This window comes from Lygodium microphyllum, chromosome 1 (assembly GCF_053477565.2).
Source record: "Lygodium microphyllum isolate KBCC chromosome 1, Lygodium_microphyllum_v1.1.10, whole genome shotgun sequence".
Lineage (NCBI taxonomy): Eukaryota > Viridiplantae > Streptophyta > Polypodiopsida > Schizaeales > Lygodiaceae > Lygodium > Lygodium microphyllum.
The window spans coordinates 140,227,586-141,381,018 of NC_141135.1; the positions used below are offsets into that span (position 1 = coordinate 140,227,586).

Here is a 1,153,433-nt window from a genome sequence, read left to right on the forward strand (position 1 = left end):
CAACATCTAGGGCATTGGAAGATCCTATTCTAGATAAAGGATGGAAATTATGGTGCCATGTGATTTGGACCAGATACTTTCTGTTGGACAGAAGGGATACATAATTATCCTGTATGGGCAGGAGACAAAAATTAACTTGAAGATAAGTTAAGGAACCTGTTTGTCAAAATGATTTCTTGTTTTGTTTTCGTGTCTGTTTTCTGTAAATTATGCGAACGAACCCCGTGCCCTAAAAGGCTTAATTAATGAAGTTGATTTTAAATGTTGCACATAAATGTGGTAGGACCTCATTAGAAAACTAAAGCTATCAAGGGAAGCACGTGGATGGAATCCCTGATGGGTCCCTCCTACGGTAGGGTGATCCAAGAGAACTAGGAGGCTCCTCACAAGGATGTATCACCATTCGACTTTAGGTATTGTTAAGTTAGAACTTGATTCATGCTGTTTTAGGGGATTGGAATGGGACTATGCCCTACAGGTAGAGAGGTTGAGGGCGCATCTCTCTCATTTCCCATTCTCTTTGAACCAAGTGTGGTATGGATTTGCTTTGGATTGGGTATCTCTACATAGAGTAGGATGTCCAAAACTCGACGCTATAATGCTGTTAGGAGACCTTGGCACTAGGAACCCAGATTTTGATCATAATGGGTTTGGCGGTGAATGTTCCGTTGCGAGGCAGACTCGGAAAACCCTAGGCGACAAACCCTCGAACATTCCTTGGGAGTGCCGGGCGGCAATGCTCAGATTCGTTTCTCAATGGACCGCTAAAACGTGCGGGCACATTATAGTTGGTATTAGAGCGAAACTTCGTAATGGTGCATGATTGATTAAAGTATGGTTCATAGACATATTCTAAATAGAAATAACGTGAGTGGTATGGCTTGATTTCCAGGCACCTTGTGCACCCAAAAATGCTGACATGCAAGAGAAGGAATTCCTTCTCAAGCAAATTAAGGCACCCCAGTTTGATGGAAAAGGAATAGATATCATAGCGGAGGCAGAGATATGGATTGAGTTGATGGACGATTATTAGTCTGCTTCAAGAACTACTGCTACCAATCAAGCAATGATAGCCAAACTTAAGTTAGTTGGCCATTAGGCTTGGTTATGGTGGAAGCAATGGTGCAAAGATCAAGGTATTTTTGAAGCCACTGTCACTGGGACTTAGCTGAAAGATATTTTACGTGGATGATACCTTCCACCAACCTACCAGACTTTGAAGATGAATGAATTCTTCAATTTAGAGTAGCTGGAATTAACCTTGAAAGCTTACTACTCAAAGTTTGTAACCCCACTAAAATATGCATCACCTATGAATATTGCACGACAAGTATCCAAGTTTTGCCATGGTCTAAACACTCCTTTGAACCACCTTCTTGAAGCAATGCGTCCAACGGACTTGCAAGATGCATTACTCTAAGTGAATCCAATCGTCCAAGAACTTAAATCGGGAAATTGTAGCAAAGATGACTCCAGAGATCAGGGTAAGAGATGCCATACGTGTCGAGAGATGGGGTACATTCGTAGGAGATGTCCCTACCGTCAATGCTTCCATTGTAATGAGCTACACAGATCCAAGCAGACTGCCCTGATCTAAGTCCAGAAGACATTGAGCCTCCAAGAAAACGAAGCTACACAGGTGCAGTCTAAGAATATATAGAGGAATCAGATGAAGAAGAAAACCTAGAACCCACTACAATTTATTAGGATGACTAAAAACTCCTAGGAGCTTAATTGACATGTAATACAATTGAGAATAAATCCTACTCTTGTACCTATGGTTAATTGGAATAATATAAGTTACAGTACGTGAAACAATAAGAGTAGTGCAGTGGATGCATGGTGGGTCCTAACCCACAAGTTGTAAGCCCCATTAATGCTTGTCTTCCCCAATTTCTCTGGAGATGAGGACATCTTGATTTCTCTAAGGGGGAGAGGATGTAATATTTCCACGCAATAAAAGTTAGTTGGTTAGTTTGAAAGTTAGTTAGTCAGTTAATAAGTTCGTAAGATTACTAACTAAAGACTAACTAAGGTAAAAACTAACTAACGTTAATAGCTAATAATTTTTATTTAATTAAAAATATATATGTTTAAAAAATTTGAGAGTCGTAAATCTGATATTTTTCTCAGATTAACAAGGACCATAGCCACCCTCCATGGAAGTTACAACATGAATGAGACTTGTGAGCCATATTAATCACTAGTATTGATATGTATAGTATGGATGGTCTAAAAATATTAGATTTTGGGCAAAACTAGCATATTCTAAATATTTTAGATATTATCCTAAAAATATAGAAGTGGATGTCATTTAAAAGAAAAGACAAGTGATGTTTTAGTTAGTTTTAGAGATTTTATAAAAAAGAAAAAAATAAAGATAAGTGATTGGCGAATTCATATACACCGCGATCGCAGTCTATAGATAGAAAACATCACTTTGAACAGAGAAAAGAAAGAGTAAACTGAGAGCTTTCTAATCAAGTGTCTTGGAGTTTTACCCCCCTTTTGGAGCCAATGGAACCATCAGATTCATGATCTGAGCATTAGATCACTGATTCTTCCAAGATCCCCTCCACTCTTGTTCTCAGTCTCATGCCCTCCTCTCTAATTCATTATAAATATGAGATATGGGGAGGCACAAGGGAGCATAAGGAGACCCCGAGAGGCTGTGAGAGAGAGGTAGAGAGAAGGATACCCCTTAGAGAGAGAGAGAGAGAGAGAGAGAGAGAGAGAGAGAGAGAGATAGATAGAGAGAGAGAGAGAGAGAGAAGAGTTACCTCGAGAGGCTACACAATTCCCTCTATCTCAATCCTCGACTTAACCATCTTCTCTTACACTCTCCTATCTCAAATCTATTCTGCCTTCTTAATCTCTTGAGTCTACTTGCGGACGATGGCCTCCAAGCGAAGAATGTCACGTGTAGATGGCAATTCTACAACTAGCAACGAAGCTTTGGGCAAAGATATCACTATCAATCCAACTGCGATTCCGATCGTAAGTAATGTATTTCTAAATGGATAGATGCTTGTTTTGATTCTCGTATGATATACCTTAGGCCCCATACTATGATACACGAGTATAGGTCATCGGAAGGGATAAATTTTATCTCACATATTCAAAAGATCAAGCTTGCAAAGTGCATGTATCAAGGGAAGTTAATTGCACCTAGTTGCATATGGCTTGTTTGTTGAGAGAGCAATCACAAGGAGGAATTGGTCAAGGGTTATGAATGGCATAATCATGAAATTAAAAATTATGCATGTAAGTATTAAGTAAAATTTTCATAGAATCGCTCTTTGATTCCAAGGGGGAGAGAGAATATGCGATGGAATTATTATCGCGTCTATTCTTATATTGTTTGGAAAAAGTACAATTAGTTTTGTTGGTTGATTGAACAACACCCTAAATGTTTTTCTTTCAATCAACCGATTGTTGCATTATGACTTGGATAAATATTCCAAGGCTTGTGTTGATGGAAAATGTATGGCAAGGGCCTGTAATGACAAGTTGCCATGGGAATAAAGGAATGTTTTCCTAGAAGATGATATTAGGTTGATTGCCTTGATTATGCTTGATTCTTAATTAGATTAACTAAGGAAAGATATTTTGCACGAGTGGATAATCTCCAAGATCATACCATGGATTACCCCGAGAGATCACTGCTCGATTCATGGGCCGAAGATCGAGTGGTGAAAAGGCCAACCAAGGAAAGTGTTTCTCGCTCCTAAGTCGCTTGGGGTTAGTGGAGCTCTGGACACCCCTTGTCGAGTTCGGAACGGAGCTATAGACTACTGTGAGCCCAACATCTAGGGCATTGGAAGATCCTATTCTAGATAAAGGATGGAAATTATGGTGCCATGTGATTTGGACTAGGTACTTCTATTGGACACAAGGGATACATAATTATCCTGTATGGACAGGAGAAAAAGATTAACTTGAAGATAAGTTAAGGACCTGTTTGTCAAAAGGACTGTTTGTTTTGTTTTTGTTTCTGTGCTCTAAATTACGTGAACTAACCCTATGCCCTAAAAGGCTTAATTAATGAAGCTAATTTTAAATGTCACACATAAATGTGGTAGGACCTAATTAGAAAACTAAAGCTATCAAGGGAAGCATGTGGACTGAATCCCTGACAGGTCCGTCCTACAACAGGGTGGCCCCAGAGAACTGGGAGGCTTCTCAAAAGGATTTATCACCATTCGACTTTAGGTATTGTTAAGTTAGAAACCGATTCATGCCATTTTAGAGGACCGAAAATGAGACTATTCCCTACGGCTAGAGAGGTTGAGCGTGCATCCCTGTCATTTTCCATTCTCTTTGAACCAAGTGCGGTATGTATTTGCTTTGGATTGGGTATCTTTGCTTAAAGTAGGATGTCCAAAACCCGATGCTAGAATGCCGTTAGGAGACCTTGGCCTTAGGAACCTAGATTTCAAGTCGATCCTAGTGGGTTTGACCGTGAACGTTCCGTTGCGAGGCGGACTCAGGAAACCCTAGGTGACAAACCTTGGAACATTCCCTAGGAGTATCGGGCGACAATGCTGAGATTCGTTTCTCGATGGACCGCTAAAACATGCTTGGATAGCCGATAGGTAGGCATGTTAGACATATTGCAAAAATTACATGAGCATTGATGTGGCTGAAAAGAAAATACAAAAACACTTTTGGGCTAAAGCTATTCATACTATTGTCTATATTATGAACAAAAGTCCCATAGAGCTGCAATTCATGAGATAACCCCCAAAGAATGCTTTATAGGCAAGATGCCCGATGTGTCATACTTGAAATTATTTGGTTGTATTGCATATCTTCATGCGCTAGATGAGTTGCGAAAGAAGCTTGATCCAAAGGTTGAAATTTTTATTTTTATTGGATACTCTTTAGATAAAAAGGGTATTGTTGTTATAATCCTATTAGAGATGAGTTTAGAGTGAGCAAGGAAGCCTTAATGGATAAGAAACATCATTTGGTACTATATCTTCAGTTAGCCCTTGGTCAAGGAGGCTGAGGAGTAGCCCGACATCTTCAGGTGCATAGTATTGCATGTAAAGACAAAGGGAAGAAGAAAGTGTCGAATGGTAATGATGCATCTATTGGGATTTGATGGAGATTCCAATGATTCACAGAGTTTGGATGTTGCACTTGGTATTACTTTAGCAAGACACAAGGTATACAAAGAGCACATGGTAATATAAAGGCTCCACTAAGTGATCCAGTAGTATGTATGCCTAGTAGGATTAGATACCCTATTAAAAGATTTGGTTTTGAAAGTTATGCAACTCACCATTATGCTTATATGGAAAAGGTGGTTGAGGATGTTGATTCCACTTGCTTTGAGGATGCTATCGGTCATGGTCATTAGGATGCAACAATGGATGAGGAGATGGTTGCATTAGAAGCCAATAAGACATGGGATCTAGTACCATTTCCCAAGGGAAAGAAAGATATTGGCTGTAATACAAAATCAAGCATAATATAGATGGATTTATTAGCATGTATAAGGCTAGGCTAGTTATAAAAGGCTATGTTCAAACATATGGCCTAGATTATGAAGAGACATTCTGTCTAGTTGCTAGAATAGTAATTGTTAGATGTGTAATTGCTTTGGCCAATAGCCAAAGGTTGGAGTTTGCAACAAATGGATTTAAAAAAGAGGTGTATATGGAGCAGCTAGCAGGTTATGAGGATTTAGAACATCTCATATATATGTGTAGATAAAATAAAGTTCTCTTTGGGACTGAAACAAGCACCCATAGCATGGTCTGATAAGATCAAAGAGAGTATCTTGTCAACATTGGCTTTTATATTTTTGATAATACTGACCACTCACTTTATGTGAGAAAGGGAGATGCAGGCTTGGTCATCATAGTCATCTATGTTGATGACTTGATTATTACATGTAGTAGTGACAGTGGGATTACTAACTTAAGGAATTTTTGAAGAAGAAGTTTGAGATGAAGGATTTGGGTGAGCTAAGATACTTTCTTGAGGTGATTAGATGTGACAATGGTATATAGCTATTCCAAAGGTAGTATGGCTTGGATATGTTATCCAAGTATGGTATGATAGCATGTAAGTCTCTTTCAATGCCATTAGAGAAAAATGTAAAGCTGAGTGCCGATGTTGAGGATGAGATAGAAGACCCTAGTATATTCAAGAAGATAGTAGAAAGTTTGATTTACATGACTATCACAAGGCTAGACTTGAGCTATACTATTGACCTTGTCAGTCAATTTACGCATATACCTAGAAAGCCTCACTTGGATGTAGTTAGACAAATATTGAGGTATATGAAGTCCACTTTGCACTATGGACAAAACACATTGAGATGCATTACCACTTTGTGAGAGATAAGGTATGTGTAGGAGAGACTGATTTGATGTATATCAACACACATGATCAGATAATTAACATTTTTACAAAAGCATTAGGTGCAGAGAAGCTTCAAAAATTTCTAAGCTTACTTGGAGTTGTAGAGATATAGTTGAGCTTGGGAAGAGTATTGAGATAACAAGCTCAATACATGCGGACATTGATGATGAACTACCTAGCTAGCACAGGGGATTCACTAGTAGTAATAAAGAGACGTCACCTACGTGCAAGAAATATATGAAAATACCCCTTATCTACCCCCTATTTATGGGACCTTACCTTATAAAAGGTACATTCTTTCCCTTAAATAACCCCCCTTCCTTACACTCATGTGGTACCATATGATAAACCCTAGTGGATCCCCCAAGCTAGCTAGATGGTTCCACATGTCTACCCTTAGCACACCAGTGGGATCATTATGATCCTCACATAGCCACTGACTTATCACTTATTATATTTAGTTTATTTCACCTACCTAAAATTGGTATAGTTATAGTGTCAATCAATTAGAATAGTTAGTTATGCACTATTTGACTTAGTAGGCTACTTTCCTTTATATTGTATCTTATCTATACTTTGTGTACATTGTATTATGTAAGGAAGAAGAAGAAAAAAACCAATGCAAAAATGTTTTGGTCTCTCCATCTCTTTTCTTGTGTTCTTGAGTGAGCCTCCTCTTATATGTCTCATTTGTGTTCCACGTAGCAACTCAAGCAAGTCCATCGGCCATCAAGCCATCCTTGACAAATCACAATGGATCAAATGCAGCATATGATTAGTATGTCATCTCTTGTTGTGACATACAGATCATGTTCTACAACCATTATATACACCAAAATTTTATGCATTTACAAGCTCCAAAGGCTATGAGTCTGATTTGACGTTTTGTAGTAGAATCGACACATTTTTTGTTGATTACCGATTCATATTTTCACATTGTCTACCTTTAAGGCATGGGCAAGGCATAAAGGAGATCTTCACACTCAATATGACTGTTTAGCACACAAAAAAGCTACTTGAATAAGCTTGCTGAAACAAGGCAATATATTGAACTGAATATGATTGTGATTCAATTATGTAAATCCTCAAAACCAATTTAGAGGATGGTTCAAATCATCATCAATTGGTACAACCATGCATCTTGGAAGCTCTCATAAATCTTTATGATAATGTTGTTTTGCAAGAGGATTTAGTGCATGTACAAGACAAGCATATGCTGGTTGCATCGATTGCTATGTGGCTAATGTAGCAACTCAATGAAACTTACTACAATCATTGCTAAATTTGTATAGTAGTGAGTGTAGACAATCACTCTCTTATGGGCAACAATATGACTATGATAGCATTCATTCATTTCTCAGCCACATGCTTATCATGAGTATCATGGACATCACTACATCTCTCGAGAGAACACCAAGAAAATGAGGATCTTACTGTAAAAAAATCTATCTTGTCACACTAACAAGTATTCTCTTCATATTTTAATCAACCATAAGAAGAAAAACAACAGCAATCTTCACAAATCTTTACACAACATCATATAGAAAATCTTCCATCGGATATATCTTTAACAAAATTGATCAGATTCTTCATATTCTTCCCAGAATCCATCAAAGAACCACAAAAATACAAAAGAATAATCCGCTTTGAATAGAATTCCATCACATAGTATTCATCTTCAATGTCTTCATAGTCTCTTCTCAATCTCTCATATAGATACAATGTTTTTTGGCATAGAAAAGACTATCTCTCATACTCAATCTCTATCACACATATCCTCACTCAATAGTACATTATAATTACAATCAATAATCCTCTCTTGGTTGTGGGTACTCTCCTAAGAGGTATGCCTGATATGAAGAGTCACTAGAGCCACTACAGTGTCCCTTGAGAACTCACTATTGTCACTGTTATTGTAGTCTTCACTTCAAGTCTTCTTCAATTTCTTCAAGCTATTTCAAGCTTGTATTCTTCCTCCTCTAAGATTGCAAAATATTTCCCAAGCTAAACATCCATCCATCATAATAGATACAAAAGCAAATAGAGGCTTATAAAATAGAGATAAAGGCTCTACATAGAATACTACAAAGGGTCAATAGAAGGTATAAAAACCATACAACTCAAACCAAAACCACTTCAAACCATCCAAAACCATTCATCATGCTCTCAATCATTCATCAAAAGACTTATTTACAATCCCAACCTCACAATCATAAAGAAGATAGATCACAAAAGAGGTAAAACAAACATTATCAAAGCCAAACAAACACATTACATAACCTATCAAGACATATCTCAACCAAAGACCATCATGAGTTTCTCAAACATGCTCAACCCATCCCAACACATTCCAAAAAACTTCCAAATTATCAAAAAACAATCAATAAATTCTCAAAATCACTATTTAGCTCACAGAAACAAAAAAAATTGGCTCAAAAAAACAAGTCAATTCAGCCCTCACATATCCCCACACTTAATAAGGGAGCGTCCTCATCACGATCTTGAAACAAGAAAGAATACTAAGCCAAAAAATAACTCAATACTACTTTCTTAAACATCAATAAATCGGCATCCACAAACATACCTCAACCCCATCAAGCTTCAAAAACCTGGATCTATAAAAATTCTGACAAAAGGAAAACACCTTGAAGTATAACAAATTCTTAAATTTCAAAATAGAACCAAGAAAATTAATAAAGGATATAAGAGTTTATTCAAATCCTTCACAATTATTTGAAACTCTAGCCAAATCTATAAATCAACATCTTCAAATATTTTCCTATTTTCTCAAATTGGATCTCCAAATAAACACAAATGAAGCATACCTATACCTAACACGCATAACACACACAGACAAATTTGAATGACACCCCAACAAGGGAAAATGGAAGAAGATAGATTTTATTAAAAGATCAATCTATCAAGTACATCCATTAAAAAAATCATCAATGAAGATGTTTCCTTTTAAAGGCCTGATGATTTTGAAACCTATCCATAGAAAGAGATTTATCTACAAATATTTTGGGAGGATTTTGAAAAATTTGTAAACAACACATCCTCTCCACAAGGACAAAATATCTGATTAGAAAAAAAAGGGCATGAAAGTACAAGATATCTAATTAACGGGGATCAATATCCACATTTTCATTTAGGCACAACTTTGGGATCTACTTTATATCATTATGAGAGTATCGATGCATGTACTCTAGGTACCAAGCAAAGTGAGTAGTCAGTCTAACTGAAGGATCAGTAGATTGAATATGAATTTGGGAAAACTATGAATAATTCTAATAATTTTGGATAGGAATCCCCGAGAATTACATGCCAATTAATTTGAGGTCCTGTCAGTCTAGCTCCACCCACTTCAACTTTGGATCTATAGATCAAAGCCAAAGTAGCTACTAACAAACTGAGGGGGGCTAGTAATAAAAGAGGTAGAAGAAGAAAGTGAAACAAGTACTAAGGGATGAAGTGATGGATAAGAAAATTCATAAAAATAATAAAGGATTAATGACAAAGATTCATGTGATTTAACTAAATCAGATAGGAAAGGGTTTAGGAAATAGGTTGGAAAAGTGGAAAGGAGTGTGATATATGGGGTAGGATAAGAAGGAGTAGGAGAGAAAACATGATCGACAATAAATGGATAATGAGTAAAAATAGGAATTTAAGGAGCATCTTGTGGTTGAAAAAGAAGAGAGAAAATGACATGAGGAGTTGTTTTAAGTATGGATAGATAAGAATCCAATCTATGGGCCATCTATTGTTTGATAATAAGTAAGGGAAGGCACTGATAGACCTAAAATAGAGGGGCAATTATAAGCTTCAAAAAAAGAGGTATCAAAAGGGAATTGATTATAAATATGAGCTAAAATATCCTCCCTTAGTTGGTTAGTAGATTGTAATCTTGTAGGAGCTTTTAATTATCTCTGATTCAGTACCATAAACTCAATCATGGAATACCAAGACGCCTTAAGATATGCATCCATTTTAGAGAGATAGGCTTGAAACATCTCATCCATCTAACTCCTAGTGTCTAACAGAGAGAATAGCTTGCAAGATCAGATTCCCCACATACAAAGACATATCCTCATCATCAAGAATCAAAAGATCACCTCTAAGGTATATATAAGATATTAGCACTGTATCTGGTATGAGTGAATCAACAAAAACCATTCTTGCAACTTTTGCTAAAATACTTGAAGACCAACCACCACCCCATCCATCCTCTGGAGGATGTAAATTCATAATGGACAACTCCATGTAAAAATCCAACTTCTGTTTTGCTAATAATGTACAAAGAAGGAATGATCTGGTGGGATATATTCTAGAAACTGCTCAAAAAAAGACCATAGAAGATCCATTCTAGACTGAAGTCTTTCCACTTTGGCTTGGAACAACAAACATAAAGTAGATTAACATTGAAGAGCATCCAAGTCCATGGAGATGACAAAGAGGGTATTGATGGTACACTGGGACTTGGAGGAATGGAGTGTAGTTGAGTCAACTATTCTTTTAACTCCTCTATCTTGGTATAATGATTCTCAACTATAAAATTGGCTGATTGTAATTCCACTATTTGGGCAGCAATTAAAGCTTTGAGCTCTTGGGTCTCTTGAAAAAGATGGTCCTTAGACTCATTTGCAATAACTAATTGAGTGTTTGCTTCAGTCAATTGAGCTTGCAAAGAGGAAATTTCTATTTTTGGGCTTCTATCAACTTAGTTTGGGACTCCATCTGCTTGAAAATATAAAAAAGAGTTTCTTTAGATAAATCAAGCTCAGTGGTGGTAACCTTATGTGACTCCTCCTTGGAGTGTTGCATCTCCTCATGAAAAGAAGGATACAACTGTTGACCACAAGTAGTAACTGAGATCTCTATAGAACTCTAAATATCCTTACAGAGAAAAGGTATATAGTCTCCTCAAACTAAACAATGCAAAGAAGGAATTGGGATGTCCAAGCTACCATCTTTGTGTGCCGTGAATAAATTTGGACCTGTGAGGCATGGAGGAAAGGTACTACTCAAGGTAGCAGGGATTGGTACTAGAGGAACAAAGAAGGAACTATTTTTGCTACTCACTTTAAGTGCCTCCTTTGAATGACCACAAGAGGAGGAGATTCATGATCTTCAAGAATAGGCTCAGAATCCTCCACATAAGAAGGGGGAACCACTGGAGGGTTATCGAGAGATAAAAGACATGCCACAAATAGACACAAATGAGGCTTGCAAAATGAGGAAGCAAGGAATCGATGCCATTTTGGACACTCTTCCATGAATGAGAATCATGTGGGAAGGATACAAGGATCTGAGAATGGTTTCAACTCTTTTGATATGCATTCAAATGGACAGTCATACATGAATGGGCAACAACATGTATATGATCATGATCTTGGATATGAGCAGCATTATGCTAGTGAACATGGGCAGCATGTTGATCAGTATTTCTATGATGATCAACCATTCCATAGTCAATATTATGATGATGATCAACCGTTTCCTGGACATCAGCATTATGCTAGTAGAAATGAACATGGTTATGACTATGGAATACCATTTTATCATGAGAAGTATGATAGCCATAGTGGCTAGCATGATGTTATTCGAGGAAAACACTTAACCAGTGATGATATTAGAGGATTACATGAACAAGGCTTATGTTACAGATGTGTAGAACTAATATCTTCTAATCATAAAGATATATGCGGGAAAAGGAATGTTAAAGCAATGTTGGTTACATAGTTTTCATATAATGAAGAGGAAGCTAAAGAGGCCGAAGAGAAAGCGGAGTGTTAAGTCCAAGATGAAAAATCTTACAAATCCTTTGAAGTTGATCATGATGCCTATCAACTTTCTAACTTACATCATGCTAAAGACCAAGTGAATGCAATACTTGAAGAGGGACATGTAAAGGAGCTTCATGAATCCATACACCAATCTATGTTTTCAAATGACATGTTCTCAATTGGTAATCTTATCTTCCCATTTGATCCGGGGGATCATGAGGATGCTCCCCTATTTCCATTTGACCCAGTAGGCAATGATGGGATATATTTTTCTACAAAAGGACCTTATGGTTGTGATGATTATTTTGATGGTTATCCATTTGACCCTAGAGGCATATTGGACTTCAATGACTTTCATTGTTGGTAGGTTGTAAATAATGCTTGCAATACTAATTCCTCAGCATATTCAATCATCCTCTCTAGGGTTTCATGATTCCTTCAAAATAGTGGGATTATTGCAGTTACAAGATAGTGGATAGCTTGCTATGTGAATTTAAAGTCAGGAATTAAGTAGCTTAATGACATCAAAAAGTGGTTTTGATGGCATGAGCTAATGTCTTGGGTTATGTACTTCACTTTTATACCTCAAATACTCAATTTGGACCCTCCAGTAAAAAATTATGGCAGTTTTATATTAGTTGGTGCATGGTGACTTATGCAATAAAATTCCTACACAAGCCTTGGGAGGATCGTCTTATTCTATATTGATTGTCGACGACTATAGTAGGAAGATGTGGGTGTACTTCTTTCATAATAAGGCTCAAACTTTTGGTAAGTTTAAAGAATGGCTAAAACTTATTGAGAATGAAACCAAGCAAAGTGTAAAGAAGTTTATAATAGATGGTGGTGGTGAGTTCAACTCAAAGGAGTTTGAAAACTTTTGCAAGAGCAAAGGCATTAAGTATCAATTGATGACGCCTTATGTATCTTAGAAAAATGGCATTATTAAGTGCCAAAATTGCACCATTGTGGAAATGGCAAGGTTCACGCTTAAGGGCAAGGGATTATGTAGCCAGTTTTGGGCAGGAGCTATTAATACTATAGTCTACATTCTCAATAGGAGTTACACAAAGGCTCTTAAGGGCAAACCTCCTCATGAGACCTATTCTGGTAAGAAACCATCTGTCTCATATTTTAAAACTTTTGGATGTGAATATTATGCACATTTTAGAAATTGTGGATAAGAGAAACAAGTTTAATCAAAAAGTACAAAGTGTATCTTCTCAAGTTATAGTGATGAGCAAAAGGCTCACAAATTGTATGACCAAGAGGCAAATAAGATCATAGCGAGTTGTGATGTGGTGTTCAGGGAGCAGCCACATACAATGGAAGAAGAATATAAGTTCTTCCACTTTATCATCCAACAAAGTAGTCTACTATGAGCCTATCCCAAGAGCTATCCCTACCCTTAAGGAGGAGGAAGTATCATCTTTGAATGATGAGGAAAATTTTCACCAACCTGTAATCATGCCACTAGAAAAGCCATTGATGTGATGGATGAAGAAGCTCGATGATCATAGTAATCCTATGCCTACCATAGTTGAGGAAAAGGCAGATGGGCCAAGGAGGTCTTTAAGAATAAAGGAGCAAACAAAGGCTTCTACTCACATAGTCAATATGGTCTTGATGGATGAGATTATGAGAGAGTAAAGGAGCGAATAGACTTGGAAGAAGTACTTTTGCCAATCCAGCATTGGAGTGCAACTAAAGATTATTGGCACGAAATGGGTCTAGAAGGGGTACAAGACTTATGGCAACCTAGAAAAGTACAAAGCTACATTAGTTACATAGGGATTTTCACAGGTTGAAGGATTTGATTTTCAAGAATCATTTACTCCAACTACTACAATGACCAATATTCGCTCAATACTTGCAATTGTTGCTCATAAGAAGTGGCCATTTTACCAAATGGATGTTAAATTAGCATTCTTGAATGGAGACCTCAAGGAGGAGGCATATGTGTCTCAATCACCAGGGTTTGAGGCTCCTGATTCTGAGAACAAAGTTTGTAAGCTTAAGAAGGCATTATACGGGCTGAAACAAGCCCTAGAGCATGGTACCAACAAATAGATAAATTCTTTTTAGGCTTGAATTTCAAAAGATGTACATCATATGCTAACTTGTATGTTTATAGGGATGGTAAAAAGTCTATAGTGATTGTCCTATATGTGGACGACCTTTTTATTATAAGCGACTACGAAGATATGATTCATCAGACTCGAAAGACTTTGACCTCTAAGTTTGAAATGACAAACTTGGGCTTGTTGCACTATTGTTTGGGAAATTCTTGCAAAATCTTTATCTCTCAAAAAAAGTATGCATGCAATATCTTAAAAGTATTTTGCATAATTGAGTGTAAGGAGATAGCTATACCTATGGAGGTCAATGTGAAGTTATCCATTGAGGATATATCAATGCTAATAGCAGACATTGGGAGCTACATGAGATTCGTTGGTAGCCTCATCCATTTGTGTAACCCAAGATAGATATCAATTTTACCATTGGAACTTTGAGTAAGTTCTCAAACAAACCACAAGAAAGTCATTGGAAAGTTGGGATGCGAGTGCTTATATACTTAAAGGGAACTCTTGAATATGGTATGACATACAATTTTTGAACAGCTCTTATGGGGAACTATGATTTAGATTGGGTAGGTGATAGTGATTCCAAGACATTAGTTTCTAGATATTGTTTCTATTTAGGTTAAGGAATCTTCTCTTGGATTAGTAAGAAGCAACCAACTGTGTCATTGCCATCTACCAAAGTAGAGTACAAAGCAACTTGCTTTGTTGCATGTGAAGCAGTATGGTTAAGGAGGATCCTATGACATATGGGAGTACAGGATGAAGATCCAATAGTACTAAGATGTGACAATGAGAGTTGCATCGGCATTGCCAATAATCCAGTTTTTTGTGTATGGACCAAACACATTGAGATCTAGTATCACTATATGTGTGACTTGATTTTGGGGATGGGATAATAGAGCTTGTCTATTTCCCAATGGAGAAGAACAAATCAAATATTTTCATCAAATATCTTTCAAAGGATCTCCTTCAAATTCATCTTCAGAGCCATAGTGTTGGGTTGAGGATGTAGTTCACCTATGGCATTGGGGGGGGGGGGAGGGGCTAGTGGTATTAGATATGCTCAATACCCCACCCTCTTAAGGCGCTACCAATGATCCATGGTGCCCTATGTTGTAATGCCTCCATTATAAGGAGAAGCCATGCATGAGGATAGTGGGTCCTAACTTGTGTATCAGATGAGGTCTATGTGACCTAATGGTAAAAAGGTGGCGTATGTGGATCTAGCCTTTTGGTTAGATTGAGTAGTTATGCTGGTGGTAGCAACTCAAGGCACAATGCATCGAGTTGCAGGCTATGGGAATTATCACAGACCCTATTTTGGGGTTCGAGGGCTATGGAAGCAACCTTCGACTAGGGGTCTTAGGGGGCCAGTAGTCCCTTTGACAAGGGTCTAGGGACAATGCCCCTGGCTACACGCTAAAGGGAATATCCCCAATAATATTCCTTGGTCAACTAGGAAAGGTTCATAATATGGTCGGACAACCCGATCAGACTACCTTCCCAAGCTATAAAAGGAAGATCCCTCCAAAGCCATAGTCAATTTGTTGTCTTTTACCCAGTTAGAATTCTTCGAGCTGCCCTTAAGCTCTTTGCTTATCATCTGTCTGGATCGTGTCCAAGCTCCACAGTGGAAGCACATGGGTGGACATCAACCATCTTTGTATAACTTCATTTGAAATTAAAGCAGTTTTTTTTTCTTCTTATATTTGCTATGTTTTCTCTACTGCTTGCTCAGATTTTGTTTGTTTTTCTATGTAATTTCTACCTAGTCTCCTCATAAGTAAGAGGCTCACCATAAGATAGTCCATGGATGGCTCAAATTAATCAAGATGACGCATATATCTAGTAGTTTGTCTCAAAAAAGAGCATGTCCATAGAAGAGATGATAGTCACATGGAGTGTGCTATCTTGGGAAGAGGAGTTGAATCAAGAGGAGTTGTTGGCCTTATACATTAGATAGTTGGAAAGAAAGTTAGAAGACATAGAGGCAGCACTTGCAAATTTAAGGGCAACAAGGATACATAATAAGAGACGGTTAGACAAAAGACATAGATTGAGACCAAGAACCATACAAGATGGGGATGGGATATTGCATTATGATAGCAGTCTAGACAATCAGCATAGTGCCATGCATAAAGTTTCCAAAAGATGGTTTGGATCTTATGTGGTAAGATAGGTGTTTGATAATGCTACTTATGCATTAAATGAGTTGGATGGGACAACCATAAAACTTCTAGTAGCAAGGAAAAGAATCAAATTATTCAAGAGACGGGAATCTATTGCCTATAAGTTACCAAAATTGGAAGAAAATAGTGGCCATGATACAAGGGATAGCTAGGAAGGTATGGAAGATGAAGAAGGATATGGTTGTAGAGGATGAGGAGGACTCAGAATTTGGTGACGACTAGGATTTTGGCACATACCGGAGGATGTGCAGATTCAGAGGGGGTGGATGTCACTATGTGGATACAATGTGAAAAACTCTGGAGTGCATCGCCATCTAACTTTCTTATTGATATAGAGAGTCAATGTCATCTGAGTCATTAGTGCTAGTGTTCGTGGCATGGATGGTTCAAAAGGGCTTGTATATCAAAACAAATTGTGGGATCCAAATAGATTAAGCTGATATCTATCTCTAGTAGGCTATCTCAAAATAGGTTGTGGGGCTTGTATATCTTGTCCAATTTCATGATCATGGGCCACAAAAACATTGATTGTATGATACTGTCTAGCTGGCTATACAGTAATAGAAGGCTCCTCTTGAAATATCACCATACACACCTCAACTACCTGCTCAAGTTGCTTATACATCTTCTGCTTCATGGAAAAAAATATCATGGCTATGGATGGCCTTTCTAGCCTACGGATCCCATATGCGATAGTCCATCTCACCTACATCCCCACTTGAGGGATGCACCTATAAGAAATCATCTATATCATGTGTGTTCAAATGGTATTGAGAAATACCCTTTCTTTTCATGCTACAAGGCCATATAATGACCACTTTTACTTCATAAACCTACATATTTTTTTCAAAGTATAATTAAAAACTCTTTTTGCAAATATATTCCTATACACTTTACTAAATAATTTCTTTTGAACTCATGCTTTGAAGAATCACCATAACCAAGAGAGGGGAAGAGCAAGAAGAGAGTTTTCTAAGCAAGATTTTTTTTGGCAAACCCTCTATTCTTGTCCCACATAGTTTACTTATTCTAGCCTTCGATGTATCTACCTCTACTTCCACTTCCAACACCACCATTGTCATTTTCTTCATCGTCATTTTTGCCACCACCAGCTTTACCACCACCTCTACCATCACTACCTTTGCCACCACTTTCACTCTCTCTCTCTCTCTCTCTCTCTCTCTATATATATATATATATATATATATATATATATATATATATATATATATATATATATATATATATATATATATATATATATATATATATATATATATATATATAATGTAATATCACACGTTAATAAAAATGAATTAGTTAATGGAAATGTTTGTGCTTGGTCATCCCCCGGTATCCATGTGGATATCTCACCTCAAAGCCAAGAAGGTATATATATATATATGTGTGTGTGTGTGTGTGTGTGTGTGTAATTTATTCTCTTTGTTTCTATGTCTCTTTCTCTCCTCTCACACAACACACATTTTCACACATACACACTCTCTCTCTCTTGCAACCTAAAAAAATTTGTGCTAGCACTTCGGATTGATAGAATTTGTATTATATTGTATTATGAAAGGTATTTCAACAAATAATTCTCTCTCTCTCTCTCTCTCTCTCTCTCTCTCTCTCTCTCTCTCTCTCTCTCTCTCTCTCTTGTTTGCAATACAAAAGTATTTGTGCGAGTACTCTAGGTTTGACAGAGCTTGTTTTACATTGGATTATGATATGTGTCACAACAAATAGTTTGCTCTTTACTTGTAAATAACACACACACACACACATTTACAATACAAAATAATTTCTGCAAAGCAATCTGGATCTAGATTTGTATTACATTGACCTCTGGTAAGTGTACTAGTATTTCACAAATTGATAGACAATGATAGTAAAATATTAATCATAGCTAACCAAAGTGAGGTATGTTTGTATTTTATCAATAAAATAAAACGAATTTGCTCTAAGAATTAGCAAAGTCTTTACTTTGCTGGTCACACTATGGGCGACGTTGGAAAGTTCTTCTCTTTCCAAATATGAGATGTAAGTTCTCTTCTCGGTAAACATGGGTTGGTGTATAAACATGTCTACATTTGCATCCATTCCAAATACTCACTAAACATTTTTCTTTATATATGGCTCTAACAACCTCATTAAACGTTAGTTAAAAAATAAAAATTTATTATTAAAGCTTGCACATTTGTGGATTATTTGTTGTGGTGGCAAGAAGGGATATTGACTGGTAAAAACAAGTATAAATTTTATGCTCAATCAGTATGCTTAATGTGTGTGAGAGAGAGAGAGAGAGAGAGACCATCATCTTGGTCTCTCATTGTGCATGTCTTTGCTAACTTGACATCATGTTGTTGAAATATAAATATTCATAGGCTATAAAATATAGTTATACTTCTTTGAACTAATTATTTGTGTGTACATGTGTATGTGTGCATGTTAAGATTTTTTCCACACACACACACACACACACACACACAAATATATATATATATTAATGAGAGAGAGGGAGTGAAAGAGAGATTTTTAGTCACAATAGTTTTTGAATAAGAGAGAGATTGAAACAAGTTTAGTAATGAGACACACACACATGCATGCATGCATACACATATACACATAGAGAGAAGAATCAAGGTAGGTTTGTCTAGTGTATATTACCAAACTAAAGACCTAACTTTAAATATTATTGCTCATACAAACTCTAATCCACCTTAACTAAGTAATTCATCAATGGTTTGGCTAGTCTTTAAAATAAAAAATATATTCTAGATACTTTGAATGTAAGGAATTTCAATTAGAAGGGTTTAAGGAGTCAATGGAGAAAAGAGAGAGAAGATAGAGATAAACATAACTTTTGGAGATGAGAGAGAGAGAGAGAGAGAGAGAGAGAGAGAGAGAGAGAGAGAGAGAGGAGGTAAAAACAATTATTGATGAGAGACAAGAAAGAGGTGTCTTTTTAAAAATCATTGATAAGAGAGAAGAGAAAGTAATGTGAAAAGAAGTTTGGATAGAGATGTACCTTTTTCAAATTAATGTAGGAGAGGCCCAAAAGTAGTATTATAGTATTATAGAAGAGAGGGGTAGAAAATTTTGAAGCCAGAGAAAGAGAGGCCAAGAAGCCAAAGAAGAGGCATTGTGCCCCCTTCAAAATTTTCTAGCACTCTCTCCTATAATACTAGCTTAGACCCTCTCCTACATTAATAGCCTTGGATCTTTACCCACACACACACACACACACACACACACACACACTCTCTCTCTCTCTCTCTCTCTCTCTCTCTCTCTCTCTCTCTCTCTCTCTCTCTCTCAATACTACAATATTATCATTGGGCTTTTCTTACATATTAATAGATATGAATTTTTATAGAAATGCATATACTCATACACACACACACACACACACTCTTTCTCTCTCTCTCTCTCTCTCTCTCTCTATATATATATATATATATCTCCATATGGCCTTAAAAACTTCTAGCAACTCTCTCCTATAACACCACAATACTACCTTTGGACTTCTCCTATGTTAATAGCTTTGGACCTTTATCAACACACACACACACACACACACACAAAGTAATGGATGGAAAATACTTAGATCAAGTTGACCTAAGTATAAAAGGTGTAAGGGACACTGCATAGGCACCATTTGATGAATACACATTTGTCATTTCACCTTCTTCCTTGTCCTTCCATGGCTACCAGCCATTTCTCTCTCCTCTTCTTGCCTTTCTCTCTCTACTCCTAGTATTTCTCTCTCCTCATCACCCTCTTCCTCTCTTTTTCTCTCTCCTCTCTGCAGTCTCTCCCTTCTCCTTCTCTCTCCTAAGTCCCCTTCATTACTAATGGAGGGGAAATACTTAGATCAAGTTGACCTAAGTATAAAAGGTGTAAGGGACACTGCATAGGCACCATTTGATGAATACACATTTGTCCTTTCACCTTCTTCCCTGTCCTTCCATGGCTGCCAGCCATTTCTCTCTCCTCTTCTTGCCTTTCTCTCTCTACTCCTAGTCTTTCTCTCTCCTTGTCACCCTCTTCCTCTCTTTTTCCATCTCCTCTCTGCAGTCTCTCCCTTCTCCTTCTCTCTCCAGGTCCCCTTCATTACACACACGCACGCACACGCATACTCTCTCTCTTTCTCTATATATGTGTGTGGCTTTTAACAATTTTTTTATCTTTCTCTACAATATTACATTTGGGCCTTTCTTATACATTAATAGCTTTGGATATTTATCTCACACACACACACACACACACTCTATATATATATATATATATATATATATATATATATATATATATATATATATATATATATATATAGAGAGAGAGAGAGAGAGAGAGAGAGAGAGAGCATTGATAGATCTAAGTGTTTGAGAGATGAAGAGAGAGTTGAGGAGCATTTCTTGAGGTTTTTAGAAAACAATGAGGGGGGGGGGATAAGAAGTTGGAAGATTTGATGGATGAAGTTGAGGATTTAGAGTTGTTTACTGATAGAGTTTATGTTTAGAGTGATAATGAGATTTTGGATATAGAGGTTGATAGACAGAGTATTGAGGTTATGGATTATGACTCTTGTTGTGGTGATCTTGTTTGTGAATCAATCAAGTCTTATTTTCTTTCTTATGGGTTGGTTGATGATGGTTTGAGTAGCCTTGGAGAGGCTGTTGTTTGTGATGTTGTTGATGTTGATTTGAGTAGACCTAACCTCATATATATTGATGATTTCTTGGTTGATTTGGGCAAAAATATTTTTCATTTTCACTACTCTTTGTTTCGGTGGATGAATCTCCCGATATTACTTTTGACACGCTCATGTGTTCTTGGTTTCACCTATTTTCCATATAAGCACAGCTTTATGGCATGAAAGTGAACTTTAATTATCCATTCCATTCTTCTGGTTGTCCTAACCACTTTTCCTTTTTTTATGTATCTTAATTCGACATTCAATTTGTCTAAATTTATTTTTCTACACTTTTGCGTGTGTGGACTTCTCGCATTCCTGTGTGCATGTCCATTTTTCACCTCATCTCACGCACTATCATGCGCACAACGCATTGTGTCTGCCTCTCTATGTTGCCATATACTATTTTTCCCTTCTGTGTGAAATTTTTTTACCTCACCCCACACTTATGTCTGCTATGCTAGGGGAGAGATGGCCACCCACTAATTTTAAAAAAATAAATCACAAATACTATTTTATTTAAAAAAGTTATATATATATATATATATATATATATATGGCTTAAGACAATTATAGCAACTCTCCTATAATACTATAATACTACCTTTGGGCTTAAATTATATTAATAACTTTGGACCTTTATCAAAATACACACACACACATTCTCTCTCTCTCTCTCTCTCCAACTTAAATCAAATTCCTCTATTTAAAAGTTTTTGGCCCAAGTACAATTAGACTAAAAAGTCACGTCTTGATTAAAATTTCATAATATAAAACTTTTTAAAATCTTTGATAAGGTCTTTATTTTTCCAAATACAATATGCAAAATATAATAGCCATTGAATGTTATATTAATTATTAGTTTTTTATGTTACAATTTAAAAAATCCCAAAAGAGAGGATTGTTTTTTGTTTATAAGGTCCAAACTTTTCAATATAGTTCATTCAAAAAGTCTCAATCTATTATGTCTCACATTAAAACATATCATAAATATACACACAATTTAATCTTCCTATATATACATCTATATTCTCTTCTCTCTTTACTCTATTGAGTCCTAATGACTCTAGAGAGAGTGTGTGTGTGAGATATGTGTGTGTGTGTGTGTGTGTGTGTGTGTGTGTGTGTGTGTGTGTGTGTGTGTATACATAATGAGAAATGAAGATAAGGGCCATACACAAACACATACACATACACATACACATAGAGAGAGAGACGCATACACACATGCACTACTTAATTTATTGCTTAGTTAATAACTAGATCACTAATTATTTTTTAGTTAATTATACTTATTAGAAATATAAAGAGAGGGGGGAAGAGAGACAAAGATGAGAGAGAGAGAGAGAGAGAGAGAGAGAGAGAGAGAGAGAGATTATGTGACTTTCTTTGACTTTTTTTGTCGAGAAGGGGATTGCTAGCAACTCATCGAGAAGAGGGTTGCTTGCAACCCCTTTTTGAGATGATTTGTTTTTCACAATTCTCCTCCATTATTTCTTTGAGGGGACTTGTGAAAAATTTTCCACCAAACAAGGGGTTGCCGGCAACCCCTTCTGGATGGAAAAAAATTTCATAAGTCCTCTCTAATTTTTTTTCACAAAACATGGAGCTATCAGCAACCCTTCCAACCAAATTTTTTTTCGTAAGTCCCCTAAGAGAGATGGAGGCAACTTGTGAATTTTTTTCATCGAGAAGGGGTTGTTGACTACTCTTGTTTGGTGACAAAAAATTTCACTCCCCTTAGAGAGATAATGGAGGGGGGTTGTGATTCAACTCTCTCTCTCTCTCTCTCTCTCTCTCTCTCTCTCTCTCTCTCTTCGAGAAGGGTTTGCTTGCAATCCCTGTTAGAAAAAAAATTCACGTCTCCTTAAAGAGATGATGATAAAGTCATATAATCTCTCTCTCTCTCTCTCTCTCTCTCTCTCTCTCTCTCAATGAGGAAACTACTATAACATTCAAGTGGACAAAGATTTGTTCTTCGAGTTCACATAGGAGATAAGGAGAATTTCAAACCAAATGATGATATTGAGTCTCAAAAGTCATGCTAGTTAGCATTATGGAGACTTCTCTACAGGCATAACTTAGTATCCTTCTATAGAAGTATATTTGCAATGGTATCTTGTCAATGTGTTCTCTATATGTAATAGAGTTATGAATGGTAGGTTCATGTACGGACAATTGGAGAAGGGGATGTTGCAAACTTTGCTAGGGAAATATAGGGATTAGGTGCACTTGAAGGAGGAGTAACTCATATATAAGGATCATTAGATTGAGCAACAGTGGAATGAGCAAGTGTACTGGAGATGTCATATCTTCCTTGACTACCTAAAGGTGAATTCCCCTCCAATGGCAAGGCATTATACCAAAAATAATCAAAGAAAAAAAAGTGCAAGAGACATAAGGATCTAGATTCCTAGTAAGTAATTCCACATGTATTCTTTAGAATACGTCACACTTTTATGTCTTCTTCGAAAGAGTTCTTTGGTAGGAGTTAGGGTGAAGCCACAATTTCTAAAATGTTTTGATGATAATGATTGGCAAGGGAGAAAGGGGGGATGTGAATCTATATGTAGTGTGATATCTCATATACATGCGCAATTGAACTATTAACATTGTGATAATATTATCAACGACAAGCACATAATCTTAATCTAGTGATGTACATAGGTTAAGGAGAGAGAACTACTAATTCATTGTGTGTGTGAGAGAGAGAGAGGTTGTTAAGATGTGGTGGTGTAGTGGCGGTGCTAGTGGTGGTAATGTTATTGAGGAGAGTAAGATGTTGGTGGTTGGTCCCCAACATATGAGGAGAGAGAGAGAGAGAGAGAGAGAGAGAGAGAGATGAGAATTGGTTGTGGCTCTAATGAGGAGGGGGAGAGTAAGATGTGGTGGTGGTGGTGGCAATGGAGGAGCAACATTAGTGCTTGATATATGCCCAAAAGAAAAAGAGGACCAAGTGGACTTTGTGAAATAAAACTCAAGGTTGCCCAAAAAATCTTACTCTAAAATCTCACTCAAAAAGCTCGCTTCTCACATGTACTCTAACAAAGAGAGATGAATTTTACTAATTTAGGATCTAACTTATTATGTTTGTCCTTGTAAATATGGAAAAAGCCTCAGATCTAGAGACATGCAAATGAACATATGACAGAGATTTTTCATACCACACATCCTCTGCAACCTAACAACCAATAGTAGTGCATGGGGATCTATTTAACAAGTGTATGGTAGTACTAATTGCCTTAGTCCAAAAATGTTGCAGCAAGCTTGCATGGCTAAGCATACTCTCTCTTGAATTGTCCTATTCATGCACTTTGTAACACCATTCTAGGGTGGGGTGTAAGGGGTAGTCAATCAACGCTTAATACCTTGCTTATTAAAAAACTACTCAAATACTTTAGAGACATATTCATCCCCATTATTTGACCTTAGGCATTTTAGCCTATACTCTTAACAAGAGCAAGCCAATGTTGAAAGGTATCCAATACATCCAATTTTTGCTTTATGTGATATGCCTAGACCTTATGTGAATAATCATCAATGAAAGTCACAAAACACTTCACGCCACCTAGTGATTGGTAGGGTACTGGACCACATACATTAGAATGAACAAGAGCTAGAGGCTCACCCATGTGCATAATGCCAAACTTCTTATGAGAACTAAATGTCTGTCTACCAATAAAGACAATGATCACATGAATCACAACATTTGTAGTCAAGGGGTGGAAGATATTCCAAAGAAGAAAGCATTTTTATTCCTTTTAAGGATATGTGCCTAAGGCAATGATGCCATAAAGATACATGTGGTATGTTAGCCATAACCAAAATGTGGTCAATAAACTCAAATACAAGCAAGGGATAGGGGTTGTCATCCTTGGCACCTCGAGTAAAAACAATATTTCCATGGGTAATCTTCCATTTGGAATCATCAAAAGATACATAATAGTAGATGGAAAGCTTTTGATCAAAGTCAATACATAATGTACATTATGTAAAGTAAAAGAGCTGTTGAAGGAAATTGTAGTAGTATATCCCCAATGCCAATAATATCCAATACCAAGTAATTTCCTAGTCTAACAGAACATGTCATGTTGTGATAGGACTAAAATCAATTCCTATATAGGGTAACATAAAAAAAAAGCCTCAAATCAAGCAACCAACACTGAGAATATGTAGACAATGTATCTATCAATTGAGAAGCATTAAGAGAGGAAGCTGCTAAGATGTACTCAACATCTAACTGAGGCTATACTACATTTATCTCTTCAATCTTTACATTGGACTTAATAGGAATAATGTTGTGATCATTTGACTTTTCTTGTACTTTGCTCTTGACTTTTTGCTTGTGTTTAACATTGCATATCTTATGGTACTATGGCCTAATATGACCTTGCTTCCCATAGTAATGACATATAAGAGAGGCCTTACAACCATGGGACTTGTTGCAAAATTGCTCACAAGATTGAGACCTCTGTGAGTCTCTACCACAATGACCGTTAGCAGTCTTACCATTGTGTCTACCTCTACTAGTCAATGCATGAGTAGTATGGGTTGCATCCACATTCTTACTATTTACCTCCTCTATGACTAAGTCACCCTCAACATCCTAGAGTTTTAAACTACACTTAGGGTATATTAGCATACATGGTAGTATGAAAAGTGTCCCATGATTTGGGAAGTGTCATAAGCAAGAACAAGAGATGAAGATTATCCTTAGAGTCAATGCCCTATGAAGTCAAATAACTAAAAATTGAGTGAAACTCATTTAAATGTGTGGATACACTAGTCCTTTCTTCATGCAAGCTCTATGAGATATTTCAACCAATACATTTGTGAAGGACTTTGCTTGTCATAAAGATTACATATACATTTCCATAATTACCAAGCACTATCTTTAGGTGCCACAACATTAAAATAAACATGTTTAGATCATGATAATATAAGAGTGGATTTGCATAGCTCATCCAACTCATCCTAAGTATCCTAATCAATGTCATCCAGCACTCTTGGTTTTCAAAGGCCTAACCTAATTCTTTTGAATTAGTTAGCACCTGCCATATTTGCATCTTCCAATAGGTGAAATTTGGGCCATCAAGATTTCAATATTAAAAATAGCACTATCATTCAAAGAACTAGCCATAATGATAGTATACCAATGTAAAATCCAAGAGAATGGGATGCTGTAAATGATGGGAAATTAGCCCCCTAATGTCTAATTTCCAAAAGAATGATGAAAACCATAATTACAATAATGTTGAAATATAGACATTAGCCTTATGTCAATCCAATTGTGGGAAAATAGCCAAGAAAGCAAGCTTCACTACTAGGGATATCCAAATAGCAACCAAGATATAAACAATGTAACTAGTAGTGCCTAAACATAGACTACAAGTACCAAAGACTATCAGGGACTCAAAGTATTAGTAAATCATACATCCCATAAGCATATACATCACTCACAAATTGTTGGACAAATGTAAATATAAGTGTCCAAAGTATACAGTCAAATCAACCCACAAGCATAGATAATTGCATCCCCAACAGCATACAAGAGAGAATATATATGAACCAAGAGTCCCACAATCTCAAAGAACCAAGCTCTTCCAAGTAAGTATAAACATCTCCCACTGGAAGCAAATTTGGAATGCAAACTGAGCAAGCAAAGTATCCGAGAAGCCCAAGCACATCATAAATACATCGAGGAGTATAAGTGTCCAATGAAACTTCAATACATGTAATTGAGCAAGCATAAAAGCTCAAAGAAATTTATCAAATCCCAAGTACATCAAATGTAGCTTAAATACAAGTGCCAAAGTATGTCACAATCCTTATCCAATCTCATACATCAATGCTAGGCATCACCATCGCTATGCAACATACCCAAAATACCATGTAGGCACAATAGGCATTCAAAGCATGAAATTCAATGTTGTATGCTTGCTATTCAAACTATTATAATAGCCATAAACCTCTATAAAACTGAGCTTATCAAGATCTAAACAATCCAAATAGCATCCTAAAGCATAATCATACCATATGGACACCAAAATAGCATCCCCAAAGCATCAAATATACATTATGAAATCTATCATTTGTTGTTAGAATCAAAATAGTTCTATTCTGTATGACGTAGATAACTAAAAATTGCACAAAGTCAACTCTGTGAGTGCTCAGATATGTAGCTCTTATTACATTCCTCACTTTTAGTTATAGAACACCTAAATCTAATGTCATATGTAAAAGTTATGGCCAAAATACGAAAGTGTTGTCAAGGTGTCATAGAGTTGTCTATGACTTCTATGACATGCTCTGTGTCCACTCAAAATGGATAGAATGGTTGCTTCTTAGCTCAATAAGCACTCAATAAGACTTAGTAAGCCATGGGAAGCCCCTTGACAAGTAGTGAGTAAGTTGGATCAAGCCAAGAGAATGGAAGACTCAATGCATACCTCAAGAGGAAAAAATAATGGGTGCCATGAAACCTTGGGCTAAAGCTTTGAATGCAAGTTGAAGTAAAGGATAAAGAAGCTCCTCAAATGCCTCCTCTACTAGTTGAAAGGTAGGGTAGCATGAGTGAAAGCACACAAGTAGAAGTAAGAGATTTGGTGGATGGAGAGAGAGAGAGAGAGAGAGAGAGAGAGAAAGAGAGAGAGAGAGAGAGGCCATATGTGGGAACTCCAATAGTCAAAATGTGTGACCAGTCTTCTCTTATTCAATAGTCATTGAAAGAAGTAAGAATAAAGCGACAATGATGGGTGCCATTTGCAGTGTATAGATATGCAGTCACGGTGTGTGAAGTAAATAAAAAGTGGTGTAGGCACAGGCACATTTACCTCCAACACAAATATCTTATTCAACTCATTCCATGCTTCCTTTGCACTTTAATTCCTAATATGTGGTGGAGAACATCATCAAATACACCCCATGCAATTATCTTGAAAGTTTTGTTATTTTTCATTCTCCACTTTGGCTCATCAAGATCCTCGAGTTATTTGAAAATCTTTCAAAGGTCTTTTCTCATCAAATGGTACACGGTTTTAATTTTCCATGTATAAAAATAGTTTCCATTAAAATTTTCTACTACTAGCTCAAACATTTTGGAAATGGAGTGATCTTACCGATGACTAACATCGCAATGTCTAACTTTGTACAAAGAAGGGAAATATTATATATTACAAGTGTATGTATCAATGCATTCAAAAATTTCCCTTTAACAACATCCAATTTCAAAGAAGTAAGCATTGTGAACAACCCATTACAAGAATTTGTTCAAATAGAGCAAGTGTGAACAATGATTAAATTGAACCAATTGATTATGGGTATTGTGAAAGGGGTTATTTGAGGGGGGGCTCTTTTTAAAACCACAGTGGGTAACACTAAGAAGAATTAAAGAGAAAAAATCATGGACAAGAATCATAGATAACATGCATTTAAAACCTATGTGAGATTTTTTGTGACTTCAGCATCTTGTACTCAATATAATCAAATCTTACCTTTGTGATAGAAGTGGACCCCCTACTTCTCTTTAAGTTGCCCCCAAGTTACCTTCAAACATCAAGCCATGTGCTTGTTGCAAGAACCCCCTTAAGCTACCCAGTTAAGTAACCCCTTTGTAGATGGTAGACAAGAGAAAATGTCAACAAACATGTAGACCTTATACAACCTTTGAAATGGCTTCCACTCCCCTTCTTCTTAGCCTTCAAAGCAAAGTAAAATAAGCATAATAAGGATTTATTCATTGATGATTGTAACTTCTAGCCTTCAATCTCCACTCCAAGTGCTTCTTGGGAAACATCACCACCAATACTTGGACAAGGAGAAAATAAGAAGAAGAAGAATGAGACCATAATGTCATGGAAGAAAACTTGATTGATTGATGGTTGATCAAATACATATTCTTATAGCTTTTTAGCTTAGATACACACCTTCCTCTATGCTAATGGGACTCCTTACATGTGCCTCTACACCATACATTTAACAATAAAGATCATTCTATGATAGATCTAGAGCTAAGGATGTGATTTGCAAGAGGAGATTAAGAGCTTTAATATATTGCCTATTAGTTTTCATGGCAACTTAGTCATACTAAATAGTATTATTACTCCTTATCTCTTGCTTAGGAAATCTTTTTGGCCACTATCAATATCTTCTCCAAAGTTAAACTGGGAATGATGAGAAGGCTTAAAAACTATTTTGGGAGCTATATATCCTCTACCAAGTGGCATCCGATATCTTGGGAGGTCCTAACCACAAGTACGTCTAAGGGGGAAGTAGGAGCTGAATCCAAGCTTCATTATGATGTTTGTGACCCTAGTAAATTGTGGTTTGTGACCCAACATGAATGGTAACTCAACTTGGCTTGAATAGGGAAAGAGAAGCCTCATCACAAACTATCTTGTAGAAGCATGAGGAGAGTTGGCCTTTCTTATTTGGTGATTTTCTTGGTCATTCTAAGGGCATCCCAAGGGCAAACATGCTCTCAAACTAAAAAGAGAAAGGATTTCAAAAGTAGAAGAAATTATTCTTTATGAAAGAGGAAGTAAGGATCTCTTCCCCAAAACTAAGTGAAATACGTGGAGGTATAGGATCAAAAGGGTCTGAGGGAGCACTCCTTTTACCAATAACAGAAGACTTGCTATGGAAAGCACCCTTTAATAGATAAGTTATCATGATAGGTTGAATTCACTTATGAATGTTTCCCCATGGAGACCTCTATGCATAAGGTAGAGGGTATCAATCCCCCATATTATGTGGCACTATAGCTCAACCCAAATTCTATGGGAGATGGTCAAGAAGTGGATTCATAAAGTGTGAGCATCAACTTGAAAATCAGATTATTTGGGAGCCAAAGAGTGTTAGATGTTGAGACTCTTAAGGCATGGAATGTGACTAGGGAAATTGAGCTCAAATACTAATGGTAGAATAGGAATACATTGGTTCAAATGGCAAGGAGATGGTCTTGTGATGCAATATTTTGTGATTGGTTAAGGGAGGGTTTTACTTTTCACTATCTTTTGCTAGAGAAAAGGCTATCAATACCAAATGCAAATTTCAAAAAATATTACTTTGTCTCGCAATTGTGTACAAGTGGATGTTGTGGTATGTTAGTCACATTAGAAGTTGCTCCCACCTTTGTAAGCCATGGGGAGCATTAAAGTTAGTTGTGATTGTTGTGTCTCCCCAATATCAATGCTTTTCAACAACGAAACACTTTGCTCATGACTTCTTTGCATGATCCTTTGAATCAAAATTGCCACTAATGTTCTAGACTACTTTCAAGACTTTTCATGGAAGGCCATCCAATCTTGATTTTTAACTTATTTCCATCTTATCTAGCTTCTTTCAAACTTTTCTCTTTTATTGTTTATCTACTTGTGCTTTTCACACTTTCCTATTTCCACTCTTGTTAGTTTCTTATGAACTTTCCTCTTTCCACTTCTATAATTTTTATTGTTTTTCTATAATCTTAGCTCAAGCTAAGGGAAATCATTGACTTTGCTATTTGAGCTCTCTTCTTGGGATTTGCTAAGCTTCTTTATATAAATCTGTGGGCTTGACAAAAATGTATTTGAAGTGATTTACTATGACTTGGCAATTTTCCTCCAATAAGGAGCTCACTTCACCAAGGGGTTGCCTTTTTCTTTTAGTTTTTAGCGCACCCATATAGACACGAAAGGATTTTATATTAACTGAATGTCAAGGCTTACTTAGAGAATTACAATCCAGGGGCACCCAAACACTTGATGATCGACTTAACATGTATTTCCATTACAATGTCAAGGCTTACTTAGAGACTTACAATCCAGGGGCACCCAAATACTTGATGACCAACTTAACATGTATTACCATTACAATGCTCATCTTAATGACCAATTGAGTGCGAACATAACCACTTTTTAATGTTTTACAAGGTACCTTCGAGATGGAACCCTCACTAGAAGATGCAGGCCTCATACCGACGTTCAAAGCGATGCAAATGTTCATAAAAAATTTTGCCCTCGCTCATCACTAAAAGCATTGGTATAAACATCTCTACAAAATCGTTATAGAAACCATTACTATTTGCGTTGTATATGCATTGCTATTTGCGATGCAAATAGCAACGCATATAGCGATGCATATAGCAACTGTTTACAACATGAATAGCAATGGCAATAGTGATGTGTGAAAAGAAATCAACGACGCTAATAGCAACAGTTATAGAGAAAAAAAATTGTGGCAGCACAAGCTGCCCTGCCATATATAGTACCATGTTTAGTATAATATTCTATAAAGGAACTACGTGTTGGGTATGCAATGCTCATCAAGACAAACACAAAAACTACTTGAACCCAGAAGACTGATAATTCATAGAATTACAAGGCTAGTAATGGCAACTCATGACATTACATGGAGCCATGAAGAGAGAGGAGAGCCAAAACAAACATGAAATTCTATTTGTAATTATCGCAAGATGTGATTTTATACAAACGATGATAAGTACATCTAAGGAATAGTACATGGAAGATGCATGCGCAGATCACAGGACAAAAAAAGAAGAGGGTTTCCCTCCACCAATCCAAGCGTGAGCTATAGATCCTCACTATTAGAAAGCTTATTCTATAGCAAAGCAACATCGAATGGACTATAGAAAATGAACAACTACACATCAGTCAACCATACATAATGCATTTTAAAAAAATAGTGACTATCTACGGACAAGAAAGATGATTAACTTACTAGGTCGTTGCACACATACAATCTATCAATGAGTGTAGTGAGACCGTGTCTCGAGTCTCCTGTGGGATCATGGTTTTGTGATGGAGTGCTACAAAGAAAATAGAATACAATTGTTAGTACAAGTGATATTGCAAATAAGAAAGCAAGAAGAACCAAAAACAAACTTACAAAGTCCTCCAGATAAGTCCTGTGGTTGGCTGCCACTCACTGGATGATGCACGGCCCCTACCTCCAATCGTGCCCTCGCTGCCTCCCGTTGTTGTCGCCGACGTCTTAGAGAATCTATAGCCTCCTCCTTGAGTCTCGATCAATCATTTGCATCTAGCCAGTCGGGCTTTGAGATGCCACTCTTGAGTGAGATCGTCTATGTGACATGTATGTACGTATACACTCCATCATCCACTCAGTGAAACCTCTCTGCAATGGTAGGTACCAAAAACTCCTCGTGTAAGGATGTCACTATATAGTCCTTGCTCACCTCGAGTATATTCTTCCAATGGTCCAAGACGTTGTGCCTAAAAACTTGTTGGCACAACTCTCTCATGTGAGACATCACCCTCCTTCCCTCATCATTCATGATCACATCACCTCTCCTGTCATCTACGAGGTATTCATACAACTCCGAGTTACATCTAAGGTGTGTCTTCTCCCACCTACGACCACACTCCTGGGCAGAACCAGGAGACCTCTATATATATATGGCATACCCACATGAGGGTAGTATCTCTCAAAGTAGCATCCATAGGGGTGCCACCTGCGGACGGCTAAGCAAAACCCGAAGTCACTGGAGTAGATATCTCTACAGGTGTGACAAATCCTGGAGGTGACAAGTATCCACTAGAATGACGAGATGGAGACATTGCATTGGTGCCTCCACAACACCCACATGAGCTACCCTCGCTAGAACCTGTACGAGAGCAAGGAGTAGCACCCCTATCTGGAATCTGTACAAGAGCAAGGAGTAGCATCCCTATCTGGAATCTACTGTAGGCTCACAACATCCAGATCTCTACACCACCTCCTAGATCCACTCCCTCTGTTCTGAGCCTAGTCTAGAGTGTTGACCTTGTCTACTCAAAACTGAAGCATTAGAGTGTACTGAAGTATATCTCACAGAATGGCTCGATGGTGTCAGAGACAACTCCTAGTCTGCCATATCTCTAAATCAGGTCATCTGATTTGGAGACATACGTATGAATATCTCCTATAACTCCTCATCACTCATCCCTCGACTCATCCTGCTCTCCAATTATTATCAAAGGTAACCTGCACATGATGCTAGCATAATCCTCGCATAATCAATATAAAGATTTAGGTAAAGCACAGTAATATAACTTTGAAAAAAATTATGCTAATTAAAATGCATCTTCTAAAGTACCCTTAAAAGTAAATCATCAACCAATTGAATAGGTGGATGCAAGTCAATCTCCTAGCATAACTCTATTTACATTGGAAGGTCTATAGATAGGTCACCACAGAAGGAGGAGTCCACTTCATTCTCAAATAATTGCTGGTCTCCTGTCTTTTCATCATCATTACCTGTGTCTGCCTCCTTTATAAGCTCCAAGCCCTCTTCAACCTCCACCCTCCACAATATCAACCCCTCCCTCTGCATGCTCTCCTCGTCTACATTGGAAACATTGCTTTCATCATACACTCTTGCACTTGGAGAAGCTGACGGCACAATATACTACCATCGAGGTTGTCAGGGATTTGGATTGAAAATTACATGTTCAATATCACATATAAGAGTGAATCAACATTTGTGACTATTTCATGTCATTAAAAATTGTAAAAAATAGGTCATGAACCTATTCACAATGGGCCAACAGGACAAACATGTCATGCAGATCCATCCATCTTTTCTTGGAATCTATTTTTAGAAATCTAGATAGACCTTGCCGAACGTTGCCCCAGCTCCTTCCAATACCACTTTGAACCACTATACAATATTGAATATGATCATGGAGAAGCTACGGTAATCCATTGAGATAACACTTTGCAAGTTCCCAAAATACTCCATCTCATCTATAACAGTGTTTGGATTTGTGGCTCACCATCAGCTCCCTTGCTCGAACTTTGCCATGACACCATAATCCATTGTGGAGCACGTCTTGTCAATGCACTCAACACAAAAATGTTACCCGTGCGACCACATCGCACTGTAGATTTTGTACTATACATTGAAATGGTTAGATTAGTTATCGCATATAAAATCTAGATATAATAGCTTACAAAACATTCGGTTACCTTCAGACTACATCTCCTCGAGAATTCCCACTCCTCAGTAGAGAGACCTCTATCCCTTCGCAAGAAGTTGCAATCAAAGCTCCATGCAACCATCGCATAGATATAAACCGCGACATCTCCTCCATGCCATCAAGATATCAAATTGGTCGATGGCGTGTATTGCGTCGAAATTTCGATCGTGCTTCTTCTCAATCTTTCTTGGCAACCTGCTCATACCTAGCGAGTCACTTCTCTCTCCATGGATATACGATGCAACATACAAAATGATTCACTTTCTCCTCCATTGTAGCATCCATCCTTTTTTCTATCCTATTTCCAACCACCACATCTCCGATTAGTCTATTCTTGTCCTTCAATGACCATAGCATACTATTGTCTGAATTCATCGATGGTAGCCACTATGAAATATGTAGTAACACCTCCGATACCAGCCAACCTTCAACCATGCTACCTTTTGGCCAAGCTAGTTGTCGCACAAAGCCCTTCAGGGTTTTCATAAAGCACTCCAAGGAGAATATCCTTTGTGTATTGTCGGGTCCTACAATCTCCACTTCGTCTACAAGATGCACCAAGAGGTGAGTTTGTATTGTGAGCATACTGATGGGTAGGTACTTCTCAAAGAGACAGATTGTCTCCACCACTCCCCGCCTTGCACATTCAATAGAGGATGTCTTGATCTCCTTCTATGAGATCCATTGCACTAAATTTGACAACCTGTAAATCACCTCACATATTTCTAGAGTGAGGTATCCCGCGATTGCGATCGGTAGTATAAAATTCCACAAATGAAGAAGCATTACGAACATCGAGTAGACACTAAATAGAAAAATATTAAGGCTACTTGCAATCAAGGTCAAGACAAACCTGACATATCTTATGCCAATCATGGGATTCTATCTCTGATAGTTGGTCTTCTTTAGAGAAAGAAGACCTGAGGGAATGCATCATACCCGTCGGAGTACAAATAGACCTGATAATTTTCTTCAGAATGCACTCTTCTTTAGTGGACAAGACGACCCAAGGTGCGCGAGATAATTGCAAGCAGCCATCAGTGCAACTCGACTATGGCCAAAGCACCTCCATCTTGCCTACCTCCTTTAAATCCAATCATGCCCCTGTAGTGTCTCTCTTTCCTGTGATGTGGTTCCATAATAAGCTACCCACATTCTTAAACATATGCATAGGAGGATCTATAAGTGGGTCCAATATAGCAACTTGTAGAAAACCAAGAACCGTCACATTCCATTTGGATGTGACTCCGTGTGGACCATTTTCAACTCATACCAACTCTTTGGGCATTCATTCATGCTGGAGGTCGTCCAAGAAAACCTTCCCTCAGTTCATGACCCTTCAGCAAGAAAGCGGCGTGTCCCCTGGATATACCATCTTCTTCATGGTTGGTGACCTTTGGGAGTCTAACTGTGGCCCACACAATGGACATGCATGATAACTTGAGGTAACCAAACCTATCCCAACACCCCTATTTAGTTAACACAAACTTGAACGAGATATGTTAGATATCACCAATGAGAACGGAAGCTTACTTACTTGAGCACTCTCTGAATTGTGAAAAGTCATGCATGGTCCACATGAGAATGGCTCGTATATTGGTGGCGGACTGTCGATCATCACGCTTGCTCATGTCTTCCATAGCAACCCCCTCCTCCAACAAAATCTTGAGCTCATCAACTAATGGACTGAGGTAGATGTCCAAATTCTTGACTTTGTAGCACCCAAGAATAAGCAAGCTAAGGATCAGGTGTCTTTTCTTTGTAGAAAGCCATGATGGGATGTTGTAGTTAACAAGGGCTATAGGCCACACACTGTAAGAAGTTATGAGCAGGGACCAAATGAATTTACACCATCCCAAGCAAGATCAAGAGGAAGATTCCTTGGCTCTTGTGCAAAGCATGGAAAGGTGGAGTCAATGTGGCTCCATGCACATGAATTTGCTGATATTCGTTGGACTCCATCTGTGGATCTATTCTGTGTATGCCATGTTGTCAAGCTCGCCATGCCCAATGTACGAAACATGTGACGCATATGTTGTATAAGTGGAAAGTTTCTAAGAACTTTCTGAGGGATGGTTTTCCCTTGTAAGTCTTATCGATACCTGTGAGCACAACACTTTGGACATGTCTCCATAGTCATGTAGTCTCCTCGAAACAACACGCAATCATTCACACATGTATGGATGTTGTTGTAGTCCAAGCCAAGCCTATATAATATCAATCACGCATTATCACGAGACTCATGTATCATGTTTTTAGGTGGTAATATATGATACTTTAGTAACCTTTAAAAAAATCAGAAGACACCTTGAAAAAGCACAACAAATGTTTTTTATAATGAAGTCAAAAAAATCAACGGAGCATAGAATGTACCTAAACAAGTCGGTCACACTCGCATCGCTCCACCTATACTTTGCTTGCACACTTAGGAGTGCAAGCAGCATCTTCAGGTGAGATACTCGACACCCATCATATAATGGTATGGACACTTCCTCTCTCAGTGGATCAAATGACTCGACATCCATAGACATCAATGCATCTATCATTGCCTCCACCTCAGGCTCCAAGTTTAGAGAAAGGTTTGAAAGGCTGACTGACTCTTTTGGTATCGAGGGTGTAGACTAAATCATGCCTTCCAATTGGTGTATTGGCTTAGGCACTCCATCCATCGCACACCCACAAACTCTTCTAACTAGTCCACAATAGGTGCATTTCTTGGAATGAGGTATAACCTCCCTGTATAAATTTTACGAGCATATCTAATGTTTTTTTATATGATATGCAATTACGTTGTGAATGTAAAGCATGATGGATACACACTTTTCTTACCGTTCACTCAAAGTTTGAGATCGTCTAATCAATGATCTCCAATTGAAACTCACCAAACTGCCATACGTGTTCTATAGACAAGCGACGCTTTCGTCCAATTGCCAGCTTGCATTGAGACCAAGGACACAGGACATGATGATTAAGACATGCCTCGCGATCTTGGACATTACAACCATCATCATTTTCCATTTGGTCTATGTTATGGCAAACAACAAGTTTTTGTTCCCCTCATTTGATGATCTTCCTTCGTTTTAATCTCTACTCCTCTTTCTCTCCCTTTCCCTTTATTTGTTTGCCTCCCTCCATCTCTTTTTATCCGTTCATTTTCTCTCTATGTCTCTCTTTCTTTATCTATACCCTTTTTTATTTCTCTCCCCATTTCTCTTTCTCTCTCTCTCTCTCTCTTCCCTTTTTTTATTTGCCTCCCTTCCTCATTTATTTATCTTTACACCTTTCGAATTCTCTCTCTCTTTCTCTTTTTTTATTTGCCTCCCTTTATCCTTCTTTTTTTCTCTCTCTCCCTCTCTCTCTCAATGTTTCTTTCTCTCCCCCATCTTCCCTTCCCACTCTGACTTCTTCTCTCTTTTCCTTTCCCTTTCTTATTTTCTCTATGCCTTTCTCTCTTTTCCTCTCCACTCGCACTCGATACATCTTTATACAATTAAAATCAAAGATAGAAAATAAAAAACTCACAAAACAAGACATTGAAAGACCCTCTCTCCCCACCCCTCTTCGTGTATCTCTTCCCCCTTTCCCTTTATTTTGCTATCATTCCGTTCTCTCTAATTCTCTTATTGTTTCCATTTTTCTCTCTCCTTCTCTCTTGCTCTCTATTTGTTGTTTTAGCTCTCTCTCTTTTTCTCCCTCTTTCCATCCCTTTTTCTCCCCTTCTCTTTCTAGCCTCTCTTTTTTTTCACTCTCCTTTCTCTCTTTACCTCACCCTTTTATCCACCTCTCCCTTCACTCTCTATTTCTTTTTCTCTCCCCCCTCTCTTTCATTCTCTTTCTCTTTCTTTGTTCCCTCTCTCTTTGTTTCTCTCCCCCCCCTCATTGTTTCTCTCACTTCTTCTCCTCTCTCCCTCCCTTTCTCTTTCTCTTTCTATCTTTCTTTGTTATATTTCCTCTTTTTTCTCTCTCGCGTTCTCTCTTCCTCTTCCTTCCTTCTTCTCCCTCTCTCATTTCCTCTCTTTCTTTCTCTCTCTCTCAATGCATCTCATTATAAAGAAAAAAAAACAAAAGAAAAGAAGAAAAAGAAACAAAGCAAGAAGAGACAATACCTACCACAAAGGCCTGAGGATGGATTCTTCGTCTCCTCTTTGCGACGTCCCTTCTTTCTCCCTCGTGCACTTCTCCCTCTTCTTCGTGTATGGTGGCAGCGACGGCGATGGCAACAATGAGAAGCTCTCCTTCTCTCTCTTTCCCTCTTCCTCTCCCTCTACCTCTCAAGGCCACTATCTCTCTCGCTCTCTCTTGACTAGCGATGCTAATAGCAACACCGCTATTTACCATTGCAAGCGATCGTCACTATTTGCCCATTCCCTTGTAGTGCCTTGACTTTGGGTTTAACATACCATCTCACTATCACTTGAACTAGCAGGTCTTGGCTTTTAGCACCCAACTTAAAGTATGTTGGTAAGTGTTTTGACTACTTTCCCTCCCTACTTTGTGAGTTGTTGTATAATTAATCTTCTTGGTCTGATACACTATTTTCCTTGCATGCCTAGCTTTCTTATGTTTGTTTGCTTCCATTATTTAGCACATTTACGAGATCTATCAAGTAACCTTCCATTGTTGAGCACCTTTATGATATCTACCAATTTGCCTTGCAAGTCTATTTTTGCTTGATCTTATCAAGAGCAAGGTTTGCTTGAAACCAACTAAGGTAATGAGCCAAAAGAGTGTCATTAAAAAGGACACTCCTTGAAAAGAATTTGCAAGACGGAATGAATCAAACATAAACATTGTAGTGTTACGAAAATGGATTGCACATAAGGACCAATAAGGTTGCAGTTCATAGAGAGATGAGGATTGATCCCATCCATTAAACGAAGAGAATATTAAATCTAGGCCATTGATTTTCCTTCAAATTTGTAATTGCCTTGAGGGTGGACTGCAATTGTTCTCAAGGGAGTGACCTTATTGGCTCCGCTGCACTAGGGCAGGGATTCTTTGGGTTTTACATTAATTATGTACGATCAATCCAAGTGAATTATTACCTTGGATAATATTTGTGAATTTATAGTATTGTAGTAACTAGGCATTTTGGTGATTGCACTTGTAATTACTTTATGTACTACTCTCTTGGAGAACATTGTGAAGTTATAGTTTCTACTAATCAAGTATTTTGGCGAATGTGTTTGTAATTGATAATAGGTATTGCTTATGGAGAACATTTTTTAAATGATGGTTTGTATCAACGAAGTATTTGATGCCTACATCATGGGCTTGTTGTCAAGGGACACTTAATACCCTTGACAAATAAACAACTAGTTCCTTTTACAATGTCCACTAAAGTTCGCAACTAACTGGAACAACATATACCCTTTTTCAATCTTTCTTTTTTTTTTGCTAGCCTAGATATTTTCATATTTATTCAAAAATCATCAAGATGAACTTCACTAGAAGAAGGGAAACTTGACCCAATCTAAGACAATAATAGGCTTAGGTTCTAGAGGGCTTAAATCAAGTCTCCATTCATGAAGGGGTACGGTCTTAAAATTAATCAATGAATCATTCATTGATAGTTAGTTTTAATTGCGCCTAGCAGTTCCTCTTTATTTGTGAATAAAAAGATGAACTTATCATAAGATTAAAATGGATTATGATATTGGAATTTATACAGCCTCTAAGGACCCTGGTTGAGGTAGGTGCTTCCTTTTTAATACTTACATTTTGTTAGGAAGTCTCCTATGTCTAAATCCATGTAGATGGAGCATGTTAGAGCAATTGGTCGTGGGAGCAAAGTAAATTGAAGACCCCAAGTTCATTTTATTTCTTGGTTGCCTTCCCTTAAATGATGCCCCCATGGTTTCTTTCTATGCAATTGTAACATCTTTTGTTAACATGAACAATCAATCAAAGATCTGACAAAGCGTGTTCAATCTAACAAATACCATGCTTAGTAGTTAACACAAACAAAAGGCCCTGCTTGGCAGTAAAGAAAAGTGTTGATACAAAATGAAAGTGTAAATACCATCAATTTTCCTCATTCAAATATGAGTTTGAGCAATTATTATGGGAATGTCTGACCAACTCATGTGGACTAATCTTTGAGAGCAAAACTAGAACACATGCTCCCCGAGATGAGAAGGCCTAGATAATGTTAGAGGTATTAAGTTGCCATCATAGAAGGATACATGCTAGAAATTATGTTCACTAGATTCGTGAAGAGGAGTTTTGGTGGGGATACTTACCAGGAGACTGAAGACCCAATTAAATGTTCAAGGCCATGTTGTGGTGGTGGCCCACAATGTCATAAGGCCCGAGTTAGAGCTCAAGGCTAGTGACAAGTGAATATACAAAGCAGATTGAGTAGACATAAGTTCATAATGTTTAAGAGCTTAAGGTATATCACATCTACTAGACTAAAGTGGGGAAATTGAGGCTAAGAGGACTGGATAGGCCGTAATCAAAATTGAAAAAATCAAGCTGGTTGTCCCTGTTGTTAATTGTGACATCGATCTGGGGCTGGGGCCTGGAAGAGATGGATGGTGTCGATGGAGCAACGTGATGAGATTGACCACCAAGGACTGGCGTTGGATTTATCATGGCCATGGAACCTGAACTGGATCCATTCCCTTTTCTGTAATGTTGTTGATGATGGTATTGATGATCCTGGCCATACTGTTGTTCCTGCCTTTGCATCATTCCAGAGATTTGTGCTAACTGCGCCTGCCTAATCTGCACCATCCGGTCAGATTCACTGGACTGTGCTTGTGCCTGCCTTTGCATCAGGACGTGATCCAGTTCATTCATTTGTTGGGATTGGGCCTGCCCTTGTATCAGTTGGTGAGATTGATTGGCATCAAACATGTTGTAACCCCTACCACCATTGAAGCTGCTGGCATCCACAGGATATTGCTGGTTGCTATACACTGAGCTGCCATTCAATGTTGGTAATCGGATGAGCTTCTTGTCATCTACCTCAGGAAGGGATGCCAGCACATCATCAAACCCTGTTCGTGCAGCCCCAGTTGTCATGGTTGCTGTTCTTGTTGTTGCTGCTTCTTCTCCTCCTCCTTCCTCCTCTTGCTCATGATCACTTGGACTGCCCAACCTTGTGGTATTGCTGTTCGAGGTCGTGGTTGGAGTAGTACTCATAGATGCCACTCCTTGTTGCCTTAAGGCACTTGGGATCTTCTCATATATTCGGCATAGTACCCAGTCATCCAACTGTAGTTCATTTGCAAAATTCTCATGTCAGAACTTTGCACAGCAAATGTACAGCACACACATGCGTCCTCCCTTAATGTTCCTTCATGATCCCAGTAATGCTATCTCATACTCTATTAAATCATGCATTTTTCATTATGCATGTAACATGTACACGCCATCTATGGGCATACTAGAGGCGGTGATTCAATACCACAAAGTGGCAGTAGGAAACACATGAAAAGCCGTCATATAGAAACTTAAGATAGTCACAAATTAGATGGGCTCCCACTATGACAATTAGCTACCACCAACAAGCCAAACTCAGTCCATTACCTGAATAAGTGAGGGTTATACTCACAATTTATCTGCATCTATGAACAAATTACAATATGCACAAGCACATAAATGCAGCTGGCCACAGTCTCCAATCATGCTTGATGTGAGCCAAATGGACCTTCTCCTACATGGTGAGGCATCAAGTCTATACATGCCATTAGATGAAATGACCCTACATGCTTCCTTCATCTCTCCCAACTCAGTAAACATAGGCATGACTGATCAGAGAAGCGGTTTCAGAAAACAGAAAGAAATAAGTAGTGAAGATGCACTGTACCCTCAGGCTCCCCTTTCTTCTTGCTGCTCTGCTGGCACTGTCCGCAAGACGATATTCGTGCATGATCCAGTTGGTCTTCTCACCTTTGGGTGCCTTGCCGATATAAAAGACCAGTGCCTTCTTGACACCCACCTTCTGTTGGCCCCCATGAATGCTGATGGGCTTGTCAGTTCCAGTAGCCTTCCAATACCCAGATCCTGCAGCTCGATTGGGCCGCGAACCATTTGGATACTTCCTATCCCTTGGGCTGAAGAAGTACCATTCTTTTTCTCCAAACAAAGCTTTTTCTGCAAGAATTGAAAGAAGATTAATCTCAGTTACAGCAGCCTTCCTGTGAACTCCCCTTCTGTGTTGAACAATTAAAACTGTCACAAATAGGAAGCTCCAATTCCCTTTGTTACTTTTCATCTCATCATAGATAGGGTAAATAACAATCTGTGCCAATATGATGAAATGGTACCATTCATACATGCTTGAATTGAGGTTTAATATTGAGGTAATAGAAAATTAACTTGGTTGTCCCTATAGAGGGCTGGCACCTGCCCTCCCAAAAACCTCAACAGTGGGGTTTTGTCTAAAACTTCGTGAGATTGGTGCCATTTGTTTATCTGAGACAACACATTGATTCTGTGATGAATCTACACATACATCACATTGATTCTGTGATGAATCTACGCATACATCACATTGATTCTGTGATGAATCGACACATATATGATCAACTGAGAGACTTCTGCAAGCATGTGAAGGTTGAACAAGCAGCTGTACATGATCAGTAGTAATACCTGGCAGATTCCATGGATCGAACTTATAGAGGTCCACTTCTGCGATGATGGGCACTGCGAAGGGCTGCGAAGCGGCCTTCCTGCACAGGTAATGGACGACTAGCTCTTCGTCCGAAGGGTAGAATCGGAATCCAGGGGGCAATTGCAGCTGACCACCTTCGGGCCCTCTCCTTGGGACATGCATAACCATGACCACTCCTTTGAATATCACTCAAATTCAGAATTAAGCAGGCGAATTCCTCTTATGTGGAGCAAACTCCTGAGAATAAGTGGGGGAGGAGGGCAATCCTTATTGGTGCTGTTCAAATTGTGATGGGATTCAACAATTAGATGGCCTGAGTGTGTCCTGTGTCTAATAGAATGATTGGAGAGGCAATTCTAATTGTTGGGGAAAGTCAGATTGTGATGGGATTCAGCAATCAGGTAGATACTTGGGGAGCCAATTCTAATTGTTGGTGAAGTAAGATTGTGATGGGATTCGGCAATTAGATAAATAATTGGGGAGGCAATGTTTGTTAGTAAAGTGAAATTGTGATGGGATCTCAGCAATTAGATGGGACTAGTAGTTCTGTACTGTTTTGTGGCCAATTTAATAATTGGGGAGGCGATTCTTATAAGGTGAATTGAGATAGTGATAAAGGTTAAGCAATTAGACGGACTGTGTATGGGAACCAGGGAAAGAAAGAGAGATTGCTACTGTTTGGAGCAGAATGTATGATAATTATAATAATTGGGGAAGGCAATTCTTATAAGGCGATTTGAAATTGTGATAAGATTAAACAAATAGATGGATTGTGTCTTGTAAGCATGTGCGTGAAAGAGGGAGTAAGAGAGATGGATTACTTGTGTGTGAGAGCTGGATAGGAAGGGCGCTGGTGTTGGTTGAGAGGGAGAGATAGAGAGAGAGAGAGAGAGAGGTTGAGGTTTTTTCGGTTATGGGCAATACGTCTAGAGCTATAATATTGTTGCGGGTTGAAATACTGGGCGGTTACTTATCCGCGTGGAGGCAGTCCAAGCCTCAAGGGCCCTCCTAGGGTAGGGCTAATGAAAGAAGCTGGAAGGAAGCAGAGAGAGAGAGAGAGAGGCTAGGAAGGGGGCGTCAAACCAGTAGAGCGGAGATGAAGGGGGTAGCTTATGATTGCAGAGGAGCTGTGGCTTATATTATTACATTGACAGATGAATTGGGCGCTCATTGATGACATGACAAGAATTGAATCATGAATCATGAGGATGATGACGAGGACGATGACCCAGAACATCCCAGCTTTCCTCTCTTCCCCTTTTTTCCCTCACGCCTCCCCTCCCGACAATGACACCCTCACGTCCCTTTAGCTCCGCGTGTCCCCTTCACACGTCACCCATATCTCCACGTGTCCACCTGCCCATTGATAGATACATTTTAGGGCTAAGGCCATGTTGGACTTGGCACTAACCTTAGAGCTAGGTCTCGCGCCAGCTCTAGTGGGGTTAGCAAGTCCTAACCATTCCCCACTAAACTTGTGGCCCTCCAATCCCCTCATCAGTAGATCTATGTGTAAGATAGTAGCCCTTAAAAGCCTGTTGTCACTCGTTATTTGCCCTATTGGTTGGTGCATTTGAAAAAGGACAAGTGGATTTTTCAATAGGGAAGTGTTGGTTGCTTTCGCACTGCTAGCATGCCCGTTTTCACAAGGACTAGCAAGGGCTTCCAAGGTTTATCATAACCATGCCTCAACCTCGAGGGGTGCACCTATAAGAAATCATCTATATAACATGTGTTCAAAAGATATTAAGAAATACCATTTCTTTACATGTTATAAGGATAAAAAGTGTTTGCTTTACTAAACTTATGGATTTTTCTCAAATTGTAATTTAAAAACCCTTTTTGTGAATATAATCTTGTAAATTTTACTAAATAAAATACCCTTTCTTTTGAACTCACATTGTATCTTACATGTTCTATAAGGTGCACCCCTCGAGGCCTCAACCATGCTACACCTGTGCACAACATCCAATAACGTGTTAGTAGGGAGGAAGGGCCTGTTATCGAGAGGAAGGGGGTTCCCTTCACACTAGTGATATTCGATACTACACAACCCTTAGATTTGCAAACAAGCCATTGTTCAAGCCCCACAAACACCCAATCTTCAATTGCCTCAACACTAATATGCATACACAAAATCTACCGCATCACAAAAAAAGGCCATTGTCAACAGTACACGAAGATCCTATTTGCAACATAATAGAGAGACACATTACTCTTCACTAAATGTAAGAAACCATAGCAAAACATTATTGCAACACCACTTTCAATACTTCATTCTATTAACAAGTACAGAATTTGAACAATTTCTCATGTCTGGAATGCCACAAGTTAGACTTATGTCGACTTGGCACACCTTTGAAAGAACTTGCAAGCCTCCAAAAAGGTCACGAGTTAGTCTTTAGCATAACATTACCCTTAGGTGGACTTAGCACACCTTAGAAACAACTAACAAGTCCCCCAAGGAAGTGCGGAGTCAGTCCTTTAGCGTAGCATCACCCTTATGTGGACTTGGCAAACCTCAACTAGAAGGTGCAAGCCTCCACAAAAGTCACAAGTTAGTCCCTTAGCATGGCATTGGCCTTAAGTTGGCTTGGCACACCTTAGAAACAACTTGCAAGCGTCTAGGAAAATCACGAGTTGTCCTTTGGTGTGGTGTTACACGTAAGTGGACTTGTCAACTTTAGAAACAAAGCATTGCAAGCTGGCATGTCAAGACTGAACCAAGCTTATGTTTAAATGTGAATAACACATAGGGTTTCACTACTTGTTGTAACAACTCTCTTAAAGCTCCAAACTTCCACATTTACCTAGGAGATCCTCAAGATAACGAAATAGGTAAGCCTATGGAAAACCCTCCATAGTGGACCTTTTGAAGTTTAACACCTATCTATCAATCCAATACTTTTGTTACACGTACTACCATCCTTGTCGCATATCCATCAAATAAGGACAAGGTGGTCAATTCTCCAAAAAATGTGTACCTATGGTCATAACACATAGTAAAATGTCAAAACTATTCATAAACTATGTAACATATAAAGTTAAATGCCTCTTTATCGATATTTTTCCGTCATAGCATGTACTAAGGACAAGAAGGTCAATTCTAGAACAATCCACCATCATCCATGACCCAATGTTGCCTGAATCATGGATGACTCAAGCTTTGTCCTAAGACAAAAGGGACCATCTATTACACACATTTGTTGCACATTCTACGAACTTATCATTCAAAAGAAAAAAGGGACCATCTTTTAAACACATTTGTCACACAAAGGTGTAAGACCATGGAACTTTCAACTATAGAAACCCCTTTCAATTGACCACCTTTCTATTTACGCACATGTTATATATGCTTACAAAAGTATCAATACTTTCATCTACCCATGATTCGAGAATTACGTCTAGCCTTTTTGGCTTTCCATAAATGCTTGGACGTGGCGGGATATTTTCACTAAGACAATGATATTAACAATTATTTACATTGTATGACGAAGCTTTGTGTTAGTCACTCATCAATCTTTTCTCTCTTACTAAACACACACTCAATGCTATATTTCCCCCCTCATTGTCTACCCATAAGGGTGAAAAGATTGTACATTGCAAAAAATTCATCTCATTGTTTTTAATGTTCCTTTCTTTCTAGATTTTTTCCTTCCTAATTCTACCAAAAACAATAGTAGACCCACCCACCCTCATTTTAGATTACTTTATTATGTTGTAGCATTTATGTGGCAATGGTGTAGCACTAATGTGGCAATAGTTTGTTAAAGGATTGTGATAAGGTATATTTTTAGTTGCTCCTAAATCCTCCTTTCAAAGATTTTCTTAATATCCTTTGTTGCTTTTGATATTGTAGGCATGTCATTTAATGGTTGGTTGTGATCCTTTGCTCTTAGATGGTCTTAATTTTCCATTTTTCTCAACCTCCTCCAATCAGCTCTCTCTCTCTCTCTCTCTCTCTCTCTCTCTCTCTCTCTCTCTCTCTCTCTCTCTCTCTCTCTCTCTCTCTCTCTCTCTCTCTCTCTCTCTCTCTCTCTCTCCATTATTGTTTTGATTTACTACTCTTAAAACAATACACATAGTGATAGTCATGCCAACTTATTACAATCAACTAAGAATAGACTCTAGCTAAGCGATACAAATAGCCCATTATGCAAGTAATGTGGGCCATCTCCCACACAATCCCAATGCCTATAGCTACATTTAGCTCCCTCTCCTAAAGACCTCCAACACATAAGTTCGAAACATAAACAAGCAGTGTGCCTTAGACACCCCTTTCATTAGCAAAAGATCTATAGTGGCTTAAGACCCAAATCATAGTCCCTTGGAAGGCCATTCTCATATATGTAATTCACTCCAAATGACTCCTATAAAGGAGTAGATGCTCCATGCCTATATTCTCTCGGCAAAGTGTCACTTCACATCGATGTTCTTTCAATGCTATACACTAGGGTTCAAAGGACCAATATTAATCACTATTAGGGGACTTTGCATTCTAATGCACATTTTGTGCGGCAAGAAGGTTCGTGGTGGGTGATTGAGATAAAGAGTATATGCATGCATGTATGTGTAAGTATGTGTTTGTGAGTGGTTGTATGTGTCTGCATGGGTGTGTATGCATATATGTATATGCATGTTTTATAAGCTTGTGTCCATTCTTTCTCCTCTCCTTTATTTCCTCTCTTCTTCTAACTTTCTCATAGACTTTTCTAGCCTCCCTCCTCCCCCCCTCTCTCTCTCTCTCCATTTTCCTCTCATTCATATGTGTATATGTGCATACATGAGCATATGTGTTTGCACATATACGTGCATGCATATATGTGTACATGTATATATATGTTGTGTGTGTTTTAATAGTATATAGACATTTGTGGGTGTTTTTAGAATGTGTACACATTACATGCATGCGTTTAACCAATAAAATAGCATTTCATCAAGAAAATTTCTCTCTTCTTATAGTATATGTACATTTGTGGATGTTTTTAGAGTACATACGCATTGCATGCATATGTTCAATTATTAAAATATCACTTCATCTTATACCTTCAATTAGAAAAGAAATCATCTCTAGAGAGAGAGAGAGAGAGAGAGTGCCACTAATGAATTTTCGAAGGCTCACATTTTCTCTTTTCATCATCATATGACCCTTGAAAAGAAAACGTCTCTTTAATTGACAAGTCAATATACGCAAATCTTTGCCTTGGGGATCCCAAACCAATCAAAATGCTCCCAAGCTTATGTGGCATGAGGAGGAGAAGTTTGGTATTCAAGAAATAAAGATGACTTTTGTATAAGGGTGAGTGGGGGTTATAAACACCTACACATAGACAAGAAGAAGAGAGATAGGAGAGGGGAAAGGAGAGAGAGAGAGAGAGAGAGAGAGAGAGAGAGAGAGAGAGAGAGAGAGAGAGAGAGATAATGAGAGGAGAGTATACATACTTATGAGACCACACACATAGACACACATGTTAAAAATATATCTATACCCACACAGATGTAAACATATATATAAGTGATAGAAAAAAATGGGGAGAGAAAAAGAGCATAATAGAGAGATTGGGTACACACTTATAAAATATGCACTTACAAACATGCACACATCCACATATACAAACACACATATCTATGTAAATATATATAGGTATGTACATACAATGCATACACATGTACACGAGCATAAACTTACACACATACAATGCATTCATGTGTGTGTGTGTGTGTGTGTGTGTGTTATATTATAATATTTATAAAATATATTACAAGTATATTTATATATTATATTCTATTTAATATGTATAATAATAATGAAAGTAATAATTTATGATATATTTTTATATTAATTTTATAATTATGTATTAGTTATAATTATTAATATATTAATATAAATGATTACATATTAATGATTACTCATTAATTAAACTAACAAATTATTAATAAAAGATATGTAATATTTATATATATATAAATTAATAAATTGATTCATATATATTTTATTATTATTTATATTAATGATAAATTAATATTATATTTATATTTATCAATACTTTGATGTATTTGATTACATGTAATTGATTAATATGTGTAATGGTTTAATAATATAATTGATTATATATTAATAATTAATTATTAACACATCAATTAACTATTGATAATATATATTTATATTTATATTTTAATTAATGTATTGTATATATATAATTATAATATATGTTATTAATTATTTAGAGAGAGAGAGAGAGAGAGAGAGAAGAAGAAGAAGAAGAAGAAGAAATTCTCAATTTAGTTTATGGGTTGTAAAATTTATGTAACGTTGTAGACTTATTGTGTGAGGATAGTAGTCGTAGGCTTATTTTGTGAGGATAATATGCATGCCATGATAGGCTCAATGTGAATAGAAAGCACCACTAAATGATATGCTCCATATGTGAGGATAATATGTATGTCATTTGATAGGCTTAGTGTCAATACAAATCACCATTAAATGTATTTGCCTTTGAAAAACTTTGAGAAATGGTTATAAAGGTTATTTGAAGATGTAGTTTAGGCTTGACCTTGTTAATGTTGTCTTCTTCTCTTTATATATCACTCCATATATTACATTTTCTTGCATTCAATATTGTATTAGTCTAAGTTGCCAAAGCTTTAAGAGTTTGAATTATGTTCCTTATCAACCTCCCATGAACCCTCTTGCCACATGAAACATGTTTTTGAACTCAATGCAAAGCACTGAGAGAACACCGGCATGAAGCACCAAGAGAATCTAGGTACAGAGTTCTTAGTGCACACACATACACTATATACATACATACATACGTGTGTGTGTGTGTGTGTGTGTGTGTGTGTGTGTGTGTGTGTGTGTGTGTGTGTGTGTGTGTGTGTGTGTGTGTGTGTGTGTGTGTGTGTGTGTGTGTGTGTGTGTGTGTGTGTGTGTGTGTGTGTGTGCACATTTCAAAGACTCATATTTTTCTTTCTCCTTATTAAATAATCATTTTAAAGACTCTCTTTATTTCTTGAATACCAAACATCTCCATCCTGTGCCACATAAGCTCGAAGATTTTTTCCTTGGTTAGGGATTCACCCAAGCAAATCTTTTCACACTAGCCATAACCTATGCACAATGAAAGAGACGTTCCTTTTGAGTGCATAGAAGCTACATTTAAATTTAACAAGTGATTAGTAAGACCCTTTAATATGGTATCCTTAATAGGCACGTGATATCTCCTAGGCCTAGGGGGGTTAAGTTTAAAACACTAAGTGTAGCACATGAGTTCATGAGGAGGGTTGTTTAAATCATATTTTGGAGAAAAATGTATACTATCTAAGTGATTTATATTTATCCTTGGAACCAATATATGCAAGCATAACTTTCTTCCAATCTCCTCATACACTTTATTAGGGTGTTGATACACTATCCACAACTTGATATTTTGTTTATACCTAATGCATTTGATCATAGATAGAACTATGTATCATAAAATAAGGCATCCTAAAGCATAGGCTCTCCATCCTCCTTTAATATCTCTATAACCTCTACCATTTGGTGGACCTTATTATGCTACAAGGAAATAGAGGTATATCAATGGATGTTAGTGATGATTTTCAGCAGGTTTACTATTTACGTCACTAGTACCATTGACATTAGCGTTGTTAATACAAATAGTATTAGCAATGCAAATAACGATGGCATGCAATGAAAAAAAGCTTCGAACATAGAGTGCAGTAGTTTTGCCTTTCAAAACAAGCGTGAAGAAGGAAAGACAAAGGAAGAGAGCACAAATGAAAGCAAGGGGGAGAGAGAGAGAGAGAGAGAGGGCACCATCCACAAAGAAGGAAGGGACGGCCAATAAGGAAAAGAAGAAGATGATTGTGAAAGAGTCTTCTTCAAGCTTTAAAGTGAGTGCATTCTCTCTTCTCTCTTTGTTTTTCTCTTTTCTTCTCTTCTCTCTTTGTTTTTCTTTATGGAGAGATGCACACACACACACACACACACACACACACACACACAGGGGAGAGAGAGAGAGAGAGAGAGAGAGAGAGAGAGAGAGAGAGAGAGAGAGAGAGAGAGAGAGAGAGAGAGAGAGAGAGAGAGAGAGAGAGAGAGAGAGAGAGAGAGAGAGAGAGAGAGAGAGAGAGAGAGAGATGGACATAGGGGAAAGAAGTGAAAAATTGAGATAGGGAGAGAAAATAAAGAGGGAGAGAAAAAGGGATCAAGAGGGAGGTAGAAAGAGGAATAAAGAGAGGGAGAGGGGGAGGGAGAGAGGGGAAAAGGGAGAGAAATAGAGATAGGTAGGAAGAGAGAGAAAAATGAAGATATGGAGAGAGGGAGAGGAAAAGAGAAAGGGATATAAATTAAGGAAGGGAGCAAGGGAGCAATAAAGAGAAAGAGAGAAATAAAGGGAGAGAGAGGGAAAGGGAAAGGGATAGAGAGGAAGGGAGAGAGGGAAGGAGGGAGAGGGATAGAGAGGTAGAGAGAGATATATATGGAGGGATAGTGAGGGAGAGAGTGTTAAAAGTATTTTGAGAAGGAGGGATAGAGAGGGAGAGAGTGTTCATGGTACTTTGAGAAGGCAAACTAGAAGCGCAAGTGCATATACTATTTTTTAATGGATTATTATTTTTGGAACTTCATTGTATTATTTTTGGGCACTTGTATTATTATTGTACTCGTGGACATTATCATATTATCATGGATATATTACTTTGTGAGAGTTGGGCTCACTAGAGTGCAAATTGTATTTATCACCCACAGCATCAACCCATTCACCCAATAACACCTAAACCTAATCTCAACAAACACACACTCATACACATTCACATGCACTCATTCACACACACATGTTCACATACTCAACACACCTGAAAGACACCTCTCACATCCCCACATTCACACACAACCCTTGATCACCCACCACGACCCCTATACACCCCACATCCTATATCCACTATCCCAAACACACACATAACCACCACACTTTTTACTCACCAACTCCTACACCACTCACCTTAACACACACTAAACCCTAACCAATTCACTCACATTCGCACCCATAGTCACTCGCAGTTTCATCACATTAGTTCACACACACCCATCACCCTAACCTGCACACCCCTATTTTCCCTTCACATCCAACCTATAACTCCCACACATCCCACCTCACTCACACTAGATTGTGGTACACTTTCACTTAGGGCTTGCACCACTTAGGTTTGCACTAAGGCTCCACTACCACACAGTTTGTCCCCTAGGCTCGAACCACTCCATCTTGCAACACCCTAGGTTTTGCACTCATTCGTTTTGCATACACTCGTCCCAAAACCCACTCATCTCACAACCCACTTGTCCTAGATCCAGCTCGTCCCAAACACACTCATCCCACAATCAACTCATCCCAAAACCCACTCATCCCAACCAACTCATCCCAAACACACTCGTCCCACATTTACGCTTGCTCACTCACACCACACCCACTTACACACCATTATCCACCTTCATCCCTCTCCACCTTCCCTTGGGTCACCTACATAATACCTTTGTACCACCCTTGCACCTTACTTACATCCCACTTGCATTTAGGAGCACTTTTTCTTTGCTTTACATTAGCCTTCATTTCACATAGGCCCCTCTTTATGCTTGTGGGTTCATTTTGGCACTTGTTCATGGCCTTGAAAAGGAAGAAAGCTTAAGTTTTACACACATCATTCTTGTTTTTCTAACACTTGAAGTAGTGGGTGAACTTTTTTGAGTTTGTGAGTAATTGAATGAACCTATGAGTGCTTGGGTTTCTAAGGGACAACTATACCAATGCAAGGGCCGAGCTATACTTTAACCTTTTGATCAATCCCTAGTCAACTCATAGATCCACATAGTGCTCCAAGACCTGGGAATAACCTGAGTACTATTCTTGTCATATGCGCTTACAGAATAGTCATGTAATCCCCTCTCCTTCTAGGGAGTAGAACCCTATCCTTGAACCCATCACCACATTTCCTAAATTCTCTCTAATCCCACATTCCACCTTTGAGACTACACCCCTCAAGGATCTCATTGATCATGTCATTGACCTAGACAATCAAGAAACTTTAGGTCACCAACCTAACACAATGGATGATGCCACATTTCTAGACTCTCTTCCATGATATGTTTGAGAATCCTTAGATAGCTAAACAAGATACATGCTTTGATCATGCTCAACTCTCCCCTACCCACTTAGAGTTAATACACTTACCCAACAAGACCAAGGCAAAGTACCCCTAGTGGCTAAGCAAATCGACAAGTATCATGGTTGGAGATGACCCATAGTGAAATTTGAGCAAGTTTGTGAGGCCAATAACCATGGGGGATTCACTAGTAGTAATAAGGAGACGTCACCTGTAAGAAATATATGAAAATACCCCTTATCTACCCCCTATTTATGGGACCTTACCTTATAAAATGTACCTTCATTCCCTTAAATAACCCCCCTCCCTTACACTCACATGGTACCATACAGTAAACCCTAGTGGATCCCCCAGGCCAATAACCTTATAGGTGATGCCAAGCAAGCTCAAGCTTTTGAGCTTTGCATGGGTGAGAAGGGTCATACTTGGTTTATTGGCCTTGATGTAGTTGAGAGGCTTCCTTCGTAGCTCTTAAGACTCTTTTCATTAAGATATTTGTAGAGGTAGGCTATGGGGATAGTTTAATTTTTCAACTCATGAACATAGAGAAACAGGATAAAGAAATCATGCGAGACTATGTGTCTTGATTAAGAGGTCTCTACAAGAGAATCCCACAAGCCGAAAAACTAGTCGACAAGGCAGTCACAAAGGCTTTCATCAAGGGTACCCACAATGAAATTCTCTATGAGGAATTGGCTAGCACCTCTGTGCTAGATCAAACAAATCTCAATGGAGTCTTAGATGAAGCGATTCGAGTAGCGGACCTACACAAGGAGAGAACTCGTGACAAAGAAAGGAAAAGTCTTAGACTCTAACTCCCAATCCAGTAGAGGAAAACTTGAGGTAGGAAACACCCAAACTCAAAATCTCATGGCAGACATAATAAAACAACAACAATAGCTCTAGAAAATCATTGACTCATTCAGGTAGACTCGACCATATCGACCAAACATACAGTGCATACTTTGCAGCAGTGAGATCACTTATCATCTGAATGCTTTTGACAAGGTAGGACTTGCACAAATTGTGGGCGGTTTGGTCATGAGGCATCTATATGTCAAGCCCCTAGGTGGCTTCCCTATGCTATGCCATATGCCAATCATGGGCTCCCATATCCAAGACCTCTACATATGGCTCCTCATGCTCCTCTTGAATAGTGACTTGCAGCTCCTCACATTGACATTAATCCATCAGGCATCCCATGACCTCTTTCCCCAATCATAACTCACCCACCCAGTGATGCCCTAGTCCATTTTGTTGAAGAGCCTGCCAAGGATGACAAGTATTCCAACCCATATGTCTCTTATGACAAAGAAGGAAACATGGTTCTTATGGACTATAGGCCCATCTTGATCCCGATGTTAGGACGAGGTCAAGGGTGCAACTTGATCCAACCCATGAGACTCTTGCCTCTGCTAGATGTGTGGCCAACCCGGTCACATCTCCACATGGTTCCCACAAAAACAAGAACAACTAAAGGGAATGAAGTTGACAAAAGGTGTCCTAAATGCAAAATAACTCATATGTATTTTGATTGCCCAAAGAGGAAAGCTAGCTCCATCAAAGCTATAGTATCAGTTGTGCCCTTGACTCTCTTTGTAGTAGAAATGCTAAAAGATGAGGATGTGATTCCCATCCCAATCAATGCCATTGCCCACATGCAAGCTAAGAACGGTGGAGTCAGTATCCCTGGTCCATCTCTGGCTATTGGTTCTATCATTAGAAAGAAGAATGAGAATAAGAAAACTAAGCATGTTGCTCTCAAACTCAAGAGAGATGGGATGCCTTCAATTCTTCCCATAGTTGCTTCGAGTGCTGAACAAGCTACATATGCTCCACACACAAAAATGGTGGCATCAACCAAATTAGGTGAATACTCTCACCCCAAGCATCAACTTAGTTGAGTAGAAAAGTAAAGAATTGGATGGAGGAGGCTCAAGCTCAAATTAGAACTAAAGAAGCCAAAAACAATTTGCAACCACATAGCATCTATAGCACACTTCCCTTGGCCTCAACAATTGGCCCTAAAACCTTTGGACAACCTGCTACTGAAGTTGACTCACAATGGCCAGTCAAGGAAGTTACGATATCAAGAAGTAGACCCCAGGCTTTTAGATGCCTTAGGCTCTACAAATGTCTCCATCCTAATGGGCATGCTCTTTAATAACAATCCTGCCATTTGGACAATGTCCAAGACTTGGATTGATGGAAGTAACAAGACCCAACCTATTGTGGACAATCCACAACATCCATTGCCTAGCTCCCCACCTACTCATGTCCTTGGTGCTCTTGGAATTGCCATGTTCTAGGAAGGTGATGAACAATGTGCAGTTCTACCTATGGAAGCCTACAGTGATTCCATGAGAAGAGGTATTATAGATACTAGAGATTGTATCAGTATTATGAATTACGTAGTGCTTCAAATGTGGGGAAACCCTCCAATCGAGCCTATCCACTTTAATCTCACCATTGATGATGGTTATAAGGTGCACCCCATGGTTGTGTTTAAGGATTGGCTCATGAAGAGTGCTAGTGTCAAGTTCTTTGTCACATTTGCGATCATGAAAGGAGTTGACTATGACCTATAGCTCGAATGACCCTAGATGTGCAATGCATGAATCATTGAAGATTGAGGCAATGGTCTAGTCTTTTAGGGAAAATGCACAAAGGTTGTGCACATTGAAATGGATAGCTAGACAACTACATCTCTCGACCTAGATACTATTTCTCACTTGTTGCATGATGACACCATCTATCCCCCAACATAGAACACAAAAGCCCTTGAACAAATACGTTTCATGTCGAGAAGATGAGCAAGAATGGCTTCATATTCTCATCACCTTGAAGCTTCCATTCACTGAAGAAGGGGAGTACAATGAAACAAATGAACATCTGAGTCAGCATAGACTTCAAAAAGACCCCATAAACAAGATTGATATTATTGATGAACTTGCTTATGTGCCATTGTTGATAATGCACGCAGGCCCATCACGACCATCTAAGCCAAATAGTTTTTATGCACCCAACTGATAGACCTAAACTCTATAAAATCCTCTCATTATGGAGATTAGTCTTCAAGAACGTGGGCAAGACTAACCTACTTATCGTTGAAGAGCTATTAACATGTCCCATATGGCATTGGATTGAAGAACTACATGAATTTTTATTTGATTATCGTAATAACCTTTTGGTCTCCATGATAGACCCAAACTCTATAAAATCCCCTCATTATGGAGATTAGTCTTCAAGAACATGGGCAAGGCTAACCTACTTATCGTTGAAGAGCTATTAACATGTCCCATATGGCATTGGATTGAAGAACTACATGAATTTTTATTTGATTATCATAATAACCTTTTGGTCTCCATGATGCCCCCTAGTGATTTCTATCCAAAGGAGGAGAGTGACTTTGAAAATGAGCCAATTGAGTATGAAAGTGATACAAATTCTGACACAAACTATGACTCTAATGGAATAGCAATTGAGCAAATCATAGCTGACCAAAAACCCTCCAAACACCCCATAGTCCTCATTGATGCTGGCCTTGTCCATGTTAAATCTGACTTAAAATGGTTGGAGTACCTAAAAGCCATGAACTATGCTCAGTTGGAATCCCACGCTTCTGACCCCGCTTTCAACCCTGATCTATTCACCACTGAATCCTCAAAATACCCACCCTTTGATGCTCCACCAACATCAAAGAGGCATATGATTTAGAGTCTGATGTTAGCACTAACTCAGATCCCGAAATCCCTCTACCCCAGCTCCATGCTCTAAGGTAAACTTGTTGGTTCACTTGAGAAGAAAGCCTCTTAAGAAAGCTCAACAGAACCTTGATTCTGATGCAAGATCTCAATGTAATCCCCAATATCTCTGTGAATGCTTTACTCAATTCAAGAAAGGGGATCGAGTTGTTGTTATGCTTGGTGCCAAATGCCAAGGCGCAACTAGTGAATCTATTGAAGGCTTTGCAAAAGTAAAGGAAGTTGACCTTGATGGGGAAGGGGAAACTCCTAAACACGCCTTTATTGTTGAGGATTTAAGCTAGGAAGATGAGAAGGCACTCATCCGATTACTCAAGGAGTTTTGTGATGTGTTTGCTTGGAATCACACAAATCTCAAAGGAGTGCCATCTTAGGTACTTACTCAAACTATCCCCATGTGGCTAGATGCTAAATGTGTCAAAGCAGAGGCCCTACCCCATGAATCCTCGCTACACTCAACATGTGAAGGTGAAATTGGAGAAATTGCAGAAAGCATGATTCACTTATGAGATTGAGCATATTGATCGGGTATCGCCCATTTTCATGGTACTCAAAAAGAATGGAAATTTTTTAGTATGCATCAACTATAAGAAGGTCAATGCAGCTATCAAACGTGATCACTATCTACTTCTACTACCCTACATAGATTACATGATTGAGAGAGTGGTCGAGAAGGAGGCTTCTAGCTTTCTTGATGGATTCTTTGAATACAATTAGGTTTAGGTTCACAAAGATGACCAACACAAGATTTCTTTTGCCACTGAGTGGGGTATCATGATACACATATTGCATAAGTGGCTTGAAGTCTTTGTTGACAACCTTTGTGTCCATACCAATTGGGGAAGAGCACTTAGCCAAGCTTCGCCTTGTTTTTGAAAGATATTGACAGTAGTAGCTTTCCCTAAATCTGCTAGAAGGTCAATTTTGGGTAAAGCATGGAATAATTCTAGGACACATTGTGTCCAAGAATGGATTGCCACCCACTGATATAGCTAAGATCAAGGTTATTATGGACCTTCCACCTCCCCCCAATCCGAAGGGTATTCAATGCTTTCTTGGGCATACTAGCTATTATTGCCGCTTTGTTCTAAACTATGCTAATATTGCCATGCCACTTTATAATATTTTTCTTATGTGGGAATGGACTACTAAATGCCAGGACGCCTATAAGGCCCTGAAGAACACTCTTATCTTTGCACCCATTTTACAAGCCCTAGATTGAACAATCATGTTCCATGTTCATATTGATGCATCCAAAATTTCCATTAGAGTTGTCTATGCTACCAACTTGGTGAATATAACATAGACTTTCCGGTTATCTTTGTAAGTAGGCAACTCACTAAGACTGAGATGAATTATTCCACCATTAAACAGGAAGGTTTAGCAATGGTTTATGCAGTTAAGAAGTTTCGATATTATTTGCTTGCCACTCCCTTCACGTTTTTTGTTGACCATCAAGCTCTACTTTATCTTCTAAACAAGCCATGTGCTACAGGTAGGATTGCCCAGTGAATATTGCTTTTGCTTCAATTTGATTTCTCTGTGGTTGTGGAAAAATGAAAGCAACATTACATAGCTAATCACATGTCTCGATTGACCAGTGGAGAAAATGCAATTGGAGTTGATGATAATTTACTCAATGCCCATTTGTTTTGACTTCAACAAGAGGCCCAATTGTTCAAGGCTGATCTCACCCCCCATTGGAAAGAGGATATTATTGCTATTCTAGAGAATTGAATTCTTGAACACCCCATTAAGAAGGCTCATCTTACTCAATGATTAAGAACCAATCCTACCAAATGATTGCTGGTCAACTTTATCGACTAGGGCAAGATGGTCTCCTTCGATGATGCGTGTGTGAACATCACATGGAGTGTGTGTGCTATAGGAAGCCCATGGAGGAATTGCTAGTGGAAATTTTGATGGTCAAGCTAAATCATGTAAGGTTTTACAAAGCCTATTGCGGTGGCCCACCTTGTTCAAGGGTGCGACACATTTTGTTAAGCATTGTGATGAGTACCAGCACACCAAACCTCCTATTCACAAGGACAAGATGGAACTACCACCTGTCATTGCTAGAAAATCTTTTGAAAAATGGAGGATTGACTTTGTTGGACCTATCACTCCTGCTACCTAGTATTCAAAAGCATGCTACATCATAGTGGCAACTGACTATATGACTAAATGGGCTAAGGCATGAGCCACTTGTAAGAATAATGCCATACAACAGCTAAGTTCTTATGAGAACAAGTGATTTCTTTCTTTGGCTGCCAAATTGAGTTTGTTAGCAATTAGGGGACTTGCTTTTTTAATGAGGTCATTGAGCATTTGCTCTCTACCTTTCTAATTATCCACCACAAGTCATCCCCATACTATCATCAAGAAAATGGCCAAACTGAGTCCACCAATAAGATTTTGCTTAATGTTTTGGCCAATACTATTTCTACTTCAAGCTTTGACTAGGATAACAAGCTTATGGCTCCTCTTTGGGCTTACTGCACAGCTTTCAAAATTGCAATTGGCTAGAATCCATTCCACCTCACTTATGGCACTGGTACTATTATGCCAATTGAGTTTCTAATCCCCACTCTTTGCATTGCAATACAAGAGCATTGGGAAGGCATCCGAGCTTATTGCCTGGTGGAGTTGAAACATCTCACTGAAACTCGTCTTTTGGCCACACATGCCCTCCTTGTTGCTAAGAAGGCTCGACATAAGGCTTGATTCAATTGACATGTGCCACAAGGTTCCTTTGATCAAGGTGACCTGGTGCTCTTGTATTCTCCTAAAGGCCATAAGCAAAAATTGAAACTTACGGCCCTGAACCATACTGCGTTCGACAAATTAGCAAGACCAGAAATGCTGAGCTTGAGACCCTAGTTAGGAAAAGCATTGGACACTTCAATGGTAGCCGTATTAAGAAGTATTACCCCCTAGGCCATTACTTGCATGAACACCCCATGCATCCCCATAAGGTTCCTATCAACGTGGCCATGGTGACTAAACAAACATGGTATGAGAAACTTGAGCAAAAGGCTAACGCTCATAAGTTGACTTCACCTAGCCCCATGTAGAACTCCTATTCATTTTTCAACGTACGAGCTATTTCCATCTCTTTAATTGACCTCAAGGATGACCTTGTTATTCCCCCGACTTTCCTTCAAGTCCAATTGGGTACTACCAAGAAGGTCACTACTGACACTCTCATTGATGAAGGTCTTGACTTCAATACCCTTCCATATAACCTTTAGATGGATTTGGGCCAACCTACCTTAACACCCACTCACACTAAGCTTAACCCCTATGGTGGCCAACCTTACTCGTTATTGGGTAAATGCCAAGCTTTTGCTTACTATTGCAACTGAGAGAGTGTCTTTATTTTTTACGTTCTTTTATAGCGAGAGGATGTGGGTAAGGAACTTCTCTTGGGTCAAACTTTTAAGTATTAGGTTTCATGCACCATCAACTATGTTGATCAGTGCATTACATTGCAATTTCCTAGTTCCCGTGTTGTTTCTGCTTTTAGTAGATGGATTTTTCTATAGGGAAAACACCCACTCCTCATCCCACCCCTTCTCAATCTAGTAGCTCCTTATTTTTTCAAATGATCCAAGCCCACCATCCCCATGCTACTCTTGTTAGTCGTGAGCCTCAAAATCCACACTTGAGAAGTCTTCCCCCTCTAGTTGTGACCTCACCTCCCATTACCAATTCCATATCCACCTTCACCACCCTCAATACCATTACATAGGAAACCAATTTGACGTCTCAAGACTCCTCCATAGCCAAAAATTTGATTGTGTTGGGTGGCACACTCTCTCTTAGAGGCCCAAGGCTATTACAATGATAATGGCTACATTTGGATTCCCAAATGATCTCAATGTTTATATGCCATTTCTCCTTGGGCCCATAGTCACCTCCAGGAAGATCCACATGCCCAACTTCCTATCTGCAAGCTTCTCATTCATTCCCACCCCCAGTTGTGCCATTTTGTATGGCATTCAATTCTCCACCCCCTTCCATCCCACTTGCACACCCACTACCTGCTACAAAGTTGCTTATACTTCCTTCCCTTGACTTCCCTTCTCCATCTTTTACTCCGAATTCACCTACTGATCTCCTTCCTACACCCACCTTGCACCATGCAACTCATCTGCAGCATATCTGCCTCTGAAACCCCTCATCGCAAGGAACCGGGTCCAACTCATCTTCAGATTTATTTCACCACTCCTAGTCCACCTTTTAGTCTAAAGCCTTTGATCATCTATTGCTCTCTTAGTGGCATGGCACTAGACTTGGCCATGAAGGATAACTCCATGAGAGAGATAGTTGATTACTCTAATTTGATTCTATGTTTACCACTTTTGCTAAATTGTTTATTATGATTGATCTTGACCTTGCCAACAATGAGGCACTTGAACCTACCACTCTATGAAATCCCACCTTGGAGGAGAATGAACATATTTTCTACAAAAGTCTCTTAGTGCAAGCTGAATGTGCCAAGACTCTTCCTCATAAGCATCTCTAGTCTTCCCGCTTCATCTCTTCTTATGCTCTAGTGGCCAAATGTGATGATGACACTGAGATTGCAAACCTTATGACCAAACAAATCACTTCTAGTCCTTTTTTACTCCACTGGTATGGACACTTGCTTGATATTTCTCCTGCTGTAGTCACCTTATGACCACTGGTTGAGCAACAACGTGCAATTAGCACCCTGGGGTTGATCCTACATATCATTCTAATGTTTCACTCCATGCTATCCTTTTGGCTCATGACTTGGATCTTCCCTCCAATCTGCAACACCATCCATTATTTATATAATAAAATTCTTATAGAGGGGGAACTATATATGGCTAGTTGCTTTTCTAGTCCTTGTCTACTCGCTGATATTACCACTTATTTGTGTGGTTTGGCTATGTGACCATTTGACCTAGATGCCTTTGCAGACTTGGATTATAACCCCAACTTTTATACTTGGTGGCTATCACCCTTTCCTCCTCTTCACCCTCCCTCCAGTTGTCTTTGGATTTGCTTGTCCATAATCATAGTCTTGTTTGTCTTTTTCTTTTTGTTGGTGTCACACTGACATCTTTCCTAGTCCTTTGCTTGTTGTGTCTGCCAGCTAGGGAGCTTGCAAGTCCTTTTTGATTTTGTAGGGGGGGAATTGGGCCACTCAATTTTGGCATTTTTTATGAACAGGCAAAAGTATGGTTTGGTTTTTATTGTATTTTTGTGTATTGATTAGTGGAAATTTCTCTCAATGTGTGGTCTTAATTTAATTAAGCACATGGCAAGTTCACAATTCGAAATGCCTACATTTGTAGTTTACTAGCAAGGATCATCATGATGACAAGGGTGTGTTTACTTTAGTGCAATGTAAGGAGTTTGGTCTAGAGGCTAGCTCGTGGAGTTTTGAAGCCTTGAAGTTTCACCAACTTACCAACTTTGAAAACATTATCCATAGGCAACCTAGAATTAGGGAGTTGGTGGCTGAATGTGGGTTGAATGACTATGTCAGGGAAACCTCTAGGCCTATTCACTTTGCCAATTGTTACAACTTTGTGCAAAACTATGATCCTAAGTCAAAAAAAAAAAAAAACATAATGAGATATTGGGTAGGAAAGAGTACAAGCTTGGGGAGGTAGCACTCACTTCCAAAGTGGTAGAACAAGCCTTAGATCTCCACCACCAGGGATTAGGAAAACAAATTAGCATGGTTAAGGCCCCTTTGTTAGATCAATAGTGGAATGATAAAATGTAAGTAACTTCCGAGGGTTTGTTTTTCTCAGCAACAACTGAGGATGAGGATCTTAGGACCACTACCCAAGTTTTCCATCACTTTTTCATGCACAGTAAGGTGGATCAAATGAAGGACCAAAGACCAAGATAGGAACATGAGCCAAGTATTGAGTGTTCACTTAAAACAATGAACCAAAAAGGAAGTAAGAAAGGAAGATACCCAAAACAACACCATGTATCCATCAAGGAGTCACCTAATGAAGTGCCACATAGGAAGGAAGCTCTCCAAAAGAAGGAAGCCATATCCATGAAGTTGACCTCCAATGGAGGCCATATCCATGAAGTCGACCTCCAATGGAGACATGAGAAAAAAAGAAGCCTTGAACTCACAAAGAATTGATGAAGAAATTGATAGGAGCATAAGAGACTCTAACAAGGGCATGGGCCTAGCTCTAGTAGTAGAACAATCCATGATTGGTTCAATAGATTTTCAGATACTCGTGACCACTCTTTAGACAATGCAAGCAAAAATTAGTAAGTGGGAAATGAGTATGCATGAGGAAGATGTGACAGTCACTTCCAGTGTAGAATAACAAAATAACAATGTACTATTGAGACTTCAAATAGCTCAAAAGAATGCACAAGAAGGACATTAGCAAACTTGGGTGGTCTTGGCACATTAGAGATTTAATGTGAGGAGCTAAAACAAGATAAAGAGTGTGCAATCCACAAAAGATTGGATATGAAAAAGGGGTATGAGAGGAAGAGAGAACAACACATCATGAATTTTCGTGCCACTCAGCCTAGCAATCACATGACTTACAGACCCACATTGTAGAGAACAACAAGGAGATGGAGGGACTGAGGGGATAGTTCCAAGAAGTTGAGATCATGAGGAAAAGGGAGGATTACCCATGCTCAGGTTGCAAATCTTATGGTCCAACTAGAGGAGGAAAAGGAAAGGACAATAGCTCTCACCAAAGAGTTAGCAGAAGCACATAAGGCTCAGGTACAGATGAAGATAACCTTCATAGGGCTACAAGATACAATCAGAATGAGTCTTGGCAAATTTCCTTCATAAGGAATGCCAATGTAAGCTTCATACAGTTGTCTATAAACATGCACTGACATTACAATAAGGGATCTATCAGCAAGCTATTTGCACTATATTATCCTGAAGTATAGATGATGTTGAGGAACTCAAAGCTCAATTGGGAAAGGTTGCATGTGCCTTGGCCACTATTGACCAAGGGAAGGAACTCACTTTATTGATCTCGAACCCACCTAGAAGCCATATGGTTACTCACTTGCATGACATGGGCTATAATGAGCAAGAATTGAGAGATGTAGAAATATTGCAACCAACATCCATTGAGCCGCATGGCATACATCATGAGTCACTTGCTAAAGAACCCATTGCATTAGAGCCTCTTGAGGACATGGTTCCTCCTTTTGATTACATAGACCCTCATAGGATTTTTCTGATCAGGAGGAGGGAGCTATGGAAGAACCTCAAGAACCACACCAGTACGAAACATGGCACCTAAGGTCCAAGAGTGCTTTGATAGGATGGTTCATGTCCTTTGAGCTAAGGTCCTAAGGTTCAAGAGTGCTTTGATAGGATGGTTCATGTCCTTTGAGCTACCCCTTAGGATGTGCTAGATTATCCCATTGACATGCAAGGTGTTGAGGCACAAAGAGAGGATCTAAATGAGCCCATTAAGACCTAGTAGGAGAAGTAGAAAAAGGAGGAGGCGATCCTTTTTTATTTCAATTTCCATGAAGATGTTGATTTCAAAACACCCTTACCACTCAATACAGCTCAAAAGCTTATTAAAGTGGGAGAGAAGATAGGTCATCTTTGAAAGCAACTTGTAAGATTCCCAAGGACAAGAACAAGAGGGAGTATCTCACAAAGAAGCCACGAGAGCTATGGAAGTTTCAACCAGAATGGAGATGCCCTATCCTTGAAGCAGATGCAATGGCCCATTCTAGATTTTTCTACTCAAATCAAAAGACAAATGTGATCCATTTCCCTTATCCCAGAAGGTATGGGAAGAGACTATGATGTTGATAAGCATGGTAGACATAATTTGCCCAAAATTCCTGATATCAATGCTCCACATGAGAATGAAATCTATCACTTCCAATTGTGTGACCTACTACCCTCTTTTGATAGTTTTCTTAAATTGTACTCAAATTTCTCGGACCCTACCTTCATAGCCACTTGCAATTATCTCCATCTCCTAGTCAAGCTCTTACAATAGCCACCAATTCCCTATGAGGATGGTCTGCCACCCTTATTCTTTGACATCAACATAGGGATTGACCGCATTGCCATGCCAAGACCTTTTCTTTGAGTTATACTATTCCCATCTTACTATGTAGCCTTACTCAAGGATATGATAGTAGATTTGCCCAATCTACACACCCTTTCTATCCAAAATCACCATTTATCTCCGAACCTTTCTTAAGCCATATCTTTTGAGCAAAGGGTGACTTTCACTTATCTTGCTAACTGAGGATTGAATCACTTGTACATTCACATGATGAAAGAGGGCCAAAAAAAAGAGAGAGAAAAGAAAAGAGAACAAAAGCTCCATGATTAGTTACGTGCACTCACATTTCACTGCACCTAAGGGCCCTCAAGTTGGATCCATCTGGTGGCTTTAGTCGGCTGGCTCTATCTCTAACCCCCTAGCCCTTCCCCCACTACACAATCTCAGGGCTCCTCAAAGGAGGCAGGACATCCTTAGCTTGCTTAGACAACCTGTCGCCTTGAGTTTTGCACCACACAATAATAGTTCACCAAGTGGGTCCTCAAGTGTGGGACAAAACTTCTTCAGGCTTGCTTAGAGTTCGACCCATCTCCCAGTTGTACTTGCACACACCCAAATCACTACACAAGTATGTTAGACACACCCTTAGGGAGAGCACAAGCTTGCTTGTAGGTTCTTGTGAAGGGCCATTTGAAGACTTGAAGAACCATCCACATTTGTGGCCTCTACATCCTCCCCATTTCATGATTTCTTCTTCGGTGGAGTTATCCTTGATCTTTCAGGCTACCATCATTTTTCATTAGTGAATCTCCATTTCTGGACATAATCTATACCATGAGTGTAGGAGGATCTTAGTCTTCAATACCAATTCTTCATCACATCATTCTTCATTGGGCACATTTATCTTCAACAACAAAAGTTATTCATCTCAACAACATTCATATTTATTTGTTAGGACTACTACTCCTTCATTGATTGTTCCCAACATTTTGCATCTTTGGTGCAAGCTACTATATGCTACCTAAAATGTGAGTGCTATGGTACTGGCACTAGTCCTTGGGGGAAAATAATATTTGAGAAGGAAAACTGAAAGTGCAAGTGTATATACTATTTTTTTATGGATTATTATTTTTGGAACTTCACTATATTATTTTTGGGCACTTGTATTATTATTGTACTCATTGACATCATCATATTATCATGGATGTATTACTTTGTGAGAGCCCATACATATTGTATTTATCACTTGCAGTTGTATTTGTTGCACCTGCAAAGCGTGGGTTGCACAAATGTATTTGTGATTAGATTAGCATAGGCTTGTCCTATTTATTAGGCTAAGGTTCAAGCATGCAATGAGGATTGACCGACCTAAATCCGACTAAGTGGATAGGATGCCCAAAAAGAGGGTGCAAACCCTAATTCATAGTTGTGGAAACCCTAAATGCAAAAGGGGCACAAATCTTAATCCTAACCCTAATCTTGTCTTTATATAAGGGTGGGAGATCTCAATTGTATGGACCCTTTTTGGCACATCCATGCTACGGAAGCTCTAACTATGTGACTATTCAAGCTTTTCATTCTATCATCTTGCTTCCATTGTGTTGAGAGTGACTAAGAGTGAGTGAGTGAGTGAGTAAGTGATGTGTTAAGTGAGGGACTGAGGGAAGGTGAAGCTCTTCATCATCATCTTGCTTTTTCACTCATTGGTATACTTAGCAGTGGATGCAGAGGAGCAACGATGTGGACCATGTTGATCATGGTCATGGAACCCCCATCTTCATGCCTACAAGTCTTCAAATGCAAGAAGGTAAGGTATGTGAGTTTTCTACAACTCAAAGCTATTCTTGTGTTCTTTCTTTCTTGGGTTGGGGAGGAGGATTCTTGGTTAGTTAGAGAGAAGTGTTGAGAGACAAGGTGAGAGATTATCACCGACATGGGCTATAGTTTCTGAACAATAGAAGTCTACTGTCCAAAGTTTTGATTGTTGGTGTGCTGGGCCCAATAGAGAGAAATTGAGAAAATGAGGGATAGAGGTAGAGACAGAAAATAGATAGAGAGGGAGGGATTGAGGGGAGATCTCGAGGGATGCAGCTCTACTATAAGACATAATTTGTATAATGTGCATTCAAAAAGTACTAAGAAGTATCCTTTCTTTAATTGCTATAAGGCCATAAAATGATCCCTTTTGATTTACTAAATTATGATTTTTATATTATTATTATATATTTATTTTATGAATATAAATTTTTAAAACTTTTAAATAAAATATCATTTCTTCTAAAATTGCATGGTATTTTACATGTTCCAGAATGTGTACCCCAAGGGAGAGATAGAGAGGGAGAAGGAGAAGTAAAGAGAGAGAGAGAGAGAGAGAGAGAGAGAGAGAGAGAGAGAGAGAGAGAGAGAGGGGGGGGGGGAACAAGGAGGGAGAGATAAATAGAGAAGGAGAGGGAGAGAGAAATAGAGAGCGAGGGAGAGGTAGAGATAAAGAAGAACAAAGAGAGAGAGAGAGAGAGAGAGAGAGAGAGAGAGAGAGAGAGAGAGAGAGAGAGAGAGAGAGAGAGAGAGGGGGAGAGGGAGAGAGATGGGGGAGAGAGAGGGAATGCATAGAGAGGGATATAGAAATAGAGAGAGGAAGGGAGAGAGAAATAAATAGAGATTAACAATTAAAAATAAAGAGAAAAGAGAGAGAGCGAGAAATGAAGAGAGAGTGGAGAGGGAGATCATATCAACAAAAAATACAAGATACAAGCCTTATACCAACATTCAAAGCAATGAAAGTGTTCATAAAGAAATTTTTCCACGTCATCGCAAAAAATGTCCGTATTAGAGAGGCCATAGAACAGTCGCTATCAGCGTTGCTATTTGCGTCGCTATCAGCATCGCATTTGCAACGCTGATAGCAATACAAATAGCGACATAGTAAATTTTCGATGCTAATAGCGATGGTAACAGGGAAAAAAATGTATATTGCTTTATTTGGACTATACAAAAGAGTTTCAGTAACGTGTACAATGCTTATCTAAATGAAGGCAAAGTGTACTTGAATCATAAGACTAATACATAAAATAAATACAATATCATGTAATGAAAGCAATGGTACAATCATGGCAAGATACATAGTGCATAGAAAATGCCTACACAAATCACGTGACCAAAAAAGAAGAACATGTGCACTCCATGAATCCAAGGGTAAGCTATAGATCCTCGCCATCCGAAACCTCATTCTGCTGCAAAGGAGCATCGAACGGACTTTGTAGAAAAAGAAACAACTACACATCAGTCCACCATACAATAATACATTTTAATTAAAATTAGTAATTATGGATACGAAAGACGAGTGACTTATAGAGTCGCTATGTCCATACAATCCGTCGATCAATACGGTGAGACCGTGTCTCTCTGTATATCGAGTCTCTAGGCTAGTGGGATTGCAGTTTGTAATGGAGTGCTACAAAGAAAACAAAATACAACTGTTAGAAACACAATTTTCAGTACAAGGGATATTGCAAAAAAAAAGTAACCAGAACAAAAGAAAAACTTACAAAATCCTCTAGATATGTCATGTGGCAGCCACTCCCAAGATGATGGACCACTCCTACCTCCAGTTGTGCCCTCGCCGCCTTGCATTGCTGTCTCCAACGTCCTGGAGAATCTATAGCCTCCTCCTTGAATCGGCACCAGTCTTCTGCTTTTAGCCACTCAGGCTTTGAGGCCCCACTCTTAAGTGCCTTGCATGTGTCCGATCGTCTATGTGACATGTATGCACGCATGCACTCCATCATCCAGCCTGTGGAAAACATATCTACTGTGGCAGGTACCAGAAACTCCTCATGCAAGGATGGTACTATATAGTCCTTGCTCCCCTCCGTATCTTCTTCCAACGATCCAAGATGTTGTGCGGAAAAACTTGTTGGCACAACTCTCTCATATGAGCCATCACCATCCTCCCCTCATCATTCATGATGATGGCTCGTGTGTCCTATATGAGACCCTTGTACATCTAGTGTACCTACAGGGGTAGTATCTCTCGGAGTAGCACCCACAAGGGTGCCACCTATGGATAGATGAGCAAAAGGTGGAGTGATTGGAGTAGACATTCCCACAAGTGTGACAAATCCCATAGGTGACACAACTCTAGTAGAACGATGAGACAGAGACACTGCATTGGTATCTCCACAACAACTACCTGAGCCACGCTCTCTAGAACCGCCACACGAGAGCGAGAAGTAGCACATGTATCCCAAGTCCACCGCAGGCTCACTGCATCCATATCTCCGCAGCATCCCCCACAACCACTCCCTCCATCTGGCCCAAGTCTGGAGCGTCGACCTCGTCTACTAGAAACTGAAGCATCAGAGCACACTGAAGTAGATCTAACAGAACGGCCTAATGGTAACTGAGACATCTTCTGGTTCACCATATCTCTGAATTGGGCCATCTGATCTGGAGACATATGTGTAAAGATCTCCTATAACTCCTCGCCACTCATCTCTCAACTCATCATGCTGATCTACTCCACAAAGGTCACCTGCACAGACAAAAATTGATGTTAGCATAATCAATATAAATCAAGCAAAGCATGGTAATATTAATCTTTAAAAAATCACTTCAAATGAATATCTTATGTACCCTTATAAGCGATCCGTCAACGAATTGAGTAGGTGGATGCTCCAAGTATGAAGTACCCTATGGTCCCATGTCAATCTCCTAACACAACTTCGTATACACTGGAAGGTCGATAGACATGTCACCACAAAAGGATGAGTCCACCTCATTCTCAAAGAATTATTGGACTCCTATATTTTTATCATTGTTACTTGATTCTGGCTCCTCTACATGCTCCAAGCTTTCAGTGGCCTCCACCCCTTGCAATATTGACCCCTGTATTTGCATACTATCCTCATTTGTGCTCGAAACATCGCTTTGATCATATACTCTCGCACTTCGAGGAGCTGAAGGTATAACATACCACCATCGAGGTTGTCGGGGGTTTGGATAGAAAATTACATGTTCAAAATCACGTACAAGAGAGATTTAACTTGTAGCGTGTCCGCTCGTCCACTTGAGGGACACGTCTTAGCAGCCCATCAGGAAGAGAGTCTAGAAAGCGCTGCCTGGCACTCGCAAGGAATGTCATAGGGTTTGTGATCTAGGCCTTCTCGAGTCTACCCCGCACGAAAGTATTTGACCGTTCCCACTAGGATCGACCTGAAGTTTGAATTTCCTCGTAGTCGGGTTTTCCTAACAGTCTTCTAGTATCAGTCTGCAACTACTCCACTTTGCACAGATACAACTGGATCCAAGCAAACTCATACCGCACTTGGTTCAAAGAGAATGGGAAACGAGAGGGATGCATGGCTCGACCTCTCCGCCCGTAGGGCATAGTCCCATTTCAGTCCCCTAAACGGTATGAATCAGGGTTCTAACCAACATTGTCTAAGGTCATCGTCTGACTTTTCCTAACATTTTCTTTTAGGAAAGCTCTCGACTAACCGAGACCACCCTTCTGTAGGATAGATCCATTGGTCACATCCACTACGCTTCCCTCGGGGGTTGTTTTAGTTATCTAATTACCTACCACATTATGTTTGACACATAAAAGCAGCTTCCTTAATTAACCCGTTAATCACAGGTTCCTTTACGTAATTTATGGCACAGACACGAAGACAAGATGCCAAAATCAACTAGCTTCACACTTTGACTAGCTAAATGAGCTTTCATATCATAAAATGAAGATCTATATACCAAGCTAGAAGTTTATGATTTTTCTAAGACTAAAGATTTAACCTTTGACCAATGGTTTGTGTTTCCAAAGAAATAGACATAAATTTTATTATTAATTAAGACTTATTTGTTAGCTAAGACATAAAGTACAAAATTGGACTTAAACCACTTTATAAGAAATTTCAATACAATTAACTAATGTTATTGAAAGAATAAAAAACATTAAGTAGATTCTCTCATTGATATTGGTGGCGTTTAAAAACACCAAGGTAACTACATAAAACACTTTAAATTTTTAACAATCATATATTTCATAGCCATGCAAAAGCGCTAGATTCTCCTTATCTCCTGAGGGTGATAGTGCCTGGTTTCCATCTCCTCTTCTTCTCTGGTGGTCATTGTGCTCTATGGGGAGTAGTTGTTACTGCACTAGAGGAGGCTCCACCTTGTGCTCCAGGTGGTAGGCTTTGGCATGAGGCCTTCCCATGGCTGAAAAATGGGGACATGCTTGCTTGGTACCTGCCATGCAAGCTCGAGGAGGGAAAGATGGAGAAGAGACAGAGGTTGGGGGTGTGAGAATGAAAGAAGCAAAGAAAGATGTGAAAATGAGAAGAAGAATAAACTTTTAACCCATTTAAACCCCAAAACCAGGTTAATGCAGCTTCATATGCACTATCCATCGTGTGATCGTAAATCCATAACATTTTATCGGAATGCGACGAAACTTCACACGCGCACTCGTTAGGTGGCCAAGAGCCCAAAATGTCTCCCGTCCATATAGGAGAATTAAGTGTCCCTTTCTATCTCCACAGAAATAATCATTCTGTATCCCGGAAATAAAAACCCAAAGGTTTATCCTACCAAGATTCTGCCTTGTAACTAGTATCAATGCCTTGCGATCCCATCTCGAGTTACGTAGAACACTTGTGTAGGGTCCGAAGGCATTGGGATTTATGGCCAGAGCCCCCTGGCACCCAAGCGTCCTCCTACGCCAAGTAATTTCCACGGAGAGACCTCTCATGGCAGGTTCGGTCCACATTCCCGGCACGGATTCATAACCCACTTGATTAGGGTTTGGCAGTTCGCGGGGGGTAGCTAGCACCATCCTCCCTTAATCAGCCCTTTAGGAAATCATCCACAGCTGAAGCAACCAGTCTAATAACATTTTCTAGGGAAAACATCCCTTTTGTTCCCATGGAAATTTATCCTTATAGTTCCCGCCATGAAAATATAATCACTTGGATATCCATCCAAAACCACAACCAATCCTTAAGTATCCTTTTGGAAACAATCAAGCTGAAATAACCAGCCTAACATCCTTTAACTAGGAAAACATCCTTTCCTGATCCAACAAGTAACCACTCTACTTACTAACCTCTTTTCCATCTCAAACAAGGTCAACCCTCATTAGAAACAGTAATGGTAAACCATCTCAACAAGTCCCTTAAGCCACCATTGCATTGGAACTTAGCTCATCCCTACTTAAATCATTTTCAGCCTTGATATACTACCTCTCTAGGGTTTACTCTCCCCCTTGGGATCTAGGGTTGCTCAAGGAACAACTTTAATGGTTATCTTCTAGATCTTTTTAATGATCTTTGTGATTTCACCTTGACCTTTGTTAATCAAGGCTACCTATTTAGGGTAGAATATCAACCCATCTTAAGCCCTTTAATGGCGAATATATGCATTTATGTTTTTCGTGATACGTCGGATTAGGGTCTAACTTGCCCATCTTCTCTCTAAGACAACTTTTAACTTTATCCTACAATTTCAAGGCTATCATACAAAACTTGAATTCAAGCACTTCAATGTACGTTAAAATTGATGCAATCTTCCTATGCAACCTTGACACGCTTCTTATTATACTTTATGCAATTTTCCTTCAATGCATCATCTATCGTTACTTGCTTTTCAGTCTCCTTTCCTATTCTCATCTAATGTAACACTAATGACTTTTACGTATTTTATGCACGCAATTCTACCTCTATTTAAGAATTCAAGATGCATGAGAAGAATCTAAATCTTGGTATAACCTGGATATGAGCTATAGTTGCCAAAGGGTTGGTGGTATTCATATCTCCGCTTGCATTGGATATGTTCCTAGCTCTGTTTGCAGCTTCAGCACTTGTGCTGCTTGTAACTCATCTCTTGGGTGCCATCCTTGTGTGTTCTTGGTTTTGCAACCCTTGAGATAAATCGACCGCTCTTGCCTTGGCAGAAGGAAGTGGTACGAGGGTTCACAAGGAATCTAAGGCCAATCAATGTGACTTCAAACATGCATAACTCTTCTCCTTCTCTCTCCCTCTTCTCCTCCTTCTTTCTCCTCTCTCTCCCTCTTTTTCTCCTTCTTTTCTTCTCCTTCTTTCTCCTCTCTCTCCCTCTTCTTCTCCTTCTTTCTCTTCCTTCCTCTTCTTCTTCTTCTTCTTCTTTTCTTCTCCTTCTCTCTCTTCTTCTTCTTCTTCTTCTTCTTCTTCTTATTCTTCTTCTCCTTCTCCTTCTCTCTCTCTCCCTCTTCTTCTTCTTTTCTTCTCTTCTCCTCTTATCCTTTCTCTCTCTCCCTCTTCTTCTTCTCCTTCTTCTCTTCTTCCCCTTCTCACTCTCCCTCTTCTTCTTCTTCTTCTTCTTCTTCTTCTTCTTCTTCTTCTTCTTCTTCTTCTCCTCCTCTCTCTCTCCCTTCTTCTTCTTCTCTTCTTCTCCTCTCTCTCTCCCTTCTTCTTCTTCTTCTTCTTCTTCTTCTCTTCTCCTTCTCTCTCTCTCTCCTCTTCTTCTTCTTCTTCTACTTCTCTTCTTCTCCTCTCTCTCTCCCTTCTTCTTCTTCTTCTTCTTCTTCTTCTTCTTCTTCTATCTCTCTCTCCTCATCTTCTTCTTCTCGGCCAAGGGGAAGCTGAAATTACGAGGGGGACGCACTGTACTCCAGGGCCACGAGGGAGGGGCGCACTGCTAACCAAGACGAGGGGGGGCTGCTACTGCCTGTGAACGACCAGGGGGCATTGTCCAAACAGAGAGAGAGGGGAGGCTGTTATAAGGTGGGGGGAGAAGATGGCTGTCTACCGCCACCCACCTGGGGGCTACATGCCCCCCCCACTCATTACTCTCTCTCTCTCTCTCTCTCTCTCTCTCTCTCTCTCTCTCTCTCTCTCTCTCTCTCTCTCTCTCTCTCTCTCTCTCTCTCTCTCTCTCTCTCTCTCTCTCTCTCTCTCTCTCTCTCTCTCTCTCTCTCTCTCTCTCTCTCTCTCTCTCTCTCCCCCTGCCATGCACACGGCAGGGGGAGAGAGAGGGAGAGTTAAAAAATTTCAAAAATTTTCAAAAATTTTAGAAAGAAGGGGTTCTCATGGGGGAGGCACAAGGGAAGCACGAGGGGGGGGGGGATATTACATAACTTTTGTGACATGTACCATGTCATGATAAAATTTAAAAAAACATGAGTTCATGCACCTATTCACAATAGGCCGGCAACACAAATGTGGCATGCAAATCTGTCCATCTTTTTTTGGAATCTATTTCGAGAAATCCAGATGCACCTCGTCAAACTGTTGCTCCAGCTCCTTCAAGTGCCACTTTGAACCACTGCACATCGAATAGGATCATGGAGAAGCTATGGTAATCCACCGTGATAATACTTTGCAAGTTCTTAAAATACTCCATCTCATCTATAACCGTGTTTGGATCTATTGCTCGTCGTCGACTCTCTTGCTCGAACTTTTCCATGATACCACAATCTGTTGTGGAAGCATTATGAACAATGATTACACTCCAAATAGCAAAATATGCATGCCACATACAATCCATTGTATGTGTAGGGCTCTCCTCTTGGCGCTTGATTTCAACAAAGCTTCTGCAGCACTTGCACCTTCTCTTCTCCTCTTGGAACCTGATTTTAGGAGAGCTTTCGCGGCACTTACACCTTCTCTTCTCCTCTTGGAACTTGATTTCAGCAGAGCTTCCGCAACACTTGATTTCAGCAGGGCTTCCGCAGCACTTGATTTCAACAGGGCTTCCGCAACACTTGCACCTTCTCTTCTCCTCTTGGATACATGCAAAGTGATGCTTCCTTCACCTCTCTTTTACACCAAGGAGAGCCTCCTCTTTTATAGGCTTTCAAGAGCTTCTCTTCTTGGAGAGAGAGTTGAGTTGATCTTCATGCAATATCTGGTTGTTCCACTCTCTGCAGCACTAATTTCGAGATATCTCTTTGTGCATTGTTTGGATGAAAAACATCCAATATGAAAGTTATAGATCTCATTGTTTTCGATAACCCTAGCTACCTATTTTTAGAGATTTTTTTTCTATTGGGATATATTTTTAAAATGGATTTTCCAAAAAATAACTTTTTAAATTGTACTCTTAACTTGTGTCCATGCAACCACCTTGAGTCGTAGATAAGGAGAGTTCATTAGAGTGCCTTGGGCCTCAACCTTAAGATTGAATTCCCCACAAAATCTTGTGTCGTTTTAGACCTTAGAAAGAGAAAATCACTTCTCTCCTCACTTCTAGAGGATCACGTCTCTCATCTTTCTTAGTGAGAGAATTTCCTATCTCATCTTTCTTAATGAAAGAAAAGACCTTAAACCTTGACTTGCAGGGGAGAGGATGACCCCAAATGAATGCAATGCTCATTACACACTAACCTTGACTTGTAGGGGAGAGGATGACCCCAAATGAATGCAATGCTCATTACACACAAGTAAACATTCCCAAGCATCCGTGGATGCACACATAAATACATGTACACAATGCTAATGTACTTCCTCTTGTTAGAACTCAATCCATCTTCATTTATGTGTAACTCCTTGGTTCTTGTGTACACTCTTACACTTGGCAAACACTTCTTTCCCCTTTCATAACTTGTACTGCATGTACTAGATATCCCCGTCACAGTACTCTGATCACCCCATTAAGTGATGCACTAGAAATACTGGTCTCTAAATGGTCTCATGGCCATGCTAGATCATCATCAACACTTAAAGAAAAGTGAGTCATTAATTTATTGACATGAATTTATTAAATAGAGAATGTGTAACAAGCAATCAATTTAGTGACTGTAAAAAAGTGTTAGGCTCCCTCCTTTGCAATTTGTAAATTTAGATGCGCATGGGTGAAGGAAGAATGTAAATAGGAAGGGAATAGGCAAAGAGGACCCAAACTCAAATTGCTGGTCATGTAAAAAAGGGATGGGTGCCCAAGGAGAAGGTAGGGCATGTATAAAAGGAAAAACGTGAATGAAGAAGCTTATTTTTGTGTGTGGCCAAAACTAGCTCTCTTCTTCCTCTTCTTCTTACTTGTGTTTGTGCTTGAGAGAGGGAGTGGGAGGAAGTGAGAGAGTGAGTATGTGAGAGTGAGGGACTGTGGTGGAGAAGCTCTACATCTTCTCTTCTCTTCTCTTCTCTTCTCTTCTCTTCTCTTCTCTTCTCTTCTCTTCTCTTCTCTTCTCTTCTCTCATGCACGGCAATGGAGCTTGGAGCTTGAGAATTGAGCTTTGGATTGTGGAGCTACCAGAGAGCTCGTAAGAGGAGGCAACTTGATCAGGCATGAAGATAAGCTCACTACACTCATAGGTTTGTAAGATTTCGATCTCCTTTGCAAGTAAGTTTTTTGGTTTGTAAGATTTAGGTGAGTAGATTAGAGTACCATAGGTGTTTGCTTTGTGGTTTAGATGCATTAAAGTAGGAAGAAACGAGAAGAGAAACAAACATTAGGATTACTACTGCTAAAACAAGGTAAAATAGGGAGAAAAAAAGCTTAAATGCATTAAGGGAGCAAAGAGAGAGAAGGGGGAAGTAAAAGAGCAAGAGAGAAGGGGTTTAAGAGGCCAATAAGAGAGGGAGAGAGCTCATTTGTGTGTATTTAGTCAAGAGAGAGAGCTTACTAGAGAGAGAGAGAGAGAGAGAGAGAGAGAGAGAGAGCTACAGAGGAGGAGCATCGATTCATGTTCTCACATCCTCGAGCCCTATAGGTATGCTTTGAGTGTCATTTGATGCTTCTTGATCATAGTCAAGACCCTAGTTGCAATATTAGAATAGGCACTTGATGTATTTAATCAATTTTTTGCCATTTTGAACCCTCGTCAACCACTACCGCACTTAGACGCCATCTGCGTACTCAAATGGCCTCAACTGACTCAAACAAACCAAGTCACAGTCCATTTGTATGACAAGAAAACCATCTGACTTTGACCTTGAACCTCATTTGGCCTCAAATGTCCATGTATTCAACATTGAACAACCAATGCATCATGCTCGAAGGGGCATGCGACTCGGACTTGGATGTCCGAGTCTATAACTCGCACATTGTAATGCAGACACTACAACTCAAACAAGTATACAGAATAACATTTCTGGCACATCAAATTCATCCCAAGGCTAGTAAAGCTTGAATCCAAGCTAGGGGCCACCCCCATAGGTCTCCAAGTGCATAAAATGGCTCATAGAGCTGACAAACTCAAGAATTGCATCCTTGACAGCCCAAAAAAGATTGCAATCCCTCAAACCACACATCTAGAATGTAGAAAAGACAAGAACGTACCGTCAAAAGTAGCCATCACCCATATGAAGAAGATGTAATTAGCTGAAACTGATTGGAAAGAGTATGATTTGCATTGGTTCCATTGAACTCGCACAACACCGTATCACTTGAATACTTGGAGTGCACTGAAAAAATAGAAAGCATGATTTAGCACGGTGCACATCAATAAGCACCACTCGAGCATCTAGGTGCATGTAACATTGAGGATTGTTTTGAATAACAAGGAACTCACATAAGATAACATAAGGCAATGAACCCACTAATAGGAGGATACCCCCTAATGCCAGACGAGTGACCAAGAAAACCAATCAATCACTGAAGACTAAGAGGCTTGAGTCATCAAGCCAATTAGGGAGCAACAAAGATGGACACAATTAGGGATGCAACTTTACCTTATTTGATCAACTTGATCAATACCCTAGATGCTCAAAAAATCGTCGACATGTCAAGAAGTAGCACCAACCTTGGAGACAATGAGCTCAACTTAGGGGAATTTCCAACCGATATCCAATATCTGATAAACTAGTATGACATGTGAACCAAAATGGTGCATCATGGTAGACCAACCAAGGAGATTATAGTCAATCTTGAGGAAGAGAGAAAGTTGGAAAGAAAAGCACTACAAAGCATAGCCACCTACAAGCAAGAACAGTGAGCTCAGAAGTTGAGATAAGACATAGAAATGTGTGAGGTCTAATGCGACTTGGCTCTCGCCAACAAAACTAGGGCATGAACAAATGTTGAGAAGGAGAGAGCACTAGAGGTGGACCTTACCCTAAGTGAGCTTCTTACAAAGTGACTCATAGGTAATACATCTGCAAAGTACTAGAGAGGAGTAGCCCTAGCAACTACGTTGCTATTGGGGGGCTAAGAATCATCCCAAACTCTAACAACTTGATGGAACCTAAAACGGGCCGGCACTGGCTCATGCACTAGCCGGACCTCTATCATGCACTCAACAACCCCACGGCCTCGCGGCCAGGAGCGTGGATGACACATACATCATCTTCCTAAATATCTTGCGTTTGTATCACGTCTCATAGTCCAACTCTAACCCAATCAACACTCCTCAGAGGGAGTCCCGAGCACATTGCCAAATAGCACGAAGCACAAACATAGGAGGTCCTCCAAAGGCTGAATGCCACTACCTCACTGTGACTCTCCTACACCTTGGGGATTGGCCCCTCGATGCATCGCTAAACATATATAACACATACGAACACAAACTTATCTCTTTTATGATTCGCGTATTTCCAGGAGATCTACCATGCTTCCTCACTTTCTTTCCCCTAGACCCAACGCCTAGCCTACAACTTAGACAACCTTACTCACTCAACATTGGTCATATCTCTAGAAAGCAATTGCCGTGCATCCAGGAGATATTGTCTGATACATTTTAAATTTATTTATGATTTATGCAAATTGTGAATGTCCACGTGCTCAAACAATTAAGAAAATCAGCATTGGTGCACATGTGGAAAACATTTCTTTCAATGGATTTGACTATCGCTCATATGCGGCGTTGCATGAACCTAGCACCGAGAAACCCTCGTGCTACTAAGTCCTTAATTTTTAAATTATCGATCAACCTAAATGGTATGCATAAAAAACTAGCAAGCCTTTCATCATTTCATTCAGTATTTAAACACCTTTTCATACACTCTACCCCCTCACCCGTTAAGGTTGTGCATGGTGCATAGGTTTAGGGTTCATTTTCCATATTTTTATTGTATAAAAAGCCATAAAAACTCACGAAAACATAAAGGTAGGGCTTAACTGAGGCTAAACATCATACTTCAAACCCCCATACATCCACAAACATGGTTCTTATTTTTCCTTAATTTTCGGCACTCAAAATCCATTTTTTCCCTATTTTTTCCCATTTTGCCCTATTTTTCGTGTATTTTTTGCAATATTAAATGACTAAAAATTCAAAATGAGTTGTGGGCTATGGACCTTAGGTTCATTTTCAGCAAAAACACAAGTTTATTTGGTGTGTCTTATTACATTTTCCATTGATATCTCAAAAACACCCAATTTTTCCATATTTTGTGTATTTTACGGGTTTTACACAATTAATTTCTTCCACAACACTTATGATTTTCTGATTTTCTGAACATAAATCATTGGAAGACATTCTAAACAACATTATAATGCATAATCATCCCATGGGAACAAGTATTCATGAAGCAAATTGCATAAAAACACCATTTTCCTTTGAAAAAATGAGATTACCATTCTTTGCGGGTTGCGGGTTGCGGGTTTTTATTTGCCATATCTCGGGACTGATTTCTAGCCACCATTAATGCTCATGACAGTCCACAATCAACAATCTTCAATCTTCTTACACCACGGAGCAATCCGGTCTTCATTGGACAAGCATCCATCATCCATTCTTCTTCTTCCTCTTCACCACATGAATTTGCCTTTAGGGGAGAGAGAGGGAGGAGAGAGAAATACTGAAATCAGAATTCTTCACAAAGACCACCATTTCTCAGGCGAGAGGCGGCGATATGATCAGCAGGGAGAAGGTAGACAAGGCCAATGATGATTTGCATAGGTTGTGTGTAGCATGCAAGTTGCCTCTCTCCATCCCATGGCGTGATTTTCGGCGCCATCTGTTCCTCACTTTTTCTTCTTCTTCTCATGCCCATGATTCTTCATATTGCATGCCTTTTGGTTGGGGGTTAAAATTCCCCCAAAGGGCACCCCCCCTTTGGTCCATGTTGTGGCCACCCTTTCAAATCTTGACCATTTCTTGGCTATTTCCCTGTCCGGACTCGGAATTGAGCTCTGAAAAATCCTGGGCGTCCAGCTTGGCATCCCGCATTGGCCAGTAGTTCTTGTCAACCCGCATGACTATCTGAAAATTTATGAAAAATCAACAAGTGTCTCTCGGGCGCCTTTAAAGCACTTTGGCGCTTAAATTCGTCCTAGATCGAGCCGCCGCCTTCGACGTTGAATATTTTTCCCTTGATATTCATAATTTTTAGCTATTTTTAAGCAGTTCTCGGCACCAAAATTCCGCTCTTATTGATGACCACGGGATAGGGCGACTCAGCACGTCGAATCCCACAATAGACCTACACAAAAACAACCAAAGGAAGCATCAAGCTGATACAAAATAGATACATAATAAACACAGCACAATGCTCACCCTACCCCCTGACAGAACCAAGGCATGATATCCACAAGGAGTAGGCCTAGCATAGTCGGATAGAATATTCGAAGCTAGTCACTAACCAACTGCTCCAACACGGCCAAACTAAAAAGAACTATCAAAGAGGTTTCCCTAAATGGTGGTCTGAACTACCTTCCTAGCTAAGGACAACACAACTAGGAGCTCCTATTAGGCGAGGACTCCTATAGCCTGATCAAGAAGTATTTTCTTGTAGCCCATTTCTTCTTTTAGGGTTTTTATTTTATTCCATACTCGGGCATGTAAAAAGGAGGGAGCTGAGCGTAGTGACCCAAGGAGAACAGGGCATCGGCCTCAGGTCCTGTCTCGGTACCCAAGAACCTACCAAGCTCTCGCAAGGCGAGACTTAATCCTTTTTTTTTCGCTCACTTTTATTTTCGCTCCAACCTTCCTTATTTTCTTTTTTTCCAGCAAGATGCCACCCCTAGGAAGAGCCCTAGGTCTGACTCGTCCCCAGGAACCTACTAGGCCTTCGCAAGGCAATGGTCAACTGCTTATAAGATTTTTCCTTTCTTTTCTTCTCTAGGTTTTATAGGGGTTAGAACCCCTTTTTACACACCTCTGTATTTATATTTTCCTTTAAGATATTCAAGATTTTTCCTTCTTCTTATCATTATCATTTTTTTCTGGCAGGCTTCTCTAACTGCCTCACAACTAACAAGCACTCCTAGAACGGCTGCCTAGCAGGCTAGTAGAACAGGGTCACTAGGACTCCCGTCTAGAACAGGTCTTTTGATGCTTAACAGTGTCTTTACGAGAGGCAAGGACTACTCAGATCTCCCTCAAACATACTAAACCTAAACCTCGGGACTTCATGCCTTGGACGTCGGTCCCCAACAAGAAACGAAAAACCCCTTAACAAGTACGCAAACACATATAGCATAAAAACTACAGTACTCATAAAGGAAAGATATCACCTGGATAGGGCCACGAGAAGCTTCCACGCAACAAAAGGCTCCTTCCAAGCTCTTCTTCAAACCTGTCTAGCATAGAACTCAAACAAGAAACCATTAACCGTACCTGCACTAAACAGACAACTGGCCCTCTTGGCCTAATGAAATAAAACACTTCACTACAAAACTTGATCGGCCCTCTTGGCCTAACGAAATAAAACAGTGAATCCTTGCAAAACAGGCCCTCTTGGCCTAACGAGATAAAAGAAAGTAGCATCTACACATTCTTCCCTGGAAAAATCCAGATATACAATAATAAGCTCCTTTCCAAGGAGAAAAGCTAGGCTCGTAGCCCTAAACTAAATGCATGAGGTTATGACCCATCCCTCCTGCATAGATAGCAAGAGGCATACGCATAATATGTTGTCTAATTAACCTATGGGTCCCGGATAATAACGGTAGATTGGTCTTGGCTACTCTTTGCATCACCCATATCAACCATCGTCTGCCATATATTGCATGTTCTGATAGCATACCCGACAAGCGACCGGGTCATGTTTCATCATTGATCACAATATCCAAACTAGGGCCACAATTAAAGAAGAGGTCTTCTTCATAAGCAAGATTTGCTAATGAATCCGCAAACTGATTCCAGTAACGTGGAATCAGCTGAAAAGACACTCTCTCAAACTCCTCAAGTAGGGTCATCGCAGTCCAATGATACATACAAAGAATGGGATTCCGCATTGTGTATGTCCCATCTAGCTGATTGAGGATCAACTGGGAATCCCCTTTTACTAACAATCGACGAATGCCACCTTCTTTGGCAATATACAGTCCCATAATCAAGGCTTTATACTCTGCCATATTGTTAGTGAATCCTACCCCGAGATAAGCAGCTAACTTCATCGCAACTCTGTGTCGGGGGTCTCGGATTACTACTCCAACACTTCCTTTTTTAGTAGGGCCCCTGGACGCTCCATCAAAATATAATGTATACGTCCACAATGGGTTTACACAGCCGGCCATCGCGAACTCCTCTATTTGTAATTATGGTCATCAAAGTTTAGCATGTTGAGAGGATGAACTGACGGCTCCATCCCACCTTCTTCATTGAACTCAACAGGGATGCTCGTCAACAGCCGTAAGCAGTGATGGCAGAAGAATTTGATCTCCCACACAAAGGTTCCATCTTCCTGCTCAATCACTTTATATCCTTTGCTCCACCAAATGAGTTTCCCCTGATGGTACCTTTGCTCCAGATATGGGTGCTCCAAATAAGGGATTAACCGACCCATCAACCATCTTTTAAGCTCTTCCGCAGGTCTCAGATCATCCCCAGCATGGACCTGCAATGCATTTTCTTTGTATTAGTAGACTTAGAAATAATAAGGTTTAATCTTATTAAGATTAACCTTATTCTTAAACTCTACTCCCTGTAGATCAGCTAATAGGGATGTAGACGTGTTCTTCCCTAACCTGACGATTTTGTAGGGTCCATCCCATTTAGGCTCCAATTTCCCTAGGAACAACTCCCTACGCGCATCATAATATAAAACCAGTTGTCCTTTCTTAAAGGTGTACTTCTTCGCTTTTAGATCATGCAACTGTTTCATGCGACGTTTAGCCACCTCTTGATGTAACAGGCTTTGCAACTTAATTTCATATATATGCGCTAAGGTCGTAAATCGCTCAAATAGGGCGTCCTCATTACCCAAAGAATGGTTTATTGCGAATCTAATGGTCGGTAACTCAATTTCTAAGGGTAAAACGCACTCCTCGCCATAAACTAGTTTGAACGGCGTGTGGCCAGTGGCTCGCTTGAATGTGGTATTATATGCCCATATTGCCACATATAGCTTCTTATCCCAGTCGCGTTTCTTTTCAGATACGACTTTCGATAGGATACCCACAAGCTGCTTGTTGGTACTTTCAACCTACCCATTTGCCTATGGATTATAAGGAGTCATTTTATTGTGCTTGATCTGCCAAGCCTCTGTCAAGCTTTTGATCACCTTGTTCAGGAAATGGGTTCCATGGTCCGACACCAATTCTTTCGGTGGACCAAAATGGCATATTATCTGCTCTAAAAGGAAACTAGCAGTTTCTTTAGCATCATCTTTCCTTGTTGCACGTGCTTCTTACCACTTTGTGAAGTAGTCAGTTGCTACAATAATATACCTCTTTTGCGCAGTCGACGACGGAGTAATAGGACCCACAAAGTCTATTCCCCACTTCTCAAATGGAAGGATCGCCATAATAGGGGTGAGTGGTCTTTTCCTATTCTCTCGACTATCATGTCGTTGACAAATATCGCATCTCTTAACATATGCGAACGCATCCTGGAAGATGGCAGGCCACCAATAACCTGCTCTTAAAGCCTTTTGTGCTATAAGTCGTCCAGCAAAATGACCTCCGCAAGCGGAATCATGGCACTCTTCCAAAATGAATGGCACCTCATCAGGCATCACACATCGGCGATAGATATCATCAACCCCTTGCCGATATAATGTACCTGCAATCAAGGCAAACTTTAATGCCTGCTGCTTAATTTTCCTTCTCTCATATTTAGAAAGTTTGGATCCAGCCTCTCCTGTCGATAAATAATGCGTTATTGCAGCATACCAGGAGGGAATAGATGCTGTATCTATTTTAAATAGCAACTCCATGTCGCTACCTTCAGCCACAGATTCTTTCGGCTCCCCAAAGTCCAGAAGACATTCCACCATGCCTTGCAACCTTGGTGGCTTACTCCTGATTTCATAATCAAACTCCTGCAAAGTGATTAACCACTTCGCTAGATGATCAGGCAGCTACAGCTTATTCATCAATAATCGAAGCCCCTCCTCCTTCGTATAAAGCACAACTTTCTCATAGAGAATATAATGCCTGAATTTCTTGGTCCCAAAGACCATCACCAGACATAACTTCTCCATGTAGGTATAATTGATCTCGGATACCCCTAGCTTCGGGCTAGCAAAAGCAATCGGGTGATACCACTTTTCTTCCCAAATTTGGGCTAAACAGCTGATACTATGCATGGTGGCTGCTGCTGAAAATATATAAAATACCTCACCTCTTTTAGGTGCTTTTAAAATGGGAGCTTTTACTAGCTCTTGCTTCACATCCTCGAATGCTACCTTACAAGGGTCACCCCATACAAACAAACAACTAAAGGACAATAGATTTGTAAGCAGCAACGTTCTTTCTGCCAAGGTGTTTATAAATCTACAGTAATAACCAACCGAAGACAGACAGCTATGAACTTCTTTTGGAGTGCATGGTGGACCCATGGCAACTATGACTTTGACCTTCTCGGGATCTATCGCAATTCCTACCGAACTGACCACATGGCCCAGCAATAGCCCATAAGGTACACCAAAAACACACTTCCGTGGGTTTAGACAGATGCAAAATTGCCTGCAACGCTCAAAGCATTTTCTTAATATGATCAACTGCCTTTCTCTCATGGTAGCGGCCCCTAAGTCATCAATAAACACCTTCAACTCTTCAAGGGATATGTCACCGAATGTCTTATCTGTTGTTCGTTGCCACGAACCAGGTGCATTCCATAAACCAAAGGCCATCACATGGTATGCAAAAGTACCAAAGACAGTAGCAAAAGTTGCTTTCAACTTGTCCTCTTCTGCAATTTCCATCTGGTTATATCTTGCAAAGCAATCCATAAACGAATATATCTCCCTACCCGCTAATTGATCCAAAATCTGGTCAATGAATGGCAACGGGTAGTAGTCCTTAACTGTCTGCTTATTCAGCTCCCTAAAATCTACACATAATCGGATTTGATTATTTTTCTTCTTTCTGATCACAACTGGTGAACACCATTCTATGTGTTGTACAGGAAAAATCAAACCCGCTTTCCGAAGCTTCTATAACTCTTCAAACAGCCCGTCCCTCAGTTCAAAAGGCATACGCCTTACTTTTTGACGTACAGGGCAGCTTCCTTCCTTCAACGGAATTGTATGGACGGCAAGACTAGGAGGAATGCCCCTCAGCTCATCATGACTCCAGGCAAAGATATCGCGGAATTCTTGAATTAGGGACACATAGTCCTCCCTGCTGAACTAAGCATAGAACCTAATTTAGTTGGCCACGAATCATTTGGCGTGCCAAGGTCTGGCTCAATAACATATGCATCTCTTATACGATCTTGGGCCTCTATCGGCTCGTTCAAAGTGATCTGATAGATGTCTTCCGTGGTGGATCCCTCTTTGGACTCATCACTCGATGATGTCTCACTGGCGGATAAATCCTCTAATGTCTCCAATTCTATAGAAGATAGAGGAGCTCTCTCACTTTGCGAGGACTCAGGATAGGCATCAATCACCACACGCTGGGCACCTCTGCCGACGAATATTAGTCGACCGACGGGTATATCCACTTGGCAGTCCGCTTGCAAGATCCAAGGTCGTCCAAGTAATACTTGGTAACTTGGATGCCATGCAAAACGAATTACCCTAAAGTCCAATAGGCATTCTACATTTGCAACAGTGACATGGACCTTAGTAATGTAGCCTTCCGGCTGTCTCAAACTATCATCCGCCATTCTGAGAATTGTGGAGGTATCTTTCTGGATCACAAGACCCAACCTTTCCATCAGTTCAGAACTCATAATGTTAACAGATGATCCCGTGTCGACAATGGCATAATCTACTAATATCCCATCGACATAGGCTACAACCCTTGGGCAATGCTTCTCAGCATGCTCGAACCAGTCATCACCAACTTGCACAATACCCAAAGGTTCTACGATATACCCGGTACGCAGGATCTTTCTAAATTCCTTGTGTACTCCTGGGGAAAGCTTAATAAGCTGTAAAAGATTCACATCTGGCTTGACTTTGCAAAGAGAGCTCGCCAAATCGAATTCATGATAATTCGATAGAGTTCGCTTTTCACGCCAAACCATCCGCTCTTTAGGTCGCTGCACTGGCTTTATTTCCTCCTTTTTAACTTTCACCTTCTTCCTCGGTGGTTCCTTATCCTTCTTAGCATCGGCTTTACTCTCCACGGGCTTCAGAGGTCCCCCTTCCATGGCAGGATCCAGAACTTGCATTCCTTTGTCGCCTTGTTTAGGGTTTCCATCGATAGGCTTATCCTTGTCAGGCTCTCTACCCTTTTGACCTCTTGTAAGGACCGCTCGCAGATTAGAGGTTTCAGCGTCATTCACGCGCACAGCCTCAATCAAACTAACCCCACTACCACTAGGCAGTTCCTCCACTATAGTCTTTGGTCGTTGGAGTATTTGTTTAGGTCCGTCCTCTCGCTGGGAATCATTTCCTTGCGCACAATGATTAACAAGCCCTGGTTGCCGACTACCTCGCTGGAGGGAACTAATCTTACTCCAGCAAGTGGCTGCTAAATGGCCGGATTTCCCACAGATGTCGCACTTGACATTTGGGCAATTTCGTGGATAATGTTTCCCACCACACCATTTGCAGCTAAACCTCGAAGGTACTCCCTCATCTGGGTATCTACTTCTTATCAAATTTTGTTGTTTTTTAAGAAAGTTGACATCAACGGCTATTTGTCGATACTACTCCATAATCATATCGGTATAATGCTTCATCATGTCCTTAACCTCACCAAGAACATTGGAAGCGCTCGACTCGTAGCCTTGATCATTACCCTGTCGTTCCATCGGCCTAACAATTTGATTAGGCACTGGTTGTTGAACCACAGTCATGGTATTAGGATTAACTGCCTGGCCTCCACCATTTGGAGTCATTTGACTGCCTGTAGGCATCGACATGCTAGGGGGAGCTGGTAATAAATGCATATTCTGCATCATGTTCCCTCTCCCATTAGGATTAGCCATTGCTATCCCTTGGCTATCACTGCCATTGGCCGTCGCCATATTATTTCCCAATGCTAGACCCATATTCAAATTGCCTCGAGAAGCATAGGCTGCTTATAGTCGGGATTTCACTTCTTGTGCTCGTGTGACGGCAATATCTATATCCCCCAAAGGGACACTACTCAACTGCAACTAGATATTAAAGTCCAAACCATGCAGAAAATATGGCAATTGGGCAGCTGTGGGGATAGAAATAGAGGTGTCCAATTTACGGAAAACCTCTTTTAGTTTCTTTGCATAAGCACAAATATCCTCGTGTGGTTCTTGGCGGGTCACATTGAGTACACGCAACCAATATTGCCCACCCCGTTCAGGGGCAAACTCCCTTCGAAAAGCTCCATAAAATGCATCAATATTCAATATGGTTCCGGCTTCTAAACCATGATACCATATGGCAACTCTTCCTTTGAGAGTCATGTTGAAGAACATCATTAAATATCCTTCTTCTTGGATCCGACAGTTAAACATCAGCTTTTGAAACTCCCTGATGTGGAGTTCCGCATCTTCCTCATCTCAGTATCCTTTGGCATAAACTGCTAACTGGTCCTTAGACAACCAGGATTCGAGGACTGCCACTTCTAAGCAGCTCCCGGTAGACGCACCACTGATGGGACCTAAAACGGGCCGGCACTGGCTCATGCACTAGCCGGACCTCTATCATGCGCTCAACAACCCCACGGCCTCGCGGCTAGGAGCGTGGATGACACATACATCATCTTCCTAAACATCTTGCTTTTGTATCACATCTCGCTGTCCAACTCTAACCCAATCAACACTCCTCAGAGGGAGTCCCGAGCACATTGCCAAATAGCACGAAGCACAAACATAGGAGGTCCTCCAACGGCTGAATGCCGCTACCTCACTGCGACTCTCCTACACCTTGGGGATTGGCCCCTCCATGCATCGCTAAATATATATAATGCATACGAACACAAACTTCTCTCTTTTATGATTTGCGTATTTCCAGGAGATCTACCATGCTTCCTCACTTTCTTTCCCCTAGACCCAACACCTAGCCTACAGCTTGGACAACCTTACTCACTCAACGTTGGTCATATCTCTAGAAAGCAATTGCCACGCATCCACGAGATATTGTCTGATACATTTTAGATTTATTTATGATTTATGCAAATTGTGAATGTCCACGTGCTCAAACAATTAAGAAAACCAGCATTGGTGCATATGTGGAAAACATTTCTTTCAATGGATTTGATTATCGCTCGTATGCGGTGTTGCATGAACCTAGCACCGAGAAACCCTCGTGCTACTAGGTCCTTAATTTTTAATTATCGATCAACCTAAATGGTATGCATAAAAAACCAGCAAGCCTTTCATCATTTCATTCAGTATTTAAACACCTTTTCATACACTCTACCCCCTCACCCGTTTAGGTTGTGCATGGTGTATAGGTTTAGGGTTCATTTTCCACATTTTTATTGTACAAAAAGCCATAAAAACTCACTAAAACATAAAGGTAGGACTGAACTGAGGCTAAACATCATAGTTCAGACTCCTCATACATCCACAAACTTTTCAAACTCCTCATACATCCACAAACATGGTTCTTATTTTTCCTTAATTTTCAGCACTCAAAATCCATTTTTTCCCTATTTTTTCCCATTTTATCCTATTTTTCTTGTATTTTTTGCAATATTAAATGACTAAAAATTCAAAATGAGTTGTGGGCTATGGCCCTTAGGTTCATTTGCAGCAAAAACACAAGTTTAGTTGGTGTGTCTTATTACATTTTCCATTGATATCTCAAAAACACCCAATTTTTCCATGTTTTGTGTATTTTACGGGTTTTACACTATTAATTTCTTCCACAACACTTATGATTTTCTGATTTTCTGAACATAAATAGTTGGAAGACATTCTAAACAACATTATAATGCATAATAATCCCATGGGAACAAGTATTCATGAAACAAATTGCATATAAACACCATTTTCCTTTGAAAAAATGAGATTACCATTCTTTGCGGGTTGCAGGTTTTTATTTGCCATATCTCAGGACTGATTTCCAGCCACCATTAATGCTCATGACAGTCCACAATTAGCAATATTCAATCTTCTTACACCACGGAGCAATCCGGTCTTCATTGGACAAGCATCCATCATCCATTCTTCTTCTTCCTCTTTACCACATGAATCTCCCTTTAGGGGAGAGAGAGGGAGGAGAGAGAAAGAATGAAATCAGAATTCTTCACAGAGACCACCATTTCTCAAGCGAGAGGCGGCGATATGATCAGCAAGGAGAAGTTAGACAAGGCCAATGATGATTTCCATAGGTTGTGTGTAGCAGGCAAGTTGCCTCTCTCCATCCCATGGCGTGATTTTCGGCGCCATCTGTTCCTCACTTTTTCTTCTTCTTCTCATGCCCACGATTCTTCATATTGCATGTCTTTTGGTTGGGGAGTTAAAATTCCCCCAAAGGGCACCCCCCCTTTGGTCCATGTTGTGGCCACCCTTTCAAATCTTGACCATTTCTTGGCTATTTCCCCGTCCGGACTCGGAATTGAGCTCTGAAAAATCCTGGGCATCGGCCAGTAGCTCTTGTCAACCCGCACGACTGTCTGAAAAATTATGAAAAATCAACGAGTGTCGCTCGAGCGCCTTTAAAGCACTTTGGCGCTTAAAATCATCCTAGATCGAGCTGCCTCCTTCGACGTTGAATATTTTTCCCTTGATATTCATAATTTTTAGCTATTTTTAAGCACTTCTTGGCACCAAAATTCCACTCTCACAACCAAACCAAGATACATATTTGTTGAGCAACTCGATAAGTATCAGCCCAATAATGACCCACACAACTTTCTAGAGAAAATTGAGCAAGTATACACGGCAAAACAACCTCACACACATTGCTCAACATGCAGAAGCTTTCGGACTTTGCCTAGAAGACAAAGGACAGACATGGTATGATAGCCTAGATAATGTTGAACGTAATAATTTTAATAACCTCAAGAATCTATTCATTAGGAGATTCTCCAAGGTGGGATACTCTGACAACCTCATTGTCAGGTTGATGAATGTCAGCCAAAGGGACAATAAGGATATCCAAGACTGTGTCACATACATGTGGAGTCCCTTTAAGAGAATCTCAGTGCAATAGAACGACCTAATGAATGAGAAATCTCCACTATATTCATAAATGAAATTCAAAGTGAAGAACTTTACAAGGCCTTCGTGAGCAACTCAATCCTACAGAGGGATGTGCTAGCTAAGGTCTTCAAAGAAGCCATACGTGTGGATGACCTACGCAAGGAGAGATGCTCAAGAGCTACAACTCGAGATAGCACTACCTCTAGATCCTCAAAGAGAGCTATGACCATTAGTAAAAGATTGTGAAGAGCTTTACAAGGCCTTGGTGAGCAACTCAAGCCTACACAGGGATGTACTAGCTAGGGTCTTTGAAGAAGCCATACATGTGGATGACCTATGCGAGGAGAGAAGCTCAAGAGCTACAACTTGAGATAGCACTACCTCTAGATCCTCAAAGAGATCTATGACCATTAGCAAAAGTTCTTTTGAGGATCTAGCTGGATCTTTTGAGGATCTAGCTGGATCTCAAAAGATCTGCAGTCATATTACCTAGGTAATAGGCCTCCAAACTTTGGAAGGGGAGCTCCATTAGCTCTCCCAATACCCAATGACTCAAAGCCAGTCGTCCCTAAGATAAACATCAACCCCATAGGGATATCTAAACCACCTAGACCCATTATGACCCATCCACTAAGTGACACTCCGATACATTATGTAGAGGAGCCAAACGAGGACAAAGCATACATAAACCCTTATGTCTCATACAAAGAAGAGGGTAACCCCATCTCAATGGATTTCAAAATAGTGTCAATGATGGCATTAGGCAAGCGAAGAAGTAGATGTCTAGGAGGACAGAACCAAGAAACAAAGAGGGTAACCCCATCTTGATGGATTTTAAACTAGCACCGACGATGGCATTGGGCAAGGGAAGAGATAGAGGTCTAGGAGGACAAAACCAAGAATCCATCACATGCTGGACTTGTGGTCACCCAAGGGATATATCATCTCGTTGTCCTGAAAGGGAGCAAGACAACTGAGACAAGGTGGATCTGAGATGTCTAGAGTGTAGGATCACACACTTGTATGCTGAGTGCCCTAGACGGAAAATTTCAACTAGTTCGGCAATGTCCGTATCAATATTTGAAGTTGACACATTTGATGGTGAGGCCATGCTAATTCCATTGAATGTCATGACCCTAGCACAAACTAAGAAAGCCAATATTTCATTACCTGGACCTAGCAACCTTGATGCAGCTTCAATAGGAAAGAAGAGTCGTATGAGAAGGAGAAAGAGGGTTGAGGCAAAGGTTATGCTCAAGACAAATAGTACCACCACATTACCCGAGGGGAAGCAAGTCACAGACTTAGAAGTAAAAACATCTACTCCTAAGACAGAAGAAAAGAGGAGTGTCAAAATTGAGGAGTATCCCAATCCAAGGCAATAATTGGAAGTAGTAGATAAGGTGAAGGAGTGGGGGAGAGAAGCCCAAGAGTACCTAAAGGATGTTGAACCTGTCATTGAAGAGGAGATCGATGAGCTCTTAAGCATGAACACATGAGTCTCACCTACACAGGTAAGATCAAGAGACGCATCCACACCCCATGTAGCACCGCATAGACAAAGACTAGATGCCACGGGTAGGTGGATTGTTCAACACAAGTAGGTGGATTATTCGAAATCATTAGGGAAAGAGCATAGAGCCTAATGAAAATCAAGCATTTGGCAATCTGCTCATCACGACATTGATATCAGTCCATCTGACTCTACCTCTGGGAGAGCTTCTTAGGCAGAACCCAATGTTATGGAAAGTATTGAAGCAGTGGGTCGAAGGACCTAATGAGCTTGGATCAACCAACTTGCCTGACCTAAAGTAGTAGCGCAATTATTGAGATTAACCCTAAACTCAATACCTAAGCCCTTGCATGTAAACGCTTTTTGGGAGGGCACAAAAATACACGCAGTATTACCTATCACAGCATTAGGAGATGCCACGAGAAAGGGAAACGCAGATACGAGAGCAAGAGTCAGTGTGCTCAGCCATACAATCCTGCAAGCCTGGGGTAACCCACCTATGGAGACTACAAGGTTTAATGTCACATTAGCTAACGGGATGAAGATTAGATCATTTGGAGTATTGAGAGATTAGCCCTTGAAGATATTAGGAGTTTAGTTCTCAGTGAACTTCATAGTCATGAAGGGAGTGGACTTTGGCATCCTACTAGGCCGACCCTTGATGTAAAATGTACAAGTGATAGAAAATTGGGGTAATGGTCCTATATTCTTAGGCAATAGATTGAAAGCTATGAGGGTCAAGATGGACACATGGAAGAACATGCCAGTTGACCTAGTGAGAGCTAGATTTTAGGACCCAATTTAGACCCGTTCTTGAAGCGTTAGAGCCCATTTTGGAACTGAAAAGTGCTTGAGAGGTGTCAAAGAGCCAATTTTCATGAAAAATCAAACGATGGCAGATGGTTGAGAGCTAGAGCTTTCCTAGATGCATTTCGATGTCAAGAATCCAACGCAAGTCTCGCTTTGTCAATCAGAGGTCGTTTGACACCCCATTTAATCCAACCAAGGTTTTGCGTTATAAAGCAGCTACCGATCAGGAAGCCGTAAAGTGCATAAGAGAGGCCATGTTGATGAAGTTCGACGCCACGAAGTCGCCTCTCCAGTCGATCATGAATCGGAGTCCGTTTGCACCCCCAAATAAGTCAAAAATCATTTTACGCTAGTGTGAAAGTGATTTTTTAAAAGTGGACATTTTAGAAATAAAATGAAATGAAACTCTAAATGAAGACAACATGCAAAAACATGTCAAGATGTAGGGAGGGAGCATTTTTTGATTGACGCCCCATTTTTGGGGGGTTTTGTGCCTCTTGGATGCTCAATCATATATAGAGAGAGAGAGGGAGATCCTTGATCTATGCAGAGAGGGAAAGATTTTGATGGTAACCATGTGTAATATGATTAAGGGACTAAAATTCTGATTTTTAGTATTTCTCTCTCCTTCTTCCTCTCTCCTCTTGTGGGATGTTCATATGCATTAATGAAAGAGAAAGGGGGTGGGGGTTGATGACGATTTTGAAACAAATGATGTTGATGGAGTAGTCGAAGGCATAGATCGAGGTTGGAGAGCATGTCAGTGGCAAGAGGGAAGCATCAGCGACCTCTCAATCTCGGGATACACGTCTTAAACACACGGGTTTCTATGACTAAGTAGTCTTTTTCTTTGTTTGATGAAAGATAATTGAAGAAAATGATTGATGATGATTGATATTGGTTGCATATACTGAGTTATCTCTGAAATAAAATAAAAAACCAAAAATTTTGATGACATAATAGTTTTTCCTCAAAACACGTAAAACCCGCAAAGTACGGTTTTTGAAGAAATCATGGAAATTGGGAGTTTTAGTGAGTATGTTGACGTTCCATGGAATAAAAATGAATATAAAATTGGGGATGAGTGCTTGTGATTAGTGAGAGCTCGCGCTCACAATTCTTATTTTTCATCATTTTTGAAGAAATAAATAGAGAAAAATGAGAAAAATTAGGCTTTTTATGACAAATAAATAAGAAAAATTATGATTAATGTTGGTGCATGTTTGGCAAGGTTGAGGCATGAGGTATAGCATTAGCTCACCCTTGTGCATATGGTTTAGTGCATTTTTATTGCTTTATACATTGAAAATGACAAGAAAATAAAACCCTACACCTATGCAATCATGCAGCACATAAGTGGTAGGGAAAATAAAGGGTTGTGGAAGCATTTAAGTACAGAGAATGAAGTAAAGTCTAATATTTTGGTTGTTCATGTCTTCTGTGTGTATGGTATAGTGCGTTTTTATTGCTTTATACATTGAAAATGACGAAAAAAAAACCCTACACCTATGCAATGATACAACACATAAGCACTAGGGGGAATAAAGGGTTATGGAAGCGTTTAAGTGTGGAGAATGAAGTAAAGTCTGATATTTTGGTTGTGCACATCATCTAGGATGATGATGATTTAAGTCTAAAGAGGCTAGTAGCACGAGGTAACTCATTGCTAGTCTCTAGCAATGTAGCAATAACGTATAGATTGAAAATCTTTGAAGGGCTGATTTTTACACTCCACTTTGCTGATTTGTTTTAAAATTAAATGTTTATGCACAATAGGCATACTTCTGCATTTTGCATACCACATGGTACAAAATCCTAGATGCATAGCACCTGTATGCCAAACATTGACCAATGTTGAGAGTGTGAGGAAGTCCCTTGCTGTAGGTTAGACGAATGGTTCCTTGGGATAAGTTGAGTGAGGAAATATCAACTCTTGGATCATTCGATAAATCAAGGAGTGGATCTTGTAGGCTTATTCATTATATTGAGGCAGTGCATCTTAGGGCCAATTCTCAAGATGTAGCAGAGGTGCAATGAGGTTGCATTGTTTCAACAGAGAGGTTGCCTCCTATGTATGTGATACATGGCAAATTATACCGATGTGTATGTGATCTCTCTCTGAGGAGTAAGGGAAGGTAAACGTTAGACTGTGTCCTAGCACAAATGCAAAATTGATATTAGAAGTTAGTGTAGTGCTGTGAGCCTTAGATGCTCATACCCGTGAGGCCGTGTGGGATGTCTTATGTGTGTTAGAGGTCCGTAGACAGCTAGTGTTGGGCCCGTTTTAGGTCCCGACAGGTGGTGCATTTGCCAAGAGCTTCCTATAAGTGGCGATTACCAAATCTTGGTCTTATAAGTGACATATTAGCTTTATTCTATAGTTGATAGTTGCCTTGAAGCACTGGATGCTAAAATAGGCTAATTAATTTCAATCATGAGCATGATGATGAAACCAAGGAGCCCCCATAACCCTAAAGATACATTGTCCATTTTAAATGGTTTAATGGGATCTTTGGCTAGAAATGTGGCTGATTACTTTACCCTTTGCCCTCAAAGTGACACCATGGAGTTTGGGTCACTATGGGGAGATACCCATGGAGTAATCATGAGAAATAGTCCATGGGAGTTAGAGGAAGGATTACAAAGTAAAAATGAGGCTAGGAAGGCACAGGCGTCTATGATCCTCAGTGGTGATAAGATTTTAGAGGGAAAGACCGTGATGCCACTAGTCAAAATAATATAAGCATATGAGCAGGAGATACCTTTGATGCTAGGGCCTGATGCAATTGGGTACCAAAGTACAATTTTGCAAATCCATAAAGCATTGGATGATATCTATATATGTGGAAAACCCTTATCAGAGAGGAAGGCTCTATTAGGACCTACCTCCGATTCTAGTGAAACAGTAGCAAATAAGGATAGAATCATTAAAACACCATTAGCAAGTGATGGACTAGACTCCTTATTGCGTAGCATAGGACTCCCTAGACGAGTTTGTGAGTTGGCAAAAAGGGATAGCAATGATAATATCAACCTCCCTACACTAGTAAAGTTGGAAATGGAAGAGGTTGGAGACCCTAAGACATTGGAGTCAGGTCATGATTATTAAGATTTTAATGACCCCGTGCTAATCCCAAAGGAAAGGACTAAATTCCCTCCTCCTTATAGGGACTCCTAATGTTTCATAGGCTAGTAAATGAGGACCTGATGTTGCACTTAAAGGAATATGGCCTAATTTGCCTTGTAAGCCATTATGATGATATACATTGGATGCTCGTATTCTCAAATACCCTAAAGGGAAAAGCTAGAAAATGGTATTGGAGCCTCCCAAGAGGATCAATTAAATCATTTGAGGAGCTATGTGATAAATTTTTAGATGAATATGAAAAGAAGGTGCCTATGATGACCCAGGTCTTAGGGCAGCTTATGCAGATAAGACAAGAGTCTTACCATTTTGCTAAAGAATTCACTAGAGCCTTTGATGATATCCTGAGACTTTGGCCAAGACAAGAAGAGCTACTATGTTTCCAAAGGATGTGCTATGTGAGCTCTTTATGAGCGGCTTAGAGATTAATACACAAATCCAAGTGAGGATGCAAGATTCTAAATCATTAAATGAGGCCAAGAGGCATGCAATTGACTATGAGCAGTATATTCAAAGATGTTGGGAAGACTTTTGGAGTTTCTCCCACTCCTTGCAAGTGCATCCAAATATCCACCCAATTTTGCAAAGAGAAAATCCTTTCGCTAATACCAAAACAACCTTAGCAAGAGATCTTGGTGGTCAAAATCTCTAAGTAGGAAGTGGCAATCCTATGAGTAGTGATAAGATGCCTTTTGGGGATAAAAAGATTCCACGCCTAGCAAGTCCCATCAAGGCTTGCACCAGTTCCACGAGAGGTAGTTACAATGGTGGCATTGATAGGACCATCAGGCCTATGAGTATGGATAAGCATGCTATGAGTGGTCCTAGTTGTACTACTAGTAAGGCTCTTGAAAGACCTTTCCAATTTATGGATGAATCATGCTTTCGAGTAGATGCTTGCCCTTTTAGTAAGAGTATGGTTCCTATGAATAAGCAGTTGGAGAGTGGACAAAGCCAAGTAAAGATATCTCATATGAAGAAGATGCATGATGCCCAAGGTCCACCTATACTGAGTAGAAGCCCTAAGGATGTGAGGCCATCTGGCTATAGCGATAAGTCTGCTTTGATTCCATTAGACCAATGCGGAAAAATGAGACAATATAAGAATATAAAAAGGAATATGAGATGGGTTTGGAGACCCAAAATTTCTAAATGTATGGTTGGTGTGTCAAATGAGGAGCTAGGAATTCCATGTGGATATGCCTTGACGATATCCCAAGTGGATGAAATCAACGGCCATAATGACACATCTGACAATATGCACAACCTTAAGTTCCATCTAGGTGATGGGCCTAGGGTTGAAGATCTACCTAGTTTGGGTTGCAACATTGACCTATGCCAAAATCCAAACAAGAAAGGTTCAAATGAGCACAAAGCTGTGATTCATGAGCCCAATGAGGTCATTCATTTAGCTCATTGTACCCAAGAAGAGATGACCCTTATTATTGAGATATCAGTAGAAAGGCTTGGGCTAGTGGATCTACAAAAGGCCAAGATCAAGCTTTAAACTGACTCGCATAAATAGTATGTGGTTAGCCCTCACATCCCATGATGTCTTTGGTCTCAGCTAGCGAGATAAGATACAATATATATGCTAAAAAGACCATCCATTAGAGCCAAATGAGCTAGTTTAGTGAGGCCAAGAGGGCCAGTTAGTTTGTAGTGAAATGTTCTATTTCATTAGGCCAAGAGGGCCATTTGTTTGTTTAGTGCAAGTGGGGTTAATGTTTTTTGTTTTAGTGTTGTGCTAGGCGAATTACATGGAACCTGGGGGGAGCCTTTGTTGTGCCAGCACTTCTCGTGGCCAAATCCAGGTGATATATTTCCTTTATGAGTACCTTGTTTTTATATTATATATGTCTGGTTACTTGTGAGGGATTTCTTTTCTTGTTGGGGACCGCCGGCAAATCAAGGCTCATAGTCCCATGGTTTAGGTTAGGTATGCAACCCTATTCTGCTGACCTACTAGGCAGCCATTCTAGGAGTTTCTGTTAGTTGTGAGGCAGTTAGAGAAGTCTGCACTTAAACATCAAGAGAAGAGCAAGTTTTGAATCTATCTAAAAATGAATATATACAAAGGAGTGTAAAAAGGGGTTCTAACCCCTATAAAGATAGAAAAGGAAGAAAAGGAAAGAAAGAAAAATCCTTGAACCATTGTTCATCGCCTTGCGAAGGCCTGATAGGTTCCTGGTGATGAGTCGGCCGATGTCTTGTCTTCTTAGGGGTGGCATCTAGCTGAAAAAATAAAACTACAAGAAAGTTGGAGCAAAAATAAAAGTGAGCGTCAGAAAAGGATTAAGTGTCGCCTCACGAGGGATTTGTAGGTTCTTGGGTACCGAGACATGACCCGAGATTGATGCCATGTTCTCCTTAGGTCACTACACTTAGCTCCCTCCTTTTTACACACCTGAGTATGGAAAAATAAAGGCCTAAAAGAAAAGAATGTGCTAAAAGATAATCCCTCTTGATCACGCTATAGGAATCCTCACCTAGTAGAGCTCCTCGTTGTGTTGTCCTCAATTAGGAAGATAATTTAGACCGCCACTTAGGATCACCTCTTTGATAGTTCTTTTTGGCTTGGCCATGTTGGAGCAGTCAGTTAGTGAGTAGCTTTGGACTTTCTATCAAATTATGCTAGGCCTACTCCTCATAGATTTCATGTCCTGGTTTTGACAGGGGGTAGGATGAGAGCTGTGATGTGTTTTATTATGTATTTTTCTTGTATCAACTTGATGCTCTTTGTGGTTGTGTTTATGTGTAGGTTTGTTCATGGGATTCGATGGACTGAGTTGCCATATCTAGAGATGCAAGGAGTGGACGTTTTTTGATTGGCGTCCCATTTTTGGGGGGTTTTTGTGCCTCTTGGATGCTCAATCATGTAGAGAGAGAGGAAAAGATCCCTGATCTATGCAAAGAAGGCAAGATTTTGATGGTAATCATGTGTAATATGATGAAAGAAATAAAATTTTTATTTTTAGTATTTCTCTCTCCTATTGTGGACTCTTCATATGCATTAATGAAAGAGAGAAGGGGGTGGGGGGTTAATGATGATTTTGAAACAAAAAATGCTAATGGAGTGGTAGAAGACGTAGATCGAGGCTAGAAAGCGTGTCAATGGCAAGAGGGAAGCATCAACGGCCTCTCAATCTCAGGATACGCACCTTGAACACACAGGTTTTTATGAGTAAGTGGTCTTTTTCTTTGTTTCATGAAAGATAGTTGAAGAAAATGATTGATGATTATTGATATTGGTTGCATATGCTGAATTATCTTTGAAATGAAAGAAAAAACCAAAAAATTTGATGACATAATAGTTTTTTCTCAAAACATGTAAAACCCGCAAAGTGTAGTTTTTAAAGAAATCATGGAAATTGGGAGTTTTAGTGAGTATTTTGAGTTTCCATGGAATAAAAATGAATATAAAAATAGGGTTAAGTGCTTTTTATCAATGAGAGTTCACAATTCTTATTTTTTCATATTTTTTGAAGAAATAAATAGAGAAAAAAAAATTAGGTTTTTTATGACAAATAAATAAGAAAAAATATGATTAATATCCATCCATGTTTGGCAAGGTTGAGGCATGAGGTATAGCCTTATCTCACCCTTGTGTGTATGGTTTAGTGTATTTTTATTGCTTCATATATTGAAAATGACAAAATAATAAAACCCTACACGTATGTAACAATGCAACACATAAGCGATAGGGGGAATAAAGGGTTGTGGAAGCGTTTAAGTGCAGAGAATGAAGTAAAGTCTAATCTTTTGGTTGTGCACATCATCTAGGGCGATATTGATTTAATTCTAAAGAGGCTAGTAGCACGAGGTAACTCGGTACTAGTCTCTAGCAACACAACAACAACATATAGATTGAAAATCATTGAAGGGCTGATTTTTACACTCCACTTTTCTTATTTGTTTTAAAATAAAAATTTTATGTACAAAAGGCATATGCTTCTACATTTCTCATGCCACATGGTACAAAATCCTGGATGCATGGCACCTGTATGTCAAACATTGACCAATGCTGAGAGTGTGAGAAAGTTCTTTGCTGTAGGTTAGATTAGCAGTTCCTTGGGATAAGTTGAGTGAGGAAACATCAACTCCTGGATTGTTTGGCAAATCAAAGAGTGGAGCTTGTACACTTATTCGTTATGTCAAGGCAGTGCATCTTGGGGCCAATCCCCGAGATGTAGGAGAGTTGCAGTGAGGCCGCACTATTTCAACCGAGAGGTTGCCTCCTATGTATGTGATACACTGTAAATTATACCAATGTGTATGGGATCTCCCTCTGAGGAGTAAGGGAAGGTAAACATTGGACTATGTCCTAGCACAAACACAAAATTGATATTAGAAGTTAGTGTAGTGAGTCTTAGAGGTCTGGGTAGTGCTAGAGAGCCAATGTCGGGCCCATTTTAGGTCTCGACACCTAGATGCCATATCTACCATCTTGAAAAGAGACTCACATATCAGGAATTCTTACGAGCCACTAACAAAGTATATCCCTTGTCCCAAGGATGAGTGGGGTTGGATGCATGTGCTAGCCACCATCAATCTTCCTTTCTCAGATGACAAGGAGGATTATAAGTAGACTATGAGGACAACCAATGATTCCCACAAATCCATACCATCTCAGCTACCAAGGGGTAGGACCACACCACCATCGATACCACTCTGCATGATGGCTAGGAGCTCTAGTAGTCGACCCAATACCTTTCCCTTTCCACATTCCATCTAACAAATTCAAAGTCTAGGGGATTCTTAAACACTTGATGAGAAAGCTAGCCGGTAACCCAACTACCAATCTCAAACCCCTCAAGGACCTCATGGTGGAGCCGAAGTGGCAGTGAGCCAAAGTGCATGACTTGAACCTATTGTACAATTGGGTACTAATCGGAACGAGAAGAAGGATGAGAGTGAAAGCCTAGGAAATGACAAGCAGTCAGAATATGATGATTTGTATTACGAGTACAAAGACTACTACTCTACAAATAAGGAAAATGAGGAAGAGGTCGAGACAATAGAGTATGATATAGATAGCCGAGTGATCAAAAAAATGCGAGTAGACTCCAAGCCACATAAAGCCAACATATTTAAGATTGAAAGAGGAGTCATCAAGATGAAATGTGACTACGTACTTGGTTGGACCACCTAGGTGTAATAAACTATAAGCAAGCCAGATTAGTTCAAACTAGTACCACGCCACTCTTTAGAACTAAATTGTCCTAAGAGCTACAACCACTAGGGGAAAATCCTTCTTCTAGTGAAGGTTGTGAGTTGAAATCTGATTCAGAAGTGAGATCTAAAAGAAATCCACGACCACCTACTAAGACCAAATGCACCGACAAAGGAAACTTGCCAGTCCACCAAAGGCGCGGACGGTTGAAGGAAGAAAAGATGAGGTAGTCAAAGGACTCAAAAGTTGAAGAGTAAGGGAAGCCCCAGAATCTATCGAAGCGCTTCACAAAGTTCAAAAAGGGTGACAGGGTAGTGATCTTGTTGGGATCTAAGAGGCAAGGACAAGCAAGCGAACCAATAAAAGGGCCTACGATAGTCAAGGAAGTTAACTTAGTAGAGGAAAGGAAAAAACCTCGACCTATGCTCATAGTAGATAACCTAACTAAGAAAGAGGAAGCTGATCTCATCACTCTCCTATGAGAGTACATGGATATATTTTCTTGAAACTAAAAGGATTCGATCCAAGGGTCATGACTCATAACATCCCTATTACTCTCAATGCAAAACCAGTTAATCATCGACCAAACCCAATGAATCTAAATCACACACATACCATTAAGGAGGAGATAGATAAGTTGTTGAAGGTCGAATTCATCTATGAAAATGAGCATATAGATTGGATGTCACCTATAATAATTGTCCTAAAGAAGAACAGAAAGATTTGAGTGTGTGTGAATTATAAAAAGGTCAATGATGTGACTAAGAGATATAAATATCCACTACCCTACATAGAGCACATACTCAAAAGGATAGTGGGAAAAGAAGCCTACAATTTCTTGGATGGCTTCTCAAGCTAAAAATAAGTGTAGGCACACCCTGATGACGATAGACATAAGATAGCATTTATGACTAAATGGAGTGGATTTTAGTCATGCCATTTGGGCTAACGAATGCACCAACTACCTTTTAGTGCCTCATGTGTGCCATATTCAAAGACATGCTTAGGCGAGAATTGGAGGTGTTCATTGACCATCTATGTGTCTAGTCTAGTTGGAGGGAATACATAGATAAACTTCGCACGGTCTTTGAGTGGTGTAGACTGTATAATCTCTCCATGAACCCCCCTAAAGTTCCACTTCTCGATAAAACATGAATGTATCCTAGGGCATGTAGTGTTTAAGAACGACATTGCCAAAAACTTCTCCAAAGTCAGAGTCATTGTCGATTTACTACCACCCATAAATTATAAGGGAGTTTAGTGCTTCCTTGGAACACACAAGGTACTATTGACTATTCATTCTAAACTATGCATTAATCGCTAGACCCCTTTACAAATTGCTGATTGTATTTGAGTGGACCGAGGAATGCCAACATGCCTATAAGGAACAAAAAAAGGCTCTTATGTGACCGCACCAATCCTACGAGCCCTAGATTGGAACATTGAACATTCCACATTTATATTGACGCATCAAAGTTTTCTGTGGGAACTCTTTTGTGCCAACCTTGTGAACACAATCTCAATTATCCTATGAGATTTGATAGCAAACAACTCACAGATATAGAGATGAATTACTCCATATGGAAAGAGAAGTCCTAGCTATGGTATTCATTGTAAAGAATTTCTATCATTATCTTTTAGCTATGCCCTTTACCTTTTTTGTTGACCACCATCAAGCTTTGTTATTTGGTCAACAAACCTTGTGCTACAGGATGCACAGCTAGACGCAAGAGTAAGCCGTATTACATGGTAGACCATATGTCCTGCATATCCACAGGAGAAGTTTCTGAATAGGGCATCGTACAAGACTTAATTAATGCACACCTTTTTAGCATGTCCAGTGAACAAGACCTATTTAGGACTAATCTAACACCATATGAAGCGGATGACATAGTCCAAATCCTAGAGCATGGATTGCTTGAAAGACCTATAGAGAAGGCTAGGATAAAGCGCCTTATCCTCAAGATTTAGCCCTATCAGAAATAGTCAGTTAGCTCTACGATAAGACAAGATGGTTTATTGCAAAGATGCATGTGCGAGTATGAGATGCATGATGTACTTGCTGAAGTGCATGGTGGATTTGCTAAAGGACACTTCAATAGAGACACTACAATATACCAGGTGTTGCAATCTCAACTGTGGTGGACCACCCTGTTCTCGATGTAATTAAGTTCATGAAGCATTGTGATGAGTGCCAAAGGACCGAAAGCCCCATCCATAAGGACAAGATGGAGTTGACCCTAGTAATGGCATGACAATCCTTTGAAAAATGGAGAATCGACTCCATTAGCTCAATCAATTCCGCAGAGCACAATACTCATAAGTGAAGTACATAATTGTAGCAAACGGATTATCTCACGAAATGTGCAAAAGCTCAAGCCACCAAAAAGAATGATGCTAGTGTTAAATACGCGGGATCTAGAGCATGGCAGATGTGGAAGCTATGGAGGTTGAAAGAGGAAAAAGAAACTCATGAAGACATTGACCATGGCTAGAACAAATTGTTACACAAGTGAATTAGGTTCCAAGATTGAGACTTGGACTCATAAACACAGTCTTGTGTATTGATAGTGACATGACACTTTACTAGAAAGAAAAGAGTACTATCATTGCATTAGAAAAAGAGTGCAAGTACAATGCTTTATAGGATTTGAGTGGTGGTACTTTCTCCTACTGTGCATATGGGATGCTGGTCCTGAGCCCTCACTGCTCCTTACAAAGAGACTGAAGTAGGTGTGATTGCAAATATCTCAACACCCCTCCTCAATCACAACCAAAAGTACAAAGTGTGTAGAGGCTTTAGTAAAAGCAACACCTGCAAAGTGTGGGCACACCATAAACATGGCAAAACACCAGAGGCTGTTGCAGAAAAGGCTAAGTGTGGGTACCACAAACATGATGGACATCCAGAGGCTGTAGCAGGGGCATCACAAAGTGTACAGAGACTGTAATACAAGGATAACTAAGGAGTTTACAAGTTTATGTCTGAGGCATTAGGGCTAGGAAATACACAGCTAAAAAAGTATGTCTGAATAGAAGGACTGATGAGGTTTGTCCTTTTCCTGGTGGTCTTCTTCTTCTTCTTCCTTTTCTATGTTTTCTTCTTCTTCTTTGACTACAACTAGATAGGCCTTTTGGGACCTCTTTCTAGTATGGAAAAACTTCTTGGTGTGTTTGGTCCTTTTGTAGAAGTCACAGAAAAGGTGGTCCTTCTTGCCTTTGTACCTGTTGCTAACATACTATGCATGTTCATCTCTAGAGGTGCTTGGTTCTTCCTTAGTTTTTAGCTTCTTTTCCTCCTCTAACACTGATGCCTGGATATCAACAAGTTCAGGATTTGGCATATTAATTAGAGTTGTTGATACATTATTATATTCAGGAGGCAAACTCTTAAGTAGAACACCGATGCAAACATCTTCTTCCATTTTAATGTTGATTCCTACAAATGGGTTAGAAGTCCTTCCATGTAATTTAGATGTGTGACAAGTGATGTGCTGGACTTCATTTCAAGCCTGAAAAACTCAATCAGGAGACCATACTTTGATAATTTAGACTGTGCACCGAACAAAGTGTCAAGTCTCTTCCATGTATCCTATGAAGTCTCATAGTCATCCACATGGTGGATATAGCTGTCGTCTAGCTCCAGTTTGATAATGGCCTGAGCCTTATCATCATTCTTTTGCCAAGTGATAGCAAGATCCGCATCACGAGGCTTCTTTTCGTTTCGAGTGGTAATGGCCCAGAGGCCCTTCTTCATCAGGATCAATTTGATGCGGGTCTTCCAGGTATGAAACTTGACTCCTTTGAAACGGGCAGTTGGAGAATCTTTGCCCATGTTTGACTTGAGAGACTAGCAGCAAATCAGCTTTAGACTTATCAAATTCAAGTAGCAGAAGAGTTGGTTGAGATGTGTCAAGAGACACAAATGTTTAGATCACTAAAAATGAGTGTCAATAGACGCTATGTTTCTTCCTTGAGTCTTTCAAACCTGCAAAAATCCTTCAAGTTCTTTTAGATCCAGATCTTACCCTTCTTGATTTGATGCTAGGACCTTCAAATCTAAGTGGCAGTGGGTTGTTCGAGTGGCAAAAGAGAGAAAATGATGAGATTTTTAAGCTTGGTGAAGTTTGGCTATGGCTGTCCTGTCAAAACAGGGACCAATGACTGGTAAATGAGATCCCATGAGCTCCACACGTCGAATCTGCTCAAACCCTTTGATATGGAGAACCCTCACTAATGGATCTAACTTTCCCTAAGAGGGTTTGTACTCATTTTGCCCAAGTTGAGAGATCTAATCCTTCAAAGTAGTCACTGTCAAAACTGCGCCAAAATTTGGGAAAATGCAAATGTCGGGCATAGTGTGCATCAACCTCCTTGATTTTTATGCCAAGAAGTTGCGCTTTGACTTGAAGAACAACTCTTGAGAAGAAAACTTGAAGAGATATGGCCTAGTTGATGAGATATGGCTGCTCCAACAAAGGTAGGTAGGTGATGTCCACAGACACAGTTATGGTAGCAACTCTGAAAAGAGGCAATGTTGAAGCTATAGTTGCCCAATCTCAATGATTGAGGTGCCAAGGAGGAGCTCTAGAAGTAGAGAAACACTTCTCTAGAAGTAAGTTCAAAGAGATTTGTCCTATGGAGAGAGATATGAAAGCTTCCAGCTGACAGGGTGCTGCTGGCTATGGCTGCCATGGAAGCTTCATTAAAGGTAGAAATGCAAATGAAGATGGAGATAGGGTTCGGTACTCAAACTGAGATGAGCAAAGATGGAAAGGAGCTGAGAGGAGTGAAAGGAAAGTTGGGCCATGCTCAATTGAGCTCTGATACCATGTGAAATACACGGGATCTAGAGCATGGCAGATGCGGAAGCTATGGTGGAGGTTGAAAGAGGAACAAGAAACTCATGAAGACATTGACCTTGACTAGGACAAATTGTTACACAAGTGAATTAGGTTCCAAGATTGAGACTTGGACTCATAAACACAATCTTGTGTATTGATAGTGACATGACACTTTACTAGAAAGAAAAGAGTACTATCATTGCATTAGAAAAAGAGTGCAAGTACAATGCTTTATAGGATTTGAGTGGTGGTACTTTCTCCTACTGTGCATATGGGATTCTGGTCTTGAGCCCTCACTACTCCTCACAAAGGGACTGAAGTAGGTGTGATTGCAAATATCTCAATAGCTAGGACTACGGCTAAGTTTCTTTGGGAGCAGGTGATCTCATGAATCGACTGCCCCATCGAACTAGTTAGTGATCAAGGCACTCATTTCATTAATGAGAAGTGATTGCCCATTTACTATCCATCTTCTTGATCATCCATCGAAAATCCTCATCATACTACCCTCAAACTAAGGATCAGGCACAATCCACAAATAAGATCCTAGTAAATGAATTGACTAAGGTAGTCTCCACCTCAGCACTAACTGGGACAATAAGCTCATGGTAGCACTATGGGCCTATAAGACAGCTTATAAGATGGTCGTAGGGCAAACACCATTCAAACTAACCTATGGGATTAAAGAAATCCTACCAATGGATTTTTTTGCTCCAAACTCGAGAGTGGCAGTCCAAGAGAGATGGGATGGAAAGGAAGCATGGACGGAATGCCTGGTAGAGTTAGAATGGCTATCGAAGACCCGACTCCTAGGGACCCATGCATTGATCTATGAGAAGGAAAGATGCAAGATTTGGTTTAACAAACATGTCAAACAATGCAACTTTGAGCAAGGCAACCTAGTGCTACCGTACTCTATAAAGGTCTATAAGTAGAAGATGGAGTTCAAAGGATTGGGACCTTTAAAGGTCCACAACATTAGTGAAATTGGCAATGTAGAGCTCAAGTCTCTAGACGGAGAGTGCATAGGCTTCTTTAATGGTAGTTGCCTCAAGAAGTACTACCCTCCAATACACTAGTTGCACAAGCCTCCAATGTTGGAACCACCAATGAACATAAGAGTCGCCACCATCACTGAGATAGAGGATGAGGATGAGGATGAGGAAGTAGTAGCACTTGCCTACCTGTGCATATTGGTCGATGCCCCAATTGCAACCTACTAATGCTAAGCTCAGCCCATTTGGGGGGAAATCTTACTCACTATTGGAAAAGTGCAAAGTAGTAGTATCTATCAAGACTAAAAGCCTACCAATGATCTTGTACATGTTACCTAATAGTAAGGCTATTGGCGGTAAGGAAATGATGCTAGGATTGCACATTCAAGAAATAAGTACACTACAATGTCAATTATGACTCACAGTGTATTCACCTTGTCATTGGCAATGTTCGAATAGTGAAAGCTTTCAAAAGGGCAGCATGGCTCCATCTAAGCTCGCAGTGCCACCGGTAGAAGAACATAGTGCCAAGCCTAAGGAGGGGGGTCATGACTTGTCCCACCCCACCAAAGCAAACCGACTGCCACCCCTAGTAGAGATGCACCTAAGACCACTAAGCAACAATACAAATGGGTAGCCAAATGATAATCACCACTATCTAGGAACCAACCCGCACAAACTTATAATCCCACACCCTCATGCCCTAGGCCTAGGGGAGACAAATCTAGCACTACAGAAGTAGACGAACAGCCAAACTACAATGGGTCCCCAAAGCCCTATTGCACACTCAAAAAGGCTACTACAAAGGCAATGAATGGATCTGGTTACCCAAGGCCACGAGTGGCATGCGTGTCCCTCTCAGACGCTGCCTTCCGACTCATCTTTACAAGATAGTAAGCCAGCTAAGAATGAGAAACCAAGTGACCCAAAAGGTACCAAACCCATAGGACCACAACATGTCTATCGACCAAAATTGCAACCCTCTATACCAAGATTGACTCAACCTAGCACTTCTAGTTTCCCAACTATTCCACAAGTAAAAAGCAATGCACCAATTGAGCCACAAGACCAACCCATCACACAAGTAGCTGATAGACATCCTATTGACCATTCCATGAAGTAGGCATCAGTTGCTAAGTTATCTAGTCCAGTCAAACCAACCTCCCATAGGTCTTAGACCCTCCTATGAGAGGAGCAAAGATCTACCCTTACTTTGTCCTCGGACCTAGCATGAATATGGGGGATGACCTGGTCCCCTGCATCAGATTCTTGGACACCACCTTCACCATGTTTGTTAAAAGCTATGAAGGGTTGGATTTAGGCCTCCTAGACGAGTCATTAGCAATGGAGGTACAATCCTTGCCATGCACCTAGGAAGAATATGAATTCATGTTTGTCAAGATTGCCATGGTAATTAAGGAATTGATTTCCAATGAGATTTCTCAAATGAGAGACAAAGCTCTCAAATAGTGGCTGATTACCTCCTATAGCAAGAGCAAAGTCTCTACAACAAACTAGGAGCTAGAAGAGTTAAACACACCAAGTAAAGGCGTGCAATCAAAACCTCTTAGTACTACCCAACCTACATGGCTCCTATCTCATTCAGGGTCTCGGCCATTACTTGCAATCGACCATTATAAGATTATGTGATGGCCCATTCCTATTTGGACCGAATCCTAACCAAGGAAGAGCTACACATCACTAGTAGGATGAACTATGGTGACTTCCTAACTAATGTGCTGACCTACATTACACACGTAGGCATTAGAACATATGAAATGGACCATCATGTCCACTTAGAGTATAACCCATAATTCTATGATTGGCTCATGAGGAAATAAATCCTAGTCAGTCGTGGTGCTTAACACCCTTAACCCTTCATCCTCCAATCCTAAGAAGGATCTTCATCATTTTCACAAGGGGAAGGGGGTAAGTCAGATAAGATAACATGACTTGAACCTCAAACTACATTTCAAAATAAAAAAGGAATTATCAAAGTGAACTTATACTTGAGAAAAATTTCCAAAAAATTCTTGTTGGAATATATGGATTGCTTGAAGCAAAAATTTTCATTCTGTACTTGAATATTTTACTGTTCCATAAATACATTTGTAATCCTCTTATCTTTTTGCAAAAAGTCATTTCAAGTGAGCTAATAGTGATTTGTTGCATCATGACAGGAACTCAAGATGGTAGGGCACCATGACAAAGGCAACAAGCTTCCATTCTCGGAAGAGGAGCATGCCAAATATGGCGTGGCTACTAAAACGAGAGCCTTTAAATAGACTAAATACGAAAGCATTCAAAACCTAAAAGAAATGGTAATAGAGGAGTAGGCTGTGAAACAAATCATCAACCGATGCAACCTCAGCAAGTATCTGGAGAAGGTCGCCCAAGCCATCAATTACAACAAGTATACACAGTTAGTGTGATCCTTTGACGCCAACAAGAAGAAGTGCAATCCTTTGACGCCAACAAGAAGAACCGTGGCCCAGTGACGGTGAGGTAGGGAGAGGAGACCCGAAGAGTTGAAGTCAGTGGAGCCCCAAGAGAGACACCAAGGAAATAGGGTTTCTACTGCAAGAAAATCTATCTTGTCATCATCAACAAGCTTTTTTATTAGGTTTTATGTTATCACAATGAAGAAAAGAACACCATGCACAACCAATCTTCATTCAGCATCATGTAGATCTCCCACGGATTTTATAAAATCAACCATATTCTTCATAATCTTCATCAAAATAACAAAGAACACTAAGGAATACACCATCTTTGAATGGAAATACATCACATAGTATTCATCTTCAATGTCTTCATAGTTCTTCTCTCTCAATCTCTCACATACAATTACATTGTTTTCATAAATTTGACTATCTCTGGCTCTCTCTCTCTCTCTCCATCAATAATACATCATATCCTCACTACAATACTCAATAATAACTCTCAATAATCCTTCTTAGGTCATGGATACACCTTCCAAAAGGTATGTCTGGTATGAAAGGTCACCAGAGACTTCATAGTGTCCTGTGAGATCTGTCTTCTGTAACCTTCTGTAAATCTTCTGCAATTACTTCTTCACTTCAATTAGCTTAGATAGAGCTTCCATTCATCCTTTCCTAAGACAAAAACACTTTCCAAAATATCCACACATCCATCATAATACTCAACAGAAACAACAGACCAGAACCACAGAGCAACAGAAGTACAGAACAACAGAAGATCAACAAAACCCATAAAAATCATAAAAACCAAAACAAAACCAATTCAATCTTTCATAAAACTCTTCACACAACTTCAATCATCTCTCAAAACATTCATTCAACCATCTCTACTACCAAAACAGAAACAAAATAGAAAAAAACATAATAAAATCAGACCTTACAGAACCAAACATCCTCATCAAAAACCATCAAAAACCCTTCAAACTTATCCAAACCTTTCCAAATACTTCAAAATAAACAACCATTTATCATCAAAAACAACAAAAAATCAGCCCAAAAGCCAACATATTTCACACTCAACAATATTACTAAGAGTATATTTGTTATTGATCCACTTCTCTCAGTGGATTTGTTTTCAAAATCTGATTCAAATATTGCAAGGTTTTTTAAGGACTTTGATAGGGTCACAAACCATCATATTTTTTTTCATATATTGAAAGGTACTTTCTTCAACATTCTCTCTCTTGATGATTTGTCTTTAGGGTTATTACTGCTCACTTGTGTTTTGGTTTGTAGAGGACACTGAAGCCTAATATATATCGACATTCATACAAGAGAGGTCATTTTTATGAATTATCTTTCAAGAATCCATAGCCAATCAAAGATGTATTGTCAATAAACACTCTTTATTTTATCTTTATTATTGCATAAAGTTTATAATATTTGCTAATAAGTTAATATGTGCAATGCTGCTAGACTTGTAACTACCCACTTGGACACTGGCTTTGAAAGCATTGATGATCCTTAGAGACCTTTCAAGTTTCTGCTTCAAGAGATCCCATTGCAAAATGACATACATAGTTGTGGCTAGAGAGTAGTTTCAAATGCTTCGAGGATAATAGATTCAAAGTTACTGAATGTAGAGGGGTTGAATGTAAGTCTCATGTGCTTTATCTTTTTTATAGTGAAAGTCTCTTGCTACTTCAAATAACTTATGTGCTTTGTTACAATGCAGAGACCACCCTGAGGCATACATGTGGTGGATACGGGAGAGGTGTATTGAATTAGTTTTAGATAAGGCAATTACATCGAGTGGACCCAAGTTTCCCTCTCCCAGCTAAAAATTCCAAAGGAGGGCAACAAGGAAGGGCAAAGGCAAGAAAACCCCATTGAAATTTAGTCCATCTCCTCTAAAGCCTAAGGAAAAAAGAGTGCCTGAGGTAATTAAGTTCTTCGAGCAACGAAAGAAAACACCTACTAAGAGGAAACTAGTGATGACAAATGAAAGTATGGAAGATGAAGTAACTTTTCCAAAGAAGGAGAGAAGCCTTAAGGATGGAGAAGCTATAGATCAAGGAGAAGCTAAAGATCAAAGAGAAGCTAAAGAATAGCCTTATAATTATCAATTTGTCTATTTGTACTAAAGTAACATTTGTTGGGGGTAAAGGTGCCTCTGCCTAGCCACCCGTGTATTACTACACTGGCAGTATCCGCCACTGCATACTGCAGGTGGCGGGAACCCATCACTATCACTTTATTCGTTATTCTTTTATTGACACTTTGAATAAAGGAAGGCCCGGTCATACATTGTGACTATTGGAGTTCCCATTTGTGTCTCTCTCTCTTCTTGCTCTTGCTCTCCACCATAGCTCACTTCCAAGCAAGCTTCGATCATTCTCACCTTTCAACTGGTATCAGAGCTTTGGATTAGAGCTTGATCATGGAGCTTGGCCCAGCATTACTTCAGCCCGGATTGAAGACCTAGAGCTTGGAGCTTCAATCCCAGCCATGGTTTCTTCCCCCCGAGGTAAGATTTCATATCCCGCCTCTCCTCGGCCCTCATAGGCTCTTTGCAGATGTTCCTTGGCTTCCTTGGGCACCTTGTATGCCCCCATTTTTCCCCTTATCCTCAACATAACCAACAAGCCCCAAAGTCAACTCACGTTTTTTTTTTTTGCGCCAATTTCAAAATTTGGCTCAAAATTTTCATTTTTCCTCATATCTCGGGCATCCGAAACCCGATTTAGGCAAGATAAGAGTCTAACTTGGGGTTTTGGCATGCTCTGGACACGATTGTAATGTTAGATCTTCCAAATTCTGATCACAGCATTTTCTGCAACAGATATGAGTTGATTTACAGCAAGAAAATGTCATGCTCTTAGCTTATATGATGCTCCCAAGGCTTGGTATTTGATGCCCAAATACTTTGGGGATGTTTGCCCAATGTTTTGAGATGCTTTGGGACTTGGTTTGAGCTTCCATAGCTCAATTCATGCAAGGATTCACTTATGTACATTGTTTGGGTAGCAAGGTTTTATCAGGGAGATGGCTTATGCATAATGCTCTTTGTTGACATTCGGGTGTCCTGTTGGATGTATTGATGCTTGGTCATCATGGTTTATGTCCGAATATGCTATTTGAGAGCTATTGAGCCTTAATCTAGATGCAAACACTTTGTTGTTGGTTGGGATTTATGCTACCTTGGTTGACATGTTATTCTACCTCCAATTTGGTTATACCTATTGGTTTTGGGCTATGTCTTTGGGATATGCAATGAAGTATTGACCTTCGGGGTACAACGTCGAGCTTGTCTTTAGTTTTGGATCTTCATTTGAGCTTGAGCTCAGCTTTGAAATGCATTTGATGCTTCATCTTGGATGTACATATGGCATGTATGTTACCTCTGACCGGTCTTGACATGCTTGGCCTATGCCACTACTACATGCTACTTACATTGTTTGGAGCCAATTGCTACTAGTGCCTTGTCTTGCCTTGCATCTGGCTTCTGGAAACTTACTTGGGATATTTCTTGGCTTTCCAGAGTTTTATTTGGGATACAATTGATGTCTATGGATGCTCTAATTGGAGGCTACAGAGCCTATATGCTCATGATGTATTATTGATATCTGGTCTTGTATCTTTCGTCACTAGTGCTCTCATATGCCCTTCTTGAGCTTCTTGGCTTGATCCATACGGCTTTTGTGCTAGTGGGAGCATCATTGGATGTTTGACAGACATTGAGCAGGTGGTTTATACTATTGAGCTTTAAGTCTTCTGAGACTGGGATCTTCACTTGGATGTTGCATGGTTGATATGCTGTGGTCTGTATACATGTACTTGGGCTGATTTGGCTTCGCACTCCCTGAGCATACACCTCTTTGTGTCAGGTCTTGCTAGTGTTGTGTACACTTTGATCTATTACATAGGGGGTGTGCCGGCTTACTAATGGTTTCGTTTGACATGCTTGGGTATTTGCTTCATGTTCATATGACTGTCATATGCTGATTTATGCCCGCTTGATGTTGATTATGCTTTGACAGACTTGTTGCATTGATTTTACCTACAATTTGCTCTCATTGTACCTAGTTGTAATTTATTACAACAAGCAGTTATGTATGGACTGATGTGGAATTTTCATGCTGAATCATCCTGATTTTATGCACTTTTGATGGTACTTGGTGGGCAGCATCATGAGCTATCAGTTCGTGGTCATTTTTCCTTGGTTTTGGTGGTATTTTTGGTTGTTTACAACAGAAAACAACAAGCAGTTTTGAACTGTCTGCACTATTTTGGACTACATTATGGGTTCTTCTTCCACTCACAGTGCTATCTTCAACATCACTAAGCTTGATGGTATGAATTATGCCTATTGGATGGTTTGCTCATGCTAGAGAGATCCTCGATCTCGTCCTCTAGGATAGGCTAAGCATCCTTGATGGAAATCCTTCCTATAATGTTGTCTAGTTCCTCTTTTGCAAAATTTCTACTTAGCCAAAATACCTTTGTCCTTTGTAAATTTACTGACATTTTGTGGGGTGGCATGCATAGGAAGCGGACGAGCATCCTAGTGAGCATTACACCTCACCATTGTTACCCAAGGGGCTTCCTTAGAAGCTTGATCATGATAGGAGGGTTGATACTCTTCCACTAGTCTCATATCACACAAATCCTTAAGTCTTGATTGCCCCAATTTTGGCAGGTATTGGTGCAAAAATCGCAGATAAAGCCACTAAGGATGCATTGCGAGCAGCCTGAAACTATGACTGATGACGAATGGGATGAGCTTGATGAGTTATGCAAGTCCACCCTCATCTTGTCTCTCACTGAACAGGTGCATTACAATGTGGTTGAGAAAGCACAGAGTGCTTGGCAGCTTTGGGATAAAATTAAGAACCTCTATGACAAGAAAAGTCCAGCAAGTTAGATATATTGGCTAAAGTAGCTTATGGACCTACGCATTAAGGAGAATATGACAATGTCTGCTCATTTGAGCCAGATCCATGCTATTCTCAAGAACTTGAATTCGCAGGGTATTACCCTTAATGATGAGGTAACTCCATTGTTTTTGCTTGGGACTCTAAGTGAGTCATGGGATGTATTCCACACTGCCTTATGTGCTCTTGCTACTATTTTGAACTTGCCTGAGGTAGAGAGTGATCTTCTACAAGAAGAGATCAATCGTAAGAACTTGGATGCCTCTCGTGTGTCGCATGCTTTGACTATTAGAGGCAAAGATGGTAATGGCAAGAATGATTGTGGGAATGGTCGTGGCAGAGACTCGTTGAAGTCTAGATCTAAGTCGCATGGTAAGTCACGCAGCAAGTCTCGTGGGAGAAATGATAATGTGGCATGTCATCATTGCAACAAAAAGGGTTATATACACCCACAGTTTCATGAGTTGCGCAATGAGAAGCGCAAGGAGAAGGGGAAATACAAAGTACACGAAAAGTCATTTGATCGCAACATTATGCCTGGGAAATCCAATGTGAAAATCGAGGAGATAAATGTCATGCAAACTGATGACTCCGACGAGGAGTACATACTTGCACCTAGTTCTTATGATGCTACGTCGTTGACCAATGTTCACTCTATGTATGCGTAGTGCTAGCTTTTGGATTCTAGTGCTTCATTTCATGTTATACCATGCCGTGAGTGGTTCCACTCCTACCGCACTATCTCTGGTTCAGTTCGCTTGGGTGATGACAAATCACTTGCTATTGTTGGCATTGGGCATGTACGGCTGCAGTTTTCTACTGGCAGTACTTTTCTTTTACAGGATGTACATCATGTACCTACGCTTACACACAGTCTTATGTTTGCAGGGAAGCTTGATGATGCTAGGTTTCATATTTCATTTGGAGATTCTGCCTAGAAGATCACCTGTGGCAAACTTGTGCTTGCTAGAGGTGCCAAAGTTAGCAACCTCTAGCCTCTTGTAGTTGATGGGTCATCTATTGACCATGTTTTGTCAATGGGTTCCATCCCACATGTATCTCTTTGGCATGCCCATTTGGGCCATATGTCCTTGAAGGGAATGAAAATGCTTTCTAGTTTTTGCAGTACTTACCGCTCCTTGAATATGTATGTTTTGATTCATGTGAGCATTGTCTTTATGGCAGACAGACTAGGAATACACATAAGAAGTCCAGTAGGACACGCATGAGTGAGCCCTTGGCATTGGTACATTCAGATGTCTGTGGGTCCATGCATTGTCAGTCTATGGGTGGTGCAAAGTATTTTGTGACGTTCATTGGCAGTATTTCGCGTAAAGTATGGGCTTACCCCATTAAGCTTAAGTCTGATGTCTTGGTTGTATTTCAGAGATGGCTTGCACTTGTTGAAAACCAGACGGGGCATAGGCTGAAATGCCTTAGGACTGACATTGGGAGAGAATATGTGTCACATGCTTTTGAGCAACTATGTGACGAGAGGGGTATTAAGCGTCAATTGACCGCCCCCTATATCCCACCCCAGAATGGTTTGGCTGAGCGAATGAATAGAACCATCCAGGAGCGTGTACGTAGTATGCTTAGCCATGCAAGCTTACCATATAGCTTTTGGGCTAAGGCAATCAGTACAGTTGTGCATATCCTAAATAGATCACCTTCTAGTGGTTTGGATTTTCAGGTTGCAGAGGAGATATGGACTGGGAAACCTCCATCTTATGTACATCTACGTGTCTTTAGATGTGAGGCATTCTACCATGTGCCCAAAGACAAGCATACTAAGTTGGATCCTAAGAGTATCAAATGCATTTTCCATGAAGACAAGATGCATAGGCAGCCTGAGAAGGTGATAGAGATACACATGGTTATATTCCAGGAGGAGCCACATGCTCCTGCACAGCCAGTTGGACAGCCTGCAATGGCAGTTGGTACACATGGCTAGGGTGCTAGACCGGCCGCAAAGCCTGTCGTGAGATGGTCTACTAGAGATAGACATCCACCTAATAAGATTTGAGTCCTCAATGCATTATGTCTTGGTTTACAGATACAAGAGAGCCTCTCACCTATGATGAGGCTATGCGTAGGGGTGACACTCACTCCTGGGAGAGGGCTATGCAATCTGAGATAGACTCCCTACACAAGAATATGACTTGGGATTTGGTTGCACTACCTTAGGGTAAGAAGGCTTTGCCATGCAAATGGGTGTACAAGCTGAAAAGTGCCCCTGGAAATCCCAAGTCGGCTTATAAGGCAAGACTTGTCGCTAAGGGTTTTAAACAGAAGCATAGAGTTGACTTCGATGAAGTCTTTTCTCTATGGTCAAGATGATCACCCTACGCTTGGTTTTGGCCTTAGTTGCGCAACTTGACTAGCACTTGCACTAGATGGATGTCAAGACTGCATTCTTGCATGGGGATTTGCATGATGAGATATACATGGAGCAGCCTCAGGGCTTTGCAGAACCTGGCAGGGAGCACCTAGTGTGCAAGTTAAAGAAAAGTCTTTATGACTTGAAGCAGGCACCTAGGGAGTGGTATCATAAGTTTAATGCCTTTATGTAGTCATAGGGCTATAACAAAAGTGCTATGGATCCATGTTTTTACACGAAGAAAGCCTGTGATGGCTAATTGCTTATTTTGGTACTTTATGTGGATGATATGTTGATAGTAAGGAAAGCTCATGATGAGCTGGATGCTCTTAAATCCCAGCTGAAGAAGAGCTTTGAGATGAAGGATTTGGGACATGCCTCTCACAATCTTAGTATGCGCATTAAGGGCGACATGCATCAAGGACTACTCTACCTCTCACAGAGGGAATACATTCATAAAGTCCTTAAGTGTTTCCGCATGTAGAACGTAAAGCCTATTGGATGTCCATTACCTTCTTATGTGAAGGTTTCATAGGCCGATTGTCCACAGACAGATGAGCAGAGAGACGAGATGGTCAAGATCCCTTATGCATCAGCCATGGGCAGTTTGATGTATGCCATGATAGCCACTCGTCCAAATATTGCATTTGCAGTTGGTATTGTAGCACACTATATGGTTACACCTGGCAAAAAGCATTGGGATGCCGTAAAGGGTATTATGAGAAACCTGAAGGACACAACAAATATGTGTATTTGCTATGGCAACCAAGATACAGGAGTTGTGGGCTACACAGACTCCAATTATGCAGGACATGCAGATAGTAGGAACTCACTTCCGGCTATATCTTTACCTATGTTGGAGGTACTGTTTCTTGGATGTCCAAGGTTCAGAAGTGTACGGCTCTCTCTATCACTGAGGCTGAGTATGTTGTGACCACTGAGGCTTGCAAGGAGGCCATATGGTTGGGCCATTTGGTTCATGACCTTGGGATTGATACTATACCTACGATGCATTCGATTTCTATGAGTGCTATTCAACCAGCCAAGAATCTGGTCTTCCATGCGAAAACGAAACACATTGAGGTAAGATATCACTTCATACATGGGGTCATGGAGGACAAGTCTGTTGACCTTGTCAAGATCTCCACTAACAAAAATCCTGCATATTTGCTCACAAAAAGCCTCATTACTGAGCTCTTTGCCTTCCTCAAGAGATTGATGGGCATTGGATGAGATGGCGTTTTTCCTCATCCTGTTATACATGTGTACTTTATATTGTCTTTTCTTTTTCTTTTCACTCCTCAATGGGACAGATTTATCTTTAAGTGGGAGGTTGTTGGGGATAAAGGCGCCTCTGCCTAGCCGCCCATGTATTACTACACTGATAGTACCCACCACTGCACACTACAGGTGGCGGGCGCCTGTCATCGTGACTTTATTCGTTATTCTTTTAGTAACAGTTTGAATAAAGGAAGACCCGGTCACACATTGTGACTATTGGAGTTCCCATTTGTGTCTCTCTCTCTTCTTGCTCTTGCTCTCCGCCATAGCTCACTTCCAAGCAAGCTTCGATCCTTCTCACCTTTCAACATTCCCCTTGTGTATACATCTGTAGTGCAATATTCTAACCCAAAATGTAATGATATGTCATATTGATCTTACCCATGAAAGATGATTTTTTGTTCATAAAATCATAGAGAATTATAAAGCTTGTACCAAGTATTTCCTATTGAATTGTACTACAATTTTGTAACTTGTGATATAATGAAATCATTTTGGTCCACAAACGACGATTTGTTATGATGTCATAGTATTTTTAATCTGTCTCCTTGAGCTCATAAACGACGATTTGTTATAAATAATGTCTACAAATTCTTTATGAATGGCATAGAATGTTCCGCTCAGGCTCTCCACAGGTTGCCACTCAAAACTTGTTGATGGAAAGATATCTACAACCAATAATCCATTATTTAGCATATCCTTCAAATAAAACCATATACTCACATATATTTTACAACTCAAACTTACAGTGTACTTGTTGGGAAAAAAATTCCCATGGAGCCAAGTGCATATCTCTAGCCATGTAAACATGTTGCACCAAAGCAAACCAGCCTTGAGGTGTGGTTTTAGGCAAAGATACATCCCTCCCAATGATATTTGATATCCCCTTGTTTTGTTTTTTTCACTCTATGAGAACCCCTACAAGATGGTACCATTGTAATCCGATCATTTATAGTAAATGTTTTGGGCTCCCATTCTCCATTTGAGCTCTTGCTATACATGGTGCAAGAGTTTATAGAATGAGAAGGACGTCTTGTGAACGCCAGGTAAAAGACGAGTATGCAGACAATGTGCAGAGAAAGAAACCTAAAGAGAGAGCTCAAGGAGACAGATTAAAAATACTATGAGCGCCAAGAACTTTGAAAATTCTCCTGAGAAGGACATCTTGTGGACGCCATGTAAAAGACAACGAGTATGCAGACAATGTGCAAAGAAAGAAACCTAAAGAGAGAGGTCAATGAGACAGATTAAAAATATTACGAGCACCAAGAACTTTAAAAATTCTCCCGATTCTCAAAATGTTCTTAATTAACTTAACTTTGTCATGTCTTTGTCAAAGGTTTTGTTAGCTTTTATTAGTTAATAGGGGCCGTTGCGACTACAAAACTTGTTAGGGTTGAAGATTTGAGCTAAATAGGAGGGGAGAACCACAAAATGAACTCTACTATCTCAAAAGCAGAGGAGATAAGAATATCATATTTTTGTCCACGTGGCAAAATCCATGGATTAACAAAAGTGTCGTTTTTAACGTTTTTTGGCCCTAATGATCACAATGTATCATCGGCCTTCCATTGTTCAAATGTCACTAAAAGAATAAACAATGAAGTGACTATAATGGGTGCCCACCACCTGCAGTGTACAAGTATGTGAGTATTTTTAGTCTAATGAATACACGGGGGATTAGGCACTGATGCCTGTATCCCCAACAGATAAGTTTCTTTTTAGCTTAAACTTCAATTATTGTGCCTTAGATACTAACTTATATTTTTATAGGGATCATGAAAAGTCTATAGTGATTGTCCTATATGTGGGCAACCTTCTTATTACTAATGACTATGAAGATACGATCCATAAGAGAGCTTTAAATCATTCCACACCATAGCTGAGTACAAGGAGATAGCTACACCTATGGAGGTCAATGTGAAGTTATCCAATGAGAACACATCACTACTCGTAAATATTTGGAGGCTACTGAAGGTTAGGTGGCAGTCTCATTTATACAATACTAGGTCAAAGATCAATTTTGTTGTTGGTTTTTTTAGTAAGTCTTAAACAAAACACATCAAATTCATCGGAAAGTTGGATTGTGAGTGATTAGATACTTGAAAGGAACTCTTGACTATGGTATCAGACATCTCTTTGATTGAAGCAACCAATAGTAGCATTGTCTTCTATTGAAGCAAAGTACAAGAGGCAACTTGTTTTACTAGCATGTATAGGAGCATGGTTAAGTAGAATCCTATGGCATATAGGAATACTTAGGATGAAGTTTCCATACTGCTAATATGTGACAATCAGAGTTGTATCACCATTGCCAAAAATGCAATGTTTCATGCATACACCAAACACATTGAAATCCAATACCACTATGTATGTTTATTTGATGGAGGGTGGGACAGTAAAATCGGTCTTACAAAGGAAAATGGAGTAAATATATTCACCAAAGCTCTTACAAAGAATCTTCTTTGAGTTCATCTTCAGATCCTCGACATTGGGCTAAGAATGTAGTTCATTTACGAGTGGACATTAAGGGGGGGTGTTAGATATACTCAATGCCCCACCCTTATAAGGTCCAACCAATGTTCCATATTGCTCAAATTTATAAGATCCCCATTATGACAAGAAGCCACACATGAGCTTGGACATTGATCCTAACTTTTATATCAAGTAAGGTTTGTGTGGATGGAAAAAAGTTAACCTTTATGGGTCTAGCCTTTGGGTTAGATAGAGTAGTTAAGTTTGTAAAAACTTGAGGCACACTATATCAAGTTGCAGTGTGTAAGAGTTAGCAACAAACCCTATTTTGGGATCTAAGGGCTATGCAAGGGGCTCCTAGTTGGGAGCCAACACCCCCCCCCCCAAATGGGGATCCAAGGGCAGCACCCTCGGCCAATGGTAAAGGGAAATTCCTAACCGACTCAAGGAGACTCATAATACAGTAGGTCAAAAAGGCCAACTTAACTATCTTCCTAGCCTATAAAAGGAAGACTCCTCCAAAGTTGTTATCAATATATATTTCATCCATATAGAGTTCTCTTAGCTAGCCTTAAAGTTTTCACTTATCATCTATCTAGATCACCATTTAAGCTTCATAGTGGAACCATACAAGTAGATAGAGCCATCTTTGTATCAACTTGTTTGAAATTAAAATTTGTACATTGCATCATGCAATTTTTACAAGACACATAAGAGAAATAGAGGCTACAAGTAGAGGAAGCTCATAACTTGTCCCATTTGAATCTTGTTAAGGTTTGGAAAGGTTGGGAAAGGGTAGTGATTTTAGTGGAATATTAGGGTAACCCATAGGTTAAATATGAATAACACCAAGAAAAATGTTTGAGGGGATCATTAGTATTAGGTTTCCCTACATAAGTTTTGTGATGGTTTCATAAATTTAAGTAATAATATAATAGAAATTTTTCTCCTTTTTTTAAAAAAGGAAAAAAGAGGGAGATACAAATTGTATGTTACAACAAGATTATCTTTTCTATGGGGGATACTACTTAACTATTACAACTTGGACTATAATAAATTAATTTGCAATACTGCATTAAAAAGTGGACTACAAAACCATCTCAAGAGTTAAGAGGCCATCTCCCTCATTAAATATAGGCCACTAGTATATACATAAGAAGTATAAAATATATATAAATTGAATAATGAAAACTCATTTTAACATTAATACTGAGGGTCCATTAATCTATACTACATATTTTTTAATCTACCAAACTTGAGAAAAGAAAAGCCCAAGCATACATGGCATGCAATGGTAATCCTTTTTTAATTCTCTCTTTTTAATCATTTTTTCATTTGCTTTGTTCTACATTATTGATAAATAATCTCTCTCTCTCTCTCTCTCTCTCTCTCTCTCTCTCTCTCTCTCTCTCTCTCTCTCTCTCTCTCTCTCTCTATGTACACCCATAATTGAGACTCACTCTAAATCTTATTCCCAATGCACAATCAAAACTTGATTCCAAACATCCGTACAAAAATACAAACGTGCAAATGTGATGCTTTATATTCCCATGTATTATTCATCCATTTGGTTTATACAAGAGAGAGAGCCCAAAATGTTTGAATAATAAATTAGTCATTTGTGTTTTTTGTTTGTGTATGTGGACAATCTAATATGATGTTTTGATACTTCTCATATTATTTCACAAATATACATTGTGTTGTTTACAAGAAAATAGTGAGCCTTCCCATGTGGCATTTGGAGAGGGAGGGATGCATCTATGTTATGTAAGCACCTTTAGACCCATGCCTATACAAACCTGATATAAGTGTAGATGAATCGAGCAACAATTTTGAAATTTCTAAGGTAGCTCAATTAGTAGGGAATGTGTTTGTGTGTGTCATAGCTTGGAGTACCTTTAAATTTTTTAAATATTTACATTTGGAGGGCACCATTTATTATGTGCAAAACGTACTATGTCTTTTCTTTTTAAGAAAATGGAAGCAGCTACGAGATAGCTAAGTTACTTTCCTTTGCTCACAAAAACATAGAGCAAGGTATAGCATTATAGGCCTCTTTCTCCCCCTTTTAAATACAAAATTTTCTCTCTCTTCTCCTCCTCTTTTAGTTAGATTCAACTTTTTTTCTTATTTTTTCCCTCTTTTAATTACATATTTTTAAATGTTTTTTTATTTTAATTTTTAAATATATTTTTAAATCTATTTTTAATTTAATATTTACATGCAGTTTTTCATGAGTGCAACACCCAATTTTGACATAGTTTTTCACATACTTTGAAAGAGAGAGAGAGAGAGAGAGAGAGAGGAAGAAGAAGAAGAAGAAGAGAGGGGGGAAACACATTTAGAGAGAGAGAATTATAAAGAGACAAAAGAAGAAGAAGAAGAAGAAGAAGACAGAATTATAGAGAGAGAAAAGGAAAAATTTTAAAGAGAGAATGAAGAGAGAGAGAGATATATATATATATATATATATATATATATATATATATATATATATATATATATATATATATAAAGAGAAAGAGACAAATAAAATAAAAAAGAAAAAAGATGAGAGAAAGATAGAAGGAAAAGAGTGAAGAGAGGGAAGGAGAAGAAAAGGGGAGAGACAAAGACAAAGAAAGAAGAAGAAGACAAAGAAGAAAAAGAAGAGAGAATATGAAAAAAATAGAGAGAATTATAGAGATGAAAGATAAAATTTAAAAGAGAAAGAGAGAGAGAAAAGAGAAGAATGTAAAGAGAAAATGAAGAGAGAGAGAGAGAGAATAATAAGAAGAAGAAGAAGAAGAAAAAAGAGGGAGAGAGAAGGAAAAGAGAGGAGAAAGAGAGAGAGATAAGCAAAGTGGGGAGAGAGAGAGAGAGATTATGTTTGATGAGAGAGAGTGTGTGTGAGAGAAAACAAGGAGATGATAGAAAACAAACCGTAAAATAAAAGGTGAGGAGAGAGAGAGAGAGAGAGAGAGAGAGAGAGAGAAAGAAGAGAGAATCATAGAGAGGAAATATAAAATTCAAGAGAGAGAAAAGAAAAAAAGTTAAAGAGAAAATAAAAAGAGAGATAGAGAAGAAAAAAAGAAGCAAAAAGAGGAGGGGGAGAGAAAGAAAAGAGAGAGAGAAAGAGAAAGAGAGAGGAAATTCAAGAAGAGAGGAGGGAGAGAAGAAAAGAGGAGAGAGAGAGACCTTTGATTTAAAAAGTGCGAGTGAGAGAGAGAGAGAGAGAGAGGTCTCTTTTTCCCTCTTTTAAATCAAAGGTACATCTCTCTCTCCTCTTTTCTTCTCTCCCTCCTCTCTTCTTGAATTTCCTCTCTCTCTCTCTCTCTCTCTCTCTCTCTCTCTCTCTCTTAGATTAAACTTTTTTATTAAATCTTTTTTTAAAAATAATTTAAAATTTTTTAACATAGTTTTTCACACACTTTGAGAATGAGATAGAATAAAAGAGAGAGAGAGAGAGAGAGAGAGAGAGAATAAGAATAAGAATAAGGATAAAAAGAATAAGACGGAGAGAGAAGGGAGAGAAAGAGGAAAGAGATAGTCTTTTTTAATTAAACATTTTTCTTCTTTCCCTTCTTCCCCTCTCTCTTAGACGTAGGGCCTAGGTTCTCTCTCTCTCTCTCTAAATTCCTCCCCCCTCCCCTCTCCCCTCTCTCATGTATAGGGCCTAGGTTCTCTCTCTCTCTCTCTCTCTCTCTCTCATTAAACTTTTTAATTTAAATTTTTTAATTAACTATTTGTAAAGATTTTTTAATTTAAAATTTTTCGAACATAGTTTTTCATACACTTTGAGAAGGAGATAGAATAAAAGAGAGAGAGAAGAAGAAGAAGAAGAATGATAAAAAGAAAAATACGGAGAGAGAAGGGAAAGAAAGAGGAAAGAGAATAGTCTTTTTTTAATTAAACATTTTTCTTCTCCCCCTCCCCCCCTCTGTCTCATGGGTAGGGCCTAGGTTCTCTCTCTCTCTCTCTCTCTCTCTCTCTTAGATTAAACTTTTTAATGTAAACTTTTTGTTTAATTAAAATAAGGATATACACACACACACACACAAAGAGCAAAAAAGAAAGAAGAAGAGAGGGAGGGAGGGAGAGAGGGGGGAACAGAGAGAATGAAAACTATAGAGAGAAGAAATATAAAATTTAAGAGAGAAAAAGGAAAAGAGAGGAGAGAGGGGGAGAGAGAGACACAGAGAAGAAAATGAGAGAGAAAATAAGAAGAGAAAGAATTTAAACACAGTGAGAGAATTATAGAGAGAGGAAATATAAAATTTAAAAGAAAGAGAGAATTATAGAGAGAGAAAATATGAAATTTAAGAGAGAGGAAAAGAAAAAAGGAAAAGAGAGGAGAGAGAGAAAAGAGAGACAGAGAAAAGAAAATGAGAGAGAAAATAAGAAGAAGAAGAGAGAATTTGAACATAGAGAGAGAATTATAAAGAAAGGAAAGATAAAATTTAAAAAAACTTTATTTTTAATTAAAATAAGGAGAGAGAGAGAGAGAGAAAGAGAGAGAAATATACAAAGAGCAAAAAAGAAAGAAAAGGAGAGGGAGGAAACAGAGAGAAAGAGAATTATAGAGAGAGAAAATATCAAATTTAAGAGAGAGAGAGAGAGAGAGAGAGAGGAAAAGAAAAAAAAAAGAGAGAAGAGAGGGGGACAAAGACAGAGAGAAGAAAATAAGAGAAAATAAGAAGATGAGAGAGAATTTGAGCACATAGAGAATTATAGAGAGAGGAAAGATAAAATTTAAAAGAAATAGAAAAGAAAAAATTTTAAAAATAGAAGAAAAAAAAGAAAAACAAGGAGAAAGAAAGAAAGAAGAGAAGAGGGGGGAGAGAGAGAATAAGAAGAAGAGAGAGGAAAAGAGAAAGAGAGATGGGAAAAAAAAGAAAAAAAGAAAAATCTTTTTAAATTTAAATATTTTTTGAGAGAGGAAGGGAGAGATGAGAGAGAGGAAAGAGAGAGAGAGAGCGCGAGAGAGAATATAAAATTTAAAAGAGAGAGAGAAGAAAAAAATGAAAAATTAGGAGAAAAGGGAGAATAAGAAAAGGGGACAGAGAGAGTGTGTGTGAGAAAGAGAAGAGAGAGAGGAGAGAGAATTATATACAAGGAAAAGATAAAATTTGCATACTTTAAGAGAGACTGAAAGGAAATGGAGAAAGTGAAAGAAGAAGAAGAGAGAGAAAACATGTAAAAAGAATTATAAAGAGAGAAAAGATAAAATTTAAAAGAAGAGAGAATAAAAAATAGAAGAGAAAGAGATAAGGAAAAGATAGGAGAGAGAGAGAGAGAAGAAAAGTACAAAGAGAAGAAAAGGAGAGAGAGAGAGAGAGAGAGAGAGAGAGAAAAGAAAAAGTTTAAAAAAAGAATAAAGAGAGAAAGAGAAGAAAAAAAAGAAAAAATATGAGAGGGAGAGAAGAAAAAGAGAAGAGAAAGGGGGGAGAATAAAAGGAGAGAGAGAGAGAATAAAAGCTAGGAGAGAAAAAAAAGAAAGAAAGAGAGAACGAAGGGAGAAAAAAAATAAACTAAATAAAGCAAAGAAAGAGAGAAGGAGAAAATTAGATATAGGGAATTTTGAGAGACGGGAAAGAGAGAGAAAGGAAAATGAAGAGAGAAAAAACGCGATATGGATAAAGCATAATAGATCTATAGGATATTAGAAACCAAAGATATCCGGAACAGTTTTCTGATGTCCGCATTCTAGACCTGCGGAGGCAGTACAGTACATCAAGAGCACACTCTCTCTCTCTGTGCGTATGTTTGTCCTCTTTCATTCTCAACGGCACCACGTGAAGTATTGCGTTTCACATTCATGGAAACAGCTGCCACTTCCTCACTGCCCGAGACAGTTCGCCGCCCTCCGAGTCCCAAGCGTGAAATTGGCGTACGCGCCCACTCTTTGCTTCCACGTCATGTTGATGTGGATGGGACCGAGCCCAACCATCTCGCTGGCGTTTCGCTACCAGCACGAAACCCTGTCGAAAGGAAGTTACGGGTAACGGGACCCGGCGGGGCCCCACACTGTCACATCGATGATCGCACAAAGAATCGGTACGCTTCACACCACAGGCGCACGAAACGAAGGAGAATTCCCAAGTATGAGATAAACCTTCGTCTGCATCTCCGTTCAGTCACGGCAACTCCAAATTTTGAGACCGGCCAAAACTAAAACTAAAGAGGAGTGAACGAACTCTTTTAAAAAAGAACAGAAACTCTTGCTTTTGCTCCGCCTTTTTTCTTGGCTTTACAACCAGCTAAAGGGGATACATCTATTTTAGCCATTTCAATATGTTTATGTATCGTTTAACTTTCTATATACTATTCACAACTTTATCTTCCCTTGGGATTTTTAAATCTACCACAACACTCTCAAGCCTATGTGGTACAAGGAGAAGAAGTTTGTACACACACACACACACACACACACATATATATATATAGACATGCATACACATGTAACACATGAGGTAAACAAAAATAAAAGACAAAAGGAATGTAAACAAAGAAGAGAATAAAAATGATAAGAGAGAAAGAGAGATGACACACATTTATGAGATTGCATAAATAAGTATATATATATTAAAAACACACGCATATATATGCGCACATGCATAGAGCGTAGAAAAAACAAGACATGTAAAAAAATATATACATGTTATACACACACACATACATGCACGTGCATGTATGTATATATGCGTACATGCACATATACACAAAAACATAAGTAAGAAAAAATAAAAAGAGATTATGGATAAGAGAAAAAAATGGAGGGAGAGTGAGAGAGAGAGAGAGAGAGGAGCAAAGGAGAGCAAATGGATAAACACTTATATGCATGCACACACACATATATAGATACACATCCACACTAATATATACATGTAATATATACACATGTACAAACACATATATGCACATGCATACATATGCACACACAAGGTGAAAAATGAGAGGCGTGAAGGGACAAAAAAGAAAGGAGAGGATAAGAATGGTAGGAGAGAGGATACACATTTACGAGGCTACACACATAGGCATGCACATATTAAAAACATACACATTTATGAGCACACAAATCAGCACACTTAATAAATACATATGTATATATACACATTTTCTAGCAAGATATAACATCTTTTATTCTCTTGATCAAATTAGGTATGGGTCAAATGCAAAGCTTTCACGATGGAGCTCTATAATTCTTTCGATAGATTGCATGTTAAGGATACAAAGCCCTATCCTTGGATGTGGATGTTCTATAGCCATGTACTTATGGATCAATGGATTATGTAGCATGTTAAAAACAAACACATCCGCAATATTGAATGTGGTCAAGTCAATTCCAATAGATGACCCCGAAAGCAATCCATCATTCCAAAAGACTAGAGGGTTATTCATGCATATACACATATGTACACACATACACATGGATATATATATGTATGTGTTGCCAAAAATTTCAAAGCATGAATTATGTTCCTTATATTAACCTCCCATAAACCCTCCTACCACACGAAACATACTATTTGAACCCCAATACAACATCTAATGTTCCATCATGGCTGACGCCATTGAGGACAATTTCTTCAAAATCGACCCGAAGACCTAATTTTTTGAACTTACTATAATTCTTTTGAAGGGTAATATATCTTGAACCTAAAAGGGTGGTTAGCAACCTTCAAAATTTCGGCCTAATTTAGACGATCGTGAACTGTCGAATGCCTACGTGGTAAGAGCGTCGCATATTTCTCTCTCTCTCTCTCTCTCTCTCTCAATGCTACATCTTCTGCTCCCTGCGAAAGGGCGCTGCAATAGCTTTCTATTTAAGATGGCTTCTTCATAAAGACAATGGTCTGCTACGTTCAAGATTCCGAAGGGGAACTAATGACCATCAAATTCTTTCAAGTTTCTGCTGAGTCCTTACGTAAAGCGTCCAGTTCATCACGATCAGAGAAGTACAGTATTATAGGTTGTATAACTGTTGAATCTGCCTCTCTGTGCACCATGAAGAGTTTGTTTTTACACGACCCTGATAATTGCAATTTGCAACCATCGCCCTTTGCTTTACATCCTTACATTTGTCTTTTCACGCAGAGTAGTTGGTTTAAAACCGCCTTCAGACTTCTTTTGGTTGGTAGTCACTGACTCGTCAATTATCAATATCCGCTGGTGAGTAATCGGACGATGTCGGGCTTTTATTTGTGTCTTGGTTCGTGTGAGGGAGAGTGCGCTAGTTCAAAGTGTGCTACGGCTGTCGAATGCTTATGCGGTAAGGAACGTCGTCTTTTCTCTCTCGACTGAGACTGAGACTGAGACATGAAACGACACAGAACCTCCCTGCCGGCAAACAGTTTATTGAAGCCTGCATGCTTCGGTGGATAGAGTTACCGTGAGAAAAGAGGATAGAGATACCGTGCAAATAGACGGTGTATCCGTGGCCAAGCTCCAAATTTGGCTTTTACTCGCAGCAGCATATATAGCAGAGCACATAAGGCAACTATGATTCAACAGCTAACATCCAATTCACACGAACTTTGAATCGAATCTTACATTGGCAGTCTGGAAGCCTGGTTTACATACACAACCCCAGGAAAACCAGCGCACGCCACAATGACAACAGTTCAAAAAATGTGCATAATGGCTTTGAATTCACTGAGTGAACAAAAAAGAATCGCTAGCTTACACACGGAAGACCTTTTTCTACCTGATCACCGTCGGTCTTTACTGCAAACCCAAAGTTGGGCTACCTCACATCAGTGCGCAAATCACTACACACTTAATCTGGCGATCACAGGCATCTCCCTAATACAAATCAACAACCCATGAAATAGAACGAAAGTCATCCTCCTCTGCGTCATTCCCCTGACGTGCTGCTCGCAGCCCCCCGACCCTTAGTTTGCCGCGTATTATAGGACTTGCAATTGCGGCACTTTTGAGCAATTATGTGAAACAACACCTCGCTATTTGCACCACAGTCGTTGCAAAGTATCCACACCTGAACAATAGAAACAGTATCAGCAGAGTCTAGAATGTTGTCGTCAGCATGAAGCCACATAATAGACATCCACAATTACCAGTTTATTCTGGTACTCTTCCGGCATTGGAGTAGCAGCAATCTGCAGAGGGGAAAGTTTAGCTTCTAAAACTTGATCATGAAAACACCCCAAAAGATTTGTCAAAGCCTGAAATATCTCCAAACCTCACGATCAAGCTCCTCCCAGATCTCGGACATATCACATACCGATTTTGAGCACATTGGACATGTATACCTGCATACGATTGGAACCTGTTAAGTAAATATCTTTCAACAGAAACTACCAGAAATTTTAGAAAGACACAAATTAACTTACTGAGTGTGAGAACGCATCTCGTTTAGGCATTCCAGATGCATAGTATGGCCACAATTAAGAACTGTTATATCTCTCAGTGAGTCGAATAAGTACTGTTGTTCAAAACGCAAGACCTTTTTATAGATTATACAATCAGTGGTTACTGTTCTAGAGCAAAGCAGGAAAACTGAGTTATACCTGTGCTGCATTGAGTTCTCAACACACAAATGTTCGTTTTTCAGCTTCACTGTGTAACAGCAGCCTAAAACAATTTCAAGTTCAGAACAACTTAGATAGGATCGTATCGAAGCACTTGCTTTCAAGATATGTTACATAAGACTAGCCAAAGTCAAAAGTGTGCAGAAATGAGTTCTGGATTTATGTACAATTACAGCAAACCACGCCAAGGCCTGGACGTGCCTATGAGTCCAAAGGACAGATTTTAAAATTGTGCACAAGTCTGGAGTCTGATATCTCCACGATGAGAAGAGGAAATGAAAGTAGACTTTTACAGCACTCAGGTGAGCCGATGCCAACTGCCCTGTATCAGCTGAGTCGCTGACTAATGGACAGCAAGCAGCACACCGTTAGCTGATGGCGGCAGCTGTCAGTGAATCACATGACAAGTTGCTGCTACACCAGGACACAACAAATAAGACGTGCACTAGTTGGCAAATCTAGATGAAAGTTAAGAGCCTTGCTGCTGATTGTGGTAATGCAGTCATAAGCCATAGGCCCTGCCCAGATTCTGTTGTTCATTGCAAAAATGACACATCATGATAAGCCACTGACATTTTGTGGAAATGCATTGACGATAGGCCTTTCAAACATGCCTTAGAAACCTGGCATCCCAATACAGAATCAACGGTAATATCTGTTAGCAAGTTTAGGAATGATGGTGGCATCATGCTGTAGTTTACAAGGAATGGGCGCACAAATCTGAGAAACTTGTCCATCATTGTAAAGAGAATCGGTTTAAGAGTGCTGATCCTTCGGTAGTGATGATAGACTAACAAGATGTATCGTCGAATCATTTCAAACTTTGGTGATCCGTGCATCACATACTTGTTAGTGTTTTACTTGATGGTTGGCCAATGTTCAAATATAAGCTTCTCCAAAGTGAAACTTCACCTTGATGGCATGCCTTCAATGGATATACTTCAAGATCCCAAAAAAGCAATTGAGGTCTTTGGAAAGTTAATTGCCTCAAGGCAAGCTTGGACACACCCAATACCACGGGTTTATAGAGCTGAGTAAGTGTTGGTTGATAACTTGTATCTAAGCAAGTTGTGAAGCCAAAACAAATGTCCTTTCACTATTACAAGCAAGATACCAACACATGGAGTTCCAAATTCCTATCCATCAAACCCTATGGAGAGATAAACCTAACATTTTTAGAAGAACTTGAAGGATGTATCAACACTTCTCTTCGGTTACAAAGAGGCCATACAATTGGAACCTTGAAAGGTTTTCACATGTTGGAGAAACACAGGCCCACAGTGTGCAACCCTTTCTACTATTGAACTCATTCCAGCTTAATGCTCCAAAAAACCTTCACTGATCTTCATAGTGCTCTATTTATTCAAACAAACTTCATTCACACCACCCTTAGCGTCTACTTTGTCCTTCAAATTATTGGACAAAAAGGTTTCATGCATACCGCACCAACAAAAAACTCGCACGATAAACTTACAAAAAGGTAGAGAAAGTACCACATCGTTCGCAATGGAAAAAGTTGTTGCTCCCACCAACCCTATTAAAGGCAATTGACAAATGTAACTTTTGATCTGACTAAACTTCCAACCCTTAAAGAGGCAATTACAATGGGAGCTACACTAACAAAATCTTGCCTGCATATGCCACAAGCATCACAATGAAATTGTTGCTTTGTTATCTGCATACAAATTGAGCAGCAGAGATTTGAAGTTGTGTCTTTCAACTGAATTTGCAAAAAACTATTATATAGGTTAACAAAAAGTAGGTATCGTGTTGCTGAAACCGAGAACAAGTTACTAGTTTGTACATCGTCATCAAAGAAATTACATCGTCCGCAGAAGTATCGGCCCATGCACACTCCACAATTCTCACAATTTTGCTGAACCTAAAAACCACAATATCCCAATCAATCATGTAAACAAGAGGCAATTGAACATCAAAATGTGTGAAGCATGATGTATCGTTAGAGATTCCTAAATTAGCATTTCAAAAGATGTACTACGAAAAGAATCACCTTCTGCTCTGTCTCGCATAAGCAACAAATGACCTGGCTAAGAAACCCCCCCCCCCCCAAAAGAAAGAAAAATGTCAGACAATGAAGTGTTCGATAGCTGATGCCAAGAGTAAACGACCATGCCTAAGTGATGCTGAATTTTTTGTTGTGTGGACCTTTTCTATTTTGAATCGGGGAAGTTCATGACGTTTGGAAGGGTCCACTTCCGCTGCCTAACAATGAGACAAATATATAACCAATTGTAATATGAGAAAAACGAGTAGCAATAAAAGAATTAGTTGGTATCTGTTGACGTTGTATAGAGTATCACGTTCAAGGCCTGCCTCTAGTGTGAGGCATTAAGCATGTACTTTAACTCTGTTGAGGATCGCTTCCATCAACGCAGAAATCAGGTTTAGCCCTGTTTGCCCCTTTTTTATGTTTTTCAAGGTCTGAATCAAGACAAGGCCGTTATATGAAGTCAGTGTGATGGTGTGAATTTCCTCACCTTCGACTCGTTGTGGCAATGGCGACAGTCAAAAATCTCATTACAACAGGGTGCCCGAACTTTGCACCTCCTTTTGTAGTGCGCACAGCTGCAAGATAAACAAAGAAAGTAAGAAGCGTCTCTTAGAGCAAGTGTGCAGAGGACATGATAGGCATTTGCAATTATTTTCTCGAGCACATGCTTGTAAAATACCCGTGCTCAAAGAAGCCTTTGTCAAGCGACGAAGCTTCGTCGGTTTTCTCATTGAGATCCTTGAGATCATTGAAAACTTCAGGCCTTTCTTCGGCTTCAATTTCCGAATCCATCCACAGGTAAGGCCATCCGACGCGGCACGCTGTTTCCATTCAGGCAAATGTAGGGCGCAGGAAGGCAAATCCGTCCAGATAAAGGTAATGGCGAAACAAGACAAGCTCTCCCAGTCTAGGTACCTGCAAAATGACGCATTTCGGATAACCTTAAATGCTGTTATTGTAGCTCCTGCGTTGCTGGGAAAAGAAGCGGGTAATAGGAAACTGAAGTATTACGTGCGTTGCTAGGAACAGAAACGAGCGTTCACAAATGTATGCGCAGAAACAACAGGCTGGTGGACGCACCGGAAAACAAAAGGATTTTTGAAGCACCGAAAAGCCCAAGCATGCGTGCAGGCTGCCAGGCGACGTCTCTGAACACAAGAATGGCGGAAAAGAAACGCTGTAGAATGTTCACCGGACAGAGAGAGAGAGAGAGACAGACAGAGAGAGAGTACAGACGAAATCTGCGTTGCTGTCAACAATGTCGAGGAAACCCTAATGGATGAGGACAAACTCTCTGAGAGACGGATCGCTCGCAAAACGCCAGACAATGGACACTGGAGATCATACAAAGCTGACGGTAGAAGGCTTTACTGCCTTCACATACGTCGTCATCCAGAGAACACACAGAGAGAGAAGATGGATAATGATGTTTGACCAGATTATGGAGAGCACTAAAGACGCGCCACGGAACACGCAACAGGAGTATTTATCTGCCGGATTCCCACCAAAAAATTTCTCTCTAAATTATTTTGATATTAATTAGAGGAGATTTTTATTCTGAAAACAAGACGCTCGCTTATTGGGCGCAACAAGAATGTGTGTGTATAATATATATCCCCCCAACTCTCTCCGTTTTGCCCCTCTTTTGGGCCGGGGCGGGGGGGGGGGGCCTTCCCCCTCTCTCGCAGGGTGTATCCTCCTGAGTCCTTCCCTACCCTCACGCTACCCCTTGCATTGGACGACATATATCTCCACATGCAAAAGGTCCCAAACCTTTCATATTATTGTTTAGGTCGCTCGAATAATTTAAAGAAAACTCTAGTCTCAGGTCGGTTACACACAAGCATCCATGCTCAGTTTTGAAAAAAATTGAAGTGTCCATTGGTTGATGTGGAGCGATTTGATTTGCTTCACTTTTTTTGGTTGGCGGACATCCCCTGCCCAAAACTTTTTCCGCGCCTACTAACTAGACGACAAGACCTTTATCTAAAAAGGTTCACATGCACCTAACAAGATTTGAGTCCCCCACCAATGGGGATGAGGTTGACCTTTAGTAACCGCTAGGACATGGCACTTTTGGTGTTATAAAGGAGTTGTTTTAGTGTCTAAACAACTCCACAAACTGTTTTACGGGCGGGCACCGGATTTAGCCCTATGTGTAATCACCCTCAATTACCCCCTGCCCCCCATCCTCATGCGAAATTGCTTCCTTCTTTACAACCAAAGGTTTGGTATGGTCCTCTCGTGCTTATAAAGAGCTCGAGGAGCATGTGTACCGATCCATTTTGGTCCCTTTTCAAAAGCTACATGTTGAACACAATCAAAATTATAGGACATGTATATGCGTGAACTATGTTGGACCTGCTAGCTACTACTTGAAGTTATGAGCACATCCTAGAGATTTCTTTGTTAGTCTAGCAACAAGAGAATAACAAGGATGTGGCACAAGATTTACGGCTACCAAAGCTTGCCCATCATCTACCTGATTGTGCATGCCAATATGGTTCGTCAAGCCCTATTTCAATATTTTGTCTCTTCCATTCTAAAAGCAAAGGGACCTATTACCACATTAGCAATAGGTAGCCAAAACGGTGTCAAACCCTACTCATGCCCTAGGGTGAGAGATATAGAAATAAAGAGTGATAAAGCATTATGTAAACATGCGTTATGTTCCTTGAATACTACTAGTGTTCCATGTACGCACGGAATGTTAGGCTGCTTCCACGAAGCGGCAAGCGAAGCTACCATGTGATAGCTCAACAATCTTTTTTTTCTCTCTCCCCCCTTTTCCCTCTCTATTTTTATTTTTTATTCTCTCTCTCTCTCTCTCTCTCTCTCTCTCTCTCTCTCTCTCTCTCTCTCTCTCCAATTCCCTATGTCTAAACTTTTTTCTTTCTCTCTACCTTTTCTTTTAGTTTATTTTCTCTCATCTCCTTACTCTTTCTCTCTCTGCTTTTCTTCTCTCTCTCTCATTTTCTTCTCTCCCCCTTCTCTCCCTGCTTTTCTTCTCTCTCTCTCTCCTTTTCTTCTCCCCCTCCCTCCTCTCTTTTTCTTCTCTCTCCCTCTCCTCTTTTATCCTTTTTTCTTCTTCTTCTTCTTCTTCTTCCTCTCTCTTCCTCTCTCTCTCTCTCTCTCTCTATATATATATATATTTTTTTTTTCTTTTTTTCTCTATCTTTTAAATTTTATATTTTCTCTCTCTTCTTCTTCTTTCTCTCTCTCTTTCTTTTCTTCTCTGCTCTCTCTCCTATTTTAAATTTTATCTTTTCTCTCTCTATAATTCTCTCTCTCTCTCTATTCCCCCCTTTTTCTCTTCTCTCTCCCTTCCCTCCCTTTCTCTCAAAGTATGTAAATTTTATTTTCTCACTCTGATCATATTCTCTCTCTCCTTTTCTTCTCCCTCCACTTTTTTCCTCTCCCCCCTTTTCTTCTCCCTCTCTTTCCTCTCTTTTCCTTCTCTCTCTCCTCTTTTCTCTTTTTTATTTTCTCTCTCTTTTAAATGTTATCTTTCCTCTCTCTATAATTCTCTCTATTTTTCCCTCTCTTCTTCTTCTTCTTCTTCTCTCTCTACCTTCTCCCCTCTCTCAAAAAAGTTTTAAATTTAAAACAAACTTTTCTCTTTCCTCTTTTTCTCCCTCTCTCTCTCTCTCCACTTTTCTTCTCTCTTTCTCTCTCTCTCTCCTTTTTTCTCCCTCCCCTCTCTCCTCTCTTTTCCTTCTCTCTCCCTCTCCTCTTTTCTTTACACTCTCTCACTTTATAATTTTATCTTTTCTCTCTCATTAAAAAGAATTTCAAAATATTTAATTAAATGAAAAAAATTAACAAAATTTTAAAATATTTAATTAAAAGAGGAGAAAATATTTTAAAATAGAGGGGAGTTTAAATTAAGCAGTTTAATCTAACTAAAAGAGAAAGAGAGAGAAACTTTTGATTTTGAAAGGGGGATCAAAAATAGACATTTGTGAAAAGTTTAGTTTAATTCAAAAGAGAGAGAGAGAGAGAGAGAGAGAGAGCATGGCTTTAATTAAAAAGGGGAGGGGGAAGAGAGAGGGAGAGATTACACATGAGAGAGAGGGGGTTTAATTAAAAAGGAAAGGTTTGGGAAGGGGGTAGATTTGAGAAGCCATCAAAGATTCGGGGCTTCCCAAACCTATAACCATAATAATATAGTATTATAGATATAGATTAATCTAACACAAAGAGAGAGAGAGAGAGAGAGAGAGAGAGAGAGAGAGAGAGAGAGAGAGAGAGAGAGCATACACCTACAAGAGAGGGGGGACCTTAATTAAAGAGGGAAAGGAGGGAGAGGGAGAGGGAGGGAGAGATTACACATGAGAGAGGGGGGTTTTAATTAAAAAGGGGCGGTTTGGGAAAGGGGGTAGGTTTAGGAAGCCCTTTGGAGGTTCGGGACCACCAAAACCTACAACCAAAATAATGTAGTAGTGTAGATATAGATGTAAACTTAAAGTGAAAGAAGATAATGATGTAAGAAGTCATGCATGAACAATGAGGCATGAGAAGGCAAAATAGAATAGCATTTTAATATAAAAGTTAATGAAATACTTGGAACACCTAGACTTGCCACTTGATAAAGTAATAAATATGAACATCCTTCAAAATGAATAGTAGAAAATATCAAGTGGAGAGAGAGAGAGAGAGAGAGAGAGAGAGAGAGAGAGAGAGAGAGAGTGTGTGTGTGTGTGTGTGTGTGTGTGTGTGTGAATTAGGTCTTCTTCATTGTTGAATATTGGTTTGCATTCCTCACTCAAACCTTTTTCTCTACAATAGTGTGAGTGAAATATGCAAAAAAGTAGATGGTAGTGAATGTCAAATATTACAAAAAGACAAACCTCAAAGTCTTTTTGGGGACTCCTAAAACTCCTTTAGTAATGGCAACCATTGCTTGTTACATGAAAGAAGGATTATTGGAGTACATGAATGAAATGCATTGATAAGATGTTGCCATGAACCTCAACTACTAATGGAAAAAATCAAGGCATACGTTAGGTGGAAGTACTAAACTAAATGGTAGGAATCGTAGCACATGCAGTACCTCCCCAAAAATATTTGTGATTTAGCAAAAGTAGCCTTGACAATGAGACTAGTGATTGGATATTCTCTAACCAATCTCTCTACCTATAGAAATGGTCCACTAAATTATGTCCGAATGATCTAAAACAAACCATATCGAAATGTACATAGAGTTCTTGGAATCTAGCATCCAATTTCACCCCTTTGTTGCCACATCATCATATCAACCCATGCCTCCAGCATATTGAAGTGGTCCTTTGGTTGATAGGAGAAATTGAACATTTCCACCCAAATTTGGAATCATGATGTAAAAGGGTTTACATAAGACCTCCTTGACTCTTACTTTTACTCTAGAGGTTGATTGGCCACTTTATACCCATCGAGAGCCAAATGATGCATGAATGTACTCACACATGAGAGCATTATCCTTATGGATTTTGTTTTGGCTTGACAGCAGCAATAATTTGGCAATAGACATCATCTTATCTTGAAAGAAAAACAAGAGGATGTGTTGCATGCTTTCCATTTCTACATATCTCTCTTCGAGCTTCTTCTCTCCCTTAGCAAGCTTGGTATCAAGCTACTTGATAAGCTCAACTTGGATGGCCATATGCACCATGTAAGACCACTAATATTCACCTAAGTCTCTAACATAGGCATGCCTAGTTATAGTTCTACCATGCCTTGAACAATGGGCTAACGAAGGCATAGTGGATGGCCATAGGGAGGGTTGCAAAATTGGGATCCAACCAAAGAATCTCATCAAAGTATAGCTTTAGTATTCTTATGTTGCCATATCTTCTACAAGGAGACTACAAGTCATAAAATGAAAATGCCCACACTCAATAATGTACCCTCCACAACCAAGAAGGTCAATATTGTAGCTAAAATGCTCAATTCTAGTTTAATGCCATGGTCCTTTTTCATGGATTCGAAACTTGACTGAGTGGAGGCTTCCTTCTTGTATCTTTTCAAGGCAAATATATATATCATGACATATATTTCATGAATATATCATGGAATGTGTGTTTCTTTCATCTCAACCTTGGTATTGGTATTATGCCATTGTATACGAGCTTTTCACATACTTTTAGCAGTGATTGTTTATAACAATGATCAATCCCCAAAGCATACATGACCTAACAATGTATCAAATCCATAGTTTAGTGCACACATGAGTTCATAGGAGTCATCCCACACACAATTAGCAAAATTATATTTTCCCATAAATCAAACCTATTAAAACCTTATGTATATCTTCAAAACCCAACCCTAGAACTTTGAATTACAACTTTGAACATTTTAGAAACTTGGTACAAGGTGCATGGAACATTAAGATCTCTTGTCTCCTCTAATATACCATACTAATACCAAAAGATATACTTCTCACTACTTTCCAAACCATCATCAATTGCAGACATCATAAGCATACCCTCTTTGCAATAGTAACTCCACTTAGGCTCTTCATGTGTCCAATAGAAGCATCATATAAGGCTTGATACTTGACAAAATTATTTGGCAAATGCTTCCAACTACATTTTGACCAATCCCATGATATCGTTGTCGTCCATAATTCATATGACTCTTGCAAGGCATGATATTGCATACATCTGCAATGCTCATGGTTTGCCACATGTGACATTGTGAGAGTTTCATTAAGTGTTATCATTTAGAGGAAGGAGAAGTTGTAACAATATTGACTAGCCCTCCATTAGGGCAGATATGCCTAGACATGCAATCATCATACTCACAAAGCTAGCTTCATGAACTATAGAAGTCTCTTGTTGGATTGAGTTATCCCAACATTCGTATCACTTTTTGATTGGTGCCAAAACATGCATAAAGTATCCATGCATGAACATATTGGCCCTATTAACCGTCAGACGAACAAGGTGGAAAATCTGGAAAAGCTAAAGCAGAAGACAAAGGCCAAGGCAAAGTGAAATGGAGGACGAAGGCACGCCAAGAAAAATCTAGAAACACAAGAAGTGCAGACAAATCCTAAATAAAGGAAAAAGGCGCACAAGAAAAAGTGCAAGTCAATACTTTTGTAAAAGAGTGCAAGTGCATCATGATTTAATTTAAAGAGCATCGGGCTCTCACCTGTGCAATTTGTAAATGTAGACGAGCAGTGGAAAGGAAGCTAGGAAGATAAAAGGACAATGGGAAAAATGTTGAGAATCAGCAATCACACTCAAACAGCCTCTTTGTATGGAGTCTCAGGGTCAAGGATATGCAGGCTAACTTATCCCATATGCACAATGGTGCCTACTGCAGTTTCCTACTTTCCTATAAAGCATTGTACTTGCTTCATTTCTTAATGCAATGATAGTACTCTTTTCATTTCAGTAAAGTGTCAATGTCATTGTCCACATACACAAGATTGTGTTTATGAGTCCAAGTCTCAATCTTGGAACCTAATTCACTTGTGTAACAAACAGTGTCCTTTCCATCATGAGTCTACACTTCTTTTTCCATCCTCCATAGCTTCCGTTTTTGCCATGCTCTAGATCCCGCATTTCTCACATGGTATCAGAGCCCAGTTGGGCATGGCATTGCTTGTCTAGCCTCTCTTGATTCCTTTCAACCTCAGTCTAGCTCAATGTCAGCTCATGACTTCATCTCCCAACTCTACTCTCACTGAAGCTTCCATGGCAGCCATAGCCAGCAGCACCCTGTTAGATTGAGCTGCTTATATCTCACTCCACAGGTCAAATCTCTTGGAGCTTCCTTCTGGAAAAGTATTCCCCAACTCACAAATCTTCCCTGTATCACATCAATCTAGGACATTGGACCATCTGGAGCTCAGCATTGTGAAAATCCTCAATCTCTGCTCTGTGTCTGCCATAGCCAGACAGGACCTACCTTACCTGGAGCTTCCATAACTCTTCAACCAGGCCATTTTAGCCCACGATTTCTTCTAGGGAGTTGTTCCTCTGCTCAAGGCGCTTCATCCTGGCACAACAAATAACCACATTGGCAAGCTACAGCTCTGGCATTGCACAAATTCGACGTCGCTGCCCCAGACTGCGCTGATTCTGTTCGCGCCCCCTGCGTGCTGCATACTGTCCACGATTTTGACGATTATGATAGGGCTTTGGTAGCCCATGAAATCAGCTTCCTAGGCATATAAAAATTTTTGAAAATGATCCACTGTAGCTCCTGCAATCAGCAAAAAACCAGGCCCCTGTCTCAGAAACCCTAATTCCACCATAGCCAAAGCTTCAAAATCTTGACATTTTTCATTGTTTCTCTCACTGAAGTTATCAACATTGATTTTAATCACTGAGCAATACTCTCTGAAGTTCATTAAAGTACTGTCACTCAGATCTGAAGGCATCAGCATCAAATCAAGAAGGGGAAGATCACTTGGATTTTAAAATAGTAAAAGGCTTTTGCAGATCTGGTATTCATTGACACTCAGTTAGTGTTTTTTAGCACTTGTGTCTCTCAACCAATTCTTCTGTTGCTCAAATCTAATAAGTTTGAAGTTGATTTGCTACTGTTCCCGTAAATCTAACATGGGCAAAGACTCTCCAAATGCTCGATTCAAAGGAGTCGGGTTTCACACCTGGCAAACCCGCATCAAGCTCATCTTGATGAAAAAGGGTCCCTGGGCCATCACAAATGGCAAAGAGAAGAAACCTCGGGACGCGGACCTTGCAACTACTTGGCAAAAGAATGATGACAGAGCTCAGGCCATTATCAAACTGGAGCTAGACGACAGTTATATCCACCATGTGGATAACTATGAGACCTCACAAGATACATGGAAAAGACTTGACACCCTGTTCAGTGCACAATCTAAATCATCAAAGTATGGTCTCCTAATTGAATTCTTCAGGCTTGAAATGAAGTCCAGCACATCACTTGCCACACATCTTAATTACATGGAAGGACTCCTAACCCAACTTGCAGGAATCAACATTAAAATGGATGAAGATGTTTGCATCGGTGTTCTACTTAAGAGCTTGCCTCCTGAATATAATAATGTATCAACAACTTTAATCAACATGCCAAATCCTGAACTTGTTGATATCCAGGCATCACTGTTAGAAGAAGAAAAGAAGCTAAAAACTAAAGAAGAACCAAGTACCTCTAGAGATGAGCGTGCATTATATGTTGGCAACAGGTACAAAGGCAAGAAGGATCAGCTCTTTTGTGACTTCTGCAAAAGGACTGGACACACCGAGAAGTTCTGCCACGCAAGAAAGAGATCCCAAAAGGCCTATCTAGTCGCAGTCAAAGAAGAAGAAGAAAATGGAGCAAAGGAAGAAGAAGATGAAGATGAAGACCATCAGGATCGGAAGGACAAGACTCATCAGTCCTTCTACTCTCATAATTCTGATAGACTGTTTTAATAGCCTTGTATTTTTCTTGCCCTAATGCTTCCTGCCATAAGCTTTGTAAACTCCTTATGTAACTTGGCATTACAGTCCCTATACACTTTGTGAGGCCCCTGTTACAGCCTTTGGATGTCCACCATGTTTATGGTACCCACACTTAGCTTTTTCTGCGACAGCCTCTGGTGTTTTGTCATGTCTGTGGTATGCCCACACTTTGCAGGTGGTTCTCATTATAGCCTCTACACACTATGTGCCTTTTCTAGTTGTGATTGAGGAGGGGTGTTGAGAATCAGCAATCACACTCAAACAGCCTCTTTGTATGGAGTCTCAGGGTCAAGGATATGCATGCTAACTTATCCCATATGCACAATGGTGCCTACTGCAGTTTCCTACTTTCCTATAAAGCATTGTACTTGCTTCATTTCTTAATGCAATGATAGTACTCTTTTCATTTCAGTAAAGTGTCAATGTCATTGTCCACATACACAAGATTGTGTTTATGAGTCCAAGTCTCAATCTTGGAACCTAATTCACTTGTATAACAAACAGTGTCCTTTCCATCATGAGTCTACACTTCTTTTTCCATCCTCCATAGCTTCCGTTTTTGCCATGCTCTAGATCCCGCATTTCTCATAAAAAATAGCCTAGGTTACGGTCGGCCATGTAAAAAAGGGGATAAGGGAATGACCGCCCAAAAGGGATTTAGGGTTTTGTATATAAAGTTGAAAAGTGAATGAGAAGCTCATTCTTGTGTGTGGCCAAAGCTTCTTCTTCTTCTACTCTTGTTCCTTGCCTTCTTGCTTGTGCTTGAGTGAGGGATTGAGGGAGTGTGAGGGAGTGAGTGTGTGAGAGTGAGGGATCGTGGAGAAGAAGCTCTCTATCTTCTCTCTTCATCTTCTCTTCTTCTCTTCTCTTCTCTTTTCTTGCGCGGCTATGGAGGATGGAGCTTCATGAAGAGGGCTTGAGGTTGCTTGAGCTTGCCGCAAGGATCGTGGAGCTACCGGAGTGCAAGAGAGAGGAGGAAACTTGATTGAGCATCAAGGTAAGCTCACTACACTCGTAAGGTAGGCATTGCGTGTTGCCTATGTGAGAGGTAGCCATGGCCGCTCGGCTTGAAATGCTTGATCAATAAGCGGTTCGTAGGTCTCAAGGTAGAGCTCCGTAGCTCCCCTTCATTTTGGTTCTGTTGCCGGGACCGATGGAATTGAGCCTCGAGCGCCGCATGCATCGAATCGAGCATAGAAGTAGGGTTTGCAGCTTGAACCGGTGCTCGAGATAGTTAGGAGATTTAGGAGGTTTTAATCCTTGGAGCAAGTAAGTATTTTGATTTGTTGTTGAATATTAGAGTAGGACCATCCATCTCCATCTCTGTTTTTGATTTTTGTTGCATTAGGTTAAGATTAGGATAGGAAAAAGAAGGAAAACATAAAGAGTTATGCTGCTGCTGGAAACAAGAAAATAGGGGCACAAATTCAAATTTCTGGTTGGAAGAGCGTGAGGGATTAGCTTCTGAGGTTGCAGCAGGCTGGGATGAGGCAATAAGAGGCCCAGGGAACTAGGAAAAACCATATTTGACATTTTTCTTTGTGAGAGAGAGTGAGCTTGAGAGCCAAGAAGAGAGAGAGAGAGCTGCAGGGAGATCCTTGGAGTGCCGTTCGATTCAAGCACCACAGTGATTCCAGGTATGTCTGACATTTCCTTGTAGTGTTTTGCACCTAGCACTGGATGATTCCATGGAGTAGGCACTAAGCTTAAATCATCGTGCGTAACCCGTGGGCCATCGTCTGCACAGTCGGCGGACCAACCCATTCGAGTCCAAGAATCGGACCACCCGATTTCTGGAGTCAGATCGTCCGACTGCTAGAATCGGACCCATTGTCAAAATCGCACTATGTGTCCTAGTCCCAAAATTGGACCAACTGCAAGGATTGGACCACTTTTCCTAGCGCCACAATCGGACCACTCGTCTTATCGCAGGAGTCGGACCCACCCTATTCGATTAGGAAAAACGGACCAAAGTAGAAATTGGATTGTCTGATTTTCACAATCGGACCAACCCGTCCAATTCCCAGAATTGGACCACACTGCCTGAGTCTCAAAATCAAACCACTTCACCAGAACTTGAAATAGAGGGTTTTGGAACCTGCCTAACAGTCTTTGCCACCTTGTTCACATCTCTGACCCCCTTGGAATCCCAATTTAGCCCTTAGAAGCCAGAGACCAAAGAGGATAACCGAGGATTCACCCCAAATAGCTAGACACTGAGCGGACCAAATTTAGGACTTGACTTGACTTTCGGTAACCAACCAACCAACCCTGGAGTAGAATAGAGAATGCATCATGAATTTTCAGTAAGACCTTAGATCAGCAAGAACCTGCGCTTAGAGCCATATCAGGCTACGAACGTGAGGGAAAGAGTGGAGTTTGCATTGAGCATTTCCTTTATCTGCACCTCACTTTTGATTTTATCACCAAAGGTGCACTACAAGAAAAAAAAAGCTTGTTTTCACACTGAGCACTAGAAAGCACGAAGCATAACTTGTGAATAAGATTGACAACTACTTCCAATAACAAGAAACTCATCAGGAGATATAATAATATCAAGGAGAAGATCCCAAAACATAATTGGGTGCATAAGAGCCCCATTAGTAGGACCTTAAGAGGACACGAAGATCCAGAAGGCAACAACATAGAGGATCGGATGCTGCCAGAGCTACCCAAATCGATCAACGACTTTGTGGAGTTGGAAGTGGGAGCAATGTCAGGATCACGAGGCGGATAAGGAGAGGACCGACTGGACTTGGGAGAATTCCCAGCCTTAGTACAGGAGTTAGTCAATGAGTACGACTTGTTGACTAGGATGGTAGTTCAAGGTAGACCAGTAGAGGAAGTGGTAGCAAGACTAGAAGAGGAAAGAAAGGAGATTAGAAATGTGCTAGAGAGCATAATTGTCTATAACCACGAGCAGAAGGCTAGGAAACTGCAACGAGATGTAGACATGTACAAGGCCCGGTGTGTGCTAGCCTTGGCTGGTGCAGCCAAAGCAGGGCCAAATGCAGAGAGAGAACGAGCAGCAGAGGTTGCCTTATCGTTGAGTGAATTCGTAGCCAAGCGGCTCATCGACAATACGTTCGCTGAGCAAAGCGCAATAGCCTTAGCCACAATATTACTCTCGGGATTAGGTGTCACGCAAGGGGCAATCTAGAATCCCTATTGTAGCAAAGCAGCTAGACAAGTATGAACCTAGCAATGACCCATGTAGCTTTGTGGAGCAATTTGAATAAGTTTGTGAAGCAAACGGTCTCACGGACCTTGCACAATGCTCTCAGGCTTTCGGTCTGTGCTTAGGTGATAAGCGGAGAATTTGGTACACTAGTCTAGATGCAGCTGAGCGCACAAACTTTGTCCATCTTAAGGACCTCTTTATTAAGAGATTCTCTGAGGCAAGGTACTCTGATAATCTCATCGTCCGGTTGGCAGTGAGGATACGCCCATCCCACTACATGTCATGACGCGAGCACAAACAAAGCAGGTAGGCATCTCATTGCCTGGGCCAAGTAACCTGGATGCAACCTCATTGGGAAAGAAAAGCCAGAGGAGAAGGAGAAAGAGAAAAGATGCAAAGATTACCCTTAAGATTGAAGAAGCTACAACGCTAGTAACAGGAAATAGGGTCACTGATGTAGAGGTAGAGACCTCAGCTCCTAAGACAGCAAAACTAGGGAGTGCCAAGGTAGGGGAATACCCCCACCCCAAACGGTAACTCGAGGCTATAGCCAAAGTCAACGAGTGGGTCAAGGACACCCAGGAACACCTTAAGGACGTAGAGTCTATACTAGAAGACCAAATTGAAGATTTCTCTAGTGTGAGTACACCCGTTTCACCGTCGTGACCTCAATCGAGGAACGCACCCACACCACATGAGATGCCACAGAGGCAAGACCAGGAAAAAGCATGTCAGCAAGCTAACCAAGACATATGGCCAAAGAGTGCTGACCAAGGAGGAAGGCAACCATCCAGCAACCTCCTCACCACTTTACTAACCACCCTAGTAACCTTGAGCCTAGGAGATCTGCTTCGGCAGCACCCTTCCTTATGGCAAGAATTAAAGCACTGGGTGGAGGGAAAAGAGGAACACATTGCCACTGACTTGCAAGAGCAGGACGCAGTCATGCAGATTCCAAGCCTAACGCTACACTCAATTACAAGGTCACTGCATGTCAATGCTTTCTGGGAAGGCACTGAGATGCATGCAGTCTTACCTATCTTAGCCTTGGGGGATGTAACACGAAAAGGAATCGTAGACATAGGCGTCGGTGTTAGTGTCTTGAGCCACGCAATTCTATATGCCTGGGGAAACCCACCCGTGGAAACGGCTAGGTTCAATGTCACATTGGACAATGGAATGAAGGTCCAACCATTCGGGGTCCTACAGAACTGGCCAGTGAAGGTCGCAGTGGTGCAGTTTTCCATGAACTTCATTGTCATGAGGGGAGTGGACTACGACATACTGCTAGGTCGACCCTAGATGAGGAACGCTCAAGTTATTGAAGATTGGGGTAACAATCTCATCTGCTTGGGGAATAGAACAGAAGCGGTAAGGGTTGAGATGGATACCCAGAAGACTACCCTAGCCGACCTTGATGCTATCTCAACCATGCTAAAAGGTGATGCACAGACAAGCAAACCCTATGGATCATTGACCAAGTACATCCCTTGCCCTGAGGACGAGCGGGATTGGATGCACGTCTTGGCAACCATTGACCTCCCGTTCTCAGATGAGAAAGAGCTATATAGGCAAGTTGCTAAATCCCCAGGCATGCCAACAAAGAAGCCCATCATGCCACTCTGCATGATGGCAGGAAGCTCACGTAACCCAGGGAAACCGATCTCATTCCATATCCCCACCAACAAGCTCGAGCTTTAGAAAATCATAGAGTACCTGACCAATAAACTGAAGGGCAACATGGCTGCCAATCTAAAACCCCTAAGTGATCTTTTGGCTAAGACTGAGTGGAAATGGACCAAAATTCACGATCTAAACCTGTTATACAACTGGGCTTTAGTCACCAACGAAAAGAAGATTGGAGAGGAAAGCCTGGGGGATGACGAGCAGTCAGAGGGGCAAGACTCTGATGATGAGGAGTACGAGGACTGCCGCTCTATTGGAGACGAGAGTGAAGAAGAGTTAGACACGATAGAATATGACACTGAAGGGAGAATGATCGAACAGATCAAGGTAGACTCTATGCTTAGAAGGGAAAGAGCAGGCTGGAATGAAAGAGGAGTCATGAGGATGGAGTGCGATAGATCCTATTTGGAGCACATAGGAGCCATGGATTACGAGTAGGCAGGGGTGGCGCAACCATTAGTAATTCAAGTGCTTAATACGGGTACACCTACTGAATTGCGACCCCCCTGGCGAAACTCCTTCCTCAAGCAAGGGATGTGAGTTTAACTCGGAGTTAGAAATCAGTACGGAGAGTGATCCCAAAATACCCCAACTCTCTAAGGTCAAATGCACCAAAGGGGACTTGCCAGTCCACCTAAGGCACAGTTGGCTAAAGGAGGAGACCAGGAAGCGAACTAAGGACTCAGAAGTAGAGAGGCGAACAAAGTCGCAAGATCTCCCCAAACGCTTCACAAAGTTTAAGAAGGGTGATAGAGTGGTGATTTTGCTAGGAGCAAAGAGACAAGGGCAAACCAATGAGCCAATTGAGGGACCTGCCAAGGTCAAGGAAGTCAACTTGGCAGGGGAAGGCGAGAAGCCTCGACCTGTGTTCATTGCTGATGACTTGACCAGGGATGAGGAGGCTAACCTTGTTGCTCTCCTACAAGAGTATGTTGATGCGTTTGCCTGGTCCTTGGAGGAACTTAAAGGAGTCGATCCTAGGGTTGTGACCCATAATATCCCAATAGTTCCAGATGCGGTGCCAACAAAGCAATGACCTTACCCTATGAATCCCAAACACGCCTATGCAGTGAAGGAGGAGATCGATAAGCTCATGAAGGCGGGATTTATATATGAGATTGAGCACACGGATTGGGTATTACCTATAGTGATCGTTTTAAAAAAGAATGGTAAAATTCGAGTGTGCGTGAATTACAAGAAATTTAATGCTGCTACAAAGAGGGATAACTACCCCTTACCGTATACCGAGCACGTGCTGGAGAGGGTAGCAGGCAAAGAAGCCTACGACTTCCTGGATGGCTTCTCTGGCTATAACCAAGTGCAGGTGCACCCTGACGACATGCACAAGACTACCTTTGCCACGGAGTGGGGTGTATTCGCCTACATTGTTATGCCCTTTGGGCTAAAGAATGCGCATGCGACCTTTCAACGATTAATGTGTACCATCTTCAAGGATATGCTTAGATGCGAGCTAGAGGTGTTCATAGACGACTTATGCGTATACTCTAGTTGGGCCGAACACTTAGAAAAGTTGAGAGTTGTCTTTGAACGGTGTTAGTTATACAACCTCTCGTTGAACCCCTTAAAGTGCCAGTTCTGGGTGAAGTACGGATGTATCCTAGAGCACGTAGTGTTAAGGAATAGCATTGCCACTGACTTCTCAAAATTTAGGGTCATTGTCGACCTACCACCACCCATTAACTACAAGGGAATTCAATGTTTCTTAGGCCATACGGGATATTATCGACGCTTTGTACTGAATTACGCACTGATTGCTAGACTATTGTACAAGCTGCTGATCGTATTCGAGTGGACTAAGGAATGCCATCGTGCATATGAAGAGTTGAAAAAGGCTCTCACCACTGCACCAATCTTACGAGCCCTAGACTAGAGCATACATTTCATGTACATATAAATGCCTCTAAGTTTGCTATTGGAGCTGTTCTATGCCAGCTTAGTGAGCATAACCTAGATTACCCCGTAAGTTTTGCCAATAGGCAGCTCACTAAAACAGAGATGAACTATTCCACTACAGAAAGGGAAGGGTTAGCCATGGTGTTTGTTGTAAAGAAATTTAGGCATTATCTGTTGGCTACCCCCTTCGTCTTTTTCGTCGACCATCAAGCCTTGCTTTATGTGGTAAACAAGCCATGCACTACAGGTCGCATAGCTAGATGGTTACTTCTCTTGTTGGAATTTGATTTCTTTGTGGTTGTACGTAAGGAAAAGCAGCACTACATGGTTGATCACATGTCCCGCATACCCATAGGAGAAGTCGCTGGACAAGGCATACATGATGACCTACCAGATGCTCATCTCTTTGGCCTGTCTAGTAAAAGAGACTTGTTTAGAGCCGATCCGATGCCATATTGGGCTGATGATGTAGTTCAAGTGCTAGCGAACGGTCTCTCTGAGAGACCTATTGAGAAAGCCAGGCTAAGGAGACTTATCTTAAAGATCCAGCCATACCAATTGATTTCCAATCAACTCTATAGGCTAGGACAAGACAGTTTGTTGCGTAGATATGTGTGTGAGCACGAGATGCATGATGTGTATGAGCACGAGATGCACGATGTATTGAGGGAATCACATGGTGGGTGTTCATCGCAGCACAGAGGAGCGAAAAATGGAGCAGAGGAGTGGAAAAATGGAAGGAGATAATAGAAAGAGCATAGGACAAAGGAAGAAAAAGGTGCCTCGGATGGAGGTCAGGCCTTGAAAAATTTGAATGACAACCTCTCCAGAAGGCCTCAATGTCACCTCGAGAAAAGAAAAGAGTAAAAGCGCACCATTAAATGTGAAGGCGCTCTCGAATCCTTGTAAAAGAGTGCCGGGCTCATTCCTGTGCTAATTGTATACATTAGTTGGGAATGGGATAAGTTAGAATAGTGGAAAATAGGAAAAGAGGGCCTAGGCTGATGGCCGATCATGTAAAAAGTGGGGATGATCGCCCAAAAAGTAGGGCATGTATATAAAGTTCAAGAGTGAATGAGAAGCTCATTCTTGTATGTGGCCAAAGCTTCTTCTTCTTCTTCTCTTGTTTTTTGCCTTCTTGCTTGTGCTTGAGTGAGGGATTGAGGGAGCGTGAGGGAGTGAGTGTGTGAGAGTGAGGGATCGTGGAGAAGAAGCTCCCCATCTTCTCTCTTCATCTTCTCTTCTTCTCTTCTCTTCTCTTTTCTCGTGCGACTATGGAGGATGGAGTTCCACGGAGAGGGCTTGAGGTTTCTTGAGCTTTCCGTAAGGATGGTGGAGCTACCGGAGTGCAAGAGAGAGGAGGGAACTCGATCGAGCATCAAGGTAAGCTCACTACACCCATAAGGTAGGCATTACACGTCGGTTATGTGAGAGGTAGCCATGGCCGCTCGGCTTGAAACGCTTGATCAATAAGCGGTCCATAGGTCTCGGGGTAGAGCTCCGCATCTCCCCTCCATTTTGGTTCTATTGTAGGGACAGACGGAATCGAGCCTTGAGCGCCACGCACATCGAATCGAGCATAGAAGTAGGGTTTGCAGCCTGAACTGGTGCTCGAGATAGTTAGGAGATTTATGAGGTTTTGATCCTTGGAGTAAGTAAGTATTTTGATTTGTTGTTGAATATTAGAGTAGGACCATCCATCTCCATCTTTGGTTTTGATTTTGGTGGCATTAGGTTAAGGCTAGGGTATGAAAAAGAAGGAAAACAGAAGGGTTTTGTTTTCCCCTGTTGGAAACAGGAAAATAGGGGCACAGATTCAGATTTCTGACTGGAAGAGTATGAGGGATTAATTTCTGAGGTTACAGCAGGCTGGGATGGGGCAATAAGAGGCCCAAGAAACTAGGAAACACCACACTTGACATTCTGCCTTCTGAGAAGAGAGTGAGCTTGAGAGCCAGGGAGAGAGCGAGAGAGAGCTGTGGGGAGATCATTGAAGTGCTGATCGATTCGAGTGCCACATCGTTTCCTGGTGTGCTTGGCAGTTCCTTACATTGTTTTGTACCTATTTGGAAAGAACAAGATGATTTCAGGGAGTAGGCGTTGACCTTGAAGCATTGCGCACAACCCGCGGACCGTGGTTTGCGCCGTTGGACCAGTTCGTCTGACCCCTAGAATAGGACCACCCGATTTTTGGAGTCTGACCATTCGACTTTTAAAAGTCGGACCACTTTTCTGATCCAACTCCCAGAATCGGACCACCTCGTCTGACTGACTATAATCAGACCCAGTGTCAAAATCGGACCACACGTCCTAGTCCCTGATTTGGACCTCTCAACCCATTGCTGTAGTTGGACCTCCCTTGTCTGACTAGGGAAATCGGACCAAAGTAAAATTTGACTACCCTATCCAAGTCTCAAATCGGACCACTGCTAGAGTCGGACCACTGTTCCTAGCGTAAAACTTGGACCAGCCTGTCCGATTCCTAGGATCGGACCAGCCCATCCGACTCCCACAATCAGACCACTTCACCAAAACTTTAAATATAGGGTTTTCAAACCTGACCTACAGTCCTGGCCACCCTGTTCACATCTCTGATCCCCCAGGAAACCCAATTTAGCCCTTAGAAGCCAGAGGCCAGACATGATAACCAAGGATTCACCCCGAACAGTTAGACACTGGGTAGACCAAATTTAGAATTTGACTTGACTTGTGATGACCAACAAACCAACCAACCCTAAAGCAGAATAGAGAATGCAGCAGGGACTTTTAGTAAAACATTAGATCAGTTAGAACCTACGCTTAGAGCCATATCAGTCTACAAACATGAGGGGAAGAGTGGAGTTTTCATTGAGCATTTCTTGCATCCACACCTCACTTTTTGATTTCATCACCAAAGGTGCACTACAAGAAAGGGAGAAGCCTGTTTTCACACTGAGCACTAGAAAGCACGAAGCACAACTTGTGAATAAGATTGACAACTGCTTTCAATAACAAGAAACTCATCAGGAGACATAATAACATCAAGGAACCCACTATTAGGAGAAGATCCCAAAACATAGTTGGCTACCTGAGAGCCCCATCAGTAGGACATGAAGATCTATAAGACGACAACATAGAGGATTGGACACTATCGGAGCTACTCAAATTGATCGATGACCTTGTGCAGCTGGAAGTGGGAGCAATGTCAGGATCACAAGGTAGACAAGGAGAGGACCGACTAGACTTGGGGGAATACCCAGTCTTAGTGCAGGAGTTAGTCAATGAGTATGACTTGTTGACTAGGACGGTAGTTCAGGGCAGGCCAGTAGAGGAAGTGGTAGCAAACCTAGAAGAGGAAAGAAAGGCGATTAGAAAGGCACTAGAGAGCATAATTGCCTATAACCACGAACAAAAGGCTAGGAAACTCTAACAAGATGTAGACATATATGAGGCCCTTGCTAGCCTTGGCTGGTGCAGCCAAAGCAGGACCAAATGCAGAGAGAGAGCGAGCAACAAAGGCTGACTTATCATTGAGCGAACTCATAGCCAGACAGCTCATGGACAATACGTCCGCTGAGCAGAGCGCAACAGCCTTAGCCATAGTATTACTCTCAGGATTAGGGGTCACGCAAGGGGCAAAGTGGAAATCTAGGATCCCTATTGTAGCAAAGTAGCTAGACAAGTATGAACCTAGCAATGAACCATATAGCTTTGCGGAGCAATTTGAACAAGTTTGTGAAGCAAACGGTCTCACGGACCTTGCACAACGTTCTCAAGCTTTTGGTCTGTGCTTAGGTGATAAGGGGAGGATTTGGTACACTAGTCTAGATGTAGCTGAGCGCACAAACTTTGCGCGTCTCAAGGACCTCTTTATCAATAGATTCTTTGAGGCAGGGTACTCTGACAATCTCATCGTCCGGTTGATGAATGTCAGTTAGAGGAAAAAGGAAGACATAAGAGACTATGTCACTCATGTGTGTAGCCTATTCAAGAGGATCCTTGCCAATGAGTGACCTAACGAGAAGGCTGTGTCTACCATGTTTATAAATGGAATTTGAAGTGAGGAGCTCTACAAGGCTTTGGCTAGTAACTCCACTCTACACCGAGATGTGTTAGCTAGAGTTTTTGAAGAGGCAATAAGGGTGGACGATCAGCTTAGGGAGTGAAGCATGAGGAACTCCAGTCGGGACAATACAAGCTAGAGAGCTCCAGAGCGGACAACAGCTTCAGGAGAGAGAGAGAACTCTAGCATACGGGATAAGGGAAAGGGTATTGACCAAGGCCAAGAGCTGGCTACTGAGGTAAGAATGGAGCTTGCACGATTGGAAGAACAAATGAGGAAGCCTATGCAATCGCATGTGCAGTGTATACACTGTGGTCGAAACCACCTCCCAGTCGAGTGCCAAGATCCTAGATCTAGGCTGTGCTCGAATTGCGGTAGGTTCGGTCATGACGCATTACATTGCAGATTGCCAAGGAGATTCCCATATGCGCAGCAATACAACCCTCCATACTTAGGCAACATGCCACCTAACTTCTTTGGCAGGGGAGCCCAGTTGGCGCTTCCAGTACCAAATGACACAAGACCGGCCATTCCTAGGCTAGAGATGAACCCAACATGCATACCCAGACCACCAAGGCCCTATGTAACCCATTCACCGAGTGATGCTCCTGTTCACTATGTGGAAGAACCTAGTGAAGAGGAGACCTATGTGAACCCATACATATCCTATGATGAGGAAGGCAATCCAATCCTGATGGACTACCGATCAGTACTAGTGATGGCGTTAGGTAGAGGAAGAGGCAGAGGCTTTAGAGGACCAAGCCAAGATCCAATCTCATGTTGGACTTGCGAACATCCAAGCCGTATTTCATCACGTTGCCTGGAAAGGGAACATGAAAACAAGGATAAAGCTGACCTTCGATGCACCGAGTGTGGAATCACACACCTATTTCCTGACTGTCCTAGAAGGAAGCCATCAACTAGTTTTGCCAATGTGCCCTTAGTACCCTTGGGGCTGTTCGGTGTGGAGACCTTTGGGAGTGAGGACATGCCCATCCCACTACATGTCATGACGAGAGCACAGACAAAACAAGTAGGCATCTCATTGCCTGGGCCAAGTAACTTGGATGTAGCCTCATTGGGAAAGAAAAGCCAGAGGAGAAGGAGAAAGAGAACGGATGCAAAGATTACCCTTAAGACTGCAGAAGCTACAATGCTAGTGACGGGAAAGAGGGTCACTGATGCTGAGGCAGAGACCTCAGCCCCTAAGATAGTAGAACTGGGGAGTGCCAACATAGGGGAATACCCCCACCCCAAACGGTAACTTGGGGCTATAGCCAAAGTCAAGGAGTGGGCCAAGGACACCCAGGAACACCTTAAAGACATAGAGCCCATATTGGAAGACCGAATGGAATACCTCTATAGTGTGAGTACACCCGTTTCGACCTCAATCGGGGAACGTACCCACACCACATGAGATACCGCAGAGGCAAGACCAAGAAGAAGCATGTCAGCAAGCTAACCAAGACATATGGCCAAAGAATGCTGACCAAGGAGGAAGGCAACCACCTAGCAACCTCCTCACCACTTTATAACCACCCTAGTAACCATGCGCTTAGGAGATCTGCTTCGGCAGCACCCTCCCTTATGGCAAGAATTAAAATACTGGGTGGAGGGAAAAGGGGAGCATTCTGCCACTGACTTGCAAGAGCAGGATGCAGTCATGCAGATTCCAAGCCTAACGCTACACTCAGTTACAAGGTCACTGCACGTCAATGCTTTCTGGAAAGGCACTGAGATGCATGCAGTCTTACCTATCTTAGCCTTGAGGGATGCAACACAAAAAGGAATCGTAGACACAAGCGCCGGTGTCAGTGTCTTGAGCCACGTAGTTCTACAGGCCTGGGGAAACCCTTTGTTGAAACGGCTACATTCAATGTCACATTGGCCAACGGAATGAAGGTCAGATCATTCGGGGTCTTAAAGAACTAGCCAGTGAAGGTCGCATGGGTGTAATTTTCCGTGAGCTTCATTGCCATGAAGGGAGTGGACTACAACATATTGCTAGGCTGACCCTGGATGAGGAATGCGTGAGGTATTGAAGATTGGCGCAACAATCTCATATTCTTAGGGAATAGAATAGAAGCGGTGAGGGTTGAGATGGATACCTGGAAGACTACCCCAGCCGACCTAGATGCTATCTCAACCATCCTAAAAGGTGATGCACATGCAAGCAAACCCCATGGATCATTGACCAAGTACATCACTTGCCCTGAGGACGAGCGGGATTGGATGCATATCTTGGCAACCGTTGACCTACCATTTGTGGGAGCTTTCGCTCAACCGCCAAGACCCACGGACTGCTTATTACTTCAAGCGTTTCAAGCGAGCTTTAATGGCTATCTCTCACCTAGCCGATGTGCCATGCCTACATTACGAGTGTAGTGAGCTTACCTTGATGCTCGATCGAGTACCCTCCTCTCTCTTGCACACCGGTAGCTCCACGATTCTTGATGCTAGCTTAAGCATCCTCAAGCCTCCTCCATCTCCAAGCTCCATCCTCCATAGCCGCGCGCGTGAGAGAAGAGAAGAGAAGAGAAGAGAAGAGAAGAAGAGAAGAGGAGATGGTGAAGAGCTTCACCCTCTTGATTCCTCACTCCCACACACTCAATCCCTCACACTCTCACACTGCCTCTCTCAAGAGCACACACAAGCAAGAAGAAGAGAAGAAGAGAAGAAGAAGAGAGCTCTTGTTAGCCACACACCAAAGAATGAGCTTCTCATTCACTTTTCAACTTTATATACAAAACCCTAAATCCCTTGTGGGTGGTCATCCCCTTTTCCCCTTTCTTATATGGCTGGCCATAGCCTAGGCCCTTTTTCTTATTGTCCTTCTATCTTCCTAGCTTTCTTTTCATCACCCATCTACATTTACAATTCGCACGGGTGAGAGCCCGCGGTGCTCCTTGAATTAAACCATGATGCGCTTGCACTATTTTATAATAGTTTTGACTTGCGCTTTTTCTTGTGCACGTTTGTCTTCCGTTTCTCTTTGCCTTGGCCTTTGTCTTTGTCTTTGTCTTCTATTTTAGCTTTCCGGATTTTCCACCGCCTGGCACTCTTTTACAAGATTTTTACGGTGTGCCTTTGTATTTTAAAATGCACCTTTCCCCTTTTGTAGTTGCCTTGGACTTTTTAAGGTTGCCCTTGTGCTTTTGGCCTTTTCTCATCTTCTTTCTTCAGTCGAGCTACCTTTTTTCCGCCTTTGCCCTACGTCTTTTTTTAATTTCCTTTTGCTTTCTTCGTGCTGGGGTTGACACCATTCTCAGATGAAGAAGAGCTATATAGGCAAGCCGCTAAATCCCAAAGCATGCCAGCAAAGGGAGCCCATTGTGCCACTCTGCATGATGGTAGGAAGTTCACGTAACCTAGGGAAACTGGTCTCGTTCCATATCCCCACCAACAAGCTCAAGCTTCAGGGAATCATAGAGTGCCCGACCGATAAACTGGAGGGCAACATGGTTGCCAATTTAAAACCCCTAAGTGATCTGTTGACTAAGCCTGAGTGGAAATGGACCAAAATTCACGATCTCAACTTGTTATACAATTGGGCTTTAGTTGCTGATGAAGAGGAGATTGGAGAGGAAAGCCTGGGGGATGACGAGCAGTCAGAGGGGCAAAACTCTGATGATGAGGAGTATGAGGACTACCGCTCTATTAGGGATGACAGTGAAGAAGAGTTAGACGCGATAGAATATGACACTGAGGAGAGAGCTATCGAACAGATCAAGTGGAGCCCCAAGAGGAACACCAAGGAAAAGGGAATTCTCTAGCAAGAAAAACTATCTTGTAACATCAACAAGCTTGTTTATTATGTTTCATATGATCACAATGAAGAAAAGAACACCAGGCACAACAAATCTTCATGCAACATCATGTAGATCTCCCACGGATTTGATAGAATCAAGCATATTCTTCAATATCTTCACAAAATCCATCAATAGAACAAAGAAAGCAAAGGAATACACCATCTTTGAATGGAAATACATCACATAGTATTCATCTTCAATATCTTCATAGTCTTCTCTCTCAATCTCTCATATACAATCACTCTGATTGAGTAGAATTGGCTATCTCTGACTCTCTCTCTCTCTCTCCATCAATAATATATCATATCCTCACTACAATCTCTCAAAATAACTCTCAATAATCCTTCTTAGGTCGTGGATACCCCTCTCAAGAGGTATGTCTGATATGAAGAGTCACCAGAGCCACTACAGTGTCCTTTCATAGCTCATTACTGTCACTTCACTCTAGTCTTTACTTGAGTCTTCAGCAGCTACTTATTTCACTTCCTTAAGCTCTTTTGCACTTGTATTTACCTCTTTCCAAGGCTAGAAAACTTTCCTAAGCTACACTCTCATCCATCAGAACACATACAGAAGCATACAGAACAGTCTACAGAACAGTACCAAAACAGCTACAGTACAGAACGGAACAGAACAGAAACAGAGGCTCTACAGAAGACCTACAGAAGGTCATCAAAACCACATAACTCATACTCAAACCATTCCATACTCTCACAAACCATTTAATAAGCTTTCACAATATCTCAATCTTCATCAATCAATACTCCATCCCTCCTTACAGAAGAAAATCAGAACAAAACAGACCAAAACAGAACAAAACAGAAGGTATACAGAACCAATCAAAACCTATCGGAACATCACAGAACCACATATCTCCACTGATAAACATCATGAACTTCCAAAACACAATCAATATCATCCAAAACACTCTCAAATCACTTCTAAACCAATCAAGCATTTCATAAAATCAACCATTCAGCTCTCAAAAACAACAAAAATCAGCCAAAAAACAAGTCATTTCAACACTCAACATATCCCCACACTTAATAAGGAAGCGTCCTCGTGACCTAGGAAAAAGGGAATACAAGTTCATTCAAAAGCTCAACTTTGATATGCAATATCTCTTCAAAAACAATCCAGCCAACCACAACCCCAACTTATAACCTGTATCTGATATAAAAATACAAAGAAAGGAAAACCCGTTTTACACATTAACACCGCTTATCAAACTAAAAAAAATCACAACAAATTTGTAAAGGATATAAGAGTTTTCTTCTTCTTCATCAGCATCAGCTTCAACTCTCCAACCACGATCCCATCACCACAATTCCCCAAAATGTAGCTCGCACACAAAATCCAATCCAATAGGAAACCATCACATTCGTTTTACATAAATGAACTCACAACACAAACACTAATACAACACAACTATCTGAATGACTTCTCCAAAAAGAGAGATTTTCATTAAAAAGCATCCACCATACATTGGAAAGGTATCAATGAAGATGATCCCTCTTGAAAGAGGGATGTTGTCGGAAACGATCCATAGACAAGGATTCATCGACAAAGGTTTTGGGAGGATTTTGAAAAAACTAAAGACAGCACATCCTTTTCAACAAGACCAGGTATCTGCTAGGCAAACAAAGGGCATGAAAATACAATATATCCAATTGCTGGGAATCAATGCTCACATTGACATTCATGCACAACTTTGGAATAGGCTTGGAATCATTATGAGAGTGCCTATGCATATACGCCAAGTACCAAGCAAAGTGAGCAGTTAATCTCACTGAAGGATCTCAGCAGACTGTGAATACTGCTGAGCAAAATGAACATAGTTCTGATAAGCTTGACTGGCAGCTGTCCATTCTCCTGGAATTACTGGCCAATTGATCTGAGGTCCTATAAGGGAATCATCCGAACTCCATTCCCTTCTTCTGGAAATCTGATTATCAAACCCGTCACGGTCACTAACCAACTGAGGTGGTTGAGATATAGAAGTGTTAGGAGAGGGTAGTGGAATAATGAAAACTGGATGAAGTGAGGGATAGGCAAAATCATAAAAGGAAGAATGATTTAAAGAAGGAGTGGCAGAAATTTGTAGGGAATCACTAAGGAATGGTGTTAACTGATAAATAGGAAATGTGGAGGGTACATGAATGGATGGAGAAGGACAGGGTGGAGAAGGGGAAAATACTCTATCCTCAATGAAGGAACAGTATGTAAAAATGGGAATTTGAGGGAAAGATGAAGGTTGAAAAAGAAGGGGTAAAATAGTGGTGGAATTAGATTGACAAAGGGAAAGATACATAGCGTATCGGTGAGCCATTTGTTGGTAATATAGGAGGGTAGGAACAGAAGTTCCTAAGAGAGTTCGTCTATGATAGGCATCAAAGAAGGTAGCATCAAACGGATTATGTTTTGAAAGATAGGCTAAGAGATCCATCCGCAGTTGATTAGTACTCTGGGTAGAGGTAGGAGCTGTGTTTTGTCTTTGATTCAGGACCACAGAATCAATCATGGGATGCTAGGAATTATCATGACAATCAGCCACTTTGGAGGAGTAACTCTGGAACATGTCAGCTATGCACAACTCCAAATGGTTGACATACAAAACAGCTTGTAGAACCACATCCCCCCATATACCATGCCATATCCACCTCATCTGGAATTAACAAGTCTCCTCGTAGATACATGTATGACATCAACATGGTATTTGGCGTGACAGAATCCTCAAACACCATCCTCACCACCTCTGTCAACAACTCAGCAGACCAAGCCCCACTCCATCCATCCTCTGGAAGAGGTAAATCCATCGTGGAAAGCTTCATGTAGAAGACCAACTTCTGTAAGTGGTAGTGGACAAAGAAAGAATGGTCTGGTGGAACATATTCCTGAAACTGCTCAAAGGTAGACCATAACAAGTCCATTCTGGATTGCAATCTTTCCACTTTATCTTGGAATAAAGGACACAAAGTAGCCTGTCTCTGAAGAGCAGCCAACTCCTGCTGTGAAAGAGAAGGAATCAAGGGAACGTTAGGGCTTGGAGGAACAGACCCCCGGGATTTTGCCAGTTGATCTTGCAACTGCTTGATTTGGGAGGGTTGGGATGCCACTGTGTCATTACCAATCTGTAAAGCTGAAAGTTTGTCATCTAAGAGAGCCTGGAACTCCTGCGCTTCTCTGGACATCCTCTGCTTCTCCTTTGAAAGGCTAGTAACCTGGGATTGAGCCTCTAGTAACTGGAGCTTCAAAGAAGACATCTCATCTCTTTGGGTGGCAACTAGTTGGGTTTGTTGTTCCATCTGCTTAAACAAATATGCTAGGGTATCCTTAGCAGAAGCTAACTCGGATGTTGCCTGATGCAACCGGTCCTTAGACTGTATGAGCTCTTCATAAAAGGACGTGTACAGCTGTTGAACATAGGCTATCTCACTGACAATTCAATGGAGCTCTGAATATCTTTACAGAGGAAAGGAATTGCATCTCCTGAGACTAGACTGTTCACTGAGGGAACTGAGATGTCCAATGATCCTTCTCGATGTGTTCTGAACAGGTTATTACAAGTGAGATACCTAGGGAGTTCACTGCCAGAGGTAGCAGGAATGGGCACTGAAGGAAGTACTAAAGGAGCTTTATCCGCTACCCGCTTCAAGCGTTTGCACTGTATGACCAGGGGAGGCGGAGAATCATCATCCTCTATGTCAATAGGTTCTGACTCATTGGAAGGTGGAGGAGGAGGAACTGGATCTGATGGAGGAGGTGGAGGCACAGTCTTCTGTAAACCTGAATAGGTTAAGAAGGCAGACAAATATGATCCATATGTGACATTGGTAACATTACCCCTGGTGACTTTGACAAAATGTTGATCCATTTTAGTGAGGAGGTAAGTGCTCCAATCAATAGCAACTCCTTTCAACACCATCCTGGAAGCTATGAAAAGCTCTTTGGACAAGTACTAGGATGGCATTTTGGCAGGCATAAACCTGTCCTGGAGAAACTGACAGACCATCTTCCATACGGGATCAGTGATCATGGAAAAGGAAACTCCTGAAGAGTTGATCACCTTCTTAACATCCAGCATTTCCCTTGTCTGTTTTTGCAACAGCTTCAGAATCTCTTCATTAGAGAAAAGCTGACGAGTGGTAACAAAAGGTTCACCTTTGGAGGGAAGAGATAGAGCCTTCCCTAAGCCTCGAGGTGTCAAAGTCATAGAAATTCCCTGGACGAGTCCTGTCTTCTTGCTATAGGAGGCCAGAAACTCATCACATAATGACGGATCCTCTGGAAGCAATGGAAAAGAAGTAGCTACAAAAGTAGCAAGTCCCGCCTTCGTGAGAGGCTCAAAAGTGAGTAGGGAAGAGTAATCCCTACTAACTAGTGGGACGTACTGGATAGGGGGAGGAGCGTGAGAATGCGCCATTCAGATGGTTACACACACACCACAAACACAGACAATCAAGGAAAATGCCTGCAAAGCAACATACAAAAATCCAAGGATAAGAGAACAACCAAAACAAAAAAATGTGACTCGACCAACTAACCCCAAGCAAACCACAACCTAGAAAAAATTCGACATGACCTTGAGACATATGCGACCGAAAGCTTCATGCTATGCATCAGACAAACACCCAAAACCCCGTATCAGGCAATAAAAGAAAAAACTGCACACCGTATCCGTAACCGTATCAAAGACAGTAAACCAAAACAATACCACATCCGACACATATCAAGACCACAACTTTGATAAACCAGTGTTGGACCATGGAAATAACTCCAACGACTGCGCATACCCATTCCACGAAACGGTTCGTGAAAAAGGGAAATTAAGTGCAGTGAGGGGGAATTAAGTTAATGAAGGGTTTATTTTAATAAATTATTAAGTATGGGTGAATTTTTATTAAGTGATAAACCTTATCAAGAAAACGGCATTTCCTTCTTATAAATTGAATTACCAATTATTAGGTGAAAACGATGCGTTAATTCGAATCCTGAACTGCGACACCCAGACTGGGTCTCTAAATGCAAGTTCATTGATTACAAAATAAAGTGATGTGGAGCGCTTTTTTGCCAGCATGTGCTCTTGTGACGGCTGGTTCATTTTAATTAAAAATTAAAGTGCCTTTGTAGCACACGTAGCGCGTGCTAAGTGAACGGTGGATTTATTTTAATTAAAAAATATGTGTGTATAGCGAAAATGCGCGTGGAAACTGTGGGTGAATAAATAGTTTATTTTAACAATTAATTTGTGATTAAGGGGGAAATAAAAATAAATAAAGCACATAAAATAAATACATGGAAGGGGTGTGTATGTAATGCCTAAATGCGCACGGAAGAGTCCCCCAAAAGAAGTGAATCCAGTAAAAGAAAAGTAAAGACCACTGACGAAACAACAAAGACAACACCTTAGTGGATGTGTTGAGTTTGAGTATGATCGTTAATTTATGTGATGATGTATTAGGATAGTTTTGAGTTTGTTTTTGTTTTTGTTTTGTTAAGTTTATTGTGTGTGGTTGGTATTTTAGGGAGTATGAGGTGTGGGGATTGAAATTATGTGTGTAGGTCTGGAAAAAATTTTTGTTTAAAATTTTGTTTGTGAATAAATTGTAGGGGGTTGTGTTTTATGTTGGTGTTTTTTTTTTCCCAAAAGGAAGAATAATTACAAATGGATAGGGGATGAAGGAAAAAAGAAAAATTCAGCTAGGTAGGAAATATCCACAATTTAGTGTATGAAAATAAGATGGGGATGTTTATGGTTAATTTTTGTTTGTTGGTTTTTTTTTGTTTTTTAAAAAAATAGGGGTTCCATGTATGAAAATATTTTAAAGTGAAAAATGAAGGGAAATTTTTAGAATTTGTTTGGGTATTTTTTAACTAATTTTAAATGAATTTTTTACATTTTTTGGGTAATTTTGGGATAAATTAGAAAATATGGAATTTTCAAAAATTTTGGGGTTGGAAATTTCTAGCTGACAAATTTCCAAAAATGGGAAAAAAGCGAAGGGAATTTTTAGAAATTTTTTTGAAATTTTATGAGGTGGAAATTAATTTATAAATTAATTAAATCAGTTAAATCAAGAAAATCAGCTTAGTTTGGTAAGTAAGGTCAAATTAAGTCAGCTAAGTCTGGGTAGTTTGTGTAAATCATGTAAGTCAAACTAAGTTAAATCAGGTTAATCAAATGGAACTAAGTTAGTCTGGGTGAAGTCAGATAAGTCAGGTAAGCAAGTCAGTGGAGACTAACCTAAATGAGGTTAGTGTAACTAAGCTAGGGTTAGATGACTAAGTTAGGGTTAACTAACCAGGGGGTGGGATTAGTTAACTAGGTTAGGGTTAGACTAACCAAACTAGGGTTAGGTTGGGTTAGTTGGGTGGGTTAACTAACCTAGGTTCGGTTAGTGGATTAACATTAATTAAATGAAAAAAAAAGAAGAAAAAAAAGAAAAAAAGAAAAAAAACTAACTGACCTGCAGGAAAAGGGAAGGGGGAGAAGGAGGAGGAGGAGAGGGGCAGCGACTTCGGCGTCTGGCGGCGACACAGGGCGGAGTTGGCGGCGCTCGGCGGCGGCGGTGGGCTCTGCAGGGCGGCGGCGGGACGACCAGGCGGTGACGCAGGGCGACCAGGCGGGAAGGGAGGAAAAGCCGGCTTCTGTACCTAGGCGGCCACGTGGTGGGGAGCGGCGCCACGCGAAGGGTGGAGGGGGGAGAGGAGGGAGGGAGAAGGAAGAGGAGGGGGAGGATAAAGGGAGGAGGTGGGGGAAGGAGGAGGGAAGGGAGGAGAAGAAGAGGGTGATGGAGGGAGGCGCAAGGGAGAAGGCGTGCAGGAGGTGGAGGTAGGAGACGTGGGAAAGAAGAAGGGAGGGGATGGAGGAAGAAGGGAGGGTGGAAGGAGGAGGCAGAAGGAGGGAGGGCAGGAGGGAGAAAAAGAGAGAGAAAAGAGAGAGAAAGAGGGGGTAGTTGGAATTGGGGGGGGGGGGGGGGGGGGGGAGAGGATGTCCGTTGGGGGGGAGGGGTGGGTAAAAAAAATTGAAAAATAAATTAATTAATAAATTAATTAATGAATTAATTAAAAAAAGAAAAAAAAGAGAGGGGAGACGCCCCTGTCCCGCGCGCATGCGCGGGGCAGGGGTAAAAAAAATTTGCGGGGCTGGGAGTGAAAAGGCGTTCGGATACGGGGACGGAGCATGCGGACACGACCGGGGCGCATTAAGACGCGTAGAATCGAAAAAGGCGCGTTCACGCGCGGGAGGGAGCGCATAAAAACTTATAAAAATAAAGAAAAATTAATAACTCCCAATCCGGACGTCAAAACGAAATGACGTAAAAACAAAAAGTGGGCAAGATAACAGGAGGAAGACAGGAAAAATATGCGACGGAGGTTCCGGGAGGGGTAAAGGGCGGTCACGTGCAAAAAACACAAAAAATGGATCAAAAAACTCAATTAAAAATTAGTATCGAAAGATTCGTGCATCAGAATGAGGTGCAAAAAAAAGAAAAACTGTGCAGAAAGACGTGCCCGACAATCCTATCACATCAAAACATAATTCTGACTGAGATATGACGCGTTCACATGGGAAAAACCCAAAAAAAAACCCGAAAATAGGATCAGAAATTAATATCGGACGAACTGTTCGCCGGAATGATAGGCAATAAGAAGAAAAAATCTCTGTAGAAAGGAGTGGCACAAGGTTATCATGTTAAACCGCAGTTCTTGTGGAAGTAGGAGGGGTTCACATGCAAAAAACTCCAAAAATACGCCTAAAAACTCATTTAAAAATTAATAATTAAAAATCCAGAAGTCAAAAGAGGGGGGAGGAAAAAGGAAAAAGGTGGGGGAAAGCACGGAGGACACGACTGTCAAATCCAAATGAAATTCCGATGCAAACAGGGCAGGTTCACATGGAAAAATGTCAAAAAGACGCATAAAAAAATCTTAAAAAACCGGAAAATTGATATTGGATAAACCGTGCATCGGAAGGACTCGGAATAAAAAGGAAAAATGTCAGGGGAAAAGTGGTTGGCAGGGCTATGACGTCAGATCACGGTTTTGAAGCAAGAAAAGCGCGTTCACATGGAAAAATTGGCTAATTTACGTAAAATGCTTCAAAAATTAATAACGCGAAAATCGTGTACCGAAACAAGGGTAGGTAAAAAGGAAAAATGGTCAGTTCACAGGGAGGAATAGGGCTATAAGGTTGGATTTGGACATTGGTGAACGTAGGGTGCATTCACATGGCAGGACCTCAAAAGTAGGGAATGAAGGAAAACTGCAAGGGAACAGCCCCAAGGGTGGGTGGAACATGAACAAATGGGTGGGAAGGGACCCCATTAGGGTAACAGCAAGTCATGGCATACATGCATGAGCAGGTTGAGGCATACGCAGAAGGGTATGCAATGTAGACGCGCAGGGACGCGTCCCCACACTTAAGACCTTAACAGATAGGGTTAACGGAGTAACAGGGACCTAGGACCATGCCACAGACCATGCACTAACGTCCCCACACTTAAAACATGAACATCACTGAGAAACAAAAGTGGTAGGATTAGAAAAACTTGGCATATTTTGTTGAGGATCAAGGTCAATTGTTGATGGCACGTCCTGTGTCGTTGTTGACTGCTGGAGGTACCAAGGCATCTTCTCGACACACGTCCTTCATGGCCGGGACCACGCGGTAGCACCCAGGGAGGTAGCTGATGGAAGGAATCGCAAGAAATTTATCGATGATGAGGGATATTGCACTCAACTCACAATCACTCATATGAAATGAAAGAACTGTCACTCGCCCCATAACTAATATCACTCGAGGAATAAGGATTGAAACCCATATCTCATACCCGATTGAGAAATCGACAAGGGGGAATGGTACAGAGGGAGTATGCCAGGGTGCATAGTTGATGGTACATTAGTGCGTCCAACCCGTCTGGCATAGGTGCAAGGAGGAAGGCAAGGGAGCCTTAGAGTGCAGTGTACAGAACAGGGTGACGTGTCCTGTGATGACGGCAAAGACCCATCCCGTGGGTACATAGAGAAACAGGAACATACCTGACTCCAAATGTCGTAACGTCTCTCAATCTCACCTCTCGACAATTGATTGAAGAAACTCCAATCACACTCAACCCACCCTCTGTCTCACGCTCGGTTGATAGATATAGGAGGCAACCATATCCTAAAACCCATTGATGTAATCCTCACAGTCACTTGTGCAAAGGTTGTATGCCTTGTGCGCATTTGATGGTGCAACTGTGCATCCCGCCCTGTGCCGGCATACAGTGCGAAAAGGAAGGCCAAGGAGCCTTATGGTGCAGTGCACAGAACAAATTGTGCTTTGTGCATTGAGAGGCCCATCCCGTGCGTGCAACACTTCATTCACACTACTCACCTCTCATTTGATTTGAAGGGAAAAGACTGGTCACTCGCCCCACCCTCTGTCTCACACTCTGTGGATCGATACAGAGGGCAACCCATACTCACATCCCCATCTGGTTAGGATGAAAGCTCACATCACTCAATTGTTTGTCGATGAAGATCGCATCGTCACTAGGGGACTGCCAAAACGGGTGATGATATTCTCGTACATGAACAGGGCCACGCTGTTATCATCGTCCCGCTTTAGGGCTTTAGCTTCACACCACTTTGTGACATAATCCGTACATACGAGGATGTATCTGTTCTGCTTCCTTCTGGTAGGAGGATCGATCGGACCTATGAAGTCAATGCCCCACTTCTCAAACGGCTTCAAAGGAAGAATAGGCTGCAGTGGCATGGCACTTGTCTTGGTGGGTTTTCCCATTCTCTGACAAGCATCACATCTTTTACAGTAGTCATAGGCATCCTTATGAATGGTAGGCCACTAGTAACCTGCTAGCAGAGCCTTCTTGGCTGTAGCTTCTCCTGCAAAGTGACCTCCACATGGCTCGTCATGGTAAGCCTTCAGAACAATCCCAATCTCTTCTCCTGCAACACATCTTCTGAGCACTTCATCTTTGCCTTTCTTGTACAATGCACCGCCTAGCAGGGTGTAGGGGGCTGATTCTAGCATAAGCTTCTTCCTTTCCCGACTAGAGATACCAGGAGGGTACTGTTGGGTTGCCAACAGATTGGCAATGTCTACATACCAAGGAGTTACAGTTTCTACCAAGAATAGGGAAGCATCAGGGAGGTTTGGATCATCCTGCTCCTCGTCTGCAGTTTATGGGATACGTGACAGATGATCACCCAGAACATGGGAACGACCAGGCTTAGTAATCACCTCAAAGTCGAACTCCTGAAATAGAAGGAGCCATCTCATCATTCGTCCTTTCACATCTGCTTTGTTCATCAGGAAGGATAAGGCCTCATGATCCACATAAAATTTAAAGTGGGTGGATAGGAGATAATGACGAAACTTCTCTAGGGTAAACACCATTGCCAAGCACTCCAGCTCTGTCACTGTATAGTTCCGTTCCCTATCAGTGACTTTTTGGCTTGCATAATAGATTGGTTGATCCATCTTCGAGGTGCCCTTCTGGCAGAGAACTGCGCCTAAGCCTTCAATGGATGCATCAATGTGTACATGAAACTCTTTCGTCCAATCAGGAGGTTGCAGAATGGGTGCCTCGATCAGACACTGCTTCAAAGTGTGGAAGGCTTTGTCACATTCTTTCGTCCAAGTAAACTCTGCATCTTTTCTCAGAAGCTTGTGCAAGGAGGTTGCCTTTGTTGCAAAATGGGCTATGAACCTTCTGTAGTAACCCACATGGCCTAGGAATCCCCTCAACTGTTTGAGGTTGGTGGGTGCTGTCAGAGCTGCAATCTTTTCGATCTTTGCAGGGTCTGTTGATATCCCTTGTGCAGAGACAATGTGGCCCAACAGAACTCCAGAAGAGACCCCAAAAATGCATTTGTCGGGGTTGAGGGAAATCTCATACTCCCAGCATCGGTCAAAGCATTGTTCCAGGTGTTCCCAGTGTTCTCGGATCAAACTGTAGACACAGAAGTCATCCAAATATACCTCAATAAAGTCATGCAGATGATTTTGAAATGCGGCCATCATGACTCGCTGGAAAGTAGCAGGGGCATTGCAGAGTCTAAATGACATCACTTGGTAAGCTTAGGTCCCCCATTCTGTGGTGAAGGTTGTTTTGGATTGGTCCTCTTCTGCGATTTGGACTTGGTTGTATCCACTGAATCCATCCAGAAGGGAATAAAGCTCATGTCCAGCCACTGTGTCCAACAGTTGGTCTGTGAAAGGGATAGGAAAGTGATTCTTCTTCGTCTTGGAATTCAACTTGCGGAAATCCACACATATTCGCAATTTGCCATTCTTTTTGGGTACAACCACGATGGGTGAAACCCATTCACTATTTGCCAATGGATAGATGAACTCTGCTTCCAGAAGCTTCAGCAGCTTTGCTTTCACCAATGTGGAATAATTCGGGTTCATTTGCCTCTGTCGTTGCCGTACTGGCTTGGCATCAGGCTCCAAGTCAATATGATGCTGACATATTGTGGGATCAATCCCCTTTAGGTCTTTGTAGGACCAAGCAAACACGTCCAAATTTTCTTTCAACAAGTTGTACAAGGTTGACAACTTCTCTTCTGGGAGGCTGCTACCCACCTTCAAGTGGCATTCAGTGCCATCTGCATCCACAAAGGTTAACTGCCTTTCACCTTCTACTTCACAGATGAAGGTCCCACAGACTACTTCTGGGTACAGATCCGACTCCTTCAAAGGAGTGGTATCCTCTTCTGATGTCCTACTAGAACGAACTTATTCTTTTGGTGGAGACTTAGGTTGCTCCTTAAGATGTTGAAATGGGATTAGAGCCGTTTCGAGTTTGGTTTCAAGATTAATTATCTCTTGGCTTGAAGACTCATCTTCTGATGACGCATCCAGGAACGTCACATAACAGGGACCCTCTGATTTCTGTTGGGTTTATAGGACTGGTGCTTGTTGGCACGGTGTATCATCATCATCTTCCTTTGGCAAGGATGGTTGAGGACGGCAAGAGCCACTGCTGAAAGATGGCTTAGTCTTCTTAATCCATTTCTTATAAAGATTTTGCATATAAGAAGATCCATTTACCAGACCAAATGATACCATCGCCATTTTGTCCCACAGCATGAGCTCGTCTGCTTCTGATGCTTCTGGAACTTCTTCTCCAAATGTATCCTCTGTAGGTGGGATAGACTCTTTTGGCTCACTTTCATAACCTTCTTCGTCCATATCATATTCATCCTCTTCTGTCTCTGTTTCTGCTTCTACTTCTGTCTCTGCTTCTGTCTCTAAAGAACAGATTCTCTGTTTCCTCTTCTGCCTCTGTCTCTGTCTCTGCTATGGCCATGTAACAGGGAGAGTAGTACATCCATGCTTCTATCTCACTGTCAGAAGTGATTTCAGAAGTCATTCCTGGTTCAGGCAGGAAGTATTCACCCATTGATAATGGCTTTGCATCTTTTGGAAGTCGGCTTACAGTATCCACTGTTAAGGAACGTGCCATTGTTTTCTTGGGAAGGATCTGTTTGACAGCATCTTCGTCTGCTGATGTTCCATCTGTAGCCTCATTAGAGGAGTCAGAAGATAATTCCAAGGAGGTGGATCCATGTCCTTTTTGAGAACCATACAGTTTCAGCACCACTTTATTGGGTCCTCTACCCAAGGTCAAGGTTCCTTTGAACCAATCCGTCCTTGCTCTGGCTTCAAAAAGCCATGGTCTGCCCAGTAATAGAGGATAGGATGTGCCATAAGAGTTTGGCTTCACCACCAGATAGGTTAGCCAATAATCTTTTCCAGCCAATGTAGTCTTCACATATGGGAGAATGCCCAAAGGCTTGATTATGCTCTGATCCACCAGTTTGATAAGCCATTGGGTGGGTTGCACACCTTATAGGCCTAGATCCTTCATTGTCACATCTGTCATAATATTCACTGATGAACCACCATCAATAAGTGCATTTGCAATGAAGTAGCCTTCTATCCACGCACCAATCTCTGGAGTACCCGGATCTAGGAAGGCGTTAGCCACATCCACTTCTTTGACAGGCTCTAGAGCTTTATTGGACTTTGTTGTTGTTGAGGGAGCAATCCTTAATCCACGTCTTCTTGTCAGTATACTTTTGAACCTTTTTCGGCAACTGGGAGACAACATCAATAATTGTCGAAATGTGAGGTTTGGTTTAAAGGTATCTAGATCTCTAACCAGATCGTATTCCTTAATAGGATCCACTGGCTTCTCTAACCGGTTAGGGAATGGGGCAACACCCATTTTCATTTTCTCTCTTTCTTCCAACAGAGGCATCATGGAAACTTCTTCTGTCACTTATGGAACTTCCTCCTCTTCTGTCTCTTGGACCTCTGGTCCTGTCTCTGTAACTGTCTTTGTAACTCTCTATGGCACTGTAGTGCTCTATACGGCACTGTCAGGCTCTGTTCTGTTCTGTTCTTCTGGTGGAAGATTGAACTTCACTGTTCTGGCAGGAGGATTATTTTCTTTCTGGATAGGTGGTTCCTTCTGCTTTGCACGAGTGATGGTAGCAACTTCCAATTTCACTAAATTGGAGGTAAGCTCTTGGGCCTTGGCGGGACTATCAGTAGCACTGTTTTTCACTGGGACTGGGCTTGGACAGTCTTTTGCAGTGTGGCCTTCTCCTTTGCATCGACTGCATAAGGGCTTGTAATCCATTGACCTTCTGGGATTTGGACAATTTGGTGAGATGTGTCCCTTTTCTCCACATCTATAACACTCCACTTCTGATCTCTGACCACCGCCAGACTGTCTTCCTCTGTAACTTTGGGATGGAAACCTTTTGGGTCCGAAATTAGGACCAAACTCTCTAGGCTTGGGTCCAATATCCAGTGTTGTCATTTTGGATTCCAGCAAGTTGAATCTTGCGTCTTCTTTCTTCATTCTCCTATCATGCATCTCCTTCAGAGAGCAAATGTCCTCTGTATGGTTCTTCCACAAACAGTAGGAACAGAAGGCTCCAGGAATGGTTGGTTTTCGTGTACATTTAGTGGCTAAATGGCCTGCTTGATGACACTTACCACACCAAGTATTTGACCACATCACATCTCTTCCTGCTCCTGCAACGTTGGATATGCTAGCGGTATTCACTTTCAGCGTCTGTAGCTGCTCTGTAATCACATCCATCAACTCCTTTTTGATGTTTGCAACTGAGTTGGATAAGTAGTCCTTCAAGCTTTCTCCTCTTGAGGCACTGGCAGGAGGGTTTTGAGGAGTCTCTGTAATCACTGCATAAACAGGTTGGGCTGGTGCAGAGGGATCTCTGTTCTGATTCTGATTCAGAGCTCTTGTTTGAATTGTTGGCTATTGGCTCTAGTTGGTAGGATTCCACTGTTGCTGCTGATTTAGCATTGAGGAAATTGGTTGGGACCATTGTTGTTGTGGTTGAATCATCATTTGAGGCATGGATTGTGGCCATTGTGGATTTGGTGCACTGTACTGTGATACTGGGGGCATCTGTTGGTAAGGGTAGGGGACAGTCCCTGGGACTACATTTGGTGGGTACATCATTCCTGGCATCAGAGGAGGTAGGACTCCTCTTCCTGGATTCATCGCCAATCTAGCTTCCACTTCATCATACAGTCTTGCACCTTCTGTTGTAGCTTGCAGTGTGGCTGGTCTTTGCAGCTCCACAAACTTATGGACTTCTGGTTGTAATCCCCTGAGAAACACACCCTTCTGAATGCCATAATCTAGATTATGGTTAGTCCATCTCTTCAGGATGGATTCCATTTGTGAGACATACGTTTCTACTCTTTCTCCAGAAGACTGACTTAGGTTCATAAATTCCTCTCACATCCACTCTTCAAAACCTTCACGCTTGAATTTAGTGAGGAAGGCCAACTTCAGGTCGTCCCATGTGCCAAAATTTCTTGCTACTTGTCTCTCATACCACTGAAACGCCGTGCCCTTGAAAGTGGCAAGAAATATTGCCAACCAATGCTCAGGAGTTCTGGCATTGTTAGCCACACATGCTACCATAAACTCTGCTACATGACGATCGGGGTCTTCATTGTACTCTCCCTTAAAAATTGGCAATGGAACTACATTCGCTGGCCTGTCATCAATATTTCCAGGACGGATCTGGCTTGGAAGTGGACCTCCAGCAGGAGGAGGAAGGGCTTGATGTGCCATTGGGACTTCTGTAAAGAGTTCCGCAAGGGCATCAAAGGCGGCTTCTGCTGCGAGCTCGTTTTCAGCCTTGATTTTTGCTTTCTCTCTTCTCACGTACCTCTGGACTGGTTCTAACGCTTGCCTCTTTATTGCGTCATTCATCAGGGGGTTGGCTCCACTATGTTGTTAGTGCTCCACAGAGGGTTAACAAAAGGCTTCAGTCTCTGGAGGACTCTTTTGCCAACATTTCTTCTACTTCTTTTTTTTCAACGTCCCTGAATTCTGCTTTCATTCCACTGCACAGAGGAAGGTATTCGGTTCTGAAGGTGTCAAAATGCATACGTCTAAGCATTGTGGTGGTGCCATCATCATAGTAATGCCAGCTTCTGATGGTTTCAACAGTGTATGTTGTGAAAAACGCTCTATCTACCAACTTCCAGTGGGTTGCTAATTGAACAAACAGAAGGTTATCAGTGCACCAAGCATCCCATATATCTTGCTATTGAGCATCCACGAACAAATTCCAACTCTTTTCCTTCTTGTCTCTGTGAACTTCCACAGCCCAAGACTCCTGAAGCTTCTTCACAATCTCCCAATTGATGATGTCTAGAAACTTCTCAATGAATGCCAAATCTTCTATTAATGGTCATTCTCTCTGTTTATGCTCTTCAGTCTGTCCCCAAACAGTTTGCCACCAAGATACAAGTTTCTGCTGCTTCAACAGGAAGAGGAAACTGTCCACCACATAGAGCATGCATCATGATGGTGATGTGTTTCCGCCATTATGGGATGAACTTCTTGTGGAAAGTAGCTTTGATTATGAGAAACTCCAACTCCTCAGTGGAAGAAGGAACTTTACAAACATCCATTGAATTCTTCTCTTCTTGGCAATGCCATTTTCTTCATTTTCAGCATCTTCTGGTGCTTGTTGATGGCAAGTTTCCCCGGCTGCGCACCAAAAACATGGAGCCCCAAGAGGAACACCAAGGAAAAGGGAATTCTCTTGCAAGAAAAACTATCTTGTAACATCAATAAGCTTGTTTATTATGTTTCATATGATCACAATGAAGAAAAGAACACCACGCACAACAAATCTTCATGTAGCATCATGTAGATCTTCCACAGATTTGATAGAATCAACCATATTCTTCAATATCTTCACAAAATCCATCAATAGAACAAAGAAAGCAAAGGAATACATCATCTTTGAATGGAAATACATCACATAGTATTCATCTTCAATATCTTCATAGTCTTCTCTCTCAATCTCTCATATACAATCACTCTGATTGAGTAGAATTGGCTATCTCTGACTCTCTCTCTCTCTCTCTCTCCATCAATAATACATCATATCCTCACTACAATCTCTCAAAATAACTCTCAATAATCCTTCTTAGGTCGTGGATACCCCTCCCAAGAGGTATGTCTGATATGAAGAGTCATCAGAGCCACTACAGTGTCCTTTCATAGCTCACTATTGTCACTTCACTCTAGTCTTTACTTGAGTCTTCAACAGCTACTTCTTTCACTTCTTTAAGCTCTTTTGCACTTGTATTCACCTCTTTCCAAGGCTAGAAAACTTTCCTAAGCTACACTCTCATCCATCAGAACACATACAGAAGCATACAGAACAGTCTACAGAACAGTACCAAAACAGCTACAGTACAGAACGGAACAGAACAGAAACAGAGGCTCTACAGAAGACCTACAGAAGGTCATCAAAACCACATAACTCATACTCAAACCATTCCATACTCTCACAAACCATTCAATAAGCTTTCAAAATATCTCAATCTTCATCAATCAATACTCCATCCCTCCTTACAGAAGACAATCAGAATAAAACAGAATAAAATAGAAGGTATACAGAACCAATCAAAACCTATCAGAACATCACAGAACCACATATCTCCACTGATAAACATCATGAACTTCCAAAACACAATCAATATCATCCAAAACACTCTCAAACCAGTTCTAAACGAATCAATCATCTCATAAAATCAACCATTCAGCTCTCAAAAACAACAAAAATCAGCCAAAAAACAAGTCATTTCAACACTCAACATCAAGGCAGACTCTAGGCCTAGAAGGGAAAGGGCATGCTGGAATGAAAGAGGAGTCATGCGGATGGAGTGCAATAGATCCTGGTTGGAGCACATGGGAGCCATGGATTACAAGCAGGCAGGGGTGGCGCAACCATTGGTAGTTCCAATGCTTAAGACGGATACACCTACTAAATTACGACCCCCTGGCAAAACTCTTTTCTCAAGCGAAGGATGTGAGTTTAAGTCGAAGACTGAAGTCAGTACGGAGAGTGATCCTGAAATACCCCAACCCTCTAAGGTTAGGTGCACCAAAGGGGACCTGCCAGTTCACCTAAGGCGCAGACGGCTAAAGGAGAAGGCCAGGAAGCGAACTAAGGACTCAGAATTAGAGAGGCAAAAGAAGCCGTAGGATCTTCCCAAATGCTTCACAAAGTTTAAGAAGGGTGATAGAGTGGTGATTCTGCTAGGAGCAAAGAGATAAGGGCAAGCCAGTGAGCCAATTGAGGGACCTGCCAAGGTCAAGGAAGTCAACTTGGCAGGGGAAGGCAAGAAACCTCGACCTCTGTTTATCATTGACGCCTTGACCAAGGATGAGGAGGCTAAACTTGTTGCGCTCCTACGAGAGTATGTCGACGTGTTTGCCTGGTCCTTGGAGCAACTTAAAGGAGTCGATCCTAGGGTTGTGACCCATAATATCCCAGTGGTTCCAGATGCGGTGCCAACAAAGCAACGACCTTACCCTTTGAATCCCAAACACGCCCATGCAGTGAAGGAAGAAATCGATAAGCTCATGGAGGCGGGATTTATATATGAGATTGAGCACACGGATTGGGTATCGCCCATAGTGATCGTTATAAAAAAGAATGGTAAAATACAAGTGTGCATGAATTACAAGAAAGTTAATGCCACTATGAAGAGGGACAACTACCCCTTATCGTATATCGAGCACATGCTAGAGAGGGTGGCAGGAAAAGAAGCCTACAGCTTCTTGGATGGCTTATCTAGCTATAATTAAGTGCAAGTGCACCCTGATGATAGGCACAATACTGCCTTCGCCACAGAGTGGGGTGTATTTGCCTACATCATTATGCCCTTTGGGCTAATGAATGCACATGCAATCTTCCAACGATTAATGTGCACCATCTTTAAAGATATGCTTAGACGCGAGTTAGAGGTGTTCATAGATGATTTATGCATACACTCTAGTTGGGCCGAACACTTAGAAAAGTTGAGAGCCATCTTTGAATGGTATCGGTTAAACAACCTCTCGTTGAACCCCTTAAAGTGCTAGTTTTGGGTGAAGCACAGATGTATCCTAGGGCACGTAGTGTCAAGGAATGGCATTGCCACCGACTTCTCAAAAGTTAGGGTCATTGTTGACCTACCACCACCCATTAACTACAAGGGCGTTCATTGTTTCTTAGGCCATAAGGGATACTACCAATGCTTTGTACTGAATTACGAGTTGATTGGTAGACCATTGTACAAGCTGTTGATCATATTTGAGTGGACTGAGGAATGCCAACATGGATATGAACAGTTGAAGAAGGCTTTCGCCACTGCACCAATCTTACAAGCCCCAAACTGGAGCATAACATTCCATGTACACATAGATGCCTCTAACTTTGCTATTGGAGCTGTTATATGCCAGCCTAGTGAACATAACCTTGATTACCCTGTGAGTTTTGTGAGTAGGCAGCTCACCGAAACGGAGATGAACTATTCCACTATAGAAAGGGAAGGGTTAGCCATGGTGTTTGTTGTAAAGAAATTTAGGCATTATTTGTTGGCCACACCCTTCATCTTTTTCGTTGACCATCAAACCTTGCTTTATCTTGTGAACAAGCCGTGCGCTACAGGTCGCATAGCGAGATGGTTACTTCTCTTGTTGGAATTTGATTTTTTTTGTGGTTATACATAAGGGAAAGCAGCACTACATGGCTGATCACATGTCCCGCGTACCCACGGGAGAAGCTGCTAGACAAGGCATACTTGACGGCCTATCAGATGCTCATCTCTTTGGTCGGTCTAGCAAAAGAGACTTGTTTAGGGCTGATTTGATGCCGTATTGGGCCGATGATGTAGTTCAAGTGCTAGAGAATGGTCTGCCTGAGAGACCTATTGAGAAAGCCAGGCTAAGGAGACTTATCTTAAAAATCCAGCCATACCAACTGATCGCCGTCCAACTCTATAAGTTAGAACAAGACAGTTTGTTGCGTAGATATGTGTGTGAGCACGAGATGCACGATGTATTGAGAGAAGCGCATGGTGGAATAGCTGGAGGACACTTTAGTGAGGACACAACACCCCGTAAGGTGCTACAATCCCAACTATGGTGTCCCACCCTATTTCGTGATGCTCCTAAATTTGTAAAACACTATGATGAGTGCCAAAGGACTAAGGTGCCTGTGGCAAGGATAAGTTGGAGTTGACCCCTGTAATAGCATGACAATCCATCAAAAAATGGAGCATTGACTTCATTGGACCTATCAGTCAGGCGGCACAGTACTCCCAGGCATGCTACATCATTGTGGCAATTGATTACCTGACAAAGTGGGCAGAGACAAGAGCCACTAGGAAGAACGATGCTAGGACCACTACGAAGTTTTTGTGGGAGTAGGTCTTTTCACGGTTTGGTTGTCCAATTGAACTAGTGAGTGATCACGTCACACACTTCATTAATGAAGTGATATCCCACCTGCTCTCGACCTTCCTAATCATTCATAAAAGGTCCTCGCCCTACTGCCCTCAAGCAAATTGCCAAGAAGAATCCACAAATAAAATCCTAGTCAACGTGCTTACGAAGGTGATATCCACATCACAAAGTGACTGGGATAACAAATTAATGGCGGCCTTGTGGGCCTATCGTACAGCCTATAAGACTGCTGTAGGACAGACGCCCTTTAGGCTGACTTATGGAATGGAGGCCATTCTACCCTTAGAGTTCTTTGTCCTTAGCTTAAGGATAACAGCCCAGGAGCATTGGGAGGGAAGAGAGACTTGGACCAACCGCTTAGTGGAGTTAGACCGTCTCACGGAGACTCGATTCTTAGCCACCCATGCTCTGATTTGTGAGAAGGCACGAAGAAAGATGTGGTTTGACAAGCATGTCAAACAGTGCAACTTTGATCAGGGGGACCTCGTTCTACTATACTCTGTGAAGGGTCACGAACAAAAAATGAAATTTCGAGGACTAGGACCTTTTCGAGTACGTACAATTAGTAGAACATGCAATGTTGAATTGGAGACGCTCGAAGGTGAAGGAATAGGCTTTTTCAATGGCAGTCGCATGAAAAAGTACTATCCTCCTTCCCATTTGTTGCATGAGCCACCTATGCTTGAAGCCCTTGTCAACGTCTACGTGGCCACTATTATCGAACTGACAGATCAAGATGAAGAAGCAGTGGCACTCGCCTACCTACTATGAATCACAGTCACTGCAGAACGGACGTATTCTTTTGATGCCTTGATTGATGAAGGTACCGACTATAATATTTTGACGCATGACCATTGGACACACATTGGTCAACCTAAATTACATCCCACAAACGCTAAACTCAGCCCATTTGGGAGCAACACTTACTCACTCTTGGGAAAATGCAAAGTACCTGTCTCCATCGAGTCTGAAAGTATCCCAGTCTTCTTTTATGTGTTTCCAAACACTAAAGGGGCCGGTAATAAGTCACTACTAGGTCGCACTTTTAAAAAGCAGACGAACTGCAATGTGGACTACAACCTAGATCGCATCCATCTTGCTGTAGGCAATGTGCGCATAGTGACTACTTTCAGCAAGGGTTATCTTGCACCTCCTACAATTGCAGAGCCATCGATAGAGACCCCTACGGCCATGCCCATGACCAAGCCTAAGGAGAAGGGCAGTGATATCTCACCCCATGCTCAAATTGCTAGAACTAGAGCCACCGATAGAGACCCCTATGGCCATGCCCATGACCAAGCCTAAGGAGAAGGGCAGTGATATCTCACCCCATGCTCAAACTGCTAGAACCAAGCCCACCCAGGACATTCACAAGGCCAAAGAGTCCACGCTTATATGGGTGCCAAAACGACAAGGGCCACCTCCTTGTAAACCGCAGAAACGTGCTTCTAAACACAAAAACTATCAGTCACAGCCTAAATGGCAACTTAGATCTATTGACATAGGCATACTACCACGCCATGATGGATCCCCAAAGATCTCTTGCAAGCACAAGGATACTATGAGGGCAACCCCTGGATATGGGTGCCTAAGAGTGGACACTCAAGAGGCTCAACTCTAAACATTATCCCCCTCCTAGCTAGAGAGGCTTGCACATATGGAGCCCAGGCTGCAAGGCAGGATGGACCAACACCGGTTGTGATTAATGAATCCCAACCCAATCATCGTCCAAAGCTAGATGCCCCAGATTTATCCAAGTTAGAGGAGTTGAGCATCCCCATGCCGACTCAGATAGAATGCAACACACCTCCTATGCCACTGGAGCCCCCTGCGGCATCTCAAAGTGCTCTTGAATGCAAAGTCCCATTTGTGACGCCAGCAATGGAGTCACCATTGTCCAGCCCAATTGCACCATCACCACTAGTAGGTCTTAGGCCTTCATACAAAAGATGATATTTCCTTTCAGCCAAGGATCTCGTTGAGACCTCGGGAGACGATGTAGTGACATGCATCAAGGAGTTGGATAACACCTTCACCACATTTGCTAGGAGCTATGAGAGGCTTAACCTAGGACTTCTTGATGAACCCCTTGCTTCTAATGTTCGTGTGTTGCCATGCAATTGGGAAGACTACGAGATTATGACCATCAAATTTTCCAAAATTGCCTCCAAATTAATCACTAATAGAGAAATCTCAAAGGAGCAAGCTGTTCTTAGAAGACTAATCACCTCTTACCGCAAGCTTGCTCGCTCTACACCTGAACAAGAACTAGAGGAGCTCACGTAGCTTGCCAGCTCTGCTTCTTCATTCTTACAATTGTGGTATGCCTTACGACTCCAATGGGAGAAAAAAGGCTGCCGTATCATGACCAATGCTGAGCAAAGGAGGGCAATCAAAACAATTGAACACGACCCTACTTATGTGGCACCTCTTTCATTTAGGGTTTTGGCCATTACACGCAACATACACTTAGATGACCAGGTGTTGGCCAACCCTTACATTGACCAATTCCTCACAGAAGAGGAGTTGTACGTTGCTAGTTGCCTCAACTCTAGGGACATCTTTCATGATGTCTTGACCTATATCACCCAAGCTTCCATATGACCATGCGAACTTGATCGTCATGCCCAGCTTAAATATAACCCTGACCTTTATACTTGACTGTTGGCCAAGTAACTCGCCCACACAGTCCATGCGAGCCCTCTCTCTCCCCTTGCTAATCCTAGGAAGGATTCCCTTAAAACTTAAGGAAAGGGGAAAGGGGGGGGAGAAAAGTGAGAGCCAAGGGATGTAGCAAGATGTATAATGGATGAAAATGATCAACTGAATTCAAATAGGAAAGAATGCAAGGAGGAAATAGATGTTGTTGGTGAATTATTTCCAAGTTTCATGCCTCTGAATCAACACGACAAATTGTCACATGCATTCTTTCTGAGGTTTTTTTGTTAGTGATGAGTCAATTTATAACGCTAATGTTGGCTTGGTGTGATGATAGTCACCTACCATGGCAGGACAGAGTAAACTCCCATTCACTGAAGCGGACCTGACAAAGTATGGAATCAATGTCGAGACACGTGGATTTAGCCATTTCACATTCAAGCATACCATGAATTTAGATGAATCCATCCTGGAAGAGTCGGTCTTGAGGGAGTTGGCAAACAAATGCAACCTCCAAAAGTATGTGGAAAAGGTTAGACAGGCTATAGACTACAACATGTGCACTGACTTCTTAAGGAGCTTTGATGAAGGAAGGAGCTGTGGCACGGTCACAGTAAGGACAGGTGACCAGGAAAGAAGGGTGCAAGTGTCCCTTAATGTAGATATTATCGAGAAAACCCTGGGGCTTGTGTCCAAGAAGGAGAGGCACCCAAAAAGAGACGTGTATGTGATGATGGGAGTCAAAAAAGAGGACATGCACACGGTGGATGGAATCAGTTTGGCTGACATTCCAGACCCTGCGACAAGGATGCAAGCTAAAATGGTCCATGCCCTTTTCTCGGGCCACAGATACAGCGCACTAATGAATAGAATTGGGGTGCCATTGCTGGAAAGCATTGCGACAGGAGTTCCAGAGGAGGTGGATTGGAACGGCTTTTTCCAGAAAACTATTAGGAGTTCAGCTGCGTTCCTGGCTCCAATTGCAGCATCAGCTGGTGGAGAATCTCCGGCCTCTACTGCACGATCCACAAGAAAAAAGCCTGTCACAAAAGCCTCTACAATCAGATATGGAGGTGTCTTGATGGTAATCATTGACGAGGCCATCAAGGATGCCGGTGTAGATGAAGAGCAAGCTGTGTACTGAGGCTCACCTCATCGCAAGGAAGAAGGCCGGAACGCAATTGCTGTGTACTGAGGCTCACCTCATCGCGAGGAAATACCACCCACTCAAACGGCAAACCACAAAAGCAAATGAAGAATGACAAGAGCCAGAAGAAGAAGAAGAGAGGCAAAGAAGGGCGGAGGAGGAAGCCGACGAGCTAAGGATGAAAGAACTGGCTGAGTTGGTAGAGGCCACTCGCAAATCTGTTGAAGAAACCCATGGGGGAGGAGAGATCGACCCTTTGAGTCCCCACCATGAGGCTGAAGCAAGTGGTAGTGTGGAAGCGGCTCGAGTGGTTGTAGGCAAGGGTAAGTCCCTGCTGCACCCCCTGCCTTCCTCCTTCATGCTGGTGCCAACCGACACCAGAACTGTCCCGTAACCCACACCCTCTCTGGACACGGCTCAACTGATGAGCATGATGTAGATGCTTGTCAATAAAGTGGCTGAGAATGTACTAGAAACCGGAGCGAAAAGACCCACTGCTGCAGATGCTAAGTCCAGGAAAGATTCAAAACGGCAAAAGCTAGAGGCGTCAACCACTATAGCCCCTACTCCCATGCCACATGGTGCGGACTATAATGCTTATGTGGCTGAGCTCCTGGCACAGTTGGACAAGGCAAAAGAAGAAAAGAAAGTGGCCTCCCCTAGTGGAGCTAGAGAAGGAAAAGGAAACTTTGGCAGCCTTGAGGCTAGAAGTTTCAAAGCAAGGAGCCAATCGAAAAAGGGAGGTGAAAGTGCTACAAGATCAACTGGAAGTTAAAACGAAGGAAGCCCATGACAATGAGAGCCACCTAAGACAAAGGATGCAAGATGAAGAGCAAAACTTGGTGGCAGAGCAACGGAGCTTCAAGTTACTAGTGCAGCAGTATGCTGACCTGGAACAGAGAACTGCCAAACTAGAAAGGTACTGACATATAGCAGCTCAAGAAGGCGAGCCAAGCGAGTGGCAAGAGGATACCATAGCTTTTCAGTTATGGAATGGACTTGAGGAACAAGATAGATTGGAGAGAGAGATAGAGTTCCTAGCATAGGAAAGGTTGGAAATCCCCGCAGCAGAAGCACAAAGGCTGCAACATGAGGCACAATGACTGCAAGGTGCATTGGAGATTGCCAAGGGAGACACAGAGGCCCTCATGGCCATGGCCTTCACAGAAAGAAGATTGCACCTTGCAGAGACCCAAAGCCAAAAGAAGCTAGCGCAAGAAAAGTCAGAACTAATTGTTGAGGCAGAACAAAGATTCAGCATTGCAAATCAAGCAAAAGAATTTGTTGAAAAATAGTTGGCTCGGAAATCTAGGGACTGGAACCAACTCTAGGTCTTAACAAATGAACAGCAACAGCAGGTGGTAACCACCTTGGCAAATGAGCTGGAAGAGGGAAGAAAGAAGATGGACGAGAGAGCCAACAAGTGGGAAAATAACAATTTTGAAAGGGTTAGGCAATTAACGGAATGCTTGGTGGTGGCTGAGTGCGAGAGAGTGCTTGTCGAATCTAGGGCAGAAGCAACTGATGTATGCACCAATGCACAAAGACAAGCCTTTCTCAGCACAGTACTACATGTCACCTAAGTGGAGGGCAATGATTCAGTGGAGAAGGTAAGAAGGAAGCTAGAACTGACTACACGAGTGCTAAGGTATGGGAGCTTCCAACAGGCACATGAATCACGAAAGAGTAGCAATTTCACTACCTGCCCCATGCCGGCCTCTCCATTGTTGAGCTTAAGGAACTTGGGTTCGAAGAACAGGAGCAGCTAATACCAGCACCACAAGTGGCCCCAGCAGTGGCCGAGCAAAATGTCGAAGAGGCGGCCTCTACCAGACCTCCCGCCTGAAGAGACCAAAGATGCCCACATGTCCAAGTGCACTGTGGTAGCCAAAAGAAGAAGGTAGGAACTGGTAGAGGAAGCCCAACACAGAACACGGTCACTACCCAGACAATTCCTTGAAGAGCCGATGCCACTACGAGGGGATCCCAACCCTATCGATTGGCCTCAAGAATTGGTCATATGGCATGACCAGGAGTTCCAGACGAGACCATTTGAGCTTTCATTTGCTTATCCATGCTCTCTGGACCGTGCGTTTCCTCTAGGCATTCTAGCCAAGATCAAGGACCTGGCCAATGATCTTGCAAACAGGTGGATAGAGGAAAGGAGCCTCATAATAATCAGGTGGAGGCAAGAGCCTGTGGATTATGGGCAGGACAAGGTAAACAGGGTTCCCAAAACCGTCCAAGGCTACGAGGCACAGCCGAAGTGGTGGAGGAGGATTTGGGATGCCAATTTTGACGCCTGGACCGCCTTCTGCAGCTCACTCCCTGAAGAACGCAACGACCCCATCTACATGCCCTACCCCCGTAGGCATGGAGTTGACTATGACCGAAACATTCATGGGGATTTTGACTTTCCTAGGATATATAATGTAGATTCCCGGAGCCACGAGGAATGCCTAGTCTTTAGAATAGAGGATCTCCTCCCATCTATAAACCACTTCCTCGCGGATTTTTCTTCTTGCCCGAATCCAGCCTTCTTAACCACTTGTAATTATCCTAGGCTTATCAAATTCCTATTAATGTAGAGACCTACAGTTGAGGAAGCCCACCTCCCTCCACTCTTTTTTGACATCAACCTAGGGATAGATAGTAGGGCCATGACTAGATTAATGATGAGGGCAACCCTGCTTCCCTCCTTTTGCCTAGAAATCTTAGAGGATATGAATGATACCCGCTTCATGAGGTGCAATCATCCTTTCTTGTCATCCACACCTCTGAAGGCCCGGGCCGCTATTAAAGAATATCTACAAAGTTGCACATTTCTATCCCAATGCTTGCGACCACCTCATAATTTGGCTGAAGGTGATAGGCATTAGCCAAAACACCTTCCTTGTATACAATTCTTAAAAAAAAAAGAGAAGAAGAAAAAAAAGCACAAGGGCTCACTTTGCTCACTACACCTAGGGTTTACCCCTAGCCCCTCCCCCACTTCACGCTTAGGGCACATCAAGGGCAGGACTCCTAGACCTGTCACCCTAAGTTTTGCACTGCACTTTCAATGACACAAGAACTGGGTCCTCAAGTGTGGGACACTACCAAGGGCCTACCCAAGGTTAGACCCATCTTCCAGTTCCACTACACATGCACTTACACCATACCCGAGATAGAGACACCCCTTAGGAAGTGCACAACCTTCTCTTGCAGGCTATGATCGTGACTCAGTGAATGGCTACCCTGCTAAAGAAGATCACTCGCGACATTTGCCAATGCCCAAGAATTTTTCTTTGCGTCGGACAGAACAACACTACAACAGCTTCAAGAAAAACTTCTACATCTTCCGATGGTTGGATGGAACAACATACTTAAGGTAGCCGACCATCTACCTGTTGATGGCTACCATGACTGAACCGAACCAAGTAGAGGAAAAATTCAGTGATGGATCCACCATTGGCATAGATCTTGGAACCTCATATTCTCCAAATGATTAGAGATCTCCAAGTTCAACAGCCATCCCAGAATGGAAGCTACTACTCTGTGACAAATGTCGAGCATCTTCACGAAGTCTAAAGCACACCCCAGAATCTCTCCCAGTCATCAATAATCAAACTCCATCACCTCTCATTCACAATAGCACCTTTTGATTGTGGTCATCTACCCACGAGTTCCACTTAGCAACAACCCTAACTACCCCACTGCTCCCCAACCTAGTGCCATGGGACTGGCACTCAACTAGGAGGGGGGTAATGTTCACCGCAGCACAGAGGAGTGGAGCAGAGGAGTGGAAAAATGAAAGAAGGAGATAACCAAAAGGGCATAGGACAAAGGAAGGAAAAGGCACCCCGGATGGAGGTCACAGACCCTGAAAAATTTGAATGACGACCTCTCTAGAAGGCCTCAATATCGCCTCGAGAAAAGAAAAGAGTAAATGTGAAGGCGCTCCCGAATCCTTGTAAAAGAGTGCCGAGCTCACCCCTGTGCAAATTGTATGCATTAGTTGGGAATGGGATAGGTTAGAATGGTGGGAAATAGGAAAAGAAGGCCTAGGTTGGTGGTCGGCCATGTAAAAAGTGGGGATGACCGCCCAAAAAGTAGGGCATATATATAAAGTTCAAAAGTGAATGAGAAGCTCATTCTTGTGTGTGGCCAAATCTTCTTCTTCTTCTTCTCTTGTTTCTTGCCTTCTTGCTTGTGCTTGAGTGAGAGATTGAGGGAGCGTGAGGGAGTGAGGGAGTGAGTGTGTGAGAGTGAGGGATCGTGGAGAAGAAGCTCCCCATCTTCTCTCTTAATCTTCTCTTCTTCTCTTCTCTTCTCTTTTCTTGCGCGGCTATGGAGGATGGAGCTTAACAGAGAGGGCTTGAGGTTGATTGAGCTTGCCGCAAGGATCATGGAGCTACCGGAGTGCAAGAGAGAGGAGGGAACTCGATCGAGCAAATCAAGGTAAGCTCACTACACCCGTAAGGTAGGCGTTGCATGTCGGCTATGTGAGAGGTAGCCATGGCCGCTCGGCTTGAAACGCTTGATCAATAAGTGGTCAGTAGGTCTCGGGGTAGAGCTCTGTAGCTCCCCTCTAGTGGGATCAGCTCATAAGGTGCTACAATGCCAACTATGGTGGCCCACCCTATTCCGTGATGCTGCTAAATTTGTAAAACACTACGATGAGTGCCAAAGGACTAAGGTGCCTGTGGCAAGGATAAGTTGGAGTTGACCCCTGTAATAGTACGACAATCCATCGAAAAATGGAGTATTGACTTCATTGGACCTATCGGTCAGGTAGCACAATATTCCCAGGCATGCTACATCATTGTGGCAACTAATTACCTGATAAAGTGGGTAGAGGCAAGAGCCACTAGGAAGAACGACGCTAGAACCACTACGAAGTTCTTGTGGGAGCAGGCCATTTCACGTTTTGATTGTCCAATTGAACTAGTGAGTAATCACGGCACACACTTCATTAATGAAGTGATATCCCACCTGCTCTCGACCTTCCTAATCATTCATAAAAGGTCCTCGCCCTACTGCCCTCAAGCAAATGGCCAAGAAGAATCCACAAATAAAATCCTAGTCAACATGCTTACGAAGGTGATATCCACATCACGAAGTGACTGGGATAACAAATTAATGGCGGCCTTGTGGGCCTATCGTACAGCCTATAAGACTGCTGTAGGACAGACGCCCTTTAGGCTGACTTATGGAATGTAGGCCATTCTACCCTTAGAGTTCTTTGTCCTTAGCTTAAGGATAGCAGCCCAGGAGCATTGGGAGGGAAGAGAGACTTGGACCAACCGCTTAGTGGAGTTAGACCGTCTCATGGAGACTCGATTCTTAGCCACCCATGCTCTGATTTGTGAGAAGGCACGAAGAAAGATGTGGTTTGACAAGCATGTCAAACAGTGCAACTTTGATCAGGGGGACCTCATTCTACTATACTCTGTGAAGGGTCACAAACAAAAAATGAAATTTCGAGGACTAGGACCTTTTCGAGTACGTACAATTAGTAGAACAGGCAATGTTGAATTGGAGACGCTCGAAGGTGAAGGAATAGGCTTTTTCAATGGCAGTCGCATGAAAAAGTACTATCCTCCTTCCCATCCGTTGCAGGAGCCACCTATGCTTGAAGCCCCTATCAACGTTTGCGTGGCCACTATTACCGAATTGACAGATCAAGATGAAGAAGCAGTGGCACCCGCCTACCTACAAATCACGATCACTATAGAATGGAAGTATTCTTTTGATGCCTTGATCGACGAAGGTGCCGACTATAATATCTTGATACATAACCATTGGACACGCATTAGTCAACCTAAATTACAGTCCACAAACGCTAAACTCAGCCCATTTGGGGGCAACACTTACTCACTCTTAGGAAAATGCAAAGTGGTTGTCTCTATCGAGTCTAAAAGTATACCAATATTCTTTTATGTGTTGGCAAACACTAAAAGGGACGGTAATAAGTCACTACTAGGTTGCACTTTTAAAAAGTAGACGAACTGCAATGTGGACTATAACCTAGATCGCATCCATCTTGCTATAGGCAATGTGCGCATAGTGAGTACTTTCAGCAAGGGTTATCTTGATCCTTCTACAATTGCAAAGCCACCGATAGAGACCCTTACGACTATGCCTATGACCAAGCCTAGGGAAAAGGGTTGTGATATCTCACCCTACGCTCAAACTGCTAGAACCAAGCCCACCAATGCCATTCACAAGGCCAAGGAGTCCATGCTCATATGGGTGCCAAAACGACAAGGGCCACCTCATACCCCACAACAAAATGGAATTGCAGAAAGGAAAAACAGAAGGCATATTGGAGAGGTATCTCATGCCATGCTCAACAAAAAAGACTTGCCAGATTTTTACTGGGCTGAAGCAGTTGCTATAGACGTCTACATAATGAACAGGACTCCCACTGCAGCAATACATGGGATGACTCTAGAGGAGAGGTATACTGGTAGGAAACTAGATATTTCTCATTTGAAAATTTTTGGTTGCATTGCCTATGTTCATGTGCCAGATGAGTTGAGATCTAAGTTGGATCAAAAAGCTGAGAAGTGCATCTTTATTGGTTACTCTCTGCAGCAAAAAGGGTATAGATGCTATAACCCTTCTACTCGTAAGTTTACAGTGAGCAGAGATGTTGTTTTTGATGAGATGAGTAGCTGGTATAAACCAATAAATGTGATTGATAATGTAGATGCACAAAATGGTAATGCTGTACAGAATTCACAGCAGCAGTCACAAGATATTAGTGGACCTGGAGTGTTCTCTAGCAATGGTTCACATTCTTCGCCATGGACAGGCAGATTGAGATCAGGAGAATCATCTCAAAGCAATGTAGATAGTGGTATGCAGGTATCATGAAAAGAAAAAGAGAAGGTAGATCAGCCCATGTTTGATGTGAATGCAGGTCACTCTTATATGGATGGTGAATCCAATGGCTCAGAACAGAGCATTGATGATGAGTTGGGTATTCCTTCTATTGTTACACCTGGAGTAAGGAAGACCAAGGATGTTTTGAGAGCACCTGGGAGTGAACCTACTTTGCGCAGGTCTACAGAGCTATGTATCCTGTGGATAGGCTGAAATATGATGGATTTACAGCCATTCACTATGCCTATATGGTCAAAGTGATACATGAACCAGAACCCACTTCTTTGGAGCAAGCCATGGGAAAAGAAAAATGGGAGAAAGCCATGGATGAAGAAATGGATGCCTTGGAAGCAAATGCTACATGGGAATTTGTACCTTTGCCTAAAGATAAGAATGCAATTGGTTGTAAGTGGGTTTATAAAGTGAAGTACAATGCAGATGGTTCTGTGAACAAATACAAGGCAAGATTAGTAGTTAAGGGGTATGCACAAACATATGGCATTAATTATGAAGAAATATTCAGTCCGGTTGCAAGGATGGCAACCGTAAGAGCAGTCATTGCTATGGCTGTATCAAAGGAATGGTCTTTACATCAGATGGATGTAAAGAATGCCTTCTTGCATGGTGGTTTGCAAGAAGAGGTATATATGGAGCAGCCACCAGGTTATGTGCATGCTGTTCATCCTGAGTTTGTTTGCAGGTTGAAGAAATCCTTGTATGGCTTGAAGCAAGCACCTAGAGCATGGTCTGACAAGATAGGACATCATCTTGTCACTATTGACTTTCAGATTTCCAAGGCAGATTTTTCACTTTATGTGAAAAAAAAACAGAGAAAGGTATTATGCTACTTGTCATTTATGTTGATGATTTGATTATGACAGGTGACAGTGATGAAGATATCCTTCATGTGAAAATGCTATTGAAGTAGAAGTTTGAGATGAAGGATTTGGGAGAGCTGCGTTATTTCTTGGGCATTGAGGTGATTAGATCACCAAGTGGGATATGGCTCTTGCAGAGGCAGTATAGATTGGACATGCTATCCAAATATGGGATGACAGGCTGTAAGCCTATTTCAGTTCCTTTGGAGCAGAATGTGAAGTTGAGCGCAAATGCAGGTGAGCTTCTAGAAGACCCTATTATGTACAGGCGCATATTAGGAAGTTTGATTTATATGACTATTAACAAGCCAGATTTGAGCTATGATATTGGATTGGTAAGTCAGTTTATGCAGGCTCCAAGGAAATCACATTTGGATGCGGCTAGATGCATACTCAGGTATGTGAAGTCCACATTGCAGTATGGACTATTTTATGAGACTGGGGTTCAGATACAGTTGCATGGATACACTAATGCTGATTGGGTTGGTAGTATTTCTGATAGACGATCTACCAGTGGATATGTGTTCTCTTTTGGGAGTGCTGCAGTCACTTGGTGCAGTAAGAAACGACCTACAGTTGCCTTGTTGAGCACAGAGGCTGAGTACAGGGGTGCAGCAATGGCTGCATGTGAGGTAGCTTGGTTGCATAAGCTACTTTATGATATGCATCAGTCTACAAATGGGCCAGTTGTCATTTATTGTGACAATATGAGTAGTATACACTTGGCAAATAACCTAGTCTATCATGCCAGAACAAAGCACATTGAGGTGCATTATCACTATGTGTGAGAAAGAGTTTTACTAGGTCTTATTGATCTAGTTTATGTTGGCACAAAGGATCAGGTAGCTGACATATTTACGAAGGCATTGGGCACAGAGAAGCTACACAAGTTCAGAGACATGCTTGGTGTGCAGGAATTGGGATTGAGCTTGAGGGGGAGTGTTGAGATATCGAGCTCCACTTGTGATATGCTAGGGTGACCGTTGTGCATTTATGTCACCGACTTGTTAGTTGCAGATGCAGTTGGTACACCGCCCATGAATAATAGCTAGATGTCAACTATCCTTATCTACTCTAGTTCATGGCTCAGTTGGTATGCCACCTTAGTTAATTGATTTTGGTTTGAGACCCATATATAGGGTTCTTCTATTTCTTTGTACTAGAGTTCTTTTTGGCTTACACAATTAAGAAGAGGAAAACTATTTTCAGCCTCCACCTGTATGTGTATTCCCCCATTGTGCAAGCAAGAAAGCTACAAGTGAGAATCCTTCCTTCTCTCCCACAATCGTGACAACTATGAGGGCAACCCTTGGATATGGGTGCCTAAGAGTGGACATTCAAGAGGCTCAACTCTAAGCAACCTTAGTCCCATCAAGAGAGGCTTGCACATACGGAGCCCAGGTTGCAAAGCAAGCTGGACTAGCACCGGTTGTGATTAATGAATCCTAACACATTTATCGTCCCAAGCTAGATGCCCTAGAATTATCCAAGTCAGAGGAGTTGAGCACCCCCATGCCAGCTCAAATAGAATGCAGCACACCTCCTATGCCACTGGAGCCCCCTGCACCATCTCAAAGTGCTTTAGAGTGCAAAGTCCCATCTTTGACACCATCAATGGAGTCACCACTGTCCAGTCCAATTGCACCATCACCACCAATAGGTCTTAGGCCTTTGTATGAAAGACAATCTTTCCTTTTAGTGGCCAAGGATCTTGCTGAGACCTCGGGAGATGACGTAGTGACATGCATCAAGGAGTTAGATAACACCTTCACCACATTCACTAGGAGCTATGAGAGGCTTGACCTAGGACTTCTCGATGAACCCCTTGCTTTTGACGTTCGTGTGTTACCATGCAATTGGGAAGACTACGAGATTATGACCATCAAATTTCCCAAAATTGCCTCCAAATTAATTGCTAATAGAGAAATCTCAAAGGAGTAAGCTGTTCTCAGAAGACTAATCACCTCTTACCGCAAGCCTGCTCGCTCTACACCTGAACAAGAACTGGAGGAGCTCACGCAGCTTGCCAGCTCTGCTTCTTCGTTCTTACAACTGTGGTATGCCTTACGACTCCAATGGGAGAAAAAAATTGCCGCATCATAAATGCTGAGCAAAGGAGGGCAATCAAAACAATTGAACACGACCCTACTTATGTGGCACTTCTTTCATTTAGGGTTTTGGCCATTACACGCAACATACACTTAAATGACCATGTGTTAGCCCACCCTTACATTGACCAATTCCTTACGGAAGAGGAATCGCACGTTGCTAGCTGCCTCAACTCCTGGGACATCTTTCATGATGTCTTGACCTATATCACCCAAGCTTCCATACGATCATGTGAACTTGATCGTCATGCCCAGCTTGAATATAACCCTAACCTCTATACTTGGCTGCTAGCCAAGTAACTCGCCCCACAAAGTCCATGTGAGTCCTCCTCCTTCCCTTGCTAATCCTAGGAAGGATTCCTTTAAAACTTAAGGAAGGGTAGGGGGAGCAAAGTGAGAGCCAAGTGATGTAGCAAGGTGTAGTGATGGATGAAAATGATCAAGTGAATTTAAATAGGAAAGAATGTAAGGAGGAAATAGATGTTACTTTTGAATTATTCCCAAGTTTCATACCTTTGAAGCAGCACGAAAAATTGTCACACGCATTCTTTTTTGGGTTTTTGTTTGTGATGAGTCAATTCATAACGCTAATATTGGCATGGTGTAATGACAAGCACCTAGCATGGCAGGACAAGAAAAGGGGGGTAAACTTCCATTCACTGAAGAGGAGCTAACAAAGTATGGGATCAGTGTTGAGACACGTGGATTTAGCCAGTTCACATTCAAACATACCCTGAATTTGGATGAGGCCATCCTGGAAGAGCTGGCAATAAAGGAGTTGGTGGACAAATGCAACCTCCAAAAGTATGTGGAAAAGGTAGGACAGGCTGTAGATTACAGCATGTGTGCTGACTTTTTAAGGAGCTTTGATGAAGGTAGGAGTTGTGGCACGGTCACAGTAAGGACTGGTGACCAGGAAAGAAGGGTGCAAGTGCCCCTTAATGCAGCTATCATCGAGAAAGCCCTGGGGCTTGTGTCCAAGAAGGAGAGGCACCCAAGAAGAGATGTATATACCATGATGGGAGTAAAAAAGGATGACATGCACACAGTGGATGGAATCAGTTTGGCTGATATTCTAGACCCCGTAACAAAGATCCAAGCTAAAATGGTCCACGCCCTTTTCTCAAGACAGAGATACAACGATTTAATGAATAGAATAGGGGTGCCATTACTAGAGAGCATCACTGCAGGAGTTCCAAAGGAGGTGGATTAGAACGGTTTTGTGCAGAAAACTATCAAGAGTTCAGCTGCGCTCCTGGCTCCAGCACCAGCAGCTGGTGGGGAGTCTCCTGCTTCTATTGCACGATTCGCAAGGAAAAAGCCTGTCTCGAAACCCTCCACAATCAGATATGGCGGTGTCCTGACAGCAATCATTGATGAGGCTATCAAAGATGCTGGTGTAGATGAAGAGCAATCTGTGCACCAAAGCTCACCTCACTGCGAGGAAGAAGGCTCGAGTGAAAAGACAATAAGCGACAAAGGAGAGCCGAAGGTACCACCCACTCAACCTGCTAAACCATAGGAGCAAAAGAAGAGTGACAAGAGCCAGAGGAAGAAGAAAGAAAGACTGAGCAAAGAAGAATGAGCTGAGATAAAGAGGGCTCAAAGAGAGGCAAGAAGGGTGGAGGAGGAACGAAGGAAAAAAGAAGAGGAAGAACTTGAAAAAATTAGAGAAGAATCAAAGATGGCAGAAGAAGAGAGGCAAAAAAGGGCAGAGGAGGAAGCCAAAGAACTAAGAATGAAAGAACTTGCTGAGTTGGCAGAGGAACGAAGGAAAAAAGAAGAGGAAGAACTTGAAAAAATTAGAGAAGAATCAAAGATGGCAGAAGAAGAGAGGCAAAAAAGGGCAGAGGAGGAAGCCAAAGAACTAAGAATGAAAGAACTTGCTGAGTTGGCAGAAGCCACTCATAGATCTGATGAAGAAACCCACGAGGGAGGAGAGATCGATCCTTTGAGTCCCCATCATGAAGCTGAAGCAAGTGGCAGTGTGGAGATGGCCCCAGTAGTTGTAGGCAAGGGCAAGTCCCTGCTGCACCCCTTGCCTTCCTCCTTTGTGCCAATACCAACCGACACCACAACCACAACCACCCTGTAACCCACACCCTCTCTAAACACAGCCCAATTGATGAACATGATGTAGCTACTTGTCAGTAAAGTGGCTAAAATTGTACCAAAAGCCGGAGCAAAAAGGCCCATTGCCGCAGATGCCGAGTCTAGACAGGATCCAAAACGACAGAAGCTAGAGGCATCAACCACTACAGCCCCTATTCCCATGCCATCTGGTGCCGACTATGACGCTTATGTGGCTGAGCTTCTAGCACAATTGGACAAGGCAAAAGAAGAAAAGAAGATATCCTTGGTGGAGTTAGAGAAAGAAAAGGAAACTTCGGCAGCCTTAAGGCTAGAAGTTTCAAAGCAAGGAGCCGATCGAAGGAGGGAAGTGAAAGCGCTACAAGATCAGTTGGAAGCAAAGACCAAGAAAGCCCAGGAAAATGAGAGCCACCTAAGACAAAGGCTAGAAGATGAAGAGCAAAACCTGGTGGCAAAACATCGAAGCTTGAAGTTACTAGTGCAGCAGTATGCTGACTTGGAACAGAGAACTGCCAAACTGGAAAGGTACGGACAGATAGAAGCTCAGGAGGGCGAGTCAAGTGAGAGAAAAGAAGATGCCATAGCTTTCCGGCTATGGTATGAACTTGAAGAACAAGACATATTGGAGAGAGAAATAGAGTTCCCAGAGCAGGAAAGGCTAGGAGTTCCCGCAGTAGAAGCACAAATGCTGTAGAATGAGGCATAACGACTGCAAGATGCATTGGAGATTATAAGGGAGACATAGAGGCCCTCATGGCCATGGCCTTCACCCAAAGAAGATTGCACCTTACAGAGATCCAAAATCACGAGCAGCTTGTGTAAGAAAAGACAAAGCTATTTTCTGAGGCAGAAAAAAGATTCAGCATTGCAAATCAGGCAAAAGAAATTGCTAAAGAACAGCTGGCTCGAAAATCTAGGGAAATGAACCAACTTTGGTTCTTAACGAATGAGCAACAGAAGGTTGTGACAAGCTTGGCAAGTGAGCTGGAGGAGGGAAGAAAGAAGATGGATGAGAGAGCCAATGAGTGGGAAAGAAAGGATTTTAAAAGAGTTAGGCATTTAACAGAACGCTTGGCGGTGGTGGCTGAGTGCGAGAGAGTGCTTGTGGAGTCCAGGGCAGAAGCTGCTAATGTATGCACCAACACACAAAGGCAAGCCTTCCTCAACACAGTACTACATGTCACCCAGGCGGAGGGCAATGATTTAGTGGAGAAGGTAAGAAGGAAGCTAGAACTGACCACCTGAGCACTAAAGTATGGCCTTCAAGAACGGGAGCTTCCAATAGGCACATGAATCACAAAAGAGTAGCAATTTCACTACCTACGCCGTGCCGGCCTCTCCACTATTGAGCTTAAGGAACTTGGGTTTGAAGAGCAGGAGCAGGCACCACCACCACCACAAGCGGTTCCATCAGTTGTCGAGCAGAATGTTGAAGAGGGTCAGACTTTGAGCAGGATGCTGAAGAAGAGCAACAAAGAATGGCCAGTCCACCTCTACTAGACCTCCCGCCTGAAGAGCCCGAAGATGCCCATATGCCTGAGCGCATTGTGATAGCTAGAAGAAGAAGACAAGAACTAGCAGAGGAAGCCCAATGCAGAGCCGATCATGCCAAGACAATTACCTGAAGAGCCTGTGCCACTACGGGGGGATCCCCATCCTATCAATTAGCCTCAGGAATTGGACATATGGCGTCAACGGGAGTTCCAAACAAGGCCGTTTGAACTTTCATTTGCTTATCCACGCTTTCTGGACCGTGCCTTACCTCTATGTATTCTAGCCAAGATCATGGATCTAGCTAATGATCTTGCAAACAGGTGGATAGAGGAAAGAAGCCTCATAATAACCAGATGGAGGTAAGAACCTGAAGACTATTGGCAAGACAAGGTAAACAGGATTCCCAAAACCGTCCAAGGCTACGAGGCACAGCCGAAGTGGCAAAGGAGGGTTTGGGGTACCAATTTTGACCCCTGAACTGCCTTCTGCAGCTCGGTCCTTGAAGAACCAACGACCCCATCTACATGCCCTACCCCCATAGGCATGGAGTTGACTATGATCGAAATATTCATGGGGATTTTGACTTTCCTAAGATATATAATGTTAATGTCTGGAGCCCCGAGGAATACCTAGTCTTTAGGTTAGAGGATCTCCTCCCATCTATCAATCGCTTCCTCGTGGATTTTTCTTCTTGCTCAGATCCGGCCTTCTTAACTACCTGTAATTATCTTAGGCTTATCAAGTTCCTACTAATGCAAAGACCCACAGCCGAGGAAGCCCACCTCCCTCCACTCTTTTTTGACATCAACCTAGGGATAGATAGTAGAGCCATGACTAGATTAATGATGAGGGCAACCTTGCTTCCCTCCTTTTGCCTAGAAATCTTAGAGGATATGAGTGATACCCGCTTCATGAGGTGCAATCATCCTTTCTTGTCATCCACACCTTTGAAGGCCCGGGCCGATATTAAAGCATATCTACAAAGTCGCACATTCCTATCCCAATGCTTGCGACCGCTCGCAATCCAGTTGAAGGTGAGAGGCATTAGCCAGGACATCTTCCTTGTATGCAATTCTTTAAAAAAAAAAGAGAGAAAAGAAAAAAAAAGAAAAAGAAAAAAAAGGGAGAAAAGAGAAGAAAAAGAAAAACGCATGAGGGCTCACTTCACTCACTATACCTAGGGTTTACACCTAGCCTCCATCCCCTCCACCCCCCCCCCCCCCCCCCCCCCCCCACTTCACGCATAGGGCACATCAAGGGCAGGACTTTCAGACCTGTCACTCTAAGTTTTGCACTGCACCTCCAACAACACACGAACTGGGACCTCAACTATGGGACATTACCAAGGGCTTATCCAAGGTTAGACCCATCTCCTAGTTCCACTACACATGCACTTACACCATACCATGAGACATACATGCCCCTTAGGGAGTGCACAACTTTCTCTTGTAGGCTACGATTGTGATTCAGTGAATGGCTCCCCAGCTAAAGAAGACCATCCAGGACATCCGCTAATGACCATGAATTGTTCCATGAGTTGGACAGGACACCACTATAGCAACTTCAGGAGCTTTTGCATACTCTGATGGTTGGATGGACCAACATGCTTGATGTAGCCGACCATCTGCCTGTTGATGGCTACCATGACTGAACCAAATCAAGCAGAAGGAAAACTCAGTGATGGACCCACCATTGCCATAGATTTTGGAACCTCACATTCGCCAAATGATTAGAGATCCCCATGTTTATTAGCCATCGCAGAATGGGAGCTACAACTTTGCGAGAAATGCGGAGCATCTTCATGAAGTCTAAAGCACGCCAGAATCTCTCCCGGTCATCGTTAATCAAACTCCATCACCTCTCATTCACAACAGCACCTTTTGATTGTGGTCATCTACCCACCAGTTCCACCAGTTCCACTTAGCAACAACCCCAACTACCCCACTACTGCCCACCATAGCGCCATGGGACTAGCACTCGTCTAGGAGGGGGATACTGTTAACCGTCAGATGAACAAGGTGGAAAATGTGGAAAAGCTAAAGCAGAAGACAAAGGCTAAGGCAAAGTGAAACAGAGGATGAAGGTGCACCAATAAAAATCTAGAAACACAAGAAGTGTAGACAAGTCCTAAATAAAGGAAAAAGGCATGCAAGAAAAAGCGCAAGTTGATACTTTTGTAAAAGAGCGCAAGCGCATCATGATTTAATTTAAAGAGTGCCAGGCTCTCACTCATGCAATTTGTAAATGTAGACGAGCGGTGGAAAGGAAACTAGGAAGATAAAAGGACAATGGGAAAAAGAGCCTAGGCCACGGCCGGCCATGTAAAAAAGGGGATAAGGGGATGACCGCCCAAAAGGGATTTAGGGTTTTGTATATAAAGTTGAAAAGTGAATGAGAAGCTCATTCTTGTGTGTGGCCAAAACTTCTTCTTCTTCTACTCTTGTTGCTTGCCTTCTTGGTTGTGCTTGAGTGAGGGATTGAGGGAGTGTGCGGAAGTGAGGGAGTGAGTGTGTGAGAGTGAGGGATCGTGGAGAAGAAGCTCCCCATCTTCTCTCTTCATCTTCTCTTCTTCTCTTCTCTTCTCTTTTCTTGCATGGCTATGGAGGATGGAGGTTGAAGGAGACGGCTTGAGGTCGCTTGAGCTTGCCGCAAGGATCGTGGAGCTACCGGAGTGCAAGAGAGAGGAGGGAACTTGATCGAGCATCAAGGTAAGCTCACTACACCCATAATGTAGGCATTGCGCGTCGACTATGTGAGAGGTAGCCATGGCCGCTCGGCTTGAAACGCTTGATCAATAAGCAGTCTGTAGGTCTCAGGGTAGAGCTCCATAGCTCCCCTTCAGGCCCTCTATAAGGGCACATGTGCTTATACATGTAGTTACATGCTCACAAAATGCACAAGTCAAGTATAAAATGCCCTCACTACATTGAGTGGTCCCATCAGTCTAATTTCTACTTGAAAAACCCATGTTAATCAATACTAGGCTCTTTGCACCTAGATTCTCCTAGTGCTTCGCATCAGTGTTATTGCTTCACATTAGTTGCATTTACTTTGATCCATATAATAAATTTATGTACAAAGCTCTTGCAAGTGTGCATTTTGAATTATTGTAAAGTTTTCCTACATTGAGGTGCTTAGGCATGCTTCAATTTTGGCCAATTATGCAAATATCAAGTGAACAATGATTTATTAAGAGCATGAATCTTCCAAAAATTACCATAGTGGACATTGGAAAAATTCAATTGTGCATTGCCTTGTGATGAGTGAAACATGATTATCTACATGTGTGTAATATATATATGTATGTTTCCATGTATGAAATATTTGCTTGAACCAACCACTTTGTCTTCACAAAACATGAATAGAAATGCATGAATTTTTGCATCGAAACTTTGCAAAAATCATGCACCTTGAAAATAATTTGTACATTCATATAACAATGAGAACACTCTTGAACCAACCACTTTGTCTTCACAAAAAGTGAATAGAAATGCATGTCTTCTTGCATTGAAACTTAGCAAAAATCACCTTGAAAATAATTTCTACATTCATATAACAATGAGAACACTCTAAAAGATAGTACTTAGTTAATGTAAAAATCAAAACATATTATATGATTCAAAATTTTTGGTTTGGTCAAATAAAATGGGAGAAGGCCTTGGCATCCCATGACTTAGCCATTTGATAATACTGAAACAACTGAACATGCAATAATAAAGTATAAGCAAATCAGCCATTTTCATCACACCAACTACTTACCCATTTGTGTTAGAGTAGCATCACTTAGAACATACCTATTATGCAAGCATGCTAGGCTATTGAATTGTTTATGATGCTACAAAATGTATGGCAGTTGATACACTCATAACAACTTACATGGTAGTAATGCTTAAACACATAAAGTGATGCTATATATTGGTGATTGGAATGGTGGTAAGCTCAAAGAGTTGAAATATATCTAGATATGGTGTCAAATTATGCTCAAATTGCATAATCCTTGACATTGTTAACACTAGCATTGTAGCGAGAATTCTACTTTTGTGGTGATTTGGACTCTCTATAGAAAATTCAATTTCTCATCTATGAGAAAGATTAAGAATAAATGGTTTTAGGGAAATGTGATCAACATAAGCTAGTAGTTGAGAAAAAATAAGAAGGATCAAAATGAGCTAAGAAGTATATATTTCTATGTCAATTTTCACAAAAAATTGAAAACTATTAGTATTTCTAATCAAAAGTATCACAAAAAAATTTATTAGGCTAAAACTTTCACAGAAAATATTTCAATATTATAGTATACATTCCCAATAAGAGATTTGCAATCAACCTGTTGACTTTGTTAGAGCTCCAAATAGCATTGCTGAGTACTATTTTAACCAATTTTTATGCACGTTTAAAAATCTATTTTTTTTGTAAAAAATGAATTTTCACTTGAAACTTGTTCTAAATCTTTTATTCTACTATATTAAACTATTAATAAAGTTCCATACCATTTTTGTATTGTGTGCACATGTTATTTCGATTATAGTGAAAAAGGACATGAGCCACTAAAGTGGCTGCATGTAGCCACTTTTATGGTGTATTATAAGACTAGTGTTAACTAACAATACTTCTCACAAAGTTGAGAGACATCTAAATATATATTTCTAATTGCTCTTTTTGATGTTTTTTTCTCTAACAAATATGCTATTGTATTGTTGTCATTCTTAACAGACAACATGTCATTAATAGTTGAAAGTCATACAACACTTCATATACAAAAATTTGAAAATACTCTAATACATTTTATGCTCTGATTGCTAAAGTCAAATCATTACTACTCGTGCTTGACCTTAACCTCATATTCAAGGGACATCATAAATCTTTGATTATAGGGACCTCTACACTACAAGATATATGCCTCATACCAACCTTAACCTTATATTCAAGGAACATCATAAATCTTTGATTATAGGGACCTCTACACTATAAGATATAGGCCTCATACCAATGTTCAAAGCGATGCAAATGTTCATTAAAATTTTGCCCCTATCATCACTAAAAGTGTTAGTATAAGCATCTCTACAAAATCGTCGTAGAAACCATTGCTATTTGCATCACTATCTACGTTGCTATCAAATAGCAACGAGCATAGTGATACAAATAGTGACAGTTTTTTTGACGTAAATAATGATTATAATAGCGACACGTGTAGAAAAATCAGCAACACAAATAATGATGGTTGTAGAGGAAAAAAAATGTGGCATGGTAGCAAGTTGGCCTACCACATATAGCACCATGTGCTATATAATATTCTACAAAAAATTACATATTGGATATGCAATGGTCGTCAAGAGGAGTGCAAAAACTACTTAAACCCATAATACTGATAACTTATAGAACACATACAAGACTAGTGATAACAACTCATGATATTACATGGAACTATGGAGAGGAGAGCCGAAACAAACATGAAAATCTATTTGTAAATATCTCAAGATGTGATTTTATATAAAGGATAATAAGTACATCTAAGGAATATTACATGGAAGAGGCATGTACAGATCACAGGACCAAAAAAGAAGAGGATGTGTGCTCCACGATTCCAAGCATGTGCTATAGATCCTCGCCATCTAAAAGCTCATCCCGATGCAAAGGAGCATACAGACTCTGCAAAATTAATAACTAGACATTAGTCCACCATAGGTAATGCATTAAAAAAAACTAATGACTACAGACAAGAAAGATGATTGACTTATTGGGTCGTCGTGCACGTACAATCTATCGATAAGTGCAGTGAGACCGTTTCTCTTTGCATACTGAGTCTTCAAACTAGTGGGATCATGGTTTGTGAGGTGGAGTATTGCAAAGAAAAAAGAATACAATTGTTAGTACAAGTGATATTCTAAATAAGAAAGAGAGAAGAACCAAAAGAAAACTTACAAAGTCCTCCAACCTTTCGTTGTTGCTGCCATCATCCTAGAGAATTCGTGGCCTCCTCCTTGAATCTCCATCAATCCTCTGTGTCTAGCCAATCATGCTTTGAGGTGCCACTCTTGATTTCCTTGCGTGTGTCCTTGATCATATATATGACATGTATGCACGCATACACTCCATCATCCACCCATTGGAAAGCCTCTCTGCCACATCGTAGGTACTAGAAAATCCTCATGTAAAGATGTCACTATATAGTCCTTGCTCCTCTCCGGTATATTCTTCCAATGGTCTAGAATCTTGTGCCTAAATACTTGTTGTCACAACTCTCTCATGTGAAACATCACCCTCCTCTCCTCAACATTCATGGTCACATCACATATCTTGTCATCTATGAGGTATCCATACCTTGTTAGGGTATGTCTAAGGTGTGTCCTCTCCCACCTATGACCACGCTCTTGGGCATAACCAGGAGACCCCTGTATATCTGGCGTACCCATAGGGGTAGTATCTCTCAGAGTAGCACCCATAGGGGTGCCACCTGTAGATGACAGAGCGAAATTCGGAGTCATTGGAGTAGATGTCCCTATAGGTGTGACAAATCCTAGAGGTAACAAGTATCCACTAGATCGACAAGATGGGGAGACACTGCATCAATGCCTCCACAATGCCCACTTGAGCCACCCTCTCTCTAAAACATGTATAAGATCGAGGAGTAGCACCCCTCTTTGGAACCGACCGCGGGCTCACAACATCCACATCTCTGCAACACCCCCTAGAACCACTCCCTCCATTTGGGGCCAATCTAGAGCATTGACCTCATCTACTGGAAATCGAAGCATCAGAGCGTGCTGAAGCAGATCTCATAGAATGGTCGAATGATGTCCGCAACAACTCCTAGTCTACCATATCTCTAAATCGGGCCATCTGATCTGGAGACATATGTGTGAATATCTCATGCAACTCCTATTATCACTCATCCTTTGACTTATCCTGTTGTCCAAGTATCATCAAAGGTAACATGCATAGATAAAAAATGATGTTAACATAATCAATATAAGGATTTAGGTAAAGTAGGACAATATAACTTTGAAAAAAATGATGCTAATTAAAATGCATATTCTAAAGTACCCTTAAAAGTGAGTCATTAGTGAATTGAGCAGGTAGATGTAAATATGACCCGAACTATGGCCCCATGTCAATCTCTTGGAAAAACTCCATGTACATTGGAAGGTCTATAGATAGGTCACAGAAGGAGGAGTCCACTTCATTCTAAAAAAATTCATGGCCTCGTGTCTCTTCATCTACATTACCCGTGCTTGTCTCCTCTACATGCTCCAAGCCCTCTTTGCCCTCCACCCTCTACAATATCAACCCCTCCACCTACATACTCTTCTCGTCTATGCTAGGAACGTTACTTTCATCATACACTTGCACTTTGAGAAGGTGATGACACAACATACCACCATTGAGGTTATTAGGGATTTGGATAGAAGATTACCTGTTCAATATCACATATAAGAGTGAATCAACATTTGTGATTGTTTCATGTCGTGGAATTAAAAAAAAAAAGATAATGCACCTATTCACAATGGGCTGACATGACAAACATGTCGCACAGATATGTCCATCTTTTCTTAGAATCTATTTCCAGAAATCTAGGTGGACCTCGTCGAACGGTTGCCCCAGTACCACTTTTAACCCCACTATACATTGAATATGATCATGGAGAAGCTATTGTAATCCACTAAGATAACACTTTGTAAGCTCCCAAAATACTCCATTTCATCTACAAAATAGTATTGAGATCCGTGGCTCGCCGTTGGCTCTCTTGCTCGAACTTTGCCATGACACCACAATCCGCTGTGTGTGGATTGCACTTTGTCGATGTGCTCAACACGGAAATGTTGCCCACACGACCACACCACACTATAGATTTTGTAATGTATAGTGAAATGGTTAAATTAGTTGTTACATACAAAATCTAGATATGATAGCTTATAAAACATACAGTCACCTTCAGACTGGATCCCCTTGAGAATTCTTACTCCTCGATAGAGACCTCTATCCCTTCACGAGAAGCTATGATCAAAGCTCCATATAACCACTACATAGACATAAACTGCAGCATCTCCTCTATGCCCTTAGGATATCGAATTGGTTGATGGTGTGTACTGCATCAAAATTTTGATCGCACTTCTTCCTAATCTTTTCTGTGTGGCAGCCTGCTCATACTTAGCAAGCCACTTCTCCATGGATACATAATGCAGCATACAAAAATGATTCACTTTCTCCTCCCATGGTAGCATCCATATTTTTTTCTACTCTATTTTCAACCACCACAACTTGGGTCCATCCTTTAACAACCATAGCATATTGTAATCTGAATCCACCATTGCTAGCCACTCTGAAATATGCACTAATGCCTCTGACACCAGCCAACTTTCATCCATACTACCTTATGACCGAGCTTGTTGTCGCACAAAGCCCTTCAGGGTTTTCATGAAGCGCTCTAAGAAAAACATCCATTGCATATGGATGGTGGGTCATGCAATCTCCACTTCATCTACAAGATGCACCAGGAGGTGAGTGTGTATTGTGAGCATACTTGTGGTTAGGTAGGTACTTCTCAAAGAGACAGTCCATCTCCACTGCTCCTTGCCTTGCGGATTCAATAAAGGATGTCTTGATCTCCTTTTGTGAGATCTGTTGCACTAAATTCAACAACTTATAAATCACATTGTGTATTTTTGGAGTGAGGCATACCACAATCATGATTGATAGTACAAACTATCACAAATGAAGAAGCATTACGAACATCAAGTAGACACTAAATTCAAAAATATTGAGGCTACTTGCAACCAAGGTCAAGACAAACCTAACATATCTTAATTATGTCAATCATGGGGTTTTAGCCTTGATAGTTGGTTGTCTTTAGCGAAAGCGGACTTGAGGACACACATTATATCCATCGAGATGTGGATAGACTTGATAATTTTCTTCACAATGCACTTTTATTTAGTGGATAGGACCCAAGGAGTGCGAGGTAGTTACAAGCGACCATCAATGCATGCTTAAAGTGCCTCCATCTTGCCTACCTCCTTCAAATCCATTTGTGCCGTTGTAGTGTCTCTCTTTCTTGTGATGTAGTCCCATAAAAAGCTACCCACATTTTTGAAAATATGGGATCCAAGAAATGGTTGATCTGTAAAAAGTGGATCCAATACGGCAACTCATAGAAAATTGAGAACTGTCATATTTCATTTAGATATGACTCCTTGTGGACCATTTTCAACTCGTATAAGTTTTGAGCATTCATTCGTGCTAGAGATCGTCTAAGAAAACCTTTCCTCAATTCATGATCCTCCAGCAAGAAGCAGTGTATCCTTGATATACCATCTTCTTCATGGTCTGTGATTTTTGAGAGTCAAACTATGGCCCACATAATGGACATGCATGATAACATGAGGTAACTAGACCTATCACAACACCCTTATTTAGTCAAAACAAACTTGAATGGGCTATGTTAGATATCATCAACGAGAATGAAAGCCCACTTACCCGAGCACTCCCCGAATCCCAAAAAGTCATACATGGTCCACATGAGAATGACTCATATATTAGCAGACCGTAGACCATCATGCTTGCTCATGTCTTTCACAGGAGCGAACCCCTCCTCCCACAAAATCTTGAGCTCATTAACTAATGGACGGAGGTAGACATCCATGTTCTTGACTTTCTAGCGCTTAGGAATGAGAAAGCTAAGGATCATGGGTCCTTTCTTCGTAGAAAGTCATGGCGCAATGTTGTAGTTAATAAGGACTATAGGCCACACACTGTAAGAAGTTGAGTGAAGATCAAATGGATTCACACAATCCATAGCAAGACTAAGATGAAGATTCCTTGGCTCTCATGCAAAGCCTAGAAAGGTGGAGTCAATGTGGCTCCATGTGTGTGAATCTGCTAATATTCATTGGACTCCATCTATGGATCTATTCTAAGCATGCCATGTTGTCAACAAGTAGCTCGCCATGGCTGATGTACGAAACATGTGATGTATACGTGGTATAAGTGAAAAGCATCTAAGAACCTTCTAAGGGACGGTTTGCCCTTGCAAGTCCTATCGATACTTGGGAGCATCACATTTTGGATATGTCTCCATAGTCTTGTAGTCTCCTCGAAACAACACACAATCGTTGACACATGCATGGATATTGTTGTAGTCCATGCCAAGCTTTCATAATACTAGTCACACATTATCATAGAATTCAGGCACTGTGTTTCTAAGTGGTAATATATGACACTTTAACAATCTAAAAAAAATTCAAAAAATGCCTTGAAAAGCACAATAAGTGTTTTTCTATAATAGAGTAAAAAAAACCAATGGAGCATAGAATGCACTTGAACAACTCGGTCACACTTGCATTGCTCCACCTATACTTTGCCTACATACTTAAGAGTGGAAGCAACATCTTCAAGTGAGATACTTGGCACCCATCATATAATGGTATGGACGCTTCCTCTCTCAGTGGATCAGATAACTCGGCATCCATGGGCATTAATGCATCGATCATTGTTTCCATCTCAGGCTTCAAGTTTGGAGGAAGGTCTTAAAGGTTGGCTGCCTCCTCTAGTATATTGAGTGTGTAGACTACATCGTGTCCTCCAATAGGTGTATCGGCTCATGCACTCCATCCACCATTACACACCTTTGTTTCTCTCTCCCTCCCCTCTCCCTCACCTCTCTCTCTCAATGTTTCTTTCACTCCCCCATCTTCCCTCTCCACTCTGGCTTTTTCTCTTTCCTTTCCCTCCCTTCTTCTGTGTTTCTCTCTTTTCCTCTCCACTCGCACTTGACGCATCTCGTTACAATCAAAATCAAAGATAGAAAATAAAAAAAATTTAAAACAAGGACATTGAAATACCCTCTCTTCGCACCCATCTTTGTGTCTCTCTTCCCCCTCTTCTTTTATTTTTCTATCATTCTACTCTCTCTAATTCTCTCATTGTTTTTGTTTTTCTCTCTCCTTCTTTCTCACTCTCTATTTGTTGTTCTCTCTATCTCTCTTTTTCTCACTCTTTTCGTCCCTTTTTCTCCCTTCTCCCTCTCACTCTAGCTCTCTCTCTTTTTGTCACTCTCCTTCCTCTTCTTACCTCACCCTTTTATCCACCTCTTCCTTCACTCCCTGTTTCTTTTTCTCTCCCCCCTCTCTTTCTTTCTCTATTTCTCTTTCTTTGTTGCCTCTGTCTTTGTTTCTCTCCCCACCTTGTTGTTTCTCTCACTCATGTCTCATTTCTCTCTTCCTCTCTCTTTGTTACCCTCCCCCCTTGCTTTGTTACCTTTTCTCTTTTTCTCTCTCTTATTCTCTCTTCCTCTTCCTTCCTTCTTCTCCCTCTCTCCTTTCTTCTCTTTCTCTCTCTCTCTCTCTCTCTCTCTCTCTTTCAATGCATCTCATTACAAAGAGAAAAAAAACACAAGAACAAAGCAAGAAGAGGCAATGTACCTATCACAAAGGCCCAAGGACGGATTCTTCACCTCCTCTTTGCGACGTCCATTCTTTCTCCCTTATGCACTTCTGTGGGAGCTTTCACTCAACCGCCAAGACCCATGGACCGCTTATTGCTTCAAGCGTTTCAAGTGAGCTCTAATGGCTATCTCTCACCTAGCCGACGCGCCGTCGATCCTATGAGTGTAGTGAGCTTACCTTGATGCTGATACGAGTTGCCTCCTCTCTCGCACACCTCGGTAGCTCCACGATCCTAGATGCGAGCTCAAGCATCCTCAAGCCTCCTCCATCTCCACGCTCCATCTTCCATAGCTGCACGTGTGAGAAGAGAAGAGAAGAGAAGAGAAGGAGAGAGGAGAAGATGGAGAGCTTCACCCTCTTGATCCCTCACTCTCACACACTCACTCCCTCACACTCTCATACTCCCTCTCTCAAGAGCACACACAAGCAAGAAGATGAGGAGAAGAGAAGAAGAAGAGAGCTCTTGTTGGCCACATACCAAAGAATGAGCTCTCATTCACTTTTTGAACTTTATATATAAAAACCCTAAAATCCCATGGGCACCCATCCCTTTTTTACATGATCGGCCCTTGTGGCAAGGTCTTTTTTCCATTTCCCTCTTCTAGCCTTATGCCTCTAGCCTACACCCGTCTAGTATTTTACAATTGGCACAGGAGGAAGCCTGGCGCTCTTTTACAAGAGTTTTCCAAGTTTTTTGAGACGCCCTTCATTTAAAATTGCACTTTTTGCCCCGGCTTAGCTTTGGAGGTCGCCTGCGTGTCTTTGCTCTTTTTCCATGTTTTTTCTACTTTTTCCTTCCTTTTTTCGCCATCTCGACTTGGGGTTAACATTACCCCCCTCCTAGACGGGTGTCAGTCCCATGGCACTTCTGTGTTGTTGTAGGTTGGCAGGCAATTGGCCAAGTGGTGCAATGGTGAGGGCCACTTGGAGACTTAGGTGCTTGTGGAAGCTGTGAAATTTTTTGTCAGAGGAGCCAAATGGGTATTTTATGGTTGACAGGGCCTCCGAAGTCGGTGGTTTGTTGCTTTTTGTGATGTTTGAAAGAAGAAGGCGCGGTGCTGTTCCTAAGGGGAGTGCTTACCTTGTTGTGTTAGTACATTATGCTCGTGCTAGTGGAATGGGGAGGTGGGTGAGCCTGGGTGATGTCCCACACTTGAGGACCCCATTTGTGCCAAGGGAGGTGCGGTGCAAGTGGCTTAGGGTGACATGTCTAACCATAGGCGAGTGTTACCTCCCTAGGTATGTCCTGCCCTTGATGTGCCCTAAGCGTGAAGTGGGGGAGCAAAAGGGCTAGGGGGTTGGAAGTGGAGCTAGCTGACCGAAGCCACTGGGCACGCCTCACTTGAGAACCCCTAGGTGCAGTGATCGTGCTTTAAGTGGTAGTAAGTGCTTTTGCAAGTGGGCTGTGTTGTCCAGTCAGTGGAGAGTGTTTTTTGTGCTCTTTTTTTCTCTGCTTTTACTTCTCTTTTAAAAAAAATTTATAAAAGTTACAGTAGTGGAATGACAGCCAGGGCCTAATTCTCTTCATCTGAATGAGGAGGGGAAGGAGGTTGGATGGATTTGCTCAAAAATTGGTAGCTTTGCATGTATCCTTTTAGATTCATGCAGACGTGGAGAGAGGTGGTGGAGAGGAAAGGGTGATTGCACCTAGTAAACTGGCTGTCATTCATATCTTCTAGGAGGGCTAGGCAAAAGGAGGGGAGTAGGCTAGCTCTCATCATTAGGCATGCCATAGTGCAGCTATCAATAGCATTGGGATCAAAAAAGAGGGGGGGTAAGCCATTCTCTTGTGGTGTTGGATCTTGCTTGAGTAATAGCTTAAGAAGCCTAAGGTAATTACATGTAGTTATAAAGGTGGGATCTGGACAGGAGGAGAAGTCTGCGAGAAAGCGTGTCATGGAGTCAATTAGGCTTCCTGAATAAAAAAGGAGGGCATGCTCGAAGGAGGTGGCATTGGAGTTGTAGATGATGGGGAAGTCATGCCGGCCGTGGAGGGTAGCAACAAAATCCACGCCTACCCTATGAGGATACGTCATGAATGTGGGGTCGTTCCTCTCATAGGGCAGGGTGTTGCAAAACGCCATCCAGGCAAGCATGTTAATATCACATACTCACCTTCTCTAGAGAGGTTGGCAGTTTTGTAGCCCCTTACAGTGTGTGGTACCTCGAACACCTTGTCTTGCCAAAACTAAGATTCCTCCGTGCCCCACAGAGTGGAGGACTTTGCCCTGTCTTCCAGCCATTTTTGGCCTAGCCAGCTGCCAGTCGCACGATTACCTCCTCCATTACCTTAATTGACAGGACCATTCTCAGGCTGTTAGGCATGAGGAAACTGAAAGTAAAAGGGTCCTTTTCATTTTCCTACTGTTCCCAAATTACCAGCTCCGCATGGAATTGCGTTGGGAGGTCATTGGGGCATGGTGGGAGGGATGCGGATGGCCGCATGACTGGTTTGGCTTGCAACTGCCTTCTGGTTTCTTCCATTAATTTTCTCCGTTGCTCCTTGAGCATGGTTTGTCTGTCTGAGGGTAGGTCGAGTTGTTGCTGTTCCTGATCGTGTGGCGAGAGGGATTGTGGAATTATTTCTTCGCTAGTTCTTCTTATGAAAAATTCAATGTCAGTGTCCTCCCCCTGCCGGTCGTCTAGTTGCGCTCCTTTCTCAAAGCCAAGTGCATTCGCCTCCTGGGGGGTTAGGCCAGCCAATAGTAGGTACTTTCGTTGTTCTTCTAAGCCCAGCCTAACCTCCGCAAGTTGGGGTGGCATCTATAGCCCCGCATGCAGGGCTCTGCATGTGATGCTTAGTTTCTTCTACACCACCTCCAATGACTCCTTTCCCTCCGGCCGGGTCATGTCCAGTAATGTGTTGAGGAAGGCCTGTTTTGCTGGGTAGTGAAGGCTATCTGGGCGATGTTCGCTTTGCTTTCTGCCAAGATTTTTTCTTTTTCCACCAAAGCAAGGCACCGCGCCAGTGTCTTCACCCATTTCTCGTTCTGCGTGGCCCATTCCTCGGCCCTTTTGTCCATTCCTTCCATGCTCTCCCCCTGCTTTTGTGCTAGGGTTACGAGCTTCTGCTCTTGGGCTATGAGTTCTTTGCTCATATTCTCGTGCTCTTTCCTTCCGAGGTGTAGTTGATTGGTCATGGACTCGATCTCTTTTCGCTGTTGCTCCCTCTCTTGTCTTCTCTCCTCTTCTTTGGCATTTAGTTCCTCCATCATTTGCTCAATGGTGGTGGTTTTTCCCTCCAGTTCCCCATGTTGCATCAGCAGGAGCTTGTATTTCCGCTGCATTTGCACAAGTTCTTGATTTTCGTCCTCAAGTTGTTGTTTGTAGATTTCTTCCATGTCTTCTTTTGCTTTCAATTCTTGCTTGAGGTCAAATATTTGATGTTGTTGCATGGCTATGATGCGGGTTTTCTCTAGTTGGAAGGCGGCCGCTGAATCTTTCTCAGCCACCAACTCAGCCACTGCCATTCTCTTTTCCTCCTTCGCCCTCTCCAATTGGGAGAGTAGCTCGGCGACATATTCGTCGTAACTCGCTGGTGGCGTCATTGTTGCGTGGGTGGGGGTGGTTGAGGCCTCCACACGCCGACGCTTCTGGTCTTGCCTCGATTCTGCATCTGCGGGGCGGCTGGCCTTTTTGGCCCGTGGTTATGGTTTTTGTGCTCTTCCCTTGGGCCATTTCTTTACTGATGAAGTATTGCATCTAGGCCACAAAGTTGGAAACTTCCATGCTGGTGGGGATGCTAGGGGTGAGCATAATGGGTTCAGTGGAGGGTGCCATGAGGGTGGGGATAGGATGGAGGGGTGCTTTGCCTTTGCCTTCGAGGACCTGCGGGTGGCGTGGCTTTGGGTGCCTGCATGTTAGAGCTAGGCCCTTCTTCCCTCACCTGGTTCCAGGCTCCTGGATCATCCGCCCTGCATTGTTGCTCAATGGACCGGCGTGTGGCCTCGGCCAAGTCCTCCTCTTCCTTTCTTCTTAATTCCTCTTCTTCCTCTGTAGCTCTTCTTTGCCTTTCTTTTTCAGCGTTTTTGTATTCTTCCTCTAGTTTCTCTTTTTCTTCCTGCTCCTCTCTTCTTCTCCTTTCAGCCTCCTGCTTTGATGCCTTTTTAGCCCACTTGACTTGCTCTGTTATTTCTTATTCTTCCTGCTTTCTCTTTCTCTCTCTCTCCTCGACCTCCTGAGGGATTGTCTTTTTGCTTTTTCCAAATCTTCATTCTCCTTCTTGCGGACTTCATCCTGTTTCTTTTTCTTCTGTGTTGCCTTCTTCTTAGTTTCCTTGACCTGCTTTTTGCTTGATTGCTCTTCTTGCCCCTGTCCTTCCTTATCGGTCTCAGTCCTGTCTCGCTGGACCTCTCCTGGTACTGATGAGGGGGTGACTTGTCAGGCGTTTCCCCTTCCTCCTCTTCTGCATCCTGCATCTCTTTCACTGTCTCTTGGATGAGTGCTGTTAAGATGCTTCCATAGGCGATGAACGAGGCCTTGGAGGAGGCCTTCTTTCTTTCTGTGGCCTTAGACGCTAGAGACTCTCCTCTTGCAGGCATGCTTCCTAAAGCCAGCGCTTTAGCTGCCTGGTCGATGGTTTTGCGCACATAGCCGTTCCAATCTACTTCATGCAGGGTATGAGTCGCCACATTCTCCAGTACTGGCACACTGATTCGGTGCATCAATGCATTGTAGCGCTGGCTGGAAAAGAGCGTGTGTATCAGTTTTGCTTGCAATCTAGTTTCTGCATTGGGGATATCTTGGATGCTAATGCCGTCGTTTGTCAGCATGTCCTCCTTTCTCATCCCCAGCATGGCGTACACATCTCTCTTCTGCTTCTTTTCCATTTTTGGTTCTAGTCCCAGCGCCTTTTCCACCAAGGCGGAGGTTAAGCAAACCAACACTTGCTTGGCATTCTGTCCCCTTCCTATTGTGACAGTGCCGCATTCGTTGTCGGGGTCTTAAGACCTGAGAAATTCCACACAGCTTGTGTGATCGGGTTCTTGTACAAATCTTTCTAGATACTTGGTGAAGTTGCAGTTTTCAATGACTCTCTTGGCCACCTCTTCCTTGGCCACTAATCCTTCTATATTATGAATAGTTCAGATTTTTAGTTGGTTGTAGGTGCGGCTCTCCAGGGTGATGCTGTACTGCGCTCTCTCCTCTTCTGTGAATGGAAGGCGGTGGACTCGGTCTTGTTGCAACATTTTTTGTTCTTGTCATAAACCGAAATTTTCATTAGTGCTTTCCACATGGTAATTTGTTGATTGCTTGAAAAAGAGAAACTCTATGCTTTTTGAATGAATTCATTAAGAACCACTGTAGATTTTCCTTTTCAGCCTTCGACTTTTTACCCTTTACTTCAAAGTTTCCATGCCATTTTTCCTACCCCATCCTTTTTTCATAATATATGTTTATGTGCTTCACTAATTTTGATTTGACTGGCCTGATTTGATTCACCTCACCCCCTCCCCTTCCAGCTTGAGAAGAATCCTTCCTAGGATTTAAGGTCAGAAGGGCAAGGGCATTTGGCATGGTGGCATAGGAGTTACTTGTGAAGGAGCCAATCATAGAACTAGGGTTGTATTCTAAGTGAGCTTCGCAGTCCAGATCAGAGGGTTGAATCCCCACTTGCGTGATGTATGTGAGAACATCTGCTAGGAAGTCACCAAAGTTGAGATGGCTAGCAATGTGTAACTCTTCCTCAGTCAACAAGCAGCCGAGGTAGGGGTGTCCTTTGATGTGTTCTTCCATGGGTCGGCCCTGAAGAGTGGTTAACACTCTATACGAGGTTGGCGGACATATGTGGAGTCGTATTCTGCTGTTTTGATAGCGCGGCACTACTCAGTGTTGGTCATTATGCGGCACCCTTCGACTTCCCATTGCAGCCTAATAGTGTACCAATGCCTCAAGAACGGGGAGTCAGTATCAATGAGCTTTGTTAACATTGTGATTTCTTGATCAGTGATAACAGAAGTGGTTCGCTGATCGTATGACGTGATGAGGAGCTGTTTGATGGCTTGGTCCTTGGAGATCTCGCTGTTGAGCAATTCAGCAGCAGAGCGAGAAGCGTTTGCGAATGCGAATTCAAAGGTCTCCCAAGAGCATGGCATGGCTTGAACTTTAGTTGCAAAGGGTTCCTCCAATAGTCCTAAGTCAAAGCAGTCATAGCTTAGTGCTAGCGACATGAAGGTGGTGTCTAGTCGTTTGATGCATTCCACCACGTCATCCCCGGTGTCCTCCAACGAGGTTGGCAGCCAGCGCTAAAAAGGATTTGCATTCATAGGAGGGTGTAAGGCCGACGGGTGGTCGAGGTTTACTAGAACTAGAGTCGGTGACAACGAAGAGTTGTGATTGGGAGTGTGCTTGAGTCTGTGATTGGGCTGCTTGGATTATGGGTGGATTAGGAGTAGCCATGACGGACGGACTGCTGCATTCAGGGTGGATTTGGAGAGTCGGGTTGACTTGGTCGGGTGATGACTCATGTGATGGAGTTTGTTGTTTGGGCATATAGGCTTGTGTGACTTTCTTGGGTTTAGGCATGGATGAGTCGGATGGCTGTGGTTTTGGAGAGCACTGAGGCGAATGGTTTGGAGGATTTATGGAACTTGGGTTGATCAAGCTTGAGGGTGGCGTATGAGTAGTGCCTTTGGCCATGTAGGCCTTAGGGATCCACAGGCAGGTGTTGCCCACGTAGTAGCCTTGCGCATGCAAGAGGGTTTTAGGGACCCATCTTTTCTTGAGCATGCGACACTTGCTGTGACTATGTCTTGGCCTCCTAGATTTAGGGTTTTTGGTTTTATGAGGATAGGAGCGTCGATTCCTAGGCGGTGGTTGCGGTTGCTTATGCCGTCATTGAAATCTAGGCTGTTAGGCCTTAGGTTTTGCTGTTGTGGGCTGCCCCTCCTTAGAGTTGGTTACGGATATTTCTACCGGTGGCGTTGCGGACAGTGATAAGGTCGCGCAGCCATTGCTGAAGGCTGTGACAATGCAAACATTGCCTATTGCGAGGTGGATGCGCTGTGACTCATAATCAACATTGCAGTGAGTTTGCTTTTTGAAAGTTCACCCCAGCAGCGACTCCGTGCCTGCGTTTTTAGCACTTGGCAACACGTAAAAAATCATTGGGACAGTCTTAGACTCGATAGAAACGGTGGCTTTGCACTTGCCGAGAAGTGTGTAGGAATGGGCCCCATATGGCCTTAATTTCACATTAGTGGGTTGAAGTGGTGGTATGCTAAGTTGAGTCCAATGATCGTGAGTTAAGACATTGAAGTCTGCTCCCTCGTCGATCAAAGCGTTGAAAGCGCATGTTTGTTTTGCAGTGACCGTGATATGGAGGTATGCTGGCTCTACGGCTTTCTCATCCTCATCATCAATCTTTGTGATTGTGGCCACTCGTATCTTGATAGGTGGTTCTAACATCGGGGGCTTGTGCAAAGGATGGGTGGAAGGGTAGTACTTCTTGACACGACTGCCATTGAAGAAGCCTATGCCGTCATGATCTAAGGTCTCGAGCTCGACATTGCCTGTGCGGCTGATCACAGGAACTTTGAAAGATCCAAGACCTCTAAATTTCATTTTCTGCTTATGCCCCTTAACTGAGTAGAGGAGCACTAAGTCACCCTGTTCAAAGTCACGCTGCTTGACATGCTTGTCAAACCAACTCTTGCATCGGGCCTTCTCACATATAAGTGCATGGGTGGCTCGAAGGCGAGTCTCTGAGAGGTGCTTGAGTTCGACCAGGAGTTGTATCCATGCCTCCTTCCCTTCCCATAGTTCTTGAAGTGCTATTCTCAGGCTAGGAACGAAGAATTCTAATGGTAGAACCGCTTCAGTTCCATGGGTCAGCCTGAAGGGGGTTTGATCGACAGTCATTTTATAAGCTGTGCGGTAAGCCCACAGAGCTGCCATCAGCTTGTTATCCCAGTCGCTGCGTGAGGCTGAGACCACCTTGGTCAGGACATTGATAAGAATCTTATTTGTGGATTCTGCCTGACCGTTTGCCTAAGGGTAGTATGACGAGGATTTGCGATGGATGATGAGAAAGGTGGACAAGAGATGCGCTATCACTTCGTTGATGAAGTGCATGCCTTGGTCACTGACTAGTTCGATGGGGCAGCCGAATCGCGACATCACCTACTTCCATAAGAACTTGGCAGCCGTCCTAGCATCATTTTTTCGTGTCACTCTTGCCTCTGCCCATTTCGTGAGGTAGTCCATGGCCACAATGATGTACTTGGCATGTGAATATTGGGCCGCAGGACTGATGGGTCCTATGAAGTCAATTCTCCATTTTTTGAAGGGTTGTTGTGTGATAACTGGGGTCAACTCCATCTGATCCTTGCGAATCGAGACTTTTGTCCGTTGGGCACTCATCACAATGCTTGACAAATCGCGCTGCATCACGAAAAAGCGTGGGCCACCACAGTTGAGATTGCAACACTTTTCGTGCTATTGTGTCTCTGCTAAAGTGCCCTCCAACAATGCTGTTGTGCGCCTCTGAGAGCACACCGCGCATCTCATGTTCGCATACACATATGCACAGCAATCTGTCTTGCCCTAGCCTATAGAGTTGGCCTGCGATCAGCTGATAGGGCTGGATCTTAACGATTAATTGTCTAAGTCAAGATTTTTCTATCGGTCGATCAGGCAGTCTGTATTCAAGCACTTGGACTATGTCATCTGCCCAATATGGCATTAGAGCAGCCTTAAATAAATCTCTCTCGTTGGATAGGTTAACGAGATGGGCATCGGGTAATTTGTCAACAATGCCTTGTCCAGCGGCTTCTCCCGTGGGAATGCGTGACATATGGTCAGCCATGTAGTGCTGTATTCCTTTTCGTACAACCACGAAGAAGTTGAATTCCAAGAGCAGAAGGAGTCACCAAGCTATGCATTCTGTAGCGCAAGGTTTGTTTACTAGATAGAGCAGGGCTTGATGGTCCATAAAAAAGGTAAAAGGTGTGGCCAATAGATAGTACCAGAATTTCTTCACAACAAACACCATGGCTAATCCTTCTCTTTTTGTCGTCGAGTAGTTTATTTCCGTCTCAGTGAGTTATTTGCTAGCAAAGCTCACTGGATAGTGTAAGTTGTGTTCGCCAGGTTGGTACAACACTACCCCCATGGCAAACTTAGAAGCATCGATATGCACGTGGAAAGTAATGGTCCAATCTGGGGCTCGTAGAATTGGTGCTGTGGTTAGAGCTTTTTTCAACTCTTCATATGCTCCTTGGCATGCCTCGGTCCATTCGAAGATGATCAACAGCTTGTACAAAGGTCTGGTGATCAATGCATAGTTCAATACAAACCGCCGATAGTACCCCGTATGGCCTAGGAAGCATTGAACTCCCTTGTAGTTGATTGGGGATGGAAGGTCAACAATAACCCTGACTTTCGAAAAGCTAGTGGCAATGCCGTTCTACAACACCACATGCCCTAAGATGCATCCATGCTTTACCCAAAACTGGCACTTTAAGGTGTTCAAGGAGAGACGATATAAGGGACACCGCTCAAAGATTGCGCGGAGTTTGTCTAAGTGTTGATCAAGGTCGAGTGGACACAGAGGTCGTCGACAAAGACTTCCAACTCCTTGTGAAGCATGTCTTTAAAGATAGTGCACATGAGGCGTTTGAAGGTGGCAGGGGCATTAGTCAACTCGAAAGGCATGACTATGTAAGCAAAGACGCCCCACTCAGTGGAGAAGGCAGTCTTATGCCTGTCAGCAGGATGCTCTTGCACCCTGGTTGTACCTTGAGAAGCCGTCCAGAAAACCATAGGCTTCCTTGCTTGCCACTCTCTCAAGCATATGCTCGGTGTATGGCAATGGATAGTTGTCCCTCTTAGTAGCAACGTTCACCTACTTGTAATTGACGCACACTCGGATTTTTCCATTCTTCTTCATCATGATGACTATGGGTGATACCCAGTCTATGTGTTAAATTTCGTAAATGAATCTCGCTCTCATCAGCTTATCAATCTCCTCTTTGACATCATGAGCGTGTTTTGGATTCATAGGGTACTGTCTCTGCTTGACTGGCATTGCGTCTAGTGTCATGGGTATATTGTGAGTCACAACACTTGGATCTACCCCCTTAAGCTCTTCTAAGGACCAGGCGAGCACGTCTATATACTCTCGCAAGAGAGCGACAAGACTCATTTCTTCTTCCTCAGTCAAGTCATCGGCAATGAAGATTGGTCGGGATGTTTCCCCTTCCTGGGCTAGGTTCATCTCCTTGACCTTGGCTAGTGCCCTTGACGCTTGGTACCTAACAGAACTACTATTCTATCCCCTTTTTTGAATTTCGTAAATCGTTTAGGGAGGTCCTGTGGTTTTCGCTGTTCTTCCGTTTGTGTATCCCTAGGTTGTTTTGCCTTTTCTGCCTTAATCATCTGCGTCTCAGGTGGACGGGTAGGTCCCCCTTGGTGCGTCTGGCCGTGGGCAGCCTAGGGATTTCTGGATCACTATCCAAGCTAATCTCCGACTTAGAGTTGAACTCCCTGCTATTGCTAGAAGAGGTGGTCTCCCCTGGTGGGTGCAGTTCGGATGGCGACTCTGTCCTAAGCACTGATGTCGTTCCTGGCTGGGCTAGGCCTGCTTGCTCAAGATCTATGGCCCCTACATGTTCTAACCAGGCATGATCACATTCCATGCGCATGACTCCTCGCTCTATCTTGAAGATACTCTTTTTCTGTAGCTTGGAGTCTGCTTGTATTTGCTCTATTTCTTGCCCTTCAGTGTCGTACTCCATGGTGTCTACCTCACCCTCACTTTCGTCACTGAAGGATTGGAAATCTTCATATTCGTCGTTAGAGTCCTCTTTGTCACACTACTCGTCGTCTCCTAGGGCTTGGTATATCTTTTGTCGTTGGTCAGGAACTAGGGCCCAGTTATACATGAGGTTTAAGTCATGCACTCTGGTCCATTGCCACTTGGATTCATCTAGTAGATCTTGGAGTGGTTTGAATTTTGCAACTGGATTGCCAGGTAGCTTGTTCGTTAAGTATTCCAGTATCTCCTAGAGTTCCCTTTTGTTGGTTGGGACTTGGAAGTTGACAGGTTTAAGTTTTCCACGAAGGGTTCCTGCCATCATGCAGACTAGTGCGGAGGGTGTGTTGTTAGACTTGTCGATTGTTTTGATGACTTGCTCATATGCCTCATGATCAGAGAACGGCAGGTCGATTGTAGCGAGAACATGTATCCAATCTCGCTCGTCCTCCGGGAATGGGATATACTTGGTTAAGGGCCCATAGGACTTCTTGACCTGGGTGTTATCCTTGAGCATAGCAGAGATGGCATCTAAGTCGACTGGTGAGGTCTTTCAAGTGTCCATCTCTATTCTCACGGCGTCCATTCTATTGCTAAGGAAGATCAAGCCGTTACCCCAATCTTTCATTACTCTAGCATTGCGCATCCAGGGTCGGCCTAGTAGGATATCGTAGTCCACTCCCTTCATGACTATAAAGTCCACAGAGAATTGGACAATTGCGATCTTCACTGGCCAATTCTTAAGAACCCCAAATGGCTTGACTCTCATATCGTTTGCTAATGTGACATTAAACCTAGCAGTTTTGACAGGCGGGTTTCCCCAAGTTTGAAGCACCGCATGGCTAAGCACACTAACCCCAGCTCTCGTGTCCACGATTCCCTTTCTCGTCGTATCACCTAGGGCTAGAACCGGTAAGACCACATGCATCTTGGAACCTTCCCAGAAGGCATTGATGTGTAAGGATGTAGGCATAGAGTGCAACGTCAAACTCAGTATTTGCATCTCTGCATCATGGTCATGAGGGTTTGCCGTGACCTGCTCTCGTGACCCTTCAACCCACTGCTTAAGATCTTACCATAGGGTGGGATGCTGCCTAAGCAGATCTCCCAGACTAAGTGTTATAGGGGTAGTCACCAACGTGAACAGGAGATCATTGGGTGCTCATCCTTCTCCTAACCTGGATCATCTTGACCAATGGCCGTGACTGATCTGCGGCCCTGTAGCATCAAGGTTTGGCCTTAGCGGCACTGCTTGTGGTGTAGTTGCTTCCCCCGACTGTGGTTGAGGAGGTGAGGTTGGCATGCTTATGCTGGAGAGGTCATCGATTTCGTCCTCTATGATGGGCTCAGCGTCTTTTAGATGCTCTTGAGCCTCCTTCACCCATTCCTTCACTTTTTCTATAGCCTCTAACTGTCGCTTTGGATGCAGGTATTCCCCTACCTTAGCACTTCCCTTTTTGACCGTTTTAGGGGCTGAAGTCTCTACCTCAGTGTTAGATACCTTCTTTCCAGCACAGGCAGAGTTGTAGCACTCTTCGTTTTTAGTGCGATTTTAGCTTCCGACCTCTTCTTCTTCCGCCTGCGACTTTTCTTCCCTATCGAAGCTACGTCAAGGTTGCTAGGTCCTGGTAGTGATATGCTGGCCTGCTTTGTCTAGGCACGGGTCATGACCCGTAATGGAATAGGTGTCACCTCCCCATCGAGGTTCTCGGCTCCAAACAGTCCTAATGGCACAGATGGTACGTTGGTTGAGCTAGAAGATGGTTTTCGCTTTGGGCAATCGACGAAGAGATGAGTAATTCCACACTTAACACACCTTTGGTCAGCCTTGTCTCGTTTTTGCTGCTCCCTTTCAAGGCAGCGCAATGAGACATGACCTGGGTGACCACAAGTCCAACAAGTGATTAGATCATGTCTGCCCTCCTAGGCCTCTACCTCATCCTCTTCCTAACGCCATTATCGGCACGGGGCGATAATCCATGAGGACAGCGTTGCCCTCATCGTCATGCGAGACGTAAGGGCATATGTAAGTTTCTTCCTCATTTGGTTCTTCCATGTAGTGGACTGGAGCATCGCTCGGTGGATAGGTCATGTAAGGACCAGGTGGTTTGGGTATGGCAGTAGGGTTTATGTCCATCCTAGGAACAGCTGGCTTAATGTCATTAGGTGCAGGGAGGGCCAATGGGGTTCCCCTTCTGAAGAATGGCTACGGCCTGTTCTCTAGGTAAAGCTAGCCGTAGGGTTGCGAGTATGGAAGTCTTCTTGGTAATCTACAATGTGCAACGTCATGACCGAACCTACTGCAGTTAGCACAAGGTCTTGACCTAGGGTCTTGACACTCGATTGGCAAGTGGTTTCCACCACAGTACACGCATTGGACGTGTGGGCGCGTTGGTCATCTCAACATGTCTTGCAACCTGGCTAACTCCATCTTTACATCAACCAAGTCTTGGTTCATCTTGGTGGCCGTCCCCTTATCTTGGGATGATGGGACTGATCACTCACTAGAGGCTGACGCTCTCTCTGAGCTTCGCGAGTTGGTCTCTTCTAGGTTCGAGCTTAGGAGCTATGAAAGACTTGACCTCAGCTTTGCTTAATGAATCCCTTGTCCTCTCTGAGGTTCATTCCTTGTCCTACACTTGGGAAGAATATGAGTTTATAACCATAACATCCCCCAAAGTGTCAAAGGAGTTGATCGATAATGGTGAAATCTCAAAAGAGCACACATTTATCAAGATGATTAATAATATCTTCCCGCAATCCTTCAGCTGATCATCGACTTTGATGGCTTCCTGAAACACTCTAGCTAGTGCATCTCACTACAAGCTCGAATTGCTTGCCAAAGCCTTATATAACTCCTTGTCTCGAATTTCGCTAATGAATACAGTCGAAACTACTCTTTTAGTCGATCGCTCGCCCATAGGGATTCTCTTGAAGAGACTCCTCACGTGGGTTACGTAGTCGCCAATGTCCTCCTTCTCTTTCTGCTTGACGTTCATCAAGTGTACTAGCAGATTGTCGGAGTATCCAGGCTCAGAAAATCTCTTAATGAAGAGATCCTTGAGGCCACTGAAGTTGGCTCGTTGTGCAGCATCTAGGCTTGTATACCAAGTCCTTCCCTTGTCACCTAAGCAGAGCCCGAATACTTGAGAGCGTTGAGTCAGGTTGTTGAGGCAATTGGCTTTGCAGACTTGCTCAAACTGCTCTACAAAGCTGTATGGATCGTCGTGGGGTTGGTATTTGTTGAGTTTCTTGGCAACGATAGGGATTTTAGACTAGCTCTTTGAGCCTTGGTTCGCTCCTAATCCTGCGGAGTAGCGATGTCGCTAGTGCCGTAGCACTTTGCTCTGCTGTTGTGTTATCTAGCAGTCGCTTCATGAGAAGCTCTCTCAACGTCAAGTCTCCTTCTAGGGCTCTCTCGTGATCTGTTCGGTTTCTTCCTGCTAAGTTCAGCACTTGCTGTACCTCACACAACTCTATGCTTTACCTTTGGGTCCTAGCATGCTGATCCCTATTGTATTTGACTATGCTTTGCAAAGCCTTGTGGGCTAGTTTTCTCTCTTCTTCTAGGTTTGCGATGATAGCGTCTGTCATCCTGCCGCGGTGCTTGTACCGGGCATGTGCATTATAGTTGTTGACCAACTGCTGAATAGCCTCCGGGAAGACGTTTAAGTCGAGTTCCTCATTAGACCTATGGTCTGAGCCTTCTTCTGCCATAGTCGTGTTGTTGTGCTCCACCAAGCTGTGGATCAGGTTGAGTAGATTTGTCAAATCCACATCGTTGACGCCACTTGCTTGGTCCTACTTCGCGCGTTGATGGTTTGTCTATGTCTTGGGTCCTCTCCTACTAGTGGGTTCCTTGAATGGTTTATTTGAGTGAGTTCCTTCAGTTATTAAATACAATCCTCAATTTATGGTCACTCAGTGAGCGTGTCGCTCCTTGTGCACTTGTGCTCAATCAGGCTTTCAATTTCTTTAAGTGCATTCAAGTGCGAAAATTCAAGGTGAGTGCAGCAAACAATCTCGAAGCGTCTTATGCACTCCCGCTTTGTTTCGGGCATGATAGACTCGTTGGTCAATTTTCTGGCTGCCTTGACAGGGTTCAGGGTCTTTCTAGTGTGTTGCCTCGTTTGTTCTTGGCCAATCCGGTTTTAACTGCTTAGTGCTTTGCGTCTAGGTCTCTGGGTCTCGCTGCTGCCTACTTCAAGCTGCCAAGCGGCTGCTCTCTACGATTTTGTCTATTCCATGTGCCAGAATCAAGTTTTGAGCGTCAGAATGACTTTCGATAGTTTGCACTGCTGAGCTCTAGCCGGGTCAGGTCAAATTTATGAGAATTTGATAAACATTTTCACTCGACCCAACTGGTCCAACTTGCAGGGTCCGAGTGGGTCACTCAGACGGGCCAAGGTACATGGGCCGAGGGCCGAATTCGGGACTCGGACAGGGTAGACTCAAACGGGCCGAGGCAGAGACTCGGACGAAGTCGCTCGGACAGGTTACCTCGGACGGGCCGAGTGGTCAATTCGGACGAGGTCACTCGGACGGGCCAAGGCACTTGGGCCGAGGGCCGAATATGACACTTGGCCGAGGCGGAATCGTATGGCTCGGATGGGCCTAGGGCCGAATGGTCCGAATGGTCGACTCGGTCGAGTCGAGTAGGTTTGGGCCAAGTGGGCCGAATGAAAAAGGGCCAAGGGCTAATTTTGGGACTTGGCCCCGAAGCGATCGCTCGGACAGGCCGAGCGCGGCGTGACATCGACATCGAGAGTTCAATTTCACTTGATTCTTGCAATTTAATCAATCGTAGCAAGCATAAACCCCCAGATTCTATCTAGGGGGATAGGGGAAGGGATTCGTATACTTGAATAGAGCGGTAGACTCGTCGATGGTGCGATCGAATCGAATCGTGTGATGGCGCTCTCTCTCTCTCTCTCATTGAAATGGTCACAAATGAGCTCTACCTTGGCCTCTTGGCTCTTATGCCCCTTTTCGGGTATGGTGTTGATGCCCCCAATCACTCACTTGCCGATCTTAGGCATCACAAGCGAGCTTTTTAGCATCTTTTGCACGATTTTTGCCCTATTTTGCCCTGCTTTGCAACAATAAACCCTACCCTTCTCTGGTGCAATTTCCTAATCCTAACCTACTCTAAATGCAACAAGAATCGAAAGCAAAAAACTGAAATAATTTCTCCATGTTTCCCAATCATTAAACAAACAAAATATCCCAAAATACTTACTTGTTTTGAAGATAAAAAACACCCAAACTTCCTACCTATCTCAAGCTCTGTTTCGGGGATGAATCCCTTACTTCAATGCTCGATATGAGGCATGCAAGTGCTCAAGCTTGAATTCGTTAGTCTCGACAACGGAACCAAAATGTGGGAGCTTTCGCTCAACTGCCAAGACCCACGGACCGCTTATTGCTTCAAGCATTTCAAGCGAGCTCTAATGGCTATCTCTCACCTAGCATGCGCGCTGTCGATCCTATGAGTGTAGTGAGCTTACCTTGATGCCGATAGGAGTTGCCTCCTCTCTCGCACATCCCAGTAGCTCCACAATCCTAGATGCGAGCTCAAGCATCCTCAAGCCTCCTCCATCTCCAAGCTCCATCCTCCATTGCCGCGCACGTGAGAAGAGAAGAGAAGAGAAGAGAAGAGAAGGAGAGAGGAGAAGATGGAGAGCTTCACCCTCTTGATCCCTCACTCTCACACACTCACTCCCTCACACTCTCACACTCCCTCTCTTAAGAGCACACACAAGCAAGAAGATGAGGAGAAGAGAAGAAGAAGAGAACTCTTGTTGGCCACACACCAAAGAATGAGCTCTCATTCACTTTTTGAACTTTACATATACAAACCCTAAAATCCCATGGGCACCCATCCCTTTTTTACATGATCGGCCCTTGTGGCAAGGTCTTTTTTCCATTTCCTTTTTCTAGCCTTATGCCTCTAGCCTACACCCGTCTAGTATTTTACAATTGGCACAGGAGGGAGCCTGGCACTCTTTTACAAGAGTTTTCCAAGTTTTTTGAGGTGCCCTTCATTTAAAATTGCACTTTTGCCCCGGCTTAGCTTTGGAGGTCGCCTATGTGTCTTTGCTCTTTTTCCATGTTTTTTTTGCTTTTTCCTTCATTTTTCCGCCATCTTGACTTGGGGTTAACAACTTCTCTCTATTTTTCGTGTATAGCAGCGGCGGTGATGGGGGTGAGAAGCTCTTGTTCTCTCTCTTTCCCTCTTCCTCTCCCTCTCTCTCTCAAGGCGATGATCTCTCACTTTCTCTTTTGCTCTCTCTCGAAAATGTTCGCGGAAAATGCCATTTGTGTCGCAAATAGTGTTGCTACTCCATTCCCTTGTAGTGCTAGCCAGATTTGAAGGAAGTTGCTTGAGTTTCTCCCTCTCTCTCTCTCTACACACACACACACACAAAGACAGAGAAAGAGAGAGGATTCTCTCATAGCTTCCTCCAAAAGAGGTAGAGCTTACTAGATGTGGCGCTAGGCATCGAGAATAGTCTCCTCACAAGTGATCTTGTTGTGGTTGTGGGTGTCAGGTAGGAGTCTATGCTAATGTTGTTGATGGTGGCCACATCAACCCTAGATTGCATTGTGCTCCTACATTCATTGGATTTCCCATTACACTATTGTTGCTCTTCTATCCATTCATGCTCACTTCATGCTCCCTCATGCACTTTTGACTTGCTCAATTGTTGCTATCATGCTAGCCCTCTCTTTCATGCCCACATGCTGTTAACTTGCTACAGTTGCTTCTTAGCTTGTTTGCTTTGCATCTCACTTATCCAATCCATCAGTCATCTTGTTGGGGATAAATACCCGCATACTTGTACACTACAAGTCACAAGTGTCTATCATTATCACTTCATCCTTATTCTTTCAATGACTAATAGAATAAGGGAGACTCATACACATTGTGATTGTTGGAGTTTCCACATCTTGAGTCTCTCTCTCTTGCTCCATCCACCATCACTCACCTCCAATGCTTTTGCTTACTTGTACTCTCACTTGGACTTTTTCCTTCAATTGGTATCAGAGTCGAGATCGAGGAGCTTCACTAGCTCTGATTTGAAAGCTTCAATACCTCACCAGTGGATTCTTTCCTCAAGTATGCATTTAATACTCTACTTGCTCTCGAGTGATCAAGCCTTCTTCCATGCATTGTTAGGGCTCTATTGAGATCGCCTTGAGCTTCAAGTGCCACCACTCAGCCCATTTGCAATAGTAAGACCAGCAACAACAATAGCATGATTTGTGCGTGTTGTAGCCCATTCTTGATCTTTGTAACCACTCCTCTAGTCCCACTGACCTCTTGGCAACCTTGGTAAGAATTGACGTCAGTCCTAGAAGTGGTCTTGTGATTAAGCACTGATTTTGAGTCTCTATACTTTAGCCATTTAACTGTATAAACAGGGAGCATGTTGTCATAAACCAGGGACAGCCATATCTCTATCTATTGGTGCTCACTGATGCTACTGCAGCCTATGTACTAATGTTGGATCATTAGAGTATGCTTAGATGATTTATTGAGGTGCTCTGGGCTTGACTTTGAGCTTGTATTAGCTCCATTTAGTAGTCATTTTCACTTATGTACATAGTTTTGGAGCTTTATGCCTATAATGCATTGATGTCATTCGGCTATGCTATATGCTTATGTGATGCTAATCTCGTGTTGCATCATTGTTGGTGCTTAGCATATGTAATAAGGTGCACTTTTGGCTGATTTGGGATGCATTGACTTCATTTTGCTAGACCTCTTACTATTGTACACAATATTGGACGGCCAACCTTTATATAAGTGTTTTATGCTAATTGATACTTTGATGCCAATTAGGCATACCATTGGATGCGTTGATGTATGACATTAATGCTTCGCATTGAGATATGTTGGATATGCTTATGGTTTGCCTTTGGACTTAACTTTGAGATTGGTTACATGTGTTTGAACATTGGCCTTGTGCTTTGGGCGCTTCAATGATTCGACTTACAAGCTTGAAGAAGATATTGTGTCTTATGCTCTCAGATGTATATCACATGTATCTTGGATGTTTGGATGCTATAGACATGATGTATTGAGCTTCTATTGCTCATGTGGCATTCACCCTTTTTTCTAGAGGGAGCTTTTATGACACTTAGATGTTACATAGAGCTTTGGATATTTGCAATTGAACCTGAGCTTGTAAAGTTTAACCACTTCAATGTAGAGGTTTGGGCTAAACTACGGCTTTGGATATTCATAGTTGAGCTTGAGCTTGTAAATCCCGAATACTTCAATGTAGAGGTTTGGGCTGAACTAGATGAGTTATGCAAATCTACAATCATTTTGTCACTCTCTAAGTAGGTTTTCTATAATGTTGTCTCTAAAGGGCAGATTGCCTAGGAGTTATGGGACAAGATTCATAATGTCTATGACAAGCATAGCCCTATCTCTCCAATGTATTGAAGCAGCTCATGGACCTTTGTATGAAGGAGGGGGATGTCCATGTTTGCCCACTTGAATGAGTTTCATTCTATTTTCAGCCACTTGTATTTTATTCATAGGGTATTGACTTTAAGGATAAAATTTTTCCCTTGTTGTTGGTTACATTGTCTGAGTCATGGGACACATTATATATTGCTATGTGTGCAAATATGCCTACTTATGGGCTAAAATTGCAGGATATAGAGGGTATATTATTGAATGAAGAGGTTAATAGAAAGAATGTTGATGCTTTATGTAGCTCTCATGCTTTGACAGATAGAGACAATAATGGTAAGAGCGGTAATGACCATCGTGCGAGAGACTCAGAAGTCTCGTTCTTAGTCATATGGATAGTCTCACAGTAAGTCACATGGACGTAAGTCCACATTGACTTGTCATAATTATGGAAAGTAGGGTCATATTCAACCACAATGCTATAACATGAGTGATGACAAGTGCAAGGAAAAGGGAAATGGTAAAGTACAAGAAAAAAATGATGATTGCAACATTGTCCCTAGTAAGTCGAGTGTCAAGTTTGAAGAGATTAATGTCATGCAAACTAATTCTGATGATGATTGCATCCTTGTAGATTATTCTCTTAATGTTTCACAATCGACTAATGTTCTGTCCATTTATACTTAGTGTTGATTGATTGATTCACATGCCTTATTTCATGTTTCCCCACATTGAGAGTGGTTCCACTCTTATTGTAGCATGACAAGATATGTCAAATCGGTTGGCATTGGATATTATTGGTATTGGAGATGTCTAGCTATAGTATGCTTCAGGTAGTATGTTTACTTTGCATGATGTACACCATGTTCTAGCTTTGACTAAAAGTCTACTCTTTGCTAGAGAGTTGGATGATGCAGCTTATGTTGTATCCTTTGGAGATTCCTTATTGAAGATTACTTGTGGAAATCTTGTCCTAGCATGAGGTGCCAAGTTTGGCACATTTTATCCCTTGTATCTGGGTCTATTAACCATGTTTTGGCAGTGGTTGCAATACCACATGTATTGTTATAGCGTCTTTGCATTGGGCACATGTCATTAAAGAGAATAAAAATGCTTACCTATTTGAAGTATCTTTCACCCCTTGACTATAAACATTTTGATTCTTGTGATGATTAGCTTTATGGCAGGTAGACCTGTAGTTTGCATGAGAAGTCTGGCATTACACAGATGAGTGAGCCTATGACCCTTGTTCATGTTGATGTTTGTGGACCTTTGTCCTGTAACTCATTAGGTGATACAAAGTATTTCATTACTTTGATTGATGATTACTCAGATAAGGTCTAGGCATACCCCATAAAGTAGAAATGAGAAATATTGGCTATGTTTCAACATTGTCTTACTCTCATTGAGAACTAGTTTGGGTATAGCTTGAAATGCCTATGATCTGACAATGGGGGTGAGTATGTATGTAAAGCCTTTGAGTAGTTTTGTGATAAGAGGGTTATAAATTGTCGGTTGACTGTCCCATATACTCGACCCCAAAAGAATGGTATGGCTAAGTGTATAAATAAGATGATTGAATGTTAAAATATCATAGTAGTAGCATGGGAAAGTGTGCATGAGAGAGAGAAGAGAGCTCAAAGCACAAGAACAAAAACTTGCTTAAAAAGTTGCTCACAATTATAATTAGGGTACTCTCACACACGTTGAGATTGACCCTTAGAGTTATTTAAATAGCCTCTAGATGGCTAGGCTTAGGGTTTTTCCTGCTCTCTAGTTCATTCACACTCATCTACTCTTATCCACCATAGTGGGTTCACATGCCTATCTCTCAACACCCCCCCCAATGCCAGAGTGAAATTGGATTACAAGACATGTTAATATTTCCTCCCTTAATCAAATGGAATGCCTTTATAAATCAAGCTATTGCTTATAGGTTGAGGATTTATAGATTTAGAAGAGTCGATCATCATGTTGTGTGGAGACATAGTTGGCATCCAATTCTTTTGGTACTTCAAGGGTGGTAGGGCATTTAGTGGTGATATGTCCTGTCTTCCTACAATTGTTACACTTTATTTTGTCACAATATTTTTCCAACAGTTGCTTACTAATACATGCACCGTAAGTTTATTGATTGACATTGAATTGCATTTTTTTCATTGTAGACATGAAATAGTTATTATGCTTAACATTTTGCTTGCCTTTGTGTTCTTTCCATTTCAAGAGCCTCTATACAAGGAGATTGTGTGTCCAAATGGTAGAGTGGCACAGTAGTGTCGTGCATGTCTTATCTATCCGAGGAGACATGTGAATGAATTCAAAAGATTAAGGATGATACAACACTTGAAGAAAGAGTATGACTTGGATGTAGACATTCCTTTGTGCAAGGTTGGTCATCCTAGTACTATAGATGACACTATCCATGCCAATGTCGCAAAGTCATCTACCGATACCTCTATGCGATAGAGTCAAAAGTACTTTTGCAAAAGGAGAAAATTTTTGAAATTGCGGTATGAACCAAGAGCTGATCATGGGTTGTTAAAGTAGATGCCTGACTAGTGCTATCTTCTTTCTAATTTCTTTTCTCCTCATCCAAACAAGATTGGATCATGCTTTCCAATGTCAAACTAGGGATATTTGTAAGAGTAGTTACAAGGGGGGCACACCTTCTTTAGTGCTTTCAAGAGAATGGTAATGGGATTTTTGTCATGAATTGGAGCTTGAACTGAGGATAGATGTGCCATGAGCCCCTTCATATGAGAGATAAACTTACCCAAGTCTTCTCCTTGCTTATAATCCAAGCCAAAAAAATTGATCTTGAGAAAAATTTGTTGTTTCCTCTAGCCCCATAAAGCTTTTCAAGCTCACCCCATTTCTCATTGGCAGTGGAGAGGTAGTCAATGTGATGAATCAAAGATTCATCCAAATAAAGCATGATTATGGCTTGGGCTCTTTTATCATCTTCTACATTTGTAGGGTTGGATGGGTCAATAACTTTGGTCCCTTTGATGAAGGGCCAGTAACCTCACTCCATCATTTTGTACTTCACTAATACATGCCACCAAGGATGAAAGTCTTTTCTATCAAACTTACGAATTCGAGGTGGATAACGACATAGGCCATGGCCATGATAGGAAGGCCTTACCAATTGCACTAGGCAATGGTAGTGTCTAATCCTTTAGGCAATAACCAATAAGTGCATAACCAAACAAAATGGTGCTTACATTAATAAGTAACATGCTAAAATGTGATATTCAACTAGATGACATAAGAGATGATGAAAATGGTATATGTGTTTATAGCTAGCACATAGGCTTACAATGGTCAAAATGGGATGATGATACTTAAGCACTTAGTGAACATGCTTAAGGTAAAAAAATTTTAGATTTCTAAAAGTAACCAACAACAAGCAATTATCAGCAAATTCAATATTAGCGCTAAGAAGCACTCATTGCTAAGCATAGGTGCAATGAACTCCATAGAGAGTTAATCAATGATTAAAATCACTATTAGTAACTTCAGTGAAAAGACAACTAAAAAAGGACCAAGGGGGGACCAAGCTTTGAAGTTTTGGCTAGGGCTGCTTGCAAACACAAAGTTAGGGTTTCACTTTGTGTGAACTCTAGAGAATGAATTTTCAGGAGCCCTCATGGGTAATAATAGCCTAGTGGGGGACTAATAAACCCCCATGATGGTTGCAAACATTGCACCCCCTGTAGCCCGCATTTCAGCTCAAAATGTATCGCTATCTAAAACTACACTTTTTTTTGAGAAAATCAGTAATGCCACCCTTCTGTGTGCATGATGTCAGGGTTTAAAGTAACATCTTGAAGCACCATGAGTTGGGAAACAAATCTCTAGAAGAAAGCAAGGCAAAATATGCCCTCCTTTGGCCACATAAGCTCCTCCAAGGTCTGCAAGTCCAATTTGGTAATGGAGGTTGAGAAGATAATGTAGAAAATGAAGGTATCATGTGCACTTAAGTTGAGATGTGGATGGGGGAAGCTCAAGGGATTGAAGATGGATCTAATATCATATTAGAATATTAGAGTAGGAGCATACAAAAGTGTGCACAAGAGGGAGAAGAGAGCTCAAAGTACAAGAACAAAATCTTGCTTAGTAAATTTCTCACAAGGACAACTAAGATACTCTCTCACACATTGAGAGTGTGCCTTAGGGATCTTTAAATAGCCTTTGGATGGATCGGGCTAGGGTTTCCCTTACTTTCTAGTCCATTCATGCTCATCTACCCTTATCCACCCTTGGATATAGTGGGTTCACATGCCTATCTCTCCACATTCAGGAGGGAGTCTATAGTATGCTTAGTTAGGCAGCTTACCGTAGCACTTTTAGGCTGAGATAGTTACTAATATCATATATTTGATTAATTGATCCCCATATACTACTCTTGATTTTCAAGTTACAAAGGAGGTTTGTTCTAGAAAATCTCCATCATATACTTATTTGCCTAAGGACAAGAGCAATAAACTAGATCTTAAGACCGTGAAATGCATCTTCTTCGTTATGGGGATGTAAGTGAGATGGGATATTGCCTATGGGATACATAGTATTGGAAGGTCATCCATAGCCATGATGTTATTTTCCATGACGAGAAAATACATAAGCAGCCAGAGAAAGTCATTGAGGTATGCATGGTGATATTTCCACAGGAGCCTCTTGTTACTATACAACCAGCTAGATAACTTATAGTAGTAGCTAATGCTCCAGTGGCCCAAGATCATGATGTTAGACAAGATGTGCATGCCCCACAACCTCTTTTGCGATGATGATCTACTAGATTGATTTGCACCCTCCATGGATTATGTTATGGTGATAGATATTGGTGAGCCTCTTACCTATGATGAGGCCATGTGTAGAGGTAATAGTTACCCTTGGAAGAGGGCCATGCAATTAGAGTATGACTTGCTATAAAAAAATCATATGTGGAATTTGGTTCCTTTGTCTAATGGAAAGCATGCTTTGCCATGCAAGTGGGTGTATAGTCAAACAGTGCCTCTAGACACCCCAAGCTAGCCTATAATTGCCAAATTAATTGTTAAGGGTTTTAAGCAGGAGTATGGTGTTGAATTCGATGAAGTCTTCTCTCTTGTAATCAACATGCTCACTCCACACTTGGTTTTGTCCTTGGTTGCACATGCAAATCTGGGACCTCTATTAGATAGATGTCAAAACAACTTTCTTACATGGGGATGGGATTTATATATAGCAGTCTAAGGGCTTTGAGAAAAAAGGTAGGGAACACTTAGTGTGCAAGTTGAAAAAGAGCTTTTATGGCCTTAAGTAGGCACCTAGGGAATGGTACTATAAGTTTGATACTTTTATGCATAATTCACAGGGATATACTCACAATGATATGGATCTGTGTTTTGCATGCAAGAGGCCCATGATGATAGCCTTATGATTTTGCTACTCTATCTGGATGATATCTTGATTTTTGGAAGCACTTATGATGAGATCAATGCCTTGAAAGGTTAGCTGAAGAAGAGCTTTGAGATGAAGGACATGGGATAGGCCTTACATATTCTTGGGATGTGCATAATGCGCGATCACTCTAAGGGGCTTCTTTACTTATCGCAGAAGGAGTACATTCAAAAGGTCCTTGAGCGGTTTCATATATAGGGTGTTAAGCCTATTGGCCATCATTTGCCTTCTCACATGAAGGTAAGTCAAGTTGATCATCCATAGTTTGATGAGTAGAAGGTCAAGATGGCCAAGATTCCTTATGCATTTGTAGTGGACAGTTTGATGCATGCCATGATAGCCACTCATCCTGACATAGCATTTGCAATGGGAGTTGTGGCACACTGTATGGAGATAGTAGGCGGCATTGGGATGCCATGAAGGGTATCATGAATTACCTTAAGAACACTACATATATGTGTATATGTTATGGTATCCAAGATATAGGAGTCAACTTTGATTATGCAGGACATGTAGACAGTAGGAATCTACCTCTAGTTATGTCTTCACATTTATTGAAGGTGTTGTTTCTTAGATGTATAGGGTGCAACAATACACAACCCTATCTACTACCAGAGGTAGAGTGTGTTGTAACCACCACGAGTGAGACTTGGAAGGAGGCTCTCTAGTTAGGCATCTAGTTACAAACTTTGGTATTACTAACATGGTCCCTACACTACATTCAGATTCCATGAACTCTATTTAAGTGGCCAAGAATATGATATTTCATATGAAGAAAAAGCACATTGAGATGCATTACCACTTTATCAGAGAGGTCATTGAATGAAAACAAGTCCATTGAGCTTGTCAATATCTCAATTGACCAAAATCTTGCAAATCTACTCATTAAAAGTCTCTTAGTGGAGCGTTTTGCCTTCCTCAATAAGTTGATGGGTGTTGGATGAGATGATGCCTTTCCTCATCATTTTGTACTTTATGTACATTTATAGATTGTCACTTTTTTCTTGTTCTCTCCTCATTAGGGACACATTTACCTTTAAATGTGAGATTTTTGGGGGTAAAGACATTGTGTCTATGCTGCATGTATATTAAATACATTGATAGTACCCACATACTTGTGCACTATAGGTGGTGGAGGCCAATTACTATCAATTAATTAATTATTCTTTCAATGACTTATAGAATAAGAGAGGTCAGTCACACATTGTGACTATTGGAGTTCCCACATCTACTCTCTCTCTCTCTCTCTCAATTTGCCATCACTCGCCTCCAATGCTTCTACTTGCTTGTGCTTTCACTCAAGCTTCTGCCTTCACCTCTATTACTAGCCTATCCACTCTTTCTAGTTAAGAGAGACAGAGAGTTTTGAGTACACAAAACTCTAAGAGGGAGCAAGCAACAACACAACGAGAGCCACTATTGCCATGTTATTTCTTCTTTTCACTCCCTTTTCATCTCATTTGGGATTCCTTTCTTCTTCACCATCATTTGAGAGAGAGAGAGAGAGAGAGAGAGAGAGAGAGAGAGAGAGAGAGAGAGAGAGAGAGAGAGAGAGAGAGAGAGAGAGAGAGAGAGAGAGAGAGAGAGAGAGAGAGAGAGAGAGAGAGAGAGAGAGAGAGAGAGAGAGAGAGAGAGAGAGAGAGAGAGAGAGAGAGAGAGAGAGAGCACCAATGAAGAATAGCCTTTGGATATCAAACCTCCCTTCTTGTGTCGCCTAGGCTCATGGATTTTCTCCTTGGTTTGTACTATCGAACCAAAGCTGTAAATAATATATAGTAAAGATAAGGCCAAAACCTTTTGAGAAAGTTGTAAAAATCCTTAAAAATACATATCAATCTTTCATTCAAGGATGGTTGACCACTTTCCTACCCCTAACATCTATAAGTTTACCTATTTCACATGGATATTTAATGTCCTCAATGATGAGTCCTAGGATATTCCCAGAAGTAGTGATGTGAAGGAGAAGGGTAACAATCAATAGGTAGAAGAAACCTTGAAGATCTTCAATAAATGAAAAAGACAAGTTTAATCACCTCTAATGTGCATAATGACCCCTAAATGAGTCAAGGTGCAAATTAATCAAAGCCTAGCTTACTAAACCTCTTGTCCCATTAGAGTTCACATGCCTTTAGAATGTTAAAAAATATAAAGAGACCTAAAATAGAGAGGCTAAACATTATCTCTAGGAATTATATTATCTAACCAATGAAGGTAATCCCTTTACCTTTAGAAAGTTAAATGATACAAAAAGACCTGAAATAGATAGGCTAAGCAATATCTCTAGGAATTATATTATCTAACCAATTGAAGCAAGCCCCTTACCTGATGATGTGTTATGAGAACTATTTATCAATGGGCAAGACCAGACCAAGGCTTAAGAAATCCAAAAACATAAAGTGCAACAATGTTGGGAGAACTTTTTGAGTTTCCCTTGCCCAATTCTAATATGCATGGAATTTTGATGTATCTTGCAAGCAGGGGATGCAAATAGTAAGATTGGAAACTCTAAGGGGCATCCAAGCCATAAAACCTCCAAGCAAGGGAATGTGAGCCCTATATGGTCACATAAAGGCTTGCAAGGATAAAACCATTGTGATCAATTTTCAAATAAACATATATAAGGTGATAGGGGTCTATAAGGCTCATGTCATGTTAGTAGACCAATGGGTAGTAAGAACTGAAACCTAAGAAGTCCACCATCTTGCCATGTAGGGAGATCTATTAAGGCTCATAAGTAGCCTCTTAAGACATAATAATAAAATCTAAGAAGTCCACCATCTTGTAAATGTGACTAGGGTCATCATCCCTATTAAGCCATTGAATTTTGGTTCTAAAGAACAAATTATGAAGAACATAATTAGAATGATTCCTTGCTAGATGAGAATGTTTCACACAATTTGGCTCAACTATTTTTTGAGAGTATGACCAAAAGTGGTGGGATGATTTCTAGAGAAGTAACGCATTTGGAAAGTAAAAATATTGGATCCCTATATGCTAGTAGTACCAAAAGAGCCATTGGTATAGCTCTCTTTACTAATAGTATGGAGAGTCATTCATTAGAGTTCTTGCCCTTTAGTTTTTAGGTTTTAGTCATAATGCGAGGGACCTACTACCCTTGGCCTTTAGTGTTATCCTGTTTATCCTAATGTGTGGTTTGACCACCATTTTGGTTGCCATGCCTTTGCATTTTTCTTATTTCTTCTCATTAGGGGGCCTATGTGGCCTATCTCTTTAGTTTGATGTTGTGCATAGCTATACTGCTTCATGAACAAGGGATCTACTTTCACACTTTATTTCTACATTGCTTTATCTTGTGGTACCTTTGTAGATCAAGGGGGATGTTCTTTTATTTCCTTGGATGTGGGTGTTACTAATGAGCATTTGGCTAAGTTATGTGTAGAAACATCTCTATTTTGTTGGACCAAAGGGGCTTTAAGTCGATGATGGACCATAAAAGAGACATTCCTTATTATTAGGCACATCTATTCCCTTCTTATGTTTCTTGTTTCTTCTATATGAGAAGGGTTAAGCTAAGTATGTGTGTGGCATTAATGTTGAGATATCGAGCTCCACTCGTGATACGCCAGGGTGACCGTTGTGTATTTATGTCACCGACTTGTTAGTTGCAGACGCGGTTGGTACACTGCCCATGAATAATAGCTACATGACAACTATCCTTATCTACTCTAGTTCGTGGCTCAGTTAGTATGCCACCTTAGTTAGTTGAGTTTGGTTTGAGACCCATACATAGGGTTCTTCTATTTCTTTGTACTAGCGTTCTTTTTTTTTGGCTTCCACAACTAAGAAGAGGAAAACTGTTTTCAGCCTCCACCCTTGTGTGTATTCCCCCATTGTGCAAGCAAGAAAGCTACAAGTGAGACTCCTTCCTTCTCTCCCACAATCTTGACATGGTATCAGAGCCTTGTTCGTGGTAAGGAGCTCAAGAAAGCAAGCCAAGTTCGCGGTGTTCTGGTAAGAGGAGCAGCTTTGTTTTCATTTTTTGTTTTGGGAGCAGATCTCTGCAGGTAGCACAGCCGGAAAGTTCCAGAGTGCATTGTCTCAGGTTGAGACGCCCTTCACGGTGAAGCAAGAGGGCAGTATATGTTGCGGGCAAGGGCTTTAGCCCTTTGGTGACCTTGTTTTTTTGATTTGAGGCCATTTCGGGGCCTGTTTTGGAGGCAGAAGTTTTCTGCACGCACTCAGGAAAAGGCCCAGTTTTATGCTGTGCAGCCACTGTTCTACAGGTCGGTGAAAAGTTACTATAGAAATTGCATCGTATGCTTGTGCGCAGAGACATTGGGAGTTACAGAATCATCCCTGTTGCCTGTTGATGCAAAATCGTCACTAGGAAGTGATTGTGTGGTCAAATACCACTTTTGTCAGTTTTGCAGATTTGCCTTTGTGAGGCTGAAGCTGTGTTCTTTGCAGTGACAGAATTTTTTGCAGTGTTCTGTAATGGCGTCTGATTCTCTCTCACAGAATGTCACTGAAAATCTTGACAAGAACAACTTCCAAGCATGGAAGTTTAGAATGACGAAATTCCTTATGGGAAAAGGATATTGGGAATTTGTTGCAGGAAATGAAGAAGAACCAGTTCTTCCTGATGTTCCCAATCAACAGCAAATGCAGGCATTTAAAGCATGGCATGAGAGAGCCAGGAAAGTTATGTACTAGCTATCTATCAGCATTTCACACTCTATGATTGTGCGATGCAAGTACGCCAAAGGAGGCATGGGATACTTTGTCAAAAATGTATAGTACAAATACGCAAGCCAGGAAAATGCAGCTCAAGCAAGAGTTGCACAATGTGCAAAGAGAAAGTATGAGCATCAATGACTACCACATGAAGGTGAAGAAGATTGCAGATGCACTTGCTTCCATTGGGTCGCCAGTGGAAGATGATGATTTAGTTTCTGTGACCTTGAAAGGTCTAGGAAAGGATTATGCACAGTTCCAAACATCCATTTCCGTCCGTGAAAGATTTCCTGATTTTGAGGAGTTGATTGCTCTTCTAATTTCTGAGGCACAGAGAAATGGTGGTGCATCTTCTTCAGGAGGAACTTCAAAAGAAGCTGTCTTCTACTCAAATGCTGGAAGAGGTAGAGGCAGAGGTAGAGGAGGCCGATATGGAGGCCGTGGTAGAAATCAGAATATGCAGCAAACTCAAGAAAACCAGTCCTATGGAGGAGGACGTGGTAACTCTAGAGGCAGGGGGAGCCAAAGAGGTCATGGTGGATGGCAAAGAGGCCAAAATGCAAACAGTAATGTTGAATGCTACTACTGTGGTAAAATGGGTCATATGGCTAAAGACTGCTATAAAAAGCAGAATGACATCATGAATGGAAAATTGCAACAAGGGAATTATGCATCTTCTAGTAGACAGGGTGATGACAGAAATGAGCATTTGTTTATGGTGCAGCACAATAACAATTCTGTGACAAGTGCAGAAGAAAGCAATGATGTATGGTATGTTGACTCAGGTGTATCAAACCACATGATAGGTCATGCAGAATGGATGGAGGATGCAAGGAAAATGGAAAAACCAGGATTTGTGGAGACTGGTGATGATACTGCACATCCTATTGTGTAGATTGGAAAAATTCCTTTGTCTATGCAGGATGGGAAAAAGAAATACATGTTCGATGTATTTCATGTCCCGTATATCACTAAGAATCTGGTTTCTGTTGGTCAAATGGTTGAGCAGGGCTTGCAGGTCAGATTTAATCCTCATGGATGCTTTGTTGAGGATATGAAAAATAAAGGTCGCTTGATAGCAAAAGGAAAGAAGAAGGGCAGAATGTTTACATTGGATGCAGACATGTCTGAATTGAGTGCAGCAATGTTTGCACATGGGACCGGTGTAGTTGCAGATATTGATATCTGGCATAAACGCATTGGTAATGTTAATGTACAACGACTTAAATCAATGCAGGCCCAAAATATTGTTGCAGGATTGCCCAAATTCAAGGTTGCAGAAATGCATAAGGTATGTGAAGCCTGCTAGTTTGGAAAACATGCAAGGAAACCATTTCCTAGACATGTTCAAGAGAGTGAGAAGCCATTGGAATTAATCCACTCTGATGTGTGGACTACTAAAGCTGCATCTCTTAGAGGCTGTCATTATTTTGTCACTTTTATTGATGACAATAGCAGAAAAGTTTAGGTGTATTTTATGAAAAAGAAAAGTGAAGTTTTTGGGCATTTCAAAACTCTTAAAGCTATGGTTGAAAAAGAAACAGGTTTGCAAATAAAATGCCTAAGGTCAGATGGAGGGGGAGAGTACCTCTCAAATGAGTTTGCAAGATTCCTGCAGGAGCATGGCATAAAGCAGCAATATTCATACAGTCATACCCCACAACAAAATGGAATTGCAGAAAGGAAAAACATGCATATTGGAGAGGTATCTCGTGCCATGCTCAATGAAAAAGACTTGCCAGATTTTTATTGGGCTGAAGCAGTTGCTACAGTAGTCTACATAATGAACAGGACTCCCACAGCAGCAATACATGGAATGACTCCAGAGGAGAGGTATACTGGTAGGAAACCAGATATTTCTCATTTGAAAATTTTTGGTTGCATTGCCTATGTACATGTGCCAGATGAGTTGAGATCCAAGTTGGATCCAAAAGCTGAGAAGTGCATCTTTATTGGTTACTCTTTGCAGCAAAAAGGGTATAGATGCTATAACCCTTCTACTCGTAAGTTTACAGTGAGCAGAGATGTTGTTTTTGATGAGATGAGTAGCTGGTATAAACCAATAAATGTGATTGATGATGTAGATGTACAAAATGGTAATGCTGCACAGAATTCACAGCAGCAGTCACAAAATATTAGTGGACCTGGAGCATCCTCTAGGAGTGGTTCACATTCTTTGCCATGGACAGGCAGATTGAGATCAGGAGAATCTTCTCAAAGCAATGCAGATAGTGGTATGCAGGTATCACGAAAAGGAAAAGAGAAGATTGATAAGCCCATGTTTGATGTGAATACAGGTCACTCTTATGTGGATGGTGAATCCAATGGCTCAGAACAGAGCATTGATGATGAGTTGGGTATTCCTTCTATTGTTACACCTGGAGTAAGGTAGACCAGGGATGTTTTGAGAGCACCTAGGAGTGAACCTACTTTGCGGAGGTCTACAAGAGCTAGGTATCCTATGGATAGGCTAAAATATGATGGATTTACAGCCATTCACTATGCATATATGGTCAAAGTGATACAGGAACCAGAACCCACTTCTTTTGAGCAAGCCATGGGAAAAGAAAAATGGGAGAAAGCCATGGATGAAGAAATGGATGCCTTGGAAGCAAATGCTACATGGGAATTGGTACCTTTGCCTAAAGGTAAAAATGCAATTGGCTGTAAGTGGGTTTATAAGGTGAAGCACAATGCAGATGATTCTGTGAACAGATACAAGGCAAGATTAGTAGTCAAGGGGTATGCACAAACATATGGCATTGACTATGAAGAAACATTCAGTCCGGTTGCAAGGATGGCAACCGTAAGAGCAGTCATTGCTATGGCTGCATCAAAGGGATGGTCTTTACATCAGATGGATGTAAAGAATGCCTTCTTGCATGGTGATTTGCAAGAAGAGGTCTATATGGAGCAGCCACCAGGTTATGTGCATGATGTTCATCCTATGTTTGTTTGTAGGTTGAAGAAAGCCTTGTATGGCTTGACAACATGAGTAGTATACACTTGGCAAATAACCCAGTCTATCATGCTAGAACAAAGCACATTGAGGTGCATTATCACTATGTGCGAGAGAGGGTTTTACTAGGTCTTATTGATCTAGTTTATATTAGCACAGAGGATCGGGTAGCTGACATATTCACGAAGGCATTGGGCGCAGAGAAGCTGCGCAAGTTTAGAGACCTGCTTGGTGTGCATGAATTGGGATTGAGCTCGAGGGGGAGTGTTGAGATATCGAGCTCCACTCGTGATACGCCAGGGTGACCATTGTGTATTCATGTCACCGACTTGTTAGTTGCAGACACGGTTGGTACACCGCCCATGAATAATAGCTAGATGTCAACTATCCTTATCTACTCTAGTTCGTGGCTCAGTTAGTATGCCACCTTAGTTAGTTGAGTTTGGTTTGAGACCCATACATAGGGTTCTTCTATTTCTTTGTACTAGAGTTCTTTTTTTTTTGCTTCCACAACTAAGAAGAGGAAAACTGGTTTCAGTCTCCACCCTTGTGTGTATTCCCCCATTGTGCAAGCAAGAAAGCTACAAGTGAGACTCCTTCCTTCTCTCCCACAATCTTGACAATTAAGTCATAAGGTTTTAGAGCATTGATTTGAGTAAGAATCTAGCCACAAATCTCCTTGGATAATGCATGCTTATGGTTGAGGGAGAGTGCCCTACTAGGCTAACCTAAGTTAGTCTTGAAATTGCTACTCTAGTAATATAATAGCTAGAATAGTTTGAGTTTCTAATGAGTATATATAGGATTACTAGGAGCCTCCTAGTTGGAGTGGAAAGTAAAATACAAGAAAATATTAAATGAAAAAAAAGAAAAATAAGTGTAGGATTTGGTTTCTTTGCCCAATGGGAAACATGCATTGCTATACGAGTGGGTGTACAAGCTGAAGAGTAACCCTCAATGCCCCGAGCTAGCATATATGGCTAGATTGGCTACTAAGGGTTTTAAGCAAGACCATGGTGTTGACTTTGATGAAGTCTTTTCTCCTTAATCACGACAACCACCATACACTTGGTTTTGGCCCTGGTTGTGCAGCTAGATCTAGACCTTTATCATATGGATGTGAAAATGACTTTTTTGCATGGGGACTTGCATGGGATATCTATATGTAGGAGCCTAAGGGATTTATGGAAAAGGGCATGGAACACCTAGTGTGCAAATTGGGAAAGATCCTTAATGGCCCTAAGTAGGCACTTATGAAAATGTACCATAGGTTTGATGCTTTTATGCATTCACATGGATATACTCATGGTGATATGGATCTGTGTTTATACACGAAGAAGGCACGTGATGGTAGCCTTATTATCGCGTTACTTTATACTGAGGATATATTGATTGTTGGGAATGCTCATGTGATGATCTATATGATTTGAATACTCAGCTTAGAAGATATTTGAGATGAAGGACATGGGGCATGCCTCACATATTCTTAGTATATGCATTACGTGTGATCACTCTAAGGGGCTTCTTTATTTGTCGTAGTAGGCATACATACATAAGGTGCTTGAGCAATTCTATATTATTTGTCCTTTACCTTCCCATGTGAAGGTCAATTAGGTCTATTTTCCCTCATTAGTGCGATGAGAAAAAGACCAAGATGGCCAAGATCCCTTATGCATTTGCAGTGGGTAGTTTGATGTATGTCATTATAGCCACTCACCTTGACATACTATTTGTAGTGGGAGTTGTGGCACACCTTGTGTCTACACTTAGCTAATGACATTGAGATGTTGTGAGGGGTATCATGAGGTATCTGAAAGGCACTATTGATTTGTGCATTTGCTATGGCAGCTAGTATACTATAGTCATGGTGGGACTCTGACTATGTAGGATATATTGATTGTAGGAAGTTCACCTCTGAGTATATCTTCACCTTTGTTAGAGGTGATGTTTCTTGGATGTCCAAGGTGCAAAAAATGCATGGCTTTGTCTACTACCAAGGTTGAGTATATTGTAGCCACCAAGGCTCACAAGGAGGTCCTATGGCTAGGATGTTTGGTGGAAAACCTTGGTATTATTGTTACTCTTACATTGCACTCAGATTTAATGAGTACTATTTAGTTGGCCAAGAATCCAATATTCCATGTGAAAACAAAGCACACTGAGGTGCACTGTCACTTCATTAGAGAGGGGGTAGAGGGCAAGTCTATCGAGCTTATCAAGATCTTGATTGATTGACAAGAATCGATCTACTCACTAAAAGTCTCATAGCAGAATGTTTTGCCTTCTTTAGAAAGATGATGGGCATAGGATGAGATGACTTCTATTCCTTATTCAATTCTACATTATGTACACTTATACTTTGTTTTTTGTCACTCTTTTCTTATTCTCTTCTCACTCGAGACACATTTGTATTTAAGTGGGAGGTTGTTGGGGGTAAAGGCACATGTGTCTATGCCGCTCTTATTTACTACACACACTATGACCACACATTTATACACTGTAGGTGGTAGGCGTCCATAACTGTCACTTTATTCTTTATTCTTTTAGTAGCTATTGAATAAGGGAAGGTTGGTCACAATGTGATTGTTACAATTTCCACATATTGTGTCTCTTTCTCTTGCTCTCTTGCTCCATTTGCCATAGCTCGCATTTCTTTTGCTTCATCTTACTCATGTTTCCAATTGGGCTTCACCCTTCACCATGTCGGATTGCCAATGAGATTATGAACTTGAAAGGGAAATCCTTGAAGGTCAATTGATGAGAAGGCCATTGTAGAATAAGGTTTGCTTCTATGGAAACTTGAGAATTAGGGAGGCACTTTACATTCTCATACTGGTCCTATAATGGAGAGCTTCCTCGATCCAATGTCTATGGACATTGGAAGACCCAATTCTAGATGAGTTTGGAAGGACTTGTTTACAATCCAAGAAGGGTGAAACCTTAGAAAAGTTGGGTGATATGAGTCTAGAATGGACTAGATTATGAGTCCAAAATAGAATGGAGTATAAGCATGTGAAAGGACTAGGGTATCTAGATTGATGGATATCTATTTCGAAGGGGGTAAAGTTGTACAAGCCAATAAGTTGCCTAAAATTGTCTTACTAAATGATTATTTTAGAAACATATTTGAGATTAATTAGACAACTAAAGATGTTTTTGCATGTGCCAATAGTGTGTTAGGTCTTAATTAGATAATGAAGATGATTTAGATATGTGAGTGGAAAGTGGATGGGCATCTATCTTGTTGTAAACACTTTATAAATGGGAAAACTTGATTAGTCAAGTAGCTTCCTCAACAAAGCATTAGGAATAGGGGGAGCATTTGAATAGCTATGGTCAAGTCTTAAATCTCGACTAGTGTAATTTTATAGGGTTAGAGTGAGATTATGCTGTGATAGAGGGTTTGATGCTCAACTCCCTCTTGTATCTCACTCTCTTTAAACCAACTGTAATGGTGATTCTCTCTCATTCTTGATTGGTTGCAAAGTTAATACTGGCTCTAGATTACCATTAGGAGACCTCAAAATCATAGAAACTTCAGGTTGATCCTCATGAGTTAAAAGCATGGTGCTTCATTCAGAGATAGACTTAGAAGCTACCGAACATGCTAAGTTTGTGAATTTTTAGGATCAAAATGGTATTGCTTAGGAAGGGTGTTCAAGTGACTACCAAACATCCCTCTCCAGTCATGCAAGGGCAAGTATGTCATAGGGAGTGTGATAGTCTTTTAGTCTTGAAGGACCTATACTTTACTAATACACATCATTCTCTTAAAACAGTGTCCATTTAGACTTTAACCTACCACTTAAGCAATCATGTTTTATCATCTCTAGTTCTAAATAATTATAGAAAAAGTTACTTGACTAATTTGGTTCACCCATACTTAGGATAGGGTCGCTAGCGTCCACTTGCTTTTCACCTTACATATAAATAGGAGCCCTAGTACAACAACAGTACATATGAAAAAAACTTTCTTAATTAGTTCTTTACACAAGGTTTATTGAGAATCCTTTAAATATGTAGATAAAGACAATTGAAAACGATCCTTTTAAGACAACTTTGTGCAACATGTATTGTTTTTCCCCCTCCATGATATATAATTAACAATAAGATAGTTGAATCCTTTTAAGATTTCACATTTCCCTTATCTAGAAACATGTCTTTTGATGCCCATACATTGAGATCATAGAGGTTTTTTTTCACTATCTTAAGATTGGTCATGGGATAAGCTGCTCAATTAGAGCCCACTAGTTCCCATCCCACCATAGAAGGGAGCCTTTCTCATAGGGATAGTCTCTTGCTTAGGCCATAGTCTCAACAGTCTAGGTAGCAATACTTTTAGCTTCAGATGATGGAGCCCCAATGAAGGCCTTAGGGAGGTGTTATAGCAAATTATTCCTATTTGGTTGAAGTGCATGGACATTGTAGCAACTTTTCAACCCACAACCAATGACCAAAAATGGCCATATCAAGGTACAAAATAGCCCTTTCAAGGAATCCAACCTATTTCAAATGACTATAATTGCATAGATCCACTAAATGTATAACGATTCATGTACAAAAGCATTAGTTACAATTTAATCCACATCACACATACCCATTAATCTTGAATACCCCCTTTTCTAGGAACTAGAAATAACAATTAACCTATCATTTAATACAATCTTTCATTGGCCCTCTTTTTTAAATAATAATAATTATTTTTCCATCAAGATTTATTCAAAACTTCCTTAATTTTACAAGCGTTAGCCCTTAATTCTTTTTCTCTTGTGTTAGGTCCTTTTCTAGGCAATCCTAAGGCTTTCCCTTAGAGGGATTTATTTAAGGAGGACTAACTACCTTCTAAAGTCCTCTTAAATATACATGATCAAGAGTTTACATTACTCATTGCTTAAATTGAGTAACTTCTAATCCTTTTATTGTAGCTTTTGATCCTCTTATGCATATCATTTTTGTCCTATCAGGGAGAGAATATATCATTGCAAGAAACTTAAGGCCAAGAAGCTCCCTACTTAAGAATGGATTATCTCCTTAGGCTATAGAATTCTCCCTCTTTTCTATTGGGAACACCTAATATTATTTTAAACCTTTTAAATTAAGCTCAATGTTTTCATTACTAGTAGCCTTTTTTGTCATGATGTCCTTAGGCTATTGACTTCTCCTTCTCTTCTCTTCTCTTAGGAACACTTAATATTATTCTAGACCTTTTAAATTGAGATCAACCTTTTCATTATCACTAGCTCATTTTTCATATTTTGTATATCATATACTACTATTCTCATAGGAATTTATGACACTATGACAATGTTAAATCCTACTAGACAACTCTTTGAATAATAATGTTTAGAGTAGATAAGGTGTTTGATAGAGCTACCTCAAATGAAAGTCTTGAAACCCATACACACTTCTTTGGTGCCGTTATCTCGGCTCGTGTGTTACTCAAGGAGTAGTCACTTCCTTTATTGCTTTTAAAGTTTTCTTAATGGCTAAATAACTAGGGTAGACTGCTTATGTGTGGTGATAAGGGATGATGAAAATAATGTATAAATAGGATTTGTGTGTGTGTGTGTGTGTGTGCGTGCGTGTGCACATGTGTGTGTGTGCGTGTTTTCTCCTCTATATGCCTCTCTTCTTTCACTCCCACTATTTGCTCTCACTGACTCACTCACTCACACACACACACTCTCTCCTCTTATTTCCATAATAACTTTTACTCTCTTCTGCTCTACTCGTATTGCACTCACATTCCCCATTCTATTTGTCTCATACTCTCCCTATACTAGCACACCATTCAATGGTGGCCACTAAGGTTAGAGGGGAGGGGATTTATATACTTTAATATGGGAGACAGAGGAGACTTGAACTAGCCATGCCATGTGGTGATGAGAGGAGGGGGACCCGATGGTGGGGTAGGTGGTTACCATGCAAGTCAATTCACCAAGTAGCCATGGTACTAGCTATGGTTGCAAATGGGAGGGGTAGATTGACATGGGGGGAGTTGGTGGGGGCTAGCCTAATCATCCTAATGCGATTGGCCACCAACTTGATGATTGGGTGGAGCCTAACCTACTAAATTATTAAGTGACCTATTTTAACCTACTAACCTTAATAAGCAACCATACTATTTTTGAACCAGCTAACTGATTTGACTAACTAAGTAACATTACTAACTCATATTAACATGAACATAAATAATTTGTTACATAGCCTAAGTCCACATGTGAATCTTAATACTAACCCATAACTATTTTATTAACCTATTAACATTCAACTTGCCTTATTATTGTTAGAAAGATTTAACCCACTAACTTGCTAGGTCAATACTAACATTTTCATTAAGAATATTTAGAGGTGTATCTATACTTGTTAACTATCAAATTGATGCTAACTCTAGTTGGCTTCTAACATAATATCAATTTCTTTATTATAATGTTAATATAATTATTAATCTTACAATTCATCAGACTAATTTACCATCAGACTTGTTAACTTTGGCACTAACTAATTAGCCTTTAGTTTTATCTATTTGACTATCATTATAGTTAGTAATATTCGAGAAAGAATTTATGGTTGATATGTCTCACAAGATTTTAGGCTTTAAAAACTCTTACAATTTAAAAGTTCATTATTGTAAATGAACAAAACTTGGATATATTACAAAAACCTTGAAACAATTGGTTACAACTACACTGATCTTGCAAATTGTAGATCCAAATAAGCCCTTTGTGCTCAAAATGAATGCTAGGGTTTATCCTATACACAATCAAACAATCAACCTATTGAACTTGAGAATGACAAGCTCATAGATCTATGGGTGTGGTAGATCACACAACAAAAGAAAGTTCTAGTCATTATTTGCATGTTCTTATTAGATATAAGCTCTCTAATCTTGATTTGCTTATTGATATCCAAAATAACTTCATCAATACCATGTTTCACTACATCAACCAACTCCATTTCGGCATGCTCAATTGACTTAACACCTTGTGTTTAATGCAAAGCGAAGGAAGTGGAAAATGAGGCATCAAGAGGAAGAGCGCAGGTGCAAAAAAGGAAAAGGCACCCTACAAGAGAGTGGGCCCGGAAGAAATCTAAAAGCATGGGAACAACCACCAAGAGTACAAGACACAACCATGGAAGCCGCAAGAAGCCAAAAGCAAGAGGGCACACCTTTAAATATAAAGGTGCAACCAACAAAACCTCTATAAAAGAGCACCACCCGTGTAAATTGTAAAGGTATAAGGGCAGTAGGAAGGAAGCTAGGAAGATAGGAGAACAATGGAAAAAAGGGCCTTTGCCATGTAAAAAGGGGATGATCATCCAAGGAAAAGAGGGTTTTGTATATAAAGTTCAAAAAGTGAATGAGAGCTCATTCTTTGGTGTGTGGCAAAGTAGACTCTTCTTCTTCTCTTCTTCTCTTCTTCTCTTCTCTTGCTTGCTTTCTTGTGAGTGCTTGAGGGAGGGAGTGAGAGTGAGTGAGGGAGAGAGTGTGTGAGGGTGAGAGATCTTGGAGGTGAAGCCCTCCACCTCCAAGATCTCCAAGCCCTCCACCATCTCTTCTTTTCTCTTCTTCTCTTCTCTTCTCTCATCTCGCGTGTGGCTACGGAGGATGGAGCTTGAAGGAAGAGGCTTCAGGATACTTGAACATTCATCATGAATCATGGAGCTATCAGAGTGCTTGAGAGAGGAAGCAACTCAATCGGGCATTAAGGTAAGCTCACTACACTCGTAGAGAGGGATAGCACGTCGGCTATGTGAGAGGTAGCTATTAGTGCTCGCTTGAAATGCTTGACCAATAAGCGGTCCTCCATGGGTCTTGGCGATTGAGCTTGAGCTTTGCCTCTACATTTTGGTTCCATTTTGCGGACAAATGAATTCAAGCTTGAATCGGAGCTTGAGATAGATAGGAGATTTTGGGTTTTTAATCCATGCTATAAGTAAGTATTTTTGGTTTTTGATGATTGGTTGAGTAGAAGAAATCATCCCAGTACTTGGCTTTCGATTATGTTGCATTTAGAGTAGGTTAAGGTTAAGAGATCGGATGGAAAAGCATAGCATTTGCTGCTATAAAACAGGCCAAATAGGGCATAGACCTGAGAAAAACGGGAAGAAGGTGCTGAAGGGGGTTAGGGTCGACAAGCGAGGGGGCAAGAACCTTGTGAAATAGGGGTTTAATAGCCAGGAGACCAAGGGGGAGCTCATTTGAAACCTTGGTTGTTTGAGAGAGAGAGAGAGAGAGAGAGAGAGAGAGAGAGAGAGAGAGAGAGAGAGAGAGAGAGAGAGAGAGAGAGAGAGAGAGAGAGAGAGAGAGAGAGAGAGAGAGAGCTCCATTGCATGGACCCGCTTCAATCGTGTCGCCGACAAGTTTGTTGCTCACTACAGGTACACCCACTCCTTCTCCTTCATGCATAGGTAGGATCTAGAGGTGCTCAGCTAGTGTGAAGCCCATAATCACTTGGCGTGACACATTTTTCGTCGACTCGAAAAAAACGCCCCGCGTTCGAACATCGTCAGAATTACAATGATTTTGGGATGAGTCTCAGAATCAGCCCTCGACACACTTCTATTTGGCCATTTAGCCCACTTGACTCAGACATGTGGAAATTCAGCCTCGGCCCTTTCCTATATTTGGCCCTCGGCCCACTCGACTCGATGCCCATCGCTCGGCCCGTCTGAATCAAACACTCAAACCAACTTGCACCCGGTGTCGTGATGTTATGAGGACACAGTGTGAAAAAGTATGGAATGCATCATCATCTACCTTCTTATTAATCAAGAGAGTCAATGTGATCTAAGTCATTAGTATTAGTGTGAGTTGCATGGATTATCCAAAAATACTAGATTTTTGGATAATTTTAGCCTATATTTGATATTATTTATTGTAAAAATCTAAAATTTTTAGAAAAGCTTCTAGATTAGGATGTCATGCCAAAAGCAAGTGGCTTTTTCAGCCAGTTAGGAGATTTTTCATAAAAAAGATAGATTGACAAAATCGCGCGTGTCACGATCGTTGTAAATAGGCTGAAACCTACAGATTGAACTGAAAGAGGAAGAGGGGGTGATCAGGGAGATTCATGACCAGGTATCCTAAGGTTTTACCCCCTTTCAGAGCCAATGGAGCCATCAGATTTGGGTTCCGAGCAGCAGAGAAGGAGCTGGAATTTTGATGCATGTTTTGTTCTACGAAGAAGCTCCAGGAGATGTAATGCCTAGAGATTGCTTCTGAGTACTGCAAAGATTCCAGGTTCTTTCAATACATATTGATTCAATTCATTGTGATTTGTTTTTGTTGTGTTTACCACTTGGGTATTCTCTATCTTCTCTTCCATCTCCTATCTCTACTTCCTTCTACTTCTGATCCCCGGTGGATTCGACCTTTTGACAAAAATCCCTCCGACACCGGCCCAGGCACATTCGGACACTAGACTCAGCTGTTCGAATTAGTAACTCGGCCTGTGCAATTCGGGTGGGTTGAGTGAAAATTTCCCTAGAATTTTTAAAATTTGGACCAAACCACCTAGACACCCCATACAAACATCCAAAGACCATACAGATGCTTGAGACACCTTCATTGCACAAGGAACAAAGGAATCAACAAGACACAGGCATAGAGACGACACTAGTCAACCATCTAGCAATCCAGCCTGTCAACCACATCAAGCGGAGTCGTAGAGCACTAATGAATTGTGACTGAGTGGAGGGCATAACAAAGAAACCTATGGACCAGCAAGGACGAAACCAGAAACTGAGCATACAAGACTAGTAGGCTAAACCCACGACGAGAGTGCTAGAGCCATCCAAACACTATTTTTTCACTCACTCTGATTTCTAGCCCTCAAAGCACACTTGAAAAGAGCTAAAATCCTAATTTCGCACAATGAACGAAAAAGAACACACATATGCACACATGCACAGAGTGAGGGTAAGTTGAGGATTGGTTGTAATTAACAAGGAACTCACCCAGACTTAAGAACTTGAAGGAATCCACCAGTAAGAGAAGACCCAAAGATATAGAAGGGTGATCAAATCCCCAAAGGTAGGCCCAAGCAAAGAACATAGCCAAAAATCCGGACACAACAAGGGCATGCACTATCATGGAAGTGGATCTACTCGGCCTTATCAACTTGATTGACAACTTGGCAGAACAGGAAGCTTTGAACATGGAAGAGGATAGCTCAAGCCATAGAAGCAATGAAGAGCTAGACTTAGGCGATTTTCCTGAGGCCATCCAATAGTTAGTGTCCAAATATGATGTTCAAACCAAGCTAGAACACCAAGGTAGACCTGTAGAGGACATCATAGAAAACTAGGAGCTTGCGCCAGAGCATGGAAATGCGAGAGATCTAGAGAGTGCTAGCCCTAGTAGGCACAAATCGATCAGAGAGTGAGAGAGTGCTAGAGGGAGACCTCACATTGAGCGATTGCTAGATAATATGCCAGTAGAGCAAAGCGTTACAGCATTAGCCAATTGAAAATTCCTATGGTGGTGAAGCAAGTGGACAAATACCAAGCAAACGACTCTGTATAGCTTTGTGGAACAATTCGAGCAGGTCTGCGAGGCCAACAATCTTACCGATCCTACTCAATACTCCCAAGATTTTGGACTATGCTTAGGTGACAAGGGTTGGACTTGGTATCTGAGTTTGGATGCTATAGAGCATGCCGATTTCAATGGCCTCAAAACTCTATTCATTAAGAGATTTTTTGAGCATGGGCACTTCGATAACCTGCTAGTGCGACTCATGAATGTCAAGCAGGGAGAGAAAGAGGATATTTGAGATTACATGACCCATGTGAGGAGCCCCTTCAAGAGAATCCCAATGGGCAAGAGACCAACTGAAAGAGTGGTATCCATGGTATTCATTAGCAGAATACAAAGTGAAGAGCTCTACAAAACCTTGGCTAGCAACTCGAGCTTGCAGCGAGATGCATTGGCAAGGGTCTTTGAGAAAGCTATTAGAGTGGATGATTAGCTCAAGGAAAGGAGCTCCAGAGGCTCGAATCGAGAAGAGTCTAGTACTAGGAGTTCTGAGAGGGCCTCAACACCGAGTGAGAGAGCAAGCCTAAGCACGCAGGACAAAGGGAAGGGCACTGATTTGGAACAAGAGCTAGCAAAGATTAGGATGGACATAACCAAACTGCAGGAGATGATGAGACGATCAATGCACCCACATGTCCAATGCATGCATTGTGGCAGGAACCACTTGCCAACCAAGTGCCAGGATCCTAGATCTTGACCTTGCACTAATTATGGTAGCGGCCATGATGCCATGTGCTGTATACTACCTCGAAGACTCCCATACTCGCATCCTTACGGTCAACCTTACCTTGAGAACATGCCACCGAACTTCTTTAGAAGGGGAGCCCCATTGGCTCTCCCTGCAACTAATGATGCTAAGCCACCCATCCCTAGGATGGAAATAAATACTAATGATGCTAAGCCACCCATCCCTAGGATGGAAATAAATCCTACAGGTATCCCTAGACCACCTAGACCCTACGTAACCTACCCACCAAGTGACACCCCAGTCCACTATGTGGACAAGCCTAGCGCCGATGAGCCTTATGTAAACCCATACGTGTCATATGACGACGAAGGCAATGCAATCCTTATGGACTACCAACCAGTGCCTATGATGGCATTAGGTAGGGGGAGATACAAAGGCCTAGAAGCACAAACCCAAGAGCCAGGACTTGCGATCACCCAGGACACATTTCTTCGCGTTGCCTCAAGAGGGAGCAAGCAAATAGAGATGAAGCTGACCTGAGATGCATTGAGTGTCTAATCACTCACCTCTTTATCAATTGCCCTAGGCGAAGGCCATCCTCTAGTTTGGGAAAGGAGCCATCAGTTCCATTAGGGTTGTTTGGTGTCGAGACACTCGATTGGGAGGCCACACCTATCTTGTTGCATGTCATGACCCGGGTGCAGATGAAGCAGGCCAGCATGTCATTGCTAGGGCCTATCAACCTTGATGTAACCTCAATTCGAAAGAAGAGCCGGAGACGAAGGAAGAAAAGACTAGATGCCAAGGTCACCCTCAAAATTGAAAGTGCTACAACACTACTCGGTCAGGGGTTATGAATGGCATAATCGTAAAAAAGAACGACATTAAAAATTATGCATACAAGTGTTAAGTAAATTTTACATAGAATCACTCTTTGATCCCAAGGGGGAGAGAAGATACGTGATGGAAATGTTATCATGTCTATTCTTGCATTATTTGGGAAGAATACAATTGGTTTTGTTGGTTGGTCAAACAACATTCTAAATGCTTTTACATTTAATTGTTTGTTGGTTTCTTGTTTGTATGATTATTCTAAGTGCTTGTGATTTATGGTAAATGCATGGCAGGGGTCTATGATGACAAGTTGCCATGGGAATAAATGAAATTTTTCTTGGAAAAATGATATTAGGGTTGAATGCCTTGTTTGTGCTTGATTCTTAACTGGATTAATTAAGGAAGGATATTTTGCACAGGTGGATCACCTCAATGATCACATTGCGGTGTAATTCAAAGAGAGCGCTGATCGATTCATGGGCCGAAGGTCGAGTGGTGAAAAGGGCAAACCACAGGAATGATGTTTTATTATTAGACAGCTTGTGGGTCAGGTGGAGCTCTAGACACCCCTTGCTAGGTCTAGAATGGAGTTGAAGACCTCTGTGGCCCCCAACGTCTGGGCATGTTAGGAGATCCTATTCTAGATAAAGGATAGAATTTGTGGTGCCATGTGATTTGGACCACTTACTTTTGCGGGGCAGAAGGGATATATAATTTTTCATGTATGGGTGAGAGATAAAGATTAATGTGAAGATAAGTTAAGGAATTTGTTTGAACTTGTTTTTCTTGCTTTTTTTCGTGCATGTATTATAAGCTACACGAACGAACCTTGTTCCCTAAAAGTCTTAATTAATGAAGTTGACTTTAAGTGTCGCACATAAATGTGGTAGGACCTAATTAGAAAACTAAAGCTATTGAGGGAAGCGGGTGGGCGGAACCCCCAACAGGTCTTTGTTCTATGGTAGGGTGGTCTGAGAGAACTAAGAGGCTTCTCACAAGATTTTACCATCGTTCGACCTTTAGGTATTGTTAGGTTAAAATCCGATTCACGGTGTTTTAGGGGGTTGGAATGGGACTATGCCCTATGGGTAGAGAGGTTGAGGGGCACATACCTCTCGTTTCCCATTCTCTTTGAACCAAGTGTGGCATGGGTCTACTTCGGATTGGGCATCTCTACGTAAAGTAGGATGTCTAGAGTTTGACGCTAGAATATTGTCAGAAGACCTTGACCCCTAGGAGCCCGGATTTTAGGTCAATCCTAGTGGGTTCCGCCACGAATGTTCTGTTGTGAGGCAGACTCAAGAAACCCTAGGTGTCAAACCCTGTAAGATTCCATGGGAATGCTGGGCAGCGTCGCTTAGATTCGTCTCTTGATAGACTGCTAAAAGAAAGCTTGGATAGTCGATAGGCGGGGCACGTTACATGTATGCATATAACCAATATCACAAGTCAAGGGTTGTGTGTGCATTTGCTAGCAAGACTAGATGCAAGAGGGAAAATACACCTTAGAAACCCTTGTAGGAATTGGTTGTGTGGGATATACATATACACACACACATGCGTATGTGTATATGTGCACACACACACACACACACACACACACACACACACACACACACACAATGGCAGAACTAAAACTAGTTGCCTCATAATAATGGAAATGATCATTTTAGTGTCAAAGTGAATAGATCCATGTTGCCTAAGTGTTCTATCATTGAGATGTTGAGATATCAAGCTCAACACAAGTTGACACTCATGTATCAAGATGATTGTTTCCACATTCATGTCACTAGTATGGTTGATACATACATTGGCATATGATTCCAATGATACTTTATAGTTAGACATAAGCTAGTTAACCTACTCAAGTTGTGGGATATCTATCTAGTCATCTTTCTAGTTGGTGTGTTCACACTATGGACTGGTTATATATGTAATGAAAGCAATCAACCATGGAATGAAATCTAACTGAAATTGAAAATTAACTAAGCTACAACAAAGAATTAACAAATCTATTGCACCAAGACATCCTCATCATGTATTAATGGTTGGGGATTCAAGAATACATGATGGCCATGGCTGAGTGCTTCATAGGCTAAGAAGAAGCTAACTCCAAGAAATGGTAAAGCCAAGATTATTGAATGATCAAAAGATGTCTTGCCTTTGGCCTCTAGTCCCTTTTTATTCTAACCCTCTTTCCAAACTTAAGGGTTTTTCACACATGTACACATAGGCTAGGGTTAAATTTACAAAGGCTGGAATTAATCCAAGGTGCAAATATTAATGTTGTATTTTCCTTCATGACAAACCATCCCGTCCTGAAGATGGTTTTGTCCTCAAAACCAAGAAGTAATGGACTAAATCCAAGTCAAGGATGATAGGAATCATGCCCATTCATCTTCCAAGTGATAAGAAAGCACTGTCCATGAGAAGAAGACCTTTTTGCTTGCCAAACTGTGAGAAAACTGGCTGCTGTCCAAACAGGGCTGATTCACTAAAACTGCCATAACTTTTGATATATTGTCCAAATGAGGCGTATGAGGTATAGAAACGAAGTATACACTCCCAAGCATCACCCCATAACATTAAAATCAAATTTTAATGAAGTCAGGACAGTTTTATTGTCTGCAGAAATTTCATACAGCAAGATGTCTCTGCACAGTCACTGCATACTGCATCATATATCATCCTGTAATAACCAAGGAAAGTTACTGACATAAGTGGATGGTTGCCAAGAAGACTCTTCAATGGGCAAATTCTTCCACTTAATGAGATACTCAATGAGAGTACGATTTCTCAGAACTTTCTCTCTCTTTCAATAATGCTTTTAGGTTCATATATGATCAGTCCTGCCTCATCCAATGGTGGTAACTCTTCCAATACTTGTACATCAGGCCCAACATACTTCTTCAGCTGTGAAACATGGAATACATCATGTATTCTAGTAGAAGATGGTAGCTGAAGTTTATAAGCAAGCTCTCCAATTTTGTCCAAGATCAAGTATGGCCCATAAAACCTATGAGCAAGCTTATTGTTCCCACCCTTTAATGAAGCATAATGCGTCTTGGGCACTTTGAGAAATACCCAATATCCAACCTTGAAGTCTAAATGTCTTCTTTTCTCATCTGTATAGACCTTCATTACCTCTTGTGCTTTCCTTATGCTGTCCTTGCATTGCCTCATGAGCAACTCCATTCTTTCCAACTCTTCCTTTGCTTGTGGGTTGATGTCTTCATGGAATAAAACTGATGGAAGTTGGACTTTATACCCATAAAGAGCTTCAAACGGAGACATCCCAATGCTCATGTGATGCGTGTTATTATAGCAAAATTCAGCAAGGTGGATCCAACGATCCCATGAAGCTTGTGTGTCATGACAATAATGCCTAAGGTACACTTCCACCCAATGATTGACTCTCTCCGTTTGCCCATCAGTCAGAGGGTGATAGGCCGTGCTAGGAGTGAGAAAAGTACCCATAGATGAGAATAGACTTTTCCAAAAGTTGCCCATAAACTTCGAATCATGGTCTGATACTATTCTCATAGGCATACCATGTAGTTTGAACACACCTTCCATAAATTGCTCGGTGACTTGCCTTGCTGAATATTGGACTTTAGTTGGGATAAAGTGGGTTGATTTTGTCAATCTATCAACTATCACATAGATACTATTCCATCCATGACTGGTAGTAGGCAATCCCGTTATGAAATCCATGGAAATATCTGTCCATTTGCCAGTAGGTATGGGTAAAGGCTGAAGTAAGCCGGCTGGTAATAGAGTGGAATCCTTATTTTGCTGACACTCCAAGCACTGAGATACATACTCTTTAACATCTTTCGATAGACCTTTCCAATAGAAGCTTTGATGAACTCTATCAAACGTCTTGAAAAGGCCCAAGTGACCAGCCATTGGCGATGAATGCATCTCTTGAAGCACCTTCAGCTTGAATTTACTGCTGGGAATCAAATACACTTTACCCTTAAACCATAAGAGGCCATTTTGCACTTTAAAATTAGGAAATTCAGCATCACACCCTTGCTGTAATTTCTGTAAAATATGGGTAGCATGCTCATCAAGCACATATTCCTCTTGAATGTCTTCAATCCAATCCTTATAGATGGTAGACACAGTAGATAGACTGCATGCCCACATTCTTGATAACGCATCAGCCACCACATTATCCTTGCCAGCCATGTATGATATTTCAAAATCATATGATTGCAAAGTGGCCAACCATCTCTTTTGCTTGGGAGAAAGATTGGGCTGCGAGAGAAAATATCTCAAGACCCTATTATCGCTTTTGACTTTGAAGTGTGTCCCATAGAGGTAGTGGTGCCATTTCTTGATTGCATGTAAGATAGCAAGCATCTCCTGCTCATAAACATGCATCTCTCTCTCTTTGTCATCAAATTTTCTGCTCTCAAATGCAATGACACCATGCTCCTGTACCAAAATTTCTCCCAAACCTCTACCACTGGCATCTGCATAAATGGTAAAAGTCTTGGAGAAGTCAGGGCAAACTAGTATGGGTGCTGAAACAAGCAATTGCTTCAGCTCATTAAAGCTCTTGTTAGCGATCTCATCCCAGAAGAAGGCCTCCTTTTTCAGCCGATCGGTAAGAGGAGCTGCAACATGAGCATAGTTCTTCATAAACTGTCGGTAAAAGGATGACAAACCAAGGAAACCTCTTAATGAAGTGGCATTGGTTGGCGTAGGCCATTCTTTGACGCACTGAACCTTCTTAGGATCCACTTTGATTCCATCTTCTCCCACTATATGACCCAAGTACTCAACTTCCTTTGTCATAAAAGAGCATTTAGTGGCCTTGGCAAACAGTTTGTGTATCCTCAATATGTCAAAGACCTCTTTTACATGCTGCAAATGGTCTTCTTTATTCTTGCTATAGATCAAAATGTCATCAAAGAATACCAAAACTGTTTTAAAGAGCAATGGATGAAGTATCTTATTCATGAGAGACTGGAATGTGGCTGGAGCATTTGATAACCCAAAAGGCATAACCATAAACTGGTAAAGACCCCTCTCCATCCTGAAGGCTGTTTTAAATTCATCCCCTTCCTTCATGCGTATTTGATGATATCCCGATCTTATGTCAATTTTTGAGAACACCTTGGCATCCTTCAATTCATCTAAGAGATCATCTATTCTAGGTATTGGATACCTATTCTTGATAGTGACCTTGTTGAGATCGCGGTAATCAATGCACATTCGAAAGGAGCCATCTTTCTTCTTCACAAGAAGGGCTGGAGAAGCAAAAGGTGATTGGCTTGCCTTAATGAGACCCATTTCCAAAAGCTCTTTGACTTGGCGTTCTACCTCTTCTCTTTCCACTTTGGAGAGGCGATATGGTGGTTCGTTGATGGGCTTTGTATTGGGCAGCAAGTCAATGGGATGATCCACTTCTGTTTTGGGAGGAAGAGAGGTAGGTGGCTGAAAAATATCATCATATTCTTTCAGCAATTTACAAAGACATGGATCCATATTGTTGGTAGGAGAAGACGGCTGATCCTCTTCAATCTTGGAAAGAAGAATGGTGAACATACATGCATTTGCATTTATCTCTTTCTTAACCTTCTTAGGGCTAATCATCTCCATTCTTTTCTTTTCAACTCCATGTAGTGTTACTTGTTGTCCACACCATTTAAACTCCATTTCCATGTTGTTGAGATCCATGGTAAATCTGCCCAAAGATTTCAGCCAGTTGCAGCCAAGTATTATATCAATGGGACCCATTTCTAATGCAATTAGGCTCACCGATGTAGTGCACAATGGGGAAAGGGTGATAGATACATTTGGACAACATTGATTGCTCTTCTCAAAATTTCCATTTGCCACTTGGATTTTGAGTGATGTAGGCATTTCATGCGTATTCAATTTCAGCCCATTGAGTGACTTAGCATTAATGAAGCTATGCGTACTTCCTGTATCAATGAGTATATGAGCGGTCCTTCCCTTGATTTGACCTTTAAGGTGTAGGGTATTATCCCCTCTTGAACCGCTCCATGCATCACTTGATATGGCACATAGCGATGGATGTAAATCAGTCCATGAATCATCCAAATAATGACCACTCGGGTTGAAAGGAAACCCATCCATCGGATCATAGAACTCATCATGGACATTCTCTTCATTTTCATGCGCCTCTTCTTGTGTTGTTGTGACATCAAGCTGAGCCAAGCTTCCTTCAATAGATTCAACATCGGAATCATCCTCAATGATCATACTAATCTTCATATTTTTGGCCTTGCATTTGGACTTATGATCGGGTGACCATTTCTCTCCACATTTGTAGCATAGTCCTTTAGCATACATATCTTTGAGCTTGTCATTCGATACATGTTTGCCTTGAGTAGGGGCTGAAGTTTTGGCACTTATATCAGTCCTCTTTCCATCAAATCTATTTTCAGCATTAGATCTAAAATTACTGCTTTGCTTTGACCCAAAAACAGTAGGAAAAGTGGGTATCTTGCTGTAGGTATTGCTGAAAGTATTTGATGGCTTCCCAATATGCTGAAAATCAGTTTTAGCATGCCCATAATAGCTTGATGTCCTTGGGAACTGCGTAGGCTGAAAAGAATGCCCTGTTTTTGGCTGAAAACCCTTGTATTTCTGCCCATAAAGTTCAGCCAATTGAATGGCAGCTTGTAGGGATGTAGGATTCATGGCTCCAACTTCGGAAGAAAGAATAGGTTCCAAACCAAATATGTATTTATTCAACTTGGCACTATCGGAGACCCCATGAACATACATTAAAAGGTTCAAAAACTGATTTGAGTACTCTCTAACCGAGAGACCACGTTGCTCAAGTGCATACCACTTCTTCTCTAACCGCTCTTTTTCAATAGGGGAAACAAAGACTTCACTCATAGCATTTTTCAATGCATCCCAAGACAAGAAGTCATGTCCCATCCTCGCCATATATCTCCACCAAGTGTGAGCATAGCCTTCTAGATGAAGGGCTGCAAATTTTACTTTGACATTCTCGGGCCTTGGGTAAAGGGAAAAATACATCTCTAACTTGTCAAACCACTCCTCCAACTCCGTGGGTGAAGGGTTCTCTCCCTTGAAGTTTGATATAATTATTTTCTCCTTGTACTCTCTCTCATATTGAGGAGGTTGTCCATTATGGTGCTGCTGCCCACTATGGTGTTGTGGCCCAAAAGAATTGCCAAAAGGTCCTTGCCTAGGATATTCATTATTTCCATGCCCTTGTGCATAAGGAGTTTGCTGTCCATAATGCATACCATGACTTTGTGGCTGGAAATAATGTCCTTGAGGCTGAAAGTATGTGTTGCTCACATTGGGAGGTTGTCCATGGTTCCCTTGAGGTTGTCCATGCATAGGGGAGTTGAAAGGTGGTTGCTACCCATTATTTTGCTGATTCCAACCGTGATTTGACATGGGACTTGGCCTATTAGGCTGCACTTGAGTAGAGAAATTATGTTGTGGCTATCCAAAAGTATTTGGGGCTGAATTCACATGTCCATGTGGCTGCCCATGAGAGTTTGGGGCTGAATTAACTTGCCCTTGCTCATAGCCACCAACATTTACTTGAGGGTAAAATTGCTTGTAGAAAGAGTTGCACCCATGGATGTCTTCATCATGCTTTGAGTTTGTTTGCACTCTCTCTTGAGGATCCTGCCCATGTGGCTGAAAGTGACCCTTTTGTTGATGGAATTGTGGCTGAAGTGAAGTGGGCTGAACAAAATCCTTAGCTTTAGATGACTCTCCAACTTCAAATTGACCTACCACCTTAGGAGTAGGTGGTTTAGGTGGTTCTTCAGCCCTATGAGGATATGGGACATTAAGACCAGCTGTAGGCAACATTTTCTCACCAAGAAGTGCTACAAGCTTGTCAATACCCAACCTCATACCCTTGAAACCTGATTTCATATCCTTTATGTCATTTGACAATTGTTGAAAAGTGTTTGAATTCATTGAGATATGAGACATCTCTATGGGTTGATTGGTAGGGGAGTGGATGGAACTTGCATCGACCTCTTCATTCTCATAATGCATTCGGTGAATGGCATCTTGAGAAGTGTCAAGTTCACCCCTTTCCTGTTGATGTTCACCCCTTTCCTGTTGATATTCCTTCAATTCTTCATTGATAGTATCCAAAATAGGGTCTCTCTTCTTATTCCTAGCCATGGGTTGATTTCTGTCTTGAATTTCTTGCAGTAGAAAAACTTGATTATCTTCACTTCTAGAGCTCCAAATTACGAGGTCTTTGGCTCTGTTTGAAGCTTGAAGAGCCCTCTATCTAATGATCTATCAAGTGCAGAAAATGGATGAGTACAGAAATTTCTGTAAGGGATTTTCTGTTGCTGTCTGAAAGTTCCTGTAGGCAGTGAATACCCTGTTCTAGTCAATTAATGGCTTGTACCATCAATACCAAGCATGTACCAACTTCATAACCCTGTAGGAGAGTCTCATACATTTGCCCATACTGAAAAATGACCTCTGTAACCAGTAAAATGGCTGTCTAACTCAATGTAGACTGCAATCTTTAATGAGGGTATGCATACATACTCTGTCCCAAACTTTAATGCTGAACCATAGTGTCTTTACCATAGGATGCATACATTTACTGTAGCCATATGTCTTCATATATTTGCCATACATTCATGAGTACCATACATTTTCCAATATCTCAAGAACTCACTGCCCATAAACTCATGCTGTAGGCTGATTTCAAGTGCCTTTGAGATTTGTACCTACACCTAAACTTAAAAATACGTGGAATCCGAGACCCGAGGGGTTTGCAAAGTTCCCTCTTGGGCCAGGTTGCGCTCCCCTTCAGGGTCCTCATCGGTAGGGGAGGGTCACCTCTCTTTTGTCCTAGTGACTCGCCCGGCATCCACTTTTCCTCGTGGGCAAGTACATGGCAAGTGAATTCTAGCTCTAAAAATCAGTATGATATGCATGGAATAGGAAGGAAATACAATTGCTTTTCATTTGCCCTTTTCATGATATGCAAGATTGGAATTGAAAAGGCTGAAATGTAAATGAGAAATGGAGAGGTATTTACCTCAGCAGTGACTCACTGCTTACAAAGCTTTTCTCATTTACCAATTGGGTAATGATTTTCTTATGATCAAGAGGCAAAATAGGCAATCAATTTCATGTCAGGGTTAGGCAATAAAGATTGAGTAATGAAGCTCAAGAAATTATTGATTTCAGTGAATGAAAGTAGATGGGTAATGCTCATTCATTATGGAAGAGTTTGAGACATTTAGAGATGGCCATTTCAGTAAATTGAAGAGGTTTAGTAAAGACAATGACTGACATAACCTATAGGCTTCATGTAATGAATTAAGCTATGAATGAAAGCTTCATTAATCCTCTTATTTCTCTTCAACAATTGGAAATGAGATCAGTAATTGGATGTAAAGAGAAATTAAGAGTGATTAGAGTACCTCATTTGATTGATTGGAGAAGAGTATTGTTGATGGAATGACCTTCAATCCATAATGCCTGACATAGATTTTGTTGAGCTTGATAATCCTTCTAAAATCAGTCCAAGAGATCTTCAATCTTCAAGAATAATCCATTCCTTGGTAAGCTTCAGCTTCATTAATCCCATGAAAGCTCCATGACTCCATGAATGCTCCAAATGAGGGTTGATGAAGACCAATTACCTTCTCTACTTGAAGTAGGTTGCAATAGGTAATAGAGAAGGCTTCAATGTGTCCAAGAGATCCCAAAATTTGAGAGGGAAGGCCAAAATTTAATGGCATAAAAGCTTCATGCTGTCCATTGAATACCTAGACCTCCATTGGCTTCAATCTCCTTCAATGTTGGGTCCAATGTTGATGGATTCTTGAGGGGAAATGGTTGAGGAAGCTTCAGAGATGCGTTGCCCACAAAAGCCCCATGATTTGCTTCAAAAATTTCAGGAATCTTTGATGCTGTCCCAAACTGTTATGCATAGGATTTGCAATCTCCATATCCATGCTCCATCAAAGCTTCAAGCTTCAAGATCAATCAATGTTGGTACTAAGATGTATGTAGAAGCCTCAGGGAGTATAATAGAGTAAAACCCCTTTGATCTTGATGAAGAAATTTGAGAAATTTTAGTGCTTTCCAAAACTGTCATAAAGCTCCATACCTAGGGTTTGAGAAAGCTCCCATCTTCAAAAAGGGTGAAAGATCAAGTAGAAGATGATGTATACTCCATAGTTGCACTCCATTTGATGATCCTATGAAGAGTATAACCTCCCATTGCCTCACGTTTTGTTGATCAAGAGGGGGGGGCTGTAAAAACAACGCAAACTGCTGCAACACGTCCTCTTACAGCACGTGATGAAAACGAGGTGAATATGAAGCATATAGGTATTCAATAGGTAGCTCAAGACCCATACAACATTCTTACATAAGCCATTTGAGCACTAGAGGTCATGGGAAAAAGATCTGAGAAGAAATGTCCATGGCAGTTTGTAGGGAAGCTTGAAGGAATGAGGAAAGAGAAGAAGAAACCCTTCCTTCTCAAAAGTAACCACAGTTAAAGTGTCCTGTAACCATTAGTTTGTCCACTTACCCCAATTTTTGGCTCAAATCTTGATCACGTCCTGCTATTTTGGATGGATCCCTCCATTTCTTCCATTAGTAATGCCAAGAATCACCATCTTCGTCCCTGTTTGTAGCAGACCTTCACATGTAACTCTGGTTTGAAGCCTTCATGTCCTGTCAAGTCGTGTCACTCAAATTCCTAACTATGGTTTGCTCTCCCTAGCCTAGGAAACTGAATCTAGTACTTGAAAATGACTTCTGCAAGGATCTAAGCTACTGCTCTGATACCAATGTAATGAAAGCAATCAACCATGGAATGAAATCTAACTGAAATTGAAAATTAACTAAGCTACAACAAAGAATTAACAAATCTATTGCACCAAGACATCCTCATCATGTATTAATGGTTGGGGATTCAAGAATACATGATGGCCATGGCTGAGTGCTTCATAGGCTAAGAAGAAGCTAACTCCAAGAAATGGTAAAGCCAAGATTATTGAATGATCAAAAGATGTCTTGCCTTTGGCCTCTAGTCCCTTTTTATTCTAACCCTCTTTCCAAACTTAAGGGTTTTTCACACATGTACACATAGGCTAGGGTTAAATTTACAAAGGCTGGAATTAATCCAAGGTGCAAATATTAATGTTGTATTTTCCTTCATGACAGTATATTATGCATGTTGTACTCTCTCTTTATTCTTGGTAGATTGCTATAGTGGAGAAGAAGAAGAAAAATAAAGATTAGGGTTTTTAACTTTCTATCTTGTGTACATTATCCATTTGTTGGTGTGTCTTGCAAGAGCTTAAGCTCTCTCCCTCTCCCTCTCCCTCTCCCTCTCCCTCTCCCTCTCCCTCTCTCTCCCTCTCTCTCTCTCTCCCTCCCTCCCTCCCTCCCTCCCTCCCTCTCTCTCTCTCTCTCTCTCTCTCTCTCTTTTCATGGTATCAAAGCAATGGCTAGATGAGGAGTTGTGAGCCGCAAGCACAAGAGTCTACAAGGAAGCCCTGTTTAGAAAGCACACATGTGGAGATATCTTTCATATAATCTTCAATTGATGAGCTATCTTTATGAGCTTGGAGTAGTTGAGGGAGTGTAATAGATCCTTGGTCTATAATTGTATGGTTGGATTCACATTTTGTATATATTTCTATCTTTGTTTGAGAGTTATAGGTTGTTCATATACCAATTCCTTTGAGAACTTTGCAAACCTTGTCATTTCACAAATAGGTTGTAGGTGTTGGGTGTGGCAGATAATATTTGTATATTATTAGACATTACAAATGTTGCTCATAGTATACTTATGTTTTGATATTAGTATACGTGACAATTTACTTAAATTAGCACATCATTGTTGATAATATTATATTTTTGGATTTTATTGCGCAATGTCTAGAAGATTTAATCAGATTTTCAATGACAAGCTTGACAAGCACAACTTCCATGCTTAGAAGTTTAGATTGTCCAATTTTCTTAGGTGTAAAGATTATTTGAACTACATTGAAGGAGATAATGTTGAGACTCTAGAGTTACCAGAGGAAATTTCCATGCCTAAGTGTAACATTTTCCTCCCCCCTCCTCCTTCTCGCCATATGACCCACCCTAAATGGCTTTTTTTAATTATTGAAAAAAAGAATTAACCCCCCTGGTTACACTGCCAATTGGCGGACGGTGTGAGGGGAGGGGGGCTATCGTGTCGTCGGGACCAGGGAGGGGGGGGCTGTCATGACATCCACGCAAGAGGCTACCATGGCCATGAAGGTGGCAGGGGGGCTGTTGCCACATGATGGGAGGTGGAAGGGGGACTGCTGCCACACTCCTGGAGGTGGCAGAGGGGGGGCTGCCGTTACTAATCCCCCCCACCCCCCCAGGCCCTATAAAAAGACTTAAGCATGGGGATATGGGGCATGGACATTAGGAAAGAGCTGAAAAGGAGAAAATGGAAGGAAGAGTAAGAGCATAGAGAGAGAGAGAGAGAGAGAGAGAGAGAGAGAGAGAGAGGAGGAAATTTTTTTTTTTGCCCTCCTTGAAGAACTCAGAGCTCACCATCTCTTTTTCTTCCCCCCCTCTTGGAGAAGATCCTCGCAGACTAGTCCTTTCAGGAAGGAGCCATCGCTCTCGCAATCTGGGCGTGTAGCCACGAAGCAAAAGCCAAATCATACGATGCCTCCCAAATGAAGTAAGGTCCAATTGAACATGAATCCCGCCTCAACTGATGGGGCCGTGGGGCAAGGCACCGCGTCACTTGGTAATCAGGTGCATTCCATACACCCTACCCTGATGGGAGGTCTTAAGGACATAGGCCGACTTCCTTGGGAAGGGAAAGCTATTCGGCAAAAGTTTATCATAACTAACCACCATTTAGTTTACATTATTTTATCATATTGGAAATTGTGCTTACTTGCAATCTGGTATGTTTTTGAATTGCACGAGAGATTTTGCATTCATGCATGCAAAAAGAAGAAGCCAGGACCTTATTGATTATGCTCGTAATACTTCAGATTATGCATTAACATTAGCATGCTTAAAAATGGGTTGTTAAAACACTTATGCATATTCATTGATTAAGCAAAAAGCGTAATTTTTTCTTTACATCATAAAACTTGTGAAATTGGAAAGGTAGAAGTGACGGTTGGAATCAAGTACATGAAGTTTCTAAATTGCTACGATGACATTTAAGTATATCTAGGCCATTGCAAGACTAAAACATGTATTAGGCCCCTATAAACCTTCAAAGGTGAGTGTTTGCTTTTGCCTTAGGATTGATAACTTCACATCCTCCACCCAAAAGGGAAAAAAAAACAAGTCTCTATTTGTGTTTTGCATAAGCGCGTCGAAATGAATTCCCAAAAGCAAAGGCCTGCATTGTAGCATTGTATTGTCTAGGAAAGATATGCCTCCAAATTGCGTGGCATCATGATCATTTTTAGTTGCACTGCTAGGGATTCATCTTGAAAATAACTATAAACTGCACTTACAAAATACAAAAATTTGTTCAAGAGCCGTTCTATAAAAATGAACCCTATACACGCAAGGATAGGGATCAACTCAACTTATTTAGGGTTTTGAAGAAACTAAGCCAATCTATAGTTACTTCATAGGGGGGACGGAATGAAGAAATTCCCTACCATTCAGAGGATATTGGAAATTACCGCTAAAGCAAGAAGGACAAACGCTAGGGTCAAGAGAGGGACCCCACCTTAGTAGGTGTCTCGAGCACTCACCTGCACCTTTGTTTGTGCTTGTAAACTTAGGAACACTGCTTCTAAATTAAAAAACAAAAACAAAAACAAAAAAAGAGATTGTGTAACCCCAAACTCATAAATGAGTATAGTGAATCAAGTTGAACTTTTGGAGGGCGCGCCAAACCACCCCCAGCTGGCTGCTAACCCTAGCCAAGGGGGTTCTAAATAGCCGTGATGGGAACATGGACCGAACCCGCCATAAGAGGTCTCTCCGTGGATTTTTTTGAACGCAGGAGGACGCTTGGATGTCAGGGGGAGCTTTGGCTGTAAATTCCCTGCCTCTTGGCCCTACTCAAATGATCAGTGCGACTCGGAATAGATTTTCGAGAGCCCTTGTTACTAGTGCAAGGCCGAAACTTGGTGGAAATAAAGTGCATCCTTACGGATTGCGAATATTGTCCCATTTGAACAAGATTTGTAACTCTGATAATTTGCTAATATTAAGTACTTCTAGGGAACCTGTTCGAATTTGTTTTCGTGTCAATGCCATAAGATTACATGAACGAACATTGTCCTCTAAAAATGTTAATTAAGGAAGCTGTTTTTACATGTCACACTTAAAAGTGATAGGGCCAATTAGACAAATAAAGTACGCCAAGTGAGGGAAGTAGGAGGGCGGAACCCCCGACGGGTCCGTCCTGTGGCAGGGGTGGTCCCAGAGAACTGGGAGGCTTCTCACAAGGTTTTACTAACGATCGACACTTAGAAATAGTTAGGCTAGAATCCCGACTCATGCCGTTTTAGGGGACCGTAATGGGACTATACCCTATGGGCAGAGAGGTGGAGTGCCATATCCCTCTCGTTTCCCACTCTCTTTGAACCAAGTGTGGCATGGGTCTGCTTCAGCTTGGCTATATTTGCACAAACTAGGATGTCCAAAACTGATGCTAGAATGCTGTCAAGAGACCTTGACCACTAGGGACTCAAGTTTAGGTCAATCCTAGTGGGTTTGGCTGCAAACATTCCATTGCAAGGTGGACTCGAGAAAACCCTAGGCAACAAACCCCGTGACATTCCATGAGAGTGCCTGGGTGGTGTCGCTTAGATTTGTCTCTCGACAGACCGCTAAAATGTTGAGATTCAGCAATCACACTCACTAAATAGCCTCTTTGTATGGAGCTTCAGGGCCAAGGACATGCAAGCTTACCTATCCCATATGCACAATGGTGCCTAATGCAGTTTCCTACTTTCCTATAAAGCATTGTACTTGCTTCCTTTTCTTAATGCAATGATGGTACTCTTTTCTTTTCAGTGAAGTGTCAATGTCATTGTCCACATACATAAGATTGTGTTTATGAGTCCAAGTCTCAATCTTGGAACCTAATTCACTTGTGTAACAAACAGTGTCTTTGTCTTCTCCATCATGAGTCCACACTTCTCCTTCCATCCACCATAACTCTGTGCCATGCTCTAGATCCCGCATGTTTCTCAACATGGTATCAGAGCCCAGTCGGACATGGCTCAGCTTGGCTTAGCTAGCCTCTGCTCTCTCTTAGCTCATGTTAATCTATGGTCAGCTTAGTTCCATCCCATGACTTCATCTCCCAACTCTACCCTCACTAAAGCTTCCATGGTAGCCATAGCCAACAGCACCTTGTCAGATTGAGCTGCTTATATCTCACTCCACAGGTCAAATCTCTTGGAGCTTCCCTCTCGAAAAGTATTCCCCAACTCATAAAGCTTCCCTATATCACATCAATCCATGACATTTGGCTATCTGAAGCTCAGCATTGTGAAAATTCCCAGTCACTGCCATAGTCTTCAACTGTGACCTGCAGGACATACCCTCCATGGAGCCTTCATATCTCTCTCTATAGAGCATATCTCCATGAACTTTCTTCTAGACATAACTTTCTCTACTTAGGGTGCTCCCTCCTGGCACAAGAATCGACCACATTGGTGATCTACAGCCCTGGCATTACAGACATTCAACATCGCTGGCCAAAACTGCACCGTGCCTGTTCATCCACTCTGCGCGCACCATTTAGGCCGCGATCTTGACGAGGAGGATAGGGCTTTTTAAGAGCTTGAAGTAAGCTTCATTTCCATAAAAAAAGTTTTGGAAATGATCAACCATAGCTCCTGCAATCTGGCAAAAACCAGGCCCCTATCTGAAACCCTAAACTGTCAGCCATAGCCAGTTTCATCAAAGCTCAAAAATCTCATCATTTTTTTCTTTCCTGCCACTTGGAGAAACCCACTACCACTCTGAGCTACTGTTCCAGCACCAAATCAAGGAGGGGAAGGACCTGAGAAGATTGAAGAATGACTGAACGATCCCGAACAAGAAGAATCAAGCTCAACATCAACACTGACATAGTGTGTTTTCACACTGTCATTAACTGTGTCTCTTGACACATTGCAATTTGCTCTTCTACTGATAAAATCTCAGAATTCTGGTGTTGATTTGCTGCTGATCTTGCAACCTCAACATGGGAAAAGACTCTCCAAATGCTCGATTCAAAGGAGTCGGGTTTCACACCTGGCGCATCAAGCTCATCTTGATGAAAAAGTGTCTCTGGGCCATCACAAATGGCAAAGAGAATAAACCTCGGGATGCGGACCTTGCAACTACTTGGCAAAAGAATGATGACAGAGCCCAGGCCATTATCAATCTGGAGCTAGATGACAGTTATATCCACCATGTGGATAACTGTGAGACCTCACAGGATACATGGAAGAGACTTGACACCTTGTTCGATGCACAATCTAAATCATCAAAGTATGGTCTCCTGATTGAGTTCTTCAGGCTTGAAATGAAGTCCAGCACATCACTTGCCACACATCTAAATTACATGGAAGGACTCCTAACCCAACTTGCAGGAATTAACATTAAAATGGATGAAGATGTTTGCATCGGTGTTCTACTTAAGAGTTTGCCTCCTGAATATTATAATGTATCAACAACTTTAATCAATATGCCAAATCCTGAACTTGTTGATAACCAGGCATCACTGTTAGAAGAGGAAAAGAAGCTAAAAACTAAGGAAGAACCAAGTACCTCTAGAGATGAGCATGCATTATATGTTGGCAACAGGTACAAAGGCAAGAAGGATCAGCTCTTCTGTGACTTCTGCAAAAGGACCGGACACACCGAGAAGTTCTGCCATGCAAGAAAGAGATCCCAAAAGGCCTATCTAGTCGCAGTCAAAGAAGAAGAAGAAAATGGAGCAAAGGAAGAAGAAGAAGAAAAAGACCACCAAGAGAAGGACAAACCTCATCAGTCCTTCTATTCAGATAGACTTTTTTAGTTTTGTATTTCCTTGCCCTAATGCTTCTGGCCATAAGCTTTGTAAACTCCTCATGTAACTTGGCATTACAGTCCCTGTACACTTTGTGAGGCCCCTGTTATAGCCTCTGGATGTCCATCATGTTTTGGTGCCCACACTTAGCCTTTTCTGCGACAGCCTCTGGTGTCTACCATGTTTGTGGTGTGCCCACACTTTGCAGGTGGTTCTCATTACAGCCTCTACACACTTTGTGCCTTTCTAGTTGTGATTGAGGAGGGGTGTTGAGATTCAAAAATCACACTCACTAAACAACCTCTTTGTATGGAGCTTCAGGGCCAAGGACATGCAAGCTTACCTATCCCATATGCACAGTGGTGCCTACTGCAGTTTCCTACTTTCCTATAAAGCATTGTACTTGCTTCCTTTTCTTAATGCAATGATGGTACTCTTTTCTTTTCAGTGAAGTGTCAATGTCATTGTCCACATACACAAGATTGTGTTTATGAGTCCAAGTCTCAATCTTGAAACCTAATTCACTTGTGTAACAAACAGTGTCTTTGTCTTCTCCATCATGAGTCCACACTTCTCCTTCCATCCACCATAACTCACTGCCATGCTCTAGATCCCGTATGTTTCTCAACATAAAAACGTGCTTGGACAGCCGATAGGTAGGCAGTTACACTAAGCAAGCCAAGGTATTTAAGGAATGGAACTAGGGTGTTTGGGAGGCTAACCTCAAGGCAAGGTGAGCCATGAAGGATGTGATAGATAGAACATATGTTATGATAATAGAGAATGCTATAATTATGCTTAGAAAGGTCATATTGCACATGATTTCCTAGAAAAGAGAAGAGATGAAAATAACATAAATGGGCAAAGACAACATAGCAATTATGCTTCTACTAATAATCAAGTTGATAATAAGAAGTTGTTTATTCTATAGCACATGGTGAATGTAGTGAATGTACATGCATTAGTAGTGAGTGATGATATTATTGAGATGACAAGCTCAACACATGCGGACATTGATGATGGACCACCTAGTTAGATGGGTCCACATGTCTACACTTAGCACATCGGTAGTCATTATGACTCTCACATGGCCACTGGCTCATTACTTACTATATTCAGGTTCTTACACCTATTTACAGATGGCATAGTTATAGCGCCAGTCGACTAGTGTAGTCGGTTATGCATTGATTGATGTATTAGGCCACTTTCCTTTTATGTTGTATCTTATCTATACTTTGTGTACATTGTAAAGTGTGTGGAAGTAGAAGAAGAAACCAGCAAGAAAACGTTTTGGTCTCCATCTCTCTTCTTGTCTCTTGAGTCAGCTTCTCCTTGTGCATTCTGTGTGTGTTTGGCGCATCATCTTGAGCAAGTCCCCCCACCACGTGATTCTTGACATGGTATCAGAGCCATGCCACTAAGAGAGGCTGATTTTGAAGGCTGAAGTGAAGGAGAAGAAGTAAGGTTCGAGCAAGCAAGCCATGGGTAAGAAGCTCTCCCATTCTTCCACTCTCTCTCTTAGATAGTGCCTGTGGAGGCACCGGAGCAGGGTCGAGCAAAAATCTCAGATTGCAGTGAGATTTGGTGTATTCTACAGATTGGCCCTTGAGGGCTTCCCCGTAGTTATTTTGGGCATCAGAGACTGTTTCAGGCCCCGTTTTAGAGCCGCAAGGTTGCGGACAACAGTTTCAGGGTACACTGTGACTTCCACTGTATTGATCGAAAGTGGGTGCACATGTTACAAATTTCAGATCTGTAAGTTCAAAGGTGTTTACCAGTGAGTAAACACAAGGCTTATTTGCAAATTGGTTGCATATTGCATGTATTATTGAGCAGACAATGAAAAAGGCTGTCTGGTGTATTGTTGTGCAGTACAGGTCGAGGGTTGCAAAAGATTTGCTTGCTGTTTGGTATTAGTTTTGTGATAATGGCAGAGAACAGTGGAAGCCCCATCATTGAGAAGCTCAACAAGAAAAACTTTCCAATATGGAAGTTCCGTGTCACGAACTTGCTTATTGGAAAAGGCCTCTACGAGTTTGTTTCAGGTGAAGAAAAGGAGACGGAGGTGAGTGATCCTCCAACTGCAGAAGAGACAAAGGCACGGAAGGAATGGAATGCAAAAGACAAGAAGGTCATGTATTGGCTGTCTGCAGTAATTAACAATAATATGCTGGGACATATTAGAAATGCAGAGAATTCATATGCAGGTTGGACCATACTTGAAAGTATGTTTTTTGTAAATACAAAGGCATGGAAGATTCAACTCAAGCAAGAGTTGAATACATTGAAAAAAGGGAAGATGTCTATCAATGAGTATGCACTAAAGGTAAGGAGCATTGCAGATGCATTGGCAGCGATTGATGCAATGCCTGATGATGATGATTTGGTGTCGTCTACCTTGGGTGAACTTAACAATGAAAAGGCTTGGAAGTCTTTTGTAACTTCCATATATGTCAGAAAGCCATTTCTAGATTTCGATGAGTTGGTCTCCCTTATGATCACTGAAGAGATCAACATGCAGAGTGAGACATCTGAAAGAAGTGGTGAACAGGTCCAAGCTTTCTACTCCAGTTCAAGAAGGGGACGTGGCAGGTTCTCTTCAAGAGGTCGTGGTATAGGACGTACTAGTGACAACCAGCAAAATAGATTGAATCAGCAATTTGGCAATATGTAGGTTTTAGGAGGTCGTGGTAACTTTAGAGGCAGGGGGAGCTTTAGAGGAAGAGGTGGATGGCAGAATAGAGGCTCTAACAACTCTGGTATTGTATGTCACTACTGTGGCAAAACAAGTCATATCGCAGCCCAATGTTATGCTAAGAAAGATGATATCCACAGTGGTAAGTTACAGCAAGGAAACTATGCATCGTCTTCACGACAGAATGAAGATAAAAATGAACGTCTATTTGTTATGTAGCATATGCTGAATGCTGTTACAGGAAAGGGAACACATGATGATGTTTGGTATGTTGATTAAGGTGCATCCAATCATATGACTAGCCATGTAGAATGGTTTGGAGAGATACAGGATTTGCAAAATGCAGGTTATGTGCAAACGGGTGTTGATTCATGCCACCCAATTTCACACATTGGAAAAGTTCCCTTGTCCTTGCATGATGGTAAGACAAAGAGTCTTTCAGATGTATTACATGTGCCATCTATTACAAAGAACTTGGTGTCAGTCGGGTCAAATGGTAGAGCAAGGGCTGCAAGTTAGATTTAATGCAAAGGGCTGCTTTGTAGAAGACTTCAATGACAAGTGCAGGTTGGTAGCAAAGGAAAGTAGAGTTGGACATATGTTTACTCTGGATGCTGGAATTCCTACTATGAATGCTGCTATGTATGCTAAAGGAAAAGGTGTTGTAGCAGATATTGAAATTTGGCACAAATGCATTGGACATGCAAATGTACAAAGGTTAAAAATAATGCAGTCCAAAGGGTTGGTTATAGGTTTGCCTACATTTAGAGTTACAAAATTTCATAAGGTATGTGAAGCACGTCAGTTTGGTAAGCATGCAAGACAACCCTTTTCACATGATAGAGATGTAAGCAGAAATATCCTTGATGTTGTGCATACAGACATTTGAGGGCCTACACAAAATGTATCTCTTAGAGGCAATTCATACTTTGTCACATTCATTGATAATTGTTCTAGAAAGTTGTGGGTATATTTTATGAAGGAAAAGAGTGAAGAATTTAAGCACTTTAGAACTTTCAAGGCTGCAGTTGAAAGAGAAACAGGCTTGAAAGTAAAGTGCTTGAGGTCAGATGGAGGGGGAGAGTACCTCTCGAATGAGTTCAGTGATTTTCTGAGGTCTCATGGGATAAAGAGACAGTTCACATGTAGGTATAACCCACAGAAAAATGGTGTTACAGAAAGGAAAAACAGGCATATTGCAGAAGTTGCACGCACCTTGATGGCTAAAAAGAATATGCCTAAGCATTTTTGGTATGAGGCTATTCATACTACTGTTTATATTATGAACAGAACTCCCACAGCTGCAGTTCATGGGATGACTCTTGAAGAATTCTTTACTGGCAAGAAGCCTGATGTATCGCACTTTAAGGTATTTGGCTGTGTTGCATACGTTCATGTGCCAGATGAGATACGGAAGAAGCTTAATCCAAAGGTAGAAAAATGTGTCTTTATTGGATACTCTTTAGAGCAGAAATGGTATCACTGTTATAACCCTGTCACATGTAAGTTCAGAGTGAGCAGGGATGTCATCTTTGATGAAATGAGCAGTTTGTATGCATCAAGTGGTGATGCATTGGATGATGATGATGATCATGACACTCATGTGCAGGCTGAAAAGCAAGAATTACGAACTCTTAGTGGACCAGAGACATCATCTGGTAATCCTTGGTCTGGGAGACTAAGGAGTAGCTCTACATCTTTAGGTGCATCTAGTAGCACTACAGGTAAAGACAAAGGAAAGAATAAAGTGTCAAAAGGCATTGATGCAGTTCTTGATGGAGACTCCAGTGGCTCAGAGAGCTTGAATGATGAGCTTGGTATTTCTTCTGTTGGGACACCAGGTGTATAGAGAGCTCATAGTAATGTAAAGACTCCATTGAGTGATTTGGTGGTACACAGATCTAGCAGGGTTAGATACCCTGTTAAAAGATTTGGTTTTGAAGGTTATGCAACTCAGCATTATGCTTATATGGTGAAACTAGTTGAGGATGTTGAGCCCACATGTTTTGAGGAGGCTATTGGTCATGCTCATTGGGATGCAACAATGGATGAGGAGATGGCTGCATTAGAGGCCAATAAGACTTGGGATCTAGTATCATTGCCAAAGGGCAAGAAAGCTATTGGATGTAAGTGGGTTTATAAGATTAAGCACAATGTAGATGGTTCTATTAGTAGATACAAAGCTAGGCTGGTTGCAAAAGGCTATGCCCAGACACATGGCATAGATTATGATGAAACCTTCAATCCAATTGCTAGGATGGCAACTGTCAGATGTGTGATTGCTTTGGCAGTAGCCAAAGGTTAGAGGTTGCAGCAAATGGATGTGAAGAATGCCTTCTTTCATGGTGATTTGCAGGAAGAAGTGTATATGGATCAACCAGTAGGTTATGAAGATTTGGAGCATCCCACGTATGTGTGCAGGTTGAAGAAGGCACTCTATGGGCTCAAGCAAGCACCTAGAGCATGGTCTGACAAGATCAGAGAGTATCTTGTCAATATTGGCTTTTATGTTTCTGATGCTGATCACTCACTTTATGTGAGAAAGGGAGATGCAAGTTTGGTCATCATAGTCATCTATGTGGATGACTTGATTATTACAGGTGATAGTGATAGTGAGATTACTGAAGTCAAGGATTTTTTGAAGAAGAAGTTTGAGATGAAGGACTTAGGTGAGCTAAGGTACTTCCTTGACATTGAGGTGATCAGATGTAATGATGGTATATGGATGTCCCAAAGACAGTATGGCTTGGCTATGTTGTCCAAGTATAGTATGATAGCATGCAAACCACTTTCAGTGCTGATATTGGGAATGATATAGAAGACCCTACTATGTTCAAGAGGATAGTGGGGAGTTTGATCTACATGACCATTACAAGGCCAGACTTGAGCTACGCTGTTGGTCTTGTGAGTCAGTTTATGCAAGTACCTAGAAAGCCACATTTGGATGCAGTCAGATGCATATTGAGATATGTGAAGTCCACATTACATTATGGACTTTTCTATGAGGTAGGTACAGCTGTACAGGTGTTTGGATACACATATGCAGATTGGGCTGGTAGTATGTCTGATAGAAGATCTACCAGCGGATATATGTTCTCTCTTGGTAGTGCACCAGTTGCTTGGAGCAACAAAAAGTAATCTACAAGTTTTTTGTCGAGTACAGAGGCTGAGTATAGAGGTGCTGCTATTGCAGCATGTGAGGTAGTAGGATGGCTGATTTGAATGTGTAGGTGGAAGGTCTAGTTGTTATTTATTGTGACAACATGAGCAGTATACAGTTGGCTAGGAACCCTGTGTTACATGCCAGGACAAAACATATTGAGGTACACTACCACTTTGTGAGAGAGAAGGTACTAGTAGGTGAGATTGACTTGGTGTATGTCAGCACATAGGATCAGATAGCTGACATCTTCACGAAGGCATTGGATACAGAGAAGCTTCAAAAGTTTCGAGGCTTACTTGGAGTTGCAGAGATGCAGTTGAGCTTGAGGGGGAGTGTTGAGATGACAAGCTCAACACATGCGGACATTGATGATGGACCGCCTAGTTAGATGGATCCACATGTCTACACTTAGCATGTCGGTAGTCATTATGACTCTCACATGGCCACTGACTCATTATTTACTATATTTAGTTTTTACACCTATTTACAACTGGCATAGTTATAGCGCCAGTCGACTAGTGTAGTCGATTATGCATTGTTTGATGTAGTAGGCCACTTTCCTTTTATGTTGTATCTTATCTATACTTTGTGTACATTGTAAAGTGTGTGGAGGTAGAAGAAGAAACCAGCAAGAAAACGTTTTGGCCTCCATCTCTCTTCTTGTCTCTTGAGTGAGCTTCTCCTTGTGCATTCTGTGTGTGTTCGGCGCATCATCTTGAGCAAGTCCCCCCACCATGCGATTCTTGACAGATATGTGGTATGTGGATTCAGGTGCTCCAACCATATGACATCTTGTGTAGAATGGTTTGGAGAAATGAAAGATCATGAAATGCCTAATTTTATTGAAATGGGTGAGAATATATCACATCCTATTGCTCATATTAGGAGTGCTCCATTGTCAATGTAATATGGAAAAGCTAAGTATTTAATTGATATACTACATGTGCTTGACATTAAAAAGAATTTGGATTTTGTTGGGCAAATGGTTTGAGTAGGGATTACAAGTAAAATTCAATCAGGATGAATGGTTTGTAGAATATTTCAAGAATGGATGTAAACTAATTGCAAAAGGTAGGCATGTGGAAATAATGTTTACCTTGGATATAAATGTACTCAAGCCCAAAGGCTACTACGCTTGCATAAGAAACAAGAGTTATAATTGATATTGACATTTGATATAAATTTATTCGCTATCTAAATTGAAAAATATGCAGTTATGTGAAATCATGACAAAATTACTCAAGTTTAAGATAGTAGCTAATATGTAAAAATTCTTGAAGCATGCCAATTTGGAAAACAAACAAGGTATGCATTTCCTTATGGTAAATATGTAAGCATGCATGCACTTGATATTATACATTTGGATGTGTGTAGTCCTATAAATACTATATCAATGGTTGGATATATGTATTATATAATCTTTATTGTAATACAAGGTTGTAAGTATTATGTAATATATATTGATTTATCACATAAGAATGTAAGTATTATATGTATGGTCCTAAAATTTTTGAGTTGATGGCTGAATGTAAGTATTATGTAGTCTTTATTAATGATCAAACAAGGAAGGCATGGGTACATTTCATAAAGGAGAAAAGTGAGATGTTATCTCATTTTCAAGATTTTAAAAATGTAATTGTGATGGGACCTAAAATGGGCCGGCACTAGCTATGGCACTAGCCGGGCCTCATGCTCATGACACACAAACATCCTCACGGCCTCGCGGACCAGGAGCGTCAATCTAATGCTAAAGGACAAACCGCCCTAAAGCTTAATTCATGCGTTTATAGTTTATAGTCCAACATTTTCCTTAAACTCCTTAGAGGGAGATCCCAAAGTACATAGGCATAACGCCTTGTCACACACATATAGGAGGCACTCCACCGACTAATAGTCGGAGCCCCACTGCAGCTCTCCTACATCTCACGGATTGGCCCTTTGATGCACTGCTAAACATATAACACAAATGAGCACAAACTCCTCTCAAGGTACCAATATTTTACGTTCCAGGATGTACCATTTCTCACAACAATTCCCCCTTAGGACCCAACGACTAACCTACAGCTTGGGACATCCTCTCATACTCATCGTTGGTCACAACCTAAGGAAGACAGGTGCCATGCATCCAGGAGGTTTTTCTCATACCTTTTAACTATTATGCTTAATGCAAATTGTGTATGGCTATGTGCTCAGACAAAAGAAAAATCAACATCGTGCATGGTGCATAAAGCATTCTTTTCATGAATTTCACTAACCTGTGTTGCATTGAAAGGAGGCACCGAGCCATATGCCCATGCTACCATCCTCTTTATTTAAACCTTTTCCTATATGCCAAGTGTAATGCATAAATCAAATCTTTTCTTTATCTTTCAGTGTTTCAGTCCCTCTTCATCCAACTCTTAGCATTTTGCATCATTGATCAGTTAGATAGGGTTTCTATGCATTTTTTCCTTTTAAAAGAACGATAAATACGCACAAAACATAGAAACGGGGACAAACCGAGGCCAACCTCGTACTTTTCCATCGTTATACATTGCACAAACATAGATACAATTTTCCCTAATTTTCCTCAGCCCGTTTTCCATTTTTTTCCTAATTTTAAACGCATTTTTCCCATTTTTGGGTAGATTTTTCTATTTTTCTTTAATAAATAATGATTGAAAATGAAGGTTGATTGTGGGCTGTGGCCCTTAGGTTCATTGAGAGCAAAAACTCAGATTTAGTTGGTGTGACATATCATATTTCTCATTTATATAGCAAAAAACCCAATTTTACCCTTAAAACGCGTGTTTTTCATGCATTTTAACACTAATTCCGGCCATGTAGCCTTATATTTTCTGATTTTCAGATTGCAAACAGTTGAAACTCATGGCAAACAATATTATAATGAACTTTCATTCCATATGAACAAGGTTTCATAAAGCAAATAGCATAAAAAGATCATTTTTCTTCATAAAAATAGCATTACCGCTTATTTCCAGGTCTTGGTTTCCTAGTCTTGATTACGGGACTGATTTCTAGTATGCATTTAATGCTCAGCATCTTCAAGAACATCACTCTTCATGTCTTCATCCATCCGGTCTCATTCGGACAAGCTTTCCTCCACCATTCTTCATTATCTTCTTCCACACAAGAATAACCCCTTAAGGGAGAGAGAGGGAGGAGAGAGAAAGACTAGAATTGGCTCTCTTCATTCAGGCCATCATTGGATGGGTGAAGACGGGCGATAAGATCCATCAAGTGGGAGAAGATAAGGGGTAACATCGGTTATATGGGTTCTTCACAGCCTGCATACTCCCCTCATCAAGATATTGGCACAATTTTCGGGCGCATTCTTCACGCCATGATTCTCCTTCTCTCTCCACGTTTTTTGATCAATGTTGCATACAATTTTTAGTGGGGGGGTCTAACTCCCAAAGGGCACACCCAATTTGGCCTCTCAAATGTCCACCTTTTCATATCTTGACCATTTGTTGGCCATTTCCCGGGTTCGGTGTCCGAATCGAGCTCTGAAAAATCCTAGGTGTCCGGCTTGACACTCCGCATGGGCCGATAACTCCTGACAACCCGCACGTCAATCTAAAAAATTATTAAAAATCAACAAGTGTCTCTCGGGCGCCTTTAAAGCACTTTGATGCTTAAAATCGTCCTAGGTTGAGCCGCCGCCTTTGACGTTGAATATTTTTTCCTTGATATTCGTAATTTTTAGCTATTTTTAAGCACTTCTCGATATCAAAAATCTGCTCTCATTGGCAACCATGGGATAGGGCGACTCAGCCCATCGAATCCCACAATAGATCTGCACAAAACAACCAAAGGAAGCATCAAGCTGATACAAAATAGATACATACTAAACACATCACAACGCTCACCCTACCCCTTGACAAAACCAAGGCATGACATCCACAAGGAGTAGGCCTAGCATAATCTGATAGAAGGTCCGAAGCTAGTCACTAATAACTGACTGTTCCAACATGGCCAAACTAAAAAGAACTATCAAAGAGGTCGCCCTAAGTGGTGGTCTAAACTACCTACCGAACTAAGGACAACATAACTAGGAGCTCCTACTAGGCGAGGACTCCTATAGCCTGATCAAGTGGTATTTTCTTTCAGCACATTTCTTCTTTTAGGGTTTTATTTTATTGACATACTCTAGCATGTAAAAAGGAGGGAGCTGAGCGTAGTGACCCAAGAAGAACAGGGCATTGGCCTCAGGTCCTGTCTCGGTACCCAAGAACCTACCCAGTCCTCGCAAGGCGACACTTAATCCTTTTCTGACGCTCACTTTTATTTTCGCTCCAACCTCCTTATTTTCTTCTTTTCTAGCAAGATGCCACCCCTAGGAAGACAAGGCATCGGCCCTGGGTCTGACTCGTACCCAAGAAACCTACCAGGCCTTCGCAAGGCGATGATCAACTGCTTATACATTTCCCTTTCTTATATTTTCTATTTTTATAGGGGTTAGAACCCCTTTTTACACACCTTTGTATTTATTTATTGTCTTTAAGATATTCAAGGTTTCTTTCCTCTTTATCATCATCATTTTCTTCTTCGGTAGGCTTCTCTAACTGCCTCACAACTGAGCAAGAACTCCTAGAATGACTGCCTAGCAGGCTAGTAGAACAGGGTCACTAGAACTCCCTTCTAAAACAAGTCTTTCGATGCCTGGCAATGGCTTTACACGAGGCAATGACTACTCAAACCTCCCTCAGACATACTTAACCTAAACCTCGGGACTTCATGCCTTGGACGCTGGTCCTCAACAAGAAACAAAAAATCCCTTAACAAGTACATAAACACATATAGCATAAAAACCACAGTACTCATAAAGGAAATATATCACCTGGATAGGGCCACGAGAAGCGTCCACACAACAAAAGGCTCCTTTAAGCTCTTCTTCCGAACCTGTCTAGCACAAAACTAAAACAAGAAACCATTAACCGTATCTGCACTAAACAGACAATTGGCCCTCTTGGCCTAATGAAATAAAGCACTTCACTACAAAACTTGATTGGCCCTCGTGGCCTAACGAAATAAAACAGAATAGCACTTACATATCCTTCCCTGGAATAGCACATATATACAATAATAAGCTCCTTCCCAAGGAGGAAAACACAGGGCTCGTAGCCCTAAACTAAATGCATAAGGTTATGACCCATCCCTCCTGCATATATAGCAAGAGGCGTATGCATAATATATTGTCTAATCAACCTATGGGTCCAGGATAATAACGGTAAATTGGTCTTGGCTACTCTTTTCATCACCCATATCAACCATCGTCTGCCATATATTGCATGCTCTGATAACATACCCCACAAGCGACTGGGTCTTATTTCATCAATGATAACAATATCCAAACTAGGACCACAATTAAAGAAAAGGTCTTCCTCATAAGCAAGATTTACCAGTGATCCGCAAACTGATTCTAGTAATGTGGAATTAGCTGAAAAGACACTCTCTCAAACTCCTCTAGTAGGGTCATGGCAGTTCAATGATACATACAGAGGATGGGATTCCACACTGTGTATGTCCCATCTAGCTGATTCAGGATCAAGTGGGAATCCCCTTTTACCAACAACCGACGAATACCACCTTGTTTGGCAATATACAGTCCCATAATCAAGGCTTTATACTCTGCCATATTGTTAGTGAATCCTATCCCTAGATAAGCAACTAACTTCATCGTAACTCTTCGTCGGGGATCTCGGATTACTACTCCAACACTCCCTTTTTTATTAGGGCCCCTAGACACTCCGTCAAAATATAATGTGTACGTCCACAATGGGTTTACACAGCCGGCCATCACGAACTCCTCTATTTGTAATTATGGTAATCAAAGTTTAGCATGTTGAGAGGATGAGCTGATGGCTCCATTCCCCCTTCTTCATCAAACTCAACAGGGATACTTGTCAACTGTCGTAAGCAGTGATGGCAGAAGACTTTGATCTCCCACACAAAGGTTCCGTCTTCTTGCTCAACCACTTTGTATCCTTTGCTCCACCAGATGAGTTTCCCTTGATGGTATCTCTGCTCCAGATATGGGTGCTCCAAATAAGGAAACCGCTCCATCAATCGGCTTTAAGCTCTTTTGTAGGTCTCAAATCATCCCCAGCATGGACCTGCAATGCATTTTCCATATTAGCATACTTAGAAATAATAAGGTTTAATCTTATTAAGATTAACCTTATTTTTAAACTCTACTCCTTGTAGATCGGCTAATAGGGCCGTAGACCTATTTTTTCCTAACCTAACAATCTTGTAGGGCCCATCCCATTTAGGTTCCAGCTTCCTTGGAAACAATTCCCTATGCGCATCATAATAGAGGACTAATTGCCCTTTTTTAAAAGTATATTTCTTTGCCCTAAGGTCATGCAACTACTTCATCTGACGTTTAGCTACCTCCTGGTGTAATAAGCTCTGCAATTTCAGCTCATCCAAGTGGGCTATAGTGGTGAAACGTTCAAAAAGGGAATCCTCATCTCCCAAAGAGTGGTTAATTGCAAACTGTATGGTTGGCAACTCAATCTTGAGGGGTAACACACACTTTTCCCCATAAACTAATTTAAATGGAGTATGGCCAGTAGCTCGCTTGAACGTTGTATTGTACGCCCATATTGCCACATACAACTTCCTGTCCCAGTATCGTTTCTTCTCAGAGATTATCTTAGACAAGATCCCCACAAGCTGTTTATTAGTACTTTCAACTTGCCCATTTGCTTGCGGATTATAAGGAGTCGTTTTGTTATGCTTGATCTACCAAGCCTCAATCAAGCTTTTGATCACTTTGTTCAAAAAATGGGTTCCACGGTCCGACACTAATTCTTTCGGTGGACCGAAACGGTAGATAATCTGCTCTAACAGGAAACTGGCAGTCTCTTTTGCATTGTCCTACCTCGTCGCCCGGGCTTCTGACCATTTTGTGAAATAATCAGTTGCTACTATAATATACCTCTTCTGGGTAGTAGTTGACTGGATAATAGGACCCACAAAATCAATGCCCCACTTCTCAAATGGAAGAATAGCCATGATAGGCATAAGTGGACGTTTCCTATTCTCTCTACTGTCATGTCTCTGACAGGTATCACATCTCTTAATATACTCAAAAGAATCTTGGAAAATGGATGGCCACCAATATCCAGCTCGTAAAGCTTTCTACACTGTCAACGGTCCCCCGAAGTGCCCTCCACATGCAGAGTCATGACACTCCTCCAAGATGAAAGAAACCTTGTCAGGCATCACACATCGGCGATAGATATCATCAACACCATGCCAATATAGTATCCTTGAGATCAAGGAAAACTTCAATGCCTGTTGTTTGATTTTCCTCTTTTCTGATTTCGACAAACCAGCTCCAGTCTCTCCTGTTGATAAATAATGCGTAATAGCAGTGTACCAAGATGGAATGGAAGCTGTATCAATTTTAAACACTTCTTCAATATCACTTCCTTCAGCTAAGATCTCTTTCGGCTCCCTGAAATCCACAAGGCATTCCATAATACCCTGCAACCTCGGTGGCTTACTCTTGATCTCATAATCAAACTCCTGCAAAGTGATTAACCACTTTGCCAAACGGTCAGGCGGCTGTAGCTTGTTCATAAGCAACCTAAGTCCTTCCGCCTTTGTATAGAATACTACCTTTTCATAGAGGATGTAGTGCCTAAATTTCTTAGTCCCAAAGACCATCGCAAGACACAACTTCTCCATGTAGGTATAATTGATCTCTAAAATGCCCAATTTTCGACTAGCAAAAGCTATCGGATGATACCACTTTTTGTCCCAGATTTGGGCTAAAGAGCTGATACTATGCATGGTGGCTGCTGAAAATATATAAAACATCTCACGCCTTTTAGGTGCTTTTAAAATGGGTGCTTTTACTAGCTCTTGCTTCACATCCTCAAAAGCTACCTTACAAGGGTCGCTCCATGTCAAGAATGTGGGAGAGAAGGAAGGAGTCTCACTTGAAGCTTTCTTGCTTGCACAATGGGGGAATACACACAAGGGTGGAGGCTGAAAACAGTTTTCCTCTTCTTAGTTGTGTAAGCCAAAAGAACTCTAGTACAAAGAAAAAGAAGAACCCTAGATATGGGTCTCAAACCAAACTCAACTAACTAAGGTGGCATACTAACTGAGCCACGAACTAGAATAGATAAGGATAGCTATCATGTAGCTATTATTCATGGGCGGTGTACCAACCGCGTCTGCAACTGACAAGTCGGTGACATAAATACACAACGGTCACCCTGGCGTATCACGAGTGGAGCTCGATATCTCAACACTCCCTCTCGAGCTCAATCCCAATTCCTGCACACCAAGCAGGTCTCTGAACTTGCGCAGCTTCTCTGCGCCCAATGCCTTTGTGAATATGTCAGCTACCTGATCCTCTGTGCTGACATAAACTAGATCAATAAGACCTAGTAAAACCCTCTCTCGCACATAGTGATAATGCACCTCAATGTGCTTTGTTCTAGCATGATAGACTGGGTTATTTGCCAAGTGTATACTACTCATGTTGTCACAATAAATGACAACTGGTCCATCTGTAGACTGATGCATATCATAAAGTAGCTTATGCAACCAAGCTACCTCACATGCAGCCATTGCTGCACCCCTGTACTCAGCCTCTGTGCTCGACAAGGCAACTGTAGGTTGTTTCTTGCTGCTCCAAGTGACTGCAGCACTCCCAAAAGAGAACACATATCCACTGGTAGATCGTCTATCAGAAATGCTACCAGCCCAATCAGCATCAGTGTATCCATGCAACTGTATCTGAACCCCAGTCTCATAAAATAGTCCATACTGCAATGTGAACTTCACATACCTGAGTATGCGTCTAGCCGCATCCAAATGTGGTTTCCTTGGAGCCTGCATAAACTGACTTACCAATCCAACAACATAGCTCAAATCTGGCCTGGTAATAGTCATATAAATCAAACTTCCTACTATGCGTCTGTACATAGTAGGGTCTTTTAGAAGCTCACCTGCATCTGTGCTCAGCTTCACATTCTGCTCCAAAGGAACTGAAATAGGCTTACAGCCTGTCATCCCATATTTGGACAGCATGTCCAATCCATACTGCCTCTGCAAGAGCTGTATCCCACTTGGTGATCTAATCACCTCAATGCCCAAGAAATAACGCAGCTCTCCCAAATCCTTCATCTCAAACTTCTGCTTCAATAGCATTTTCACATGAAGGATATCTTCATCACTGTCACCTGTCATAATCAAATCATCAACATAAATGACAAGTAGCATAATACCTTTCTCTGTTTTTCTCACATAAAGTGAGAAATCTGCCTTGGAAATTTGAAAGCCAATAGTGACAAGATACTGCCCTATCTTGTCAGACCATGCTCTAGGTGCTTGCTTCAAGCCATACAAGGCTTTCTTCAACCTGCAAACAAACTCAGGATGAACAGCATGCACATAACCTGGTGGATGCTCCATATAGACCTCTTCTTGCAAATCACCATGCAAGAAGGCATTCTTTACATCCATCTAATGTAAAGACCATCCCTTTGATGCAGCCATAGCAATGAATGCTCTTACGGTTGCCATCCTTGCAACCGGACTGAACGTTTCTTCATAGTCAATGCCATATGTTTGTGCATACCCCTTGACTACTAATCTTGCCTTGTATCTGTTCACAGAACCATCTGCATTGTGCTTCACCTTATAAACCCACTTACAGCCAATTGCATTTTTACCTTTAGGCAAAGGTACCAATTCCCATGTAGCATTTGCTTCCAAGGCATCCATTTCTTCATCCATGGCTTTCTCCCATTTTTCTTTTCCCATGGCTTCCTCAAAAGAAGTGGGTTCTAGTTCCTGTATCACTTTGACCATATATGCATAGTGAATGGCTGTAAATCCATCATATTTCAGCCTATCCACAGGATACCTAGCTCTCGTAGACCTGCGCAAAGTAGGTTCACTCCCAGGTGCTCTCAAAACATCCCTGGTCTTTCTTACTCTAGGTGTAACAATAGAAGGAATACCCAAATCATCATCAATGCTCTGTTCTGAGCCACTGGATTCACCATCCACATAAGAGTGACCTGCATTTACATCAAACATGGGCTGATCAACCTTCTCTTTTCCTTTTCGTGATACCTGCATACCACTATCTGCATTACTTTGAGAAGGTTCTCCTGATCTCAATCTGCCTGTCCATGGCGAAGAATGTGAACCACTACTAGAGGACGCTCCAGGTCCACTAATATTTTGTGACTGCTGCTGTGAATTTTGTGCAGCATTACCATTTTGTGCATCTACATCATCAATCACATTTACTGGTTTATACCAGCTACTCATCTCATCAAAAACAACATCTCTGCTCACTGTAAACTTACGAGTAGAAGGGTTATAGCATCTATACCCTTTTTACTGCAGAGAGTAACCAATAAAGATGCACTTCTCAGCGTTTGGATCCAACTTGGATCTCAACTCATCTGGCACATGTACATAGGCAATGCAACCAAAAATTTTCAAATGAGAAATATCTGGTTTCCTACCAGTATACCTCTCCTCTGGAGTCATTCCATGTATTGCTGCAGTGGGAGTCCTGTTCATTATGTAGACTGCTGTAGCAACTGCTTCAGCCCAATAAAAATCTGGCAAGTCTTTTTCATTGAGCATGGCACGAGATACCTCTCCAATATGCCTGTTTTTCCTTTCTGCAATTCCATTTTGTTGTGGGGTATAACTGCATGAATATTGCTGCTTTATGCCATGCTCCTACAGGAACCTTGCAAACTCATTTGAGAGGTACTCTCCCCCTCCATCTGACCTTAGGGATTTTATCTGCAGGCCTGTTTCTTTTTCAACCATAGCTTTAAGAGTTTTGAAATGCCCAAAAACTTCACTTTTCTTTTTCATAAAATACACCCAAACTTTTCTGCTATAGTCATCAATAAAACTGACAAAATAATGACAGCCTCCAAGAGATGCAGCTTTAGTTGTCCACACATCAGAGTGGATTAATTCCAATGGCTTCTCACTCTCTTGAACATGTCTAGGAAATGGTTTCCTTGCCTGTTTTCCAAACTGACAGGCTTCACATACCTTATGCATTTCTGTAACCTTGAATTTCGGCAAACCTGCAACAATATTTTGGGCCTGCATTGATTTAAGTCGCTGTACATTAACATGACCAATGCGTTTATGCCAGATATCAATATCTGCAACTACACCGGTCCCATGTGCAAACATTGCTGCACTCAATTCAGACATGTCTGCATCCAATGTAAACATTCTGCCCTTCTTCTTTCCTTTTGCTATCAAGCGACCTTTATTTTTCATATCCTCAACAAAGCATCCATGAGGATTAAATCTGACCTGCAAGCCCTGCTCAACCATTTGACCGACAGAAACCAGATTCTTGGTGATATTCGGGACATGAAATACATCGGACAGGTATTTCTTTTTCCCATCCTGCATAGACAAGGGAATTTTTCCAATCTGCACAATAGGATGTGCAGTATCATCACCAGTCTCCACAAATCCTGGTTTTTCCATTTTCCTTGCATCCTCCATCCATTCTGCATGACCTGTCATGTGGTTTGATGCACCCGAGTCAACATACCATACATCATTGCTTTCTTCTGCACTTGTCACAGAATTGTTCATGTGCTGCACCATGAACAAATGCTCATTTCTGTCATCACCCTGTCTGCTAGAAGATGCATAATTCCCTTGTTGCAGTTTTCCATTCTTGATGTCATTCTGCTTTTTATAGCAGTCTTTAGCCATATGACCCATTTTACCACAGTAATAGCATTCAACATTACTGTTTGCATTTTGGCCTCTTTGCCATCCACCATGACCTCTTTGGCTCCCCCTGCCTCTAGAGTTACCACGTCCTCCTCCATAGGACTGGTTTTCTTGAGTTTGCTGCATATTTTGATTTCTACCACGGCCTCCAAATCGGCCTCCTCTACCTCTGCCTCTACCTCTTCCAGCATTTGAGTAGAAGACAGCTTCTTTTGAAGTTCCTCCTGAAGAAGATGCACCACCATTTCTCTGTTCCTCAGAAATTAGAAGAGCAATCAACTCCTCAAAGTCAGGGAATCTTTCACGGACGGAAATGGATGTTCGAAACTGTGCATAATCCTTTCCTAGACCATTCAAGGTCACGGAAACTAAATCATCATCTTCCATTGGCGACCCAATGGAAGCAAGTGCATCTGCAATCTTCTTCACCTTCATGTGGTAGTCATTGATGCTCATATTTTCTCTTTGCACATTGTGCAACTCTTGCTTGAGCTACATTTTCCTGGCTTGCGTATTTGTGCTATACATCTTTGACAGAGTATCCCATGCCTCCTTTGGCGTACTTGCATCCTGAATATGCACAATCATAGAGTCTGAAATACTGATAGACAGCCAGTACATAACTTTCCTGGCTCTCTCATGCCATGCTTTAAATGCCTGCATTTGCTGTTGATTGGGAACATCAGGAAGAACTGGTTTTTCTTCATTTCCTGCAACAAATTCCCAATATCCTTTTCCCATAAGGAAATTCGTCATTCTAAACTTCCATGCCTAGAAGTTGTTCTTGTCAAGCTTTTCAGTGACAATCTGTGAAAGAGAATCAGACGCCATTACAGAACACTGCAAAAAATTCTGTCACTGCAAAGAACACAGCTTCAGCCTCACAAGGGCAAATCTGCAAAACTGACGAAAGTGGTATTTGACCACACAGTCACTTCCTAGTGACGATTTTGCATCAACAGGCAACAGGGATGATTCTGTAACTCCCAATGTCTCTGGCACAGGCATACAATGCAATTTCTACAGTAACTTTTCACCGACCTGTAGAACAGTGGTCGCACAGCATAAAACTGGGCCGTTTCTTGAGTGCGTGCAGAAAACTTCCGCCTCCAAAACAGGCCCCGAAATGGCCTCAAATCAAAAAAACAGGGTCGCCAAATGCTAAAGCTCACTCTCGCAGCATATATTGCCCTCTTACTTCACCGCGAAGGGCGTCTCAACCTGAGACAATGCACTCCTGCAATTTCTGGCTGTGCTACCTGCAGAGATCTGCTCCCAAAACAGAAAATGAAAGCAACACTGCTCCTCTTACCAGAACACCGCGAGCTTGGCTTGCTTTCTTGAGCTCCTTACCACGAACAAGGCTCTGATACCATGTCAAGAATGTGGGAGAGAAGGAAGGAGTCTCACTTGAAGCTTTCTTGCTTGCACAATGGGGGAATACACACAAGGGTGGAGGCTGAAAACAGTTTTCCTCTTCTTAGTTGTGTAAGCCAAAAGAACTCTAGTACAAAGAAAAAGAAGAACCCTAGATATGGGTCTCAAACCAAACTCAACTAACTAAGGTGGCATACTAACTGAGCCACGAACTAGAATAGATAAGGATAGCTATCATGTAGCTATTATTCATGGGCGGTGTACCAACCGCGTCTGCAACTGACAAGTCGGTGACATAAATACACAACGGTCACCCTGGCGTATCACGAGTGGAGCTCGATATCTCAACACTCCACTCAAATGAACAGCTAAAGGATAATAAGTTCGTTAATGGCAACGTTCTTTCTGCCAAGGCATTTATAAACCTCCGATAGTACCCTATCGATGAGAGAAAGCTATGAACCTCTTTTGGAGTGCGTGGTGGACTCATAGCGACTATAACCTTGATCTTTTCAGGGTCAGTTGCTATTCCCACTGAACTGACCACATGGCCCAACAATAGCCCATAAGGTACTCCAAAGACACACTTCCGTGGGTTAAGAGCGATACAAAATTGTCTGCAGCACTCAAAACATATTCTTAAAATAACCAACATCCTTTCCCTTACAGTGGCTACCCCTAGGTCATCAATAAATACTTTCAACTCATCTGGGAGATGTCACCAAAGGTCTTGTCTGCTGTTCGTTGCCATGATCCAGGTGCATTGCACAAACCAAAGGCCATCACATGGTACGCAAAAGTACCAAAGACAGTAATAAAAGTTGTTTTCAACTTGTTTTCTTCTGCAATTGCCATCTGGTTGTATCCCGCAAAGCAATCCAAGAATGAATATATTTCCCTACCCGCTAATTGATCCAAAATCTGGTCAATAAACGGCAACAGCTAGTAATCTTTAATCGTCTACTTATTCAGCTCTCTAAAATCCACACATAATAGGATCTGATTGTTTTTCTTCTTCCTAATAACAACTGGTGAACACCATTTTGTGTGTTGTACAGGGAAGATTAACCCAGCTTTCCTTAGCTTCTGTAACTCCTCAAACAGACCGTCCCTCAATTCAAAAGGCATACGCCTTACTTTTTGACGCACAGGACGACTGCCATCTTTTACAGGAATAGTATGAACAGCTAGGCTAGGAGGAATGCCTCTCAGCTCATCATAACTCCAAGCAAAGATATCACGGAATTCTTGAATCAAAGACACATAGTCCTTCCTTTCTGCTGAACTGAGCATGGAACCTAATTTAATTGGCCGCGAATCATTCGGCGTGCCAAGGTCTAACTCAATCACATTCGCATCTCTTATCCTATCTTGTGGTTCTATTGGCTCATTTAGAGTTATCTGATAAATATCCTCTGTAGTGGACCCCTCTTTAGATTCATCACTGGATGATGTATCACTACCAGATGGATCGTCTGCTGTCTCTAATTCAGTAGAAGATAAAGGAGCTCTCTCACTTTGAGGGGACTCAAGATAAGTATCGACTATTACCCGATTAGCACCTCTACCTAGAACCACTCGATCGGTGGGTATATTGACTTGACAGTCTGTTTGTAAGATCCAAGGCCTACCTAGCAAAACTCAATAGCTAGGACGTCCTGCAAATCTTATCACCCTAAAGTCCAAGAAGCATTCTACACTTGCAACTATAACATGGACTCTAGTAACGCAAGCTTCTGGTTGTCTTAGACTATCATCAGCCATTCTCAGAAGGGTGGAGCTATCTTTCTGGATGCCTAGACCCAACCTCTCCATCAATTCTGAACTCATGATATTGACAGAGGATCCAGTGTCTACAATGGCATGTTCCACTAATATTCCATCCACATAAGCTGGAACCCTAGGGTAGTTCTTTTCAGCATGGTCAAACCAATCTTCCCCTACTTGTGCTATGCCCAAGGGTTCTACAATATACCCAATACGCAGGATCTTCTTAAATTCCTTGCGTACTCCTGGAGATAATTTGATCAACTGTAGAAGGTTCACATCTGGTTTGACTTCACAAAGAGAACTTGCTAAATCAAAGTCATGATAAGTGGCCAAAGCTCTCTTTTCTCGCCAAACCATTCTCTCTTTTGGTCTTTGGACTAGTTTTGGTGCTTCTATGCTAGGATTTTGGACCTGCGTCCCCTTATCCCCTTGTTTAGGGTTTGCCTCAACCGGTTTTGCATTATCTTTGTCAACCTCTTTAGCCTTTTGGCCTCTTGTCACGGCTCTTAAGTTAGAGGTTTCAGCATCATTGACTCGTACAGCCTCGATAAGGCTGACCCCGTTGCCTTGTGGCAAATCTTCTATAGTTGTTTTTCCCCTCTGCAATATTTGCCTGGGTGCATCATTTTGCTGTAAGTTATTTCCTTGCGCTCTATGATTCACTGGGCCCGGTTGTTTACTCCCTTTTTGGAGAGAACTAATCTTACTCCAACAGGTAGTAGCTAGATGGTCCGACTTTATAGTGCCTTTCAAGTACCTCAGGATACCCTTCATAGTATCCCAATGATACTAACCAAGTGTAGTCGTATAGCATACCACAATTGCCACTGCAAATGCTATGTTAGGATGAGTGGAAAAGATGCATAAGGGACCTTGGCTATCTTGACCTTTTTCTTATCTTAATGGGGAAATATGCATGATTGGCCTTCATATGGAAAGGTAAAGGACAACCAATAGACTTAATATCCAACATATGGAAGCACTCAAAGACCTTTTGTATGTACTTCTATGACAAGTAAAGAAGACCCTGAGAGGGATCCCCTGTGATGTGAGTCCCAAGAATGTGTGGGATATACCCCATGTTCTTCATCCTAAAGCTCTACTTGAGCTAATTTTCCAAAGCATCGAGCTTATCATGAGCTCTCCCAACAATCAACATATCATCCACATAACGTACCAAAATAATAAGGCTACCATCACAAGCCTTTTTAGGTATAGATCCATATCACTACAAAAGTAAGACTACGACAAGACTACAACTACCTAAATGCATTAAACTTATGATACCATTTTCTAGGTGCCTACTTAGTGTGAAAACACGAGATCAAACCCATATATTACATGACAGAGAAAAAGTGACTTGATTGAAGTACACAAACCAAGAAACATGTACACTAAACTGAAAAGCAGAATGACAGTGACATTGCATTCATCTCATATGAAAATCACAAGCATGTACAATGTTAAATAGAGTTGGGTAGGTGACTCCTGTCTTTGTCTCTATGCCTATGGGATTGTTGTAGCCTGCATGTCCTCAACCCATGTGCTCTTACAAAGAGGCAGCATGGATGTGATTGCAAATCTCAACACCCCTCCTCAATCACAACCAGGAAGTACAAATTGTGTAGAGGCTTTAGCGAGAGCAACACCTGCAAAGTGTGGGCACACCATAAACATGGCAAAATACTAAAGGTTGTCACAAAAAAGGTACCACAAACATAGTGGACATCTAGCGGCTATAATAGGGGCCTCACAAAGTATATAGAGGCTGTAGTACAAGGCTACATGAGGAGTTTACAAGCTTATGATAGAAGCATTTGGGCTTTAGACATTACAAGGCTAAAATAATCTATCAGAGTAGGCATAGAAGGATTGATGAGGTTTTGTCCTTATCCTTGTGGTCCTCTTCTTCTTCTTCTTCTTCCTTTGCTCCATGGTCTTCTTCTTCTTTAATTGCAGCAAGATAGGCCTTCTAGGACCTTTTTTTGGCGTGGAAAAACTTCTGGGTGTGTGCGGTCCTTTTGCAAAAATCACAGAGAAGCTAGTCCTTCTTGCCTTTGTACCTGTTGCCAACATATAACTCTTGCTCATCTCTAAAGGTGCCTGGTTCTTCCTTAGTTTTTAGCTTATTTTCCTCTTCTAACAATGATGCCTGGATATCAACAAGATTAGGGTTTTACATGTTGATTAAGATTGTTGATACATTATTATATTTAGGAGGCAAACTTTTAAGCAGAACACCAATATAAACATCTTCTTCCATTTTAATGTTGATTCCTGCAAGCTGGGTTAGAAGTCCTTCCATGTAATTTAGATGTGTGGCAAGTGATGTGGTAGACTTCATATCAAGCCTAAAAAATTCAATCAAGAGACCATACTTTGATGACTTAACTATGCACCAAACAAAGTGTCAAGTCTCTTCCATGTATGATGTGAAGTATTATAGTTATCCACATGGTGGATATAGATGTTGCCTAGCTCCAGTTTGATAATGGCCTGAGCCTTATCATCATTCTTTTGCCAAGTGACTGCTAGGTCCACATCATGAGGCTTCTTTTCTTTGCCACTTGTGATGTCTCAGAGACCCTTCTTCATTAGGATAATCTTGATGCAGGTTTGCTAGGTGTGAAACCCAACACCTTTGAACCTGACGGTTGGAGAGTCTTTTCCCATGTTGGAGTTGCAAAGGCAGCAACAAATTAGCTCCAAGAATTCTCAGTTTTTAGCTCAAAGGTTGATTTTGAGTGTGCACGTGCCAAGAAGTACTAGATGAGTAGTATCAAGAGATACTAGTCGTGATACACTAAGTGTTGCTTGCTTTGTTGGACTTGAGATCTTCAAGAACCTTCAAAAATCTGCTCCAAATATTCCAAACCCCTCCTTGATTTGATGCTAGTCTAGTTTGGTAGTAGACTCGAGTGACAAGGTGAAAAAATAAGCTTTAGAAGGGCTATGCTTCAAAAGATTTGCAAGAAAAATATCCAAAATCTTCCCTCCTCAATGGTTTGAGGATAAATCTTGCTGGAGTCTTCAATGGCCCAACAAAGGTAGGAGAGAGAAAATGAAGAAGGGGAAAAAGCTTGAGTACTCTTGGCTATGGAGGACTATGTTAGGATTTCAGACCTGTTTGATAAAAATGACAACAATAGCACATACATGAAGGCATTTCGACCAATCTTGGGTGGGGAGTAGGCCTATAACAAGGGCTAAAGAAGCCCTATACTCACAAGATTATGCACAGTATATACCACGAACATGGACTATATGACCAGATGGACCCAAAAAATAGGCAGTGACCACGAATCTTGATAATGCCGGAGCCAGTGAGCAGCAATGTTGACAACTTAGGTGCTACGATGAAACCCTTGAAGTATAAAGAAATCCCTTAGAAGAAAGCGTGTGAAGTTAAGGCCTGTATCAAGAGATTTGAGAGCTCCATCAAAGGTAGGTACTATGTGGCTATGGCTGCCATGGTAGATTGGTAAAGGTAGAGTTGAGAACTAAGGTCATTAGTTAGCTTTGAATTGGGGCAATGATGGAGGAGATCTAAGAGAGTAGAGAGAGGACTTGAAACATGCTAAGCCATGCTTAGCTATGCTTTGATACCATGTGAAAACACGAGATCTAGAGCATGGCAGATATGGAGGCTTGTAGACATAGACCAAATTCATATGTACTTGGAGTAAGTACTTGGACATGAAAAAGACAAAGTGACTTGACTGAAGGACACAAACTAAGTAGCATGTACACTAACCTAAAAAGTAGAATGACAGTGACATTGCATTCATCTCATATGAAAATGACAAGCAAGTACAATGTTAAATAGAGTTGGGTAGGTGATAATCTTTCTCTCTATGTCTATGGGATTCCTGCAGCCTACATGTCCTTATCCCATCTACTCTTACAAAGAGGCAGCATGGATGTGATTGCAAATCTCAACACTTAAGACCATAAAGGCTCTTTCTTAACTTGTGTACTAGGTGTTTCCTATCCGTTTCTTGAAAGCCCTTAGGTTGTTGCATACAAATCTCATCATACAAGTCCCCATGTAAAAAATATATCTTTATATCCATCTAATAGAGATCTATATCTAATTGGGTAACCAAGGCCAACACTAAGCGTAGGGTAATCATCTTGACTACAGGAGAAAAGAACTCATCAAAGTCAACACATGCTCCTATCTAAAACATTTAGCAACCAATGTGGCCCTCTCCCAAGAGTGACTATTATCTCAGGCTATCACCTTAGACTATCACCTCATCTTGACTACATCCATTGGGAAAAGAAACCACATCACATCTATGGGCTTTCTACAATGAATCAAACTTAGACTACATGGCCCTCTCCCAAGAGTGACTATCACCTTCACACTATAATTAAGAGACTCACCAAATTTTTTTACCGTAATATAATCCATGGAGGGTGCAAAATGATCATGTTGACATCTATCTCTAATAGAGTAGGCTATGGGGTATATGCATCCTATCTAACATCATGATCATGGGCCATTACTATAGGTTTTCTAGCTCTCTTGAATTTTCATCTCTCTCGGGCCATCTCTCTTGAATTGTCCTATTCATGAGCTCTACAACATCATTCTAGGGTGGAGTGTAAGGGGCAATTAACTAACACTTATACCCCTCTCATCACAAAACTAATCAAATGATTTAGAGATATATGTAATCCCATTATCTAACCTTAGACATTTCAGTCTACACCTAGACTCGTTCTCAACAAGAGCAACCCAATGCTAAAAGGTAGCAAACATATTTGATTTCTACTTCATGGGATATGCCCAAAACTTATGCCAAGACTAATAATAGGGCATGGGACCACATACATCAGAATGAACAAAGCTAGAGACTCACCCATATGCACAATGCTAAACTTCTTAAGAGAATTGCATGTCTACCTGCCATGAAAATAATGATTTATATGAATCAAAATATTTGTAGTCAAGAGATAGAAGATACTGCAAATGAGTAAGCATTTTTATTCCCTTGAACAGCCAAAACATGATCAATAGACCCAGATAGAATGAAGGGATAGAGATTGCTAGCCTTGACACCTCGAGCAAAGACAAGATTCTCACTATAATCTTCCAAGCCACAAAATGACAAATAGATACATTATATCCTACATCATCCAGTTATCCAGCAAAGAGCAAGATTTGTAAACGTTGAAACATGGAATACATAATGCAAAACAAAGTGCTTTCTAAATCAAACTATATTCTAACATCACCAATGCCAATAATATCCAATTCCAAGTCATTCCCTAGTCTCACAAAACTTGTCATGCTATGATAGGAATGAAACCAATCCCTATGCAAAGTAACATGAAAAGAAGTCCCAGAATCAAGTACCCAATACTAAGAAAAAATAGAGAAGCATCAATCAATTGACTAACATCAAGAGAAGAAACTACCAAGATACAATCATCATCAGACTTAGGCTCCAAGGCATCTATCTCCTTATTTTTTACACTAAACTTACTTAGGTACAATGTTATAATCATCAAATTTATCATATACTTTATCATTGTCTTTCTCCTTGCACTTATCATTGCTCATCTTATGACAATATGGCCTAATATGAGCCTACTTTCCATAGTAATGACATGTTTATCAACATTCTTTCTATTTATCTCCTTTGTGAGTAAGGCACCCTCAACATCATGAAGTTTTAAACCATCCTTAGGTATATTAGCATATATGGCAGTATGGAAAGTGTCCCATGACTTAAGAAGTATCACAAGCAAGAACAAGGGAGGAAGATTATCCTTAAACTCAATGCCCTACAAAGTCATCTAGCTAAAAATCACATGAAACTCATTTAAATACATGGCCACACTAGTCCCCTCCTTAATTCAAAGGTCCATGAGCTATTTCAACCTATACATCTATGAAGCAAAACTTTGCTTGTTATAAATGCCATAACTGCCAAGCATTATCCTCAGGTACCACAACATTGAAATAAACCTATTTTAATAATATAAGAGTGGCTTTACATAGCTCATCCCACTCATCCCAAATGTCCTGATCAATGTATTTGGTCTTTACACTCTTAGTTTTCAAAGGCTTGAAATTTTTGCCATCAAGCTTTTCAATATTGAAAATAGCATTATCATTCAAAGAACTAGCCATAATGCCGGTATACTAGTGTAAAATCCAAGAGAATGGGTTGTTGTAAATGACTGCAAATCAGTCCCCAAAACTTAGCTAAAATAAGGTAAAAAAAGAGGGAATACCAAAGTATTGAGTTGTCTATCAAGTACAAGCAATATGCTATCAAAGTACAATGTTTCCTCTCTAAGAAAATATTAAAAATTATAATTACAACAATATTGAAACAAAGATAATAGTATATGTCAATCCAACTATGGGAAAATAGCTAAGAAAGAAAGCTTCCACTACCACGAATATCTGAGTAATGATTGGGATACAAAGAATGCAACTAGTAATGATTAAGCATAGACAATTGGTACCAAAGACTATCATTATGAACTCAAAGTTTCAATAAACCATACATCCCATAGCCATATAAATCACTTACAAACTACTAATAGAGGTAAGTATTGATGTTCAAAGCATATGGAAGAAAATCAATCCTCAAAAGTAGAGGTTATTGTGTCCAATAGCATACATGTTGAGAGTGGAAAAAGACTGAATTTTTGATAGATTTTTGTTGTTTTTGAGGTCTGAATGATTGATTTTTTATGGATTTAGAGTGATGTATGGTTGTTAATAGAAGTGTTTGAGAGTGTTTTGGATTGATTATGTTTTGGAAGTTCATGATGATTTTCAGTGGAGATATGAAGCTCTATGATGTTTTGTTGAGGTTCTGATTGGTTCTGTATACCTTCTGTATAGCTTATGTTTTGTTCTGATTTTCTTCTGTATGAAGCATGGATTGATGATTGATGAAGATTGAGATCTTTTGGAAGTTTATTGAATAGTTTGGAATGGTTTGAGTATGAGTTATGAGGTTCTGATGACCTTCTGTAACCCTCTGTAGACCTTCTGTAGAGCCTCTGTCTCTGCTCTGTCTCTGCTCTGGTACTGTACTGTCTCTGTATTGTAACTTTATTGTAGTTGGTTTGGTTTTGTACTGTAACTGCTCTGTAGACCTTCTGTAAGTTTTCTGTAGAATGTATTTGTGACTTTGGGAAAGTTTTCTAACCTTTGGAAAGGATGAATCTAAGTTCAAAAGAGCTAAAACAATTGGAAGAAGCAGCTGCTGAAGACTGAAGAGAAGACTGAGTGACAGTGACAGTAGTGACTTGTGAAAAGACAGTGTAGTGGCTCTGGTGACTCTTCATATTAGACATACCTCTTGGGAGGTGCATCCATGACCTAAGAAGGATTATTGAGAGTTATTATGAGAGTATTGTAGTGAGGAGATGATGTACTATTGAGAGAGAGAGAGAGAGAGAGAGAGAGAGTCAGAGATAGTTAATTCTATCAAAACAATGTAACTGTATATGAGAGATTGAGAGAGAGAACTATGAAGACATTGAAGATGAGTACTATGTGATTGATTTCCATTCAAAAGATGGTGTATTCTTTTGTGTTCTTTGTTCTATTGATGGATTCTATATAGAAGTTGAAGATTATGGTTGATTCTATCAAATTCGTGGGAGATATCTACTATGATGCTGCGTGAAGATTTGCTCTTTTCTTTGTTTTGATCATCAAAAGAATGAAATAAAAGCTTGTTGATATTACAAGATAGATTTTCTTGCAGTAGAGCCCCTTTTTCCTTGGTGTTCCTCTTGGGGCTCCATGTTTCTGGTGCGCAGCCGAGGAAACTTGCCATCAACAAGCATTAGTAGAGGCGGAAAATGAAGGAAATGGCATTGCCAAGAAGAGGAGAATTCAATGGAAGTTTGCAAAGTTCCTTCTTCCATTGAAGAGTTGGAGATTCTCATTATCAAAGCCACTTTCCAAAGAAGTTCATCCCACAAAGGCGGAAACATATCACCATCATGATGCATGATTTATGTGGTGGACTGTTTCCTCTTCCTGTTGAAGCAGTAGAAACTTGCATCTTGGTGGCAAACTGTTTGGGAATAAATTGAAGAGCAGAAACAGAGAGAATGACCACCCATGGAAGATTTGGCATTCATTGAGAAGTTTCCAGACATCATCAAGTGGGAGATTGTGAAGAAGCTTTAGGAGTCGTAGTCTGTGGAGGTTCACGAAGACAAGAAGGAAAAGAGTTGGAATTTGTTTGTGGATGCTCTGTTGAGATATCGAGCTCCACTCGTGATACGCCAGGGTGACCGTTGTGTATTTATGTCACCGACTTGTCAGTTGCAGACGCGGTTGGTACACCGCCCATGAATAATAGCTACATGATAGCTATCCTTATCTATTCTAGTTCGTGGCTCAGTTAGTATGCCACCTTAGTTAGTTGAGTTTGGTTTGAGACCCATATATAGGGTTCTTCTATTTCTTTGTACTTGAGTTCTTTTTGGCTTACACAACTAAGAAGAGGAAAACTGTTTTCAGCCTCCACCCTTGTGTGTCTTCCCCCATTGTGCAAGCAAGAAAGCTTCAAGCGAGACTCCTTCCTTCTCTCCCACAATCTTGACATGCTCAACATCAAGATACGTGGGATTCTTGGTGTACTGACAATCTTCTATTTATCCAATTAACAACCCACTGGAAGTTGGTAGACAGAGTGTTTTTTACAACATATACTGTTGAAACCCTCAGAAGATGGCATTATTATAATGACACAACAACGATCCTAAGAAGAATGAGTTTTGATACTTTCAGAACATAATATCTCCCCCTCTGTAGTGGTTTGAAAGCTAAATTCAGAGATGTTGAGAAGAAGGAAGTAGAGGAGATGTTGGCTAGAGAATCCCCTAGAGATTGAAGCCCTCTCTGATTCTATCCTGTTGAGTACAGACCAATTGGTTGGAGCCAACCCCCTGATGAATGACGCAATAAAGAGGCAAGTGTTAGAACGAGTCCAGAGGTATGTAAGAAGAGAGAATGAAAAAATCAAAGCTAAGAACGAGCTTGTGGCAGAAGCCTCCTTTGACGCCCTAAAAGCACTCTTTACAGAAGTCCCCATGGCGACTCAAGGTCCCCTTCCTAGTCAGATTCGTCCTGGAAATATTGATGACAGGCCAGTAAATGTAGTCCCATTGCCAATTTTTAAGGGAGAGTACAATGAAGACCCTAATCTTCATGTAGCAGAGTTCATGGTAGCATGTGTGGCTAACAATGTGAGAACCCCTAAGCATTGGTTAGCGATATTCCTCGCCACTTTCAAGGGCGTGGCGTTTCAGTGGTATGAGAGACAAGCAACAACAACTTTTGGCACATGGGACGATGGCCTTCCTCACTAAATTCAGGCGTGAAGGTTTTGAAGAGTGGATGCAAAAGGAGTTCATGAACCTAAGCCAGTCCTCTAGAGAAAGAGTAGAATTTTATGTCTCATGAATGGAATCCATCCTGAAGAGATGGACTAACTATCATTTGGACGAAGGTATCAGAAAGAAGTGTTCCTTAGAGGCCTACAACCAAAAGTTTGCAAGTTCATGGAATTGAGAAGACCTATCAATCTGCAAGTTGCAGTGGAAGGTGCAAGATTGTATGACGAAGTTGGAGCAAGGCTGTCAATGACTCTAGGAAGAGGAGTCTTACCTCCTTCCATGCCAGGAATGGTATATCCACCAAATGCAGTCCCAAGGACAGTTCCCTACCCCTATCCCCATATGCAAATAGTGCCGCAGTATAATGCACCTAATCCAATGTGGTCACCATAGATGACAATGCCTCAAATGATGGTTCAACCACAACAACAATGGCCTCAATCAGTTCCTCCAATGGCGACTCAACAACGGTGGAACCCTACCAACTGGAATCAACAAACCCAAGTCTCAACAGGAGCTCTGAATCAAAGCCAGAACAGAGGACCTTCTAGAGCGACCCAACCATTGTATACAGTAATTACAAAAGCTTCCCAAAACTCTACTACAAGCACTTCAGAAGGTGAAAATCTGAAGGATTACTTATCCAACTCAATTGCAAGTATCAAGAAAGAGCTTCTGGATGTGATTACAAAGCAGCTACAGATGCTGAAGGTGAATACTGCCAATATATCCACTCCTGTTGGAGCTGGAAGAGATGTGATGCGCTCTAATACATGGTGCAAAAAGTGTCATCAAGTGGGACATTTAGCCACACGCGAGGACGCACTTCCGACTTGTTCGTGCTAGCGGGTGCTCACACGCGAGGACGCACTTCCGACTTGTCCGTGCGGTGACGTATTGCAGTCCGCCATTCACACGTAGTCATCCTTCGCTATTCACACGCAGCCCGAGTACCACCTTTTATTTTCCAACCCGTAAATACATAAAAATACATAAAATAAACAGAAAACACATAAAAATGTTAAAAAGATCATTTAAAATAAAAAAAAGTATAATTTTTTTAAATTTACTAATATTTTTGAAATTATTTGGAATGTTTTTAAAGTGAAAATTAAAATAAATAAATTACAAAAAATTCAAAATCTAAAAATTCATTCAAAATTACATGAAAATGAGTAAAATTAATTAAAAATGAGTAAAAATACAGAAATAAATTTTAAGAAATCCTTAAAAATTCCACAAGTCCCCTGTCCCTTTTTTCACTAAATTCTCAATTAAAAATATTTCCATAAAAGGTGAAAATATTCTTTGAAGCCAAAAAACCCTAATTTTAATACTACACTTCATAAAAATTCATTTTAAATCCTAAAAGTAAGTTAGAAAGTCATGGATGAATTAACATACATTGTGGACACTTGCTAGATAGCTGGAAATTCACTCTTACACTTCATAACATATTCATGTATTATATAACCTGATTTAATTATTAAAAAAAACAATAGAATAAAAATAAAAATAACAAAACAAACCAAACCACACACTATACACAATACAAACACACCTAAAGTTCAAAAATAAAATAAAAAACCACCAAAAAACAAAATTTAAATTTAAAAAAAATCAAATCCAAATGAAACGAAAACACTAAGATGCTGTATTTTGTCTTTGTTTTTGTTTGACTGGATTCATTGCATTTGGGGGACTATTCCGTGCGCCTTCAGTCCATTGCATACACACCTCTACTAGGTATTTATTTTGTGAGCTTTATTTATTTTCATTACCCCCTTAACCACAATTAATTGCTAAAATAAACTATTTTTCACCCATCTTTTTCATGCACATTCGCGTTAAACACATAGTTTAATAAATAAAATCAACCAGCTGTTCACTTTGCACACACTACGTATGCTTAAGAGGCACCTTAATTGTTAATAAAAATGAACCACCCATCACAAAAAAGCACGTGTTGTGGCAAAAAAGCGCTCCACATCACTATTAATTTTTAATTAATGAATTTGCATTTAGAGACCCAGTTTGGGAATCGTAGTCCGGGTTTCGATAAAGCACCGTTTCACCCTAATAATTTGTAATTAAAATTTTAAGAAGGAACCATCGTTTTCTTATTAAGGTTTATAACCTAATAAAATGTCACCCATTGTTAATAATTTTTTAAAATGAATCCTTCATTAAAACAATTTTTTCTCACTTCACTTTTTTTTCTCCCTTTTAATAAACATGCTTCGTAGGAGGGGCGCGTAAAGTCCTTTTAGTTGAAACTGATGGTCAAGGTTATGGTTAGGTCTTGATTTACATTTTTATGGTATTATGGTTTGTCTATGTGTTACGATTACGTGAACAGTTTGTAGTTCTTTCTTTCTTGCCTGATACGGGGATTTGGGTGCTTGTTTGTTGCATCGCATGAAGTTTTCGGTCTCATATGTGTAGATGTCATGCCGAATTTTTTCTAGAATGTGGATTGTTTAGGGTGGTAAATGGGTTAGCTACGTTTGTGTATGTATGCCATTTTTTATTGATTCCTTTTTTATAGCCCTTTGGTTGTTTTGTAGGCATTCTTTGTGATTGTCTGTGTTGTGGTGTGTATGTTTTCCATCTGAATGGCACCTCACGCTCCTCCTCCTATCTAATATGTCCCGCTGGTCAGTAGGGATTATTCTTCCCCACTGGCTTTTGAGCCTATAGCAAAAGCAGGACTTGCGACTTTTGTGGCTGCTTCATTCCCCTTAATTCCAGATGATCCATCCTTGTGTGATGAGTTCCTTGCATCATACAGCAAGAAGTCGGGCCTGGTTCATGGTGCTACCATGATATTGACACCCCAAGGGTTAGGGAAGGCTTTGTCTCTTCCCTACAAAGGAAAGCCCTTTGTTACAGCTAGACAATTATTCTCCAACGATGAGATTTTCAAGATGTTACAGAAGTAGACCAAAGAAATTCTGGATATCAAGAAAGTGATCAACACTTTAGGTGTATCTTTTTCCATGATCACTGATCCTCTGTGGAAGTTGGTCTACCAGTTTCTCCAAGATAGGTTTATACTTGCCAAAACACCATCCCATTACTTGTCCAAAGAGCTCTTCACAGCTTCTAGGATGGTGTTAAAAGGGGTAGCCATTGATTGGAGTACTTATCTGCTTACAAAGATGGACCAACATTTTGTCAAAGTAACCAGAGGAAATGTCACAAATGTTACCTATGGTTCCTACCTGTATGCTTTCTTGACATACTCAAGCCTAAAGAAGGGTGTGCTACCACCTCCTCCATCTGATCCAGTACCTCCCCCTCCACCTTCAGAAGAGTCAGAACCTATTGATATAGAGAATCTTGATTCCCCTTCTCCATTGGTCATTCAACGAAAGAGCTTGAAGTGTGTGGCAGATAAAACTCCTTCAATTCTTCCTTCAGTCACAATTCCTGCTACATCTGACATTGACCTCCCTGCTTACCTCACATGTAACAATTTGTTCAGAGCACATAGAGAGGGTTCCTTGGATATATCAGTCCCTTCACTAAACACTCTAGTATCGGGAGATGCCATTCCATTCCTCTGTAAAGACATCCAGAGTTCGATTGAACTTTCAACAGCCTGTGTTCAACAGCTGTATGCTTCCTTTTATGAAGAACTGATGCAATCCAACGACCAGTTGCATAAGGCAACATCAGAGTTAGCCTCTGCTAAAGACACACGGAGATCTGTTTAAGCACATGGAGCAGCAAACCCACATGATTGAGGCTTAAAGAGAAGAGATATCTTCTTTGAAGATTCAGTTAGTAGAAGCTCAGTCAGAGGTCACTAAAATCTCAGAGGAGAAGGAGAGGATGTCCAAAGAAGCTCAAAAGTTTCAGACAATTTTAGATGCAAAACTCTTAGCCTTACAGACTGCTCATGGCACAATGGAAACACAAGCTTCCCAAATCAAGCCATTGCAAGACCAACTGACATAGTCACGGTCTGTTCCTCCAAGCCCCAATGTTCCTCTGATTCCTTCTATCTCTAAGTAAGACTTGGTAGTTCTCCAGAGATAGGCCACCTTGTGTTCGTTGTTCCAAGATAAAGTGGAAAGATTGTAGTCCCACATGGATTTGTTATGGTCAACATTTGAGCATTTCTAGGAGTATGTTCCTCCGGACCATTCTTTCTTTGTCCACTACCAATTGCAGAAATTGGCCTTTTACATGAAGCTTTCAACGATGGATCTTCCTCTTCCAAAGGATGGTTGGACTGGGGCTTGCTCTCCTGAGTTGCTGACAGAAGTGGTCCGTATGGTGTTTGAAGATTCTGTGATGATGGATACCATGTTGCTATCTTACATGTATCTATGGGGAGATCTGTTCATTCTAGATGAAGTAGATATGGCCTGGTATGTGGGGGACGTGGTTTTGCAAGCTGTTTTGTATGTCAACTATTTGGAGTTGCGGATAGATGACATGTTCCAGTGTTACTCCTCAAAAGTGGCTACTTGCCTTGACAATTCCTCGCACTCAATGATTGATTCTGTGGTCCTGAATCAACGTCAGAACATAGCTTCTACCAATGTACAGAGCACTAACCAACTGAGGGTGGATCTCTTAGCTCATCTTTCCAAAAACCATCCATTTGATTCAACCTTTTTTTATGCCTATTAGAGAATATCTATCTTAGGTCCCTCTGTTCCTAGACTATTGTACTACCAACAAATGGCTCATCATTATGATACCTATCTTTCCCTTTATCAAACCAATTCAGAAGCAATCTTATCTCTTTTTTTTCAACCTCAATCTTTTCCTCAAATTTTCATATTTACTTATTGCTATTTTATTGAAGATAGAGTATTTTTCCCTTCTCCACCATGCCCTTCGCCATCTATCCATATACATTCTACTTTTCCTATTTATCAATTAACACCTTTCCTAACTGATTCCCTTAAATTTTCAGCCACTCCTTCTTTAACTTATTCCTCCTTTTATGATTTTTCCTACCCATCTCTTCATCCTCTTTTACTTATTCCACTTCCATCTCCTGCTACTTCTATTTCTCAACCCCCTCAGTTGGTTAGTGAATATGAAGGGTTTGATCAGCAGATTCCAAGAAGAAGAGGATGGAGCTCGGCTCATTCTCTTACAGGACCACAGATAAATTGGCCAATAATTCCAGGGGATTGGACTACTACCAGTCAAGCATACCAGAACTACCTTCATTTTGCTCACCAATGTTCACAATCTCTAGATCCTTCAGTGAGATTGACAGCTCATTTTGCTTGATATCTAGCATGCATGCATAGGCATTCCCATAATGATCAAAAGGCCATTCCAAAACTTTGTATGAATGTCAATGTGAACATTGACTCCCACCAATTGGATGTCCTGTATTTTCATGCCCTACCTTGTTTTGCTAGAAAGGATGTGCTGCCTGCAGTTCTTTCAAAATCCTCCAAAGACATTTGTAGATGAATCCTTCTCCATGGATCATTTTTGAAACCACCAAGCCTTCAAAAGGGATCACCTTCATTGATGCCTTTGCAATGTATTTTGGATGATTCTTAATGATATATATATCTCTTTCTGGGAGGTGTCATTCAGATGGTTGTGTTAGTGTTTGTGTGTGTGTGTTGTAATAATTGTATGTGATGAGATCGTGCTGATTGAAAATAATTTTTTCGAGAGCTCTTTTCAAACTATTGATGGTGATGGTGGATGGAAAGCCTATGGTGGAAAGCTAAAGAAAACCTCTCATATCCTTTACAAATTTGTTATGATTTTGAAATGATTAATCAGATGAGTTAATGAATAAGGAAGTTTTCCTTTAGTAGTTTTTTGGGGTTGTGGTTTGAAGAGATTATTGAAGATACTGAAGAAGATTAAAATTGAGCTCTTTAATGAACTTATATTCTTCTTTTCCTCAGGTCGCGAGGATGCTTCCTTTCTAAGTGTGGGGATATGTTGAGAGTGGGAAAAAAGTGAAATTTTGACTGATTTTTGTTGTTTTTGAGGTCTGAATGATTGATTTTTGATGGATTTAGAGTGATGTATGGTTGTTAATGGAGGTGCTTGAGAGTGTTTTGGATGATATTGGTTATGTTTTGGAAGTTCATGATGATTTTTAGTGGAGGTTCTGATTGGTTCTGTATAGCTTCTATTTTGTTCTGATTTTCTTCTGTATGAAGCATGAATTGATGATTGATGAAGATTGAGATCTTTTGGAAGTTTATTGAATAGTTTTTGATAGTTTGGAATGGTTTGAGTATGATGTATGAGGTTTTGATGACCTTCTATAACCCTCTGTAGACCTTCTGTAGAGCCTCTATCTCTGCTCTGTCTCTACTTTGGTACTGTACTGTCTCTGTACTGTAACTGTACTGTAGCTGCTCTGGTTCTGTACTGTAACTGTTCTGTAGACCTTCTGTAAGTGTTCTGTAGAATGTATGTGTGACTTTGGAAAAATTTTCTAACATTTGGAAAGGATGAATCTAAGTTCAAAAGAACTAAAACAAGTGGAAGAAGCGGCTGCTGAAGACTGAAGAGAAGATTGAGTGACAATGACAATAGTGAGCTATGAAAAGACATTGTAGTGGCTCTGGTGACTTTTCATATCAGACATACCTCTTGGGAGGTGCATCCACGACCTAAGAAGGATTATTGAGAGTTATTATGAGAGTATTATAGTGAGGAGATGATGTACTATTGAGAGAGAGAGAGAGAGAGAGTCAAAGATAGCCAATTCTATCAAAACAATGTAACTGTATATGAGAGATTGAGAGAGAGAACTATGAAGACATTGAAGATGAATACTATGTGATTGATTTCCATTCAAAAGATGGTGTATTCTTTTGTGTTCTTTGTTCTATTGATGGATTCTATGAAGAAGTTGAAGATTATGGTTGATTCTATCAAATTCGTGGGAGATATCTACTATGATGTTGCGTGAAGATTTGTTGTTTTCTTTGTTTTGATCATCAAAAGAATGAAATAAAAGCCTATTGATGTTACAAGATAGATTTTCTTGTAGTAGAATCCCTTTTTCCTTGGTGTTCCTCTTGGGGCCCCAATACAAGAGAGTGTATATGTGAACCAAGAGTCCCACTGTCTCAAAGAAGCAAGCGCAACTATATAAAGAATCCAAAGATATAATCCCAATAGCAAGTTACTTCCATTGAAGCAAATATGAATACCACATAAGCAATACAATCTCGAGACATTGACAAGTATATGACCATTTAGAATCTAAGATCTAGGAGCATGAAACCAAAGTAGATCTTCAAACCCATAATGTCAATGAATAAAGCAACTAAAGCATAAAGAAAAAACTCCAAAGCATCCAATATAGCTCAAATTTGAGTGGTAAAGCCATTCATAATCATATCCAAGTTCAAGTATTAATGCTAGACATCAATGCATATAAGTGGCATATCCGAATAGCATCAAGCCTCAATAGGCATAAATTTATTGTTAATAACTTGCTACCCGAACTATTATAACAATAATAAATCTCTACTCAATGAGTGCTCAAATTTGTAGCTCTTGTTACTCTCTTCATTTCTAGCTATAGAATACCTAAATTTGATGTCGTATACAAAAGTTATGGCCAAAATCCAAAAGTGCTATCAATGCTACCATAGCTATCCATGGCTTCTACAACATGCTTTGTATCCATTCAAAATGGATAAAATGGCTACTCCTTAGCTCAATAAGCACTCAATAAGGCTTAGTTAAGCCCTAGGAATATCCTTAGCATGCCAAGAGCAAGTTTGAACGAGCCAAGGAGAAGGGAATACTCAATGCATATACCTTGGAAATAAGAAAAAATGATTGCCATGAAACCTTGAGCTGAAGTTTTGAACCTAGGCTAAAGTAAAGGATGAAAAATCTCCTCAAATATTTGGCTCTAATACTAGTTGAAAGATAGAGCCCAATTGAAGCACACAAGCAAAAGCAAGAGCTATGGCAGTGAATGGAGCAAGAGAGAAAGAGAGAGAGAGATACTGTATGTGGGAACTCCAATAGTCACAATGTGTGATCAGTGATGTCTTATTCAATAATCACTATAAGAATAAAGAATAAAGTGATAGTGAGAATGGGTGCCTACCACCTATAGTTACAGGTGTTTGATCATGATGTGTAAAGTAAATACAGGGCAATGTAGGCACAGGTACCTTTATTCCCAAAAACAAACCTAGCATGGTGGAACACTCAATTCCTAGTCAAGTGTATACTGTTGATGTTGTCATGGTTAATGACAACAACTGGACCATCTTCTACACATCCAAATCATCAAATAACTTTTACATCTATACCACCTCATATGCTACCATTATAGGACCTCTATACTCAGCCTCTGTACTCGATAAAGCAATCATTGATTTCTTTTTACTACTCTAAGTAATTGTTGTACTACCAAGGAAAAACATGATGTAATATACTAGTTCTCACATCAAATCAAATAACTGGAAATTCATGAAATACACCATACTTGCAAAGAAATACAAGAAATATGCCATGTTTGCAAGGAAGCCATAGCCAAGGTAGCTAGGCATGAAATAGTATTGTCATGGAAGGCTGAGAATCATAGATGTATGTTGCAACATGAATACTCACCTCATGTTAAGGTGGGACATGGTATGCACCCCATATCTTTGTGGCTAAGAGCATGCACCCTCTTAGACGTTGGTGGAAGAAAGGTGATGGGACCTGAAATGGGCCGGCACTGGCTATGGCACTAGCCGGACCTCATGCTCATGACAGACAAACACACCCTCACGGCCTCACGAACCAGGAGCGTTTATCCACTGCTAAAGGACGAACTACCCTAAAGCCTAATCTATGCGTTTATAGTTTTATAGTTTTGTAGTCTAACGTTTCCCTTTCTATAAACTCCACAGAGGGAGAACCCATACACTTTGGCAATAAATACCACAATAATCACATACATGGGAGGCAACCTCTCGGTAGAAACACCATGGCCCCACTGCAGCTCTCCTACATCGCAGGGATTGGCCCCTTGATGCGCTACTCAACATATAAAACAAACGAATCAACTCCACTCTTCACTTCAAATGTCTCCAGGAGATATACCATGTGTCCTCACTAAATAATCCCCCAAGAAACGAACGTCTATCCTACGGCTTAGGATGCCTTTTACACTCAGCGTGGGTCATTGTCATTAAAAGCAGGTGCTATACATCCAGGTTTTTTATTCCGATACCATGATCATCATGCACATGAAAAGGTGAATGATTCTAAGGTGCTCAAACATAATTTTCAAAACAGCAACGTGCTTGTGCACAACCAGGCTCTCAATGCTTATTCTCTAACGCATTGCAGCGATGAAAGGATAGCACTGAGATAACACTCGTGCTACTATCCTCTTTATTAACATAACCCGGACTCTATGACATGACATGCATTAGAAAATCAGCAACAATCAGCATGCAAATCACACCATTCAAACCTCCCACCCCCCTACGTTTAGGTATTGCTTTTGTTGCATAGGTGTAGAAGTTCATTTTGTATGTTTTGATGTAGAAAAAGCAATAAATCACAAAATTTGACAAAGAGATAGGGCAAATTGAGGCTAAACCTCATGCTTCGCCACTACCACACATCCACAAACAATTCTCATATTTTTTCTTATTTTTCCAAGATGTATTTCTATTTTTTCCTTAATTTTCCCATTTTCTTGATTTATTTGGCAATAAAATATGCGATTTTTTGGTTTTTCTTATTCCAATCACTTCCAGCATACTAACATTCAATTTATCTTCCATATTCCCCCCATGGGAACACTTTTTACCCACCCGAAACGGAAAACTAGCATTTTGCCACTTAAAAACCGCATTTCGGGTTTACGGGAATTAAATAAAGCATGTAAATCATTGCAAAACCAAGATTTTCTGATGAACAACCAATAGTCATAATGCAAATTGGCACACAAACAAATTTTCATCCAATAAGAACATAATTATCATCATAAACTATAAAAAATCCTTCATTTTCTTCATAAAAATGATCATACCATGTTTTTACGTAACCCGAGACACTTTGAATGCCTTCATAATTAGTAAACGGAGCCTCCATTTCTCTCAATCCAATGCTGTACTTCACTCTTCAGCATCTCCATCAATCTTCATCACCATTTTCTTCATTCTTCATCCCTAGTTCCTTCTTCAAGATGACACACATGAATAGCCCATAGAGAAGAGAGAGAGGGAGGAGAGAGAAAGACTAGAATCTGTTCTTTCCATTTAGTCCATCATTCCATGCGCGAAGGGCGGCGATAAGACTAGCAAAGAGAGAGAAGTCAAGCCCCATGATCAGTTGCATAGGGTGTTCATAGCCAATAATCACCCTCATGAGGAGAGAGGGCGCAAATTTTGGCCGCCTGATGGTGCCACATTTTCTCATGCCATGTCTTCTTCTCTCTCCATGATTTCATCTTGGTTGGTTGCATAAAATTTTTGGGGGGGTCAAGGCTCCAAAGGTCACCCCTTTTGGTCCTCTCAAATGTCCATCTTTTCATATCTTGCCAATTTTGTGGCCACTTTCTCGTCCTGCATCCGATTCGAGCTTTGAAAAATCCTGGGTATCCAGCTTGACATCCCGCATTGATTGGAAACTCCTGAAAACCCGCATGACAGTTGAAAAAAATATCAAAAATCCACGAGTGTCACTCAGGCGCCTTTTAAAAGCCATATTTCACATGGTGCTTAAAATCGTCCTAGCTGGAACCGCCGCCTTCGATGTTAAATATTTTTCCCCTAAATTTTGGATTTTTTGGCAAATTTTAGGCACATCCCGGGCTCAAAACTCCGCTCTCATTGGCGACCATGGGATAGGGCGACTCAGTGCATCGAATCCCACAACAGATCTACACAAAACAACCAAAGGAAACATCAAACCAATACAAAAGAGGTACATATTAAAACACATCACAATGCTCACCCTACCCCCTAACAAAACCAAGGCATGAAATCCACAAGGAGTAGGCCTAGCATAATCTGATAAAAGGTCCAAAGCTAGTCACTAACCACTGCTCTGACACGGCTAAACTAAAAAGAACTATCAAAGAGGTCACCCTAAGTAGTGGTCTGAACTACCTACCTAACTAAGGACAATACAACTAGGAGCTCCTACTAGGTGAGGACTCCTATAGCCTGATCAAGAAGTATTTTCTTTTAGCACATTCCTTCTTTTAGGTTTTATTTCTTCCATACTCGGGCATGTAAAAAGGAGGGAGCTGAGCGTAGTGACCCAAGGAGAACAGGGCATCGACCTTAGATCCTGTCTCGGTACCCAAGAACCTACCAAGCCCTCGCAAGGCGACACTTAATCATTTTCTGACGCTCACTTTTATTTTCGTTCCAACCTTCCTTACTTTCTTCTTTTCTAGCAAGACACCACCCCTAGGAAGACAAGGCATTGACCTCGGGCCTGACTCGTCCCCAAGAACCTACCAGGCCTTCGCAAGCCGATGATCAACTGCTTATAAATTTTCCTTTATTTTCTTGTCTATTGTTATAGGGGTTAGAACCCCTTTTTACACACCTTTGCATATATTTGTTTTCTTTAAGATATTCAAGGTTTCTTCCTCTATCATCAGAATTTTTTTTCTTCGGCGGGCTTCTCTAACTACCTCACAACTAACAAGAACTCCTAGAACAGCTGCCTAGCAGGCTAGCAGAATAGGGTTACTAGGACTGCCTTCTAAAACATGTCTTTCGATGCCTGACAATGTCTTTACAGGAGGCAATGACTACTCAGACCTCCCTTAGACATACCTAACCTAAACCTGGGACTTCACGCCTTGGACGTCGGTCCCCAACAAGAAAAGAAAATCCCCTACAAGTACACAAACACATATAGCATAAAACACGTTACTCGTAAAGAAGAGATATCACCTGGATAGGGCCACAAGAAGCTCCACGCAACAAAGGCTCCTTCCAAGCTCTTCTTTGAACCTGTCTGGCACAAGACCAAAACAAGAAACCATTAACCACACTTGTACTAAACAAATGTCTGGTTCTCTTGGCCTAATGAAATAAATCACTTCACTACAAAAACTGATCGGCCCTCTTGGCCTAACGAAATAAAAAATTTAAAACCTTACAAAACTGGCCCTCTTGGCCTAACGAGATCAAACAGAATAGCACCTACACATCCCTTCCCGAAATAGTATAGATATACAATAATATGCTCCTTTCCAAGGGGGAAAAATAGGACTCGCAGCCCTAAACTAAATGCATAAGATTATGACCCATCCCTCATGCATATATAGCAAGAGGTGTATGCATAACATGTTGTCTAATCAGCCTATGGATAACAACAGGAGATTGGTCTTGGCTACTCTTTGCATCACCCATATCAACCATCGCCTGCCATATATTGCATGCTCTTATAACATTCCCCACAAGCGACCGGGTCCTATCTCATTATTGATAGCAATATCCAAACTAGGACCACAATTGAAGAAAATGTCTTCTTCATAAGCAAGATTTGCCAATGAATCCGCAAATTGATTCCAGTAATGTGGAATCAGCTAAAAAGACACTCTCTCAAATTCCTTAAGTAGGGTCATTGTAGTTCGATGATACATACAAAGAATGGGATTTTGCACTGTGTATGTCCCATTTAGCTGATTGAGAATCAACTAGGAATCCCCTTTCACTAACAACCATCGAATACCACCTTGTTTGGCAATATATAGTCCCATAATCAAGGCTTTATACTCCGCCATATTGTTAGTGAATCCTACCCCGAGATAAGCCGCTAACTTTATCATAACTCTACGTCAGGAATCTCAGATTACTACTCCAACACTCCCTTTTTTATTAAGGCCCCTAGACGCTCAGTCAAAATATAATGTGTACGTCCATAATGGGTTTACACAACCTGCCATCACTAACTCCTCTATTCGTAATTATGATAGTCAAAATTTAGCATGTTTAGAGGATGAACTGATGGCTCCATCCCACCTTCTTCATTGAACTCAACAGGGATACTTGTCAACACTTGTAAGCAGTGATGGTGTGGCAGAAGACTTTGATCTCCCACACAAAGGTTCCGTCTTCTTGCTCAATCACTTTGTATCCTTTGCTCCATCAGATAAGTTTCCCCTGATGGTATCTCTACTCCAGATATGGGTGCTCCAAATAAGGAATTAACCGTCCCATCAACCAGCTTTAAGCTCTTTTGCAGGTCTCAAATTAGCCCCAACATGGACCTATAATGCATTGCTTTGTGTTAACATACTTAGAAATAATAAGGTTTAATCTTATTAAGATTAACCTTATTTTAAAACTCTACTCCCTGCAGATTAGCTACTAGTAGAGCTGTAAATCTTTTTTTCCCTATCCTAACAATCTTGTAGGGGCCATCCCATCTAGGTTCCAACTTCCCTAGAAACAGCTCCCTACGCGCATCATAGTACAGAACTAATTGCCCTTTTTTAAAGGTATACTTCTTTGCTTTAAGATTGTGCAATTGCTTCATCCGACGTTTAGCTACCTCTTAGTGTAATAAGCTCTGCAATTTCAGTTCATCCAAGTGGGCTATGATCGTGAAATGCTCAAAGAGTGAATCCTCATCTCCCAAAGAGTGGTTAATTGCAAACCGTATGGTTGGCAACTCAATTTTGAGGGGTAACACACACTCTTCCCCATAAAATAATTTAAATGGAGTATGGCCGGTAGCTCGCTTGAACGTTGTATTGTACGCCCATACTGCCACATATAATTTCCTGTCCCAGTCTCGTTTCTTCTTCGAGACTATTTTAGACAAGATACCCACAAGCTGCTTATTAGTACTTTCGACTTGTCTGTTTGCTTGCGGATTATAGGGGGTCATTTTATTGTGCTTGATTTGCCAAGCTTTAGTCAAGCTTTTGATCACTTTATTCAAAAAATGGGTTCCATGGTCCGAGGCTAGTTCCTTTGGTGGACTGAAATGGTAGATAATCTTCTCTAAAAGAAAACTTGCAGTCTCTTTTGCATTGTTCTGCCTCATCGCCCGCGCTTCTGACCATTTTGTAAAATAATCAGTTGCTACTATAATGTACCTCTTCTAAGTAGTAGATGACGGGGTGATAGGACCCACAAAGTCAATGCCCTACTTCTCAAATGGAAGGATAGCCATGATAGGTGTAAGTGGGCATTTCCTATTCTCTCTGCACACTATCATGTCTTTGACAGGTATCACATCTCTTAATGTACTCAAAGGAATCTTGGAAGATGGACAACCACCAATATCCAGCTCTTAAAGCTTTCTGTGCCGTCAACCGTCCAGCGAAGTGCCCTCTACATCAGAGTCATGGCACTCTTCCAGGATAAAAGGAACCTCGTCAGGCATCACACATCGGCGGTAGATATCATCAACACCCTACCGATATAGTGTTCTTGTGATCAAAGAAAACTTCAAAGCCTATTGTCTGATTTTTCTTTTTTCAGATTTTGATAAACCAACTCTAGTCTCTCCTATTGATAGTGTTGAAGCAACAGAAACTTGTATCTTGGTGGCACATTGTTTGGAAATAAACTAAAGAGTAGAAACAGAAAAAATGAGCATCCATGGAAGATCCGACATTCATTGAGAAGTTTCTAGATATCATCAAGTGGAAGATTGTGAAGAAGCTTCAGGAGTCGTGGTCTGTGGAGGTTCACGAAAACAAGAAGGAAAAGAGTTGGAATTTGTTCGTGGATGCTCAACAGCAGGGTACATGGGATACTTGGTACACTGACAATCTTTTGTTTGTCCAATTAGCAACCCACTAGAAGTTGGTAGACAGAGTGTTTTTCACAACATACACTATCAAAACCCTCAGAAGCAAGCATTATTATAATGGCACAACAACAATCCTAAGAAGAATGAGTTTTGATACTTTTAGAACGGAATATCTCCCCCTCTGTAGTGGTTTGAAAGCCGAATTCAGAGATGTTGAGAAGAAGGAAGTAGAACAAATGTTGGCCAGAGAATCCCCCAGAGACTGAAGCCCTCCTTGATACTATCCTGTTGAGTATATACCAACTAGTTGGAGCCAACCCCCTGATGAATGATGCAATCAAGAGGCAAGCGTTCGAACGAGTCCAGAGGTACGTGAGAAGAGAGAAGGCAAAAATCAAAGCTGAGAATGAGCTTGCGGGCAGAAGCCTCTTTGACGCCCTAAAAGCACTCTTTACAGAAATCCCCATGGCGACTCAAGGTCCCCTTCCTAGTCAAATTTGTCCTGGAAATATTGATGATAGTCCATCAAATGTAGTCCCATTGCTAGTTTTTAAGGGAGAGTACAATGAAGACCCTGATCTTCATGTAGCAGAATTTATGGTAGCATGTGTGGCTAACAATGCCAAAACCCTTGAGCATTGGTTAGCAATATTCCTCGCCACTTTCAAGGGTTCAGCGTTTCAGTGGTATGAGAGACAAGCAGCATGAAATTTTGGTACTTGGGATAGCCTTCCTCACTAAATTCAGGTGTGAAGGTTTTGAAGAGCATATGCGAGAGGAGTTCATGAACCTAATTCAATCCTCTAGAGAAAGAGTAGAAGCTTATGTCTCGCGAATGGAATCCATCTTGAAGAGATGGACTAACCATCATTTGGACGAAGGAATCTAGAGAGTGTTTCTCAGAGGCCTACAACCAGAAGTTTGCAAGTTCATGGAATTGAGAAGGCCAGTCAATCTGCAAGCTACAGTGGAAGGTGCAAGATTGTATGATGAAGTCGAAGCAAGGCTATCAATGACTCCAGGAAGAGGAGTCTTACCTCCTCCCATGCCAGGAATGGTATACCCACCAAATGTAGTCCTAGGGACAGTTTCCTACCCCTATCCTCAGATGCAAACAATGCCACAATATAATGCACCTAATCCACTGTGGTCGCCTCATACGATAGTGCCTCAAATGATGGTTCAATCACAACAACAGTGGCCTCAAACAATCCCTCCAATGGTGACTCAACAACAGTGGAACCCCACCAACTGGAATCAACAATCCCAAGTCTCAGCAAGAGCTCTGAATCAAAATTAGAACAGAGGACCTTCTGGATCAACCCAACCAGTGTATGCATTAATTACAGAAGCTTCCCAAAACCCTACTACAAGTACTGTAGGAGGTGAAAATCTGAAGGACTACTTATCCAACTCAGTTGCAAGTATCAAGAAAGAGCTTATGGATGTGATTACAAAGCAGCTATAGATGCTGAAGGTGAATACCGCCAATATATCCACCCCTACGGGAGCTAGAAAAGATGTGATGCGTTCTAATACATGGTGCAGAAAGTGTCATCAAGCGGGACATTTAGCCATTGTATGTACCCAAAAACCAACCATTCCTGGAGCCTTTTGTTCCTATTGTTTGCAGAAGAACCATACAGAGGATATTTGCTCTCTGAAAGAGGTGTATGAACGAAGACAGAAGGATGAAAATGCACGATTCAACTTGCGGGAATCCAAAATGACAACACAGGATATTGAACCAAAGCCTAGAGAATTGGTCCTAATTTCGGTCCAAGGAGGTTTTCCTCTCAAAGTTACAGAGGACGACAATCTGGCGGTGGTCAAAGATCGGAGGTGGAATGTTATACGTGTGGAGAAAAGTGTCATATCTCCCTGATTTGTCCAAACCCTAGATGATATGTGGATTACAAGTCCTTATGCAACCGATGCAAAGGAGAAGGCCACACTGCAAAGGATTGTCCGAGTCCAGCCCCTGTAAAGGCCAATGGCACTGATAGCCAACAGAAGGTACAAGAGCTTGCCTCCAATTTGGTAGAGTTGGAAATTGCCACTGTCACGCGCACCAAGAAGAAGGAACTAGTTGTTCAGAATGAAAATAACTCTTCCGCCAAGACTATGAAGTTCAACTTGCCAACAGAGGGACAGAGCAGTATAGAACAAAATAGTGTAGTACAGAGCACTGTAGTGCCACAGAGTGTCACAGAGATAGGACCAAAGGTCCAGGAGATAGATGATATAGAAGCACTTCCAGAAACAGAGGAAGTGCCGATGCTGCAATTACTAGAAGAAAAAGGAAAGATGAAAATGGATGTAGCCCCATTCCATAGTCAACTAGAGAAGCCTGTGGATCCTATCAAAGATTATGACTTGGTCAAAGAACTAGACACTTTTAAACCAAACCTAACATTTCGACAGTTACTGATGATGTCTCCTAGCTGCCGAAAGAAATTCAAAAGCATCTTGACAAGAAAACGTGGACTAAGGATCGCTCCCTTAACAGTGACCAAGACTAATAAGGCCCCAAAGCCTGTAAAGGAAGTAGATGTGGCTAACGCCTTCCTATATCCTGGAACCCTAGAGACTAGTGTATGGATAGAAGGATGCTTTATTTCAGACGCATTGATTGATGAAGGCTCATAAGTAAACATAATGACGGATGTGACAATGAAAGACTTAGGGCTGCAAGGAATTCAACTTACACAATGGCTTATCAGATTGGCAAATCAAAGCAGAATTAAATCGTTGGGCATCCTCCCATACATCAAAACAACCCTTGCAGGAAGAGACTATTGGCTGACATATTTGGTGGTCAAACCAAATTCTTATGGGATCTCATACCCTCTGCTATTGGGAAAACCTTGACTTTTTGAAGCAAGAGCCGGACTGCTTCAAAGGAACCCTAACCCTATGCAGAGGACCCAACAAAGTGTTGTTAAAGCTATATGGATCGCAAAAAGGCAATGGATCCACATCCATTGCCATCGAAGTCATGACTAGCTCCTCCAACGAGGTAACATATGGTACATCAGGAGATGAAGAGTCTGCTAAATAGATTTTTCCCAAGAAAACAGAGGCACAGTCCCTAACAATGGGCACCGTAAGCCAACTACCATGGGAGGTAAAATCCTTGTCCATGGGAAAATAACTCCTGTCTCAACTAGAATTAACTTTTGAAATCACCTCTGACAGTGAAATAGAAGCATGGATATACTGTTCTCCCTATTACATGACAGTCGCAGATGTAGAACAGAGACATAACAGATATAGAGTAGTAACAGATACAGAGACATAGCAGATGCAAAATAGAGACAGAGCGGATACAGAGACAGTCACAGAGATAGTAACAGACATAGAGCCAGAGATAGAGGCAGAAGCAGAGCCAGAGGCAGTGACAGAAGCAGAAGCAAATGTAGAGGCAGAACATCTGTTCTTCTCTTACAGAGCCTCTACAGAAGCAGAGATAGAGCCTCTAGAGGAAGAGGAGGAAAATGATGAGGAAGAAAACAAAGCAAGTTATGAAACTGCAAATGAAGAATTTCCTCTGATAACGGATGATCTTGTTGATGTCCCTATAGAGACCTCAGAGGCCAAAGATCTCAGGGTGCTGGATGAAATGACCATGATTCCATTTGGGTTGGCCAATGGACCACAAAGTATGCAGAATATGTATAAGCAATGGATTAAAAGCATAAAAATTAAGTTCACCAGTGGCTCCTATCACCCTGACCGTTCAGTCCAGAGAAAAGATGGTGAGGATGCCCCCTACCAACAGAAGCCAAAGCCATCAAAGCCATGGCCTCTCGAAGGTCCATTCTATGTGACATTCCTGGACACATTCTCTGAAGATGAATACCTAAGTCCAAAAGAAATTACCACTCACACAGAAGAAAGCAGAGCTCTAATACCCTTCCAGCAACCTCAACAGACAAATGAGTCATCTGTTCAGAAGGAGGACACTGGTTCTAGTGGAACATCAGACGAGGACACTACTCTCTTGAAAGATTCAGACCTTTATCCAGAAGCTATCCATGGAACATTCATCCACGAAGTGGAAGGTGAAAGACAAGTGACGTTCCTGGATATTGACGGTACTGAACGTCACCTGAAGGTGGGTCTCAATCTTTCAGAAGAAGAACTAGTGGTCCTGTGAGACCTACTCAAAGAGAACTTAGACATGTTTGCTTGGTCATATAAAGATCTAAAGGGGATTGATCCCAGAGTATGTCAACATCACATTGACCTAGAGCCTGATTCCAAACCTGTAAGGCAAAGACAAAGATGTTTGCTTGGTCATATAAAGATCTAAAGGGGATTGATCCCAGAGTATGTCAACATCACATTGACCTAGAGCCTGATTCCAAACCTGTAAGGCAAAGACAAAGACCTAGAGCCTGATTAATAGCACCAACAAACCTCAAGCAATTGAGAGGATTTCTTGGCCATGTGGGCTACTACAGAAGATTTATTGCACATTTTGCAACCAAGGCAGCCCCTCTGCACAAGCTTCTAAGGAAAGATGTAGATTTCCTTTGGACTGATGACTGTGAAGAAGCTTTTAAAACCCTAAAATAGTGCCTTATCCAAGCATCTATCTTACAACCTCTCTTGACTGGACGAAGGAGTTCCATGTGCACACGGATGCATCAGTTGAAGGGCTAGAACCTGTCCTATGTCAAAAGGGCCCCTCTAAATTAGATCAACCTTTATTATGCAAGCCGAAAGGCCATTGATAGGGAATGAAACTACACAGTGACAAAGCTTGAGTGCTTAGCAATGGTGTTTGCATTGGAGAAGTTTTGATACTATCTACTGTCAACGCATTTCAAGTTCTATGTGGATCATGAAGCCCTGTCCTTCCTGATGAACAAAGTAGATATTAAAGGACGATTGATGAGATGGTTGCTCCTATTCTAGGAGTTCGATTTTGAAGTGGTCACTAAGCCTTGTCGTTCCCATGTCCTAGCCGATCATCTATCATGGATCCCTCAAGCAGAAGCAGAGGAACAAGATGATACAGACTTTCCTGATGCTTCTTTGTTTCTAGTTGAAACAATTACTCCCTAGTATGCAGACATAGCCAACCTCCTGGCAACTCAACAGTATCCTCCTGGCATCTCAAGCCATGAGAAGAAGAAGCTTCTATTAGAATCAGCCCCCTACACCTTGCTTAGGCAGTGCACTATACAAGAGAGGCAAAGATGAAGTGATGCGAAGATGTGTTGTAGGGGATGAAATTGGTATAGTATTGAAAGCATGCCATAACTAACAATGTGGTGGACACTTCGCAGGAGAAGCGATAGCCAGGAAGGCTCTGTTAGCAGGATATTGGTGGCTGACCCTCCACAAGGATTCATATGACTAATGTAAGAGACGTGATGCTTGTCAGCGAATGGGAAAACCCACCAAAACAATTGCCATGCCACTACAACCCATTCTTCCCCTAAAGCCGTTCGAGAAGTAGGGGATTGATTTTGTGGGTCCCATTGATCCACCTACCAGACGGAAGCAGGACATATACATCTTAGTATGTACGGATTATGTCACAAAGTGGTGTGAAGCTAAAGCTCTCAAACAGGACGATGGTAACAGCATAGCCCTATTCATGTACGAGAATATTATCACCCATTTTGGCAGTCCCTTCGAGTTGGTAAGTGACAGAGGTACTCATTTCCTTAACAAAATCATGGAGGAGCTGTATAAGATCCGCCTTAGCAAGTCCACTCCCTACTATCCCAGAGCCAATGGACAAGTTGAAGTCACCAATCGCATCCTTTGCTCAATCCTGACAAGAACGATTGCTGCACATTGTTGTGACTGGGATGATCGACTTACAGAGGCCCTCTGGGCATACAGAACTTCCCATAAGGCAGCTATAGGACAGTCCCCTTTTCAGCTAGTGTATGGTACAGAAGCCTTCTTCCATGTTGAATTGGAATTCCCATAAGGCAGCTATAGGAAAGTCCCCTTTTCAACTAGTGTATGGTACAGAAACCGTCTTCCCTGTTGAATTGGAATTCCCATAAGGCAGCTATACGACAGTCCCCTTTTTAGCTAGTGTATGGTACAGAAGCTGTCTTCCCTGTTGAATTGGAATTGCCCTCTTTGCGAGTGGCAGTTAAAGAATGCTTGGGAGATGATGAGTCACTGCAACGCTGCCTCTTGCACTTGGAATGCTTGGATGAGATACGGCGGATGGCCCTACACTGCATGGAAACCACTCAAGCGTGGCGCAAAGCCTATCATGACAGTTTCATCAAGCACAAGGAGTTCAAAGAAGGTGATCTTGTCCTAGCCTATGATTCGAGATTTGGCAAGTTTCCTGGCAAGCTTCAACAACAGTGGATGGGCCCATACAAGGTACTTGCTGTCAATCGTAACGTCTCTGTTCAGGTGTGTGCAGACCGTTGATGCCTTTGATGATCCCTTCCTGATCAATGGCTATCATCTAAAAAAAGTACTTCCCTCCCTGGGGATCTTGAAAATCACAGTCGACCTACCCTTTCCCTTTTGGGCATCGCACTGTCCTTCTCGTCGTGCTTTTGATAGCCCTTATGATTCTCCTCATAAGGTGGTCTCGTTCTGCTAGCCCCTCACAGATACCTCTCAACCCGACCTTGTTCTCTTCTTGTCTGATCCAACAATGGTGGCGAGGTTGGTCCTGACACATGGTATTCCTACCATTCTCTTTCTTCATAAAGAAAAAAAAAGAAAAAGAAGAAAACAAACAAACTGTTGTGGGAGAAAAGGAATAAATTCCCTGTCATAACAGGCCTTGTTCCAAGAAAAGGTAGAAACACCCTTGGGCGGGAAGCTGACTGTGGAAAAGGTGGTAACACTCCACAGTTCAGGATAGCTGACTCATCACCAGCAGAACATTTCCAACAAGTAATTTGAAGCCACCTTCCTTGGTGCACTGTTTCTGCAATACATTCTGTCTGCCCTTCTTAACAGACGCCTCTTCTTACAAGTCATTGAAGTAGGAGATTTGTAGGCTGCCTCCCTGGGTACGCCTCGTCTTCAAGATCCTCGTGACAACAACAGCTGACATGATTTTCATCACTAACCCCTTGAGTGACGTGAGCTTTGATCCTAACAGAATGGGGATGTGAGTATGGGCTGCCCTTTGTATCTATCAAAGAGTGAGACAGAGGGTGGGGTGAGTGACCAGTTTTTCCCTTCCAATCAAATGAGAGGTGAGATGTGTAAACGGAGTGTTGCACGCATAGGATGGGCCTCTCAATGCATAAAGCACAATCTGTTCCTGTGCACTGCACTATAAGGCTCCTTGGCCTTCCTTCTTGCACTGTATGCCGGCACAGGGCGGGATGCACAGTTACACCATCAATTGCGCACAAGGCATACCACCTCTGCACAAGTGATAGCGAGGATTACATCAATGGGTTTCAGGAATGGGCTGCCCTTTGTATCTTTCAACAAAGTGTGAGACAGAGGGTGGGCTGAGTGTGACTTCTTCAATCAATTATTGAGAGGTGAGGATTGAGGGACGTTACGACCATTAGAGTCAGGTATGTTCTCGTTTTCTTCTACACCCACGGGATGGGTCTCTGCCATTAGCATAGGACATGTCACTCTGTTCTGTACACTGCACTGCAAGGCTCCCTAGCCTTTCTCCTTGCACCTATGCCAGACGGGTTGGACGCACTAATGCACAATTAATTATGCATCTTGGCATACTCCCTCTGCACCATCTCTTTGTCGATTCCTAAACCACGTGTGAGATCTGGGTTTTCATCAGTATTTCCTCGAGTGATGTTAGTAATGGGACGAGTGACTGCTCTTTCATTCCATTTGAGTGCTCGTGAGTTGAGTGCAATAACCCTTGTCATAGACGAATTTCATGCGATTCCTTCAACCAGCTACCTCCCTGGGTACTGTCGCATGGTCCTTGCCATGTAGGACATTGGACGTGTGATGTGAAGACACCTTAGTACCTCCTACAGCCGACAACGATACAAGACACAACCTCAATAGTCGACATTCCTCCTCGGCAATATGGGCCAAGTTTTTCCAATCCTACACCTTCTGTTTCTCAATGACGGTCATGTCTTAAGTATGGGAACGTTCGTGGTTGGTCTAATGTGTGGTACTAGATCCTTGATGTTCAGTTTACCCTTCCTGCTAAGGTTTTAAGTGTGGGGATGCGTCCCTACGCGTCTATGTTGCATACCCCCATGCATATACCCTGTTATGATCATGTATCTATGCCATGACTTCATTTCACCTTGATGGGGTCCCTTCCCCACTCTTCTGTTCTATTTCACCCTGACCTCAGAGCTATTCCTTAATCGTTTGCCTTTATTCTTTGTTTTGTGATTTTTTCATGCGAACGCATCCTATTTTCAAAGAGAATCACATCCAACCTTACAACCATCTTCGTCCCTTCGAACTACCCATTTTTCCTTTTTACCAACTCCTGTTCCGACAAACGATTCTAAAGTTACTAATTTTTGAAGCAATTCTTGTAAATTGGACGCATTTTTATTGCTTCGAAACCCTAATCTGATGTGGTAGCCTGGTCCTACCCATTCCCCCTAACACTTTTCCTTTTTACTGTCATTCCGATGCACGGTTGGTCCGTTATTAATTTTTGCGAGTTTTCAGGCATTTTTCGTGCCCATTTTTCACATTTTTCTTTGTGACACTGCCCTATTTTTACCAGAATTCTAGTTTAACTTGATAGCTGTGTCCTTCCAACCTTTCCCCCACTTTTTTTTTTTCTTGCCCCCTCTTTTGACTTCCATAATTTAGGTTATTGATTTTTTCGAGTATTTTCGGGTGTGTTTTTCGTGTTTTTTCCATGCGAACCCCTCCTAATTCCCTCCCAATTGAGTTTTGATGCACCAACCTTGAGAATCCCTTTTTTTTGGACAGTTTTTCTTTTTATTGTCCTCTATTCTGGTGCACGATTCTTCCCGTATTAATTTTCGAGTCCATTTACAAGTCGGTTTTTGGGGTTTTTCCCATGTGAACGCATCCTATTTCAATCAGAATTGTGTTTTGCCATGACACAGTTGTTGGACACCTTATTCTTCACAATTTTCTTTCTTTCTGCACTTCGTTTCGATGCACAGATTTTTCGATATTAATACTTGTATGTGTTTTTGGGCTTGTTTTTTTGCGTTTTTTCCGTGTGAACACTTTGATTTTGCCGCAGACCCAGTGTTGCATGTTTCTATCATTTTCTCCTCGTCTCCCCACACATTTTTTCTTTTTACGGATTTTCAATTCGACGTACGGTTTGGGTTTTATTAAATTTTCTTCCTTTTTGCCGTGTGGCTGTATTTCTCGTGTCGCACATGAACACTCCTGTTTTTGGTTTTACGCACCTTGGGACGCCCCCATGGCATCTGTGGCTCGCGCATTGCCATCCTTGCCCCGTCTGATCCCGCCGATGTAAATTTCTTTACTCCCGCCCCGTGCATGCGCATGGGACGGGGGTGCGTTCCTTTTTCACACCTATACCCAATTTATTTATTTATTTATTTTTAAAGAGACAAAAAAAAAACACCAAAACCAAAAAACAACCCACACCATTACAAAAAAAAACAAACAAACAAACAAACACACATAACAACAAAACAATCCACATTAAATTTTATTTTTTTTTAAAAATAAAAAACAACAACAAATTAAAATACTCATAAAATAAACTACAAAAAAACAACAAACAAATTCATTTTTAAAAAAGGAAAAAAAAGAGAAAAAAACACAAAATAAATAAATTTAAAAAAAAACAAAAAAAAACCCACAAACACCCACCTCCACACACACATACATTTTCTTAAAACCACACAAAAGTGAAAAAAAAAAACTTAAAAAAAAAAAAAAAACGGTTACCTAACTCCTATCTGTCGCGTCTTCCCCGCCAACATCTCCTCCCTCTCCCTCAGCTCGTCCTCCACAGATACGTCCCCCGCGGCCCTTCTGCCTCCCTACCATCGACGCCCGCCTCCACCCCCTCCTCTCCTCCACCTCCTCTTCTCCACCACACCCATCTCTTCCCTCTCCCCTTCCTTCCCCTCTCTCCACTTCTTTCACCTCCTCCTTCTTCTCCACCTCTCCTCCCCTCCCCCCGCCTTCCCCTCGATGCCCGCCAACACCCAGTCGTTGCCCTTGGGCTCGAGGTTGTCTCCATTGTTGTTGCCCGCCGCTTGCACCGAGCTTGCCGTCGTCGTGGTGGTCCTTCGCTGCCATCCCGCTATTTGTAGCACTTGCATGGGCCTCATCATGCCATTGCCAACTGCCGCCTTGACTCGCTAAAATTGTTGCCCGCCCCATTATCAATCGCCACCACCATGGCCATGGTTGTTGCCACCACCGCCGCCCACAAGTACTCCCTATCTATCACCTGTCAATCCGCCGCCCGCTATGTAGCTCCTGTTGGTGCTCTAGTCACTGCCACTAAAGCCCCCTCCACCTTGTGTCATCTTCTCCTCCACCTCCTCTCCTCTCCTCCCACGCCGTTGCCGAACGCCCACCCCCCTCCACCCCCTGGTTAGTCCTAGTACATTTAATTTACTTTAACTAACCTTACTTAATTTACTTTAACTAACCTAATCAACTTAACTTGTCTTAATTTACTTTAACTAACCTAAATAACTTAACTAACCTAATCACCTTAATTCACCTAATCAACCTAATTTACTTAATCCCTTTACTTACCTTACCTAACCTCCGTTCCTTTCCTCACCTAACTTTGATCCTTTCATCCCCTATCCTCCCCTCACCCTCGTTTTCTCCCGTGCTTGCCTCGTTCCTGCCCTTTTTCCCTCTACTCCCTTGTTCACAACGCAGCGCGTGCATGAGTACGTGAGCTGCTAGCGAGCATTCATGCGTGAGGACGCGCTTCCGACTTATTCGTGCGGTGGAGTGTTGCGGTCAACCATTCACATGCAGTTATCCTCCGATGTTCACATGTAGCTCGGGTACCGCCTTTTAATTTCCAAACTCGAAAAATACATAAAAACACACAAAAATATACATAAAACACCTAAAAACTTTAAAAATTTCTTAAAATTTATTTAAAATTTAAAAAAAGTACATAAAAATTCCTAAAAATTTTCCAACATTGTTGAAATCATTTGCATTATTTTCTAAAGTGGGAATTCAAGAAAATAAATTGCAAAAAATTCAAAACTTCAATTTTTTTTCAAAAATACATGTAAAATGAGCAAAATTCATTAGAAATTGGTAAAAATTAAAAAATATTTCCAAAAAATCCCTCAAACCCCCTTACCCCTTTTGCCAATAATTTCTCAATTGGAAATGCTTCCATAAATGGCCAAAGTATTATTTGAAGTCAAAACCCTAAATTTAATACTTCACCTCATGAAAATTCATTTTAAATTTAAAAAAAAGCTGAAAAATCATAGATAAATTAAGACACATTGTTGACACTTGCTGGATTGCTCAAATCTCACTCTTACACTTCACAACATATTCATGTGTCCTATATCCCGTTTTAATCATTTAAATAATAATAATAATAAATAAAATAAAAAAGAGAATTAAAAAAACCAAACTATATACACAATACAAACACACCTTAAATACAACTTTTTAAAGAAAAATTATAAACAAAAACAAACAAATAAGTAAATTCAAAAACAAATCAAAATAACACAAAAACACTAATGTGTTTTATTTTTTTCTAGTCAATGGTGTTTTTTTTAAAAAAACTTGATTCCTTGCGTTTAGGGACTACTCCATGCGCCTTCAATCTTTTGCATACACACCCCTACCAAGTATTTATTTTTTGAGTTTTAGTCATTTTCATTATCCCTTAACCACAATTAATTGCTAAAATGAATTATATTCACCCACTTTTTCACGCGCACTTGTGCTAAACACACAATGTTTCTAATAATTTAAAATCAACCAGCCGTTCACTTTGCGCGTGCTACGCACGCTTCAGAGGCATCTTAATTTTTAATAAAAATGAACCAACCGTCACAAAAAAGCACGCATTGGCAAAAAAAGTTCTTCAAATCACTATTAATTTTTAATTAATAAATTTTCATTTAGAGACCTCAGTATGGGAATCGCAGTCTGAGTTTTATTTAAGCACCGCTTCACCCTAATAAATTGTAATTAAAATTTTAAGAATGAACCACCGTTTTCTTATTAAGGTTTATAACCTAATAAAATTTCACCCATTGTTAATAATTTCTTAAAATGAATCCTTCATTAAAACCATTTCCCCTCACTGCACTTTTTTCCCCTCTTTAATAAACACGCTTCGTGGGATGGGCACGTAAAGTCCTCTAAGTTGAAATTATTGGTCAAAGTTATGGTTAGGTCCTGATTAGATTTTTATGGTATTATGGTTTTCTTATGTGCTATGATTATAGGTACGGTTTGAAGTTTTTCTTTCTTTCTTTTTTGCCTGATATGGGGTTTTGGGTGCCTGTTTGTTGCATCACATGAAGTTTTCGATCGCATATGTGTAGAGGTCATGGCAAATTTTTTCTAGGATGTGGGTTGTTTGGGGTGGTAAATTGGTTAGTTACGTCTATGTGTGTGTCCTTCTTTTGATTGATTTCTTTTTTATAGCTATTTTGGTTGTTTTGCAGGCATTCTTTGTGATTGCCTGTGTTGTGGTGTGTGTGTTTTTCATCTAAATGGTGCCTCATGGTCCTCCTCCTATCCAGTATGTCCCGTTGATCAGTAGGGATTATTCTTCCCTACTGGCTTTTGAGCCTATAGTGAAAGTAGGACTTGCAACTTTCATGGCTGCTTCATTCCCATTGATTCCAAGTGATCCATCCCTGTATGATGAGTTTCTTGCATCATACAGTAAGAAGTCGGGCCTGGTTCATGGTACTTCTATGGTATTGACACCCCGAGGGTTAGGGAAGGCTTTGTCTCTTCCCTACAAAGCAGAGCCCTTTGTTACAGCCAGACAATTATTCTCCAATGATGAGATTTTCAAGCTATTACAGAAGCAGACCAAAGAGATTCTGGATGTCAAGAAAGTGATAAACACTTCAGGAGTGTCTTTTTCCATGATCTTTGATCCTCTTTGGAAGTTAGTTTGCCAATTCCTCCAAGACACGTTTATGCCTGCCAAAACACCATCTCATTATTTGTCCAAAGAACTCTTCACAGCTTCTAGGATGGTGTTAAAAGGGGTGGCCATTGATTGGAGTACTTATCTGCTTACGAAGATGGACCAACATTTTGTCAAAGTAACCAGAGGAAATGTCACAAATGTCACCTATGGTTCCTACTTATATGCTTTCTTGACATACTTAGGCCTTAAGAAAGGTGTGTTGCCACCTCATCCATTTGATACAGTACCTCCCCCTCCACCTTCAGACCTTCAGAAGAGTCAGAACCTATTGGCATATAGAGGATCTTGATTCCCCTCCTCCATTGGTCATTCAACAGAAGTGCCTGAAGCGTGTGGGAGATAACTCCCTCAGTCATTCCTTCAGTCAAAGTCCCTGCTACTTTTGGCAATGACCTCCTTGCCTACCTCACATGTAATAATTTATTCAAGGCACATAGAGAGGGTTCTTTTGAAATATGAGTCCCTTCACTGAACAGTTTAGTGTCAGGAGATGCTATTCCATTCCTTTGTAATGACATCTAGAGTTTGATTGAACTTTCAGTGATAGCTTGTATTCAACAATTGTATGCTTCTTTCTATGAAGAACTGATGCAGTCCAAAGACCAGTTGCATAAGGCAACCTCAAAGTTAGCCTCTACTAAAGACACACTTACAGATTTGTTTAAGTAGATGGAGCAGCAGACCCAAATGATTGAGACCCAGAGAGAAGAAATATCTTCTTTGAAGATTCAGTTAACAGAAGCTCAGTTAGAGGTTACTAAAGTCTCAGAGGAAAAAGAGAGGATGTCCAAAGAAGCTCAAGAGTTTCAGACTCTTTTAGATGCAAAACTGTCAGCTTTGCAGACTGCTCATAATATAGTGGAATCACAAGCTTCCTAGATTAAGCAGTTGCAAGACCAACTGGCACAGTCACGGTCCATTCCTCTAAGCCCCAATGTTCCTATTATTCCTTCTATCTCTCAGCAAGACTTGGCAATTCTCTAGAGATAGGCCACATTGTGTCCATTTTTTCAAGATAAAGTGGAAAGATTGCAGTCCAGAATGGATTTGTTATGGTTTACATTTGAGCACTTTCAGGAGTATGTTCCTCCGGACCATTCTTTCTTTGTCCACTATCAGTTTGCAGAAGTTGGCCTTCTATATGAAGCTTTCAACGATCGATCTTCCTCTTCCAGAGGATGGTTGGAGTGGGGCCTGGTATTCTGATTTGCTGACAGAAGTGGTCCATATGGTTTTTGAAGATTCTGTGATGATGGATACCATGTTGCTATTTCACATGTATCTACGAGGTGATCTATTGATTTCAGATGATGTAGATCTGGCCTGGTATGTGGGGGATGTGGTTTTGTAAGTTGTTTTATATGTCAACTATTTGAAGTTGAGGATAGATGACATGTTCCAGTGTTTTTCCTCAAAAGTGGCTACTTGCCCTAACAATTCATGGCACTTAATGATTGATTCTGTGGTCCTGAATCAACGTCAGAACATAGCTTCTACCTATGTACAGAGCACTAACCAACTGAGGGTTGATCTCTTAGCTCATCTTTCCAAAAACCATCCATTTGATTCAACCTTTTTTTATGCCTATCAGAGAAGATCTATCTTAGGTCCCTCTGTTCCTAGCCGATTGTACTACCAACAAATGGCTCATCGTTATGATATCTATCTTTCCCTTTATCAAACCAATTTAGTAGCAATCTTACCTCTTCTTTTTCAACCTCAATCTTTTCTTCAAATTTCTATATTTACCTATTGTTCTTTCATCGAAGATCGAGTATTTTCCCCTTCTCCACCATGCCCTTCTCCATCTTGAAAGGTGAGAAGGATCGAAGCTTGCAAGTGAGCTATGGCGGGAGAGCAAGAGCAAGAAAAGAGAGAGACAAGAAATGGGAACTCCAACAGTCACAATGTGTGACCGGGCCTTCCTTTATTCAAACTGTCACTAAAAGAATAAAGAATAAAGTGACGTGACGGGCGCCCGCCACCTGCAGTGTGCAATGGCGGGTACTATCAGTGTAGTAATACATGGGGTGGCACTGTCAGTGTAGTAATACACGGGGCGGCACGGCGGAGGCGCCTTTACCCCCAACAACCTCCCACTTAAAGGCGAATCTGCCCTGGTGAGAGAGAAAAGAAAAAGAAAAGACAGTACAAATGTACATAGGTACAAGGGATGAGGAAAGGCGACATCTCATCCAACGCCCATCAACCTCCTGAGGAAGGCAAAGCGCTCAGTAGTGAGGCTCTTCGTGAGCAGATCTGCAGGATTCTCGTCAGTGGAGATTTTGACAAGGTCAATAGACCTGTCCTCCACGACACCATGTATGAAGTGATACCTCACCTCAATGTGTTTCGTCTTCGCATGGAAGACCGGATTCTTAGCCAACTGAATGGCACTCATAGAATCCGAATGCAGTGTAGGTGTAGCATCAATCCCAAGGTCAGCAACTAGACGGCCTAACCATATGGCCTCCTTGCAAGCCTCAGTGGCTGCAACATACTCGGCCTCAGTGGTAGACAAAGCTGTACACTTCTGAACCCTAGACATCCAAGAGACAGCCCCTCCAGCATAGGTGAATACATAGCCAGAAGTGGACTTTCTACTATCTGCATGTCCTGCATAATCGGAGTCAGTGTACCCCACGACCCCTGTATCCTGGCTGCCATAGCAAATACACATATCTGCTGTGCCCTTCAGGTACCTCATGATACCCTTCACGGCATCCCAATGTCTGCTGCCAGGTGTAGCCATATAGCGTGCCACAACACCAACTGCATGCGCAATATCTGGACGAGTGGCTATCATGGCATACATCAAACTGCCCACGGCTGAAGCATAAGGGATCTTGGCCATCTCGGCCCTCTTCTCATCTGTCTGCGGAAAATCGGCCTGTGATACCTTCACATAAGAAGGTAATGGACAGCCAATAGGCTTTACGTCCTGCATGCGGAAGCGCTCAAGGACTTTATGAATGTACTCCCGCTGTGAGAGATACAAAAGCCCCTGATGCCTATCGCGATTAATGCGCATCCCAAGTATATGTGAGGCCTATCCCAAATCCTTCATCTCAAAGCTATTCTTCAGCTGAGATTTAAGAGCATCTAGCTCATCATGAGCTTTCCCTGCTATTAGCATATCATCAACATAGAGTACTAAGATAAGCAAACTGCCATCACAAGCTTTCTTCGTGTAAATACACGGATCCATAGCACTCCTGCTATAGCCCTGTGACTGCATAAAGGCATCAAACTTATGATACCATTCCCTAGGTTCCTGCTTCAAGCCATACAAGCTCTTCTTCAACTTGCACACTAGGTGCTCCCTACCAGGTTCTACAAAGCCCTTAGGCTGATCCATATAGATCTCATCATGCAAGTCCCCATGTAGAAAAGCCGTCTTGACATCCATTTGATATAGATCTAAGTCAAGCTGTGCAACCAAAGTTAAGACTAAGCGCACGGTGGTCATCTTAACCACACGAGAGAATACCTCATCAAAGTCCACACCATGTTCCTGCTTAAAACCCTTTGCTACCAATCTAGCCTTGTATGCCGGCTTGGGGTGTCCAAGGGTACTTTTCAGCTTGTACACCCACTTGCATGGCAAAGCCTTCTTGCCCTTAGGCAAGGCAACCAAATCCCAAGTCTCATTCTTATGCAGGGAGTCTATCTTAGACTGCATAGCCCTCTCCTAGGAGTGATTGTCACCCCTGCGCATAGCCTCATCATAAGTGAAAGGCTCTCCTACATCTGTAACCAAAACATAATGCATAGAGGGCTGAAATATGTCAGGTGGATGTCTGTCTCTAGCAGACCGTCTCACCGCAGGCTCTGCTGCCTGTCTAACTGCCTGTCCATCACCCTGGCCCTGTGGAGGAACTGCTGCAGGCTGTACTACTGGCTGTGCTGGAGCTCTAGGCTCCTCTTGAAAGATCACTATGCGGATCTCAACCACCTTCTCAGGCTGCCTGTGCATCTTGTCTTCATGGAAGACGACATCATGACCGCGTACTGTTTTCCGCACCTGCGGATCCCATAGGCGATAGCCCATCTCTCCTGACTCACCATAGCCAAGGAATATGCATTTAATGCTCTTTGGATCCAATTTACTCCTCTTGTCCTTGGGCACATGGCATAATGCCTCACATCCAAAGACACGGAGATGCGCATAAGAGGGTGGCTTACCAGCCCAAACTTCCTCTGCAACCTGGAAATCCAATCCATTAGAAGGCGATTGGTTTATGACATGCACTGCCGTACTAACTGACTCAGCCCAAAAACTCTGGGGTAGGCCTGCATGGCTAAGCATAGAGCGCACACGCTCCTGAATAGTCATGTTCATGCGCTCAGCCAAACCATTCTGGGGTGGGGTGTAAGGGGCGGTCAACTGACGCTTAATACCCCTGTCATCACAAAACTGCTCAAAAGCATGTGAGACATATTCTCCCCCATTATCTGTCCTAAGGCATTTCAGCCTATACCCAGTCTGGTTCTCAACAAGAGCAAGCCATCTCTGAAAAACTGCCAAGACATCGGACTTCTGCTTTATGGGATAAGCCCACACTTTCCTAGAAAAATCATCAATGAAGGTAACGAAGTACTTCGCACCACCCATAGACATGCAAGGCATAGGCCCACAAACATCGGAATGCACCAATGCTAAGGGCTCACTCATGCGTGGCCTACCCGATTTCTTATGCATAGACCTATTCTGCTTACCATAAAGACAATGATCACACGAGTCAAAACATGCATAATCCAAAGGCGGAAGATACTGCAAACTAGATAACATTTTCATTCCCTTCAAAGACATGTGCCCTAAACAAGCATGCCAAAGTGATACATGTGGGATAGAATCCACTGCCAAAACATGGTCAACTGAGGACCCAGATACAACAAGAGGATAGAGGCTGCCAGACTTGGCGCCTCTAGCAAGCACAAGTCTACCACGAGTAATCTTCCAGGCAGAATCCCCAAAACATACATGAAATCCTGCATCATCTAGCTGTCCTGCAGACATAAGACTGTGCGTAAGCGCAGGTACATGACGTACATCCCTAAGAAAAAATGAACTGCCAGTGGAAAACTGCAACTGAATATCACCCATGCCCACAATGTCAAGAGACCTGTCGTCTCCAAGTCTGACTGAACCAGATATAGTGCGGTAAGAGTGGAACCACTCATGGTAAGGCGTCACATGGAAGGATGCTCCGGAATCTAATAACCAACACTGTGCATACATACTAGATGTCTCAGTCAAGTGTGAAGCATCAGAAGAACTAGCTGCAAGTATAAACTCATCACCACCATCGGACTCCTCAGTCTGTGTGACATTAATTTCCTCAATCTTGACGCTGGACTTTGCAAGTACCATGCTACGATCAGAGGACTTCTCCTGCACTTTATCTTTCCCCTTATCCTTGCGCTTCTCATTGCGCAACTCATGACACTGTGGTCTGATATGGCCCTTTTTCCCACAATGATGACAAGTGACATTTGCATTGCGCCCACACGACTTACTACGCAACTTGCCACGAGATTTAGACCGACCCTTCTGCGAGTCACGACCACGGTTATTACCACGATCATTCCTGTCATTCCTGCCTCTAACTGTCAAAGCATGACGACCACGAGAGGCATCCAAGTTTTTGCGATTCACCTCTTCCTGAAGAAGCGCACTCTCAACATCTGCCAATTTTAGAGTAGCACTAGAGGCACAAAGAGCAGTACGGAAAACATCCCATGACTCATTCAGAGTCCCAAGCAAGAAAAGAGGAGTTACTTCCTCTCCAAAGGTGATATCCTGCGAAGTCAGGCTCTTCAGTATAGCATGGAACTGGCTCAAGTGAGCAGACATAGTCGCATTATCCTTCATGCGCAGATCCATAAGCTGCTTCAACCAGTACATCTGACTCGCCTGACTTTTCTTATCATAAAGATTCTTGATCTTATTCCATAGATCCCATGCACTCAGTGCTTCCTCAAATACATTATAATGTACCTGTTCAGTGAGAGACAATACAATCGTGGACTTGCATAGCTCATCAAGTTCAAGCCAATCGTCATTGTCCATAGTTTCAGGCTGCTCCCCACTCAACTAAAGTGGCTTAATCTGAGATTTCTGCACCAAGACCTGCCAAATTTGACTCTTCGAATAAGAGTAGTTGGTACCATCCAACTTTGTAATGTTAAAGATGGCACTATCATGTGAAGATGACACCATTATGCAGGCTGGAAATGCCCAAACAGTCCAAAACTGCTTGCTGTTTTACTGCAGAAACTGCCCAAAAATGACCAAAACGGGGTCCAAAGGGCGAGCAAAGTGTGCCAAAAGTTGTTGCCCACTTAGTACTAGGTGCGGTACACCAAATCAGGATATTTCAGCATGAAAAGTACACCTCAATCCACCAATAACTGCTTGCTGTATTAAATTGCAGGTATGCAGTCTAGAGAGCAAACTATCCCAAAATAGGATCCAATGTCAAGCAAACAATGCTAGGTCCAAAGCCGGCATGAAACGGACATAAGCAAGGCCAATGACAGTGAAAAGAACATGAGCTCAACACCGAAGCATGTCAAAATAACATCTGCTAGTGAAAGGCACACCCCTAGACACTCTAGGCAAAGTGTTCCTGTAACTGCGAAAACCTAACGCAAATAGGTGTCTGCTCAAAGAGAAAGATCCAAATATGAGACTCAGCTCATAAGCATCCAATGAACCAAGAGTACATCAATGCATATCCATAAAGATTGGAGTATGATCCCAAGATCTCAATGCATATGTAGCTGCTCAAGACATAAACTGCTCCACATACATGTAAGTGCTCCAATAGCATGCAAATGTCAAAGGTCAAGCAAGCATGTAAAATGGTCCTACTGGCACAAAAGGCGTACAAAGTGAGCTCAGAAGCTCAAACAACCCAAGAGAAAGCACCAGTGATAAGTGACCCTGTCAATGCATCAAGCGCATCCAAGAGAGCATGACATACATGAAGCACCGGTCGTATTAACCATGAAGCAATACATAAGCCCAAATAAGCTCTCGGTCAACTCAATGACATCCAAATAGCAACCAAGATCAGTGATCAAGTAAGCCGGGAATGCTCAAATACATCCAAATCCAAGCTCCAAATGTCGATATGGCATACACGAACCAAATAGCATATGTCACGAACCAAAGCATGTAATGCAAAAGCCTAACTGTCAAGCAGAGACATGAGGCATAGGCGGTCCACGAGCATGCCAAGTCGGTCCAAATGCCAGTGAAGACGGAGCTAACGCGAAGCTCAAAAGCATCCCATAATCTCATACATATGCTCCAAGTCGTCCCCAAATGTCAGAGACATCATGCCAAAGCTCAAAGCATACATCCGGTATCGGTAGGTAAGTGCCAAAGCCTGTAAAGTACCTTCAGCCCACTATTATTCCAGCATGTATTTACTGTTATAAACAGTAGATTTCAGCCCTGAATTCAAGCCAAAATCATGGTCAAACCAAATGCATACATCCCCAATACATCCGGGTAGGAAGTAGACCGCATACGGGCATCAAATAAGGTAACTGGAGTAGAGTATAAGCATCAAATGCCAATGCCAAGTGTGGCTGCCCTGTTTCCAGCACTGTATAACAGTAAATAACAGTCCCAAATCAGCCAATATTTCAGGCCAAAATCATGGCATAATCATGTGCATACATTCCCAAGGCACTAGGCATCATGTAGACCGCATACGGGCATTAAATAGCACAACCGGAATGGAGTATAAGCAACAAATGCTAATGCCAATGGTGCTGCCCTATTTTCAGCCTGTTATAACAGTTTATGACAGTCCCAAATCTGAAGAGATCAGCCCCGAATGATCAAGACCAATGCCCAAAGCTTGAATGACATCAAACATGAAGTCTATAGCCCTCTTGATCAAGGTAGAGAGCAAGAAGCAATGGCCAAGTGTGGAGCTGAAGTAGATGAGTGCTCACAGCCTGGAAAAAAATGATGCAATCTGTCCTGTTGGTGCTGAACTTGCTGCTGCTCCAAATGGGCTGAAAAGGGGGTAATGGGGGGCTCAAGAAGGGCCTATCAAAGGCCTATGACAAGCCTCTTTGAGCCTTGATAGGTGTAAGGCACAATATGAGGGGAATAAGCTTCAAGGGTTTGAAGCCATGGCTGCCCTTGCTATTTGCAACCTGTAGACTAAAATAAAACCCTGAAAGAATGATCAAATACCTCAGTATCAATGCCTTGAAGGTGCCTCAATAGGCTGGGAAGGTGCTCGGGAAGCCGGGGAGTGACGGGAGCTCGGGGAGATCGGATATGGCTGCCAGGATGGAGACCCAATGTGTGAAGTGAGTCGATGCGAAGGTCGGGAAGCACCGAGTCAAGCTCGAGCAAGAGAATGCCAAGCTCTGATACCAGTTGAAAGGTGAGAAGGATCGAAGCTTGCACGCAAGCTATGGCGGGAGAGCAAGAGCAAGAAAAGAGAGAGACAAGAAATGGGAACTCCAACAGTCACAATGTGTGACCGGGCCTTCCTTTATTCAAACTGTCACTTAAAGAATAAAGAATAAAGTGACATGACGGGCGCCCGCCACCTGCAGTGTGCAGTGGCGGGTACTGTCAGTGTAGTAATACACGGGGCGGCACTGTCAGTGTAGTAATACACGGGGCGGCACGGCAGAGGCGCCTTTACCCCCAACACATCTATCCATATACCTTCTACTTTTCCTGTTTATCAATTGACACCTTTCCTAACCATTTCTTTTAAATTTTCAGCCACTCCTTCTTTATCTTATTCCTCCTTTTATGATTTTGCCTACCCATCTCTTCATCCTCTTTTACTTATTCCACTTCCATCTCCTGCGACTTCTATTTCTCAACCCCCTCAATTGGTTAGTGAATATGAAGGGTTTGATCAGCAGATTCCAAGAAGAAGAGGATGGAGCTTGACTGATTCTCTTACAGGACCACAGATAAATTGGCCATTAATTCCAGGGGACTAGACTACTGCTAGTCAAGCATACCAGAATTACCTTCATTTTTCTCACCAATATTCACAATCTCTAGATCCTTCAATGAGATTGATAGCTCATTTTTCTTGGTATCTAGTATATATGCATAGGCATTCCCATAACAATCAAAAGGCCATTCCAAAGCTTTGTATGAATGTCAATGTGAAGATTGATTCCCAACAGTTGGATGTCCTGTCTTTTCATGCCCTATGTCTGCCTAGCAGATACCTTGTTTTGCTAGAAAGGATGGGTTGCCCACAGTTCTTTCAAAATCCTCCAAAGAAATTTGTGGATGAGTTCTTCTCCATGGATTGTTTTTGAAACCACCAAGCCTTCAAAAGGGATCACCTTCATTGGTGCCTCTGCAATGTATTTTGGATGATTCTTAATGATATATATCTCTCTTTTTGGAGGTGTCATTCAGATGGTTGTGTTAGTGTTTGTGTGTGTGTGTTGTAATAATTGTATGTGATGAGTTCGTGCTGATTGAGAATAATCTATTCATGAGCTCTTTTCAAACTATTGATGGTGGATGGAAAGCCTATGGTGGAAAGCTGAAGAAGAACCTCTTATATCCTTTAAAAAATTGTTATGACTTTTAAATGATTATCAGATATGTTAATGAATAACGAAGTTTTCCTTTAGTAGTTTTTTCTAGAGATACAGGTGATAAGTTGGGATCGTGGTTTGGCGAGATTGTTGAAGATCCTACGAAAGATAAAATTGAGCTCTTTAGTGAACTTATATTATTCTTTTCCTTAGGTCGCAAGGACACTTCCTTTCTAAGTGTGGAGATATGTTAAGAGTGAAAAAAGACTGAATTTTTGACTGATTTTTGTTGTTTTTTAGGTCTGAATGATTTATTTTTGATGGATTTAGAGTGATGTATAGTTTATAATGGAAGTGTTTGATAGTGTTTTGGATGATATTGATTATGTTTTGGAAGTTCGTGATGATTTTTAGTAGAGATATGAAGCTTTGTGATGTTCTGATAGGTTCTGTTGAGGTTCTGATTGGTTCTGTATTGTAACGTGTCAGCTTGTCCACTTGTGGGACACGTCTTACCAGCCCATCAGGGGGGGAGGGGAGTCTAGAAAGCACCACCTGGCACTCGCAAGGAATGTCACAGGGTTTGTGATCTAGGTCTTCCCGAGTCTACCCCGAAGCGGAAGTATCCGGCTGTTCCCACTTAGACCGACCTGAAGTCAGGGTTTCTTTCCTATCAGCCAAGTCTCTAGGAAGTAGCTAGCATCAAGCTCCAGATGAACCACTTTGCGTAGGAACAACATAGTCAAAGCGGATTTATGTTGCACTTGGTTCATGGAGAATGGGAAACGAGAGGGATGCGAAGCTCAATCTCTCTACCCATAAGGCATAGTCCCATTCCGCTCCCCTAAAACAACATAAATTGGGATTCTAACTCTACTGACTCTAGGTCTTCACAGTTTCGTTATTATGCCTTTTGAGAAAAGTTCCTAGCTAACTGGGACCCCCCTTCCATAGGACGGACCCAAGTCACATCCACTGCACTTTCCTCGATAGCTTTAGTTGTCTAATTAGGTCCTACTACATTTGTGTGCGACATTTAAAATTAGCTTCATTAATTAAGCCTTTTAGGGCATAGAGTTCGTTCACGTAATTTACAACACATACACAAAAACAAAACAAGCAGTCCTTTTATCAAACAAGTTCCTTAACTTATCTTTAAGTTAATCTTTGTCTCTTGCCCATACAAGAGAATTATGTATCCCTTTTGTCCAACAGAAGTATCTCGTCCAAATCTCATGGCACCGAAATTTTCATCCTTTATCTAGAATAGGATCTTCCAATGTCCCAGATGTTGAGCTCATTGGGGATCTCCAACTCCATTCTGGACAGGCAAGGGGTGTCCAGAGCTCCACCTGACCCACAAGCGGTCTAGGAGTGAGATGCCATTTCCATGGTTGGCCTTTTCACCACTTGACCATCGGCCTGTGATGGGACCTAAAATGGTCCAGCACTGGCTCATGCACTAGCCGGACCTCTATCATGTGCTCAACAACCCCATGGCCTTGCGGCCAGGAGCCTTGATGACACATACATCATACATTGCCTTCCTAAACATCTTGCGTTTGTATCATGTCTCATAGTCCAACTCTAACCCAATTGACATTCTTCAGAGGGAGTCCCAGCACATTGCCAAATGGCACGAAGTACAAACATAGGAGGTCCTCCCACGGCTGACTGCCGCCACCTCACTGCGACTCTCCTACATCTTGGGGATTGGTCCCTCGATGCGTCGCTAAACATATATAACACTTCGCACATAGTTCTCTCAAGGTACCAATTATTTCGTTCCAGGATATACCATACCTCACTTTACTTTCCCCTTAGACCCAATGCCTAGCCCACAGCTTGGACAATCTTACTCACTCAACATTGGTCACGATCTAGAGAATACAGGTGCTATGCATCCAGGAGGTATTGTCTGATACCTTTTATCATTTTATGCTTCATGCAAATTGTGAATGTCCATGTGCTCAAACAAAGAAAAATCAGCATTGTGCTTAGTGCAAAATCATTCTTTCAATGAATTTCTCTGACGCGTAATTGCTATGTTGCACGAACCTAGCACCGAGGAGACCTCGTGCTACGAGATCCTTATTTTAAATTAACGATCGATCTATATGATATGCATAGATGAAAACAATCAACCTTTTCTTTCTCTGAGCACTTAGACACCACTCTCATTCTCTCTACCCCCTCGTCGTTTAGATTGTGCACGGTGCATACGTTTAGGGTAATATTTTCCATGTTTTTTGTTGTATGCAAAGCAATAAAAACTCACTAAAACATAAAGGTAGGGCTGAACTAAGGCTAAACCTCATACTTTAGACCCCCCATACATACACAAACATAAATCTTATTTTTTAGTATTTTTCGCACACTCAAAACTTATTTTTCCCTTATTTTTACCCATTTTCCCTATTTTCCTTGTATTTTTTGCAATACTAAATAACTGAAAATGCAAAATGAGTTGTGGGTTGTGGCCCTTAGGTTCATTTGTAGAAAAAACACAAATTTAGTTGGTGTGTCTTATTATATTTTCCATTTATATATCAAAAACACCCAATTTCCCCCTATTTCGCGTGTTTTAGGGGATTTACACCATTAATTTCAGTCAACACAACACTCATGATTTTCTGATTTTCTGAGCATAAACTGATCAAACTCATAGCAAACAACAACATAATGCATAATCATCCCATGGAAACAAATATTCATGAAGCAACTTGCATAAAACATCAATTTCCTTTGTAGAAATGAAATTACCGTTCTTTGGGGGTTGCGGGTTTTTTATTTGCATGTCTCAGGACTGATTTCCAGCAGCCATTAATGCTCATGACGACCCACAATCAGCAATCTTCATTCCTCTTGAACCACGGAGCAATCCGGTCTTCATTGGACAAGCATCTGTCAATCCTTCTTCTTCCCACATGAATCTGCCTCTAGAAGAGAGAGAGGGAGGAGTGAGAAAGATTGATTTCTGTTCTCCCTCTACAGCCCGCCATTGGACGTCCAAGAAAAGGTGATACGATCGGCACGATGTAGGAGACTTCATGCAGGCTTCTGATTCATGGCTTCTTTGCAGCCACCATCTTCAAAAAAAAAAATTTTGGGGGGAGGGGGGGGGGGGGGGGGGCGGGGGCGTCAGTTTTGCGTCGCGCTGATCAGCGCGACGCCATGCCCCCATACCTCATAAAAAAATTTAAGGGGGGTCCCAAAAGGCACCCCCTTTGGCCCCCCATCTTGGCCACCCTTTCAATTCTGGTCGGTCTTTTGGCCCTTTGCGCGTCCGGCCTTCGAATTCAGTTCTGAAAATCTATGAGCTCGTCTTGGCATCCCGCACTGAGTAGCAGCTCCACGGACTGACACAGTCGCACGGAAAAATTACTAAAAATTCGGAAGTGTCGCATGGGCGCCTTCAAAGTACTTGACGCTTCAAATAGTCCTAGATTGAGCCGCCGCCTTCGGTGTTGAATATTTTTCCCTTGATATTCGTAAATTTTAGCTATTTTTAAGCACTTCTCGGCATCAAAATTCTGCTCTCAGCCTGTGAATCGAGCAGTGTCCTCTTGGGATAATCCGCGATGTGATCTTGGAGATGATCCACGCGTGTAAAATATCCTTCCTTAATTAATCCATTTAAAATTCAAGCACAATCAAAGCAATCAGTCCTAATATCATATTCTAGAAAAACACTCCTTTATTCCCATGGCAACTTGTCATTATAGACCCCTGCCATGCATTTGCCATCAACACAAGCCTTGGAATATTTATCCAAATCACAATGTAACAATCCCTTGATTGAAAGAAAAACATTTAGGGTGTTATTCAATCAACCAACAAAACTAATTTTATTTTTCCCAAACAATACAATAATATACGCGATAATAATTCAATCACATATTCACTATCCCCCTTGGGGCCAAAGAGTAGATTTTACTTAATATTCCCTCCTTAGCCTAAGGCATATGCTAAAGGTTCCAATACTATACATGATGTAAGTCCTATCATTCCAATGCAAATTAATCAATCTAGCAAGAGCATTTATGCCTCTTCTCTAAGTGACAATTATCTTTTAGCATTTTCCTACTATGCAACATTTTTTTTCTTGGCTTTATCTTCCTTTCTCCTAAGGCGAGGAGTCGCATGTCATCGATGTAAAGTTTACATAATCTCTCCCATGTATGTACCGTGTATATGCATTTGCGAACTTCAAACAATATTATCCTCGATAAAGATTAATCAAAGACTCATCGATGCTCAATACTTTAGTGTCCCATATGTTGCTTATGCTATGCATGGATTCATCACATAGCAACTAGGTGCAATTTAACTCCCTTTGATACAAGCACTTCACAAACTTCATCTTTGAATATTTGAGATGCGATTTATCCTTTTCAATGACCTATTCTAGCATCAGAACGTACGGAGCCTAATGTATCTCTTGTGAGCATTAAAAAAAGCATCTATCAATTTGAAAATACATTACTTACGATCGGTACCGCAATTGGATTGACAGTGATGCCTTCGCCCGAAGCTCTGTTGCTGGTTGTAGGATTGTCATCTACATGCAACATTCTTCACTTGGAGGCCATCGTCTGCAAGTAGAGTCAAGAGATTAAGAAGGTGGAATAGATTCGAGATGGGAGAGCGTAAGAGAAGATGGTTAAATCCTCGGGGGTGTCACCTTATAGAACATGTAATATACCACGTGAATTCAAAAGAATGGGTATTTTTATTATGTAGAATTATAGTTTTCCAAAAACAGAAGGGGTTTATAAATGCACCTCATGTAAAATTTACAATAGGGGTTTTTTATTTCAAAAATTTTTAGAAGCGCACTTTTTTAGGGAATCAAGAGGGGGGAGGGGGGGAACAGGGGGTGTGTGTGGGATGGGAAGGGGATGGGTGGGGGGAAGATGGGGGGTGGGGAATCAATACTTAAAAGCATATATGTTCTCATGAGACAAATATTTACAACTAGCATGGGGGAGGGGGGACGGATTCTATCATAGCTTTTCATCAATTCACATTAAGATCTAGACAACTTCAAAGTTTAAGGATTATAGGCAACACAAAGGCAACACAGGTGCCTTTGTAGGATGAGGCAAAGCATCCATAGTTGTTCCCTCTCCTTGCAATTTTATTAGCATTTCCCTTTAGGGCATATGCTAGTAAAATGGTGTGTGGCAAGGTAGTGTGTGGCTCCAAAAAATTAGCCACACTTAACTCAAGTTAAGTGGCTCACTATCTTGAGTAAAGTGGCCCACTTTATGATTTAAGAGTTGTGGATCTTGGAAAAAAAGGAGTCCTTAAAATTAGGCATTGGCTACATCAAGGCAGATTAGAAGTGTTGGAGGAGGGCAATCAAGAGGTTGCCCAACTCACTCAACCTTGTAAACTATCATGGATAGTGGTCAAAATAGAAGTGGTACAATGGTGTATAGTAAATCACATCTTAGTATGGATAACATCCCCCCTCTCTTTATAGAAGGCAAGAAGATCAGCCAATCATTGTCTTCCACTCATGTTAGGAAGCTATTGTTAAGGTGCTGACTTGATTTTAGCCACATTTGTAGAATCTAGGGCATTGAATTGTCAGATGCTGAGATTGAGGAGGCACTTGTTCATCTTTGGAACATTAGGGATACTCTCAGAGATAGAGTATTTAACTAGAAACTCATTTCAGGTGCTCTTTTTATATGTTAAAAATTAAAGAACAAAGGAGGCATTTTAGATGGTCTATGTGTCTGTGGAGGATTGAAACACCTTCACACTTATTCTGGGATGGTTTCCATGCCCCCCATATTTGGAGGGAGGTTCTTCCCAAATTGAGTCAATGGGGATTAACTATTCACAACCCAAAATCCTATATCCCAGCCCACAAACTTTTGTTGTTAACATAACTAGGTCATTTACACTACGTGAGATATGGTAGCCACACATTAAACTCCTCTTAGGAGAAGGAGATGGGCAAGTTGTCTAGGCTGCAATATGGCCAAAAGTTTGGTGATATCTTAGGGGACTTTGTAAGGAGAATCGATTTAATAATAATGAGCTAAGTTAGCTAGCCAAATGGAGGCCAAATGACTTCCAATTTTGTAACCCAGAGATTCTTTTTTGACACCATTAATAATAATACAATACAAGTCTCAGTAAGAGAGATGGTCTGGCAATCGGTAGCTCCCCTTTGCGAGCCCTTTGCATTCAATCAAATATCAAGAAAGTGAAGACGGAGTCGTTATGGACGTAGTAGTTTAAAGATCCCTCGTTGTGGCAGGACAATTACAAAAATAAGTTAGTTTTTCCCAAAAATTACAAAATCATTTTGTGGCTTCATTCTTGTGGTTTTGAGTTTCATGTGTTCTGCCTAGATTTGAAAGCAAATCTCACAAGAACCCTAATGCTTCTACATTCAAAATGATTTTGTGGAGGTTGGAAATCATAGCTTATATGTGTGCAAGCGATTGCTATGTATCATCATTGATATTTCCAAATTGATTTGGACCTTCATGCTCCAACTCTATGATGTCGTGTTCCATAGCTTCTTTGGTCATAATAGAGATATTCAATTGTACAATGTATTGAAGAAGGTTAAGGCTGTTGAGATATCGAGCTCCACTCGTGATATGCCAAGGTGACCATTGTGCATTTATGTCACCGACTTGTCAGTTGTTGCAGATGCGGTTGGTGCACCGCCCATGAATAATAGCTACATGATAGCTATCCTTATCTACTCTAGTTCATGGCTCAGTTAGTATGCCACCTTAGTTAGTTGAGTTTGGTTTGAGACCCATATATAGGGTTCTTCTATTTTCCTTGTACTTGAGTTCTTTTTGGCTTACACAACTAAGAAGAGGAAAACTGTTTTCAGCCTCCACCCTTGTGTGTATTCCCCCATTGTGCAAGCAAGAAAGCTACAAGTGAGACTCCTTCCTTCTCTCCCACAATCTTGACATGGTATTAGAGCCTTGTTCGTGGTAAGGAGCTCAAGAAAGCAAGCCAAGCTCGTGGTGTTCTGGTAAGAGGAGCAGTGTTGCTTTCATTTTCTGTTTTGGGAGCAGATCTCTGCAGGCAGCACAGCCGAAAATTGCAAGAGTGCATTGTCTCAGGTTGAGATGCCCTTCGCAGTGAAGCAAGAGGGCAGTATATGCTGCGGGATAGGGCTTTAGCCCTGGGCGACCCTGTTTTTTTGATTTGAGGCCATTTTGGGGCCTGTTTTGGAGGCGGAAGTTTTCTGCATGCACTCAGGAAAAAGCCCTGTTTTATGGTGTGCGACCGCTGTTCTACAAGTCGGTGAAAAGTTACCACAGATATTGCATCGTATGCTCGTGTGCAGAGACATTGGGAATTACAGAATCATCCTTGGTTCCTGTATATGCAAAATCGTCACTAAGAAGTGACTGTGTGGTCAAATACCACTTTCGCCAGTTTTGCAGATTTGCCCTTGTGAGGTTGAAGCTGTGTCCTTTGCAGTGACATAATTTTTTGCAGTGTTCTGTAATGGCATCTGATTCTCTTTCACAGATTGTCACTGAAAAGCTTGACAAGAACAACCTCCAAGCATGGAAGTTTAGAATGACGAATTTCCTTATGGGAAAAGGATATTGGGAATTTGTTGCAAGAAATGAAAAAGAACTAGTTCTTCCTAATGTTCCCAATCAACAGCAAATGCAGGCATTTAAAGCATGGCATGAGAGAGCCAGGAAAGTTATGTACTGGCTCTCTATCAGTATTTCAAACTCTATGATTGTGCATATTCAGGATGCAAGTACGCCAAAGGAGGCATGGGATACTTTGTCAAAAATGTATAGCACAAATATGCAAGCCAAGAAAATGCAGCTCAAGCAAGAGTTGCATAATGTGCAAATAGAAAATATGAGCATCAATGACTACCACATGAAGGTGAAGAAGATTGCAGATGCACTTGCTTCCATTGGGTCACCAGTGGAAGACGATGATTTAGTTTTTGTGACCTTGAATGGTCTAGGAAAGGATTATGCACAGGTCCAAACATCCATTTCCGTCCGTGAAAGATTTCCTAATTTTGAGGAGTTGATTGCTCTTCTAATTTCTGAGGAGCAGAGAAATGGTGGTGCATCTTCTTCAGGAGGAACTTCAAAAGAAGCTGTCTTCTACTCAAATGCTGGAAGAGGTAGAGACAGAGGTAGAGGAGGCTGATTTGGAGGCTGTGGTAGAAAGCAGAATATGCAGCAAACTCAAGAAAACCAGTCCTATGGAGGAGGACGTGGTAACTCTAGAGGCAGGGGGAGCCAAAGAGGTCGTGGTGGATGGCAAAGAGGCCAAAATGCAAACAGCAATGTTGAATGCTACTACTGTGGTAAAATGGGTCACATGACTAAAGACTGCTATAAAAAGCAGAATGACATCATGAATGGGAAATTGCAACAAGGAAATTATGCATCTTCTAGTAGACAAGGTGATGAAAGAAATGAGCATTTGTTTATGGTGTAGAACATGAACAATTCTGTGGCAAGTGCAGAAGAAAGCAACGATGTATGGTATGTTGACTCAGGTGCATCAAACCACATGACAGGTCATGCAGAATGGATGGAGGATGCAAGGAAAATGAAAAACCCAGGATTTGTGGAGACTGGTGATGATACTACACATCCTATTGTGCAGATTGGAAAAATTCATTTGTCTATGCAAGATGGGAAAAAGAAATACCTATCCGATGTATTTCATGTCCCAAATATCACCAAGAATCTGGTATCTGTTGGTCAAATGGTTGAGCATGTCAAGATTGTGGGAGAGAAGGAAGGAGTCTCGCTTGAAGCTTTCTTGCTTGCACAATGGGGGAAGACACACAAGGGTGGAGGCTGAAAACAGTTTTCCTCTTCTTAGTTGTGTAAGCCAAAAGAACTCTAGTACAAAGAAATAGAAGAACCCTATGTATGGGTCTCAAACCAAACTCAACTAACTAAGGTGGCATACTAACTGAGCCACGAACTAGAGTAGGTAAGGATAGCTATCATGTAGCTATTATTCATGGGTGGTGTACCAACCGCGTCTGCAACTGACAAGTCGGTGACATAAATACACAACGGTCACCCTGGCGTATCACGAGTGGAGCTCGATATCTCAACACTCCCCCTCGAGCTCAATCCCAATTCCTGCACACCAAGCAGGTCTCTGAACTTGCGCAGCTTCTCTGCGCCCAATGCCTTCGTGAATATGTCAGCTACCTGATCCTCTGTGCTGACATAAACTAGATCAATAAGACCTAGTAAAACCCTCTCTCGCACATAGTGATAATGCACCTCAATGTGCTTTGTTCTAGCATGATAGACTGGGTTATTTGCCAAGTGTATACTACTCATGTTGTCACAATAAATGACAACTGGCCCATCTGTAGACTGATGCATATCATAAAGTAGCTTATGCAACCAAGCTACCTCACATGCAGCCATTGCTGCACCCCTGTACTCAGCCTTTGTGCTCGACAAGGCAACTGTAGGCTGTTTCTTGCTGCTCCAAGTGACTGCAGCACTCCCAAAAGAGAACACATATCCACTGGTAGATCGTCTATCAGAAATACTACCAGCCCAATCAGCATCAGTGTATCCATGCAGCTGTATCTGAATCCCAGTCTCATAAAATAGTCCATACTGCAATGTGGAATTCACATACCTGAGTATGCGTCTAGCCGCATCCAAATGTGGTTTCCTTGGAGCCTACATAAACTGACTTACCAATCCAACAGCATAGCTCAAATCTGGCCTGGTAATAGTCATATAAATCAAACTTCCTACTATGCGTCTGTACATAGTAGGGTCTTCTAGAAGCTCACCTGTATCTGTGCTCAGCTTCACATTCTGCTCCAAAGGAACTGAAATAGGCTTACAGCCTGTCATCCCATATTTGGACAGCATGTCCAATCCATACTGCCTCTGCAAAAGCTGTATCCCACTTGGTGATCTAATCACCTCAATGCCCAAGAAATAACGCAGCTCTCCCAAATCCTTCATCTCAAACTTCTGCTTCAATAGCATTTTCACATGAAGGATATCTTCATCACTGTCACCTGTCATAATCAAATCATCAACATAAATGACAAGTAGCATAATACCTTTCTCTGTTTTTCTCACATAAAGTGAGAAATCTGCCTTGGAAATCTGAAAGCCAATAGTGACAAGATACTGTCCTATCTTGTCAGACCATGCTCTAGGTGCTTGCTTCAAGCCGTACAAGGCTTTCTTCAACCTGCAAACAAACTCAAGATGAACAGCATGCACATAACCTGGTGGCTGCTCCATATATACCTCTTCTTGCAAATCACCATGCAAGAAGGCATTCTTTACATCCATCTGATGTAAAGACCATCCCTTTGATGCAGCCATAGCAATGACTGCTCTTACGGTTGCCATCCTTGCAACCGGACTGAATGTTTCTTCATAGTCAATGCCATATGTTTGTGCATACCCCTTGACTACTAATCTTGCCTTGTATCTGTTCACAGAACCATCTGCATTGTGCTTCACCTTATAAACCCACTTACAGCCAATTGCATTCTTACCTTTAGGCAAAGGTACTAACTCCCATGTAGCATTTGCTTCCAAGGCATCCATTTCTTCATCCATGGCTTTCTCCCATTTTTCTTTTCCCATGGCTTGCTCAAAAGATGTGGGTTCTGGTTCCTGTATCACTTTGACCATATATGCATAGTGAATGGCTGTAAATCCATCATATTTCAACCTATCCACAGGATACCTAGCTCTCGTAGACCTGCGCAAAGAGGTTCACTCCCAGGTGCTCTCAAAACATCCCTGGTCTTCCTTACTCCAGGTGTAACAATAGAAGGAATACCCATCTCATCGTCAATGCTCTGTTCTGAGCCACTGGATTCACCATCCACATAAGAGTGACCTGCATTCACATCAAACATGGGCTGATCAACCTTCTCTTTTCCTTTTCGTGATACCTGCATACCACTATCTGCATTGCTTTGAGAAGATTCTCCTGATCTCAATCTGCCTGTCCATGGCGAAGAATGTGAACCACTGCTAGAGGACGCTCCAGGTCCACTAATATTTTGTGACTGCTGCTGTGAATTCTGTACAGCATTACCATTTTGTGCATCTACATCATCAATCACATTTACTGGTTTATACCAGCTACTCATCTCATCAAAAACAACATCTCTGCTCACTGTAAACTTACGAGTAGAAGGGTTATAGCATCTGTACCCTTTTTGCTGCAGAGAGTAACCAATAAAGATACACTTCTCAGCTTTTGGATCCAACTTGGATCTCAGCTCATCTGGCACATGTACATAGGCAATGCAACCAAAAATTTTCAAATGAGAAATATCTGGTTTCCTACCAGTATACCTCTCCTCTGGAGTCATTCCATGTATTGCTGCAGTGGGAGTCCTGTTCATTATGTAGACTGCTGTAGCAACTGCTTCAGCCCAATAAAAATCTGGCAGGTCTTTTTCATTGAGCATGGCACGAGACACCTCTCCAATATGTCTGTTTTTTCTTTCTACAATTCCATTTTGCTGTGGGGTATGACTGCATGAATATTGCTGCTTTATGCCATGCTCCTGCAAGAACCTTGCAAACTCATTTGAGAGGTACTCTCCCCCTCCATCTGACCTTAGGCATTTTATTTGCAGACCTGTTTCTTTTTCAACCAAAGCTTTAAGAGCTTTGAAATGCCCAAACACTTCACTTTTCTTCTTCATAAAATACACCCAAACTTTTCTGCTATAGTCATCAATAAAACTGACAAAATAATGACAGCCTCCAAGAGATGCAGCTTTAGTTGTCCACACATCAGAGTGGATTAATTCCAATGGCTTCTTACTCTCTTGAACATGTCTAGGAAATGGTTTCCTTGCTTGTTTTTCAAACTGACAGGCTTCACATACCTTATGCATTTCTGCAACCTTGAATTTTGGCAAACCTGCAACAATATTTTGGGCCTGCATTGATTTAAGTCGCTGTACATTAACATGACCAATGCGTTTATGCCAGATATCAATATCTGCAACTACACCGGTCCCATGTCTGAATTGAGTGCAGCAATGTTTGCACATGGGACTGGTGTAGTTGCAAATATTGATATCTGGCATAAACGCATTGGTCATGTTAATGTACAGCGACTTAAATCAATGCAGGCCCAAAATATTGTTGCAGGATTGCCTAAATTCAAGGTTGCAAAAATGCATAAGGTATGTGAAGCTTGCCAATTTGGAAAACAGGCAAGGAAACCATTTCCTAGACATGTTCAAGAGAGTAAGAAGCCATTGGAATTAATCCACTCTGATGTGTGGACTACTAAAGCTGCATCTCTTGGAGGCTGTCATTATTTTGTCACTTTTATTGATGATTATAGTAGAAAAGTTTGGGTGTATTTTATGAAAAAGAAAAGTGAAGTGTTTGGGCATTTCAAAACTCTTAAAGTTATGGTTGAAAAAGAAACATGCCTGCAAATAAAATGCCTAAGGTCAGATGGAGGGGGAGAGTACCTCTCAAATGAGTTTGCAAGGTTCCTGCAGGAGCGTGGCATAAAGCAACAATATTCATACAGTCATACCCCACAACAAAATGGAATTGCAGAAAGGAAAAACATGCATATTGGAGAGGTATCTCGTGCCATGCTCAATGAAAAAGACCTGCCAGATTTTTATTGGGCTGAAGCAGTTGCTACAGCAGTCTATATAATGAACAGGACTCCCACTGCAGCAATACATGGAATGACTCCAGAGGAGAGGTATACTGGTAGGAAACCAGATATTTCTCATTTGAAAATTTTTGGTTGCATTGCCTATGTACATGTGCCAGATGAGTTGAGATCCAAGTTGGATCCAAAAGTTGAGAAGTGCATCTTTATTGGTTACTCTCTGCAGCAAAAAGGGTATAGATGCTATAACCCTTCTACTCGTAAGTTTACAGTGAGCAGAGATGTTGTTTTTGATGAGATGAGTAGCTGGTATAAACCAGTAAATGTGATTGATGATGTAGATGCATAAAATGGTAATGCTGCACAGAATTCACAGCAGCAGTCACAAAATATTAGTGGACCTGGAGCATCCTCTAGCAGTGGTTCACATTCTTTGCCATGGACAGGCAGATTGAGATTAGGAGAATCTTCTCAAAGCAATGCAGATAGTGGTATGCAGGTATCACGAAAAGGAAAAGAGAAGGTTGATCAGCCCATGTTTTATGTGAATGCAGGTCACTCTTATGTGGATGGTGAATCCAGTGGCTCAGAACAGAGCATTGATGATGAGTTGGGTATTCCTTCTATTGTTACACCTGGAGTAAGGAAGACCAGGGATGTTTTGAGAGCACTTGGGAGTGAACCTATTTTGCACAGGTCTACAAGAGCTAGGTATCCTGTGGATAGGCTGAAATATGATGGATTTACAGCCATTCACTATGCATATATGGTCAAAGTGATACAGGAACCAAAACCCACTTCTTTTGAGCAAGCCATGGGAAAAGAAAAATGGGAGAAAGCCATGGATGAAGAAATGGATGCCTTGGAAGCAAATGCTATATGGGAGTTGGTACCTTTTCCTAAAGGTAAGAATGCAATTGGCTGTAAGTGGGTTTATAAGGTGAAGCACAATGCAGATGGTTCTGTGAACAGATACAAGGCAAGATTAGTAGTCAAGGGGTATGCACAAACATATGGCATTGACTATGAAGAAACATTCAGTTCGGTTACAAGGATGGCAACCGTAAGAGCAGTCATTGCTATGGCTGCATCAAAGGGATGGTCTTTACATAAGATGAATGTAAAGAATGCCTTCTTGCATGGTGATTTGCAAGAAGAGGTCTACATGGAGCAGCCACTAGGTTATGTGCATGCTGTTCATCCTGAGTTTGTTTGCAGGTTGAAGAAAGCCTTGTATGGCTTGAAGCAAGCACCTAGAGCATGGTCTGACAAGATAGGACAGTATCTTGTCACTATTGGCTTTCAGATTTCCAAGGTAGATTTCTCACTTTATGTGAGAGAAACAAAGAAAGGTATTATGCTACTTGTCATTTATGTTGATGATTTGATTATGACAGGTAATAGTGATGAAGATATCTTTCATGTGAAAATGCTATTGAAGCAGAAGTTTGAGATGAAGGATTTGGGAGAGCTACGTTATTTCTTGGGCATTGAGGTGATTAGATCACCAAGTGGGATACAGCTCTTGCAGAAGCAGTATGGATTGGACATGCTGTCCAAATATGGGATGACAGGCTGTAAGCCTATTTCAGTTCCTTTGGAGCAGAATGTGAAGCTGAGCGTAGATGCAGGTGAGCTTCTGGAAGACCCTACTATGTACAGACGCATAGTAGGAAGCTTGATTTATATGACTATTACCAGGCCAGATTTGAGCTATGCTGTTGGACTAGTAAGTCAGTTTATGCAGGCTCCAAGGAAATCGCATTTGGATGCGGCTAGATGCATACTCAGGTATGTGAAGTCCACATTGCAGTATGGACTATTTTATGAGACTGGGGTTCAGATACAATTGCATGGATACACTGATGCTGATTGGGCTGGTAGCACTTCTGATAGACGATCTACCAGTGGATATGTGTTCTCTTTTGGGAGTGCTGCAGTCACTTGGAGCAGCAAGAAACAGCCTACAGTTGCCTTGTCGAGCACAGAGGCTGAGTACAGGGGTGCAGCAATGGCTGCATGTGAGGTAGCTTGGTTGCATAAGCTACTTTATGATATGCATCAGTCTACAGATGGGCCAGTTGTCATTTATTGTGACAACATGAGTAGTATACACTTGGCAAATAACCCAGTCTATCATGCTAGAACAAAGCACATTAAGGTGCATTATCACTATGTGCGGGAGAGGGTTTTACTAGGTCTTATTGATCTAGTTTATGTCAGCACAGAGGATCAGGTAGCTGACATATTCACAAAGGCATTGGGCGCAAAGAAGCTGCGCAAGTTCAGAGACCTGCTTGGTGTGCAGGAATTGAGATTGAGCTCGAGGGGGAGTGTTGAGATATCGAGCTCCACTCGTGATATGCCAAGGTGGCCGTTGTGCATTTATGTCACCGACTTGGCAGATGCGGTTGGTACATCGCCCATGAATAATAGCTACATGATAGCTATCCTTATCTACTCTAGTTCGTGGCTCAGTTAGTATGCCACCTTAGTTAGTTGAGTTTGGTTTGAGACCCATATATAGGGTTCTTCTATTTTCCTTGTACTTGAGTTCTTTTTGGCTTACACAACTAAGAAGAGGAAAACTATTTTCAGCCTCCACCCTTGTGTGTATTCCCCCATTGTGCAAGCAAGAAAGCTACAAGTGAGACTCCTTCCTTCTCTCCCACAATCTTGACAAAGGCTTCCTTCTAAGGCTAGGTATTTTCTCTCAATGGGGGGAAATATTTTGAATCTAGAATGAGGGTTTTAAGTCCTAGACCTTCTTGTTATAATTTGAGTGATTTTCGGTCTTTCAGTCTATTCTTATCTTTGCTTTCTAAGTCTCATTCTTTTTGTTGCTAGCTAATCAAGTTCAATGAATTTTGTGACAATTTTCAAAACATACATGGACCATCATAAGCAATGATTGCACATTTCCTTAATTCCAAGCACATTCAAGTGCTTAGAATGTAAGAAAACTATAGCTCTTTTTCAACAAATTTTGAATTCATCAATCAAGCAATTTATAACACACTAGATAATCAAAGAATAAGTCAATCATTGTTGTTTCACTTGTCCAAATGCATGTTATCTTTTGCCTCCCTTGGCTTTTGTGCTCTAGCTTTTGATTCCCTTTGTTCTTTGCATATCACATTTTGTTTCAATGTTTGATCCTGAAAGTTCACCTGCATAAAGATGTTTCCACATGAAATGGTGTGATCTAACCTATACGCCCTACTATGTGCATGTTAGTATGTATGAAAGGTGAAGGTTTGGGTAGGTATTGGGGTAAGACTCCTAGGAGGGATGTGTGGGTCACTATGCATGTAGTGATCTATGAGCCAAGTTAGATGATATCAAGACTATGTGCATTAGTGCATGGGTATACGTGCAACATTGATGCACATAGTACTATAGGTGTAATGTGGACTAAGTGCAACTACAAGAGCACATGAAAATGCAAGCATGCATGCCTATGCACGTGGATGTTTTTGTCATAAATGCCCACCTTCTCTTTCTCTCATAATTTCCCACTCTCTATAATTACCCATCGGCTCCTCTCTCTCTCTCTCTCATGCCTTCCTACCTGCTCCTGCCTTCCTACCTACTGTCGTTGCTCCTGTAGATGCTGCAGTCGATGTTGCCTCCTATCTGGAGTCGAGAGAGAGAGAGATGCTGACGTTGTTGGATGCTGTTGCTGACGCTATTAGATGTTGTTGCTGACGTTGTTCGATGCTGCCTCCTCCCACGTCGATGCTTTGATGCTGATGTTTGATGCTGTCGATGATGCTGTTCGATGATGGCGTTCGATGCTGTCCATGGATGTCTCTTCCCATGTGCTGGTGATGATGCCTCCTGTGGATGCTGCCTCCTATCAATGGTGTCCATCGATGACTCCTCCCACATGTTGTCCTTGATGCCTCCTGTCGATGCCACCTCCTATCGATGTTGTCCAATGATGCTGCTTCCTCCCACATAGTTTGGTGCCTCCTCCCACGTTCGATGTTGCCACCTGTCGATGTTGTCCATCGATGCTGTCAATGATTCTGTCAACGTTGTTTGATGTTGCCTGCTTTGTCGATACTATCCATCGTAGCCTCATTGTCACCCATAGCTATTGTCTCTCCGTGCAGAATATCAACATAATCAACAGCTCGCATGTACACCATGATTATCTTGTAAGATAAATATTTATTTAGTTGAAAAATGCATTTTTGAGCAGCTTAAATCACATAATCAGACCATGTCTGATCCATGGCATAACTAGGCATCTCCTTGAGGAGAGTAGGCTAGTGCTTCAGGTCTACCAACCTTGCTGGGCAACTGACTGCAATAGTCCTTTGTGGCACTTCCATGAGTACCACTACACCAGCTCCAATTTTGGCCCCATCCCCCACCTTGATGTCGCCCTCATGTTGCCCAGAATGGTTGCAGTGGCACCTATCAGAACCCCATTTCCTATCTTAGGATGCCTGTCCCCACCAGCTTTACCTATCCCACCTAAGGTTGCATGATGCAGAATAGCCACATTGACAACCCACAAATGATGTCTCTCCAATAACAACCCCTATGGCATGATCTAACAAAATACATTTTCCTATGCAGGTAGCTGGATGTATGTTGGCAACAAAAACGTTTGCAACCCTGCTTTGTAATGTCAATGCTAGTAGAACATGCCCTTCTATCCACAACCTGTGGGAAATTTTGTGTGTTGGGCATGCTTGAAACCCTTTAAGAGGTATATGTAGTTTCAACAATCCAACTTTGTGTTTTTGTTTTAAGAATAATTAAGACATCTACTTTGAGATGCTTGGTCCATTATATGTCACAGAGAAATGCTTTCCAACATACATGGTTTTCTCGTACTGGTGTTTAAAATCTTTCTATTCAGCGTGCACCTCTCCTATTTTGGTTGAATTAGCATGAATGGAGATTTACTTCTGCAATATTGAAAATAGGATAAGATATTATTTCTTAGACCCTCCCTAGGACCTACATGATTTAAAAGCTTAAAAATTGTAATGATAATCCCTTTGATTAAGAGAAAGGGGGGATAAGAAGAGAATTGTGAAAAAGAATTTTATGACAAAAGTGCAAAGTAACGTGTATAATTTAAAAGATTGCTTATGTACCAATATCTTAATAGATATATGTATATATTTATGTATATGTACTTCTATCTTAATAGATTTATGTATTTATGTATATGTACTTCTATGATTAACACTTAATGCTCCCTTGCCTCCTTGAATGCATAACATAGGTACACACACATGATTAGAATCATCACTATGTACAAGGATCTCAAGGGATGAGTGCATCTTGGGGGGATGAGTGCATCATGATATGTTTGTCTTGTGATGAGTTCATAGGGCCAAAAGGTGCTTGTTAAATAGGCACTTAGTCGTGAACTCGACAAGTGAGTGTTTTCTGATAAGTATGTCACAATTGACTTGGCACTGTGTCGTGAACTCGACATAGAGGTGTCACTTTGGTTGTGATACCCTCCCTTCCCCCCTGGGTGTAGATAGGAACTTGGTTGTGAATTCAACTAAATAGTGTCTTGGCAAGCTACACATAAAATAAGTGACGGGAATTTGATCATGTATTCGGTTTCTTAATGTCCTGATACACTAATTGTTTGCTATTGTTCGATGGGATGGGCATTTAGGTCGTCTATTCGGCCAAAAAATGTCCTGATCTATGTGTATTTTTAAAAAAATCTATCATGTTCTTGCATTTGTATGTTTTTAATAAGTTATGACTTGATGTAATTTGTGTTACCTTTTCAATATTTAGATGGTATCATGCAATTGAAGTTCATATGCAACACCAATATAAATTAAGATTGATATCATACAATTGTATTCTTAATCAAAGATTATATGTCATACATTTATATTAAAGTTATGTAGCTTAACTTACAATTGGTAGCTTAAGCCTTGGCCATTATTCTTATACACTTCTTTTCTTTATTGTAGAGAGTTTACAATTTGTGAAGATGGCCTTGAACGTTGCCAAAGCACTACGCATTTCCTTGATAGAGGCTATATCATCCAGCACAGAAGAGCAGATATCACTCATCAATAGTAATGAAATCGTCTTTGTTACTTTCTGCAATTCAGCATGTACATCCATGTAGACCATGTTGCAGCAGCAAGGGCTTTCGCACCTAGTCACTGATGCACTTTGGGATCCCGAGAAGAACTTGCATCTTTGTCGTACACTGCTTGGGAATGCACCCAAGATGGTTGAAGATCTTAAGGAGTTAGCACCAGTGTCTGCATTGAAGGAGAGGTTAGTCTTTTGGAACATGAAGTGGAGAGAAGAGGTGCCACGCTTAAAGCGAGCAAAGGACTTGTTTGGGACAACCTCTCTACCAAAGCGTCTAAAGACCACTATAAATGCAAGTCCCAGTTTTAGTCCCGCAAGGCAGAGAGAGAATCCATTAGGGGCAGGAACTATGTTGCGCACATTGAGGAATCATCAATGCGCACCAACGATTGGCACTCCCTTTGATGCCATCAAGCTAGGTAGAGTCATTGGTGAAGGTTCCTTTGGACAGTGTGTCCAAGTTACTATTGATAATATTACTTATTTTCATTTAGATTTAACATATTGTGCCAAAATGTACAAGGGCTTCAACAATGTTAAGCTGCGGCAATTCCAAGTGGAGTGTGGGATGCAAAAGGTCAATGCATCCATTGTACGATGCATTGCCTTTACTTATGAGCCCCCTTGGGTTACAATCTTTCCCTTTTTCAATGGTGGTACAATAGATGATATATTGATGTGGGGCCCTTTTCAAAAATGTAAATATAGGAGAACCATCGAGCACCTCCACAAGCCATCAATGGGGTTCAGACCTCATCTAACAGGGTGCCTTCTGCAGAGGAGAGGGCTAGGATCGTGGGTGTCATCAATAATATGCCAAACATTATTCATGCATTGGTGGATGGGATGAAGGCTGTGCATAGTGGTAGTATCATCCATTCGGACTTACATGCCAAGAACATGGTGTTGGATTTCACTAGAGATAACACCCCCAGGGTGGGCATCATAGATTGGGGTCTCATGTTGATTTTAGGTATGAAAAGATGAGCTCTCAACTACCCATCTAGGGGACCAAATGAGCTCATGCACATCGTAGATGAGTGCCGATGGAAAGGAGTGTTGGAAAGGAAAAGAAGGCCATGGATTGCTCCTGAGATCTATGATCCATTGTGTGAGTCTGCTTACAGCAAAAGGAGTCAGACATATGCACAATTGGTTGGCTCATCGTCTGTCTCATTGAGTTTTGGCACTTAGGCCAACGTCTATGGTTGCGTAGGGGGCCGATACCCCAGATGAATTCATCATGCACTTAATAGAGTTCAAGGCAAGGGATCGCATGTTGTTAGATGATAAGGCCATGCAAATGTCCTTTGCAGATCTTGATGACTTTTTGAGAGCACACTGCAGCACTCATCCTGCAAAGGCACAAAGATCACTTGTAGAGCTTGGCCCTATTCTAGCTCACCCTTTTTGAACAACCCACCTCTTGTAATCTCTCCTTGTATTTTGTAAAACAAGCTATCAATTTTTGGAGTCTCTATGACTCATGAAACCAAGGATAGTTGTATATTTTTTGTAAAGCTATATGCTTTATAGAATACAGCTTATACTTTGTGCTTTAAGATTAAGTTACTTATGTGGATGTACGTCTTCAAGAGCAATTATTTCAAGATTTTGTGTCTTTATGTGTCTTGTCAACAATTTGCACTGTTGACTTTCTCAAGTTTTGAAATTTAATAACCACATTGTTTCATATTTAGTATCATGGTGTAGATTTTATATCTATAAATAGTTTCTAGATAGCATATGTGAAACATTAACGAACCATTTAATGCATATACAAAGTTTCAATCTCTCTTATTTTCTTTGCTAAATATGATTGTGCAAGTGGAGTGTTGTATACATGTGATTTTTTAAATTTGCCAAAGAGATATATTGTTGTTGTAAACACACAAGCGTGCAAGAAAGAGAACTACTTCAATGGTTTAAAAAGCTATGATTTTCACATCATATCCATATTGCATTTAAATTATTAATGATTAGAAAATAATAATACATTATAAATGAATGATTAAAAAACTAATGACCAAGTGTACCTAGCAATTATAGATGATACCAAACCTCTTAAACTTTCCTCGACAAACTATTGCTTTTGAAGTGATGCAATAACTTGTCACCTCCACTAGTGCAAGTAAACATTCTCCTATGAGAAATACCCTAGTTTTGTAAGCTTAGTCATCAACGTGATCAAGTGCTTAGAATGTATTGGTGAATTTTATATATTGTTATCATTTCTAATGCTATGTACTTTATTTTCTATGGATAGGCTTTATTAGATAAATACTTAAGTCTTTACTAGATGCATTGCCTTAATAATTACAAGCTAAAAATGTGGGGTGTATTTTCCACTGAGTAGAAATTGATGCTTGTATTATGTGATGGAAACACTTCTAATTTATTTTTTAAATATTAGTGTATTTTTTATATATGAGAAGTTACTTTTTTTTTGTATTTGATTATAAGGTTGATCATTCATGGCTTCAGCAAATCGCATGAAGGTCTTTGATTATGGGTCTAGCGAGAAGAAACTTTTGGGTTATGTCCGAGTTATGGTTGATTCCACGTATAGTGCAATACGACAAGAGATTACACAAGATGAGCTTATATCTGGTCCCTTTAAATTCATAATTGAAGATGAAGATGACGACAGTGGTTGCACCCTAAACCCAGTACAAGAAGAATGTTGGCATGTAGAGAATGTCAAGTTTATTGGTATAAAGAGAGATTCAAGCATGGTAGATAAGGTTGGGGATGAGGGCAGGCCTAGAAAACACATGTGTGAAGGCTTGAAGGATACTCTCGAGGACACTAACTTCAATGCAAGCAATGAAGGTGATTATAGTTTGCACAAGTCAGGTGACAACCTAAAGCATGTTAAAAGCATGCTCAAGAGCACATTGATTTCAAAGTCTACTCTTGAAAGTTTGCTAAACCAATGTGAGAAGACTCACAAGAAGTTGAGTGAAACCCACCAAGAGATGATAGGTTTGAGCTTGCCACAGAAGATCTTAATGGTGCACCCTTGGCTCGACTATGGTGCCATGAATGTGAAGCTCCTTATGGATCGAGAGTCATTGGCAAGCAATCTCTTACTCATGTCTTTCTAATTTCATGAGAACCCATATATTAGAAGGCCAAGCACATCAAATAAGATATTTGACAAATCAAGGGTTGAAGGTGGGAGCGACATCTAGCTCAAAAGATGTAGAAGAAAGCAATGAAGATAATATGGTTGCGGTTTTAGCTGCAGTAGAGGAGATGGATATTTTTAATAGCACTCATGAAGGCAAGTGACATCTTTTTAGCCATTGAAACCTCCAATAAAATGTTATTTTCATATATGACAATTACCGATTTATGAAAGAGTTGAGCTTTAGTAAGGTTGGGGTTTGTTTTAAAATTACTTTTGTATATGTATCTTAGGGCTAATTTCTAATCATTTTAGAGACTAATTTATGAGTCTTGACTTGAAATCACATAGGATCTAATTTTGAGCTTATTGAGGCAACATTGAATGATTACAAAGATAAAGGGAGAGTAAGAGTTGTATGCAAGTATGATAAGAAATGGTTGCATTTGTGCCCTTCAAGATTGGACTTGCATACGATTCTCACAGAGCATATCAAGTCAAAGTCTCACATCATGGCTGTATCCAAAAAAACATGTACCAACCATGTAGTTTTGACAAATGCTAGAGGGCGACCAAAGAAGCTCTTTCATGTAGATCCACAACAAAAGTCATTGAGCTCTTTTCTTTACCCAACCAAAGAAAGTTCCGTATCAACAAATTCAAAAGGACCTTCTACTTGTACGGGTGACCCATATATGCCTTCTTCTTACCGTAGACTAGTATGCGGGCCTTGAGATCCAATATCGAGTCACATCGACCTCTTGTGCAGGACCCGAAGGCAAGGGATTTATGGCCAGAGCCCCCCTGGCACCCAAGCATCCTCCTGCTCCAAGTAGCACCCACGGAGAGACCTCTTGCGGCGGGTTCGGTCCATGTACCTAGTGCGGCAAACAACCCCCTTGGATAGGGTCACCAGGCAGACAGTCAGGGGTAACTGATGCTGCCTCTCCCTCCAGGCCTTCAACCTGAAGCATTAATTATTTTTCCATCTTTAGTTCCTTGAGCAAAGAAGTACAAACAGTGCTCCTAACTGTACAAACACAATCAATCCAATGGTCGTTTGTTTGGCCAACTGCTAAGGTGTGAATCCTTCTCTCCGAATGCATCCAGCATTCGATTCGTGATCAATTGCGACTTGGCAATATCCCAAGGGTTTTGTAAGCTAAGTTGCTTGTTTACCCTCTTATCCTTAGGTTAGGGTTTATACCTTGTTAACCCAAATTAACAAATACCTTAGGTTCCTTTAAGGTCAATAAATTCTGGATAACCTCGCTGTCCTATCTTGATTGGTCAATTTCTTGCTAGGCAATACATAACTTCCCTAACTTGGCAAATCAGCTTCAAGGAAGGGTGATGTAGCAGGATGACTACTCATCCTCTTGCAAATTACTCTTGTACTTAGAACCTGCCAACCCTTGTCCTAAGGAGTGGCAATACTATTTTGTAGTTTAGACACAAAATTGTGCGATGTTGCAACTTGTTGTGCATAGGAGTCGCATCTGACTTGCGGGATTAGTTCTCTCATCAAACGGTATTCCTTGTTCAAGAATACCTTTGGGTTAATATGTAGGATTTGGGAGTCCTCTTGACCCAACCCAACCCTAACCCGGCTAGGCCGATAATACTTTGGCCCTAGGGTTCCTAAATTTCCTTGCGGAAGTCTAGTATTTGGCCAATTGATCCTTAGGATAAGAACCCTAGATCGTTTTTACATGGGTGTTTAGCTAATCCTAACATTCTGTGAATATGGGTGGTACCTTTGAGGTCGGAAATATTAAGTCGGTTTTCCGAGTGTGATACTAGACAGAATTTTTAACGCGGCTTAGCTCTACCTAGCGCATTGAGGTGATCATCATTTGAGTTACACCATTACAAGTGATTTACCTAATTGATCTAATTGTCTTGCGACAAGAGGTGATCTTTCCTTAGGGATGCAAACTCTTTTCCTAAGAGATGTAAATAAATTCAAGATACAACATTCCATGAAAATATGCGATTCATAGACTTTTTCCTACTATGCAACTATAAGATTTACAATGACCATTTCTTTTCCTTACCTAAGCTTTAATGATTGACAATTTAGGGTTACTTGTATAAACCCTACATTGATTTACATCAAGAACTATGCTTATAAACCCTTCGTTTAGTGCATTGAATTCAGGCTTCAATATGACAATTTCATCCATCCCCAAATCCAACTTCGATAAAAGAAGTCCATGCATGAGTGAATGCCATGGGACCATTATTGATTTAATTCGTCCTTCAGCACTTAGCCCAACCTAGGATGTAATTTTCACCACATGCAATTTGCAAGGTACATAAATCCCTTTCATGCAATGCAACTACTTGAACAACATCTAATGGACAATGATTATCTCATATGAATCACAACTAAGAAATTATTACCTAAATGCATTATGTGCTGTTCTTTTTCGCGGGGCAATCAAGGATGCATTTAGACAAATCTACCTTTTAACCTATGCAATATGCATTCAGGATTGCAACTTGGAAGTGCATACAATTTCAAATGCACGACGTGCACTAACTTTGTAAATGAATGAATAAGTGCATCTAAATTTTCCTAAAAACCATCATGTTTAATGCATCCCTTTCATGTGAGAATACAATTGGAACCTGGATACGAGGACTCGTAGCGTTGTCCACGCATGAACTCGGGTTGGAAGCTCACGCGTGTGTGCCTCGTGTCTTTAGCTTAGGGGCCATTGATGACGTAGATCCTTGACTCCGCAAACTAGTCCTTGCCTTTCTCTGATTTCTGAACTCACTCCAGGCTTTGGCAAATTAGCCTCAAAAACTGCCTACTCCCCCTCACGCAGAAATTGCCTTTACAAGACGTGGTTTTAAAAAAACCCAAGGAAGGCCATGTAAACAAGGCTTATGGAGGCCTTGTTTAGAAGCTTCTAAAGAAGCTTCCAAGCTTCTGTTCCACAGAATGACGTGGAGAGAGAAAGCAGTGATGGAGGAGATAATGATGAGGATAATGATTATGACAATGGCGATGATGATGGTGGAGGTGGCGTGGTAGCAGTGGCCTGGCGCGGCAGCCGTGGTGTGGCGGCTCCTGGCAGCACATCATCCTTCTCTTCCTCCTTTCTTGCAGTAGCACGCTCTCTCTCCCTTCTCCCTCCTCCCTCATGCTTGAGAGGGGGGGGGGGGGGGGGTCTTATACGTGGAAGGGGAGGGATAGCCATACACATGGCTAATTGCATGCTTCCTCCTTCCCCCGTGCTCTTCTACTCCTCTCACACTCCCTCTCCCCTGCCATGCAACGGCTAAAGGGGAGGGGTTAATAGTAAAAAAATTTGCAAAATTTTATCCATTATCCATTTGCCTTTTCCCGTGAAGGGTGTTCCCGTGTGGGCTTGCGGTTTCAAGCCACGGTCTTCCATACACAACACGGAGCTGGAGTTTATTAATTTGCGCAGAGTAAGCATTTAGCCACCAACATTTTACGATGTGGGAGATTATTTTGAACTTCTTTTTGTGCGTGGTATATGGGGTCCTTAATATTTCATGTGGAAATATTACAGCTTTGTAACTATTTTGTAACTGCTCTAGTATTGTACTCTATTGTTCTGTAGATCTTCTGTAAGTGTTCTGTAGAATGTGTATGTGACTTTGGGAAAATTTTCTAACTTTCGAAAAGGATGAATTGAAGTTCAAAAGAGCTAAAACAAATGGAAGAAGCAGCGGCTGAAGACTGAAGAGAAGACTGAGTGATAGTGACAATAGTGAGCTATGAAGAGACATTGTAGTGGCTCTGGTGCCTCTTCACATCAGACATACCTCTTGGGAGGTGCATCCACGACCTAAGAAGGATTATTGAGAGTAATTATTAGAGTATTATAGTGAGAAGATGATGTACTAGAGAGAGAGAGAGAGAGAGAGAGAGAGCCAGAGATAGCCAATTCTATCAAAACAGTGTAACTGTATATGAGAGATTGAGAGAGAAAAATATGAAGACATTGAATATGAATACTATGTGATTGATTTCCATTCAAAAATGGTGTATTCCTTTAAGTTCCTTGTTATATTGGTGAATTATATGAAGATATTGAAGATTATGATTGATTCTATCGAATCTGTGGGAGATATCTACTATGATGTTGCGTGAAGATTTGTTGTTTTCTTTGTTTTGGTCATTGAAAGAATGAAATAAAAGCTTGTTGATGTTACAAGATAGATTTTCTTGTAGTAGAATCCCCTTTTCCTTGGTTTTCCTCTTGGGGCTCCAATGATGCTTTGATGACATTGGTGGCTGATAATGAGCACTCTTCAAAGTTGGTGGCTCTCCTTTCCCAAAGGTTGATATATTAGGCTGGTCAATCCCCTTTCCTTTCATATTGGAGGGTTGGGGACTAAAGTATTTTCAATATGAGAATTGGGTATATTTGGTGGAAAAGATGTGGCTTGAGTCTTCAAGTCCTTGATAGCTGCTACTAGATCTTCAAATCCACTCTTCATAAACTTGACCAACTGTGCTGAAGTCCTTCATCCACTTTGTTGGATGTGTTCTCAATCTTCCCCAAGGATTTGGATAGTTGCTCATAATGAACATGTATCCCAATGTTCAGCATACGCATCTCTCTTGAAAGCATGGGATCTTCAAAAGGTTCGTGAGACAAGGGATTTCTATCATTACCCACTCGTGCACGATGAGCATTACCAACGCTTACAACATCATCTTGTTGGTCATGATTGAGGGCTTTATTACTGTTGTTTTGATCATTGATATATTCTTTGATGACTTCTTGAATGGTCTCCATGACTTGATCCTTTCTTTTTTTTTTGCCATTATGGGTAGGTGCTGCAAAGATGATTGTAGGGAAGAAAACTATCAATATCTCACTTAGTATTGCACCAATGCCAATGTTTTCTTGATACAAAGGAAGCTTATATAGCAAGGATACTCCAAATTTAGCAATATCTCAGCTTGCAATAGGGTTTATGGGTGAAATGAACTCAAAGAGTGCACCCTTGTTAGCCTGTCCCACTAGACCCGCTATCAAAAAATTTGTTAAAACTTTTCCCCTAGAGTCCAATTACTGAAATTTTTTATTCAAATTGAAGTTTGATATCCCCTCTTCAAATCAAGCTATCAAACTCCCAAATTGGATCATGATAGAAATTCCTGTAATAGAAACTGTAAACATGTCCTGTGAATTTCTACAACCTGTAAACACCCTGTAAAGCCCTATTTCACCGTGAAATGGGTCTTGTAGTACTTGTAGACCCCCCAAAAACAACCAATAGACCTATGATGGTTGTAGGGCACTTGTAGGTATCTAGGAAACACTTGCAACTAATAAATACCTATTGGAAATATGTGTATATATGTTCAAGAATGTCACAATCTACCCCATTTGGTACCACTAGTCTTAAAATCTTCATCCACTACTGAAAATGAAATGGATATAGGTAAGGAATACCTACAACAATGACTCACTGCTTTACAATTTTTATTCCACTTACATATTTATTTTACTTTCAGCCATATTGCAAACAATCACATCAAGCAATCAAGGTTAGGATTAGCATAAATTTTCCAACAAATGGAAGGAATTAGCAATAATTGGCTACTAATTTTTATTGAGTAAGATGAAAAGAATTCATCATAACATCATTCATCCCTAAGTTGGGTCTATATGCATTCAATTGGCAATTCTAAAATGGGATTACTCTTAATTCTCCCTTTTCAACAATTGAATGGCTTAAGCAATTGGATAATAAAAGTAGAATTTAGAAATACCTCTTTCATTGTTGAATTAGATGATTATGGAAGCTCCAATCCGCTTGAGACTTGGAATTCTTGATCTCCCGCTTGATGTACCCAAGAATACCCTCAAATTGCAATTCCAATTATGAATATGTAACTCATAGACTCCAATTTCTCCTTCAAGAAAGCTTCAATATCCAAAAGCTTGATAGAAATGATCCTTGTAGCCGAAATGTGGCTAGAAATTTGAAAGGGAATCAATGATGAGCATCAAAAAGGATAGAAGACTTCAATCCTTGATAGAGAAATTTCCATTGAAGCACATACTTGCATATGCTGCCCATACACTTGCAATGCCAAGAACAAGCCCTATTCTTGCAATATTGAAGCAAGAACATCAATTCTTGACAAAATCCCATGCATAGAAGCCTTAGGAGGCATCAAGAACCAAAAGCCCCATGATTCCATCCAAAGTCCAAAATTTTTGAAGAATCAAGTGGCTGCCCTGTTTTGACTTAATTCAAGAGAAGAGGTGCTCTAATCTTGCAAGAAATCTTCAATGTTGATTCAACGAGTGCTGAAGAAGCTCAAGGATTCTTGATAGAACAAAAGCCCTCTAATATTTTGGAGAAATTTCAAAGAAAACTCATAGTTGTCATAAAACTACCATAGCCAAGGTTTGGAAAGCTCAAGAATGATCAGGGGTGTGAAATAACCATGTATGCTTGTTGAAAACCTTCAAGAAGGATTGCTAAAGCTTGTTATGCTGCCATAGCCTCATCAAAATATTGCAGATTTTCATGAAGGAGGAGAGGATGAAATCAATGCAAACAGCTCCTCTTGTCGTGGAAGATGAAAATTACCTAGACTAAGAAATAGGCTACTCTACGTGAAGCTTATGGCATAAAGATTTAGGCTCTGGTATCTCATCTGGGAATAGTGATCATTGACAAAATATTGAAGCAATAGAAGCCATGAATTCTTGGAAAAAATCTTGAGAAGAGGAGAGTTAAAGTCTGCTTCTCAAAAGTAACTCTTGTTTTACCTCATTTAGTCACTATAGGTTATCCTTTTGTCCAAGAAGACTCCAAAATGACTTCCAAATGGACTACAACCTGCTAAAATAGCTGTAAGCCCACCATTTTCCTTCCAAACTTCTTCAAATTCCACCAACTTGGTCCTAACTTGCTAAAGAACACTTCCACTAGTCACGGTTTAAACTGTGTAAACACTATGACCAAATTTTTGGCCGCCCGGTTACCCTGTAACCATGTTGTGACTAGATCCCCAAGAAAATGACTTGCCACATGGATCAAAAACCATGCTCTGATACCAATGTAATATACTAGTTCTCACAACAAATCAAATAACTAGAAATTCATGAAATACACCATACTTGCAAAGAAATACAAGAAACACACCATGTTTGCAAGGAAGCCATATCCAAGGTAGCTAGGCATGAAATAGTATTGCCATGGAAGGCCAAGAATCATAAATGTATGCTACAACAGGAATACTCATCTCATATCAAGGTGGGGACATGGTATGCAACCCATATCTTGGTGGCTAAGAGCATGCATCCTCTTAGTTGGTGGGAGGAAGGAACCTCAAAGAATGTATTGCTTGAAATGGCAAAAAGATCCTTCACATGTTACATCTCCACGTTTTATACTTAACCCTAGCCTACCCTAGACTAAGGCATTTATTATTTATTACACATGAATCTATTGATAGGTCTTCTAACAGACTTGCTACTAACCCAATTTGCATCTATGTATCCAAATATATGTACATCCTTACTTATCTCATAAAAATTTTCATAATGTGAGGTAGACTTCACATACCTCAATATGCATCAGACTGCATCTAAATGGGGCTTCCTAAGTACTTGCATAAATTGGCTCACAAGTCCAACAACATAGCTCAAGTCTGGCCTTGTGATTATCATATAGATCAAACTCTCTATTATCTCTCTCAACATAGTCGGTTTTTCTATCTCATCTCCAACATCAACACTTAACTTTACATTTTGCTCCAATGGCACTGAAAGAGGCTTACATACCGTCATACCATACTTGAATAATATATTCAAGCCATATTGTCTTTGGGATAGCCATGTACCATTAGCACATCTAATCACTTCAATACCAAGGAAGTATCTTAGCTTACCCATATCCTTCATCTCAAACTTTTTTTTAAAAATGCCCTTGACAGTAGCAATCCCACTATCAGTATCACCTATAATAATCAAGTTATCCACATGGATGACTATGACAACCAAACCTACATCATCCTTCCTCATATAAAGTGAGTGATCTGTATTTGAAAAGCATAAAAGCCAATATTGATAAGATACTCTGTGATCTTGTTGGAACATGCTCTAGGAGCTTGTTTCAACCCATAGAACAACCTCTTTAACCTACATATATATGTGAGATGCTCTAAATCCTTATAGCCTACTAGCCACTCCATATATACCTCTTCTTGTAAATCACCATGTAAGAATATATTCTTCACATCCATTTGCTATATAATCCAATCTTTGGTTGCTACCAAAGCAATCATACATCTGATAGTTGCCATCCTAGCAAGTGGATCAAGTGTCTCTTCATAATCTATGCCATATATATGTGTATAGCCTTTTGTAACTAGCTTGGCCTTATACCTACTAATAGAACCATATACATTCTACTTTATTTTGTAAACCCACTTACAATTAGAAGCTTTCTTTTCCTTGGGAAATGGTACTAGATCCCAAGTCATGTGTTGGCCGCTAATGCAACCATCCCCTCATGCACTACTACATCCCAATGAGAATGACAAACATCCTTCTCAATACAAGTGGGCTAAATTTCTTGAACTACCTTTACCATATGAGCATAATGTTGAGCTGCATAATCCTTAAAACCAAATCTTCTAACATGGTATCTCACCCTACTAGACATGTGTGTCATTGGATCACTCAATGGAGCTTTTACATTACCATGTGCTCTTTGTACACCTACTAGCATGATTAAAGGAAAACCAAGCTCATCATCCAAGTTCTCTCAACCACTAGAGTCTACATCAAGAATTGCATGACTAGTAGATGCATTATTTTGATCTCACACATTTTTCTTTCCTTTGTCATTACTTGAAATATTACCAAATGCATTTGAAGATGTGGGGCTTCTCATTAGTCTCCCATACCAAGGACTAGCTGTAGATCTACTATCAAATAATATCTAAGACTCCATGATTCTTGCTTTTCTATCTATATATGATTATCATTATCATTAACATCATCCAATGCATCTCCACTGGATATTTACCAACTACTTATCTCATTAAAAATAGCATCCCTTCCCATGCAAAACTCACCACTAACTGGGTTATAACAATTATACTCTTTTTGCTCAGTATACTGTATCCAATAAAAATACATTTTTCAACCTTTAAGTTTGGTTTGTTTCTTAACTCATCAAGATACAAACATATGCAATACAATCAGCTACTTTCAAGTTTGATACATTAGGTTTCTTGCTTGTCAAACATTTTTCAATAGTCATATCATGAATTGCGCTTATAGGAGATCTATTCATAATGTAGATAGCAGTATGAACAATGTCAAACAACCTTTGCAATATGTCTGTAAATGGTCACTTTATCCCATGAGACCTCAAAATTTTACTAAACTCATCAGGGAGATATTATCCCCCTCCATCTGACCTCAAGTACTCAACTTTCAAGCCTATTTTTATTTCAATAATAGCCTTGAAAGTCTTAAAGTACTCAACCACTTCACTTTTTTTCTTTATAAAATATATCCAAAGTTTCCTAGAGCAATTAGTAATGGATGTAATAAAATACATACTGCCACCAAGAGATACATTTTGGATAGGCCCCCAAACATTGGTATGCAAAATATCAAGTATATTATTTCTCACATCTCTTTATGTGAAAATAGTTACCATGCTTGTTTCCCAAACTGACATGCTTCACAAACTTTATGTAATTTTGCAATTTTGAATGTAGGAAAAACCCTTTGGAGGGCATTAATTTTAGCCTTCATAGATTTGCATGTCTAATATATTTATGGTATATTTCAGTATCTATAATCACACCTTTTTCTTTAGCATACATAGCATTATTTATAGGAGGAATTACAGCATCCAAGGTAAATGTGTGGCAAACTCTACTTTTTCTTGCAGTCAACCTATACTTACTTTTAAAGTCTTTAATAAAATAACCATTTTCATTAAATCTAACATGTAGTCCTTACTCTACCATTTTGACTAGTAGATACCAAATTATTTGTGATGATGGCACATCTAAAACATCTAACAAACACTTTGCTTAACAATCATGAAAGGATAAATAAACTTTTTCAAAAATGTGAAATCAAATGCCACGAATCACCACATGTTCATAACCTAAAATTTGTAAATCGTGCATCGGCCAAAAAAACTTCAAAAAATGCAATTTTGTTAATCATGAGATTAAGAAAAGGACCAAAGAGAGTTTGCCACGTGTGCAAGAATATGGTATTCTTGTCTCCTCTTTTTTGGAGATAGTAGAGTCCACTTCATGATTCTCTTCTCCTTTTTAGCCAAAATCTCCAAAGTCTGACATATTTTGGTAGTCCCGAAGTCTTTATTTACTTATAAAATCTGGCAAAGGGCATAATAAAGATGATGTGAAGTTAATGATGACTTTTTTGAAAGTCGATAAATTTTTGGCACCCAATATATTTTCATTAGTCTTCTTAATATTCCTTTTTAGTTTATTTACATTTCACGGTAAGCTTCTTTCTCTGCTTTTTAGTTCATTCACCTTTCTCGGTGAGCTTCTTTCTCTGTGAGTTTAATTTCAGTATGGCATCTAGAAGGCATCCTTCTCATTTAGTAAACTCTTGCACCATCTATAGCCAGAGAGTTGACAAAATTTGGGAGCCAAAGATCTTTAGCATAAATGATTGTGTTGCCATGCTGCCCTCTTGCAAGGACTGTCACAAGGTGAAAAGAAGAAAACAAGAGGATATAAAATATCACTGGAAAGGACGTATCATTTCTTTCAAAATTATTCCTGAAGGGTGGTTTATCAAAGTGCAACATGTTTACATGGCCAAGGATATGCACTTGCCTCTCCAAACGAGCATGTTTCACAACAAACACATTGTAAGTCTTGAGTTGATAACATATGTAATATTTTTTCATTCAAGCAAGTACTAATAATGAATTCTTGGTTGTAGATATATTGCTATAAAAAAGTACTGAATGGAAACCTATGGAAAGCTTAAGTGGAATCTTCCATGCGATTCATAAGGTGTTCACACACATTATCTATTTTGATCAGACTGTGGATTCTTTTACGAAGGAAAGGGTTTTTATATATTATGCATGTTCCATGGCTTTAGAGAGGGGAGTCGCAATCAACTAGTGTGATTTTCCTATCCAAAATCAACTCAATACATTGCTCCCTTATCCACCACATATATGAGTCAGGGTAATCTCAGCAACAATTGATAAACTGAAAAAGGGTCCCTCTAAAAACCAACAATATGAAAGAGGCTTATATTCACCCCATCTATATTAAGTATCTTTGAATTTATTGTCATGTAGACATTTGAAATCACTCTCCATCCATAAGTATGTGTATGATTTTGCAATGGTACTTCTTGTTAGAGAAAGTTATATGGTTTTTTAGGATCAGCAATATCCTCATATGTGGTATCTAAGAAGATAGTCACAAGCCTGCCAGCACTACAAGTAGAAACATGTAACTAAAATAGGCAATCAAACAAAATAAACAATTAACCAAAAAGCAAGCAGTATTCCATTCAACACATATTCTTTCTTGGCCATGGATACAACTTAGAGAGTTCATGAGGATAATTTCTCTAGTGAGTATATCCGATGTAAGGGAAAAAAAATGTGGTAGTTTGTGATAGAACCAAAAGCTTTGAAAGACATTGCTATGTTTGAACCAGATCTTGAAAACAATTTCATTGATAATAGTGGATCAATAATACATATAATTTTAGAGATTTCTTGGCTAAGAGATGCAACCAATGCCCTAAAGCTAATAGCAAAATAAAGATGTGTTATTTGCAATCAAACAACACAATCATTCTATATATTAAAATTTTTGAGAGTCAAAATGCTTTACCTTATGCAACAATAAACTACATAATCTGACAATTGAATATCCTTTTTAACAACTACCATGGACTTGTCCTCAGGAGATATGTTAAGATAGTCCTCTTCCTCAGAAGTGCAAGAAACATTGATAACCATTTGTCCATACACCTTACCCATTCTCTTATAATTAACAGGGCCAAGCACATCAATTTTTCTCTTGCAAACATCATCCTCGATTTCTATGACCTCTTGTGTTTTTTGTTCTTGGACAAACTCTTATTGGGATGCATTCCTTGTTAGATATATATGTATCACATCTCGATCTTTGGCCCTTTCGCTCTTCTAGACAATTTTGGGGGAATGTTAAGGATCTCAAGGCTGTTTTATCAATAATATGCAAAGGCCTCAATACATTGTCAAAAATGTACCTTATTTTCCCAACCATACTAAAATCTTTGTTCATCAAATGATCCTATGAGCATGAGTAGCAACAATGTAAGCATCATTCATAAAGTCAATAACAAAGTATTCAACTATCTCCTAAAGACAAAGAATCATTGCAAGCTGCCATTTCTTTTGCATGACAATTTTAGTCACAACACTCTTGATATTCTATCAGAAATATCCTTGACAACTTTGATAAAAGTTGTCTCTTTGGAATGACATGCTATAAAGCTCTTTGGGCCTTCCTTATCTCACTAAAACACTTCTACATATAGTAAAACCTAGATCTTCTCTTTCTCCTTGGCTTGGAAGACTCACTTCCTTGAGCAAAAGAGGGTCTAGATTGATTTGATAGCTGATCACATACTCTAGGGGAGATTGGAACCTTGGTAGTTGTTTGCTTTATCCTTGCCATCATTGTTGCTTGAGAGAAAATGACACAAAGAGTAATAAAAAACTATTTGTTGGTATTATCGATACAATACACAGTGGATAAGTTGATACAACACAAGAGAAACGAAGCCAAATCTCCGCAAGGTCCTATCCGTGTTGTATCGTGGAGCAGCTAATACAGCGCAAGTGCGGTAAAGCGTAATCTCAACATGATCCTTTTCACTTCGTATCGTGGATGAGCTGATATGGCACAAGAGTGGCACAAAAAAATATACGTAGGGGTCCTTGCTCTGTATCGTGGAGGAGCAAACAGGCATGTGCAAAGCACAACCCCTTTATTCGTGTCGTTTTGTAATGTCTTATTTTTTGTGAGACCTTGATCCTATTTAAAAAATCTAAATTTTTTTTATAAAAGTATTAGGATTTGAAAAAAATTGAAAATTTTTAAAGAATTTGTTTAATCTTATTTGCTATTTTAAAACTATTTTAAAGCAAAAAATGCCTAATAATGACTCCAAAAAATAAAATAAAAAATCCAAAAACAACTTACCATTATATGGCACGAATAGGGGGTGTGTTGAGAGTGTATACATGTGAATCCCCCTTATGCTAGAGAGGATAAGGAGAGCTAAGTGTGAATGGTCTTGAGGGGAAGGGAAAACCCTAACCCCAGAAAAGTAGAAAAAATACCAAAAAATAGGCCATCATGATATTGCACGAATAGGGGGGTTGCATGATGACCCAACTCTCCTATTCACACCATATCATGATGGCCTATTTTTTGGTGAATTTTTTGTGTTTTTTTGGGGTTAGGGTTTTCCATTCGCCTCAAGACCATTCACACTCACCTCCCCTTATCCCCTCCAGTATAAGGAGGATTCCCTTCTCCTTTTTTGCTTAAAAATGGTTTTAAATTAGCAAATAAGCTCAAATTTTTTAAAAAAATCTAAAATTTTTAAGAGACTAATATTTTTTTGAAAAAAAATTAGACTTTTTTTTATAAGTGTAAGGTCTTACTAAAAATAAAGATCATAACATTATCATAGAGTCACATGTGACCATTATACTAAAACTTTTTTTTTTTGGCTATTCCTTTGCTTTTTTTTCTACCTATCATTACATGATTTGGATCCAAAAGAGACTATCTTTTTGAATAGATATTGCATTAGTATTATTTGCTATAAAAATTATATTATCTTTATAAGAGCTTTAAAAATATATAAGAGATATTGAATAGTTATATATCTTTAAGATTATATATATATATATATATATATATATATATATATATATATATATATATATATATATAATTTATTTACTAATCATTCTATCAATTCACTAAAATATTTTTATTTTGGAGAGAGTATCTTTTTGAAGAGTTATGAAATATATTTTATTTTTACTAAATAATATATTCTATCATTTTAAGCTATAACACCATGTTGGGGAATATGGGAATTTCCCATAAGTTTGGGACACGTGATCAAATATTTGGATTTGCCATAACTTGAACACTATAGCTCCAAATCGAGCACTTTATAGCTCAGTAAATTCCATTTTTCAAGCACTGTTCAATGATAGGTCACATCATATGGTTTTGAGAAACTTATGGGCATGTTATCCGTGTGCGAACTTTTTAGTATTCAAAAAATGGGAATTGGGAGATTCCCAAACTCATTGATATTGTGTTCTATAGAAAAGAATTGAAGAGATATTGAATAATTATATATATTATCATGGGTTTTATGTAATAATTTAACTACTAATGACTTATTTATTCAACTTCATTGATTTATCAAAAGTTTATATTATTATATAAATAAATCTATTAATAATTTATCTATCTAACTCCATTGACTTGTCAAAAGTTCATGTTATTTTATGTAGAGGACTTTGTATAACATCATATAATACTCTTTAAACTATTTTTTAAAAATAAATAAGATCATGAATGCTATAGAGTAAAGGAGATCTATAATCGTAAGGATTATTTTGATGGTTATTTTTTTGTGAAATGTGAGATATATTACATTTAAAGAAAGATATACAAGGATAAGGCATCACTAATGTAGTGATACTTCAATTATAAAATCAGTCTGCATTAGAATTAGAGTTCTAAGAGAAAGAAATAGAGTCAAGTCATTTCTATTTTATCCTACAAATCAAGGGAAGAGATCTTAAGAAATTTGCCAAGATATGATAGCATGAGTAGTATCATCCCATGACATCAAGCCACCATTTACGTATTGAAATCTGGTAGTGCTATTAAGAATTGCAATCGATGATATTGAAACCCAATAATGCTATTAAGAATCACAGTTGAGGGTATGATGAGAAAAAGACTCCTAAGAGAGCTAATATCAAGTAAAAAGTTGTATCCTTTATATTCTCCAAAGCATCCTGCACACATAAAATCCTCTTAGTCCTAAAGTTGATATGATACACAATATCACTAATACTTTTATCTATTACTAGGGTAATGTTTTTTATATTTTAATAAACTAAAAATTGAATAATAAATATTTTTAAATCTATTACTAGGTAAATATTTTTGTCTCCCAGAAATCAAAGTAATTCCTTTCTTCTAATTATAATATATTATCCTTGTCTTAAGCATTAGTGCTTGCTAAAATGTTGGTATTACAACACTGTATAATGAAGATACTCTATTTTCAAGTGTCAAGACCAAGGTGAAAATTTTCACTTTCTATTTTATTAGCTTGAGGTTCATCCTTAGTATATCTATCTCTACCAATTTGCATCAACACCATGGGACTCTTTTAACCATTTTCTTATGAATCAAATTGAAGAGATGGAAGAAAAAGCTTGGATTTGGTTAAAACTGACGAGTTGATCTCATTTTAGGTCTATGGAGGACCATATCTCTATAGCTCAATCGGCAAGTAAGTGGTGTTGGTCCTCTATGTAAAGACTCTTTTGATTGTTGATCATCACCTTCTCAAGATTTTGTGAAAGGAGATGAAGGGAGACCGATGTAAATTGGTGGTAAGAACCAGACGTGATTTTGGTGAGAAATTTTGCAGCAGAGTAAACTCTTCTTTCTTTCAGAACTAAGAGCAAAGAGAAGGAAAGAACGATGGTTCAAATGAATGTAGAGGAAAAAAGAAGCGTGATTTGGTAGGAAACGTGATAGTAAAATATTTACCATTCAAAAAGAAAGAATAATGACGAAAAGTGACCCCTGACATGAGTTAACATCCTTAGGCATTTAGTGATCGGCCTCTTAAATGAATAATATATTCTCTCATTAATAATGTCTGAATGGCCAAATTTGGAGGGTTCATTCTTTTAAAACCTCAGCTATTTAGCAACTTAATCATTTTCTTACAAGTACCATTTTTGAAACGTTTTTGGCCCTAATGGGTGGCCCAAAATGTGTTGGAAGCGTTAGTTCATCAATCGAAGTTCATTATATGACCCATTCAAAGAGGCTTAACTTTAGCATTACAAAGCAGCTACCCAATCTAAAGGCTACAAACAATTTCCAAGAGGCCAAGTCAGTAGAAAACAACAATGAGAATGCAATTATACATTTACATCTTGAGTCCAAACTCATTTGACTCTCTGGTTTTTAAAAAACTATTTGTCAATAGTACAAAAGCAAAGGGAGTGATTTGGTTAATTGTTGATTAAGCTTAAGAAGCATCAAAGAAGCAAAAAACTCAATGACAAAGGGGGGAGGAAGGGGAGGGCGGGGGGGGGGGGGGGACTCATTTTTTTGGATCACCCCCTCATTTCCCATACAACCTCTGTAATATGTCTATTTTTTCTTTCTATAAACCCATTTTGTTGTGGAATATACATACATGTAAATGGCCGTTTTATTGCATGAGACCTCAAAATTTACTAAACTCGTTAGAGAGTATTATCCCCCTCCATCTCATCTCAAGCACTTAAACTTTCAAGCCCTTTTTTTTTCAACAATAGCCTTGAAAGTCTTGGAGTGCTCGACCACTTTACTTTTTTCCTTCAGAAAATATATGACCAAAAGTTTCCTAGAGAAATCATTAATGGATGTAATAAAATACTTATTGCCACCAAGACATACATTTTGGGTGGGCCCCCAAACATTTATAGCCCACCCCAAATACTTATATGCAAAACATCAAGTATATTATTGCCACATCTCTTTATGTGAAAATAGTTACCGTGCTTGCTTCCCAAACTAACATGCTTCACAAACTTTATGTAATTTTGCAACCTAAAATGTAGACAAAACCCTTTGGAGGGCATTAATTTTAGCCTTCATAGATTTACTTGTCCAATACATTTGTGGCATATTTCAATATCTATAATCACCATTTTCCTTTAGCATACATAGCAATATTTATAGTAAGAATTATAGCATCCAAGGTAAATATGCGGTCAACTCTACTTTCTTTTGCAATCAACCTATAATTATTCTTAATGTCCTTAATAAAATATCATTTTGCATTAAATGTAACATATAGCCCTTACTCTATCATTTGACTAACAGATACCAAATTATTTGTGATGGATGGCATATGTAACATCTAACCCACACTTTGTCTAGCCATCATGAAAGGACAAAGAAACTTTCTCAATATGTGAAATTAACTCACACAAATCATCATATGTCTCTACATAACCTAGAATTTATAAATCATACATCTCTCCAAACCATGCAACATGGCCGTAAATGCACTAGAATCAACATGCCATATATCATCATATGTTCATTTTTTGTAATAGCATTCATCATATGTTTGCATGATTAAAAAATGCTCATTTTTATCATCATTTTTTCTTAAGACAATGTATAATTTTCTTACTACAACTTTCCACTCTCAATCTCATTCTTTTTATCAAAACAATGGGTTGCAACATGATATATATTTTTATAATAATGGCATACAAAACCAAAATTTACTAGAACCCCTATTATGCCATCTACCTCTTTCTCTAAAGCTTCCCTTGCCTTTAGAATTACCATGGCCTTCCCACATCCCTGTTCTAAACTTGAGTAAAATACTTGAATCTTCTCACCAATTCTTTCAAATGAGTCCCCCTATGTGTTGATCTCTTTAGCAATCATAAGAGAGGCTAACTTGTTAAAATCTAGAAGCAGCTTCTGTACATACACAGAAGTAACTGCAAAAGATTTTCAAGCCTTCTCATTATTAAGGCTACCCAAGGTAGATGAGACTAAATCATTATCATCAAGCACTGCATCAATAGCTATTAAGGCATCTACAATGCTGCTCACCTTCAAAACATACTCATTTACAAACTGAGAGGTGTGACTAGGTGTCAAAACTAAAGCAAAAAATTAAGCATTTGCAATAAAAATTAAGAGAAACTAGTTTCTAAGTAAAAGCATGTGGCCCAGAGTGTGTTGAAAGCATCAGTTCATCAATCAGAGTTCATTATACAATCCATTCAAAGAGGCTTAACTTTAGTATTACAAAGCAGCTACCTAATCCAGAGGCCAGAAACAGTGTCCAAGAGACCAAGTTATTAGAAAATAATGATAAGAACACGCATGTACATTCAGATATTGAATCTCAACTTCTTTGCCCCTCTATTTTTAAAAAACCACTTGTCAATTGTACAAAAGCAAAGGGAATGAACTAGTTAATTGTTAATTAAGATTAAGAAGTTTCAAAGAAGAAAAAAACTCAACGATAGGGAGTGGGAGGGGCGCACTTTTTTTTTTGGGATCACCGCCTCATTTTCCATGCAACCTCTACAATATGCCTATTTTTCCTTTCTACAACCCCATTTTGTTGTGGAATAAACATGTATGTAAATTATCACTTTATTTCATGAGACCTCTAAAAATTACTAAACTCATTAGGGAGATATTATCCCCCTCCATTTGACATCAAGCACTTAACTTTCAAGCTTGTTTTTGTTTCAATAATAGCCTTGACAGTCTTGAAGTGCCTGACCACTTCAGTTTTTTCCTTCATAAAATATGTCCAAAGTTTCTTAGAGCAATCATTAATGGATGTAATAAAATACTTACTGCCACCAAGAGATACATTTTGGATGGGCCCCCAAACATTTGTATGCAAGACATCAAGTATATTATTGCTCACATCTCTTTATGCAAAAATAGTTACCGTGATTACTTCCCAAACTGACATGCTTCACAAACTTTATATAATTTTACAACTTTGAATGTAGGAAAAACCTTTTGGAGGGCATTAATTTTAGCCTTCATAGGTTTATATGTCCAATAAATTTGTGGCATATTTCAATATCTAAAATCACAGCTTTCCCTTGAGCATACATAGCAGTATTTATAGTAGGAATTACAGCATCTAAGGTAAATATGCAGCCAACTCTACTTTCTTTTGCAATCAACCTATACTTATTTTTAATGTCTTTAATAAAATAGCCCTTTGCATTAAATCTAACATTAGCCCTTACTCTACTATTTTAATTAAGAGATACCAAATTCTTTATGATGGATGGCACATATAAAACATATAACAAACACTTTGTCTAACCATCATGAAAGGACAAAGAAACTTTCTCAATATGTAAAATCAAATGACACAAATCATCACATGTCTCTACATAACCTAGAAAATTTATAAATCATGCATCTCTCCAAACCATGCAACATGGCTATAGATGCACTAGAATCAACATGCCATATATCATCACATGTCTCTTTCCAGCAACAGCATTCATCAAGCGGCTGCATGATTTAAAAATGCTCATTATTTCATCATTTTTTCTTGAAGATAATGCATAATTTTCTCACTACAACTTCCCACTATGAATGCCATTCTTCTTATCAAAATAATGGGTTGTAGTATAACATGTTATTCCACAATAATGGCATACAAAACCAAAAATTACTAGAACCTCTATTGTGCCATCTACCTCTTTCTCTAAAGCTCCCCTTGCCTCTAGAATTACCATGGCCTCCCCACATCCCCTTTCGAAACTTGAGTAAAATGCTTGAACCTACTCACCATTTCTTCCAAATGAGTCACCCTACATGTTGATGTCTTTAGTAATCATAAGAGAGACTAACTCGTTAGAATCTAGAAACGACTTCTGTACTACATACACAGAAGTAACAAAATATTTTCAAGCCTTCTCATTATTAAGGCTACCCAAGGTAGATGAGGCTAAATTGTTATCATTGAGCATGGCATCATAGCTACTAAGGCATCTACAATGCTTATCACCTTCAAAACATATTCATTTATAGGCTGAGAGATGTGACTAGGTGCTAAAGCAAGTGGAGTTTCCTAAGTAAAAGCACGTGGCTGAAAACATGTTGGAAGCATTAGTTCGTCAATCAAAGTTTGTTATACGACCCATTTAAATAGACTTAACTTTAGCATTACAATGTAGCATTACAATGTAGAAGACAACGATGAGAATGTGGCTCTACCTATCTATGAGCTACCTAAGCAATCCTGAAATCATAAAAAATAAAGCATTTTTATGCAATATCTTACGGTAAGTCTCATTTTATTTGAGATCAATGTGCTTTTTATAATAATAACTGATTTTTAAAAGGAGTTCATATGCACAAAATTGAGTAAAATTATAAAAAATGGACTCTTGAGGAAAATTGAATGATTATATTATGGATTCCATGGCATGGATATTGCTTTAGTATGGCCTCATATAATGTGTTAAGGTGCATTCCTATGCAATTTTCCTCATTTCAATACATACCTAAGAACATGATAACACTTGCAAAATTTGTCAACAGAGGGTGGTGAAAAGGGAAAAATGAGATTAAACGTACTAAATTTTTTATCTTTCTCATATGCATATAGGTTGATTTCTTAGTATAAGGAAGATAGTAGCATAGGTATTATCAATGATATCTTCCACATCACTCCAATACATATGGTGCATAAGTCTGGGCCTTTGTGTCCTCAACCTTAAAATCCCCAATCGCTATTATTTGTAGCTCTCATATATGTAGATCATAGACACGACAAGCCATAATGTTCCAATCCTTCATCCTTTTCATGAAATAAAACCACGCCAACACTTGGAAAGCTCTCCCCCATATCACATTTTGTTTATCAAGTCAACACCACTTGCATGGCCCTAGGTTGACATCTTGAAGACATGGCATCTCTTAAAGGATAAGAACTCAAGCTGCCTCAAAAACACCATGCTCTAAAAGTGGTCATATGTACATCTTCTTTTAAAGTGAAGCAAAGCATCATAACCATTAGCCATCATTCCAACATCTCCATGTACTTCCTTTTTCTATCATGATATTTTTCTTGTTCAAGAGTAGGTTCAAGCTGAGAAAACAACTAACCTAGTTTTTTCTTAGATAGTTTTGTGTCCCCACCTATCAAGAAGAGGACAGAAGAGAGAGAAGAGGAGAGAGTGTGTGTAGAAGAGAGAGAAATACTGTAGGAAGAGAGAGAAAGAGAGTGACGAGGAGAGAGAAAGACTAGAAAAGGAGAGAGAAAGATAGGAAGAGAGAGGAAGAAGCCATGAAAGCTTGGAGAGAGAGGTGAAGATGAAAGGAGGCTTGTATTATTATCTGATGGTCCAAATGTCAGGTCTCTTACATCTTATATACCGCCAGTGTAGCAAGTATTTTTCATCGATTATTTATTCCTGTATTTTCCCATGTATTCCCCATCTCTTACATTCCATCCCCACCCAAAGGTTTTTACCCTCAAAAACAAAATGGGCACTTACTACATAATAGGGCAGGGCTAGGCAGTCCAGAGCACTACTCTGCTACATGATTACAAGGGGTTATTCAATAAATCATGTAGGGGTTATGTATGTATATTGGATCATGGATACAATATGATATATGGGCATGATTCGGGAATAAGAAAAATCCAATTTTGACCCATATTCAGTGAGGAATTGAGTGTTGTAGAGACAGTGGACAACATGCTCTCTACTACAGGACCCTGTTGTAGTAAATCTGCAATGACTTTTGATAGGTAACTCTAATCGAGGTGTTTGTCACAGAAACGGAGCTTACTTTTTGGCCCATGTATATCATTAAATGATGTCCATAATTCAGAATCAAATCTATTTGAAAACAGAGAGTGGTTTGCAATCTTCCCTACACTAAAATATAGCCAAAGATAACCAATCTTCAACCAAAAGAGTACCAAAAAAGAAGAAATTTCCCACAAGATGGATGCTGGTCTAAAGGAGATCCCAAGCAACCTCCTAGATCAAAAGGTATTTCATCATAATGATTGTCCAAGAGAAGAGAATGGTCATCAACCACATACTCCAATTCACCCTAATCAAATGGATACAAGAAAGTGTCCATGTAATCAAGTCCATAATCATATCCATAATCTCTTGGACCATAGGGAAGCACAACGCCATCTTCATCTTCATATATGCCCAAATCATGTATTACATCATCATTAGATATATATTGGTCATTGTAACCATGATCAAGGTACGCATTATCAAATGCATTCAATGGTTGTTGTAAACCTTAATTAAGTGTAAACTGATGCTCACGAATATCATCATGAGGTTTCTCCAAGAGTCTAAAACCTTCAGCATAACCATCTACATCTATGAGTGCCTCATGTGATTCATAAGCTAAGATGTCATCGGCTTGTACATCTTGCTCTTCATTGTTCCCTTCTTGTACATCTTCTTGGTCTTCTTTCTCATCTTCTTATTGATCATGTTGCTCATTATCCCAATCTTGTTGTTCAGCTTGCTCATTACTCTCTTCTTCATCATTATCACTTTGAAAAGAACTCATCATTACATTTGGGTAATCATGAGGTATGAACTGATTGGGATATAGATACCATGGTAGTTATGAACTTGCTGCTAATCAAAGCTAGAAGAGTACTAATAAGCATGACCATTATTGTTACATCCATAAGAATTGTGCTGCTCAATTAAGAAAACTTCACATGTATAATCATGACTATGTTGCTGAAAAAGTAGATGCTCATAAGCATAAGCATGTTGCCCATAATAGCCATTCTGTTGCCAAGGTTCAATGGAGCGATACTCTGCATTATGACATGGTACATCATATCTATAAGCATTAACATGTTGCCTAGATGTACTTGCATATTGCTCATGTTTCTTTGCATGTTGCTATTGTCCATATTCATAAGATGCATACAGGTCATAGTATGTACCATCAGCATATACATGTTGGCCATAAGCATAAGCATCGGGTGCATAATGCCCATGAGAATTTGCATTAATTGATGGGAAGGTGGTTCTTTCAGCATGTATATGTGACAGATCTTCTTTCTCTTTTCCCTTCATTTGGAATTCCATCCACTTAGTGAGCTGGGCAGTAAGGGTGTCCATAGTGGTCTTCATTTGACCAATGCGTTCCATCAATTCTCTATGCCTCTCAGCATGCCTTGTCTCATGCGAATTGAGGGTGTTAGTGAGCGTTTGAGGCTCCACGTCATGAGAGTAATCTTCATTTTCCATTTTAGGGTTATTCTCAGTCCTTGGTTCTCATGCATCCTTGATTTGTTGCTGAACATCTTCATTGGCCTTGGTTTTTCCCCTGTTTCCTGCCATGGCTAAGTGTAGTTCTATTAGACCCCCGCTCACTGTTTTGCTCGTAACTTGAGCTAGGGATCTTCGATTGACCTACTTTTTTAGTCAAGTCAAAGCCAAGGATGTCCTCTTTCAATTGAGCAGAAGCACACTGCTACAAGTTTAGTACAAAAAATTCTGTAATAGCAAATCTGTAGCTGTTTTATGCAGTCATGCACCCTGTTTGAGAGTAGTAGTGGATTGTTTTGGCCTGTAAGGGATAGGTAGTGCCTAACTGATAGGGGGTTACTGAGGTCTACAAACACTCTTTGGGGCCTACTCTTCAATGTTGGTACTCACTCTTTACCTCTATAAACTGATTGAAAATGTCTTCGGCACCTTGTAGGAATTCAAGAGAGCTGAAATGTGGTCCTCCGTCTATTGTATATCTGCAACCACTTCTCCCATGGTAACATACATTGCTTCAACATACATACACATGGTCTACACCATAACATCACTATTGAGCATGAAAATGAGCATTCCCATGACCGTGTCATTCATGTATGAGCATTATACATGCACTATTTGTTGCATTCACTGTCATAACTGCATACGTGATTGCATGTGTATCAAAAGATATATTTTAGCTTTGATTCTCAGTCATACATCATTGCAAGTACATCAGTGGTACATCAATATGCCATATACATTAGTGGCATAATCCCAAGTACATCAATATGTCATAGACATCAATGGCATCATCATGAGATGCCAATTCTCACTGTCTCCAAAATATCTCTACACCTGCAAACAAGTTTGGGCTCCGAATCACTAGGAGGTGGGCAAAGTTCCCCCCGGGCTGGGTTGTGCACCCCTTCAGGGTCTTTGATGGCAAGGGGATTCACCCCTCTTTTGTCTTGCCACCTCGCCTGGCATCGAGCTTTTCCTCACCCGGAATATACATGGTAGACATTTATTAATTAAACAGTTAGCATGCTATGCATGAGAGCATGGAAGTAGTTCTTTTCATGAAGTGCATGGATTTGAATTGGGAATAGGGGAAGGGCTTACCAAGCAATGACTCACTGCTATCTCACCTCATTTACAATGGATTTCAGAGATTAGTTTATGCTCAAATAATCATCACAAGTCAAGAGATTAGGGTGAGGTAATCACTAAACAGTAGTGAAAATTTTCAGCATAGAATGGACCATTTTCAATGCAAGAAAGCCTAAGGGAGTATTGAGATTAAATTGGCAGCATGTAAGCATTGAAACCTTCAATAGAATGCATGATTGACTACTTGAATCTCTCCCAACCATAGGCTTTTTGGCTCAGCAATAGGATGGAAATAAAAGAGAGTTCAAGAGTCAAATACCTCTTTGATTAGTGAAGAAGGGCTGAGAATCACTGGCCAATGTCCCAAGGTTGCTCTCCAATGCTTCAATTAGCTTCATGATGACAAAGCTTTAGACAAGAATTGAGTCTTCAAGCTTGATTCTTCAATGGGAGAAGGAGGGGTTGAGCTTCAGGATCTCCATGCATGTTGCTAGAGATCTTGGTGGAATTCACTTCGAAACAGCAACATCAGAGCTTGTGGATGCTCCTGCATCATATGAACCTTCCTCAAGTTTGTCATCTAGAATTGTGAATGGAAGGCTTCCATACACACAGGGAGTTGAAGCCCGTGAAAATTGCACTAAAGTGACAAAGCCTACTATAGTTCAGTCAGTCGTATCATTTGATCCAAAAATAAGCATGAAGTTTTGGCCCTCGAGGATCATGAAAAACATGAAAATAAGTTCCAAGGTGGGGGTGGCTCAACTATTTCAAGGTCGGATAATTCAGTGTCAGTAAGCTTGATAGCACACTCATGATTATGGAAGGAAAATCTCTCAAGGTAAGTGATACTATTGGAGTACAGGTGGCGTGTACTGGGAACATCTCTAAGGAATAGAAAAAGTACTCGACATGCATAGCAGGAACAAGGGCAGCTCTCAATAGTTATCAAGGCAGGACTTATCAATCACAATAGCAACCAATTGGCAGTAGAGCCTCGTCTAGACTTGAGTGGAAGCCAAAATCCCCTTCAACACATGTAGTGGGGATTCGGGCATCTCATGAGATGACATCAACAAATGAAACTGTTGGCTCTTTACAAAAGGTTTCTTCCACTATTATCAAGGAACAAATGCATGCTACAAGCTTGAAGATTGATGGGTTAAGCTTGCAGGATAAATGGCATGTTATAATCCCAGATTACCTTCAAGTGCCTGAGGTTGAATGTGTTGGTCTGAGCTTTGGTACTTTTGATCTTGAAATAAGTGTGACTACTATTGTAAGTCCTGAAGAGAACAAGCTTGATACCCATGAAGGTATTGCAATGGTAGTCTCAAGTGGGGAGAATGTGCCTGAGCAACCTATTATCTCCAGTGTAATAGAGCCAAATCCTGCATCATACAACCAGATGAATCTCAAGGAACAAAAGTTACAGCCATCAAGACTTTAGTCACAAGCAATGACACTGTGCTGAACAGGCAGTTCTCATCGCCTAGATAGTACCTCCCTATCTTTCTCCTCTCCATCTCGAGCACTCAAGAGCAAGGTTGGAAGACACAACATCCTAAAGAAGCATCTATTGATGGGATTAACTCCTTAGAAATAATGTCTACTGAGTCAAAATCTTACAACGAGTTTTATGTTGAAGAACTTTGATCAAAAGTAAGAGTTTGTGCATTTTTAAGAGTCTGTGCATTTGTAGGAGCAAAATTGGATGGTGTGGAAGATGTTGAGGCTCCATCTGTAGCATTGAGTTTCATACAATTTGTACCACTGTAACTATTTGTGAAAGGTGATTGCACAGTGTCCTCCTGTTGGATCAGTGAAGTATCCTCCTTAGTTTAAACTAGGCACATCTGTTGGTAATGCCCCTCATGCAGAGGTGCCTTCAGGATCTGGTAGTTTTGGTGTTGGTGGTTCAGGTTTTGCAATGATCACCCAGCTGAAACTACAAGGAGGGCTGTAGGCTACGATGATATGGTTGGCCAATAGTATAAGGAAATAATTGCCTAGAACGAGGAGCAAGATCCTCTCTAACATCAATAGCCTTCTTGCTCACCACCCTGTAGATTTGTGTAAGTATCCAAGTAAAAGAATTCTCTACATTTGTTGAATCCAAAGCAAATGTTTCCATGAAGTACAAATTCTCTCTTTCTAAAAATGCTTGGCCATAATCTGTAGACACAACTCTCAGGTGCTGAAGATCCGACTTGTTCTCAACAAGCATAACCGCTAGGCTAGTTTCCAATCAAACACATAGCATCTATATCTGTCAGCAATTTACATGAAAACTGACTTCAGTCACCAGGTGTTGTCACTAAAGCTTGAGATCTCCACTACAACCCTATCTAGATATCAGTCACAAGGCTCATCCACATACTGTCTTCAGCAAGCACTTTATAGCTTGCATAAACTATTAATGAACTTCAACTCATCCAATTGCTAAGACATGAAGTGTCTTTTGACTGTATCAATGAGCTATTCTCTTGATGGATTGGGGTAAATTTTAGTGAGATTAAAATGTCATCAACATCTATGCAAAGCAGCTTCATCTACTTTGCTAAAATCCACTTTATTTAGAAAAGCATTGGATTTCTGAATATGCCCCTTTTCTCTAAAGGGTGTTGAGGGATTGTTATCTCTTGTCTTCAAACTCATCTTCATCTTCTTCAAGACCTATGGGAGCCTCCAAGACACTAAGGCCATTTCATTCGAGTTTAACTTCATGCCCATTTGTGAGAACCAACCTCCAAGACCGACTATTTTCTTGATCTTTTGTTTGTGCATGCTCCTGTGGCTATGGTCTCCTTTGCTATTCCCTTCGCTTGATGGCATGCAAGGCAACCAAGGTATCCGTTGCCTTGCATCCACCCTTCCAGGTTCTCAGGCCCGATCCTTATGGAAAGCTATAAGGCAAAACTCTTTCTTCAACAAATTGCTTGTTCCAACAAACTTATGGTGACTCAATTGCAGTGAAGTTTGAGAAAGTTAAAGATAGATAAAATGGCAAGGTCATCTGCCTACTCCAAGCCTATGTTGTCCACTCTCCAGTCGTCAATGTTTCCTACCATATTTGTACATTTGTACTTGAAGTTCTTGGATTTGTGTGGCTGAAAGGGAAAAACTAAACAAAATATGACTAACTGGATCAAGAACCTAAGAAGCTCTATACCACTTGTCAAGAAGAGGATAGGAGAGAGAGAAGAAGAGGAGAGTTAGAGAGTGCAGAAGAGAGAGAAAGAGAGTGATGAGGGGATAGAAATATGTCAGAGAGAGAACTAGGGAGAGAGAAAGAGGAGAGAGAAAGACTGCAAAGGAGAGAGAAAGACTGCAGGAAGAGAGAGAAATAGAGTGACGAGGAGAGAGAAAGACTAGAATTGGAGAGAGAAAGGCAGGAAAGATGAAGAAGCCATGGAAGCTTGGAGCAAGAAGGGAGAGAAAGATTGTAATTGTATTGATATGTCAAAAGATGTGAAAAATTACAACTACTCTCCTTATATACCAGTGTCAATGTGACATGGCACATTATTAGCATTCTAAGTATTCCCATCTTACAATCCATCCCTTCCCAAAAGTTTTTGTCCCCAAAAACAAAACTAGAAAGAGCTAAAGAAAAGATGGATAGAACAGAGTACTACTCTATTTTACAGCTTTACAAATAGGGAATGAGTGAAGAATTATCATTACAAGGGCTGAATTTGAAGTACGGAAAGTGGACCCTGCTATATACATGATTTGAAGAACTTTAGAAGCCATTGGAGCCATAGAATCTTCAACAAATAGTTCCAGAAGAAAGTAGACAGCTTGCTGAAATAACAGTCCCTGCTAGACCAAATCTGCCATAACTTTTGATAGAAGTGTCCAAATGAGATGTACCACATATCAAAATGAAGCTCTTGAATAGTACTTTAAGCTCATGTAGATAGCTCAATTCTGAAAATGAAGTACGGAAAAAACTGTTCTAAAACAGCGTGCTGTCCTGAACTAGTCTGCACCAATACTAGCTCCATAAGCAATAGACTTCAGCCACCAATGTATCCTTCAAGTATGGATACTCATCCAATATTGAATCAGGTCTCCAAGAAGCCTCTTCAGAGGGTAAATCTCTCCATTTAATCAAATATTCCACAATAGAATGTGATCGAAGCCTCTTTTCACGCTGACCTATAACAGCCTCTGGGATGTACTGAACTATACCATCTTCATCAATAGGTGGCAGCTCATCAACTAAATCCACTGGATCACCATAATAGGGCTTGAGCTGACTAACATGGAAGACGTTATGAATCTTTGTAGAAGAGGGAAGCTCTAGTCTGTATGCCAAATCTCCAATTCGCTTAAGGATCCTGTAAGGGCCATAGAATCTGTGGGCAAGCTTATTACTGGATCCATCTTTCAATGTAGAATACTTGGATTTGGGCACCTTCAACAAAACCAGCTCTCCTTCCTGGAACTCTAAAGGCCTCCTCTTCTCATCAGCATACATCTTCATCTGATCTTGAGCCTTCCTTAGATTCACCTTGCATTGCTGAAGAAGGGTCTGCATTCTATCCAACTCTTCCTTCCCATGAGGATTGATCTTTTCGTTAAAAATGACTGTGGGTAGGGGCACCTTGTAACCATACAAAGCCTCAAAGGGTGAAACTCCTATGCTCGCATGAGTGGAATTATTATAAGCAAACTCAGCCAGGTGTAACCAAGAATCCCATGAGGTTTGGACATCATAGCAAAAATGGTGAAGATAAGTCTCCAACCATTTATTACTCTCTCTGTCTGTCCATCAGTTTGGGGATGATAAGCCGTAGATGGAGCCAACTTGGTACCCATAGATGTAAATACCGCTTGCCAAAAGTTACTCATAAACTTTGAGTCCCTATCATGGACAATCACCTGCGGTAATCCATGCAATCTGAAAATATGCTCCATAAACTGGTTGGCCACCTGAGAAGCAGTAAACTGAATTTTTGTTGGGATAAAATGAGCTGCTTTGGTGAGTCTGTCAACCACCACATAAATACTATTCCACCCCTTCTTGGTAGTAGGTAAGCCAGTGATAAAGTCCATAGTAATATGAGTCCATTTACCCGTAGGAATAGGCAATGGCTGCAATAAACCCCCTGGCTTATGGGTGCTATCCTTATTTTGCTGACAAGGCATACACTTCATAACGAAATCCTTGACATCTTTCCACAGTCCTTTCCAATAAAAGCTCTTGTTGATCCTGTCATAAGTCTTGAAAACTCCCAAGTGTCCAACTAAAGGCGAAGAATGCATCTCCTCCATAATTTTTCGCTTGAAAGAAGAAGTAGAGGGAATAACAATCTTGCCCTTCCACCAAATAAGACCATTTTTAAGCTGGTAATGTGAGTTTTCTTCCATAAGACCTTGCTGTAATTTCTGAAAGATTTGGCTGAATTCCTCATCTAAGAGATATGCCTCTTGTAGCTCTTCAATCCAATCACTATGTAATTCCGTCATGGCTGATACTTTGCAGGCCCACATACGAGAGAGAGAATCAGCCACTATGTTATCTTTGCCCCTTGTATGAGTGATGTCAAAGTCATAATTTTGTAATGTTGCTACCCATCGTCGTTGCTTTGGAGTATGATTTGACTGAGTAAGGAAATACTTGAGTACGCGATGATCACTATGTACTCTGAATCGGCTGCCATATAAGTAATGGTGCCATTTCTTGATTGCATGCAAAATAGCCAACATTTCCTGATCATAAACATTCATGGCCATCTCCTTATCAGTAAGCTTACGGCTTTCAAATGCAATTACTCCATGCTCCTGAAGCAAAACAGCCCCAATGCCTTGGCCACTAGCATCACATTGTATAGTAAACTCTTTAGAGAAATCCAGGCATACAAGAATAGGAGTGGAGGTAAGTAATTCCTTTAACTGGTTGAAGCTGCTATCTGCAAGAGAATCCCAAAAGAAAGCCTCTTTCTTCAACCTGTCAGTTAAAGGGGCTGCAATTGCCGCATAATGCTTTATAAATCTGCGATAGAATGAAGATAGACCAAGAAATCCTCTAAGAGAGATAGTAGTAGTAGGCGTTGGCCAATCTTTTATGCATTGCACCTTCTTGGGATCAGCCTGTATTCCTTTTTCACTGACTATATGTCCCAAGTATTCCACTTCAGTCTGCATGAAAGAACACTTCTTCTCCTTAGCAAAAAGCCTATGATGTCTCAACACATCAAAAACCTTCCTCATATGCGACAAATGATCTTGAAAAGTTTTGCTGTAGATCAAAATGTCGTCGAAGAACACCAAGACAAACTGAAAGAGGAAAGGTTGTAGAATCTTATTCATGAGGCTTTGAAAGGTAGCTGGAGCGTTTGTAAGGCCGAATGGCATCACCAAGAAATGGTAGAGCCCCCGATCAGTCCTAAAAGCAGTCTTGACCTCATCACCCTCTCTCATGCGAATCTGATGATACCCTGATCTCAAATCAATCTTTGTGAAGAATCGAGCCCCCTTAAGCTCATCAAGCAAATCATCTATCCTGGGTATAGGATACCTGTTCTTCACTGTTATCTTGTTAAGATCCCTGTAGTCAATGCACATTCTGAAAGATCCATCTTTCTTTTTGACTAACAGGACTGGGGATGCATACGGTGAAGAACTTGGTTCAATGAATCCCATTTCAAGAAGCTCTTTGATTTGCTTGGCTACTTCCTCTCGTTCACATTTTGATAGTCTGTAAGGTGGCTTATTGATCGTCTTTGAGTTGGGTTCCAAATCAATGGGGTGATCCACCGCTCTCTCAGGAGGCAATGAAATAGGTACTTCAAATAAATCTCTATACTCCTCAAGAAGAGCTGTCAAGGCTGGATGGTTTGCTGAATTATTGGGCTGATCCTGTGTTTCTTTGTTCAAATGCAATACAAATATCTGTGAGCGCTTCTTGTACTCTTTCTTGAGTTGTTGAATGGTGATAAGATGGAATTAATAGTCAATAGATAGATAGATTCATTTACTAATTTATAAATTCAAAAAATCGAATGTAAAAGAATGGCTGCCATATTTACGTTAATCAGAGGTAAGGCCGTGAGTCATTATGTCAGGCAAATAACTTTATGTTATTTTTGCTACAGGTAATGTTTTCAAAAATAGATGTCCCTAAACGTATATAAATAACCCATTGATTCCATTTTTTGAAGTAGCCAAGCAAATCAAAGAGCTTCTTGAAATGGGATTCATTGAACCAAGTTCTTCACCATATGCATCCCCAGTCCTGTTAGTCAAAAAGAAAGATGGATCTTTCAGAATGTGCATTGACTACAGGGATCTTAACAAGATAACAGTGAAGAACAGGTATCCTATACCCAGGATAGATGATTTGCTTGATGAGCTTAAGGGGGCTCGATTCTTCACGAAGATTGATTTGAGATCAGGGTATCATCAGATTCGCATGAGAGAGGGTGATGAGGTCAAGACTGCTTTTAGGATTGATCGGGGGCTCTACCATTTCTTGGTGATGCCATTCAGCCTTACAAACGCTCCAGCTACCTTTCAAAGCCTGATGAATAAGATTCTACAACCTTTCCTCTTTCAGTTTGTCTTGGTGTTCTTCGACGACATTTTGATCTACAGCAAGACTTTTCAGGATCATTTGTCGCATATGAGGAAGGTTTTTGATGTGTTGAGACATCATAGGCTTTTTGCTAAGGAGAAGAAGTGTTCTTTCATGCAGACTGAAGTGGAATACTTGGGACATATAGTCAGTGAAAAAGGAATACAGGCTGATCCCAAGAAGGTGCAATGCATAAAAGATTGGCCAACGCCTACTACTACTACCTCTCTTAGAGGATTTTTTGGTCTATCTTCATTCTATCGCAGATTTATAAAGCATTATGCGGCAATTGCAGCCCCTTTAACTGACAGGTTGAAGAAAGAGGCTTTCTTTTGGGATTCTCTTGTAGATAGCAGCTTCAACCAGTTAAAGGAATTACTTACCTCCGCTCCTATTCTTGTATGCCTGGATTTCTCTAAAGAGTTTACTATACAATGTGATGCTAGTGGCCGTGGCATTGGGGCTGTTTTGCTTCAGGAGCATGGAGTAATTGCATTTGAAAGCCGTAAGCTTACTGATAAGGAGATGGCCATGAATGTTTATGATCAGGAAATGTTGGCTATTTTGCATGCAATCAAGAAATGGCACCATTACTTATATGGCAGCCGATTCAGAGTACATAGTGATCATCGCGTACTCAAGTATTTCCTTACTCAGTCAAATCTTACTCCAAAGCAACGACGATGGGTAGCAACATTACAAAATTATGACTTTGACATCACTCATACAAGGGGCAAAGATAACATAGTGGCTGATTCTCTCTCTCGTATGTGGGCCTGCAAAGTATCAGCCATGACGGAATTACATAGTGATTGGATTGAAGAGCTACAAGAGGCATATCTCTTAGATGAGGAATTCAGCCAAATCTTTCAGAAATTACAGCAAGGTCTTATGGAAGAAAACTCACATTACCAGCTTAAAAATGGTCTTATTTGGTGGAAGGGCAAGATTGTTATTCCCTCTACTTCTTCTTTCAAGCGAAAAATTATGGAGGAGATGCATTCTTCGCCTTTAGCTGGACACTTGGGAGTTTTCAAGACTTATGACAGGATCAGCAAGAGCTTTTATTGGAAAGGACTGTGGAAAGATGTCAAGGATTTCGTTATGAAGTGTATGCCTTGTCAGCAAAATAAGGATAGCACCCATAAGCCAGGGGGCTTATTGCAGCCATTGCCTATTCCTACGGGTAAATGGACTCATATTACTATGGACTTTATCACTGGCTTACCTACTATCAAGAAGGGGTGGAATAGTATTTATGTGGTGGTTGACAGACTCACCAAAGCAGCTCATTTTATCCCAACAAAAATTCAGTTTACTGCTTCTCAGGTGGCCAACCAGTTTATGGAGCATATTTTCAGATTGCATGGATTACCGCAGGTGATTGTCCATGATAGGGACTCAAAGTTTATGAGTAACTTTTAGCAAGCGGTATTTACATCTATGGGTACCAAGTTGGCTCCATCTACGGCTTATCATCCCCAAACTGATGGACAGACAGAGAGAGTAATAAATGGTTGGAGACTTATCTTCACCATTTTTGCTATGATGTCCAAACCTCATGGGATTCTTGGTTACACCTGGCTGAGTTTGCTTATAATAATTCCACTCATGCGAGCATAGGAGTTTCATCCTTTGAGGCTTTGTATGGTTACAAGGTGCCCCTACCCACAGTCATTTTTAACGAAAAGATCAACCCTCATGGGAAGGAAGAGTTGGATAGAATGCAGACCCTTCTTCAGCAATGCAAGGTGAATCTAAGGAAGGCTCAAGATCAGATGAAGATGTATGCTGATGAGAAGAGGAGGCCTTTAGAGTTCCAGGAAGGAGAGCTGGTTTTGTTGAAGGTGCCCAAATCCAAGTATTCTACATTGAAAGATGGATCCAGTAATAAGCTTGCCCACAGATTCTATGGCCCTTACAGGATCCTTAAGCGAATTGGAGATTTGGCATACAGACTAGAGCTTCCCTCTTCTACAAAGATTCATAACGTCTTCCATGTTAGTCAGCTCAAGCCCTATTATGGTGATCCAGTGGATTTAGTTGATGAGCTGCCACCTATTGATGAAGATGGTATAGTTCAGTACATCCCAGAGGCTGTTATAGGTCAGCGTGAAAAGAGGCTTCGATCACGTTCTATTGTGGAATATTTGATTAAATGGAGAGGTTTACCCTCTGAAGAGGCTTCTTGGAGACCTGATTCAATATTGGATGAGTATCCATACTTGAAGGATACATTGGTGGCTGAAGTCTATTGCTTATGGAGCTAGTATTGGTGCAGACTAGTTCAGGACAGCACGCTGTTTTAGAACAGTTTTTGCCGTACTTCATTTTCAGAATTGAGCTATCTACATGAGCTTAAAGTACTCTTCAAGAGCTTCATTTTGATATGTGGTACATCTCATTTGGACACTTCTATCAAAAGTTATGGCAGATTTGGTCTAGCAGGGACTGTTATTTCAGCAAGCTGTCTACTTTCTTCTGGAACTATTTGTTGAAGATTCTATGGCTCCAATGGCTTTTAAAGTTCTTCAAATCATGTATATAGCAAGGTCCACTTTCCGTACTTCAAATTCAGCCCTTGTAATGATAATTCTTCACTCATTCCCTATTTGTAAAGCTGTAAAACAGAGTAGTACTCTGTTCTATCCATATTTTCTTTAGCTCTTTCTAGTTTTGTTTTTGGGGACAAAAACTTTTGGGAAGGGATGGATTGTAAGAAGCTGGGAATACTTAGAATGCTAATAATATGCCATGTCACATTGACACTGGTATATAAGGAGAGTAGTTGTAATTTTTCACATCTTTTTGACATATCAATACATTTACAATCTTTCTCTTCCTTCTTGCTCCAAGCTTCCATGGCTTCTTCATCTTTCCTGTCTTTCTCTCTCCAATTCTAGTCTTTCTCTCTCCTCGTCACTCTATTTTTCTCTCTTCTGCAATCTTTCTCTCTCCACTGCAGTCTTTCTCTCTCCTCTTCTTCTCTCCCTAGTTCTCTCTCTGACAAGAAACCGCTTCCATGACGATAAGCATGAACGCATAATTGGTTCCACAGATCATATTCAGGATGAAACAAGACAATTATGCCAGATAGTAAGGAATTACTTTGCTATTTTTACTTTTGCAAAAAAGTTGCTTATTGAGATTCACTTTTCTTTTCCTTGTCCGGAACAAATACTCTTTCCTAAGGAACTCTTACAAACCAGAAATTTTGTGACTTTTGCTGGAAATATTACCCGAATGGTAATTTTTCCCTGTCTTTCAAATACTTCGTACAGTTCCCAATAAATTATTGGGATCTTACACACTACAAGAAATGCTTACTATTAAATCCGATCATATCCAAGCTCGTTACAAAGTACTTGCGAAATTTGTATAGACTGTGTGCCTGTTTCCTGCCTAATAAGACCTTGGCCTTTAGATAAGGGCCTATTTTGGGCTCTATTAACTTCATAACTACTATATTGAACATGCGCGGACCTGGATAGCACTTGTCAGAGAGAGAACTAGGGAGAGAAGAAGAGGAGAGAGAAAGACTGCAGTGGAGAGAGAAAGACTGCAGGAAGAGAGAAAAATAGAGTGACGAGGAGAGAGAAATACTAGAATTGGAGAGAGAAAGACAGGAAAGATGAAGAAGCCATGGAAGCTTGGAGCAAGAAGGAAGAGAAAGATTGTAAATGTATTGATATGTCAAAAGATGTGAAAAATTACAACTACTCTCCTTATATACCAGTGTCAATGTGACATGGCATATTATTAGCATTCTAAGTATTCCCAGCTTCTTACAAAATACTAGAAAATGAGAGAGAAAGACAAGAAGAGAGATGAAGAAGCCATGAAAGCTTGGAGAGAGTAGTGAAGATGAAAGGAGACTTGTATTATTATCTGATGGTCCAAATGTCAGCCTTACATCTTATATACTACCAGTGTAGCAAGTATTTTTCCTCCATTATTTATTTCTGTATTTTCCCCTATATTACCCATCTCTTACACCACCACTAGGTTTTCTTGATAGATTTGACTCCATGATTATTTGTTTTGCCATTGTCTTCGATAAGGACTTTGGTTCCCATGCCATTCTCATTATATGTAATGTTGAACCTTTTCCTTTATATACTTCATTGCTAGGCAAAAAGTACATTCTCCCATAGGGTGTATATGATATCCCAAATAAATGGTTTCCCTTATGAGTCTCTTGTTGTCTTCTCCAAATGGAAAACATAGAAATAGTTTGCATGGACAAGTAGAAACACATATTGCAAGTGCACTACAAAGGAAACAATTCAAGCTCCCATAAGACTGAACAGAGTTTGATTCACAAACTTTGATCATACAACCTTGCCAATGCTAGTCATTTCTTTGTCCTATTCTCAAGAGTCTCGAATAAAGAGGATTTATACATTGTAAATATTCTATACACTTTCTTTGCCTAATGACTCTTGGAAAGGTAGGAATATTACTAGTCATAGATTTTGTCTATACAAGCCCATCAAATTTATTTTCAAGGCCCAATGACCCTAATGAAGATTGTGCATATGGAAGTTCAAATAAGATGTTTCCATCATAGCTTTCTGGAAACTCTTCAACCCACATAATCTCCTTAACCATTGTGAATGTTACTTTCAAGGAAGACTTGTTTGAAAGTTATCTAAGTAATGTAACAACACTATTTGCCAATTGGCTAAGATTATGTGAGGATGAAGCAACAATTACATTTATGGTTGCACCATGCACAACAAAGGTCCTTTCAAACCAAGTATCCAAATAGAACATGTGATCGCCACTTAATGGCGTATAAGATACCTCAGAAGATAAGTCTCTAGATTGTGAATCATACATTTGATGCACATTAATAAGATTTTCCATGAACCCAAATACTGTAGCAATTTTTTCTCTAAACACAATAAGGACACATTATCTATTTTGTACTCCACTCTCTTGACTTTCTATTCGTTTGTTAGAAATGTAGTCTCTATCTCCCAATGAAAACAAGCCAAGTCAAGCCATTCAAAAAGCCAAAATAACATATAGCATAATTTTTCCTTTCTTGTTACTTATTACCAATACTTGCATTGATTGCCCAATCAATGACTCGAGATGGTAACTATTGAAATACATGGGATCTAGAGCATGGCAAATGCAGAAGCTATGGAGGTTGAAAGAGGAAAAAGAAACTCATGAAGACATTGAACCTTACAAGGACAAATTGTTACACAAGTGAATTAGGTTCCAAGATTGAGACTTGGACTCATAAACACAATCTTGCGTATTGACAGTGACATGACACTTTACTGGACAGAAAAGAGTACCATCATTGCATTAGAAAAAGAGTGCAAGTACAATGGTTTATAGGAATTGAGTGGTGGTACTTTCTCCTACTATGCATATGGGATTCTGGTCCTCTTGAGCCCTCACTGTACCTCACAAAGGGACTAAAGTAGGTGTGATTGCAAATATTTCAACACCCCTCCTCAATCACAACCAAGAGTACCAAGCATATAGAGGCTTTAGTGAAAGCAACACCTACAAAGTGTGGGCACACCATAAACATGGCAAGGCACTAGAGGTTGTCGCAAAAAAGGCTAAGTGTGGATACCACAAACATGATGGACATCCAGAGGCTGTAGTAAGGGCCTCACAAAGTGTACAGAGGCTATAGTACAAGGCTAACTGAGGAGTTTATAAGTTTATGTCTGAGACATAAGGGCTAGGAAATATAAAACAAAAAAATTCTATCCGAATAGAAGGATTGATGAGGTTTGTCCTTCTCCTCGTGGTCTTCTTCTTCTTCTTCCTTTGCTCCATTTTCTTCTTCTTCTTTGACTGCAACTAGATAGGCCTTTGGGACCTATTTCTGGCATGGTAGAACTTCTCGGTGTGTCCGGTCCTTTTGCAGAAGTCACAGAAGAGCTGATCCTTCTTGCCCTTGTACCTATTTCCAACATATAATGCATGTTCATCTCTAGAGGTACGTGATCCTTCTTGCCTTTGTACCTATTGCCAACATATAATGCATGTTCATCTCTAGAGGTACCTGGTTTTTCCTTAGTTTTTAGCTTCTTTTCCTCCTCTAATAGTGATGCCTGGATATCAACAAGTTCAGGATTTGGCATGTTGATTAAAGTTGTTGATACATTATTATATTTAGGAGGCAAACTCTTAAGTAGAACACTGATGCAAACATTTTTTTCCATTTCAATGTTGATTCCTACAAGTTAGGTTAGAAGTCCTTCCATGCAATTTAGATGTGTGGCAAGTGATGTGCTAGACTTCATTTCAAGCCTGAAAAACTCAATCAAGAGACCATACTTTGATGATTTATACTGTGCACTAAACAAAGTGACAAGTCTCTTCCATGTATCCTGTGAGGTCTCACAGTTATCCACATGGTGGATATAGCTGTCGTCTAGCTCCAGTTTGATAATGGCATGAGACTTATCATCATTCTTCTGCAAGTGACAGTAAGATCCACATCACGAGGCCTCTTTTCTTTTCGAGTGGTAATGGCCCAGAGGCCCTTCTTCATCAGGATGAGTTTGATGTGGGTCTGCTAGGTGTGAAACCCAAATTCTTTGAAGCGAGCACTTGGAGAGTCTTTGCCCATGTTAGACTTGTGGGAACAGTAGCAAATCAAGTTCAGACTTATCAGATTTGAGCAATAGAAGAGTTGGTTGAGATGTGTCAAAAGACGCAAGTGCTAAGAGCACTAAATGAGTGTCAGTGGACACTACCTTGAGTCTTCCAAATCTGCGAACTCCTCCAAATTCTTTCAAATCCAAATCTTTCCCTTCTTGATTTGATGTTGGGACAGTAGATCGAAGTGGCAGTGGGTTGTTCCAATGGCAAAAGAGAGAAAATGATGAGATTTTTGAGCTTCAGTGAAGTTTGGTTATGGCTTCCTGGATTAGGGTTTTGACCCAACCCTGGTTTTTTCTGATTGTGGGAGCTATAATGGATCTTTTTTTAAAAAAAATATATCAAAATTAAGCTTGAATGATGGGCTATCAATGCCATATGATGGGCGTCAACATCACGACCTGTAGCGACGGCAGCAGGTGCATTCTAGACATTGACCACAAATTTCAAAAAGTTGCTAATTAGTTGAGATTTTGAAGAATGAAACCTCCAAATTTGGTTGCTCAATTGTGATTAATGAGAGAATATTTGGTTCATTGAAGGGGTCATCCAAATTAATTGAACTCATTTGTTAATTTATGTTAGGGTCACCTTTTCGACCATTTTTGTCTTGGAATTTGAGAGATTTTTTATTTTTGAGATAATTGCACCAAAATTGCATTTGTTTGCTCTCATGTCTTCTTTTCACACACCATTCTCTTTCCCCATTCTTTTCTTTGCACTTACTTTGTATCACTATGAGATGTATTTGTGGTTGATTTGCTACAATGTTTGGCAATACCTCTTCAAATAACACAAGCACAAGGACATACAAGTACAAACTTACCATTTAGCTAGACCTGATCTATATATATTGGAGAAGTACACATTATTAAGTACTAATAGGTGCAATGAAGACTAATAGATTGCAAATACAAGGAAAGAAGCATATAGATTTGTGGATGGATGGAAATTTTATTATTCCAAGGACTCTTCTACATGTAAACCTCATCCTTTTTAATATTCATGACTATATAAGATATATTGGAGAAGGTTACGATGAGATGCTTGGGTATTGTATAAGATTATGCTCTGCATCTTACACACACATGGCTCAAATGCACAAAATGAAAAAAACATTATTAACTACACAAAAAAGTATTTCCAAGCTAACAAATAAGATTAACATTTTGGAAAATGCTAATAAGTTATTATAAGACAAGCTAACATGATTGAAGGAAGCTCGAATAGGATTTAGAGAGAGAAAGAGACTGCTAAAAAATATAACCAACTTGTGTGTGAGTATCAAGGAGACTAAATCTTGCAAAGAAATATATCTCTAACATATCAAGAATTAATATCTAAGAAATTGAGAAGAGAATCAATTTGTTAAAGAAAACCATAAATAAGAAAGATATTTTGACGATTCTTAAGTCACCTAAAAATATAGACTTGAGAGGCCCAACTCTCAAAGAATAATGTGGCCTTAAGGTACCAAATGTTTCATACTATCCAAATGAGGCTTATAATATACCTACATGAACTAACTCTCCAAACCAAATTTGTAGCTACAATCTAGCCCGGTGATAGGAGTGAAGATCAAAATTTCCACCATCTTCTTGTACATTATAGGATTCTCTAATATCTCACCTATATTAGCACTCAGCTTCATATTTTGATCTAGTGGCAATGAGATTAGCTTACAATCATCCATACTATACTTCATCAACATATCCGAGATGTACTCCCTTTGTGAGAGCCATATCCCCTTAGATGTCCTAATCACCTCAAAGCTAAGAAAGTTCTTCAACTCTCCCAATATTTTATGTTAAATTTTCCCTTGAGAAGACTCCTCACATGCTCCACCTCTTGTACATTGTTGTCCCCTAACAATCAAAACAGCCACATACAAGGTAATCACAACACTGCCCCTATCACTGTGATTCCCATAAAGCAAATAATATATATAGTTGACATAAAAATCAATAGACATAAGATACTATGCTATCTTGTCATACCATGCTCTCAATGCCTATTTCAATCCATAGAAGGCTTGGTGTAGCTTATAAATATAATCGGGGTGAACCATGCTCTCATAACTCTGTGGCTGCTCCATGTACACTTCTTCTTGCAACTCACCATACAAGAATGCATTATTTATATCCATTTGATGCAAGAGCTACCTCTTTTTGCAACCATTGTAATGTTAATTCAAATAATTACCATATTTTCCACTTGAGCAAATGGCTCCTCATAATCAATCCCATAGGTTTGTGCATAACCTTTGGCAACCAATCTTGGTTTATACCTACTCACACTTCAATTTTCATTATATTTTAGTTTGTAAACCTACTTACAACCTATAACTTTCTTTCCCTAAGGCAATAGCACTAAATCCCAAGGCTGGTTTACATCGAATGGAACCATTTCTTCATCCATGCTTTTCTCCCAATGTATATCACCAATAGATTTCTTAAACTAGTGGTCTCAAAATTGATTTTATAATATTCACCATATATGAATTTTATAAAATATTAACCTACACAATTGCAGAGTAATTTGTGATCCCTTTATGTCAACATTTGTTTTTCTTACACTAGGTATACAAACAATTGGAATGCCAAACCCTCATCCATGTTTTGATCTAAGCCATGCGACTCACCATCTACATGCAAGTAACCTATAGAGACATTCGGCACACCAAGTAGCTCAATCAGTCTTTCTTTTTCATTTCGTGATATATTTTCTACACTTGTAGGAGTGCTATTTGCATGCAACCTACTGCTCCATGGTCTCTCAATAGACCTAGTAGAAGAGGACTCTTATGGCTCACTTGATATCTATGATTGTGGATCCACATTTTTTTCAATCACCTTTTCTTTTACATCATCTACAACAATTTTTTTTCAATAGTATATCAACTACTCATATCATCAAATATCGCATATTTGCTAACATGTATCTTACATGTAATTGGATTATAACACATGTAATCCTGTTTCTCAACCAGTGAATTGCTAATAAATACAAACTTCTCAACTTTTGGATCCACCTTCTTTCTTAGCTCATCAAGAACAAGTACATAGGCAATGCATCCAAATATCTTAACATGTGACAAATCTAAATTTTTATGAGTAAACTTCTCCTCTAATATCATATCATGCACAACAATAGTGGGAGTCTTGTTCATAATATAAACAACCATGGAGATAGCTTCAATACAATACTATTATTGCAAGTTCTTTTCAACCATCAAGGCTCATGCAATCTGTACATATTTGCATATTCTTCCTTTCAACAACACCATTTTGTTGAAGAATATACGTGCATGTGAACTACCTCTAAATTCCGTGGTATTATAAAAATTCACTGAATTCATCAGAGAGGTACTCTCACACTCCATTTGATTGCATGCACTTAATCTAGAGACCTATTTGTTTCTCAATTTGAGAGTGGAGTTTTGATGCCGAGAAGTGTTTAAAAATAGCAAAAAATTACGAATATCAAGGGAAAAATATTCAACGTTGAAGGCGACGGCTCGACCTAGGACGATTTTAAGTGTCAAAGTGCTTTAAAGGCACCCGAGCGACACTTGTTGATTTTTGATAATTTTTCAGACTGATGTGTGGGTTACCAGGAGTTACCGGCCAATGCGGGGTGTCAAGTCAGATGCCCAGGATTTTTCAGAGCTCGATTCGGACACCGGACGGGAGAAATGGCCAACAAATGGTCAAGATATGAAAAGGTGGACATTTGAGAGGCCAAATTGGGTGTGCCCTTTGGGAGTTAGACTCCCCCACTAAAACTTTTATGCAACATTGATCAAAAACCGTGGAGAGAGAAGGAGAAGTATGGCGTGAAGAATGCGCCCGAAAATTGCGCCAATATCTTAATGAGGGGAGTATGCAGGCTGTGAAGAACCCATGTAACCGATGTTACCCCTGATCTTCTCCCTCTTGATGGATCTTATCGCCTGTCTTCGCCCGTCCAATGATGGCTTGAATGAAGAGAGCCAATTTTAGTCTTTCTCTCTCCTCCCTCTCTCTCCCTTAAGGGGTTGTTCTTGTGTGGAAGAAAACAATGAAGAATGGTGGACGAAAGCTTGTCCGAATGAGACGAGATTGCTTCCGGATGGATGAAGACATGAAGAGTGCTGCTCTTGAAGATGCTGAGCATTAAATGCATGCTGAAAATCAGTCCCGTAATCAAGACCAAGAAACCGAGACCTGAAAATAAGCGGTAATGCTATTTTTATAAAGAAAAATGATCTTTTTATGCTATTTGCTTTATGAAACCTTGTTCATATGGGATGAAAGTTCATTATAGTATTTTTTGCCATGAATTTCAACTGTTTGCAATCTGAAAACCAGAAAATATAATGCTACATGGCCAGAATTAGTGTTAAAATGCATGAAAAACACTCGTTTTAAGGGTAAAATTGGGTTTTTTGCTATATAAATGAGAAGTATGATATATCACACCAACTAAATCTGAGTTTTTGCTATCAATGAACCTAAGGGCCACAACCCACAATCAATCTTCATTTTTAATCATTATTTATGAAAGAAAAATAGAAAAATTTACCCAAAAATAAAAAAATAGGTTTAAAATTAGAAAAAAAATGAAAAACGGGCTGAGGAAAATTAGAGAAAATTGTATCTATGTTTGTGCAATGTATAACGATGGCAAAGCAAGAGGTTGGCCTCGGTTTGTCCCCGTTTCTATGTTTTGTGCGTATTTATCGTTCTTTTAAAAGGGAAAAATGCATAGAAACCCTATCTAACTGATCAATGATGCAAAATGCTAAGAGTTGGATGAAGAGGGGTTGAAACACTGAAAGATAAAGAAAATATTTGATTTATGCATTACACTTGGCATATAGGAAACGGTTTAAATAAAGAGGATGGTAGCATGGGCATATGGCTCGGAGCCTCCTTTCAACGCAACACGGGTTAGTGAAATTCATGAAAATAATGCTTTATGCACCATGCACATGCTGATTTTTCTTTTGTCTGAGCACATAGCCATACACAATTTGCATTAAGCATAATAATTAAAAGGTATTAGAAAAACCTCCTGGATGCATGGCACCTGTCTTTGTTAGGTTGTGACCAACGATGAGTATGAGAGGATGTCCCAAGCTGTAGGTTAGTCGTTGGGTCCTAAGGGGGAATTTTTGTGAGGAATGGTACATCCTGAAACGTAAAATATTGGTACCTTGAGAGGAGTTTGTGCTCGTTTATGTTATATGTTTAGGAGCACATCAAAGGGCCAATCCCTGAGATGTAGGAGAGTTGTAGTGGGGCTCCGACTATTAGTCGGTGGAGTGCCTCCTATATGTGTGTGACAAGGCGTTATGCCTATGTACTTTGGGATCTCCCTCTGAGGAGTTTAAGGGAAATGTTGGACTATAAACTATAAACGCATGAATTAAGCTTTAGGGCGGTTTGTCCTTTAGCATTAGATTGATGCTCCTGGTCCGCGAGGCCGTGAGGGTGTTTGTGTGTCATGAGCATGAGGTTTGGCTAGTGCCATAGCCAGTGCCGGCCCATTTTAGGTCCCATCAATGGTGCGTCTGCTGGGAGCCGCCTATAAGCGGTGGTTTTTGGATCTAGGGTTTCTAGGGACCGAAAGGAAGTTGGTTTATGTCCTCTGACAAGGACCGTCAAGCCAAAATCCAAAGAGTAGAACGTGCTGAGAGGTCTAGGCGGCAGTTAGAGATCGTAAGCCGTTATTCTCCTCAAAGGAGTAGCCCAGTACGTATAAGAAGCAGTGGTCTTAGTCACCCAATTGCTCCACATATTCCGTTAGGTGCAGGAGGAAGTGTAAGTTCTTCCTCTTCTCCACCAAGTCTACCCACTTCAAGTGGGGGTGTGAATCCGCTAGTTCAAGCTCCTACTACTAATCCGATTGTCACCATGGCACAACCTATTGCAATTCCTGCAGGGACGCCGAATTTACCAGTCTTAGGAGTTCCCTTTTCCATTTTTAATGAGTTAGCGGAAGAGGATGCAGAATTTCACATTTGTGAATTTCAAAGATTGATGTTCAATTATCGCATCCAAGACGAGGGACATCTCATGATGTTCTTCAATATGACGTTAAAAGGAAGGGCTGCGGTATGGTATCACAGCATAGCTTCTGGAACCATAACCACCATTGATCAATTCTATGCAGCTTTCCGAGGAGAGTATGCCCCTGAAAGAGGTGGCAAATATTGGTTGCGGGTCTTGAATGTAATGCGCCAAGATCCTCACGAGAATGTAAAAGCATATGCCAAGAAGTTGAAGGAAGTATTCCGTAAGTTGCAAATTTACATTCCCATTCCACCGGCTACCCAATTGCAATACTTTTTGCATGGGTTGGATTTTAATATCCAAGTACAATTGAGCAGTGTGGCCTTGGAAGATATAGACACTGCTATTATGCGAGCAGAGGGAGTAGAAGCACGATTACAAATAACCTACTCCTCTCGAATGAATGTTAATGGGGGTTTAGTACCTAGTGGCAATCCATCATTGACGAATGGAAGTCAAGGGATGCCTATGACTAACCCTATTGGGAGAGGGAGTGTGGTTCAAAATGTACCTTTACTACTGGCTCCTCCCAGTGTGACTATGCCTATGGCAAGTCAGTTGGCTCCATCAAATGTTGGAGACCAAGTTTTGAATTCTAATGTTGTTCCTGTGGGTCAATAGCCAATGCCAAATCAGATTGTTAGGCCAATGGAACGACGGGTTGATGATCGAGGCTACGAGTCGAGTGCATCTAATGTCCTTAGCGAAGTTAAGGATATGATGAAGCATTATACCTATATGATTTCTAAACAATATCGACAAATAGCCGTCGATGTTAATTTCTTAAAGAAGCAACAAAATTTGATAGGGAGTCGACGCCCTGAAGAGGGTGGACCCTCTAGATTCAGTTGTAAATGGTGTGGTGGACAGCACTTCCCCAGAAATTATCCAAATGTGAAGTGTGACATTTGTGGGAGTATTTGATATGGTGGCTAGGACATTGCAATCATGGGTTACACTGACTTTGATGAAGTGGGGAATACAAATAGTAGGAAGTCCACCCCTAGCTATGTTTTCACTTTTGTTGGAGGTACAGTTTCTTGAATGTCTAGGGTGCATAAATGCAAAGCCTTACCTACTACTGATGTATAGTATATTGTAGTTGTAATGTATCCACCTGACCACTTGTGGGACGCGTCTTAGCAGCCCATTGGGAGGGGAGTCTAGAAAGCGCCACTTGACACTCGCAAGGAATGTCATAGGGTTTGCGATCTAGGTCTTCCCGGGTCTGCCCCAAAGCGGAAGTATCCGACCGTCCCCACTTAGGACCGACCTAAAGCCAGGGTTTCTTTCCTATCAGCCAAGTCTCTAGGAAGTAGCAAGCGTCGAGCTCTAGATGGCCCACTTTGAGTAGGAACAACAAAGTTGAAGTAGATTTATGTTGCACTTGGTTCATAGAGAATGGGAAATAAGAGGGTTGCACCACTCAACCTCTCTGCTCTAGGGCATAGTCCCATTCCGGTCCCCTAAAACAGCATGAATCGGATTCTAACTTAACAATACCTAAAGTCATCTGACGGTAAATCCTTGTGAGAAGCCTCCTAGTTCTCAAGGACCACCCAGTCGTAGGACGGACCCGTCGGGGGATTCTGTCCACCCGCTTCCCTTGATAGCTTTAGTTGTCTAATTAGGTTCTACCACATTTATGTGCGACATTTAAAATTAGCTTCATTAATTAAGCCTTTTAGGGCACAGATTTCGTTCATGTAATTTACAACACATACACAAAAGCAAAACAAGCAATCCTTTTATCAAACAAGTTTCTTAACGTATCTTTAAGTTAATCTTTGTCTCCTGCCCATACATGAGAATTATGTATCCCTTCTGTCCAACAGAAGTACCCAGTCCAAGTCTCATGGCCCGAAATTTCCATCCTTTATCTAGAATAGGATCTTCCAATGTCCCAAACATTGGGCTCACGGGGATCTCCAACTCCATTCTGGACATGCAAGGGGTGTCCAGAGCTCCACTTGACCCACATGCAGTCTAGGAGTGAAATGCCATTTCTATGGTTGGCCTTTTTACCACTCGACCATCGGCCTGTGAATCGAGTAGTGCCCTCTCGGGATAATCCGCGATGTGATCTTGGAGATGATTCATGCATGCAAAATATCCTTCCTTAATTAATCCAATTAAAATTCAAGCATAATCAAAGCAATCAGCCCTAATATCATATTCTAGAAAAACATTCCTTTATTCCCATGGCAACTTGTCATTACAGACCCTTGCCATGCATTTGCCATCAACACAAGCCTTGGAATATTTATCCAAATCACAATGCAACAATCCCTTGATTGAAAGAAAAGCATTTAGGGTGTTGTTCAATTAACCAACAAAACTAATTGTATTTTTCCCAAACAATACAATAATAGATGCGACAATAATTCTATCGCATATTCGCTCTCCCCCTTGGGGCCAAAGAGTAGAATTTACTTAATATTCCCTCCTTTAGCCTAAGGCATATGCTAAAGGTTCCAATACTATATACATGACGTAAGTCCTATCATTCCAATGCAAATTAATCAATCTAGCAAGAGCATTTATGCCTCTTATCTAAGTGACAATTATCTTTTAGCATTTCTCTACTATGCAACATTTTTTCTTGGCTTTATCTTCCTTTCTCCTAAGGCAAGGAGTCGCATGTCATCGATGTAAAGTTTACATAATCTCTCCCATGTATGTACCATGTATATGCATTTGCGAACTTCAAACAATATTATCCTCAGTAAAGATTAATCAAAGACTCATCGATGCTCAATACTTTAGTGTCCCATATGTTGCTTATGCTATGCATGGATTCATCACATAGCAACTAGGTGCAATTTAACTCCCTTTGATACAAGCACTTCACAAACTTCATCTTTGAATATTTGAGATGCGGTTTATCCTTTTCAATTACCTATTATAGCACCACAAGGTACGTAGCCTAATGTATCTCTTTGGAGCATTAAAACAAGAATCTATCAATTTGAAAATACATTACTTACGACCGGTACCGCAATTGGATTGATAGTGATGCCTTTGCCCGAAGCTCTGTTGCTGGTTGTAGGATTGTCATCCGCATGCAACATTCCTCGCTTGGAGGCCATCGTCTACAAGTAGACTCAAGAGATTAAGAAGGTGGAATAGATTTGAGATGGGAGAGTGAAAGAGAAGATGGTTAAATCGAGGATCGAGATAGAGGAAAATTGTGTAGCCTCTTGGGGTAACTCTTCTCTCTCTCTCTCTCTCCTCTCTCTCTCTCTCTCTCAAGCTCTCTCACAATCTCTTGGAGGGATATACTCTCTCTCTCCCTCTCTCTTGCAGCCTTTCAGTGTCTCCTTATGCTCCCTTGTGCCTCCCCATGCCTCATATTTATAATGAATTAGAGAGGAGGGGATAAGTTTGAGAACAAGAGTGGAGGGGCTCTTAGAAGACTCACTGATCTGATGCTTAGATCATAAATCTGATGGTTGCATTGGCTCCAAAAGGGAGGTAAAACTGCAAGACACTTGCTTAGAAAGCTCTTAGTTCACTCCTTCTTTTCTTTGTTCGAAGTGCTGTCTATTGCCTGTAGACTGTGATCGCGGCGTGCACGATTTCACAAATTACTTTTCTTTATTTTTCTTTTTATAAATTCTCCAAAACTAACTAAAAAATGACTTGTCTCTTCTTTTAAATGACTTTTAGTTCTATCTTTTTAGGATAATATTGATGCCAGGAGGCATATTACATGGCGGATTCCATGCCATGGTGGATTCCGTGAGGTTTTACGATGGATTCCGTAAACTTTTATTATTGGGGCTCATACACAAAGTGGATTCTTTGTGCGAGAAGTTGATGGGGACGCCTATCCTTTTCAGGTGTTTCATTAATTTAGTGTGTACATGGGTGATTCCATAGCGGGTGATTCCGCAAAATACATATTAAATTAATAAATGTTTATGAGTTTAGAGTGCGCACTCGTGATAAATTAAGGTTAGAATTGATTTCTAACCAATTGATTTATTTATGTAGATGAAGACTGCTAGGTATTCACTTTTGTCAGTTTAATTGTATTATTTTACTAACGATTGTGAATGCTTCAGTTGATGTGTAGAGATAGCAGCAGTGGTGTTGGAAAGCATTGGAGGATAGCATGTATTTGAGTTATCGTCAATATTTTGATGGGCACATACCTTAGGCATGGCGCCTATATTTTGTCGCGCTTATCTATCAAGGCATTTGATATTTATTTATTATTTTTGTATGCGCATGGACGCACGATTTAGATATTTGTATTTGGACATTGTATTGGGTATGCCTGAGTTCTTGGGCACCCGCCCATCAGCTTTATTTCTATTTGACACTAAAGCAAACTCAAAAGCCAAAAGCATGCTATTTTGTAATTTGGGCTATCATTTGAGCTTGAAGATGATTAATACATAAAATACATGCTTTGTGGAGTGGTCACACAAGGGCATGGGGGGAGATTGCACCCAATTGGTCTCTTGTTCATGTCGTGCAAGTCTTCTACATTGATTTGTGTGCAAAAAGTAGAGTTCTTTTGTTCTTGGGGACCTTTTGACACTCACTACGTGCGCTTACAGCATCCGATCTGTGCACTAAATATCCTAAAATATAATAGTTTCCCCTCCTCCTCCCCAAGAATCTAATATTTTTGGACCATTCAAACTATACACATTAATACTAGTGATTAATATGGCTCATAAGTCCCGTTCACATTGTACTTTTTGTGAAGGGTGGCTACGATCCTTATCAATCTGAGAAAAATGTCAGATTTATGACTCTCAAAATTTTAAATATATTTTTAATTGAATGAAAATTATTAGCTATTAATGCTAGTCAGTTTTTACCTTAGTTAGTCTTTAGTTAGTAATCTTACTAACTTATTAATTGACTAACTAACTTTCAAACTAACCAACTAACTTTTATTGCATGGAAATATTACATCCTCCCCCCCTTTAGAGAAAGCGAGATGTCCTCATCTCGAGAGAAACTGGGGAAGATAAGCATTAATGGGGCTTATGACCTGTGGGTTAAGACCCACCATGCATCCGCTGCGCTACTCTTAATGTTTCAAGTAGTGCACTCATAATATTTGAATTAACCATAGGTACAAGAGTAGGATTTATTCTCAATTGTGTTACATGTCGATTAAGCTTCTAGGAATTTTAGTCCTCCTAATAAGGTTTAGTGGGCTCTAGATCTTCATCTTCACCTAATTCGTCTATATATCCATAGACTGCACCTGTGTAGCTTCATTTTCTTGGAGGCTCAATGTCTTTTGGACTTAGATTAGGGCAGTTTGCTTGGATGTGTCCTAGCTCATTACAATGGAAGCATTGACGGTAGGGACATCTCTTACGGATGTGCCCTATCTCTCCACACGTATGGCATCTCTTATCCTGATCTCCATAGTCATCTTTGCTACAATTGCCCGATTTAAGTTCTTGAACGATTGTATTCGCTCAGAGTAATGTGTCTTGCAAGTCCGTTGGACTCATTACTTCAAGACGGTGGTTCATAGGAGTGTTCAGACCATGGCAAAACTTGGATACTTGCTATGCAATATCCATAGGTGGCGCATATTTTAGTAGGATTACAAACTTTGAGTAGTAAGCTTCCAGGGTTAATTCCAGTTGCTTGAGCTTAAAGAATTCATTCGTCTTCAAGGTCTGGTAGGTTGGCGAAAGGTATCATCCGCGTACAACATCTTTCAACTGAGTCCACATAATAGTGGCTTTAGAAATACCTTGATCTTTGCACCATTTCTTCCACCATAACCGAGCCTGGCCAACTAACTTCAGTTTTTCAATCATTACTTGATTCATGGAGGCAGTTCCCAAAGCAAAGAAATAGTGAGGCAGTTCTCGAAGCAGAGAAATAGTCATCCATTTTCTCAATCCATATCTTTGCTTCTGCTGCGACGTCTAACCCTTCTCCATCAAACTCGGGTGCCTTAATTTTCTTGAGAAGAAATTTCTTCTCTTTCATGTCAGCATTCGTGGGTGCAAAAGGTGCTTGACAATCAAGCCAAACCACTCAGGTTGTTTCTGTTTAGGATATGTCTATGAACCGAACATTAATTAATCATGTATCATCATGAAGTTTTGCTCTGATACCAACTGTAATGTGTCTGCTTGACCACTTGTGGGACACGTCTTAGCAACCCATCAGGAGGGGAGTCTAGAAAGTGCCACATGGCACTCGCAAGGAATGCCACAGGGTTTGCGATCTAGGTCTTCCCGAGTCTGCCCCGAAGTGGAAGTATCCAGCCATTCCCACTTAGGAATGACCTAAAGTCAAGGTTTCTTTCCTATCAGCCAAGTCTCTAGGAAGTAGCTAGCGTCGAGCTCCAGATGACCCGCTTTGAGTAGAAACAACAGAGTCAAAGCAGATTTATGCTGCACTTGGTTCATAGAGAATGGGAAACGAGAGGGATACACCGCTCAACCTCTTTGCTCGTAGGGCATAGTCCCATTCGAGTCCCCTAAAATGGCATGAATCGGGTTTTAACTTAACAATACCTAAAGTCATTCGACGGTAAATCCTTGTGAGAAGCCTCCCAGTTCTCTGGGACCACCCAGCTGTAGGACGGACCCGTCGGGGGATTCCTTCTATCCACTTCCCTTGATAGCTTTAGTTGTCTAATTAGGTCCTACCACATTTATGTGTGACATCTAAAATCAACTTCATTAATTAAGCCTTTTAGGGCACAGAGTTCATGCACATAATTTACAACACATACACAAAATCAAAACAAGTAGTCCTTTTATCAAACAAGTTCCTTAACTTATCTTTAAGTTAATCTTTGTCTCCTGTCCATATAGGAGAATTATGTATACCTTCTGTCCAACAGAAGTACTTGGTCCAAGTCTCATGGCCCCGAAATTTCCATCCTTTATCTAGAATAGGATCTTCCAATGTCCCAGACATTGGGCTCATGGGGATCTCCAACTCCATTCTGGACAGGTAAGGGGTTTCCAGAGCTCCACCTGACCCATAAGCGGTCTAGGAGTGAGATGCCATTTCCGTGGTTGGCCTTTTCACCACTCGACCATCGGCCTGTGAATTGAGTAGTGCCCTCTCGGGATAATCCGCAATGTGAGCTTGGAGATGATTCATGCTTGCAAAATATCCTTCCTTAATTAATCCAATTAACATTCAAGCACAATCAAAGCAATCAGCCCTAATATCATATTCTAGAAAAACATTCCTTTATTCCCATGGCAACTTGTCATTACAGACCCCTGCCATGTATTTGCCATCAACACAAGCCTTGGAATATTTATCCAAATCACAATGTAACAATCCCTTGATTGAAAGAAAAACATTTAGGGTGTTGTTCAATCAACCAACAAAACTAATTGTATTTTTTCCAAACAATACAATAATAGATGCGACAATAATTCCATCACATATTCCCTCTCCCCCTTAGGACCAAAGAGTAGAATTTACTTTATATTCCCTCCTTTAGCCTAAGGCATAGGCCAAAGGTTCCAATACTATACATAATGTAAGTCCTATCATTCCAATGCAAATTAATCAATCTAGCAAGAGCATTTATGCCTCTTATCTAAGTGACAATTATCTTTTAGCATTTCCCTACTATGCAACATTTTTTCTTGGCTTTATCTTCCTTTCTCCTAAGGCAAGGAGTCGCATGTCATCGATGTAAAGTTTACATATTCTCTCCCATGTATGTACTGTGTATATGCATTTGCAAACTTTAAACAATATTATCCTCGGTGAAGAATAATCAAAGACTCATCGATGCTCAATACTTTAGTGTCCCATATGTTGCTTATGCTATGCATGGATTCATCACATAGCAACTAGGTGCAATTTAACTCCCTTTGATACAAGCACTTCACAAACTTTATCTTTGAATCTTTGAGATGTGATTTATCCTTTTCAATGACCTATTCTAGCACCACAAGGTACGGAGCCTAATGTATCTCTTGTGAGCATTTAAACAAGCATCTATCAATTTTAAAATACATTACTTACGACTGATACTGCAATTGGATTGACAATGATGCCTTTGCCCGAAGCTCTATTGCTAGTTGTAGGATTGTCATCCGCACGCGACATTCCTCGCTTAGAGGCCATCATCCACAAGTAGACTCAAGAGATTAAGAGGGTGGAATAGATTCAAGATGGGAGAGCGAAAGAGAAGATGGTTAAATTGAGGATCGAGATAGAGGGAAATTGTGTAGCCTCTCGGGGTAACTCTTCTCTCTCTCTCTCTCTCAATCTCTCTCTCACAATCTCTTGTAGGGGTATACTCTCTCTCTCCCTCTCTCTTATAGCCTTTCAGGGTCTCCTTATGCTCCCTTGTGCCTCCCCATGCCTCATATTTATAATGAATTAGAGAGGAGGGGATAAGTTTGAGAACAAGAGTGGAGGGGCTCTTAGAAGACTCAGTGATCTGATGCTCAAATCATAAATCTGATGGTTGCATTGGCTCCATAAGGGAGGTAAAACCGCAAGACACTTGCTTAGAAATCTTTTAGTTCACTCATTCTTCTTTTCTCTGTTCGAAGTGCTGTCTACTGCCTGTAGATTGCGATCGCGGTGCACGCGATTTTGCAAATCACTTTTCCTTATTTTTCTTTTTATAAATTCTCCAAAACTAACTAAAAAATCACTTGTCTTTTCTTTTAAATAACTTTTAGTTCTATCTTTTTAGGATAATATCCTAAAATATAATAGTTCTCCCCCCCCTAAGAATCTAATATTTTTGGACAATTCAAACTATACACATTAATACTAGTGATTAATATGGCTCATAAGTCCCGTTCACATTGTACTTCTCATGAAGGGTGGCTACGGTCCTTATCAATCTGAGAAAAATGTCATATTTATGACTCTCGATTTTTTAAATATATTTTTAATTGAATGAAAATTATTAGCTATTAATGCTAGTTAGTTTTTACCTTAGTTAGTCTTTAGTTAGTAATTTTACTAACTTTTTAATTGGTTAACTTACTTTCAAACTAACCAACTAACTTTTATTGCATGGAAATATTATAGTAGCCATCTAGGCTTGTAAAGGAGACCCTATGGTTGGGCCAACCTTGGTATTACTGTTCCTTGTACACTGCATTTGGATTCTATAAGTACTATTTAGTTGGCCAAGAATTTGGTCTTTCATATGCGAAGACAAAACACATTGAGGTATGCTATTATTTCATCAGGGAGCTGGTAGAGGACAAGTCTATTGAGCTAGATCTTGACCAATGAGAATCCTATATACCTTCTTACTAAAAGTCTCTAAGTGGAATGATTTACTTTCCTTAGAAAGATGACGGGCATAGGATGAGATGATGTCTATTCCTCATCCTATTGTACTTTATGTACATTTTTACTTTGTCACTTTTTCTTATTTTCTCCTCACTAGAGGCACATTTACATTTAAGTGGAAGATTATTGGGGGTAAAGGTGCTTGTGTCTATGCTACCTTGTATTTACTTCACACACCATGGCTACACACCTCTACATTGCATGTGGTGGATGCCCATCACTATCACTTTATTGTTTATTATTTTAGTAACTATTGAATAAGGGAAGGCCAATTATACATTGTGATTGTTGGAGTTTCCACATACAATATATCCCTTTCTTGCTCTCTTGCTCCATTCACTGTAGCTTGGGCTCTACCTTTCAAGGACAAAATTCATTGAGGTGCATTACCATTTTATAAGAGAGAAGGTACCTATAGGAGAGATCAACTTGGTACATATTAGCGCACAAGATCAAATAGTCAACATTTTCACAAAGGCATTGGGTAGTTTGAAGCCTACTTGGAGTTACAAAGATATAGTTGAGTCTGAGGGGGAGTGTTGAGATGGAAAGCTCAATATGGGTGCACATTGAGATGAACTGCTTGGTTATATAGGTTCTCAGATCTACCCATAGCACATCAATGGTTATGATCCTCACATGACTTACCACTTATTCTATTTGGTTAGTTACACCTACCTATAAATGGCATAATTATAGCATCAATCAAATAGTATAGTTAATAATGTAGTGCTTGACCTATATGTTGTATCTTATCTATACTTTGTGTACATTACATTGTGTGAAGTAGAATGAGGAAAAACTAGAAAAAAAATATTTTGGCATTCATCTCTTGTGTGTTCTTGAGTGAGCTTTCTCTTGTGTGTATGGTGTGTTTAGTGCAATAGCTCAAGAAAGTTCCTCCACCACATGATTCATCAAACACACTAGGTATGTAAGATTTAAATGACTAGTTCTAGGACTTGAACTTATTAATGGGTTGAGAACCATTTGTGGATTGATGGATGGAGTATTTAGGGAAGATGTAGATGTATTCGCCACCATTTACATAGATGATTTGTTAATCTATGGCAAAACCTTAGAGGAGTACAAAGAACACTTAAAGATGGTCTTTGAGGAACCCATGCATCATGAATTGTGTGCTAAGCTAGACAAGTATGAGTTTGTAGTAAAGGAGTTAGAGTTCTTGGCATTTATTGTAGGGAAGGAAGGAATCAAAGTGGACCCAAAGAAAGTAGAAATAGAGAAGAAGTGGCCAATACTAAAAATAGTCAGGGAAGTTTTGGCTTTGTAGTATCTTGTAGATGGCTTGTGAAGGATTATAACATGGTGCTAGCCCCACTATCTTAGCTTGCAAATGGTGAAGGGAATTTCAAGTGGAGAAATGATCAACAAGCATATTTTGACCTTGCAAAGAAGTGTATGAGAGTAAGACCCCCACGCTCGTAGACTTCACTAAATCCTTTTAGATCTCAATAGATGCCTTAGATTATGGCATTGGGGGAGTTGATGCAGAAGGGGTGCAGTTGGACACCCACTTGCATATATGGATCCAAGAAATTCAAAGAAGTAGAGACTCATTGGATCACACATGATAATAAAATTTAAGTAGTGATTCATTGCCTTGGAAAGTGGAAGCACTACGTGCAAAATGAATACATAGTAGTCTTCATGCACAATATATCTCTCAAATATGATCAAGTTGTATGCCAACAAGAAAGATGGCTAGACTTCCTTGTAGAAATTGACATTGACATCAAGCATAAGCCTGTTTCCACAAACAAAATAGCCGATGCACTCAATTGAAAAGTAAACTTGCAAGCACTGAGTATAGCCAATAGCAATTTTCTAGGATTAGTGAAGGAGGCACTAAATCATGACAAGGAGATGCACAATGTGATTATAGAAGTGAAAGTTGACAAAACACCTCATGGAATATATATACTTGAAGAAGGAATCATTTTTGTAGGTAAAGATACTATACATCCCAAATAGTGTGAAGTTGAAGAATATCATCTTACATGAAGTGCATGATGGGAAAGTAGGGGACATAATGGACAAAAAAAATAATTTAGAGGCTTAAGGAGATAGTTTCTCTAGCCAAACATGAAGGAGGAGGTCATTGACTATGTGAAAATAGGCACAAACTTGCCAACTAGTGAAGGCTCCTCACACAAAGGCATCAAGCTTACTATAACCAATGCTAGTACTACCAAATTGCCCATGGGATGTCATCAACATGAACTTCATTATGGAATGCCCATTGTCCCATGGGTATACAATCATATTTGTAGTGGTAGACTATTTCTACAAGAAAGCACATTTCATCCCTGCCAAGTTTCCATTGAATGCCAAGGACGAATCCCACCTTTTCTTCACTCATATCTTTAAGTTGCATGGAATACCCTTAACCATTGTATCAGATTGGAATGGTTGCTTTATGAATGACATGTGAAAGAAACCCTTTAAGACTTTGGAGACACAAGTTAGGTCCTCTTCTATAGAGGTGAACTGCCAAGACCCACGGACCACTTATTGTTCAAGCGTTTCAAGCAAGCACTAATGGCTACCTCTCACATAGTTGGCACACCATCTCCCTCTACAAGTGTAGTGAGCTTACCTTTATGCTTGATTGAGTTGCTTCCTCTCTCAAGCACTCTGATAGCTCCATGATTTGTGATGCACACTCAAGCATCCTCAATCCTTTTCTTTCAAGCTCCATCCTCCATAGCCATGCACGAGAAGAGAAGAAGAGAAGAAGAAGAGATGGTGGAGGGCTTCCCCACCAAGATCTCTCACCCTTACACACTCTCTCCCTCACTCACTCTCACTCCCTCCCTCAAGCACTCACAAGCAAGCAAGAGAAGAGAAGAGAAGAAGAGAAGAAGAAGAGTCCACTTTGCCACACACCAAAGAATGAGCTCTCATTCACTTTTTGAACTTTATATACAAAACCCTCTTTCCCTTGGATGATCATCCCCTTTTTACATGGTAGAGGCCCTTTTTTCCATTGTTCTCCTATCTTCCTAGCTTCCTTCCTACTACCCTTCTACCTTTACAATTTGCACGGGTGAGAGCCCAACACTCTCTTACAGAGGTTTTGACTATGCCTTTATACTTAAAGGTGCGCCTTCTTGCTTTTGGCTTCTTGCGGCTTCCATGGCTGCATCTTGTACTCCGGGTGGTTGTTTCCATGCTTTTAGATTTCTTCCAGGCCCACTCTCTTGTAGGGTGCCTTTTCCCTTTTTCTGCCTTGCGCTTTTTCTCTTGATGCCTCATTTTCTACTTCCTTTGCTTTGCAGTAGACATTACCCCCCTCCTAGTTGGATGCCAGTCCCATGGCACTGTTGTATGGTGAGTCAGATGTTGCTGGGGTAGCTAGGTGGCTTTTTGAGTGTGTAGACGAGCCCTGTTGGAAAGTGTATTGGAGGGATTTATGGAACTGAAAGGCCCTTGCGTTTGGAATGAGCCATGGTGCTAGAGGGATTTATGGACTTGGTGGAGGGATTTATGAAACTGAAAGGCCCTTGTGTTGGGAATGAGTCCTAATGCTTGAGGGATTTATGGATATGATGGAGCGATTTATGGAACTAAAATGTCCTTCATTGGGAATGAGCCCTAGTGCCAGAGGGATTTAAGGACCTACTAGAGGGATTTATGGAACTAAAAAGTCCTTGAATTTGGAATGAGCCCTGGTGTTAGAGGGATTTATGGACCTATTGGAGAGATTTATGGAATTGAAAGGTCCTTTTGTTTGGAATGAGCCCTGGTGTTAGAGGGATTTGTGGACGTGTTGGAGGAATTTATGGAATTGAAAGGTCCTTGAGTTTGGAATGAGCCCTAGTGTTAGAGGGATTTAGGGACATGCTGGAGGGATTTATGGGACTGAAATTGAATATCGTGTTGGATGGATCCCTCTGCTGGCCCTCCGTGCTTGTCGTCTCTTGTGTTGTTCCAAATGAGCTTCTTCATTCACTTTTTGACTGGGGCTGTCACGTCCACCCCTTGCTTTATTGTGCATGCATGGTGCCACATTGCATAAGATGGGGAGTGCATTGCATGGATGATGGTAGAGTTGGTGGTCAGGGTCTGTGTTCATACATGGAAAGAAAAGAAGGTGCACTACGTGGGGGTGTGTCTACCTTATTGTGGAGTATAAGGTGACTATGCTTGTGGAACTGGGAGATGGGTCTAAACCTTGGGCAAGCCCATGGTAGTGTCCCACACTTGAGGACACAGTTTGCTCATAAGGGAGGTGTGGTGGAGGGGGCTTAGGGTGATAGGTCTACCCATAGGTGAGTGTTACCTCCCTAGGTGTATCTTGCCCTTGATGTGCCCTAACCATGAAGTGAGGAATCAAAATGAGGCTTGGGGTTAGGGATGGAGCCAGTCAACCGAGGCCTGGGTGCACCTAACTTGAGTACCCCTAGGTGCAGTTATTGTGATCGATGTGTAGCTTGTAATGTCTACATGCGATTTTTTTTTTTGGTTACATAGTCTTGACAGAAGTTAATCTTCGTCATCACAGTGAGGTGGAGAAGGGGGCTTAATATATTTGTTAAGAAACTAACGGCTTTGGAGATACCTCTTGAGGTTTAGGCAGGCCTGAAGGGTGCTGGTAGAGAGGAATAGATGATTGCATCAGGTGAAGTGGCTATCATTCATGTCCTCTAGAAGGGCTAAGAAAAATGAAGGTAATAGAGTAGCTCACATCATTAGTTAGGCCATCATGCAACTATCTATAGCGTTAGGATCAAAATGGAGTACTAGAAGGCTGCGCTCCTGTGGGGTAGGGTCTTGTCTAAGGAGTATCCTAAGTAGTCTAAGGTAATTACAAGTGGTAATAAAGGTGGAGTCAGGGCATGAAGAGAATTCATTAGTGAATTGGACTAGGGTATCATACAAGTTCTCTGATATGAAGACGAGGGCCTCTTCATATGTAGTACAATGAGGATTACAGATTATAGGGAAGTTGTAGCAACCGTGGACATTGGAGTCAAAATCCACTCCCACCCTTTGAGGGTAATGCATAAATGCTGGGTCATTCTGCTCGAAGGGTTGAGTGTTGCAAAAGGCCATCCAAGTGTTCAGGTTGGAGTCGCAAACCCTTCTTCTCCATTTAGGTTGACATTTGTAGCCAGACGACACAGACCTTGGCACTTCAAAAACCTTATTCTGCCAAAACTCGACATCTTCAGTGGCCCATAAGGTGGGATTCTACTCTCTCTCCTCCAGCCATTTCTGTTCAAGACTGCTTCGATGCTAATTACCTCCTCCACCACCTTGATGGGAAAGATCCTACGCAAGGTGGTGGGGAATCGAAAGTTAAAATCAAAGGGGCTCATGGACATTTCTTGCCTCTCCCAGATTACAAGGTCACCATGGAAGCTCACTGGGGCATCATCCTCGCATGGTGGGATAGGTGCTTGGGGTGCCCTCACTCCCTTGGCATTCCATTTTTGCCTTGTGTCCTCCACCATTTATTTTCTTCTTTCCCTCAGTGCCGCCTTTCTTTCTATGGAGGTGTTTGCATGTTGTTGCTCTTCAGTTTGTGGGAAAGGAGGTGGTGGGACAAGCTCTTTTTCATGTGATCTCACTTCAAAGTTCACATCCACCTCCCTCTCTTGGCTTGGTGAGCCTCTTCGAGGAACCTGAGTGTGTCTACTTCCTGTGAGGTTAGGCCTGCCAATAGGAGATAATGACATTGCTCTTCTAGGCTTGGGCTAGCTCCACTAGGTTGTGGCGGCATCTACGGTCCTACTTTCAGTGCCCTACGAGCCATTCCCAGTTTCTTTTTCATTGCCTCTATGGACTCTCCCTCCTTTGCTTGGGTGACATCCAATAGGCTATCTAGGAAGGCACGTTGTTAGGTGTGGAAGCTCACTTGGCGACTTTTGCTCTGCTTTCAGCAAGTATATTTTCTTTTTCGACTTGAGCAAGATGATGTGCCAAGGCTTTGAGCCTTTTTTTGTTTTGATTAGCCCATTCTTCTGCCCTCTTGTTCATATCTTTGAGGCTTTCCCCTTGCCTCTGAGCTAGCACTGTCAGCCTTTGTTCTTGATCTTCCATTTCTACCCTTAGCTTTTGTTGCTCTTCCTATGCTGAGGTAGCCTCTTGGGTTGATGGGACCTAAAATGGGTTGGCACTAGCTAAGGCACTAGCCGGACCTCATGCCCTAATAGACAACCCACCTCACGGCCTCACGGACCGGGAGCATCTATCGAGGGATACACTATCCTAAACACTAATCACTGCGCATTTATAGTCTGTAGTCCAATGGACATTCCCTTTCCCCATCTCCTCAGAGAGATATTATATATATATTGGCATTAAATGCCACGTATTACACACACAAGGACACCTCACCGATTGATTGCCGTGGCCCTACTGCAGCTCTCCTACATCTTGGGGATTGACCCCTCGCCGATGTACTGCTTCCATATATAGACACATTCAAAATAAAATCCCCTCTTAGTGCCAATATATTTAACATTCCAGGAATGCACTTATCCTCACTTATCCATCCCCTTTGACCCACCGTCTAGACCTATAGCCGAGTTGCTTACTCTCTCTATGTGGGTCAAGTCTTAAAGAAACCAAGTGCTATGCATCTAGGAGCTCGTAATTGATACCATTTAATGATGCTTGATGCAAATGTGTATATGATTAAGTGCCCAAAAAAATTGAAAAACAGCCTCATGCATTGTGCAAATCCATTCTTTTCATGTTTCCATACACTAACTCCTAATTGATGCGATGAGAGAAGATACCGAGCCTTACACTCGTGTTGTACTTCCCTTTATTTAACTTAACGTCATCCTATATGAATAATGCAAAAATACATCAAATTTGATATTATATTTCAATGCTCAAACTCCCCCCTCTCCCTACCATTTAGAGTTTTGCTTGCGGTGATAGGTAAAAGGGTAATTTCATGTGTATTTCGCACAAGATAAGCAGTAAATACTCACAAAAATATATAAATGGGGATAACCTGAGGCAAATCCTCATGCTTTATCCTCATTATACACTCACAGACACATCTATAATTTTCCATAATTTTCCTCATCCGTTCCCTATTTTTTTCCCTTTTAAAGAGCTATTTTTCCTATTTTTTCTTATTTTTCCTGATTTTTAATCATTAAAAATGGAAGAAAATTAGCATTATTTCAGAGCTATGGCTCTTGAGTCCTTAAATAGCAACCATGTAGATTTTATTGGCATTTTGTTTCATGCTTATCTGATTTTAAGCCCAAAAACCCCATTTTTACTCTAAAATCCATGCTTTTCGGGTTTTTTCCATTTATTTTTCACACTTTAAGTATATATTTTCTAAGTTTTTTAATTATGAATGACTAAAACCAGTAGCCAAAAACATGTCCATCAAATTTCAGCCCACATGAACATTGGTAACCTCATCAAATGCGAAAAAAAAAGTCATTTTCTTTGTAAAAATGTCATTACCGTGTATTTTTCATTATTTTGGGTTTTGAAACTTGTTGCAGGTTTGCAAATTAGGGCCCATTTGATGCTCAGCCTACCTCCACACTGCAATCTTTAGCCCACCTTCGATTGGAAAGCAATCCGGTACCACGCCGAGACGAGCATTCATCAACCGGGCTTCATTCTTCTTCACACGCAGGAATTGCCCCTTGCAAGAGAGAGAGGGAGGAGAGAGAAATACTGAAATATGATCTCTTGAACAAGGCATCCATTTGAGGAGTGGAGACCAACGATAGTGGGGGAATTATTTACAGCCCCCATAATCCATCTCAATGATTGGAGATGATGGCGCCCTCTCCTGCTCCACGCGAAAAAAATGCCCCTTCCCCCTCAAAATCGTTTTTTTATTGGGTTCCCCTGAGGGAGCCCCCAAAGGTCACGCCTTTTGGCTCCTATCAAGTCCCATTCACACTTGACTATGAACTTGGTCTCCCGGGCGCTCCCTCTTCTGCATTTGGTACCCGATTTGAAGTCCAAAAAATCTTAGACGTCCGTCTTGAAGTCCTCCACTGCGGGCATCTACCAGGGTCTCATCTGACACGCCAAATAATTATGAAAATTCATCAACTATCGTCAAGTGGGTCTTTTAAGCCTTTTTTGGGCATTGCCACTTAAAATCGTACTGATTGCCACTGCTGCCTTTGACGAGGTCTATTTTTTCCCTGAAATTCGGAATTTTTGGTTATTTTTAAGCACTTCTCGGCATCAATAATCATCTATCATTGGCAACCACGGGATAGGGCGACTCAGCCCGTCGAATCCCACAAAAAAATCTACACATAACCACAACCACAAAGAGCATCAAGCTAATACAAAAGAGATACAGAACAAAACACAACACAGCTCTCACCCTACCCCCTTATCAAAACCAATGCATGAAATCCATGAGGAATAGGTCTAGCATAATCTAACAGAAAGTTGAAAGCTAGTCACTAACCAACTGCTCCAACACAGTCAAGCTAACAAGAACCATCAAAGAGGCCATCCTTAGTGGCGGTCTGAACTACCTACCTAGCTAAGGACAACTCAACTAGGAGCTCCTACTAGGTGAGGACTCCTACAGCCTAATCAACAAATATTATCTTTTAGCACATGTAAGAAGCTAGGAATAGTTAGAATGCTAATAATATGCCATGTCACATAGACACTGGTATATAAGGAGAGAAGTTGCAATTTTTCACATCTTTTGACAAATCAATACATTTACAATCTTTCTCTCCCTTCTTGCTCTAAGCTTCCATGGCTTCTTCATCTTTCCTGTCTTTCTCTCTCCAATTCTAGTCTTTCTCTCTCCTCGTCACTCTTATTCTCTCTCTTCCTGCAGTCTTTCTCTCTCCTCTTTCTCTCTCCTTGGTTCTCTCTCTGACAAGTGGTATCAGAGCTTCAGTCTTTGATCCATTAATTTCTTCCATTTTCACTCCCATTTTCCTATTTCAAAACCAATTTCAGACAAAAATGGTACAAGATAGTGACTAGTGGAGTGTTGCAGAACAACTACAGTTAGCAAATGACTACATCTGGAGATATCCAAGGTCAGATATGGCGGGTAAAGGCTTAAATGGCTGGACGTCATCAAATTTCATGCAAAAATGGAGGTAACTAGGGTAAAGAAAGGTTAACCGGGTTTAGTTACAGACTAAACTACAGTTACTTTTCAAAAGAGAGCTTCTCTTCTCTCTCCTTCAAGCTTTTGGCTGAAGCTTTCATGGTGGATGTCAAGATTTTCACAAATATCTCTCTCTATGCTGAACATCTCACTGCCAAACCATGGGGCAAAGATTCTTTGTGTTCTAAGCTACAGGAGGAATACCAAGCTTGCTCATTGCTAAGGAGTATTGGCCAAGAAGCAGCCCGAAAAATGCACCGAAAAATGCGCTAATTTTCCTGCTCCATCTCCTTGCTCAGTTGCTCTAAATCTTCAGCTCACTGATGAATGCTTTCAAAGGCTTCATCAAACACTTCATTTGATTAACTTTCAGCTCCAGGAGAACTCTTATCAGCCATTCCTCTGCTCAAAACCCTAATACACAGCAGGGCATCCATAGCTACAGACATGGAAGCTCAAATTTCTCAAAATTTTGGACTTCCCCGACCTTCAAGGCTTCTCTAAAGCTGAATACAAGCTGGATAGACTTCAAGATTGAAGACATTGAAGAGATTTCAGCCCGTGCATGTCAATGAAGCTCAAATGGAAGGATTATTTTGGGGCTTTTCATCAAGGAGCTTGAATCTTTGAAGTTCAAGTGTTCAAGCAAGGCTAGAGTATTGATTCCTCAAGGAATTCATCATATTGAAGCATGTATGGACTGATTTCATGGAGATTTCAAGCTTTATGTTGGATTTATGGTGGATTATGAAGAACTCTTGCATCAACGGGGTTGAAGCTGACATCCATCATCATTTTCAAGCCTAATGGAGGTATTTTCTTTTGCTAATCTCTGAAATCTCTCAATAATCCTATTGCTAATGGCCTTTCCACTTGTTGATGAGAGGTTATTGATCAATTAATTCACTGGATTGATCAATAGATCAGAGAATAGTATTAATTTTCTTCAATCTCAGCCTATTTCATTGAATTCCTTTTGATTCAAAACCATTACTCATCATAGGTAACATTTGATCAGCTTGATGCATAACCTTGGTCTGTTTTGTTGAAATTTTTCTCACCCAAGCTGAAATATTGTAAAAGGGTAAGTACTAGCAATCAGTGAGTCACTGAATTGCATGGGTAAACCCTTCTCCCATCTCAAGTTCTCTTATCTCAATCAATTGCATCTCATGAAAGACTGAATGAATATTTTTGGAATTGCATATCATGCTGATTGCTTAGCACACTAGCCTCTGCCATGTTGATATTCCCACCGAGGAAAAAGGTGGATGCCGGAGGAGATAGTGGGACAAAAGAGAGGTGACCCTCCCTCACTATCGAAGATCCCGAAGGGGTGCAACCAACCGACCCGGGGGGAACTTTGCCCACCTCCCGGTGATTCGAAGCCCGTGTAGGGAGCCTGTCCTGCCGTTTTATCCCTCACACAGGTACAACGAGTGGAGAATTGAAGATTGAAGACTTTCCAACGACTCAAGTACCTACTGGATTAAAACAGGGTAAAACAGGGAATTTACAGATTACCCACAGGGTATTTACAGGTGGATACAGGTACACCCTTTGTTACTGAAGCACAGGTGCAGGTACTACAGGGTACCCACAGGTCCTATATACCCCTTTGCAGGGTTTGGTAGCCATTTGAGGTTACTCTCTTTCATTACAGGGTCAAAACAGGGCACTTACAGGTCTAAACAGGGTGCAGGACTAGACAGTTCAGACTCTGAAATTCAATTACAGAATTTTTGTTCTAAACTTGTTATAGCGTGCTATAGCTCATCTCGAAGAGGGCATTGTTAGCTTCAATTCGCACAAAAAAGTTTTGCAATCGGAGTTTTCTAGCCAAAGTTATAGCCATTTTACTGACAGGGGGTACTACAGGACTGCACTAGTATGGCAGGACATAAAGGCAAAAATAAGGTCCAGGAGGATTATGCACAACAAATCAGGGATTCCATGATGGAAAGCACACTTCAAGAGAACCCTGAAGAGCTTCAACAACAAGGAGAGATCAGTATACTAAATGATACTCTGTGTCTCCATGAACTAAGACATAGGGAACGTCATGAGGTCCTTTTGACAGCAATGGAGCTGATGATTCTATCTCATGATCAAACGAAGTCTACTGTTGAGAAGATGATGGAATCAACTATTCGAACCAATGCTTCCATTGATAAATTAGTAGAATCTAATGCTCAACTTATGTAACAATTTTCTCAACTCATGCAGTCACAAAAGGGATCAAAAGAAGCCAATGAGAAGGCTTGTTCAAACAGTGACCCTTCAGTACCACTTCAGCCATCCAACCAAAATGGTCATGGAGATGGAATCATTGGAAGAAGAGGTATTCCAAATAGTCAGTATGAAGTAGAAGAAGCTTCACAAAGGCATGATGACTATTTGGGCAGCTTGAACGGAGCCAATACTCAAGCTTTTGGATTGCATACTCAACATTCTAGGGGTGCTTTACCAACAAGAAGATTACATGGTAATTCTCAGCCACCTGTTGGAAGATATCAGTCTCAATTTGGAGGTTCTGTACTGGGAAATCCTAATTAGCCAGTTTTGGGACAGCAACCCTTCCATGATAGAGAATTCAAGGACAAAATTGTTTTATCCAAATTCAATGGTCAGTCATCTTCACCATCAGAATTAGAGGAATGGACCTCTAAGATGGAGTCTTATTTTGATATATTTCCTAAAAGTGATGTTATGAATATACACTTTGCCTCCTTGCACTTAGAAGGATTTGCCCACACTTGGTGGAGGCATATCAAGAAAGAGAATGTACTTATTGAGAATTGGGAAGCTTTCAAGGCACTTATGGCTGAAGTCTTTGTTTCACCTCTTGAAAAAGAGAAGTTAGAACGAAGATGGTATGGTTTGGAACAAAGGGGCCTAAGTGTAAGAGAATATACAAACCAATTCCTCAACTTGACCATGTATGTGGAAAACATCAGTGATGAGGCCAAGTTACACAAGTTCATGTATGGTTTAGAACCATCCTTGTCAGCTGATGTTATGGCGCAGAATCCTACTTCACTTTTCAAGGCTATTGAGCTCGCAGAGCTCTATGGAAGGAAGTACAGGAAAGAGTCTTCATTTCAGCCAAGTTATGGACAGCCAAGGACTGTTTTAAAGCAAGGGCAAGTTGTAACAATTATGGCAGCAATCATATGTCTAGTGGGAGCTTACGGATACCAACTTATCCTCCATTTAATGCTTCTAGGCTTCAAAGCAATTTCAGGACAGCAAACAGTCCAAAGGTTGAATTTAAGCAAGGTGACAATAAGCCTAAGTCTACTTCAGCCAATACAAATTCCAGAAATATTCCCATGGATCTTTACAAGGAAAGAAAGGACAAAGGCTTATGCTTCAAGTGTGGAGAAAAGTATACTCCTGACCATGCTTCAAAGTGTGTATACAAAAATGCCAAGCCAAAAATTCAGAGTATGCTAGTTCTTGAGGACTTTGAAAATGACATAGATGAAGTTAATGCAGTCATAATCAATGCTGAAAATGAAGATTTCGAGGATGATGGTGGACAGGAGTACTTCTATGATCCATCTGACTCTTTTCCTTTTGATCCAGGCGGTGATATCCCATTTGATCCTGGTGGATTTTGTAATGAGTTGCCTGCTGCCACTAATTGTTCTATCTCTATGGATGCTTGGACGGGATCTAAGAGCCCTAATACACTTCGTATGAAGGGAAGCATATGTAGAAAGCCAGTGTTCATCTTGATAGATAGTGGTAGTACTCACAGTTTTGTCAATAAATCTAATATGTACAAGTTGAATTGTGTTCCCACCGACTTACAGCAGCCCATTCGAGTACAAGTGGCTAATGGTGAAGAGGAAACCAACACGCAGATTTGCCCACAGGTTTCTTTGCAGATGGCTGAAAATTTTGAAGTCAAAGTAAACCTGATCACTTTGGAAATGGGGCCTATAGATATTGTACTTGGTTGTGATTGGTTGATGACCTTAGGCAGGATTACTATGGATTTCTCACAGTTATATATGGAGTTTTTCTCCAATGGACAGCTCATCCGTTTACAGGGGATCCCTAGTAGATCTGATTTTCAGCTTATCACCATTCAACAATTCAAGAAAGAGTACAAAAAGCACTCACAGATATTTGTATTGCATTTGAACAAAGAAACACAGGATCAGCCCAATAATTCAGCAAACCATCCAGCCTTGACAGTTCTTCTTGAGGAGTATAGAGATTTATTTGAAGTACCTACTTCATTGCCTCCTAAGAGAGCGGTGGATCACCCCATTGATTTGGAACCCAACTCAAAGACAATCAATAAGCCACCTTACAGACTATCAAAATGTGAACGAGAGGAAGTAGCCAAGCAAATCAAATAGCTTCTTGAAATGGGATTTATTGAACCCAGTTCTTCACCTTATGCATCCCCAGTCCTGTTAGTAAAAAAGAAAGATGGATCTTTCAGAATGTGCATTGACTACAGGGATCTCAATAAGATAACAGTGAAGAACAGGTATCCTATACCCAGGATAGATGATTTGTTTGATGAGCTTAAGGGGGCTCGATTTTTCACGAAGATTGATTTGAGATCAGGGTATCATCAGATTCGCATGAGAGAGGGTGATGAGGTCAAGACTGCTTTTAGGACTGATCGTGGGCTCTACCATTTCTTGGTGATACCATTTGGCCTTACAAACACTCCAGCTACCTTTCAAAGCCTGATGAATAAGATTCTACAACCTTTCCTCTTTCAGTTTGTCTTGGTGTTCTTTGACGACATTTTGATCTACAGCAAGACTTTTCAGGATCATTTGTCGCATATGAGGAGGGTTTTTGATGTGTTGAGACATCATAGGCTTTTTGCTAAGGAGAAGAAGTGATCTTTTATGCAGACTGAAGTGGAATACTTGGGACATATAGTTAGTGAAAAAGGAATTCAGGCTGATCCCAAGAAGATGCAATGCATAAAAGATTGGCCAACGCCTACTACTACTACCTCTCTTAAAGGATTTCTTGGTCTATCTTCATTCTATCGCAGATTTATAAAGCATTATGCGGCAATTGCAGCCCCTTTAACTGACAGGTTGAAGAAAGAGGCTTTTTTTTGGGATGGTCTTGCAGATAGCAGCTTCAACCAGTTAAAGGAATTACTTACCTCTGCTCCTATTCTTGTATGCTCGGATTTCTCTAAAGAGTTTACTATACAGTGTGATGCTAGTGGCCGTGGCATTGGGGCTGTTTTGCTTCAGGAGCATGGAGTAATTGCATTTGAAAGCCGTAAGCTTACTGATAAGGAGATGTCCATGAATGTTTATGAGCAGGAAATGTTGGCTATTCTGCATGCAATCAAGAAATGACACCATTACTTATATGGCAGCCAATTCAGAGTACATAGTGATCATCGGGTACTCAAGTATTTTCTTACTCAGTCAAATCTTACTCCAAAGCAACGACGATGGGTAGCAACATTACAAAATTATGACTTTGACATCACTCATACAAGGGGCAAAGATAACATAGTGGCTGATTCTCTCTCTCGTATGTGGGCCTGCAAAGTATCAGCCATGACGGAACTACATAGTGATTGGATTGAAGAGCTACAAGAGGCATACCTCTTAGATTAGGAATTCAGCCAAATCTTTCAGAAATTACAACAAGGTCTTATGGAAGAAAACTCACTTTACCAGCTTAAAAATGGTCTTATTTGGTGGAAGGGCAAGATTGTTATTCCCTCTACTTCTTCTTTCAAGCGAAAAATTATGGAGGAGTTGCATTCTTCGCCTTTAGCTGGACACTTGGGAGTTTTCAAGACTTATGACAGGATCAGCAAGAGCTTTTATTGGAAAGGACTGTGAAAAGATGTCAAGGACTTCGTTATGAAGTGTATGCCTTGTCAGCAAAATAAGGATAGCACCCATAAGCCAGCAGGTTTGTTGCAGCCATTGCCTATTCCTACGGGTAAATGGACTCATATTACTATGGACTTTATCACTGGCTTACCTACTACCAAGAAGGGGTGGAATAGTATTTATGTGGTGGTTGACAAACTCACCAAAGCAGCTCATTTTATCCCAACAAAAATTCAGTTTACTGCTTCTCAGGTGGCCAACCCATTTATGGAGCATATTTTCAGATTACATGGATTACCGCAGGTGATTGTCCATGATAGGGACTCAAAGTTTATGAGTAACTTTTGGCAAGCGGTATTTACATCTATGGGTACTAAGTTGGCTCCATCTACGGCTTATCATCCCCAAACTGATGGACAGACAGAGAGAGTTAATAAATGGTTGGAGACTTATCTTTGCCATTTTTGCTATGATGTCCAAACCTCATGGGATTCTTGGTTACACCTGGCTGAGTTTGCTTATAATCATTCCACTCATGCAAGCATAGGAGTTTCACCCTTTGAGGCTTTGTATGGTTACAAAGTGCCCCTACCCACAGTCATTTTTAACAAAAAGATCAACCCTCATGGGAAGGAAGAGTTGGAAAGAATGCAGACCCTTCTTCAGCAATGCAAGGTGAATCTAAGGAAGGCTCAAGATCATATGAAGATGTATGTTGATGAGAAGAGGAGGCCTTTAGAGTTCCAGGAAGGAGAGCTGGTTTTGTTGAAGGTGCCCAAATCCAAGTACTCTACATTGAAAGATGGATCCAGTAATAAGCTTGCCCACAGATTCTATGGCCCTTACAGGATCCTTAAAAGGATTGGAGATTTGGCATACAGACTAGAGCTTCCCTCTTCTACAAAGATTCATAACGTCTTCCATGTTAGTCAGCTCAAGCCCTATTATGGTGATCCAGTGGATTTAGTTGATGAGCTGCCACCTATTGATGAAGATGGTATTGTTCAGTACATCCCAGAGGCTGTTATAGGTCAGCGTGAAAAGAAGCTTCGATCACGTTCTATTGTGGAGTATTTGATTAAATGGAGAGGTTTACCCTTTGAAGAGGCTTCTTGGAGACCTGATTCAATATTGGATGAGTATCCATACTTGAGGGATACATTGGTGGCTGAAGCCTATTGCTTATGGAGCTAGTATTGGTGCAGACTGGTTCAGGACAGCACGTTGTTTTAGAACAGTTTTTGTCATACTTCATTTTTAGAATTGAGCTATCTACATGAGCTTAAAGTACTCTTCAAGAGCTTTGTTTTGATATGTGGTACATCTCATTTGGACACTTCTATCAAAAGTTATGGCAGATTTGGTCCAGCAGGGACTGTTATTTCAGCAAGTTGTCTACTTTCTTTTGAAACTATTTGTTGAAGATTTTATGGCTCCAATTGCTTCTGAAGTTCTTCAAATCATGTATATAGCGGGGTCCTCTTTCCATTCTTCAAATTTAGCCCTTGTAATAATAATTCTTCACTCATCTCCCATTTGTAAGCTGTAAAACAGAGTAGTACTTTGTTCTATCCATCTTTTCTTTAGTTCTTTCTAGGTTTGTTTTTTAGGACAAAAACTTTTGGGAAGGGATGGATTGTAAGAAGCTGGGAATAGTTAGAATGCTAATAATATGCCATGTCACATAGACACTGGTATATAAGGAGAGAAGTTGTAATTTTTCACATCTTTTGACAAATCAATACATTTACAATCTTTCTCTCCCTTCTTGCTCTAAGCTTCCATGGCTTCTTCATCTTTCTTGTCTTTCTCTCTCCAATTCTAGTCTTTCTCTCTCCTCGTCACTCTTATTCTCTCTCTTCCTGCACTCTTTCTCTCTCCTTTGCAGTATTTCTCTCTCCTCTTTCTCTCTCCTTGGTTCTCTCTCTAACAGCACATTGGGTCTGTAGCCTCTTATTTTTCATACTCGAGCATGTAAAAAGGAGGGAGCTGAGCGTAGTGACCCAAGGAGAGCAAGGCATCGGCCTTAGGTCCTGTCTCGGTACCCAAGAACCTACCAAGCCCGCGCAAGGCGACACAAAATCCTTTTCTAATGCTCACTTTTATTTTCGCTCCAACCTTCTTATATTCTTTGTTCTTCTGATAGATGCCATCCCTAGGAATACAAGGCATCAGCCTTGTGTCTAACTCATCCCCAGGAACCTACCAGGCCTTCACAAGGCAATAAACAATAGCTCTTTCTTTCCATTTCTATGTTTATAGGGGTTAGGATCCCTTTTTACACACCTCCGTATATTCATATATTGTATTTCAAATATTTAGGGTTTTGTTTCCATTTGGTGATTTTTAGCAGGCTTCTCTAACTACCTCACAACTAATAGGAACTCCTAGAATGGCCGCCTAGCAGGTCAGCAGAGCAGAGTCACTAGAATTCCCATCTGAAACAGGTCTTACAATGCATGAAAATGCCTTCCAGGAGGCAATGACTACTCAGACCTCCCCCAGACATACATAGTCTAATCCTAGGACTTCATGCCTCAAGTACTGGTCCCCAACAAACAAAAGAAAGTAACCCTTACACACACATATATCATTAATCGCTTAAGGGAAAAGACTTGAAAAGGGGACAAAACCACCTGTAATGGCCACACGAAGCTCCTTTGTAGCAAAGGCTCCCTCTAGAAACTTCAGTAACCTTTATGATGCAATCATTACAACAAAAAAAACCATTAACGGTACCCGTACCAAACAGATGACTGGCCCTCTTGGCCTAAAGAAATAGCACATTGCACTGCAAACTAGCTGGCCCTCCTAGCCTAAGGAAATAGATCATTAAAACTTGAAAACAACTGGCCCTCTTGGCCTAAAGAAATCAAGCAAACCTGCTCATACAGATTCCTCCTTGGAAGAAGGCAGATATACAAACACACGCTCCTTTCCAAGGGGAAAGATAGGGCACTCAGCCCTAAACTAAATGCATCAAGTTATGACCCATACCTCCTGCATATACAGCAAGAGGCGTATGCATAACATGTCATCGAATCTACCTATGGGTCCAAGATAATAGTGGTAGATGGGTCTCACCTACTCTTCTCATTACCCATATCAACCATCGCCTACCATATAACGCATGGTCTGATAACATTCCCCACAAGAAACTGGGTTCCGTCTCATTATCAATAACAACATCCGGACTAGGACCATAGTTGAAAAAGAGGTTCTCTCATAAGAAAGATTGGCTAATGAATCTGCAAACTGATTCCAATAACATGGAATGAGCTGAAGAGATATGCTCTCAAATTCATCAAGTAGGGTTATAGCAATTCAATGATACATACGAAGGAGAGGATTCCGAACTGTATATGTCCCATTAAGTTGATTTAAGATCAACTGGGAATCTCCTTTTACTAACAACCACCTAATGCCACCTTTTTTGGTAATATTCAATCCCATAATCAGGGATTTATACTCTGCCATGTTGTTAGTGAATCCCACCCCAAGATAAGCAGTTAATTTCATTGTAACTCTACGTCGGGGATCTCGGACGACTACTCCAACACTCCCTTTTCTATGAAGCCCCCTGGATGCTCCATCAAAGTATAACGTGTACGTCCACAATGGGTTTACATAGCCAACCATTAGGAAGCCCTCTATTCATAAGTATGATAATCAAAATTCAATATATTTATAGGATGAACTGACTTCTCCATCCCACCTTCTTCTTTAAACTCAACAGGGATGCTCGTCAAAATTTGTAAACAGTGATGGCAAAAAACTTTAATCTCCCACACAAAGGTATCATATTCTTGCTCAACCACTTTGTATCCCTTGCTCCACTAGATAAGCCTCCCCTGATGATATCTTTGCTCTAGATGTGGGTGCTCCAAATAAGGGATTAACTGCCCCATCAACCAGTTTAAGCTCTCCTTCAGGTCTCAAATCAGCCCTAGCATGGACCTGCAATGCATTTAGCAGCGCGTTAGCATATTTATAAATAATAAGGTTTAATCTTATTAAGATTAACCTTATTCTTAAATTCCACTCCTTGTAGATCAGCTAATAAAACCGTAGACTTATTTTTACCTATCCGAACTATCTTGTAAGGGCCATCCCATCTATGTTCCAACCTTCTTAGAAATAGCTCTCTACGGGCATTGTAATACAGAACTAATTGTCCTTTTTTAAAGGAATATTTCTTTGCCTTTAGATCATGTAACTGCTTCAATCGACATTTAACTACCTCCTGATGCAACAAACTCTGCAATTTGAGCTCGTCCAAGTGGGCTATAGTCATAAACCGCCCAAATAAGGCATCTTCATCACCCAAAGAATGATTGATTGTGAATCTTATGGTTGGCAACTCAATTTCTAAGGCAAGATACACTCCTCCCCGTAAACTAATTGGAATGGGGTGTGGTCAGTGGCTCGTTTAAATGTTGTATTATATGCCCAAACCGCCACATATAATTTTGTATCCCAGTCCGTTTCTTTTCAGAGACTATCTTGGATAGGATACCCATAAGCTGCTTATTGGTACTTTCAACCTGTCCATTGGCTTGCGGATTATAGGGGGTCATCTTGTTATGCTTAATGCTGCATGCTTCAGTCAGGCTTCTAATTACCTTATTCAAAAAGTGTGTCCCATGGTACGATACTATTTTCTTTGGGGGACCAAAACGACAGATGATCTGCTCAAGTAGGAAATTAGCAATCTCTTTTGCATTGTCTTGCCTCGTCGCTCGTGCTTTTGACCACTTTGTAAAGTAATCAGTTTGCTACTATAATGTATATTTTTTGAGTAGCAGACAACGAGGTAATAGGTCCCACAAAATCAATGCCCCACTTCTCAAATGGAAGGATAGCCATAATAGGCGTAAGTGGATGCTTCCTATTCTCTTCACTGTCATGTCTTTGACATGTATCACATCTCTTAACATAGTCAATGAATCTTTGAAGATGGACAGCACCAATAACCAACTCGTAAAGCCTTTTGTGCCGTCAATCGCCCAGCAAAGTGCCCTCCACAAGCAGAATCATGTCACTCTTCCAAAATAAAGGGAACCTTGTCAGGCATCACACATTGGCGATAGATATTATCAACACCTTGCCGATATAATGTCTCTACGATCAAAGAAAATTTCAATGCCTGCTATTTAATCTTCCTCTTCTCGGGTTTTGATAGAGTAGCTCCAATCTCTCTAGTAGAAAGATAGTGTATTATAGTAGCATACCAGGAGGGAATAGACGCCGTATCAATCTTAAACAATGTTTCCATGTCACTTCCTTCAGCCCCACGACCTCTTTTGGCTCTTTGAAATCCACAAGACACTTGATAATGCCCTAAAGCTTTGGTGGCTTACTCTTAATTTTGTAATCAAACTCCTGCAAAGTGATTAACCACTTTGCTAAATGATCGGGCCACTGTAACTTATTCAACAACAATTGAAGCACTTTCACCTTTATATAAAAAACCACCCTCTCAAAAAGAATGTAGTGCTTGAACTTCTTGGTCGCAAATACCATCGCAAGGCATAGCTTCTCCATATAGGTGTAGTTAATTTCCGATATGCCCAACTTCCGACTAGCAAAAGCTATCGGATGGTATCACTTTTCCTCCCAAATTTGGGCCAAATAGCAACTGATACTATACATAGTTGCTGTTGAAAATATATAGAACATTTCACCCCTTTTAGGTGCTTTTAAAACAGGTGCTTTGGCAAGCTCCTGCTTTACATAGTCAAAAGATACTTCGCAAGCATTACTCCATGAAAAATGACAATTAAAGGACAATAGGTTCATTAATGGCAACGTTCTTTCTGCCAAGGCATTGATAAACCTCCGATAAAATCCTACCGATGACAGGAAAGCTATGCACTTCCTTTGGAGTACGCGGTGGACTCATGGTGACTATGACCTTGATCTTTTTAGGATCAGTCGCAATCCCTATAGAACTAACCACATGGCCTAACAAGAGCCCATAAGGAACTCCAAAGTAGCACTTCCGTGGGTTGAGAGCTATGCAGAATTTTCTGCAATGCTCAGAACACTTCCGTAAGATAATTAACTGTCTATCCCTTATGGTGGCTGCCCCTAGATCGTCAATGAATACTTTCAATTCCTCAGGGAAAATGTCACCAAAGGTCTTTCGGCTGCTCTCTACCACAAACCTGGTGCATTACATAACCCAAATGCCATCACATGGTACGCAAATGTACCGAAGACAGAAATAAACGTCGTTTTTAGCTTGTCTTGCTCAACAATCGCCATTTGGTTATACCCTGCAAAGCAGTTCATAAACGAATAGATTTCCCTACCTACTAGTTGATCCAAAGTTTCGTCAATAAATGGCAATGGGTAGTAATATTTAACAGTTTGCTTATTCAACTCTCTAAAATCTATGCAAAGCCAGATCTGATTGTTGTTCTTCTTCCTAATCACAACTGGTGAGCACTATTCAGTATGCTAAACAGGGAAGACCAAACCCGCTTTTCACAACTTTTGTAGTTCCTCAAACAACCTGTCCCTTAATTCAAAAGGCATACGCCTTACTTTTTAATGTACAGGGTGGGTACCTTCCTTTACAAGAATAGTATGCACAACTAGACTGGGAGGAATACCCCTAAGTTCGTCAAAGCAAAGATGTCACGGAACTCCTGAATCAAGGACACATAGTCCTCTCTCTTTTCCAAACTGAGCATAGAACCTAATTTGATTGGCCACGAATCATTAGGCGTACCGAGGTCCAGCTCAATAACATCCACGTCTCTTATTCGATCATGAGGCTCTATCGGCTCAGTCAAGGTTATCTGATAAATATCCTTTGTAGTGGATCCTTCCTTAGATCCATGGCTCGATGACGTCTCACTATTAGATGTATCATCTACAATTTCTAATTCAATGGAGGATAAAGGAGCTCTCTCACTATGAGGAGACTCAGGGTGAGCATCTACTATTACACGATGGGCACCTCGACCTAGAATCACTCGACTAGTGGGTATATCGACTTGATAGTCTGTTCGTAAAATCCAGGGCCTTCCTAGAAAAACTCGATAGCTAGGATGTCCTGCAAACCTTATCACCCTAAAGTCCAAATAGCATTCCACGCTTACAATAGTAACGTGGACTTTAGTGATGCAACTTTCCTATTGTCTTAGACTATCATCCGCCATCCTAAGAAGTGTGGAACTATCTTTTTGAATTTCCAGACCTAGCCGCTCCATCAAGTCTGAACTTATGATATTGATAGAGGATCTAGTGTCCACGATAGTGTGCTCCACTAATATTCCATCCACATACGCTGGAACCCTAGAATAATTCTTTTTAGCATGATCGACCCAATCTTCTCCCACTCTAGCTATGCCCAAAGGTTCTACTATATACTTGATACACAAGATTTTCTTGAATTCCATCCTGGAGAAAGTTTAATCAATTGCAGCAGATTCACATCTGGTTTGACATCACAAAGAGAACTTGCTAGGTCAAAGTCATGGTAGTTAGCCAAAGTTCTCTTCTTGCGCCAAACCATTCTTTCCTTTGGTCATTGGACCGCCGCCTTTAGTGCCTCTTTTTTTACTTTTTTCTTCTTTCTTGGCACCTCTCTATCCTTCTCGAGATCCACTTTACCATCGACAGGCCTCGGAGGTCCACCTTCCATATCTGGATTCAGGACTCGCTTTTCCCTGGCATCCTACTGAGGGTCTCCATCGATAGGTTTTACAGTTACTTTATCACCCTCTTTAATATTTTTCCCTCTTGTTATAGCTCGTAGATTAGAAGTTTCAGCATCATTGACATGTATAGCCTCAATAAGGCTGACTCCACTGCCATGAGGCAACTCCTCTACAACAACCTTTCCTCGTTGCAGTATTTGTCTTGGTACCTCATCTTGCTGGAGATTATTCCCTTATGCACGATGATTAACTGGACCAGGTTTTTTACTTCCTTGTTGGAGAGAATTGATCTTACTCCAACAGGTAGCAGCTAAGTGGCCAAACTTTCCACAAATATCACATTAGACATTCGCGCAATTCCTAGGGAAATGTTGGCCACCACACCACTTACAGTTGAATCTTGAAAGGCCACCCTCTTCAAGGCAGCATTGACTCCCTATCAAATTCTGTTGCTTCTTAAGGAAATTGACATCCACAGCTATTTGTCGATACTATTTAGAGATCATATCGGTGTAGTGCTTCATCATGTCCTCAACTCCACCAAGGACATTAGAGGCACTCGACTCATAGTCCCCATCGTCAATTTGTCATCCCATGGGCCTAACCACTTGATTAGGGATTGGCCTTTGACCTACTGGAACAACATTAGGATTCATTGTTTGGGCCCCACTATTTAGTGAGGTGGCCTGACTAGCCATGGGCATAGTCATGCTAGGAGGAGTTGGCAACATAGGTAAATTCGGCATGATACCTCCTCTCCCATTTGCATTTGACATGGGATCCCCTTGACTCCCGTTGGTCAAGGCCAAGTTATTACCATTCCAATTTATCCTTGCTGCATAAGCCGCTTGCAAGCGTGACTCTACTCCTTCTGCTTGGGTAATAGCAGTGTCAATGCCCCGCCAAAGCAACACTACTTAGCTGTACCTGGATATTAAAATCCAATCCAAGGAAATATTGTAACTGGGCAGCTGCTGGAATGGGGATATAAATATTTAGTTTACAAAGAACTTGCTTTAGTCTCTTGGCATAGGCCTGGACATTCTCATTTGGCTCTTGGCGTGTTACATTCAAGACATGCAACTGATATTGTCCACCCTTCTTAGGGGCAAACTCTCTACGGAAAGCCGTAAAGAATTGGGCACTACTAGTTATGGTTTTGGCTTTGAGACCATGGTACCATACTGACGCTCTTCCTTTTAACGTCATGTTAAAGAACATCATTAGATGTCCTTTATCTTGGATTCAATAATTGAACAAGAGTGTTTGAACATCCTTAATGTGGAGTTCTCCATCTTCTTCTGCTAACCCATGGAAAATGGGCAACAATGCTCCTAATGCCGGAAAATCTGGTGTCCTTGCTGGAATTACGATAGGTTGTGCCATGGCTACAACTGGATTGACAACATGAGTTTGTGTAGGTAAAACTACACCCCCACTTGTTGTGGGTTGATTAACTGGAAGTAGGGAATTACTAAGATTTCCACTTGCACTCGAAGAGCTACTCGTAACACTTAGGTTACTAGAACCACTACCACTTATGTGCAATGGGCTACTCCTTTGAGGAGAATAATGACTTATGATCTCCAATTGCCGTCTAGCCCTCTTAGCACGTTCTGCTTTTTGTATTTTGGCTTGACAGTCCTTGTTAGAGGACATAAACCGACTATTTGGTCCCTAGAAACCCTAAATTTGAGAACCACCACTTGTTGGCGGCTCCCAGCAGACACACCACTGATGGGACCTAAAATGGGCCTCATGCCCTCAACAGACAACCCCACCTCACGGCCTCGTGGACTAGGAGCATCTATCGAGGGATACACTATCCTAAACACTAATCACTGCGCGTTTATAGTCTGTAGTCCAATAGACATTCCCTTTTCCCGTCTCCTCAGAGGGAGATTATACATATATCGGTATTAATTTCCACGTATTACACATAGAAGAGCACCCCACCGGTTGATTGCCGTGGACCTACTACAACTCTCTTACATCTTGGGGATTGGCCCCTCGATGCACTGCTTCCACATATAGACACATTCGAAACAAACTCCCCTCTTAGTGCCAATATATTTAACGTTCTAGGAATGCACTTATGAGGACTTATCCATCCCCTTTGACCCACCGTCTAGACCTACAGCCGGGTTGCTCACTCTCTCTACATGGGTCAAGTCCTAAAGAAACCAAGTGCTATGCATCCACAAGCTCGTAATTGATACCATTTAACGATGCTTGATGAAAATGTGTATATGATTAAGTGCTCAAACAATTGAAAAATAGCCTCGTGCATTGTGCAAATCCATTCTTTTTATGTTTCCATACACTAACGCCTAATTGCTGCTGTGAGAGAAGACAATGTGCCTTACACTCGTTCTATACTTCCCTTTATTTAACTTAAGGTCATCCTATATGAATAATGCACCAAATACATTGGATTTAATATTATATTTCAATGCTCAAACCTCTCTCCCTACCGTTTAGAGTTTTGCTTGCATTGATAGAGGTAAAAAGGTAATTTCATGTGTATTTCTCACATAAGCAATAAATACTCACAAAACAATATAAACGGGAATAATGTGAGGCAAACCCTTATGCTTTATCCTCATTATACATTCATAGGCACATTTATAATTTTCCTCATCCGTTCCCTATTTTTCTCCTTTTAAAGAGCATTTTTCCTATTTTTTCTTATTTTCTCTTATTTTTATCATTAAAAATGGAAGAAAATTAGCATTATTTTAGAGATGTGGCTCTTGATTTCTTAAAAAGAAACCATGTAGATTTTATTGGCGTTTTGTTTCATGCTTATCCGATTTTAAGTCCAAAAACCCCATTTTTACTCTAAAAACCATGCTTTTCGGGTTTTTTCTATTTATTTTCCACACTTTAAGTGTATACTTTCTGAGTCTTTTATTATGAAAAACTAAAATCAGTAGAAAAAAACATGTCCATCAATTTTCAGCCCATATGAACATTGGTAACCTCATCAAATGCGAAAAAAAAGCCATTTTCTTTGTAGAATGTCATTACCATGTATTTTTCATTATTTCAGGTTTTGAAACTTGTTGCAGGTTTGCAAATCGGGTTCTGTTTGATGCTCAACCCACCTCCACACTGCAATCTTTAGCTCACCTTCAATTGGGAAGCAATCCGGTACCACGCCGGACGAGCATTCATCAATCAGGCTTCATTATTCTTCACACATAGGAACTGCCCCTTGCAAGAGAGAGAGGAAGGAGAGAGAAACACTGAAATCTGATCTCTTGAACCAAGCAGCCATTTGAGGAGTGGAGATCGGTGATAGGAAGCGTAGATAGAGTGTAGATTAGGTCCAAGATCAGTTGGGGGGGTTGTTTACAGCCCCCATAATCCATCTCAATGATTGGAGATGATGGCACCCTCTCCTGCTCCATGTGAAAAAAGTGCCCGCCCCCCCTCAAAATTGGTTTTTTTGATTGGGATCCCTTGAGGGAGCCCCCAAAGGTCATACCTTTTGGCTCCTAAAAAGTCCCTTTCACAGTTGACTATGAACTTGGCCTCCCAGGAGCTCCCTCTTCCGCGTCTGGTACCCGATTTGAATTTCGAAAAATCTTGGACATCCGTCTTGAAGTCCTCCACTACGGGCATCTACCGAGGTCTCATCTGACATGCCAAATAATTATGAAAATTCATCAATTGTCATCAAGTGGGTCTTTTAAGCCTTTTCCGGGCATTGCCACTTAAAATCGTATTGATTGCCACCATCGCCTTTGACGAAATCTATTTTTTCCCTGAAAAATTCAAAATTTTTGGCTATTTTTAAGCACTTCTCGGCATAAAAAATCATCTATCATGGGTTAGGTTCTTCATCTCTCTTTCGTACCTGTGAGCTCTTTCCTCCCTCAGCTCCTCCAGCTCTTATGTGGCTTTAGTGATTTTCTCCATTTCAACTTGTAGATATTCGTAGCCTGCCACAATTTCTTCATTGTGCCATTGTAGATGTCATATGGCCTCAGGTTTCTTCATTCACTCACGCTTGCCATTCTGCTTCTATCTCTTCCTTAGCTTGTAGCTGCTCCTTCAGCTCATAAACTTCCCTTTGGGCCATGGCTATTTGGCATGTTTTCTCCAATTGGGATGCAATCATGGCCTCTTTTTGTGCTTCAAGCTCTGCTACCGCGATTTTTTTCTCCTCCTTGGCTTTCTCTAATTGAGAGAGGAGCTCCTTGGCATACTCGTCGTATTCTTCGGATGGCCTCTCTGTTGCGGGGACGGAGGTTGTGGAGCCTCCCACCTTTTGCCTCTTAAGGTCTTGCCTTGACTCAATGTCTGCCACATCAGGCCTTTTGGTTCCTACCAAGGGGTTCCTTCTCCTACTCCCTTGCCCACTTCTTTATTCATGAAATACTAGACCCAAGTCATTAAGTTATTGGCGTCCACCTGGGTTGTAGGACTGGGAGTGGAGATGGTGGTGGTGGTGGTGGGTGTCAAGAGAGTGGGAATGGGGGTAATTGGGGCCTTGCCCTTGCCTTCTTGCACTACTGGTGGCATGAACTCTAGCACATGGGCGCTTGAGCTCAGCCCTTCATTTATGATGGGGCTTGCGGGTTTCGGCTCGTCATGCCTGGATTGTTGCTCAATGGACCTACGCATGGAAATGGCCATGTCTTCCTCCTCCTTTTTTCTCAACTCCTCCTCCTTCTCTTCTTGCTTTCTCCTTCTTTCCTCCTTGGCTTTTTGGACTCCCTGTGGGCCTTCTATAAGTCCACCTTTTCTTGTTTTCCCCTCTCTTCTTGCTGCTGTTCTTGTGCAATTTTCTTGTTAGTATTCTTAGCGTTTCCCCACCTAGTTTGTTCTTCTTGCCCCCTACTTTCTTCTTCCTCACTCGGTGTCCTTTCATTGGATTGTGCCTCCTGCTCTTGGTGAGGTGGCGACCAGCTTGGCATTTCATCTACTCCTTCTCCTGCTTCTTCTTGCCCTTGTCCCAAGGCTTCCCTGATGATTGTGGTGAGGACCCCACCAAATCTAATGGTTGTAGCCTTTGAAGATGAAGCCTTCCTTTTAGCCTTGGTGGTAGGAGATTCTCCTATGATAGGTTGTCTTCCCATTGCCAGAGCTTTTGCTGAGGTTTCCATGGTCTTCCTCACAAAACCATTGAGGTTCACCTCATCCAGCGACCTTGCTGTGATGCTCTCTAGTAGGGGGACGTTGATGTGACTCATGATCGTGTTGTATCTTTGACTAGAAAATAATGCATGCACCATCTTGGCCTGGAGTTGGATTTCAGGGTGAGAGATATTTGCTAAGATGATGCCATCGTTGGTGTGCATCCTTACCTTGTCCATTTCTAGGAATGCATATACATCTCTCTTTGGTTTCCTCTCTACTTTTTTCACCAAGCCCAAGGCCTTTTCCACCAACTCTGGGGTCAGTTCAATCTGCACCCGACAAATTTCCTCTACCTCGTGCATAGTTATTGTGCCGCAGTTCTTGTGGGAGGTCCTAAAAAATTTTGCACAGTGGAAGTAGTCCACCCCCTGGCCTCACAGCCCCTTCTTCAATGGCCATGTCTTCTAGGTTGAAGATATGCTGGAACTTGAATTGGTTGAAGCCGTGTGTCTCCATTGAAAGGCCATACTTTGCTTATTCTTATTCTAAAAGGGGCAAATTGCCAGCCTTTTCTTGGCCTGCAATGATGGGTGTCTGTCATGAAACCATATTCGCCATTAGTGTTATTCAGAATAATCACACACAAAAGGGGACGATTACATATTTGTTGAACTAAATTGCTTGAGTGCAAGAACTGACTTTTCATCCAATTAGTCTGTTAATTTCAAATTTTATTGACATTTTTCGCACTCACAAGTTGTTCCATCCTACTAATGTGTGCCGTTCATTTATTGTTTTCCTTGTGTGTTTGGTTTGATTTACCTTACCCCCCACCCACCTTTTTTTTAAGTTGAGAAGAATTCATCCTAAGATTGAATGTTTAGTGGATGAAGGGCCTATAGCACATAATCTTAGTGTTTTACTATTGCATGAGCCAAGCATAGAAGTTAGGGTTGTATTCTAAAGTAGCATAGCTATCCATGTCTAAAGGGCGTATGCCTACATGTGTTATGTAAGTGAGAACATCAAGCAAGAAGTCATCGGAGTCCACTCAACTAGCCACACGCAACTCCTCTTAGTGAGGATGCTATCTAAATAAGGATGTCCCTTAATGTGTTCTTCCAGGGGTTGATTACAAATGGTAGTCAACACCCTATAAGAAGTTGGAGCTACATAGGTTGGGTTGTATTTTGATGCCTTGATTGTGCATCATTGTTCAGCATGGGTCATTATTTGGTATCCCTCTAGCTCCCATTGCATGCGTAAAGCATACCATTTTTACAAAAATGATGAGTTGTTGTCAACAAGCTATTTCAACTTCTCGATTTCCTGGTTTGTGGCCATGATCATGTTCTTGCTATATGATGTAATGAGATGCTGTTTGATTGCTTGTTCCTTGGATATCTAAGTTGCAATTAACTTTGCAACTGCTTTGGAAGCCTTAACAAATAAAAATTCCGACTCCTCCCAAGAGCAAGGGAATGTTTGTACTTCCATTGCTATAGGCTCTTCCAAGAGGCCTAAGCCTAGTCGATTGTAGCTTTTGGCCAATGTCATGAAAGTAGCATCCAGGCATTGGAGGCAAGCAACCAAGCCGTCCCCTGTATTTTCAGCTAAGTTTGCAACCAAGGTGAGAATTGATTGCTGCTCATATGTGTTGAGATATTTGCAATCATACCTACTTTAGTCCCTTTGTAAGGAGCAATGAGGGGTCAGGACGACCAGAATCCCATATGCATAGTAGGAGAAGTGCTACCACTCAATTCCTATAAAGCATTGTACTTGCACTCTTTTTCTAATGCAATGATGGTACTCTTTTCTTTCTAGTAAAGTGTCCTTGTCATTGTCAACACAAAAGATTTTGTTTATGAGTCCAAGTCTCAATCTTGGAACCTAATTCACTTGTGTGACAATTTGGCTTGTCAATGTCAATGTCTTCATGAGTTCATTCTTCATATTTCATCCTCCATAACTTCTGTCATAGCCATATCCTAGATCTGAGTTTTAACATGGTACCAGAGCCCATTCGGCCATGGCACTACTCCTCTAGCTCCATTCTACTCTCATCTAGCTCAGCCCACTAGCTCAGTTTAAGTTCAGGACCTCATCTCCCACTCCTGCATTTGATCTTGTGGTAGTTATAGCCACCCTATGCCTATCCTGTTTCAAGCTCTTAGGTCTCTTTAACCACACAAGATCTTGACAAGCTTTCTTTTGCAGAAGTGTAGTCCTACTCTTGGAGCTCCTCTCTATCACCTCATAGCTCAATATTAGGCCATTTCAAGCTCAGGATTGTGATTCTTCACAGTTGGTGCCCTATGTGCCTCCATAGCCAAGCAATACCAATCATCTTGGAGCCCCTCGATCTCACACTACAAGCCATTATTCATCATGATTTCTTCTAGGAGAATCTTCCCTAACTTTAGACACATCATCATGGCACATCACGCCCCAACATTGGTGTTGATTCAGCTTAGCATTGAAGAAAATGTCAAAAACTGTCAAAAAATGTGCCTACTGTTGTCATCCACCGTCAGCAACAATCATGTCCATCATCATGGGGCTTTGATAGAGCATGAAGAGAGATTCATTTCCATTAGAAAAAAGTTTTTAAAATGATCCACTATAGCCCCCACAATTAGCAAAAAACCAGGGCTAGATCAAAACCCTAATCTAAGAAGCCATAGCCAAACTTCACTGAAGCTAAAAAATCTCATCATTTTCTCTCTCCTACCACTTGGAAAAACCCATTGTCACTCTGATCTACTGTCCCAGCATCAAATCAAGGAGGGGAAGAGCCTGGATTAATTAACGGAAGATCAATGACCCTGAACTAAGAAGATTTGAGTTTGACATAAACTCAGACATAGTCTTTACATAGTGTGTTTTCACATTGTCATTACTTGCGTCTCTTGACACATTGTAATCTGCTCTTCCATTGATAAAATTTGAGAATTTTGAAATTTTTTGCTACTGCTCCATCCATCTAACATGGTCAAAGACTCTCCAACTTCTTGCTTCAAAGGAGTCAGGTTTCACATCTAGTAAACCCGCATCAAACTTATTCTAATGAAGAAGGGCCTCTAGGCCATTATAACTGGAAAAGAAAAGAAGCCTCATGATGTGGACCTTGCAATCACTTGGAAAAAGAATGATGATAAGGCTTGGGCCATTATCAAATTGGAGCTAGACGACAGCTATATCCACCATGTGGATAACTGTGATACTTCACAGGATACATGGAAGAGACTTGACACCTTGTTCGATGCACAGAGTCTAAGTGATCGAAGTATGGTCTCTTGATTGAGTTTTTCAAGCTTGAAATGAAGTCCAACACATCACTTTCCACACATCTAAATTACATGGAAGGAATTCTAACCCAACTTGTAGGAATCAACATTAAAATGGAAGAAGATGTTTGCATCATTAAAAGTTTGCCTCCTGAATATAATAATGTATCAACAACTCTAATTAATATGCAAAACCCTAAACTTTTTGATATCCAAGCATCACTGTTAGAGGAGGAAAAGAAGCTAAAAACTAAGGAAGAACCAGCACCTCTAGAGATGAACATGCATTGTATGTTGGCAACAGGTACAAATGCAAGAAGGACCACCTTTTCTGTGACTTCTACAAAAAGATTGAACACACCAAGAATTTTTTCCATGCTAGAAAGAGGTCCCAAAAGGCCTATCTAGTTGCAACTAAAGAAGAAGAAGAAAATGGAGCAAAAGAAGAAGAAGAGAAATAAGACCACCAGGAGAAGGACAAACCTCATTAGTCCTTCTATTTGGATATACTTTTTTAGTCTTGTATTGCCTAGCCCTAACCCTTCACTCCTCAATTAGCCTTGTACTACAACCACTGTACACTTTGTGAGACCCCTACTATAGCCTCAGGATGACTATCATGTTTGTGGTACCCACAGTTAGCCTTTTTGCATTAGCCTCTGGAGTTTTGCCATGTTTATGGTGTGCCCACAATTTGCAGGAGTTACTCTCACTAAAGCCTCTACATACTTTGTACTTCTGGTTGTGATTAGGGAGGGGTGTTGAGATATTTGCAATCACACCTACTTTAGTTCCTTTTTAAGGAGCAGTGAGGGCTCAAGACCAGAATCCCATATGCACAGTAGGAGAAGTGCTACCACTCAATTCCTATAAAGCATTGTACTTGCATTATTTTTCTAATGCAATGATAGTACTCTTTTCTTTCCAGTAAATTGTCCTTGTCACTGTCAATACACAAGATTGTGTTTATGAGTCCAAGTCTCAATCTTAGAACCTAATTCACTTGTGTGACAATTTGTCTTGTCAGTGTGAATGGCTTCATGAGTTCATTCTTCATATTTCATCCTCCATAACTTCTGTCATAGCCATGTCCTAGATTCGAGTCTCAATAATATGAGGGTTTAAGCCCGGTGGTGGGTGGTTGAGGTTTGACAATGCTAGAGAGTTCAACAGCTAATGTTTGCTGGTTGGTTTACTTCTGGGATTGTAGCTTGGCCTTATGTTTGATGGGGTTGGTTGTAGCTGTGGTTGACATGTTTGTTAGTAGTAGGTTGTGGTTTTGGGTGATAGATTGGTTTATGCCCTGCTAAGCTAGGCTTTGGAGGTTCCATGGACTTCGCGGCTTAATTCTCTTGCAGTTTGAGTGTCTTTAACGGGACATTTTGTGTGGTCCAAGCTTGAGGGTGGTGTTTGAGTAGGGCCTTTAATTGTTTAGGATTTAGGTAGCCAAATCCAGTCATTATTTGCATAGTAGCCTTACACTTGCAATAAGGTCATGGGGACCCATTACGACTATACTGTATGTTGATGTTTATGGTTTCGTCTTGGCTTCCTGGGTTTTGAGTGTGGGTCATTGGCCTTGCAAGGCTGTGGGTTTCTATTCCTAGGTGGCGCTCACTATTTAGGTACCCATTTGAATTGGGGTTCATGTGCTTCAACATTGGTTTGAGTGGGTTGCTAGCATTTAGGCTTAGTAGGTTGTGACGAGTCACAACCCCCCTCCTTCGACTTGACGGTGGGTTTCTCTATTGGTGGCTTTGTGGACTTGGAAGGGGTCATGCCGCCCTTGTTGAAAGATGTAACTATGCAGACGTTGCCCATGGCTAGGTGGATATGCTGAGACTCGTAGTTGACATTGCAACGAGCTTACTTCTTAAAGGTTTGCCCTAACAATGACCTCGTGCATGCATTTTTAGTGTTGGGTAGCACATAGAAGATTACCGACGGATTTGATAGAAATAGCAACCTTGCACTTTCCCAAAAGTGTGTAAGGTTGGCCTCCATAAGGGCTGAGCTTAGCATTAGTGGGTTGCAATTGCAGTTTGCCAATTTGGGTCTAATTTTCATGGGTTAAGACATTAAAATTAGCTCTCTCATCGATCAAAGTGTTGATGATGCATGTGTGCTGTAGTGACCATCATGCTTAGATAAGTTAGTTCTACTACTTCATTATCCCTATCGTCCATCCTAGTGATAGTGGCTACTTGTGTGAGAAATGCGGGATCTAGAGCATGGCAAAGGTGGAAGCTATGGAGGATGGAAGAAGAAGTGTAGACTCATGATGGAAAGGACACTGTTTGTTACACAAGTGAATTAGGTTCCAAGATTGAGACTTGGACTCATAAACACAATCTTGTGTATGTGGACAATGACATTGACACTTCACTAAAAAGAAAAGAGTACTATCATTGCATTTAGAAAAGGAAGCAAGTACAATGCTTTATAGGAAAGTAGGAAACTACAGTAGGCACCATTGTGCATATGGGATAGGTTAGCCTGCATATCCTTGACCCTGAAGCTCCATACAAAGAGGTTGTTTGAGTGAGTGTGATTGCTGATTCTCAACACCCCTCCTCAATCACAACTAGAAAGGCACAAAGTGTGTAGAGGCTATAATGAGAACCACCTGCAAAGTGTGGGCATACCACAAACATGGCAAAACACCAGAGGCTATCGCAGAAAAGGCTAAGTGTGGGTACCATAAACATGGTGGACATCCAGAGGCTGTAACAGGGGCCTCACAAAGTGTACAGGGACTGTAATGCCAAGTTACATAAGGAGTTATACAAAGCTTATGGCAGGAAGCATTAGGGCAAGGAAGTACAAGGCTTTTAAAACAGTCTATTAGAGTTATGAGAGTAGAAGGACTGATGAGTCTTGTCCTTCCGATCCTGGTGGTCTTCATCTTCATCTTCATCTTCATCTTTTGGTCCATGGTCTTCTTCTTCTTTTACAGCTGCAAGATAGGCCTTTTGGGACCTCTTCCTAGCATGACAGAACTTTTCAGTATGTCCGGTCCTTTTGCAGAAGTCACAGAAGAGCGGTTCCTTTTTACCTTTGTATTTGTTGTTTACATATAACATTTGTTCATCCTTTGAAGTGCTGGGCTCTTCTTTGCTTTTAAGTTTCTTTTCTTCTTCTAACAGTGATGCCTGGATATCAACAAGTTCAGGATTTGGCATGTTGATTAAATTTGTTGATACATTATTATATTCAGGAGGCAAACTCTTAAGTAGAACACCGATGCAAACATCTTCATCCATTTTAATGTTGATTCCTACAAGTTGGGTTAGGAGTCCTTACATGTAATTGAGATGTGTGGCAAGTGATGTGCTGGACTTCATTTCAAGCCTGAAGAACTCAATCAGGAGACCATACTTTGATGATTTAGATTGTGCACCGAATAGGATGTCAAGTCTTTTCCATGTATCCTGTGAGGTCTCACAGTTATCCACATGGTGGATATAGCTGTCGTCAAGCTCCAGTTTGATAATGGCCTGGGCTCTGTCATCATTCTTTTGCCAAGTAGTTGCAAGGTCCGCGTCCCGAGGTTTCTTCTCTTTGCCATTTGTGATGGCCCAGAGACCCTTTTTCATCAAGATGAGCTTGATGCGGGTTTGCCAGGTGTGAAACCCGACTCCTTTGAATCGAGCATTTGGAGAGTCTTTTCCCATGTTGAGGTTGCAAGATCAGCAGCAAATCAACACCAGAATTCTGAGATTTTATCAGTAGAAGAGCAGAATGCATTGTGTCAAGAGACACAGTTAGTGACAGTGTGAAAACACACTATGTTAGTGTTGATGTTGAGCTTGATTCTTGATTCTTCTTGTTTGGTCGTTCTTCAATCTTCTTAGGTCCTTCCCCTCCTTGATTTGATGCTGGGTCAATAATTTAGAGTGACAGAGACTTGGGTTGAGTGTCAGGAGAAAGAAAAACTGAGAAAAAAAAGCTTGAGAAATTTTGGCTATGGTGGAATTAGGGTTTCTGAGACAAGGGCCTGGTTTTTTCAACATTGTAGGAGCTGTACTTGATCATTTTCAAAAGTTTTTACATGCCTAGGAAGCTGACTTCATGGGCTATCAAAGCCCTATCATAATCGTCAAGATCGCTGGCTGTATGAAGCACACAGAGGGCGCGAACAGATTCGGCGCAGTTCAGGACAGGTTTCCACGATTTCTGTAATGCCAAGGTCAGGCCATAGCAATGTCATCGATTTACGTGCCAAGATGAAGTGTCTTGAGTAGAGGAACAACTCCCTAGAAGAAATCAAGAGCTGAAATGGCCTGATTGAGAAGTTATTGAAGCTCCAAGTGAGGTAGGTCCTGTCTGGCTATGGTAGACACAGAGCAGAGATTGAGAATTTTCACAATGCTGAGCTCCAAATGGTCAAATTTCCTAGATTGATGTGATACATGGAAGCTTTATGAGTTGGAGAATACTTTTCCAGAAGGAAGCTCCAAGAGATTTGACCTGTGGAGTGAGATATAAGCAGCTCAATCTAACAGGGTGCTGCTGGCTATGGCTGCCATGGAAGCTTCAGTGAGAGTAGAGTTGGGAGATGAAGTCATGAGCTGACATTGAGCTAGATTGAGGTTGAGAGGAATCAAGAGAGGCTGGAGAAGCAATGCCATGCCCATCTGGGCTCTAATACCATGTGAAAAATGCGGGATCTAGAGCATGGCAAAGGCGGAAGCTATGGAGGATGGAAGAAGAAGTGTAGACTCATGATGGAAAGGACACTGTTTGTTACACAAGTGAATTAGGTTCCAAGATTGAGACTTGGACTCATAAACACAATCTTGTGTATGTGGACAATGACATTGACACTTCACTGAAAAGAAAAGAGTACTATCATTGCATTTAGAAAAGGAAGCAAGTACAATGCTTTATAGGAAAGTAGGAAACTGCAGTAGGCACCATTGTGCATATGGGATAGGTTAGCCTGCACATCCTTGACCCTGAAGCTCCATACAAAGAGGCTGTTTGAGTGAGTGTGATTGCTGATTCTCAACAACTCATGCATGGATAGGAGGTGCCAGCATTGGGAGCTCATGCAATGGGTGCATGGCGGAAAGTATCTCTTTATGCAGCTTCCATTGAAGAAGCCTATGCCCTCACCTTCCAGGGTTTTGAGCTCTATGTTGCTAGTTCGGCTAATGGTTTGAACCTTGAAGGGGCCTAGCCCTCGAAACTTCAGTTTCTGCTTATGTCCTTTGATTGAGTATAGCAGCACTAGGTTTCCCTGTTCAAAATTGTGCTACTTGACATGCTTGTCAAACTAGCATTTGTGTCTTGCCTTTTCACATATTAGCACATGGGTGGCTAGAAGCAGGGTTTTCGATAAGTGTTCGAGCTCAATCAAGCATTCTGTCCATGTTTCCTTCCCATCCCATCTCTCTTGAAGGGCTATCCTGAGGCTTGGTATGAAGAACTCCAAGGGAAGGATCACATTTGTACCATATGTCAATCTAAAGGGGGTCTGCAGGCTGTCTTGTAAGCTATGCGGTAGGCCCACAAAGTCGCCATCAGCTTGTTATCCCAATCACTTCGTGAAGGAGAGATGACTTTGGTCAGAACTTTTATCAAGATTTTATTTGTGGATTCAGCTTGATCATTTTCTTGAGGGTAGTAAGGGAAGGATTTTTGATGGATGATTAGAAAGGAGAATAGAAGGTGAGCTATCACTTCGTTGATGAAGTGTGTGCCTTGGTCACTAATTGGTTCGATGGGGTAGTCGAATAATCGTGAGATCACTTTCTCCCATAGGAATTTAGCAGTGGTCCTAGCATCATTCTTTCTCGTAGCTCATGCTTCTACCCATTTTGTTAGATAATCGGTGGCCACAATGATGTATTTGGCTTGTGAAAATTGTGCCATAGGACTAATGGGTCCGATGAAGTCAATCCCCTATTTCTCAAAGGGTTGTCGTGTGATAGTTGGAGTTAGCTCTAGGTGATCCTTAAGTATCGAAACTTTAGTCTGTTGGCACTCATCACAATGCTTCACAAACCATGTCGTATCTCGGAATAGGGTAGGCCACCACAGCTGGACTTTTCAGAAGCTGGGAAGAATAAGGATTCAGTGTGCAAATAATATTGATGTTATTCCATGTAACACTGACATTGGTATAAAAGGAGAGGACATATAATTTTTCTTATCTTTTTGACACATTAATACATTACTGTCCTTCTCTTGCATCTTGCTCACAACTTCTATGGCTTCTTTCTATTTCCTATCTTTGTCTCTCCAATTCTAGTCTTTCTCTCTCCTCATCACTCTCTTTCTCTATTTTCCTATAGTCTTTCTCTTTCTTTTGCAATCTCTCTCTCTAGTCCACTTCTTGACAAGTAATATTAGAGCATTGGTCTTTGATCTATTTTTCCTTCTATTTTCAGTCCTATTTTCTCCATCAAAAATCAATTTCAGATAAGTACATGGTAAAGACAATGACTAATGGAGGGTTGTAGACCATCTGCAATTAGTAAGAGACTACATCTAGAGATATTCAAGGTCAGATATGACAAAAGAAGGCTAATGTAGCAAGTCGCCATCAAAATTTCATGCAATCTGGAGGTAACAAGGTTAAATGAGAGTTAATCGAGCTTAATTTGGGGTTAAACTGTGATTACTTTTCAAAAGATGTCTTCCTTTCCTCTTTCTCCAAGCTTTGGCCAAGCTTCCACGGATTTTTTAGTAGAGATCTTCTCTTTCTTCATTGATCCTTGCTTCTATTCAACAATGGCATGCATAATGGCTTTCTAGGCATCAAATGCAATAGGAAGAGCACCAATTTCATGACTGTATGGACAGCCACGTGTGTAGGACAGTAGCCCAAATTTTGTGCTGATTTTTCCAGCCCTATTTTTCATCAATCTTCAGCACTGATGCTTCTCAATGATCTTTGGCATGGTTTACTTCAACTCTTTGATGTGTAGACTCTCAAATGAGGCTATATTCTTCATCCTTTCACTCTCTTAAAACCCTAGATGAACAGTCCATGGGAAACCATGAAAGCTTCAGCCCAAGCTTTCATTCTTCTAAGTATTCTTCATCTTTTCAGCCTGTGGGATCATTTCAGTAAGATTTCTTCAACAAATTGCAAGGATTAAGCACGATTGGTTAAAGATTGAAGCTCAAGAGCTTCCATGGAGCTAAAATTTGAGGGAAACGGGTTTAATGCTTCAACCTCAAGCATATGAAGCTTCAAGATTGCTCTCAAGCATTAAATACACAAGTCTTGAAGATTATTTTGGTAACATTAGACCAGCGGAGGCTTTATCAAGCATATGAGGATTGATCAAGTCATCATCACCATGTCAAAGGTACTCTTCTTCAATTCTTAAACTCTCTCATTAATCCATTTGCTGAGCTTAATCCACTTGATTGAGAGAGGTGACCCTCCCTCACTATTGAAGATCCCGAAGGGGTGCAACCAACTGATCCGGGGGGAAATTTTCCCACCTCCTAGTGATTCAGAGACCATATAGGGAGCTTGTTTCTACCGTTTTATCTCTCATACAGGTACAACAAGTGGAGAATTGAAGATTGAAGAGTTTCCAAAGGCTCAAGTACCTTTAGGATCAAAATAGAGTAAAACAGGGTTTTTACAGGACACTACAGGGCATTTACAGGTCTATACAGGTACAAACTTAATTATTTAAGTATAGGTGTAGGTACTATAGGATACCCACACGTCCTACTCAGCCTTCTACAGGGATTGGTAGCTATTTGGGGTTACTATTTTACTAGATGATCTAAATTGTGTTCACCCAACTGGCACAACACAGCTCCCATGGCAGACTTTGAGGCATCAATGTTCAAGTTTAGGTCATGCACCTTGGTCCATTGCCACTTGGGTTCATCCAAGAGATCCTTGAGTGGCTTAAGTTTTGCGGTTGGGTTACTAGCTAATTCATTCGTTAGGTGCGCTAATATCTCATGGAGATCTCAATTGTTGTTCGAAACGTGAAATGTGACGAAGGTGGGTCGCCCATGCAAGCTCCTAGCCATCATGTCGATTGGTGTTGAGGACATGTCTCTAGGCTTATTGGCTGCCTTAGCATCTTGCTTGTATTCCTCATTACCCAAGAATGGTAGATCGATTGTGGCTAGCACATGCATCCAATCTCACTCATCCTCAGGGCTAGGGATATACTTAGTTAGTGGATCATAAGATTTCCTGACCTAAGCATTGCCCTTGAGCATAGCTGAGATGGTGTCAAGGTTGACTAGTGTAGTCTTCCAAGTATCCATCTCCACTCTTATCACTTCAATTAGATTGCCTAGGAAGATCAAACCATTATCCCAATCTTCCCTGACTCATGCATTCCACATCCAAGGTCCTAATAGGATGTCATATTCCACTCCTTTCATGACTATAAAGTCCACATAGAAATTGACTCCTGGGATCTTCAATGGCCAATTTCTTAGCACTCCAGATGGATTCACTTTCATTCCATTGGCCAGCATAACATTGAATCTAGCATCTTCCATAGGTGGATTACCCCAAGCTTGGAGTATTGAGTGGCTGAGTACACTAACTCTAGCCCCTGTGTCAACAATCCCTTTCCTCATGGTATCACCTAGAGCTAGGACAATTAAGACCACATGCATCTCTATGCCTTCCCAAAAAGCATTAATGTGCAAGGACTTGGGCCTTGAGTGCAACGTCAGGATCGGTATTTGCATTACTACATCGTGGTCTTGCAAGTCAATAGTAGCTTACTCCATTGATCCTTCCACCCATTACCTTAGCTCCTACCATAGTATCAGATGCTACCTAAGTAGATCTCCTAGGCTCAAAGTTATAGGGGTGGTCACTAGCATTGTGAGAATATTGCTAGCCGCTTGCTTGTCTCTTAATTTTGCACTTCTTGGCCAATGGCCTCAATTGGTTGGCTGGCCCGAGGTGTTCAAGCTCTGTCTCGACGAAAAGATTTGAGGTGCAGATGCATCTCTTGGTCATGTGGGAGAGACTGGCATGCTCATGCTAGAAAGATCATCAATCTTGTCCTCCCAAATGGGCTCAACATCCTTTAGGTGTTCTTGGGATTCTCTCACCCACTCCTTGACCTTTTCAATGGCTATGAGTTGGCACTTTGGGTTGGGGTACTCCCCTACCTTGGCACTTCCTTTTTTAGTTGTCTTTGGAGCGGATGTTTTGGTCTCAGTGTCCATGACTTTCTTTCCGATAGGTAGTGTCATTGCGCTCTCAGTTTTCAATATGACCTTTGCCTCAATTTTCTTCTTTCTTTGCGTATGACTTTTCTTTCTAATTGAAGCATCCATGTTACTAGGCCCTGGTAACATAATGATGTGCCGGCCTACTTCGTCTGCACATAGATGACATGCAATGGGATGGGTGTGGCCTCCCTATCGCATGTCTTGATGGTGAACAGCTCTAGTGGAACTGATGGCATAATTTCCAAACTAGAGGATGGCTTTCACCTAGGGTAATTAGCAAAAAGGTCAGTGATTCCACACTCAATGCATCTGAGATCACAACCTTATCTAAATTAGCTTGCTCCCTTTCAGGGGGCAGCATGAAGAGATGTGTCCTAGGTGACCACAAATCCAGCAAGAAATAGGCTCTTGGCTCTGCCTTCCTAAGCCTCTGCCTCTCCCTCTTCCTAACGTCATCACTCACACTAGTCAATAGTCCATGAGAACTCGATTTCCCTCTTCATACTATGAGACATAGGGGTTCACACAAGGCTTCTCATAGTTTGGTTGCTTCACATAGTGGATTGGAGCATCGCTTGGTGGATGGGTCACGTAAGGTCCATGCGGCCTGGGTATGTCTATGGGATTGATCTCTAACCTAAGGATGGATGGCTTTGCATCATTAGATGCTAGGAGGGCCAATGGGACTCCTCTCCTCAAGAAATTAGGAGGCCTATTCCCTAAGTAAGGCTAGTTGTAAGGCTATGAGTATGGGAGTCTCCATGGTAGTCTACAGCAGTGCATGGCATTGTGGCTGAACCTTTGGCAGTTAGAGCAAGGTCGGCACCTAGGGTCCTGACACTTGACTAGATGGTGATTTCCACCACAATACATGAATTGGACGTGTGACCATGTAGGTCTTCTCATCATCTCTTGTAGCTTAGCCAACTCTAGTTTCATGTCTACCAACTCTTGGCTTTGATTGACATTCTTTCCCTTGCCTTGGGTGCCTTGGTTGGATCTGTCACTAGCAGTTGGATTTCTTTCTAAGGTTTTAGGGACAGTGATATCTCGAGTAGTGGGTTTGGAGCTCCTCTCTTTGAGTAGATCATCCACTCGTATGGCTTCTTCAAAGACCCTAGCTAGCACATTCCTTTGCAGGTTTGAGTTGCTCACCAAGGCTTTGTAAAGCTCTTCACTTTGGATTCCACTTATGAACATAGTAGAGACCGCTCGTTCTCTAGGTTTCTCTATGGAGCTGGGATTCTCTTGAAGAGACTTGGCACATGGGTGACATAGTCTCAGATATCCTGATTTTCCTTCAACTACCTAACATTCATCAATCTAACTATGAGGTTGTTAGAGTATCCTACCTCAGAAAATCTATTGATGAAGAGACTCTTGAGGGTGTTAAAGTAATTGCATTTAGAATTGTCTAAACTAGTTTACCACATCTATCCTTTGTCTCCTAGGCAAAGTCCAAAAGCTTGTGAGCATTGAGCGAGATCTGTGAGGCTGTTAGCATTTTAGACCTGCTTGAATTGCTCTACAAAACTATATGGGCCGGTACTTGTCTAGTTGTGTTGCAACCATGGGGATTTTGGATAGGCTATTGGAGCCCTGGGTAACTCCTAATCCTGTAAGCAATAATGTTGCTAGTGCCGCCGCACTTTGCTCTATTGACGTATTTTCTATTAGTCACTTTGTAAGAAGATCCTCAATGTTAAGTCTGCCTCTAGAACCCTTTCCCTCTCTACATTTGGTCATGTTTGGTTTTTATTCACTAGGACTAGCATGCATTGGACCTCTTGCATCTCAATGTCCTACTGCAATCTCCTCGTTTGTTGCTGTTGCTTGTATGCCACTATGCTCGGCAAGGCATTTCATGCTAGCCTTATTTCCTCATCGAGGTCCACTATGATGTCTTTTGATGGTCTTCCATGGTGATCCAGCTTGGTTTGTGCATCATATTCGTTCATCATTTGCAGAATTTTGATCAGGAAATCTCCTAGATTGAGCTCCTCATTTTCACAGCTTACATTGGACTTTTCCATATCTCTGATCTCCTGATCCACAATCATCGATGAGGTTGAACAAGTCGGGAAGTGTCACACTCCCTCGATGTGTCTGGCCTTTCGTGTTGTATCTGTCACTTGGTCCAACCAATTGGGGTTGCTTGATTCCCTGTCTAGGTTTGAGGGTCATCTCCTATATCAAAACATGAATCTATGACATGGCAATGCGAAAGCTATGGAGGTTGCAAGATGAAGCCCAAACTCATCAAGACATGGACACATACAAGATAATTGTCACACAAGTGAATTAGGTTCCAAGATTGAGACTTGGACTCATAAACACAATCTTGTGTGTGGATTATGAGATAAACACTCTACTAAAAAGAAAAGAGTACTTTCATATCATAAAAGAAAAGGAAGCAAGTACAATGATTTATTGGAAAGTCTAGGTAGCACGTCCTCCTACTACGCTTATGGGATTCTTGCTATGATCCCTCACTGCTCCTTCCAAAGAGACTAAAGTAGGTGTGATTGCAAACATCTCAATGCCCCTCCTCAATCACAACCAGAAGTACAAAGCGTATGGAGGCTTTAGTGAAAGCAACACCTACAAAGTGTGGGCACACCATAAACATGGAAAAACACTAGAGACTATCGCAGAAAAGGCTAAGTCTGGGTATCGTAAATATGATGGACATCTAGAGACTATAATAGGTTATTCACAAAGTGTACAGAGGTTGTAGTACAAGGCTACATGAGGAGTTTACAAGTTTATGTTTGAAGCATTAGGGCTAGGCAATACAAGGCTAAAAAAGTCTATCTGAATAGAAGGACTGATGAGGTTTGTCCTTCTCCTAGTGGTCTTCTTCTTCTTCTTCTTCTTCTTTTGCTCCATGTTTTTCTTCTTCTTTAACAGCAACTAGATAGGCCTTTGGGACCTCTTTCTGGCATGGCAGAACTTCTCGGTGTATCCGGTCCTTTTGCAGAAGTCACCTTCTTGCTTTTGTACATGTTGCCAACATATAATGCTTGCTCATCTCTAGAGGTGCTTGGTTATTCCTTAGTTTTTAGCTTCTTTTCCTCCTCTAATAGTGATGCTTGGATATCAACAAGCTCAAGGTTTGGCATATTGATTAGAGTTGTTGACACATTATTATATTCAAGAGGTAAAATTTTGAGCAGAACACCAATGCAAATATCTTCTTCCATTTTAATTTTGATTCTTGCAAGCTGGGTTAGAAGTCCTTCCATGTAATTTAGATGTGTGGCAAGTGATGTGCTGGACTTTATTTCAAGCCTGAAAAATTCAATCAAGAGACCATACTTTGATGACTTAGATTGTGCACCAAACAAAGTGTCAAAGTATCTTCTAAGTATCCTGTGAAGTATCATAGTTATCCATATGGTGGATATAGCTGTCATCTAGCTCCAGTTTGATAATGGCTTGAGCCTTATCATCATTCTTTTACCAAGTGATTGCAAGGTCTACATCACGAGGCTTCTTCTCTTTTCCAGTGGTAATCCTTTGAAACCCAAATCCTTTGCCAAGTGTGAAACCCAAATCCTTTGAAGCGACCTGTTGGAGAGTCTTTTCCCATGTTGGATTTGCAAGGACAATAGAAAATAAAATCCATAATTCTTAGATTTTATTAGTGGAAGAGCAAATTATAGTGTGTTAAGAGACACAAGTAATGATAGTGTGATAACACACTATGTAAAGACTATGACTGAGTTGATGTCGAACTTGAATCTTCTTAGTTCGGGGTCCTCCATCCTTCTTCAATCTTTCCAGGTCTTTCCCCTCCTTTATTTTGTGTTGGGATAGTAGATCAGAGTAGCAATGGGTTGCTCCAGGTGGCAAGAGAGAGAAAATGATGAGATTTTTGAGCTTAAGTGAAAATGGCTATGGAGTCACAAGTAGGGTTTCTGACAATGACTTGTTTTTTTTTTTTACATTGTAGGAGCTATAGTGAATCATTTCCAAAAACTTTTTAAATAGAAATGAACCTTAATTTATGGGCTATCAATTCCCTATAATGGCGGTTGGAATTGCACTGCGTAGAGAGAGATCAAGGCATTCGATCAACACGCGTGCAATGTTGGACATCATGACAAAATTTTAGCAATCTTGAAGCACTAAGCAGCTAATGTCAAGATTTAACTTGATGGAGAGTTGCAACTTGAGTTGATGAATGATTCTCTAGAAGAAATCAAGAGGAGATATGATTTTTATTGAGAGATCCAGGGACTCCAAGCAGGGTATATCCTGCAGGTCACAATTGCAAGCTATGGCAGTGACTGAGAATTTAGACAATGTTGAGCCTATGATTGCTTGATGTTAAAGATTGAGGTGACAAGAAGAAGCTATGGAATTAGGGAAATTTTTTCTAGAGGAATATCGAAGAGATTTGACCTATGGAGTGAGATATAAGAGCTTCAAGCTAATAGGCTGCAGCTAGCTATGGCTGCCATGGAAGCTCAAGTGAAGGTAGAGTTGAGAGATGAAGTCATGGGCTGGAACTAAGCTGACAAGAGTTGAAAAGGGACTAAGAGAGAGAAGAGAAGAGCTAAGACAAGATGAGCCATGCCCCACTGGGCTCTGATACCATGTTAAAACATGGATCTAGGACATGGCAATGCGAAAGCTATGGAGGTTGGAAGACAAAGACCAAACTCATGAAGACATGGACATAGACAAGACTAATTGTCACACAAGTGAAGTAGGTTCCAAGATTGAGACTTGGACTCATAAACACAATCTTTATGTGGATTATGACATAGACACTCTACTGAAAAGACAAGATTAATTTCATATCATAAAAGAAAAGGAAGCAAGTACAATGCTTTATAGGAAAGTCTAGGTAGTACATCCTCCTACTGTGCTTATGGGATTCTTCTCATAAGCCCTCATTGCTCCTTTCAAAGAGACTGAAGTAGGTATGATTGCAAAACATCTCAACATCCTATTGGTGGGTTTGTTCAGCTTATTGGTGAGTTCCTTGTTATTTAAGGAAGTCCTCAATGCTACAAGCACTCAGATACTAGTGGTGTGCATGGTGCTCTTTTTCGTGTATTGTGCAAAATCAGGATTTTTTTTTTTCAAGTGCACTTCAAGTGTTGAAAACAATGTGAACAAGAGATAATGAATGCAACTTTTGCACTATGATCTAAGTTCTTGACCGAATAGGGCTTTATACGTAGTCTCACCAGTTGCTCTCTCTGGTCTCTAGGGTCTCTGCTATATGCTACTCAACTCAATTAGGGTCAAATGGGGGTCAGTTTCATGGCTCTAATAGGGACTAAAAGCTGAAATGACTGTCAATGATCGTGTCTAGCTATCCAACTGTAATTTTTAGGGTTAATTTTGTCTGTAAGGCTTTCGGATCCTTCCTCAAGTTGCGGAAGGTGTTTTGCTTTGCATGGGATACGCTAGGTTTGTCAATTTCTGCTATCGAAACTTTGGTCTGATTTGACAGTGTTCGATTCTTAGAATTAGACATCCGAGTGAGAGTGGTTTGATTCTACCAAGTTTGATTTTTGTGGGTATGATTTATACTAATTGAATTTTTTGTGTTCGATTCCTAGGTAGTTTGATTTCGAGGAGTCTAATTTGTTGAGATATCAAGCTCCACTCGTGATACGCCAGGGTGACCGTTGTGTATTTATGTCACCGACTTGTCAGTTGTAGATGCGGTTGGTACACCGCCCATGAATAATAGCTAGATGACAGCTATCCTTATCTACTCTAGTTCGTGGCTCAGTTAGTATGCCACCTTAGTTAGTTGAGTTTGGTTTGAGACCCATATATAGGGTTCTTCTATTTCTTTGTATGAGAGTTCTTTTGGCTTACACAACTAAGAAGAGGAAAACTGTTTTCAGCCTCCACCTGTGTGTGTATTCCCCCATTGTGCAAGCAAGAAAGCTACAAGTGAGACTCCTTCCTTCTCTCCCACAATCTTGACATGGTATCAGAGCCTTGTTCGTGGTAAGGAGCTCAAGAAAGCAAGCCAAGCTCGCGGTGTTCTGGTAAGAGGAGCAGTGTTGCTTTCATTTTCTGTTTCGGGAGCAGATCTCTGCAGGTAGCACAGCCGGAAGGTGCAGGAGTGCATTGTCTCAGGTTGAGACGCCCTTCGCGGTGAAGCAAGAGGGCAGTATATGCTACGGGAGAGGGCTTTAGCCCTGGGCAACCTTGTTTTTTTTATTTGAGGCCATTTCGGGGCCTGTTTTGCAGACGGAAGTTTTCTGCACGCACTCAGAAAAAGGCCCAGTTTTATGCTGTGCAACCACTGTTCTACAGGTCAGTGAAAAGTTACTGTAGAAATCGCATCGTATGCTTGTGCGCAGAGACATTGGGAGTTACAGAATCATCCCTGTTGCTTGTTGATGCAAAATCGTCACTAGGAAGTGACTGTGTGGTTAAATACCACTTTCGCCAGTTTTGCAGATTTGCCCTTGTGAGGGTGAAGCTGAGTTTTTGCAGTGACAGAATTTCTTGCAGTATTCTGTAATGGCGTCTGATTCTCTTTCACAGATTGTCACTGAAAAGCTTGACAAGAACAACTTCCAGGCATGGAAGTTTAGAATGACGAATTTCCTTACGGGAAAAGGATATTGGGAATTTGTTGCAGGAAATGAAGAAGAACCAGTTCTTCCTGATGTTCCCAATCAACAACAAATGCAAGCATTTAAAGCATGGCATGAGAGAGCTAGGAAAGTTATGTATTGGCTGTCTATCAGCATTTCAGACTCTATGATTGTGCATATTCAGGATGCAAGTACGCCAAAGGAGGCATGGGATACTTTGTCAAAAATGTATAGCACAAATATGCAAGCCAGGAAAATGCAGCTCAAGCAAGAGTTGCACAATGTGCAAAGAGAAAATATGAGCATCAACGACTACCACATGAAGGTGAAGAAGATTGCAGATGCACTTGCTTCCATTGGGTCACCAGTGGAAGATGATGATTTAGTTTCTGTGACCTTGAATGGTCTAGGAAAGGATTATGCACAGTTTCGGACATCCATTTCAGTTCGTGAAAGATTTCCTGATTTTGAGGAGTTGATTGCTCTTCTAATTTCTGAGGAACAGAGAAATGGTGGTGCATCTTCTTCAGGAGGAACTTCAAAAGAAGCTGTCTTCTACTCAAATGCTGGAAGAGGTAGAGGCAGAGGTAGAGGAGGCCGATTTGGAGGCCGTGGTAGAAATCAGAATATGCAGCAAACTCAAGAAAACCAGTCCTATGGAGGAGGACGTGGTAACTCTAGAGGCAGGGGGAGCCAAAGAGGTCGTGGTGGATGGCAAAGAGGACAAAATGCAAACAGTAATGTTGAATGCTACTACTGTGGTAAAATGGGTCATATGGCTAAAGACTGCTATAAAAAGCAGAATGACATCATGAATGGAAAACTGCAACAAGGGAATTATGCATCTTCTAGTAGACAGGGTGATGACAGAAATGAGCACTTGTTTATGGTGCAGCACATGAACAATTCTGTGACAAGTGTAGAAGAAAGCAATGATGTATGGTATGTTGACTCAGGTGCATCAAACCACATGACAGGTCATGCAGAATGGATGGAGGATGCAAGGAAAATGGAAAAACCAGGATTTGTGGAGACTGGTGATGATACTGCACATCCTATTGTGCAGATTGGAAAAATTCCCTTGTCTATGCAGGATGGGAAAAAGAAATACCTATCCGATGTATTTCATGTTCCGAATATCACCAAGAATCTGGTTTCTATTGGTCAAATGGTTGAGCAGGGCTTGCAGGTCAGATTTAATCCTCATGGATGCTTTGTTGAGGATATAAAAAATAAAGGTCGCTTGATAGCAAAAGGAAAGAAGAAGGGCAGAATGTTTACATTGGATGCAGACATGTCTGAATTGAGTGCAGCAATGTTTGCACATGGGACCGGTGTAGTTGCAGATATTGATATCTGGCATAAACGCATTGGTCATGTTAATGTACAGCGACTTAAATCAATGCAGGCCCAAAATATTGTTGAAGGATTGCCAAAATTCAAGGTTGCAGAAATGCATAAGGTATGTGAAGCCTGTCAGTTTGGAAAACAGGCAAGGAAACCATTTCCTAGACATGTTCAAGAGAGTGAGAAGCCATTGGAATTAATCCACTCTGATGTGTGGACTACTAAAGCTGCATCTCTTGGAGGCTGTCATTATTTTTTCACTTTTATTGATGACTATAGCAGAAAAGTTTGGGTGTATTTTATGAAAAAGAAAAGTGAAGTTTTTGGGCATTTCAAAACCCTTAAAGCTATGGTTGAAAAAGAAACAGGTCTGCAAGTAAAATGCCTAAGGTCAGATGGAGGGGGAGAGTACCTCTCAAATGAGTTTGCAAGGTTCCTGCAGGAGCATGGCATAAAGCAGCAATATTCATGCAGTCATACCCCACAGCAAAATGGAATTGCAGAAAGAAAAAATAGACATATTGGAGAGGTGTCTCGTGCCATGCTCAATGAAAAAGACCTGCCAGATTTTTATTGGGCTGAAGCAGTTGCTACAGCAGTCTACATAATGAACAGGACTCCCACTACAGCAATACATGGAATGACTCCAGAGGAGAGGTATACTGGTAGGAAACCAGATATTTCTCATTTGAAAATTTTTGGTTGCATTGCCTATGTACATGTGCCAGATGAGCTGAGATCCAAGTTGGATCCAAAAGCTGAGAAGTGCATCTTTATTGGTTACTCTCTGCAGCAAAAAGGGTATAGATGCTATAACCCTTCTACTCGTAAGTTTACAGTGAGCAGAGATGTTGTTTTTGATGAGATGAGTAGCTGGTATAAACCAGTAAATGTGATTGATGATGTAGATGCACAAAATGGTAATGCTGCACAGAATTCACAGCAGCAGTCACAAAATATTAGTGGACCTGGAGCGTCCTCTAGCAGTGGTTCACATTCTTCGCCATGGACAGGCAGATTGAGATCAGGAGAATCTTCTCAAAGCAATGCAGATAGTGGTATGCAGGTATCACGAAAAGGAAAAGAGAAGGTTGATCAGCCCATGTTTGATGTGAATGCAGGTCACTCTTATGTGGATGGTGAATCCAGTGGCTCAGAACAGAGCATTGATGATGAGTTGGGTATTCCTTCTATTGTTACACCTGGAGTAAGGAAGACCAGGGATGTTTTGAGAGCACCTGGGAGTGAACCTACTTTGCGCAGGTCTACGAGAGCTAGGTATCCTGTGGATAGGCTGAAATATGATGGATTTACAGCCATTCACTTTTCATATATGGTCAAAGTGATACAGGAACCAGAACCCACTTCTTTTGAGGAAGCCATGGGAAAAGAAAAATGGGAGAAAGCCATGGATGAAGAAATGGATGCCTTGGAAACAAATGCTACATGGGAATTGGTACCTTTGCCTAAAGGTAAAAATGCAATTGGCTGTAAGTGGGTTTATAAGGTGAAGCACAATGCAGATGGTTCTGTGAACAGATACAAGGCAAGATTAGTAGTCAAGGGGTATGCACAAACATATGGCATTGACTATGAAGAAACATTCAGTCCGGTTCCAAGGATGGCAACCGTAAGATCAGTCATTGCTATGGCTGCATCAAAGGGATGGTCTTTACATCAGATGGATGTAAAGAATGCCTTCTTGCATGGTGATTTGCAAGAAGAGGTATATATGGAGCAGCCACCAGGTTATGTGCATGCTGTTCATCCTGAGTTTGTTTGCAGGTTGAAGAAAGCTTTGTATGGCTTGAAGCAAGCACCTAGAGCATGGTCTGACAAGATAGGACAGTATCTTGTCACTATTGGCTTTCAGATTTCCAAGGCAGATTTCTCACTTTATGTGAGAAAAACAGAGAAAGGTATTATGCTACTTGTCATTTATGTTGATGATTTGATTATGACAGGTGACAGTGATGAAGATATCCTTCATGTGAAAATGCTATTGAAGCAGAAGTTTGAGATGAAGGATTTGGGAGAGCTGCGTTATTTCTTGGGCATTGAGGTGATTAGATCACCAAGTGGGATACAGCTCTTGCAGAGGCAGTATGGATTGGACATGCTGTCCAAATATGGAATGACAGGCTGTAAGCCTATTTCAGTTCCTTTGGAGCAGAATGTGAAGCTGAGCACAGATGCAGGTGAGCTTCTAGAAGATCCTACTATGTACAGACGCATAGTAGGAAGTTTGATTTATATGACTATTACCAGGCCAGATTTGAGCTATGCTGTTGGATTGGTAAGTCAGTTTATGCAGGCTCCAAGGAAACCACATTTGGATGCGGCTAGACGCATACTCAGGTATGTGAAGTCCACATTGCAGTATGGACTATTTTATGAGACTGGGGTTCAGATACAGTTGCATGGATACACTGATGCTGATTGGGCTGGTAGTATTTCTGATAGACGATCTACCAATGGATATGTGTTCTCTTTTGGGAGTGCTGCAGTCACTTGGAGCAGCAAGAAACAGCCTACAGTTGCCTTGTCGAGCACAGAGGCTAAGTACAGGGGTGCAGCAATGGCTGCATGTGAGGTAGCTTGGTTGCATAAGCTACTTTATGATATGCATCAGTCTACAGATGGGCCAGTTGTCATTTATTGTGACAACATGAGTAGTATACACTTGGCAAATAACCCAGTCTATCATGCTAGAACAAAGCACATTGAGGTGCATTATCACTATGTGCGAGAGAGGGTTTTACTAGGTCTTATTGATCTAGTTTATGTCAGCACAGAGGATCAGGTAGCTGACATATTCACGAAGGCATTGGGCACAGAGAAGCTGCGCAAGTTCAGAGACCTGCTTGGTGTGCAGGAATTGGGATTGAGCTCGAGGGGGAGTGTTGAGATATCGAGCTCCACTCGTGATACGCCAGGGTGACCGTTGTGTATTTATGTCACCGACTTGTCAGTTGTAGATGCGGTTGGTACACCGCCCATGAATAATAGCTAGACGACAGCTATCCTTATCTACTCTAGTTCGTGGCTCAGTTAGTATGCCACCTTAGTTAGTTGAGTTTGGTTTGAGACCCATATATAGGGTTCTTCTATTTCTTTGTATGAGAGTTCTTTTGGCTTACACAACTAAGAAGAGGAAAACTGTTTTCAGCCTCCACCTGTGTGTGTATTCCCCCATTGTGCAAGCAAGAAAGCTACAAGTGAGACTCCTTCCTTCTCTCCCACAATCTTGACATAATTTGTGTGAGTTTGATTGTTCGAGTGTCGATAGTCAAACATGAATGATGGGTTGGGTGGTGTCCGAGTGATCCGATTTTCCAAAATCAAACCATTTGTATGTGTTCAATCATCTGAATGGATAGAATTGAACGTCCGATTGTCTGATTCTAGGAATAAAACCTTGTGGAATGTGTCTGATTTTTGTGGCACGCAAATAGTGAGGACAAAAATTTGATTCATGCCAACAATTTGGGTCATACAAACATGCAAGGAGCTCCACAATCCAAGGATAGATACATAGAAAGGTTTCTACATACTTGATCTAAGCAAAAAACTCTTGTGGAAGCTGCTCGAAGCTCGAAGTCTCTCTCTCACTCTCAAGCTTTCTCTCTCTCTCTCTCTCTCTCTCTCTCTCTCTCTCTCTCTCTCTCTCTCTCTCTCTCTCTCTCTCTCTCTCTCTCTCTCTCTCTCTCTCTCTCTTGCAGAAACTAAAAATGATCCTTTCCCCCCTTCCTTGGGTCTTAAACCCTTGTCCCAATGCTCGATGTTTCCCTGTTAGTGACATGCCATGTCAATGGATTGCAAGCCCATTCTCCCCTTGATTTTGCCTTGTTTTGGGCCTGTTTAAGGCAAAAACCCTAAAATGATTTACTTTGATTTCTTGATTCTATTCTACTCTAAATACAACAAAAATAAAAACCCAAATACTTAAATGGTTTGTCCTACTTGTCTACTCATTGAAAACTCAAAATACTTACTTGTTTTGAATATTAAAAACCCCAAATCTCCTACCTATCTCAAGCACCGGTTTGGGGATGCAACCATACTTCAACACTCGATTTGAGGTGCGCAAGTGCTAAAGCTTGAATCCATTGGTCCCGCCACAATGGAACCAAAATGTAGTGGGAGCTCAGGCTCAATTTCCAAGACCCATGGACTTCTTCTGCTTCAAGTGTTTCAAGCAAGCACAAATGGCTATCTCTCACCTAGTTGATGCACCTTCTATCATATGGGGTGTAGTGAGCTTACCTTGATGCCCAAATGAGTAGTCTTCTCTCTCAAGCATTCCTATAGCTCCATGATTCAAGATGAAAGCTCAAGCAAGATCAAGCCTCCTCCTTCAAGCTCCATCCTCCATAGCCGCACACAAGAGAAGAGAAGATAAGAGAAGAGAAGAGAAGAGAAGAGATGATGGAGAGCTTCTTCTCCAAGATCCCTCACCCTCACACACCCACTCCCTCACACTCCCTCTCTCAAGCACACACAATCAAGCAAGAAGGAGAGAAGAAGAAGAGACCACTTTTGCCACACACCAAAGAATGAGCTCCTCATTTTTAGGTTTATATACAAGCCCTAAATCCCTTGGGCACCCGTCCCCTTTTTTACATGACCGAGCATCTTGACAAGGTCCTCTTTTCCTATTTCCTTCTAGTTGCCTTATCCCTTTACCCATGTCCATTTAGACTTTACAACTTGCCAAGGAGGGAGCTTGATGCTCTTATAAAATGAATTACATTGCACCCTGCACTTTCCTTGCAAGAGCTCTTGAAGTTTCTCCTTCATCCTTAAGAGAGCATCCTTGATCCTTGAGAGGACCTCCTTCATCCTTGAGAGGACCTTCTTCATCTTTGAGGGGACCTCCTTCATCCTTGAGAGAGCCTTGCTAGAATATTTTGTGCTCTCCCATGTTTTTTGAGCTTTCATTCTCCTCCACTTTTCCTGATTGGGAAGAATGAGCTTCTTTATTTACTTTTTGACTTGGGCTTCCTTGGTCTTCCTTTTCTTCCTTTGTTTGCATGGTCCGTGTCCGTGACATGTCTTATAATCTAAGTCTTTGTCCCCTTTTGATGTAGTTCCCTTCTTTTCGCCTGGAATTCTCAATATAATCTTTTCCTTTTCTCCCTGGCTCGATGGGATAGAGCCCTCCTTACCTTGCTCATTAACATTTCTTTCGCTCAAACCCTCTTGTTGTCGTCTTGGCAGCTCACTCTGCTTCTTCCTTCTATACTCTTGAAATTTCTTCATCCCCCAAATTTTTGGTAGAGAATGAAATTGGGGTGCTCACCTTGATGATTAAATGCATTAGAAACCCATGGGTTGGTGAGTGCTTAGGTGTTTCTTCCACCACTTTTTCCCTCTCTATATCTTTCACAACTTCCTAGATTATGGCAGAGCATGCCCTTGAACCCTATGTTGTCCATTTTGGCCGATGGTTTATTTTTTGTTGTCTTCACTATGGAAGCTAGAGACTCCCCACCTACTACTCTAGGGCTCATGGCTAGTGCTTTTTCTAAGGACTTGATGGTCTTATGCATATAGTTGTAGTAGTTTATTTCATAAGGATCTAGCTACAAGGGTCTCAAGTAGTGGTACTCCAATCCTACTCATCATAGCATTGAACCTCTTAGTGGAGAACAATGCATGGACCAATTTTTCCTATAGTTTGATCTCAAGGTTAGGGATGTCGACTAAACTGATCCCATCATTTGTATACACCTGGCCCCTATCCATCCCCAACATGTCATAGACGTCTCTCTTTGGCCGCTTCTCAGACTTGTTGATAAGGCCCTAGAGTCCTTTCCATCAGTTTCATGACTTAGCCTGACTGTTGAGCGTGAAATATGTTGGTTTTTGGGCTGATTTTTTGTTGTTTTTGATGATAAATGGTTGTTTATTTTGAAGTGTTTGGAAAGGTTTGGATAAGTTTGAAGGGTTTTTTTATGGTTTTTGATGAGGATGTTTGGTTCTGTAAGGTCTGATTTTCTTCTGTTTTGTTTTTGTTTTGGTAGTAGAGATGGTTGAATGAATGTTTTGAGAGATGATTGAAGTTTTGTGAAGAGGTTTATGAAAGATCGAATTGGTTTTGTTTTGGTTTTTATGATTTTTATGGATTCTGTTGATCTTTTGTTGTTCTGTACTTCTGTTGCTCTGTGGTTCTGTTATGTTGTTTCTGTTGAGTGTTATGATGGATGTGTGGATATTTTGGAAAGTGTTTTTGTCTTAGGAAAGGATGAATGGAAGCCCTATCTAAGCTAATTGAAGTGAATAAGTAATTGTAGAAGATTTACAGAAGGTTACAGAAGACAGTGACAGAAGACAGATCTCACAGGACACTATGAAGTCTCTAGTGACCTTTCATACCAGACATACCTTTTGGAAGGTGTATCCACGACCTAAGAAGGATTATTGAGAGTGATTATTGAGTATTGTAGTGAGGATATGATGTACTATTGATGGAGAGAGAGAGAAAGAGTCAGAGATAGTCAAATCTATGAAAACAATGTAATTGTATGTGAGAGATTGAGAGAGAAGAACTATGAAGACATTGAAGATGAATACTGTGTGATGTATTTCCATTCAAAGATGGTGTATTCCTTTGTGTTCTTTGTTCTTTTGATGAAGATTATGAAGATTATGAAGAATATGGTTGATTTTATAAAATTTGTGGGAGATCTACATGATGCTGAATGAAGATTGGTTGTGCCTGGTGTTCTTTTCTTCATCGTGATAATATAAAACCTAATAAAAAAGCTTGTTGATGATGACAAGATAGATTTTCTTGCAGTAGAAACCTATTTCCTTGGTGTCTCTCTTGGGGCTCCATGTTTTTGGTGTGCAGCCGGCGAATGCTACCATCAACAAGCATAAACAGAGGTTGAAAATGGAAGAAGTGGCACTGTGGAAAAGAAGTAAATCAATGGATAGTAGATTTCCTGCCACTGTTGAAGAATTGCAAGCCTTCATTGCCAAGGCAACATTCTATAAAAGATTCATTCCCTAATGGAGAAATCACAATGCCATTCTGATGAAGTCCCTCTACCCTCTGAAGATGTAGAAAGTTGCATCATTGTTGTAAAGTTCCTCCCACAAAACTGAAGAGTAGAACAAAGAGAATGAGTATCAATGGAGGATTTGGCCTTCATTGAAGAATTTCCAGACATCATCAAGTGGGAAATAGTCAAGAGGCTTCAAGAGTCCTGGTCTGTGGAGGTTCACAAAAATAAGAAGGAACAGAGCTGGGACTTGTTCGTAGATGCTCAACAGTAAGATACGTGGGATGCTTGGTGTTTTGACAATCTTTTGTTTGTCCAATTGGCAACCCACTGGAAGTTGGTAGACAGAGTGTTCTTTACAACATACACTGTTGAAACCATCAGAAGCTGGCATTACTATGATGATGGCACCACCACAATGCTTAGACGTATGCATTTTGACACCTTCAGAACTGAATACCTTCCTCTATGCAGTGGCATGAAAGCAAAATTCAGAGACGTTGAAAAGGAAGAAGTAGAAGAAATGTTGGCAAGAGAGTCCTCTAGAGACTGAAGCCTTCTGTTATCCCTCTGTGGAGCACTAACAACATAGTGGAGCCAACCCCCTGATGAATGACGCAATAAAGAGGCAAGCGTTAGAACGAGTCTAGAGGTACGTGAGAAGAGAGAAAGTAAGAATCAAAGCCGAGAATGAGCTAGCAGGAGAAGCCGCCTTTGACTCCCTTACGGAACTCTTTACAGAAGTCCCAATGGCACATCAAGACCTTCCTTCTCCTACTGGAGGTCCACTTCCAAGCCAGATCCGTCCTGGAAATATTGATTGACAGGCCAGCGAATCTAGTCCCGTTGCCAATTTTTAAGGGAGAGTACAATGAAGACCCCGATATTCATGTAGCAGAGTTTATGGTAGCATGTGTGGGAAAGGGCTTTAGGCCTTGGCGACCTTGTTTTTTTTATTTGAGGCCATTTCGGGGCCTGTTTTGGAGGCGGAAGTTTTCTGCATGCACTCAAGAAAAGGCCCAGTTTTATGCTGTGCAGCCCAACTGTTCTACAGGTCGGTGAAAAGTTACTGTAGAAATTGCATCGTATGCTTGTGCGCAGAGACATTGGGAGTTACAGAATCATCCCTGTTGCCTGTTGATGCAAAATCGTCACTAGGAAGTGACTGTGTGGTCAAATATCACTTTCGCCAGTTTTGCAGATTTTCCCTTGTGAGGGTGAAGCTGTGTTTTTGTAGTGATAGAATTTTTTGCAATGTTATGTAATGGCATCTGATTCTCTTTCACAGATTGTCACTGAAAAGCTTGACAAGAACAACTTCCAAGCATGGAAGTTTAGAATGACGAATTTTCTTATGGGAAAAAAATATTGGGAATTTGTTGCAGGAAATGAAGAAGAACCAGTTCTTCCTGATGTTCCCAATCAACAGCAAATGCAGGCATTTAAAGCATGGCATGAGAGAGCCATGAAAGTTATATACTGGCTGTCTATCAGCATTTCAGACTCTATGATTGTGCATATTCAAGATGCAAGTACGCCAAAGGAGGCATGGGATACTTTGTCAAAAATGTATAGCACAAATACGCAAGCCAGGAAAATGCAGCTCAAGCAAGAGTTGCACAATGTGCAAAGAGAAAGTATGAGCATCAATGACTACCACATGAAGGTGAAGAAGATTGCAGATGCACTTGCTTCCATTGGGTCACCAGTGGAAGATGATGATTTAGTCTCAGTGACCTTGAATGGTCTAGGAAAGGATTATGCACAGTTCCGAACATCCATTTCCGTCCGTGAAAGATTTCCTAATTTTGAGGAGTTGATTGCTCTTCTAATTTCTGAGGAGCAGAGAAATGGTGGTGCATCTTCTTTAGGAGGAACTTCAAAAGAAGCTGTCTTCTACTCAAATGCTGGAAGAGGTAGAGGCAGAGGTAGAGGAGGCCGATTTGGAGGCCGTGGCAGAAATCAGAATATGCAGCAAACTCAAGAAAACCAGTCCTATGGAGGAGAACGTGGTAACTCTAGAGGTAGGGGGAGCCAAAGAGGTCGTGGTGGATGGCAAAGAGGCCAAAATGCAAACAGTAATGTTGAAAGCTACTACTGTGGTAAAATGGGTCCTATGGCTAAAGACTGCTATAAAAAGCAGAATGACATCATGAATGGAAAAGTGCAACAAGGGAATTATGCATCTTCTAGTAGACAGGGTGATGACAGAAATGAGCATTTAACAATTTTGTGATAAGTGCAGAAGAAAGCAATGATGTATGGTATGTTGACTCAGGTGCATCAAACCACATGACAGGTCATGCAGAATGGATGGAGGATGCAAGGAAAATGGAAAAACCAGGATTTATGGAGACTGGTGATGATACTGCACATCCTATTGTGCAGATTGGAAAAATTCCTTTGTCTATGCAGGATGGGAAAAAGAAATACATGTCCGATGTATTTCATGTCCCGAATATCACCAAGAATCTGGTTTCTATTGGTCAAATGGTTGAGCAAGGCTTGCAGGTCAGATTTAATCCTCATGGATGCTTTGTTGAGGATATGAAAAATAAAGGTCACTTGATAGCAAAAGGAAAGAAGAAGGGCAGAATGTTTACATTGGATGCAGACATGTCTGAATTGAGTGCAGCAATGTTTGCACATGGGACCGGTGTAGTTGCAGATATTGATATCTGGCATAAGCGCATTGGTCATGTTAATGTACAGAGACTTAAATCAATGCAGGCCCAAAATATTGTTGCAGAATTGCCCAAATTCAAGGTTGCAGAAATGCATAAGGTATGTGAAGCTTGTCAGTTTGGAAAACAGGCAAGGAAACCATTTCCTAGACATGTTCAAGAGAGTGAGAAGCCATTGGAATTAATCCACTCTGATGTGTGGACTACTAAAGCTGCATCTCTTGGAGGCTGTCATTATTTTGTCACTTTTATTGACTATAGTAGAAAAGTTTGGGTGTATTTTATGAAAAAGAAAAGTGAAGTTTTTGGGCATTTCAAAACTCTTAAAGCTATGGTTGAAAAAGAAACAGGCCTGCAGTCAGATGGAGGGGGAGAGTACCTCTCAAATGAGTTTGCAAAGTTCTTACAGGAGCATGGCATAAAGCAGCAATATTCATGCAGTCATACCCCACAACAAAATGGAATTGCAGAAAGGAAAAACATGCATATTGGAGAGGTATCTCGTGCCATGCTCAATGAAAAAGACTTGCCAGATTTTTATTGGGCTGAAGCAATTGCTACAGCAGTCTACATAATGAACAGGACTCCCACTGCAGCAATACATGGAATGACTCCAGAGGAGAGGTATACTGGTAGGAAACCAGATATTTCTCATTTGAAAATTTTTGGTTGCATTGCGTATGTACATGTGCCAGATGAGTTGAGATCCAAGTTGGATCCAAAAGCTGAGAAGTGCATCTTTATTGGTTACTCTCTGCAACAAAAAGGGTATAGATGCTATAACCCTTCTACTCGTAAGTTTACAGTGAGCAGAGATGTTGTTTTTTATGAGATGAGTAGCTGGTATAAACCAGTAAATGTGATTGATGATGTAGATGCACAAAATGGTAATGCTACACAAAATTCACAGCAGCAGTCACAAAATATTAGTGGACCTGGAGCGTCCTCTAGCAGTGGTTCACATTTTGTCATGGACAGGCAGATTGAGATCAGGAGAATTTTCTCAAAGCAATCTAGATAGTGGTATGCAGTTATCACGAAAAGGAAAAGAGAAGGTTGATCAGCCCATGTTTGATGTGAATGCAGGTCACTCTTATGTGGATGGTGAATCCAGTGGCTCAGAATAGAGCATTGATGATGAGCTGGGTATTCCTTCTATTGTTACACCTGGAGTAAGGAAGACCAGGGATGTTTTGAGAGCACCTAGGAGTGAAACTACTTTGCGCAGGTCTAGAGAGCTAGGTATCCTATGGACAGGCTAAAATATGATGGATTACAGCCATTCACTATGCATATATGGTCAAAGTGATACAGGAACCAGAACCCACTTCTTTTGAGGAAGCCATGGGAAAAGAAAAATGGGAGAAAGCCATGGATGAAGAAATGGATGCCTTGGAAGCAAATGCTACATGGGAATTGGTACCTTTGCCTAAAGGTAAAAATGCAATTGGCTGTAAATGGGTTTATAAGGTGAAGCACAATGCAGATGGTTCTGTGAACAGATACAAGGCAAGATTAGTAGTCAAGGAGTATGCACAAACATATGGCATTGACTATGAAGAAACATTCAGTCCGGTTGCAAGGATGGCAATCGTAAGAGCAGTCATTGCTATGGCTGCATCAAAGGGATGGTCTTTACATCAGATGGATATAAAGAATGCCTTCTTGCATGGTGATTTGCAAGAAGAGGTCTATATGGAGCAGCCACCAGGTTATGTGCATGTTGTTCATCCTAAGTTTGTTTGCAAGTTGAAGAAAGCCTTGTATGGCTTGAAGCAAGCACCTAGAGCATGGTCTGACAAGATAGGACAGTATCTTGTCACTATTGGCTTTCAGATTTCCAAGGCAGATTTCTCACTTTATGTGAGAAAAACAGAGAAAGATATTATGCTACTTGTCATTTATGTTGATGATTTGATTATGACAGGTGACAGTGATGAAGATATCCTTCATGTGAAAATGCTATTGAAGCAGAAGTTTGAGATGAAGGATTTGGGAGAGCTGTGTTATTTCTTGGGCATTGAGGTGATTAGATCACCAAGTGGGATACAGCTCTTGCAGAGGCAGTATGGATTGGACATGCTGTCCAAATATGGGATGGCAGGCTGTAAGCCTATTTCAGTTCCTTTGGAGCAGAATGTGAAGCTGAGCACAGATGCAGGTGAGCTTCTAGAAGACCCTACTATGTACAGACGCATAGTAGGAAGCTTGATTTATATGACTATTACCAGGCCAGATTTGAGCTATGTTGTTGGATTGGTAAGTCACTTTATGCAGGCTCCAAGGAAACCGCATTTGGATGCGGCTAGACGCATACTCAGGTATGTGAAGTCCACATTGCAGTATGGACTATTTTATGAGACTGGGGTTCAGATACAGTTGCATGGATACACTGATGCTGATTGGTCTGGTAGTATTTCTGATAGACGATCTACTAGTGGATATGTGTTCTCTTTTGGGAGTGCTGCAGTCACTTGGAGCAGCAAGAAACAGCCTACAGTTGCCTTGTCGAGCACAAAGGCTGAGTACAGGGGTGCAGCAATGGCTGCATGTGAGGTAGCTTGGTTGCATAAGCTACTTTATGATATGCATCAGTCTACAGATGGGCCAGTTTTCATTTATTGTGATAACATGAGCAGTATACACTTGGCAAATAACCCAGTCTATCATGCTAGAACAAAGCACATTGAGGTGCATTATCACTATGTGCGGGAGAGGGTTTTACTAGGTCTTATTGATCTAGTTTATGTTAGCATAGAGAATTAGGTAGCTGACATATTCACGAAGGCATTGGGCGCAGAGAAGCTGCGCAAGTTCAGAGACTTGCTTGGTGTGCAGGAATTGGGATTGAGCTCGAGGGGGATTGTTGAGATATTGAGCTCCACTTGTGATATGCCAGGGTGACTGTTGTGTATTTATGTCACCGACGTGTCAGTTGCAAACGCGGTTGGTACACCGCCCATGAATAATAGCTACATGACAGCTATCCTTATCTACTCTAGTTCGTGGCTCAGTTAGTATGCCACCTTAGTTAGTTGAGTTTGGTTTAAGACCCATATATAGGGTTCTTCTATTTCTTTGTATGAGAGTTCTTTTGGCTTACACAACTAAGAAGAGGAAAACTGTTTTCAGCCTCCACCTATGTGTGTATTCCCCCATTGTGCAAGCAAGAAAGCTACAAGTGAGACTCCTTCCTTCTCTCCCACAATCTTGACATGGAAAGGGTATCAATGAAGATGATCCTGCTTGAAAGATTGATGATTTCGGAAACGATCCATAGACAAGGATTCATCTACAAATGTTTTGGGAGGATTTTGAAAAAACTAAAGACAGCACATCCTTTCCAACAGGACAAGGTATCTATTAGGCAAACAAAGGGCATGAAAATACAATATATCCAGCTGTTGGGAATCAATGCTCACATTGACATTCATGCACAACTTTGGAATAGGCTTGGAATCATTATGAGAGTGCCTATGCATATACGCCAAGTACCAAGCAAAGTGAGCAATTAATCTCACTGAAGGATCGGCAGACTGTGAATACTGCTGAGTAAAATGAATATAGTTCTGATAAGCTTGACTGGAAGCTATCCATTCTCTTGGAATTACTGACCAATTTATCTGAGGTCCTGTAAGGGAATCATTCGAACTCCATCCCCTTCTTCTGGAAATCTGATTATCAAACCCGTCACAGTCACTAACCAACTGAGGTGGTTGAGATATAGAAGTGTGAGGAGAGGGTAGTGGAATAAGGAAAAGTGGATGAAGTGAGGGATAGGCAAAATCATAAAAGGAAGAATGATTTAAAGGAGTGGCAGAAATTTGTAGGGAATCACTAAGGAAGGGTGTTAAACTGATAAAGAGGAAATGTGGAGGGTACATGAATGGATGGAGGACAGGGTGGAGAAGGGGAAAATACCCTATCCTCAATAAAGGAACTGTATGTAAAAATGGGAATTTGAGGGAAAGATGAAGGTTGGAAAAGAAGGGGTAAAATAGTTGTGGAATTATTTTGACAAAGGAAAAGATATATATGATATCGGTGAGCCATTTGTTGGTAATAGAGGAGGGTAGGAACAGAAGGTCCTAAGAGAGATCGTCGATGATAGGCATCAAAGAAGGTAGCATCAAACGGATTATGTTTTGAAAGATAGGCTAAGAGATCCATCCTCAGTTGATTAGTACTCTGGGCATAAGTAGGAGCTGTGTTTTGTTGTTGATTCAGGAGCACAGAATCAATCATGGGATGCCACGAATTATCATGACAATCAGCCACTTTGGAAGAGTAACTCTGGAACATGTCAGCTATGCGCAACTCCAAATGGTTGACATACAAAACAGCCTGTAGTACCACATCCCCCACATACCATGCCATATCCACCTCATCTGGTATTAACAAGTCTCCTTGTAGATATATGTAGGACATCAACATAGTATCTGGCGTGACAGAATCTTCAAACACCATCCTTACTACCTTTGTCAGCAACTCAGTAGACCAAGCCCCACTCCTCTGTAAGAGATAAATCCATCGTCGAAAGCTTCATGTAGAAGACCAACTTCTGTAAGTGGTAGTGGACAAAGAAAGAATGGTCTGGTGGAACATATTCCTGAAACTGCTCAAATGTAGACCATAACAAGTCCATTCTGGACTGCAATCTTTCCACTTTATCTTGGAATAGAGGACACAAAGTAGCCTGTCTCTGAAGAGCAGCCAAGTCCTGCTGTGAAAGAGAAGGAATCAAGGGAACATTAGGGCTTGGAGGAACAGACCGGGACTTTTCCAATTGATCTTGCAACTGCTTGATTTGGGAGGCTTGGGATGCCACGGTGTCATTAGCAATCTATAAAGCTGAAAGTTTGTCATCTAAGAGAGCTTGGAACTCCTGTGCTTCTCTGGACATCCTCTTCTTCTCCGCTGAAAGGCTAGTAACCTCTGATTGAGCCTCTGTTAACTGGATCTTCAAAGAAGAGATCTCATCGCTTTGGGTGGCAACCAGTTGGGTTTGTTGTTCCATTTGCTTAAACAAATTTGCTAGGGTATCCTTAGCAGAAGCTAACTCGGATGTTGCCTTATGCAACTGGTCCTTAGACTGCATGAGCTCTTCATAAAAAGACGCATACAGCTGTTGAACACAGGCTGTCACGGACAACTGAATGGAACTCTGAATATCTTTACAGAGGAAGGGAATTGCATCTCCTGAGACGAGACTGTTCAGGGAGGGAACTGAGATGTCCAATGATCCTTCGCGATGTGCTCTGAACAGGTTATTACAAGTGAGGTAACCAGGGAGATCACTGCTAGAGGTAGCAGGAATGGGCACTAAAGAAAGTACTGAAGGATCTTTATCCGCTACCCGCTTCAAGCGTTTGCGCTGTATGACCAGGGGAGGCAGAGAATCATCATCCTCTATATCAATGGGTTCTGACTCATCTAAAGGTGGAGGAGGAGGAACTGGATCGGATGGAGGAGGTGGAGGCACAGTCTTCTGTAAACCTAAATAGGTCAAGAAGGCAAATAAATATGACCCATATATGACATTGGTAACATTACCCCTGGTGACTTTGACGAAATGTTGATCCATTTTAGTGAGGAGGTAATTGCTCCAATCAATAGCAACTCCTTTCAACACCATCCTAGAAGCTGTGAAAAGCTCTTTGGACAAATACTGGGATGGCGTTTTGGTAGGCGTAAACCTGTCCTGAAGAAACTAACAGATCATCTTCCCTATGAGATCAGTGATCATGGAAAAGGAAACTCCTAAAGAGTTGATCACCTTCTTTACATCGAGCATTTCCCTTGTCTGCTTTTGCAACAGCTTCAACATCTCTTCATTAGAGAAAAGCTGACAAGTGGTAACAAAAGGTTCACCTTTGGAGGGAAGAGACAGAGCCTTCCCTAAGCCTCGAGGTGTCAAAGTCATAGAAATTCCCTGGACTAGTTCTGTCTTCTTGCTGTAGGAGGCCAGAAACTCATCACATAACGACGGATCCTCAGGAAGCAATGGAAAAGAAGTAGCCACAAAAGCAGCAAGTCCCGCCTTCGTGAGAGGCTCAAAAGTGAGTAGGGAAGAGTAATCCCTACTAACTAGTGGGACGTACTAGATAGGGGGAGGAGCATGAGAAGGCGCCATTCAGATGGTTACACACACACCACAAACACAGACAATCAAGGAGAATGCCTGCAAAGCAACAGACAAAAATCCAAGGATAAGAGAACAACCAAAACAATAAAACGTGACTCGACCAACTAACCCCAAGCAAACCATAGCCTAGAAAACATTCGACATGACCTCGAGACAGATGCGACCGAAAGCTTCATGCTATGCATCATACAAACACCCAAAACCCCGTATCAGGCAATAAATAAAAAACTACACACCGTACCCTTAACCGGAACCCAGACACTAAACCAAAACATCACCACAACCTACACACATCAAGACCACATCGTTGATAAACCGGTGTTGGACCATGGAAATAACTCCAAAGACTGCGCATACCTATCCCACAAAACGGGTTCGTTAAAAAGGGGAAGTAAGTGCAGTGAGGGGGAATTAATTTAATGCAAGGTTCATTTTAATAAATTATTAAGAAATGGGTGAAGTTTTTATTAAGTGATAAACCTTAGCAAGAAAACGGCAGTTCCTTCTTAAAAATTTAATTACCAATTATTAGGTGAAAGCGGTGGTTTAATTCGAATCTCGGACTTCGATACCCAGACTGGGTCTCTAAATGCAAGTTCATTTATTACAAATTAAGGTGATGTGAAGCGCTTTTTTTGCCAATGCGTGCTCTTGTGACGGCTGGTTCATTTTAATTAAAAATTAAAGTGCCTCTGTAGCGCACGTAGCGCATGCTAAGTGAACGGTGGGTTTATTTTAATTAAAAAATATGTGTATTTAGCGCAAAAGCGCGTGGAAACTGTGGGTGAATAAATAGGTCATTTTGATAATTAATTTGTGATTAAGGGGGAAATGAAAATAAATAAAGCACATAAAATAAATACCTGGAAGGGGTGTGTATGTAATGGCCTAAATGCACACGGAAGACTCCCCCAAAAGAAGTGAATCCAGTAAAAGAAAAGTAAAGACCACTGACGAAACAACAAAGACAACACCTTAGTGGATGTGTTGAGTTTGAGTATGATTATTAATTTATGTGATGATGTATTAGGATAGTTTTGATTTTGTTTTTGTTTTTTTTTTGTTAAGTTTATTGTGCGTGGTTGATATTTTAGGGAGTATTAGGTGTGGGGATTGGAATTATGTGTGTTGGTCTGGAAATTTTTTGTTTAAATTTTTTTGTTTTTGAATAAATTGTAGGGGGTTGTGTTGTATGTTGGTGTTTGTTTTGTTTTTTTTTTCAAAAGGAAGAATAATTACAAATGGATAGGGGATGACGGAAAAAGAAAAATTCAGCTAGGTAGGAAATATCCACAATTTAGTGTATGAAAATAAGATGGAGATTTTTAGGGTGAAGTGTTGTGTGTTGGTCATATTTTTTTTATTTGTTTTTTTATTTGTTTTATTTTTTTCATACATGGCACCCATATTTCAAAAAAAAACAAAAACAAAAATAAAAATAAAAAAATATGACCAACACACAACACTTCATCCTAAAAATCTCCATCTTATTTTCATACACTAAATTGTGGATATTTCCTACCTAGCTAAGTTTTTATTTTTCCTTCATCCCCTATCCATTTGTAATTATTCTTCCTTTTGAAAAAAAAAAAACAAACACCAATATACAACACAACCCCCTACAATTTATTCAAAAACAAAAAATTTTAAACAAAAAATTTCTAGACCAACACACATAATTCCAATCCCCACACCTAATACTCCCTAAAATACCAACCACACACAATAAACTTAACAAAACAAAAACAAAAACAAAATCAAAACTATCCTAATACATCATCACATAAATTAACAATCATACTCAAACTCAACACATCCACTAAGGTGTTGTCTTTGTTGTTTCGTCAGTGGTCTTTACTTTTCTTTTACTAGATTCACTTCTTTTGGGGGACTCTTCCGTACGCATTTAGGCCATTATATGCACACCCCTTCCAGGTATTTATTTTATGTACTTTCTTTATTTTTATTTCCCCCTTAATCACAAATTAATTGTTAAAATGAACTATTTATTCACCCATAGTTTCCACGCGCATTCGCGCTACACACACATATTTTTTAATTAAAATAAACCCACCGTTCACTTAGCATGCGCTAAGTGCACTAAAGAGGTCCTTTAATATTTTTAATTAAAATGAACCAGCCATCACAAGAGTACGCGCTGGCAAAAAAGCGCTCCACATCACCTTAATTTGTAATAAATGAACTTGCATTTAGAGACCCAGTCTGGGTATCGAAGTCCGAGATTCGAATTAAACCACCGCTTTCACCTAATAATTGGTAATTAATTTTTTAAGAAGGAACCGCTGTTTTCTTGCTAAGGTTTATCACTTAATAAAAACTTCACCCATTTCTTAATAATTTATTAAAATGAACCTTGCATTAAATTAATTCCCCCTCACTGCACTTACTTCCCCTTTTTAACGAACCCGTTTCGTGGGATGGGTATGCGCAGTCTTTGGAGTTATTTCCATGGTCCAACACCGGTTTATCAACGATGTGGTCTTGATGTGTGTAGGTTGTGGTGATGTTTTGGTTTAGTGTCTTTGTTCCGGTTAAGGGTATGGTGTGTAGTTTTTCCTTTATTGCCTAATACGGGTTTTGGGTGTTTGTATGATGCATAGCATGAAACTTTCGGTCGCATCTGTCTCGAGGTCATGCCGAATTTTTTCTAGGCTGTGGTTTGCTTGGGGTTAGTTGGTCGAGTCACGTTTTATTGTTTTGGTTGTTCTCTTATCCTTGGATTTTTGTCTGTTGCTTTGCAGGCATTCTCCTTGATTGTTTGTGTTTGTGGTGTGTGTGTAACCATCTGAATGGCGCCTTCTCATGCTCCTCCCCCTATCTAATACGTTCCATTAGTTAGTAGGGATTACTCTTCCCTACTCACTTTTGAGCCCCTCACGAAGGTGGGACTCGTTGCTTTTGTGGCTACTTCTTTTCCATTGCTTCCAGAGGATCCGTCGTTATGTGATGAGTTTCTGGCCTCCTACAGCAAGAAAACAGGACTAGTCCAGGGAATTTCTATGACTTTGACATCTCGAGGCTTAGGGAAGGCTTTGTCTCTTCCCTCCAAAGGTGAATCTTTTGTTACCACTCGTCAGCTTTTCTCTAATGAAGAGATTTTGAAGCTGTTGCAAAAGCAGACAAGGGAAATGCTGGATGTAAAGAAGGTGATCAACTCTTCAGGAGTTTCCTTTTCCATGATCACTGATCCCGTATGGAAGATAATCTGTCAGTTTCTTCAGGACAGGTTTATGCCTGCCAAAATGCCATCCCAATATTTGTCCAAAGAGCTTTTCACAACTTCCAGGATGGTGTTGAAAGGAGTTGCTATTGATTGGAGCACTTACCTCCTCACTAAAATGGATCAACATTTCGTCAAAGTCACCAGGGGTAATGTTACCAATGTCACATATGGATCATATTTATTTGCCTTCTTGACCTATTCAGGTTTACAGAAGACTGTGCCTCCACCTCCTCCATCAGATCCAGTTCCTCCTCCTCCACCTTCAGATGAGTCAGAACCCATTGATATAGAGGATGATGATTCTCTGCCTCCCCTGGTCATACATCGCAAACGCTTGAAGCGGGTAGCGGATAAAGCTCCTTCAGTACTTCCTTTAGTGCCCATTCCTGCTACCTCTAGCAGTGATCTCCCTGGTTACCTCACTTGTAATAACCTGTTCAGAGCACATCGCGAAGGATCATTGAACATCTCAGTTCCCTCCCTGAACAGTCTAGTCTCAGGAGATGCAATTCCTTTCCTCTCTAAAGATATTCAAAGTTCCATTGAATTGTCAGTGAGACAGCCTGTGTTCAACAGTTGTACGCGTCTTTTTATGAAGAGCTCATGCAGTCTAAGGACCAGTTGCATAAGGCAACATCCGAGTTAGCTTCTGCTAAGGATACCCTAGCAGATTTGTTTAAGCAAATGGAACAACAAACCCAACTGGTTGCCACCCAAAGCGATGAGATCTCTTCTTTGAAGATCCAGTTAACAGAGGCTCAATCAGAGGTTACTAGCCTTTCAGCGGAGAAGGAGAGGATGTCCAGAGAAGCGCAGGAGTTCCAAGCTCTCTTAGATGACAAACTTTCAGCTTTACAGATTGCTAATGACACCGTGGCATCCCAAGCCTCCCAAATCAAGCAGTTGCAAGATCAACTGGCAAAGTCCCGGTCTGTTCCTCCAAGCCCTAATGTTCCCTTGATTCCTTCTCTCTCACAGCAGGACTTGGCTGCTCTTTAGAGACACGCTACTTTGTGACCTCTATTCCAAGATAAAGTGGAAAGATTGTAGTCCAGAATGGACTTGTTATGGTCTACATTTGAGCAGTTTCAGGAATATGTTCCACTAGACCATTCTTTCTTTGTCCAGTACCACTTACAGAAGTTGGTCTTCTACATGAAGCTTTCCACGATGGATTTACCTCTTCCAAAGGATGGATAGAGTGGGGCTTGGTCTGCTGAGTTCCTGACAGAGGTAGTAAGGATGGTGTTTGAAGATTCTGTCATGCCAGATACTATGTTGATGTCCTACATGTATCTACGAGGAGACTTGTTAATACCAGATGAGGTGGATATGACATGGTATGTGGGGGATGTGGTACTACAGGCTGTTTTGTATGTCAACCATTTGGAGTTGCGCATAGCTGACATGTTCCAGAGTTACTCCTCCAAAGTGGCTAATTGTCCTAATAATTCTTGGCATATCATGATTGATTCTGTGGTCCTGAATCAAAGACAAAACACAGCTCCTACCTCTGCCCAGAGTACTAATCAACTGAGGATGGATCTCTTAGCCTATCTTTCAAAACATAATCCGTTTGATGCTACCTTCTTTGATGCCTATCATCGACGATCTCTCTTAGGACCTTCTATTCCTACCCTCCTCTATTACCAACAAACGGCTCATCGATATCATATATATCTTTCCCTTTGTCAAACTAATTCCACAACTATTTTACCCCTTCTTTTCCAACCTTCATCTTTCCCTCAAATTCCCATTTTTACATACTGTTCCTTTATTGAGGATAGGGTATTTTCCCCTTCTCCACCCTATCCTTCTCCATCCATTCATGTACCCTCCACATTTCCTCTTTATCAGTTAACACCCTTCCTTAGTGATTCCCTACAAATTTCTGCCACTCCTTCTTTAAATCATTCTTCCTTTTATGATTTTGCCTATCCCTCACTTCATCCACTTTTCCTTATTCCACTACCCTCTCCTCACACTTCTATATCTCAACCACCTCAGTTGGTTAGTGACTGTGACGGGTTTGATAATCAGATTTCCAGAAGAAGGGGATGGAGTTCGAATGATTCCCTTACAGGACCTCATATAAATTGGCCAATAATTCCAGGAGAATGGACAGCTGCCAGTCAAGCTTATCAGAACTATATTCATTTTACTCAACATTATTCACAGTCTGCCGATCCTTCAGTGAGATTAACTGCTCACTTTGCTTGGTACTTGGCGTATATGCATAGGCACTCTCATAATGATTCCAAGCCTATTCCAAAGTTGTGCATGAATGTCAATGTGAGCATTGATTCCCAACAGCTGGATATATTGTATTTTCATGCCCTTTGTTTGCCTAGTAGATACCTTGTCCTGTTGGAAAGGATGTGCTGTCTTCAGTTTTTTCAAAATCCTCCCAAAACATTTGTAGATGAATCCTTGTCTATGGATCGTTTCCGACAACATCAATCTTTCAAGAGGGATCATCTTCATTGATACCTTTCCAATGTATGGTGGATGCTTTTTAATGAAAATCTCTCTTTTTGGAGGAGTCATTCAGATGGTTGTGTTGTGTGTAGTGTTTGTGTTGTGAGTTCATTTATGTAAAACGCACGTGGTGGTTTTCTATTGGATTGGATTTCGTGTGCGAGCTACATTTTGGAGAATTGTGGTGTTGAGGTCGTGGTTGGAGAGTTGAAGCTGATGCTGATGAAGAAGAAGAAAACTCTTATATCTTTTACAAATTTGTTGTGATTTTTTAGTTTGATAAGCGGTGTTAATGTGTAAAACGGGTTTTCCTTTCTTTGTATTTTTATATCAAATATAGGTTATAAGTTGGGGTCGTGGTGGATGGATTCTTTTTGAAGAGATATTGACGATCAAAGTTGAGCTTTTCCTTGAACTTGTATTCCCTTTTTCCTGGGTCGCGAGGACGCTTCCTTATTAAGTGTGGGGATATATTGAGTGTTGAAATGACTTGTTTTTTGGCTGATTTTCGTTGTTTTTGAGAGCTGAATGGTTGATTTTATGAGATGATTTATTGGTTTAGAAGTGGTTTGAGAGTGTTTTGGATGATATTGATTGTGTTTTGGAAGTTCATGATGTTTATCAATGGGGATATGTGGTTCTGTGATGTTATGATTGGTTCTGTATACCTTCTGTTTTGTTCTATTTTGGTCTGTTTTGTTCTGATTGTCTTCTGTAGGGAGGGGTGGAGTATTGATTGATAAAGATTGAGATCTTGAGAAAGCTTATTGAGTGGTTTGTGAGAGTTTGGAATGGTTTGAGTATGAGTTATGTGGTTTTGATGAACTTCTGTAACCTTCTATAGGTCTTCTGTAGAGCCTCTGTTTATGTTCTGTTATGTTCTGTACTGTAGCTGTTCTGGTACTGTTCTGTGATTGTTCTGTATGCTTCTGTATGTGTTCTGTAGAATGTATGTGTAGCTGGGGAAAGTTTTCTAGCCTTGGAAAGAGGTGAATACAAGTGCAAAAGAGCTAAAAGAAGTGAAAGAAGTAGCTGTTGAAGACTCAAGTGAAGACTAGAGTGAAGTGACAGTGGTGAGCTATGAAAGGACACTGTAGTGGCTCTGGTGACTCTTCATATCAGACATACCTTTTGGGAGGGATATCTACGACCTAAGAAGGATTATTGAGAGTGATTTTGAGAGATTGTAGTGAGGATATGATGTATTATTGATGGAGAGAGAGAGAGAGAGTCAGAGATAGTCAATTCTACTAAAACAGAGTGATTGTATATGAGAGATTGAGAGAGAAGACTATGAAGATATTGAAGATGAATACTATGTGATGTATTTCCTTTCAAAGATGGTGTATTCCTTTGCTTTCTTTGTTCTATTGATGGATTTTGTGAAGATATTGGAGAATATGGTTGATTCTATCAAATCCGTGGGAGATCTACATGATGCTATATGAAGATTTGTTGTGCTTGGTGTTCTTTTCTTCATTGTGATCATATGAAACATGATAAACAAGCTTGTTGATGTTACAAGATAGATTTTCTTGCAAGAGAATTCCCTTTTCCTTGGTGTTCCCCTTGGGGCTCAAATATGCGACGGAGGTTCCAGGAGGGGTAAAGGGCAGTCACGTACAAAAAACACGAAAAACGAACCAAAAAACACAATTAAAAATTAATATCGGAAGATCCCTGCATCAGAACAAAGTGCAGGAAAAAGAAAAACCATGTAGAAAGACGTGCCCGACAATCCTATCACATCAAAATATAATTCCAATGGAGATAAGACGTGTTCACGTGGGAAAAACCCAAAAAACAAACCCGAAAATGGGATCAGAAATTAATATCGGACGAACCATTCACCGGAATGACATGTAATAAGAAGAAAAAATCTCCGCAAGAAGAAGTGGCACAGGGTTGTCACGTTAAACTGCAGTTCCGGTGGAAGTAGGAGGGATTCACATGCGAAAAACTCCAAAAATACACCCGAAAACTCATTGAAAAATTAATAAGTAAAAATCCAGAAGTCGAAAGAGGGGGTAGGAAAAAGGAAAAAGGTGGGGGAAGACACGCCTGGACACGGCTGTCAAATAAAATTGGAATTCCGATGCAAACATGGCAGGTTCACATGGAAAAATGTCAAAAAGACGCCAAAAAAGTCATAAAAATTCGGAAAATTAATCATGGACAAACCGTGTATCGGAATGACTCGGAGTGAAAAGGAAAAATGTCAGGGAAAAAGTGGTTGTTAGGGCTATGATGTCAGATCACGGTTCCGAAGCAAGAAAAGCGTGTTCATATGGAAAACCGGCTAATTTGCGCAAAATGCTTCAAAAATTAATAACTCAAAAACCGTACACTGGAACAGGGGTAGGTAAAAAGAAAAAATGGTCAATTCAGAGGGAGGAACTAGGCTATAAGGTTGGATTGAGACTTTGGTGAATGTAGGATGCGTTCACATGGCAGGACCTCAAAATCAGGAAATGAAGGAAAACTGCAAGGGAATAGTCCCAAGGGTGGGTGGAAAATGAATGCTTGCATGGGAAGGGACCCCATCAAGGTAAAAGCAAGTCATGGCATAGAGGCATTAGCAGGTTGAGGCATATGCAGAAGGGTATGCAATGTAGACGTGCAAGGACGCGTCCCCACACTTAAAACCTTAACAGATAGGGTTAACCGAGCAACAAGGACCTAGGACCACGCCACATACCATCCACTAACTTCCCCACACTTAAAACATGAACGTCACTAAGAAACCAAATTTGTAGGGTTAGAAAAACTTGGCCCATTTTGTTGAGAATCACGGTTGATTGTCGATGGCACTTCATGTGTTGTTGTCGGCTGCTGGAGGTACCAAGGCATCTTCTCGGCACACCGTCATGGCAGGGACCATGTGGCAGCACCCAGGGAGGTAGCTGATTGAAGGAATCACAGGAAATTTGTCGATGATGAGGGATATTGCACTCAACTCATAGTCACTCAAATGGAATGAAAGAACAGTCACTCGCCCCATAACTAATATCACTCGAGGAATAAGGATTGAAACCCATATCTCATACTCGGTTGAGAAATCGACAGGGGAATGGGGCAGAGGAAGTATGCCAGGGTGCACAGTTGATGGTGCATTAGTGCGTCCAACCTGTCTGGCATAAGTGCAAGGAGGAAGGCAAGGGAGCCTTACAGTGTAGTGTACAGAACAGGGTGATATGTCTTGTGATGACGGCAAAGACCCATCCCGTGGGTGCATAGGGAAATGGGAACATACCTGACTCCAAGTTTCGTAACGTCCCTTAATCTCACCTCTTGGTAATTGATTGAAGAAACTTCAGTCACACTCAACCCACCCTCTGTCTCACGCTCGGTTGATAGATACAGGAGGGCAGTCTTTTCCTAAAACCCATTGATGTAATCCTCACGGTCACTTGTGCAAAGGTTATATGCCTTGTGCGCATTTGATGGTGCAACGGTGCATCCGTCCCTGTGCCAGCATACGGTGCAAGAAGGAAGGCCAGGGAGCCTTATGGTGCAGTGCACAGAAACAAATTGTGCTTTGTGCGCATTGAGAGGTCCATCCCGTGCGTGCAACACTTCAGTCACACTACTCACCTCTCATTTGATTTGAAGGGAAAAGACTGGTCTCTCGCCCCACCCTCTGTCTCACGCTCTGTTGATAATTATAGAGGGCAACCATACTCACTTCCCCATCCGGTTAGGATGAAAGCTCACATCACTCAAGGGGTTGTTGATGAAGATCGTGTCGTCAGTTGTTGAAGAGGCGTACCCAAGGAGGTAGCCATCAAATCGAACGTTGTGTTAGATAGGACATGTCGTCTGCTAGAGGTCAGTTAGACACTCTGCAAAAAGACCCAGGACACAGCGTACCAAGGGAGGCAGCGTCGGAATTGGATCCTGGGGATATCAATTGATGAATCCACTTTCTGGACTGCTGGGTGTTACCACCTTTTCCACAACCAGCTTCTTGCCCAAGGGTGTGTGCCACCTTTTCTTGGAACGAGGCCTGCTATGACAAGGAATTGCTTCCTTTTCTCCCATAACAGATTTGTTTTTTTCTTATTTTTTTCTTTTTTTTCTTTTTTTGTGTTTTTTTTTCTTTGAATTGAGCAAGGGAATGGTAGAAAGACCATTGGTCAGAACCAACCTCGCCACTATCGCTGGTGGAAAATAAAGGATAAGAGATCACGGCTGGAAGGTAGGGTTGAGGGGACAGAGGGTTGCGTCCACCTCATCAGGAGTGGCTGAAGAAAGGCTATCAGAAGTAGCATCATAAGAAGTACAGTGCCGCACCAAAAACGAGGGAAAAGATCAGGTGACCATGATTGTCAAGATCCCCAAGGAGGAAAGTACTTCTTCAGGCGATATCCATTGATCAGAAAGGGATCATCAGAGGCATCAATGGTCTGCACTTGGACAGAGCCATTAGGGTTGACGGCAAGTACCTTATATGGGCCCATCCACCACTGTTGGAGCTTGCCAGGAAACTTGCCAAATCGTGAATCATAGGCTAGGACCAAATCACCTTCTTTGAACTCCTTATGCTTGATGAAACTGTCATGGTAAGCCTTTCGCCAAGCTTGCGTGGCTTCCATGCACTGTAGAGCCATCCTGCGAGTTTCGTCCAAACATTCCAGGTGCAGGAGACACCCTTGCAGTGAATCATCGTTCCCCAAATGCTCTTTGATAGCCACTCTCAAAGAGGGTAATTCCAGTTCAACAGGGAAAACAACTTCTCTACCATACACCAGCTGGAAGGGTGTCTGTCCTGTTGCTGCTTTATGGGAGGTTCTGTATGCCCAGAGGGCCTCTGTAAGTCAATCATCCCAATCACGACGATGTGTGGCAATCATTCTTGTCAGAATCGAGCAGAGGATGCGATTGGTGACTTCGACTTGGCCTTTGGCCCTGAGGTAATAAGGAGTGGACTTGCGATGGCGGATCTTATACAACTCTGTCAATTCTTCCATGACTTTATTAAAAAAATGAGTGCCTCTGTCACTTACTAGCTCTAAGGGACTGCCAAAACGGGTGATGATATTCTTGTACATGAATAGGGCCATGCTGTTACCATCGTCCCGCTTTAGGGCTTTACCTTCACACCACTTTGTGACATAATCCGTACATACGAGGATGTATCCGTTCTACTTCCTTCTGGTGGGAGGATCGATCGGACCTATGAAGTCGATGCCCCACTTCTCAAATGGCTTTAAGGGAAGGATAGGCTGCAGTGGCATAGCACTTGACTTGGTAGGTTTTCCCATTCTCTGACAAGCATCACATCTTTTACAGTAATCATAGGAATCCTTGTGAATGGTCGACCACCAGTAACCTGCTAGCAGAGCCTTCCTAGCTGTGGCTTCTCCTGCAAAGTGGCCTCCACACGGCTTGTCATGACAAGCCTTCAAAACAATCCCAATCTCGTCTCCTGCAACACATCTTCTAAGCACTTCATCTTTGCCTTTCTTGTACAATGCACCGCCTAACAGGGTGTAGGGGGCTGATTCTAACATGAGCTTCTTCCTCTCTCGACTAGAAATGCCAGGAGGATACTATTGGGTTGCCAACAGATTGGCAATGTCTGCATACCAGGGAGTTACAGTTTCTACCAAGAATAGGGAAGCATCAGGGAGGTCTGGACCATCCTGCTCCTCGTCTGCAGTTTGTGGGATACGCGACAGATGATCAGCTAAAACATGGGAACGACCAGGCTTAGTAATCACCTCAAAGTCGAACTCCTGGAATAGAAGGAGCCATCTCATCATTTGTCCTTTCACATCCACTTTGTTCATCAAGAAGGACAGGGCCTCATGATCCACATAAAACTTAAAGTGGGTGGATAGGAGGTAGTGGCAAAACTTCTCTAGGGCAAACACCATTGCCAAGCACTCCAGCTCTATCACTGTATAGTTCCGTTCTCTATCAGTGACTTTTTGGCTTGCATAATAGATGGGTTGATCCAGCTTAGAGGAGCCCTTTTGGTAGAGAACTGCGCCTAAGCCTTCAATAGATGCATCAATGTGTACATGGAACTCCTTCGTCCAATCAGGAGGTTGCAGAATGGGTGCCTCAATCAAACACTGCTTCAGAGTGTGGAAGGCTTTGTCACATTCTTCCATCCAAGTAAACTCTGCATCTTTCCTCAGAAGCTTATGCAAGGAGGTTGCCTTTGTTGCAAAATGAGCTATGAACCTTCTGTAGTAACCCACATGGCCTAAGAATCCCCTCAGCTGTTTGAGGTTGGTGGGTGCTATCAGAGTTGCAATCTTTTCGATCTTTGCAGGATCTGTTGATATCCCTTGTGCAGAGACAATGTGGCCCAATAGAACTCCAGAAGAGACCCCAAAAATGCATTTGTCGGGGTTGAGGGAAATCCCATACTCCCGGCATCGGTCAAAGCATTGTTCCAAGTGTTCCCAATGTTCACGGATCAAACTGTAGACACAGAAGTCATCCAAATATACCTCAATAAAATTGTGCAGATGATTTTGGAATGCGGCCATCATGACTCGCTGGAAAGTAGCAGGGGCATTGCAGAGCCCAAATGGCATCACTCGGTAAGCATAGGTCCCCCATTCTGTGGTGAAGGTTGTTTTGGAATGGTCCTCTTTTGTGATTTGGACTTGGTTGTATCCGTTGAATCCATCCAGAAGGGAGTAAAGCTCATGTCCTGCCACTGTGTCCAACAGTTGGTCTGTGAAAGGAATTGGGAAGTGATCCTTCTTTATCTTGGAATTGAGCTTTCGAAAGTCAACACATATTCGAAGCTTGCCATTCTTCTTGGGTACCACCACGATGGGTGAAACCCATTCACTATTTGCCACTAGATAGATGAACTCGGCTTCTAGAAGCTTCAGCAGCTCTGCTTTCACCAATGTGGAATAATTCGGGTTCATTCGCTTCTATCGTTGCCATACTGGCTTGGCATCAGGCTCCAAGTCAATATGATGTTGACATGTTGTGGGATCAATCCCCTTTAGGTCGTTGTAGGACCACGCAAACACGTCCAAATTCTCTTTCAACAAGTTGTACAAGGTTGACAACTCCTCTTCTGGGAGGCTGCTACCCACCTTCAAGTGGTGTTCAGTGCCATCTGCATCCACAAAAGTTAAATACCTTTCACCTTCTACTTCACGGATGAAGGTCCCGCGGATTGCTTCTGGGTACAAATCTGACTCCTTCAAGGGAGTGATGTCCTCTTCTGATGTCCCACGAGACCCACTTTTTCTTTTGATGGAGACTTAATTTGCTCCTTGAGATGTTGGAATGGGATTAGAGCCGTTTCGGGTTTGGTTTCAAAATTAATTACCTCTTGGCTTGAAGACTCATCTTCTGATGACACATCCAGGAACGTCACATAACAGGGACCCTCTAATTTCTGTTGGGTTTGTGGGACTGGTGCTTGTTGGCACGATGCATCATCATCATCTTGTCTTGGTAAAGATGGGTTAGGACTGCATGAGCCACTGCTAAAAGATGGCTTGTCCTTCTTAACCCATTTCTTATAAAGATTTTGCATATGAGAAGATCCATTTACCAGACCAAATGGTACCATCGCCATTTTGTCCCATAGCATGAGCTCGTCTGCTTCTGATGCTTCTAGAACTTCTTCTTTAAATGTATCCTCTGCAAGAGGGATAGATTGTACCATCGCCATTCTGTCCCATAGCATGAGCTCATCTGCTTCTGATGCTTCTAGAACTTCTTCTTTAAATGTATCCTCTGCAGGTGGGATAGATTCTTTTGGCTCACTTTCATAACCTTCTTCGTCAATATCATATTCATCCTCTTCTATCTCTGTCTTTGCTTCTGTCTCTGTAGGAGCTCTGTAACAGAAGAGCAGATTCTTTGTTTCCTCTTCTGCCTCTGTCTCTGTCTCTGATTTTGTCTATGTTTCTGTCTCTGTCTCTGCTTCTGTCTCTGTTTCTGTAGGAGCTCTGTAAGAGAAGAACAGGTTCTCTATTTCATATTCTGCCTCTATCTCTGGCTCTGCTATGGCCATGTAATAGGGAGAGCAGTACATCCATGCTTCTATCTCACTATCAGAAGTGATTTCAAAAGTCATTCCTGGTTCAGGCAGGAAGTATTCACCCATTGATAATGGCTTTGCATCTTTTGGAAGTCGGCTTACAGTATCCACTGTTAAGGAACGTGCCATTGTTTTCTTGGGAAGGATCTGTTTGACAGCATCTTCGTCTGCTGATGTTCCATCTGTAGCCTCATTAGGGGAGTCAGAAGATAATTCCAAGGAGGTAGATCCATGTCCTTTTTTAGAACCATATAGCTTCAGCACCACTTTATTGGGTCCTCTACCCAAGGTCAAGGTTCCTTTGAACCAATCCGTCCTTGCTCGGGCTTGAAAAAGCCATGGTCTACCCAATTACATAGGATAGGATGTACCATAAGAGTTTGGCTTCACCACCAGATAGGTTAGCCAATAATCTTTTCTAGCCACTGTAGTCTTCACATATGGGAGAATGCCCAAAGGCTTGATTCTACTCTGATCCGCCAGTCTGATGAGCCATTGGGTTGGTTGCACACCTTGTAGGCCTAGATCCTTCATTGTCACATCCGTCATAATGTTCACCGATGAACCACCATCAATTAGTGCATTTGCAATGAAGCAGCCTTCTATCCACACGCCAGTCTCTGGAGTACCCGGATCTAGGAAAGTGTTAGCTACATCCACTTCTTTTACAGGCTCTGGAGCTTTGTTGGACCTTGCTGCTGTTGAGGGAGCAATCCTTAATCCACGTCTTCTTGTCAGTATACTTTTGAACCTTTTTCGGCAACCGGGAGACAACATCAATAATTGTCGGAATGTGGGGTTTGGTTTAAAGGTATCTAGATCTCTAACCAGATCGTATTCCTTAATAGGATCCACTGGCTTCTCTAACCGGTTAGGGAATGGGGCAACACCTATTTTCATTTTCCTTGTTTCTTCCAACAGAGGCATCATGGGAACCTCTTCTGTCACTTGTGGCACTTCCTCCTCTTCTCTCTCCTGGACCTCTGGTCCTGTCTCTGTAACTGTCTCTGTAACTCTCTGTGGCACTGTAGGGCTCTGTACGGCACTGTCAGGCTCTGTTTTGTTCTGTTTTTCTAGTGGAAGATTGAACTTCACTGTTCTGGCAGGAGGGTTATTTTCTTTCTGGATAGGTGGTTCCTTCTTCTTTGCACGCGTGATGGCAGCAACTTCCAATTCCACTAAATTGGAGGTAGGCTCTTGGGCCTTGGCCGGACTATCAGTAGCATTGTTTTTCGCTGGGGCTGGGCTTGGACAGTCTTTTGCAATGTGGCCTTCTCCTTTGCATCGACTGCATAAGGGCTTGTAATCCACTGACCTTCTGGGATTTGGACAATTTGGTGAAATGTGTCCCTTTTCTCCGCATCTGTAACACTCCACTTTTGATCTCTGACCACCGCCAGACTGTCTTCCTCTGTAACTTTGTAAGGGAAATCTTCTAGGTCCGAAATTAGGACCAAACTCTCTAGGCTTGGGTCCAATATCCTGTGTTGTCATTTTGGATTTCAGCAGGTTGAATCTTGCATCTTCTTCCTTCCTTACTCCTATCATGCATCTCTTTCAGAGAGAAAATGTCCTCTATATGGTTCTTCCGCAAACAGTAGGAACAAAAGGCTCCAGGGATGGTTGGTTTTCGTGTACATTCAGTGGCTAAATGACCTGCTTGATGACACTTACCACACCAAGTATTTGACCGCATCACATCTCTTCCTGCTCCTGCAATGTTGGATATGCTAGCGGTATTCACTTTCAGCGTCTGTAGCTGCTCTATAATCACATCCATCAACTCCTTTTTGATGTTGGCAACTGAGTTGGATAAGTAGTCCTTCAAACTTTCTCCTCCTGAGGCACTGGCAGGAGGGTTTTGAGGAGTCTCTGTAATCACTGCATAAACAGGTTGGGCTGGTGCAAAGGGATCTCTGCTCTGATTCTGATTCAGAGCTCCTGTTTGAACTGTTGGCTGTTGACTCCAGTTGGTAGGATTCCTCTGTTGCTGCTGATTTGGCATTGAGGAAATTGGTTGGGACCATTATTGTTGTGGTTCAACCATCATTTGAGGCATTGATTGTGGCCACTGTGGATTTGGTGCACTGTACTGTGATACTGGGGGCATCTGTTGGTAAGGGTAGGGGACTGTCCCTGGGACTGCGTTTGGTGGGTACATCATTCCTGGCATCAGAGGAGGTAGGACTCCTCTTCCTGGATTCATCGCCAATCTAGCTTCCACTTCATCGTACAGTCTTGCACCTTCTGTTGCAGCTTGCAGTGTGGCTAGTCTTTGCAGCTCCACAAACTTACAGACTTCTGGTTGTAATCCTCTGAGAAACACCCCCTTTTGAATGCCATAATCTAGATTATGGTTAGTCCATCTCTTCAGGATGGATTCCATTCGTGAGACATAAGCTTCTACTCTTTCTCCAGAGGACTAACTTAAATTCATAAATTCCTCTCCCATCCGCTCTTCAAAACCTTCACGCCTAAATTTAGTGAGGAAGACCAACTTCAGGTCGTCCCATGTGCCGAAAGTTCCTGCTGCTTGTCTCTCATACCACTAAAACGCCGCGCCCTTGAAAGTGGCGGGGAATATTGCTAGCCAATGCTCAGGGGTTCTGGCATTGTTAGCCACACATACTACCATAAACTCTGCTACATGAAGATCGGGGTCTTCATTGTACTCCCCCTTAAAAACTAGCAATGGGACTACATTCGCTGGCCTGTCATCAATATTTCCAGGATGGATCTGGCTTGGAAGTGGACCTCCAGCAGGAGGAGGAAGGGCTTGATGTGCCATTGGGACTTCTGTAAAGAGTTCCGCAAGAGCGTCAAAGGCGGCTTCTGCTTCGAGCTCGTTCTCAGCCCTGATTTTTGCTTTCTCTCTTCTCACGTACCTCTCGACTCGTTCTAATGCTTGCCTCTTTATTGCGTCATTCATCAGGGGGTTGGCTCCACTATGTTGTTAGTGCTCCACAGAGGGATAATAGAAGGCTTCAGTCTCTGGAGGACTGTCTTGCTAACATTTCTTCTACTTCTTCCTTTTCAACGTCTCTGAATTCTGCTTTCATGCCACTGCACAGAGGAAGGTATTCGGTTCTGAAGGTGTCAAAATGCATACATCTGAGCATTGTGGTGGTGCCATCATCATAGTAATGCCAGCTTCTGATGGTTTCAATAGTGTATATTGTAAAGAACACTCTGTCTACCAACTTCCAGTGGGTTGCCAATTGAACAAACAGAAGATTATCAGTACACCAAGCATCCCATGTATCTTGCTGTTGAGCATCCACGAACAAATTCCAACTCTTTTCCTTCTTGTCTTTGTGAACCTCTACAGACCAAGACTCCTGAAGCTTCTTCACAATCTCCCACTTGATGTTGTCTGGAAACTTCTCAATGAATGCCAAATCTTCCATGTATGGTCATTCTCTCTGTTTCTGCTCTTCAGTTTGTTCCCAAACAGTTTGCCACCAAGATGCAAGTTTCTGCTGCTTCAACAGGAAGAGGAAACTGTCCACCACATAGAGCATGCATCATGATGGTGATGTGTTTCCGCCATTGTGGGATGAAATTCTTGTGGAAAGTGGCTCTGATTATGAGAAATTCCAACTTTTCGGTGGAAGAAGGAATTTTACAAACATCCATTGAATTCTTCTCTTCTTGGCAATGCCTTTTCCTTCATTTTCAGCCTCTTCTGGTGCTTGTTGATGGCAAGTTTCCTCGGTTGCGCACCAAAAACATGGAGCCCCAAGAGGAAAACCAAGGAAAAGCAAATTCTATTGCAAGAAAATATATCTTGTAACATCAACAAGATTGTTTATCATGTTTCATATGATCACAATGAAGAAAAGAACACCAGGCACAACAAATCTTCATACAACATCATGTAGATCTCCCACGGATTTGATAGAATCAACCATATTCTCCAATATCTTCACAAAATCCATCAATAGAACAAAGAAAGCAAAGGAATACACCATCTTTGAATGGAAATACATGACATAGTATTCATCTTCAATATCTTCATAGTCTTCTCTCTCAATCTCTCATATACAATCACTCTGTTTTAGTAGAATTGACTATCTCTAACTCTCTCTCTCTCTCTCCATCAATAATACATCATATCCTCACTACAATCTCAAAAATCACTCTCAATAATTCCTCTTAGGTTGTGGATACCCCTCCCAAGAGGTATGTCTGATATGAAGAGTCACCAGAGCCACTACAATGTCCTTTCATAGCTCACTACTATCACTTCACTTCAGTCTTTACTTGAGTCTTCAGCAACTACTTCTTTCACTTCTTTTAGCTCTTTTGCACTTGTATTCACCTCTTTCCAAGGCTAGAAAACTTTTCCAAGCTACACATACATTCTACAGAACACATACAGAAGCATACAGAACAGTCTCACAGAACAGTGCCAGAACAACTACAATACAAAACAGAACAGAACAGAAACAGAGGCTCTATAGAAGACCTACAGAAGGTTACAGAAGGTCATCAAAACCACATAACTCATACTCAAACCATTCCAAACTCTCACAAACCATTCAATAAGCTTTCTCAAGATCTCAATCTTCATCAATCAATACTCCATCCCTCCTTACAGAAGACAATCAGAACAAAACAGACCAAAACAGAACAAAACAGAAGGTATACAAAACCAATCAGAACCTATCAGAACATCACAGAACCACATATCCCCACTGATAAACATCATAAACTTCCAAAACACAATCAATATCATCCAAAACACTCTCAAACCACTTTTAAACCAATCAATCATCTCATAAAATCAACCATTCAGCTCTCAAAAATAACAAAAATCAGCCAAAAAACAAGTCATTTTAACACTCAACATGAGTGTACAAACACAAGCATTCTAGTGGTTGTTTGTATGACCAACTGCTAAGGTGTGAATCCTTCTCTTTGAATATATCCATCATTCGATTAGGGATCAATTGCAACTTGGCAAGATCCCCAAGTGTTTCGTAAGTTGTGTTGCTAGTTTACCCTCTTTCCTTGGGTTAGGGTTTATACCCTGTTAACCCAAATTGACAAACACCTTAGGTTCCTTATATTAAGGTCAATAAATCCTAGAAAACCTTGTTGTCCTCACTTGATTGGTCAATTGCTTTCTAGGAAATTCATAATTACCCTAACTTGGCAAATCAGCCTCAAAGAAGGGTGATGTAGCAGGATGACTACTCATCCTCTTGCAAATTGGATCCAACCTTGTCCTAAGGAGTGGCAATACTACTTTGTGAATTAGACACAAAACCATGCGACGTTGCAACTTGTTGCACGAGACAAGTGTCGTGCCTAACTTGTGGGATTATTTCTCCCATCACACGGTATTCCTTGGACAAGAATACCTTTGGTCAATATGTAGGGTTTGGGATGTCCTCTTGACCCAACCCAATCCTAACCCTACTAGGCCAACAACGTTGGCCCTAGGGTTTCTAATTTCAAATGGAAGTTTAGTATTTGGTCAATTGATCCTTAGAGTAAAAACCCTAGATTGTTCTTGCATGGGCATTTAACTAACCCTAACATTCCGTGAATGTGGGTAGGACCTTTGAGGTCAGAAATATTAAGTCGGTTTCTCGAGTGCAATACTAGATAGAATTTTATCGCGGCTTAGATCTTCCTAGCACAATGAGGTGATCATCATTTGAGTTATGCCATTACAAGCGATTTACCTAATTGATCTAATTGTCTTGCGACAAGAGGTGATCTTTCCTTAGAGATGCAAATACTTCCCCTAAAATATGTAAATAATTGCAAGATATAACATTCCATGCAATTATGCGAATTCAAAACCATAGACTTTTTCCTTCTATGCAGCTATAAGATCTATAATGATCGTTACTTTTCCTTGCCTATAATGATGATTGACAAATCAAAGCTAACTCATATAAACCCTACGTTGATTTACATCAAGAACTATGCCCATAAACCCTTCGTCTAATGCATTGAATTCAAGCTTTAATATGACAATTTCATCCTTTCCCAATTACAACTTCGATAAAAGGAGTCCATGCATGAGTGATTCATGAGTCCATTAATGATTTAACCCGTCCTTTAGCACTTAACCCGTCTCAAAATGAACTATCATCGCATGCAATTTACAAGATCATAAATTCCTTCCCATGCATTGCGACTATTTTGGACAACATTCAAAGGGCGTCTAAGATTATCTCATGCATGAGTCATGGCTAGGAAATTGTTACCTAAGTGCATTATGCACTGTTCTTTTCCGCGGGGCAATCAAGGATGCATTTAGACAAATCCACCTTTTAACTTATGCAATATGTGTTCAGGATTGCAACTTGGAAGTGCAAGAAATTTCAAATGCATGACATGCACTAACTTTGTAAATGAATGAATAAATGCATTTAAATTTTTCCTAAAAACCATCATGCTTAACGCATCCCCTCTCATGTGAGAATACAATTGGAACCTGGGCATGAGGACTCATAGCATTGTCCACACGCGTGCTCGGGGTGGAAGCTCCCACATGTGCTCCTGTTGCCTTTAGCTTCGGAGCCATTGACACAGTATCTTTTTGGCTCAGCGAACTTTCCCTGGCTTCGTACGCATTCTGAAGTCTCTTTCTACCCAGGGTTCCCTTCTTCTGCGTAGGAATGGATCTTACAGTCACGGTTTTTGAAAAACTCAAGAGGTGTGGATGAATAAGGCTGAAGCCTTGTTTAGAAGCTTCTAAAGAAGCTTCCAAGCTTCTGTTCCACAGAATGATGTGGAGAGAGAAGGAAATGATGGAGGAGATGATGATGAGGATAATGATTATGATGATGACGATGGTGATGGTGGAGGTGGCGTGGCAGTAGCGGCCTGGTGGCAGCGGCCCATGGTGACAATATGGTGGTGGCAGCTTCTCTGGCGGGCAGCACGGCACAATCCCCACGATCCCTCCCCTCCCCTCCCCTCAAGCTTAAGGGGGGGTTCTTATAGGCTTTAAGGGGGGGCGAATAGCCACACATGTGGCTAGTTTGCATGCCTCCTCCTCCCCCGTGCTCTCCTACTCCACACCCACTCTTCTCCACTTCCTCTCCCCTGCCATGCAACAGCTAAAGGGGAGGGGGTTATTAATTTAAAAAATCACTAAATTATCCATTATCCTTTTGCCTTTCCCGTGAAGGGTGTTCCCACGTGGGCTTGCGGGTTTTTAGCCACGGACTCTTGTGCGCAATGCGGGCTGGAATTTGATGATGCACGTGGAGGGAGCACTTAGCCACCAACATTTTTCCGTTGCGGGAGATTACTTTGCACTGCTTTTGTGCGAGATGTGCAGGGTATAGGATCATTAATATTTTGTGCAGAAATATTACATTCTTTCCCCCTTAGAGGAATCGAGATGTCCTCATCTCGAGAGGAACTAGGGGTATTGTTGGTTGAGAGTACTTTCATCCATCCAAGTGGCATCCTCTTCGGGATAATCTTTCCACTGGGCGAGGTATTCTCTCAAGGTCCTAGATCTCAAATGCCTCTCCCTAACATTGTAATATATCAAATATATGTATTAAAAAAAAAATTTCGCCTTCTCGCACGGCGACATATCGAGCTGGAGTGGGAGAGGGGGGATGGAGGAGCCAGCAAGCTCCTTGCTGGAGCTTTCTTGGCTCCATCTTCATGCATTGGGGACACGTCAAGGGGGGGAGGATTCCCTCCCCTCCCCTATATAATTAGGGAGGGGAGAATGATCGAAAGGCTGCCATATCCTACTGGACGGAGAGGAGAAAGGAGAGAGGGAGAGTTGCTCGTATTCGATTGCACGGTGGTGGAAGTGGACGCCCTGCCATTACCAGAGTGGGGGGAGGGAAGAACGACGTCGATGCTGCCATACTACCGACGGACATAGAGGAGGGGAGAGCATCAGTGACGCATCGCTATCAAAGCTCATGGAAAAAGTCATTGCCGCCTCATAGCCGTCGAATGGCTGGATACTCCCCTGCCATGTCAGGAAAGCTTCCTAGTGGAAGCTTCCTAAGGGGGGGTTAATTAAGCCCCCTTTCACCCCACTCATATCCCTTCTATTCTTTTATCCCCCCCCCCTCGGGTTTTTTAGAAAACCCTCAAGCCCCTTCCTATACCCTTTCCTTACCCTTTTTCCCCCTCCCCGTTCTAACCCTTAGAAATCCCTTCACCCCGCCCCGGTCTTAAGGCCTTAACCCCTTCCCGAGGGGCCGTTAAACCCCCCACACCCCTTGGCCTCATAACCCACAAATCCCTTCCCTTAAAGTTATAAGTCCCTTCTTGTGAGCCCATATTTCACCCCCATATTCCTTTTAACATACTCTCCTAAGCCCTTTCTAACCCCCGTGTCCCCTTTTCCTTACATACCTCCCCGCCCCCCGCGTGCTAGAAGCCTTCATCCTTCACCTTTCCCCTACTACTCTGGGTTAAAATCCCAAAAAAAACCTTTACTGCTATAAAAATTCCCTTTCTATACCTTTTACCCCAAGCCCAAAGTTCTCCAAAGGTTCATGTGGTTACGAAGCCACACTCACCCATAACTTTTTTTACCGTGTATATACCTTATAGGGCCTTCTTAGGCTTTATTAATATTTCCCTCTCCGAAGAAGCTAAGAACCTAAAGGTCTTATTATTCCTTCTCGTGGTCAATCATTTAAACGGTTCCTTGCCTCGAAAGAGAGATGGTGGAAATCCAAAAGAAAAAGTAAAAGTTGCCTTCACGTTCGAACTGCGATGCCGCCTAAGAAAGTCCAAGGAATAGCTACGGGAGAGTCATCTCCCAGTATCCATGTGGATATCTCACCCCAAAACCAGGTTTTTCCTTCTTGGCTTTATATCGGTTTTAAGTCAATCACGCAAAGATAAATTGTTAGGGATAAGATTTTTTTTTCGAGTTATTTACGATGAAGAAGTTTAGTTTGATTGAACATGCAAAAATGATAATGTATAAAACATAGTTCCTTCGAATAGCATCATGCATTGAAACGAATTACGAGCAAGATTATCTACCTACTATAGTAGTATATTTCGGTTAAATCTTGAAGGTATAAAAACTGCATCTTGCACCATTAGCCCCTATTCCTTTTTGCAACGAATCATCGTAGAAGATGAAATTCATGAAAGGTTTCTTACGTTGCTTGAATTCTAGGAAGTTATCATTGCTAATTGCCTATCTTAGCAAGGAAAAGATTGTTATTTGGCATGAGTTTCGTTTGCAAGGAAAAATGAAGATTAATTGAATTTACATAACCTCAAAGCATTAAAGTTTAGGATTGAAAAATCAATTGTCACAAGGATAACAAATCGTGCCGAGGTGATCTCAATATTACCTTCTAAAAGATAACCAAATTAATGTAAACTTAGAAATACCTGTGCTGCAAAATATGCCTTGGGAATGATTTAAAGACCAAGAAATGTTTATACCTTAAACACTTGACTATCTTCCCTGATTGTAGGGTCAAAAAATTCGTAAATGTAAAAGAACTAGGGTTTGTCCCTGAGGTTCTTAAAAAGAGACCCTAGGTCTGACAAATGTTAGCTTAAAGAAACTAAAACGGATTATTTCATCGTGCATTACGATACAGGACTTGCGCAGTAAGTACAAAGTCATATAGTCTTGTGATTGATTCACAAGAAGAAATGTTAAATACCCTCAACAAGGATGGCGGATCCTTACGCAAGTTATCTTGCAAAAGGATGTATTCTTTGATATCCTTCTAAATAAGGAAAGTTAAAAATCGGAAACTAAAGTATCCAATGAACTTTAGGGTTGACCAAGTTGGGTTGATAAGGTACACCCTAGCCCAGAATATAAGGGATCTTGCCAAGTTGCAAGACACCTTGAAACGAGTGCTGATGCATTCGAAAGGAAAGAATCATTCCTTAGCAGTTTGCCAAACAACAAGGTCGATTAATGGAAATATTTGTGCTTGCTAGAGATTTTAGAGCACTGTTTGATTTATGAATTACAAATTAAATGAATATCTATACTTCAGGTTGAAGGCCTAAAGGGAGAACCAATTTCAGTTACCCCCGACTGCCTGCCTGACCCTAACCAAGGGGGTTGTTGACTGCACCAAGAATGTGGACCGAACCCACCGCGAGAGGTCTCTCCGTTGAGCTCTACTTGGAGCAAGAGGACGCTTGGGTGCCAAGGGGCTCTGGCCGTAAATCCCTTGCTTCCGGGTCCTGCACAAGAGGCTAACATGACTCGGGATTGGATCTCGAGGCCCGCATACTAGTTTAGGGGCGGAAGCTTGGAATAGTGATCCATGTGGATTACTGGATAGCCTTCGGGTGGATTATGGAAAAGCCTACGGGCAGAAACTCCTTGTATTTCAAAAATAAAAATGATGATATGTTAATAAAGAACTTGTTTGATATTTTTTCTATGTCACGTGATAAGATTACGTGAAGGAACCAGTGCTTAACGGATTAATTAAAGAAGCTGATTGTTACATGTCAAATTAATGTGTTAGATAATTACATAACTAAAACAAACCGAGGAAAGTGCGGAGGATGGGCCATGGGTCCGTCGTATGGTTGGGTGGTCCCGGTTAGCCGGGAACTTTTCTCAAAGAACAGTGGAATGATTGTCAAAGGACACGAACAACAAAAGCATTGACCTAGAGTGATGTCTTAACCGATTTATGTTGTTTTAGGGGAATGGGATGGGACTATGCCTTATGGTAGAGAGGTTGAGCTTTGCATCCCTCTCGTTTCCTATTCTCCTTGAACCAAGTGCAGCGTGAATCCGCTTCAGACCTGGCATTTCTACGTAAAGTAGTTCACTTGGGTTCGATGCTAGTTGCTGTTAGGTAATCACCAATTAGGAAAACCCTAATTCCGGTCGATCCTAAGTGGGAATGGCCAGAATACTTCCGCTACATGGCAGACGTGGGAAGGCCTAGATCGCAAATCCCGTAACATTCCACGGGAGTGCCGGGCAGAGCTTTCTAGACATCCTTCCCGACGGACTGCTAAGACATGTCCTGGATGATGCTAGTGGACACATTACAAACATCTAAGATCCTGTCAGACCGTAGCTCAAGGACTCCTTGGCTAGGTATTACAAATTTTGATCATCAAGCACGTGACTAGGGTTAGGCACATACTTTTTCAATAGACTGATATGGAATACATTATGGACTTTTAGGTTTTCAAGGAGTTGTAGTCTAAAAGCATTAGGCCCTGGGCACTTGAGAATCTTGTAGGGTCCACAATACCTTGGACTTAAAGTTTTACATTCCTCCAAGGATAGGAAACTCCTCCTTGGATGTATGCGAATGAAGACTATATCACCTTCGACGAAGGATCTGTCTTGACATTTCAAGTCTGCGTAAGCCTTTTGCCTGTCCTTGGCGGCTTGGATGTCCTGTCTTATTGACTTGATTTGGTCATCCATGTCTTCCAGCATCTGTTTTGAAGCTTCAACCCTCAAGGTTGGATCCGAAAAGTTTAAAGGACTACGACAGTCGTGCCCATACAATGCTTGAAAAGGGGTCATCTGAATGCTTTGTTGGTAGGAAGCATTGTAGGCAAACTCAACCAGTGGCAAATATTGAATCCACTTTCGGGTTTGCGACAGCAGTGTGCCCTTAGCATATCCTCAATAACTTGGTTGACTCACTTTGTTTGACCATCGGTTTGGGGATGGTAAGCTGTACTGAAATAGAGTTGAGTGTGCCCTTAGCATATCCTCAATAACTTGGTTGACTAGCTCCATTTGACCATCGATTTGGGGATGGTAAGTTGTACTGAAATAGAGTTGAGTCCCTATGGACTCAAAGATGGCCCTCCAAAAGTGTGATGTGAAGAGAGAGTCACGATTGCTAATGATTCTTCTGGGTAACCCATGTAGTTTGAATATCTCCTTGATGAATAACCTTGCGATATCTAAGGCTTTGTAGTTTGTCTTAACAAGAATAAGATGTGCAATCTTGGTGAGAATATCCACCACAACCATAATGGAGTTGTATCCTTCCTGAACTTGGGGTAGGCCAACAACAAAGTCCATACTAATGAATTCCCATTTCATTTGGGGAATGTCAAGTGGTTGCAATTTCCCTGGCATTTTGACATGTTCAGCCTTAATGCATTGACAAGACAAACATTCTGTGACATATTTGAGAACGTCACCTTTAAGCTTCTCCTAATCATAGCTCTTTCTGACTGCATTGAGGCTCTTGGCATAGCCAGGATGTCTTGAGAAAGGGGAGTCATGGGCTTCCCAAAGTATCTTCTACTTGAGTGACTAGCTTGTCAGTATACATAATCTCGTTCTATAGTAGAAAAGTCCATTATTGATAGAGAAATCTTGATACTTTGTTTGTAACTTCGGGTCTTGATGCTTGATGGGGATCTCCCTTAGCAATTTCTGATAGATTGGGTCATGGCATGCCTCTTCTTTAGCTAGCTCAAGAATTGGGTTGTTTGGCATGGATACTTTTGTGGCTAGATATCTGGTTGTTGATGGATTTTGCAAGATTAGAGAATTCAGAAATGCCTTGCGATTGAGTGCATCGGCAACTACATTCTCCTTTCCAGGCCGGTATTTGATTTCAAAATCATATTCCTCCAACACTTCAATCCATCGACGTTGCCTCATATTGAGCTCATTCTAGGTGAAAATCCATTTAAGACTTTTATGATCCATCACTAGGGTAAACTTGTTACCCAGCAAGTAGTGTCTCCAAAGCTTGAGAGCATGGATGATAGCTAATAGCTCTAGATCGTGGGTAGCATAGTTTCTTTCATGGCTCTTCAGTTTCCTTGAAGAGTATGCTACATGATGACCTTCTTGCATAAGCACACATCCTAAGGCAAGTGTGCTAGCACTAGTTATTACTTCAAACTCCTTACTAAGGTCCGAAAGTTTCAGGATGGGTGTTGATACCAAGCTTTGCTTTAGTTTGTTAAAGCTAGACTATTCAGCCAGGTGACCATACAATTGATACTTGCTTCTTCAATAGATCCGTCAAAGGTGCTGTAATCAAGGCATAGTTTTTGATAAAGACCCTGTACCATCCTGTCAATCCAAGAAAGCTATGTATTTCTTTGACAGTTGTTGGAGTTGGCCATTCCAGAACGTCTCTGACCTTGGCCAAATCTACTGAAACTCCTTCCGCTGATACAATGAATCCCAGATATTCAATCTGTTTCTTGAAAAATGTACACTTTTTCTTCTTGGCATAAAGCTTGTGTGCCCTCATTGTTTCAAGTACAATGCGAAGCTGGGGTTCATGATCTTCTTCCTGTTTGGAGTAGACTAGGGTATTGTCAAAGAAGACGAGTACACGAAGTCATCAAGATAGTGCCTAAATACATCCTGCATTAGCCTGTTGAAGGTAGCAGGAGCATTTGTCAGTCCAAATGACATGACTAGGAACTCAAAGTGTCCATACCTTGTGCTGAATGCCGTCTTTGGGATATCCTCTTCCTTGATCCTTATCTGATAATATCTAGACCTGAGATCAATCTTGGAGAAGATCTTCGCACCTTGAAGACGATCAACAAGTTCATCTATTCTTGGAATGGGGTATTTGTTCTTAATGGTTGATTGATTCAACCCTATGTAGTCAATGCATAACCGAAGCGTTCTATCTTTCCTCTTCTCGAACAGCACTGGAGCTCCCCATGGTGAACTGCTAGGACGGATGTAGCCTTGGTCTAACAGATGCTTGAGTTGCTCATTTAGCTCAATCGCTTCCGGGATGGACATTCTATATGGCCTCTTTTCGATTGGTGCAGCTCTTGGCGCTAGCTTGATTTTGTGATTCCTTTGAGGAAGAAGTTCTGTCAGCTCTTCAGGAAATACGTCTACGTATTCCTTTAGCCATGAAGGTTCTTCCCTAGACTCCCGATTCTAATCTAGCTTATTTAGCTTAATCAAATAGACAGGTAGCCCTTTTCTAACTCCTTTCATTATCCGATATGCTTTGGCCAGTTGAATTTTTGGTATACTAGCCTCTCCTTGAGTTGTGACCGATTCTCCTTCAGAATTTTGAAAGGAAACTTGGCCCTTTCCACAATGAATGTGGGCATCATTAGGTTTAAGCCAATCCATTCCGAGAAAACACTCGTGGATACCTAGATTCATAACCCTGAATCTAACCAAAGTCCACTTTCCTCCCAGTAGGAATTCCACCTTAGCAGTTTGCCTAGTACAAGTGACCTCACAACCATTTGCTAATTCCACAAGTAAGGTAGGTGCATCTTTTGTGGCTATTCCTAATCTTTTTTAGCAAACTGGTGAAATGAAGAAATGTGTACTGCCACAATCAATCAAGTTCTGAAGCCTTTACCTTTATAATCCGATGGAGTTTGAATCACCGAGAATTGGCGATTTGGGCCTTTCTTGTGAAGGATGGCATGAATTGTTGCCCTCTCAATGTCTGCTTCCATGGATGGGTCTTCTTCATCACACAGCTCCTTGTTGGCAACACTAGAGGTTCTCCCTCTGGCCATGATGGCGGCTCCTTGGCCATGGACGGTTCCTTGGAATGGTCCTTGGCATTGTCCTCTATCAAGCTTGGGACACTGCCTTCTAAAGTGACAGGACTCGTTGCAATGGAAGAAACGGAGATTGTGGCCATTACCTTGGATAGGCACAAAATTGTTGATAGTGTTAGCCCTGGCTTTCTTCCTTTGTCCCAGATTTTGGCCCTGCACTCTCTTGGCCTGAGACCTATACACTCCCTTGTTTTGATCCTTGTAAGACCAAGTCCTATTATTTCTTGGCTTGGTTTGCACCTCCTATATTATGGGTCCAGCTCGAATGAGCGCGTCTTGTAGGTCTATTGGGCGCATTGATTCCAGGCTGGTGTTTATGGGTGGGTTTAATCTGACACAAAACTTTGACACCAGTTGTGTCATATCCATTTGTGGCGCAAGAGAGACGAACTTTGAATAGTAAGCATCAACAGATAGACCAACCTGCTTCAGCTCATAGAACTCGTTCATCTTGTGCATGCGGTAGGTAGGTGGTAGGTATCTCCCTGGCACAGCTCTTTTAAGCTTTTTCCAAGTAACGGACCCTTCTGAGACCCCTTGGTCTCTACACCATTGCTTCCACCAAAGTCTTGCTTCACCGGTAAGCTTTAGCTTGGCAAGCATTGCTTGGTTGGCAGGTGCAGTACCTGCTGCTTTGAAGTAATCCTCCATGGATTCGATCCAGATCTCGGCATCAGTTTGGATGGTCCTTCCCTTGCCATCAAATTTTGGTGACTTGATTTTCTTGAGAAGAAACTTCTTCTCCTGAATTACAACCATACGTGGTGTAGGGGTCAGACTAGGAATCTACACTTGAGGTTGTGCCTGGGCATTAAAATTTTTTACGTTAAAAACTTGCTAGACATTTCTCACATTAGATTAACATGCCCAGTTCAGCTTTTAGTCGAGTGACCTAATCACTTAACTCCTTTACCAACACTTACAGCCAAGACAATCATTGATAAAAATTCTATTTCATTCATATGGGCATAGCCCTTTCGAGTACATTTATTTGGGAAGGTAGAGCAAGCTTATACATTAATTTGGGGAGAATAAGATTGTGTTACATTCGGCTACAGGAACTGAGTAGTAATATGGATTGGGGTCATGGATTTTTAGGAATCGATAGGTCATAGGAAGCTTAGGGTATCCTTTCCTTTGATACTCGTTCTTCTCATAATGTCCCAACACCTTGATTCTATCGGCAGGGATTATTTGAGTCACTTCCTTGTAACATACTTGTTCTGCTTAACCTTTCGACTGCCGACATGTAGGGTTGCGTTTGCGTGAGCCTCAACAAATATGAACAGCTTCACGACGATCCTTAAGTCCTCCATCCACTTGATTCTCTTCAAGTTGGTCTGAAGGTACGCAAGTCGGTGGGCAGCTATGTAATAAATTCCTGAATCACCTGTCCATCTTTGTTCCACGTACATGGGTGAAGGATTGTAGATATGGTCTAGGATATTCATCATACGTAGCCTTCATCGATAATCCAAAGCATGCATTGCAGTCATAAACATAACTTGGAACACCAAGAATTTGTTCCATGCTTCGCGACTTTGCAGGCCAACATCGATAAGTAAGTAAGGAAATGTTCTTAACAGCAACATTTACTCTACTTCCCCTCGTTAAGTTTTATCGTAAGCATTAGATCCTCGTTGGTTCGCTCTGATACCAACTGTAACATATCCGCCTGTCCACTTGTAGGACACGTCTTAGTAGCCCATCGGGAAGAGAGTCCAGAAAGCGCCACCCGGCACTCCCACGGAATGTCATGGGGTTTGTGATCTAGGTCTTCCCGAGTCTGCCACAAAGCGGAAGCATTCCAGCCGTTCCCACTTAGGATCGACCTGAATTAGGGTTTCCCTAATGGTTAAGTTCCTCGGAGGTAACTAGCATCGATCCCTAGACAAACTAATTTGCGCAGAAACATCAGGGTCGAAGTGGATTTATACTGCACTTGATTCAAGGAGAATGGGAAACGAAAGGGATGCAAAGCTCGACCACTCTGCCCGTAAGGCATAGTCCCATTTCATTCCCCTAAAATAGCATAAATCTGGACTCTAGCTTCCTAGATTCTAGATCATTGTTTACCTTGCTGTCAACTTCTTTGAGAAATTTTCCCGGCCAACCAGGACCACCCTTCCGAAGGATGGACCCATGGTCACATCCACTGCACTTTTCTCAGGTTGCTTTAGTTATCTCATTACCTACCACATTTAGTTTGACAAGCAAAAACAACTTCCTTAATTAGCCAATTAATCACCGGTTCCTTCACGTAACTTAAGCACTGACATAGAAAAACAATGTCAAACAAGTTTCTTTTCAACAATTGATCTTATTTATCAGTCTTTGGAATACATCATATAATCCAGCCTGAAGGCTATTCCATAATCCGCCCGAAGGCTAATCCATAATCTGCCCGAAGGCAATTCCAACAATCCTCAGGGATCACTATTCCAAGTTTCCACCCATAGACTAGTATGTGGGCCTCGAGATCCAATCTCGAGTCACGTCGGCCTCTTGTGCAGGACCTGGAGGCAAGGGATTTATGGCCAGAGCCCCCCCAAGCATCCTCCTGCTCCAAGTAGCACCCACGGAGAGACTTCTCGCGATGGGTTTGGTCCACGTACTCGATGCGGCTAACAACCCCCTTGGATAGGGTCGGCCAGACAGTCGGGGGTAATTGATGCTGCCTCTCCCTCCAGGCTTTCAACCTAAAGCATTAATTATTTTTCCAACTTTAGTTCCTTGAGCAAAGAAGAACAAACATCGCTCCTAAGTGTACAAACACAAGCATTCCAGTGGTCGTTTGTATGGCCAACTGCTAAGGTGTGAATCCTTTTCTCCGAATACATCCAGCATTCGATCCGGGATCGATTGGGCACTTGGCAAGATCCCCAAGGGTTTCGTAAGTTGTGTTGCTAGTTTACCCTCTTTCCTTGGGTTAGGGTTTATACCCTGTTAACCCAAATTGACAAACACCTTAGGTTCCTTATATTAAGGCCAATAAATCCTAGACAACCTCATTGTCCTCACTTGATTGATCAATTTCTTGCTAGGAAATTCATAATTACCCTAACTTGGCAAATCAGCCTCAAAGAAGGGTGATGTAGCAGGATGACTACTCAACATCTTGTAAATTGGACTTGTACTTAGATCTCGCCAACCTTGTCCTAAGGAGTGGCAATACTACTTTGTGAATTAGACACAAAACCATGCGACGTTGCAACTTGTTGCATGAGACAAGTGTCGCACGTAACTTATGGGATTATTTCTCCCATCACATGGTATTCCTTGGTCAAGAATATATGACAATTTCATCCTTTCCCAATTACAACTTCGATAAAAGGAGTCCATGCATGAGCGATTCATGAGTCCATTAATGATTTAACCCGTCCTTTAGCACTTAACCCATCTCAAAATGAACTATCATCGCATGCAATTTACAAGATCATAAATTCCTTCCCACGCATTGCGACTATTTTGGGCAACATTCAAAGGGCATCTACTAAGATTATCTCATGCACGAGTTAGGACTAGGAACTTGTTACCTAAGTGCATTATGCGCTGTTCTTTTCCGTGGGGCAATCAAGGATGCATTTAGACAAATCCACCTTTTAACTTATGCAATATGCGTTCAGGATTGCAACTTGTAAGTGCAAGCAATTTCAAATGCATGACATGCACTAACTTCATAAACGAATGTATAAATGCATTTAAATTTTTCCTAAAAACCATCATGCTTAACACATCCCCTCTCATGTGAGAATACAATTGGAACCTGGGCATGAGGACTTGTAGCGTTGTCCACACGCGTGCTCGGGGTGGAAGCTCCCGCGTGTGCTCCTCTCGCCTTTAGCTTCGGAGCCATTAATGCAGTAGCTTTTTGGCTCAGTTAACTTTCCCCAGGCTTCGTACACATTCCGAAGTCTCTTTCTACCCAGGGTTCCCTTCTTCTGTGCAGGAATGGGCCTTACAGTCACGGTTTTTGAAAAACCCGAGAGGTGTGGATGAATAAGGCTTATGGAAGCCTTGTTTAGAAGCTTCTAAAGAAGCTTCCAAGCTTCTGTTCCACAGAATGACATGGAGAGAGAAAGAAATGATGGAGGAGATGATGAGGATAATGATTATGATTATGAAGATGATGATGGTGGAGGTGGTGTGGCAGCAGCGGCCCGTGGTGACAATATGGCGACGACAGCTTCTCTGGCGAGCAACACGATGCAGTCCCCACGATCCCTCGCCTCTCCTCAAGCTTAAGGGGCGGGGGGGGTTCTTATAGGCTTTAAGGGGGGGGAATAGCCACACATGTGGCTAGTTTGCATGCCTCCTCCTCCCCCCGTGCTCTCCTACTCCACGCCCATTCTTCTCCACTCCCTCTCCCCCGCCATGCAATGGCTAAAGGGGAAAGGGTTATTAATTTAAAAAATTCACTAAATTATCCATTATCATTTTGCATTTCCCGTGAAGGGTGTTCCCACGTGGACTTGTGGGTTTTTAGCCACCCACGGACTCTTATGCGCAATGCAGGCTGGAATTTGATGATGCACGTGGAGGGAGCACTTAGCCACCAACATTTTTCCGTTGTGGGAGATTACTTTGCATTGCTTTTGCGCGAGATGTGTGGTGTCTAGGATCATTAATATTTCATGCGGAAACATTACATCCAAGGGTGCATTTGCCCAAATTGATGGATCTTCTAAATGAAAATATCCGAATGAAGATTTTGGAACCTTCTTCAGCACCTTACTCAAACCAATGGTTTACTGTGCCTAAGAAAAATGGATCTTTATGATTCATTTAAGATCTACAGCTTTCAATCGTGTCACAATCTGAAATGTTGGTTCGGGTCCAATTGTTGATGAGTTTGCTGAAGCTTTTGCAGGTAGAGCAATTTATTCTATGGGCGACCTATATTCAGGATATGACCAATTTCAGCTTTCATTAGAAAGCCGAGACATTACCACAATCAAGACACCTCTTGGATTGGTCCGCATGTGCACTCTACCCCAAGGTGCAACAAACTCTATAGCCCATATGATGAATGCCATGCACAAAGTATTAAGGGACTTTATTCCACAACTTACTTTTCCATTTCTTGATGATGTACCTATCAAGGGATGTGAAGTTAATGAAAAGAATGAGGAGCTTGACGAAGATGGTTGCAGGACATTTGTAGTTAACCATATTCATGATTGTGACAGGATTTTGACAAGGCTAGAAGAGGTACATCTTACCCTTTCTGGAGCTAAGTTGATTTTTGGAGTAGAAGAAGTCCTAGTGGTCGGTCATCTATGTGGCCCCTATGGACGCAAAACTTCGCCAATCAAGATAGATGCCATCAATAGAATGCAAGAAAAATGCACGAATGCTTTAGAAGTAAGAAGATTTATTGGCGCATGCGTATTCTATCTCATATGGATACCACATTTTGCTCATATAGTTGAAAATCTTTATCAATTATTAAGAAAAGGCCAAAGATTCACTTGGGGTAATGAGCATACTCTCACTATGCGTAAATTAAAAAAGCTATTAATTTCAGTCCCTACTCTCAAAAGGGTTGATTATTTAAATGGTCAACCCATCATCCTTACTATGGATACAAGTCCCATTGGGAGATAGGATGGGTTGTTGGTCAAGAGGATCTTGAAGGTAATAGGTATACAATTCGTTTTGGAGCAAAAGTTCTCAATGAACGTCAAAGAAGATATGCACAAGTAAAAAGGAAATTGTGGGGAGCTGTAATAGCATTAAAGTGTGATTTTGAATACTTTATAGGTGCTTCCGCAGTGGTAGAAGCTGATTGTCTTCCACTCTTGGGTATGATTGCCAACTGCTCTACGCCTGACATTGCTATGCTAAGATGGATTGCATATATTAAATCTCTCAACCCCGAATTAAAGCATATTGCAGGAAAGGAAAATCCAGTTGTTGACATGCTATCACGTGCAAGATATGACAATGAAGAAGAGTTGATGGAAGAAGATGAAGCTGAAGAATCTATACTTGCTGAATTTCATTCCATGGCTACTGAAAATACCTTTTCAGTTACAGCATATACTGGTCCAAAGCTGAAAACAATAGGGTGGTCAACTAGAAGCTAGCATGCTCATTACATTGCTCAAGTTCTAGTTCATTTTCTTGAAGAAGATTGGCTGAAGATCGGCCAATATTTGAGCACAACGAAGAAGAAGGAGACTTGGACTGATGAGGAGTTCAAGCATATCAAGAGGAAAGCTTATGGTTTTTTTCTTAAAGAAGGACATCTATGGAAGCATGCAAAGAAGAAGAAAGGATTGCATTCTGAGTTTAGGTAACAAAAGATTGCAACAACATGTAATGAAGGAATTTCATGAAAGCCTATGGACTGGCCATAGAGACATATGGGGAACCTTTAGTAAAGTCAAAGAAAAATATTGGTGGCAAAACATGTATCAAATATAGCACATTTTGTTGAAACATGTTATGTGTGTCAGATGTATTCTATGGTCAAGGATTGAGATGGGTTACAACCGACTTATCCCTTGTCTATACATTATAGATGGGTTATTGATCTTGTAACCATGCCTACAAGAATATGTAATATGCAGTATTTAGTGCTTGCAAGAGAGGATCTAACCAATCAAGTTGAAGGCAAAGCCTTAACAACCAAATTAACTCAAATTTTTTGTCATTTTTTGCTTGAAGAAGTGTTTTGTAGATATGGTTGTGTGGATAAAGTAATTGCAGATAGAGGAGAGTTGGATGCTGATGAGGCATGCAACTTCTTTGCTCAATTAGGTATTAAGTTGGCTTTAACATAAACCTACAATCCTGAAGGCAATGGAAAGAGTGAGAGAGGTCATCAACCTATTCTCAAAGCTCTAGAAAAGTCTTGTAGAGGAAAGATCAAAGAATGGCCTAAAATGCTACCTTTTGCATTATGGGTTGACCGGACTACTCACAGTTCAGTGACTGGCTATATGCCAGCTGAACTTATACATGGACAACAACCAATTATGCCAATTGAAGAATCTATTCTCACATGGAGTCTTCTACCTTGGGAGGAAGGCATCAGTAGAGAAGAGTTGCTGACTTTGCGCATATGGCAGCTAAAAAGAAGGTCTGAAGATGTTCAAGTAGCTATTGAGAAGCTAAAGACATCAAGACTAAAGAGCAAAAGAAGATTTGATAAGTGACATCGACTTCGGCCAAGAGCAATTCAAGAAAATGACTGGGTTCTTATCTATGACAACAGCCTAGACAATCAATACAGTGCTTCTAGGAAGATAGTAAAGCGTTGGTTTGGCCCATATGTGGTAAAGGTCGTTCATGACAATACCACATATTCATTGGCTGAATTAGATAGAACAAGCTTGAAGATACCCATAGCTAGAAAAATAATCAAGCTCTTCAAATGAAGAGAAAGTTCAACATATGAGCTATAAGACTTGAATATAATTCAAGAGCATGAAGACATAGAGGAAGAAGAAGAGACAAGATGAAGACATTGACATGGTAGAAGATACTTCTTCTGACACTACAAATCCGTAAGACTTTGGCACATTCCAGAGGATGTGCAAGTTAGGAAGGGGTGGATGTCGTGCCGCTACGCGACACCGTGTAAAAAAATCTAGAGTGTGGCTTCCTTTTAGATTTAGAGAGCCAATGCCACTTTAGGCATTAGTGTTAGTGTCCATGATTCAAAATATTAGATTTTTTTGGATAATTTTTTAGTCAATTTTTTATATTCTAGATATTATCTCTTATAAAAATCCATAAACTATAGATAACTTCTAGATTAGGATGACATGTAAAAGAAACCATGTAGCTTTCAGTCAATTTGAGAGGATTTTATATAAAAAGAGAGATTGATGAAATCACACGATGCATGATCGCTGATTTCAGGTAGTGAACAGCACTCCGAAGTGGGAGATGAAGGAGTGATCTGGCTGTATTTTGGCCAGGTATCCTAATATTTAACCCCCCTTTCAGAGCTAATGAATGCGTCAGATTGGTGATTTGAGCAGCATAGAGAAAGGTATTATTTTGTACACGTTTTTGTCCATTAGAGTTATATTTTCTCATAATGCTGAAAGAAACTGACATGCTTCATCTCCGTTAGTATTCTTCTATATTTTCTAATTTTTTTTTGGAGTATTCTTCTACATCTTCAATCTCTTCAAACCCCTTCTCTTCCGTCTACTCCTCTCCCTAAATATACCTTCACCCTATTGTCTCTTATCTTCAAGAACTTGGCTTGAAACCTTCAACCCTTCTCTTATCTCTACCATCTCCGAAGTAAAAGCTCTTGAACCCCCATACATTCTTCTCTTGCCAAACCCCTCAGGGCACCTTCAACCCTACGTACTGCGACACTGTGATCAAGTGTCCTAGGGTTTTACCCCCCTTTCGGAGCCAATGGAGCCATCAGATTTGAATTTTGAGCAGCAAACAAGAAGTTATAATTTTGATGCACATATTGTTCTACAAAGAAGCTCCAAGAGATCTAATACCTGGAGATTGATTCTGAGTAGTGCAAGGATTCCAGGTTCTTTTAATACATATTGATTCAATTCATTGTGCTTTGTCATTATTGGGTTTACCTCTTGTGTATTATGTATCTTCTCTTCCATCTCATATCTCTACTTCCTTCTACCTCTGATCCCCAGTGGATTCAACCTTTCGACAAAAACCCCTCCGACAACGTTCTTTCTTAGGCCTTGCCAACTTCTATAGAAAATTAGTGAGAAATTTTTTGTTTCTTGCATTGCCTTTGACAAAATTGTTAAAGAAATGTATTGTGTATCAATGGCCCAACAACCAGCAAAAGTCTTTTAATTTGTTGAAACATACTTTAACACATACACGTCTCTTGCAATTACCTAATTTTAATTGACCATTCTTTGTAGTAGCTGTGTTGATGCTAGCGGGTTAGGAATAGGAGCTGTGATCATGCAAGATTCGCATCCCATAGCCTATTCTAGTTGCAAACTTAAACCTTGTGAGTTGAAGTATTCTACCTATGATAAAGAATTGTTAGCTATAGTTCAACCCTCACGTCGATATAAACACTATCTGATGGGATCCAAATTTATGATTAAAACTGACCCCAATAAAGTAAAAAATATCTCCTTAGTTAACCACAAATTTTTTACTGCCACATTAAATAGGTTGCTTTCATTCAAAGTTTTTATCCACTTATCCAATATCAGTCAAGAAGAGAAAATATTGCTGCTAATGCCTTGAGTAGAAGACCAAGTATCCATAATATTTCCGTTCTATCCTTTGATTCCCTTGCTCATATGAAGGATACCTATGACCATGATCCCAGTTTTCAAGTAGATTGGAACAATTTAGTCTCTAATAACTGGATTCCAATTGATTCTTTGTCTTATTCTGATGGATTTATGTTTTATGAGAAAAGACTGTGTGTCAATATTCAATTTAGATCATTTGTGTTGCACAAAATTCATAATCCTCCATATCAAGGTCATAAAGGCATCATTTCCACTTTAAGAACATTGATTGAAGATTTTTACCGACCGCAAATGAAATCTGATATTTCTATCTTTGTTTCTGAGTTTTTAATTTTCCAAATATTCAAGTGACATCATGGTAAGAAATATGATTTGTTAATGCCTTCACTAATTCCTGACCGTCCATGGGAACATATTTCAATGGATTTTATAACTAGTTTGCCTAATACACAAGCTAATCATGATATGATTTGGACTATAGTAGATCGATTTAGTAAACAAGCATATTTTCTACCATACAAGAAAACATTAAGTGTATCTCAAGCTACACAATTGTTCTTAAAGATTGTTTTCACTTATCATGCTTTGCCAAAAGTTATTATTTCTGATTGTGATTCTAGATTTGGTAATAATTTTTGGACTACTTTGTTTGCTAATTTGGGTACTAAGATTGATTTCTCATATGCATTCCATCCTGAAACCAATGGGAAAACATAAGGTACTAATAGTACAATTCTGGATCTTTTGCGTGCATACACAATTTCAAAACCACAAACATGGGACACATTTACATCTACTTCAAGTTGGGTACAATAATACACCACACATAGCTACTCATAAAGCACCCTTTGAAATCATTTATGGACATAGATTGTATACACATGTCATATTATTATCGAATAAAGTTAAAGCTACTGATGATATTTCCAATACGCATGCTACTATTTTTTCTCAAGTTGAAGACATGATTATGAAAGCCCAGCAATCATACACTAAACAAGCTAATAAGAAAAGACAAGCCATGAGTTTCAATGTTGGTGATTATGTTTGGTCACACATTGAAAAGAGAAGATTGCAGAGTGTTGAGAAACACCATGTTGTTAAACTAGCACCCAAGTTTTATGGACCTTTCAAAATAATTCACAAGATCAATGACAATGCATTTAAATTAGAATTGCCCAAACATTGGAAGATCCATAATACTTTTTATATCAGTTTGCTACAATATTTTAGAGGACAATTTCATGTCCACCCTGTCTTTGAAAATCCTCTTTTGTTAGAAGAAAAAATTGAAATCCTTGAATCAGAAACTATTCTAGACACTGAATTTATGACCATCAGAACTAGCCATAGATATTCTAGATATTTGGTTAAGTTTAAAAATCATCCTATTGAAGAGGCCCAATGGATGCACGCCCGTGACCTAAGTGCTTACCCCTCACTGCTTGCTCCGCATTGAGCTAATAGCAATTGAGGACAATTGGTATCCCACCCAGAGGGTATGATGCTAGGAGGCATATTTCATAGTGGATTTCATGATTATATTTATTTGCGGGGGCTCGTACACAAGGTGGATTCCTTGTGCGAGAAGTTGACGGGGATGCCTGTCCTTTTCGAGTGTCACATTGATTTAATGGGCATGTGGGGGATTCCATAGCGGGTGATTTTGTAAAAATACATATTAAATTAATGGGTATTTATGAGTTTAGAGTGTGCACTCGAATTAAATTAAGGTTAGGTCAGAGTTTCAACCTATTTAATTATTTTGTAGCTAAAGACTACTAGGTATTCACTTTTGTTGGATTTTAGCTAATTATTTAATAAAAATTATGAATGCTTCAGTTGATGTGTAGAGCAGGCGACAGTGGCATTGGGTAGCACCGAACAGTGACGTGAATCCAAATGCCTAGAAAAATTACTATTTTTTATGGGCACATGCCTTATCACTAAAGGCATGGTCCCAATATTTATTTAAGAGCTTGAAAAAATATTTATTATCTCGTATGTACATAGGCGCTCGGTTAAATATTTCATTATTTGATATTTGTATTTGGGCACAATCCGACTTTTGGATGCCCAAATGCCTTACTCTACATTTGGACAAAAGCAAACGCAAAAGCAAAAGCATGCTATTCATAAATTGGGATATTTTTTAAGCTTAAAGATAAATAAATCTATAAATACATGCCTTGTGAAGTGCTCACACAAGGCATGGGGGGAGATTGCACCCAATTTTTCTTTTTGTCTTATGTCGTACAAATTCCCTTTTGGTTTTTATGAAGGTTTGTAGAGTTCTTTGTTCTTGGGAACCTTCTGACATTTGCTACGCACACATACAACATCCGATCTGCACACCATGTATCCACAACCAAAGAGAGATTATGAGTGGTTATTCTTCATTATCCCAATGTACTATTAAGAGAGAGCATGTGTGTGTGTGATAGAGTATGAGAGATAGCCAATTTTCTTTGAGAAACATTGTATCTACATGAAAGGGACTATGAAGACTATGAAAATGATGAAAGATGAAATCTATGTGATAATCTCCATTCAAAGTGGAGCATTCTTTTGTATTATCTTGTTTTTTTAATGGATTCTATGAAGAATATGAAGAATGTATTGAAGTTCTATTGTGATAAATCCATGAGAGAATTGCTATATGATCCTGCATGAAAATTTGAGAAGATTGGTGTTGTCTTTCTTCTTGTGGTTGATTAAACTATGAAGAACAATCTTATTGATGATACGATATAGATTTTATTGTAGTATATTCCTTGTTTTCTTTTCGTTCCTCTTGGGGCTCCACTGGTTGACTAGGGAAGGTTCATAATATGATCAAACATGCCGACCAAACTATCTTCTTGGGGGGCTATAAAAGGAAATATTCCTTGGTCAACTAGGAAATGTTCATAATATGATTGGATATACTGACCAAACTACCTTCATGGGCCATAAAAGGAGGACCCCTCTAAAGCTATTGCCAATCTGTATTTCACCTAGTCAGAGTTCTTCTAGCTACCCTTAAGCTCTTCACTTATCATATCATCTGTCTGGATCACCATCTAATCTTCATAGTAGAATGGAAGAATGACCCGAATGCCTTTATTTTACCATGTTTTTTTCCCTAACTAGTAATAGGGCCCTGAAGAAGTCCATGCTGAGTCATTGAAGTTTTTAGGTGGTTTCTAAGAGCCTAAGAGTTTACTACACTCTTAACTCCTCTTGCCCCATGAATCCCCCTACGAAGCGACCTCTCACCATTGGTTCTAGTTTGAACTCTCTGAGACAATAAAACCCAATCCTTCTTTGGTGAAGGATTATGTAGCTAACCTTGGGGAGGTCTAATACGCTTTTCTTTTATCCTATTGTAAATTTGGTACATTAGGGTTTTGACTAGTTTAATCAATCCTCCTAGTGCATCAAGTAAGCTTGTATTCACCATTGCAAATATAAGGAATCCTTTTCAAACAATATTTCTATACAAATTGGAAGGAAGTCAAAGTAGGATTTAACCTAGCAGCAATTCTTTCCAACTTAGTTTTTCCCCTTCTTGGATTTTTCCTAGCTTGCCCTTGAAATGTCAATTTGAATTAGTCTTTTTTGTTCTTGTTTATTATTAATTTTTCTAACTTGTTTTGATCTTTTCTCACAACCTTTCTCGATCTAAATCTTTATTGAATGTTGGTCAATTGACCTTATTATGAGACTTGACTCTTTTACTAGACTTCTATGTGTTAGGATATGATTAAGATTTGTCCTAACTTATGGATGCTAAGTTGAAAACCTTTGAATCTTGAATTTATCTTGAAGGATACATAAGCTAACAAGGTGGTTACTTTCCTTAAGAATTTTAAGCTTCTATTTTCTCAAAAGAAAATCATATCGGCTTTTCGATTGCTTCATGAACCAAGGATCGTAAACACTTTGCTATCTTAGCAAAGTGAGCCAATTCAAATATCTTAGGCTTCTAATGGCTATGTACGCAATTCAAAATTTCAGCTTAATTAATAACAAGAGAGATTTTTTCTATCAAAGAGGATATTTCTACTCAATAAATTTAATGATCTACTTTTAACTATCTTAACTCATGTTTCCTTAAGTTCACATGATTTGTAAATGACAAGAAAAATATTTTTGACGGAGTCCCTTGATTCCTAATTCTTATTAAAATTTGTTGTGGATTTTTCTAATGGACTTTTCTGAATCAAAAATTGTGTTATTTGATGTACTTTTCTTATATGTAGCTATAGTAAGAGTTTATTCAATGAATTGTGATGTCATGAAATTTATCCTACCTTTCAAAATTTATAATCTAAATTAATCGTTCTTACTTTATTACAACATTCTTTTCTTGTCTTATTTTCTAATTATTAAATTTTCACTTAAATTTTGGAATAAAATTTGATAAGTCTATAAAAGAAACCTAGGATTTTGTTGGGAGAGATGGCATGTTGTCTGCGCTCATGTTTCCATTTGTAGTTCCCGCACTTCCCTGCTCCAAAGTATCATCTCTTTAGAGTCATTGCAAATAGTGGTCCTCGTATGCTAGCCTTTTGTGTACTTCGTCAATCTTGAAGGGATATGATTGGGAACTTCAAATTAAGATGGAGACCTTATAGAGATAAAGGTTACGTTCATGAGTGGAGTTTGATCAAAGGAGATAGTTCCGGATTGATAATCACGATCCTCTTCTTTGCAACTTTCCTATTCTATTTCCTTACTCCTCTCTCTCATTCTCTTCTCTTTTCCTACTTCTTCCACACCCTTCCCTCTATTATCCTTCCCTTCCTCCTCCCCCCATCTCTTCTTATCTCTCCTTTCTACCTCCTTCTTCTTCTCTTATTTTCCTACTATCCTCCTTCCTTAGTCTTCTTCTTCTTTCCTCCTACCTTCTCCTTCTTCTTTGATTAATATTAAGAGATTAAAAATTTTCTAGTGCAAGAACTACACACTGCACTCTAAATGTGATACATTGTTACACATCTCTCTCTCTCTCTCTCTCTGAAAGAAAAAATTGGTGGTAGGAGATTGATAAAAGCTAACTTATGTATATGCATTGACTAAGGGTTTATAGCTTAAGCTAAGGCTATTTGTCTTGTTGAACAGCATACTTCCACCTTACTTGTGCGTTGATGATCTTGATGCTATTTGGGTGGTCTAAAACTGAGACAACAGGGAGTGATGATTGCGAGGTTCATTTCTAACACTTATTTTTTCATGCTTTGAGTTAGCACCACATGGATGGATCAATGTGGATGATGGTGGTAAGGTCAAGGGAAGGTGGCGGCATTCGTTTCTATGGTAGTTCATCACATTTTCATTCTTTTATTTCAAATTTAAATAATTTTTCTAAAATGTTGCTCACTTACCTATAGTGATTGAAATTCAAGGAACCATGTGAAGCTTGTATTATGGGCAAGCAATAGAGAAAGGCATTGTCAAGCATTTTCTCATAAACTCAAAACCCCTAGGGTTGTGTCTTGTTTGCATGTATTCTAGGGTGATGAGTCTTATGGAGTTTATTTCTGAGGAAACTCTCACATAGATACACTAGGTGAGGAATTGTCTGACTACATATTTTAAATATGGCATTATGTGTGTAACATGGCAAGTTTGCATCATGCATATTGTTCAGTTATTGGTTGTCAATGTGAGGATGAAGGTGATTCTCTATATGTAAAGTGTAGAAATTGCAATGCACAATGGACAAAATTTGAGCAAGGAGTAGAGAACACATAGCAAATATGAGAAGAATAGAGACTACTTTAATTTCAAATGAACTAATATAAATATGGTTGTGTCCACCTACGTGCACTTCCACTATGAAGGTTAGATGGTGATCCAGATTGATGATAGGCAAAAAGCTTAAGGATAGCTAGAAGAACTCTGACTAGGCGAAAGATAGATTGACAATGCCTTTAGAGGGGGATTTTTTTAATAGCCCGAGAAGGTAGTCTAGTCAGCATGTTCGATCATATTATGAACCTTCCCTAGTTGGCCAGGGGATATTTCATTTACTGTCAAGGTCGAGCTACTGTCCTTGGACCCCCATTAGGGGGGCCACTATCTCCCCTAAGACCCCCCAGGTAGGGGCCACTTTTGCAGCCCTACAACTCCAAAATAGGGGCCATTGATAACTCCTACATCCTACAGATCCACCAAGGTTACCTTTTTGCCATCCGATCACATAGACCTCATCTAACATACAAGTCAAGACCTACCTAATATCTATGCTCACACATGGCTTCTCCTCATAATGAGAGCCCTACAACTTAGAGCACCATGGATCATTGGTGGCACCTTACAAGGTTGGGATGTTGAAAATATCTAACACCCCCCCAATGTCCAAGAACTATAGGCAAAATAGGATGTTTTCTCAGGAAAAAATGGAATTGCAATCCATTATGGACCACAAAGGTCCCCATCCTTTTGGTCCTTCCCTGTAATAAAGCTAAATTCCACATCAAGCTTTTAAACTGAAAATACAAGAAATAGACATAAAATGCCAGGAAGCCATAGCCAAGGTGGCTTGGCAAGAAATAGTATTACCAATATTGGTTGAGAATCAAATGATGAGAGGTTGTAGCAAGGTATGCACCCCAAGCTATGGAGGCCAAGAGTATTCACCCTCTTAGATGGTGGGAGGTTGAGACTTCAAACAAGTAATGTTTGTAAAATGGCAAAAAGATCCTACACATGTTATACCTCTACATTTTATACTTACCCTAGACTAAGGCATTTATGCTAGGCATTTACGCTTTATTACAAGCCATCCCGGCCTAAAAGAGCTTTGTCCTCAAAGCTAGAATTGGGACAATTGATGAAGAAAGATTACAAGAATAGCTTGAAAGTGATGAATCCATGCTGTAATGAAACTCCAAGCTGAAGAAGATCTCATATATCAATGAAGTATAGGTATGAAATTTGAATATACTGCTGGAAACTATCCAAAATAGGCTGCTACACAAGAATGGCCATAACTTGAAGAAGAAATGTCCAATCATCATATATGAGCTATATAAATGTAGAGGACAATCCCTAGTATCCAGCAATGCCATAAAAATCCAATTTTGATAACCATAGAGCAATTATTTGTATGACAAAAGTTTAATACAACAAGTTGTCATGTTCAGATATTACTCTGTTTCCTACAAAAGCCATGGAAAAGAATCAAGATATGATGATGGTTTCCAAGTAGACTCCTCCATGGGCAAACCTCGTCATTTAATAAGGTACTCCAGCAGTGAATGGTTCCTTAAAACCTTTTATCTTTTGCCAATAACCTTTTCAGGCTCATAAATGATAAGACCATCTTCATCCATGGGAGGTAACTCTTCTAAAACCTTTATGGATGGATACACATATTTCTTAAGTTGGGAAACATAGAAGGTAGAATGAATCCTTGCTGAAGAAGGCAAATCAAGCTTGTATGCAAGCTCACCAACTCTTTTGAGAATTTGATAAGGCCCATAGTAATGATGAGCCAACTTATTATGACTGCCTTTGAGAGAAGTATACCTAGATTTAGGCACTTTGAGGAATACCCAATCTCCTTCTTCAAAATCCAAAGGTCTCTGCTTTTCATCAGCATAAGCCTTCATAACATCTTGTGCCTTCCGAATATTTTCCTTGCATTGATGCAAAAGAGCTTCATTTTCTCAACTTTAGCCTTGGCTTGTGGATTCACGTCTTCATGAAAAAGGGCTGAAGGTATTCGCACTTTGTATCCATAAAGCGCTTCAAATGGTGACATGCCAATGCTCATATGATGAGTGTTATTATAACAAAATTCAGCAAGATGTAACCAATGATCCCACAAAGCTTGAGTGTCATGGAAAAAATGACGAAGATAGACTTCCAACCATTTATTGACACTCTCTTCAATGGCATATCATGAAGCTTAAAAACACATTCCATGAACTTAGTATCACGATCAAATATTATCTTCAATGGCATAGCATGAAGCTTAAAAACACATTCCATGAACTATTCAGCCACTTGCTTTGTTGTAAATTGAGCCTTGGTAGGGATAAAATGAGTTGATTTAATCAACCGGTCCACCACCATATAAATGTTATTCCACCCATGTTTTGTTGTAGGTAAGCCCACAATAAAATCCATTGTAATATCAATCCACTTGCCTTGAGGAATAGGAAGTGGTTGAAGTAAACCACAGGGTAGAAGAGAGGAATCTTTATTTTGTTGACACGGAAGACATTGCATAACATAATCCTTAACATCCCTCCAAATGCCCTTCCAATAGAAACTCTTATGGATATTGTCAAATGTTTTGAACAACCCATGGTGTCCCGCTAAGGGTGAAGAGTGCATCTCATGTAAGATACGGCCTTTAAAAGAAGATTGTGGTGTCAAGAATACTCTACCACGATACCGTAAAAGACCATTGTGCCATTTAAAATTTGGATACTCTTCTCCTTTGCATTGCTGAAATTCCTTCATCATCTTTGATGCTTGCTCATCAACTAAATACTCCTCTTGAATATCATGGATCCAATCCTTATGCACGGTTGAAATGGTAGAAATGGAACATGCCCACATTCTTGATAAGGCATCCGCCCCACCACATTGTCATTTCCAACCATATAAGATATTTCAAAGTCATATCTGCCACCACATTGTCTTTTCCAACCATATAAGATATTTCAAAGTCATATCTGCCACCACATTGTCTTTTCCAACCATATAAGATATTTCAAAGTCATATCCTTGAAGATTAGCTAACCATCTTCGTTGCTTGGGAGATAAATTTGGTTGTGAAAGAAATAATTTCAACACATGATGATCGCTTTTGACCTTGAAATGGCTACCATAAATGTAATGATGCCACTTTTTGATAGCATGCAATATTGCTAACATCTCTTGCTCATAAACATGTAATCGATGCTCCTTGTCATCAAGCTTTCGGCTCTCATAAGCTATGACTCCATGATCTTGACATAAAACAACCCCGATTCCTCTTTCACTAGCATCCGCACATATGATTATCTCCTTAGAGAAATCCAGACACATACAAGGATGGGTGCTGAAATTAGAAGAGATTTTAGCTCATTGAAACTTTGATCAGTAATGGAGTCCCAAAAGAAAAATTCATTTTTTAGCTTATCCGTTAATGGAGACGCCACATGAGCATAATTCTTGATGAACCTTCTATAGAAGGATGGCAACCCAAGGAATCGTCTCAAAGAGGTTGCATTTTACCTTATTGTGGTCCACCCTAATCCCTTATTCTCCCACAACATGGCCTAAGTATTCAACTTCATCTTCCATGAAAGAATACTTCATCATCTTGGCAAAGAGTGTGTGTCTTTGTAAAGTGCCAAAGACCTCTCTCATATGCTTCACATACTCATCCTTGGATTTACTATAGATTAGGATATCATCAAAGAAAACAAGAACTATTTTGAACAAGAAGGGCTACAATATTTTATTCATGAGGGCTTGAAAAGTAGCAGATGCATTGAATAGTCAAATGGAATAACCAAGTGGTATAACCCTCTTTCAGTTCTAAAGGCTGTTTTGAACTCATCTCCTTCCTTCATTCAAATTTGATGATAACCCGATCGAAGATCTATTTTGGTGAATACTTTTGCATCTTTAAGCTCATCCAAAAGATCATCAATTCGAGGAATAGGATACCTATTCTTGACTCTTGACTTGTTCAAATCCCGATAATCAATACACATGCAAAATGATCCATCCTTCTTTTTTACTAAGAGCATGGGAGAGGCAAACGGTGATTGACTTTGCTAAATTAAACCCATTTGCAGCAATTCCTTGACTTGACGCTCCACTTCTTCCCTTTCAAACTTGGACAAGCAATAGGGAGGTTTGTTGATGGGTTTTGTATTGGGCAACAAGTCAATAGGATGCTCAACCTCTCTCTTTGGAGATAAAAATGATGGTGGCTGAAATAAATCCTTGTATTCCTCCAATAGCTCTTCTAATCTTGGATCCCTTTCCTTTGAAGAAGAAGATGACCGATTTCTTGATTTTCCTTCATCTACTTTTGCAAGCAAAAGAGTGAAGGTGCATGACTTTGCATTGATTTCTTTTTGCAATTTCTTCATCGAGATGAGTTCTATTTGTTTGTGGTCTATGCCTTTCAACTCTATGTGTTGTCCTTGCCAATTAAATTCCATTAGCATTTGCTCCAAGTCCAAGGTAAATTTGCCAAGTGTTTTCAACCAATTACAACCAATGACAATGTCAATAGGCCCCATATCCAAAGTGATCAAGTCTACTTTTATTGTGCAAGAAGGCGATAAATCAATTGAAGTACATGGGCACACTTCTTTACTAGACTCATATGCACCGTTGGCAACTTGCATCCGTAAGGAAGAATCCATATCAATGGGTAGCAAATTCAGCCCAATCAAAGATTTGGTGTCGACGAAGCTATGAGTCCTGCCCATATCCACTAGAATATGTGCAACATTGCCATTAATGAAACCTTTGAGTCTAAGTGTATTTTCCCCTTTGCAACTGGTCCATGCATCATGTGAGATGGTATACAAGGAAACATGAGAATCATGATTACCACCTGGATCAAAAGGAAATCCATCCTTGGGATCATAGCATTCTTCGTTGGTGGCATGCTTTTTTTCATGAATCTCTTCAACCATTGGGTATGCATCAACATGTAGTAAATTTCCCTCTTGATCTTGTTCTTCTTCAACTTCCACTTCCTCAGTGATCACCATGTTAATTTTTTGAGTTCTTAGCTTTACACTTCAACTTATGATCTTGTGACCACTTCTCCCCACACTTGAAGCATAATCCTTTTCCATGCATTTCCTGAAGTTTTTCGTGAGGAAGGAAGTTGCTATTAGAACTATTTTGGGGCAGTTTAGGAGCATTTTCAGCTCTTGAAAAAGTACTTCTTGGTTCAGCCACATTTTTGAAAGTTTACCCCTGTTTTGGTACAAAATTTCCACTTTGTTTAGAGGCATAAACAGTGGAAAATGTTGGCACTTTGCTATTATAACTGTTTGGACTATTATAACTTGTGTTTTATTATCTAAAAGAGTCTCTTGATTGGCTGAAAACTTGCCCAAACTTTTAGGTTGATTGGAAACATTATTACCCATACTTCTTTGCTGAAAATTTTATGCATCTCTTTTGTACTTCAAAGAGTATCTTTCAGCCAATTGTATGGCCTCATGTAATGTTTTTGGTTGTTGAGCTCCTACCTCCGATGATAGGGTAGGGTCAAGACCAAAATGTATTTATTCAGCTTAGCAAAATCTGAAATACCTTCAACATACATGGAAAGATTCAAGTAGGCATTGGAATAGTCTCTAACGGACATTCCCATTTGAGCGCACGCATACCATCTTCTTTGAAGCCTTTCTTTTTCCAAAGGAGACACAAAGACATCAATCATTGCTTGCTTGAACTCCTCCCAAGAGTCCAATCTTTTGCATGTAACACCACCAAGTATGGGTATAACCTTCAAGATGAAGGGCCAAGAAATAAATTTTGGCCTCTTCACTTCTAGGGTAAAGGGTGAAGTACAATTCAAGCTTATTGATCCACTCCTCCCATTCTGAAGGTAATGCATTATCTCCTTTGAAATTAGTGATATTGATCCTCTTTATATTCTTTTTCATTGTAAGATGGCTGCCCATGAGATTGTTGTCTCCATGAATCCTTATTCCATGAATTTTGTTTAAAAGTAGGTGGTCCAAAACCATGAGATGAGGATTGTCCATTTGAAACATGCTCTTGGCTTGGAATGTCATGGGCTGATCTTCACTCATCATGCCTTCCACCTTCATGAACTTGATTGTTGACTGCATTTCCTTTTTGTGTATTTGACAGATGATGATAAAAATTCTTGTAGAAGGGGTCACATCCATGATAATCACTGTCCCATCGAGTGTTGTCATGTTCCCCTTCAAGTCTATGATTATCCTTTGGACTACTAAACTAAGGCCTTGGGGTATGAATACCATGAATTTGTGAAGGATGATGGTTGCCCCCCTGACTCTAAATGGCTCTTCCCTTTCAAAGATGTGCATTACTGGCTGAGAATTTTCTTTGCTTGGATGGGAAGGATTACCAACAAAAGTAATTGCATGGGAGTCTTCAATATTTTGAGGTTCTCTTTGTGGTTTGCTTCCGATTTCCTTGATGGCTAAGATGAGCTCTTGGAATAAGAATTTATTGCTTTGCTGCAATTCAGAGATTCCTTGGTTTATCTATGCCATCCCTTGAAATAAACGTTGATTTGTATGGGTTAAACCTTCATTCAAAGCCTTCAAATCCTTAGAAAGGCCTTCATTGACATGTCCCAGCTCTTTTGATAGTAGGAGATAATCATTCCATACATGCTCTTCATGTATGTCTTGTTGTCCTTGATGTGTGCTATGAGAAATCCCAATGCTTAATTCTTCATCTACTTGATCAACATTATGGGATTCAATTGTATCATTTTGATCCTCTTGGAAGTCTCTGACACCATCATTCAATGCCTTAGTAATAGGGTCTTTCTTCTTATTCCTAGCCATTAGGAAACAGTTTTGTAGTAGTAGACAGTTTGTCACTTAACCCCTTGTTTATCTCTGAATATGGCACCAATCCCAATTCTTAATAGCTCTATGGAAAGCTTATTATATGGGGATATACCAAATTTAGTAATATCTCAACTTGCAATAAGGTATATGGGTAAAATGAACTGAAACAGTGTATTCCAGACAGCCTATTTAGGTGCAGTCCACTAGACCCCCTGTCAGTAAATTGGCCATAACTTTTGCTCCCAATGTCGGATTTACAAAAATTTTTATTCAAATCAGAGCTTAGGATCCCCTCTGCAAATCAATATATTAATATCCCAATTCAGATCATGATAGAATTTTTTGTAATAGGAATTGTGTACCTATCCAGAGAATTCCTACAACATTTTAAGACCTTGTGGAAACCATGTTTGACCCTGTAGGAATACCCTAAGTGAAGGAAACCCTTGTAAACCATTATAGCAAGTAGGATAGGGTTATGGGGCACCTGTAGGGCTCAAGAACAACCTGTAAATGGGTATATACCTACTGTTTTATCTGTCAAACACCTGTAGGTGTCCTGAAAACAGGAGATGCTCTGCCCCTCTTCCAATGGTTCACCAACCACTTATGGAACCCTGATTATTGCCGATCAATGCTATAATTGGGCCAAAATCCGATAATGGAAATGTACCTGCACCTAAATTTGAAAATAGGCACCTCTAGGGCCCAAGAACAACTTGTAAATGGGTATATACCTAGTGTTTTATCTGTCAAACACCTGTAGGTGTCCTAAAAACAAGAGATGCTCTGCCCCTTTTCCAATGGTTCACCAACCACTTATGGAACCTTGATTATTTCTTATCAATGTTGTACTTTGGCCAAACTCTGATAATGAAAATTTACCTGCACCTAAATTTGAAAATAGCATGGGCTCTGAGACAAGAGGGGTGTGCAAAGTTCCACCTCAAGCTGGGTTGTGCACCCCTTCAGGATCTTAATCGAGAAGGGAGGATCACCTCTCTTTTGTCTTCCTGACTCACCTGGTGTCCGCTTTTTCTTGCGGGAACCAACATGGCAAGTACATTCTAATGTCTAATCAAACAAAGATTATATGCATTGATTGAAAAATCCTTTGAACTTTTAATGAAATGCAAGTGGGTATTGGAAAATGATTGAATTGAAAAGGCTATAGATAGGGCATTGCCCTTTTGTAGTGACTCGCTACTTTTACAAAGTTCCCACTGTCAAGATTGTGGGAGAGAAGGAAGGAGTCTCACTTGTAGCTTTCTTGCTTGCACAATGGGGGAATACACACAAAGGTGGAGGCTGAAAACTGTTTTCCTCTTCTTAGTTGTGTAAGCTAAAAGAACTTTAATACAAAGAAATAGAAGAACCCTATATATGGGTCTCAAACCAAACTCAACTAACTAAGGTGGCATACTAACTGAGCCACAAACTAAAGTAGATAAGGATAGCTGTCATGTAGCTATTATTCATGGGCGGTGTACCAACCGCGTCTGCAACTGACAAGTCGGTGACATAAATACACAACGGTCACCCTGGCGTATCACGAGTGGAGCTCGATATCTCAACACTCCCCCTCGAGCTCAATCCCAATTCGTGCACACCAAGGAGGTCTCTGACCTTGCGCAGCTTCTCTGCGCCCAATGCCTTCGTGAATATGTCAGCTACCTGATCCTCTGTGCTGACATAAACTAGATCAATAAGACCTAGTAAAACCCTCTCTCACACATAGTGATAATGCACCTCAATGTGCTTTGTTCTAGCATGATAGACTAGGTTATTTGCCAAGTGTATACTAGTCATGTTGTCACAGTAAATGACAACTGGCCCATCTGTAGACTGATACATATCATAAAGTAGCTTATGCAACCAAGCTACCTCACATGCAGCCATTGCTGCACCCTTGTACTTAGCCTCTGTGCTCGACAAGGCAACTGTAGGCTGTTTCTTGCTGCTCCAAGTGACTGCAGCACTCCCAAAAGAGAACACATATCCACTAGTAGATCGTCTATCAGAAATACTACCAGCCCAATCAGCATCAGTGTATCCATGCAACTGTATCTGAACCCCAGTCTCATAAAATAGTCCATACTGCAATGTGGACTTCACATACCTGAGTATGCGTCTAGCCGCATCCAAATGCGGTTTCCTTGGAGCCTGCATAAACTGACTTACCAGTCCAACAACATAGCTCAAATCTGGCCTGGTAATAGTCATATAAATCAAGCTTCCTACTATGCGCCTGTACATAGTAGGGTCTTCTAGTGGCTCACCTGTATCTGTGCTCAGCTTCACATTCTGCTCCAAAGGAGCTGAAATAGGCTTACAGCCTGTCATCCCATATTTGGACAGCATGTCCAATCCATACTGCCTCTGCAAGAGCTGTATCCCACTTGGTGATCTAATCACCTCAATGCCCAAGAAATAACGCAGCTCTCCCAAATCCTTCATCTCAAACTTCTGCTTCAATAGCATTTTCACATGAAGGATATCTTCATCACTGTCACTTGTCATAATCAAGTCAGCAACATAAATGACAAGTAGCATAATACCTTTCTCTGTTTTTCTCACATAAAGTGAGAAATCTGCCTTGGAAATCTGAAAGCCAATAGTGACAAGATACTATTCTATCTTGTCAGACCATGCTCTAGGTGCTTGCTTCAAGCCATACAAGGCTTTCTTCAACCTGCAAACAAACTCAGGATGAACAGCATGCACATAACCTAGTGGCTGCTCCATATGGACCTCTTCTTGCAAATCACCATGCAAGAAGGCATTCTTTACATCCATCTAATGTAAAGACCATCCCTTTGATGCAGCCATAGCAATGACTGATCTTACGGTTGCCATCCTTGCAACCGGACTGAATGTTTCTTCATGGTCAATGCCATATGTTTGTGCATACCCCTTGACTACTAATCTTGCCTTGTATCTGTTCACTGAACCATCTGCATTGTGCTTCACCTTATAAACCCACTTATAGCCGATTGCATTTTTACCTTTAGGCAAAGGTACCAATTCCCATGTAGCATTTGCTTCCAAGGCATCCATTTCTTCATCCATGGCTTGCTCAAAAGAAGTGGGTTCTGGTTCCTGTATCACTTTGACCATATATGCATAGTGAATGGCTGTAAATCCATCATATTTCAGCCTATCCACAGGATACCTAGCTCTCGTAGACCTGCGCAAAGTAGGTTCACTCCCAGGTGCTCTCAAAACATCCCTGGTCTTCCTTACTCCAGGTGTAACAATAGAAGGAATACCCAACTCATCATCAATGCTCTGTTCTGAGCCACTAGATTCACCATCCACATAAGAGTGACCTGCATTCACATCAAACATGGGCTGATCAACCTTCTCTTTTCCTTTTCGTGATACCTGCATACCACTATCTGCATTACTTTGAGAAGATTCTCCTTATCTCAATCTGCATGTCCATGGCGAAGAATGTGAACCACTGCTAGAGGACGCTCCAGGTCCACTAATATTTTGTGATTGTTGCTGTGAATTCTGTGCAGCATTACCATTTTGTGCATCTACATCATCAATCACATTTACTGGTTTATACCAGCTACTCATCTCATCAAAAACAACATCTCTGCTCACTGTAAACTTACGAGTAGAAGGGTTATAGCATCTATACCCTTTTTGCTGCAGAGAGTAACCAATAAAGATGCACTTCTCAGCTTTTGGATCCAACTTGGATCTCAACTCATCTGGCACATGTACATAGGCAATGCAACCAAAAATTTTCAAATGAGAAATATCTGGTTTCCTACCAGTATACCTCTCCTCTGGAGTCATTCCATGTATTGCTGCAGTGGGAGTCCTGTTCATTATGTAGACTGCTGTAGCAACTGCTTCAGCCCAATAAAAATCTGGCAAGTCTTTTTCATTGAGCATGGCACGAGATACCTCTCCAATATGCATGTTTTTCCTTTCTGCAATTCCATTTTGTTGTGGGGTATGACTGCATGAATATTGCTGCTTTATGCCATGCTCCTACAGGAACCTTGCAAACTCATTTGAGAGGTACTCTCCCCCTCCATCTGACCTTAGGCATTTTATCTGCAGACCTGTTTCTTTTTCAACCATAGCTTTAAGAGTTTTGAAATGCCCAAAAACTTCACTCTTCTTTTTCATAAAATACACCCAAACTTTTCTGCTATAGTCATCAATAAAATTGACAAAATAATGACAGCCTCCAAGAGATGCAGCTTTAGTAGTCCACACATCAGAGTGGATTAATTCCAATGGCTTCTCACTCTCTTGAACATGTCTAGGAAATGGTTTCCTTGCCTATTTTCCAAACTGACAGGCTTTACATACCTTATGCATTTCTGCAACCTTGAATTTGGGAAATCCTGCAACAATATTTTGGGCTTGCATTGATTTAAGTCGTTGTACATTAACATGACCAATGCGTTTATGCCAGATATCAATATCTGTAACTACACCGGTCCCATGTGCAAACATTGCTGCACTCAATTCAGACATGTCTGCATCCAAGGTAAACATTCTGCCCTTCTTCTTTCCTTTTGCTATCAAGCGACCTTTATTTTTCATATCCTCAACAAAGCTTCCATGAGGATTAAACCTGACCTGCAAGCCCTGCTCAACCATTTGACCAACAGAAACCAGATTCTTGGTGATATTCGGGACATGAAATACATCGGACAGGTATTTCTTTTTCCCATCCTGCATAGACAAAGAAAATTTTCCAATCTGCACAATAGGATGTGCAGTATCATCACCAGTCTCCACAAATCTTGTTTTTTCCATTTTCCTTGCATCCTCCATCCATTCTGCATGACCTGTCATGTGGTTTGATGCACCTGAGTCAACATGCCATACATCGTTGCTTTCTTCTGCACTTGTCATAGAATTATTCATGTGCTGCACCATAAACAAATGCTCATTTCTGTCATCACCCTGTCTACTAGAAGATGCATAATTCCCTTGTTGCAGTTTTCCATTCATGATGTCATTCTGCTTTTTATAGCAGTCTTTAGCCATATGACCCATTTTACCACAGTAGTAGCATTCAACATTACTGTTTGCATTTTGGCCTCTTTGCCATCCACCACGACCTCTTTGGCTCCCCCTGCCTCTAGAGTTACCATGTCCTCCTCCATAGGACTGGTTTTCTTGAGTTTGCTACATATTCTGATTTCTACCACGGCCTCCAAATCGGCCTCCTCTACCTTTGCCTCTACCTCTTCCAGCATTTGAGTAGAAGACAGCTTCTTTTGAAGTTCCTCCTGAAGAAGATGCACCACCATTTCTCTGCTCCTCAGAAATTAGAAGAGCAATCAACTCCTCAAAGTCAGGAAATCTTTCACGAACTGAAATGGATGTCTGAAACTTTGCATAATCCTTTCCTAGACCATTCAAGGTCACAGAAACTAAATCATCATCTTCCACTGGCGACCCAATGGAAGCAAGTGCATCTGCAATCTTCTTCACCTTCATGTGGTAGTCATTGATGCTCATATTTTCTCTCTGCACATTATGCAACTCTTGCTTGAGCTGCATTTTCCTGGCTTGCGTATTTGTGCTATACATTTTTGACAAAGTATCCCATGCCTCCTTTGGCATACTTGCATCCTGAATATGCACAATCATAGAGTCTAAAATGCTGATAGACAGCCAATACATAACTTTCCTAGCTCTGTCATGCCATGCTTTAAATGCCTGCATTTGTTGTTGATTGGGAACATCAGGAAGAACTGGTTCTTCTTCGTTTCCTGCAACAAATTCCCAATATCCTTTTCCCATAAGGAAATTCGTCATTCTAAACTTCCATGCTTGGAAGTTGTTCTTGTCAAGCTTTTCAGTGACAATTTGTGAAAGAGAATCAGACGCCATTACAGAACACTGCAAAAAATTATGTCACTGCAAAGAACACAGCTTCAGCCTCACAAAGGCAAATCTGCAAAACTGACAAAAGTGGTATTTGACCACACAGTCACTTCCTAGTGACGATTTTGCATCAACAGGCAACAAGGATGATAGCTCCACTCGTGATACGCCAGGGTGACATAAATACACAACGGTCACCCTGGCGTATCACGAGTGGAGCTCGATATCTCAACACCCACTTACCATTTTCATCATTGTTTCAGTCCTATAGCATCAAAGCTCAACCATCCAACAAAAATCCAAGTCAAGTAGGCAGTGAGTAGCATTTATGCAATCAATTGAGCTTCAACATTTGAATAGGAAGAAAAGAACTCATCAAGCAATCATAATCAGTCCTGGGCTGAATTCTACATGCCTTTAATAGTAATTAAGAGGTTCTACTACACTTAATCTCTCTTATGAACAATAGGACTGGTTCAACAATTGGATAAAAGAGAGATTAAGCTGAAAGTACTAGAATTACCTCTTTAATGCTGATGGAAAGTAGTGGATGAATCCAATCAATCAACCTTCAGCATAAGACACCATCAATAGGCCAAGATTTAAATCAATAAGACCAATCTTCAAGAAGGATTTGTCCAATATGATTACTCCTAAGTAATCTTTATCTCTCAATCAATAAGATTGCTCCAATGCAATCAAAAGAAGTCAAAGACTTGATAGAAATTCACAATAGCTTGCTGGAGAATATCCTTTGAGCTTTGATGCGTGTAATTTCTCATTAAAATCATGGATTCCATGAATTTTCAAACATTGCCATGTACAAAGGGCTAAAAATGCTTTGAAACTTTAAGAATCCCTCCAATGAAAACCAAATTGTTGAAGAATATCTTCAGTTGAACCTTCCTAGAGTTGTAGACAACAAAAGCCCCATGAAATTGAAGAAGATAATCCAAAAATTGGATTCTTGAAGCTTGCTGCTTTGCTTTGACTCCATAGCCACCATATTTTGAAGCTTCACATCCAAGAAGTCTTCAATGTCGGTCCCTTGAGTGTTGAAGAAGCTCCAAGATACTTGTTGGAGTAAAAGCCCTTTGATTCTTTGAAGAAATTCCAAGAAAATCACTGATGTTCTGAATCTGCCATAGCTAGGGTTTCAGAGCTCAAGAATTATCAAGAGGATGGGCTTTAGTAGAGTATGCTAGATTGGAGACTCAAAGATAGATGATTATGGATTGTACAAGCCATAGATGATGCTATTGACTGTTGAAAACTAGGAGAAGATGAGAAAAAAATTCAGCGCAAAATGTTGTGATTCAACCTGTTGTCTTGGCTGATCACACTCATCAAAGGTGAGTACAATGCTACTCAATCTGAAGCTCATGACACAAAGAATCAGGTTATGAAGTCTCTTCAAGAGAAAATAGATCTTGGAAGAAGATTTCAGCAATTGAGTCCATGGATTCTTAGAGAGAAGCTTGAAAGGAAGAAGAGAGAGAAACTACCCCCAAAAAGTAATCTCAATTTAACCACTGTAACCCCACTTAGACTTCAGTTAGGGGGTCAAAAGCCATCAAAATGGACCTTCATTTGACCACTTCCTGCTACTTCGGCCAAGATCCTCCATCTTCCTCAAGATATTCTTCAAGAAGCCTTCAAAATTAGTCCTGACTTGTTGCAGAGAACTTTGATTAGTCACGGTTTGAACTGTACCAAACCTTGTGACCAAATCTTGGTGCTCCAGTTAATTGGTTCCTGTTCCAATGACTAAATTCTCCGAGAAAATGACACTTCCCATGGATCAACATCCATGCTCTAATACTAATGTAATAAAGCTAAATTTCACAACAAACTTTTAAACTGAAAACACAAGAAATATACATAAAATGCCAGGAAGCCATAGCCAAGGTGGCTTGGCAATAAATGGTATTACCAATATTGGTTGAGAATCAAATGATGAGAGGCTACAGCAAGGTATGCACCCCAAGCTATGGTGGCCAAGAGTATTCACCCTCTTAGATGGTGGGAGGTTGAGACCTCAAACAAGTAATGTTTGTAAAATGGCAAAAAGATCCTACACATGTGTTACACCTCTACCTTTTATACTTACCCTAGACTAAGGCATTTATGCTAGGCATTTATGATTTATTACATTCCCTAGGATCAAAATCTCGATGGAAATAATTACAACGTGTTGTGAGTGATAATTGAGGTTATCTTGGAGTCTTATAATTTTGTGAAGGTAGTGACTAAAGCCATTGAAGGAGATCCTTCAAGAGAGGTTTGGTAAAGATATTTGCTCCATTCTCCTCCCTTGGATAGTAGGATAGTAGGACAGTAGGATAATAGACCATCTCTACTATCCCATCCTCAATCAAGTCATGCACATAGTGATATTGGATCTTAATGTGTTTGGTGCATGCATGAGAACCTAGATTTTTGGCAATAGCAATGTAACTCTGATTGTCACATCATCTTAGTACTGTTGGATCTTCATCATGACTCCCATATGTCATAGGATCCTCCTTAACCTTACTGCTCCACATGCAGCAAAGCAAGTTACCTTGTACTCTACTTCGGTAGAAGACAATGTCATTGTTGGTTGCTTCTTACTGATCCAAAAGAAGATTCATAAACCTAAAGAGAAATAATATCCAAAAATTGATTTCATTGATTCACTGTCATCTACCCAATTTGAGTCACAATTCCCTATAAGAGCACTTTTTCAAAATTGTATGTGATACCATAGTCAAGAGTTTCCTTCAAATATCTAAGCATCTACATCCTAGCTTTCCAATGACTTTCTCATGGTTTGTTTGGGAACCTGCTCAAAATACCAATAGGAAATCTGATATCTAGCCTAGTGTTACACAAGTAGATGAGGCTACCAACCAATCTCTTATACTTCTTAATGTCTGCTAGTGCTGATGTATCCTCAATGGATAACTTCACATTGATCTCCATAGGTGTAGCTATCTCCTTACACTTGATCATCATGCCAAATGCTTTGAAGATCTTCCATACATACTTCTTTTGAGAGATGAAGATTTTGGCACCAAACTTTAATCCCCAAACAATAGGACAACAAGCCTAAGTCTATCATTTCAAACTCAGAGCTCAAAGCATTTCGAGTCTGATGGATCATATCGAGCATTTCGAGCATTTCGAGTCAACTATAATAAGAAGGTCAATCACATATAAGTTATCATCCCTTCAAACATATAAGTTATCATTTGAGGCACATCTTTTGAAATTCAAACCCAAAAGGAATTCATCTATTCGTTGGTATCATGCTCTAAGGGCTTGTTTCACCCATATAATGCCTTCTTCGGCTTATAAACTTTGTTCTTAGAATGAGGGGCCTCAAATCTTGGTGGCTGATCCACATACACCTCCTCCTTGAGGTCACCATTCAAAAACGTTGATTTAACATCCATTTGGTAAAATGGACACTTTTTATAAGAAACTATTACAAGTACTATGAAAATAATGGTCATTCTAGTAGTTGGAGCAAATAATTCTTGAATATCAAAATTTTCAACTTGTGAAAATCCCTGTGTAACTAATCTGGATTTGTACTTTTCTAAGCAATCACCCATCAACCTTGTACTTTATCTTCCAGACCCACTTGGTGCTAATAATCTTCCTCTTTTTTGGTCAATTTACTACCTTTCAAGCATCATTCTTCATTATGTTGTCATACTCATCTTGCATTGCTACTCTCCATGTTAGATCAATAAGTACTTCTTCCAAGTCTACTAGCTCCTTTATTTCTCTCATAATCTCAGCCACATCAAGGTCATATTGATTATGTGAGCAGAAGCCTTTCTTTGTTCCTCTATCCTCAAAGACCTCCTTGATCTATCTGCCTTTTCCTCAACTATAGTAGGTATAGGATTACTACGATCATAGAGCTTCTTCACCCATCATGGCAATCGATTTTCTGATGGTGTGATTATAGGTTGGTAAACTTTTTTGTCATCATTCAAAGATGATGCTTCCTCCTCCTTGAGGGTAGGGATAGCTCTTGGGATAGGTTCATGAATGGTGGACTACATCTTCATTAGATGATGAAGTGGAAAAACTTATATTGTCCTCCTCCACTGTATGTGGCTACTCCTTGAACACCACATCACAACTCACTATGATCTTCTTTGCCTCTTGGTCATACAATTTGTAAGCCTTTTTCTCATCACTATAATCCAAGAATATACATTTTGTTCTTTTTGGATTTAACTTGGTTATCTTATCCTTTGAAACATGTGCATAACATTCACATCCAAAAGTTCCAAAATGTGAGACAGATGGTGTTACATTATTTTTCTAGAGTAGAAATTGTTTGTGTCACTTTTTTGGATTTGTTGAGCTTCAGAACTTGATAGTCTTGGTCAAGATTAGTACTTTCTTGGATAGATTGGAGTTGTATTTTTTTAGTAGCTACTAGACATCCTAAATCAAGTACCAACTTTACACTTTTTCAAAAACTTGAATAATTAAGCACAAAGTTCATCTTCAAAAGCATATTTTTTACTAGGGCACACTGCATAGTATCAAAGTAGGTAAATCAAAAAAATCATTTATAAGAGAATGTTTTGCTTGGGGTTGGTGAATATAAGGTAGCCAAGGAAGCTTTGTAAAAGGCCATTTTCTTAGAGGCTCCTTGTTAATGATTCATGCTGGTTGTATAAGCTTTTGGAGAGGATGAATAAGTAATTATTAAGTCTCTAGAGGAAACAAATTTGGATATGATTATACTAAGGCTCTTCCAATTTTGGGTACACTCTATAAATATTTTAGACACACGAGACAATCATGATGAACCAGAACAGGTAGGAGTTCAAGGTCCAAAAATGGTTCTCATGACTATAGAGTTAGTAGCAATATCTAGTATGTTAAAGTGAAAGAGCCTAGCTTAGGTTCAAATACTAACCACATCTCTAAAGACAATGAGAAAGATCATAAGGATGAAGAAGGGTGTTGACTGCTACAAAGGAGGAGGCAAGGAGGAAGCTTTGGGGAGTTATCTTGCAAAGGGAGAAGAGCTCTATGAGAATGAAGGAGACATGTATACATCTCGAGCTTGAGAAGATTTTGAGAGAGAGCTCACTGCAAGGGATTGCAATTTGTGATGTGTGTTATAGCAATGATGAAAGTGGAAGCCTAAGAGAGCCTCAATGACATTGAGAAAGGTTATAAGGATGAAGAAGGGTGTCGACTGTTGCTACAAAGGAGGAGGCAAGGAGGAAGCTTTAGGGAGTTATCTTGCAAAGGGAGAGGAGCTCCACGAGAATGAAGGAAACCTGTATACATCTTGAGCTTGAGAAGATTGTGAGAGAGAGCTCATTGCAAGGGATTTCAAATTGTGATGTGTGTTACAGCAATGAGGGAAGTGGAAGCCTAAGAGAGCCTCAATGGTTGCTATAAAAGTGTGGAGGTGATGAGGAGTACAAGAGGGCCATGATGGTACGATGATCCTAAGGGGGTTAGATTTTTTTGTGCAAACTGTGTAGGACCATAAAGCAAGGGATATTATTATTATTATTATTTTGAAGAGAATCATGAGCTAGGAGTTTTTGGGGATGAAGTTAATCCAACAAGTTGATGAATTTCATGGTGACATCATATGCATGTATTTTGGGGTGAGGAGTCTTATGGTGTTTGTTTCTCTTTTTCTATTTGAGGCATCTCTCACATAGATACACTATGTGAGGAATTATTTAACTACGTACTTTGAAGATGGCATTGTGTGTGTGAAAGGGCAGTTTCACATCATGCATGCTTTTCAATTATTAGTGGTCAACGTGAGGACAAAGGCACTTCTCTATATGTGAAGAAGGGGACACATCCTAGTTTAGGAGTTCATGGTATGATGGGGAAGCCAACAATATTGGAACATACTTCTCATGATATAAGAGCTGACACTATCTCAAAAGGGTCAACACATGGCTTACTCGATGTGTTTAAGGTCAATGAACATTATGTGTTTGCCGAAACTACAGTGGGAGAAACTATAGGAGACGCCCTTCTCTTGTGATAGAAATTTATCCATATGAGGAGAGGAGGGTCACACCCAAACAAAGATGGAGAAAAGTTGCGTCTCCACAAGAAAGTAAGAACAAAGCAAAAGCTCCTCTAGATTTTGTGCATCCTAACTTGTGTGGTAAGATACCTACACAAGCCTTAGGGATCTTCTTATTTAATGTTGATCATTGACAAGTACACTTGGAAGATATGTGTGTCCTTTCTTTGTGAAAAAACTCAACTTTTGGTAAGTTTAAGGAATGGTTAAAACTTGTTGAGAATAAAATTACAAAAAGCATGAAGAAATGTAGAATAGGTGTCATGGTTAATTCAACTCAAAGGAGTTTAAAGACTTTTTGCAAGAGCAAAGGGATCAAGAATCAATTAATAATGCCTTGTATACCTCAATAGAATGGCACTTTTAAATGCCAAAATCACATCATTATGGAAATTTCAAGGTGCATGTCTAAGGGTAAGGAATTGCATAATCCTTTTTTGGCAAAGCTATTAAGACTATAGGCTACATTCTCAACTAGAGCTACACAAAGACCACATAAATCTTATATTGGTCAAAAACCATCTATATCAAACTTTAAAATTTTTGGATGTGAATGTTACATGTTTAAAAGAATAAGCATAAAATTCAAAACCAAAATCAAATGTATCTTCTTGGGTTATAGTGATGAGAAAAAGGCTTACACATCGTATGACCAAGAGCAAGATGATCATTACCGAGTTATGATGTCATGTTTAAGGAAAAATCACATATAGTGGAGGAGAAAAAGGGAACTTCTTCCACTATATCATTAAGTGAATTAATAGTCCACTATGAACTTGTCCCAAGAGCTATCCCTATCCTTAAGGGGGGAGAAGCATCATCTTCAAATGATGGAGAGAAAGTTTGCTAACCAATAATCATACCATCAAAAAAGCCATTTTTGCTATGGTTGACGTAGCTCTATGATCAAAATAATCCTATACCTACAACTATTGAGAAAAAGTCAAATAGATCGAGGAGGTCTCATAGAATAGAGGAACAATAAAAAGTTTCTGCTCACATAGTCAATATAGTCTTGATAGTGAGATTATGAGAGAAGTAAGAGAGATATCAAACTTAGAAGAAGCACTTGCAAATCCAGCCTAGAGAGTAGCTATGTTACCTGAGTATAACAATATCATGATACTTGCGAGCTAATGAAACAACTAGAAAAGATAAATATAATTGCATCGATTGGGTCCAAAAGGTAAAGTACAAGGTTGATAGTAGCCTGGAAAATTATAAAGCCATACTAGTTGCATAGGGATTCTCACATATTGGAAAATAATCATTCACTCCAACTGCTAAAATGACTAGTATTCACATAAGCACTTGCACTATATCTGCTCATAAGAAGTGGCTATTTTACCAAATTAGATCAATGTTCTTGAATGGTGACCTCAAGGAGGAGATGTACGTGGCTCAAACACACCAGATTTGAGGTCCCCCCATTCTAAGAAAAAAGTTTTGTAAACTAAAAGATGTGTTGTACGGGCTAAAACAACCTCCTACAACATGATACTAGTGGATGGATAATGAAAGATAGAGCCCAAGTGGAAGCACACACACGAAAGCAAGAGCTATGGTACTAGATGGAGGGAGGGAGAGAGAGAGAGATAGATAGATAGAGATAGAGAGAGAGAGTATGTGGAAGCTCCAAAAATTACAATGTGTGGCTGGTCTTTCCTTATTCAAATGTCATTGAAAGAATAAAAAGTAAAGTGATAGTGATGGGTTGGTTCTCACCACATATAGGATAAAGGTGTGTAGGTATTGTCAATGTAATGAATACATGGGCAATTAGGCACATGCACCTTTACCCCCAACAACCTCCCACTTAAAGGTGAATATGCCACTAATGAAGGAGAGAATAAGAAAAAAGTGACAAAGTACAACAAGATAACAAATAGATGTAATCTCACGTTACGCTCATCATCTTCTTAAGGAAGGCAAAACATTCTGGTGAGAGACTTTCAGTGAGTAGATCTATAGGATTCTCATTAGTCGATATCTTAATGACAAACTAAACAAACTTTTCCTCTACCACCTCCCTAATGAAGTGATAGTGTACCTCAATGTGATTTGTATTTGCATGGAAGACCAAATTCTTAGCTAGAATCTAAATTCAATGTAGGGACCACATCAGTTTTACCAAGGTCTCTGACCAAACAGCCTAACCAGAGAGCTTCCTTGCAAGCCATGGTGGTTATAACATACTCTGCCCCCTATATAGACATGCCTTTGTATTTTTGCACCCTAGATATTAGAGAAATAGTGTCTCCAACAAAGATGAAGGCATAGCCAAAGGTGGACTTCCTACTACCTACATGTCCTGCATAGTCAGAGTCATTGTACCCCACGACTCCAATATCCTGGCCACCATAATATATGCATATATTTGCAATGCCCTTAAGGCACCTCATGATTCCCTTCATGATATCCCAATGTTATGTGCCAGGTGTAGCCATATAGTATGCCACAACTCTCACTACAAATGCTATATTAGGATGAGTGGCTATCATGGCATACATCAAACTATCCAATGTAGATGCATAAGGAGTCTTGGCCATCTCGGCCTTTTGTTAATAATACTACAGATAATCGGCTTGACTAGCCTTTACATGAGAAGGTAAAGAATAGCCAACAAGTTTCACATCCTGCATATGAAACTGCTCAAGGACCTTTGGGATGTACTCCTTCTATAATAAGTAAAGGAGTCCCTTAGAGAGATTGCATGGTATGATGCAAATCCCAAGAAATATATGAGGCATGTCCCATGTCCTTCATCTCAAGGCTCTTCTTAAGCTCACTTTTCAAGGCATCTAGCTTATCATGAGCATTCCTAGCAATCAACATATCATACACATAGAGTATCAAAATGATAAGATTGCCATCACAAGCCTTCATGTATAAACATGGAGCTCACTTTTCAAGGCATCCAGCTTATCATGAGCATTCATAGCAATCAACATATCATACACATAGAGTATCAAAATGATAAGGTTTCCATCACAAGCCTTCTTCATGTATAAACATGGATCCACATCACTACCTATATATCATTAGGAATGCATGAAAGCATTGAAATTGTGGTACCATTCCCTAGGTGCCTGCTTAAGGCCATTAAGGCTCTTTCTTAACTTTCACACTAGGTGTTCCTTACCTTTTTCCACAAAGCCTTGGGCTACTACATATAAATCTCATCATGCAAGTTTCCATGTAAGAAAGACGTCTTGGCATCCATCTAATAGAGGTCCAAATTGAGTTGTGTAACCAAAGCCAAAACCAAGCATAGGGCAGTCATCTTGACTATAGGAGACAAGACTTCATTGAATTCAACACCATGCTCTTGCTTAAAACCCTTAGCAACAACCGTGGCCTTATTATAGGTTGTCTTGGGACATCTTAGGGTACTCTCTTTAACTTGTACACCCACTTGCATGGCAAAGCGTGTTAGCATTGAGGCTAGCTAGGGGCATCATAGGGTACTCTTTAACTTGTACATCCACTTGCATGGCAAATAACGTTTTCAATAAGGCAAAGGAACCAAGTCCCACATATTATTTTTTAGCAATGAGTCATACTATGACTATATGCCCCTCTCCCAAGAGTGACTATCACCTCTATGTATGGCTTCATCATAGGTAGTAGGCTCACCAACATCTGCCACTATAGCATAATCCATAGAGGGTACAAACCAATCAAGATAGCGTCTATGTCTAGTAGACCACCGCAAAGTAGGCCATTGTAGGGCATGTATCTCCTATCTAATATCATGGTCCTGGGTCGCTAGAGCATCAACTATTGCATGCTATATAGTAATAGGAGGATCCTCCTAAAATATCACTATACATACCTTAACTACCTACTTAGATTGCTTATGTATTTCCTCCTCATGGAAAACAACATCATGAATATGAATGATCTCTCAAGCTTGTGTATCACATAGGCGATAACCCATCTTGCCTACATCTCCACAACCAAGAAAGATGCATGTCAAGAACTTAGGGTCTAGCTTATTGCGCTTGTCCCTTGAAACATGGTAGAAAGTATCACAACCAAAGATACAAAAATGAGCATATAATTGAGGTTTTTCAGATGATACCTCATTTGCAATCTAATAGTCAAGAGCTGTACATGGGGATCGATTAATCAAATGTATGGTAGCAGGAGCTATATCAATCCAAAGGTACTGCAATCCTACTTGGCTAAGCATATTATAAACTTACTCCCGAATTATTCTATTCATGCACTTAACCATACCATTCTAGGGTGGGGTATACAAGACAATCAACTATTGCTTAAAACCCCTCTCATCACAAAACTTCTCAAAGGCTTTAAATGCATACACATCCCCATTATTAGATCATAGGTATTTCAACCTATACTCAAAATTATTCTAAATAAAAGCAAACCAATGATGAAAGATATCCAAGAATTTTGATTTCTACTTTATGGGATATGTCAAGATCTTATGTGAGTAATCATCAATGAAAGTAATGAAATACTTTACACCACTTAACGATTTTTAGGGCATAGGTCCAAACATTAGAATGAACAAGATCCAAAGGCTCACCCATGCGCGTAATGCCTTCTTATGTGAGTTACAAGTTTGTTCACTACAAAGACATTGATCACAAGAATCAAAACACTTATACTCAAGGGGTGAAAGATATTGCAAACTGGTAAGCATTTACATTCCCTCCAATGACGTGTGCTCAAGGTGAAAATACTATAAATGATTGATGGGACCTGAAATGGGCCAGCACTGGCTATAGCACTAGCCGGACCTCATGCTCATGACACACAAACACCCTCACGGCCTCGTGGACCAAGAGCATCAATCTAATGCTAAAGGAAAAACTGCCCTAAAGCTTAATTCCTGTGTTTACAGTTCATAGTCCAACGTTTCCCTAAAACTCCTCAAAGGGAGGACCCAAAGTACATAGGCATAACACCTCGTCACACACACATAGGAGGCACTCCACCGACTAATAGTCGGAGCCCCGCTGCAGCTCTCCTACATCGCAGGGATTGGCCCTTTGATGCACTGCTAAACATATAACACATACGAGCACAAACTCCTCTCAAGGTACCAATATTTTACATTCCAGGATGTACCATTCCTCACTACAATTTTCCCTTAGGACCCACCTTCTATCCTACGGCAAGGGATAACCTCACACTCTCAATCGTGGGTCAAAGTCCTAAGAAAACAATTGCTATGCAGTCCAGGAGATTTTCCTTTGAAACCATGAACCATGCATAGTGCATAATGTGAATGGTTTAGTGCACAAACAACAACAAATCAGCATTGTGCATCGTGCATAAAGCATTCTTTCCATGAATTTCACTAATACGTGCTGCGTTGAAAGGAGGCACCGAGCCATATACTCATGCTACCATCCTCTTTATTTAAACCATTTCCTATATGCCAAGTGCAATGCATAAATCAAATCTTTTCTTTATCTTTCAGCGTTTTAGCCCCTCTTCATCTAACTCTTAGCATTTTGCATCCTTGACCGGTTAGATAGGATTTCTATGTATTTTTCCCTTTTAAAAGAACAATAAATACTCACAAAACATAGAAACGGGGACAAACTGAGGCCAACCTCGTGCTTTGCCATCGTTATACATTGAACAAACATAGATATAATTTCCCTAATTTTTCTCAGTCTGTTTTCTATTTTTTCCTAATTTTAAATCTATTTTTTCCTTTTTGGGTATTTTTCCCTATTTTTCTTTAATAAATAATGAATAAAAGTGAAAATTAATTGTGGGCTGTGGCCCTTAGGTTCATTGATAGCAAAAACTCAGATTTAGTTGGTGTGACATATCATATTTCTCATTTATATAGCAAAAATCTAATTTTACCCTTAAAATTGTTTTTCATGCATTTTAACACTAATTCCGGCCATGTAGCCTTATATTTTCTGATTTCCAGGTTGCAAACAGTTGAAACTCATGGAAAACAATATCATAATGAACTTTTATTCTATATGAACAAGGTTTCATAATGCAAATAGCATAAAAAGTTCATTTTTCTTTGTAAAAAATAGCATTACTACTTATTTTCAGGTCTCGGTTTCTTGGTCTTGATTACGGGACTGATTTTTAGCATGCATTTAATGCTCAGCATCTTCAAGAACAGCACTCTTCATGTCTTCATTCATTCGGAAGCAATCCGGTCTTATCCGGACAAGCTTTCCTCCATAATTCTTCATTGTCTTCTTCCACACAAGAATAGTCTCTTAAGGGAGAGAGAGGGAGGAGAGAGAAATACTAGATCTGGTTCTTCTCATTCCCACAGCCATTTCACGGGAGAAGACAGGCGATAAGACCAACAAAGAGAGAGAAGTCAAGCCCCATTGTCTGATGCCAGGAGGCATATTTCACGGTGGATTCCGTGAGGTTTTACGGTGGATTCCGTAAAGATGACTGGGGCTCATACACAAAGAGGATTCTTTGTGCGAGAAGTTGATGGGGACGCCTGTCCTTTTCGGGTGTTTCATTAATTTAGTGTGTACATGGGTGATTCCATAGCGGGTGATTCCGCAAAATATATGTTAAATAAAATACGTTTATGAGTTTAGAGTGTGCACTCGTAATAAATTAAGGTTAGGATTTATTTCTAACTAGTTGATTTATTTATGTAGCTGAAGACTGCTAGATATTCACTTTTGTCAGTTTAATTGTATTATTTTACTAACGATTGTGAATGCTTCAGTTGATGTGTAGAGATAACAGCAGTGGCGGAGGAAAGCATTGGAGTCTAGCGAGTATTCGACCTTTGGATTATATTTTGATAGGCGCCATGCCTATATTTTGTTATGTCTATTGAGGCATCGATTATTTATTATTATTTTGTATGCGCCTATGTGCAAGGATATGTTATTTCTATTTGGACATTGAGATTGGGCGTACCAGACTCTATGGGCACCGTCCATTAGCTTTATTTCCTATTTTTGTAGAAAGCAAACTCAAAAGCTAAAAGCTTGTCATATTTTTGTAAATTGGGCTATTATTGAGCATGAAGTTGGAAATATAGATAAAATACATGCTTTGTGAAGTGCTCACACAAGGCATGGGGGGAGATTGAACCCAATTGGTCTCTTGCTCTTGTCATTCATGCTTTTACATTGTTTTTTGTGCAAAAAAGGTAGAGTTCATTGTTCTTGGGGACCTTCCGGGATTCACTACGTGAGCATACTGCGACCGATCTGCGCACCATTGTCGGTTGTATGGGGTCTTCATAGCCTGACATTTATGATGAGAGAGGAGGAGGTGAAAAATACGCCATGCATGCTCACGCCATGTCTTTCCTTCTCTCTCCACATTTTTTCATCCTTCTTGATCAAAAATTTAAAGGGGGGGGGGGGGGGGGGGTTAAAATGTCCCAAAAGGCACCCCTTTTGGTCTTCTCCAATGTCCACCTTTTCATATATTGCCTATTTGTTGGCGATTTCCCCACCGTCCGTGTCCAAATCGAGTGTTGTAAATGTTTGCACATCCGGCTTAACATCCCACATTGGCCGGTAACTCTTGACAACCGGCACGGCAGTCTGAAAAATTATCAAAAATCAACAAGTTTCGCTCTAAGAGTCGTATTCCACTTGGTGCTTAAAATTGTCCTAAGCTGGAGCCGCCGCCTTCAACGTTGAATATTTTTCCCTTGATATTCATAATTTTTAGCTATTTTTAAGCACTTCTCAGCATCAAAACTCCGCTCTCATTGGCGACCATGAGATAGGGCAACTCTGCCCATCGAATCCCACAACAGATCTGCACAAAACAACCAAAGGAAGCATCAAGCTGATACAAAATAGATACATATTAAAACACATCACAATGCTCACCCTACCCTCTGACAAACCCAAGGCATGACATCCACAAGGAGTAGGCCTAGCATAATCTAATAGAAGGTTCGAAGCTAGGCACTAACCGACTGCTCCAACACGGCCAAACTAAAAAGAATTGTCAAAGAGATTGCCCTAAGTGGTGGTCTGAACTACCTACCTAACTAAGGACAACACAATCAGGAGCTCCTACTAGGCGAGGAATCCTATAGCCTGATCAAGAAGTATATTCTTTTAGCACATTTCTTCTTTCAGGGTTTTATTTTATTGACATACTCGGACATGTAAAAAGGAGGGAGCTGAGCGTAGTGACCCAAGGAGAACAGGGCATCGGCCTCAGGACCTGTCTCGGTACCCAAGAACATACCAAGCCCTTGCAAGGCGACACTTAATCCTTTTCTGATGCTCACTTTTATTTTCGCTCCTACCTTCCTTACTTTCTTCTTTTCCAGTAAGATGCCACCCCTAGGAAGACAAGGTATCGGCCTCGGGTCTGACTCGTCCCTAGGAACCTACCAAGCCCTCGCAAGGCAATGATCAACTGCGTATAAATTTTCCTTTCTTTTCTTTTCTCTATTTTGATAGGGGGTTAGAACCCCTTTTTACACACCTTTGTATATATTAATCGCCTTTAAGATATTCACGGTTTCTTATCATCATCATTATTTTTCTTCTGGCAGGCTTCTCTAACTGCCTCACAACTAACAAGAACTCCTAGAACGGTTGCCTAGCAGGCTAGCGGAACAGGGTCACTAGGACTCCCGTCTAAAGCAGGTCTTTCAAGGCTTGACAATGTCTTTACAGGAGGCAACGACTACTCAAACCTCCCTTCAAACATACTGAACCTAAACCTCGGGACTCCATGCCTTGGACTCCGGTCCCCCACAAGAAAAGAAAAACCCCTTAACAAGTACACAAACACATATAGCATAAAAACCACAGTACTCATAAAGGAGAGATATCAGCTGGATAGGGCCACGAGAAGCTTCCGCGCAACAAAAGGCTCCTTCCAAGCTCTTGTTCCGAACTTATCTAGCACAAAACTAAAACAAGAAACCATTAACCACACCTGCACTAAACAGACAACTGGCCCTCTTGGCCTAATGAAATAAAGCACTTTACCACAAAACTTAATCGTCCCTCTTGGCCTAATGAAATAAAGCACTTCACCACAAAACTTAATCGTCCCTCTTGGCCTAATGAAATAAAACAAAATAGCACCTACACATCCCTCCCTGAAAGAATCCAGCTATACAATAATAGGCTCCTTCCCAAGGAGGAAAACATAGGGCTCATAGCCCTAAACTAAATGCATAAGGTTATGACCCATCCCTCCTGCATATATAGCAAGAGGCGTACGCATAATATGTTGTCTAATCAACCTATGGGTGCAGGATAATAACGGTAGATTGGTCTCGGCTACTCTTTGCATCACCCATATCAACCATCATCTACCATATATTGCATGTTCTGATAACATTCCCCACATGCGACCTGGTCCTGTGTCATCATTGATAAAAATATCCAAACTAGGACCACAGTTAAAGAAAAGGTCTTCTTCATAAGCAAGAATTGCCAATGAATCCGCAAACTGATTCCAGTAACGTGGAATCAGCTGAAAAGACACTCTCTCAAACTCTTCAAGTAGGGTCATCGCAGTTCGATGATACATACAAAGAATGGGATTCCGCACTGTGTAAGTCCCATCTAGCTGATTCAAGATCAACTAGAAATCCCCTTTTACTAACAACCGACGAATACCACCTTGTTTGGCAATATGCAGTTCCATAATCAAGGCTTTATACTCCGCCATATTGTTAGTGAATCCTACCCCGAGATAAGCAGCCAACTTCATCGTAACTCTACATCGGGGATCTCGGATTACTACTCCAGCACTCCCCTTTTTATTAGGGCCCCTGGATGCTCCGTCAAAATATAATGTGTACATCCACAATGATTTTACACAGCCGGCCATCACGAACTCCTATATTCATAATTATGGTAATCAAAGTTTAGCATGTTGAGAGGATGAACTGATGGCTCCATCCCACCTCCTTCATTGAACTCAACAGGGATACTTGTCAACAGTCGTAAGCAATGATGACAGAAGACTTTGATCTCCCACACAAAGGTTCCGTCTTCTTGCTCAATCACTTTGTATCCTTTGCTCCACCAGATAAGTTTCCCCTGATGGTATCTCTGCTCCAGATATGGGTGCTCCAAATAAGGAATTAACCGCCCCATCTACCGGCTTTAAAGCTCTTTTGCAGGTCTCAAATCATCCCCAGCATGGACCTGCAATGCATTTTCTTTGTATTAGCATACTTAGAAATAATAAGGTTTAATCTTATTAAGATTAACCTTATTTTTAAACTCTACTCCCTGTAAATCAGCTAATAGAGCTGTAGACCTATTTTTCCCTAGCCTCACAATCTTGTAGGGACCATCCCATTTAGGTTCCAGCTTCCTTGGAAACAACTCCCTACATGCATCGTAATACAGAACCAATTTCCCTTTTTTAAAGGTATATTTCTTCGCTTTAAGGTCATGCAACTGCTTCATCCGACGCTTGGCTACCTCCTAGTGTAGTAAGCTCTGCAACTTCAACTCATCTAGATGGGCTATAGTCGTGAAACGTTCAAAAAGGGGATCCTTATCTCCCAAAGAATGGTTAATTGCAAACCGTATGGTTGGCAACTCAATTTCAAGGGGTAACACACACTCTTCCCCATAAACCAATTTAAATGGAGTATGGCCAGTAGCTCGCTTGAACGTTGTATTATACGCCCATACTGCCACATACAACTTCCTGTCCCAGTCTCGTTTCTTCTCAGAGACTATTTTAGACAAGATCCCCACAAGGTGCCTATTGGTACTTTCGACTTGCCCATTTGCTTGCAGATTATAGGGGGTCATTTTATTGTGCTTGATTTTCCAAGCTTCAATCAAGCTTTTGATCACTTTGTTCAAAAAATGGGTTCCACAGACTGACACTAATCCCTTTGGTGGACCGAAACGGCAAATAATCTGCTCTAAAAGGAAACTTGCAGTCTCTTTTGCGTTGTCCTGCCTCATCACCCGCGCTTCTGACCATTTTGTAAAATAATCAGTGGCTACTATAATATACCTCTTCTGGGTAGTAGACGACGGGATAATAGGACCCACAAAATCAATGCCCCACTTCTCAAATGGAAGGATAGCCATAATAGGCGTAAGCGGCCATTTCCTATTCTCTCTACTGTCATGTCTTTGACAGGTATCACATTTCTTTACATACTCAAAGGAATCTTGGAAGATGGACAGCCACCAATATCCAACTCTTAAAGCTTTCTGTGCCATCAACCGTCCCGCAAAGTGCCCTCCACATGCAGAGTCATGGCACTCTTCTAAGATAAAAGGAACCTCGCCAAGCATCACACATCGGTGATAGATATCATCAACACCCTGCCGATATAGTGTCCCTGCGATCAAGAAAAGCTTCAAAGCCTATTGTTTGATTTTCCTCTTTTCAGCTTTTGATAAACCAGCTCCCGTCTCTCCTGTTGATAGATAATGCATAATAGCAGCATACCAAGATGGAATAGAAGCTGTATCAATTTTAAACATTTTCTCAATATCACTTCCTTCAGTCAAAGTCTCTTTTGGCTCCCCGAACTCCACAAGGCATTCCACAATACCCTGCAACCTCGGTGGTTTACTCTTAATCTCATAATCGAACTCTTGCAAAGTGATTAACCACTTTGCCAAACGATCAGGCGGCTGCAGCTTATTTATAAGCAATCTAAGCCCTTCCGCCTTCGTATAGAACACTACCTTTTCATAGAGGATGTAGTGCCTGAATTTCTTAGTCCCAAAGACCATCGGAAGACACAACTTCTCCATCTAGGTATAATTGATCTCTAAAATGCCCGATTTCCGACTAGCAAAAGCTATCGGATGATACCACTTGTCCTCCCAAATTTGGGCTAAATAGCCGATACTATGCATGGTGGCTACTGAAAATATATAGAACACCTCACCTCTTTTAGGTGCTTTTAAAAAGGATGCTTTTACTAGCTCCTGTTTTACATCCTCGAAAGCTACCTTACAAGGATCACTCCATTCAAATGAACAGCTAAAGGATGATAAATTCGTTAATGGCAATGTTCTTTCTACCAAGGCATTTATAAATCTTCGATAGTATCCTATCGATGACAGAAAGCTGTGAACCTCTTCCGGAGTGCGTGTTGGACTCATAGCAACTATGACCTTGATCTTTTCAGGGTCAATTGCTATCCCTATTGAACTAACCACATGGCCTAGCAATAGCCCATAATGTACTCCAAAGACACACTTCCGTGGGTTAAGAGCGATACAAAATTCTCTGCAACGCTCAAAGCACTTTCTTAAAATAATCAACATCCTTTCCCTTACAGTGGCTGCCCCCAGGTCATCAATAAATACTTTCAACTCATCTGGGGAAATGTCACCAAAGGTCTTGTTTGCTGTTCGTTGCCACAATCCAGATGCATTGCATAAACCAAAGGCCATCACATGGTACGCAAAAGTACCAAAGACGGTAATAAAAGCTGTTTTCAACTTGTCTTCTTCTGCAATTGCTATCTGGTTATATCCCGCAAAGCAATCCATGAATGAATATATCTCCCTACCCACTAATTGATCCAAAATCTGGTCAATAACCAGCTCTCTAAAATCCACACATAATCGGATCTGGTTGTTTTTCTTCTTCCTGATAACAACTGGTGAACACCATTCTATGTGTTGTACATGGAAGATTAAACCAGCTTTCCTTAACTTCTGTAACTCCTCAAATAGCCTGTCCCTCAATTCAAAAGGCATATGCCTTACTTTCTGACGCACAGGACGACTGCCTTCTTTTACAAGAATAGTATGAACAGCCAGGCTGGGAGGAATACCTCTCAACTCATCATAACTCCAAGCAAAGATATCATAGAATTCTTGAATCAAGGACACATAGTCCTCCCTTTCGGCTGAACTGAGCATGGAACCTAATTTAATTGGCTGCGAATCATTCGGCGTGCCAAGGTCCAACTCAATCACATTTGCATCTCTTATCCTATCTTGCGGCTCTATCGGCTCATTGAGAGATACCTGATAAATATCCTCTGTAGTGGATCCCTCTTTAGATTCATCACTGGATGATGTCTCACTACTAGATGGATCATCTGTGTCTCTAATTCAGTAGAGGATAACGGAGCTCTCTCACTTTGAGGAGACTCGGGATAAGCATCGACTATTACTCGATTAGTACATCTACCTAGAACCACTCGACCAGTGGGTATATCAACTTGACAGTCTGTTTGTAAGATCCAAGGCCTACCTAGAAAAACCTGATAGCTAGGACGTCCTGCAAATCTTATCACCCTAAAGTCCAAGAAGCATTCTACACTCGCAACTATAATATGGACTCTAGTAACGCAACCTTTTGGTTGTCTCAAACTATCATCAGCCATTCTAAGAAGGGTGGAGCTGTCTTTTTGGATGCCTAGACCCAGCCTCTTCATCAACTCTGAACTCATGATATTGACGGAGGATCCAGTGTCTACAATAGCATGTTCCACTAATATTCCATCCACATAAGCTGGAACCCTAGGGCAGTTCTTTTCAACATGATCAAACCAATCTTCCCCTACTCGTGCTATGCCCAAAGGTTCTACAATATACCCAATACGCAGGATCTTCTTAAATTCCTTGCGCACTCCTAGAGATAATTTAATCAATTGCAAAAGGTTCACATTTGGTTTGACTTCGCAAACACAACTTGCCAAATCAAAGTCATGATAAGTAGCCAAAAGCTCTCTTTTCTCGCCAATCCATCCTCTCTTTTGGTCTTTGGACCAGTTTTGGTACTTCTTTCTTGGCTCTTGCCTTCTTTCTTGGCACTTTCTCTTCCTTCTTAGGGTCGCCTTTTCTGTCAATCGGCCTTAGCGGTCCCCCTTCTATGCTAGGATTCTGGACCTGCGTCCCCTTATACCCTTGTTTAGGGTTTCCCTCAACTGGTTTTTCATTATTTTTTTCAACCTCTTTAGCCCTTTGGCCCCTTGTCATGGCTCTTAAGTTAGAGGTTTCAGCATCATTGACTCGTACAGCCTCAATAAGGCTGACTCCGTTGCCTTGTGGCAACTCTTCTATAATTGTTTTTCCCCTCTACAATATTTGTCTTGGTGCATCATTCTGTTGCACGTTATTTCCTTGCGCTCTATGATTCACTGGGCCCGGTTGTTTACTCCCTTGTTGGAGGGAACTAATCTTACTCCAATAGGTAGCAGCTAAATGGCCCGACTTTTCACAAATGTCATATTTCACATTTGGACAATTTCTGGGGAAGTGCTGTCCACCACACCACTTACTACGGAATCTAGAGGGTCCACCCTCTTCAGGGCATCGACTCCCTATCAGATTTTGTTGCTTCTTCAAGAAATTAAAGTTGACAGCTATTTGTCGATATTGTTCAGAAATCATGTCAGTATAATGCTTCATCATATCCTTGACTTCGCCAAGGACATTAGATGCACTCGACTCATAGCCTCGATCGTCGACCTGTCGTTCCATTGGCCTAACAATCTGATTTGTCATTAGCTGTTGACCCACAGGAACAACATTAGAATTCGAAACTTGGCCTCCAACATTTGGTGGAGCCAACTGACTTGCCATAAGCATAGTCACACTAGGAGGAGCAGGTAGCAAAGGTACATTCTGAACCACGCTCCCTCTTCCATTAGGGTTAGTCATAGGCATCCCTTGACTTCCATTCGTGAATGGTAGATTGCCTCCAAGTACTAAACCCGCATTAACATTCATTCGAGAGGAGTAGACCGTTTGTAATCGTGCTTCTACTCCCTCTACCCGCGTAATAGCGATGTCTATATCTGCCAAGGCCACACTGCTCAATTGTACTTGGATATTAAAATCCAACCCATGCAAAAGTATTGCAATTAGGCAGCCGACGGAATGGGAATGTAAGTTTGTAACTTACGGAATACTTCCTTCAGCTTCTTGGCATAAGCTTTCATATTCTCATGAGGGTCTTGGCGTGTTACATTCAAGACCCACAACCAATATTGGCTACCTCTTTCAAGGGCATATTCTCCTTGGAAAGTTGCATAAAATTGATCAATTGTGGTTATGGTTCCAGACTCTATGCTGTGATACCATACCCCAGCCCTTCCTTTTAACGTCATATCGAAGAACATCATGAGATGTCCCTCGTCTTGAATGCGATAATTGAACATCAATCTTTGAAACTCACAAATGTGAAATTCTGCATCCTCTTCCACTAACCCATTAAAAATGGGCAAGGGAACTCTTAAGACTGGTAAATCCGGCGTCCCTGTAGGAATTGCAATGGGTTGTGCCATGGTGACAATCGGATATGTAGCTCTCATCAAGCTCTTCATTTCTAGCTATAGAATACCTAAATCTGATATCGTATACAAAAGTTATAATCAAATTCTGTTCTATATGAAATAGAGAATGAAAAATTGCGAAGAATTAACTTTATGTACTCAAATCTATAGCTCTCGTCAATACCGTATGCAAAAGTTATGACCAAAATACGACAGTGTTATCAAGTTACTATAACTATCCATGACTTCTACAACATGCTCTATATCTACTCAAAATGGATAGAATGGTTGTTTCTCAACTCAATAAGCACTCAAGAAGGCTCAATTAAGCCTTAGGAAGCTTCTTGACAAGTTGGGGGCAAGCTAAAACAAGTCAAGGAAAGACTCAATGCATACCTCGAGAGGAAGAAACAATGGTTGCCATGAAACCTTGAGTTAAAGCTTTGAATCCAAGCTAAAGCAAAGGATAAATAAACTCCTCAAATGGTTGGCTCTAATAGTAGTTGAAAGGTAAAGCTCGAGTGGAAATACACACACAAAAGCAAGAGCAAAGAGCTAGGGCGGATGGAGCAAGAAAGCAAGAGAGAAAGAGACCATATATATGGGAACTCCAGTACATTAGGGCCAAAAATGTTTCAAAATGGCACTTGTAAGAAAATGATTAAGTTGCTAATTAGAAGAGAATTAGAGGAGAAAAACCCTCCAAATTTGGCTGTTTGGATGTGATTAATGAGAGAATATATTATTCATTTAAGAGGTCGGGTATTAAATATCTTCAATCTTTAATGGATGTTAAGTGTCACCTTTTCAATGTTATTCTCTTGAAAATGGTAAAATCTTGTATTTTTGAATTTTTGCACCAAAAGACAGCGCTCGTTTGGGTTCCTCGACATTCATTTTCTACACCTCTCTTTCATGTGGTTTTTATTTCCTTCTCTGTGATATTGTTGTCTCATTTAGGGTTCCCTACCAAAATGTTTACCAGTACCTCTTCTAGCAAAAACAAGCGTAGCCCCACCACGCAAGTATAAACTTACTATTCAATTAGATCCTGTCTATTCATCTTGGAGGAGTATACACCATCGAGCATTGTTGGATGAAGCTAACATGTTGCAATTACAAGGAAAGAAGCATGTAGACTTATGGATGGATGGAAATATTTATCCTCCAACCCTTCTACAGCTAAGTATCATCATTTTTACAATATTCACAACTTCATAAGGTATGTTGGAGATGGTTGTGATGGGATGCTTGGCTATTGCATGAGGTTATATTCTGCATCTTTTACATTTACAAAGCAAATACATGAAATGAAGCATTAACATTGGCACAAAAACTATTTCTAAGCTAACGAACAAGGTTGATAATCTAGAAAACTCTAATCAGTCATAGCAATAAAAATTACTGCGCTTGAACGAAACTCCAATAGGATTTAGACAGAGAAAAAGACCACTTAAGACTTGTGTAGTAGGGTGAAGAAAAGGAGACTAAATCTTGCAAAGAGATGTGTCTCTAGTATTTCAGGTATTAATATTCGAGAGAACGATGAGAGGATTAAGCTTATTAAAGAAACTATGACAAAGAATGACATTGTAAGGATTCTTAAATCACCTAAAAATGTAGACTTGAGAAGCCAAACTCAAAAAGAGTTAGTGAAAGATTTAAAAGGAACAATTAAACCACATGAAATAGTGGAGACATGTGACAGTATGGGTATTAGTTGTAGAGGTTATCGTGATCTCTCTAAATTGTGGTTTACAAATCTTAAATGTCATAGAATAAGTATGTTTGGTTTGTCTCGGCCTCTTGCAGTTTCAATTGCTAGGTCAACTATGAATCATAGGATTCCATATATAGGAGGATTCATGCCCTATAAAAAACATAAAACAAACATTTTTTAATACAACACATTTAATAATATTTGGATTGAATTAAAAGATTCCAGATTGCAATGGTCCATATGTATAAATTTATTGTCCAATAATGTGGTGGTATTTTGAATTTTGCACTAAAATTGGATGAAGCACAAATTTAAAAGGGACAAAAGATGGAAAGAGTCAACATCTGTATCATGATTAGGGCATTGGATTACAATATCGAAAGGGAGAAAGAACAACAATTTAAGATACAATCCGAGATGGAGCTTTGGTGGATTGGTGTGGCCCAAGTACCAAATGCAAGTCATGAAATCTTAAAATGGTTATTCTCTCATACATGTATTCCTGATATTATAAAGTCTCAAAGTGAAGGTGCAATGTTGATAGTCGATGGTGTTGGTAGTTTTAATGTTGAATGGCATATGAGTGCTGACTTAAAAACTATCAAATGTATGCTTGGAGTAAGTAATGGGACCAATGCAAAATATCCTTGTATTTATTGCATGGAGAGTTTGGGATTTAAAGAATGGAGTACTTTGCAGCCATCAAGAAGAGCCCTAACTCAAAACTCTATAGATTTGAGTAAGTTCAAAAACATGGATGGCTTATGGGATCCTATTCTCTCAATCTCTCTAAGGAACATTTATATTTGTGCATTACATACAGAGATTAGAATAATTGATAAGTTGATTAGATTGCATCTTGACTATGCATATTCAATAAAACCAGTATCTTTATTAGATGACTGCATTGATAAATGTGAGGCTTTACTGTCAAAAATGGGTTTTCATGGAGGTCAAGTTTACCTGAGAAAGGATCCAAAAGCCTTAGGGAAAACAAGAGAGGTCTTAGCAGATGTCTCTATGGGAGGTGCAAAAGCTAGACGATTTCTAAGAAATCATACTGGTGGTAAACAAATGAATGCATTGTGGGAGTGTTGGAGAGAGTTGTGGGTAATCACAACAAATGTGGCTACTACACCACAAATTGCATTCCTACGAATGGAGGTTTGGAGACACCTTAACATATTTTTAAAAATGCTCAGGGAACAAAAGATAACATCTAACTATTCAAAAGAGTATAAACGTTCAATTGTGAATCTTTTTCAAGCAATCAAGGAAGCTTGGGAAGAAAAGGATATTACTTTCTACTTGGTAAGATGGACATAAATTTGAACCTTTCTGCTTTGAAAACAAGGTTTAATTATTTAAACTGATTATTTCTTGTTGAGTTGTCACAACACATTTTCTTATTCATGGGCCTTATTTTGTGGAAGAACAAGGGCCCCTAGCAACTTACAGTAGCCAAGGTATGGAGAAATCTCACTACCAAGCACGTATGTGTTTCTTTTGGAGTACTAGACATGGAAGAGGAGCAACAAAACCAATACCCTTTAGGAGTTATTCAAGTGGTTTTTTTAAAGACAACTTCAAAGAACACAATAAATGCAGTGGAATCTAAAATACTGATACTATTTTCAAAATGTTATATGCATGGCTAGCTTTTAAGAGTCTTTACATCCTCTTCCTCCTTGGGAATTTTTCCTCTATAAGGTAAAAACTTTCTTCTCTTGTATCCAGCTATGGATTTTATATCTATTTTGTTTGCTACTAAAACAAATCAGACGTTAATTATAAAAGGAACCCCACCGTTGAACGTGCACCTTTGCAACCTTACTCATGTAATTTGTAAAGAAGTATCCAGCCCTAGAGGAGGTAGAGAAGCCAGGACCATAACTAAATATTCAGATAGTTGCTGTCTTTTTCAAAAACATAACTTTGTGCGCATTGTATTGCAAACCAGAGTATCCAAGAAGCCTTGTAAGTGCTTTAACACATAGACAATTGGCCATGAGGCCTCCTTTGAGAAAGTTATATACAAAACCAATAGAATATTGGGATCAATCCTCGATATGTAATGTCCAAGTGCAACATCCTTTAGGAAACTACCACCAACTCTCGATCCTTTGGCTCTTTCCAAGAAATTATCCTCATCTGCAATCTCTAATTGTAAAAGCAACAGTCATAATGAAAAAAATGAAAATATGTATGTGATTCAACAAAACAAAAGAATGCATTACCATTTGATTTTCATCACTCTCAAGTTTGCTTGGATTCCATAAGCTAATTGATGTCTCCTTGGTATCTTTGAGCTCCTTTACATATTCTGACTCCTACCTTTTGAAATTGGAGATTCCAAGCTTCTCTTGAAATTGGTCAAACTCTTCGTCAACAGCTAGTAACTCTCTCTCTCATGATCTTTAACCTTGCTTAAACATAGGGAAAAATCATTTGATGCATCTATAAACATATCATCAGACATTTGAGTATCTAATTTAAGTAAGTCTTCCTTGGACTCATTTTCAACATCCACTATGCCTTTTGCATCGACAGATGCCTCTGCAATAACTGCCAAGCAATAATCTTCTTTGAAATTGAAAAGAGTTTGGAGATCATACAATAATATGTATTCCTTGTCTTTAATTGGAAAATTATGGCAAAGATGGAACTATAACGCTTGAAGGACTGTCAGATGGCTCATCAACCTCTATAGTGGTTTCTTTAATTATAGTCTCTGCTTTAAATTCAGCAACATCTAAGTCTTTTGCAACTAATGCTTCCATATGGGTGTCTAGTTGCTCCTCAACATCAACTTCATCTACTATCTCTTTAAGAAGGCAACCGCTAGATAAATTTGAGGTTTCTTTATGCTTTTTATCAGATTTTAGAGGGTATTTCACAAGGGCAAATACAATGAATGCATTATAATTAAGCATAAGCTTGCATTTTTTGGGGTGTAAAGAGCATAACTCAGCTACATAAAATCAAGAGAATGATAACCATATTTCTTGGTAAAAAAGGACTTCTCAGAGCTAACCTTCCAACAGGGGTGTGAACATACTCCTCAGAATCCAACTAAACAACTAGATATGCCAACTCTGCAAAATCTTCATTGCAAATGTCCTTTGAGAAATTAAGAAATTGATCAAGGTCCCACTCTGGATTGAAAATCTCCCTAGTTGTTGGATAAAAAGTAATGTCAATATTGTTTTCTATGAGAAAATCCAAGAGCTTCTCAGAGGCTGTAACATCTATAATTTGAGAAAGCCCTGGGACCCTCACAGGAGACTTTGAAGCCTTTCCCTTCTTTGAAGCCTCCCTTGAACCTTCACCTGTTACACTGGTATATGAGATGCTATTAAAACATCTGAAGCAACAGACTCCTTTGTCATTGTGGGATCAAGGACTCTTTTTCCCTTTAAAGATGTGGAGGCAGACATGTGTGACATTTCTGTTCCTGACCTCTTCTTGAATAAATAGCTTTGTAGACTAGTTGTCTATACAATGTGAATATAAATGTATAAAGCTCTTGAAGTGCAACCCTTGCTCTGTGTTGGAAGATCAAATTATACGACACGAATAGAAGCATTTATGAATCTCAAAACTCCACCATCATGCCATTTCGGTTCGCAAGTTAGTTGCGATTCTACACATATAATGCGAAAGAAAGAAAGATGTGTGAGAAAACATTGTGCAAGGACTGGCTAATAGGACGCAATTAGAGAAAAGTCAACACCTTTGTATTCACCTTCTCTCGCCTTGCAGAAGAACTTTGGATGAGAAGCAAGTACGACATGATAAAGGGAAAATCAAAACCTTGTTATTCACCTTCTCGCGTTGTTTTTGTATACGTTGCCTTGGGGATGGACTTTGGGAATGTGCTCGCTCAGGTGTGCATGGAAGACGACTCTAACAAGGGTGGATGTGGTAATTTCTACGGCGAAGTGGGACGAAATGACGTGTGGGTTGGAAACGATATTATGAATGGAGGGGGTGACGTGGATTATGAACGGAGTACAAAATGTGGGGCCAATAGAGTGGATGACGTTGGGGGAATGAGATTATGGACGGACGGGCATCTATGATTAAGAGGGGGACAGAGATGGAGATGGAGAATTTGGACTTGAAAGGAGCCAAGGGGAGAAGGAAACAGAGATGGACTCGAGGGGAGAATCGGAAGTAGAAAGTGACATTGCGTCGAGCAGGATGGAGAGAAAAACGTTTGGCGCGGGAGGAAATCGAGAGGAAAAAGGTGCGAAAATTTTTTAGTAGACTTAAATAGGCATGAGGGAACGTTCTAGAAACCCTAATATCACGATGAATGAGAACATGTCACGTGGGCATCAACAACCCAAGTATATAAGAACTTCTCATTTGGTGGGAGCGCGAATTCAAACCTTACGTCATGACTGTCGTTTTTCCGACAAAACCTTAGGTCACGATTGGCATACGACAAATAGTACTGACGTATGCAATCGATAGAGGTGTCGTACGTCCACGCTGCTCATTCATTCGCGTTTTGTTGGAAGTCCCCCAATATGAAGCGATAAGGGAAAAGAGGGAAATCAAATTCACCTAATCACATTGTATTGGGCAAACTTGTGTGAAGCTAGGAAGACGAGTCCAAGGGATGCAACTGTCTCAACTTCAATACGAAGCAATAACGTTAAATGAGGATGTCAAATATTTGTAATCGTGTTGTATTGGAAATCTGAAGCAGGGAGAAGGGGTTCAAGAAATAGCATCATTTTGGCTTCCATACGAAGCAATAAGATTAAAGGATCAACCTGAAATCCGCGCTATCGCGTTATATTGGGCCAAGCATTATTTCACCTTCCATATCGCGCGAGAAGAGTAAGTCGCCTTTGTATTCAGCTTCCTAATCACACCGTGTTGATTTCAATGGCCATGACAAAACAAACTGCAAGGAAGGTGTTGGTGAAGAAATCTTTTGAAGAAGGTGCTACGCTAATTGTTGAGGAGATAGTTAAAGAAATTGTTGTCCCTGTTACACCAGCTGATAAAGTATGTTCAGGTGAAACCTCATAGAATAAGTCATTTGGTGAGTTTGAGCCCTCAACTTCTCCTCACTCTCAGCTTGCCAAGGAAGCCCCTGTGGGGAAAAAGAGAAAGTCAAGATAGTTTTACATGCACAGGTTTTTTGCAAAGATCAAGAAAGCTCAAAAGTCAACTAGGCACCTCATTCCTAAGGCTGCATTTTTCAGGCTGGTCAAGGAGATATCTGATAGGTTATCCCTTGTGTTGCTCCTATGGATGGCCTCAATAAGAGATGGTGGATGTCTACCCTCCTATGCTTGCAAGAGGCAGTTGAGGATTTTTTAATAGATTTAATGAATTATGCTTATATTGCAACTGCCCATGCACATCGAATTACATTACTGAATAAAGACTTTAGTATGGTTAGCAGACTTAGATATAGGTTTGACAAAGTTTTGAAGCCTCTTCCATCAGCTGATCAAAAGGCATTTGAAATCCTCAATGTTCCACCCAGGAGAAAGCAAAAAGAGCCACCAACACCCAAGATTGAAGAGGTTACCTATTTGTATCCTACAAGGGTTGCAAGTGAGCATGAATTTTTCATGGAGGAGAAAGGAAAAGAGGTAATAGAAAATGAGGATCTAATCTAGCAGAGAAACATTTTGACTCTTGGCCTAGTGAACTACAAGAGGATGGGAAAAGTGTACGGCCAAATGGTCGTGAATGTTTATATTAGTCCTAAGAAAGAAGATTACCTTAGCTTTTCTCCAGAGGATAAGATCCTATTTAAGAAAAATGATACTCAACTAATAGATTCAGTAGTTTATTGTTGTTTGAGGTAAGGTCTTTCACTTCTCTTTATTTATAATGAATTTTTCCAAGGGTCCTTATATTGCACTCATTTTCTTATTCATTCTTTACTTTGTATACAAGGCATATGTTGCTTCTCTTAGCATTAACCCTATATAATATGTTTCAGCTTCCAAATCATCAACTGCAACTTCATCCAGCTAATAAGCAACATCATCAATCTTCACAGCTCCATCTTCATCAGCTCCTCATCCACCAAGAAAAACAACAATACCCAATACAAAAAATACCCAATACACAAATATAATCTGAATGGCACAACTCCTCAAAAATGGTGAAGAGAAAGAAGAAATTTCCATTAAAAAGAGGAGAGTGGATACAATCAAGATAACCCTCCTACTAAGTAGGATGAAGATATTTCTTCTTAAACTGCAAACTAATTTTAAGACGGTCCAAGGCTTTGTTTTCATCCACAAAGTACTGAGGTACATTTTGGAGGAATTGTAGGCAACACATCCTCTCCAATAAAATGATGAATCTGGTAGGGAAGGCCTGTGCAAAATAATATAAGAGATCAATCTGAGCAACTGCTACATCCTCATTTGGATTAATCGGCATTTGGGGGATACCCTTGCGAGTATTCAAGTGTGAGTGATGATGCATGAATGCAAGATACTAGCAAAAATGAGTAGCAAGATGAACTGTGGTATCTCCAAAAGTACCATGTACCCTAGCAAAGTGAAGGTAAGAATTGGAACACGTTGCAGAAGTATCCCAGGACCCTGGAATGAGAGGCCAATTAAACAGTGGACTTGTCACTGAATCATGTAATGTCCACTGTCTTCTACGAAGGATGTCACCATCATACCCTGGGGTATCCAGCACTGTTTAGGGAGGAAGGTTAATGTAATCTGTCAGAGAAGGTAATGGAATGAAAGGAGAGCATTGTAATGGAGGATAGGACAGATCATAAAAAGAGGGTAATTGAAGGGATAAAGAAGGTGGAAAAGATGGAGAATACATTAAAAATGTATGAAGGGATTCTGTTGAAAAAATTGAAGGAACATGAGGAACAGTAGGTGGAATGTCAAAAGGAGTAGGAGATACTGTAGGATCAGATGAAAGGACATGTAGTGAACACTGGAATGTGAGGAAATCCTGAAGGGGTAAATGATAAGAGAGGAATACTATCAGGACTAGATGAAATAAGAGAAACATATAATGGGAAATGATAAGACATTAGGGAATATGACAAAAGATCAGCAGGATCTAAAGGATAAATAGAACATCGGAAATTTAAATCTTGAAAGAAAGACTTAGTAAATAATGGGTTATCAGCAATGAAGCTCAACAACTGAGATTGAAGAGGCTCGATATCTGATTTATGAAAGACACTTCTGAGGCGGTGAGGTTCCAAAGCAACATCCTCCAAAGGTGGATGCCAAGCATATCCCTTGCACCAAGACGTCTGCTCATGATAAGTTCTTAAACTCTCTGCTAACAGAAGCTCAACTGAATGTACATACATCACTGCCTGTAAGATGGCATCTCCCATATAAACATTTAAATCTTCCTCATCAGGGATCTGTAAATAGGCTATAAGATACATGAAAGAGAGTAACTGGACCTCATGGGAAATCAAATCATCCACAAATCTGTCAAAAACAGCTCATAAGAGATCCGCAGGCCAGAGATTGGACCATCCATCTTCTGGAGGCTCTAAATCCACATTGCTCAAAGAAATATATAAGGAAAACCTTTGTTGATGATATTTCACCCAAAATGATGGAGGAGGTGACACCAATTCAGTATAATGGACAAAATCACTCTACACACAATCCATCCGCGGGCGATCAACCTTAGTTGAGAACCCATCACAGAGCTTAGCCTTATGTTGAAACTGATTAAGCTCCTCTTGAGATGACACAATAGAAGATACAGGAGCAGGAGGGGAAACAAAAAGAACATCCACCTTCTGATTAAGTTCTTCAATGAGTTTTCGTTGGGACTCTACAATATCCTGAGATTGCTGGAACTGACCCTCACTGGTAGCAAGCTTAGTAGCCAAAGTGACCATCTCTGCAAGGGCAGAATTCTTCTCAAGCATCAAAGATGGATTCTCCTCCTCTAGTTTAACAACCTTAGCTTCTAACTCCTGAATAGTGACCTTCTGTGAATCCATTAAGGTTGTGGCAGTAGTCATGTGATTGTGGATATCACTGAGGGTAGCCCTTTATGAAGACAGATCCTCCAGTGCCTTACTCAATTGACTAGTGAGGGAATCCACCTTGTCTTGCATGGAAGTGTAAACACTGGTGTACAGTGTCTGAAGACAGGAAGTAAGGGAAGTTTCCAGTGTAGACTGGACATTGGAAACCATCTGTGGAAGCATGGGTCCAGCTAAAATGGTTTGTAATGATGAAGGGATCTGTGAATCTAATATTCCTTCCTTTTGAGCGGCAAACAGATTGGTACAGGAAAGGAATGAAGGAAGGGCACTGCCTGACACAGCAGGAATGGATGTTTGCACCAATGGATCTTGGACAGAAGGATTGGAAGGTCCCTTTGTGCGAAGGCGTTTCTTTCTAGAAAAAATAACAGGCGACTCCTCATCTTCTGAAATAAGCTGCATGGGCCTAGGAGAAGAAACTGATACTGTAGGCTGCACCGGTAAAGGAACTGGATCTAGCACTAGAACACCACTAGGAGGAGGTGCAAAAGTAAGGATCCTCTATAGGAAGGCACCATAAGAAATAGTACTATTTTGACCTTTCCTGACACGCTGGAAATGCTGATCCATCGTAGATAACAGGAAACTTGCCCAGTTGAATTTAGCTCGCTCCAGAATCTTCACAGAAGCTGTGAATAATTCTTTTGACAGGTATTTGGATGCATTCTTCCCTGACATGAACCGGTCCTGTAGGAACTGGCATAACTGCTTCCATACTGGAGAAGAAATGTGGGCAACAGACACCCCTGAGCTATTAATGAGCTGGTTAAGGAGCAAGGGGGTGGAAGTTTCCTTCTTCATCAGTGTAGCTATCTCCTCAGCCGTCAATTGGTTACCACTGGGCACAAAGGGAGCAAATAAGGGCAAACATAATGCTTCACTGATATTGGCTATTGATAAACAGAATGTCCATTTGTAAGCCGGGCCAGACTGGTTTTTGTAAGAAGCAAGGAAATAATAACACAACTGCTCATCCACAGGTGGTAAAGTGAGAGCCACAAACGAGCGAAGGCCAGCTCGTCAAATACAATCTGCCTCTAACAGAAGAGAATAATCATGGACCGCAAGAGAAACATGCTGGACCACAATGGGAGGCGTAGAAAGAGGTGCCATTCAGACTATATAAAAGAAAACCCACACACACCACCAGGAAAACAAAAAGAAAACATGGTAATGTGTGGGTCTGTCTGCAAAGTCTGAAATCACAACCTCCAAAATTAGAATGCCCAGTCCACAAAAATCCAGAAAACTGTCAAATAGTCGACTACCAAGAGTCGTCCTGTTGGATGGAAAAACAAAAACAAGCTAACACCATGACCATGACAAAGGACAATGAAACTGATGATCAAAAGGAAAAAATAAAAAAATGTATATCTTGGAGTTATTTGGATGTGTTGGTTTGTAGGGTTTTTATGGTTTTTTTAGTTTGTGGTGTTGTTTGTTTATGTGTTTTTTTATTTTTGTTTTTGTTTGTGTTTTAAAAAAAAAAACCAAGAACCCAAACTTTCCCACTACAAGGATGAAAACCCATATTGTTTCAATGTGATGGAAATATTCATTTAATGTTGGGGAGTTTCGAAAAAAATTGATTTATAATAAATACATTGTCATAAGATGTTGTGAAAAGAAATACATTTCCAATATTATGTAAATAATATTTATTCCAAAAAAATTCCAAATTAAGAAAGAAGGTAAATGTGATTTTTGGAAATTTTTTCAAATTATTTTTTGATTTTTATGTATTTTTTAGTAATTTTTAGCAATTTCCATCAAATTAAAAAGATTTTCTGCAAATTTGAATTTTCGAGAATTATTTAATAGGATTTTTCAGGCAAAATTTTTATAAAATTGTGGGAAGAGGTTTCAACAATTTTTTGGTAAATTTTAAAAAAAAATCATTTTTTTTTCTAATTTAAAATGTGTTTAATGGAGTTGTGGATTTTAAAAAATGATATTCGGGATTCCAAAAAGGAATACTCGAACACACGTGACAGTTGCGCATGCGCGAACCAGCACGCACCACCTCATGGACAAATCCAAACGCGTGTCCCGTGCGTGAACAGCCGCTAAAAGACACTCCTGCGTTCACGCACGCGAACTGCCGATAACAGACTCCCGTACGAACAATGCACATGCGACTCCACGCATGCGATTGACAGTCCCGGGAGGGTGAGGTGAAGCCAACGGGGATGGGGGGGGGTGGGGTCTAGTTAAGGGGGGTTGGGTGGGAATGGGGTTTTGGGTAGGGGTGTGTGTATACAGGAGGGTGTGTGTATGGGGGGGTAGAGAAGGGGTGTGAATGGGGGTTGGGAGGGGGGGTTTGTGTGTGACTGGTGTGCTAAGGGGGGGGGGAGGGGGGGTTGTGTGTGTTTGGGGAGGTGTGACTGGGGGGTTTGTGGGTGTGAATGGGGGGCTAGGGGGGGTGTGAATGGGGGTGTTGGGGGGTGTGTTTGGGGGGGGATTGTGGGGAGGTGGAGGCCCTGTGGTCGGGCGGCAGAGGAGGAACGCAAGGGGAGGAGGGGTGGCAATCACCAGGGCAGCGGAGGAGGCCCTAGAGGAGCAGGTGGGAGCGGCCAACCGGGCCAGGCGTCGCCAGTGGGTGGCCGGCAGAGACGGCGAGAGAAGGGGAGGGAGGCGAGGCTGGCGGAGTCGGGGCCAGGCGGTGGAAGGCAGCCAATCAGGCGACAAAGGGCGGCGCACCAGGGCTAAGGCAGCGTAATGCAGGGCGGTGGGCAGAGGCGGACATAACGTCTGCGGGGAGGGAAGCACCAAGGGGGAGGCGGGTGAACCGTTGGTGGGCGGGGGAAGAATGGAGGGTGGAGGGAGGAGAGGAAAGAGGGAAGGAGAAGGGGGAAAAAGGAAGGGGGAGGGAGGAGGAAGGAGGCAGGGAATGGGGGGAATATGGTGGCAGGAGGGAACATAGGAGGAGGGGGGAGGGAGAAGTTACGGGGAGAGAGAGGGAGGGGAGGAGAGAGGAAAAAATAAATAAATAAGAAGGGAGAGATAGAGAGAGAAGGAGACAGAGAAGAGGGAAGGGGGGAGTTGGAACGAACGCGGGAGGGGGGGTTTAATAAATAAATAAATAAATTAATTAATTAATAAAAAGAAAGGCGTGCCCCCGTCCCGCACACGTGCGTAGGGCAAGGTAAAAAAATTTGCCGTGGTGGGATCCAAACGGCGTCGGGACATCGGCACGGGGTGTGCTTACGCGATCGGGCGTGGCAAGACGCATAAAACCAAAAATGCGGGCGTTCACGCGCGAGACGAGTCACGCGAGACACGGCAAAATAAAGAAAAATTAATATGTCACAATCCGATCGTTGAAACGAAATGGTGTAAAAACAAAAAATGTACCAGACGGCAGGAGGAAGATAGGGGAAAAGGTCAACGAGGGTTTCAGGGGGAATAAAGGGCGTGCACATGCAAAAAACATGAAAACGGCCCCGAAAACACATACGGGGATTAATTTCGAGAAATCCGCTCGCCGGAATGTAGGGCGAAAAGAAGGAAAAATGTGCAGAAGAATGTCTTGATGCCAAAAAGATGGAAAAATGTGCAGAAGAATGTAGGGCAAAAAGATGGAAAAATGCCAAAAAGATGCCCAAAAAGGTCCCAAAAAAAACGCAAAAATTAATATTGGACAGACCGTGCATCGGAAGGACACGGAGTAAAAAGGAAAAATGGCAAGAGGAAAGTGGTTGTCAAGGCTATGACGTCAGATCACGGTTTAGAAGCAAGAAAAGTGGATTCACATGGAAAACTGACCAATTTACGCAAATTCGTCAAAAATTAATAACTCAAAAACCATGCATCGGAATAGGGGTGGATAAAAAGAAAAATTGAACAGTTTGAAGGGACGAACAGGACTGTAAGGACAGATGGGGATTCCGCGAAACGTAGGGGGCATTCGCATGAAAGGACAACAAAATAAGGGAGAAAGAAAAATGGAGGAGGAACAGCCCCAAGGGAGGGGTGATAGGGGACGGTTGGGTGGGGAAGGGACCCCAGGAGGGTAAAAGAAAGTCATGGCGTGCATGCATGATCCAAGGGAGGCATATGCAGGGTGGTATGCAATGTAGACACGCAGGGACGCGTCCCTACACTTAAAACCTTAATGGATAGGGTTGACCGAGCAATAGGGACCTAATACCACACAACAGACCAACCGCTAATGTCCCCACACTTAAAACATGAACATCACTGACAACAAAAAGTGTAGGGTTAGAAAAACTTGGCCCGTGTTGTCGAGAATCAAGGTTGACTGTCGATGGCACGTCCACTGTCATTGTCGGCTGCAGGAGGTACCAAGGAATCTTCACAACACACATCCTTCGTGGCAGGGACTACGCAGCAGCACCCAGGGAGGTAGCTGGTGGATGAATCGCGGCGAGTCGGTGGCAGTGACGAAGGAGAGTCACTCAGCTTACAGTACTCAAATGGGATGAGAGAACAGTCACTCGCCCCATTACAGACATCACTCGATGAATAATGATTGAAACCCATATCTCACGCCAGGTTTAGGAATTGACAAGGGGGATGATGCAGAGGGAGTATGCCAGGGTGCACAACTGATGGTGCATCAGTGCGTCCACCCCGTCTGGCATAGGTGCAAGAAGGAAGGCAAGGGAGCCTTACAGTGTAGTGTATAGAACAGGGTGACGTGTCTTGTGAGGTTGGCAGAGACCCACCCCGTGGGTGCATAGGGAATGGGAACATACCTGACTCCAAAGGTCGTAACGTTCAATCCTCACCTCTCGATAATTGATTGAAGAAACTCCAGTCACACTCAACCCACCCTCTGTCTCACGCTCTTTTGAAAGATACAGAGGGGCAGCCATGTCCTAAAACCCGTTGATGTAATCCTCACGGTCACTTGTGCAAAGGTTGTATGCCTTGTGCGCATTTGATGGTGCAACTGTGCATCCCGCCCTGTGCTGGCATACAGTGCAAGAAGGAAGGCTAGGGAGCCGTATGGTGCAGTGCACATAAACAAATCGTGCTTTGTGCATTGAGAGGCCCATCCCATGCGTACAACACTTCATTCACACTTCTCACCTCTCATTTGATTTGAAGGGAAAATACTGGTCACTCGCACCACCCTTTGTCTTACAGTCTGTTGACAGATACAAAGGGAAAACCATACTCACTTCCCCATCTAGTTAGGATGAAAGCTCGCATCACTTGATTTTTTTTCGATGAAGATTGTGTCATCAGTTGTTGAAGAGGCATACCCAAGGAGGTAGCCATCAGATCAAACGTGGTGTTAGATAGGAACATGGCATCTGCTAGAGGACTGTCAAACGCTCTGCAGAAAGGTACATGACACAGCGTACCAAGGGAGGCAGCTTCAGAACTAGATCCTCGGGATGTCAACTGATGAATCCACTTTCTGGACTGCTGGGGAATTTCTTCCTTTTCTCCCATAACAATTTTTTTCTTTTCTTGTTTTTTCTTGTTTGTTTTTTTTGTTTGTTTTTTTTGTTTTTTTTTCTCCTATTCCCGGGGGTGTCTCCACCTTTTCTCGAAGAATAGGTCGGCATGACAGGGACCAAAGGCCTTTTCTCCCATGACCGATATATATATATATATATATATATATTCAAATTAGGCAAGGGAATGGTCGAAATACCATTTGTCAGGACCATCCTTGCCATTGCCACTAGTGGAAAATAGAGGATAAGAGATCAGGGGTAGGAGGTGGCCCTGAAGGGACAGAGGGTTGCATCCACCTCATCAGGAGTGGCTGAAGAACGGCTATCAAAAGTAGCATCATAAGAGTTACAGTGCCACACCACGGGGAAAAGGATCGGATGACTGTGATTGTCAAGATCCCCAAGGAGGAAAGTACTTCTTCAGGCGATATCCATTGATTAAGAAGGGATCATCAGAGGCATCAACGGTCTGCACTTAGACAGAGCCATTAGGGTTGACAGCAAGTACCTTATATGGGCCCATCCACCGCTGTTGAAGCTTGCCAGGAAACTTGCCAAATCGTGAATCGTAGGCTAGGACCAAATCAACTTCTTTAAACTCCTTGTGCTTGATGAAGCTGTCATGGTAAGCCTTACGTAGAGCTTGCGTGGCTTCCATGCGCTGTAGAGCCATCCTGCGAGTTTTGTCCAAACATTCCAAGTGCAGGAGACGGCGTTGCCGTGAATCATTGTCCCCCAAATCCTCTTTGATAGCCACTCGCAAAGAGGGCAATTCCAATTCAACAGGGAAAAAAACTTCTGTACCATACACTAGCTGGAAGGGTGTTTGTCCTGTAGCTGCTTTATGGGAGGTTCTGTACGCCCAGAGGGCCTTTGTAAGTCGATCATCCCAATCACGACGATGTGCGGCAATTGTCCTTGTCAGGATCGAGCAGAGGATACAATTGGTGACTTTGACTTGGCCGTTGGCTTTGGGGTAGTAAGGAGTGGACTTGCGATGGCGGATCTTATACAGCTCTGTCAACTCTTCCATGACTTTATTAATGAAATGAGTGCCTCTGTCACTTACCAACTCTAAGGGACTTCCAAAACGGGTGATGATATTCTCATACAGGAATAGGGCTACGATGTTACCATCATCTCGCTTTAGGGCTTTAGCTTCACACCACTTTGTGACATAATCTGTACATACCAAGATGTATCTATTCAGTTTTCTTTTGGTGGGAGGATCGATTGGGCCAATGAAGTCGATGCCCCACTTCTCAAATGGCTTCAAAGAAAGGATAGGTTGCAATGGCATAGCGCTGGTCTTGGTGGGTTCTCCATCCTCTGACAGGCATCACATTTCTTGCAGTAGTCATAGGCATCCTTATGAATGGTTGGCCACCAGTAACCTGCTAACAGAGCCTTCTTGCCTGTAGCTTCTCCTGCAAAGTGGCCTCCACATGGCTCATCATGGCAATCCTTCAAAACAATCCCAATCTCATCTCCTACAACACATCTTCTGAGCACTTCATCTTTGCCTTTCTTGTACAGTGCACCGCCTAATAGGGTGTAGGGGCCTGATTCTAACATAAGCTTCTTCCTTTCCCGACTAGAAATGCCAGGAGGATACTGTTGGGTTGCCAACAGATTAGCAATGTCTGCATACCAGGGGGTTACAATTTCTACCAGGAATAGGGAAGCATTAGGGAGGTCTGGATCATCCTGCTCCTCGTTTGCAGTCTGCGGGATACGCGACAGATGATCAGCCAGAACATGGGAATGACCAGGTTTGGTAATTACCTCAAAGTCGAACTCCTGGAATAGAAGGAGCCATCTCATCATTCGTCCTTTCATGTCTGCTTTGTTCATCAGAAAGGACAGGAACTCATGATCCACATAAAATTTAAAGTGGGTAGACAGTAGGTAGTGGCGAAACTTCTCTAGGGCAAACACCATTGCCAAGCACTCTAGCTCGGTCATGTCTAGTTCCGCTCTCTATCAGTGACTTTTTGGCTTGCATAATAGATGGGTTGATCTAATTTCGAGGGACCCTTTTGACATAGGACAACACCTAGCCCTTCAACTGATGCATCTGTGTGTACATGAAACTCCTTTGTCCAATCAGGAGGTTGCAAGATGGGTGCCTCAATCAGACACTGCTTCAGAGTGTTGGAGGCTTTGTCACATTCTTCCATCTAAATAAACTCTGCATCTTTCCTCAGAAGCTTGTGCAAGGAGGTTGCCTTTGTTGCAAAATGGCCTATGAACCTTCTGTAGTAACCCACATGGCCTAGGAATCCCCTCAACTGTTTGAAGTTGGTGGGTGCTGTCAGAGCTGCGATCTTCTCGATCTTTGCAGAGTCTGTTGATATCCCTTGTGCAGAGACAATGTGGCCCAACAAAACTCTAGAAGAGACTCCAAAGATTCATTTGTCAGGTTGAGGGAGATCCCATACTCCCAAAGCATTGTTCCAAATGTCCCCAATGTTCACGAATCAAACTATAGACACAGAAGTCATCCAAATATACCTCAATAAAGTCGTGTAGATGATTTTGGAATGCGGCCATCATGACTCGCTGGAAGGTAGCAGGGGCATTGCAGAGCCCAAACGGCATCACTCGGTAAGCGTAGGTCCCCCATTCTGTGGTGAAGGTTGTTTTGGACTGATCCTCTTCTACTATTTGCACTTGGTTGTACCCACTGAAGCTCCTTGAAATGCTGAAATAGTAGAAGAGGTTGCTCCTTGAAATGCTGAAATGGGATCAGCACTGTTTCGGTTTTGGTTTGAATGTTAATTACTTGAGAGCTTGAGGACTCCTCTTCAGAGGATGCATCCAGGAATGTTACAAAATAGGGGCTCTTAGAATTCTGTTGTGGCCTTGGGACTGGTACTTGTTGACAAGGAGCATCATCATCATCCTTTCTTGACAAGTGTGAATGGGTGCGATAAGAACCACTGATAAAAGATAGCTTATTTTTCTTGATCCACTTCTTATATAGGCTTTGCCTATGGAAAGATCCATTTACCAATCCAAAGGGTAACATTGCCATTTTGTTCCACAGCATGGATTCTTCTGCTTCTGAAGCTTGTGGAACTCCCTCCTCATCTATGCCTTCTGTGGGTGGAGTGGTTTTGTCTGTCTTGTTTTCAAAGTCTCCTTCTTTATATTCATCATCATCCTCTTCAAACTCTGGCTCTACCTCTATAGGCGCTCTATAAGAGAAGAACAGGTCCTCTACTTCGCCTTCTACCTCTGTCTCTAGCTCTGCTATGGCTATGTAACAGGGAGAGCAGTATATCCATGCTTCTATCTCACTGTCAGAAGTGATTTCAGAAATCATTCCTAGTTTAGGCAGGAAGTATTCACCCATTGATATTGGCTTTGCATCTTTTGGGAGTTGGCTTACAATACCCATTGTTAGGGAATGTGCCATTGTTTTCTTGGGAAGGATTTATTTGACAGCATCTTCTTCTGCTGATGTTCCATCTGTAGTCTCATTGGGGGAGTCAGAAGATAATTCTAAGGAGGTGGATCCATGTCCTTTTTGAGCACCATATCGCTTCAGCACCACTTTATTGGGTTCTCTACCCAAGGTCAAGGTTCCTTTGAACCAATCCGTCCTTGCTCTGGCTTCAAAAAGCCATGGTCTGCCCAGTAACAGGGGGTAGGATGTACCATAAGAGTTTGGCTTCACCACCAGATAGGTTAGCCAATAATCTTTTCCAGCCACTGTAGTCTTCACATATGGGAGAATGCCCAAAGGCTTGATTTTTCTCTGATCCGCCAGTCTGATGAGTCATTGGGTTGGTTGCACACCTTGTAGGCCTAGATCCTTCATTGTCACATCCGTCATAATGTTCATTGATGAGCCACCATCAATCAGCGCATTTGCAATAAAGCAGCCTTCTATCCACACACCAGTCTTTGGGGTACCAGGATCTAGGAAGGCGTTAGCCACATCCACTTCTTTTATAGGCTCTGGAGCTTTATTGGACTTTGTTGCTATTGAGGAGAAATCCTTAAGCCACATCTTCTTGTCACTATACTTTTAAACCTTTTTCGGCAACTAAGAGTTAACATCAACAATTGGCGGAATGTGAGGTTTGGTTTAAAGGTATCTAGATCTCTGACCAGATGGTATTCCTTAATAGGAGCCACTAGCTTCTCTAACCGGTTAGGGAATGGGGCAACACCCATTTTCATTTTCCTTTTTCTTCCAACAGGGGCATCATGGGGACTTCTTCTGCCACTTGTGGCACGTCCTCCTCTTCTATCTCCTGGACCTCTAGTCCTGTCTCTGAAACTATCTCTGTGACTCTCTGTGGCACTGTAGTGCTCTGTACGGCACTGTCAGGCTCTGTTCTGTTCTGTTCTTCTGTTGGAAGATTGAACTTCATTGTTCTTGCAGGAGGATTATTTTCTTTCTGGACAGGTGGTTCCTTCTTCTTTGCACGCGTGATGGCAGCAACTTCCAATTCCACTAAATTGGAGGTAGGCTCTTGGGCCTTGGATGGATTATCAGTAGCACTGCTTTTCACTGGGGCTAGGCTTGGACAGTCTTTTGCAATGTGGCCTTCTCCTTTGCATCGACTGCATAAGGACTTGTAATCCATTGACCTTCTGGGATTTGGACAATTTGGTGAAATGTGTCCCTTTTCTCCGCATTTGTAACACTCCACTTCTGATCTTTGACCACCACCAGACTGTCGTCCTCTGTAACTTTGGGATGGAAACCTCCTTGGACCGAAATTAGGACCAAACTCTCTAGGCTTGGGTCCAATATCCTGTGTTGTCATTTTAGATTCCAGCAAGTTAAATCTTGCATCTTCTTCCTTCCTTCTCCTATCATGCATCTCTTTTAGAGAGCAAATATCATCTGTATGGTTCTTCCTAAGACACTAGGAGCAGAAAGCTCCAGGGACTGTTGGCTTTCATGTACATTCAGTGGCTAAATGGCCTGCTTGATGACACTTACCATACCAAGTATTTGACCGCATCACATCTCTTCATGCTCTTGCAATGTTGGATATGCTAGCGGTATTCACTTTCAGTGTCTGTAGCTGCTCTATAATCACATCCATAAACTCCTTTTTGATATTTCCAACTGAGTTGGATAAATAATCCTTCAGGCTTTCTCCTCCAGAGGCACTGGTAGTAGGGTTTTGAGGAGTCTCTTTAATCACTCCATAAACAGGTTGGCCTGGTGCAGAGGGGTCTCTGTTCTGATTCTGATTCAGAGCTCCTGTTTGAATGTTGGCTGTTGGCTCTAGTTGGTAGGGTTTCACTATTGTTGCTGATTTGACATTGGGGGAATTGTTTGGGACCATTGTTGTTGTGGTTGAACCACCATTTGAGGCATTGATTGTGGCCATTGTGGATTTGGTGCACTGTACTGTGATACTGGGGGCATCTGTTGGTAGGGGTAGGGGACAGTCCCTGGGATTGCATTTGGTGGGTACATCATTCCTGGCATTAGAGAAGGTGGGACTCCTCTTCCTGGATTCATCACCAATCTAGCTTCCACTTCATCGTACAGTCTTACACCTTCTGTTTCAGCTTGCAGTGTGGCTGGTCTTTGCAGCTCCACAAACTTACGAACTTCTAGTTGTAATCCTTTGAGAAAGACTCCCTTTTGAATGCCATCATCTAGATTATGGTTGGTCCTTGCATATACTGCCCTCTTGCTTCACCGCGAAGGGCGTCTCAACCTGAGACAATGCACTCCTACACTTTCGGGCTGTGCTCCTGCAGAGATCTGCTCCCAAAACAAAAAATGAAAGCAACACTGCTCCTCTTACCAGAACACCGCGAGCTTGGCTTGCTTTCTTGAGCTCCTTACCACGAACAAGGCTCTGATACCATGTCAAGATTGTGGGAGAGAAGGAAGGAGTCTCACTTGTAGCTTTCTTGCTTGCACAATGGGGGAATACACACAGAGGTGGAGGCTGAAAACAATTTTCCTCTTCTTAGTTGTGTAAGCCAAAAGAACTTTCATACAAAGAAATAGAAGAATCCTATATATGGGTCTTAAACCAAACTCAACTAACTAAGGTGGCATACTAACTGAGCCATGAACTAGAGTAGATAAGGATAGCTGTCATGTAGTTATTATTCATGGGTGGTGTACCAACCGCGTCTGCAACTGACACGTCGGCGACATAAATACACAACGGTCACCCTGGCATATCACGAGTGGAGCTTGATATCTTAACATTCCAATGTATGGTGGATGCTTTTTAATGAAAATCTTTCTTTTTGGAGGAGTCATTCAGATGGTTGTGTTGTGTGTAGTGTTTGTGTTGTGGGTTACTTTGTGTAATAAGAACATGGTGGTTTCCTATTGGATTGGATTTCGTGCGCGCTACATTTTGAAGAATTGTGGTGATGGGGTCGTGGTTGGAGAGTTGACGCTGATGCTGATGAAGAAGAAGAAAACTCTTATATCCTTTACAAATTTGTTGTGATTTTCTAGTTTGATAAGAAGTGTTCCTGTAAAACGGGTTTTCCTTTCTTTGTATTTTTATATCAGATACAGGTTATAAGTTGGGGTTGTGGTGGATGGATTCTTTTTGAAGAGATATTGACGATCAAAGTTGAGCTTTTCCCTGAACTTGTATTCCCTTTTTCCTGGGTCACGAGGACGCTTCCTTATTAAGTGTGGGGATATGTTGAGTGTTGAAATGACTTGTTTTTTGGCTGATTTTTGTTGTTTTTGAGAGCTGAATGGTTGATTTTATGAGATGATTGATTGGTTTAAAAGTGGTTTGAGAGTGTTTTGGATGATATTGATTGTGTTTTGGAAGTTCATGATGTTTATCAGTGGGGATATGTGGTTCTGTGATGTTCTGATAGGTTCTGTATACCTTCTGTTTTGTTTTGTTTTGGTCTGTTTTGTTCTGATTGTCTTCTGTAAGGAGGGATGGAGTATTGATTGATGAAGATTGAGATCTTGAGAAAGCTTATTGAATGGTTTGTGAGAGTTTGGAATGGTTTGAGTATGAGTTATGTGGTTTTGATGACCTTCTGTAACCTTCTGTAGGTCTTCTGTAGAGCCTCTGTTTCTGTTCTGTTCTATTCTGTATTGTAGTTGTTCTAGCACTGTTCTGTGACTGTTCTGTATGCTTCTGTATGTGTTCTGTAGAATGTATGTGTATCTTGGGAAAGTTTTCTAGCCTTGGAAAGAGGTGAATACAAGTGCAAAAGAGCTAAAAGAAGTGAAAGAAGTAGCTGCTGAAGACTCAAGTAAAGACTGAAGTGAAGTGACAGTAGTGAGCTATGAAAGGACATTGTAGTGGCTCTGGTGACTCTTCATATCAGACATACCTCTTGGGAGGGGTATCCACGACCTAAGAGGGATTATTGAGAGTGATTTTTGAGATTGTAGTGAGGATATGATGTATTATTGATGGAGAGAGAGAGAGAGAGTCAAAGATAGTCAATTCTACTAAAACAGAGTGATTGTATATGAGAGATTGAGAGAGAAGACTATGAAGATATTGAAGATGAATACTATGTGATGTATTTCCATTCAAAGATGGTGTATTCCTTTGCTTTCTTTGTTCTATTGATGGATTTTGTGAAGATATTGGAGAATATGGTTGATTCTATCAAATTCGTGGGAGATCTACATGATACTATATGAAGATTTGTTGTGCCTGGTGTTCTTTTCTTCATTGTGATCATATGAAACATGATAAACAAGCTTGTTGATGTTACAAGATAGATTTTCTTGCAAGAGAATTCCCTTTTCCTTGGTGTTCCTCTTGGGGCTCCAACTTAGGAGCATTGTTTGTTCTTCTTTGCTCAAGGAACTAAAGTTGGAAAAATAATTAATGGTTCAGGTTGAAAGCCTAGAGGGAGAGGCAACATCAGTTACCCCGGACTGTCTACTCGACCTTATCCAAGGGGGTTGTTAGCCGTGCCGGGTACGTGGACCAAACCCGTCGCGAGAGGTCTCTCCGTGGGTGCTACTTGGAGCAGGAGGATGCTTGGGGGGGCTCTGGCCGTAAATCCCTTGCCTCCAGATCCTGCATAAGAGGCCGATGTGACTCGAGATTGGATCTCGAGGCCCACATACTAGTCTATGGGTGGAAACTTGGAATAGAGATCCCTGAGGATTGTTGGAATTGCCTTCGGGCAGATTATGGATTAGCCTTCGAGCGGATTATGGAATAGCCTTCAGGCTGGATTATATGATATATTCCAAAGACTGATAAATAAGATCAATTGTTGAAAAGGAACTTGTTTGACATTGTTTTTCTATGTCAGTGCTTAAGTTACGTGAAGGAACCGTTGATTAATTGACTAATTAAGGAAGCTGTTTTTGCATGTCAAACTAAATGTGGTAGGTAATTAGATAACTAAAGCAACCTAAGGAAAGTGCGGTGGATGTGATCATGGGTCCGTCCTACGGAAGGGTGGTCTTGGTTGACTGAGAACTTTTCTCAAAGAAGTTGACAGCAAGGTAAACAATGACCTGGAATCTAGGAAGCTAGAGTCCAGATTTATGTTGTTTTAGGGGAATGGAATTGGACTATGCCTTATGGGCAGAGAGGTTGAGCTTCACATCCCTTTCATTTCCCATTCTCCTTGAACCAAGTGCAGTATAAATCCGCTTCGACCCTGATGATTTTGCACAAATTAGTTCGTCTAGGGCTCGATGCTCGTTACCTCCGAGGAACTTGACCATTAGGGAAACCCTGATTCAAGTCGATCCTAAGTGGGAACGGTTGGAATGCTTCCGCTTCCTGGCAGACTCGGGAAGACCTAGATCGCAACCCCGTGACATTCTGTGGGAGTGCTGGGTGGCGCATTCTGTGGGAGTGCTGGGTGGCGCATTCTGGACTCTCTTCCCGATGGGCTGCTAAGACGTATCCTACAAGTGGACAGGCAGACACGTTACATTGGAACATGAATAGGTTTGAGATTCCAAGGTACATGTGGAACTATAAAAATGACCATAGGAGCCACAATATTTGGATCCACACAGCCTATTTCACTTGGTTGAAATGCAAAAGCTTTTGCATGTTTCATTAGCAGTTGCATAAAAGAGTGTTTTTTAGCCACGGAAAGGAAAAGAATTTCACCTATTTTGAGATCTTTTATACTTTCAGATGTGACTTGTGAACAATGTTGGAAGGATTACGAAGACTTGGCTGATTTGCTGCCCTATTAGACAACCCTTCACTTTCAGGAGGCAATGGGACTGCCACAGGCTTGACTTTCTTATCCACCATCTTGTATTTTGTCTCCACTTGCACTTCAACCTTGTTGAGTAAACCAATGTCTTCCTGCTCAACAAATTCTTGAATTTTTTGATAAAAAAACCAATGTACATACTTCTATGGATTGACTTTCAACCTGATTTTTTGTATGAGCAGCTGCATATATTTTAGCCAATGTGTCAGTAGTAATCAATCCAAAAAAAAGCCCGAAATATCTTTATTTTCAGCTATCATGTCATAAGTTTTTAGCTCCCTTTTTACATGACATAAGTATTTTCTTTTACCTTTAGTCATGGCTGGAAGAGACTTATAACAACCCATACTATTGGCTGTACATACATACAGATTTGCTAGAGACACAGTTTCTGTAGCATAAGGAGGTTCAATCTTTTTACATGGCGCACTACCATAGCCTCCTTTTATAGCAGTGCAACCCAAAAACCCTTGAATTCTCGGGCATTAGAAGGCACAAGATAATCATGCAGTTGATCTCTGTTTCGATGATGGTTAACACACACAGTAAGAAATTGAACAGCTTGTTCATTATGCTTGCTTTGGATTTGAGCATAGGAAGAACCATCATTGAGAGCTTTTGTTTCCAAACAGGCTTTAGAAATGTAGGGTTGCCCAAGAATGATAGGGTAACTACAAGAGTCCTCAACCAAAAATTGAAAATTGTCTTTTATGTCTTTGATAGTTACATGCACATTAGAACATGTAGCATATAACTCTCCAGAAGAGTTATTTGCAGCTCTCATTTGCCATCCTAGATCAACATCTATGGGCCATCCGCCACTTTCATAGAGTTTCCTTGCCATGACGTTTATCTCCAAGCCATAGTCTGACACATGGTGTTTCTTTTTCTCCAATTTTGACGACTGTCTCCATTGTTGCTCTTGCCCAATGCGTACGGGAGTAGTGACTGCTTGGAATGAATCGATCCTCTTCCTCCTCATGCATGCGTTGTAGATAGTCTTCTTTTTGAGAGGTGGGCTGCCCACCTAGTTTGGACCAGCTGACCATTACATTTTCAGCTTTCACTTCTTTGATTTTTGCATTCATGCTTTCTTTAGCTTCAATTACTGCAATTAATTCTTTAACTGCTTCAAGATGAATTCCTTGTGAAGTCAACTTCTCTTCATCCTGCACAAAAACTCGAAGAACTTGCAAAAAAGCATGCACTATTTCTTCAGCTTCATCACCAACATATTGTCTTTTCCTTTTCATTACATTAATAATTATATCATGGAATTCATGTTTGGCAATTCCAAGAATTTCACCTAAGGTGAATTCAATTTTGCTTCCAGGAATTCTTTCTTCTAGGACTCGTTTGAGATTGATTGCAGATTCTATGTTAGACTGCAATTTGTGGCATGGCTGCTTGCCTTTCTTCTTTCCTTCGGTCTTCTTTATTTGTGGCGTATCTTCCATCTCTTGATTTGGGGTTATATTTTCAGCAAGCTTTGGTTGTTCAGGCGTTCTTCTAGTTACCTGTTTTGGAGGGATAGAAGAGGAAGGTCTTAGTTCATCTTCTCTTCTTATCTTTTCTTCAATCAAGACTTCTTTATGATTGACATCAGCCAAATGCGCAAAGGCGGAAAAAGAATCTTCTGGTTCTTTCCAACCAGTTATTCCTTGAATACACTGGAGTTAGCCAAATCTTCTTTGGTTGCTTTACCACATTCCATTTGATCTAGTGCCTACATCCATACTTTAGATTGCACATTAGCTTTACATGCTTTCAAACTTGATTTAGTTGGCTCATTTTGTAGCCCATAGGTAGCTGCATCAGTTGCTGCGTAGGCATTCATTACATCTAAATCTTCTAATCTTTACTTCATTCCACCATTGCCAAAATTTAGCTCCAGTGGAAGACCAGTTTCAGTTGCATGAATTTTTCCATCTTTCCAAAAGACGAGCTTCTGTGCTTCAGCCTCACGGAAGGCAGAACACTCCCTCTTGTCATGTTGTTGGTTGTCGCACCAAATACATCGCCTCTTAAAGCCTTCTCTCATGGGTCTTTGAGTTGATGATCTTCCTCATTCTTCAACTTTGACGTCCAACTTCTCCACCTTGGAACTAATTTCTGTAAGATTCAGGTGAAGGTCACACACTCTTCTAACGAGTTCATCCATGACATCATTTTTAGAAGGAACAGAAGAAGAAAGAGTTGGTTGATTAGTCAAAGGAATAGGGGATTTTGAAGGTGGAACAAGCTCCATCAATGGAGTTGTTGAAGTTGAAGTAGAGCCCAATCTTAGTTGCATCTGCTCTCTTTGAGGAATCATACTAACTACATCAGTAACATCTGTCGATGCAGTCTTGACTCCTGATTCGGAGGTAGCATCTTCTAGGCAATCATCAAGCTTCTCTTGCAGAATGGGATCTGTAGCCTGAAGGAATAATTCAATCTTTTGACCTTCCATACTTTGTTGGTCTTCAGCATCAAGTTTTCCAAATTTACTTTCAAACTCATGGTATAAAGCGGTTGTAGCTAAACATTTGTTGGGTTTCTCAACCCAATCAATGAAACTTTTCTTCGTCATTAGGCCAGAGTCTTCTAAGAAGAATTCTTCGCGTAGGGCTTTTTTGAATGTAGCCCAATCTGCATCTTGCTAAAAAAGACCATGGATTCTTTCTTGAAGACCGTGCTTGGCTAGTTTGGCAAAATAACGACTCCATGCATGTTGTGATACACCAAAGAAGAGTATTTTTTCAACATATAAGAGAATAAAAATAGAGAAAATTTGACTATTAAATTATTTTAATTCACGCCCAACTTCCTCTGGGCCTTGATAGCTATGGAATCAATCTTCTCTTTGTCTTGCCTTTGTTGTTGTTGTTGTAACATTTGGATTTGTTGTTGTTGAGTCTATTGCAGTATTATGTGCACCAATTGTTGTAGAGTATCGCTTGAAGAATCCCCCATCTTGGAGTTCTCTTACATCGACCTTCACATCGGGCTCACCAATGTTGTAGTGTGTAGGGTTGAAGGTCACCTCAGGGGTTTGGCAAGAGAAGAATGTATGGGGGTTTAAGAGCTTTTACTCCATAGATGGTAGAGATAAGAGAAGGGTTGAAGGTTTCAAGCCAAGTTCTTGAAGATAAGAGACATCAGGGTGAAGGTAGATTTAGGGAGAGGAGTAGAAAGAAGAGAAGGGGTTCGAAGAGATTGAAGATGTAGAAGAATGCTCCCAAAAAGAATTAGAAAATATAGAACAATACTAACAGAGATGAAGCCTGTCAGTTTCTTTCAACATTATGAGAAAATATAACTCTAATAGACAAAAACGTGAACAAAATATTACCTTCCTCTATGCTACTCAGATTGCCAATTTGATTGCTCCACTAGCTTCAAAAGGGAGGTTAAATACCAGGACACTTGACCAAAATTCAACCAGATCACTCCTTCTTCATCTCCCATTTCAAAGTGTTGCTCACTGCTTGAAAACATCAATCGCACGTCGCACGATTTCATCAATCTCTCTTTTTACATAAAATCCTCTCAAATTTACATAAAAAACAATTTACTTTTTTGCATGCCATCCTAATCTAGAAGCTTTCTAACTTTTTTGAATTTTTACAATAAATAATATAAAAAATAGGCTAAATTGATCCAAAAATCTAGTATTTTTGGATAATCCATGCAACTCACACTAGTACTAATGACTCAGATCACATTGACTCTCTAGATCAATAAAGAATCACATTGACTCTCTAGATCAATAAAGAAGTCGGATGATGATGCATTCCATGCTTTTTCACACTATGTCCACATAGCATCACGACATCCACCCCCTCTAAACCTACACATCTTGCGGTATGTGCCAAAATCCTAGTCATCACCGGATTTTGAGTCCTCCTCATCCTCTGTAACCATATCCTTTGCTTCTTCATCTTCCATATCTTCCTGGCTATCCCTTGTATCATGGCCACCATTTTCTTCCAATTCTGGTAACTCATAGGCAGTAGATTCCTGCCTCTTGAATAATTTGATTCTTTTCCATGCTAGCAAAAGTTTTATGGCTGTCCCATCCAGTTCATTTAATGCATAAATAGCATTATCAAACACCTATCTTACCACATAGGGTCCAAACCATCTTTTGGAAACTTTACGCATGGCACTATGCTGGTTGTCTAAATTGCTATCATAAACCAATACCCAATCCCCATCTTGTATGGTTCTTGGTCTCAGTCGATGTCTTTTGTCAAACTGTTTCTTGTTCTGTATCCTTGGTACCCTTAATTTTGCAATTGCTGCCTCTATGCCTTCTGACTTCCTTTCTAACTGTCTAATGCGCAAGGCCAACAACTCCTCATGATTCAACTCCTCCTCCCAAGGTAGCACACTCCATGTGACTGTCATCTCTTCTATTGGCATGATAGGTTTTTGACCATACATAAATTTTGCAGGTATATATCTTGTAACAGCACTATGAGTTGTTGTGTCAACCCACAAAACATAAGGGAGCAATCGTGGCCACTCTTTTACCTTCTCTCCACATGCTTTTGCTAATGCCTTCACAATAGGTAGATGACCTCTTTCACTTTTTTCATTTCCTTCAGGGTTATAGGCTGAAGTTAAAGCAAGATTTATCCCCAATTGTGCAAAGAAATCATGAGCTTCATCTACATCCAACTCACCCCTATCTGTTGTAATTTTACCCACACAGCCATACCTACAAAAGCTCCCTTCTAAGAGAAAAGTACACACAGCTTTTATTGTCTTAGTACGTAAAGCTCTCCCTTCCACTTGATTAGTCAAGTCTTCATGGGAAAGCACAAGATACCTCATTTGCCAAAGATGTGTAGGCATTGTGACCAAATCCACCACCCACTTAAAATGAAGAGACAATGGATATGTGGGCTGCAGTCCATCCCGATGTCTCACAGATGAATAAATTTGACATGTCGTACATGTTTCCACAAAGGAAGCAACATCCTTATACATAACCTACCACCAATATCTTTCTTTGATATTTGTAAAATTACCCTAAATACCTCTATGACCAGCCCATAAGATTTCATGAAATTCTTGCATAACATTTACTTGTGAAGCTCTGTCACCCAAAACTCGCAATGGCATACTCTATTTCTTTTTAGCATGTTTCCATAAGTATCCATCTTTTAATAAAAATCCATAGGCTTTCCTCTTAATCTTTTAAACTTCTCATCTGACCATTCATCTCTCTTTGTTAATGTACTGAGGTATTGACCAATTCTCAGCCACTCTCCTGTATATTTGTCTTCTAGAAACACTTCTACACAAGATACAAAACATCTGAAGTGTCTTCTCTTTGTTGTCCAAGCTTTTGTTAATGATGTAGCAACACCTTGCATTGCTAAATTCACTCTTGCAACATCATTTTTAGCCACAAGAAAGTCATCTTCTTTCTCCTCATCCATCATCCCATCTTCATTCTCATAGTGCACTCGAGATAACATGTCTACCACTGGGTTATCTCTTCCTACAATATGCTAAAATTCAAGGTTCAAAGATTTGATGTATGCAATCCACTGGAGCATAGCAATGTCCAGGGTAGCACAACTAGTAATTATACTCAATACCGGCAAAAAATTAGTCTCAATGACTACATGAGCACCCATAAAATACTCCTCATCACATTTAAGGGCTGTCACAATTCCCCATAATTCTCTTTTAACCCGTGGATACCTTCTCTATCATTCAGTCAATACTTTAGCACCAAAGCATATTGCATATATTTTCCCTTCCTCATCATCTTGCCCAATTGCCCATCCAATCCCGATTGGGCTTGTATCAATAGTAATGATGATAGGCTTTCCATGTGAATAGTTAGTCTTTCCCAATGTAGGAGCATATTTTAAGAGTAGCTTCAATTTCTTCATTACTTTCTGATGCTTCCTTTCTCAATGAAATCTCCGACCTTTCCTCAGAAGTTAATAAAGAGCATTGGCTACATGTGCAAAGTGAGGAATCCATATCAAATACCAATAATCTACTCACCTCTGATACATTCATGCATACATCTTGCATTCTATCAATGCCATCTATTTTTGCTAGTGATGGTCTTCGCCCATAGGGCCCACACATATGCCCAACAATCAAAACCTCTTCAAATCCAAAGACATGCTTTTGTCCAGAAAGAGTTAAATGCACCTCCTCTAGACGCGTCAAAATCCTCTCACAATCCACAATATGGTTTGCAACAAACTGTCTGCATCCATGAGGATCCATCTCTTCATTCTTTTCATCCATTGCACACCCTTTGATTGGAACATCATCCCAGAAGGGCATTGTCAATTGTGGTATAAAATCCCTAAGTACCCTGTGGGAGAGTACACATCCGTACTAAACCCAAGGGAGTCTTCATGGTTGTGATATCCATGATTTCAATTGCAAGATGAAAGTGATCATACCTCAAGTAAAGATCACCCAACAAATAGATCTCTTTGCTTGCAAAAGCCTCTGCAAATTCATCAACCACAGGACCTACACCCACATTCTTCTGGTCACTTTATTGATTGGTTACATGTCTTGAATAAATCTCAAAGCCCCATTCTTTTTGGGCACAGTAAACCAATGATTTGAGTATGGGTCTGAAAAAGGCTCCAAGATCTTCATGCAAATCTTTTCATCTAGCAAATCCATCAGCTTTGGCAAGTAAGCTTTAGGTACTAGAATAGGCCTCAAGTTCCATGGTACATGTGACACAGTAAATATGACCATAGGAGAGACAACATTTGGATCCACGCAACCTTTTTCACTTGGTTGACATGGAAATGCCTTTCCACGCCTAGCCAACATTTGCATAAAATAGTGTTTCTCAGCATGCAAAAGAAACCCTTCCGCACCAACTTTCAATTCTTGTAATGTTTTAGATGTAAACTGATGACCTATATCTTTAGGATTTTGTAAGCCTGGCTGCCTTGACACTTATTCATACAAACCCTCACTCTTTGGTGGAAGTGGCAAAGCAATTGGTTTCACTTTTTGTCAACTATCTTATACGTTGTCTCCACAAGTGCTTTAGCCCATTGTAATCCTTCCTACTGAGCAAACAATGCTATAACATCATACATGTCCAAAGAACATACTGACAACACTCTGTTTTCAGCCTCATTTTTTTCATGTATAGTTGTTGAAATTTCAGCCATGGTGTGTGATTAATATTCAGCCCATAAAAGATGCCTAAAATGCCTTAATTTTCAGCCCATAAAAGATGCCTAAAATGCCTTAATTTTCAGCTAATAATCCCAATGCTTTGGGTTCCTTAGTAGCTCGTTTCATAGATATGCGTTCAGCCTTGCACATAGCTTCCATAGGCTTAAACCAACATAAACTGTTTGCTGTAAATTGAGAATAATCAATAGTAAATACATGCTTCATTCCATCAAGAGGTGAGTACATCCTTTGAATAGTCCTACTGTAGCCCCGCATTATAGCAATGCTTAATGAAAATCCAGGTCTTTGAATTCCCTTGCATTTGGAGCCAAAGGAGACTCTCAAAGCGTATCTCGATTTCTAGGATGGTTAACATAAACAGTAAGAAATTAGACTATTTTCCTCCCGTCCTTGCTTTTGACTCTTGCATAAGCAGAACCATCATCAAGCACCTTTGTTTCCATACGCACTCCTATAATATAGGGCTGTCCCAAAATCATTGCATATGAGGAATTATCTTGCACAAAGAAGTGTGTTGCTCTTCTTGTACATCATCAATTGTCACTTTTACATTAGGACATGCAGCATAGAGCTCTCTCGAAGAATTATTTGCAACCCTCATACGCCAACCATGATCAATGTCTACAGGCTATCTATAGGCCATGCACTATTTTCATACAATCCATGCTCTGACATTTTTCTCAGACCCATGGTCAAGTAAAGCAACACAAGGAGTTTCACGTTCCCCTATTTTCACTACCGTTTTAGTGGTAGCCCTAGCCCAATGATTTCTTGTGTAGTGACTTCAAGGAATAAATCCTAAAGTCTCTTCCCCATATTGTTGCATCTGCCTTACACCACCATGCATATTGCTACAAGACAATGCATTTTCAGCCACTTTCTTCTCTTTTTCACATGCTATCCACTAATTAGTAGCATCCTGCATAAATAATCCAGTACTTACTTCATGCTCATATTTAGCCCGAATACCCAACAAACCATATTCTTCTTCAAATTGCAGCTATGCACTAGTGGTATCACCAAGAAACTGATGCTTCCTCTTAATTATGTCAATGATCTCATCATGAAATTCTTACTTGGCAATGCCAAGCACCTCTCCCAAGGTGAATTCAACCAGACTGTTTAAGATCCATTCTTCAAGAACCTTCTTAAGATCTGTGGTTGTCTCAATGTCAGATTGTAACTTATATCATGACTGCTTGCCCTTCTTTTTGCCCTCTTGTTTGTTATCCTGTTTTTTCTCCTGACTGGCCTCTTCCATAACATACTCGAGAGGTGGCTAATTTGCAGCTTTAGGCTGATCCACACTTCTTCTTGTCATTCTTTTAGATGTCCTTGGATTATCTTCATCTCTCTTTAGTTTTTCTTCCACAAGTACATTCATGTTTTGTATCTTTGCTAAATATGCATACATTGAATATGCATCTACTGGTGATTCCCAACTAGTTATGTCATGAATGTCTTGCCCTGCATGAGACATTTCATAATCAGTAACCTTTCTCTTTTCAACTGCATGTAAAGCAAGTGTCCATATTTGAGCCTTTGGACTCCAACCATCACTTGGCCATGCATTCTATCCAACTGTAGACCAAAAGTAGAAGCATGTACCGCCGCATAAGCATTTCAGACAGCCAAGTCTTTCAACAACTTTTGCATACCTCCCTTTCCAAAATTCAAAGAAAGAGGCAATCCCATTTCTTGTGCATGGATCTTGCCATCTTTCCAAAAGATGAGCTATTGTGCCAAGGCCTCCTGATAGGTAGCAAAATCCTTTCTCTCGTGCTGCAAACTATCACACCACATACATCTTTTTCTTGCCTCAGGGACTGCTGCCCATCCCCTTTCCTCTTGTCCTTTTTCATCCAATTTTACAACCTTCAATTGAAGATCCTGCATGCCTTTGACCAATTCATCTAAGGCATCTTCCCTAACTGAGGGAAAAATAGCATGTACAGCTATAGGGTTAGCCACATAAGTAGGTGGCTTACTGGATACATCAACTGTCTTGCCCGTGTAACAGTGGGCAAAACTAGAGACATGCAATCTTTCTCTTCTTCTATGCTTCTTGACAAGTGTAGTAATAGCTTCCTTGACATGTCTCCACTCTATTTTCAAACTTGTCTCTGTAGTTTGATCCTCCAGCAAATCATCAAGCTTTATTGGGTTGCAAGAGCTTGCTATTCTACAAGATCCAACTGCTCAAATCGACTTTCAAATTCTCTTAATAATTTTGTAGCCACAAGACCCTTATTGGGTTGTAAAACCCACTCCTAAAAAGTCTTGCACGTAATCAAACTAGTATCTTCAATGTAAAATTCTTCCCTGAGTGTCTCCTTGAAAGCTACCCAGTCATCATCCTGCATGTATAAATTCAATGATTCGCACTTTCAGTTCATATATAGTAACAAGTACAAAATACCGGCTCCATGCATGTTGAGCCATCCCAAAGAATTCCATCCTATGAGCATAGGTATGTACACATATAAATACATTCCTGCCATTGAATAACTTCACCTCACGCTCAACTGCTTTCAAAGCATTCATCACAACACTTTCTGTTTGAGCAAAAGCTTGCATCACCTGTTGTTGTTGTACCTGTATAAGCATATTCATATTTTGCACCAACTATTGCAAAACATAACTAGAGATTGTGTTCAAAGGTTCTCCCATCTTGTCTTTCCTTCTTCTGACGACCTTTCACATCGGGTTCACCAATGTCGAAGGGGCTTTTATTGAAAGGTCGAATCCACCGGGGATCAGAGGTAGAAGGAAGTAGAGATAGGAGATGGAAGAGAAGATAAAGAATACACAAGAGGTAAACACAATAATGCCAAAGCACAATGAACTGAATCAATATGTATTAAAAGAACCTGGAATCCTTGCACTACTCAGAAGCAACCTCCAGGCATTAGATCTCCTGGAGCTTCTTTATAGAACAAAATATGCATCAAAATTATAGCTCCTTCTCTGCTACTCAGAACCCAAATCTGATGGCTCTGTTGACTCCGAAAGGGGGGGTAAAACCCTAGGTCACATGTAGTTTCTCACTTTTTCTTCCTCTTCCAGTTCAAATTACAGTTTTTAGCACGTCAACAGCAATTGCGACGCGTACGATTTTCTCAATCTGTCTTTTTTTATGAAAATTCCATAACTGACTAAAAAAGCAACTTGCTTTTTTGCATGCCATCCTAATCTAAAAGATTTTCTAACTTTTTTGGATTTTTACAATAAATAATATGAAAAATAGGCTTAAATTATCCAAAAATCTAGTATTTTTGGATAATCTATGCAACTCACACTAGTACTAATGACTCAGATCACATTGACTCTCTAGATCAATAAAGAAGTCGGATGATGATGCATTCCATGCTTTTCACACTGTGTTTTAATCTCTAAATCATGTAGTTCTTGTGTACCATTGCATGTAGTGCCTAAGAATGCAAGCTTTATGCGATAATGAGTTGGAACAGTAGGCAAATTCAATTTTTTTTGCAGAAATAAAATCATGTGTGTTTCCATCATGATGCAAAACAATCTTTTCTTGACCATGCACAAACATTTCATTGTTAACAACGAATGAGGATTTGGAATACTTGGTAAAGTATCTAAAGCATTGCCAATATCATTATCATCTTCAGTGAAGTCTGGCATTGGTTTCACGATGAAATGTAGATGAGAAATCAATCTTAGTACCCAAATTAGTAAACAAATTAGTCCAAAAATCATTACAAAATCTAGAATCACGATCATAAATAATAACTTTTGGCAAACCATGATTAGTGAAAACAATCTTCAAGAACAATTATGTAGTTTGAGATGTAGTTAATGTTTTCTTACATGGTAGAAAATATGTTTGTTTACTAAATCGATCTACTATAGTCCAAATCATATCATGATGAGCTTGTGTATTAGGCAAACCAGTTATAAAATCCATTGAAATATGTTCCCATGGATGCGGTCAGGAATTGGTGAAGGCATTAACAAACTATATTGCTCACCATGATGTCATTTGACTCTTTGGAAAATTAAACACTCAGAAACAAAGTTAGAAGCATCAGATTTCATTTGCAGCTAGTAAAAATCTTCAACCAATGTTCTTAAAGTGGAAATAATGTCTATATGACCTTGGTATGGAGGATTATGAATTTCATGCAACACAAATGATCTAAATTGAATAGTGACACACAATCTTTTCTCATAAAACATAAATCCATCAGAATAAGACAAAGAATCAATTGGAATCCAGTTATTAGTGACTAATTTGTTCCAATCAGCTTGAAAACTAGGTCATGGTCATAGGTAACCTTCAATATTTTCTCTTCTTGGCTGATATTGGATAAGTGGATGAAAACTTTGAATGAAAGTAGCCCATTCAATGTGGCGATCAGAAATTGTGGTTGAGTAAGGAGATGTTTGCTGGTTAGTTTTAATCATAAATTCGAATCCCACATTAGATAGTGTTTCCATTGACGTAAGGCTTGAACTACACCTAAAAATCCTTTATCATAGGTAGAGTACTTCAATTCAGAAGATTTAAGTTTGCAACTAGAATAGGCTATGGGATGTAAATCTTGCATGAGGACAACTCCTATTCCGGATCCCCTAGCACCAACGACTACTAGAAATAATGGTCGATTAAAATCAAGTGATTGCAAGATAGGTGCATGTGTTAAAACATGTTTCAAAAAATTAAAAGACCGTTGCTAGTTGTTAGACCATTGATACACCACAACACCTTTCTCTAACAATTTTATCAAAGGCAATGCAAGAAATGAAAAAATTCTCACAAATTTTTTGTAAAAGCTGGCAAGGCCTAAGGAGAAACGTAACTCATGCATATTTTTAGGGATTGGGCAATTCAAAATTTCCTCTATCTTTTTAGGATCAACGCAAAAACCATAAGAAGAAACAATCTGACCTAAGTATTCAATCTAGGTTTGGAAAAATTCACTCTTGTCAAGGTTAGCATATACTTGATTCTCTTTCAACAATTTGAAAATTAAGGATACATGTTCACAATGCTCATTCTTATCCTTATTGAAAACCAAAATATTATCAAAGAAAACAATCACACAATTCTGATACTTCAAAAATATACGGTTCATCATACGACAGAATATAGCTAGTGCATTGGTCAAACCAAAAGGTATAACAAGAAATTCATAATGGCCAAACTGAGTTCTAAATGTAGTCTTAAAAATGTCAGGTGTATCCAAATGTAGTTGATGATATCTAGATTTGAGATCTATCTTGCTAAAAACAGTGGCTCCTTGTAGTTTATCCATGATGTTGTCTACCCTAGGAATCAGATATTCATTCTTAACAACGATTTTGTTTAGGGTATGATAATCAATGCACATCCTATAGGTATTATTTTTCTTCTTAAATAATAGGACAAGTGCACCAAAAGGAGAACTAATGAGCGTAATGAGTCCTTGGTTCAACAATTCTTCAACTTGTGCTTGGATTTCTTTTTGTTCAATCTGATTATGTCTATAAGGTGCTTTACATGGTGGTTGAGAACCTGGGATTAAATTTTTTTAATGGTCTTCAGGATGTGTAGGTGGTAAACGAGGTGGTAAATCAAGAGCAAAACAATCTTTAAATTGTGAAAGAAATTGTGTATGCCTAGGATGCATTTGATTTCCCTTAGCTTCTATTTCATTTACCCGTAATAAATATGATTTACTACCTTCTCTTAATGCACATTTAGCTTGTGTGTGACTAAGCAGTTGAAAATTATCAAAGGTGTGCAATCCATGTAATGTGATTTGGTTTCCGTTAAGATGAATTTTCATGGACTGTGTGGAATAATCGATGTCAGGATTGTAAAATATTACATGGCGCAACGAACAGAATCTGAGAAAGAGATAGAAAGTACACAACAGATAAGAGGAGAATCAGTAAATTCTTTAACTTCAAACAACTGATACAAAGATGGATCTGTCCACCCGTGCGCTTCCACTGTGTGAAGCTTAGATGGCGATCTAGACAGAAGATAGGTGAAGAGCTTAAGGCTAGCCGGAACAACAACTCTGACTGGGTGAAAGATGAGTTATCGATGGCTATGAAGGGGTTCAGCTTTTATAGCCTGTGAAGGCCGTGAGGTTGGCATGACTGACCTACCATATAAGCCTCCACTAGTCGGCCAGGGAATATTCCACGAAATATTCCCTTTACCATTGGGCTGGGGGTGTTGCCCTCGAACCCCCGCCAAGGGGGCCGCTGGCCCCCCTGGGACCCCCCCAGCCAGGGGCCGCTTCCGCGGCCCCCGGACCCCACAATAGGCGCCCCTTTTAACTCCCTTACCCCACAACTCGATGCAATGCACCTCGAGTTGCTACCAGCTTAACCACTCTGTCTAACCCAACAATTAGACCCACAACGATCACCTTTTTGCCATCCGGTCACATAGACCTCATCTAATATACAAGTCAGGACTAAACCAATGTCCAGGCTCACATTTGGCTTCTCCTCATAATGGGGGCCTTACAACTTTGAACACCATGGATCATTGGTAGCACCTAATGAGGGTGGGGCATTGATCATATCTAACACCCCCCCTCAATGTCCACCCATAGGTGAACTATCTCCTTGGCCCAATGCCAAGTCTCTGAAGATGAACTTGAAGCAGATCCTTCGTAAGTGCTTTGGTGAAGATATCTGATCCATTCTCCTCTGTTGGACAGTAGACCAATTCCACTATCCCATCCTCCATCAAATCACGCACATAGTGATACTGGATCTCTATATGTTTGGTGCGTGCATGAAACACTGGATTTTTGGCAATGGCGATGCAACTCTGATTGTCACATCTCAGCACAGTTGGTTCTTCATCCTGCACTCCCATATGCCATAGAATCCTTCTCAACCATACTGCTTCACATGCAACAAAACAAGCTACCTTGTACTCTGCTTCGGTAGAAGACAATGCCACTGTTGGCTACTTCTTACTAATCCAAGAGAAAATTCCTGAACCCAAAGAGAAACAATAACCAAAAACTGACTTCCTGGAATCACTGTCTCCTGCCCAGTCTAAGTCATAGTTCCCCACAAGAGAAGTTCCGAAACTGTATGTGATACCATAGTCAAGAGCTTTCTTCAAGTATATGAGCACCCGCATCCCAGCCTTCCAATGACTCTCATGAGGTTTGCTTGAGAACTTGCTCAAAACACCAACAACAAAACTAATATCTGGTCTGGTGTACCTCCCAATGTCTGCCAATGTTGATGTATCCTCAACGGATAACTTTGCATTCACCTCCATAGGTGTAGCTATCTCCTTGCACTCTGTCATGCCAAATGCCTTCAAGATCTCCCATGCATACTTCTTCTGAGAGATAAAGATCTTTCCTGGCTCGAATCAAGGATAGTTGTAATTTTGAACTTCCACAAGGTGTAGTTTGTACCATCTAACTTGCCTTCGCTGAAGGTTGGTGGACGAATCCTCAGTGTTTGAATAGCCGGTACAGCAGCACCACCTCCTGCACCACTTTCTACTGCACCAAAACCGCTTTCTGAAGTCGACATAGTTTCTCTTTGCTATTGAAGCCTTTGCCTCTTGCACACTCTTCGATCTCTAGAGCCTCCTGGGGTCTGATACCATGTAAAATATTACACGGCACAACAAACAGAATCTGAGAAAGAGATAGAGAGTACACAACAGATAAGAGGAGAGTCAGTAAATTCTTTAACTTCAAACAACTGATACAAAGATGGATCTGTCTACTCGTGCGCTTCCACTGTGTGAAGCTTAGATGGCGATCTAGACAGAAGATAGGTGAAGAGCTTAAGGCTAGCTGGAACAACAACTCTAACTGGGTGAAAGATGAGTTATCGATGGATGTGAAGGGGTTTAGCTTTTATAGCTTGCGAAGGCCGTGAGGTTGGCATGACCAACCTACCGTATAAGCCTCCACTAGTCGGCCAGGGAATATTCCCTTTACCATCGGGCTGGGGGTGCTGCCCCCAGACCCCCGCCAGCGGGGCCACTGGCCCCCCTGGGACCCCCCAGCTAGGGGCCGCTTTCACGGCCCCCGGACCCCACAATAGGGGCCCCTTTTAACTCCCTTACCCCGCAACTCAATGCAATGCACCTCGAGTTGCTACCAGCTTAACCACTCCATCTAACCCAAAGATTAGACCCACAACGGTCACCTTTTTGCCATCCGGTCACATAGACCTCATCTGATATACAAGTCAGGACTCAACCAATGTCAGTGCTCACATTTGGCTTCTCCTCATAATGGGGGCCTTACAACTTTGAGCACCATGGATCATTGGTAGCACCTAATGAGGGTGGGGCATTGATCATATCTAACAAGGATTATATTTGTGATGCCAAGGCATTCCTAAAATAATATCACTACCTTGCAAAGTCACAACCAAGAAATTCCTGCGCTCAACATAATCACTAATTTTAATCTCTAAATCATGTACTTCTTATGTACCATCTTATCTAGTGCCTAAGAATGTAGTCTTTATGTGATAATGAGTTGGAACAATAGGTAAATTCAATTCGTTTACCAAATTTGCAGAAATAAAATCATGCCTGCTTCCATCATGATACAAAACAATCCTTTCTTGACCATGCACAAAACATTTTATTGTTAATAATGAATGAGGATTTGGCATACGTTGTAAAGTATCTGAAGTATCGTTGATATCATCATCATCTTTAGTGAAATTTGGCATATCCTTGTCATCAGTTGCTCCCAAGTGATTGATTTGAACAGCTTATTTTTTGGACTGAGAGTTCGCTCCTAAGTGTTGATGCTAATGACACTTGTAGCAAACCATAAGCTTTGCTTTGGAGACATTATTGATAAGGGTTGGAAAATTGGGATTTGGCTGGTGGGAAGGCGTAAGGTTTGAATTACAGTTGATGGTAAAGAAGGAGGTCGAGTCCACGGTTTACAAAAGGAAGGAGCAATGCGATTGTGATTGAATCTTCAAAAATTGAAATTGATTTGCTTTGTACCAAAGTTACCATTAGCCGAATATTATTGCGGCGGCTTTTCTTGTCCACAGATTTTATCCTCTACATCATGTGTTGATTTCTTCACTTCCAGATAGAAGTGACCAAGCAAACCGGATACATGCACTTGTGGGTCGCCTCAAGAACATCTTCAAGAATTTGAAGTTGAAGTAAGGCACTCAAGAAACGCTCAGTGTATTGCAGGATGGATTCATGATCTATTTGTTGCAAGAGATGCCACTGTTTGATAGCTTTATCATGGAATTGAGGTGGAAGGAAATTCTCCAAAAATTTATTTTGAAAGGCTTCCCAAGTAGAGGCACAATAAACACTCTTACGGACAATAGTCCACCATAATGATGCTTTGTCTGCTAGATGGTTAGTGACGCATTTAAGTTTATTTTTTTCAGCATATTGCTCTTCATAAAAATAGTTGTCAAACTGACTAATGAAACCAAGAATAATTTTGCTATCATGTTGCCTATTAAATGTGCGGAATTTAAAAGTTCTTTTACCTATCTTGGCCTCTTTCCTAAGAGCTTGTGCATAGAGTGTCGCATCAATAGTACGTTGAATGCCATCCTAAGATTGCACTTCGTCTTGATCGACAGTGGATTGTTTAAGTGTAGCCAATTTTGCTTGTAAGTTTTGACGTTCCCTTTACTCTTCTTGAAGCTGCATCATGATTAGATCCAATTTTTGCTCCATAGTCGGCTCTGGCAAATTGCCTTCACCCATAAAATTGTCCATATTATGATCCGACATCCTAGATTTTATTGTCACTCATCTTCTAGTCATGTGTGAAGAAGCTCACTATGAACTTGCTTTGTTGATTAATATGCCTTTGCTTTTTACGATCTTTCTTTTCTCTGGTATGGCAATTGAAAACGGTTTTCTTCCAAGCAAAATAGTCTTCTACATAGACTGCACATGATAGCATTCTTGTTGTAAATCCGCTCAGGCAAGTTGCAGGTGGGAACAGGCACTTACTAAAACTTCAAAACCGGTTCGAGAGTATCATAGTATGAACACCCGCTAGGTAAGAGATTGATAATTAAACTTTAAGCTTTAATTAAGCTTAATAACTTAAAGCTTTAAACAAAAAACTTAAGCAAGTAATTGATTCATCGCACAGGACGGTGGCAAGTTTTTGATGGATTCGACGCCCGTGAGTACATGCCACATTAGTTTTTTGAGATATTAGAGCTTAAGCTCTCTCTAAGCTTAAGCATTACACTTAGCAATTCCCATAAAACTTAACAATTTCTCTCTGAGAAAAAACATATTGACAAAGGGGCTTCTTGAGTGGTCCTCCGCCTCCTGTGAGAGGTTCGTGATCAGAGGGTACAACAAGGGGTTCTTCATTGCTAGGAACACGCATGTGTTGCCAGTTTGTCGCATAGAGCCCATTTGTTCCAGGAGCTTCACCTTCATGCGAGATGATAAGCGATTGAAAGCTCTTGATCTCATCTTTGCTATGATACCACTAATTCGTAGATCGGATATTGTATACGTGGATAGTAAATGCCAGAAGGTCCCCGAGAAGAAAGAACTCTACAAACCTTCATAAAAGCCAAAAGGAAATTTGCACGACATAAGACAACAAATTGGGTGCAATCTCCCTCCATGCCTTGTGTGAGCACTTCACCAGGCATGTGTTTATAGATTTATTTATCTTTAAGCTAAAAAGATAGCCCACTTTATAAATAGCATGTTTTTGCTTTTGCGTTTACTTTTACCCAAATATAGAGCAAGGCGTTTGGGCATCCAAAAGTACGGGCTGTGCCCAAATACAAATATCAAATAATAAAATATTTAATCGAGCACCAATGTGCATACAAGATAATAAATATTTTTTCAAACACTTTAATAAATAAACACACTTAAATAAATATTGGCGCCATGCCTTTAGTGATAAGGCGTGCACCCATAAAAAATAGTAATTCTTCTAGTCATTTGGATTCATGTCATCGCCTTATCTAATTACCTACCACATTTAGTTTGACATGCAAAAATAGCTTCTTTAATTAACCAATTCATCACTGGTTCCTTCACGTAACTTAGGCACTAACATAGAAAAACAATGTCAAATAAGTTCCTTTTCAACATTTGACCTTTCATTATCAGTCTTTGGAATACATCATATAATCCAACCCAAAGGCTATTCCGCAATTCCATTATCTGCCCGAAGGCTATTCCAGTAATCCTCAGCGATCGCTATTCCAAGTTTCCACCCGTTGACTAGTATGCGGGCCTCGAGATCCAATCTCAAGTCACGTCAGCCTCTTGTGCAGGACCCAGAGGCAAGGGATTTACGGCCAGAGCCCCCCTGGCACCCAAGCGTCCTCCTATTTCAAGTAGCATCCATGGAGAGACCTCTCGCGGCGGGCTCGGTCCACGTACCTGGCGTGGCTAACAACCCCCTTGGATAGGGTCAGGCAGATAGTTGGGGATAACTGATGCTGCCTCTCCCTCTAGGCTTTCAACATGAAGCATTAATTATTTTCCAGCATTAGTTCCTTGAGCAAAGAAGAACAAACAGTGCTCCTAACTATACAAACACAAGCACTCCAGTGGTCGTTTACACGACCAACTGCTTAGATATAAATCCTTCTCTCCGAATACATCTAGCATTCAATCCGGGATCAATTGCGACTTGGCAGGATCCCGAGGGTTTCGTAAGCCTAGTTGCTTGTTTACCCTTTATACTTGGGTTAGGGCTTATACTCTGTTAACCCAAATTGCCAATACCTTAGGTTTCCTTATATTAAGGTCAACAAATCTTAGACAACCCCGTTGCCCTCGCTTGGTCGATTGCTTGCTAGGCAATTTATAAATACCCTAACTTGGCAAATCAGCCCTAAGGAAGGGTGATGTAGTAGGATGACTATTCATCCTCTAAAAAATTAAACTTGTATTTAGAACTTGCCAAACTTGTTCTACGGAGTGGCAATACTATTTTTCTGATTTAGGCACAAAACCATGGGACGTTGCAACTTGTTGCATGAGATAGGGGTTGCATCTAACTTGTGGGATTATTTCTCCCATCACACAGTATTCCTTGGCCAAGAATACCTTTGACCAAGATATAGGGTTTGGGATGTCCTCTTGACCCCAACCCAACCCTAACCCTACTAGGCTGACAATGTTTGGCCCTAGGGTTTCTAAATTCAAACGAAAGTCTAGTATTTGGCCAATTTATTTTTAGGGTGAGGACCCTAGATCATTCTTGCATGGACGTTTAGCTAACCCTAACACCCTATTTCTTGTCTCTTTCTTCCTTTTAGATTCTTCTTATATTTTCCTTGCTTACTCTACATGTTACTTATATGAATCATTTGTATGCTTTGTTCTTTGCTCTAAAGAGACTAGAATCGTGCAACTAATGAGGTACCATGCATTGTCCTCTTCACCCTTTTTCCTTTGAGGTGAGAAACTTCTTGAATTTACAATTAGTTTTTGAGCTTGAAAGTTATCTCATTGATTGTGTCAAGCTAATACATTATTAAGATTTTGTCACACTATTCTTTCAAAAAGCAAATCCTCTATCAAAATTTTTGGGATCCTAGTTATATGATCATTCTCGCTCATCTTGGAAAAAATATTATGAAAAAATATGCAGTGAATGGCAAATCATTTTCTTGAATGGCTTGGATTAGAAAGTCTATCTTGGATGAATGTAAGAGAAAATCGTGACTTTGAAGTGACTATGAATGTTTTGTAACTTTTATCATGTAGCTTGCTCTTCCTCACAATTCAAACATGTGCTTCACTCTTATCTGACAAAGTGATATGATGTCTAATTGCACCTTATCGATCATGAACAATCACTTAACTATTGTTATTTGTCTTTTGGTGAGATTTTAAGAACTCTGTATATGGTTGGCATTGTCACTCTTTTGATGAGTTGCAAATATTGATTAAGGTCCATAGTCGACAATCGAACCACTCGATCAAGTTTATGGAATTTACAAAACTTTAAATCTCTATACCACATGATCTAGGGTTTGAGGGTATATATTTCTTCTTCCTCAATGCTAAGACAAAAGTAAAAATAGCATTTCAATTCTTTGATAGCTTTTTCTTTCTATGATATCTACGTACAAACAAAAGAAGTTTCATTCGGGGGTTTTTTGTACCATTTAATATTTTAAAAAATAAACTTTTTGAAAGTATTAGTTAGGAACATAGAGAGATAGAGTTGAAATATTCTTCTTCTTCTACACAAAATAACTAAGTCTATCACATGATAAAAGAGTAACATGAAGGTACCACAACGTATGCACATACAATCACTAAGTGTGAACCCACAAAGGAAAGAAGAGATGGCACAATTAATATGCCATATTAACCAAGGATGGACTACATGGGTGTAGTCCAACTGTAGAATCACTCACATATCCCCATGTCCATCACCTAACATGCCAACGAATAATATTGTGCCACATCACCAAGGCATATAGGGGATTCAAACTCATGTAGAGATCGACATCTCAACACTCCCCCTCAAGCTTAGCATGAGGTCGTGAACTCTAAGCATAATCCTACAACATGAAGCTTATTAGCTCTCCCAAGGCCTTGGTGAAAATGTCAGCAGCTTGATCTTCTATGTTGACACAAGCCAAGTCAATATCACATGCTAGAACCCACTCCCAAATGAAATGGTTATGGATCTCTATGTGTTTGATCCTCGCATGATACAATGGGTTCCTAGCAAGATGAATGCTACTAAGGTTATCACAATAGATGATAACCTTCTTATCAACTTGTATCCCCAAATCACCAAGTAGCTTGCATAGCCAAGCTAACTCACATGCTACAATTATAGCACCTTTGTACTCTGCCTCTATACTAGACAAGCCAATTGTTGCCTATTTCTTGCTACTCTAAGTAACAACAACACCGCTAACAGAAAATATAAAACCACTGATAGATCTCCTATCTGAAATATACTAGGTCAATCTAAATCCTTATAACCATGCAAGTCCAATGGTGTACCTACACTATAGAAGTTAAGTTGAAATTATTGAAATGTGTACATAACCATTAGAAGCCTAGGATATTCGAATCGACTCACTTTGCTATAGCATAACAAAGTGAAGTACGAAACCTAGTTCATGAAGCAACCAAAAAGCCGATATGATCTTCTTTCGAGAAAATAGAAGCTTAAAATTCTTAAGGAGAGTACTCGCCTTGTTAGCTTACATAGCTTTCAAGATAAATTCAAGATTTCAAGTTTTCCAAACCTAGCTTCTATAAGTTGGGGAAAATCTTAACCATACCCTAACACCATAGAAGTTTATAAAATAGTCAAGACTTGTGTGTAGGAGGATCTAGCAAGTGATATTGACTTGGCTTCTAATAGGTGTGTAGGAGGATCTCGCTCTCCTTAAACTAAGTGCAATATGAGTTGGCTTTAGTTCCTATCAATCCAGTACAAGTAGATGCTCAAAGACCAATGCTACGTAATCTGATAGGTGATCTTAGTTTACTAAGAATCCAAGATTCAAGTCAATTCTTGTGGGAACGGCCAAGACTTTAAATCGCAAAGTGGACTCAAGAGAGTTTAGGTAGCAAACCTCATGTTATTCAAGAGAGTACTGAACAATGTCGCCTAGGAAAACATCTTGATGGACCACTAAATCATGCCATTGAGGATGTCTCAATGTGGGAAAATCAGAAGCACAAGCTACAAAGTGTTGAACCAACTCTACTAAATGCTATCATGCTATTCTTTAGAATACCTTGCATAACACCCATTTGGCTAATTGTCATTATCAACCCTTCTATATTTTCTTACAAGCATTTTGAATATTCTAGGATCCATATCCTTGAGAGATGCAAATTAAGTGATTGGAGGTTTTAATGTGCCTAGATAAATTGTTGTTTTCACGTGCATGAATCTAGGACAATAAAGTAACAAGATGTAGATATCAATGTCAAATTGTTAAGCTTGTAATTTGGGCTTCCTTTGTGGATTGTTGGAAGTTAGCATGCCTAATTTTGTGCTACTAGTCTAATCAGAAAAGAGTTTCTCTATATCTCTTCTACATGTTTAAGAAGAAGATGAAGATAAAGCTTTCACTTGATGTATAGGAATGTAGAGCTGAAGGTAGATCATTAGTCTCTTCTTCTCCTCTATAATCAATTGCAAAATTAGTCAATGCTACTCTTATTGGAGGAATCTATGCTTGACACAAAATTAGAGGTGTGGCTACAATGTTATACTATTACCTCATTATCATCTTCATTACCAGATGTTGGAAACTCTTTTCACATCACTTTTGCATTTCATCAAATCCCATCTTGACTTAACACCAATCTTAAAATAATATTGTCATTGGCATATGCGTACTAGCATCAGTTTGGTTTACATGGAGGCAATGATATGCTCTAGTGCAAAATAATTTCATGGACATTTTTGTACTAGCATTGGTTTGGTTTGCATGAAGGCAATGATATACTCTAGAGTGGAAAACAATAATCTAGAGTGTTACTAACCTACTATTCTTTTGAAACATACATGTACCTACTAGAAAGATAATGAAGAGAATGAAGTGTTAGCCCAAAGGTGTCTTTATATTTGTTCACCAAAGTTTGATTCGGACTAGTAGCTATCCTTAACACTCGAGTAAGGCCTCAAGCTTTGATATTTGAGAAATTTGGGACACTGCTAGTGAAAAAGGAGTTGCAACTTAAAGCACAAGAAAAAAGCAATAGTGACAATATTGTATATTCCACCAATGAAAAATGCAAAGTCAGCTCCTCCACCAATAGTGACACAAAGAAGAAGGGTAGTAAGAAAATTTTTTGAAGAGAGTGCTTCTACTGCAAGAAGGAGATACAATTGAAAAGTATCATGTTAAGAAGGGAGATGAGAAGAATGGCATCCAAAGAAGTAAAGAAAATAAGAGAATCAATACAATTAAAGGAGAGTTGAAGTTATTCATGGCAACCACATCAAGGATATTTATTCCTTGATGCAATAAGTATCTACTACTAACTCATCAATATTAGGGATAGTGGTGGTGCCTCCTCGCCCAACAAGAAATGTCGCTATAGTTCTATGTAGTTTCTATAAGAAACCACCATTGTGATGGTTGGAAATAATCTAAGATATCCTACTTAGTGCATATGTACTATCTTCTTTGTTATACTACTTAGTGCATATGGTTGGAAATAATCTAAGATATCCTACTTAGTGCATATGTACTATCTTCTTTGTTATTAAAAATGGCAAAGTCAAGAATCTTTCAAATATGTTGCATGTTCTAAAGATGAAGAGAAATTATTATCAATTACTTTCATAATAATTGATATTAGCCATGATTCAACAAGATAGATGCAAAAATTCTTGACATTGTTAGCAATGTTATTGACAAGGAGAGAGAAAGAATAACATGTATGACCTAAGTGGATGCATTATTTTTGCGAGCTTTTGATTTCGTGCTTTTGCAATTGAAACTAATTTTTTGAGCTTTTTGAAACAACCTTGGATATTTTCTATGAATGACATTGACATTATAGTTCACTACATAAATTTCATATCACACACTATTGCTCATTTTTAACATGAAGATATGTGATATATCATGCATCTATCACCATTTTTGGAGCTCCCAGCAAAATGCACACTATTTATAATAGAGGGAGCAATGCTATTGGAATTGGAATTTTCAAGCTTTTTAGCAAGAAATTGTTACTTAATCCACTCTTGTGTGAGGGAAAACAATGGTGACCAAGAATTATCCAATCACAAGGCCACATAAATGATATTTAAAGTACAAATTACTCTTGCCTCTTCACTCACATCTCCTTATTCTTGCCTAGGAAAAGTGTCCATAACTGGGCTTGTTGAGCCAATCTTGGTAGTATCTTCTTTTATCAACCTTATGGTGATGGAGATAATCCTTTGATACTTGGTATCCAAACAACATGGCAACTTCAAATGCTCAATAAGGATGGCCATAAAAGCTTGCTAGCAAAGGATGTAACATTTGGCACTAATAAATATAAGGTACTATATTTCTTATTCTTTCTTAGCTTTAATTTTGTAATTATATCATCCCTAAGTTTTTTTATTTTTAGCTTCTCTATGCAGTTCCATTTGTATACAATTCTTGTGTTTATTCATTTTCACAATGGAGTGCATGTGGCATGGACCATTACATCCCCTTCTTGTACCACATCAATTACATCATGGCTACTTGCAAATTTAAGAAATCAATTCTTGAATTATAACAATTCATGGGAACCAAATGCTTTTATGGTGGATGATGCTAAAGCAAAAATCAATGCTATTCATTAAGGTTTATTTCTACAATTACATTTGTTGTCTTTTCTCATCATGTTAACCACAAAGTGGTTTTATCCATTTGTATTTTCATAGGGAGGTTTTTGGTGTTCCTATATATCTATGTATATGGCAAGTTTTTGTTGATATGTTTAGAGCACTTTGCAACATTATAAGCATGCAAGGTACACCTAATTCACATGAGAATGCTAGGATAGATGAGGCTAAAACTCTACTATCAGAGTTCTATGAAAAATACAAGAGGAAGAATCATTCATCAAGTACTTCAAGGATACATGGTCATCTTGTATAGGTAACCCTATATACAATAGTATGCTACTCTGCTCTCCTAAAATAGTATTAAGTAGATCAACTATCCTATAAAATTGAAGGGTTACATTCTAGTGGATAAAGCTTCACGCTATTTCTATTGCAAGGAGCTAGGTCATTTCAAAAGGGAATGTCCAAAGCACCCTAAACACCGATGCTCCGAGAGCCACAACATTTCACATAACCATGCCAATTGTCCCAACATGACTCAAAGAGCACTTGAACTTAAAAGGAATGAAATTGTACAAGCTCCAGTTATCCAAAATATACCAGATACTTACTTAGGAAACACTAGAAGATATCCATGAGATGTAACTATAATAGACTCTTCTCTTGTAATCCAGACTCGGATAGATCTAATGCAATAAGATGTTATTTCAAAATGGTGGGTCCTAACTCACAGGCCTTAAGCCCCATCAATGCTTGTCTTCCCCAGTTCTTCCAAGATGAGGACATCTCGAGTTCTCTAGGGGGGAGAGGATGTAATATACTACCGCCCAGCATAAACCCCCCTAATTTTAAGGAGAAGATGGCAGTCAATGGTGTGGAAAGGGAAAGGTCAAAGTCAAAGACGGCAAGAGATGCCAACGTGGAGGAGGAGGTCGTGGTGACAATGTGGTGGGGAGAGAAGATGACCAGGGGAAGGATGGTGGTCATGAGTATGAGGAAGGGGAGGCCACGGGCCCACTCTCATTGCAATGTAGCCTGACAAGTGGTGTATGGGGGGAAAAGACACCACCACTCCACGTCCTCTCCAACCCCCTCCTTATTCTATAAACCCCCCCCCCCCCCCAATCACTGAAGGTGGGATAGGAGGCCTTAGGGAGAAGGCTTAACGGCCCGAACACTAGAAGAGAGAGAGAGAGAGAGAGAGAGAGAGAGAGAGAGTGTGTGTGTGTGTGTGTGTGTGTGTGTGTGTGAGTGAGTGAGTGAGAAAGAGAGAGAGAGGGGGGGAGAAAGGGAGAGGTGAGTAGAGAGAAAGAGAGAGAGAGGGAGAAGAAAAGAAGAAGAAGAAGAAGAGGAAGAAGAAGAAGAGGAAGAGGAAGAGAGAAGAAGAGAGAGAGACTAAGAGAGAGAGGGGGAAAGAGACCCTCTGAAGGAGCTCCTCCTCTTCCCCTCCTTAGAGGGTGGCCACATGTGTGTTTCCTCTTCCTTCTTCCCCGAGTTGATTTCTCTATCCCGTAAGCTACTTTCCCTGATCCCCCCCTCTTCTGCTCAAGAGGTTGTTGAAATTTGTGCAAAAATTGCATTCTAGCAAGGAACATTGAGAATGGCCCCCAAGCGAAGAGTGTCAAGTGCGGGTGGAAATCCCAAATCCCACAACAAAGTCTCGAGCGAGGGCATCACTGCCAATCCAACTGCGGTACTACTAGTGGTAAGTAACATATTTCGAAATTAAAGGACTACTTGCATTGATTTTCGCACATGGTGCATTAGGCGGTACTATGCCGCATGAGAATAGGTTAACTGAAAGGATAAAGTCCATCTCAAATATTCGAGGATGAAGTTGGTGAAATGCTTGTACCAAGGGAAGTTAACAGCCCTAGTTGCTATGCAACAAATCCATGCATATCATAAGCAGCATATAGTATTTCTAAAGTACTAAGCATTGAAAAGTCCTTCATTATTCTTTACCTAGGACAATATTGTTAAGGCTCGCACATGCACGTAGACGGTATGTGCATGGGAAAGATTATATAAAACATACATCGATGGTAAACAAATTGATCTTGCATTAAAGTCTTGCTAATATCATGAACTATTAGCTCATTGGGATCTTGAAGTTATGCGTAGCTAGTACAAACAACATTCATTAGGATAAAAACTATGATGCCTTGAGATCCGTCTGATAGCAACTATATTCATCAAACCTATTCGGTTGGGCTAGATGCAACAACAACTCTAGGGCAAGCGAAGAGCTCAAGGATTAGGAAACCCTAAGTCAAAGGAAAGATCGATACTTTTGTACTTGTTGGAAAGAAGGCCGGGCTATCGATCAACGTAAGTGACTACTAGGATTGATGTCTTGTACACAGTTTGAAACCTTAACAAATGCCTTAGTTGAAAGAAGAGTGTGTTAAGTAAATTTTACATGGAACCACTCCTAATTCCAAGGGGAAGAGTAAATACATGGTGGAAAGGTTATCACGACTATTCATGCAATGTTTGGAAAATGATACCATTTTTTTTGTTGAATGATTGAATAACATCCTAAACGATTTTGCATTAAACTAATTGTGGGATGTGATTTGGATGATTATTCCAAGTGTTTGTATTTAATGGTAAATGCATGGCAGGAGTCTGTGATGAAAAGTTACCATGGGAATAAAGGAATGTTTTTCTTGGAAGATGATAATAGACTGATTGCCTTGGTTGTGCTTGGTTCTTAATTACATTAATTAAGGAAGGATATTTTGTGCGGGCGGATCATCTCCAAGTCATGCCGCATTTCAACCACCCGAAAGGGCACTGCTCAATTCATGGGCTGAAGGTCGAGTGGTGAAAAGGCCAACCACAAAAATTGTGTCTCACTCCTAGATCGGTTGGGGTTAGTGGAGCTTTGGACACCCCTTACTGAGTCCAGAATGGAGTTGTAGAGTGCCTTTAGCCCAATTTCTAGGGAGTTGGAAGTTTCTATTCTAGATAATGGATGGAAATTATGGTGCCATGTAATTTGGACTGGGTACATCCGTTGGACAGAAGGGATACATAATTTCTCATGTATGGGAAAGAGGCAAAGATTAATGTGAAGATAAGTTAAGGAATTTCTTTGAACTTATTTGTCAAATTGCTATGTACTCGTGTCTGTGCCATAAATCATGCGAACGAACTCTGTTCCCTAAAGGGATTAAGTAATGAAGCTGATTTTAAATGTCATACATAATTGTGGTAGACCTAATTAGAAAACTAAAGCTATCAAGGGAAGTGAGTGGGTGGAGTCCTCGATGGGTCTATCCTACGATAGGGTAGTCCCAAAGAACTAGGAGGCTTCTCACAAGGTTTTACTACTGTTGGACATTTAGGTATTATGTTACACATAATTGTGGTAGGACCTAATTAGGAAACTCAAGCTATCAAGGGAAGCAGGTGGGCGGAACCCCCGATGGGTCTCTCCTATAGCAGGGTGGTCCCAAAGAATCGGGAGGCTTCTCATAAGGTTTTACTGCCATTGGACCTTTAGGCATTGTTAGGTTAGAACCCGATTCATGCAATTTTAGGGGACTTTTAGGTATTGTTAGGTGAGAAACCTAGGTGACAAACCCCGGAACATTCCATGGGAGTGCCGAGCGGTAACACTTAGATTTGTTTCTCAATGGACTGCTAAAATGTGCTTGGACAACCAATAGGTGGGCACGTTAAAGTTAGTATTAGAGTAAAAACTCTGTAATGTGATTGATTGATATATAGTTCATAGACATATTCTAAACGAAAATAACCTAAGTGGTATGACTTGATTTTCAGGCACCTTTTGCACCCATGAATGCTGCCATACAAGAGAAGAAATTCATTCTCAAGCAAATTAAGGAACTTGATTTTGATGGAGAAGGGATAGACGTTGCAGCAAAGTTGAAGATATGGATTGAGTCAATGGATGATTATTTCTTTGCTTCGGTAATTACCTCCACAAATCAAGCAATGATAGCCAAAATTAAGTTAGTTGGCCAGATGCTCAAATACGGTGGTAGGAAAGGTGCAAAGATCAAGGTATTTCTGGAGCCGTTGTCACTTGGGTTCAACTGAAAGATGCTATACGCGGATGATACCTTGCACCAACCTACCAGACTTTGAGGATGAATGAATTCTTCAAGCTCAAGCAGTTGGAATTAACCTTGGAAGCCTACTACTCAAAGTTTGTAACCCTACTAAAATAGGCATTGCCTATGGATATTGCGCAGCAAGTATCCAAGTTTTGCCATGGCCTTAACACTCCTCTAAACCACCATCTTGAAGCAATGTGCCCAACACACTTGCAAGATGCATTACTTCGAGCAAAGCCAATCCTCCAAGAACTTAATTCGGGCAATTGTGACAAAGATAATCCCTGATATTAGGGCAAGAGATGCAACACGTGCGGAGAAATAGGGCACATCCGTAGGAGATGTCCCTACCATCAATGCTTCCATTGCAATGAGATGGGACACGTCCAATTAGATTTCCATAACCAAAGTCCAAAAGACAGTGAACCCCCAAGAAAATGGGGCTACACAAGTGTAGTCTATGGATACATAGAGGAGTCAGATGAAGATGAAGACCTAGAGCCTACTACACCTCTTCAGGATGATTAGAAATCCTAAAAGTTCTATCGACATGTAACCCAACTTGTATTGGAATAAAATTTACTTTTGTAACTATAGTTAACCCAGGTAATATGAGTTGCATTTATTTGGGGCCTAGAACTTGCAAATGATTAGAGATACTTTAGCAAGGATGACATCTATAACTTGCAATGAATTTTCCTTAAGTATTCTTCTCGACTAATATAGATTGGGTCTTGCCAAGATGACGAAGTTTGGGAGTATTCTTTAATACTACAAGCAAAGCCGATTGACCATGGACCTCAATCCAAGTCTAAAAAGAGGATAATTTGGAAACAAAGTTTCGGCAATAAAGGACCACTTCAGTCTACTTAAAGGATCCAAGGACAATTTGGCCTAAAGAAGAATATCTCACCAAGGACAACCATAAACCTCATGACTCCAAATGATAAAGCTTCACACTCTTTCTATTGGAAGGAGCTAGGTCATTTCAAAAGGGAATGTCCAAAGCACCCTAAACACTGACACTCCGAGTGCCACAACATTGGATATAACCACGACAATTCTCCCAATAGGACTCAAAGAGAACTTGAACTTACAAGGAATGAAATTGTACAAGCTCGAGTGTTCTAAAATATAACAAATACTTAGGAAACACCTAGAAGATATCCATGAGATGTAACTATAATAAACTCTTCTCTTGTAATCTAGACTTGGATAGATCTAATGCAATAAGATATTGTTTCAAAAGACCACATGCTTATGGGTGATTAGAGTAGCGTAGTGAACACATGGTGGGTCCTAACCCACAGGCCTTAAGCCCCATAAATACTTGTATTCCCCACTACTTCCAAGATGAGGACATCTTGAGTTCTCTAAGGGGGAAAGGATGTAATATACTACTGCCCTACATGAACCCCCCATAATTTTAAGTAGAAGAAGATAGTCAATGGTGTGGAAAGGGAAGGGACGGAGTTGAAGACGGTGGGTGACAACGTGGCGAGGAGAGAAGATGACATCAAGGGGAAGGAGGGTGGCAATGAGTACAAGGAGGGGGAGGCCAGGGGCCTACTCCCACTGCCATGCAGCCTAACAAGTGGTGGGTGGGGGGGGGGGGAAGGACACCACCATTCCACATCCTCTCCACCCCCCCTAAATAATAACACCCCCTCCTTATTATAAAAACCCCCCCAATCATCGAAGGCAGGATAGAAGCCTTAGGGAGAAGGCTTAACGACCTGAATGCTAGAAGAGAGAGAGAGAGAGAGAGAGAGAGAGAGAGAGAGAGAGAGAGAGAGAGAGAGAGAGAGAGAGAGAGAGAGAGAGAGAGAGAGAGAGAGAGAGAGAGAAGAAGAAGAAGAAGAAGAAGAAGAAGAAGAAGAAGAAGAAGAAGAAGAAGAGGAAGAGAGAAGAAGAGAGAGAGAGAAAGAGAGAGAGGGAAAGAGACCCTCTAAAGGAGCTCTGCCTCTTCCCCTCCTAAGAGGGTGGCCACATGTGTGTTTTCTCTTTGTAATATTTCCGCACGAAATATTAATGAACTTGGACCCCGCACATCTTGCACAAAATCAGTCCAAAGTAATCTCCCGCAACAATAAAATTTTAGGCTAAGTGCTCCTTCTGCATGCACTAGCTAACTCCAGCCCGCATTGTGCATAAGAGACCATGGATAAAAACAGGTAGTTTCATGCAGGAACACCCTTCACGAGAAAAGGAAAATGGATAATGGAAAAAATTTTGAATTTTTTTTAATTAGTCCTCTCCCCTTCAACTGTTGCATGGTGGGGAGAGAGAGTATGAGGAGTGGGTGTGGCGTAGGAGAGCACGGGGGGAGGAGGAGGCATGCAACTAGCCTCATGTGTGGCTATCCCTCCCCCTTCCACCTATATATGACCCTCCCTCTCAAGATTGGGAGGGAGGAGGAGGGAATCGTGTGCCGCCCTGTTGCCATGAGGAGTCACATTGCTGCTGTCACATCACGGGTTGCTGCCGCCAAGCTACGCCATCTTCGCCATCATCATCATAATCATCATCCTCTTCCTCTCCTTCATCGTCATCCTCATCGACATCTCCACCTCCATCCTTATCATCTTCTATCTCCACGTCTTCATCTGTCTATCTCAAAAGCTTAGAAGCTTCTTTTTGGAAGCTTCCATTAAGGGCTTCCATAGGCCCTATTCACCCGTGCTTTCCTCCAGTTTTGAAACCGAGTTTGTAAGGCTCGTTTCCTGCGGAGAGGAGTAAATTCACGGACATTAGCGACTTCAAAAAATCAGATAAAAGGCAAGGGGAGTTTGCTGAGTCAATATCTACATCCTCCATGGCTCCTAAGCTAAAGTCGTGAGGCACACACGTGGTAGCTTCCACCCTGAGTACACGTGTGGACAACGCTCCAATCCTTAATGCCCAGGTTCTTAAAAATTAATTCCGCATGAAGGGATGCATTAAGCATGTTGGTTTTTAGGGAAATTTAAATGCATTTACTCATTCGATTTATAAAGCTTAGTGGCATGTCTAGCACTTGTATTTTGCTTGCACCTCCGTGGACAAGAGTAGCTGCAAATTTCAATGCATGATGCATAAGTTATATGACGGAATTGTGAGAAGGCATCCTTGTGGCACCTCACAAAGGATAGGACATATAACTTGTAAAGCATTTATGTATTTAATTCTTGGTTGTATCTTGCGATTAAGGTAATCATAGATGGACATTGAATAATGTCCAAATAGTCTTAATGCATGGAAAGGAAATTATGAACTTTGCAAATTGCATGCGATAATAGTTCATTTTGGTTCGGGTTAAGTACTAAAGGAAGGATGAATTTAATGATTGGTCTCATGGTATTCACTCATGCATGGAGTTCTTTTATCGAAGTTTGTATTTAGGAAAGGATGCATCTTCATATTAAAGCTTGCATTCAATGCATTAAACGTAGGGTTTATAAGCATAGTTTTGAATGTAAATCAATGTCACAAAATCAACGTCACATAAGGAAAGGAAAAGAAAAGATCACTAGAGATCCTTTAGCTGCAAAAAGGTCTATAATCTTGAATTTGCACACTCGCATGAAATGATGCATCCCACTTCTCTTACAGTTACTTACATGTTTTAGGGGAAAAGTAAATATTATTTTACTCGCGGGTTGGTTGGATCAACTAAGTAATCCGCATATAGATGAGTAGTTCCACATGGAAATCATAAAGGTACGATTAGATTGCAAATGACGATCACCTCAAAGTGCTAGGTAGGATTAACTGGCCTGAATGTCTCTTCATAATCTATGCCATATGTTTGAGCATAGCCTTTCTTATACCTGCTAACTGAACCATTTTCATTATGTTTGATTTTGTAAACCCACTTACAACCAATAGCTTTCTTACCCTTAGGTAAGGGTACCAAATCTCAAGTCTTATTGGCTTCTAATGCAACTATCTCCTCATCCATTGCTGCATCCCAATGAGCATGATCAACAACATCCTCAAAACAAGTGGGCTCAACATCCTCAACTAGTTTCACCATATAAGCATTATGGTGAGCTATATAACCTTCAAAACCAAATCTTTTAATAGGGTATCTGACCCTGCTAGATCTACATACCAATGGATCACTCAATGGAGCCTTTACATTACTATGAGCTCTTTGTACACCTAGTGTCTTGACTGAAGGAATATTAAGCTCATCATCCAAACTCTCCGAACCACTAGAATCTCCATTAAATCCCAAATGACTGGTAGATGCATCATTACCATCCAACACTTTCTTCTTTCCTTTGTCCTTCCCTGCAACACTTATAGATCCACCTGAAGATGTGGGGCTACTCCTTAGTCTCCCAGACCAAGGGCTCACTGTAGGTATAGTACCAGATAATGTTTCTAGTCCATTAAGACTCCGTGATTCTTGTTTTTCTTTTTGCACATAACTGTCTTGATCATTATCATCATCTAATACATCATCAATAGGTGCATACCAGCTACCCATCTCATCAAAGATAACATCCCTACTCACTCTAAACTCACATGTGACAGGGTTATAATAGCGATACCCTTTCTACTCTAAAGAGTATTCAATAAAAATACATTTTTCTGCCTTTGGATCAAGCTTTTTTCATAGCTCATCTAGCACATGAATATATGCAACACATCCAAATACCTTCAAGTGCGATACATCGGGCTTCTTGCTAGTAAAGCATACTTTAGGAGTCATCCCATGAATTGCAGCTGTGGGAGTTCTGTTCATAATGTATACAGCAATATGGATAGCCTCAGACCAAAAATGTTTGGGCATATTATTTTCAGCCATTAATTCCCGTGCGACTTCTGCAATATGCCTATTTTTTCTTTATGCAACCCCATTTTGTTGTGGAGTATACCTGCAAGTAAATTGCCTCTTTATCCCATGAGTCCTCAAGAATCCACTAAACTCATTGGAGAGGTACTCTCCCCCTCTATCTGATCTCAAGCACTTCACTTTTAAGCCTATTTCTGTTTCAACAGCTGCCTGAAAAGATTTGAAGTGCTCAAACACATCACTCTTTTCCTTCATGAAGTATACCCATAACTTCCTTGAACAATCATCAATAAATGTGACAAAGTATTTGTTGCCACCAAGATATAAATTTTGTCTAGGCCCCCAAACATCTGTATGCGCTACATCAAGTATTTTTCTACTCACTTCTCTACCATGCAAGAAGGGTTGCCTTGCCTGCTTACCAAACTGGCATGCTTCATAGACTTTATGCAATTCTGCAACTCTAAAAGAAGGCAACCCTATAACCAATCCTCTGGACTACATTAATTTCAGCCTTTGCACATTTGCATGTCCAATACGTTTATGCCATATTTCAATATCTGCAACCACTCCTTTTCCTTTAGCATACATAGCAGCATCCATTGCAGAAATTCCAGCATCTAAAGTGAACATTCGACCAACTCTACTTCCTTTTGCGACCAACCTGCACCTATCATGAAAGTCTTCTACAAAACAATCTTTTGCATTGAATCGGACCTGCAATCCCTGCTCTACCATTTGGCCAACAGACACTAGATTCTTTGTAATTGATGGTGTATGTAATACATCTGTCAGACTCTTTGTCTGGCCATCATACAAGGACAAGGGAACCTTTCCAATGTGTGAAATTGGGTGGCATGAATCATCACCCATCTGCACATAACCTGGATTTTGTAAGTCCTGCATCTCTCCAAACCATTCAACATGACTGGTCATATGATTAGATGCACCTGAATTGATATACCATACATAATCATGTGTCCCCTTTCTTGTAACTGCATTCATCATATGCTGCATAACAAACATATGCTCATTTTTGTCTTCATTCTGTCGTGAAGACGATGCATAGTTTCCTTGCTTCAATTTACCACTACAAATATCATCCTTCTTAGCATAGCAATGGACTGCAATATGGCATGTTTTGCCACAATAATGGCAAACAATAGCAAAATTTCCAGAATCTCTATTCTGCCATCCACCTCTTCCTCTAGAACTCCTCCTGCCTCTAAAGTTTCCCTGGCCTCCTAAAACTTGCATTTCACCAAATTGTTGATTGAACCTGTTTTGTTGGTTATTGCCAGCACGTCCCATACCACGGCCTCTCGAAGAGGATCTACTACGTCCCCTTCCTGAACTTGAGTAAAATGCTTGAACTTGTTTACCATTTTTTTCAAATGAGTCACCTTGCATATTGATCTCTTTGGTAATCATGAGAGAGATCAACCCATCAAAATCTGGAAATGGCTTCCATACATATTTTGAAGTAACAAATGATTTCCATGCCTTCTCATTGTTAAGGCCACTCAAAGTGGATGAAACCAAATCATCATCATCAGGCATTGCATCAATCGCTGCTAAAGCATATGCAATGCTCCTCACCTTCAACACATACTCATTGACAGACATTTTTTCTTTCTTCAAGGCATTTAACTCTTGCTTGAGTTGAATCTTTCGTGCCTTTGTATTTACTGAAAACATGTAATTGTCCAAGCTGCATGTGAAGTTTTTGCATTCTTGATATATCCCAAAATTGTATTATCAACTGTAGATAACCAATACATCACCTTTTTGTCTTTTTCATTCCATTCTTTCCATGCTTTTAATTAATCTGCAGTTAGAGGGATACCAAGCTCTGGCTCCTTTTCTTCACCTAAAACAAAAGTCATAAAGGCCCTTTTTTCACTGATTGCTCAATAGTACATGTAATCTGCAACTTGTTTGTAGATAAACCTTATGTTTGCTTCTTGCAAACACCTCAAAAATTACAGATTCGAAATCTGTAACATGTGCACCCACTTTCGGTCAATACAGCTGAAATCACAGTGTACCCTGAAACTGTTGTTCGCAACCTTGCGGCTCTAAAATGGGGCCTGAAACGGCCTCAAATGCCCAAAATAACTACAAACCAGCCCTAAAGGGAGAATTTGTAAGAATATACAGTGCTCTGCTCGCACATCAAATCTCACAGCAATCTGAGATTTTCACTCTACCCTGCTTTCCGTGCCTCCCCAGGCACCGGAAGCCTCCATAGGCTTCTGGTGCCTCCACAGGCTTTTGATGCCTCCACATGCACTATCCAAGAGAGAGAGTGGAAGAATGGGAGAGCTTCTTACCCATTGCTTGCTTGCTCAAACCTTGGTTCTTCTCCTTCAATTCAACCTTCAAAATCAGTCTCTCTCAGTGGCACGGCTCTGATATCATGTCAAGAATCGCGTGGTGGGGGGACTTGCTTGAGCTGCTGTGCCAAACACACACTGTATCCACAAGAGGAAGATCACTCAAGAACACAAGAAGAGAGATGGAAGCCAAAACATTTTCTTGTTGGTTTTTTCTTCTTCTTCCATACACTATACAATGTACACAAAGTATATATAAGATACAACATAAAGGAAAGTGGCCTTCTAAGTCAAACAGTGCATAACCGACTACACTAATAGATTGGCGCTATATCTTTGCCAACTGTAGGTAGGTGTAACAAACTAAATATAATAAGTGATAAGTCAATGTCCATGTGAATGTCATAATGACCACCAAAGTGCTAAGCGTAGACGTGCGGACCCATCTAGCCAGGCGGTCCATCATCAATGTCCGCTCAACTAAAACCATTCAAAGCCATCAAGAGTCATTCAATAAGATTAAAACACCCTTAAAATTCATCAATCATCATTCCAACCTCTCATACACAAAGAAATTAGAACAAAATAGAAGCTATAAACAAAACCAATCAGAACCCAGGTACTCAACTAAACCTTTCAACACATCATATTTTTACTGGAAAACATAATGAGCTTCTCAAACCTATTCAACCTTATCCAAAACTCTCTCAAACACTTCAAACCAATCAATCATCATTCAAATCATACAAAAATCACCCAAAAATCTAACAAAAAAAAGCAAAAAACATAGTCATATTAATCCTCAAACATATCCCCACACTTAACTAGGGAGCATTTGTGCGATCTTAGGAAAAAAAGAATAAAAGTTTAAAATAGTAGCACATCACTTTATCTTCAAATATCTAATAAGAAAAACCAAGAAGGGCTCTAGCTTCATCTCTAGAAAAGAGAACATGTATCTAATCTATTATTCAAGAAAAAATCCCAAAACAAGAGATCATGAATAATACTTAATCAAACCAGCTAAATTTAAACAAACTCTTAAAGGATATGAGAGTTTCTTCATTTGCATCCATCTATCTATCATCACCACGAATATCCAAAAAGGTATTTCCTTGAACAATTTGAATATCCAATCACAACCCCATCATACAAATAATACACACAATAGAGATACTAAATACAAAATAACCATCTGAATACCACCTCCAAAAGAGAGATATAACATTATAAATCATCAAAATACATCCAAGGATATCAATGAAGGCGATCCCTGTGAAACGCTTGGTGGTTCAAAAATGATCCATGGATAGAGATTTATATACAAGCATCTTGGGAGGATTTTGGAAAGTTGCAAGCAACACATCCTCTCCACCAATAGAAGATACCGGCTAGGCAAGCAAAGGGCATGAAAGTACAAAATATCCAATTGTTGGGAATCAATATCCACATTCACATTCATACAAAACTTCGAGATTGACTTTTGATCATTATGCGAAAGCTAGTGCATGTAGACAAGATACCAAGCAAAGTGAGCAGTCAATCTCATTGAATGATTTGAAGACTGAGAATACTTTTGAGAAAAGTGCAGATAATTTTGAAAAGTTTTGTAATGTCCCCCGTACCTTTTCCCATGAGAATCCCCCCTTAAAATAATTTTTAAAATTAGGACAAAATTTTTAACTCTCTCCCTCTCTCCCCCTGCCGACTGCATGGCGGGGGGAGAGAGAGAGAGAGAGAGGAGTTAATGAAAAGGGGGGGCATGCAACCCCCCAGGTGGAAGGGGGTGGCAGTTGTTAATGGCCGTCTCCCCCCCCCCCCATACCACCTCCCTCCCCCAATATGAGGGAACCCCCCTCCTCCCTGGTTGACAAAGTCCCCCCCTCCCTCGTCGACGACATTACACCCCCTCCCTCGGCGTTGGACAGGAAGCGCCCCCCCATTGTTAGAAAACCCCCCCCCCCTCCCCCCCCGTGGTCTCCAACAGGTGTGCCCCCTGGCCGTGAGTGAGAGAGAGAAGGGGAAGAAGAGAAGAAGAAGAAGAAGAAGAAGAAGAAGAAGAAGAAGGGAGAGAGAGAGGAGAAGAAGAGAAAAAGAAGAGGGAGAGAGAGAAGGAGAAGAAGAGAAGAAGGAGGAGGAGGAGGAGAAGAAGAAGAAGAAGAGGGAGAGAGAGAGAGGAGAAGAAGAAGAAGAAGAAGAAGAAGAAGAAGAAGAAGAAGAAGAAGAAGAGGGAGAGAGAGAGAGGAGAACAAGAGAAGAAGAAGAAGAAGAAGAAGAAGAAGAAGAAGGAAGAGAGAGAGGAGAAAAAGAGAAGAAGAAGAGGAAGAAGAAGAAGAAGAAGAAGAAGAAGAAGAAGAGGGAGAGAGAGAAGGAGAAGAAGAGAAGAAGAAGAAGAAGAAGAAGAAGAAGAAGAGAGAGAGAGAGAGAGAGAGAGAAGCTTCTAGAAGCTTCTTCACCCCCTCCTTAAAGAGAGGTCACACACCCCTCTCGACATCTCCAAAAATATGCCCCTCCCCCTTCAATCTCTTCCTCCACTCAAGGAGAGGCAGTGAATCTTGCATAAGAGAGTGTGAGAACTCTATCACTAGTACACGCGCCTTCGAGTATGGCCCCGAAGCGTAGTTCCACAAAGATGGTCAGAAACCCTGCAAGTGTGGATGGAGGTTCGAAACAAGGTGGCACCGCAACCGCGAACGGTTCATAAGGCATCAATACCACTGGAATCAAGACATCACTCTAAACCCAGGTTGCTCTATTATTAAATCATAGGTTATAATTATCATGACAAAAAATCATATTCACATGCATCACATTAAATTGCGTGTTTGATAATTTCCTAGGTATGAACTTAGTTGTGATGTATATAATAAGCAAGATAATTTCCGTTGTAAGATGGCATCATAATAGGTGAAATTGATTAGGTAATTGCATCATAAATTACCAAAAACGTATTGCAAGAATTCTTGCATAAAGTGCATTGTTCCTTGCACAAGTTCTTGCTTAAAATGCATTTCAGAGGACATTGAAAGAAACAAAGTGCATGTCCATATCGCAAGATGGATTCTAAGGTACATGCAATAAACTGTAGAAATTATTAAAGTGCAGCTAGACTCATACCAAGATCACATAAAGTTAGATCATTCAAGAAGGTTATAGATTGTGTAAATAATTACCTAAAGGATAATGTTAAGATTGCATGCATAGAAAGTACCTTTGCATGTGTGGCATAAAATATCGTATGGATTATATCAATATTGTAAGCTTTGAAATGAAGATATGGCATTACGTCGCGTGCATTAAAGTTGTTGGGTAAATTCAATGTTGTTTGTAATTTACCAAATGGAACTGAGATCCATGAGACCCATGTCAAAGTCTTTGGTAACTTCAAGAGGGATAAGTAAAAGCTTAAGTGCTTGTGAGTATTATTAAGAGGGCTTAAGAAGATTATACTTAATACGAAGTAGGAACTGTTCTAAACAAAACCATCTTGACCAACCATGGTCAAGGGAATATAAAATCTTGATCAATTAAGATCAAGGATAAAGGTACATAGGTACCTCAAGGGATTTAGGAGATAACTAGGAAGTTGACCAACCGAGGACAATGGGGTTGTCCATGATCTATCTTGCAAAGACACCCAAGGTAAGGATAATTAGGGTCGGTAGGATACAAACCATAACCCAAAGAAAAAGGGAAAACAAGCAACCTAGCTTTCCAAGCCCTTGGAATCTCGCCAAGTCATGAATGATCCAGGATCGAATGCTGGGAGCATTCGGGAAGAAGGAATCACACCTTAGTAGTTGGTTGCACAAACGACCTCTGAGATGATTGTGATTGTACACTTAGGTACATTGTTTGAACTTCTTTGCTCAAGGAACTAACTCAAGGAAAAACACTAAATGCTTCAGGTTAAAATCCTAGAGGGAGAGGCAGGTTCAGTTAGCTCCAACTATTTGCCTAGCCCTATCCAAGAGGGTTGTTAGCCGTGCCGGGTATGTGGACCGAACCTGCCCCAAGAGGTCTCTCCGTGGGTGCTGCTTGGAGTGGGAGGATGCTTGGGTGCCAAGGGAGGATCTGGCTATAAATTCCTTGCCTCCAAATCCCACACAAGAGACTGACCTGACTCAAGATGGAATCTCAAGGCTCGTGTACTAGTCTACGGGCAAAACTTAGAGCAGCAATCCTGTAGATTGCTCGGATAGCCTTCGGGCATGATACTTGATGTATTCCGAGATTATGATAAATAAAGATCAGATATTTGAAAAAGAAACTTGCTTGACTTTATTTTTGTGTCAGTGCCTAAGTTACGTGAAGGAACATGTGATTAAATTGATTAATTAAGGAAGCTGCTTTTGAATGTCAAACATAATGTGGTAGGTAATTAGATAACTAAGCAAACTGAGGAAAGTACGGTGGACGTGACTTGGGTCCATCCTATGGAAGGGTGGTCCCGATTAGCTGGGAACTTTTCTCAAAAGATGTGATAACGAGACTATGAAGACCTAGCATCAGTAGAGTTAGAATCCTGATTTATGTTGTTTTAGGGGAACGGAATGGGACTATGCCTTATGGGTAGAGAGGTTGAGCTTCGCATCCCTCTCGTTTCCCATTCTCCATGAACCAAGTGTAGCATAAATCCACCGCTTCGACTCTGTTGTTCCTATGCAAAGTGGTTCATCTGGAGCTCGATGCTAGTTACTCCCTAGAGACTTTGCTGATAGGAAAGGAACCCTGACTTCAGGTCGATCCTAAGTGGGAATGGCCAAACACTTCTGTCAAGATTGTGGGAGAGAAGGAAGGAGTCTCACTTGTAGCTTTCTTGCTTGCACAATGGGGGAATACACACAGAGGTGGAGGCTGAAAATAGTTTTTCCTCTTCTTAGTTGTGTAAGCCAGAAGAACTCAAGTACAAAGAAATAGAAGAACCCTATATATGGGTCTCAAACCAAACTCAACTATCTAAGGTGGCATACTAACTGAGCCACGAACTAGAGTAGATAAGGATAGCTATCATGTAGCTATTATTCATGGGCGGTGTACCAACCGTGTCTACAACTGAAAAGTTGGTGACATAAATACACAACGGTCACCCTGGCATATCATGAGTGGAGCTCGATATCTCAACACTCCCCCTCGAGCTCAATCCCAATTCCTGCACACCAAGCAAGTCTCTGAACTTGCACAGCTTCTCTACGCCCAATGCCTTCGTGAATATGTCAGCTACCTGATCCTCTGTGTTGACATAAACTAGATCAATAAGACCTAGTAAAACCCTCTCTCGCACATAGTGATAATGCACCTCAATGTGCTTTGTTCTAGCATGATAGACTGGGTTATTTGCCAAGTGTATACTACTCATGTTGTCACAATAAATGACAACTGGCCAATCTGTAGACTGATGCATATCATAAAGTAGCTTCTGCAACCAAGCTACCTCACATGCAGCCATTGCTCCACCCCTGTACTCAGCCTCTGTGCTTGACAAGGCAACTGTAGGCTATTTCTTGCTACTCCAAGTGACTGCAGCACTCCCAAAAGAGAACACATATCCACTGGTAGATCGTCTATCAAAAATACTACCACCCCAATCAGCATCAGTGTATCCATGCAACTGTATCCGAACCCCAATCTCATAAAATAATCCATACTGCAATGTGGACTTCACATACCTGAGTATGCGTCTAGTCGCATCCAAATGTGGTTTCCTTGGAGCCTGCATAAACTGACTTACCAATCCAACAACATAGCTCAAATCTGGCCTGGTAACAGTCATATAAATCAAACTTCCTACTATTCGTCTGTACATAGTAGGGTCTTCTAGAAGCTCACCTGCATCTGTGCTCAGCTTCACATTCTGCTCCAAAGGAACTGAAATAGGCTTACAGCTTGTCATCCCATATTTGGACAGCATGTCCAATCCATACTGCCTCTGCAAGAGCTGTATCCCACTTGGTGATCTAATCACCTCAATGCCCAAGAAATAACACAGCTCTCCCAAATCCTTCATCTCAAACTTCTGCTTCAATAGCATTTTCACATGAAGGATATCTTCATCATTGTCACCTGTCATAATCAAATCATCAACATAAATGGCAAGTAGCATAATACCTTTCTTTGTTTTTCTCACATAAAGTGAGAAATCTACCTTGGAAATCTGAAAGCCAATAGTGACAAGATACTGTCCTATCTTGTCAGACCATGCTCTAGGTGCTTGCTTCAAGCCATACAAGGCTTTCTTCAACCTGCAAACAAACTCAGGATGAACAGCATGCACATAACCTGGTGGCTGCTCCATATAGACCTCTTCTTCCAAATCACCATGCAAGAAGGCATTCTTTACATCCATCTGATGTAAAGACCATCCCTTTGATGCAGCCATAGCAATGACTGCTCTTACGGTTGCCATCCTTGCAACCGGACTAAATGTTTCTTCATAGTCAATGCCATATGTTTGTGCATACCCCTTGACTACTAATCTTGCCTTGTATCTGTTCACAGAACCATCTACATTGTTCTTCACCTTATAAACCCACTTACAGCCAATTGCATTTTTACCTTTAGGCAAAGGTACCAATTTCCATGTAGCATTTGCTTCCAAGGCATCCATTTCTTCATCCATGGATTTCTCCCATTTTTCTTTTCACATGGCTTCCTCAAAAGAAGTGGGTTCTAGTCCCTATATCAGTTTAACCATATATGCATAGTGAATGGCTGTAAATCCATCATATTTCAGCCTATCCACAGGATACCTAGCTCTCGAAGACCTGTGCAAAGTAGGTTCACTCCCAGGTGCTCTCAAAACATCCCTAGTCTTCCTTACTCCAGGTGTAACAATAGAAGGAATACCTAACTCATCATCAATGCTCTGTTCTGAGCCATTGGATTCACCATCCACATAAGAGTGACCTACATTCACATCAAACATGGGCTGATCAACCTTCTCTTTTCCTTTTCGTGATACTTGCATACCACTATCTACATTGCTTTGAGAAGATTCTCCTGATCTCAATCTTCCTGTCCATGGCGAAGAATGTGAACCACTGCTAGAGGACACTCCAGGTCCACTAATATTTTGTGACTGCTGCTGTGAATTCTGTGCAGCATTACCATTTTGTGCATCTACATCATCAATCACATTTACTGGTTTATACCAGCTACTCATCTCATAAAAAACAACATCTCTGCTCACTGTAAACTTACGAGTAGAAGGGTTATAGCATCTATACCCTTTTTGCTGCAGAGAGTAACCAACAAAGATGCACTTCTCAGCTTTTGGATCCAACTTGGATCTCAACTCATCTGGCACATGTACATAGGCAATGCAACAAAAAATTTTCAAATGAGAAATATCTGGTTTCCTACCAGTATACCTCTCCTCCGGAGTCATTCCATGTATTGCTGCAGTGGGAGTCCTCTTCATTATGTAGACTGTTGTAGCAACTGCTTCAGCCCAATAAAAACCTGGCAAGTCTTTTTCATTGAGCATGGCACGAGATACCTCTCCAATATGCCTAATTTTCCTTTCTGCAATTTCATTTTGTTGTGGGGTATGACTGCATGAATATTGCTGCTTTATGCCATGCTCCTGCAAGAACCTTGCAAACTCATTTGAGAGGTACTCTCCCCCTCCATATGACCTTAGGCATTTTATTTGCAGGTCTGTTTCTTTTTCAACCATAGCTTTAAGAGTTTTGAAATGCCCAAAAACTTCACTTTTCTTTTTCATAAAATACACCCAAACTTTTCTGCTATAGTCATCAATAAAGCTGACAAAATAATGACAGCCTCCAAGAGATGCAGCTTTAGTAGTCTACACATCAGAGTGGATTAATTCCAATGGCTTCTTACTCTCTTGAACATGTCTAGGAAATGGTTTCCTTGCCTGTTTTCCAAACTGATAGGCTTCACATACCTTATGCATTTCTGCAACCTTGAATTTAGGCAAACCTGCAACAATATTTTGGGCCTGCATTGATTTAAGTCACTGTACATTAACATGACCAATGCATTTATGCCAGATATCAATATCTGCAACTACACCGGTCCCATGTGCAAACATTGCTGCACTCAATTCAGGCATGTCTGCATCCAACGTAAACATTCTGCCCTTCTTCTTTCCTTTTGCTATCAAGCGACCTTTATTTTTCATATCCTCAACAAAGCATCCATGAGGATTAAATCTGACCTACAAGCCCTGCTCAACCATTTGACCAACAGAAACCAGATTCTTGGTGATATTCGGGACATGAAATACATCAGACAGGTATTTCTTTTTCCCATCCTGCATAGACAAAGGAATTTTTCCAATCTGCACAATAGGATGTGTAGTATCATCACCAGTCTCCACAAATCCTGGTTTTTCCATTTTCCTTGCATCCTCCATCCATTCTGCATGACCTGTCATGTGGTTTGATGCACCTGAGTCAACATACCATACATCATTGCTTTCTTCTGCACTTGTCACAGAATTGTTCATGTGCTGCACCATAAACAAATGCTCATTTCTGTCATCACCCTGTCTACTAGAAGATGCATAATTCCCTTGTTGCAGTTTTCCATTCATGAATCATTCTGCTTTTTATAGCAGTCTTTAGCCATATGACCCATTTTACCACAGTAGTAGCATTCAACATTACTGTTTGCATTTTGGCCTCTTTGCCATCCACCATAACCTCTTTGTCTCCCCCTGCCTCTAGAGTTACCACGTCCTCCTCCATAGGACTGGTTTTCTTGAGTTTGCTGCATATTCTGATTTCTACCATGGCCTCCATATCGGCCTCCTCTACCTCTGCCTCTACCTCTTCCAGCATTTGAGTAGAAGACAGCTTCTTTTGAAGTTCCTCCTGAAGAAGATGCACCACCATTTCTCTGCTCCTCAGAAATTAGAAGAGCAATCAACTCCTCAAAATCAGGAAATCTTTCACGGACGGAAATGGATGTTCGGAACTGTGCATAATCCTTTCCTAGACCATTCAAGGTCACAGAAACTAAATCATCATCTTCCATTGGAGACCCAATGGAAGCAAGTGCATCTGCAATCTTCTTCACCTTCATGTGGTAGTCATTGATGCTCATACTTTCTCTTTGCACATTATGCAACTCTTGCTTGAGCTGCATTTTCCTGGCTTGCATATTTGTGCTATACATTTTTGACAAAGTATCCCATGCCTCCTTTGGCGTACTTGCATCTTGAATGTGCACAATCATAGAGTCTGAAATGCTGATAGACAGCCAGTACATAACTTTCCCGGCTCTCTCATGCCATGCTTTAAATGCCTGCATTTGTTGTTGATTGGAAACATCAGGAAGAATTGGTTCTTCTTCATTTCCTGCAACAAATTCCCAATATCCTTTTCCCATAAGGAAATTCGTCATTCTAAACTTCCATGCTTGGAAGTTGTTCTTGTCAAGCTTTTCAATGATAGTCTGTGAAAGAGAATCAGATGCCATTATAGAACACTGCAAAAAATTCTGTCACTGCAAAAAACACAGCTTCACCCTCACAAGGGAAAATCTGCAAAACTGGCGAAAGTGGTATTTGACCACACAGTCACTTCCTAGTGACGATTTTGCATCAACAGGCAACAGGGATGATTCTGTAACTCCCAATGTCTTTGCGCACAAGCATACGATGCAATTTCTACAGTAACTTTTCACCAACCTACAAAACAGTGGCTACACAGCATAAAACTGGGCCTTTTCCTGAGTGCGTGCAGAAAACTTCCGTCTCCAAAACAGGCCCCGAAATGGCCTCAAATCAAAAAAACAAGGTTGCCAAGGGTTAAAGCCCTATCCCGCAGCATATACTACCCTCTTGCTTCACGGCGAAGGGCGTCTCAACCTGAGACAATGCACTCCTGCACTTTCCGGCTGTGCTACCTGCAGAGATCTGCTCCCAAAACAGAAAATGAAAGCAACATTGCTCCTCTTACCAAAACACCGCAAGCGGCTTGCTTTCTTGAGCTCCTTACCACGAACAAGGCTCTGATACCATGTCAAGATTGTGGGAGAGAAGGAAGGAGTCTCACTTGTAGCTTTCTTGCTTGCACAATGGGGGAATACACACAAAGGTGGAGGCTGAAAATAGTTTTTCCTCTTTTTAGTTGTGTAAGCCAAAAGAACTCAAGTACAAAGAAATAGAAGAACCCTATATATGGGTCTCAAACCAAACTCAACTAACTAAGGTGGCATACTAACTGAGCCACGAACTAGAGTAGATAAGGATAGCTATCATGTAGCTATTATTCATGGGCGGTGTACCAACCGCGTCTGCAACTGAAAAGTCGGTGACATAAATACACAACGGTCACCTTGGCGTATCACGAGTGGAGCTCGATATCTCAACAACTTCCACTTGGGGCAGACTCGGGAAGACCTAGATCGCAGATGCTGTGACATTCCTTGTGAGTGCCAAGCGGCATTTTCTAGACTCTCTTCCCAATGAGCTGCTAAGACGTGTTCCACAAGCAAACGAGCGAACATGTTACAGTTGGTATCAGAGCGAATCAACGAGATCTAAAGATTACAAGGAAACTTAATGGAGGAAAATAAAAGGAATAAGGGGATAAATAGGGGAAGATGAGTAGAATAGAGTAGTGTTTTTTGTTGAAAATATTTCTTTACTCACTTATGGATGCTGGGTTGCAGTGTCACAAAACATGGAACAAGTTCTTGGTGTTCGGTCATGTTCATGACTGCGATGCATGCTTTGAATTATCGTCAGAGGCTCAGCATGATGGATATTCTGAATCGCATCTATAATCCTTCACCCCTGTATGCGGAGCAGAGATGGACAAGAGATTCAAAAATATACTACATAGCAGCCCATTGACTCGCGTACCTTCAGACCAACTTGAAGAGAATCAAGTGGATGGAGGATTTAAAGATCGTGAAGCTGTTCATCTTTATCAAAGCTCGCGTAAATGCAACTTTGCATGTTAGCGGTCAGCAAGTTAAGCAAAACAAGTATGTCTATTAAAAGAAGTGATCCAAGTGATATCTACTAACACGATCAAAGTGTTAGGGCTCTATCAAAAGAATGGGTATCAAAGGAAGGGATACTCCAAGCTTCCTACGACTTACCGTTTCCTGAATATCCATGACCCCACTCCATATTATTATTCTGTCCCTGTAGCCAATTGTAACACAATCCTATTTTCCCCAAACTGATGTATCAATCAGCTTGTCCTACCTATCCAAAATAAATATACTCAAACGGTTACGCCTTCATGAATAAATAAGACTTTTTATCTTGATCATAAATGTTATCTAGGGTATTAAGTGATTGAATCACTTAGCTAAAAGCTGTGCTAGTTATATTAACGTAATATGGGAGCGTATGATAAGATGTTAACATAAAGAATCTTATTGTTCGGACGCAACCCCAAGTGCAGGTTCCAAATCCGACTCCTGCACTAAGTCCAGCTGTGGCTCAAGAGAAGAAGTTCTTTCTCAAACAAATTAAGCCACCCGAGTTTGATGGAAAGGGAAGGACTATTCAAGCCGACATCAAGATTTGGATTGAGTCCATGGAGGACTATTTTGAGGTAGCAGGAACTGCACCTGCTAACCAAGCCATGCTCGCCAAACTTAAGTTTACAGGCAAAGTGAAACTTTCGTGGAAACAGTGGTGCAGAGACCAAGCAATCTTGGAGGGGACAGTCACTTGGGATAAGCTTAAGGAAGCTGTGTGAGGGAGGGATCTACCACCTGCCTACCGCACACAAAAGATGAATGAATTCTATGACTTGAAGCAGGCAGGATTATCCATGGAAGCCTATTATTCGAAGTTTGTTTTACTCCTAAAGTATGCACCCCTAATGGATATGACACAACAAGTGTCAAAATTCTGTGTCGGGTTGAATCCACCCATAAACACTTGATTGGAATCAATGTGCCCAATGGACCTACAAGATGCACTCATTCGAGCTGCTCCAATAATACAGGAGGTGCAGACCAAACCAAGGTACAATAGGATTTGGCCTTACAAGGATCAGAATAAGGGTATGTCTAAGGTTCAGACTAAGAGAGTGCACGTTCAGAATCCGGGCCAAAGAAAGAAAGCTAGGGCCAATGTTGTCAAAAAATTTGTTCCAACACAAAGCAATGATTGCAACCCATGTTGCTTCCATTGCAATAGCCCAGACTCTTCAAGAGGGAGTATCCCAAGCTTGGCAGAGGGCATTGCCAAGGGCAACTCCAAGGTCAAAATAGAGCTGCTCATGGCCAAGGAACCACCGTTATGGCCAGAGGGAGAACCTCTAGTGTTTCCAACAAGGAGCTGGACAATGAAGAAGATCCATCCATGGAAGCTGACATTAAGAGGGCGACGATTCACGCCACTCTTCACAAGAAGGGTCCGAATTGCCAATTCTCGATGATTCAAACTCCGTTAGAATATCAAGGTAAAAGCTTCAAAATCCTGATTGACTGTGGCAGTACACACTCCTTCATTTCACCAATCTGTGCAAAAAGATTAGGGATAGCCATAATAGATGCACCTACTTTACTTGTGGAATTAGCAAATGGTCGTGAAGCCACTTGTACTAGGCAAACTGCTAAGGTGAAATTCCTACTGGGTGGGAAACCAACTTCTGTGAGATTCAAGGTAATGAACCTAGGTGTCCACAAATGTTTACTCGGAATGGATTGGCTAATACCCAATGATGCCCACATCCACTGTGGGAAGGGCCAAGTCTCCTTTCGAAATTCTAAAGGGGAACTAGTCACGACTCAAGGTGAGGCTGGTAAGCCAAAAATACAGTTGGCAAAGGCAACACAGATAATAAAAGGTGTTCAAAAGGGTCTACTTGTCTATATGATTAAACTGAATAAGCTAGATCATAATCGGGAATCCGGAGAAGAACCTTCATGGTTAAAGGAATATGCAGACGTATTCCTTGAAGATCTGATAGAACTTCCTCCCCAAAGGAAAGTCGACCACGAAATCAAACTTGTGCCAAGAGCTACACCAGTCACAAAGAGGCCGTATAAGATGTCCATTCCAGAAGCTACCGAACTGAAAGAACAACTCAAGCAACTATTAGATCAAGGCTACATCTGTCCTAGCAGTTCACCATGGGGAGCTCTAGTGTTATTCCAAAAGAAGAAAGATGGAACGGTTCGCCTATGCATTGACTACAGAGGGTTCAATCAATCAACCATAAAAAATAAATACCCCATTCCATGAATAGATGAATTACTTGATCATCTTCAAGGGGCGAAGATCTTCTCAAAGATAGATCTCAGATCTGGGTATTATCAGATAAGGGTCAAAGAAGAAGATATTCCGAAGACCTCATTCAATACAAGGTATGGACACTTCGAATTCCTAGTGATGTCATTCGGGCTGACGAATGCTCTTGCCACCTTCAACAGGTTAATGCAGGATATCTTTAGGCCCTATCTTGATGACTTCGTACTTGTCTTTTTTGACGATACCCTAGTCTACTCAAAACAGGAAAAGGATCATGAACCCCAGCTTCGCATTGTTCTTGAAACAATGAGAGCACACAAGCTTTATGCCAAGAATAAGAAGTGCGCATTTTTCAAGCGACAGATTGAATATCTAGGATTCATTGTATCAGCAGAAAGGATTTCAGTAGATCTAGCTAAGAGACGTTCTGGAATGGCCAACACCAACTTTTGTCAAAGAAATATGTAGTTTTCTTGGGTTGATAGGATGGTACAGAATTTTCATCAAAGATTATGCTTTGATTGCAGCCCCTCTGACTGATCGACTAAAGAACCAGGTAGCAATTATATGGTCACCTGCTAAACAGACTAGCTTTGACAAACTAAAGAAAAGCTTAGTATTAGCACCCATCCTGAAACTTCCTGATCTTAGTAGGGAGTTTGAAGTGGTAACTAATGCTAGCGCACTTACTTTAGGATGTGTACTTATGCAAGAAGGTCATCCTGTAGCATATTCATCAAGAAAATTGAAGAGCCATGAAAGAAATTATGCTACCCACGATCTGAAGCTATTGGATGTCATCCATGCTCTCAAACTTTGGAGACATTACTTGCTAGGAAACAAATTTTCCTTAGTACTGGACCACAAGAGTCTTAAATGGATTTTCACTCAGAATGAGCTCAATATGAGGCAACGTCGATGGATCGAATTGCTGGAAGAATATGATTTTGAAATCAAATATAGGCTTGGAAAAGAGAATGTAGTTGCCGATGCACTCAATCACAAGGCATTTCTAAACTCTCTCATTTTGCAAGATCCATCAACAGCAAGGTCTCTAGCCACAAAGGTATCAATGCCAAAAAACCCAATTCTTGAGAGTTCATTAGTATGGACTTTATTGTTGGCCTACCCCAAGTTCAGGGAGGATATAACTCTATTATGGTTGTAGTAGATATGCTCACCAAGGTCGTAAATCTCATCCCCGTTTGTCAAGACGAACTATAAAGCTTTAGACATCGCAAGATTATTCATCAAGGAAATATTCAAACTTCATGGGTTACATAGAAGAATCATTAGTGATCCTGACTCTCTTTTCACATCACACTTCTGGAGGGCTATTTTTGAGGCTATTGGAACTCAACTCTGTTTCAGTACAGCTTACCATCCCTAAACTGATGGTCAAACAGAACAAGCCAATCAAGTCATTGAAGATATGCTTAGGGCATACTGCTGTCGCAAACCCAAAAAGTGGATTCAATACTTACCCATGATTGAGTTTGCCTACAATGCTTCTTACCAACAGAGTATTCAGATGATCCCTTTCCAAGCATTGTATGGGCATCATTGTCGTACCCCTTTGAACTTCTTAGATCCTTTGAGGGTAGAAGCCTCAAGACAGATGCTGGAAGACATGGATTATCAAATCAAATCAATAAGACAAGACATCCAAGCTACCAAGGATAGACAGAAGGCTTAAGCTGACTTGAAACGGCAAGACAGATCCTACGTCAAAGGTGATATGGTCTTCATCCGTGTACGCCCTAAAAAAAGTTAACTGTCCTTGGGAGAGTACAAGAAGCGAAGTCCGAGGTATTGTGGACCTTATAAGATCACTAAGTGCCTAGGGCCTAATGCTTACAGACTACAGTTGTCCGCAACTCTAAAGATTCATAATGTATTCCACATTAGTCTATTGGAAAAGTACCTACCTAATCCGAATCATGTACTTGATGATCAGCAAATTGTAATGCCTAGCCAAGGAGTCCTTGAGCTACGGCCTGATAGAATCCTAGATGTTATGGAGAGGCATTTGAGATCAAGGACCTTGAGAGAATACCTCATCCAATGGAAAGATTATCTAAAAGAGGATGCCACCTAGATGGACGAAAATACTCTCAACCAACAATACCCCCAAGTCTTCTCGAGATGAGGACATCTCAATTCCTCTAAGGGAGAGAGGATGTAATATTCCTCGTGCCTTTCCCCATGAGAACCCCCTCCTTAAAATAATTTTTAAAATTAGGACAATTTTTTTACTCTCTCCCCCTATCGACTGCATGGCACAGAGAGAGAGAGAGAGAGAGGGAGTTAATGACAAGGGGGAGCATGCAGCCCCCCAGGTGGGAGGGGTGGCGGCTATTAACGGCCATCTCCCCCCCCCATACCACCTCCCTCCCCCATTATAAGGGAAGCCCCCCCCTCCTCCATGGTTGACAGAGCACCCCCTCCCTCGTCAATGGCAACATGCCCCCTCCCTCGGCTAGACAGGAAGCGCCCCCCCCCCCCCCCCGTCGCTAGAAACCCCCCCATGGTCTCTAGTAGGCATGCCCCCCCTGGCCGTGAGTGAAAGAGAGAAGGAGAAGAAGAAGAAGAAGAAGAAGAAGAAGAAGGGAGAGAGAGAGGAAAAGAAGAGAAGAAGAAGAGGGAGAGAGAGAGAAGGAGAAGAAGAGAAGAAGAAGAAGAAGATAGAAGGGAGAGAGAGAGGAGAAGAAGAAGAAGAAGAAGAAGAAGAAGAAGGGAGAGAGAGAGGAGAAGAAGAGAAGAAGAAGAGGGAGAGAGAGAAGGAGAAGAAGAGAAGAAGAAGAAGAAGAAGAAGAGGGAGAGAGAGAAGGAGAAGAAGAGAAGAAGAAGAAGAAGAAGAAGAAGAAGAAGAAGAAGAAGAAGAAGAGGGAGAGAGAGAGAGAGGAGAACAAGAGAAGAAGAAGAAGAAGAAGAAGGAAGAGAGTGAGGAGAAGAAGAGAAGAAGAAGAGGGAGAGAGAGAAGAAGAAGAAGAAGAAGAAGGGAGAGAGTGAGGAGAAGAAGAGAAGAAGAAGAGGGAGAGAGAGAAGAAGAAGAAGAAGAAGAAGAAGAAGAAGGAGAGGGAGAGAGAGAGAGGAGAAGAAGAAGAAGAAGAAGAAGAAGAAGAAGAAAAAGAAGAAGAAGAAGAAGAGGGAGAGAGAGAAGGAGAAGAAGAGAAGAAGAAGAAGAGGGAGAGAAGAAGAAGAAGAAGAAGAAGAAGAAGAAGAGAGAGAGAGAGAGAGAAAGAGAGAGAGAGAGAGAGAGGAGAGAGAAGCTTTTGGAAGCTTCTTCACCCCCTCCTTAAAGAGAGGTCACACACCCCTCTCGACATCTCCGAAAAATACACCCCCCCCCTTCAATCTCTTCCTCTACTCAAGGAGAGGTGATGAATCTTACATAGGAGAGTGCAAGAACTCTATCACTCGTACACGTGTCTTCGAGTATGGCCCCGAAGCGTAGTTCCACAAAGATGGCCGGAAACCCTGCAAGTGTGGATGGAGATTCGAAACAAGGTGGCACCGCAACCGCGAATGGTTCACAAGGCATCAATACCACTGGAATCAAGACATCACTCCAAACCCAGGTTGCTTTATTATTAAATCATAGGTTATAATTATCAGGGTGAAAAGTCATATTCACATGCATCACATTAAATTGCATGTTTGATCATTTCCTAGGTATGAACTTAGTTGTGATGTATGTAACAAGCAAGATAATTTTCTTTGTAAGATGGCTTTACTTAAAATGCATTTCAAAGGATATTGAAAGAAACAAAGTGCATGTCCATATCGCAAGATGGATTCCAAAGTACATGCAATAAACTATAGAAAAGATTAAAGTGCAGCTAGACTCATGCCAAGATCACATAAAGTTAGATCATTCAAGAATGTTATAGATCGTGTAAATAATTACCTAAAGGATAATGTTAAGATTGCATGCATAGAAAGTACCTTCGCATGTGTGGCATAAAATATCGTATGGATTATATCAAAATTGTAACTTTGAAATAAAGGTATGGCATTACGTCGCGTTCATTAAAATTGTTGGGTAAACTCAACGTTGTTTGTAATTTACCAAATGGGTCTAAGATCCGTGAGACCCATGTCAAAGTCCTTGGTAACTTCAAGAGGGATAGGTAAAAGCTTAAGCGCCTGTGAGTATTATTAAGAGGGCTTAAGAAGATTATACTTAAGACGGAGTAGGAACTGTTCTAAACAGAACCATCTTGACCAACCATGGTCAAGGGAATAGACAATCTTGATCAATTAAGATCAAGGATAAAGGTATATAGGTACCTCAAGGGATCTAGGAGATAACCAGCAAGTTAACCAACCGAGGACAACGGGGTTGTCCATGATCTAACTTGCAAAAGGACCTAAGGTAAGGATAATTAGGGTCGCTAGGGTACAAACTGTAACCTAAAGAAAAAGGGGAAACAAGCAACCTAGCTTGCCAAGCCCTTGGAATCTCGCCAAGTCGCGAACGATCTAGGATGGAATGCTGGGAGCATTTGGGAAAAAGGAATCACACCTTAGCAATTGGTCACACAAATGACCTCTAAGATGATCGTGATTGTACACTTAGGTACATTGTTTGAACTTCTTTGCTCAGGGAACTAACTCAAGGCAAAACACTTAATGCTTCACGTTAAAATCCTGGAGGAAGAGGTAGGTTCAGTTACCTTCGACTATCTGCCTCGCCCTATCCAAGGGGGTTGTTAGCCGCGCCGGGTATGTGGACCATACCCACCATGAGAGGTCTCTTCGTGGGTACTACTTGGAGCGGGAGGATGCTTGGGTGCTAGGGGAGGCTCTGGCTATAAATTCCTTTCCTCCGGATCCCACACAAGAGGCCGACATGACTCGAGATGGGACCTCGAGGCTCGTGTACTAGTCTACGGGCGGAAGTTGGAGCAACAATCCTGTAGATTGCTCGGATAGCCTTCGGGCATGATACTTGATGTATTCCGGGACTATGGTAAATAAAGATCAGATATTTGAAAAAGGAACTTGCTTGACTTTGTTTTTGTGTCAATGCCTAAGTTACGTGAAGGAACCTGTGATTAAATTGATTAATTAAAGAAGCTGCTTTTGCATGTCAAACATAATGTGGTAGGTAATTAGATAACTAAGCAAACCGAGGAAAGTGCAGTGGGCGTGACTTGGGTCCGTCCTACAGAAGGTTGGTCCCGGTTAGCTAGGAACTTTTCTTAAAAGACGTGATAATGAGACTATGAAGACCTAGCGTCAGTAGAGTTAGAATCCTGATTTATGTTGTTTTAGGGGAAACGGAATGGGACTATGCCTTATGGGCAGAGAGGTTGAGCCTCGCAACCCTCTCGTTTCCCATTCTCCATGAACCAAGTGCAGCATAAATCCGCTTCGACTCTATTATTCCTACGCAAAGTGGTTCATCTAGAGCTCGACGCTAGCTACTCCCTAGAGACTTTGCTGATAGGAAAGGAACCATGACTTCAGGTCGATCCTAAGTGAGAACGGCCGGACACTTCCACTTGGGGAAATTTTGGGAAGACCTAGATCGCAAACCGTGTGACATTCATTGCGAGTGTCAGGCGGTGCTTTCTAGACTCTCTTCCTGATGGGCTGCTAAGACATGTCCCACAAGCGGATGAGCAGACACATTACAAGCTTGGCTGGCAGGTATCCATTCCCCTAGAATCAGTGGCCAATTTATTTGAGGTCCTATTAGGGAGTCTACTGAACTCCATGCTTGACATATGAGGATCTTGAGATCAAAGCATGTCTAATCACTAACCAATTGAGGGAGATGATGGATAAAAGTGGTAGGAGATTGAAGAGAAACAAGAAAGAGAGGGTGAAGGGATGGATAAGAAAAATCATAAAAGGAGAAATGGGTTAAAGAAGGATAATATGTTAATTTAGGGAAACCAACTAAAAAGGTTGTTAACAAGTATACTGGAAAAGTGGAAAGGACAACTATGGATAGGAAATGACAAGAAGTATCTATTATGGGTCATCTATTGATAATAAAATAAACAAGCGACTGATGGTCCTTTTACAAATCTGCAATAATAGGCATTAATGAAAGACGAATCAAATGGAGGTTATTTGGAAAGTTGGGCTAAGAGATCCAACCTCAATTGATTAGTGTTTTGCACATGAGGAGAGGCTTTGGTTTGACGATGATCCAAAATCATTGAATCAATCATTGTATGCCAAGAAGGGTAATCAACCACTTTGGAGGAATATGCTTGGAATATCTAATTTATTTGCAACTCCAAATTTCTGACATATAAAATAGCTTGCAATACCACATCTCCAACATACCAAGATAAATCTTCATCATCTGGAATCAACAAATCATTGCAAGTACATGTAAGACACAAGCATGGTATATGGAGTCACTGAATCTTCAAAAATCATCCTTACCACCTTAGCCAATAAATCAAAAGACCAAGATCCACTCCAACTATCCTCTGGAGGAGTTAAATCTATTGTGGAAAGCTTAATATAAAATGTCAGCTTATGTTGCTGACAGTGCACAAAGAATGAGTGATATGGAGGAATAAATCCTTGGAACTACTCCAAAAAATTCCATAACAAGTCCATTCTTGACTGAAGATGTTCCACATTGGCTTGGAATAAAGGACATAATATTGCATTTCTTTGAAGAACAACTAAATCTGTAGGGGATAAGGAAAGGATTGGCTACATAGAAGGATTCTATGAAGTAGAATGGGACTGAGCCAATTGTTCCATAAGCTATTGAATTTGAATATTATTTTGGTCTATGATAGTGTTAGTTGATTTGAGCTCTTCCATTTGGACAACTATAAAAGCTTTTAGCTCTTGGGCTTCCTTCAATAACCTATGATCCCTCTCCTTAGTGTCACAGTAACTACTTTAGATTTGGTATCTACCAATTGAGCTTGCAAAATAGATATCTCTGCTTTCTAGGCATCAATGGCATTAGTTTGTTGCTCCATCTTTGTACAAAGGTCAGAATTTTTTTGTGTCGCAAAGGCTAGCTCAGTATTAGCCTTGTTCAACTCCTCCTTGGACTACTGTACCTCCTCATAAAAAGAAGAATAGAATCGTTGAATATAAGCAATAAAATTGAGAGTTCAATAGAGCTTTGAATGTCTTTACACAAAAATGGATTTGTATCTCGTGTCACTAGATATTGCATAGAAAGAATTGAAATATCCAAAGTACCATCTCCATACGCTCTGAAAAGATTGAGCATTGTAAGGAAAGCAAACATTGTATTGCAAGATTGGACATGAACTGGAATTGAAGGAGTGGAAACTGGTATTGATTCAACCACTCGCTTAAGATGTTTCCTTTGAATGACCAAAGGAGGAGGATCACTATCCGCAATGATGACATCAAGAGCTTTAGTAGGAGGAGGAACCACTGGAGGATCAACTGGTAATAAGGAAATTTCCTTTGCAAGGGGCGGCACATGTCAAGAAAACATAAAGGTAGGAACCAAATATGACATTAGTCACATTATCCCTCATGACTCGAATAAAATGCTAATCCATTTTAGCGAGGCGATATGAACTTCAATCGATAGTGGTACCCTTTAGCACCATGCGGGAAGCTATAAACAATTCCTTTGAAATAAACAATTCCTTTGAAAGATAATTAGAAGGGGTTTTGGTAGGCATGAACTTGTCCTGAAGGATATGCACAATTGTTTCTAGTAAGGGTTAGAAATCTTGGACACACTAACTAGCGAAGTAGTAATGACCCGCTTAGGATCTAAGACATTCGTGGTATGCTTTTGCAAAAGCTTCAAAATACCCTCATTTGAGAAAAGTTGATGTGGGTAGCAGGAAAGATTCCCCACAATAAGGTAAAGAAAGAACTTTTCCCATGCTCTTAGGCATCATGAGGATGATTGTGTCACAAATAGAACCAAACCTCTTGTTGTAAGAAGTTAAGAACTAATCACACATGTTAGGATCACTAGGGACAAGCGGTAGTGTGAGAGCCACAGATTTGGATAATCCAACCTGAGAAATAAGGTCCAATTCAAGCAAATGTGAATAATCATGAGAAACCAATGGAATATACTGGACCGGGGGGAGTACAAGGTGTCATTCAATGGATCACACACAGACCACACACACAAAGACAATCATAAGGAATACATGCAAAATAGCATAATAACAACATATAAGATATCATCAAATGAAATGACTCACATGGACATTATCGACTGACCACCCTAGGCAATCCACATCTTGAAAAATTTTGGCATGACCTCTCCACTTATGTGACCGAAAGCTTCATGCTATGTAGGTATACATGCACCCAATATCCCCGTAATCACGCAATCCAAATAAAATATAATCAAGGTATACCATCTCCTTGACTCAAATCAACATAACCAAATGACTAAACCAAACCACAACATATTGATAACCACACCACTCCTAACTAAGACAATCAACAAGGACTAAGATTGACAACCACGTCACCCACCCCACGCAGTGCTTCATTTAGAAGGGAAATTGTGCAATGTGAGTGGAAGGGAAAATTTAATTGAGTGTACATTTTAATAATTAATCAACAATGGGTGAGTTTTATTAGGTGATAAACCTTAGCAAGAAAACAATGATTCATTTTACCTATTACTTAAAAATTATTAAGTTCCACGGTGCTTTAACATTTCTTGAACATCATTCTCGATGCAAGGTCTTTAAATGCAAGTTCATTTTTAAAAATTTAATGTGTGTGGAGTGCTTTCTTTTTAGCATGTGCCTTTCTGATGGTGGGTTTATTTTATTACAACTTAAAAATGTGTGTTTAGTTCACATAAAGCACGTGCTATGTGAACACCTGGTTCATTTTAATTAAATTATGTGTGTGTGTGTGTGTGTAGTGTGGATGCACGTGAAAAATATGATCAGCTAGTTTCTTTGGGCAATTAGTTGTGATGTTTGTTGGTGCAAAAAGAAAATAAGGAAAGGAATGGGGTACTAGAGGGGGTTGATGAGTGCAAGTGTGTCTATGCACACAAAAATCAACTAATAGGATGAGAAAGGATCACAACCATGATTGAATCCAAAATACACTTCAACTAGCTTTTAAAAAATTGGCATAAGGAAAAATACCAAAATACCACATGTATTTGTTTGATTTAATTTGGTTTTTTTAAAAATATATATATATGTGCTTGTGTAATCCATAAGACAAAAAGTGAAAATTGATAATGGAAATTTTAATTTTAAATATTTTTTGCTATTTTATGAATTTTTAAAGTATTTATGAGATTTTTGTTATTTTTATTCATTTTGAATTTGTATTTTTAGGTAGTATACATGATCAAAATTTTCCCCAAAAAATATTTTTGGATATTTTCAAATAATTTTATCATTTAATTTGATTTTTTATTATTTTTGTTTTTTTTTATATTTATAGTATTTTTCACAATTTAAAATTTACAAGAATGCGTGTACTTGGGTTTGGTGGACTACATATTGAGTGTGTGTGAACAACAACAATCCCACTGCCGCACAGAAAAGACCACACATGCATTCTCGCGTGTGAATGACCACATAAATAATTACGAACCGCACCCCGTGCACAAACAACCACAATCACGAACAACATGCACATTGGGGGGAGGGGAATGGCATGGATAATGCATTTGGCGCATTCGGCAATAAATAAGAGGGTTCACATGGAAAAATTTGAAAAATCAGCCAGAATAAAGCATATGAAAATTAATTCCAAAAAATCCATCAGTTGAAACGAAATGTAGAAAGAAGGAAAAATGTATGTAGTGAGGACTTGAACATGCTGTCATATTAGAATATAGTTTCAACATGAATACGGTACGTTCACATTAAAAAAATAAACAAATAAAACTTGAAAACATAATAAAAATTTAATTTAAAAAAATCAAAAATTTGGAATGGAATGTAGCAAGAAGGAAAAATGTTTGGGTTGGCAAGATGGATAGCGCTATCAAAAAGTTGGAATGGAATGCAACACAAAGGAAAAATGTTCGGGTTGACAAGCTAGATATGGCTATCAGGTTAAAACATGGTTCCCATGACAAATGGGGTGGTTCTCATGGAAAAAGCAATAAATATATACCCAAAAATGTGAACAAAAATTAATTCCAAACAATTTGTAAGTTGAAATAAGGAAAAATCTGAACAAAAATTAATTCCAAACAATTTGTAAGTCGAAATAAGGGGCAACAAAAAGGAAAATTGTTCGAGAAATAGTGATCGATAGGGTAATTTGATCAAAACACAATTTTGGTGGAAAAAGGGTGCATTCACATGAAAAAAAAGTAAAAATGGGCAAGGAAACACAATTGAAAATTAATTTAAAAAATGGATTGGTTGGAAGGAGGGGATTAAAAAATGAAAAATGTTCAAGGGATTAACAGCTTGAGGCTATAAAAAAAAATGCCATTCCAATGAGAAAAAAGTGTGTTCACATGGAGAAAACGTGAAAATCACATAAAAATAAATCATCAAGCACGCAAAAATAAATAATGGTCAATCCATGCATAAGAAAGGTGGGCTAAAAAAATGAAAATGTCTAAGAAAGAGGGAAGATCAGGGCTATCACATCCAATTGCAATTCCAGTACAAAGAAGGTACATTCGCATGGAAACACATCTGATTCGTGATTTTTTTTTCAAAAATTAATAACTCATTATGACTTGTCATTAGAAGAGGCACAAGGAGTGATTAGATTTGTGGTTAGACTTGATGAAAGTGAGACTCTGAAATGTATAAAACTAGAGAGAGTCTTTATTACCTTGATTAATAGAGCACTTTTATTAGATCATTGCAATCACTCAATGTCATTTAGTGTTCAATCAGAACACAACATCTGGTGGCTAGGAGCATTTGAAGTAGATATAGAGGCTTTTGATATATTGTATTGGATTTTTCATCGAATGCCAATACCTGATATTATTAAGAGACAATAAGCAGTAGGAGAAGAGCTATTTGTTGAAGGATTTGGAAACTGTAAGATTGAGTGGCACATAGTTGGTGACTTAAAGACACTTAAATGTATGTATAATGTATCAAAGGTCTCCTTGCCTCCTATATTGCATGTCCCCAACCATAGAGTTGAACTTGAGCAATTGGAATAGAGCTCTCTCTAGGCACAACGAGGATCCACAGTTTAAGCCAATCTTAGACATTCCTTTAGTGAATGCCCATATCTATACACTTAATGTGCTTTGTAGGCTAATTAAAAAGCATGTTTATCTTTATATAGGATTTTCATGGAAGCTAAAGCCATTATCTATTGAACTAGATCTTCAAAAGTCTAAGGATGGCAATTGTGTCCTCAAAAAGCCATCTATTGGTGGAGTGAAGGCTAGAAGATTCCTAGGCTTTTATGGGATACTTGGTAAAATAAACTCTAGGAATGGTGGATCAACTATTAGATACAATCAATGGAAGTCCCTACGTAATGCAATTAAGGATCATGCTGATAATGGACAAGTTCCGAATAGAAAAGCCAATGTTTGGGAAACACTAGACAAATTATTCTTTTATTGTGATAAAACTAAGTGGAATGATGATGATCTCAAAGACTTCAAGAACTAAACGAACCTTTTTAAAAAGGCAATGATAGAACCTTGGGGTAATCAACACTTCACTCACTATATATAAGATGTTTGCATATGTATATCTCTTTATTTTTTGACTTGTATAAGGTTTTTTAATTGACTTTCTTTATTTGATAGCTTTCATACAACCATACTCCATATTTTATCAATAAATATGGATCTCTATCTATCCGGTTAACCCAAGTTATGGAAAAATCACATTATCAAGCAAGAAAAAAATACTTTAGACACACAAGACATGGAGGTGGATGATACAAAGCAAACACTTTATTCATCTTTCAATGGTTCTATAGACAAATTTGGCACAAATTCAAGCTCAAAGACACAATTGCATTATGTAATATATCATCTTTGGCAAGGATTATATCCACTATTACCCAAAGAAGAAAAGAGGGATATTTAAACTCTTGTGCAAAGCAAAGATTTTCAGAATGGTTACAAACTAGACAAAGAGATGGAAAAAGATGGGTTTCAAGAAACCCTTAACATCTTTTAGTTTGACTCTATTGCAGAAGAGTCTTTAGTTTCATGCAAATCACTAGGCCCTCTAGAGAAATCTTTTGTTTCATCCCACTCAATGAGACCTCTACATTTCAGGAACTCTTGTTTCCTATAGCCTTGAAGGAGTTTTAAATTCTTGTAATCTCCTACATAGGAGAGCAAATAAGAGCCAAGAACTCCAAAGTATCCTACCCTAGATCCACCGTATCCAAGCATGAAGCCAAAAAATCTTATAGCTTCTTACTTCTCCACCAAAATTATATTGTCTAAACCTCTATTGAAAACTTGGGATCCAATCACCTTGGAGATAGTTTTCATAGCGATCATTGGGCAAGCTTGGAGAGCTTGAAAACTTGCTATGATAAATTGCAATTGTTTGATTATTTAAGCTTCCAATATAATGACCAAGGCCTTGTGACTTTTACCAAGCTTCAATGGCCTTAAGCCCTTGGCTCTTTCAAGAAAGTTGCTTGCATCTTCAATTTCTATCTACACAATAAACTACAATAGTGTAAGATGCTAGTAGATAAATATCCAATAATATTTTTCTATAATGTATAACATACTCTAATATAAACCACAATGGATATCTTAGAGTTATCTTTCATATCTTAGGGTTTTCATCTTCTTCAAGAAGACTATCATCATAAATATTTATTGAACTTTTTGGTTTGTCTTCTAATGGAGACTTCAGTTTCTCTTCATACCCCATGTTATCATACCGCGTCTTTACTGAATTTATGAGAATTCTTCCTCTATAGTAGGTATCCCCCCTTTTCATATTCCACGATCTGATCAGTACATGAATGCAAGGCTACAGAGTTGTCTTAAAAATTCTCTTCCTCAACATCGAGACTTGCTAGCAATTCCTATTCATAACCTATAAAATTCTTATCATTTTGACCCCATGTAGGAGAATGCAAAATATGAGTCTTTCATCCTTGAGGGATAGAAAGCGAAGAAGAGGAGTTGCAGTAATGGCTGGTCAAGGAACTTATTAAGATTTGCCTTGGGAAAGTGGTAGAGAGTTTTCTAGATGGCTTCAAACTTACTTCAACTATGATGAGATTGGTCACGTAAGCCCAAATTGTTAACAACTTATAGGAAAATGATGTGATATATCTTCATTTACCAATAACCTACCTAAGAGGAGGACAACTATGGGTTTGAGGTTAGTGCACCTTGAACTTCTATTAGTCCTACTACTAAGGAGAAAAGGAGGAGTGCATTGAAGTTCATTACCAACAAAAGGGTCGATGTAGCATGTATTACTAAGAGAAGAAGAAAACTAGAGAGGGACAAGAAAGAAACCAACAAGGCTAGAGAGAGACAGAGGGCAAAGACCCATAATAATTATCTTCATAATTAGAGTCAGTTTCATAATTAGAGCTAGTTTTTTAAAAAATGTGCAACATAAATCAAATTTCTTTGGAATGTATACACACATTGTTTATTAAAATAAACTAAGTAATGGGGACATTATATTCTTCCCTCCTTAGAGAAATTGAGATGTCTTCATCTCGAGAGAAACTGGGGATATTCTTTCATAAGGATTGCCTCATCGACCCATGCGGAATCCTCTTCAGGATAATCCTTCCATTGTACTAGGTGTTCTCTTAGGATTTGGTTTTTTAGATGTTTTTCCCTTGTATCTAGAATCTTCTCGGGTTGCATTTCTAGAACTCCTTGGGTAGGCATGACTATTTGTTTGTCATTAAGCACATGATTGGGGTTTGGTACATAAGGTTTTAGTAGGCTTTTATGAAATACATTGTGAATCTTGAGATGGGGTGGCAATTTAAGCTTGTAGGCTTGCCTTCCCATTACTTTGATTACTTCATATGGTCCACAGTACATTGGACTAAGCTTTTTGTATTTCCCCAAGGATAATGAGCTCTTTTTGGTTCTTACCTTAGAAACACCATGTCACCTTCCTTGAATGTTCTTACGGATATTTCAAGATCTACAAAGGACTTTTGCCGATCTTGAGCAGCTTGGATGTCATGTCAGATCAAATGGATTTATTGGTCCATCTTGTCAAGAAGTGGACTGGAGAGAGAGAAAGAGGAGAGAGAAGACTGTAAGAGAGAGAAGGAAGAGTGTAGAAGAGAGAGAAATAGAGTGACGAGGAGAAAGAAAGACTAGAATAGGAGAGAGAAAGACATGAAAGATAAAGAAGCCATTGAAGCTGAGAGCAAGGTGAAAGAAGAAGGACAATAATGTATTAATGTGTCAAAAAGATATGAAAAATTACATGTCCTCTCCTTGTATACCAATGTCAGTGTGACATGGCATATCATCAATATTATTCACACACTAAATCCTTATTTTTCCTAGCTTCTTACAATCCATCCCATCCCAAAGGTTTTTGCCCTAAAAAACAAACGTAGAAAGATTGGAAAAGGCTGGATAGAATAGAGTACTACTATGCTTTTACAACTTTACAAATGGAAAAATGAATGAAAGATGAATGACATATGGACTAGAATGAAATAACAAAAGTAAGCCTCAGTTATATACATGATCAGGAATGCTTTAAAGATATATGGAGCCATAAAGTCTTCAATTGATGAGCCAAGAATGAAGTAGACAGCTTGATGTGTAAACAGACCCTACTGGACCAAATCTGCCATAACTTCTAGTAGAAGTGCCCAAATGAGGCATGCCACATGCCAAAACATAGCTCTTGAAGAGTAATTTGACCCTATGTGACTGGCTTAATTCTAAAAATTAGGCACAATAAAAATTATTCTAAAATAGCGTGATGTCATGTCTCTGTCTGCACCAAAATGAGCTCCATAGGCAGTAGGCTTCAGCCACCACCAATGTGTCCCTTAGGAAAGGAAACTCATCTAATGTAGAATCAGGCCTCCAAGAAGCTTTCTCAGGTGGTAAATCTCTCCATTTGATCAAATATTCAATGATAGAATGAGATCGAAGCTTCTTCTCACGCTGACCTATGACAACCTCTCGGATGTACTGAATAATACATTATTCATCAATAGGTGGCAGGTCATCAATTGTATCAACTAGATCACCATAGAAAGGCTTGAGGTGACTAACATGGAAGACCTTATGAATCTTTGTGGAAGAGAGTAGCTCCAACCTATATGCTAAGTCTCCAATGCACTTTAAGATCCAATAGGGGCCATAAAATTGGTGAGCAAGCTTATTACTAGATCCATCTTTCAAAGTAGAGTACCTAGACTTGGGCACCTTCAATAATACCAATTCTCCTTCTTGGAACTCTAAAGGATGCCTCTTTTCATTAGCATACATCTTCATTTGGTCTTGATCTTTCCTAAGATTCATCTTACAGTGTTGAAGAAGGGGTTGCATTCTTTCCAACTATTCTTTCCCATGAGGATTGATTATTTCATTAAAGATGACTGTGGGCAAGGGCACCTTATAGCCATACATAGCCTCAAAGGGAGAAAATCCAATGCTAGCATGAGTAGAGTTGTTGTAGGAAAACTCAGCCAAGTGTAACCAAGAATCCCATGAATTTTGGACATCATAGCAGAAATGGCGAAGATAAGTCTCTAACCATTTATTTACCCTTTCTGTTTGTCCATCAGTTTGTGGATGATAGGCCATAGAAGGAGCCAATTTAGTGCTCATAGATGTAAATGCCACTTGCCAAAATTGACTCATGAACTTTGAGTCTCGATCATGAATAATCACCTATGGTAATCCATGTAATCTAAAAATCTGCTCCATGAACTGACCTGGCCACTTGAAAAGCAGTAAACTGGGTCTTGGTTGGAATGAAATGGGCTGCCTTGGTGAGTGTATCCACCACCACATACATACTATTCCATCCCTTCTTGGTAGTAGGAAAGCCAGTAATGAAGTCCATGGTAATGTGCGTCCATTTTCTTGTAGGAATGGGTAATGGCTGCAACAAACCACTTGGTTCATAGGTGATGTTCTTATTCTATTGACAAGGCATATACTTCATAACAAAGCCCTTGACATATTTCCACAACCCTTTTCAATAAAAACTTTTGTTGATCTTGTCATAGGTCTTGAAAACTCGAAGTTGTCCAACTAAAGGTGAAGAATGTAGTTCCTCCATAATTTTCTATGTAAAAGAAGAGGTAGAAGGAATGAAAAACTTGCCATACTTTTCTATGTAAAAGAAGAGGTAGAAGGAATGAAAATCTTGCCATTTAACCAAATAAGGAAAATTTTAAGTTGATAATGCGAGTTTTCTTCCATGAGACCTTGTTGTAATTTCTAAAAAATATGGCTAAGCTCTTCATCCAAAAGATAAGCCTCCTGTAGTTCTTCAATCCAATCACTATGTAGTTCAGTCATTGTTGAAACTTTGCAAGCCCACATATGAGAAAGAGAATCAACCACTATATTGTCTTTACCCCTCATATGAGTGATATCAAAATCATAATTCTGCAGGGTAGCTACCCACCTACGTTGCTTAGGAGTAAGATTGGACTGAGTAAGGAGATACTTAAGAACCTTGTGATCACTCTGGACTCTGAATCGGCTGCCATACAAATAATGGTGCCATTTCTTTATTGCATGCAATATAGCCAACGTCTCTTGGTCATAAACATTCATGGCAATTTCTTTATCTGTAAGCTTACAGCTTTCAAAGGCAATCACTCATGCTCATATAACAAAACAGCCCCAATGCCTCTACCATTGGCATCACACTATATGTTAAATTCTTTTGAGAAATCTGGGCATACTAGAATATGAGCAGAAGTTGGGAGTTCCTTTAATTGGTTGAATCTACCATCTGCAAGAGCATCCCAAAAGAAAGCTTTCTTCCTCAGCCTGTCAGTGAAAGGAGCTGCAATAGCCGCATAATGCTTGATGAATCGACAATAGAATGAAGATAGACCAAGAAATCCTCTAAGAGAAGTAGTAGTAGTAGGTGTTGGCCAATCTTTTATACATTGTACCTTCTTAGGGTTAGCATGTATCCCTTTTTCACTGACAATATTTCCCAAGTATTCCACTTTAGTCTACATGAAAGAAAATTTCCTATCCTTAGCAAAAAGCATGTGATGTCTCAATACATCAAAAACCTTCCTCATGTGTGATAAGTAATCCTATAGGGTCTTACTGTAAATTAGAATGTCATCAAAGAATACTAAGACAATCTGAAACAAAATCTTATTCATGAGGCTCTGGAAGGTAGTTGGAGCATCTGTAAGCCCAAATGGCATCGCTAAGAAATGATAGAGCCCTCGATCATTCCTAAAAGCATTCTTGATTTCATCACCCTCTCTCCTGCAAATCTGATGATATCCTGACCTCAAATCAATCTTCATAAAGAATCAAGCCCCCTTGAGCTCATCAAGCAACTCATCAATCCTAGGTATTGGACACCTGTTCTTCACTGTGATCTTACTAAGATCCTTGTAGTCAATGCACATCCTGAAAGATCCATCTTTATTTTTGACTAACAAAACTAGAGATGCATAAGGTGAAGGACTTGGTTCTATGAATCCCATTTCAAGAAGTTCCTTGATTTGCTTGGCTACTTCCTCTCACTCACACTTAGACAATCTGTAAGGTGGCTTATTGATTGGCTCCAATTCAATAGGGTGATCTACTGCTCTCTTGGGAGGTAATGAGGTAGGCACCTCAAACAAATCCCTATACTCCTCAGGAAGAGCTGTCAAGGATGGATGACTTGCTGAATTAATGGGCCAATCTTTCATCTCTTTATTCAAATGTAAAACAAATATATGTGAATTCCTCTTGTACTCCCTTTTGAGTTTTTGAATGGTGATAAGATGAAAGTTTGATCTACTAGGAATTCCCTATAAATGGATGAGCTATCCATCGAAGATAAACTCCATATACAGCTACGAGAAATCCATAGTGATTTTGGCTAATGTCATCAACCAATCACAACCGAGTAGAATATCTATAGGCCCCATTTCCAAGGTAATCAGGCTTACTTTTGCTTCAAAATTTTTAGCCATTTGTAAAGAAACATGTGGGCATATTTGTGTGCTGATTTCTTCTTCGCCATTGGCCACTTGAACTCATATAGGATGCTATAAATCAGTAGGAAGACAATTCAGCTTCGCCATAATAGACTTATTCACAAAACTATGGGTACTACCACTATCTATCAGAATGAACACATCCTTTCCATGAATGTTACCCTTCATATGGAGTGTATTAGGACTCTTAGAACGTGTCCAAGCATCCTTGGAAATAGAAAAATTAGTGGCAGCAAGTTGCTCATGATAAGTCCCACCTGGATCAAAAGGAACACTCCCACTTGGATCAAAAGAAAAAGAGTCGGCTGGATCATAAAAATACTCTTGCCCAACTTTTTTCTCAAGATCTTCATTTTTAGCATTAGGTGCAATTGCATTAGATTCATCAATCTCATCTTTAGGATCCTCAAAGACTAACATACTTTGAAGTTTGGCCTTGGCATTTTTGTATACACACTTTGCAACATGATCAGGTGTATACTTTTCCCCACACTTGAAACATATGTCTTTTTCCTTTCTTTCCTTATAAAGGTCCATAGGGATAGAATTAGGATTCATGTTGGCTGAAATGGATTTAGGCCTACTATCTAAGAGCGGAATTTTGATGCCAAGAAGTGCTTAAAAATAGCTAAAAATTACGAATATCAAGGAAAAAATATTCAACGTCGAAGGTGGCGACTCCAGCTAGGACGATTTTAAGTGTCAAAGTGCTTTAAAGGCGCCCAAGCGACACTTGTTGATTTTTGATAATTTTTCAGACTACCGTGCGGGTTGACAAGAGTTACTAGCCAATGCGGGATGCCGAGCCGGACGCCCAGGATTTTTGAGAGCTCGATTCGGAGTCCAGACGGGGAAATGGCCAAGAAATCGATCAAGATTTGAAGAGGTGGACATTAGAGTGGTCAAATGGGTAAGTGACCCTTGGGGCCTAAATTTCATGCCACATGAAATGTTGGGATGAAAAAAATGTGGAGGGAAGAAGAAGAAAGCGTGGATAGTATGGCGCCGAAAAATGTGTTTCATGGCATGATCATGAATCTCCAGCCTCAATGCAACCCCCCCCCAATGATCATTGGCAGTGAATCCCCTCTGGATGCTAGTCTTATCGCCGTCACTCGCCCGTCAAATGATGGCCTCAATGGAAATCTCTGATTCTACTATTTCTCTCTCCTCCCTCTCTCTCCCTTAAGGGGTTGTTCTTGTGTGGAAGAAGACAATGAAGAATGATGGAGGAAAGCTTGTCCGGATGAGACCGGATTTCTTCCGGGTGGATGAAGACATGAAGAGTGCTGTTCTTGAAGATGATGGACATTGAATGAGGACTGACACACAGTCCCATAGCAAAACCGAGATCCCGAGACACAAAGCCTAAGCGGTAATTCAATTTTTATGAAGAAAAATGAGTTTTTATGCTATTTGGTTGATGAAATATTGTTCCCATGGGCTGATTATGCATTATGTTTTTGTTTGCTATGAGTTTGATCAATTTATGCTCAAAAAATCAGAAAATCATAAGTGTTATGGCTGAAATTAATGGTATAAAACCCGTAAAACACGTGTTTAAGAGGCAAAAGGGGGGTTTTTTGCAAAATAAAGGGGAAACATGAGATATAACATCAATAAGACCTGAAATTTTCCTGTCAAAGAACCTAATGGCCACAGCCCATAATCAATTTCAATTTCTAGTCATTTTTTATTGAAAATAATAGAAGAAAAATACCAAAAAAAGTGAAAATGGGTTTTAAATGGGAGAAAATTAGGGATCGATAAAAGGAAAATTCCAGAAAATTATATAAGTGTTTGTGCAATGTATAATGAAGGTAGAGCACGAGGTTAGCCTCGGTTTACCCTCATTTCTATGGTTTTGTCCGTATTTATTGCTTTCTCTACAAAGAAATACACATAAAATGACTCTTACACCTATCAACGATTGCAAAAAATTAAACGGTAGGGTGAGAGGAGAGTTTGAGCATCAAAGTACAATCTTAAATCTGATTTATGTGTTGCATCATGGTTATAGGACGTTGTTTTAAAATAAAGGAAAAGGCAGCATGAGCGTAAGGCTCGGTGTCTCTCCTCGTTTCAATACATAAACGTTAGCATGGAAATCATGAAAAGATTGGTTTTGCACGATGCACAATGTTGATCTTCTATTGTTTGTGCACTAAACCATTCAGATTATGCACTACGCATGGTTCATGGTATCGAAGGAAAAATCTCCTGGACTGCATAGCAATTGTTTTCTTAGGACTTTGACCCATGATTGAGAGTGTGAGGTTATCCCTTGCCGTAAGATAGAGGGTCGGTTTCCTAAGGGATTGTGAAGTGAGGAAGCATTGTATATTTCTTGGAAATACGAGAAATATAAAAGAGAGGAGTCTGTGCTCATTTGTGTTATATGTTTAGCAGCGCATCAAAGGGCCAATCCCTGAGATGTAGGAGAGCTGCAGTGGGGCTCCGACTATTAGTCGGTGGAGTGCCTTCTATATATGTGTGACGAGGCGTTATGCCTAGGTACTTTGGGATCTCCCTCTGAGGAGTTTTAGGGAAACGTTGGACTATGAACTATAAACGCATGAATTAAGCTTTAGGGCAGTTTGTCCTTTAGCATTAGATTGACACTCATGGTCCGCGAGGCCGTGAGGGTGTTTGTGTGCCATGAGCATGAGGTCCGGCTAGTGCTATAGCTAGTGCCGGCCCATTTCAAGTCCCATCAGTGGTGCGTCTGTCGGGAGCCACTTATAAGTGGTGGTTTTCGGATTTAGGGTTTCTAGGGACCAAAAGGAAGTTGGTTTATGTCCTCTGACAAGGACCATCAAGCCGAAATCCAAAAAGCCGAACGTGCTGAGAGGACTAGATGGCAGTTAGAGATTGTAAGCCGTTATTCTCCTCAAAGGAGTAGTCCAGTACGTATACGAAGTAGTGGTCTTAGTCACCTAACTGCTCCACCTATTCCATTAGGGGTAGGAGGAAGCATAAGTTCTTCCTCTTCTCCACCAAGTTTACCCACTTCAAGTGGGGATGTGAATCCGTCATTTCAAGCTCCTACAGCTAATCCGATTGTCACCATGGCACAGCCTATTGCGATTCCTGCAGGGACGCCAGATTTACCAGCCTTAGGAGTTCCCTTGCCCATTTTTAATGGGTTAGCGGAAGAGGATGCGGAATTTCACATTTGTGAATTTCAAAGGTTGATGTTCAATTATCGCATCCAAGACGAGGGACATCTCATGATGTTCTTCAATATGACGTTAAAAGGAAGGGCTGCGGTATGGTATCACAGCATAGAGTCTGGAGCCATAACCACCATTGATCAATTCTACACAGCTTTCCGAGCGGAATATGCCCCTGAAAGAGGTGGCCAATATTGCTTGCGGGTCTTGAATGTAACACGTCAAGATCCTCATGAGAATGTAAAAGCATATGCTAAGAAGTTGAAGGAAGTATTCCATAAGTTGCAAACTTACATTCCTATTCCAGCAACTGCCCAATTGCAATACTTTTTGCATGGGTTGGACTTTAATATCCAAGTACAATTGAGCAGTGTGGCCTTGGCAGATATAGATACCGTATTACGTGAGAAGAGGGAGTAGAAGCACGATTACAAGCGGCCTACTCCTCTCGAATGAATGTTAATAGGGGATTAGTGCCTAGTGGCAATCCAGCATTGACGAATGGAAGTCAAGGGATGCCTATGACTAACCCTCTTGGGAGAGGGAGTATGATTTCAAATGTACCTTTATTACCGGCTCCTCTCAATGTGACTATGCCCATGGCAAGTCAATTGGCTCCATCAAATGTTGGAGGCCAAGTTTCAAATTCGAATGTTGTTCCTGTGGGTCAACAGCCAATGCCAAATCAGATTGTTAGGCCAATGGAACGATAGGTTGACGATTGAGGCTACGAGTCAAGTGCATCTAATGTCCTTGGCGAAGTCAAGGATATGATGAAGCATTATACCGATATGATCTCCAAACAATATCGACAAATAGCCGTCAACGTTAATTTCTTGAAGAAGCAACAAAATTTGATAGGGAGTCGACGCCCTGAAGAGGGTGGACCCTCTAGATTTAGTTGTAAATGGTGTGGTGGATAGCACTTCCCCAGAAATCGTCCAAATGTGAAATGTGACATTTGTGGGAAGTCTGGTCATCTAGCTACTACCTGTTGTAGTAAGATTAGTTATCTCTAACAAGGGAGTAAACAACTAGGCCCAGTGAATCATAGAGCGCAAGGAAATAACTTGCAGCAGAATGATGCACCTAGGCAAATATTACATAGGGAAAAAACAACTATAGAAGAGTTGCCACAAGGCAACGGAGTCAACCTTATTGAGGCTATATGAGTTAATGATGTTGAAACCTCTAGCTTAAGGGCCGTGACAAGAGGCCAAAAGGATAAAGAGGTTGACAAAGATAAGGAAAAGCCGGTTGAGGTAAACCCTAAACAAGGGGATAAGGGGACACAAGTCCAGAGTCCTAGCATGGAAGGGGGACCGCTAAGGCCGGTTGACAAGAAAGGTGACCCTAAGAAGGATGAGGAAGTGCCCAGAAAGAAGGCAAGAGCTAAGAAAGAAGCAGCAAAACTGATCCCAAGACTAAAAGAGAGGATGGTTTGGCGAGAAAAGAGAGCTTTGGCTACTCATCATGACTTTGATTTAGCAAGTTCTCTTTGTGACGTTAAACCAGATGTGAATCTCTTGCAATTGATCAAATTATCTCCAGGAGTACGCAAGGAATTTAAGAAGATCCTGCGTATTGGTATATTGTGGAACCTTTGGGCATAGCACGAGTGGGGGAAGATTGGTTTGATCATGCTGAAAAGAACTGCCCTAGGGTTCCAGCTTATGTGGATGGAATATTAGTGGAACATGCCATTGTAGACACTGGATCCTATGTCAATATCATGAGTTCAGAGTTGATGGAGAGGTTGGGTCTAGGCATCCAGAAAGATAGCTCCACCCTTCTGAGAATGGATGATGATAGTTTAAGACAACCAGAAGGTTGTGTTACTAAGGTCCATGTTACAGTTGCGAGTGTAGAATGTTTCTTGAACTTTAGGGTGATAAGATTTGCAGGACGTCCTAACTATCGAGTTTTGCTAGGTAGACCTTGGATCTTACGAACAGACTGTCAAGTCGATATACCCGCTGGTCGAGTGGTTCTAGGTAGAGGTGCTAATCGAGTAATAGTCGATGCTTATCCTAAGTCTCCTCAAAGTGAGAGAGCTCCTTTATCGTCTACTAAATTAGAGACAGCAGATGATCCATCTGGTAGTGAGACATCATCCAGCGATGAATCTAAAGAGGGGTCCATTGCAGAGGATATCTATCAGATAACTCTAAATGAGTCGATAGAGCCTCAAGATAGGATAAGAGACGTGGATGTGATTGAGTTAGACCTTGGCACGTCGAATGATTCGTGGCCAATTAAATTAGGTTCCATGCTCAGTTCAGCAGAAAGGGAGGACTATGTGTCCTTGATTCAAGAATTCCATGATATCTTTACTTGGAGTTATGATGAGCTGAGAGGCCTCCCTCCCAGCCTGGTTGTTCATACTATTCCCGTAAAAGAAGGCAGTCGTCCTGTGCGTCAAAAAGTAAGGCGTATGCCTTTTGAATTGAGGGACGGTCTATTTGAGGAGTTGCAAAAGTTAAGGAAAGCTAGTTTGATCTTCCCTATTCAACACACAAAATGGTGTTCACCAATTGTGATCAGGAAGAAGAAAAACAACCAGATCTGATTATGTGTGGATTTTAGAGAGCTGAATAAGCAGACAGTTAAGGATTACTACCCGTTGTCATTTATTGACCAGATTTTGGATCAATTAGCGGGTAGGGAGATATATTCGTTTATGGATTGCTTTGCAGGATATAACCAGATGGCAATTGTAGAAGAGGACAAGTTGAAAACAACTTTTATTACGGTCTTTGGTACTTTTGTGTACCATGTGATGGCCTTTGGTTTATGCAATGCACCTGAATCGTGGCAACAAACAACAGACAAGACCTTTAGTGATATCTCCCGAGATGAGTTGAAAGTATTTATTGATGACCTGGGGGCAGCCACTGTAAGGAAAGGATGCTGGTTATCTTAAGAAAATGCTTTGAGCATTGCAGACAATTTTGTATCGCTCTTAACCCACGGAAGTGTGTCTTTGGAGTACCTTATGGGCTATTACTGGGCCATGTGGTCAGTTCAGTAGGGATAGCAACTGACCCTGAAAAGATCAAGGTTATAGTTGCTATGAGTCCACCACGCACTTCGAAAGAGGTTCATAGCTTTCTGTCATCGATAGGGTACTATCGAAGGTTTATAAATGCCTTGGCAGAAAGAATGTTGCCATTAATGAATTTATTATCCTTTAGTTGTTCATTTGAGTGGAGCGACCCTTGTAAGGTAGCTTTTGAGGATGTGAAGCAGGAGCTAGTAAAAGCACCTAGAAGGGGCGAGGTGTTCTACATATTTTCAGTAGCCACTATGCATACTATCAGTTGCTGTTTAGCCCAAATTTGGGAGGAAAAGTGGTATCATCCAATAGCTTTTGCTAGTAGGAAATTGGGCATTTCAGAGATCAATTATACCTACATGGAGAAGTTGTGTCTTGCGATGGTCTTTGGGACTAAGAAATTCAGGTACTACATCCTCTATGAAAAGGTAGTGTTCTATACGAAGGCGGAAGGGCTTAGATTGCTTATGAATAAGTTGCAGTCGCTTGATCATTTGGCAAAGTGGTTAATCACTTTGCAGGAGTTAGATTATGAGATTAAGAGTAAGCCACCGAAGTTGCAGGGTATTGCGGAATGCCTTGTGGATTTCAAGGAGTCGAAAGAGACTTTGGCCAAAGGAAGCGATATTGAGGAAATGTTTAAAATTGATCAAGCTTCTATCCCATCTTGGTATGCTGCTATTACACACTATCTATCAACAGGAGAGACGAGAGCTGGTTTGTCAAAGTCTGAAAAGAGGAAGATCAAACAGCAAGCTTTGAATTTTTCCTTGATCGTAGGGACACTATATGAGCAAGGTGTTGATGATATCTACCGCCGATGTGTGATACCTGACGAGGTTCCTTTTATCTTAGAAGAGTGCCATGACTCTACATGTGTGGAGGGCAATTTGCGAGACGATTGACGGCGCAGAAAGCTTTAAGAGTTGGATATTGGTGGCCATCTATCTTCCAAGATTCTTTTGAGTATGTGAAGCGATGTGATACCTGTCAAAGGCATGATAGTAGAGAAAATAGGAAACGCCCACTTACGCTTATCATGGCTATCCTTCCATTTGAGAAGTGGGGCATTGATTTTGTGGGTCCTATTACTCCATCGTCTACTACCCAAAAGAGGTATATTATAGTGGCCCCCACTGATTATTTTACTAAATGGTCAGAAGTGCAGGTGACGAGGCAAGACAATGCAAAAGAGACTGCAAGTTTCCTATTAGAGCAGATTATCTGCCATTTCGGTCCACCAAAAGAATTAGTGTCGGACTGTGGAACCCATTTTTTGAACAAAGTGATCAAAAGCCTGGTGACAGAAGCTTGGCAAATAAAGCATAATAAAACAACTCTTTATAATCCACAAGCAAATGGACAAATTGAAAGTACTAATAAGCAGCTTGTGGGTATCTTGTCTAATATCATCTCTGAGAAGAAACGAGATTGGGACAAGAAGCTGTATGTGGCAGTATGGGCGTATAATACCACGTTCAAGCGAGCTACCGGCCATACTCCATTCAAATTGGTTTATGGGGAAGAGTGTGTGTTACCCCTCGAGATTGAGTTGCCGACCACACGGTTTGCAATTAACCATTCTTTGGGAGATAAGGATTCCCTTTTTGAACGTTTCACGACTATAGCCCACCTGGATGAGCTGAAGTTGTAGAGCTTATTACACCAGGAGGTAGCCAAGCGTTGGATGAAGTAGTTACAGGACCTTAGAGCGAAGAAATATACCTTTAAAAAATGGCAGTTAGTCCTCTATTATGATGCGTGTAGGGAGTTGTTTCCAGGGAAGTTAGAACCAAAATGGGATGGTCCCTACAAGATTGTCAGGCTCGGGAAAAATAGGTCTACAGCCCTATTAGCTGATCTACAAGGATTAGAGTTTAAAAATAAGGTTAATCTTAATAAGATTAAACCTTATTATTTCTAAGTATGCTAATATAGAGAAATGCATTGCAAGTCCATGCTGGGGATGATTTGAGACCTGCAAAAGAGCTAAAGCTGGTTGATGGGTCGGTTAATCTCTTATTTGGAGCACCCATATCTGGAGCAAAGATATCATCAGGAGAAACTTATCTGGTGGATCAAAGGATACAAAGTGATTAAGCAAGAAGATGGAACCTTTGTGTGGGAGATTAAAGTCTTATGCCATCACTGCTTGCGACTGTTGACAAGTATCCCTGTTGAGTTCAATGAAGAAGGTGGGATGGAGCCGTCAGTTCATCCTCTCAACATGCTAAACTTTGACTATCATAATTACGAATAAAGGAGTTTTGATGGCAGGCTGTGTAAACCCATTGTGGACGTATACATTATATTTTGACGGAGCGTCCAGGGGCCCTAATAAAAAAGGGAGTGTTGGAGTAGTAATCCGAGATCCCCGATGTAGAGTTACGATGAAGTTAGCTACTTATCTCAGGGTAGGATTCACTAACAATATGGCGAAGTATAAAGCCTTGATTATGGGACTGCATATTGCCAAACAAGGTGGTGTTCGTCGGTTGTTAGTAAAAGGGGATTCCCATTGGATCTTGAATCAGCTAGATGGGACATACACAGTGCAGAATCCCATTCTTTGTATGTATCATCGGACTGCTATGACCCTACTTGAAGAGTTTGAGAGAGTGTCTTTTCAGCTGATTCCACATTACTGGAATCAGTTTGCGGATTCACTGGCAAATCTTGCTTATGAGGACGACCTCTTCTTCAATTGTGGTCCTAGGTTGGATATTGTGATCAATGATGAAACAGGACCCGGTCGCTTGTGGGGAATATTATTAGAGCATGCAATATATGGCAGACGATGGTTGATATGGGTGATGCAAAGAGTAGCCGAGACCAATCTACCATTATTATCCTGGACCCATAGGTTAATTAGACAACATATTATGCGTACGCCTCTTGCTATATATGCAGGAGGGATGGGTCATAACCTTATGCATTTAGTTTAGGGCTACGAGCCTGTTTTCCTCCTTGGGAGGGAGTCTATTATTGTATATCTGGATTCTTCCAAGGAAGGATATGTAGGTGCTAGTATGTTTTATTTCGTTAGGCCAAGAGGGCTGATTAAGTTTTGTGGTGAAGTGCTTTATTTCATTGGGCCAAGAGGGCCAGTTGTCTGTTTAGTGCAGGTGCGGTTAATGGGTTTTTGCTTTAGTTTTGTGCTAGACAGGTTCAAAGAAGAGCTTGGAAGGAGCCTTTTGTTGCGTGGAAGCTTCTCGTGGCCCTATCGAGGTGATATCTATCCTTTATGAGTACTGTGGTTTTAATACTATATGTGTCTGTGCACTTGTGGGGGTTTTTCTTTTCTTGTTGGGGACCGGCGACCAAGGCGTGAAGTCCCGAGGTTTAGGTTCAATATGTCTGAAGGGAGGTCTGAGTAGTCATTGCCTCCTGTAAAGATATTGTAAGGCATTGAAAGACCTGTTTTAGAAGGGGGTCGTAGTGACCCTGTCCTGCTAGCCTGCTAGGCGGCTGTTTTAGGAGTTCTTGTTAGTTGTGAGGCAGTTAGAGAAGCCTGCCAGAAGAAAAATAATGATGATAAAAAAAAAGAAACCCTAAATATCTTAAAGACAATAAAAATATACAAAGGTGTGTAAAAAGGGGTTCTAACCCCTATCACAAAAAAGAAAAGAAAGGAAAATTTCTGAGCAGTTGATCATCGCCTAGCGAGGGCTTGGTAGGTTCCTGGGGACGAGTCAAACCCGAGGCCGATGCCTTGTCTTCCTAGGGGTGGCATTTTTCTGGAAAAGAAGAAAGTAAGGAAGGTTGGAGCGACAATAAAAGTGAGCGTCAAAAAAGGATTAAGTGTCGCCTTGCGAGGGCTTGGTAGGTTCTTGGGTACCGAGACAGGTCCTGAGGCCGATGCCCTACTCTCCTTGGGTCACTACGCTCAGCTCCCTCCTTTTTACATGCCCGAGTATGGAAATAAAATAAAAACCCTATAAGAAGAAGTGTGCTGAAAGAAAATACTTTTTAATTAGGCTACAGGAGTCCTCGCCTAGTAGGAGCTCCTAGTTGTGTTGTCCTTAGTAAGGTAGGTAGTTCAGACCACCAGTTAGGGCAACCTTTTTGACAGTTCTTCTTAGTCTGGCCGTGTTGAAGCACTCGGTTACTAACTAGCTTTGGACATTCTATCAAATCATGCTAGGCCTACTCTTGTGGATGTCCATGCCTTGGTTTTGTCAGGGGGTAGGGTGAGCATTGTGCTGTGTTTAATATGTATCTATTTTGTATCAGCTTGATGCTTCCTTTGATTGTTTTGTGCAAATCTATTGTGGGATACGACGGGCTGAGTCGCCCTATCCCGTGGTCGCCAATGAGAGCAGAATTTTGATGCTGAGAAGTGCTTAAAAATAGCTAAAAATTACGAATATCAAGGGAAAAATATTCAACGTCGAAGGCGGCGGCTCCAGCTAGGACGATTTTAAGCGTCAAAGTGCTTTAAAGGCGCCCGAGCGACACTTGTTGATTTTTAATAATTTTTCAGGCTACCGTGTGGGTTGACAAGAGTTACCGGCCAATGTGGGATGCCGAGCCGGACGCCCAGGATTTTTGAGAGCTCGATTCGGAGTCCGGACGGGGAAATGGCCAAGAAATCGATCAAGATTTGAAGAGGTGGACATTAGAGTGGTCAAATGGGTAAGTGACCCTTGGGGCCTAAATTTCATGCCACATGAAATGTTGGGATGAAAAAAATATGGAGGGAAGAAGAAGAAAGCGTGGATAGTATGGCGCCGAAAAATGTGTTTCATGGCATGATCATGAATCTCCAGCCTCAATGCAACCCCCCCCCAATGATCATTGGCAGTGAATCCCCTCTGGATGCTAGTCTTATCGCCGTCACTCGCCCGTCAAATGATGGCCTCAATGGAAATCTCTGATTCTAGTATTTCTCTCTCCTCCCTCTCTCTCCCTTAAGGGGTTGTTCTTGTGTGGAAGAAGACAATGAAGAATGATGGAGGAAAGCTTGTCCGGATGAGACCGGATTTCTTCCGGGTGGATGAAGACATGAAGAGTGCTGTTCTTGAAGATGATGGACATTGAATGAGGACTGACACATAGTCCCATAGCAAAACCGAGATCCCGAGACACAAAGCCTAAGCGGTAATTCAATTTTTATGAAGAAAAATGAGTTTTTATGCTATTTGGTTGATGAAATATTGTTCCCATGGGTTGATTATGCATTATGGTTTTGTTTGCTATGAGTTTGATCAGTTTATGCTCAGAGAATCAGAAAATCATAAGTGTTATGGCTGAAATTAATGGTATAAACCCGTAAAACACGCATTTAAGAGGCAAAAGGGGAGTTTTTTGCAAAATAAAGGGGAAACATGAGATATAACATCAATAAAACTTGAAATTTTGCTGTCAAAGAATCTAAGGGCCACAGCCCATAATCAATTTCAATTTCTAGTCATTTTTTATTGAAAATAATAGAAGAAAAATACCAAAAAATGGTAAAAAATGGGTTTTAAATGGGAGAAAATTAGGAAACGATAAAAGGAAAATTCCAAAAATTTACATAAGTGTTTGTGCAATGTATAATGAAGGTAGAGCACGAGGTTAGCCTCGGTTTACCCTCATTTCTATGGTTTTGTCCGTATTTATTGCTTTCTCTATAAAGAAATACACATAAAATGTCTCTTACACCTATCAACGATTGCAAAACATTAAATGGTAGGATGAGAGGAGAGTTTGAGCATCAAAGTACAATCTTAAATTTGATTTATGTGTTGCATCATGGTTATAGGACGTTATTTTAAAATAAAGGAAAAGGCAGCATGAGCATAAGGCTCGGTGTCTCTCCTCGTTTCAATACATAAACGTTAGCATTGGAAATCATGAAAAGATTGGTTTTGTACGATGCACAATGCTGATCTTCTATTGTTTGTGCACTAAACCATTCATATTATGCACTATGCATGGTTCATGGTATCGAAGGAAAAATTTCATAGACTGCATAGCAATTGTTTTCTTAGGACTTTGACCCACAATTGAGAGTGTGAGGTTATCCCTTGCCGTAGGGTAGAGGGTCGATTTCCTAAGGGACTGTGGAGGAAGCATGGTATATTTCCTAGAAATACAAGAAATATAAAAGAGAGGATTCTGTGCTCGTTTGTGTTATATGTTTAGCAATGCATCAAAGGGCCAATCCCTAAGATGTAGGAGAGCTGCAGTGGGGCTCCGACTATTAGTCGGTGGAGTGCCTCCTATATGTGCATGACGAGGCGTTATACCTAAGTACTTTGGGATCTCTCTCTGAGGAGTTTTAGGGAAACGTTGGACTATGAACTATAAACGCATGAATTAAGCTTTAGGACAGTTTATCCTTTAGCATTAGATTGACACTCATAGTCCGCGAGGATGTGAGGGTGTTTGTGTGTCATGAGCATGAGGTCCCGGCTAGTGCTATAGCCAGTGCCGGCCCATTTCAAGTCCCATCGCTATCCCCTTGTTTGAAGTCAACTCTGGGATTGCTTGTTGTCCTAAAATTACTTTGAGGTCTTGAAGCATTGAATGGTGGATAAGTTGGCACCCTTAAGCCTCCACTTGGCACATGATTGTTGCCATAAATATTACCAACTTGTCCCTATTGTAAAACAGTCCTTGGTTGTCCAAAACCACGCTGAAATGAAGAATCTCTTCTATATTTTCTTTCATAGTGCTCCGCAAGCTCAATAGCTTTAAAAAGAGAAATAGGGTTTTGTGCCATGACATCACCTGATAAAGATGGCTATAAGCCATACGTATGCTTATGGAGATTAGCCTCATCACTGATGCTCTCTACATACATGGTTAGGTTGAGAAATTGGTTAGTGTACTCTCTTACATTTAGGCCTCTTTGCTCCAAACCATACCATCTCTGTGCCAAATTCTCTTTTTCAAGAGGAGAGACAAAGACTTCAAACATAAGTGTCTTGAAAGCTTCCCAATTCTCTACAAGTATGTTCTCCTTTTTAATATACCTCCACCAAGTATGTGCAAATCCCTCCAAGTGCAAGGAAGCAAAATGAATCTTCATGTCATCAGTTCTAGGGAATATGTCAAAGTAGGATTCCATTTTGGAGATCTACTCCTCTAAATCAAATGGTAAAGATGACTGACCATTAAACTTGGCCAAAATGATATTGTCTTTTAGTTCTCTTTCATGGAATGGTTGTTGTCCCAAAATAGACTGATCATGAGTGCTAGGCATTGAACCCCAAAAATGAGATGGAAGTCTCCCAATAGGTAGCTGAGAACCACTATGCAATATTCTCGTTGGTAGAGGACCTCTAGGAAGTTGAGTATTTAGCCCAATATCTTGGGAGTTAGCTCCATTCAAACTGCCCAAATAGTCTTCATGCCTTTGTGAAGTCTCACCTACTTCATATTGGCTATTTGGGATACCTCTTTGTCCAATAATTCCATGACCTTGACCATTTTTGTTAGGTGGCTGAAGTGGGACTAAGGGTTCACTGTTCGAATAAGCTTTCTTCTTTGCTTCTTTGGATCCCATTTGCATTTGCATTTTCATCCATTGGGAGAATTAAGCCATTATTTGAGCATTGGATTTCACTTACTTTTCAATAGAAGCCTTTTTTTGAATCATTGAATCCACTAATTTCTCAATAGAAGACTTCATTTGATCAGTAGATAAGACCATCTGCTCCACCCTTGATAATAGGTCCTCATGACATTGTTGATGCCTTAGTTCATGTGCACAAAAAGTATTATTAAGTGCACTAATTTATCCATGTTGTTAAGGCTCTTCAAGGCTCTCTTGGGGTATATTCTCCAACATAGAATCTCTAATTTGCTGAGCATAATCATCCTAGACCTTATTTTTACCTTTATGCCCTGCCATAATAGTCTAGTCCTGCACTACCCCCTATCAGAAAAATGGCTATAACTTAGGCCAGGAAACTCCGATTCAAAAAAATTTCAGTTCAAATAGAAATTAAAAATTCCCTCTTTGAGATGAGCTATAGCACGCTATAACAAGTTTAGGATAAAAAATTCTACAATCTGAACTGTCCAGGCCTGCACCCTGTTTTAACTAGTGGATACCCTGTTTCCACCCTCTAAGGTAAAATAGTAACCCCAAATGGCTACCAAACCCTATGGAAGGCCGATTAGGACGTGTGGCTATCTCGTAGTACCTGCACTTGTACTTCAATAATGAAGTTTGTACATGTAAAGATCTGCAAATGCCCTGTAGTATCCAGTAAAGTTCATGTTTTATCCTGTTTTGCTCTTGAAGGTACTTGAGCCTTTGGAAACTCTTGAATCTTTAATTCTCCACTTGATGTACCTATGTGAGGGATAAAATGGTAGGGCATGCTCCCTACATACACTCCGAATCACCGGGAGGTGGGCAAAGTTCTCCCAAGGTCGGTTGTTTGCACCCATTTGGGATCTTCAATAGTGAGGGAGGGTCACCTCTCTTTTGTCCGACTATCTCCCCCGGCATCCACCTTTTTCCTTAGTGGGTATATCAACATGGTAGTGGCATTCTATTCTAATCAACCAGCATGAAATGCATTTTAGAAATATTCATTCAACCCCTTTCATGAGATGCAATTGGATGAAATCTGGAAAAATTTGGATAAGGAGAGGGTCTTACCAATGCAATTCAGTGACTCACTGATTGCTAGGACTTACCCTTTTACAATATTTCAGCTTGGGAAAAAGAAATGGGCTAAGATTAATAGGAATAATACTAATCTCTGATCTATTGATCAATTTAGAAAATTAATTGATCAATAATTCTCTCATCAGCAAGTGGAAAAAGCATTAGCAAGTGGATTATTGAGAGATTTCAGAGATTAACCAAGAAAAGTACATTGATTAGGCTTGAAGACGATGATTAATGTCAGCTCCAATCCCATTAATGGAAGAATTATCCATAATCCACCTTAAAGCTTGAAAGATCCATGAAATCATTCCATATAAGCTCCAATATAACCAAATCCGTGAAGAATCAATGCCTTGAGCTTGCTTGAACACTTGAATACCAAAGATTCAAGCCTATTGAAGAAAAGCCCCAAAATAAACCTTCAATATGAGCTCCAATATGCTCCACGAGCTGAAATCTTTACAATGTCTTCAATCTTAGAGTCCATTCAGCTTGTAAATGGTACTAGAGAAACCTTGGAGGTCGGAAAGATCCAAAATTTGAAGAAATTTAAGCTTCTAGGTTTGTGGCTATGGCTGCCCTACTGTGTTTTAGGGTTTTTAGCGAAGAAGATAAAGATCAGAGTTCCTCTCTTGCTAGAATTTTTTGAATGTATGCCTAATGAAATGCTTCAAAATATGCAACCAATCTGTAGAGGGGATGTAAAGTAGATGAAGAAGAGGATTGGAGCAGGAAATTCAATGCATTTTTTGGCACAATTTTTGGGCTGCTTGCTGCTCTATTTACTGCATCAAATTCTTGACCATGGTACTCAATCTCAAGAATAGGAGATATGGGATCTTTGCCCCATGGTTTGGTTGAGAGAAATGATCAGTAGAGAAGGATCTTGAAGGATTTCTTGACAGCCACCATTGAAGCTTCAGGAAGAGAGAGAAGAGAAGCTCCCTTTTGAAAAGTAACTAGATTTTAATGCTTAGCTAAGCCCGGTTAACTGCCATTTAACCTAGTTACCTCTAGATTGCATGAAATTTTGATAACGACCTGCTACTTTAGCCTTCTTCCGCCATATCTGACCTTGAAGATCTCCAGATGTAGTCTCTTGCTAACTATAGACTGGAGAGAGAAAGATAGGAAAGAGAAAGAAGCCATTGAAGCTGAGAGCAAGATGAGAGAATAAGGATAATAATGTATTAATGTGTCAAAAAGATAGAAAAAATTACATGTCCTCTCCTTTTATACAAATTTCAGTATGACATGGCATATCATCAATATTATTCACACAATAAATCCTTATTCCTCCCAACTTCTTACACATCTCTTCAAGCATAGCCTTAGAAGCCTCTACTTTGAGAGTGGGATCTGAGAAGTTTAGAGGTGTACGACATTCTTGCCCATACAAGGCTTGGAATGGTGACATCTTGATTGTTTGTTGAAAGGCAGTGTTATAAGAAAACTCCACCAAAGATAAATATTTAATCTACCATTTTGCTTCTTTGCCACAATAAGATCTTAGAAGATCTTCAATGGTCTAGTTCACCCTCTCAGTTTGGCCATTAGTTTGAGGATGATAAGTAGTACTAAAGCATAGCTGCATTCCAATTGCTTGGAATGGGCAAGTCCAAAACTTAGAGGTAAACTTGGAGTCTCGATCCACTAATTATGCTCTTTGGCAATCCATGTTACCTAAATACTTCTTTGATAAAGATTAGAGAAATGTTAGAAGATTTATAGGTTGTTTTGACTGGGATCAAGTGTGCAACTTTTGTCAATCTATCAACCACTACCATGATGGAGTCATCCACTAGCAACAGTAGGTAATCCAACAAAAAAGTCCATACTTATTGATTCCCATTTCATTTGTGGAATGTCCAAGGGTTGTAACTCTCCAAGCATCTTGATCCTTTTTGCCTTAACTCTTTGACAAGTCAAGCACTAAGTTACATACTTTAATACATCCCTTTTTAATCCTGGCCAGTGATAGCTCTTACGAACCGCTTTGAGTGTCTTGGCATGCCCCGAATGTCTTGCAATGGGGCTATCATGTGCTTCCCATAAGATCTTGGCCTTCATTTCTAGTATTTTTGGGACACAAAGATGATAATGGTAATATAGACAATCATTGCTAGCACAATAATCCTTAATCTTAGACCTTTCTTTGTTAGAGCTTTCTCCTTGAAGTACCTTAGCCATGAGTCCTTCATATTCCTTATCCTGAGAAATAGCTTGGCGTACAAGCTCAAGTACAGGGTTATCAAGTATGGATATGATTCTTAAGCTTCGAACTTCTACAATGCTATTAAGAAAGGCTTTTTGGCTTAAGGCATCTGCAACAACATTGTCCTTCCCTAGACGATATTTGATTTTAAAATCAAATTCTTGTAGTATCTCTATCTATCTTCTTTGCCTCATGTTTAGGTCAGCTTGGGTGAAGATCCACTTAAGACTTTTATGATCTGTCACTAAAGTGAATTCCCTTCCCAATAGATAGTGTCTCCATAGTTTCAAGGCATGGATTACTGTGGCGAGTAACTCAAGGTCATGAGCGGCATAGTTGGACTCGTAGTGTTTCAATTTTCTGGAAGTATAGGCCACTGCTCTTCCTTCTTATACTAGCACCCCACCAATTGCAAGTCCACTTGCATCAGTGATCACCTCAAATGGTTGATTGAAGTCAGAGAGTTTTAATACATGTGTAGTGGTTATAGCTTCTTTAAGCTTATCAAACTTTCTTGATGCTCATTAGTCCAAATGATTACTGTATTTTTCTTCAAAAGATTTTTCAAGGTGTAGCAATGAGGGAATAATCCTTGATGAAGATTTGATACCATCTTAGTGATATTAAAAAAAGATGTGATATGGTATTTTTTGACTTTGACTATGTTCAAATTCTCAAGAATAAAATAAGAGAAGTAAATGACTCTATTCTTCTTGCTGGGACGATGTATAGTATACCAATTTTTTTTTAACTCACTATATATTTCTAGCAATATGATCGGCCAAAGACCAAGCCACTTTTAACCAGGTTTCCAAGCCAACTCTTAAGAGTTGTTGCACTAGATAGGTGATATTTGGCACTAATCTTGTTAACTCTGTCTAGCCTTCCCTGATATTTACGACACTCGTTCGTAGTAGTCCAACTAACTTAATGTTTAGAACTCAATAAGCTTACTTAGTCTTGCACTTCTCTTCTTAAATCTTCATGGCCATGTCTCTATACCGGGCACTAGAATGCTAAGCCTAGGATGACTATGGTTTTCTTCCATCTTTTAGGGGCGGCTCCTCATAAGTTTATCCTTGCCATACTAGTGGTGGTTTATCCAAGAAGTTTTGTGTTTGACTTTAAGAAGATTGGTTTTAGGGTATAAATCCAATAAATCTATCAGTACATCTCTATTTAGGTTCCTTGTAAGTTGTTTCCTCTCCACGTTTATCCAATTAATTCCTTTTATATACTTACTAATAAGCAAACATTCAAAACAATCATCTAACGTTCCAGAAATTTATCATTCTTATGTCCCTGTTTAAAAGCGTAACCCCTCTCTAATTTTTGCAATTTGTCATTGCTCCTTAATGTTTAAATAATTAATTCGTTGTTATTTTCCAATGGTAACGTCCTTATTCTTCTCTTCTTTAACTAATATCAAGTAAGATAAAGATAGGTTCCTTCCATACTCTTTCGTGTATACACACATTTCATTTTAAATCCAATGTCTCCCCTTCACTATTAATTATCCTAGTGGCCCTCCACTCTTTATCTTAACGATCATCTAAGCATTGTTTATATGAATAACATGTAAAATTTTAGCAAAGACACTTAGGCTTCTCCTCATGCCATCATATAAGTAAATTGTAAATTTTATGTTGTTTATAAATTTTTAATGATTGTAGTTATTTCCAACCTTAGCAACAATCATAAAATGCCCTTACACTTCTCTTTTTGCTCCCCATATCACATAGATTAAAACAATGTGTATACTCTTAATCGTGTCAAATTAGAAACACCATGATTTATATGGATATTTTCTTTTAAAAATAACATTAAAATGGTTTTTTCCTTTTCTTTAATTTCTAGAAAATTCACTAAAGCATCTAAATTTTTACTTTTAGTTTTTCCATGAAAAAATTACACTTTTTTATTGATGTAAAACATAATTGTTTAAAATGAAAACTATAATTTTTTCTTTAAAATAACTATTTTTGAATTTTAAAACATGTTAAAACATTTTAAAAATTAAAAATATTTTCAACAATATATACTTCATGAAAAAAATATTATATCTCATAATTACTTAGCTAGAGAGTTTATAAAATTTTATCTATGCCATTTAAAGCATTTTTAATCGTTTTTTATTTTTTTAAAATATAATTAGACATAAATAAATACTAAAAACCATTCAAAGTGGAAAAATAGGTTTTAAAACATTTTATAAAAATTATAAACTAGGAAAATTATGATTTCATACTACTTATTTTTATTAAACGGATCAAGCGCTTACTTGAAAACACACAAGTTCAAATTTTGCCTTTGGAGCTGTGTATCCCACAGTCCACAACCAAGGTCTTCCACCCAGTCATCTCGAACGTGAGCTCGTAAGTTTTTCACTCCCTCGTAGCTCCTCACTTATTGATTGACTTATCACAATATGCATGACCCTTCACAGTTTAAAGCTATTAAGCTTTAATTAAAAGCTTAAAATCCATGGCTATGGCTTCTTCATAGGCAATGCCTAAATGAGGAGAAGGTAGCTAAATCAATATCTTGCCCATCTCTCCACCAAATTGCATGTGGGATGTAGAGAGATTTGAAGAGGAGAAATTCTTCTACCAGCCTACAATCTCAGTCTGCCCAAGTATATTGAGGCTTCGAATTGGCTATTATGAAGAAGGGAGAGCAATGGAGAAGCAGAAGAGAAATTTGGATTCCGTTGGTGTCTATGATGATTTATGAATCCTATCTGGGCTTTAGAAGCATCAATCGTGTGGTCTTTGAGCCAAATTATCCCTCCATTGAAGGCACCCTCTTCTCCTTCTTCCCTGGCGATGTGTTCCTGATGGCGCCCCCCTTTCCTAATCACCCCCCCTTCTTGCCAAATGGCCCAAGGTTTTATCTACTCTCTCTCCCTCGTATTTTTTGCTTCTGATATTTCTAATTTATGGATTTTCCTCTCCCTTTCCCCCTTTGGTTCTTGGCGCCCCCTTCTCCTTCTCTTCTTGGCATCCCCCTCTTTTCCATGACATGTCTCACACACCTTCTCATCCCGCAAACTATCATATTGCAAACGTTTTTTGAAAAAATAAAAATTATATTCCCCAACAATCCATTCAATCAAGGAAATAAAAACTCCAATGCTCTTTCTATTTTGAGTAGGATTGTGATAAAATTTCATCCCATGCACATGTTTATTTTGTTGGAGAACAAGATGGTGGTGACTTGCAACACGATCAAATATTGTTCTCTTCATGGGAGTACTAAAGCACAGGGATGCTTGAGTGTTTGCTACGATTGTCAGTACAAGGGATATTACAAAAAAATAAGTGAGCAAAATAAAAGAAAAACTTACAAAGTCCTCCAGATAAGTCTTGTGGCCGCCACTCCCAAGATGATGAACCACTCCTGCCTCGCGCTACTATCTCCAATGTCCTAGAGAATCTGTAGCCTCCTCCTTGAGTTGGCATCAGTCATCTACGTCTAGCCACTCGGGCTTTGAGGCCCCACTCTTAAGTGCCTTGCGTATGTTTGATCGTCTGTGTGACATGCACTCACACATACACTCCATCATCCAGCCAGTGAAAAACCTATCTGCTGCGGCGGGTATCGGAAATTCCTCATGCAAGGATGCTACTATGTAGTCCTTGCTCCCCTCCAGTATGTTCTTCCAATTATCTAAGACGTTGTGCCAAAAAACTTGTTGGCACAACTCTCTCATACGAGACATCACCCTCCTCCCCTCATCATTCATGATGATGGCTCCAGTCCTATCATCTACAAGGTATCCATACCCCTTTCGGGTATGCCTGAGATGTGTCCTCTCCCACCTGCGAGACCACACTCTTGGGCACATCTAGGAGACCCCATATACATCTGGTGTACCTACGGGGATAATATCTCTCGATGTAGCATCCATAGGGGTGCCACTTGTGGACTGCTAGTTTGGAGTGACTGGAGTAGACGTTGATGAGTGAAAATGAGCGACCGGGACATGATGCTTCATGAAGTCAAGTGGGGTAACACATGCAAATATCATTTTTTCATCTTTAAAACACTTATTTGTAGTGGGAGTCGGGTTGATAAATGGAAATCCCAAGTGGTACCATGCATGTTTGACATATGGTTGAGATATTTCAGTTTTGAGACACACGCTTTATGTAGGAAGATAAGAAAATGCGTTCTCGTTTCTGATTTTGGGTCCCCCCAAGTGGAATTTTACGTGGCAAGGGGCATGTTTGCCATCTAGCAATTAAGGGGAAGCAAGGGATAACTTGAAAAATTACGGAAAAAAGCAAAAACATGAGTATTTTTTTTGGGAAAAAGAGAAGAGAAGTGTTTGACACAACACAACACAACATGAGAGAGAGAGAGAGAGAGAGAGAGAGAGAGAGAGAGAGAAAAGAAGAAGAAGAAGAAGAAGAAGAATCTTCTAGGCTAAAGAAGCGAGAGATCTGAAGCTCAAAAGAGGAAGCACAAATTGTCAAAAGAAAGATTCCGTGAACCTGAAGTTATTGAAGCTGTGGAGCAACATGGCAGGGCTGAATTCGATAAGCTGATGCGAGTTATAAGTTTTCAGATGATGGTAATAGGAGTCTTCTTTTGTCTCATTTTCTTCTTCTACTTTGTGGGGCAGAGAGTTGTTAGAAATGCTCAATGCCCCACCCTCATAAGGTGCCACCAATGATCCATGGTGCTCAAAGTTGAAGGGGTCCCATTATGAGGAGAAGCCAAATGTGAGCCCAGATATTGGTTGAGTCCTGAATTGTATATCAAATGAGTTTATGTGATCGGATGGCAAAAAGGTGACCATTGTGGGTCTAATCTTTGGGTTGGATTGAGTAGCTAAGCTGGTAGCAACTTGAGGCACATTGCATCAAGTTATGTGGTAAGGGAGTTAAAAGGGGCCCCTATTTTGGGGTCTTGAGGCTATGAAAGCGGTCCCTGATGACTGGGGGCCCAGGGGATACGGAAGCGGCCCCTAACGGTAAGAGAATATTCCTTGAAATATTCCCTGGCCGACTAGTGGAGGCTCATATGGTAGGTTGGTCAGGCCGACCTAACCACCTTTGCGGGCTATAAAAGCTAAACCCCTTCACAGTCATTGATCATCTATCTTTCACCCAGTCAGAGTTGTTCCAGCTAGCCTTAAGCTCTTCACCTATCTTCTATCTAGATCGCCATCTAAGCTTCACAGTGGAAGGGCACGGGTGGACGGAGCCATCTTTGTATTAGTTGTTTGGAGCTAAAGAAATTTTATAATTCTCCTCTTATCTATTGTGTACTCTCTATCTCTATCTCTTTCTTAGATTTTGTTCACTGCGCCGTGTAATTTTTTACAAGAGTTTGTGGATCAATTTTGGTGTGTGGATATAAGTGAAAGATAGTAGAGGGTTTTTCTTCTTCATAATGACAGTGATGTTTGTTAGTTGTTGAGTGAGGCTCCCTATCAGCAGAGAAGAATGGAAGTGAAAAGTCTCTACATCTGAAATTGGGTATGTAGTAGGGAATATGTGTTATGGGTAGATATTGAATGCATGAGTTCAAGTTAGTGGAAATTTGAAATGATTCGTAGCCAAGGAAATAATGGATCAGTGTTTGTAAAGTTCAAAGCTCCCATAACTCTTCATCAATGCAAGATTGTACTTTTGGAACAAAGTATTTGTGTTTGTTGTATAGAGCATGCATGGGTTTATGACTGCAAACTGTGCAGAGCTATTTCAGGGTAGCAGGTCAAAGAATTTGGATCTGAGTTGCTATGGAGAATTATAGATTGGAAAGAGAGCTACAACTTTCCTTTTTGAAGTTTGGCGATCCAAGGTCTGGTTAAAAAGTTATGAACTGTTCTGTGTAACACTTCATGAAGTAGTTTCTGTGCTCTATGAGGAAATAGGTGAATTCAGTAGCTTCTACAACACCAACTTGGTTTCCCATGGGAGTCATCATGATTATCCATTGATATATCAGTATAAACTCAGTTTTGATGTAGAAATGGAATGTCTACAGTAGTGAAATGCTTATAGCCATTGAATGGGCATGGAAATTTGCAGTGTAAAGTTTTGATTACTTGTGTATTTGGTTTGTATTTGTGTGTGCTCTAACGAAATAAGAACAGAGAGGGTCTACAAAAGATTTTGTATTTCTTGAAGTAATCATGCTTTGTGGGGCCGTTTGTTGCGTGGGGTTGCCATTCCCTAAAAAATAGGAGTTGTGTGAATCTGAAAGCTCATGTTGTCAAAGTCTCTACCATGGTTGTTTTAGCGTCAGATTCTCTCTAAAAGTGGTAAAATTAGAGCTTGAAGGTTTGAATTGTTTAAGTTGTTGAGCTGAAGTCTCAGCGAGGAGCGAGTGATTAGGAATTTTTCATCATGTGTTTAGTGGTGTCGCCTCGTGGGTTTTGTTGAGGTGAGATCCACAGTCTTTATCTTGTGGTGTTGTCCTGGGGGTTGTTAGAGGCCGACTACCCAATTCACCTACCATAGATTGGTGTCCCCACTGAGGATCTCCCATATTGAAGATCTCTTACTGATCTCATCATCTAGGAAGTATAAGGTTTGGAAACCAATCTCTACACAAACTCAAGCATGGCAACTTTTGGATATGAACCCTTCTTTGGTACTGAAAATAAGGATGCTAATTAGTTCATCAAAAGATTGGAGTGGATGACTTACCAAGATCGAAGGGACACTAATGCAGATAAGCTTTGAATGATCAGCATGTTGCTTGAAGGTTCTACAAGATTATGATGGAACTTACTAAATGAAGAGACAAGGGCAAATTGGAGTGAAGTCAAAATGAGTTCCTTACAAGGTTTGCGACTAACCAAACTTCGGAGGATTTATGGAAATCTTTAGAAAATATGTTTCAAGGGGAAAATGAGGAAGTGTCTAAATTTGTTGCGAGATTTGAAGCAAAATGGATAGAAATTGCACAAAGTATGGAGCAACCTCCCATGATGTTTTTGAAAAAGGACAAGTTTGTTTTATTGCTCAAACCTAAAATTAGGGAAAAGATTATGATCAAAGACCCTGATACATATGAAGATGTAGTCAAAATAGCCAAGGAAAAGCAAAGGAAAATACAATTGAGGTTGGATCAATCAAGAGGTATTGCTGTGCATGCATTTTTATGGCCTAATCAAGTTGACAATGTTGCAGGAAATGCAGGATAGCAAGTTGTGAATCTTCATGGGGCATTTGAAAGAGTGGAGAATGGGACTCAACAAGGCCATAGAAAAGCAGATGATGATGTGATTAATAAACTGCAGGAACAATTGGCAAATCTGAATTTGAATATGAGTCTATTGCAAGCAAGGTAGCCTCAAATGCAACCTAGATTTAGAGAACCTCCAAGAAATAGATGGGAAAACTTTGAATGCTGTAATTGAAGGAAGAGAGGTCATGTTGCTCCTGCTTTCCATTATCCAAGAAGAATAGGAGGGGAGATGTATCCCATGCCACAAGGGAATGCTAGGCAAGATGCTAGACCTCAATAGGAACAAAGGCCACTTGAACTAGTTAGGCAACAATTGGAAAGAAGACCTGGTGAAGGCACATCGGGTATGAATTTGATTGGAACTAGCATGTCTGATGATGGGAAAAATGCAGATGTTTTTGCTAACAAGAGAGTTAGAGAGAGGGATACTGAAATTGAAACTCAAAGGGCAGCCAAGGATTAAAAAGGGAAAATAGGTGGTAGACGATCCAGAAACCATCAGGAAAGCTAGACCACAAAGGAAGATTCAAATGGGGGACTTTGCTTTGGGAGTCAATCAAGTTTCTTACAACTTGTTTGAAGACTTAAAAGGTAAAAAGGTTGATGTTACATATGGTCAACTATTGCAGATGAACTCATCTTTGAGGAAGCAATGGCATGGTTTGGTTAGCATTAGGAAAGGAAAAACCCCGATTGGTATGAGATCCAAACAAGATTGGTATAGAGGTCAATTGAAACTCTATCTAGAGAAGCCAGTTCATAAGAGGGTGATCTTTGACATGAAAACAGGGTCCGTCATTCAAAATGGACATGAAAGTGATGTTGGAGGTGATGAAAGTAGTGATTTAGAAAATTCTAGCCTTGATGAGGAAGATAGAGAATGGGAAGCTACCCTACTCTCTAGGGATGTTGACCTCTTTGGGTTGTCAATCCAGGGTTCAAAAGAGAAGAAAGAGTTGAAAATATTGGTGCAGAAAGTACAGACTTCATGCTGGAAACATGTGATTAGTAACTTGAAATGAATATTGGACTACCTAAGCTTATGAATATGCTGGAAAATGACTTGACTAATGATGAAAGAGATGAATATTCAGTCATTTTTTAGAAATACCCAAAATTGTTTGCTACAGAATATCACCAACTGAGGGTTACTAACAACATCGTGCACCATATCAAATTGAAAGAAGGATGTAAACTAGTGGCTCAAAAACTTAGAAGACTTGGTACAATTTAGGAAAATGTACTTAAAGCTAAAATTCAGAAGTTTCTTGATGCTAAATTTATTTATCCTGTTGATGATGCAAAGTGGGTGTCTCCTATTGTAATCAAACCAAAGAAGAATGAAAAGTGGAGAGTATGTGTTGATTTCAAGCCTCTTAATGCAACTACTAAGAGGGACTAATATCCTCTTCCGTTTTAGGATGAGATCTTGGATCAAGTGGTTGGTCATTAATTTTACAGTGTTCCAAATTAGAATAGCAGAAGAAGATCAAGAAAACAACGTTCATTACCCCATGGGGATGCTTTTGTTATAGAGTGATGCCTTTTGGTCTGATGAATTCATACGCTAGTTTTTCAAGATGGGTTAGTTGGGTATTTGCCCCTTTCATTGGAAATCTTTGTGGGTATCTATGGTTGACTTTTGTGTGTACAGTTCAAGGGCATTACACTCTAAAAAACTTAATGAAGTTTTTTGCAGACTTCATGAGGATGGTGGTCAGCTAAACCCTGATAAATGTAATATAGCAAGAACTAGAGTGATGCTCTTGGGTCATGAAGTGTCTGCTAATGGTATTTCACTTGAGCCTAGTAAAGTTGAGGCTGTACTTATTATGGATTCTCCAAAAATTGTGAAAGAACTGATGAACTTTGTTCAAAAGTTGAGGTATCTATCAAGGTCATTCCATATGCTAGCTGAATATGTATAACCTTTACAGAAAGTAACTCAAAGGGATCCTTTAGTTTGTTGGATGCAAGTTGAAGAGGATGCATTCTTACATATTAAAGAAAAGTTAAGCACTTTTCCAGTTCTTATGCCTCGAAATTGGGATGAACCTTTATTTATTAGTATCAGTGTTGGGAAAAATGCAGTGGGAGCCATATTAATGCAGAAGAGAAAAGGGATATCTTATATGAGGCTGGTGTTTTATATAAGAAAATCCATTGGAGCAATTGAAAAATCTTGGATGGAAGAAGAATTATTGGTATGGGGGTTGGTATATACAGTTAAAATATGGAAATCATACTTGATTCAAAAACCATTTTTAGTACTTACTGGTTCCTAGTTAATTCCACATGTGTTGCGATATGCTGAAAATGCTCCAAGAGTTACTAAGTGGTTGTTGGCTTTACAAGAATTTGAATACATGTTTGAAGGAGGATACTGCAAGAGCTATCCTAGGCTGATATCTTGACTTATAAAGAACCTATTAAAAGTGTAGTCGTTATAAGACGGAAGCTGATTCCACATCCACAAATTTATGAGGAGATGAAGGATAAAGATGCTACCTTGTTTTTTTATGGCAGCTACAAAAGAGTGCTGAAAAAGGGAGGTATGGGTTATGGATGCAGAAAATTGAGAAGTCTTTTCTGGAAGTCAAGAAAGTAAAGAGATACAAAGTAACAATGAAGTTGAATATGCGAGTTTACATGCTGGTCTAAAACAATGTATTCAGCTGGGATACAAAAAGATAGTTGCAAAAGGAGATGCTATATTGGTGGTTAGACAGGTTCAAAACATTTGGAAAGCCAATAAAGATATTTTGAAGGATTGGTTGTTTAAGATAAAAGGCCTCATGAGGCAGCTGCAAAAATTTGAAATTTGGCATATTGGTAGGGAGAACAACCATAGAGCTCATGAATTGGCTGAAAATGCTCTTTCCCAGTATGTTGCTGCAATGAGTGTGGATAATCCTAGATATGAGGGCAGGGAGAGCCTTCATTTGATTGAAGAATTTCTAAAAACTGGGGAGCTAAAGTCATTGGCTAATAAATACAAAAGGTATGCCATTGTCAGAAAGGCCAGGGCATATGTGCTCATAAATGATCAGTTGTACATGAAGGGGATTGACAATGTAGTAAGAAGAGTGCTAGATAGTTCTGAGATTCTTGCTTTTTTATCTTTCTGTCATGAGAGGAAGCATGTGATGGTAATTTTGGTTTTGAGCTTACCAAAAGGAAAATTCTATTAGCAGGACTTACTTGGCTTAGTCTAAGTGATGATGTTGCTCATTGGTGTAAAAGTTTTCATGCTTGTCAATCCTATGCAAAAAGGGTACTAATTCTAGAACCTGCTAAAGCCATTGTTGCCTATGGACCATTTGAGAAGTGGGGTTTGGATTTTATTGGATCTTTGGATCTTTGCCTAGTACAAAAATAATAAAGTCTTACATCATTACTATAGCTCATTATATGACCAAATGGCCTGAAGCTAAGGCTACAAGGAATTGCAAGAAAGAGGATGTAGCTCAGTTCCACATTGAGGACATATGCTGTTCAGAAATAGTGATAGATCAAGGTCTTGGCTTCAGAAATAAGCTATTGAGGGAATTAACAGGGAAACTAAACTTGAAACATAGATTTGCTACTCCTTATTACCCTCAGTGCAATGGATTAGTGGAAGCATTCAATGGAACATTACAAAAGTTTCTCTTTAAGTTAGTGGAATATCATCCTAAAGGTTGGGACAATTATCTACATCAAGATTTGCGGGCTTGTAGAACAATGCAAAAGACAAGTACATGATTCACCTCTTTTCAGTTAGTATATGGTCAAGATGCTTTATTATCTATGAATGTCATGTTCCCTATGAGGGAATTTGTAAGAAAGCATCATTTAGATCAAATAGAATTGGGAATTGACAGAGGATTGAACTTGCATACCCTACAATTGGATAGGAAACAAGCAATGAATTGTTATGAAAAATAAATTGTGAAGAGAAAGGAATGGTTTAATACACAGCTGAAGAAGAAGAATCTTGCAAAGGGAATGCTGGTTATGAGATATGATAGTAGCTTGGACTCTACTTTTCAAACCAAGTTTTGAGTTAGATGGGAAGGACCTTTCCTCATCAAGCAAAAGTTTGAAAATGGCATTTACATGCCACAAGATTTAGATGGGACTATTCACAATAGTAGAATCAATGCATTCCGTCTAAAGAAATATATATGTAGAATCCTATAACTAAAGGGGATGTAGATAATGTACATACTGTACATAAAGTAGGTTGCTTCCAGTTTACTGTTTGGGGGAGATTTAGTTTTCTAAGATCTGGTGTTGATCAGATGGTGGTAAATGATGGACATCATATTCAAAGTGTGATTTGACACCTACTAAAGGTCTCTGTCAAGTTTGGTATTGATCCGAGCAAGAATGTGAAAGTTATGGTCTCTGGAAGGTTGATGTCTGAAGTGAACTGCATGTAGGAATTTAGGACTACAGATTGTGCAGAGCTATTTCAGGGTAGCAAATCAAAGAATTTGGCTTGAATTGTTCTATAGAATTATATATTGAAAAGAGAGCTACAAATTTCCTTTTTGAAGCTTGGTGATCCGAGGTCTGGTTAGAAAGTTATGAGTTGTTTTGTTTTGTGTTCTATGAAGCATATTTTTAGAAAAAGGAGTTTGTCTTTGTTAGATGTTTTCAAAGCTTTTAATAAAGGTTTGTTCACACTGTGTTCCCAACCAGGGGGTGGCTAATCGGGGACATGATGCTTCATGAAGTCAAGTGGGGTAACACATGCAAATATCATTTTTTTATCTTTCTAACACTTACCCGTAGCGGGAGTCAGGTTGATAAATGGAAATCCCAAGTGGTACCATGCATGTTCGACATGTGGTTGAGATATTTCAATTTTGAGACACAGTCTTCATGTAGGAAGAGAAGAAAATGTGTTTTCGTTTTTTATTTTGGGTCCCCGAGTGGAATTTTATATGGCAAGGGGCATGTTTTCCATCTAGCAATTAAGGGGAAGCAAGGGACAACTTGAAAAATTAAGGAAATAAGCAAAAATGTTAGTTTTTTTGGGAAAAAGAGAAGAGAAGTGTTTGACACAATACAACACAACGAGAGAGAGAGAGAGAGAGAGAGAGAGAGAGAGAGAGAGAGAGAGAGAGAGAGAGAGAGAGAGAGAGAGAGAGAGAGAGAGAGAGAGAGAGAGAGAGAGAGAGAGAGAGAGAGAGAGAGAGAGAGAGAGAGAGAGAGAGAGAGAGAAGAAGAAGAAGAAGAAGAAGAAGATGAAGAAGAAGAAGAATCTTGCAAGCTAAAGAAGGAAGAAATCTGAAGCTCAAAAGAAGCATAAATTGTCAAAAGAAAGTTTCCGTGAAGTTGAAGTCATTGAAGCTGTGGAGCAACATGGCAGGGCTGAAGTCGATGGACTGATGTGAGTTCTCAATTTTCAGATGATGGTAATAGGAGTCTACTTTTGTCTTGTTTTCTTCTACTACTTTGTGGGGCAGAGAGTTTGCGGATCAATTCTCGTGTGTGGATATGAGTGAAAGACATCAAAGGGCTATTCTTCTTCACGATGAGAGTGATATTTGTTAGATGTTGAGTGAGGCTCCTCATCAATAGAGAAGAATGGAAGTGAAAAGTCTCTACATCTGAAACTGGGTATGTAGCAGGGAATATGTGTTATGGGCAGATGTTGAATGCATGGGTTCAAGTTAGTGGAAATCTGAAAGGATTCACAACCAAGGAAATAATGGATCAGTCTTTGTAAAGTTCGAAGCTCCCACAACTCTTCATCAATGCAAGATTGTACTTTTGGAACAGAGTATTTGTGTTTGTTGTATAGAGCATGCATGCATTTATGACGGAGAACTGTGCAGAGCTATTTCAGGGTAGCAGATCAAAGAATTTGGCCTTAGTTATTCTAGAGAATTATAGATTGGAAAGAGAGCTATAACTTTCATTTTTGAAGCTTGGTGATCCGAGGTCTGGTTAAAAAGTTATGAACTGTTCTGTGTAACGCTTCATGAAGTAGTTTATGTGCTCTATGAGGAAATAGGTAAATTCAACAACTTCTACAAGACCAACTTGGTTACCCATGGGAGTTATCATGATTATCCATTGATATATCAGTGTAAACTCGATTTTGATGCAATTATAGAAAGTCTACAATAGTGAAATGCTTGTAGCCATTGAATGGGCATGGAAATTTGCAATGTAAAGTTTTGATTACCTATGTATTTGGTTTGTATTTGTGTGTGCTCTAAGGAAATAAGAACAAAGAGGGTCTACAACTGATTTTGTATTGCTTGAAGCAATCACGCTTTGTGGGGCGATTTGTTGCATGGGGTTGCAATTCCCTAAAAAATAGGAGTTGTGAATCTGAAAGCTTGTGTTGTCAGAGTCTCTACCATGGTTGTTTCAACGTCAGATTCTCTCTAAAAGTGGTAAAATTAGAGCTTGAAGGTTTTTAGGAATTTTTGATCATGTGTTTAGTGATGCCGCCTCGTGGATTTTTTTGAGGTGAGATCCTTAGTCTTTATCTTGTGGTGTTGTCTTGGGGATTGTTAGAGGCCTCTTACCCAATTCACTTACCAACATCCCCACAGATGTGACAAATCCCATAGGTGACACAACTCCAGTAGAATGACGAGATGGAGACACTGCGTCGGTACCTCCACAACAACCACCTGAGCCATGGTCTCTCAAACCTGTAGGAGAGCGAGGAGTAGCACCTATATCCCGAGCCGACCGCGGTCTCACTACATCCACGTCTTTGCAGCATCCCCTAGAACCACTCGCTTTTTTTGGCCCAAGTCTCGAGCCTTGACCTCGTCTATTGGAAAAACTGAAGCATCAGAGCGCACCAAAGTAGATCTAACAGAATGGCCTGATGGTGTCCAAAGACAGCTCTTGGTCCGCCATATCTCTTCTAACTAGCTGCAACAAAGGGTGTACTCCTCCTTGGGATGAGACATCACCTCCCTATAATAAATTTTACGGCTACATTCAATGTTTTTGTATATGATATTCAATTAGTTTGTGAATACAATGCATGATTGATATACACTTTTCTTACCATTTACTCAAAATTTGAGATCGCCTGATCAATGATCTCCGATTGAAACTCGCTGAAGCATCGTACGTGTTCCATAGACAATCAACATTTGCGTCTAACTTACATTGAGAGCAAGGACATGGGACACATTGATTAAGATACGCCTTGCGATCTTGAACATCACGGCCTTCATCGTTTTCCATTTGATCTACGTTATGACAAACAGTTTGGTTTTGTTATCATTCTTTTTTTTCTTTCTTAAATTGTTTGAGAATGGATTTCTTCTCTTGTAACTCAACAAAATTAACGTATATAAAGTCTCCACCTACCTACGAATGGCCTACCATATGTAAAGTCTAATATGCTATGTATGGGGATGAGGGAGTAGCTACCCCATGTCGGAGTGTTTCCCATCCCACCATGGTATTGCAATGGACCACTACTACTACTAGTACTCGCCTTTTTGAACACACCAAAGGTGCATCTTTAACACAACCTCTCTCTCTCTCTCTCTCTCTACTACTACTACTACTACTACTACTACTACTACTACTACTACTACTACTACTACTACTACTATCACCACCACCACCACCACCACCACCACCACTCGCCTTCCCAAAGTGTCGAACACACCCAAGGTGCACCTTTAACAAAACATCTCTCTCTCTCTCTCTCTCTCTCTCTACTACTACTACTACTACTACTACTACTACTACTACTACTACTACTACTACTACTACTACTACTACTACTACTACTACTACTACTACTACTACTACTACTACTACTACTACTACTACTACTACTACTACTACTACTACTACTACTACTACTACTACTACCACCACCACTCACCTTCCTGAAGCGTCGAACACACCCAAGGTGCACCTTTTAAAAAACATCTCTCTCTCTCTCTCTCTCTCTCTCTCTCTCTCTTACTACTACTACTACTACTACTACTACAAAAATAAAGAAATTAAAGAACTACTACTACCACCACCACCACCAAGAAAAGAAGAAATTAAAGAACTACTACTACTACTACTACTACCACCACCACTACTACTACCACTACAAAAACAAGAAAAGAAGAAATTAAAGAACTACTACTATTACTACTACTACTACAAAAAAGAAGAAATTAAAGAACAAGATCTTACTATCCCTTTGTTTTTTATCCATTGATTCTCCTCTCTCCCTCCCTCTCTCTCTCTCTTTGTCTCTTTCTTTATTATGTCTCATGTTTATTCCCTCTCTCTCTCGTTCCTTCTTTCTTTTTCTCTCTTCCTCTCCCTCTCTCATTTCCTCTCTTTCTCTCTTAGGACGCATCTTTTTTAACAAAAAAAAAAGCAAAAGAAAAGGAGAAAAAACAAAAAAAAACCAAGAGGGAGTAATGCACTCACCACTCTTTGCCGTTCATACACTTCCTCCTCTTCTTTGCAAACGGTGGCGGCGGCGAGAAGCTCTCTTTCTCTCTCTCTCCCTCTCCCTCTCAAGCGCACGATGTAGTTCGCTCTCTCTTTCACTCCCTCTTTCACTCTTATGCGCAAAATGCCGCACTCGGGTTTTAGCCCGCTTTTTTTGTCTGAGTATCGTCGCTATTTTCGTCGCATTTGCAACACAAATAGTGACATCGATAATATGTTTTGGAAATGGCCGTTGTTATTATCCTATATCCTTGTAGTGTTTATCCCATAGAACACTTATGGTGGCTTACAGAATAGAAACATAACAGAGGCTCTATAGAAGCTCAACATAAGGTCTACAGTACCATACAAAAGGTCATCAGAAAGCATTCAGCTCAACTAAAACCAGCCAAAACCATTAAGAGTCATTCAATAAGCTTCAAAAAACCCTTAAACTCTATCAATAATCATTCCAATCTCTCATATAGAAAGAAATCAAAACAAAACATAAGCTAAACAAAACCAATCATTAGAACTTTTCTTTAGGCAATCAACAAAACCTTTCAGCACATCATATTTCTATTGAAAAACATCATGAGCTTCTCAAAACTATTCAACCTTATCCAAAACTCTCTTAAACACTTCCAAACCATCAATCATCATTCAAATCATACAAAAATAATCAAAAATCCAATAAAAAATAGCCAAAAATACATTCATATCAACCCTCAATAGCCATGGAATATTTCCTTTATTGTCGAGTATCGGGGCACTACCCCTGGACTCTCATCAAGGGGAATGCTGGCCCCCTTAAGACCCCCACCCAGGGGCCACTTCGGTAATCCCCAAATCCCAAAATAGGTGTCCTTGATAACTCCTACACCTTGCAACTTGATGCATTATGCCTCGAGTTGCTACCAGCGTAACTACTCTATTTAAACCAAAGGCTATGTCATGTGCCTACCTTACAATTCCATGGTAGCACGTTTTAGTGGTCGATTGGGGAACTATCCTAGATGGCTTTGCCCAGCACTTGCAAGAATCCACGGGGTCTATCATCTAGGTTTCCCAGAGTCCACCCCGTAATGGAAGGTATCAGCTGTCCCCATGAGGATCAACCTGCAAGCTTGAGGTCCTAATTTGACAACTGAGGTCTTGATGTATCAGCTAGCTCCATCGGAGGTGTCCCACAAGGGCTTCTTGTCCAACTGGAGGGATTGTAGTTACCCTTGTTTTGTGGAGTGCAACACTTTTTTCCAACAACTAGTCAGGATTCATGGAACCTTAACGGAGTTCTGGCATAGTCGCCGCACCTTTCCCTTAAGATAATTATTGATCAAGGTTTTAAGACTTGACCTTATGTAAGTCAACACTTGGCTCTACCTAATTTTTCCTAATTAATGTTTTGCTCAATCTCTTGGGGAAGCTCCCAGCTTAGCAAGACCACCCATTTGTAGGACGGATCCATCAGGGATCTCGCCCATCCGCTTTCCACAAATGGTTTTCTTTAGTTTTCTAATTACCTATCACATTAAGTTATGACATATGAAAGCAACTTCGTTAATTAACGTGTTATCATAGGTTTCTTCGCGTAATTTTATGACACAACATAAAGACTGAGAAAAATAATCTATTGGCAAAACATATTTATTTATTAGTTTGCAAAGTTATTTACAATGATTTTTTCCCTTCTGCCTATGCAGAATATAAACCTCCGTTCATCAAAAAATCCCTTCTGTCTGCGCATTCTGTCTGCGTAGAAGAAAACAAACCAATATTTTTGTCCCTTCACTAGTACTAGGGACTCCAGGATCCCATCCTAATTCACGTGAGGGTCAGGCAGTTCCTAGGAGCGATCGAGAGATTTACGACCAGAGCCCCCCTGGCACTCCCGCCTCCTCTTGTCTAACGGATTCCTCACTGAGTGACCTCTCGTCGTCGGGGCCGATCCAAAGCTCCTCGCGATGATACAAAACAATCCCCCCTTGGAGCAGGGTTCCGTGTCTAGCCATGGCGGAGACATAGCGTGATCTTTCCTCTTATTATCTTGATTATATATTTACAATCAGATCTAACTATTGCAAGCATAATTAATCTTTTATGTGCAACCATCAATGCATGCACAAATCGAAAAAAGAAATAGTAGTAAGTGTTTTTAGCATGGGAAGCAGCCCTACCCAAATTTAGGGTTTCTCTTTTAACATTCCATCTTAATCTTAGGATTTTGCTTCCTACTTGTAACTCTTCCTAGCAAGTTATTTCGTGAATTCGAAGTGTATTTTATCCTTATGAAAAATTTGGTATTTCTGTCCTAAAGGATAATATGGGCATTTATACCTATGGCATGTAGTTTATGCACTACCCTTCCCTAACACGCACTTAGCAGGATTTCAAATGCTTTTCCAAGTCTATTTAGACTTTAGAATTTGTATCGACAAATTTTTATCAATGTCCAATAAGTCTTATATACTTCTCATATTTATTTAATTTCCTGATACTGATAGTTTCATGGTTGTCGAGTATTTCATAGTTATTTTTGCTTCAACATTCTCGATAATTTAGGTTAGGTTTTCTTACTGACTCATATATGGGTCAACTCATGATATTGATGCTCTCACTAATATAACCATTAATATTAACATTGCGTGTGTTTTCATTAAAAAAATATTTTTTTAATTCTACTCATATTCTATGGTTTAATCAACGATCCATTTGTCGAACTTTCAATATTATCTAGAAAGATCAATTTTCATTTAGCTATGTCCTAAGTGCAATGCTGATTGTTTTTCTGAAAACTTTATTCTAAGCAATGTAAAAATCATAAGTGTAATTTTTCTTTCATCTTTCAGACATCAAATTATATTACTACGTGTCTAATTTATGCACGTCTAATATATATTTTTCTATACATTTTTCTCTTGATTTAATGCATTGATTATTTCATGATATTATCTAAATGATTTTCTATAAATTATTATAAAACTCATATACATCTATTTATCATTAGCAAAATGAAATAGAGATAGCCACTTTTGGAGAAAAATTATAAAATATTCCCTTCTCTAACACCGCCTACCTTTTTTCAGTTATTATAATCACATAAGTCATTAATGAAATAACAATAAATATTATGAAATAAACCATAATTATGATATTTTCTTAATAATAGGTATATATTCCTTTTCCAAGTAAAATAGTCTTTTCACTAAATAGTTAATTATTATATTACTTATGCTATTTTCCTAAGCGACAGTTCATATGTATTTTTTTAAAAATGTGTTTATAATCATTTAATGAAATAGTAATAAATATCATGAAATAAACCATAATTATGATATTTTCTTAATGATAGACATATATTCCTTTTCCAAGTAAAAGAGTCTTTTCACTGAATAGTTAATTATTGTATTACTTATGCTATTTTCCTAAGCAACAGTTCATATGCATTTTTTAAAAAATGTGTTTATAATCATTTAAAGAAAAATATAGCGATAATCTTATAAAACATTAATTTTTTCAAAATTGACGAAATGTTATTTCTATAAGGTTTGTAGTAATAAGGGTTTCACCAATTCCTACCATGTCATTTTCTCCATCAACCGTGTTTCTTGCTTCTCTTGCTTTAAATGGGCTTCTTGAATTTTTGTGACCTCTTGGAGCCATGGATTGTAGGAAAAATTAATGTGGTAGTTCAAGGAGAGTTGGTGGTTATCCAGAAAAATTTCACCAGTGTTATGCTTAGTGATATGGCTGTATGGAAGAAAGGCGTAAGAGGGGATAGAGAAAATGGAAATGAAGTAGAAGAGGGGTATTTTCCTCCTTCAAGGCTTAAGCTAGAATGGAAAAGAGATGTAGAGAAATTTTTCCATCATCATGAGGTCTTCCTTCTTGCTTTTTTTGTGAAGGAGAGGGGGTGTATTTATAGCCATGAGGGGGAGCATGCAGTCAAATCATTCTTTTGGCTACTTGTCAAGAGCTAAATAAGCTTTATAAAAAAGAACTAGGGAAACTGTTTGATCTTGAAAAAAACTGGAGAAACTTTTTTTCTCGAGCTTTTTGATTGCCTACCTATTGGATGGTGGCATGGGGATGATTTTAAAATGATTTCTCTCTCTCGAGGAGTTAAAAATGTCATGATTTTTAGCCTATTTTTTCAAAAATCTTTTTTTTTTCTTCAAAACGACTTCATTTGGTGGTTTTTGGCCAAGTTACCTAATGTCTTATCTAGTTTATAAAGTCATGCCATACTCTTTGATACTTAACTTACTCAATATCATGCTAGTTCTTGCGCGTTTTTTGTCTACCGATTAAGGCTTTTGCAATTTGTCTTGCCCTTGCGAAATCAATGCGATCTTTGATGCATTAAATGGAATCACGAATGCTAAATCAAATATAATGCGGGAAATATTATGATCAAACCGTCGTAATATTATTTATGGGGTGTCTTTGCTTCTTGTTGGCTGGGAACATTGATGCGTCTGCTCGTGTGGGATTGCAAAATTGATTGAATGTGAGACTCGATATTAGGTGCGGTCACTTATGTGATAACTCAACAAGTATTTTTTAAAACATTTCAAGCCCAAAATTGTTTCTTGATATGAATTTTTATGGTGGGAATATTACATCCTCTCCTCCTTAGAGGAATCGAGATGTCCTCATCTCGAAAATAACTGGGGAAACTGTTTTTCTCGAGCTGTCTCTTCTATCCAAGTGGCATCCTCCTTAGGATAGTCTTTCCACTAGATAAGATACTCTCTAATGGTTCTGTTTCTCGAAGGTTTCTCTTTTACATCTAGGATCTTATCAAGCTAGAGCTCAAGGGCTCCTTGACTAGGCATTGCGATTTGCTAGTCATCAAGAATACGATCTTGATTTGTCACATTAGCTTTCAGAAGACTCATGTGAAATACATTGTGGACTTTCACATGATCATGAAGTTGTAGTTTGTAGGCATTAGCTCCTAGGCATTTGAGAACCTTGTATGGTCCACAATACCTTGGACTCAACTTTTTAAACTTTCCCAATGACATATAACTCTTCTTTGGGTATACACATATGAAAACCATGTCTCCCTCTTGGAAGATACACTCTTGCTATCCTAGATCAGCATAAGCTTTTTTTGGCAATCTTTGGCAGCTTGGATGTCTTGTCTGATAGTTTTGACTTGACCATCCATGTCTTCTAGTATTTTCTTAGAAGCCTTAACCTTTAGGGTTGGATCAGAGAAATTCAGTGGCGTCAAACAATCTTGCCCATACAATGCTTCAAATGGAGTCATTTGAATACTCTAATGATATGATGCATTGTAGGAAAATTCTACTAAGGGCAAATATTGTATCCACCTTGTTGGTTTTCTGGAACAGTAAGTTCTTAGTATATCTTCAATGATGTGATTAACCCGCTCTGTTTGACCATTAGTTTGGGGATGGTAAGCTGTGCTAAAGCAAAGCTGGGTTCCAATTGCTTCAAATAGGCTTCTCTAGAAATGTGATGTAAACAGAGAGTTGCGATCACTAACGATCTGTTCAGGCAATCCATGAAGCCTAAAGATTTCTTTCACAAAAAATCGTGCAATATCTGAAGCTATGTAGTTGGTCTTGATGATTGGGATAAGATGAGTGACCTTTGTCAGCATATCCACAATCACCATGATTGAATCATACCCTCCTTGAACAGAAGGTAAGCCAACTACAAAATCCATACTAATGAACTCCCATTTCATCTATGGAATGTCAAGTGGCTGGAGCTTTCCTGAAATCTTGATACGCTTAGCTTTCACCTGCTAGAAACATCGGCATTCAGTAGCATATCTGAGTACATCATTCTTCAATATTTCCCAATAGTAACTTTTCCTAACTGCATTAAGAGTTTTGCATAGCCAGGGTGTCCTGAGAATGGGGAGTCATGGGCTTCCCATAATATCTTCTTTTTCAACACTTGATTGAGGGAAATGCAGAGCCTTGTTCTGAAATAGACAAGTCCATCATCTATAGTGAAATTTTGGTATTTGACTTTAAGCTTATGATCAGTGTCCTTAACTAGGATTTCTCTAAGCATTAGCTGATACTTAGGATCCTTTTCTGCCTCTTCTTTGGCTAGATCAATGACTAGATTGCTAGGCATCGATATAATGGTTCCTAAAGTCTCTCCTTTAGATGGCTCTTCCATGATAAGTGCATTCAAAACAGCTTTACAACTTAATGCATTAGCAATCACATTCTCTTTTCCAGGTCTGAACTTGATTTCAAAATCAAATTCTTACAAGACTTCAATCCATCGACACTGCCTCATGTTGAGGTCTCGTTGAGTAAAGATCCAATTGAGACTTTTTTGGTCAGTGACCAAAGTAAACTTGCTTCCAAACAGATAGTGTCGCCACAATTTGAGAGCATGGATCACAACTAACATCTCGAGATCATGGGTTGTGTAATTCCTCTCATGGATTTTTAGTTTCCTTGAGGAATAGGCTATTAGATGACATTACTGCATAAGCACACAACCTAGTGCAAGAGAACTTGCATCTATTACGAATTCAAACTCTTGACTCAGGTTAGGTAGCTTTAAAATAGGTGTTGTTATCAAAATTTTCTTAAGCTGCTCAAAACTAGTTTGCTCAATGGGCAGGACACACAATAGCAGTTTTCTTTTTCAGCAAATCATTGAGAGGTGTAGCTATTAGGGTGTAATTTTTTATGAAAATTCTATACCATCTAGTCAGTCATCCTAAGAAACTTCTCACTTCCTTAACTGTTGTTGGAGGTTGCCACTCTTGAACATCTCTAACTTTGGCTAGATCTATAGAGATTCCTTCAGCAGATACTATGAATCTGAGATATTCCATTTGTCTTTTGAAAAAGGCACACTTCTTTTTCTTTGTGTAGAGCTTGTGTGTCCTCATTGTGTCCAACACAATGCGCAATTGTAGCTCATGGTCTTTGTCTCTCTTGGAGTATGTTAGGATGTCATAAAAGAAGATTAGGAAAAACTCATCAAGATAATGTCAAAAAATGTCATGCATTAATCTATTAATTGTAGTAGGGGCATTGGTTAGACCAAAAGACATTACAAGAAATTCAAAATGACCATATATGGTATTGAAGGTAGTTTTAGGGATATATTCTTCCTTGATCCTTATTTGGTAATAACCAGATTGGAGATCAATCTTGGAAAAGATTCTTGCCCCTTGTAGCCTATCAAGTGGCTCATCTATTCTTGGCATTGGTCTTGTGTATTACCTAGTTTAGACCTCGGTAATCAATGCAAAGGTGGAGAGTTCCATCCTTTTTCTTTTGAAACAATACTAGGGCTCCCCATTATGGCGAATTACTGGGTCTGATGTATCCTTGATCCAATAACTACTTGAGTTGCTATTTTAGCTCAATTGCTTTAGGGATAGATATTTTATATGGACTCTTAGTGATTGGAGTGGCTCCTAGTTCAAGTCCGATCTCGTGATCAACTTCTCTTCGAGGTGGCAATTCGGTCAGCTCTTCTAGGAATATGTCATCATATTCGTTTAGCCAATATGGCTCTCCCTTATCTTGTTTATTTTGCTCAACCTTATTTAATCTTATGAGATACATAGGTAATCCTTTTCTTAAACCTTTTATTATGCGAGATGATTTGGCTAGTTGAACCTTGGGTTTTCTTGCCTCACCTTGGGTCATCACTGTTTCTCGCTTTAGGTTTTGAAAAGTCACATGGCCTTTTCTACACTGAATATGTGCATCATTGGGGATTAACCAGTCCATACCCAATAGACATTTGTAGGCCCCTAAATTCATGATCCTAAATCCCATTTTAGAGAGATAGCTTCCTAGGCTAAATGTCACTTTGCAAGTTTGCTAAGTAGACAGGATTTCTTTTCCATTAGCAAGTTCCACAAGTAACTTAGATATAAGTATTGTGTCTATACCTAATTTCTTGGCACACTTTGGTCACATGAAAGAGTGTGTGCTTTCCACAGTCAATCAGAATTTTAAAGGACTTACCCTCATATTTTGCTGGTTTTTGAATTACTGAAAATTGGCAATTTGGCCCTTTCTTATGGAGGGTGTAGTGAACTGATGCCCTCTCCATATCGGCTTCCATAGTTGGGTTTCCCTCTTCTTCAAGTTCTTTAAGAATTACAGCAGATGCCTTTCCTTTTGCAATTGAAGCTTTGTTATGACCTCTATATTGTCCTTGGCAAGGAATTTGACCAATCTTTGGGCATTTTCTTTTAAAGTGACTTGGCTCATCACAGTGGAAACACCTAAGTACTCTTGAATTACTTCCTGTAGGTATGAAGTTCCCAACTGCATTTGTTTTGGCCCTCTTTCCTTGACCAAGTGAACGCTGACCTTGGGCTCGCTTAACATAGCTCTGTGAAGTCCCTTTGTTTTGATTCCAGAGTGGCTTTGGCTGAATCTCCTAAATAAGAGATGTGCAAATCAAAGCATCTTGCCAATCAGTTGGGTGCATAGATTCAAGGCGTGTGTTCAAAGGAGCATTCAATCCTTGACAAAACTTAGACACCCACTATTGAGCAATAGTCATGGAAGGTGCACATTTAAGCAATGAGATAAACTTTGAGTAATATGCCTCTAGGCTCATTCCCACTATCTTAAGTTAAAGAACTCATTCATTTTTAGTGTGCGATAAGCTAGTGGCAAATATCGACCACGCATAGCTTCTTTTTGCTTTTTCTAGGTAATGGTTGTCTCAACAAGTCCCTAGTCTTTACACCACTATTTTCACCACAGGCATGCCTCACCGGTCAATTTCAACTTGGCAATCATAGCCTGATTAGTAGGGGTAGTTCCCGTGGTAGTAAAGTAGGCCTCCATGGTCTCAATCCAAGTCTCTACCTCAGCTTCAACGTCTTTGCCCTTGCCATCAAATTTTGGTGGCTTAACCTGCTTAAGGAGATACTTCTTCTCCTGAATTTTAGTTGAACTAGCGATAGTTGTATTACCCTGGGTTATCATAAGTTTCACAAAGTAGCTTAATGCTTTAAAATTTTCAGCTTTGCTTCCACATTAACATATCTTACTAGGTTTGTAAAACAATGATGGGCCAAAGAGCACAATATTTTTACAAAATCTAGTTGCTATTATCTTTTATTATTAGTAGCCATATGCTATGATTTTTACAAGTATCTTTTTCAGGGATGGATATCAATTACATTCATGAAGAAGAAAGTAGACCAATTGTTGTCTATGTCCAAAAACCTATACTGTGGAAATGGCAGATTTGTAAAACCATAGATATGGTAATCTCGATACTTGTGACGTCCTTGGATTATAATCCTGTCTAGCTGGGATTACCTTCAATACCTTGTCATAGACATAATGGTCTAGACATATCTACCGACCACTAGTAATCATAGGTGGATTCCTTCTGGACGGGAAAAAGATAAAGGCCTCAACTACTTTTAAATTTTCCATCCGTTCAAGGCGTTTTAGATTAGTCTGCAGGTTTTTCCAATTCCTATCGCATCATTTTCTCCATCGGTTGTGTTTCTTGCTTCTCTTGCTTCAAATGGGCTCCTTGAATTTTTGTGACCTCGTGGAGCCATGGATGTCAGGAAAAATTAATGTGGTAGTTCAGGGAGAGTTGGTGGTCATCTAGAAAAATTTTGCTAGCGCTATGCTTAGCGATATGGCTGTATGGAAGGAAGGTGTAACAGGGGGTAGAGAAAATGGAAATGAGGTAGAAAAGGAGTATTTTCCTTCTTAAAGGCTTAAGCTAGAATAGAAAAGAGATGTAGAGAAAATTTTCCATCATCAGGAGGTCTTCCTTCTTGCTTTTTTTGTGAAGGAGAGGGGGTGTATTTATAGTCATGAGGGGGAGCATGCAATCAACTCATTATATTTGGCTACTTGTCAAGAGCTAAGTAAGCTTTATAAAAAATAATTTTTGATTGCCTACCTATTGGAGGGTGGCATGGGGATGATTTTAAAATGCTTTCTCTCCCTCCAAGCATAAAAAACGTCATGGCTTTTTATCTATTTTTTCAAAAACGTTTTTTTTCTTCAAAACGACTTCATTTGGTGGTTTTTGGCCAAGTTATCTCATGTCTTATCTAGTTTATAAAGTCATGCTATACTCTTTGATACTTAACTTACTCAATATCATGCTAGTTCTTGCGTTCTTTGTCTACCGATTAAGGCTTTTGCAAATTGTATTGCCATTGCGAAATCAATGCGATCTTTGATGCATTAAATGGAATCTGGAACACTAAATCAAATATAATGTGAAAAATATTACGATCAAGCCATCGTAATATTATTTACGAGGCGTCTTAGCTTCTTGTTGGCTGGGAACATTGAGGCGTCTTCTCGTGTCGGATTGCAAAATTGATTTAATGCGAGACTCAATATTACGTGTGGCATGTATGTGATGACTCAAAGAGTAATTTTGAAAACATTTCAAGCACAAATTTGTTTCTTGATATGGAATTTTATAGCGGGAATATTACATGATAGATCCATAAAGGCCATCTTTTTGCCATTTGATCACATAGACCTCATCTGACATACAAGTCAAGATCCACCCAATGTCCATAATCACACATGGCTTCTCCTCTTAATGGGGGCCTTATAACTTAGGGCACCATGGATCATTGGTGGCACCTTACAAGGGTAGGGCATTGAGCATATCTTACACTCCCCCTCAATGTCCAAGAACTATAGGCACAATAGGATGTCTTTTGAGGAAAACATGGAATTACTGTCCATTATGGACCATAAGGTCCCCATCCTTTTGGCTCTTCCCTTGGATCAAAAGCTTGATGGAAAAAATTACAACATTTGGTGGTGAGTGATAAATTTGGAGGTTATCTAATAGACTTTGTGTCTCTTATCTCTCTTTCAAGTCTTATTTTTTTCACATCTTGGAGTTCTTTGCATTGGTCTTCAAGATTCAAAGCGCTCTTCTACACCTTGTATGGGTAACTTTTTGTCTCTACTTCAATGATAGTTGAACTCTTGGTTGTGATGGCCACCAGGACTTCATCTATTAACTTTTTTATAACAACTCCACCTCCTCCATATAGTTTCTTTAGTATTACTACCTAGCCTTGGATAAGCTCAGGGATTTTTTTGGGTATGTTATAGCTTGAAGATGATCTATCCTTATGTACTTTCTCTCTTACTTTTATCTTTTGGGTCTTTTGTATCCTTTCCTCATGCTTTTTCTATGAGCATGCTACTTCTTTTTGAAAGGTGGAGCAAGAGTGGAAGCACAAGCAAAGCAGAAGCAAGAGATATGGAGGTTCAAGCAAGAGAAAGTAAGACGATATGTGGAAAATCCAAGAGTTATAATGTGTGACATGTCTTCCCTTATTCTATTATCATGTGAAGAATAAAGAATAAAGTGACAATGATGAAAAGTTGCCACCTATTGTGTACAAGTGTGCAAGTTGTAAGTACAAATAAATGTAGGTGGCTAGGCATAGGTGGCCTTAAACCTCCAACACTTTTCTCATTTTCTTCTCAAAGGATACCTTGATTTCCCTTTCATAGTCCTTCTATTTCTTAGTCTCTTGTGCTTGAGTTTCTTATTATTCTCTGTATGATTTCTATAATGCTTCTCTCAATTCTACTTTATCTTGATTTTCTAGTCTATCTTTTTAGTTCATAGATATCTTGGATTTGTCATGAAGGAAAGTGCGGTGGATGTGACCATGGGTCCATCCTATGGAAGGGTGGTCCCGATTGGCCGGGAACTTTTCTCAAATGAATTGACAGCGACAAAAATAATGACCTAGAATCTATAAAGCTAGAGTCCTGATTTATGCTGTTTTAGGGGAACGGAATGGGACTATGCCTTACGGACAAAGAGGTCGAGCTTCGCATCCCTCTCGTTTCCCATTCTCCTTGAAACAAGTGCAGCATGAATCCGCCTCAACCCTGATGTTTCTGCGTAAAGTAGTTTGTTTGGGGCTCGACGCTAGTTACCTCTGAGGAACTTGACCATCAGGGAAACCCTGATTTAGGTCGGTCCTAAGTGGGAACGGCCAGAATGCTTCCGCTTTGTGGCAGACTCAAGAAGACCTAGATCGCAAACCCCGTGACATTCCATTTGAGTGCCGGGCGGCGCTTTCTAGACTCTCTTCTCGATGGGTTGCTAAGACGTGTCCTATAAGTAGACAGAGGGACACATTACAGTTGGTATTAGAGCGGAACCAACGAGGATCTAATATTTACAAGGAAACTTAATGAGGGGAAATAGAGCAAATGTTGCTATTAAGAAGATTTTCTTACTTACTTATCGATGCTGGCCTGCAGAGTCGCAAAGCATGCTGGCCTGCAGAGTCGCAAAGCATGGAACAAATTCTTGGTGTTCCAGGTTATGTTTATGACTGCGATGCATGCTTTGGATTATCGATGGAGGCTAGGTATGATGAATATCCTAGACCGCATCTATAATCCTTCACCCCTGTACGTGGAACGGAGATGGATGGGTGATTCAGGAATTTATTACATAGCTGCCCACCGACTTGCGTACCTTCGAACCAACTTGAAGAGAATCAAGTGGATGGAGGACTTAAAGATCGTGAAGCTCTTCATCTTTATTGAGGCTCACGCAAACACAACCCTACATGTCGGCGGCGGCTGAAAGGTCAAGCAGAACAAGTATGTGTACGAGGAAGTGACTCGAATAATCCATGCCGACAGAATCAAGGTGTTGGGACGTTATGAGAAGAATGGGTATCAAAGGAAGGGATACCCCAAGCTTCCTATGACCTATCGATTCCTGAAAATCCATGACCCCACTCCATACTATTACTCAGTTCCCGTAACTGAATGTAGCACAATCTTATTCTCCCCAAATTAATGTATTAGCTTGTACTACCTTCCCAAAATAAATGTACTCGAAAGGGCTATGTCCACATGAATGAATAAGTTTTTTATCACTATCTGTCTTGGCTGTAAGTGTTGATAAAGGAGTTAAGTGATTAGGTCACTTGGCTAAAAGCTGAACTAGGCATGTAATGTAATATGAGAAACGTTTAGCAAGTTTTTAACGTAAAGAATCTTAATGCCCAAGCACAACCTCAAGTGCAGATTCAGGGTAATGAACCTAGGTGTCCACGAATGTTTGCTCAGAATGGATTGGCTAATACCCAATGATGCCCACATTCACTGTGGAAAGGGCCAAGTCTCCTTTCAAAATTCTGAAGGGGAATTGGTCACAACTCAAGGAGAGGCTGGGAAGCCAAAAATTCAACTGGCCAAAGCATCTTGGATAATAAAAGGAGTTAGAAAGGGGCTACCTGTCTATTTGATTAAGCTAAATAAACTAGATCAGAATCAGGAGTCTAGGGAAGAGCCTTCATGTCTAAAGGAGTACACAGACATATTTCCTAAAGAGCTGATAGAGCTTCCTCCTCAAAGGGAAGTCGATCACGAAATCAAGCTAGTGCCAAGAGCTGCATCAATCGCAAAGAGACCATATAGGATGTCCATCCCGGAAGCGATTGACCTAAAGGAGCAACTCAAGCAACTGTTAGACCAAGGCTACATTCGTCTTGGTAGTTCGCCATGGGGAGCTCTAGTTCTGTTCCAGAAGAAGAAATATGAAATGCTTCGGCTATGCATTGACTACAGAGGGTTGAATCAATCAAACATTAAGAACAAATATCCTATTCCAAGAATAGATGAACTTCTTGACCGTCTTCAAGGTGTGAAGATCTTCTCTAAGATAGATCTCAGGACTGGATATTATCATATAAGGATCAAGGAAGAAGATATCCCAAAGACGGCATGTAGCACAAGGTATGGACACTTCGAATTCCTAGACATGTCATTCAGGCTGACAAATGCTCCTCCTACCTTCAACAGGCTAATGTAGGATATCTTTAGGCCCTATCTCGGTGACTTCGTACTCGTTTTCTTTGACGATACCCTATTCTAATCCAAACGGGAAGAAGATCATGAACCCCAACTTTGCATTGTTCTCAAAACAATGAGGGCACACAAGCTTTATGCCAAGAAGAAGAAGTGTGCACTTTTCAAGCGACTGATTGAATACCTAGGATTCATTGTATCAGCACGGAAGGAATTTTAGTAGATCCGGCCAAGGTCAGAGATGTTTTAGAGTGTCCAACACCAACAACTGTGAAAGAAATATGTAGTTTTATTGGATTGACAAGATGGTATAGGGTCTTTATCAAAGACTATGCCTTGATTGCAACACCTTTGATTGATCTACTAAAGAAGCAAGTACCAATTGTATGGTCACCTGCTGAATAGTCCAACTTTGACAAACTAAAGCAAAGCTTGGTATCAACACCCATCCTGAAACTTCCGGACCTTAGTAAGGAGTTTGAAGTGATAAATGATGCTAGCACACTTGCCTTAGGATGTGTGCTTATGCAAGAAGGTCATCCTGTTGCATAATCTTCAAGAAAACTGAAGAGTCATGAGATGAATTATGCCACCCACGATCTGGAGCTATTGGCTGTCATCCATGCTCTCAAGCTTTGAAGACACTACTTGCTGGGTAACAAGTTTACCCTAGTGACGGATCATAAAAGTCTTAAATGGATTTTTACCCAGAATGAGCTTAATATGAGGGAACATTGATGGATTGAAGTGCTAGAGGAATATGATTTTGATATCAGCTTGGAAAGGAGAATGTATTTGCCGATGCACTCAGACGCAAGGCATTCCTGAATTCTCTGATTTTGCAAGATCCATCAATAGCAAGATCTCTAGCCACAAAGGTATCCATGCCAAACAACCCAATTCTTGAGCTAGCTAGAGAAGAGGCATGTCATGACCCAACCTATCAGAAATTGCTAAGGGAAATCCCCATCAAGGATCAAGACCCGAAGCTACAGGCAAAGTATCAAGAACTCTCTATCAATAGTGGACTTGTCTACTATAGGACGAGATTATGTATTCCGGCAAGCCAATCACTCAAGCAAAATATACTTTGGGAAGCCCATGACTCCCTTTTCTCAGGACATCTTGGCTATGCTAAGACCCTCAATGTAGTCAGGAAGAGCTATTATTGGGAAAGGCTCAAAAGTGATGCTCTCAAATATGTCACTGAATGTTTGTCTTGTCAATGCATTAAGGCCGAACATGTCAAAATGCCAAGAAAATTTCAACCACTTGACATTTCCCAAATGAAATGGGAATTCATTAGTATGGAATTTGTTGTTGGCCTGCCCCAAGTTCAGGGAGGATACAACTCCATTATGGTTGTGGTGGATATGCTCACCAAGGTTGCACATCTTATCCCTATTAAGACAAACTAAAAAGCCTCAGATATTACAAGATTATTCATCAAAGAGATATTCAAACTACACGGGTTACCCAGAAGAATCATTAGTGATCGTGACTCTCTCTTTACCTCACACTTCCAGAGGGCTATCTTTGAGGCCATTGGGACTCAACTCTGTTTCACTATAGCTTACCATCCCCAAACTGATGGGGTCAAACAGAACGAGTCAACCAAGTCATTGAAGATATGCTTAGGGCACACTGTTATCGCAAACCCAAAAAGTAGATTCAATATTTGCCACTGGTTGAGTTTGCCTACAATGCTTCCTACCAACAAAGCATTCAGATGACCCGTTTTCAAGCATTGTATGAGCATGATTGTCGTAGTCCTTTAAACTTTTCAGATCCAACCTTGAGGGTTGAAGCTTCAAAGCAGATGCTGGAAGATATGGATGACCAAATCAAGTCAATAAGACAGGATATCCAAGCCGCCAAGGACAGACAATAGGCTTACACGGACTTGAAATGGAAAGACAGATCCTTCGTTGAAGGTGATATGGTCTTCATTCGCGTACGTCCAAAGAAGAGTTCCCTATCCTTGGGTGAATGCAAAAAGCTAAGTCCAAGGTATTGTGGATCCTACGAGATTCTCAAGTGCCTAAGGCCTAATGCTTACAGACTGCAACTCCCTGAAAACCTAAAAGTTCATAATATATTCCATATCAGTCTATTGAAAAAGTATGTACCTAACCCTAGTCATGTGCTTGATGATTAACAAGTTGTAATGCCTAGCCAAGGAGTCCTTGAGCTACAACCTGACAGGATCTTAGATGTTAGGGAGAGGCATTTGAGATCCAGGACCTTGAGAGAATACCTTGTCCAATGGAAAGATTATCCCAAAGAGGATGCCACTTGGATGGATGAAAGTACTCTCAACTAACAATACCCCCATTTCTTCTCAAGATGAGGACATCTCGATTCCTCTAAGGGGGAGAGAATGTAATATTTCCACACGAAATATTAATGAACTTGGACCTCGTACATCTCACACAAAAGTCATCCAAAGTAATCTCCCGTAGCAATAAAATTTTAGGCTAAGTGCTCCTTCCCCATGCACTAGCAAACTCCAGCCCGCATTGTGCATAAGAGACCGTGGCTAAAAACCCGTAGTTCCACGTGGGAACACCTTTCACAGGAAAAGGAAAATGGATAATGGAAAAAAATTTGCAAATTTTTTTTATTAATCCTCTCCCCTTCAGCCATTGCATGGCGGGAAGAGGGAGTATGAGGAGTGGGTGTGGAGTAGGAGAGCATGAGGGGAGAAGGCATGCAACTAGCCGCATGTGTGGCTATCCCTCCCCCTTCTATCTATATATGACCCCCCCTCTCAAGATTGGGAGGGAGGAGGAGGGAATTGTGTGACGCCTTGCTGCCATGAGGAGTCATGCTGTTGCCGCCACGTCACGGGCTGCTGCCGCCAAGCTGCGCCATCATCGTCATAATCATCATCCTCTTCTTCTCCTTCATCATCATCCTCATCAACATCTCCACCTCCATCCTTATCATCTTCTATCTCCATGTCATCATCTGTCTGTCTCAGAAGCTTAGAAGCTTCTTTTTGGAAGCTTCCATTAAGGGCTTCCATAGGCCCTATTCACCCATGCTTTCCCCAAGTTTTGAAACCGAGTTTATAAGGCTCGTTTCCTGCAAAGAGGAGTAAATTCACGGACATTAGTGAGTTCAAAAAATCAAATAAAGGGCAAGGAGAGTTTATTGAGTCAATATCTACGTCCTCGATGGCTTCTAAGCTAAAGTCGCGAGGTGCACATGCGGGAGCTTCCACCCCGAGTACACGTGTGGACAACGCTCCAATCCTTAATGCCCAGGTTCTTAAAAATTAATTCCGCATGAAGGGATGCATTAAGCATGTTGGTTTTTAGGGAAATTTAAATGCATTTACTCATTCGATTTATAAAGCTTAGTGGCATGTCAAGCACTTGTATTTTGCTTGCACCTCCGTGGACAAGAGTAGCTGCAAATTTCAACGCATGATGCATAAGTTATATGACGGAATTGTGTGAAGGCATCCTTGTGGCACCTCACAAAGGATAGGACATATCCAAGGGGGTTGTTAGCCACGTCGAGTATGTGGACCAAACCTGCCGTGAGAGGTCTCTCTGTGGGTGCTACTTGGAGCAAGAGGATGTTTGGGTGCCAGGGGGGCTCTGGCCATAAATCTCTTGCCTCCGGTTCCTGCACAAGAGGCCGACGTGACTCGAGATTGGATCTTGAGGCCCGCATACTAGTCAACGGGCGGAAACTTGGAATAGTGATCCCTAAGGATTGCTAGAATAGCCTTCGGGTGGATTATGGAATAGCCTTTGGACTGGATTATATGATGTATTCCAAAGACTGATAATTAAAGATCAAATGTTGAAAAGGAACTTGTTTGACATTGTCTTTCTATGTCAGTGCCTAAGTTACGTGAAGGAACCAATGATTAATTGGTTAATTAAAGAAGCTATTTTTGCGTGTCAAAATAAATGTGGTAGGTAATTAGATAACTAAAGCAACCTGAGGAAAGTGCGGTGGATGTGACCATGGGTCCGTCCTACAGAAGGGTGGTCCCGGTTGATCGGGAACGTTTCTCAAAGGAATTGACAGCAAAGAAAACAATGATCTAGAATCTATAAAGCTAGAGTCCCGATTTATGCTATTTTAGGGGAATGGAATGGGACTATGCCTTATGGGCAGAGAGGTCGAGCTTCACATCCCTCTCATTTCCCATTCTCCTTGAACCAAGTGCAGCATGAATCTGCTTTGAACCTGACATTTCTGCATAAAGTAGTTCGTCTGGGGCTTGATGCTAGTTACCTCTGAGGAACTTGACCATTAGGGAAACCTTGATTCAGGTTGGTCCTAAGTGGGAATGGCCGGAATGCTTCTGCTTTGTGGCAAACTCGGGAAGACCTAGATTGCAAACCCCATGAAATTCCATGGGAGTGCCGGGTGGTGCTTTCTAGACTCTCTTCCCGATGGGCGGTTAAGACGTGTCCTACAAGTAGACAGGGGGACATGTTACACTCTTCCTTCCTCCGTGAGTTGATTCTATCCCACAAGTAGTTTCCCTAATTGCCCCCTCCCCCCTCTCTTTTACTCAAGAGGTTGCTGAAATTTGTGCAAAAATCGCATTTTAGCAAGGAACATCGGGAATGGCCCCCAAGCGAAGAGTGTCAAGTGTGGGTGGAAATCCCACATCCCACAACGAAGTCTCGGGCGAGGGCATCACTGCCAATCCAACAGCGGTACTATCAGTGGTAAGTAACATATTTTGGAATTAAAGGACTACTTGTATTGATTTTCGCACATGGTGCATTAGGCCGTACTATGCCGCACGAGAATAGGTTAACTGAAAGGATAAAGTCCATCTCAAATATTCGAGGATGAAGTTTGTGAAGTGCTTGTACCAAGGGAAGTTAACTGCCCTGGTTGCTATGCGACAAATCCATGCATATCATAAGCGGCATATAGTATTTCTAAAGTACTAAGCATTGAAAAGTCCTTGATTATTCTTTACCTAAGACAATGTACATAGATGGTACATGCACGTAAAAGATTATATAAAACATACATCGATGGTACACAAATTGATCTTGCATTAAAGTCTTGCTAATATCACAAACTATTAGTTCATTGGGATCTTGAAGTTATGCTTAGCTAGTACAAACAACATTCATTAGGATAAAAACTATGATGCCTTGAGATCCATCTGGTAGCGACTATATTCATCAAACCTATTTGGTTGGGCTAGATGCAACAAAAACTCTAGGGCAAGAGAAGAGCTCAAGGATTAGGAAACCCTAAGTCAAAGGAAAGATCGATACTTTTGTACTTGTTGGGAAGAAGGCTGGGCTATCGATCAACATAAGTGACTACTAGGATTGATGTCTTGTACACAGTTTGAAACCTTAACAAATGCCTTAGTCAAAAGAAGAGTGTGTTAAGTAAATTTTACAAGGAACCACTCCTGATTCAAAGGGGGAGAGTAAATACACGATGGAAAGGTTATCGCAACTTTTCTTGCAATGTTTGGAAAAGGATACCATTGTTTTTATTGAATGATTGAATAACGTCCTAAATGCTTTTGCATTAAACTAATTGTGGGATGTAATTTGGATGATTATTCCAAGTGTTTGTATTTGATGGCAAATGCATGGCAGGGATCTGTGATGACAAGTTACCATGGGAATAAAGGAATGTTTTTCTTGGAAGATGATAATAGGCTAATTGCCTTTATTGTGCTTGGTTCTTAATTGGATTAATTAAGGAAGGATATTTTGCACGAGTGGGTAATCTCCAAGGTCATGCCGTGTTTCAACCCGAGAGGGCACTACTCGACTCATGGCCCGAAGGTCGAGTGGTCAAAAGGCCAACCATGGAAATTGTGTCTCACTCCTAGATTGCTTGGAGTCTAGAACAGAGTTGTAGTCTGCCGTGAGCCCAACGTCCTATTCTAGATAATGGATGGAAATTATGGTGCCATGTGATTTGGATCGGGTACTTTTGTTGGATAGAAGGGATACACAATTTCTCTTGTATGGGCAGGAGGCAAAGATTAACGTGAAGATAAGTTAAGGAATTTGTTTGAACTTGTTTTTCAAATTGCTCTATACTCATGTCTATGCCATAAATTATACGAACAAACCATGTTCCCTAAATGGCTTAGTTAATGAAGTTGATTTTAAATGTCACACATAATTGTGGTGGAACCTAATTAGAAAAATAAAGCTATCAAGGGAAGTGGGTGGGTAAAACCCCGGATCGGTCTGTCTTATGGCAGGGTGGGCCCAAAGAATTGGGAGGCTTCTCACAAGGTTTTACTGCCGTTGGACCTTTAGGTATTGTTAGGTTAGAACCTGATTCATGCCGTTTTAGGGGATCGAAATGGGACTATGCCCTATGGGCAGAGAGGTTGAGCAGCACATCCCTCTCATTTTCCATTCTCTTTGAGCCAAGTGCAACATGGGTCTGCTTCGGAATGGGTATCTCTGTGTAAAGTAGGATGTCTAGAATTCGACATTAGAATGCTGTTAGGAGACCTTGAACTCTAGAACCCCAGATTTCACGTCAATCCTAGTGGGTTCAGCCACAAACGTTTTGTTGCGAGGCCAACTTGGGAAACCATAGGTGACAAACCCCACAACATTCCATGGGAGTGCTAGGGGCTGATGCTTAGATTCGTTTCTCGATGGACCCCAAAAATGTGGTTGGACAACCGATAGGAAGGCATGTTACAATTAGTATCAGAGCAAAAAATTTGTAATGTGATTGATTAATGTATGGTTCATAGACATATCCTAAACAAAAATAACCTAAGTGATATGTCTTGATTTTAGGCACCTTTTGCACCCATGAATGCTGACATGCAAGAGAAGAAATTCCTTCTCAATAAAATTAAGGCATCCAAGTTTGATGGAGAAGGGTCTACGTCGCAGCAAAGGCGCAGATATGGATTGAGTCAATGGATGATCATTTCTCTGCTTCGAGAACTGCCTCCACAAATCAAGCAATGATAGCCAAACTTAGGTTAGTTGGCCAGGATTGGATATGGTGGAAGAAATGGTGCAAAGATCAGGGTATTTCTAGAGCTGCTGTCACTTGGATTCAGCTGAAAGATGCTCTGCGCGGACAATACCTTTCACCAACCTATGAGACTTTGAGGATGAATGAATTTTTCAAGCTCAAGTAGCTGGAATTAACCTTGGAAGCCTACTACTCAAATTTTGTAACCCTACTAAAATATGCACCACCTATGGATATTGCACAGCAAGTATCCAAGTTTTGCCATGGCCTTAACACTCCTCTAAGCCACCTCTCACAACTCTATAGAAAAAGAATTTGTATCCTTTTTCATTAATTTATCTATATAATGATTTATTAAATTTATTTCCTTTGCACTAATTAGATATAAAGAAAAGTGCATTGGAGCTGGCCACTGATGAGTGGTCACAGGTTATGGTGGACCCACACGATGGGTTAGAGAAAAGATAGTTCACACTTCCACCTATATGACCCGATTGGGCGCCTGTGACTAGAACTCACGCATATCAGGGTTAGACTCGCACACAGAAAGGATTGATGCCTTGAAGTGTGGGCTAGATCCACCAGAACAGACAGTTACAATCAACAAGATGGCATGATCATGAAATGCTTGTATAATGTGCATGTGTGGGCTGAAAGCTTGAAATGCACATTTCTTTGCATAGGAAAGTCACATGAAGATTCAGATACCATTTTTGCGATGTACACGGAAAAAGCTTTCATATGATACCCATATTGGGGGGGTCCCTAAATTCTAGGAGATCCCTAAATTTTAGGAGGTCCCTAAATTTTAGGAGCCTCGAATTAGCCTAAAAATGCTAGTCCTAAAAAATAGGGATGTCATTCTAAAAATAGTAAGTTCTGTACTCTGACTGTGCTTACTAAATTTGGTTGTTTCTATTCTTAACAGTATTCAACCCAAAAAGGAAGGCCATAAAGAAGAGACAAGTGTCAAGACACTTGTCACACAAGTTTCCAAGTGTCCCACCACTTGTCACATCTCATGACATGTGGCTGGACACTTGTCTTGTCTACTCCACTTTCCCCTTTTGTACTAGCTCTCCCCTCTCCTATAAATAAGAGCTCGTTTTTCTTCATTCAACATCATTTTTCTTTGCTGTAAACTCATGTACAGCACCCACAGATAGCCAGAAACTGGCCCCATCCATCCCCATCCTCATCCCCCACTTCTCCATTATCAAATTCCTCCATATTCCCTCTTCTATCACTATTGTTTTACAAGACAGCAAGCCTGTAAATTCATTACAGCACCTCCTTCTTGAGCTCTTTCTTCCATTTTAGCTACAAGAAGCAAGCTCTATCCATGTACTGCTGATCAACGATGGAGAAAGGCTGAATTCCCCTTTTTCTTCTCTCATACTGTAAAGAAATCAGTTCTTATCATTGCATAATAGATAATGCATGTGTGTTTGTACATCTTTGCATGATCTTGTGAGAGTGAGAATTACTTCTTCTCACTCTCAGGTTCATTGTAACTGAGCTCTTCCCTAAGGGACTTGGGTTGAGCAGAAATACATTCCTTCGGGGAGGGTTGCCCATCTTCAACCCTCAATCTTGTCTCCATTACTTTTACATTTTCATGGGTGTAATTTTGTGAGTAATTTTCATTTTCAGCTTTAAGTGTTCATTCTCTTTTATATTAAATCTCGAAAACAAGCAAATATCATAATTGTTAAGCATACTACGTTGTTCGGGGCGTTTACAGTGGTATCAGAGCTTTGGCTCGGTCCTCACCCCCAACACTGGTAGTGCTTACAACTATAAGTTTGTTTGTTTTCAGCCCTTGCATTGAGTGCTTGAGCATATTTTTTTTCTTTAGTCTCAATGGATCAATCGAGTGCTATCCTTCAAGCCATTCAAAGTCTTAGAGAGGAGAATCAGCAAATTCGTGAGCAACTTCTCAAACTAGAAAAAGTTGAGAATCCCAAAGAATTCAAGGAAAGAAGCCCATCTACTTCAAGGAAACAAAGCCATACCAATGAAAGGAGCCGATCAAGAAGTCCAACTACTTCTAAGAGGCAGTCCCATTCTACTTCAAGAAAGAGATCGCGTCGAAGCTCATCCTCTTCTTCAAAGTCATCTGGTGCCTATTCTGATGGATCCTCTTCTAGAAATGAAGAGTCACACCCTTCTCGTGGAAGACCTCATCATCGTCAAAGGCGTCGACATTCTTCACCCTCGTCTCCATCTTCATCCCCATCAAGCACTTCATCATCTTCAACCTCAAGATCCGAGCATGGACGAAGGCATAAGAAGAAGAAGAAGACTAAGTCACTATCTCAACTTGAAAAGAAGATCAAGTTCAGTATGTATGATGGTTCCCGAAATCGTGATCTTCTTCTGAAGTTTATTCGTCAATTTCAAATTTTGTATGGTCGTGACAAGTATAAAGAAAAAGAAAAGATTAAGTTTACAGCTTTACATTTAACCGACTTAGCCCATACTTGGTGGACGGGGTTGGAATATGGTCATGCTGCCCCAAAATCATGGCGGTCCTTTGTTCGCCTGATACAAAGCCAATTTCTTCCTGTTCATTTCAAAAGAGATGTAAAAATGGAATGGGATCGGCTTTGGCAAAGGAAAAATGAGTCACTTGGTGACTATACCAAGAGATTTTGGGAGCTACTTTTGAAGGTCCAACATTTCAAGAAGATCAGCAGTTCGGAAAAGCTTAGGAAGTTTCAAGGAGGTTTGCATTTTAAACTTCGTATTGCTCTTAATCATTATCATTGCTCTAGTCTCAGGGAACTCATTGACCATGCTGAGACATGGGAAATGGAGCATAATGGCAACAAATCATTCCAAAAGAATGATAAGAAGAGAGTAGTTGATGATGATGAGTATTCAGCCCCAAATGAAGGACAAAAACAGTGGCAAAAGCAGCCATCAAATCAAAAGAAGATGAAGCCCTATGCACCTCCTAATGCTCCTCAATTTCGCTCCAATCTATACCCACAAGCAAAGCAATTTTCCGAAGAAGAAAAGCAACGCTTCATGAAAGAAGGGAAGTGCTTTAAATGTGGACAAACAGGCCACATAGCGAAGCAATGTCCAAACAACAGACAAAGCAAGGTTTCTGACAACAAGCCTAAGTCGCCAGTGAAAATCAATGCTATCAGTGATGTAGTTGCAAACACAACTCACACTCTAGAGACGTGCAAATTATTAAAAGCTTGGGGACAGTTGCAAGGTAAGCAAGCACTATTCTTGATAGATCTTGGGACGAATGAAAATATCATTTCCTTGCAATTAGCTAAAGAGCTTGGATTAAAGAACGAAGAGATGGACACTCCGGCAGAAGTTCGCCAAGCTTTAAATGCTGATGAAGGTGACACAGTGAAGACTGTGATACCCTACATTGGCAAGCTCAAGTTTCAAATTCAAGGCTACAGTGACGAAGATACCTTCTGTATCGGAGACCTTGATGGTTGCGATGTGATTCTTGGCATGCCCTAGAATCATAGAGTAGATTCAACCATCTTCTCTCAGAAAAAGAAGGTAGAACTCACCAACAAAGGCAAGAAGTACGAGATCCAAGCTGGAGTTTCTGGAGACACCATACCTATGGTAAGCCATATGCAAGTCTCTAGAGCAATTAAGGATTGTGTTCAATGTTGTCTGCTTTATGTCACTGATGTAAAAGATAATATGAATGCTGAAAACCAAGAGCAACTTCGGCTCTTGGAAAAGCATAAAGATTGTTTTTCGAAAGATCTTCCTTATCAGCTTCCCCCAGAAAGGCCAGAAGACCATCATATTGATATTATCCCAGGCAGTTCTCCTCCTAATATAGCACCATACCGTGTGAGCCGTCCTCAACAAGAAGAAATTAGAAAGCAAGTCGAAGACCTACTCAACCGTGGGCTAATTAGGCCAAGTAGCTCACCATTTTGTTCACCGGTTCTTCTTGTTCAAAAGAAAGATGGCACATTCAGGATGTGCATTGATTATCGAGCCCTCAACAAAATCACTGTGAAGAATCGGTTTCCTATTCCTAGAATTGACGACATTTTGGATCGTCTAGGAGGCTCAAAGGTTTTCAGCCGCATTGATCTAAAGAGTGGTTATCATCAAATTAGGGTAATACCACAAGATGTACACAAAACTGCTTTCCGCACTTCATACGGTCTTTATGAATTCTTGGTGGTTCCTTTCGGATTAACCAATGCACCAGCCACCTTTAATCGAATGATGGAGCGCATCTTTAGAGACCATCGACAATATGTCGGTACTTTCTTTGATGATATTCTTGTCTTTAGCAAGAATGAAGAGGATCATCATCAACACTTGGAAATTGTTCTACAATTACTACAACAAAATCAACTCTTGGTAAATGGTAAAAAGAGTGATTTTTTCATGCATAAAATAAATTACCTTGGGCATATCATCTCTTTTGAAGGGATTCAGATGGATCCTGAAAAGATCAGGATAATCCAAGAATGGCCTCATCTTCGTGATGTACATGAGGTGCGATCGTTTCTTGGCTTATGTTCTTATTACCGCCGCTTCATCAAGCATTTTGCACATATGGCTTCTCCACTTCATGACCTTACAAAGAAGAAGATCTCTTTCCAATGGAAGGAAAAAGAGAAGGCAGCCTTCACAAGGCTGAAAACAGCTCTTACTTCTGGACCTGTTCTTATCATTCCAGATCTGGTAAAACCATTTGTGGTGGAAGCAGATGCTTGCGGTGATTGTATTGGTGCAGTGCTAAATCAAGAAGGCCATGCCGTAGCCTTTGAAAGCCGCCGTCTAAATGATGTGGAGAAAAGGTATGACATTTATGAAAAGGAGCTCTTAGCTGTGGTTCATGCTTTAAAGATATGGAAACATTATCTTTTAGGCAATGAATTCCTTATTAAAACCGATCATCAAAGCTTGAAGTATTTCAAGACTCAAAAGCATTTGCAGGAGAAACATGCAAGATGGGAAAATTTCTTGTCTATGTTTCATTTTCAAATTATGTACACTCCAGGGAAACAAAATGTAGTTGCTGATGCACTTTCTAGAGTGCCTCACATTGCAACTATTACAGTGGCTCATCATGAAGATTTTCAAACGATGAAGAATACTTATGATGAAGATACTGATTTTGCAGCAATCTGGTCAAATTTACAGCAAGGAGGTTCTCATCCAGATTATTCCATCAAAGATGGTTACCTTCTCATGAACAATCGCCTTTGTGCACTCTTCCTGTTCGACAAAAGGTGCTTAAAGAAAGTCATGAACCCCCTTATGCAGGGCATAGAGGGAGGGCAGCCACTCTAAGTGCAATTGAGCGCTACTTTTATTGGCCAACATTACGAAAAGATACACATAACTTCATCGAGGCTTGTCTGGTATGCCAAAAATCCAAATATGATAGGCAGAAGATTCCAGGATTGTTGCAACCTCTTCCAGTGCCCAAAGATCTATGGGAATCTATCACAATGGATTTCATCTCAGGTATTCCAAGAACACCTCAAGGTCATGATATGATTTGGGTCATAATTGATAGATTCAACAAACAATCACATTTTATTCCATGTCATAAAACATTGAAATCCGCACAAGCTGCAAGACTTTTCATTCAACATATCTTTAGATTACATGGTATGCCTTCTGAGATCATTTCAGATAGAGACTCCAAATTCACAAGTAACTTTTGGCGTGCTTTATTTGAGAATTTGGGAACCACTTTAAAGTTCTCCTCAGCTTTTCATCCTCAAACTAACGGCCAAACAGAGGTGATGAATCTCACTCTTTTGGATATGTTGAAAGCTTATGTTAGTGAACATAAGTCACAATGGGAGAAATATCTTCCATTATTGGAGTTTGCTTACAACAATACAGTGCACTCATCCACAGGGAAAGCTCCAAATGAAATAGTACAGGGTAAAGTGATTCCTCCTCCAATTATTCGCACTAAAGATAAGATTTTTGCTGCTGATGAGTTTGCTTCAGATTTAAAAACAACAATGGATCAAGTTCGAGCCACTATCAAAGTTGCGCAAGAGCGACAAAAGAAGCAAGCAGATAAACGAAGAAGACCTTTGGCTTTTGAAAAAGGTCAATATGTCTTGCTAAAGTTTGATAAAAGCAGGCTCAAACAAGGTTCTGGTCAAAATTCATCTTTTCCAAAGCTCTCCAGTAGATACTTTGGACCCTTCAAAGTGATTGAGAAAATAAATGAAGTTTCTTATCGACTTGAGCTTCCTACTCATTGGAAAATACACAATGCTTTTCATGTCAGTTTGCTAAAACCTTACATAGGACCAGAACCAAAGGAACCCATTACTGAAGATCCCCCAGAAGTTGAAGAAACAGAGCAACTCTTGGAACCTGAAAAGATTTTGTTTCTCAAGGATCGAACCACGAGAAGTGGCCTTGTGACACGAAAATTCTTGCTAAAATTCAAGAATCTACCCACCACAGATGCACAGTGGGTAGATGAAAAATTCATGAAGGATTACCCAAATATTCTACAACAATATCAAGAAGATTTTCGGCTGAGGACAGCTGAATAAAAGCCAGAGGGCTGTCACAACTCTATAGAAAAAGAATTTGTATCCTTTTTCATTAATTTATCTATATAATGATTTATTAAATTTATTTCCTTTGCACTAATTAGATATAAAGAAAAGTGCATTGGAGCTGGCCACTGATGAGTGGTCACAGGTTATGGTGGACCCACACGGTGGGTTAGAGAAAAGATAGTTCACACTTCCACCTATATGACCCGATTGGGCGCCTGTGACTAGAACTCACGCATATCAGGGTTAGACTCGCACACAGAAAGGATTGATGCCTTGAAGTGTGGGCTAGATCCACCAGAACAGACAGTTACAATCAACAAGATGGCATGATCATGAAATGCTTGTATAATGTGCATGTGTGGGCTGAAAGCTTGAAATGCACATTTCTTTGCATAGGAAAGTCACATGAAGATTCGGATACCATTTTTGCGATGTACACGGAAAAAGCTTTCATATGATACCCATATTGGGGGGGTCCCTAAATTCTAGGAGATCCCTAAATTTTAGGAGGTCCCTAAATTTTAGGAGCCTCGAATTAGCCTAAAAATGCTAGTCCTAAAAAATAGGGATGTCATTCTAAAAATAGTAAGTTCTGTACTCTGACTGTGCTTACTAAATTTGGTTGTTTCTATTCTTAACAGTATTCAACCCAAAAAGGAAGGCCATAAAGAAGAGACAAGTGTCAAGACACTTGTCACACAAGTTTCCAAGTGTCCCACCACTTGTCACATCTCATGACATGTGGCTGGACACTTGTCTTGTGCTACTCCACTTTCCCCTTTTGTACTAGCTCTCCCCTCTCCTATAAATAAGAGCTCGTTTTTCTTCATTCAACATCATTTTTCTTTGCTGTAAACTCATGTACAGCACCCACAGATAGCCAGAAACTGGCCCCATCCATCCCCATCATCATCCCCCACTTCTCCATTATCAAATTCCTCCATATTTCCTCTTCTATCACTGTTGTTTTACAAGACAGCAAGCCTGTAAATTCATTACAGCACCTCCTTCTTGAGCTCTTTCTTCCATTTTAGCTACAAGAAGCAAGCTCTATCCATGTACTGCTGATCAACGATGGAGAAAGGCTGAATTCCCCTTTTTCTTCTCTCATACTGTAAAGAAATCAGTTCTTATCATTGCATAATAGATAATGCATGTGTGTTTGTACATCTTTGCATGATCTTGTGAGAGTGAGAATTACTTCTTCTCACTCTCAGGTTCATTGTAACTGAGCTCTTCCCTAAGGGACTTGGGTTGAGCAGAAATACATTCCTTCGGGGGGGGTTGCCCATCTTCAACCCTCAATCTTGTCTCCATTACTTTTACATTTTCATGGGTGTAATTTTGTGAGTAATTTTCATTTTCAGCTTTAAGTGTTCATTCTCTTTTATATTAAATCTCGAAAACAAGTAAATATCATAATTGTTAAGCATACTACATTGTTCGGGGCGTTTACACCACCATCTTGAAGCAATGCGTCCAACAGACTTGCAAGATGCATTACTTCGAGCAAAGCCAATCGTCCAAGAACTTAATTTGGGCAATGGTGACAAAGATGATCCTCGAGATCAAGGAAAAAGATGCCACACATGCGGAAAAATAGGGCACATCCATAGGAGATGTCCCTACCATCAATGCTTCCATTGGACGTCCAAGCAAACTGTCGTAACCTAAGTCCAGAAGATAGTGAACCTCCAAGGAAACGGGGCTACACAAGTGTAGTCTATGGATACATAGAGGAGTCAGATGAAGTTGAAGACCTAGAGCCTACTACACCTCTTCAGGATGATTAGAAATCCTAGAAGTTCTATCGACATGTAACCCAACTTGTATTGGAATAAACTTTATTTTACTCTTGTAACTATAGTTAACCCAAGTAATATGAGTTGCATCTATTTAGGGCCTAGAACTTGCAAATGATTAGAGATACTTTAGCAAGGATGACAACTATAACTTGCAATGAATTTTTCTTAAGTATTCTTCTCGACTAATATAGATTGGGTTTTGTTGGAATGACAAAGTTTGGGAGTATTCTTTACTACAAGCAAAGTCGATTGACCATGGACCTCAGTCTAGGTCTAAAAGAGGACATTTCGAAAACAAAGTTTCAGCGATAAAGGACCACTTCAGTCTGCTGAAAGGATCTAAGGAAATTTTGGCCTAAAGAAGAAAATCCTCCCAGGGATGACCAGAAATTTGATGACTCCAAGTGATAAAGCTTCGCACTGTTTCTATTGCAAGGAGCTAGGTCATTTCAAAAGGGAATGTCCAAAGCACCCTAAACAACAACGCTCGGAGTGCCACAACATTGGACATAGCCATGATAATTGTCCCAACATGACTCAAAGAGAACTTGAACTTACAAGGAATGAAATTTTACAAGCTCTAGTGATCCAGAATATACTAGATACTTAGGAAACACCTAGAAGATATCCTTGAGATGTAACTATAATAAAAAATTTCTTGTAATCCAAACTCAAATAGATCTAATGCAATAAGCTATTGTTTCAAAAGACCACATGCTTATGAGTGATTAGAGTAGAGTGGCGGACACATGGTGGGTCCTAACCCATAGGCCTTAATCCCCATCAATGCTTGTGAGTGATCAGAGTAGCATGGCGGACGCATAGTGGGTCCTAACCCACAGGAGGTCCTAACCCACAGGCCTTAATCCCCATCAATGCTTGTCTTTCCCATCAAAACCTCACCACACTGGCCCTCTTGGCCTAACAAGATCAAACAAAATAACATCCACACATCCCTCCCTGGAAGAATCCAGACATACGATCATAAACTCCTTTCCAAGGAGGAAAAACAGGCTCGTAGCCCTAAACTAAATGCATGAGGTTATGACCCATCCCTCCTGCATAGATAGCAAGAGGCGTACACATAATATGTTGTCTAACCATCCTATGGGTCCCAAATAATAATGGTAGATTGGTCTCGGCTACTCTTTGCATCACCCATATCAACCATCGTCTGCCATATATTGCATGTTCTAATAACATACCCCACAAGCGACTGGGTCCTGTTTCATCATTGATAACAACATCTAGACTAGGACCACAATTAAAGAAGAGGTCTTCCTCATAAGAAAGATTTGCTAATGAATCCGCAAACTGATTCCAATAACGTGGAATCAGCTGAAAAGACACTCTCTCAAACTCCTCAAGTAGGGTCATAGCAGTCCGATGATACATACCAAGAATGGGATTCCGCACTGTGTATGCTCCATCTAGCTGATTCAGTATCAACTGGGAATCCCCCTTCACTAACAATCGACGAATACCACCTTTCTTGGCAATATGCAGTCCCATAATCAAGGCTTTATACTCCGCCATATTGTTACTGAATCCTACCCGAGATAAGCAGCTAACTTCATCGTAACTCTACGTCGGGGATCTCGGATTACTACTCCCATACTTCCTTTTCTATTAGGGCCCTTGGACGCTCCATCAAAATATAGTGTATACGTCCATAATGGGTTTACACAGCCGGCCATCGCAAACTCCTCTATTCGTAATTATGGTAATCAAAGTTTAGCATGTTGAGAGGATGAACTGACGGCTCCATCCCACCTTCTTCATTGAACTCAACAGGGATACTCGTCAACAGTCGTAAGCAATGATGGTAGAAGACTTTAATCTCCCACACAAAGGTTCCGTCTTCTTGCTCAATCACTTTATATCCTTTGCTCCACCAGATGAGTTTCCCCTGATGGTATCTTCGCTCCAGATATGGGTGCTTCAAATAAGGGATTAACCGACCCATCAACCGTCTTTTAAGCTCTCTTCCGCAGGTCTCAGATCATTCCTAGCATGGACCTGCAATGCATTTCTTTTGTATTAGTAGACTTAGAAATAGTAAGGTTTAATCTCATTAAGATTAACCTTATTCTTAAACTCCACTCCCTGTAAATCAGCTAATAGGGCTGTAGACCTATTCTTCCATAACCTAACAATTTTGTAGGGCCCATCCCATTTAGGTTCCAATTTTCCTGGGAACAGCTCCCTACGCGCATCATAATATAAAACCAATTGTCCTTTCTTAAAGGTATACTTCTTCGCTTTTAGGTCATGCAACTGTTTCATGCGATGCTTAGCCACCTCTTGATGTAATAGGCTTTGCAACTTGATTTCATCAAGGTGTGCTAAGGTCATAAATCGCTCTAATAGGGCATCCTCATTACCCAAAGAATGGTTTATTGCAAATCTTATGGTCGGTAACTCAATTTCTAAGGGTAAAACACACTCTTCACCATAAACTAGTTTGAACGACGTGTGGCCAGTGGCTCGTTTAAACGTGGTATTATATGCCCATACTGCCACATATAGCTTCTTATCCCATTCGCGTTTCTTTTCAGATATGAATTTCGATAGGATACCCACAAGCTGCTTGTTGGTACTTTCAACCTGCCCATTCGCCTGCGGATTATAAGGAGTCATTTTGTTGTGCTTGATCTGCCAAGCCTCTGTCAAGATTTTGATCACCTTATTCAGGAAATGGGTTCCACGGTCCGACACTAATTCTTTCGATGGACCAAAATGGCATATTATCTGCTCTAAAAGGAAACTAGCAGTTTCTTTAGCATCATCTTTCCTTATTGCACGTGCTTCTGACCACTTTGTGAAGTAGTCAGTTGCTACAATAATATACCTCTTTTGTGCAGTCGATGACGGAGTAATAGGACCCACAAAGTCTATTCCCCACTTCTCAAATGGAAGTATTTCCATAATAGGAGTGAGTGGTCTTTTCCTATTCTCTTGACTATCATGTCGTTGACAAATATCGCATCTCTTAACATACGCAAACACCTCCTGGAAGATGGCAGGCCACCAGTAACCTGCTCTTAAAGCCTTTTGTGCTATAAGCTATCTAGCAAAATGGCCTCCGCAAGCGGAATCATGACACTCTTCCAAAATGAATGGCACCTCGTCAGGCATCACACATCGGCGATAGATTTCATCAATCCCTTGCCGATATAATGTACCTATGATCAAGGCAAACTTTAATGCCTGCTGCTTAATTTTCCTTCTCTCAACTTTAAAAAGTTCGGATCCAGCCTCTCCTGTCGATAAATAATGTGTTATTGCAACGTATCAGGAGGGAATAGACGTCGTATCTATCTTAAATAACGACTCCATGTCACTACCTTCAGCCACAGATTCTTTTGACTCCCCAAAGTCCACAAGACATTCCACAATGCCTTGCAACCTTGGTGGCTTACTCCTAATTTCATAATCAAACTCCTACAAAGTGATTAACCACTTCGCTAGACGATCAGGCGGCTACAGCTTATTCATCAATAATCGAAGCCCCTCTGCCTTTGTATAAAGTACAACTTTCTCATAGAGAATATAATGCCTGAATTTCTTGGTCCCAAATACCATCGCAAGACACAACTTCTCCATGTAGGTATAATTGATCTCGGATACCCCCAGTTTCTGGCTAGTAAAAGCAATCGGGTGATACCACTTTTCTTCCCAAATTTGGGCTAAACAGCAAACTGATACTATGCATGGTGGCTGCTGAAAATATATAAAATACCTCACCTCTTTTAGGTGCTTTTAAAACGGGAGCTTTTACTAGCTCTTGCTTCACATCCTCGAAAGCTACCTTACAGGGATCACCCCATACAAACAAACAGCTAAAGGACATTAGATTTGTAAGCGGCAATGTTCTTTCTGCCAAGGCGTTTATGAATCTACGGTAATAACCAACCAAAGACAGAAAGCTATGAACTTCTTTCAGAGTGCGTGGTGGACCCATGGCAAGTATGACCTTGACCTTCTCGGGATCTGTCGCAATACCTACCGAACTGACCACATGGCCCAGCAATAGCCCATAAGGTACACCGAAAACACACTTCTGTGGGTTTAGGGCGATGCAAAATTGCCTGCAACGCTCAAAGCATTTTCTTAAAATGATCAACTGCCTTTCTCTCACGGTGGCGGCCCCTAAGTCATCAATAAACACCTTCAACTCTTCAGGGGATATGTCACCGAGTGTCTTATCTGCTGTTCGTTGCCACGAACCAAGCGCATTGCATAAACCAAAGGCCATCACATGGTATGCAAAAGTACCAAAGACAGTAATAAAAGTCATTTTCAACTTGTCCTCTTCTGCAATTGCCATCTGGTTATATCCTGCAAAGCAATCCATAAACGAATATATCTCCCTACCCGCTAATTGATCCAAAATCTGGTCAATGAAAGGCAACGGGTAGTAACCCTTAACTGCCTGCTTATTCAACTCTCTAAAATCCACACATAATCGGATTTGATTATTTTTATTCTTTCTAATCACAACTGGCGAACACCATTCCGTGTGTTTTACAGGAAAGATCAAACCCGCTTTTCCAAGCTTCTGTAACTCCTCAAACAGCCCGTCCCTCAGTTCAAAAGGCATATGCCTTACTTTCTGACGCACAGGACGACTTCCTTCCTTCAACGGAATTGTATGAACGGCCAGGCTGGGAGGAATGCCTCTCAGCTCATCATAACTCCAGGCAAAGATATCGCAGAATTCTTGAATCAAGGACACATAGTCCTCCCTTTCTGCTGAGCTAAGCATAGAACCTAATTTAATTGGCCGCGAATCATTTGGCGTGCCAAAGGTCTAGCTCGATAACATCTCCCTTATACGATCTTGGGCCTCTATTGGCTCGTTAAAAGTGATAGATGTCTTCCATGGTGGATCCCTCTTTGGACTCATCACTCGATGATGTCTCACTGGCAGATAAATCCTCTAATGTCTCCAATTCTGTAGAAGATAGAGGAGCTCTCTCACTCTGCGGAGACTCAGGATAGGCATCAATCACCACACGCTGAGCACCTCTGCCGAATATCAGCCGACCGGCGGGTATATCCACTTGGCAGTTCGCTTGCAAGATCCAAGGTCGTCCAAGTAATACTTGGCAACTTGGACGCCCTGCAAAACGAATCATCCTAAAGTCCCCCAACATGCATTCTACATTTGCAACTGTGACATGGACCTTAGTAATGCAGCCTTCCAACTGTCTCAAACTATCATCCGCCATTCTGAGAATTGTGGAGGTATCTTTTTGGATCGCAAGACCCAACCTTTCCATCAGTTCAGAACTCATAATGTTAACAGAAGATCCCGTGTCGACAATGGCATAATCTACTAATATCCCATCGACATTGGCTGCAACCTTTGGGCAATGCTTCTTAGCATGCTCGAACTAGTCATCACCAACTCACGCAATATCCAAAGGGTCTACGATATACCCAGTACACAGGATCTTTCTAAATTCCTTGTGTACTCCTGGGGAAAGCTTAATAAGCTGTAAAAGATTCACATCCGGCTTGACTTCGCAAAGAGAGCTCGCCAAATCGAATTCATGATAGTTTGGTAGAGCTTGCTTTTCACGCCAAACCATCCGCTCTTTAGGTCGCTAAACCGGCTTTATTGCCTCTTTTTTAACTTTCACCTTCTTCCTCGGTGGTTCCTTATCCTTCTTAACATCGGCTTTACTCTCCATGGGCTTTAGACGTCCCCCTTCCATGGCAGGATCCAGAACTTGTGTTCCTTTGTCACCCTGTTTAGGGTTTCCGTTGACAGGCTTATCCTTGTCGGCCTCTCTACCCTTTTGACCTCTTGTAAGGATAGCTCACAGATTAGAGGTTTCAGTGTCATTAACACGCACAGCCTCAATCAAACTAACCCCACTACCACTAGGCAACTCTTCCACTATAGTCTTTGGTCATTGCAGTATTTGTTTAGGCCCGTCTTCTCACTGGGAATCATTTCCTTGCGCACGATGATTAACAGGCCCTGGTTGCCGACTACCTCGCTAGAGGGAACTAATCTTACTCCAGCAAGTGGCTGCTAAATGGCCGGATTTTCCATAGATGTTGCACTTGATATTTGGGAAATTTCTTGGATAATGTTGCCCACCACACCATTTGCAGCTAAACCTCAAAGGTGCACCCTCATCTGGGTATCTACTTCCTATCAAATTTTGTTATTTTTTAAGGAAGTTGACATCAACGGCTATTTGTCGATACTGCTCCGTAATCATGTTGGTATAATGCTTCATCATGTCCTTAACCTCGCCAAGAACATTGGAAGCACTCGACTCATAGCCTTGATCATTACCCTGTCGTTCCATTGGCCTAACAATTCGATTAGGCACTGGTTGTTGAACTGCAGGCATGGTATTAGGATTAACCACCTGGCTTCCACCATTTGGAGCCATTTGATTGCTCGTAGGCATCGACATGCTAGGGGAAGCTGGTAATAAAGGCACATTCTGCATCATGTTCCCTCTCCCATTAGGATTAGCCATCGCTATCCCTTGGCTATTACTGCCATTGGCCGTCGCCATATTATTTTCCAATGCTAGACCCATATTCGAATTGCCTTGAGAGGCATAGGCTGCTTGTAGTTGGGATTCCACTTTTTGTGCCCTTGTAATGGCAATATCTATATCCCCCAAAAGGACACTACTTAACTGCAACTGAATATTAAAGTCCAAACCACGTAGGAAATATTGCAATTGGGAAGCTGCGGGGATAGGAATAGAGGTGTCCAACTTACGGAAAACCTCTTTTATTTTCTTCGCATAAGCACGAATATCCTCATGTGGTTCTTGGCGGGTTACGTTGAGTACATGCAACCAATATTGCCCACCCCTTTCAGGGGCAAACTCCCTTCAAAAAGCTCCATAAAATGAATCAATATTCAATATGATTCTGGCTTCTAAACCATGATACCATATGGCAGCTCTTCCTTTGAGAGTCATGTTGAAGAACATCATTAAATGTCCTTCTTCTTGGATGCGACACTTAAACATCAGCTTTTGAAACTCCCTGATGTGGAGTTCTGCATCTTCCTCAACTAGCCCATTAAAAATGGGTAGCGAGTAACCTAGAGCCGAAAAATCCGTCGTTCCTACAGGAATTGCAATAGGCTGCGCCATGACGGAAATTGGATTTGCACTAGAAATAGGGGACGGTGGGGTTACACCTCCCGCACTTGATGTAAACTGACTTATGGAAGGAAGGGGAGCACTAGGGCTTCCTCCTTCTCCTAACTTACTGCTTGTGGCACCAAGACCACTAGATCCACCCCCTCGTAAGGGTTCAGCACCGCTTCGCTTAAGGGAATATCTCCTAAAGATTTCAGCATGTCGCCTAGCTCTTTCATCTCTCTCTTGCTTTTGGATTTCTGCTAGACGATGCTTATCGATGAATAATGGATCAATCTCAGTATCCTTTGGCATAAACTACTAACTGGTCCCTAGACAACCAGGATTTGAGGACCGCCACTTCTAAGCGGCTCCTGGTAGATGCACCACTGATGGGACCTAAAATGGGCCGGCACTAGCTCATGCACTAGCCGGACCTCTATCATGCACTCAACAACCCCACGGCCTCGCGACCAGGAGCGTGGATGACACATACATCATCTTCTCAAACATTTGGCGTTTGTATCACGTCTCGTAGTCCAACTCTAACCCAACTAACACTCCTCAGAGGGAGTCCCAACCCATTGCCAAATAGCACGAAGCACAAACATAGGAGGTCCTCCCACGGCTGACTGCCACTACCTCACTGCGACTCTCCTACACCTTGGGGATTGGCCCCTCGATGCGTCGCTAAGCATATATAACACATTATCGCACACAAACTTCTCTCTTTTATGATTTGCGTATTTCTAGGAGATATATCATGCTTCCTCACTTTACTTTCCCCTAGACCCAACGCCTAGCCTACAGCTTGGACAACCTTACTCACTCAACGTTGGTCATATTCCTAGAAAACAATTGCCATGCATCCAGGAGGTATTGTTTGACACCTTTTAAATTTCATGCTTCATGCAAATTGTGAATGTCCACGTGCTCAAACAATTAAGAAAATCAGCATTGGTGCTTAGTGCAAAAGCATTCTTTCAATGAGTTTGACTATTGCTCGTATGCTGTATTGCATGAACCTAGCACCGAGAAACCCTCGTGCTACTAGGTCCTTAATTTTTAATTATCAAACGATCTATATGATATGCATAAAAACCAACAAGCTTTCCATCATTACATTCATCATTTAAACACTTTTTATACACTCTACCCCCTCACCCGTTTAGGTTATGCATGGTGCATAGGTTTAGGGTTCATTTTCCACATTTTTATTGTATAAAAAGCCATAAAAACTCACTAAAACATAAAGGTAGGGCTGAACTGAGGCTAAATCTCATACTTGAGACCCCCCATACATCCACAAACATGAATCTTATTTTTCCTTAATTTTCGGCACTCAAAATCCATTTTTCCCCTATTTTTCCTATTTTTATTGTATTTTTTGCAATATTTAATGACTGAAAATTCAAAATTAGTTATGGGCTATGGTCTTAGGTTCATTTGCAACAAAAAGACCAATTTAGTTGGTGTGTCTTATTATATTTTCCATTGATATCTCAAAAACACCCAATTTTCCCATATTTTGCATATTTACGGGTTTTTCACTACTAATTTCATCCACAACACTTATGATTTTCTGATTTTCTGATCATAAACAGTTGGAAGACATTGCAAACAACATTATAATGCATAATCATCTCATGGAAACAAGTATTCATGAAGCAAATTGCATAAAAACACCATTTCCTTTGTAGAAATGAGATTACCGTGCTTTGCGGGTAGCCGGGTTTTATTTGCTATATCTTGGGACTGATTTCCAGCCACCATTAATACTCATGACAGTCCACAATCAACAATCTTCAATCTTCTTACACCATGGAGCAATCCGGTCTTCATTGGACAAGCATCCATCATCCATTCTTCTTCCTCTTCTTCACCACATGAATCTGCCTTTAGGAGAGAGAGAGGGAGGAGAGAGAAAGATTAAAATCAGAATTCTTCACAGAGACCGTCAATGAAGGAGCGAAGCACGGTGATAGAGTCAGCATCCAGGGGGAATTGAAGCCCCATGATCATTGATGTGGGTTGTGTGCAACAGCCATGCTCCATTGATCAAGAATGGGGTGCATTTTTCGGTGCCTTCCTGATCACGATTTCTTCATCCTCTCTCTCTCTCCACGATTTGCATGCCACATTTCATGTGGCATAAGTTGTCCAATGCCCAAAGATCACCACTCATTTGGCCAAACTTTTGTCCACCTCTTCGCATCTTGACCAGTTTCTTGGTCATTTCCCCATCCGGACTCGGATTTGAGCTTTGAAAAATCCTGGGTGTCAAGCTTGGCATCCCGCATTGGCTGGTAACTCGTGTCAACCCACACGACTATTTGAAAAATCAAAAAGTGTCGCTCAAGCGCCTTTAAAGCACTTTGGCACTTAAAATTGTCCTAGATTGAGCCGCCGCCTTCAGGTTCCATAGCTTTCTTCCATTATTCTTTTCTAACTGAGTAACACACACAACAAAGATAAAGTGACCTAGTGTAAGTGTAGACTAGAGAGACTAACTCTAGTCAGGTCACTAACTAACTACTAACCCGACTTATTTAATGTAGTCACATGTAGACAGCTGCACACTTTAGCTGTCATAGATGTCGGTCCATAGATAAAGGCACACTGACGATGAGCTTGATTTCTAACACTCCCCCTCAAGCTCAAAACAAAACTCAAATCATCTGCATCACTCCAAGTAGCTATCTAAAGTGAATGAACTTATCTTTACCAAGTGATTTGGTAAAGATGTCTGCAACCTGATCTTCAGTCTTCACATGCTCCAAGTCAATCTGATCTGCTAAAACCATTTCCTTGATGAAATGGTAGTGAACCTCAATGTGTTTTGATCTTGCATGATAAATAGGATTGCTTGCTAACATGACACTGCTCAAATTGTCACAGTACAGCTTGACTTTGCTGTCCAAGTGTACTTCCAAGTCATTCAGCAACTTCTGTAATAACCACTTAGCTTCACAGGACGCTAAGGCCACACCATGATACTCTGCTTCCATACTGGACAATGCAACTGTAGGCTGTTTCTTACTCTGCCAATTGATCATGCTACTATCCAATCCAAATGCATAGCCGCTGGTTGACCTCCTGTCATAAGTGCAACCAGCCCAGTCAGCATCAGTGTACCCCATCAAGTCAAGGGGTTTCCCATATGCATAAAACAACCCATGATCTGTGGTACTCTTTACATATCTCAGAATTCTCATGACTGCATCCAAGTGTGGTTTGCGAGGCTTCTGCATGAACTGACTGATCAGCCCCACAGCATAACTCAAGTCAGGTCTAGTGATCGTGAGATAGATCAAGCTGCCTACCATCTATCTGTACATAGTAACATTCTCAATCTCTGTCCCAACATCAATCTACAGCTTGACATTCTGCTCTAAAGGCATATCTATAGGCTTGCAATTAGCCATACCATATTTCTGTAACATGTCATGAGCATACTGCTTCTGTAGTAGCCATATGCCTTGAGGTGTAGAGACAACCTCAATCCCCAAAAAATATTTCAGCTCTCCAAGGTCCTTGACCTTAAACTTAGCCTGTAAACATGTCTTTATTTTAGCAATCCCATTTTCATCATCTCTTGTAATGATTAAGTCATCAATATAGACAACTAGGAAAACATAGCCACTATCTGTCTTCTTCACAAACAGACTATGATCAGCATCTCCCAATCGGAAACCATGTTGCTACAAATAACTGTTGATGCAAGCATTCCATGCCCTGGGTGCCTGTTTCAGCCCATATAATGCCTTTTTCAGCTGACATACATGTGCTGGAAATTCTGGATGCACATAGCCTTCAGGCTGCTCCATGTAAACCTCTTCCTATAATTCTCCATTGAAAAAGGCATTCTTTACGTCCATCTGCCATAGTTTCTAGCCTCTAGCTGTTGCCAAAGCAATCACAGTTCTAATTGTAGCCATCTTTGCTACAGGGTTGAAAGTTTCCTCATAATCAAGACCATGCTGCTGCACATACCCTTTTGCAACCAGCTTGGCCTTGTATCTTTCCAATGATCCATTTGATTTACATTTCACCTTATACACCCACTTGCATCCAATAGGTGTTTTTCCCTCAAGCAACTGTACCAAATCCCATGTACCATTTTCAGCCAAAGCTGAATATTCCTCATCCATAGCAGCACGCCAATTCTCATCTGCAACTGCCTCATCAAACTTACTTGGTTCTCTAAAACCTATTAGTTTCGTCATATAAGCATAATGATGGGCTGAATATCCATTGTAAGTATATTTGTCAACAGACCCTCTCTAATCTCCCGAGCTGTGGCTCACTGTGAGATTGCTTCTCATGAGGCGGCACATAATGGCTCTGCCTAGCACCTGGTGTCATAACAGACGGAATCCCCAATTCACTGTCTAAGCTGTCACTACTAGATGAATCATAACCTACAGTGAGTGGACTTGTTATATCTTCAAAAACCTTTTCTTTTCCCTTATCTGTTCTTCCCCTGACTGACATATCCATGTCAGTGGATGCAATAGTGCAACTTCGCAATTGTCCGGTCTAAGGACTCACTGTAAATGATATATCACCTGTCTGACCACTCATGGAAGTACTCTGTACAGGAGTATTTTTAGCATGACTCATACTGGGTGAGCCATCAGTAGGCACTGCAACAGGATTCCCATACCAGGATGCTAACTCATCAAATACCACATCTTTGCTTATGAGTGTCTCATGCGAAGAAGGTACATACCACTTATAAGCTTTCCGTTCCTGTGCATATCCTATAAACACACTTTTCACTACCTTAGGATCCAATTTGTTCCTCTTCTCATCCGGTATATGCACCTATGCAATGCTGCCAAATACCTTCAAGTGCGAAATATCAGGTTTATGACCATACAGCCGCTCATACGGAGTGACATTATGAATCCCTACTATAGGGGTTAGATTCAACACATAGACATTAGTCATCACTACTTCAACCCAATAACAATTTGGCAAACATTTTTCATTCAGCATAGCTCTAGCTGACTCCATCAAAACCCTATTTTTCCTCACTACAACACTGTTTTGCTGCGGTGTATAACTACATGTGAGCTGTCTTCTGATCCCATATTTAGCAAGATACCTGTCAAAGTAATTTGAGACATATTCATCTCCTCCATCTGATCTCAAGCATGATATGTAAGAGTCCAATTCATTTCCAGCATGCTTCTTGAAGTCTTTGGATGCATCAAACACATCATCCTTATGCTTCAAAATATAAAGCCAAGTGTACCTGTTGAAATCATCAATGAATGAGACATAATACCGTACACCGCCAAAAGAACCATTATGTGAAGGACCCTAGATGTCAGAGTGCACCAATTGTAAAGGCCTAGTGCTGTTTTTTACATGTCTCATGAAAGGAAACCGTGTGTGCTTCCCAAACTGACATGCAAGGCATACATGACCAAAATCATTATACTTGAATTTAGGTAATCCAAGTACTACTTCCTTCTGCTGCATAGATTTCAGCTTTTGTACATTGACATGTCCAATCCGCTTGTGCCAAATATCTACATCCTGAATGGCACTCTCATCATGAGCAAACATGGCTGCCTTAAGTCCCGGAATGGTCACATCCAATGTAAACATCCTGCCATCCCTTCTGCCCTTGGCAATTAACTTGCAGCCATTTCCATACTCCTCAATGAAACACCCATCTTTGTTAAACCTCACTTGCAAATTCTGTTTTGCCATTTGACCCACAGACAATAGATTCTTTGTTATGGTCGGTACATGTAATACATCATGCAGGCCTTTCTTCTTTCCATCAGGCATCATAAGAGGAACAATCCCTTTATACTTTATGTCATGTTGGGTGTCATCCCCAGTACATACATGACCATGTGTACCTGCAACCATCTCATCAAACCACTCTCCATGAGGTGTCATGTGGTTTGATGCTCCAGAGTCAATGTACCATCTGCCATCTCTATCATGTCTGGATGCATTTTTGGATACATGCTGCATGGCAAAGAGTCTATCAACTGGCTCATCATGAGCACCACTAGAAGATGCATAGTGCCCATGCTGTCTGCCCTTTGCCTTCATATCTCCATGCTTCTTGGAACAATCCTTTGCAATATGCCCATACCGACCACAATAATGGCAATCCTTGTCCTTGTTGGATTGATCAGATGACTGCCATGAACCAGATCCACCACCTCTACCTCAGGGTGATCTCCTCCTGCCTCTAAACCTGCTAGATCCATGCTGGCCTTGTGTATTTGCACCATGCCAATTACTCTACTGCTACTGCTGTTGATAAGCATTACGAGTGTCACCACGACCTCGAAATGAACCACGACCTCTAGATCCTCTGCCACACTGGCTAGAGTATAACACAGTGTCTCTACTCTGAGATGCACTGGAACCTGTATTCAAACCAAGTTTGACTTCCTCATGCAACAACAAAGCAACTAGCTCTTCCCAGCTAGGGGGCTCTTCTCTGGCAGAAATGGAAGTGTCAAATGCTTTGTACTCTTTGCCTAAGCCATTCAAGGCAACAACAATCATATCATCTTCTGATACACTTGAGCCAATGGTAGCAAGTTGATCAACTATGGTCTTGATCTCCGTGGTATACACTTGGATGCTCTTGCCATTCCTAGACATGTTGTTGAACTGCTGTTTCAACTGGATCTTCCTTGCATGTGTCATGGCTCCATAAATTTTCATCAGTATGTCCCAAGCATCCTTCGGAGTCTCACATCCACTAATTTGAATTACCATAGCATCAGATATACATAGAGAAAACCAATGCAGCACCTTGCATGCTCTTTCATTCCATATCATGTAAGCTCTTTTTTGTTCGTTAGTTGGATTCTGTGCAGGCAACTCAGGAGCAGCCTCATCTCCTGTACATAGATCCCAATAACCTCTGCCTACCAAAAAAGTTTTTCATTCTGAATTTCCATAATGCAAAGTTCTTGTTGTCCAACTTCTCTCCAATTATCTGAGTGATATTGTTAGTCCCATGTGCATTAGCCATGATGCAATAGATTGTCTATCAAGTGCATGACTCCCTGCAAACCAATAAGTATGACTGACCAAGTTCAGCCTGTAACAATTTATGACAGTTTTCTGCACTAAATTGCAAAACAAAAAGGGTATTTCAGCCCACTGACACCCCAAAGCAACCCACAAACAAGTGGTCTCAACTATATGTATAATTGTCAATACATAAGCTATGTGTTTGCTTCAGCTTAAGCTTTTGTAACCTCACTACCAGGGTACATACATGCAGTCTAAAAACTATAAACTGTGAGTAACCAATAGCAATTTCAAGTCCAAAACTGAGTGATACTCATGCCATACATGTTTCAAAACCTCCCAGATAGCTGCTAATACATTTGGCAGTCAAGACACGAGCATAGAGGCACAGAACAGTGCATAACCAGCACATACAAGTGTCAACAAATCTAGTTGTAGGTTGCAGTCAACCAAAATTCAGCATAACAAGCTCCAAGCAGCTCCAAAATGTCTTCCAATCATGTCATACATTTACTTTGTAGTGGCAAGTTCAATACATGAGCATCTGAGTAGGCATAGACAACCTGTCTTCGTTGACCAATCGCATAAACTTCATGAACTGTTTGTAATTAACCAAGACAATTTGACTGCATTTATTTCAGCTTTAGAATTCAGTTTTCAATTATGCTCATTGCTTGCTTCAATCCTCTATACATTCGGCATGTATAGGTCAGTTCATATAGATGATAGAACCCCCAAGATGACTTGTATTGCTTCAGTACTACACAATGCTTGTCATTGACTGTGTATGACAGTTTTCAGCCACTAACATACTTTAGATCTGAGTGATTTCAGTGAGCAACTTCAGCTCAAATGCATTACATCCGGTACATATGGCTTCTTGACATACATCTTGGCTCCAGTGATGCTTCTGGGTATGTATGAGTGCTTCAAGCTCATGCCAGACAAGTGTATATGCTTTGTAGTGGCTGTATACAGTAGGCCACTGTTTATGACAGACCTGTGATCTCTGTTTTTAGCTCATAAGTGAGCTCCAGCACAAGCAATGGCTTCCTTTTATCTTCAAGTACCTTCCAGGGATCTCTTGCAAGCAATGTACAGCCAAGTGAGTGATACAACCAGCAAATGAGGCAGAGGAGCTCAGGCCTGAAATAGGCGCAATCTGCGCAGACTGGATAGGGGTTTGCAGTAGCACATGATGTTGATGATGATGATAATGGAGCACACAATGGTGCTTAATGCTCCCTTCTCAAGGTTCTAAACAAGCCCCAGACAGTAGCTTGGACCATAGATCAAACAATCACACAATGCATAACTTCCATTTGACAATGCCATTCAGCCTGTTTGAAAAATAACATAAGTCTTCAACTACAGATCATCTTCACTCCCTCCTACTCTAAGAAGTCCACCAAGTCCAGCTTTGATACCATGTTCAAAGTTGAGAGAGAGAGAGACAGGGAAACTCCATTGTCATGAACCTTTAGGTTCCATAGCTTTCTTCCATTATTCTTTTCTAACTAAGTAACACACACAACAAAGATAAAGTGACCTAGTGTAAGTGTAGACTAGACAGACTAACTCTAGTTAGGTCACTAACTGACTACTAACCCGACTTATTTAATGTAGTCACATGTAGATAGCTGCACACTTTAGCTGTCATAGATGTCGGTCATAGATAAAGACACACTGACGGTGAGCTTGATTTCTAACAGCAATCACACCTACTATGGCCTCTTTGTATGAGACCATTCCGGGCTTAGGACATGCAGGCTGCTACATGAATCCCATATACATAGAGAGGGAAAATTGCTACCCATCTATAAAGAAATGTACTTGACTACCACTTTGTATATGGAATGAATACAATGTCATGATGCTTTGTACTATCAATAAAGTGTCTTGCCTTTGTCAGTCCTACACAAGATTGTGTTTATGAGTCCAAGTTGCCATCTTGGAACCTAATTCACTTGTGTAAAATTTTGTCTCTACTTGTTTATGTCATCATGAGTTTGGTCTTCATCTTTCATTTGCCATAGCATCTGCCATGCTCTAAATCCTGTATCTTTTGACAGTCTTCTTCTTTGTTGATTCCCTTAGTGGAGATATTGGAGGTTTTTTCCCTTCCCATTGCTGCATGACCGTGGCCATCATGATTGTGGCCATGGGTAGCTTTGGCTTGGCCACTGAATTTTCCTTGACGATGATTTTTGCTAAGTTTGGGACATTCCCTTTTGAAGTGCCTAGGTTCATTACACTGAAAACATTACAGGCTTTGATCACTTCTTTGAGTGGGGACAAAGTCACTCATTGCATTTGCCCTCAGTTTCTTTCGTTGTCCTTGGCTTTGTCCTTGCACCCTTTTAAATTGAGCTTTCAACATCCCTGGACTCTCGTCTTTGTGAGACTAGGGCTTGTTATTCTTGGACTTCGGGGACTTCTTGGGCGATAGGTCCCGCTCTTATCAATGCATCTTGTATATCTGAAGGACACATTGATTCCAACTGAGTATTGATTGGTGGGTTTAGCCTATCACAGAAATTTGAGAATTGTTGGGGAACACTCATTGTTCATGCGTATTTTAGCAAGGAGACAAATCTCGAGTAATACGCCTCCAGAGATAGGGCCAACTGTTTCAATTTGAAAAACCCATTCATATTCTGATTTCTATATGTAGGTGACATGTACCTTTCCTGCACTGCTTCCTTTAGCTTATCTTAAGTTATTGTGCTTTCTGTGATTGCTTGGTCTTTACACCATTTCTTCCACCAAAGCCTAACTTCGCTAATAAGTTTGAGCTTGGCAATGGCCTATTTTACAGGTGTTGTTCCTATTGCACTGAAGTAGTCCTCCATAGATTCAATCCATACTTCGGCATCAACTTTAATAGACTTCCCTTTTCCGTCAAATTTTGGTGGTTTAATCTATTCGAGAAAAAACTTCTTCTCTTGTGCCTCCACTAGGCTTAGTGCAGAAACAAGACACTGGTTTTGCGCTTGGGGTTGTATTTGGTTTTCAATTAAAACCTTCGTGTTAAGATTGCCTTTACACATCTCTTCACAACTTATCTCAATGCGCAGTTTATTTTTCATCAATACTATATAAAAAATCAAATGAACATAAAATTCTTATTTATCCATAGAGAAGCATAAGCCTCAAGTACAATTATTCGAGAATAGATAGAGATTGGCTAGGATGATTTTCCTTTCAATAGATACATCAACACCAAGTTAATAATTCCCTTTTGGATTTAGCTACAGGGAGAGAATAGTAATATGGATTGGGGGAATGGATCCTCAAGAAGTGATAAGTCATGGGAAGTTTAGGAAGTCCCTATTTTTGATAGTCATGACATTTGTTTCACCCCATTACTTTGATTCTGTTTGCTTGGAAGACTTTGACCACCTCATCATAGATATAGCGATTCTATTCTACTTGTCAACATCCGATGTGTAGGATCAAGCCTCATGGGAGATGAATAACTTGATAATCTTCAAGTCTTCCAACCATTTTAGCCTCTTCAGATTTTTTTGAAGATACGTGAGTCGATTGGCATCTATGTAGCAGTATCCCATGCTCCAAGTCATTGCCTTTGCACATACAGTGGTGAAGGGTTGTAGAGTTGATCCAGGATCCCCATCATTGCGGATTGTCTGCAATAACTTGAAGAGTTCATAGCCATCTTGAACATGATATGAAATACAAGGAACCTTCTCCATGCCTCGTAAGTCTAGAAGCGGCAACAATCCACAAATGAGTAACATTAAAAAATATTTTCTAATGAAAACATCACTTCACTCCTCCTAGTTTATTCCTATCTTGATTGTTTTAATCATTGGTTGGCTCTGATACTAACTTTAACGTGCTTGTCGTCCAAGCACATTTTAAGTAGTCCATCAAGAAATGAATCTAAGTGTCATTTCCTCGACACTCCCATGGAATATTCTAGGGTTTGTTGCTTAGGGTTTCCCGAGTCTGCCTTGCAACAAAACGTTCGTGGATGAACCACTAGAATCGACCTGAAATCTAGGCTCCTAGAGCCAAGATCTCCTAGTAGCATTCTAGCTTCGAATCCTTGAATCCTACTTTATGCAGAGATACCCAAGCCAAAGCAGACCCATGCCACACTTGGTTCAAAGAGACTAGGAAACAAGAGGGATGTGCCACTCAACCTCTCCGCGGCCTGCAGGGCATAATCCCATTCCAATCCCCTAAAACGGCATGAATCCGGTTCTAACCTAATATTACTTAAGTCTCATATGACTGTAGAACCTTGTGAGAAGCCTTCCAGTCTTCTGGGACCACCCTTCCATAGGACGTACCTGTCAGGGGTTTTGTCCACCCACTTCCCTCAATCGGCATTATTTAGTTATCTAATTAGGTCCTACCACATTTATGTGTGACATTTAAAATTAGCTTCCTTAATTAAACCTTTTAGGGAACATGGTTCGTTTACATAACTTACGGCACTGACATGAAAACAGTTCAAACAAGTTCCTTGGAAGCAACTTTATATTAGCATTTTAAGTGAAATACAAATCTTGTCCAAAAGGGACGTTTCTCGCAATCCATGAGGATGCATCTTATTTCTTCCTAGTTTCCACCCTTGCACTAGTAACAAGGCCTCGAGAATCCATCTCGAGTCACGTAGATAATTTGAGTAGACTCGGAGGAGGTAGAGAATTTACAGCTAGAGCCCCCCTAGCATCCAAGAGTCCTCATACATACAAACTAATCCACAAAGAGATCTCTCGTGACAGGTTCAGTCCACATTGTTGGGGGTAAAGGCGCCTCCACCTAGCTACACATGTATATTGACAGTACCCACTACTACACACTACAGGTGGCAAGTACCCATCACAATCACTTATTCTTTATTCTTTTAGTGTCAGTTTGAATAAAGGAAGGCCTGACCACACATTGTGGTTGTTGGAGTTCCCATTTCTTCTCTCTCTCTTTCTTGCTCTTGCTCTCCCGCCATATCTCTCACATGCAAGCTTCGATCTTTCTCACCTTTCAACTGGTATCAGAGCTTGGCTTCCTGACTCTTGAGCTTGGCTCATGGCATTCTCAACTTCCCATCGACTCCCTACTTGGATTGGGTCTCCATCTCGACAGCCATAGCCGACTCCCTTGAGCTCACGTCACTCCCTGGATTCCCGAGCTTCCTCCCGGCCTATTGAGGCACCCTTAGGGAATTCACACAAAGTTATTACTTTATTCTTTACTGGGTTTTATTCGATCCACAGGGTGCAAGAAATATGGTAGCCATATCCAAGGTTCATGAAGCTCATATCTTGCTCCCCCTTCATGGTGACTTGTTGAGGCCTCTTCCTAGGCTTCATTGGTGCCTACCCTACCCCCTACACTTGCCATTTAGGCCACGTGGCATTGTAGTAAACTCACATTAGGTTGCACTAGTTTTTCAGCCTGTTTCTAGAAGCTACAGTTTGGTCTGCCTCATCTCTAGCTTCCCAGGCATTGGGCACTTGCAAAGGCTCCATTTCGGGCATATGAACATGCTTTGATGCTTGGCATTGAAGGTTTGAGAACTGACATTGATTCGGGTCTGATTTGGCACTATTTTTGGACTGTCATAACATTCCACAGGTAGTTTATAACAGTGCTACACTAACATTTGATGTTTATGCTTGCCCAGCATTGCTATTTGATGCCTATTGATTCGGGGATGCATGCCTATTGATTTGCCACCATTTTGGAGCTGATTTTGATGCTGAAATATTCAGTTTTGCGTAGTGAATCATTGTTGTAATACAGTGGACTGAAGTTATTTAACTCATGCTATGTTATGCCTATGCTATTTGGGCTATGTTTTGGGCATACATAGTGATGCATTGACATTTGGGGACCGACTTTGAGCTTGGCTTACACTCCGGATCATTGATTGAGCTTGAGCTCGGATTTGGAAAGCATTTGGATGCTCCGTCTTTGATGCACTTATGGCATGCTTTGGTCTATGCTTGACCGCCTTGACTGCCATTATGGGTTATGTCACCTATGCATGCTAGCTACATTGTTTGGAGCCGCTTGCTACTAGAGCTTTGTCTTGGCTTAACTCTGGACTCCCAGAGATTACTTGGGCTATTTATTGGCTTGCTAGATTTTATTTTGGGATGTACTTGATGTCTATGGATGCTTTGTTTGAGCTTTGTTGCTTGATATTTATGGCTTTTGTGCCAATGGGAGCGTCTTTGGATGCTTGATAGACATTGAGCAGGAGGTCTATGCTATTTGAGCTTTTGAGACTATTTGGGATTTCTTACCCTTTGGGATGATGCATGGTTCATATATCTTGGTTCCTTCCGATGCTTATGAGTTGACTCTTTGACTTGCGTCCCTTTCCTTGTGAGTTGACACCTACTTGTGCCAAGTCTTGGTAGTGGCAGGCACACATTGCTCTGTTGACTAGGGGGTGTGCCTACTCACTAGCAGATATTTCATGACATGTTTGGGTGTTGGATTCATATGCTTACGTTATGCCCGCATGATGCTGGTTATGGTCTTAGCAGTATATGATTGACTTGGAATCCGCTTCTGGCACAGTTAGCTCTCATTTACTGAAATCTGTCATTTGTTACAGCAAGCTGAAATCTACAGATTTTGAGCACTTCTCTGAGGATAATGCTTACTATTTGATGTTATCTTGGTCATATTTGGTGGACAGGTGCTTCTCTTGGTAAAATTCACTCTTTCGGTCAGTTTTAACAGTGGTTTTAGTACATTTTTTGCTAATTATAGCAACCTCTAATTTTTGCCTTTTTTTCATTGATTTGGGACAGTATGGCTAGTCATCTAAAAGACACAGCTATCTTTAACATTACCAAGTTGGATGGTATCAACTATGGGTATTGGAAGTCCCAAATATGGCAGGTTTTGGTGCAGAAGTTGCAGATTAAACCCTTGTGTTTCAAGGTGTCAAACCTGAGGATATGGATGATGATGTTTGGATGGAAGTTGATGAGCTATGCAAGTCTACCATTATTTTTTCACTCTCAAAGGAGGTCCATTATAATGTTTTTGAAGATGAGAATCACAGTGCATGGGATTTATGGGAGAAGATTTAGGAGCTCTATGCACAACAGAGTTCTGCGCCACAAATGTATTGGTTGAAGTAGTTAATGGACCTTCGCATGAAGGAGGGGACCTCCCTTTCATCTCATTTCAGTCAGTTTCATGCTATCATGAAGAGTCTGTTGTGATAGGGTATTGAGTTCAAAGATAACTTGCACCCATTGTTTCTGCTTGGCACCTTGCCTGAATCATGGGATGTCTTTCGTACTGCCATATACATGAACAAGCTTGATGAGATGAAAATCAAAGACGTTGAGAGTGCTTTATTGGCTGAGGAAATCAATAGGAGAAACAATGATGCTTCCCGCTCTTCACATGCATTGACCGTTAGAGGTGGCAGACATGGCATGCATGATAATGATCATAAGGGCAGGGACTCTCAGAAGTCTAGGTCCAAGTCACATGATTGTAGTAAGTCCCATGGATGGAAGTCTGATCTTACCTGTCATTATTGTGGGAAAGCAAGAATATTAGGTCCCAATGCCATAAAATGCATGATGATAAGTGCAAGGAAAAGGGAAAAGAAAAAGTGCAAGAAAAGTCTTTTGAGTGCCATATTGTACCTACAAAGTCTAGTGTGAAGATAAAAGAGGTTAATGTCATGCAAACCACTAATTCAGATGATGATTACATACTTAAAGCTTCTTCATGCGATGCCTTACAGACTTTCTGAGATACATTCTATGTATGCACAGTGCTTGCTCTTGGATTCGGGTGCGTCCTTTCATGTGACACCCTATCGAGATTGGTTTCATACCTATCATACCATGTTTGGTTTTGTGCATCTTGGTGATGACAAGTGTCTTGACATTGTGGGCATTGGAGATGTTTGGCTGCAGTTTCCTTCTGGCAGTTCTTTTGTTTTCCATGATGTGTGCCATGTATCTGCGTTGACTCGCAGCCTTATGTCAGCTAGATAGCTTGATGATGCAGGGTATTTCGTGTCTTTTGGAGACTCTGCATAGAAGATTACTCGTGGGGCAGTCTTGTACTTGCAAGAGGTGCCAAGTCTAGTAGCCTCTATCCCTTACTTGTATCAGGAGCTACATTGAATCATGTTTTGTCTGTGGGTTCTATTCCCCATGTATCCCTTTGGCATGCTTGTTTGGGGCATATCTCTCTTAAAGGAATGAAAATGCTCTGTGCTTTGCAATATCTTCCGCCTTTTGACTCTTCACATTTTTATTCTTGTGATCGTTGCTTGTATGGCAGGCAGACTAGAAATATGCATAAAAAGTCTGGTAAGAAACGCATGGGTAATCCCTTGGCTCTTGTGCACTTAGATGTATGTGGGCCCATGCCCTGTCAGTCACTTGGTGGGGCAAAGTACTTTGTTACTTTCATAGATGATTACTCATGGAAGGTTTGGGATTATCCCATAAAGAGAAAATCCGATGTCTTAGACACATTTCAATGTTGGCTTGCATTGGCAGAAAACCAATCTGGGAAAAGGCTAAAATGCCTAAGATCAGATAATGGGGGTGAGTATGTATCACATGATTTTGAGCAGTTGTGGATGACTGGGTATTAAGCATCAGTTGACCGCCCCTTACACCCCACCCTAGATTGGTATGGCTGAATGCATGAATAGGGCCATTCAGGAAAGGGTCCATAGCATGCTTAGCCAAGCTAGCTTACCGTAGCACTTTTGGGTTGAGGCAATTACTACTACAGTGCATCTCATTAATAGGTCACCTAATAGTGGCATTGACTTTCAGGTTGCAAAGGAGGTATGGGCAAGAAAACCCCCCTCTTATGATCATTTGCATGTCTTTGGCTCTGAGGCATTTTGCCATGTGCCCAAGGACAAACACAATAAGCTAGATCCTAAGAGTGTCAAATGCATTTTCATTGGCTATGGAGATGCAAGAGAGATGGGTTACCGTCTATGGGATCCATAGGCACGGAAAGTGATCCGCAACCATGATGTCATCTGTTCTGAGGACAAAATGCATATGCAACCTGAAAAAGTGGTTGAGGTACGCAGAATTATCTTTCAAGAGGAGCCCCTTGCTCTCATTCAACACGCTCCACGACCAGCTAGACAGCGTGCAGCATCACTTGATGCTCATGGCCTAGATGTTAGACATGCTGATGTTAGATAGGATATCGGTCAGGCAGCATAACCTGGATTGAGGCGTTCTACTAGAGATAGACGACCTCCTGACTGTTTTGCACCCTCTATGGATTATGTACTGGTTACAGATGCAGGAGAGCCTCTCACTTATGATGAGGTTATGCGCCGAGGTGATTGTCACTCTTGGGATAAGGATATGCAGTCTGAGCTTGACTCATTGCACAAGTATCAGACTTGAGATTTGGTTTCCTTAACTCAAGGTGAGAAGGCTTTGCCATGCAAGTGGGTGTACAAGCTGAAAAGTACCCCTGGACACCCCAAGCCAGCATACAATGCTTGATTGGTTGCTAAGGGTTTTAAGCAGGAGCATGGTGTTGACTTTTATGAAGTCTTTTCTTCTATGGTCAAGATGACTACCCTACGCTTAGTCTTGGCCTTGGTTGCACAGCTTGACCTGGACTTGTATCATATGGATGTCAAGATGACTTTTCTACATGGGGAGTTGCAAGATAAGATTTACATGGAGCAACCTAAGGGCTTTGCAAACCCTGGAAGGGAACAACTAGTGTGCAAACTAAAGAAGAGTCTATATGGCTTAAAGAAAGCACCTAGGGAATGGTACCATAGGTTTGATGCATTCATGCAGTCACAGGGCTACATCCGCTACAGCCGCAGTGCTATGGATTTGTGCTTGCACTTGAAGAAAGCCCGTGACGATTCTTTACTGATTTTGGTACTCTATGTGGATGACATGCTTTTAGCAGGGACAGCTCATGAGGAGCTCAACGCTCTTAAGGCTCAGCTCAAGAAGAGCTTTGAGATGAAAGATCTAGGACATGCCTCTCATATACTTGGTATGCACATCACACGCGATAGATCTCAGGGACTCCTCTATCTATCACAAAGAGAGTACATACATAAAGTCCTTGAGCACTTCCGCATGTAGGATGTTAAGCCTATTGGTTGTCCATTACCTTCTCATGTGAAGGTTTCACAGGCCGATTGTCCGCAGACACATGAGCAGAGGGCCGAGATGGCCAAAATTTTATATGCATTAGCCATGGGTAGTCTTATGTATGCCATAATAGCCACCCATCCAAATATTTCTTTTGCAGTTGGGGTTGTGGCACGTTATGTGGCTACACCTGGCAAGAAACATTGGGATGCCATGGAGGGTATCATGAGATACCTGAAAGGCGTAGAAGATATGTGTCTTTGTTATGGTAGCCAGGATACAAGAGTCGTGGGTTACACTATCTCTGATTATGCAGGACATGTAGATAGTAGAAAGTTCACTTCTGGCTATGTGTTCACTTATGCTAGAGGGGCTATCTCTTGGATGTCCAGGGTGCAGAAGTGTACGACCATTTCTAGTACAGAGACTGAGTATATTGCAGCCACAGAGCTTGCAAGGAGGCTATCTGGTTAGCCGTTTGATTGCAGACCTTGGTATGACAAATGCATTGCCTAGACTGCATTCAGATTCTATGAGTGTCATTCAGTTGGCCAAGAATCTAGTCTTCCATGCGAAAATGAAACATATTGAGGTGAGGTATCACTTCATGTGCGAGGTCGTTGAGGATAATTCTATTGACCTTGTCAAGATTTTGACTGAGCAGAATCTTGCATACTTGCTCATGAAGAGCCTCACTACTGAGCACTTTGCCTTCCTTAAGAGATTGATGGGCATTGGATGAGATGACATCTTTTTCCTCATCCTGTTGTACATGTGTAGATGTTATACTGTATTTTCTTTTTTCTCTCTCTCACTATGGTAGATTTACCTTTAAGTGGGAGATTGTTGGGGGTAAAGGCGTCTCCGCCTAGCTGCCCGTGTTTTACTACACTGACAGTACCCAGCACCACTGCACACTGCAGGTGGTGGGCGCCCATCACAGTCACTTATTCTTTATTCTTTCAGTGATAGTTTGAATAAAGGAAGGCCCGGCGATACATTGTGGTTGTTGGAGTTCCCATTTCTTGTCTCTCTCTTTCTTGCTCTTGCTCTCCCGGCATAGCTCTTGCATGCAAGCTTCAATCCTTTTCACCTTTCACACGTTTCCATCACAGTTATTTGGAATCCCCTTGGCTAGGGTTTCTGGCCAGCTAGGGGTAGCTTGGCACGCTCTCCATTAATTCAACCTGATTCATTATTCAAATTTCTTTTCTGAGCTTGGGTCATACATTCCTTTCATAGATAGTGATTCTAGATTTACAAGCACAAACAATAATGAAGGTGAGTGATTAAGACATCTGCTAAGGTGGAGTTCCCATCTTTGAATGCTTAACGTTTCCCTTCTTGGTTCTTTCTTGCCTTGGCGTCAATTTCTATTATCTTATGAGGGGGATAGAGAATACCCTCTTCTCGACCTCACTCCTATGAAATAGGAGCGATAAATTATGTTATTGGATTTGAAAGGAGAGAAGGATCGAAGCTTGCACTCGAGAGCTATGGCAAGAGAGCAAGAGCAAGAAAGAGAGAGACAAGAAATGGAAACTCCAATAGTCACAATGTGTGACCTGTCAAGATTGTGGGAGAGAAGGAAGGAGTCTCACTTGAAGCTTTCTTGCTTGCACAATGGGGGAATACACACAAGGGTGGAGGATGAAAATAGTTTTCCTCTTCTTAGTTTTGTGTAAGCCAAAAGAACTCAAGTACAAAGAAATAGAAGAACCCTATATATGGGTCTCAAACCAAACTCAACTAACTGAGGTGGCATACTAATTGAGCCACGAACTAGAGTAGATAAGGATAGCTATCATGTAGCTATTATTCATGGGCGGTGTACCAACCGCGTCTGCAACTGACAAGTTGGTGACATAAATACACAACGGTCACCCTGGCGTATCACGAGTGGAGCTCGATATCTCAACACTCCCCCTCGAGCTCAATCCCAATTCCTATACGCCAAGCAGGTCTTTGAACTTGTGCAGCTTCTTTGCACCCAATGCCTTCGTGAATATGTCAGCTACCTGATCCTCTATGCTGACATAAACTAGATCAATAAGACCTAGTAAAACCCTCTCGCGCACATAGTGATAATGCACCTCAATGTGCTTTGTCCTAGCATGATAGACTGGGTTATTTGCCAAGTGTATACTACTCATGTTGTCACAATAAATGACAACTGGCCTATCTGTAGACTGATGCATATCATAAAGTAGCTTATGCAACCAAGCTACCTCACATGCAGCCATTGCTACACCCCTGTACTCAGCCTCTCTGCTCGACAAGGCAACTGTAGGCTGTTTCTTGCTGCTCCAAGTGACTGCAGCACTCCCAAAAGAGAACACATATCCACTGGTAGATCGTCTATCAGAAATACTACCAGCCCAATCAGCATCAGTGTATCCATGCAACTGTATCTGAACCCCAGTCTCATAAAATAGTCCATACTGCAATGTGGACTTCACATACCTGAGTATGCGTCTAGCCGCATCCAAATGTGGTTTCCTTGGAGCCTGCATAAACTGACTTACCAATCCAACAGCATAGCTCAAATCTGGCCTGGTAATAGTCATATAAATCAAACTTCCTACTATGCGTCTGTACATAGTAGGGTCTTCTAGAAGCTCACCTGCATCTGTGCTCAGCTTCACATTCTGCTCCAAAGGAACTGAAATAGGCTTACAGCTTGTCATCCCATATTTGGACAGCATGTCCAATCCATACTGCCTCTGCAAGAGTTGTATCCCACTTGGTGATCTAATCACCTCAATGCCGAAGAAATAACGTAACTCTCCCAAATCCTTCATCTCAAACTTCTGCTTCAATAGCATTTTCACATTAAGGATATCTTCATCACTGTCACCTGTCATAATCAAATCATCAACATAAATGACAAGTAGCATAATACCTTTCTCTGTTTTTCTCACATAAAGTGAGAAATCTGCCTTGGAAATCTGAAAACCAATAGTGACAAGATACTGTCCTATCTTGTCAGACCATGCTCTAGGTGCTTGCTTCAAGCCATACAAGGCTTTCTTCAACCTGCAAACAAACTCAGGATAAACAGCATGCACATAACCTGGTGGCTGCTCCATATAGACCTCTTCTTGCAAATCACCATGCAAGAAGGCATTCTTTACATCCATCTGATGTAAAGACCATTTCTTTGATGCAGCCATAGCAATGACTACTCTTACGGTTGCCATCCTTGCAACCGGACTGAATGTTTCTTCATAGTCAATGCCATATGTTTGTGCATACCCCTTGACTATTAATCTTGCCTTGTATCTGTTCACAGAACCATCTGCATTGTGCTTCACCTTATAAACCCACTTACAGCCAATTGCATTTTTACCTTTAGGCAAATGTACCAATTCCCATGTAGCATTTGCTTCCAAGGCATCCATTTCTTCATCCATGGCTTTCTCCCATTTTTCTTTTCCCATGGCTTGCTCAAAAGAAGTGGGTTCTGGTTCCTGTATTACTTTGACCATATATGCATAGTGAATGGTTGTAAATCCATCATATTTCAGCCTATCCACAGGATACCTAGCTCTCGTAGACCTGCGCAAAGTAGGTTCACTCCCAGGTGCTCTCAAATCATCCCTGGTCTTCCTTACTCCAGGTGTAACAATAGAAGGAATACCCAACTCATCATCAATGCTCTGTTCTGAGCCACTGGATTCACCATCCACATAAGAGTGACCTGCATTCACATCAAACATGGGCTGAACAACCTTCTCTTTTCCTTTTCGTGATACCTGCATACCACTATCTGCATTACTTTGAGAAGATTCTCCTGATCTCAATCTGCCTGTCCATGGCGAAGAATGTGAACCACTGCTAGAGGACGCTCCAGGTTCACTAATATTTTGTGACTGCTGCTGTGAATTCTGTGCAGCATTACCATTTTGTGCATCTACATCATCAATCACATTTACTAGTTTATACCAGCTACTCATCTCATCAAAAACAACATCTCTGCTCACTGTAAACTTACGAGTAGAAGGGTTATAGCATCTATACCCTTTTTGCTGCAGAGAGTAACCAATAAAGATGCACTTCTCAGCTTTTGGATCCAACTTGGATCTCAACTCATCTGGCACATGTACATAGGCAATGCAACCAAAAATTTTCAAATGAGAAATATCTAGTTTCCTACCAGTGTACCTCTCCTGTGGAGTCATTCCATGTATTGCTGCAGTGGGAGTCATGTTCATTATGTAGACTGCTGTAGCAACTGCTTCAGCCCAATAAAAATCTGGCAAGTCTTTTTCATTGAGCATGGCACGAGATACCTCTCCAATATGCATGTTTTTCCTTTCTGCAATTCCATTTTGTTGTGGGGTATGACTGCATGAATATTGCTGCTTTATGCCATGCTCCTGCAGGAACCTTGCAAACTCATTTGAGAGGTACTCTCCCCCTCCATCTGACCTTAGGCATTTTATCTGCAGGCCTGTTTCTTTTTCAACCATAGCTTTAAGAGTTTTGAAATGCCCAAAAACTTCAATTTTCTTTTTCATAAAATACACCCAAACTTTTTTGCTATAGTCATCAATAAAAGTGACAAAATAATGACAGCCTCCAAGAGATGCAGCTTTAGTAGTCCACACATCAGAGTGGATTAATTCCAATGGCTTCTCACTCTCTTGAACATATCTAGGAAATGGTTTCCTTGCATGTTTTCCAAACTGACATGCTTCACATACCTTATGCATTTCTGCAACCTTGAATTTGGGCAATCCTGCAACAATATTTTGGGCCTGCATTGATTTAAGTCGCTGTACATTAACATGACCAATGCGTTTATGTCAGATATCAATATTTGCAACTACACCGGTCCCATGTGCAAACATTGCTGCACTCAATTCAGACATGTCTGCATCCAATGTAAACATTCTGCCCTTCTTCTTTCCTTTTGCTATCAAGTGACCTTTATTTTTCATATCCTCAACAAAGCATCCATGAGGATTAAATCTGACCTGCAAGCCCTGCTCAACCATTTGACCAACAAAAATCAGATTCTTGGTGATATTCGGGACATGAAATACATCGGACATGTATTTTTTTTTCCCATCCTTCATAGACAAAGGAATTTTTCCAATCTGCACAATAGGATGTGGAGTATCATCACCAGTCTCCACAAATCCTGGGTTTTCCATTTTCCTTGCATCCTCCATCCATTCTGCATGACCTGTCATGTGGTTTGATGCACCTGAGTCAACATACCATACATCATTGCTTTCTTCTGCACTTGTCACAGAATTGTTCATGTGCTGCACCATAAACAAATGCTCTTTTCTGTCATCACCCTGTCAACTAGAAGATGCATAATTCCCTTGTTGCAGTTTTCCATTCATGATGTCATTCTGCTTTTTATAGCAGTCTTTAGCCATATGACCCATTTTACCACAGTAGTAGCATTCAACATTACTGTTTGCATTTTGGCCTCTTTGCCATCCACCACGACCTCTTTGGCTCCCCCTACCTCTAGAGTTACCACGTCCTCCTCCATAGGACTGGTTTTCTTGAGTTTGCTACATATTCTGATTTCTACCACGGCCTCAAATCGGCCTCCTCTACCTCTGCCTCTACCTCTTCCAGCATTTGAGTAGAAGACAGCTTCTTTTGAAGTTTCTCCTGAAGAAGATGCACCACCATTTCTCTGCTCCTCAGAAATTAGAAGAGCAATCAACTCCTCAAAATCAGGAAATCTTTCACGGACAGAAATGGATGTTCGAAACTGTGCATAATCCTTTCCTAGACCATTCAAGGTCACAGAAACTAAATCATCATCTTCCACTGGCGACCCAATGGAAGCAAGTGCATCTGCAATCTTCTTCACCTTCATGTGGTAGTCATTGATGCTCATATTTTCTCTTTTCACATTATGCAACTCTTGCTTGAGCTGCATTTTCCTGGCTTGCGTATTTGTGCTATACATTTTTGACAAAGTATCCCATGCCTCCTTTGGTGTACTTGCATCTTGAATGTGCACAATCATAGAGTCTGAAATGCTGATAGACAGCTAGTACATAACTTTCCTGGCTCTCTCATGCCATGCTTTAAATGTCTGCATTTGCTGTTGATTGGGAACATCACGAAGAACTAGTTCTTCTTCATTTCCTGCAACAAATTCCCAATATCCTTTTCCCATAAGGAAATTCGTCATTCTAAACTTCCATGCTTGGAAGTTGTTCTTGTCAACCTTTTCAGTGACAATCTGTGAAAGAGAATCAGACGCCATTACAGAACACTGCAAAAAATTCTGTCACTACAAAAAACACAGCTTCACCCTCACAAGGGAAAATTTGCAAAACTGGCGAAAGTGGTATTTGACCACACAGTCACTTCCTAGTGACGATTTTGCATAAACAGGAACCAAGGATGATTGTGAAACTCCCAATGTCTCTGCGCACAAGCATACGATGCAATTTCTACAGTAACTTTTCACGGACCTGTAGAACAGTGGTCACACAGCATAAAACAGGGCCTTTTTCTGAGTGCGTGCAGAAAACTTCCGCCTCCAAAACAGGCCCCGAAATGGCCTCAAATAAAAAAAACAAGGTCGCGACGAGCGTCTCAACCTGAGACAATGTACTCCTGCACTTTCCGGCTGTGCAACCTGCAGAGATCTACTCCCAAAACAGAAAATGAAAGCAACACTGCTCCTCTTACCAGAACACCGCGAGCTTGGCTTGCTTTCTTGAGCTCCTTACCACGAACAAGGCTCTAATACCATGTCAAGATTTTGGGAGAGAAGGAAGGAGTCTCACTTGAAGCTTTCTTGCTTGCACAATGGGGGAATACACACAAGGGTGGAGGCTGAAAACAGTTTTCCTCTTCTTAGTTTTGTGTAAGCCAAAAGAACTCAAGTACAAAGAAATAGAAGAACCCTATATATGGGTCTCAAACCAAACTCAACTAACTAAGGTGGCATACTAACTGAGCCACAAACTAGAGTAGATAAGGATAGCTATCATGTAGCTATTATTCATGGGTGGTGTACCAACAGCGTCTGCAACTGACAAGTCGGTGACATAAATACACAACGGTCACCCTGGCGTATCATGAGTGGAGCTCGATATCTCAACATGACCGAGCCTTCCTTTATTCAAACCGTCACTAAAAGAATAAAGGATAAAGTGATGGTGATGGGCACCCACCACCTGCAGTGTGCAGTGGTGTAACGTGTCCCCCTGTCCACTTGTGGGACATGTCTTAGTAGCTCATCGAGAAGAGAGTCCAAAAAGTGCCACCCGACACTCCCACAGAATGTCATGGAGTTTGCGATCTAGGTCTTCCCGAGTCTACCATGAAGCGGAAGCATTCCGACCGTTCCCGCTTAGGATCGACCTGAATCAGGGTTTCCTTAATGGTCAAGTTTCTCAGAAGTAACTAGCGTCGAGCCCCAGATGAACTACTTTACGCAGAAACATTAGGGTCGAAGCGGATTCATACTGCACTTGGTTCAAGGAGAATGGAAAACAAGAGGGATGCAAAGCTCAATCTCTCTACCCGTAAGACATAGTCCCATTTTGTTTCCCTAAAATAGCATATATTGGGACTCTAGTACTCTAGATTCTAGGTCATCATTTCTTCTATCAAATTCCTTTGAGAAAATTTCCCGGCCAATGGAGACCACCCTTCCATAGGACAGACCCATGGTCACATTCACCGCACTTTCCTCAGGTTGCTTTAGTTATCTAATTACCTACCACATTTAGTTTGACAAGCAAATAAACTTCCTGAATTAGCCAATTGCATAAAACATAGGGTTTATAGGAATAGCTCTGAATGTCAATCAACGGCGCATAAGGCAAGGAAAAGAAATATCACTATAGATCCTTTAGTTGCATGAAGGCAAAGAGGTCTATGGTCTCGAAATTGCATGGAATGATACATCTCACTCATCTTGCAGTTACTTACATCTTTTAGGGGAAAGTACTTGTAAATTTAGAAGAAAATATTTGCATCTTTAAAGTGAATATCATCTTTAATCGTGGGTTGGTTAGATCAACTAAGTAATTCGTGTATAATTGAGTAGCTTACATGAAAATCGTAAAGGTACGATTAGTTAGCTTATGACGATCACCTCAATGTGCTAGGTAGGGTTAAGCTATGTTAAAATTCTGCCTAGTACTGCACTTAGGATGCCGATCTAATATTTCCGATCTCAAAGTTCCTACCCACATTCTCGAAATGTTAGGACTATCTAATTGCTCGTGCAAGAATAATCTAGGGATCTCACCCTAAGAATCAGTTGACCAAATGCTAGACCTCCGCAAGGAATTTAGGAACCCTAAGGCCAAAATGTTTATTGGCCTAGTAGGGTTAGGGTTTTGGATTGGATCAATAGGACTCCCAAGCCCTTATCTTGATCAAAGGTATTCTTGATCAAGAAAGACCGTACGAAGAGAGATATAATCCCACCAGTCAGATACTGACACCTATCTTGTGCTATGAGCTGCAACATTGTACGATCTTATGTCTAAATCACAAAATAGCACTGCTACACCTTAGACCAAGTTTGACGAGTTCTAATTACAAGTCTAATTTTCTAGAAATTGAGTAGTCGTCCTGCTTCAACACTCTTCCTTGAAGATTGATTTGTGAAGCCAGGGTAGTAATGAATTGCCAAGAAAGAAATTGACCAACCAAGTAAGGGCGACAAGGTTGCCCAGGATTTATTGACCATAATATAAGGAAACCTAAGGTAGTGACAATTTGGGTTAACTGGGTATAAACCCTAACCCATGGAAAAAGGGTAATCAAGCAACTTAGCTTATGAAACCCTTGGGATCTTGCCAAGTCACGAATGATCCAGGATTGAATGCTAGAAGTATTCGAGGAGAAGGAATTAGACCTTAGTAGCTGGCCGTACAAACGACCACTGGAATGCTCGTGATTGTACACTTAGGTGCACTGTTTGTACTTCTTTTCTCAAGGAACTAATTTAGGAAAAACATCTAATGCTTCAGGTCAAAAGCCTGGAGGGAGAGGTAGTATCAGTTACCTCTGACTGTCTGCCTAACCCTATCCAAGGGGGTTGTTAGCCGTGCCGGGTACGTGGACCGAACCCGCTGCGAGAGGTCTCTCCGTGGGTGCTACTTGAAGCAGGAGGACGTGTGGGTGCCAGGGGAGGCTCCCTCACCTTCGGACCCTGCATAAGAGGCTGACATGACTCAGATGGGATCTCAAGGTTCGTATACTAATGGGCGGAACCTGGAATAGCAATTCTTGAGGATTTCTAGAATAGCCTTCGGGAAAGTTTATTTGATGTATTCCAAAGACTGATAAATAAAGATCAAATGTTGAAAAAGGAACTTGATTGACATTGTTTTTCCGTGTCAGTGCTTAAGTTACGTGAAGGAACCAGTGTTTAATCGATTAATTAAGGAAGCTATTTTTGCTTGTCAAACTAAATGTGTAATAAGATAACTAAAGCAACCTGAGAAAAGTGCGGTGGACGTGACTCTAGGTCCGTCCTACGAAAGGGTGGTCTCGGTTTGCCGGGAAATTTTCTCAAAGGAATTGACAGAGAGATAATAATGACCTAGAATCTATAGAGCTAGAGTTCCGATTTATGCTATTTTAGGGCAACGGAATGGGACTATGCCTTATGGGCAGAGAGGTCGAGCTTCACATCTGTCTCATTTCCCATTCTCCTTGAACCAAGGGCAGTATAAATCCGCTTCGACCCTGATGTTTCTGCACAAAGTAGTTTGTCTAGGGCTCCACACTAGCTACCTCCTAGAAACTTGACTAATAGGAAAACCTTGATTCAGATTGATCCTAAGTGGAAAAGGATGGAATGCTTCTGCTTCGTGGTGGCAGACTCGGGAATACCTAGATCGCAAGCCCCGTGACATTCCTTGGGAGTGTCGGGCAGTGCTTTCTAGACTCTCTTCCTAATGGGCTGCTAAGACGTGTCCTATAAGTGGACAGGGGGACACGTTACATGACCAATGCATTTGTGCCAAATTTCTACATCCTAAATTACTCCATTTTCATGGGCATACATGGTTGCCTTCAATTCCAGGATAGATGCATCCAAAATAAACATTCTGCCATCTCTCTTGCCTTTAGCAATCAATTTACAACCATTGCCATATTCTTCAATAAAACAACCATCCCTATTGAATCTAACTTGTAGATTCTATTCTGCCATTTGTCCAACCGACAGTAAATTCTTGGTAATAGAAGGTACGTGTAGTATATCATGTAGGCTCTTCTTTCTACCATTGGGCATGAGCAATGGAATCACACTTGTATGTCGAATATCATGTTGTGTATCATCACCAATACATACAAATCCATGAGACCCTACTACTAACTCATCAAACCATTCACCATGAGGAGTCATATATGCTCTTGAGTCTATGTACCACTTCTCATCTTTGCCTTGCTTAGGTATATTCTTAGATACATGCTGCATAGCAAACATTCTATCTCCTTGGTCATCTTGAGTATCACTAGAAGATGCATAATGTCCATGTTGCCTACCATGTGCCTTCATATCAGCTTTCTTTTTATGCAAGGTAACGATGACTTAGAATCTAGGATACCAGAGTCCGATTTATGTTGTTTTAGGGGAACGGAATGGGACTATGCCTTACGGATAGAGAGGTCGAGCTTTGCATCCCTCTCGTTTCCCATTCTCATTGCACCAAGTGCAGCATGTATCTGCTTTGACCTTGATGTTTCTGCATAAAGTAGTTTGCCTGGGGTTCGACGCTAGCTACCGTTCTAGGAATTTGACCACTAGGAGAACCCTGATTTAGGTTGGTCCTAAGTGGGAACGACCGGAATGCTTCCGCTTCATGGCAGACTTGAGAGAACCTAGATTGAAAACCCTGTGACATTCTGTGGGAGTGCCGGACGGCACTTTCTGGACACTCTCTTCCCAATGGGCTACTAAGACGTGTCCTACAAGTGAACAGGTGGACACGTTACACAACAGAGAGAGTCAATCACTTCGTGGAAGTGTACCTTAGGCATTATTGTCATGACACACAAGCTTTATGGGATTTTTGGATCCACCTTGCTGAATTTTACTATAATAACATGTATCACATGAGCATAGGTATGTCCCAATTTGAAGCATTTTATGGGTACAAAGTCCAAATCCCATCAGTTTTGTTTCATGAAGATATCAACTCCCAAATCAAGGACGAGTTGGAAAGGATGGAGATGCTCATGAGACAATATAAGGACATCATAAGGAAAGCACAAAAAATAATGAAAGCCTATGCCAATGAGAAGAGAAGACATTTTGACTTCAAAGTTGGAGGTTGGGTGTTTCTTGATGTGCCCAAGACACAGTATGCTTCATTGAAGGGTGGGAACACTAAGCTTGCTCACAAATTTTATGGACCAAATTTGGTAATGGAAAAAGTTGGAGAGCTTGCTTATAAGCTCCAACTACCTTCTTCCACTAGAATACATGATGTATTCCATGTTTCACAGCTTAAGAAGTATGTTAGACCTGATGTGCAGGTATTGGAAGAGTTGCCACCAATGGATGAGCAGGACTTGTCATATATAAACCTAAAAGCATTATTGAAAAGAGAGAAAAAAAAATCAAAAATTGTACTCTTACTAAGTACCTCATTAAGTGGAAGAGCCTACCTATAGATGAATCTTCTTAGCAACCATCCACTTATGTGAATGATTTTCCTTGGTTATTGCGGGATGATACATGACAGACTGTGCAAGGACAGCTTGCTGTGAGATATTACAGTTGGCAATAAAACTATCCTAGCTTTATCAAAAATTGATTTTGATATTATGGGGTGATACTAGGGATTGTATAATTCATTTCTATACCTCATATGTGTTATTTGGACCACTCTATCAAAAGTTATGACAATTTTTGTAAATCAGCCCTGTTTGGACAGCAGCCAATTTACTCACAGTTTGGTATACCTAAAGGTCTCTCTTACATGGAAAGTGCTTTCCTATCATATCAAAGCTACATGGGCATGATTACTATCATCCTTGGCATGGATTTGGTCCATTTATCCTTGGTTTTGAGGAAAAAACCATCTTAGGACGGGATGGTTTGTCATGAAGGAAAAATACCTTGATATTTTTGTGCTTTGGAATCATGCTAATTCCATACCTTGTAATTTCCAGCCCTTGTAAATTCAGCCCTTTCCTATGTGAATGTCTTAACTTTGGAGATGAGGGATTAGGATAAAGAAGGCAAGAGGCTAAGAGAAGATGTAATGTGTCCCCTTGTCTACTTGTAGGACACGTCTTAGCAGCCCATCGGGAAGAGAGTCCAGAAAGCGCTGCCCAACACTCCCAAGGAATGTCATGGGGTTTGCGATCTAGGTTTTCTCGAGTCTACCAAGAAGCGGAAGCATTCTAGCCATTCCCACTTAGGACTGACCTGAATCAGGGTTTCCCTAATGGTCAAGTTCCTAGAATGGTAGTTAGCATCGAGCCCCAAACAAACTACTTTACATAGAAACATCAGGGTTGAAGCAGACTTATACTGCACTTGGTTCAAGGAGAATGGGAAATGAGAGGGATGCGAAGCTCAACCTCTCTGCCCGGCGCATGATAACGTACATTATCACTAAGTTGCGTAAGGCATAGTCCCATTCCGTTTCCCTAAAACAGTATAAATCGGGACTCTAGCTCTCTAGATTCTAGGTCATTGTTATCCCCCTGTCAATTTTTTTGAGAAAAGTTCCTAGCCAACCAGGAATACCCTTCCGTAGGATGGACCCAAGGTCACATCCACCACACTTTCCTCAAGTTGCTTTAGTTACCTAATTACCTACCACATTTAGTTTGACAAGTAAAAATAGCTTCCTTAATTAACCACTTAATCACTGGTTCCTTTACGTAACTTAGGCATTGACATAGAAAAAAAATATCAAACAAGTTCCTTTTCAACATTTGATCTTTATCTATGAGTCTTTGGAATACATCAAATAATCCGCCCGAAGGCTATTCTGCTCGAAGGCTATTCTAGCAATCCTCAAGGATCGCTATTCCAAGTTCTGCCCATTAACTAGTATGCAGGCCTTGCGATCCCATCTCGAGTCACGTTGGCCTCTTGTGTAGGATTTGGAGGCAAGGGATTTACGGCCAGAGCCCCCACTGGCACCCAGGCGTCCTCCTGCTCCAAGCAGCACCCACAGAGAGACCTCTCATGGTGGGTTCAGTCCACGTACCCGGCGCGGCTAAACAACCCCCTTGGAATAGGGTCAAGCGGATAGTCGGAGGTGACTAATACTGCCTCTCCCTCCAGGCTTCAACCTGAAGCGTTAGTCATTTTTTCGGTATTAGTTCCTTGATCAAAGAATTACAAATAGTGCTCCTAAGTGTATAAACACAAGCACTCCAGTGGTCGTTTATACGGCCAACGGCTAAGGTGTGAATCCTTTTCTCCGAATACATCGAGCATTTGATCCGGGATCAATCATGACTTGGCAAGATCCCAAGGGTTTCGTAAGCTAAGTTGCTTGTTTACCCTTTATCCTTGGGTTAGGGTTTATACCCTATTAACCCAAATTGTCAATACCTTAGGTTTCCTTGTATTAAGGTCAATACATCTTGGACAACCCCGTTGTCCTCACTTGATTAGTCCATTTCCTGCTAGGCAATTCATAATTACCCTAACTTAGTAAATCAGCCCCAAGGAAGGGTGATGTAGCAGGATGACTACTCATCCTCTAGAAAATTAGACTTGTACTTAGAACTCGCCAACCTTGTTCTAAGGAGTGGCAATACTATTTTGTGATTTAGACACAAAATCGTAAGGCTTGCAGCTTGTGTCACTATCTAACTTGCGGGATTATATCTTTCTTTGTACGGTCTCTCTTGATCAAGAATACCCTTGATCAAGATAAGGGCTTGGGAGTCCTCTTGACCCAACCCAACCTTAACCCTACTAGGCCGATATGTTTTGGCCCTAGGGTTCCTAATTTCCTTGTAGAAGTCTAGCATTTCGTCAATTGATCCTTAGGGTGAGAACCCTAGATCATTCTTGCATGGGCGTTTAGCTAACCCTAACATTCTGTGAATGTGGATAGGACCTTTGAGATAAGAAATATTAAGTCGGCAACCCAAGTGCAATACTAGGCATAATTTTATCATAGCTTAACCCTACCTAGCACATTGAGGTGATCATCGTATACTAACTAATCATACCTTTATGATTCTCATGTCAGCTATTTAGTTATACGTGAATTACTTAGTTGATCTAACCAACCCACGATTTAGGATGATCTTTCCTTTTAAAGATGCAAGTACTTCCTTATAAATTTGCAAGTACTTTTCCCTAAAAGATGTAAGTAACTACAAGATATAACGTTACATGCAAATATGCAATTTCAAGACCATAGACCTTTTTCCTTCTACGCAGCTATAAGATCTACAATGATAGTTACTTTTCCTTGCCCTAAACTATAATGATTGACAATTCAGAGCTAACTCTTATAACCCTACATTGATGCAACGAAATCAAAACTTTAATATTTTTAATGAAGATGCATTCAAACTTTAATAAAAGAACTCCATGCATGAGCGAATGCCATGAGTCCTTCATTGATTTAATCCTTCTTTTTATCACTTAACCCGACCTAAAATGTAACCATCTTCGCATGCAATTTTCTTGCATTGCGACTATTTGGACATCATTCAATGGGCGTCTAAGGTTATCTCATACACAAGTCACAACTAGGAAATTTTATCTAAGTGTATTGTGTGTTATATGCGCTGTTGTTTTCACGAGGCAACAAGGATGCCTTTAGACAAATCCACCTTTTAATTTATGCAATATGCGTTCAAGAATGCAACTACATGACCATGCAAGTACTCGTCATGCAACTTAACTTGGTAATTCGATGCGAGTATATAAATTTTCCAAAGTATTCAAAAATGCCTACGTGAATATACATCCTTTCATGTGGGAATGTTATCAGAACTTGGGCATTAAGATTTGGGGCGTTGTCCACTCGCGTACTCGGGGTCAAAGCTCTTGCGTGTGCTTCTCTCACCTTTAGTTTAGGAGCCATTGGTGCAGTGGACTTGGACTCCGTGAACTCTTCTTGCCCTTTTTCCCAATCTCCAAAACTGCTTACTAGGTCGATAATTCCCCCCCCCCCCCCCCCCCCCCCCGCGCAGAACTTGGGCCTTGCAAGACCGGTTTTTAAAAACCGGGGAAGGAACGGGAGAACAAGGTTTATTGAAGCCTTAATGGAAGCTTCCAAATTAGAAGCTTCCTAGCTTCTATCAGGTAGATGACGTGGAGAGAGGAAATTATTGGGAGGATGAAGATGATGATGCTAAAGAAGAAGATGATGATGATGGTAATGATGATGAAGAAGATGATGGTGGTGAAGGCGATGGCGGCAGTAGCATGGCAGTCCTAGCGATGGCGTGGCAGCGTGGCGGCCTGCACGATGCACGATCCTCTTCTCCCCCTCTCAAGCTTGAGGGGGGGGTCATATAGATTGAAGGGGGGGATAGCCACACATGTGGCAAGTTGCAGGCCTCCTCCCCCCCATGCTCTCTTACTCCACACTCAAGCTCCTCTCACACTTCTTCTCCCCCGCCATGCAACGACTGAAGGGGAGGGGAGTTTTAATTTAAAAAAATGCACAAATTCATTATATTTTTGCCCCAAGAAGGGGTGTTCCCACAGAGGCCTACGGTGGCTCGCAATTTACAAGCCACGGCTCCCTATACGCGACACGGAGCTGGAGTTTGCTATTGCATGAGGTTGGAGCACTTAGCCAAAGGTTTTTCCATTGTGGGAGATTATTTTGAACTACTTTTGCATGAGATTTAGGATCTTCAATATTTCGTTGTGGAAATATTACAGAAGACATCTTTTGGCTCATTCACTAAGTTTGGTTGTTCACTTTCTTGTTGTTAGCTTTCTTCTTGCTAGATGAAGCATCACCCATGGCTGTCATATATTTTTGGAACTTTCATCATTAATACATTGCAAGATTTCTAGGTGCAATAGTTCTCTTGTTATTTCATGTCTATTCCAATTTTTAGTTAGATTTCTTTTCTTGGTTGAATGCTTCATTGCACAACCCTTCATCGCTGTATGGGAAAAGACATTGGACTTGGAGTGCAGGATTCTGCTACATAGCTACCAACTATCTTGCCTATCTTCACAACAATCTGAAGAGGCTAAAATGATTGGAGGACTTGAAGATTATCAAGTTATTCATCTTCCATGAGGCACATGCGAACTCGATTCTACACATCAAATGTCGGCAAATATAGAACAGCAATTTTTTTCTGTCTAGCATCCCGATCTGTCATAATTCCACGGGATGTTGATGAAATCGTGATTCCCATACCACCCAAAATTCTCGGAATCCCTCGGTGATCCGAATAGATTCTTAACCCAGGTTTACTAATGCGTTGGATAGCTGTTATATAAGCTTTTCTCTTCCTACCTCTGTATTTAAGACCTATATCTAAAAAATATTGTTGATTTTCTTTGTGTTCCGCTATGCTTTTTACAAAACCTTCCTCTGGCAGAACCCTTCCAAAGTCAATTCTATTTTTGGAATAGCAAAGGAGATGTCAATTGTACGGATCTTGCAAGTTCAAATTGACTCGCTACATCTATGAAGAGGTGGTCAAAGTCTTGCCAGCACATAGAATTAAAGTAATGGGGTGAAACGAACATCATGGCTATAAAAAATGGGGATTTATTGAGCTTCCCATGACTTGCCACTTCTTGAGAATCCATGGGCCCCAAAACCCGTATTATTATTTTGTTCCCGTAGCTGAATCTAATAAGGAATTATTAACTTGGCGCTGATGTATCCCTTGAAAGAAATATCATCCCACTCTATCTCTATTTGTCCTCGAATAATTGTACTTGAGGCTCATGGTTCTTTATGGATAAAGGAGAATTTTATGATTATCTATCTTGTTGCACAATATTTATGAAAAATAATTTGTGCATTGATATAAGTTGTGAAGAGATTTGTAAATGCAATCTTAATTCAAAAGTTTAAATTGAAATTAGATACAACCCCAAATACAAAGTCAAAATCTCATTCCCGCACTAAGTGCCTGCAAAAGGCACAAGAGAAGAAGTTTCTTCTCAAACAAATCAAACCATCGAAATTCGATGGGAAAGGGAAGACTGTTGAAGCTGATGCCAAAGTATGGATTGAATCCATGGAGGACTACTTCAGTACAAGAGAAATAGCACATGCAAACCAAGCTATCATTGCCAAGCTCAAATTCATCGGCAAATCTAGGCTCTAGTGGAAATAGTGGTGTAGAGATCAAGCAATCACGGAAAGCACAGTAACTTGGTTTAGGCTAAAAGAAGCAATACATGGAAGGTACATGGCACTTGCATACAAAACTCAAAAGATAAATGAGTTCTTTAAGTTGAAACAGTTGGGCTTGTCTCTGGAGGCGTACTACTCAAAATTTGTCTCCTTGTTAAAATATGCCCGAACAATGAGTATTTCTCAACAAGTCTTGAGGTTCTGTGATGGGCTGAATCCACCAATGAACACTCCATTGGAATCAATGCGTCCTTTGGATTTATAAGATGCATTGATATGAGCAGGGCCCATTGTCCAAGAAGCCCTAGCCAAAGTCTAGGAATAATAGACCTTGGTCTCACAAAGATCAGAATCTAGGGATGTCAAAGGTTCAATTTAAATGGGTGCAAGGACAGAGACAAGGCCAATGGAAGAAGCCGAAGGCAAATGCAGTTAGTGACTTTGTCCCCACTCAAAGAAATGACCAAAGTCTATGATGTTTTTATTGCAAGGAACCTAGGCACTTCAAAAGAGAGTGTCCCAAACTAAGCGAAGATAGTCATCAATGAAAATTTAGTGGGCAAGGTAGGGCTACCCATGGCTATGGTCGTGTAGCAATTAGAAGAGCAAAAACTTCCAATATCACCATTAAGGAAATCAATGAAGAAGAAGACCCGTCCATGGAAGCTGAGATTGACAGGGCATCAGTTCATGCCACTCTCCACAAAAAGGGGCCAAATCGCCAATTTTTGATGATCCAAACTCCATCGGATTACCAAGGTAAGAAATTCAAAACCCTTTTTGACTATGGTAGCCTTCACTTCTTCATTTCACCATCTTGTGCAAGAAGGTTAGGAATAGCCACTGTAGCTACACCTACTTTACTTGTCGAACTAGCAAATGGGCAAGAAATTACTTGCATTAGACAAATTGGTAAGGTGGAATTTCTACTCGAAAAAGATCCTACATTTGTTAAGTTCAGGGTAATGAATCTAGGAGTCCATGAATGCCTACTCGGGATGGATTCCCCAACGATGCTCACATCCATTGTGGGAGGGCTAAGTTTTCTTTCTGAATCCTAAAGATGAGTTAGTTACAAATCAAGGAGAAGCAAGTAAACCAAGGATCCAGCTAGCCAAGGCAATGCGAATAGCTCAAGGAATAAGGAAAGGATTACCTATCTATCTGATCAAGCTAAAGAAGCTAGAACAAGTAGAGGAATCCAATGAAGAACTGTCATGGTTAAAAGAGTACGGAAGTATTCCCGAAAGAATTAACAGAATTACCACCGCCTAGGAAAGTTGACAATGAGATTAAGATTATGCTAGATGCTGCACCAATTGCAAAAAGGCCCTACAAGATGTCCATGAAGCTATTGAGTTAAAAGAACAACTCAAACAACTATTGGAACAAGGGTAGATACACCCATGCAATTCTCCTTGGGGGGCTCTAGTCTTGTTCCATAAAAAGAAGGATAGTACAATTTGTCTTTGCATCGATTATAGAGGTCTAAACCAAGTAGCCATAAAAAATAAGTATCCTATCCCAAGGATAGACGAGTTACTTGATCAATTGTAGGGAGCAAAAATTTTCTCCAAAATTGATTTGAGGTTAGGATACTACCAGATCCGCATCAAGGATGAGGTCATTCCTAAGATGACATTCAATACCAGATACGGTTATTTTGAATTCATAGTAATGTCCTTTGGATTGACCAATGCCCCTGCCACATTTAATAGGCTAATGCAGGACATTTTTAGACCATATCTCGATGATTTTGTACTTGTCTTCTTTGATGACACCTTGGTTTATTCCAAGGATGAGGAGGATCATGAACCCCAAATTCCCATCGTCCTTGAGACCATAAGGACACACAAGCTCTATGCTAAGAAGAAAAAGTGTGCCTTCCTTAAGAGACAAATCAATTATCTTGGATTTATTGTGTCACAAGAAGAAATCTCTATAGACACTACAAAGGTTAAGGATGTCCAAGAGTGGCCTCCACCAACCACTATCAAAGAAGTGCGTAGTTTTCTTGACCTAACAGGATGGTATAAGATATTCATTAGGGACTATGCCTTAATTGTAGCACCCCTTACAAATCTATTAAAAAAGAAGGTTGACATAGTGTGGATGCCCACCAAACAATCAAGATTTGATAAACTAGTGACAACACCAATTCTGAAGCTCCTTGACTTGAGCAAGGAATTCAAAGTTGTCAGGGATGCTAGCTCACTTGCACTAGGTTGTGTACTAATGCAAGAAGGTCATTACCTGGAGCCGCTAGCAGTTATTCATGCTCTCAAACTTTGGAGACACTATTTACTTGGAAACAAGTTCTCTTTGTTCTCCCTCTCTCTTTCTCTTTCTCTCCCTCCCTCTCCCTCTCCCTCTCTTTCTCTCTCATTTCCTCTCCTAAACAAGCAAAAGAGAAAGTGATTTAAACCCTAAACAAGCAAAAGAAGCAGAGAGGGAGACTCACTGATGAGATATGGTGACTGTGGGGTGGCTTCTCTTCGCGATGAAGGCTCCTTCTCTCCTTTGCAAACAATGGCGGCGGCGGCGGCAAGCCTTCTTCCTCTCCCTCTCTCACGATGGTCCACTCTCTCTCTCGCTTTCGCTCTCAAAACATAAGACGCAAAAATGCAAAAAAAACCTGCACTCGGTTTCGGCTTGTTTTTTTTTCCTGTGGAGCATCGCTATTTTCGTTGCTATTTGCATCACTATTTGTGTCGCTTTTGCTACGCAAATAGCAATGCAAATAGCGACGCCGGTACCCACATCGCTACCCGCCGTCGCTATAGGCTTAAATCCTTGTAGTGTGGGACATTATGAGAAGAACAGGTATCAAAGGAAAGGATGCCCTAATCTTCCAATGACCTATTGATTCCTGAAAATCCATGACCCCAATCCATACTATTACTCAGTTCCCGTAGCTGAATGTAACACAATCTTATTCTCCGCGAATTAATGAATCAGCTTGTTCCATTTCCCCAAAAATAATTGTACTCCGGAAGGGCTATGCCCATATGAATGAAATAGACTTTTTTCCAATGATTGTCTTGGCTATAAGTATTGGTACGGAGTTAAGTGATTAGGTCACTTGGCTAAAAGCTGAATTAGGCATGTAATGTAATGTGAGAAACGTTTAGCAAGTTTTTAACGTAAAGAATTTTCAATGCCCAGACACAACCTCAAGTGTAGATTCCTAGTCTGACCCCTACACCAAGTACAGTCGTGATTCAGGAGAAGAAGTTTCTTCTCAAGAAAATCAAGCCACAACAATTCGATGGTAAGGGAAGGACCGTCCAAACTGATGCCGAGATTTGGATTGAATCCATGGCGGATTATTTCGAAGCAACAGGTACTGCACCCGCCAACCAAGCAATGCTCACCAAGCTAAAGCTTACCGGTGAAGCAAGGCTTTGGTGGAAGCAATGGTGCATAGACCAAGGGATCTTAGAAGGGTCCGTTACTTGGGAGAAGCTAAAAAGAGCTGTGCGAGGGAGATATCTACCACCTGCCTATCTCACGCAGAAGATGAACGAGTTCTATGAACTGAAGCAGCTTGGTCTATCTCTTGATGCTTACTATTCAAAGTTCGTCTCTCTTTTGAAGTATGCGCCACAAATGGATATGACACAACAGGTGTTGAAGTTTTGTGCTGGATTAAATCTACCTATAAATACCCGCCTCAAATCAATGCGCCCAATAGATCTACAAGATGCGCTCATTCAAGCTGCACCGATAATAGAGGAGGTGCAGGCCAAGCCAAGAAATAACAAGACTTGGTCATATAAGGATTAGAACAAGGGAGTGTATAGGTCCCAAGCCAAGAGAACACATGGCCAAAGTTAGGGACAAAGGAAGAAAGCTAGGACCAACACTGTTAATGATTTCGTCCCTACCCAAGGTAATGCCCACAATCTCCGTTGCTTCCATTGCAACAAGCCCGATCATTTTAAAAGGCAATATCCCAAGCTTAATGGAGGATAACGTCAAGGACCATTCCAAGGAACGGTCTGGTGGCCAAGGAGCCGCCGTCATGGCTAGAGGGAGAACCGCCAGTGTTGCCAACAAGGAGTTTGGTGATGAAGAAGATCCAACTATGGAAGCTGACTTTGAGAGGGCAACAGTCCATGCCGCTCTTCACAAGAAAGGCCCGAATCGCCAATTCTCGGTGATTCAGACTCCATCGGATTATCAAGGTAAAAGCTTCAAAACCTTGATTGATTGTGGTAGTACACATTCCTTTATTTCACCAGCTTGTGCTACCTTACTTATGGAATTAGCAAATGGTTATGAGGTCACTTGTACTAGGCAAACTGCTAAGGTGAAGTTCCTACTGCTGGGAGGAAAGTTGACTGCGGGCAGATTCAGGGTTATAAACCTAGGTATCCACAAGTGTTTACTCGGATTGGATTGGATTAAACCTAATGATGCCCACATTCATTGTGGAAAGGGCCAAGTCTCCTTTCAAAATTTTGAAAGGGAATTGGTCATAACTCAAGGAGAGGCTGGTAGGCCAAAAATTCAACTGGCCAAAGCATATCGGATAATAAAAGGAGTTAGAAAGGGACTACTTGTCTATTTGATTAAACTAAATAAGCTAGATCAAAATCAGGAGTCTAGGGAAGAACCTTCATGGCTAAAGGAATACACAGAAATATTTCCTAAAGAGCTTATAGAACTTTGAAGTCGATCACGAAATCAAGCTAATGCCAGGAGGAGCTTCACCAATTGCAAAGAGGCCATATAGAATGTCCGTCCGGGAAGCGATTGAGTTGAAGGAGCAACTCAAGCAACTGCTAGATCAAGGCTACATCCGTCCTAGCAGTTCACCATGGGGAGCTCCGATGCTGTTCTAGAAGAAGAAGGATGGAACGCTTCGACTATGCATTGACTACAGAGGGTTGAATCAATCGACCATTAAGAACAAATACCCCATTCCAAGAATACATGAACTTCTTGACCGTCTTCAAGGTGCGAAGATCTTCTCCAAGATAGATCTCAACCCTGGATATTATTAGATAAGGATCAAGGAAGAAGATATCCCAAAGATAGCATTCAATACAAGGTATAGACACTTTGAGTTCCTAGTCATGTCATTCGAGCTGACAAATGCTCCTGCTACCTTCAACAGGCTAATGCAGGATATCTTTAGGCCCTATCTTGATGACTTCATACTCGTCTTCTTTGACGATACCCTAGTCTACTCTAAACAGGAAGAAGATCATGAACCCCAGCTTCGCATTGTCCTTGAAATAATGAGGGCACACAAGCTTTATGCTAAGAAGAAGAAGTGTGCATTTTTCAAGCGACAGATTGAATATCTGGGATTCATTGTATCAAGGGAAGGAATTTCGGTAGATGCGGCCAAGGTCAGAGACTTTCTAGAATGGCCAACACCAACAACTGTCAAAGAAATACGTAGTTTTCTTGGATTGACAGGATGGTACAGGGTCTTTATCAAAAACTTTGCCTTGATTGCAGCACCTCTGACGGATCTACTGAAGAAGCAAACATCAATTGTATGGTCAACTGCTAAACAATCCAGCTTTGACAAACTAAAGCACAACTTGGTATCAACACCTATCCTAAAACTTTCATATCTTAGTAAGGAGTTTGAAGTGATAACTAATGTTAGCACACTTGCCCTAGGATGTGTGCTTATGCAAGAAGGTCATCCTATAGCATACTCTTCAAGGAAACTGAAAAGCCATGAAAGGAATTATGCTACCCACCATCTGGAGCTGTTAGCTGTCATCCATACTCTCAAGCTTTGGAGACACTACTTGCTAGGTAACAAGTTTACCCTAGTGACAGATCATAAAAGTCTTAAATGGATTTTTACCCAGAATGAGCTCAACATGAGGCAATGTCGATGGATTGAAGTGCTGGAAGAATATGATTTTGAGATCAAATACCGGCCTGGAAAGGAGAATATCGGCCTTGATGAATAAAGTCTCAGACATTGCAAGGTTATTCATCAAGGAAATATTCAAACTGCATGGGTTACCCAGAAGAATCATTAGTGATCGTGACTCTCTCTTCACATCACACTTCTGGAGGGCTATCTTTGAGGCCATTGGGACTCAACTCTATTTTAGTTTAGCTTACCATCCCCAAACCGATGGTCAAATGGAGCGAGTCAACCAAGTTATTGAGGATATGCTAAGGGCACATTGTTGCCGCGAGCCCAAAAAGTGGATTCAATATTTGCCACTGGTTGAGTTTGCCTACAATGCTACTTACCAACAAAGCATTCAGATGACCCCTTTTCAAGCATTGTATGGTGCCGGCACGATTGCCGAAGTCCCTTAAGATTTTCGGATCCAACCCTGAGGGTTGAAGCTTTAAGACAGATGTTGGAAGACATGGATGACCAAATCAAGTCAATAAGACAAGACAAAGCATTCAGATGACCCCTTTTCAAGCATTGTATGGTGCCGGCACGATTGCCGAAGTCCCTTAAGATTTTCGGATCCAACCCTGAGGGTTGAAGCTTTAAGACAGATGTTGGAAGACATGGATGACCAAATCAAGTCAATAAGACAAGACATCCAAGCTGCCAAGGACAGACAGAAGGCTTATGCGGACTTGAAGCATTAAGACATATCCTTCGATGAAGGAGATATGGTCTTCATTCACGTACGTCCAAAGAAGAGTTCCCTATCCTTGGGTGAATGCAAAAAGCTAAGTCCAAGGTATTCTGGACCCTACAAGATTCTCAAGTGCCTAGGGCCTAATGCTTACAGACTTCAACTCCCTGAAAACCTAAAGGTTCATAATGTATTCCATATCAGCCTACTGAAGAAGTATGTGCCTAACTCTAGTCACGTACTTGATGATCAACAAGGTGTAATGCCTAGCCAAGGAGTCCTTGAGGTACGGTCTGATAGGATCTTAGATGTTAGGGAGAGGCATTTGAGATCTAGAACCTTGAGACAATACCTCATCCAGTGGAAAGATTACCCCGAAGAGGATGCCAATTGGATGGAAGAAAGTACTCTCAACCAACAATACCCCCAGTTCTTCTCGAGATGAGGACATCTTGATTCCTCTAAGGGGGAGAGGATGTAATATTTCTGCACGAAATACTAATAATTTTTAAACCCCGTACACAACGCGCAGTGAGCAATTTCAATTGACCTCCCCGCGACAAAAAGACAATGGCTAAGTACTTACCCCACGTGCATCATCAAATCCTAACCCGCATTTCGCACAAGAGTCCGTGGCTAAAAGCCCACAAGCCCACGCACGAACACCCTTCACGGGAAAGGCAAAAGGGTAATGGATAATTCAGTGCAAATGTTTTTACTATTAACCCCTCCCCTTTAGCCATTGCATGGCGGGGGGAGAGGGAGTGTGAGAGGAGTGGTGTGGAGTGGGAGAGCATGGGGGGAGGAGGAAGCATGCAATTAGCCATGTGTATGGCTATTTCCCCCCCCCCCCCCCCCCCTTCCACACTATACAAACACCCCTCCCAAGCTTGAGGGGAGGGGAGAGAAGGTCATGAAGCTATTGCCCTGCCCATCTGCCATGTTGCCACCACCAGCCCGTTGCCGCCAGGCTGCGCACCCTACCGTCCTCATCATAATCATCATCACCGTCATCAACGTCATCACCCTCTCCATCATCCTATTCATCATCACTCTCTCTCCATGACTTCAACGTGACATAGAGGCTTGGAAGCTTCTTTCGAAGCTTCTTTAAAAAAAAAAAGGCTTCCATAAGCCTTGTTTACACAGCTTCCCCCGGTTTCTTTTAAAACCACACCTTGTAAAGGCAATTCATGTGCGAGGGGGAAGTAGGTAGTTTTGGGGCTGATTTGCCAAAGCCTGGAGGGAGTTTAGAAATCGGAGAAAGGCAAGGACAAGTTTGTGGAGTCAAGGATCTACGTCATCAATGGCTTCAAAGCTAAAGACGCGATGCGCACACATGGGAGCCTGCAACCCAAGTTCACACGTGGACAATGCTACGAGTCCTCATGCCCAGGTTCCAATTGTATTCTCACATGAAATGGATACGTTAAGCATGATGGTTTTTAGGAAAATTTAAGTGCATTTATCCACTCGTTTTACAAATTTTAGTGCATGCTGATTAGTTGAAATTGCTGGCACTCCCGTCAACAAGGGTAGTTGTAATCTTCTTGAAGGTATAATACATAAATTAGAAGAGCATTTCATATTAAAGCTTGAATTCAATGCATTAAGCGAAGGGTTATGAGCATAGTTCTTGATGAAATTCAACGTAGGTTTTTATACAAGTTAGCCCTAAATTGTCAATCATTATAGTTTAGGCAAGGAAAAGAAATGGTCATTGTACATTTTATAGTTGCATAGAAGGAAAAAGTCTATGAATCAATATTTGCATGGAATGTTATATCTTGCAATTATTTACATCTTTTAGGAAAAATATTAGCGTCTCTAAGAAAAGATCACCTCTTGTCACAAGACAATTAGATCGATTTAGATAAATCGCTTGTAATGGCATAGCCCACATGAGATTCATAAAAGCATAAATAGTTAGTACGACGAACACCTCAAAGTGCTAGGTAGGGTTTAGTTACATTAAAAATTCTGCCTAGTATCGCACTTGGGATGCCAAGTCAAGACTTCCAATCCCAAAGATCCTACCCACATTCACGGAATGTTAGGGTTAGCTAAACGCCCATGCAACAACGATCTAGGGTTTTACCCTAAGGATCAATTGACCAAATACTAGACTTCTGTTTGTATTTAGAAACCCTAGGGCCAAACGTAAGGTTAGGGGTTGAGTTGGGTCAAGAGGACTCCCAAACCCTACATCTTGAACAAAAGTATTCTTGACCCAGGAATACCGTCTGATGGGTGAAATAATCCCGCAAGTTAGGTGCGACACTTGTCTCGTGCAACAAGTTGCAACATCGCATGATTTTGTGTTAAATCACAAAATAGTATTACCACTCCTTAGAACAAGGTTGGCGAGATCTACGTACAAGTCTAATTTGTAAGAGGATGTGTAGACATCCTTCTACATCACCCTTGATTGAGGTTGATTTGCCAAGTTAGGGTAATTATGAATTGCCTAGCAAGCACCAATCAAGTTAGGGCGACAAGGTTGCCCAAGATTTACTGTCTTAATTTAAGGAACCTAAGGTGTTTGTTAATTTGGGTTAACAGGGTATAAACCCTAATCCAAGGAAAGAGGGTAAACTAGCAACATAGCTTACGAAACCCTTGGGATCTTGCCAAGTCGCAATTGATCCCGGATCAAATGCTGGATGCATTCGGAGAGAAGGATTCACACCTTAGCCAGTTGGCCAAACAAACAACCACTGGATTGATTGTGTTTGTATAGTTAGGAGCACTGTTTGTACTTCTTTACTCAAGGAACCAAAGATGGAAAATTAATTAATGCTTCAAGTTGAAGGCCTAGAGGGAGAGGCAGTATCAGTTACCCTCGACTGTCTACCTGACCCTATCCAAGGGGGTTGTTAGCCGTGCCGGGTACATGGACCGAACTCGCTGTGAGAGGTCTCTTCATGGGTGCTACTTGGAGGAGGAGGACGCTTGGGTGCCAGGGGGGCTTTGGTCATAAATCCCTTGCCTCCAGGTCCTGCACAAGAGGCCGATGTGACTCGAAATTGGATCTCGAGGCCCGCATACTAGTCTACACGTGGAAACTTGGAATAGCAATCCCTAAGGATTGTTGGATTAGCCTTCGGGCAGATTATGGAATAGCCTTTGGGCTAGATTATATGTTGTATTCAAAAGACTGATAAATAAAGATCAAATGTTGAAAAGGAACTTGTTTGACATTGTTTTTCTATGTCAATGCTTAAGTTACATGAAGGAACCGGTGCAAGCTTTAATATGAAGATGCATCCTTTCCCAAATTCAAACTTTGATAAAAGAACTCCATGCATGAGCAAATGCCATGAGTCCATCATTGATTTAAGCCTTCCTTTAACACTTAACCCAACCTAGAATGTAACTATCATCGCATGCGATTTGCAAAGTACATAAATCCTTTCCATGCATTGCAACTATTCAGACATCATTTAATGGGCGTCTATAATTATCTTGTACACGAGTCACAACTAGTAAATTATTACATAAGTGCATTATGTGTTATATGCCCTGTCCTTTGCATGATGCAACAAGGATGCCTTTGCACAATTTCGTCTTTTTACTTATGCATCATACGTTTAGAATTTCAACTACCCTTGACCATGAAGTGCAAGCAATTGCAAATACTCAACATGCAACTAAACTTTGTAGATCGAATGATTATATAAATTTCCCAATGCATTTAAACTTCCCTACGAAAATTAAAACATGCTTAATGCATCCTTTCCATGTGGGGTTAATTTTCAGAACCTGGGAATTCAATACCGGGGCGTTGTCCACTCTCGTACTTTGGGTGGAAGCTCCCACGTACACTTGTCTCAAATTTTTCTAAGGAGCCATCAATGAAGTAGATCTCGACTCAGCAAATCTTCCTTGGCTCCCTTACGCACTTCGAGGTTACTACTGACGGAGACCTCCTTCCCTTCGCAGAAATCGGGCCTTGCAAGACACGGTTTTAAGAAAACTGGGAGGCACAGGTGAACTATGCCTAGGGAAGCTTCAATAGAAGCTTCCAAACTTCTGGAAACAGGGAGATGACGTGTGAGGGAGTGATGATTGGGTATGATGATGGAGAGGATGACGATGGAGATGAAGATGACAATGACGACGACGACGACGACGATGATGATGATGATGATGATGGTGACGATGGCAGCAGCAGTAGCCTAGCGGCGTGGCAATATGGCGATGCCAGACAGACAGGCGACGGGCGGCTCCACACGGTGGGCAGTAGCAGTACGATCTCCTTCCTCCTCTCCCTCAAGCTTGGGAGGGGGGGTTCATATATAGGGTGAAGGTGGGAGGGGGCCACACAAGTGGCAGGGTACATGCTTCCCTCCCCCATGCCCCTCCATAACACCTACTACACACATACTCCCTCTCCCCGCCATGCAACCGTTGAAGGGGAGGGAGTTTTTAAAAAAAATTGCAATTAATTCATTATCTTTTTTTGCCCCTTGAAGGGGTGTTCCCGCGTGGGCTACAGTTTTTTTAGCCATGGTCTCTTATGCTCAAAGCAAGCATGGTATTGATAATGCACGAAGCTGGAGCATTTAGGCCAGAGTTTTGTTGTTGTGAAAGATCACTCGAAATTGCTTTTGCGTGGGATCAAGAGTCATTATTATTTCATTGCAAAAATATTACATTCTCTCCCCCTTAAAGGGATCGAGATGTCCTCATCTCAAGAAAATCTAGGGGTATTGTTAGTTGAGAGTACTTTCATCCATCCAAGTGGCATCCTCTTTGGGGTAATCTTTCCACTGGATGAGGTATTCTCTCAAGGTCCTAGATCTCAAACGCCTCTCCCTAACATCTAAGATCCTATCAAGCCATAGCTCAAGGACTCCTTGGCTTGGCATTATAACTTGTTGATCATCAAGCACGTGACTAGGGTTAGGCACATACTTTTTCAATAGGCTGATATGGAATACATTATGAACTTTTAGGTTTTCAGGAAGTTGATGTCTGTAAGCATTAGGCCCTAGGCACTTGAGAATCTTGTAGGGCCCACAATACCTTGGACTTAGCTTTTTGCATTCACCCAAGGATAGGGAACTCTTCTTTGGACGTACGTGAATGAAGACCATATCACCTTCAGCGAAGGATCTGTCTTGCCGTTTCAGGTCCGCGTAAGCCTTCTGTCTGTCCTTGGCGGCTTGGATGTCCTGTCTTATTGATTTGATTTGGTCATCCATGTCTTCTAGCATCTGCTTTGAAGCTTCAACCCTCAAGGTTGGATTTGAAAAGCTTAAAGGAGTGCGACAATCGCCCATACAATGCTTGAAAAGGGGTCATCTGAATGCTATGTTGGCAAGAAGCATTGTAGCCAAAATAAACCAGTGGCAAATATTGAATCCACTTTTTAGGTTCGCGACAGCAGTGTGCCCTAAGCATATCTTCAATGACTCGGTTGACTCGTTCTGTTTGACCATCAGTTTGGGGGTGATAAGCTGTACTGAAACAGAGTTGAGTCCCAATGGCCTTTTCTTGCACCCAAAATAGTTAAAAGATGACATCTAGAATCCAGGGGGACAAGGAAAGTGATAGTAGAATTGGCTAGCAGGAAGGAAATCGCCTCAACTGAAACTATAGAAAAACTTCAATTTGAGTAAGACATCCATGCAAATGAAGCAGAATTCTGAACCCTACCATTAGGATGCTACGATCGCATTGCTCAGATTCTATGTGGTGAAAAGGAAATAGTCTTTCAAGACTTGGAAGGAGAAACCATAATGGCATATGGGAAAGATGGAAGAACTAGAGTCCAACTAGCCAAGGCAAGCTAACTCAGGAAAGGATTGAAGAAAGGTCAACCAATCTACATGATCTGGTTGAATAAGGTCAAAAAGGCGAATGAAGGCACTCTATCTTTCTCGATCAATGTCTTTGAGGATGTCTTTCTAGAAGAACTGACTCAATTGCCTCCAAATTATGAGATTGATCATGAAATAGAATTGGTTATTGTAGCCAAATCAATATCAAAGCAATCGTACAAAATGTCTATTCCTGAAGCTATTGAGCCAAACCAGGTTACAATCAAGAACAAGTACCCCGTATCCAAGATAGATGAACTTTTAGATTGCCTACACGGAGCCAAGGTTTTTTCTAAGATTGATCTGGATACTATCAAATCTGAATCAAGGAACAAGATATCCCAAAGACTGACTTTAGCACTAGGTATGGTCATTATGAATTTTTGGTCATTGACTAATGCCCCAACCACATTCAACCATCTAATGTAATACATCTTTTGACCATATATAGATGATTTTGTGCTAGTGTTCTTTGACGATATACTAGTGTACTCCAAATAAATAGAGAAACATGAAGTCACTTAAAGATCACCCCAGTAACACTCCGTGAAAATCAGCTCTATGCCAAGATGAGTAAATGCATATTTCTCATTGACACGATTGAATATCTTGGATACATTGTTTCCGCTAATGGAATCTCAATAGGCCCTGCCAAAGTAAAATATATCCTAGAATGGTCAAAACCTAAGATAATAAAAGAAATCTGAGGATTTTTGGGACTAACAAGATGGTACTAAATCTTCATCAAAGATTATTCCCTCATTGCTGCACCCTTGACAAATCTTTTGACGAAAAATACAGTAATCATTTGGATCATCGCGCCAACTTGTGAAGGAGAGTGAGAGGTAGTGAAGGAGAGAGAGAGAGAGAGAGAGAGAGAGAGAGAGAGAGAGAGAGAGAGAGAGAGAGAGAGAGAGAGAGAGAGAGAGAGAGAGAGAGAGAGAGGAGAGGAGAGGGAACGTGAACCTAGAGTCAGAGAGGAAGAGAGAGAGAGAGAGAAGAGGCCCAATGACAATTCCTTACCTAGACAAAGCCACGAGCACCCTCTCCCCATCGACACTTCTTGAGATCTCTCCATTGATTGCCTTTAGTTGACAAGGATATTGCGAAAGTCAAGACAAGGCGTAGGAAACTCTGGCACCATGGAGTCCTCCAAGAGGAGTGAAGGATGCATTCCAAGCTCCGAAATGGCTCCAAAGCATAAACTCTCCCAAGAAACTGGAAAAGCCATGACTACGGAAGGAGGATTCGGCAAGGACACTACCTTCAACATGAACGGGTTACTAGGCGTAAATGCTAATTTGACACTCCAAAACAAAGTACAACTACTGTGCCTAGTACTTAAAACCGAACATTAAGTAAGGACATCATTAGGAATAAGTCATACTTCGCATCGTATAACTTGCATAACTCGAAAGATAGTTGAAAAGGCTTAATAACCATAAACTGCCACAAATAGATTAAGCATCTACGTATTGTTGCAAAAATTAAGCCAAGTATTAGGTTCGAACTTTTGCAAATGCATCATAGATTGCTGGTGTACATAAATATTATGTATAGGTCAATTGCATCCTATAGACCATTAGAGTGAATTAACGTACATTTACAATGAACTCATGTACACTCGCATTTCAATACTTAGGTGGTCACACCTTATGAATTTCATAAGTGCACTAGAAGGAATTTTCATGAATGGGGATCTTGCATCGTATCATCAATTGAGGAAAGACTTGCATCTAGATTTACATGGCATCATGGATAGCCTTAGTTGCACCAGATAATAGGGATGCATCTAAAAAGGTAGATTTAAGATGTGCATGTCAAATGCTAAGCTTAATTGCAAGGGCCAGTTTGGTAAATGAAATCCTACATGATAAGTGAGGCTAAGATTTAATTCGACTCAACTAGGATTCTAGTCGCAAATAGGTTAAGTTATCCTTATGACCATATTTTGACTTAGAGTCAACATGCTCTTTGGTCTCTATCCCAATAGCCAACCCACGATGGGTCCAAAACACTCTTGGGTATATCATTTTCAAGATATGATACATCTCAAAGCTAACACAAGAAAATTCAAATGTCGTATCCACAAGAAGAATGACTATTCACCACATTACATTCGATGCTCGCAACTATTTCAGGATGGTAAATAGGTTTTGTTTATGCTTGACTTGCAAGAGGAGTGAACACAAGTTCTTGCTATCTTGAGGGAAGGAAACCCTAGGGTAAACTTAGAACCCCGATAAAATTCTAAGATGGAAAAATGGTTACCAACTAACCAATGAAAATCCTAGACTAGGATCTTAAGATAAGAACCAAAGGTTAGTAACTTAGTGAGAGTGGAGTTTTGAGCCCGGTATGTGCCTAAAATTTGCCCAAAAATCTGGAATTTAGGGGAAAAATATTTAATATCGAAGGCGGTAGTTGTAGCTAGGACGATTTTAAGCACCAAGTGAAAGACGACTTTTAAAAGGCGCCCGAGCGACCCTTGTGGATTTTTTATAATTTTTTCAACTCTCTTGTGGGATGTCAGGAGTTGCTAGTCAGTGCGGGATGTCAAGCCGGACACCCAGGATTTTTTAGAGCTCGAATCGGAGCCAAGACGAGAAAGTGGCCACAAATTGGTCAAGATTTGAAGAGGTGGACAAGTTTAAGGCCCGGTGCCCTTTGGAGCTGTCTGGATGAAGAGAACAGATTCTAGTCTTTCTCTCTCCTCCCTCTCTCTCTTCTCTATGGGCTATTCATGTGTGCCATCTTAATGAAGGAACCGAGGAACGAGAATGAAGAAAGTGATGATGAAGATTGATGGAGATGCTGAAGATTGAAGTACATCATTAGATTGAGAGCAATGGAGGCTCCGTCTACTGGTTATGAAGTCATTCAAGGCATCTCGGGTTACGTAAAAACACAGTATGACCATTTTTATGAAGAAAATGAAGGATTTTTTATATTTATGATGATAATTATGTTCTTATTGGATGAAAAATTGTTTGTGGGCTGTTTGCATTATGAGTAATTGTTGTTTATCAGAAAATCTTGGTTTTGCAATGATTTACATGCTTTATTTAATTCCCGTAAACCCGAAATGCGGTTTTTAAGTGGTAAAATGGTAGTTTTTCCATTTCGAGGTGGGGGGAAACTTGTTCCCATGGGGGGAATATGGAAGATAAATTGAATGTTAGTATGCTGAAGTGATTGGAACAAGAAAAACTAGAAAATAGCATATTTTATTGCCAAATAAATCAAAAAAATGAGAAAAATAAGGGGAAAAATAGAAATACGTCTTGGAAAAATAAGGAAAATTATAATGATTGTTTGTGGATGTGTGGTAGTGGCAGAGCATGAGGTTTAGCCTCAGTTTGCCCTATCTCTTTGTTAAAGTTTGTGATTTACTGCTTTCTATATATCAAAACATGACAAAATGAACCTCTATACCTATGCAACGAAAGCAATACCTAAACGTAGGGGGGTTGGGAGGTTTGAATGGTGTGATTTGCGTGCTGATTGTTGCTAATTTTCCGATGCACATCATGTCATAGAGTCCATGTTATTTTAATTAAGAGGATAGTAGCACGAGTGTTACCTTGGTGCTATCCTTACATCGCTGCAACGAGTTAGGGAAGAAGCATTAAAGCCTAGTTGTGCACAAGCACGTCTCGCTGATTTTAAAAATTATGTTTGAGCACTTTAGAATCATTCACCTTTGCATGTGCATGAAACCATGGTATCGGAATTAAAAAAAACCTGGATGCATAGCACCTGTTTTCAATGACAATGACTCACAATTGAGTATGGAAAGGCATCCTAAACCGTAGGATAGACGTTCGGTTCTTGTGGCATTATTTAGTGAGGAAACATGGTATATCTCCTGGAGACATTTCAAAATGAAGAGTGGATTTTGTTCGTTTGCTTTATATGTTGAGCAACGCATCAAGGGGCGAATCCCTGCGATGTAGGAGAGCTGTAATGGGGCCGTAGTGTTTCTACCGAGAGGTTGCCTCCCATGTATGTGATTATCGTGGTATTTATTGCCAATGTGTAAGGGTTCTCCCTCTATGGAGTTTATAGAAAGGGAAGCGTTGGACTACAAAACTACAAAACTATAAACGCATAGATTACGCTTTAGGACGGTTTGTCCTTTAGTAGCAAATTGACGCTCCTGGTCTGTGAGGCCTTGAGGGTGTGTTTGTCTATTATAAGCATGAGGTCTGACTAGTGCCATAGCCAGTGCCGGCCCATTTCAGATCCCATCAATGATGCGTCTGCTGGGAGCTACCAACAAGTGGTGGTTCTCGAATCTAGGGTTTTTAGGGACCAAAAAAGTTGATTTATGTCCTCTGACAAGGACCGTCAACCTAAAATACAAAAAGCAGAATGTGCTGGGAGGGCTAGACGGCAGTTGGAGATTGTAAGTCACTATTCTCCTCAAAGGTACTGCCCGATACGCATAAGAGGTAGTGATCTTAGTAAGCCAACTGTTGCACATAGTCTTTTAGGTGTGAGAGGAAGTGTAAGTTCTTCCTCTCTTCCACCAAGTCAACCCACTTCAAGTGGGGGTGTGATCCTATTAGTGCACAACCCATTGCAATTCCTGCAATGATATCATGGCACAATCCATTGCAATTCCTGCAATGACGTCGGATCTGCCAGCTTTAGGAGTGCCTTTGCCCATTTTTAATGGGTTAGCCAAAGAAGATGTGGAGTTTCACATTTGTGAATTCCAAAGATTAATGTTTGATTACCGTATCCAAGATGAGGGACATCTTATGATGTTCTTTAACATGACGTTAAAAGAAAGGGCTGCAGTATGGTATCATAGCATAGAGACCGGAACCATAACTACAATTGACCAATTTTAGGTAGCTTTCCGAGGAGAATATGCCCCTGAAAGAGGTGGCCAATACTGGTTGCGTGTTTTGAATGTAACACGCCAAGATCCCCATGAGAATGTGAAAGCCTATGCCAAGAAGCTTAAGGAAGTGTTTCATAAGTTAAAAACTTACATTCCCATTTCGCCGGGGCTGCCCAATTGCAATACTTCTTGCATGGATTGGATTTCAATATTGAGGTAAAATTGAGTAGTGTGGCTTTGGCTGATATAGACACCGCCATCATGCGGGCAGAAGGAGTAGAGGCACGATTATAAACAGCCTACTCCTCCCGAATAAATCTTAATACGGGTCTAGTACTTGGAGGAAATCTACCATTGATTAATGGAAGTCAAGGGATGCCTATGAATAACCCTAATGGGAGAGGAAGCATGGTTCAAAATGTACTTTTGCTGCCAACTCCTCCCAGTGTGACTATGCCTATGGCTAGTTAGTTGGCTCCACCAAATGTTGAAGGCCAACTCCTCCCAGTGTGACTATGCCTATGACTATGCCTATGGCTAGTTAGTTGGCTCCACCAAATGTTGATGATTTCTGAATAATATCGGCGAATAGCTGTTGATGCCAATTTCTTAAAGAAGCAGCAAAATCTGATAGGGAGTTGATGCCCTAAAGAGGGTGGACCCTCAAGATTCAGCTGTAAGTGGTGTGGCGGACAACATTTCCCTAGAAACTATCCAAATGTTAAATGTGATATTTGTGGGAAGTCGGGCCACTTAGCTGCTACCTGTTGGAGTAAGATTAGTTCCCTCCAACAAGGGAGTAAACAGCCAGGTCCAGTTAATCATAGAGTGCAAGGTAGTAACCTGCAGCAAAATGATGGACCAAGACAAATATTGCAAAGGGGAAAGACCACTATAGAAGAGTTGCCACAAGGCAATGGAGTCAGCCTTATTGAGGCTGTATGTGTCAATGGGGCTGAAACCTCTAACCTACGAACCGTGACAAGAGGCCAAAAGGCTAAAGAGGTTGATAGAGATAATGCAAAACCAGTCGAGGGAAACCCCAAGCAAGAGGATAAGGGGACGCAAGTCCTGAATCCTGGCGTGGAAGGTGGACCTCTAAGGCCTATTGACAAGAAAGTCGATCCTAAGAAGGATGAGGAAGTGCCAAGAAAGAAGGCAAGAGCTAAAAAAGAAGCACCAAAGCCGGTCCCGAGACCAAAAGAAAGAATGATTTGGCGAGAAAAGAGAGCTTTGGCTACCTATCATGATTTTGATTTACCAAGTTCTCTTTGCAAAGTCAAACCGGATGTAAACCTCTTACAGTTAATTAAATTATCTCCAGGAGTACGCAAGGAATTCAAGAAGATCCTACGTATTGGGTATATTGTAGAACCTTTGGGCATAGCACGAGTAGGGGAAGATTGGTTTGATTGTGCTGAAAAGAATTGCCCTAGGGTTCCAGCATATGTGGATGGAATACTAGTGGAGCATGCTATTGTAGACACTAGGTCCTCCGTCAATATCATGAGTTCAGAGTTGATGGAGAGGTTGTTGAGATATCGAGCTCCACTCGTGATATGCCAGGGTGACCGTTGTGCATTTATGTCACTGACTTCTCAGTGGCAGATGCAGTTGGTACACCGCCCATGAATAATAGCTAGATGATAGCCATCCTTATCTAATCTAGTTTGTGGCTCAGCTAGTATGCCACCTTAGTTAGTTGAGTTTGGTTTGAGACCCATATATAGGGTTCTTTTATTTCTATGTACTTGTGTTCTTTTGGCTTACACAACTAAGAAGAGGAAATTTGTTTTCAGCCTCGGAGATCTTTGTGTGTATTCCCCCATTGTGCAAGCAAGAAAGCTACAAGTGAGACTCCTTCCTTCTCTCCCAAAATCTTGACATGGTATCAGAGACTTGTTCGTGGTGAGGAGCTCAAGAAAGCAAGCCAAGTTCGCGGTGTTCTGGTAAGAGGACCAGTGTTGCTTTCATTTTTTTGTTTTGGGAGCAAGTCTCTGTAGGTAGCACAGCCGGAAAGTGCAAGAGTGCATTATCTCAGATTGAGACGCCCTTCGAAGTGTGGCAATAGGGCAGTATATGCTGCGGGCGAGGGCTTTATCCCTCAGTATCCCTGTTTTTTTTATTTGAGGCCATTTCGGGGTCTGTTTTGGAGGCGGAAGTTTTCTGCATGCACTCAGGAAAAGACCCAGTTTTATGCTGTGTGACCACTGTTCTACAGGTTGGTGAAAAGTTACTGTAGAAATTGCATCGTATGCCTGTGCGCAGAGACATTGGGAGTTACAGAATCATCCTTATTGTCTGTTGATGCAAAATCGTCACTAGGAAGTGACTGTGTGGTCAAGTACCACTTTCGTCAGTTTTGCAGATTTGCCCTTGTGAGGCTGAAGCTGTGTTTTTTGCAGTGATAGAATTTTTTGCAGTGTTCTGTAATGGCGTCTGATTCTCTTTCACAGATTTTCACTAAAAAGCTTGACAAGAACAACTTCCAAGCATGGAAGTTTAGAATGTCAAATTTCCTTATGGGAAAAGGATATTGGGAATTTGTTGCAAGAAATGAAGAAGAACCAGTTCTTCCTGATATTCCCAATCAATAGCAAATGCAGGCATTTAAAGCATGGCATGAGAGAGCCAAAAAAGTTATGTACTGGCTGTCTATCAATATTTCAGACTCTATGATTGTGCATATTCAGGATGCAAGTACGCCAAAGGAGGTATGGGATACTCTGTCAAAAATGTATAGCACAAATACACAAGCCAGGAAAATGCAGCTCAAGCAAGAGTTGCACAATGTGCAAAGAGAAAGTATGAGCATCAATGACTACCACATGAAGGTGAACAAGATCGCAGATGCACTTACTTCCATTGGGTCACCAGTGGAAGATGATGATTTAGTTTCAGTGACCTTGAATGGTCTAGGAAAGGATTATGCACAGTTCCAAACATCCATTTCCGTCCGTGAAAGATTTCCTGATTTTGAGGAGTTGATTGCTCTTCTAATTTCTGAGGAGCAGAGAAATGGTGGTGCATCTTCTTCAGGAGGAACTTCAAAAGAAGTTGTCTTCTACTCAAATGCTGGAAGAGGTAGAGGCAGAGGTAGAGGAGGCCGATCTGGAGGCTGTGGTAGAAATCAGAATATGCAGCAAACTCAAGAAAACCAGTCCTATGGAGGAGGACGTGGTAACTCTAGAGGCAGGGGGAGCCAAAGAGGTCGTGGTGGATGGCAAAGAGACCAAAATGCAAACAATAATGTTGAATGCTACTATTGTGGTAAAATGGGTCATATGGCTAAAGACTGCTATAAAAAGAAGAATGATATCATGAATGAAAAATTGCAACAAGGGAATGATGCATCTTCTAGTAGACAGGGTGATGACAGAAATGAGCATTTGTTTATGGTGCAGCACATGAACAATTCTGTGACAAGTGCAGAAGAAAGCAACGATGTATGGTATGTTGACTCAGGTGCATCAAACCACATGACAGGTCATGCAGAATAGATGGAGGATGCAAGGAAAATGGAAAAACCAGGATTTGTGGAGACTGGTGATGATATTGCACATCCTATTGTGCAGATTGGAAAAATTCATTTGTCTATGCAGGATGGGAAAAAGAAATACATGTACAATGTATTTCGTGTTTCGAATATCACCAAGAATCTAGTTTCTGTTGGTCAAATGGTTGAGCAGGGCTTGCAGGTCAGATTTAATCCTCATGGATGCTTTGTTGAGGATATGAAAAATAAAGGTTGCTTGATAGCAAAAGGAAAGAAGAAGGGAAGAATATTTATGTTGGATGTAGACATGCCTGAATTGAGTGTAGCAATGTTTGCACATGGGACCGGTGTAGTTGCAGATATTGATATCTGGCATAAACACATTGGTCATGTTAATGTACAACGACTTAAATTAATGCAGGCCCAAAATATTATTGTAGGATTGCCTAAATTCAAGGTTGCAGAAATGCATAAGGTATGTGAAGCCAGTCAATTTGGAAAACAGGCAAGGAAACCATTTCCTAGACATGTTCAAGAGAGTAAGAAGCCATTGGAATTAATCCACTCTGATGTGTGGACTACTAAAGTTGCATCTCTTGGAGGTTGTCATTATTTTGTCACTTTTATTGATGACTATAGCAGAAAAGTTTGGGTGTATTTCATGAAAAAGAAAAGTGAAGTTTTTGGGCATTTCAAAACTCTTAAAGCTATGGTTGAAAAAGAAACAGGCCTGCAAATAAAATGCCTAAGGTTAGATGGAGGGGGAGAGTACCTCTCAAATGAGTTTGCAAGGTTCCTGCAGGAGCATGGCATAAAGCAGAAATATTCATGCAGTCATACCCCACAACAAAATGGAATTGCAGAAAGGAAAAACAGGCATATTGGAGAGGTATCTCGTGCCATGCTCAATGAAAAAGACTTGCCAGATTTTTACTGGGCTGAAGTAGTTGCTATAGCAGTCTACATAATGAACAGGATTCCCACTGTAGCAATACATGGGATGACTCCAGAGGAGAGGTATACTGGTAGGAAACCAAATATTTCTCATTTGAAGATTTTTGGTTTCATTGCCTATGAGCAAAAAGGGTATAGATGCTATAACCCTTCTACTCGTAAGTTTACAGTGAGCAGAGATGTTGTTTTTTTATGAGATGAGTAGCTGGTATAAACCAGTAAATGTGATTGATGATGTAGATGCACAAAATGGTAATGCTGCACAGAATTCACAGCAGCAGTCACAAAATATTAGTGGACCTGGAGCGTCCTCTAGCAGTGGTTCACATTCTTCGCCATGGACAGTCAGATTGAGATCAGGAGAATCTTCTCAAAGCAATGCAGATAGTGGTATTCAGGTATCACGAAAAGGAAAAGAGAAGGTAGATCAGCCCATGTTTGATGTGAATGCAGGTCACTCTTATGTGGATGGTGAATCTAGTGGCTCAGAACAGAGCATTGATGATGAGTTCGGTATTCCTTCTATTGTTACACCTGGAGTAAGGAAGACCATGGATGTTTTGAGAGCACATGGGAGTGAACCTACTTTACGTAGGTCTACCAGAGTTAGGTATCCTGTGGATAGGCTAAAATATGATGGATTTACAGCCATTCACTATGCATATATGGTCAAAATGATACAGGAACCAGAACCCACTTCTTTTGTACAAGCCATGGGAAAAGAAAAATGGGAGAAAGCCATGGATGAAGAAATGGATGCCTTGGAAGCAAATGCTACATGGGAATCGGTACCTTTGCCTAAAGATAAGAATGCAATTGGTTGTAAGTGGGTTTATAAGGTGAAACACAATGCAGATGGTTCTGTGAATAGATACAAGGCAAGATTAGTAGTCAAGGGGTATGCACAAACATATGGCATTGATTATGAAGAAACATTCAGTCTGGTTGCAAGGATGGCAACCGTAAGAGCAGTCATTGCTATGGCTACATCAAAGGGATGGTCTTTACATCAGATGGATGTAAAGAATGCCTTCTTGCATGGTGATTTGCAAGAAGAGGTCTATATGGAGCAGCCACCAACTTATGTGCATGCTGTTCATCCTGAGTTTGTTTGCAGGTTGAAGAAAGCCTTGTATGGCTTGAAGCAAGCACCTAGAGCATGGTCTGACAAGATAGGACAGTATCTTGTCACTATTGGCTTTCAGATTTCCAAGGCAGATTTCTCACTTTATGTGAGAAAAACAGAGAAAGGTATTATGCTACTTGTCATTTATGTTGATGATTTGATTATGACAGGTGACAGTGATGAAGATATCCTTCATGTGAAAATGCTATTAAAGCAGAAGTTTGAGATGAAGGATTTGGGAGAGTTGCATTATTTCTTGGGCATTGAGGTGATTAGATCACCAAGTGGGATACGGCTCTTGCAGAGGCAGTATGGATTGGACATGCTGTCCAAATATGGGATGATAGGCTGTAAGCCTATTTCAGTTCCTTTGGAGCAGAATGTGAAGCTGAGCGCAGATGCAGGTGAGCTTCTGGAAGACCCTACTACGTACAGATGCATAGTAGGAAGTTTGATTTATATGACTATTACCAGGCCAGATTTGAGCTATTTTGTTGGATTGGTAAGTCAGTTTATGCAGGCTCCAAGGAAACCGAATTTGGATGTGGCTAGATGCATACTCAGGTATGTGAAGTCCACATTGCAGTATGGACTACTTTATGAGACTGGGGTTCAGATACAGTTGCATGGATACACTGATGCTGATTGGGCTAGTAGTATTTCTGATAGACGATCTACTAGTGGATATGTGTTCTCTTTTGGGAGTGTTGCAGTCACTTGGAGCAGCAAGAAACAATCTACAGTTGCCTTGTCGAGCACAGAGGCTGAGTACAGGGGTGCAGCAATGGCTGCATGTGAAGTAGCTTGGTTGCATAAGCTACTTTATGATATGCATCAGCCTACAGATAGGCCAGTTGTCATTTATTGTGACAACATGAGTAGTATACACTTGGCAAATAACCCAGTCTATCATGCTAGAACAAAGCACATTGAGGTGCATTATCACTATGTGCGGAAGAGGATTTTACTAGGTCTTATTGATCTAGTTTATGTCAGCACAGAGGATCAGGTAGCTGACATATTCACGAAGGCATTGGGCGCAGAGAAGCTGCACAAGTTCAGAGACCTGCTTGGTGTGCAGGAATTGGGATTGAGCTCGAGGGGGAGTGTTGAGATATCGAGCTCCACCTGTGATATGCCAGGGTGACCGTTGTGCATTTATGTCACTGACTTGTTAGTTTGCATATGCGGTTGGTACACCCCCCATGAATAATAGCTAGATAACAGCTATCCTTATCTACTCTAGTTTGTGGCTCAGTTAGTATGCCACCTTAGTTAGTTGAGTTTGGTTTGAGACCCATATATAGGGTTCTTCTATTTCTATGTACTTGTGTTCTTTTGGCTTACACAACTAAGAAGAGGAAAACTGTTTTCAGCCTCCACCTTTGTGTGTATTCCCCCATTGTGCAAGCAAGAAAGCTACAAGTGAGACTCCTTCCTTCTCTCCCAAAATCTTGACAGAGGTTGGGTCTAGGTATCCAAAAAGATAGCTCTACCCTTCTTAGAATGGCTGATGATAGTCTAAGACAACCAGAAGGTTGCGTTACTAAAGTCTATGTTACAGTTGCAAATGTAGAATGCTTCTTGGACTTTAGGGTGATAAGATTTGCAGGACGTCCTAGCTATCGAGTCTTGCTAGGTAGGCCTTGGATCTTATGAACAGACTATCAAGTCGATATACCCGCTAGTCGAGTGGTTCTAGGTAGAGGTGCTAATCGAGTAATAGTCGATGCTTACCCTAAGTCTTCTAAGAGTGAGAGAGATCCTTTATCCTCTACTGAATTAGAAACAACAGATGATCCATCTGGTAGTGAGACATCATCTAGCGATGAATCTAGAGAGGGGTCCACTACAGAGGATATTTATCAGATAACCCTAAATGAGCCGATAGAGCCCCAAGATAGAATAAGAGATGCGGATGTGATTGAGTTGGACCTTGGCACGCCGAATGATTCGCGGCCAATTAAATTAGGTTCCATGCTCAGTTCAGCAGAAAGAGAGGACTATGTGTCCTTGATTCAAGAATTCCGTGACATCTTTGCTTGGAGTTATGATGAGCTGAGAGGCATTCCTCCTAGCCTAGCTATTCATAGTATTCCTGTAAAAGAAGGCAATCGTCTTGTGCGTCAGAAAGTAAGGCGTATGCCTTTTGAATTGAGGGACGGGCTGTTTGAGGAGTTATAGAAGTTATGGAAAGCAGGTTTAATCTTCCCTGTATAGCACACAGAATGGTGTTCACTAGTTGTTATCAGCAAGAAGAAAAACAACCAAATCCGAATGTGTATAGATTTTAGAGAGCTAAATAAGCAGACAGTTAAGGATTACTACCCGTTGCCATTTATTGACCAAATTTTAGATCAATTAGCGGGTAGGGAAATATATTTGTTCATGGATTGCTTTGCAGCATACAACCAGATGGCAATTGTAGAAGAGGACAAATTGAAAACAACTTTCATTAATGTCTTTGGTACTTTTGTGTACCATGTGATGGCCTTTGGTTTGTGTAATGCACCTGGATCATGGCAACAAACAGCAGATAAGACCTTTGGTGACATCTCCCCAGATGAGTTGAAAGTATTTATCGATGACCTGGGGGCATCCACTGTTAGGGAAATGATGTTGATTATTTTAAGAAAGTGCTTTGAGCACTACAGACAATTTTGTATCGCTCTTAATCCATGGAAGTGTGTCTTTGGAGTGCCTTATGGGCTTTTGCTAGGCCATGTGGTCAGTTCAATAGGGATCGCAACTGACCCTGAGAAGATCAAGGTTATAGTCGTTATGAGTCCACCACACACTCCGAAAGAGGTACATAGATTTCTGTCATCGGTAGGGTACTATCGAAGGTTTATAAATGCCTTGGCAGAAAGGACGTTGCCACTAACGAACTTATTATCCTTTAGCTGTCTATTTGTATTGAGCGACCCTTGTAAGGTAGCTTTTGAGGATGTGAAACAGGAGCTAGTAAAAGCACCAATTTTAAAAGCACCTAAAAGAGGCGAGGTATTTTACATATTTTCAACAGCCACCATGCATAGTATCAGCTAACTGTTTAGCCCAAGTATGGGAGGAAAAGTGGTATCATCCGATAGCTTTTGCTAGTAAAAAATTGGACATTTTGGAAATTAACTACACATACATGGACAAGTTGTGCCTTGGGATGGTCTTTGCGACTAAAAAATTCAGGCACTACATCCTCTATGAGAAGGTAGTTTTCTATATGAAGGCGGAAGGGCTTAGATTGGTTATGAACAAGCTACAACCACCTGATCGTCTGGCAAAGTGGTTAATCACTTTGTAGGAGTCTGATTATGAGATTAAGAGTAAGCCACCAAGGTTGCAGGGTATTGTGGAATGCCTTGTGGATTTTGGGGAGCCAAAAGAGACTTTGGTTGAAGGAAGTGATATTGAAGAAATGTTTAAAATTGATACAACTTCTATCCCATCTTGGTATGCTGCTATCACGCATTATCTATCAATAGGAGAGACTGGAGTAGGTTTATCAAAATCAGAAAAGAGGAAAATTAGACAACATGCTTTGAAGTTTTCCTTGATCACAAGAACACTATATCGGTAGGGTGTTGATGATATCTATCGCTGATGTGTGATGCTTGACGAGGTTCCTTTCATCTTGGAAGAGTGCCATGACTCTGCATGTGGAGGGCACTTTGCTGGACGGTTGACGGCAGAGAAAGCTTTAAGAGCTGGATATTGGTGGCCATCCATCTTCCAAGATTCCTTTGAGTATGTTAAGAGATGTGATACCTGTCAATGACATGACAGCAGAGAGAATAGGAAATGCCCACTTACGCCTATCATGGCTATCCTTCCATTTGAGAAGTGGGGCATTGACTTTGTGGGTCTTATCACCCCGTCGTCTACTACTCAGAAGAGGTACGTTATAGTAGCAACTGATTATTTTACAAAATGGTCAGAAGCACAGGTGACGAGGCAAGACAATGCAAAAGAGACTGCAAGTTTTCTTTTAGAGCAGATTATCTGCCGTTTCGGTCCACTGAAGGAACTAGTGTCGGACCGTGGAACCCATTTTTTAAATAAAGTGATCAAAAGATTGACTGAAGCTTGGCAAATCAAGCACAATAAAATGACCCCCTATAATCCACAAGCAAACGAGCAAGTCGAAAGTACTAATAAGAAGCTTGTGGATATCTTGTATAAAATAATCTCGGAGAAGAAACGAGACTAGGACAGGAAGTTGTATGTGGCAGTATGGGTGTACAATACCACGTTCAAGTGAGCTACCGGTCATACTCCATTTAAATTAGTTTATGGGAAAGAGTGTGTGTTACCCCTGGAAATCGAGTTGCCAACCATACGGTTTGCAATTAACCACTCTTTGGGAGATGAGGATTCACTCTTTGAATGTTTTACGACTATAGCCTACCTGGATGAACTGAAATTGCAGAGCTTATTACACCAGGAGGTAGCTAAATGTCGGATGAAGCAGTTGCATGACCTTAAAGCAAAGAAGTATACCTTTAAAAAAAGGCAATTAGTTCTGTATTATGATATGCGTAGGGAGCTGTTTCCAATGAAGCTGGAACCTAGGTGGGATGGCCCCTACAAGATTGTCAGGATAGGAAAAAATAGGTCTACGGCTCTACTAGCTGATCTGCAGGGAGTAGAATTTAAAAATAAGGTTAATCTTAATAAGATTAAACCTTATTATTTCTAAGTAGGCTAACATGAAAAAAATGCATTGGAGGTCCATGTTGGGGCTGATTTGAGACCTGCAAAAGAGCTTAAAGCTGGTTGATGGGGCGGTTAATTCCTTATTTGGAGCACCCATATCTGGAGCAGAGATACCATCAGGGGAAACTTATCTGGTGGAGCAAAGGATACAAAGTGATTGAGCAAGAAGACGAAACCTCTGTGTGGGAGATCAAAGTCTTCTACCATCATTGCTTATGAATGTTGACAAGTATCCCTATTGAGTTCAATGAAGAAGGTGGGATGGAGCCATCAGTTCATCCTCTAAACATGCTCAATTTTGACTATCATAGTTACAAATAGAGGAGTTCGTGATGATAGGCTGTGTAAACCCATTGTGGTCGTACACATTATATTTTGACGGAGTGTCCAGGGGCCCTAATAAAAAAGGGAGTGTTGGAGTAGTAATCCGAGATCCCCGACGTAGACTTATGATGAAGTTAGATGCTTATCTCAAGGTTGGATTCACTAACAATATGGCAAAATATTGTTAACCCCAACACGAAGAAAGAAAAAAGAAGTGGAGAAGACACATGGCAAAGGTGGAAAAAAGGTAGCCCGACTGAAGAAAGAAAAGGAGAAAAGGTCAAAAGCTCAAGGGCAACCTTAAAAGTCCAAGGCAAAGGCAAAAGGGGAAAGATGCATTTTAAAATAAAAAGACGCACCCTGAAATCTTGTAAAAGAGCGCCGGGCTCTCACCCGTGCAATTTGTAAATGTAGATGGGCGGTGGAAAGGAAGCTAGGAAGATAGAAGGACAATGGGAAAAAGGGCCTAGGCTACGGCCGGCCATGTAAAAAGGGGAAAAGGAGATGACTGCCCAAAAGGGATTTAGGGTTTTGTATATAAAGTTGAAAAGTGAATGAGAAGCTCATTCTTGTGTGTGGCCAAAAGTAGCTCTCTTCTTCTTCTTCTTCTTCTTCTTGCTTGCTTGAGCTTGTGCTTGAGAGAGGGAGTGTGAGAGTGTGAGGGAGTGAGTGTGTGAGGGTGAGGGACCGAAGAGGAGAAGCTCTCCATCTTCTCCTGTCTTCTTCTCTTCTCTTGTCTTGCTCACGGCAATGGAGCTTGGAGCGTGGAGCTTGAGGATGGAGCTTTCTTGAAGCTTGCACTTGGATCGTGGAGCTATTGGTGTGTGCGGGAGAGGAGGTAACTCGAATGGCATGGAGGTAAGCTCACTACACCCGTAGGTATGGATGGCGCGTCGGCTATGTGAGAGGTAGCCATTAGTGCTCGGCTTGGAACGCTTGAAATAATAAGCGGTTCGAGGGTCTTGGTGGTTGAGTGAAAGCTCCCACATTTTGGTTCCGTTGTCGGGACCTACGGATTCAAGCCTTGAGCGCTTGCGCGCTTCGAATCGAGCATCAAAGTAAGGGTTTCCCTGAACTGGTGCTTGAGATAGGTAGGAAGGGAGGGGGTTGAAGATGGTATTCGATCTCCTTGGCAAGTAGGTGTTTTGCTTTCTTGAGATTTATGTTGTGGAATGAAGTAGTGTAGGAATTTACTTTGTGATTGGATGCATTAGGATAGGAAAAAACAAAGAAAAAGAAACAAACAGTAGGGTTCTCTGTTGCTGTATAACAGGTTTAAATAGGGAAATAGGGGCACAGATCCTTGGAGTGCCGTTCAATTTGAGCACCACAGTGGTTCTAGGCATGTCTCGCATTCCCTTGTAGTGTCCTGCACCTATCTGGAAGGCGATGGACGATTCGGTGTAGTAGACATCAGCCTAGAGACATCGCGTGCAACTCGCAGGCCGTCGTGCGCGCCGTCGGACCAGGCCGTCCAAGTCCCACAATCGGACGTCCGATTTTGAGAATCGGACATTCGGACAACCGTGCAATTGGACCAACCCGTCCGATTTTGAGAATCGGACGCTGGGACCACTCGGACACTCGAACTCGGACCAACCCCGTCCGATCAAACCAACCCATCAGACTCACCCACTCGGACACTCGGACCACCTAAAATCGGACCAGTCACCAATCCAGAATCAGACCGGACCAGTCTAGAATCGTACAAGTCAGAATCGGACCAGTCAGAATCGGACTACCCTGTCCGATCCGATTTCCAGAATCGGTCCACTTTTTCAATCCGACTCACAGAATCGGACGTGACCAAAATCAGACCACTGGTCCGATCGGACCAACCCAAAATCGGACGTCCGATTCTGATAATCGGACTCCTGAAAATTGGACATCTGAGAATCGGTGTCAAAATTGGACACGTGTCTAGAACACAAATTCTCATACATTTAAACCCCGAGATTGACCCCTAAGGCTACATAGAGCTGAAGGCACATCACAGATCCATAACCGGGCTAAAATTTAGAGCATGTAGTTCAAAGTTTGACTATAAAAGGTCCTCCAAATTGCATATGGTGTCTACCGTAATGGCCTTGCGAGCCAGGGGGGACTGCCCCTCCCCCCCCCTCCCCCCGACCCCCGCAGAGGGGGCTCTGCCCCCTCCGCACCTCCCCCGAGTAGGTTGGAGAGAAAACGTGCGCCGTGACAGGACCTCCAAATTGAACCCTAGTGTAGCAATGGCTCTACACGAGCATGCATTCTCACTTGCAAAAGAGCAGCTGAAAGCCCATACCCAAACAGAGAGAAATAGAGACCCTAGAACATCAAGGGGCCAATCTAGCCATCAAGGGCAAAAAGGCCACACCACAAGAACATAAAGATATTGTGTTCAAACCGTGTCTAGTTAGAGCAAAATGCAACTTCAGCAAGCTATAAATGCGCAGATGACTAGACGTGACACTCTCAACGAGAGATGTACCTTGAATAGCACTGCACTGAAGATCCGAGACAGCAGTGGAGAATCCACATTTGGTCGTGCAGTCGAGAACTCAAGGGCATCTGTCAGAAGGCTTAAATTTACAAGCCAGGACCCGGAAGATGAAGACATAGTACCACCTTCTTATCTTAGGGTCAAACTCACCGCAAAAAGAGAGCATACTATTGATGCTCTAATTGATGAAGGAGCAGATTTTAATATCTTGACCCAGCTAGATGGGACATACACAATGTGGAATCCCATCCTTTGTATGTATCATCGAACTGTGATGACCCTACTTGAGGAGTTTGAGAGAGTGTCACTTCAGCTGATTCCACGTTACTGGAATCAGTTTGTGGATTCACTGGCAAGTCTTGCTTATGAAGAAGACCTTTTCTTCAACTATGGTCTTAGTTTGGATATTGCTATTAATAATGAGACAGGACCCGGTCGCTTGTGGGGAATGTTATCAGAGCATGCAATATATGGTAGGCGATGGTTGATATGGGTGATGCAAAGAATAGCCGAGACCAAACTACCATTGTTATCCTAGACCCATAGGTTGATTAGACAATATGTTATGCGTGCGCCTCTTTCTATATATGCAGGAGGGATGGGTCATAACCTTATACATTTAGCTTAGGGCTGTGAGTCCTATTTTTACTCCTTGGAAAGGAGCATATTATTGTATATCTGTACTATTTCGGGGAGGGATGTGTAGGTGTTATTTTGTTTGATTTCATTAGGCCAAGAGGGCCGATCTGTTTTTATAGTGACATGCTTTATTTCATTAGGCCAAGAGGGCTCGTTGTCTATTTAGTACGGGTGCGGTTAATGGTTTCTTGTTTTAGTCTTGTGCTAGACAGGTTTAAAGAAGAGCTTGGAAGGAGCTTTTGTTGCGCGGGAGCTTCTCGTGGCCCTATCCAGGTGATATCTCTCCTTTACGAGTATTGTGTGTTGTTATGTCATATGTGTCTGTGTACTTGTAGGGGATTTTCTTTTCTTGTTGGGGATCGGCGTCCAAGGCATGAAGTCCCGGGTTTGGGTTGGGTATGTCTGAGGGAGGTCTGAGTAGTTGTTGCCTCCTATAAAGACATTGCCAGGCATCGAAAGACCTGCTTTGGAAGGTAGTTCTAGTGGCCCTGTTCTGCTAGCCTGCTAGGCAGCCGTTCTAGGAGTTCTTGTTAGTTGTGAGGTAGTTAGAGAAGCCTGCTGAAGGAAAACTGATGATATAGAGGAAAAAACCTTGAATATCTCTAAAGACAATAAATATATACAAAGGTGTGTAAAAGGGGTTCTAATCCCTATAAAAATAGAAAAGAAAAGAAAGGAAAATTCATAAGCAGTTGATCATTGCCTTGCGAAGGCCTAGTAGGTTCCTGGAGACCCGGGGCCGATGCCTTGTCTTCCTAGGGGTGGCGTCTGGCTGGAAAACAAGAAAGTAAGGAAGGTTGAAGCGAAAATAAAAGTGAGCATTAGAAAAGGATTAAGTGTCTCCTTGCAAGGGCTTGGTAGGTTCTTGGGTACCGAGACAGGACCTGAGGCCGATGCCCTGTTCTCCTTGGGTCACTATGCTCAGCTCTCTCCTTTTTACATGCTTGAGTATGGGGGAAAATAAAAACCTAAAAGAAGAAATGTGCTAAAAGACAATACTTTTTGATCAGGCTATAGGAGTCCTCGCCTAGTAGGAGCTCCTGGTTGTGTTGTCCTTAGTTAGGTAGGTAGTTTAGACCATCACTTAGGGCAACCTCTTTGATAGTTCTTTTTAGTTTGGCCGTGTTGGAGCAATTGGTTAGTGACTAGCTTCAAACCTTTTATCAGATTATGCTAGACCTACTCCTTATGGATTCCATGCCTTGGTTTTGTCAGGGGGTAGGGTGAGCATTGTGCTGTATTTTAGTATGTATCTATTTTGTATTAGCTTGATGCTTCCTTTGGTTGTTTTGTGCAGATCTATTGTGGGATTCGAAGGGCTGAGTCGCCCTATCCCATGGGTCACCAATGAGAGCGGAGTTTTGAGCCCGGGATGTGCCTAAAATTTGTGAAAAAATCTGAAATTTAGGGAAAAAATATTTAACATCGAAGGCAGTGGTTGCGGCTAGGATGATTTTAAGCACCAAGTGAAAGACGGCTTTTAAAAGGCACCCGAGTGACACTTGTGGATTTTTGATAATTTTTTCGACTATCGTGCGGGATGTCAGGAGCTACCAATCAATGCGCGATGTCAAGCCGGACGCCCAAGAATTTTCAAAGCTCGATGAATCGGAGCCAGGACGAGAAAGTGGCCACAAATTGGTTAAGATATGAAGAGGTGGACAAGTTTAAGGCCCGGTGCCCTTTGGAGCCTTTCTTGTGCCAAGATTCCTCATGATCAATCATGGAGGTTGAATGCAACCTATCTGACCGACATTACCCCTCATCTTCTCCCTCTTGGCTGAGCATATCATTGGCCTTCATGCGAGGAATGGCTGTCTGGATGAAGAGAACTGATTCTAGTCTTTCTCTCTCCTCCCTCTCTCTCTTCTCTATGGGATGTTCATGTGTGCCATCTTGATGAAGGAACAGGGGAAGGAGAATGAAGAAAGTGATGATGAAGATTGATGGAGATGCTGAAGATTGAAGTACAGCATTGGATTGAGAGCAATGGAGGCTCCGTCTGCTGGTTATGAAGTCATTCAAGGCCTCTCGGGTTACGTAAAAACACAGTATGACCATTTTTATGAAGAAAATGAAGGATTTTTTATAGTTTATGATGATAATTATGTTCTTATTGGATGAAAATTTGTTTATGGACTATTTGCATTATGAGTAATTACTTTTTATCAGAAAATCTTGGTTTTGCAATGATTTACATGCTTTATTTAATTCTCGTAAACCCGAAATGCGGTTTTTAAGTGGTAAAATGGTAATTTTTCCGTTTCGGGTGGGGGAAAACTTGTTCCCATGGGGGGAATATGGAAGCTAAATTGAATGTTAGTATTCTGAAGTGATTGGAACAAGAAAAAATAGAAAATATCATATTTTATTACCAAATAAATCAAGAAAATGGAAAAAATAAGGGAAAAAATAGAAATATGTATTGGAAAAATAAGGAAAAATATAATGATTGTTTGTGGATGTGTGATAATGGCAGAGCATGAGGTTTAGTCTTAGTTTGCCCTATCTCTTTGTTAAATTTTGTGATTTACTGCTTTTCTATACATCAAAACATGACAGAATGAACCTCTACACCTATGCAACGAAAGCAATACCTAAACGTAGGGGGTTCGGAGGTTTGAATGGTGTGATTTGCATGCTGATTGTTGCTGATTTTTTGATGCACATCATGTCATAGAGTCCATGTTATTTTAATTAAGAGGATAGTAGCACGAGTGTTACCTCGGTGCTATCCTTACATCGTTACAACGGGTTAAAGCCTCGTTGTGTACAAGCACGTCGCTGATTTTGAAAATTATGTTTGAGCACTTTAGAATCATTCACCTTTGCATGTGCATGAAACCATGGTATTAGAATTAAAAAACCTGGATGCATAGCACTTATTTTCAATGACAATGACCCACGGTTGAGTGTGGAAAGGCATCCTAAGCCATATGATAGATGTTTGGTTCTTGTGGGATTATTTAATGAGGAAACATGGTATATATCCTGGAGATGTTTCGAAATGAAGAGTGGAGTTTGTTCATTTGTTTTATATATTGAGCAGTGCATCAAGGGGCCAATCCCTGCGATGTAGGAGAGCTGCATTGGAGATGCGGTGTTTCTACCGAGAGGTTGCCTCCCATGTATGTGATTATCGTGGTATTTATTGCCAATATGTAAGGGTTCTCCCTCTGTGGAGTTTATAGAAAGGGAAACGTTGGACTACAAAACTAAAAAAACTATAAACGCATAGATTAGGCTTTAGGACGGTTTGTCCTTTAGCAGCAGATTGACACTCCTAGTCCGCGAGCCCTTGAGGGTGTGTTTTTCTGTTATGAGCATGAGGTCCAACTAGTGCCATAGCCAGTGCCAGCCCATTTTAGGTCCCATCACTTAGGGAACTTGCCATCCAAAACTGTAGAGTAATTGCTCACCCCTATTGCATAGGAGAGAGGTCAGAAAGAGGGTATTCTCTATCCCTTAGAAGATAATGGAAAATGACGTCAAGGCAAGAAAGACCCAAGAAGGGAGAGAAGGAGAGCAAGAGGTAGTGAAGGAGAGAACTATGCGTCGACGAGGGAGGGGCTAAACTCGCAGTGATGAGGATGACGGAGGAAACGTCTATGAGACAACAGAGAGCCAGAGGTGGCAACAGCAACGATGAAGTTGATGAAAAAGATGAATAGGTTGTAGACGATATCGATGATGGGGGGAGGGGAATACATGTGCCACCTCCAACTCCCCCCCCCCCCCCACACTATCTCTTCTTTCCTTCCAGGAGTCATAGATTGCATGGCGGGAGGGCCAATCTACCTGTCGCGGTGAACGCAGAGGGAGGGGGCCTCGTGTCAATACCCCCCCATAATACCCTTCTTTTTCCCCCCTATAAAACCCCCCCTTAAGAGGGATGATCATTTTCTCTTCCTTTTTCCCTAACTATTACCCTTCTTCCCTTGTAAATATCCCCCTTCCTTATCATAGACACACTATTCTTCTTTCCGTCCCCTTGCCACCAACTTGTGAAGGAGAGAAGGAGAGGGAGAGGTAGTGAAGGGGAGAGAGAGAGAGAGAGATAGAGATAGAGAGAGAGAGAGAGAGGAGAGGAGAGGAGAGGAGAGGGAAGGGGAACCTAGAGTAGGAGAGTAAGAGAGAGAGAGAGAAGAGGCCTAAGGACAATTCCTTACCTGGACAAAGCCTCAAGCACCCTCTCTCCCCATCAACACTTCTTAAGATCTCTCCCTTGATTGCCTTTAGTTGACAAGGAGATCGCGAAAGTCAAGACAAGGTGCAGGGAACTCTGGCACTAAGAAGTCCTCCGAGAGGAGTGAGAAGGATGCATTCCAAGCTCTGAAATGGCCCCAAAGCGTAAACTCTCCCAAGAAACTGGAAAATCTGTGACTACAAAGGGAGGACCGGGCAAAAGATGCCACCATCAACACAAACAGGTTATCAGGCATAAATGCTAATTCGACACTCCAAAACCAGGTACCACTACCGTGTCTAGTACTTGAAACTGAATATTTAAGCAAGGACATCATTAGATAGAAGTCATACTTTGCATCGTGTAACTTGCATGACTCAAAAGGTAGTTGAAAAGGTTTAATAACCATAAATTTCTGAAAATAGATTAATCATCTATGGGTTGTTGTAGAAATTAAGCCAAGTATTAGGTTCAAACTTTTGCAAATGCATCATAGATTGTTGGTGTACATAAATATTCCATATAGGTCAATTGAATCTTGTAGAACATTGAAGTGAATTAACTGGCATTTACAATGAACTCATGTACACTCGCATTTAAATACTTAGGTCACACCTTGTGAATTGCATAAATGCACTAGAAGGAATTTTCATGAATGGGGATCCTGCATCATATCATCAACTAAGGAAAGTCTTGCATCTAGATTTGCATGGCATCATGGATAGCCTCAGTTTCATCATATAATAGGGATGCATTTAAAAAGGTAGATTTAAGATGCATATGTCAAATGCTAAGCTTAATTGCAAGGGCCAGTTTAGTAAATGAAATCCTACATGATAAGTGAGGCTAAGATTTAATTCAACTCAACTAGGATTCTAATCGCATTCAAGTCAAGTTGTCCTTACAACCATATTTTGACTGAGTCAACATGCTCTTTGGTCTCTATCCCAATAGCCAGCCACAATGGGTCCAAAACACTCTTGGGTATATCATTTTCAAGATATGATACATCTCAAAGCTAATACAAGAAAACTCAAATGTCGTATCCATAAGAAGAATGACTATTCACCACGTTACATTCGATGCTCACAACTATTTCAAGATGGTAAATAGGCTAAGTTTACACTTGACTTGCGAGAGGTGTGAACACAAGTTCATGCTATCTTGAGGGAAGGAAACTCTAGGGTAAACTTAAAACCCCGAAAAAATTCTAAGATGGAAAAATGGTTACCAACTGACCAATTAAAATCCTAGACCAAGATCTTAAGATAAGAACCAAAGGTTAGTAACTTAGGGAAGCTGCCATCCAAAACTATAACATAATTGCTCACCCCTATTACATAGGAGAGGAGTCAAAAAGAGGGTATTCTCTACCCCTCAAAAGATCATGGAAAATGATGCCAAGGCAAGAAAGACCTAAGAAAGGCAACACTAAGCATTCAAAGATGAGGATTCCAATTTAGCAGATGTCCTGAGCACTTGCCTTCATTGTTGTTTGTGCTTGTAAATCTAGATTCAATGTCTGTGAAAGGAATATATGACCCAAGCTCACAAGGAAAATTTGAATAATGAATTAGGTTGAATTCATAAAGGGCTCACCAAGCTACCCCCAATCGGCTGCCAACCCTAGCCAAGGGGGTTCCAAATAACTGTGATGGGAACATGGATTGAACCCACGATGAGAGGTCTCTCCGTGGATTGTTTTGTACTAAGAGGACGCTTGGATGCCAAGGGGGCTCTAGCTCTAAATTCCCTACCTCTGAGTCCTACTCAAACAATTTACGTGACTCGGGATGGATTCTCAAGGCCCTATTACTAGTGCAAGGGTGGAAACTTGGAGGAAATAAGGTGCATCCTCACAAATTGTGGGATCCATCCTTTTTGGACAAGATTTATATCTCAATTAAGTTGATAGTATAAATTTTGCTTTCAATGATCCTGTCTGAACTACTTTCGTGTCAGTGCCATAAGTTACATGAACAAATCCTGTTCCCTAAAAGGCTTAATTAAGGAAGCTGATTTTAAATGTCACACATAAATGTGATAGGACCTAATTAGATAACTAAAGAAAGCCTATTGAGGGAAGCGGGTGGGCGGAATGGGTCCGTTCCTACGGAAGGATGGTCCTAGAGGACGGGGAGGGTTCTCACAAGGTTCTATAGTCATACAACCTTTTGGTAATACTAGATTAGAACCCGATTCATGCCATTTTAGGGGACTGGAATGAGACTATGCCCTATGGGCAGAGAGGTTGAGCAGTGCATCCCTCTCGTTTTCCATCCTCTTTGAACCAAGTGCGGTATGGATTTGCTTTGGCTTGTGTATCTCTGCATGAAGTAGGATGTTGAGGATTCGATGCTAGAATGCTCTTAGGAGATATTGGCCACTAGGAACCCAGATTTTAGGTCGATCCTAGTGGGTTCAGCCACGAATATTTTGTTGTAAGTCAGACTCAAAAAACCCTAGGCGACAAACCCCGAAACATTCCATGGGAGTGTTGGCCAGCAACGCTTAGATTTGTTTCTCAATGGATTGCTAAGAAATGTGCTTGGATAGCTATTAGGTGGGCACATTACACCTTTGTAGCCCATTTCCAAGTATGCCAAGGTCTGTGCCTTGGTCGTCGCCTTGGTCATGAGCCTTGGAGTGATGTCTCCCCGATGATGTGATGCGTAGTGCTCGCTGTATCTTTATCTTCATGCTACATTCCAAAAACAAATCTGATCTCTATATCATCAATGATGTCATCAAAAACACTAAAAGCAAGGGTTCTCTCTTTACCCCCTGATTATTATATAAATAGGGATATAGCATCACATCAGAACAACAACCCATGTAGAAGCCTCTTTGTGGGGCGGTTGATGCAACGAAGCTCTACTGCAATCAGCTGAGCCTCTCTCTCTCCACATCTACACGAAAGCGCTACTCAAATCCATCAAGCTTCTTCCATGACTTCCAAGAGACGTCCAAATGCTAAGGGATGTCATGCTCGAAGAGATCCCAATGCAAGGAAGTAGTCACCACCTGAGGGAACTCGACATGAAGCTGAAGCGCAAGTGGAAGTTAACCCCGAATCCATTCAACCTGAATGACTAGTTATTCCACAACAAACTGAGATTGCGATCATAAACCGTAATCACGATGGATGGCCGAACGGAGATAATCATGTTTATTACATAAGAAAAGGATTGCTTTTAAGCTATTGTTGAGTGCTGAAATGATATGTTTTTTGGGCTGGTTTTTTGTTATTTTTGTTATTGAATGGTTGTTTTTTATGATGGATTGCTTGAATTTGAAGATGTTTTGAATTTTTTGGAATTTCTTGAGTATGTTTGAAGAGATTATGATGGTTTTTGATGAGGATATGTTGTTCTGTAGGGTTCTGTAATTTTTTTAGTTTGGTTCTGTAAGGTCTAATTTTCTTCTGTTTTGTTTCTGTTTTGGTAGTTGAGATGGTTGAATGAATGATTTGAGAGATGGTTGAGGTTTTGTTGAAAGGTTTATGAAATATTGAATTGGTTTTGGTTTGGTTTTTATGGTTTTTATGGTCTTTGTTGATCTTTTGTAAGGTTCTGTGGTTTTGTTGTTCTATTTTCCTGTTGTTCTGTGGTCTATTCTATTCATTTCTGTTGAGTGTTATGTTGGATGTATGGATATTTTGGGAAGTTTTTTTGTTTTAGGAAAGGATGAATGGAATCTTTGTTTAAGCTATTTGAAGTGAAGAAGTAGCTGATGAAGATTCACAGAAGGTTACAGAAGAACAGTGGCAGAAGCCAAATCTCATAGGACATTATGATGTCCCTGGTGCCTCTTCACATTAGACATACCTTTTGCGAGGTGTATCCACGACCAAGAGAGGAGAATTGAGTGCCATTCTTGAGTGTTGTAGTAAGGCTATGATGTATTATTGAGAGAGTAAGAGTATGTGAGAGAGAGAGAGAGAGAGAGAGAGAGAGAGAGAAATGAGAGAAACTCAGTTCTATGCCTAAAAACAATGTATCTACTATGAGATAGAGAGAGAACTATGAAGACAATGAAAATGAATACTATGTGATTATTTCCATTCAAAAATAGTTTATTCCTTTGTGTTCCTTATTCTATTGATGGATTGTGTGAAGATGTTGAAGATTATGGTTGATTCTATCAAATCCGTGGGAGATGTCTACTATGATGTTGCGTGAAAATTTGTTATTTTCCTTGTTGTGGTTCTCTAAAGAATGAAACAAAATCTTGTTGATGTTACAAGATAGATTTTCTTGTAGTAGAAACCCCTTTTCCTTGGTGTTTGTAACGTACCCGTTTGTCCGCTTACAGGACACGTCTTAGCAGCCCATCGGGAGGAGGGTCTAGAAGGCTCCGCCTGGCACTCGCAGGGAATGACACAGGGTTTGCGATCTAGGTTTTCTTGAGTCTGCCCCGAGTGGAAGTGTCCAGCTATTTCCACTTGGGATCGACCTGAGGTCAGGGTTCCTTTCCTACCAACAAAGTCTCAACCTTTCTGCCGAACGGCATAGACCCATTCCTTTTCCCTAAAACAGAATAAACCAAAGATTCTACATCCACTGATACTAGGTCTTTATTATCTCAACATTTGAGAAAAGTTCCAAGCTAACCAGGACCACCCTTCCGTAGGACGGACCTAAGTCACATTCACCGCACTTTCCTCTATTTGCTTTAGTTATCTAATTACCTAACACATTATATTTTGACATGCAAAATCAACTCCCTTAATTAACAAATTAATCACAAGTTCCTTCACGTAACTTAGGCACTGACACAAAAAGAATGTCAAGCAAGTTCCTTTTTCTCAAGCATCTATTCTTTATTTATCATAATTCTAGATTACATCCAACATCATGCTCGAAGGCCATCCCAGCAATCTACAGGATCGTTGTTCTAAGTTCTACCCATAGACTAGTACACGGGTCTTGAGATCCCATCTCGAGTCACGTCGGCCTCTTGTACGGGATCCGAAGGCAAGGGATTTATAGCCAGAGCCTCCCCTAGCACCCAAGTGTCCTCCCACTCCAAGCAATACCCACGCACGAGACCTCTCGTGGTGGGTTAGGTCCCTATACCCGGCGCGGCTAACAACCCCCTTGGAGAGGGCCAGGTAGACAGTTGGAGGAGGTAACTGTTCCTACCTCTCCCTCCAAGCTTTCAACCTGAAGCATTAAGTGTTTTCCTTGAATTAGTTCCTTGAGCAAAGAGATCAAATAATGCACCTAAGTACAAGCACAAACATTTCGAAAGTCGTTTGAGCGATCGACTGCTAAGGTGTGACTCTCGTTTTTTCCCGGATGCTCCCAGCACCCGATCTTGGGTCTTTTCGCAACTTGGCGAGATTCCAATAATTTCAACAAGATCAAATGGTCTTGGTAAGTTGACTTATGCTTGCCCTTTTCCTTGGGTTTTACCTTAGGGTATCTTAGTCCCTAACTCAAGCATTAGCTAGTTGGTCAAGGCAATGGACATGCCTTATTCGCAACCCAACCAAGGGTCTTTTAATTGCTAATTCCAACCAAGCTCAGTTAACACACATGGCAACACATGATTCTTCATTTAAACTTTCAAGATGCAGTCTAGATGCATGCGATTCTTCCAATTCTCTTAGAGCAGTTCTACGTAGGATTTCCCAACCATCATGCATGTTGTGCGTTTAGTATAGTTGTACCCCTAACCGACTTTTATCTCTCTTTATTCCTAGCAATGAGTACTTATTTCTAATGCACCGGATCACATGTGACTTGCGTCTATGAAAGTCTAGGGTTTTTTCCAATGATGAAAGTGTATCTTATGAACATAAATTAACATTTCATGTGTTTCTTTTAACCATGATTGTGAAATGTGATAACCAGATCATTTTATGTGAAGTAAGGCGATAACCCTATCATTTTATGTGTGTAGAATCTATCATTTCATGTGAGGTAAGGCGATAAACTTATCATTTTATGTGAGTAAAATCTTATGCGAATTCAACCCTACCGTTGCATGCAACTTAGTTCTTAGAATAAACAAAATCTTATGCACAACATTAATCCTTCCATCCCTTTCATGATAAATAATTCCTAAATTAAATTTTTTTAACGCTTAGAACCTGAGCTTGATTCGTCTGTGCTGCGTTGGTCGTTCCGCTCACCCCTCCAGCATTACCGGTGGCTTGGGTGCTTATGCTTCCTGCGACTTTCTTCTTGGGAGCCATTCGCCTTGCGGAGGTTGGGCAGTCCAGTCCTTGATGGGTTTCGGGTTGACACATTTGGTTGGGAAAAACCATTGGATGGGGCTCGTTGCCAAGAGAGTGGTTTGGGTGACTCGTAGCGGTTACTCTCTTTCTCTCTCTCTTCTTCTTATTTTCCTCCTCTCCTCCTTCTTTCTCTCTCTCTCTTTTCTTCTTCTTTGTTTTTCTTACTCTCCTACTCTCTCTCCCTCTCCTTCTCTTCTCCTACTTCTCTCTTATTCCTCTACTCTCTCTCTCTCTCTCTCTCCTTCTCCCTCTCTTCTTCTCCTTCTCCCACTTCTTTCTCCTTCTGCTCCTTCCTCTTTTCCTTCTTCTACTACTTCTCTCCTCTCTCCCTCTACCTCTTCTTCTTCTTCCTCTACCTCTCTCCTTCCCCTTCTTCTTCTCCTCTCCTCCTTCTCTCCATCTTCTTCCTCTTCCTCCTCCTTCACTTCTCCTACTTCTCTCCCTCTACTTCCTCTTCCTCCACCTCTCTCCTACTCCTTCTCTTCTTCTACTACTCTCGCTCTTCTTTTCTTTTTTCTTCTCACCCCTTCTTTCCCTCTCCTCACTCCTTCTTATCCTCTCCTTCTCCTTCTCTCTCCCTCCTCCCTTCTCTCTCCCACTCCTTCTCACCTCCTCCTTCTCTCTCCCTTCTCCCTTCTCTCTCCCAATCCTTCTTCTTTTCACCTCCTCCTTCTCTCTCCCTCTTCCCTTCTCTTCTCTCTCTCTCCCTCCTTCTTTCTCTTCCCTCACCCTCTCCTTCTTATCCTCTCCTTCTTTCTTTTCTCCCCATAGAAAGAAGCAACCAAGGGGGGGAAGTAGCTTGTTTAGGGGCCCAGGGAGGGAGGCCATTTATTTGGAGGGCCCAGGGAGGGTCCCGCGATGCTAGTCAACAAGGGGTGACGTAAGGAGGGTCCGTAGCCTCCGACGGCTGCTAGTTAACACGGGGGGAAATGGGCCAAGCCGTGGCACGTTGACAGAAGCTGCCGTTGTAGCACGCCCAAGGGAGGAACGCCATCCGAAGGGCTCTGCAGCACTGCTAGCGAGGAGAGGGGGAGAACCCTCTATCGGAGGCCTAGTGGTCTTGCACAACTGCTGACGGAGGGGGTTGATATAAAGGAGGGGGCCCGTAGTCTCTGGCAGCAGAGCCATCCAACGAGGCAACAGCTAACGGGGGGGAAAAGGTGGCGATGGCGGACTAGTGTAGCCTCCTCTGTCTCTCTCCTTTCAGGGGAGGGGAGAAGCCTCCCCTATAGAGGGGAGGAGGTAGGTGGTATGTCCTCCCCTCCATCTGGAGACTGCATGCCTCCCCCCCCATCATCCACCACTCCCACCCTCTCTCCCCCTCCCCCGACTGTTGTCGGCGGGGAGAGAGGGGGGAGTAAAAAAAATTGAACTAGGGATAATAAAAAATTTTCATTTTCTTAAAATTCTTAGGGGAGGGTTCATATGGCCCATTATAGTGTTCCTCTTGGGGCTCCATCTTTTTGATGCACAACTAGGGAAATGTGCCATCAACAAGCATTAGAAAGAGGCTGAAAATGAAGGAAATGGCATTGCCAAGAAGAGAAGAATTCAGTGGATGTTTGCAAAGTTCCTTCTTCCACTGAAGAGTTGGAGATTCTTATTGCCAAAGCCACTTTCTACAAAAATTTCATCCCAAAATGGTGGAAACATATTATCATCATGATGCAAGCTCTATGTGGTGGACTATTTCCTCTCCCTATTGAAGCAATAGAAACTTGCATCTTAGTGGCAAATTGTTTGGGAACAAATTGAAGAGTAGAAATAGAGAGAATGACCATCCATGGACGATTTGGCATTCATTGAGATGTTTTTAGACATTATCAAGTGGGAGATTGTGAAGAATCTTCAGCAGTCGTGGTCACTGGAGGTTCATGAAAACAATAAAGAAAAGAGTTGGAACCTGTTCGTGGATGCTCAACAGCAGGACACATGGGATGCTTGTTGGTGCACTAACAACCTCTTGTTTGTTCAATTAACAACCCACTGGAAGTTGGTAGATAGAGTGTTTTTCACAACATACACTATTGAAACCATCAGAAGCTACCATTATTATGATGATGGCACAACAATGATCTTAAGAAGAATGAGTTTTGATACTTTCAAACGGAATATCTCCCCCTCTGTAGTGGTTTGAAGGCTGAATTCAGAGATGCTGAAAAGAAGGAAGTAGAAGAGATGTTGGCAAGAGAATCCTCCAGAGACTAAAGTTCCCCTCTAATTCTATTTTGTTGAGTACAGACCAACTGGTTGGAGCCAACCCCCTGATGAATGACATAATCAAGAGGCAAGTGCTAGAACAAGTTCAGAGGTATGTGAGAAGAGAGAAGGCAAGAATCAAGGTTGAGAAAGAGCTTGCAACAGAAGCCTCCTTTGATGCCCTAAAAGCACTCTTTACAAAAGTCCCCATGGCGACTCAAGGTCCCCTTCCTAGTCTAATTCATCCTGGAAATATTGATGACAGGCCAGCAAATGTAGTCTCATTGCCAATTTTTAAGGGAGAGTACAATGAAGACCCTGATCTTCATGTAGCAGAATTTATGGTAGCATGTGTGGCTAATAATGCCAGAACCCTCGAGCATTGGTTAGCAATCTTCCCCGCCACTTTCAAAGGCGTAGCATTTCAATGGTATGAGAGACAAGTAGCATGAACTTTTGGCACATGGGATGACCTGAAGTTGGCCTTCCTCACTAAATCCAAGCATGAAGGTTTTGAAGAGTGGATGTGAGAGGAGTTTATGAACCTAAGTTAGTCATCTGGAGAAAGAGTAGAAGCTTATGTCTTATGAATGGAATCCATCTTGAAGAGATGGACTAACCATCATTTAGATGAAGGTATCCAGAAAGGAGTGTTCCTCAGAGGCCTACAACCAAAAGTTCACAAGTTTCGTGGAATTGAGAAGACAAGTCAATCTGCAAGCTACAGTGGAAGGTGCAAGATTGTATGGTGAAGTTGAAGCAAGGTTGTCAATGACTCCAAAAAGAGGAGCTTTACCTCCTCCAATGCCAAGAATGGTATACCCGTCAAATGCAGTCCTAGGGATAGTTTCCCACCCCTATTCCCAAATGCAAACAGTGCCGTAGTACAATGCACCTAATCCATAGTGGCCATAAACAACAATGCCTCAAATGATGATTCAACCACAACATTAGTGGTGTCAAACAGTTCCTCCAATGGTGACTCAACAATAGTGGAACCCTACCAACTGGAATCAACAACCACGTCCCAATAGGAGCTCTGAATTAGAACCAAAATAGAGGACCCTCTGGATCAACCCAACCTGTTTATGCAATAATTACAAAAGCTTCCCAAAAACCTACTACAAGTACTCCAAGAAGTGAAAATCTGATGGACTACTTATCGAACTCAGTTGCATGTATCAAGAAAGAGCTTATGGATGTGATTACAGAGCAGCTACAGATGCTGAAGGTAAATACCGCCAATATATCCACTCCTGTGGGAGATGGGAGAGATGTGATGTGTTCTAATACATGGTGCGGAAAGTGTCATCAAGGGGACATTTAGCCACTGAATGTACGTAAAAACCAACCATTCCTAGAGCCTTCTATTCCTACTGTTTGAGGAAGAACCATACAGAGGATATTTGCTCTTTGAAAGAGATGCACGAACGAATACAGAAAGCTAAAAACACAAGATTCAACTTACTAGAATCTAAAATGACAAGGTAGGACATTGGATTAAAGCCTAGGGAGTTTGGTCCTAATTTCGGTCCAAGGAGGTTTCCCTCTCAAAGTTATAGAGGACGACAGTCTGGAGGTGGTCAGAGATCCGAGGTGTAATGTTACAGATGTGGATAAAAGGGTCATATCTCCCCAAATTGTCCAAAACCTAGAAGATCTGTGGATTACAAGCCCTTATGGAGCCGATGCAAAGGAGAAGGCCATACTACAAAAGATTTTCCAAGTCTAGCCCCTGTGAAATCTACTTCTAATACCCAACAGAAGACCCAAGAACCTGCTTCCAATTTGGTGGAATTAGAAGTGGTTGCAATAACGCGAGCAAAGAAGGGAGAACCCGTAGTTCCAAAAGAGAACATTTCTTCTGCCAAGACTGTGGAGTTCAACCTCCCTCGAGAAAAATAGAATAATGCAATCCAAAATAAGGAGGTACAAAGCACCACAAAGCCACAAAGAGCTACAGAGACAGTTGCAGAGGTAGGATCCAAGCTCTAGGAAATAGAGGATGCAGAAGTCCTTCCTCATGAAGATGAAGTGTATATGTTGCCGCTCCTAGAAGAAAAAGGGAAGATAAAAGTGGGTGTGGCCCCATTTCCCAGTCAATTGGAAAAGCCTATGGATCCTATCAAAGATTATAACTTAGTCAAAGACCTAGGCAACTTTAAACCAAACCTAACATTTTGACAGTTGCTGATGCTGTCTCCCAGTTTCCAAAAAATTTTCAAAAGCATCTTGACAAGAAGATGCACACTAAGGATTGCTCCCCCAACAACAACAAAGTCCAATAGAGCCTCAAAATTTGTGAAGGAAGTTGAGGTGGCTAATGCCTTCCTAGATCCTGGAACCCCAGAGACTAGTGTATGGATAGAAGGATGCTTTATTTCAAATGTATTGATTGATGGAGGCTCATCAGTAAATTCAACCTACACAGTGGCTTATTAGATTGGCAGACCAAAGCAAAGTTAAACTGTTGGGCATCCTCTCATATATAAAAACAACCCTTGCAAGAAGAGACTATTGGCTGACATATTTGGTGGTTAAACCAAATTCTTATGGGACCTCATACCCTTTGCTCTTGGGAAGACCTTGGTTTTTTGAAGCAAGAGCCAGGACGGACTGGTTCAAAGGAACCCTAACCCTAGGCAGAGGACCTAATGAAGTGGTGTTGAAATTGTATGGATCACAAAAAGGAAATGGATCCACATCCATCGAAGTCATAACAGAATCCTCCAATGAAGTAATAGATGGTATATCAGGAGATGAAGAGGCTGTTAAATAGATCTTTCCCAAGAAAACAGAGGTATAGTCCCTAAGAGTGGGCACTGTAAGCCAACTACCAAAGGAAGTAAAGTCTTTGTCCATGGGAGAATACCTCCTACCTCAACTTGAATCGATTTCTAAAATCACCTCTGACAGTGAAATAGAAGCATGGATGTACCGTTCTCCTTGTTACATGGTGGTCGTAGAGACAGAGCTAGAGACAGAGGCAGAAGTAGAAGTAGACACAGAGGCAAAGGATCTGTTCTTCTCCTACATAGCCTCTACAGAAGCAGAGACAAAGCCTCCAGAGGAAGAGGATGAAAATAATGAGAAGGAAAATGAAGCAGGTTATGAAAGTGCAGATGAAGAAGTTCCTCTAATAGCGGACGATCTTGTTGATGTCCCTATAGGGACCTCAGAGGCCGAAGATCTTGGGGTGTTGGATGAACCAATGGATCACAAAGCATGTAGAATCTGCATAAGCAATGGATTAAAGGTATAAAAATTAAGTTCACCAGTGGCTCCTGCTACCCTGACCATTCATTCTTGAGAAAAGATGATGATGATGCCCCTTGTCAACAAAAGCCAGAGCAATCAGAGCCACGGCTTATAGAAGGTTCGTGTTATGTGACATTCCTGGATGCATCCTTTGAAGATGAATTCCTAAGTCTAGAAGAAATTAACACTCACATAGAAACAAACAAAGCTCTGATACCCTTCCAAAAATCTCACCAGACAAATGAGTCAATCATTTAGAAGGAGGACACTGGTTCTAGTGGAACATCAGACGATGATACTACTCCCTTGAAGGAGTCAAATCTCTATCCAGAAGCAATCTGTGGGACATTTATCCGTGAAGTGGAAGGTGAAAGGCAAGTGACATTCTTGGACACTGACGGTACTAAATGTCATCTGAAAGTGGGTCTCAATCTTCCTGAAGAAGAACTAGTGGTCCTGCGAGACTTACTAAAGGAGAACTTAGACATGTTTGCTTAGTCGTATAGATATTAAAGGGGATTGATCCCACAGTATGCCAACATCACATTGACCTAAAGCCTAATGCCAAACCTGTAAGGCAAATATAACAACATATGAATCCTAATTATTTTACTCTGGTGAAGGCTGAATTATTGAAGCTCCTTGAAGCAAAGTTTATTTATATTGTGGCTAACAATGAATGGGTTTTGCCCATTGTGGTTGTACCCAAGAAGAACGGGAAAATTCGAATATGTGTAGACTTTCGAAAGCTAAACTCAAAGACAAAGAAATATCATTTCCCTATCCTTTTCACTACAAACCAACTGTTGGACACAGTGGCAAGCCATGAGCTCTATTCCCTCTTGGATGGATTCAACTAATATAACCAAGTCCAAATCGCAGAAGAGGACCAATCCAAAACAACCTTCACCATTGAATGGGGGACCTATGCCTATAGACTGATGCCATTTGGGCTCTGTAATGCTCCTGCTACCTTCCAATGAGTAATGATGGGTGCCTTCTAGAATCATCTGCATGATTTCATGGAGGTGTATCTCAATGACTTCTGTGTCTATAGCTTAATCCGTGAACATTGGGGATACCTAGAGCAATGCTTTGACAGGTGCCGAGAGTATGGGATCTCTCTCAACCCTGACAAATGTGTTTTTGGTATCTCATCAAGAGTTCTTCTCGGCCATATTGTCTCTGCACAAGGGATTGCAACAGACCCAGTGAAGATTGAGAAGATTGCAGCCTTGACAGCACCAACAAACCTCGAGCAACTGAGAGGGTTTCTTGGCCATGTGGGATACTACAAAAGATTTATTGCACATTTTGCAACCAAGGCAACCCTCTGCACAAGCTTGTAAGGAAAGGTACGGCTTTCATTTAGACTGATGATTGCGAAGAAGCCTTTAATACCTTAAAACAGTGCCTCATCCAAGCACCTATCTTGTAGCCTCCTGATTGGACAAAGGAGATGAAAAGGTGTTGTCTTATGTCAAAAGGGCCCCTCTAAATTAGATCAACCAATCTATTATGCAAGTTGGAAAGTTACTGACCGAGAGTGAAACTACACAATGACAGAGCTTGAGTGCTTAGCAATGGTGTTTGCACTAGAGAAGTTTCAACACTATCTACTATCAATGCATTTCAAGTTCTACGTGGATCATAAAGCCCTGTCCTTCCTGACGAACAAAGCAGATGTCAAAGGATGACTAATGAGATGGTTGCTCCTGTTCCAAGAGTTCAATTTTGAAGTGGTCACTAAGCCTGGCTATTCCCATGTCCTAGCTGATCATCTGTCACACGGATCCCTCAAACTGCAGAAGAGGAACATGATGATTCACACCTTCCTGATGCTTCATTGTTTCTAGTCAAAACAATTACTCCCTATTATGTAGACATAGCCAACCTCCTGGCAACTCAACAGTATCCTCCTGGCATCTCAAGTCGTGAGAAGAAGAATTTTCTGTTAGAATCAGCCCCCTATACCTTCCTAGGTGGTGCACTGTACAAGATAGGCAAAGATGAAGTGTTGCAAAGATGTGTTGCAGGAGACGAGATTGAGATTATTCTTAAAGCATGCCATGACAAACCATGTGGTGGACACTTTGCAAGAGAAGCAACAGCCAGGAAGGCTCTGTTAGCGAGATACTGGTGGCCGACCCTCCACAAGGATGCCTATGACTATTGCAAGAGATGCGATGCTTATCAGAGAATGGGGAAACCCACCAAAATAAGTGCCATGCCACTACAACCTATTCTTCCCCTAAAGCCGTTCGAGAAGTGAGGGATTGATTTCATGGGTCCCATTGATCCGCCTACCAGACAAAAGCAGAACAGATACATCCTGGTATGCATGGATTATGTCACAAAGTGGTGTGAAGCTAAAGCTCTGAAGCGGGACGATGGTAACAATGTAGCTTTGTTCATGTAGGAGAATACTATCACCCGTTTTGGCAATCCCCTCAAGCTGGTAAGTGACAGAGGTACTCATTTCCTTAACAAAATCATGGAAGAACTGACTGAGTTGTATAAGATCCACCATCACAAGTCCACTTCTTACTACCGCAAACACAACGGCCAAGTTGAAGTCACCAACCACATCCTCTGCTCGATCTTGACAAGAACAATTTCCGCACATTGTTGCAACTGGAATGATCGACTTATAGAGGCCCTTTGGGTGTACAAAACCTCTCATAAAGCTGCTATAGGACAGACCCCTTTCCAGTTGGTGTATGGCACAGAAGTTGTCTTCCCTGTTGAGTTGGAGTTTCCTTCTTTGAGAGTGGCAATTAAAGAACGCTTGAGAGATGATGAGTCACTACAAGGCCACCTCCTACACTTGGAATGTTTAGATGAGATTCAAAGGATGGCCCTACAGTGCATGGAAACCACTCAAGCGTGATGCAAGGCCTATCGTGACAGCTTCATCAAGCACAAGGAGTTCAAAGAAGGTGATCTGGTTCTAGCCTATGATTCGAGATTTGGCAAGCTTCAACAACAGTGGATGGGCCTGTACAAGGTACTTGCTTTCAACCCTAATGGCTTTGTTCAAGTTCAGACCATTGATGCATCTAATGATCCCTTCCTGATTAATGGCTATCACCTGAAGAAATACTTCTCTCCTTCGGGATCTTGACAATCACAATCACAATCACCCCATCCTTTTCCCCATTGGTGTGGCACTGTAATTCTTCTGATGCTACTTCTAATAGCCATTCTTCTACCACTCCTGAAGAGGTGCATGCAACTCTCTGTCCCTTTGGCCCACCTCCTACCGCCTCTGATCTCTTATCCTCTAGTTTCAATCAATCGTAGTGGAGAGGATGGTTTTGACAAATGGTGTTTCTACCATTTCCCTTTTGAAAGCCAAAGCAAAAAAACAAAAGAGAGAAAAAAAAAGAGAAACATATATATATAACGGTCATGGGAGAAAAGGACTGTGGTCCCTGCCATGCTAGCCTATTTCTTTGAGAAAAGGTGGAGACACCCTCAGGAATAGATTAAGACAAAAAAAAAAGAGAAAAGAAAATTGTTATGGGAGAAAAGGAAGAAATTCCATGTCATAGCAGGCGTCGTTCTAGGAAAAGGTGGAAACACCCTTAGGCGAGAAGCTAACTGTGAAAAAGGTGGTAACACCCCGCAGTTCAAGATAGTTGATTCACTAGCAGAACCTTTCCATAAGCAATTTGAAGCCACCTCCCTTGGTGTGCTGTCTTAGCAATATCAGTCCGTCTTTCCTCCTTAACAGATGATCTTTCATACAAATCATTGAAGTACCAGACATGTCAGCTACCTCCCTCGGTATGCATCATCTTCAACACTCTGGTGACAACAATAGCCGACACAATCTTCATCAACAACCCCTTGAGTGATGCATGCTTTCATTCTAACAGGATGGGAATGTGAGTATGGGCTGCCCTTTGTATCTATCACAAGAGTGTGAGACAGAGGGTGGGGTAAGTGAACAGTCTATCCCTTCAAATCAAATGAGAGGTGAGATGTGTGAATGGAGTATTGCACGCACGGGTTGGGCCTCTCAATGCACAACACACGATTTGTTCTTGCGCACTGCACCATCAGGCTCCCTGGCCTTTCTTCTTGCATCATATGCTGGCACAGGGTGGGATGCACTATTGCACCATCAAATGCACACAAAGGCATACAACCTCTGCACAAGTGAATGTGAGGATTACATCAATGGATTTTAGGAATGGCTGCTCTCTGTATTTTTCAACAGAGTGTGAGATAGAGGGTGGGCTGAGTGTGACTGGTGTTTCTCCTCAATCAATTCCAAGAGGTGAGATTGAGGGACGTTACGACACCTGGATTCAGGTACGTTCCTTTTTCCCTATGCACACACGGGATGGGTCTCTGCCACCTTCACAAAACATATCACCCTATTATGTACATTGCACTACAAGGCTCCCTGGCCTTCCTGCTTGCACCTATGCCAGACAGGGTTGGACACACTAATGCACCATCAACTATGCACCTTGGCATACTCCCTCTACACCATTCTCCTTGTCAATTTCTAAACCAGGTGTGAGCTTTGGGTTACCATTTATACTATCTCAAGTGATGTCAGTAATGGGGTGAGTGACTATTCGTTCATTCCCATCTAAGTGCTGCGAGTTGAGAGACTATCCTTCATCTACGACACCTCCTAGATGGGATTTATTAATCAGCTACCTCCCTGGGTGCATTTTGTGTGGTCCCTGCCACATTGGATGTATGCTGTGAAGACACCTTGGTACCTCCTGCAGTGCCAACTACGACATAGACCGTGACATTAACCATCAACTGCAATGCTCAGTGAAATAGGCTAAGTTTTTCTAACCCTATCTTTATGATTGCAAGTGTATGTAATGTTTTAAGTGTGGGGACATTAGAGTCCAGTCGGTTGCTGAGTCTTAGGTTATCTTGATGCATTTTCCTCTGTCCGTTAAGGTTTTAAGTGTGGGGGCGCATCCCTACGCGTCTATTATGTATGCCCCCTACATATGCCTCAAGTTGATCGTGCATGTATGCCATGACCTATTTTTACCCTCATGGGATCCCTTTCCCACCCACCCGTCTAACTTTTATCCCCCCTTGGAGCCATTCCTTCACTATTTCCCTTTCTCCCTTGTTTTGACGTTTTGCATGTGCACACATCCTATATTCCCCGACATCCAAATCCAACCTTATGGCCTTGTTTGTCCCTTTGCACTACCCATTTTTCCTTTTTAGCAACCCCTATTTCAACACATGGTTCTTGCGATTATAATTTTTGATACATTTCACGGAAATAAGACAATTTTCCCTGTGAACGTGTCTTTCTTGTTTCGAAACCATGATTTAACATGGCAGTCCTAACAACACCTCCCCCTTGACATTTTTGTTTTTACTCCATGTCATTCCGATGCATGATTGGTCTGATATTAATTTTTGCGGTTTTTTGGGACATTTTCATGCGTAATTTCTACATTTTTCCCATGTGCACATGCCCTGTTTGCACCGGAATTCCAGTTTAATTTGACAACAGTGTCCAGCCAACCTTTCCCCACCTTTTTCTTTTTTTCTCCCCCTATTCCGACTGCCGAATTTTTAGTTATTAAATTTTCCATGTGTTTTTAGGTGTCTTTTTTGTGTTTTTGCATGTGAACCCCTCCCAATTCCCCCGGAACTGAGTGTTGATGTGATAGCCCTGTGAATCCTCTTTCTGCGGAGATTTTTTCTTTTTACTGCCCTTCATTCCAGTGACCACATCTTTTTATATTAATTTCTGCATCCCGTTTGGGGGTTGATTTTTGGGTTTTTTCCATGTGAACGGATCTTATCTCTATCGAAACTGTGTTCTGACATGATAAGCTTGTCCATTATGAATTTTCTCACAATTTTCCTTTTTTCCATGTTTTGTTTCGGCGAAAGGATTTTTTGATATTAATTGTTGTATGGGTTTTCGGGCCTACTTTTTGCCTTTTTCCCATGGGACCGCCCTAACTTGATCCCGGACACCTCATTGTACTTTTCCGTAGTCTCCCCCTCACCTTTTGGCACAGCTTTCCTTTTAATCGCATTGCATTCTGATGAATGGTTTGTGAGTTATTAATTTTCCTTTGTTTTGCTGTGTTCCCGCGTGCCTTGCCTCGAGCATGAATGCGCACGTTTTTGAATTTACGCGCCTCAAGACGCCCCGTTGCCTTCGCGCCCTTTCGTATCGACATCCTAGCTATGCTCAATCCCATCAATGCAAATTTTTTTACCCCCGCCCCCTTGTGCATACGCACACGACGGGGGTGCGCTCCCCTTTTTCGAGCTTTTCTTTTACTTCATTTCCCTTTTTTTGAAAAAATTTCCCACCCAAAGACACAACTCATAAAAACAAACAAAACCAAATTCACCAAAAAAAAAAACCACAAATTATTATTTTTTAAAACACACAAACAAACAAAATTAAAAACCAAAAATTCTTTTTTTAAAACACACACACAAAACCCAAAAAAAAAAAAACACACATACAAACAAAATTCAAACCCACAACTTAATTTTTTAAAAAAACAAAAAAACTCACACACACACACACACAAATAAAAATAAAAATAAAAAACCAAATAAACAAACAAACTTAAAAACATTTTTAAAAAAAACAACTAACCACAAAATTAACAACAATCTCTTAATTTAAAAAAAAAATACAAAAAAACCTCCTCCCTACGTCTGCCGCTCCTCCTCCTTGCTCCTCCGCCCTATCAGCTGCCCTCCTCCTTGCACCTGCCACCCTCGTTCCTCCTCCCTGCCTCCTTGTGCCCATTGCTCCTCCTCCTCGTTCCTCCTCCCTGTGCCCGCCGCCCTCGTTCCTCCTCCCTGCCTCCCTATGCCTCACCCTCCTCTCTATGCCTCGCCCTGCTCCCCCCTTTGTCTTCCCTCTACGGCGGCCACCCCTCCTTCCACCTACTCCTCCACCTCCCTCCTCCTCCACCACCTCCCTCCTCCTCTGCCACCTCCTCCACCACCTCTACTCCCACCCCTCTATCCTATCCCCCTTTCCCACCCCTCTATCCTAGCCCCCTTTCCCACATCCCTATCCTAGCCCCCTTTCCTACACCTCTATCCCAGCCCCCTTCTCCCACCCCCTATTAAGCCCCCCTTTCCCCACCCCCTCTTAAGCCCCTCTTCGCGCGTAGCAGCAAAGTTTTTTGTGTGGGTTTCATGTCTTCGTCGCAGCTATTCACACTTTGCTGTGTGTGGTTGTGGCGTTCGTGGTTTTTGCAGGCCTTTACATGCGAGGATGTGCAAGAGCTCGTTCGTGGACGTGCATCGTTGCTATTGTTCAAACGTGATTGTTCACTTGCGCATCCGGGTATTCATTTTTGAAATCCCGCAAATAATTCCACCAACAAAACAACATAATTAATTAATTTAAAAAACATAAAATAAAAAAGTTAAAAAATTTTACAAAAACTTGCTAAAACTTTTTTCACCGTTTAATTTTTTTTCTTTATGAAAAATGCCATTAATTAATTACTAAAAAAATTCAAAATTGCCTAAAATTATTCACAAAATAATGGAAATTGATAAAAATTCCAAAGAAACCCCTAAAAATTAGAGAAAATTTTTCAAAAAAATCACATTCACTTTTTTTCTATTTTTGAAAATTTTAAATGAAAATTTATTAAAGTATTTTTGGGAAAATAATTTTTTTTTTAAATTATGACAATGTAATTATCATAAACACATCATTTGAAACTCCCAAACATGATAAAAATATTTCCATAACATTGAAACATAATGGTTTTTAGCTCTCATAGTGGGACAAATTGGTTTCTTGGTTTTTATTTAGAAAAACAAAAAACAAAAACAATACAAAAACAAAACAAAATACAAAAAAACATCACAAACCAAATCAATGAAACAAACACAAACAAACCCTTATTTTCATTTACTATTTTTTAACAACAAAAAATAAATAAATAATAAAATATTTTAAAAAAACAACACAAAATAAAAACAAGAAAACCACACAAATCAACATATCCCACTAAAATTCCAATACACATCTTCTCCTTTATTTTGGTCGTGTGTATCATTGTTTTTTTTAAGTCAAGGTGTTAGTTAGTTTCTGTTTTTTTTCTATCCAACAGGATGACTATTGTTAGTCGACCTTTTGTCCGTTTTTGTGGATTTGTGTGGATTGCGCATTCCATTTTGAAGGACGTGGTTTCAGACATTGCGAGTGTCCACCCACACATTGCCAAGTTCCTTTCTTTTTTCCCTCTCTCACTTGCACCATAACACACCATTAATTGTAAATAAAATCCATTGACCGTTGCACACACCCAATTAACAAAATGCACATAATAAAATTATAATTAAAACGAACCAGACGTTAATTATAAAAGAAACCCCGTCGTTGCACGTGCACCTTTGTAACCTAGCTCATGTAATTTGTAAATTAAAAACCATTCAGAAGTGCACACACACACACACTTTACAGACACATTAAATTGTGATTAAAATAAACCCCCCAAAGTTGCACATGCATACACTCAAGTGCCACACATCATGTAATTGTAACAATGAAATGCATAAGTAGAGACCAAGTCAAGTCAAGTCTGCGAGGGGCTGGGCTACATTTCCAACTCACCATGCATTAACGAATTAACTTAAAAATGAATTGTATTTAATGGATTATCTAATAAAAAATGAGTCTTTAGTTTTACCCACCCACTTCATCGCACTGTAGGACGCTGAACATTACATGGGATTTGGGATTATTAATCTGACCTTGGTCCATATGGTGTTTATTCTATTTTTAGTCAAAATATTTGGTTCAATCGTGATTTTTTGAGTTCATGTTTGGGCTACAGTATGTGTGCCATTTTAGTTTTATTTTGTGTACTTGATGCATGGATACAAGGTGCATGTTTGTTGCATAGCATGAAGCTTTCGGTCGCATATGTGCGTAGGTCATGTCAAATTTTCCATAGGATGTGGTTTGTTTGGGATGGTTTGGTCCAATCAGTCTATTTCCTATCGATGGTCTCAATGGAGGTTTTTGTTTGTGGGTTTTGCGGGTTTTCTCTTTGTCTTCCTAGTTTTGTGTGTGTGGGTTTTCTATTATAGTCTAAATGGCACCTACTTCTACCCCTCCGATTGTGGTACAGCATGTTCCCCTCGCAAGTCCATGATTATTCCCTCCTTTTAGAGGCGGATTGCATTCGACGTGTAGGCCTAAGCCCATTTTCTGCCCTCACATTGCCGTCTGTGGATGAGAAACTTTGTTACTCCTTCTTGTCTTCTTAAAAAAACTAGTCTGGTCTGGTTTATAACCGCACCTTCTGCTTATCTGTAGCTAATATCAGTGAAGCATTGTGCTTACCCATTTCTACTTCATTTGTGCCCAATGATAACCAGTTACTCACTGTTGAAGAGATTGTTACGCTGATGAAGAAGGAAACTTCTATCCCCTTGCTCCTTAACTAGCTCATTAATAGTTCAAGGGTATCTGTTGCCCATATCTCTTCTCCCATATGGAAGCAGCTATGTTAGTTCCTCCAGGATCGGTTTATGTCGAGCAATTCTGTATCCAAGTATCTGCCCAAAGAACTGTTCAAAGCTTCTGTGAAGATTCTAGAGCATGCTAAGTTCAATTGGGCAGACTTCCTATTATCCAAGATTAATCAACATTTCCAGCGAGTATGGAAGGGTCAAAACAGTAAGGTCTCCTATGGTGCCTTAATATAGCGAATCCTCAATTTTGCACCTCCTCCTGGTGGTGTTCTAGTGCCCGATCCTGCTCCTTTACTAGAGCAGCCAACATCTTTAGTTCCTTCTTCTTGGCCTATGCAACCTAATTCAGAAGATGAAGAGTCCCATATTGTGTTTTCTCGCAAGAAACACCTTCGCAGTGCGAAGGGTCCTTCCAATCCTCATGTACTAGATTCCATGGTACAAACATCCACTCCTGTTGTTTGTGGCAATGTCCTTCCTTCATTCCTCTCCTATACCAATCTATTTGTAGCCCAAAAGGAAGGATAGTTAGATTTGCAGATTCCATCATCTTTACAAACCATATTATCTGGACCTATGCTTCCATGAATGGTTTCAAATGTCTAGTCTACTCTGGAAACCTCCCTCACTTCTTGTCTTCAGACATTGTACACAAGTGTTTATACTTCCATGAAAGACAAGGTGGATTCCTTAACCAATCAGTTGAGTAAGGCACTGGAGGATCTGTCTTCCGAAAGGGCTACACTCAGTGATATCCATAATCAAATGACTATCGCCACAGTCTTAATGGATTTGCAGAAGGTAACTTTTCAAGATTTGGAATCTAAGATTGCTAAATTGGAGGAGGAGAATGTATCTCTAATGATTGAGAAAAATTCAGCCCTTGAAAAAATGGTTACTTTGGCTAGTAAACTTGCTACTAGTGAGGAACAATTGCAGCATTCTCAGGAAACTGTAGAGTCCATAAAGAAATTTATTGAAGAACTTAACCAAAGAGTAGTTGTTCTTTCTATTTCTCCTCCTGCTCCTGTACCTTCTGCTTTGTCTTCCAAAGAGGAGCTTGATCAGTTGCAACAAAAAGCTAAACTATGTGATGGGTTCTCAGTTAAGGTTGAACGCCTTTAGCAGCGTATGGATTGCATGCAGAATGATTTTGTCCGTTATACTGAATTGGTGTTACCTCCTCCTTCCTTTTCAATGAAGTGTAACCAACAAAGTTTTGCTTTACATATATCCTTAAGCAATGTGGATTTGGAGCCTCCAGAGGATGGATGGTCAAGTCTCTAGTTTGCGGATCTCATGAGAGATGTTTTTGATCGCTTTGTGGATGAGCTGATTTCCCATGAGGTCCAATTACTATCTTTCATTTATCTTACAGGCCATTTGCAGATCTCTAATGAAGAAGATTTGAATGTTTATGTGGGAGATGTCATCTTACAGGCAGTGATGTATGTGCACTCAGTTGAGCTTCTGCTAGCAGAGAGTTTGCAAACCTATCATGAGCAGACATTTTGGTGTAAGGGATATGCTTGGCATCCACCTTTGGAGGATGTTGCCTTCTTAGAGCCTTGTCAACTCAGAAATGTTTTTCATAAATTTGATATCCAACCTCTACAATCTCAATTATTGAGCTTTATTGCTGATCACCCATTATTTACTGAGTCCTTTTTTTAGGATCTTAATTCTCGTTGTTCTATTTATCCTTTAGATCCTACAGATCTTCTTTCTTATTCCCTCATGTCTTATCGTTTCCCTCTTTATGTTTCTATTCTTTCATCTAGTCCTAACACCATTCCTCTTTTATCATTTACCCCTTTAGGATTTTCTCATATTCCTATTTTTACTACATGTCCTTTCATTACTGATCCTACATTATCTCGTACTCCTTCTAAACCTCCACCTACCGTTCCTCTTATTCCTTTTGTTTTTCTTGCAGAATCCCTTTATAACTTTTTGATGTATCCTCCGTCTTTTCCACCTTCTTTATCCCTTCATTTACCTTCCTTTTATGATCTATCCTAAGCTGTATTACAATGTTCCCCTTTTATTCCATAAACCTGCATTACAATGTTCCCCTTTTGTTCCTCCAAAATGTACCTCGTACTTTGTAGATGAAAATAAAGCCTTGGATCGTCTTAAATTTAGTATGAAATTTAAGAAAAAATACATTCATCCTACTTAGTAGGAGGGTTTTCATGATTGTATCCTCTCTTTCTTAATGGAAACTTTTTTGTTCTCTTCAATTTTTTGGGGATTTGTGCCCCATTCAGAATATATTTGTATATGGGTATTTTTTGTGTTGGGTTTTGTTTGTTTTTTATATTGTGAGGAGCTAATGAAGATGAAGCTATGAAGATTGTTGATGATGGTTATAACATGGTTGCAGTGAGAATTTGGATGCTGAACTCTTATATCCTTTAATAGTTTGAGTTATTTTGGTTTTATGGTATTGGAATGGTTTTTGGTATTATTGGTTTTCCTTCCATATGTGTTTTAGATACAGGTTCTATGAAGCTGATATGTTGGGGTCTAGTAGCTAGTGATTTGAGCTGGATTGAAGATTCTTTTTAGCAGATATTAGAGCTTTTATTCATTTTTTTTCCGAGATCGTGAGGACGCTTCCTTTCTAAGTGTGGGGATATGTTGAGTGCTGAAATGATATGTTTTTTAGGTTGATTTTTGTTGTTTTTGTTACTGAATGGTTATTTTTGGTGATGGATTGTTTGAATTTGAAGATGTTTTGAAGTGTTTGAAATGGTTTGAGTATGTTTGAAGGGTTTATGATGGTTTTTGATGAGGATATATTGTTCTGTAGGGTTCTATAATTTTTTCTATTTGGTTCTGTAAGGTCTGATTTTCTTATATTTTCTTTTGTTTTGTTTTTGTTTTGGTAGTTGAGATGGTTGAATGAATGTTTTGAGAGATGTTGAGGTTGTGTTGAAAATTTTATGAAAGATTGAATTGGTTCTGGTTTGGTTTTAATGGTTTTTATGGTCTCTGTTGATCTTCTGTAAGGTTATGTGGTTCTATTGTTCTATTGTCCTGTTGTTCTGTGGCCTATTCTGTTCGTTTTTCTATTGAGTGTTATGTTGGATGTATGGATGTTTTGGGAAGTGTTTTTATTTTAGGAAAGGATGAATGGAAGCTCTATTCAAGCTAATTGAAGTGAAGAAGTAGCTGATGAAGATTCACAGGAGGTTACAGGAGAATAGTGATAGAAGCTGGATCTCACAAGACACTATGATGTCTCTGGTGCCTCTTCGCATTGGACATACCTTTTGGGAGGTGTATCCACATCCAAGAGAGGAGAATTGAGTGCCATTCTTGAGTATTGTAGTAAGGCTATGATGTATTATTGAGAGAGTAAGAGTATGTGTGAGAGAGAAATGAGAGAAACTCAATTCTATGCCTAAAAACAATGTATCTATTATGAGAGATAGAGAGAGAACTATAAAGACAATGAAAATGAATACTATGTGATTATTTCCATTCCAAAATGATGTATTCCTTTGTATTCCTTGTTCTATTGATGGATTTTGTGAAGATGTTGAAGATTATGGTTGATTCTATCAAATCCATGGGAGAAATCTACTATGATGTTGCGTGAAAATTTGTTCTTTTTCTTGGGTTCTCTAGGGTGGGGATCCTATGCTCCCGAGGGAGGTAGGTGTTTTTGGTTTTTGATTACTCCAGCACGCACATGAGAGGGCAAAGGGCCAAGTGATAAGTGCCCCTGCTATGTAGGATGGCTCCTGAGGCTCAGGGAAGCTTAGAGGGGCTATGAGCTAGTAAATTCCATGTTGATTGCGGATGATGTTCGATCACATACAACCCAATCCTATGAGATTGAAAGGTCTTATTAGACTCGATAGTGTCTTTTTGTGGAAAGACGATTTTGTACCACTCTACAGAGTGATGGTTCTGGTTGTTATTTTATGAAATAAAGTATTTGATTTTTGAATTGTTTGTTATGTGCTAAAGATTGAGTTTAATGAACCTAGTTTAACTGAGTAATAAAAGGAAGCCATTTTTTAAATGTCCAAACAACGTGGTAGTATGCTTTGCTAATTAGAAAACTAAAGCAAGCCCAATAGAGGAAAGTGGGAGGTTTCGATCCTGACGATTGAATGCCTATGGCTAGGTGGACCTGATAAGTTGGCCAACACTAGATAGAGTTGATTAAATTGTGACCCTCCCAATATCGGTAGGATTAGTTACCAAGTTTAACACCATTTTAGGGGGTCGGAGCTAAGATTTTACCTTACAGGTAGGGGGATCGAGTTACACTCTCCCACGTCTCTCACTCTCTTTGAACCAAGTGTGATGTTAACCTCACTCTTGCCTTTGATTTATTACAAAGTGGTCTTTCTTAGGTGGATCTTAGATTGCTATTAGGGGTGACTTGTCCATGCTTCCCCTATGAAGTAGAACTGAGATTCCCATGTTCAACTAAGTCCTAGGTTTCCCATGGGGAGATTGGATGGTGATGTGCATGGATATGAATTTTGGTTGAATACTATGAGGACTCCTCCAGGTCTGTTAGAGGAGGCATCTCACAAATCATAGGGATATACCCATAGTGCTATGAATTTGTATTTATATACATAAAATGCCCATGATGGTAGCCTTATGATTTTGGTACTCTATATGGATGATATGTTGCTTATTGGGAGTACTCATGATGAGTTGGATGCCTTGAAAGTTTAGCTCTGGAAGAATTTGCAAATGAATGACATGGAAAAGCCTCACATATTCATGGGATGTGCATCATGCACAATTTCTCTAAGGATATCCTTTACTTATCACAGAAGGAGTACATCTAGAATATCATTGAGTGGGTTTATATGCAAGATGTTAAGCCTATTGGCTATCCTGTACCTTCTCATGTGAAGATTAGTCATGACGATTTTCCACAGCCTGATGAACAAGGCTAAGATGGCTAATATCCCTTATCATCCATAGTGGATAGTTTGATGTATGCCATGATAGCCACTGGTCTTAACATAGCATTTGCAATGGGAGTTGTGCCATGCTATATGGTTATACCTAGCTAGCAAGTGCCATTGGGATACTATGAAGGGTATCATAAGATACATTAAGGGTACTATAGGTATATGCATATGTTATGGTGGCTATGATATAGGAATCGTGGGGTGGTACAATGACTTTGATTATATAGGATATGTAGATAGCAAGAATTCTACCATTGGCTATGTCTTCACCTTTGCTAGAGATGCTATTTCTTAGATGTGTAGGGTGCAAAAATGCATAGCTCTTATGCACTATAAAGGTAGAGTATGTTGCAACCACTGAGGTATTATTAATGTGGTTCCTACATTGCATTTGGATTCTATGAGTACTATTCAGTTAGCCAGGAATATGATCTTCCATGCAAAGACAAAGCACATTGAGATGCACTATCACTTGATTAGAGAGGTCATTGAGGACAAGTCCATTGAACTTGTAAAGATCTCAACTGATCAAAATCCTACAAATCTACTCACTAAAACTCTCTTAGAAAAACACTTTGTTTTTCTTAGCAAGCTAATGGGCATTGGATGAGATAATATATTTCCTCATCCTATTGTACTTTATATACAATACTTAGTTTTCTCATCACTAGGGATACATTTGTCTTTTAGTGGGAGGTTGTTGGGGATAAAGGTACTTGTGCTTAACCACCCATGTATTTATTATATAGACAATATCTATATACATGTACACTGTAGGTAGCAGGCAATCATCACTATCACTTCATTCTTTATTCTTTCAGTGACATTTAAATTAAAAAAGGCCTAGTATCATATTGTGTGTATTGGAGTTTTTATATATTGCATCTCTTGCTCCTTCCACCATAGCTTTTGCTTATGCTCATGTGCTTCCACTTAGGGATTTCATCTTTACCTTAGTGTGAGTACTTATTATCCTAAGCAACAACCATTCTATCCATTTTGAGTGGATATAGAGCATGCTACAAAATTCATGGATATCTATTGACAACATGATATCACTTTCGTATTTTGCCCATAACTTTTGCATATGATATCAAATGGAGACGCTTTATAGCTAGAAATTAAGAATGCGACAAGAGCTATAGATATAAGTACTCATAGAGTTGATTCTCTGCAGTTTTTAGTTTTCTATTTTACATAGAATAAAACAACTTTGGTTTGGATAACAAACAATAAATTCCATAAATTAAATGCATAATTAATGCTTCGAAGTGTCAAGAAGAGAGCTGAGAGGTGAGAGAAAGGAGAGTATAAGAGAGAGAGAATAGGAGATAGAATGACTAGAAAGCTAGGAAAGAAGAGAGAGAAGACATAAAGCGAGGAGAGGAGATTAATAATAAAAATTGTACTATTATCTAAAATATAGAAAATTACATGTCTCACACCTTTTATACCTATGCTAGTGTAATAAGGTATTATCAATGATCTCTCACTTAAAACATATGTCTTCCTAGCTTCTTATAATCCATTCCTTTCCAAAGGTTCTCTCCCATAAAAAAACTTAATATGGTTGAGAAGGACGGGAAAATAAGAGTAGTACTTTGATTTTAGCTACACAAATTATGGGAATTGAATGAAGAAATTGAGATTTATTAATCCAATTAATATAAAGGAAAGCCTCTACCATATACAGATTTCGAATGTCTTTAAACCAAAATTTGAGCCTTAAGATCTTCAAGGAAAAAACAATAGAATGAGAGTAAAGATTCTTTTCATGCTAGCCTATGATTTCCTCAGGAACATACTGAATAAGACCTTCTTCATCCATAGGAGGTACCTCATTAATTGTTTCCACTTGAGTACCATAATGTGCTTTAGTATCTTAGAGTCCATAAAATATGTGAGAAAGCTTATTACTGAATCCATCCTTCAATGTTGAGTTATGAGACTTGGGTACTTTTAGCAAAACTAACTCTCCTTCTTGGAACTCTAAAGGATGCCTCTTATCATCAGCATATATCTTCATTTGATCTTATGCCTTTCTAAGATTCATCTTATACTACTAAAAGAAGAGTCTACATTCTTTCTAATTCTTCTTTCCCATGAGGGTTAATCTTCTCACTGAAAATGACTATGGGTGGGTAAGGGAACCTTGTAACCATACATAGCCTCAAAGGGTGAAACTCCAATACTAGCATGAGTGGAGTTATTATGAGAAAAGCCAACTAAATGTAGTTACCATGAATCCCACAATGTTGCACATCATGACATAGTTGGCAAAGGTAAGTCTCCAATCACTTATTTGTCCTTTCTATCTAGCCATCAATCTATGGATGATAGGATAGAAGGAGCCAGCTTAGTATCCATGGAGCTGAATATCACCTGCCAAAAGTTGCTTTAAACATGCTATTCCTATCATTCTCAATCACCTAATTAATCCATGTAATTTAAAGATTTGGTTCTATTCTTATTCTGCTAAGACAAGGCATACACTTCATGATATAATTCTTTATATCTCTCTACAATCCTTTCTAGTGAAAGAATTTTTTGATCTTATCATGGGCCTTAAAGACTCAAAATGTCCAACTATAGTCAAAGAATATAACTCATTTATAATTTTCAACCTAAAATAAGAATTAGAGGGAATAACAATCTTACAATTAAATCAAATTAGGTAATTTTTATGTTGATAATGTGAGTTTTCATCCATGAAACCTTACAGTAACTTTTGAAATACATGGGTGATCTCATCATCTAAAAGATAGCCTCCTTTAACTCAATCCAATCACTATGTAGCTTAGTCATAGTTGAAACCTTACATGTCCATATTCTAGAAAGAGAATTAGCTACCACATTTTCCTTACTCCTTATATGAGTGATGTCAAAGTTATAATTTTACAAGGTAGATATCCACCTATGCTATTTAAGGGTGAGATTTTATTGAGAAACAAAGTAATTTAGGACCCTACGATCACTCTGAACTCTAAATCAACTACCATATAAGTAATGGTACCACTTCTTTATCACATGAAGAATAGCTAACATCTCTTGGTCATAGGCATTCATACTATCTCCTTATCTGTAAGCTTACAACTCTCAAAGATAATAACTCTATGATCGTGTAGCAATGCAACCCTTATGCCATAGCCATTAGTATCACACTATATGGTAAACTCTTTAGAGAAATCAAGGCATATTAGAATAGAAGTAGAAGCAAGAAGTTTCTTTAATTGGTTAAAGCTAGAATCTATAAGTGTATGTCAAAAGAAGGTTTCCTTCTTCAACTTGTCAGTCAAAGGAGTTGCTAAAACCACATAATGCTTAATGAAAAAGTGATAGAATGATGATAGACTAAGAAATCTTATAAGTGAAGTATTGGTGGTAGATGTTAGCCAATCTCCAATACACTACATCTTCTTAGGATCAACTTGTATCTCTTTTTCACTAACAATATGGCCTAAGTACTCCACCTTTGTCTACATAAAATAACACTTTTCTCCTTAGCAAAGAGTATGTGATGCCTCAATACATCAAAAACTTTCCTCGTAAGTAATAAATGATCGTGTAGTGTCTTGTTGTAAATCAATATGTCATCAAAGAAAACAAAGATAAACCGAAAGAGAAAAGGATGTAAAATCTTATTCATTAGACTCTAAAAGATAGTTGGAGCATTAGGTAAGACCAAATGGTATCACCGAGAAATGGTATAACTCACAATTAGTCCTAAATGCTATTTTAGCTTCATCACCCTCTCGCATATGGATCTGATGATATCTTGATCTCAAGTTAGTTTTGGTAAAGAACCTAGCTCTCTTGAGCTCATCAAGAAAATTATCTACTCTGGGAATTGGATACTCGTTCTTTACTATGCTCTTGTTTAGACCCTTGTAATCCATACACATCCTAAAAGGATACATCTTTCTTCTTCACTAACAAGATCAGAGAAGCATACAATGAAGAACTAGACTCAATGAACCCAATCTCCAAAATCTCTTTGATTTGCTTTGCTACTTCTTCATGCTCACATTTAGACAATCTATAGGGTGGCTTATTGTGACTAGCTTTGAATGTGGCTCCAAATCTTAAGGGTAATCCATTGCTCTCTTAGGAGGTAATGAAGCATGTGCTTCAAATAAATCCCTATACTCCTCAAGTAGAGCTTTCAAAGCTAGATTCTCAGTTGGATTCTTGGATTGATCATCAACCTATTTATTTAGGTGTATAATAAAAATATGAGAATGCTTCTTGTACTCTTTCCTGAGTTGATTTATGGTGAGAAGCTAAAAATCAGATTTACTAGCAATTCCCTATAGATGGATATAGGTTGTCCCCCATCAATGGAAAACTCCATGTACAACTATGAGAAATCCATAGTAATCTTCCCTAAGGTCATCAGCTAATCACACCCAAGTATAACATCTATGGGTCCCATTTCCAAATTAATTAAGTTCATCTTTGATCCATAATTTTTAGTCAACAGTATGGAAACCTGTGGACATATTTGAGTGTTGATCTCTTCTTCACCATTGGTCACATGTACTGTTATGGACTGCTATAAATCAATAGAGAAATAATGTAATTTTTCCAAAACTGACTTATTCACAAAATTATGGGTGTTGCCATCATTTATTAGGATAAATACATCCTTCCCATGAATGGTACCCTTCATATGAAGTGTATTAGAGCTCTTAAAACATGTCCAAGCATCCATGGAAATAGAGCAAAGAGTTCTGGTGGTAATAGGTAAATTTTTCCCACTAGTGTAGATAAACATGTCCCACTAGGATCAAAGGAACGTGCCCATCAGGGTCGCATGGAAATCCGTAAGCAATCTCATAAGACTAATCTAGATCAAGATCCTCATCATGCTCTTCCAATTTAGCTTGTGCACTAGTAGTTGGCTCTTCAATGACCTCTTTATCCACATACTCAAGTATTATTAAATCATAACTCTTGCATTTGGCATTCTTGTAAGTGCGCTTAGATGCATGATCAGTCATATATTTTTTTACCACATTTGAAACATAGACCATTCTCTTTATGCTCTCTAAAAAAATCCACATGTATAAACTTGCCATTTTTTGCTAAATTATATTTGGGTCTATTATCACCTTTCTTAGACCTTACTTTATGGTTGATTTTGCTAGCTTTGAAGCCCTTTGCTCTCTCAAAGCATTGAAAGTAGGGTATGTAAGGACTTTGGGGCTACTAAATAAAGTATTGGAGCCCCCCATAATTGCCACCAAAGTTTCACTATTTACCAATAGTCATTTGTTTTCCAAAAGAAGCTTGCATGGAAACATCCTTCCTCTACTTATTACGAGCATATCTCCTTACTAGCTCAATATCTCATGGAATAGTGTGGCAAGCTTCTGAGCCATAACATCAGCTGACAAATTAGAATCCATACCATCAATGTATTTATGTAACTTTGCATCATTTCTTGCACTCTCTACATACATGGTAAGATTCAAGAACTGGTTAGTATACTCTCTAACTAATACTTTGGTCTACAACTGATCCCATCTTCTAGCTAATTTTTATTTCTCAATGGGAGAAATGAATACTTGAGCCATCTTAACTTTGAATTTCTCCCAACTACCAACTACCAACTTGGTGATTTTTCCTCTTTGTGTATCTCCACCATGTATGAGAAAAGCCCTCAAGGTCAAGTGTAGAAAACTAGATTTTTTAGTCATTTGATCTAGGAAAAACGTCAAAATAAGATTCTACAACAAAGCCTTGCTGTCCATTAATTACTTGGGGCTATGTGTCCATGTAATTATGAATGGGGTTTGAAAGATTAGCACTCCTATGATACTTGGTTTGAAACGACCTACCCACCTAGAGGAGTAGGTGGCTGACTTCTAGCTCTTGGAGGATTTGCCCCATGAATATTCAAAATATATTCATCAATCTTAAAAGAAGTCTCTCATAAGTGGTATGTTGTATTACCTTCTTCTTCTTCTTCTTCTTCTTCTTCTTCTTCTTCTTCTTCTTCTTCTCTCTCTCTCTCTCTCTCTCTCTCCATAAAATACCAAGCTATTTGTTAATGATCATTGTACCAAGTGGTCAACACCAAAAAAATTGCAATCAACAAGAATTAGAAATCCTCATAAAAAAGACAATGATGTGCTCAAATGTCACCAACTATAGAGTTTCCAAATATAAAGCCCAAAAGAGAAATACGAAATAGAAATATAATTTAGATGGGAAGACACCAAAAAAAGGTAGAAAAGTCTACCAAATCCCAAATGTGGAAAGTGAAGCTTGAGAAAATCAATGGCTATCAAAATACAAGCCTACAAGCAAGGGTGTGACCAAAAGATATGCAAAGAGGACTTATAAGAAGCTCCACATCTATGATAGAAAGCCGAAGTAATCTCACAAATTGATGGGACCTCAAATGGGCCGGCAATGGCTATGGCACTAGCCGAACCTCATGCTCATAACAAACAAACACACCCTCACGACCTCGCAGGCCAGGAGCGTTTATTTACTGCTAAAAGACAAACTATCCTAAAACCTAATCTATGTGTTTATAATTTTGTAGTCTAGCGTTTCCCTTTCTATAAACTCCACAGAGGGAGAACCCTTACACATTGGCAATAAATGCCGTGATAATCACATACATGGGAGGCAACCTCTCGGTGGAAAAAACCGCGGCCCCACTGTAGCTCTCCTACATCGCAAGGATTAGCCCCTTGATGCGTTGCTCAACATATAAAACAAACAAATGAACTCCACTCTCTCATTTTGAAAGTACTCCAGGAGATACCATGTGTCCCTACCAAAATAATCCCCCAAGAAACGAACGTCTATCCTACGGCTTAGGATGCCTTTCCACACTCAAGCGTGGGTCATTGTCATTGAAAACAGGTGCTATACATCCAATCCTTTTATTCTGATACCATGGTTTACATACACATGCAAAAGTGAATGATCCTAAAGTGCTCGAACATAATTTTCAATGAGGGACATGTTGTGTGCAACTAGGCTTTCATGCGATGATATAAGGATAGTATCGAAACAACACTCGTACTACTATCCTCTTAATTAAAATACAAAAACTCTATGTCATGCTATGCATCAAAAAATCAGCAACAATCAGCACACAAATTGCACCATTCAAACATCCCAACCCCCTACGTTTGGGTATTGCTTTCGTTGCATAGGTGTAGAGGTTCATTTTGTCATGTTTTGATGTATAGAAAGCGATAAATCACAAACTTTGACAAGGAGATAGGGAAAACTGAGGCTAAACCTCATGCTTTACCACTACAATACATCCACAAATAATCATTATATTTTTTCTTATTTTTGTGAGACGTATTTCTATTTTTTTTCTTATTTTCTCTATTTTCTTGATTTATTTGGCAATAAAATATGCTATTTTCTGATTTTTCTTGTTTCAATCACTTCAGCATGCTAACATTCAATTTATCTTCCATTTCCCCCCCATGGGAATACATTTCACCCACCTGAAACGTAAAAACTACCATTTTACCACTTAAAAATCGCATTTCGGGTTTACGAGAATTAAATAGAGCATATAAATCATTGCAAAATTAGAATTTTTTGATACACAGCAATTAATCATGATGCAACCAGCACACAAACAAATTTTCATCCAATAAGAACATAATTATCATCATAAACTATAAAGAATCCTTCATTTTCTTCATAAAAATGGTCATATTGTGTTTTTACGTAACTTGAGACGCCTTGAGTGACTGCATAACCATCAGACGGAGCCTTTATTGCTCTCAATCCAATACTGCACATCAATCTTCAGCATCTCCATCACCATTTTCTTCAATCTCCCTCACGATTCCTACTTCAAGATGGTGCACATGAACAGCCCAGAGAGAACATCCGATTGACGAGAATTGCTTCAAAAATTAATAACACAAAAACAGTAAGCCAGAACAGGAGGATGTAAAAAGAAAAAGTGTGTAATGCAAAGGGACAAATAGGGTTATAAATTTGGATCAGGACTGGGGTGAACATAGGGACCACTTGCATAGAAAAGGGAAAAAATAGCACAATAAAAGCAATCGCAAGGGAAATGGCCTCGACAATAGGGGGTATGAGGGTGGGGAAGGGACCCCATCAAGGCAGAACGAGTACATGGTAGACACGCATGATTGGGTAATGACATATGTAGGGGGTATGCACAGCAGACGCACAGGGACGCGTCCCACACTAAAGACCTTACCGATTAGAGTAGATTTATCGACACAGCCTAGGACTTGTCAAGGAAGGAGAGAGAAATACTAGATTATGATCTCTTCATCTAGACAGCCATATATCGCACGAAGACCGGCGATATGATCAGCCAAGAGGGAGAAGTTGTCGGGTAATCTCCATTGCATAGGTTGTTTGCAGCCTCCAATCATGATGGGGGGGGGGGGGTCCCCCTTTAGTCCAAGTTTTGGTCCACCTTTTCGAATCTTGGCCAATTTTTTGCCTCTTCCCCGTCCAGACTCTGTTTCAGCCTCTAAAAAATCCTGCGCGTCCGTCTTGGCATCCCGCACTGACTGGCAGCTTCTGGCATCCCACAGGACAGTCGTAAAAATTATAAAAAATCCACAAGTGTCACTTGGGCACCTTTTAAAAGATGTCTTTAACTTGGTGCTTAAAATCGTCCTAGCTGCAGCCGCCGCCTTCGATGTTAAATATTTTTTTCCTAAATTCCAGATTTTTTGGCAAATTTTAGGCACATCCCGAGCTCAAAACTCTGCTCTCATTGGCGACCACGGAATAGGGTGACTCAGCCCATTGAATCCCACAACAGATCTGCACAAAACAACCAAAGGAGGCATCAAGCTGATACAAAATAGATACATATGAAAACACAGCACAATGCTCACCCTACCCCTTGACAAAACCAAGGCATGAAATCCACAAGGAGTAGGCCTAGCATAATCTGATAGAAGGTCCAAATCTAGTCGCTAACCGACTATTCCAACATGGCCAAACTAAAAAAAACTATCAAACAGGTTGCCCTAAGTGGTGGTTTGAACTACCTACCTAACTAAGGACAACACAACCAAGAGCTCCGACTAGGCGAGGACTCCAATAGCTTGATCAAGAAGTATTTTCTTTTTGCACATTTCTTCTTTTAGGTTTTTAGTCTTCCATACTCGGGCGTGTAAAAAGGAGGGAGCTGAGCGTAGTGACCCAAGGAGAATAGGGCATCGGCCTCCGGTTGTCCTGTCTCGGTACCCAAGAACCTACTAAGCCCTCGCGAGGCGACACTCAATCCTTTTCTGACGCTCACTTTTATTTTCGCTCCAACCTTTCTTACTTTCTTCTTTTCCAGCAAGACGCCACCACTAGGAAGACAAGGCATCGGCCCCGGGTCTGACTCGTCCTCAGGAACCTACCAGGCCTTCGCAAGGCGATGATCACTGCTTATAAAGTTTCCTTTCTTTTCTTTTCTACTTTTATAGGGGTTAGAGCCCCTTTTTACACACCTTCGTATATATTTATTTTCTTTTAGATATTCAGGGTTTTTTTCCTCTCTATCATAATCATTTTTCCTTCGGCAGGCTTCTCTAACTGCCTCACAACTAAGCAAGAACTCCTAGAACGGATGTCTAGCAGGCTAGCAAAAAAGGGTCACTAAAACTGCCTTCTAAAATAGGTCTTTTGATGCCTGGCAATGTCTTTACATGAGGCAATGACTACTCAGACCTCCCTCAGACATACCTAACCTAAACCTGGGACTTCATGCCTTGGTCGCCGGTTCCCAACAAGAAAAGAAAATCCCCTACAAGTACACAGACACATATAGCATAAAAACACGGTACTCGTAAAGGAGAGATATCACGTAGATAGGGCCACGAGAAGTCTCCGCGCGACATAGGCTCCTTCCAAGCTCTTCTTTGAACCTGTCTAGCATAGGACTAAAACTAGAAACCATTAACCGCACCAGACGACTGGCCCTCTTGGCCTAATGAAATAAAGCATTCCACTACAAGAACTGATCGGCTCTCTTGGCCTAATGAAATAAAACATTTAAAACCTCGCAAAACTGGTCCTCTTGGCCTAACAAAATCAAATAGAATAGCACCTACACATCCCTCCCCAAAATAATACAGATATGCAATAATATGCTCCTTTTCGAGGAGGAAAAATAGGACTTGCAGCCTAAGCTAAATGCATAAGATTATGACCCATCCCTCCTGCATATATAGCAAGAGGCATACGCATAACATGTTGTCTAATTAGCCTATGGGTCTAAGATAACAACAGTAGATGGGTCTCGGCTACTCTTTGCATCACCCATATCAACCATCGCTTGCCATATATTTCATGCACTGATAACATTCCCCACAAGTGACCGAGTCCTGTCTCATTATTGATAGCAATGTCCAAACTAGGACCACAGTTGAAGAAAAGGTCTTCTTCATAAGCAAGATTTGCCAGTGAATCTGCAAACTGATTCCATTGACGTGGAATTAGCTGAAGAGACACTCTTTCGAACTCCTCAAGTAGGGTCATTGCAGTTTGATGATACATACAAAGGATGGGATTTCGCACTGTGTATGTCACATCTAGCTGATTCAAGATCAATTGGGAATCCCCTTTTACTAACAACTGCCAAATACCACCTTGCTTGGCAATATACAGTCCCATAATCAAGGCTTTATACTTCGCCATGTTGTTAGTGAATCCTACCGCGAGATAAGCGGCTAACTTCATCGTAACACTACGTCGGGGATCTCGGAGTACTACTCCAACACTCCCTTTTTTATTAGGGTCCCTAGATGCTCCGTCAAAATATAATATGTACGTCCACACTGGGTTTACATAGCCTGCCATCACGAACTCCTCTATTCGTAATTATGATAGTCAAAATTTAGCATGTTTAGAGGATGAACTGATGGCTCCACCCCACCTTCTTCATTAAACTCAACAAGGATACTTGTCAACACTCATAATCAGTGATGGCAAAAGACTTTGATCTCCCACACAAAGGTTCCGTTATCTTACTCAATCACTTTGTATCCTTTGCTCCACCAGATGAGTTTCCCTTGATGGTATCTCTGCTCCAAATATGGGTGCTCCAAATAAGGAATTAACCACCCCATCAACTAGCTTTAAGCTCTTTTGCAGGTCTCAAATCAGCCCCAGCATGGATGTGTAATGCATTTTGCTGTGTTAGCATACTTAGAAATAATAAGGTTTAATCTTATTAAGATTAACCTTATTTTTAAATTCTACTCCCTGCAGATCAGCTAGTAGAGCCGTAGACCTATTTTTCCCTATCCTGACAATCTTGTAGGGGCCATCCGATCTAGGTTCCAGCTTCCCTGGAAACAGCTCCCTACGTGCATCGTAATACAGAACTAATTGCCCTTTTTTAAAGGTATACTTCTTTGCTTTAAAGTCATGCAACTGCTTCATTCGACGTTTAGCTACCTCCTAATGTAATAAGCTCTGCAATTTTAGTTCATCCAGGTGGGCTATGGTCGTGAAACGTTCAAAGAGTGAATCCTCATCTCCAAATGAGTAGTTAATTGCAAACCGTATGGTTGGCAGCTCGATTTCAAGGGGTAACACACACTCTTTCCCATAAACTAATTTAAATGGAGTATGGCCGGTAGCTCGCTTGAAAGTTGTATTGTATGCCCATACTGCCACATACAACTTCCTATCCCAGTCTTGTTTCTTCTCCGAGACTATTTTAGACAAGATACCCACAAGCTTCTTATTAGTACTTTCGACTTGCTTGTTGGCTTGCGGATTGTAGGGGGTCATTTTATTATGCTTGATTTTCCAAGCTTCAGTCAGGCTTTTGATCACTTTATTCAAAAAAGGGTTCCACGGTCTGACACTAGTTCCTTTGGTGGACCGAAACGACAGATAATCTGATTTAAAAGAAAACTTGCAGTCTCTTTTGCATTGTCATGCCTCGTCGCCCTCGCTTCTGATCATTTTGTAAAATAATCAATTGCTACTATAATATACCTCTTCTGGGTAGTAGACGACGGGGTGATAGGACCCACAAAGTCAATGCCCCACTTCTCAAATGGAAGGATAGCCATGATAGGCATAAGTGGGCATTTCCTATTCTCTCTACTGTCATGTCTTTGACAGGTATCACATCTCTTAATGTAATCAAAGGAATCTTGGAAGATGAACAGCCACTAATATCCAGCTCTTAAATCTTTCTGTGACGTCAACCGTCCAGCGAAGTGCCCCCCCACATGCAAAGTCATGGCACTCTTCCAAGATGAAAGGAACCTCGTCATGCATCACACATCGGCGATAGATATCATCAACACCTTGCCAATATAGTGTTCGTGCGATCAAGGAAAACTTCAAAGCCTGTTGTCTGATTTTCCTCTTTTCAGATTTTGATAAACCAGCTCTAGTCTCTCCCATTGATAGATAATGCGTGATAGCAGCATACCAAGATAGAATGGAAGATGTATCAATTTTAAACATTTCTTCAATATCATTTCCTTTAGCCAAAGTCTCTTTCGGCTCCCCGAAATCCACAAGGCATTCCACAATCCCCTGCAACCTCGATGGCTTACTCTTAATCTCATAATCAAACTCCTGCAAAGTAATTAACCACTTTGCCAAACAATTAGGCGATTGCAGCTTATTCATAAGCAATCTAAGCCCTTCTGCCTTCGTATAGAAAACTACCTTCTCATAGAGGATGTAGTGCCTGAATTTTTTAATTACGAAGACCATCGCAAGGCACAACTTCTCCATGTAGGTGTAGTTAATTTCTGATATGCCCAATTTTCAACTAGCAAAAGCTATCGGATGATACTACTTTTCCTCTCAGATTTGGGCTAAACAACAGCTGATACTATGCATGGTGGCTGTTGAAAATATGTAAAATACCTCGCCTCTTTTAGGTGCTTTTAAAACTAGTGCTTTTACTAGCTCCTGTTTTACATCCTCGAAAGCTACCTTACAAGGGTCGCTCCATACAAATAGACAGCTAAAGGATAATAAGTTCGTTAATGGCAACGTCCTTTCTGCCAAGGCATTTATAAACCTCTGATACTACCCTACCAATGACAGAAAGCTATGAACCTCTTTCGGAGTGCGTGGTGGACTCATAGTGACTATAACCTTGATCTTTTCAGGGTCAGTTGCGATCCCTATTGAACTGACCACATGGCCTAGCAATAGCCCATAAGGCACTCCAAAGACACGCTTCCGTGGGTTAAGAGCGATACAAAATTGTCTGCAATGCTCAAAGCAATTTCTTAAGATAATCAACATCCTTTCCCTTAAAATGGCTGCCAAAGGTCTTGTCTGCTGTTCATTGCCATGATCCAGGTGCATTGCACAGACCAAAGGCCATCACATGGTACGCAAAAGTACCAAAGATAGTAATAAAATTTGTTTTCAACTTATCCTCTTCTGCAATTGCCATCTGGTTGTATCTTGCAAAGCAATCCATAAACGAATATATTTCCATACCCACTAAATGATCCAAAATCTGGTCAATAAATGGCAACGGGTAGTAATCCTTAACCGTCTGCTTATTCAGCTCTCTAAAATCTACACATAGTCGGATCTGGTTGTTTTTCTTCTTCCTGATGACAACTAGTGAACACCATTCTGTTTGCTGTACAGGGAAGATTAAACCAGCTTTCCATAACTTTTGTAACTCCTCAAACAGCCCGTCCCTCAATTCAAAAGGCATACGCCTTACTTTCTGATGCACATGATTATTGCCTTCTTTTACAAGAATATTATGAACAACCAGGGTGGGAGGAATGCCTCTCAGCTCATCATAACTCCAAGCAAAGACGTCGCGAAATTCTTGAATCAAGGACACATAGTCCTCCCTTTCTGCTGAACTGAGCATGGAGCCTAATTTAATTGGCCGCGAATCATTCGGCATGCAAAGGTCTAACTCAATCACATTCGTGTCTCTTATCCTATCTTGAGACTCTATCGGCTCATTTAAAGCTATCTAATAAATATCCTCTATAGTGGACCCCTCTTTAGATTCGGCACTGGATTATGTCTCACTACCAGATGGATCATCTGCTGTTTCTAATTCAGTAGAGGATAGAGGAGTTCTCTCACTCTGAGGAGACTCAGGGTAAGCATCAACTATTACTTGATTAGCACCTCTACCTAGAACCACTCGACCGACGAGTATATCAACTTGGCAGTCTGTTCGTAAGATCCAAGGCCTACCTAGCAAAACTCGATAGCTAGGATGTCCTGCAAATCTTATCACCCTAAAGTCCAAGAAGCATTCTACACTTGCGACTGTAACATGGACTTTAGTAACGCAACCTTCTTGTTGCCTTAGACTATCATCAGCCATTCTAAGAAGGGTAGAGCTATCTTTTTGGATGCCTAAACCCAACCTCTCCATCAACTCGAAACTCATAATATTGATGGAAGACCCAATGTCTACAATAACATTCTCCACTAATATTCCATCCACATATGCTAGAATCCTAGGTCAATTCTTTTATGCCCAAAGGTTCTACAATATACCTAATACGTAGGATCTTCTTGAATTTTTTGGGTACTCCTGGAGATAATTTAATCAACTGCAAGAGGTTTACATCTGGTTTGACCTCGCAAAGAGAACTTGCTAAATTAAAATCATGATAGGTAGCCAAAGCTCTCTTTTCCCGCCAAACCATCCTTTCTTTTGGTCTCAGGACCGGCTTTGGTGCTTCTTTTTTAGATCTTGCCTTCTTTCGTGGCACTTCCTCATCCTTCTTAGGATCAACTTTTTTGTCAACGGGCCTTAGAGGTCCTCCTTCCACACCAGGATTCGGGACTTGCATCCCCTTATCCCGTTGCTTAGGGTTTCCCTCGACCGGTTTTACATTATCTTTATCACCCTCTTTAGCCTTTTGGCTTCTTGTCTCGCGGCTTGTAGGTTAGAGGTTTCAGCGCCATTGATGCGTACAGCCTCGATAAGGATGACTCCATTGCCTTGTGGCAACTCTTTGATAGTGGTCTTTCCCCTTTGCAATATTTGTCTTGGTCCATCATTTTGCTGGAGGTTATTACCTTGTGCTCTATGATTAATTGGACCTGGCTGTTTACTCCCTTGTTGGAGGGAACTAATCTTACTCCAACAGGTAGCGGCTAAATGGCCCGACTTCCCACAAATATCACGTTTAACATTTGGACAGTTTCTAGGGAAATGTTGTCTACCACACCACTTATAGCTGAATCTTGAGGGTCCACCCTCTTCAGGGTTCGACTCCCTATTAGATTCTGCTACTTCTTCGGGAAATTGATGTCAATAGCTATTTGCCGATATTGTTTAGAAATCATGTCAGTGTAGTGCTTCATCATATCCTTAACTTCACCAAGGACGTTAGATGCACTCGGGTTATAGCCTTGATTGTCTATCCGTCGTTCCATTGGCCTAACAATTTGATTGGGCATTGGTTGTTGACTCACAGGAACAACATTAGGGTTCAAAAACTTGGCCTCCAACATTTGGTGGAGCTGATTGACTAGCCATAGGCATACTCACATTGGGAGGGGCTGGTAGCAAAGGTACATTTCGAACCATGCTTCCTCTCCCATTAGGGTTATTCATAGGCATACCTTGACTTCCATTTATCAATGGCAAATTGCCTCCACATACTAGACCCGCATTAAGATCTATTCGAGAGCAGTAGGCCGTTTGTAATCGTGACTCTACTCCTTTTGCCCGCATGATGGTAGTGTCTATATCAACCAAAGCCACACTGCTCAATTGTACCTGAATATTGAGATCCAATCCATGCAAGAAGTATTGCAATTAGGTAGCCGACGGAATGGGAATGTAAGTTTGTAACTTACGAAACACTTCCTTAAGCTTCTTGGCATAGGCTTCCACATTCTCATGGGGGTCTTGGCGTGTTACATTCAAAACACGCAACCAGTATTGGCCACCTCTTTCAAGGGCATATTCTCCTCGAAAAGTTGCATAAAATTGGTCGATTGTAGTTATGGTTCCAGTCTCCATGCTATGATACCATACTGCAGCCCTTCCTTTTAACGTCATGTTAAAGAACATCATAAGATGTCCCTCATCTTGGATGCGGTAATTAAACATTAGTCTTTGGAATTCATAAATGTGAAACTCCACATCTTCTTCGGCTAACCCATTAAAAATGGGCAAAGGCACTCCTAAAGCTGGCAGATCCGGCGTCCCTGCAGGAATTGCAATGGGTTGTGCCATGATGACAATTGAATTGACAATAGGAGTTTGGACTGATGGAATCACACCCCCACTTGAAGTGGGTTGACTTGGTGGAAGAGAGGAAGAACTTACACTTTCTCCTGCACCTAAAGGACTATGTGCAGCAGTTGGTTACTAAGACCACTGCCTCTTATGTGTATCGGGCTACTCCTTTGAGGAGAGTAGTGACTTACAATCTCCAATCACCATCTAGCCCTCTCAGCACATTCTACTTTTTGTATTTCGTCTTGACGGTCCTTGTTAGAGGACATAAACCAAATTTTTGGTCCCTAAAAACCCCTAGATTTGAGAACCACCACTTATTGGCAGCTCTCGGCAGACGCACCACTGATGGGACCTCAAATGGGCTGGCACTGGCTATGACACTAGCCAGACCTCATGCTCATAACAGACAAGCACACCCTCACGGCCTCACGGGCCAAGAGCGTCTATCCGCTGCTAAAGGACAAGCTGTCCTAAAGCCTAATCTATGCGTTTATAGTTTTGTAGTCCAACGTTTCCCTTTCTATAAAATCCATAGAGGGAGAACCCTTACCCATTGACGATAAATGCCTGGGAGGCAACCTCTCGGTGGAATCACCACAGCCCCACTGCAGCTCTCCTACATCGCAAGGATTAGCCCCTTGATGCACTGCTCAACATATAAAACAAACAAGCGAACTCCACTCTTTCATTTCGGAAGTACTCCTAGGAGATACCATGTGTCCTTACCAAATAATCCCCCAAGAAATGAACGTCTATCCTACGGCTTAGGATGTCTTTTCACATTCAAGTGTGGATCATTGTCATTGAAAACAGGTGCTATGCATCCAATCCTTTTATTCCGATACCATGGTTTACATGCACATGCAAAAATAAATGATCCTAAAGTGATCGAACATAATTTTCAATGAGGGACGTGTTGTGTGCAACTAGGCTTTCAAATGCTCATTCACTAACTCGTTGCGGCGATGTAAGGTAGCACCGAAACAACACTCGTGCTACTATCCTCTTAATTAAAATACAAAAACTCTATGTCATGCTATGCATTAGAAAATCAGCAACAATCAGCACACAAATCGCACCATTCAAATATCCCAACCCCCTACGTTTAGGTATTGCTTTCGTTGCATAGGTGTAGAGGTTCATTTGGTCGTGTTTTGATGTACAGAAAGCGATAAATCACAAACTTTGACAAGGAGATAGGGAAAACTGAGGCCAAAACTCATGCTTTACCACTACCATACATCCACAAATAATCATTATATTTTTCCTTATTTTTGTGAGACGTATTTCTATTTTTCCCCTTATTTTCTCTATTTTTTGATTTATTTGGCAATAAAATATGCTATTTTCTGATTTTTCTTATTCCAATCACTTCAGCATACTAACATTTAATTTAACTTCCATTTCCCCCCCATGGGAACACATTTCACCCACCCAAAACGGAAAAACTACCATTTTACCACTTAAAAAACCGCATTTTGGGTTTACGGGAATTAAATAGAGCATATAAATAGTTGCAAAATCAGAATTTTTTGATAGGCAACAATTAATCATGATGCAACCAGCACACAAATAAATTTTCATCCAATAAGAACATAATTATCATCATAAACTATAAAAAATCCTTCATTTTCTTCATAAAAATGGTCATACTGTGTTTTTACGTAACCCGAGACGCCTTGACTGCATAACCAGTAGACGGAGCCTTCATTGCTCTCAATCCAATGCTGCACATCAATCTTTAGCATCTCCATCAATCTCCATCACCATTTTCTTCAATCTCCCTCCCGATTCCTCCTTCAAGATGGTGCACATGAACAGCCCATAGAGGGGAGAGAGAGGGAGGAGAGAAAAAGACTAGATTCTAATCTCTTCATCTAGACAACCATATCTCGTGCGAAGATCGGCGATATGATCAGCCAAGAGGGAGAAGTTGTCGGGTAATCTCCGTTGCATAGGTTGTTTGCAACCTCCAATCATGATTTGGGGGGGGGGGGGGGGGGGCGGGGGGAGGGGGGTGTCAAAGGTCCCAAAGGGCACCCCCCCTTTGGTCCAAGTTTTGGTCCACCTTTTCGAATCTTGGCCAATTTTTGGCCTCTTCCTTGTTCGGACTCCGTTTCAGCCTCTGAAAAATCCCGCGCATCCGTCTCGGCATCCCGCACTGACTGGCAGCTCCTAGCATCCCGCATGGCAGTCGAAAAAATTATGAAAAATCCACAAATGTCACTCCGGCGCCTTTTAAAAGCCATCTTTCACTTGGTGCTTAAAATCGTCCTAGCTGCAGCCACCGTCTTCGATGTTAAATATTTTTCCCCTAAATTCTAGATTTTTGGCAAATTTTAGGCACATCCCAAGCTCAAAAATCCGCTCTCACAAATCACAAGCAACAAGCCTAAGTTCAATAAGAGCCAAAGGAGTCTTGAAAACTCTACTTACCCTTTGCAATATTTCTTTCTTGGGTACAAAAGTATCACACAATTAAATCAGGATTATGCATCAAGTTATTGTAAATGGTAATCATGATGAAACATGACTCAAATAAATGCTAAAATTCAATTGATATGCTCTGATAAATGAATAAAAGCACTAATCGCTAATTTATTAATTAATTTAGAGGCTTAATTGATCAAGAATCTCCCATCAACAAGCGAAGAGGCTTAGAACAAGTGGATGTAGAGAGATTTTTAGAGATTAAGTGAAATACCTCTATTGAGCTTAAACAAGATGATTGATTCACTTAGAATCAAACTCCGGAGTCCATTAATTGAAAATATTGCTCCAAATTAGTCCAAGAGCTTCATGCTTCCAAGAATCCAATTGATTCAGCCTGTACATACTTGAAAACAATTAAATCCTTGAAGGATCAATGTTTTGAGTATTCTTGAGCACTTGAATACCAAATGTTTAAGATCTCTAACCAAAAGCCCCATAATATGACTCCATTATGCACTCTAAGAAGCTCAATACGCTGAAATTTCTCTAATTTCTCCTATCTTCCACCTCAATGTTTGCTTGAACAATGTCCTTTGACTGTGGATGTAAGCTTTCTTGAAGATTCTTGAAGGCTTTTAAAGAAATTTCAGCAAGTGACCTTGCTGTCCATGGTCATTGGGAGAAGAAGAAAGCTTGAAGAGATAAAGAAATGGATTAATCTTGCTACCATTGATAAGCCACAAAAAAATAGAGAGTCTCAGGAGTAAAATGATGAGTAATCACGTGAAATTTTTCAAGGTTCTTGACCATTGAAACTACTATCCTAGCTAGGGTTTGATGAAGCTGAAGAAATAGCTCAAAAGCTTGAAGGATATGCTACCCTCCCTTAGCAAGAGTGCTAATCTTGATCAGTGATCACCCTGGAGCAATCCCTCAGTCAATGCTAGCACTCTGGTGCTCTACTTGATGCTTAGAAAATTTAGAGTGCAAAGAAAGAGAAAGTGTCTATTGATCAAGAGAAAAGGATTATTATTGTCCACCATAGAAGCTTAAGCAAGAGCTTGAAGAAAAGAGGAAAGAGAAAAGAGAAAGCCTATGCTAAAAAGTAATTGGAAGACTAACTCTATTTTCCCTTTCTTTTACCATTTTACCTCCAAAATAGTTAGTTTCTTGTGCACAACTTTCCATTTTGTCCATGATGCCTAGAACTTTATCTTCATGTACTCGATTTAGCTCTAACTAGGTTGTCCTTGGTCTTTGCACATGTCCATTCCAAGCTAACACCTTGTCCTTGAGTAACCTGAATGTAACTAGTTTGAGAAGAAAATCCAAATAAAGTTTAAATCAAATAGACCAAAGACTAGTCCTCTGATACCACTTGTCAAGAAGAGGGATGAGAAGTGAGAGAAAGGAGAGTAGAAGAGAGAGAAGAGGAGATAGAATGAGTGAGAATGAGAGAGAAATATTAGAAAGATAAGAAACAAGACAGAGAAGCCATGAAGTCTATGAGTAAGGAGGTGAGATGAAAGATAGCAATTGTATTGTTGTCAAAAGTGTCAAAATTTACATTTCTCACACCTTTAATACCTATGCTAGTGTGATACGGTAGTATCAACAATTTCTCACATTAAAGACATATATCTTGCCAACTTCTTATATGGGGATGCTATTTTGGTTCCCAGATGGTATGGTGATACTTTGGAATGTTATATGGATTTTTTAGAGATTAATTAGCTTCATTCTATAGAGTTTTATTATTGTTATAATTTTTTGGATAGCAAGCATATAATAGTAAGCTTCATGCTTTGAATACATGTTGTGTCTACATGGTATTTTGGGTATATCACATGTCTATGATGATGTCTAGCATTGATGTATGAGATCAAATATAGTTATGAAATGATTTGGCACTTGGATTTAAGCTACATTTGATGTCCTTGGGCTTTAATCAATTGTTTTAAGCTTTTATGCTTACTCATTTATAGGTATTGAAGCTTCATTGGACACTTATGCTCCCACATATATTTGTGATACACTTGGGCTTCCTAGATGCTTTGATGTAAATATCTTGACCTTTCCCTTCTCACTTTGCATTTTGGATTCACTTCCAATGGGAGATGCTTATACTTACTTAATAGAGCTTGATTCTTTTGAGACACTGGGACTCTTGGTTCATATATATGCTTTCATGTATGCTATTGGATGCAATTACCTTCACTTGTGCTGATTTGATTTTGCATGCTTTGGACACCCACACTTACCTCTATGAGCAATTTGGTAATGATGTATATGCTTATGGGATATATGGTTTATTCACACTTTGAGTTCGTGATAGTCTTTGGTATCGTTGGTTTATGCTTAGTCATTACTAGTTGCATTCTTATGGAATATATGGTTTATTGACACTTTGAGTTTGTGATAGTCTTTGGTATTGATGGTTTATGCTTAGTCGCTGCTAGTTGCATTGTTCACATCCCAGTTGCTACTCAAATATCCATGGTAGTGGGAGCTTTCTTTCTTAGCTACTTTCCCACAATTGGATTGACATATACTACTATCTTTATTTCAGCATTGCTATGTAAGTATATTTTTTAGTAGTGTCTTGGAGAGCAAACATTGTACTTTGGCAATCTATTGATTACAGTTGGTGGACAACTCTATACTTTGGTATTCCCTTCTATTTTGAGCATTGGGGGGGGACTGATTTTCAATCATTTATAGCAACCGTTCTCTTGGATTTTGCATTGGTATACTATCGTTATGGCTAATTCTTTGAATAATAGTACTATTTTCAACAGAAAATCTTGATAGCACTAATTTCACCTATTGGTGTGGAAGACATAGGTATGCAGGTGCTAGTTCAAAAGAAGCATGTTAGACTATTGAAAACCAAGAGTGTAGAGCCCAAAGGCATTGATCAGGATACTTGGGATGAGTTGGATGGCCTATGTAAATCCACTCTTATATTATCATTATCTAAACATGCTTATTTCAATGTTGTGGCACTTGAGGATAATGCTTGACAGTTATGGAAAAAGATATTCAATCTTTATAACAAGCAAAGTCTTGCTTTTCATAGACGTATTGGTTGAAACAACTTATGGACCTTTGTATGAAGGGACTAATGTGTCCATGCATTTGAATGAATTTCATTTGATTTTTAGCTAGTCAACTTCATAGGATATTCTCATAGGGGGCTCACAGGTAGTCTCGCAATAAGTCTCGATGGCTGTAAGGCACGTCTTACATGCTAGGTCATATTTGGTCACAGTGCCATAATATGCACAATGATTGTTAGAAGTATAGCATGGGAGTCTTGAATAAGAAAGGGTGCATGAGGGAAGGTTAGGTGTGAATAAACTGAAGGAAAATGGAAACCCTAACCCTAGCCCACAATGAGGCTACATAAAGAGCATGGAGGTCACTCTCAAGGGTAGAGAGAGTCTTTCTCAATTGTACTTGAGCAACTTACTGAGCAAGATTTGTTTCTTGTACTTGAGCTCTCTTCTCCCTCTTGTGCACATAGCTTTATACTCTCACTCTAATATTCCAACATGGTATCAGAGCCATCTCTAACTAAGCACATTTCTTCTAACTCCATCTTGACCTAAATGCACAAGAAGACCTCATTTTTCTCATTTAATCTTCCTCTCTACCAAAGCCAGTTCTTACCACTAGCCAGTGGAGGACCTGGGGAGAGAAAAAGAGACAATGTATCTATAAGGTTTCTTCTAGGAACTTTCTTTTCACCTTAAGGCATAGAATCATGGTACATTAGAGCATGATATTGGGCATGTAGGAGCTCAACATTGATATTTTTCAGAAACAATGTAGTTTTGGATAGCATGGATTTTGAAGTATTGATGCGGGCTGAAGGGGATGCAATCATTTGTGCTACCATGGGGCTTTGTTATCCCCCCAAGTGAGCTATCTAACTCTAAAAGGGTTTCTTAAAATTCCTCCTCAGCTACTCATATAGAGAAAAACCCTAATTGTGGGTCTTGCTAGCCATAGCCATAAAGCTTCAAGCTTTCTCATTCCAACTTTAATCACCTTAGAAGTCACTAACATTGATTCTAATCATTGATTAATCTTATCTAGAGTTGATTGAAGATTTGAAAGCTCTCTCTTCAAGTTGGATACACTTAATGGAAATTAGGAAGTACGTTTCATATCTCAAGTCAGGCATAAACTTGAGACAAGTGATTGTAAGCACTAATGCTTCATTTCTTAGTCACAATCTTGGTTCAAATCAATTGTGGAAGATATCTGATGCCTTGAGGAGATTAGCTCTCATATCCCCTAAATTCTTAACTCTCATAATCTCACTCTTGATCATTGTAATTATATGTGTCAGATATAAACACATAGACCATTTCCTTTTTCTCATCAATTCTTATTTGTCTAAGTATAGATTAGTTACTTTTAGCATGTTATTTACTTGGATTAAAGCATCATTTTAATTGCTTCTGCCCTTAGCCCATCTTGTAAAGGATTAGACACTGCCATTGACTTGTGCAATAGGTAAGACCTTCCTATCATGGCCTATGTTGATGTAAAGCTTAAAATCCACAAGTTTGATAAGAGAGACTTCCATACATGGTAGGTGTTCATGAAATATAAAATGATGGAGAGGGATTACTATCCCTTCATCAAAGGGAGAAAAATACATATGACTGTAGAAGATGATGAAAGAGCCCAAGCCATAATAATGTTGCACCTGGATGAATCCTTAATTTACCATATTGACCAGGTTGCAACTACAAAGGAGAAGTGGGATGAGCTCGAGAAATTGTATGGTATAAGAGGAAAAATTTCCAAAATCTTCCTCAAAATAGAGTTCTTCAGCTTGGAATACAAGTAAGGAGAAGACTTGGGAAAGTTCATTTCCCATATGAAGGATTTGATGGCTCAATTAGCTTTAGTCCAAGCTCTACTTGTTAAAAAATATGCCATTGCAATACTTTTGAAAGCTGTAAGGAAAGTATTTTCAACTCTTGTCACTACCCTAACAAATGTACCAAATTCTACATTCAGTCTTGTTTGGATGAGAATAAAAGAAATCAAAAGGAAGGCAACATCGGCTCATCATCTACCTCAACAAACCAGCCCTTTTCCTTGGTGTCTCTCTTGGGGCTCCATCGATGTATGTTTTATATCATCTTTCCCATGCATGTACCATCTACGTGCATCTGCGAGCCTTAACAATATTGTCCTAGGTAAAGAATAATCGTGAGGACTTTTTAATGCTTAGTACATTAGAAATATTATATGCCGCTTATGATATGCATGGATTTGTCACATAGCAACTAGGGCAGTTAACTTCCCTTGGTACAAGCACTTTGCAAACTTCATCCTCGAATATTTGAGATGGACTTTATCCTTTCAATTAACCTATTCTCACGTGACATAGTATGGCCTAATGCACCACGTGTGGAAATCAAAGCAAGTAGTCCTTTAATTCAAAAATATATTACTTACGACCAATACTACCGTAGTTGGATTGGTAGTGATTTCCTCACTCAAGGCTTTGTTGTGGGATGTGGGATTTCCACCCACACTTGACACTCTTCACTTGGGGGCCATTCCCAATGTTCCTTGCTAAAATGTGATTTTGTAGGAATTTCAGTAACCTCTTGAGCAGAAGGGGGGGGGGGGGGGGTGGGGAGGGGGCAATTAGGAAAACTAGCTTGTGAGATAGAGAAATAAACTAAGGAAGAAGGAAGAGGAAACACGCGTGTGGCCACCCTCTAAGGAGCGGAAGAGGAGAATCTCCTTCAGAGGGTCTCTTTCCCCCCTCTCTCTCTTTCTCTCTCTCTCTTCTGCTCTTCTTCTTCTTCTTCTTCCTTTTCTTCTTCTTCTTCTTCTCTTCTTCTTCTTCTCTTCTTCTCCCTCTCTCTTTATTTCTCTCTACTCACCTCTCTCTCTCTCTCTCTCTCTCTCTCTCTCTCTCTCTCTCTCTCTCTCTCTCTCTCTCTCTCTCTCTCTCTCTCTCTCTCTTCCAACGTTTAGGCCATTAAGCCTTCTCCCTAAGGCCTCATATCCCGCATTCGATGATTGGGGGGGTTGATACAATAAGGAGGGGGGTTATTATTGGGGGGGAGGGTGAAGAGAGGACGTGTAGTGGTGGTGTCTTTCCTCCCCCCCACCACTTTTCAAGCTACATGGCGGCAAGAGTAGGCCCGTGGCCTCCCCCTCCTTCCCCTTGCTGTCATCTTCTCTCCCTACCACATTGTCACCTCGACCTCCTCCTCCACGTCGGCATCTCCCATCGTCCTTGACTCCATCCTTTCCCTTTCCACATTGTTGGGACTACCATCTTCTCCTTAAAATTAGGGAGGGTTTATGTGGGGGGCGGTATATTACATCCTCTCCCCCTTAGAGAACTCGAGATGTCCTCATCTTCGAAGACGCTTAATTTCATTAGGCCAAGAGGGCCGATTTAGTTTTGTAGTGAAGTGTTTGATTTCATTAGGCCAAGAGTGTCCGTTGTCTGTTTAGTGCAGGTGCGGTTAATAGTTTCTTGTTTGAGTCCTGTGCTTGACAGATTCCGTGGAGCTGGAGGGAGCCTTTGTCGTGGCATCGACGCTTCTTGTGGCCCTATCTAGGTGATATCTATTCTTTATGAGTACTGTGGTTTTTATGATATATGTGGTTGTGTACTTGTAAAGGGGTTTTTCGTTTCTTGTTGGGGACCGGCCTCAAAGGCATGAAGTCCCGAGGTTTAGGTTCATTATGTTTGAGGGAGGTCAGAGTAGTCATTACCTCTTGTAAAGATATTTTCAGGCATTAAGACCTATCTTAGAAGGGAGTTCTAGTGACCCTGTTCTGCTAGCCTACTAGGCAGCTATTCTAAGAGTTCCTGTTAGTTGTGAGGCAGTTAGAGAAGCCTACCAGAAGAAAAATAATGATGATAAAGGGAAATAACACCCTGAATATCTTCAAGAAAATAAATAAATACAAAGGTGTGTAAAAAGGGGTTCTAACCCCTATAAAAATAGAAAAGAAAAGAAAGAAAAACTTATAAGCAGATGATCATTGCCTTGTGAAGGCCTGGTAGGTTCCTGGGGACGAGTCAGACCTGGGGCCGATGCCTTGTCTTCTTAGGGGTGGCCTCATGTTGGAAAAAGAAGGAAATAAGGAAGGTTGGAGCAAAAATAAAAGTGAGCGTTAGAAAAGGATTAAGTGTCGCCTTGCAAGGGCTTGGTAGGTTCTTGGGTACCAAGACAGGACCTGAGCCCGATGCCCTATTCTCCTTGGGTCACTACGCTCAACTCCCTCCTTTTTACATACCCGAGTATGAAACATAAAAACCCTAAAAGAAGAAATATGCTGAAAGCAAATACTTCTTGAACAGGCTACAGGAGTCCTCGCCTAGTAGGAGTTCCTGGATGTGTTGTCCTTAGTTAGGTAGGTAGTTCAGACCACCACGTAGGGCAACCTCTTTGACAGTTCTTTTTCGTTTGGCCGTGTTGGAGCGGTTGGTTAGTGACTAGCTTCGGATCTTCTATCAGATGATGCTAGGCCTACTCCTTGTGGATGTCATGCCTTGGTTTTGTCAGGGGGTAGGGTGAGCATTGTGCTGTGTCTTATTGCATATTTGTTTTGTATCAGCTTGATGCTTCCTTTGCTTGTTTATGTGCAGATATGGTGTGGGATTCAACGGGCTGAGTCGCCCTATCCCGTGGTCACCAATGAGAGCGGAATTTTGGTGCCGAGAAGTGCTTAAAAATAGCTAAAAATTATGAATGTTAAGGGGAAAATATTCAATGTCGAAGGCTACGGCTCAATCTAGGATGATTTTAAGCGCCAAAGTGCTTTAAAGGCGCCCGAGCGACACTTGTTGATTTTTCATAATTTTTCAGATAGTCGTGTGGGTTGACACGAGTTACCGTCCAATGTAGGATGCCAAGCCGGACGCCCAGGATTTTTTAGAGCTCAAATCTGAGTCCGGACAAGGAAATGGCCAAGAAACCGGTCAAGATGCGAAGAGGTGGACAAAAGTTTGGCCAAATGAGAGGTGACCTTTGGGCATTGGACAACTTATGCCACATGAAATGTGGCATGTAAATCGTGGAGAGAGAGAGGATGAAGAAATCATGATCAGGAAGGCGCCGAAAAATGCGCCCCATTGTTGATCAATGGAGCATGGCTGCTGCACACAACCCACATCAATGATCATGGGGCTTCAATCCCCCCTGGATGTTGACTCTATCGCCGTGCTTCACTCCTCCATTGACGGTCTCTGTGAAGAATTCTGATTTCAGTCTTTCTCTCTCCTCCCTCTCTCTCTCCTAAAGGCAGATTCATGTGGTGAAGAAGAGGAAGAAGAATGGATGATGAATGCTTGTCCAATAAAGACCGGATTGCTCCATGGTGTAAGAAGATTGAAGATTGCTAATTGTGGACTGTCATGAGCATTAATGGTGTCTGGAAATCAGTCCCGAGATATGGCAAATAAAAACCCGCAACCCGCAAAGCACAGTAATCTCATTTCTACAAAGGAAATGGTGTTTTTATGCAATTTGCTTCATGAATACTTGTTCCCATGAGATGATTATGCATTACAATGTTGTTTGCAATGTCTTCCAACTATTTATGATCAAAAAATCAGAAAATCATAAGTGTTGTGGATGAAATTAGTAGTCAAAAACCCGTAAATATGCAAAATATGGGAAAATTGGGTGTTTTTGAGATATCAATGGAAAATATAATAAGACACACCAACTAAACTGGTCTTTTTGCTGCAAATGAACCTAAGGGCCACAACCCATAACTAATTTTGAATTTTCAGTCATTAAATATTGCAAAAAATACAAGAAAATTAGTGAAAATAAGGAAAAAATAGGGAAAAAATGGATTTTGAGTGCCAAAATTTAAGGAAAAATAATATTCATGTTTATGGATGTATAGGGGGTCTGAAGTATGAGGTTTAGCCTTAGTTCAGCACTACCTTTATGTTTTAGTGAGTTTTTATGGCTTTTTATACAATAAAAATATGAAAAATGAATCCTAAACCTATGCACCATGCATAACCTAAATGGGTGAGGGGGTAGAGTGTATAAAAAGTGTTTAAATGCTGAATGAAATGATAGAAAGCTTGCTGGTTTTTATGCATATCATATAGATTGGTTGATAATTAAAAATTAAGGACCTAGTAGCACGAGGGTTTCTCGGTGCTAGGTTCATGCAATACAGCATATGAGCAATAGTCAACTTCATTGAAAGAATGCTTTTGCACTAAGCACCAATGCTGATTTTCTTAATTGTTTGAGCACGTGGACATTCACAATTTGCATGAAGCATGAAATTTCAAAGGTGTCAGACAATACCTACTGGATGCATGGCAATTGTTTTCTAGGAATATGACCAACGTTGAGTGAGTAAGGTTGTCCAAGCTGTAGGCTAGGCGTTGGGTCTAGGGGAAAGTAAAGTGAGGAAGCATGATATATCTCCTAGAAATACGCAAATCATAAAAGAGAGAATTTTGTGTGCGATAATGTGTTATATATGTTTAGCGACACATCGAGGGGCCAATCCCCAAGGTGTAGGAGAGTCGCAGTGAGGTAGCGCCAGTCAGCCGTGGGAGGACCTCCTATGTTTGTGCTTTGTGCTATTTGGCAATGTGTTGAGACTCCCTTTGAGGAGTGTTAGTTGGGTTAGAGTTGGACTACGAGACGTGATACAAACGCCAAATGTTTGAGAAGATGATGTATGTGTCATCCATGCTCCTGGCCACGAGGCCGTGGGGTTGTTGAGCACATGATAGAGGTTTGGCTAGTGCATGAGCCAATGCCGGCCCGTTTTAGGTCCCATCAAAGTGTGGGCACACCATAAACATGGCAAAACACCAGAGGCTATCGTAGAAAAGGCTAAGTGTGGGTACCACAAACATGATGGTCATCTAGAGGTTGTAAGAGGGGCCTCACAAAGTGTACACAGGTTGTAGTACAAGGCTACACTAGGAGTTTACAAGCTTATGATAAAGAAATTTAGGCTAGGCATTACAAGGCTAAAAAGTCTAGTAAAAATTTGGATCAAGGACAGTTAGGCCCTTGCAGTTTTTAGCATTTCTTTTCGCATAGATCTTCAATTTATTATAGGTCTTCTTGTCAATGTAGTCGAGCTTGCTCTTTTTGATCTTGTACTTGTTCTTCACTTTGCTCTTTGGGTCCTTTTCTTCATGGTCTTCTTTGCTTGCACTAGTCTTCATGTCCATGTCCCCCTCAAGCAAAGATATAATTGTCTTTGAGGCAACAGAAATGACTACTTTCTCCAAGGTAGTAGGCATGTCTTCAATTTCTTCAAATGAATACATTGATGGCACTTGAATGCTCACAACTCCATTTTTACGTGCAAGTAGAGAAAGTACATCTTCTATGTGGTACAAGTGAGTAAAAATGGTTGCACTTCTCTTTATGAATGGCATCTTCATGAAAAATTTCATGTTTGTCATTGAAAATCAGTTTCAAATCTGAGATAAATCAGTAGTGAATTGATTCTTGAATGTGCTAACAAGCACAAGTGATGGGGCAGTGTCAATCCCACTATGTAGAATCAAAAGATAATATGGTTTTGAAGATGATGATTCTTGTTGCTTGGTGTTTGATGTTACCCCTTCAGCTTGAAACCCCTCCTTGATGGTGAATCAATTAAATATTTGCTAGAGATTGAGTGTTGTAGCAGATCTTGAGTGGTAGGAACTCTACTTCACTGAAAAGAGAGAGAAATTGAAGAGCTTGAGACTTGTAGTAGCAATGATGTTGTCTTGTTGAGCTTTGATTTCTCCAAATCTTCCAAAGCTTGATGATTGGTTTATGAAATATTTGCTAAACACAGAGTGATTACTCAATTTAGAGTGGTAGGAGCTTGAGTGTGCCAAGAGCAGTGAGAAAATGAAGAAAATTGAAGCTTTAGTGAAGTTTGGCTATGGCTTCCTGGTTTTTCACAAATTCTAGGAGCTACAATGGATCATTTTGAAATTTTTTTATGGAAATGAAGCTCTCTTTATGCTCTATAAAAGCTCTATGCTAATCATCCAAATCATTGTTGATTCACGATGCGCATAGCTGGAGAACATGAACAAGTGCAGTTCTAACATCGATCACAAATTCTTGTAATGTCGGGATGTTTGGGTAGTAATGTTAGGCTTTAAGGCTACAAGAGGGAGTGACTTGAGGTTAGAAAAATATCCTTAGAAGGAGTCTTGTAAAGATATTGACTCTAGAGAGAGATCCAAGTACTAATGAAGGGTATGTCCTACAGACCACAGTTTGAGGTTATGGTAGCAATTGACAGAAGTGACAATGCTGAGCTCTAGATAGTCAAATATCATGGATTGATGTGATACAGGGAAGCCTTGGGAGTCAAGAAATAAATCTTCAAAAGGGAGTGTGGAGAGATATGCCCTGTAGAGAAAGTTATAGAAGCTTGACGGAAGATAGGTGCAGACCACCTGGCTATGGCTGCCAAGGTGGAGCAAGTGGAGATGAGTTGAGGGATAAGATCATTGAGTTGACTTGAGGTTAAGAGGGACTGAGATAGTAGATAAGGAAGTCATTCCATGCCCAACAGGGCTCTGATACCATGTCAAAAGATGTGGGATCTAAAGCATGGCAGATGGAAGATGAAGACCAAACTCATAATGACATACACAAGTAGAGACAAACTGTTACACAAGTGAATTAGATTCCAAGATGGCAGCTTGGAATCATAAACACAATGTTGTGTAGGAATGACAAAGGCAAGACACAACCAAAAGTACAAAGCATCATGACATTGTATTCATTCCATATACAAAGTGGTAGTCAAGTACATTGCTTTATAGTTGCTAGATGGGTAGCGGTTTTCCCTCTCTGTGCATATGGGATTCCTGTAGCCTGCATGTCCTAACCAGAACTGCCTCATACAAAGAGGCCACAATAGGTGTGATTGCAAATATCTCAACAAAGACCCGTCCATGGAAGCTAAGATTGAGAGGGCATGCATTCATGCTGCTCTCCATAAAAAGGGCTCAAACCGCCAATTCTTGGTGATCCAAACACCATGAGATTACCAAGGTAAGAAATTTAAAACCTTGATTGATTGTGGCAGCACTCATTCTTTCATTTCACCAACTTGTGCAAGAAGGTTAGGGATAGCCACAGTGGCTGCATCCACCTTGCTTGTCCAACTAGTGAATGGGTGAGAAATCACTTGCACTAAACAAACTCCTAAGGTGGAATTCCTACTTGGAAACAAGCCCACACCTATTAAGTTTAGGGTAATGAACCTAGGAGTCCATGAGTGCCTTCTCAGGATGGATTGGCTAATCCCCAATGATGCTCACATCCATTGTGGGAAAGGGCAAGTCTCTTTTCTAAAATCCTAAAGGTGAGTTAGTCACAACTCAAGGGGAAGCAGGTAAACCAAAGATCTATTTAGCCAAGGCAACGTGGATAGCTCAAGGGATTAGAAAAGGATTACCCATCTATTTGATCAAGCTAAACAAGCTAGAATATGTAGAGGACTCCAATGAAGAACGATCATGGCTAAAAGAGTATGCGGATGTGTTTCTAGAAGAATTGACTGAATTACCACCACCTAGGAAAGTGGATTATGAGATTAAGCTAATATGAAGAGCTACGACTATCGCAAAAAAGTTGTACAAGATGTCCATTCCTGAAGGTATTGAGTTAAAGAAACAACTCTAGCTATTGGACCAAGGGTACATATGCCCCATCAACTCTCCTTGGGGGGCGCCAATCTTGAAGAAGGATGGTACACTTCACCTTTGCATCGATTATAGAGGCCTGAACCAAGTAACCATAAAAAATAAATACCCCATTCCAAGGATAGACGAGTTAGTTGATCGATTGCAGGGAGCAAAAATCTTCTCCAATATTGATTTGAGGTCAGGATACTACCAAATCTGCGTCAAGGAAGAGGATATTCCTAAGATGGTGTTCAACACCAAATATATAATTTTGAATTCATAGTTATGTCTTTTGCATTGACTAATGCCTCTCCCACCTTTAACAGGCTAATGTAGGACATTTTTAGACCATATCTCAATAATTTTGTACTTGTCTTCTTTAATGACACCTTGGTTTATTCCAAGGAAGAAGAGATCATGAATCCCAAGTTTGCATTATCCTTGAGACCACGAGGACTCATACGCTCTATGCTAAGAAGAAAAAGTGTGTCTTCCTCAAGAGGTAGATCGAATAAATTGGATTTATTGTGTCAAACGAAGGAACCTCTGTAGATCCTACAAAGGTTAAAGATGTCCAAGAGTGGCCTCCACCAACTACTGTTAAAGAAGTGTGTAGCTTTCTTGGATTAACAGACTGGTACAGGATCTTCATTAAGGTTTATGCCTTAATTGCAACACCCCTCACAAATTTGGTGAAAAAATAGGTTGCCATAGTGTGGATGCCCATTGAACAATCAAGTTTTAATCAACTCAAGCATAGCTTATTGACAACACCGATTCTAAAACTCCCTGATTTGAGTAAGGAATTTTAAGTTGTCATAGATGCTAGTTCACTTGCACTAGGCTGTGTACTAATGCAACAAGGTCATCCTAATTCCTCAAAAAGCTAAAAACCCATGAAAGGAATTTGCTACCAACAACCTCAAGTTACTATTAGTTATTCATACTCTCAAAATTTGGTGACACTATTTGCTTGGTAACAAATTCTCTTTGGTCATGGACCATAAGAGCCTTAAATGGATCTTCGCCTAGACTGACCTCCGTATGAGGCAACATCGTTAGATTGAGGTTCTGCAGGAATATGACTTTGAGATCAGGTATCAGCTTGGCAAAGAGAATGTAGTCGTTGATGCCTTAGGTTGCAAAGCATTCCTCAACTCTCTTATTATGGAGGAATCCTTGATGGCAGAATCATTGGCAACCATGGTGTCATTACCTAGCAATCCTATCCTTGAAATAGTCGAGGAAGCTAGCCATGACCCTAAATATTTGAAGATGATGAAGGAGATTTTGGAAAAGGACCAAAACCCCAGACCAAGGTCAAGTATCAAGAATTATCTATCGATGGAATACTTGTCTATTTTAGGATAAGGTTATGCATACCCTCAAGTAAGAAACTCAAACAAAGAATGCTCTGGGAAGAACATGACTCCCCCTTTCAGGCCATTCCGGATACATCAAAACCCTCAACACAGTCAAGAAGAGCTACCATTGGGAAAGGCTTAAGGGATATGTACTCAAATATGTCATGGAGTGTTTGTCTTGCCAATGCATTAAGGCAGAGCATGTCAAGATGCCTGGGAAGTTGCAACTTCTTGAAATTCCCCAAATGAAGTGGGAATTTATCAACATGGACTTTGTGGTTGGATTACCTTCAGATCAAGGAGGATACAATTCAATTATGGTTATAGTAGATATGCTCACCAAGGTTACACACCTCATTCCAGTCAAAAAAAACTACAAAGCTTCAAATATTGCGAGACTATTCATCAAGGAGATATTTAGACTCCATGGATTGCCTAGAAGGATTGTTAATGACCAGATTCCCTCTTCACATCTCATTTCTGGAGAGGGATATTCGAGGCCATTTGGACTCAACTATGTTTCAATAAGCCTATCACCCTCAAAAAAACTGATGGCCAAACGAAGAGAGTTAACCAAGTCATTGAAGATATTCTTAGGGCATATTGCTGTCATGAGCCTAATAAATGGATACAATATCTACCATTGGTTGAGTTTGCCTATAATGCTTCCTACCAACAAAGCATTCAAATGACATCTTTCCAAGAATTTGATTGTCGTACTCCATTGAACTTTTCAGATCCTACCTTAAGGGTAGAAGCTTCCAAGAAGATGCTCGAGGAAATGGATGAGTAGGTCAAGGCCATTAGACAAGACATTAGAGCTGCCAAGGATAGACAGAAAGCCTCTGCAGATCTAAATAGACAAGAGTGACTCTTCAAAGAAGGGGATATGGTTTTTATTCGTGTACGACCCAAGAAGAGTTCCTTGGAGAATTTAAGAAACTGAGTCCAAGGTATTGTGGACCCTACAAGATCCTCAAGTGCCTAGGGCCCAATGCCTACAAACTCCAACTCCCCAAGAGCGTAAAGATTTACAATGTATTTCATGATTAGCCTACTAAAGAAATATGTATCCAATCCTAGCCATCTGCTCAATGATCAACAAGTTGTAATGCCAAGCCAAGGAGTCCTTGAGCTCTAGCCAAATAGAATCTTAGACACCCGAGAAAAAAGATTAAGGAGTAGGACCCTCAAAGAGTACTCATCCAATGGAAGGACTATCCAGAAGAAGATGCCACATGGATTAACGAGAGTGCTCTCAACCAACAATACCCCCAATTCCTTTCAAGATGAGGACATCTCAATTCCTTAAGGGGGGGAAGGATGTAATATTCTGCAATGTGTAAGGACCCCCCCTTTAAAAAATCAATTTAAAACAAAAAAAAATTATGACCCCATCCTTGGCAACGTCGCCCCTCTGGCAAAGGGATGGGGGAGCTAAATGGCGGTTGACGAGGGTGGAGGAGGAGATCATGATGGTAAAAGGGGTGATGTGGAAGTGGTGGGTCCTCCGAGGATCATAGGGCATGAAGATGGCGAGGATGATGAATTTGATGGGGGAGAGGGGCACACGTGTGCCACCTCCAACCCCCCCAATATCCCTTCTCTTTAATAGCCACAGGGCGACAAGTTAATCTGGGGGTTCTCTGAAGTTAAGAACCCCCTAGCTCAATGTTTCCCCCACCCAAATTAATACCCACCTTTTCTCTATATTATCCCCTCCCTTAAGGAACACACATGCTATTCTCTCTTTGCCCACTGTTGCTACCAAACTCATGAGAGACAAAAGGCAAACAGTTCAATGTCAGATTAGAGAGGAATGGGTGAGAATTTGAAACATTGGAAGTGATTATTTTCAATGAATGTAAGTGGCCCCTCAAATTGCGGGACACGTCTTAGCATCCCATCGAGAGATCAATCTAGAAGACACCACACGGCACTCCCAAGGAATGACATGGGGTTTGCCAACTAGGGTCTCTTGAGTCTACCCCGCAATGGAACTTATCCGGCCGTCCCAACAGGATCGACCTAAATTCTAGGTTCCTAGCAGTCGAGTCTTCCTAACAGCCTTCTAGCATCTGTTGACAGCCGCTCCACTTTGTGTAGATACAACTGGACCCAAGCAGACTCATACCGCACTTGGTTCAAAGAGAATGGGAAACAAGAGGGAGGCATCGCTCGACCTCTTTGCCCGTAGGGCATAGTCCCATTTCGGCTCCCTGGGCTCCATCGGAAGACACCCACCCTCCTTGTGTGCCCAACAACTATCCCCCCACCCCCCGGTGATCAGTGTGAAGGAGAGAAGGAGAAAGGAGGAGAATAAGAAGAGGGATAGAGGGAAGGAGAAAGAAGGAGAGAAGAGAGGGAGAGGGAGAGAAGAGAGAGAAGGAGAAGAAGAAGAAGGAGAAGAAGAGAGAGAGAGGGAAAAGAAGGAGAAGAAGAGGGAGTGAGAGGAGAAGAAGAAGGAGAAGAAGATGGAGAGAGAGGAGAAGAAGAAGAAGGAGAAGAAGAGGGAGAGAGAGGAGAAGAGGAAGAAGGAGAAGAGGGAGAGAGAGAAGGAGAAGAAGAAGGAGAAGAAGAGGGAGAGAGAGGAGAAGAAGAAGAATGAATAACAAATAGACATTTAGTTTTGTCTTCATTCTATCGTGAAGATGATGCATAGTTTCCTTGCTGTAATTTACCACTGCAGATATCATCCTTCTTAGCATAACATTGGGCTACAATATGACTTGTTTTGCCATAATAATGTCAAAAAATACAAGAATTTTTAGAACCTCTCTTTTGCCATCCACCTCTTCCTCTACAGCTCCCATGCCTCTAAAGTTTCCATGGTCTCCTGAAACTTGCATTTCATTGAACTGCTAATTTAACATACATTGCTGGTTATCACTAGTATGTTCCATACCATGGCCTCTTAAAGAGGATATGAGATGTCCTCTTCTTGAACTTGAGTCCTAGGGAATTGCATCTATCATTTAACCAACTACAAAGCTTCAGATATTGCACGACTATTTGTGAAAGAAATCTTTAGACTTCATGGATTGCCTAAATGGATCATTATGATCACGACTCTCTATTTACGTCACATTTTTGGAGAAGCGTATTTGAAGTAATTGGAACCCAACTTTCCTTTAGCATAGCTTACCATCCCGAAATGGATGGTCAAAGAGAGTGGGTTAATCAAGTCATTTAATACTAAGAGCTCACTGTTCCAGAGAATCGACAAGGTAGATATAGTATTTGCCCTTAGTAGAATTTTCTTACAATGTGTCATATCACAAGAGTATTCAAATGACTCCATTTCAAGCATTGTTAATAGAGAGATAGAGAGAAGGGTTGGAGCAACAAAGAGGAGGCATACACCCTCATCTCATTTCATTCATTATTCCACATCACATATGACTAAGGTGAATACAACACTCTAAGGTCTATAGACCATTTACACACAGCCTAAAGTCACCGCCTTATTTTATATCCCACACTTGTTGATATAGCTAGACATAGCTAAGACGGATGCTTTATTCCTCAGCTCTTCAGCACTCTTGGTCTCAATCTTCTTGACGTCTACAGCCACTTGCAATTGTCGTTGTTGTATTCATTATTTTCTCCTCTTTTTCTTAGGCAATCGAGGTGTATCCCTTGAAGACTCGCAACCCTGAACTAGGTTAGCCATTGACGTGATTGGTTGGCCTCAACATTTTCTTTCTCTAGTGTGTCCTCATGGGACATAGCTGTAGCCTGTTGAATAGCCTTGCTAGGTTGAGGGTATAACTGCCTCTCTTTTTGGAGAGTCTAGCTCTACAACTAATTCCCCTCCATTTAGCTCCTCATTCAATTGCATTGGCAATTGCTCCTGGTCAGGCATTTGCTCTAGACTCTTATCCTTACCCATTAGAACATGCCTCCATTGCTTCTTATCAAAGTGGGTGTTGTGCTTAGAGGTTTTTTTCTCTTGCTCTGGTGGTTCGGGTGACTCTATTGTAGAATCAAGAGACAGTTTAGGGTTCATGTCATGTAGGCTTTGATGGAAGGAGCTGAAGAAGTCGAGATTGTATTGATGGGAAGCATAGAGATCGAAGATTGCAGGGCCTTGAGTGAGACAAAACATATATACACTAACATCAAGAACCATGCTCCCTACTCCTAGCCTACAAGCCACGTGTAGATCTTCTTCTAGAAGCAGTTTATCATACAAGGGATGTTTTTAGATAGTGGCAAAAAGGTGGACCTCATGGACCACCGATGCCAACACTCGTAATGTGGTTGGGGTAGTGTACGTGGGATCATGTATTGATGTCAAAGGGCTTTTCTTTGCTCAGCGAGTGTCATTAGTCGGTGGCCAATTTTGGCTACCAAACTTTGGTTGGAGTACCATTTCTACACAAAGTCACCTTGTCCTTTCCCTTTTCGTTTGATTGCTTTGATTTTTTCCTTGTTTGTCACACATTGAGTAGTATAGAGTGAGGATATCAAGCATGATTCTCTAGCTGTGGCTTTTGGGATGTCATTTATGACTTCTTTAGTGATAGCTACATAGCTGAAGCAAACATGTTGTTGCTTATCCAGCGTCAGGGGTTCGGCTATGAGCTTTGTGTGCTCTAGTGTTGGCCTTTCGATGTCCACATGGATGTACGCATGTGTGATGGCTGTCAGCTTGTGATCAAGCTTCATCAGGCACTTCATCTTTAGTTCATTGGTTATATGCACCATCTCATTGGCCAAATCTTTGAGATATTTCTCCTCAATCCTAGGCTTCAGGTGCTTTGGAAGTGCTGAAGGTGTCAAGAATATTGGTTGTGACACCTCTTCCATAGGTGAATTACTAAGGATATTGAGAATCAAGCTCATGATTAGTATCACCGACATGACCGACAACTATCGTCTTATCTATCTCTCTACATGTGTGGTGTAATAACTGAGTCGGTCAGACTCAACCACAGTTAGTGGTATGCTCAGTTTAGTGACCTAGTGTGATTAGACTTTAGTAAGCATTATGGAGGAATGAGAAGCATTATGGTATGGTCAGTTAGTGACCTAGTGTGATTTTTTCAATTACGTGTGATTAGACTTTAGTAAGCATTATGGAAGAATGAGAAGTAAAGAACAATGGGAGTTCACTACTCTCTATTATAGCTCCATGTCTTTGTCTCTCTCTCTCCCTCTAAATATCAAACATGGTATCAGAGCCGAAATGCCTGAAGCCTGAAGGCTTAGCAGTGGCCATTTGACATCAAGACATAAGATATCAAAAAAACGTCATAAAAGGATATTGTGCCCGTTTTTTTGAAAAAGCCATATCTTGCTGCAGAAATGGATTTTGGAGAAATGACCCATGAATCTTGACCATTTCAGCATGGTCTACAACTTTGCAGAAGAAATTTTTTTCAAATTCCTCGTAGATTTTGAGATATTTAGCACAGACCTGTGTAGATTGGTTGTTTACTGCAATAAACAGTAGGTGGTTCCAAGACACTAGTGGCTTTCATCCTAACAATGTATATGAACTTATTATCATGCATTTGAGCATGATATTGGAGTGTTAAATGCTCAGTTTTGGAGCTTATTTGCAAGTTGGAAATAGTGAATTGGTTGATGTCTTGAATTTGGAAACAATATACCTACAGGGTTAAAGTATCTATGATGCTTATTTGCTACTGACAAATGCTTGGATCATACCACTTGAGTGGTAGACGCTTTTTGAGATACTATGAGTGTTGAAAGTCCAAAGTTTGGATTGATTTGTTGCTGGTTATACCAGGGTATTGACTGATTATTATTTGCAAGAAGGATACGTATCATCTTCACTTGACATACATGTAATATATTCTGACCAATTGGACATGTATTAACTCCTGCATAGAGTGGAAACTGAATGAGATATTTTGGGGTTGTTTTGAGGTCTGAATACTCTTATTTTAACAGAGAAAATACTACTAGTTATAGTAGTGGACTGGCTGTATTTGGTACTGCTACTTGCATAGAGTACAAACATTGATGCTTGTTTGGCCACATATTGAATCCCCAATACTGGGACATGTCTATGGTGGTTTAAGGATATTTTTAGTTGAGAATACCTTGATTATTGTAGATTTTATGCTGATGGTCATAATAGGCTACTTGCATGTCTATGGAAAAGTCTAGTGAATGTCAACATCTGTAATATCTCCGCACAATAAAAGTTAGTTGGTTGGTTCGTAAGTTAGTTAGTCAATTAATAAGTTAGTAAGATTACTAACTAAAGACTAACTAAGGTAAAAACTAACTAACATTAATTATTGATAATTTTTATTTAATTTAAGATATTTTATTTAGAAAAATCAAGAGTCGTAAATTCGATATTTTTCTCGAATTGGCAAAGACCGTAGCTACCCTTCACGTAAATTATAACGTGAACGAGACTTATGAGTTATATTAATCACTAAGTTCATGTGTATAGTTTGGAAGGTCCAAAAAATTAGATTTTGGATAAAACTAGTATATTTTAGATACTTTAGATATTATCCTAAAAGAAAAAGATATGGAGATTTTTAGAACTGGATGTCATTTAAAAAGAAAAGACAAGTGATATTTTAGTTAGTTTGAAGATTTTATAAAAAGAAAAATAAAGAAAAGTGACTGGCGAAATGGCGCGCGCCGCGATCGCAGTTTACAGGCAGTAGACAGCACTTCGAACAGAGAAAAGAAGAAGGAGTGAACTGAGAGCTTTCTAACCAAGTGTCTTGGAGTTTTACCCCCCTTTCGGAGCCAATGGAACCATCAGATTTATGATCTGAGCATCAGATCACTGATCTTTCAAGATCTCCCTCCACAAAGAGCTCCACTTCTCAACCACAAGCCCTCTTCTCTAATTCACTATAAATATGAGGCATGGGAGAGGCATAAAAAGCATAAGGAGACACCGAGAGGCTGCGAGAGAGAGGTAGAGAGAAGGATACCCCTCCAAGAGATTGTGAGGAAGAGCTTGAAAGAGAGCTTGAGAGAGAGAGAGAGAGAGAGAGAGAAGAGAGTCACCCCGAGAGGCTGCAAGGAAGAGAATCAGCTCAATTCCCTCTATCTCGGTCCTCGACTTAACCATCTTCTCTTACGATCTTCCATCTTGAATATATTCTACCTTCTTAATCTCTTGAGTCTATTTGCAGACGATGGCCTCCAAGCAAAGGATGTCGCGTGTGGATGACAATCCCGCAACCAACAACAAGGTTTCGGGCAAAGGCATCACTATCAATCCAACTGCGGTTCCGGTCGTAAGTAATGTATTTTCAAATTGATAGATGCTTGCTTGGATTCTCGTATGAGATTCGTTAGGCTCCATACTATTGCACGAGTATAGGTAATGGGAAAGGATAATTTTCATCTCACCTATTCGGAAGATGGAGTTTGCGAAGTGCATATATCAAGGGTAGATAATTGCATCCAGTTACATATGACGTATTTGCTAGTAGAGCAATTACAAGGAAGAATCAGTCAAACGTTATGAATGGTATAGTCGTAAAAAAGAACGACATTAAAAGATTGGGCATACAAGTGCTAGATTAAAGTATAGTCAAGGGTTATAAATAGTATAATTACTAAAAGAATATGACATTGAGAATCAAGAATAGATAGTACTAGTTGAAAGTTAGATACTTCAAAGGTACTTAGCCTAAGAGCCCGAATATTAAGAAAAACTAGATTCTAGCTCAATGCACGGTCTATTAGAGTCTAATTACTTGAGATCATCTCACACTTATCTTATTAAGTATTTACACGTTATGCCTATAACATGTTTGATATATGAGGATAAATTTCTATTTGCCTCATGACTTGACTAAGAGCTAGTACAAGAAACTGATCATAAGGGTTAAAACTAGGATGTCTTGAGATCCGTTGGATAACGATGACTTTTGCCAATCCAAATTCAGGGTTGGGTTATCAATCAAGGTAAGTGACCTATAGAACTTACATCATGAATAGTGTTTGAACCCTTAACATATGCCCTAGCCGAAGGAAGGAAGTGTTAAGAACATGTTTGCATGGTATTGCTCTTAGATCCCAAGGGGGAGAGCAAATATACGATGGAAATGTTAAATCGTCTATTCTTGCATTGTTTGGAAAGAATGCAATTGGTTTTGTTGATTGATCTAACAACATCCTAAATGTTTTTACATTCAACTGGTTGTTAGTTGTGGTTTGGATGATTATTCCAAGTGCTTGTGATTTATGATAAATGCATGGCAAGGGTCTGTGATGACAAGTAGGAATAAAGGAATGTTTTCTTGGAAAATGATATTAGGTTGAATGCCTTGTTTGTGCTTGACTCTTAAAGGATTTAATTAAGGAATGATATATTGTACGGGTGGATCACCTCCATGGTCGCACCGCGTAGTAACCCGAGAGGGCACTGCTCGATTCATGGGCCGAAGGTCGAGTGGTGAAAAGGCCAACCACGGGAATGATGTTTCGCTCCTAGACAGCTTGTGGGTCAGTTGGAGCTCTGGACACCCCTTGCTAGGTCAAGAATGGAGTTGAAGACCTCCGTGGCCCCCAACATCTGGGCATGTTGGGAGATCCTATTCTAGATAAAGGATTGAGTTTTGGTGCCATATGAATTGGACCAGTTACTTCTGCAGGCCAGAAGGGATACTTCTGTTGGACAGAAGCGAAACATAATTTCTCCTGTATGGGCGGGAGACAAAGATTAACTTGAAGACAAGTTAAGGAACTTGTTTGATCTTGTTTGTCAATAGATTGCTTTGCTCTGTTTTCGTGTCTGTGCTATAATTTACGCGAATGAACCTTGTTCCCTAAAAGGCTTAATTAATGAAGCTGATTTTAAGTGTCACACATAAATGTGGTAGGACCTAATTAGAAAACTAAAGCTATTAAGGGAAGCGGGTGGGCGGAACCCCCGACGGGTCCATCCTATGGCAGGGTGGTCCCAGAGAACTAGGAGGCTTCTCACAAGTTTTTATCGTCATTCGACCTTTAGGTATTGATAGGTTAGAACCCGATTCATGCCGTTTTAGGGGACCGGAATGGGACTATGCCCTATGGGCAGAGAGGTTGAGCAACGCATCCCTCTCGTTTCCCATTCTCCTTGAGCCAAGTGCGGCATAGATCTGCTTCGGGCTGGGTATCTCTGCGTAAAGTAGGATGTCCAAAACCCGATGCTAGAATGCTAATAGGAGACCTTGACAACTAGAAACCCGAATTTCAGGTCGATCCTAGTGGGTTCGGTCGTAAACGTTCCGTTGCGAGGCGGATTCGGGAAACCCTAGGCGACAAAACTAGGAACATTCCTTGGGAGTGCCGGGCAGCGACGCTTAGATTTGTTTCTCGATAGACCGCTAAAAGAGTGCCTGGAACGCCGATGGGCGGGCACCTCACAACATCAGCTCTATACATCTATTGATGCTTGTATGGACATAGTTTGTTTTTGGGATATTTTGCCACTACCATAGAATGTTTTGAACTAATTTGAGCTTGGTTTATGCTCAGTTGATTTGTTTTAAATTGTTAAAATACAATTTATAGCAAGTAGGTTGTCAGGAAAACTTGTCCTAAACTATGCAGGAAACTATTCTTGAACTGCAGGAAATTGTTCTTGAACTGCAGGAAGACTATTTTCAAATTGTAGGAATTTTATTCCTGAATTGCAAGAAAATTGTTCCTAAACTGCAGGGAGTTAAGCACTTACAGATTACATATAGCATTGAATACCTTAGTTGCAAATATGGCAAATGCTCAAGCCACTAATGATATCATTCAAATTGTGGGAGAGAAGCTTGATAACAAAAACTTTGCTCTATGGAAGTTTAGGATGCAAAACTTTTTGATCGGCAGTAGAGGCTATTGCGATTTATGTATGAGGGCTGAAGCTAAGGCTGAATTTCCTGAAGAGAATCCTATACAAGAACAGCAGAGAGCTCACTGACAGTGGTCAGAAAGAGCTAGTAAAGCACTGCATTGGTTTTCTTTAAGCATTTCTGATGCAATGGCTATGTAGATTACCAATTGTTATCCCCCAAAGGATGCTTGGGATGCACTCATGTGAAGAATTATGGTAATGTCACGCATGGAAGAAAGATACAACTGAAGCAGTAGCTCAACAACATGTCTAGGAAGGGCAGGAGCATTCAAGCATACACAACTAAAATAAAGACCATAGCTAACCAATTGGCTACTATTGGATCTCGTGTTTCAAATGATGATATGATTATAGTGACATTGAATGGGTTAGGCAAGGAGTATAAGGCATTTGATACGTCTATTTCTGTGAGAACAAAACCCCCTGATTGGGATGAGTTACTTGCACTGTTGCTACATGAAGAAGTAAAGCTTGGCTTAAATACAGGTTCAAACACATCTCAAGGCAGAGACATTGTCAATGAGCTAGAGGTGGTAGAGCTCATGGAAACTTTCGGAGTCAAGGAGACACTCGAAACACATATGGACAGCAGTAGCAAAATGCTTGGCATAGCTCAAATACACAAGGACAACAAGGATCTGGAACCTTTAGAGGCAAGGGGAGATCACCTAGAGGCAGAGGTGGTTCTTGGCAGTCACATGAACAGTCTAACAGGGATAAAGATTGCCATTATTGCGGAAGATATGGGGATATTCTCGTACATGAACAGGGCCACGCTGTTACTATCGTCCCGCTTTAGGGCTTTAGCTTCACACTACTTTGTGACATAATCCGTACATACGAGGATGTATCTGTTCTGCTTCCTTCTGGTAGGAGGATCGATCAGGCCGACGAAGTCGATGCCCCACTTCTCAAACGGCTTCAAGGGAAGGATAGGTTGCAGTGGCATGGCACTTGTTTTGGTAGGTTTCCCCATCCTCTGACAAGCATCACATCTTTTACAGTAATCATAGGTATCCTTGTGAATGGTAGGCCACCAGTATCCTGCTAGCAGAGCCATCCTAGCTGTGACTTCTCCTGCAAAGTGTCCTCCACATGGCTCGTCATGGAAAGCCTTCAAAACAATCCCAAACTTGTCTCCTACAACACATCTTCTAAGCACTTCATCTTTGCCTTTCTTGTACAGTGCACCGCCTAGCAGGGTGTAGGGGGCTGATTCTAACATAAGCTTCTTCCTTTCCTGACTAGAAATACTAGGAGGGTACTGTTGGGTTGAGAGCAGATTGGCAATGTCTACATACCAGGGGGTTACAGTTTCTACCAGGAATAGGGAAGTATCAGGGAGGTCTGGATCATCCTGCTCCTCATCTGCAGTTTGTGGGATACGCGACAGATGATCAGCCACCCCAGAACATGGGAATGACCAGGCTTAGTAATCACCTCAAAGTTGAACTCCTGAAATAGAAGGAGCCATCTCATCATTTTTCCTTTCACGTCTGCTTTGTTCATCAGGAAGGACAGGGCCTCATGATCCACATAAAATTTAAAGTGGGTGGACAGCAGATAGTGGCGGAACTTCTCTAGGGCAAACACCATTGCCAAGCACTCAAGCTCTGTCACTGTATAGTTCCATTCCCTATCAGTGACTTTTCGGTTCCATAATAGATGGGTTGATCCAGCTTTGAGGAGCCCTTCTACCAGAGGACTGCGACTAAGCCTTCAATGGATGCATTAGTGTGTACATGAAACTCCTTCGTCCAATCAGGAGGTTGCAGAATGGGTGCCTCAATCAGACACTGCTTCAGAGTGGTGAAGGCTTTGTCACATTCTTCCGTCCAAGTAAACTCTGCATCTTTCCTCAGAAGCTTGTGAAAGGAGGTTGCCTTTGTTGCAAAATGGGCTATGAACCTTCTGTAGTAACCCACATGGCCTAGGAATCCCCTCAATTGTTTCACGTTGGTGGGTGATGTCAGAGCTTACACTTATGATTCAAATTCATGGACATGATTCATATAGAAGATAATCTTAGACGCCCATTGAATGTTGTCCAAAGAATTGCAATGCATTCTTTGAGAAAAGTTCCCGACCAATTGGGACCACCCATCCGTAGGACGGACCCATGGCCATATCCACCGCTCTTTCCTCAGGGTTGCTTTAGTTGTCTAATTACCTATCACATTTAGTTTGACATGCAAAAACAGCTTTCTTAATAAACCAATTAATCACCGATTCCTTCACGTAATCTTAGCACTAACATCATATAATCCAGCATGTAGGCTAATCCATAATCCGCGCGAAGGCAATTCAGCAATCCTCAGGGATCACTATTCCAAGTTTCCGCCCATAGACTAGTATGCGGGCCTCGAGATCCAATCCCGAGTCACATCAATCTCTTGTGCAGGACCCGGAGGCAAGGGATTTACATCTAGAGCCCCCTGGCACCCAAGCGTCCTCTTGCTCCAAGTAGTACCCACAAAGAGACTTCTCACGGTGGGTTCACTCCACGTACTCGGCGCAGCTAACAACCCCCTTGGTTAGGGTCAGGCAGACAATCGGGGGTAACTGATGCTGCCTCTCCCTCTAGGCCTTCAACCTGAAGCATTAATTATTTTTCCATCTTTAGTTCCTTCAGCAAAGAGTACAAACAGTGCTCCTAACTGTACAAACACAATCAATCCAATGGTCATTTATTTTGGTCAACTGCTAAGGAGTGAATCCTTCTCTCCGAACGCATCCAGCATTCGATTTGGGGTCGATTGCGACTTGGCAAGATCCCCAAGGGTTTGTTTGTTTACCCTTTTATCCTTGGTTTAGGGTTTATACCCTATTAACCCAAATTAACAACCACCTTAGGTTCCTTAAATTAAGACAATAAATCCTAGGCAACCTCATCGCCCTAACTTGATTGGTCAATTGCTCGTTACCCTAATTTGGCAACTCAGTATAGTAGGATGACTACTCATCCTCTTGCAAATTAAGCTTGTACTTGGAACCTGCCAACCTTGTTCCAAGGAGTGGCAAATCTATCTTGTGATTTAAACACAAAGCCATGCGACGTTGCAACTTGTTGCACAAGTGTCCCACCTAACTTGTGGGATCATTTCTCCCATCAAACGGTGTTTCTTGGTCAAGAAATACGCTTGATCAAGATGTAGGGTTTGGGAGTCCTCTTGACCCAACCCAACCCTAACCATACTAGGCCGACAACGTTTGGCCCTAGGGTTTCTAAACTCAATCGGAAGTCTAGTATTAGGTCATTCAATCCTTAGGGTAAAACCCTAGATCATTGTTGCATGGGCGTTTAGCTAACCCTAATGTTCCATGAACATGGTTCAAACATTTGGGATTGAAAGCCTTGACTTGGCATCCCAAGTGCGATACTAGGAAGAATTTTAACGTGACTAAACCCTAGCTAGCACTTTGAGGTGTTTGTTGTTTTAACTATTTATGCTTTTAAGAATCCCATGTGGGTTATGCCATTACAAATGATTTAGCTAAATCGATCTACTTGTCTTGCGATAAGAAACGATCTTTTCTTAGAGACGCTAATATTTGTCATAAAAGGTGTAAATAGTTGCAAGACATCACATTACGTGCAAATATGTGATTCATTGACTTTTTCCTTCTATGCAACTATAAAATGTAAAATGACTATCTCTTTTCCTTGCCTAATCTATAATGATAGACAATTCATGGCTAACTCATATAAAATCCTACATTGAATTGCATCAAGAACTATACCTATAAACCCTCTGTTTGATGCATTGAATCATGATTCAATATAAAATGCATCTTTTTCTAAAACAATATCGATAAAGAAGTTCATGAATATCATGAGACCATTAATGATTTTAATTTTTCCTTCAACACTTAACAAACCTAGGATGCAATTAACATTGCATGCAGTATGCATGGCACATAAATCTCTTCCATGTAATGTAATTACTTGGACAACATTTTTATGGATGTCGACGATTATTTCCTACAAATCACATCTAGGGAATCATTGCCTAAATGCATTAAGTGCTTGTTCTTTCTTGCGAGGAAGAAAAGGATGCATTTAAAAAAAATCATCTTTTTAATCTATGCAATATGCATTTAGGATTGCAGCTGTGGAAATGCAAGCAAAGTGTAACATGCAACTAAAACTTGTAAGACAAATGAATAATTGCATTCATAACTTCCTCATGAAATTTAAACGTGCCCAATGCATTCCTTTTATGCGGAATTAAACTTCTAAGAACCTGGGCATTAGGGTTCGGGGTGTTGTCCACATGCAAACTCGGAGTAGCAGCTCCCGCATGTGCACCTCACGTCTTTTGTTTGGGGGCCATTGGATGCAGTAATTCCGTCCAAGTAACTCTCTTATGAATCACTCCGCGAATTGAATCGACGTCTGTACGTTATCTCCCTCCCCCACATAGGACCAGGGCCTTGGAGACTTAGCCTTTGAATTCCGGGGGAGGCAAGGGTAAAAAGGGGCTATGGAGGCTTTACTTTAGAAGCTTCCAAAAAAAAGCTTCTATGCTTCTATTTCCCAGATAAGGTCATGGAGAGAGAAAGAAGCATTGATTGGGAGAAGGGAGAGGATGACGACTGTGATGGCGATGGTGACGAGGCGGGCAGCAACACAGCGTGATGCAGCAAGCAATGGCAGCAGACCCTAGCGGCAACATGGCACGGTGGCGCTCCTCTGTTAGCATGGCCCTCCCTCTCTTCCCCCCAAGCTCCAAGGGAGAGTTTATATAGGCTAAGGGGGAGAGGGATAGCCCCTCATGATTTGGGCTGCATGCCACTCCCCATGCCCTCCACGACTCATGCTTTTTCTCACACTCTCTCTCCTTGCCATGCATCGACTGAGGGGAGGGGGTTATCATTAAAAAATTTTCAAAATTATTATTCATTATCCACTTGCCTTTCCCACGAAGGGTGTTCTCGTGCGGCTTGCGGGTTTTGGCCTCGGCCTTATTTGCACAATGCGGTTGGGGTTTACTATTGCACGCGCGGGGTAAGGACTTAGCCACTAACATTATTCCATTGTAGGAGATGACTTCGCACTACTTTTTGCGCGGGGTGTGTAGTGGTCAAAATTCTTTAATATTTCAGGCGGAAATATTACATTCTCTCCCCCTTAGAGGAATCGAGATGTCCTCATCTCAAGAAGAAGTGGGGGTATTGTTGGTTGAGAGTACTTTCATCCATCCAAGTGGCATCCTCTTCAGGATATTGTTGGTTGAGAGTACTAGGGGTATTGTTGGTTGAGAGTACTTTCATCCATCCAAGTGGCATCCTCTTCAGGATAATCTTTCCATTGGACGAGGTATTCTCTCAAGGTTCTGGATCTCAATTGCCTCTCCCTAACATCTAAGATCTTGTCAGGCCGTAGCTCAAGGACTCCTTGGCTAGGCATTACAACTTGTTGATCATCAAGTATGTGTCTAGGGTTAGGCACATACTTTTTCAGTAGGCTGATATGGAATACATTATGAACTTTCAGGTTCTCAAGGAGTTGCAATCTGTAAGCATTAGGCCCTAGGCACTTGAGAATCTTGTAGGGTTCACAATACCTTGGACTTAGCTTCTTGAATTCACCCAAGGTTAGGGAACTCTTCTTTGGACGTACGCGAATGAAGACCATATCTCCTTCAACGAAGGATCTATCTTGACGTTTCAAATCTACATATGCCTTTTGTCTGTCCTTGGTAGCTGGGATGTCCTGTCTTATTGACTTGATTTGGTCATCCATATCTTCCAGTATCTGCTTTGAGGCTTCAACCCTCAAGGTTGGATCTGAGAGGTTTAAATGACTATGATAATCATGCCCATACAATGCTTGAAAATGGGTCATCTGAATGCTTTGTTGGTAAGAAGCATTGTAGGAAAACTCAACCAATGGAAAATATTGAATCCACTTCTTAGGTTCATGATAGTAGTGTGCCCTTAGCATATCCTCAATAACTTGGTTGACTCGCTCCATTTGACCATCGGTTTGGGGATGGTAAGCTATACTGAAACAGAGTTGAGTCCCAATGTCTTCGAAGATAGCCCTCTAGAAATGTAATGTGAAGAGAGAGTCTCGATCACTAATGATTCTTCTTGGTAACCCATGCAGTTTGAATATCTCCTTGATAAATAACCTTGCGATGTCTAAGGCTTTATAATTTGTCTTAACAGGAATAAGATGCGCAACCTTGGTGAGCATATCAACCACAACCATAATAGAGTTGTATCCTCCTTGAACTTGGGGCAGGCCAATAACAAAGTCCGTACTAATGAATTCCCATTTCATTTGGGGAATGTCAATTGGTTGTAACTTCCCTGGCATTTTGACATGTTCAGCCTTAATGCATTGACAAGACAAACACTCAATGACATATTTAAGAACGTCACCTTTAAGCCTCTCCCAATAATAGCTCTTTCTAACTGCATTGAGGGTCTTGGCATCGCCAAGATGTCCTGAAAAAGGGGAGTCATGAGCTTCCCAAAGTATTTTCTACTTGAGTGACTGGCTTACCAATATACATAATCTTGTTCTATAGTAGACAAGTCCAGTATTGATAGAGAATTCTAGATACTTTGCCTATAGCTTCAAGTCTTGATCCTTGATGGGGATCTCCCTTAGCAACTTTTGATAGGTTGGATCATGGCATGCCTCTTCTCTAGCTAGCTCAAGAATTGGGTTGTTTGGCATGGATACCTTTGTGGCTAGAGATCTGGCTGTTGATGGATCTTGTAAAATCAGAGAATTCAGAAATGCCTTGTGACTGAGTGCATCGACAACTACATTCTCCTTTCCAAGCCGGTATTTGATTTCAAAATCATACTCCTCCAGCACTTCAATCCATTGACGTTGCCTCATGTTGAGCTCATTCTGGGTAAAAATCCATTTAAGACTTCTATGATCCGTCACTAGGGTAAACTTGTTACCCAACAAGTAGTGTCTCCAAAGCTTGAGAGCATGGATGATAGCTAACAACTCCAGATGGTGGGTAGCATAATTCCTTTCATGGCTTTTCAGTTTCCTTGAAGAGTATTCTATAGGATGACCTTCTTGCATAAGCACACATCCTAGGGCAAGTGTGCTAACATCAGTTATCACTTCAAACTCCTTACTAAGATCTGAAAGTTTTAGGATAGGTGTTGATACCAAACTGTGCTTTAGTTTGTCAAAGCTGGATTGTTCAGCAGTTGACCATACAATTGATGTTTGCTTCTTTAGTAGATCCGTCAGAGGTGCTGCAATCAAGGCATAGTTTTTGATAAAGACCCTGTACCATCCTGTCAATCCAAGAAAACTACGTATTTCTTTGACAGTTGTTGGTGTTGGCCATTCTAGAACGTCTCTGACCTTGGCCGCATCTACCGAAATTCCTTCCCCTGATACAATGAATCCCAGATATTCAATCTGTCGCTTGAAAAATGCACACTTCTTCTTCTTAGCATAAAGCTTGTGTGCCCTAATTATTTCAAGGACAATGCGAAGCTGGGGTTCATGATCTTCTTCCGGTTTGGAGTAAACTAAGATATCGTCGAAGAAGACGAGTACGAAGTCATCAAGATATGGCCTAAAGATATCTTGCATTAGCCTGTGAAAGATAGCAGGAGCATTTGTCAGCCCGAATGACAAGACCAGGAACTCAAAGTGTCCATATCTTGTGCTAAATGCCATCTTTGGGATATCCTCTTCCTTGATCCTTGTCTGATAATATCCAGACCTCAGATCAAACTTGGAGAAGATCTTCGCACCTTGAAGACGGTCAAGAAGTTCATCTATTCTTAGAATAGGGTATTTGTTCTTAATGGTTGATTGATTCAACCCTCTATGATCAATACATAGCCGAAGCATTCCATCTTTCTTCTTTTGGAATAGCACTGGAGCTCCCCATGGCGAACTGCTAGGATAGATGTAGCCTTGGTCTAACAGTTGCTTGAGTTGCTCCTTTAGCTCAATCGCTTTTGGAATGGACATTCTGTATGGTCTCTTTGCAATTGGTGCAACTCTTGGCACTAGCTTAATTTCATGATCAACTTCCCTTTGAGGCAGAAGTTATGTCAGCTCTTCAGGAAATACATATGCGTACTCCTTTAGCCGTGAAGGTTCTTCCCTAGACTCCTGATTGTGATCTAGCTTATTTAGCTTAATCAAATAGACAAGTAGCCCCTTTCTAACTCCTTTTATTATCTGAGATGCTTTGGCCAGTTGAATTTTTGGCTTCCCAGTCTCTCCTTGAGTTGTAACCAACTCCCCTTTAGAATTTCGAAAGGAAACTTGGCCCTTTCCACAGTGAATGTGGGCATCATTAGGTTTAAGCCAATCCATTCCAAGCAAACACTCATGGATACCTAGGTTCATAACCCTGAATCTAACGGAAGTTGACTTTCCTCCCACTAGGAATTCCACCTTAGCAGTTTGTTTGGTGCAAGTGACCTCACGAACATTTGCTAATTCCATAAGCAAGGTGGGTGCATCTTTTGTGGCTATTCCTAATCTTTTTCCATAAACTGGTGAAATAAAGAAATGTGTGCTACCACAAGCAATCAAGGTTCCAAAGCCTTTACCTTGATAATCCGATGGAGTCTGAATCACCGAGAATTGGCGATTCGGCCCTTTCTTGTGAAGAGCGGCATGAACAGTTGCCCTCTCAAAGTCAGCTTCCATGGTATATTTGGTGGAGCCAACTGACTAGCCATAGGCATAGTCACACTGGGAGGAGTTGGCAGCAAAGGTACATTTTGAACCATGCTTCCTCTCCCATTAGGGTTATTCATAGGTATTCCTTGACTTCCATTTGTCAATGGTAAATTGCCTGGAAGTACTAAACCTGCATTAAGGTTTATTCGAGAGGAGTAGGCCGTTTGTAATCGTGCTTCTACTCCTTCTTCCCGTGTAATGGCGGTGTCTTAATCAACCAAAGCCACACTGCTCAATTGTATCTGAATATTGAAATTCAATCTATGCAAGAAATATTGCAATTGGGCAGCCGGCGGAATAGGAATGTAAGTTTGTAACTTACGAAACACTTCCTTAAGCTTCTTGGAAATGTAAGCAAAGTGCAACATGCAACTAAAACTTGTAAGACGAATGAATAATTGCATTCATAACTTCCTCATGAAATTTAAACGTGCCCAATGCATTTCTTTTATGCGGAATTAAACTTCTAAGAACCTGGGCATTGGGGTTCGGGGTGTTGTCCACACACGAACTCGGAGTCACAGCTCCCGCGTGTGCACCTCGTGTCTTTTGTTTGTGGGCCATTGGATGCAGTAATTCCATCCTAGTAACTCTTCTTTGAATCACTCCGCGAATTGAATCGATGTTTGTCCGTTATCTCCCTCCCCCGCACAGGACCAGGGCCTTGGAGACTTAACCTTTCAATTCCAGGGGAGGCATGGGTGAAAAGGGGCTATGGAGGCTTTACTTTAGAAGCTTCCAAAAAAAAGCTTCTATGCTTCTATTTCTGAGATAAGGTCGTGGAGAGAGAAAGGAGCGTTGATTGGGAGAAGGGAGAGGCAAGCTCCAAGGGAGAGTTTATATAGGCTAAGGGGGGAGGGATAGCCCCTCATGAGTTGGGCTGCATGCCACTCCCCATGCCCTCCACGACTCATGCTTTTTCTCACACTCCCTCTCCTTACCATGCATCGACTGAGGGGAGGGGGTTATCATAAAAAAAATTGAAAAATTCTTATCCATTATCCACTTGTCTTTCCCGTGAAGGGTGTTCTCGTGCAACTTGTGGGTTTTTGCCTCGGCCTTATTTGCACAACGCAGTTGGGGTTTATTATCATGCGCGCAGGGTAAGGACTTAGTCACTAACATTATTTCGTTGCGGGAGATGACTTAGCACTGCTTTTTGCGCGAGGCGTGGAGTGGTCAAAATTCTTTAAAATTTCAGGCAAAAATATTACAGTTTACCCATCAGTTTGGGGGTGATAGGCTGTACTAGGAGTGAGAAAAGTACCCATAGAAGATAATAGACTTCTCCAAAAGTTGCCCGTGAATTTTGTATCTCTATCCAACACTATTCTCATTGGCATACCATGCAGCTTGAACATACCTTCCATAAATTTCTCAGCCACTTGCCTTGCTAAATATTGTATTTTGGTTGGAATAAAGTGGATTGATTTAGTCAATCTATCAACAACCACATAGAAACTATTCCATCCATGACTAGTAGTAGGTAATCCCATTATAAAGTCCATGGAAATGTTGGTCCATTTTCCCGTAGGAATATGTAAAGGTTGAAGGAGTCCGGCTAGTAATAAGGTGGAATCCTTATTTTGTTGGCACTCTAAACACTAAGATACATGCTCCTTGACGTCCTTCCATAAACCCTTCCAATAAAAACTTTTATGGACCTTGTCAAAGGTCTTGAAAAGACCCAAATGACCAGCCATTGGTGATGAGTGCATCTCATGGAGCACTTTTAGCTTGAATTTACTGTTAGAAACCAAGTACACTTTACCCTTAAACCATAAGAGTCCATTATGCACTTTGAAATTTGGAAATTCTTCATCATGTCCTTGCTGTAATTTCTATAAAATCTAGACAACATACTCATCCAGCACATATTCTTCTTGGATGTCGTTTACCCAATCCTTATAAATTGTAGACACTATAGATAAATTGCATGCCCACATTCTAAATAATGTATCAGCCACAATGTTATCCTTTCCAACCATGTATGCTATTTCAAAATCATATGACTGCAAGGTAGCCATCCATCTCTTTAGAAAGGTTGGGCTGTGAGAGAAAAAACCTCAACACCCTGTGATCGCTTGACTTTAAAATGTGTTCCATAGAGATAATGATGCCATTTCTTGATTGCATGTAGAATAGCAAGCATCTCTTGCTCGTACACATGCATCTCCCTCTCTTTATCATCGAATTTTCTGCTCTCAAATGTAATGACACTATGCTCCCGAACCAAAACAGCCCCTAAACCTCTACCACTAGCATCCACATAGATGGTAAAAGTCTTGGAAAAATCAGGGCAAACTAGTATTGGTGCTGAAACAAGCAATCACTTCAGCTCATTAAATCTCTTGTTGGTAATTTTGTCTCAAAAGAAGGCCTCTTTTTTCAGCCGATCGATAAGAGGAGCTGCAATATGAGCATAATTCTTCATAAACCTACGGTAAAAGGATGATAACCCAAGAAAGCCTCTTAAAGAAGTGGCATTAGTTGGAGTAGGCCATTCTTTGATGCATTGCACCTTCTTAGGATCCACTTTGATTCCATCTTATCCCACTATCTGACCTAAGTATTCCACTTCCTTTGTCATGAATGAACACTTAGTCGCCTTGGCAAATATTTTGTGCTTCCTCAATATATTAAAGACCTCTTTTACATGCTGTAAATGGTCCTCTTTGCTCTTGCTATAGATCAAAATGTCATCAAAGAATACCAAAAATGTCTGAAATAGCAAGGACTGAAGTATAGTATTCATAAGAGATTGGAATGTGGCAAGAGCATTGGATAAACCAAAATGCATAACCATGAATTGATAGAGGCCTCTTTCCATCCTAAAGGCTGTTTTAAACTTATCCCTTTCCTTCATGCGTATTTGATGATACCTTGATCTCAAATCAATCTTGGAGAACACCTTAGCATCCTTCAATTCATCTAGGAGGTCATCTATTCGAGGTATTGGATACCTATTCTTGATAGTGACCTTGTTAAGATCGTGGTAGTCAATACACATGCAAAAAGAGCCATCTTTCTTCTTTACAAGAAGGACCGAAGAGGCAAAAGGCGATTGGCTTTCCTTGATGAGACCCATTTCTAAAAGCTCTTTCACTTGGCGCTCTACCTCTTCCCTTTCCACTTTGGAGAGGTGATATGGTGGTTTGTTAATAGGCTTGGTGTTGGGCAACAAGTCTATAGGATGATCCACTTCTCTTTTGGGAGGAAGAGAAGTAGGTGACTGAAAAATATCATCATAATCCTTCAACAACTTGTAAAGACATGGATCTATTTCATGAGTAGGAGGAGAGGGCTAATCCTCATCAATCTTTGAAAGAAGAATAGTGAACATGCATGCATTTGCATTTATCTCCTTTTTAATCTTCTTGGGGCTGATCACCTCCATTTTCTTCTTCTCAACGCCATGTAGAGTTATTTGCTATCCACAATATTGAGATTCCATTTCCAGCTTGTTAAGATCCATAGTAAATCTGCCCAAAGATTTCAGCCAATTGCAACCAAGTATAATGTCAATGGGATCCATTTCTAATGCAATCAAACTCACTGACGTAGTTAAAAATGGAGATAGAGTAATATAAACATTTGGGTAGCATTGATTGCTATTTTCAAAATATCCATTTGCCACTTGGATTTTGAGGGAAGAAGGCATATCATGTGTACTCAATTTTAACCCATTGAGTGATTTGAAATTAATGAAGCTATGTGTGCTTCCCGTATCAATGAGTATATGAGCGGTCCTTCCATTGATTTGGCCTTTGAGGCATAGGGTATTGTCCCCTCTTGAACCACTCCATGCATCATTTGATATGGAACATAGCGAGGGATGTAAATCAGTCCAAGAATCATCCATGTAATGACTGCCCAGATCAAAAGGAAAGCCATCCATTGGGTCATAAAACTTATCATGGATACTCTCTTCATTTTCATACATCTCTTCTCGAGTAGCAGAGCCTTCAAGCTGTGCTAGACTTCCCTCAATAGGTTCAACATCAGAATCATCTTCAAAAATCATGCTAACCTTCAAATTCATAGCCTTACACTTGGACTTATGGTCGGATGACCATTTCTCACTACACTTGAAGCATAATCCTTTGGCATAACATTCAAATCACACAATTACACCCCTTTGATTCACTATATTTGTGTTCTTTTTGACCTAGTTGGATCTTGTCTCTTTCTCTTGATTTCAGTTATGATAGACCCTAATCAACCCCTAATCTACATGTAATCTTAGCTTTTAATCTACTTCTAATTAGCATCCAATCTTATCTTCTATTCTATCCAAAATATTCTCTCTCTCTCTCTCTCTCTCTCTCTCTCTCTCTCTCTCTCTCTCTGTGAATTGATCAAAGATATTTAAACACATTTATACAGAAGCTTGGCTAATAGAGAACAATAACATCATCTTATCTTCTACCCTAATTTACTCTTTGTCACTCTATCACTTATTTTCTTAGTTCATCTCGCACAGCCCTCTCTTTCCCCCCTTCTCCCTCCCCCCTCCTCTCTCTCTCTCTCTCTCTCTCTCTCTCTCTCTCTCTCTCTCTCTCTCTCTCTCTCTCTCTCTCTCTCTCTCTCTCTCTCTCTCTCTCTCTCTCTCTCTCTGAAATGACAGTTAATGATTAAAAAACAACTATGAAGAATAATAATATCATAGAGATTTAAAAAATAAAGATACATCCATTATCACTTGATTGCTCGTAGTATAAAGTGTTGAAGAGGAAGATATCTTATAGCATAGTACTGAAGAGGGAGATTGCTTGTAGTAGGGTAAAGAGTGTTGTAGATAGAGATTATTTGATTTTAGCAAATGCTCTCAAAACCACTCGTGAGATTGCTTGTAGCAGGGTAGAGAGTGTTATAGATAGTACTAAGTGTTGCTTCAGAAGAATTCCTTTTGTAAGAAACTATATTCTAGAGCGAAGGAGAAGAGTACACAAAATTTCAGACAAAACTAGAAAAAAGCCCAAAAATAGGCATATACTTGTCCAAAAAAGATAAAAATTTACAAGGAAATTCTCGAGTCAAAAAGGTGTCTCTAGGTAAAAAATAATCTTAAAATATTATGTGTATGTCATTTTATATCGTTTTTTAACTTCCGCCCTTTTAAGAATCAAGAATGAGAATGATTATAATATATTTTCATGTTGAAAAGTCATGAGGTCATTAAAGTGTCATATATTAATTATTTGCTCCGTTTTTAGAGAAAATAGAATTTTATTTTTTAAGTTATGAGGATTTTGAGAAAAAGTAACCTTATCCTACATTTTGGGAATAAAATAATATGTGAAATCTATTGAAAATACAAACAGAAGGTTTGCTTGGTTGTAGAAGATCTCTTATCATAATATTATTTTAGAATCTCTTTTTAGAGAGAGAGAGAGAGGTGAGAGAAACCCCTTAAGGAGCAAAAAAGAGAGTCCATATTTCTCCTAATGCTTTAGGCAGTCTACCCACTTTGTGGGATCTAGGCCCAACCCATCCTTGAAGCATGCTTATATATTAGTATAAATAGACATAGCCTATATTGTTCTAGTCACATATCCATGTGTGCAATCCACATAACAACTGTGGGTAATAAATACAACATGCACGGGTTTGTGAGCCCAACTCTCACAAAATGATACATCCATGACAATGATGTATCCATGAAGTATAGAAAATAATAAAGTGCCCCAAAATAATCACTAAAGCTCCAAAAATAATATTTGATACTTGTGCTTTTGACTTTGCTTCAACCTTCCTTGACTTTAGCCTTCTCAAAATAATGTTAACATAAGTAATCAAGGTGAAGGAAAAGCAAGCCTATGAACACAAAGTATAAGAAGCTTATTCTGAGATATTCTAGACCTTATGAAGTAATCAAGGTGACAGGGAAGCAAGTCTATAAACACAAATTTCCACCCCATCTCAAGGTGTATAATGTATTCCATGTGAGTCTACTTTAGCCTTATGTACCTTATTCTAAACATATACTTGATGAATAGCAAATAGGCATACTTGATCAAGAGATTCATGGAATGCAAGTAGAAAGTATCCTTGAGACAAGAGATAAATCTATAAGAAATCAAACTCTAAGAGAACATATTATAAAGTGGAAGGACTATCCTAAAGATGATGTTATTGGTAGATAAGGCTACACTTTACAAAGAATACTATCAGTTTTATGAGGACATCTCAAATTTTCATCAAGGAGAGGATGTAATAGTCTCCATTATGTGATTGGTATTAATTAAATGATATAATATTTTAAAATAATTAACTTGATGTGTACCAAGTATAAATTAAGTGTTTCCACTAAAAACAATGAATTACTAGCACATTTTCACGTTTACATTTTGTTAAACATAAGTATAATTGGTAAATATAACTTGAATTTGAAATAGATAAAAATCCAAAAAAGTAAAATGAGGCATTTAATGTTTAAAAAAAGTGAAACAATTTGTGTAGAAGAGTTATTCTCAAAAAGTTAGACACTCTATGATTTTATGGTATCTAGATTCAATACCATGAGCACACTTTTAGGCTAAATATATAAGGAATAGGTGCAAATGCATTTTCATACAATAAATTAATGATAGGAGGGAAAAAAGTGAGATAAAAAAACCTTCTTAATTTGCTTTTGGAAAAAATAGAAGAATGAAATTAGCTTTTTGGAAGAAAGGCACAACTAATGAAGCAAATTTCAAAATAAATCTACTTTTTTGGAATTAAAAAAAGAGTGAAGAGGAGTAGCATGTTTTGGTTTCCCCTCCCTGGCCCTCTAAGCCAAAAAACATATATTTGAACTTCTCTCTTTGGGTAAGAAATCACACCCATACATGATTTGGGCTAGATTGTGCCCCTTAAGGTGTGAGACCAAGAGATAACGAGGAATTAGATGGTGTGATTGATTTGGGAGAGATGGATAAGGTTAATTGTAGCATCAGACATAAAATCAATATGGTGTGTTCATACTAATGCTTCTCTATTCATTCGACCTAAATATTTTATGTTAAGCTCACTATAAAGCCCGTTTACACATAAGTTACCCCAAAATCACTTACTCTAGCCCCTATTTCTAGGTACTATAGAAAGACAAATTGAGGGACTAAAAAACTTCATATCAAGCTTTGAAGAGACATACAGATATTGTGCAAGAACCTATCACTAAAAAACTCATCATAGAGTTGATGTGTATCCAAAGGCTAAAGCATAACTCAAGGAAGCCATGGAACCCCCACAACCTAAAATAGTAGTGGCCGTGCATGAACTTAAGGCTACAATAATCTCATACAATGATGATTGGCCAAATGAGGATAACCAAGTTTGGATAAATTATAAATAATTAATTTTATGAAAAATTACTTCTAATTTCTAACTTTTTTTTGCTCTAAATGATGCAAGCAATCACACGTGGTTAACAAGAATATAAAAGCAACATGGATAGATCAAAAAACAATTATATCACATTTAGAAAGCATACTTTAATTAGTAATATCCATGTTGTGCATGAATATTTTTTATTCCTATAATGATCCCCCCCCTCCTTTTTGTGTCCCATAGGACCCCCCCTAAAAATAATTACAATCATTTGAAATTTTTTTACATCCCCCCTGTCGATGCCGCCAACTAACGAGAGGGTGGGGAAGTAGAAGAAGACAATGATGATGATGATGAAGACAACAATGACGACGATTAGGAGGAGGGGCATCACACATTGTTGCACGAGCGGTGATCGAGAGCAAGCCTCTCTCACAACTCGATAACAAGACGTTAAGGAGTGCAGGTTGGGATAATTGACTTTGTTGGATGCACAACACAACTTGAAAAATTCAAATATTTGACAATACACCATGAAAAGCAAAACAATAAACAATGCCTCTTATAGCTCACAAAAAATTTAAAACCCGTATGCGGGTAGAGCATTACACAACCACACAATGGAAATACCAATAATTCAAAAACAAACCAAGAGAAATATATTCTCGTACCTTAACAACCTTGAGCTGATGCTTGGCGCTTTGACACCCAAAAGCTCCAACTTTCAAATTGGCATGACAAGAGCTCACTCTAGCATGCGACCCTCCACTCTCCTCTCTCACATAGTATAATTGTAATCAAGGGGGGAAGGCCCTTAACTCTTCAATCTCCTCTCCTTACATAGTTTTCTATCCACACTCACACACATTAGGCTTTTTGCTTCCAGCTTTTGGCTTTTGCTTTTCTGTTGCTTTTCACTATTTTCGTTTTTTTCTGCTTTATGCATGTTTGCAACTTGTTTGGATCATAACTTCGTCATTTGAACTCCGAATATAGTTGTTTGGGTACTCAAAATGATTGGAATGTATCTGGTCGACAAGCCAACGCAAGCATAATTACGAAAATCCATCATAATCGGGCAAAAATATTGATTTTCATAAATCGCATTATTTTTTCTCCATCTTTTATCTTGGACAACTTATTCCCTTCCTTGGCCTATTGTTCTTGTAATTGCACATACGTTCAACACACATGTCCTCTTTTTCTTCAAAAAATACTCGCTGACGATGTAAAACGTACGATCTTTTCCTTTGATCCTTGAGTCTTCAAAATAAACATTCTCTGGATATGAACCTGTTTTTTTATGCAGTGTGCCTTAGCAAAAATATGGTTTTTTGAAATGAACTCCGTGTCCAATCATTCATGATTTAGAAAAATATGCAATGTTGGATCCATGATATGCAAACAATCAATCGATGCTACACACAAAAATAATGTATGCATTGAAGAAATTGTGCCTAGACTATCTACATGTGCTTGTGCGTCATGCAAAATGTAAACATAATTTCTTGATTAATTTAAAATTCCTTATCCTCACCTCTCAATTCTCATAAAAAAGATATGATATACTCCGCTCCACCCATCCAAAATCTCACAATCACTCTAGAAAATGATGGTCCTCAAGATGTTGACCATATAAGAACAACCCATCTCACAATTGATGGCGTCCTTCACGACCCTCAAACTCTCCCAACCACCTTACACTCTGAACCAGAAGTTCCTAACTTTGTGATGAACATCCCAAATGGTGCGCGCAAAAATTGTGTGTGCTCAATGATAGGTGCTCTCTCATGTACGCGTGCATCTAAAATTTACTGCATATAGTTACAGCGGACCTCATGCTGTGCTAGTGCTCAATGATGGTACAAATTGTGCATAATCCCAACCCATGGCATGGAAGTATTTGATAAGAATAGGAGACGACCCCCGTGTGCATTGCATCAACAAGTGCAACGTGAAGTACTCGTGAATCCATTATCCCCGTGATGTGCAAAAGTCTCAATAAGAAAACATACCTTGTTCCTCAATGTTCAGTAGCTAATAACAAACTCCTACTTCATCCTGTTCAAAAAAATACCAAGCTCGACCAAGGCTATCAAGTTTTACACTCAATAAATCAAACAAAATGACATAAACAAATCCTAGGCTAAACAAACATAAGAAATCCAACTATGAAATAACAAAACAAACTGTCATGCAAATAACTAAGCTAGCAAAAATCAAACCTAACTACAATTTGACTAGGGGATTTCAGTTTTCGGAAAAACACTTGACATATTTAGCCCTCCCCCTAGTCTGCAAACATTCATGTGCAGTAGTTGTTTTTATAAAACGATGCAACATTTATGAGCCAATCAAAAATCAAATCCAACGATCTATCCACAATCTTCTCAACAAACACAAATGGCACATTTCTCTCAAACAACTCCTTTACAGGTAGACAAAACTCATCCATGAAATTCTCATCAAAATCCTTGAGACAATCCTCTCCATCTAAGGAAAATACATCATCCTCCAAATTCTTCAAATCCCAACCATAATCCAAAATCTTCATATCCCACCCATCCTCCCTAGGAAAAACCATGTTACTTTTAGAGTCTCTAAATAAAGTTTTGACCCTTTCTTTGTTGCCAATCTCAAATTCATCCACTGATTCATCTACAACTTCTCCTAAAGATACTATGTAAGGATCTCCCAACTCAATCTCCAAATCAAACACATCATCAAAAGGAGTCAACTCTGGACTCATAACACCACAAAAACCAACAACATCGACAAATGGGGTCACTCCAGGACACCCAGCCACATCACTCAACTCATCAACAATACAAGACTCCATCGAGTCTTTTACACACAAAGAGTGGTAAACACCTTCCATAGTATCCTTACAAGAAACCTCACAAGAAACTGAAGAAACTTTCACCTCTACATCATCACAAATAACATCTTCACAATACAACAATTTTGGGTCTAAAACCTCAACCAAAGACTCCTTAACTATCAAATCCCCAAGTACCTCCTCACAAACCTCTTCCAACTCTATTTTCTTGATTTTAAACTGCTCTTCCCTCATGTTCTCAATCCTTTTTAAAGACTTATTCAAATTTTCTCTCACATCCTCATCAATGTCACTCTCAATATCCTCAAAACCCCAATCAGAATCATCACAAACTTCATCAAAAACTTCTGGAGAATTCAAAGAAACTACAAGACTATCAAATGAAGTTTTCTCTTCGACATTGCTGCCTAAAACAACCAAACAATCATCCACACAACTATCAAGAAGCATGAGGTTAGGTCTACTCAAAACAACATCATCAACATCACAAACAAAAGCCTCTCCAGGGCTACTCAAACCATCAACAACCAACTCACAAGACCCAATTGAGACAACAACACCAACACCAAAATCACAACATGAGTCAAAACCTAAAACCTCAATACTCTCTTGATCATCAAACGCACAACAAATCTCCACAAACTCATTAGGCAACAAAGTCGAACCCTTAACTTCATCTTGAAAACTTACAGTTTCCAAGCCCTCCCCCTCATGGTCTTCTAACAAACTCAAAAAATCATCCTCTATTCTCTCTTCATCTTTCAAACAATCATATCCATCTATACTATCACCAAGGCAAACAATATCACTCTCTAAATTATATTTACTCTCTTCAACACTACCATGACTATCAGAATTTTCATCACACCTTCCCTCATCAGAAATATCAAAACTTTCTTAACTCTCATCCTCTCCCAAAGAACATGAAAACTCTTGGTCCTTAAAACAATATAGTCTCTCCTTTTCTTCTTTACAACTCAGATCCATCTCTAGCTCATCTCTAAAATCCTTAAGCTCCAAAGTATCATCAGTCGATCCCTCTTCTTTATTTAAATCATTAATCACTGGACTAGAAGTATCCATGGTCAATGGGTATGAATTCACACTTCTAGACTCTTCACTCCAATCAGTCAAACAAGTATTTTTCTCCTCAACCACCCTAGGGAGTTTCTCCTCACATACTTCAATTGATTTCTCACAAGTCAACTCATCTCTCCTAAATAGAGAATATAGTATACCTCTCTCAGGATAGGCATAACTAACTCTTTGCTCCTCAAAAACTTTTCTCTCAACTTGCCTTGAACTCAACTTTTCCCTTGGTTCATCAAACCCTAACTCTTTTTTTATTTTGCTCTTCCTCTCTTGATATTGAGCTATCTTCACCGCTTCCTCAAAAGTTTTAGGGTTTTTTACCTCTAATTTCACTCTCCAATCTTCTAATTTTAACCCATTTACAAAATACATTATCTTCAACATTACTAGGGCTATCTCACCTTCTAACAATGTTAAACTCCATCGATTCCACAATCTTTCAAACTCCCTAGCAAAATTCTCAACACACTGATCATCTTTTTGAACACAAGTTTCTATTTTCGCCCAAATCTCACTTTGACTTTCTCTTTTTTTAAACCTAGATAGAAAAGCATTTTTAATAGTCTCATAGTCCAAATTTTGTCTCCTAAATTTCAAGCTTCTTTCAAAGTCAAGCAACCAATTTCGTGCTTCTTCCTGCAATTGATACCTCAGAATCTGGAGTTTATTCTCAAGATTAGTCACTCTCTCTATCAAACAACACAGCTCTATTTTTTCTAAAAATCTTTTGGGATCTTCACTATGATTACCATGGAACTCAGGAAAATTATCAACCATTTTTAACAATCACAAGAAATCAAAACAAACTCACATTCAAAATAACAACAATGTCAATTTCGGCACTCCTCAGTGGGGGCACCAAAAAAGAGATGTTACATGAGCGGTGATCGAGAGCAAGCCTCTCTCACAACCTAATAACGAGACGTTAAGGAGTGCAGGTTGGGATAATTGACTTTGTTGGATGCACAACATAACTTGAAAAATTCAAATATTTGACAATACACCACGAAAAACAAAACAATAAACAATGCCTCTTATAGCTCACAAAAAATTTAAAACCCGTAAGCGGGTAGACCATCACACAACCACACAATGGAAATACCAATAATTCAAAAACAAACCAAGAGAAATATATTCTCGTACCTTAACAACCTTGAGCCAATGCTCGGTGCTTTGACACCTAAAAGCTCCAACTTCCAAATTGACATGACAAGAGCTCACTCTAGCATGCGACCCTCCACTCTCCTCTCTCACATAATACAATTGTAATCAAGGGGGAAGGCCCTTAACTCTTCAATCTCCTCTCCTTATATAGTTTTCTATCCACACTCACACACATTAGGCTTTTTGCTTTCAGCTTTTGGCTTTTGCTTTTCTGCTTCTTTTCACTATTTTCGTTTTTTTCTACTTTATGCATGTTTGCAACTTATTTGGATCATAACTTTGTCATTTGAACTCCAAATATAGTTGTTTGGCTACTCAAAATGATCGGAATGCATCTAGTCAACAAGCCAACATGGGCATAATTACGAAAATCCATCAAAATCGGGTAAAAATATTGATTTCTGTAAATTGCATCATTTTTTCTCCATCTTTTATCTTGGACGATTTATTCCCTTTCTTGGCCTATTGTTCTTGTAATTGCACATACTTTCAGCACATATGTCCTCTTTTTCTTCAAAAAATACTCATTGATGATGTAAAATGTACGATCTTTTCCTTTGATCCTTGAGTCTTCAAAATAAACATTCTCTAGATATGAACCTATTTTTTTATGCAGTGTGCCTTAGCAGAAATACGGTTTTTTGAAATGAACTCCGTGTCCAATCATTCATGATTTGGAAAAATATGCAATGTTGGATCCATGATATGCAAATAATCAATCGATGCTACACACAAAAATAATGTATGCATTGAAGAAATTGTGCCTAGCCTATCTACATGTGCTTGTGCGTCATGCAAAATGCAAACATAATTTCTTGATTAATTTAAAATTCCTTATCCTCACCTCTCAATTCTCATAAAAAAGATATGATATACTCCGCTCCACCCATCCAAAATCTCATGATCACTCTAGAAAATGATAGTCCTCAAGATGTTGACGAGATAAGAACAACCCATCTCACAATTGACGGCGTCCTTCACGACCCTCAAACTCTCCCAACCACCTTACACTCTCAACCAGAAGTTCCTAACTTTGTGATGAACATCCCAAATTATGTGTGCAAAAATTGTGTGTGCTCAATGACAGGTGCTCTCTCATGTGCGCGTGCATCTAAAATTTACTGCATATAGTTACAGCAGACCTCATGCCGTGCTAGTGCTCAATGATGGTGCAAAATGTGCATAATCCCAACCCATGGCATGGAAGTATTTGATAAGAACAGGAGACGACCCCCGAGTGCAGTGCATCAACAAGTGCAACGTGAAGTGCTCGTGAACCCATTATCCTCGTGATGTGCAAAAGTCTCAATAAGAAAACATACCTTCTTCCTCAATGTTCGGTAGCTAATAACAAACTCCTACTTCATCCTGTTCAAAAAAATATCAAGCTCGACCAAGGCTATCAAGTTTTACACTCAATAAATCAAACAAAATGATAGAAAAAAATCCTAGGCTAAACAAACATAAGAAATCCAACTATGAAATAACAAAATAAACTGTCATGCAAACAACTAAGCTAGCAAAAATCAAACCTAACTACAATTTGACTAGGGGATTTCAGTTTTCAGAAAAACACTTGACAACGTGTGCCACCTTCCTCCCCCCAATATCTCTCCCCCCCATAACGTAATCACTGGCTACATGGCAGCAAGCCAATCTGGCCGCCTAGGTGGAAGGAGAGGGGCTCCGTCACGCCCCCCAATAACACCCCTCCTCCTCCCTATAAAGCCCCCCCCCCTTGAGAAGGAATCGATATCCCCCATCAGGCTACGGAGAGAGAGAGAGAGAGAGAGAGAGAGAGAGAGAGAGAGAGAGAGAGAGAGAGAGAGAGAGAGAGAGAGAGAGAGGAAACTTCTAGGAGTTTTCAACCCCCCTCTGAGAGGGGTTTCCATGCACAAACCTTTGCAAGGAGCAAGCCCTCTAACAAGGACGCATGTGCAAGGAGCAGATTCAAGTTACCTTGGTTGGAGATTGCTCGAGTTGTAACGTGTCCACCTGTTCACTTGTAGGATATGTCTTAGCAGCCCATCGGGAAGAAGGTCTAGAAAGCGCCGCCCGGCACTCCCACGGAATGTCACAGGGTTTGCGATCTAGGTCTTCCCAAGTCTGCCATGAAGTGGAAGCATTCCGGCCGCTCCCACTTAGGACCGACCTGAATTAGGATTTTCCTAGTGGTCAAATTCCTAGAACGGTAGCTAGCGTTGAGAACCCCAGGCGAACTACTTTACGCAGAAACGTCATGGTCGAAGCAGATTCATACTGCACTTGATTCAAGGTGAATGGGAAGTGAGAGGGATGCAAAGCTCGACCTCTCTGCCTGTAAGGCGTAGTCTTATTCCATTCCCCTAAAACAACATAAATCGGGACTCTAGCTCTATAGATTCTAGGTCATCATTACCTTGCTGTCAATTCCTTTTGAGAAAAGTTTCCGGCCAACCAGGACCTCCCTTCCATAGGACGGACCCATGGTCACATCCACCGCACTTTCCTCAGGTTGCTTTAGTTATCTAATTACCTACCACATTTAGTTTGACAAGCAAAAATATCTTTTTTAATTAACCAATTAATCACTGGTTCCTTCACATAACTTAGGCACTGACATAGAAAAACAATGTCAAGCAAGTTCATTTTCAACATTTGATCTTTATTTATCAGTCATTGGAATACATCATATAATCCGGCCTGAAGGCTAATCCATAATCCGCCCGAAGGAAATTCCATAATCCGCTCGAAGGCAATTCCAGCAATCCTCAAGGATCGCTATTCCAAGTTTCTGCCTGTAGACTAGTATGCGGGCCTCAAGATCCAACCTCGAGTCACGTTAGCCTCTTGTGCAGGACCCGGAGGCAAGGGATTTACGGAGCCCCCTAGCACCCAAGCGTCCTCCTGCTCCAAGTAGCACACACGAAGAGACCTCTCACGGCGGGTTTGGTCCACGTACCCAATGCGGCTAACAACCCCCTTGGATAGGGTAAGGCAGACAGTCGGGGGTAACTGATGCTGCCTCTCCCTCCAGGCCTCCAACCTAAAGCATTAATTATTTTCCAGTATTATATTATTTGAGCAAAGAAGTACAAACAATGCTCCTAATTGTACAAACACAATCAATCCAGTGGTCATTTATTTGGCCAACTACTAAGGTGTGAATCCTTCTCTCCAAATGCATTCAGCATTCGATCTGGGATCAATTGCAACTTGGCAAGATCCCCTAATGGTTTCATAAGCTGTGTTGCTAGTTTACCCTCCTTCCTTGGGCTAGGGTTTATACCCTGTTAACCCAAATTAACAAACACCTTAGTTTCCTTATATTAAGGTCAATTTCTTGCCAGGCAATCCATAGTTACCCTAACTTGGCAACTCAGTCTCACAGAAGGGTGATGTAGCAGGATGACTACTCATCCTCTTGCAAATTAAACTTGTACTTAGAACCTACCAACCTTGTTCCAAGGAGTGGCAAATCTATCTTGTGATTTAAACACAAATCCATGCGATGTTGCAACTTGTTGCATGAGACAAGTGTCACACCTAACTTGTGGGATCGTTTCTCCCATCACATGGTATTCCTTGGTCAAGGATACCTTGGTCAAGATGTAGGGTTTGGGAGTTCTCTTGACCCAACCCAACCCAAATCTTACTAGGCCGACAACATTTGGCCCTAGGGTTTCTAAATCCATACGGAGGTCTAGTATTTGGCTAATTGATCCTTAGGGTAAAAACCCTAGATCGTTCTTGCATAGGCGTTTAGCTAACCCTAGCATTCTATGAATGTGGGTAGGATCTTTGGGATTGGAAGTCTTGACTTGGCATCCCAAGTGTGATACTAGGCAAAATTTTTAGCATACTAAACTCTACCTAGCGCATTGAGGTAATCATCATTTGAGTTACACCATTGCAAACGAATTACCTAATCGAACTAGTTGTCTTGCGATAAGAAGTGATCTTTCCTTAAGATGCTAATACTTTTTCCTAAAAAGATGTAAACAATTTCAAAATGCAACATTCCATGCAAATATGCGGTTCATGGACTTTTTCCTTCTACGCAACTATGAGATTTACAATGACCATTTCTTCTTCTTTTTTCCTAAACTATAAAGATTGATAATTTTTGGGCTAACTTGTATAAAACCTACGTTGATTTATCAAGAACTATCCTTATAAGCCTTTCGTTTAATACAAATGAATTGAGGCTTTAATATGAAATGCATCTTTTTCTTAAAAAACTTTGATAAAAGAAGTTCATGCATGAGCGAATGTCATAGGATTTAATCCGTCCTATAGCATTTAACCCAACCTAGGATGTAATTAATAGTGCATGCAATATGCATGGTACATAAATCCCTTTCATGCAATGCAACTACTTGGACAACATTTTATGGACATCAACGATTATCTCGTACGGATCACAACTAGGAGATTACTATCTAAATGCATTATGCACTGTTTTTTTTTCATGAGGAAATCAAGGATGCATTTGGACAATTCCTCTTTTTAACCTATGCAATATGCGTTTGGGATTGCAACTTGGAAGTGCAAGCATTTTTCAAAGGCATGACATGCACTAACTTTGTAAACGAATGGATAATTGTGTTTAAAATTTCCAAATATATTTAACTCGACTACCTGTCAAAGACATGCTTAAATGCATTCTTTCCATGCAAAATCAATTTCTAAGAACCTAGGCATTGAGGTTCGGGGTGTTATCCACACACGAACTCAGAGTAGAAGCTCCCGCATGTGCTCCTCTCGCCATTTTCTTGGGAGCCATTGACGGATTCAAATCTCAGCTCAGCAACTTCCTCTTGGGTCCTTTACATGTTATGAATCCCTCTCTGATTGAGTATTTCTCCTCTGCGCAGGACACGACCTTTACAGAATGTGGTTTTAAGAAAAACCCGCAATGCACGGGAGAACAGGCTTTATGGAAGCTCTAATTTAGAAGCTTCCAAAGAAGCTTCTAAGCTTCTGTCTCTGATAGAAACGTGGAGAGAGAATGAAATGATGGAGGAGATGATGATGAGGATAATCATGGAGATGATGATAATAATGATGATGATGTTGGTCGTGGCGATGAAGGCGGCGTGGCGCCTGGCGGCAACGGGCTGGGGGCAGCAGGAGCATGGCGTGAAGGCGGTGATGGTGGGCAGCACAACAACTTCCTTCTCCCTTTCCTCCCCTCAAGCCTAAGGGGGAGGTTCATATAGTGTGTAAGGGGGGGGAGATAGCCACACATGTGGCTAGTTTGCATGCTTCATCCTCCCCCCGTATTCTCCTACTTCTCATCACTCCTCTCACACTCCCTCTCCCCTGCCATGCATCGGCTGAGGGGGAGGGGTTATTAATAAAATGATTTGTCAAAATTTTAACCATTATCCCCTTTTTTCCTCTAGAAGAGGTGTTCTTGTGCAGGCTTGCGGTCTTCAAGCCACAGCCTCTTATGCACGTCACGGAGCTGGAATTTATCAATGCACGCGGAGAGAACACTTAGCCACCAACATTAATCGACGTAGAAGATTATTTTGAATCGCTTTTTGCGCATCGTGTGCGGAGTCATTAATATTTCATACGAAAATATTACATTCTCTCCCCCTTAGAGGAATTGAGATGTCCTCATCTCGAGAGAAACTGTCAAGAATCGCGTGGTGAGGAGACTTGCTCAACATGCTGCACTGAACACATACAGAATGCACAAGGAGAAGCTCACTCAAGAGACAAGAAGAGACATGGAGGCCAAAACGTTTTCTTGCTGGTTTCTTCTTCTTCTTCCACACATTTTACAATGTACAAAAAGTATAGATCAGATACAACATAAAGGAAAGTGGCCTACTAAGTCAAACAATGCATAACCGACTACACTAGTCAACTGGCGCTATAACTATGCCAGCTGTGAATAGGTGTAACAACCTGAATATAATAAGTAATGAGTCAGTGGCCATGTGAGAGTCATAATGACCACCGATGTGCTAAGTGTAGACATGTGGACCCATCTAACCAGGTGGTCCATCATTAATGTCCGCATGTGTTGAGCTTGTCATCTCAATAGAAACTGGGGGTATTGTTGGTTGACAGTACTTTCATCCATCCAAGTGGCATCCTCCTTGGGATAATCTTTCCACTAGATGAGGTATTCTCTCAAGGTTCTGGATCTCAAATGCCTCTCCCTAACATCTAAGATCTCGTCAGGCCATAGCTTAAGGACTCCTTGGCTAGGCATTACAACTTGTTGATCATCAAGCACGTGACTAGGGTTAGGTACATACTTCTTCAGTAGACTGATATGGAATACATTATGGACTTTTAGGTTCTTAGGGAGTTGAAGTTTGTAAGCATTAGGTCCTAGGCACTTGAGGATCTTGTAGGGTCCACAATACCTTGAACTTAGCTTCTTGCATTCACCTAAGGATAGGGAACTCTTCTTTGGACGTACGCAAATGAAGACCATATCTCCTTCATCGAAGGATGTGTCTTGACCTTTTAGGTTCCTGTAAGCCTTCTATCTATCCTTGGCGGCTTGGATGTCTTGTCTTATTAACTTGATTTGGTCATCCATATCTTCTAGCATCTGCTTTGAGGCTTCAACCCTCAAGGTTGGATCCGAGAAGTTTAAATGACTTCGACAATCGTGCCCATACAATGCTTGAAAAGGGGTCATCAGAATGCTTTGTTGGTAGGAAGCATTGTAGGCAAACTCAACCAGCGGCAAATATTGAATCCACTTTTTGGGTTCGCGGCAACAAAGTGCCCTTAGCATATCCTCAATGACTTGGTTGACTCGCTCCATTTGACCATCGATTTGGGGATAGTAAGCTGTACAAAAATAGAATTGAGTCCCAATGGCTTCGAAGATAGCCCTCCAAAAGTGTGATGTGAAGAGAGAGTCACGGTCACTGATGATTCTTCTGGGTAACCCATGCAGTTTGAATATTTCCTTGAACAACCTTGCAATGTCTGAGGCTTTATAGTTTGTCTTAACAGGGATAAGATGTGCAACCTTGGTGAGCATATCCACCACAACCATAATGGAGTAATGAATTCCAATTTCATTTGGGGAATGTCAAGTAGTTGCAATTTTCCTGGTATTTTTACATGTTCGGCCTTAATACGTTGACAAGACAAACATTAAGTGACAAGTTTGAGAATGTCACCTTTAAGCCTCTCCCAATAATAGCTCTTTCTAACTGCATTGAGGGTCTTGGCATAACCAGGATGTCCTGAAAAAGGGGAGTCATGAGCTTCTCAAAGTATCTTTTGTTTGAGTGACTGGCTTGCCAGTATACATAATCTAGTTCTATAGTAGACAAGTCCACTATTGATAGAGAATTCCTGATACTTTGCCTGTAGCTTTGGGTATCTCCCTTAGCAGTTTTTGATAGGTTGGATCATGGCATGCCTCTTCTCTATCTAGCTCAAGAATTGGGTTGTTTGGCATGGATACCTTTCTGGCTAGAGATCTAGCTATTGATGGATCTTGCAAAATTAGAGAATTCAAAAATGCATTGCAACTAAGTGCATTGGCAACTACATTCTCCTTTCCAAGCCAGTATTTGATTTCAAAATCATATTCCTCCAGCACTTCAATCCATCGACGTTGCCTCATGTTGAGCTCATTTTGGGTAAAGATCCATTTAAAACTTTTATGATCCGTCACTAGGGTAAACTTGTTACCTAGCAAATAGTGTCTCCAAAGCTTGAGAGCATGGACGACAGCCAATAGCTCCAGATCGTGGGTAGCATAGTTCCTTTCATGGTTCTTTAGTTTCCTTGAAGAGTATGCTACAGGATGACCTTCTTGCATAAGCACACATCGCAAGGTAAGTGTGCTAGCATCACTTATTACTTCAAATTCCTTACTAAGGTCTAGAAGTTTCAAGATAGGTGCTGATACCAAGCTTTGCTTTAGTTTATCAAAGCTGGACTATTCAGCAGGTGACCATACAATTGATGCTTGCTTCTTTAGTAGATCGGTCAGAGGTGCTGCAATCAAAGCATAGTTTTTTGATAAAGACCATGTACCATCCTGTCAATCCAAGAAAACTACGTATTTCTTTGACAGTTGTTGGTGTTGGCCACTCCAAAACGTCTCTGACCTTGGTCCGATCCACTGAAATTCCTTCCGCTGATACAATGACTCCCAGATATTCAATCTGTCGCTTGAAAAATGCACACTTCTTCTTCTTAGCATAAAGCTTGTGTGCCCTCATTGTCTCAAGGACAATGCAAAGCTAGGGTTCATGATCTTCTTCCTGTTTGGAGTATACTAGGGTATCGTCAAAGAAGACGAGTACGAAGTCATCAAGATAGGGCCTAAAGATGTCCTACATTAGCATGTTGAAGGTACTAGGTGCATTTGTCAGCCCGAATGACATGACCAAAAACTCAAAATGTGCATACCTTGTGTCGAATGCCGTCTTTTGGATATCCTCTTCCTTGATCCTTATCTCATAATATTCAGACCTGAGATCAATCTTTGAGAAGATCTTCGCACCTTGAAGATGGTCAAGAAGCTCATCTATTCTTGGAATGGGGTATTTGTTCTTAATGGTTGATTGATTCAACCCTCTATAGTCAATACATAATCAAAGCATTCCATCTTTCTTCTTCTAGAACAGCACTGGAGCTCCCCATGGTGAACTGCTAGGACGGATGTAGCCTTGGTCTAACAATTGCTTGAGTTACTCCTTCAGCTCAATCGCTTTCGGGATGGACATCCTATATGGTCTCTTTGCGATTGGTGCGGCTCCTGGCACTAGCTTGATTTCATGGTCGACTTCCCTTTGAGGAGGAAGTTCCATCAGCTCTTTAGGAAATACGTCGACGTACTCCTTTATCCATGAAGGTTCTTCCCTAGACTCCTGATTTTGATCTAGCTTATTTAGCTTAGTCAAATAGACAGGTAGCCCCTTTCTAACTCCTTTTATTATCCGAGATGCTTTGGCCAGTTGAATTTTTGGCTTCCCAATCTCTCCTTGGGTTGTGACCAATTCCCCTTCAGAATTTCGAAAGGAAACTTGGCCCTTTCCATAGTGAATGTGGGCATCATTAGGTTTAAACCAATCCATTCTGAGCAAACACTCATGGATACCTAGGTTCATAACCTTGAATCTGACTGAAATCGACTTTCCTCCCAGTAGGAATTCCACCTTAGTAGTTTGCCTAGTACAAGTGACTTCACGACCATTTGCTAATTCCACAAGTAAGGTAGGTGCATCTATTGTAGCTATTCCTAATCTTTTTGCACAAGCTGGTGAAATGAAGGAATGCGTACTGCCACAATCAATCGAGGTTCTGAAGCTTTTACCTTGATAATCCGATGGGGTTTGAATCACCAAGAATTGGTGATTCGGGCCTTTCTTGTGAAGAGCAGCATGGACTGTTGCCCTCTCAAAGCCTGCTTCCATGGTCGGGTCTTCTTCATCACACAGCTCCTTGTTGGCAACACTAGAGGTTCTCCCTCCGGCCCAGGTGGCAGCTCCTTGGCCAGGGATGGTTCCTTGGGATGGTCCTTGGCGTTGTCCTCTACCAAGCTTGGGAAATTGCATTTTGAAATGACCAGGCTCATTGCAATGGAAGCAACAGAGATTGCTGCCATTACCTTAGGTAGGAATGAAATTATTGACAGTGTTGGTCCTAGCTTTCTTCCTTTGCCCCGGATTTTGGCCTTGCGCTCTCTTTGCCTGGGACCTATACACTCCCTTGTTCTAATCCTTGAATGACCAAGTCTTGTTATTTCTTGACCTGGTCTGCATCTCTTGTATTATGGGTGCATCTCGAATGAGTGCGTCCTGAAGATCTGTTGGGCGCATTGATTCGAGGCGGATGTTTATAGGTGGGTTTAATCTGGCACAAAACTTTGACACCTGTTGTGTCCTATCCATCTGTGGCGCATACTTCAAAAGAGAGACTAACTTTGAATAGTATGCATCAAGGGATAGACCAAGCTACTTCAGTTCATAGAACTTGTTCATCTTTTGCATGCGGTAGGTAGGTGGTAAATATCTTCCTTGCACAGCTCTTTTTAGTTCTCCCAAGCAACTGACCCTTCTGAGATCCCTTGGTCTCTGCACCATTGCTTCCACCAAAGTCTTCCTTCGTTGGTAAGCTTCAGCTTGGCGAGCATCGCTTGGTTAGCGGGTGCAGTACCTGCTGCTTTAAAGTAATCCTCCATGGATTCGATCCAAATCTTGGCATCAGTTTGGATGGTCCTTCCCTTGCCATCAAATTCTGGTGGCTTGATTTGCTTGAGAAGAAACGTCTTCTCCTAAATCACGGCCGTACTTGATGTAGGGGTTGGACTAGGAATCTGCACTTGTGGTGTGCCTGGGCATGAGATTCTTTATGTTAAAAACTTGCTAAGTGTTTCTCTCATTACATTAACATGCCTAGTTCAGCTTTTAGCCAAATGACCTAATCACTTAACTCCATTACCAACACTTACAACCAAGACAATCATTGATAAAAAAATGTCTTATTTCATTCATATGGGTGTAGCCCTTTCGAGTACAATTATTTTTGGGAGAATGGAACAAGATGATATATTAATTCGGGGAGAATAAGATTGTGTTACATTCAACTACGGAAACTGAGTAATAGTATGGATTGGGGTCATGGATTTTCAGGAATTGATAGGTCATAGGAAGCTTAGGGTATCCTTTCCTTTGATACCCGTTCTTCTCATAATGTCCCAACACCTTGATTCTGTCGGCAAGGATTACTCAAGTCACTTCCTCGTACACATACTTGTTCTGCTTAACCTTTCGACTGCCGGCAAGTAGGGTTGCATTTGCGTGAGCCTCAACAAAGATGAACAGCTTCACGATCTTTAAGTTCTCCATCTACTTGATTCTCTTCAAGTTGGTTCAAAGGTACGCAAGTTGATGGGCGGCTATGTAATAAATTCATGAATCACCCATCCATCTCCATTCCACGTACAAGGGTTAAGGATTGTAGATGCGGTCTAGGATACTCATCATATCTAGCCTTCGTCGATAATCTGAGGCACGCATCGCAGTCATAAACATAACCTGGAACACCAAGAATCTGTTCCATGCTTTGCGACTCTGTAAGTTAGCATTGATAAGTAAGTAACAAAATGTTCTTAATAGCAACATTTGCTCTACTTCTCCTTATTAAGTTTTCTTGTAAATATTAGTTCCTCAATGGTTCTCTCTGATACCAACTGTAACGTGTCCACCTTTTCACTTGTAGGACACGTCTTAGTAGCCCATCGGGAGAAAGAAGGTCCAAAAAGTGTTGCCCGGCACTCCCACGGAATGTCACGGGGTTTGCAATCTAGGTCTTCTCGAGTCTGCCACGAAGCGGAAGCATTCCGGCCACTCCCACTTAGGACCGACCTGAATTAGGGCTTTCCTAGTGGTCAAATTCCTAAAACGGTAGCTAGTGTCGAACCCCAAGTGAACTATTTTACACAGAAAAGTCAGGGTCGAAGCAGATTCATGTTGTACTTGGTTCAAGGAGAATGGGAAACAAGAGGGATGCAAAGCTCGACCTCTCTACCCCGGTAAGGCATAGTCCCATTCCGTTCCCCTAAAACAGCATAAATCGAGACTCTAGCTCTATAGATTCTATGTCATCGTTACCTTGCTATCAATTCCTTTTGAGAAAAGTTCTCTGCCAACCAGGACCACCCTTCCATACGATAGACCCATGGTCACATCCACCGCACTTTCCTCATGTTGCTTTAGTTATCTAATTACCTACCACATTTAGTTTGACAAGCAAAAAGAGCTTCTTTAATTAACCAATTAATCACTGGTTCTGTCACGTAACTTAGGCACTGACATAGAAAAACAATGTCAAGCAAGTTCCTTTTCAACATTTGATCTTTATTTATCAATCTTTGGAATACATCATATAATCCAGCCCAAAGGCTAATCCATAATCCGCCCGAAGGCAATTCCATAATCCGCCCGAGGGCAATTCCAGTAATCCTCAGCAATCGCTATTCTAAGTTTCCGCCTGTAGACTAGTATGCGGGCCTCGAGATCCAATCTCGAGTCACGTTGGCCTCTTGTGCAGGACTTGAAGGCAAGGGATTTACGGCCAGATCCCCCCAGGTACCCAAGCATCCTCCTGCTCCAAGTAGCACCCCACAGAGAGACCTCTCGCGATGGGTTCGGTCCACGTACCCGGTGCGGCTAACAACCCCCTTGGATAGGGTCAAGCAGACAATCGGGGGTAACTGATGCTGCCTCTCCCTCCAGGCCTTCAACATGAAGCATTAATTATTTTCCAGCATTAGATTCTTTGAGCAAAGAAGTACAAACAGTGCTCCTAATGGTACAAACACAATCAATCCAATGGTTGTTTATTTGGGCAACTGGTAAGGTGTGAATCCTTCTCTCTGAATGCATCTAGTATTCGATCTGGGATCAATTGCAACTTGGCAAGATCCCCTAAGGGTTTCATAAGCTGTGTTGCTAGTTTACCCTCCTTCCTTGGGCTAGGGTTTGTTAGGTTCCTTATATTAAGGTCAATTGCTTTCCAGGAAATCCATAGTTACTCTAACTTGGCAACTCAGCCTCACAGAAGGGTGATGTAGCAGGATGACTACTCATCCTCTTGCAAATTAAACTTGTACTTAGAACCTACCAACCTTGTTCCAAGGAGTGGAAAATCTATCTTGTGATTTAAACACAAATCCATGTGACGTTGCAACTTTTGCATGAGACAAGTGTCGCACCTAACTTGTGGAATCCTTTCTCCCATCGCATGGTATTCCTTGGTCACGGATACCTTGGTCAAGATGTAGGGTTTGGGAATCCTCTTGACCCAACCCAACCCTAATCTTACAAGGCTGACAACATTTGGCCCTAGGGGTTCTAAATCCATACGGAGGTCTAGTATTTGGCTAATTGATCCTTAGGGTAAAAACCCTAGATCGTTCTTGCATAGGCATTCAGCTAACCCTAGCATTCTATGAATGTGGGTAGGATCTTTGGGATTGGAAGTCTTGACTTGGCATCCCAAGTGCGATACTAGGCCGAATTTTTAGCGTACTAAACTCTACCTAGCGCATTGAGGTAATCATCGTTTGAGTTACACCATTGCAAGTGAATTACCTAATCGAACTAATTGTCTTGCGATAAGAAGTGATATTTCCTTAAGATGCTAATACTTTTTCCTAAAAAGATGTAAACAATTTCAAAATGCAACATTCCATGCAAATATGCGGTTCATGGACTTTTTCATTCTACGCAACTATGAGATTTACAATGACCATTTCTTCTTTTTTGCCTAAACTATAAAGATTGACAATTTTTGGGCTAGCTTGTGCAAAACCTACGTTGATTTATCAAGAAATATGCTTATAAGCATTTCGTTTAATACAAATTAATTCAGGCTTTAATATGAAATGCATCTTTTTCTAAAACAACTTCGATAAAAGAAGTTCATGCATGAGCGAATGTCATAGGATTTAATCCGTCCTATAGCATTTAACCCAACCTAGGATGTAATTTACAATGCATGCAATATGCATGGTACATAAATCCCTTTCATGCAATGCAACTACTTGGACAACATTTTATGGATGTCAACAATTATCTCGTATGGATCACAACCAGGAGATTACTATCTAAACGCATTATGCGCTATTTTTTTTTCTTGAGGAAATCAAGGAAGCATTTGGACAATTCCTCTTTTTAACCTATGCAATATGCGTTTGGGATTGCAACTTGGAAGTGCAAGAATTTTTCAAAGGCATGACATGCACTAACTTCGTAAACGAATGGATAATTGCATTTAAAATTTCCAAATATATTTAACTCGACTATGTGTATTAAATACATTCTTAAATGCATTCTTTCCATGCGAAATCAATTTCTAAGAACTTGGGCATCGAGGTTCAGGGTGTTATACACACGCGAACTCGGAGTAGAAGCTCCTGCATGTGCACCTCTCGCCATTTTCGTGGGAGCCATTGACGGATTCAAATCCCGGCTTAGCAACTTCCTCTTGGATCCTTTACGTATTATGAATCCCTCTCCAACCAAGTATTTCTCCTCTGCGCAAGGACACGGCCTTTACAAAATGTGGTTTTAAGAAAAACCCGCAATGCATGGGAGAACTGGCTTTATGGAAGCTCTAATTTAGAAGCTTCTATCTCTGACAGAAACGTGGAGAGAGAATGAAGTGATGGAGGAGATGATGATGAGGATAATGTTGGAGATGATGATAATAATGATGATGATGTTGGTCGTGGCAATGAAGGTGGTGTGGCGCCTGCTGGCGGCAATGGGCTGGGGATGGCAACAGCATGGCGTGAGGGCAGCGATGGTGGGCAGCACGACAGCTTCCTTCTCCCTTTCCTCCCCTCAAGCCTAAGGGGGAGGTTTATATAGTGTGTAAGGGGGGGGGGGGGGGGGGGGGAGATAGCCACACATGTGGCTAGTTTGCATGCTTCCTCCTCCCCCCGTATTCTCCTACTTCTCATCACTCCTCTCACACTCCCTCTCCCCTTCCATGCATCAGCTGAGAGGGAGGGGTTATTAATAAAAAAATTTGTCAAAATTTTAACCATTATCCCCTTTTTCCCTCTAGAAGAGGTGTTCTCATGCGGGCTTGAGGTCTTCAAGCCAGGACCTCTTATGCACGTCACGGAGCTGGAATTTATCAATGCGCGCGGAGGGAACACTTAGCCACCAACATTAATTGACACGGAAGATTATTTTGAACCGCTTTTTGCGCATCATGTGCGGGGTCATTAATCTTTCGTACGGAAATATTACACGAGTCTTCGGATGACCCCCAAGTGAAAATTTCCTTGCGCTGATGGAAAAGCCACAAACCTCAATAGAATTACTGTTCAAGGCGGTCTGACAAACTACAACTCAGGTTCGGGTGTAGATAATACATCATTGAATAATCAAGTGCTATTGATAATTTTTCCTATGTAGCAAATAGTAGTTAAAGGAAATAGATTCAACTTACAAAAGATTATACTTCCTTGCATGGAAATGGTCCATTGAAATAATCATGTTTTATTACATGGAATTGAATAAATTGGTGCATGAAATTAGAGTTATTTTGGCAGAAGAGCTACCTGAAATTCATAGGCCATTCTCACTCATAAAATCACACAACTGGCAATGCTTGCTTAAAACCACACACAAAGAGTAGATATATGTGTTACCTCATGGAAAGAGTTAAAAATCTTCGTCTTTGACTCATGAAGTTGTACTCCTAGGTGTATGTGCCAATACCTTTTGGTTGTAAGATGCATCTTTAAAAGAATTCAAAAATTGAATTATTGTAAGGTATGGCATCTCAAGGCATTCTTAGAAGAGATAGCTTGCATCTCCACATTAAGCATGAAGGAACACACATTACATGGAGATCATTTGCTCTGGAGGGTGTCAAAACTTGCATCCTGATTTTTCTCGATATCATAGATATAATTCTGATTGTATGGTGTATAGGACATGCTCTTCATCATAATTTGTACTAAAGTTGGGTTGTAGAAGGAAAATTCACCTAAACTAAGAATTCAACTACAAGATAGATCGAAAAACGTTACAAAGTGGAGTTAGTTTTAGTCGAACCAACATTAGCAAGAAGATCAAACCTTGTCATCAGCCGTTATTAGATTCAAGAATCCCTCTAGACAAACTTTCTAGGTATGATACCATCTAAATTGACGCATCAAACGTCAAGGGAAGGACCCCTCCACTAATCAAATATCGTACCTAAAGCTTGCAATTGGACAAGAGCTAATTAAAATGTACTAGGTTACCCTTATGCTTTGCAAGAGGACTGAGTGAAAGCATGGAACCCTTGAGGAAAGAAACTCTTAACGGAAGTTAGAGCGGGTTTGAAAATTCATAATAGAATCTCAATAGAATGGAGCCAGCCTCAAACGGACCTTGAGGATCTTAGATCAGATTATCTAGGATCGTGCTGAAAACCCAACCCACGAGCTATAGAACCTAGGAAAATTTTACCAACTAAAAACTAATGGGTGTTGTTAATTGGATGTAAGACCGATTCCGTAAATTCTCATTCTTATCGCATAAGAATGAGGGATGGAACAAGGGTATTCCCTACCCCCACAAAGGGCCATTGCATTTGATACCAAGGCAAGAAAAATTTGAAGGTTGAATGCTAAGCATTAAAGAAGGAGCTCCACCTTAGCAGATGTTCTAAGCACTCACCCCCATTATTATTTATGCTAGTAATTTTAGGACCATTGTCTGTGAAAGGATTGTTTGACCCAAGCTCTCATAAGAAACTGGTATAATGAATCAAGTTAAATTCCTGGAGGGGCGCATCAAACCACCCCTAGCTTGCCACCATCCCTATCCAAGGGGGTTCTAAATAATCGTGATAGGAATATGGACCAAACTTGCCACGAGAGGTCTCTCCGTGGATTAGTTTGAATGTAGGAGGATGCTTGGATACTAGGGGGGATCTGGTTGTAAATTCTCTACCTGTGGGTCCTACTCAAAAGGTCTACATGACTCGAGATGGATTCTTGAGGCTCTGTTACTAGTGCAAGGGTGGAAAACTTGGAGAAAAATAAGACGCATCCTCACAGATTGTGGGAATTATCCTTTTGGACGGGACTTGTATCTCAACTAAAATGTTAATATAATGTTTACTTCCAAGAAACTTGTCTGAATTGTCTTCATGTCATTGCATAAATTTACATAAAGAAACATGTGGCTAACAAGGTTAATTAAGAAAGTTGCTTGTATGTGTTACCACTTATGTGCCCTTAGGTAAGTAGAAAACTAAATCTATCAAGGGAAGCGGGTGGGCGGAACCCCCGATAGGTTCATCTTATGGTAGGGTGGTCCTAGAGAACTGGGAGGCTTCTCAACATTCAATCCATGATGACGTATTGACCCTAGTTAATGTAGAATAGAACACTGGCTCATATCATTTTAGGGGGACCAGAATGGGACTTTACCCTACAGGTAGAGAGGTTGAGTGATCCATCCATTTCGTTTCCCATTCTCTTTAAACCAAGTGTGATATGAGTCTATCTCAATTTAGATTCTCCACACGAAGTAGATTGTCTGAAGACGATGCTACAAAGGCCATAGAATGACTTGATCATTAGAAACCCAGGAGGATTCAAGTCGATCCTAACAGGGTTGGCCAATACACTTTGTTGCAGAATAGACTTGGGATTCACTATCCGACAAACCCTGTGATATTCCGTGGGAGTGCCAGGCAGCGTCTTTTAGATTAGATTCCTAATGGACTACTAAAACGTGTCACGACCTAGGCACGTTACAGTTGGTATCAAAGCAAACCAATGAATAAAACAATCAAGATAAGAATAATCAGGAAGAGTGAAGCGATTTTCTCACTAGAAAACATTTTTTCTTTTACTCGCTTCTGGATTGTTGCTGCTTCCAGACCTATGAAGCATGGAGCAAGTTCCTCATATTTCATATCATGTTTAGGATGGCTATGAATTCTTCAAGTTATAGTAGAAGAACTGACATGATGGGTGTTAGAAATGCGGGATCTAGAGCATGACATAACCGGAAGCTATGGAGGATGGAAGGAGAAGTGTAGACTCATGATGGAATGGACACTGTTTGTTACACAAGTGAATTAGGTTCCAAGATTGAGACTTGGACTCATAAACACAATCTTGTGTATGTGAACAATGACATTGACACTTTACTGAAATGAAAAGAGTACTATCATTGCATTAAGAAAGGAAGCAAGTACAATGCTTTATAGGAAAGTAGGAAATTGCAGTAGGCACTATTGTGCATATGGGATAAGTTAGCCTGCATATCCTTGACCCTGAGATTCCATACAAAGAGGCTGTTTGAGTGTGATTGCTGATTCTCAACACCCCTCCTCAATCACAACTAGGAAAGGCACAAAGTGTGTAGAGGTTGTAATGAGAACCACCTGCAAAGTGTGGGCATACCACAGACATGGCAGAACACCAGAGGCTGTTGCAGAAAAAGCTAAGTGTGGGTACCATAAACATGGTGGACATCCAGAGGCTGTAACAGGGGCCTCACAAAGTGTACAGGGACTGTAATGCCAAGTTACATAAGGAGTTTACAAAGCTTATGGCAGGAAACATTAGGGCAAGGAAAATACAAGGCTATTAAAACAGTCTATCAGAATTATGAGAGTACAAGGACTGATGAGTCTTGTCCTTCCGATCCTGGTGGTCTTCATCTTCATCTTCTTCCTTTGCTTCATTTTCTTCTTCTTCTTTGACTGCGACTAGATAGGCCTTTTGGGATCTCTTTCTTGCGTGGCAGAACTTCTCGGTGTGTCCGGTCCTTTTGCAAAAGTCACAAAAGAGCTGATCTTTCTTGCCTTTGTACCTGTTGCCAACATATAATGCATGCTCATCTCTAGAGGTACTTGGTTCTTCTTTAGTTTTTAGCTTCTTTTCTTCTTCTAACAGTGATGCCTGGATGTCAACAAGTTCAGGATTTGGCATGTTGATTAAAGTTGTTGATACGTTATTATATTCAAGAGGCAAGCTCTTAAGTAGAACACCGATGCAAACATCTTCATCCATTTTAATGTTGATTCCTGCAAGTTGGGTTAGGAGTCCTTCCATGTAATTAAGATGTGTGGCAAGTGATGTGCTGGACTTCATTTCAAGCCTGAAGAATTCAATTAGGAGACCATACTTTGATGATTTAGATTGTGCACCGAACAGGGTGTCAAGTCTTTTCCATGTATCCTGTGAGGTCTCACAGTTATCCACGTGATGGATATAACTGTCATCTAGCTCCAATTTGATAATGGCCTGGGCTCTGTCATCATTCTTTTGCCAAGTAGTTGCAAGGTCCGCGTTCCGAGGTTTCTTCTCTTTGCCATTTGTGATGGCCCAGAGACCCTTCTTCATCAGGATGAGCTTGATGCGAGTTTGCCAAGTGTGGAATCCGACTCCTTTGAATCGAGCATTTGGCGAGTCTTTGCCCATGTTAGATTTATGGGAACAGTAGCAAATCAACTTCAGACTTTATTAGATTTGAGCAACAGAAGAATTGATTGAGAGACACAAGTGCTAAAAAGCACTAACTGAGTGTCAATGAATAGCAAATCTGCAAAAGTCTTTTACTCCAAGTGATCTTCCCCTTCTTGATTTGATGCTGATGTCGTCAGATCTGAGTGACAGTACTTTAACGAACTTCAGAGAGTATTGCTCAGTGATTAAAATCACTGTTGATAACTTCAGTGAGAGAAACAGTGAAAAATGTCAAGATTTTGAAGCTTTTGGCTATGGTGGATTTAGGGTTTTTGAGACAGGGGCCTGGTTTTTTGCTTATTGCAGGAGCTACAGTGCATCATTTTTAAAACTTTTTACATATCTAGGAAGCTTATGTCATGGGCTACCAAAGCCCCATGAAGATTGTGCAGATCGTGGTCAGTATGAGGCGCGCAGGTGCCGCGAACAGATTCGGCGCAGATCTGGACAGCGTGGTCAAATTTCTGCAATGCTGGAGCCAGGGAGCATCAATGTCATTGATTGTTGTGCCAAGATGAAACGCCTTGAGCAGAGGAACAACTCTCCAGAAGAAATCGTGGGCTGAAATGGCCTGGTTGAAGAGTTATGGAAGCTCCAAGCAAGGTAGGTCCTGTCTGGCTATGGCAGACACAGAATAGAGATTTGGGATTTTCACAATGCTGAGCTCCAGATGGTCCAATGTCCTGGATTGATGTGATACAGAGAAGCTTTATGAGTTGGGGAATACTTTTCCAGAAGGAAGCTGTAAGAGATTTGACCTGTGGAGTGAGATATAAGCAGTTCAATCTGATAGGGTGCTGCTGGCTATGGCTACCATGGAAGCTTCAGTGAGAGTAGAGTTGGGAGATGAAGTCATGAGCTGACATTGAGCTGGATGGAGGTTCAGAAGAATCAAGAGAGGCTAGAGAAGCAATGCCATGCCCAACTGGGCTCTGATACCATGTTAGAAATGCGGGATCTAGAGCATGACATAACCGGAAGCTATGGAGGATGGAAGGAGAAGTGTAGACTCATGATGGAATGGACACTGTTTGTTACACAAGTGAATTAGGTTCCAAGATTGAGACTTGGACTCATAAACACAATCTTGTGTATGTGAACAATGACATTGACACTTTACTGAAATGAAAAGAGTACTATCATTGCATTAAGAAAGGAAGCAAGTACAATGCTTTATAGGAAAGTAGGAAACTGCAGTAGGCACTATTGTGCATATGGGATAAGTTAGCCTGCATATCCTTGACCCTGAGATTCCATACAAAGAGGCTGTTTGAGTGTGATTGCTGATTCTCAACAATGGGGATCGTGGATCGCCTCTACAACTTGTCATGAAGGAAAAATACATTGATAATTTTGTGCTTTGGAATCATGCTAGTTCCATACCTTGTAATTTCCAGCCCTTGTAAATTCAGTCCTTGCCTATGTAAATGTGCCCTTAACTTTGGCGATGAGGGGTTAGGATAAAGAAGGCAAGAGGCTAAGAGAAGACATCTTTTGGCTCATTCACTAAGTTAAGATGTTAACTTTCTTGTTGTTATCTTTCTTCTTGCTAGATGAAGCATCAACCATGGCTGTCATGTGCTTTTGGAACTTTCATCATTAATACATGGAAAGATGTCTAGGTGCAATAGTTATCTTGTTATTTCATGTCTATTCTAGTTTTTAGTTAGATTTCTTTTCTTGATTGAATGCTTCATTACATTGGTATTAGAGCTTTATGTCTTTGATCCTTGGTTACATCAATTTTCATGTTTATGATCTTGCTAGGGAGTTCTTAATCATGGAGGAGCTGGTTACATCAAGACTTGGCTAATCTGCCACCATGGAAGTATGTGTCTAGTTATCTAGGGGTGACTTACATAGGACCATGGTTAGATCTGAAGTAACTCTCACAAACCGTGGTCAAGAAGATGGTTCTTGGCATGCAAGATGGAGGATCTTGCCAATATCCAGTGGAGAATGGTGGGTTCCAGCTAATTTAGTAGGTCATGGTTCATTCCTGGCTCAAAAATGATGGAAGATGAACAAAATGAGGATAACCAGGGTTGGAAGTAAGTTTGGTTGTGGTTACTTTTGAGAGGGAAGGGTTTCTTTTTGGAAACAGTCTTTCTCTCTCCTGTTTCAAGTTCCTTTCAAGCTTCCATTGAAGCTATAGTCCAAGAAATCATCTTCTATCCCACTCCAGTGGCTTCAATGGCTTCAAAAGCATCATCTACTTGACTCTTGAGCTCTTAAGCTGCCCATAGAGTATAGCCATACCTTGCTTCAATCTGGTGATCTCACGTAGTACATGAGGCTGGATTTGCACAGACTACACCTACTGAACATATTCGTCTATGAGCCAATCAAATTCGTGGTCACAAGCTATACAATAGAGCTTGGATATGGAGGCTACAAGCTTATTATCAAGCTATATACCATCTATGGCAAAGATTTCATCATCTTGAGCTCTTCTCTTCTTCATGAAAACCCTATTTCTTGACTATTTATTATAGCAGCAAGTAAATCTCAGATTTCTTCTTCAAAATCATGGGGTTTTTCATCCATTCCACTCCTTGAGGTCTCTACTTATATCCTATGACCGACATTGAAGGACCTTTGAGCTTGAAGTTTTGTTTGAGCATGGCTATGGAGGTTTCAAACCTTAGGATTGATAGTTTTGGACAACACTAAAAATTTTCAAAAAATTTGAAGAATTTCATGGGGCTTATTCTCTTCAACACTTCGTAAAGGTTCTTAGCATCAGTGACCAACAACATTTGAAGGTTCTTCCCCAACATTGAAGAGATTGGACCATTTCTTGAAGGTTGAAGAACTTGGACAACATAGTTATTGCATGGAGCAATAATTTTGGAGTTCTTCTTCAAATCTTAGACTTCTTGTTATTTGAAGGCTTAGCAATGATCTATTTGAAGAATCTTGTGTCACTTGACTCCTCTTCATCAACCTATTGCCTATGGAAGACCGATGGAGCATTCTCAAGGGTATGATGTTATAAGTAAATGCCTCCTCCTGGAATTATCATTGGAAGGATTATTTTAGTTATTTTCAAGCTGAAATTGAAGTTCTTTAAGCTTCAATAGTCTACAAGAAGTCTCTTATAGCTACCTACTTCTTCTTCAACCATTAAGATTTCTTGGTCAGTTGGGGATGCAATCTTGTAATGCCATATTCACCCAAGCGTCCTCCTACTCCAAGTAGCGCTCAACGGAGAGACCTCTTGCAGTGGGTTCGGTCCACCTTCCCGGCGCGGTTAAAAACCCCCTTGGTTAGGGTCAGGCAAGCAGTCGGGGGTAACAAAAGCTGCCTCTCCCTTCAAGCCTTCAACTTGAAGCATTAGATATCCATTTATCCTTTAATTCATTGGTCAAACAAAGCAAAACAGTGCTCTTAAATCTGTAACAAGCACAAACATTTCCATTAGTCGTTTATTGTTGGCCAAGTGCTAAGGAATGAATCCTTCCTTTCGAATGCATCCAACACTCAATCCGAGATGACTTGTGACTTGGCAAGATCCCCTATATCCTGGGTTAGGGCGTACCCTATTAGCTCGACTTGGTCAAACCTTAAGTTCATAGATTATTCCAGTTTATCAGCTAGTCTTTTGCTTCCAAACAATTATCTTTACTCAAGAAAGATACTATATTAGGATAATTATTCATCCTCTTGCAAGATAACTTGCGTAAGGACCTGCCAACCTCATTGCGAGAATTGGCCATTCCCTTGTGATCCAATCACAAGATCATACGACTCCGTATTTGTTGCACAAGTGTCGCATCGAACTATGAGACTATTCTACTCATCAAATGGAGTCACGAAACAATCTGTTCCTGATTACATTAGGCTGACGTTGTCAGTCCTAGGGTTCCAAGTTCCATCTTTTTAGCGTAAGATTCTCAAGGACAAACCCTAGATCACTTCCCAAATATGTTCCACTGTCCCTACATTCAGTGAATGTGGGCAAGTATTTAGGGTATAGGAGTTTCAGTTTTAGCAATACGTGCGACTAGGTCACATATTAAATCCTAGTGAGTTCTTTGGAATTGAATTAACTATTTCTAAATCGAGTACTCCGTGGGTTTAGGTGTTTAGGTTCATGCCAATTTGTTTAATTCTTGATGATAGTTACGCTATCATTTCCATAAACACATGACTCATTGTCTATGTGTAAATTGTTTTTCAACCCTAACTTATCGATTTAAGATCAAGGATAGGTTAGGTTATAACCTAATTCCAACTAATCATCCTATAACTTGCGAACAAGATTTACGCTAAACAAGCAACCTTTTACTAGTAATTATGCAATTGAAAAATGATAATTGACTAGAGTTATGCAACATAAGAGTCATTTCATGCCTTGCAATTCCCTATAGGCTATTAGCACTTCCCATGATGACTTATTGCGAAGAAGATATGGCCTAATAATGTGACATGCAATTTTATACTTCCATGCCTAAACGGAGTGCGCTATCTTAATTCCGTTTTTGTAAATATGGATTAAATGCATATCAATTTTCTAAAGCATTTAAGATGAAAAATGCATCCTTATTTCCAACAATTATCCTTGCATGATTATAACAATACCAAATAAAAATTAGGAAGGAAAACCTGGACTTGTGGTGAGATGTCCACGTGGATGCTAGGGGACAATCCTCCTGAGGCTGCACCTTGGGCTTTCTTAGGAGGCATCGTGAATGCAGCCTTTCCGTCGTGGATGCAGCTTTGCAAATTCCCTTTTTAAAAAACCACCATCCTTTATGAGTCTTTTATTCTTTCCTTTCATAGAAGCTCTTCGAAGGGATACTTGTGGAGGAGGGGAGAAACCACAAAAAGAGTTCAAAAAAAGGAAGGGGGTGTTCAAAATCCTCCGCGAATAAGGCCCATTAAAGCCATGGGAAAGGCTTAATGGCCTTTTAAAGACTCACAAGAATGGGAAATAAAAGGTTTAGAACCCTTACGAGGGCTTTTGTATGGGGAAAGAAGGTGTCACAAAAACCCTTAACACCCTCTTTTCTTTTACGTGTGGGGAGAAAAAAAAACAAGGTATGACAGGGCTAAAAAGGGTATTTTTTTGCATGGGGAAAAAGAAGGGGCTAAGGGGGCCCTTAGGGGGATTTGAGATACAGGGGAGAAAAAGGGCTTTTTACAGTAAAAGATTTTGGGGGTGGGAAAGGCCCTAAGGGAGCCCTTAGGGAGGAATTTTGAGGGGGTGGGAAAGGACCTAAGGGAGCCCTTAGAGGAAAATTTCAGGGGGAGGGAGGGGGGTGTGGGGGGTAAATGACTTCCTCAGGCGATGATGCAACAAACAGGAGGCAACGTGGCATACGGCTTCAGCAGCGGCGCAGATGATCACCTCCTCACCCTCTCGACAGTCAGACGGTGATTCCTGGCCCTCACATCCTCACCCTCACGCTTGTCTTCTCCCTTACTTATCCTCGATTGATTCATGGCTCTTCACTCCCTCTCCCGCTCTCTGGCAACACGGCCACCTCTTGGGTTTAAATAGGGGAGGGGATAAGGCTCCAGCAAGGAGCTTGCTTCACATGCTATTCCCCTCTTCCTCCAGCTCGACAGTCGACTGGAGGAGAGGGGAAATAATTTTAAAAATGGCCTTTATCTAATTAAAAAAATTATCCCTATGACTTATAGTTCATGCATGAAAGATCAGCACGTTACACAATGTATGTTCATGGGGTCTCTAATAGTGCCAAATTAAACAAGTATATATTTGGTTTGGAGTCTACCTTATCGTCCGAAGTTGGAGCCATGAAGCCTACATCTTTGCGAGCTGCCATTCAATTGGATGAGCATTATGGGTAGAAATACAAGAGTTTTTAGCCAAAAACAGGGCATTTATTTTAGCCTACACAGTCCCCAAAGACATCAAGCCATTATGGGCATGTAAGGATTGATTTTTAGTATGGTGGAAAGCCAATAAATGTTCGCAGCAATACCTACAACAAGATACCAACTTTCCCCACTATTTATGGACCAAAACAGGGTAGCAATTTCAGATCTAATTCTGAAAATAAGTTTATTGGAAAAAGGACTGATATTAGTGCCAAGACTTTAGCCCCTAACCAAGGCAAGCATGTGTCTAATGAGAAGCTTTGAAGAAAGCACCCAGGGCATGTCATAACAAGATTGCAGAATAACTTATTAGTATTGGATTTCATAGAGCATAGGCTAATCACTCACTCTATGTGTGTGAGAGTGATGTAGGTATTGTGGTCATTACTATATATATGGATAATTTGATCATTATGGGTGATAGTGAGACAAAGATTGATAATGTAAAGGGTCTCCTTAAGACTAAATTTGAGATGAAGGATTTGAAAGAGCTACACTATTTCCTCAATATAGAGATAATCAAGGCTCTAAAGGGTATATGATTGTCACGCTAGATATGATAATTAAGTATAATATGGTGACTGATTGCAAGCCTATTTTTGTACTTTTGGATCTTAATGCTAAGCTTAGTACACATAAGGGTGACTTGATTGAGGATGTCACTATGTATCACATGATTGTGGGTAGCCTTATCTATTTGACAACCACTAAACTAAATCTAAACTACATAGTTGGTTTGGAGAGTTAATTTATGTAGTTTCCATGGAAGCCACATTTGGATGAAATGCAATGCACATTGTGCTATGTCAAGTCCACATTGGATGCATTATTCTATGATATAGTATACCATTGGACTTGCATAGTTACATAGATGTAGATTGAGCTAGTAGTATTTCAAATAGGAGATTTGCCAAGGGTTTTATATTTCTTTGGGAGTAGTACTATTACTTAGAGTAGTAAGAAATAGCCAATAGTTTCCTTGTCTAGTATAGAGGCAGACTATGGAGATGCTGCAAAATTGCAGCATGTGAGATAGCTTGGTTACACTAGCTACTTGGTGATTTGGGGATGTAGGTGAACAAGAAGGTTATCATTTACTATGATAACCTTAGTAGCATTAAATTGGCTAGAAACTAGTGTATCATGTGTAGATCAAGCACATAAAAATCCATTACCATTTCATTCAGGAGTGGATCCTTGTAGTTAATATTGATTGCACAGAGGATCAAGCTATTGATATTTTCACCAAGGCCTTGGGAGGAGCTGAGAAACTTCAATGCTTTAGAACTATGCTTGGAGTTTACAAGCTCATACTAAGCTTGAGGGGAAGTGTTCAGATGTTAAACAAGTTGGCATCGACTATGCACCTTGGTGATGTGGCATGATATTACTCACTAGCAGGCCAACATGAGGACATGCCAGTGATTCTATAGCTAGACTACAACCATGCAATCCACCCTTGGTTATGGCACCCTTGGTGATGCGGCATGATATTATTGACTCGCAAGTCAGTTGATTGACATGAGAATATGCCAATGATTCTATAGCTAGAATACACCCATGTAATTCACCCTTGGTTATGGCACACTTAATATGCCACCTCTTCGTTCCTTAGTAGATTCGTACTTAGTGACCATGTCTACATATGCTATGGTACTTTCATATTAGTCTCCTATCATGCTATAGACTTAGTTCTTTTATGTGGAAGAAGAAGAAGAAGAAGATTTCAGCCCTATCTCTCTGTGTGCTTAAGTCTCCATTGTTTTGTGTGTATACTCTTGGTTTCTACACCTCTCTCCCTTTTTGTCTATTTTTAGTATCATGGCTTAAAATTGTAATGTCCCCATTACTTAGTTTATTTTAATAGAAAATGTGCATATACATTCCAAAAATTAATTCATGTTGAAAGCAAAATTGCACCTTTTTAAAACTAACTCTAAATATGAAGAAAATTGTTATTATTGATATGCCAGCTCATGGAAGAAAGACCTGGAAAACCCTCCCAAAACTAGCTTATTAAAACTATGTTTGTAATATAGAATAACAAAAAGAACTAGCCTAGTGGATAGTCACTTGGCAGTTAAGTGTACTTGGGTGACAACACTGTTGAGATGGGTGACCTCCTGGGAAGTTTTTCCTACAAGAAGCTAGTGGGACCTTCTTATGCATAGCCAACGGCACTAATGAAGCCTTTCTAGCCTGTTGCCAAGAATTCCAAGGCCAAGATGCCAAGGTCTATGCCTTGGTTTCCACCTTAGTTGTGAGCCTTGGAGTGATGGCCCATTACCTTAGTCGCCTGTCTAACTATGCGATGCACAATGCTCGCCTGTGTATTCATAAATTTAATCTTCATGCTTCAAAGATGGAGTCCTCTCTCTGACATTATCAATGATGTCATCAAAAATTCTTTTAAAAAATTGTTCTCTCTTTGTCATCGATGATGTCATTAAAAAACACTAAAAAGCAAGTGTCCTCTTTTTTACCTCCCTCCTCTCCCCCCCCCCCCCCGATTGCTATATGGTAGAGCGTCATGTCAAGAATAGACACACACAACGACCCACACAGAAGTCTCTCTACTGTTGATGCGAGACGAAGCTCTACTACAATATATATATATATATATATATATATATATCCACACCTACGCAGAAGCACTGCCCGAATCCATCAAGCTTCTTCCATGGCTCCCAAGAGACGTTGAGATACTGAGCGAGGTCACGCTAGAGAGATCCGCAATGAGAGGAAGTAGTCAGTTCCGAAGTGCAAACGAGAGTTAACCTCAAATCCATTCAACCCTAAGAACCAAATATTCCACAAAAAATTGAGGTTGCGGCCATAGCCCGTAATCACCATGATGGATGGCCAAACAAAGATAATCAAACGAATGAGTTGTGGATTGTGGTGGTTTGGGAGATAGGAGTCCCCAAACCAATGCTCCCTAACACTCTACGGAGTGTGGAAAAATTCACCTGTAGGTGGGGGTCCTACGCTCCTAAGGGAGGTAGGTGTTTTGGTTTTTGATCACTCAAGCACCTGAAAGGGCAAAGGGCTGAGTGATAATTGCCCCTGTTATATAGGACGGCTCATGAGGCTCAAGGAAGCTTAGAGGGGCTCTGAGCCAATAAATTCCATGTTGACCGTGGATGGAGTGCAATCACATATAGCCTAATCCCGAGGGATTGGAAGGTCCTATCCTAGGCTAGATGATGTCTCTCTGCGAAAAGATGATTTTGTATCACTCTGCAGAGTGATGGTTCTAGATGTTACTATGAAATAAAGTATCCAATTTTTGAATTATTTTTTATGTGGTAAAGATTGAGTTTAACAAACCCAGTTTGACAAAGTAATAAAAAGAAGCTTATTTTATATGTCCAAAGAGTGTGGTAGTATGCTTTGGTAATTAAAGAATTAAGCAAAACCAACCAAGAAAAGTGGGAGGCTTCGATCCTGATGATGATCAAATGCCTATGGCTGGGTGGACCAAATAAGTCGAGTAACTTTCCAACACTAGATAGAGCTCATTAAATCGGGGCCCTCCAAATACTTGTAGGATTAGTTACCAGGTTTAACACTATTTTAGGGGATCGGAGCTAAGATTTTACCTTATGGGTAGGGGGATCGAGTTACACTCTCTCCCATCTCTCTAGCTCAATTCCCCCTATCTTGATCTTTGACTAAGCCATCTTCTCCTATGCTCTCCCATCTCAAATTCATTCCTCATTCTTTATCTCTTGAATCCACTTGCAAAGGATGGCTCCAAAGTAACAAGGTGGAAGGACTATGGGAACCACCACAACCCAATCAAGGAACAAGTATTGCTAGAGATACGGGAGTGACAAGGTTGCCGGAGTTGCCACTACCAGGTGTGGCAAACAGAGTGGGCAAAGACAAAATTCTCAATGTTGTCATGCGAAACCAGGTTATTCACTACTAGTTTATTGTTTTGCCACATAAAATAGTTACATAAAATATTAGCTTCTATATTTTACACTTACATGAATTGGCAATTTCATCTAGAAAGCACACTAGTACATGCATAAATAATTAATCGCTATGATTTTTAATTAGATTAAGTGAGATTTTAAATCATGGAATCATGATAGAGAGAGTTACAAGAGGTTATTGCACATATGACTTTATGCGCGCTCGAGTTTAGTAAAATAACTTGATATGATTATTGTCAAAAGTGATAAGGTTAAGTGTCGCTTAAAAGGTGAAACTCTATTTAAAGGATATGTAAGTCATCTCATTAAGTTATTGGCACAATATATTTCTTTAAGGAATTTCACTTATGTTGGGTAAGATAGCCCAAATGGGAAATTCATGCCTTGCTTAACATGTGGTAAGAAGGGACTCAACACTTCTTTATGGGGAGGAGAATCCTCATTAGAATGTAAGTTTACCTTAGGATAGGGTCTACCTTGGCCATGGAAGCTGTGAATTGCACGATGGTGTGATTTTCATTGCATCACTTGATATACATTTGAATTGACTATTTGTGTTTGCTAGAATCTAGATCACTGATTGAAAATATTAACAAACAAGATAAAAGGAAGGATTGCACGAGGTTACCCCTAAGCTAGCTATGAGCCCCTACTCCAAGGGGGTCATGCTTATCGCTTCGTGAGGCTTAGATTGGCTCCAGTAGTGAAAGGTCTATCAATAGGGATAGTCTCGAGCAATATGAAATGTGGGTGCCAGGGGGGGACTCTAGCTACAAATCATGCATTGTTCCTAGAATCTGACAAGCCCCTTTGTGACCCAGGATGGGATCCAAGAACCCTAAATACTAGTTACAAGGGTGGAATCTTGGTGGGGAGAATACCCTCGTGGAATTATGTGTATCTTCCACAGGGTCAAAAAGATGGAAATTGTAATAAACTTCTAATATAATAAAGAAGTTTGTTTTATTCAAGGATTGTTTGAATTGTATGCGTGTCCGTGAGATAAATTACATGAAGAAACATGTGATTTAACACACTAACTAGGGAAGCTAGTTGTATATGTTCCAATAAATGTGTTGTAGGTAATTTAAAAACTAAAGATGATTCCATCATAAAAGGAAAGTAGGTGTGCATGACCCCCCGATGGGGTCCGTCCAATGGTAGGGTGGTCCTAGTTAGCTGGGAGCTTTTACCCATTCTCTTTGAACCAAGTGCAATGTCAAGTCCACTTCAGATTGAGTAATCATGTAGAAGTGGGAACTCAAAATTACTGACGCTAGCTGGCTATTAGGAGACTCATCTGATTTTAGGAACTTGAAAATTGAGGTCGATCCTAGTGGATTGGCTGGCCAAAACTCTCCCGTTGCAAAGTAAACTTAGTAGGGCCTAAGTGACAAACCCTGTGAGGTTCCAAGGGAGTGCTAGGCAGCATCATTTTTGGAAAACCTACTGATGGACTACTAAAATGTGTGCCAAGGATTGAGATTTGTGGACATCTCCCAGTTGGTATTAGAGCACACGTTAGTATAGAATATGATGTAAGCTTAATTTTTAAAAAATTGGGATGGTAAACATAGTCTAGGACATGTTTTCTTCTCTTTGTTAATATATGTTTTTGAATTATGGCATAGTAACAAATCTTGGAAAAAATTCTTGATCTTCGAAGTAATGTTTATGTCAGCTATGCATTTATCCAGTTTTTCCTGGAGAATTCAAATGATGCTAGCACTAGATCAGTTGTACAACCCCTCGCCTCTATATCATTAAAGACGGTGGATGATTAGCAGAGGATACTGCTATATCGATGCAAGCCATCTAGCTTATCTTCATAATAATTTGAAAAGGGTAAAATGGATGGAAGATCTTAAATTTGTGGAGATCTATCTATTTTATGAGGCCAACATAAACTCAACCCTGTATACTAGAGGCAAGAAGATCAAACTAGACCAGTATATCTATGAGGAAGTTACAAAGATCCTTCCAGTTGACAAAATCAAAGTCGTAGGTCGCTTTAGCTACCACAACTACAAAAAGGACATATTTCTTGAACTCCCTCAAAAAAATAGATTCCTAGATATCTACTCTCTGAATCCAAGTTACTTCATAAAGAATGTAACAGAGTGTCATGCTTAGATTATAGTAGGAAATCCTTTTCTGAAAGAAAATAAGATGTGCCTGTGAGCTATCTGAATAACGTATTTCTTTCCATCTCATTACCGTGTACATCCATTGTAATAAAGATTGATTGACACTTTATGAATCAGAGAAATAATGGAATCTTATTTTCCCTTGAAACCTTTGAAATTGTAGTTTAACTTTAGCAATGGGAAAAGAGTTTTAATTGAAATTGTTTCAATAAATTAAGCAAGAAATAATTTGAGTATTAGACTCTAATATTAACGCTATATAAATTTCCTAAAGTTTGACTTGAGAATTGTTAAAAATTTCCCAGAATTTCATACCCATAATAATTCCCAATGAAGCTCAAGAGAAAATGAATCTTTTGAAGCAAGTTAAACCTCCGGAATTTGATGAGAAAGGTGAGAATGTGAAAGCCAATGTAGAAATTTGGATCAAATTCATGGAAGATTACTTTGCTGCTACAGGAACTGTCAACCAAACCATGATAGCTAAGCTAAAATTAATTGGCGAAGCTCGACTCTGGTGGAAGCAATGGTCTCGAGATCAAGGGATCCTTCAAAATACCATTACTTGGGATTTGTTGAAAGAAGATGTAAGAGAAATATATTTACTTTTAGCTTATCAGACCTAGAAGATGAACGAGTTCTTTAATTTGAAGCAAATGGGGTTGACCCTAGAGGTATATTACTCCAAGTTTGTTTCTCTTCTTAAATATGCACCCCCCATGGGTACTATTCAACAAGTGTCCAAGCTTTGCAATGGGATAAATCATCTTTTGAACACTCGTTTGGAATCAATGCGCCCAATAGACCTCCAAGATACTTTGATTCAAGCTGCTTCTATTATTCGGGAAGTACAATCAAAGCCTAACAATAATAAGTTCTGAAGCTACAATAACCAGAACAAAGGAGGATTCAAAGGTTAAGCAAAAAGAATCCAAGGCCAATTTTACCAAGGTCAGAAGAAAAAGAAAAAATCCAATGCAATTGGAAATTTTTTTCTACCCAAGGAAACAAGGATGGTATTAGGTGCTTTCATTGCAATAAGCTAGGACATTTCTGGAGAGATTGTCCAAAGCTTGGTGGAAACCATCGCCAGGGACAATTTTGAGGTGAAGGTAAAACTACCCAAGGCCGTGGTCAAGTAGCTATGGTAAGAGGAAAAATGTGAAATATTACCCTAAAAGAGACTAATAGGGAGGAAGACCCTACTATGTAAGAACATATTGAAAGAGAAACTGTTCATGATGCATTTCACAGGAAAGGTCCAAATTATCAATATTTGATAATACAGACACCAGCTAGTCACCAAGGTGAATCATTTAAAGTTTTGATTGACTGTGTAAGTACACTCATTTATTTCACCCAAGTGTGCTAAGACATTAAGAATAGATATAGTAAATGCATCAAATCTACTTGTGGAATTAGCAAATGGAAAGGAAGTACTTTCTCCACAGCAAACTACCAAGTTAGAGTTTAACCTAGGAGAAAACCTTTCAAGTATGAGGTTCAAAATAATGAACTTAGGAGCTTATGAATGTTTACTTGGAATGAATTGGCTGATTCCCACAACGATGCTCATATCTATTGTGGAAAAGGTGGCACAAAACGATATATGTGATTGCACTCCATCCGCGGTCAACAAGAAATTTGCTAGCTCAGAGCCCCTCTAAGCTTCCCTAAGCCTCTGGAGCCATCCTACATAACAAGGAAACTTATCACTTGGCCTTTTGGCCTCTCAAGTGCTCAAGTGATCAAATATCAAAAACACCTATCTCCCTTAGGAGCATAGGACTCCCACCCACGAGTGAGTTTTTCCAAAAACACCTATCTCCCTTAGGAGTGTAGGACCCCCACCCTCAGGTAATTTTTCCACACTCCGCAAAGCGTTTAGGGAGCATTGGGTTGGGGACCCCAATGTCCCAAACCACCACAATCCACATCTCGTCTGGTTATGCAAGCCTGAAATCATAAGAGCCATAATTCATCATTTAAAAATCCAAAAGCAGTCATAACCATAAAATATTTTTATCATAGTTGTCAATGTGTGTGATGCATAGAATCTATCCCCTTCATCAACTTCTGTGTTCATTCCTAAAAAACATTTGATAATATACTAACATGCTTTTACAAGTTTAAGTTTGTTCTAACTTATAGTGATCATTTTTTTATGTACTAACTTGATTATCTCTATTTGGCCATCCATCGTGATTACGATTTATAGCTGCAACCTCAGTTTGTTGTGGAATAATCGGTCCTTCGATTTGAATGGATTCGGGGTTAACTTCTGCTTGTGCTTCACCAGCAACTACTTCTTCACATTGAGGAGTTCTCTAAGCATGACCTCACTCAGCATCTCAACGTCTCTTGTGGGAGCCATAGAAGAAGCTTGATGGATTTTGGCAACGCTTTCATGTAAAGAGAGAGAGAGAGAGAGAGAGAGAGAGAGAGAGAGAGAGAGAGAGGGAGAGGGAGGTTCAAGTGATTGTAGCAAAGCTTCATTACATCAAGAGTAGTAGAGATACTTCTACACCATTTTTTTGTGCATTGTCTATGTATGTCGTGTGTGTTTGGTATGATGCTCTACCCCTATTTATATAATAACCGAGGGGAAGGGGGGGGGGGTAAAGAGAGGACACTTTCTTTTTAGCATTTTTTTATGACATCATTGGCGATAAAGATAGAATGCTTTCTTTTAGCATTTTTTACGACATCATTGATAACATCAAGGGGGGCTCCATTTTTGTAGCACGAAGATAAAAATTGACGAATATATGGGCGAGGATGCACTATGTGTCATTGGGTGAGCATCAATCCAAGGCACACAACTAAGGTGGTGATTAAGGTGGCGACCAAGGCATAGACCTTGGCATCTTTGCCTTGACATACTTGGCAACAGGCTACGAAGGCTTCCTTGGCACCATTGACTGCGCATGAGAAGCTCCCACTAGCTTGTAGAAAAATCTTCTCGAGAGGTCACCCATCCCGACAGTGTTGTTACCAAGTGCACTTAACTACTAAGTGACTATCTATCCACTAGGCTAGTTCTTTTTGTTGTTCTATACTACAAACATAGTTTTAATAAGCTAATCTTAGGAGCGTTTCCCAAGTCTTTCTTCCATGAACTGGCATATAATACCTCATTAAATAATAACAATTCTCTTCATAAGTAGAGCCTGTTTTATGGTTAGAGCTTTTTTTTATAAAAAATATGCAACATAAATCAATTTTCTTTGGAATGTATACACACATTGTTTATTGAAATGAACTAAGTAATGGGGACATTATAGTGGCAATGAGACCTTACAAAATGTCTATTCTTGAAGCCATCAAACTAAAAAAGCAACTCAAAAAACTGCTAGAACAAGGGTATATTTGGCCAAGTAGTTGACCATGGGGGGCCCCAATATTATTTCAAAAGAAGAAAGATTGAACTCTTCTTCTTTGTATCGATTACCGAGGGTTAAACCATGTAACATTGAAGAATAAGTATTCTATTCCAATGATAGATAAGCTTCTTGATCATCTATCCTTGGAGCAAGGATCTTTTCTAAGATCGATCTTTGATTAGGATATTATCATATTAGAGTCAAGAATGAAGATATTTCAAATACCACCTTCAATACAAGATATGGTCATTTCAAATTCATCGTGATGTCATTTGGGTTGACAAATACCCCAACTACCTTCAACACATTAATGCAAGACATTTTTAGACCTCGTCTCGATGATTTTGTTCTTGTATTCTTTGATAATGTCCTAACTTATTCTAAGGAGGAAGAAGATCATGAACCACATCTTTGCATTGTCTTGGAGACAATGTGAACACACAAACTGTATGCCAAGAAGAAGAAGTGTGCCTTCTTCAAAAGGAAGATTGAGTACTTGGGATTCATAGTGTCTACTGAAGGTATATCAGTAGATCCTACCAATGTCACAGATGTTCAAGATTGGCAACCCCCAACCACTATCAAAGAAGTGAGAATTTTTCTAGGTCTGACAGGATGGCATAGGATATTCATCGGAAACTATGCCAAAATTGCAGCACCTCTTACACATCTACTCAAAAAGCAAGTTGCCATTATCTAGATGCCAATTGAACAGTCTATCTTTGAACAACTAAATCATAGTTTGGTAAGTAATCCTATCTTAAGGCTACCTGACTTAAGCAAGGAATTTGAATTTGTCCCACCACAGATGCCAACTCTCTTGCATTGGGATGCGTACTAATGCAGGAAGGTCATCTTGTAGCTTACTCTTCAAGAAAGTTGAAAGCCCATGAAAAGAGATATGCTACTCACAACCTAGAGTCATTAGCTATGATTCATACTCTCAAATTATGGAGACATTACTTGCTTGGAAATAAGTTTTCCTTAGTCAGAGATCATAAAAGTCTTAAGTGGATTTTTACTCTGCCTGATCTTAATATGAGGCAATGACGGTGGATTGAAATTCTGCATGAGTATGACTTTGAAATTAAGTTCAGACCTGGTAAAGAAAATGTAGTTGCAGATGCCATTAGTTATAAAGCCTTAATGCTCTTATCGCCTCGCTGAAGAACCATCTAGGGCAGAAACTCTAGCTACACTGGTATCAATGCCAACTAATCCTATCATCGAGTTGACTAAGGATGAAGCAAATAAGAACCCAAACTATCAACAATTGTTTTGAGAAGTTCAAAATAAGGAACAAGATCCCAATCTCAAGACTAAGTATCAAGAATTATCTATAGATGAAGACAAAGGACTTGTTTATTTCAGAATGAGACTATGCATTCCTTCAAGTCAAACTCTTTGGGAAGCACATGACTATCCTTTTCCAGGACACCTCGGATATGCAAAAACTCTTAATGCTATCAGGAAAAGCTACTACTTGCAAAAACTCAAGGGTGATGTACTTAAGTATGTCATTGAATGTCTAAATTGCCAAAGGGTAAAGTCTAAGTGTCTCAAGCTACAAGGGAAACTCGAGCCACTTGACATTCCCTAGATGAAATGGGAATTTATTAGCATGGACTTTGTAGTTGGGTTACCTTCTGTATAAGGAGGATATAACTCAATAATGGTAATAGTAGACATGCTAACAAAGGTCACTCATCTTATTCCAACAAAAACTAATTACAAAGCTTCAGATATTGTAAGAATTTTTGTAAAAGAGATTTTTAGGTTACATGGGTTACCTAAAAGGATCATCATTGATCATGATTCTCTTTTCACATCACATTTCTGGAAGAGTTTATTGGAAACCATTGGAACCCAACTTTGTTTCAGTACTGCTTATCATCCACAAATTGATGGGCAGACAGAATAAGTTAACCAAGCAATTGAGGATATTATGTGCGCATATTGCAACAAGGGACCTAAGAGGTGGATTCAATATCTACCCTTAGTGGAATTTTCTTATAATGCCTCCTATCATCGAAGTATTCAGATGACTCCATTTCAGACACTATATGGTCAAGATTGTCGTATGCCACTTAATTTTTCCAATCCTACTCTAAGGGTAGAAGTTTTGAGAAAAATATTAGAAGAAATGGATGATCAAATCAAGATTATTAGACAAGATATTCAAGCTCGGGGGGCTCACTACATATATATTCTCTATATAATGTGCGTTCATGGCCTATTTATAAATATCCTAACCTGCAAATTTTTCTTGAATAAAACACAACCCTTTTCTATTCAATCTGTAAGTAAACCCTTTATGTGACACCCTTCTATATGTAAAAAATGTATAAAAATGGTGTTTTAAAAACCCCTTATTTTGAACTCACATTATATATACATATATTCATGAGTGACCCCCCCCCCCCCCCCCCGAAGATATTCACGTTGCCAAAAGGACTGAAAAAAGGTGTATGCTGATCTAAAAATGCAAGAAAAAATCTTCAAAGAGGGAGACATGGTCTTCATCCATGTCCATCCAAAGAAGAGTTCTTTATCTTTAGGAGAATTTAAGAAGCTAAGTCCAAGATGTTGTAGATCCTATAAGGTTCTCAAGTGCTTAGGACCAAGCACTTACAAGATACAAATCCTTGAGAATATAAAAATCCACAATGTATTTCATGTTAGCTTATTGAAAGCATACGTAGCTAACCTGAACCATATCCTTGATGATCAACAAGTTGTAATACCTAACCAAGGAGTCCTTGAGCTACAACCTGGACAGAGTAATTGATGTAAGGGAGAGAAAATTGAGGAGTAGAATCCTTAGAGAATACCTTGTCCAGTGGAAGGATTATTGTGAAGAAGATGCTACATGGATAGATGAGAATGCTCTTCATCAACAATACCCACCGTTTCTCTCGAGATGAGGACATCTTGATTTCTCTAAGGGGAGGAGGATGTCATACTTCCACGCAATTAAAAGTCAGTTGGTTAGTTCGAAAGTTAGTTAGCCAATTAATAAGCTAGTAAGGTTACTAACGTTAATAACTAATAATTTTTATTTAATTATTTAAAAAATGAGAGTCGTAACCTGATATTTTTTCTGAATTGATAAGGATTGTAGCCACCCATAATGAAAGTTACAACGTGAATGAGAGTTATGAGCCATATTAGTCATTACTGTCAATGTGTATAGTATGGATGGTCCAACAATATTAGATTTTGGATAAGATTAGCATATTTTTAATATTGTGGATATTATTTATTATACATATCTTAAAAATATATAAAAATTTCTAGAATAGAATGTCATGTAAGAAAATCAAGTGGCTTTTTTAGCCAATTTTGAATATTTAATAAAAAAAATTATTAGCAAAATTGCTCACGTCACGATTGCAGTTTACAGGTAGCAAACAACACTTTGAACACGAAGAAGAAGGAGTGATCTAGAAGATTTCTAGCCAAGTGTCTTGGTGTTTTACCCCCCTTTTGGAAACAATGGAATTACTAGATTTGTGATTTGATCATCAGATTGCATCTTAGAAGTCTTAGATTGCTAATTTTTCCAAGATCCCCTCCACAAAGAGCTTTTCTTCTTAGCCACAACCCTTCTTCTCTTGTTTAGCTATAAATATGAGGCATGGGGAGCAGTTAGAATGCACAAGTAGACCTCAAGAGCCTAGAAGAGAGAGGTAGAGATAGGGAAGCACAAGGAGACCTCAAGAGGCTACGAGAGAGAGGTAGAGAGCGAGAGAGGTAGAAGGATACTCCTCCAAGAGGCTATGAGAAGGAGCTTGAGAGAGAGAGAGGAAGAGAGAGAGAGAGAGTTACCCCAAGAGGCTGCGAGGGAGAGAGTTAGCTCAATTCCCCCTATCTCGGGCTTCGACTAAGCCATCTTCTCTTACGCTCTCCCATCTCAAATTCATTCCTCATTTATCTCTCAAATCCACTTGCAAAGGATGGCTCTAAAGAGATGAGGTGGAAGGACCATGGGAACCACCGCAATCGATCACAAGGAACGGGTATTGCTAGATATATGAGAGTGCCCAAGTTTGCTAGAGTTTCCACTACCAACGGAACATCAAGTGTGGCAAATGCGAATGCAAGCAAAGATTAAATTTCCAATGTTGTCATGTCAAACCAAGTTATTATTTTGCCACATAAAATAGTTACATAAAATATAAGCTTCTATATTTTACACTTACACGAATTGATAGTTTCATCTGGAAAGCATACTAATACATGCATAAAAAATTAATTGCTATGATTTGTAGTTAGATTAAATGAGATTCTAAATCATGGAATCATAATGGAAAAAGTTACAAGAGGTTACTGCACATATGACTTTATGCGCACTCGAGTTTAGTAAAATAACTTGATATGATTATTGTCAAAAGTGACAAGGTTAAGTGTCACTTAAAAGGTGAAACTCTATTTAAAGGATCTATAAGTCATCTCATTAAGTTATTGGCACAATATATTTCCTTAAGGAATTTCGCTTATGTTGGGTCAGATAGCCCAAACGGAAAATTCATGCCTTGTTTAACATGTGATAAGAGATGTACTCAACACTTCTTTATGGGGAGGAGAATCCTCATTAGAATGTAAGGTTACCTTAGGATAGGTCTACCTTGGCCATGGAAGCTATGAATTGCACGATGGTGTGATTTTCATTGCATCATTTGATATACATTTGAAAGGACTTTTTGTGCTTGCTAGAATCTAGATCTCTGATTGAAAATATTAACAAACAGGATAAAGAAAGGATTGTGCTAGGCTACCCCCAAGCTAGCTACAAGACCCTACTCCAAGGGGGTCATGGTTATCACTTCGTGAGGCTTAGACTGGCTCCAGTAGCAAAAGGTTGTCAGTATGGATAGTCTTTGGTCGTATGAAATGTGGGTGCCACAGGGGACTCTGACTGTAAATCCTGCATTGTTCATAGAATCTGACGAGCTCCTTCGTGACCCAGGATGGGATCGTGGAACCCTAAATACTAGTTATATGGGTGGAATCTTGGTGGGCAGAATACCCTCGTGGAATTATCTGTATCTTTCACATGGTTAGAAAGATGAAAATTGTAATAAGCTTCCAATATAATAAAGAAGTTTGTTTTATTCAAGGATTGTTTGAATTGTATGCGTGTCTGTGAGATAATTTACGTGAAGGAACATGTAATTTAACACACTAATTAAGGAAGCTAGTTGTATATGTTTCAATAAATGTGATGTAGATAATTTAAAAACTAAAGATGATTCTGTTATAAAAGGAAAGCGGGAAAGAGTGACCCCACGACGTGGTCTGTCCAACAGTAGGGTGGTCTTGGTTACCTGGGAGATTTTCTAAATCAGAAATAGAAATAGGGAGATGATAAATTGACCAACTACTCGGTTAGGTAGAACCGACTTGCATTGTTTTAGGGGGCCAAAATGGGATTTTTCCTTATGGGTAGGAGGGTTGACGTACTGCACTCCCCTTCGTCTCCCATCCTCTTTGAACCAAGTGCAATGGCAAGTCCACTTCAGTGATCGAGTAATCATATAGAAGTGGGAACTCGAAATTATTGATACTAGATGGCTGTTAGGAGACTTGTTTGATTTTAGAAACCCAAAAATTCAGGTCGATCCTAGTGGGTTTGGCCGGAACTCTCCCGTTGCAAAGTAGACTCGGTAGGGTCTAAGTGACAAACCTCGTGACGTTCCAAGGGAGTTTTGGGCGGCATCATTTTTGGAAAACCTACTAATGGACTACTAAAAGGTGTGCCATGGATTGAGATTGGCGGACACCTCACAAAGCTACTTTAGGAGGGGATGGTTTGTAATAAAGGAAAAATGTTTGCCAAATACTATTTTCAAGGCTATTATTAAATTAAAAAGAAGACAATTGTGCATAGAGAGAGTGATTTAGAAAATTACTTGAGGAGTATGAAAGGAGCCTTGGGTGGCATTATATATATTTTTTGCTCATTTGACAAACAATCACGAATTGTTTTAGCATTAGTTGTCTTCTCCATTGTATCTTGCAGGAGCCATGGATTCATGAAGATCTATGAGTAGAAGTTCATCATTTTCTCTTCCACGTCTTGTTTCTTAGTCATCAAATTTTAGTTTGTTATAGTTAATGCATGCATTCTTTTCATAAAAAGACAATGATGAGTGGTGCCCTCCACCCATGGACTTGTGAAAGATTGAGATAAAAGGAGGAGAATAAATCAAGAGCCAAAGAAGCCAACAATCCTTGAGTGCCGCAAACTCAACAATTGTGCTTGGCAATAGGAGAGTGGAGCAGTGCCTTGCATATATAGCTTGAAGATATTTTCTGTATTTTGATGCCTTGCAAACTATCATAATCAATCTCCAATCAAATTTACTCAAAAAGTAGAAGTAATGATGTTACCAATAAGGAGACTAATCAGTTTAGTGATTAAGAATATTAGTTATGTGTTCAAGATGATGATGTACATATGGATGGTAGATTGGTAGCTCATGTTTATGCCAATTGTAATAAAGCATAAATCACCTTAGTCTAGACTAGGCTAGGGTTAAGTATAGAAGGTGGGGATGTAACATGTGAGGGATCTTTTTGCCATTTTAAACAATACATGCTTTGAGGTTCCTTCCTCCCACCATCTAAGAGAGTGCACGCTCTTAGCCACCAAGATATGGGATGCATACCATGTCCCACCTTAACATGAGGTGAGTATTCATGTTGCAACTTACATCTATGATTCTCAGCCTTCCATGGAAATTCTCTTTCATGCTTAGCTACCTTGGCTATGGCTTCCTTGCAAACATGGTGCATTTCTTATATTTCTTTGCAAGTATGGTGTATTTCATAAATTTCTAGTTATATGTCTTACTATGAGAACTAGTATATTACATTGGTATCAGAGCAGCATGGACTTTGATCCATGGGAAGAGTCATTTTCTTGGAGAATTTAGTCACAGGGATAGGAACCAGTTAATTGGAGTACCAAGATTTGGTCACAAGGTTTGGTATAGTTCAAACCGTGACTAGTAGTCAGAGTTCTCTACAACAAGTCGGGACTAATTTTGGAGGTTTCTTGAAGAAGATATGGAGCTCTTGGCCAAAATAGCATGACGTGTCAAATGGAGGTCCATTTCAAAGTTTCTTGACCCTAATTGGAGTCTAATTAGGATTATAGAAGTTAAACCTTGATTACTTTTGGGACCATTTTCTCTCTCTTCTTCCTCTCAAGCTTTCCTCCAAGAATCCATGGCTTCTAATGCTTCAATATTTAATCAGTGTGATCGATATTCCCTGATGAGACACCAAAGCTTGATTCTTTGTGTCATGAGCTTCATGTAGAGTGGCCTTATGCCTTGACTAAGGTGACTCTCAAATCGTAGGACAAGAGGAGCTATTTGCGCAAATGGCATTGATCTCATCTTCTTCTCCCTCACAAAAATCAGCAATGTCAGACTGAAGCTAAGGCATAACAAGCTTAACCAATCATTATTGAAGGTCCTCAGCAAGAATACATCGTTATTTCACACTTTCCTGATCATCATTGATCATTCTTGAGCTTTCAAAACCCTAGCTATGGCAGATTTATGCTAGCAGTGAGTCTTTTTTTAAACTTCTTCAAAGTATCAAATGGCTTTTATTCTATCAAGTATCCTTGAGCTTCTTCAGCACTCATTGAATCGACCTTGAAGATTTCTTGCAATATTAGAGTACTTCTACATTTGAAATGAGTCAAAACAGGGCAACCACTTGAATTTTTAGAATTTTTGAACTTTAAAGGATGGAATCATGGGGTTTTTGGTTCTTGATGCATCCTAAAGCTTCTATGCACGGGATTATATCAAGAATTAACGGTCTTGCATCAATATTGCAAGAATAGGGCTTCTTCTTGGCATTGCAAGTGTATGGGCAGCATATGCAAGCTTATGTGCTTCAATGGAAGAGTTCTCCATCAAGGATTGAAGTCTTCTACCCCTTTTGATGCTTATCATTGACTCCCTTTCAAATTTCTAGCCACATTTGGGCTACAAGGATCACTTCTATCACGCTTTTGGATATTAGAGCTTCCTTGAAGAGAAATTGGAGTATATGAGCTACATATTCATCATGGGGATTGTAATTTGAGGATATTCTTGGCTACATCAGGCGTGAGTTTAAGAATTTCAAGTCTCATACGGGTATTAGAGCTTCCATAATCATCTAGTTCAACAATGCAAGAGGTATTTCTTAATTTTTCTCTTAATCCCTTTAAAATCCAATTGCTTAAGCCATCCATTTATTGAAAATGGATAATTAAGAGTAATCCCATTTAAGAATTACCATTTGATTGCATATAGATCCAACTTAGGGCTGAACGATGTCATGCCGAATTCTTTTCATCTTACCCAATAAAAATCAATAGCCAATTGTTGCTAATTCCTTCCATTTGTTGGAAAATTTGTGCTAATCCTAACTCTAAATTACTTGATGTGATTGAATGTAATATGACTGAAAGTAAAAAAATTAATCGGTAAGTGGAATAAAATTGTAAAGCAGTGAGTCATTGCTGTAAGTATTCCTTACCCATATCCTTTTCATTTCAATCCTATTCCATCTCAATTCTTGCATATCATGAATTGGAAAAATTTTGATTCAGCCATGCACATCATGCTGGATTGATAGAATACTAGCTTTGCCATGTACATTCCGACCAAGGAAAAAGGTTGAAGCCTGATGAGATAGCAAGACAATAGAGAGGTGACCCTCCCTTGCTATTTAAGACTCTGTAGGGGTGCACAACCTGGCCCGAAAGGAGCTTTGCACACCTTCCAGAGTTTCAGAGCCCATTTAGGTGCCCATCCTACCATTTTATCCCTCACCACAAGTGGTGGATCATGGAAGACCACTTGGGAAAGAGTGAATGAAGAATGAAAGACTGGTGGTACCAAACATGACAGTTTGCGATATCCTTGAACAGATATACAGGTCTTTCCAACATGTACCTATCAGTTGCAGGTGTTTCCTGGATACCTATAGGTGCCTTAAAGCCCATCACAGGTCCATTAATTTCTTTGGGGGTCTAGAAGTAATATAGAACTCATTTCAAGGTGAAACAAGGCTTCTACAAGGTGTTAACAGGTTGCAGGAATTCACTTGATAGGTACACAATTTCTATTATAGAAAAATCTATCATGATTTGACTTGAGATGATTTAAAGAGGGGATGTTAAGCTTTTGTTTGAATAAAAAAGTTTAGTAACCGGACATTGGGAGAAAAATTTATTGTAATATTCCCGCCACGAAATATTGAAGACTGTAATCCGTGCAAAAAGTAAACTAAAATAATCTCCCGCATCAGTAAATGTTGGGGTTAAGTGCTTACCCCACGCGTGCATCAATAAACTCTAGCCCGCATTGTGCATAAGAGGCTGTGGCTTGAAGACCGCAAGCCCACACAGGAACACCTCTTCCAAGGGGAAAAAGGGGATAATGGTTAAAATTTTGAGCATTTTTTTTATTATTAACCCCCTCCCCTCAGCCGATGCATGGCTGGGAGAAGGAGTGTGGGAAGAACATGAGTGTAAGAGGAGTGGTGTAGGAGAGCATGGGGGGGAGGAGGCATGTTGCTGACCATGTGTGTGGCCATTCCCTCCCCCCTCTAACTATATGAACCCCCCTCTTGAAGCTTGGGGGGGGGGGGGGGGGGGGGGGAGGAGTGTGACTTGCCCGTGCCGGGCTGGCCACCATCGCCTTGAACGCCGCCTGCTGCCACACTGCACCACATTGCGCCACTCAACAGCCACCATCATCATCATAATCCTCCTCATCGTCATCGCCCTACCCATCATCCTCTCCACCAATCATTTCTTCCCCCCTTCCATGTCATACTGTGGAACAGAAGCTTCTTGGAAGCTTCTTTAGAAGCTTCTAAAATAAGGCTTCCATAAGCCTTGTACACACGGCCTTCCTGGGGTTTTTTTTTTAAACCATGTCTTGTAAAGGCAAATTCCTGCGCAAGGGGGAGTAGGCAGCTTCTGGGGCTGATTTGCCAAAGCCTGGAGGTAGTTCGGAGATCACATAAAGGCAAGGACAAGTTTGCAGAGTCAAGGATCTACGTCATCGATGGCTCCAAAGCTAAAGACGCAAGGTGCACACGTGGGAGCCTCCAACCCAAGTTCACGCGTGGACAACGCTGCAAGTCCTCATGCCCAGGTTCCAATTGTATTCTTGCATAAGAGGGGATGCATTAAGCATGATGGTTTTAGGAAAATTTAAGTGCATTTATCCATTCATTTTACAAAGTTTAGTGCATGCCGATTAATTGGAATTGCTCGTACTCCTGTCAGCAAGGGTAGTTGTAATCTTCTTGAGTGTATAATGCATAAATTAGAAGAGGATTTCGTGCTAAGAAAGATAGAGCTTATGTCGCATGTTGCACTTATGATTCAAGTTCATGGACATGATTCGTATAGAAGATAATCTTAGATGCCCATTGAATGTTGTCCAAAGGATCGCAATGCATGAAAAAGAAACTATAAACTTTGTCAGTTGCATGCGAGGATGCTTGCATTTTAAGTCGGGTTAAGTGCTATAGGTTGGGTTAAATCATTAATGGACTGATGGCATTCGCTCATGCATGGACTTCTTTATCGGAAGTTTGTATTTAGAAAAAGATGCATTTCATATTAAAGCTTGAATTCAATGCATTAAGCGAGGGTTGTGAACATAATTCTTGATGTAAATCAACGTAGGGTTTACACGAGCACCCAAAATTGTCAATCATTATAGTTTAGGCAAGGAAAAGAAATGGTCATTGTACATTTTAGATAGAAGGAAAAAGTCTATGTATCGCATATTTGCATGGAATGTTGTATCTTGAATTTATTTATTTACATCTCTTAGGAAAAGTATTTGCATCTCTTCTAAGGAAAGATCGCCTCTTGTCGCAAGACAATTAGATTGATTTAGGTAAATCGCTTGTGATGGCATAACCCACATGGGATTCATAAAAGCATAAATAGTTAGTATGACGAAAACCTCAAAGTGCTAGGTAGGGTTCAGTTACAATAAAAATTCTGCCTAGTATCGCACTTGGGATGCCAAGCCAAGATTTTCGATCCCAAAGGTCTAACCCACATTCACGGAATGTTAGGGTTAGCTAAAAGCCCACGCAAGAACGATCTAGGGTCCTCACCCTAATGATCGGACGACCAAATGTCAGATTTCCACAAGGAAATTAGAAACCCTAGGGCCAAACGTTGTCGGCCTAGTAGGGTTAGGGTTGGGTTGGGTCAAGAGGACTCCCAAACCCTACATCTTGACCAAAGGTATTCTCAACCAAGGAATACCATTTAACGAGATAACTAATCCCGCAAGTCAGATGCGACTCCTATGCAACAAGTTGCAATGTCGAATGGGTTTGTGTCTAAACCACAAAATAGTATTGCCACTCCTTTGAACAAGGGTTGTCAGGTTCTAAGTACAAGTTTAATTTACAAGAGGATGAGAATTCATCCTGCTACATCACCCTTCTGTGAGGCTGAGTTGCCAAGTTAGGGTAACTATGAATTGCCTAGCAAGAAATTGACCAATCAAGTTAGGGTGACAAGGTTACCCAGGATTTACTGTCTTAGTTTAAGGAACCTAAGGTGTTTGTTAATTTGGGTTAACAGGGTATAAACCCTAACCCAAGGATAAAAGGGTAAACAAGCAACGAAACCCTTGGGATCTTGCCAAGTCGCAATTGATCCCGGATCGAATGCTGGATGTATTCGGAGAAGAGGATTCACACCTTACCAGTTGGCCAAACAAACGACCATTGGATTGATTGTGTTTGTATAGTTAGGAGCACTATTTGTACTTCTTTGCTCAAGGAACTAAAGCTGGAAAAATAATTAATGCTTCAGGTTGAAGGCCTCAAGGGAGAGGCAGCATCAATTACCCCCGACTATCTACCTAACCCTATCCAAGGGGGTTGTTAGCCGCGCCAGGTACGTGGACCGAACCCGTCGCGAGAGGTCTCTCTGTGAGTGCTACTTGGAGCAGGAGGACGCTTGGCTGCGAGGGGGGGCTCTGGCCATAAATCCCTTGCCTCCGGGTCCTGCTGCACAAGAGGTAGAGGCTGACGTGACTCGAGATTGGATCTCGAGGCCCACATACTAGTCTACGGGCAGAAACTTGGAATAGCGATCCCTGAGGATTGTTGGGATTGCCTTAGGGCAGATTATGGATTAGCCTTCGGGGGGATTATGGATTAGCCTTCAGGTGGATTATGGAATAGCCTTTGAGCTGGATTATATGATGTATTCCAAAGACTGATAAATAAGATCAATTGTTGAAAAGGAACTTGCTTGACATTGTTTTTCTAGTCACGATGTCTTGACCTACATCTCCCAAGTCTCCATCCAACCATCTGCTCTTGATTGTCATGCTCAACTGGAATACAATCCAAATTTCTACACGTGGCTTCTTCACACGTAAAGTCCTACCCCAACAGGACCAAAGCCCTTCACCTTTTAACTCCCAATCCTAGGAAGTATTCTTTTCTCAGCCGGAAGAGGAGGGGGTATGTGGGTATGTATGTGGGTATGTGGTGAAGGTGAAAAGAATCAGATAGGAAATGAATAAAAAGGGGGTATAGTAAAGTAAAGGTAGTGAAAAGCATAAGCATTAGTATGAGAAAAATGGCTTCCTAAAAATTCAATCAAGAGTTTTTATTCTCGCATAAACAGCAAAGTGCTATGTGGAAAATACTAACGAAAGTTACGAATTATGGCAGGAGCAGAAAATGTCGCAGTAGCAAGTCCGCGCCCATTGACTCCCATTCACTGATGAGGAAAGGGAGCAGTATTGCATCCAATTAGAGAACCGCGCCTTCGGCCAGCTCAAGTTCCGAACCATCCACAACATCGAAGTCGTGGTGGCGAAGGAGGAGGCAGCCAGGAGGGTAGTGGAACAGTGCGACCTTACAAAGTATATTGAAAAATTCTCGCAGGAGCCGGATCACTTAAAATGCATAGAATTCCTCAAAACATACAATCCGGACCAAGAAGGTGGCATTGTAACAATGGGCCGAGGAGAGGGTGCAAAGCAGGTGCAAGTCCGGTTGGATCCAACCTTGGTGGAAAAGGCTCTGGGATTGGTACCAAGGACAGAAAGGAGACAAAAAAGGGATGTTTATGCCTTATTGAAAATGAAGAAGGAAGAGGTGCTCACGAACGACAGCATAAGCATCCAAGACATCCCTGACACAGACGCCAGGTTGCAGGCCAAGTTGGTGCACGTGCTCTTCTCCATCCAACATTACAATTCCTTAATGCATCGAATTAGTGTGCCAATGCTGGAGAATGTAGCAACCCACACCCTAGACAAGGTGGATTGGAATGGCTACATGCGGAAGATGATTGATCAAGTGGCCAAGGCACTCGTGTGAAAGATGCGGGATCTAGGACATGGCTGTGAGTTATGGTGGATGGAAGGAGAAGAGTGGACTCATGATGGAGAAGACAAAGACATTGTTTGTTACACAAGTGAATTAGGTTCCAAGATTGAGACTTGGACTCATAAACACAATCTTGTGTATGTGGACAATGACACTGACACTTTACTGAAAAGAAAAGAGTACTATCATTGAATTAAGAAAAGGAAGCAAGTACAATGCTTTATAGGAAAGTAGGAAACTGCAGTAGGCACCACTGTGCATATGGGATAGGTAAGCCTGCATATCCTTGGCCCTGAAACTCCATACAAAGAGGCTGTCAATGAGTGTGATTGCTGAATCTCAACACCCCTCCTCAATCACAACTAGAAAGGCACAAAGTGTGTAGAGGTTGTAATGAGAACCACCTGCAAAGTGTGGGCACACCACAAACATGGTAGACACCAGAGGCTGTCGCAGAAAAGGCTAAGTATGGGCACCAAAACATGATGGACATCCAGAGGCTGTAAGAGGGGCCTCACAAAGTGTATAGGGACTGTAATGCCAAGTTACATAAGGAGTTTACAAAGCTTATGACAGGAAGCATTAGGGCAAGGAAATACAAGGCTTTTAAAACAGTCTGTCAGAGTAATGAGAGTAGAATGTCTAATGACTCTTGTCCTTCCGATCCTGGTGGTCTTCATCTTCATCTTCATCTTCATCTTTTGGTCCATGGTCTTCTTCTTCTTTCACAACTCCAAGGTAAGCCTTTTGGGACCTCTTTCTAGCATGACAAAACTTCTCAGTGTGTCCGGTCCTTTTGCAGAAGTCACAGAAGAGCGCTTCCTTTTTACCCTTGTATCTATTGTTTACATATAACATTTGTTCATCCTTTGAAGTGCTAGGCTCTTCTTTGCTTTTAAGTTTCTTTTCTTCCTCTAGTAGAGTGGTTGATACATTATCATAAGCAGGAGATAGACTTTTTAACAAGACACCAATGCAAACATCTTCATCCACTTTTAGCTTTATCCCTGCAAGTTGAGTAAGCAGGCTTTCCATGTAGTTCAGATGGGATGCCAAGGATGTATGAGGCTTCATATCAAGTCGAAAAAATTCAATCAATAGACCATACTTAGACGACTTTGACTATGCACCAAATAAGGTATCCAATTTATCCCAAGTGTCATGGGACATGTCAAAGGCATCCACATGATGGATGTAGTTGTCATCCAATTCCAGTTTAATGATGGCTTGTACCTTGTCATCATTCTTTTGCCAAGTAACTGCAAGGTCCGCATCCCGAGGTTTCTTCTCTTTGCCATTGGTAATGGCCCAAAGACCCTTCTTCATCAGAATGAGCTTGATGCGGGTTTGCCAGGTGTGAAACCTGACTCCCTTGAACCGAGCATTTGGAGAGTCTTTTCCCATGTTGGATGGCTGGAGCAGCAGCAAATCAGCTCCAAGATTCTCAGATTTTACAAGTGGAGTAGATTACAATGTGTCAAGAGACACAAGTAATGGTAGTGTGAAAACACACTATGTAGAGACTCGATACTTCTTCAGTCTTCTCAGGTCCTTCCCCTCCTTGATTTGGTCGTCGATACTTCTTCAGTCGATACTTCTTCAGTCTTCTCAGGTCCTTCCCCTCCTTGATTTGGTGCTGGGACAATGGATCAGAGTGGGCTTTAGCTTGGTTTAGTGTCAGGAGTGAGAAAATGAGAGAAAAAATGAGCTTGGGAGATTTTGGCTATGGTGGAATTAGGGTTTCTGAGATAGGGGCCTGGCTTTTTGGCTGCTATGACCTCAATACTTGATCATTTTCAAAAAAATTTACATTTATAGGAGGCTTATGTCATGGCCTTTTAAAGCCCCATGGTTGCAGCCTGGAATTCGTTGCGTGCTGGTGGCGCAGACAGTACGATCAGCAACAGCACAGTTTTGGACAGCGACGACGAATTTTTGCAATGCCATCGTCAGGGTGCAGTAATGTTGGGCTTTAATGTGATGGAGAGTTGCGCCTGATGTTGGGGAACATTTTACAAGATGAAGTCATAAGTTGATTTGACGTGTAGAGGGAGATCTCAGCCCTCTATCAGAGGTATGTCCAGGCTGGCTATGGTGGCCACAGGACAGAAGCACAGAAGAATGACAATGCTGGAGCTATAGGAGCCCAATGTTGGACTGTTATGCAACAGAGGGAAGCTCAGGGGGTTTAGGAACAATCCTCTAGAAGAGAGCTTAGGGAGATATTGCCTGGTTCAAGATATCTAAGAGCTCAAAAGCAGGTGGGTGCAGGTTTGGCTATGGCTGCCAAACAGGGCAATGAGAAAAAAAAGAGTAGAAGATGAAGTCTTAAGCTGGATTGAGCTCAAGCTGAGCTAGATGAAAGTGAAATGGAGCTGAAGGAGTAGTGCCATGCCCATTTGTGCTTTGATACCATGTGAAAGATATGGGATCTAGGACATGGCTGTGAGTTATGGTGGATGGAAGGAGAAGAGTGGACTCATGATGGAGAAGACAAAGACATTGTTTGTTACACAAGTGAATTAGGTTCCAAGATTGAGACTTGGACTCATAAACACAATCTTGTGTATGTGGACAATGACACTAACACTTTACTGAAAAGAAAAGAGTATTATCATTGCATTAAGAAAAGGAAGCAAGTACAATGTTTTATAAGAAAGTAGGAAATTGCAGTAGGCACCACTGTGCATATGGGATAGGTAAGCCTGCATGTCCTTGGCCTTGAAGCTCCATACAAAGAGGTTGTCAATGAGTGTGATTGCTGAATCTCAACAACTCGCCCTGGGAAGTGCACCAACAGGGGGAGAATCTCCGGCTTCTAAGGTGATGGAAAGGAAGAAAGCCTCCTCCAAGGCCTCTTTCATTGGATACGGAGGAGTCTTGACTGCACTCATTCAGGAGGGAGTAAAGGCAGCACACGAGCCGAAGGAGGGAGAAGGAGAATTTCCGGAGAGGTCGCCCCCTCGTCAGGACAAAGACAGGTCCACCGAGACAGAACGGAAACAGAAGAAGAAGGGGAGGGACAAACTAGTAAGAAGACAATCAGGACAACAAAGAAGAAGGCGGCGCAGGGGAAGAAGAAGAGTGATGAAGGCAGGAAGAAGGAAAGGGAAGACTTGGAAAGGGCGAAGAAGGAATCCCTGAAAGAAGCAAAGGAGAGAGAGAGAACAAAGAGACGGGAGGAGCAGAGGGAAAAAGAGGAGTTACAGAATGCCAAGGAGACGTCAAAATAAGAAGCTGAAGCGGAGAAAAGGAGGGAAAAAGAACAGAAAGGGAAAAAGAAGGAGGAATAGAAGAAAAGGGAGGAGGAAAGGAAGAGAAAAGTGGAGGAGGAAGAGGAGGAGCTACGAAGAAAGGAGGAAGAGGACCTGGCGGAGGCCACCCGCCGGTCCATCGAACAACAGTGCCAAGCAGACGAACTAAGGAACCTAAGCCCGTGCAGAGAAGAGGGGCCAAGGTCCAGCACGCGGGTGCCAGAGTTCGTGCCACCTCCAGTCCTCGAAGGCAAAGGCAAGGCCCCGCTCCATCCGATCCCTACCCTCTTGGTACCTCCCACAGAACTCAGCACCATCACCCCCAGCATCCCCACTAGCACAGATGTGTCAAACTTCGTGGCATGGATGTAGTATTTTATCAACAAGGAAATGGGCCAGGGGCAGAGCACAGAGACTACAGCCACAGGATAGAAGAGACCAGCCATGGATGCAAAGTCCAGGCAAGAGCCCAAAAAGTAAAAAGTCGAAGCCTCTACCTCGCCCATTCACGCAACGATGACGCCACCGGCTAATTACGACGAATATGTCGCCGAGATGCTCTCCCAATTGGAGAGAGCGAAGGAGGAACGCAAAATAGCCGTGGCTGAGTTGGCAGCTGAGAAGGAAACCGTGGCCGCCTTCCAGCTAGACAAGACAAGAATGATAGCTTTGCAGCAGCGTGAGATTGCAGATCTGAAACAAGAACTGAAGGCTAGGGATGAGAGGGAGGAACATTGGAGGCAGCTGCTAGAAAATGAGACTCAAGAGTTAGTAAACATGCAAAGAGAGCACAAGCTCCTAATAGTGCAATACTAGGAACTTGCTGCGAAATTTGCTGACATTGATGCACTCGTGGTGGAGCTGAATGCCAGGGACGAAGAAAGAAAACGGGACATGGAGGAACAGCAGGAGGAACTCAAGCGCCTAACAAATCAGCTGACCTCTGAAAGAGAAGAATAAGAGAGGCTAGTAAGGGAACTAGAGGATTATGAGCAGAAAATCATGATGCTGACCTTAAGGCAGGGAGAAGGCTTGGAAGTAATGAACAAAAGGGCCGAGGAGTGGGCCGCGCACAACGAGAAGAGGGTGAAGACACTAGCGCGCCGCCTTGCTCTAACAGAAAAAGAGAAAATCATCGTGGAGAGCAAGGCGGAGGCAACCCAAGTGGCCTTCAACACTCAACAGAAGGCCTTCCTCGACACCATCTTGGACGCCACCCACGCAGCACAAGGAGAGCCACTGGAGGCGGTGTAAAGGAAGCTCGGCATGGCAAGAAGAGCCCTACACGCTGGACTACAAATGCCACCATTACCGGCGGAGGTTAGGCTGAGTTTGGAGGAACAACAAAAATACCTAATGAGGGCCGGCCTAACCCCCCAGGAGATAGACGCTCTCGGGTTCGAGGAAGAAGCACCACATGCAAAACGGCAGGGGGAAGAAGCAGAGCTGGAAATCGATGTGAATCGATTCAGGAAAGACGTGGTCCCACAACCCCCCTCGCCACAGGCCCAAGACCCGCCACAAGAAGATCCAGCTCTGCAGAAAGAAAAGCCATCTCTAAAGAAAGACGCAAAAAGCTGGTGGAGGAGGCCAGACAGAAACTGAGAGCCAAACTAGCCGTGCTACCATCCTCGCCTCTCCCTCCATGCCTAGATGATCTTCCTACAGGATTCCACGCAAAACTGGTGGTGTGGGAGGTTCAGGAACTAGGAAAGGATCCATTCTCCTTCAGTTTCCTCCTACCCAATAGTCTGCGGAGGGTCCTGCCTCTCAAAGTGATGGACGAGGTGATCACGGTCGGTGGCCGGTTGGAGAAAATATGGCTGGAGGAGCGGGAAAAGACCCCAACCTTTTGGGGCACCTAAGCGGCCAACTACTAGCAAGATAAAATTTTTGAAATCCCCCACACTGTACAAAACTATAGGAGCCAACCCCTATGGAGGAGGCAAGTGTGCGACATAAGCATGCTCGCCTGGATGGCTTTTTGTAATACCCTAGCATTCGAGCAGAACGACCCTACTTACATGGCATACCCTCGAAGGGTAGGCGTAGATTTTGATGCCACCCTCCATGGGCAGTATGACTTTCCCGTTATTTATAACTCCACTGTAGCATCCTTTGACAACGCCCTTCTTTTTACCGCAATAAGCCTAGACAAGTCTATGATGCGCTTCCTTACGGACTTTTCCTCATGTCCTGACCCCGCTTTTATAACCACTTGTAATTATCTTAGGTTACTTAGGCTACTTCTTAAGCAGGACCCGACTCCACAAGAGCGCGGCTTGCCTCCCCTATTCTTTGACCCTAACGCTATAGATAATTGTGCCATGGCTTGTCTCATGATGAGGGCTAGTCTCCTTCCCTCTTTTTGCCTAGCCCTCCTAGAGGACATGAACGACAGCCAGTTCACTAGATGCAACCACCCCTTCCTCTCCACCACCTCCCTTCATGTCCGCATGAATCTAAAAGATTACATGCAAAGTCGCCAATTTTTGAGCAAGTCTCTCCGCCCCCCTTCTCCTCCTCATTCCGACCAAGATAATTAGGCCTATGTATCAATTCTAAAAAAAAAAAAAGAAGACGAAGAAGCACCACAGTCACTGCACCTAGGGTTCTCCCTAGCCCCCTCCCCCACTTCACGCTTAGGGCACATCAAGGGCAGGACTTTCAGACATGTCACCCTAAGGCTCGCACCGCACCTCCAACAAAGCACAAGCTGGGTCCTCAAGTGTGGGATGTTACCAAGGGCTTGCCCAAGGTTAGACCCATCTCCCAGTTCCACTGCCATGAGCACCACACACTACACGGAAAGTACACACACCCCTTAGGGAGTGCACAACTTTTCTTGCAGGTTATGTTTGACTCTCAAGAAATGGCTACCCGCGGAAGACGATCACCCACGGCACCTTTTAATGGCCCAAACTTCTTTTCATGCGCCGGCATCCAGCCATCTGCCTGCTAATGGCCACCATGATCGAACCAAGTCAAGGTAGAACTGCCATTGGCATAGATCTTGGAACCTCATCGTCTGAAGATCCATGCCCAACGCCTCAAGATCTACGGATCGCTTATTGACTCCACCAGCCTGAAGACCTTCAACTCAAAACTGAAGACCTTCTACTCAAAGACAAGGATCTTCAATCAAGGCCACAGGTTTTCAAGGCAAATAGCGTTCGGGGGGTTTCTCCAGAATAAATCCCTCCAATACCATCCTCCTAAGGGATTGTTTATTGCTTCAAGCATTTCGGATACTCAAAAGACGACCAGCTACACAAGGGGCGCCCCAACAGTGTGAAATATGCCGAGTATCTTCATGGAGCCTAAAGCACACTGGAATCTTTCCTGGTCGTCGTTCCCAACCTCCATCACCTATCATTCTCCCAACCACCCACCTACTTGTTCCGCCCAGCAGCCGACCTAACTAGCCACTATGTTCCACAGCAGTGCCATGGGACTGGCACTTGGCTAGGAGGGGGGTAATGTTACCGTGGTTCCACAGCACAGAGGAGCGAAAAATGGAAAAATGGAAATAGCAAAAATGCATAGGATAAAAGCAGAAAAAGGAGCCTTGGCTGAGAGCCAATCCCTGAAAAATTCAAATGTTCGAGCACGACCCTCAGGAAGCTTCGGTGTCGGCCCAAGGCAACAAAAGAATTAAAAATGCGAAAGCGCCCCCCGAATCTTTGTAAAAGAGTGCCAGGCTCGCTCCTGTGCAAAGTGTATGCATTAGTTGGGAATAGGATAAATTAGAATGGTGGGAAATGGGAAAAAGGGCCTAGGCTACGATCGGCCATGTAAAAAAGGGGAAAAGGGGATGACCGGCCAAAAGGGATTTAGGGTTTTGTATATAAAGTTGAAAAGTGAATGAGAAGCTCATTCCTTGGTGTGTGGAAAAAAGAGTCTTCTTCTTCCTCTCTTCTTCTCTCCTTCTTGCTTGTGTGTGCTCTTCAGAGAGGGAGTGTGAGAGTGTGAGGGAGTGAGTGTGTGTGAGAGTGAGGGATCAAGAGGGTGAAGCTCTTCACCATCTCCTCTTCTCTTCTTCTCTTCTCTTGCGCGTGCAACTAGGGAGGATGGAGCTTGGAGATGGAGGAGGCTTGAGGATGCTTGAGCTAGCATCAAGAATCGTGGAGCTACCGGAGTGCAAGAGAGAGAAGGGTACTCGATCGGGCATCAAGGTAAGCTCACTACACTTGTAGGATCGACGATGCGTCGGCTAGGTGAGAGATAGCCATTAGAGCTCACTTGGAATGCTTGAAACAATAAACGGTCCATGGGTCTTGGCGGTTGAGAGAAAGCTCCCATGATGGAACCTAAAACGGGCGGGCACTGGCTTATGCACTAGCCGGACCTCTATCTCACGCGCTCAACAACCCCACGGCCTCTCGGCCAGGAGCGTTGATGATACATACATTGCCTTCCTAAATGTCTTGCATTTGTATTACGTCGTTTGTAGTCCACTCTTCTCTCACCCACTACTCCTCAGAGGGAGTTCCTTACACATTGCCTAATGGCACGAAGCACAGACATAGGGGGTCCTCCAACGGCTAAGTGTCGCCACCCCTCTGTGACTCTCCTACACCTTGGGAATTGGCCCCTCGGTACGTCGCTCAACATATAAACATTTCGCACAAAATCCACTCAAGGTACCGTTTAATCGTATACCAGAATGTACCATTGTCCTTACTTCTCTTTTTCCTAGACCCCACAACTAGCCTATGGCTTAGGGTGTCCTGTCTCTCACTCAACGTAGGTCAAGATCCTAATGAAAACAATTGCTGTGCATCCAGGATTTCTGATACCTTTAAATATTTCCATGATTTATGCATATTGTGGATGCTAAGTGCTCAAACAATTATGAAATCAATATTGTGCACATGTGAAAAACATCCTTTCAATGATTTTCAACTATTGTTCTTATGCGGCGTTGCACGAACCTAGCACCAAGGAAACCCTCGTGCTACTAGGCTCTTATTCAATAATTATTCACCGACCTATATGGCATGCAAACAAAACCAGCAATCTTTTCATCATTTTACTCCGCATTTAGACACATTTTAACCACTCTACCCTCCCATCGATCAAATGTTGCATTATTGCATAGATTTATAAGGCATTTGGCCATCATTTTATGTGTAAAGAGCGGAAAAAAACACACTATAACAAGAAGGTGGGGTTGAACTGAGGCAAATCCTCATGCTCCAGTCCCCACAAACATTCACAAACATTGTTCTTAATTTTCATTAATTTTCCGCACACAAAATGCATTTTTTCCCTATTTTTAGTGATTTTTCTCTATTTTCCTTGTATTTTCCCTTATTTTTTGCATTATTTAATTACTAAAAATTTAAAACATGTTATGGGCTGTGGCCCTTAGTTCCTTCTTGCAGCAAAATTGAAAATTTAGTTGGTGTTTCTATTCATTTTTCCATTTTTATGCCCAAAAACATCATTTTTCCTTGATTTTCCATATCTTACGTGTTTTAATGTATTATTTTGAACCACAAGATGCATATTTTTCTGATTTTCTGATTATGATCAGCAACAAGTACTCATGGAAAACAGCAACATAAACAATTTTTAGCCCACATGTACAACATTTTATCAATCAAAAGCCATGAAATCTCAAATTTCCTTTGAAAAAATTGAATTATCGCTTATTTGCGTGTTTCGGGTTTCATGTCCATGGCTGCAAATCTAAAAATCAGCAGCACTTCATGTTCAACACGATCACAAATCACCATTTCCAGTCCGTGGAGCAATCCGATCCATGCCGGACAAGCCTCCATCATTCTTTCTTCTTCCTTCTTCTTCCCACATGAACTTGCCTTTAGAAGAGAAAGAGGGAGGAGAGAGAAAGACTATATTTCCATCTCAGCATTCAGGCCATCAATTGAGGAGTGAAGGGCGGCGATAAGATCAGCATACAGAGGGGAACCAAGGACCAATGCTTGCTCTATGGGTTGTATGCAACCCCCATGGTTGATCCATCAAGCAAGAAGCGCAAATTTCGGTGCCATACTGTCGCCATATCTCCACGCCTACATCACGTTTTTTCTCACCTACATTTCATGTGACATTTCATTTTGGGCTCCCAAGGGTCACTTACCCATTTGGCCAAACTTTGGTCCACCCCTTCAAACCTTGACCATTTCCTTGGCCATTTTCCCGTCCGGACTCAGAATTGAGCTCTGAAAAATCCTGGGCGTCTGGCTTGGCATCCCACATTGGCCAGTAGCTCATGTCAACCGGCACGACTATCTGAAAAATTATGAAAAATCAACAAGTGTCTCTCAGGCACCTTTAAAGCACTTTGACGCTTAAAATCGTCCTAGATCGAGCTGCCGCCTTTGACGTTGCATATTTTTCCCTTGATATTCATAATTTTTAGCTATTTTTAAGCAGTTCTCGGCATCAAAATTCCGCTCTCATTGGCGAGCATGGGATAGGGCGACTCAACCCGTCGAATCCACGAACATATATGCACATAAACAACCAAAGAAGCATCAAACTGATACAAAATAAATATATAATAAAACTCAGCACCAGGCTCCCCCTACCCCTAGACAGAACCAAGGCATGACATCCACAAAGAGTAGGCCTAGCATCATCTAATAGAATATCTGAAGCGAATCGCTAACCAACTGCTCTAACACAGCCAAACTAAAAAACCTATCAAAGAGGTTGCCCTCAGTGATAGTCTGAACTACTTACCAACTAAAGACAACCCAACTAGGAGCTCCTACTAGGCGAGGACTCCTATAGCCTGATCAAGGAGTATTTTCTTTCAGTACATGTCTTCTTTTAGAGTTTTTATTGGATGAACATACTTGGGCATGTAAAAAGGAGGGAGCTGAGCGTAGTGACCCAAGGAGAACAGGGCATCGGTCTCAGGACCTGTCTCGGCACCCAAGAACCTACCAAGCCCTCGCAAGGCGACACTTAATCCTCTTCTAACGCTCACTTTTATTTTCGCTCCAACCTTCCTTGTTTTGGTATTATTTTTCTAGCAAGAAGCCACCCCTAGGAAGACAAGGTATCGGCCCCGGGTCTGACTCGTCCCCAGGAACCTACCAGGCCTTCGCAAGGAAATGATCAACTGCTTATACATTTTCATTTCTTTTCTTTTCTTTGATAGGGGTTAGAACCCCTTTTTACACACCTTCGTATTTATCTTCATCTTTCAGGATGTTCAGGGTTTCTTGGCATCATCATTATTATCTTCTGGCAGGCTTCTCTAACTACCTCATTACTAACAAGAACTCCTAGAACGGCTACCTAGCAGGCTTAGCAAAACAGGGCCACTCGGACTTCCTTCTAAAACAGGTCTTTCGATACCTGACAATGTCTTTACAGGAGGCAATGACTACTCCGACCTCCCTCAAACATACTTAGCCTAAACCTGGGACTTCATGCCTTAGTTGCCGGTCCCCAACAAAAATATATCCCCTTGACAAGTACAAAGACACATATAACAGGAAAGAAAGGTACTCGTAAAGGAGAGATATCACCTCAATTGGCCACAAGAAGCTTCCATCGCAGCAAAGGCTCCTCCAGGCCCCACCAACATTCACGAACACGAAACCTGTCCAGCACAACACTCAAAACAAAAACCCAATTAAACGCACCCACACTAGACAGGGAAATGGCCCTCTTGGCCTAATGAAATCAAACATGACTTTGCCAATAGATTGGCCCTCTTGGCCTAATGAAATCAAACAATACTACACATAACATCCTCCTAGAAACAACTATGATAGACATCAAAGCATACCATTCCCAGGGGAACAAAGACTCGTAGCCCTAAACTAGGTGCATTAAATTATGACCCATCCCTCCTGCGTATATCGCAAGAGGTGTTCACATCACATGTCGTCTAATTAGTCTGTGGGTCCAAGATAATAAAGGCAGATGAGTCTCGCTTACCCTCTGCATCACCCAGATCAACCATCGTCTGCCAAAGAGGGCATGTTCAAAAAGCATACCCCACAAACGACCAGGTCCTGTCTCACCATCAATAGATATATCGGGACAAGGGCCACAATTAAAGAAGAGGTCTTCTTCATACGCAAAATTAGCCAAAGAATCGGCAAACTGATTCCAATTTCGTGGAATGAGCTGAAAAGACACTCTATCAAATTCGTCTAGCAGGGCTATGGCAGTATGATGGTACATGCAAAGGATGGCGTTTCGTACCATATACGTCCCATTGAGTTGATTTAAAACCAACTGAGAGTCCCCTTTCACCAATAACTAGAGGATACCACCCTTCTTTGCAATATTCAAACCCATAATCAGGGCTTTGTATTCTGCCATATTATTGGTAAAATTCACCCCGAGATAAGTAGCTAACTTCATGACAATGCGTCGTCGGGGGTCTCGAATGACAACTCCTACACTTCCTTTTTTGCATGCACCCTTGGACGCCCCATCGAAATACAAGGTGTACGTCCATAAAGGGTTTACATATCCCGCCATTCGAAACTCTACTTGTAATTATGGTAATCGAAATTCAGCATATTCAATGGGTGGACTGTAGGCTCCATCCCTCCATCATCATTGAATTCAATAGGGATGCTCATCAAAATTTGTAGGCAGTGATGGCAGAAGACCTTGATCTCCCAAATAAATGTCCTGCCTTCTTGCTCAGTCACCTTATATCCTTTGCTCCACCAAATGAGCTTTCCCTAATAATACCTCTGTTCTAAATATGGGTGTTCTAAATAAGGGATCAGACAACCCATCAACCTCTATCACAATGTCCTTGCAGATATTTGATTGATCTCGCCTAGACCTGCAAGGCAGTCATAGTATTAGTGTAATCAAAAATAATAAGGTTTAATCTTATTAAGATTAACCTTATTTTTAAATTCTACCCCCTCAAGGTCAGCTAACAAGACTGTGGATTTATTCTTTCATATTCTAACGATCCTATAGGGCCCATCCCATTTGGGCTCTAGCTTGCCTGGAAATAATTCACGTCGTGGTCATAATACAGAACAAGCTGTCCTTTCTTGAAGGTGTATTTCTTGGCTTTGAAGTCATGTAGCTGCTTCATTCAGCGCTTCGCCACTTCTTGGTGCAATAAGCTCTGTAGCTTAAGCTCATCTAAATGTGCCAATGTCGTCAAGCGCTCAAAAAGTGCGTCTTTATCACTCAAAGAATGATTGATGGCAAACCAAATAGTCGGCAGCTCAATCTCCAAAGGCAAGACACACTCCTCCCTATATACTAACTTGAACGGGCTATGGCCAATGGCTCGTTTGAAGGTCGTATTATAGGCCCACACTGCCACATATAACTTTTTATCCCAATCCCGTTTCTTTTCCGACATGATTTTGGACAGGATGCCCACAAGCTGCTTGTTGGTGCTCTCAATTTGTCCATTGGCTTGCCTTATTCAGGAAATGGGTTACGCGGTCCGACACTAATTCTTTCGGCGGACCAAACCGGCATATTATCTGCTCTAAAAGGAAACTAGCAGTTTCTTTAGCATCATCTTTCCTTGTTGCACGTGCTTCTGACCACTTTGTGAAGTAGTCAGTTGCTACAATGATGTACCTCTTTTGTGCAGTCGACGCGACAGAGTAATAGGACCCACAAAGTCTATTCCCCACTTCTCAAATGGAAGTATCGCCATAATAGGGGTGAGTGGTCTTTTCCTATTCTCTCGACTATTATGTCGTTGACAAATATCGCATCTCTTGACATACACAAACACATCCTGGAAGATGGCAGGCCACCAATAACCTGCTCTTAAAGCCTTTTATGCTGTAAGCCGTCCTGCAAAATGGCCACCGCAAGCAGAATCATGGCACTCTTCCAAAATGAATGGCACCTCGTCAAGCATCACACATCGGCGATAGATGTCATCAACCCCTTGCCGATATAATGTACCTGCGATCAAGGCAAACTTTAATGCTTGCTGCTTAATTTTCCTTCTCTCAGCTTTAGATAATTCGGATCCTGCCTCTCCTGCCGATAATAATGCGTTATTGCAGCATACCAGGAGGGAATAGATGCCGTATCTATTTTGAATAACAACTCCATGTCACTACCTTCAGCCACACAGATTCTTTCAGCTCCCCAAAGTCCATAAGACATTCCACGATGCCTTGCAACCTTGGTGGCTTACTCCTGATTTCATAATCAAATTCTTGCAAAGTGATCAACCACTTTGCTAGACGATCAGGTGGCTGTAACTTATTCATCAATAATCGAAGTCCCTCCGCCTTCGTATAAAGCACGACTTTCTCATAGAGAATATAATGCCTGAATTTCTTGATCCCAAAGACCATCGCTAGACACAACTTCTCCATGTAGGTATAATTGATTTCGGATACCCCTAGCTTCCGGCTAGCAAAAGCAATCGGGTGGTACCACTTCATTTCCCAAATTTGGGCTAAACAGCAGCAGCTGATACTATGCATGGGCCATGGCTGCTGAGAATATATAGAACACCTCACCTCTTTTAGGTGCTTTTAAAACGGGCACTCTTTGTTGAGTGTTGAAATGACTTATTTTTTGGCTAATTTTTGTTGTTTTTGAGAGCTGAATGGTTGATTTTATGAGATGATTGATTGATATGGAAGTGGTTTGAGAGTGTTTTGGATGATATTGATTGTGTTTTGGAAGTTCATGATGATTATTGGTGGTTCTGATAGGTTCTGATAGGTTCTGTATACCTTCTGTTTTGCTTTGTTTTGGTCTGTTTTGTTCTGATTGTCTTCTGTAAGGAGGAATGGAGTATTGATTGATGAAGATTGAGATATTGAGAAAGCTTATTGAATAGTTTGTGAGAGTTTGGAATGATTTGAGAATGAGTTATGTGGTTTTGATGACCTTCTGTAACCTTCTGTAGAGCTTCTGTCTCTGTTCTGTTCTGTACTGTAGCTGTTCTGGTACTGTTCTATGACTGTTCTGTATGCTTCTGTATGTGTTGTGATGGATGAGAGTGTAGCTTGGGAAAGTTTTCTAGCCTTGGAAAGAGGTGAATACAAGTGCAAAAGAGCTGAAAGAAGTGGAAGAAGTAGCTGCTAAAGACTCAAGTGAAGACTAGAGTGAAGTGACAGTAGTGAGCTATGAAAGGACACTGTAGTGGCTCTGGTGACCCTTCATATCAGACATACCTCTTGGGAGGGGTATCCACGACCTAAGAAGGATTATTGAGAGTGAATTTTGAGAGATTGTAGTGAGGACATGATGTATTATTGATGGAGAGAGAGAGAGAGAGAGAGAGTCAGAGATAGCCAATTCTACTCAAACAGAGTGATTGTATATGAGAGATTGAGAGAGAAGACTGTGAAGATATTGAAGATGAATACTATGTGATGTATTTCCATTCAAAGATGGTGTATTCCTTTGCTTTCTTTGTTCTATAGATGGATTTTGTGAATATATTGAAGAATATGGTTGATTCTATTAAAAACCGTGTGAGATCTACATGATGCTGCATGAAGATTTGTTGTGCCTGGTGTTCTTTTCTTCATTGTGATCATATGAAACATGATAAACAAGCTTGTTGATGTTACAAGATAGATTTTTTTGCAAGAGAATTCCCTTTTTCTTTGGTGTTCCTCTTGGGGCTCCATATTTTTGGTGCGCAGCCGGGGAAACTTGCCATCAACAAGCACCAGAAGAGGCTGAAAATGAAGGAAATGGCATTGCCAAGAAGAGAAGAATTCAATGGATGTTTGTAAAGTTCCTTCTTCCACTGAAGAGTTGGAATTCCTCATAATCAAAGCCACTTTCCATAAGAAGTTCGTCCCACAATGGCGGAAACATATCACCATCATGATGCATGCTCTATGTGGTGGACAGTTTCCTCTTCCTGTTGAAGTAGCAGAAACTTGCATCTTGGTGGCAAACTGTTTGGGAACAAACTGAAGAGCAAAAACAGAGAGAATGACCATCCATGGAAGATTTGGCATTCATTGAAAAGTTTCCAGACAACATCAAGTGGGAGATTGTGAAGAAGCTTCAGGAGTCTTGGTCTGTAGAGGTTCACAAAGACAAGAAGGAAAAAAGTTGGAATTTGTTCGTGGACGCTCAACAGCAAGATACATGGGATGCTTGGTGTACTGATAATCTTCTGTTTGTTCAATTAGCAACCACTGGAAGTTGGTAGACAGAGTGTTTTTCACAGCATACACTGTTGAGACCATCAGAAGCTGGCATTACTATGATGATGGCACTACCACAATGCTCAGACGTATGCATTTTGACACCTTCAGAACCGAATACCTTCCCCTATGTAGTGGCATGAAAGCAGAATTCAGGGACGTTGAAAAGAAAGAAGTAGAAGAAATGTTGGCAAGAGAGTTCTCCAGAGACTGAAGTCTTCTGTTAACCCTCTGTGGAGCACTAATAACCTAGTGGAGCCACACCCCTGATGAATGACGCAATAAAAAGGCAAGCGTTAGAACGAGTCCAGAGGTACGTGAAAAGAGAGAGTAAAAATCAAGGCTGAGAACGAGCTAGCAGCAGAAGCTGCCTTTGACGCCCTTGCGAAACTCTTTACAGAAGTCCCAATGGCACATCAAGCCCTTCCTCCTACTGGAGGCCCACTTTCAAGCCAGATCCGTCCTGGAAATATTGATGACAGACCAGCAAATGTAGTCCCATTGCCAGTTTTTAAGGGAGAGTACAATGAAGACCCCGATCTTCATGTAGCAGAGTTTATGGTAGCGTGTGTGGCTAACAATGCCAGAACCCCTGAGCATTGGTTAGCAATATTCCCCGCCACTTTCAAGGGCGCGGCGTTTCAGTGGTATGAGAGACAAGCAGCAGGAACTTTTGGCACATGGGACGACCTGAAGTTGGCCTTCCTCACTAAATTCAGGCATGAAGGTTTTGAAGAGCGGATGCGAGAGGAATTTATGAACCTAAGTCAGTCCTCTGGAGAAAGAGTGGAAGCTTATGTCTCACGAATGGAATCCATCCTGAAGAGATGGACTAACCATAATTTAGATGATGGCATTCAGAAGGGGGTGTTTCTCAGAGGATTACAACCAGAAGTCCGTAAGTTTGTGGAGCTGCAAAGACCAGCCACACTACAAGCTGCAACAGAAGGTGCAAGACTGTACGATGAAGTGGAAGCTCGATTAGCGATGAATACAGGAAGAGGAGTCCTACCTCCTCTAATGCCAGGAATGATGCATCCACCAAATGCAGTTCGAGGGACTGTTCCCTATCCCTACCAACAGATGCCCTCGGTATCACAGTACAGTGCACCAAATCCACAATGGCCATAATCCATGCCTCAAATGGTGGTTCAACCACAACAACAATGGTCCCAACCAATTTTCTCAATGCCAAATCAGCAGCAACAGTGGAATCCTATCAACTGGAGCCAACAGCCAACAGTTCAAACAGGAGCTCTGAATCAGAACCAGAACAGAGACCCCTCTGTACCAGCCCAACCCGTTTATGCAGTGATTACAGAGACTCCTCAAAACCCTCCTGCCAATACGTCCGGAGGAGAAAGCTTGAAGGATTACTTATCCAACTTAGTTGCAAACATAAAAAAGGAGTTGATGGATGTGATTACAGAACAACTACAGACGTTGAAAGTGAATACTGCTAGCCTATCCAATGTTGCAGGAGCAGGAAGAGATGTGATGCGGTCAAATACTTGGTGTGGTAAGTGTCATCAAGCAGGCCATTTAGCCACTGAATGTACACGAAAACCAACCATTCCTGGAGCCTTCTGTTCCTACTGTTTGCGGAAGAACCATACAGAGGACATTTGCTCTCTGAAGGAGATGCATGATAGGAGAAGGAAGGAAGAAGATGCAAGATTCAACTTGTTGGAATCCAAAATGACAACACAGGATATTGGACCCAAGCCTAGAGAGTTTGGTCCTAATTTCGGACCCAGAAGATTTTCCTCTCAAAGTTACAGAGGAAGACAGTCTGGCGGTGGTCAGAGATCAGAAGTGGAATGTTACAGATGCGGAGAAAAGGGACACATCTCACCAAATTGTCCAAATCCTCGAAGGTCAGTGGATTACAAGCCCTTATGCAGTCAATGCAAAGGAGAAGGCCACACTGCAAAAGACTGTCCAAGCCCAGCCCCAGTGAAAAACAGTGCTACTGATAGTCCAGCCAAGGCCCAAGAGCCTACCTCCAATTTGGTGGAATTGGAAGTTGCTGCCATCACGCGTGCAAAGCAAAAGGAACTACCTGTCCAGAAAGAAAATAACCCTCCTACAAAAACAGTGAAGTTCAATCTTCCATCAGAAGAACAGAACAGAACAGAGCCTAACAGTGCCATACAGAGCACTACAGTGCCACAAAGAGTTACAGAGACAGTTACAGAGACAGGACCAGAGGTCGAGGAGACAGAAGAAGAGGAAGTACCACAAGTGGCAGAAGAAGTTCCTATAATTCCTCTGTTGGAAGAAAGAGGGAAAATGAAAATGGGTGTTGCCCCATTCCCTAACCGGTTAGAGAAGCTAGTGGATCCTATTAAGGAATACGATCTAGTTAGAGATCTAGATACCTTTAGACCAAACCTCACATTCCGACAATTATTGATGTTGTCTCCCAGTTGCCGGAAAAGGTTCAAAAGTATACTGACAAGAAGACGTGGTTTAAGGATTGCTCCCTCAACAGTGACAAAGTCCAACAAGGCTCCAGATCCTGTACAAGAAGTGGATGTGGCTAATGCTTTCCTAGATCCGGGTACTCCAAAGACTGGCGTATGGATAGAAGGTTGCTTTATTTCAAATGCACTGATTGATGGTGGTTCATCAGTGAACATTATGACGGATGTTACAATGAAGGATCTAGGCTTACAAGGTGTGCAACCAACCCAATGGCTCATCAGACTGGCGGATCAGAGTAGAATCAAGCCTTTGGGCATTCTTCCATATGTGAAGACTATAGTGGCTGGAAAAGATTATTGGCTGACCTATCTGGTGGTGAAGCCAAACTCTTATGGTACATCCTATCCTCTGCTACTGGGCAGACCATGGCTTTTTGAAGCCCGAGCAAGGACGGATTGGTTCAAAGGAACCTTGACTTTGGGTGGAGGACCCAACAAAGTGGTGCTGAAACTGTATGGTTCTCAAAAAGGACATGGATCCACCTCCTTGGAGTTATTTTCTGACTCCCTTAATGAGGCTACAGATGGAACATCAGCAGACGAAGATGCTGTCAAACAGATCCTTCCCAAGAAAACAGTGGCACATTCCTTAATAGTGGATACTGTAAGCCGACTTCCAACAGATGCAAAGCCATTATCAATGGGTGAATACTTCCTGCCTAAACCAGGAAGGACTTCTGAAATCACTTCCGATAGTGAGATAGAAGCATGGATGTACTGCTCTCCCTATTACATGGCCATAGTAGAAGCCGAGACAGAGACAGGAGAGGAAACAGAGAATCTATTCTTCTGTTACAGAGCTCCTACAGAAGCAGAAGCAGAAGCAGAGACAGAGACAGAGACAGAAGAGGTTGGATATGAAATGGACGAAGAAGGTTATGAAAGTGAGCCAGAAGAGTCTATCCCAACTAAAGAGGATATGTATGGAGAAGAAGTTCCAGAAGCATCAGAAGCAGACGAGCTCATGCTATGGGACAGAATGGTGATGGTACCATTTGGTCTGGTAAATGGATCTTCTTACATGCAAAATTCTTATAAGACGTGGATTAAGAAGAATAAGCCGTCTTTCAGCAGTGGCTCATGCCGTCCTAACCCATTTTTGCCAAAGAAAGATGATGATGATGCACCGTGCCAACAAACACCAGTTCCACAAACCCAACAGGCATCAAAGGGTCCCTGTTATGTGACGTTCCTGGATGTATCATCAAAAGATGAGTCTTCAAGCCAAGAGGTAATTACTCTTGAAACCAAACCCGAAACGGCTCTAATCCCATTCCAACATCTTAACGAGCAACCTAAGTCTCCACCAAAAGAAGAAGTGGGTTCTAGTGGGACATCAGAAGAGGACACCACTCCCTTGAAGGAGTCAGATCTGTATCCAGAAGTAGTCCGCGGAACCTTCATCTGTGAAGTAGAAGGTGAAAGGCAGTTAACCTTTGTGGAAGCAGAAGGCACTGAACGCCACTTGAAGGTGGGTAGCAGTCTCCCAGAAGAAGAGTTGTCAACCTTATACAACTTGTTGAAAGAAAATTTGGACGTGTTTGCGTGGTCCTACAAAGACCTAAAGGGGATTGATCCCACAATATGTCAACATCATATTGACTTGGAGCCTAATGCCAAGCTAGTACGGCAACGGCAGAGGCGAATGAATCCGAATTATTCCACATTGGTGAAAGCGGAGCTACTGAAGCTTCTGGAAGCCGAGTTCATCTATCCAGTGGCAAATAGTGAATGGGTTTCACCCATCGTGGTTGTACCCAAGGAGAATGGCAAATTGCGAATATGTGTGGATTTCCGAAAGCTTAATTCCAAGATAAAGAAGGATCACTTTCCTATCCCTTTCACAGACCAACTGTTGGACACAGTGGCAGGACATGAGCTTTATTTCCTTTTGAATGGATTCAGCGGATACAACCAAGTCCAAATCGCAGAAGAAGACCAATCCAAAACAACCTTCACCACAGAATGGGGAACCTACGCTTACCGAGTGATGCCGTTTGGACTCTGCAATGCCCCTGCTACTTTCCAACGAGTCATGATGGCTGCATTTCAAAATCATCTGCGCGACTTCATTGAGGTATATTTGGATGACTTCTATGTTTATAGTTTGATCTGTGAACACTGGGAACACCTGGAACAATGCTTTGACCGATGCCGGGAGTATGGGATTTCCCTCAACCCCGACAAATGCATCTTTGGGGTCTCTTCTGGAGTTCTGTTGGGCCACATTGTCTCTGCACAAGGGATATCAACAGACCCTGCAAAGATTGAAAAGATTGCAGCTCTGACAGCACCCACCAACCTTAAACAGTTGAGGGGATTCCTAGGCCATGTGGGTTACTACAGAAGGTTTACAGCCCATTTTGCGACAAAGGCAACTTCCTTGCACAAGCTTCTGAGGAAAGATGCAGAGTTTACTTGGACGGAAGAATGTGACAAAGCCTTTCACACTTTGAAGCAGTGTCTGATAGAGGCACCCATTCTGCAACCTCCTGATTGGATGAAAGAGTTCCATGTACACACGGATGCATCAATTGAAGGTTTAGGTGCTGTCCTCTGCCAGAAGGGCTCCTCGAAGTTGGATCAACCGATCTATTATGCAAGCCGGAAAGTCACTGATAGGGAACGGAACTACACAGTGACAGAGCTGGAGTGCTTGGCAATGGTGTTTGCCTTGGAAAAGTTTTGCCATTACCTCCTATCTACCCACTTTAAATTTTATGTGGATCATGAGACCCTGTCCTTCTTGATGAACAAAGCGGATGTGAAAGGATGAATGATGAGATGGCTCCTTCTATTTCAGGAGTTCGACTTTGAGGTGATTACTAAGCCTGGTCATTCCCATGTTCTAGCTGATCATTTGTCGTGTATCCCACAAACTGCAAACGAGGAGCAAGATGATCCAGACCTCCCTGATGCTTCCCTATTCTTGGTAGAAACTGTAACCCCCTGGTATGCAGACATTGCCAATCTGCTGGCAACCCAACAGTACCCTCCTGGTATCTCTAGTCGGGAAAGGAAGAAGCTCATGCTAGAATCAGCCCCCTACACCCTGCTAGGCGGTGCACCGTACAAGAAAGGCAAAGATGAAGTGCTCAGAAGATGTGTTGCAGGAAATGAGATTGGGATTGTTCTGAAGGCTTGCCATGACGAGCCATGCGGAGGTCACTTTGCAGGAGAAGCTACAGCCAGGAAGGCTCTGCTAGCCGGTTATTGGTGGCCTACCATTCATAAGGATGCCTATGATTACTGTAAAAGATGTGATGCTTGTCAAAGAATGGGGAAACCCACGAAGACAAGTGCCATGCCACTACAACCTATCCTTCCTTTAAAGCCATTTGAGAAGTGGGGCATCGACTTCGTAGGTCCGATCGATCCTCCTACCAGAAGGAAACAGAACCGATACATCCTCGTATGTACGGATTATGTCACAAAGTGGTGTGAAGCTAAAGCCCTAAAGCGGGACGATGGTAACAGCGTGGCCCTGTTCATGTACGAGAATATCATCACCCATTTTGGCAGTCCCTTAGAGCTGGTAAGTGATAGAGGCACTCATTTCCTCAACAAAGTCATGGAAGAGTTGACAGAGTTGTATAAGGTCCGCCATCGCAAGTCCACTCCTTATTATCCCAGAGCCAACGGCCAAGTCGAAGTCACCAATCGCATCCTCTGCTCGATTCTGACAAGAACAATTGCCGCACATCGTCGTGATTGGGATGATCGACTTAGAGAGGCCCTCTGGGCGTACAGAACCTCCCATAAAGCAGCAACAGGACAGACACCCTTCCAGCTGGTGTATGGAACAGAAGCTGTTTTTCCTATTGAATTGGAACTACCCTCTTTGAGAGTGGCTATCAAAGAGCGTTTGGGGGATGATGATTCACTGCAACGTCGTCTCCTGCACCTGGAATGTTTGGATGAAATTCGTAGGATGGCTCTACAGTGCATGGAAGCCACGCAAGCTCGACGCAAGGCTTACCATGACAGCTTCATCAAGCACAAGGAGTTCAAAGAAGGTGATTTGGTCCTAGCCTATGATTCACGATTTGGCAAGTTTCCTGGCAAGCTCCAGCAGCGGTGGATGGGCCCCTATAAGGTACTTGCCGTCAACCCTAATGGCTCTGTCCAAGTGCAGACCGTTGATGCCTCTGATGATCCCTTTCTGATTAATGGATATCGCCTGAAGAAGTACTTCCCTCCTTGGGGATCTTGACAATTGCGGTCACTTGATCCTTTCCCTCGTTGGCGCAGCACTGTACTTCTTATGATGCTACTTCTGATAGCCGTTCTTCAGTCACTCCTAATGAAGTGGACATAACCCGCTGTCCCCTCAAACCCCCCTTCCAGCCTTGATCTCTTATCCTCTATTTTCCACCAGCATCAGTGGCAAGCTTGGTTCTGACACATGGTCTTTCCACCATTCCCTTGTTCAATTTGAAGAAAAAAAAAGAGAAAAAAAAAAACAAAACATATCGGTCATGGGAGAAAAGGACTTAGGTCCCTGTCATGCCGACCTATTCTTCGAGAAAAGGTGGAATCACCCTCGGGAATAGGGGAAAAGAAAAAAAGAAAAAAAAACAAACAAATCTGTTATGAGAGAAAAGGAAGCAATTTCCTATCATAGCAGGCCTTGTTCCAGGAAAAGGTGGTAAACACCCTTGGGCGAGAAGCTGGCTGTGGAAAAGGTGGCAACACCCAGCAGTCTAGAAAGTGGGTTCATCAATTGATATCTCCAGGATCCAATTCCGAAGCTACCTCCCTTGGTATGCTGTGTCCTGGGTCTCTTTGTAGAGTGTCTAACTGTCCTCTAGCAGACAACATGTTCCTGTCCAATAAAACGTTCGATTTGATGGCTACCTCCCTGGGTACGCCTCTTCAACAACTCATGACGCGATCTTCATCGACAAGCAATCGAGTGATGTGAGCTTTCATCCTAACCGGATGGGGAAGTGAGTATGGGTTGCCCTCTATATCTATCAACAACGAGTGAGACAGAGGGTGGGGCAAGTGACCAGTCTTTTCCCTTCAAATCAAATGAGAGGTGAGTAGTGTGAATGAAGTGTTGCACGCACGGGATGGGCCTCTCCATGCGCAAAGCACAATTTGTTTCTGTACACTGCACCATAAGGCTCCCTGGCCTTCCTTCTTGCACCGTATGCCGGCACAGGGCGGGATGCATTGTTGCACCATCCAATGCGCACAAGGCATACAACCTTTGCACAAGTGACTGTGAGGATTACATCAATGGGTTTCAGGAAAAGGCCGCCCTCCTGTATCTATCAACAGAGAGTGAGACAGAGGGTGGGTTGAGTGTGATTGGAGTTTCTTCAATCGATTACCGAGAGGTGAGATTAAGGGACGTTACGACACTTGGAGTCAGGTATGTTCCCATTTCCCTATGCACCCACGGGATGGGTCTTTGCCGTCCTCATAAGCCACGCCACCCTGTTCTGTACACTGCACTGTAAGGCTCCTTTGCCTTCCTCCTTGCACCTATGCCAGACGCGTTGGACGCCCTAATGCACCATCAACTGTGCACCCTGGCATACTCCCTCTGCACCATCCCCCCTTGTCGATTCCTAAACTGGGTACGCGATATGGGTTTCCATCCTTATTCCTTGAGTGATATTAGTCATGGGGTGAGTGACTGTTCTTTAATTCCAATTGAGTGACTGCGAGTTGCGTGTAGTATCCCTCATCATCGACGGATTTCCTGCGATTCCTTCAATCAGCTACCTCCCTGGGTACTGCTGCGTGGTCCCTACCATGAAGGATGTGTGTCAAGAAGATGCCTTGGTACCTCCTCCTGCAGTCGACAACAACACCTTCTTGACGTAACGGGCCAAGTTTTTCTAACCCTACACCTTCTGTTTCTTCGTGACGGTCATGTTTTAAGTGTGGGGACGTTAGTGGATGGTCTGTGGCGTGGTCCTAGGTCCCTGTTGCTCGGTTCACCCTATCCGTTAAGGTCTTAAGTGTGGGGACGCGTCCCTACGCGTCTATATTGCATACCCCTCTGCATATGCCTTACCCTGCTCATGCATGATTGCTATGACTTGATTTTACCCTCATGGGGTCCCTTCCCACCCACCCGGTTATGTTCCACCCACCCTTGGGGCTCTTCCCTTGCAGTTTTCCTTCATTCCCTGATTTTGAGGTCCTACTATGTGATTGCATCCTACGTTCACCAAAGTCCAAATCCAGCCTCATAGCCTTGTTCCTCCCTTTGCCCTGACCATTTTTCCTTTTCACCTACCCCTGTTCCGGTGCACGGTTTTTGAGTTATTAATTTTTGAAGCATTTTGCACAATTTAGCCGGTTTTCCATGTGAACGCGCTTTTCTTGCTTCGGAACTATGATCTGACATCCTAGCCCTAACAACCACTTTTCCCCTGACATTTTTCCTTTTTACTCCGAGTCATTCCGATGCATGGTTTGTCCATTATTAATTTTCCGGTTTTTTACACCTTTTTCGTGCATATTTTTGACATTTTTCCATGTGAACCTGCCCTCTTTGCATTGAAATTCCAATTTGATTTGACAGCCGTGTCTCCTGTGTCTTCCCCCACCTTTTTCCTTTTTCCTCCACCCTTTTTCGACTTCCGAATTTTTACTTATTAATTTTTCAATGTGTTTTCGGGCGTTTTTTGGAGTTTTTGCATGAGAACCCTTCCTACTTCCACCGGAACTGCAGTTTAACATGATAACCCTGTGCCACTCCTTCTTGCGGACATTTTTCCTTCTTACTGCATGTCATTCCCGTGTACGGTTCGTCCGATATTAATTTTTGATCCCATTTTTAGGTTTTTTTTTTGGTTTTTCCCATGTGACCGCGTCTTATCTCCGTCGGAATTATGTTTTGATGAGATAGGATTGTCGGCCACATCTTTCTGCACAGTTTTCCTTTTTTCTGCACCTCATTCCGATGCACGAATCTTCCGATATTAATTTTTACTTGCATATTTTGGTTCTTTTTTGTGTTTTTTGCGCGTGACCACCCTTTTCCCCCCCGGAACCTCCATCCCGTATTTTCCTTGTTTTCCCCCTGTCGTCCTGCCCACTTTTTGTTTTTACGCTATTTCGTTTTGACGTTCGGATTGGGAGTTATTATTTTTTCTTTATTTTTATGTGTATTCGCGCGCCCGTTTTGCGCGTGAACGCGCCTTTTTTCGATTTTACGCGTCTCCACGCGCCCCGATCGTGTCCGCATAACCCGTACCGTCATCCCGGTGCCATTTCAATCCCGTCACGGCAAATTTTTTTACCCCGCCCCGCGCTCGTGCGCGGGACGGGGATACGTACCCCCTTTTTTGACCCTGCCCACTCCCGATGGGCACCTACCACCCTCTTGACCCCTACCCAACCCATGGCCCCCCATGGGCCCCCTCCCCTATTCCCCCGCCCATTGCCCCTGCCCACCACCCTGCCCACCCCTTCCCCCCAACCACCCGACCCTTTCCCTCCAACCACCTCCCTCCCCATCTCCCCCTCTACGTAACTCCTCCCACCTTCCTCCTCCCTCCTCCTCCTTCCCTCCTCCTACTCCTCCTTCCCCTTCTTCTTCCCCTTCTGCCTCCCTCTCGCCTCCTCCACCTCTCCTTCTTTCCTCCCTCCCCCGTCTCCTGCCGCCTGAACAGCGCCCGCCGCCCTGCAGAAGCCGTCGCCGCTCGCCGCCGCGCCCCACGCCCGGAGCTCGCCGCCGCTTCCTCCCCATCGCACCGCCGCCGCCTCTGGGAGTGCCCGCTGCCGCCTGGACACGCCGCCGTGTGGACAGCCGTCGCCGCCCGGCGCCGCGCCCCGCGCCCGGAGTTCGCCCGCCCGCTGTCGCTGCTGCAGCGCCGACGCCGCCACTCCCCGGCCGTGCCGCCGCCCTCCACGCTTCCTCCTCCTCTCCTCCTCCACCTCCACCTCCCCCACATTCAGGTTAGTTTACTAACCCTAGTTAGCTAACCCCACCCCCTAACCAACTAACCCTAGTTAGTTTACTAACCCTAGTTAGCTAACCCCACCCCCTAACCAACTAACCCTAGTTAGCTAATCCCACCCCCTAACCAACTAACCCTAGTTAGTTTACTAACCCTAGTTAGCTAACCCCACCCCCTAACCAACTAACCCTAGTTAGTTTACTAACCCTAGTTAGCTAACCCCACCCCCTAACCAACTAATCCTAGTTAGTTTACTAACCCTAGTTAGCTAACCCCACCCCCTAACCAACTAACCCTAGTTAGTTAACCCCACCCCCTCACACTAACCCTAACCCTAACTAGGACCACTAACCCTAACCCTAACTAGGACCCCTAACCCTAACCCTAACTAGGACCCCTAACCCTAACCCTAACCCACCTTAGGTTACCTAACCCCTTTAGGTTAGTTTCTACTAACTGGACTTATCTGACTTATCCAACCTGACTAACCTAACTTGACTTGACTTCCTGTGACTAACATGACTTGCCCAGACTAACCAGACTTAATTGACTTATTTATACCTAACTTATCTGATTAACATGATTTATATGATTTAATTAATTTCTAAATTAATTTTTCCATCAAAATAATTCTAAAAAATTCTAAAAATTCCCTTTGTTTTTTGCCAATTTTTGGGAGTTTGTCCGCTGGAACTTACTCACCCTAAAATTTCTGAAAATTACACATTTCCTAATTTCACCCCAAAATTGCCAACAAATGTAGAAAATTCATTTAAAAATAGTAAAAATTTTCTTTAAAAATTCTAAAAAATTCCCCTCACCTCCCTTGACCATTTTTCATTTATTTTTTACTTTAAAAAATTATCATACATGGTACCCCTATTGTTTAAAAAAAAAACAAACAAACCGACAAACCAATAAACGAAAATTTTCCTTACCACTCTTTATTTTATTTGCCTAGACCCCATTGTGGCTATTTCCTCCATATTCCTGTGTTGTTTATATTAATTTCCCTATTATTCTTTTTATTCTTATTTTTTTAAAAAAATAAACAAAAACAAAACCATAAACAACCAAACCTACACAAATAAAAACCAATAAAACACATCCACAGCCCCTAATAACCACACAAACAACACTAACCAACCATAAATAATCACAAATTACAAACATTAAAAAACCAACTCAAACCAAATTAACACATCCGCTAAGGTGTTGTCTTTGTTGTTTCGTCAGTGGTCTTTACTTTTCCTTTACTGGATTCACTTCTTTTGGGGGACTCTTCCGTGCGCATTTCTGTATTACATACACACCCCTTCCAGGTATTTATTTTATGTGTTTTATTTATTTTCATTTTTTCCTTAATTACAAATTAATTGTTAAAATGAACTCTTTATTCACCCACAGTTTCCACGCGCATTCGTGCTCAACACACATATACTTTTTAATTAAAATAAACCCGTCGTTCACTTAGCACGCGCTACGTGCGCTACAGAGGCACTTTAATTTTTATGTAAAATAAACCAGCCATCACATGAGCACGCGCTGGCAAAAAAGCACTCCACATCACCTTAATTTGTAATCAATAAACTTACATTTAGAGACCCAGTCGGGTATCGAAGTCGGGATTCGAATAAAAGCACTGTTTTAACCTAATAATTGGTAATTAAATTTATAAAAAGGAACCGCCGTTTTCTTGCTAAGGTTTATCACCTAATAAAAATTCACCCATTTTTAATAATTTATTAAAATCAACCCTTCATTAAATTAATTCCCCCTCACTGCACTTAATTCCCCTTTTTACTGAACCGTTTCGTGGGATGGGTATGCGTAGTCCTTGGCATTCTTTTCCTGGTCCAGTCTTGGTTTATCATCAATGTCGTCTTGAAATGTGTCGGATATGGTATTGTTTTGGTTTACTGTTTTTGTTACGGTTATGGGTACGGTATGCAATTTTTTCTTTTATTGCCTGATACGCGGTTCAGGGTGTTTGTCTGATGCATCGCATGAAGCTTTCGGACGCATTTGTCTCAAGGTCATGTCAATTTTTTTCTAGGATGTGGTTTGCTTGGGGTTAGTTGGTCGTGTCACGTTTTATTGGTTGTTCTCTTATCCTTAGTTTTTTATCTGCTACTTTGCAGGCATTCTTCTTGATTGTCTATGTTTGTGGTGTGTGTGTAACCATCTGAATGGCGCCTTCTCATGCTCCTCCCCCTATCCAGTACATCCCATTAGTTAGTAGGGATTACTCTTCCCTACTTACTTTTGAGCCTCTCACAAAGGCGGGACTTGCTGCTTTTGTGGCTACTCGTTTTCCCCTGCTTCCAGAGGATCCGTCGTTATGTGATGAGTTCATGGCCTCTTACAGCAAGAAGACAGGACTAGTCCAAGGAATTTCTATGACTTTGACACCTCGAGGCTTAGGGAAGGCTCTGTCTCTACCCTTCAAAGGTGAACCTTTTGTGACCACTCGTCAGCTTTTCTCTAATGAAGAGATTCTGAAGCTATTGCAAAAGCAGACAAGGGAAATCCTTGATGTTAAGAAGGTGATAAACTCTTCAGGAGTTTCCTTTTCTATGATCAATGATCCCGTATGGAAGACGATCTGTCAGTTTCTCCAGGACAAGTTTATGCCTGCCAAAACGCCATCCCACTATTTGTCCAAAGAGCTTTTTACAGCTTCCAGGATGGTGTTGAAAGGAGTTGCTATTGATTGAAGCACTTACCTCCTCACTAAAATGGATCAGCATTTTGTTAAAGTCACCAGGGGTAATGTTACCAATGTCACATATGGATCATATTTGTCTGCCTTCTTGACCTATTCAGGTTTACAGAAGACTGTGCCTCCACCTCCTCCATCAGATCCAGTACCTCCTCCTCCACCTTCAGAAGAGTCAGAACCCATTAACATAGAGGATGATGATTCTCCGCCTCCCCTGGTCATTCAGCACAAACGCTTGAAGAGGGTAGCGGATAAAGCTCCTTCAGTACTTCCTTCAGTGCCTATCCCTGCTACTTCTAGCAGTGAACTCCTTGGGTATCTCACTTGTACTAACCTGTTCAGAGCACATCGAGAAGGATCATTGGACATATCAGTTCCCTCCCTGAACAATCTAGTCTCAGGAGATGCGATTCCTTTCCTCTGCAAGGATATTCAGAGCTCCATTGAGTTGTCAGTGACCGCCTGTGTTCAACAGCTGTACGCGTCTTTTTATGAAGAGCTCATGCAATCTAAGGACCAGTTGCATAAGGCAACATCCGAGTTAGCTTCTGTTAAGGATACCCTAGCAGATTTATTTAAGCAAATGGAACAGCAAACCCAACTGGTTGCCACCCAAAGCGATGAGATTTCTTCTTTGAAGACCCAGTTACTCGAGGCTCAATCACAGGTTACTAGCCTTTCAGAGGAGAAGGAGAGGATGTCCAGAGAAGCGCAAGAATTCCAAGCTATCTTAGATGACAAACTTTCAGCTTTACAGATGGCTAATGATACAGTGGCCAACCAAGCCTCCCAAATCCAGCAGTTGCAAGATCAACTTGCAAAGTCCCGCTCTGTTCCTCCAAGCCCTAATGTTCCATTGATTCCTTCTCTTTCACAGCAGGACTTGGCTGCTCTTCAGAGATAGGCTACTTTGTGCCCTCTGTTCCAAGATAAAGTGGAAAGATTGCAGTCCAGAATGGACTTGTTATGGTCTACCTTTGAACAGTTTCAAGAATATGTCTTACCAGACCATTCTTTCTTTGTCCACTACCACTTACAGAAGTTGGTCTTCTACATGAAGCTTTCCACGATGGATTTACCTTTTCCAGAGGATGGCTGGAGTGGGGCTTGGTCTGCTAAGTTGTTGACAGAGGTAGTCAGAATGGTCTTTGAAGATTCTGTCACACCAGATACCATGTTGATGTCATACATGTATCTACGAGGAGACTTGTTAATTCCAGATGAGGTGGATATGGCATGGTATGTGGGGGATGTGGTCTTACAGGCTGTTTTGTATGTCAACCATTTGGAGTTGCGCATAGCTGACATGTTTCAAAGTTATTCCTCCAAAGTGGCTGATTGTCATGATAATTCGTGGCATCCCATGATTGATTCGGTGGTCCTAAATCAAAGACAAAACACAGCTCCTACCTTTGCCCAGAGTACTAATCAACTGAGGATGGATCTCTTAATCTATCTTTCCAAACATAATCCATTTGATGCTACCTTCTTTGATGCCTATCATAAACGATCTCTCTTAGGACCTTCTGTTCCTACCCTCCTCTATTACCAACAAATGGCTCACCGCTATGCTATATATCTTTCCCTTTGTCAATCTAATTCCACAATTATTTTACCCCTTCTTTTCCAACCTTCATCTTTCCCTCAAATTCCTATTTTCACTTATTGTTCCTTTATTGAGGATAGGGTATTTTCCCCTTCTCCACCTTGTCCTTCTCCCTCCATTAATGTACCCTCCACATTTCCTATTTATCAGTTAACACCGTTCCTTAGCGATTCCCTCCAAATTTCTGCCACTCCTTCTTTAACTTTTTCTTCTTTTTATGATTTTTCCTATCCTTCCCTTCATCCACTTTTCCTTATTCCACTACCCTCTCCTGGCACTTCTTTATCTCAACCACCTCAGTTGGTTAGTGACTGTGACGGGTTTGATAATCAGATTTCCAGAAGAAGGGGATGGAGTTCGGATGATTGCCTTACCAGACCTCAGATTAATTGGCCAGTAATTCCAGGAGAATGGACAGCTTCCAGTCAAGCTTATCGGAACTATGTTCATTTTGCCCAACAGTATTCACAGTCTGCAGATCCCTCAGTGAGATTAACTGCTCACTTTGCTTGGTACCTGGCATATATGCATAGGCACTCTCATAATGATTCTAAGCCTATTCCAAAGTTGTGCATGAATGTCAATGTGAATATTGATTCCCAGCAGTTGGACATATTGTATTTTCATGCCCTCTGTTTGCCTAGCAGATACTTGGTCCTGTTGGAAAGGATGTGATGTCTCCAATTTTTTCAAAATCCTCCCAAAAACTTTGTAGATGAATCCTTATCTATGGATCGTTTCCGACAACATCAATCTTTTAAGAGGGATCATCTTCATTGATACCTTTCCAATGTATGGTGGAAGCTTTCTAATGAAAAACACTCTTTTTGAAGGAGTCATTCAGATGGTTGTGTTGTGTATTAGTGTTTGTGTTGTGAGTTTATTTATGTCATACGAACGTGGTGGTTTCCTATTGGATTTCGTGTACGAGCTACGTTTTGGAGAATTATGGTGCTGGGTTCGTGGTTGGAGAGTTGACGCAGATGCAGATGAAGAAGAATCAAACTCTTATATCCTTTACACATTTGTTGTGATTTTTAGTTTACTAAGCGGTGTTAATGAATAAAGAGTTTTCCTTTCTTTGTATTTTTATATCAGAAACAGGTTATAAGTTGGGGTCGTGGTGGATGGATTCTTTTTGAGACGATATTGAAGATCAAAGTTGAGATTTTAAATGCACTTGTATTCCCTTTTTCCTGAGTCGCGAGGACGCTTCCTTATTAAGTGTGAGGATATGTTGAGTGTTGAAATGACTTATTTTTGGCTGATTTTTGTTGTTTTTGAGAGCTGAATGGTTGATTTTATGAGATGATTGATTGATATGGAAGTGGTTTGAGAGTGTTTTGGATGATATTGATTGTGTTTTGGAAGTTCATGATGATTATTGGTGGTTCTGATAGGTTCTGATAGGTTCTGTATACCTTCTGTTTTGTTCTGTTTTGCTCTATTTTGGTCTGTTTTGTTCTGATTGTCTTCTGTAAGGAGGAATGGAGTATTGATTGATGAAGATTGAGATATTGAGAAAGCTTATTGAATGGTTTGTGAGAGTTTGGAATGATTTGAGAATGAGTTATGTGGTTTTGATGACCTTCTGTAGAGCTTCTGTCTCTGTTCTGTTCTGTTCTGTTCTGTACTGTAGCTGTTCTGGTACTGTTCTATGACTGTTCTGTATGCTTCTGTATGTGTTGTGATGGATGAGAGTGTAGCTTGGGAAAGTTTTCTAGCCTTGGAAAGAGGTGAATACAAGTGCAAAAGAGCTGAAAGAAGTGGAAGAAGTAGCTGCTAAAGACTCAAGTGAAGACTAGAGTGAAGTGACAGTAGTGAGCTATGAAAGGACACTGTAGTGGCTCTGGTGACCCTTTATATCAGACATACCTCTTGGGAGGGGTATCCACAACCTAAGAAGGATTATTGAGAGTGAATTTTGAGAGATTGTAGTGAGGACATGATGTATTATTGATGGAGAGAGAGAGAGAGAGAGAGAGTCAGAGATAGCCAATTCTACTCAAACAGAGTGATTGTATATGAGAGATTGAGAGAGAAGACTGTGAAGATATTGAAGATGAATACTATGTGATGTATTTCCATTCAAAGATGGTGTATTCCTTTGCTTTCTTTGTTCTATAGATGGATTTTGTGAAGATATTGAAGAATATGGTTGATTCTATTAAAAACCGTGTGAGATCTACATGATGCTGCATGAAGATTTGTTGTGCCTGGTGTTCTTTTCTTCATTGTGATCATATGAAACATGATAAACAAGCTTGTTGATGTTACAAGATAGATTTTCTTGCAAGAGAATTCCCTTTTTCTTTGGTGTTCCTCTTGGGGCTCCACTCTTGCTAGCTCCTGCTTCACATCCTTGAATGCTACCTTACAAGGGTCACCCCATACAAATGAACAGCTAAAGGACAATAAATTTGTAAGCGGCAACGTTTTTTCTGCCAAGGCGTTTATGAATCTACGGTAATAACCAACCGAAGACAGAAAACTATGAACTTCTTTCGGAGTGCGTGGTGGACCCATGGCAACTATAACTTTGACCTTCTCGGGGTCTGTCGCAATTCCTACCGAACTGACCACATGACCCAGTAATAGCCCATAAGGTACTCCAAAAACACACTTCCATGGGTTTAGGGCAATGCAAAATTGTCTGCAGCACTTAAAGCATTTTCTTAAAATGATCAACTGCCTTCCTCTCACGGTGGCGGCCCCTAAGTCATCAATAAACACGTTCAACTCTTCAGGGGATATGTCACCGAATGTCTTATCTGCTGTTCGTTGCCACGAACCAGGTGCATTGCATAAACCAAAGGCCATCACATGGTACGCAAAAGTACCAAATACAGTAATAAAAGTTGTTTTCAACTTGTCCTCTTCTGCAATGGCCATCTGGTTGTATCCTGCAAAGCAATCCATAAACGAATATATTTCCCTACCTGCTAATTGATCCAAAATTTGGTCAATAAATGGCAACAGGTAGTAGTCCTTAAGTGTCTGCTTATTCAGCTCTCTAAAGTCTACACATAATCGGATTTGATTATTCTTCTTCTTTCTGATCACAACTGGTGAACACCATTCCGTGTGTTGCACAGGAAAAATCAAACCTGCTTTTCGAAGCTTTTGTAACTCTTCAAACAGCCCGTCCCTCAGTTCGAAAGGCATACGCCTTACTTGCTGTCGTACAAGACAACTGCCCTCTTTCAACAGAATTGTATGGACAGCAAGACTAGGAGGAATGCCCCTCAACTCATCATAACTCCAGGCAAAGATATCACGGAATTCCTGAATCAAGGCCACATAATCCTCCCTTTCTGCTGTGCTGAGCATAGAACCTAATTTGATTGGCCGCGAATCATCAGGCGTACCAAGTTCTAGCTCGATAACATCTGCATCTCTTATACGATCCTGGCCCTCTATTGGCTCGTTCAAAGTGATCTGATAGATGTCTTCCGTGGTGGATCCCTCTTTGGACTCATCACTCGATGATGTCTCACTGGCCGACAAATCTTCTAATGTCTTCAATTCTGTAGAAGATAGAGGAGCTCTCTCACTCTGCGGGGACTCAGGATAAGCATCAACCACCACACGTTGGGCACCCCTGCCGAATATTAGTCGACCAGCGAGTATATCCACTTGGCAGTCCACTTGCAAGATCCAAGGTCGTCCGAGTAATACTTGGTAACTTGGACGGCCTGCAAAACGAATCACCCTAAAGTCCAACAGGCATTCTACATTTGCAACAGTGACATGGACCTTAGTAATGCAGCCTTCCGGCTGTCTCAAACTATCATCTGCCATTCTGAGAATTGTGGAGGTATCTTTCTGGATCACAAGACCCAACCGTTCCATCAATTCATAACTCATAATGTTAATAGATGATCTCGTGTCGACAATGGCATAATCTACTAATATCCCATCGACATAGGCTGCAACCCTTGGGCAATGCTTCTCAGCATGCTCGAACCAATCATCACCAATTCGCGCAATACCCAAAGGTTCTATGATATACCCGATACGCAGGATCTTTCTAAATTCCTTGCGTACTCCTGGGGAAAGCTTAATAAGCTGTAAAAGGTTCACGTCCAGCTTGAATTCGCAAAGAGAGCTCGCCAAATCGAATTCATGATAGTTCGATAGAGCTCGCTTTTCACGCCAAACCATCCGCTCTTTAGGCCGCTGAACCGGCTTTATTGCCTCTTTCTTAACTTTCACCTTCTTCTTTGGTGGTTCCTTATCGGCTTTACTTTCCACAGGCTTCAAAGGTCCCCCTTCCATGGCAGGATCCAAAACTTGCATTCCTTTGTCGCCTTGTTTAGGGTTTCCGTCGACAGGCTTATCCTTGTCGGCTTCTCTACCCTTTTGACCTCTTGTAAGAACAGCTCACAGATTAGAGGTTTCAGCATCATTAACGCATACAGCCTCAATCAAACTAACCCCACTACCACTGGGTAGCTCCTCCACTATAGTCTTTGGTCGTTGAAGTATTTGTTTAGGCCCGTCTTCTCGCTGGGAATCATTTCCTTGGGCACGATGATTAACAAGCCCTCCCGACTACCTCGCTGGAGGGAACTGATCTTACTCCAGCAAGTAGCTGCTAAATGGCCGGATTTTCCACAGATGTCGCACTTAACATTTGGGCAATTTCTTGGATAGTGTTGCCCACCTCACCATTTGCAACTAAACCTCGAAGGTGCACCCTCATCTGGGTATCTACTTCCTATCAAATTTTGTTGTTTTTTAAGGAAGTTGACATCAACGGCTATTTGTCGATACTGCTCTGTAATCATGTCAGTATAATGCTTCATCATGTCCTTAACCTCGCCAAGAACATTGGAAGCGCTCGACTCATAGCATTGGTCATTACCATGTCGTTCCATAGGCCTAACAATTCGATTAGGCACTGGTTGTTGAGCTACAGGCATGGTATTAGAATTGACCGCCTGGCCTCCACCATTTGGATTCATTTGACTGCCCGTAGGCATTGACATGCTAGGGGGAGCTGGTAATAAAGGGACATTCTGCATCATGTTCCCTCTCCCATTAGGGTTAGCCATCGCTATCCCTTGGCCACTACTGCCATTGGCTATTGCCATATTGTTTCCCAATACTAAACCTATATTCGAATTGCCTCGAGAAGCATAGGCTGCTTGTAGTCGGGATTCCACCTCTTGTGCTCGTGTAATGGCAGTATCTATATCCCCCAAGGGGACACTACTCAACTGCAATTGGATATTAAAGTCCAAACCATGTAGGAAATATTGCAATTGGGCAGCTGTGGGGATAGGAATAGAGGTGTCCAACTTACGGAAAACCTCTTTTATTTTCTTCGCATAAGCACGAATATCCTCGTGTGGTTCTTGGCGGGTCACGTTGAGTACACGCAACCAATATTGCCCACCCCTTTCAGGGGCAAACTCCCTTAGAAAAGCTCCATAAAATGCATCAATATTCAATATGGTTCCGGCTTCTAAACCATGATACCATATAGCGGCTCTTCCTTTGAGAATCATATTGAAGAACATCATTAAATGTCCTTCTTCTTGGATGCAACAATTAAACATCAGCTTTTGAAACTCCCTAATGTGGAGTTCCGCATCTTCCTCAACTAACCCATTAAAAATGGGTAGCGGGTAACCTAGAGCCGGCAAATCCGTCGTTCCTGCTAGAATTGCAATAGGCTGCACCATGACAAGGATTGGATTTGCACTAGGAATAAGGGACGGTGGGGTTACACCTCCTGCACTTGATATAGACTGGCTTATGGAAGAAAGGGGAGCACTACAGCTTCCACCTTCTCCTAACTAACTGCTTTTGGCCCCAAGACCACTAGATCCACTCCCTCGTAAGGGTTCAGCACCACTATGCTTAGGGGAATATCTCCTAAAAATTTCATCACGTCGCCTAGCTCTTTCGTCTCTTTCTTGCTTTTGGATTTCTACTAGACGATGCTTATCAATAGATAACGGATCAATCACAGTATCCTTTGGCATAAACTGCTAGTTGGTCCCTAGACAACCAGGATTCGAGAACCGCCACTTTTAAGCAGCTCCCGCTAGACGCACCACTGATGGAACCTAAAACGGGCCGGCACTGGCTCATGCACTAGCCGGACCTATATCTCACGCGCTCAACAACCCCACGGCCTCGCGGCCAGGAGCAGTGATGACACATACATTACCTTCCTAAATGTCTTGTGTTTGTATTACGTCGTTTGTAGTCCAATCTTCTCTCACCCACTACTCCTCAGAGGGAGTCCCTTACACATTGCCTAATGGCACGAAGCACAGACATAGGGGGTCCTCCAACGACTGAGTGCCACCACCCCTCTGCAACTCTCCTACACCTTGGGGATTGGCCCCTCGATGTGTCGCTCAACATATAAACATTTTGCACAAAATCCACTCAAGGTACCATTTAATCATATACAGGAATGTACCATTGTCCTTACTTCTCTTTTTCCTAGACCCCACAACTAGCCTATGGCTTAGGGTGTCCTGTCTCTCACTCAACGTAGGTCAAGATCCTAATGAAAACAATTGTTGTGCATCCAGAATTTCTGATACCTTTAAATATTTCCATGATTTATGCATATTGTGGATGCTAAGTGCTCAAAAAATTATGAAATCAATATTGTGCACATGTGGAAAACATCCTTTCAATGATTTTCAACTACCATTCTTATGCGGCGTTGCACGAACCTAGCACCAAGGAAACCCTCGTGCTACTAGGCTCTTATTCAATAATTATTCACCGACCTAAATGGCATGCAAATAAAACCAGCAATCTTTTCATCATTTTACTCCGCATTTAGACACATTTTAACCACTCTACCCTCCCATCGATCAAATGTTGCATTATTGCATAGATTTATAAGGCATTTGGCCATCATTTTATGTGTAAAGAGCGGAAAAAGACGCACTATAACAAGAAGGTGGGGTTGAACTGAGGCAAATCCTCATGCTCCAGTCCCCACAAACATTCACAAACATTGTTCTTAATTTTCATTAATTTTCCGCACCCAAAATGCATTCTTCCCTATTTTTAGTGATTTTCCTCTATTTTCCTTGTATTTTTCCTTATTTTCTACATTATTTAATTACTAAAAATTTAAAATAGGTTATGGGATGTGGCCCTTAGTTCCTTCTTGCAGCAAAATTGAAAATTTAGTTGGTGTTCCTATTCATTTTTTCATTTTTATGCCCAAAAACATCATTTTCCTTTGATTTTTCATATTTTACGTGTTTTAGTGTATTATTTTAAACCACAAGATGCATATTTTTCTGATTTTCTGATTATGATTAGCAACAAGTACTCATGGAAAACAGCAACATAAACAAATTTTAGCCCACATGTACAACATTTTATCAATCAAAAGCCATGAAATCTCAAATTTCCTTTGAAAAAATTGAATTACCACTTATTTGCGTGTTTCGGGTTTCATGTCCATGGCTGCAAATCTGAAAATCAGCAGCACTTCATGTTCAACACCATCACAAATCACCATTTCCAGCCTGTGGAGCAATCCGATCCATGCCGGACAAGCCTCCATCATTCTTTCTTCTTCCTTCTTCTTCCCACATGAACTTGCCTTTAGAAGAGAGAGAGGGAGGAGAGAGAAAGACTAGATTTCCATCTCAGCATTCAGGCCATCAATTGAGGAGCGAAGGGCAGCGATAAGATCAGCATACAGAGGGGAACCAAGGACCAATGCCTGCTCTATGGGTTGTATGCAACCCCCATGGTTGATCCATCAAGCAAGAAGCGCAAATTTCGGCGCCATACTGTCGCCATATCTCCACGCCTACATCACGTTTTTTCTCATCTACATTTCATGTGACATTTCATTTTGGGCTCCCAAGGGTCACTTACCCATTTGGCAAAACTTTGGTCCACCCCTTCAAATCTTGACCATTTCCTTGGCCATTTTCCCGTCCGGACTCAGAATTGAGCTCTGAAAAATCCTGGGCGTCCGGCTTGGCATCCCGCATTGGCCAGTAGCTCATGTCAACCGGAACGACTGTCTGAAAATTTATGAAAAATCAACAAGTGTCGCTCGGGCACCTTTAAAGCACTTTGACGCTTAAAATCGTCCTAGATCGAGCTGCCGCCTTTGACGTTGCATATTTTTCCCTTGATATTCATAATTTTAGTCATTTTTAAGCAATTACCGGCACCAAAATTCTGCTCTCATCCCACAATCATATAATCTTTCCCATGCATGCATCGTCTATGTGCATAACCCTTAAGTAACCTTTATGTTATTTATGCCACGTATGACTTCTTCGCGTAGCACTAAGATGCAAAGTATTTGAGTACATGGGTTTGTGTGAGCCTCAATGTGCCATATGCATAAATCTATGTGAGGCCATCTACAGTTGCGGAAAGAATTAACCTATGATCCCTTATGAGTTCGTTAATTATTGAAAAATATAAATTCAAGCTACTTGTTGAAATGAATTCATGTGCATGCATATGCCTCAATGAATAATGGAGATGGCAATTTGTACCTGGATCTTTGGATATGAATTATCCATACCCAACATTGTATTCGTCTTTGTAGAAATGCCTTGGCTAGTGACTCCATTGTTGGATGTGGGATTACTACTAATGCTTGACTCTCTCCATTTTGGGGCCATACTTTTGGCCTATAAATCACTCTTTTCTCTCATCAGAGAGATGGTGTGTCAAGGTGATTCTTCTTGAAAGGATTAGACTCACGAGGAGACAAGGAGAAGAGCAACGCATGTGGTCACCCTCTAAGGAGGGAAAGCGCTCCCTCTTCTTCTTCTTCGTCTTCTTCTTCTTCTTCTTCTTCTTCTTCTTCTTCTTCTTCTTCTTCTTCTTCTCTCTCTCTCTCCCTCTCTCTTCCTCTCCCTATCTCTCTCTCTTTTTCTTCTTCTTTGTCTCTCCCTCTCTCTTCCTCTTCCTATTTCTCTCTCTTCCTCTTCTTCTTCTTCTCTTCTCTCTCTCATTTCTTCTCCTTCTCTTCTTCTCTCTCTCCCTCTCAGTAGCCACAAGTCAAGTCCTCCTCCAAGGCCTTCTTTTCTTGGAGATGGGGGGTTTTATAAGGTGTTTGGGGGGGGAGAGAAGTGAAGTGGCACATGTGGCCTCCCTCCCCTTGTTATTGTCAGTCATCTTTGAGACCTCATCATCATGTCAATGTCGCTGCCTTCCTCCCCCACTCCTTCCTCGGCATCATCATCCGTGATGTCTCCCCCCCCATGACATACTTCTTTTGTCCTTGACGACGCCATTGTCCTTTTCCTTCCCCCCCCCTTGCCACCTGTCATTAATGATGATACAGGGCGGTAAACTATTTTTATTTATTTGAAGGGGGGTTTCCCATGGGTCACAGAATATTATAGATTTAGAGAATTCTTTTTGTGAGGTAAAGGTTGATGTGAATCTCCTACGATTGATCAAGTTATCTCTAGGAATGCCTAAAGAGTTCAAGAAGATTCTTCACACTTGGTATATCGTTGAGTCCTTGGGAATAGCTCGGGTGGGAGATGATTGGTTTGAATATACTGAAAAGCATTGCCTAAGGGTAGCAGCGTTCAAGAAGATTCTTCACACTCGGTATATCGTTGAGACCTTGGGAATAGCTCGGGTGGGAGATGATTGGTTTGAATATACTGAAAAGCATTGCCCAAGGGTAGTAGCGTATGTTGATGGCATATTAGTGGATCATGCCATTGTGGACATGGGATCCTCCGTCAACATTATGAGTTCAAAATTGATGGAAAGACTGGGACTAGAAATCCAAAAGGATGCCTCCATAATTTTTCGAATGGCTCATGATACTTTAAGGCAGCCTGAGGGTTGCATTACCAAAGTCCATGTGAGTGTTGCTAATGTGGAATGCATTGTGGACTTTAGGGTTATCAGGTTTTGCAAGGTGGATACACTATCAAGTATTGTTAGAAAGGCCATGGATCTTGCAATTTGACTATCAAGTTGATATATCAGCTGGTCGTCTAATTTTTGGCAGAGGTACGTGGCATGTGATGATGGATGCATATGAGAGAGTACCTTTATCTTCCTCATCACAACTAGATGCATTAGAGGATCTATGTGGTAGCGAGACTTTGTCAAGTGATGATTCACAAGAGGGGTCCACTATAGAGGATGTCTACCAAGTGACTCTAAATGAGCCGATAGAAGCTCAAGGTAGAATTAGAGATGCGGGTGTGATTGAGCTGGACCTTGGTACAGTGGATGATCCACGACCAATTAAATTAGGGTCTATGGTCAGTCTGGAGGAAAGAAAGAACTATGTGCCCTTGATCCAAGAATTTTGTGACATTTTTGCCTGGAGCTATGATGAGTTGAGGGGTATTCCTCCCTGTCTAATTGTGCATACCATTCCCTTGAAGGAAGGTAGCCGCCCTATATGAAAAAAAGTTAGACGTATGCATTTTAAGCTAAGGGATGTGGATTATTTGAGGAGCTGAAAAAATTGCGTAAGGTTGGCCTGATATTTCTTATACAACACACATAGTGGTGTTCAACGATAGTTATCAAGAAAAAAGAATAATAATCAAATCCATCTTTGCATAGATTTTAGGGAGCTCAATAAATAGATAGTCAAATATTACTATCCACTGCTATTTATTGACGATATTTTGGATCTGTCTTCACTGCTCCATGCACTCACCCATTCTCAATATTAGTTTAGGGGGGTAAATGGAAACTATAGTCTACATTCTATGCATGCATTTTCTATAGTCTTTCAAGAAAGATTTGAGAGAAAAAAAATCAATTATTGTCAGTTTTGTTATATCTCATTAGATGAGGCCACAGCTAAAGATAATTCTAGTTGGGCTTTCATGATTACTTTTTGTGTGAAAAATCATGTTTGACATGTATACTTTCTCACAATTAGACAAATGCAAAATGAATAAAACTTATTTTTACTGGTCCAATAAAACTTGATGAATATTTTCAATTATCAAAAGTCAAGTTTGCAAAAAATGAGTTGATGTGGGGATAGACGGAGCAATATTTATGCAAGGCCATTAGTTAGAATTTGTGTTTGAATACAATCTTCTATAGCATCTTTCATGTGAGGAATTGTATGGCACATTGAATGAACTTGGCATATAAAGTAGTTGATGAGCTTCATAGTATTGTAAAGGTGGAGTAGTCGATCAATACATCTAGTATTTTCTTTTCTAGAAATTCCAAATAGTATTTGAAGTTCCAAGAGATGGCAAAGGGTTTAACATAGAGTAGAAAATTGTTGAAGCATGCGAATGTAGATCACCTTGTACTTTCAAATAAGAGATTATTGGATGAATATTCATCTTTAATAGGACTCATGGATGGATTGGTAGCTCAAAAGTCAAAGAATGGTGACAAGGTGTTAGAGTTGTTAAGAACTTTGATAGATTTGGAGCCACTTCTTACATTTTTAGGTATTTCAATGTTCTTTAACTCAACATATTATGTATACTATTTCTTTTTTGATTTGGTATCCCTCCTTGCAAAGCTTAACGTTCTTGTGAAACTTGCTCAAAAGCAAATAATGTATATTGTTGAATATAGTAATATTTGAAAGATGATATACTTATCATTGGATGCTTTTAATGTATATACGAATTCTCCTCTATATGAGGAGAAATTCAAAAAATGGCATTAGATCTTAAACTTGAATTGAAATTGGGCAAAAGCTTTTTAACAACAAAAAAAAAATGGTACAATATGCATCAAAGCACATTCAAGATTGGTATGTCTTTATGTTTCTAGGAAGGAGATTCAAGGAGGACTTGTTACAAGACAACCACTATAGATGGAAACTTTTAGTGACATGGTGAGGAGGGTTAAAACTACCTTAGCAGAAGTTGCAAAGTCTATAGCACATGAAATAAGAGAATGGTTCCCAAGAGACAAACTATTGGGAGGCAATGTCAATAGTTATCCACGATTTTGGAACCATCAACAAGACATCCATGTTCCTCAAGCAAATTTCAAGAAAAGAGTCCATATCCTTAAAGATTACTTTGGAAAAGTTGTAAAATATAGGAGTCCAAAGAAACCACCTCAATACTAGATGGGAATGCACTTTTAGAGCAATCACGTGGCACCAATTCATTAAGCCTACCAAGTCTACAAAATCAGGTGCTATTACCTAATCATGGGTTTTTTAAAGAATAAGTTGTGTAACAAGTTATCTACATGAGATTATATGTTTCCCACTATTTATAAAGAACTTTCCAATTATGATCGAGCTTGGATATCTACATGAGATTATATGTTTCCCACTATTTATAAAGAACTTTCCATATATGATCGAGCTTTAGCATATTGGATATTACTTGGCAAAATCATGTGGATATCAATACAAGGCCAACAATACCAACATCTTCAACAAAACCTAGATGTAAATAATGAAGTACCTAGTGTCACTAGATGGCAAAGACATTCAATCATTTTTCTTCGTATACAATAAACATGAATAGACATGCTTCTCGATAGAAAATATAAGTAAATGTTGCATTGTATCTGATGAATATATTATTTATGAATATTTTTTTGCAACAAGATTGAGTTTTGATAATTTTGTACTTCATGATTTACCTTGTTGTAGCCATTCTATGCTTTTGCTATCTTATTATTGGGAAAATTCTACCATTATTAGTCTAAAAATAATACTTTTTAATTATGTATCTTTATGATTCTCATTGGCAATATTCATCAAGTCGATTATAATATTTCTTTATTTAGACAAATAATCGCCTCACTTTCTAAAGTTTAAGCTAGAACTTTAGCCTTATATTCTATAACATAAAATTATAGATAGATCCTTAAAGGTATCCCTACAAAAGAACCCATGGAGTTATCTTTTAGTTAAGTATTAGCCTATGTAAGCATGCAAACTCACATAGAGTGAAAATGTATAATTACGAGACAATACTTCTCTTTCTTGGAGTTCAATCCATCTCCAAACCAACAACAACAACATATGTCTTATGCACAAGATAGAATACTAGCAATCCCTTGGGAAGTGAATGCATGTGAGGTTTTATTTTACAAGTACAAAAGTTTGTGGAGAATCATGAGCCATCACTTCTACTCCAATAGCAAATCTTCTACCTTCTACAAAGTCCAATTCATTCCCAAGAACCATTCAAGTTCTATCCATTAGAAGGACCAATAGTCAAAGTATACATTTAGTAGTACAATAAACTTCTACAATTTTTTGTCACCATCTACTAGAGTACCAAACATCTTCTGTAATCATACTCATCAATATTATACATTAATCCTTCACCAAAACTACTTCGTCAAGATTTTCTCAGTATTGCATTTATGGTGCAAGCCACAACATGGTAACTTCAACTAAGTGCCATGGAACTAGTAGTCATCTAGGTGGGGGGATATTGTCAACAACAAATGTGGAAGGAAAAGTCAAAAGGAGCTCAAAGAAAAAGCAAAGAGCAAGTGTGGAATTGAATTTTGGAGGATTACTACTTTCAAGAGCTTTAATGTATTAATATGGTCACTTATATAACTTCATGGACATATCACTATTACGTTGTGAGAGCTCATGCTCACTCCTATGCACATTATAATATTTTTCTAGTTGTGTTTGGCACACCTGAACAATTGTTCTTGCATTGCATTGGTGGAAATATGATCAGAATGGATTAGGGTAGTTCCAATCACACTAAGGTAGAAGTGTGCATTAAGGGAGGATCAATCAAAAGAAACAAAGTCAATAGGGGTCCCAAACACATGTGGAAACCCTAAAATGCAAAGTGGGGTTAAAACCCAAATTCACATGGTACCTAAACCTAATTTTTCCCTACATAAGGGTGGGAGGTCTTAGTTGTATTCATCCATATTGATGCCTCCATGATACTAAAGCTCTATTAGTACACTTGTTGAGCAATCAATCTCTTTTTCTATTCTATTATCTCGTGTTCCCATTTTTTAGAGTGAGGGAGAGAGTGTGTGAGATATTTCAACAGCACATAAATAAGTTTTTAGTACATAAAAAATTCATAGGACAACTAGCTATCCCCTCGTCAACCATTCCATAGCCATGTAATATTAGGAAGCATCACAACTCTTCTAGCATGGGAACATGTCAATAGGTACACATGCTAGAGGTAATAAAAATTAAATTAAAAGAGACTTTTCTTATTTTAACTTGCCTAATGATCAATCTTACTTCCTTGTACTAGAGAACTAATTAAACACCAAATTTTGTTTCATGCAAATGGTAAGGACAAGAAGCAATTTTCCATTAGGCATATCGTGAATGAAGGAAATATTTCCTTCACTATGTAACAATAATAAGAATTAAAGCCAAAACTTTAGATTTTTAACAAGCTAAAACTTTGACTACTAAGCAACCATGACATCGTAGTCAAGAGCAATGACATAACAATGAAAATGGTGGGATAGTGTGGCCAAAAAACATATGCAAAAGTGATCTATGGACCTATTTGCAATTTTACATATCAAGAATTCATTAGCACTTGCGACCAAACATGAAGATTAAGTTCATCCCATGGTGAAACACCAAATTATGGTATCACACTCACACCTAGCCTAGTGAAAGAAGTGTTAGGAATCGTGTAGAGTAAGGCTAGATATGATAGGGCCAAGAAAGCTACAATTGTCACAAAAACATAGAGGAAGTCAAGCATGCTAGCATAAAGGCCAATGGCCAATAGCCAAGCGGGCTACCTTGTGCATGCATGTACACACTGTGCAATCATATATAAGTGAAGCTAATAAAGAATAAGGATATCATTCACTTTGTACCCACATAACTCTCTTGTGTTCTTCTCTCTCTCACTCTCTTGTACTTCATAACTTCTACCTCTCATCCCACCATTGTTTCCCTCTTAGCTGGTATCAAACCAATGTTTGGTGTTTGTGGCAGCTCATGCATGGAATGAGGTGCACAACGAGTGAAGCTTTGTCACCTCTTTGTCATGAAGATCAAGGATTTGAGATTCTCTGTCAACATTGATGCTTATTGTCTGCCCATTGATAGAGGTAATATTCTCATCATTGGAATCTAGATCTAAGTCAAGTAGGTGCTTGAGCCATTGAGGCTTGATTTGGGCTGACAATAGTCCATTTCCTAGTAGCCATTAGTGGTTGGGACCGAAGCAAAATTGCTTGGCTTTGGATGCTCATGAAGAGATCTTCATACATGTTTTTGATGTATGCAAGCACATGGCCTACTTAAGTAGGGGGAAACTTGTCTCTTGGAAGCAAGGGGTGTACTTATTGCAAGGTGAGGATCTATCAAAGGGCTCAACCTAGTGCATTAAACAAAGGACATGGCCTACTTAAGTAGGGGGAAACTTGTCTCTTGGAAGCAAGGGGTGTACTTATTGCAAGGTGAGGATCTGTCAAAGGGCTCAACCTAGTGCATTAAACAAAGGCTCTACTTGTATCTATAACAAAGAAAAGGAAAGAGAGAGAGACTTGATATTTGCAAATATCATTATGTCTATGGATTGTGTTACCGATCTGGATGCAAGAAGAGACTATTTATCCTTAAAACAACCTGTATTGATGCATTTTCATTAGTCGGTATTCTCACACCATTTCTCTACTTCTAATGTGTTCTAAAATCAACAAGGCATCTATTTTGTCACAGAAATCTATTTGTCAGGGTTCAAACATTAATCGACAATGTAACTACTTTGTACTCTGAGGCTCCTAGATTACTCTTGAATTCAAATCACATGTATATTTTGATGGATTTGTCACCTTGAAGGATTTTCCATGCTATTTCATGCTCACTTTGTAGAGATTATGTAGATTGAAATTGATTTTTGAAGGCATTTTTCATGTACTTGATCTCCAATGGCTATTTTATACTCAAAAGATAGTCAGAACACTTGGGATAGCTTGTAGAAAGTTCATATATCTTTGGACACATTAAATTATCATTTTTTTCATCAATCTTATGTTGGTTTGATATTTGAATAACCATTCCTTGGCTTTATGGAGAACTCCATGTTTGCAATCCTATTTTAAGCTTCCAATTTAGTATATCTTACTGTTTTTATCTACATACATACACTTGTCATTATGGCTTCTTCATTGAGTTTAAAGATTGCATTATTCAATATTGAAAAGCTTGATGGAATAAAATTTCCATGTTGAAAAGAGTAAATATATAATGTATTAGTCTAGAAAAAGTAGGTGGAATTGATCAAATATAGTAGGATTAAGCCTAAAGGTTACAAATGTATGGGAGGATTTGGATAAGCTAGCATGCTCTAGTATTATAGTGACACTCTGAAAATCCATATATTTTAATGTAAAATACATGGTGGGTGCATATGGTGTATGGAAAAATCTTAGTGACCTATATGAAAAATAAAGTGTAGTCGCACATGTTTATTGGCTAAAGAAACTCATTGGTCTCCACATTGAGGATGGGACTTCAATGTCTAGTCACCTCAATGAGTTCAACACTATTTTTAGCTGACTCACATCTTAGAAGATTGTCTTTTATATTTCAATGAAGGCCATTTTCTTCACCTTGCCTAAGAGTTGGGATACTTTTAGGACTATCATTAGTAATTCTAGATCCACAGTTGGTCTTACAAGTGCTAATGTTGATAGCAATTTGCTCATTGGGGAGATTATTAAAAAGAATAATGCAAGGTTAAAAGAGCTCAAGTGCACTCATGGTGAGAGAAGGGTCAAATGCTAGGGGGAACTCTCATGAGAGAGGTAACTCAAGAAGAAAGTTATGCAGGAAAAAGGATGTGGAATGATACGTCTATAACAAGAAGGGACACATAAGAAAGGACTGCTTCCAAGTGAAAGGGAAAGAGAAAGGGCAAAAAAGTAAATGAGTATGATAGCAAAGAGAAAATAAAGGTAAAGATTGAGGAGGTTAATGCATGCGGAAGTGATGATGGTGATGTTTTGTTTGTATCCTTATTTGGTGATACATTCTTGATTGCCATGGATAATAGCATGCCTCAAAATGGGCTTATGGATTCTTTAGCATTATTTCATATAACTCCACATATGGGAGTTATTCTCTACTAATAATGCTAGAAAAAGAGGATGCATTTGCCTTGGTAATAACTATGACGTTCTGTTTCCCTCTGCACCCACGGGCTATGTCTCTGCCATCAACACAAGACACGTCATTCTATTCTGTACACTGCACTACAAGGCTCCCCTGGCCTTTCTCCTTGCACCTATGCCAGACGAGGTTGGACGCACTGATGCACCATCAATTGTGCACCCTGGCATAGTCTCTCTGCACCATCCCCTTGTCGATTCCTAAACCGGGTGTGAGCTCTGGGTTTCATTATTATTTCCTCGAGTGATGTTAGTAATGGGGCGAGTGACTGTTCTTTCATTCCATTTGAGTGATCGTGAGTTGAGTGCAATATCCCTCGCCATCGACAAATTTCCTCCGATTTCTTCAACGAGCTACCTCCCTGGGTGCTGCCGCATGGTCCCTGCCACGAAGGACGAAGGACGTGTGCTGTGAAGACACCTTGTTACCTCCTATAGCCGACCATGACACAAGATGCAACCTCGATAGTTGACATTCCTCCTCAGCAATATGGGCCAAGTTCTTCTAACCCTACACCTTCTGTTTCTCAGTGACAATCATGTCTTAAGTAGTGTGGGGACGTTCGTGGTTGGGTCTGATGTGTGGTCCTAAGTCATTGTTGTTCGATTTATCCTTCTTGCTAAGGTTTTAAGTGTGGGGACACTTCCCTGCGCATCTATGTTGCATACCCCCATACATATACCCTGTTCTAATCATGCATCTATGCCATTACTTCATTTTACCCTGATGGGGTCCCTTCCCCACCCTTTCGTTCTACTTCACCCTGTCTCCAGGGTTGTTTCTTGATCGTTTGCCTTTATCCTTTGTTTTGTGCTTTTTCCATATGAACGCACCCTACGTTCACTGAGACTCACATCCAACCTTAGAGCCCTGTTCGTTCCTTTAAACTGCCTATTTTTCCTTTTTACCAACCCCTGTTCTGACAGACGGTTCTCAAGTTATTCTACCCATTCCCTTTAACACTTTTCCTTTTTGTTCCGTGTCTTTTGATGCACGGTTGATCCGTTATGAATTTTTACAGAATTTTGGGCCTTTCGTGCCTATTTTTCACATTTTTCCATGTGAACCTGCCCTATTTTCACCAGAATTGCAGTTTAATTTGATAGTCATGTCTTGCCAGCCTTTTCCCCACTTTTTCCTTTTTCCTCCCCTATTTTCACTAGAATTGTAGTTTAATTTGACAGCCGTGTCCTACCAGCCTTTTTCCCACTTTTTCCTTTTTCTTCCCCCCTCTTTCGACAGCCGGATTATTAGTTATTACTTTTTCCGAGTGTTTTTTGGTGTGTTTTTCGTGTTTTTTCCATGTAAACCCCTCCTAATTTCTCCCAAACTAACTTTTGATGTGCCAACCCTCTGAATTCATTTCTTTCGGACTTTTTACTTTTTATTGTCCTCTATTCCGGTGCACGGTTCTTCCCGTACTAATTTTCGAGTCCATTTTCAATCCCATTTTTGGGGTTTTTTCCATGTGAATGCGTCCTATCTCAATCAGAACTGTGTTTTTCTATGATAGAATTGTTGGACACATTGTTTTTCACACTTTTTCTTCTTTCCACACTTCATTTCGATGCGCAGATTTTTCGTTATTAATACCCGTATGTGTTTTTAGGTCTTCTTTTTGCGTTTTTCCCCTGTGAACACCCTGATTTTTCCCCAAAAACCATGTTGCATGTTCCCATCCTTTTCCTCTCGTCCCCTGGCACATTTTCCTTCTTACGATTTCTCGATTCGACGCACGGTTTGGATTTTATTAATTTTTCTTCCTTTTTTCCGTGTGCCCGCATTTCTTGTATCGCGCGCGAACGCACATGTTTCTGGTTTTACACGCCTCGGGATGCCCCCATGGCGTCTATGGTTCAACATCGCCGTCCCTGCCCCATTTGATCCCGTCATTGCAAATTTTTTTACTCCCGCGCTGCACATGCGCACGAGACGGGGGTGCATTTTTTTTTCCACCCATCTTCCATTTATTTTATTTTATTTTTATTTTTTCAAAAAAATAAAAATACAAGAAAAAGAGAAAAAACAAACAACAAGGACACAAAAAGAAAAAAAAAACAAACAAATAATACTAATAATAATAAATCAAAAAAAAGAAAAAAAAAACAACAAACAACAGCAAAAACAAAAGCAAAGACACAAGAAAATGAAAAAAAAAACACATAATAGAATTTTAATTATTAAAAATAATAAAATAATAATTTTTTTTAAAACTTACCTTACTTGTCGCTAAAGGCTGCCGTGTCGCTCCTTTCTCCTCCCCTCCTTCCTTCCCCTTCCTCCTCCCCTTCTTCTTCTCTCTCCTTCTCCTCCTTCTTCTCTCCTCGCCTCGGCCTCCCTGCCCTTGTCGCCCTACCCTGGCCGCCCTGCTCCCGTCCTGCTCCTCGCTCGCCGTGGAGCCCTGTTGCTGCCGATTGCTGCCGTCAAGCCTTGTCGCTCGTTGAAGCCGTCGTCGCCGCTAAAGGCCGCCGCGAGCGCCGCCACTACCAATTTCCTCCTCCCCCTTCCCCTCCTTTCTTCCCTCCTCCTCCTCCTCCAGGCGACTGGCTACCTCCCCTTTCCCCCACCCCCACTGGTCAGTTACCTTTAAACTAACCTTAGTTACCTTTAAACTAACCTTCGTTAAGTTAAACTAGCCCTTAGTTAATTAACTTAACCTTGGTTAATTAATCTAACAATAGTTAAACTAACCTAACCCTAGTTACCCCACTAACCCTAGTTAGATTATCCTAACCCTAATTAGACTAACTAACCCCTAGTTAGTCTAAACTCACGTCTAGTTTAACTAACTCACCCTTGGTTAAAGTAACTAACCATAGTTAGATTGACTAACCATAGTTACCTAAACTAACCCCTAGTTAGCCTAACTCACCTCTAGTTAGCCTACCCTCACCCCCAGTTCATTTAACTTACCCCCAGTTAATTACCCTAACCCTAGTTACCCAACTAACCCTAGTTAGATGACCTAACCCTAGTTACCCAACTAACCCTAGTTAGACTTACTTAATCCTTAGTTAACCTGACTAACCCTAGCTTAGCTAACTTATATTACTTACACTAACCAAACTAACCTAGTTAACTAAACTAACTTAATTTACCAGACTTAACCTAATTAATCCAGGCTGACCTAACTAACCTAACTTAACAAACTCCACTAACCTCACTAACCTGATTGATTTACTCAACTAAATTAACTTAATCAACTTTCTCAGACTAAGCTAACTTAATTCCCTTAACCTACTCAGTTAGCCCCCGTTCCTGCCTTTTCTCTTCCGCTATTTTCCCACTGTGTACGGGTGTGCTAGCGAGCGTGCACGCGCGAGGACACGCTTGCGGTGGAGTATTGCAGTCAGTCATTCACACACAGTCATCCTTCACTGTTCACACGCAGCCCGGGTACCGCCTTTTATTTTCCAACTCGCAAATATATAAAAATACATAAAAATAAATATAAAACCCATAAAAATTTCAAAAAATCATTTAAAATTAAGAAAATTTGCCAAAAAAATTTAAAAATTCACCAATATTGTTGAAATTATTTGGAATCTTTTTAAAGTGGAAATTTTTTAAAAATGTAGAAAATTGAAAATCTAAAAATTCATTCAAAATTACATGTAAAATGAGTAAATTTCATTAAAAATTAGTGAAATTTCAAAAATAAATCCAAAAAATTCCACAAATCCCCTTGCCTCTTTTGCCACTAATTTCTCAATTAAAAATATTTTCATAAAAAACCAAAATATTATTTGAAGCCAAAAATCCTAAATTTAATACTTCACTTTATAAAAATTCATTTTAAATTCTAAAAATCACTTGGAAAATCATGGATGAATTACAATACATTGTTGACACTTGCTAGATGGCTGGAAATTCACTCTTACACTTCATAACATATTCATGTATTATATATCAAGATTTAATTATTTAAAAAAATAAAAATAATAACAAAATAAATAAACCAAACCAAACAATATACACAATACAAACACACCTAAAATTCAAAAATGAAAAGAAAAAAATCACAAATAAATAAAATTAAAAAATAAATAAAAATCAAATCCAAATAAAACAAAAACACTAAGGTACTTTATTTTTTTCAGTGAGTGGTGTTTGTTTTTGTTTGACTGGATTCCTTGCATTTGGGAGACTACTCCATGCGTCTTCAATTAATTGCATACACACCCCTACCATGTATTTATTTTTTGAGCTTTATTCATTTTCATTATCCCTTAACCACCATTAATTGCTAAAATGAACTATATTCCCCCACTTTTCCACGTGCATTCGCGCTAAACACACCATTTTTTTAATTTAAAAATCAACCAGCCATTCACTTTGTACGCGCTACGTGTGCTTAAGAGGCACCTTAATTTTTAATAAAAATGAACCAACCGTCACAAAAAAGCACGCGCTAGCAAAAAAGCGCTCCACATTACTATTAATTTTTAATTAATGAATTTGCATTTGGAGACCCCAGTTTGGGAATCGTAGTCTGGGTTTCGTTTAAGCACTGTTTCACCCTAATAAATTGTAATTAAGATTTTAAGAAGAAACCGTCGTTTTTTTATTAAGGTTTATAACCTAATAAAATGTCACCCATTGTTAATAATTTCTTAAAATGAACCTTTCATTAAAACAATTCCCCCTCACTAAATTTTTTTTCTCTCTTTTTAATAAACACGCTTCGTGGAATGGGCGCGTAAAGCTCTCTTAGTTGAAACTAATGGGGTCAAGGTTATGGTCAGGTCCTAATTTACATTTTTATGGTATTATGGTTTGTTTATGTGCTACGATTACAGGAATAGTTGGTAGTTTTTTCTTTCTTTCTTGCATTTTACGGGGTTTTGGGTGACTATTTTGTGACATCGCATGAAGTTTTCGGTCGCATATGTGTAAAAGTCATGCCGAATTTTTTCTAGGATGTGGATTGTTTGGGGTGGTAAATTGGTTAGTCATGTCTATGTGTGTATCCTTCTTTTGATTGATTTCTTTTTTATAGCCCTTTGGTTGTTTTGCAGGCATTCTTTGTGATTGTCTGTGTTATGGTATGTGTGTTTTCCATCTGAATGGCGCTTCACGCTCCTCCTCCTATCCAGTATGCCCCGCTGGTCAATAGGGATTATTCTTCCCTACTAGCTTTTGAGCCTATAGCAAAAGCAGGACTTGCGACTTTCGTGGATGCTTCATTCCCCTTGATTCCTTGCCTCATACAGTAAGAAGTCGGGCATGGTTCATGGTGCTTCCATGATATTGACACCCCAAGGGTTAGGGAAGGCTTTGTCTCTTCCCTACAAAGGAGAGCCCTTTGTTACAGCTAGACAATTATTCTCCAACAATGAGATTTTCAAGCTGTTACAAAAGCAGACCAAGGAAATTCTGGATGTCAAGAAAGTGATCAACACTTCAGGAGTATCTTTTTCCATGATCTCACTGATCCTCTTTGGAAGTTAGTCTACCAGTTTCTCCAAGACAGGTTTATGCCTGCCAAAACACCATCCCATTACTTGTCCAAAGAGCTCTTCACAACTTCTAGGATGGTGTTAAAAGGGGTGGCCATTGATTGGAGTACTTACCTGCTTACAAAGATGGACCAACATTTTGTCAAAGTAACCAGAGGAAATGTCACAAATGTCACCTATGGTTCCTACCTATATGCTTTCTTGACATACTTAGGCTTAAAGAAGGGTGTGCTTCCACCTCCTCCATTTGATCCAATACCTCCCCCTCCACCTCTAGAAGAGTCAGAACCTACTGATATAGAGGATCTTGATTCCCATCCTCCACTGGTCATTCAGCGGAAGCGCTTAAAGTGTGTGGTAGATAAAACTCCTTCAGCTCTTTCTTCAGTCACAATTCTTGCTATATCTGGCAGTGACCTCCCTGCTTACCTCACATCTAACAATTTGTTCAGAGCACATAGAGAGGGTTCTTTGGACATATCAGTCCCTTCCCTGAACAGTTTAGTGTCGGGAGATGCCGATCCATTCCTCTGTAATGACATCCAGAGTTTGATTGAACTTTCAGTGACTCGTGCTCAACAGTTGTATGCTTCTTTTTATGAAGAACTGATGCATTCCAAAGACCAGTTGCATAAGGCAACATCAGAGTTAGCCTCTACTAAAGACACACTTGCAGATTTGTTTAAGCAAATGGAGCAGCAGACCCAAATGATTGAGGCCCAAAGGGAAGAGATATCTTCTTTGAAGATTCAATTAACAGAAGCTCAGCCAGAGGTCGCTAAAGTCTCAGAGGAGAAGGAGAGAATGTCCAAAGAAGCTCAAAAGTTTCAGACTCTTTTAGATGCAAAACTCTCAACCTTACAGACTACTCATGACACAATGGAATCACAAGCTTCCCAAATCAAGCAGTTTTGCAAGACCAACTGACGCAGTCACGGTGTGCTTCTCCAAGCCCTAATGTTCCTATGATTTCTTCTATCTCTAAGCAGGACTTGGTAGTTCTCCAGAGATAGGCCACATTGTGTCCTTTGTTCCAAGATAAAGTGGAAAGATTGCAGTCCAGGATGGATTTGTTATGGTCTACATTTGAGCATTTCTAGGAGTATGTCCCTCCGAACCATTCTTTCTTTGTCCACTATCAATTGCAGAAGTTGGCCTTTTATATGAAGCTTTCAACTATGGATCTTCCTCTTCCATAGGATGGTTGGAGTGGGGCTTGGTCTCCTGAGTTGCTAACAGAAGTGGTCCATATGGTGTTTGAAGTCTATGTGACGACAAATACCATGTTGCTATCTTACATGTATCTACAGGGAGATCTGTTGATTCTAGATGAAGTAGATATGGCAAGGTATGTGGGGGATGTGGTTTTGCAAGCTGTCTTGTATGTCAACTATTTGGAGTTGCGGATAGATGACATGTTCCATTGTTATTCTTCAAAAGTGACTACTTGCCCTGACAATTCCTGGCATTCAATGATTGATTCTGTGGTCCTGAATCAATGTTAGAACACAGCTTCTACTTATGTGCAGAGCACTAACCAACTAAGGGTGGATCTCTTAGCTTATCTTTCCAAAAACCATCCATTTGATTCAACCTTTTTTTATGCTTACTAGAGAATATCTGTCTTAGGTCCCTCTGTTCCTACCCTATTATACTATCAAAAAATGGCTCATTGCTATGATACCTATCTTTCTCTTTATCAAACCAATTCAACAGCAATCTTAACTCTTCTTTTCCAACCTCAATCTTTTTCTCAAATTCCCATATTTACCTATTGCTCTTTTATCAAAGATAGAGTATTTTCCCCTTCTCCAGCATGCCCTTCTCCATCTATCCATATACCTTCTACTTTTCTTGTTTATCAATTAACACCTTTCCTAACTGATTTTCTTAAATTTTCAGCCACTCCTTCTTTAACTTATTCCTCATTTTATGATTTTTCCTACCCATCTCTTCATCCTCTTTTACTTATTCCACTTCCATCTCCTACCACTTCTATTTCTCAACCCCCTCAGCAGTTGGTTAGTGAATATGAAGGATTTGATCAGCAGATTCCAAGAAGAAGAGGATGGAGCTTGATTGATTCTCTTACAGGACCTCAGATAAACTAGCCAATAATTCTAGGGGATTGGACTACTACCAATCAAGCATACCAGAATTACCTTCATTTTGCTCACCAATATTCACAATCTCTAGATCCTTCAGTGAGATTGACAGCTCATTTTGCTTGGTATCTAGCATACATGCATAGGCATTACCATAATGATCAAAAGGCCATTCCAAAGCTTTGTATGAATGTCAATGTGAACATTGATTCCCAACAGCTGGATGTCGTGTATTTTCATGCCCTATGTCTACCTAGCAGATACCTTGTTTTGCTCGAAAGGATGTGCTGCCTGCAGTTCTTTCAAAATCCTCCAAAGACATTTGTAGATGAATCCTTCTCCATGGATCGTTTTCGAAACCACCAAGCCTTCAAAGGGGATCACCTTCATTGATACCTTTGCAATGTATTTTGGATGGTTCTTAATGATAGATATATCTCTCTTTTTGGAGATGTCATTCAGATGGTTGTGTTAGTATTTGTGTGTGTTGTAATAATTGTATGTGATGAGTTCGTGCTGATTGAGAATAATTTGTTTGAGAGCTCTTTTCAAGCTATTGATGGTGGATGGAACGCCTATGGTGAAAAGTTGAAGAAAAACCTCTTATATTCTTTACAAATTTGTTATGACTTTTAAATGATTATCAGATAAGTTAATGAATAACAAAGTTTTCCTTTATTAGTATTTTTCTATCAGATATAGGTGATAAGTTGGGGTCGTGGTTTGGCGAGACTATTGAAGATCTTACGGAAGATAAAATTGAGCTCTTTAATGAACTTATATTCTTCTTTTCCTTAGGTCGCGAGGACGCTTCCTTTCTCTAAGTGTGGGGATATGTTGAGAGTGGAAAAGGACTGAATTTTTGATTGATTTTTTATGTTTTTGAGATCTGAATGATTAATTTTTTATGGATTTAAAGTGATGTATGGTTGTTAGTGAAAGTGTTTGAGAGTGTTTTGGATAATATTGATTTTGTTTTGGAAGTTCATGATGATTTTCAATAGAGATATGAAGCTCTGTGATGTTCTGATAGGTTCTGTTGAGGTTCTGATTGGTTCTGTATACCTTCTGTATAGCTTCTGTTTTGTTCTGATTGTCTTCTGAATGAAGCATGGATTGATGATTGATGAAGATTGAGATATTTTGGAAGCCTATTGAATAGTTTTTGATAGTTTGGAATGGTTTGAGTATGAGTTAAGAGATTCTGATGACCTTCTGTAAACCTTTTGTAAAGCCTCTATCTCTGCTCTGTCTCTGCTCTATAACTGTACTGTAGCTGCTCTGGTACTATACTGTACTATTCTGTAGACCTTTTGTAAGTGTTCTGTAGAATGTATATGTGACTTTGGGAAATTTTTCTAACTTTTGAAAAGGATGAATCTAAGTTCAAAAGAGCTAAAACAAGTGGAAGAAACAGTTGCTGAAGACTGAAGAGAAGACTAAGTGACAGTGACAGTAGTGAGCTGTGAAGAGACATTGTAGTGGCTCTGGTGACTCTTCATATCAGACATACCTCTTGGGAGGTGCATCCACGACCTAAGAAGGATTATTAATAGTTATTATGAGAGTATTTTAGTGAGGAGATGATGTACTATTGAGAGAGAGAGAGAGAGCCAAAGATAGCCAAATCTATCAAAACAGTGTAATTGTATATGAGAGAGTGAGAGAGTGAACTATGAAGATATTGAAGATGATTATTGTGTGATTGATTTCCATTCAAAAGATGGTGTATTCTTTTGTGTTATTTGTTCTATTGATGGATTCTATGAAGATGTTGAAGATTATGGTTGATTTTATCAAATCCGTGGGAGATATCTACTATGATGCTACGTGAAGATTTGCTTTTTCTTTGTTTTGGTCATCAAAAGAATGAAATAAAAGCTTGTTGATGTTACAAGATAGATTTTCTTGTAGTAGAATCCCCTTTTCCTTGTTGTTCCTCTTGGGGCTCCATTCTTTGCTTGTGTACCAAAGATCTTGTCAAGTTCTTCCCATGCCTTTTTTGCATCCCTGATGCCAGAAATATGATGTAATACATCATCAGATAGACCCCATGCAATAATACCTAGAGCTTCGCTGTTCATCTTCTTCCATGCCTTTGTTTTAGACTGGTCTTCTACATCATCTTCCTCTTTAGCATTGTCATCTGCATCATCTTCTTCAAAGAGATCCCATGGGTCTTTCCTCGTGAGATAGTGCATGGTCTTCTCCTTCCAGGCGTAAAAACCTTCACCATATCTGTTCTAGTTCAGTCATTTTAGAAACAGGTCTTACCACGAGACTTCTCGGGCAATGTCTATCCTTTTACAAGAGATTTGATCAATGTGACTTTAAATCATTACACAACCTGAGAATATACTTCGAAATAGGAGTCAAAAGGTGAGTTACTTTTGAGTAAACTGAAAAGCTCAAGTGCCAAGAAGCACTATTTGAGTATCAATAGATACTATGTCTTGAAGATCTTGATATTTGGCTCAATGTTGTTGGGTACTCTTTGAACTTCCTAGGACACTTCCAGGTCTGCAGTAGGCCTTAGAGATATTGTCATAGTGATCAAGATCACTGTTGATGATGGCATTGAGAAAAGACAAGGTTGCCAAGCTTTTTTAAGTTTTTGGCTATGGTGGAATTAGGGTTTGCAGGGACAGGCGGTTGATCTTTGGGCTTTAGCAGATCATACGTGCAACTATTCAAGACAAAATTTGTCTAAGAGATAGTCTATGAGATAGGCTTCAAATTTCCTATGAAAGCAGGGTAGATTACGCCGCGTGGAGGATGAACTGATCGTACAAACTGAGATCGGTGTAGTTCTAGGCAGCAACTTAGAAAATGCACAATGTCAAGCAAGGAGGAGACCAATGTCAAGGTTCCATGTGTTGGCTTGAAGCACCCTGAGTAGAGGAAGGTTTTCTTACTTCAAAGCATTGGCTATCTCCTCTTCTTTGTCTAGATCCAAGGCCTCCAAACAGGCAGGGTGCTATTGGCAATGGCTGCCACAATATGTCAAATGAAGATAGAGATGAAAAATGAGGTCATCAGCTAGCCTTGAGTTGAATTGAAGTTGAGAACGCTTGAGAGAACAAAGAGGAGAGATAGATTGAGCTGGGCCATGCTCAACTGAGCTTTGATACCATGACAAAAGAATGGATCTAGAGCATAGCTATGGTGGCTTGAAGAGATAGAGTGAACTCATGAAGACATAGAGTTGAAGACGGAGTATCACACAAGTGAATTAGGTTCCAAGATTGTAGCTTGGACTCATAAACACAGTCTTGTGTGGTTGGACAATGACTCAGACTCTCAATTGAAATGAAAAAATTACCATCATATCACATTACTCATCTTTGAAGTACAATGCTTTATAGTAGTTGGGTTGTTCCACTCTCCTCACTGTGCATATGGGATTCATGGCATCTCTTCCTGGAGCATACATCATTTCTCTATTTCTCAACACCCCCCTCAAATGATGAGTCCCTACGCTTGTTGGCTTTTGCACCCCCTACAGATAACATGGCCCAAGATACTAGCTTATATGCAGCCTAGTCAAGTTAAAGCTTGAGACCTTACATCTTTGGCAAGGGTTTTCACAAAGTAAATCCACGATGGGAAAAAATTCCTTAGAAAAATCTGTCAGAGTTATTGATGGTAGCAGAAGCATCTTCTTCTTTATTCATGAATTAACTTTGGTGGTGGTCATTCTATATCTGATGTGCTCTTTTCTTGTGAAAACATTCACTAGCAATATGGCCAATCTTACCACAATAATGACATGTCATTCGACTTTTGTTGTCGGTGTTGAATCCCCAACCTCTTCCTTTGGGTCCAGTAGCCCTTTGGTGTATAAGATATTTTCCCTTGATCTAGTTTCTTTTACATCCCTGCTTTTAAATTTGCTTTCTCCATCAAGCAGTGAGTACTCAATGTCTTTGAGTGAGAGACTGGGAATATTACTTAGTGTTGAAACAAGGTTCTCATACGGTTCATGATTAACACTGGCAAGTAGCACTGCTATTGCCTCATCCTCATCAATGTTCTTTTTAAGAGTTGCTAGCTGAGTTTTAAGGCTCTTGAACTTATTGATGTGTACAATCATAGATGAACTATCTTTTACATCCAACTTATAAAACTGCATAAGTAATTTTACCTTTGAGTTCTTTGCTTGTGTACCAAAGATCTTGTCAAGTTCTTCCCATGTCTTTTTTGCATCCCTGATGCCAAAAATATGATGTAATACATCATCACATAGACCCCAAGCAATAATACCTAAAGCTTTGTTGTTCATCTTCTTCCATGCCTTTGTTTTAGGCTAGTCTTCTGCAGCATCTTCCTCTTTAGCATTGTCATCTACATCATCTTCCTCAAAGAGATCCCATAGGTCTTTCCTCATGATATGGTACATGGTCTTCTCCTTCCAGCGTGAAAACTGTTGAGATATCGAGCTCCACTCGTGATACGCTAGGGTGACAGTTGTGTATTTATGTCACCGACTTGGCAGTTGCAGATGCGGTTGGTACACCGCCCATGAATAATAGCTACATGATAACTATCCTTATCTACTCTAGTTCGTGGCTCAGTTAGTATGCCACCTTAGTTAGTTGAGTTTGGTTTGAGACCCATATATAGGGTTCTTCTATTTCTTTGTACTTGAGTTCCTTTTGGCTTACACAACTAAGAAGAGGAAAATTGTTTTCAGCCTCCACCCTTGTGTGTATTCCCCCATTGTGCAAGCAAGAAAGCTTCAAGTGAGACTCCTTCCTTCTCTCCCACAATCTTGACATGGTATCAGAGCCTTGTTGGTGGTAAGGAGCTCAAGAAAGCAAGCCAAGCTCGCGGTGTTCTGGTAAGAGGAGCAGTGTTGCTTTCATTTTCTGTTTTGGGAGCAGATCTCTGCAAGTAGCACAGCCGGAAAGTGCAGGAGTGCATTGTCTCAGGTTGAGACGCCCTTTACGGTGAAGCAAGAGGGCAGTATATGCTGCGGGTAAGGGCTTTAGCCCTTGGCGACCTTATTTTTTTTATTTGAGGCCATTTCGGGGCCTGTTTTGGAGGCGGAAGTTTTCTGCACGCACTCAGGAAAAGGCCCATTTTTATGCTGTGCAGCCACTGTTCTACAGGTCGGTGAAAAGTTACTATAGAAATTGCATCGTATGCTTGTGCGCGGAGACATTGGGAGTTACAGAATCATCTTTGTTGCCTGTTGATGCAAAATCGTCACTAGAAAGTGACTGTGTGGTCAAATACCACTTTCGCCAGTTTTGCAGATTTACCCTTGTGAGGGTGAAGCTGAGTTTTTTGCAGTGACAGAATTTTTTGCAATGTTCTGTAATGGCGTCTGATTCTCTTTCACAGATTGTCACTGAAAAGCTTGACAAGAACAACTTCCAAGCATGGAAGTTCAGAATGACGAATTTCCTTATGGGAAAAGGATATTGGGAATTTGTTGCAAGAAATGAAGAAGAACCAGTTCTTCCTTATGTTCCCAGTCACCAGCAAATGCAGGCATTTAAAGCATGGCATGAGAGAGCCAGGAAAGTTATGTACTGGCTGTCTATCAGTATTTCGGACTCTATGATTATGCATATTCAGGATGCAAGTACGCCAAAGGAGGCATGGGATACTTTGTCAAAAATGTATAGCACAAATACGCAAGCCAGGAAAATGCAACTCAAGCAAGAGTTGCATAATGTGCAAAGAGAAAGTATGAGCATCAATGACTACCACATGAAAGTGAAGAAGATTGCAGATGCACTTGCTTCCATTGGGTCGCCAGTGGAAGATGATGATTTAGTTTCTGTGACCTTGAATGGTCTAGGAAAGGATTATGCATAGTTTCGGACATCCATTTCACTTCGTGAAAGATTTCCTGATTTTGAGGAGTTGATTGCTCTTCTAATTTCTGAGGAGCAGAGAAATGGTGGTGCATCTTCTTCAGGAGGAACTTCAAAAGAAGCTGTCTTCTACCCAAATGCTGGAAGAGGTAGAGGCAGAGGTAGAGGAGGCCGATTTGGAGGCCGTGGTAGAAATCAGAATATGCAGCAAACTCAAGAAAACCAGTCCTATGGAGGAGGACGTGGTAACTCTAGAGGCAGGGGGAGCCAAAGAGGTCGTGGTGGATGGCAAAGAGGCAAAAATGCAAACAGCAATGTTGAATGCTACTACTGTGGTAAAATGGGTCATATGGCTAATGACTGCTATAAAAAGCAGAATGACATCATGAATGGAAAATTGCAACAAGGTAATTATGCATCTTCTAGTAGACACGGTGATGACAGAAATGAGCATTTGTTCATGGTGCAGCACATGAACAATTCTGTGACAAGTGCAGAAGAAAGCAACGATGTGTGGTATGTTGACTCAGGTGCATCAAACCACATGACAAGTCATGCAGAATGGATGGAGGATGCAAGGAAAATGGAAAAACTAGGATTTGTGGAGACTGGTGATGATACTGCACATCCTATTGTGCAGATTGGAAAAATTCATTTGTCTATGCAGGATGGGAAAAAGAAATACTTGTCCGATGTATTTCATGTCCCGAATATCACCAAGAATCTGGTTTCAGTTGGTCAAATGGTTGAGTAAGGCTTGCAGGTCAGATTTAATCCTCATGGATGCTTTGTTGAGGATATGAAAAATAAAGGTCGCTTGATAGCAAAAGGAAAGAAGAAGGGCAGAATGTTTACGTTGGATGCAGACATGTCTGAATTGAGTGCAACAATGTTTGCACATGGGACCGGTGTAGTTGCAGATATTGCTATCTGGCATAAACGCATTGGTCATGTTAATGTACAGCAACTTAAATCAATGCAGGCCCAAAATATTGTTGCAGGATTGCCTAGATTCAAGGTTGTAGAAATGCATAAGGTATGTAAAGCCTGTCAGTTTGGAAAACAGGCAAGGAAACCATTTCCTAGACATGTTCAAGAGAGTAAGAAGCCATTGGAATTAATCCACTCTGATGTGTGGACTACTAAAGCTGCATCTCTTGGAGGCTGTCATTATTTTGTCAGTTTTATTGATGACTATAGCAGAAAAGTTTGGGTGTATTTTATAAAAAAGAAAAGTGAAGTTTTTGGGCATTTCAAAACTCTTAAAGCTATGGTTGAAAAAGAAACAGGTTTGCAAATAAAATGCCTAAGGACAGATGGAGGGGGAGAGTACCTCTCAAATGAGTTTGCAAGGTTCCTGCAGGAGCATGGCATAAAGTAGCAATATTCATGCAGTCATACCCCACAACAAAATGGAGTTGTAGAAAGGAAAAACAGGCATATTGGAGAGGTATCTCGTGCCATGCTCAACGAAAAAGACTTGCCAGATTTTTACTGAGCTGAAGCAGTTGCTACAGCAATCTACATAATGAACAAGACTCCCACTACAGCAATACATGGGATGACTCCAGAGAAGAGGTATACTGGTAGGAAACCAGATATTTCTCATTTGAAGATTTTTTATTACATTACCTATATTCATGTGCCAGATGAGTTGAGATCCAAGTTGGATCCAAAAGCTAAGAAGTGCATCTTTATTGGTTACTCTCTGCAGCAAAAAGGGTATAGATGCTATAACCCTTCTACTCGTAAGTTTACAGTGAGCAGATATGTTGTTTTTGATGAGATGAGTAGCTGGTATAAACCAGTAAATGTGATTGATGATGTAGATGCACAAAATGGTAATGATGCACAGAATTCACAACAGCAGTCACAAAATATTAGTAGACCTGGAGCGTCCTCTAGCAGTGGTTCACATTCTTCGCCATGGACTAGCAGATTGAGATCAGGAGAATCTTCTCAAAGCAATGCAGATAGTGGTATGCAGGTATCACGAAAAGGAAAAGAGAAGGTTGATCAGCCCATGTTTGATGTGAATGCAGGTCACTCTTGTGTGGATGGTGAATCTAGTGGCTCAAAATAGAGCATTGATGATGAGCTGGGTATTCCTTCTATTGTTACACCTCGAGTAAGGAAGACCAGGGATGTTTTGAGAGCACCTGGGAGTGAACCTATTTTGCGCAAGCCTATGAGAGCTAGGTATCCTGTGGATAGGCTGAAATATGATGGATTTACAGCTATTCACTATGCATATATGGTCAAAGTGATACAGGAACCAGAACCCGCTTCTTTTGAACAAGCCATGGGAAAAGAAAAATGGGAGAAAGCCATGGATGAAGAAATAGATGCCTTGGAAGAAAATGTTACATGGGAATTGGTACATTTGCCTAAAGGTAAAAATGCAATTGGCTGTATGTGGGTTTATAAGGTGAAGCACAATGCATATGGTTCTGTGAACAGATACAAGGCAAGATTAGTAGTCAAGGGGTATGCACAAACATATGGCATTGACTATGAAAAAACATTCAATCCGGTTGCAAGGATGGCAACCGTAAGAGTAGTCATTGCTATGGCTGCATCAAAGGGATGGTCTTTACATCAGATGGATGTAAAGAATGCCTTCTTGCATGGTGATTTGCAAGAAGAGGTCTATATGGAGCAGCCACCAGGTTATGTGCATGATGTTCATCCTGAGTTTGTTTGCAGGTTGAAGAAAGCCTTGTATGGCTTGAAGCAAGCACCTAGAGCATGGTCTGACAAGATAGGACAGTATCTTGTCACTATTGGCTTTCAGATTTCCAAGGCAGATTTCTCACTTTATGTGAGAAAAACAGAGAAAGGTATTATGCTACTTGTCATTTATGTTGATGATTTGATTATGACAGGTGATAGTGATGAAGATATCCTTCATGTGAAAATGCTATTGAAGCAGAAGTTTGAGATGAAGGATTTGGGAGAGCTGCGTTATTCCTTGGGCATTGAGGTGATTAGATCACCAAGTGGGATACAGCTCTTGCAGAGGCAGTATGGATTGGACATGCTATCCAAATATGGAATGACAAGCTGTAAGCCTATTTCAGTTCCTTTGGAGCAGAATGTGAAGCTGAGCACAGATGCAGGTGGGCTTCTAGAAGACCCTACTATGTACAGACGCATAGTAGGAAGTTTGATTTATATGACTATTACCAGGCCAGATTTGAGCTATGTTGTTGGATTGGTAAGTCAGTTTATGCAGGCTCCAAGGAAACCACATTTGGATGCGGCTAGACGCATACTCAGGTATGTGAAGTCCACATTGCAGTATGGACTATTTTATGAGACTGGGGTTCAGATACAGTTGCATGGATACACTGATGCTGATTGGGCTGGTAGTATTTCTGATAGACGATCTACCAGTGGATATGTGTTCTCTTTTGGAAGTGCTGCAGTCACTTGGAGCAGCAAGAAACAACCTACAGTTGCCTTGTTGAGCACAGAGGCTGAGTACAGGGTGCAGCAATGGCTGCATGTGAGGTAGCTTGGTTGCATAAGCTACTTTATGATATGCATCAGTCTACAGATGGGCCAGTTGTCATTTATTGTGACAACATGAGTAGTATACACTTGGCAAATAACCCAGTCTATCATGCTAGAACAAAGCACATTGAGGTGCATTATCGCTATGTGCGAGAGAGGGTTTTACTAGGTCTTATTGATCTAGTTTATGTCAGCACAGAGGATCAGGTAGCTGACATATTCACGAAGGCATTGAGCGCAAAGAAGCTGCGCAAGTTTAGAGACCTGCTTGGTGTGCAGGAATTGGGATTGAGCTCGAGGGGGAGTGTTGAGATATCGAGCTCCACTCGTGATACGCCAGGGTGACCGTTGTGTATTTATGTCACCGACTTGTCAGTTGCAGACGCGGTTGGTACACCGCCCATGAATAATAGCTACATGATAGCTATCCTTATCTACTCTAGTTCGTGGCTCAGTTAGTATGCCACCTTAGTTAGTTGAGTTTGGTTTGAGACCCATATATAGGGTTCTTCTATTTCTATGTACTAGAGTTCCTTTTGGCTTACACAACTAAGAAGAGGAAAACTGTTTTCAGCCTCCACCCTTGTGTGTATTCCCCCATTGTGCAAGCAAGAAAGCTTCAAGTGAGACTCCTTCCTTCTCTCCCACAATCTTGACAAAAACCTTCACCATTAAACTTTGCTATATGTTCTAGTTCAGGATTTTAGAAGGAGGTCTTATCACGAGACTTCTCGGGTAGTGTCTATCCTTTTATAAGAGATTTGATCAATGTGACTTTAAATCATTACACAACCTGAGAATATTCTTTGAAACAGGAGTCAAAAGGTGAGTTATTTTTTAGTAAGCTGAGAAGCTCAAGTGCCAAGAAGCACTATTTGAGTATCAGTAGATACTATGTCTTGAAGATCTTGATATTTGGCTCAATGTTGGGTAATCTTTGAACTTCCTTGGACACTTCCAGATCTACAATAGGCTTTAGAGATACTGTCACAGTGATCAAGATCACTGTTGATGATGACATTGAGAAAAGACAAGGTTGTGAAGCTTTTTTAAGTTTTTGGCTATGGTGGAATTAGGGTTTGCAAGGATAGGCGACTGATCTTTGGGCTGTAGCAGATCGTACATGCAACTATTTGAGACAAGATTTTTCGGAGTGATAGCCTATGATATAGGCTTCAAAAGCCCTGTGACAGCAGGGTAGATTGCGCCGCATGGAGGACGAATTGATCGTACGAACTGAGATCAGTGCAGTTCTAGGCAGCGACCTGGAAAACGCACAATGTCGAGCAAGGAGGAGACCAATGTCAAGGTTCCATGTGCTAGTATGAAGAGCCCTGAGTAGAGAAAGGTTTTCTTAGTTCAAAGCATTGGCTATCTCCTCTTCTTTGGCTAGATCCAAGGCCTCCAAATAGGCAGGGTGTTGTTGGCTATAGGTGCCATAATATGTCAAGTGAAGATAGAGATGAAAAATGACGTCATCAGCTAGCCTTGAGTTGAACTAATGTTGAGAAGGCTTGAGAGAGCATAGAGGAGAGATAGATTGAGCTGGGCCATGCTCAAGGGCCATGCTCAACTGAGCTCTGATACCATGACAAAACAATGGATCTAGAGTATGGCTATGGTGGCTTGAAGAGAGAGAGTGAACTCATGAAGACATAGAGTTGAAGATGGAGTGTCACACAAGTGAATTAGGTTCCAAGATTGATTAGCTTGGACTCATAAACACAATCTTGTGTGGTTGGACAACGACTGAGACTCTCAACTGAAAGGAAAAAATTACCATCATATCACATTACTCATCTTTCAAGGACAATGCTTTATAGTAGTTGGGTTGTTCCACTCTTCTCACTGTGCATATGGGATTCAGGACATCTCTTCCTGGAGCATACATCATTTGTCTATTTCTCAACATCCCCAAGGCTCCATCACCCTAATCCAATATGAAGACTATCTAAGAGGCATTGACTATTACTTAGGTAGGGATCCCATAGTGAAAGATTGCCTCTTATGGTAAAGCAAGAACCAATGGAGATATTGTCAACAAGGTAATCTTGCTTCCAAATCTCTAGTAGGGAAGAAATCCACTATAAGCTTGATGCAATGGAACATAAGAAGGCCTGAGATAGATAAGAGAAAGGTGAATTTCCCTTAATAAAGGTCAGTTCTTCTTATTTCTATGGCTCTTGATGTAAGCAAGCCATGGAATTATCATCACTCTACTAAAATAAAAAGAAGACTTGTTTTAAAAAGATTGTCTTGTTTTCATGTATATGCTCTTAATAAGACATGTAATAGACCATGTTCTAAGGATCCATTAAGGAATCTGTTTGTGAATATTTCACAACATGATTAGCATATAATGTTTATAAAAATAAATATGATTTGGATTTGTGAGTAAAAAGTAAATGAGTGCCTTCCCCAATATTAATGAGATTATTCCTAAGAAAATTTAGAGAAAAAGGGACAACTATTGACTACCTAGGGTTGAGTCTTAGAACCTAACTAGGTGAGATTATGCTAAGGTATAGGGGTTGATGCTCAAATCCCCCTTGTCTCTCACTCTCTTTGAACTAAGTGTGATGATAGCCCACTTTCAATTTTAATTGGGTGCAAATTAATATTTCTTAATTGAGCATTAGAATGCTGATAAAGATCACAAATTCATAGCAACCTTATGTTGATCCTTATGAGTTGAGATTGTGGTATTTCTTTTGCAAGGTTGACCCAAGGACCATCCAATGTAGTCAAACCCATGGATTCTAAGGAATCAGATGGTGTTGATTGTTGAGATTTGACCCTAAGCAAACTACCAAGCATTATCCCCATGTAAAAGTATAGGTGACTATGCTACATCATGTATAGCAACACTCAATGAATGGTTCAAATTAAGAAATCAAAATAATTCCCTTCTAACACCATCTCAAATGACAATCACATGTTGTTATTATTATCAAGAATACATTTATCATTCCTTGGATCCATTTGATAAAAAGTAGATTCAACAATGTATTGATATAAACAGACAATTCCATATTGTGAGTGTAAAAAAAGCATACTCTAACTTAAATTAAACTAGCAATTTATGCCAAGAAACATGGAAAATAAATAGGAAATGCTAGACATGGCCGTGCTAGAGCTAACTGAAAGTGCTTAGTAAATTGTCAAATGAGCATCTCTCTCCCACTAAGTACAATTTTCTTCCTTCTGATTGACAATGGTCATCCAAATAACTAATTGATAATGGTCCTCCAAATAATCCTTAGCTAGCAATTTTCCTTCATTACAAACCATCCCCTCCTAAAGTAGCTTTGTCCTCAAAGCTTGGATGAAAGAAATAATAAAACCAAAGGAATCTCATCAAATCTAAAATACAAAGAAGTTTGCTAAATAAAATTAGGGATGGTGAAGTATCCTCCAAGAAATGAAGATCCACAAATATGGCAATTTGTAAAAATGTCCAAGTGATATTCAAAACAAGGCTGCAAGAGAAAAATGGCCATAACTTTGGATCTACAACTCCAAATAAGACAAATGAGGTATCTAAAGATAGAAGACACTCGGAGTCCTTAGTTAGACCATTAAAAATCAATTTTGATGAAGTTAGGACAACTATTTTCACTATAGAAATTTATATATAGCAAGTTGTTTTTCTTATCTTGCAATCAAGAGTCCTCTTGAAGAAGCCATGGAAAATTATCCAAGTAAGTGGATGGCTACCAAGTAGACTCCTTCAATGGTAAACCCTTCCATTTGATGAGATATTCAATCAGAGAAAGGTAATGAAAAACCTTCTCATGCTTACTAATAATCTTTCCAAGTTCATAGATGATTAACATGTCCTCATCAATGGGTAGTAATTCCTCAAGCACTTGAATTTCAAGTCCAACATAAGGCTTCAGCTAAGAAACATGAAAAACATCATGTATGCGGGTAGTAGATGGTAGTTGAAGCCTATAAGCAAGATCTCCAACCCTTTGAAGCACTTGGTATAGACCATAGAAGCCATGGCCTAATTTATTATGACCTCCTTTATGTGATGCATAACAAGACTTAGGTACTTTTAAAAATGCCCAATCTCCAACGTGGAACTCCACATGCCTTCTCTTATCATCCACATAAGACTTCATTATGTCTTGGGCTTTTCTAATATTCTCTTGGCATTGCATCATAAGAGACTCCATGCACACAAGTTCATATTTAGTTTGAGGATTAACATTATCATGAAATAGTGCTAAAGGTACTTGGACCTTGTATCCCTGTAATGCCTCGAAGGGTGACATCCCAATACTTAAGTGATGAGTATTATTATAGAAAAACTTAGTAAGGTGAAGCCAATGGTTCCAACTAAACTGTGTATCATAGGCAATAGTGTCTCAAATGAACTTCAAGCCATTTATTCACTCTCTCTATGTCTATCCACTTGTTTGGGGATCGTAGGTGGTACTAGGAGTGAGTACAATGCGCATAGAGTTAAATAAACTCTTCGAAAAGCTACCCATAGACTTGGAATATCTATCAAAAACAATCTTCGTGGGCATCCCATACAAGTAAAGAACCCCCTCCATAAATTGTTATGTCACTTGGTTAGTTGAATATCGGGTCTAAGTTGGAAGAAAGTGAGCATATTTTGTAAGTCAATCAACAATAACAAATATACTATTTCGACCATGTTTAGTAGTTGAAAGTCGTGTAATGAAATCCATGGATATATTAGCCCATTTGCTAGTAGGAATGGGTAATGGTTGTAAAAATCCACAATGCAAGAGATAAGAATCATTGTTTTGTTGACACTCTAAGCATTGAGAAACAAAATCCTTCACATCTCCTAGATATCATCAATCCAATCTTTGTAAATAATGGAGATGGTTGATAATGAGTATGCCCACATGCATGAAAGATCTTTAGCAACCAAATTTATCCTTTCCAACTATGTCAGATAACTCAAAATCATAATTTTGAAGGGTGGCCAACCATGTTCTTTGCTTTGGGGAAAGTGTAGGTTGTGGTAGGAAGTATTTCAATACTTGATTGTCATTTTTCACTTTGAAAATACTACCATAAAGATAATGGTACCATGTCTTGATTGTATGGAGTATTGTTAACATCCTCCACTCATTAACCTATAGGGTCCTCTCCTTTTCATCCAACTTTAGACTTTCATAATAAGCAATAACTCCATCGTCCTAAACTAAAACAACCCCAATGCCTTGACTACTTGCATCAACACATATGGTAAATTCTTTAGAAAATTCTAGGCAAACCAAAATAGGTACTAAAATAAGTAGAGATTTCATCTCATTGAAACTCTTGTCTACTATAACATCCCAAAAGAAGGCTTCTTTCTCTAACCAATCAATAAGAGGTGCTACAACATGAGCATAATCCTTAATAAAGCAATGATAGAAATAAAAGAGTCCGAGAAATCTACGCAATGAAGTAGTGTCAGTTGGAATAGGCCAATCCTTTATGCACTGCACTTTCTTGGGGTCCACTGTAATGCCCTGCTCACTAACAATATGACCTAAATAATCCACCTCCTTTTCCATAAAAGTGCGCTTGGACTCTTTTGTAAATAATCTATGCTACCTCAAGAGCTCAAAAACTTCTCTAACATGTTGCAAGTGATCCTCCTTTTTCTTGCTATGAATCAAGATATCATCGAAAAGTACAAAGATTGTTTTGTAAAGGAAAGGCTATAATATCTTATTCCTTATCAAAGCTTGGAAGGTAGCAAGAGCATTAGATAATCTAAAAGGCATCACTACTAAGAAATGGTAGAGACCCCTCTCAATGCAAAAAGGTGTCTTATACTCATCCCTCTCTTTCACTATAATCTCATGACAACCTAAATTGAGATCAATCTTGTTGAACACGTTAGCATCTTTGAGTTCATCCAATAGATCATCAATGCAAGGGATAGGGTATCTATTCTTTACGATGCACTTGTTTAGATCCCTATAATCTAAAGTATATGAAAGGATCCATCCTTCTTCTTAACTAATCACACTAGTGAAGCAAATGGAGATTAAGACATCCAAAAGATCCTTCACCTTCCTTCCTGCCTCTTCCCTTTCGCACTTGGAAAACTTATAAGGTGGCTTATTGATAGGCTTAGTTTCAAGAGCCAAGTAAATCATATGATCCACTTCACGCTTTGGTTGCAAAGAAGAAGGAGGGTAAAAAACATATTTATACTCTTCCAATAGCTTACAAAGGCAAGGCCCCGTTTCTTTGGAAGAGATAAAAGATTGTTCTTTATCCACTTTTGACAATAGAAGTGCAAATATACATGACTTGGCATTGATCTCCTTCCAAATCTTATTTAGGAGGTTGATTAGCTCCATGCTTTTCTTTTCAATTCCATGCAATATTACTTGCTTTCCTTTCCACATAAACTCCATATTTTTATTCTCTAGGTCCACTGAAAACTTTCCAAGGTGTCTAAGCCAATCACATCCAAGTACTATATCAATTTGACCCATTTCAAAAGCAATGAGATTGATATGAGTGGTACATGCTGAAGATAAAACAATAGGAATATGTGGGTAGATTTTATGGTGGATCTCATGAGCTCCATTAGCTAGTTGAACACGTACGGAAGAATCTATCAAAAGAGGAACCAATTTTAGCCCTTCAAGGGATTTAAAATTCACAAAACTATGAGTGCTTCCTATATCAATAAGGATATGAGCAACTCTCCCATTGATAAACCCCTTAACTCAAAGTGTATTGTCTCCCTAAGAGCCAATCCATACATCATGAGAGATGGAATGCAAACTTGGAGAAGAATGATCACTCCAAAGATCATCTATGTAGTAACCACCAGGGTCAAAGGGAAATCCATACATAGGATCATAATACTCATCATGACTATCCTCTTTATTCCCATCCACTACTTCACAATTTGTCGCATCCTCATTTTGCATGATAATAGCACATGGCTCTTCTTCTAAATCATCCTCAATGATCATATTAACTCTTGCATTATTTGCTTTACACTTGGATTTATTATCAACTATCCACTTTTCTGCACATTTAAATCATTGTCCTTCAATCTGTCATTGTGGTAACATATTTCCCTTAAACATTGTTGGTTAAAGTAAATCCTCTTTTGATCAACTTTCCCATCAACATTAGGTCTGAAAATTTGGCCCTATTTTCATGCATATGCTATAAGAAAAGTGAGAATTCTGCTATAGGTATTTAATGGCTTTTCATCATTTCTAATTCCATCTCTTGGCTATCCAAGTGATTGTACACCTTTCATAGGCTGATTAAACTAGTTTATATCTCCTATTTTGGGCTAAAAACTTCCATATAGTAGGTTGTACCTTTTTGCCATTCCAATAATAGCCTCATGTACAGATGTAGGCTTCATAGCTCCAACTTCAAAAGATAGGGCTAGATTAAGACCAAAGGTGTATTTATTCAGCTTTGCTTCATCTGAAATTCCATCATTGAAAATTTGAGGAATTGGTTGGAATACTCGCTAACAGTTTGCCTCTTTGTTGTAAAGAGTACCAATGCCTTTCTAACTTTTACTTTTCCAATGCTAAGATGAAGATTTCTATCATAGCTCTTTTCAATGCATCCCGAGTCGAAAATACTTGCCCTATTTTTGTCATATATTGCCACCATATATGAGCATACCCTTCCAAATGAAGGGTTGCATACATGCCCTTGCTTCTTTAGCCCATGGGTAAAGAGTAAAGTACATTTCTAGCTTATCAAATCACTCTTCAAGCTCCATAGGTGATGGATTATCTCCTTTGAAGTTGGGAATACTAATTTTCTATTTACATTCCTTATCATAATGGTGGAGCTGACCATGTTCGATATTTGGTACATCGTTATACATCCCCATATGATGTGGCCTATTCATATCATTACTCCATGATCCTTGAGCATGGGGTGGCTATCCCAATGATTGATTTACTCCAATACAAGCTTGTTGATATTCAAAATGATTGTGTGGCATAGGCAGTCGTCCAAAATGATTAAAAGTATTTCCTTGAGCATGTGGTGGACCATGTGGATGTACATTATCATGGGATAGTTGCTATCCATAAGAGTTTACTCCATTTCCATTATCATTACTAAGAGGGTGTTGATGTCCAAACATGTGTTGCTATCCATAAGAGTGTTGTTGTCCATTAGAGTGCCCATGAGATAACCTTCTTTCTTCATGTGGATATTGATGATTAGAAACAACTCTTCTAAGGGTATGTGACTATTGTCCATACAATCAATAAAAATATTTCTAAAAGGCGTCACACCTATGAAAAGTTTCATCTTGCCTTTGACTTCCATGAATTCCTTCAAATTGGTCATTAGATCTTGACATAATAGAACCCTTTTGCTTATACTTTGACGGATATGGCTGGTTGAATTCCTTAACTTTGGAGGGCTCCCCAACCTCAAAATTAACTCCCATATGTTAATCATTAGTTCTTGGGGATAGATTTTCTTGAATAGGAGAATCTTGCATCTTGGTGTTCGTTGTAGGAACCATCGTTTCGCTCAATAAGGTCACCAAACTTCAAGAAACTTGTCTAGCTTGGAATCAAGGTTCATGGTGAGGTAAATAATGCTATCCTTAAGACCCTTGATATCAATAGACATTTTTTTATAATTGTTTGAATTCAATGAGGCATGATTGACATTTGTCCCATTAGCACGGTTTTCCTCTTATGCCATTTGAGCATCAACCTCATGTAATATTTGACCATTGTAGCACTCAACTCTCCTTCAAGATCTTGATTGAGTGCCTCGTGCATAGGGTTACAATCTTGATTATAATTCCTAATCTCCTCTTGAATTGTCTCCAAAATAGGATCTTTCTTCTTATTTTTAGTCATGGTACATGTGTTGTTTTAGTCACTAGTAGACACAAAATATGAAATATATTTTGATTGCAAGGTCCAAACAGAGTAATTTTTGTCTTAAGCCCTTAGTAATGAAGTCCCTAGTCCATCTATGGACATTATTTTTTGTTAGAATGCCTTTTTATTGATCCTGAAACTAAATTCAATTATGTGTCCAAAATTATTTAAACACTTGTGTATTCCTTGTTCACACCTATTAGTACACTTGTAAGTGGACTTAACTATACCAAACTGTAAATAACCCTAAAGTATACATATAAGGTATTTGTATGACCTGTAATACCCCTCCAAGAGTGGGAAAAACTCCTACAAGTACCTGTACAAGTTTGAATTCGTCTTAAATTCACTATTTATCCATGTTTGGCTAGAAACCACCTATAAAGGGTAAATACCACCTACAAGTGCATATAGCTATCTGTCATGCCCCTATAGACAACATTAAATGCCTCATTTTAGCAAATACCTTGTAAAACCTATACGGTACTGAGATAAAATAGGAACACTACAGGGATGCCAAAATGAGACCCAAATTCACTGCCACCATACTATCTTTAGTCCGCCATAGCACTATACCTATGTAAGGGATAAAACAATGAGATGGGCACCTACATGAGCTATGAGACTTTGGAGCGTGCAAATTTCCTCCCCAAGCTAGGTTGTGTACCCCTTCAGGATCTTCCTTTGTGAGGAAGCGTCGCCTCTCTTTTGGTTCACAACTCACCAAGCATCTGCTTTTCCTCATTGCAGGCATTTTGACATGGCAATGGCATGCTAGATCAATCAAACAATCATGAAATGCAAGGGAAAAAATAAACCTTTGTTCCTTTCAATGAGATGTGAGTGGGGATAGGAAATGACCTAAAATAAAAGAAAAGGGATAGGGATTTTATCCTTTTGTAGTGACTCATTGCATTATGAGTATTCTTCCACTTACCATCGTATGATTTTCTCATTGAAATACAACATTGATTAGCCAATCAAGAAAAGTCAACTTAGAGCATAAAATGGCAGCATTCCATCAATGTCTTACATCAAATGGATTCAAACATTCCATGGCCATGATAATAAATATTAGAGCATTACTTCAAACTGCCGTAGGAGAGTTCTATATGCTACCTAATCAAGAAAAATGATCAAGAATTACTCCTAATCTCTCTTTCTGCAATTGAAGAGGCCAAGCAAGAGGATTAAAGAAAGACTGGAGAGTGTAAGACTTAATGGTACCTTGATAGTAGATGAAGATGGTTATTGAAGCTAAAATGAGCAATCCCTCCTTGATTAATCACTTATTCATAGATGCCTCTTGATGTAAATGATTAAGACTAATCAAATTTGCTAATAGAGAGTGAAATCCTTTATTAGAACCCTTCAATAATTGTTGATGTAGCCTCCAATCCTTCAATGTAGCTTTGTTGATGAAGAAGTATTTGAAATTTGAAGCAATTCTTGAGTAATGTATGATATCCCTGTTCAAGAGAGAGAAATGCCCAAAGATCCCTATATATATCAACAATGTTGGCTGAACAAGTTATCCCAAGAGTGAAATGGACCCCATGAATTGATCCACATTGAAGAGAGATTTCATACACATTTCAAGATGCCCTATTGCATTGGTGTTCAAGAGATAAGAAATCTCATCCAATCTTGATGAGATGATGGAATCTTTGCTAAACCTTGAGGTATAATGAAGAGGAGGATCCTTGAAGTGATTAGAGGCAAAAAGCCCCTTGAAAATGTTCAACCAAAATTTCTAGCATTATTCATGATGTCCTATTTTGGTTTGCTACGGTAAACCATTTGGCATATAATATATTATTGACAATACATAATTTCTCAAAGGACATGCACCCATTACATATAGTCTATAAAGCTTCCAAGAAAAGTGTCAATTTAGGTTGTGATTGCACTTTGTTGATTTTATGCTCTAGATCATTCTTATTTGCAACATAAATCCACATCTTAACTTAAGGTTATTGAAGAGATTTGGCACACGCGCGAACACGCACACACACACGCACACACACACACACGAGATTTGGCACATGCGCACACACGCACACGCACACGCGCACACACATACACACAGTAGTAGACAAAGAAAAAATTATAAGAGAGAGTGAGAGATAAGGAGGAAGAAGAAGACATGAGAGATCAAGAGGAAGATAAGAGAGAGCGAGAGTCATGAGAGAGTTTTTAAAAGGAAGATGGTACATTTAAAAAGAGCCAATTTTTTTCTTTAAAACTTGACTTTTTAAATATTGTGTACTTGATATATGTGCATCCATCTCATGATTAATTGCATTGCACACTATCCCTTGTCTATCTCCTCATAAATAATTAGGGATAGTTCAATCCAAGATTGTAAAATTGAACTAGTTGCTTCACGTTGCAAAATCACTAAATTTGAATAGAACCTCATTATGGGGCTCAAAGTAATACTTAGAACCTAGTCCCTAATACCTATTGAGCTTGGGTTCTGTACTATCCTCAAAAAGACTTTTATTGCCCTAGCTCTGGTTTAACAATAGTTGTCACATGTAACTCTCACAAAAGGGCCATCAACATAAGATGGAGATAAAATTACAATTGGAAAATCTAAAGAAGATCAATAGTAAGTTGACACATGAGTGCAAACAAAATAGAATGCCAATCAAAAATTTTATTGTGAATAGCAGTCGATGGAAGTAACATATTTAGGCCCATAAGGTTGCTCAAAATGAAAACCTAGGTGAGGTTGAGCTTGGATCATCCATTCATAGATTATCATTGAAAGACACACACGTGCACACACACACATTTTCACATCAAGCTCCTGCGCAGGTGCACACAAAGCACAAGGTCAAAAAGGCTAGAAGCATACATCTAGAACAATTTCAACTTATTCTTGAGCATGTACAATGGCACTCTTAGAGCACAACCACATGCACAATCATTTATGGCACAGAAGAAACACGATCCAATAGTGCACATCGTGCACCCACTACATAAGCACTTCACTACACACCTAGGAGATTCATCTTTAAACCACCTCACGATTGCACCACAAAAGAAGGATTGCATCCACAATTATCTCATCCACAACAATGCAACTCTAGGTTGATTGACCAAGATCCTCATTGCAAAAAAAAAAAAAAAAAGTTGGTGACCTAGAGGCTCCCCATGAACAAATCCTTAAGTTTGAGTGCACCACCATAAAGGATAAGCATAGTAGCAACCACTGCATGTTATCAAAAAGTCTTCAATTGAGGTTGTACAGAGAACCCATTCAGGGAAGCTTAGACCTGACATACAAGGCTACTACTACTCTACAACATGAACTTTTATGTTAATTGAAGAGGCTATTGAAGCCACACATTGTTTTGAAGAGAAAAAATCTTGATTGTGCACAATCATATCCTTATCCACTATAAAATAGAATTTGGTTTTGAAAGAAGAAAACTTGGTTGAGCACAAGTTCTCCGCTACTGCACATAGCAAATCCTTAAGAAGAGTTGATTGCTTTTCATAAATAAAGAACTAGCCACACACTAAGGGAAGATTAAGAATGAATAATGAACTTTGTCACATCAAAACCCAACCAAGGCCAAACAAACAAACTCTTAAGAATCAAAACCTCCAATGAACTCATATTATATCGGGATCTTGGAGGAATACACATGCTAGTCCCAACCATATGATAAGAGCTATTTGTCATAAGAATCACCTTGATCCCAAAGTTAATTGGCCAAGCCATCGTGCTTTTCAACCTAGAAGGAACAACTATCAAATAGAGAACCATGGCTATAACTAGATCTTTGGGGGAGGCCTCAAATGATTTCCAAGCAACCGTAGACTACAAGTGGCAAGCTCCTCGTAAGATTTGTTATGAGATGTAGTGCACAGACTACTCTTTCACTACATAGATATATTCTAAGTTGGGACTCACATAGCTCAGACCATGTTGATTGGAATGAGCAACACCCTAGGAGCAAGAGATCAAGCAAAGATTCCTCTTGTGGCTTAGTGACTAAATAAATCTAGAGCCAAGAATGACTTATATAGTTTTGTCAAATAATTTGAATGGGTCTACAAAGTAAATAACCTCGTCGATGACATCAAGTGGGCTCAAGCTTTTAGATTATGCTTAGAAAAGAAGGGTAGAATTTGGTTTATAGGGATCCACACCATAGACAAATCCTTCTACACGCATATCAAAGGCCTCATTCATAAAATGATTTGCTAAACCTAAATATAGAGACAATCAAATTATTTGGCTTATGAATATAGAGACAATTTCATTATTTGCCTTATGAATATAGGACAAATAGAAGAGGAGAGTATGTACAACTATGTCTCTAAGATTAGAAGCTTGTTTTAAAAATCCCAAGCCCATTGCCAAGGCCATCACAAAAGCTTTCATCAAGGGGATCCACAATAAAAATATTTACAAAGCCATGGAGGAAAAGTTGGGTCTAAACCAAACTAGCATAAATAATGTGCTAGATGAGGCTAGAGTTATTATCTCCATAGGGAGAGGAGCAGGGATAAGAAGAGCATAGGAACAAAACAAGATTCTCAACAAATTTAGTGTATTGAAAATGATAGACTAGAGGATAAGAGAATAAGACAACACTATGCACAGTGTGGGGAAAGGGAGATAGAGAGAGTATGAAAAGTAGAGTGAATTGCAGTCGTTGATTTCATTGCTTGCAACTATATATATACACTGTACATTAAATGCGGTAGATAATCTCCTATTTTAAATATCTGAGATATTTACAATGAGAATCATTATGGGATCCTTTTGTCCACATGTGGTATATCCTTATCTCTTCACAACAAATATCTTATCCTACAATACTTTATCCTAATATCCCACCTCAAAAGGATTCCATGACAAAAATATAAAGTAAAATTGAATACAATTGAATGGAAAAAAAAAAAACACCACCAATGAAGAATTGATTTTACATCTATCCACAAATTCATATCATGTTCCCCTCCCCAGAGCATACAAAGGATTTGCATTGCAATTTTGTGCCTTAGGTGATGAACTGATTTGGTAAGGAAGCTAGAGAATATAATCAAGTGTAATATGAGAGTTTTCCACTAACTCTTGAACAAAATGATATTTCAATGGAGCTTAAGACTTAATTTGGTCCTATAACTACAAAAATGCATGCTTTGTTGTTGATAAAGATGGGAATTGGCTTAGGGTGGTAGCCAAAACTAATGTCGTCTAGGAGTTTCTTAATGTAGATTATCTATTGTGCTACCATACTACATGCCCCATATTCTACTTTAGTAGTAGAAAAAGCTATTGATTTGTTATTGCTTGGTACTCCAAGAGACGGACCCACCTGTTAGAGTGACAAAAAATCATGTAAGAGACCTCCTAGTATCAAGATCTCCACCCCAATCTACATCTGAATAATCCTTTAAGATAAACTCATTGTGTGATTTGGTAAAGCATAGTCCCACATGATATGTGGCCTTAAGATATCTCAAGTCTCTTTTGAGTTGCTTCCAATGCTCATATGTTGGTTGATACATAGCCTTTGAAAGAACATGTCTTGCATAATAGAGTCATATACAAGTGATTAAATACCTTAAATGTCCAAGTGCTTCCATGTAGGGTGTAGTTTCCATTTCTTTGGCTTGCTCGGTGGAGAAAGAATGAGATGTAGAGGAATTGAGCTGGTGATTTTGAGCAAGAGGGTTGGGTTTACCATTGGATAACAACTAGTCATGGAGTAGCAAGAGAGAATATTATGAATATATGTATGTTGAAGATCTATTTCAATGCCAAGATAGTAATGCGTATGACTATAATCAATAATTGCAATTTGTGAGAATATTATGGATTTACCTTTTGACATTGCATTAGATGAGCTAGCTAGGATAGAAATATTATCAACATAAAGTCCTAGGATAAGTTTCTAGACATTATCAAGTGGGAGATTGTGAAGAATCTCCAAGAGCCATGGTGAGTGGAGGTCCATAAGAATATGAAGGAAAAGAGCTGGGACTTGTTCTTGGACAACCTTCTATTTGTCCAATCGGTAACCCATTAGAAGCAAATAGATAGAGATAATGTTGTGTTTCCTTGCATGAGGACATGAATGTTATGATATGTTTTTGGCCTTTGAAAACCATGGCATACTAAATGAGCATGAATTCGAGTATACCACTGCTTAGGTGCTTGTTTTAAACCATATAGAGCTTTATAGAGAAGATGAACATGGTTAGGATATTTCATATCTACAAAGTGAGCATGTTGGGACATGTAAATGTCTTCTTCTAAATAACCATGGAGAAATGCATTCTTAACATCTACATGATGCAAAAGTAATTGGAATTGAGGAGCCATGAAAACTAGTATCCATAAAGATGTCATGGATAACATTGGAGAGAAGGTACTTCCATAAGATAGGTCTTCCATCTCTTCAAAACCTTGACCTAATAGGAAGGATTTGTACTTGTCAATTGTATCATCTGGTTTGAGCTTCTTGTGATGGAGAGCCCATTTGCAACTAATTGTTAATGATCGAGGAGGAAGAGGGACCAATGTCCAAGTGTGATTTTGAAGGAGAGCCTTGTATTCTTTAGTTATGGCAACTTGTTAATAATGAGCTTCAGTACTTCAAAGTGCTTAAGTGATGTAAGGACATATTGGTGGCTCAGAAATGTTATCATGGAGTGGATCTCTTAGTTGGCCAACTGCAATATTAGCTGGGACTAAAAAATCATCCAAGTTCTTGAAGCATGGAGCAGGTAATGACAACATTTCATCTTCATCAAAGTCAAATAAATTGAAAATAGTAATGGGTTTGGAAGAGAAAATGGGTGAAGGAGGATGGATGCTAGTAACAATGAGGGAAGTAGGGGGTGGCATGCTATTTGTGAAAGGCATTGGAGCTAGGCATGCGGATATTTGAAGAACTCTTGTAAAGGAGGAAGTCTCTTTACTTCTCAAATTACTTATTGTTCCTGAACTGAGTACTTCAAGAGATAAAGATGATAAATGGGGGTTCCCAGGAGCCGAAGGCAAAGAAAGATAACCTCTCTAGAGCTAGACATAGTGAAGATGGATAACCAAAGGGTGTGTTGAGTATATATTGTCCTATTTGGCCTATTAATATAGGCACCTTCTATGGGTTACTATTGAATTGGAATGGAGAGATGCAAGAGTATTCAACTTTTGAGTTTCCATGACAATTTTTAAGGGAGTGGAACTGAGTAGAGAAGGAGCTTAACATTGAGTAGAAGCAACAATTGTGGAGGGAAATAAAAATGTGGTCTATTCACGTTGTTGTCCTAGCACCATTAATGGTGTTTGGCTAGGCTAGTTTAAGCTCCCTGTAAGCTTAGGATAATGATGATGATGTCTTGCCTTAGGTTGAGAAGAGTGAGGAGGATTGTCAAGAGAATAAAAAAGGAGGAGAAGGTGCTAAAATCTACTTGCCATGGCCATGTTGATTTGCAGGTCATGAGCTATTTTGTCCCTTACTAAACCTTTGAAGAGGAGGCATTAAGGCTTCTTGGACATATTAAGAGGTTTGTCAATGGTGATAAGAGTATTGGGAGGTGCATCTTTCACTTCCTCTCTTTTTCATTGAGTGGAAGGGTGTCATTTGCAATCCACTTATAGCACAAATCTAATTATTCATTTGTAGATTTATCATGTTAAAAACCCATATTGAATATGGTACAGTTGACGCCTCTAAATAATTGATTTGGTATTTATAATAAGAGATTGCTAGGTTGAAGCTAGTTTGTTTGATCACATAGAATAATGAGAGAATAAGTACTCAATAACATAGCTTTCAAATACATTTGCACATGTATTAAATCATGCTATTTTGAGAAAATTCAAAAGAAATTTGGTATAATTTTCACCATTTCAAAGTTCAAACGAAGATAATTCACTATGAAAGAGTCACCAAATGCAACATTAGCCAAAATTTTGGTCGTGAGTAAGATCACATACTATGGATATGATGACATCAACTAACTTCCAACTATTGGAAGAGTAGTCAAATTAAGCATTTGCAAAAGAAAGCTTTAATACTTGTTGCCTTGGCACACCTAATAATCTAGCAATGTACATGTAGGTCAAGCGATTAAAGAGAAGAATGCATAGGAAGCCATTGCCAAGTCCAAATTAACAAAGCTAACAATTAATGGAGAGTGAAGGAGGAATAGGTCATTGTTCTAGTGACGAAAATGCTTTGAAAATGTCATCTTCTATCTCCATAGAGATATCCTCGAGCAATTATTCTGCATACAATACTAGCTTGTTGTTAATGCCTAAGATAATCAGTTGTCATAAACTTTTGATCTCTAGTTATTTGTTTTTAGGACCAAAAGAGCTAAGGACTTGGTCATTGGATCATCTACCCAATGACTTATAACTATCCTTATTCATTTATGGTAGAAAGAAAATGTGAGATTGTCACTTGCAATCATGTCTTTAAATGCAACTCTACTTTCATATTGCTATATGTAAATCTATTCCAACCATCATTTAAGAAGTCAAGTTTACTATAAATTGAATTTGATTGTTAATAACTATTGTCCCACATACCTTGGCTCTACCTTGCTTATAAAGCAACTAGCTCCTCCTTAGGAATTCTCTTGCAAAGATTAGAAATGGATGCCTATTTGTTCATTGTTTTAAAATATTGTACTCTCATTAAAGCTTATTCTTAGACACTACTCTTGGAAACACGAAATTAGGAAAGAGTGATACTTACCTTTCAAAATGTAAGATGTGAAGCACTACCCAAAAGGTCCTTGCAATATTTACAGATATATTAAAATTCAAGTCTTGAACCCAAGAGGTATAGAAGGCTTTTGCAATTCAAGTTGGTAGCATATGTAGGATCTAGGGTGCACAATTTTCCTTACATGCTTTAAATGGCTGTTATGTGAGAGAGAGAATATGAACATGGAGATGTAGACCTAACATCTATGAAAATTAAATTATAATCAACATCATTACAATACATCAATTGTGTTTTCAACTTGTAGAAAGCCATACTTATATGATAGAAGTACGCATTAGCAATGCCTTAGAACATCTTACTACTATATTATTTTCGTTGTAGGTTTGGAAAGCCCCGAACCTCCAGAGGGCATCTCGAACCTACCCCCTTTTCCAAACCTCCCTTTTTCAATCAAAACCCCCTCCCCTCACCTCTTTCTCATATGTAATCTCTCATTTTCCCTTCCCTCTCCTTTTTTTAAATTAAAAGTCCCCCTCCCCCCCTTTTTTAAATTAAAACCCCCTCGCCTCTCTCTCACTTATAATCTCTCTCTTTCTTTTGCCCCTTTCCTTTTTACTTAAATTCCTCCCTCGTCTCCCTTTTCTGTCTCTCTCATGTGTAGGGCATGGGTTCTCTCTTTCTCTCTCTCTCTTAGTTAGATTAAAATTTTTAATTTTAACATTTTTAATTAAAAAAAGTATTTTTTAAAATTTAAAGTTTTTCAAACATAGTTTTCCACACACTTTGAGAGAGAGAGAGAGAGAGAGAGAGAGAGAGAGAGAGAGAGAGAGAGAGAGAGAAGAAAAAGAAGAATAATGATAAAAAGAAGAAGCCTGAGAGAGGAGAGGGGAAAAGAGAAAAGAGAATAGTCTTTTTTTAAGTAAACATTTTTCTTCTCCCCCTCCCCCTCCTCTCTCTCATGTGTAAGGCCTAGGTTTTCTCTCTCTCACTCTCACAACTAGATTAAACTTTCTTTTCAATTAACTATTTTTAAAAGTTTTTTAAAATGTAAAATTTTTAAACATAGTTTTTCACACACTTTGAGAGGGAGATAGAAATATAAGAAGAAGAAGAAGGAGATGAATAAAAACAGAAGAAAAAGAAAGAGAAAAAGACGTAGAGAGGGTGGAAAGAGAAAATAGAAGAGTCTTTTTAAAATTAAACCTTTTCTATATATTTTTGACTTGGAGAGAGAGACAAAGAGGAAATATATAATTTGAAAGAGAGAAAATAGGGGAAGAGAAAGGGAAAGACAGAAAAGAGAAAAATAGAGAGAGAAGAAAGAATATATAGAGAGAAAAGAGAGCGAGAGAAAAAAACTTGAAAGAGAAAGAGAGAGGAAGAGAAAAATAAGGGGAGAGTGAGAGAGAGAAACCAAAAAAAATATATGAAGAGCAAAAAAGAAAGAAGAGGAGAGGGAGGAGAGAGAGAGGGGGAATAGAGAGAGAGAATTATAGAGAGAGGAAATATAAAATTTAAGAGAGAGAGGAAAAGAAAAAAGAAAAAAGAAGAAAGAAAAAGAGAAAGAGAGATGGGAAAAAAGAGAAAAGAGAAAATTTATTTTTAAATTTAAACATTTTTCTAGAGAGAGAGAGAAGATAAAATTTAAAAGAGAAGAAAAAAATTAGGAGAAAGGGGAGGAGAAGAAGAGAGAGAGAGAGAGAGAGAGAGAGAGAGAGAGAGCATAATATAAACATAAAGAGAGAGAATTATATCTAGGGAAAATATAAAATTTACATACTTTAAGAGAGACTAAGGGGGATGGGGAAAAAAAGTGAAATAAGAAGAATAAGAGAGAGAGAGAGAGAGAGAGAGAGAGAGAGAGAGAGCATGTAGAGAGAATTATAGAGAGAGGAAAGATAAAATTTAAAAAGAGAGAGAATAAAAATAGAGGAGAAAAGCGTAGAGAGAAGAAAGGGGGAGAGAGAGAGAGAGAGAAGAAAAAATTAAAAACGAGAATGAAGAGAGAGAAAAGAAGAAGAAGAAAAAAAGAAAAAAAGAAGAGAGGGAGAGAGAAGGAAAAGAGAGAAGAGAGGGAGGAGAATAAAAGGGGAGAGAGAGAGAGAGAGAGAAAACAAAAGTGAGGAGAGAAAATAAGGAGAGAGAAAACCAGGAGAGGAGAAAAAATAAAGTAAAATAGAAGAAAGAGAGAGAGAAAGTAAAGAAAAAATTAAAAACGGAGAGGGAAAAGAGGAGAGAGAAAGATGAGAAATGGATTGTTGAGTGAACTTCGCTTACCGCTTCGGGGCAGCGAAGCAGCCTAGCGTTCCATAAGTGCGAAACACTAATGTGTTATTAATCATTCTGTCTTAATGGCAAAGAGCATTGAAATGAAAGAAAGAATGTTTTTTTGTTATGCAATTAAAAATGGACTCATTGAACTTTGGAGTGAAGCTATTAATATGATTAATTGTTTCAATTTGGTATCATTAGAGCCTAGCTCATAGATAGGTTTGAAAAGAAGATTTTTGAGTTTCTTGAATGGGATTTAGGTAAAGGGGCCTAGAGTGTCATCTAACAATTCTCCTTATAGCTTTTTTTTTCAAGTAAATTCCATAAATATTTTTTAATAGTCAAAAAGGTCCATAAAAGAGTGATACTAAGGGGCCAATAAAGTGACACTCAAGGATGCATTGCTTTAAAGTCTTATTAATTCCAAAATATAAAAAGATTTAATGGCTCAATTGTTTGATGCACATTAAGCTCATTTGTTATTTTTTTAAAATTATATAATAATACTTAGTAGCTTAAAAAGTATATATTTTTTGTAAAATTATCACTTAATTGGGGTGGGGTGAGTTTCCTTTTTGGAGGGCATCACTTTATTGGCTCCTTTACCCTCTATATAATTCACAAAGAGAGAGAGAGAGAGAGAGAGAGAGAGAGAGAGAGAGAGAGAGAGAGTTGGTTGAAATTGGTCCAAAACCTTTTTGACCACACTTTAAAATCTGTGTGTGACCTTGATAGTGAGGTAATGGATTTGTTCCTAACCTTATTAAGAACCACAATGTGAACAGGTGCTCAAACTTGCAAGTCTTCATGGTGTCTTGGACTACAAGTGATTTTTGTGCCTTGAACCTTTTTGAGCCATGGGTAAAGGGATGGTCTAGAGAGGTTCACCACAAGGTTTTTGCAAGTGCAAAATCTTGCTAATTTTGATGTTGTTTTCACATTTGCCATTGTGGGTTTTATCAGTGTGAAAATAATAATTTATCTATTGCAAATTAGTTTGCATGTGGAAGTAAAGTCTTTATGGACTCGCAAATATTTCGATCCATTATGTTGGTGGAGACAAGTCCTATGTAATTGAGAGTGGTGCTACTTTTATCTATCCCGAGGGATGTTGCAAAAAGTTTTACTTTTAGATACAAATAAAAGGGGATGCAAAATTTCAACTAACGTACCCATGTTACCCAAATTACTGTCTTGTGATCCCGCAAACAAATTTTACAAAACATAATGGAAAAGAGAGTGTATTTTACTACTATATTATTTTTGTTACAGGTTCAGAAAGCCCCGAACTTCTAGAGGGCTTCTCGAATGTACCCCTTTTCCGAACCTCCCTTTTTCAATCAAAACCCCCTCCTCTCCCCTCTTTCTCTAATGTAATCTCTCATTTTCTCTTCCCTCTCCCTTTTGTCATTAAAACCTAGCCCCGGCCCCCTCACCTCCTTTTTTTAAATTAAAACCCCATTCCCACTCTCTCACTTATAACAAAACATACTTGGATGAGAATAGATTTGTGCCTCGGGGACGCAAGACATAGTCCACGTCACGACTCCATTAGCATATATATATATATATATAATTTTATAGAGTATCACTAGTAGATTGTTCGTGACATCACGCATGTCGCATCACTCGTTCCGTTTGCCCACAAGGAAAGGAATGACGATGGGTCCTGGGAGACGGGGGTGTGGGGGGCCACATGGGAGGCCAATTAGTGGCAATCAGGGCACCAGAGGGTGACGTGGCGGGCTAAGATAGGCAACCAGGGGCGCAAGAAGCGCAGGCATGTGTGGGGGGCCCTGGGCAAATTTAAAGGTGCGGACAGAACAAAAAAGGGAGCGTGGATAAGAAAATGTCCAGTGGGAGCACGACAAAGGAATGGGCGAGCGATAGCCATCGGATCGGGATGGCGGCGGACGGTCAAGATCGCGGGGGCCCGCAGAGGCTTCTTTCCTTGGTTTTTTTTTTTTGTTCCGACTTAGGAAAGGAAAGGAAAAGAAAAGATAGAGAGTGGAGAGTCGAGAGAGGGGGGGGGGGGGGCGCCTGAGAAGGGGTCTTTTAAAGCGCAGGATGAGGCGACCTGTTAGCATCAGAAGAGAGAGATAGAAGAAGAGACAGCGGAGTCGGAAGAAGAAGACGATCTAACAGAAGCCTGCTACCTAAGCGCTCTGTTCTGCAGGGCTTATTTTAGGTGGATATGGTCTGCCATGCATACAGAGAGAAAGATAGAGAGGGAGAGACGGGGTTGACTCATTTCTACCTATCTGATGTACACTAAAGTTTCTGAGAGAAGAGAAGAGGTCGCAGAGTGGGGCAGAAGGTACTAAGTGAACAAATGACACTGAGTTAGGGTTTTCTTAGAGGAAGGGAGAGATCAGAGAAAGGGCATACGAACATATTCGCCCGAGACACAGAGAGAGAGAGAGAGAGAGAGAGAGAGAGAGAGTATTTACCCCTGGATTCCCCACCATGAAACCTCAAATGGCCCCCTTCGTCTCATATGTCTACTCATACCTCAGCTTGCCTGTCCTCAGGGCTGCCCTTTCACCATCTAGCATCAAAAGGGCTAAAGATGAGCGCGCTTCAACACGTTCAGCGTTGTCCTCTTCAGTTTCATCATTATCATCGTCGTCAGTGTCGTTTTCATTGCTGCCATCGGCATCAGCATCATCGTCAGTTCTGCGGCCACCAGTACCATCTTCCAGGCCTATCAGGACGCCATTCCCTTTGTCTCAGTCACAGGTCGCCACCCTTACCAGCGTATTCACGCTCTTCTCCTTTGTTTTGTTCAGTATCTACATCACCATGCCCAGATTGGACAGAAATGTAATGAAGATTCCAAAGAATTTGGATGACCTCCGGTTTATGAAGTAAGGGCCCTTGCTTACAGAATTGTTGTTTGAAATTGATGTATGAAGGAAGGATGCTTGCTTCCAGAAAAATTCTTCAGATGTTTGTGCAATCCATTATTCAAGTAATTCAAGCTTGTGCATATTACTTAATTCTTGTTTCATATGGTCGTGCATGACACATCCTGGAAGTTACACATGTTCTAGGCTGATGCGGTTGTGTTGAGTGATTTCTCGGTGCAGTAATTCTAACTGATGGTGTGAGGGTACAGTGCTTGGTGCTGACATTTTCTTTGAGGTTATCATTGAGTTAGAGTAAAACATATAAATGAACCCACCTCTGCTTGGTATTATATCCCTGATCAAGTGTTACTTGCAAGCTTTGCATAATCCAGGTTAACACAGTCATGGTGAGTGATTACTTGATCCAGTAATCCTAAGTCACAGTATATCATCTCACAGCGTGGTATTGTCATGTCCTGATTTTGGACAGTGATTAGGTTAGGTGAGGGTTTGTGTTTCCAGGATAATGCCTAGACCTACTTGCCACTGAGATGTTTTTTTTTTTGAGGGTGTAAACCACAGAAGTGCTATTACGTGAGCTATGCTTGGTTTCATCTTGCAACAAGGAGTATTGTGCCTTGGCAGGCAGGGTATTGTAGCCATGAGAAGGTATTGAAAGGAGAGAGCTATTTGATTTGAGAAAAATGGTTGCAATAGTGAGGTTTCAGAAATTCTTACTAGGAGTAAAATAGAAAAGACATCCGATGACTGGTTCTTGGCGAAGCAAGTCAACAATGTCTTAAATAAATGACCTCAAGACCAAACCTTCAAAATTCAGGCATACTGTGCAGATAGGAAACCTTCTCCTTGAGATCATTCTCCTATCCTCTCATGGATAGTAGCTTAAAGCGGTTTGCTGGTCTAAAGTCTGGTTTGTCTGTCCTGCACCCCTTCAAAATTCCGTTGGTATACTAAATAAAAGAGGCCAGATCACTAATTTGAAATTGGACACTTCTTAGGGGAGAGGTTAGAGGACTGATGTAGTTGTACCTTGTGCTAGCAGCTGATGTTGTGACAGAAAGCGATTCAAAAGGGTTTATTTTATAGTGACACTAGTCACTCTGTACCTGCTGAATGGACTGGGATAACATTGGGATAACTTCATTTGAACGGATTCTTGCTCTTTGTTTGGTAGGAAAAATAGATTCATGTACTGAAGGCTAGAATGAATGACACCTTCAGATGTATTGTTTTAAAGTGGGGCTTGGGCTTATAGGCTAAATGTTAAAGTTACTGTGCCGCCTTTATAGAGAAAGCTTTTACAGTTTTCTGTCAGTTGATTTGCTAGTGTTTTATACAGGAAAATTTGGATTCATAGATATGTATTTGTGTTTTCATGACTCATCAAAATTTGGATGAAAGAGCCAATCTCATACATATGTGATATTGTTTTCATACAGATGCAGTTCTTGAGGTCTTGTGCTAGGTGTTGAGTTCTTGAGCTCTTTTTACGTGCTTCTTTCTCATGTGATGGTTTGCTTCTGCAGGGAACACATTTCAGTGTACACAAAAGATTACACAATGCAAGTCCTTGTGGGATATGTTTCGACCTACATATTCATGCAAACCTTCATGATTCCTGGGACTATCTTTTTTTCCCTCTTGGCTGGGGGGTTGTTTGGGTTATACAAAGGTGTACTTTTAGTGATCTTTTCAGCGACTGCTGGGGCTTCATCATGCTATTTTTTGTCCAAGTTGTTTGGTGCACCAATTGCAATTTGGTTATGGCCGAATCAAATAAGATTTTTTCGGTCAGAGGTAACAGTTTCTTCTTTATCTTGAGTGGCTGTGTGGGTATTGGCCGTGCATCACTTTCCAAAAATGCTTGTTGTCCTATTTTGAGAAAATAAATAACTGTTGACTAGTTGGAGAACTTGGATCAAGTAGGCCCTGTAAGTTGTACTTGTTTCACTGTAGGGAAATTTATTCATGTTGACTATGTGAGCCCATCAGCATGTGCTAACCTTGGGTGTGGTGCACAGTTTGATGTGTAGTTTCATGTAATAGAATAGGAGATTCATAAGCTTAACAGAAGATGTTCAGTTGTGTTGCAAAAGAGTCCTTGAAGTGAGTCATGTTTTGTGATAGTAGAAATGTTAGTAAAGTAACTAAATTAAGCATAGCTGGTTCTTTCATGCAGGTGGCTAAACGTAAAGGAAAGCTCCTAAATTACTTGCTCTTCTTGCGAGTTACGCCTACCTTGCCAAACACCCTGATCAATTTTGCCTCTCCTATTGTCGATGTACCATACCATATCTTCTTCCTTGCAACCATCATTGGCCTCATTCCAGCATCAGTGTTGTCTGTCCGTGTGAGTACAATAATTAAATTCGATGGTGTGTTGTAGGGTTTTCATAACTTTGTATGGTCAATGCCTGTAGATCTCATTGGTGATTTGGTTTTGATGATGTGGCTTCATCTTGCAGGCTGGGCTCACACTTGGGCAGTTAGAGTCAGTGGGTGATCTATATGATGGGAAGACTGTTTCACTGCTGTTCATGATAGGCCTTCTTTTCATTCTTCCAACTATTGTGACCAAGAAGGTGAGCAGGCCTATGTAAGTTGGTAGATCTCTTCTCTGTACAGAATTCAGCTTTGATGGTGTACACTGGTGTACGTTCATCGGCTTGCATAGAGTCTCTTTAAAGACTGGTGGTGGACGCCGGTGGTACAACCTCTTCTCAATTTGTTTGCAGCCAAAAAACAACTCATCTGCATGCACAAACGTGATGCTTGTGGCAATCCTCATGCTCACCTGTGATTGACCTCCTTTCCATGGTGTGGAATCTATTTGAAGAACTATTATTGGGAGCATTTCAAACCAAAAAATTCCCTTCAATTGTACATTCTCTTACTCAAAAGTGGTTTTTAAGAATGGGCTTGAATTGCGGAGTTTTGGGCTTTAGCATAGAGAGTTTTTCAAAGATCTTTAATTTTTTGCTCACGCAAGAAGACTTGAGAAATATGTTGATGTATGCTTGCCTTTTGAGCAAGTTTGCTTCATATCTTGTCTTGTAAGAAATATGTTGATGTATGCTTGCCTTTTGAGCAAGTTTGCTTCATATCTTGTCTTGTAATTCGCCACAAGAGTGGATGCAAGTCACTTAAGCAGCATAGGTTTATTAACATGATCGCGTGATATCAAAATTAGGTGAGACTTCACCAATATTGCTAGACAGCATAATAAAATGTTTGGAAACAATGTTTTAAGTGGAATTCTTTGTTTAGAGAACCAGATTTTCAATTGCATTCAACCCTCTTTGGAGTTACTGAAAAAGTCAATTTCTTTAGAAAAGTTTTCAAGATTTTTTACTAAAATGGTCTCAAAGGTGGACATAGAAATGCACACTCTATAGCTTGATCCAACCCCTTCTATCTTTGACCCTCTCTATCTTTTTTCAACAACTATCTAATGGTGGTCATATTTCCTTGTAATTGCTTTTCCTTGTTTTCACTAGAGAGAATCAATTATGTAGAGGGTCTAAATTTGCAAAAGACTTGCTTTTTTTGTACTACATTATGTGAAAGTGGTTTAAATATAAATGTCATCACAAATTAAATAGATAGCCAAAAAGGCATCATGGAAGGAGTTACATTTAGTGCTCTCTATACGTGCAATCCTCTTGGTCCATGTTTAAGGGGGTTTAATATCTACATCATTACATAGGATAGCCCTTTCAAAAGGTTTCAATCTGTTTTAAAAGTGTGTAAGTTTTAGCATTTAAATCCAAAAAGGTGTAGACTTTGGCTATTAAATAGCTTTTGATACATTGTATTGTGTTTTTAGTTCACAATGGTCACATTAAGGAATACATTTATCTTGTGACGTGATCTTTAGATAACATGGTTTTGTTTTCTCTTGATTCTTGCAATATCCTTGCCTTTCTTTGTTAAGCTTTTGACCTTTCATTATCATGACATTTCAATTCTCGTTGTTATAACCTTTGAGCTTTCTTAATCTTTGCTCTTTTATCATCGTATTCATTTATCATGATCCTTGTACTTCTCTTTCAATCCTCATATTATAACCTTGGAGCTTTCTTAATCTTTACTCTTTTATCATTGCATTCATTTACATGATCCTTGTTATTCTTCTCTTTCAAATTTGAAAATAAGAAAGCACATGGTTTGCTAACTTTATTTTGGTTAGATGCTTGGATCATGCTTAATTCACACAATGTTCTTAGTTTTAAGTGAGATCTTATTTAACCAAAACTTATAACAAGCATAAAATAGTTTTATATTAAAAAATGTAGAATGTTAGATTAGATGAATGAGAAACATATTACCACAATAAACCTTGCAAATTAAGGATTTTTATATGTTCTTGAACACATGTGGAGGAGTTATACAAACACAGTCCAAAATGTACACAAAGGGACTATTACATTTTCTTCTTGGCTTAGTTTTTGAATTCTACCTTATTGTTATTCTTATAAATTTACCTTAATGCTTTTTTTTCTTTTTTCTTTGCTTTCCTTGCAACTTCTATCATCATAAAAGAGTAATCCTAATTTTTCTCTTATTGTGACTTATAAATAAAGCATGAGTTATTTGTTATAGGCATGTGTAAACACGCTTATAATGTAGTAAGCTTAACTTCAAAGAATATATTTTTGCTCAATCTAAGTCACTTAGGGATGAGCTTAACTACAATGAACTTGAGGGAGGAGAGTTATCTCAAATCTAACAAGATCATGCAAGTGATGCATAAATGTACAAATGCATCATTTGCATATACTTACTAAGCAATAAAACAATTGACTTATTTACCATTTGAGGTTAGGGAAAGAGGGAACATTAATCTTTCTTCATGGTTGTTTGATAATATATGGCCAATTGTTCCTTCTTAATCAATTTGAGAGTAGGAAAGGAGGGATACTTAACCTACATATACTCGTCGCATAAACTTTTCATGATCATGCCATCTTGGTGATTGTAATTGTTTATTCTAGCAAATTTAGCCCACTTTCCAAGACATTAATCCTATGTGCAAGTCTAACCTTGATATCTTGAGTTTTGGTTACAAGCACCCATTTGATTAAACATGTGAAATTGTGCACACTATTTTCTAACCTATTGTGTGGGTCCAATAGAACATATGAGCTCTTATAAGTGGCTATCTTCAATACATTTTCTAGATATCTATCAAATTATAAACAAAAATAATAAGTGATTGATTATGCAACTTTATTAAAAAGAATACAAGTTCTATTTCTCTTGTATTGTTATAACCCATTGGCTTTCATTTGATTGCCCTTAGTTGAAAAGCTTCTTTATATGATCAAATGATGTCTAAGTAATCCTTTATGAAAGCATATGAACTTTGGTGTCACAAGGCTACATCTTGTGGTTGGATCTTTGTGAAAGTTCCTGCAAAAAGGCTCTTATGGCCAAGATTCGTTTAGATTCAAAGATTTGTTTTGTTTTATTCAACTTTGGGAATCGTCAGTGATGGTTTCCTTTGGTTCAACCCATTACACACACACACACACACACACACACACACTCTCTCTCTCTCTCTCTCTCTCTCTCTCTCTCTCTCTCAACAATGGAGGCAAGATAATAGAATAGAAGTAGAGAATAGAAAGCTTCAATAGTTGCACACACTTAGAGAGCTTATGAAGTATGGATGCACCAAAATGGTAAATATAACTGACATTCCATCCTTATATAGACTAATATTAGGGTTAGGGTTAGGTCACTTCTCTAGGGTGACACCTCGTTTTCGTTTTGGGATTTCCACCCTTTTTGTGTTTTAGGGTTATTACCTTTAGCCATAGAATACAAAATTGATGAGCTTCTAGAGTGACTATATGGGGACAAAGTTTTCTCAAAGATAGACTAGAGGTTACCCAAATCAAGCAACATATTCTAAGATCAGCTTTAATACTAGATATAGACATTATGAGTTCCTAGTCTTGCCATTTAGATTGACCAACACCATAGTAATGTTTACCTAATTTATTCAAGATATCTTTTAGCCATATCTAGATGACTTTGTGCTAGTATTCTTCGATGATGTACCGATATCTTCCAAATTCCAAAAAGATCATGATATCAAACTAAAATTTGTACTTTTGAACCTTTACCAAAACCAATTGTATGCCAAGAAGAGGTGTATATTTTGTGCATATAGAAATAAATATTTAGGGTGTATTATCTCTATGGAAGGAATATCAATTGACACTCCAAAGATCAAGGATATCCTAAGTTGACCAATTCTCAAGACAATTAAGAAAATTTGAGGATTTTTAGGGCTATTGAGATGGTAGAAAGTCTTCATCAAGGATTATTCCCTTATGGTAGTACCCTTGACTAATCTCTTACAGAAAAACACTCAAATTATATGGATAGTCAAGCACTAGAAGAGCTTTGAGAAACTTAGTGAATATGTGACCATGTGACCACAGTACTAATATTGAAATTGTAATATCCCCATCCTTGAAGTTCAAAAGCATACCAACTAAGGCCAAAGGGAAGATAATAGAAACCCTAAACTTTCATATATGGGATGTATATGTTAAACTAAAACACTATTTTAACTAATCTGTTTGTTATCCTTTTGAATATAGAGCTCAAGTGAAAGTACAAAAGTGGAAGCAAGAGCAAAGCAATAGCTATGGCAAATGGAGAGAGAGAGAGAGAGAGAGAGAGAGAGAGAGAGAGAGAGAGTGTGTGTGTGTGTATGTGTGTGTATGAGCGTGTGTATGTGGAAACTCCAACAGTCACAATGTGTGATTGGCCTTCCCTTATTCAAATGCCACTGAAAGAATAAAAAATGAAGCGATAGTAATGGGCGCTTGCCACATGCAGTGTACATGTGTGTGTGTATTGTTAGTGTAATGAATATATGAGTCGTTAGATAGAGGTGCCTTTATCCTTAATAACCTTCCACTTAAAGGCAAATGTGCCACTAGTGAGTAGAGAACAAGAAAATGGTGAGAAAGTACAAATAAAGTACAATGGGATGAGGAAAATATGACATCTCATCCTCTGCCCATCATCTTCCTAAGGAAGGTAAAATGTTCCACTGAGAGACTTTTAATGAGCGTATCTACAAGATTCTTATCAATCGAGATCTTAACAAGTTCAACAGACTTGTCCTCTATCACCTCCTTGATGAAGCCAATTGAATGGCACTCATAGAATCCAAATGCAATGTAGGGACCAAATTAGTAATACCAAGGTCTACAACTAGACGACCTAACTAGATAGCCTCCTTGCAAGCCTCAATGGTTGCAACATACTCTCCTGTGTAGTAGATGCCCCTAGGCATTTTCGTACCCTAGACATTCAAAAAATAGCAACTCTAACAAAGGTGAAGACATAGCCAGAGGTAGACTTCCTATTATCCATATATCCTACATAATCAAAGTCAATGTACTCTATGGCTCTTGTACTCTAGCCACCATAGCATATGCATATATCTGTAGTGCCCTTAAGGTATCTCATGATACCCTTCATAGCATCCCAATGCTGCCTACTACTAAGTAGAGCCATACAACATACCTCTTGGGAGGGGTATCCATGACCTAAGAGGGATTATTGAGAGTGATTTTGAGAGATTGTAGTGAGGATATGATGTATTATTGATGGAGTGAGAGAGAGAGAGTCAGAGTTAGCCAATTTCACTCAAACAGAGTGATTGTATATGAGAGATTGAGAGAGAAGACTATGAAGATATTGAAGATGAATACTATGTGATGTATTTCCATTCAAAGATGGTGTATTCCTTTGCTTTCTTTGTTCTATTGATGGATTTTGTGAAGATATTGAAGAATATGTTTGATTCTATCAAATCCGTGGGAGATCTACATGATGCTGCATGAAGATTTGTTGTGCCTGGTGTTCTTTTCTTCATTGTGATCATATGAAACATAATAAACAAGCTTGTTGATGTTACAAGATAGATTTTCTTGCAAGAAAATTCATTTTTCTTTGGTGTTCCTCTCGGGGCTCCATGTTTTTGGTGCGCAGCCGGGGAAACTTGCCATCAACAAGCACAAGAAGAGGCTAAAAATGAAGGAAATGGCATTGCCAAGAAGAGAAGAATTCAATGGATGTTTGTAAAGTTCCTTCTTCCATTGAAGAGTTGGAATTCCTCATAATCAAAGCCACTTTCCACAAGAATTTCATCCCACAATGGCGGAAACACATCACCATCATGATGCATGCTCTATGTGGTGGACAGTTTCCTCTTCCTATTGAAGCAGCAGAAACTTGCATCTTGGTGGCAAACTGTTTGGGAACAAACTGAAGAGTAGAAACAGAAAGAATGCCCATCCATGGGAGATTTGGCATTCATTGAGAAGTTTCCAGACATCATCAAGTGGGAGATTGTGAAGAAGCTTCAGGAGTCTTGGGCTGTAGAGGTTCACAGAGACAAGAAGGAAAAGAGTTGGAATTTGTTCGTGGATGCTCAACAGCAAGATACATGGGATGCTTGGTGCACTGATAATATTATGTTTGTTCAATTAGCAACCCACTGGAAGTTGGTAGTCAGAGTGTTTTTCACAACATACACTGTTGAAACCATCAGAAGTTGGCATTACTATGATGATGGCACCACCACAATGCTCAGACGTATGCATTTTGACACCTTCAGAACCGAATACCTTCCTCTGTGCAGTGGCATGAAAGCAGAATTCAGGGATGTTGAAAAGCAAGAAGTAGAGGAAATGTTGGCAAGAGAGTCCTCCAGAGACTGAAGCCTTCTGTTAACCCTCTGTGGAGCACTAACAACATAGTGGAGCCAACCCCCTGATGAATGACGCAATAAAGAGGCAAGCGTTAGAACGAGTCCAGAGATACGTGAGAAGAGAGAAAGCAAAAATCAAGGGTGAGAACGAGCTCGCAGCAGAAGCCGCCTTTGACGCCCTTGCGGAACTCTTTACAGAAGTCCCAATGGCACATCAAGCCCTTCCTCCTCCTGCTGGAGGTCCACTTCCAAGCCAGATCCGTCCTGGAAATATTGATGACAGGCCAGCGAATGTAGTCCCATTGCCAGTTTTTAAGGGAGAGTACAATGAAGACCCCGATCTTCATGTAGCAGAGTTTATGGTAGCATGTGTGGCTAACAATGCCAGAACCCCTGAGCATTGGTTAGCAATATTCATCGCCACTTTCAAGGGCACGGCGTTTCAGTGGTATGAGAGATAAGCAGCAGGAACTTTTGGCACATGGGACGACCGGAAGTTGGCCTTCCTCACTAAATTCAGGCGTGAAGGTTTTGAAGAGCGGATGCGAGAGGAATTTATGAACCTAAGTCAGTCCTCTGGAGAAAGAGTGGAAGCTTATGTCTCACGAATGGAATCCATCCTGAAGAGATGGACTAACCATAATCTAGATGATGGCATTCAGAAGGGGGTGTTTCTCAGACGATTACAACCAGAAGTCCGTAAGTTTGTGGAGCTGCAAAGACCAGCCACCCTGCAAGCTGCAACAGAAGGTGCAAGACTGTACGATGAAGTGGAAGCTAGATTAGAGATGAATACAGGAAGAGGAGTCCTACCTCCTCTAATGCCATGAATGATGTATCCACCAAATGCAGCTCCAGGGACTGTCCCCTACCCTTACCAAAAGATGCCCCCAGTATCACAATACAGTGCACCAAATCCACAGTGGTCACAATCCATGCCTCAAATGATGGTTCAACCACAACAACAATGGTCCCAACCAATTTCCTCCATGCCAAATTAGCAGCAACAGTGGAATCCTAGCAACTGGAGCCAACAGCCAACAGTTCAAACAGGAGCTCTGAATCAGAACTAGAACAGAGACCCCTTTGTACCAGCCCAACCTATTTATGCAGTGATTACAGAGACTCCTCAAAACCCTCCTACCAGTACCTCCGGAGGAGAAAGCTTGAAGGACTACTTATCTAACTTAGTTGCAAACATAAAAAAGGAGTTGATGGATGTGATTACAGAGTAGCTACAGATGCTGAAAGTGAATACCGCTAGCATATCCAACGTTGTAGGAGCAGGAAGAGATGTGATGCGGTCAAATACTTGGTGTGGTAAGTGTCATCAAGTAGGCCATTTAGCCACTGAATGTACACGAAAACCAACCATTCCTGGAGCTTTCTGTTCCTATTGTTTGCGGAAGAACCATACAGAGGACATTTGCTCTCTGAAGGAGATGCATGATAGGAGAAGGAAGGAAGAAGACGCAAGATTCAACTTGCTGGAGTCCAAAATGACAACACAAGATATTGGACCCAAGCCTAGAGAGTTTGGTCCTAATTTCAGACCCAGAAGATTTCCCTCTCAAAGTTACAGAGGAAGACAGTCTGGCGGTGGTTAGAGATCAGAAGTGGAGTGTTACAGATGCGGAGAAAAGGGACACATCTCACCAAATTGTCCAAATCCTAGAAGGTCAGTGGATTACAAGCCCTTATGTAGTCGATGCAAAGGAGAAGGCCACACTGCAAAAGACTGTCCAAGCCCAGCCCCAGTGAAAAACAGTGCTACTGATAGTCCGGCCAAGGCCCAAGAGCCTACCTCCAATTTAGTGGAATTGGAAGTTGCTGCCATCACGCGTGCAAAGCAGAAGGAACCACCTATCCAGAAAGAAAATAACCCTCCTACCAAAACAGTGAAGTTCAATCTTCCACCAGAAGAACAGAACATAACAGAGCCTAACAGAACAGAACAGAGCACTATAGTGCCACAGAGAGTTACAGAGATAGGACCAGAGGTCCAGGATACAGAAGAGGAGGAAGTGCCACAAATGAAAGAAGAAGTTCCTGTAATTCCTCTGTTGGAAGAAAGAGGGAAAATGAAAATGGGTGTTGCCCCATTTCCTAACCGGTTAGAGAAGCAAGTGGATCCTATTAAGGAATACGATCTGGTTAGAGATCTAGATACCTTTAAACCAAACCTCGCATTCTGACAATTATTGATGTTGTCTCCCAGTTGCCGAAAAAGGTTCAAAAGTATACTGACAAGAAGACGTGGTTTAAGGATTGCTTCCTCAACAGCAACAAAGTCCAACAAGGCTCCAGAGCCTGTAAAAGAAGTGGATGTGGCTAACGCCTTCCTAGATCCGGGTACTCCAGAGACTAGCGTGTGGATAGAAGGCTGTTTTATTGCAAATGCACTGATTGATGGTGGTTCATCAGTGAACATTATGACGGATGTGACAATGAAGGATCTAGGCCTACAAGGTGTGCAACCCACCCAATGGCTCATCAGACTGGCGGATCAGAGTAGAATCAAGCCTTTGGGCATTCTCCCATATGTGAAGACTACAGTGGCTGGAAAAGATTATTGGCTAACCTATCTGGTGGTGAAGCCAAACTCTTATGGTACATCTTATCCTCTGTTACTGGGCAGACCATGGCTTTTTGAAGCCCGAGCAAGGACGGATTGGTTACCTTGACCTTGGGTAGAGGACCAAATAAAGTGGTGCTGAAACTGTATGTTTCTCAAAAAGGACATGGATCTACCTTCTTGGAATTATCTTCTGACTCCCCTAATGAAGCTACAGATGGAACATCAGCAGACGAAGATACTGTCAAACAGATCATTCCTAAGAAAACAGTGGCACGTTCCTTAACAGTGGATACTGTAAGTCGACTTCCAAAAGATGCAAAGCCATTATCAATGGGTGAATACTTCCTGCCTGAACTAGGAAGGACTTCTGAAATCACCTCTGACAGTGAGATAGAAGCATGGATGTATTGCTCTCCCTATTACATGGCCATAGCAGAAGCCGAGACAGAGGCAGAAGGTGAAATAGAAAACCTGTTCTTCTGTTACAGAGCTCCTACAGAGACAGAAGCAGAAGCAGAGACAGAATCAGAATCAGAAGCAGAAGCAGAAGCAGAAGCAGAGACAGAGACAGAGACAGAAGAGGATGAATATGATATTGACGAAGAAGGTTATGAAAGTGAGCTAGAAGAGTCTATCCCACCTGAAGAGGATACATTTGAAGAAGAAGTTCTAGAAGCATCAGAAGCAGACGAGCTCATGCTATGGGACAGAATGGTGATGGTATCATTTGGTCTGGTAAATGGATCTTCTCATATGCAAAATCTTTATAAGAAATGGATTACGAAGAATAAGCCGTCTTTCAGCAGTGGCTCGTGCCATCCTCACCCATCCTTGCGAAAGAAAGATGATGATGATGCACCGTGCCAACAAGCACCAGTCCCACCAACCCAACAGGCATCAGAGGGTCCCTGTTATGTGACGTTCCTGGATGTGTCATCTTCAGAAGAGGAGTCTTCAAGCCAAGAGGTAGTTAATTTTGAAACGAAACCCGAAACGGCCCTAATCCCATTTCAACATCTTAAGGAGCAAGCAAAAGAAAAAGTTGGTTCTAGTGGGACCTCAGAAGAGGATACCACTCCCTTGAAGGAGTCGGATCTGTATCCAGAAGCAGTCCGTGGGACCTTCATCCGTGAAGTAGAAGGTGAAAGGCAATTAACTTTTGTGGATGCAGAAGGCACTGAACGCCACTTGAAGGTGGGTAGCAGTCTCCCAGAAGAGGAGTTGTCAACCTTGTACAACTTATTGAAAGAAAATTTGGACGTGTTTGCATGGTCCTATAAAGACCTTAAGGGGATTGATCCCACAATATGTCAACATCATATTGACTTGGAGCGTGATGCCAAGCCAGTACGGCAACGACAGAGGCGAATGAATCCGAATTATTCCACATTGGTGAAAGCGGAGCTGCTGAAGCTTTTGGAAGTCGAGTTCATCTATCCAGTGGAAAATAGTGAATGGGTTTTACCCATTGTGGTTGTACCCAAGAAGAATGGCAAATTGCGAATATGTGTGGATTTCTGAAAGCTTAATTCCAAAACAAAGAAGGATCACTTTCCTATCCCTTTCACAGACCAACTGTTGGACACAGTGGGGGCAGGACATGAGCTTTATTCCCTTCTGGAAGGATTCAACGGATACAACCAAGTCCAAATCGCAGAAGAGGACCAATCCAAAACAACCTTCACCACAGAATGGGGGACCTACGCTTACCGAGTGATGCCATTTGGACTCTGCAATGCCCCTGCTACTTTCCAACGAGTCATGATGGCCGCATTTCAAAATCATCTGCACGATTTTATTGAGGTATATTTGGATGACTTCTAGCTTTCTTGCTTACACAATGGGGGAAGACACACATGGGTGGAGGCTGAAAACAGTTTTCCTCTTCTTAGTTGTGTAAGCCAAAAGAACTCTAGTACAAAGAAATAGAAGAACCCTATATATGGGTCTCAAACCAAACTCAACTAACTAAGGTGGCATACTAACTGAGCCACGAACTAGAATAGATAAGGATAGCTATCATGTAGCTATTATTCATGGGCGGTGTACCAACTGCGTTTGCAACTGACAAGTCGGTGACATAAATACACAACGGTCACCCTGGCGTATCACGAGTGGAGCTCGATATCTCAACACTCCCCCTCGAGCTTAATCCCAATTCCTGCACACCAAGCAGGTCTCTGAACTTGCGCAGCTTCTCTGCGCCCAATGCCTTCGTGAATATGTCAGCTACCTGATCCTCTGTGTTGACATAAACTAGATCAATAAGACCAGTAAAACCCTCTCTCGCACATAGTGATAATGCACCTCAATGTGCTTTGTTCTAGCATGATAGACTGGGTTATTTGCCAAGTGTATACTACTCATGTTGTCACAATAAATGACAACTGGCCCATCTGTAGACTGATGCATATCATAAAGTAGCTTATGCAACCAAGCTACCTCACATGCAGCCATTGCTGCACCCCTGTACTCAGCCTCTGTGCTCGATAAGGCAACTATAGGCTGTTTCTTGCTGCTCCAAGTGACTGCAGCACTCCCAAAAGAGAACACATATCCACTGGTAGATCGTCTATCAGAAACACTACCAGCCCAATCAGCATCAGTGTATCCATGCAACTGTATCTGAACCCCAGTCTCATAAAATAGTCCATACTGCAATGTGGACTTCACATACCTGAGTATGCATCTAGCCGCATCCAAATGTGGTTTTCTTGGAGCCTGCATAAACTGACTTACCAATCCAACAGCATAGCTCAAATCTGGCCTGGTAATAGTCATATAAATCAAACTTCCTACTATGCGCCTGCACATAGTAGGGTCTTCTAGAAGCTCACCTGCATCTGTGCTCAGCTTCACATTCTGCTCCAAAGGAACTGAAATAAGCTTACAGACTGTCATCCCATATTTGGATAGCATGTCCAATCCATACTGTCTCTGCAAGAGCTGTATCCCACTTGGTGATCTAATCACCTCAATGCCCAAGAAATAATGCAGCTCTCCCAAATCCTTCATCTCAAACTTCTACTTCAATAGCATTTTCACATGAAGGATATCTTCATCACTGTCACCTGTCATAATCAAATCATCAACATAAATGACAAGTAGCATAATACCTTTCTCTGTTTTTCTCACATAAAGTGAGAAATCTGCCTTGGAAATCTGAAAGCCAATAGTGACAAGATACTGTCCTATCTTGTCAGACCATGCTCTAGGTGCTTGCTTCAAGCCATACAAGGCTTTCTTCAACCTGCAAACAAACTCAGGATGAACAGCATGCACATAACCTAGTGGCTGCTCCATATAGACCTCTTCTTGCAAATCACCATGCAAGAAGGCATTCTTTACATCCATCTGATGTAAAGACCATCCCTTTGATGCAGCCATAGCAATGACTGCTCTTACGGTTGCCATCCTTGCAACCTGACTGAATGTTTCTTCATAGTCAATGCCATATGTTTGTGCATACCCCTTGACTACTAATCTTGCCTTGTATCTATTTACAGGACCATGTGCATTGTGCTTCACCTTATAAACCCACTTACAGCCAATTGCATTTTTACCTTTAGGCAAAGGTACCAATTCCCATGTAACATTTGCTTCCAAGGCATCCATTTCTTCATCCATGGCTTTCTCCCATTTTTCTTTTCCCATGGCTTGCTCAAAAGAAGTGGGTTCTGGTTCCTGTATCACTTTGACCATATATGCATAGTGAATGGCTGTAAATCCATCATATTTCAGCCTATCCACAGGATACCTAGCTCTCGTAGACATGCGCAAAGTAGGTTCACTCCCAGGTGCTCTCAAAACATCCCTGGTCTTCCTTACTCGAGGTGTAACAATAGAAGGAATACCCAACTCATCATCAATGCTCTGTTCTGAGCCACTGGATTCACCATCCACACAAGAGTGACCTGCATTCACATCAAACATGGGCTGATCAACCTTCTCTTTTCCTTTTCGTGATACCTGCATACCACTATCTGCATTGCTTTGAGAAGATTCTCCTGATCTCAATCTGCCTGTCCATGGCGAAGAATGTGAACCACTGCTAGAGGACGCTCCAGGTCCACTAATATTTTGTGACTGCTGCTGTGAATTCTGTGCATCATTACCATTTTGTGCATCTACATCATCAATCACATTTACTGGTTTATACCAGCTACTCATCTCATCAAAAACAACATTTCTGCTCACTGTAAACTTACAAGTAGAAGGGTTATAGAATCTATACCCTTTTTGCTGTAGAGAGTAACCAATAAAGATGCACTTCTCAGCTTTTGGATCCAACTTGGATCTCAACTCATCTGGCACATGTACATAGGCAATGCAACAAAAAATTTTCAAATGAGAAATATCTGGTTTCCTACCAGTATACCTCTCCTCTGGAGTCATTCCATGTATTGCTGCAGTGGGAGTCCTGTTCATTATGTAGACTGCTGTAGCAACTGCTTCAGCCCAATAAGAATCTGGCAAGTCTTTTTCATTGAGCATGGCACGAGATACCTCTCCAATATGCCTGTTTTTTCTTTCTGCAATTCCATTTTGTTGTGGGGTATGACTACATGAATATTGCTGCTTTATGCCATGCTCCTGCAGGAACCTTGCAAACTCATTTGAGAGGTACTCTCCCCCTCCATCTGACCTTAGGCATTTTATCTGCAAGCCTGTTTCTTTTTCAACCATAGCTTTAAGAGTTTTGAAATGCCCAAAAATTCACTTTTCTTTTTCATAAAATACACCCAAACTTTTCTGCTATAGTCATCAATAAAACTGACAAAATAATGACAGCCTCCAAGAGATGTAGCTTTAGTTGTCCACACATCAGAGTGGATTAATTCCAATGGCTTCTTACTCTCTTGAACATGTCTAGGAAATGGTTTCCTTGCCTGTTTTCCAAACTGACATGCTTCACATACCTTATGCATTTCTGCAACCCTGAATTTCAGTAAACCTGCAACAATATTTTGGGCCTGCATTGATTTAAGTCGCTGTACATTAACATCACCAATGCGTTTATGCCAGATATCAATATCTGCAACTACACCGGTCCCATGTGCAAACATTGCTGCACTCAATTCAGACATATCTGCATCCAATGTAAACATTCTGCCCTTCTTCTTTCCTTTTGCTATCAAGCGACCTTTATTTTTCATATCCTCAACAAAGCATCCATGAGGATTAAATCTGACCTGCAAGCCCTGCTCAACCATTTGACCAACAGAAACCAGATTCTTGGTGATATTCGGGACATGAAATACATCGGAGAGGTATTTCTTTTTCCCATCCTGCATAGACAAAGGAATTTTTCCAATCTGCACAATAGGATGTGCAGTATCATCACCAGTCTCCACAAATCCTGGTTTTTCCATTTTTCTTGCATCCTCCATCCATTCTGCATGACCTGTCATGTGGTTTGATGCACCTGAGTCAACATACCATACATCATTGGTTTCTTCTGCACTTGTCACAGAATTGTTCAAGTGCTGCACCATAAACAAGTGCTCATTTCTGTCATCACCCTGTCTACTAGAAGATGCATAATTCCCTTGTTGCAGTTTTCCATTCATGATGTCATTCTGCTTTTTATAGCAGTCTTTAGCCATATGACCCATTTTACCACAGTAGTAGCATTCAACATTACTGTTTGCATTTTGGCCTCTTTGCCATCCACCACGACCTCTTTGGCTCCCCCTGTCTCTAGAGTTACCACGTCCTCCTCCATAGGACTGGTTTTCTTGAGTTTGCTGCATATTCTGATTTCTACCACGGCCTCCATATCGGCCTCCTCTACCTCTGTCTCTACCTCTTCCAGCATTTGAGTAGAAGACAGCTTCTTTTGAAGTTCCTCCTGAAGAAGATGCACCACCATTTCTCTGTTCCTCAGAAATTAGAAGAGCAATCAACTCCTCAAAATTAGGAAATCTTTCACGAACTGAAATGGATGTCCGAAACTGTGCATAATCCTTTTCTAGACCATTCAAGGTCACAGAAACTAAATCATAAATCTCAATATAAATTACTCCATGTCAAGATTGTGGGAGAGAAGGAAGGAGTCTCACTTGAAGCTTTCTTGCTTGCACAATGGGGGAATACACACAAGGGTGGAGGCTGAAAACAGTTTTCCTCTTCTTAGTTGTGTAAGCCAAAAGGAACTCAAGTACAAAGAAATAGAAGAACCCTATATATGGGTCTCAAACCAAACTCAACTAACTAAGGTGGCATATTAACTGAGCCACGAACTAGAATAGATAAGGATAGCTATCATGTAGCTATTATTCATGGGCGGTGTACCAACCGCGTCTGCAACTGACAAGTCGGTGACATAAATACACAACGGTCACCCTGGCATATCACGAGTGGAGCTCGATATCTCAACAACCTGGAACAATGCTTTGACCGATGCCGGGAGTATGGGATTTTCCTCAACCCCGACAAATGCATATTTGGGGTCTCTTTTGGAGTTCTGTTGGGCCACATTGTCTCTGCACAAGGGATATCAACAGACCCTGCAAAGATTGAAAAGATCACAGCTCTGACAGCACCCACCAACCTCAAACAGTTGAGGGGATTCTTAGGCCATGTGGGTTACTACAGAAGGTTTGTACAAGGAAATGAGGTCTGTCCTGGCCCCCCAGGCCTCTTAAGGTCCTTTTCGAGCACTGCAGAACCTCACAGCTAGTTCCTTGTCCCTATCTTACCCAGAAACTTGAATCTGGTCCCCTGTTTCCTTGTTTTAGCCTATTATACAGCAACAGAAAACCCCACTGTTTGCCTGTTTTTTTCTTCTTTTTCTTTGTTTTTTCCTACCCTACATGCATGCAAATCACAAAATAAATACCTACACTACTCCATTCCACAATATAAATCTCAGAAAGTAACAAACCTACTTGCCAAGGAGATCGAATACCATCTTCAACCCCCTCGCTTCCTACCTATCTACCTCAAGCACCGGTTCGGGGGAAACCCCTTACTTTGATGCTCGATTCAAAGCGCGCAAGCACTCAAGGCTTGAATCCGTTGTCCCGGCAACGGAACGAAAATGTGGGAGCTTTCACTCAATCGCCAAGACCCACGGACCGCTTATTGTTTCAAGCATTCCAAGCCGAGCACTAATGGCTACCTCTCACATAGCCGACGCGCCATCCATATCTACGGTGTAGTGAGCTTACCTCCGTGCCGTTTGAGTTACCTCCTCTCCCGCACACTCCGGTAGCTCCACAATCCAAGTGCAAGCTTCAAGCAAGCTCCATCCTCAAGCACCAAGCTCCAAGCTCCATTGCCGCGAGCAAGAGAAGAGAAGAGAAGAGAAGAGAAGAAGAGAGGAGAAGATGGAGAGCTTCTCCTCCTCGGTCTCTCACCCTCACACACTCACTCCCTCACACTCTCACACTCCCTCTCTCAAGCACAAGCTCAAGCAAGCAAGAAGAAGAAGAAGAAGAAGAAGAAGAGGAGAGCTACTTTTAGCCACACACAAGAATGAGCTTCTTATTCACTTTTCAACTTTATATACAAAACCCTAAATCCCTTATGGGCGGTCATCCCCTTTTTCCCCTTTTACATGGCCGGCCATAGCCTAGGCCCTTTTTCCCAATATCCTTCTATCTTCCTAGCTTCCTTTCCACCGCCCATCTACATTTACAAATTGCACGGGTGCGCTCTTTTACAAGATTTCAGGGTGTGCCTTTTTATTTTAAAATGTGCCTTTCCCCTTTTGCCTTTGCCTTGGACTTTTAAGGTTGCCCTTGCGCTTTTGGCCTTTTCTTCTTTTCTTTCTTCAGTTGGGCTACCTTTTTCCCGCCTTTGCCCTGTGCCTTTTCCACTTCCTTTTTCTTTCTTCGTGTTGGGGTTAACAAGGTTCATAGCTCATTTTGCAACAAAGGCAACCTCCTTGCACAAGCTTCTGAGGAAAGATGCAGAGTTTACTTGGACGGAAGAATGTGACAAAGCCTTCCACACTCTGAAGCAGTGTCTGATTGAGGCACCCATTCTGCAACCTCCTGATTGGACGAAAAAGTTCCATGTACACACTAATGCATCTATTGAAGGCTTAGGCGTAGTTCTCTGCCAAAAGGGCTCCTCGAAGCTGGATCAACCGATCTATTATGCAAGCCGAAAAGTCACTGATAGAGAACGGAACTATACAATGACAGAGCTTGAGTGCTTGGCAATGGTGTTTGCCCTAGAGAAGTTCCGCCATTATCTCCTATCCACCCACTTTAAATTTTATGTGGATCATGAGGCCCTTTCATTCCTGATGAACAAAGCAGATGTGAAAGGACGAATGATGAGATGGCTCCTTCTATTCCAGGAGTTTGACTTTGAGGTAATTACCAAGCCTGGTCGTTCCCATGTTCTGGCTGATCATCTGTCGCGTATCCCACAAACTGCAGACGAGGAGTAGGATGATCCAGACCTCCCTAATGTTTCCCTATTCTTGGTAGAAACTGTAACCCCCTGGTGTGTAGACATTGCCTATCTGTTGGCAACCCAACAGTATCCTCCTGGAATTTCTAGTCGAGAAAGGAAGAAGCTCATGCTAGAATCAGTCCCCTACACCCTGCTAGGTGGCGCACTGTACAAGAAAGGCAAAGATGAAGTGCTCAGAAGATGTGTTGCAGGAAATGAGATTGGGATTGTTCTGAAGGCTTGCCACGACGAGCCATGTGGAGGCCACTTTGCAGGAGAAGCTACAGCCAGGAAGGCTTTGCTAGCAGGTTATTGGTGGCCTACCATCCACAAGGATGCCTATGATTACTGTAAAAGATGTGATGCTTGTCAGAGAATGGGGAAACCCACGAAGACAAGTGCCATGCCACTGCAACCTATCCTTCCTTTAAAGCCATTTGAGAAGTGGGGCATCGACTTCATAGGCCCAATCGATCCTCCTACCAGAAGGAAACAGAACCGATACATCCTCGTATGTACGGATTATGTTACAAAGTGGTGTGAAGCTAAAGCCCTAAAGCAGGACGATGGTAACAGCGTGGCCCTGTTCATGTATGAGAATATCATCACCCATTTTGGCAGTCCCTTAGAGCTGGTAAGTGACAGAGGCACTCATTTCCTTAATAAAGTCATGGAAGAATTGACAGAGTTGTATAAGATCCGCCATCGCAAGTTCACTCCTTATTACCCCAGAGCCAACGGCCAAGTCGAAGTCACCAATCACATCCTTTGCTCGATTCTGACAAGAACGATTGCCGCACATCGTCGTGATTGGGATGATCGACTTATAGAGGCCCTCTGGGCGTACAGAACCTCCCATAAAGCAGCAACAGGACAGACACCCTTCCAGCTGGTGTATGGTACAGAAGCTGTTTTCCCTGTTGAATTGGAATTACCCTCTTTGAGAGTGGCTATCAAAGAGCGTTTGGGTGACGATGATTCACTGCAATGCCGTCTCCTGTACCTGGAATGTTTGGATGAAATTCGTAGGATGGCTCTATAGTGCATGGAAGCCACGGAAGCTCGACGTAAGGCTTATCATGACAGCTTCATCAAGCACAAGGAGTTCAAAGAAGGTAATTTGGTCCTAGCCTATGATTCACGATTTGGCAAGTTTCCTAGCAAGCTCCAACAGTGGTGGATGGGCCCATATAAGGTACTTGCTGTCAACCCTAATGGCTCTGTCCAAGTGCAGACCGTTGATGCCTCTGATGATCCCTTTCTGATTAATGGATATTGCCTGAAGAAGTACTTCCCTCCTTGGGGATCTTGACAATTACAGTCACTTGATCCTTTCCCTCGTTGGCGCGACACTGTACTTCTTATGATGCTACTTTTGATAGCCGTTCTTAAGTCACTCCTGATGAGGTGGACGCAACCCTCTGTCCCCTCAAATCCCCCTTCTAGCCTTGATCTCTTATCCTCTATTTTCCACCAGCGACAGTGGCGAGGTTGGTTCTGACAAATGGTCTTTCTACCATTCCCTTGCTTAATATTGAAAAAAAACAAAAAGAAAAAGAAAAGAAAAGAAAAAAAATATACATATCGGTCATGGGAGAAAAGGACTTAGGTCCCTGTCATGCCGATCTATTCTTCGAGAAAAGGTGGAAACACCCTCGGGAATAGGGGAAAACAAGAAAAAATGAGAAAAAAATAACAAATCTGTTATGAGAGAAAAGGAAGCAATTCCCTATCATAGTAGGCCTCGTTCCAAGAAAATGTGATAAACACCCTTGGGCGAGAAGCTGGCTGTGGAAAAGGTGGCAACACCCAGCAGTCCAGAAAGTGGATTCATTGATTGATATCCCTAGGATCCAATTCCAAAGCTCCCTCCCTTGGTACGCTATGTCCTGGGTCTTTCTGCAGAGTGTCTACCTAGTAGATGACATGTTCCTGTCCAACACAACGTTCGATTTGATGGCTACCTCCCTGGGTACGCCTCTTCAACAACTGACGACGCGATCTTCATCAACAAACAATCGAGTGATGTGAGCTTTCATCCTAACCGGGTGGGGGACGTGAGTGTGGGTTGCCCTATGTAACTATCAACAACGAGTGAGACAGAGGGTGGGGCCAGAGACCAGTCTTTTCCCTTCAAATCAAATGAGAGGTGAGAAGTGTGAATGCAGTGTTGCATGCACTGGATGGGCCTCTCAATGCACAAAGCACAATTTGTTCTGTACACTACACTATAAGGCTCCCTGGCCTTCCTTCTCGCACCGTATGCCGGCACAGGGCGGGATGCATAGTTACATCATCAAATGCGCACAAGGCATACAACCTTTGCACAAGTGACCGTGAGGATTACATCAATGGGTTTCAGGAAAAGGCTGCCCTTCTGTATCTATCAACCGAGCGTGAAACAGAGGGTGGGCTGAGTGTGACTGGAGTTTCTTCAATCAATTACCGAGAGGTGAGATTGAGGGACGTTACGACACTTGGAGTCAGGTATGTTCCTGTTTCCCTGTGCACCCACGGGATGGGTCTCTACCGCCAACACAAGACACATCCCCCTGTTCTGTACACTGCACTGTAAGGCTCCCTTGCCTTCCTCCTTGCACTTATGCTAGACTGGTTGGACGCACTAATGCACCATCAACTGTGCACCCTGGCATACTCCTTCTGCACCATTCCCCCCTTGTCGATTCCTCAACCGGGTATGAGATATGGGTTTCAATCATTCTTCTTCGAGTGATATTAGTCATGGGGCGAGTGACTGTTCTTTCATTCCATTTGAGTGATTGTGAGTGGGGTGTAATATCCCTCGCCCGTGACGCATTTCCTGTGATTCCTTCCATCAGCTACCTCCCTGGGTGTTGCCACATGGTCCCTTCCATGACGGACATGTGCCGAGAAGATTTTTTGGTACCTCCAGAAGCCGACAACAACACAGGAAGTGCCATCGACAATCAACCTTGATTCTCGACAACATGGGCCAAGTTTTTCTAACCCTACACCTTGTGTTTCCCCGTGACGTTCATGTTTTAAGTGTGGGGAAGTTAGTGGATGGTCTGTGGCGTGGTCCTAGGTCCCTGTTGCTCGGTTAACCCTATCCATTGAGGTCTTAAGTGTGGGGACGCGTCCCTGCGCGTCTACATTGCCTACCCTTCTGCATATGCCTTCACCTGCTTATGCATGTATGCCATGACTTGCTTTTACCCTCATGGGATCCCTTCCCACCCACCCGGTTATGTTCCACCCACCCTTGGGGTTGTTCCCTTACAGTTTTCCTTCATTCCCTACTTTTGAGGTCATGTCCTGTGAATGCACCCTACGTTCACTGAAGTCCAAATCCAACCTCATAGCCCTATTCCTCCCTTTGAACTGACCATTTTTCCTTTTTACCTACCCCTATTCCGGTGAATGGTTTTCGAGTTATTAATTTTTGAAGCATTTTTCGCAAATTAGTCAGTTTTCCATGTGAACGCGGTTTGCTTGCTTCGGAACCGTGATCTGACGTCATTGCCCTGACAACCAATTTTCCCTTGACATTTTTCCTTTTTACGCCGTGTCCTTCCGATACACGGATTGTCCAATATTAATTTTCCGATTTTTTAACGACTTTTTCGTGCATCTTTTTGACATTTTTCCATGCGAACCTGCCTGGTTTGCATCGGAATTCCAATTTGATTTGACAAACGTGTCCCCTGTGCCTTCCCCCACCTTTCTCCTTTTTCCTCTAGCCTCTTTCGACTTCCCGATTTTTACTTATTAATTTTTAAATGTGTTTTCGGGTGTATTTTTGGAGTTTTTCGCATGTGAACCCCTCCTCCTTCCACCAGAACTGCAGTTTAATGTGCCCATCCTGTGCCATCCCTTCTTGTAGACATTTTTTCTTCTTACTGCATGTCATTCCGGTGAACGGTTCGTCCGCTATTAATTTTCGATCCCATTTCCGGGGTTGTTTTTTGGGTTTTTCGCATGTGAACACGTCTTATCTCCATCAAAACTATGTTTTGATGTGATAGGATTGTCGGGCACGTCTTTCTGCATAGTTTTCCTTTTTTCTGCACCTCATTCCGATGCATGGATCTTTCGATATTAATTTTTACTTGCGTTTTTTGGTTCGTTTTTTGTGTTTTTTGCACGTGACCGCCCTTTACCCATCCCGGAACCTCCGTCGTATATTTTCCCTGTTTTCCCCCTGTCGTCCCGCCCACTTTATGTTTTTACGCTATTTTGTTTTGACGATCCGATTGGGAGTTATTAAATTTTCTTTATTTTTATGTGTTTTCTCGCGCTTCGTCCCGTGCATGAACGCGCCCGTTTTCAATTTCACGCGTCTTAACGCGCCCCGGTCGCGTCCGCATGCCTTGTCCCATCATCCGTGCGCTCTTTCCATCTCGTCACGGCAAATTTTTTTACCTCGCTCCGCGCACGCACGCGGAACGGGGTATGCCTCCTTCTTGGGCCCCTACCCCGCCCATCCCCAACCCCTACCCCTACCCACCCCTTGACCCCCTATCCCGCCCATCGCCCCTCCCCCTACCCTTTCCCAGGCACCCCCCGACCCCCCTTGGGCCCCTACCCATCCCCTCCACCCCTTTTCCACACACCCCCCCCCCCCCCCCCCCCCCCCCATGCCCTTTTCTATCCTACCCCTACCCCGACCCCTTTCCCCCCTAACCGCTTCCCTCCCTCTCTCCCTCTCCCTTCCCTGCGTGCTTCTTCTCTCCCCTCGTCCTCCATTCCCTCCTCTTCCTCTGTTCCTTCCCCTCCTCCTCTTCTTCCTCCCTCCCTCCTTCGTCTTCTCTTCTTCCTCTCCTACTCTTCTCCTCCCTGCTACCCTTCCCTCCTCCTCCTCTGGTCTGCGCCCCCTCGCCGACATCCCTGCCCTGCACTCCTCGCCGTGCCGCTGCCTCACGACGTCCCTGCCTACGCCATGTGGAGCCCGCCTGCCTCCAGCCATGGACGTTGCCTGACGTGCCCGCCTCCCACGCCGCTTCGCCCTGTACCCGAGCCGCCTGTGGCCACCGCCTCCCTTTCGACGACGCCCTGCCTCCTCCCTGCTCCCGCCACTGGCCGCCAGCCCCATCACCTCGCCCGCCAGGCAGCCTGCCACTTGCCGTGACAGCGCCTGCCGTCCGCCGGCGACGCCATCCGCCCCGGTTGCCACGTGCCCCCTCGTCGCCAGTCGCCCGCCCACGTTGCCCCCTCGCCCTGTGCCGTCGTCTGGTGGGCGTCCTGGCCGTGGCCCTGCACGGCCGCCTCCTCCTCGTTGACGATCGCCGCCCCGCATGCCCTTTTCTATCCTACCCCCCCCCCCCCCCCATGCCCTTTTCTATCCTACCCCTACCCCGACCCCTTTCCCCCCTAACCGCTTCCCTCCCTCTCTCCCTCTCCCTTCCCTGCGTGCTTCTTCTCTCCCCTCGTCCTCCATTCCCTCCTCTTCCTCTGTTCCTTCCCCTCCTCCTCTTCTTCCTCCCTCCCTCCTTCGTCTTCTCTTCTTCCTCTCCTACTCTTCTCCTCCCTGCTACCCTTCCCTCCTCCTCCTCTGGTCTGCGCCCCCTCGCCGACATCCCTGCCCTGCGCTCCTCGCCGTGCCGCTGCCTCACGACGTCCCTGCCTACGCCACGTGGAGCCCGCCTGCCTCCAGCCATGGACGTTGCCTGACGTGCCCGCCTCCCACGCCGCTTCGCCCTGTACCCGAGCCGCCTGTGGCCACCGCCTCCCTTTCGACGACGCCCTGCCTCCTCCCTGCTCCCGCCACTGGCCGCCAGCCCCATCACCTCGCCCGCCAGGCAGCCTGCCACTTGCCGTGACAGCGCCTGCCGTCCGCCGGCGACGCCATCCGCCCCGGTTGCCACGTGCCCCCTCGTCGCCAGTCGCCCGCCCACGTTGCCCCCTCGCCCTGTGCCGTCGTCTGGTGGGCGTCCTGGCCGTGGCCCTGCACGGCCGCCTCCTCCTCGTTGACGATCGCCGCCCCGCAGTCGACGCCCCCGCCGTGTTCCCACAGACGGCGCCATCTTCGTCTCCTGCCCCGCCCGTTGACTGCCACCCCTCCTCCACGTTCCTACCTCCTAGCCCCCTTTCCCCCCCCAAGGCACACCCCCAGTCCCACACCACTCCCCACCTCCTTCTTAGCCCCCCTTCCCCCCAAGCCTACTAACCCACCATTTCCCCCACCCAAGCCCCCCTTCCCCCACCATTACACAATCCCCCCCCACCTAAGCCCCCCTTCCCCCCCATTACCCACCAAACCTACCCCCACCCCCGCCAAACCACACATTCCCCCCCATTAACCCACCTAAGCCCCCCTTCCCCTCATTGTTCCACCAAACCCTCCCCTACCCCCACCCAAGCACACCCAACCACCCACCAACAACCTACCCCCTTCCCCCCTCTGTAAGCCCCCAGTCACACCACCAAAACACACACTAAACCCCCCATCTAAGCCCCCTTTCCCCCCCACCAGCAGAACCGCAGAACCCCTTCCTAAGCCCCTGTCACACGCACTACGCAGCAAACCGTCCCCCTTCCTAAGCAATGTTCCCCCGCAGAACCCTTCCCTAGCCCCGGTTCATACCCAACAGATAACCGCCGCAAACCCTTTATAAGTCCTTGCCACACGCGCGAGTGGTTGATTGAGGTTGTTCGTGATTGTTCGTACGTGGCTGCAGGATTTTGATCGTTGGTTGCTGACACGCAGCTGCCACGCAGCCTATTGCTGGGTATTTTCCCAGATTTTTAATTAACACATCCGCAAATCCTTTTTCCATTAAAAAAAAAACAAAAACCAACCAACAAAAACATTGAAAAATACAACACAAATCATTAAAAACTCATTTCAATTCTGAACAAATCCCGAAAAATCTAGAAAACTTTCCGATTATTTTTGCAACCCATGGCCATATTTTTTCTCCACCTGTAAATTTCACAAAAATATTTTTGCCCATTTTAAAATTCCAAAATCTTTCCAAATACCCAAAAATATGATAAACATTCATTAAAAATGTTAAAAAATTCCAAATTAATTTCTGAAAAATTCCTAACACTTCCCTTAATATTTTTATTTATTTTTGGCATATTTTTCTCAGCTGTCATAATCTTTTATTTCACACCTAAATTCCTTCACAATAAAAAACACAAATCCATAAAATAGCAAAACATCTTTTTCATCCAATATGAACTAAACATCTAAAAAAAAATCCAGATATTTTTGGATTGAGGAGAGTGCCTTCTTTGCATTTTCATACACCCACTACCAGGTATTTTGCCTTTTATTTGTGTTTTTTAAAACAAAAGCTACCCCAACACCCACGGTTAATATAAAAATCAATACTAATCACGAAACAGAATAGAAAACAAAAACAACACACACACACCAACAATCCCATATTTAACACAACTGAAACCTAACTGCCACCATGGTACGCGCATTCGCGCTCAAAACACATATCTTTTTTACTTAAAATAAACCCGCCGTTCACTTAGCACGCGCTACGTGCGCTACAGAGGCACTTTAATTTTTAATTAAAATGAACCAAACGTCACATGAGCACGCGCTGGCAAAAAAGCACTCCACATCACCTTAATTTGTAATCAATGAACTTGCATTTAGAGACCTAGTCTAGGTATCGAAGTCCGGGATTCGAATTAAAGCACCGTTTTTACCTAATAATTGGTAATTAAATTTATAATAAGGAACCGCCGTTTTTTTGCTAAGGTTTATCACTTAATAAAAATTCACCCATTTCTTAATAATTTCTTAAAATAAACCCTTCATTAAATTAATTCCCCTTCACTGCACTTAATTTCCCTTTTTTAATGAACCGTTTCATGGGATGGGTATGCGCCGTCATTAGAGTTCTTTCCATGGTCAAACACTGGTTTATCAACAATGTAGTTTTGATATGTGTCGGATGTGGTATTATTTTAGTTTACTGTCTTTGTTACGGTTACGGGTACGGTATGCAGTTTTTCCTTTTATTGCATGATACGGGGTTCTGGGTGTTTGTCTAATGCATAGCATGAAGCTTTCGGTCGCATATGTCTCAAGGTCATGTCGAATTTCTTCTAGGCTGTGGTTTGCTTGGGGTTAGTTGGTCGAGTCACGTTTTATTATTTTGGTTGTTCTCTTATCCTTGGATTTTTGTCTGTTGCTTTGCAGGCATTCTTGATTGATTGTCTGTGTTTGTGGTGTGTGTGTAACCATCTGAATGGCGCATTCTCACGCTCCTCCCCCTATCCAGTACGCCCCATTAGTTAGTAGGGATTACTCTTCCCTACTTACTTTTGAGCCTCTCACGAAGGCGGGACTCGCTGCTTTTGTGGCTACTTCTTTTCCATTGCTTCCTGAGGATCCGTCATTATGTGATGAGTTTCTGGCCTCTTACAGCAAGAAGACAGGCCTAGTCCAGGGAATTTCTATGACTTTGACCCCTCGAGGCTTAGGGAAGGCTCTGTCTCTTCCCTGCAAAGGTGAACCTTTTGTTACCACCTGCAAAGGTGAACCTTTTGTTACCACTTGTCAGCTTTTCTCTAATGACGAGATTCTGAAGCTGTTGCAAAAGCAGACAAGGGAAATGCTGGATGTTAAGAAGGTGATCAACTCTTCAGGAGTTTCCTTTTCTATGATCACTGATCCTGTATGGAAGATGATCTGTCAGTTTCTCCTGGACAGGTTTATGCCTGCCAAAACGCCATCCCAGTACTTGTCCAAAGAGCTTTTTACAGCTTCCAGGATGGTGTTGAAAGGAGTTGCTATTGATTGGAGCACTTACCTCCTCATTAAAATGGATCAACATTTTGTCAAAGTCACCAGGGGTAATGTTACCAATGTCACATATGGATCATATTCATCTGCCTTCTTGACCTATTCAGGTTTACAAAAGACAGTGCCTCCACCTCCTCCATCAGATCCGGTACCTCCTCCTCCACCTTCAGATGAGTCAGAACCTATTGACATAGAGGATAATGATTCTCCGCCTCCCCTGGTCATCCAGCGCAAACTCTTGAAGAGGTTAGCGGATAAAGCTCCTTTCGTACTTCCTTCCATGCCCATCCCTACTACCTCTGGCAGTGAACTCCCTGGGTATCTCACTTGTAATAACATGTTCAGAGCACATCATGAAGGATCATTGGAGATATCAGTTCCCTCCCTGAATAGTCTAGTCTCAGAAGATGCAATTCCTTTCCTCTGTAAAGATATTCAAAGTTCTATTGAGTTGTCAGTGACAGCCTGTGTTCAACAGCTGTACACGTCCATTTATGAAGAACTCATGCAGTCTAAGGACCAGTTGCATAAGGCAACATCTGAGTTAGCTTCTGCTAAGGATACCCTAGCAGATTTATTTAAGCAAATGGAATAGCAAACCCAACTGGTTGCCACCCAAAGCGATGAGATCTCTTCTTTGAAGATCCAGTTACTAGAGGCTCAATCACAGGTTACTAGCCTTTCAGAGGAGAAGGAGAGGATGTCCAGAGAAGCATGGGAGTTCCAAGCTATCTTAGATGATAAACTTTCAGCTTTACAGACTGCTAATGACACAGTGGCATCCCAAGCCTCCCAAATCCAGCAGTTGCAAGATCAACTGGCAAAGTCACGCTTTGTTCCTCCAAGCCCTAATGTTCCCTTGATTCCTTCTCTTTCACAGCAGGACTTGGCTGCTCTTCAGAGACAGGCTACTTTGTGCCCTCTATTCTAAGATAAAGTGGAAAGATTGCAGTCCAGAATGGACTTGTTATGGTCTACATTTGAGCAGTTTCAGGAATATGTCTCACCAGACCATTCTTTATTTGTCCAGTACTACTTACAGAAGTTGGTTTTCTATATGAAGCTTTCCACAATGGATTTACCTCTTCCAGAGGTTGGATGGAGTGGGGCTTGGTCTGCTGAGTTGTTGACAGAGGTAGTAAGAATGGTGTTTGAAGATTCTGTCACACTAGATACCATGTTGATGTCATACATGTATCTACGAGGAGACTTGTTAATTCTAGATGAGGTGGATATGGGATGGTATGTGGGGGATGTGGTATTACAGGCTGTTTTGTATGTCAACCATTTGGAGTTGCGCATAGCTGACATGTTCCAGAGTTATTTCTCCAAAGTGGTTGATTGTCATGATAATTCGTGGTATCCCATGATTGATTCTGTGGTCCTAAATCAAAGACAAAACATAGCTCCTACCTCTGCCCAGAGTACTAATCAACTGAGGATGGATCTCTTAGCCCATCTTTTAAAACATAATCCGTTTGATTCTTCCTTCTTTGATGCCTATCATAGACGATCTCTCTTAGGACATTCTATTCCTACCCTCCTATATTACCAACAAATGGCTCACCGCTATGCTATATATCTTTCCCTTTGTCAATCTAATTCCACAATTATTTTACCCCTTCTTTTTCAACCTTCATCTTTCCCTCAAATTCCCATTTTTACATACTGTTCCTTTATTGAGGATAGGGTATTTTCCCCTTCTCCACCCTGTCCTTCTCCATCCATTCATGTACCCTCTACATTTCCTCTTTATCAGTTAACACCCTTCCTTAGTGATTCCCTACAAATTTTTGCCACTCCTTCTTTAACCTTTTCTTCCTTTTATGATTTTGCCTATCCTTCCCCTCCCTTCATCCACTTTTCCTTATTCCATTACCCTCTCCTAACACTTCTATATCTCAACCACCTCAGTTGGTTAGTGACTGTGACGGGTTTGATAATCAGATTTCCAGAAGAAGGGGATGGAGTCGGATGATTCCCTTACAGGACCTCAGATCAATTGGCCAGTAATTCCAGGAGAATGAACAGCTTCCAGTCAAGCTTATCAGAACTATGTTCATTTTGCTCAACAGTATTCATAGTCTGCAGATCCCTCAGTGAGATTAACTGCTCACTTTGCTTGGTACCTGGCGTATATGCATAGGCACTCTCATAATGATTCCAAGCCTATTCCAAAGTTGTGCATGAATGTCAACGTGAGGATTGATTCCCAACAGCTGGATATTTTGTATTTTCATGCCCTTTGTTTGCCTACCAGATACCTGGTCCTGTTGGAAAGGATGTGCTGTCTTCAGTTTTTTCAAAATCCTCCCAAAAACTTTGTAGATGAATCCTTGTCTATGGATCGTTTCCGACAACATCAATCTTTCAAGAGGGATCATCTTCATTGATACCTTTCCAATGTATGGTGGATGCTTTTTAATGAAAATCTCTCTTTTTGGAGGAGTCATTCAGATGGTTGTGTTGTGTGTAGTGTTTGTGTTGTGAGTTCATTTATGTAATACGAACGTGGTGGTTTCCTATTGGATTTCGTGTGCGAGCTACATTTTGGAGAATTGTGGTGTTGAGGTCGTGGTTGCAGAGTTGAAGCTGATGCTGAAGAAGAAGAAGAAATCTCTTATATCCTTTACAAATTTGTTGTGATTTTTAGTTTGATAAGAGGTATTAATATATAAAGGGTTTTCCTTTCTTTGTATTTTTTATATCAGAAACAGGTTATAAGTTGGGGTCGTGGTGGATGGATTCTTTTTTAGAAGATCATTGAAGATTAAAGTTGCGATTTTACACGCACTTGTATTCCCTTTTTCCTGGGTCGCAAGGACGCTTCCTTATTAAGTGTGGGGATATGTTGAGTGTTGAAATGACTTGTTTTTTGGCTGATTTTTGTTGTTTTTGAGAGCTGAATGGTTGATTTTATGAGATGATTGATTGGTTTAGAAGTGGTTTGAGAGTGTTTTGGATGATATTGATTGTGTTTTGGATGATATTGATTGTGTTTTGGAAGTTCATGTTGTTTATTAGTGGCTCTGTGATGTTCTGATAGGTTCTGATTGGTTCTGTATACCTTCTATTTTGTTCTGTTTTGGTCTGTTTTGTTCTGATTGTCTTCTGTAAGGAGGGATGGATTATTGATTGATGAAGATTGAGATCTTGAGAAAGCTTATTGAATGGTTTGTGAGAGTTTGGAATGGTTTGAGTATGAGTTATGTGGTTTTGAAGACCTTCTGTAACCTTTTGTAGGTCTTCTGTAGAGTCTCTGTTTCTGTTCTGTTCTCTTCTGTACTGTAGCTGTTCTGGCACTGTTCTGTGACTGTTCTGTATGCTTCTGTATGTGTTTTGATGGATGAGAAGTGTAGCTTGGGAAAGTTTTCTAGCCTTGGAAAGAGGTGAATACAAGTGCAAAAGAGCTGAAAGAAGTGGAAGAAGTAGCTGCTGAAGACTCAAGTGAAGGCTAGAGTGAAGTGACAGTAGTGAGCTATGAAAGGACACTGTAGTGGCTCTGGTGACCCTTCATATCATACATACCTCTTGGGAGGGGTATCCATGACCTAAGAGGGATTATTGAGAGTGATTTTGAGAGATTGTAGTGAGGATATGATGTATTATTGATGGAGTGAGAGAGAGAGAGTCAGAGTTAGCCAATTTCACTCAAACAGAGTGATTGTATATGAGAGATTGAGAGAGAAGACTATGAAGATATCGAAGATGAATACTATGTGATGTATTTCCATTCAAAGATGGTGTATTCCTTTGCTTTCTTTGTTCTATTGATGGATTTTGTGAAGATATTGAAAAATATGATTGATTCTATCAAAATTGTGGGAGATCTACATGATGCTGCATGAAGATTTGTTGTGCCTGGTGTTCTTTTCTTCATTGTGATCATATGAAACATAATAAACAAGCTTGTTGATGTTACAAGATAGATTTTCTTGCAAGAGAATTCCTTTTTCCTTGGTGTTCCTCTCAGGGCTCCAAGAACCTAACTTTCAAAGGGTTTGTTTTCATTGTTTGTGCATCATGATTTTAATTTACGTAAATGAACACTATGTTTTAAAGGATTAATTAAGGAATTTGATTTTATGTATACAAGTTTAATGTGTTAGGTAAGTAGATAATTAAAACTAGCAAACTGAGGGAAGCAGGAAGGCATGATCCCTAATAGATCCACCCTAAGGCAGGGTGGTCTCTGTAAGCCGAGAGCTTCTCACAAATTTGTTACTTTAGAATATAGGGAAATTGACCCTCAAATCAACTAGGACCCTTCACTCTGTATTGTTTTAGGGAAATAGAGTGAGACTTTACCTTATGGATAAAGGGGTTGACGTTTTCATACTCCCCCTCATTCATCACTCTCCTTGAACCAAGTGTGATAGGAGTCAGCTTTTGGACTCGAGGAATCTAGCACAAGTAGTTGCTAGAAGACTAACCCTAGATAACTCCAAATAGGAGACTTTAGGTTATGTAGAAATTGAAATTGAGGTCAATTCTTGTGGGAATAGCCAAGGCCTTCCATTGTAAAGTGGACTTGAGAGAGTCTAGATAGTAAGCCTTATGTTATTCAAAAAGAATACTAAGTGGCATTGTCTAGGAAGAATCGTATTGAAGGACCACTAAATTGTGCTATCTCAAGGATACCTCAAGTACTGGGCACATCACACATGGTATCAAAGCAAAAATTAAACTAATGTATAGGAATATTTTTTTGTAACCTTGTTAAAGGAACATTACATGCAAATAATGACTCACTCTAACAAATTGGCGGAATCTCTTTCAAAATGATGAAGATTGGCAAAAAAGTTTAGTATTCCGAGAAATGTTTACCTCAAGGATGCATTCCCTTGACTTTGATTGGCGAGATTGCTTCATCATGGTATCCTAAAAATATTTGATAAACCCCCAACTTACAAAACCATTGATGTATTTGAATTTCACAATTAGAATTGTTGTAACCCAAAAAGTTTCCATGACTATCTACTCAATGTAATAAAGAGATCTGGTTAGCCTTGTCATCACAAACCATGAATAATAAAAAAGTCTCAACTTTTTGCAAGATTGTGTTCTTTATACTAACCATATGTTATAAATTTAAGATTCGTAGGCTCAAGTGTTGAAAAAAAAAGACCTTAAAGAGAGGTGAGTATTGTAAGCACTCAAGATGTGCAACTAATCTTGCAAATGTTAAAATCAAGGTATTGCACCTTCCATGTCTATGGTTACCCCCATTGAAGCAAAAAGAAGAAATTCCTTCTCAAGCAAATCAAACTGTGTGCGTTTGATGGTGAAGGAAAGGATGTTGAATTGGAAGCGGAAATTTGGATTGAATCTATGGAGGATTACTTCACTATTGTAGGAACCACTCCAAATTAGGCAATGATAGCTAAACTAAAGTTGGCAGGTTAAGCTTGACTTTGGTGTAAGCAATGGTGCAAGCAACAAGGGGTTGTGGAAGTAACCATTCCTTGGGACAAGCTGAAGGAAGTTGTACGCAGGTGCTACCTCCCACTACCCTACCATATACTGAAAATGAATGAATTCTTAAGCCTGAAGCAATCTAGATTAACCTTGGAGGCTTATTAATCCAAAATTATATTCCTTCTAAAGTATGCCCCACCCATGGAAATCACACAACATGTGTCAAAGTTTTGTCATGGGCTAAACTCTTCATTGGATACTTGTCTTAAAGCAATGTGCCAACCTACAAGATGCATTAATTCAAGAAAGGCCTATTATATAGGAACTTCAATAAACATCAAAGAGTGACACATTTTTAGAACAAGGCTCTCCATATAAAGGTCCATGAGGATATGTAAAGAGGATCCAAGGACAATACCAAATTGGGAAAATGAAGAAGATCAAGATAAGTGTAGTTGGAAACTTCGTAGCCACTGTTAGCAACAAGGAGTTATGAAGATATTTCCATTGCAATGAGCTTGGCCACTTTGAAGTTAGGGCAACCAATCCATCAAGGACAATTTCGTGGCCAGAATCAAGTAGGATCAGCCCCACCACCAAAGGGAAGGTTGCCAAAATAACATTCAAGGGAAGAAACAAAGAGATGGAAGAAGGAGAAGATCCCACCTTAGAAGCAGACATGGAGAGAGCAACAGTACATGCCACTCTCAACAAGAAGGGTCCCAACCATTAGTTCTCAATAAGTCAGATGCCAGCAACCTACCAAGGTAAAACCTTTAAGATTTTCATTGATTGTGGAAGCACAAATTCATTTACCTCACCAAAGTGTGCAAAGCGGCTAGGAGTAAACACTAAACTTGTATCTAAATTATTGGTGGCATTGGAAAATGGGAAAGAAAAATATCTACTCTCAATAGACTAGGAGAGTGGATTTTAACTTAGGAGGGAAACTTTCCAACATGGGCTTCAAAGTCATGAATTTAGGAGCTTACAAGTGCATGTTACGAATGGATTGGCTAATTCCCAAGGATGCTCACATTCATTGTGGGAAAGGTCAAACCACATTCTTGGATCAAAAAGGAAAATTAGTAACCACTCAAGGTGAAGTTGGGAACCCTCTAATGTTGGGGGTAAAGGCACCTTTGCCTAGCCGCCTATGTATTTCTACCCTCTAACAGTGCCCGCACCTGCACATTGCAGGTGGTGGGCACCCATCACTATCACTTCATTCTTTATTCTTTCAGAGACATTTGAATAAAGGGAAGGTTGGTCACACATTGTGACTGTTGGAGTTCCCACATTGTGTGTGTTTCTCTCTCTTGCTCTTACTCCTTCCACCATAGTTCTTGCTCCCACTCGTGTTTCCACTTCAGGGCTCACCTCCCTTCAATTGGTATTAGAGCCTTCTTCTTTGTGAGCTTGAGCTTGATCTGGCACACTCTCAGCTCCATTCGAATACCTGTAGCCGTCATCTCTTTGTTGTTGGCAGCCATAGCCACTCCATTCGAGCTTCCTATCAGTTGCATTCTTCTTGGGCACTCTTTGAGCCTTTCTTGAGTAGGTTGGAGTAGCCCCCATAGCCCTCACCTTGTTGGTGCAACATCACGTTGTGTGGAACATGTGATTTTTTTGCAACAGCTCACGTTTTTCATCTCCTATAGCATATCTTCTTCATTGGGTAGCTATATAAGCACTTATATACTTGGTTTTGATGCTTGGCATTGATCCTTCCACTCTTAGCATTCAATTTGAGTGCTAAGATTTATAATAGTCCACAAACTGTCATAAAATAGGGTAGCACTTACCTTTGATTACACTCATTGCCATTGGTTGGATGATGTTCAATTAAGCCCGATTTATGCTTATATATTAGGGGATGCTATGTCATTTCTTGGAGTTCATTTTGAATTGATTTAACCACTTCATTTACTCTATTTTGGCTAAGGTTTGCTGGCTGGAAATACATGACATCACTCTATTTGATGCTTCTATGGTCAACTTCGTTGGTGTTATGATGCCCGGTCATGTTGAAGTGACATCTACATGTATGGGGTCCATGTTATGGGTTGAATTTGGAGTTGATTTTGGTATTGGAATAGCTTGGTTTGACAATGTATTCACTACTGTATACAAAAGAGTTGAACCTCTTTTAACAAGGATTTTATATGCCTATTGCTTCTCACTATGATTCAGGTGTTATATATGCGCTCCTAATATGTACCATTGATGCTAGTACATTGGTATATCATATGCTCATGATTTGAGGTGGCTTTGAGCTTCATTTAAGGATTGATTTACTTAGTTTTAACAATGAATTCATTGATATAATAACCAAGGTTGAAGCTTATTTGGTTAGTGTATGCTCTACCTATTGGTCATGGGTGCTTCTCGGGTGACTCATATGACTACATGGATATACACAGAGGTTGGCACATGTCTTGTATTTCTCTAAAATGCCTTTTGCACTTCAATTGAGCTCCATCTTGGTTGGCATTTGATTGACATTAGTCTACAGTGGCATGCTTTGTGACACTCATTATGTCTATGGTCTATGCTTGATCCTTCGGTACATGCTTTGATGCATATGTCAAAAATGTATTCTCCTTACATTATCTATGTTTGATCGCCACTTGGAGCTTTAGTTGGGCATTCATTTGCATAATTTAGAGCTCTTGGATAATTATTTGGGTTGTCAGAGATTTGACATTGACTGTTACATGATGTACTAGATGTTATAGGTGATGCTTGACCAATCCTTTTTTGACATCGATCTTTTTGCTAGTGGGAGCTTCATGCTATCTCTAGATATTGAAGAGCTTGTGGTTTATGTAGTTGAGCTTCTTAAGTAGATGAAACTAGGATCTCTTACATGTCTATGCTCTTGATTGATACTTGTCTACATTGGATGCTTTGGGGCTAATTTGATCCATCTTCTCTTTGAGCATACACCGACCTTTGTCATATTTGGGTGTTTGGCTCATGGTTCTTGGCTGCTATAGTGTTCGTTACATGCCTACTTCATGCAAGATCTGACGTGGCAGTCATACTTGAATTTGGATCACTATTAGCTCATTGTTTGCTCTCTTTTTCTCACTGCTGTGATTTATTATAACAAGTTGTTTTATGCGGATTATGATGTATTTATTGAGCTTAAACATGTCATTTTGATGTACTTTTGGTACTATTTGGTGGACAGTTGGTCATTTTAGTAATTTCTCTTATTTTTAGCTTGCTTTGGCAATGGTTTTGGCATGTTTACTGCTAATTAGAGCAAGTTATTTCTGCATATTCTGCCTCTGTTTGACTCATTATGGTTGGTCTTCTCAAAGATATGGCTTTGTTTAACATTGCCAAGTTGGATGGCACCAACTATTGCTACTAAAAGTCTCAAATATGGCAACCCAAGAATATGGATGATGATGACTGGGCTGATTTACTAATTAGGGCCAAAAACGCTTCAAAAAAGACACTTGTAAGAAAATGATTAAGTTGCTAATTAGTTGAGATTTTGGAAGAATGAAAATGCCAAATTTGGTTGCTCATATGTAATTAATGAGAGAATATTGAATTCATCAAAGAGTTGACCCATTAATTGTCCCTCAAATTTAATTTATGTCAGGGTCACCTTTTCGGTCGTTTTTTGTCTTGGAACTTGGGAGAATTTGTATTTTCAAGAAATGTCCACCTATATCGCGATTTGTCTACTCCCACATCTTCTTTTCACACGCTCTTTCTCCATTCTCTTTCGCCATTCTCTTCTTTGTGCTCACTTTCTTATCACTGTGATCGTTGATCTACTAAAATGTTTAGCAACACCTATACAAGTGATACAGATGCGAGCACATGCATGTATAAACTTACCATCCAACTAGATCCAATTTATTCATCTTGGAGAAGTATACATCGTCGACTACTACAGATGAGTGTAATATCCCCATGCTCCCCATAGGAACCCCCCCCCCCCCCCCCAAGAGAAAACTTTTGAAGTTTTTTAAAAAAATTTTACCCCCTCTCTCTCCCCCTTTCGACTGCATGGCGGGGAGAGAGAGAGAGAGTCAAAGTAAGTTACAAGAGGGGGGCATGTAGCCCCCCCCCCCCCCCCAAACGATGGGAGTGCCATCTTCCCCCATACCTCCTCCCCCTATAAATCCCCCCCTACTGCAGCACGTCCCCCCCTCCATTGCAGCACAGCAACCCACTCTCTAGCCTGACGTACAGGCAACCCCCCTGTGGCCATGGCTGAGAGAACGTTTCCCCCCCCTTGATCGCTAGCCCGTTGCAGCTTCATAAGAAGAGGAGAAGGGAGAGAAGAAGGAGAGGGAGAGAGAAGAGAAGAAGAAGGAGAGAAGGAGAAGGAGAGAAGAAGAAGGAGTGGGAGAGAGAAGGGAAGAAGAGGAAGAGAAGAAGAGAGGGAGAGAGAAGAGAAGAAGAAGGAGAGAGGAGAGAGAAAAGAAGAAGAGGGAAATAAGGAGAAGGAGAGAAGGGAAGAAGAGGGAGAGAAGAAGAGAGGGAGAGAGAGAGAGAGTGAAAGTAGGTTACAAGAGGGGGGCATGCAACCCCCCCAGATGGCGGGAGTGCCATCTTTCCCCATACCTCCTCCCCCTATAAAGGCCCCCCCCCAGGCTACGATGGGAGGAGGGAGCTCTCCCCCCCCTACTGTAGCACGCCCCCCCCTCCGTTGCAGCACAGTGGCCCGCTCTCCAGCCAGACATACAAGCAGCCCCCCCTACGGCCGTGACTGACAGAACACCCCCCCTTGATCGCCAGCTTGTTGCAGCTTCATAAGAAGAGGAGAAGGGAGAGAAGAAGGAGAGGGAGAGAGAAGAGAAGAAGAGGGAGAGAAGGAGAAGGAGAGAAGGAGTGGGAGAGAGAAGGGAAGAAGAGGAAGAGAAGAAGGAGTGGGAGAGAGAAGGGAAGAAGAGGGAGAGAGAAGAGAAGAAGAGGGAAAGAAGGAGGAGAGAAGAATGAGTGAGAGAGAGAAGGGAAGAAGAGGGAGAGAAGAAGAGAGGGAGAGAGAAGAGAAGAAGAGGGAGAGAAGGAGAATGAGAGAAGAAGGAGTGGGAGAGAGAAGGGAAGAAGAGGGAGAGAGAAGAGAAGAAGAAGAGGAGGAAGAAGAGAAGGAGAAAAGAAGAAGAAGAGAAGTAGTAAGAGAGAAGGAGAAGAAGAAGAGAAGTCGGAGAAGAGGAGGAAAAGAGGTGGAAGAGGAAGGAGAGAGAAGAAGAGAAGCAAAGGGAGAGAGAGTAGGAGAAGAGGAAGAGAAGAAGAAGAAGAATAGGAAGAGAGAGAGTAGGAGAAGGAAAGAAGAAAGGAAGAAGAAGAGAGAGAGAGAGAGAGGAGGAGAAGAGAAGAAGAAGTAGAGAGAGAGAGAGAGGAAGGAAGTTGGAGAGTGAAGACGGTTTGAGGAGCCACACTCAAGCCACCCCCTCATCAGCAAAGGATCCCTTGGCCGCGACCCTTCCCACCCAAACCGATCATCCTGAAGGCCGCTAAGGCCCGGACTTCCCAACCCCGAGTAGAAATGGCACCCAAGAAGAAAATCGTAGGAAGCATAGGTGCCAAAGCCACCATTGGCACCAGTAATGCGGGAGAGGCGAGCGGAGCAACCAACGCAATAAACGCCGCCATGAACATGAATCAAACCCAGGTTCTTTAAGCTCATAATTAATTATGTATTTTCTCTCGTGAGGAAATAAAACAGTTAGCTACGTGCATGGAACAAGGACAAGTCATAGGATTTTTTTTTAACTCTAAGTGCTCGGTTGCATGCATGAAATGGTAGAGTATGGAGTTTGCACAAGTTTAGACGCATGAAATGATAGCTTTTAGACGCATAAAATGATAGTATTTTTGCATTATTTCACATAAAATAATAGCTTTTAAACCAATTCAGTGCATGAATAGTCATTTAGAATTCATGCTTCGCAATCATGACTAAAAGAAACACATGAAATGATAGTTTCCGATGGATAGAAACCTAAACCTTCATGAGAACCGCTGTATTAGGAATAAGTATAATTGCCTACGAATTGTTTTATCGATCATGCTGTGGTCTATCGCAAATGGATATGCTCCTAGCTTAACTAAAGCTGGTGACCTAACCCTAAATGGATTGTTGACCCAAGTTAGGCTTGGTTGTTTGAAAAGGTTGTAAATCCCTTGAGCAAGTGTTTTGATACATCCAAGTTAAATTCTGATTGTGCATGCAATGGGTTTGCGATACCTTGAAGAAAGAGGTTGTGCATTCAACTGTTTGTTAATGTGGTTTTGGATGTTAACCCAAGTGGGGTGTGTTTGATGATTGCATGGTCGGGTTTGAGATGACTGATTGCCATGGAAACGAAAGGAATGTTTTCCCTAGTGATTGTTTTTAAGCTGGGTGCTTTAGTTGTGGTTGATTTCCTAAAGGGATAATTAAGGAAGAATGGCGCTAGCTACCCCCTGCGAACCGCCAAACTCTAACCAAGGGGGTTGTGAATCCGCGCCATGAATGTAGATCGAGAACCTGCCACAAGAGGTCTCTCTGTGGAAATTACTTAGCATAGGAGGACGCTTGGGTGCCAGTAGGGGCTCTGGCCGTAAATTACAATGTCTCCGGGCCCTACACAAGTAATCTATGTGACTCGAGATGGGATCTCGAGGCCTTGATACAAGTTACAAGGTAGAATCTTGGTAGGATAAACCTTCGGGGTTTGTTGCTGGAAGATGGAAGGATTTTTTCTGTGGAGGCAGAAAGGAACACTTAATTCTCCTGTATGGGCAGGAGACACACATTAATTCGAAGATAAGTTAAGGAAGTGTTCTGATCTTGTTTTATCTTGTCTTCGTGTCTGTGCCCTAAATTACGTAAAGGCACCTATGATTAATGGGTTAGTTAAGGAAGCTGCCTTTATATGTCAAACATAATGTGGTAGGTAATTAGATAACTAAAACAACCCCCAAGGGAAGCGTAGTGGATGCGACCAATAGGTCTATCCTATGGAAGGGTGGTCTCGGTTAGCCGAGAGCTAAGGAAATGTTAATGAGAAATGTTAGGAAAAAGTCGGTCTATGACCTTAGACAATGTTGGCTAGGAATCTGGACTTCAGATCGATCCTAGTGGAAATGGCCAGATAAGTTCTGTTGTGGGGCAGACTCGAGAGACCCTAGTTGGCAAACCCCGTGTCATTCCTTGGGAGTGTCGGGCGGCGTCTTCTAGATATATCTCTCAATGGACTGCTAAGATGTGTCCCATGATTTGAGGAGCGGGCATGTTACAGTTGGTATTAGAGAAAAACTTCTTAATGATACATGATTGATTAATGTTCGGTTCATGGACATATCCTAAACAGAAATAACCTAAGTGGTATGGCTTGATTGTCAGGCACTTTCTACACCTACGAATGCTGACATGCAAGAGAAGAAGTTCCTTCTCAAGGAAATTAAGACACCCAAGTTTGATGGCAAGAGAAGGACTGTTCAAGTTGACGCCGAGATCTGGATTGAGTCCATGGAGGACTATTTTGAGGCAGCAGGAACTACACCTGCTAACCAAGCCATGCTCGCCAAACTTAAGCTTATAGGTGAAGCAAGACTTTGGTGGAAACAGTTGTGCAGAGACCAAGCGATCTCGGAGGGGACAGTCACTTGGGATAAGCTTAAGGAAGCTGTGCGAGGGAGGTATCTACCACCTGCCTACCGCAGACAAAAGATGAATGAATTCTATGACTTGAAGCAGCTAGGATTATCCCTTGAAGCATATTATTCGAAGTTCATTTCACTCCTAAAGTATGCACGTCCAATGGATATGACACAACAGGTGTCAAAATTCTGTGCTGGGTTGAATCCACCCATAAACACTCGATTGGAATCAATGCGCCCAACAGACTTGCAAGACGCATTACTCCGAGCGAATCCAATCATCCAAGAACTTAAATCGGGCAACTATGATGAAGATGACTCACGAAATCAAGACAAGAGGTGCCACAAGTGCGGAGAGATATGACACATCCGTAAGAGATGCCCCAACCACCGATGTTTCCACTGCAAAATGGACTAGGACACATCCAAGCAGATTGTCCTGAGTTGGACCTTGAGAATCAGGAACATGCGATCAAATGAAGCCGTCTAAACTCCATTTTTGGCTCATATTATGAACCACATGATGATGAAGGCTTGGAGCCTGTTGTAACCTTTGAGGATGATTAGATATCCTAGGAAGATCCTCTTGAGGTAATAAGTCTTGTACTTGGAATAAATCCTAATGAACCCTATGAGTTATGGCAAGTTGTTATTTTAAGTTGAGAATTTGAGTAATTAGAGTTGCACAGCGGAAGCGTGATGGGTCCTAACCCACAAGTTTTAGAACCCAACGATAACTTTTTATCAATAAACCCTAAGCGCATTCGAGATGAGGACATCTCCATTCCTCTAAGGGGGAGAGGATGTAATATCCCGTGCTCCCCATAGGAACCCCCCCCCAAGAGAAAATTTTCAAAATATATATATATTTTTTACCCCCTCTCTCTCCCCCTGCCGACTGCATGGCGGGGAGAGAGAGAGAGAGAGAGAGAGTCAAAGTAATTTACAAGAGGGGGCATGTAGCCCCCCCAGACAATGGGAGTGCCATCTTCCCCCATACCTCCTCCCCCTATAAAGCCCCCCCCAGGCTACGAAAGGAGGAGGGACCTCCCCCCCCTACTGCAGCACGTCCCCCCCTCCATTGCAGCACAGCGGCCCGCTCTCTAGCCTGACATACAGGCAGCCCCCCTACAGCCGTGGTTGAGAGAATGCTCCCCCCTTGATCGCCAGCCCGTTGCAGCTTCATAAGAAGAGGAGAAGGGAGAGAAGAAGGAGAGGGAGAGAGAAGAGAAGAAGAGAAGAAGAAGGAGTGGGAGAGAGAAGGGAAGAAGAGGAAGAGAAGAAGAGAGGGAGAGAGAAGAGAAGAAGAAGGAGAGAGGAGAGAGAAAAGAAGAAGAGGGAAAGAAGGAGAAGGAGAGAAGAAGAAGGAGAGAAGGGAAGAAGAGGGAGAGAAGAAGAGAGGGAGAGAGAAGAGAAGAAGAAGGAGAGGGAGAGAGAAGAGAAGAAGAGGGAGAGAAGGAGAAGGAGAGAAGAAGGAGTGGGAAGGGAAGAAGAGGGAGAGAGAAGAGAAGAAGAGGAGGAGGGAGAAGAGAAGGAGAAAAGAAGAAGAAGAGAAGTAGTGAGAGAGAAGGAGAAGAAGAAGAGAAGTCGAAGAAGAGGAGGAAAAGAGGTGGAAGAGGAAGGAGAGAAGGAGAGAGAAGAAGAAAAGCAGAGGGAGAGAAAGTAGGAGAAGAGGAAGAGAAGAAGAAGAAGAAGAATAGCAAGAGAGAGAGAGTAGGAGAAGGAAAGAAGAAAGGAAGAAGAAGAGAGAGAGAGAGGAGGAGAAGAGAAGAAGTAGAGAGAGAGAGAGAGGGAGGAAGTTGGAGAGTGAAGATGGTTCGAGGAGCCACACTCAAGCCACCCCCTCATCAGCAAAGGATCCCCTGGCCGCGACCCTTCCCACCCAAACCAATCATCCTGAAGGCCGCTAAGGCCCAGACTTCCCAACCTCGAGTAGAAATGGCACCCAAGAAGAAAATCGCGAGAAGCGTAGGTCCCAAAGCCACCGTTGGCATCGATAATGTGGGAGAGGTGAGAGGAGAAACCAACGCAATAAATGCCCCCATGAACACGAATCAAACCCAGGTTCTTTAAGCTTATAATTAATTATGTATTTTCTCTCGTGAAGGAAATAAAAGGGTTAGCTATGTGCATGGAATAAGGACGAGTCGTAGGATTTTTTGTTTACTCTAAGCGCTCGGTTGCATGCGTGAAATGGTAGAGTATGGAGTTTGCATAAGTTTAAAGGCATGAAATGATAGCTTTTACACACATAAAATGATAAGGTTTTTGCATTATTTCACATAAAATAATAGCTTTTAAATCAATTTAGTGCATGAATAGTCATTTAGAATTCATGCTTCACGATCATGACTAAAAGAAACACATGAAATGATAGTTTCTGATGGATAGAAACCTAGACCTTCATGAGAACCGGTGCATTAGGAATAAGTATAATTGCCTGCGAATTGTTTTATCGATCATGCTATGGTCTATCGCAAATGGATATGCTCCTAGCTTAATTGAAGCTGGTGACCTAACCCTAAATGGATTGTTGACCCAAGTTAAGCTTGGTTGTTTGAAAAGGTTGTAAATCCCTTGAGCAAGTGTTTTGATACATCCAAGTTAAATTCTGATTGTGCATGCAATGGGTTTGCGATGCCTTGAAGCAAGAGGTTGTGCATTCAACTATTTGCTAATGTGGTTTTGGATGTTAACCCAAGTGGGGTGTGTTTGATGATTGCATGGCCAGGTCTGAGATGACTGATTGCCATGGAAACGAAAGGGATGTTTTCCGTAGTGATTGTTTTTAAGCTGGGTGCTTCAGCTGTGGTTGATTTCCTAAAGGGATAATTGAGGAAGGATGGCGCTAGCTACCCCCCCGCAAACCGCAAAACCCTAACCAAGGGGGTTGTGAATCCGCGCTAGGAATGTGGACCGAACCCGCCGCAAGAGGTCTCTCTGTGGAAATTACTTGGTGTAGGAGGACGCTTGGAATGGGGGCTCTGGCCGTAAATCCCAATGCCTCCGGGCCCTACACAAGTGTTCTACGTGACTCAAATGGGATTTCAAGGCCTTGGTACTAGTTACAAGGCAGAATCTTGGTAGATAAACCTTCAGGGTTTGTTGCCGAAAGACGGAAGGATTTTTTCTACGCAGGCAGAAAGGAACACTTAATTCTCCTATATGGGCAGGAGACACGCATTAATCCGAAGATAGGTTAAGGAAGTGTTTGATCTTGTTTTATCTTGTCTTCGTGTTTGTGTCCTAAATTACGTAAAGGAACCTGTGATTAACGGGTTAATTAAGGAAGATGCCTTTATATGTCAAACATAATGTGGTAGGTAATTAGATAACTAAAACAACCCCCGAGGGAAGTGTGGTGGATGCAACCAATAGGTCTGTCCTACGGAAGGGCGGTCTCGGTTAGCGAAGAGCTTTCCTCAAAGGAAATATTAACAAGAAATGCTAGGAAAAATTTGGTCTATGACCTTAGACAATGTTGGCTAGGAATCTGAACTTCAGGTCAATCCTAGTGGGAACAGCCGGATAAGTTCCGTTGTGGGGCAGACTCGAGAGACCCTAGTTGGCAAACCCCGTGTCATTCCTTGGGAGTGCCAGGTGGCGTCTTCTAGATATATCTCTCGATGGACTACTAAGACGTGTCTTGCGATTTGAGGAGCGGGCACGTTACAATGAGATGGAGGCCAACAGATTGCGAATTCAAGGAAAGAAACATATAGATCTGTGGGTAGATTGAAATATTTATCCAAAGGATCATTCAATGGGTAAACCTCCTAATTTTTTTAATATTCATGACTACATGAGATATGTTGGGGAAGGTTATAATGGGATGCTTGGGTATTGTAAAAGGTTATACTCTACATCTTACACATACATGGCTCGGATGAATGAAATGAGAAAAGCATTATTTATTGCACAGATAAGCATTTCTGAGCTTACAAATAAGGTTGATGTTTTGGAAAATGCTACTAAGTCATTACAAGACAAGTTATCATATTCAAATAAAACTCCAATGGGATTAAGAGAGAGAAAGAGACCATTAAAAAATATAGCTAGCTTGTGTGTGAGAGCAAAGAAAAGAAGATTGAATCTTGCAAAAAAATATGTCTCTAATATGTCGGGTATTAATATTCGAGAGAGTGAGGAGAGAATGAGTTTTTGAAAAGAGACCATGAATAAGAATGATATTTTGAGGATTCCTAGGTCACCTCAAAATATGGATTTGAGAGACCCAACTCTAAAAGAATTAGTGAAGGACTTAAAGGACACAGTAAAACCAAATGAAATTGTAGAGACATGTGATACTGTGGGCATTAGTCGAAAAGGTTATCGGGCTCCTCAAGATTATGGTTTAAAAATCTAAAATGTAATAGAATAACTGCATTTGGGTTACCTCGAGCCCTAAGAGTATCGGTTGCAAGGACTGTCATGAATCGTAAGATTCCACAAGTTTTCGAGGAATACATTCATATTGAAGCATCTATGCCATATGAAAAGACAAAAAAAAAAATCTAGTTTTGAATACAATGTATTTAACAATATATGGGTTGATCTAAGAAGAGTGCACATTGCAATGGTTCACAGGTATAGACTCACGTTAGAGGAATGTCACGGTGTTTTAAAGTTTGCCTTGAAGTTAGATAAAGTATAGATTCAAAAAGGACAAAAGATGGAAAGAGTCAGCATTTGCATCATGAACAGGGCATTGGAATACAGCAATGGTGGGGGTCAAGCACCAATGCATAAGTTCCAGTCTAAGATGGAGATTTGGTGGGTTGATGCAGCTCACGTACCAATTGAGAATCATCAAACACTGAAATGGTTGTTTACTCATATATGTATTCCAAACATTATTAAGTCTCAAAGTGAAGGAGAAATGTTGGTTGTTGATGGGGTTGGTAATTTTAACGTGGAATGGCACATGAGCGCTGACTTGAAAACTATCAAATGTATGCTTGGAATATGTAATGGGGCAAATGCAAAATATCCTTGTATTTATTACATGGAAAGTGTTGGGTCTAAAAATTGGAGCAACTTGCACCCTATAAGAAGAGCCCCAACTAGAGACTCTATAGATCTAAGTTTTAAAAAAAACAAGGAAGATATATGGGCTCCAATTCTTTCAATTCCTCTTACTAATGTTCATATATGTACTTTGCATGCAGAGATTAGAATTATTGATAAACTTCTCAGGTTGCATCTTGACTATGCATACTCAATTAAGCCTTTGTCTTTATTGAATGAGTGTATTGACAAATGAGAGGCATTACTCTCCAAAATGGGTTTTCATGGAGGTCAAGTTCATTTAAGAAAATATCCAACACTTTCAGGGAAAACAAGAGATTTCTTGGCTGATGTCTCAATGGGAGGCTCAAAATCTAGACGTTTTTTAGGTAATCATACAAGAAAACAATTGAGCATTACTTGGGAGCATTGGATAGAGCTGTGTGGGATAACGACAAACGTTGCAACCACACCACGACTTGCATTTCTAAGTATGGAGGTTTGGAGACACATTGATGTCTTCCTAAAGCTCCTCAAGCAACAAATGAAAATGTACATGTATCCAGAAGAGTTCAAATGTTTGATTACAAATCTTGTTCAGGCAATAAAGGAGGCATGGGGAGAAAAAGATATCACTTTTTATTTGGTAAGAGAGAATATTTAATCCAAGCTTTCTTCGATAAAATTTCCATTGGCAGAAAATGATTGTTACTCTTATGAATTTGCAGCATATCCTTCATATCCATGGGCCTTACTTTGTGGAGGAGTAAGGCCCCCTCGCAACTTATAACGGCCAAGGCATGGAAAAATCTCACTATCAAGCATGTATGACTTTTTTTGAAGCACAAGACATGGAGGTGGAGTTACAAAAAGCATTGCTCTTGAGGAGCTATTCAATTGGTTTTTTCGACGACATCTTTAAAGAATGAATACTTCAACTTAAGAATTCATAGTATTTTTTGACGACAACTTCAAAGAATGAATACTTCAACTTGAGAATTTAAGAAAGGAAAGTACAAAGCCAGCTCTCAGGAGCCTTTACATCATCCTCCCTTTCTGGGATATTTCCTCTATAATGCAGAAATTTTCTTCTCTTGTAGCCAACTATTGATTTTATATCAGTTTGGTTTGTTGCCAAAGCATAAGATGAGAGGGCTAGAAAGTATCCTACTCTAGAAGCAGAGAAACCAGGACCATAACCAAAAATCCTAATTACCGCAGTCTTCTCCAAAAACATCACCTTGTGTGCATTATATTGTAACCTAGAGAAACCAAGTAGCCTTGTAAGTGCCTTGATACATAGTATAGGCCATGTTGCTTCCTCTAAGAAGATGTTATGAAATACCAAGAAAACATGCAGATCAATCCTTGCTAAGTAATGGCCAAGTGCAACATCATTCAGTGAACTAATACCAACTCTTATCCCTTTACCCCATCCGTAGAAGTTATCAAAATCTTCAATCTCCAATTGTAAAAAAAGATAAATGTCAAATGAATGTTGAAATCAAACATATTAATGTATATACATATTTCAAATTTACATCTTACAAAATTTGAGATAATAGTACCAATTGATTTTCATCATTTTCTAGCTTAGTTGGATTCCATATGTTAATTGATGATTGTGTCTCATTGGTATCTTCCAATTCTTTAACATATTGCGACTCTTCTCTTCCAAAATGGAAAATTCCAAGTCGCTCTTGAAGGCCGTGGAACTCCTCTTCAGTAATCCCATACTCTTCCTCAGCATTCTTTACCTTACGAAAACAAAGAGAAAGGGCATCCCTTGCTTCCATAAACTTATCGTCCATAATTTTGGTATCAAGTTTAAGTAACTCTTCTTTCGATTCATTTTTTATGTCAACAATGCCATTTGCAGCATCAGAAGCCTCTGCAATGATGGCTAAACAATAATCCTCCCTAAGATTGAAGAGCCTTTGAATATTTGATATAGCAATATGTATTCCTTGTCCTTGATAGGGAAATTTGGAAGTGAAGCAACAGTATAAAAAGAAGAGTAACATACAAGATCTGCATTTGCATGGTTTTCTTCAATAATGGTCTCAGCTTTGAATTGGGCAACAACTAATTTGCCAACAATATTTGCTTCTTGCTCAGGGTCCAAACATTCCTTTGTATCCTTGTCATTTGCTACCTCATCCAAAAGGTAAAAGCTGGAACATTTTGGACCTTCTAATTGTTTTTCATCAAATTTCACAGGATATTAACAAGAGAAAACGTAATGAATGCAGTTGTTTTGGACATAAGCTTGCATTTCCTAGAATGAGCAGAACAAAACAAATCTGAGGTACAAAACCGGTCAAGAGAATGAGATGTACACTTTCTTGAAAACAAAGCCTTCTCTAAAGGTGAGCTCCCAATAAGTATGTGAACATATTCCTTTGCATCCTTTTCAACTACCGAAAATGCAAGACTTTCAAACTCAACAAACTCCTCCAGGATAAACTTCTTACATGAGTTGAATATATGGTCAATATCCCAGTCAGGGTTGAAAATATCCTTTGCAATTTCGTAATAAGATAATTCCATGCCATTTCGAAGAAGAAAGTCTAGGAGCCTTTTAGATGGAGAAACCTTTGTGATCTGAGGCAATCCAGAAACCCTCAATGGTGACTTGCCTTTGATTGGAGACTTCTTAGGCATTCCCACACTTGCTGTTGAACAAGGGGAGGAAGCTATGGGAATTTTAGGGGAGAAGGCAGCACAACCAAAAGCTCTTGTTGATCCTGATGACAATCTTCTTCTTTTTTTAGAAGGGGTTGCCTGCTCTTGGGAGTCTACAACATCCTTAGGTTTAGACATGAGTGAAAGTACGATACGGTGCAAAAGTGTGCACCCACTTCACAAGTGATGCCTTCTCGCTTCGTATTTGCTAATCTACGATACGACGCGAAACTGGCCAAGCGACCTCAAGAACAATATCTCCTCACTTCGTATCAAGGGGTACACAAAATGGTGCAAATTCACATAAGAAACACTGAAAGTGGACCTCAACTCTAAACATGCTTGTAAATAAAAAAAGTCATAAATACTTGACCACAGTGTTTATATAGACCGAAAAATATTTGCCATGTGCGAAGCCACGTAGACAGCCACATGGATGGCCCGTGCAAAACCTAGCCAATTAAACACTGCCACGTGTTGCGTACCTCGCAGGTATAAAAGATCGATGGTAGCTTACGTGGCTCACTTTTCAAATCTAGAGTGTAAATACACAGCCAAGTCGATATCAACTTCGCCCTATATCAGTCACCGCAATTACAGCGTGAGCACGTGTTTTTTTAACATGTGCTTCAACAAATTCCTGTCGTATCAGTCACCGCAAATACGGCATGAGCAAGTGCTTTTTAAACATGTGCTTCATTGTATTCGCGCCGTATTGGTCACTGCAAATACAGCGCGGATAGGTGCTTTTTAAGTCTGCGCTTCACTGTTTTCGCACCGTATCGGTCACCACAAATACGGCGCGAGAAGTTGCTTTTTAAAAATGTGCTTCATTGTATTCACGTCGTATCAGTCTATGGCTCGAGAAGTTAAATCGTGCTTTAGTCCTATCGCAAATACGATGCGAGGAGCAACATTTTAGACCCATAGTTTTCTCCTATCATGCTGTATCGGTCATCCAAAAATACAGCGCGAGGAGTCTCATTTCAAACTTAGGCTTTTTCTCCTATCGCGCCGTATTTGTTGTTTCTGTTTGGGTTACTTATATGGTTTTTAAATATTCTAACTAGTCTCATTTTTTACTCATGGTTTTTAAATGTTCTAACAATTCTCATTTTTCTGCACGTTCATGGCTAGGACAAAGCAGACTGCAAGGAAGGTGTATATAGACAACAAAGAGAGTGAGGAGGAGACAAGGCTTTCAGCTTCTCAATCTTTCCATCCTGAGATCCCACCTTCCTCTGGTTGCCCTCAGTCTCCTGCCATGGAATCTAAGCAATCTAGTGCAGAGACAATGTCTTCTCCTACCCAGTGTAAGCTTCATCATGTACAGTCCCCTATGACAACTACTAAGTTCTAAACTCCCTTAGAGCCCCTATTCAACAGACAAAGCAACTTGGACCCTCTTATGCCTATGGAGAAGAAGACCCTTCCAAGTCGAAGAGAAAGAGAAAATCTAGATTTTTTTATGTTCAGAAATGTTTTAGTGAGATAAGGAAGGCACAAAGAGCTACATAGCATGTGATTCCAAAGACAGCATTTATCAGAGTTGTCAAAGATATTTCTTTTAGATTATCAAGGGTGTCCACTGAAGTTGGCATGCAAAAAAAAAGGCAGCTTGCAGCCACTCTTTGTCTTCAGGAGGTTGTTGAAGACTTCATTATTGATTTTATGAACGATGCTTACATTGCTGCTGCCCCCGCTCATAGAATGACTTTGATGAACAAAGACTTTAGTATGGTTAGTCGAATCAGGTATAGGTTCAACAAGGTATTGAGGCCCTTGCCCACTACTGATAAAAAAACATTTGATATCCTTAACATTCCTCCAAAATTGTCTAGGAGAGCGAAACGGCCAGTGATTGAGGATGTGACACATTTACACCCTGCAAAGACCACCTTCGAACAAGTGTCTACCTATCAAGAACTTGAAGAAGATGCCCATCAACACGACCACAAGAGACTATAGAGTCAGAGGATGAAGTTTGCAAGAGAAAAATCGTTGTCCTTGGTCCTGCCAATCTGAAGAGAATGGGGGAGGTATACGGGAAAATGGTTGTGAATGTCTCTTGCACTTCTTCAAAAGACTATCTCAGTATTTCCCCTGAGGACAAAGGAATGTTTGTTAAGAAAGATATTCAATTGTCAAATTCAGTAGTCTTTTGTTGCATAAGGTAAGGTTTTTTGGCTCAATGTTGTTTTGTTCATTGCAATTGACATTCATTTGGTTTTACTATTGGTTTTAGGACATTTATTGCTTCTCTTAGCCAAGAAATCTCTAAAACTATATTTATCGTTGATCCACTGTTATCAGTGGAATTGTTTTCAAAATCTCGTTCAAGCATAGATTTATTTTTCAGATCGTTCGATTCAATTACAAACTACCATATTTTTTTTCCTTACGTTGAAAGGTATGCAATTTTACAAAGGGTTTAATGTATACTTCTTTATAGTATGCATTTCTTACTAATATTTTACTTTGCAGAGGACATTGGAGCTTAATATATATTGATATTCTCACTCGAGAAATTATTCTTATGAACTCTTTAGGGGTATCCACGGTCAAGCAAAAATGTGCATTGAATACAAATCCTCACTTTTTGGTTTATTGTTTATTTTATTTATTGTTCTTTTTTTATAACATGTTTCCATTTACAGTGCTGGGAGGTTGGTGGTAACCTTTTTGGACACTACATATGAGGATATTGCTGATCCTCAAAAACCATATAGCTTTCTCTTACAAGAAGTGCCCTTACAAAATGATGTGTATTCTTATGGATGGAGAGTAATTTCAAATGTTTGTAGGATAATAGATTCAAAGATTCTCAAGATAGATGGGATTAATGTAAGTATCTTTCACATTCTGTTTTGAGCAACATTATTAGTTTTTTTAGCAACAACATTATTATCAAATTTTATAATCATTCCCATTCTTTGTTTTTACTCCCTACAAGTATGAACTATCACTACCCTAACAACTTATTACAATTTTCCTTGCAGTACCAAGATTACCCCGATTCATACACATGGTGGATAAGAGAGAGATGTATTGAGTTAATTTTAGACAGGGCAATCACGCCAATCAACCCCAACTCTCCTCCACTTAAATCCTTAACTAAAAGTAAGGCAAAAGGCAAGTCATCTGGAAAGACAAGTAAGGCAAGCTCCAAAAAGACAGAAATGCCAACACTTTCTTATCCATCTTCTCATCTACCCCCTCAAGAGAAGAGGGCCCCTGTCCAAGTTAAATTATTCAACCAACCAAAAAAAAAGCCACTGCAACTGCAAGATCTATCTTTTCAAAAAGTGACGAAGAAGTTACAATGATGAAAGAAGACAAATAGATACAAATGGCAAGATCTTTGTATATCTACACTTCAATTTTGTAACTCTTCATTCAATGAAAAGCTTTTTGTCCAATGTAATGTTTTCAATTGTATGGCTTGAAGCTTACAATTGAAGGAGGCAAGGAACTCATACAAGAGAAAGAGTGTTCAACTCTTTTCCCTACTATTTTACCATTTACTTTGAACTTATATTCTGGGGATGTACAGTCTAGCATCTCCAAGGTATCCCTTACATCTTTAAAATTCCAATTGGAAGTGATATTTATCTCCTTTTCTATAACTTGCACCTTAAGATTGAAGGGCGTGTAATCTGTATCTGAATCCAAGGGAATCCACATGCCTAGTTTAAGTTTGTATCTCCTATAATCAAAACCCAAAGCAAGAGTTTGTCATGCTATATTATAACACAGAGACAAGGATTGGGGGCGTACAATACACCTCATGGTGTCGCCCTTATGGTCAACCTCTCTAGATTTCCAAAGCTTCCCTATAATGTTATCTAGTTCTGCCCTTGCAAAATTTCTACTTAGCCAAGATACTTTTGTTCTCTGTAAGTTTGCTATTTTGAAGCAACCCACAAAGATATGTAAGGGGATAAACCATGACAAGCGTATTCTTCTTGAGATCCTTCTAGCTGTCATGCACTTTTGAATATATTGACATATTTTGAATTTAAAACTATGCATGGTTGCCTTATCAAGAACCTCCCAAATAAGAGAGGAGAGACTTGGCAATGGCAAATCCTCGATATATCCATATGTACCCTCTTTAGATGGAACCACATATTGCGTGCAATATATAAAAATTGTTCTCTCACTGAAAGAACCGACGGTCTATTCAGCATATATAATGTCTACAAATGCCTTATGAATCGCATTCAAAGTTCCACTCAAACTCTCCACAGGATGCCATTCAATACTTGTTGATGGAAATATATCTACAACAAAGAATTCAATATTAATACTTGCTTAAATTTAAAAAAATCAGATATGTTATCAACTTAAGACTTACAATGTGTTTGCTGGCAAATACGTTCATTAGGAGATTAGTGCATATCCTTGGCCATGTAAATATGTTGCACTTTGACTAACCACCCTTCATGCGTAATTTTGAAAGCAATGATATGCCCTTTCCAATGATGTTTTATATCCTCTCATTTTCTTATTTTGACCTTGTGAGAGCCTTTGCAAGAGGGCAACATGGTCACCCAATCATTTATGCAAAAGGTTTTGGGCTCCCAATTTCCGTGTACTCCTTGGCCATAGACAGCACTGGAGTTTATTAAACGAGACGGATGCCTTTTGGATGCCATACTTAGATTGAAATCGCAAAGAAAAGCGCTCACTGAGAAAGGCAAATGAGCAAAGAAAGAAGCTCACCGAGAAAGACGAATGAACAAAGAAGAAATACTGAAAAGACTAATGAAAATATAGTGGGGGCGCCAAAAGCTCCCGACTTTCAAAAAAGCTATTATTAACTTCACAACATCGTTATCATAACCGGTTTTGTCAGATTTTATAAGTATATAAGGACTTCAGGACCATCAAAACATGTCAGAGTTTGGAGATTTTGGCTAAAAGAGAGAAGAGAACCACGGAGTTGACTCTACTATCTCCAAAAAGGAGGAGACAAGAATACCATATTCTTGCACACGTGGCAAACTCTTTTTGGCCCTTTCCTTAATCTCGTGATTAACAAAAGTGCATTTTTTGAAGCATTTTTTGCCCTAATGGTGACAAGTCCACTATCATTTTATTACTCTCTGAAGAGGTCCATAATAATGTTGTTGAACATGAAGATTAGAGTGCAATGAATCTATGGAAAAAGGTTCAAGAACTTTATGCAAAGCAGAGCCTTGCTTCACATATGTTGGCTTAAACAATTGATGGATCTCCGCATGGAGGGGAACTCATTTTCTGCTCACTTTAGCCAGTTTCATTCTATATGAACAATCTGCTTCAACAGGGTGTTGAGTTTCATGATAATCTGCATCCTTTGTTTCTGCTTGGCACTTTACCTAAGTCTTGGGATGTATTTCGCAATGCAATCTATACCAACAAACTTGATGGACTAAAATTGAAAAATGTAAAGAGTGCTCTTTTGCCTAAAGAAATTAACAAGAAAAACAATTGTGCTTTCTGAAGTCACATGCTTTATCCGTTAGAGGTGCAAAAAGTGGCAAGAAAGATAATGATCGTCATGGGAAGGACTCTCAGAAGTCCTGATCTAAGTCACGTTTGGACGCAGCAAGTCTTGTGGACATAAGTCTGATCTTACATTCCATTATTGTTGGAAACTAGGACACATACCGCCGCAGTGCCATAAGATGTGTGATGACAAGCACAAAGAAAAGGGAAAAGAAAAAGTGCAGGAGAAATCCAATGATCGCAGCATTATACCTGCAAAGTCTAGCATAAAGATTGAGGAGATAAATGTCATGCAACTTGAGAAGTTTGATAGTGAATACATCTTAGCAGTCTCTTCAAGTGATGCCTCTCAACTGGATAGAGGCTCTCAGTCTATGCATGCATAATCTTGGCTCTTGGAATCAAGTGCATATTTTCATGTGACCCCTTGTGAGTGGTTTCATACCTATCACAGTGCATCTAGTACTGTGCACTTAGGTGATGATCGATCTCTTGCTATTGTTGGCACTGGTGATGTCAGTCTACAGTTTCCCTCTAGTAGCACTTTTGTAATACTTCCATGTAATTAAAAATTAGTTGGCTAGTGCGAAAGTTAGTTAGACTTAATCCCAAGTCAAGAAGGCAAAAAAATAAATGAAAATGTGGAAAAAGGATGGAAAAAGAGCAAAGACATGCATGCAGCCTCTAAAGCTAAGCTAGGGCCAAAAGCATAATTTTAAATGAAAGGCACCTCAAAAAACTCCCAAAACTCGTGTAAAAGAGCGCCAGGCTCCCTCCTGTGCTAATTGTAAAATATTAGACGGGTGCAGACTAGAGGCATAAAGCTAGAAGAGGAAATAGAGAAAGGACCTTGCCACAACGGCCGGTCATGTAAAAAAGGGATGGGTGCCCATGGGATTTTAAGGCTTGTATATAAAGTTCAAAAAGTGAATGGAAGCTCATTCTTTGGTGTGTGGCTAACAAGAGTTCTCTTCTTCTTCTCTTCTCCTTGCTTGTGTGTGCTCTTGAGAGAGGGAATGTGAGAGTGTGAGAGAGTGAGTGTGTGGAGTGAGCAATCAAGAGGGTGAAGCTCTTCACCATCTCCTCTTCTCTTCTTCTCTTCTCTTCTCTTCTCTTTTCTCGCGCGTGCGGCTATGGTGGATGGAGCTTGGAGGATGGAGGAGGCTTGAGGATGCTTGAGCTAGCATCTAGGATTGTGGAGCTACCGATGTGTGTGAGAGAGGAGGCAACTCATATAGGCATCAAGGTAAGCTCATTACACTTGTAGGATCGACGGCGCACCGGCTAGGTGAGAGATAGCCATTAGAGCTCGCTTGAAACACTTGAAACAATAAGCGGTCCGTGGGTCTTGGCGGTTGAGCGTGAGCTCCCTCTACATTTTTGGTTACGTTGCCAGGACCAACGGATTCAAGCTTGAGCGCTTGCGTGCATATCGAGCATTGAAGTAAGGGATTCATCCCCAAAATGGAGCTTGAGATAGGTAGAAAGTTTGGGTGTTTTGATATTCAAAACAAGTAAGTATTTTGGGTTTGTTTGTTTGTTTGATGATTGGAAAATATGGAGAAATCATTTCAATTTGTTACTTTTGATTCTTATTGCATTTAGGATAGAATAGGATTAGGAAATTGAATCAAAAAATGGTAGGGTTTACCGTTGCAAAACAGAGCAAAACAGGGCATAAATCATGCAAAAAATGGCAAAAAGCTTGCTTGGGATGCTTAATGTCGACAAGTGAGTGATTGGGAGCGTCAAAACCTTACTCGGGAAGGGGTTTAAGAGCCAAGAGGCCAAGGGAGAGCTCATTTGCAACCATTGCAGTGAGAGAGAGGGAGAGAGAGAGCCTGTAAAGATTCGATTCGATCTCGGCATCGGAGAGCCTACCGCTCACCTCAAGTATACCAATCACTTCCCTTGGCACCCTAGTTAGGATCTAGAAGTTTGTGCTTGGACTGATTGTCTAAATCGTGAGATTTGATCGAAATTGTCATTGCACTGTATTCATCACGCCGCGTTCGGCCTGTTCGAGGGGCCATTTCTGGGCCAAGTCCCAGAATCCGCCCTCGGCCCTTGCCATTAGGCCGACTCAGCCCGAAAACCCTAATCGGCCCTCGGCCCGAAGTCTACTTGGCCCATTCGAGTGACGGCACTCGGCCCCATTGACTAACTCGACCCTCGACCCAAGACCTAATTCGGCCGTCGGCCCATCCGAGCGACCCCGTGTCCATACGAAAAGACTCGGCCCTCGGCCCACAAAAAGTTCAGCCCTCGGACCAGTGTGATTCAACCCTTGGCCCCTGCAATCCGGACCAGTTGGGCGAGTGTGAATTTGTCTCAAATTTTTAGAAATTTGACCTGACCCGGCTAGAGCTTAGCAATGCAAATTGTCGCAAGTCCTCTTGACCCTCAGAACTTGATTCTGGCGCACGGAATAGACAAAATTGTAAGAAAGGTGCAGTCGCTTCGCAACTTGAGTAGGCTATCACGAGACCTAGAGACCTAGAGGCAACCCACTGAGCCATAAAACCTTGATTGGACCAAAAAACGAGCAAGGCAACATAACAGAAAAACCCTAAACCCCATCAAGGCGGCTAGAGAATTGATCGACAAAGCCTATTAGGCCCAAAATGAAGCGAGAGTATGTAAGACGTTTAGAGATTGTTTGCCGCACTCACCTTGAATTTTTGCACTTGAAGTACACTTAAGGAAAACTAAAAGCCTGATTGAGCACAAGTGCACTAGAAAGAACACACACACTGAGTGGAGATAAATTGAGGATTGTATTTAATAAGTCAAGGGACTCACTCAAATAAACCACTCAAGGAACCCACCAATAGGAGAGGATCCAAAGACGTAGACATCAATACGTGAAGTAGGACCAAGTAAGCGGCGCCAACGAAGTGGATTTGACAAACCTACTCAACTTGATTAATAGCTTGGTGGAGCACGAGAACTTGACTATGGCAAAAGAAAGCTCAGACCGTAGGTCTAACGAGGAACTTGACTTAGGTGTCTTCCCAGAGGCTATTTAGCAGAGCTGGTCAATAGCTACGATGCACACACCTGGTATGAGCACCGCGGCAGGACAGAAAATGATATCATCACAGACTTAGAAGAAGAGAGAAAGCTAGCCCACAAGGCATTGCAAAGCATAGTCGAATACAATAGAGACCAGCAGGCTAGCAACCAAAGGCAAAGCATGGAGTTGCATGAGGTGCAGCGGGTGCTGAACTTAGCTGGTAGAAACCAAACGGATCATGAGAGAGCCCTAGAAGGAGACTTAACGTTGAGTGAGCTTCTCATCATGAAATAACTGCTAGACAACACCGCAACATTGGTGACATCACTGCTAGCAGGATTAGGAATAACCCAAGGCTCTAGGAGCCAGTCTAAAATCCCAATAGTCACAAAGCAGCTCAACAAGTACCAACCCCACGATGATCCATACAGCTTTGTAGAGCAGTTCGAGCAAGTCTGCGAAGCCAATGGCCTCAGCGACCTGACTCAGCGCTCTCAAGCATTTGGGCTCTGCTTAGGTGACAAGGGTAGGACTTGGTATACAAGCTTAGATGCCGCAGAGTGAGCCAACTTCAATGGCCTCAAGAATCTCTTCATTAAGAGATTTGCCGAGCTTGGATACTCTAACAATCTGCTAGTACGACTGATGAATGTCAAGCAGAAAGAGAAGGAGGACATTTGCGATTACGGAACCCACATGAGGAGTCTCTTCAAGAGAACCCCTATGGGTGAATGACCGACTAAAAGAACAGTTTCAACTATATTCATCAGCGAAATTCGAAACGAGGAGCTGTATAAGGCTTTGGTAGGCAACTCGAGCTTGCAGCAAGACGTGCTAGCTAGGGTTTTTGAAAAAGCCATCAAAGTTGGCGATCAGCTGAAAGAGCAGAGCTCCAGGAGCTCAAACTCAAAAGAAACCAACTCACGAAGTTCAGAGAGAGCGTTAGCCTCTAGTGAACGATTAGTCCCATCATCCCAAGATAAGGGGAAAGCCACCGAGACAAACCAAGACTTGGCTGATGTCAAGATGGAGATAGCCAAGCTGTAAGACATGTTGAGACAACCAACACGCCCACACATCCAATGCATGTAGTGTGGTGGAAACCACTTACCAGCTGAGCGTCAAGACCCTAGTCCAAGACCTTGCATTAAATGTGGCAGGTTCGGTCACAATGTCGTGCATTGTAGATTTTCGAGAAGACTTTCGTAGTCGCAACCATACGGTTAGCCTTACCTAGCAAATAGGCCACAGCTGCTCTTCGGAATGGGAGACCTATTGGCCCTTCCTATGCCTAATGACATTAAGCTGGCTGTTCCTAGGATGGACATAAACCCTATAGGCATACCTAGACGCCTGGTCCCTACATGACCCATCCACCGAGTGATACTCTAGTCCACTACGTGGAAGAGCCAAATGAGAAAGAGACTTACGTATACCCTTACGTCTCTCACGACCACAAGGGCAACACAGTCCTTATGGACTATCGACCAGTACCAGTGATGGCATTAGGGAGAGGACGAGGTAGAGGCCTAGGAGAGTAGACGCAGGATCCAATCATCTGTTGGACTTGTGGTCACCCAAGTCATGTCTCATCACGTTGCCCTGAGAGGGAGTAGTAAAACGGAGACAAAGTTGACCTAAGGTGCATTGAGTGTGGAATCACCCATCTCTTCATCGATTGTCCAAAGCGAAAACCTTCTTCAAGTTCAGCCAACATACCATCTGTCCCATTGGGGTTGTTTGGTATCGAGAACCTCGAAGGAGAGGCCACACCTATCCCATTGCGGGTCATGACAGGGTGCCCAGACGAAGCAAGCTGGCATATCACTTCCAGGACCTAGCAACCTTGATGCAGCCTCAATAGGGAAGAAGAGCTGCAGGTGGAGAAAGAAGAGGTCGGAAGCTAAGATTGCATTAAAAAATGAAAGTGCTACAACTCTACGTGTTGGAAAGAAGGTCACAGGCATAGAGGCAGAAACTTCAGTCCCTAAGACGATTGAAAAGAGAAGTGCCAAGGTAGGGGAATACTCGCATCCAAAGCACCAACTAGAGGCCATAGAGAAAGTGAAGGACTGGGTGAAAGAGGCCCAAGAGCACTTAAGAGACGCTGAGCCCATCCTAGAGGACGAGATCAATGATCTCCCCAACATAAGCATGCCAGTCTCACCCCCTCGACCAAAGTCAGGAGATGCGACCGCACCACAAGCAGCACCACTTAGGCCAAGCCTTGATGTTGCAGGCCCGCAAATCAGTCATGGCCATTGGCCAAGACAATTCAGTTTAGGAGAGAGACGAGCAGCCAACGACCTCCTTACCACACTAGTGACTACCCCTGTGACGTTAATCCTGGGAGACCTACTTAAGCAGCATCCCATCCTATGGCAAGACCTGAAGAAGTGGGTTGAGGGGTCACGAGAACAAGCTGTTGATCTGCACGACCATGATGCAAAAACACAAATACCAATTCTAATGCTACACTCTATGCCAAAATCCTTGCATGTTAATGTTTTCTGGGAAGGCACCGAGATGCATGCAGTATTACTGGTCCTAGCCCTAGGTGACACGATGAGAAAGGGGATCATAGACACAGGAGCTAGGGTTAGTGTGCTGAGCCACGCAGTACTTCAGACTTGGGGAAACCCACCTGTCGAGACCGTTCGATTTAATGTCACATTAGCAAACAGCATGAGAGTGAAGCCATTCGGGGTACATAAAAACTAGCCAGTGAAAATCGCAGGTGTCGAGTTCTCTGTTGACTTTATAATCATGAAGGGAGTGGACTGCGATATCCTATTAGGCCGACCTTGGATGCGCAATGCCAAAGTTATCGAAGATTGGGGTAACGGCTTGATCTTCCTAGGCAACAGAACGAAAGCTGTGAGGGTAGAGATGGACACTTGGAAGACCTCACCAGTCGACTTGGATGCCATCTCCGTGATGCTCAAGGGTAACGCTCAAGTCAAGAAGTCTTATGGGCCCTTGACCAAGTATATCCCATGCCCAGAGGATGAGCGAGATTGGATGCATGTCCTTGCTACAATTGACCTGCCGTTCTCGGATCATGAGGCATATGAGCAAGCCATCAAGATGATGGGCAAGTCTAATAGCACACCCTCCGTACCAGTTTGCATGATGGCATGAACCCTTCATGGGAGACCTAAGCCCATCACCTTCCAAGTGCCAAACAACAAAAGAGAACTCCAGGAGATTTTGGAATACTTAACGGACAAGCTGGCTGACAATCTAGCAGCAAACTTCAAACCACTCCAGGATCTCTTAGACGAATCCAAGTGGTAATGGGTGCATGACTTAAACCTCATGTACAATTGGGCCCTAGTCCCTGATCAATGACAAGAGATATAACAAGCCCTAGGAGACAAGGAGCAGTCTAATGCAGAGGACTCTAATGACGAGTACGAAGACTGCCAATCCTTCAATGACAAAAGTGAGGGTGAGATAGATACCGTAGAATACGACACTGAGAGACATGAAATAGAACAAATATGGGCAGACTCCAAGCCACAGAAAAAGAGTGTCTTCAGGATAGAGTGAGGGGACATATGCATGGATTGTGATCGCACCTAGTTAGAACACGTAGGAGCCATAGACTTTGAGCAAGCATGCCTAGCCCAACTAGGAACGACACCAATGCTTAGGATAGAATCACCATCTGAATTGTGACCACCAGGGGAGACCACCTCTTCTAACGAAGACAAGGAGTTTGACTCTAAGTCAGAGGTAAGACCCGATGCACCAAGGGGGACCTACCCATCCACCTGAGGCGCAGACGATTGAAGCAAGAAAGGGTGAAATAATATAGGGACACACGAACAGGCGAACAGCGAAAATCGAGGGACCTCCCTAAAATATTTACAAAATTCAAGAAAGGAGATAGGGTAGTGATCCTGTTGGGTGCCAAACGGCAAGGGAAAATGAGGAACCAATTGAGGGACCAGCCAAGGTCAAGGAGGTGAACCTAGCCTAGGAAGGTGAGACACACCGACCAGCCTTCATTGCTAATGACTTGACTAAGGAAGAAGAAATAGGTCTTGTCACTCTCTTGCGAGAGTACATAGAAGTATTCGCTTGGTCCTTGGAAGAGCTCAAAGGGGTAGATCCGAGTGTAGTGACTCATAATATACCCATGACACCAAACGCAACGTCGGTGAAGCAGCGATCGTACCCTATGAATCTAAAATACACTCATGCTGTCAAGGAAGAGATTGATAAGCTGATGAGAGTGGGATTCATTTATGAAATTGAGCACACGAACTGGGTATCACCCATAGTCATCGTGATGAAGAAAAACGGAAAAATCAGAGTGTGCGTCAATTACAAGAAGGTGAACGCTACTACTAAGAGGGACAATTATCCATTGCCATACACTGAGCACATGCTTGAAAGAGTGGCGGGCAAGGAGCCCTACAGATTTTTGGATGGCTTCTCAAGATACAATCAGGTGCAAGTACATCCTGCCGACAGGCATAAGACTGCCTTTGCCACTAAGTGGGGCATCTTTGCTTACATAATCATGCCTTTCGGGTTGACTAATGCCCTTGCCACTTTCCAACGCCTCATGTGCACCATATTTAAAGACATCATTCACAAAGAGTTGGAAGTCTTTGTCGATGACCTCTACGTTCACTCGACCTGGATGGAACACTTAGACAAACTCCATGCAGTCTTTGAGCAGTGTTGTCTATATCGTCTCTCCTTGAACCCCTTAAAATGCCAGTTTTGGGTGAAGCATGGATGCATCCTAGGCCATGTGGTGTTGAAGAACGGCATTGCTAGTGACTTCTCAAAAGTCATGGTTATTGTTGATCTTCCACCCCCAATCAACTATAAGGGAGTCCAATGCTTCTTAGGCCATACGGGATACTATCGGTGGTTTGTGCTGAATTACGCGTTGATGGTCAAACCTTTATACAAGTTGCTGATTGCCTTTGAATGGACTGAAGCATGCCAATGAGCATATGAAGAGTTGAAGAAGGCTCTAACCACAGCACCAATTTTAGAGCCCCAGATTGGACCATTACCTTTCACGTGCATATCGATGTTTCTAAATTTGCTGTGGGGGCAATGTTGTGCCAACCTGGCGAACACAACCTAGACTATCTAGTGAGCTTTGCTAGCAGACAACTCACTAAGACAGAAATGAACTACTCGATAACAAAAAGAGAGGGAAATAAACTACTCGACAACAGAAAGAGAGGGCTTGGCCATGGTGTTTGCTGTGAAGAAGTTCTAGCATTATCTATTGGCTACACCCTTTACCTTTTTCATGGACCATCAAGCCTTGCTATATCTAGTGAATAAACCTTGCGCTACAAGATGCATAGCTCAATGGATCCTTCTGCTTTTGGAGTTTGACTTCTTCGTGGTTGTATGGAAGGGAAAACAACACTACATGGCTGACCATATGTCACGCATCCCCATAGGAGAAGCCGTTGGAGAAGGCATTGCCTATGAATTGCTAGATGCCCATCTCTTTAACCTTTCCAGCAAGAGAGATTTATTCAAGGCCAATCTAACACCATATTGGGCAAATGACATAGTCCAAGTGCTTGAGCACGGACTACCTGAGTGACCGATAGAGAAGGCAAGACTTAGGCGACTCATTCTCAAGATCCAACCCTACTAGTTGATAGCAGGCCAGTTGTATCGCCTAGGGCAAGATGGATTGCTTTGCAGATGCATGTGCGAGCATGAGATGCACAACGTGCTCTCAGAGGCACACAGCGGAATTGCTAGTGGACACTTTAGCGGAGACACGATGGCCTGCAAGGTGTTGCAGTCTCAACTATGGTGGCCAATGTTGTTTCGTGATGCATCACAATTTGTTAAGCATTGTGACAAGTGTCAGCAGACAAAGGTCCCGATTTGCAAGGATCAAATGGAGTTGACCCCAATCATTGCATGACAACCCTTTGAAAAATGGGAAATCGACTTCATAGGACCCATTAGCCCCGATGCATAGTATTCGTAGGCCAAATACATCATTGTGGCCACAGACTACCTAACGAAATGGGCAGAGGCGAGAGTAACACAAAAGAATGATGCTCAAATGACTGCCAAGTTCTTGTGGGAACAGGTAATCTCATGATTCGGCTACCCCATCAAACTAGTCAGTGACCAGGGCACACACTTCATCAATGAAGTGATAGTGCATCTCCTATCCACCTTCCTAATTATCCATCGAAAATCCTTTCCATACTACCCTTAAGCAAACGGCCAGGCAGAATCCACGAATAAGATTCGTGTCAACGTCTTAACCAAGGTAATCTCTGCCTCGCACAGCGACTAGGATAACAAGCTGATGGTAGCCTTGTGGGCTTACCGCACAACTTATAAAACGGCTGTCGGCCAAACCCCCTTTAGGTTGACCTACGAAACCGATGCAATTCTCCATGTAGAATTCTTCATGCCTAGCCTAAGAATAGCACTTCAAGAATGATGAGAAGGAAAGGAGGTATGGACACAATGCCTAGTTGAACTCGAATGCCTCTCGGAGACTCGCCTTCTAGCCACTCATACGCTCATATGTGAGAAGGCGCGACTCAAGAGCTAGTTTGACAAGCACGTCAAGCAGCGCGACTTTGAACAGGGCGACTTAGTGCTCCTATACTCAGTTAAGGGGCATAAGTAAAAAATAAAGTTTAGAGGTCTTGGACCTTTCAAAGTTCGTGCAAGCAGTCGAACGGGCAACATCAAGGTCAAGACTCTAGACGAGGGAATAGGCTTCTTCAATGGCAATTGTGTCAAGAAGTACTACCCTCCCATGCATCCTTTGCATGAGCCACCAATGTTGGAACTGCCTCTCAAAGTACAAGTAGCCACAATCACTAAAATCGATGATGAGGATGAGGAAGTCGTAGAGCCCGCATACTTGCACATCACAGTCACTGCTAAACGAACATGCGCCTTCAATGCCTTGATCGATGAGGGAGCAGACTTCAATGCCTTGACTCACGATCATTGGACCCAACTTGGTAAACCACCATTACAGTCCACTAATGCCAAATTAAGCCCATATGGGGGCCGCTCATACACACTTCTCAGCAAGTGTAGAAACGCCATTTCTATCGAGTCTGAGACTATACCAATGATCTTCTACGTGTTGCCAAATGCCAACAAAGATGCAGGCGCACAGAGTCGCTACTAGGGCGAACCTTCAAAAATTAAACTCATTGCAACGTTGATTATGAGTTGTAGCACATCCACCTCACCATAGGCAATGTTCGCATTGTTACAGCTTTTAACAAGGGCTGCGCGACCTCATCACAGTCCGGGAGGCCACCGATAGAAGTATTAGCAGCCAAATCTAAGGAGGGGGGTAGTGCTCGATCACCACCTACCAATTCTCAAGAATTGCTGCTCATAGCAGCAAAAGCTAAAGCCCAACAGCCTAGGTTTCAATGGAAGCCTAAACAATCGCAACCGCCGCCTCTAGGAGTCGATGCACACATCCTCATAAGACCCGAAACTCTAAATCTAGGAAACCAAGGTGCAGTCACAAAAATCAACGCATGATCAAGCAAAGATGGGTCCCTAAAGCCCTCTTGCACGTGTAAGGCTACTATGAGGGAAATGCCTAGATATGGATCCCTAAAGCCCACACGGCCAAAGGAACCACTCGTACACCGCCCTCAAGCTTGATCACCCCAAGTCCCATAGAACCTCAAAACCATAAGCTGCAGCGCTTTCCAAAACCACATCCATCAAGCTCATCCACACACATACCCAAGAGAGTCGAACAAGCCTATCGGCCCAAACGACAAACATCATCGCATGATTCATCACCCACTAGAGCCAATCCGACTACCCTGATCCATTCTGAAGGCAGCAGTCCATCGGACGTCGCTGCTACTTCCCCAGCCCCAATCCAAGAGGTCCAAATGCAATCTCAAGAACACCCACAACCGCAACTATTCATTGTCAAAGGCTCTAGTGCTATCAAACCCCAACCACCAGCACGTCTTAAACCCTTCTATGAGCAAAAATCATTTTTGACATTGGCCTCAGATTTAGCCAAAGATACGAGGGATGACATGGTTGATTGCATTAGACAACTAGATGCCACTTTCAGAGAGCTGGCTCTGAGCTACAACTATTTGGACTTAGGCCTGTTGCCCGAACCCTTTGCAACCAAAGTTCGTACGATGCCTTGTTCTTGGGAGATGTTTGAACTTGCCTTTGCAAAAGCAATTAACTCCGCTGCTGCTGGATTGCTCAACTGTGAGATCTCCAAAGAGCAAACCCTCAAACAGTGCCTTATCATGTCATATGATCAACGAACCACTTCTGCCATCACTGACCAAGAAATTGCAGAATTATCAAAACTTGTTGATATTGAATCCCCGTTCTTGAGGCACTGGTACACTCTTAGGTTGCAATGGGAATTTGAAGGGTGCCAAGTCATGACAAATGCTGAGCAGTGCTACGCAATCAAAACAGCGGAATACGACCCTACTTATGTTGCACCAACCTTGTATAGAGTGTTAACCACTCTTCGTGGCTGACCCATGGAAGAGCATATCAAAGGACACCCTTACCTCGATCGCCTATTGACTAAGGAAGAGTTACATATTGCTAGCCACGTTGCTTCCGGTGACTTTCTAACAGATGTTCTCACTTACATCACACACGTGGCATTTGACCTTTTGATCTAGACCGTGAAGCTCAGTTAGAGTATAACCCCAATTTCTACACTTGGTTCCTACGCTGGTAACTCATAGACCCATTGCAGAATGCCCTTGACCTCCTAACCTTCAATCCTAGGAAGCATTCTTCTCGAGCTGGAAGGGAAGGGGGGTGAGATGAATCAAATTAAAACCAAGGAAAATCAAGCAAAATGCATAAACACGTAAACAACGAGCGAAGTAGGAAAAATGGCACAATAACTTTGAAATAAAGGGAAAAAAGTTAAAGTTTGAAGGGAAGATTCTACATTGGATTGGATTTTAATGCTTTTATTCAATAAACATATAGATTCTTTCTTTTCCAAAAAATTATGACTTTTCCAATAAATTATTATTTTGAAAGCACTAATGGAAACTTGGGATCGTGACAACAACAAAAGATGTCGCAACAAGACCACACCCACCGACTTCCATTCACGGAGGAGGAAAGAACACAATACTACATCACCCTTGAAAACCGCGCCTACAACCAGCTCAAGTTTCGAAAACCATTCATAATATAGAGGGTGGGGTGGCCAAGGAGGAAGCGGCAAAGAGAGTCATCGAGCAGTGCAACCTCACCAAGTACCTTGAGAAATTTGCGCAAGAGCCTGACCACATGAAGTGTGTGGAGTTTCTTAGGACATACGACCCTGACCAAGAGTGCCGCACCGTGACGATGGGAAGGGAAGAAAATGCTAAACAGTTGGTTCACTTAAACCCAGCCTTGATGGAGAAGGCGTTGGGATTGGAACCGAAGATAGAAAAAAAGCACGAGGGATGTTTATGCCATGCTGAAAATGAAAAGGGAGGATGTGCTAACTAATGATGGCATCAGCATCCAGGACATTCCTGATGCGGAAGCCAGACTACAAGCGAAGCTAGTGCACGTGCTCTTCTCCAGCCAATTCTACAACTCCTTAATGCATCGAATCAGCGTGCCTGTGCTGGAGAATGTAACAGCTCACACATTGGATGAAGTTGACTGGAATGGATATGTACGCAAAACCATTGACCAGACGTCTAAAGCACTAGCTTTAGGAAGTACACCAGCAGGTGGGGAGTCCCCAGCTTTCAAGGCCACATAAAGAAAGAAGGCCTCATCCAAGACCTCATTCATTGGTTATGGAAGCATTTTGACTGCACTCATCCAGGAGGCAGTGAAGGAGACACAAGGTGTAGAAGAAGGAGAAGGAGAAATGCCTGACAGGTCACCCCCTCACCAGGACCAAGAGAGGTCCAGTGACAAGACTAAGAATGATGAGGAAGGGTAGGAACAAGAACAACAATCAAGCAAAAAGCAAGCCAAGTCACCCAAGAAGAAGACGACACAAAAGAAAAAGAAGCAGGATGAAGGCCGCAAGAAGGAGAAAGAGGATTTGGAGATGGCAAAAAGAGAATCCCTCATCAAGGAGGCCGAGGAGAGGGAGAAGAAGAAGAAACATGAAGAAGAAAAGGCAAAAGAAGAAGTCAACAAGGCTAAAAAGGTGTCGAAACAAGAGGCTAAGGAGAGGAAAATGAAAAAAAATGAAGAAAAATAGAAATTGGAGAAAGAATGCACGAAAATTGAAGAAGAAAGGCAAAGAAGAGGAACTGAGAAGGAAGGAGGAGGAGGACTTGGCCGAAGCTACACGCCGGTCAATCGAGCAGTAGAGCAGGGCCGATGATCTGGGAGCCTTGAGCCCGCTAAGGGAAGAAGGGCCTGGTTCCGACACGTAGGTACCAGAAATCACACCGCCCGTTGTCCTTGAAGGCAAAGGCAAGGCCCTTATCCACCCTATCCCTACCCTCATGGTGCCTCCCACCAAACCAACCACCCTCACCCCTAGCATCCCCACCAGCGCAGATGTCTCCAACTTTGTGGCATGGATGTAGTATTTTATTAATAAAGAAATGGCCCAAGGAAAGAGCACACAGACCACGACCACGGGGCAAAAGAGACCAGCCACAAATGCTGAGTTGAGACAGGACCAAAAACGTCAGAAAGTGGAGACCTCAACCACTCCAATCCACACAACAGTGATGCCACCAGCCAATTACGACGAGTACGTTGTCGAGTTGCTATGGCTGAGTTGGTGGTGAAAAAGGAGTCGGTAGTTGCATTCGAGCTCAAAATGACCCGCATAATAGCCATGCAGCAAAGAGAGATCTCTGATCTCAAATTGGAATTGAAGGCCAAGGAGGACATGGAGGAGAGCTATAAGCAGCGGCTAGAGGATGAAAATCAAGAATTACTGCAGATGTAGAGAGAGTATAAGCTCCTCCTGATGCAACATGGAAAATTGGAGGCAAAAACTATCAACATCGAGCAAATGATGGAGGAATTGAATGCCAAAGAAGAAGAGAGAAAGCAGGAGATGGAGCAACAGCAAAAGGAGATCGAGTCTATGACCGATCAGCTACACTTGGAAAAGAAAGAGCAAGAGAACATGAGCAGGGAACTGAAAGACCAAGAGCAGAAGCTCGTAACCCTGGTACAGAAGCAGGGAGAGAGCATGGAAGAGATGAACAAGAGAGCAGAGGAATGGGCAGTGCAGAATGAAAAAAGGGTGAAGACACTAGCATGGCACCTCGCTCTGGTAGAGAAAGAAAAGATCCTCGCAGAGAGCAAAGCAGAAGCCGCCCAGACAGCCTTCATTAACACATAAAATGGACACCACCCGCCCAGAAGAAGGAGAGTCATTGGAGGTGGTACAGAAAAAAACTCAGTATCGCACGCAGAGCTTTGCATGTAGGACTGCAGATGCCACCCCAACCTACGGAGGTTAGGTTGAGCCTAGAAGAGCAACAAAAGTACCTGCAAACTGGCTGGCCTAACCCCCCAAGGACGCAATGGGCTTTGAAGAAAGAGTATAACAAGGAGACCGGTAGGGGGAGGAGGCTGAGCTTGAATTCAATATGGGGAGATTTAGAGAAGAGGTGATCCCACAACCCCCCTCACCGCATTCCCAAGAGCAACAACAGGTTGATCCATTTACGGAGAGACAAGCCGCACTCAAGCAAAGACGGAGAAAGTTAGTCGAAGAAACCATGAAGCAACTAAGGGCCGAGCCAATCGTGCAGCCGTCCGCACCCCTCCCACTGTGCCCTGATGACATTCCCGTTGGATTCCATGCAATGCTGGTAGTTTGGGAGCGGCAGGAAAAAGAAAAAGACCCATTCACCTTCAGCTTCCTCATGCCCACAACAGCCTGCGGAGGGTCTTACCGCTCAAGGTAGTGGAGGAGGTTATCGTTTGGCAGCCGACTAGGACAGAAGTGGCTGGAGGAAAGGGAAAAGACCCCCACTCTTTGGGGAAATGAAGAAGCTGAGTTTTGGCAAAACAAAGTGTTCGAAGTACCACATACCATACAGGGATATAACTACCAACCCCTATGAAAGAGGCAGGTGTGCGACATCAGCATGCTCGCCTAGATGGCTTTTTGCAACACCCTGCCCTACGAGAGGAACAACCCCATGTTCATGGCGTACCCTCGTAGGGTAGGTGTGGATTTTGATGCCACCCTCCATGGGCGTTATGATTTTCCTATCATCTGCAACTCTAATGTTGTCTCCTTCGAACATACCCTCCTCTTCAACTCAGAAAGCTTGGAAGACTCCATGACGCGTTTCCTCATGGATTTCTCTTTATGCTCTGATCTAGCTTTCGTAACTATATGTAATTATCTTAGGATACTTAAATTATTACTTAAGTAGGACCCAACTCCACAAGAACGTGGCCTGCCTCCCCTCTTCTTTGACCCTAACGCCATCGACAGCTGTGCCATGGCGCATCTGATGATGAGGGCTAGCCTCCTCCCCTCTTTTTGCCTAACTCTCCTGGAAGACATGAACGACAGCCAGTTCACTAGATGCAATCATCCTTTCCTCTCCACCGCCTCCCTCCACGTCTGCATGAATCTGAAAGGATACATGCAAAGCTATCAATTTTTTAGCAAATCCATCCGATCCCCTTCTTCACCAAATTCAGACGATGAGAATTAGGCACTAGCTATCATTCTACTAGTGTAATACTATTATTATTATTTTTTTAAAGAAAAAATAAGAAATAAAGAAAAAGAAAAGCATAAAAGGAAAAGCAAGAAAAACATTACACATGGAATGGACAAAACAACTCACTTGCAGAAGCACTTAGCACCACATAAAGCACAATCACTGCACCTAGGGGTCCTCAAGTTAGGCGTGCTCGGTGGCTTCAATCGGCTGTCTCCGCTCCTAACCCCCTAGCCCTTTTTGCTCCCCCACTTCACACTTAGGGCCCATCAAGGGCAGGACATACCTAGGGAGGTAACACTCACCTATGGTTAGACCTGTCACCCTGAGCTACTTGCACTGCACCTCCCTTTGCATGAATGGGGTCCTCAAGTGTGGGACATCACCCAGGCTAGCCTGTGGTTAGACCCAACTCCCCATTCCACCAACACAAGCACAATGCACTACACAATAAGGTAGACACCCCCCTTAGGTAGAGCATCGCACCTTTTCTTTTCAGGCATCACAAAGGCGGCAAACCACCGACTTTGGAGGCCCCCGTCATCCACTTGCTATCCATTTGGCTTCTCCAACAAACATCATTACCAAGCTTCCACAAGCACCCAAGTTTACATGTGGCCCTACCCTCGCACAACTACTTTGCCAACTGCCTATTAAACCCCAACAACAGCCAAAAGTGCCATGGGACTGGCACCCGTCTCAGAGGGGGGTAATGTTAACCCCAAGTCAAGAAGGCAGAAAAATAAATGAAAAATTGAAAAAATGATGGAAAAAGAGCAAAGACACGCAGGCGGCCTCTAAAGCTAAGCTGGGACCAAAAGCGTAATTTTAAATGAAAGGCGCCTCAAAAAACTCCAAAAACTCATGTAAAAGAGCGCCAGGCTCCCTCTTGTCCCAATTGTAAATTATTAGATGGGTGTAGACTAGAGGTATAAGGGTAGAAGAGAAAATAGAGAAAGGACCTTGCCACAATGGCCGGTCATGTAAAAAAGGAATGGGTGCCCATGGGATTTTAGGGCTTGTATATAAAGTTCAAAAAGTGAATGGAAGCTCATTCTTTGGTGTGTGGCTAACAAGAGTTCTCTTTTTATTCTCTTCTTCTCTTCTTCTTGCTTGTGTGTGCTCTTGAGAGAGGGAGTGTGAGAGTGTGAGAGAGTGAGTGTGTGGGAGTGAGGGATCAAGAGGGTGAAGTTCTTCACAATCTCCTCTCCTCTTCTTCTCTTCTCTTCTCTTCTCTTTTCTCGCGTGCGGCTATGGTGAATGGAGCTTGGAGATGGAGGAGGCTTGAGGATGCTTGAGCTAACATCTTAGATCGTGGAACTACCAGTGTGTGATGCGAGAGAGGAGGCAACTCATATCGGCATCAAGGTAAGTTCACTACACTCGTAGGATTGACGGTGTGTCGGCTAGGTGAGAGATAGCCATTAGAGCTCACTTGAAACGCTTGAAATAATAAGCGGTCTATGGGTCTTGGTGGTTGAGCGTGAGCTCCCTCTACAGTTAGTAAATTAATAAGTTAGTAAGGCTACTAACTAAAGTAAAACCTAACTAACATTAATAACTAATAATTTTTATTTAATTAAAAATATAAAAAATCAAGAGTAGTAATCCGACATTTTTCTTGGAATGACAAGGACTGTAGCCACCCTTCACAGAAGTTACAACATGAACGAGAGTTATGAGCCATATTAATCACTAGTGTTAATGTGTATAGTATGGATGGTCCAAAAATATTAGATTTTTGGGTGCAAAACTAGCATTTTTAGATATTACTTATTGTAAATATCCTTAAAATCTATGGAGATTTCTAGGATAGGATGTCATATAAAAAAAGCAAGTGGTTTTTTCAGCTTGCTTTGGAGATTTTAATACAAAAAAAGAAGAATTGGTGAAATCGCACGTATCGCGATCGCAGTTTACAAGCAATAAACATCACTTCTAACCAGAAGAACAAGGAGTGATCTAAAAGATTTCTAATAAATCATATTGGGGTTTTACCCCCCTTTTGTAGCCAACAAAACTATCAGAATTGTGATTTGAACATCAAATTGACTATTTTTCCAATATCTCCTCCATAAAGAGCTCTTCGTCTCAGCCACAACCCTTGTTCTCTTGTTTAGCTATAAATATGAGGCATGGGGAGCAGTCAGAGAAGCATAAGAGACCCTGAGAAGCTACGAGAGAGAGAGGTAGAGAGAGGGAGAGAGAGGGAGGTAGAAAGATACCCCTCCAAGAGATTGTGAGAAAGAGCTTGAGAGAGAGAGAGAGGAGTTACCCCGAGAGGTTGCAAGGGAGAGAGTTAGCTCAATTCCCCCTATCTTGGTCTTCGACTAAGCCATCTTCTCTTCCACTCTTCCATCTCAAATTCATTCCTCCTTCTTTATCTCTCAAATCTACTTTTAGATGATGGCCCCCAAGCAAAAGATCTCTCCAAGAGCGAAAACTCCCACCAAAACCAACGGGACCGCGAACCAAGGGACCATAACTACGGGAAACACATCTCTTCTGAATCAGATGCATGCCAATGTATTAGGGAAAAAATTTTGGGAGAAAATAACTTTTACATTAATTTATCGCAACTTAATTGAGTATATTTCAAGATAATGAGCGTACTAGGAAAATTTTGTTCATCACTATCATCTTAGGTGATCGATTAAAATTGCACTTAGAAGCCATTAAATTACACAAAAATTTCATGGAAATTTCATGCTAATATATATATATATATATATATATATATATATATATATATATATATATATATATATATGAAAATTTTCAAGAATATGCATTAAATTGCAATCAAGCCAGATAGATTTTATGCAACCACATCCGTTTGCTTTGGTTGAAATAATAGAAAATCCTATCACATCTCACAAAACATAGATTAAACTTGTGATAGAATACATAAGGTTCCAAAGAAGTCAAAAGAATTTCAAACCCTAAAGTGTTAGAAATTGGAAGGATTCTTCTCAAGGCCTATCTTGCTTGAAGTTGAAAGGAATTCAAAGTTTGTAAGTAACTATATGAAATGCAACAAATCCTAGTTCAAATGACTACATAGGGTTTCATTGTAGGGAAGCCAATGTCCCAAATTGCAATCAACATTGCAAGGATACTCCTTCATTCAAAAGAATGAGGAAATTAAATTAGATTATCTCTGGAAATCTTGGACGATAATGGGGATAAAGCCAAGAATAGATGCTATCACATCAAATCAAAATTTCCTTCGATAGAGAGAACAAAGAATTGTCTAGTACGTATTGTCCACTTCTGCTTGTGTTTGTACTTAAGAACACCTGTTTTGAAAAGGAGTCATCTAACAAAAAAAATGATAATTAAAAAAATCTTTCAAATTGGATTCAAGTTGAAACACCTAGGAAAGACGTGTTGAGCACCCCCAGCTAGCCGCCAACCCCATCCAAGGGGGTTTTTTATAACCACATTGGGAATGTGGACCAAACCCGTCGTGAGAGGTCTCTTTGTAGGAGGATGCTCGAGTGCCAGGGGGCTCTAGCTATAAATCCCCTACCTCTGTGAATCCTACTCAGATGGTCTACGTGACTCAAGAAGGAATCTCGAGGCTGTATTACTAGTGCAAGGGCAAAAACTTGGAGGAAAATAAGTCGCATCCTTATGGATTGTGGGAATCGTCCCATTGACAGAATTTTTATCTCAGTTGAAATTTTAATATAAAGTTTACTTTCAAGGAATTTTTCTAATATGTTTTCGTGTCAGTGCACAAAATTACGTAAAGGAACATGTGACTAATGGGTTAATTAAGGAAGCCGCTTGTATGTGTTACCAACTAGTATGCCCTTAGGTAGTAGGTAGCAAAACTAAAGCTATCAAGGAAAGCGGATGGGCGGAACCCCCTGATGGGTTTGTCATACGCCAAGGTAGTCCCAGAGAACTAGGAGGCTTCTCAACATTCAAATCACGATGACGTATTGACCTTAGATAATGTAGGGTAGAACCCTGGCTCATATCATTTTAGGGGATCGAAATGGGACTTTAACCTACAGGTAGAGATGTCGAGCAGTGCATCCCTCTTGTTTCCCATTCTCTTTGAACCAAGTGTGAGCCTTGGTTTAGTTGCTCTGCAGAAAGTAGATCCCGATGCTAGAAGGCTGTAGAATGACTTGACATTAGAAACCTAGGAAGATTTAGATTGATCCTAATAGGGTTGGTTGATACGTTTCGTTGCAGAGTAGACTTGGGAGTCACTAAGACCCTGTGACATTCCATGGGAGTGCCAAGTGACATCTTCTAGATCAGACTCCCAATGGACTACTAAAACATGTCACGACCTAAGCATGCTACAGCTTTTGTTCTACATAATGTACATCATGTACCCACACTGACTAAAAGTTTTATGTTTGCTAGGCAGCTTGATGATGCACATTATCATATATGCTTTGGTGATTCTCTATGGAAGATAACTCATGGCATGCTTATTCTTGCGAGACATGCCAAGTTTGGCAGTCTCTACCCCTTAGTCACAACCTAAGCACGCTACAACTTTTGTTCTACATAATGTACGTCATGTACCCACACTGACTAAAAGTTTTATGTCTGCTAGGCAGCTTGATGATGCACGTTATCATATATGCTTTGGTGATTCTGTATAGAAGATAATTCATGGCAGGCTTATTCTTGTAAGAGGTGCCAAGTTTGACAGTCTCTACCCCTTAGTCACAACCTAAGCACGCTACAACTTTTGTTCTACATAATGTACGTCATGTACCCACACTAACTAAAAGTTTTATGTCTGCTAGGCATCTTGATGATGCACGTTATCATATATGCTTTGGTAATTCTGTATTGAAGATAATTCATGGCAGGCTTATTCTTGCAAGAGGTGCCAAGTTTGGCACTCTCTACCCCTTAGTTGTATTTGGTACTATTGACCATGTTTTTTCAGTGGGTTCTATCCCACGTGTATCTCTCCAGCATGCTCATCTTGGGCATGCTCGTCTTGGGCATGTTTTGTCAGTGGGTTCTATCCCACATGTATCTCTCCAGCATGCTCGTCTTGGGCATATGTCGCTTAAGGGAATGAAAATTCTTAGAGCTTTGCAGTATCTTTCACCTTTTGACTACTCGCATTTTGAGTCATATGATCATTGTTTACATGGCAAGTAGACTAGGAATTTGCATAAAAAGTTTGGTATTCCACGCATGGGTGAGCCTTTGGTTCTTGTGCATTCAAATGTATGTGGACCCATGCCTTGTCGGTCATTAGGGGGTGCAAAGTACTTTGTCACATTTATTGACGATTATTCACGTAAGATTTGGGCTTATCCCATAAAGCACAAATCTCATATATTTGCCATCTTTCAGTGTTAGCTTTCTCTTGCTCTGCCGAGAATCAATTTGGACAAAGGCTGAAATGCCTAAGGACCGATAACGGGGGTGAGTCCCTCTCACATGCCTTTGAGAATTTTTGTGATGAGCGGGGTATTAAGCGTCAGTTGACCACCCCTTACACCCCTCCCTAGAATGGTATGGCTAAGTGTATGAATAGGACTATCCAAGAGAGGGTCTGCAATATCCTTAGCCAAGTAGGCTTATCACAACATTTTTGGGCTGAGGCAGACTCTATTGCCATGCATCTCATTAACAAGTCACCTTGCAGTGATATTGACTTCTAGATTGCAAAGAAGGTATGGACATGAAAGCCTTCTTCATATGCTCATTTGCGTGTCTTTGGATGTGAGCCATTTTGTCATGCACCTAAAGGACAAATGCAATAAGTTGGATCCTAAAAGTGTGAAATGCATTTTCCTTGGCTATGGAGATGCAGGTGAGATGGGATATTGTCTTTGGGATCCACATGCGCGAAAAGTGATCCGCAGCCATGATGTTGTGTTCCATGAGGACAAAATGTATATGCAGTCTAAGAAAGTTGTTGAACTACGCCTGGTTATCTTTCAAGAGGAGCCCTCTATTCTCGCACAGCCAACTAGACAACCTGCACCAATAGCCAATCCTCATGGCCAGGATGTTAGACAGGATGTTGGATAGGTAGCACAACCTGCATTGAGGTATTCTACTAGAGGTAGATTTTTGAGATATCGAGCTCCACTCGTGATACGCCAGGGTGACCATTGTGTATTTATGTCACCGACTTGTCAGTTGTTTGCAGACGCGGTTGGTACACCGCCCATGAATAATAGCTACATGATAGCTATCCTTATCTACTCTAGTTCGTGGCTCAGTTAGTATGCCACCTTAGTTAGTTGAGTTTGGTTTGAGACCCATATATAGGGTTCTTCTATTTCTTTGTACGAGTGTTCTTTTGGCTTACACAACTAAGAAGAGGAAAACTGTTTTTCAGCCTCCACCCTTGTGTGTATTCCCCCATTGTGCAAGCAAGAAAGCTTCAAGTGAGACTCCTTCCTTCTCTCCCACAATCTTGACATGGTATCAGAGCCTTGTTCGTGGTAAGGAGCTCAAGAAAGCAAGCCAAGCTCGCGGTGTTCTGGTAAGAGGAGCAGTGTTGCTTTCATTTTCTGTTTTGGAAACAGATCTCTACAGGTAGCACAGCCGGAAAGTACAGGAGTGCATTGTCTCAGATTGAGACGCCCTTCGCGATGAAGCAAGAGGGCAGTATATGCGGCGGGATACGGCTTTAGCCCTTGGCGACCTTGTTTTTTTGATTTGAGGCCATTTCGGGGCCTGTTTTGGAGGTGGAAGTTTTCTGCACGCACTCAGGAAAAGGCCCAGTTTTATGCTATACAGCCACTGTTCTACAGGTCGGTGAAAAGTTACTGTAGAAATTGCATCGTATGCTTGTGCGCAGAGACATTGGGAGTTACAGAATCATCCTTGTTGCCTGTTGATGCAAAATCGTCACTAGGAAGTGACTGTGTGGTCAAATACCACTTTCACCAGTTTTGCATATTTGCCCTTGTGAGGGTGAAGCTGAGTTTTTTTGCAGTGACAGAATTTTTTGCAGTGTTCTATAATGGCATCTGACTCTCTTTCACAGATTGTCACTGAAAAGCTTGACAAGAACAACTTCCAAGCATGGAAGTTTAGAATGACGAATTTCCTTATGGAAAAAGGATATTGGGAATTTGTTGCAGGAAATGAAGAAGAACCAGTTCTTCCTGATGTTCCCAATCAACAACAAATGCAGGCATTTAAAACATGGCATGAGAGAGCCAGGAAAGTTATGTACTGGCTGTCTATCAATATTTCAGACTCTATGATTGTGCATATTCAAGATGCAAGTACGCCAAAGGAGGCATGGGATACTTTGTCAAAAATGTATAGCACAAATACGCAAGCCAGGAAAATGCAGCTCAAGCAAGAGTTGCATAATGTGCAAAGAGAAAATATGAGCATCAATGACTACCACATGAAGGTGAAGAAGATTGCAGATGCACTTGCTTCCATTGGGTCGCCAGTGGAAGATGATGATTTAGTCTCAGTGACCTTGAATGGTCTAGGAAAGGATTATGCATAGTTCCGAACGTCCATTTCCGTCCGTGAAAGATTTCCTGATTTTGAGGAGTTGATTTCTCTTCTAATTTCTGAGGAGCAGAGAAATGGTGGTGCATCTTCTTCAGGAGGAACTTCAAAAGAAGCTGTCTTCTACTCAAATGCTGGAAAAGGTAGAGGCAGAGGTAGAGGAGGCCAATTTGGAGGCCATGGCAGAAATCAGAATATGCAGCAAACTCAAGAAAACCAGTCCTATGGAGGAGGACGTGGTAACTCTAGAGGCAGGGGGAGCCAAAGAGGTCGTGGTGGATGGCAAAGAGGCCAAAATGCAAACAGTAATGTTGAATGCTACTATTGTGGTAAAATGGGTCATATGGCTAAAGACTGCTATAAAAAGCAGAATGACATCATGAATGGAAAACTGCAACAAGGGAATTATGCATCTTCTAGTAGACAGGGTGATGACAGAAATGAGCACTTGTTTATGGTGCAGCACATGAACAATTGTGTGACAAGTGCAGAAAAAAGCAATGATGTATGGTATATTGACTCAGGTGCATCAAACCACATGATAGGTCATGCAGAATGGATGGAGAATGCAAGAAAAATGGAAAAACCAGGATTTGTGGAGACTGGTGATGATACTGCACATCCTATTGTGCAGATTGGAAAAATTCCTTTGTCTATGCAGGATGGGAAAAAGAAATACATGTCCGATGTATTTCATGTCCCGAATATCACCAAGAATCTGGTTTTTGTTGGTCAAATGGTTGAGCAGGGCTTGCAGGTCAGATTTAATCCTCATGGATGCTTTGTTGAGGATATGAAAAATAAAGGTCGCTTGATAGCAAAAGGAAAGAAGAAGGGCAGAATGTTTACATTGGATGCAGACATGTCTGAATTGAGTGTAGCAATGTTTGCACATGGGACCGGTATAGTTGCAGATATTGATATCTGGCATAAACGCATTGGTCATGTTAATGTACAGCGACTTAAATCAATGTAGGCCCAAAATATTATTGCAGGATTGCCCAAATTCAAGGTTGCAGAAATGCATAAGGTATGTGAAGCCTGTCAGTTTGGAAAACAGGCAAGGAAACCATTTCCTAGACATGTTCAAGAGAGTGAGAAGCCATTGGAATTAATCCACTCTTATGTGTGGACTACTAAAGCTGTATCTCTTGGAGGCTGTCATTATTTTGTCACTTTTATTTATGACTATAGCAGAAAAATTTGGGTGTATTTTATGAAAAAGAAAAGTGAAGTTTTTGGGCATTTCAAAACTCTTAAAGCTATGGTTGAAAAAGAAACAGGCCTACAGATAAAATGCCTAAGGTCAGATGGAGGGGAAGAGTACCTCTCAAATGAGTTTGCAAAGTTCTTGCAGGAGCATGGCATAAAGCAGCAATATTCATGCAGTCATACCCCACAACAAAATGGAATTGCAGAAAGGAAAAACAGGCATATTGGAGAGGTATCTCGTGCCATGCTCAATGAAAAAGACTTGCCAGATTTTTATTGGGCTGAAGCAGTTGCTACAACAATCTACATAATGAACAGGACTCCCACTGCAGCAATACATGGAATGACTCCAGAGGAGAGGTATATTGGTAGGAAACCAGATATTTCTCATTTGAAAATTTTTGGTTGCATTGCCTATGTACATGTGCCAGATGAGTTGAGATCCAAGTTGGATCCAAAAGCTGAGAAGTGCATCTTTATTGGTTACTCTCTGCAGCAAAAAGGGTATAGATGCTATAACCCTTCTACTCGTAAGTTTACAGTGAGCAGAGATGTTGTTTTTGATGAGATGAGTAGCTGGTATAAACCAGTAAATGTGATTGATGATGTAGATGCACAAAATGGTAATGCTGCACAGAATTCATAGCAACAGTCACAAAATATTAATGGACCTGGAGCGTCCTCTAGCAGTGGTTCACATTCTTCACCATGGACAGGCAGATTGAGATCAGGAGAATCTTCTCAAAGTAATGCAGATAGTGGTATGCAGGTATCATGAAAAGGAAAAAAGAAGGTTGATCAGCCCATGTTTGATGTGAATGCAGGTCACTCTTATGTGAATGGTGAATCCAGTGGCTCAGACAGAGCATTGATGATGAGTTGGGTATACCTTCTATTGTTACACCTGGAGTAAGGAAGACCATGGATGTTTTGAGAGCACCTGGGAGTGAACCTACTTTGCGCAGGTCTACGAGAGCTAGGTATCTTGTGGATAGGCTGAAATATGATGGATTTACAGCCATTCACTATGCATATATGGTCAAAGTGATACAGGAACCAGAACCCACTTCTTTTGAGCAAGCCATGGGAAAAGAAAAAAGGGAGAAAGCCATGGATGAAGAAATGGATGCCTTGGAAGTGAATGCTACATGGGAATTGGTACCTTTGCCTAAAGGTAAAAATGCAATTGGCTGTAAGTGGGTTTATAAGGTGAAGCACAATGCAGATGGTTCTGTGAACAGATACAAGGCAAGATTAGTAGTCAAGGGGTATGCACAAACATATGGCATTGACTATGAAGAAACATTCAGTCCGGTTGCAAGGATGGCAACCGTAAGAGCAGTCATTGCTATGGCTGCATCAAAGGGATGGTCTTTACATTAGATGGATGTAAAGAATGCCTTCTTGCATGGTGATTTGCAAGAAGAGGTCTATATGGAGCAGCCACCAGGTTATGTGCATACTGTTCATCCTGAGTTTGTTTGCAGGTTGAAGAAAGCCTTGTATGGCTTGAAGCAAGCACCTAGAGCATGGTCTGACAAGATAGGACAGTATCTTGTTACTATTGGCTTTCAGATTTCCAAGGCAGATTTCTCACTTTATGTGAGAAAAACAGAGAAAGGTATTATGCTACTTGTCATTTATGTTGATGATTTGATTATGACAGGTGACAGTGATGAAGATATCCTTCATGTGAAAATGCTATTGAGGCAGAAGTTTGAGATGAAGGATTTGGGAAAGCTGCATTATTTCTTGGGCATTGAGGTGATTAGATCACCAAGTGGGATACAGCTCTTGCAGAGGCAGTATGGATTGGACATGCTGTCCAAATATGGGATGACAAGCTATAAGCCTATTTCAGTTCCTTTGGAGCAGAATGTGAAGCTGAGCACAGATGCAGGTGGGCTTCTAGAAGACCCTACTATGTACAGACGCATAGTAGGAAGTTTGATTTATATGACTATTACCAGGCCAGATTTGAGCTATGCTGTTGGATTGGTAAGTCAGTTTATGCATGCTCCAAGGAAACCACATTTGGATGCGGCTAGACGCATACTCAGGTATGTGAAGTCCACATTGCAGTATGGACTATTTTATGAGACTGGGGTTCAGATATAGTTGCATGGATACACTGATGCTGATTGGGCTGGTAGTATTTCTGATAGACGATCTACCACTGGATATGTGTTCTCTTTTGGGAGTGCTACAGTCACTTGGAGCAGCAAGAAACAGCCTACAGTTGCCTTGTCGAGCACAGAGGCTGAGTACAGGGGTGCAGCAATGGCTGCATGTGAGGTAGCTTGGTTGCATAAGCTACTTTATGATATGCATCAGTCTACAGATGGGCCAGTTGTCATTTATTGTGACAACATGAGTAGTATACACTTGGCAAATAACCCAGTCTATCATGCTAGAACAAAGCACATTGAGGTGCATTATCACTATGTGCGAGAGAGGGTTTTACTAGGACTTATTGATCTAGTTTATGTCAGCACAGAGGATCACGTAGCTGACATATTCACGAAGGCATTGGGCGCAGAGAAGCTGCGCAAGTTTAGAGACCTGCTTGGTGTGCAGGAATTGGGATTGAGCTCAAGGGGGAGTGTTGAGATATCGAGCTCCACTCGTGATACGCCAGGGTGACCGTTGTGTATTTATGTCACCGACTTGTCAGTTGCAGACGCGGTTGGTACATCGCCCATGAATAATAGCTACATGATAGCTATCCTTATCTACTCTAGTTCGTGGCTCAGTTAGTATGCCACCTTAGTTAGTTGAGTTTGGTTTGAGACCCATATATAGGGTTCTTCTATTTCTTTATACGAGTGTTCTTTTGGCTTACACAACTAAGAATAGGAAAACTGTTTTTCAGCCTCCACCCTTGTGTGTATTCCCCCATTGTGCAAGCAAGAAAGCTTCAAGTGAGACTCCTTCCTTCTCTCCCACAATCTTGACATAGATGACCTCCTGACCCCGTTATGAGCCCTCCATAAATTATGTCTTGGTTACAAACGTAGAAGAGCGTCTCACCTATGATGAGGCTATGTGCAAGGGTGATAGTCACTCCTAGGAGAGAGCTATGCAATTTGAGATTCACTCGTTGCATAAGAATCGTACATGGGATTCAGTTTGCTTACCTAGTAGCAAGTAAGATTTGCCTTGCAAGTGGGTGTACGAGTTGAAAAGTACCCCTGGACACCCCAAGATGGCATACAAGACTAGATTGGTAGCAAATGGTTTTAAGCAAGAGCATGGTGTTGAATTTAATGAGGTCTTCTCTCCTATGGTTAAGATGACCATGTTTAGTCTTGGCTTTGGCTGCACAGCTTGACTTGTTGTATCAGTTAGATGTCAAGACGGCTTTCTTACATGGGGACTTGCATGATGAGATATACATGGAGCAGCCCAAGGGCTTTGTAGAGCTTGGTAGGGAACACCTAGTGTGCATATTAAGGAAGAGTCTTTATGGCTTGAATCAAGCACCTAGGGAATGGTACCATAAATTTGATGCATTCATGCAATCACATGGCTACAGTCGTAGTGCTATGGATACATGCTTGTGGATGACATGATTTTAGTAGGGAAAGCTCATGATGAGCTAGATGCTCTTAAGGCTTATCTCAAGAAGAGCTTTGAGATGAAAGATCTGGGATAGGCCTCTCATATACTTGGTATGCGCATTATGCATGATAGGTTTAAGGAACTACTCTATATGTCAAAGTATATCCATAAAGTCCTTGAGTGCTTCCGTATGTAGGATGTGAAGCCTATTGGTTATCCATTGCCTTCTCATGTGAAGGTATCATAGATCGATTATCCGAAGATAGATAAGGAGAGGGCCGAGATGGCCAAGATTCCCTATATATCTACAATGGGCAATCTTATGTATGCCATAATATCCACCCACCCAGATATTGCATTTGCAGTTGGTGTTATGGCCCATTATATGGCTACACCTAGCAAGAGACATTGGGATGTCATGAAGGGTATCATGACGAACTTGAAGGGCACTATTGATATTTGCATATGTTATGGTACCTAGTATATAGGAGTCGTGGGATACACTAACTTTAACTATGCAGGATATGCAGATACTAGGAAGTCCATTTTAGGCTATGTGTGATGCTAGGAGGCATATTCCACGGTGGATTCCGTGAGACCACGGTAGATTCTGTGAGGTTTTGCGATGGATTTCGTAAAACTATATTTATTTACTAGGGCTTGTACACAAGGTGGATTCCTTGTGCAAGAAGTTGACGGACATGCCTGTCCTTTTTAGGCATCATGTTAATTTAATGTGCATGTGGGTGACTCCACAGCGGGTGATTTCGAAAAATACATATTTAAATTAATGGATGTTTATGAGTTTAGAGTGCATTCGTATTAAATTAAGGTTAGGACAGAGTTCCAACCTATTTATTTATTTTGTAGCTGAAGACTGCTAGGTATTCACTTTTTTCAATTTAATTTTATTATTTTCTAACAATTGTGAATGCTTCAGTTGATGTGTAGAGTAGGCAGCGATGACATTGGGAAGCACTGTGGGTGATAGCATGTATTCAAATTATCTAGAATAAATTATCATTTTTGATGGACGCACGTCTTATTATTAAAGGCGTGTTGCTAATATTTATTTAGGCATGCTTATTTATTGAAGCACTTGACAAATATTTATTATTTTGTATGCGCATGGGCACACAGTTTACATATTTCATTATGGAACATTGTATTTGGGCATAGCCCGACTTTTGAGCTGGCCAACCACTTTATTATTTATTTGGACAAAAGCTAAAGCATGCTCATTGTAAAATTGGGCTATTTTTTAGCTTTGAGATGAATAAATTTATAAATACATGCCTTGTGAAGCGCTTACACAAGGCATGGGGGGAGATTGTACCCAATTGGTCTTTTTGCCTCATGTCGTGCAAGTCTATCTTCTTGCTTTTTGAGCTTAAGTAGAGTTATTTTGTTATTGGGGACCTTCCGGTGCTCGCTACATACGCATCTAGCATCCAATTTGGACACCAGTGGTGTCAAAGCAAAGCTAAGATCAAGGGCTTCCAATCGCTTACCATCTCATGCAAAGGCAAAGCTCCTGGAACGAGCGGGCTCTACAACCATCAATATCAGCGTGTTCCTAGTAGTGAAGAACCCCCTACTGTGATGTTGGGTCGTGAAGGACCACTCTCTGTCGAACGAAGGACCACCCAAGAAGTTCCTTTATCAAGACTTTTTTTTTTAAGAATAGAGAAGAAAGATTATTGAATAAAAGATTATCATACTTAATAAGCTTTTAAAAAAGCTTAAGCCCACAATTTCAAACATCTGCGGCGGCAGGACGTACTAACTATCGTTGAATCCAGCATCAGCATACCGTGTCCTGTCGCATTTGATTTCAAAAGTCAAGCTTTTAAAAAAAAAATCTTAAGGTTCTTACGCTTTACTAAAGCTTAAGGATTTTATATTTAATTTTCTCCTTAGCGGGCATTCACACTGAGCTCTTCTCCAAATCAACTTTGAACCGGTTCTGCAACTCGAGCAAGGCCCGTTTGTACCTGCATTCTGACGAAGAAGACCCCAAAAGAAGCCCAAGCCTTATGGACAAAGGTATCGATGGAGAGCCACCGAAGATGATGACGATATCGGTACTACTTTCAGATAATTTACCAAGTATACCAAATTCTCATTCTTTATTAACGATGAAATGTCTTGTGCATGGTAAAGAAAAGATTGTTTTGCATAATGACAGGAGCACACACGATTTTATTTCTGTAAAATTGGTCAAAGAATTGAATTTACATACTATTCCAACTCATTATCGCATCAAGGATGCATTCTTAGGTACTAGATACAATGGTACACAAGAAGTTCATAATTTAGAAATTAAAATTGGTGGTTATGTTGAGCACAGAAATTTCTTACTTTTGCCTTTGCAATCTAGTGACATTATCTTAGAAATGCCTTGGCGTCATAAATATAATCCCAATATAGATTATTCCACACATTTAATGAAAATTTGTTCTAATGAGAAACAAATCACATAGTACGCACACCTTAGATAATTTTCCATTGCTTAGTCACACACAGGCTAAATGTGCATTGAGAAAAGGTAGCAAATCATATTTAGTATGGGTGAATGAAATTGAAGCTAAGGAAAATCATATGCATCCTAAGCACGCACAATTTCTTTCACAATTTAAAGATTGTTTTGCTGCTGACTTACCACCTGGCTTACCACCTACACGTCTTGAAGATCATAAAATAAACTTAATTCCAAGTTCACAACCACCATGTAAAGCATCTTATAGACATAATCAAATTGAACAAAAAGAAATTCAAACCCAAGTTTAAAAATTGTTAACCCAATGACTTATTAAGCCTAATAGTTCTCCTTTTGGTGCACCTGTCCTATTAGTTAAAAAGAAAAATAATAACTATAGGATGTGCATTGACTATCATGCCCTAAACAAGATTACTGTCAAGAATAGATATCTGATTCCTAGGGTAGACGACCTCATGGATAAACTACAAGGGGCCACAGTATTTAGCAAGATAGATCTTAAATCCGGATATCATCAAGTATGATTGGACACACTTGATATTTTCAAAACTGCATTTAGAACTCAATTTGGTCATTATGAATTCCTTGTTATGTCTTTTGATTTAACTAATGCACCAACCACATTCAATTGTATGATGAATCACATATTTTTGAAGCATCAACATTGTGTAATTGTTTTCTTTGATGACATATTGGTTTTCAGTAAGAATGAGAATGAGCATTATGAATATTTATCTTTGGTTTTCAAATTGTTTAAAGAGAATCAATTATGTGCTAATCCTAAAAAAAGTGAATTTTTTCAAACCCACATTGAATACTTAGGACATATTGTTTCATCTGACGGTATTAAAGTTGATCCTAAAAATATAGAAGCAATTTTGAATAGACCAATACCTAAAAATGTGTATGAATTACTTTCTTTCTTAGGTCTCACTAGCTTTTACAGAAAATTTGTGAAAAATTCTTCATTACTTGCATTGCCTTTAACCAAATTATTAAAGAAAGATATTGTGTATCATTGGTCTGATAATCAGCAAAAGTATTTGGATTTACTAAAACATGCCTTAACACATGCCCTTGTTTTGCAATTACCTAACTTTACTAGAGCATTCTTTCTAGTAGTCACTGATGCTAGTGGATTTGGAATAGGAGCTGTCCTTATGCAAGATTCACATCCCATAGCCTACTCTGGCTACAAACTTAAAAAATCTGAACTCAAGTATTCTATCTATAATAAGGATTTTCTAGGAGTAGTACAAGCTTTATGTCAATGGAAACACTATTTAATGGGATCTGAATTCATGATCAAAACTGACCAACAAAGTATCAAACATCTCCTTAGTCAACCACAAATTTTTGACCGTTATATTAAATGGGCTACTTTTATTCAAAGTTTTTATCCACTTACTCAATATCAACCTGGAAAAGAGAATGTTGTTGCTGATGCCTTAAGTACAAGACCGAGTATTCATAATATCTCTGTTATATCTTTTGATTCCCTTATCCCTATGAAAGATACCTATGACCAAGATCCCAGTTTTCAAGCTGATTGGAATAAATTAATTGTTAATAATAGGATTCCAATTGATTCATTATCTTATTCTGATGGATTTATGTTTTATGAGAAAAGGTTGTGTGTAACTGTTCCATTTCGATCATTTGTGTTTCATGAAATTCATTGTCCCCCATATCAAGGCCATAGAGGTATTATTTCTACTTTGCGTACATTGGTTGAAGATTTTTACTGGCCACAAATGGAATCTGATGTTTCCAACTTTGTATTTGAGTGTTTAATTTTCCAAAGAGTTAAGCAACACCATGGTAAGCAATATGGTTGATTAATACCTTTACCAATTCCTGAACAACCATGGGAACATATTTCAATGGATTTTGTAACTAGTTTGCCTAACACCCAAGCTAATCATGATATGATTTGGACTATTGTAGATCGATTTTGCAAACAATCATATTTCATTCAATGCAAGAAAACATTAAGTGCATCTCAAGCTACACAATTGTTTTTGAAGACTGTTTTCACTAACCATGGTTTGCCAAAAGTTATTATTTCTAACCATTGTCATGCCGCTACATACACACCGTGTTAAAAAACCTAGAGTGTGGCTTTCTTTTAGATTTAGAGAGCCAATGCCACTTTAGGCATTAGTTTAGTGTCTGTGGTTCAAAATATTAGATTTTTTGGACAAGTTTTTAGCCAATTTTTTATATTCTAGATATTATCTCTTGTAAAAATTCATAAAACTATAGAAAACTTCTAGATTAGGATGACATGTAAAAGAAAGCATGTAAATTTCAGCCAATTTGAGAGGATTTTATGTAAAAAGAGAGATTGAAAAATTCGTGCGATGCACGATCGCTGTTTTCAGGTAGTGAACAGCACTCCGAAGGGGGAGATGAAGAAGGAGTGACCTGGTAGAATTCTGGCCAAGCGTGCTAGTATTTTAACCCCCTTTTGGAGCCAATGGAAGTATGAGATTAGCAATCTGAGCAGCATAGAGGAAGGTATTATTTTATACATGTCTTTGTCTATTAGAGTTATATCTTCTCATAATGTTGAAAGAAATCGACAAGCTTCATCTCTGTTAATATTATTCTACATTTTCTAATTCTTTTTGGAAGTATTCTTCTACGTATTCAATTTTTTCAAACCCCTTCTCTCCGTCTACTCCTCTCCCTAAATCTACCTTCACCCTGTTGTCTCTTAGCTTCAGGAACTTGGCTTGAAACCTTCAACCCTTCTCTTATCTCTACCATCTCCGGAGTCTAAGGTCTTGAACCCCCATACATTCTTCTCTTGCCAAACCCCTGTGGTGACCTTCAACGCTATGCAATGCAACATTGGTGAACCCGACGTGAAGATCAGTGTAAGAGAACTCCAAGATGAGGTATTCTTCAATAGATACTCTACAACAATTGGTGTGCATATTGCAGCAAACTCAGCAACAACAAATCCAAATGTTACAACAACAAAGGCAAGGCAAAGAGAAGATTGATTTCACAGCTATCAAGGCCCTAGAGGAAGTTGGGCGGGAATTAAAACAATTTAATGGTCAAAATGTCTCTATTTTTTTTCGCTTGTATGTTGAAAAAATGCTCTTCTTTGGTGTACCACAACATGCTTGGAGTCACTATTTTGCCAAACTAGCCAAGCATGGTCTTCAAGAGAGAATCCATGGTCTTTTTCAGCATGATGTGGATTGGCCTACATTCAAAAAAGCCCTACGCGAAGAATTCTTCTTAGAAGACTTTGGTGTAATGATGAAGAAAAGTTTCACTGATTGGGTTGAGAAACCCAATTAGCTACAATAGTTTTATACCATGAATTTGAAAGTAAAGTTGGACAACTTGATGCTAAAGACCAACAAGTATGGAAGGTCATAAGATTCAATTATTCCTTAAGGCTGCAGATCCCATTCTACAAGAGAAGCTTGTTGATTGCCTAGAAGATGCTACCTCCGATTCCGGAGTCAAGACTACATGGACAGATGTTACTAATGTAGTTAACATGATTGCTCGAAGAGAGCGGATGCGACTAAGATTGGGCTCTAGTTCAACTTCAACAACTCCATTGATGGAGATTGTTCCACCTTCAAAATCCCCTATTCCTTTGACTACTCAACCAACTCTTTCTTCTTCCGTTCCTTCTAAAAATGATGTCATGGATGAACTCATTAAAAGCATGCGTGACCTTCATCTGAATCTTACAGATATTAGTTCCAAGGTGGAGAAGCTAGATGTCAAAGTTAAAGAATGAGGACTTTCATCAACTCAAAGACCCATGGGAGAAGGCTTTAAGAGCTGCCATATTTGGTGTGACAGCCAACAACATGACAAGAGGGAGTGTTCTGCCTTCCGTGAGGCTGAAGCATAGAAACTCGTCTTTTGGAAAGACAGAAAAAATCATGCAACTGAAACTAGTCTTCCACTGGAGCCAAATTTGACAATGGTGGAATGAAGAAAAGATTAGAAGATTTAGCTATAAAGAATGCCGATGCAGCAATTGATGTAGCTACCTATGGGTTGCAAATTGAACTAATTAAATCAAGTTTGAAATCATGTAAAGCTAATGTGCAATCTAAAGTATGGATACAAGCACTAGATCAAATGGAACATGGTAAAGCACCCAAAGAATATTTGGCTAATGCTAGTCAGTGCATTTGAGGAATAACTAGTTGGAAAAAACTGGTAGATTCTTTTTTGGCCTTTCCACATTTGGCTGATGTCAATAATAAAGAAGTCTTGATTGAAGAAAAGATAAGAAGAGAAGATGAATTAGGGCCTTTCTCTTCTGGCCCTCCGAAACGGGTAACTAGAAGAATGCCTAAACAACCAAAGCTTGCTAAAAATATAACCCCAGATCAAGAGATGGAAGATGCTCTACAGACCGAAGGAAAGAAGAAAGGCAAGTAGCCAAGCTACAAATTGCAATCTGACATAGAATCTGCCAATTGATCTCAAGCGAATCCTAGAAGAATGAATTCTGGGAAGCAAAATTGACTTCACCTTAGGCGAAATTCTTGGAATTGCCAAATGTGAATTCCATGATGTAATTATTAATGTAATCAAAAGGAAAAGACAATATGTTGGTGATGAAGCTGAAGAAACAGTGCATGATTTTTTGCAAGTTCTTCGAGTTTTTGTGCAGGATGAAGAGAAGCTGACTTCACAAGGAATTCATCTTGAAGCAATTAAAGAATTAATTGCAGCAATTGAAGCTAAAGATAAAGAAAGCATGAATACAAAAATTAAAGAAGTGAAAGCTAAAAATGTAATGGTCAGCTGATCCAAACCAATTGGGCAGCCCACCTCTCAAAAAGAAGGCCGTCTACAACACATGCATGAGGAGGAAGAGGCTCGGTTCATTCCAAGCAATCACTACTTGTGGGATCTTTCACTCGACTGTCAAGACCCACGGACCATTTATTGCTTCAAGCATTCCAAGCCAAGCACTAATGGCTACCTCTCACATAGCCAACGCACCATCCATATCTACAGGTGTAGTCAGCTTACCTCCATGCCGATCGAGTTACCTCCTCTCCCACGCACTCCGGTAGCTCCACGATCCAAGTGCAAGCTTCAAGCAAGCTCCATCCTCAAGATCCACGCTCCAAGCTCCATAGCCGCAAGCAAGAGAAGAGAAGAAGAGAGGAAAGATGGAGAGCTTCTCCTCCCCGGTCCCTCGCCCTCACACTCTCACACTCCCTCTCTCAAGCACAAGCTCAAGCAAGCAAGAACAAGAAGAAGAAGGAGAAGAAGAGGAGAGCCACTTTTGGCCATACACAAGAATGAGCTTCTCATTTACTTTTCAAGTTTATATACAAAATCTAGAATCCCTTTTGGGCAGTCATTCCCTTATCCCCTTTTTTACATGGCCGACCATGGCCTAGGCCATTTTTCCCATTGTCATTCTATCTTCCTAGCTTCCTTCCTACAGCCCATCTACCTTTACAAATTGCACGGGTGAGAGCCTAGCACTCTTAAAATAAATCATGGTGCCCTTGTGCTTTTTTACAAAAGTATTGACTTGTGCTTTTTCTTGTGCATCTTTTTCCTTTATTTAGGACTTTTCTGCACTTCTTGTGTTTCCATATTTTTCTTGGCGCGCCTCGTCTTCCGTTTCACTTTTGCCTTGGCCTTGTCTTCTGCTTCAACTTTTCCAGATTTTCCACCTTTGTTCATTTGAAGGTTCATTACCCCCCTCCTAGACGAGTGCCAGTCCCATGGCACTCACCGTCATAGGTAGCAGGCTTTGGCATGCACTAAAGACGTGGGTGGAAGGGACATCGATGGTTGCCGTGGAGGAGTGTTGGTGGTGGTGTGGAGAAAGGTCATTGGGGGCACGTTGGTGGCCTAAGTGGCTAGTGGTAGGGTTGTTCTTTGTTGGGGATTGCACTGATGGCTAGTACAAGTGTTGGTTTGTTGGGGATTCTACACATGACGATTCTTGGCGGGTGAAGAGCACCCTGCCATAGCACAAATAGAACCACGAACCGGCTAGGTAGAGGCTGCAAATACATTGCTAGCCATGAAAACCTGCAAGAAAACTCTCCTTCTCACCAAGAATCCATGCCCTCCAAACACACAAGAGGAAGGCACACAAGAAATTGAACAATTCTTCCATCCTCACCCTCTTCCTCTTCCTCACTCTCCATTAGATTTGGCAAAGGAGCACTAGAGAGAAAAGCAAGAACAAGAAGACAAGTGATGTGCCAAAATGAGAGAGGGAGAAATGAACCGTGACAAGAGAAGATAAAGAAAGAGAGAGGGTGTAACCACCTCAACCTCCCACCTCCCCAAATCCCACGGCTGTAACCACCTCCTTTTCCTTTCTTGAATTATAAAAATTCAAATTTGCATACATGGACTAAGGTCTAAGGACCTTTCAATTTTTGGAATGAGACAAAAAGGTTTGACCTTTCCTTTTCCTAGCAATATTTTATAGTGTGTCTCTTTTGGACTGCACCTTTTACATTGCTTCATATTTGAAATTTTGACAAAGGGGTATAAAAGCAAAGTGTTAATTTGCAAAGGATGTTTCCATGTTTAGCACATTTTGATGCCTTTATTTGCACTGATTTGGCAGTCATCATTTCCTCCCATGCTTTAAGTGTGAAGCATCCCCGCAAACAAACTTGAAGAAGAACCACGATCAGCTCTTGCAAAAATCTTCATCATCATCATTAGTCTTCAATCTTCATTTCTTTTCTTCAATCTTCTTTGAATTGACATTGGATAAAGAGGGGAAAAACACAAAAAATAGAAATAAACAACTAGGATGTTTAGCCTAGGTTTAAACACATGCCAAACAAAACTCAAAAGATAGGGCTCTTCAACAACTTGTGGACAAGAGCAACATCACACTCAAGTTAGAATTAAAGATAACCACACCATAAAGCTCATGAAGAAAACCTGAAAAAGATATCACATATAAGCACGCCCTCGCAAGAGATATGGAAATGAGGTACTCCACCCAGTTTTCAAAAGAGGAAAAGAAGAGGTATGTTTATTAAAACAAAAAGGAATATAAAAAAGAAAAGAAAATCTGAACTAAACCCTAGTGTGTTTTGAAAGGTGACCTTGGCAAAGAAGGGCATTCTGAGATAAGCATTGCATATGAATGGGTATTATAGGGGTTAAAGTGTTTCAATTTCAGTTTTTCCATTTTGAAGGTTTAAGGATTGAGAATCAAGAGAGAGGATAATATTGGATAATTGTTTGCTATGTGGATGAGATTTTTTATTATAAAAATAATGACGTTGGATGTCGCCGCCTGAACGTGTGGACTCCTCTTCACGTTTGGAACTGCAATCCATTGCGTATGGAAAGAGGAGATGACAGAGACGTTGGCCAGCCTGGAAGATGTTCTGGGTTCTGAGCCTATGTGTAAAGCTGGAATACAGCGTTGGCAGCCGTGTAGAAGGAGGTGTGCAAGGTGTGCCCTGCATCTTCGACACCGATGGTGGCTTCCAATCTTCTCTTCTTCATCGCAGCTCTCTTGCTAACACAGTTGGGCAGATGTCTCTATTAGCGTGGATTGGAATGCTGGGTAGATATGACCCTTGGCAACGGCACCCATCTCCACGTTGCAAAATGGACCAGGATCATTGCCGCATGGAGGAGATTGGAGGAGGCAGAATGGCATTGCATGGATGAGGGTGAGTGTGGAATTGTTTGGAGGTTCCATAGTGGAGGCGAATGGAATATTTGGCCAATTGATTCTGGATGGGAAGGTGTGGAGATTGTGGTGCAACGGTTGGATAGTCTTCGTGTGCCACGTGAGCCTGCATATATTTAGCCAACTGATCTTCTTCTCTTGAACATATGTTTCAGGGATTTCCAAGAAGATTCTACCTCTTCATAAATCCTTTCCTCTTCTTCTTAATTCCAAAAAAAACCAGTCCATTATTCTTGAGGATGCAGCCAACAAGGGGAGAGAAAATGTTGACACCGTGCTCTCCAACATCATCTTTTCTTTCTTTCTTCCAAAAATGAGAATGCATTGTTGAAGAGAGAAACTGTTTGAAACCTTCCATAGCTGAATCTCAAAAACTATGTTTCCTACAAGCTCCATAGCCACCTCTTTCCCGGCCAGTGCACCAAATGAAGAGCACCCTGCCACAGCACAAATAGAACCACAAACCGGCTAGGTAGAGGCTGCAAATACATTGCTGGCCATGAAAACCTGCAAGAAAACTCTCCTTCTCACCAAGAATCCATGCTCTCCAAACACACAAGAGGAAGGCACACAAGAAATTGAACAATTCTTCCATCCTCACCCTCTTCCTCTTCCTCACTCTCCATTAGATTTGGCAAAGGAGCACAAGAGAGAAAAGCAAGAACAAGAAGACAAGTGTTGTGCCAAAATGAGAGAGGGAGAAATGAACCGTGACAAGAGAAGATAAAGGAAGAGAGAGGGTGTAACCACCTCAACCTCCCACCTCCGCAAATCCCACGGCTGCAACCACCTCCTTTTCCTTTCTTGAATTATAAAAATTCAAATTTGCATACATGGACTAAGGTCTAAGGACCTTTCAATTTTTGGAATGAGATAAAAAGATTTGACCTTTCCTTTTCCTAGCAATATTTTACAGTGTGTCTCTTTTGGACTACACATTTTACATTGCTTCATATTTGAAATTTTGACAAAGGGGTATAAAAGCAAAGTATTAATTTGCAAAGGATGTTTCCATGTTTAGCACATTTTGATGCCTTTATTTGCACTAATTTGGCATGTCATCAGCGGGCTTGCAGGATGATAAAGGATAAGAATCCAGAGTTGGGTGTCGATGAAGAGCAAACAACAATTTGTTGGAGTCTTCAATACTTGCAATTGAAAACATCTCATAGGTGGTCTCTCCTTAGGGGTAGTGCTAGTCTTCTCTATCGTGCACAAGACATTGTTCAATTAGTTTAGGAGCCAGGTCAAACTCTAAGCAAGCTGAGAGTATTGTCTTGTACTTAAGGACCCAAACTGTGTATATATTTCGATGTAGATATTATATGAGTGCTCGTGAATACTTAGATATTACATAGTTAGAAGACCATGGGCTGGTTTCTTGTAACAATGTGTGGATGAAGCAAAGTTGTCCATGTTGAGAAGTATACGTGAAGGTGTATGAGACATCCTTTGCATTGTGACCACACGACGTAGCATAATTGAACACAGGGACACCGCACTTTCGGTAGCTGGGAGCTATTGGACTTGCTTGATGAGGTCGGTGTACTTTTCATGGCCATTTGTGTGGTGCTTACCACAATTGATTGCAATGGTATTAAGGCAGAGTGCAAGAGGGAATCGTGCGAATGGGTCAGGGTGACGGCCTAACCATAGGCGAGACAAGCTCCCTAGGTATGTCCTGCCCTTGATGTGCCCTGAACAATTGTGGATGATGCTAAAGGGCTAGGGGACTAGGGACGGAGCCAGCCGACCTAGGTCACTGGACGTACCTAATTTGAGGACCCCTAGGTGATGTGCTGTGCTCGTGGGTGCTTCGTATCTTTTCAATCTTTTTTTTTCTTTTTTTCTTTTCTATTTCTATTTCTTGTACTTTTTTCTTTCTTTCTTTCTTTCTTTCTCTTCTCTTTTCTTTTTCTTTTTCTTTTTGGACTTGCCTGAGTACAACCATTGCAATATGTTGAGGCTATCACTCTTTCAATGGGTTGGGAAATGTCAAGCTTCAAAGGCTCAGGAAATGGATATTACAGTGATGATTGTGTCCTAGCCTCGTTGTTAGAGAAGCAGTTGTTGAGACGGGGAGATACACTTGAGATATTGCAACCCTCTTTGGAACGTGCAATATTAGTACAACTGGGGTAACAGCTGTTGTGAGTGCCCGGCGTAGAGTGGAACCCAGAAAGAGGAAGTGGTTAAGATCATGCTTTGGGCCATGGGATGTGGGCACTCGCAAGGGTGATTTTCGCTTTTGGCAGCCTGGCTTTGTTGCGACTCTTTGTGAGGTTGGTGATCTTGTAGTGACTTGGGCGGTATCGTTTGGGGCCTCTTTTCGGCACATACCTCTTTAGAGTAGGCATGTAGCATTGTGGTGGGGGTGCTAGTGCCTTATGCTCCTTCCAACGGCGGAGAGCTTCCTCGCATGCCAACTGCACTATGTGGTCCACGACTGCTACCGTAGGGGGACCTGGAAAATGCAAACCAAGGATTAGGCCTTGAGGCAGGATAAAACTATTCGCATAATGGAAGGGATTATACAATGGGTTATCAAGCACATATGATGAAGAGGGGAGAGGTGAGGCATGCAATGTTTGTTGTAGAGGGATGGCCCCCATGATGATGTTTGTTTTGCCTCCAGCCATTAGCATATCTTGGCTTATGCTAAGTTGCGTGGACTAGTTGTCATGGAGTGGGGCAAGGCTCATCCTCGGAAGGATAGACCAAAAAGGGGGAAAGGTGTATAGAAAGGGATGGTACCCTATCTACACCATCAAAGATGTTGGTCAGGGCTTCCTATGGCGGTAATGAGGATTTCATGCCCTCCACCTGGAGGCGGGAATGGTCACACAACTTCTAAATGTGTGGTGAGAGGAGGACCTGAGGAGTTTAGCCTATCAAACCCAACTCTTCTCCCTGTGCTTGACTATCATTGCTTGTATGTGTTGATATTGTCTATACAGGGTCACAAAATTCATTGTTTATTTATATACATATTTACGAATCCATGCCACTTCACGAGGATAAAAGCCAATTGTAGAACTCTGGATTGTACTAGAGTGTGGCACACACATCTAGTACTCGTGGCAGCTTACTCAATAATGATAGATATTTTGCAACATCGAGTAGCATGGAACCTTGTCCGAGTCTACTGGCAACATGTAACTCCTCCTCAGTGAGAACCTAATCAAACAAAGAGTTCTCTTGGCTAGTTCCAGCTAAGTCCGTACCTCGAATGGTAGTCAGCACCTCGAAGAGAAGTTGGTGCCACATAGGTTGGGTCTCTTTGAGATCGCCATTTGGCCAATCGCTTCTCTGAGACTGTCATAATTTGGGCTCCTAGTTTGGCCATTGCAACACAGTTTTCAAACCAATGTGTTTTCAAACCAATGTTTTTCAAAGTGACTTGGACTCTCTAATTGTCGCTTTAGTTGCTCTTTCTCTAAGAGATTTGGTTGGCAGGGCATATCATTGAATGTCACAGTTAAGCGTAGTTCGTCGACTTCCTCGTCAGAGATGAGTCTCATGCATTCATACAGGAGCCTCTCATAGTGCTTGTCAAGATGTTCTTGCTCTTCCCAGGATAGGGGAAATGGCAAGTATTCCCCGAGCTACTTCTTGGGGAATGCACCCAGTCCGCAAGGACATAGACACGTGCGAATACTTTGAGTTTAGCATCCAACTCAGTTAAGCATTCTGCGACACTTCTATGTTCAACGAGGGCTTACTCGATTGCTATCTCATGCAAGGTTCTAGGAGTTTGCCTAGGCTTTAGCATAGCTAGGGGGCTCAGGCCTAGATGAGCAAGATTGGTCAACACTAGGATTGCTTATGCTCTCGGGGTTTCCATGTTTTTCCTGAGACTTTGTTATTGTGTCTTGGTTCTCCTTGGATGTGACTGGTATAAATTTGTCACCCTGTTGTGATAGCATTGTATCCACTCTTGATTGGTCAATGCAAGTTCTATTGTTGGAGGATTGAGTGTTGAAAGCAACCATTGATGGTAACGGCTACTTTGATTTTTCAGAGCACACGGATGTGTTAGAGGTTTCATCGCTATTAGAAGAGACATCAATGGGTTCATTGGTGGATGGACTCGATGCTTTATTCCTCAGCTCTCCAACGCTCTTGGTCTCAATGTTCTTGGGGTCCACAACCACCTGTAAACTGCTGTTGTTTTCATTGTTTTCTCCTCTTTTTCTTGGTCAGTGAAGGTGCATAACATAATGACTCAGGACCCTAAACTAGGTCAGTCGTTGATGTGCTTGGTTGGGCCTCAGCTTTTCCCTTCTCTGGTGTGTCCTCATGGGACGTATCTGCACCCTACTGTACCTCCTTGCTAGGTTGATTGGTCAGGTGCGCCATCTCCTTGGCCACATCTTTGAGAGGTTTCTCCTCAAGCCTAGGCTTTAGGTGCTTTGGAAGGGCTGGAGTTGTCAAGGATACTGGTTGTGTTACCTCCTCCCCAGGTGAACTGCTAAGGACACGTTCCGCAAGGGGCATTGTCACGGCCAAGGGCTGTGACTGCTATGATCCTTGATTGGAAATAATATTGGCTAGTCAAGTGGGCTGGCTCCTCTTGGTGGATTGCGGTGTCAAGTCCCTAGGGTGATCGAAAGTGGTCGTGTCTTTTGTTGCCCTTTGAGCATTCACCTGTGTAGATCGAGCATGAGTTGATCTAGTCACATTAGGTTGTATAGGCATATCCTTGGGCTGAGAGCTACGGATGGTGTCATGTCCCACCTCTTGGACATTTGGAAACTTAGATGGAGATAGAGATTGGGATTGAGCAGCCACCCTTGACAACTATTGTTGTGCTTCCTGTGTCCGTTTGGGAAAAGAGGGTGTAGGAGATCTAGGACTCTTAGGTGGACTTGGCATTGGCTGAATGATTTGCTCGAGGCTATTAAATGATTGTGCCATTTGCTTTGTTGAGCAATCAGCCTTCTTAGGAGCAGCGTTGCGCCTTTGGTGCTCATCATCCTCTTGGGAAGTCAAAAGCTCCTTGAGCACTAGTGGTCTTTGCGCACGCTCAATGGTTACATATGACATCTGCTTATTAAGCATGCTAGGCTAAGGCTCTTTCTTTCGAACACTCATGTTTGGTTTCTTGCCTCGAGACTTGGAGTTTCTCTTAGATTTCCTCCTGTGCTTTGTTGCTTTTGATGCAATTTGGCCTTCAGCTAAATAGAGGTGGTTTAGCAGGGGGATTTGGTACCCAAATCCATCGGTTACCTACAGAATACCCTTGAGCACGTAGCAACGCTTTGGATATCCATCTCAGCATTGTATTGGCTCTCCATCGATGCCTTCGTCCATAAGGCTTGGGATTTTTTTGGAGTCTTCTATGATATTTATAAGTCCAATGCCTGTCCTTGGCATTGGCTCTTGACCTTATTGTTTCAGGCATGGCCTCACTCACTGGTTCTCGTTGTTTGACTTGTGCTTGTATCAACTCTTCCAACAATTCCTTGCTCTCGTTAGTAGGCTTGACTGTTATGTCAACACCTTCCTTGCCTTTCCCTCGAGGTTCGATGAGGTCACCCTTGCTAAAGGTTGTGACTATCCTCACTCTCGGTAGTGTCAGGTGTATCCTCTGTGTTACATAGTCGGGTCTCACACTTGGTCTCCCTTTTGAAGGGTCTTCCTAGGAGGGTTTCCTTCGCATAATTAGCTCTATTTGGAGGAACATGAAATGGGACAGGCAAACTTTCAGTTTCCATTGTCGCAAGGATTTTTTGCTTCCCTATGAGTGCTTGTGGATGTCCCCCATAAGGGCTAAGAGTTACACTAGTCGGTGTGAGCTCCGGTTAGCCTAGTAGGGTCCATGATTCATAGGTCAAGATATTAAAATTTTCTCTTTCATTATTTTATCCTTACATAGGTACCATGCATGGAAAATTGAATATTCAAGCTCTCATGAAGATTCAACTCTCTTGAAGATCAACAGTGGGAGCTAAGAGAGAAGATTGTGTTGGAAAAATATAATGGGCAATAATCTTTACCTTTCGACTTAGAGGAGTGGTTTGCAAAGTTGGAATCATACTTTCACATATTCCCTAGAAGTGACAATCATAAAATTCACTTTGCCACTTTGCATTTGGAAGGGTTTGCCCATACTTGGTGGCAATACATCAATAAAGAGAACCAACTAGTTGAATCTTGGGAAGAATTCAAAAATGCTTATGGCTAAAGTTGTTGTATTCTCGATTGAGAAAGAGAAGCTAGCTAGATGGTGGTATGGACTAAAGCAAAGAGATCTTACTATAGGAGAATACATAAATCAATTTCTCAATCCCACTATGTATGTGGAGAGCAAAACGATGACATGAAGCTCCTTAAGTATATGTATGGCTTAGAGCCTTCTTTATCAGTTGATGTTATGGCCCCAAAACCCACCATCCTTTTCAAGGCTATTGAGCTTACAAAAATGTATAGAACAAAATATAGAAGAAAGCTAGCATTTCATCCCACTTATGGATAGCCAAGGACTATATTGAGGTAGGGCCAACTTGGCAATACTTATGGTAGCAATAATGCACCTAGTGGGAGCTCTAGTGTGACCATCTATCCACCATTCAATGCTTCAAGGCCTCAAAATAATTTTAGACCAATAAACAATTTTAAAGCAAAGCACATGGATATCAAACCTACAGGATCAATCTCTCAAGGCACTCAAAAGCTCATTCCCATGGACCTGCTCAAGGAAAGGAAGGAAAGATGCTTGTGCTTTAAGTGTGGGAAGAAGTACACAATTGACCATGCCTCTAAATGTGTGTACAAAAATGTAATATCCCCCGTGCCTCCCCCCAAGAAAACCCATCCCCCCCCCCCCATTCTTTTTTTCTTTAAAAAAAAAAAAATTACTCTCCCTCTCTCTCCCCCTGCCGACTGCATGGTGGGGAGAGAGAGAGAGAGAGAGAGAGAGAGAGGGAGTAAACGAAGAGAAGAGACGGGGGCATGCAGCCCCCTAGGTGGAGGGGTGCCAGCTGTTAACGGCCGTCTCCCCCCCATAAGCCACCTCCTCCCCCCCTCTACAAAAGGCAACGCCCTCCCCTCCCTGGTGGTCTCGACGGACAGCGCCCCTCCCCTCCCTCGTCACTGGAATGGCAGCCCCCCCTGTGATCAACAGGCACAGCCCCCCCTGGCTCGAGATTTTGGCGCAGCCCCCCCCCCCCCCCCCCCCATCATCATTATCACGAGAAGAGAGAGAGAGACGAGAAGAAGAAGAAGAAGAAGAAGAAGAAGAAGAAGAAGAAGAAGAAGAAGAAGAAGAAGAAGAAGAAGAAGAGGGAGAGAGAGAGAGAAGGAGAAGAAGAGAAGAAGAAGAAGAAGAAGAGGGAGATTTGAGAAGCAGAAGAAGAAAAGAAAAAGAAGAAGAGAGAGAGAGAGGAGAAGAAGAAGAGAAGAAGAGGGAGAGAGAGAGAGAGATAAGGAGAAGAAGAGAAGAAGAAGAAGAAGAAGAAGAAGAGAGAGAGAGAGAGAAGAGAGATAGGGAGAAAGAGAGAGAGAGGAGAGTGAAAGTGAGAGTGAGAGTGAGAGAAAGGGAAGCTTCTTCTTCCCCCCTCCTTAAAGAGAGGTCACACACCCCTCTATATTCCCAAAAATACATGCCTCCCCTTCGTTATCTCTTCCTCCACTCAAGCAAAGGTGGCGAGAATTTTGAATAGGAGAGTGTGAGAACTTTATCACTCGTACACGCGTCTTCGAGTATGGCCCCGAAGCATAGTTCCACAAAGATGGCCGGAAACCTTGCAAGTGTGGATGGAGGTTCGAATCAAGGTGGCACCGCAACCGCGAACGGTTCATCGTTCATCAATACCACGGGAATCATGGCATCACTCCAAACCCAGGTTGCTCTATTATTAAATCATAGGTTATAATCATCACGGCAAAAAAACCATATTCACATGCATCATATTAATTACGTGTTGATAATTTCCTAGGTATGAACTTAGTTGTGATGTATGTAACGAGCAAGACAATTTCTGTTGTAAGATGACATCATAATAGGTGAAATTGATTAGATAGTTGCATCGTAAATTACCAAAAACATCTTCCGAGAATTCCTGCATAAAGTGCATTGTTCCTTGCACAAGTTCTTACTTAAAATGCATTTCAGAGGACATTGAAAGAAACAAAGTGCATATCCATATCGCAAGATGGATTCTAAGGTACATATAATAAACTGCAAAAATATTAAAGTGTAGTTAGACTCATACAATGATCACATAAAGTTAGATCATTCAAGAAGGTTACAGATCGTGTAAAAAAGTACAGAGAAGATAATGTTAAGATTGCATGCATAGAAAGTACCTTCGCATGTGTGGCATGAAATATCGTATGGATTATATCAAAATTGTAAGCATGGAAATGAAGGCATGGCATTACGTCGCGTGCATTAAAGTCATTGGGAATATTCAACGTTGCTTGTAATCTACCAAATGGGACTGAGATCCAGGAGTCCCATGTCAAAGTCCTTGGTGACTTTAAGAGGGATAGGTAAAAGCTTAAGCGCTTGTGAGTATTATTAAGAAGGCTTAAGAAGATTATACCTAAGACGGAGTAGGACTGTTCTAAACAGAACCATCTTGACCAACCATGGTCAAGGGAATAGAAAATTTTGATCAATTAAGATCAAAGATAAAGGTACATAGGTACTACAAGGGATCTAGAAGATAACCAACAAGTTGACCAACCAAGGACGACGAGGTTGTTCATGATCTACTTTACAAGGAGTCCTAAGGTAAGGAAAATTAGGGTCGGCAGGGTACAAACCCTAACCCGAAGATAAAGGGGAAACAAGCAACCTAGCTTGCCTAGCCCTTGGAATCTTGCCAAGTCGCGAAGGATCCAGGATCCAATGCTGGGAGCATTCGGGAAGAAGGAATCACACCTTAGCAATTGGTCGTGAACGACTTTTGAAATGATTGTGATTGTACACTTAAGTACATTGTTTGAACTTCTTGCTTAAGGAACTAATTCAAGGCAAAACACTTAATGCTTCAGGTTAAAAGCCTAGAGGGAGAGGCAGGTTCAGTTACCTCCAACTCCCTGCCTGGCCCTATCCAAGGGGGTTGTTGGCTGTGTCGGGTATATGGACCGAACCTGCTGCAAGAGGTCTTTCCGTGGATACTGCTTGGAGCAGGAGGACGCTTGGGTGCTAGGGGAGGCTCTGGCTGTAAATTCCTTGCCTCTGGATCCCGCACAAGAGACCGACGTGACTTGAGATGGAATCTCGAGGCTCGTGTACTAGTCTACAGGCAAAAACTTGAAGCAGCAATCGTGTTGATTGCTGGGATAGCCTTCGGACATGATACTTAATGTATTCCGGGACTATGATAAATAAAGTTCAGATATTTGAAAAAGGAACTTGCTTGACATTATTTTTGTGTCAGTGCCTAAGTTATGTGAAGGAACCTGTGTTTAAATTGATTAATTAAGGAAGCTTCTTTTGCATGTCAGACATAATGTGGCTAGTAATTAGATAACTAAGCAAACCGAGGAAAGTGCGGTGGATGTGACTTGGGTCCATCTTACGAAAGGGTGGTCCCAGTTAGCTGGGAACTTTTCTCAAAAGACGTGATAACAAAACTATGAAGACCGAGAGTCGATAGAGTTAGAATCCCGAATTATGCGGTTTTAGGGGGAGCGGAATGGGACTATGCCTTATGGGCAAAGAGGTTGAGCTTCGCATCCCTCTCGTTTCCCATTCTCCATGAACCAAGTGCAGCATAAATCCGCTTTGACTCTGTTGTTCCTACGTAAAGTGGTTCATGACGCTAGCTGCTTCCTAGAGACTTTGCTGATAGGAAAGAAACCCTGACTTCAAGTCGGCCCTAAGTGGAAACGGCCGGCGGACACTTTCGCTCGGGGCAGACCGGGAAGACCTAGATTGCAAACCCTATGACATTTCTTGCGAGTGCCAGGTGACGCTTTTTAGACTCTTCCCGATGGGCTGCTAAGACGTGTCCCACAGGTGGACGAATGGACACGTTACAGTTGGTATCAGAGCAAACCAACAAGATCTAAATATTATAAGGGTACGTAATGGAGGAAAATAAAGGAAATAAGGGGATAAGTAGGGGAAGGTGATTAGAACAAAGGCAGTGTTTGCTGTTAAAAACATTTCTTTACTCACTTATGGATGCTGAGTTGCATAGTCACAAAGCATGGAGCAAGTTCTTGGTGTTTCAGGTCATGTTCATGACTGCAATGCATGCTTTGACTTATCGTCAGAGGCTTGGCATGATGGATATTCTAGACCGCATCTATAATCCTTCGCCCCTATATACGGAGCAGAGATGGACAAGAGACTCAGGAATATACTATATAGCAGCCCACCGACTCGCGTACCTTCAGACCAACTTGAAGAGAATCAAGTGGATGGAGGATTTAAAGATTGTAAATCTGTTCATCTTTGTCGAAGCTCACATAAACGCAACTTTGCACGTTAGCGGTCGGCAAGTCAAGCAGAACAAGTATGTCTATGAAGAAGTGACCCGGGTGATCTCTGTTAGGGCGCTATGAGAAGAATCAAAGCGTTAGGGTGCTATGAGAAGAATAGGTATCAAAGGAAGGGATACCCCAAGCTTCTTATGACTTACCGTTTCCTGAAAATCCATGACCCACTCCATATTATTATTCCGTCCCTGTAGCCGATTGTTACACAATCCTATTTTTCCCAAACTGATGTATCAATCAGCTTGTCCTACTTATCCAAAATAAATGTACTCAGGGGATTATGCCCTCATGAATAAATAAGACTTTTTACAATCATCTATCTTGATCATAAATGTTAACTGAGGTGTTAAGTGATTAAACCACTTAGCTAAAAAGCTGTGCTAGTCATATTAACGTAATATGGGAACGTATGATAAGATGTTAACATAAAGAATCTTATTGTTCAGACGCAACCCCAAGCGTAGATTCCAAATCCGACTCCTGCACTAATTCCAACTGTGGTTCAAGAGAAGAAATTCCTTCTCAAACAAATTAATCCACCCGAGTTTGATGGAAAGGGAAGGATTGTTCAAGCCAAAGCTGAGATCTGGATTGAGTCCAAGGAGGACTATTTTGAGGCAGCATGAACTGCACTTGCTAACCAAGCCATGCTCGCCAAACTTAAGCTGACAGGTGAAGCGAGACTTTGGTAGAAGTAGTGGTGCAGAGACCAAGTGATCTCAGAGGGGACAGTCACTTGGGATAAGCTTAAGGAAGTTGTGCGAGGAAGGTATCTGCCACCTGCCTACCGCACACAAAAGATGAATGAATTCTATGACTTGAAGCAGCTATAGGAGTATCCCTTGAAGCATATTATTCGAAGTTCATTTCACTCCTAAAGTATGCACCCCCAATGGATATGACACAACAGGTGTCAAAATTCTGTGTTGGATTGAATCCACATATAAACACTCGATTGGAATCAATGCACCCAACTGACCTACAAGATGCACTCATTCGAGCTGCTCCAATAATACAGGAGGTGCAGACCAAACCAAGGTATAACAAGATTTGGCCTTACAAAGATCAGAATAAGGGTATGTCTATGGCTCAAACTAAGAGAGCGCAAGGTCAGAATCAGAGCCAAAGAAAGAAAGCTAGGGCCAATGCTGTCAACAACTTTGTTCCAACACAAAGCAATGATCGCAACCCACGTTTCTTCCATTGCAACAAGCCCGGACACTTCAAGAGGGAGTGTCCCAAGCTTGGCAGAGGGCATCGCCAAGGGCAATTCCAAGGTCAAAATAGAGCTACTCATGGCCAAGGAACCACCGTTATGGCCTGAGGGAGAACCTACAATGTTTCCAACAAGGAGCTGGACAATGAAGAAGATCCATCCATGGATGCTGGCATTGAGAGGGCAACGGTTCACGCCACTCTTCACAAGAAGGGTCCGAATCACCAATTCTCAGTGATTCAAACTCCATCAGAATATCAAGGTAAAAGCTTCAAAACCCAGATTGACTGTGGCAGTACACACTCCTTCATTTCACCAATCTATGCAAAAAGATTAGGGATAGCCACAATAGATGCACCTACTTTACTTGTGGAATTAGCAAATGGTTGTGAGGTCACTTGTACTAGGCAAACTGTTAAGGTGAAATTCCTACTCGGTGGGAAGCCAACTTCTGTGAGATTCAAGATAATGAACCTAGGTGTCCACAAATGTTTACTCGGAATGGACTGGCTAATACCCAATGATGCCCACATCCACTGTGGGAAGGGCCAAGTCTCCTTCCGAAATTCTAAAGGGAAACTAGTCACGACTCAAGGTGAGGCCGATAAGCCAAAAATACAGTTGGCAAAAGCAAGACGGATAATAAAAGGTGTTCAAAAGGGTCTACCTGTCTATTTGATTAAACTGAATAAGCTAGATCAAAATCAGGAATCTGGAGAAGAACCTTCATGGTTAAAGGGATACGCAGACATATTCTTTGAAGATCTGACGGAACTTCCTCCCCAAAGGGAAGTCGACCATGAAATCAAACTTGTACCAAGAGTTGCACCGGTCGCAAAGAGGCGTATAAGATGTCCATTCCTCCGAAAGCTATCGAACTGAAAGAGCAACTCAAGCTACTATTAAATCAAGGCTACATTTGTCCTAGTAGTTCACCATGGGGAGCTCCAGTGTTGTTTCAAAAGAAGAAAGATGGAACGCTTTGCCTATGCATTGACTATAGAGAGTTGAATCAAATAACCATAAAAAATAAATACCCCATTCCAAGAATAGATGAATTACTTGACCGTCTTCAAGGGGCGAAGATCTTTTCAAAGATAGATCTCAGATCTGGATATTATTAGATAAGGATGAAAGAAGAAGATATCCTGAAGATTGCATTCAGTACAATGTATGGACACTTCAAATTCCTATTGACGTCATTCGGGCTGACGAATGCTCCTGCTACCTTCAACAGGTTAATGCAGGATATCTTTAGGCCCTATCTTGATGACTTCATACTCGTCTTTTTTGACAATACCCTAGTCTACTCAAAACAGGAAAAGGATCATGAACCCCAGCTTCACATTGTTCTTGAAACAATGAGAGCACACAAGCTTTATGCCAAGAAGAAGAAGTGCGCATTTTTCAAGCAACAGATTGAATATATGGGATTCATTGTATCAGCAAAAGGAATTTCAGTAGATCCAGCTAAGGTCAGAGACGTTCTGGAATGGCCAACACCAACTTCTGTCAAAGAAATACGAAGTTTTATTGGGTTGACGAGGTGGTACAGAATTTTCATCAAAGATTATGCTTTGATTGCAGCACCTCTAACTGATCTACTAAAGAAGCAAGTAGCAATTGTATGGTCACCTGTGCTGAACAAACCAGCTTTGACAAACTAAATCAAAGCTTAGTATCAGCACCCATCCTAAAACTTCCTAATCTTAGCAAGGAGTTTGAAGTGGTAACTGATGCTAGTGCACTTGCTTTAGGATGTGTACTTATGCAAGAAGGTCATCCTGTAGCATATTCTTCAAGAAAATTGAAGAGCCATGAAAGGAATTATGCTATCCACGACGTGGAAGCTGTTGGCTGTCATCCATGCTCTCAAACTTTGGAGACATTACTTTCTAGGTAACGAATTTTCCTTAGTAACAGACCACAAGAGTCTTAAATGGATTTTCACTCAGAATGAGCTCAATATGAGGCAATATCGATGGATCGAAGTGTTGGAAGAATATGATTTTGAAATCAAATATAGGCCTGGAAAAGAGAATGTAGTTGCCAATGCACTCAGTCGCAAGGCATTTCTAAATTCTCTCATTTTATAAGATCCATCAACAGCAAGGTCACTAGCCACAAAGGTATCAATGCCAAACAACCCGATCCTTGAGCTAGCAAGAGAAGGGGCATATCATGACCCAGTCTATCAGAGAATGCTAAGGGAGATCCCCATCAAAGATCAAGACCCGAAGCTAAAGATGAAGTATCAAGAATTCTCCATTAGTAGTGGGCTTGTCTACTTTAGGACAAGATTATGTATCCCTACAAGCCAAACTCTCAAGCAGAAGATACTGTGGGAAACGCTTGACTCCCCTTTCTCAGGACATCCTGGTTATGCCAAGACCCTTAATGCGGTCAGAAAGAGCTATTATTGGGAAAGGCTCAAGGGAGAGGTACTCAAATATGTCACGGAATGTTTGTCTTGTCAACGCATTAAGGCACAACATATTAAAATGCCTGGGAAATTGCAACCACTTAACATTCCATAAATGAAATGGGAGTTCATTAGTATGGACTTCATTGTTGGCCTACCCCAAGTTCAGGGAGGATATAACTCTATTATGGTTGTAGTAGACATGCTCACCAAGGTCGCGCATCTCATCCCTGTCAAGATGAACTACAAACGTCGCAAGATTATTCATCAAGGAAATATTCAAACTTCATGGGTTACCCAGAAGAATCATTAGTGATCGTGACTCTCTTTTCACACCACACTTTTGGAGGGCTATCTTTGAGGCTATTGGAACTCAACTCTGTTTTAGTACAGCTTACCATTCCCAAACTGATGGTCAAACAGAACGAGTCAATCAAGTCATTGAAGATCTGCTTAGGGCATACCGCTGTCGCGAACCCAAAAAGTGGATTCATTACTTACCACTAGTTGAGTTTGCCTACAATGCTTCTTACCAACAGAGTATTCAAATGACCCCTTTCCAAGCATTGTATGGGCATGACTGTCGTACGCCTTTGAGCTTCTCAGATCCAACTTAAAGGGTAGAAGCTTCAAGGTAGATGCTGGAAGACATGGACGATCAAATCAAATCAATAAGACAAGACATTCAGACTGCCAAGGATAGATAGAAGGCCTACGCTGACTTGAAATGACAAGACAGATTCTTCGTTGAAGGTGATATGGTCTTCATCCGTGTATGCCCTAAAAAGAGTTCACTGTCCTTGGGAGAGTACAATAAGTTAAGTCCAAGGTATTGTGGACCCTATAAGATCACCAAGTGCCTAGGGCCTAATGCTTACAAACTACAACTGCCCGCAACTCTAAAGATTCATAATGTATTCCTCTTCTAAGGGGGAGAGGATGTAATATCCTCTCCCCCTTAGAAGGGTCTTGAGAGAATACCTCATCCAGTGGAAAGATTATCTCGAGATGTCCTCATCTCGATTATGAATCTTTAGAGTTGGAATACATTATGAATCTTTAGAGTTGCGGGCCTTGAGAGAATACCTCATCCAGTGGAAAGATTATCTCGAGATGTCCTCATCTCGATTCCTCTAAGGGGGAGAGGATGTAATATCCCCCGTGCCTCCCCCCATGAAACCCCCCTTTTCTTTTTTTTTCAAAAATTTTTAAATTTTTTTACTCTCCCTCTCTCTCCCCCTATCGACTGCATGGCGGGGAGAGAGAGAGAGAGAGAGGGAGTAAAGGAAGAGAAGAGAGGGGGGCATGCAGCTCCCCAGGTGGAGGGGTAGCGGTCATTAACGGCTATCTCCCCCCCCATAAGCCACCTCCCCCCCCCCCCCCCCCCCCCTACAAAAGGCAGCGCCCTTCCCCCCTGGTGGTCTCGACGAACAGCGTCCCCCCCTCTCTCGTTGCTGGAACGACAGCTGAGCCTGGCTCGGGATTTCAGCGCAGCCTCCCCCCCATCACCATTATCATAAGAAGAGAGAGAGAGAGAGAGAGAGAAGAAGAAGAAGAAGAAGAAGAAGAAGAAGAGGGAGAGAGAGAGAAAGAGAGAGAAGAGAGAGAGAGAGAGATAGAGAGATAGAGAGGGAGAGAGAGAGAGAGAGAGGAGAGAGAATGAGAGAGTGAGAGAGAGAGAAAGGGAAGCTTCTTCTTCCCCCTCCTTAAAGAGAGGTCACACACCCCTCTATATTGCCGAAAATACACCCCTCCCCTTCATTATCTCTTCCTCCACTCAAGGAAAGGCGGCAAGAATTTTGCATAGGAGAGTGCGAGAACTCTATCACTCATACACGCGACTTCGAGTATGGCCCCGAAGCGTAGTTCCACAAAGATGGCCGGAAACACTGCAAGTGTGGATGGAGGTTCGACTCAAGGTGGCACCACAACCATGAACGGTTCATCGGGCATCAATACCACGAGAATCATGGCATCACTCCAAACCCAAGTTGCTCTATTATTAAATCGTAGGTTATAATCATCATGGTGAAAAAATCATATTCACATGCATCACATTATTTGCATGTTGATAATTTCCTAGGTATGAACTTAGTTATGATGTATGTAACGAGCAAGATAATTTCCGTTGTAAGATGACATCATAATAGGTGAAATTGATTAGATAGTTGCATCGTAAATTACCAAAAACGTCTTGCAAGAATTCCTATATAAAGTGCATTGTTCCTTGCACAAGTTCTTGCTTAAAATGCATTTCAGAGGACATTGAAAGAAACAAAGTGCATATAAACTGCAGAAAGATTAAAGTGCAGTTAGACTCATACAATGATCACATAGAGTTAGATCATTCAAGAAGGTTACAGATCGTGTAAAAAAGTACAGAGATGATAATGTTAAGATTGCATGCATAAAAAGTACCTTCGCATGTGTGGCATGAAATATCGTATGGATTATATCAAAATTATAAGCATTGAAATAAAGGCATGGCATTACGTCGCGTGCATTAAAGTCATTGGGAATATTCAACATTGCTTGTAATCTACCAAATGGGACTGAGATCCAGGAGTCCCATGTCAAAGTCCTTGGTGACTTTAAGAGGGATAGGTAAAAGCTTAAGCGACTGTGAATATTATTAAGAAGGCTTAAGAAGATTATACCTAAGACGGAGTAGGACTGTTCTAAACAGAACCATCTTGACCAACCATGGTCAAGGGGATAGAAAATCTTGATCAATTAAGATCAAAGATAAAGGTACGTAGGTACTACAAGGGATCTAGAAGATAACCAGCAAGTTGACCAACCGAGGACGACGGGGTTGTCCATGATCTATTTTACAAGGAGTCCTAAGGTAAGGAAAATTAGGGTCGGCAGGGTACAAATCCTAACCCGAAGATAAAGGGGAAACAAGCAACCTAACTTGCCAAGCCCTTGGAATCTCGCCAAGTCGTGAACAATCTAGGATTGAATGATGGGAGCATTCGGGAAGAAGGAATCACACCTTAGCAGTTGGTCGTACGAACGACCTCTGAAATGATCGTGATTGTACACTTAGGTACATTTTTTGAACTTCTTGCTCAAGGAACTAATTCAAGGCAAAACACTTAATGCTTCAGGTTAAAAGCCTAGAGGGAGACGCATGTTCAGTTACCTCCGACTACCTGCCTGGCCCTATCCAAGGGGGTCATTAGTCGTGTCGGGTATATGGACCGAACCCGCCGCAAGAGGTCTCTCCGTGGGTACTGCTTGGAGTAGGAGGACACTTGGGGGCCAGCGGAGGCTCTGGCTGTAAATTCCTTTGCTCCGGATCCTGCACAAGAGGACAACGTGACTCAAGATGGGATCTCGAGGCCCGTGTACTAGTCTACAGGTGAAAACTTGGAGCAACAATCCTGTTGATTGCTGGGATAGCCTTCGGGCATGATACTTGATGTATTCCGAGACTATGATAAATGAAGATCAGATATTTGAAAAAGGAACTTGCTTGACATTGTTTTTGTGTCAGTGCCTAAGTTACGTGAAGGAACCTGTGTTTAAATTGATTAATTAAGGAAGCTGCTTTTGCATGTCAAACATAATGTGGTAGGTAATTAGATAACTAAGTAAACCGAGAAAAGTGAGGTGGACGTGACTTGAGTCCGCGTCCTACAAAAGGGTGGTCCTAGTTAGCTGGGAACTTTTCTCAAAAGACATGATAACAAAACTGTGAAGACCTAGAGTTGGTAGAGTTAGAATCCCGAATTATGTTGTTTTAGGGGAGCGAAATGGGACTATGCCTTATGGGCAGAGAGGTTGAGCTTTGCATCCCTCTCGTTTCCCATTCTCCATGAACCAAGTGCAGCATAAATCTGCTTCGACTCTGTTGTTCCTACACAAAGTGGTTCATCTGGAGCTCAATGCTAGCTACTTCCTAGAGACTTTGTTGATAGGAAAGAAACCCTAACTTCAGGTCGGTCCTAAGTGGGAACTGTCGGACACTTCCACTCAAGGCAGACTCGGGAAGACCTAGATCACAAACCCTGTGGCATTCCTTGCGAGTGCCAGGTGGCGCTTTTTAGACTCTCTTCCCGATGGACTGCTAAGACGTGTCCCACACGTGGACGAGCGGACACGTTACAAAAAATGCCAAAGTTGATAGTATGTTTGTTATTGAGGACTTTGAAAATGAAGATGAGGATCCAAACATTATGAGTCATGCTAAAATTAAGAATCATGATGAGAAGAGTGGTCACAAGAACAATCTTATGATTCATTTGATAGTTTTTCCTTTTACCTAAGTGACATGTGCCATTTGATCCCAATGGAAATGACTTTTCTCGTGTTGCCACTTTAGCCTACTCCATCTCAATGGATGCATGGATTGGTTCTAAGAGACCAAGAATACTCAAAATACAAGGAAGCATCCATGGGAAGAATGTCTTTATTTTAATAGTTAGTGGTAGCACCCACAATTTCATCAATAAATCTGCCATGGATTGATTGAAGTGTCTACCCACAAAATTAGAGCATCCAATAAAGGTACAAATAGTTAATGGATATGAAGAAATAAGTGCTCAAATGTGCTCACATTATACCTTGTTGAAAATTATGAAGTACCAATGGACTTGATTGCACTAGAAATGGGCCCTATTAACGTTGTTCTAGGATGTGATTGGCTAAAGTAATTGGGTAAGATCACATTGGACTCCTCTCAACTACACATGGAATTTGTGGAGTAATGGATACCTAGTACACATAGGGGTTCAACATGTATCATATTTTTAGCTTGTAACTACTAAGCAACTCAAGAAAGAGTTCAAGAAGCAATCTTGGATCTTTATATTGCATCTCAATATGGAAACCAAAAATTAGCCTAAGAATTCAAGAAGTGATGCATCTCTAAAAGCTCAATTCGAGGAGTACAATGATTTGTTTTAGATACCCACAACTCTCCCTCAAAAAAGATCATTTAATCATCCTATCAATCTAGAGCACACCTCAAAGGTTGCTAACAAACCCCCTTATAGGCTCTCAAAGTGTGAAAGAGAAGAAAGGGTCAAGAAAATTAATGACTTGTTAGAGATGGGATTCATAAAACCTACTTCTTCGCCATATGCTTCTCTAGTGTTAGTGGTTAAGAGGAAAGATGGTTCTTTTTGTAAGTGTGTAGACTACAAGAACTTGAATAAGAGTACCATCATGGACGTGTACCCTATTCCATAGGTTGATGAACTCTTGGATGAGCTTAAGGGGGCTAAATTATTCACAAAGATAGACTTGACGTTGGATTATCATCAAATCAAGATGTGAGAGAGTGATGAGATAAATATAACTTTTAGGGTTGACAGAGGGCTTTATCACTTTCTTGTAATGCCATTCAACTTGATGAATGCCTCAACCACTTTACAAAGTCTTGTGAATAAGATACATCAATCCTTTATTCTCAAATTTGGGTTGGTCTTCTTCAATGATATTTTCATTCGCATTAAATCATTGGAGATCCATTTTATCCCACATAAGAAAGATGTTTGATATGTTGAAACAACATAGACTCTTTGCCAAGGAGACAAAATGTGCCTTCATTCGAATTGAAGTAGAGTACTCATAACACATTATAAGTGAAGAGGGGTTTCGGGTTGGCCCAAAGAAAGTACCTTGTGTTTGTGATTAGCCAACACCCACCAATACCAATTCCCTTCATGGATTCCTAAGTCTATCTTCTTTCTACTATCACAAGCATTATGTGACCATTGTAGCACCACTAACAAATGGGCTAAAAAAGGAAGCAATCATTTGCAACTCCATTTCCAATAGCAACTTCAATCAGTTAAAGGAGTTGCTCACTTCAACTGCTCTTATTATACTCTAGCTTGATTTCTCAAAGGAATTTACCATTTAGTGTGATCCTAGTAGATGCGGTATTAGTGTTGCCTTACTTCAAGAGTATGGGGTCATAGCTATTGAAAGTTGTAAGTTGAGTGACAAAGAGATAAAAATGAATGTATATGACTAGGAGATGTTGACTATCTTGCATGCTATTAAGGAATAGCATAGCTATCTTTATGGCAATAGATTTGGAGTAGAGAGTGACCATAGGGTACTCACGTACTTTCTTACACAATCTAATCTTTCTCCAAAGCAAAGAAGATGGATGGTTGCTCTCTAGAATTATAATTTTGATATTATCCACACTAGGTGCAAAAACAATATTGTGGTTGATTCGTTATCAACAATGTGGGCTTGTAAAGTATCCTCCATGACTCAACTTCATCATCATGATTGGATTGATGAATTGCAAGAGACTTATCTTTTGGATGAAAAAATCAGCCATCTTTTTTAGAAATTGCAATAAGATTTAATGGAGGAAAATTCCCATTTTCATCTTAAGAATGATCTCAAATGGTTTCATGGCAAGATTGTTATTCCTTACACTTCCTTATTCAAGTAGAAGATCATGGAGCAAATGCATTCTTAATTGATAGTTGGTCACTTAGGGGTATTTAAATTTTATGATAAGATTTCTAAAGCTTTCATTGGAAAGGATTATGGAGAAATGTGAAGGACTTTGTGTATTCCATGTTAGCAAAACACAGACGACATCCATAAGTCTGGAGGTCTACTATAGCCATTGGCTATTCCAAAGGATAAATGGACACACATCACTATGGACTTCATCACTAGCTTGCCTATAGTTAAGAATGGGTGGAACAATATCTACGTGATAGTGGACATGTTGACAAAAGCAGCTCACTTTATCCCTTAGAGATCATTGGGTTCATCTAGTTGAGTTTGCTTATAATAACACTACACATACTAGTATTGCAGTTTTCCCTTTTGAGACTTTGTATGGTTATAAAGTGCCCCTCTTAACAATTATGTTCAATGAAAGGAAGAGTTGGAAAGAATACAAGCTCTAGTTCATCAGTGCAAAGTGAACATGAGGAAGGCACAAGAGCATATGAAACTTTATATTAATGAGAGACGGTGACCCATGGAGTTTTAGGAAGGAGAGCTAGAGTTTTTAAGGGTACCCAAGTCTTACTATGCTACATTGAAAGATGGCTCTAGTAACAAATTGGCACATTGCTATTATGGACCATACAAGATCCTTAAATAGATTAGAGAGTCTGCTTCCTTCTACTACTAAAATCCATAATGTTCTCCATACAACTCAACTTAAACTCTTCGTTTCCTCACAAGTGGATTATCTTGAGGAGTTGCCACCAATGGATGAAGAGAAAATCATCCAGTATATTCTTGAGGTGGTTATTGGCCAACAGGAAGAGAAGCTCTCGTACTAGATCCATAGAGGAATATCTTATCAAATGGAAATGTTTACCTTCAAAAAATGACCCTTCTTGGAGTATAGTGTCTCTAGTGGAGGAGTTTCCTTTATCTCAAAGAGGCCTCTTTGACAGCTAAAGATTAGACAAATCTAGGTCTATTTCATTGCTGACAACTCTCAAATAGCTCATTGTTTTAAAATAAATTTTATCCAGATTAATTTTTTTAGATGACCTATCCATATGGCCTGAAAGTACATGTCATGAGCTTTTTTTAAATATATGGCATACATAATTTAGATAAGTATATCAAAAGTTATCTTAGTTTTACTATAGTTGGGACTGTTGTAGATAACATGCTATTAATTGTTTGCAGGTCAAATTCTATGAAGATATTGTGACCAAGATTTCATCTTTATGGCCTATGATGGATGTACATATGGTCTACTTGGTCCTCTTCTTGGTTTGCAATCAGTTTTATAACAATTTCTTTAGATTGTCCCTATTGTTGTAATCATTGTAACAGAGTAGTACTCTATCATTCTCATTGTAAATCATTTGTAGTAAGCTCTTCTCTTGTTTTTGAAGGCAAAAACTCTTCGGTGGGGATGGATTGTGATGAAATGGAAAATAGAAAATCACTTTTTAGTGAGAGAATAATCCTCTAGCCACATTAGCATGTGTATAAGATGTAAGAGAATTATTTTTATCATCATTCATGCAGTAATACAAATCCTCTTCATCTCCAACCTTCTTGCTTCAGCTTTTATGGCTTCCTCTCCTTTCTCTCTCTTTCTATTTTTCTTTCTATTTCTAGTCTTTATTACTCCTTGTCTAAACTTTCTCACTCTTATGTAGAATTTATGTATCCTCTTAGCCTCCTTCTTTATAGTGGATGATGAAAGATGCATGTGACATATGCATATGTGATTTTAATGCTACCTTATACGAATATGAAGAAAATAAAACAACACTAAATATTTCTTAATAAAACTAATATGTAGTTAGGGTAGTTTATTGAAAGGAGGGCATGAAAACTTAAGAGTTGTTTTTACCCTATTGAATATTAAGTGCAAGCTACAAATAACAAGTATCTTTTATCTATATTATCAAAAGCTTTTTGGCTATAGCCATGCACCAGTCATAGAAGTACCCTATGGTTGCCATGTGACATTGATTGAAGCTTCTTGAGCTTATATCATAGTTTCTTACTCTTCTCCTTGTTTGCTCTCGCTCACTCACTTACTCACACACTCTCTCTTCATTGGACGACTCAACCATCTAGGGTTGGCATTTGATGTCATTGTATTATTATTATTATTATTTTCCTCTCTCTGTCTCTGTCTCTCTCTGTCTCTAACCTATATTCAGTATAAGAGCAAGGATGGCTCCGCATTGATGGTGGCATGGACGGGAGAGGGAGAGATGGAGGGTAGAGCAGCGATGACATTCATGTCATCACTGACGTCATCATCATCACCTTATTCTTTTGTTTTTCTTCATCTCTCTCAATTGGTGGGAGACATGGTAGGCGTGGACAAGGAAATCAACAAAGGTAGGAGGCACACACAAAGGCGAGTAGCGGGTGATAATGGGAATGCAAGAAGAGAGAGGTAATATTAATTAATGTTATAGTATATTTAATATTAATTGCTAATTAGAAATAACATATTAATTACTTATCAATTATATGTAATTTAATTATAGGTTATATTGCATTTTCATGAGCGAGTGCCACATCCCCATAAATTACGTTTTGTGCATTTAACATTATATTAGTCTAAGTTGCCAAAGCTTTCAAAGTTCAGATTATGCTCCTTATATCAACCTCCCATGAACTTTCTTGCTGCACAAAACATGCATTTGAAGAATATTGATGTGAAGCACCGGGAGAACACTATGCAAAGTGCCAGGAGAATTAATGCATGGAGCCCCTAGTCCTCCTTAATGCATTTTTTGCTCTTTCACATTTTAGAAAAGCACGAAAACAAAGTTTTCATTCACTTACATGTTAGTTAATAGATCTTATCTTTCTTAGCTGATTTCTTGAATAGAAACTAGACTTTGGTGAGAATATGAGAGCTTTTATTGGTAGGAATTGCCTAGGGGTTGCAAGCCAGATAAAAAGCCAAATAGATTATGAAAGTGTAGATGAGCTGCATAAATTATCCATGTATTATGCTCGATATCATTTCAAAAAGGTAATTTGAGTTGCCTTTATCTCCAAGAATCATTTACTTCTAGTTGATCACATGATGCTAGTTAGCCATCACTATACTTTTTGTAATATTTTTCTAAAGACCTTGAATCTCCTTGTAGTTCCAAAAAGGGTAATTCGTGCTATCCTATGTATTGGTGACTCTTTTGCCACAGCTAAATGCCAATTACTAGGCAATGTAAATATCTATGTTTCATTGAAATTTGTACTGCATACGTGTATAAAGAGACAAGTCATCAGCAAAAGCTTCTCAAAAGGCCTCCCAATTCTCTATGATATTCACATGATAAGAAAAAGTATGATAATTAAAATTACTAAAATTTAAAATTAAATTTCATAACTATGGGTACTATCATCAGCTCATTAGCAAAAACAACAACAAAGTGGCAAGTGAAAAGGAAACCTATTGCTATTGAAAAAGAATGGAAGGAAAATAAAAACGTTAACCTCAGTAACATCGATTCTACTGTTAACATGGACGAGTGAGTCAAACACCAATAGAAACTCTCCAATTTTTAAAATAATCTTCTAAAGGAAGACACTTCAACCCTCTAACAACAATCAAACGCTATAGCCTTGAAAAAAACAAAAGCATCCCCTTACGAGAAATACCCTTACATTGCAACGCCTAAGCAATTGGGGCGCATCAAATCAAATTATTTATTATTTAATAATGCTTATTATGGTTAAGAGAAGAACCTTTCCAAAGACGAACTCCCATAGGCTTCCCTGAAGCTTAGGGTGGGTTCTTTCCTTCGAGGAGGTCTTCCTGCGACATGAGGCTCGAGAAGTGCTGGTTCTGCTCATCCACCGTTTACCCTGGCCATGGCATCATGTTCGTGCGGAACGACGCAAAGGTAAGCATCTTCCTGTCTGTCGCACCTCAGGCCTTTTCCGCGGATAGCTCTCTTCCCATGCTTCTGGCCTTTCAAGGCTTAGGAAAAGTATGCTTGAAGGTGCCATGCGTGGTCCATGGGTTTTGCCTTTGTGTGATACTGTAGTAAAAGCATGCGCATCGATGTACTGAGTGTAACCACATTCCATTCAACTAGGTGCTTGTGGCTTGAGTGACAAACCATGCGAGGCAGTTATCAGTCAGTCGATTTTGCTGAATCACGATACCTCCTCGTCCCATGCGAATTTTAGATTTTTCGAAGCGTTATGTCAGAATGTTGTGGAGCAACGGAAGGAAAAGACAGAGCCGCTATAAACACAATACTCAAAAGTAATGAACTCGCGAGACTTAATCCATCATATTCTAGAGCACAAGAGTGTGTACAAATGCATGGGGTTGTGGGCAACCAACAGAGTGTCCCCCAGTCTCCCTTCCTCAAGCAAGATGCGATGTGCTTGTATTAATTGATCTAAGATGGCGAAAAGGAAACTAATAAATAGATTGTAATAATACAATGGAATGATTAGGTCGATGAGTCTCAAAAATAGGCCAAATTTATGGATCAGCCAACAATAAACGTGGTTCATGCTCAGAAATGAGATGCTTTAAATTGCGTGCTTGTATAGCTATGATATGTACAATGCTGATGCCCTCTCTTTGATCATTGGTGGTAAGTACAATAAAATATACAATGATAGAAGACCCACCATAGTACATATAGCAATGACAATCAAATAGGTCCACGGATATCCAAATAGTGGGTGATCAAGACACCATCAAGGATTCTTGGAGAGACACTGATGTCAATGTTGATTATTACAATCCTTGATAGTAGGGAGTAGAAACAATTGAATCTCAATGCCGATCATGAACCAACTCCGTGGAAAGCACTACCATGACCATGGATTCCTTGCCTTTGGCCAAACTAGCCAAGTGTTCCCTCATGTGGGAAGAGACTAGGAGCAAAGACCACTCTTTGTTGTACCTCCCGTCATGAACCTAAAAGGCAAACTAGATTCTGGATTTGAATTTGCTAGACTTCATTGAGGCATGTAGATATCCACACTTAGTGTCCACCACGTAAATGTATGAATGAGGCTCAACTATCCCACCACTACCACCATTTTACACTCCCTCTTTGGCATTGGAGAGGTGTGAGGAATGACAACGTCACTAGACTAGAAGAACAAGTTCGGAGCCACTATAGCCGTTGCCATGTGGCTAGATCGGAGTCTGAATCCAAGAGAATTGAGATTGGAGGAGTCTTGGTCCTTCTTCTTCTCTTTCTCCTTCTATTTTTGCAACATTGCTAGCTTTTCGCAATCCTTGTGGAGGTTCTCCTTTTCACAGTAGTGGTAGCAACTAGCCTTCTTCTTCTTCTTCTTCTTCTTCTTCTTCTTCTTCTTGTATGTGTCACCCCTCTCTGAGGCAACCAAAGCACTCAAAAGGTGGCCACTAGAACGAGATGGAATTTAGGTCTTCATGATTATTTGCACCCATAGTTTGCCATCAGACAGAGTAAGTAGAGGACTTGTGGAATAATAAACATGTATACCTTGCACCGATTGTGCAAAATGTCCATATTAAGCATGTGAGGAAGAGGCAATGAATCTGAATAGAAGGTTGAATGCAATGGAGAACTGATCAGTCCTTGCATGCAGCCCCAGGCATCAGTGAGGGCACCGGATTAGGTTGACGATGATGGCTGTATGGAGGTGGAGAATACTGGAGATGGAGTGTGCTTAACTTGCAAAAGAAAGATGAATGCAAAAGAAAGATGAATGCATGCTGCCTCCAACCTGCCTAGCAAAAAATAGCCAAATTTGGCCGACCTGAAAATGGCCTATAATATGATGCAGTTGGCCACCATGAAATGGTCCAACAAGCATACCAGCCTGCAATAAATGCAAAAATGCTGGTGACAATCTCTGTGCAGGCTGCCTACTACCTGGCTTAAAAAAGAGGCTGCCTGGCCACTGCAAAGGCTGGAAACTGGCCATTGACAGTGTGAATACACCCAACACTCATTGAAAAAAGAAATGCACACACCTAGACTGGGGTGAAATAGTCAGAGCTCCTTTGTCTCCATCAAACTCTGACAGAGCTCACAATTAAGAGAGATTAGATTGATAAAATACAGGCTAACATGGACAGGCTTCAAGGGGGATTGCATCGATAAAGATGGCTTAGACATCTCTGACAGTGTTCTAATGTGCTCTTCAATGCCAAGCTTTCTTGATCGAGGCTTTTGTGTTAGTTGAGAGCACCCGGCTTTGATACCATGGAAAGAGATGCTAGGGCAAAAAAAGAGAGTTGCAGAATGTGTGAGAACATGATGAATATGGTTTGTAGAATGCTCAATGAAGATGAATGAATATGGGAGTGTAAATGATGCAATGGGGGCCTCAAACCTCTGTGTCTCAAGGACCGGTGATCAAGTGAACTGAGAGTGGTGTCGAGAACAGCTCCAAGAAGCTGGCTGTACATCTGAGGATGAGACTCAGGCTGTTGGAGCAAAAACGTAGTGATGACGACAGTATGGCAGTGGCTGCCTGTGGTCTGAATCAGCAAGTGATCATGAAGATGGGCTGGCGGCAGCTTCAAAACAGGGTGGTGGCAATGGCAGCAACTGCGGCAAGGGGGGGGGGGGGGGTCCAATCTGGCTGATGGTGATGGTGGCAGGCTGGCAGTAAATGTAGTGGGAGGGTGAACTTCCTCCAAGCTGGCATTGACCCCCAGATGGGTGTGGGCAGCAAGGGGATAAAGGCTGATGGCTGTATGATGAAGGATGAGATGGGCTGCCCACAACATGCTCTTTTATATATAGGGTTTTTGGGCGATTGTTTTCCTATTCACAAATAAAGCCGTTTAGCTTTTTGGGGCTGTTTGTCAGGAGTAAAACTACGCATTAATGCATGATAATAAAGGAGTAATGCATGCCTAAATTTTGGTGGCTCAATCCACCCTTGGAGTCACGTGCCTTATTGTTGGTATGCTATGCTTTGCATCTTTGGCTTATAATATGGATCCTTTGACCATGGTTGAGATCTTTTGTTCATTGTCATTGCTTTTGTTTACATGTTCTTTGTGTCCCTATCTTGCATGCTTATTGCTTCTGCTTCCATTCAGTGCGTTCTCACATTAGTTTCCTCAACTTTTAGTTAATATTTGCATAAGATGCTCCTCCTAGTACACTCTAGTTCCTTTGTTACTCATTTTGGGTGTAATGATGTATTGATTGCACACCTTTCACTTCATTTAGCATTTTTGTGCCTCCATGGCAGCATTTTTGCTATTCTCAGCTTCCCTCATGTTTTCATCAGCTGTTCATGTTCTTGCTGCAAGTGTGTGTTAAGATTGTGGGAGAGAAGGAAGGAGTCTCACTTGTAGCTTTCTTGCTTGCACAATGGGGGAATACACACACAGGTGGAGGCTGAAAACAGTTTTCCTCTTCTTAGTTGTGTAAGCCAAAAGTACTCTGATACAAAGAAATAGAAGAACCCTATATATGGGTCTCAAACCAAAGACAACTAACTAAGGTGGCATACTAACTGAGCCACGAACTAGAGTAGATAAGGATAGCTGTCATCTAGCTATTATTCATGGGCGGTGTACCAACCGCATCTGTAACTGACAAGTCGGTGACATAAATGCACAACGGTCACCCTGGCATATCACGAGTGGAGCTCGATATCTCAATACTCCCCCTCGAGCTCAATCCCAATTCTTGCATACCAAGCAGGTCTCTGAACTTGCGCAGCTTCTCTGCGCCCAATGCCTTCGTAAATATGTCAGCTATTTGATCCTCTGTGCTGACATAAACTAGATCAATAAGACCAAGTAAAATCCTCTCTCTCACATAGTGATAATATACCTCAATGTGCTTTGTTCTAGCATGATAGACTGGGTTATTTGCTAAGTGTATACTACTTATGTTGTCACAATAAATGACAACTGGTCCATTTGTAGACTGATGCATATCATAAAGTAGCTTATGCAACCAAGCTACCTCACATACAGCCATTGTTGCATCCCTGTACTCAGCCTCTGTGCTCGACAAGGTAACTGTAGGCTGTTTCTTGCTGCTCCAAGTGACTGCAGCACTCCCAAAAGAGAACATATATCCACTGGTAAATCGTCTATCAGAAATACTACCAGTCCAATCAGCATTAGTGTATCCATGCAATTGTATCTGAATCCGTGTCTCATAAAATAGTCCATACTGCAGTGTGGACTTTATATACCTGAGTATACGTCTAGCCGCATCCAAATGTGGTTTTCTTGGAGCCTGCATAAACTGACTTACCAATCCAACATTATAGCTCAAATCTGGCCTGGTAATAGTCATATAAATCAAACTTTCTACTATGCGTCTATACATAGTAGGGTCTTCTAAAAGCTCACTTGCATCTGCGCTCAGCTTCACATTCTGCTCCAAAGGAATTGAAATAGGCTTACAGCCTGTCATCCCATATTTGGACAGCATATCCAATCCATACTGCTTCTGCAAGAGCCGTATCCCACTTGGTGATCTAATCACCTCAATGCCCAAAAAATAACGCAACTCTCCCAAATCCTTCATCTCAAACTTCTGCTTTAATAGCATTTTCACATGAAGGATATCTTCATCACTGTCACTTGTCATAATCAAATCATCAACATAAATGACAAGTAGCATAATATATTTCTCTGTTTTTCTCACATAAAGTGAGAAATCTGCCTTGGAAATCTGAAAGCCAATAGTGACAAGATACTGTCCTATCTTGTCAAACCATGCTTTAGGTGCTTGCTTCAAGCCATACAATGCTTTTTTCAACCTGCAAACAAACTCAGAATGAACAGCATGCACATAACCTGGTGGCTGCTCCATATATACCTCTTCTTGCAAATCACCATGTAAGAAGGCATTCTTTACATCCATCTGATGTAAAGACCATTCCTTTGATGCAGCCATAGCAATGACTGCTCTTACGGTTGCCATCCTTGCAACCGGACTGAATGTTTCTTCATAATCAATGCCATATGTTTGTGCATACCCCTTAACTACTAATCTTGCCTTGTATTTGTTCACAGAACCATTTGCATTGTGTTTCACCTTATAAACCCACTTACAGCCAATTGCATTCTTACCTTTAGGCAAAGGTACCAATTCCCATGTAGCATTTGCTTCCAAGGCATCCATTTCTTTATCCATGGCTTTCTTCCATTTTTCTTTTCCCATGGCTTCCTCAAAAGAAGTGGGTTCTGGTTCGTGTATCACTTTGACTATATATGCATAGTGAATGACTGTAAATTCATCATATTTCAGCCTATCCACAGGATATCTAGCTCTGGTAGACCTGCGTAAAGTAGGTTCACTCCCAGGTGCTCTCAAAACATCCTTGGTCTTCCTTACTTCAAGTATAACAATAGAAAGAATACCCAACTCATCATCAATGCTCTGTTCTGAGCCACTGGATTCACCATCCACATAAGAGTGACCTACATTCACATCAAACATGGGCTGATCTACCTTCTCTTTTCCTTTTCGTGAAACCTGCATACCACTATCTGCATTGCTTTGAGAAGATTCTCCTGATCTCAATCTGCCTGTCTATGGCGAAGAATGTGAACCACTGCTAGAGGACGCTCCAGGTCCACTAATATTTTGTGATTGTTGCTGTGAATTCTGTGCAGCATTACCATTTTGTGCATCTACATCATCAATCACATTTACTGGTTTATACCAGCTACTCATCTCATCAAAAACATCTCTGCTCACTGTAAACTTACGAGTAGAAGGGTTATAGCATCTATATTCTTTCTGCTGCAGAGAGTAACCAATAAAGATGCACTTCTCAGCTTTTGGATCCAACTTGGATCTCAACTCATCTGGCACATGAACATAGATAATGTAATAAAAAATCTTCAAATGAGAAATATCTGGTTTCCTACCAGTATACCTCTCCTCTGGAGTTATCCCATGTATTGCTGTAGTGGGAGTCCTATTCATTATGTAGATTGCTGTAGCAACTGCTTCAGCTCAGTAAAAATCTGGCAAGTCTTTTTCGTTGAGCATGGCACGAGATACCTCTCCAATATGCCTGTTTTTTCTTTCTGCAATTCCATTTTGTTGTGGGGTATGACTGCATGAATATTGTTGCTTTATTCCATGCTCCTGGAGGAACCTTGCAAACTCATTTGAGAGGTACTCTCCCTCTTCATCTTACCTTAGGCATTTTATTTGCAGGCCTGTTTTTTTTTCAACCATAGCTTTAAGAGTTTTGAAATACCCAAAAACTTCACTTTTCTTTTTCATAAAATACACTCAAACTTTTTTACTATAGTCATCAATAAAAGTGACAAAATAATGACAGCCTCCAAGAGATGCAGCTTTAGTAGTCTACACATCAGAGTGGATTAATTCCAATGGCTTCTTACTCTCTTGAACATGTTTAGGAAATGGTTTCCTTGCCTGTTTTCCAAACTGACAGGGCTTCACATAACTTATGCATTTCTGCAACCTTGAATTTAGGTAATCCTGCAACAATATTTTGGGCCTGCATTGATTTAAGTCGCTGTACATTATTAACATGACCAATGCGTTTATTTCAGATATCAATATCTGCAACTACACCGGTTCCATGTGCAAACATTGCTGCACTCAATTTAGACATGTCTGCATTCAACGTAAACATTCTGCCCTTCTTATTTCCTTTTGCTATCAAGAGACCTTTATTTTTCATATCCTCAACAAAGCATCCATGAGGATTAAATATGACCTGCAAGCCCTGCTCAACCATTTGACCAACAGAAACCAGATTCTTGGTGATATTCGGGACATGAAATACATCGGACAGGTATTTCTTTTTCCCATCCTACATAGACAAATGAATTTTTTCAATCTGCACAATAGGATGTGCAGTATCATCACCAGTCTCCACAAATCCTGGTTTTTCCATTTTCCTGCATCCTTCATCTATTCTGCATGACCTTTCATGTGGTTGGATGCACCTGAGTCAACATACCATACATCGTTGCTTTTTTCTGTACTTGTTACAGAATTGTTCATGTGTTGCACCATAAACAAATGCTCATTTCTGTCATCACCCTGTCTACTAGAAGATGCATAATTTTCTTGTTTCAATTTCCCATTCATAATGTCATTCTGCTTTTTATAGTAGTCTTTAGCCATATGATCCATTTTACCACAGTAGTAGCATTCAACATTGTTGTTTGCATTTTGGCCTCTTTGCCATCCACTACGACCTCTTTGGCTCCTTCTGCCTCTAGAGTTCCCACGTCCTCCTCCATAGAATTGGTTTTCTTGAGTTTGCTGCATATTGTGATTTCTACCACGGCCTCCAGATCGGCCTCCTCTACCTCTGCCTCTACCTCTTCCAGCATTCGAGTAGAAGACGGCTTCTTTTGAAGTTCCTCCTGAAGAAGATGCACCACCATTTCTCTGCTCCTCAGAAATTAGAAGAGCAATCAACTCCTCAAAATCATGAAATCTTTCACGGATGAAAATGGATGTTCGGAACTGTGCATAGACCATTCAAGGTCACAGAAACTAAATCATCATCTTCCACTAGCGACCCAATGGAAGCAAGTGCATCTGCAATTTTCTTCACCTTCATGTGGTAGTCATTGATACTCATACTTTCTCTTTGCACATTGTGCAACTCTTGCTTGAGCTGCATTTTTCTGGTTTGCGTATTTGTGCTATACATTTTTGACAGAGTATCCCATGCCTCCTTTGGCGTACTTGCATCCTGAATATGCACAATCATAGAGTCTGAAATGCTAATAGACAGCCAGTACATAACTTTTTTGGCTCTCTCATGCCATGATTTAAATGCCTGCATTTGCTGTTGATTGGGAACATCAGGAAGAACTGGTTCTTCTTCATTTTCTACAACGAATTCCCAATATCCTTTTCCCATAAGGAAATTCGTCATTTTGAACGTCCATGCTTGGAAGTTGTTCTTGTCAAGCTTTTCAGTGACAATCTGTGAAAGAGAATCAGACGCCATTGCAGAACACTGCAAAAAATTCTGTCACTGCAAAGAACACAGCTTTAGCCTCACAAGGGCAAATCTGCAAAACTGGCGAAAGTGGTATTCGACCACACAGTCACTTCCTAGTGACGATTTTGCATCAACAGGCAACAAGGATAATTCTGTAACTCCCAATGTCTCTGCGCACAGGCATACGATGCAATTTCTACAATAACTTTTCACCGACCTGTAGAACAGTGGTCGCACAACATAAAACAGGGCATTTTCTTGAGTGCGTGCAGAAAACTTCCACCTCCAAAACAGTCCTCGAAATGGCCTCAAATAAAAAAAACAGGGTCACTTAGGGCTAAAGCCTCCCCCGCAGCATATACTGCCCTCTTGCTTCACCGCGAAGGGTGTCTCAACCTGAGACAATGCACTCTTGTACTTTTCGGCTGTGCTACCTGCAGAGATTTGCTCCCAAAACAGAAAAATGAAAGCAACACTGGTCCTCTTACTAGAACACCGCGAACTTGGTTTGCTTTCTTGAGCTCCTTACCACGAACAAGGCTCTAATACCATGTCAAGATTGTGGGAGAGAAGGAAGGAGTCTCACTTGTAGCTTTCTTGCTTGCACAATGGGGGAATACACACGCAGGTGGAGGCTGAAAACAGTTTTCCTCTTCTTAGTTGTGTAAGCCAAAAGAACTCTGATACAAAGAAATAGAAGAACCCTATATATGGGTCTCAAACCAAAGACAACTAACTAAGGTGGCATACTAACTGAGCCACGAACTAGAGTAGATAAGGATAGCTGTCATCTAGCTATTATTCATGGGCGGTGTACCAACCGCATCTGTAACTGATAAGTCGGTGACATAAATGCACAACGGTCACCCTGGCATACCACGAGTGGAGCTCGATATCTCAACAGTGTGCATATTCTTGCCTTTGTTCCAAATAGATTCTGCTGTGGAGAAACTTTCACCTTCGAAGGATTGGGAGCAAGCATAGCTTGTCAACAGTAGTTGGTGCTAGCTATTGTAATAATGCCATTTCTGTTAGATCACCACTTGTGTCAATGGTTTTTCCTTTTGAAGCAAGACCATGAGAATGGCTATGAGTTTTTCTTTTGAAGTGAATTGGCAAGAAAACTCTGTGCCACCTTAATATTCTATTTGGCTAGTTTGATGATGGATGTGCCATTGCATGTACAATCTTCACAGACTTTCACTGTGCTGACCTATGATATTACAGATTTTCAGGTTCTGCAGATCAAAATGCCACAAAAACTTCAAAATGAAGCGTAATCCTCGGAAGGTTAAATGGACAAAAGCCTACAGAAAATTGCATGGCAAAGAGTTGACACAGGTATTTTTGAATCAATGATTGAACTAATGGGTTGAAAGCAGTTGGGAATAATTTTACTTTGGGAAATTAATTGCTCATCTGCAATGACAGGATGCCACTTTCGAGTTTGAGAGGAAGCGCAATAGACCAGAGCGCTATGACAGGAATGTGGTAGAGAACACATTAAAAGCTATTAAGAAGATTGATGAAGTGCGCATCAAGCGGGAATCAAAGTTCTGGGAGAGCAGGTTTGAACAGTTACATCTCTGCATCCTTGAAAGTTCCTGGTCTATGACTGAAACTTGCTTGATTTGTACTTTCAGAATGAAAGTCAAGAAGGAGAAAAAGACAGCTGCTTTGGAGTTGGAGCAGAATATTCATCTGGTGAAGGCTCCTGTTGCCTTGGAAGCAGATCCTTCATTGACATTGCCAAAGAAGACGGAGAAACTAAAGGTAAGGGTAGGGACTTCAAAAGAGCAAGAAGCGAGGTCTATGGAAGAATAGTTGCTACATCAGTATTCTGGACAGTTTCTGGGGTTTGGGCATGACAATTCAAACCCTACACCTCAGAGCCAATTGCATCAGTAAACCCTTACAACATACTGTATTATCTCACTCTACTGGAATTGTACTCTGGCATGCAGACATTGTAGTAGGGATGTTTCATGTGGATGAATAGCGATAGTATGCTTGAAACCTCAGCAGTGAAGATTGTATCTAGGTTTTTGTGTGCTATTCTCTACCAACTGGAGACAATTCCACTTCATTCTCTCAGGAAATAAGGCTATAGCCACCTGCTTGTCACATTAATGAGGGTGCTTCCAGATGCGCTGCATACACATTCCTATTGCTTGTAGGCACCACACTGTTAGCCTCTGGGATACACACAACAAAGCATATTTTACACATTTCTAAATCGAGATTCACCCTGTTTAGATTGGAGAGCTATGGATGTGGATCATCTCTTTGAGATCGATCTGTGGTGCACATATGTTAAGGGGAAAGCTGTGCCATTTTAGTGCTCTCTTCCACCTTAACAATGGGAGTTAGGGATTTCTCTAACAAGGATGACGATCATCATTTGTAGGCAATGATCTGGTATTGAACTATAATCTCTTTTCATGTATCCTTTCAATTTGTTTGTTTAGAATGACTGCAGTAGTCATTGCCAGTCCTCACACACAAGACAAGCCTTTTGAAGCATAGTTTACACATTTATAGTAAGGGCCTTTTAGCTTTTTGCCATCACCTTTTACTTTGTTTTTAGGGATCAAAAACCATTGACATGACAGTGTCTTTTTTGTGGTTCAAGGTATGCCAAGTAATCCTTTTGTATGTGCTTCAAGATGGTTTACTGGATATAGTGCACAAATATTCTATGTTTGGTTAATGTGTTTGCAATGTTGATAAACTTGATTGACTCTCTCATTTTTGCAAGTTAATGTAGTAACCATTGATTGTTTTATCCCCCTTAAGAAACAAACCAACCGTGTCATTCTAGTAAAACGCTTGATGGTTTGGAAACACTCATTCTGAAACTTAAGTTTTCTTTTGTTTTGATGGACTAAGGAATAGCAAGAATGCATATTGCAACAAGAGTACAATCTCTATTTCAACTTGCAAAAAAAAAGGGGAAGGAATATTGCTACTTTGTTTCACAAAGCATTTTATTTTGTGCTTGTGTAAATGAAGTGCCTTTGTAGTTGATTCATTTTTTCTAGCTTATTTCCTTGTTAAAGTTTATGACGTTTTGCTTAAGATTTGCATGTGTTTGTCTAGTTTTATCCATACATCGAAGCATTAAAACCTTATCTTGAGTGGACATGGTTTTGCATTTAGCTCTATAAAATTCATCTCACTTATTTTTAGTAGAGTATTAATGAACTCCGGCACCCGTAGAGCTTGAACATCTTGCTCATCATGTTTGAAGCTTTGCCCATTTCTCTATTGGCATAGGGATATTTGATGCTTTTTCAATATTTATCCCTTTGTATAAGCATAGGTGCAAATGCCATTTATGCACCAAAGAGGATTGTTAGCATAAAGTGATATGTATATACCAAATCACAAGGGTGTGTGAAATTGAGAAGACTCCTAAACTTTTACATCCATGTACACATTGCCTTTTAAGTATTGTGTGAGAAACCCAAAATGGGGAAGGTAGTAAGTAATAGAATGATAGGAATAGAGATTACAAGCCTTGCCTATTATAGAGGCCAACCTTGTAAAAGTAAGATGCAAAGACATAAGATGCTTCACACATTAAAGTAGACATAAATATTTCTTGTGGGGAATTTGACAATGGATGGATAATAGAATCTTGAGGGATTCACTATGGATATTTATATGGTACTAATTGAGTGTAACATAGGGGGTCTTGGGGGAAGTCGTATAAGTATATACATTCAAAGTGGTGCCCTATTAATTTTATTATTGTTTTGTTTTTTTTAGGGATAAGGGAGGGGGATGGGGGGGGAAAGGGTGTAGGGGGTGTTATATCCTTGAAGTAGTCAAAGAAATGCTAGCTTTCCAGCACACATGTACTCTCAATGGTGTGAAGAATACCCTTTCTAATCTTCCAAAGAGGCAAAGAATGTAAATAGATCCTCACTAACTAATGACATAAGGTTGCATGATGGTTTACAAGTCAAGAGACTTGTGAAATTTCAAGTAGATTTGGATTCTAATTTCATTACATTGATAGGCTTGCCTTCAATTAAATCAACAATCATAAATCATTTCTAGTTAGTAATTGATCTTATAAAATCAAATCACTTAAACTTCCAAATTATGAGATGAGTAACTCACATGAAAATCCTTGATTTATGGAAAAATTCCCATAATAATTGAAAAGGTAGATTAACATAATCTATGCTTTGATTAATTGACAACTTGACCCTAATTTAACTTGAGCAAAACACAAATTTGGTTGTTCATTCTTGTGTAATGTTGCATCATTGTTGCCACAAACTATCTCACGAAGTGGATGGAAACATGAGCTATGAGAAAGAATGATGCTAACATGCAAAATTTATTGATTTTTTAGTATTGCAAGGTTTTTAACTCTAAAGTTACATGTCGATTTGGCAAGGATTTTTTAAAGAGAGAACACCTGGTGAGGTATAGCCTTTCATAACAATAACATATGTTGATATTTCTTTATCTTTAACACTAACTTCATATGAGAGGGTGAAGGCCATCAACAAGGTGGTCTTCAATTTCAAGTACTTTTTCCTCACTAAGTTCAATGCACGTAATTTTAATATTTTAGGAGCACGTACTTATGTGATGAAATCTATCCAAGTGAACTAATCAAATTTATTGGCATGATGTCTTGCTATGCACATCAAGTTTGGTGTACATGGATCATGAGAGAGTGTGTGTTTACATTTTAAAGTACAACTCTATAAAACAAATACTATAGATATTCAACTCTTTACCACATTGTGGTTTTCTTGATAATAGTATTTTAAGATAAACTTCCATTTTCATATACAAAGTCTAATGTCTTGAGAGCATTTTTAGTAATGTTGGTGGTATGGTTAGTTATCACAAGTGCTAAATGATTGTTGTGACTTTTTTTGTAAGTGTAGGCGTATTCAATAGGAGTGCTAAAATGAAAGATAGTTCTTCCCTTATTTTTTTGGCTTCGATTTGAAAGCAAGAACACATCTCAACCAATGTGAATCATGAAGTTGGTAGTGCTTTGATTGAATTTGGTGATTATGCCATCTATGGTTTTTTATGAGTGCACAATATGTCCTTCAAAAGAGGGTTTCTTTGAGCCAACGACCAAATATGATATGGCTACATATGTAAGGGAAGCTTAGTGAAGTGATACATGGGAGAAAAAAAATATTTGAACTATGCCCAACCCAAAATGTACCTGATAATGTTGAAGAAGAGTCTCCCTATGACATTATCTCTCATGATTATAAGATAGTATCCAAATGGTTGCATTATTAGACGAGGCCATTTGGTTCGATGTGAATCATGTAATGTCGTGGACTTGCTTATTCATGAAGATGAAAATGTAAGAAGTACAAAGTCATCCTTTTTAGGAGTTGATGGGAATCAAATTTCCAAAAGTGCTCTTATCAATTAATTGAATGAAAAGCCTATCTAATTATAGGCTCACAAGGGTAAAAAGAAAGTTAAATTTTCATTGGATAAAAATAAAAAACATTAAACATGTATATATCTTGCAATAGGTTCAAATTTTACTATTCTACTTCATATTTCATCTTCCAGAGGCGATTCAAGGTGCAAAAGAAAAGGAAAACTTAGTATTAATTAAGGAGTGGTGAATGAGAGATACATGGTATTTAGGAAGAGTCATGTTAAGTATAAGAGGGAAGCTAGGGTTATTATGGAGACAAGAGGTTGAATAAATTTTATTGACCTAGCTTCTAATGTGGAGTTCCCTCTATCATGTTATTAAGAACAAGATGCTAGCACATACAACCTTTGCAACGAACACAATGCATCCTTAGAACTGCTTTAGCAAGATTAAGGTATGATTAGTTGCAACGAAGTAGTGGATAAGAAGCTAGCATGTACAACCTTGTTAAGAAACAATGCTTGAACTATTTCAATGCATACCTCATGCCAAGGCTTCCCTTGTATTCCATCAAATAAATTTATTAAATAGTCTACTTTGCATTATGCATGGGATGAACCAACCCTTGACTTTCTCGTACATGGATACATGGATCAACACATGAAAAGGTGGATCACATTATGGCGGTCAAAGACTAAAAGCCACCACTAGCATCTTCTTAAGTATCATGAAGGCATGTCCTCCCAAAAAAATGTATTATTTTTCTTTAGATGCAAAAAATACTAACAAAAAAAACATACATAATACCAAGTTTACCATGCTCTACTTTAATTTTGTACTTCTGCATTGTTTTAGGTTCTTCCATAATACGACAATATTCTTACATTTCTATTTCTAGAAAAGATGAGGTATATCTTCCTTAGCTCTACTATAGAGAGGATACCAAATAGCTATATGACTATGAGTTGGGAGCATGCCTATGAGAATCTACCATCCCAATAGATTGAGCTTAACCAAGTAGGAGGCCTCGCAAGTCTCACATGTGTGTGTTTGTATAGGTGTTTGTGCCTAAATGTAAGCCTCAACACTTAACCACATCTCCTCTCATATTAACCTAATTCAATGTTTGGATTCAAAAAAGAGTATCAATCATAAAGTGGGGACTTGTAGAGCATGAAGGAAGCAAGCAAAGATAGAAGCTACCAAGAATAGTATGGAGACAAAAATAACAACTTAAGTTTAGAAGTAGGAAATAGAAAGAAGACACCAAAGTAGGAACCAAAAATTAGTAAAATGACTTTTGAAGACACCTAAGGCTCTAGGGTGATGGTGAATAGTATCTCTTTTCATTTTTCAAGCCTCATAATTCTCCTTCAATGTTTGTAGTCAAATTTAAACTATGCACATCACTTAGAGAATAAAGATTAGAAAATTTGGATGCTAGGCTTAGTTCCATGCAAATTAAAAAATCCCATAGATAAAATTTGATGTCTTGACATAAGTTTATATGCACGTAGATTTCTATGGGTCAATCAAAAAAATCCTATACATGTAATCCAAAAATCCCACTGGAAGGTTGTGAAGGCCTTTGCCTTTCAAGTATTATAAGTAGACAAGAGAGGAGGATGTCCATCTCAAAAGTAACCCTATGTATATAGTGTGTAAAAATGAATAGAGAACTTGTTCTTGTGTGGAAAACTTGAGAGGTCTTGCTTTTTTCTATCTTCTCCTTACAAGATAGTTTGAGAGAGGTTGAGATAGAGTTGATGAAAGGAAGAGAGGCTTTACTTTTGTTTTCCTCTATTCACTTTCTTTTGTATCTTCTTCCTTTCTATCCTTGGTAGTGGATGTGATAGAGTGGGACAACTAAGGAGAGAAAGAGGAGCACATGGGAGAATTCTTTATGAGACCTTCCTAGCAACTAGACTATAACAAATAAAGCATACAAACCTTGAGAATGAGAGGATTCCAAAGGCATAGACCATTCACAACAATGTTAATTGGGTCATGCACAACATCCTCTTATCCTAGAAGCATGGTGTCCCTTTTGGTTGGTTCTTCTTTCATACTAGCAAGCAACTAATGCTATAACCTTCCTTAAGCCTATTTATACCCACTTTGTTGTCCAAGAAGCCACTTATTTAAGCCTCTATTTTTGCTTACAAGCCCAAAGAGGTTATTGGATTGCCAAAACAACTTTGAATCAGATTTCCCAAATATGTGCCTACTATTATACCCTACTCTACCTTGAACAATAGTAATTTGAGTTTAGAGGTTGTTTATGCACATACATCCAAATCACATCTTGAACACTATTTTCAATGGCTCCAAAGAGACGTAAGGAGAATGCTAATGCTCCCATCATCAACAAGCCCATCACTAAAGCTAAGGTGTATCTTGAAGATGAAGTGCAACCTAAGGAGGCCATGGATCCTACACAACTCAAGATAGATATGGTCACATGACAACCTATAATTGCAATGGTTCCATGCAATGATGGATGGCGGAACAAGGACAACCCAAGTTTGGGTGAATTATATTTAAATTATTTTACTTCAAATCCAACTTAAAATTCTTCAATTTTTTCTCTTTAAATTATGTGGGTGGTCATATGTATGTTAGCAAGATTATAAAAATAAACCCAAACATGGTTAAGTAAGGCACATAAACAAAAAACCTAAAAAACTTAAATCCGATTTAGTCTGTTGGGGGTAAAGGCGCCTTTGCCTAGCCGCCCGTGTATTACTACACTGGCAGTACCCGCGCCTGCACATTGCAAGCGGTAGGCGCCCATCACTGTTACTTCATTTTTTATTCTTGCAGTGGCATTTGAATAAAGGGAAGGCCGGTCACACATTGTGATGGTTGGAGTTTCCATATTGTGTGTGTGTGTCTCTCTTTTGCTCTTGGTCCTTCCACCATAACTCTTGCTCCCACTTGTGCTTCCACTTCAGGGCTCACCTCTCTTCAACTGGTATTAGAGCCTTCTTCTTCGTGAGCTTGAGCTTAGTCTGGCGGCACACTCTCAACTTCCATTCAAATACCTACATCACTCATATCTTTGTTGGCAGCCATAGCCACTCTGTTCGAGCTTCCTATTGGTTGTATTCTTCCTGGGCACTCTTTGAGCCTTCTCGAGTAAGTTGGAGTAGCCCCCATAGCCCTCACTTTGCTAGTGCATCATCACGTTGTGTGGAACATGCCTTTTTTAGCAGCAGCTCATGTTTGTCATCCCTTACATCATATCTTCTTCATTGGGCAGCTATACAAGCACTTATACACTTGGTTTTGATGCTTGGCATTGATCCTTCCACTCTTGGCATTCAATTTGAGTGCTAAGCTTTAGTCCAATAGTCCACAAACCATCATAAAACAAGGCAGCACTTACCTTCAATTGCTACACTCATTGCCATTGGTTGGATGATGCTCAGTTATGACTGATTGATGCTTATATATTCAGGGATGCTATGTCATTGCTTGGAGTTGATTTTGGATTGATTTAACCACTTCATTTACTCTATTTTGGATAAGGTTTGCTAGCTGGAAATACAAGGTAGCACTCTATTTGATGCTTCTATGGTCAGCTTTGTTGGTCTTATGATGCCGGCTCATGTTGAAGTGATATCTACATGTATGGGAATGCTATGCCCGTGTTATGGATTGAATTTGGATCTAATTTTGATACTAAAATAGCTTGGTCTGATAATGTTTTCATTGTTGTATATAGCAGGGCCGAACCTCTTTTAATAGTGATTTTTAAGGCCTATTACTTCTTCCGGCTATGATTCGGGTGTTCTATATGCACTCCTGATGTGTACCATTGATGCTAGTACATTGGTATATCATATGCACATGATTTGAGGTGGCTTTGAGCTTCATTTGAGGATTGATTTACTTAGTTTTGATGGTGAATTTATTGCTGTAATAACCAGGGATGAAGCCTATTTGGTTAGTGTATGCTCTACCTATTGGTCACAGGTGCTTCTCGTGTGACTTATATGACTACACAGATATCTATACGGAGGTTGGCACATGTCTTGTATCACTCTAGAATGACTTTTGAGCTTCAATTGAGCTCCATCTTGGTTGGCATTTGATTGACATTGAAATACAATGGCATGCTTTGTGACAGTCATTATGCCTATGGTCTAAGTTTGACCCTTTGTACATGCTTTGATGCATATGTCAAAAAAGCATGCTCCTTACATTGTTTGTGTTTGATTGCCACTCGAAGCTTCAATTGGGGCATTCCTTTGCATACTTTGGAGCTCTTGGATGCTTATTTGGGTTGTCAGAGATTTGACATCGACTATCACATGATGTACTCGATATTATAGGTGGTGCTTAACCAATCCTTTTTTGACATCGATCTTTCTACTAGTGGGAGTTTCATGCTATCTCTAGATATTCTAGAGCTTGTGGTTTATGTAGTTGAGCTTCTTGAGTATGAGACTTGAGTCTCTTACATGTCTATGCTCTTGATAGATACTTGTCTACATTGGATGATTTTGGGCTGATTTGATCCGTTTTCTCTTTGAGCATACACCGAACTTTGTCAAGCATTTCGGTGTTTAGCTCATGGTTCTTGGCTACTATAATGTTTGTTATATGCCTGCTTCATGTAGGATCTGACGTGGCAGTCATAGTTGGCTTTGAATCAGTGTTAGCTCATTGTTTGCTCTCTTTTTCTCAATGCTATGATTTATTACAACAAGCTGTTTTATGCGGACTCTGATGTATTTGCTGAGCTTAATCATGTCATTTTCATGTACTTTTGGTACTATTTGGTGGATAGTTGGTCATTTTAGTAGTTTTTCTTATTTTCAGCTTGTTTTGGCAGTGGTTTTCGCATGTTTACTACTAATTGCAGCAGGTTGTTTTTTGCATAGACTGCCTTTGTTGTTTGACTCATTATGGCTAGTCATCTCAAAGATACGGCTTTGTTTAACATTGCCAAGTTGGATGGCACCAATTACGGCTACTAGAAGTCTCAAATATGGCAAGTTTTGGTGTAGAAATGACATATTAAGCCACTAAGAAACAAAGGTATCAAACCCGAGAATATGGATGATAATGATTGGGCTGATTTAGATGCACTATGCAAGTCCACTATCATTTTATCATTCTTTGAAGAGGTCCATAATAATGTTGTTGAAAGATGAAGATTAGAGTGCAAGGAATCTATGGGAAAAGATTCAAGAACTTTATGGAAAGTATAGCCCTGCTTCATAGATGTATTGGCTTAAACAATTGATGGACCTTCGAATGAAGGAGGGGACCCCATTGTGAGCTCACTTTAGCCAGTTTCATTCTATCATGAAGAATCTTCTTCAACAGGGTATTGAGTTTTAGGATAATCTACATCCTTTGTTTCTGCTTAGCACTTTACTTGAGTCTTGGGATGTATTTTGCACTGTGATCAGTGTACCAACAAACTTGATGGGTTGAAATTGAAAGTTGTAGAGAGTGTTCTTTTGACTAAAGAAATTAACATGAAAAACAATGATGCTTCCCGCAGTTCACATGATTTACCCGTTAGAGGTGGTAGAAGTGGCAAGAAAGATAATGATAATCATGGGAAGGACTCTCAAAAATCCCGATCTAAGTCACATGGACGCATCAAGTCCCGTGGACATAAGTGTGATCTTACATGCCATTATTGTGGGACAGCAAGACACATACGGTTGGAGTGCCATGATACACGTGATGACAAGCGCAAAGAAAAGGGGAAAGAAAAAGTGTAGGAGAAATCCAATGATTGTAGTATTATACCTGCAAAGTCTAGCGTAAAGATTGAGGAGATAAATGTCATACAACTTGAGGAGTACGATGGTGACTACATCTTAGCAGCCTCTTCATGTGATGTCTCTCAGAGTTAGTCTATGCAATGCACAATGTTGGCTCTTGGATTTGGGTATGTCTTTTCATGTGGCCCCCTATCGTGAGTGGTTTCATACGTATCGCAATGTATTTGATACTACGCGCTTAGGTGATGATCGATCTCTTGCTATTGTTGGTATTGGTGATGTCGCTCTAAAGTTTCCCTCTAGTAGCACTTTTGCTATGCATAATGTATGTCATGTACCTGCACTGACTAAAAGCCTTATGTCTAATGGGGCAACTTGATGATGCAAGTTATCATATATTCTTTGGTGATTTTGCATGGAAGATAACTTGTAGCAAGCTTGTTCTTGTAGAGGTTTCAAGTCTGGCCTCTACTCCTTGGTTGTATCTAGTACTATTGACCATGTTTTGTCAGTGGGTTCTACCCCACACGTATCTCTCTGGCATGCTTGTCTTGGGCATACGTCACTTAAGGGAATGAAAATGCTTAGTGCCTTGCAGTATCTTTCGCCTTTTGACTACTCACATTTTGAGTCATGTGATCATTGTTTATATGGTAGGAAAACTAGGAATTCACATAAAAAGTGTAGTATTCCATACATAGGTGAGCCTTTGGCTCTTGTGCATTCAGATGCATGTGGACGCATGCCCTATCAGTCATTGGGGGGGTGGAAAGTAAATTGTCACATTTATTGATGATTATTCACGTAAGGTTTGGGCTTATTGCATAAAGTAGAAATTAGATGTCTAGGTTGTCTTTTAGCATTGGCTTGCTCTCATGTCTAAGAATCAGTCTGGGCATAGGCTAAAATGCCTAAGGACCGATAATGGGGGTGAGTATATCTCACGTGCCTTTGACTAATTTTGTGACAAGTAGGGTATTAAGCGTCAGTTGACCACCCTTTACACCCCTCCCCAAAATGGTATGGCTAAGTGTATGAATATAACTATCCATGAGAGGGTCTGCAATATACTTAGCCAAGTTGGCTTACCACAACATTTTTGGGTTGAGGCACTCTCTACTGCCATGCATCTCATTAATAGGTCACCTTGTAGTGGTATTGACTTCCAGGTTGCAGAGGAGGTATGGATAGGAAAGCCTCCCTCATATGCTCATTTGCATGCCTTTGGATGTGAGGCCTTCTACCATGTGCCCAAGGACAAATGCAATAAGCTAGATCCTAAAAGTGTGAAATGCATTTTCCTCTGGCTATGAAGATGTAGGTGAGATGGTATATCATCTCTGGGATCTGCAGGCACGAAAAGTTACCTACAGCCACATGATGTTGTATTCCATGAGGACAAGATACATATGCAGCCTGAGAAAGTTGTTGAGATATGTAGGGTTATCTTTCAGGAGGAGCCCCTTGCTCTCGCACCAGCCAGCTAGATAGCCTACACTAGGAGCCGATCTTCATGGCTAGGATGTTACACAGGATGTTAGACAAGCTGTTGGATAGGTAGCACAGCCTACATTGAGGCATTCTACTAGAGATAGATGACCTCCTGACCGTTATGAGCCCTCCATAAATTATGTCTTGGTTACTCATGCGGTTAAGTCTCTCACCTATGATGAGGCTACGCGCAGGGATGACAATCACTCTTGGGAGAAAGCTATGCAGTCTAAGATCGACTCATTGCATAAGAATCGTATGTGGGATTTGGTTTTTTTGCCTAGTGGCAAGAGGGCTTTGCCTTGTAAGTGGGTGTACAAGTTGAAATGTACCCTTGGACATCCCAAGTCAGCATACAAGGCCAGATTGGTAGTAAAGGGTTTTAAGCAAGAGTATGGTGTTGAATTTGATGAGGTCTTCTCTCCTCTGGTTAAGATGACCATCCTACACTTAGTCTTGGCTTTGGTTGCACAGCTTGACTTGGACTTGTATTAGTTGGATGTCAAGACGACTTTCTTACATGGGGACTTGCATGATGAGATATACATGGAGCAGCCTAAGGGCTTTGCAAAGCTTGGCAGGGAACGCCGTGTGCAGATTGAGGAAGAGTGTTTATGGCTTGAAGCAGGCACCTAGGAAACGGTACCAAGAATTTGATGCATTCATGTAGTCATAGGGCTATAGTCATTGTAGTGCTATGGATCTGTGCTTGTATACAAAGAAAGCTCGTGATCGTTCATTATTTATTTTGGCACTCTATGTGGATGACATGATTCTAGCAGGGAAAGGTCATGATGAGCTAGATGCTCTTAAGGCTTAGCTCAAGAAGAGCTTTGAGATGAAAGATCTGGGACATGCCTCTCATATACTTGGTATGCGCATTACACATGATAGGTCTTAGGGACTACTCTATCTATGACAAAAGGAGTATATCCATAAAGTCCTTGAGTGCTTCCATATAGAAGATGTGAAGCCTATTGGCTGTCCATTGCCTTCTCATGTGAAGGTATCACAGGCCAATTGTCCACAGACAAATGACCAGAGGGCTGAGATGGCCAAGATTCCCTATGCATCCACAGTGGGCAGTCTTATGTATGCCATGATAGCCACCCATCCATATATTGCATTTGCAATTGGTGTTGTGGCATGTTATATGGCTGCACGTGGCAAGAGGCATTGGGATGTACTGAAGGGTATCATGAGGTACCTGAAGGGCACTGCTCATATGTGCATATGTTATGGTAGTCAGGATACAAGAGTTGTGGGATACACAATCTTTGAGTATGTAGGACATGCAGATAGTAGGACATCCACTTTTGGCTATGCGTTCACTTTTGCTAGAGGTGCTATTTCATGGATGTCCAGGGTGCAAAATATTAGGGGTAAAGGTGCCTCCGCCTAGCCGCCCGTCTATTACTACACTGATAGTACCCGCACTTACACATTGCAGGCGACATGCGCCCATCACTTTCACTTCATTCTTTATTCTTTCAGTGACATTTGAATAAAGGGAAAGCCGATCACACATTGTGACTATTGGAGTATCCACATTTGACGTCTCTCTCTTTCTTGCTCTTGCTCCATTTGCCATAGCTCTCACCTTCGTGCTCTCTTGCTCAATCCTTCTCACCTTTCAATTGGTATCAGATCTTGGCTCTTCGAGGTCTTGAACGTGGTCGAGCACTCCTTCAGCATTCATTCGAATACCTACACTCTTGTCTTCACTCTTGGCAACCATAACCACACCTTTCGAGCTTTCAGTTGGTCTTATCCTTCTCAACCAAGCATTGGGCCTTCTTGGGCAACCCCATGGCATTCATCTACAGGTATTGGAGCTCTCATTCCACTCTTTATTTCAATCCACAGGGTTTGAAGAACAAGGCAGCCATGGCTCAGCCCATGAAGGTTTGGAACTAAGCTCTCTCTCTTCTATGCCTATTGAGGCCTCTTGGGAAACTTCTTTGGGAGCCATAGAAGCTCCCTAACCATCAAGTAGTACCCGCATCCCTCAGCAATATCAAAAATGTGATTTCAGCAAGTTGCCCCATTTTCTCAGCCTACCTGTCAAAAACATGGCCTTCATCTATAGCTTCTCTTCAGGCCATTGGCACTAGACAAAGGTCTCATTTAGGGATAGGAGCATGCTTCAACCATGGCATTGAAGGCTTGAGCTTGGCATTGACATTTGGGTTTGGTATACTTTAGCCTAGGACTATCATAATAGTCCATAGGTAGCCCCAAAACAGTGCTACATTAGCATTTGATGTTTTTGCTTACTTGGTACTAGCTATTGATGCCATTTGGTACTTGAATCATGCATGGATGTTATGGGAAGCTATGCATATGATATGCCATTGATTTGGTGCTGATTTTGGCCCTGTTTATGCTCAATTTGACAATGAATTTATTGTTGTAATAGAGCACGGATGAAGCTATTTAACTCAAGTTATGTTATGCCTATTGGTCTCGAGAGCTTCCCAAATGCTTGTTATGACTATTTTGATGCAAATGGAGGTTGAAAAATGTCTTTGATGATTCTGGAATGTATTTTGAGCCTCGTTTGAGCTCCATATTGGTTGGCACTTACTTGACATTGGTCTACACTGGCATGCTTTGTGACAGAGGTTATACCTATGGTCTATGCATGACCTATTGGTACATGCTTTGAAGCATATGTCAGTGATGCATGCTACCTACATTGTTTGAGCTTCTTTCCCACTTGGAGCTTCAGTTGGGCTTATACTTAGATACTTTGAAACCTCTTTTGGATATTTATTGGGTTGTCAGAGATTGACTTGGGTTCGTACATGATGTAATTGGATGTTATCATATGCTTGACCACCTACATGCTCTTGGTGTTCTCATGATGTATGGTCTTGGCTATGAGATGTCTTATGCATTTACATGCTATCTCCAAGCTTGGTTGCTCTTTTGCCATCAAATTTTGTGCTAGTGGGAGCTTTCTGCTTATGGTCTTGGATTTACCTAGAGCTTGTGGGTTATGCAATTGAGCTATTACTTGAGATTTGAGATTGGGATCTCTTACATGTCCTTGACTATGATATTTGCTTAGTAGATGCTTCTGTGTCTACTCTTGAAAAAGCATAAGCAGGTAAGGTGAATCCAAACAGCAAACAAAGATGCATTGATCTAGCAACACGGTTTTGTGCGATGCTTATGAGCTAATTTGATCCGTCTTCATTGAGCATACACCGACCTTTGTCACGTCTTGCCACAGTGGTGTGTACACCTTGCTTATTACTCAAGGGATGTATCGGTTGTACTGATGGACTCTCTTGACACATTTGGGTGTTTGGCTCATTTTCATTGGCTGTCATAGTGCCTCTGTTATGCCCTCTTGATGCAGGATTGGACTTGGTAGTCACTCTTGTCATTGGATCTCTATTATCTCATTGTTTGCTCTCATTCACTCACTGCTGTCATTTATTACAGCAAGTTGTTTTATGCGGACCATGATGTATTTACTGAGCTTAGTCATGTCATTTTCATGTACTTTTGGTACTATTTGGTGGGTAGCTCTGGTGATTCTAGCAGTTTCTTTTATTTTCAACTTGTTTTAGCAATGGTTTTGGCATGTTTACTGCTAATCACAATAGGCTATTTTTTGCACAGTCTACCTTTGTTTGACTCATTATGGCTCATCATCTCAAAGATAGTCATAATGTCGAGCCAAGGAATCCTTGAGCTTGAGCCTAAGAAAGTACTTGATATAAAAGTGAAGATCCTTAGGAATAGAATCCTCAGAGAGTACCTCATCTAGTGGAAGGAGATTAGGACTTCTTAATTCCTCATCCACTATCCTTTTATGTGGAGAATAGAATTTAGTCCAAATTATTCAAAAAATAATAAGTTAAAAATTTAAGATTTTTCATCCACTCAATTTGCTTTAGTTTTGTCTTGATTTATGCAAGATGATCAACGTTACTGAAACAATATATGCCACCTCGCATCCAATGCCATCACAAGCAATGGAGTTGGATCACAGATTCAATCAAAGGTCAATATAAATCAATCCCTCCAATCAAAATTTAGGGAGCTCATTATTGAGTTGACATAGCTTAAAATACCAAGAAGTATGGCTAAGCTTCATCATTTTGGTAAAAGTCCATTATTCATTAGTGGCAAAAAATATTTCATGTAAGAGGTTATGAACTCAACTATAATCTTTAACAATATTTTTGCAAACAATTTTCCTAAGTTTATAACTACAACTTATGCTTTGAGACTGTTTGACGTGATTTTCTAAGAAATCTTGACATCACATTTTGGTAGTCCATTAAGAGATGTGTCTAGGTGACTCTATCTAGAACTCCCATGAAATATCCAAATTTTATACCCTAGAATCATTTGATTCTACCCTTATATGAGAATTTCCACCTCTTTTCCCACAAGGATCAATCTAAAGGGAGGGCCCTACTTAACTTAAGGTCTCCGAGCATAATTTCTAGTGTCATTCTAGGGTATCTATTATGCAAAACATCCCAAACCAATATAGACTATTATCACAATTGGTTCAAAGAGCATGACAAACAAGGAGGTGTTGGAAGCATCAACCCCTATATCCATAAGGTAACATCTCACTCTACTTTCCTAAAATGACCCTAGCTTAGGTTCTAAGATGACACTCTAGGATAATCAAACATTCATCTCTTCCTAAAATCCCTAGTCTAACATTTCTTGAGAAACCTCTCACCTAATTGAGAGCACCCTATCAACCCATCAACTAGCCATCCATTCACCCACTTTCCTTAAAGGTATAGTTTTAGTCTTCTAATTAAATCTACCACATTTATGTTAGATACATAGAAAATGACTTCCTTAATTAGCATGTTAGAATACATTCCTTCATGTAGTATTAACACAACCACAAAAACAAGTAAAAATAGTCATTTAAGAAAAGGTCCATGATTCTCATTTTAGAATTTTTTCAATCATTGCTTTATTTCATCAATTTTATACTCTAGAAATTGAACTTCTCTTGTAGGCCCATCATGGATTTACCTCGTTTAGTATCAGGATCTTTTGGGAGACCTATCCCACACTCAAACTAGTCCTAGAATGCCCAAGGAATTATGACCAAAGCTCTCCTAGATTCTTGGCACCTCTTAGCTAATTATAAGTCCCTAGAGAAAGACTCTCATGTCTAATGTTGGTCTTAGCATCAAAAGCAAACAATCAACTCCTTGGTGAAAGAGCCATGTATGGTTGACCTTGGGGTAGGTCAAACATTCTCCTTAGAAAAAAACTAGTGTATTGGCATAGCATGAGTTAGAATACACAAAGAATCGCACAATTATTTCTAATGCATCAAGCAATATTTACAATACAATTCCATCCATGGAATTCACTTAAGTGATTTACCCTCTAGCACAAGGTTGCATCAATTTCCAAGTAGCCATGCACTCAAGGTTGGCCTTAGCCTATCCCTCTAAGAAGGGAACCAATCCTTGGATTCATCATATCATACTTGATTTTAATCTCTCTTGTTTGATGTCTCAATCTAATGAGCATACAAATGAGGGGACTTTTGCAAAAAGATCAAATAGCTAAAGCTTTATATGTTATAATTTTTATGGGTTGTTTTCTTCCTCATTATTTTTAACCGTCTATAAAGAAAGAGAGGATAAAATGATCAACTGCCATGTTGAGTGCCGCATTGAGTTGAGGAGAGGAAACTATGAATTGATTGAACTAAGAAGAGAGGAGAAAATCATCGCAAATGACCTCCATGTACACCAAGAAGAAGGTGATGCTAAGAACAATGAAGGAGAGAAGACAATCTACTCTTGTGCTCTTTATCTACTCCACCTCCTCATAAAAAGAAGAGGAGGAGATTAGGGATGGCCACCATGAAAACAAGAGAGAAAGTGGGTGTTTGATGGTAACAATGAAGGAGAGGGGAGAGATAGCTTAAGCCTTAGTAAAGGCTACTTAAGAGAGCCTTTGAAGAAGTGTAAGGCTTGATCTTTCATATTCACACAACACACACATCCACAAAGAGAGAGAGAGAGAGAGAGAGAGAGAGAGAGAGAGAGAGAGAGAGAGAGAGAGAGAGAGAGAGAGAGAGAGAGAGAGAGAGAGAGAGAGAGAGAGAGAGAGAGAGAGAGAGAGAGAGAGAGAGAGAGAGAGAGAGAGAGAGAGAGAGAGAGAGAGAGAGAGAGAGAGAGGATCAACAATGAGAGAAGTGCTAAATCATCATCAAATCAGGTCTCTACCTCAACCTCCTATATGGATCACTCTTTCCACAACTCTATCTTCAATTGACTTAGTGGATACCTTACCTGACCAACACCATCTCTTTTCTTGTCCCTATTCAACCTCACTATCATCTCCATTTGAATCATTGCTAAATCCCCATCCCTTTTGCCCTCTATTCTCATCCCACTTAAAGATACATCAAGTCTAAGCAAATTTCTTTCTTATCACTCCATTAAGTTTTCCCTCCCCTCCGACCAAGCCAAGTTACCCCTTTTTGATTTTCCAAGCTCTAATTCAAAGGATGGAGCTAGGGAGGGAGCACTAGAAGGACCGAGAAAGGAGCTAAGAGAGAAATGCATTATGTTTGCAATGGCTCTTAAGAGAAGACCACTAGATCCAAGCAAGAGTTTGCACAAATGTGAGGTTCCACCCACACCCAGGTGCATCTCTTGGTATCTAAGTTATATGTTCTTCACTATACTACTAGTTGAAGTAGTGAGCACTAGAATGATTGAGAAAGGAGCTAAGAGAGGAGTGCATTGTATTTGCAATATGGATCTTAAGAGAATACCACTAGATCCAAGCAAGAGTTTGCAAAAATGAATGAGGTTCCACCCACACCCGAGTGCCTCTCTTTGTATCTAGGTTATATGTTCTTCATTATACTACAAGTTGAAGTAGTGATTGTTGATGGAAGTATCCAAATAGCATAGAAGAGATACTCAGTTTTATGGATCCCTATGGATACCTTGGATTTGAATTGATGGACAATAGATGGGTTGCCTATGAGTGATTTTTTGTAAGGAGCATCTCCTCACATGGTCGAACCTAGTCAATACATAGGGTACTATCCAAATTGATTATATTTTTAAATATGCAATGATGGAACGATTATGCAGTTAGCTGTAGGGAAACCCATTGTTTAAGGCTATAATTCAAAAGGGCATTAGAGTCAGTACCCAAGCTTTTCCTTAAGAAAAGCTAGTATAATGGATAGTATGTTATGAGTTTTATGCAACCAAAGAGAGAGCTAGGTTTAAGATAAACTTGGCATTATCTTGACAACTATAGTTGAGCTAATATTTTTTATTTAGAAGATTAGTAGAATATTGTCTTCTTGATTAGATCAATATCATCTTGTTTAGCTAGAAGATATTATCTTTCTTACAGAATAGCTTAGAAGAGATGCCAAGTCTACACACTTGAAAAATTTTCTTCCAAGTTTTTGTCACAAGGAAAATTTTCCAAGACTCAATACAATTGTTGAGACAAATTCTAGTTAATTTGGATATTAGAGAATGAGGTTGAGAAAAGCCAAGGATCTCTGCAAGATAGGAACAAATAAAGTTTCAAGGGAGGGTCTAGGCCAAGTCAAGATGTCGTAATGAACCCATAAGATTCACTTCCTTCCAACATGATAGGTTAAGGCCCATCTCAAGTTTAGGACAATGTAATTAGTTGAACAGAATTCCATCCTAGAGGGCAACATTTAGATTTGTATTGCAAAGGAATGTTGATGCATTAGCAAGGATTGTTTGATTGCTTGTATATTCTAAGTCAAGCTATGCTAAAACATGTTAATTTTGTGGAGTTTGCTTGGTCTCCCCCAAGGTTAGTTACACTAATATCTTTCAACATGGAGCTAATTGTGTGGTCCAGATGTTAGGTCTAGCATTAGATGTATGAGGTCTCTCCAAGCCTGGGATATGCTAGGACTACTCTAATTCCCTACAAGCCCATGATAGGTCTCTTGGAAGGCCCTATGCTAGCATGAGGGTGGATCGGTGGCTTTGCCTTTAAGGCAATGTCCAAGTTAAGGACTGGAATATGATGGAATAAAGCAAAGGTTATACATACTTGAATGAAAAGGCTCATGCTTTCTCAAAGTACTTATATTTGTGTTTGTACTAATATTACTTGAAGGAATGTGTTCTGAAAGTTTAATTAAGAAGGCTATTTAGAAATGCCATTTAGTAAGATCAATCCCTGAGTTGGAATCATCCTACAACAAGGTGGTCTTGGGCAACCAAGAGTTTTTCCACGAGAAACATTAGATTTGCAAATTTTAGGAAGAGCTAAACATTTGATTATCTTAAAGCATCATCCTAGAATTGTACTTACTGTCATTTTAGGGGACCAAGGTTGGTCTTTAACATATGAGTAGAGTGGGTGGATGCACCCAACTCCCCATCCTTTCTTACTCTCTTTGAATCAAGTGTGGCATTAGTCTGCTTCTATTTGGGGGATCTTGCATAAGCAACTATTTAGCAGTGATACTAGAACTTTTGTTAGGAGACCTTATAAGTATTTTGGGACCTCTTCTCCAGGTTGATTCTTGTGGGGATGAGGCAAAGCTTCCCTTGCATGGGCACACTCAAGAAAACCTAGGCCACAAAGTTTAGATATTTCTTGGGATTTCCAAATGGGATCCCCTACACACATCCCTTGATGGACTAAAAAAATCGTGCTAGATCACATTAAGTATTGAATAATCTTTCTCTAATTTCATGTCCCTAGGATAGGCAACACAATCTACCACTTTTTGTAGTACAAAAATCAGTCTGAGAAATATAATTAATGTATAAAATTACTTTCGGCATTGCATTTTGTTTCTCTCCAACTTCAAATAGTATAAACTTTGAATTATTTACAACCATATCTAATGGTTATGAATGATGGACTAGCATAAGTGTTGACTCTAACTAATTTCTCACCTTCCATGGGCTAAATATTGTCACAGAAACTGTGCAGATGCATCCACTTCTGATCCTCCTGGTTTTCACGTCTCTATAGTGCCTTCCTCCTAGCTTTCTCATCCAACTCGTCAGATCCAAAATTTTGAAGTATTTAGGAAGCAAGAAACCAGAATATCTTCTCAAGATCCATACATCATACAATGACTTTACAAATAGAAAGGATCAAATTCATGAAACCATATTCACATAACCAATTATCAAATTTCACACCATCTTTTGAAGAGTCTAGCTATCAACCTAGGTGATTCACCCATGTGCAAACACAGAGACAATATTAAATTACATGAGGTTTTCCAATAAATTTTAAGAGTAATAGCAATTGTTACTTTATGCTACAAGTACAAAAGAAGGTCCTTAAGGACTATAGTGTAGTGCATCTTCATGCTTCGAAGTATGGTAGATCTTAGAATTAGCATCTACTAGCTCTTCTTCCTCATGTAGCAGCTACTATGTTTGTACAAAGGCAATCTCAAATTGTGGCTCCAAAGTGTAGGGCTAGGGTGCAAGTGAGTCATGCTCTTAGAGCATATGATATTGAAAATTTCTAGTATGTGGAAATGGGATATTCGGATTCTCTTATTTTGATGCATTGTTCTACTTCCATGTTGTTTCTTGTTCAGAGGCATGGATGTGAGTCCCCCCTTGTATTTAGATGCTCGTTGTGCCTTATTTGAGGCACTTCAACTTGGACCCTTGGACACTATCGTGCACCACAACTTGCCTCTTGACAGTAGAGCATGAGATAATAGTGGAGATGATTTGAGGGGGGGCTTGCAAAGAAGCCACACTTTTGTTGCATGCTATTCAAAGCTTCTTTGATGTCATGGAGAAGACACCTTTGAGTTGGGGTGTGGCACTACTCCATTACTTCAGGGCTACCTTGGGACAAGGTGCTTGTGTGTTTCATTGGATGATGATGAGACATTGATCTCATTGCACATTTTACCTCTTCAGAATTGAATTAAGAAGGTGGCTAGTAGCTCAAAGTAGGTGATGCAGTAGATGTTTTGGCAGGAATCTCTTCATATGATTACTAGTGAGCATCTACCCTATTTTGAAGTGTAAATTGTTGGCATTAATATTTTTTCATGGTTTGGGACCATTTTCTTTTTTGGTGTGTGTACTTGTTTTATGTTTTGTACTGGCGCCATTTTAGAGTTACGTGGTTGAATCCAAGTGTTTCTCTTTAACACCAAGAAGGGAGGTAAGCATTCTTATTAGGAGTAAAAAAAGAAAGGATATGGAGAAAGCATGTTCTTCACGAAAGAAAGGAGAGAGCAAGGCTATAATAGCACTGCAATGTGATATAAAAGTGTAGTAGTGTTGGAAGTTTTAAAGGACTTTTAGTAGAGAAGATCTCTATTTAGGCCTAGTGCATAGCTAAATAGGGGATTTTAACTATTGCTTTGATGCTTTCTTGTCAAGAAATAGGCAAGGCTTTTTCATGGATATAAGATGCATTTTTATGGTACATCAAATAAGTTTAAAAGGGGGTCTTATGTGAAACATTTGAGAAAAAATCTCTAAATCTTCATGAAAAATGGAATTAAAAACCACCCCACTATTGTTCAAGTCTTGAAGGCTATGCGACCCAATAGTTGTGCTCTCTCAGCCATGACCTTGACATATGAAACATATGCTTTGAGTTCACATTCACTAATTAATTGTTTGGCCATGGGATTGCTTGTGATTGCTTTGTCCAAGTAGGGGGTAACTCATATCTCACATTGAAGAGCATGGGTCAAAAATTGAATGGTTGCTCCTACTTTAGGGTGAAACAAATCTTGTCATGGTTCTTGGTTTCCTTGCTACGAAAGTATCAAAGGCTCACAATTATACAGATGGAAAAAAACTAGTTATCAAAATATCATGGAGATACATGTTTGCAACTTGCACAATCATGGATACCTAGGAGTTGATATCCAAAATCAAATTTGAATTAATACTAACATAGCCCAATAATCTAAGCTAGTGGAGAACCCAAAATTTTGAATTTAAAGCTCAATCAACAGTATCAATTAACAAAAGTCAGCCAACAACTTGTTGTCCTTCATAGAGTTAGTTATGAAGATTATAACTCCCACCTTGATTTTGACACAAGTGTAGAGCAATAAACTAGATGTACACCAACTAAGGAGCTCATGACTGAGGGAAAATTTATGAATTTACCAAAAATTACCACTAATGTTAACCTTAGTTCTTAAGATTACATTTCAAGTAAAAATATAGTTTCTCAATTCTTGTTTCATATGACACTTGAAAATAAGCTCCAATGTTCTGGTACTATTTACTTTGTATGAGATCATATTAGCACATGTCTTAGATATCAACCTCATATCAAGATTTCCCTTAGCAACTACAAGCACATATGCATTAAGATGTATTCCAATGCTAGGAGTATAAGCCAATGAAGCAACACCAACTATCCTCATTTCAAGTGACTACAACCAACAGGAAAGACCGGAATGTAGACTGCTCGCTAAGTTGCAATAAGATTTAATGTTTAGTACTTTAATCTATCCTCATAAGAGGATGCCACACAAAACCTTATTGTGCTTG

The 1,153,433-nt window shown here is 40.8% G+C and overlaps 4 protein-coding genes across 7 annotated transcripts; 2 read left to right on the plus strand and 2 right to left on the minus strand.

Annotated features, from left to right (window-relative positions):
• Window positions 1-40,119: 40,119 nt before the first annotated feature.
• Window positions 40,120-43,829, minus strand: LOC148041744 (NAC domain-containing protein 72-like). Its single transcript, XM_087681943.1, has 3 exons — window positions 42,712-43,829; window positions 41,927-42,213; window positions 40,120-41,331 (listed from the first exon to the last, which is right to left on the minus strand). The coding sequence occupies exons 1-3, from the start codon at window positions 42,899-42,901 to the stop codon at window positions 40,519-40,521; spliced, it is 1,290 nt and encodes a 429-aa protein (XP_087538069.1). The 5' UTR covers window positions 42,902-43,829; the 3' UTR covers window positions 40,120-40,518.
• An 84,627-nt stretch (window positions 43,830-128,456) lies between these two features.
• LOC148041745 (E3 ubiquitin-protein ligase RZFP34-like) lies at window positions 128,457-132,979 on the minus strand. 4 transcript variants are annotated; one of them, XM_087681972.1, is made up of 12 exons: window positions 132,619-132,977; window positions 132,218-132,453; window positions 132,026-132,113; window positions 131,694-131,750; window positions 131,539-131,571; window positions 131,332-131,409; window positions 131,159-131,247; window positions 131,021-131,061; window positions 129,330-129,570; window positions 129,179-129,248; window positions 129,054-129,095; window positions 128,457-128,974 (listed from the first exon to the last, which is right to left on the minus strand). In XM_087681972.1, the coding sequence occupies exons 2-12, from the start codon at window positions 132,367-132,369 to the stop codon at window positions 128,834-128,836; spliced, it is 1,032 nt and encodes a 343-aa protein (XP_087538098.1). In that variant the 5' UTR covers window positions 132,370-132,453; window positions 132,619-132,977; the 3' UTR covers window positions 128,457-128,833. The 4 variants fall into 4 exon arrangements, with proteins under 4 accessions (XP_087538098.1, XP_087538108.1, XP_087538089.1 ...); XM_087681982.1 differs by having other exon boundaries at window positions 131,159-131,202; window positions 132,619-132,974; XM_087681963.1 differs by having other exon boundaries at window positions 131,159-131,409; window positions 132,550-132,979.
• An 870,153-nt stretch (window positions 132,980-1,003,132) lies between these two features.
• On the plus strand, window positions 1,003,133-1,007,073 carry LOC148041746 (putative membrane protein At4g09580). Its single transcript, XM_087681996.1, has 4 exons — window positions 1,003,133-1,003,964; window positions 1,005,494-1,005,764; window positions 1,006,147-1,006,317; window positions 1,006,433-1,007,073. The coding sequence occupies exons 1-4, from the start codon at window positions 1,003,564-1,003,566 to the stop codon at window positions 1,006,565-1,006,567; spliced, it is 978 nt and encodes a 325-aa protein (XP_087538122.1). The 5' UTR covers window positions 1,003,133-1,003,563; the 3' UTR covers window positions 1,006,568-1,007,073.
• Window positions 1,007,074-1,121,074: 114,001 nt separating this feature from the next.
• On the plus strand, window positions 1,121,075-1,131,856 carry LOC148041747 (Ribosomal protein L24e family protein). Its single transcript, XM_087682008.1, has 4 exons — window positions 1,121,075-1,121,234; window positions 1,130,509-1,130,622; window positions 1,130,713-1,130,849; window positions 1,130,925-1,131,856. The coding sequence occupies exons 1-4, from the start codon at window positions 1,121,154-1,121,156 to the stop codon at window positions 1,131,103-1,131,105; spliced, it is 513 nt and encodes a 170-aa protein (XP_087538134.1). The 5' UTR covers window positions 1,121,075-1,121,153; the 3' UTR covers window positions 1,131,106-1,131,856.
• The last annotated feature ends 21,577 nt before the right edge of the window (window positions 1,131,857-1,153,433 follow it).

Bases quoted from the DNA above. Each gene is read 5' to 3' on its own strand.
- LOC148041744 (XM_087681943.1), bottom strand. From the start codon at position 42,901: ATGGTTATGCATGTCCCAAGGAGAGGGCCCGAAGGTGGTCAGCTGCAA. The intron at 42,214-42,711 runs GTATTACTACTG...CAATTCTTGCAG, and splicing joins CGATCCATGGAATCTGCCAG to AAAAAGCTTTGTTTGGAGAA. The intron at 41,332-41,926 runs GTACAGTGCATC...AATGAACTACAG, and splicing joins GAAGAAAGGGGAGCCTGAGG to TTGGATGACTGGGTACTATG.
- LOC148041745 (XM_087681963.1), bottom strand. From the start codon at position 132,369: ATGGAAACAGCGTGCCGCGTCGGATGGCCTTACCTGTGGATGGATTCG. The intron at 131,572-131,693 runs GTCCACACAACA...TTTCTTAGCCAG, and splicing joins CCCGATTCAAAATAGAAAAG to GTCATTTGTTGCTTATGCGA. The intron at 131,062-131,158 runs GCAAGATTTTGT...TGCCTTTAATAG, and splicing joins GATGCTTGTGGCATATGCAG to GGTTGGTGGGAGCAACAACT.
- LOC148041746 (XM_087681996.1), top strand. From the start codon at position 1,003,564: ATGAAACCTCAAATGGCCCCCTTCGTCTCATATGTCTACTCATACCTC. The intron at 1,003,965-1,005,493 runs GTAAGGGCCCTT...TTGCTTCTGCAG, and splicing joins GATGACCTCCGGTTTATGAA to GGAACACATTTCAGTGTACA. The intron at 1,005,765-1,006,146 runs GTAACAGTTTCT...TCTTTCATGCAG, and splicing joins TAAGATTTTTTCGGTCAGAG to GTGGCTAAACGTAAAGGAAA.
- LOC148041747 (XM_087682008.1), top strand. From the start codon at position 1,121,154: ATGAGGCTCGAGAAGTGCTGGTTCTGCTCATCCACCGTTTACCCTGGC. The intron at 1,121,235-1,130,508 runs GTAAGCATCTTC...ATGATATTACAG, and splicing joins TCGTGCGGAACGACGCAAAG to ATTTTCAGGTTCTGCAGATC. The intron at 1,130,623-1,130,712 runs GTATTTTTGAAT...CTGCAATGACAG, and splicing joins ATGGCAAAGAGTTGACACAG to GATGCCACTTTCGAGTTTGA.